The following is a 1,084,499-nucleotide window of genomic DNA, read 5'->3' as shown; positions in this document are numbered from 1 at the left end:
TGTTAAGATTTTCTATATATTTTGAAATATATAGAAGTTTCTTTCTTTTCTATTTTTCATGATTTTTTTGTTACAATTATTATATGTCATTTTTTACCATTATTCATTGCCATAAATTCGCCAGGGTCGCCATGTGTTTTTGCTTATTATTGTTAGATAAAAATAATTTTACTAATTAATATTTAAACAGTCCAAACAATAATAAATGTTAATTGGCAAAATAAGAAGGAAGGAGGTAGTAATTAGTAATTATTAATTAACTAAATTTCTACTCATTGCATTTATCAAGTAACGTCACTGGAAAGTTGGATTCTTAATAAGGTTTTAAAAAAAAGTTTCCGAATAAACGTTTTTTCAGATCAATAAAATTATTACCTGCGTAAATGTGACACAATTACTATTAAATCAGGGCAGATCTGTAAAAAATCGACCTAATTTGTATGTGAGAGGTGGCATTCAGATTTTTGCAGAAATAGTTAGGTGATAACTTCGATAATAATAAAAAAAATTACAGTATTTAAAAATTACTAAAAATATCGATTTTTTTCTACATTCGTTGCTTATAACTTTAAAACAATTCATTTTGGAGCAAAGTCGTACTGTAGTCTGCGTCTATAGAAAATGTCACACAGAAAGTGCAGTACGGCTAATATAGGAATGCACAATTGCCGGATTTCACGCCTTGTGCTTGACGATACAAACAGGTCCAAGTGGTAGTCACAGAACCGTACCCAGATCTCTACGCCGGGCTCTGTTATTTATTATAAAATAATATATTGTTAAAATAATTGCCTTCAAGTAGCCAAATAAGAGGCATGAATTTGAATAAAAAGACCTTAAGTTTTTAGCGAGAATTTTATTATAAAACTGTATACTTTATTAAACTAACATATTTATTTTAAATTACATTTCTTGATAGCTATAAATATACCGGGTGGAACCTTCGGTAACTCGATTTCCGTGCACCCAGCCCAATATCCAAGAAAAACTTTTTCTTTTGTAAATATGTGAAAAATTATGAGGAACAGGAATATCGAAAAAGCTTTGCACATTTTTTAATCCCGGCGATGTTATTAAAAAAACAAGTTGCGCACTTGAATCACTGCAAAATTTTAACACCTACTATGAATTTTTTTTTGTGGAAATCTGAAGTGCAGTTTTTGTCCTTGTTAAAACATAATGCAGTTTTGCATTTTTTACACACAACATAAGTTTACCTAGTTCCTTGGCATAGCAATCTGGTAGTTTTCAGCGAAACCTTGTGTTATTTCATATGGGATAATGGTTTTCCTTGCCCACACTTGACCAGATGAGCAGGTATAAGGTTTATAGTGTAAGTTATTTAACATTATATTATATTTATACTTTATTAAACTAACAAATATATTTTAAATTACATTTCTTGATAGCTATAAATATACAGGGTGGAACCTCCGGGAACTCGATTTCCGTGCACCCAGCCCAATATCCGAAAAGCCCATACTCTGATTGGACTGGTAAATGCATTTTATTGGTTATACAGTGTAAAATAATCGAGGTTACTCACAGATATTCAATTAATTATACTAAAGTCGTCCTCTACATCCGAGATCTCGGATTCGCTTTCGCTACTCTCCCCTGTGTTCGCGTGTATTATCAATTGGTCTACGTCATCTTGCAGGCTGTCCGCAGTCCACATCTCAGTTTCCGTTTTCTCAACAACATGAGTGACTTAATTGCGCCAATTTTGCTCTGTGATGCGTGCGAAACCGTCGTCGATCAACTGGCGTACCTTGTCGTTTTTAAAAGTTTTAAACTTTTTTTTCCAACCATTTCTATAGGATTCAATTCGCACTGATATGGAGGAAGCCTTAAAATATAAACATTATGTTGTGAAGCATACTCATCAAGATGATACTTATCGTATTGATCTTTAAAAGCACGCGCTGCTTCTAATAGCTCGGATTTCAAATAACACTCCTCGAAAAAAATGTCTTTTTCCACTAGCCATTCCTTGATTGCAGCTTTATTCCAGGAATTGTTAGGGAATCTCTCTTTACGGGAGTGGTACGATGCATTGTCCATTACAATGGCGTTCCTGCGACCATTATTTGGTAAATTTGATATTAATGTCTCCTTAAACCACGACTCACAATATGCGGCATCCATTTCATCGTGATAGTCGCCATCATTTTTCTTTGCCAGAAAAACACGCTGTGTGCCAGGAAGGAAACCTCCTGAAAAACCTGCATGCAATAAAACATATCGTGGACCTCGTTTAGTAGGTGCTTTTAAGCCAGTACTTAAACCTTTAAGAAAAGCATTACGACTGTTTTGTATCGTAGTATCGCACCATTCGTAATTTATAGATTGGCCAACATTAACCCACGATTCGTCCAAATATATGATATTGCAATGGTTTTTTCGCAAACGTCGTATAGTTCTCAAATAATTATGGCGCCAATGAATAATATCCTCTCGCTCCACCATGATGCTTCTTCGGCCACGTTTCTTATAAACAAATCCAATATCTTTCATAAGTCTGTATAAAGTAGAAAGAGACAACGGCTGTATATTCTCATTACCTTGTATGAAGTTATGTATATGCTTTAAGAATGGCGTCAAATTTATCATGAAAAAATTCACATTGAACAATTCTACGTAGAATACTTCTTACACTCTGGTCATATGTGAATATTCTAGAATTTGATTGACACACTCGTTTTTTTACGTTTTTTTGGCGATTTCAAAGATATGAAGACCTATTTATAGAAACAACCTAACTGTATTTTTAATATTTTACAAACAATAGAAAAAATCTAATTTCTATGAAAGAATTGGAAATTTGAATATTATATATAATATCTATAAATAATATCATTTCCAAGTTTCCAAATTCTTTCCTAGAAATTATATAGGTTTTTTCTATTTTATGTAAAATATTAAAACTACAGTTATTGTATGTTGTTCTTGTAAAGAGGTGTTCAAATGTTACTCTTATGAATATGATTCAATTGTATATCTCATGTTGACGTTTTATATGCAAAATTCATAGTTTTCGTTGTTAATAACTCATCAATGCCTTTCTATTCTACTGCATACGTATACATGATATAAAATATTTTACTCGTACTGCCGGCAGATGCATTTTATCCAAGCCGGTCCTGTGAGACAATGAGCAATCAACAGCTGGAGAAAACCGACAACCCTGTGCGTTTATTCTCCATAAGAAAAGCATTGCCGTATCTTACCCGTACTGCACTCTCAGTGTGACATTTTCTATAGTCTCTGGGATAAGATTGTTTCTTAAAATTACCTGGTATTTTTCTGCTACTCTTTGTTCAGATACTTGGATTTCTGGGTACTCCCTGCAAAATTCGGCATACAGTTGTTGTCGATAGCCGATCGTTTCTTGACCGAGGTTTGTCACCTTATAATAAAAGCGGAATATATTTTCGTTCATGGACACAGTCCATTTCATGCGCTGTCTCGGTCGTCCCGCTTGAGTGAGCGCCGGCTTATATTCCAGCGCAGCACCTTCAGCGAGTGGAGCTCTTGTTATTGTTTGGCTCATTTGTGGTTCTTCTTGTTGTTGGGCTGTAGCTGATTGTATGACAGGGGCCCACCTCCTCAACACACTGCGACCGACGTCCCGCATGCTGTCACGTCCAGCGCCGGCTCCAGACGTGCCCTGACAATCCCCAGGCAGCGACCCTAAACATAAATTATTTAACTCCATTTTCATGGGTGAGCATTTTATACCTACTGCCAGGTGTCAGTTTTTGTTCCACGGCAGGTATCCCTGCTACCCTCTATGTATCGGTTCTAAGAATACCCAGAGAGCATCCCCCATTCACAGGGGACCGTGCCTGATAGAAGAACTGACAAAAACTCCCACAGGATTTGTATTAATATATGTAATTATTATTATTAGTATTTTTAATTGAAAGCATCGGTTTAAGAAAAAAACATGATTGACTCATAGGTTGAAATGTCAGTTGGTAGTTCAGATTTTTTTTCCTAGAAAAATACCAAAAAAATTAAGTTGAAGCAAATTGGATTTAAAATATCAAAGTGGGTATACGTAAAAAATGTATTTTCTCAGCTTCCAATGAAGCAAATTTCTTTATTTTGTCTAATTTGACAAAAACTCGAATAAAGCCATCTAAAGAACGAATTACCAAATGCCGGAGATGCTTTAATTTTGTTATAAATAAATTATTTTATTCATACTCCGTCATTAGAGACGAAAATGCCATCAAACCTCTAAAAAGCATACGAACAAGCTGAATTTTTCTGAGAATGATAATTTTTGGACCACAAAAATATGCAAAAAAGTTTACAATTCCTACCCAGCGATTTCCCCCTAAAACCACCCCCTCCTCGTAGAGGAAAAGAACAGAAAAAATTGAATTACCAAGAATCTGTGCGTCGTAGAAAAAATATTTTAAATAAAAAATGTTTTGTTAGCACTTGTTGTGTAAAGTAAACCGATCTCTCAAAAATATTGATTGAAGCGACACGGCTAGGCGCGCGAAATCAATTTGAAATAAAATTTGTATCAATTCGACGGTAAAAATTCGGTCTTTTGATCAGAGTGTCCTATCGATAAAAATCAAAAAGCGTTTTAAAGGTGAAGAGTGCTGCTTGGTTATGTAATTTTTTCTATTTTGTTGCAATTAAAGTCAGTTTCTATAAAAGTGAATTTACGATTCTCATAAGATCATTAAAATTTATCACTTTTTCATTAAATGATGGATTTATGGTATGTGTTGTGAAAAAAGAATATATAATGAGCTGCCATTACATGACATATGACACCCTTAACAATTCGAAGAGTTACGGTTGTTTGGTATAAGTGCCTTTTGTGGAATATCCCGTTTGCTTAGCCGCCAAATCCTATATATTTTTATGGTGAATATATGTTTCCGCTGCCAATTCAGGTTGTACCAATTTTATATTTTTTGTTGAGCAGCGAAGATTATCTATGAACTAAATAACAGTGAAGTGATTTACTATTGATCTTTTAATGACATAAATATCTGCATAATATATAAATATCTACATATGTAAATATATTTTTTTAAGTGAATGAATTTCGAAATTTGGGATAAAGTATAATTATTTTTTTATATACGTATTTCTCATTCATAATCTAATGCCAAGATATAAAATGTTTATTTGCTTACGATGTGATTTAAATTTAAGTTTCGCACAAGCACTTTCCATTTGTAATTTGATACCCAAACAGAGACTGTTTATTTCTTTTCCTGGATGACGTAATTCTCCTATAGTTGAGCCGCTGAAAAGATGGAATGATCATGTGAATAGCACGCACTCTTAAATATTCCTCTTCCTATGTTACCACTTTTCCCACGTTTACACCGCTCAACAAAAACGAACTAACAATGTTGCTATAATATATTTATACCGTTTTTTAGAGGTTATTGATTTACATTCATTTTAAACATTTTCACAAAATTCACCAGCCAGCGAAAGTGAAACACAAATCATGATACATAAAACATTTAAGTTATAGTATCATGACACAAATAATGACGGTGTAAACAGTTTCCCATAAGGTCTAGTTTCGAGCGCCTGTCGATGCTTGCATTGAGTGATCATGCGACCTTGGATTCCATGTTTTAAGCGTCCAGGGTATAGAATCTTTTGATAACTTTTTGTTCGTTACAAAATAATAAAGTTTAGCTTTGTTTTAAATTTTTCATTTTATTTCCTTGTCTGAGCTCGTTTCCTTACGAGGGTAAACTATTAAGGAATGGTGCCCAATTCATTTTAATTTTAAAGATAATACAAACAGCTTGTATATGAATTTTGAAACAACCACACCCAACCTCTTCTCAACACGAGCAGAAGGGCCTTGATTATTTGCGTAGATGAGTAAATAGTTTGTCTACGTTACTAAATAGCGCCTAACGTAAAAATAGAATTTATATGGTTAAAACCCAAACTTTAAAATCTATGGCATGAAATTTCGGTTTTAATTTTGAAATATGCCTAAAAAACGCTGAATTTAAAACTCAGAACATTACAAACAATCTAAAACTTTGCTTTTTATCGATTAAACAAGTAAGTTTTTCTAAACAGCACTACTTGAGATACAAATTTTATACAATTCTGTCATCGTGGAAATATGTTACGTGACGTGCAATCGTTTGTAATGTGAAATATAAAATTCAACGTTTTTTAGACATATTTGAAATGGCTCACATTTGATGCCAAAAATCAAAATCAAAGTTCATGACATAGATTTTGAAGATTGGGTTTTAAAAATGGAAATTTAATAGTGACCGAATAATAAAAAAGTAATAAATTTTAATGAGAATTATAAAAAATGGCAGAAATTGCGCAATGTTGATTTATTTAACACTTTTATAGAAGCAAACTGACTTTAGCTGCAGCAAAATGCAAAAAAAATTATGAAAGATGCACTTTTCACCTATAAAACGTTTTTGATAAAAAAAATCGAATTTTTACCGTCGAATTGATACAAATTTTATTTAAACCCGATTTCGCGCGAGTAGCCGCGTTGCTTCAATCGATACTTTTGAGAGAACGGTTTATTTTACACAAAAATTGCTAAGTAACATTTTTGTTCAAAATTGTCTGAGCTACATATTTTATTTAAAATATTTTTTCTACGACGCACAGATTTTTAATAAATCCACCCTGAGGATTTTTCAACTTGAAACGAACATTTAAAAATATTTTTTAGACATTATATAAAGAAATAAAAATTGCTGATGGGCCAATACGTGGAAGAATACTAAAAACTGATAGAAATAATGTGTACTATGCGTTCCAAGACATTCCATATGCAAAACCACCCACTGGTGACCTACGTTTAAAAGTAAGTATTAGTTTAATGCATTTATTACAATTATAAAGGTTTTTTTTGCATTATGAATGATAAATGTGATATTTTACTTAATATAATATCGTTATTAATGTATTAACTACCATAAAACGTAAACACATTTAAGGCAAACAAAACGCTATCAGGAACGTTTCAATCCTTTTTGGTTACTTTTATAATAACAACTATATTTTGGTGAGCGCTAATAAATGGATTAGGGCAATGACCTTGAGAAAGATTCAATTTTTTTTAAACAATCGATGGTCTTATTTGAGTCGCGTTCCTCAGTTTTTTTATAACTCCTTTTTAACAATGATAAATATTCCCTTTTATTTAAAGTACTGGTTAGAATATATCCTCAAAATGTGAAAAATAAATATAAATAATGACCCAATATCGCCTAAACTTTTTTAATACTATGCTGGAACATTCTTTTAAACATTTGGATTGGCTGACAAAGGAAATAAAAATAGATGGAGAATTTGTAAACAATTTACGTTTTGTCGATGATATATTCATAATAGCTGAGGATTTAGAAATGGAAGAGAGATGGTAGAGAACCTCGTTGTGGCTACAGAAAGTGTAGGTTTAAACATCAGTATTGTTGGGCAATAAGTAGGACTTGTAGATAAATATAAATACTTATATATATTATTAATACCATCAATATCAAAAAAACCAAGTATATGGTCTTCAGTAAGAACATGACACAACCAGCACATATTAGTATAAAAGGCATTCAAATTGAAAAATTATCAAGTTACAAATACTTGGGTAGGTACTTCAATAAACGAAACTGGAGACCAAAACAATGAAATAAAAAGACGTATCGAAATTGCCAGTGCCACCTTCATAAAGATGAGGAAATTCTGAGATGAGAACAGAGATATAAGCATCCCTCTACGATTAAGAATGCTAAGGGGCTACGTATTTAACACGCTATTATACGGTGTAGAGGCCTGGACTCTCAAATAGAACAACATGAAAAATATTGAAAGTTTCGAGATGTGGTGCTACCGTCGAATGCTGAAGATAAGTTGGGTTGAAAGAGTCACAAACTTTGAAGTAATGCGAAGGATAGAAAAAGACCCAGAAATTTTATCAACAACGATCAAACGAAGAAAACTCGAATATTTGGGTCATCTGATGAGAGGACATAAATATGCATTACTTCAAAATATAATGCAAGGAAAAATTAAAGGAAAACAGAATCCAGGCCGTAGAAGAATGTCATGGTTGCGTAATTTGAGAGAGTGATTTGGCTTTGATTGGCTGTGAAGTAAAATATGCCATCAAAAGCACCAAAGATGGTAAAGCAGTAGGCCCTGATAATTTTCACTCAGAATTCTTAAAACTTATGGACTATGATGGCATAAAATGGTTGACAAATATATTTAACAGTATATATGATACGGGCGTGGTTCCCCAAGAGTGGTTAGTGTCAACTTTTATAAATCTTCCAAAAAAACCCAATGCGAGAAAGTGCGAAGACTATAGAATTATAAGCCTTATGAGCCATTTACTTAAAACATTTCTAAAGGTCATTCACAAAAGAATATATACAAAATGTGAGGAACAACTAACAAGAACACAATTCGGATTTCGTGATGCTCTGGGAACACGGGAGGCCCTTTTTGCTGTACAGGTGCTATTTCAGAGATGCATGGATGTGAATTGAATTGTGACATATACGTATGCTTTATAGATTACCAGAAGGCATTTGACAGAGTAAAACATGACAAATTAATGACTCTAATGCAAGAAATTGGAATTGACAACAAAGATCTTAGAATTATCAGAAACATTTACTACAATCAAACGGCCAAAATCAAAATAGAAGACCAGTTAACTGATAAAATTGCAATAGAACGTGGAGTACGACAGGGCTGTATTTTGTCTCCATTGTTGTTCAACATTTATTCTGAATGGGTATTTAAGGAAGCTTTAGACGGTTGTGTGAAAGGAATACTAATAAACGGTGAATGGTTGAATAACATTAGATATGCAGATGACACTATAGTTTTTGCCGATAATCTGAATGACTTACAGATATTAACTGTATTTTGTCTCCATTGTTGTTCAACATTTATTCTGAATGGGTATTTAAGGAAGCTTTAGACGGTTGTGTGAAAGGAATACTAATAAACGGTGAATGGTTGAATAACATTAGATATGCAGATGACACTATAGTTTTTGCCGATAATCTGAATGACTTACAGATATTAACAAATCGCATAACAGAAGTCAGCAACAGATACGGACTAGCTCTTAACATAAAGAAAACCAAATTTATGACAATTAGTAAAAAACCAATACTAAACGCTCAACTTACAATCAACCAACAGAATATCGAAAGAGTCGAGCAATATACATATCTAGGCACCAATTTAAATAGCCAATGGGACCACTCAACAGAAATTAAACAGCGAATAATAAAAGCAAAAGCAGCATTCGTTAGAATGAGAACCATTTTCAACAGTCGACACATATCATTTAAAACAAAATGCCGTCTATTGAACTGCTACATATTCACAGTTCTGCTCTACGGAATGGAAGCATGGACACTGACTGTTGCATCTATGAATCGGCTCGAAGCTTTCGAAATGTGGTGTTATAGGCGCATCTTACGTATATCCTGGGTTGACAGAGTTACTAATGTGGAGGTCCTGCGTAGAATGGGAAAAGAATGTGAAATTCTCATGACCGTCAAAACTAAAAAGTTGGAATATCTTGGACATGTAATGAGAAATCAAGAACGTTACGGCCTTCTCCAGCTGATTCTCCAAGGGAAAGTAAATGGTAAGAGAGGACCGGGAAGAAGACGCATTTCCTGGCTTCAAAATTTACGAAAGTGGTATAACACGACTACCACTGAACTGTTCCGCGCTGCAATAAATAAAGTAAAGATAGCCGTGATGATCGCCACATCCGGAACGGATAGGCACTTTAAGAAGAAGAAGAAGAAGATTTGGCTGTACCACTAATGAAGTCTTTAGGTCAGCTGTAAACAAGGTCAGGATAGCGTTGATGATTTCCAATCTCCAAAAGGAGTGGCACAAGAAGTAAAATAATATATATATATATAGCTGGCTTCCAAAAACTTGATTATTTCCCTCCATTTTTTTCTCACGCCTATTTCTAACAAGTCTTGCCTTACTGCTTCCAACCATTTCTTCTTTGGGCGTCCTCTTCTTTTTTTCCCATTTCCCACTCCTTCAGTATTATTTTACATTTCGATTCTCTGGCATTCGTATAATGTGACCAACTATCTAGCTCTTCGAGCTTGTATTTTGCCGTAATTGTTGGTTTTCTATACATCCTCATTATTTCTTTATTTGTTTGTCTTCTCCAAATATTCTCTGTCGTCTTTATTCCCCCAAAGATTTTTCTGAGCACCTTTCTTTCGCAGATCTCTACTTTCTTTTCTTCTTGCTGATTCATAATCCACGTGTCGCTGGTATATATCACTGTGGGTCTGTTTACTGTCTCGTAGACTCGCAGTTTAGCTGTTCTTAATACATTTTTAACTTTTAGTAATGAATTTAGTGACCCTATCGCTCTGCTCCCCTTTATTAATTTCTTTTCCTTCTTTTTCCGTGTTCGTTATGGTTACTCCTAAGTATTCAAATTCTGACACTTTTTCAAAACTATAGACAGTCTCTGCTCCTTTCATTTTGATATATTTGTTATTATTTATTATGTCTCCTCTTATTTCCATATATTACGTTTCTGTTTGGTTTATTATTAATCCGTATCTTTTCGCTTCTTCTTCAAATTCTGGAAACCCTTTTCTAAATGTTTTTTTGTTCTCGCTAGTATAACCACATCATCCGCGTACGCTATGCACTGTTCCCTGCTATGAAAATAGTCCTGTTTGTGTTCATATTTGATCTTATTACGATTTGTTCTAATACTGATTGAATAAATTCATTGATAGCGGATCCCCTTGTTTTAAATCTCTATTTACTGTGAATTAACTTTAAAAGCCTCCTTCAATTGTTACCCCATTTATTGTATTTCTAAGCGTCATTCTCACTAGCCTTGTAAGCTTTTCTGGTATTTTTTATGTTCTCATGGCCCCATATAGCAGCGTTAGATTTATGGAGTCATGTGCTTGTTTGAAATCACTTGTTTGATCATTTAACATACTTATTTGATCAGTAGTTATTCTTCCTGGTTTAAAACCTCCCTTGTATTCTCCAACCACTTTGTTATCATATTTTATTAATCTTTTCCTAATAATTTTTGCAAGTATTTTATAGACTACTTCTAGTACTGCTATACCTCTATAGTTTTCGCATCCATTTTGTCTCCTTTTTTATAGATAGGACTATGGTAATTACGTGGTTATTATGTTAGATGACACATTTATTTTAAACACAACTATCCTAATTGTAATTAGTACTTAGTTGAAGTTGCTCTGAGACTACTTTATAATTACCAATACGTGGTACATCGACTTGCCATCTTGACGTTAATTTAGTTCTGATCCCCGAGATAATAATTGTTGTCTCTTTTATAATAGTACTTGCTATATCAGCAGTCGTTCATAAGTGGGTCAAATTTGTTTTATCAACCTACGACAACAACAAGGTCACGATCCACAATTCTGCTGACTCACACATTCCAACCGAGGCTGTTTCTTTTGAATGTCCTCGATTTGATTTATTAAAAACATATTTTATATAAACAAATGCGAAATGTGTTACACGTTCCTTTTAACTTATTCTTTATATGAATTGTAATATTTTAAGGATAATAGAACAGGACAAATAAGAACCCTATTCCATTGTTTCGGCATTTCTTCCTTTTATCAAATTATTAATGTCAAGTGAAATATTGTTTCCTTCAATCTTTCGCCACCTTCCTTAAAAATATCAGATGAAATACCACTTTTTCCTGCACTTTAGTTATTTTTGAGGTCTTTTATTATTTCTTCGCCTTTATTCAAAGTTGGTTCCTCGCACGTCCTTTCTTCATCTTCTTGCCAATGCTCATTTCCCTCGAGTTCCTCTTATTGGTCTGTATTTAATAGATCTTTTAAGTATTCCCCATCTGTTTAATCTTTCTGTTGTTTCTTCTAGAAGTAAACCTTTTTTGTTTCTGAAATACTGTGGATTATTTTTTTTTAGTTTCTCTGGATTTCTTAACTTTTTGATAGAAATTCTTTACCTCTTTTTTCTAACTGCTTTTCTAACTGTTGTCGTTTCTTTTTTCTGCAAATTCTTTTTACTTCTCTTTTTTCTCTCCACATAGTTTTCGATTACATTTTGGGTATTATCTCTATTTTTTATAGTTTTGTTCTGTTTCTTGCTGCCAAAGCATTCCTACATTCTTTATCGAACCAGTCTTGCCGTCTTTTTATATGCTCTCTTCCTATACACATTTCCGTTGCTTTCGACATAGCTGTCTGTATGGTCTGCCATTCTTCTTCTATATCCTGTTTGACTGGATACTCTAGCTTTTTATTTATTTCTTCCTCTAGTCTGTTTACATGCTTTCCTTGAAGGCGCTTTGATTGGTAATTTAAACTATCTCTAAACGGTTATAAATAAATACTTAGGACATAAAATTATGATTGACAGGGATAATCAGATCCATGAACTAAAGAGAAGAATTTAAAATACGAAGTAGAAACACTTACTTTAACAAGAGCCTCGGCGACCAAACTAAGGGTCACACAGAGAAGAATGGGGCGATCCATGTTAGGAATAACTCTGCGAGACAAAATATAAAACGAAGAAGTCATAAGAAGAACCAAGGTGGTTGACGGCATCGAAAGTCAAAAGATAGCCAGACTAAAATGGAGATGGGCAGGACACATAGCTAGAATGACAGAAGGGCGATGGACAAAAAGGTTATTGGAATGGAGACCAAGGGAAGACAAGAGAAGGCACGGATGCATACATCCGTCCTAAAATTGTCATTTTAATCAGTTGCTATCGAGGACCCATGGGAGTCCAAACCCTGGGAGTCTTGCGTTACCATGAAGTAAATCGGTTTAAAACAACATCATTTAACTTTAACATCTTACAAACGTATTTCAAACTGAGCCAGCAAACCCTGATGAAGAAGTGGAAGAACTAATTAGCGCAGCATGTCAAATTAATGCTCCTCCCAATTAAAAGTTTTACTTCTATAGAAGTCAAGAAAGAAATAAACAAACTCAATTCACGAAAGGTGAGTAATAACGGCCCCAGGTTATGATTTAATCTCGACACCAGTACTAAAACAATTTCCTCGCAAAACCATTACTTTGTTAACAGTTATATTTAACCGCATGCTAAGCTTATCATACTTTCCAAAAATATAGAAATTTGCTGAAATTATTTTGAATCTCAAGCAAGGAAAAGAGTCTAATGAAGTAACATCTTATCGACCCATCAACCTACTCCAACCGTAAACAAAGTTTTTGAAAGATTGCTGCTACAAAGGATATACGTAGATTATGAATTCCTAACATTACTATCAAAACATTAGTTTGGTTTTCGGGAAAATCACTTCACTACCCAAGTCCATCGAATGATAAATGAAATATCAAAAAGTCTTGAAGAAAAAAAATACTGCAACGCTGTATTTCTAGACATGTCACAAGCGTTTGACAAAATCTGGCACAGAGGTCTGCTTTACAAAGTAAAAATAGCACTATCCAGTAACTATTTCCTTCTACTCAAATCCTACATAATAGCTGTAAATATTGCTACGACGACGTAGCAATAATAGCTGTAAATGAAGATCCCATGGAAGCCTCACAAAACCTGCAACAGCATCTAAACATACTCAGTAATTGGTATACAAAATGGAGAAGAAAAGTAAACAAAACAAAATCAACAAATAACATTTACCAAGCGCCACAACATATGCCCACCTGTAAGAATGGAAAATGTAAGAATACGAACAGTATCAGACGCTAGATATCTTGGACTCATCTTGACCAACGTCTCACTTGGAAGAAACATATCCAGACCAAAAGAAGACAGCTCGACTTAAAATTTCGACAAAATGTATTGGCTCCTTGGACGTAAATTAAAACTTAACATCCAAAACAAAATTTTTCTATACAAAGCCATACTCAAACTTATCTGGTTCTACGGACTACACCTATGGGGCTATGCAAAGCCAACGTCGCTGAATATCATCCAAAGATTCCAGTCTAAAGTGGATCAATAGTGGATGCACCATGGTACGTAAGTAATCATACACTTCACCAGAGAAGAAATCCATCGAGCCACGGAGTCACAAAATGAACATACCATTCACCATGCAAAATGAGCTAGTAAGGAAATTATTTAACAATGGTCCACAAGCCACAAGAAAACTAAATAGAACACAGATAAATGTTCTGTGACATAGTCCGAGAGGGCATTGTTTAGAATATATATACCTTTTATAATGGATTTTTTATGTCGATAAGGTTCATTATGTCCTGTTGAATAGATAATTTCAGAAGCTTATAGGTATACTTATTTCGAATTTTATCTAACAACCTACTTGAAGAAGTAATCTTAAAAAAATTAATACGGCTCTGAAAACTTTATATTTACTCAAACTAAAAGTTTGATTGACAACGTTTTCCATTGATCATATTGCTACATTAGACCTGCCTTCATCTTAAATGTGAACTTTTTGTGTTTTAGGAACCTACTCCTCCAGAAAAATGGACGAAAGTATTAAACGCTACAGATAATTTAAAAATTTGCCCGCAGTTTCAAGAGGGTCATGAGGATAAAAAAGAAAACGAAGACTGTCTTGTATTAAATGTTTACACCCCTGTGGTAAATATCTTAAATATTTTAAAATAATAATAAATACTACAATCAAACTCAGTTCTGAAGTTAGAACACGTCGATCTTTTGTGTAGAAGATTTCGTTGGTTGAAATCCTTGAGATTTTCTTTTTTAAAATGCGCGTTGTTTGGTCATGGTATATTCTCAACACAGATTTACTCATTGAACATAGATTTATTCATTGAGTAAAGATTGCGTACGTTTTGTTATAAATGGACATTCGTTTCCGGTATCAAGCTAGATGTGGCTACAATTTCTTGTAGTGTAAAATTAAAAAAATGTTAATTTTCATCGGTCTTAATGATGATTTGAATATAACAAATACACAAATAATAAATTCTACACATTTGACTTATCCTTCTCATGGCGCCGTCTCCTTTCGAAGTTTGTCGATCCAAATGGCAATTGTAGCTTTGGAAACTGCTGCGCGAAAGATTTCTGAGGATGAGCGGTCGAACCATCTCCTCAGGTCTTTCAGCCACGAGTTCTGGCGTCTTCCTACTGATCTTTCGCCCTGTACTTTTCCTTCCAGTATAACTTGAAGTAATTCGTATCTTTCGCCTCTAAACACATGACGCAAGTATTGCATTTTCCTCTCTTTGATTATTCTTAGTAATTCTTTTATATACATCTACATATACATCTCAAAGGAATCTTTCTTTTTCAGAGTCCATCGTCCAACTTTCACAGCCATACAGTAAGACAGAAAAAACGTAATATCTGATCATTTGGATTCTAAGTTGCAGACTAAGGTCTGATCTTGTAAAAAATTTTCTCTTCCTTACGAATGCTTTCCTTGCTTCTTCGATTCTTGATAGGATTTCTTTTTTTTTTATTACACTGACTATTGATATTTGCTCCCAAATATTTTATGGAATTTACCTGTTCTATTATTTGTCCCTTGGCATACACATGTACGTTTGTTGGTGTCTTTGAAAATACTAAAGATTTAGTTTTGGAAACTAAAATACTAAAGATTTAGTTTAGATGAAAACCGAACATTTCGCTGTGGTGAACTACCGCATTTATTATATTTTGTAGTTCTTGTGCGTTGCTTGCTATTAAGACGGTATCATCAGCATATCTGATGTTGTCTATGCTGATTCCGTTAATCTTAATTCCACCCTGGACCTCGTGTAATGTTTCTCTGAATATAGACTCCGAATATGAATTAAACAGTAGCGGTGATAAGACGCAACCCTGTCTCACTCCTCGTCGGATTTGTATATCTTCGGATGTTGTGTGCTCTATTTCAATTATTGCCGTTTGGTGCCAGTATAGTTCTGAGTCTTGTTCGTCAACTCAAGTTGTTCTCAAATTTCGATCATCTAAAAATGGTTAACGGCGTCAAATGCTTTTCGATAATCAATAAAATATGCATATACATCTACATTAATGTCTCTTCATCGTTGCGTTAACACATGTAAAGCAAAAAGAGCCTCTCGTGTTCCCAATCCATTTCGAAATCCAAAGTGTCACTCATCTGGAACTCGCACGTCTTGTAAATTCGTGTATGGATAATTCTGAGGAAAAGTTTTAAGGGCATGTGACATCAAGCTTAATATTTGATAATCATCGCTTGGTAATGCTACGAATTTTGATTCTAGCCAATCTGTGGGTATTTTACCTGTGTCATATATCTTATTGAATAGTGCTGTTTTTAAGTCTAGGCTTTTACTTTCGTTATCTGCAATTAGTTTAAGTATTTCGACAGTGAAATTGTCTGGACCGGTGGCTTTTCCATCTTTCTGAGATTTTACTGCGTGGATCACTTCTTCTTTTGTTATTTCTGGTCCTTTTTTATTTATTCGATTATCTGAGGATGATGGAGGACAATGTCTATCGTCGTCAAAAAGAGTTAGTATGTATTCTTTCCATGTCTCTAGTTTGTCTTTTGTACTCATAATTATTACGTTAGTATCATTTTTTAATATTGTTACTTTTCTCTTTTTGTGTCTACCTGTCATTTCATTTACTTTTTTATGAATATTAAAGATGTCGTATTTTTCCTGAAGTTGTTCGATTTCTAGGCATTTCGTTGACATCCAGTTTTTTTTCGCCTCCCTGCACTTTTTTCTAATGATTTTGTTGATTCGCTTGTATTCTATTGGGCTCGTTTTATGTTTTCGTCTTACGTCCATGAGGTCCGTGATCTCTTACGTTATCCATTCTTGTTTTTTGTTGTGTTTTATGAACCCGATGTTTTCTTCTTATATCTTTATTATTTTTGTTTTAAGAGCAGTGCATGTTACTTCAATGTCTGTCAGTACCAAGTTTTCGATCGTTTTTATTTCTTCCTCAAGCTTGATACTTATTTCTTTTTTCTGTTCAGGGTTCTTCAGTTGTGAGATGTCTATTTTTCTTGTCACTGTTTTCTTTTTGACTTTGAGAAAACTTTTTAATCTAAAATTCATTATAACTGGATTGTGGACGCTATGGATGTACGGATGTTTTGTTTTTTGTACTCCTGATCCAGGCCATCTTACTTCACTCATCCTCAAGATGTTTATTTTCAGTCTAACCTTCTCGGCTTCAGTGTTTGCCAGTTTCCCGGACATAAATAAGCTGCGTACGCTCCAGGTGGAGATGCGTACTATTCGGTCATATATTTGTATTCTCTGTCCACTTTCTTGGGTAGTTGAAACATTTCACACCGACACTTTTAAGTTTATCTATTTCGCTTCCATAATAATATTAACTTTAAGACATTTTGTTATTGGATGTGGAAACTAATTCCTCGTCATATTTTCTTAAAAGAAGAATATATGACATTATCTCAGTTTGGGGCATTATACAGCAATTCAAAAACAGTTAGTACTTGTCTTCAAAAGTACAGAATGGTGATGATTCATCATAGAATGTTCGAGAATGAACAGAAAATTCTAGACTGCGTTACAAATCCGGATTGCTTACCACTATAAATGTCCCATCTATCTTATTTTCTACGCTTTCACTATTGATGTTATTTGTGGTTGGAGTGTATATATTTATGGTCTATGCAGGACCTTCCTTCTGTAAATCCTGCCTGATCGTCTCTGATTTCATTTGAGATAGATTTTTCCAGTTTTTCATGCTTTGCATGCTATTTTTTCATTTTTCATTCTTTCCTCTTGCACTTTTTTGTTTTACTTCTCTTTTTCTCTTTGTACTTCTATATGTCTTCCTGGGATTGGGTGTTCATACTTTGCATATATAGAATTTATTTTTGTTTAATATATTTATTTTCTTCGTATTTAGGTCCCCGCTTTTATTATTTCTTGTTTTGGTCTCACTTTTTCGATCTCTTATAAATGGGGGCTATATGCTCCCACCTGCCATATATTTTCATGATGAGTTTTACTACTCATTAATTTATGGGTTGCAATGATTGTATTGTTTTACCAAATTCTTCTTGACTAGAATTCCGACTCAGGTCGTTACTCTTTCTTTCTTTTTTTTTCCGCTCCGACAGTAGAAGACGTTATCTATAAATTGTTTCCCATTTCTCATTTTCTTAGTTTCAGGGGTTACCAAAATGTCATCTTCTTAAATTCTTCCATCACTTCTTTGTCTTTAGTTTATCATCCTTGGGTATTTCAAGTGACACGTGATTTCCCTCCCTCTGCTCTCTGTTTTTGTTTTCGACGTTGGTTGAAATTTAAGGCTGGATTTTTCTTATTAAAAGCAGAATTGTCCTCCCTATCCAATGACGCTCCCTGCGTTGGAGGTGTAGATTACCACCCCGGGGAACTATATTTTGATTTTTCGTCCTGCTTCCTATATGTTCGTTGTTTTTACTAAGATGCTAAATTCTTACGCCAAATCCCTCATTTTGATAACCTGTTATGTAACTTCAGCTGGATTTGACGCTGTTTGAAGCCGGCCACTCTGGATCAAACACCAAACACTGTTTGATTTTATACCTGCCCTAAATTTATATATATATATATATATATATATATATATATATATATATATATATATATATATATATATATATATATATATATATTATATATATATATATATATATATTATATATATATATATATATATATATATATATATATATTAATATATATATATATATATTATATATATATATATATATATATATATATATATAATGAACCAGAAGTATTTGCTGACAACGTAAGGAAGTAAACGTTAAATAGTGGGTTTGCAGCAATAAAAATGAAATGTGTACTCTTTTAAATTTTTATTCCAAGCTTTCGGACATTGGTTATGTCCTTCATCAGGGAGCTACAAATGTGATTAAGAAATTGTTGGTGTTGGTATAATTAATTAAAAATTGTTTCTACTTACAAACTTAACGAGGTTGTATCAACAAAGATCTATTATAATATTGATAAAATTTATCATGGTCTCTCATCTATTTTAATATATAAAAACTATTTTTATGTTTAAAATTTTAAAAAAATTTTTACTGTAAATACAAAAACACTTAATTATTCTAAATAAATACGTGACATTATTTTGACAAAATTCTTTTAAATGTCAATTGATAAATTGTTGTTTGTGTTATTATTACATTTATCTAGTAGTAACAAATAGGAGAACATTTCATTTAGATGGCCAATATCCGTTTTATGATTCATTGTATTATTATTTTGGCAAATGTAGGCCATTTCAAGAAAAAGTCTTTTGGTGATGTTACTTTCCTGTTCTACTACTTTGATGTTATTATAATCTATCTGATGCCCATTTTTAAATACATGTTCACCCAATGCAGTTTTTTCAGGATGCAGTCTATTATCTGACTTGTGGGATGTAATGCGATCTTTAAGGCATCTTGATGTTTGACCATAGTATACTTGTTCACATGATCCGCACGGTATACAGTAAACAACATCTGTTAAAGACAAGAGTGCGGATTGGTCTTTAAGTTTAGAAAAAACTTTGTTAACTGTTAGTACCGTTTTATGTGCAATTTTGATATTATTAATTGATGAAAAAATTTTTACTTAGTTTCTGTCCAATGTCTTTAATGTATGGAAGAGATACATATCTAATTGTAGTTTGTTGTGGTAAAGGATCTACAGGTCCAATTCTATCTTGTGATACAGACAGATTTTCTTCGTTTCTTAAATGACTAGTTAAATTTTGTGGAGTGTTAAATAAAATTTTCTTTAGTAGTATACTTGGGTATGAGTTTTCAATGAATAGGTTATAAAGGATTTTTAGATTTTTTGTATGGAAAGCGGTATCGCTGATTTTAAGGACACGATTTTTCATTTCTTTAACTAAATTTAGTTTCATCGAATATTTATGGTATGACCAATAATTTAAATATCTGCCTGAACTGAGAGGTTTTCTATACCAATCAACCAGTAAATGGGTACCTTTTCGTATTAATTTGGTATCTAAAAAAGGTACTGAACCTGTAGTATCTTCACATTCTAATGTGAATTGAATGTAGGGGTTGTAACTGTTAAAATACCAAAGTATATCATTTATCCCTGTGCTTGGTAATGCTAATATTATGTCATCAACATATTTTTTTATAAAATGTAATTTATAAGGTAGGACAAGGATGATGGTGTCTAGTATGTGGTCCATTACATAACAGGAAATTATTGGTGATATAGGGTTCCCCATAGGTGTACCAAAAGTTTGTTTGTAAAATTTGTTGTTAAATGAAAAATAATTGTTTTCGAAAAGAAAAGTTAACAATTTGAAAAATGTGTCCTTATCAATGTTACAATGTTGAGCAATAATCTCCCATTTATTACTAATGGCAAGTGTACATATATCTAGATAAACATTGCTAAATAAGGATACTACATCTAGGCTTGCAATCACGTAGCCTTCTGGCAATTGTATGTTATTAAATAATTGATTAACTTGAAATGAGTCTTTAATATAGTATTCATTATCACAATTATATGCATTCGTTAAAATATCTGTTAAGTAGTTAGCAATGTTTTCTGTAGGTGTGCCAATAGAGGCTAAAATGGGTCTAACAGATAATGGGGTTTTATGTACCTTTGGTAGACAATAAAACTTTCCAGATATACCTTTATAGTTAGATAATTTCTTTTTTGTAGCCTCATCTATTTTTTGATTGTCAAACAACGATTTTACTACTTTATTACATTTTTGTTTAATTGATGAAGTTGGATCATTATTTAATGTGGTATATGATGTATCATTTTCTATTATATCAACAGAAAGATCTAAATACTTTTGTTTTTCCAAAATAACAGTGATGTTTCCTTTATCTGATCTTGTGACTATCAAATTGGGATTTTGTTTTAAGAAGATTTTAGTTTTTATTAATAAAAGATTAAATATTGAGTTATTAAATTTGGAATTGTTAACTGAATTCGTTAAAATATTTACTGATCTTGCTGTAAGGATAGTTTTAGTGTCTTTATCAGATACATTTACAAGAATATTATCAATGTCTGCTAAAATTCTTTTTATAGAGATATCTTTACCAATTTGTGGTTGAATACTAAACTTAGGACCTAGAGACAGAAATTTCATAATATCATCTGGTATATTAACATCAGAAAGATTTTTAATCCATCTAGGATTAGTTTTAAGTTTAGAATCTAGTTCTTTATTTAATAATTTATTAAATTTTTTAAGATGTTTTTCTTTCGTCTCATGAAAAGTTCTGTTATAGGTTCTAAGTTGAGAACTATAAAAATGATCAAAAATGTCACTATTTGTTAAGTTTGAAATTTCCAATTTTAATGAACTGTTTAATGACTCTAACTTTTTTATTAATTTGTGATTATTACAAATTTCTGAATTTAAAAGTTTATTTCCTAACCTGAATTGTTTTTCATGTGTATTATGGATGTCTTGTCCATATAAGAGGTTTTGAATTGGCTTTATAACTTGTTGGATATGTGGTGGTAACAATCCTGTTTTTCTACATTTTAAAAGAAAACATCTGTGGTTATATTCTTTGGCGAGTTTGATGTGGTTTCGTGACCATGATTTCATTTTATCAACAGCTAAAGTTCCAAAAGTAGATCGAATCTCTTGGTAAAAACCCATACCTGTAGTTGACAATGAACCAGAAGTATTTGCTGACAACGTAAGGAAGTAAACGTTAAATAGTGGGTTTGCAGCAATAAAAATGAAATGTGTACTCTTTTAAATTTTTATTCCAAGCTTTCGGACATTGGTTATGTCCTTCATCAGGGAGCTACAAATGTGATTAAGAAATTGTTGGTGTTGGTATAATTAATTAAAAATTGTTTCTACTTACAAACTTAACGAGGTTGTATCAACAAAGATCTATTATAATATTGATAAAATTTATCATGGTCTCTCATCTATTTTAATATATAAAAACTATTTTTATGTTTAAAATTTTAAAAAAATTTTTACTGTAAATACAAAAACACTTAATTATTCTAAATAAATACGTGACATTATTTTGACAAAATTCTTTTAAATGTCAATTGATAAATTGTTGTTTGTGTTATTATTACATTTATCTAGTAGTAACAAATAGGAGAACATTTCATTTAGATGGCCAATATCCGTTTTATGATTCATTGTATTATTATTTTGGCAAATGTAGGCCATTTCAAGAAAAAGTCTTTTGGTGATGTTACTTTCCTGTTCTACTACTTTGATGTTATTATAATCTATCTGATGCCCATTTTTAAATACATGTTCACCCAATGCAGTTTTTTCAGGATGCAGTCTATTATCTGACTTGTGGGATGTAATGCGATCTTTAAGGCATCTTGATGTTTGACCATAGTATACTTGTTCACATGATCCGCACGGTATACAGTAAACAACATCTGTTAAAGACAAGAGTGCGGATTGGTCTTTAAGTTTAGAAAAAACTTTGTTAACTGTTAGTACCGTTTTATGTGCAATTTTGATATTATTAATTGATGAAAAAATTTTACTTAGTTTCTGTCCAATGTCTTTAATGTATGGAAGAGATACATATCTAATTGTAGTTTGTTGTGGTAAAGGATCTACAGGTCCAATTCTATCTTGTGATACAGACAGATTTTCTTCGTTTCTTAAATGACTAGTTAAATTTTGTGGAGTGTTAAATAAAATTTTCTTTAGTAGTATACTTGGGTATGAGTTTTCAATGAATAGGTTATAAAGGATTTTTAGATTTTTTTTTGTATGGAAAGCGGTATCGCTGATTTTAAGGACACGATTTTTCATTTCTTTAACTAAATTTAGTTTCATCGAATATTTATGGTATGACCAATAATTTAAATATCTGCCTGAACTGAGAGGTTTTCTATACCAATCAACCAGTAAATGGGTACCTTTTCTTATTAATTTGGTATCTAAAAAAGGTACTGAACCTGTAGTATCTTCACATTCTAATGTGAATTGAATGTAGGGGTTGTAACTGTTAAAATACCAAAGTATATCATTTATCCCTGTGCTTGGTAATGCTAATATTATGTCATCAACATATTTTTTTATAAAATGTAATTTATAAGGTAGGACAAGGATGATGGTGTCTAGTATGTGGTCCATTACATAACAGGAAATTATTGGTGATATAGGGTTCCCCATAGGTGTACCAAAAGTTTGTTTGTAAAATTTGTTGTTAAATGAAAAATAATTGTTTTCGAAAAGAAAAGTTAACAATTTGAAAAATGTGTCCTTATCAATGTTACAATGTTGAGCAATAATCTCCCATTTATTACTAATGGCAAGTGTACATATATCTAGATAAACATTGCTAAATAAGGATACTACATCTAGGCTTGCAATCACGTAGCCTTCTGGCAATTGTATGTTATTAAATAATTGATTAACTTGAAATGAGTCTTTAATATAGTATTCATTATCACAATTATATGCATTCGTTAAAATATCTGTTAAGTAGTTAGCAATGTTTTCTGTAGGTGTGCCAATAGAGGCTAAAATGGGTCTAACAGATAATGGGGTTTTATGTACCTTTGGTAGACAATAAAACTTTCCAGATATACCTTTATAGTTAGATAATTTCTTTTTTGTAGCCTCATCTATTTTTTGATTGTCAAACAACGATTTTACTACTTTATTACATTTTTGTTTAATTGATGAAGTTGGATCATTATTTAATGTGGTATATGATGTATCATTTTCTATTATATCAACAGAAAGATCTAAATACTTTTGTTTTTCCAAAATAACAGTGATGTTTCCTTTATCTGATCTTGTGACTATCAAATTGGGATTTTGTTTTAAGAAGATTTTAGTTTTTATTAATAAAAGATTAAATATTGAGTTATTAAATTTGGAATTGTTAACTGAATTCGTTAAAATATTTACTGATCTTGCTGTAAGGATAGTTTTAGTGTCTTTATCAGATACATTTACAAGAATATTATCAATGTCTGCTAAAATTCTTTTTATAGAGATATCTTTACCAATTTGTGGTTGAATACTAAACTTAGGACCTAGAGACAGAAATTTCATAATATCATCTGGTATATTAACATCAGAAAGATTTTTAATCCATCTAGGATTAGTTTTAAGTTTAGAATTTAAATTTCAAACTTAACAAATAGTGACATTTTTGATCATTTTTATAGTTCTCAACTTAGAACCTATAACAGAACTTTTCATGAGACGAAAGAAAAACATCTTAAAAAATTTAATAAATTATTAAATAAAGAACTAGATTCTAAACTTAAAACTAATCCTAGATGGATTAAAAATCTTTCTGATGTTAATATACCAGATGATATTATGAAATTTCTGTCTCTAGGTCCTAAGTTTAGTATTCAACCACAAATTGGTAAAGATATCTCTATAAAAAGAATTTTAGCAGACATTGATAATATTCTTGTAAATGTATCTGATAAAGACACTAAAACTATCCTTACAGCAAGATCAGTAAATATTTTAACGAATTCAGTTAACAATTCCAAATTTAATAACTCAATATTTAATCTTTTATTAATAAAAACTAAAATCTTCTTAAAACAAAATCCCAATTTGATAGTCACAAGATCAGATAAAGGAAACATCACTGTTATTTTGGAAAAACAAAAGTATTTAGATCTTTCTGTTGATATAATAGAAAATGATACATCATATACCACATTAAATAATGATCCAACTTCATCAATTAAACAAAAATGTAATAAAGTAGTAAAATCGTTGTTTGACAATCAAAAAATAGATGAGGCTACAAAAAAGAAATTATCTAACTATAAAGGTATATCTGGAAAGTTTTATTGTCTACCAAAGGTACATAAAACCCCATTATCTGTTAGACCCATTTTAGCCTCTATTGGCACACCTACAGAAAACATTGCTAACTACTTAACAGATATTTTAACGAATGCATATAATTGTGATAATGAATACTATATTAAAGACTCATTTCAAGTTAATCAATTATTTAATAACATACAATTGCCAGAAGGCTACGTGATTGCAAGCCTAGATGTAGTATCCTTATTTAGCAATGTTTATCTAGATATATGTACACTTGCCATTAGTAATAAATGGGAGATTATTGCTCAACATTGTAACATTGATAAGGACACATTTTTCAAATTGTTAACTTTTCTTTTCGAAAACAATTATTTTTCATTTAACAACAAATTTTACAAACAAACTTTTGGTACACCTATGGGGAACCCTATATCACCAATAATTTCCTGTTATGTAATGGACCACATACTAGACACCATCATCCTTGTCCTACCTTATAAATTACATTTTATAAAAAAATATGTTGATGACATAATATTAGCATTACCAAGCACAGGGATAAATGATATACTTTGGTATTTTAACAGTTACAACCCCTACATTCAATTCACATTAGAATGTGAAGATACTACAGGTTCAGTACCTTTTTTAGATACCAAATTAATACGAAAAGGTACCCATTTACTGGTTGATTGGTATAGAAAACCTCTCAGTTCAGGCAGATATTTAAATTATTGGTCATACCATAAATATTCGATGAAACTAAATTTAGTTAAAGAAATGAAAAATCGTGTCCTTAAAATCAGCGATACCGCTTTCCATACAAAAAATCTAAAAATCCTTTATAACCTATTCATTGAAAACTCATACCCAAGTATACTACTAAAGAAAATTTTATTTAACACTCCACAAAATTTAACTAGTCATTTAAGAAACGAAGAAAATCTGTCTGTATCACAAGATAGAATTGGACCTGTAGATCCTTTACCACAACAAACTACAATTAGATATGTATCTCTTCCATACATTAAAGACATTGGACAGAAACTAAGTAAAATTTTTTCATCAATTAATAATATCAAAATTGCACATAAAACGGTACTAACAGTTAACAAAGTTTTTTCTAAACTTAAAGACCAATCCGCACTCTTGTCTTTAACAGATGTTGTTTACTGTATACCGTGCGGATCATGTGAACAAGTATACTATGGTCAAACATCAAGATGCCTTAAAGATCGCATTACATCCCACAAGTCAGATAATAGACTGCATCCTGAAAAAACTGCATTGGGTGAACATGTATTTAAAAATGGGCATCAGATAGATTATAATAACATCAAAGTAGTAGAACAGGAAAGTAACATCACCAAAAGACTTTTTCTTGAAATGGCCTACATTTGCCAAAATAATAATACAATGAATCATAAAACGGATATTGGCCATCTAAATGAAATGTTCTCCTATTTGTTACTACTAGATAAATGTAATAATAACACAAACAACAATTTATCAATTGACATTTAAAAGAATTTTGTCAAAATAATGTCACGTATTTATTTAGAATAATTAAGTGTTTTTGTATTTACAGTAAAAATTTTTTTAAAATTTTAAACATAAAAATAGTTTTTATATATTAAAATAGATGAGAGACCATGATAAATTTTATCAATATTATAATAGATCTTTGTTGATACAACCTCGTTAAGTTTGTAAGTAGAAACAATTTTTAATTAATTATACCAACACCAACAATTTCTTAATCACATTTGTAGCTCCCTGATGAAGGACATAACCAATGTCCGAAAGCTTGGAATAAAAATTTAAAAGAGTACACATTTCATTTTTATTGCTGCAAACCCACTATTTAACGTTTACTTCCTTACGTTGTCAGCAAATACTTCTGGTTCATTGTCAACTACAGGTATGGGTTTTTACCAAGAGATTCGATCTACTTTTGGAACTTTAGCTGTTGATAAAATGAAATCATGGTCACGAAACCACATCAAACTCGCCAAAGAATATAACCACAGATGTTTTCTTTTAAAATGTAGAAAAACAGGATTGTTACCACCACATATCCAACAAGTTATAAAGCCAATTCAAAACCTCTTATATGGACAAGACATCCATAATACACATGAAAAACAATTCAGGTTAGGAAATAAACTTTTAAATTCAGAAATTTGTAATAATCACAAATTAATAAAAAAGTTAGAGTCATTAAACAGTTCATTAAAATTGGAAATTTCAAACTTAACAAATAGTGACATTTTTGATCATTTTTATAGTTCTCAACTTAGAACCTATAACAGAACTTTTCATGAGACGAAAGAAAAACATCTTAAAAAATTTAATAAATTATTAAATAAAGAACTAGATTCTAAACTTAAAACTAATCCTAGATGGATTAAAAATCTTTCTGATGTTAATATACCAGATGATATTATGAAATTTCTGTCTCTAGGTCCTAAGTTTAGTATTCAACCACAAATTGGTAAAGATATCTCTATAAAAAGAATTTTAGCAGACATTGATAATATTCTTGTAAATGTATCTGATAAAGACACTAAAACTATCCTTACAGCAAGATCAGTAAATATTTTAACGAATTCAGTTAACAATTCCAAATTTAATAACTCAATATTTAATCTTTTATTAATAAAAACTAAAATCTTCTTAAAACAAAATCCCAATTTGATAGTCACAAGATCAGATAAAGGAAACATCACTGTTATTTTGGAAAAACAAAAGTATTTAGATCTTTCTGTTGATATAATAGAAAATGATACATCATATACCACATTAAATAATGATCCAACTTCATCAATTAAACAAAAATGTAATAAAGTAGTAAAATCGTTGTTTGACAATCAAAAAATAGATGAGGCTACAAAAAAGAAATTATCTAACTATAAAGGTATATCTGGAAAGTTTTATTGTCTACCAAAGGTACATAAAACCCCATTATCTGTTAGACCCATTTTAGCCTCTATTGGCACACCTACAGAAAACATTGCTAACTACTTAACAGATATTTTAACGAATGCATATAATTGTGATAATGAATACTATATTAAAGACTCATTTCAAGTTAATCAATTATTTAATAACATACAATTGCCAGAAGGCTACGTGATTGCAAGCCTAGATGTAGTATCCTTATTTAGCAATGTTTATCTAGATATATGTACACTTGCCATTAGTAATAAATGGGAGATTATTGCTCAACATTGTAACATTGATAAGGACACATTTTTCAAATTGTTAACTTTTCTTTTCGAAAACAATTATTTTTCATTTAACAACAAATTTTACAAACAAACTTTTGGTACACCTATGGGGAACCCTATATCACCAATAATTTCCTGTTATGTAATGGACCACATACTAGACACCATCATCCTTGTCCTACCTTATAAATTACATTTTATAAAAAAATATGTTGATGACATAATATTAGCATTACCAAGCACAGGGATAAATGATATACTTTGGTATTTTAACAGTTACAACCCCTACATTCAATTCACATTAGAATGTGAAGATACTACAGGTTCAGTACCTTTTTTAGATACCAAATTAATACGAAAAGGTACCCATTTACTGGTTGATTGGTATAGAAAACCTCTCAGTTCAGGCAGATATTTAAATTATTGGTCATACCATAAATATTCGATGAAACTAAATTTAGTTAAAGAAATGAAAAATCGTGTCCTTAAAATCAGCGATACCGCTTTCCATACAAAAAATCTAAAAATCCTTTATAACCTATTCATTGAAAACTCATACCCAAGTATACTACTAAAGAAAATTTTATTTAACACTCCACAAAATTTAACTAGTCATTTAAGAAACGAAGAAAATCTGTCTGTATCACAAGATAGAATTGGACCTGTAGATCCTTTACCACAACAAACTACAATTAGATATGTATCTCTTCCATACATTAAAGACATTGGACAGAAACTAAGTAAAATTTTTTCATCAATTAATAATATCAAAATTGCACATAAAACGGTACTAACAGTTAACAAAGTTTTTTCTAAACTTAAAGACCAATCCGCACTCTTGTCTTTAACAGATGTTGTTTACTGTATACCGTGCGGATCATGTGAACAAGTATACTATGGTCAAACATCAAGATGCCTTAAAGATCGCATTACATCCCACAAGTCAGATAATAGACTGCATCCTGAAAAAACTGCATTGGGTGAACATGTATTTAAAAATGGGCATCAGATAGATTATAATAACATCAAAGTAGTAGAACAGGAAAGTAACATCACCAAAAGACTTTTTCTTGAAATGGCCTACATTTGCCAAAATAATAATACAATGAATCATAAAACGGATATTGGCCATCTAAATGAAATGTTCTCCTATTTGTTACTACTAGATAAATGTAATAATAACACAAACAACAATTTATCAATTGACATTTAAAAGAATTTTGTCAAAATAATGTCACGTATTTATTTAGAATAATTAAGTGTTTTTGTATTTACAGTAAAAATTTTTTTAAAATTTTAAACATAAAAATAGTTTTTATATATTAAAATAGATGAGAGACCATGATAAATTTTATCAATATTATAATAGATCTTTGTTGATACAACCTCGTTAAGTTTGTAAGTAGAAACAATTTTTAATTAATTATACCAACACCAACAATTTCTTAATCACATTTGTAGCTCCCTGATGAAGGACATAACCAATGTCCGAAAGCTTGGAATAAAAATTTAAAAGAGTACACATTTCATTTTTATTGCTGCAAACCCACTATTTAACGTTTACTTCTATATATATATATATATATATATATATATATATATATATATATATATATATATATATATATATATATATATATATATATATATATATATATATGTATAGGACCTAGAGGCCCATGGCTAGTAATTTTTCCACTGCTTTCCTCCGTTTTCTTCTGTATATGGCCGCTGTTCTCCAATGTGTTTTCCTGATTGTTTGAAGATCTTACTTACATGCTTCTAGCAACTTTTTCGAGGTCGTCCTTTTCTTTCCTTTCTCTTTTAGTGGCGAGTCCTTTGCCCACCTTAAGTCTGTCATTCTCGAGATAAGTCTCTTTGTCCTAACGATTTGGCTTATTTGTTGTTTCCCGTACATCTCTCCGATCTCTGCATTTGTTCGTCTCCTCCAAAGATCTTCATAGTCTTTTACTCCCCCGAATATCTTTCTTAAAACACGTTGTTTTCAGATTTTCAACATATTTTCTTGATTTTTTTTTTTCTTAACCCATGTTTCACTTCCGTACAGGACTGTAAGTTGGATCAATGTTCGGCATAGTCTTAATTTTACATCTCTGGAGATGTTTTTTGCTCTTGAAAGTTTATGTAGAGCTCTTACTGTCTTCCTTTGAAATTACTCTCGAAATTCACTTCTCAATTTCTTGGCTCTCTTACCCTTTACTTATTAGGTTTATTCCTAGATACTCAAACTCCTACACATTTTTTAAAGCAATACTCTCTAATTTCGTTGTTTTTGGTAGTTTTCAGTTGTGTGTCTTCATATGTGGTCTGCTCCGTTTCCATATATTTTGTTTTCTGCTCATTATCAATTAGTCAATACTGTCAAAGAGTTTGAAAATCTTCAGCACTTCTCTTTTATTCTTGCCATTAACATTACATCATCCGCAAAGGCCAGAACTTGGCTCCTGTTATCATAAATCATACCTTTCGTTCGTATTCCTCTTTCATTATTTTTATCAGCAAGAAATTGAAGAGAATTCGGGACAGCGGATCTTCCTACTTTAGTCCTTTTCTTACTTCAAATTTTCCTGTTAGGCTTCCTTCTATCCTTACTCTATTATCGGTCTTCATTTTAACTAGATTGATCACCTTTTGTTTTAGCTTTCACAGTTTTATCAGGTTTAGCTTTAACAGTTGCTGGTATGTACTGCTATGAATCATTTTTAACATCAATATTTAATCTATGATTGATCTGCCCTCTTTTAATCCTCCCTGGTATTCCAGTCTACTTCTTATGACTCTGGCGAGTACTTTATATATTACATCCAAAAGAGTGATATCTCTGTATGTTTAGCACACTGCTTTATCTTCCTTCTTATGAATGTGAAATACGATTGCATTTCTCTATACTTCTGACATTTTCTCTCCCAGATTTTCGTCAGCTACATACCGCGTTATAAGTGCTTCTCCCCCATGTTTGATTAGTTCTACAAGAATACCATTGCTGCCTGCACTTTTATTGTTTTTGATGGTATATATGAGTTCTCTTATTTTTCTGCAGTGTCGTTAACTTCCCCTACCCTTTCCATTTTCTCCTCATCATTTCCATCTGGTTCTTCATTAAGTAACTCTCTAAAATGCTCCTGCCATCTATCTAGTTCCCCTACTTTTCTCCTATTAGGTGCCCTTCTTTACTCTTGTAGTAAAATCTGGTTTCTTGCACCTTGGTCACTGCTCCTTTTCGCCTCCTAGTAGAAGTTTCTCACATTTTTATTAATATAATGTTCTTCAATCTCTTGGAGCTTTTTATCGATATGCTTCCTTTTCTTCCTCCTACTCACGTTTTTCGCGTGTTTTTTCTCTGGTTTATATTCATTTCTATTTTCGTCACTTGGTTTGTCCATATATTTTAGTCTTGTCCCGTTTCGTTTGTTAAGGCTTTTCTTACAATCGGAATCACACCATTATTACGGCTTTTTATTCTTTACTTGACCTAACCGCTTTTGAGATGCTTCTTTCATAGCTTTTTCTATTATTCCCCACTCCATTTCGATGTCACCTTGATTTTTGCTTTGAAGTAGTTTTTCTTCCACGTTGTCTGGAAGTTGTCAGCGGTGTCTTTGTTCCTTTTATGCAATATTCTCTTTTCTCTTACCATTGGGATAGTTTCTCTTAATTTCGTGATCATTAGTATGTGATCGGAATTCACGTCTGCCCCTATATAACTTTTAGTCTGTTATTTTCGCCCAAATTAGATGACTTTAAAATGCTATTGTCAATATTTTTAGTTGCGTTTCTGGGACAAATATATTTGAAGATAGTTTTATCGATTATATGAAATCAACTTTAACTTGAGAACATCCGTCAGAAAAATCATTGCATGTGATTTGTCTTTAAAAAGTACAACCACATGCAATGATGACAGAAAAACTCATTTTTTATTAAATAAATTGTTAAACAAGATGAAAAATATTTCTCTCTTTTTTTTATTAATTACGTTTAACGCAAAAATAAAAATTGTTGTAAAAATTTAACATTTTAGGATCCTCAACGCACATGTATCCAGCTTCCCGTGTTCGTGTGGATCCATGGAGGATCTTTTACGATTTTTTCTGGAATTAAAGACGTCTACGGCCCAGATTATTATATTGATAAAGGTGTTGTTGTTGTAACGATGAATTACAGATTGGGACCGTTAGGTAAACTTCCTTTAAATTATAGAAATTAAAATTAGTTTAAAAAAGAAATGAAAAATAATTCAAAATCTTTTTAAATTTAAATTACAAGGAATAAAGCATTATCATCCTTAGCTCTACAATTCATTTAAAGCTTTGCTTTGTTTCAGTATTTTCTATTTAGTTCTGTTTTGACTTGATGTTACGATACGTTATTGATAATTTTTTTACCATATGTTTATTCATCGCATAAATTTTAATTGCCTATCCACCTTAGAGTTATTTGCTACAACCACCCCTAATATTTATCGTTTATTTTTCTTCTTATTTTGAGCTCAATTTTCAGGATTTATTTCCACTGAAGATGATGTTATTCCGAAGAATTTGGGACTTAAAGATCAACTTTTAGCAATCAAGTGGGTTAAGAAAAATATTGCCAGTTTTGGAGGAGATCCAAACAAGGTGACCCTTGGAGGACAAAGCGCTGGAGCGGTGTCTACTTGTTACCACATTCTTAACACAAGAGAACCAGGTGAGTGTAGATTCATATTTATATATGTATATATACAATCGCGATCATAAAATCCGGGTCACCTTGAAAATCACCGGTATTTCATTTTTAAAGAGCTTTATCGTAAATAATAATAACACAAATACAAACTAATGCATGTTTCTGGGAATTGTTGTCGGCTTAGCGGTTTCCTTTGCGACAAAGAATTGCAATAGTGCCGATTTCGCGGGAAAGCACATACTTCCCAAAATGAACGGTACCTGTAACTGCCGCTTGTTTTAAATGTCTCATTTGTGCTTCGACTTTCTGTTCAAATGCAATGAACACACGTTTATTATTGCCACCATTAGTGTTTATTAGTGTCAATATTATTGTTTATTTTTTGCCAAAAATACCCTTGACTGTTGTTGAAACGGCACAAATTGTCACAAGTCGCAAGAACTGTTAGCGTAAGCCTTTCTACGGTTCAACGAGTGCTTCAACGCTTTCAGGAGAAGGGTTTGCTATCCAGACGACCTGGCTCTGGACGAAGAAGAATGACCACGGTATGAGATGACCGTTTTCTTGTGTTTCAGGCTTTACGAAATCGGACCTTAACTGCGATTATGCATCGAAATCGTCTACAGGAAGTACGAAATCGCAATGTTAGCGTTGCACCAGTCAGGAAAAAATTTCGTTCTTTTGAACTATCTTCTCGAGTAATGGCTACAGGATCGCCACTTTGCCTGGCGCATCGAGTTGCACGACTAGCTTTTGCTCGATAATACGCGCATTGGGAATTAACGATTGGAGCGAAGAGTTATTCTCAGATGAATCCGGTTTCTGCCTAACTGGATCCGATGGACGTGTAAGAGTTTGGAGGAGAACCGGTGAATGATTTTCACAAGCTTGCATTGCTCCAAGAATGCCATTTGGTGGAAGCTCGGTGTCATGGCTTGGGGAGGTGTATCTTCCGACTTCCGCACAGAATTACCCTTTATCGAAAATGTGTCCTTAACTGCACGAAGGGACATTACGGAGATTCTGGAAGAACATGTTATGCATAACATGGCAAGGTTTGGAGAAAACGTCGTTTTTATGCAGAACAACGGCGAACGCACATTGCCACGATTAGTATGCAATACTTGGACGAGGTTGGAAATACGAGTTTACCCTGGCCAGCTAGGTCTCCGGACCTGAATCTCATCGAACATATCTGGGACGATTTGAAAAAACGTATTCAACCCCTAACATCTCCTCCTAACAACGGACAGGAGCTTAAGGATCTGTTAGTGAGAGAGTGGAATAACATACCACAACATGTAATCCGGAGAAAAATTGATAGTATGCCCCGTTGTCTGCAAGAGGTCATTAGAGCAAGTGGAGGCAATACACGATATTAGTTATTGATATTTCACTGACATTTTACCACGTTCTGTATTTTCCATTTTTTTCGTATGTCTGTTTTATCAACAATTTGGTTTGTTTTCTGCTTTTTTAATAAAAACAATAAAAAACCGTTTTTTTTTTCAAAACAAACATTGATGACAAATAAAAAATACGTTAGCCTAAAAAAAAGGTTATTACTGCACCAGAGGCAAAAATATTCCAGAAACGTATTCGCGCATGCCGTCATTGGAGAGTAGAATTTGAATTCTTGTTAATGGGATTTTTATACAATCTGTGATGAAATTATTCCATTAGCAAAATAATAATGTTAAATAAAGATTTAATAATTACAATAATATAGGATATCTCCAAACTATTTATTAAAGATTATTTATTGACACATACAAAAAACTGACATTACGAACGTGCAACTCTCCAATTACGTCACGACTTATGCGCAATATCTTATCTTCTTAATCATAGTATCATGCATATACCTATATAACTAATTCTTTTTCTCTTTCTGCTCTCTCTTACCTATAGCATTACATATGTAATGATTGTGCAGATTGACTCCTATATAAATTTTTAACGGCGAACGCGTGTATATAAGTATAACTTCTACCAGCAGTCCCACTGGACTGCCACACCCGTTTCATTTTACACATATATGTTTATTATAGGACTTTTTAGAGGTGCCATTTTGGAGAGCGGTACGGCTTTAAACTGCTTTAGTTTGCAGAAGCATGCCCAAAAATTTGCTTTTACACTGGGTAAGTAAAATTTAACTACATTTTTTACATACTGAACAAAAAGGCACCTTAACGAATTCTGACTTCGAAATTCTTCGTTGCATAGTACAGCAAGAAATTGAGGAGGTGGCACGTACGTGTAACATAACCTACTAATAATTGTACGAGGTGCAAATCAAATAATACTTCGCTTACTATTGAGAAAATTAAAATGATACCGGTTCACATTTAAATATCTCTTCGTGCATTTTAATAAGTAATATACGGTCCTTTACAGTGAGCCAACTAATAGCAGACGTATTGACAATGTCGTTTTAGCAAATAAAAATTTGGCCAGCACTAAAAGTAATCTATGTATATCGAAACATGTATTAGGTACATTCAATATGTTACAAACATAATATCTTACAAGCCCTCACCCTTAGAGTAGACACGTTTGCACACCCTCTATACAAATAAGAATCTCTTAATCTACGAAAGTCCATTTTTATTAATAACTCCTATCCTGCATCCATCATCAATAAATTTCTTTTTTCTAAAAGCTATGGGCATTCTATCACTGAAGCACTCAACGTTTTAACAATAGCATCCATTTCCAACAACATACAAATGAATAACTCCCTGTTCACCCCTGAACAAATACAAAATATGTGAACAAATCGCAAACAAGCTTACCAAACTCTTCAAAAACTTACATGTTAAAATAGCCTTAAAAACGCTAGAACCGTAGGAAAGTTGTTTTCGAAGACCAGAACTATCATATCCTCTATGCAGAGTGCAACTCGTGCGACATCTGCCAGACCACCCGATCTCTTTGAGGTCGAATAACGTCTCATAAAAGCGACATTAGAATTTCTAGATGTACCATCTTTTGTGCCCTTTCACAACATTTTAGTCTCAACCATACACAGTATCGATTTCACTAATATCAAAATACTTTGTAAACAACAAAATTATCACAAGCAATCCCTCCTTGAGATGTGCCAAATTCTGAAACATCCATCTTCCCTAAATAAAAATCCGACATTGATACCTTGAGCCAGATATATCAATCTCTTATCTCTTATCATATCAACAAATAAGAACCATTATATCCCTTATTCCGTTTTTAAGTAATAGTCCAAATTGTTCCATTCTCCATCGAAAAAAATTTTTCTCACGAACCCAAAAAAATTCGATCACTTATGTCCTTGACAATCGCGTACCTCACTCGACCCAAAGGACCACATATATACGAAGGCACTTCACAACATAGCCAATGTGTCCTGCTATTTCGATTTCTGCAGAGGTGGCGCTTTTTGCAACTAGAGATATATTATAATTATTTTATTTTATTAATTTTTTCAGGTTCACTGCTAAACTCGAAGATTAGTGACAGTTCTTCATCCACTGAGTTACTCGATGTTCTAATGTCTGCAAAACTTAAAGATCTGCAGGAAGCAACATTTAAGATGGCGGTAATTTTATTTATAAAGAAAATAAAAATATAGCTTTTCTCCTTTGCTTTTGTTGAACATGGCCATACCAAATAAGCTGATTACGTTTAATTTCTAATACTATAGCTTGTAGTATTATCTCTCATATATCTCAGTAATGTTCACACGCCTAATTACAAAAAATATTATGTTCTGTGTAAGTAATATCTAATGGGGTCGAGAATTATAACATATTATCTTATGATGAAGGGATTCAGTTAAAATATTGATTAACTCATTTTAAAAATCGTCTCCCAAGTAGTGTGGAATACGGATTTTGTTCTCTTAACATTATTGACAATATTCAGGTGTTCTGAAATAACTGGATTAAATTTGGTTAAACACCGACCAACATAACAAAGATAGTCCATAACCTAAATAACAACAATGTAACCAAAGTTAGAGCAGGAGACCGATTCACTGAAAGTATTCCAACACAGGGAGGAATTAGACAAGGCGACAGTTTACGCCCCTTCTTGTTTAACCTACTTATGGGCAAAATTATAAACAAAGTAACATCTCTCAATCTCGGATACAGAATGGGCAACAAAAGAATTGGTATGGTGTGTTACGCAAATGATGCAGCAATTATTGCCGAATCAGAAGATGATCTTCAGAGACAGCTCTTTCAGTGTTTTCAAATAAGCCGCCAAATAAATATGACCATTTCTACCAACAAAACTAAATGTATGACAATAGCAAAAGATCCGCTCAGATGTAAGTTAGTGGTTGAGAACAACCCCATAGAACAGGTGATGAAATTCAGATATCTGGGCATAGATATATCAAGCACACACGACCCAGTAAAACACCTAAGGAGTCAGATCAACAAAGCATCCGTGTTGTCGGGATGTCTGCGGGAGATAGTCTGGTCAAATCCGTATATGCTCACAGATAGTAAAATTAGAATCTACAAGACTTGTATACGACCGATCATGACATATGGAATAGAAGTGCGCGAAGATACCAATAAAACCAAACAGATGCTAAGGGTTGCCGAAATGAAAACCCTAAGAACAATAGTGGGCAAAACAAGAAGAGACAGGGTGAGAAATACAAACGTTAGAGAGCAGTGCAAAATTCAAGATATTGTAAGATGGGGAACGCAGCGTAAGAGGATGTGGTACAATCATGTAAGACGAATGGATGAGAACAGACTCCCAAAAATTGCCCTAGAAAACAACCCGCCCGGTTCAAGGCCTCCCGGAAGACCACTTAAAAGATGGAGTGATAGTTGGCAATCTACCTCCCAGGAAATTAACCAGAGGCAGCTTCAGAATTAAACAGATCGAAAGATCTCCAAGAAGTAGAAGAAGAAGATGAAATTTGGTTATATCTCCACTTCCTTTAAAAAAATTATCATGATAATCTCTATAAAACAATTTGGTACTAGTTCCTAAGAATACCAAATTTTAAGTCGCTAAAAATTGTATTACAGCGATCAATCTTTCAATGACGGCGCGCCATCGCTTTTCGTTCGATGGTAAACATTTTGTTGTTCCGCGTCAATAGTACATGTTTTTTTCAGCATCATCTTTAACTCACACCACAATCTAATAGAATTTGCATAGACTTTTTTCGTGTTGATTAAAATAGTCCGAACAATGACGGCAATCAGAAAACCTAGTAATTACAAATAATATACACATCAAGTCGTGATCCAGCGTGCTCAAGTCAAGGTCGAAGACCAGCTGACCGACCAAGTGATACGAGGAGTAAGGCAAGGCTGTGTGCTCCAGTCGACTCTTTTCAATATAGAGATGGGAATCCGAGTGAACGGTGAATACATCAATAATATCCGCTACGAAGATGACACTGTGTTACTAACAACCAACCTAAATGATTTACAAGCCTTACTAGACCGAGTGAGAACTGTGAACGTAACATACGGACTAGACCTTAATATTAAGAAAACTAAATTCATGGTTGTCAGCCGTGCAAATTTAGATCCCGGGGCACTAATGGCAAGTCGCGAAGAGATCCAGAGAGTCGATAGATTCACAATTATAAAAATTAGCAAGTACATCAACCTTAAATGCAAAGCCATATTCTCTAAAATTAAAGATCGGACACCAGTGATGTATAATAGTAATTTCATATATCAATTACAAAATTAAGGTTGCCAGGAATGTTATATTGGACAAACCGAACAGTGGCTGAAACAGCGGATCACAGAACACAAAAGTTACTGCAACAGGAGAAACAAGACATGCGCTGTTGTCAAACACTTTATAAAAACAGGCCACTAGTTTAATTATGATAACGTGAAAATATTGTAATCATTAAGCAATTACAAAAATAGATTGTTTCTCGAAATGTGGCATATCAACCGAACTAAGAATGCCATTAATAATAAAATAGACAGTAGTAATCTTAGTTATTGTAAAGTTTGTTTAGCAGAAAATGGTTAACTTCAATTAGTACTGTCGTAAATATTATTAAATTTATCTGACTTGGCCTATTGTTAAGACCGGTCCGGAGCGATAAGCAAACAGAGTTGGTCTTTTGACAATTAACACTGACTAGATGGTACTCCTATAATAAAGCAAAGGATCCACAAAATTTACAATCATTTCGACAACAAAAACATAAAAACGGATGTAAAATATATTGCTTTGCCTAATATACCCGAAATTAATATTTTCAAATGAGTTTTAAAATAAATTAAATCTATTTTAATTGCTAAGATTATAGAAAAACAAACATTAATAATAATTTGTTGTTCTGAAAAGAACCGTTTTTTTTTTTTAATCGTAACATTTGTAGATTTGATGACAGTATCATTCCACACATAGTTCTGTTTCGCTATCGCTATTCTCATCTAAATTAATTATGATCGGTTCAATTATATTATGATCTACATGAACATATGAATTTGCTTTACTTATTACGTGTCGGACAGAATTTTTGCAACTACTTGGAAGAATATCATTGACACATTTTCTTATGAACTCTATAACGTTGGAGAAATATTTTATGACCTCACGTTAGACTTGAATTCGTGCCACATAGGATCTATGGGATTAAACATACAATATTAGGGTGGAAGCCGCAGCACTGTATGTCCCATTTCCTCTGCCAATGTATCACAAACATATACTTTTTTATAGAAAATGCCTTTAAAACTAAAAGCTCTTGTTTGGTGTAACATTCTTCAAAATACATATCATTCGTCTTAATGTAATTTTGAATTTTCAATTAGGGATTATTCGAGTTTGGAGCCTTACTTAGTTGGCGACTGTTATAACTTGCATTGTTCATTACTATCACGCTATTCTGGGAATGTTTGGCATAAGATTATTTTTGAACCATTCTTCAAAAAGTTCTGCCATTGTTTCTTCATGGTAGTCGACGCATTAGTCTTTAATATTCTTTGCAGAAAGCCACAGGGCATTTTGGAATCCAACCATTTTTTGATCCAGCATGTAAAATCGTTATTCTTTTCCCTTTATTTGACGGAGCTTTTGTCTTAAATTTACCGGAGGAATCGGCAAATCCTTTATGTCTCGTTGAATGTGTGTCAAACCATGTCTCGACGAGATAAATTATCGGACGATTTTCAGAACGGAATTTTCTTATCGAAGTTATATACTCATAACGCCATTTTTGTAATCTATAAGATTCCAAAATTACTTGCCTTTTGTCAATTATACGATATCGAAAGCCCATACTTTTCAAAATTTTCCCTAATCTGGTGAGGCTACAGCTTATTTGGGTTTCGTCAACATTGAGCCGTTGCTTCAGAGCTCTTAATACAGGTATGCGTTGCTCTTTGTACATGGTATAGACTTTTCGACGTGTTAAGTTCTTATCGGCTTCGTCCATATATTTGGTGAAACTGGAATCTTTACGTTTTTTTCTTGTTTCTATGGGATTTGATGTAATTCTTTTTACTGTGATCAGAGGTATTTTCGTCAAATCGCATATTTCACTCGTAGCGAAAGTTATATCAAGTCCTCTTTTAAGTCAAGGTAGTGTATATAGTTTTTACAATTTGGTTTGCATCTACAGATAAATGTTTCTTCTTTACCGGAAACTAGAAGAAGTCCCATTGTTATTATCCCACGGACGACATATAATGATAGAAAACTTAAGTAATAAAATGACTAATATTACTTAACACTTTCCGTGATACATAAAGACAAACAAATTTTATCAAGAACTAGTATTTAAATACTGGTTGGTGTTCAGTTTTATAAACTTAAATACCTGAATATTATATAAATACCTGAAAACCACTTAAAAGGTGATTAGCAAACCCGTCGCGCACTACCATCGAATTCGAAAAACCGTCTCATCAGTACAGTTTCGTTAATTTATGCCTTATCTGTATTAATGAAATTTTAATGAGTTTGGATTGTACGCAATTAAATCAGCATTAAGAAATGAAGATTGACAAATTTTACAAGCAAACATGTTCAAATTTTACCTGAAACCGGACCTTTTATAGTATTATCCCTTAACCCAGGATGTTTATAGTCGGTACTAATTCAAGTCAACAATTTACTGTTAAACAAACTTTACACTTGTACATTGCACAAATTGTGTAATGTACAATTTTATGTTTATGGCATTCTATGATTGTTGGATAGGCCAAAATTGACGTTTCTTGGCTTATTTCAGTTGCCTCTGAAGATGCTCTAGGAAGCGAAAGTACTTGGGCAAGATTTAAACTGTGCTCGATGTATGCCTTTCATTTGATCAAAGTTCATGTATTCGAGCATTCAACCTTATATCAATATTATTTTGTTATTGTACAGTATACATGTTTTAATTGTACAGTCAGTTTTTTATACTGTATTGCTTATATTATTTTTTAAGAAATCTATGTGGTGTACAATACAGTGTTAATTCATCTATATTCGTTTTGATAAATTTTTTAAATTAAAATAGGTTATTTAGCACAGTATTATTAATACCACAGTACCGAATTTTGTCTCTCTCTGTATAACGATCTCTCCTTATAAAGATTAAAATTCCCGGTACCTTGCATATCGTTATAGAGAGAGAGGACTGTATATATATATATATATATATATATATATATATATATATATATATATATATATATATATTGAAATGATTTCAATATGTTAAAAAGGATACAACTTAAATGGATTTTTATATGAGTTTGTTGTTCATGAATTTCATGAAGCCATCACAATGTGGGTTCGACTCTGAAATAAAAGAGAGAAAAAGATTAGTAAATTGTTAAATAAATTAATTTTGACTTACCTGGTATAGTGTTAATAATTTCTGAATAGTATAGTTGCCTAGTGTATAGGTGAATCGTCTAAACCTTAAAAAGAACAAAAAAAGAAGAATTCTTAAAAAATATTTAAACATAGAAATTTAAAAAAAACGTCAGAAAATAAACTGTCAAGCAAGTCTGTGGGAGCTAAATTAATAGGGGTTTTGTTAAATAAGAAATTACAATGATGTGGAGATGAAAAGAATAAATTGTATTAGCATTGTAATAGAATAAGTTTTATATCTGAACATTTTTTTTTATAAATTCCCAAATTAGATGTGATTAAAGTGATTATGAGAAATTAATGTGGATTGACAAATGTGTCAGAACAGGACAGTTTTATGGTTTAAAAAAAAAGATGAAAAGAAAAAGAACGTTGGTTGCTGTTAGCAACGGAGAATAGGTTTTTTGGGGTGGCCGACGAGGATTTTTCGACGAAGAGGAGCCCTGAAACTGTGGAATAGGTCGGGAGTGTTTTTTTAACTCGTCTAATTAGAATTTTAGTTTTTCCACAGTTTCCACAGCAGAGATATCCAGAATTTGTTCCAGAGAGTAAAAGAAACAATTTGACTTTTAAATTATTATTGGAGTACAGAAATGTCATTTAAATTGAGAAAATTAAAATTCATGAATTAACATAATTGCGATAGGCCTTAAAAAATTGAAAATATTAATGATCATTAAATTAAAAATAGAATAGTACGTACCATAACTTCCGAAGAGAGGATTGATATTCCAGTTTCACCGATTATTTTGCGAGTAGTTAGTTTTCTTTAAATAAATCAGAACTGTTTTAAAGTGAGGTTGGATAATAATTTTGGGGATCATTTGAAATTTTGATTATATTTGAATGCAAGTTAAAAGTCAGCGGAATAAAGTGTTCAGTTTCTTTTTCTTTATAGTTCATTTAAACACTTTATAAAGTTGCAATATTTATTTAGTTTTTAGGTACTTGTAGAGAGTCTCCACATTTTGTAATAAATTTTTATTGTCACGACACTAAATCACATTAAGATTTATACGATTCCTATTTTTGTAAATTTTTAAAGGCAACCCAAGTTGCAGACGAATTTAATTGTTTATATTAAATTTGTTCAATATTAATAAATAACGTGCTTCATTTGGGTTAATTTATCAAAAGTCTAAAGTAAATTTTGGTTTAATTTCTTTTTGAACTCTACCAGGAGACTACAGAGTCGATGTCACACAGTGACAGATTGCTTAGAACACATAATTGAGCTAGCTGAGGTATATATTAAATTAAACAACGAACCACATATTTTAAAATTTACAACATTTATTATAAATAAAAATAAAATTAATAAAATACAACTTTTTCAATATATATATATATATATATATATATATATATATATATATATATATATTATTAACTTTCCTTTTCAGACACGTAAAATCGAATATACAAATTGCTTTCCTAACGTTGATATGCAGTGGTCTCCAGTAATTGAGTTTAATAACGACAGCAATAGTCTGGTACTTGGTCTAAGTCACGAGAAAGTAAAGAACGGACAGATCAATAGAGTTCCTATATTGATAGGCGTAAACTCACAGGAACTAATATTTTATGGTAAATACGAATTTCTATTTGTTATTTAGATTTCTATTTAGTGAAAATTTTTCTAAGGTGTACTACATAAGCTTCCACGCCATCCCATCATGAGGAAGCAAGTGGGCCCTACTTAATTCAGCGGTAGATATTTGTGTAGATGTTTGTGCTGTCGATTTCCTTATTGTGGACTTAATCGATTTCGTTTTTTGATATACATATATCTATATATACAGGGTGCACCAAACCTCTGGTTTTGTTGCACCCTGTATGTTGTATGTTGTAAACCTCTGGTTTTGTTTTGTTACGACTAAACTATGAAGTATATAAAAAAATTTGTACAGTAGGCGGTATTGTAGACTAGCGGGGAGCTTCGTACTATGTTTTCAATATTTTTAAAATTTAAGTAATATATTTAAAATTAAATAAAGTAATTTTATTATTTATTTTTTTTTATATTTTAAACGAGTTCAGTAAATTATTATGTTTGCTCCTAACATCTCTTGTTAACGTATTAACAAAACATAGAAGCATATGTTGTTTATTTATGACAAACCTGTCAAATTCAGACCAAATAATAATAATAAAATATAAATAACTATCATTTTACAATAAATTTAATTATTCTTCTTCTTAAGGTGCCCTCTCAATTACTGAAGGTTGGCTATAACTAAAGCAAATTGCTCTTTATCTTGAGTTGTTCTTAGTATCGAATGTGTGTCCGTATCTGTCCAGTCTCTTACATTCTTCAGCTAGGAGCATTTTCTTCTTCCTGGACCTCTCCTTCCTTTCAATTTCCCTTCCATTAGCAGTCGTAGGAAGTTGTATTTTTCTCCTCTGTAAATATGTCCTAGATAGCTCGTTTTTCAGGTTTTTACAATATTTGGGAATTCTCTCTCAGTCCCCCTTCTTCTCAGCACCTCGTTGATGGTCATGTGCTCTGTCAGCATCCTTCGAAAAACCCACATCTCTTACACGTCTCATACTTGTGATTCCGAGATTCCATGTTTTCACTCCGTATAGCAATATGGAATAAATGAATGTTTTTGCAAATTGGTATCGGATATTCAACGATAAGGTAGAGTTTATTAGCAATTCATTCTTTGAAAAGCGGACCTAGCATACTTTATACGAGCACGTATTTCAACTTCGTAGTCATGATCGTTTGTTATCCAGCAACCAAGATACTGGAATTTTTGTATAAGTTCTATCTGTATGTTGTAGATGCGAATATTAATCTTGGCATTTTGTGCACATGCAACGGCCATTACTTTTGTTTTATTTGTGTATATCTTCAGCTCCAGCCTACCTCCCCCTCTGGTTATGGCATTCAAAAGTCGTTGCAAACCCTCATCACTGTCCGCAATAATAACGGTGTCGTCTGCGTATCTTAAGTTGGTTTACATATTCTCCGTTGATTTTTATTCCTACTTCAATATTTTCGAGAGCATTTTGGAAGATCTTTTCGGAATATATATTAAACAATAGTGGAGAAAGTACACAGCACTGGCGAACTCCCCTTTTTATTGACATTTCTGACATGGTTTAATATACAGGGTGTTTTATTTAAAAAGACACAACTTTGGTTAATTCCATTATGTCGACTAACCCTGTATAATCGAATATATATATATATATATACAAGGATTTCCACAGTTTTCACTGTATTCCTTCACTCAACCGTTTTCTCCAATTTTTCCTGTTTAGCCAGTCCCCTTCCTGTAGGTTTCTTCTACTCATTGCTTCGTCCACCTCATCTCTGAAAGATCTTCGGGGTCTGCCACTCTTTCTTCTTCCTATCGGGCTCCACTCTGTTATTCTATTTATCCACCGATTTTGGTCTGCTCTTCTGACATGTCCGTACCATGTTAATCTCTTCTGTTCGATGTAGTCTATTATGTCGGAGTTCATTCCCATTCTCCTCTTAATCTCCATGTTATTTATTCTGTCTCTTCTTGTTACTCTGCAGCTTCTCCTTAGGAATTCCATCTCTGTTGCTCTTATTTTGTTTTTGGTTTTCTTATTTATTGTCCAATTTTCACACCCATAAGTGAAGATACTTCTTGTCATGGTATTATATATTTTTTTCTTTGTTTTCATGCTGATGTTCTTATCCCATAGTACCGGGTTCAATTTTCGTATGCAGTCTCTTGTTTGTCCTAGTCTATTTTTTATCTCTTCCTCCGTTGTTCCTTTGTTTAATATTATGAAACCTAAATACTTATACTTGTCTGTTCCTTTGATTTGTTTACCTTCGTCTATTTCCAGCTGTTTTATTTCTGTATTCTCCGTTGTTAGGTATTCAGTTTTCTTTAGGTTTATTTCCATCCCATTCTTTGTATATTCCTGCTCCAGTTTTCTCATCATAAAACTGAGGTCATCCTCGTCTTGTGCGATCACTATTTGGTCGTCGGCAAAACTTAGCGTATATAGATATTCGTTCCTTACTGGTATACCCATTCCTTCGCACTTTCTTTTCCATGGTTTCAGGGTTTTTTCCAGGAATATTTTAAACAGGGTGGGGGATGTGGAGCAACCCTGTAGTAGTCCCTTTGTCGTCTTAAATGGCCTGCATATTCTATTGCCCGTTTTGATAGCTACTTCGTTATTCTTGTAGAGTGCTTTTACCGCGTTTATTAATCTTCGTGGAACTTCGATGTCTTCCATTGCTTCCCATAGCTTGGTTCTAGGTATTGAGTCATATGCCTTCTTAAGATCAACAAAAGCCAGATGGACGGATCTATTTTTGGCCATTCTTTTTTCTATTAGTTGTTCGACCGTGTAAATGTGATCTAAGCATGCTTTCCCCGCTGTGAAACCTGCCTAATAATTGTATGCTGATGTATAATCGAAAATAATTGTTAATTATGGACGTTTTTATTATCAATTTTTATATACCCGTATTTGAGCCGTTATAAAAGAAAACAGATATAAAGATAATAACGAATTACCGCTAGGGAAGCACTTTTTGCGCTACAATTATGCCATTACAAAAATGCCGTGACTTCGTGGACTTCGAAAAGGCATTTCATAAAGTATAGCAAGTAAACTTAATGCTTTTTCTTCTTCTTCTTCCTCTTTATAAGCAATTCTGCTTGTTCATTGGCGGATTAATACCTCTATGGAAGGTTGCCACTCCATCTTATGCTCGGTCGTCCGATACTTCTTCTGCCGATTGGTGACTTATCTCTTGCTATTTTGACGACACGGGTCTCCTACATTCTGCATGTGGTTATTCCATTCTTTTTTTCTATTTTGTGTCCATTCATCTATACACTTTACTTTACATTTTCATCTAATGTCTTCACTTCATCTTCATCTTTCGATCTCTCAGCGTATTTCTCGATTCTTCTCAGTACTCTCATCTCTGCCGTTTCTAGTAGCCTTTGCGTTGTGGCTGTGTCGGATTCTTGTTTCTGAGGCATATATCATTGTTGGTCTTACATCGGCTTTATAAATTCTTGACTTTATCTCAGTGTTAATGTGTCTGTTGCGCCATATAGTGTTATTAAGGCATCCTGTCTATTTGCTTTTTGTACTTGCTCTCTCACTTCTTTGTCCAGGTTTCCATAGCTAGACAGTGTAATTCTCAGGTATTTTATTTCCATTACTTGTTAAATACTGATGCCATCAATTTCTATGTTACATTTGGTTGAATCTTTGCTGACTACTATTGTTTTAGTTTTCTGAGATGATATTTTCATATCAAATTCTTTTACCCTTATGTGAAATCTGTGGACCAGCCTTTCCACACCATCTTCAGCTACGCTATCAATATTGTGTCGCCTGCGTAATAGAATATTTTTATTTCTTTGTTTCCCATTCTGTATCCTCTTCCTTGTTAACGCTTTTGATGATTTTATCCATGATCAAATTTAAGACCATAGAGCTCAATGAATCTCCTTGTCTTATTCCGCTGTCTATTGCTATAGGTTCTGTAAGTTTCCATCTATTCTGACTTTCATTTTGTTGATTTGATAGATGTTTTCGATATTTCATAAGATAGTTTAGTTATAATACTTAGGGGAGCTTCTCTATTATACAGAAGATGGATTACATCTTTGAGTCTTATTCTGTCAAACGCTTTCTTTAGGTCAATCAGACACAGAAATGCTGGTCTATTATACCCTAGTGATTTCTTAGTAATTTGCTTTATAACGAATATTGCATCTGTACATGATCTTCCACTACAAAAACCCTGTTGTTTATCTGGTAAACTTATCCTCTGATTTAGCGTAGTATTTAACAAGTTTATACCTCTGTAGATTTCTGGCTGTTTTTTATCACCGTTTTTAAATAATAGAAATATTTCGCTCGTTCTTCATTCTTTCGGTATTATATGGTGTTTTATAATGTTATTAATTAATGTTGTTAATTGTTCTGTCATTGCTGCTCCACAATATTTCAGTAACCACTTTGGTATCCCGTCTTTACCTGCTGCTTTTCTGTTCTTTAGGTTTTCAAGTATTTGCCGAACTTCCTGTACATTTATATTAAGTACGAAAATCTCCATACAACGAGGAGTCAAACAAGGTTGCATTTTGTCTCCAACATTATTCAATGTTTGCTCCGACCAATTATTTACAAAGACACTTGAAAGGCAGCCATATGAAATAAAAATCAACGGGGAACTACTTAATGTAATTAGATAGGTGAAAGATACAGTAATTCTGTCAGAAAATATTGAAGGTCTAAATTCTGCTTAATCGTTTTCGCGAAGTAGGAGAGGAAATGGGCATTAAAATAAACTGAAACAAGTCCAAAGGAAGCACTAAGGAGGGCCCACAAATATAGAGAATTGCTAAAAATTGTTATACACAGGAAAAATGTCTTATCTGGGACATTGTCCCCCCTTTTTGTAAGAGGAATCGATATAAAATACTACAACTGATTTTTAAATGCAAAATAGAAGATTGTAGAGGTGTAGAAATAAAACAGGGGTCTTGAAAAACCTTCGCAATGGTGGTAGCTAACGTCGGATAATTCTGATATGGTACGTGAAGAAGAATAACAATCTAAGGAGGTGGCAAACAAAGATGTGACAAAACGAGGTGCTGTAAAAAGTAACAAGAGTGTAGCAGAGCAATTAATGTCTTTTTAGAAAGTCAAGGCAGTGACGAAGAAGTCGATATAACAATATTGGATAGTTGTATGAGGATAAGGAGATTAGTGTCAATAAAACAACGTGTAGACTAGACCAGATCTTAGTCAATATAGCTCCAAATATTATGGAAAAGATGGCTGAGACTAGGAGAAAGCTGCTAATGATAATATAAATTGACCTAGCAAACTCAGGGAGAGAGCCGGTGACTTTGGGAGGTTTAAAAAAAGTGATCAAGACAATAAAATACTGTAGAAACCGATCGAGTTAAGATAAGGATTTTATAATACAAAGGAAAATATTTATTGCTTGATCTGAGGGTGCAACCCAAGGTATTTAACAAGTTGACTCTCTTCTAATCTATGAACATTCTTAAAAGCAAAACATCAATAGTAAGTATAACATCAATTATTATAAACTATAATTTTTAGGAGCTCCACTCATAAAAATACTTTGCGACGGTTTCGATTTAGATTATTCTATGATTATAAATGAAAACTTAAGGATGAAGAGTGAAAACAGGAAAACAGCAGGAACAGAGATACGGGAAATATATACCAACTTCACACTGCGTTCTGACGTAACGACTTGTATTAACGTAAGTTTTGTTTTGTTTCAACTACACTATTTGATACATTTTATTGTTCCTTTCACTCTGCTGTAAAATTTCACTTTGCTATCTTGGATTTTAGAGTTGTTTTTTTTTTTCTTCATTATCCATCTTTTACAAGGAGAACACTAAAGCAGATCTGTGTGGCTCAAAGTGCGCTGGAGCCTGGTATGTTGAGCGTTTCACTCCGGGAAAAGATCAGGAGTGGCTTATGCTATAGAGACAATAGCAACACTGAAGTGGAACTGGGCAGGTCACATGGCTCGAATGACAGATATGCACAAAGCGGATACTGGAATGGAAACCAAAAGATGATGCCTACTGAGCAGAAGTCGTCCACCAACAAGTTGGACTAATGATCTAAAACGTTGTCATATGAATTGGATGCAAGAAGCATAAGATCGAAACAGATGGAAAATTATAAGTTAGATCTATGTCCAGTAGTGAACAAGCGAAGATTGAATGATAATGACCCATCTTTCGCATTCACATGTAGGTGTCACATCGAAGATAAAAATGAAGAAGCATACAACAGACCCGAAACATCTTATTTGTTGTTGGTCAGCTAAGTTCCGTAAGAGATTTGTATGCTTACTAACCTCCTTAATAAGGTCTATGAAACAGGAGAGATACAGAATGATTGGCTGACTTTTACTTTCATTGCAGTACTTAAGAAAAACAATGCTGAAGAATCTAAACATCGTAGTCAATAAGTTTAATAACCCATACAACAAAATTATTTTTAAAAATTATACACAGCTATTTAAAAAAAATTAGTTCCCAGCAGAAGTAACATATAGTCTGGATTTCGTAATGTAGTGGGAACTAGAGGGGCTTTATTCTGTTTAATTGTATTAATACAAGGCTGTTTAGACGTGAATAAAGATGTAAATGCCTACTTTATGGATTGTGAAAAGGCGTTTGACGCAGTATTGCTCGTCTAACCGTCTTTTAAGAGCAGCGGTGAACAAAGTTTAAATTTAACCTTCGAAAGAAGATGGCAGTTAGATGAGCTTTGGGGACATTTAACAGCCTTCACACTGCAGCTTAAATTATTTTCCAGATGTATAGAGAAAAATGAACTTACCCATTTTCCCAAAATTAGTAGTAGTATGAGACCTCTCTCAGAAGAAAACTTACAAAGGTTTGTTCAAAAACTGAAGAAACGTTATGAGGAATTAGAAAAAAGATTTCTAGATTTTAATGAAATCGTACCGTCGCTTAACATTTTTTCCATGCCTTTTAATGTCAACGTCGATTAAACGCCCGCCAACCTTTAACTTAAACTAATAGATATACAATGCAATACCCATTTAAAGTAACTTTTTCTTAAAAGTAGCAAATTAGAATTTTATAAGGCCATTTTTAGGATACAATAGCGAAATATAGTTGCCCACACCGAAAAAACAGTGGCTGTGGCTATATTTGGTACAAGTTATTTGTGCGAACAAACATTTTCAATAATGAAACTAAGAAAAAATTGTATTAGTATATACTATATACAAGTGTATGGTAAAAATGCAGCCGAATTATGACGAAATCATGCAAAAACAAAAACAGTTCCACATGTCACATATCCTTATAAAGTCTAGTTCGGCTCTACCTTTTACATCACAGCTAACATCAAATTTTAATTAATTACCTACGATTGCTTTTGTATTTCAATCGTTTATTTTATATTATTGCACAATAAAAGTGTTTTCTAGACCAAAAATTAATAGAATTCAGATACGGCAACATCGAAGAAATATACGAGCATATAAAGGCGAGTACAAAACAAGCAGCATTCGAAGCACTTGAAGAGAAAGAACATATAACAAATAAACAGCACTATTAAAATATAAATGAACCAACAAAAAGAATAACTGAAAAAAAAACAACTATACAGAAAATGGCTGACTACAAACAACGATGAAGTTTATAAAGAATATAGAGAAAAAGATAGAGTAGTAAAAAAGCAAATAACACAACAAAAGAATGAAGAATGGGAAAGAACCTGCTTAAATATTGAAACATACATAGGAGGTACAAGAACTTCGGAGTTATGAAGAGTACTGAGAGAAGTGAAACAAAACTTAAAAGAGAAAATTAAATTGGGAAATATACAGGACAAAGAATGGAAGGACTATTACAAGGAACTGTTAACAGAACAAAGACCAAAATTCATTGGAGAAGAAAACAGGCGAAGACGAAGCAGATCTCCACAACAAGAAATAGAAATAACAGATAGGGAAATGAGAACGGACATAAAAGCCATCAAAAATAAGAAAGCACCGGGACCTGGAGGCATATCACCTGAGCTTATAAAATACGGCTCAAAAAAATTACACCGGATGATAAAATGGATATTTCAGAAAGCCATAAATGAAAAAAAGCTCCGAAAGGAATGGGCGGAGGCATATATGACATCTATATTTAAGAAAGGAGATAGAAAACGATGCGAAAACTACAGAGTAATAAGCGTAATATCATCAATAGGAAGATTATATGGGAAGATACTGCGAGAAAAGATAGAGCAAGCGATAAAATGTAAAATCGGGGAGGATTAGACAAGCTTCACGGCAGGAATATCATGCATAGATTACATTATACACACTGGAACAGCTGTTGGAAAAGAAAAAAGCAATAAATAGAGATATACATTTGGTATATATTTGGTATGATATACAAGGTCAAAACTATGGGAGACAATGTACAAATTATAAATACAGACGGAACTCATAGAAGCTACAAAAGCTCTGTAAAAAGAAAATAAAGTATCCATTAAAATGGGAACAAGAATCATAGGAGACGTCACCACAACAAAAGGGTTCCTGCAGGGTTGTTCCATATCTCCTACCCTATTCAAAATATACTTAAAGAAAGCCTTGACTACATGGAAAAGAAAATGCGAAGGCATGGGAGTACCGGTACGAAACGAATACCTATATACGTTAAGCTTTGCTGATTGATGACTGATGATCAAGTAGTGATTGCACAAGACCAAGAAGATCTCAGTTACATGATGAAGAAACTGCAAAAAGAATATACCAAGGCTCGCCTAGATATTAACCTCGCTAAAACAGAGACATATAAAATCTACAGATTGACGACAACGTAACAATCAAAGGAAAGGATACATTCAAATACTTGGGGTTTATAGTCACGAAAAAGGCAAAAATTAAGCAAAGATTAGGACAAACAAGAACAGCAATCCGACAACTTAACTCACTAAGGTGGGATAGACACCTAAATATGAAGACAAAAACACAGATTTACTAAAACATTAAAGCGAAGTATTGTTCCATCTGGGGCTAAAAATTGGATTGTAAACAAGAAAAACAGCAGTAAGATAGTAACAACAGAGATAGAATGCCTGCGAAGATACTACAGAATAACACAAATGGAATGGATAGGAGAACTAATGACGAAATAAAGCAAAGAACATCAATAGAAACAGACATACTAACATACTAACTATAGAAAAAAAAAGACTAAAGTGGCAAGGACATGTAAGAAGAACTAGCGACAGCAGATGGATAAAGAGAATAACCGAATGGAGCCCCATAGGAAGGAGGAAAAGAGGAAGACCCCGAAGATCCTGAAGGAACTAAGTCGACGGTGTCATGAGTAAGAAAGGCATAAACGATGGAAAAAGGAACAACAGAGAGAGATAGAAACGGTTGAGCGAGTAGAATCCCTGAATATATAAAAGTGTTTTCAAAAAATCAATATATTTATTTCAGCAAACAACATAACCAAAAATGCAAAGCTTGGCCTGCCATATATTTTTTTAGTAAATATTGGCACGCGAAAGAAAAAGTTTCCCCATCCCTGAGCTAGAGTGTTATTATAAATGTGGATTCTGTTTTTTTTTTATTTGTTAAAGTAAAACAATGTAAATATTTGAGGTATTTGATGTAAACTACACGAATATACCACAGGTAGTCTTTTGAAATGCTTCATAGACTTTAGGAAGGCCTTTGACCGAGTGCAGCATATGAAGTTAATAGATGAATTAAAAAACATCAATTTCGATAAAAAAGATGTTGAGTTTATTAAGGCTATATACTGGAACCAGAAAGGCTATATACTCACAGGTCATATTTAGAAAAGCCTTATGGGAAAGAAAAGAGTGAATAAGAATTGGTGGAGAAATCATAAACACCATGAGATTTGCAGATAACACGGTAATTATGGCTGAGAGTATAGAAGAACTACAAACTTTACTAGATGCAATAAATAGTGAATGCATTCAAATGGGACTTGACATTAGCACAGATAAGACCAAATTTATGATAGTATCAAGGAGTCCAATAAATAATGAACAACTAACTCTTGGTGGACAGCAAATAGAGAGAGTGACAAAATATAAATATCTGGGAGCTTACATCAACACAGAATTAGATCCAGACCAAGAGATTAGGGTACGAATAGAAATGGCAAGGGCAGCGTTCTTAAAATTCAAGCAACTGTTCTGTAACAAAAATCTGAATACTGCGCTGAGACTGAGGTTTGTTGAATGTTACGTCTGATCGCAATTATTGTACGGGGTAGAAACATGGATATTAAAAGCGCAAATAGTTAAGAAGCTTGAAGCCTTTGAACTTTAGATATACCGACGAATGTTGAAAATTCCATGGACTGACAGGGTCACCAATGAGGAAGTGCTGAGAAGGATGGGTCAAAACAAAAAATTGTTGAGAACAGTAAAAGTACGCAAGACTGTATACCTTGGACACATACTGAGGAATAATAAATATAGTCTTCTGCAGGTCATCATGCAGGGTAGAGTCGATGGCAAAAAGGGAATAGGTAGAAAGAGGAAGTCATGGCTGCGAAATATTCGAGACTGGACAAACATGACTGTAGACGAATTATTCCACGTTGCAAAAGACAGAGAAACTTTTAGAAATGTGGTCGCCAACCTCCGTTAATAGAGACGGCATAGGAAGAAGAAGTCTTTTTTTAAGATTGTGGTTATTTGTTTTTATTTGAATTAAACAATATGTTTGGTAATAAATATATTATTATTCTTCTAAGATAATTAATTTAATAGATAAAAATGAACTACAGTAATCTTATATTTTTTGCAGTCTGCTAGCGCTGCTATGTTCAACGTACCTTCACAAGAATATGCCGTGTTACACTCGGAGTATGCAGATACTTATTATTACAATTTTTCTTACCGCGGATTGCTTGGAAAAATGTCTTATCATGTTGACGGTAAGTACGTAACAAGTATTCAGCAGTTCTATCAACATCTAATTCTTCTATATTGGTTTATGTGTTGTTTTTATTTTGTTTTGCATTCTTCTCTTTTCTCATCGTTCAAGTAAATATCAAGTTGTTTTTTTTTCTGCCTATAAGTTCTTGTATTTTTTCCTGCTTCTGAGAAATTTTATTCAACTAGCATTTATTTGTGTTAGAGTGGAAATCTTCTAAAGACGGTACCAAGTGAATCGTACCTTGCGAGAGTTGGATTCAGAGTAGACGAAGCAGGGCCGCCGCTAAGGTATTAGTTGCCCGTGTGCAACTTAATATTTGCCGCCCCCCTTCCTACCCTTTAGACATACGTACTATTATTTAAAGAAATGTGCAGAAATACTTACTTGAACATTTAGACTAATCTCCATGATCCAACGTCCATATATTATCCTAATTTATATCCTAATGTATATCCTAATACCCCATCCTAATATCCTAATTTAAACGTCCTTTATCCTAATTTAATATCCAACGTCCAGAATATGTATATCCTAATATCCTAATTTAAACGTCCATTTAATTAAAATAAACCGTGAATAGAAACATAAACACATAAAAAAAACTGAAAACGCACTTTTCGGGCTTTCGTCTCGGTCCAATATCTGTCCAATGTCGCACACACTTCATGTTCTATAGATAACATTGCTAAAGCAGAAAGGCTATCTTACTTCATTGAGGATCTCAAATAGTTTTTAATAATCTTAAGTTTTGAAAACGAGCGCTCGCCCGTAGCTACAGTAACAGGTAGAGTTAGGAATATACGTACTATTATAGTTAAGTTGGGAAATATTGGTACAAGATTATTTTCGTAAATATATTCAAGAATATCACTAGGACTTTTTTCTGCGGAAAAAAATGGTTGAATAGCTTTAATTTTTTCATATAAATCGGTTGCACTAATGTCAGTCGCTGAGCTGTTTATGTCTGTAAGGGCTCAGAGCAGAGAGTTTTCTTCTGCAATCCAATGTGTTTACCACGCATATTGGCTCCATTATCGTAACCCTGTCCACGCAAATTATTAATATTTTTTATTTAATTCATTCAGTTTATTTTCTATAAATTCAAACAGACCTTGTCCAGTTACGTCAGTTACAGGAGAAAAGCCCAAGAAGTATTCAAATATCTGAACTGGTGTTGAAGTTGAAACACATCTTCTTACTACAATTGTTATTTGTTCTACGTGCGTTATATCTGGGGTACAATCTAATATGATAGAAAAACATTTAGATTCTCGAATTTGTTTTAGGATAACGTCCTGAACAGAGTTTGCCAATAAAACAATCAATTCATTTTGATGTTGCCATCCTAAATAATGTGGTATATTTGTACTCTTGGATTCCACACGACGAAGATGCTCTGACAATACAGCGTCAAACTTCATTTCATCTAACTGCAAATAATTTCCATTATTTGGTTCAAATAACTTATTGGATGATCCTCTAAAAGCTAAACATTGTTTAGATAAAAATTTCACAATTGATAATAATCTTTCAACAACAGCGTCCCAATGTTTTTTCTCCATTTCATATAATTTTTGATGAGCAGAGTCAACTGTTAATCCGTTTTTTAAAGCTGTAGATAGTTCAAACAGTTTTTGAGAATATTTTATATGAGCTGCACCGGATTCATGTCTTTTTAAAATAATAACTAAATGTTGCCAGTCACTTACCCCATTAATTCCACTAAGTAATTGTCGGCTGCTTTCATCACAACAAAACAGTTTACAAGGTGCACAAAAAACACTATTTAGTGATAATGAGTAAAGTAACCACGGGCGATGAATTTGGTCTTGATTAAGTAATGTGCGATAATAATAAGTTTCTGAAAATTTTCTGTTATCTGTATCTCTGGGGAAGTTAATTTTTGTAAATTGCTAAGGAAAATTTTCAACAACAAATTGAACTTAACTTGAATTCATATTTGCAGGCCATTTCCGGGATCATCTGAAACCAAGTATATGTTGGATGTTCATACACTGCAATCCAGATTAACTGGAACATTAATTTTTCTGTCTTGATTGATGGTTTCAGGTTTAGGCGTATCAGCATCAGCACTCGCACTATCGCTATTATTGTGATCAAATCCTCCGTCTCTATTCGCAGGAATATTCAATTGTTTGGTACTTTTTTCTATGGTTTGGACTTCGCTTTCTCCTCACTTTTTGCCTCTTTTATTTTTCTGTATTGAAAGCCTGAAAGTCGTTTTCTTTTTCTTTCGGACATTTTGAAATTATCACTTAAGAACGAAATCGGACGAATTTAACAAAATAAATCCAAAAACACTTCAAATAAGTTGTCCAAATAATGTTTCTCCAAATAATATCTAGCCGTAACGTTTATACGAATAAAATTGTTCTGATCTCGACGTTACTTCGAAATACAGTACCTACTGTGCAAAAGAAACTGGTACACTACTATATTTTACAAACAAAATCGTTTATCACTAGCGTGTCTAAATTTATCGAATTCTCAACTAAGACTGAACATAAGACATAATAATCCATCTATAAACATAACCGTAGGAACAATATTATAACAGAAACTTTACAACCACTTGCCTAAATTCTTGTAAAGTATCTACGTGTGGAATCCCAAATAACTGAAGTCCGAAAGCCGCCAGCCGCTTTGAATTAAAAAGTATTTCCGAAACTGCTTTATGACTGTACCTGCAAAAGGGCGGCAGTTCATACAATAAATAATATTTTCTGACATTTTTTTAGATTAGGATGAAAAAAAGAAGTATACATGATAAATGAAACGCATTTAAGTATTATCACGTACTGAATAATTATTATTGTTTGGAATATTAGAGTTCACAGAAATATCTGAATCATTACTATTTAATTATTTGAATTTATTTTCGTTTTAAAAAAGTATTATCATCAGTGAACTGCTTTTGGCCGCCCCTATTGTTGGCCGCCCGTGTGTGATGCACACTTGGCACACATGGTAGCGGCGGCCCTGAGACGAAGTACATCCAAACGCAATTTCCTTTTTGAAGGTCTTACCCTCGGATGCATCTATGGCACAATACTGATCTACTAAAACTACCTCTCGGCTTACGCGCGTGGCCCATCTTTGCAGACCGTTTTCTCGCGCGCGCAGCCACTCTTTATCTTTTCTTTTTGTCTGTGTTGCTTATGTAACTTATGTTTACCCCTGTTGTCTCTCTCTCTCTTTTTCTTTATGAAATATCTTTTCTTGTTGTCACAGCGTCCAGCACTTCTTTAAACTCATTTTCCCCTTCTCTTCCTACGGTCATAAAATTATGTGCTTCTAGGATACCCACTCTTGCATATAGCTCCGCTCTTTTATCATTGAACTTACTAAATTCGAACACACAGTTCTCTGTTTTGTCGCTTATTCTACAGTCTGCACAGCTATAAATAGAAGCCACCGTTAGAATGCAGTGCTGGTCTTACGGCTCGTATGCCGCTCATGTTCGCACAGGGGTAGGTGTGTGGTAGTTTGGCGATAGACTGAGAAATCAGGAGTTAAATAAGAGAAGAAAGACAAAAACAAATTAATTCCATAAGAAATGCCTTTATGCATAAATAATAATACCAATACATCGTAAATACTTATATACATATATACAAAAAAATGTAAGTAGTTTACCCGATACGACACGATAAATATATATACACAAAACACACAAGAAGATCACAACTGAAATCTACTGTACGTACAGTACTAAAAAACAATGAGCATTAAATTTGAGATATTTCTCGTTAATTAATACTAATCGCAATCCTTATCTAAATCGCCCTCATCTTCTAAATTATCTCCTATATCAACTATCACCGGTTCAATATCTTCCTGCAAATTATCCACTTCAAACATTTTTTTCTTCTACTTTCTTGATGTGGTTCACATAATTATGCCACTACTCTTTAGATACGCAATGGTAAGCTTATGTTATCAACCGTTTGACCGTTTTTTCGTTCTGCCGTAAAGCGACAGTCTTAAAATCTTAACGCCATATTTTTTCGCTATTGTTTCAATATTGTACCTGTCGTACTCGTCTCTAAATGCGGCCGCAGTATCCAGTATTTTACTTTTTAGGTAATCTTCCTAGAAGAAAATGTTCTTTTCGATTAACCAATCCTTGATTTGCCTTTGGTTTCACAATTTTTTCGGGAAATCAAATTTGCGGGATTGGTATGACGCGTTATCCAAAACGACAACGTTTTCTTTGTCTTTCGGCAAGTTTGGAATTAACGTCTTCTCAAACCATTCTTCATATAGATCCCCGTCCATTTTGTCGTGGTAATATGCGGTTACCTTCTTGACCAAGAAAGTTAATTCGGCCCATGCCACAAAACCAATTTCGCTTCTAGCATGAAGAAAAACAAACCGAGGACCTCTTTGCGTTGGAGGTTTCAGTTCAGTAGAGAGCTCTTTTATGAAGGCATCTCGTGGATTCTTGATCGTTGTATCCCTCCATTCCTTTTTGACTGAAGCACCGACGTTAGTCCAAGACTCATTAGTATAGACAAGGTATACATTATCCTTCTTCCTCATTGTTTTTATTTGTTGAGGTACTTATGTCTCCAGGATATGATATCTTTTCTTTTCATCATTATTGAATCTGGACCTCTTTTACCATATTTAAATTTAGTAGCCTACGACTACGATGTGGTTTTTAAAAAAGTTTTAGGTCCTCATCATCCTTCGCTCTGTTTATTATGCTGTCGATGGTTAGTGGTATGTTTTAAAAAAAAAATATGGACAATTTTCCTTATTCGAGATTTCACTTCCTGATCGTAGATTAGATTAGATTATGTGAGGTCGTTAAGGCCATGCGGCCTCACCGCACTTCGACCTATAGAGATCTTTTGTGCATACCTTAATCTAGTTAAACTCTAGAATGCCAATACTTCTGATGAAGTTGATTAGCTTCCTAGGTGACTTGTTTCCTATGTCAGAGGACGCCAGACTGACCTCTCCTAGGAATTTTAGTCTTTTGCAGAATAGTGCTACGCAGTTGCATAGTATATTATGTTCTGCCGTTTCTTTTTCATTGTGACAGAAACGACAGTTCTCACTATCTGATTTGCCCATCATCTTGAGATGATATCTCAGAGGGCAGTGACCAGTGAGAAGGCCAGTGACCATTTTGATATCTTTTTTACTCATTTCGAGAAGGCGGTTTGTTACAGTAGGCGACACTTTTATGAGCCTTTTTGCTTGCCTTTGTCCTGGTGTGTTAGACCAATATGATCTTAGTTGATTGAGTTCCCAGGTACGGAGTTCCTCTCTGATGTGGCTTTTCGATACTCCACAGAAGGGTTCCGGACCCTGGAGTGGGGTATTAGCTCCTTCTTTTGCGAGGCTGTCTGCTTCCTCATTTCCTGCAATTCCCTTGTGACCTGGCACCCACATCACAGTTACATTGTTGCGTTCCGCCAGCTTCTTGAGAGATTGTTTACAGTCCCAAACCAACTTCGACTCACATGTAAATGACTTTAGAGCCTGTAAGGCGGCTTGGCTGTCTGATAAAATAAGGACTCTTGCCCTACGGGTGTCTCGGTTGAGACATTCTTGGGCACTTATGTCTATAGCATGTATTTCTGCCTGGAAGATAGTTGGGGCGTTTCCAAGAGATTTAGATTTAGATTTAGCCTGAAATTGGGCCCAGTAACTCCCACTCCTGCCCTTTCATCTATCTTAGATCCATCCGTATACCATACGAGTGAATCTTCTTCCACTTTTGGTTCAATTTCTTCACCCATTTGGTGGTTTTTTATGACCACTTCAAAGGGTGTTTCAAAGTTGAATTTGACTGGCATAAAATCTGTCGGCATGTCCTTAGAATCCAATGGAATTTCTTCTAAGATTTTCAGGTGGCCAACTAGATCTCCAGGTTTCATTATTTGTGTCTGTCGCAGTTTTAAGGCGGTAGTTACTGCCTCCCTCCTTATGCAGAACTGCAAGGGAGGAAGGTTCAGCATCGCCTCTAGAGCTGCAGTGGGACATGTTGACATTGCCCCTGTGATTCCCAGACAAGCTAGCCGCTGCACTTTTTGAAGCTTGGCGTTAGATGTTGTTTGTTGTGTTTTTGGCCACCATACGAATGATGCGTATGTGACCATGGGCCTAATTATTGTTTTATATGACCAGAGAGTCATTTTCGGTTGTAGGCCCCAAGTTTTTCAAACGTCTTGCGGCAGGTCCAACTTGATTCTGATCGTAAGTAATCTCACGTGAACTGGACTGGAAATTGTTTTTCTTCCTTTTTTGTACCGGTTTTAATTCGCCTTTCTAGGCCTCTTCGCGGATGTCATAAATGTTGCGAACACTCGCACAACACATTTTCGAAACTTTTTCCACAGTAATAGTTAAGCTGTCATCATTTTTTAAGTTCCGATGATAGTTCAATACATTTAACACCACACATTATACTTGCACACTAAGAGTCATATCTTGTTTGAAATTCACGACAGATACTGGCAACGGCTCCATGATGTAGGTACTTTTATCCGCTTGCGAAAATGAAATAGAACTGAGCTCTCATAGTTTTTACCAACAAGTTTTTGGACTAATGGCGAGTAGCCAAATCGACAAGGAGACATGTTTGCTTGAGCATGGTCAATGGGGATTGAAACTGATTCGCTTCTCCCAATGACTTTATAATGATCTTTATTTCCTGGTAGAATTAAACGGACATTTGTTCAACAAATTAGGATGGCGATATTGTTACCATTTAGAGCGTACTAAGTCTTGTAATTACTTCCAATCCGAAGGACCACCCACTGGCGTGGGAAATAAGAACACAAGTAGTTCAAACAATACGTAATTTAATAATTAAATGTTACTAATTAATGTTACAACTAAGTTAATATCTAGCCAAAGTTTTAGCGCAAGTTCTTTATTGAAATAGTCCCGATCACCGCCTATACACTGATCCACGACACACTACAAACACAAGCACTGATACAGATTAAATATTACTACTAACTATTACTTCAACTATTACTTCAACTAAGGACGTTTTTTTATATATGAATAAACTTAATAACTAATGAGCGTTCAGCTTTTAACTCTAAGCTATGTAACGATAACTACAATGCGCGAGATAAAACTCTAAAAATAAGAAGCGACCAGCTTAGCTGGGATACAATTTGATACTGATTACGCGATAGTCTAAAAACTCTTAAACCCAAAATGCGTCGAATTATATCGAATTCGAAACTAAAAACTAACTAATATGCGAGCGACCAGCTAAGCTGGGGTACAATATTACTGACTTAAAATTCCGATTTTCAATACCTGACTATTGCAAGGGATTTTTGAGCGGCGGGGGACAACTTCGGATAAAACCGACCTTTGAATTTTTGTCTAACAGAGAAATTTTTGGAATTGGTCGGAGAAAGTTAATCTACGGAGCATCTTTTAAATACATTTTCGACTTTCATGAAAATTTACCTAGGTAGAAGTTAAGAATTGTAAGTTAATTGCTACCAGTGGCGTAGCAACACATTTCCCAAAGTTTACAATGGAATCTATTAAAAATTAATTAATAATATATGAGCTATAAAAAATTAGTTTTTTATATATTTTATATTTTTAATAGTATTTTTCTTCATGTTAGTGTTTTGTTCGACTATGTAATTCTCTTATTTATACATCGATGATTGAATCATAGTTTAGTTCAAACAATGATAGTCTTCTATACAACCGAAGAAAATAGTTGTGTGCGCGTATATTCCAGTGCTATGATATCCGGTCCTGATGCGCCGCTCAGGGCAAACCGGCAACGTGGTCAACCGTTCTCCGGTAATAAATGCATTGCCTATCTTATGTGCACTGCATTCTAACTGTGGCTTGTACTATAGCATCTATTACGATGCCTATACTCTCAAGGTATGCTTTAAATCAGTGATTCTCAACCTGTGGTCCGCGAACGGTTTTCATGTGGTCCTCGAAGTGAACAGTCATAAAATAATAATTAATTTAAATCTTGGCTCTTGAGACGTAAATTAATGCGTCGGCCTATTTTTTTAAGTCAAAACATTTCCAGACGACCAAACGCGTCTGAACACAGGTTCATTCCCTCAATCTTCCGCGTATTTTTCCTCACGCACCGGCACCGAATAGTTAGTTCCGTTATCTTCGTTTAGTTTCGGCCACTGTCGGGTACGTACAGGACACTGCGTCTTTAATCGCGCCCGCGCCACTACTCAGTGACTCAGTGCTGACTCAACTGTCAATTTTAGAGCGTGCGTGTTGTTTGCTTCGTGATTGTAGTTTACTAAAATAAGCAAACATATGAAACTTTCGGGTTTTTTTAAGAAGACGGATAGTGAGAACGTTAAAGCAGGATATTCCACCAGTAATATTGCCAGTGATAGCACAATATTAACTCAAACTGGTCCTAAAAGAAATGCTGCTAACCGGAAGTACAATCCCGACTACATAGCATGTGGATTTACATTCACTGAAGACTTTGGTGTCCAGTTACCTCAATGTGTAATTTGTGCGGAGGTATTAAGTAATGAGGCAATAAAGCCGGCAAAATTAACTAGACACTTTGAAACAAAGCATAAAAAGTTTGCCGGAAAACATGTAGATTTCTTTAAGGGGAAGGAGACGGAACTAAAATAGTCAAAAAATATCCTTAACATACTCATCTTATGATAAAGCTCTTTGAAGGCGTCATATCAACTTTCTCTTAGAATCGCAAAAACCAAAAAACCCTTTACTGTTGGTGAAGAATTAGTTTAACCATGTATCGTAGATGCAACTAAAGCAATTTTAGGTGATAAATACGCTAAACAAATGCAAAATATTCCTTTTTCCAATGACACCGTTAGTAGGAGAATTGAAGATATGGCATCAGATGTTGAAACCCAACTCCTAAAGAAAATGCATTCCTTAAGGATTTTTGCTGTACAACTTGATGAATCTACAGATATTACCAATAAAGCTATTCTTCTTGTTTATATACGATTCATAGATACAAACAACAAAAAATTATCTGAGGAGTTCCTGACCTCGATTGAGTTGCAAGGTAACACAACCGGAAAAGACATTTTTAAAGCCATTGACGGATATTTCACACTTAAAAATGTTTCTTAGAAAGACTGTGTAGGACTTTGCTCTGATGGTGCAGCGGCAATGACAGGTCACAAAACAGGCTTGCCAAGTTTTGTAAGGAAAGAAGGAAACCGTAATATTGTTTTAACACACTGTATTATTCATTGCGAAATACTTGCTGCCAAAAGATTAAGTCCCGACCTAAACAAGATTTTGACTACTGTAGTAAAGGCCGTGAACTTTATAAAAAGTAATCCTCTTAGTTCGAGATTGTTTGCTTTGTTATGCGAGGACATGGGATCCATTCATTTCAATCTCTTTTTAAATACCGAAGTTCGGTGACTGTCCAGGGGCTGAGTTTTAGCCAGATTTTATGAACTTCGAGAAGAAGTATGTATGTATCTTGATGAAAAAAAAAACCTGATTTAGCGGAAATACTGCGTGACGGAGAATTTATGGCCCAGTTAGCTTTTTTAGTAGATATTTTTGTACAGCTCAACATATTAAATCTAGGCCTGCAGGGACCATCTAAAACTGCATTTGACATTTGGAAAAAAATGTAGTCATTTAAGAAAAAATTGTTGCTATGGAAGTCCGAAGCTGGAAAAGGATCGTTTGAAATGTTCAACTTGTTTTCAGATTTTATCTCTGAAAATGAAGGCTTAAATGAGGATGTTTTACATTCACTGGTTAAGTCTGTGGGTGATTGATCCCTTTTTAGCTACCCACGATAATAATCTGTCTATTCAGGAAAATGAACAGCTTATTGAAATTTCATCCGATGATCATTTAAAAGTGATAAAATCTCACTGCGAAAATGTTGCAGATTTTTTGATAGGATTACTTGATGAAAGTCCACTGCTAAGTGAAAAAGCGTTGAAACTTCTTCTTTCTTTTCATTCCACTTATCCCTGTGAAGCATTATTCTCAATATTATATGTCATCAAGAATAAACACAGAAAAAGGTTGCTAAATTTGAATGCTCCTATGAGTCATCAAGGGAGTCATTAACGTCTTAATTTGGCGCTATCTATTCTACGACTTTTTATTTTGTTTTTTTTATATTCCTTTTGTCTTTCCCTATGTATTTTCTTTTTTTATTTTGTAAATAATAAATTCATTAGTAAAACTTTAGTGTTCATCTCATTTTACCTATTATTGGGAAATATTAATAATAATATCTAAGTGGTCCGCCAAGAATTCTGAGAAGTACAAGTGGTCCTCAGTGGTGAAAAGGTTAAGAACCACTGCTCTAAATGATCCATGTCCCGTAAGGAATTGCGTGAAGAAGTAGTTCGCACTTTTATATTTGCATTTTACCCACTTTTCCATAACCAGGATCAGATTTTCTGTTCGTGCAGCCCTTCGTTCGCCCGTTTACCTACTCTTCCTGCCATTTTGTAATAATTCCTACTCTTTTCTTCAACCTTCTATTGATTACTCTTGTCATATGTTTTGGTTCTCTCTTATACCTGCAGGTGTATTGGTGGTATTCCAGCTATAACTTGTAGGGCTATTGTCGATGTCGTTCTATCTAGTCTGAATTTTATAGTTTTATAGTTTTCTCTTTGCTATAGAGGTATCGTTATAGCGTGTCTTGTAAAGTTCTTAAATGTTCTGTTAATTGTCCCATATACATACTAAAACCCATCAATTTTATGGTAAATATCTTGATCATGGCAGACGAAGTAAATATGACTGTAGTCCAAATCCATGCTTTCTTAATATAGCAGAATAAATATTGTTACCAAATTACTGTCAAAGTGGTTTTAGTTTTTTCGGAGATCTCCTAAAAAATATTAATTGTTGTCGTCTAGGTTTTTCGTAGATTCCAGTCGTGTTTCTACATTTGAAGGCATCAGACCTACGTCCTGTTTTTAGTGCAGTGTTATATATGTATCACTAATTTAACAGCTATTTTTTTTCTGTAGGACAAACGGGGGTAGGACACTTCGAAGAAATTAGTTATTTTTGGAAAAATAATACACTTATTCGACAAACAATGCCGAAACAGGACTGGATGATTAGCGATCGAGTGATGGAGCTTTGGACACAGTTTATAAAATATTTGTACGTATTAGCGTTTAGATTTTTTAATAAAAAATTGAGATTTTGCTAATTCAATATTCCGATAATTTGAGATACTTTTGTAACTTTAGAAAATGTTAGAGTAATACTCACTTTTACAGCTCATGCTGTAACAAATTAGCGGGGTCAATCAGGTACTAACGACTATTTAAAGTCCAACTTAATGCATCATCATCAATAGCATTACACCTCTTCGTGAGTCTTTACCGCATTTACTATTATTTTATTTACAGAGCTCAACAGATTTTAAAGGCCTGGGTAAAATACAGTTAGTATAATACTTATATATTACAAAACTTGAATCAAGTGGGGTAGTTTCTTATCCAAACATGCTCCTAGCATACTAAATTGACTTACTGTTCTTCTCTATTCATTCCTGTTTCTTCCCAATCATGAATTGCCTTTTTTTTCTGAGATCTTCCTGTTCGCCATTAAACCATCTTTGTCTGAGTCGTCCTTTCCTTCTTTTCGTGATTGCGCCTCGCTTTAAAATCATCTTTGGCATCCTCTTCCTTTCCATTCACATCACGTATCCCATCCATCTGATTCACTGTGCTTTTATGAAGCGACTGATGCTTGTGTCAGTTATAAAGTTCCTCTTGCTCCCATTTGTTCGTCACACCCAACCTTCCACCGTGTTTTTGCCTCCATTATATAGCTCTCAGGATTTTCCTTTCTCATCTGTCTAATTTCTGCGTATTTACTTTTTTCGTTAAATGATAAAATTTTCCATAATGGCTTCTTCTTCTTCTTCTTCTTCTTCTTCGTCTAGCCATTCACGTCCACATCTGAACATAAGCCTCTTCAAGTCTTCCTTTCCATTGTTTTTTATTGTACGCTACTTGTAGCCAATTTTTCCCGGCAGTCCTTTTCAGATCATCTGTCCATCTCATAGGAGGTCTGCCTCTGGGTCTTTTGTATTGGTATGGTCTCCAGGTTAAAATTGATCTGTGCCATTTGTTTAGATCGCTTCTAGCTACATGTCCAGCGTATTCCCATTTCAACTTTAATGATTTTTGCACCACATCGGTGACTTTGGTTTTGTGTCTTATCCATGTGTTTGTTTTCTTGTCCTTAAGTGATATACCTAGCATTGCTCTTTCCATCGCATGTTGAGTGACTCTAAGTATATTCATATTCTTTTTTGTGATTGTCCATGTTTGTGCCGCATAAGTTAATATCGGAATAATGCATGCATCAAAAACTTTAGATCTAAGATGTAATTGAATTTGTTGATTTCTGAGTATATAGTTCAGTTTACCGAATGCTGCCCAAGCTAACTTTCTTCTTCTTTTTATTTCTTCAGTTTGAATTTCCCTATTTAGTATTATTTTTTGTCCTAAGTATATATATTCTTCAACTTTTTCTATAACTTTATCGTTTATTATTGTCACGGTGTCTTCGGAGTGCATGACTTTTGTTTTGTTTAAATTCATTTTCAGTCCTATTTTAGAAGATTCGGTATGTAGTTCTAAAAGCATGGTTTGCATTTCTTGTAGGTCAGTAGCTATCAAGATTATGTCATCTGCAAATCGTAGATTACTGAGGTAGCGGCCATTGATGTTTATTCCCTTATATTTCCAATTTAGGTTTTTAAAAACGTCCTCCAAAACTAAGGTGAACAGTTTGGGTGATAAAGTATCTCCCTGTTTGACTCCCCTGTTTAATGGTACAGGGTTCGTGTGTTCATTTTCATTTAGGTAGTATGTAGCTGTAGCTTGGTTCATAGTTTCTTTTATTAAGTTAATATATCTGCTGTCTATTCTACAATTTTGCATTGCGTTTATTACGGCCGTGTGTTCTATGGTATCGAAAGCTTTTTCGTAGTCTACAAATGCTAGGAAAACTGGAAACTTGTATTCGTTACATTTTTCTATTAATATTTTTGTGGTTAACAGGTGATCGGAAGTTGAATAGCCTTTTTTAAAACCTGTCTGTTCATATGGTTGGTATTCGTCTAATTTCCTTGTTAGTCGAGTAGTTATGACTTTGGTGAGTATTTTAAACAGGTGTGACAGTAGGCTGATGGGTCTGTAGTTTTCCAATTTTCGACTATCACCTTTCTTGTGTAATAAGATTACTTTAGAGTTGTTCCAGCTCTTAGGGACTTTGCCCTGATGTAAACAACTGTCCACAAGCTTAGTTACAATTGCAATTAGTTCCTTACCTCCTTCTAATATCATATCTGTGGTAATATTATCTTCTCCTGCAGCTTTATTTCTCTTCATATTTTCCAATGCTGTAGTTACCTCTGAAATTGTTACTTTTGGCACTATTTCTGATCCAACATTTTTTATTATTTTCCGTGCTGGTCTCATCTCATCATCTTGTTGATGTGTTCTGTAAAGTTCTATGTAAAATTCTTCTATTCGTGTCAGTATGTTTTCTCTAGTTGTGATTTCATTTTCGTCTTTTCCCATTAATGATATCATCTGACGTCGTCTTAGTGTCGGTCTGAGGCATTTTATACTCTTATTTTTTTCAATAGTTGTTGTTATTCATTTTTCGTTTTCTTTTCTTTTTTGTTGTCTGATTCCTTTTCTAATCTGCCTATTAAGTTCTCTATATTCGTCGGTTCCCCTTTTGTTAGATTTATTTAAGATCTTCCTTCTTTTTATTTGTTGTAATATTTCTTTGTCTAATTCATTGTATGTTGTTTTTGGTTTTTTCAGTTGCAGAAGGCTTTTATTCACTTTTTCGGTAATAAGGTTATTCAAATCATCAATATCATTGGAGTTTATCTGCTGCATGCTAACTTGATTTATTGCATGCGCTATCTTTTTATTAAATTCACTATTTTTGATTTCTTCAGATGTCCATTTGTATCTTTTTTCATGTATTCTTTTTCTTTCTAGTTTTTTGTTAATTATTAGTTTTGTTCTTATTAGTCTATGATCGCTTCCTAGGTCAAACTGATTTAATACTGATACGTCTTCTACTAGGTTTCTATTCTTCGTTAGGATATAATCTATTTCATTCTTTGTCTTTTTATCGGGGCTCATCCATGTCCATTTTCTGCTTGGTTTTTTATTGAAAAAGGAGTTCATTGAGTACATGTTATGTTCATTCATGAAATTGAGAAGCATTTCTCCTCTATCATTTTTTTTTCCGTAGCCATAGTTACCAATTAAATGTTCGTAATCTTCCGCTTTTTTGCCCAATTTAGCATTAAAATCTCCTAATAGTATTTCGTAATTTGCTTTATTTGTATCTATAGCTGTTCTTATTTCATCATAAAATATTTCTACTTCTTCATCGTCGTGGCTTTTGGTCGAAGCGTACACTTGGATCACTTTCAGAGTGGTTCTTTTATTAATCCTGATGATGAGATATGCTACTCTGTCTGATATGGGCTTGAATTCTTCGATACACTGTGTGAGGCTTTGTTTTACCAAGAATCCCACTCCCGTGTATTCGCCACCTTTATGCATAAAATGTGTGCCATTTTTTAGTATTATATACTCATCACTTTTTCTTCTGGTCTCGCATATACCAAGGATATCCCATTTTATATCCTTTAGTTCACTTTCTATTTCTGGGAATATATTGTCGTCCGTCAGTGTTCGAATATTGTAGGAGCATAGCCAAATTGTCATCTTGTGGCAGCCGGGTCTTACCCAGGAATTCTTAGCACCCCCCTTCCGTTAGTTGTTTGATCGCTGCCGTGATCAAGTCTCTGGGAAGTGCTGGGCACTGGGGGCTTTTTCTTTTTTGTCCTGTACATTGTGGTAGCGAGTAGACACTCTTTACGATCCCGGTAAAGACAGGTCTGCTTCAAGGATGCACCCCTGCCCACGCGAGCTCAGCTTTTTCTCCCAATCCTCTTCCGGGAGAGAAACGGATCCTAAGCCCTAAATCCTACCCACCAACCCAGACCTACCCAAATCCTTCCCTTCCCTCCTCAACCCGCACTGGACCAGCGTGAGGAGATAACGGTCCAAACCTTCAAGTCCATAATGGCGCCTTGTAATAAATATCTAACAAAGCAACACCTGCGTAATTTTCACATGCCAATATATCCCCCTTTTTGTATATGGGATATAATAAAGCTTCGGACCAATACTTGAACATATTTTTCTCTTCCCATATTTTCTTAATAAGCCTAATATACCCATTTTTATATATCATTTTGGCCATTCAGTAGTTCGCTAAAATGCGTCTCCCATATACCCGTCACTGAGTCTTTTTCACTTCTGAGTGTTCCATTTGCTTCTTTTATGTATGAATTGTAAGTTTTGTTTTGTCTTTTAGTTTTTTAACTTCTTGATAAAATGACTGTATTTATTCTTTTTGAAATCTTTCCTCTATTTCTTGTACTAAAAAGCGGAAACACATATATCATAGAAAGTGATCGAGTCGAAGAAAGCTGGGCAAAAATTAACTGTAATATCTTAGTCTTGGCCAAAGAAGTTCTTGGTGAAAGAAATAAAAATAAAAATAAATAAAAAAAAGAAATGGGCTTACCCAAAATACATGTCAATCAAAACATTAGAGTTATACCATAATTACAAGACAATTAGAAACGAAACACATGCACTTATGTATAAGAAAAATAAAAGATGATCACTGGGAACGCTTTTCGAAATAAATGGAACATGATTTTTAAATATGAAGAAAATATGACGCTTCATAAGAGGTCAAAAACGGAGGTAAAGCAACTAATAGAACCAAAACACATAGAAAAGGATACGTGGATTGACTACCTAAAAAAGCTCTATGCAGAAAAAGAATAACTACGCTAGAACCAGAAACACCAAAAATTACCACAAATGAAGAACTTAATATAAATGTAAAAGAAAGAAAAAACAGCAATTTGCTTTAGCTATTTTGTTATAGTTCTGTAGTTGATTTTTTAAGTTCGTTGTTCCTTATTCCTAAGATTATATTGCTCTTTCCTTTGTTCTTTCGTATCCTGCCTCATCCCTTTTATTTAATTTTTTATGTCCGTCTGCATATCATTCATTAATTCCAATGTATTTAAACAATTTATCTAATTTTACATCAGTATAATTTATTTTTTCTACTTTTCTATTGCCTTCCACATTTGTCGACCCTGTGCCACCATTTTCTATTCTCTTATTCCCATATTCTCCAAATCCTCTCTAACTGCATCGGTCTGGTCCGTCCCAAAACTCATTGTCTATGAGACGATTGTCATTACTGCGTATAACTAAGTAGGTCAGACCATGTTCTAGCAATATTAATAAATTGACGTATACATAAAGATATTACGAAAGGCCAATAAAAGGTTATCAGAAATATTTTCCAAAAAAGAAGTAATAAAAGAATGAGTTTAAAAAATACAGTACCTATACAAAGCAGCCGAAAAAATAAATATAAATCTAAACATTAAGTGAATATGTACATTCTTTTTTTTTAGAAATCCCACCGCAAAAAGATGCAGGATTTCCGGAAAGGTTCGTTGGCCAAAAGTGACGTCGACTGATTTTCATTACTTAGATATAGATTCCGAACTACTGGTTAAGAAACATCCCAACCATTTTCTGGAATGGAAGGCAGTTTACAATAAATACGCTGATGAAACGCTAGATACGTATTAGATAAAGTGGAAACTGCTATTTATAATATTTACTTTTCATCATATGTGAGAAATATAAAAAATATAGAATTATGATATAATAAGCATTAATTTTAAACACATTTTCCCTTAATATTAAAAAACCGTTTGACCATCTTATAGACGGTGGGAAAATAAATTCCCACCGTTAAATATTCGTTTTATGGGCGATGAGAATCAGAATTTCCAAACAGTATCAGTGCTTTGATTTTATCAAATATGTCCTGATACGGGTCCTGATTTGCACTATTGAAATTATAATTTAACTGACAGTTGGGAATTTTTTATCAATTTGCTGTCTGTTTTCTCCAGTTTTGTGAGATTTAAATTTGTAAATTAAGAATTATGTACGTAATAAGGTATATTTTGTATATATCAGGTAATATAACGGTTATTTATCATAATTATTAGTTTATAATATAAATTTGGATGTTTTAAGTTTTATAATGGAATATATTAGTGGGAAACATACTTCCCACTCCCCAAAATATTCACTGTAATTTTTAAGTGAAAAATCTATTTTTCACTGTAACTGTTTCTGTCATCAACTAATCAGCAAAGTTCTTGCAGTTATATGGAATTTTCATACTCTATAACATGCGGAGGCTGCTCTAAACTATTACTACTACAGCCGACTCGACACTGACATTATTTCCGATCAAGACTGTGATGATGACGCCGAATAAAAAATCAGAATGAAGAAGGTTACAAGTTAGTCGATGAAAAAAAAACCTGAATACAAAGATGCTAAAATGCAGAAATGCAGGAACTATAGAGAAAAGTCTGATCATCATACAAGAAACAGTGAGAGAAATTAAAGAACATCACCTGAAGAAATATACAGAGAAACTTGAACTTATGGATCATAGAAAAAAAACCAAAGAAAATCTCCAAAAATATAAGAGAATACATACCATCGTCAGAAGAAAAATAAGAGAAGCCAAGAGAAACAAAAAACAAAACAATGTCAAGCAGTAGAGGAGTATCAGAGTCGATATGATAACTTCAATGCTCATCGAAAGATGAAGGAAATAGCTGCAAAGTTCCGAGAACGCAACAGCAGAAAAATATCAGATGATGAAGGCAATCTTGCCATAACCAAAGAAAATAAAAAGAAAGTATGGGAAAAATATTTGGAAAAACTTTCCCATGACCTTGGAACAATACAAGAGCCCACCATTGAAGAAAATTTAGGTCCCGAAATCCTACCAGAAGAATTAACGACAGCCGTCAGACAAATGAAGGATGGAAAGGCACCGGGACTTGATGAAATTTCTGCAGAACTGCTGAAGCTATTAGATGCAGAACAAATAAAAATAATAACTGGACTATTTATTGAAATATACAAGACAGGAAAAACACCATTAGAGTGGCTCAATTTGGAGTTCGTACTATTGCCCAAAAAACCAGGAGCAAAAGTTTGTGAAGACTATAGGATCATAAGCCTAATGAGCCATCTGCTAAAGCTGTTTTTAAGTCATCCACAAAAGAATTTACCGGAAATGCGAGGAACAAATTGCGCCCAATCAGTTTGGATTTGTGAACGCCGTTGGTACGGGGGAAACTTTATTTAGCGTGCAGGTATTGTTTCACAAATGTAGAGATGTCAGCTGTAATGTTTTTGTATGCCTATTTGACTATAATAAGGCTTTTGATAGAGTCAGGCATGAACAATTGATGGAAGTACAGAAGAGGTCAGGGATTAAAAATAATAGCTAACCTGTATTGGAATCAATCAGCAGTGCTCCGAATAGATGTAGAATATACAGATCAGGTCAAAATCTTAAGGGGAGTGAGACAGGGGTACATAATTTCACCACTAATATTCAATCTGTACTCGGCGCACATTTTTGAAAAAGCTTTAAAAGATATTGGTGAAGGTATCTCAATAAATGGAGTCAAGCTCAATAACCTGCGGTATGCAGATGATACATTAGTGTTTTCCAATACCATAGAAGGGCTGCAAAACTTAATAAACAAAATAACGGAAAAAAGTATGGCATTGGACTGGATATAAACACCAACAAAACCAATCTAATTATCATCAGCAAGGAAAACGTCGTCGCATCGGCAAAAAGTGCATTCTTGAGTTTGAGCTCTGTGTTCAAGAGCCATGAACTCACCCTAGAAACAAAAATAAGGCTCCTTAAATGTTACGTATACTCAGTGCTTCTGTACGGAGTAGAAACGTGGACATTAAAGGCGAAAACTCCATCAAAACTTCAGGCTTTTGAGCTATGGTTATACAGAAGGATCCTGAAGATACCATGGACAGACAAGGTCACCAATGAAGAAGTACTGCGGAGGATAAACACAACCACGGATTTGGTCAACATCGTGAAGGGCCGTCAGCTGCAGTACTTGCGACATATAATGAGAAATCAAGGCAGATACGAGCTACTCCAATGCATTTTGCAAGGTAAAATGGAAGGAAAAAGGTCCTCAAGACGAAGAAGAATATCCTGACTTGCTAACCTGAGAGCATAGTATAGAAATACACAGCTATTCCGTATAGCAACCAACAAAGTCATCATAGCCAGAATGATCGCCAACGTTCAGAACGGACAGACACCCTAAAAAGAAGAATGCTAATGAGAGATTGTGAGATTCTTCACATAAAGATCTCAAAAAAAGCACAATGTACCCGATGCAGTTCGTCCTTTAAATTTAAATTTGGTCCTTTAAAACGATATTAATTGCTTAAATAAAAAATGCAAATTTTGGTAACGGTCCCCAGTGGCCAAATATCGTAATGTTATTGCCAAAAGTATTTTTGGTGGTATTGGAATTCTTACTTTAGTCTGTTTTTTTTTTATCATGGGTTCAATTTTCTGAAGCAAAAATTCAAAATCTATGCGTGACATTCTGCAGAAGTTAAAAAAATTCTCCGAATTCCTCACAAGTCAGTTCATTGAAAAAGTTTGTCACATTTCCTCTGTAAAAAAATGTTTTAAGCCATTTTCAGATTACAATCCAAATAAAAGATTTTTTCGACATCGACGTTTTTTTCTACCTCATTTGTTTTTAAAACGTTAAGATAATTTTGTAAACTTAAAACACACAGAGCTGTCGCCGCAGTAATTTCTAAAGTTTATTCATTTAGCAAATTTATATCTGTAAACATGAGCACGTATTGATATTCGCCCTCCCATTCGTCAAGAGGCTATTAAATATAATTTATTGCCTTAAGCCAGACGGATTCTCATGTTATTGATCCAAACTTGCCAGTCTGTTTAAATTCAAATTGTAGCGTGTTGGTTTTTTATTCAAAATGTTTACTTTGTTATGTATCTCTCAGTAAATAAATATTTTATTTTAACACATTTTCCTTCAATGGAACATTAAATTTTGCTCACAGTGATTAAATTTCAAGAAATTCTTACACTAATAGTTTCAAAAGTAAATATTTTTAAAAATCATATAATATACCTCAGTACGGCCCTGTTTGGCTTTCACGTGCGTTTGTTGACGGATGGGAATATGTAAAACGAATGTAGTTTATGCCCTCCATTGCTGATGGTACACTGATGCAACACTATGGTAGCTGTATGTAAATAGTCATTTGCCGTGGAATTATTTCGGATAAAACAGTGAGCAACGCGAGTAGCAGCAGCAATGGCTGCATATAAAGGGGATATCATTAAAGCAATACCCTGACCTGATAAATTGAATTTGGACCATAGTTACATACTTTAATTTGTAGATAAAATTCAAGCTCCTCATTGGCGTCCGGATTATGATGGGAATTCATCAGCTTCCTCAGTTAGCAAATTATTGAATAATTATAATAACTGACTATTAAAAAACAAACAAATGAAAACAATTTAAACATTATTCATTTTCCATCGAAATTTTTTTTGCTATTGACTTTAAAACAAATTGTTTTAAATTAGTTCAATAATTTATTGTTTTTTTTTTAATTGTTATGTATTAGTGATAATATTTATTTAGTAATTTAATTGCTTTAAAATAAATTGTTTTCAACTTCGTATGTTGTTTTTTTTTAATTCGCTTGAAATAATAGAAAATACCAGATGATTCCATATAAGTTTGGTTATGTATAATGTATATTATACACTATATATATATATATATATATATATATATATATATATATATATATATATATATATATATATATATATATATATATATATATTGTGACGATTGGGGTTTATAGAAAATAATTTATAAGTTATATACTACATAATATTAGATATAAAAAAGTATTTGATTATTTTAAATAAGTTATATACTAGAGAATTTTATAAAAATATATTTATGTGAGGGCATTTTAAGAAATTAGCATATAATAATTGTAAAAAGTTGTATTTTAATGTTGTAAATATATTTAAGTGAGCCATGTGCATAGGCAACCAACTATACATATGTGAGTGACAGATATACTTACTCTTAAGTGACATTTTAGGAAATAATTGGGAATATAAAGTGGGGTTATAATAATATATTGTTTGAAATGTGTATTTTATTAAATTAGAGTGTTAGTTACTAATTTGAATGTTTATTCTGATCTGAAAAGTCTAAATGTCAACAAAATTATCAATGTAACATTAACGAATTCTCCAGAGTGCAGAGTGTGACCATTGTTTACGATCGAACATTCTGGAATAATGATTATGTCGGTGGATGGAACAGATATTTTTTTCGAGAACATCCATATCGAAGAAATAGAACGAAATTGGAACATGATCTCTTACCAGATGATTCTAGAATATCCAAAAAGATATAAATACCCGTGATTTGGATTCAAGATGGAGTTTTTAGTCAGAAGTCAGGCCAGTTCATTATGAAAGTTAGTAGACACATTTAGTGAAGTAAATTGTTCAGAATTTTCAAGAAGTCAGTCAGAAAAGTTTAGTAAGAAATATGAAAGTTAGTTGGAGTCAGTGAATCAAGTACAAATAGTCCAATTGTTTAATATAGTGAGTTAAATGAAGATTAAAAATTATGCATATATTTAATGCACATTTATAATTATACACAAATAATTATTGAAGATTATAAAAGTATATTAGAAGAATATTGGATGGACATTGGAAGGAATTAAAATTATATTATGTTAACTTATAATAATTGGATATTGGTATATTGAAAATAAGAATAAATATAAATGGTGTTTGCTAGTTTGGTTGGTGGTGTATAAATGCTGGTGAAGAAAACTATATCTTAAATTGGTAGAAGCTGATAATTGGAAAAAGTAATTTCACAAAAACAAGGATAACTGAAGTACGAAGACATTCAGTGGTGATTAGAATCTATATAGTGGAAAACAGTTCATTTAGGCATTCAGTGAAAGAAAGGTACAAAATTTTGTTAATATAATTTAGTTAGTGTCATAACAATTTCAATTTTGAAGATAGTTTGTTTAAATTTTACATTGTCTATAGAATTTAATTAGTTTTATAAGAATATCAATTTAAAGATAGTTTATTTTAAATTTACATTGGCTAGGTTAGATATATATGTGTGTTTCATAATAGTTATAATAAAGATAATTTAAAAAAGTACTTACAAGCTAATTCTTTGAGAACCGCGATAAAAACCCTATATATTATATTATTAAAAATACTCATTGCTCATCATTCAAACAAAACAACACATCATAACAATATATATATATATATATATATATATATATATATATATATATATAAATATATATATATATATATATATATATACATTATAATGTATATTATATATAAAATCTCAATAAATAACACACATTTCATAAATATATCTCTAGAATAAATATAAATAACTTTTAAATAACTCAATGGTATAGAACATTACTTTCATCAAACAAACAATTACATTACACCTATCTCTACTTCATTTGATAAAATCTGTCTCCTCAAGAACTTCCCCGTTTACTGTCAAACAATTACAATATCAGTCTTAAGTTCTCCAATCAACAATACAGGATAGTTTGAACCATGTTCTTTTCACCATCAATTAATAGAGTACCGGCATGTAAGTAATGTTTTATTTATTTGTTCATTTATTAATTCATTACAGTTTAATAGACTATTTTACCAATTTGTGGGTCTTACCTTGTCTGCTTAAACATTTTATTTATTTTGAAAAACCACAGACATGTAATATTGGCATAATTACTGTAATTTATATCATCTCTCTTTGTTTATCCTTATTAGACAACACCCTAATATGGGTTTATTATTTCACCATTTATTTAACTTTGTATCGAGACCTGAAGATGCTTTGCATATTGTAGAAAGCGAAACCGGTCATCTGGATAGTTAAATTAAATTGATTGTGAGTAAGTCAAATTTATTATTTCTTTTACCTTTTGAAATGAACTCACACAAGCAACACATTCATGATTTGTATATTATACATTCGAAGTAGTACACCCTGGTATCAGGTATCAGATAATCGGTCAAGAAGGTTTTTTTACTAGAACTACTTAAACTTTAATCTTCAGAGCCTGTCATTATTAAATATCAAAGTGATTGATGATATTGAGACGATAAGTACTTTATTTTGTATATCTGCTTTTAAGACATCATAACAATCATTTAAAAAATAATTAAAAAACATTATTAATTAAATCTCTATATCTTACGTCAAATCGAAATAACTGAAAATGTATAATTTTATCGATACAGCAAAACAAGCTTATGGAACTTTCAAAAGCTTTCAAAAGCTTTTCACACACAACAATTTGTGTAGAACTCCAGCTCCGAGTGACATGTGTGTTCCAATGAAACAATGGTACCTACATGTCCGAAGATCAAACCGGTCACACCCCGTATTGGAGTGGTACCTATTTGACCCCCAAGCTATAACCAACCACCCCTCTCCACGCCAGACATAACGAATGAGAAGGCTTTGTACTGAAAGTTACTTCAAATGCCCTGGGTAATCGGACATCCTCTATTTTACTTTATGTGGTTAAGCCACCTGATTTTAGGGGTAGCTAGAAGAGTTTTTCTCCCTATGAATGACTGAAGTTAATTTTTACATGACTTTTGACTTGTGTCCCACAATGTGTGTTTCGGAAAGCGAGTCACCGTTCACGACGGTATTCCCTGCCCGGATTGTGTGTGTCTGATCACTCAGCCGCGCAATTGGCAAAATAATTTTTGTTCTCGTCGGCTGAGCGCCCGAAGGGTCTGGTCATCGAGCCCACGTTTGTCTGTACGTGACCTCGATGCTGAAGTTTCGCGAACTTTTGATCCTTCGGGTAGGTCCTTTTGACCTACCCGAAGGGGTTTTTACCTGAACGGCTGTTTTGCCTGTGCTGCTGATGAATATTCACTCTACTTTTTTGTATTGTATTGGCGCTACATGGCTGCTGTAACAGAAGGTTCTAAGTATTAAAAAGAAAAATAACAAAATAAAAGAAATAAAATATGAAGATAGGGCATTTTTTCATTGTTCTTCAGGGTCTTCTCTATATCTAGCTAGCTGCTGTCTTGGCCGCCTATGTACTGTCCTTTGGTTTTTGTTATAGTCTCTCAACTCTTCTAACCTAACCTAACCTAACCTAACCTAACCTAACCTAACCTAACCTAACCTAACCTAATCTAACCTAACCTAACCTAACTCAATAGTCTACTAGGATAGTTTACTTAGATAGATCGTTAAAAATCACTTGTGCTTTTTCGTCCATTGCTCTCAGGGTTTACTTTTGTTTTGAGTCCCTAAATACGTACCTTAATGGAACGTACTTAGGTATATTCAGAGTCTCTCTGATCATATGGTTCTGAATTATTTGTATTTTGTTTCTGTTCGATTTGCAAGTGTGTCCTCATGCGGCCGAGGCATATGTTAGTGTTGGTAAAATTATACAGTTTGATATCCTAATAAGAGTTGACTTCTAATTATTTTAGCTTTCTGGACCGTTTGTTTCACGTGTGCTGTGAAAGTCAGCTTTTTGTCTAACGTTACGAATAGATATTTGGCTTGATTTGACTGTTCGATTTTCGTATCGAAAAGAGATAGAATCACATTTGGTCCGCCTCTTATTTTTGGTACATGACGGCCTGTGTTTTGTTAGGTTTTAACAACTATCTTCCACTGTACACACCAATCTTGTAGTTCGTTAAGTGCCCTTTGTAGGTGCCTCGTTGCTAGATCTGGGTTGGTACTGATAACAGATATTGCTGTATCGTCTGCGTATAGCAACGATCTGAGTTGGGTTTTGGTTTCTGCTGTGTATATGGTGTATAGATACGGAGACAACACCGCACCCTGTGGTACACCAACCTCCATGGCTCCAGCTTCGGATAGGGTTGGTTCCATTCAAACTCTGAACCTCCTGTCGGCTAGGTATGACGAAAGAAGACATGTCATGGCCTCATTATAGCCATATTGGTCCTTTTAGACTGTCCAAAATACTAGTTGCAGACACAGACCAACCACATAATCGGATCAACAAGTGAAATCTTAAGAGAAAGTTGTCAAATCGAACATTTGGTAAAATTTCTTAAAGACATTAGTATAATAAACAAAATTTAATATTTATAAGTAAATTATGAGACTATGCTTGTAAAATAAAAAAAAATGAAATTTGTCAGGAAAGTGATTATTAGTGAGTATTATCGCTAATAATGAAAAGTTTTAAAAAATTTTTATATATGGCTTGTTTGAAAATGTTTTGGTTTTTATACAGATTAACGACGTGTAAGAATTTATCCCCAAATATCAATGGATCTTTTACGTGACCGAAAATGTCCAAATTTGACCAATAATTCAAGTGTCTAAATACTAATTTCAATGAAACCGAATCTAATCAACAATTTTGAGAATTCATATTCGTAAAATTCAGTATCTTATGTACATGCAACTAATTCCAGTAAACAACTTTGCAGATATAATCTACGAAAAGGATTAACCTGTCAATTTATTTGCTTTTAATCTTAATTCTAAAAGAGATACCGAAATATATCTCTAGAAGTAGTATTAACTTAACCTCATATGAAACAAACAATATTTGTTTAATCTTTAGTACGTTTCAGTCATTCTCAAGATAGTTTTCTACGACATAGTAATTCTTCGTGTTTATACAAAAATATTGACTACTAGGTAAGCAATTATTAAAGTCGATTAATATTCACGTACTATGGCATTTAAACAAAATAGGAGAAGTTTTAAGTAATTGATATATATTTAAATTTATATCAACTGATTCTTACTAAAGGCAACACATTATGCTATGAAAATGATTGCGATAGGAATTTTCTCTTTTTTAATATTTTTGTATGCATTTTTATGGACCGCGTTAAGAATGTGTTGTTTTTCCTATTTTGTAAAAATCTAAACAACGTTTTATATTTTTTGTAATTAATTTAACTTATTCCCTGTAGTTCCTCGTTTTTTTATTTCTCATTTCCTAACCTCTATAGTTTTCCTTGCTGATTTTCTTCGTTATTTCTACCTCTTAGATTTGTCCCAAAGTGGCAAAAAAAGTTTGTCATTCCTACCCTCGGGCTACCTTCTAAAACCTCCCTCATAGAAAGGGAAAACGGAAGACATCAATTAGTCAAAAAGAAAAAGAAAGCATGGGGCTCATTGAATCCCCTTGTCTTATTCCGCTGCCTATTGCTATAGGTTCTGTAAGTTTTCCATATATTTTGACTTCCATTTTGTTGTTTTGGCAGATGCTTTCGACAGTTTTTCTAATATTTAGGGGAACTTCTCTATTATACAAAAGATGGATTTTATCTTTAAGTCTTACTCTGTCAAACGCCTTCTTTAGGTCAATCAGACACAAAAATGCTGGTCTATTATACTCTAGTGATTTCTCAGTTTGCTTTATAACGATTATTGCATCTGTACACGATCTTCCACTACGAAAACCCTGTTGTTCATCTGCTAAACTTATCCTCTAATTTATTACCACTTAAATTTTAGTTGTAAGTTTTAGAGTAGTACTTAACCAGTTTATACCTCTGTAGTTTTCTGGCTGTTTTTTCTCTTCTTTTTTGAATAGTAAAATTAGTTCGCTCGTTCTCCCTTCTTCCGGTATTTTATTGTACTTTATAATTTTATTAATTAATGTTGTTAATTGTTCTGTCATTGCTGCTCCGCAATATTTGAGTAATTCGTTTGGTATTCCGTCTTTACCTGCTGCTTTGCTGTTCTTTAGGTTTTCAAGTATTTTCCGAACTTCCTGTACATTTATATTAAGTTCTTCATTTGTGGTACTTTCTGGTGTTTCCGGTTCTAGCGTCGTTTGTTCCTCCTCCGCATGGAGCTTTTTTAGGTAGTCAATCCACGTATCCTTTTCTATGAGCTTTGGTTCTATTAGTTCCTTTACCTCCTTTCCTTGACCATATTTCCTTTTGCAGACTGTAAAAATCATGTTCCGTTTCTTTCGAAAAGCGTTCCCAGTGATCATTTTTTATTTTTCTTACAAGGGCATATCTTTCGTTTCTAATTGTCTTGTAATTATGATATGCCTCTTGTGTTTTGGTTGACAGTATGACAGATGTACTTCAGGTAAGCTTTTTTCTTTTCTTTACATTTTTCCTTCACTTCCGTACAAAACCGTGAAGTTCTTCGCCTTGAGAATGATTTATTTTTATTTATATTTCTTCCACCTAGAACTTCCATGGCCGAGGCTAAGATATTAGACTTAATTTTTGCCCAGCTTTCTTCGACTCCATCACTTTCTGTAATATATGTATTTCTGCTTTTTTCGGTTAGTTTTTTTTTTTTGGAATAGATATATTGTGGAGCCATATTGTGAGCTTTCGACTTTTATCTTTGTGGTGTATTCTGGAGCACTTGTGGAGATACAGGCACTAAAATCAACGGAATATATGTCAACAATCTCAGATATGCAGACGACACGATACTTCTCCAATCAAGAAGACCTTCAACGACTTGTAAACAGGGTAATCGAAGCATGTGATGAATATGGGCTAAAACTTAATACTTCTGAGACAAAACTTATGGTTTTCAGCAAAACGCAGTTACAACCAACGTAAGTTGGGTAACTCTATTCCAGAGCGTATGGAATAGAGTTAGAAAGAGTCCACAATATTACCTATTTGGGTCCAAATGTTAACGATAACTGGAATATAAATAAAGAAATAAGAATACGCATTGAAAAAGCCAGAGCCGCCTTCTATAAATTAAAGAAAATTCTAATTAACAGAGATATAACGTTAAACCTTAAAATCAGATTAATACGCTGCTACATATTCTCCACATTGCTGTATGGTATGGAGAGCTGGACCCTTACAGAGACATTAATGAAAAAATTGAAGGCCTTTGAGATGTGGATTTATCGACGGGTATTGCGGATAAGTTGGGTTGATCGAATAAGAAATTAAATAGTTTTACACCGAATGAAAAAGAGCACAGAAATAACAAAAACGATAAAAATTCAAAAGTTACAATATTTCGGTCATGTAATGAGACATCTACAGAGGTTTAACCTTCTACATCACATAATACAGGGTAAGATCACCGGAAGGAGAGGCCCAGGCCAAAAAAGAATATCCTGGGTCCGAAATCTCCGAGAATGGTATCAAAAGACCATCGCTAATTTATTTAGAGCCGCCGTAAACAAAGTTATCATTGCCAATATGATCGCTAACGTTCGATAATCGGACAGGGTACTGAAAGAAGAAGAAGAGGAGCACTTGTCAACACTGCAAGTTGCACCACCGCAAAGGTAAACCGCAGAATTTGCACGGCCAACAAGAGCTATTTTGGACTCAATCACCCTCTTAAATTCTCAATTAATAGCCTTTTTAAGTCCTCAAGATGTCGTCTCAGGTGGCATCGGGCATATAATGCGAATAGAACAAACTAACCTAGATAGAAAAATGCTCCTTGATAGACCTATTTGTCAGAGAAGAAGAGCAAGATCCAGAACAGAGTTTCTTGATAACATCGATGAAGACATGACAAACATGGGAATACGTACTTGGCAGACGAAGGTAATGGATAGGGACGACTGGAGAGGAATTTTTAAGGAGCTTAGGACCCATACAGGACTGTAAAGCCAGAGTGGTGATAATGATGATGGTTTTTATTGCTGTTCCTACGTCAGTCACTCATTGTAATTGGATATTTAATGTCGTATGTTAAATTTGCGTTTATTTCATTTCTTTAAAACTATTCTTTTATTAACTATTCCAGATCTCCTTTTTTCACATATATTATAGGTCTGCCATCCTTATGCACTATACACCATATTTTATTATTTTTGATATACGCCCTATATTAATTTTAATTTTGCTGCATTCATTCTCGAGATCAGTTAATTAATAGTCAGTTAACAGTAATCTCTCTACTTTTTCAAAACTGTCAAATTCCTTTACTTATAAAGGCGATAAATCCAAACATAAGTTATTAAAACTAGGCAAATATACATCCAAATAGCATCAGCAATTATTTTTTGTATAAAATCAAGATTTCCACACCATATAACGTTATTTTTATATCTTGATTCAATATGCGATTATAACAGTTAATTGGTACGGTAAATTACGTACGATTATGTTCTCGTTCTTTATTAAACGTTCACGTTTGTGATTCGGTAGACCCAATACGTTTAGGTTGCCCCTAGATACCTACTTAAATTGTTTCGCTTGTCAAAGATTCCCCACGTTTCAATCACTATTAGATGAGACTTCAGACCATTTGTACTAGTTGCGTTAAGTTTCTTTCTCTGTTTCTCGAGCTGTTATTTAATAATTGATAATTGTGTGTTTGGTAAAAATCATATACTTGCTTGACAAAATTATCCGTTCGTATACTTTTAGGTTGAAACCATAGACATATAATACAAATAGAGTGACTGTTGCAATACAGGCCTTTTCCCCCAGTGCGGCATAGAAAACTGACGCAAACAGTCCCTGCATCTCATTCTAATGGACCGGGTTTATCAACCACGTGACCTTCTCATTGGTCATTTAGGTCACGTGGTCAATTAACCTGGTAAATTAGAAAGATATGCAGGGACTGCTTTGCGTCAGTTTTCTATGCCGCACTGGGGGAATGGGCCTGTATTGCAACAGTCACTATATTTGTATTATATGTCTATGATTGTAACTGTGTGTATATCTCTTTTTCATTTTGATGTTGTTATTTGAATACAGTAGGCATTTTGGATAAGGTTTAATAAGTCTTTGCCATCTACATAATATTTTTTACAATTTTACATACTTGAGTAACTTTCCCCAGTAGGTCACAAATTATAGTCAAACCACTATCATTTTTATAGTACCACACACGAAAGCAACAAACATACATTTTGTACTAAATTATTCCTTTAAATTAATACTAGCAAATTTTTTAGATAAAAAATGGGTCTACAATCGCTATTGTTTATAATTTGTTTGGGAATCTGTATCGGTTTAAGTGTTGAAACGCTGAATTCGTCAGACCAACAATATTTGAACGATCTCTTTAAAAATATACCCAACACAGGTAAGTACCGATATATTTGGAATATTTATTCTATTAATAAGATAATACTAGATTATTATTTCATGTAATGTGCGATTTTGATATCGTAAACAGAAACATACATGCAATTGAAAATTTCGTACTTTTGACTCTCACATCAACAGTATCTTTACATTTCTTCTTCTTAGCTCAGGAAAGATACCGCGTGTCTGTGGCACGTGGTCGTGAGACTTTTGCTTAGATCCAGTTGTTTTATTAAACTTTCACAACGAAGGGTTTGCTCTTTTTAAATGCCAACAACCTTTTGATGGATGGTGTTCGTGAATGGTGAAGTGGTGGGTTCGACAGTTACTTGATTAACACTAAAAACTTTGTTTTCAAAACCTCCACAAAATTTATTATATCTTATCACTACAGCTGTTTGGGCAGGATTACGTCTGTATTTTTTAATTTGTTTATTTCCATATATTCTAATAAAGATAGCGTAAGGCCTTTATTTTGGATGTGAAGAATTTGAAATTCGTCATTAAAAGAATGGATATGATCTAGAGGGTGAAGTGCGTACATAGAGTCTGTTTTTCTATTATTGAAATCCCTTTATTGTTCTGCTCTACGTTTGTTAAAATTTCTACCAGTTTGACCGATGTAAGTTTTTGGACAGTCGCTACATTTAGATTTGTAGACACCACTGTGTAAGTGCTTTTTACTTTGGCTCTTGTTGTTTTAATATATTTGCTTAAGTTATTGTTTTGTTCTAAAAGCTGGTGTTATTCCTTTCTTTTTTATGTGTTTGGCTATTTTTGTTGATATCTTGCCTGTATATGTAATCGAGCAGAAGGTACTGGATTTTTTCTCTGGTGGTGGAAATACTCATTTCAGGGCTTGTACCCATTGTTTACTGCTATTTGCTTAATGATATTTAATTCTATCTCAAAGTTGTATTTTGACTTTGGAATTTCTATTAATATATGTAATATGGTATAGTAGACTGCCATGTTGTGTAGGATGGGATGATGAATTGTGTATAGTCGTGTCAGTATGGGTAGGTTTATGAAATACGGAGAACTCATGTTTATTTTTAAGTTTGATAATTTTTAAATCTAAAAATATTATGGATTGATTGTGTTCTGTTTCTATGTAAATTCAATATGAGTATCTTCTTCTTCTTCATGTGCCATCTCCTCTAAGAAGGTTTGCAACCATCATGGCAAATCGCACTTTCGATAACGTTGCTTTAAAGAGGTCAGCAGAAGTGCAGTTAAACCAAGCTCTCAAATTGTTTAACCAGGAGATGCGTCTTCTTCCGCGACTCCTTTTACCCTGTATTCTTCCTTGCATTATTTATTGCAACAAGTTATAACACTCGCCCCTCATGGCATGTCCCAGATATTGCAGTATTCTGACTTTAATTGTATTTAAAACCTCTTTATCTCTTCCCATTCTTCTCAACACCTCGACATTCGTGACTCTATCCACCCAACTTATTCTTAATATCCTTCTGTAGGCCCATAACTCGAAGGTTTCTAATCTGTCCGAAACATCTTTCTTTAATGTCCAAGCCTTCAACCCATAAAATGGAGAACACGTAGTATCTCAGAAGTCTTATCTTTAAAGAAATTGAAATGTCCTTGCTGCAGAGCACTTTTTTCAGTTCGTTGAAAGAATTTGTTGCCTGTCGTATTCTTGCCTTAATCTCTTCTGTGTACTCATTATTTTCGTTGATTATTGTACCCAGATATTCATATTTTTTAACTTTTTTAATTTGTTCTCCATGTATTTCCATGTTTTCTCCATGTTTTCTTGGCGCTGTTGGGTTTTTGTAATTACCATAAATTGTGTCTTTTTTGTGTTTAGGGACAGTCCGTTTTCTTCACTGACTTCTACCACTCTGTCAACCATTTGTTGTAAATCCTCAAGACATTCCGCTAATAAAATAGTGTCGTCGGCAAACCGTATATTATTGATTGGTCAGCCATTTACTTTTATTCCCATAGTTAGTTCTTCTAGTGCTTCCTGGATTATTTCCTTTGAATACAAATTGAACAAAGTAGGAGACTGGACACAGCCCTGCCTGACGCCCCTCTAAATCTGTATTTCGTTTGAAAAGACGTTGTTAACTTTTACCACTGCGATCTGATTATAATAGATAGCGCTAATGATCCTGATGTCTCTCATATCTAAGTTTTTTTTTTCAAGTAATTCGATAAGACGGTTATGTCTGACCTTATCGAAGGCTTTGTTGTAATCCAAGAAACACATATATACTGGCTGATTAACATCCATGCACCTTTGCACAAGTAGATTCCCTCGTTCCCAGTGCATTTCTAAATCCAAATTGTGTGTCACTTATGTTCTGCTCAAGTTTATTGTGTATTCTCCGGTGTATAAGTTTTAAAAATATTTTGAGCGTATGACTCATTAAACTTATTATCCGGTGGTCTTGGCATTCTTTTGCATTTGGTTTTTTTGCTAGTGTTATGAATGTTGACATCGGCCAATCTCTGAGAATACTGTATATTGTATTGATTAAGTCGACCAATATTCCAATTTGCTGTTCTTCTATTAACCGTATTATGTCTACAGGTATTTCCTCAGGACCTATTGCCTTGTTGTTCGTTGTTCGCTTTATCGCCTCTAATACCTAATATTCTGTTATGTCTGGGCCGTTGTCGAACTTTTCCTGCTCTAGTACTATCTCAGTCCGTTTGTCTTTAAATAGCTCTTGAATATATTCCTGCCATCTTTTAAGCCTTTCACCGACGTCTATAATTATTTTGCCGTTTTTATCCAGCAGTATGTTTGATTTTTTCTTAATATTAGTGCATGTTATTTACCTAATTCTTTTATGAAGGTTTAAGTTATCATGTTTTTCTACCAACTGCTCAATCTCTTCGCATCTGTGACTATATCATATTTCCTTTGCATCTCTGATCTTTCTCCTTATTTCTTCTAAACCTTCCTACAACTGGGTTGTGATCTGATCTCACATCAGCTCCGGGGTATGAATTTACTGATTTTATGGAATTTCGATATCGTTTGCAGATGAGAAGGTAGTCAATTTGGTTTCTGATGACGTTATGTTGGTTGTCTGCTGAGATTTTCATGTATAGAGTCTCCTGGCGGCAGATTATTCGCGATATAAGTATTCGCGATAATAAAAGCGGTCTCTTGGCAGAATTGAGCCAATTTGTCTCCTCTCTCGTTATGGGTCCCAGTCCAAAGTTTCCAATAAAATCACCTTGACTTCCTCTACCGATTTTTGCATTTAGATCTCCCATGAATATTGTAACGTCTCTAGACTTGGTTACTTCTAAAGCTTGCTGTAATTCATTATAAAACTGTTCGAGCTCTTCATCTGACTTTTCTGCTGTGGGAGCATATACTTGAATTATATTGACTCTAGATTGAGCTGTTTTTAGTGTTACCATCATAACTCTATCCGAGGTGGGTAAGAAGCCAGTTACAAATTTCTGGGTGGTTTTGTTAACTAATATCGCTACTCCGTTCCAATGATTTGGGTCATTGTCATTACCAGAGTAGTATATCTTTGTTTGGCCTACTAATAAGTCACCTGAATTGGGCCATCTTGTCTCACTTAGTCGTAATATTTTTATGCCAAGTCTTTCCATTTCCTGAATGACATTATGGACTTTACTTGCTTCGTATATTGACTTAACATTCCACGTGCCTATCTTCATACACTTTCTGTCGATTTTAGTCTTCTTTTTGGACGATGTGTTACTAATGGGTATTTCACAGGGATTTCGTTTGATATCGTGAATTAATATACGATAAAAATTGGTCAAGTTGAATGTTAATTCCTGTAAAACATACCTGTACATCGTCTACGTATCTTTACCAATATAAAAACTATTTGAATACGGGATCTTTTGAAATATTTGTTGAAAAGTTTTTGTAGGAGGAATACTAAGAAGCCACTAAATTAAATTAATCTGAAGTTGTAATTGAAAATGTTGTATTTGATTAACTAGTTCTATTGTATTTTTACGGTAAATTTAGGTGAAAATTTAGTGTGTTCTAAAATAATCTCTAACATTTTAAAAGTTTATATAACGGAGCTGTATAAAAAGAAACTACAGGTCTTGTTGCATGATCAGGTTTATGCATGTAATTTTACAGCAAATTTTACCTTTATGTTTACCTTAAATTAAGTGGAAATACTTATTCCAGGTAAGCAAACACTGATGATGAGCTTTTTAGTCTGAAAACGTTCTCTGATGTAACCCGAAAGGAATTTTAAATTATATACCTTTTATAATTAATTTTAAATAAACATCTGTCGGGTTTTTTAATTTCAAACCTGTTTTGTCACCATATATTTCTACCTTGTTACAAGTTTGTCTGTCATCGCTATCTTTTGTGCTGAGTTATTCTTTTTAGGACGTTTTCTTTGAACGAGTTCCTTCGTCCACCGAGGATCTATTTTATCCTTTACTGACAAATTATGGTCAGTACTTCAGTTGCCCTTATTTCCTCGATGTTTCCCTAATTTTTCAAACTTATCATAGTTTATTCCCTTGTTAGTCTCTACTTTTGTTTCATACTTATTGATCCCAATTGAAGATTACTTTAAGAGTAGGTATATCAAGTCTGTAAACATATTGCAAAATATATTTGCAGAAAGATTATTTTTAAATCATTTATGCAAACGTATTGTTGGTATAGGTACATTAACTCTTAAGTGATAAATAATTATCAAACTCTTAGAAATATGTCACCAATCAATCAGTAAACAATCCACAAATAGAAAACAGCTAATAAATAAATAATGACCAATAAGATAAACAGATGTGAGATTAAGGATCTTTAACTGGATTAAAAGAAGCAAATATTATTTTGAGCAAATAAATTATCAAGAAAACGAAAACAATAAACAAATTAAACAACACATGATTTTAGTAGTAATGAACTATATCATTTTATTGTCTTCATCCTGTTTTTTTGTCACTCTACTCATTCAACAAGGCATTCTCATTTCCTTTACATGAATTCGTTGTTCCACGTTCTTTTTAAGTGCCTAACATTCAGTTCCGTACATCATAGTTGATGTTATATCAGTTTTATAGCATTTTTCTTTTAGTTTTATTGATACAAAACGCACTACTCTTCTCCTTCCATTTTATCTATCTCTTTATTGATTGCATTCCCATATATTTTCCCATTGCATTGTAAGACCGATCCTAGGTACTAAAAACTATTTGGTACTTTTCCCAATTACTTTAGCATCCAAAATTGGCACTTATTCCGTTGAAGTGTTGACAGTTTTTATGTCTTTACAAGATCGATAAACTTAAATTCATCAAAATTTTACAGAAACATCCAGAGTTAGCTAGCGGAACAGCATTATTTCACATTGGGAAAGCCGAGCAATCTTTGCACACTGTCGTTGGTGAACGTTTTTTCGTCTCTTTATATGGTGGAAATAAAAATTATTCTCTAACAGCATGAGGCACAAACGGTTCGACAAGACAGTGACCAAAATTATATTTAACTTATCATCGTTTCCGCCAACACACGTTGCAGCTCGTTTCCACAGTTAGAGTTTATCACCAGGAAACACTGCTGAAGATTAGGGCTAGAAAAAGCATGGAAAAATTTGGATACCAATCAAAACTTTCAAAACTCCAGCAACCCCCGAACTTCTAAAATTAATTTATTGCGAATGCAACAAAAACCGTGCAAGTATGTGTGGTTCCGACAAGTAGGCCTCAAATACTCTGCAGTGTGCTTCAGTTGTTCTGGTCAAACCTGCAATGACGTCATGGAAATATTAAAATTAGTCGAAAAATTGCCGTAACCTGTACCATCAAAGAAACTGAAATAACAATAGCTGGATAACAACTTTTTAAATATATAATTATGCTTAATATTAATCCGCCCGGAAATTTAGGCCTAATGGTAAATAAAGACCACTTAAAAAATGCGCCTCCATACTCTGCCTCATAGGTGGTGGAGAAAAAGGACGATAATAAACTAATAATACCATAGAAATGTTAACAAAATAATAAATTGTATGAATAAAAAAATATATAATAAAAAACTCAGCCTACTGGTTCGTTTTTATCTATTTCTTAAGAATATTCAAGAACCTGGTCAACTTTTCTATGATATCGTTCTGATATGTCTTTTTCTTGTAAAATTACTAGAAAAAAAATTTTAAGGCCCAAATTTTTTTAGTTATTTTTGTTTATAACCTTTTTATTTTCAATTTTATGGTAAAAAATAATAGAAATAAAGTTATAGACAATTTAATGTGCTACAAATAATGTTTTATAGAATTTTCTGTAGATAATGCCAATTCACGAGATACAGCGCGAAAATCATTTGTCCCCCTTTTTCCAAGATGGCGGCCAGGGGGACAAGGGTAGCAACCCCACAAACTTGAACACAAGCTTATATGTACCACTCCCACACATAAAAAAAAATAAAATTGCGTCCTTTTAAAACTGTAATCTCAATGTAAGTTTTCAATGGACTATCTACCACTGGAACAAGCGGGATTTGTCCCAGGAAAAGGCATAAGAGAACACATCCTTAATGTCAGACAGCTAATCGAAGAAAACTTGTGAATTCAATACTACTATGCTTATGTGCTTTGTGGATTACACAAAGACCTTCGATAAAGTCAAATGGCAGCAGTTATGGTTCATACTAGCGGAAATGGGAATATCCCACCACTTAATTCAACTAATCAGAAGTCTATATGAAAATAATAAGTGCACAGTAACAATAAACAGCACCCATTCCGATCATTTCAAAACAGAGGCAGGTGTCAGGCAGGGATGCATAATCTCGCCAACTCTGTTTAATATCTACAGCGAACACATTATGCGAAAGGTACTAGACGGATGGAAGGGCGGAATATCAGTAGGAGGTCAAAAAATTAATAACTTCAGATATGCAGATGACACTTTATTAATCGCGGCAAATCAAGAAGAAATGGAAGACATAATGAGACGTCTGGAGGAAAAAAGCAAAATATATGGACTACAGCTAAGTAGGAGTAAGACAAAGATCATGATAGTAGACAGAGCTCGGAATAATCTTCAACACATTAAAGAAATTGGGGGCTTTGAAGTAGTAAATAGTTTCATATACCTGGGGTCCCTAATAACAAATGACGGAGGGTGTGACAGAGAGATACGTAGAAGGTTGACTACTGCTAGAACAGCTATGATGAAACTGGTAGCAATTTGGAAAAATTCTATCATAACAATACACACAAAACTAAGGCTGGTAAGGGCGCTCATTTTTCCCATAGCGACATATGCATCCGAAACGTGGACCTTAAAGAAAGCGGATAAAAATAAACTGGACGCTTTTGAAATGTGGGTATACCGCCGCATGTTGAGAATATCCTGGAGTGATCATCGCACTAACGTATCGATATTAGAACAACTTAAAGTAAAGGATAGATTGCTTAAACAAATACAACAGAGATATTTGCAGTATTTTGGACACATTGCTAGAAGAACAGACACGATGGAAAAACTGATAGTCGAGGGTAGAGTTGAAGAAAAGAGACCTAGGGGAAGATCTCCAAGCCGTTGGGTAGATCAAACAAAAATACTGATTAACCAAGGGTTACATGAAGCCGAACAACTAGCCCAGGACAGAGAATGGAGAGGATGGAGAGAAATCGTACAAAAACTGTAAAGGCCTGATGGAGTCACCACATCCCAAAAGGGATTAGGACTGAGGAGGAGGAGGATCTACCACTACTCAGAAAGTTTAACAAAAGCTGCGTGCGTTCAAGCTCTGAAAAAGCGGATCAGTTTGCAGAGAACGTTGTTGTAGAGTATTCACTCTACACTCGAGGAATAATACCGACAGTGTAATTGTAAGTTGACGTTGACACTCAAAGTGGTCTGTAATTTCTGACAAGAGGTTTTTGTCCACACAAGTCCTGAATACTAAAGTTGAATTTGCATAAAGTTCCAGGACATGAATTGATTGACTGGATATTGTTTTCAATATTTAGTTTCCTGCCATTTCCAAGCCATTTTGCTTGTTTCTTAGTTTCTAATTATTTCCTGTATTTCTGGGTTTAACATCATTTGATGTTCCTCCAGATATAGCCTTTGTATTATTTACTTTCTTTTACCTCCGTTCTTTGACCTCTTATAAAACATCATAATTCTTTTTGTATACCATAAAAATAATTTCCTATTTCTTTTGAAAAACATTCGCAATGATTATTACAATTTCATCTTCTTGACACAAGCTATTTTCTTTTTGGTACACTTCTTCACTTGTGTACACAATCATTTCGTGTTTCGTACTATGTATTGTGGATGTTTCTTTCCTCAAGATAAGATGAGAACCAAACTTTAAGTGGTTGATTATAAAAAACTCTGATTAATTACTCTTCGTCAGAGCATCTGTAAAAATTATCTTGTTTATGGCTTCCTAGTTTGTAAATTCAAAAGGTTTTGTACCAATATTAGTCTTAATATCACGCCGGGTTGGTGCCAGAGATGAAAGTTTCTATAGTAATAAAAATTTGAGAGATTTATGAGGTAATAAAAAACGTTAAAAAGACGTTTAACGAAAATTCGACTTTGTGGTAAGGTAAATACAGTATAGGGCTGGATTATGTTTGTTAAGAAAGAAACATATACAGAGCAGTATAGCTTTGACTTATCTTTCTTCCGCCAAGAGCTGAAACCTAGTGTATAACTAAAACTGAATCTTTATGAAAAATTTATAAAAGATAAAATACACTACGATGAATTCCAATCTACCATCATAATTAAATTTGGTGTAAAATTCCTAGTGCTTTCGTAGGTGTGTCAGAAGTTTTGGTAATCCTATAGGTATGATAAGTACCTTATAATTATGCGTCTTTTATTGATTCATATTTATCTAATCTAATTATATCATATTTTACGACTTAATCTGTCTTGGAATTATACATTAGAGATTATGAAACTATTTAATAAATTGTAAAAAATTTAAACCATGACGAGTCAATAAAATGGATTATGGGTTTTGTGAGAAAATTTTGTTTTAATCAATGACTTGATTAATCCAGATAAATCCTCTGTGTTTTATTTTACGCGAAATCGCGTGGAGGGTATATCCAGTATTATTACTTACTATCTTTTTTTTGTAGTGTCTATCCGTTTCGGATGTTAGCGACCATTATGACAATCTTTACTTTACACCATGCTGCTTAAAACGATTTGCGGTTGTTGTGTTGAATCGCGTACGTAGATTCTTTAGCCTTCCTAGGCCTCGTTTTCCATCTACTTTTCCCAATAAAATTAGTTGCCCTCCATATCTTTAGCTGTTCCTTATGATGTTGCCGATTATTATAATAGTATAAAAGTAGTAGAGTATGCGACAATTTGCCTAAAGTCTAATTCTGACGTCACTGGCGCCAATGTCGGTAAGCGTTGGAAATGCATTACTGGCCGAACTTAGTCAAACATGAAACTTAGAAAAACAATTCCGAAACTATAGAGGCATATCGCTTTTTAGCACATCATATAAAGTGTTATCAATTATCTTGCTAAAGAGACACACCATATTCGCAAGATATTCTAGGCGACTACCAATGCGGCTTTCGTGCTGGAAGGTCAACTATAGATCAGATATTTCTTCTTCTTATGGTGCCTATCCGTTACGGATGTTGGACACTAACATGGCTATTCTGACTTTGTTGACTGCTGCCCTGAAAAGTCCGGTAGTGGTTAAGTTAAACCATTTGCGCAGATTACGCAGCCAGGATATTCTACTTCGCCCTGGACCTATTTTCCCATGCACTTTACCTTGAAGTATGGCCCGAAGTAGGTTGTATCGTTGTTCATTACGCATTATATGGCCCAGGTATTCTAGTTTGCGATGTTTTATGGTTATGACTAGTTCGCGCTCTTTACCCATTCTATGTAGTACTTCTTCGTTGGTAACTCTGTCTATCCAAAAAATCCTCAACATGCGTCTATAGCACCACATCTCAAATGCTTCGAGTCTCTTCAGTGATGCTTCAGTTAAAGTCCATGACTCCACGCCATATAGAAGAATGAAGAATACGTAGCATTTTAGTAAACCAACTTTTATTTCCAATTTTATATCGTGGCTGTTAAAGATTTGTTTCATTTTGACGAAAGCTGATCTTGCCTTCTCGATCCTTATCTTAATTTCCGTCGATTGGTCCCACTGTTCATTTAAGTTTGCACCCAGATAACAAAAGTTGGTAATTTGTGTTATAGGTTGTTGGTTAACTAGTAATTGACCAGGTGGTATCCTATTTTTGCTTATAACCATGTATTTGGTTTTTTTTATGTTAAAATCAAGCCCAAACCTGCTACTTACTTCTGCCACCCTGGAGACAAGTGTCTGCAGACCTTTAAGACTGTCTGCAAAAATGACAGTATCATCAGCGTATCTTATGTTGTTCAATCTTTCTCCGTTTGATATTTACCATACGACAAATAGAGAAAAACTGGGAATTCAACCGCGATGTTCACCAAATTTTCATAGATTTCCAGCAAGCATATGATTCCATAAAAAGAAGCAAATTGTGGATAGCAATATTAGAAATGGAAATACCAAGAAAATTAGTTGAATTAACGCAAAAGTGCGTGACAGACTAATATGCTCAAGTAAAGATAGGAAGCAGAACATCGATGCCATTTGGTATAAATTCAGGACTTAGGCAGGGGGACCCTTTGTCACCGTTGCTGTTCAATTTTGCTTTAGGATATGCAATAAGTAAAATATCGTTTGAGCTCACAGGAGGATTTGCTGATCAAGGATCAAAACTGTTGCTGGCCTTTGCTGATGATATAGATGCAGTCACGCATTCTACAAGAGACGTGAGGGAGGTGTTTTCATAGCTCGAGGAGGAAACAGGTAGTCTGGATCTCCGAATAAATGAAGAGAAGACGAAATACATAGTAGTAACCAAAAATCCAAGACCAAGAGTTAGGCAGAACAGCAGTATTAATGATTACAACTTTAAAGTAGTAAAGGAGTTTCAATACCTGGGGGCGATAATCACAGCGGACAACCACATAGAAAAAGAGGTCTCAGCAAGGATAGTTGCGGGAAATAGAGCATTATACTCCCTTTTAACAGTATTAAGATCGAAGCTGCAGAGAAAATCTAAATTAACACTGTACAAGTCGATAATTCGCCCAATTACTACATATAACAGTGAAAGATGGACGCTCAACCAGCAAATCAATAAGATTCTAGTATTTGAAAGAAAGGTTCTCAGAATAATATTTGGCCCTCAAAAAGATGAATTCACAGTGGGTTGGGGAAGACGCCACTGCGGAATTAGTGACTCTGTATGGAACTGAAAAAAAAATGCTTACATTGATTTTAATGAAAAATTATTATCTATTGCCATTTATAAAAAGGGAATTCCACAAGATCGAAGAACGGAAAAAACAAACAATTAAAAAGGTCCAAAGCACTCACACGGAAAATCGAAGAAAACATCATTACCAATAATAAAAGAAGATGTTACCAGTAACAACATACCAAAACTGACAAGTTTACAGAATATCAGTTTAGTATTTGTTATGAATTAATGTTTTTTGTTTCAGATAGAAAACGTGTCCTTTACCACCATCTGTTTTTGGGATACTTGAAGAAAAATCCACAGCTAAATCCATCTGTAAGTATACTCAATATATGTAACTTTTTGGCGCGGAGGGGGGGAGAATATATAAAAAAATATACCATACAACCTCATCAGGCGCCAGTCCCAAATAAGTTTTGTAAACGTTGCGTAATAGTCATGTCATTCATTCAAAAGAAGTCATTCTGTCATCCGGAAAATTGAATACTTATTCAATTCCCAAATATTGATAATAATACTTATTTTTTTACTTTATTTCAGGGTTTATGCATTTTTATGCCTGAAACTTGTGGCGCACCCTAGGTAATTGGAATAAATCACTTGTTCTCGTCAATTACTATTGTTTAATTACTGCGTTTGTGCAGTCTGTCATATCCTTTCTCGTTTTCAAAAAAGTCTAGAGATAAAAACTAAAAATTTTGAAAATTCGTTTGGTATTATGCCTTTATATACCTAAAGAAAGAAAAAGTATTCCGGTTTTAACAAACTGAACCACCAAATTTACTAGTTTTTTCCTACATTCGTCTCTCTTTTTATTACCTGTTGGACAACAATAGGAGCAACAATACATCTATCAGAAAAACTCATCATTACTATTTATCTAAGTATCTATCATACTTTTATAATACTAAGCTAGTCCAATATGAAGGCATAACAAAAATGTGTACTCGCCGTTTAGCTAGATACTTGGTATTTATTTTGATTGACTATATTCTACCAAGACAATAAATTTATTGCCGCTTTGTTTTATGACAAAAAAGTGCAAAACAATCAATCAAACTGATTGTTTACAAAAGAAATAAATTCTTTTATGGGCAGTTAATACCTCGTTATGTTTCATATTATTATTCTTATTAGTAAAGTCCTGATGTCTAAGCATAATTCTTATGGTAAATAGTAAAAGCAGGAATATTTTCCACCACTTTTTTAAGGTTTTTTTATTTGTATGCCTTTTTAAATTATTGTGCTCATTTGGTGCTTTTTATATAATATTCTTATCATTTTGCATTTGACATAATTTTTATTATTCTATTCTTCAAAACATAGTCTATAAAAGCCTGTCAAAAAATATTTATTACATCGACAGTTTTGCTAATCCTTATTTGGCAATATTTTTGCTCATATTCATGCACCTATATTTAGATACTTCCGGGACTTCCCCGTCCGCGTCTATTTCATTTTTATTTTACATTTTACTCTAGTATAAAGTATTAGGAAATCGTTTTCACGAAGAGATTTCTGCCTAGACGAATTGGTATGACGTGGATACAAATTATAAACTCCCATGCCAGTGCATTTCAGTGCATTTGTCGTCTGTTTGTTTTACAAAGCTTAGAAAACACAGATTTGGGCTGAATCCAGAATTAGATTTCCGATTTATAGTCTCGTTATCATTATTAAACTAAAAGGCACTAAAAGAAATGGAAATGGAGTGCTGCTCGACCGGTCTGACCCATAAAAAAAAACTGAGCCAAAATACAAAAGAGTTAATAGGTAAAAGAAGACAGCTGATGGAAAAATACGGCTCCAACAACACAACAATGAAGAAATTACATAAAGATATCCACCGGTCAATGCGAAAAGACTTAAAAAACAATACAAGAAAAATGACTAAAATAATTCAAGAAAATAAAAGTTTAAAAGTTTTGAGGCGAAATACGAACAACATAGGCCACAAAAATATGTACAAAAAAAAACAAAGATGGAAACACTACTAAGGATAGAATCAAAATCCTTGAGGTTGTCGAATTCTTTTAGTGCGAAATGTATGAGAGTACAGACGAAAGACAAGATCAGCCCCTGCCCAAAATCACAAACCAGGGATCAGAATTGTTGCCAGAAATAACTCCATACGAACTCAAAACGGCACTTTTATAAAAGAAAAATAATAAATCCCCTGGCGAGGCCGAAGCAGTGATCGAGGCAATTAAAGTAGGTGAAAATAAAATTATCCAAGCTTTGGACAAACCCTCGTGTGAGCTCCCACGTTGCATAGGATTAGCCTGGGCGGCGTTTGGTAAATTAAACTAAACATATGCCCCAAAAGGAAAATCTTTGACCAATGTGTGTTACCTATACTCACTTATGGAGCGGAAACATTAACACTCACAAAAAAGGTAGTGAATGAGATTCGCGTGACTCAGAGGGCTATGAAGCGCCAAATGTTGGGTGTCTCTCTGAGAGACCGAATCCCAAACGAAGAAATACATCGTAGAACAAAAACAGCAGACGCTATCGAAAAAATCGCGACGCTAAAATGGAAGGACACGTCGCCAGATTATTAGACAACCGATGGACAAAACGTATTGTTGAGTGGAGACCAAAACAAGAAGCACTACGGAGCAGACGTAAGCCGCACAAGACAGAGACAGATGGAAAGAGCTGAGGGAGACCTATGTCAAGCAGTGTACGGATACAAGTTGATAATGATGATGATGATATCATTATTGTCTTTGTTGGAGATCTTGTAATTTTGTGTTTAACATTTTTATGAAAATTGCTCTTCAACTTTCACAATTATATTACTATAATGTTTTTTATATGCTTACAATTATATTTATTTTTCAGGATTACAATCTGGATGACAAGGATGCAGAAAAACTTTACGACATATTTTTAACACAATTCAAAACAGATTCTCTGCTGTCAGATCCAATTTGCTTCTCTAATGGAGAATGTATAGATCCTTCTGATTCCGGCTTATATCCCAGCTAAACTAAGTTCTTTAGATATTAGATTTAAAAAACTTTATTCATTTATGTACCTTCATATTGTATCTTTAAATAAATTAATGGTGTTTTATTGTTTTTCTGTGTTTATTAGTAATGATTAGTTATTGTCAGAAAACTCAGAGTATACGTTGTAATAAAATTTATTAAGAACTATTTTTAAAAATGGAAGACGTTTCAAACCTCACATCTTAACATTAGTTATGAAGTTACATGATATTTTATAACGCTATGAGTAAGTAATGAGTTTGTGCCTATCATATAATAGTCTAATAACCCACTGCTGATCCACCAACTTGAGGTGTATCAAAGGCGGTTAAATAACATAAGGCATTACTTTTCCACATTCAAATGTTGGCAAATTCTCCGAAAATTGCAGGATTATACCACTTCCTAAATCAAATTCTTTTTTATAATCATTTTGTTGTTGTTTGGACCTGAAAGTCAATCAAACAACCAGATTTTAGATTCCAACACCAAGGCTTGTATCCAAAGCGAAGTGGTTTTTATGTACTGGTTCGACTATGCTTCATTCTGTTTCTTAAACACTGAATTCGGCAAAAGATTTTTTTCAACATTTGAAGATATGGAAATATCTTGTAGGTTCAATATGTTAGATCAGTAGCTAAATTATCATTGAAGTGAAGAAATCTTATAATGGTTTCGAATCTATTAGTGCGCAAGCTTTTGGATACCATTATATTTTGGACATCAGCTGCTTCTTCCCAATACATTCCTCTCCTTGAATTTGCATTATATCCGCTGACTTACAATATTCCTATGAAGGCATTTGGCTCGTGAACACCTCATGAACACTAAATCCTAGTTGAGATGCTGTCTGAGAAGCATAGCATACTATATGCGTAAGTAAATCTTCGTTAAAAGAAATTCAAATATCTGCAAAGGTGTGTAACCATTGAACGACCCACTAGAAACTATGGGTGCCAATGGGTAACAATATAACAACCTCCGACAGTTGGGAGCCAATATAGAACAATAAAACTCATAACTTTCTTTGGGAGCCAATTGTAAGGCCTCGTTTAGCCCAGTCTCTCAGGTGTGACAAAGTCTTATCTTAGAAGTAGGGGAAGTATGCCTATGATGGCATACCTAACTTTACCTCTCGTTTTTTTTTATTAAAATACATGATCATATTTGTTACAATTTTTTTTTTCTAGTTCAGTTGAATGCACCAATTAAGCTGGATATATAAAGGTCAAAGGAAATGTGGATTTTTATATTAAAAAATTGAAATATCAGAAATGTTAAGTGTGCCATCATAGGCACATTCCTTGTCTATGATGGCATGGCTGCACAGTATAATAGAAAAAAATATTTTTTAGTGGAATTTTCGCATTTTATTCAAAGAGAACAATAATACAACAAATAAAAAGAAAGCGACGTCGGAATCATCATCTTCAAAATTTTCGTTATCGCTCGCGGATTCTTGTTCCTTCTCATCATTTCTCTATATCCCTTCTTTTGCCATTCGGTATAATGTTCGTTTTTCAGGAAAAGTGTCATCCACAGATTTCCGTTCTAATCCACTGTTGTACGTAGCTTTTCCTTCGAGTTCGATCTTGATTGCTCTCTATAGGTTTATCTGTGACCAATGATGGAGCGAACATCCATTCCTCAAAAATATCAGGATTAAAAGGTTGAATCCCTGTTTTGGCAAAGGCATTTATGGCATTAGCAGGAGTAGCACTTTTAAGGTAAGCTGTTTTAAACAACCCAGCAACTTGGAAGTGCGTAACGAGTCTTCCAGGATTTTGTTTTAACCAATTTTGAATCTCTTGGTTATAATAGGTTTGTAGAGGACTAAAAAAGCCCACGTCGAGTGGCTGCACCCGGTGGGAACAGTGTGGTGGAAAGCAGAAAAGTACAATACCATTCTCTTTTGCAACTTGTAAGACTTCCAGTCCGTTATGACTATTATGGCCATCTAACAATAATAATATTTTGTTCTCATTCAAAGCTTTGGTATAGTGAATAAAATGTTTAAGCCATTGAACAAAAATGTCTGAAGACATCCACCCTTTCTCCTGGCAAAAAGCAACACTTCCCGGTGGGGCAGCGTCCATTAATTAATTTTTGAACCTTTTTCTGGGAAAAATAAATGCAGGTGGTACAAAAGTACCAATTAATTGCATTCATTGAACATACAACTGTTAAATGCTGACCTCGTTCCGCACTGCTCAGTGCTCCAACTTGTTTCCGTCCCTTGGTTGCAAACACTTTTTGGAGGCCTTGTTTGAACAGTACTAAGACCTGATTAATCAACGTTGAATATATTTTCGGATTGAAAATTGTATGTATCTAAAACTGTTTCTAAAGAGATAAACTATGCTTTAATATTGTTCTTATTAAATGCTTGTGCTCGCGCGAGAGATGTATTTTCTGGTGTTCTGAGTAAAACGGTACTATTTCTTTTTAAAAAAACCCCTCACCCACTTCCATCCAGCAAGACTAGTCGTTTTGTTGAATTTGTGTTTGATGTTATTTCTCTCAGCAAGTTCGAAAACTAATCGTCTCAAATTTAGCGTTGTGAGACCAAAAAATCTTGTTTCCATATCAATCACATGAGTAGCTAGCTCTTGCTCAAGATGAGGAGGTAGTGTAATTCTTCGGCCACCCAAATCTTCTTTTCTTCCATCGGAGTTGTTTGCAAAACGTCTACGAAGTGTCGTAGCTGGAACATTAAAAGTTTTGGAAGCCAACAGCCATCCTATCTTCTTTTCTTGGATGTGTTGAATTGCCATATTCATGTTCTCTTCCGACCACTTCTGCCTAGGTTTCTTGGTAGACGCCATATTAACAAAGGCCCTGCAACAAAACAAAGCCTTTATATCTAATATCAGAAGGTATTCGAGTGTTTAAGGTATAACTAGATAACGACAATCCAATTTTTAAGGATTGTACTAAACCTTTAAGGATATTTCAGATATACACTTAAATTTACTATTGAAGATTTTGTGTGATTTGAAAGCTCCAAATTCAGTTAAAAAACCCTACAAAATGGTATTGTTTATCTACTTTTACCTTAATATAAGTAAAAAGTTTAGTTTTTAAAATTTTTCAATTATTATTCATTTTGATGGCATATAACATGTGCACATGATGGCATACTGTGCCATCATTGGAACACATCTGCTATGCCGTCATAGGCAAGTACGCATCAGATTTAAAGCAGAGCGTTATCTTCTAGCACCAGAATGGCAGAAGCTAAAATGTATTGCCTACCTGAAGCTTAATACTAATCAAAATTGCATACTTACTTTGGATATTTTAACTTCAGACGAGAAGCGGCAAAAAACTGTTTGTGTTAACGTGCGTTATAATAGTTCAACACTCAACAAATCACACTTTCCGTTACAGACTTATCTGTGGAACTAATAAGTGTTTGTAACTTTACCGTTGCAAATAAACACTGTCTATACACATGCCTATGCAGCCGATATCGTTCGACAGGAAACGATTTAAAATACAAATATTTGTTATAACACATTAAAAGTCTGGTTATGGTATGTACCTATTAACAGCAGTAGTTTAAAATCTTAGGCTCTAAGAAGAACTAAGAGAAGGAGATGCCGAGAGTCGAGCAGTATGAGTGATGAGATATTCAAAACCACATAATTTCATTGACATATTATTTCTTCATTGCTAATAGAAATTTTTATCCTTATGGATATTTTCCAGATGCTTAAACGGTGAAAAATTTAGATATTATTACTAATGTGTCTCAGTTATCCCTTGATAAAGAGAATTATTTACAAGGTAATACTCAATACCAGTGTTGACCTAATGGATAGAGTTATCGAGGTGCCATAAACTATCAAACATAAAGATTGTTCACATATTTTTATTCTAAAATACTTGGGGAAACTAATATACCCTGGTATATTTCAAACATAAACTCCAGACACGTAAGTAGGGACATGTAAGAAGAACTAGCAACAGCAGATGGATAAAGAGAATAACTGAATGGAGCCCCATAGGAAGGAGGAAAAGTGGACGACCCCAAAAATCCTGGAGGAACGAAGTAGATGACGCCATGAGTAAGAGAGGCCTAAACGATGGAGAATAGGACAACAGAGAGAGATGGAAACAGTTGAGCGAGGGAAGGCAGTGAATACTGTAGAACCCCTGAATATATATATATATATATATATATATATATATATATATATATATATATATAATTGTTGCAAACATTTTACTAAATAATAATCACTGTATTTGTGTTTAGAGTAGATTATAAAAGCAATAAATAAATAAAATAACTCAGGGTACAATATTGAATATCAATGAAATGATATTCAATGATCAATGAATGATAACACAACTGAAGTCTGTTTTAATAGAATCTTAGTCATAGTCATTAACATAGTCTCATCTCATTCATAGCATACAATCATTTTTTATGTTGTGACATAAATAAAAAATGTTATTATTACCTACCTTGTTCTTAGAAAGTAATTGATCATTTGGAACCACACTGTATTTAATAAGTAGCTATATACATTTTACAAAATTATATTAAACTTAAAAACTAGAAATTTACAAAAGTAATTTTATTTTTCAAACTGTAAAATACAGTAGACCAAACAATAATTTACTTTTTCTTTGGTCCCTTAGATTTTCTTTCCAACTGCATTTGCTTCAACTTCATATTCAACTTTGTTTGAGCTTGTGAATGTTTCTCCTTGGACAATTTTACTTCTGGATGCAACATCTTTTTTCTTTCATCTCTCTTCACTGCTTCGCCACATCCATGAATTTCTGGCAAGCCGTGGCTAGTACAAAAACGGCCTTTACAAAACTTACAGTCTATCGCAAAATTATGTGTACGATTCTTGCATTTATCAAAGGAACAGCGATAATCGATCTCTGTCACTTTTTCCAATACTTCGTCTATATTTTTTGAGTGAACTGCTTTCGAAAGATCAGCTTTATTCGTATCTTTTTTCTGCATTTTTTTACTTTTTCATGTTAAAAAACCAATATCGGTAAATAAATCTTTGACAGATGATAAATTATAGGTTATGTTATGTATTGAGTTTTTCAAATGACAAATAAATCCGTATTTAGAATTGCATATCTAGTAGACAAATGAGTGCAATCAGATTTAGATAAAATTTAATACAAGCAATTGGTTTAATGAAAATGCGATTCTAAGAGCTATCATGTAATAGTTTTTAAGTAAAATTGAGAAAAATCCCTTTTAAACATAAAATACGACAAACTACTTCCTTTACAAATGACACCAACAATAATTTTCATTCTTTTTATATTGGATGTGGCACTAAATATTTATTTGTTATAATTTGATGCGTTTGTATGAATTATTCAGCCTTAATAACTGTGAGCCGTGTTAAATATCTGTTTTTGTATTTACTTCAATTTATGATTGTTTCTCTATTCATATATTTACGTTTTGTAAATATATCTATAAATCAAATCAATATTTCTTTCAGTAAATCTCCTATTTGTTCATACCTATCATTATGTAATATAATATATTGTATTGAAAATTACAGGCGTATTTAAATTTAGCGCGAAATAAAATATCCAGCACGATCCATGCGCAAAGATTGGTCTGTAGCAATTGTAAAAAGGCAACCAATTATACATCAGCAGTAATGTTACAGTAGTTGCGAAGGTCCGGCTGGTTTGTTATTTGATTAAGTGGTTATTGACGTTAGAAGGGAAATTTGTAAATTAATCCCTGACATTCGGATTGTTAAGTGTGTTATGTGATAACTCCAAGTTACTAGTGAATCTGTTCTATTTCTTCTCTGTGCTCCACCCTCTTTAGTCCGGTAAGTACCCTCAGATTTTATCAATGGAGATTGGAGGTGTCAAAAGGGAATTCCTCATCTATGATACATCAACAACCGCGATTATTTTTTAAACTCGGGATGAGGTCATAGTTAATATTAATGAGATCAGTCAGACAAGAGATTTGATGTTCGGGATTCTCCCTTTTCCCGTAGTTTTTGGTACGAGCACAGGCCCGCACACACTATTGATTTTTGTTGAACAATGCACCTACCCACTTCTGTCTGTCTAGTTGTAGACTTCCCATCCCATGCTAGGGATATCCTGAGTATTGTTCTCTACTAAAATGTTTCCCAAACTCCAAATTAGTTGCAAATCTATTGTTACAATATATTTGCTTCACAAATTAGAAAGATAACAGACATAATCAGATCAGCATTTGTTTTAAATTAATTTTTAATGTGATAACTTAAAAACTTATAAGTATAAATTAACATCATTTTTTATAAAAGTCGGATTTGATTGACGTTAGAGGATATATTATATTCTTATAAAATATGCATAGATATGCCTGAATTAAGTTTTTTAGCTTTTGTTCTTTTTTTATTCACATTATTTTCTTACTCAGCTACTGCATTCATATTGATTTCATAACACAGTGTGCTTTTTTAATATTGTTTGACATTTTTGTCTTAATTAAACATAAAATTCATAGCTACTAGAGATTGAATACTGAGAACTGTAAAAGAGGCTTTGTTTAATCATCATCTTATCCTGTCAACTGTTAGAGATTTATTTGGTTTTGGGACAAATTGGTTGGTTTTGGAGATGAATATAAAATTGTAAACAGTTGAGGCTGTATTATGTACCTAGGGCTGGAACTACATGACTGAACAGATACATCTTGTAATACCACACAGCTGTCTATTGCTACTCATGTCATTACCAAGCTCACTACTTCAAATCATCCTTCTGGTTAAAACAAAAAGCGTTAAGAAATTATAAAGTAGTTATTTTAAAAAAGTTAAAGAGTATTTATTAACAAAATAATTCAAGGCAGATTCTGTTTCTGAGATAATTTTCTATTAATAAGTATATGATATAATATATGATATAATGAATGTAAAAGTAGGTACTGTTGTTTTGGAATTTCGATCCCTTCCTTACTCAGTAATTATCTAAGAATTGCTCTGTCGAGCAGTCCGCTATAGAACATTTCCAAGTTGCATAGTTTTCTGTAGGAGTTTTTCATTTATTAGCCATTTCAGTTATTTTATAGGCTGTCGAAACTCACCTTATTATCATGTAAGTAAATATTTTAGAAGCTGTAAGTTTTAATTCCTCATAAAGTATGTTACAAAAAAGTATTGTTTCAAAACATAAAAATAATGATAATGAATCATATTTTGAAAGCCACAAAATTAAAATGAAATTTAGACCAAAAATCCCAAACAAATAAAATATATTTCTAGCAAGTATTTCTAAACTATGATATCACATTGTAAATATTTATTGTGATAAAAGTGTAGTATTTAGCATTCATAAAGTACATATGCAAAACAAGTGTGGCATATCATATATGATGAAATTACTTAAGTAGTAGTATTCCACATATTATGATGACAACTTAAAGAGAGGAAACAAATAATGAAAACTTAAAAATTGGGAGATTTATATTAAAGGCAGGAGAAATCGTTGCAGAAAAATGCCTTGGATATGAAATTTGGAAGAATGATTTGGTTGCACCACAATGAACCATTTAACTCAACAGCAATGAATTTATACTAAGACTTAGGATTCCTTGAGGATGCCTGATCTCTCACATGAATGACACATTCAGGAAAGTTTTAATTTGTCAGTTAAAGATCTTAGCTAAAACACACATAAGGTTCAGTTATTTTTAAAAGTTTATAATTCACAGTAATATACATAAAGCATATAAACATTTTCTATAACTGAATATAACACATCAACAATGTGTATTACTTTAAAAATATTATGGTATAGTCCTACCAGAGATCTAAGGGAGTCATTAATATTTATTATCTATAAGAGTCTACCGCAAGGCAGCAGGGGATCGCCTCTGGACAGGATCATATTTTTATTTTCGATTCGCATTACTCATTCGATTCTTAGGTGTGTTTAAAAACCAGTCTTGTCATTGTCTACTAAAGTTATAATAGTTGCAAAAATATTTACATACACTACATTCACATATTTACAAAACTTTATCATTTCTAAATAGAGTACAAAAAGAACAGAGGCAAAAATATTTTAGAAAATTATTTTCCAAATTGAGGTTTAAAAGCTGGTTTTATACCATTATCAACTGAATTTAACAGGTTGACTGCCAGGCGGTCGTATACGACCGACAGTTCAATAAGTGCTGCATGCCACGGCGGTCGTATACGATAGATTTGATACGGTCTGTAATATAGTTCCTGTTTTGCTAGAGATCGTGTAGAGAAGCGAAATTATTGCACTATTCGACCATTGTGGCATACAATCGTCGTATATACATATCAGTTTTAATTTTGGCTGAATAGGGGAGACTAAAATGATATCGAAATTTTGACATATCTTTATTTCGAGTAAAAAATATAAAACTATAAAAAATATCCATTACAAACTGAAATACATACAAAAGTTAAATAAGAACACAAAAGAAATTAAAAATTATCGGTTATTTGGAGTGTTTGTTGAAACAATCTAAACAAAGGTGTGGTTCACCTTCACAAGTGTCACAGTAAGTTACTACTTTTTGACCTGATTTTTTGTTATGTTTCCCCGAATCTTCTCTTTATAACAACCTTTACAGTATTTCTTCATTTTATCATATGGTCCTTTTTTTTTTCACCAAAGTATGAGTTTGCATCGATCTCCTTGTAGTTCGTATTTGTTGTTGTTCCCTTTCGGAATCATTCTGTGCCTCAATGTTGTCTTCATAACTTAAGAGCGACTTTATTACATGCTCTCTAAATTCAGTTATTTTCATCTTTTTATCGGCTAGTTGGTTGAAAATAATGTGAGAATTTACGAGGGATGTACCAAGACGAAATTCTACAGCGAACTTCCTGTACCATTTACTTTAGTGACTTTCGTAGAGGTGAATTATAACTTGCCATCTGGTCTGACTGGTCAATTGAGGACTTTGCCTCATTGTATTCCATTACAGCCTGAGGTTTATGAACAACACCACTTCGTCGCTGAATTGCTCGAGTTTCGGTAGTGTGTTTAGTAGATAGTAATAAGACATCTCTTTTATCCTTTCACTTCAAAACGCAGATGCCTCTCTCGTTTTCCAACCCAAACGTTTCCCCTTTTTTTCAATTTTTTATTTATTACTTGTTTTGGGTTTCCACGACGATTTGCTCTTAGCGTCCCAATATAGTGAGTTTCCTTGTCAAGTAAAATGTTAGCTAACTCTAGGCTTGTATAGTAGTTATCGGCTACTATCGTACGTCCCGAATTCAAAAGGTTTTCTGATAGGTTAATCACTACATTTGTTGGTACAGAAGCGTTACCTTCATTATTCTCCTTACCTGCATAAATCCTTATATTCCACGTGTAGCCATTGTCACTACAAAGCTTAAAAAGCCTAACTTCATACTTATGAGTCTTTTGTGGTATGTACTGTTTCATTACTAGCCGACCTTGGAAAGGAATAACAGACTCATCAATACAGAATATACGCCCTGGTGTATAAACTGCTTGAAAGTTTTTAATAAGTTTATCTAGCAATGGTTTGACTTTGTGCAGGCGGTCACCATCTGAACACGAGGTATTATCGGATAAGTGTCACATTCTTAGAAGGAGCTGAAATCGGTTTCTAGACATAATTTTCGGAACCATACAATTTTTGTCAGTGCTCCAGTATTTGTCAATAGAACGCAGCCTCACAAGTACCATATAACCTACAAGGCCAATAAATTGTATCAATTCTTTTCCGGTGGTTGGAACTCATCGATGTAGTCTAGATTCGTTACTGATATCATCAGTATCGCACAAAATCTGGGTAGCATACAAGTTAGTCTGATTAACCATCAGCAGAATTTTCCTGGTTTTGGTGATCTTCATTTTGCTCAAATGATGTTTTGTTGCTTGTTTTGATCGATTGTAACTTGAAAAAAGTCATATAATTCTTCCGAGGAAATAGCGCTGTTCAATTCCAAAGGCTGCCGTTCGACAATATTTTTTGAATTTTCATCCAAAGAGTGTATTTCTTTGTGAATGTTATCCAGGCTGGAAAGTGATTTAGAACAGCATGGCTCATTACCAATTTTTCTTTTTTTAACAAGAGTGTTTAGCTTTCTACGTTTATTTTTCAAATTTATTTCTTCTTCCGCTTCTGACCCATCGGAGCTATATAGAATTTCTTCATCGCTGGACGGTAAGAACAGAGAGTCTAGGTCAGAATCAAAGGAAAAATCATTAGGTTCGTCATCTGAAAAAAAAACAAAATTTTTAACCGTGAAACTGTCAAAAAAAACGTAAATTATTTGCAACTTATTTAAATTTTGCAATAAATTGGTTTTGTTTTACTTCATTATTTTTTATTTATATTAATGATTTGTATGATTTTAGTAAATGGTGTTAGCTATTGTTATTTTCTGACTCTTTGTAAACTTTTGCTATAAATATTTCGATATCTATATTGTCTATATAGCTTTCAATGACAATTTCTATGCTATTCTATTAATAAATAAACGTGTATTTTTCAGAATATTATCTTGCTTATTGTGTAGGTACGTACTTCAAACAGTAATCCTGTGCAATGATTTACATCTGAAAATATAATAGGAATATATGATATGAAAATATGAAAATTATATCTTACTTGAACGTTCATTGCTTTCCAAAACCATACCAACCATCATTTTACCGCGACTTCCCATTTTATTTCACGAAATAATAATTGTTTTTACTATTATCTAACTCTAAAAATAACACGAGCACAATTAACTTACTTGTCTTACTAACAATCAAACCTCTACTGATAAAATATTGGCCAAAACAACCACTCAACAAAATAATACTCGACAAGTCTCATTATGAACAGAACGACCGCCCTACCGACCGCTTGGCACCAGGGGAATAAGTATGCCGCCTACGCCCCGGCGGTCGTATTCGACCGCTGACCTATTTTTTCAAAAATTGGGACTAATAAATGAAATTGGTGAAATATTAGTAATGGAAGTATTTCATTTGGTTGCCAGATGCACTTTTTTCAACTTGGCACCATGGACTTTTTTAAACATTTTTATGTGGCAGTCAACCTGTTAAAAATATTTACATAAATTACAATTACATAGAAAGTTAACCATTTATAAATACAATTCAAAAAGTACTTTAAAAACATTTAAAAAAAATTTCATGGACAAGTCAGTTTCACACTATCACTGTTGTTATCTAGATCTATAATAATTGTTTATTTGAGCAACCTATCTGTATTTATATAAGATCTTTCCATCTTTAGAACATGGACAACACTATTTTTCTAGGTGTTGTTGGCTATTTTCTCCATTTCTAATTCATTTAGACGAACCACAGATGAATTTAGGGTGGGCGAAACATTACTTCTCCTTACCAATGCTTTTAGCTCATGCCATATGTGTTCAATCGGATTGAACATGCAATAGTAAGGAGGAAGTCTATTTATCTTATTTTCCAGTACTTTTCAGGAACCCATTTCTCTCTCATATATCTCAATAGCTCTTGTCTAGGAAATGTGTTGTAAGCCTTCTCAAGATCTATAAATATCAAATGTGAGCTCTCTTTTCTTCTCGCTATATTTCTCTATTAACTGTCTCAAAACAAATAAGGCATAATATGTTGTCCTCCTTTCTGGCATAAACCCAAACTGTCCTTCTCCTATCGATGTCTCTCTCTTTAACCTTCACTCAACAGATCTCTCCCAAATTTTCATTGTATGCGACATTCACTTTATCCCTCTATAGTTCTTACAATCCTGAATGTCATTTTATCTTTATATAATGATACCATCACACTCTCTCCATGCATTGGGCATCCTTTCTTCCGCATATATCCTACTCATTATTTGCCACAAAATATCAACTTCTTCCTCTCCGAAAGCCTTCCAACCCTCCACAGGTATTTCATCAGGTCCTACTGCCTTACCATTCTTGATCCTACTTAGCGCCTAGACCCTTAACGCCTGATCCTACTTAACTTCATCTCTCACTATCCCCGGTATTGCATTCTCGTTTGGGATCCCACATCATCTGTCTCTCCTCTGGTGTTCTTGATTTAGCGACTTTATAAATTGCTCATACCATCTTTGCTTTATTTGAACATCAGTTTTTAACACTCTTCTATCCTCACTATTATTCTGTTGCACATGGGTCAAGTCCTTTGATGACATGTCCCTTGCTTTAGCATACTACTGTGCAGACAATCTTTATATAGCAGTAGCTACAGCGCGCTTTGTTTTCCTCTTTGCTACCTTGTATATATCCTTATCTTCATTTATTTTAGACCATTCATACCTCTTTCTAGCCTTTCTCTTCTTTCTAACCTTCTGTTGCACTTCATCGTTCCACTATTAAGTTTATTTGTCTCTAGGGGGTCCTTTACCAGATGCTTTTCCTAGCACTTCCTCTGAAACTCACACCACAACTTTACTGTTAGCTTCCCACCATTCATTTACTGTATTCACCATACAGATAGGTTGCTCAAAGACACAATTATTATAAATCTAGATAACGACAGTGATAGTGAAACTGACATGTCCATGTAATTTTTTTTAAATGTAAGTTCTTTTTGAATTGTATTTATAAATGGTAAACTTTCTATGTATACGTAATTTATGTAAATATTTTTAAATTCAGTTGATAACGGTATAAAATCAGCTTTTAGATACACCTCAATTTTCAAAATAATTTTCTAAAATATTTTTGCCTCTGTTCTTTTTGTACCCTCTACCCTCTGTTCTATTTAGAAATAATAAAGTTTTGTCAATATGTGAATGTAGTGTATTTAAATATTTTTGCAACTATTATAACTTTAGTGGCCAATGATAAAGACCGGCTTTTAAACACACCTAACAATCGAACAAATAATGCAAATCGAAAATAAAAGTACGATCCTGTCCAGAGGCGATCCCCCGCTGCCTTGCGGTAGACACTTATCGATAATAAATATTAATGACTCTCTTAGATCTCTGGTAGGACTTTACATATGAAAACGAGTCATAGCACAAATTTTATAGCAACAGTTGCAACAGCAATACACGGTTGGTCGATGCATAAAAACGTAATAATCGATACCCTGCTTATCTGAATTTGCACTCGACTTTAATATGACCACTTTACCTCCATGTTCTTTTGCTATTTCATCTACACTATCTTCTTCTCATTGCGCCGTCTCCTTTCGAAGGTTGGCGATCCAAATGGCAATTGTAGTTTTGGAAACTGCTGCGCGAAAGATCTCTGCGGATGAGCGGTCGAACCATCTCCTCAGGTCTTTCAGCCACGAGTTCTGGCGTCTTCCTACTGATCTTTTGCCCTGTACTTTTCCTTCCAGTATAACTTGAAGTAATTCATATCTTTCGCCTCTCAACACATGACCCAAGTATTGCATTTTCCTCTCTTTGATTATTCTTAGTAATTCTTTTTGTTTACACATGCGACGAAGTACCTCAACATTAGTAACTCTTTGTACCCATGGAATCCTCAACATTCGTCTGTATATATACATATCAAAGGCATCTATTCTTTTTTCTATTTCAGAGTCCATTGTCCAACTTTCACAGCCATACAGTAAGACAGAAAAAACGTAACATCTGATCATTCGGATTCTAAGCTGTAGACTAAGGTCTGATCTTGTAAAAAAATGTTTTCATGCTCATGAATGTTTTCCTTGCTTGTTCAATTCTTGATAGGATTGCTTTTCTTGGATTACACTGACTATTGATATTTGTGGGGAATTCGATTTGAGCTTAATATTCGATAATCATCGCATTGTGAGGAATTCGATTTTTTTGGTAATGCTACGAATCTTGATTTTAGCCAGTCTGTTGGTATTTTACCTGTGTCATATATCTTATTGAATAGTGAGTGCTGTTATTAAATCTAGGCTTTTACTTTCGTTATCTGCAATTAGTTTTCGACATCGATATTGTCTGGACCGGTGGCTTTTCCATCTTTCTGAGATTTTACTGCGTGAATCACTTCTTTGGTTATTTCTGGGCCTTTTTCATTTATTCGATTATCTGTGGATGGTGGAGAACAAGGTCTATCGTCGTCAAAAAGAGTTTGTATGTATTCTTTCCATCTCTCTAGTTTCTCTTCTGTACCCATAATTATTTCGTTATCATTTTTTAATATTTTTGCTTGTCTTTTTTTGTGTCTACCTGTCATTTCTTTTACTTTTTTATGAATATTAAAGGTGTCGTATTTTTCCTGAAATTGTTCGATTTCTAGGCATTTTGTTGACATCCAGTTTTCTTTCGCCTCCCTGCACTTTTTTCTAATGATTTTGATTCGCTTGTATTCTATTGGGCTTGTTTTATGTTTTCGTCTTACGTCCATGAGGTCCATGATCTTTTGCGTTATCCATTCTTGTTTTTTTCTGTGTTTTATGAACCCGATGTCTTCTTCTTGTATCTTTGTTATTTTTGTTTTTAGAGCAGTCCATGTTACTTCAATGTCTGTCTGTACCAAGTTTTCGATCGTTTTTATTTCTTCCTCAAGCTTGATACTTATTTCTGTTTTCTGTTCAGGGTTATTCAGTTGTGAGATGTCTATTTTTCTTGTCACTGTTTTCTTTTTGACTTTGAGAAATGTTTTTAATCTAAAATCAATTATAACTGGATTGTGATCGCTATGTATATCAGCTCCAGGGTATGTTTTCGTAGATTGTATGTACTTCTTAAAGGTGTTATTGAGCAAAATGAAGTCAATTTGATTTCTAACAATTCTGTCTTTTCTGTCTGCAGGTGATTTCCATGTGTATAGCCTTCTAGGATGTTGTTTGAAGAAGGTATTGGCTATTAACAGATTGTTTTCTACGCAGAATTGTACAAGTCTATCTCCTCTATTATTTCTGGTACCTAGACCGTATGCTTCTATGTGGTCTCCTTCAGCACCACGACCAATTTTAGCGTTAAAGTCATCCATGATCATCGTTATCTCACCTCTTTTTGTCAGTCTCATTATTTCATCTATGTTGTTATAAAATTTTTCGATTTCTTCGTCTGACTTGTCACTTGTTGGAGCATAGACCTGAATAATATTTAGTTTTCTGTGAGTTGTTTGTAATTTCAACATTGCTACTCTATCATTTAGAGGGATGAAGTCTATGACTGATTGAGCAATTTTGTTCGACACTAATATAGCAGTTCCATATTGATGTTCTGGGTCGGTTCCACCTGAATAGTATATGTATCCATGTTTTGTTTTTTGTATTCCTGATCCAGGCCATGTTACTTCACTCATCCCCAAGATGTCTATTTTCAGTCTTACCATCTCGGCTTCAGTGTTTGCCAGTTTCCCGGACGTAAATAAGCTGCGTACGTTCCAGGTGGAATGCGTACTATTCGGTCGTATATTTGTATTCTCTGTGCACTTTCTTGGGTAGTTGACGGGGGGATTCTTCGCACTAGGGATGGCGGTTTTTGACAAAACACCGGTTTTCGGTTATACCGATTTTTTTACTTAGGGTTTAACCTGGCGGTTATAATAGGCCAAAAAAACCGGTTTTTCCAAAAACCGGTTTTCGGTTTTTTTAATCCAATAGGTTACAAGTTTGCACTTTCAGTTTGCTTCTGTATTTATAAAATAAAATAAAATTTGAATTATGGTTTTGTTTGGAATAATTACTTAAGAATAATAATTATGATTGGGATCCAAAACAATACCTAACCTATTCCTAATTACCGTAAAAACCTAATAACCGGATTTTACTTTAAAAATAAAAAACCGGTTATGACCGGAACAAAAAAAACAACCGATAAAACCGGTTATTGCGAAGTAAAAAAACCGGTTTTCGGTTAAAACCGGTAGGTTTTTCCCATCCCTACTTCGCACCCTCTTCCCATTTAGGGGGTGCCCCGGACTGAGGGCCACTTTCTTTTTCTCGTCTGCCATTTAGATTTGTAGAAAATATAATGGGGTGGTTTTCCCGTTGCCTTCCCCATCGCAGTACCACAACCATTTAAACTGCTCCAGTCATGCTTGTGGTAATCCAGTTTCAAGCCGGTTCAGGATCATTTCCTCTACGCCTTGAACTGGTACTGATGATCGCTGCTGCCCTTCACCAGGGAGGGATAGGAAGTAGGTAACTAGATTTTGGAAGGATAAAGGAATAGGACATGATTTCTCTCAGTAAGGAATTGAGAGCAAAGCATGGCTCGCGTGGGCAGGGACGCTTCCCTGAAGTAGACCTATTTTCTACCAGGATCGTAGAAAAGTGTCTACCCGCTACCCATACACTATACATCTACACTATACTTCTTAAATTTTGGTGAATATTGTTTACATAGCTGCAATAACTCTTTTTTTGTGTAAACCTTCTGCTGGGACTACTATTTCTTTGATTATTAGCCAATCCAAGGGTTCTTGCTTTCTCCATTAAGTGTTAGGTAATCGTTACTTTAATCTTGAATGGTAACTGGCTTATTACAGAATTGGTTTGTAATAAATCTATCATTTGACTGAAATATTCCTCAAAGACATCAGCAGTCATTTCTTGATGGTAGTTGTTCGTAGAATTTGAAATAAAATCTAGCAAGCCTCCTTCAACAAATCCTTTATCTCCTCCAATATGAGTGATAATTAAACAGCGACCTTTACCATTTGGTAATTTTAAGTCCCTAGACAAACGTTCTATAAAAATGCCTGACGAGCATTTGTTACCAGTTTATCTTGCCAAACTTTTTTTACAAAATGCCCTTCATTTAAATAAATATAAATATAAATAAACTTAAATATTGCCTCCTCCAACAAATAATTTCTTCTTTCTCTATGAGCGCAAATTTTCTATTGTTATTCTCATAAATGAATCCTAATTTCATGTAAAGTTTTCCATAATTTACAGTGGGTGGCCAAATGTTTAGGTACACATATATTTTTGTATTTTCTACTTTAAATGGTTTTTTGACCAAAACAATTGGTGTTCATATCTGTATTATATTTGGCAGTTCTTCTGGTATGATTATTAAAATTTTTGATAAGCGACAACACTGTTAGACTGCTTATGTATGAGTATGAAATAATAATTGCTATTGCATGTTGCATCTCTAAAGTGTTTCTGCTAGGTTTTCGTGTCAGATATATTTAACAGGTAAGTAGTATTTGTTATTTAGTCATTTTTGCTGCCTTTAATGACACGACTTTATTTAAAAACATTGTTCAAAATCAAAATTATTTTTTTAGTATGGGAAAAATTGCAGGCTTGTCCCCAGGGAAAATTAGGGAAATAAAAACGATGTTACTGCATTCTACACTTTCCCAAATAGTAATAGCAACTACTGCAGGTGTTTCAAAGTCTAAAGTAAATCGAATTAAAATAAAAATTGATTCAAACGAGGCATTGCAACCGGGCCATGTTGGAAAATGTGACAGAAAAAGGATCACTACTTCTTGATTCAAACGAGGCATTGAAACCGGGCCGTGTTGGAAAATGTGGAAGAAAAAAATCACTACTCCTCGTACTGACCGTAAAATCAGGGACATTTGTCTCAAAAATCGTAAAAAGAGTATGGCGTATCTGACTTCGATGATAAATACCGAAGGAATTAATGTTTAAAGAAGAACAATCCGACGAAGACTGGTCGAAGAAAATCTTATAGGTCGCCGGCATATGAAAAAACCACGGCTCACCGAAGCCATGAAGAGAAAGAGACTCCAATGGGCCCAGCAGTACCGAAGTATGACCGTTGAAGACTTGAGTCGAGTAAGTACAACTTTTTTTAACGAGTGGATTTCGTGAACAGCGAATATTTTCATTTTTTCAAGTATGCTTCTCTGACGAATCAACATTCCAGATTTTTGTGGACAAAAGTGCGTTCGTTCGACGACGTCCTGGGGAGCAGTTCCATCGAGATTGCATTGTGGAGAGGGTTAAACATCCGGTTTGTGTCATGGTGTGGTCTGTAATCTCGGCCAAGGGTATGGGACGCTTATACATCGTGGAAGGGACAATGAGACAGGACCAATATAAGCGAATACTTAAAACTCGGCCACTTCTGTAGCTCAAAGAATGGTTCCCTGGTCAAAACAATTACATTTTTATGCATGATTCTGCACCGTACCACAAGGTTAGAAGTGTAACTGCATTTCTGTCCAAAGAAAATATTGCAGTTCTGCCCCGGCCGGGAAACTTACCTGACATGAACCCCATAGAGAGTATGTGGAAGTTAACCAAACGGGAGATCGCCAAAGATGTTATTACAACGAAGCGGCTGTTGATTTAAGCTCTTATTAATAAAGGCATCATAACCCAAAATTAAAGCACAGTGCAGAAGTTTGTATTCAGAGCATGCCCGACGTGTAGAAGCTGTAATTGCAGCAAAGGGTGGCATCACTAAATATTGAAATTAGTAATTTTATGTAACAATTTTTTTTGCGAAAAAAATAAATGGTTTTACTAATAGAACTCATTGTTTTTGTAACCTTAATACCACACTCTTTTATACAAAAAATAGATGCAAGCCTTAAAGTCAACAACTTGCTAAAAAAATTCAGTTAAACTAGAAAATTAAGAAATCTTACTGACACTAATAATTTGGTCACCCACTGTATCTCTTTTAATGTTAATGTAATGTAAAATGACTACAAAATTTAAGACAAGAATTGAAATAAATTGGTACTTATGTTTAAAAAATTTTTAGATAAAACCCAAACATTTTCAGAAAAATGCTGAATATTTTATTTTAGAAAATCTCGGTTACTATTTTATGATTATATTGGGTTTTATCTCACGTGCAATAAAATTTGTGCTATCAATCATTTTCAAATGTACTAAAAATATGGGTTGTACTAGATGAGTAATATAACAATATTTACATTTAAATCACCATTTTACTGGCCTTTATCCTCTTGTGGGGTCCCATCTGTAATAATTTCTCTCAAACGGCAGCTATAATCTGTGGTATGTGACTCGTTAGTTATACTACATGATTTTTTCTATTTATAATACGATATTAATTATTCAAGACATCTAAGTCAGCAGCTAAGATTCAGTATTTAACATTTCGTTTAATGCAAATTTTGCACTACTCTGTTAAACATTTTTTTATTATTTTTTTTTTTCAGAAAAAATGCCTGCGCCAGCTGCTGCTGAAAATGGGGCGCCCAGGACGGAACTGCAAGAGCTCCAGCTCAAAGCTGGGCAAGTTACAGATGAGGTGAGTTATTTTTTATGAATATTATAAAACATTCTCAAAATTTACTAGAATTTTGAGCACTACAAACCGGATTAAGAGAACAGAGTCCTACACAACATTCTTACATTAAAAAATGTGCCAATACGTGTCAATTTCCTTATACCCCAGTCTGGTTATACAAAAATCATCGATTTCACGGCAAAATGTTTCGCAGATATCTGAAGCTTTTAAGGCATAGGTGGGGGTTACTAGATGACGAATAGATAAAAAGATACTCCTATTTTTACCTAGCGTTTTTTTTTAAACAATAATTTATGGTCAGAATTTGGTTTTTTATCTATAAGTTTTTTCTTTTATAATTTAAATAAACAATATTTATACCATTTTTTTATATCAAGAATATCTTTATTTTCCCGTTTTTTAAATTAAAATTGATAAATAGTTTACGGAGATATTTGCAAAAAAGCAGTTTTTTTGCACTAATTTATAAATTTAATTAATTTTTTTATTAACAAAATAAAATGTTATTAATACATTTCAACATTAAGGAATTACCGTCCTTTAAATTTGTGCGAAATTTCCCCCCGATCGGTCAAATAGTTTAAAAGTTATTCAATTTGTTTATCCCTGGGACTAATTATTTAAACCATTGAACTTGCCCTATGAATGATGCTAGACACATTTAACAAATTTCATAGGATTCTTTAAGACTTATACTATCTCAGAAGTTAAATGAATATTGAGTTTTCATCGAAGTTATTTACAAAATAAACGTTTGAAAAAGGGGTATGTTTTTTACTTATAAACAATTGTAATAACTTCTATATTTTTCGAGGTACAGACTTGTACGTACAACCATTAGATAGCTGGTAAAAAACTCACATTTAACAAAAAAAAATAAACCTTCTATGAACAATAGGAACGAAGTTAGCGACAATTTTTTTGTTAATTATATCTCCATTGTTTATTAACATTAAGAAGTAAAATTTGCACAAATTTTGAATGAAAATCTAAACTTTATATTGAATTTTATAGCTATAAAATTCATCCAATTTTTCGAAACTTAAAACCTTTCGAAACGAAGTTACTTTCGAAAGATCGACATAGGAAAGTGTAGGGGAATCTGTTTTAGCTCCTCGCTGCAAAATTTAATATTGTAGCGTTTTTAAATAAAACGAGCGGTTCGAATTTATATACATATATTTATTTATAAGTTTACAGTTCGGTACTCTCTTATCAACTAACTTACTTCTAACATTGTTACCTATATATATACTACAGTTACTACGTTCGAGAATATTCTGGCGTTGTCCCACCTCTAGTTCGCCTACGTGACCGGTTATTCTCTCTCGCACTCGATACACGGAGAAGCTTCTGGAAGGGTATTAGAGATGCAATGCAACCGTTACCTGGGCCATGCCGAGAGCATGTTTGTAACACTGCTCCCCTCTTAAATCTGATCGTCCCGATCAGCAACTCTATATGTAGGCACAGGATGGCGGAATCTACAGGACTCTCCAGCTCTGCATGAACCCTTTAGAAAGAAATAACAGTCTACTGACTTTGAAGGATACGATCTCATCGGGTTAATGCAACACACAGTAATTCGTACGCCGGTTTCTCGGAAGATTACTTCAAGCATGCTTCTGACAATCTTCCAATCCAGATTATCTAGTGCATGGCCTATCTTGGGTAAGGCCAAATTCTTGATGTCGTAATTGCACACAATTTTCTTCAAATTAGTTAGAGCACGCCATATATCCTCGTAGCTTGCCCTGTCTGTATACGACCTCCTAGTCACCATATACAACAAAGATCGAGAACCATCTTCTAATCTCAGTACTCTTCCAACTTTAGGCTGCTGGTTTTTTAACTCGTCCAAACGACCGAATTTCTTATAAAATACGGATGAGATTCCTTTAGTCATCTCAAGATCTTGGGCAACACAGTGGGCTAGAGAGACGTTATGCGGAACACTAAAAAGATCCTGCTGAACTTCTGTGGTCACGCCGAATCTAGCACTCTTTCTCTCTGCGTAATTTGACATAAATTCATTAAAGCTTGGTCGCCGGTCATCTTTGCTCTCATGTTGAAGGGTTCGTGCTTCTTCTGTTTCATTTGAGCCAGCATATGGTGCAAGACGATTTATGTGAACTACTTTTGGTTTACCTTTCGGCAACTTCTTAATTCGGTATATTACGTCATTTATTTTCTTTTTAATTTCATATGGACCTTCCCATTGTCTTTGCAGTTTGGGAGACAAGCCTCGACGACGTTGTGGATTATAAAGCCAAACAAGATCACCTACTTCATAGCTTTCACTCTTGCATCGAGAATCATATTGATCTTTCATTCTGTCACTGGCTATCTGGATGTGTTGTCGGGCAAGTTCATGAATGTTGTTCATTCTTAACTTCAGGCGGTCGACATAATCTTCGCTTGCAACATGTTCTTCGGAAGGTCTGCAGCCAAACTCTAGGTCGCAGGGTAAACGAACTTCACGACCTAACATCAGACAGGTTGGAGTCTGGCCTGTAGTTTCATTCACGGCCGAGCGGTAGGCCATTAGGAATAAATGAATGTGCTGGTCCCAATCTCTTTGATGTTCTGATACAACTTTGGACAGGTGTTTACCCATTGTTCGGTTCATTCTCTCGACCATTCCATCTGATTGAGGATGCAGGGGTGTCGTTCTGGTCTTATTGACACCAATCAATTTACAAACGTTTTGGAATAGGGTTGACTCAAAGTTTCGCCCTTGGTCGGAGTGGATCTCCAAAGGAACACCAAATCGGCTAAAGAATTCTTTAACAAGTACCTCTGCAACGGTAGCAGCTTCTTGATTTGGTATCGCATAGGCCTCAGTCCATTTCGTAAAATAATCCATGGCTACCAGGATATATTTATTTCCATCATTTGTCTCTGGAAGTGGACCTGCAATGTCGATTGCTACTCTTTCCATAGGACTACCAACATTGTACTGTCTCATGGGTGCCCTCTTTTTACCAGCTGGCCCATTACTGGTTGCACACAGTTCACATTTCCGGCACCATCTTCTTACATCATCTTTACAGTTCACCCAATAGAACCGTTCTCGAACCTTTTGCAGAGTCTTCGTGATACCAAAGTGTCCACCTGATGCACCGTCATGCAACTGACGCAATACTTCTGACACTTTACTTTTAGGTACAATCAACTGAAGCTTAGTTTCTGTACCATCATCGTTCTCAAAGGTTCTATACAGAAGATCATCTTTCAGCACTAGACAATTCCATTGGCTCCAGTAACACTTGACTTCTGGACTACATGCACTAATGTCTTGCCAAGAAGGTCTTTCACTTCGACGCATCCAATCCAATACTCTTTTTATACATGGATCATCTGCTTGAGCATCTTGTAGCTGTTGAGGCTGCCATTGATCATTAATGACGGTGGTTCGTCTCACGGGGCAAAGTCGTTCTTCTAATTTAAGACAGTGATTACAGTTTGCACTGCACGGCCGTCTCGAAAGGGCATCAGCATTTGAATGAACTCTGCCAGCCCTGTGTTCGATCTCGTAATCATATTCTTGCAATCGTTCTAACCATCTTGCCATCTGGCCCTCTGGATTACGGAATTGTAGAAGCCATTTTAGAGCAGCGTGATCCGTGCGAAGAAGAAACTTTCTGCCATACAAGTATTTATGGAAATGCTCGCAAGCCTTTACTACGCCTAGCAATTCTCTCCTAGTAACGCAATAGTTTCTTTCTGGTTTTGACAAGACTTTGCTAAAGTAAGCGATGACTTTCTCCTGTCCATCTTGGATTTGTGAGAGAACAGCTCCTATTGCACTGTTGCTTGCATCGGTGTCCAACACAAATTTTCCTGCCTGTCTAGGGTAGCTTAAAATCGGTGCGCTGGTTAGAGCCATTTGTAAGTTTTCGAAAGCTCTTTGACACTCTTCGCTCCATGTATATTCTTTGCCTTCTTCTGTCAACTTTGTTAATGGCTTGGAGATGTTGGCAAATCCTTTAACAAAACGTCGGTAATATGTACATAGGCCAAGAAAACTTCTAATTTCGTGTTTATCTCTTGGTACAGGCCAATCCTTAATTGCTGAAAGTTTTTCAGGATCAGCTGTTACACCATTACTTGCTACAATATGTCCCAAGTACTTCACTTCTCGTCGAAACAAGTGACATTTCTTTGGACTTAACTTTAAATTCGCTGCCCTCAATCGTTGAAAGACTTCTGTCAGATTATTGGCATGTTCATCGAAGGATCTTCCAACCACAATTACATCATCCAAATAAACCAGGCATGTTTTCCATGTTAGACCTCTTAAAACTGCATCCATTAATCTTTCAAATGTGGCCGGGGCATTACATAAACCAAAGGGCATAACTGTGAACTGCCAAAGCCCTGATCCTATCGAGAATGCGGTTTTTTCACGATCAGCTGGCTCCATGTCTACTTGCCAATATCCACTTTTCAGATCGAGTGTGGAGAACCAACGAGAACCAGAAAGTGTATCCAAAGTATCGTCTATTCTGGGCAAAGGATAACTATCTTTTTTAGTTACTGCATTGAGCTGTCGGTAGTCAATACAAAAACGTGTTGAACCATCTTTCTTCTTTACTAGGACTACTGGTGATGTCCATGGACTGTTTGATGGTTCAATTACCCCTTGTTTGTTCATATCTTTGATGATGTCTTCGGCTTCATCTCTTTTCGAAAATGGAAGTCGTCTAGGTTGTTGTCTGATTGGCTGAGCGTCTCCGGTATTAATTTTATGCTTTACTATGCTTGTTTTGCCATTATCCTTCTTATCCATGGCAAAAACATCTTGAAATTCTATCAGCATATACTTCACTTTTTTAGTTCGTTCATCATCAAGATCTTGGCACGTTTTAATCATCGTCTCGACAAGCTCCTTTGGATACTTAGATTTCGACGGTTTCTCATTAGTATTCATGGAACAAATCGAAGCCACGGGAACACACTGTCCAATCAAAGTTCTTTTACTTAACTTAATAGCAGTTCCCTTTAAATTCATAACTCTTACAGGAACGAAATCTCGAATTCTCACCAAAGCTTTTGCCGTTAGGAACTCGGCATTATTCACATCTTCGACCATCCTTAAACTTCCCTCTCGGCAGTAACCATCAGGTCTGGTCATCAAAATTTTCTCACTATTACCGGGTATTGTTACGTCACAAGTAGTTATTAAGCTGATAACATCTTCTTGGTCTTCATGAAACGGCAACTCTTCACCACTGATCTCGAGAACTCCATCTTTGACATTCAATACAGCCCCAACTTTCCTTAGTAAATCCATCCCCAATATGAACTCATCGGAGATCTCTGCAATTAATACTGTATGTTTCACTGTGGTCTGGCCAATGGATACTGACAGATTAGCCTCGCCATATGTATTAATTATCTCACCAGTTGCTGTTCTAAGCTTTACTGTTGCAGGCAATAATTTAAGATGGCCTCGTACTACTTCTGGCCGTGCAATAGTTCTCGTTGCACCTGTATCTACCAAAAACGATCTACATTTATTATTGATACGACCCTCTATGTACAAGCTATGAATTCCACCTGAGGACGTAATGTTCACAGTTACTATGGGGGCTGTGTTTCTCGAGGTCGGCAGTTGCCCCTTGTTGTCGACCCGTTCTAGTTTTCCGACTGTTGTATCATTTTCTTGCAATTACGGCGAATATGACCTACGTCACCGCAATTCCAACATCTGGGCTCGCGTCTCTTCGGCATCGTGTTACGAACTACTTTTCGTACCATTTCTTCCAGACGTTCATCGTTTGGTTCGTCGCCTTCTTCGATGGTTCTTACTCGATGGCTCCGTGAAGTTTGACTAGCTGTTTCATGTTCCAAGGCAATAGCGAGCGCTTCATCCAGAACTTTTGGTCTTGCTAGTCGTAAAGCTTTCTGTAATTCACTTTCTTTTAACCCATTGACGAAGGTATCTACAGCAATTTCTTCCAAAATGTTGTCTGGTACTTCCGGATAAGCCAACCGCACTATACGAGCAACATCTGCTTCAAACTCTTGTAAATTTTCACTTGCTCGTTGAATTCTACTTCTTAGTTGCGCCTTGTAGACTTGTTGTAGATGGGCATCTCCGTAACGTTTGTCTAGTCGAGTGAACAAGGTCTGGTAACATTTTTCTTGGCCCTTAGGAATCGATCTTAGGATATCTGCAGCATCACCTCGTAAAGCAGCAGTCAAGGAAACAGCTTTTTCTTGTTCTGTCCAATGATTGGCTGTCGCAATAGCTTCAAATTGTCTAAGGTATATGGACCAAGAGGACTTTCCATCAAATGGTGGCAATTTGAATCTCATATGATGTGTCGTTTCATCTCTAGGTGATTCTTCTTTCACTACCGGATCTAAGGCTATTGTGTTAACTGGTGGTAGCACTTTTGTATTAGTTATCATGCTCTCTAACTGTTTGATCTTCTCTTCTACTTTATCGAATGTTCTTGTGACTTCTTCAAATTTGTCATTGTTTTGATTACATACTTCGTCGAATCTTCTAGACATATTTTCGAATTTCTCGTCGTTTTGTCTAGCTATTTCTTTAATAGTTTGAGACGTTTCATTGAATCTTTCATCATTCTTTCGAGAAGATTCTTCAATCATTTGAGACGTTTCATTAAATCTTTCATCATTCTTTCGAGAAGATTCTTCTATCATTTGAGACGTTTCATCGAATCTTTTGGAAACAGTCTCGAATTTATCATCAGTTTTTTTAGAAGTTTCTTCTATCTTCATTAAAACTGCTTCTTCTGCTGACTGAAAATGGAATGTCTCTGGATCATCTCCATTCTTGTTAAGAACATTCTTCAGTCGTTCTTGGAGGATCTTCTTGGACCCGCTGCAATCTTCATCGCGTTCTTCTAGTTGCTCTCGCAACTGTTTTACTGAGAGTTGTACTAGCAGCATCTTTCTTTAGGCACACACGTACTTTTTTAAATGTTCTTTCGTACAAAGGGCACTACCGAACTACGCGGATGTTCCCGACGAACAATACTTTTCAAAAGTTCAAAAGTCTTTTCCAAAAATCACTGCTGAATTTATTTGCAAATCTCACACCGGACACCAACTGTAGCGTTTTTAAATAAAACGAGCGGTTCGAATTTATATACATATATTTATTTATAAGTTTACAGTTCGGTACTCTCTTATCAACTAACTTACTTCTAACATTGTTACCTATATATATACTACAGTTACTACGTTCGAGAATATTCTGGCGTTGTCCCACCTCTAGTTCGCCTACGTGACCGGTTATTCTCTCTCGCACTCGATACACGGAGAAGCTTCTGGAAGGGTATTAGAGATGCAATGCAACCGTTACCTGGGCCATGCCGAGAGCATGTTTGTAACAATATTATGGTTACGGATTTATCATTCAAAAGCTTCAACAGTTCTGTAGGAATTTCATTAGGTCCATTTGCTTTTCCATTTTTAGCGTTTCTTATTGCGTATTCTACTTCTTCTTTCAATATGTCTGGCCCACTTGCATTGATTATCTGAGTTAAGTTGTTTCTATCATCTTCAAATAATTCATTCAGGTATTCTGTCCATCTTTTTATTTTATTCTCTAGATCTACAATAAGATTTCCATCTTTGTCTTTAAGTTTACCTATTTGGCATTTCTTTATGCTTCCTGTTATCTCTTTTACTTTTTTGTGCATATTGAACGCATCGTACAATATGCACAATGCAATATTTGGCAAAATTGAATCAATCGATCTCCTCTGTCATTTCTGTTTCCAAGCCCATATTTTCCTACTTGTTCTCCTACCTTACCTTAACCCACCTTGGCATTAAGATCGCCCATTAATATGTTAATGTATGGAAAGACTGACTTAATAAGTGAAGACAAACAACCTGCAACAAAAAGGTTCAGACCTGACAGTGAAGTCGAATAAATGAACCAAATTTTAACTTAAACCAATGTATGTAAAGAAAATAAAAAAAAGGCAAGTGATGAAAAAATCGACTTATTTTATCAAAGCAGTAAGGCAGATTAGATTAATGTTGTATATCATATTTGTAAGAAAAATAGAATAAAAATCAATATTGTTAATTATAAAAATACAAACAATTATAATTAATATAAGGAATATAATAATATAATGTGTAAAAAATTACCTGAAATTTAATTTATAAAATATATAAGTATTATTACATCATTGATATAAAATGAAAAAACATATGTTGATTTTCCGGGATTTTCCGAGATTTATGGGGGGTGAAAATTATGTCATCATTATTAATACTGCGACAGACTATTCGAGTAAATTAAAAAAAGTAAGTATTTAGGGTGAATTTCAAATGGACTCAATTTTTCCGAGTTTTCCCATATTTTCCGGCCAGTGAAAACTATGTAGTTATTCATATTTCGACGAGCTACCCCAGAATAAAAAAAGGGGCTTGCAGCTGCAAAGTAAGCCGAGATAATGTAAATTTTTCCTACGTGTTGCAATTTGAAGTTCCGATGCCGAAAAAAAAACGGAGCTGAAACAGATATCCTCTCCACTTTCCTATGTCGATCTTTCGAAAGTACCGTCGTTTCGAAAAATTAGATAAATTTTATAGCTATAAGTTTCAATATAAAGTTTAGATTTTCATTCAAAATTTGTGCAAATTTTACTTCTTAATGTTTATAAACAATGGAGATATGATTTTTTTAAAAATAGTTCAATAGTTCAGCCAATAGTACTTCGTTCCTATTGGCATAGAAGGTTTTTTATTTTTTATTGTGAGCTTTTTTTACCAGCTATTCAATGGTTGTACGTACAAGTCTGGAGCTTGAAAAATATAGAAGTTATTACAATTGTTTATAAGTAAAAAACATACCCCTTTTTCAAACGTTTAATTTGTAAATAATTTCGATGAAAACGCAATATGCATTTAACTTCTGAGATAGTTTAAGTCTTAAAGAATCCTATGAAATTTGCTAAATGTGTCTAGCATCATGCATAGGGCAAGCTCAATAGTTTAAATAATTAGCCTTAGGGATAAACAAATTAAATAACTTATAAAATATTTGACTGATCGGGGGGAAATTTCGCACAAATCTAAAATATGGTAATTCCTTGATGTTTAAATGTATTAATACCATTTTATTTTGTTAATAAAAAAATTAATAAAATTTATAAATTAGTGCAAAAAAACTGCTTTTTTGCAAATATCTCTGTAAATTATTTATCAATTTTAATTTAAAAAACGGGAAAATAAAGATATTCTTGACATAAAAAAATGACATAAATATTGTTTATTTAAAATATAAGAGAAAAAATTTATAGACAAAAAATCAAAATGTGACCATAAATTATTGCTTAAAAAAACGCAAGGTAAAACTGGGAGTATCTTTTCATCTATTCATCATCTAGTATCCCCCACCTATGTCTTAAAATCTTCAGATATCTGCGAAATATTTTTCCACCTTTTTTTTTTAACCAGACTGGGCTATTATATACACGGCAGTGTTAAGATCAATAAGATCATAAATGAAAGATATGGGTGCTAAATCAGTTATAAAATGAAAAATTGTTAAATATTAAATGAAACTGTAAATGAAGAATTGACCCACAAAAAAAAAGATGTTTACAATACAATATACAAGGCAATGTGGCAACGCAAAGGGAAAAGATATTGGAAACTAAAGGAAAATTTATACTTGGGACTTTTAAATCACACACTTGGGATACATTCATGAGAGACACTTTCGAAGAATGAGCGCTAAAGCATTTGACAAAAGAGGTAAATAGATATAAATTAAATGTGTTATCGCTCCAAGAAACTAAACAAAAGGGAAATTTCACAATAGATATAAACGAATACATTTTTTTTTCAACAGTGGAGATGACAATGTTGGGAGTAGGTCAATCTTAGAGAGAATGTGCAGTCTGGGAATAAAAATGAAAGAACATCTTGTAAGGATCCTGAATGTGTATGCTTTAAAACAGAAAAATATTTTAACTCGTTACCAAAACGGGATAAAAAAAATAATAGGAGATTTCAATGCAATGATTGGAAAAGAAGAAATGTATAAGCCAGCAATAGGCAGTTTTAGCAAACATAAAATTACGAGTGATAACGGACAACTTTGGCAACAATAGAAGGTTTATCTGTTATAAGCACAAAATAAAGACATCCATAAGGTTGAGAATATTGCCAAATATCAAAGTGGATTGTATTCTGTAGCCAACTCTGAAAAATATGTGTAAAAAATGTGTATGGTCATCGACTAGGTACTATAGAGGGAAACATATTTAAATATTCAAATAAGCACTAGTAGTTAATTGTTTTCTTTTTATTTTTCAGTCCCTGGAAAGTACAAGGCGTATGTTGGCTCTCTGCGAAGAGGTAAATATCGCACTTTTACTGGCTATTGGTGTCTGTGTTACTTATAAGAACTGTTTTTCTAATCCTTCAGCTCATATTTTATAGGTAAAACTTTCTAGACTGCTAAAATAAAGAAAAGTCATCGCGCTTTCTTCGCTACTTTTGCCAGTATGTCTGGCCGGTCAACTTTCTCAGAGATATCGACAGACTTTTCTTTGTTTGCTGGCGACTAATCTTTCAAAAATCATCCCGAAGCCGATATATTTCTGTGGGAAAAGAGAGGAGAATAAAAACCCTTAGTTTCTTGTAATCTGTAATTAACTCTTGTAATTCTTTCTTTCGCTCTAAATGTTTCGGCGTTTGTGCAAGTTTTTCTACTTCAGATCGTAAAAAATAATAAAAAAAAAGATTGACACGACATGGACGTTTAAACTGCTTTAACACGTTGGGTTACTGAAAGATATTTATAGATTTAGAATTTAATTTATTATATTGAGATCAAAATGGGAATCAATTTTAAGTTTCTAATGAAACATTAAATCAAAAATCGAATGGATTACAATTGTTGAAATTGTAAAGAACGAACGTTTTTGACGTACAAAAGATGTTAAAGATTTACTTCGGGGAGTTGTATGTCCCTACTCCAAACTTACACCCACATGAGGGCTAGTGTGCAGAAACTAGCCAACTCCAGGTGTTATCAAATTTTCCCTTCAGCTTCAAAGAGGTGAGAGATAGCTGAAGTCAAGAGAAAGATTTCAAAAAAAAGTTTTCTACGATCAATAGAAGGGAGTTAGCTTCCTTTGTTTAAATTGTAGTAGAGGTTTGGTGGTTCTGCTATCCCCTCTACTTACACTTTGACATCGTTCAGCTCGTGAACGGCTAGTTGGATCGTGATGTATGGGGGGTCTTTGGAAAGAGGGTAGCTCATGGAGTAAATAATAAAGGGTTGGGTCAGAGGGTGAATTATTAAAAAGACCTTAAGCTTGTATTGCCTAAAAGACTTAACATACAGGACCTTGTCATGTGGCATATGACAGTATTTAGCGAATAGAATATAATGACAAAGAAAAATCAAACATGGCGGCATAACAAAGGTCCTTTAGGCACATATCTTTGCTACTATCGGGCCAATCATGACGTGCGAGATATATGCCAAGATTTAGCTAATACAATACAAATACAAAGAAAAATCAAACATAACGGCAAGCCATAAAGAGCTTAAACTTATTTTAATTTAGATTTAGTTGATTTTAGTTTAGTAGATTTAGACAAGTTTTATAAACAATTAAACGTATCTCGAAAAGGAATTGGCCGAGCGGATCGTGCGAAGTTTCATTCAACTTGCAATTAAAACAGCTACAATATTATACTTTTTGCACAAACAAAAAGAATTTTTACAAAAGGTATTTTAAAAATTAAAAATGCGAAAAATTGACATTTTTAGACCTTCAATTGTAAATTTTACACAAACTATTGTGTTTGTTTATAATTTCCGTATTTTTTTCAATAACCATACTTTCTTTACTTTATTGTTATTTATATTACTATCCTAACCTAAAATGGTTGTTTACAACAAATAATTAATGCGAAAAAAATGGACGATATAATTTCTGATGAAAAGGCCTACTAATTGCTGAAAAATAATATTAAAAAACACTATTTTATGTAAAATTTTATGGGGAATCCAAATCTGTATTCAGAATGGTATTTGGATTGAGAAAATAATTAGAAATCGCAGAAAACTGTCAAAAAAGTCAGAAATTTCGGAAAAATTGGCAATTTGGCCGTTCAAGTGAATGTAATACCATTTCATTTTATCTGATATAAGAGCTGTTCTTATGTTTACCTTAAAGTATATACTTTTTCTAAATTTTGAAAGAAAAAAAATTGTTTTTGTGATATAGTCCAGTCGTCAGAGATTTGACCCCTAAAAATCATAGGAACAAGCTAAATTTTGCCGAAAATATCAATTTTGGGACCCCAAAAGAGATGCAAAGAAGTTGAGCACTTAACCTCAATGCTTCCTCCTAAAACCCCCCTCGTAGAGGGGTAAAAACGCAAAAAATTCGATTTACCAAGAATTTGTAGACGGTAGAAAAAATGTTTCAAATAAAAAATGTAGCTGAGATAATTTTGAGCAAAAATGTTTATTAGAACTTTTTGCGTTGAATGAACCGTTCTCTCAGAAACAACGCTTGAAGCGACTGGCGATTTTCAATATAAGTTCCGCGCGAAATCAATGTTAAAAATAATTTGTATTAACTCGACGGTAAAAAAATGATATCTTTTGTTCAGAGTGTCCTATCGACAAAAATCAGAATGTGTTTTAAAGGTGAACAGCGCAGCTTTCGTATGCAATGTTTGTGTTTTGCCCCAAATGGTTCTATAAATAAACTTTGCGCGATTTTTGTCATTTTTTACGATTCTCGTGAAATCAATAAAATTTATTACTTTCATTGATCGGTCGTAGTGAAATTTCCATTGTTAGAGACAAGTTTTAAAAACCTATAACATGAAAATTCGATTTTGATTTTTGATAACAAATATGAGACATTTGAATTATGGCTAAAAACGTAGAATTTTAACTTTTACATTACAAATGATCGCACGTCACGGAAAATGCCTCCAAGAAGACGGTTTTGGGCCGTCGTAAAAAGATCAGTTTTAAAACGTTTGTAATCTGAAAGTTTAAATTCAGCGTTTTTTAAGAATATTTCAAATGCCTCTCATTTGTTACCAAAACTCAAAACTAAAATTTCATGATATAGATTTTGAAGAGTAGGTTCTATAATCTATTTCTAATGAGTGTAGAGTAATAAAATCTCATGAAGTATTCAAAAGCGCTACAGGGTAATCCGTCAATAAATTCCGTCCGCATTGCAAAATTCTGTCGTTTCATAAAGAGCAGGTAGGTATCACCCTGTTTTAAGGGATTAGTCCATTGTTATCGACAGATAAACACTGAGCCAGAGGCGCGCTAGTGGGTTAATTGACAAAAGAATATGCATTCTTAAAAATCATATTAAAGGAAATAAAAATGTAATACAGCAGAACAGTGTTATTAAAAAAATATAAAATGTAACAATAAAATATATACGAACCGAAATCGGGAAATACTCTCAAACACACACGAATGAACTTTACATATTGAAACACTTGTGGGGAGTTTAAATCAATTTATTCACAAAAACTACAAAAACTTTACTGGATACGTTATTACAATTCTACATCACTATAGTCTTCATCCGAAGAACTGTCATCATCCCCTGGTGTTATAATTATAGGGTCAACCACCTGATCGACCAAGCTGTCCAGTTCCCACATTTTATCTTCCTCTTTTAAAACATGCTGGATTGCTTTTTGCCAGTTTTCTGATGTGATTTCCATAATGGCTTGATCAAACAATACCTTGACATCTTTCATTTTAAATGTGGTATTGTGCCTTGCAACATATCCTTTAACTTGTGCCCATATAAGTTCTATGCGATTTAATTCGCAATGATATGGCGGTAGGCGTAGCACAGTTACTTTATACTTTTCTGCTACATCTTCTACGGCATATTTTATGAAGCGAGATTTATGTTGTTTTACTACGGCTAGTAGTTCCTTCTTTATTGAATTCGTCTCAAACTGAATACCTTTATTTGACAGCCAGTTAATAATTTCTTGCTTTCTCCAAGCTGAAGTTGGTACCTTCTCTATGCGCCTTGAATGGTAGCTTGCATTATCCATAACCACGACCGAATCAGCTGGAAGAAATTTTAACATTTCCCCGAAGTAGTCTTCGAAGACATCCGAATTCATGTCCTCATGATAATCTCCCGTCCGATACGACTCAAAGCTTAACAAACCTTCTTTTAAAAATCCTTCTTCGCTTCCAATGTGAGCAATTATAAGCCTCTTCCCTTTTCCCGAAGGCACTTTAATACCCGTCGAAAGGCCTTCTATGAAAGCTTGGCGAGCACTTGTTACATTTTTATCTTGCCACATTTTTTGGACTATATAACCTTCGTTTATCCACGTCTCATCAAGATAAAAAATTTTCTTGTGCTCTCTGCGGTACTGTTTTATAGTTCTCAAATATTTTCGTCTCCAGCAAATGATTTCATCACTTTCCAGTAATAGTGCCTTTCGATTGTGCTTTTCCCAGGAAAAATTCATACTTTTTAAAGTTTTCCATAAAAGTTTTCTGGATATCAAAGGAATATCGTTATCTTGGCTTATCTCCATTAGTATTTTGTCAAGGGTGGGTATTTCCTTTTTAAAATAAAACGAATGAACTTTTCTTCGAATGTCACGTTTGGTGTCTTCACCTAAGATTTTTATTGGTCTTCCTGATTTTCTCTTGCATGGACTTAACTGGCCTGATATCTTTCTTTCTCGCAATAATTTAAAAATCGTGGACTGTCCAATTCCAGTCATTCGGGCACATCGCTCAACACTTTCTTGCACAGACAAACTAGGGTGATCGTGTTTTATGCAATCATATACATTTAAAATTATAACTTTTTCACTAACAGATAGCGGAGAATTTTTTACACCTCTTTTCTTTGGAGTAAATGTCGCCATTTTATAACTTTTTCACTATTTCTATATCACAATATTACTGTACGTTTAATTGGTGTAGTAACAATTACTAACTCGAATGTCGAATGTCGAATGATAATAATAAAATAAAAGAGGGATTATAATGAAAGTGTAAGTAAAACCTCATTACGCGTTATTAGTCTTTATGTTGATTTATTTTAGTTCTTAGTAATATTAGGAGGTGCGTCATACCCTTATCAGTTTCTTCTAATGCTTTTATTCGTTCAGTAAGGAAGTGAATTTGTTTTTATAAATAAAGATGTAATTAGCTTTAATGACCATATAATGGAATACGAGTTTGAAGAATAAGTTAATCAAAAAATTAAATAAAATTGGTTATCACAAAATATCCAAAATATGATATTTTGAGGTACATCAATTTTTGACGACGAAGTTGACATCCGTCCATTTGCCTACGCCCATGACGACACCGAAATTCAGGCAAATTTTATGACACTTCATGATTTATTACTCTACACTCATTTGAAACCAATTATAGTTATGGAAACTCCATTATGTCGATCAATGAAAGGGATACATTGTATTAATCTCATAAGAATTGACAAAAATCGCGTTACGTTTATTTATTCAACACCTTTATAAAAACTGAGTTTATAAGCAAAATACAAAAACGCATCTTGATTTTTGTCGATAGAACACTTGGATCAAAAGATATTGAATTTTTACCGTCGAACTGATACAAAATTTTATTGAGCATTGATTCCACACGCGTAACTGACAATCAAAATCGTCTATCGCTTCAATCGTTGTTACTGAGAGAACCGTTCATTCTACACAAAAAATGCTACTAAATGTTTTTGTTCAAAATTATCTTAGCTACATTTTTTATTTGAAACATTGAAGCCCGGAGGTAAAAGTGGTGAACTATTTTGCATCTTTTTATCGTCCTAAAATTGACATCTTAGGCAAAATTCAGCTTGTTCGTATGATTTTTAAAGGTTTAGTGGCATTTTTGTCTCCTGGAATTTCCGAATTTTCGTTGATAGTTATGCTAATTGTAACACTGGGATTGTGTGCAGTGACAAATTTACTATATCTGTTGTAGTTTCCAAGATATAGCCGGTGGCTCTAACGTTATATATGCCCAATGACCCATATATGCAGGATGTTGAAATTTTAATATGTTGGGAAATAAAAATTTGTATTAAATTGGGCAAAGCAAAATATTTTGATATTTTTATAGTACGCTAGAAAGTATTTTCGGACAATATAATACAGTGTTTACTAATTGTATCACAAAAATATTAAAATACTTGGGTTTTTGTTATTTTCTTCAGTATTCAAAATTTTACGCTTCGTAAGAATAATTTTAACATCATTTGAGATAAAGCGCTTCATGTGTTGAAATAAATGATATTTTATCGGTCAAAACCTAAAAATTGATGTAAAAACTTGCACAAACGTGTCAAAGAATGTATCTCTGTGCTGCATGTACTGCACTTTCTCTTTGTCCTGTCCCAAGAAATGACCTCTTTTAATTAACTTGAGCAGAGCAGGTCTACCGCGTGTCCATGAGGGTGGTGTATAACTTTCCAGCTTCTGAAATAAGTGTCTTCCGTAATATGGAATGAAAAAGGCCATTTTATAAAAGTAAAACCTTAAAAAAAATTTAACAATATGTAAAACATTTCAGTTGTAGATGTGATAAAGAACTGATGTAACCACTGAGTAGTATAGGGTTTTTAGTTAACCGCTTCCTTCATTATCTTTAACCATATAATCATCTTTAAATTGTTGTCAAATTTTCTGTGGCTGTAGGACATAAATTAGGTTGAATTTGACCGGTAGCATGAGGTATGGTTTGTGGCTTATTCCCGTAGACTGCGACCTACGAAAAACCTACAAGAAAGGTTTGAACGGAGTCAAATCAGTCGATCTCGGTGGTAAGTTCACATCACCGCCACGTGAGCTGACCATGCCCTCAAATCGCTCGTCATCATCATCATCATCATCACGTATCGCTACAACCCTGGGTGGGTCTTGGCTGACTGTACAACTTTTTTCCAATTTGTTCGGTCTTGAATCAACCTAGGATCAAATGGAATGTTCATTTTCCGGAGATCTGCTTGGATGTTATCTCTCCATCGCATTCTGGGACGTCCGAGTGGTCTTTTGCCTGTGGGAATCTCTTCCCATACCAGTTTTACAAGTCTATCGTTATGCAGTCCGTGCACGTGGCCTGCCCATCTTAGTCGCTGTGATTTAATTTCTTGGACAATATCGGCGTCATTGTAGAGTGCTTTTAATTCGATATTGCTTCTGATCTTATACTGGTTTGTGGTGATGTCATGGCGAGGTCCGAAAATTTTTCTGAGCTTTTCTTCGTTTGCTTTGGTCATGGTCCACGTTTCGCATCCGTATGTTATTACAGGTTTGACGATGGATTTATAGATTTTGATCTTTGAACTTCTTGTAAGATTTTTTGATTTTATGAGCTTATCCAGTGCGAATAGACAGCTTGGATCAAATCGCTCTTGCAAAGTCCAATGTGGCATGAGCTGTGTTGCAGGTAGCGCCTTCCTGTTAAAATTACATATCGTTGGTGTCATTTATTCCGATTCAGGCCAAAAGAAGTTGATAATAATCGACCTATGGAGCTCGTCGTTGATGGTGATAGCTTGGCCAACGTAATGATCAAAGAAATATGGTCCAACGACGCCGCCAACCCAAAATGATTACCAAAGAGTGACTTTTTCGGGATGCGTTGCACTCTATTGGATCTCGTCTGGATTGTCGTCCAAATTCAACAATTATGTTATTTGATGTACCTATTTGTCCAAAAATGAAAGATGATCGCTGTTTTATCACTGAAGATGATTTTTCGATGAAAATAAGGGTTAGTGAGCCCATTTAGGGAACATACGTCGTTGTCTGTGGTCGTTTACCTTCATCCCCTGGCTCAGTTGAATTCTGTACCGGTGCAGGCACAAATCACGACGCAATATTCGACAAGTTCTGATTTTTGAAAAGCCGAGTTCTTGTGAGCGACGTGAAATTGACAGCGTAGGCTTGTTCTGCACACTTTCACGGACAATGGCGATGTTTTTGATAGATCTTGCATTTCGACGACGTACGGGGGTTGGTTGATTGTTTACTGAACCAATAAAATGGATGAAGTTGTCCGAACAGAACACCAATTTTGATAAAACAATTGTATCATTTGCAACTGTAGATTAGGGCGGATCTGTGGAGAAACGACTACATTTGGATGTTAGAGGTGGCATTCTGATTTTTGCAGAATAAGTTGTGTCATAACTTCAATAATAATAATTGTCTTATCTCCCTCTCAAATGACTAAAATAATTAAAAATTACTAAAAACATCGTTTTTTTTTTCTAATTTCCTTGCTTGTACTATTAAAACGATTCATTTTGGAGAAAAGTCGTAACCAAATAACATAGCGGGTATTGAATTTTTAATTACATGGTTAAAAATGTTTTAGTTTATTAACCTTTATGCAAAATAGCAATAAATAAAAAAAGGGGGGAGGAATAAGCCTTTTCTTATTCGATGTTTTTCAACCAGTTATATTGCACGTAGGACCTTCCTAAGTCGCTTACAAAATCTTTATAATATAGTAAAACAGTCCACCAAATTTAATTAAAATCGCTTCAGTAGATTTCGCATAATAATTTGGAATCTAATTTTTTTTTTAATTGAAATTCTCTAAAATCTTTCACAACAAAAATTAGACCATATGGAAGTTTGCCAATTTTTTTACACATAAAAAAGCACTCCACCTATCTAACGTATTTACGTACTAAAAAAAAGATACTTGTATATTAAATAAATAATAATGATTAATATAACAATAAAACGCTGAAAACTTTTATTTTCAAAACTTGCATAAAATTTTTTATAATATCTTATCACTACACCGGTTTCGGCAGAGTGCCTTTAAGTGATCTATTTTTGGTATGTGTTTACACAGTCTTTATCTGAATAAGTCGAGAATGGGAGAACTGTTTGTCTCAAATTGGTCGTTCAGAATTATGTATGTATTTTTTAATTTGTTAATTTCCATAGAATCTAACAAAGATAGCCTTAAGGCCTTTATTTTGAATGTGAAGAATTTGAAATTCGTCATTAAAAGAATGATTATGGTCTAGAAGGTGAAGTGCGTATATAGAGTGTGTTTTTCTTTTATTGAAAGTCTTTTTATGCCCTGCTATACGTTTGTTAAAAGCTCTACCAGTTTGACCGAAGTAAGTTTTTGGGCAGTCACCACATTTAAGTTTGTATACACCACTGTGTAAGTGCTTTTTCTTTTGGCTCTTGTTGTTTTCAATATATTTACCTTAGTGTATCTAATTGAAGGCTAAATATACACCACAACCATTTTCCGAATCAGATACCGATTCTATAACATATGTTTTATTCCATTAAAGCTGTTCCCCTATGGAATTATTATACTCCTAAATTAAGTCTGGTCTGGATATGTTGATGTATTTTTGTGCCTTTTTACTATACCTCTTTACCTGACCAAGCGGATTGACACCAAAACTTGTAGATGCTACAGCTACTACATTGTTGTCTTTCCATTTTACAAAAATAACCCCATGGTCTTTATCGATAGATGAAGTATAAGAACCTGGTTCCCAGTTTTTCATGGATTTTTCAAGACAAAGGGACATGTATGTGGAATACGATCTTCACGAAATGTACCCGTGATATGATATCCTTTTTCGCGTAAAAAATTTAACAGCGTAATACATGTAAACAGGTTGTCAACAAAAAATGATAGGAATATTCAGCATTAGGTATATCTTTAATCATGGATAATAGTGGAGCAGCGGCTTTACCAAATAAATGTTCATACTGCTCATTCTAAGACGGTCCTTTCCCTAGGTAAAGGTCAAAATTTACCAAATATCCATCTTTACTATTAAGGGACCACATCTTGAAGCCGAATCGGAGAGGCTTGCCTCTAATAAACTGTTTACAACCATGTTTTCAGGAGACAGGAACAAAATTTTTTACAAATTTTGACTTTAATAGATTTATAAAAAGTCGCAGTCTGTATAGCTTGTCACGTTTGTCTAATTTTGTGTTGTCGACACAGTGGATAAATTGAACGATTTGTTTGAATATATCTCGTCTCATGGCATTATAGACTTCCGTATTTCTTAAATCTGCTCCAGAGTCCCGGAAATACTTTGTACCTGGTGTCGACGACAACCCATTTTGTATTTGAACGGTCCGCCACTGCAGCCCAGACAGCCAGCTAGTCGGTACAGACGACAGATGACAGAATGACATTCCATCACCAGCCGTTGAGAAGCATAGAACTATTTGTTATTGTTTCATATTTTTGTGCAAATTCATAAATAAATGCAGTATTTTAGACTATTAATTAATTTCAATGAATACAGTCCACTACAACAATAAACATTGGTCCATTCGACCCGATATTTGTGATAAAATCAGTGCTAAAAGTGATTCACAGTTAACGGTCAAGTGAAAGAACACGTGGGATTGCCGAACAATAGAACAATATACAGCCAAAAATACCGGTGAGTTCCCATCTGATTCCTATACCTATTTATACTGTTTTTGTTTGTGTAAGTTGCATAAAACTATTTACAATCTATATATCTATTTAAATTCAATTCGAATCTATTTGATTAATAAACAATGTCGGACGAACACTTAAAAAGATTAATTAGAAAACGAGCTGGTCATAAGGCTTCATTTACAATTTTCTCCAAATTTCTAGAGTCTATTAAATGCAAATTAGAATTACATGATGTTGAAAAAATCGAACTAAGCGACAGAATAAATAAACTAGAAAATACATTTTTAGAAATTAAAATTATCCAATCAGAAATAGAAGAATTGGCAGACGATCCCGAACCACACTTTGTGATAAGGGAAGAACTTGAAAACAATTTTTATTCACTATCGGCTAATGCCAAAGCATTGTTAAATAAATTCATTTCGGATATTGATGATAAAAAGTCGGTGACAAGCGAGCATACAAGCAATAACACTTCTATTTCTGACGGGGCTTATCGTTTACAAGGTGTAAAACTGCCAACAATACAAATTCCAAAGTTCGACGGCACATACGAATTTTGGCTAGAATTTCGAGACACTTTTGAGTCACTCATTCATACAAATGATAGTATTACAAATATTCAGAAGTATCACTATCTTCGGGCATCATTACAAGGAAATGCCGCCGCAGTCATAAAACCTATCGAATTTTCCGCAAACGGGTACAATTTGGCATGGGACTCTGTATGTGATCGATACAATAATAAAATACTCTTAATACACAATCATATTAAAGCTTTATTTTCATTGGAATCTATTCACAAAGAATCTTTTGCAAAATTTCGTAAATTAGTAGATGATTTTTCAAAACATTTAAAGTCACTTCAACAATTAAATCAGCCGTGTGAACAATGGGATGCCTTACTTATATTCATTATAACATCAAAACTAGACGAAACTACTATTAGGGAATGGGAAAAGCATATTGCTACTCAAACGGAACTACCAACTTTATCCGATCTAAAAGGATTTTTAAAATCAAGAGCAGATTTTCTAGAGGCAATTGAAATGAACATTGAAACAAAAAATAAAAGTAAGGAGAACAGGACGACTAGGGGATTCTTAGCAACAAAAACAAACTATACATGCGTCTCTTGTCAAGGCGACCATAGCATTTACACTTGCGAAACATTTTTAAATTATCCAATAAACGAAAGGTGGAATTTTATTAGATCAAAATCATTGTGTACAAACTGCTTGCGATCGGGTCACTCCAATAAACAGTGCAAACTCGGGCCATGTCGCAAGTGCAAAGCACGTCACAACTCACTTTTACACAATAATACAAATGATAGGAGCATCATTATAAGCCAAAATAATTCGGGCACGTTCAATAGAAATTCGAATATATCCAATAGCAGTATTAATACAAATCCATCACAAAGTACAAGTGAGCCAATAAATCCAGGAACAAGTAACAATACATTTTGTGGTAACAGCATGCTTTCTTGTTCTGATACAGGCTATGTTTTTCTCTCAACAGCAATCTTAAGTGTTAAAGATATGAATGGTAAAATGCAAAGGGCTCGTGCACTATTGGATTGCGGGTCTCAATCTTCATTTATCACAACAAACATGTGTAACAAACTAGGAATCAAACCACAAGATGTCAGCTTAAATCTTTTGGGCATAGGCAACAAACTATCAACTATTACAGGTCAATGTCAGTTAGAGATTTGCACATCTAATAATAAATTTGTAAAAATAATCAACTGTTTTGTATTGCCAAAAATAACAAATATTCTTCCTCATACAAACATTGATGTAAGCGCTATAAACATTCCTAATACAATTCGGTTAGCAGATCCTAATTTTGGCAATGCTGGATCTATTGACATTCTTATCGGCGCAGATATTTTTTGGCATTTGATTTGTAAAGGTCGCATATCTTTAGATCAAGGTCCTATTTTAACAGAAACAATATTTGGGTGGATAATTTCTGGCCCGCTGGGATCGGTTCCCCACAATACAATATCTTGCAATCTTAGCACAAATCTGGAACTAACTAAACTTCTTCAGCAATTTTGGGAAGTAGAGGAATTGCCAAATATTCCTCATCTATCTGAAGAAGAGCAATTGTGCGAGGACAATTTTCAAAAAACTACTACACGTGATCCAAATGGTAGATTCATAGTTATGATGCCATTAAAACAATATCCGCATGTGTTGGGTGATTCAAGGATACAAGCTGAAAGAAGATTTCATCATCTAGAAAAAAGATTAGCACAAAACAATCCTCTTCGCGAACAATATATACAATTCATGCGCGAATATCAGGAGCTAAACCACATGTCGTTAGCAGATATCTCTGAAAACTCTACTGTCGACTACTACATGCCACATCATGGTGTCCTAAAGGAGGACAGTCTTACAACAAAACTTCGTGTCGTGTTTGACGCATCTTCACCAACAAGCAACGGGTTATCATTAAACAATATTCAATGCGTCGGACCCAGTATACAACAAGATCTATTCTCAAATCTCATCCGATTCAGAAAACACAAATTCATCATAAGCTCAGACGTAACCAAAATGTACAGGCAGGTGTTAATTCATCCCAGCCAACGCAGTCTTCAAAAAATAGTCTGGAGGGAAAGTCCTTCAGATCCATTACAACATTTTGCTTTAAATACGGTTACTTATGGCCAAGCATCAGCTAGTTTTCTTGCTATCCGATGCCTTTTCGAGTTAGCTAACGAATGCCAATTGTCGCAACCAGAAATCGCGAAGATATTACGTCAGGATTTCTACGTAGATGACTTGTTAACCGGTGCGGATACTATTACTGAAGCTTCGAACATTTGCCGTGAAGTCTCACGTATTTTACTTACAGGTTGTTTTCCACTCAGAAAATGGATTTCAAATGACCCAAGAGTTTTAGAAAGGGTAAATAATCAAGATGATTCCTTTGGAATTCTAAACCTCTCTAAAGATGGAGTCACAAAAACTTTAGGACTTATTTGGTCATCCCAACGTGATTCACTATTATACAATGTACAATATAACAATTACAAGGAAACTTGTACCAAAAGAGATGTTCTTTCTTTAATTGCAAGAATATACGATCCACTAGGCTTAGTAGGTCCTTGTATCATACTTGCGAAGATTCTAATGCAAAGGCTATGGACTGAAAAACTGAATTGGGATGAAAAATTAAGCGGTTCATCACTAAATACTTGGAATAGATTGAAAGATGATCTTGCCAATCTGAAACAATTAAGTATACCACGTCATGCAGTGTGCAATAATGCTAAAGATATAGAAATACACGGTTTTTCGGACGCATCACAACAAGCCTACGGTGCTTGTATCTATTTAAGAAGTACTGATGACAAGGGAAATATCTCGGTTAAAATTCTATGTGCTAAATCAAAGGTTGCCCCTATCAAAACTCTAAGCATTCCACGCCTAGAGCTTTGCGCAGCTGTATTACTTTCACGTCTTTTAACTAAGGTAATTGAATCCATTAATATAGACCTCAATAAATGTTATTTATGGTCAGATTCCACAATAACCCTTGCTTGGATCAATACTTCTCCTAACAATCTTCAAACCTTTGTAGCTAACAGAGTCTCCGAAATTCAGGTCTTAACAAAGTCCTATACATGGAAGTATGTACCCACACAAGATAATCCTGCAGACCATCTATCAAGGGGATTATCTCCTTCTCAAATACTAAATTCTTCACTATGGTGGGACGGTCCGTCATGGTTGTCTTTAAGGGAAGAATTTTGGCCCCTTTTAAATCCAAAGGTAGACATTCTACCCGAAATAAAATCTCAAACTATTCTCAATTTTGTTTCCTATTCTCAGCAAGAACAATGGTTTCCATTCAAGGCCTTTTCACAATATTCGCGTTTACTGCGCGCATTTGCATACATCCTTAGATTTAAAAATAATTTATTAACACCCAACATTCTTAGAGAGTGTGGCTCTCTAACATTAACCAATATTAATGACGCTCGTCGTTATTTATTGAAGATCATACAACTACACTCTTTTCGCGAAGAGTATGATCAGCTGTCAAAACAAAAAAGCGTTAGTTCCAACAGCAAGCTCTTCTCTTTAAACCCATTTATTGACCAGGATGGTTTAATACGTGTTGGTGGTCGCTTGGCTAACTCGGATTTTCTATATGACAAAAAACATCCCATTGTCTTGGATTCAAAACATCATTTCACGATATTATTTTTCCGTCATGAACACCTGCGTCTATATCATGCAGGCCCTCAGCTGCTTCTATCTACTATTCGGGAGACATATTGGCCTATATCAGGCAGAAACCTATCTAGGTTGACTGTTAAGCAATGTACTACTTGTTTACGATTTAATCCTAAACCTATACAACCAATCATGGGTGATTTACCACGTGACCGATTACTATACACATTTCCCTTTGCCATCACTGGTATTGACTACGCCGGTCCGTTTTTGTATAAAAATAAGGGCAGAGATGCCAAATTAAATAAATGCTATATTTCATTATTCATATGTTTTGCTACAAAGGCGATTCATCTTGAGCTCGTAACCGATTTGAGCACTCAAACATTCATGCTTGCCTTGCGCCGCTTTATCGCTCGTAGAGGAAAGCCAGCCAAATTGTACTCAGATAATGGTAGAAACTTCGTAGGTGCCATGTCTGAACTTAAAAGATTTTTAAAAATTAACAATGCACACATACAAGATTCATGTACACATGAGGGTATTGAATGGCATTTAATTCCGCCATATTCTCCACATTTCGGGGGACTCTGGGAATCCGGAGTAAAATCTTGTAAATTTCACTTAAAACGTTCACTTAAAAATACAAATCTTACATTTGAGGAGTTTGCAACAATACTATCACAAATAGAAGCAGTACTCAACTCCAGACCTTTGTGTCCTATTAGTCCTGATCCTAATGATTTAACACCACTCTGTCCCGCTCATTTCCTCATCGGTAGAATGCCAACGCTAGCTCCAGAACCAGATCTACTCCAAGAGATTCCACAACGACTCAATAGATTTCAACGCATCCAACAAATTTTCCAAAGTTTCTGGAAGAGATGGTCTTCCGAATACGTCGTCGAGCTACAGAGACGTTCTAAGTGGCAAATATCCAAGGGAGAATTAGTAGAAGGAACTTTAGTCCTTATCAAAGATGACTGTCTGCCACCAGCAAAGTGGAAACTAGGCAGAATAACTCACATACATGACGGATCGCAGAATACCGCTAGAGTTGCAAAAATAAAGACTCAAGAAGGTATCATCACGAGGTCATTCTCCAAAATATGTCCTCTCCTTCCATTAAATTGAAAGATTCAGGATCTTTCAAGGCCGGGAGTATGTCGACGACAACCCATTTTGTATTTGAACGGTCCGCCACTGCAGCCCAGACAGCCAGCTAGTCGGTACAGACGACAGGCGACAGAATGACATTCCATCACCAGCCGTTGAGAAGCATAGAACTATTTGTTATTGTTTCATATTTTTGTGCAAATTCATAAATAAATGCAGTATTTTAGACTATTAATTAATTTCAATGAATACAGTCCACTACAACAATAAACACCTGGTTTTGAGTCGTAACCACTTACAATCAGTATTGCTTCTCTTTCCAATGGCGCTACAGCCCAAATCTGGCCTTGGCCTCCTCCAAACTATGCCTCCAACATTGTCGGTCCCGCGCCGATCTTCTCCAGGTTCTCACGTCTAGCAAATTTTGCGCGTCCGCTGCCACTTCATCCTCCCATACTTTCCGTGGCCTTCCTTTTGGTCTTGCGCCCTGCATTTAACTATCTAGGGCTCTTTTCGGCAATCTTTCTGTCTCCATTCTTACTACATGACCAGCCCAGTTAAGTCTCTGAAGTTTAAAGAATTATGAGATCGGTGTCTCTTTCTCTGGTAGAGTTCATGGTTTTACCTGTATCTCCATATTCCGTTATCGTTAATAGGTCCAAATATCTTTCTTAGGACTTTTCTTTCGAAGACTTCCAGTTTTCTTTTTGTCTCTTCTGTCATCACCCATGTCTCGCATGCATAACATACTATTGGTCTGATAATAGTTTTGTAGACTGATTTTCGATCTCCAGTGTGTGTTTTTGGAGCGGAACACATGATCGAGTGAAAAATAAGCTTTGTTTCCCTTTACTATTCTTCTTTGGATTTCTGGTTCTTCTGTTCCATCCATGTTTAATGCAACTCCTAAATATGTGAAACTTTCTACCGTTTCAATATCGTCCTCTAATTCAACTGTGCGTCTGTTTCCCCTAGCTCTTGCCTGTGTTAACTTTTTTGTCTTTTGAATATTTATTTCTAGTCCGGTTTCTTTTGCGTTTGTTTTTAATTGTGAATATATTTCTGCCGCCTCTTCTGTTCTGCGAGACATGATGCTGATATAATCGATATCATTGTTAGGAGATTACCTCTTTCTATATTCAGCTGTCTTATCACATATTCCAAGGTCAGGTTGAATAGTGACGAATCCATTGTCGTTTTTACCAGTCGGATTATTTTTGGGGGATATTAAAGCTCTGCAATATTTGATATAACTTGTTCCTATTAATTGAGTCGTAGGCTTGTTTGAAATCTATGCTTTATTATGGATTGCTATAATAAAGCATCTAATATCATCAGCTGTTATTTTAGGATCTGGCTGATTTTTGAACAAGGCATAATTTCTTGTCTCATTTACGAATAGCTCAACAATATCTGAATCAATAAATTTTTTGAACATGTTGATGAAGTATTTTCTTTAAGTGTTCAGGAAATGTTCGCGACTCCGAAATAACCAGGTCTCCATCTACCCAAGTAATATTTTCTCTCAAATCAATTTTGAGGCAATCGCATTTGATATGTTTCTTGGTCCACTTCGTCTACATCTGATGATAGTATTTCTGTTTTCACTAGCTCAACTTCTACATTTGAACGAAGTTAAGACCCAGTCAAGTTATCGATAGTACCACCGTCTTCATCCCAAGAATCCTCGTCAGTCAGTTCGACTGCCTCTGGAGGTAGACTGCTAATTTATGTTGTGTAGGATGGAATGATGAATTGTGTATAGTCGTGTCAGTATGGGTAGGTTTATGAAATACGGAGAACTCATGTTTATTTTTAAGTCTAATAATTTTTAAATCTAGAATATGGATTGATTCTGTTCTGTTTCTATTGTAAATTCAATATGACTATGGAGTGAATTAATATACAATAAAAATTAGTCAAGTTGTCTGTTAATTCCTGTCAAACATACCAGTACATCGTCTACGTATCTCCACCAATATAAAAACTGTTTGAATACAGGATGTTTTGAAATCTTTGTTTCTAGATAATCCATAAAAATATCTGATAGCAATGGGCTTAAAGAATTACCCATTATAAGTCCTGCACTGTTATTTGTATATATTTGATTATTAAATTCAAATTGTCAGTTCATAATTGAATCGTTTTAAAGTTATATGCAAGGAAAGTGAGAAAAAAATGTTTTTAGTAATTTTTAAATATTTTAATTTTTGTATTAATATTCCCGACCTATTTGAGAGGGGGGATGGGTTAATTATTATTACTGAAGTTATCGCACAACTTTTTTTGAAAAAATCGGAATGCCACCCCAAAACAGATCCTTCCTGGTCTATTATTATCGTATGATTTCTCCATCCATGGTGATTTGGCTAACAGACTGAATAAATCATAGCCAATTTTATAGATCTCGCTTTAACAGTATGTCCGCTACCAACTGTAAAAGATCGGTAGCTCCTATTGGGAGGCCATTTATATATTGTTATTTTTCTTCTGTATTTCGCTTCAGAAATGTAGGCCATCCTGTTACAGCTATTCAAATGTTAAGCACAAGCATAATAGTGCCAGTTATTTTTTGGTATTGCAGAATACATTTTTACCATTTTTACTGTGGCATTTAGTGATAAAGTTATCAAGGAAGTTGGTGATTTTTGTGAATCATACTCGTTTTTTCCCCAAACCGTAAAAATCACATAAATAATAATGTTTTATTACCACTTTTTGATAATTTTAGGATAACACTTCGTTTGTAATTTGTGAAAAATGTATCATTCGTTTATACTGACTTATTGAGGAAAAATTTTTTAGGATTATTAATTTAATGATAACCTAATACTCGGTAACCATTTTTTTATCTATACTTCTTACTTTATATGTATTATATCTACTTTCTTACAGATTACCAATTTATTTCATGTCATTTCGACAATTTTTAAGTATAACTGCAATTCTGCTGTATCTATTGGGGTTCTTTTGGATCGTTATTCACATATATTTATTTTAATATTTATTTTTAACATTTTTTTGGACAATTGCTTTTATAAAATGGACCTTTTCTTTAAGTATATGTGCTCTAATAAAGTGTAAATCATTGAGAAATTGCTTTTGTGAATGGAAATGGCCATTTCGTGGCGGTAATGTACTCCACTAAATGGTTAATAAACATATTAGCATCGTAAGGTGTGCTTATCAATTTACAGGTTGAGTTTTTTTTATTTATACAAAAGTTAGTAATATGTCGTATCGTTTGATGTAGATTATTAGTTTCGATATTAACATTATTATGTAGGATTTTTTTATTTCTGTAACCAATAAATACTATAATTAACTGCAAGAGCTCTACAAAATATAGTATAATTAAATTCTCGGGAATTGCATCAGGACCAATACCAACATGATAACAGTACTTATGATACATAATTGGACTTAAAAATTGATATAATAAATTAGGAATAATATTAGTCCAGTCGTCAGAGATTTGAGATCTAAAAATCATAGGAACGAGCTGATTTTTACTGAGAGTATCAATTTTGAGACCCCACAAAAAGATGCAAAAAAGTATCACTCCTACCCTAGACTTCCTCCTAAAACGCCCCTTCGTAGAGAAGGGAAATCGGAAAAAACGTTCTAAATAAAAAGGCAAACGCAGACCTCATTTTAGACAAAATACAATAATTGCATACGAAAGCTGCAATCTTCACCTTTAAAACGGATTTTGATTTTTGTCGATAGGACAATCGGATCAAAAGATTTCGAATTTTTACCATCGAGTTGCAACAAATCTTATTTAAAATTGATTTCGCGAGCGTAACTGACATTCAAAATCGCGGGTCGGTTTAAACGTTCTTTCTGAGACAACGGTTTATTGTACAATATATATATATATATATATATATATATATATATATATATATATATATATATATATCACCGTGATCCATGAAGGATTATCACCGAGCAGCAAGCCCTTATCTCTTGCCGTACTGTTCCACCATAGGCCGATCAGACACCAGCATATGTTAGTCTAAGCCGCAGATTCGTTTTAGAATTTTAAACTGCCGCGTTAGTCTTTTTTATTTTTCTGTACACCGAGCCAGGGCTTGAACGCACATCCACTTAACCATTCGATAGTGAAGCTAATGAGAGTTAGCCGCCTGCCCCGCTTGGCTATCTGACCGACTTGTACAAAAAAAAATTCTAATAAACATTTTAAAATTATCTCAGCTACAATTTTTATTTAAACCATTTTTTTCTACGCCGTACAGATTGGTAAATCGATTTTTTCCGTTTCCACCCTTTATGAGGGGGGTTTTAGGGGGAAGCCGGGAGCTAGGAGTGGTAAACTTTTTTGCATATTTTTTGGGGTCCCAAAATTGACGTTCTCAGCAAAATTCAGCTTGCTCACATGATATTTAAAGGTTCGGTGGCATTTTCGTCTCTGACGACTGTAGTGTATAGTCAATCACGATTTAAAGATTCCAGATCAGAGCAGATGGGTTTGCCCAAGATTTCATTTTCTCCCACATAGCACATCACACTCCTCCCATTTTATCCTACGCGCTCTAACTTTACTGGATGCATCTCCATGTAATACCGACCCCGTTACACCAACACATACTGTTGATTGATTTGTCCTACTGTTTTAACCCTTGTACTTCAAGAACTTGTCTCCTTTGTTCCAGTCTTTGCTGTAAATTCCTTTCAGTAGATGAGGTTAGGTTGAACGCAATAAGAGTTAGCACTTAACCACTCTTTGACTCGACCTAAGACGTCGATTGTGGCTCAGCCCATCGTTATTAACAGTCTTTATGCCTTTAGGAGTTATTTTCTGTCACATCTAGGAAACTTTTGGATCTCTTCTTCAAACGTTCATGTATAAATGCCTTCGAGTGTTTGAGACCTATTTATTCGTACCGGTTACGTTTCATCCGATCCACATAGTACGATATCGTTCTTTTTGTTGTGCTTTTTGCTATGCCAACGACATAGCAAGAACGTTTCTTTTGCCTCTCCCATGCAAAACGAATTTTTAAACTTTTGTTCTGATGCTGTTTATTTCGGCGTTGATTCTCGGTGTTGCTTGTAAAGTTTGTATTTCCTCCAGTATATTTTGATCATCAATTTTCTTTATTCTTATCCACATGTGGCGTCAACTTTCCTATTTCAATTTCTCCATAATTTTCTATGTTAAATCGTACCAATATTAATCCTCTTACAGACAAATTCTGTCTAATCTCGTTTTCTTATAGTTTTTTATCTTCCTCTACATCTCAGCAATTTTTAGTCGTACGTAATTAGCATCTCAGGACGTTGAACAGGTCTTAACCTATGCTCTATCATTTTGACATCAATTGGTGACACTGATTTAATTCTGTTGTTAATTGCAACATATTATCTTTAACATAATTTCTAGTTTACGTGTATTGCTTTATAGCCTTTCTTGGATCGACCAGCATATTCATTAAAATACATCCTTCAATATATTTGTGCACTTCAGTATATTTTGATCTTTGGTCTTTATTTCTATTTCTTGTAATACAACATTATTCATCTTTTTTTTTCGTTTTAACATGCCGGTAATTACCTGTTTACACATTTAATTTTGCTTCTTAAAATTTGATTACTTGCCTCTCTCTAAAATAGTCTGTCTCTATAATTTCGACAGGATTATTTTATCAGCATGTATGTAGTATTTACGACTAATCTAAATATATATTTAAAGGAAATACTGATATATTTATCGCCAATTAAACTGAAATAAAGTTCAGTTTGTTATTCAGTTATATATTCTGATTACGACAGTGCTGAAATAATATGTTTATTTTCGTCGAAAGAATTTGGAACCCTGTATTAAGATATTCGCAATAAACGATTAATTCTGTTTCTAATCTCACTTCATCATCATCATCATAATATGTCAACCTCTCGCAATCACTGTTGGGCATAGGTCTTCTCCATTCTCTTCTACTGTTCCTTATCCTGTGATTTCTGTGTCAAATTTCCTGCTGTTTTTCGTCATCCATTCATCCTGTTGGTGATCTATCAAGAACTTGCATTACCTTAAAGGTTTATATCTATCGAGTCTGTTTAGCAGATTTGGTAAAGCGCCTGGTCTGTAGAGAAATCGTTTGCATCTTTCTCTTATAATAGTCGTCTTTTGATTAGTCCAGTTTCTTTTCTGTGATATCTCAGTAACAATGATTACTTCTATTCCCAACTTTCTTCCTTTATTTGGATTTGGAACCGGCAACACTATTTGCTTAGCTATTCACGCCACACATCTCACTTAGCAGGTGGAGTTTTGAAAATTCCATAGTTACCGGGAAATCTCTAGGTTCTAGTACTTGAACACTGTCATATTTGTAATGATGCTGCAGTTGTTATTTTAAAAGTTTCAAAACAGTTATATTTTACTGTACTGAAACTGAACCCTAACTTTTTGAGGATTTAGAGATGAATTTTCAGAAATAGTCTTTAATACTACTACTACTAATCTTCCAATGAAGTCTTCATTATTACTTGCTTCACTGTTCACAACTTTTCTTATAACTAATAAATTTTCGATTTCTTTCAATATTTATTTTTCCAAGACGAGGGTTGTCTTCTTAGTTTTGCATATAGCCATAAAGACAAAAAATATAAAGACTTAAAGTACTTTATTGCATTTCAAAATATGTCCCACCAAGATCGATACAGTTTTGCATACGTTCAAACAAATTGGTACAACAGTTGACATCGATGGCTTCTTCTGGCGACTTAAATCGCGGCCCATGCATTTAATTCTTGATCTTTGGGAACGTGAAGAAGAAGTCGTTGTGACTTAGGTCGGGGCTATACGGTGGATGGTTTAACGATTCGATGTTTTGAAGTTGCAAAAACTCGTATTGTTTGTTGGTCAGTGTGAGCACTTGCATTGCCCTGATGTAGGATGATTCGCCGTTGTGTTTTGCTTTGTCGTAGCTTCGAGATAACTTCTGTAAAGAAGTAACCGTTCTTAGATCTTCTAAAGCAATTGCTGCCACATAACCAGATTTTAACACAAAAGTGGCGACCATTTTACTTGGCACACTTCGAGAATGGATCACTTTTGTTGGTTTTTCCCCATCGTGAAACAGCCACACTCCGGATTGGCGTTTATTTTCAGGTTCGTAGGAGTAAATCCAAGATTCATCGCCACTAACAATACTATAAACGTTTTTTGAGCTTCCTCTGTTGAACCGTTACAATGTATTTCGACACCAATGGACGCGATCCGCTTTTTACTCTACTGTGAGCAAATGAGGGATCCAACCGGAAACCCGGTTCTTCATGTAGGATCTTTTGGATCGAGGTCTTTGAAATGCCCAAAGATGCCTCTATCTCCCGGTATGTTACACGGCAATCATACTTAATTAGCTGACGAACCGCATGAGTGTTTTGCTGTGTGACTGCTGTTTGGATGGACCTGGCCTGGATTCGTGACTGAGTGATCATCACACTACGTGTGATGCTTCATTCCAAAACACAGTAACCATTTCAGCGAGACGTTGCTGTTGGGATTATCCTCTCTGAAAATTGTAAAAAATTATTGCTCGAACATGTTCTCTGCTAAGATTCATTTTTCCACCGACTTGCTAGTTTCAAAAATTCATTGCATCTACACGACTTGTTGTATCGCAATGAAACTCTCGATTTACGTCAACAAAAGATTGAGGTTACATTTGAGTCGGAAGGTTTTATCGGTGGCGCCCTCTAAGCGGCTATATACAAAACTAAAAAACAAACCTGGTATTTTTAAAAGCAGAATGATATAGAATTCGAGAATTCGTTGATCTAAAAGAGTTGTCTTTCTGCTATTTTTTCGAGTATCTTAGTAGATCAATAACATATCCGTCAATATGTCGATTCTTGTCTTAATCGAATCTAGAAACACCCTGTATAAATCCACCTGATTACTAATTTGGATATTTTCCTTAATTTGGTATTGTCTTTGAGCAATCATTCGATATCATCTGTCTACTGATACTGCTTTAGAATCTGGTGTCTTTAATATAGCATAATTTGATAAAATTAGGAAAATTATAGGAGTATACAGGGTAAGTCATGAGGAACTGTACATACACTTACCTCGTATAGGGGCCCCATGGGGTATAACTAGTGACCATTAAAAAGTATCTGCTCTCAGTGTTTAATAATATACAGGGTGAGTTGTGAACTTTGACTGAAATTTCTATTCGTCATAACTTTTTAATGGCAAGTTCGATGTGTCTGATATTTTGACCAAACATTAAAAAAAGTCAAAATTCAAACCACCTAATCAACTGATTTGTTCAAACTAGAAAAAACTCAGGTCCGGCTTTAAAAAATTAGTTCGTTTTGTTCATGGCAAAAATTTCACCCTGTATACAGTTTTCGAAAACTCTAAATAGACAATTAAAATGTCATTTTTTTTCCTCACACGATTACTTAACTTTTAATTAAAAAATTTAAATTTGACTTTTCTAAAACTAAACTTTTCTTCCAAAAATTAAATTTTTTTGAACAATCATTTAATTTAACAAACAAACCGGACCTGATTCAATCTAGAAACAATCAGGTCCGTTTTTAAAAAATTAGTTCGTTCTGTTCAGAGAAAAAATTTCACCCTGTATACGGTTTTTGAAAACTCTTTTTTAGATGAATATAGTACATTTGAAAATTATTAATATCATAAATTTTATAGCAAAGATCTAATACAGGGTTGTCATTGCAGAAAAAACGTAATAATTGGTACGTTCCATCTGAATTTTCACTCGGAATTAATATGACCATCTCGACAAACCTCAAAAACCTCATATTATAAAATGCAAATGTGCAAACCCTATAAGCAATAACTGAACGCCTCAGTGACGGAGAACATAATATTACTTTAATATAAAAAAAAACTAAAACACATATGTTGTCTTCTTCCGATAAGGGGGCATAATCATCATCAGTTCCTTCATTTCACACAGAAATAATAATTTAGATAATTTAGATATAATAATAAAGATCGCAAAACGGTAAAGCAGCAGGACCTGGAGACATCCCAATTAAGTTGGTAAAGTATGGACCAAAAATATTACCTGAGATGTTGGTTCAACAAAATATTAAATTTTCAGTTTATAGTCAAATTTGATTTTTTTTATTAAAAATTAAGTAATCGTATGGGGAAAAAATAGATATGTCATTTTAATTGCCTTATTTATAAAATTCTTATTAGAGTTTTCAAAAACCGTAAACAGTGTGAAATTTTTGCCATGAACAAAACGATTTAAGTTTTTAAGGCTTGACCTGATTTTTGCTACTTTGAATAAATCAGTTGATTAGGTGGTAAGTAGTGTAACGTTTTACCAAAATATGAGGCACACTGAACTCACCGTTCAAAAGTTATGACAAATAGAAATTTCAGTCAAAATTCATAACTCAGTCTGTATATTATTAAACAACTGGAACACACACTTGTTAATGGTCATTTGTTATTCCCCATAGGGGCCTTCATACGAGATAGGAGTATGTAAAGTTCCTCATGACTCACTCTGTATATTAGAATATCAATAGCCGTACAATGTAGTATACTAGTTTTGAAGCATAACAGAAAAACATTGCTTAATTAATTTGTATTAAAGATATTTAATGTTTTTAAAATCGTGATTTTTTGTACAATCGTGAATTTCACTAGACGGAAACACTTCGTGTATACAGAAAAATATTTAAAAGTATGTGGTGGTTTTGTACCGAAGAAAAAAACTCATCCTGTCAAAAATATCTATGTTGTGGTAGCGGTAGCCCTGCAGTGTGGCTGTGTTTGTGCTGTGTTCTCATGATTTAGAATTTTATATATTCCTCACACACATGCACTTCTGCGCACACACACCAGCCTACTGAAAATTTATACAAAAACCAACAGCCACTACCATGACATACAATTTCTATATATATATTAATGTGCGAAATGAGGTAAAGAGTGAAACAATTGGATAAGAGACTAACGCGTTATTTAACACAGTTAATTTGGTATGAATGTGATAGTGAAACACAAATAGCTGAAACCGTGAAGGTCATTTGCGCAGTAAAATTAAGAGGAAATATACAGGAAGATATATTGTGAAATAACTTATTGCGAATCTATATCGCGAATTAACATCTAAAATCCAATAATGTTATACACATGATAAAGATAGAATTACTTGTATTGTAAGTTGTTAATAAATATTGTAAAATCGTTGTAGTAATTATTGTATAATAATATTAGTATGTTTTAACATCGCGCGAAAGTAAAACTAAAATACCAATTGGTATGCGTAAGCAACCGTTTTCAGTCAGTCCACAAGTTGGTGCCGATCGCGGTTTCAGTTATTTGTGAAGATTATACTATATAGTACGAGTTGAACATGATGTCCGTCCTTTAGTAGTATGGGAAATTGTTTTCGATAAAAAAATAAGTATCGTAGCTCTTCACCAATAAAGCCAATATTGCCACTATTGCGTGATCCGTCATAGTGTGTCAGTCAATTTTATATACTTATCATCTAGTTCACATTGAACAATTAGTGCCGTAATTTGATTTTATAGTTTGCTCCGCTGGTCATAACTTTATGTCGCTCACTGATGATTCTCCTAAAATATCAGCGATATGTATAACTTTCCTCAAGTCTCCAATGTTTGTCGGATGGTCCGAATCGGTATTGGAACTTTCGGCGCACCTGAGACAAGATATTGTATTTCAATGTTGTTTCAATGTACACTACACAACAACTAGGGAAAATGCGGTAAATACTTAGAGTATTTGATCCGGTTGGCTTTTTGTCCGAGACTTTCTTTTATTGTGTTTGTTTGTATTAATATGAACTTGAAAGTCATGTTGTGATAACACTTTTGGTTTATCGTACATGGCAATAACAAATCCTAGTCTTAGTACTAGTTGATGATAATAGGTCCGAACAACCTCCGACCTACATATGTAATGACCACTTATCAATCAGACGAAGTGGATAAGGCAATATCACAACTAAAAGATTGGCAAAGCTCCTGGACCTGACAATGCATATGCTGAACTCATAAAGCTATTTAACACCGACGGTACTCATCGACTAAGAAAAATATTCAATGACATATTTAAACGGAATAATACGAAGATCATTGCTGAAGACAAGGATTATTGCTGTACCAAAGAAAACCAAATCCGTATCCTGCAATGATTTCCGGACCATCAGCTTAATGAGCCACATTTTAAAGTTATTTCTAAAAATTATACATCAAAAGATATATCGACTATGCGAAGAAAAAATCAGCCGTACACAGTTTGGTTTTCGGAACGCAGTATGTGCGAGAAAGGCTCTCTTTAGCATACAAGTGCTATTTCATCGATGTAGAGATGTGAATCGCGATATTTATGCATGCTTCATTGATTACCATAAAGCATTTGATACAGTAAAACACGACAAGCTGATGTAGATATTAACTTCTCTTCTTCCTATGCCGTCCCCATTAACGGAGGTTGGCGACCACATTTCTAAAAGTTTCTCTGTCTTTTGCAACGTGGAATAATTCGTCTACAGTCATGTTTGTCCAGTCTCGAATATTTCGCAGCCATGACTTCCTCTTTCTACCTATTCCCTTTTTGCCATCGACTCTACCCTGCATGATAACCTGCAGAAAACTATATTTATCATTCCTCAGTATGTGTCCAAGGTATGCAGTCTTGCGTACTTTTATTGTTCTCAACAATTTTTTGTCTCGACCCATCCTTCTGAGCACTTCCTCATTTGTGACCCTGGCAGTCCATGGAATTCTCAACATTCTCCAATATATCCAAAGTTCTAAGGCTTCAAGCTTCTTAACTATTTGCGCTTTTAACGTCCATGTTTCATTCAACATGGCGCATGTTGTAACATTCAACAAACCTCAGTCTCGGCGCAGTATTCAGATTTTTGTCACAGAACAATCTAATTCTGTGTTGATGTAAGCTCCCAGATATTTATATTTTATCACCTTCTGTATTTGCTGTCCACCAAGAGTTAGTTGTTCATTATTTATTGGACTCCTTGATACTATTATAAATTTGGTCTTACCTGTGTTGATGTCAAGTCCCATTTGAATGCATTCACTATTTATTGCATCTAGTAAAGTTTGTAGTTCTTCTATACTCTCATGACCCTGACGATCTTGGAGGTCACCAGGTTGAATTCTCTCTTGTTGCAAATCTTTTTTAAGTTATCTTGCTCATTTTGAATAAGATAATGATCTTGAGATTCAAAAGTGAATGTGGTGGTAAGTATTTGAGGATTCATACGTTCTAGGTCACCATAAAACATCGTTCTCCGTTGTCTCGTGTTGGTAACAATCCAAGTGTTCATATAATTCATGATTCTGTCTTCGGTGGAATTCCTCATTTTCTTTGATTGGTCCTAAGATTGAACCGTCAAGTGTAACAAACTCTCCAAGGTATTTAAACTTTTTTGACTGTTTGCTTTTTTCTTGTTATATTTTTATACAAGACAGTGCATTTTTGATGTTTGTAATAAACTCAGTTATATTGAATACTACTTTCAGGCCAGTTTTTGCCGCAATTGATTAAAGATTGTACAATTATTGAACTTTAGCTTCATTGACCTTATTAACTAAAAGATCCAGGTCATACTCAATTATACATTTTTCTTTTTCCTTTTATTGCTGTTTGTTACCAATAACGTGTCTTTTTCATTTATGTTTTTTTATGCTTTCTTGAAAAGTCTTTATTGACTTCTTTATTTTTGAATGAATGAATGTTTGTTATAATAAATCTGTATGATATTGTGATACTTATTAAATATAAATAATAATAAATATTAAAAGTAACAATAATTTATTAATATAAAACAATCTTACCAATTGTTTCACATAAATCGATAAATAAGCCTAATCTGTCTCCTTTACCATTCTTATACTTCTGTAAGTCGGCCTTTTCATATAGAATTGTTATCGATTTGCAGAACTATCCATTACATTAATATAATCTGGCCTAAAATAGTTTTAATTGAGGAAATGGAGCTTTACCGATGGACGAAAAACTCCTTTTCTCCATTTGAATTTTATTTTGGTTCCAGGTACAGTAAAACATTTTCCTGATTGTGCAAATTGCTTTAGATGCCCGGTAGTAATGTGTGCAGATATGTGTATTTGTAGTATCAAGCTTTGAAGAAAAAATCGTTTTGATGCGATATTGAAGTGTGTGAATTCTTCGCGACTTTTAATAAATTACTTATAGACAAGGCAAGTCACGATTTTCCCAAGACACTCTTTGATACAGGTATCTATCAACTGCTTTTGATCAGGTTGGTGATAACACTGCGTAATAAACAAAATATGCAAAAAAATAAACGTCATTTTTCAGTTATAAACAATATATAAACAATGTAAGATTGCTATTTGATTTTAAATACCAAAAGTGGAAACTGGTCAATTATATAGAAAAGTGACACAATTTTATTGAAAAATCATAGAAAATCCTCTGAAATGAGTGTTTGGGAAGTTATTTTTGTTAATTTCTTGCTTAATTATTTTAAGAATAGCTTTAGAAGTCGATTTTTTGAAAATTGTTAATAACTTTTCTAAAAATGTACAAAAAACTTTAATTTCGCGTGATAATAGGGACAATATCACATTATATAAATTCCAAGAAGTTTCACTTAACAATTATTGCAAAATTGAAATTGTTTATCCCAGAAAACTGTTATCTGCAACGTTATTATGCGTAAACAAATTAGGTCCAGATGAATTCTGGAATCACCAAATTGAAGAGAAACACTTTTTTGATCTAATTAAATCATTTAACAATTAAGAAATTTATTTTAAATATTGTAAAATAGGTTTTAAATTAAAAAAGTACCGTGATTTTAAGCTTATAAAAAATTAAAATAACTCAGATGCATTAACATATAGAAAGTTCATTTTTTATTCGAAATGTCATTTTTATACGAATTTAAAGAAATATAAAATTTCCTACGACCCTTAGAACCCTATTTTATTTCTCTATTTTACTATTTCAAAAACTGAATTCATAAATTCTATAAAAGTTGTAATATCTCCGCTTCTAATCAACGAAAATTGATGTGTTTTTTGTAGTTTTTGGGCTAACTCGTCGATAAATAATATCTTTTAGAAATATATTTTACAAAATAATTTTTTATTTGAAATTCAAATCTTTAAGTGTTAATTTTTCTTGAATTATGCTTATTATTTTTATAATTACTTTTTTTACTGTGTATAATTATAAATAAAAATAGTAAAATTAAGTATGTAAATTGTAATTTGTTACCTATCTTCTTCTTTAAGTGCCATCTCCGCGACGAAGGTTGGCAATCATCATGGCTGTTCTGACCTTCGAGGCAGCTGCTCTGAACAATTGCCTTTAGCTACAACCAAACCACACTCTCAGGTTCTTCAACCAGGAAACGCGTCTTTTTCCTAAGCTTCTCCTACCCTCTACTTTTCCTTGAATTATGAGTCTCAAGATGTTGTATCTTTCGCCTCTCATCACATGTCCGAGATATTGCATTTTCCTTTCTTTTATTGTATTTTCTTACTTTTCTTAACTTATTCCATACTTTACGGACACACTGTATTTTTGTAACTATAATACATAAATATTTAAGTTTCTTACTATTTCGTAAACTTTTCTACTACTAATTATAAGTAAGAGAAAAGTAAAATTTTGCAAAATAAATATTTATTTTCTTCAAACGTCAAATAATGATGACATTACTTATCTAACTTGATCCTGTCAAAGTTTGATGTCTCCGCCGGCAGCAGTTTGTTTTCCCATTTCTTTACGGCGGGGGGAAAAATGTTGTCATGTCAACAATATGAAACATGTCACAAAGCAACAATACAAATGTCATTAACAACAATTAAATATCATTTTTATTTATAGTAATATTAAAAGTACAATTAGTTAATGAGGCATTTTCAAAATTGAAACCGTGCAAAAATGTTCCCGACTCTTGATACGCATTGGTAATTGTTGATGATACTGATGGTCGAGAACAACTTTCAGCAATCATTCCAACGTGCTACTGCATCATTAGCCGCGGACTCAATTTCGTTTAGGTTTTCCATTTTCGCACTAAATTTGCGCTTGCGGTTGCAACAACAATAAGCTGTCTTTAATAATTGCAAACAAATGTCAAACAACTGTAACCAGGGAGACGCAAATCCCACTGACGACTTAATTATTTTAATTTCTAACATCTAGACGACTTTGATAGTTGTCACAGTTAATTTCGAGTAAAAATAGCATATGAATTGTACTATTTATGGTTGAAAATTGCTACGTTTGAAGAAAAAATAGTATACTTTATTTACTCACTTCGTTCGGCGCGTAATATCGGGCGCGTCAAGAAAAGTCATGCTTCTCCGCCTCATAAAGTAAATACTATTTTACATTGGTTAAACAAATTACTCGGTTAAATAAACAATTCACAAATTAACTAAGTGCATTTTTATGATATATGCCAGGAAGTACAACAAATTAAAGAAAAAACGTAAATTTTCGTTGATTAAAATCGGAGATATTGCGACTTTTATAAATTTGAATTTATGAATTCAGTTTTTGAAATTGTAAAATCGCTTTGCTTTCAAACCATTTGTATTTGGCACATCGTGGACGGCTCATTTTTAAATGCATCGTTCTTAAATTCTTTTGTGTCTAAACTTCAACTATTAATATTTCAAATGGTTTTGAAATATTTAAATAATTAATATTTTTAAATTTCCTATTGTTTATAAACAAATTCGTGTAATGTAGGTACTTTGTACCTATTTTACAATATTTAACATAAACTTTTTAATCGGTAAATAATTTAAGTTGATAAAAGAAGCCTTTTCTTCAATTTGGTGCTTTTAGAATTCATGTAAACCCAATAGTTGAGGCATAATAACGGTGTAGACCAAAGGTTTTTGGGATAAACAAACTGAATATTTGTAATATTGTCCTTATTCTCACGCGAAATTAAAGTTTTTTGTGGATTTTTAGAAAAGTTATTAATTATTTTCAAAAAGTCTACTTTTGAAGCTATTTTTGCTATAATTAGGCAACGAGTTAACAAAAATACCTTTACAAACCCACATTTTAAAGGGTTTCTATACTTTTTCAGTAAAATTGTGTCGCTTTTTCATATAATTTACGGGTCTTTACCTTTAGTATTTAAAATCGAATATTTATATATTGTTTATAAGTGAAAAATGACGTTTAATCTTTTGCATATTTTGTTTATTAGATATTGTTATCACCAAATTTATCAAAAGCAGTTATTAGATACCTGTATCAAGGAGTGTTGGGAAAATCGTTAGTTCCATGGTCTATTAGGATTTCAACTTAAATGCCACATTTTTGGGATTCTAACCTACATATCAGCGTCATGTCAGCGTTCAGTCAACGCAGTCACCAAGCGAGTCTACATGTTACGTGAAATGTGATGCAATAGCAGACGCTAAAGCGACGCAAACTGAACGTGGTATATTGGTTAAGGCATCCAAAATGTGATATTTAATTTGAAATGCGACGTGGAACATGATATTTCACGTGAATTGCAACGTTAGATATGTGAGTTGACATATAATGCGACGTCCCCTTTTTCTCTCTATGAGGTCTAGTTTTCAATGATACCTCATACGTCACGCTCCTACATACCGTTCGGACATGACCTTGAATGAGCCACAAATAACCAGAATGGAGTTTTGTTAAGTTCATAGTGAAAATCCGAAGATTTCTTACTTGACGAAACTAAAATTCAGATATTTGTGTACTGCGCTTTCTACAATATATAAAGCAGACAGCTTGATGAATTAACGTTGCAACGTCCCATATATAATTGTTTTTATAAATATTCTTTTGTGACGGAGGAGATTTATTTTCAATCCAGAACTTCTGCATAAATCGCTGTGAGGAGACCTAATAAGGTCGAAATAGATGGCGGCGAAATAGAAGCGGATGGCAGGAGCACTGCATTGAAATTAAATCTCAATCGTATTTCTGCTTTTTTGAAGTTTTTTTTAATAAATAAATCGGATCATAATCATCACTGTGACGGCCCTTGTTGGGTCTTGGCCTGTTCCATAATTCGTCTCCTTTCTGATCTGCTCCCCGCTTTTTTTTCTCCAATTTTTTATTATTAAGATTGTTCTTCGGTCTTTCTCTTGTTCTTTTTTCTACTGGCACTTTTTTACAGATTTTGTTTGGTATTTCGCCTACTTCCATTCTTTCCACATGTCCCATCCAATATTACGGTATTCGGATCCTGGTTTATTTTGTATAATTCAAAGTTACTACATCTTAATAAAAATAAAATAGACGGTTTAGGATTGATTTCGTTACAGCGTACCACCATTCGCTAAGCATATTTCTGCCTCTTGGCTTCATCAGAACGAACTCATGGCAAGCTCTAACGAAGTAAAACCTTTTTCGCGTATAAAAGTAAATTACTTGAAAAATATTTACAAACAGACGATGCAACGACATCTACTAAGGACAATACAGCTTGTTTTAGCTACATTTATCGTAATTCGTCGCCTCCTTTCTTCAGTATCTCCGATACTATTTGATCCAGTTCCGTGGATGTATTGTTCTTTAATTTGTCTACTCCTGTTCTAATCTCGGCTTTTGTTGTTGGACTCTTTTCTCTGCTTAGTTTAATGGTATAGTAGGGTTCCCCTTCCTCTTATGTCCCTCAAGCTTTCCCTTAAAATGTTCTGTCCATATCTTCTTAGTATTTCTTACTGTTCTGCCAATATACTGTATAGCCCAAAATAAACAGTACTGAACTTGTAATTATTTTATTGTTTTAAAAAATACATATTATTGACACTTTATAACATATTCTAAATGAGCTCCTCCTTCTTCAAGACATACTTCATACCGATATTCCAGATTTCTCTTAATGTTATGGAATAAAGGTTGTCTCAAGTCCGCGAAGAAGGCTCTAACGGCATCCTTTAACGCATTGATGGTTTGTGATGCCCGTTTAAAAACGGCAGTTTTGTCCATGCCCCAAATGTATGCGTCTGGAGATGTTAAGTCTGGATAATGTGCAGGATAGGGGAAGTCAGTAAATCGTGAAATGAATTTGTTTGGAAAATGTCCCCGAAGAAATTGACGAACTGCGACAGCAGTATGGCAAGTTTCCCATCCTGCTGGAAAAATTGGTCTCGAAATGCCAAATTACGTGCACGAAAAAATTGACGTAGATCAGGAATAAAGCGTGTTAAAATTTGTATGTACCTCTGTTGATTAACTGTGACTTGCCTACCATTTTCTTCGGTAAAGTATGGACCAATGATTCCGTGTCCCGAAACTGCACACCAGACACTTACTTTGCCAGACACACTAGAAGCGTTACAAACAAAAGAAGAATAATTCTTGATATGAAGACTAGGGTCTTATATTAAGTAATTCTTAAGTATCGAGACTGTATTACGATGTTTTGTAACATAATCCCTAATAATTAAGAAACATCTAGCGAGCAAAACTCCTAAATTTAAATTTGAATAAAAGTAAAAAATACCCTTTGCCCACTATGCGATATCGATTAAATTATTCAGTAATCCACGGTTTGCAAACGTACAGACTTGTCAGAAGGCGGATCGTGAACCAAAATGTACACAGACAGCAAGTGGGTAAAATCGGGGAACGGGAGTGACTACTACACATTTATCATTTATCACACTAGTAAACTATTGGCAGTTTATTGATTATGGTATTCTAAAGAATTTTTAAGTTGTTTAATTAATCCGGAAATTAATCGATTGTAAGCTAAAAGGAAAATAGTAATTTGTAAGTTATAATCAGCAGTTTAACATAGCAACTGCAGCGGTAACACGAAAAGACAGTGCAATTGACAAGGTGTAGACTGTAATATAACGCAACAAAGAAATAAAAAAAATTAAGTACGTAGGGTACTTCTATGCAGGAAATATTAGAATGAGAGAATTATAAAAACTATAGAAGAAAACAACAGCATGAATGTATTGAGGCGATAAATCGCAATGGTAAAAAGGAAATCTTCTAACTTTAAAGCAAAATCGGCAATAAAATATCAGATAGACCAAACATATTGCATATAGACTATGAAACATTATATCAAAGCCAAGTTATTTCATATCCCATCGAACAGCCAATATGAAAGGTGCAGAATGTAGGATCAGATATATCAAAAGAGGAAATTCAACGTGCACTCGAAAATATGAAAAATAATAAGGCTCTAGGGGAGAGGGTGGATTAATAATTGAATCCATAAAACTGGGAGGTTCCATCCACGTCTGATATCAAGACTCCAAACTCTTTTCAACCTATGTCTTCATAACGACAAAGATCCCAAATAAATGGAAAAATTCGGTTACAATGCTCCTTCATAAAAAGGATTAAATTCCTCTTTACTCGAATAAATTCCTCCTTCCAAACTCTTTACGCGAATACTGGCAGATAGATTGGAAACAAAACTCGATTTCGACTATGCGGAAGAACAAGCCTAATTTCGATCATCGATCACTCAATAATTTACCACTATTAGAGGCGCCCGACAAGTAGACACAATATCCCCAAAGTTATTTTTCTTCTTTTTTTTATATAGACATGACTTTGTCTGTTTTTCAATGTGCCTCTAGTAAGTTGTCATTCCATCGTTTGCGTGGTCTTCCTACTGATCGTCTTCCTATTGGGGAACTGTCTCTTGCCGTCTTTACTACTCTATTTGTTGTCATTCGACTTATATGATCGTTCCATTCTACTCTTCTAATTCTTGCCCAGTTTTTGATGTTCTCCACCTTGCATGTCCCCATAGTATCCCCAAAGTTCTTCACTGCAACTCTAGAAAATATATTCAGCAAAATGAACTGTCAGAACAATGGTCCATCGATTGATCGAGAGAATACCCCAGCCATCTAATATTTGCAGACGACATCGTTCTGATGTCGTCTAATAATCCTGGAAACTATAAGAACTTATAAACTTGATGAACTTGATGACTTATGAATTTGACAAAAACAAAAACCATGTACAACGATCTAGTGGATGTCCAAGATATAATAATAAACAACACTCTACTTGAGACAGAAATGCTTTAATATTCAAATCCAGAATGCCACTCTATCTGAAGAAAAGAGCATTCGATCAGGGTTTACTACCAATCATGGCATATGGCTGCGAAATTTGGACACTAAAGAAAGAGATAATAGCAATTCAAAGTCACTCAAAGGTTAAAGGAGCGATGCATGTTAGACATAACAATGAGAGATCGTAAAAGACTAGAATAGATCAGACAGAAAACCAAGGTCACTGATGTAATCCAAAGAATCAATTCTTGAAAATGGATATGGTATTAGATAATCGCTAAGTTATCCATTTTAAAGAATCTATAACATTCTATTTTCTTTTTAAGTTTTTTTGCTTGCCAGAAATGTCGCAGTATTGACTTAAATTGATCTATTGGGGATAATCTTATTGAAGATTGAATGCGTGGTGTGGTATAAGTGTAGACGTTTGATCAGATTTGGACGTGGTCAACAACGTGATCAGATTTGATTTTAACAACGTAACAAACTAAAGAAATTGTCAATATCCTAGTTTTTCTATTTTTATTGGTTTTTTTTTTTTCAGGAAAGAATTAATTCAAAATGCACAATATCATGATAAATATTTACGAAAATCTCTCTCTCCCTCTCTCTCCAATGGTGCTACAGCCCAAATCGAGCCTTGGCTCCCTCCAAACTATGCCCCCAACCTTGCCGGTCCCGAACCCATCTTCTCTAGGTTCTTACGTCTAGCAAATTTTGCGCGTCCGCTGCCACTTCATCCTCCCACCTTTTCAGTACTCCTCCTTCTGGTCTTGCGTCCTATACTTTACCATCTAGGGCTCTTTTTGGCAATCTTTCGGACTCCATTCTCACTGCATGACCATTCCATCGAAGTCTCTGAAGTTTAACGAACTCTGAGATCGGTGCCTCTTTGAACACTCGGATTAATTCACGCCATTCAAATTTCCGTAACCAAGTTTTCTAGCTTCTAGGTTTTGAACACTCTGTCGTTGAAAGCGTGGTTCGTTCCTTACACATTGTTTTTTGATTCATTTTTATTTCTTGACCACAATCATCATCGTCATTGGTGCTACAGCCCTATAAAAGAGCCTCGACCTTCCCAAGTCTATTACGCCAGTCAGTTCTATCCATTGCCAACTGTTGCCAGTTTGCTGCGCCTATTTGTCTACCATCTTCATCTACACCATCCCTCCATCTGAGTTTTGGTCTACCCCTACTTCTACTTCCCACAGGTTGTGACATAAGGATTCTTCTAGGAGAGTTGTTCTGCTGTGATTTTGCCAGATGTCGTGCCCATCTTAGTCTTCCTATTTTTATAAAGGATACTACGTCTTTACCACCAAATATATGTTTATATCTGTGATATATCTCGTAGTTGTACCTCCTTCTCCAAACACCATTTTCACAGATGCCACCAAATATTCTTCTCAGGATCCTTCGTTCAAATATAAGCAAGAGATTTTCATCTGCCTTGGAAATGGTCCATGTCTCCGACCCATATGTCAACACTGGTTGTATAAGGGTTTTGTATATGGTTATTTTTGTTTTTTGGCTTAAGTTTCTGCTTCTCATATGTCTACTCAGTCCAAAATAGCATTTGTTTGCTAGGATTATTCTTCGCTTGATTTCTTCCGTCATGACGTTCTCCTTGGTGATCAGGGAGCCTAAGTATGTGAATTTGTCCACCACTTCAAAGGTAGAATTATCAACCGTGAATTGGTGGCCGATGTTTCTGGCTCTATTGTTGGGTGTTGATGCCATTATCTTAGTTTTATTTTCATTTACTTGCAGGCCCATATTTTTTGAGGCGTTTGACAAGGTGGTATACATTTCTTCTAGCTTGCGTGTTGTGTGGGCAACTAGATCAACATCATCTGCATATGCCAAAATTTGGGATCATTTATTAAAAATGTTTCCTCTGCTGTCTATTTGGGCATCCCTGACCGCCTTTTCCAAAGCTATGTTGAAAAGGAGACACGCCAGCGCATCTCCATGTCGCAGCCCAACATGCGTTTCAAATGCCTGTGATTGTTCGCCCTGTATTTCGACTTTGCAAACAACTTTACGCATTCTAGCCTTAACCAATCTTATCAGTTTATCGGGGATGTGGAATTCTTGACCACAATAAAAGTTATAAATTTGAATAAAGTATTGTGTTTTCTTTGCGTGTTCTTGATTTTGTTATATTCAACAATAACGATTGCTAAAGGAAAGACAAACATTCAATGACTTAAAAAAGCACCATGTCTCATAATGCATGCTCTTTGTGCATTTACTATTCTAGCATTTTGTCCAATCTATTTAACCGCTCTGGACAGATCAAAGAACTTTTGTAAAATCATCTAGTTTCTTTGTCCTTTGAATGTGTTCTTCTTCTTGATGTGCCTATCCGTTACGAATGTTGGCGATCATCATGGCAATCTGGCAATCTTTATCGTATCTGCAGCAGCGCGGAAAAACTGCACAGATGTTGTATTGAACCAGATTCTGAGTTTCTTCAACCAAGATGTTCTTCTTCTTCCAAATATTTTTCCTTGCAGGATGGCTTGAAGGAGAGCATATCTAGGTTCTTTTCGCACAATACGTGCGAAGAACTGTTAAATGTGTTAATACCAATATATACAGTGCTAGACAAAAGTCCCCTCCCCCTCGTATCTTTTGAACGGTTATACTTATAATAATGAAATTTTTAGGGAGCAAATAAACGGAAGTAGGCTTCTCAACTAGTAACACGTGACGTAATAGTGATAGATGGCGTTACAAAGCTACTGTGATTGATAATTTTAAATGGGACCTTAAAGCAAGTGGTATCTCGTGAAAATACCTATTCAATCAACTAATTTTGGTTGGATTTAAGCTGATTTTGATAAATAAATACGTACTGAAATTGTAATTTTGCATTTAATTAATAAAGATTTTAGAACCAGTTCTTATATTAAGTATTTAAAATGTGCTCCATCTACTTCCTGAAAGTAATGCATCCTATTGTTACCCTCTTGTCGTACTCGTTCAAATGGGTCGGGGTCAATTCGTTGTTTCAAAATGTCAATTGCTGTAGTGTAAACCTTAGATTTCTAGTACCTTCACACAAAAAAAATCTAATGATGTGAGGTCCGGTGATCGAGCTGGCCATTCTATCGAACTTCGACGTCCAATTTATCTAACAACAAAGGAAATGTTAGAACAAACAGGCCCAACTATCTGGTTTCCCAAAATACCTGCCCAAACATTTACTTTTTCTGGAAATTGAGTATGTTTTTCACGAAAGGAGTGAAAATAATAAAATTTCATTTTTAACCCATTTGGGTTGAATTGAAACGCTTATAGAAGAGTTTGACAATCGATTTGGTGACTTTAAAAATATTGAAGAAGATATTTCACAGTTTAGTCAGCCGCTCTGAAAATGTAAGACCTGACCTTCAACTGGAACTGTGTGATTTGCAATCAGATCCTTCTGACTACTGAAGACCTGAAAGAGGATTGAACTTTTCCAAATTACTACCGGAGGAACGTTATTCCAATTTAAGAAAATTTGGTCCTAGAATGGGTTCCATGCTTGGAAGCACGTACTTTTGTGAAAGCATCTTTTCAAACAGGAAATTTATAAAATCCCAATACAGATGTTCGCTCTCTGATAAATCACTTTCTCAGTTGCTTCGTTTGTCAACCACAAATATTGAATTAATATTGATACTCGTCGGTCAGATAGCCAAGCGGGTCAGGCGGCCGATTCTCATTCGCTTCACTGTCGAATAGTTAAGTGGGTGTGGGTTCAAGCCCTGGCTCGGGGTACAGAAAAATAAAAAAGGCTAACGCAGCAGTTTAAAATTCTAAAACGAATGTGTGGCGTAGACTAGAATTATGCTGGTGTCTAATCGGCCTAAGATGGAGCAGTACGGCAAGAGATAAGGGCTTGCGGCTCGGTGATACTTCTCCATAGATCCCTACCGGAGGGGCGTAGCGCCTATATTGTAATGTAACTTAGCTTCTTGGATAAATAGAAATGAATATCCAAACATACACCAGTTTTATTCATTATAAATCAATTACCAACTTGCATATGATGCGGCCCTTACATTCTTATTTTCTTATATGGTGGCCCCGAAATTTTAGTCTTCGGTCTGAGTCATCATCTGAAAGTTGGTGCACAATTTGTATGGATGAAATTTGTTTTTGGGCAACACTCAGTGTACTTTCCTTTGACTGATTCCACAGATAGACGCAACTTGTGCTGTAGAAGTAGTATGGTTCACTACCATTTCTGCAATTTTGTCAATTTTTTCTTCATCACTAATTGTTGGTCTACCAGATCGTTTGGCATCTTGAACACTAGTCGTTGATATAGGGCGATCGCGTGGAAATTGTTTCTACGTTCACCAATTATTAAGACAGCTACTACTTTGTCGGCTACAGTACGTACTATTCTGCCTATTTCAAAAACTTAGCAAAGTAAAAACAACTAGAGAATTGAAAAACGTCAACTTTTTTGACAAATATCCAGAGGCGGACGTTGGAATCTTTATTAATTAAACGCGAAACTATAATTTTAGTATTTATTTAATTTATTCTCAAAATCAGCTTAAACCCAAACACAATTAGTAATATTAGAGTATGATAACACATTTAGAGTATGATTGAATAGGCATGTTAATACCTTTCAAATGAGATATCGCTTGCCATAATGTCCCATTTTAAATTATCGCTCACAGTGGCTCTGTAACGTCATCTATGACTATTACGTCAACTGTAATGACTAGTCGAGAAGCCTACGTCCGTTTATTTCCTCCCTCCAAATTTCACTATTCTAAGTATAACCGTTTAAAAGATAGGAGGGGAAGAGACTTTGACTAGCACTGTATATGCATCAGTCTTGCTTTTCTATTTAGCAAAAACCTCTTAGCCCTTAGCATTGTTTGAATATAGGTATTTATTTTCAAATCTGAGAAGGTATAATGACTACGTATCTTCTACAAAAGTCAAACACTGCATTCTTCTTCTTATGACTGCCTAATAAGAATCCTTCCCTATTCAAAGTACTGCACTAATTATAAGATACTCATAACAAGAAGATTGTGGTATTTTTTCTACTCTAAGAGCTGTACAATTTAATAAGTTACTCATTTACAATGAGTAATATAGGCGTTCTTCTCTTCTTCACGTGCCATCTCCGCGACGGAGGTTGGCAATCATCATGGCTATTCTGATCTTAGATGCTGCTGCTCTGAATAGTTCAATTGATGTGCATCCGTACCATTCCCTCAAGTTACGCAACCATGAGATTCTTCTTCTTCCTACACTTCTCTTGCCCTGGATTTTCCCTTGTATAATCAATTGAAGTAGGTTGTATCTCTCATTACGCATAACATCCAATACTTCCATTCTTTTGTTGATTCTTGTCATGACTTCGTTGTTTGTTACATGCTCGGTCCATGATATCTTCAGGATTCTTCTATACACCCACATTTCAAATGCTTCCAACTTATTAGCAGTCGACGCGTTAAGTGTCCATGCTTCTAACCCATAAAGCAGAGTCGAGAAAATATAACACCTTGCCAGCCTAACTCTCAAGTTCAATTTTAGTTTTCTTGCACAAAGTACCTTTCTCATTTTATTGAAGTTTGTACGTGCTTTCTCTATTCGAACTTTGATTTCTTTGGAGTAATCGTTTGTGTGATTAATTATTGTGCCAAGATAGTGGTAGTTTTCAACTTGTTCTAAAGCACTACCGTTAATTGTCAGGCTTTCACCATTATTTTGGGTTTGTGATATCCTCATAAATTTGGTTTTCTTGGTGTTTATTGATAATCCATATTCTTCTCCATACTCAACTATCTTGTTCATTAGCTTTTGGAGGTCTTGGAGGTTGTCTGTTATTATGATAGTATCGTCCGCATATCTAATGTTGTTAATTGGTGTTCCATTGACCTTGATTACTGCTGTTTCTCCCTCAAGAGCTCTTTTCATAATTTCTTCAGAGTATGCATTGAATATTAGTGGTGACAATACACACCCCTGTCACACTCCTCTTTTAACTTCGAACTCTTCTGATGTGTGTTCATTAATGCGTACGTGTGCCTGCTGTTTATAATATAGATTTGTTATAATTCGAAGGTCATTGTGTTGTAGTTGTTTTGCTTTGAGGATGTCCATTAGCTCTTTGTGGCGGACTTTGTCGAAAGCTTTGTTGTAGTCTATGAAACAGACGTACATATCTTAGTTCACATCCGAGCATCTCTGGATTAGTACGTTGAATGCAAATAGAGCTTCACGGGTACCTACGCCATTACGGAATCCAAATTGAGTTTCTTCAATATAGGCGTTACTCTATCGTTAATCCTGACTTTGGCTGAGTTAGAGCTCAGCTGGCTATTGAGACTAAATTTTCCTTTATATAAACTGCATTTCGTGTCGATTTGGGGCAGTAACTAATGTCTTCACACATCAAGCTGGTTTTGTTGTCAACACTGATCTTGAAATGATTAAAAAAGACCCCCAATGCGGGCAAAAACTTGAAATGTTACTATTGTATTTGATATTTAAATATAAGTGTACTAATGTAAATGTCAGATAAATGCTTTTGCACAATCAGTAAAATGATCTACGAATTAAAAAAAATATATATAAACCCTTGCTTCCTCTATTGACTCGAAATCTTCCCCTCTGGACAAAGTTACTGCCGAAAAACCCAACTGCTCAAATATTGCGGGCGTGAATCACTCACCAAAAAACTAACATAACATTTTAACACTTGTTTTGTGCTGCTGTAGAGTAAGGAGGCTGGAATCCGTACCTTGGTCGCTTTAGATGACCAGGGAGGTGAGTCTCTATAACTCTTGTCATTTTAACTATTTTACAACTTTCCGATCATCATAATACCTCCCATCATGTGTCTTTTTCGCCATTTCGACTCTTACCCAGTTTGTAGAACCACACTGGACTCGATATACCGTAAAATCAAAACTGAATCAGACTTAATAGCCTCTAATACGTAGACGAACACAAACAAGCGCAGTTGTCGTGTCTTTTATTAGATATTAGCAGTAGTATTAGTTGTGTTGTTAAATATCGCAACTTAGTTATTTGGATATTTATCATTTGTATCCAAAAATAATAATCACAAAATAAAATATCATCAAATAATCGTTTTTTAGAAAGATGGCAACAACGCTTTTTAACGGCTTAAAATTCGGCTATATTTATATTTAACCTAATATTTGATTTGGCAGTTTTATCATCTTAGTTCAAAGAATTATTTCTTTGTTCATATGAATTAGTTTGTTTAATGGCAATTATTTAGTGACATTTAGTGACTTATTCGAGGCTTATCTACAGGAATAAAAATTTAAGGTAATGAATCGCCCTAGACCTAAGACGATACGTGCAAAATATCAGACCATTAGACCAGGTAAAGCATTATAAATACATTGGTTACGCCATTAACTACAAACTTAAACCAGAACAAAAAGCTAATGCCAGGTTTGCTCAAGCTAGAGAGAGTTCTTGATATTAGAATGATATTAAAACTTAATTTAAAAGGTAATTTTGGTCTGTCTGTTTTTTATGGAGTAATTGTAAAAGTTCCTGGACTGCACGAAAAATAAATGAACAAGTCTTAAACGTGATATTCTAAGAAAAAACGATTTTTGAGAAGAACGTCTCAAAACAAAAAAGACTGAGAAAGGTTTCGAAACATAACCACTTATTTCTAGTAATGGAGATATGGACCATTAAAAATTGAAATTCTAAACTCATAATGGCTTTCGGAAATGCGGGACTAGGAAGGAAAACTACACCACTAACTCAATATTATTAGCTTAACATTGCCAATAAACTTGAAACAGCTACCAATCATAGTATACTGAAATACTTTGGACACAGTAATAGAAAAAGATAAAGTATGGGAAGAACGATAGTTGCAGGTAATGGAATCACCAAAAAATCTAAGGGATGATCACCATTGAGGTGATCAGATCAAATAAATAACATAATCAGTTATTCATTTTGGACAGCAAAGCAAAATGCTCAAGGATGAGAGTTTTAAAGATAACTCATCTTTGAAAACACTATTTCGAAAAAGTCAAGGATTTTTTGTTGGAATACACCAGGTATCGTCTAAGAAATTCCTATAAGGTTGACAGAGAATGAAGATGAAACTAAACAAATTAGATCTACCATTGAGACTATCAGTTTAGTTAGTCCAACGATTATACAAGGTAAGGTAAAAGGAAAATAAACACAAGGAAAGGCAGTAGATCCTGGCTCACACCTGTGGGGAACTGGTTCGGTTCTAGATGAATGCAGATCTTTAATAATGAGTCCCACCTCCTCCAAGGGATATCAAGATGGTTGATGTACTAAGAACATTACGGAATGAGACTTTGATTCTAAGAGAAGATCTGATTGTGAGCACTGAACCTTGAGTGGAAGTAATTGTGGTACAAATAAATAAGTAGGGAGCCAAATTTAATAAGTAGAGACTTGTGCCAGTCAACTAGTCTCTAAACGAACTCGATGAGGCCGTTGCTACCTAAAGTCCGTTTAGAGATAATAGACCAGGGAAATAAGGTTTTTTTCCTGACACTGAGCCGGCCAGGCAAACGACAGTTGTTTTGAGTAGTATGGACCTCTTTAACAAAAACCCATATGTTTCCTGCAGTCAATTTTTTTGACTTAATTAGTTGTTAACAAATTAAGGCCAAAAAACGGTAAATTGTCACTTTTTTCGTCTATCGGCAAAAAGTGAAGCATATGAAACAAATTTAAGAATAATAAACTTATGTCATAAACCTCCAAATTTTTTATAAATATTAATAACTTTTTTAAAAATCAAGAACCTTTATATTATATAGAATGTTGGGTCTTGTAGTCTTCTTGTAGAAGTTATCGTAATTCTACGGATAATTTATAAAAGAAGAAGGATCATTCTATTAACTTTATTAAAAAAAATAAAGAAAAATAATTTTAAATATTGCAAAATTATTTTGCAAAAAAATCAATTTTTTGTTCATAAACAATTACAATAATTTTTCAACTGTTGCCTGCGGAAAAATTATTTGTTCATATTTGGAAAGCTTGCATTTTTCTATATGTTTAAAAAATGAAAAAAGTTGTCTTAAGACAATTTGGGACGAAATTAGTACCTTTTTTTTAAATTGATAGCAGCTTTATTCATAAAAATTAAGAAATCTAATTAGAGTCATATGAAACAACATACTTTAAAGTTTTAATGTGCAAAATTCGAAAAAGATTGCCTTTTAATGGAATCGTCCACAAAGCTTCAAAATGTGGTCCTAAAAATTGACCGGCTTTGAAACTCGCGGGGAGGGGAAAGGAGCTGTTAACTGTATGTCTGGTCTTTGTTGATGGATTTCGACGTTTTCTCTTTTTTAATTTGTATGTACTTTTTGCGTACATTGCGAATATGCATTATTCAAATACATAAATTGCTAAATAAATCATCTAATTTGTTTACACAATTTTTTTTTCAAATTTTTATTTTTTTTAGTTCTATTTGAGGTAATTTTTATCGTAAAACATAAATCTTTATGACTAATATATACTCATTCTATAAACGTCGCATATAATTTATTTATAATAGATTTTATGAGAAAAACAAATTATTCTATTTAATTATTTCTAAATATTAATTTTCTCAATGGAAAATTTTTCAATGTAACCTATTTATTTATTTGTTTAACAATTTTTAAATAAATTGTAAAAAATGATTTTTACTTCGAAATTACTTTTCTAATTATTGTGAGACGTAAGTTATTCCTGTATTTTTTTCGTAAAATACTTACTTTAAACGTAGAATGGAAATAAACAATAACAAATTCCGAAAAAAGCCAATTTTAACGTTTTCGAGGCTATTTTTCAATGGGTTGGACATCGAATTTAGAAAACAAAAAATATGAGGTGAAATCTTAAGTTCATTAGTTTTAAAATGCGCAAGTCCATTTTAGTTTTATAAGGCATACGCCAATTTAAAATATCCATAAAGAAATTGATATACCGTTGCGTTTCGAGATATAGGTATATTATATAATGAAATGAAAAAGACAGAAAATATTTGATTTCACGTTCAAAGCGTCTATGTATCTGTTAATACGTATTTCGACTTAATAAGTCTCATCAGAACAGTTATTCATAGCCGTTCTTAACGTGAAAAATAATATTCTCTGTCTTATTAGGAAGCATCAATAAAATGGTTTCGTTATGGACGCAATAGCGACATCTGATAGAAAAATCGGTAAGATAGTTTCGAAACAAATTCAGATTTCTGCTTTAATCTGGAGCTTTCTAAAAATTGCAAGGCATAGCCAGACGTTGATAAAGATGTTAATAGAGACATGGGGAATCTAAAATTTGCATTCCACGACATGTCTCCTCAACTAAGCAGAAATCCTTAACGAATTTGTTTCTTGTACTCATACAGAGTAGATTCGAATAAAATGAAAAAGACAGAAAAGATTTGATTTCACGTTCAAAGCGTCTATGTATCTGTTGATACGTATTTCGACTTAATAAGTCTCATCAGAACAGTTATTCATAGCCGTTCTTAACGTGAAAAATAATCTTCTCTGTCTTATTAGGAAGCAACAATAAAATGGCTTCGTTGTGGACGCAATAGCGACATCTGATAGAAAAATCGGTAAGATAGTTTCGAAACAAATTCAGATTTCTGCTTTAATCTGGAGCCTTCTAAAAATTGCAAGGCATACCCAGACGTTGATAAAGATGTTAATAGAGACATAGGGAATCTAAAATTTGCACTCCACGACATGTCTCCTCAACTAAGCAGAAATCCTTAACGAATTTGTTTCTTGTACTCATACAGAGTAGATCCGAATAAAATGAAAAAGACAGAAAAGATTTGATTTCACGTTCAAAGCGTCTATGTATCTGTTGATACGTATTTCGACTTAATAAGTCTCATCAGAACAGTTATTCATAGCCGTTCTTAACGTGAAAAATAATCTTCTCTGTCTTATTAGGAAGCAACAATAAAATGGCTTCGTTGTGGACGCAATAGCGACATCTGATAGAAAAATCGGTAAGATAGTTTCGAAACAAATTCAGATTTCTGCTTTAATCTGGAGCCTTCTAAAAATTGCAAGGCATAGCCAGACGTTGATAAAGATGTTAATAGAGACATAGGGAATCTAAAATTTGCATTCCACGACATGTCTCCTCAACTAAGCAGAAATCCTTAACGAATTTGTTTCTTGTACTCATACAGAGTAGATCCGAATAAAATGAAAAAGATAGAAAAGATTTGATTTCACGTTCAAAGCGTCTATGTATCTGTTGATACGTATTTCGACTTAATAAGTCTCATCAGAACAGTTATTCATAGCCGTTCTTAACGTGAAAAATAATCTTCTCTGTCTTATTAGGAAGCAACAATAAAATGGCTTCATTATGGACGCAATAGCGACATCTGATAGAAAAATCGGTAAGATAGTTTTGAAACAAATTCAGATATAGGTATATACTTGACGAACGTCTAAACTTTAACGCTCGAAACATTGTTTGTTTCTTACCCACAAGCTGAATCTCATTTTAATCGAACATTATAGTACAAAGTTGTTGAGACGTTCGTCAAGTCTATATATTCCGAATCTCAATGGTATATCAATTTGTTTATTTATATTTTAAACTGACTTTTGCAATATAAAATCAAGACTGAATTGCGTTTTTTTGAATTTGACTTAAGCTTTCATTTCATATTTTTTGTTTTTTTTTTAATTTGATTTCCAACCTATTACAAAATGGCCTCGAAAGACGTTAAAATTGTCTTTTTTCGGTCGTTTTAGTTGTTTATTTGCAATTTACGCTCCAAGTAAGCATTTTATATAAAAATCACAACAATGACTTTGGTCTTAAAATGTCCCATATTATTAAAAACATTGGTTTTGAAGTGGAAAAGGCAATAATTTGGCATCATTTATATATCGATTAAAACAAGTTTTAGCATGTGGGTATGAAATCGACTTTTTTCGACAAAAGCCACCCTGCTAGCACGTTTAGAAAGAAATACAACCTAGTTTACAAAGCAATACATAAACCAATACTATTTTTAGAAATAATTGAATAGGATAATTTGTTTTTTCATAAAATCTATTATTTATTTTTACACACAACAAGCCGTTAAGGACTAGGGCAAAATAAAATCTACTATAAATAAATAATTTACGACGTTTATTGAAGAAATAAATATTAATCATAAATATTTATGTTTTACAATAAAAATAATCTTAAATAATACTAAAAAAAAATTGTTTAAACAAGTTAGATGGTTTCTTTAACAATTTATTTATTTAAATAATACATATTCGTAATGTACGCAAAGAATACATACTAATTAAAAAATGAACCGTCGAAATCCATAAACTAGAACCAGAGTTACTTTCAACAGCTCCTTCCGCATCCACCGCTCTCACTAGTTTCAAATCCGGCTAATTTTTAGAACCACATTTTGAAGCTTTGTGGACGACTCCGTTAAAGGCAATCTTTTCGATTTTTTGCACATTAAAACTCTAAAGTATGTTGTTTCAAATGACACGAATTAGATCTCTTAATTGTTATATACAAAGCTGCTGTAAATTAAAAAAAAAGGGACTAACTTCGTCCCAAATTGTCCTAAGACAACTTTCTCTTTTTTTTTTTTTTAATTTGTAGCAAAATGCAAAAACTTATGAACTATGAACAAATAATTTTCCTGCTAACAAAAGTTGAAAAGTTATTTTAATTGTTTATAAGCATAAACTTAATGTTTTTGCAAAATAATTTTGCACTAATTAAAATTATTGTTCTTTATTTTATTTTTTTAATAAAGTTGATAGAATGATCTTTCTTGTTTCGTAAGCTATCCGTAGAATTACCGTAACTTCATCATTTTCTGATTTATATTAAGGTCGCGGCATATTATCGTGCACGTATAGTTTCCGGCACGTAGCGTTTCCACTCCAGCAATTGGGCTGCGCGTTCACATTTTCATACATACAACGTTTCAGTTTGGTTCGGTGAAGATATGATCTCGCTTTTCGCGACAAAAATTATGTGCAATTGCTCTTCTACTTAACGATGAAGAATGAAAAACTGTGTTAAAAAGAAGGTTTGAAGTACATCCAATGCTAAGAGAAAGAAAGAAGGAATGTGAATACAGGACTTTATACAGAGAATTAATTGATGACGATGAAAAATATTATGGATATTTTAGAATAAATAGGATTCAGTTTAAATATGTTTTAAATTTAATTTCACCTTCAGTTAAAAAACAAAATACTACATTTAACGAACCCATACATATCAAACCAAAAAATATTTTTAAAAAGAAGAGGTATCACTTCCGTACAAAAGTCCTAATTGTTTATAACTTCCGTGATTAATTGTCACAAAGCAATAAAAACACATAAAATCAAACAAATACCTAAATAAACAAGGGGAAAACGACGGACATCTAATTCACATTATCCTTACCAACCGGTTACGACTCGTTACGTAGCCGTCGGTGTCAGTAAAATATTGTTTTCGATTATACTGAACGGAAACGTTAAGTGTCTGAAACGCAAAGTTCCGGACAGTGTGCGTTGTTCATATTTAAAACCATTTAAATTATATTTTTCGGAAACTAAACGTTATGTGGTGGAAACGCAACGTGCATGATAATATGCCACGACTTTAAGAACATTGCTTTTAAACAATTTGACCGATCTCGTTGAAATTTTGATCATATTTTAAACACTACAAGACCCAACATTCTTTGTAATATGAAGGTTCAAGTTGATTTTTAAAAAAGGTATTAATATTTATAAAAAATCGAAATTTCTGACTTATTTTGCAACTTTCTAAGCAAAAAATAAGGATAAATACATTAAAAAAAACGCCATGTTGAAGGTTTTTATATGACTTATACCGCTATAAATTTACCGCTTTTCGTCCTTAATTTGTTAATAACTAATTAATTCAAAAAAATCGACTACAGGAAACTAATAGGTTTTTGTTACAGAGTTCCATACTACTCAAAACAGCTGTTGTTTGCCTGGCCGGTTCAGTGTCACAAACAGGGTACTTTTTTTGCTTATTTCCCTGGCCTATAACTTTTCCGGACCAGTAACCCTCGTTTGGAGTTTACTTTGGCATGAAATGAATCTACTTAAAATTTTAACAATCTATAAAATTATCAGCAAACTTGTAATCTAATACCAATTAAATAACCCAATAGCCCATATATTTAGTGGCTACATAAGTATACCTAGTAGCAGCACTGTAGATGAAATATTTATTCCGAAATAATAGTAACGTATATTCTGTAGCCCAACCCTAACTAGACGAAGCATGGGGAGGTCTTCGAAAGATATGAATTAGTCGTACGTCTGTAGTACCCAAAAAAAGTATGAGAACTATATAAAAAGTTATGTACAGCATTGGATAAACGCTGGATAGGACTGAGGAAAAATTATTTATTTAATGAAAGTTCCGAAAAAGTCTCAAGTATCGGGGTCCTTTTGATAATACTATAACTTCTCGATGATATTTGCTTACGTATTTTACCAAAAAAAAAATATTTAATAAGTATACATTTGTATAAAAATTATTTTGTTCTAATGTTAATAAATTGTTAAAAAGTCTATAATGTGGTTCTACAAATGTTCACATATATATTTCATCCCTTGCTATATACCCATAATATCTATTTATTAATATATAAGTAAGTTACATAAACTGTTTAAATGTCAACATTATATTACTTTATTGACATTAGCAAATTTACACTAGCACATCTACACGTTTGTCTCTATTGACGCTTGGCTTGGTACTTATCTGTTTGCTTTTGTTTTCTCAGTCTAGACGTTGTTCCTATGTAGTACTTCAAAAAAATTCACCACGACAGAAAATGTGTGATTGTTTCATAGATTTTTAGCTAAATCAGTTTAATACGTATAGTAAAATTAGTCACACATTTTTGCATGTGATGTACATTATTTGGATCTCACTGTTTTCGCACTTTTTCTATCTGGTAGGAACTGTAGTTTTGAAATATGGCATAAACTTATTTGCTGGAATACTTGTGTAAATTTCCCCAGATCTGGGGAAATTTCAGGTCACTTGACCAAAATGAAGCTCTTTCATTGGTTGAAATGATCAAAATTTACCAATTTTTCCTAAAATCTAGGATTTTTAACATTATTTTTAAAAATTCATTTTAGTTTATTTTTTCTGCTTAATACTTGGATCACAAAGTATCACAATTAAAGACCTAAATATATGTACAATATATTTTAGACGTCATGGTCGAAAGATAACCAAACTGAACCTTTTAAATTCCTGTATTTGGGTAAAAATCGGTAAATTTTCATTGAGTGCACTTATTTAACGAGCTGAATACTAAAAAATATTGTTTTGATCGAATTTATGTGCACAAGTTTAAATAAGGATGCCATATTTCTTGTAAATATTGAGTAGTTTTACCTTCTTTCAAATTGTGAGTTGCTACGGCACTGTGCTGTTATAGAGTACCGATGCTGGCGCGAAGACATTGGAGATGGTCCACCATCAAGGCGGTAAGCTTAAAAAATGTGTTAAAAAATAATAAGGTTGTTGGTGTTTTGCTGATATAAGTCTTATTATTCGATGTAGTCTTTTGTTTTATTGCATATTTACGTTGAAAAACGACAAACTATATCATAATCGAACTTGATTACTGACTTGTTATAAAATATCTATTGTCATTTGAGTGAAACATTAAGAACGATAAAACACATTATATTTAATCACCAGATGGGTCTTTATTTATGGACTTGATTGACCAGACTAAATTGATCTATTTATAGTCCGGTCAAAGAGTATTTTTTACGTTTTAAAAATTACACAGGTTCAAATGGTACAATGTTAAAAATATTATTACAAATATTAAATCAAAAACTGCACTGCTGGTAACCTGCCTAGAATAGAAAAGTCACTTATAATAACAATTTTTATGTACTGGCTCCATCAGTAACATCGTTACCAGAAATTCCTTTATATCTTGTTTCAAAAAGTTTCAAAAAGCCATGGTTTTAATTACGAAGAAAATTGTCCCAAGCAAGAAGTATAGGCCAGTAAAGGAAAAAAGTTGAAAAAATCTTATACGGGTTTTTGAAGATTCTAAAAGGTATATGGGGGATAGCTGATGACAAACCCTTGAAGTCGTGCAGCTGATTTGGCTTTGTTTTTTTTTAAACAGTCATAAAAAGTGAAAAATATTTTTTTTATAAAAAATTTATTATATTTTATTTTTTATTATTATATTTTTATAAAAAAATGGTTCAAATAAAAGTTGTAGATCTTAAAAAGTTCTTTAGTTTGCAAGTTTCTAAATTAAAATACATAAACACTTGACCGAGATAATGGCAATAAACCCTTATTTTTGCACTAATTTATAAATTTTAGTGACTAGAGGATTCTTTGAGTTGTCAATTTTAATATACAAGGTGTAACAAAAAGGTAGGTCATAAATTACCTAAATCTCGTATTCTGGGACCAAAAATAGTTCGATTGGACCTTACTTAGTACACATGTGCACAAAAAAATTGATTTTTTCCAATATATCGAAAACTATTAGATATTTTATATTGAAACTGGACATGTGGCTTTATTATGACAGGAATATCTTTAAAAAAAAATAATAACAGTGAAATTTGTACAACCCATAAAAATTTATGGGGGTTTTGTATCCTTAAACCGCCCCAAATGTTTGTATACGTTCTAATTAAATCATTATTGTGGTATCATTAGATAAACACAATGTTTTAAAACATTTTTACCTCCTAGTACTTTTTCAATAAGCTAGTTTTATCGAGATGCGGCTTCATTTTTAATATGTTTCAAAATTTTTTAGTACCTAACAAAATATAAATAAATTTTCATTATATTACCTGGTCTCTATAATCTTATTTAACCATTTACAAATACAGTGCTCTCTCTTTATAACGATTCTCTATATAACGATAATTCCCCTTTAACGATGAAAATAGTAAACGTTGTTTGGTTCGTCATAAGGACAATGTATTAATTCTTTCTCTATACCGATATTGTTCTCTCTTTATAGCGATGACGTTTCGACGTTCAATAGTCAACTTAATTCACGTCTTCCCATTTCCAGTTTCAGTTGTGTCCCAGAGTTCGGTAACAGGATGAAGTTGCGGAAACCTTAGCACGAAGATTTAGATCGCGCTATGCTTCAGTGGTTCCATCAGCAGCGTATGAATCATATTCCACTTTCTGGACCTGTGGTCAGGACAAAAGCTGAGTCTTTTACAACTGAGCTTAGAATTGAGGATTTTAAGGCTCCTGAGGGTTAGCTAAGCAAGTGGAAGCTGCGGCACAAGATCAACTATGGGTAGATCAGCAGATAGTCTTGTTTTTTAGGCTTGATGAGACTGGATTGTTTTTTAAACTGACACCAAACAGAACTTAAAAATTTAAATTGGAAAAGTGTGTTGGTGAAAAGGTCTCTACGGTTTTAGTGGCCGCTAACATGGCAGGTTCAGTAAAGAGAAAATTGTTAGTGATAGTGAAGTCGAAAGAACCACGCTGCTTTTGACATCAAAAATCTAAACGCTACCTACAAACCAAACAAGAGTGCGTGGATTAGTTCGAAAATTTTTGAAGAAGTAAATGAGATGTCGAGCGTAAAGGGAAAAAATTCTTCTGCTTGTAGAGAATTGTCCTGCTCATCCTGTACTGTGCGACCTTCAAAACATTGAACCCTGCTTTCTGCCAGCAAACACAATGAGTGTCCTTCAGCCCATGGACCAAAGTGTCATCAAGAGTTTGAAAAGCCATTACAGGAGAAGACTTTTGATGGAATCGGTTGAGAACAATGGCGATTTCAAACTAAACGTTCTTGACGCCATCCTAATGATTAGTAAATCCTGTTACGAGGTGATGAGCAATACGATAAAACATTCCATCAAATACGCAGGATGGCTGAAAGATCAAGGATTGACTGAGAATGAAGATGACCTGCCGTTAGCTGTTTGGACCAGACAGTTTGAACTTTCTATCACCTTCTATCTCCATCAGGGCCCCTTCCAATCCAACGTCCAGTATACTGATCGAAAAGCTGTTCTCTTATTTCATTATGGTAATCCGCTTAAGCGCCATCCTGTAAAAACCAAATATTTTTTCTGTCTGCGAGATTGACCTCTAAGTACTCGGGTAACACGTTTTGTGGAAAGTGTAAATAATTTTCACCGTTTAAATTGTGTAGAAGAAATACTGGCCGTATTGGGTTATTATCCACAATTCCTGCCCAAACATTGACTTTAAAATTTCTTTGGTGAATGAGACTTTTTTGCGTGAGGGCGGCCTAGATGTGCGTGTTATGACGTAGCTTCGTCGGTAAACAAAACATGATTAAAAATTGACATTTTGTGTGTTTTCCGTTAAAAACCAATTGCAAAGCCCCATTCTTTTAGGATAATCATCATCCAGTAATTCTTGAACGGGTGTTAAATAATAAGGATGAAACTGCCGTTCCTTGAATCTTCTCCAAATCCTCATGTGATAAACATCTAATTGAGCCGCTACTACTCTTGTACTGCTTCCAGAGATATTTCTTCAATTGTTTCCAAAATCTCTTCATCGTTTTTATCTACTTTTGGTCGACCATTATTACCAACAAGTTGCGGTCGTAATGTGCCTGTCTCTCGTAAACGAGGATCAGTGGAAATAAATAATCGACTGCCTGGTGTATTTCAATTAGGATATTTTTCTGTGTAACGCCTTGCAGCTGCTGCACTATTCCCTTGGCATTCACCTGTCATTACCAAATTACCAATAATTATCTAAAACCCTAATTTAGCCTGCTCAAACTTACCAAGGAATTAAATGCATATCTACCATTTCTGAAAACGTGTACACCATTGTAATAGAAAATTTGGTTTTTCTTAATAATGTTAAATGCACAATAATTGTAATATTTATTACTGACAATCTGTATTGTTGATGCTACTATTTAATACATAGTAACCATAACAACAAGTGTTATACAGCCGACTGGAGAATTTTTAAAACATAATAAAAAAGTAGCCTCATCTCGATAAAAACTGGCTTAACTAGAAAGTTTTAAGAGGCAAAAAAGTTTTAAAAACATTGTGTTTAACTAATGGTACCACAATAATAATTTAATTGGAACGTATACACACATTTGAGGGGGTTTAAGGGTACAAAACCCCATAAAATTTTTATGTGGTCTACAAACTTCACTGTTATTATTTTTTTAAAGATATTCCTGCCATAATAAAGCCACATGTCCAGTTTCAATATAAAATCTCTAATAGTTTTCGATATATTGGAAAAAGTCGATTTTCTTTTTGTAACTTCAAAGGGCTGTAACTATTTTTATGTACATTATTTGTACTGAGGTAAGTTAGGTCCAATCGAACTATTTTTGATCCCAGAGTACGCGATTTAATTTCTGACCTACATTTTTGGTACACCCAGTATATTAAAAAATATCAACATTTTATCAAAATTGTTATTAAAAGAACCGTTTGAAAATGGCTGACTTTTTAGCTTTTAAACATTTATAATAACTTTGTTAGTAAAGATGGCAAAAAAGATGATCTGTCCTCTCTCTTTCCTTGTCCAAGGTTGGAACCAATTCGACCAAGAAATTAGTAACTGATCAATTGGTCGTAATAAATAATCAAGCTGTAGTAAATAACCAAGGGTGACACATCTATAATGAATTTACTTAATTAATTTTAAGTTGTTTTATTAAGTTAAAAAGTTTATATTACCTTTTGAATCTTTTCTTCTTCCTATACCGTCCCCATTAACGGAGGTTGGCGACCACATTTTTAAAAGCTTCTCTGTCTTTTGCAACGTGGAATAATTCGTCTACAGTCATGTTTGTCCAGTCTCGAATATTTCGCAGCCATGACTTCCTCTTTCTACCTATTCCCTTTTTGCCATCGACTCTACCCTGCATGATGACCTGCAGAAGACTATATTTATTATTTCTTAGTATGTGTCCAAGGTATGCAGTCTTGCGTACTTCTATCGTTCTCAACAATTTTTTGTCTCGACCCATTCTTCTCAGCACTTCCTCATTGGTGACCCTGGCAGTCCATGGGATTCTCAACATTCTCCGGTATATCCAAAGTTCAAAGGCTTCAATCTTTTTAACTATTTGCGCTTTTAGTGTCCACGTTTCTACCCCGTACAATAGTTGCGACCAGACGTAACATTCAACAAACCTCAGTCTCAGCGCAATATTCAGATTTTTGTCACAGAACAATTGTTTGAATTTTAAGAACGCTGCCCTCGCCATTTCTATTCGTACCCGGATCTCTTGGTCTGGATCTAATTCTGTGTTGATGTAAGCTCCCAGATATTTATATTTTGTCACTCTCTCTATTTGCTGTCCACCAAGAGTTAGTTGTTCATTATTTATTGGACTCCTTGATACTATCATAAATTTGGTCTTATCTGTGTTGATGTCAAGTCCCATTTGAATGCATTCACTATTTATTGCATCTAGTAAAGTTTGTAGATCTTCCATACTCTCAGCCATAATTACCGTGTCATCTGCAAATCTCATGGTGTTTACGATTTCTCCACCAATTCTTATTCCCTCTTTTCTTTCCCATAAGGCTTTTATGAATATGACCTGTGAGTACACGTTGAAAAGCGTCGGAGACAAGACGCATCCTTGCCTAACCCCTCTCGCAATTTTTTGAATAAAAACCACCTTTTGAATAAAAAAGTAATTTTAATAAAAATAGTACGTACTCCTTTTAAGAATGTCATTTATTTTGCTCCAAACACTTACAAATTTTTAATACGATTTTAAGGGTTTTTTGCAAAGTAAAGAACTTTTTAAGGTCTACAACTTTTATTTGAACCATTTTTCTCTAAAATGTATAATTTATAGGAAAAAAAGAATTTGTCACTTTTTGTGATTGTTTAAAAAAACAAAGCAAAATCAGCTGCATGTCTTCAAGGATTTGTCATCAGCTATCACTCGTATACTTTTTAGAGCCATCAAAAATTGGTATGAGATTTTTACATGGAATCGATTGTTTTTTTTTCAGGATGGGCTGCAGTATAAATGCTTCATTATAATTTCTATACTTACATTGTATATTCTGTAAGAAAATTCCTTTTTAGCATTGACTTCCCCGGTAGTGCCTAAACAAAAGAACTTTGCTTATAGTAAATAGATTATCAGTACCCCATTTATTTGTTATTTATATCTCCTCTATCTATCTTAAGTATCCCTGTGTGCTTTTCCTGTTTCTCTATCTTTTTTTCATACTGCATCATCTCTTCTATAGAAGATCATGGATTCTATTCTCACCATGACTATATTTCTATGTCGTTTAAAGCTCCTTTCAAGTATTTCCTTAAGGCGCTTAAATGCATGTTCTACGTGCGTTCTAAATGACCCAGCAAGGGATTTTCCAGTTTACTATTTGTTTGGATCCACTATTCTCTATTTTGATGTACAGTTTCGAAAAACTTGCCGAGTACTTTTATTTTTCTTCTATATTTTCTACAGTAGATCGGGCGATACTGGATTCTAAGGTGAACGTAGTTTACTACAGTGCTGTCAATGATTTTATTTCTAACGATATTTTTAATGTGTTAATGTACAAAACAAAAACTACCACTAAATATGTCGAAAACGTGTCTATATGTGCCCCTTCCAGTAAAAATTTAAAGACTACAACAAATTTTAACACATTTCGTATAGTTTATCATTTAAACCTTTTTAGAAATCGGTTATTGGTAAACTAACCTTAACTAAAAACTGGTTTTGGAAGACATTTTTCCCGCCTAATAAAACTGGTACAACTAGAGAGTGCTCATTGGTGCAGGCTAACATTTTTTCGTTTGTAGAGTCACGAAGTTGGCATGAAGACCCTGGTCATGCTGGATGAACAGGGCGGTAAGCATTCTATTCATTTATTGTAACCTGCTGGGGCGAAATTCTCGAATTCGATGGAATCGATTGGCGTGAACGCGCTCATTTTAGCTACCCTTGCTATGCTAATAGAAAAGGACCGATTAGTAAACTAACCGAATGTTTGAAAGATTAGCTGGGATGAGAGCTTCCACGACAATCCCTTTCGTAAACTTTGAGAATTTAATCTCAGACTTTAGGTAAACTCCGAAGGGTGTATTCAGATTGTACATACATGCTTTTTGTGAAATTATCAAATGCATTAGATTAAATGTGCCTTTTATTCTCGCCAAGAATAATTTCTGATAAATTAAACTCATAGATGCTCGCAATTTTGACAAATCTTATCTTCTATTCTAAAAATAACATGAGAAGGATTTTATTACAAAAGGAAAACACAATATTATAGAAGACATTTTAGAAATGGATTATTTAAATCATATAATGCAATAGTCTTTGAGAAACTTCTTTAAGCAACGACCTGCTCAAAAAATCTTCGAAGGTAAATCATTCAATTAATCTCAGGATAATAAATGAACTCGAAATTTATCGAGATTAAAACTGAAGACACTTTTAAGCATAATAAGAGTAGTGTAATCCGAGTACTGCGCCACTTAAGATAAATTTGTAAATAAATCCAAGTTTGATTCGCTAATTTGATCTTTTAAAAAAATACACATGTCTTTAAATGCAAAAATATGATGGCTTTGTGCTCTTTTATTGGAAACGATGTAAAAAGAGATTATGGAAATGAATGACGTAAACAACAATATTAAGACTTTTTATAAGTAAATATAGCATGCCTGACAGTAAATATCTTCAAATAGCCTCAGAACCAACAAGTAGACTATATTTGAAGTCAGGATCAAAGTTTTGATAATGTAAGCATACACTGTAGAGTGGAATCCTATCACTGCGCCAATTACAATCGAAAAGATTCACTGTAAGATGTTTTCTTTATTTAAAAGTGTTGTAAAAGTTCTTGGCAAGAATAAATTTGTATAAAAATAATCCCTAAAAATACATGCAACATACAGGATGTTCACAAAAACTGCTAAAACGTTGTCTATTTTTAATACATATTTATTTTTAATTTTTTTAAATTTTGGTTTTTAATTTGTGACGTTCTGTACAATGCGAAACTAAATAGAATCCAGCTTTTTGCATTTATTAAATTCCTTTAAATAAAATAACAAAGATAATTATGAATGAAACTAAATAAAGGAACTGACGATAAATCTGAAACACTCGAGTGAAAACCGATTGTTCCAGGATTGTTTCAGGGGTCTGTTATTTTATTTTTATTTTTTTTTTCCAAAAAAATAGATCTTTCATTTAAGAGCAAGAAAGAAATGAAAGAGTATATGCATATTATTTATATTATATTAGAACCAAATAACTTTGTACTTGGCGTCGATCTTGTAGGCAAATAGCCTTATTTTTGAGTTGAAAATCTAAGAGTGATGTCGTTGAATCATTTTTTTGTCATTAAAATCTTAGCAGGTTTTTTCTTTCTGAAACGCATTTTTGTTGGTGCGGGAGCCATTAGCACATAACACAACAACATTTGTAAAGGATTCCCACCATTTTCTGCAAAAACCAGCAGAAATAGATAGAATGTATTCAGCTATAATGGGGCTAACTAGACAATGATCTTTATGAGAAGATTTTGGATTAGTGTAAAAACCCACAGTATGGTGGAGATATGTAGATGATGTGTTCTGGACCAGAAGCATTTAAGACATCTTTTTTTGTTAATAAAATTTCTCCATTTCATTAACGGCCGACCACCTGATCTTTATGTAGTAGGTATACAGAGTACGCCAAACCTCTGGCTGTCTTTTATTACGGCTAAGTGATGAAGTATATAAAAAATTTTGTAACGAAACTTGTTTATATCAAAGACGTCTATAATTTAAAATTATTTTCGATTATACAGGGTCAATCGGAACAACGAAATGACCCAAAGTTGTCTTCTTTTAAATGGAACACCCTGTATATTAACGAATTTTTGAATAAATTTTTTTAAAATATGAAGAGTTTGTATGTACAAGTTTTTATAGGTCTAAAGTTAATAATTTTCGAAATATTTATGGTAACATCAGTTTCGTTATAAACATTTTTTTTAGATACTCCATAATTTAGCCTAATAAAAAAAGTCATCTTAATTGGTATTTTAAATCTACCACTTATCTTTTTTGCAGAGTTAAGGAATATTATTAACTATTACAATTTTTTTAGTTTCACTGGTAATAAGCTCTGTTAAACTCACAATTAATACTAAGATGGATGAAGCGTAATATTGGTTCTGGTAGATTCCTTACATGAAAGACTTAAATGCTTTCCTGAAAGTTTAAAACTGTTTTCGAATGTACTTATAGAAGACTTGGTCCGTTCATAACAGCATTATCGGCATTTATAATATTAAAAAGTAATTTTAATTATGATAACTTTGCAGTTAATTATTAAAATCGTGTTAAGGTTATTTTTATTGAGTGAAAGATCTATTTTTCATGATTTTTAGTTATTTTTTGCGTCTGATAGAATCCTGGTAATGATCTGGTTCGATCATGTTACCCACTACCCACTAAACTGTATGAAATAGTTCACTCATAGAGAATTTAACCCACACCAGACGCCAAGCGTTTATACCGTAAAAAATAATAGTGCCAAAGAAGCAATAATACCTAATAATAAGAAAGAAAAGTGTGCGTATTATTATAGCGTGTCTCGTATATAGCTGGAAAAATTGTAAATATGCAATAAGATATTTGACCCTTCTTCTGATGTTATTGATGTACACCAAAATTCTAAAATTAGATAATAGAGGGGTATTACACAATTCATGTTTAGAGTGCCTGTTTAAGTTTTATTTCATTTTGCTAAAACATTTTATCATTTTCACATCGTCTTTTACAAGATTTTCATCCTATTTACATGGATTCCAGGTTAACGTCAGAAGTTAACATTCAATTACTGCCTCCAAGAGTTGCAGGTATCATCTGCAACATACCGATGTGAGAAATATCCATAAAAACTAACTGAATTGTTTCAAAAGTTCAGATGTAGGAACTTATTGAATTGATTTCGGATGATAAGCCAAACACGCTTACAAAACATCTACCACAAAACCCAAATCAATAGGAGCATTAAAAAACATTTAAACCCCATTCCATCCAAAAAGGAAACCTTACCGCCTGATCAACCCAAATTCTTTATCAAAAGTATCACTGACAACATCAGTAGAACTCTTAACCCTCTAAACATCAAAAGCATCTTCACCACTCACTCCAAGTTGTCCAATCTCGTTAGATCCGTAAAAGACCAAATCCCCAATGAAGACCATGGTGTCTACCATGTTCCGGTTCCCACAAACATACACAATACAGACAAACCGACGAATCCACAACCCTGTTTACGAACATTTTATTACTGTAAAACATTCCGATACTACTTCAGCCCTAGCCCAACATTATATTCAGATAGGTCACAAAATAGATTTCGAAAAAGCAAAAACCATCGCTCTATCAACCTATCAGCTTAAACAAGTGCGATGATGCTAAAAAGCTGCCGGCAACATGGCAACCGCTGCTTCAGCGACCCGCCGCGCCAACCGATTCCGCTCATACTGAGGATATAAAAGCAGCTACACAGCGTAAGACCGATCGTCACTCGACACTGAGGAGTAGGCAGATTAAGACCTCAGTGCCGTTTGACGGTATTTTTGGAGCACAAGATACTGATGCGTCACGTGTGAGGGGAGTAGGCAGATTGAGACCCCGAACTCGAACGGAACCATATCCTCATGGCTCCAAAATATTTGCCGAAATGTCCAGTTATAAATTCTTAACGCGGTTCTTCCCGAGAACTTAGTAATTTTTAATTAATTAAATGTAACACTCTATTAAGAATTATTAAATAACTTAAGGGGTTTGTTTTCCTTATGTTACACCCTTGTTTAGGAAATTTCACACCCCGCTGGACTGAATATTAATCAGTATCTTAAAAAGATGGTAGAAATCGATGTGGTAAAGATATGGGACACAAATACTGGCGACAAATATAACAGAACGAGGAATTAATCAAGTTACAGTCTGTTGGATTAAAATAGGTTATATTTACTAACAGAAACTTTTAATTGCATTGCTGAATAACAAACCATGTGAAGAAAACTTCAACAACAGCTTATTTTTTATGGATATTTCTCATTATATCTTAAAATCATCTTATTATATACTTCAAACAAGCTATACTACAAGCGTAAGTATGTAATTATGTGTGTAGTCGTGTAGTACAATAGTTTATTATGGAATAGTTAAAATATATGTTATAATATGCATCAAAGAATTTTCCGGCGTGTCAATTGCTATCAGGAATCAATCTAACAGTTTGGAGTATTTAACGCTAAACAATATCAAATTGTGATGGATTCGACCGTTACTTGATGGAAATTCATTTTATATAACAATAAAACACTGAAAACTTTTGTTTTCAAAACTTCCACAAAATTTATTATAATTTATTATCACTAAAGCCGTTTCGGCACAGTTCCTGTCTCAAATGATCTATTTTTGTCATGCGTTTACACTTTATAGTCTTCAACTGAATAAGTTGAGGAGGGGAGAACTGTTTTTCTTAAGTTGGTCAGAGAGATTCTAATAAAGATAGCTTAAGGCCTTTATTTTTAATGTGAAGAATTTGAAATTGTTCATTAAAAAAATGAGTATTGTCTAGAAGGTGAAGTGCGTACGTAGAGTCTGTTTTTCTATTATTGAAAGCTCCTTTTGTGCTCTACTATCCGTTTGTTGAAAGTTCTACCAGTTTGACCGATGTAAGTTTTGTCAGTGTAAGTGATTTTTCTTTGAGCTCCTGTTGTTCTTAATATATTTGCCTTAAGTTATTGTTTGTTTTGAAAGCTGGTGTTATTCCTTTCTTTTTTAATGTGTTTGGCTATTTTTGTTAATATCTTACCTGTATATGTAATCGAGCAGAAGGTACTGGGTTTTCTCTCTGGTGGTGGAAATACTAATTTCGGGGATTTCTTTTGTAGATTTTGAATATCAAATTGTCCATCAAATTTGTTCTTAACGTTCGGGAATAAAAATAATTTATTTGATGTCAAATCATAACTCACACATACACATTAAACAGGTCCAACTTATTCAGGTTCTCTACCACTGTCTTATACTCTGCTTGAGTACCCCTCTTTGGGAATCTTTATCATGAACTATGGGCTTTGCGGCGAGATTTTGTTCTCAGCTTTTCACGACTACAACCCGATCGTATTTTTTTTTCGAGTAATTTTGTTATTCTAATTTTGGCCGTCCATTATGAGCTATATTGTGTTTTTATTGATCTTATTATTATTTGAATATCGATATAGACATGTTATGTATGTGTCTGTTTATTTCTATTGTGTTGCTCCTCTTTTAGAAAAGTTTTAATATCGTCTTCTGATTGGTCCAATCTTTAATGGTCTACATTTTCCTTGTTATAAACGGAGATGCCAAAATAAAGTTTCCTTTTCAAATAAACGAGCTCTTCCTCTGAAAAACACACTGAATATATAAACGAAGTGGTTCTTAAAATGTTGTTCGCCGTCAGTTTACTGTCAGTCGCATTAAAATGACATTTCAAAATATTTAGCTTATTTTTCCTCCGTCTAAATATAAACATCTTTGGAGCTTGGGGAGTTGAATCTGCTTATATATGATCTCCGTTCTTTTTGGAATGTATATTTACATTTTTTCGCGACGCCAGACATCTTTATGTCTCTTATACACGACTGATATTATTCAGATGTCTGCCTTTTATTGTCACCAACTTTACGAGCGATTTCTAAGTATTAGATATCTTGATGTTGCTTTTATTTCATTCGTAATCTTCCTCCAGGATAATAAAACCTTATATTGGTTGAAATAATGTATTATTGCATCTTATATACATATATATATATATATATATATATATATATATACTTGCAAAATACGTGGAATACTACAGTGTGATTAATAACTACGTAGTATAGCAAACATACAATTTTGTAAATGGGACACCCTATATATTTTCTCGAATTTGTATTCTTCTCATAATTCTTGTTCTTATAGTATTGGGTTTTGCATTACTATACAGAGTATTTAACAAGCTATGACGATTTTTATTTCGAAATCCTTATGAAATCAACACCATGTATATAAAGAAGTAATGCATAAACAGTTATTTATTTTATTTAATAAAGTAAACAATATATTGTAGTTTTAAATTAAGTTTTATTCAAAATCATTGACAAAAATTTTTATACAGGGTGAACTACAAAACAAAATTACGAGTTTCTCAATTTTTTTATATGGGTCACTCTATATATATATTTTTTTAAATATTGTATATATGATACTCTGTCATTTTTATATAGCATTCCCTATACCTAAACTCATTACTTTCCGAGGTATTTTTAGTTTTGTTCAAATTTCGGAAATACATTCAATTTTTGTAAGTAGAAATAAGTATTGAGTCTGAGTGATAATATAACAAAATTATTTTTATTCAATAAGTAACTAATAAAAAATATAAACCATAACAATATGCAATGAATGTAACAATTAATGTGATATTAAGGAAATAAGTCTAAAGTAAAAATGTCCACCTTCTACGTCTATGATACAAGTTTGTAACCGATATTCGAATGACCGAGCCACATTTCTTAACATTTGTAAATCAATTTTATTAAAAGCTTCTCTTAAAAGCCAAACAGTTTGTCCTCCTCTGCCTATCCACCTATCAGGAAAGTTATTATTTATACCGTATTCATTTTACAAATTCCCAATTGTCAATAGAAGCACGTGAAAGCCAAACAGGGTCGTACTGATGTGTATCATATGATTTTTAAAAATATTTACTTTTGAAACTATTAGTGTAAGAATTTCTTGAAATTTAATCATTAAATCACAATTAAACTAAACTCTAAAAAATAACACGACCAGTAAATAACTTAACAATAACTATAACATAAATATAACACAATATATTAACTTAAAAATCAACACGATACAATTTGAATTTAAACATGCTGGCAAGTGTGGATCTGTAACATGAGAATCTGTCTGGCTTAAGGCAATAAATTATATTTAATAGCCTCTTGACGAATGAGACGGCGAATATCAATACGTGCTTATGTTGACAGATGGGAATTTGCTAAACGAATGAACTTTAGATGATTGTGAATGGGAGCAGTGTGGTGAACTGGAGCACCGTCGTGTATACCGCTTAATATTCGTTGTCGAATATTAAGCGGTGCATTTTGCAGTAGTATTGGCAAATTATTGCACACGGTCGTCAAAAAAATGTGGACCAATCACATAATCGCCAACAATACCACCCCAAAAATTTATAGACCACCTAGTTTGACTATGAGTGTTAACAAAATAGGGATTGATTGATGCATAGTAATGAAAATTATGCCCATTCACCGTTCCATTTTTGTGAAATGTAGCCGCATCTCCAAAAAGTACATAATCGAGAAAAAAAAATGGTCTCTTTGCACTTAGTGCAAGACTATTGACAAGAAGATAATCTGCGTTGATAATCATCGACTGTCAATTCTTGATGTAACCAGAGAACAACCCAACACATGTGTTCGGTTTTTCTATGATGTAACTGTATGCGGTAAGGATGCAGTTTATGTTTACGAAGGATTTTTGCCGCTGAAGTTTGACTAATGTCATGTTGACGTGAAATTTCACGAGTTCTGATGTGGGGATCTTCAGTGGTATATATCAGTACATCATATTCATTTTCTTCACTTAGAACAGTTTTGGTTCTCTCATTTTTTTTTTGTTATACAACTGACCCAGTGCGAACAAAACGATCCATTATTTTTTTAAAAGCTCTTGCGTTTGGCTTCCTCCGTTCAGGATATCGCTCGTGATATATTCTGGATGTAAGTAAGCAATTTCTAAATTTTTCTTCTAATACCCAGATCATATCTGTTAACTCTTCTAAAGAAAAATTCATTTTTTAACAATAAAGACAAGCCATAGAGACCGATTAAAAAGGTAATAATATGAAAACTGTCATTTTCAAAGTCTACCATTTACGGTTTAATAATATGAAAACTGTCATTTTTTCAAAGCCCATTATTTTACCTTTGTAACTGACACAAATGGCCTTTTACTTGCGCGTCACAATCGGCAGTTAGGAATGTTTTATTAAAAATTCCTGGCTTAGAATACTGTTGATAAAACAATCTAAAAATTGTTACATCAATTGTATATTGTTTCGCTTTTTGTTTTGTGTGAGTTTATTGAATAAAAATAATCTTGTTATAATATTATACAAAACATATTATCTTGTAGGAATTTTAGAAATATTGTATTTCATTAAGGAAATATGTTATTTCATTTATATATATTCATATATTCAATTATACAAACATGTTTATATAATTGTTTATGCTTTAATTCTTTATATACATGGTGTATATATAAGGAAAATAATATAGTCATAACATTCTTCCATTATGAAAAAGCCTTTGACACCGTAAAACATGACGCAATGATAAAAATGTTACACAACGCTAACATTGACGAGAAAGATATAAGAGTTATCCAGAATCTCTATTGGAATCAAAAAACACGAGTGAGACTGAACAAATCAACCAACACAGAAGAATTTGAAATTTTAAGAGGGGTGCGACAGGGGTGTATTTTGTCTCCTATGCTCTTCAATCTCTATGTCTAGAATATTTTGGCAGAGGCACTGGAAGGCTCTGATTGTGGAATAAAGGTAAACGGTAAACGATAAATAACATTCGTTACGATGACGACACCGCGATAATAACAGACAACGAACATGATATGCAGTTGATGTTAAATAAAATAAACACCGTAGGAAAAATATATGGCTTGAAGATAAATGCTGGAAAAACTAAACGTATGGCAATAAGAAAAAACGCACTTTTAAGAATACAACTGCAAGTAGATAATGCTCCAATCGATCAAGCGAATACATTTAAATACTTGGGAATGATGATGAATTACCAATATGATCCTCAACAAGAAGTAAAATGCCGTACCGAACAAGCAAGACAAGCTTTTATCAAATTTAAATACAGGATGGTTAAATGCTGTGTATGGTCCATATTGTTATACGGCATGGAAACATGGACGTTAAGAGTACCTTCCATTATTAAGTTGGAGGCCTTCGAAATGTGGACGTTGCGAAGAATGTTCCGCATACCATGGACAGATAGGGTGAGAAACGAGGAAGTCTTAAGAAAGGCAAATACTGAGATAGAACTACTCAATTTGATCAAGGTACGACAAATTGGATACCTCGGCCATATTCTGAGAGAAAAAAATACGCAATCCCTCAACTAATCATCCAGGGAAAGATTGAATGGAAAGAGAGGAGTAGGTCGCAAACAAATGTAGTGGCTACGGAACATAAAGAACTGGACAAGCATAAATAACACTGGCGATCTTTTGCATGCCGCAAAAGACAGACGTCTGGCCTTAAGATAATTCGCCGACGCACTATAAGAAAAAGAATACATGGTGTTGATTTAATAGGGATTTCGAAATAAAAATGGTCATAACTTGTTAAATACTCTGTATGTAATGCAAAACCCAATATTGTAAGAACAATAATTATGAGGAGGATACAAATTAAAAAAAATTCCACATATTTTCCAATTATGGAGACTATCATTGCTTACATTTTTTCTAAAAAAGTTTATTAGATATTCTATATCATAATGGAATTATCGTCCTATGTCGCATTAAAAACTCACCCTGTATATATCCTTTATCAGGACTTCCCTTCAGTAGTTCCTAGACTATTCTACTGTAGTAGAAGGCGAAAGATCTATTCGTTCCTAAGAGAAACCAGAGTGTCGTTAATAAAGCGGCGGTGCAATATTAACAGCATAAAATAACAACACTGCTACTGTTATGCTGGTGATAATGACTTTTTGCTGACGTGGTGTTTAGTTGGGGGGGATGATAGTCCATTAGTGGATTTGCTCCATCTAAATAGTAACTGGACTCTTTCATTATATTGAGACAGTCAGCGAGTTTTCCGATTTTAATAACTTCTTGGATAATCCTTGGTTTATGAAGACGAATGGGGGCTATGGTTCTGAAATTGTCAAAGTTTGAATTTCTTTGTTTAGTAAGGTTGTTGTGTGTAAGAGATCGGATGAGCGAAACAGTTTTAGATGAATAGTAAATATTATTTTTGACACTCTTAATATATGAAAGAAGAGCTTTATTATGGTCGGTATATGATTCTTTAGATTGAGAGTGAGTGGGAGCAAGTTCAATATTAATTTCTTTACTAATATTAATGGGTTTTCTACATAAAATCATTTTGGTAATTCTCTGTTGCCATTCGGACAATGCGCCTTAGCCATATCATTCTTTGGACCGTAACAAAATTTGTGATTGTTTGGTCCTTATCTTTTGATCATAGACTTCTTGGCTTGTTCTCCATCAGCGTTCCTTATTTTTTATCACTCTCAAAATATTCCTTGCCGATTGTAGCATTTAAGTCACTTCTTCACATTCACCTTTCTTCTTGATAGGTCTATCCGTGACGGATGTTAGCGATCGTCATGACAATCTTTATATTGTCTGCAGTATCGCGGAAAAGCTGCACAGATGTTGTGTTAAACCAGGGTCGGAGGTTCTCTAAACCAGGATGTCCTTTTTCCTGAACTTCGCTTTCCAAATATTTTTCCTTACAGGATGTGTCCGAAGTATTGTAACTTTCAAGGTTTGATGGTGGTCAATACTTCTCGGTTCTTTTGCATTCTTCTGAGGACCTCCTCATTTGTGTCTCGGTCAGTCCACGGAATCGTAAGTATTCTCCGATATAGCCACACCTCAAATGCTTCCAATCTTCTGCACATATCTTCGTTCAAGGTCCACGTTTCATCACCATTCAAAAGAGATTCAGAAAGTAAAGAAAGATTCAAAAAAGGACAAAGAAGAGGTAGCATCGCAGCGTTTCTACTTTTATATCAAGTGAATGGTTGTGACTCTTGAAGAATGCCCCTATCTGGTTGAAAGTGGATCTAGCTGTCTAAATGCGCGCTTATCTCCGGGTTGTTGGTCCGTTCATCGACTGAAAATGGCTTTTAGTTGAACGTAACTGATTGGTTGAAGAAATCTACTCCAGTAATGTCTCAGCTGTCAGAATTCTGTACTGACGAACCAGCATTTTTAACCCTCTCTATTAAATGATGATCCTGATCATTCAAAATCTTTATTACATTATGTTTTGCACTTGGTTTATCTATTTCTTTTACAGGTCATTACATTTGTTTTGAATATGTACTTGTTATTTTTGATATTTCTACCTTTTTTCACCCTCTGGAATATTGTTTCTTTCCCATTTTGTTTTCCCCAATAATCCTATTTACAATCCACCCACATTCATTACATAATTGTCTGGAGCTCTTACGACTATTCTGTTTATATGTTTTTCTGATGATCCTTTCAATAACAAAGTTTCATAATCTTAATATAAATTCGCCAACTTTGTGTTTCTTCTTCGCCAGCTTTGTGAAAGCATCTCCACTACGTTTTTTTAATTGTACCATCACTCTATACATTGACATGGACTTTCCGGCATATAAGTACTATGGTATTTGAGCATTATTTTTACTAACAGGAATGGATTGGCGTTTCTTATTTGTAAAATTAATGGGTATTGACTTCTTTTTATTTAATTTGATTCGTCAGCGAATCCTTAAGAAGAAGGTCTAGGACTTTTAAGTACTTATGATGATGATGTTAGGCAATTCATAAGGAAAATGAAATTCCTGTAGTTGGCTGTATACCATGAATCATAAAAACTGTTATTTAAAAAATCCTTTATAAGAGGTATATTTATTCTAAAATTGCCTTTTCGGCTTACATCACAAAAAGTTTTCGGACTAATAAGTTTATAATCAGTGCAGTTACCAGGTATACATGAGGAAAGCCACTAAATATGGGGTAAATACCCTTTAAATGATGTCAACTCTGTTAATTAATACATATTTGTTGTAAAATTTAAATAGTATTGTTGTTTAAACGATAAAATTAAAGTTTCCGTGTTGCTTCTCCATGATCTTCACCTACAGCTATCAAGGCATCATCTGCGAAGGTGGCTATTGTATTATGTATTAATTCGGAAATGTCGCTGGTGTATAATAGGTATAGGTCTGATCTTGAAGTACTCTTGCGTTAATTGATTTGAATTCTGAGTAAGCTTTTTCATTTGTAACCGTAAAACCTCTTGATTGCAATATTTCTGTTTACTGGTTGTGTAAGATCTTCCGTAATTTGTATTTAGGCCCTAATCTCACACATTGTCCTGTGAGAGATTTCAACCTTTTCAACAGCAGCTTATCATATAGTTTTGAAATTACAAAGTAAAGAAATCGGTCTGTACGATGATACTGTTTTAGGATTTCTCCTGTAATTAAATCAAACCCATGAGATTTTCTTGGATTCATGTTTTTGACGACATGGGTCTCTTCTATTCTGCTTATGTGGTTATTCCATTCTTTTTTTCTGTTTTGTTTCCATTCATTTATACACTGTACGTTACATTTTCTTCTAATGTCTTCACTTCTCTGTCGATCTCTCAGCGTATTTCTTGTAATTCTTCTAAGTACTCTCATCTCTGCCGTTTCCAGTAGCCTTTGCGTTGTGGCTGTGTCGGGTCTTGTTTCTGAAGCATACGTCATTATTGTTCTTACACCGACTTTATAAATTCTTGACTTCATCTCAGTGTTAATATGTATGTTTCGTCATATAGTGTTATTAAGGCATCCTGCCAGTTTTTGTACTTGATCTCTCACTTCTTTGTCCAGGTCTCCATAGCTGGACAATGTATTTCCCAGGTATTTTATTTCCATTACTTGCTCAATACTGATGCCATCTTTGGTTTGGTTGGTTCTTTGCTGACTACTACTGTTTTAGTTTTCTGAGATGAGATTTTCATATTAAATTCTTTTGCTTTTATGTTAAATCTGTGGACCAGTCTTTACAGATTATCTTCATCTTCGGCTATCAATATTGCGTCGTCTGCGTAACAGAGTATTGTTATTTCTTTGTTTTCCATTATGTACCCTCTTCCTTTGTTAACGCTTTTAATATCTCCTTTCTTCCGGTATTTTATGTTGTTTTATAATTTTATTAATTAATGTTGTTAATTGTTCTGTCTTGTCTTACTGCTCCACAATATTTCAGTAATTTGTTTGGTATCCCGTCTTTACCTGCTGAGTATCTGTTCTTCAGCTTTTCAAGTATTTTACGAAGTTCCTGTACATTTATATTTAGTTCTTCATTTGTGGTAATTTCTGGTGTTTTCGGTTCTAGCGCCGTTTGTTCTTCCTCTGCATAGAGCTTTTTTAGGTAGTCAGTCCACATATCCTTTTCCATGTGTTTTGGTTCTATTAGTTCCTTTACCTCCGTTCTTTGACCTCTTATGAAGCGCCATATTTCCTTTTGCAGACCGTAAAACTTATGTTCCATTTCTTTCGAAAAGCGTTCCCAGTGATTATTTTTTATTTTTCTTACATGTGCATGTGTTTCGTTTCTAATTGACGTAATTATGGTGTGCCACTTGTGTTTTGGTTGGCATATATTTCAGGTAAGCTTTTTTCTTTTCTTTACATTTTTCCTTCACTTCTGTACAAACCATGGAGTTCTTCGCCTTGGGAACGATTTATTTTTATTTATATTTCTTTCGCCATGAACTTCCTTGGTCGATGCTAAGATATTAGACTTAATTTTTACCCAGCTTTGTTCGACTCAATCACTTTGTGATATATGTGTTTGTGCTGTTTTCGGTTATTTATTTTTTTTTTTTTTTTTTTTTTTTTTAATAGGTATCTTGTGGAGTCATCCTGTAAGCTTTCGACTTTGGTGTATTCTGGTGTTGTGTTATCACATATACGTGTTTTCATTCGGATTTTGCACAATACCAATTTATCATCGCTTCCTATTTCTGCTGATGTTAGTGCTCTTACATCCAAGATTTGAGAGGGGTATAACTCTCTATTCGACAGAATATAGGTCTATCATCGATCTTTGTCCTGTACTGTTTTCAAAAGTGTATTTGTATTGTTCTTTGTGAGGGAAAAATGTATTATTAATACGTATCTCGTGTTTGCTGCAGAGGTCCGTCAGAAGGTCTCCGTTTTCATTTCTGATATTTTCATTATATCGCTGTTTTATTCCTGGAACTATATCATTGCCAACACGGGCGTTAAAATCGCCCATAATGATTATATATTCATCATTTGGGGTCTTGTTTATTACGGTCTGAAGGTGTTCCTGGATGATATTTTTCACTCAAGTATATTTTCAGCCTCAGTTGGCTAAAATGTTTGTTCTAGATGTTCAGCAAATTTATTGGCTTTCTATAAGTTGTTTTTTATTCTCTTAGTTACTCTCCAGAGATTTCTCCTATAGTGGCAGAAATTTTTTTTTGTCGTCTTGATATGAAATCTTATGGACTAAGCAAAAGAGCTAATTTAGACAAATCTACCATTATAATACTAAAAACAAACCTAATTATAACCATGACCATCACCATCATTGATTTTTTTCAACTTATTCATTTGTTGTGTCTCATATCGAACAATATTTTGACAAAAATACCCCTCTATTATTTATACGCAATAATACGCTACAATGATAAAAATACAAAATTACTACATCTATATATTTTTGTTCTAGAAGCCAAAAACTATTCTACAAATAAATAAGGATTATGCTTCTTTAAGTCACACTCAAATTTTCTTCATGATACTCTCAAGGACGTACCATCAATATTAGCAAGGTATAAGCAACAAAAAATTATTTATTGAATTAAATTATTGACCAGAGTTAGAGAGGTTGATACTTTATGATAAATACAAGGGTTGACACGTTATATAAAAGCAACGGCGATATAGTGAAAAACCTACATAAGATGTTTTAGGGATACAATGTGTAGGACGTCATTTGTTCTCATTTATATTGCCTAGTATTTGTCTCAATAGCTTTCTTTCAGACTCTTCTCTCGGCTTTAATTGCTCCATTGAGTTTTTAGAATAGAAAAAGATGCCTCAAACTTAAAAGTCATTAACTCGTATTGTTATAGTGTATCAGATAACTACAAAGTTTTATCCCCAGCGGATTGCAATGGATTCCAAAGTAAAATAATAAGTAAATTCTATTTTCTCTAACAAATTTTAGAAAGGGTACCCACCATTAAAATGGGCAACATCCCAGAATTCGATTTTTTATTTTTTTACGTTCTTGTGATTAAAAAATAGGGCTCATCGCAATTTTAACCCGTCATTACTCTCCCCCTACCACAAAAAATGTCATTTTTCCGTTTTATGTTTTTGATGAGTTGCAAAAAAATTGGAAAATTTCAAAAACTTGTTTCAAAAAAAATTTGTTTTTGAGATATGGTCCAATCGTCAAAGATTTGACCCGTAAAAATCATATGAACAAGCTGAATTTTGTTGAGAATATCAATTTTGGGACCCTAAAAAAGATGCAAAAAAGTTTACCACTTTTACCCCTGGGTTTCCCCCTAAAACTCCCCTCGTAGAGGGGTAAAAACTCAAAAAAATCGATTTACCAAGAAACTGTACACCGTACAAAAAAATGTTTCAAATAAAAAATATAGCTGAGATGATTTTGAACAAAAATGTTAGTTAGTACTTTTTCTATAGAATGAACCGTTCTCGCAGCAACAACGCTTGAAGCGACCGGCAATTTTGAATGTATTTTGAAAATTCGATATCTTTTGATCAGAGTGTCCTATCGATAAAAATCAAAATGCGTTTTAAAGGTGAAGAGTGCAGTTTTTGTATTTTGCTGCGAATGAAGTCAGTTTCGATAAATATGTTGAATAAATAAACGTTGCGCGATTTTTGCCATTTTTTTACAATTCTCTTGAGATCAATAAAATTTATCACTGTAATTTCCCAGTCATAGTGAAATTTCGATTTATAGGGAACAGTCTTCTAAACCTTTTGGGAGAAGAACAAACGGCATTTAGACCGGGAAGACAGACAAATGACAACATATATATCATTAGAAACCTAATAGAAAGAAGCATAGATACGGGGGAAAAACTAGTATTAGCATTCATAGACCTAAGAGCAGCATTTGACACGATAGAAAGACATATTATAGGGAAATGCTTGAGGAAAATAAACGTACCTAATGTATTGATAAAAATTATAGAAAGTACTTACAAAGAGGTAAAAGGAAGGGTACAAATAACAGGGGAAAGATCGGAAGCATTTAATTGGAAGAGAGGTATTAAACAAGGAGATAGTCTCAGCCCTTTGCTATTCGTAATAGTAATGAACGAATTGATAAGAAACACTAGAGTCAGAACCAATCAACTACAGACAATAATAGGTTACCGCAGATTACAACCGGTAACGATAGAGTCCTTAATGTATGCAGACGACATAGTACTAATATATAGATTACTATAGATTCCGAGAATAAAATGCAGTAACTAATGGATATATGGGTAGAACAAATAGAAGAACTAAAAATTGAGATAAACGAGGAAAAAAGTAAGATAATGATAATCAGCGGCAAAGGAGATAAGGAAGATAATCAAATAAAGATAAAATGTAAAAACTCAGAATTGGAAATAGTAACAACTTACGAATACCTGGGAAGTATAATAACTAATGACGGAAAAATAGACTGGGAAATAACAAATAGACCAAAGAAATCAAACAAGTTATATTATGCGTTAGCCCCAATAATGGGAAAAAGAGAACTTGCACGAGAAACAAGAATAAAAATATATAACACATTAGTGATACCGACTGTGCTCTATGCAAGTGAAAACTGGACAATTCTGGAAAAACATAAGAGCAGGATAAACGCAATGGAGATGAGACATCTAAGAAGGATAGTTGGAAAGACAAAATGGGATAGATTAAGCAATGAGACTATTAGGAGAATGGCCAACCTGGAACCGATAATGAACAAAATAGCAAAGAGGGGTTGCAAATAAAATAAAATAAAAAATAGGATGCAATCCAATAGAATAACAAGAAAAATTTATGAAGCAAAAAACATCGGAAAAAGAAAAAGAGGCACACCAAGAAAAAAATGGATACAGCAAGTAGTAGAGGCGGGAAAACTTACACAAAAATCACTCGAGGAATTGAAAATAATGGCAGGAAACAGAAAAGAATGGAAGAGGTGGGTAAATGGAAATTAAAATAGCTAGCCCAAATCCGACACCCTGATAGGGTAAAAGGAAGGTGAGAAAGAAAGAAAGAAAGTCTTCTAAACCTATATTATGAAATTTGAATTTTGAGTTGTGGCAACAAATATGAGACATTTGAAATTTGACTAAGAAACGCAGAATTTAAACTTTTACATTACAAACAATCGCATGTCACAGGAAATGCTTTAAAGAAGATGGTCTTGAGTGTAATTTGTAGCAGAAGATGGATAGTTGTAAAAAACCCACTAGTGTAAGTGAAAAAGGACAGTTTAAGATGTTTTAGATCGTTTGTAATGTGAAAATGGTTTTCCTTTACCACTTCACGACTATTTCGACCTGCGGTCAATAAAGTTAGAATTGCCATGCTAGTAGCCAACATTCGTAACGGATAGGCACCACAAGAAGAAGAAGAAGTAATGTGAAAGTTTAAATTCGGCGTTTTTTAGGCATATTTCAAATGCCTCACATTTGTTGCCAAAACTCAAAACTAAAATTTCATATTATATATATTTCATAAAATTAACACATCTTATAAACGCTTCCTTTAGGCTGAGGGGCGTACCAAAGATATGGAAGGTGGCAGAAATTATAATGACACTAAAACCAGGAAAACCTCCACAAGAAGCTTTTTCGTATAGGCCTATTTCACTGTTACCTGTCATGTCTAAATTATACGAAAAATTACTCTTGAAGAGACTAAAACCTAATCTAATCTAAAAATTTCTAATCATCAGTTTGGGTTTAGAGCAAGCCACTCAACAGGTGCATAGAATAACAGATATAGTAGAAAAAGCTCTAGAAGAAGGAAAAGTCTGCTCCGCAATTTTCCTCGATGTAGCGCAGGCTTTTGACAAAGTGTGGCATGACGGATTATATCATAAAATGAGATGCTACTTCTTCTTAAAATTCCGCTCCTATCGGAGATTGGAAATCATTCTGGCAATTATAATTTTGTTGGTTACGCGCCTGAATAGTTCAACTGAACTGCATCCAAACCATTCACGGAGATTGCGTAGCCACGAGATTTTACGTCTTCCTACGCTTCTTCTGCCTTTGATTTTACCCTGCATTATATTCCTTAGTAGTTCGTATTTTTCATCTCTCATGATGTGCCCTTATCAGATGCTCAGATGCTACTTACCAAAACAGTATTCTGAACTACTAGAATCATATATATATCCGACAGATACTTTCGAGTTAAATATGAGGAAGTATATTCAGAATTAAGAGAAGGTAAAGCTGGAGTTCCACAAGGAAGTGTCCTGGGGCCAGTGCTATACCTGCTCTATACCAGCGATATTCCATCATTAGAACCTAACACAATTGCGACATTTGCAGACGACGCATGCATTCTAGCAGTCGGACAAAACCACGAGGATGCAGCAACCATGCTACAGAACTCTGTTGAACAAATTAACATCTGGACCAGGCGATGTCGTATAAAATTGAATGAAACAAAATCTGTTCATGTCAATTTTACTAACAAAAGAGAACAACATATCCCACTTAGTATAAATAGCAACCAAATACCTTATGCAAATACGGCAAAATATTTGGGTATGACATTAGATTCCAAGGTACGTTGGAAAGCACATATTAAGAAAAAAAAAAGAGGAATTAGAAATTACGTTCAGAAAGATATACTGGTTGATGGCAAAAAAATCCACTCTGTCTGCTTATAACAAATTGTTATTGTATAAGCAAGTCCTTAAACCGATATGGGCATATGGGATACAGCTATGGGGCTGTACAAAAGAAACATCCAAATTATACAACGATATGAGAATAAATTATTAAGGAACATCGTTAACGCTCCATGGTACTTCAGAAACTGTGATCTTCATCGAGACCTTCAGATGGATACGGTTATCCAGACAATAAGTAAGTTTGCCGAGAGTCATGAACAAAGGCTCTCCAACCACGTAAATGTCGGGGCCATCAAACTCCTAGACAACGCCAACCAGATAAGAAGACTTAAGAGAACGAAGCCGTTTGAGTTAGTGCTATAAGTGAGTGAAAGTGAAAAATCAGGGCAAAGTGCGGCTAAAGTGTACACGTTAGCTAGTACATAGTACAGGTATATTGCTGAATGTAACCTTAGAATGTAACTTGTTTATTGATTATAGTGAATGATCAGATAGCAATAATCATAAGATTTCTGTTGGAGTTTTATTAAATAAACAAAAACTGTTTTAAAGATTAGACTCTAGTTATCTAAACTCCACAGTGATCGATTAATAAAAGGGATAAATTGTATTGATCTCATGAGAATTATAAAAATTAGCAAAAATCGCGCAACGTTTATTTATTTACCGCCTTTATAAAAACTCAGTTTATTTGCGGCGAAATACAAAAATTGTGTACAAATGCTGTACACTTTACCTTTAAAACGCATTTTGATTTTTGTCGATAGGACACTCGGATCAAAGGATATCGAATTTTTACCGTCGAGCTGATACAAATTTTATTGAACATTCGCATGCGTAACTGATATTAAAAATTGTCGATCGCTTCAATCGTTATTTCTAAGAGAATGGTTCATTTTACACAAAAAAATGCTAATAAATATTTTTGTTCAAAATTATCTTAGCTACATTTTTTATTTCAAATATTTTTTTCTATGGCGTACAGTCCTAAAATTTACATTCTCAGGAAAATTCAGCTTGTTCGTATGATTTTTGGAGGTTCAGTGGCATTTTCGTCTCTGACGACTGGAGTATTCACACACATAGTAGGGGCTTTTACAAAACTTGTCTAGTTTTTATAGGTTATACGCTTTTTTTTTAAACGTCTCAACTTTTTTTTTGAAGATGGCTGCAGGTCTATTTTTTTTTATTTTGTGTATTTTATCAAAGAGTATGTAGGTCTGATTGTTTCCGGATTTTTCCGTAAGGTACGCCACCTTCAAAAACCAAAAAAGAAATTAGTTTTTTAGGAGTTTTAGGGATTTTCCCCATTTTGACAAAATATATCAAATAAATTTTTACGTAGGTTATATATAGTTTTAAGTAATTTCCTTTAGGGCATTCAAAAATTGGGCAAAACATCTATAACACACTCCCCCCCATTGGGCAAAAAAATCTTGTCTTTCGGGGCTTTTAAGTGTTTTTGCGAGTTTTACAGGGTTAATAATATTTTTTGAGATCGATACAACCTGAATCAATGCGTCTCAAATTCATATTAAAAAAATATATGAAAAAGAAAAATTCCAGGCCTCAAAAAAGAAAATACAACCATTGCCTATGAGAAAAACCAGGTTTTCGAGGTGTTTATGTAAACCTTATTGAGGTCGCTGGTTTCATATTAGAATAATAACGAAAAAATGCAATAATTGAATAGACTTTATATGTCATCTTTATACTTATATATACAGTATATATACACTTATATATAAGTCTCATCTTCTGCACTAGATCATACATGTGTGATGAGGTGATGTATAGGGGTAAAACCCGTATTTGGGGATTTTCGTTTAAGGGTGGTCTTCGAAGACATAGCTTTCAAAGAAATAAGCGTGCCATTATAAAGCTAAAGCTGTGCATTCCTCTTTTAAAAGATCACACTTTAGATAAGCTTTCAACAAATTTGATATTTTAGGAGTTTTGTGTCTCCAAAGAGCAATTAAAGACAAGTGTTTCTGTGCACTTGACATCAATCATGAGCATACCAATTTACAGAGAAGAATTTAAAAATATAAAGATAGATTTAAAAAAGTTCTTCTTCTTCTTTTTACGTTGACATGACTGTCTGTTTTCCTACTGACCGTCTTAATATTGGGGAACCATCCCTTGCAGTCTTTTTTACTCTATTTGTTGTCATTTGGCTTATACGATCATTTCACTCCACTCTTCTATTTCTTACCCACTCCGTGATGTTCTCCACCTTGCATCTACGTCGTATATCTGTACTTCTAGCTCTGCCCCATAGTATTTTACCCTCAATTTTTATGTGTTTTCATATCTGCTGTTTCTAACATCCTTTTTGTCCTCTCTGTGTCAGGTCGTGTTTTTTCCGCGTATGATATTATTGGTCTGATGACTGTTTTGTAAATTGTGCCTTTTATTTCTTTCCCGATATTTTTATTTTTCCATATTGTTTCATGCAGGCAATCTGCAGCTGTTTGCTCTATTCACTTGATCTTCCACTTCAGTTTCGAGCTTTTCGTAGCTAGATAATGTGATGCCTAGATATTTAAACTCCATCACTTGTGGTATTATCTGACCTTCCGGTTTCAATGTACATCTTAGTAAATTTGCTGTTATAACCATGCATTTTTTTGTGTGAAAATTTGTATTAATTAAATGTACAACTATTCCTAACTATAAAAAATCTGAAAGTGTTTAAAAGACCTTATCTTGATCGTTTGAGGGTCGTTTATTTAGATTATCAACAGAGATGTTTATGACCTTCGGTGGTTGCGTGTCGAATACAACCGTTATATTATCGATTCTGTATTAACTACGTGTAAATTGCTATTTTCTATATCATACCAAACTCGATTTCCAACTTAAATTGTAGTTTAATTTTTTTTTAGATTAAAAACACACAAAGAAATTGAAAAAGGCATAGTAACGCAAAATTTTGTTATTTATAACGAAGAAATTCGTTATTGTTATCAGATTGTTTTATCGATTTGTTCTATTAAAATACCGGCCGGAAAAAGCATGTTTGTTGTGAATAATTTATCAGTACCAACTTATTACTTAAAATAGTTAAAATCAACCAAAATGAAAATGAAAGCTAACGAAAATATCTCTTTCTAAAAACATATTAATCAACTTTCTAAAAACATATTAACAATTGGTATTTATAAGAATCTTTATTATGCACCTATTTGTACTATATCAAACGCTTTGCTAATGTCAACAAAAGAGTCAAACGGGGATTCAATTAAGTCTATCGAACTTTTTATTAGTTGGCATAAATATTGTGTCCACCATTGTGTTAGACCTAATTCTGTTCTAAATAATTGTTCTTCGTAATAAAAAGTTTAAAAACTGAACTGATTAAGCTAATATTGATGTGTACATCAAAAATTAATTCAATAATATACTCTTCATCACAAAAACCGGTTACTACATTAAACTCAAATTGTTTAGTGGTTTAATCCTGAACTACAAAAAATCTATTTGTCTGCCTTATTCAGGTACTACATAGATCCCAAAAGAAATATAACTGTATATACAATATTAAATTACATATTAAACCAAAACCTCAAAATTGTTATCTTTTATATTTTAACTAAAAATCATTTACCATTTTTCCCCGATAGCCGTAGTATTTTATCGACATACAGTTGAGGCTACTATTGAGTTTCTTTATAAAATTTGTTCACGTTCGCAAATTAAAGATAATTATCGACTATGAAACGGGAAACCCAAAAGACCAGCCAAATGGTGAGTATAAGGCGACTATTGTCATAAACTTTTATATCGGATTATTGCTAACTTAGCAAACATGTCACAAGAAATGTTCTTATTAGAATGAATTGTCAACGACTAAGAGGCTATACTTTTATATTATTAATATTTAAAATAATGCTACCGATAGAACAAATGTCGCATTTGTTATTTTTATTCTTAATATCAAAATAATTAGACGTATGAACAACAAAATAAAAGAGTATTACAAAACAGAACGAAAAGTAAACTAAAAACAAGCGCCTTCAGGCTGAATCAGGTACAAGTTAATTTGCAACCTGATTAAAATATGCCAAATATACTCGATGAGCAACTAGTCGAATATTTTAACTAGTGATGCCTGATTTATAAGAAGTACAGTCTTTTTATTGAGACACAAACTCATGAACATTGGTTTTCTCCTCTGGAAGCCGCCAGGTCTACACTTCTCGTACTACAGCCAATTGGCTCATTGCATATCTTTCACGAAATATTATACAGCTGCTATTGACTTCGACAGACTTGGTATATGAAAGTTCTCCACTAAACCCGATGAATCTTTTATTTGGACCTGATATACTCCCAGAGCAACAGTAAATTTTGCGGAAGCTGCCTTACAGTGCTGAAAGTTCGTCTGCAGGACTCTTGACTGGGGTCATTAAGTTACTCATTTTCGGGTCCTTCTGAGCCATCTATCCTTGTCTCAGTGTAGATTTTATTTGCACGAGTCAGGACGAAATCTTGTTAGGCATGGCAGTGCGCCCATACCTGAATTCCGCAGCTCTTTCTGAACAGCAATACTGTATCCAAAGCCAAAAAGTTTTGTCAGGCACAAAACCGAAAAAAGAACTGATAGAGAACTGAAATCATATAATGCATTTTGGAGCTACGTTTTAAATCTGATTATGTTCTAAAAGACCTATTCCAGGTATTTTTGATATTGGCGAGCAATTACCATGTACTTGCAGACAATATGTTCAGTCGTTTCCTCTGCATGTTGCTATTTACACTTTCTGATTTTACAGAAATGATATCTACTCGGACGGTTATAGTCTAGGTGATTCTGGTTGGACAAAGGAAGTACTAGGTTCTTTTTTAGCAAAACTAGCAGTTGCTGGCTCTCGTTGGTTGCCATGTCCCCTATGACAAAGTTTGTTGTGCTTCGCCATTGCTTAAGGCACCGTTGATAGTTTCAAACTGTTACGGACTAACAAGTTACAGACCTATCTATAATTTGTAAATATTTTATTCTTACTTCTTCATCTGTATAAGAATGCTAAAATAGGGCAAGATACCTAGTTGCCGATTGTTTACTCCCTTTAGTTACTACGTACATAAGATCAGGTTAGTAGTATTCTAACAAGAAAAACAAGAATTAGAGTAAAAGTTTGTATGCGCTTACGGTTTGTTTCGGTTGGTGAGTTTGTTGGCCTTAGGTAAGGTCCAAATAAAACTAGGCAACCTTTGAAATTGTATTAGTAGATTCTTCAGTGATATACCTAATTATAGATCTGATTACTACTGATTAACGATCAATAGGAACAACAATAAATCTCAATGTACCAAAATTGTTTCAAGCAAGAACAAGGAAAAAATATCTTAACAATTTTGAGTTAGAGTTGTGCGGCTTCACCCATCCCAGAAACCCAGATAAAGACAGATTATTCTAAAAGATCTATTTACTAACAGAAATGTGCTATGAGGAATAGTACTAGTTGTTTAGCAGTTATGAGCGCTCTTCCAGTGACTAGTAAAAAGCGGAAAAAGTTTTTTGTTTTTTTACCTAAATACTATTCCGCATAACTTATTTCTTTGCATATTTTTGTAGTAGTCGTCCTTTTTAAAACTAAGACTAAAAATTAAGACAAACGGCTGATTTAATTATTAAAATAAGATAGATTTTTTGTACAAATGGATTAAATCCACTTCGCCATCTCAAAAATATCACAAATTTTTAATAAAACCTATGTGGAATATACAAGATCATTTAAAGACTACAACAATACCTACATTGAAGGATTTAACACCGTTCAAGTAAGTCTCAACACTACCTCAAAAAACCTTAAACGTTTCTCTCACACACTATCTAGTTTTCGCTAATGCCAATACTATATTCTCGAACATTATGTACTAATAGCATGTACTGATTGAATCTAACGCTTCTGAACTAATTGCTAGAGCCTCGAAATTGATTTAAAATTATAAGGTCAAAAGTTGTTCATTGATTAAGGGTATCACGTGTAATAATAGATAATTGATTCAAAAGGGTCGATAAACTTCCTAAACAGTAAATTTTCAGGTGAACTCATTAAACATATTATTGACTTACACAGTTGCTATGTCAAATATTATAATGATAATAATTTACAAGTACTTAACTTAAACAATTTAAACTTTTTAAGAATCTTTTGCTAGTATGTTTTTTTATTATTTTTGTATATTTTTTATGCCTTCTTTAGTTGTCTATTGTTTTCTGAATAATACCTTGTACTCTACAAAGTTTAATAATGTCTCTCTTAATTATCTTAGAACCCCGTTATCGGGTCTCTCAACGATGCTCATGGAATTAACGTTGATAGAGTATCTTGACATATAGAGTATCTTAACTCGATCTTATTTGTCACGACATTCTTCTTCTAGGCTCAATGTTTTTTCTATAGCCTTTTTAAACACGACAATGGAGGACTGTGCTAAGAAAAACACAAAAAACCGACCCATTATAGTACCCTTCTCCGAATTTGAGTTTGTTACAGTGTTCTTCTGATTTTAAATAATCTTTAAACCGTATTCACTGACTGAGTCGATCCAATACATTATATGACACAGACAAAATAACAAATATAGAAAAAAAACTAAACTAAAATCATGAAAAAATTATGTTGAGGATCTCATATATAAAGATTACCTTGAGCATACGGACAAAAAAGTCCGTCCAAGCCCAGACAAAATACCATTCGAAGTTCTTAAGCAGTAGTATAAATAGAAGAAAAGATAAATTAAGATATCAGGGTTCGCCAGGATTCTGTGCTTTCGCCAGTGCGTTTTAACATGTTTCCAAAATATGAATAAAGCATTTACTGATCACAGATATGACATTAAAATTAGGGGGAAGTCCAGTTAAAAATGTGAGATATTGAAACTATATATAAAGATGAAATCATTCATTCTTTTACTACACAAGCTACACAACAATAAGACAATAATAATGCTGGCATAATTAATATTATTATATATTATTACATAGTTTGTCATTGCTTGTTCAAGTGTATCAAGTGTGTTCAATATTAATACTAATTATACAATTAAAGTATCACCACCTTTTAATAAAATACACGCAATGACGAGTAAAAATCTGGACTAACTACAGGAAACACCAAGATTATCAACAGAAACATGTGCTTATGATTATTAAGTATTATGAACAACACTTTTTCCAGCTGAAAAAGTGTTCGGTGTTTAAATGGTCCACTAATTAACAATATGCGATTTACATATGATACTGCCCTAATAGCCGAGTTTCGGGAAGACGTACAAGAAAGGTGGACAGAGTAGTAGATGTCCTCAAAGAAACCGAGTTATTTTTTAACAAGGACAATTTATGGTGATCACAAAAGCACAGGAATGTCAATAATACACGGAGAACAATTAGTATAAACATAAATAGAAGTACAAATAGCTGGCAACAGCAATTAATGAAAATATCTGAATACACCATTCTATAGAATGAAAGCTTAGATTTTACAAAAGATTGAGGACCTGCTTTGGATATAGTTTTATAGATGGTACATAACGAAAAAGAAGTAAATAGTTAGTCACATGAGGAAGACAGTGACGTCATTTATGACATACTAAGATTCTACCAATGTAGATTGATGCGAGTAGTATTGGAAGATAAAGACAATGGTTGTAATCTGTTAAAAGAACTCTGTAAATATATGCACATAGCTGGTAATCTAGTCGCAATAAAAATATATTTTGAAAATAATGCAATAATTTCAAAGCTTTAGACAATACGTAGGCGATCCGATAAGTGCTTAGCTTCACCGCTCGGTGGCGCCACTATCTCAAGAGAAGTCTATTATCGTGTAGTACATTCTTGTAGACTGAGCCCTATGGCTCTTTAACATGTACTCTGAGATTGTATTCCAATACGCACTTAAAGGAACCGAAGATCATAAATGTGAATTGTGAATAACTTAAAATATTCCGATGGCACAGTTGTAATTGCAGATAGTCCTGAAGGCCTACAGCGCCTGCTTGACAAGGTATCAATTAAAGGAGATCTATTGTACCTAAAAATCAACACCGCAAAAATGAAGACATTAGTCGTAAACCGGAATCAGAATCAGTCAGTGCACATAAATGCATACGGTACAAAGATAATCAAAGTCTCTAAGTTTTGATACCTGGGCAGCTTTATCAGTGAAGATTTGAATCCTGACTTAGAAATCCGAGCACGAATTAAAATGGCCAGGACAAACTTTTTGAAAATGCGCAGCCTCTTATGGGATAGGTCTCTCGATCTGTAATTAAGACGCAATTTTGTGAAGTGTTATATGGAGTTTAAAGCGTGGATGCTAAAATTTGCTAGTTTGAAGAGTGTTACGAATACTTTGGACTGCTCATACCACCAACTGGAAAGTTCTCCACCGAATAAGCAGAGAACGTGAATTCATTGAAATCGAAATATTAAAGTCAAACATAGACCAGGACGAAGACAGTTCTTCTGGATTCAAAAATACTAGATTGGACAGGCTTGGCTTCGAGCGATTTGCTGAAAAAGATCCAAAAGAGAGAGGAATTTGCCAAAGTTATTGTCAATCTTCTATAGGAGAAGTCATTCGAAGAAGAAGACAATAGTAGCCAGACACAGCCAGTAACAGATTATTCTAGGTTAGAAGGAAATAATATAAGTTGTAGTAACATTGAAACACTTGTTTCCAGAGGTGAACTAAGAACATTCCTGAGTTTCTCTAAAGAATCAAGTTGGAATCGTTTTCTTTTTTCCTTTCTAACTGAAACCATCTTAGTATTTCTGAGTTTCTTATTCTTTAACTTTATTATCTTTGTTTTAGAGTGTGCAGGTACTCTATTTCCTATACTAGGTTGCTAGTATAGCCTTTTTGCTTTTCTTCTACATTTTGGTTTGTTCGTTTCCTCTTTCTGGTATTGTTAAACTGTCTTTCATTGCTCTATGCTCAATTGCTCAAGTAGTCTTACTGGATCTCTATCTGTCATTCTACCACCCATTGGTCGTTAAATTTTAGCATAACTTAAATGGTTCTTCCACTTTTAACTTACTATGGTGGTTCAGCAGTATCAATTTGTTCTTTAAATGATGATTTTCGAACTTAATTATGTGTCCAAACAATATTAGCGTTTAAATAAACATGAACTGTTTGCGATTTGCTTATGAGCCAACTACTAGCTTACCCACCCATACTTTTTGTATTCGAAAACTTTTTGTATCCTTACTAAAATGAACACTTTTGACCAATATTAATTTTTCATTGTCCATTAGATCGTAACCATAGAAAAGCATGCGCATGCCTAACTCTACATTTACATGACCCTATACACCATCGTTTTTAATCGGATATGTTCGGTAAATTTTTCTTATTAACTTTTATGTTTTGTATAGAACAATTGGACCGGATCGAGGATGGAATGGACCAGATCAACACCGATATGCGGGAGGCTGAAAAGAATTTGACTGGAATGGAAAAATGCTGTGGCCTTTGTGTGTTACCATGTCAAAAGTAAGTAGTAAAAGCAAATAAAAAATTTGTTAAAATCCTTTATAAAAGGTATATAAATTAAAAAACCCAATTGGGCTATGTCATGAAGACAAAACGTTTTCGGAAACCATGTTTCATCATCAGTGTCTAGGTATAACATGGCATCTAATGCATGGCATTATCTAATCCACTGGTAACTTTAACATCCTAATATATAAGACTAAATAATGTAAACCAAATTGTAAACTATAACTTTTAACGGGTTTTTACCCAAATATTTAGTGGCTCAAAACATGTACACCTAGACACTGATGATGGAACATGGTTTCCGAAAACTTTTTGTCTTTATGACATAGCCCAATTGGGTTTTTTAATTTATATACCTTTTATAAAGGATTTTAACAAATTTTTTGTGATACATGGTATACAGCCAGCTACAGGAACTTAGTTTCCTTGTGGATTTTAAAATCAAATAGTTTTAAGAAATTGGAACTTAATTAATCCTAATCTGTTTATACTTTATCCTAATAAAACCATGTTTAATGCTTAAACACGGTAAAAATATTTCGAACCTAAAACACTTTGTGAAGCATTTGGAATACTTTTTTAGAGATTATATTCACTCCATGATCTCAAACCTTTTTATCAGCTTGCTCCCCAAGGTTTTCTGAAGTGACAAATGTTCTCCCCTTCGATTCTTCGTCACGGGCTTAGTAGGCCTACCCTAAGTGATGAGTTTAGTCTTTTGACTCAGCAATTAAGTGTGCATAATTTTTTTGGCCCCAACTACAATTTAGTCCTTAAAGGAGTCACTCCCGGTTTCAAAATGTCCGAGAAATTCTCGAGAAACGAGTTATATATTCAGTTCTTGTCTTGCGACTTCCTTTCTCTATCAACCAAGTATTTAATGCGATTCAATCTCATTTCGCTAGTTTAAATTCTATAGTTAATTTTTTAAGTCATTATACATCTTTCAAATGCGTATAACAGAGGTGTGCTGTAAAACGCGCGAAAAACTTTTTAAAGGTTGTCAAGAATTACACCACGATTTCAAACCTTCTTTTTAACTTACTCCTAAAGGTTTTCTGAAGTGACAAGTGTTCTCCCATTGGCTTCTTCATCATGGGTGTCAATAGGCCTTCCCTTAAGTCATTAGTTCAGTCTTTTGACTCAGCAATTAAGTGTGCACATATTTTTTGGCCCCAACTACAATTTAGTCAATAATGGATTCACTTCCTATATAAAAATGTTCGAGAAATTCTCGAGAATCCTGTTTTCGATGACCCTGTTTAAGTAATATAAATACCTCAAAAACCAAATATGATAGTAATATAAAAAAACCCAAAACTTGTATCTAAAATCCAACTGAATATTTTATTAATATCAGAAAATTCGTTAAACTCTTTAACTAATATAAAACTACCTAAAAATAAAGTCTTTAAGTCCTCAAACATTTCTATTCAGATTTTCCCTTGCGTGCATAAAATCAATACCCTTGCTAGTATTCAGTTCAAGTTCAAACGTACACTGACGTCTGCCTTCGGATTTCCTAAATCAACTTAAAAGGTTCTTTTATATCCCTATTGCGAGTCTTTGCCTTTTCGCTCTTAAGAGGGACGTTTAATAAAAAGTGTTTACTGAATCTGTTGAAAAGGAAATGGTCGTGATGAAAAGAGCAGAATCGTTAATGAGGCTAGTGGATGATCTGGATGACCTACGGTGTTCGGTTTTAGTAAATACAATCGTTGATGACAAAATTGCATATAACTGTCGATCTTTTTTCACAATTGTTTTGTCGTCTAGTGTAACTTTGAAAATTTTTGCAATATTCTCTGTAATATTGTTTAAAATGTAGCATTTTATTGTGCATAATTACTACAAATCTTCTTCTCTTCAGAATATGCAAATGGATTCAATAGTTGCCAGTTTTCACGTAATTGTATTTATAATTAAAAGATCAGAAGAAGCCTCATAGGGTGATTAAAAATATCGCTAGAATGATCCAGAACTACAGAATATGCTGGTATCTGATACGCAAATTCATAGTATCATTGCCATTCAAGGAACCGATAAGTTCACTCGGTGATTCATTTCGTCAAGCAAAAAATAGATTTTTAAATCTCGAGCGTAAGTTGAATAAAGATGCCAGTCTTAAAACTCTTTATAGCGAATTCATCCAGGAATATAAAGAGTTAGGACATATGAAAGGTTTATGCAGAATTACGGAAGCGGCAACAGACTTTAGGGTAAATACTACATTTTATTTTATGCCACATCATCCAGTATTAAAGGAAAATTCTTTGACGACACGTTTGCGCGTTGTGTTCGATTGTAGTGCGCCAACTACAAACGGCATTTCATTAAATAGTATTCAAATGGCCGGACCAACCTTACAAAATGATTTACTCTCCATTTTATTGCGTTTTAGAACACACTTATATGTAGTTAGTGCGGATATAGAAAAAATGTACCGTCAGGTATTGGTTGCAGATGATCAAAAATCCTTACAATGTATCTTATGGCGAAATAATCCGGAAGAACCGATTGAAATATTTCAGTTACAAACAGTTACATACGGTATGAAATGCTCTTCTTACTTAGCGATTAAATGTCTAATGACATTGGCAGAGGAGCAAGAAGCTAAAAATCCTAACATTGCTAGCATTATTAAATCCGATTTTTATGTGGACGACCTTTTGACAGGTTTTGATTCAAAACAGAAAGCGCGCGAAGCATGTAAACAACTTTTTGAGGTCCTCAAAGGCGGAGGATTTACATTGCGTAAATTCTATTCAAATGATCCTGAAATATTAAGAGATATACCGGATAATTCAACTACGGGTTCCGTTATTCAATTCGGTGAAAACGAGAAGGCGAAAACTTTGGGATTATTGTACTCACCACAATCAGATACTCTGTTTTATAGCATAAGTTCATCTCTAGGCCATATAATCACAAAGCGAACTTTATTATCGGACATAGCTCAAATTTTTGATCCCTTGGGTCTATTAAGTGCGTGTACCATCATAGCGAAAATTATGTTACAACAACTATGGCTCGAGCGTCTTTCATGGGATGATCCCATACCGGAGCATTTAGCAAATAATTATTTACAGTTTAGGAATAAATTAGGAAGCTTAAACAATTTAAAAATACCTCGGCATGTTATATGTTCTAGTAAGGTCAAACTAGAACTTCATGGATTTTGCGACTCCTCAGAAAAGGCATACGGTGCTTGCATATTCATTAAATCTACCGATTCGTTAGGCAGGTCGTATTCATTCTTATTATGTGCAAAAAGCAAGGTTGCGCCCTTAAAGCCAGTTACCTTGCCGCGTTTAGAGCTCTGTGGAGCAGTAATTTTATCGCGTTTGACCAATAAGGTCAAAAATTCATTAAATGTGCAATTTGATACGTGTTACCTCTGGACAGATTCATCGATAGTACTTAGTTGGTTGAAAACAGCAGCCAATGCATTGAAGACGTTTGTTAGTAACCGCGTAGCAGAGATCCAGGAAACCACTTCGTTTGCGCAGTGGCGTCATGTGCCAGGCAAGGATAATCCTGCAGATCTAGTGTCCAGAGGCGTGGAACCAGATAAAATAATGGAGTGCAACTTATGGTGGCATGGACCGGAGTGGATCATGCAAGATTCAGATAAATGGCCAAATTTACAAGTTGTCCCCACTGAAACAAGCGAAACCAGGAAAAACATAAAGGTTTTTACGAATAAACTTGATGAAACACAGAATACGGAAGTATTTTCATTTGAGCGCTTCTCTAATATTTTACGTTTAAAAAGAACCGCTGCATATGTGTTCAGATTCATCCGCATGTGTAAAAATAAGGAAAGAACTTCTGAACCCCTTTCTTTGGATGAAATACATTCTGCATTTAATCGTATTCTAAAACTGTGTCAATCACAGTCATTTTCTAATGAAATAAAGCATTTGAACCAAAAGGGATCTTTAGATAAAAACAGCAAACTTATAAATTTATCTCCATTTCTTGATGATCAGGGCATCATGAGAGTAGGCGGGCGTTTAAAGCATTCCGAGTTTACGTATGACAAAAAACATCCCATCATTTTAGCGGCAGATCATATAGTTACGTCGTTAATATTTAATCATTTTCACAAGGATCTTATGCATGCTGGTCCTCAGCTTTTACTTGCAACTATAAGAGAAACTTTCTGGCCGTTATCAGGAAGAAATTTAGCGCGACGTACCGTACACAAATGTGTAAAATGTTTTAGATTAAAATCTAAATCCATTCAGCCAATAATGGGTGACCTACCTGCCCAGCGTCTCGCAGGTGGCCCACCGTTTATTGTAACAGGTGTAGATTATGCGGGCCCTTTCTTAATTCGCGATAGAAAGGGTCGAGGTTGTAAACTAATAAAGAGTTACATGTGTCTTTTTATTTGTTTTTGTACGAAGGCCATACATTTAGAATTAGTTACAGAACTGTCTAAGGAATCATTTCTGTTGGCCTTTAAAAGATTTATTGCGCGAAGAGGCAAGCCTCAAAAGATGGTCTCCGACAATGGAACCAATTTTATAGCAGCTAGTTCGGAGTTAAAATTGTTAAGCAAATTTTTAGAGCAGCACACTCCCGCGATAAGGGAATCCTTGCTAAAGAATAATATTTCGTGGTCCTTCATACCTCCCTATTCTCCACATTTTGGCGGACTGTGGGAAAGCGGAGTAAGAACAGTTAAGCATCATTTGCATAGGGTTTTGGGAAACGCGCACTTAACGTTCGAGGAATTTTATTCGTTGCTTGTGCAGATTGAAGCTATAATAAATTCCCGACCGATTCATCCTTTATCCTGTGATCCAAATGATCTCTCCCCATTAACCCCTGCACATTTTCTCATCGGAAGACCACTTATTACCAATCCAGATCCAGATTTGCGTCATGTTCCAGTTAATCGGCTCTCAAAATTCCAGCATATTCAGCAGCTTTCTCAGCATATATGGGAACGATGGAACAAAGAATACATCTCCGAACTACAAAAACGCACGAAATGGACTACTACTAACTGTGAAGTTGCGGAAAACACGTTAGTGCTCATAAAAGAGGACAATTTACCTCCATTAAGGTGGAAGTTAGGTCGCGTGATCGAACTTTTACGCGGCAGTGATGGTGTAGCCAGAGTTTTTAGGATAAAGACAGACAATGGTATCATAACTCGTTCTTTTTCCAAGGTGTGTCCGCTACCCGTTTCGGACTAAGTGTAGTTTAAACATTTGAACATTTAGCATTAGCAGACGATTTTGTTGGCAGTGTTTGCCAAGGCGGGGGCCATGTTCACGCCTCTATCTAATTCAAGTTTATTTTAATGCGTTTTTACAATCCGGCAACATAGTGGCGTAGGGAGATATATTGTGCCATATGTGAAGATAAGGCGAGTCCCTTAAGGCACCCCAAAGAAGACAGCACTCAAGTACGAGACGGGATCGGTGATACAGCATTCAGAGCGAGCGGACATAATACTTATTAGCGTTCATATTATATGTATTGTGTAATTCAAAATAAAGTCAGTTTTGTTTTCGCACGGAGTTTGATTATTCACCAGCGGCACAAGCGAAGTGCATATCAAGCAAACCCATGTTTAAAAACGTTTTAAAATCATCAAAACTAGGAATTTCATTATGTGTTTTGCTATTCTCCCATGCGCGTAAAGTCGATGTATCGAACTTACAAGAAATAATATGAATAAGGAGTATGTCCCACGAATCAGTAGGTAGCCCTAGCTGCGTTAACGCGTATAAATGCTTCGAAAAAATGTCAACTAATTGCCGCAATCTATTAGATGACTCTTTATATATTGGCTCTATATTAAATAAGGCATTAATATGATTGGAAATTAATAATCTCTTATTATCGTACCTTTCCCTAATTAATTTCCACGCAACTGCATAATTTTCGGCGGTAAACTCTAATGTTCGTATTACCTGCGCCGCACCGCCCTGTAATGAACTTCGTAAATAATGAAAACGCCTTATATTGTCTAAGTACTCATTTCTGTTAACTAAAGATTCAAAAAGATCAAGCAAATCCATGGTCTATTCGAGCCGAATCATCAAATTTTTGTGTTAAAACAGTGTAAATTCACCGAATTCCGAACTCATATTTGTGTCATCAAATTAGCGGGCGAAATAGTGCATTCATAGTGGCCCGAGCGCGTTATAGACTGTCGAACGTTGTTCTTAAGACAGTTACATAATTGGACAACTGTGGGTTTAAAATCTGTGAAGACCTATTATACGAGTTGAGACGAACATCCTTGGCGCCAGGAGGCTAGAGCTGTTAGAATAAACATACAATATTTTGGTGAGCATATCCACTTCACATTCCCTTTTATTTATCAGTCTTTGTACCTTTATTCTGCACATGTGATAATTCTGAGAACGTTAGGGTCGAATATCAAGCGATTTATAATCTGTTTCTGTTTACTGTTTAATTCATTATAAAATTATGGAGAATTTAAAGCGAAAAAGGGGCGGTTTTAAATGCAAACACAATATTTTCGAAATTTATATTAGCGTTAAATGATAAAATAACTAAGGGTGACCATGGGTTTGCTTGATATGCACTTCGCTTGTGCCGCTGGTGAATAATCAAACTCCGTGCGAAAACAAAACTGACTTTATTTTGGATTACACAATACATATAATATGAACGCTAATAAGTATTATGTCCGCTCGCTCTGAATGCTGTATCACCGATCCCGTCTCGTACTTGAGTGCTGTCTTCTTTGGGGTGCCTTAAGGGACTCGCCTTATCTTCACATATGGCACAATATATCTCCCTACGCCACTATGTTGCCGGATTGTAAAAATGCATAAAATAAACTTGAATTAGATAGAGGCGTGAACACTGATCGGCCTATGATGGTGCAGTACGGCAAGAGATAAGGGCTTGCGGCTCGTTGGTACTCCTCCATAGATCCGTACCGGAAGGGCGTGTGTCGCCTAAATACCGGGTATATATATATATATATATATATATATATATATATATATATATATATATATATATATATATGATCCACAACTCAATATTTCTGGTCATGGAAATTATATTGCCATGCCTTCAGTGTAACTATCCTCGTTTCGGCAATATGCTGGTGCGAGATAACACGTGCGAGATATGCTGGTACTTAATGGTCTTGAAGCAGTCGTATATTTACGTGATGACTAAGAGAGAGAGAGCAAAAAACGACAGAGGCTTGTCTAGTTTGGGAGTTCACTGGTACACTGTCATTTTTATGTGTCCAATGTTGCATGTACCCTCTCCGGCACAGGCTAGAACCAACAAGTGACCAATATGGTGTAAAATGCCACTTAATCATCGAAATCATATTCGATCGTGTTATTTTTATTATTTGGAAATCATATTTGATCATAAAACAATTAAATCTCGTATGTTATAGGGGCTCATCGTTCAAAGAAGACGAAGGAACGTGGAAGGGCAACGACGACGGCAAAGTCGTTAACAACCAGCCACAACGAATGATGGACGATCGTAACGGAATGGGCCCTCAAGGCGGATACATCGGCAGGATCACGAACGACGCGCGAGAGGACGAAATGGAAGAAAACGTCGGCCAAGTTAACACCATGATCGGTAATCTGCGTAACATGGCTATCGACATGGGTTCGGAGTTGGAAAATCAAAATAGGCAAATCGATCGTATCAATCTCAAGGTAATTTTGTTGGTTTGCTCTTTTATTTTAGATTTTAAATTGACTGTGGATGGTGGTAAGTTATTCGGTGTCCATTTGCTTCTATTACAGAGTAATTACTTTTATTTGGAGTGTTTGAATCCGCTTTGAAATTAAAGTATTAAATGAAGAAATTAATCCAAAAGTATTTGGGCTTGAGATAGGCATCGAAAGAGTTCCGTGGCCGGTCAGTGATTGTATATCGTCAAACGTGGGAACTCGATCGCGCCAGTTCCTAGGCACATGACATATCTTCTTTAAACGTTCTACTCTTCATGATGGTTTTACTAGGGATATGTAATGTGGTAGTCATCCGATGGCTTTCCGCATCCTTATATCTTTGGAGCCGATTTCGTAACACCAGGACAAAAAAGTACCCTACCACTTACAAACTCATCGTAGACAGAATACTCAAAATACATGCAAAGAAACGAAGCTGTTCTTAAAATTACAGACGTGGCTAGTAAGTTGATTGATAGCGTCAAATCGAGAAAAATAGCATATAACGGACACCTGCTACAGAAAAGCCACTTTAATATTATTTATAAGATTCTCCAACTTATTATGATCGGTCAAAAAATCTAAAGACGAAGGAGAATTGGTAGAAAGCAAGCCTTTTGGTTAATAAATATGAGAAATATAAATAAGTCAATTTTTTAATAATAATATACATAATTTAATAAAAACTATTTCTTCATTTAATGCATTTTCAAGGAAACATTCCACATATCACAAAGCACCGTTTGAAATAGCTTATTTTGAAATAAATTTAACTGAACACTTATTTTATCTAACATACTAACATATAACAATATATTTTTAACAATGATAAGACATCTGCTGCTAATTCTAGTCTTTTGTGAGTAAACATGCAATATAATACCAAAAATACTAATTGATAGCAATGTTAACGAAGCAGACGTAAAAATGCCGTAGACATTTGTTAAAAGTATATATTGTTATATGTTTTAACTGATTCAATCTATCAATATGACAAGAAATTTAAAGAAAATGTTCATTTATTGCCATCTGTTTTATTTCGACATAATTTAATTTTTATTTTGAAACGAAAACTTTAAATTGTTTATTTGAAATAATATATAGAATTTAACTCAATAGGCCTTAGACACAAACCCACTACAGTGGTTCACAAGTTTTCTGTTACCCCAAGTTACATTCCAATTGAGACAGTAATCTGTCAAATTGAAGAAGCTATTTCCAGCTTACCTTCCGAAGATACTGAAATAACTAGACATGGCTAGAGTTCTTAGAAACTCAAAGCGTCCTACTCCGAACATTAGCTAATCCGAGAAAAATGCCCTAAAAGAAGCCCTTCTTCTTCATGTGCTATCTCCTCTAAGAAGGTTGGCAATCATCATGGCAATTCGCACTTTCGATACCGCTGCTCTAAAGAGGTCAGCAGAAGTGAAGTTAAACCAAGCTCTCAAATTGTTTAACCAGGAGATCGTCTTCTTCCGCGACTCCTTCTGCCGTGTATTCTTCCTTGCATTATTAATTGCAACAAGATATAACGTTCGCCCCTCATGACATGTCCCAGATATTGCAGTTTTCTGATTTTAATTGTATAATAATATAAAATACTCGAAAATATTTTGTATGCTGTATTAAGGAGGGTTATTCCCCTATAGTTTCTACCATCCAATTGATCATCCTTTTTGTGTAGCGGGCAAACGATCTCACCGACCATCCTCATACAGGTCACAAAATTGATTTTGAAAACTCCAGAATCATACCTCCTATCCGTTTCTATAAACCAAGAATTATCCGAGAAGCCATAGAAATTGAAAAGAGGCCAAATTGTCTCAATAAAAGGTGAGATCATCCGGTTATCTTCGACATGGAGATCTCTCATAAAGAAAATATGGTACGCTCCACCCTCCAGTCAAACTCATGCCATTAGAAATGTTCGCGCCAATCCCCACGCCAACATGCACGCTAACCCCCACGCCAACCTCCACGCAAATCACGTCACCATCGAAGGTAATAATGAACCGCCTGTTGTTCCCAGTAGCAATAATATATTGATTAGTGATCAGTGTAGTAGTGTCTGGAAATAGTAGTAATCTTAGCTTTAGGTAAGCTATACAATAAGCAAATTTACTGCAGAATGTCCGGTGTAGAACAGTCGACTTCCAGATAAGAAGAAAACAACTCCCACAATGTTTTCGTTGCCCTTCTCTTTTACTCACTTCGGTAACTTACACTGAACGATTCTTTCTGATCGGGGGAATCTTTTCGGCTTTCAACACGTTCTACCTAACCTACTCTTCTCGGTTTAAGGCCACAACTAGACTTCTTTATCTTTATCTATATGATCTGTACTATTGATCAAAGATACCTCCTCCTCTGTCGTTTCTCCTTCGTAAGAATGTATTGACATTGTATCATTTGATTGAGTATTGCTGTCCATTGCTTCTGCAATGAGGGTTGTCTTTTTAGGTTTGCCATAAAGACAAAAAATATATAGGCTTAAAGTACCTACTTTATTGCTTTTCAAAATAGGTCCCACCAAGGTCGATACACTTTTGCATACGTTCAAACCAATTGGTAAAACAGTTAGTCTAGTATTCAGGTGACACCTGCAAATTCGCTGTTTTAAAGGGATCGATAGCTTCGTCTGGCGACTGGAATCGCTGCCCACGCATTGAATTCTTGATTTTTGGGAACGTGCAGAAGTCGCTGTGACTTAGGTCGGGGCTATACGGTGGATGGTTTAACAATTTGATGTTTTGAAGCTCTAAAAACTCTATTGTCTTTTGGGCAGTGTGAGCTCTGCCCACTGAGTCGTGATGTCGGTTCACCGTTGTGTGTTGCTTTGTCGGAGTTTCGTGATAACTTCTGGTAAACAAACGGTTGTATATCCTATCCTAACCTAACCTACTCTTCTCGGTTTAAGGCCACAACTAGACTTCTTTATCTTTATCTATATGATCTGTACTATTGATCAAAGATACCTCCTCCTCTGTCGTTTCTCCTTCGTAAGAATGTATTGACATTGTATCATTTGATTGAGTATTGCTGTCCATTGCTTTTGCAATGAGGGTTGTCTTTTTAGGTTTGCCATAAAGACAAAAAATATATAGGCTTAAAGTACCTACTTTATTGCTTTTCAAAATAGGTCCCACCAAGGTCGATACACTTTTGCATACGTTCAAACCAATTGGTAAAACAGTTAGTCTAGTATTCAGGTGACACCTGCAAATTCGCTGTTTTAAAGGGATCGATAGCTTCGTCTGGCGACTGGAATCGCTGCCCACGCATTGAATTCTTGATTTTTGGGAACGTGCAGAAGTCGCTGTGACTTAGGTCGGGGCTATACGGTGGATGGTTTAACAATTTGATGTTTTGAAGCTCTAAAAACTCTATTGTCTTTTGGGCAGTGTGAGCTCTGCCCACTGAGTCGTGATGTCGGTTCACCGTTGTGTGTTGCTTTGTCGGAGTTTCGTGATAACTTCTGGTAAACAAACGGTTGTATATCCTATCAGAAGTAACCGTTTTTCGATCTTCTATGGCATTAGTTGCCACATGACCAGATTTTGACTTAAAAGTTGCGACCATTATCTATGACACATTTCAAGAACGGCTCACTTTTGTTGGTTTGTCCTCATCGTGAAACACCCACACAGCGAATGGGCGTTTATTTTCCGGTTGGTAGGAGTAAACCCAAGATTCATCGCCATTAACAATACTATAATCGTTTTTTGAGCTTCCTTTGTTGAACCCTTCCAATGTTTTTCGACACCAATTGATGCGAACCGCTTTTTGCTGTTCTGTGAGCAAATGAGGGATCCAAAGGGAAACCAACTTCGTAACACTCAGTTTTTCATGTAGAATCTTTTTGATCGAGGTCTTTGAAATGTCCAAAGATGCCTCTACCTACCGGTATGTTACACGCCGGTCATCCTTAATTAGCTGACGAACCGCATCAATGTTTTGCTGTGTGACTGCTGTTTTGGGTGCACCTGGCCTGGCCAATACCAGCGGGAAATAGTTGACTGGTGTGATGCTTCATTACCAAACACAGAAACCATTTCAACGAAACATTGCGGATGGTTAATCCTCTCCGAAAATTGTAAAAATTATTGCTCGAAAATATTCTCGCCTAAGCTCCATTTTTCGACCGACCTGCTAATTTCAAAAATTCACTGTATCTGCACGACTTGTTATATTGCAATGAAACTCTCGATTTATGTCAACAAAAGATTGAGGTTACATTTGTAGGTTTATTGGTGGCGCCCTCTAAGCGGCTATATACAAAACTAAAAGACAAACCTCGTATCTTCCTTGTACATCTGACTTCTGAGAATGAGTAACCAGTCATGGTTTTTATTTGTTGTAATCATCACGATCTTTGCTCAGCTACATTGCATTTAACTATCATTCTTTCCATACCGTTTCTTATAATAATCTCTCCAAAGTAAGTGTGTTAGTATACTTTGATAGTTATAACGAATCTTTTGCCGTGAGATTTTCTCACATTTTCTCCAGTTTCTCTTTGATTGAATCTTTCTAGACCGTCCTACAGCTCTTCCTTCTTATCTGGTATTTTCCAAAACACATTGTTTATATGTCGGCTGTCCCTACTCCGTATCACATGTCCTGCCCGTCTTAGTTTATTGACCTTTATATATCTGATAGAAGAGAGTATCTAATTCATGTTGGATATGTGCCTCAATTCGTTTCAAAGATTCTGCGTTATCGCACCACTGTTTTATTAATTTTTTTGTCAGTGTCCATGTTTTGTTTTTATGCATAACTGTTTTTACAGAGTATGCATATGTCTGTAGATATTCATCGAAATAAAAAACCAATATTGAGTAAATAATATTAAAAACGAGCTACAAAAGATGGTAATGTAACAGAAAAATGTATTAGAAAAGAATAGTATGTGAAAATTAATATATTCGTACGATATTTTGTTCTGGATATTTGAAGTAACATAAAAGAAGATTGGTATTTCTTTGTAACACATTCTTTTTGTTTCTTGTCGAATATGTTGAAATTCAAGGCAATATTTTTTCTTATAAAATTCCAATTAATGATATCAGAAGCCACGTAGTGTCTTTTATGTTCTCTGAAATCATTAATAACACGTGAAATAGTTGCACACGAACAAAAATTGTCTATTACATGATTTATTTTAATAGGATTTTAAACGATTTTTGAAATAAATAATAAATAAAGTGCAATAGTTAAATATACAGGGTGCGGCAGATAAACGGCCAATTAGAAATATCTCGAGAACTAAAGGTAACTGAATCATGAAAATTGGAATCAAGGGGTTTTGAAGAGTGATCTATTTAATGAAAATATTTTCATCTATTTGCTACATCCGGTTATACCGAAAGTTGCTTGGAACTTCGTTTTTTTAATGGGAAACCCTGTATATTTTTTAATTTTAGAAATATTCACGTTATTCTGAACATTTTTTGTTAATACTTCCGTATACCTATTGTAAACCGTTTTTGAGTTATAATGGTTTTTATATGAAAATTACACTTTTCTACCATGTATATAAAGTTCAATATCCTCAAACGTAATTTGAAAAAAAATTCCTTATGAACTTATTAACTATAGACTGTTTCAAGTTAAGAATTCACAACTGAACAGATAGGCCAGTGCATTTCTTACGGGCGTATGTTGCCAATAGTTCACGGGACTATGCAGGGCCGGCCGAAATAACCCATTCTTTATTTATATTCAAATTTTTATTTATATTTTCCAATGTTAATCAAATTTATTTTAAAAAGATAGGTACGTATCTATTTAATAAGCTTAACGACTACAATTACTTATAAATATGGTTACATTTTCAGGGAAGTGATTTTAAAGATTATTAGAAAAATGTCTTTATTAGTGGTTAAAATATTAGGTTTTACGCAATTGGTTAATTATTATGGCACAGGTAATTCTGACAGCTTAGGTGTCAACTCTCAAAATTATTTATAAAATATTACTTTCACAATAGTTAATAAATAGAAAGCAATAATAATTAAGATATTGTGCTTAAACTTCCATTATCGGGCAAGCCGGGCTAACAGGCCCTAACAGTAAACAATATTGATTACTTTATAATTGACTATTAATAGTTTTCTAATTCTCTTTATGTACTTAGTCATTCCAAACAATAGTGTCATTTGGAAAGCACATTTGGAAAGCAGACAGATTTATGAGTTATAGATAAATGAGCGGTATGTTTTTCAAAATAGTGTAATTAGGTGAAGTGGAGATTATATGTTTGTCTGTATACATAAGCCCAAACTGCCCGATTACGTTTTTAAATTCTTCTGCCCGGACAAGGGTTAAGGCATAACCATCGCGCACTCAAATCTCAAGTGTAAAAAATTATATTGTTAAAATGGATCCAGTTTTGCCGTTTAAAAGTGGTCAAATTTTACATCTGAGTGCTAAAAAAGTGATCTTAAACGTAGTGAGATACCACATTAATTTGCTTCGAGATGAAAGTCAACGTATTGTATTCGACAAAGTATCCGCGATGACAGGAGTGTCAGTTCGTACGATTCAAAAAATCGTACAGGAAGACAAAGAAGGTGAGCTTTCTGAGGTAAAAACAAACAGAAAAAGAACCCGTTGCCGAAACAACTCCAGAGACTATACTTACGATGAAGGTGTTCGTATCGGCGTTCGTCGAACAGTGCATAGTTTTTTTTTTGAAAACATTCCTCCTACTTTGAATCGTCTTCTGCCAAAAGTGAACCAAGACGAAAACTTGCCAAATTTTACCCGCAGTACAATGTACAGGTTGTTAAAAGACATGAACTTTGTTTATGCAAAACGTGATAAAAGTGCCGTGCTAATAGAACGTCCTGATATAATTGCATGGAGGCATGGATATTTAAGGGCCATTAAACAATATCGGGCTGAGGGCTATGACATTGTGTATTTGGATGAGTCATGGGTCAATGTGGGGCACTCGGTTTCCAGAGAATGGAAAGACAAAACCGTCACCTCGGCAAGAGATGCGTTCATAAAAGGGCTAAGTACTGGACTAAAGCATCCCACTCAGCGTGGACCACGTTTCATCCTTGTCCATGCCGGAAGTGAAAATGGTTTTGTAAACGGTGCTGAAATGTTTTTCCTTGCAAAAAAAAACAGCGCTGATTATCACGACGAAATGGACGGTCCGTGTTTTGAGAACTGGTTTGAAAACAAACTGTTGCCCAACTTAGTTCGAAAAACGGTTATTGTTATGGACAATGCTCCATATCATAGTGTAAAAACCGAGTTGTTGCCTAACCAATCGTGGAATAAGAATAACATTATGGACTGGTTAAGACAAAAAGACATATTTTTTGAAGAAAATTATCTGAAGTGCGAGCTTTTGGAGGTAGTCGCGCAATTTAAACAAAATTTTGATAATTACAAAATTGAAGAACTTTGTAAACAACAAAATAATGTCAAAGTGCTTCGTTTGCCTCCATACCATTGCGAATTAAATCCAATTGAAATGGTATGGAGCCAAGTAAAAAGGCATGTGGCCGTAAATAACAGCACCTTCAAAGCGAAGGATATGGAGGACCTCATAAAAAAAGCGTTTTCAAATGTTACGTCTGATAACTGGAAAAACTATATTCAACATGTAATGACTCTGGAGAAAAAATTTTGGGAAGTGGACGGTCTAATGGAAGACGTAACTCCCATAGTTATAGATTTATATGATAGTAGTGACAATTCCGATTTGGATATGGACGAAGAATGTACATAGTTTTTGATAATTGTAATATTGTAAATATATAAATGTCAAACTAAAAAACCAAATAATTTGTTACATTTCTATGGTTCTGTTGTATTTTTTTTAAAATATACAGAAGTTTTTATTGTTTTTTTATGTTTTTTACTGACACTAATAATATCTACCACAATACTCACTCAATTTGTTCATTAAACAATTAAGAATATTTTTAAGAGTCTGATGATGACCTAAGCCGAAATTTAATAAATAACTGTTGTGAGAAAAAGACATGTCTTTAATTTTTATTTTTCAAAAAAACAAAAAAAATTTAAAGTTACCTAAGTGAAAAAACGTCTAATGTGCAATATAACATGCAGTTCGGCCCTGCTTTTTCGCTGCAACTCCACTACTCTCGCCTATCTCAGTCTATCGGTAGTTCTGGCATCACCGCTTCCCATAAGGCTCCTTTATGAATTCTTAACTTGACACAGACAGTAGATACAGCATTATCACAGTATAAAGTTGCCCTTTTCATTATACAGGGTGTTGTCAAAATTATCATGAAACAGGCATCTAAATTTTTGCCTAATTCCTTTTTTTCAAATGCGACACCCTGTATGTGATTCATTATTTTGGAAAAATATGTTTTTCACTATCGATCTGTATTAGTATTCCATATACCTATCCCTTGCAGTTTTCAAATACATAAATCAACTTTATACATTTTTGTCTTTAAACATTTTTGTCGCAAAAAATTTATTTATCAAGTAGCCTATGGAATATTCTGACAAAAATATCAGTTATTGTTAATGTTTAATAGTAACCTTGTTGTTTTCCATTGGATGTCAGTTATAATATTAATTTTTAGTATCCAGAACTGGCCGTGTTTTTGCTGAGAGATATCCTGAGAAGCCTCAACCAAATCATAAAAAAACGTTTGTTGAACAATTGTTTCCAGTTTGGTCAGTTTATAAAGTCGGTAATAAAAACTTACAAATAGATATCCTGGGATATTTTGCAGTTAATCCAAATTCATCCTTACGGTAATGTGAGCAATTGTTACAGGGATCGACTCACATCGAACAATTCACAGAATTTTAAAATTTATTGGACCATTTATTCGTGTACACTAGCTCAATATTTACATCCTGGAGATTATGTAAGACGTGTAGAATTTTGTGAATGGGTTTTAATGAAATGCCAAGATCAAGATTTTACAAAAAACAAAAAAATATATTTGGTGTAGTGAGTCGAAGTTTATAAAAAATGGTATGTTTAACCGCCATAACAGTCACTTATGGAGTGACGAAAATCCTCAGCTCACGTGGGATAGTAAATTTCACGTCGCTTAATTCGGTCATAGTCGCTCTTATGATTTATGACGAAAATTTAAACGGAGAGCGTTACTCCAACATTTTACGGCAAGTAATTGTACCAGCACTGCACGCTTTACATAATAATAAGGCTAACGGTGCTTGGTTTCAACAAGATGGAGCACCGGCTCACAATATTAAGGAGTCGGCAAATTGCTTGATGAAATATTTAGCTATAGACGGATAGCCTTTTAGATAGAAAGATCCTTTTCTGTGGTCGCCAAGATCCCGTTCTCACCGATCGATGACTATATTTTTAGATATGTTAAAAGTAAGGTGTTCTCTTAACCTGAGGAAGTTATAATAAATAAAGTTCTTAACGAAATGATAAAGAATCAATATCAAAAGCTACTACTGCTAAAAGAATACATACAAACTCTTTTTGACGACGATAGACCTTGTTCTCCACCATCCACAGATAATCGAATAAATGAAAAAGGTCCAGAAATAACCAAAGAAGAAGTGATCCACGCAGTAAAATCTCAGAAACAGGGAAAAGCCGGTCCAGACAACATCAATGTCGAAATACTAAAACTAATTGCAGATAACGAAAGTAAAAGCCTAGACTTAATAACAGCACTATTCAATAGGATATATGACACAAGTAAAATACCAACATACTGGCTAAAATCAACATTCGTAGCATTACAAAAAAAATCGAATTCCTCATAATGCGATAATTATCGAGTATTAAGCTTAATGTCTCATGTCCTTAAAACTTTTCTCAAAATTATCCATACACGAATTTACAAGAAGTGCGAGTTCCAGATGAGTGACACTCAATTCGGATTTCGAAACGGATTGGGAACACGAGAGGCTCTTTTTGCTTTAAATGTGTTAACGCAACGATGCAGAGACATGAATGTAGATGTATATGCATGTTTTATTGACTATCGCAAAGCATTTGACTGCGTTAGCCATCAAAAGATGATCGAAATTCTGAGAACAACTGGAGTTGACGAACAAGACTTGCGAATTATCTCAGTACTATACTGGCACCAAACGGCAACAATTGAAATAGAGCACACAACATCTGAAGATATACAAATCCGACGAGGAGTGAGACAGGGTTGCGTCTTATCACCACTACTGTTTAATTTGTATTCAGAGTCTATATTCAGAGAAGCATTAGACGAGGTCCAAGGCGGAATTAAGATTAACGGAATTAGCATAGACAACATCAGATAAGCTGATGATACCGTCTTAATAGCAAGCAACGCACAAGAACTACAAAATATAATAAATGCGGTAGTTCAGCACAGCGAAATGTTCGGTTTACATCTAAACGTTTCCAAAACTAAAACTTTAGTATTTTCAAAGACAACAATAAACGTACATGTGTATGCCAAGGGTCAAATAATAGAACAGGTAAATTCCATAAAATATTTGGGAGCAAATATCAATAGTCAGTGTAATCCAAAAAAAGAAATCCTATCAAGAATCGAACAAGCAAGGAAAGCATTCATGTGCATGAAAACATTTTTTACAAGATCAGACCTTAGTCTGCAGCTTTGAATCCGAATGATCAGATGTTACGTTTTTTCTGTCTTACTGTATGGTTGTGAAAGTTGGACAATGGACTCTGAAATAGAAAAAAGAATAGATGCCTTTGAGATGTATATACACAGACGAATGTTGAGAATTCCAACCAATTTGGTTACGGCGCCATGAGAAAAAGAAGACCATCAAAAGCTACTAATGAAAATCTGATTAAAAAGTTCATAAATGATTGGATGTTGATGAGTAACATTTTGAACATTTATTGCAATAATAAGCTAGTGCCTATTTTCTTTTCTAGCATCTTTTTAATTGTTCGATGTTTAACTTGTTTAACAATATGAAAGTTGTAAATTAACACAACATAGTCTACGAATTTTTTTGTGACAAAAATGTATAAAGGTAATTTATTTGATATATATACAGTATACTCCCTCTATAACGAACACGGTTATTACGAGATTTCGCTTATAACGAGGTACATTAGATGTCCCATGAAATTTCTATTAAAATATAATCGTCTATAGCGAGGCAAATTTGGTTATAACGAGAGAAAATAAGATCGAAAAACGTGTTTTTTACGTTTATGACCTGGCTGTGGTTATAAATAAATACCCTTTTTAACTGCCGGCAATAATCTTAACTGCTGCCCGCAATAAACTTCTTTATAATAAATACAAATGTTTCACATCTTTAGAAAATATGATAGAATGATACTGGACAATTTAAAGAAGTCAAGAATGACAGACTTTTTACAATTGCAGAAGCACTAGTTTATGTTATCCTTCAAAATACGCTTTATACATTATGTAGTTGAAAAAAAAATGTACAGATTTTTTGTTTTAACGTATATCATTGACAATACAAGTAAACAACTTCTTTTTGTTTTAACATATTTCATTGACAATAAAAGTAAACAACTTTTTTTCAAAAACGCCATTCAAACAATATTTAGAATCTTATATTGCTCCGAATGGCTTCACTATAGGAAGCTAATATTTTAGAAATCTACATATTTATATGTATGCACAGTATTATTGTTGTCTGATATAACGAGATCGGCCTATAACGAGGTAGTTAGTCTGCCATTTCAGTTCTCGTTATAGAGGGAGTCTACTGTATATATATATAAAACAAACAACACAGTTTATTAGGGTATTTCTTGTATATATATATATATATATATATATATATATATATATATATATATATATATATATATAACGAGTTTATTACAGCTGCCGCCGTTTCTCGCAACCTAGCTTCCAACGCTTGCGATCGTTCCAGTTATCTACTTGTAGACCCCTATCTTCCATTGCACCTTTTACTTCTTGTCTCCACGATCTTCTTGGTCTTCCCTTTTTTCCTGCGGTTGGTGGGGATCCACTGTAACATTCTCTTTGGCCATCGTTGATCATTCATCCTTTCTACATGGCCATCGTTGATCATTCATCCTTTCTACATGGCCATACCATTTCAGCCTTTTGCATTCTATAGTTTCCAGGACGTCAATGTCTATGCCCATACGCTCTCTGATTTCAGTATTCCTTACTCTATCTCTTCTAGTGAGTTGGCAACATCTTCTCCAATAATTCATTTCCATTGCTTTTATTTTGGATGCGTCATTTTTATTTATTGCCCAAAGCTCTGAACCATATGTAGCAATGCTTTCTATGATACTTTTGTATATCCTAATTTTTGTGTTTCGGGTGATGTGGTTATTCCAAAGTATACTATTCAGTTGACGTATTGCTGAATTTCCTTGACCAATTCTAGTAGCTATTTCTTTTGTATTCCGACCATTGTTTGTAATGTTTACACCGAGATATTTATAGGTATCAGTATTTTGAATTTGTTTGCTTCCTAGTTCTAAGTGCTTTCCTTCACCTCCCACTACTACGTACCCTGTTTTTGATGGATTAATTGATAAGCCCCTCTTAGTATATTCTTCATCTATTTTTCGTAACATGTAGTGGATATCATCTTGATCTTCTGCAAGTATTACGTGGTCATCAGCAAAATGCAAGCTGTACAGTGTATGGTCTCCAATTTTAACACCCATAGGTTCACATTTTCTTTTCCAAATATCCAAAACCCCCTCCAAATAAATCTTAAAGAGTGTAGGTGCAATGCAGCAGCCTTGGCGAAGTCCTTTGGTCACTTTTATCTTTTTTGTCACTTTTTGTCCAATCTTTATTACACTCGTCATATCATCGTACAACTCCCTTACAGCATTAATGTAAATCGGTGTAATTTATTTGATAACTGCAAGAAATAGGTATAGGGAATACTAATACAGATCGATAGTGAAAAACATACTTTTCTAAAATAACGAATCACATACAGGGTGTCCCATTTGAAAAAAAGAATTAGGCGAAAATTTAGGATGCCGGTTTTATGCCAATTTTGACAGTACCCTGTATAATAAAAAAGGCAACTTTACACTATAAACGATAATGCTGTATCTGGTTAATAAGTTCATAAGGAATTTAAACTTTTATTCAAATTACATTAGAGGATACTGAACTTTATTTATCTGGTAGAACAGTGTATTTTCATTTCATTTTCATATGAAAACCATTATGACTCAAAAACGGTTCACAATAGGTATAGGGAAGTATTAACAAAAATAGTTCAGAATAACGTGAATATTTCTAAAATTGAAAAATATATAGGATGTCCCGTTAAAAAAAACGAAGTTATAAGCAACTTCCGGTATAACCGGAAGTAGCAAATAGATGAAAATATTTTCATTAAATAGATCACTCTTCAAACCCCCTTCATTCCAATTTTCATGATTGAGTTACCTTTATTTCTCGAAATACTTCTAATTGGTCGTTTATCTGCCGCACCCTGTATAGCATAAAATAATATATGGTTGAATGCTCGAATATATGAACTTATCAAATAAGAGACAGATATCGAGCACATTTTTTATTAAATCTTGCCCAAGTACTTTCGCTCTGAGCATCTGAAATAAGTGGGAAAAAATTAGTTAACTTCGAAAAAAACAAAAAGTTGATGGTTGATAAAAAAAAATATTTTTTTATTTAAAAATTATTTCGGAGCTACATTGTGGGCAAATGAAGGACGCAGTATAGCTCCTGGTCTTAACAAAAATGTTAAAGTGACTTCTGACATGTGATAACTTACATGGGCAGTCACAATTATGGTGATCACATTTTAAAAAATTCTACGGTAAACTGAACATTGACCAAAAGTACAAGTTATCACTAATATAGCAAAAGCCAACTGATAAAATATAAAATTATTTTAATTACTATATGTAGACTATGTAATCCTGATCTCACACTCAAACATGTCAATGATAATTTAGGTGTTATTTTGGAGGCTGAAATGATAAAGCAAAACCCAGGACATAAGGTTTTAATCAACATAAATTGTACATATAATGTTAACAAAAACAATAGAAATTAATATGGCAGAGACAGTGACTTCTGCCAAACACTGACAGCATAAAGTTGCCTACAATATTTAAAGTCTACAGCCAAAGCAATACCAAGGAGGTTAATATCACATCATTCTCCCACACTATAATCTTCCAAATTCTGTGGTAAATGACGAATTCTTTCAGTTCGTCTAGGTACTGCTGAAAGAGGCGATAAGCTCTTGTCAGAACTCATTGGGGGTTCTTCAAGAAATAATGAATCCGGTGGAGGGGAGATGTAGATGTATCTGCCAGGGGCTGCATGTTTTGCATGGTTGTATTGGATGAGGAATCATTAAGGCTCGAATGTAACTTATGTGGGTCTTCTTCGAACACTGGTTCTTGACCTGGTATAACTAGCATTTCGCTTCACCTCGTCCAATCGGAGCCAGATGACGATTAGACACTGTGGTCTCCCGTCTGTCTTTCAGTTTAACAAAAGATTATTCAGGATTTGCCTCTATTACCTCCACTTCCTTTACGATAGGCTGGTACTTGTTTTTCCGATCAAACCTTTTCATCAAGACATGCCCAGATTCTGCTAGCCATGACGGTATTGTATTCCCATTTGGAGATAGACGTGTGTGCACGAACATCCTTTTATGCGGCGTACAGTTAGTTCCGGTACACAACAGTGAACGAATGGAATGCAGCACGAGAGGTAGGTATTGTTCCCAAGTCTTAATAGGTGCTTCATGTGATTCTCAACTTCTCCACTTGATCATTTCCTTGAGGATTATAAGCAGTAGTTCTACTAGTTGCGATTCCTCTGGAGTTGAGAAACTCTTTGACTTCAGCTGATAGAAATTGAGTCCCTCTATCCGAAAGAATGTATGCAGGCATTCCAAATATCATGAATAAGTTATTAAAATTCTTGATTACTGTTTTGGCACTAATGTCACTGCATGGGAAAGCAAATGGGAATCTGGAATACTCAGAGGCGTTCAAAGGGAGATGTGGCTTTTATAAGCTTTGGAAAAAGCCCCTCATTCTTAAAGTACCTCGGCTTGATTTTGTCACATACCCCACAGTCACGAGTCATAGTCTTGACTTCATTGAGAGAGAAAGGCAAATTCTTTGATTTTATCCAATGAAACATACACCCCTGGATGACACAGTGCAGTATGAAGTGACTTGAGTTTTGATGCACCTGCCGCCGTGGTAGTAGCACAAGAGCAGATGCGCGATAAAACATCCGCTGCTTGGTTGTCTTTTCCTGGTCGATACACAATGTCATATTTATAAGGTGCCAATTCCAGTCGCCATCTTTGTATTTTCTCATTTTTAATCTTGCTGAAATGCTTCGTGTTGAACATAAATGTTACAGACTTTTGATCAGTAATGATTGTGAAAGGCTTTCCTATAAGAAAATGGCACCACTTCCTTAGATATTCAACAAATAGCGTATGCTTCTTTCTCCACAGCAGAATGGTTCAGCTCACAAGAGTTAAGTGATCTTGAAAAGAAAGCAACGGGTCTGGAATCCTGACTTAAGGTAGCAGCAATTGAGTGTTCAGAGGCATCAGTTTTAACAAGAAATGGCATATTTTCGTTGATAGCGTAAACAGATGACTTTGCAACTATAGATTTCAGATTTTCAAAACAAAATAAAGCATCTTCGTTCAATGGAAAATTGTTGACATGAGCTAATGTGTGGGTCCTTTCGGAAAAATTGGGAATCCATTTTGAATAATGAGCACACATGCCTAATACCCTTCTGATAGATGCAGTGTCATTCGGTGGAGGCTTTTTTAATAAGGGCTGTAGTCTGCTACCATCTGGCTTTATGACATGGTTTTGTCCTATAGTATAACCAAGTAAGTTTATTACTGTTTGATTGAATTTGCTCTTGGTTTTGTTTAGTGTCAAGCCATATTTGTCTGTGGTCTTCAGAAAGTTCTCAAGATTTTTGTCATGTTTTACCTTCGTTTTACCACAAACAGTTATGTCATCAAGGTAGGCATATATCCCTTCAAGGTTTTCTATGCGTATGAGCCAGTCGATTGTTCTTTGGAAACTGGCTACATAATTGGTAACACCAAACGGAATGCGACAAAATTGGTACAGTTTCCCAGCGGCTTCAAAAGCTGTGTACATCTTTTCATGTGGAAGTATTGGAAGCTGATGGCATGCACTTTGGAAATCTATTGCACTAAAGACAGGGAATTGTGATATATTGGACACCATTTCCTCGATATTTGGCAGTGGATAGGCATCAAGTTGAGTGAATCGATTAATTGTTTGAGAATAATCAATGACAAGCCGCTTCTTGTGAGTTTCGTTTTTGTTGATAAGCACTTGCGCTCTCCAAGGGGACTGACTTTCTTCAATATTGCCATCATTTAAAAGCTACTTCCCCTCATTTTTAATGAAAATCTGATCTTCGGCACTATGACTGCGCGATTTTACTGCGATTGGTTTACAATTTGAAGTCAGGCTACAAAATAAAGGAACTGCAGGTACTGAGGCTTCAACTACACTACATACCTTGAATACTTCTTTAGGTCCTCCAATTCAAACTCTAGACTTGAGTGGTTAGATAGAACATCATGACCACTCATAATATCAGCACAGAGATTTTTAACTATAAGTAAATTAATGTTGTCGTACGAGTGTTCACCAATTTTAATATTTTGAGTAGTCACATCTTTAACTTCAGAGGTGTGTGATAATGAGGCCATAGAAACAGTCTGACTACAAGGCTTCCTAGGGAGTTTGCACAGGTTAGCAAAGTCTTCATTAATAAAACTGACAGAGCTACCAGTATCTATAAGGGCATCAGCACGAAGGCCTTTTATGGATGCAGGCACTATAGCTTTCTTCAATGAAGCAGGAGTAACAGCAATAATGCAGGCTGTGCAGTTATCATAGCCTTCAAATACGTTGGCAGATACACTAGTGCTCTTAGAGCGGCAAACCTTTGCAAAGTGTCCCTTTTTATTACAGGATTTGCAGATGGATTCCCGAGCAGGACAGTTTTTCCTTGAATGTATTGGCCCACCACAGAAAAAACATTTGTGTCCTGACCTAGAAGAGTTAGAAACCTTTCGGGTCTTAGATACTTCTCCATTTATGTTGATTAAATAGAAATGATAAAGCAAGACCTAGGATATAAGGTTTTAATCAACATAAATTGTACTCATAATGTTAACAAAAACAATAGAAATTAATATGGCAGAGACAGTGACTTCTGTCAAACACTGACAGCATAAAGTTGCCTACAATGTACAAAAAGTAAAAATGCAACCAAAAATGTATAAAATATCGCGTGATAAATATGTAGCGTACAAAATTAATAAGTATAATAAAAATTGCATTATAGAATAAAAAAAAATGTTAAACCGTGCAGTGCAACTATTTCCAAAAGTGCTTGTTTCTTAATAAACATCTGTTTGCTTGTTTTTTATTAATCTAAATGTTTGTTTTACATTGCTACTCCGTTCACTCCACGACACTCTTTTCAACAACTCGTACACTGCGAACATGTCTATGGTGGTTGTGAAACATACAGGGTGAATCCAACGCGACGAGGATAGAGGTGGCCAACCAGCGGGCACATGACCTTCTCAAGTAGACACAACACACAAAAACACTGAAAAGTTTATACTGTCTATCATTTTTTGCGATTCCAACTCGTTCCTACTGGATACTTGAAACAATTAAATATCTATTGCTTTTTTAGCTACTTAATTAGTCAGTGTTCAATATAATATATAAATGCTGTTTCGTAATTAACAAAACTAGGATAATCGTCATGGTGACATAATCACGAAAAGTTTCTAAAACATCTATAATTTAGTCCTTCACGGTATTATTTTCAATTTTATGAAGTTTTAGAACGATTGACAAAGACTTTTAACGTTTTAAAAAAATTAACTTCTATTTTGCATCATAAAACAATCGTTTCAATACTTTAATTGTTATAAATTAGCGATAACGTCACAGGTGCCAAAAATAGGCAGTGTTGCCAATCATTTATTAGTCTTTGTGTTAGTATTTGAATTGAAACGCACTGCGCTATTCATTTATGTCAAATATCAAATATGGCGTGAAAATTGTAGATTTCTGGGAATGAATAAACAACAAGAAGAACTGCTTCAAATATCACAAGTATAGATGAGAAAAACCGTGAAAAACAGACAAAAAGTTGCTTTATATTAAAATTACGTGAAGTAGACTTTGGAAGAGGACTCAAAGAAAACTGTTAAGTCAGTCACAAAGTTATCTGAGAATAAATGTTTGATCTTAAAATCTTAAAACAAAACAACCAATTAAATGTTAGAAAAATAATTGATTTTAAATACTTCTACAAAAATTGTTAGTTTTATTGAATAACAGTTTCTTTCTGCTTTCATTTGCTTTATTTGTCACAGCTGTCATCATCATTTTCGTGGTAAATATTATTGAGATTGACAACATTTTAGGTTATGTTGGTAAATTGGATAAAAAATGAAAAGTATTACTATTTTGTTACTAAAAAACTATAGAAACGATGAATATTGTTGTCAGAGATTAATACATAAATAAAGTAGACAAAAAAGTTAGGTTAATAAAAATGTCACTGATATTATAAACCAGAATCTCCTCATCGTTTGTTAACTGTGCTTAAATAATTGTTCGGCTTTGTTGACAGCTCATAAAAAGTATGTGTCTTTAATCAAAGTTATCAGAGCTCTTCTATAGTTTTTAATATATTAGCAATATCGGCTCCAACGTGACAAGCTTAACTAATATACTAACCTTAACACGTTTACTGCCAGTGTGCATTGAAAAAGCACTTGAAAAATCAGGTAACAATGACTGTTTGATGCTATGCCCCCTAGTGGCGTGACTGGCATCTACTACGGGAATGTTGATCCCATCTTGAAGGATAATCGGCAATTAACAAGTTATAAGAAAGTTGTTGATATAAAGATAATCGCAATAAATCGAAATTTTTTGCGAGAACAAATGTAAAACTAATATTCAGACGCTCTACGTCGTGTTGAGTAACACACGACGAAATTAACACATATAATCTGCTTTTTTCCAATGTTGTCACCAATATTAAGGCACTTTGCGTATCGTATACGGTTTTTTTACCGCTTTGACTTTACCGATTTAAGGGCGATAGCAGGCTATATAATTCTTCAAATACAGATACTGATGCTAGTCATTGGGTGCTAGATCGAGACTGTGCGTAATGAACAAATCTTTCATCGTTAGTGAAAGTCTTTCTCTTCGTGAATATTCTGTTAACAATTTTTTAAGAGATTTTACTCGTCTAAATGTCATTCCAATGCTTATAAACTTTACTGATCTTATAAATACGAATTTAGGCATACTACAGTTACGGTGAGACATTAGATACCAACAAATTTTTTGTTTGTACTTTTACATTAAACAATACTTACTATTGATTGGTTATGTCACCATGACAGTACTTGAACAAACGCTATTCAATTTTTATATTTAGAAAGAGTATAAAGTTGAGGGACCAGGTTGAAAGGTACAGTGTTGAATAGTATAACAGCCGCATGATTGAATATTCTGTAAATATTACTTTAATTAAATATGGCGCTAGTTTTTTTGTTCTGTTTGTTTTCTATTAATAAATATTTAAATTTTATACCGATGTTTAATTTGGTAGGTTTAATTCTAGCTGTAGAATTAAAAAGTTACGAGGTACATACGAGAACCGAGTGCGTTAACGTAGAACTTGAACCATATCTATCCAAAGCACAGTATTTGAGTGTGTATATCCATAAAAATTAGATTACTAACCGAATCATGTATGGTAGTAGTTTTTCTTTCATAACATGCAACTTATACCGAACAAAAACTATTATATGATGTCGTTTCAGCCTAAAGATTACAGTTTAGCATAAAGCGATTAATACAGTAATATCAACTGTCATGTGTCAAATGTCAGATAATTTTATATTCTAAAATTTAAGCAGAGCAATTTCCAAATGTGAACAGCTGGTGAAACGTCATGAAATAGATCTATCAGAGCTGAATTTATATCTAAACCACGAAATTTTACAATTTGTGCAGGTGTTTTTATTCTGTAGAAGTTGCCCGTTCATTACATACATACATTATCATAATTTAATCTATACCGTAACGAATAAATCATAACGCTTCAGCTATTTTATTAAATATCTCTTGAATGATGACAATATATGTAACAGATTGAGTGGTAAATTTCTTTTTTTGTAAATTTTTTAGTAGGTAATCGTTTTTTATTCATGAAACTAAGTACTAAGAAGCTAACATTAAGAGAAATAACATTTTTAAAATATGATTTAGAAATTTATTTTGTGCACGGTTTTTCATCAGTGTAATTAAAAGTTAAGTCTTTATTTTTGATAATGTCTAGACGACCATACTTTTTAAGTTCACCTCTCCAGAATTTCGGTCTCCAATTTTGTCAAAGTGTCTTCTGTACCTTGTTCTTCGTCTTCCTTTTTCTTGTAATAATGTCCTTCAATAATGAAAGCGACTTACATGAACTATTGGCCTACAAATGACGTACCACGTGCCTCTCACACCATCTTTCGACTCATTCCTGAACTAATGTTATGTTCCTAAGCAGAAATCATAGAAAATATTCTTTTGGGATCTTAAACCTGGTATATATATCGAACCGTGTCAATTTTTTTAACGTGAAACTTTCTTACAAATGAGTAATGTAACATATAATTAGAATTTAAGAGAATCACTAACTGTCACACTGATGGAACGCCCTTCACACAAACCAATACACTGTCGGCTGATCTATGCCAGAATCATTTGATACATAAACATACCCGCATGTTAGTTGCTCTTTGTGGCTTATGTAACTCATCCCAAATTACCAAAAGTAATACGGCGGTTAAGCCAGGTGCTGCATGGTTATCATTAAACTAAGGTTTTACTCATGAAGGGGAGTTGTAGTAGAATAGTTTTGATATTCTAGGGTTATTGTGTGTTTTTGATACAGATAAGTTAAATAGTTTGATCAAAGTAGGTAATACCCACAGCAAAAAGTTTTTTTCTCAAATATAGGTGGTATTATTCGATAAAATAATCATTTTAGTAATAATAATATAAAAATCGCAGTCCACCAATTTCCAGAACTCCTTGTTATTCAAAAACAAAGCCAATATCTGTCAACATAATTATTTGTTTCCTTTGTCATTCAAATTGTATTTTTGAGAAGTTTCACTGTGTATACAACCACATCACATATTTATCCACAACGTGAATTCCTCAATTGTAACAACAGATTAACCGAGATCAGCTAAATACGAAAATAGCCAGCGACTGCACGTTTATGTTGGTCAATTCTAATCTTTAAATTTCTGAACGTTTTTCCGATATAAATTTATATTGCAGTGATTAAATGTTTTTTTATAAATGCGCAATTCATGGATGTTTCCGTATTAACCTATTTTCTTCAAAATTGAAGGAAAATATATTTTTAATTTTCAGTAATAATTAAATTACATACTAAAATGCCTTTGTGATGACAAACTGAGAAAAGTATTGGAACCTTCTAATTTTAGATCAGGAAAACCGATTTGATATAAATTTTATATTATTTTATTTGTATAATAATATTATTGTCTTGTTGAATGCCTATATAACGTTGAAAATTCCCGTTCGTAGATAATTTCTGCAAATCAGTATAATTGTATCAGCAATTCAGCTGAATGAATTGAAGGTCATTCTTCCTATGTATTGTATGTAGGAATGGTATTAATATATATATATATATATATATATATATATATATATATATATATATATATAAATATATAACTGTTTTGGATGGGTTGGAGTCAATAATAGGGCTATTGGTTAACTATTTTTTTTTATTCTCGAGCTTTCAGTTGTGTTTACAATTATTATCAAGAGCTAAAAAAGACAAAATACTTACAAGGTTGAACTAAAAAGAAAAAACAATTTTTGTTAACTTACCAAATAAAAATTAGTTTGGTAAGTAAAAATCACTGCTTACATGTTCAAAATATTTAATACAAAAATGTTTTTATCTAATAAATGTTTCTCTGAAAATTTTTTATAATTTTGAAAACATTTTTTTTTAATATAAGAATAATTGAATTTATAAATAAGTTCAAATAGCAACCAATTACAAATAGCCTCAATGTCATAAATGCCAACATAAAATTTTTATTTTTGACAATTATATTGCCAAAAGTAAAACTTCGTTTAAACATTCTTTTTTGTTTAGTAACAAAAAGAAGAAGATTTATTCACCCTTGACAGATGTCTGAAAGAATGTGACAGATATATGGAGAATTAAATATGACATTTTACAAGTTTTATATATAAATCATAAAGAAAGAATATAATTATAAATTTTGCTTAAATTTTGAATTTCAGATCTTTTGTTTAAACTCTTACCATTTTTGCTAATACAAACCATTTCCAAAAAAGTCCTTTTAAATTTATTACTTTCACTACATAAAATTTTAATGTTATCAAAATCCATAATATGGTCTTTATCGATTACATGTTCTGCCAAAGCACAAGATGGTTTTTTAATTCTGCAATCACTTTTGTGAGAAATAATGCGATTTGAAAGATTTCTTCCGGTCTCACCAACATATTCAGCCTCACACTGAGTACAACTAATGCTGTATACTAAATTCGTTTTTTCAAATTTGTCTATAGGATATTTAGTTTTAGAATATAAAGATGAAATAGTTTTGATGTTCTTTGTTGCTATTTTTATATTGTCAATAACCTTTAGTGTTTGTATTAATTTTTGTTGCTATTTTTATATTGTCAATAACCTTTAGTGTTTGTATTATTTAACCATGTAGAACACCGGGGGATTTTATCTTCTCCTCCTGACGTGTTGCTCACTGCCTGTTGGGGCAGTACCTTCGATCTGGTTCTAATTATATCTATTAATTAATTAAAATGTGTTACCTTACATTTGGCGATCACACTTCCCGTATTACACTTTAAAAAACATCTTACTACTTGAGAAACTTTATTTTGCGTTAATTGAACATTGTGTGTTGAAAAATGAGCGAATTAATTTTAATTATAAAAATTAAATAGCAACAAAGAACATCAAAACTATTTCATCTTTATATTCTAAAACTAAATATCCTATAGACAAATTTGAAAAAACGAATTTAGTATACAGCATTAGTTGTACTCAGTGTGAGGCTGAATATGTTGGTGAGACCGGAAGAAATCTTTCAAATCGCATTATTTCTCACAAAAGTGATTGCAGAATTAAAAAACCATCTTGTGCTTTGGCAGAACATGTAATCGATAAAGACCATATTATGGATTTTGATAACATTAAAATTTTATGTAGTGAAAGTAATAAATTTAAAAGGACTTTTTTGGAAATGGTTTGTATTAGCAAAAATGATAAGAGTTTAAACAAAAGATCTGATATTCAAAATTTAAGCAAAATTTATAATTATATTCTTTCTTTATGATTTATATATAAAACTTGTAAAATGTCATATTTAATTCTCCATATATCTGTCACATTCTTTCAGACATCTGTCAAGGGTGAATAAATCTTCTTCTTTTTGTTACTAAACAAAAAAGAATGTTTAAACGAAGTTTTACTTTTGGCAATATAATTGTCAAAAATAAAAATTTTATGTTGGCATTTATGACATTGAGGCTATTTGTAATTGGTTGCTATTTGAACTTATTTATAAATTCAATTATTCTTATATTAAAAAAAAATGTTTTCAAAATTATAAAAATTTTTCAGAGAAACATTTATTAGATAAAAACATTTTTGTATTAAATATTTTGAACATGTAAGCAGTGATTTTTACTTACCAAACTAATTTTTATTTGGTAAGTTAACAAAAATTGTTTTTTCTTTTTAGTTCAACCTTGTAAGTATTTTGTCTTTTTTAGCTCTTAATAATAATTGTAAACACAATTGAAAGCTCGAGAATAAAAAAAATAGTTAACCAATAGCCCTATTATTGACTCCAACCCATCCAAAACAGTTATATATTTGTTCCAAACGAGTCACAAGTACTTTTTATATATATATATATATATATATATATATATATATATATATATATATATATATATATATATATATATATATATATATCGTTCTGAAACAGAAGCGTTAAAAAAAATAAGAAAGTGTTGTTTACAAGTTCGATTTTTCATAAAAATCGACCTTGTAGTACCTGTTTTATTAAAACATTGGGATTTATCAATAAGGAAATTTAAAATCACAAAGCTGTCAGTCAAAATACAATTTTCTGCGCAGTCACATGGAATATTTCGTGATCCATACACTGTGTGTGTTTGTGTATGTATGTGTGCGTGTGTGTGTTTTATTGGTACTGGTTTTAACAACCAACTGGCCAGTCAGTAGATCCATACATTGACAATACAAATTTAAAAGCTATTTGGATGCGTTATTAAGTCAAAAACAGTTGTGTAGACTCTGTTTAAAAACTATAAAGAGGAGATTGTAATTAAATTACCCACTTCCTCAGAATAATATTTAAATTAATGAAATAAAAATCAAAATTTATATATGATTTACTATATTTGTCTAAAAATCAGTAATTTTTAATAAATCAGAATCAATTGGAAAATATTAACCATAAAATATGTTTATTAAAGGCAAATACCACAGTACCATTTAGTGAGAGGTTTTTTTATATCAAGTCACTGTGTCTTACACATTTAATATATGATTCTGTTTATACGTATCTACAGTATCTTATGTCAATATAATTTGTATACAAAAAAAATTGTGTGGGCATGAATAATAAATTTGTGGAATGTTGCATGTTGATACAGCTAGTTTATTTTACATTGAGGCAAAGGGTGTAATTTGGTATCATACTTTTCTGCATGAAACTACAAAAGCACATGATAACATAATAAAAAGTATGCGTTATACAATTATTAATAAAACCGTTACAAATTAACTGTTTTGTTTGGAACTCTAGTAGGAACGTGTTGACTTGTAGTATTAATCTTATATATAAACATGGCACCTGGTTACTAATTAATGTTGGTTAGGGTGAAAGCAACGAAACTCGCATTGCAGTCGCCAACCAGCGTGCCAACAAACTACTTAAGTCCTAAACAGAGAGAGAGTGGTGGGGGATGATACAAGTCGTCTTTTATACATCTTTCTCAATTCTAGGTGTTATTCGGCTTGATCAAATAATAGTTTGCACTTATATTTCATCTAGTATTATATCGATATGTGAGATATGGCGCAAGATGTGTGGTAAAATGAAAATACACCGCTGGATCTAGAATTTGTTGTACTGTATCGGGACTGATGAGCGAGAGATAGACTTTAAGATGCTAATGTAACTTACACTCTTCAATATCATTGTATACATGTATCTACACCATTAAAAATATACTGGGTTGTTGAAAACATTTGATTATTTATAATTTAGTTTATAAAAACCGTAGTAAATTACCCAAAAGACACAACTGAAAACGAAATTTGTCATTTGGTTTCAATTTAGCAATTCGGACTTCAAATTCAACTTTTGCGACCCTAAAAACCTTATAATACTGTATTTCCCATAAGATTCATTGAAACTTTATACATATAGTCGCCATATTGGATCCGCCATTTTGAAATTTTACAAGTTTGACATCAGATTTGTCATCAGCGACTCCTATATATATATGCTCGCCATTTTGAATTTGACAATTTTAACATTGGTCAAAACAGACGTTAAATATTTGATCAAATTGGTTTCAGCAAACTGACGTAATTACGTCATACAGTAAAACCTCCGTTAACCGAAATAATTGGGGGGAGGCCGTTTCGGATAACAAGAATTTCGGTTAAAAATAACATTGTTTTTTATAATATTCTTGATCAAAGTATTGGTATTAAAAAATACTATGAGTTGATTTCGTAATGTTTTCTAATAAATAAATCCAAAATAAAGTAATAAAGTTAAGGAAAATGAACAAGTTGAACATGCTTTTTTAAAGAAATCTGCTATTTTTTGCGTTTTCGTTTGACAACGATGTTTCTCTCTCCCTACATCGTTAATTTGCAGAACGTCATGAGTTTGCCTCATTCGATTGTTCGACGAAACGTAAAGCAATCTAAAAAGGACAAAACTTTATGTAATGACAACAAAAATTAAGAATCTAGTCGTGTCCCTAACTAATTAGGCCTACTGTATAAAATTCTTTCCTCTAAAGCATTGAAAATCTCGTCGACGGTCTTGTGCTGCCTGTTGCCTCTTGGGTCGTCATCTGATATGCTCAGGTTGTCTTGATAAAGAACCATATCAATGATGTCCTGGTCGATGAATTCGCGTTCTGAGTCATCAGCTGCTAACCAGTCACGTATCTCTTCTTAGTTAATTTCGTCATGTCCCGTCAAATTTTTAATGAAAGGTTTAATTTCTTCTGTCGTTTTCTTACCGTTTTCTTCTTCAGGATCGTCAATCAAAATCTTATCAAAAAGTTTGTTCCAGCATTTTTCCAAAGTTGAAGATTTGATCTTGGCCCACGACTCAGCTCACCAATAAAAATGTTTTATTGTTAAAGATTTGAGAATTTCGGGAACACTTTTGGATTAATTCGTCTCCTGTAATAACAGATGTCTTAAGAATGCTTCTCTATAATGTCTCTTGAATATGACTCCCTGGTCTAACGGCTGGATTAAGCTTCTGACATTCGGTGGCAAAAATCTGACAATTGTCACCATTTTGTAGATTTTGAGGGCGCATTGTCAACAAGCAACAATGCTTTGATGGGAAGGATTTTTGATTTTAAAAAGGATTTTACACTTGAGACGAATTCATTTTCAAACCATTCTAAAAATAAAGTGGTCGACATCCACGAACTTTTTTGGCTTCTATACCTTAAAATGTCTTTTCGGAAATATCTTTTAGAGCTCTTGGTTTTTGTGATTTCCCAACACACATAGACATCAATTGGTGAGTGAAATTAACGGAATTGTTTACGTTTTGCGACAAACATTTACTTTTTATTGACGAAATTATTGAAACTGTCAGCCGTTTCGGTTAAACGATGTTTCGGTTTTACATTACAGTTTGTTCAAATTTTAAAAATCTATCTGTCACACTATTATTCAAATTTGATCAAATTGACGTGTATGTCAATGAAATTTAATTGTCTTTTCAATTAATTCAATTTTTTTATCCACAAGGCTGAAAGGATTTTTTCTAATAATCTGTATGCTTGACATTATATAAACAGCTTTTTTCTCGATATAAATCAGACTAGTTTAAAACCGAGTTAACAAGTTAAATCTGATAATCGAGATAACGTCAAAAGTGTACTCATGACTTCACATATTTATGACCCATTGACATGATCCCTAATGGCGGGAGGCCAACATATTATATATTCAAGGTGCATTTACCTTCTAGAAAGTATTTCTTTATTACAATTTTGAAAACACATGTCTTACATAAACAAAATCATGTTATAATCAAATAAAAAAATCCCAATATATTTCCTTAATCGTGTTAGCTATTGTCATATAGTTTCATTTTAGAGATACGAAATTATCGATGGTATAGTTGATAACCGATATTTGACAATCGAGAAGCATCGATATATTTAAGCCCTTTATTAAATTACAAAGTTCATATATAATACGCATGTCTAAAGGCGAAATCTTACAGCCAGTGGGTAATAACTCAAATAGCTGTTGATACTAGAGTTAAAACTTAAATCCGTGAAATTTGGTACACTGAGCCTTATCCCGGTTGCTAAAATATGACTAAATGTTTAATGAATTAAAAAATAAAACAGTTTGGACTTAAAACACGATTTATCTAAAAGAACTGTCGATTCTTTCGTATCTAATTCATATTCATTAAACACCTCATTTTTACTGTGATATATACTTCTTCCATTCATTTTTACTTATGTTAAGTGTATCAACTAAAAGAAGAAACGAATATTTTCATAAATATATATGTACTTGCGAAAATATTGGCAAAAACAAAATTTCTTTCACAGATAAAATAAAATTTTAGTCAGAAGACTGATGGTTTATTACTGTATAAATAAGTATTTTTAAATAGCAAGTATAAAGGTATTTGTGGTTCTTCTTTTTAATATAATGACTCTTCATCGATTTTACGAAAAATGTGTACCTGAGATCCCAGTACGAGTACAACAACTTTAAGACCAGTATCTTCCTGGTAATTTTTCTTACTACCAATACAATTTTTATACTTCTTTGCACAAAATATTGCTTTTACCACATTTCTTTAAACACACGATCGAGACCGTTTCAAATATTTGTTAGATGTTTCAAACTTTGCATTTTATGTCCAGGTTTTGCGAAAATTTATTCAAGGATGAGTAGCGGCTTTATATTAAAAATGTTTTTGATACGATTATTAGCCAGGCTTTTTTACTTAGCTGATCCTTGTTTAACTTTTTCATAGATTTTACTTCACTGTAAATGTAGCCATAATATTAAGGATATTAAAAAAGTATTAATTAATGATATTTTATAGTGTTCACTATTCTCTCGTTCTTTTATAGCATGTAATAAAAGTGATGTCAAACGTACATTGGTCAAACACAGCAATATCTTCACACACAAGTATAAAAAAAAACAATAATAACTACGTGAAAATTCGCGTACAACATGACAGTTGACGTGAAATGGCACGTTCCACGTCAAATGACTCAAATGCTGGAGTTGCAGCCAACAAAATCAAAAATGTGATGAAGTGGCTTACTTTCTAGTATTGTATGTGTTATTTTCAATTCGTAATGATATATTATGATAAAAAGGATTCTATTAACAAGTACTTAAGTCATATTAAAAATTAGGACATTACATTAAAGGTGCTAACCAACAGATGGCTAAAAAAGGATTATGTCAAGAAAAAGTTATATAACTAAACGTACATTGCTCAAACCCAGCAATTACTTGACAAATATAAAGAAAATATAACAATGACGGTATTAGATTTTTGTTTCGATACAGGGCAGCGACAGCCGCTTATACGTATTTCGACCTCTTTAGGTCTCCTCAGAACGGTATAGCCACTGCTCTGAACCAAAACAAAAATCTCTCCCGTCCTAGACAATAGTTATCAAAATAACTATATACGGACGTAACTACGCCATCTAAAAACAAAAAGAGAAATCAAACGATTTCTACCTAGCGAAACCGAATTCAAATTTTACCACTGTGTTTCCTAAAACTTGCGAAACAAACAGCTGGATAAATTACTCGGCAAGGGAATCTAAAATTGCATTCCACATGCCGTTCATCCTGGTCAAAATTTGTAGTGAATTCAGTTTCTGGTACTCCAAACGAAGTAAGTAATAAAACATAATGACGGTATTAGATTTTTGTTTCGATACAGGGCAGCGACAGCCGCTTATACGTATTTCGACCTCTCTAGGTCTCCTCGGCGGCTGTCGCTGCCCTGTATCGAAAAAAAAATCTAATACCGTCATTATGTTTTATTACTTACTTCGTTTGGAGTACCAGAAACTGAATTCACTACGAATTTTGACCAGGATGAACGGCATGTGGAATGCAATTTTAGATTCCCTTGCCGAGTAATTTATCCAGCTGTTTGTTTCGCAAGTTTTAGGAAACACAGTGGTAAAAATTTGAATTCGGTTTCGCTAGGTAGAAATCGTTTGATTTCTCCGTTTGTTTAATAAAGAAAATAATAATCAAGAATTCGTGGAACGTGGCATTTGACCTAGTATGTGAAATTCATCGAGCAAAAAGACAGAACAGGGAATGTAAAGGCAGTGGGGGCAAAAATGTTGTTAGACGGGAAGTGTCATTTTGAGAGGCCACATTAAATAAGGAAAGAGAGTCTATTTCCTCGTTTAAGAACTCAAATTTAGTTGGGTTATGTTATTGTTTGTCCCAACTGTCACATGAAAGCTTATTTATATTGAAGTTTTTTAACAATTGTGTCACATTTTAGACTATTATGTTATTTGATTAAAACTTTATTATGCTCTAGTGTTAAAACAAGTATTTTAAGTGTTTGGAACATAGTTATAATAATATTGGAACATAGTCTTAAATTTGGCGCCTTTGCATTTCCGGATATCTCCGCCATATTAAGAGGCCACTTTTATGAATTTTGATCTCCTTTCATAACGATTAGATTCCCTCTTTTGTCTTTTTGCTCGATGGTGAAATTTCACGTAGAACATGACAGTTGATGTCAAAGGCCACATTCCGAGCGAGGGAGCAAAAATGACAGCGACTTGTTTGACACTTATAAACGTCTTTATAAAGTCGACCGGAAAATACGGGTGGGTACGTTAATGAGATATCTAAAATATAATTCTCGTAATTACTAGGAACGTAGAATACTATTAAGTTAATTAATAACACGAAAATGAAAGACGTCAAGCTTTGGAGGCACTTAAAAGGCCAGTCAATAGAAAAAAAAAATAATTAAAAGAAATAACAAATCTTGTATGAACAACTGGTACTAGTTACAACAGCTACCCAATATTATGCTTGAAATTATAATTACTTTTACAGTGAAGGCATTACTATTAGCTCTAATATTTAATGATAAATTATATTTTGTGAGATAAAATATTAGAAAAATAGTAATCACCAGCTCATTAAAGTATATTACGATAAACCACGTCAGTATCTATTTGCTATTTATTGTTAAAACTTACGTTCTTAAAAATTTACATTGTGGCAGACGTTTTGTGGTAGAAAATATACCTATTAAAACTAGTCCCATGAAATGAAAACAAGCTGAAATTTTTATACAGACTTGTAGATTTTTCGAAAACTTTAAAAGAAATTTGAAAAATGTACAAGGTTTATTTAGGCTTATTATGAAATAACCTTTCTTTTTGTCTCGATTTTTTTTTATCTTTCCTCTTTTCTGTATATTTCACATTGGACGCCAATTATTGCAATTGTGTGGATTTTATGTCTAGTAACTCTACACCAGCTTTTGAATATCCATCCATCCTATGGCTGTACAGCAAAATCACCTGATCTCCCTCCGCAAACCTCTCCTTTGCGATAGAAAACTGATAAAGCCAAAATTGAAGTAAAACACAGAATAAGTCTTCATAGCACGAAAGATAAAATAATTATTGAGAATATTCGAAGCATTTGTAAGGTACGCTAGCCAACTAGCTAGAAGAAAGCAATGGATATATTATTAATGAACAGAAAACCAAATAGCGGGAGATAAAAATGATTTATGACAGTGAAAAACATTTAGAAGAATAAACGTAGATAGATTCTAATAGAGAATAAGTGGAAAAGACGAAAAAACAGTTAAAATAAATGAATCAGAAGCGAGGTAGATAAAAAATATTGTATTAGAAAATAAAGGATGAAAAGAACAGGACGATAATCAGGAAAAAATTCCTAAAATCTTGCAAAACTGATCTACACACTGAATCTAAATTTCATAACATATACTACAAGCAAAAACAACGAAAAATTAGAAAAATTTCAAGCCTTGGAAGAGGACTTAAAAAAATGGAGAGACAACAGAAAGGTAAGTTCATAATATCACGATGGTTGCATTAAATTAACGATAAATCCTAATCATTATGAAAGAGCTACCGTTTTGAAAAATCTTAATGTAAATTTTTAAGAGCTGGTACCTTGTAGTAAAAATGGCTTAGATAGTTAACTAATCCGTTATAATTTTAAATGTTTTTAAAATTTTTGTTGTGGGGCAAAAATATGAGAAATTAAATTTAAAGCGAATACAATTTTTAGTATAAAAATAGTTGAGCAGTTGTATTTTTGGTTTAAATTTAATATTCCCGCTTACCTAGAGAAGTGTCAATTTAAGTGTCGGTGGATAGGGCTTTAAAAGTGGAGTTTATTGGTGTTTGGTGATGGAGAGATAGCAGCAAATGATACGAAAGGTAAACTCGAGTGTTGCCAATACATTCTGTATATCAATTACTACTAAACCTAACCTTACTTAACCTACAAAATATACATTAATTAAAATATTGGTCAAAAGTAAATGAGTTTATATATAATAAATTTTATAGGAAAATTTACACATAAACTTGTAAGATCTTTATATCCTGGGTGTCTCGTCATTGATGTATGAATTTATAGTCTGTAGCTGGTGCTCCGGCTTGGTAAGTTTTGGTCTAGGCATGTATTGTTGTCGGAAACAAAGCATAATCCATCATATACCTTTCATAGTAACCGAATTATCAAATTGATCAGAAATTTATATTCAGAAGTGTGAAAAAATTGGGAGAAGCAAAATTAAGTGATCATCTAACAATTAATTTAGCTCTTGCAGCTATTGTCCTATAGAGGGCCATGTTGAAATGTAGAAACTGAAGCAGCGTTACTTCTCCATAAGCTAACTAGGACATCAATAGACTCCTCGTTTCATAAACTGTCTCCTGGCACTAATTATAGCGCACCTTAGGGGCGGAAATACTAATTTAATCGTTTTTTAGTAGAATTTGTTTAAACTTAAGAAATATTCACTTAAGCAATAATACATGTTGAGTCGTTTAGGTATTTTTGCCCAACAGAAGAGGCACAAAAGATGTCAGTTGGCTTGAACGTTATTCTTCAATATTATTGATGTTACTAGTTCACGTTTTTGGCAGAAGAGTTGAATGTAGACATAGTTTACGTGTCACATTGTTTAAAAAAATATTGACGTTAAGAAATAATAAAAATTTGTTGATAAAGTCCGTTAAAAGTTTGTTCGTTTACATTTTTGTAAATAAGATGAATTGTAAGTAAGTGTATATATACGATAGTGTACTAGTAACATTACAATCGTCTTGAAATGAATTCCTGATGATTGTACGTGGTTAATACCGCCATTTGAAACGTCCACACCAAATTACTTATTTCAAGTGGGGGTAATGATTTGTTTTTCCCATATTTTGGCACAAATCATCGATCAGTATATTTCTGATATATATTAAGTATATTTTCATGGTTGAATAAGAATATTACTTTAATCTCACGTGGTAACTTACGCATTTTAACCTAAAATATGTGCTAATAAAACAATTTGTGAGAATGAATGAACGTTACAATGTTATTTTTTAGGCGATTTGTTGCTAATATTCAAAATAGCATTGTTCGAATGTTCAAAAGAATCTTAATACTTTGTAAAAATGTTATATAAAGAGTTTTATAATAGTCGCTTTGTCAGTATGATGTCACTATAATTTTTTTAGGTTATATTAACTGAAAAACTATATTAGCTAATATTTTCCAACAACTGTTTACTTTAAGCTACTAGATTTGTTTCTATTGTCTAAGATTGATGAAGGTAAATAAGAGCTAGTATCTAGCTGTGAAAGTTTTTTCACTTTTACTAAAAATTTGCCAATAAAAAATGGGCTTTTTTCCAACAAACAATCGTCATTCCAAACAATTCCTTCAATGACATTTAGAAACATAAAAAATGAAAAGCGTCAATTTTTAGGTTAGATTAAATCATAGATTGTTCTATTAGTTTATTTTGTGGATATGGTATTATTCTTATAACAATCTTAAAAATATTTCTATGATTATGTTATACCATTAACCTTTATTAGAGAACCTTTGAACATGTTTAAAAAATAAGACAATGCTAGTTTTTTTTCTCCACTTACCATTTTTTCCATTCCCCACCTTACATAACTAACAATAAACAAAGTTGTCACGAAATAAGGACATGCAACTGTAAGAGAAGTTGACTTAAATATAGAAAATTACTGAATCCCAATATAAATTCCTAAAAGAATAAGAATGATTAAGAATTATATTTACTACGGACCATTTTTCTTATATATCTAATACAAGATATGGATAAGGTTCTTTGACCATGAGGTCTCCACGTACTATGCTTCGCTGATAACCAAACACTGTTGGCTCTGGACCAGAACAACTTAGTACCTGGTGTACAAAGTAATAAAAGAGACGGGAGATAAATATAAGCAGTGATTGAGAATTGAATTTGATTAAAATTTATAAATATTTATTACTAAATTAAATTTAAATTTTATGAATTAAATTTAAATTTTCTAAATATACATTTGAAAATGTTTAAAGGTTCTCTTGATAGAAATTTATCTTGTCTTAGTTGAATCCGGAAAAATTATTTATTCGAGGCAGTGAAGAACCGAACAAATCATTTCTGTTATGGTAATATTAATAATATATTTACTGTGATTAGTCATATCCAAATTTAAGCTCACGCCTTTTGGTGTGACTTTCTTCCATTGTGAGTTAAGGGGTATTGGAAGTTATTACTTGTGCCAAGGATCGATCAAGTAGTTTTCGGTACTTAAGTAAAATGGTAATAAAATGAAGTCATTTTGCAACGTTTTCTACTTGGTACGAATGTTTCAGTGTATCTTTTTATATTCTTGGTTGATGTGAGCTGAAACGATGAAGTTTTGGCGGAAGTACTTTAAAATGAGATCAGTAATTTGGCAGGGAGACATAATTGTTGACTTGAGATGTATTTGCGTGTGGATATCTCTATAAATGTCTGGATTTCTCCCTAGATGTCTCCCTTTCTGGATTTATCATTTGTTTCTTTCACATTCGAATTTATATTATTACTAGCACTGTAACTTTGAAATAAAACAGAAAATTTTTTGATACATCTGTATTTGATGTTATTCATAATTTAAAAACATACAGCAAAAGATGCAATGTATTTAGCTGATGTACTATTGTAGTATGATACTCTCTTATCTCTCTTGTGTTTATAAACTATCAAAAGAGTTCAATGACTTCACTTATTACTTTTTGTAGCTCAAATGATTCAAAACAATTAGATCTCTGGATATTCTTTTTGGATATGGTTTTTATATCCTTCTTATATCAAAACATTTTTGGAGTATATAGTAACCAACATTTGTTGGTTACTTTTCCATGTTTTGTCTAAATAAAGAACCGTTTAAACTATTGGTTGAACTTTGCTACGACTGATAACTTCCTTTTTAATTTTATGTACAGTGTTTAGAGCCTTGACTATAAAATAGTATTGATAACAGTCAGGTGATATTAAATTACTTAAGAAAATGGAGGCTGTTTGCATCTCAAAATATACTAAAGTATAATAGATATAAATAATAAAATAAATTCACATTTTAGTAGACATTAGAAATGCTTGTACTTAGGTTTAGTGTCATAAAATGACTATAATATGGTATTATATTTATGTTCTAATAACTTGTGCATTATTATAGTGATAACAGTAGTTGTTTGAGATTATAATAAAATATATTACTGATAAAATGTGTGTTGTATTGTTTTCTTACCTTTTATCACCTACTTTAAGAAAAAAAAACCTGATGGTCAAACATGTCTTCGATCCTCTTTGCTGTTCTGCGCATGCGTGATAAACTTACTCTTACCAAAGAATATAGACGCATATAGAAGAATCTTTCACTCTCATTTTTTAGCGTCGGCAAAGGTTATACACAAAACAATCAGAAGTTGATCATGATTTTAGTTCCTTATTTGTACCAGTAGGGAGCAGTCATATCAGCACTATTACTGCTTCTAAAATAAGAAAGAGTGGGGCAACTTTAGATATTTATATAGGTAGATGCCGCGTGGTCGTACAATTGCATTAAATTTTTGAATTTTATAAAATTTGTTGAAGAAAATAAAATATTATTTTAACTTTTAATAAATGAATCGTTTTAGAAAAAATATGACTCAAATTTTTAATTTAAATATGTACAAATCTAAAAATAGTATAATTAAAACTCGCTTCTTATAAACTATAAACATAATTAATTAAAAGTCAATCACCGGGAGAGAAAGCTCAAAAAATTGTAAGGTATTTCGATCAAAAAACAAATTCCTGATCTTGCTAGTACGCTAGAATTGCTTTGTACAAAAAGGGTGCACATATGTGAAATTATGAATATAATTTCAGTTAATGACGACTGTATTACATAGAGCTGGTTCAAATAAATTAGGATATGTGGTAAAAGGTTATAAAGATTATAGCAAATTAAGTTTATACAAAATCTTACCAATTTTTCCGCTGCACACACAAACTCGCGCTATTTAGAGGCTTTCAGTCGCGGTTGTTCTTCATACGGGGGATCTGTCCTGGTAAAGGTTTCTGAACACGTGTTTCGCGGTACTAACACTGAGATCACGAGATATAGCCATCGAGTTAGAAGCTATGAGCATATTAACGTGTGTATTAAAAACGGCGTAGGTAGGCGTGGCTAACGGTGATACCAATATGGCGGCGGGATCATGGCCGGAGTCAATAATATTAAAACTACTATAAAAATATGACTAGTTATTCAGAAGATTTAATCATAATCTAAAAAAGTGCAATACATTTTTAATAAACTATGATTTATTTATCCCGCGGTAAACACTAAAAACACGATATATTATACATAAAGATAAATTAATACAGTCAAATACTATTAATTTATTCTCTGAAGTACGGGCCATTACTTTGTTTACATATTTGTATACTAACCTGTAGAACGTTATTCCTGAAGATTTTTTATTAACATTGCTTCTGCCACTGCAACTACGTTGAGAACAAGAAACCATTATTATGCACTATCACAATATATTATTACAGTTTCTATAAAAGTATTATAAAACTAAAAATATTCGAAAAACAACAAACGTAAATAAACATATACGATCTGTCAAAACAATATGGCCGAAGTGAGGTCGTTTTTAGTCACGTGATGCCCTCTCCATAGATTCTAACTCGATGGATATAGCACATTTACGTCTACACGATTTAAAATAGTATTTGCGGTATTTTTCGCGTAACTATAGTAGTGGAGAAAAAGCGCGGTAAGTCTGTACCAAGCGATAGGTAGCGATAGAGAGATTATACGTCTGCCTAGCGAGACTCAGCAGACGAAAGAGCCAACAACTGTCCCTAGCGACAGTCAACAAACAAGAGAGCGTGTTTCTTATTTGCTATCTTACAACTGTCTGTATTTCTAATGGAGTGGGGTTAAAATGTGAGTAGGAAGGGTTGAAGGATGAGAAATAATTGTAAAATTGTGGTAGAATGGTAGCTAGTAATACAGCGAAAAAATGGCATGATTTTTCGCTTGTGAAAAAATTGAACATGCTTTTTAGCACATACACCAAAAGAATTATTTTTACAATTTGAAAATCGAAACTGTGAATTATGATTTTGGATTTTTAAATTAAAAAAATAAATGATTAAATCTCAAATAACGCCTTACTAGAGCTCAACAAAGGAAGATGAGAAAAAAGGTAAAAATGGCTGCTGGGACATGGACCGAGCCCAAGCAAATTTGATCATTAACAAACTGGAGCAAGCACTTAATGAGGCTTCTATCTGAGGTCAAAATGAACTTCTGCAGTTCCATAATACATCGTGTAGCGAAGGGACCCTGTTGGTGAACTGTGTTAACGAGTATACACAAAAATGGACGACTGAAGTGGTAAAGACTATTGAGGGCCTGTGGGAGGGAGCAAACTTAAATATAATTGATCCAAATAATATGCCCAAGCGCCCCATGGTCCTCACTCGCGTCCCCGAGAAAGAGCTTGAAGAAGAAACCATGAGGATCCGTCTAAAGAGGCTAAATTTTTTAAAATGTTTCGTTAATTTTTGGGCAGAAAAACAGTATAATTAAAAGTTAATGTGGCGGTTTTTCGTTGTGTTGGAACAAACCTATTTTTAATTCAAAGTTATAAAATTAAAAAAATAAATACTTTGAATATTGTAAATATTATACATTCTCAAGTTTTAAAATTAAAAATTTAACAATTTAATATATTAAAAATAAAGATTTTATTGTGAAAAAACAAAAAAAAAAGACAGTTTGCAAATCAATGGCATCGAAATTTGTTTAGGCGTAGATGCAAAGTTACCCGTTCGTACTCCTTTCCCACTTCCCCCTAACTACATATTTCATGATATATAGTTTTAAGCTAGTTCTATAAGCGTCTATATTCTTTGGTATTACATTTGTTTTTATAGGTTATATTAAAACTAGCCTATTAGCAACGAATATAGACCATCGATGATATAGACGCATATATGCGTCTCGTCATAGATAGATGACGCCAGTAGTCTCTCTCTCCATTGGCGCTACAGCCCAAATCGGGCCTTGGCCTCCTCCAAACTATGTCTCCAACCTTGTCGGTCCCGCGCCGATCTTCTCCAGGTTCTCACATCTAGCAAATTTTGCGCGTCCGCTGCCACTTCCTTTTGGTCTTAGGCACTGCATTTTCCGGCGTCAGTAGTAACTACTGAATATAATAAAAAAAGCTAAACAGTAGTTTGCAAATCGTTAAGATCCCACCTCACTCATTTGAAAGCACAAATTGAACAATTGGTATCAGAGCATCATGTTCATCACTAGACTTCGGCAAATATGCAAATAAAAATGTAGAAAATATGCGCATAAATATGCACGTGTTTACCCGAAAATATGCAAATATTTTACAAAATATGCATACAAATAAATAAAAAAATCGTAAAATAGTAACAATTTTATTTAAAATAAAAAGTGTACATAACTAAATATTTCCTACTGTTCATTAAGATTTACATTTATTTTAAGTAACTACATCATTTTTAAGTATGAATAAACTTATTTAGAATTATGGTAACAATAAATGACCAAGTGGTGTTCAAAATTTTCTAACAAAAACTTGTGGCTTCTGTCTGAGTACATATATTTATATATGGAAAAACTTCGTTGAACATCAACTGATGTAACGGGAGCATTTTTCAAACTAACCAAAACATTTGGTTCTAAATTAATTGTTTCCGAAATATTTCCAGCTAGAACACTGACTACTTCAGAAAGAATATGGTAACCTTTATTTTTTTTCATAGTAGCTTCAAATTTTTTTAAAATATCTTTTCCAATATTACCTCTAACGTTCCGACAACATGACGCAAATTCTTTTATTAATGCTGTACTTTCGAACAATGACAGTTTTGGTGATTCTGAGTAATTGTTTTTTGAACAAAACTAAAATTTGATTTTATAAATGAAAGTTCTTGTTGAAGCAAGTTACTCTGAAAAGTTTGTTTAGAATCCAAAAGAGATTGGGAACTTTCATCTGTTAACGTATCAATTATGTTCTTTATTTTAACAAAATGATCTGCATAAAAATTAGCTGCTTCTAACCATGTTCCCCATCGCGTTAAAATAGGTTGTGGTGGAAGAGGAATGTTAGGTAGTATTTCTTTATAAAGTTGAATTCTTATAGGAGATTTAAGAAATACTTTTTTGACACTGGATATCATGGTATTTACAAGAGGAAACTTTTTTCGTATTTCCTCTGCAACTCTGTTTAATCCATGCGCTACACAAGTAACATGTATTAAATCTGGGAAAAATATTTTTAAATTTTGTCCTGCTTTCACCATATAAGGAGCAGCATCCGATAAAATAAGCAGTAATTTATTAGAAGGAATAGTTGTCGGAAGAAAAAAAGTTGCTAATGTTTCTTGTATAAAACGCGAAATTGTTAAAGCATTTGTTTTCTCAAGTTGCTGGCATGAAATAAGATGAGATTTTGGTAAGGTATCTTCTTTAAGAACACCAATCAATAAATGAGCAATATACTTTCCTGAGGAATCAGTGGTTTCGTCTACAGATATGTAAAAATAATTATCTGCAATTTCTTCCTTAATATTAATTAACACCGACGAGTATAGCCCGTTCACATTATTTCTTCTTAGAGACCGATCACTTGGAACATTAAGTTTGCAATATTTTTTTAGAAACGAACTAAAATTTACATTTGCTAATTTTGAAAGCGGTATGTTTGCAGACACTAATGCGTGACACAAGTCTTCATTAAAAGTTTCTTGCTCATCTAATTTTTTTGAAGTAGATTGGAAACATTTAGCCATTGAAGTTTGATGTTTTCCTCCTATTTTTCCTTTTTTTGCAATGTGTGAAGCAGTTCTCACATGTTGGTCTATCTGAAATTTCTTCTCACATGCTATCTATAAATAAAAACAAAAACCTTTATTTTAACCCAACCTTTAAAATATAAAAATATACAAGATGTTTTTGGTTAATCAAATAACTGGTTTGGAAAAAAAAACACTCGCTAAGTGTTTTAAATGCAGTATTAATCCACAAATTAGTTTTTGTTACTAACCATTAGTACATCATATAACTTATTTTAAAATTCAACAAAAGTTTTTTTTTTTGTTAATTCAATTACAATAAAAATAATTGTGTTTTAGAATAGCTGACTTCATAAAAAAAAGTAAAGGTGAAAAATTTTTCTAAATACACACCATTGTATTGTACCATGGACAATTTTTTCTCACTAAAGGAAGCTATTTTTCATTTAAAAACAACCTACGAGTACTAAATTTCAAGTAAATACGTTTATTGGTTTTAAAGTTATTGTTGTTATTAACTAAAAGAATTTAATTTTAACACCCTGTATCTCGAAAAGTAAATAAGTTTGACCCCTCATTAACTATATCGTTTTGTTCAATTTTTCGAGAAGTATCTACAGTCAAACGTTGTAAGTGTCATTTGGAAACACCCTGTATGTATGAAATATTAGATATTTAATAGAAAATATTAGATACTTACAATTTTGCCACAGACTGAACAGTAGATTTTTCCCATATCCATAGACAGCTCTTTATAAGGTTTAATCCAAGTTGAAGCACTGGTTGTTTTAGGCATTATAAAATCACAATCTTCCTTTTTGATACGTACAACGAGTGTTTACGCTTTGAATATCAAAACAAAAATGATTTACAAATCTGAGCATCAAATTAGAAATGTTTAGGTACCTAATTCAATAAACTGGGAGATTTTGGAAAATCCCTAAATTAGGAACAAAACTATTAGCCGTTTACCTGCTGTTAAGATACAATAAATTGTAGATAGATTTGGGGATTAGATCATAAAATGCAAATGAGCGAACCCTTAGCGATTATCCAATAACTGAATGCCTCAGTTACCGAGACTTTCTAAGAATGTTGAGGGCTACTTAAATTGATCTTCTTTGAAATTGTAAATGTTTTGTACCTGTAGAGATTACGTACTTAGATCATTTCTTGATTAAAATGACTACAAAATTTTATACAAGAATTGAAATAAATTGGTATGTTTAAAAATTTTCAAATACAGTATAAAAATCTGAACTTTTATGCACTTTATGCAAACTTTTATACAAATATGCCATTTTATATGAAATATTTGCATAAAATATGCACAATATGCAAAATATGCAATATGCATATTTGCCGAAGTCTATCATCACTCTCATTCTTCTTCTTTAAGTTCCATCTGCTATCGAAGGTTGGAAACCATCATGGCTATGCGGACCCTGTTGGCTGCTGCCCTAAATAATTCTGCACTACTGGATTTAAACCATTCCCTCAAGTTCTTAAGCCACGATATTCTTCGTCTTCCCACATTTCGCTTTCCTCGAATTTTGCCTTGCTTAAGGTGCAATAATGAGTAGAAACAAAGAAACTTTTTAAGTTTAACGAATGATACACGTGCTATTTCAATTTTGGTTTGCTCTTCATTTTATGTTATCCATGTTCTAAGTATTTTTAGGTATCCACACTTTCAATTAAAGTATCCTCAACAATCAATTGGATGTTTGCGTCTGCTGATTTAGTGATGATCATGCATTTAGTTTTTTTCAAATTCATCCTCAGTCCGTATTTATGACAGTATTCATTAAGTCGTTGCATTACGTTCTGTAAATCATTGTTGTTATCCGTCATTATTACTGTGTCGTCTGGAAAACGCAAGTTATTCAAAATTTCTCCATTGATACATATACCTTCTATTGAATCTGAGAGCGCTTCTTTAAATACCGCTTCACTGTAGACATTGAAGAGTAGTGGTGACAGCACGCAACACTGGCGGACTCTTCTCTGTATTTTGATATCTCGGGTGTTCTGGTTGTCAACTTTTACCTTGGCAGTTTAATTCCAATATAGATTAGATATACTTTTCATACCACGACTGTCAATATGTTTCCTTTTTAATATTTCTACGAGATTTTTATGTTGAACCTTATCAAATGCCTTTTTAAAATCTACAAAACATAAGTACATGTGCTGATTCATATCCATGCATCTCTGGGCCACCACATTCAAGCCGAACGAAGCATCTCTTGTACCCATAAAATTTCTAAAGCGAAATTGTGTCTCACTAATTTCATATTCAAGAGTTTTAACAATTTTCCTGTGTATCATTTTCAAAAATGTTTTAAGTGTGTGACTCATTAAAGCTATTGTTCTGTAATCTGAGCAGGATATTGCACTTGACTATTTGGGTATTGTCATAAAGGTCGATTGCAGTCATTGTCTGGGGATTGTGGCAGTCCGATACATTAAATTAAAGAGTTCAACTATCACATCAATAATATCTTCATTAATGAGTTTTAATAGTTAGATGGGCACATCATCTGATCTGGTAGCTTTGCCCTCTTTTGTGTTTTTGATGGCATAGATGACTTCTTCCCGTAATATTATTGGTCCGTATCCTCTGTTTTGTTTTCTTTAATCAACAATCTGGCTAATTAATAAAATAAACTGCTTTCATATTTAATGTTTATTTCCTGCGATTATATTAGATTAAAACAAAAGTACAAATTCAAATATCATCCACTCATCTCTTAACATTAAATTCTATCTCTCATCTGTCAGTTCTCTTCTTCTTATTAGAAAGAGGACAGAAAGGAGGTTTTTAGCGATTCGCAATACTCTGTGGTTTCTAATGATAGTTCTTCTCTTTCGTCATTAAATAGCTTTTGGATGTAATTGGTCCAGTGACACCATCTTTCCTTCATATCAGTAATAATATCTTCTTTATCATTTTTAAGGATATTCGTTCTTGTGCTTTCTAGATCCTGTCATTTCTTTGACTTTTTTGTGTAAATTAAAAGCTATCATACTTTTTATCCAGATCTTCTATTTCCTTGCACCTGTCGGAAAGCCACCTCTCTTTTGCGTCTCGAATTTTCTTTCTGATGTTTTTCTGAATTTTTTTGTATTTATTCAGGTCTTTTGCTTTATGTTTTCTTCGTTCTTCCATAAGTTCTAGAATTTCTACTGTCATTGAAGGTTTTGTTTTTTCCCCAAGTGGTTTGAGGGTTTCTTTTCCAACTGACACAAGAGCATGTTGAATTTTTCCCCATTTTTGGCCAATAGTTAGAGTTTCTGCATTATCTTCTTTGACTTTCCTTAAGTTTTTGTTTATTTTAAATTTCGTTTCCGCATGTGTGTTGTCTTGTTTGAGCCGCCTTGTATCCACGATTTTCTAGGAACTAGGGTGCTTTACTTTACTCTTATCGACAAAACAACCGGATTGTGATCAGAGAATATGTCCGCTCCTGAATAAGTTTTGGATGATATTATAGAATTTCTATATCTTCTGTTGACGATTTTTTAAGCCCTTCTCTCTATTCGGATTGCCGAATATAGACCTCTCCTAATTCTCGCCATTCATTTCTGTTGTTTGTAAGACGTTTCCACATTAGTCCTGCAGTTCTTTTAATATCGTCGCTCCAGCGCATTTGCGGTCTTCCCGTGGTCTTTTGGCTTCATATGGTCGCCAATTCTCGATTTCTTTATTCCACCGGCCATCCTTAAGACGTTCGTTGTGTCCAGCCCATTTCCATTTCAGTTTAGCTGCATGTTCGACAGCATCTTTTACTTTTGTTCTATTACGAATGTCTTCATTGGTTTTATGATCTTTGAGTGAGGTACCCAGCATCTGTCGTTCAGGTAGTTCAAGTACAGGTAGGATACAGGAATTAAACACTTTGGTTCGCAGTCTTTGAGGTATATTTTTATTTTTAAGTACGTATGAGAGTCTTCAAAATGCTGCCCATCCCATTTTTACACGTCTGCTTATTTCGGTAGTCTGATTTTCTTTGCTTAGCTTGACATTTTGACCCAAATATGTATATTTATCTACGTGTTCTATCTCTGTCCCTTGGATGTTTATCATCTTTGTTTGACATTATTTTAGTTTTGCTGAAATTCATTTTCAGTTCTTTTTTTAGGGATTCTGTGTAGCTTATTCCCTTATTTTTCCAGTCTATTGACTTAAAGATATCTTCTAGGGCAGCTGTAAATAATTTTGGAGATATTGTGTCTCCTTGTCTTACTCCCCGGTTGATTTTTACTGGTCTTGTTTCGATTCCATTACCCAACGTCACTATCATTTCACCTTGTTCGTAAATATTATGTATTAATATTCTGTACCTGGAGTCGATCAGGTTGTTTACTAATGCTTCTTCTATTGCCGACAGTTCTACGCTATCAAAAGCTTTTTCATAATAAAAAAATAAAAGCGTCATAATGGGAGATTGTATTCGTTAGTCTTTTCTATTAGGATTTTCAAAGTACATAATATATAGATGTTCACAGGTGCTATACCCTTTTCTAAATCCGGCTTGTTCTACTGGTTGATATCCGTCAAATTTAATTGTTAACCTGTTTGTAATAATCTTTGTAAAGTTGTGAAAGAAGTGAAATTGGTCGATAATTTTTCAGGGCTGTGGTGTCTCCCTTTTTGTGTATTAGTATTGTTTTAGCAGTATTCCATTGTTCGGGTATGTTGCCTTCGAATAGACATTTATTAAATAGTATTTTTAGATATGTGATGACTTCTTCTCCGCCTTCCTTCAGCATTTCTGCTAGGATTCCATCGCTTCCAGCAGCTTTATTTCTTTTACTGCTCTTTCCATTTCTTCGTGGCTTATTTCGGGCATCACTTCTGAGTTGACATTTGTTATCTGCCTTTTCAAGTTCTGCTTTGAGGAGTTAGGGGGATCGTTTCTGGGACGATACAGATCGGTGTAGAACTCCTCAGTTGAGTTTGCTATATCAGATTTACTTTTTTCTAGTTGACCTTGTTCATTTTTAATGGTTATTATGTTTTTATTTCCTAGTTTCGGTTTGGAGCATTTGAGACTTCGGTTTTTCTCTATGACTTAGTCTATACGGTCTTCTTGATGTTTTTTAATGTCATCTTTTATTTGTTTTCTTATTACTCGATTAAGTTCCTTAAATTATGCAGTGCCTCTTTTGTTTTATCTCAGAAGATATTGTTTTTGTTTCAGCATGTTTTGTGATTCTACACTTATTTTGTATTTTCGTTTTCTGTTAGCGGTTGCCACTTCTGAGCTTGCGTTTAATAGTTTTTTTGTTATGACTTCATTGATTTCATTTACGCTAAGTTTATCTAGATTTAATACTTACGCGGGTTTTAACTTGCTTTTATATTGTTCTGTATGAGATTTTAGTTTATCTGTATCTATATTCCTCTTTTATTTCTATTTTTATTGTTTTATCTCTAATTTGACCCTAACCATTCGGTGATCGCTACTTACTGACGCCGTATTTCTTACTGTTACGTCCTGTATGATATCTGTTTTGTTACACAGTATGTAATCTATTTCATTCCGAGTTTTTCCGTCTGGGGATAGTCTGGGGTCCATTTTCTTTGAGATTTTTGCTTATAGAATGTGTTCATTGCATAGTATTTGTGGGCTTGTAGGAAGTTAACCAAGGTTTCTCCTCTCTCATTTCTAACTCCAGAGCCGAATTGTCCTATATAGTTTTCGGTTTTTTCAAGTCGTCCGATCTTAGCGTTGAAGTCTCCTATTATCATCGTATACGTGCTGTGATAATTCGTGCTAGTTTCTGCAATTTGCTCATAAAATTCGTCTATCTCTTCATCGAGATAAGCTGCTATTGGAGGGTATAATTGAATAATATTCAGGGAAATGTTTTCGTTTACATTTAGCCTAATCATTGCAATTCTTTCAGCTCTACTGAATACGAATTGCTCTACTTTATGTGCATATTTCTTTGAAATTGGAAATCCTACGCCATCTAGGCTTTGTTCTTCTCGCCCTTTGTAATATAGTACGTTACCGGACTCCAATGTTATGCGCTCTTCCCCTTTTCCTTTTACCTCTGCTAGACCAATTATGTCCAATTTTAAGTCCGTGATGTCTTCTTCGAGTTCGTAAACTTTTTCATCTTTGCTTAAGGACCTTATATTTAGAGTTGCGATGTTCAATCATGTGGTTTTTAGCGATTTCTTGCTTCCCCCAGAGTCCATGAAGCTGTACTTTTTTCCAAAGGAGTGAGATTTGCCATTACTGTATGGTCTACCCACCTGGGAACCCATTTCTTTTGTTTTAGATATCGCCATATTCCTGTTAGGAGGTTTTTTAGCCTTAAACCACCACGCAGACTAGACGGGTTGGTAAGTGATTTTATACAATCCCTAAAATCAAGGGATTACCACTTCCGCCATCCACACCGCACCGAAGGTATTCTTCTACGCCATTGTGGACTTCATCCATGGACAAGGGGTCCTAAGCAGGTACTAGTTTCTCGGGTCAGGAAACACCTGGAATCTGCGGAAGGCAGGGATTGATTCATTTTCCCTGATAGGACTATTCAAAGGATTTCCTACCCGCATAGCGGTTGACGATAATATAATCTATTTGATTTCTGACTACTTTGTTGTTATTGTCAGCTGGTGACCTCCATGTGTATAATCTACGTTATATATAGAAAGTTTGAACAAAGTATTTGCAATTATGATCAAGTGAATTACAAAAATCAATCAACCGATCCCAACGTTCATTCCTCTCTCTCTCTGAGTTCATATCGTCTCACACAATTCTCCACTTCTCCTTGGCCCACTTTAGCATTTAAATCTCCTAATATAATATTTATATCATATCTTTTAGTCAGCTTTAAGACATTGCCAATTTGTTCATAGAAGTTTTCTATGGTGTATTCATCCTTATCTGCAGTTGGTGCATATACCTGGATTATATTTATTTTACGTTTTAAATGAGAGTTGAGATATAGCATCAATACTCGATCAGGGTAGGGAACAAAGTTACAAACAGCTTTTTGAGAATTTCAATCAACTATAATATCAACTCCCTGCCTGTGATTGGAGTTGTTGTTACCGAAATAATACATTGTTCCATTTCTGGTGTTACATTACATTTTCTTGATTCAGGCCATTGTATATCGCTAAGACCCAGTATGTTAATCTTCATTCTGCTCATTTCCGACACAGTGTTATCTCGTTTGCCAGATTGGTGAAAACTTCTTACGTTCCATGTTTCAATTTTCAAGTTATTCTTATTTTTTTGACAGAGATTTACCTTGATGACGACCTGACAGGCCCTGTCGTCTAAATATAATTGTCCTCTTGTCCTTGGATTCCGAGCTCCATGATCATCGACTAGTGGGCCCATGATAATTTTTTACTAGGAATATCCATGCGGATCTTTAATATGGTAGTCATCCCGTGGCTTTCCACATCTCAATGCCGTTGACTAATTTAGCTCTTCCGCCTTCGGAGTCAATTTCTTAGCTCCAGGGCAATGAAGTGCCCTACCACGTGTCGGTTCTTCCATCCGTAGCCGTTGACCAACTAGTGGGGATTACTTATACCGGTAATCGTTCGGTTAATTTAATACTTGTAGTATCCAATAATATACCGATCCAGGATAATTTCCCTTACACTCTATCTTGGTATTGGTGATGCCGCTGCCGACACCAGAGTAGGATATGGGAAAGGAAACTTTGGTAATTAGATGGGAGAATGGGTTTAGGATATAATTTCTCTTAGGTACGAGGAGAATGGGAAATAATTATGGCTCATAGGTACCAGGAGATTGGGAGATAATTATGGCTCACGTGGGCAGGGTCGCATCCCTTAAGTAGATATATCTTCTACCCGTGTATCACTCTCATTAGGTAACAGTAATTCATATTTCTGTGCATTTTTCATAAAATATGAATTAAACTTTTGTTTTTATTTTTTAATTATTGCGCAGATAAAAAATAAAATAAATAAATGAAACATAAAATTGGGAAGCAATGTATCAGCTAACAAAAATACATTCCAAGATAGTTAATTTTTTTTGAGAAAAGACTTGAACGTCGAATAAATTTCGAAAAATTCTACATTAGGGGTCTATGGAAACCAAAAACATCGGTAAGTGGTCTACAAGGAAAAAGGTTTGAGAAACATTGGTGGTTATGCTTTCTGATTACTCATAGAATAGAGATTTGATCCAGAAATACTACACTTGTACATTTAACTTTATTTTAATTAACTAAAAAAATACAGTCTTATTTTTACAAAGTACAGCAATTAGTTACCATCATCAGGTTTTTCAACAAGTTTTTTATGTTTTACTTTATAATGGAACTCTAAAACCTTACTACTAATAAATGTTCTTTGGCAATGCTCGCAATCGAAGCTACCAGCGTGATTAAACCAGTGTATTTTCATATTAAACGCAGAAGTGAATGCTTTGTGGCAGTATTCACACTTATAGGGGTGGTGTCCGGTATGTGTGTACTCATGCTTCTTTAGTTCTCCTTTGGAAAAGAATGCTTTCCCACAAGATTGACAGTTGAAAGGCCGATGGCCAGTATGGGTTAATATGTGGCGTTTCTTGGCTGTCAAAGTATAGAAATCTCTGTCACAAAAATGACATTTATACTTGCGTTCTTTGGTGTGTTGTTTCATGTGGTAATACAACCCTCCTTTGTAATGAAAAGATTTTCCGCACACTGGACAAATACACATCGTTGAATTTTTGTTGTGGGTTTGTTCGTGTCCACTTAGCGTCGCTGCAGTTTTACACTCTTTTCCACAAATCTGACAAACATAGCTCGACTGACTATGTCTTGTAGACCTATGATAATTTCTAGAATTTCGGCTTTTGAACTTTTGATTGCAAATATCACACTTGAAAAAAGGCATCAAATGTGTTTTAACGTGGTAGTTGAGAAATTTTCTTTCTTTGAAAATTCTTGGACAAAATCTACATTGCAATAAAGACACTAACGACGTTTTTCCTTTGTCGTCTTTACCTAATCTGTATCCTTTGCCACAAACATCGACATGTTTTTGATATCTAGTTTTCGAACCATACATTCTTTTGCAAATACTACACTCGTACTGTAACTTTGCAGCTGACTGTATTAAATCATCATCATCTTCCAGATCTGCCGATGCCTTTATCGTATCTCTTGCCCCAGTGTCGCTACTGCATAAAATAATATAAGAATCAACGTCACATTCTTTATCCTGCTCATTTTCGGGTGATAAAACATCTGGTTCGGATACTTCCTTCGGACGTTCTAGAATCTCCAACACTGGAGGACCGACTGTTGGGCGCTCATATTTAGGACCAAAACTCGCCGATATCACTGTTCCGAGATTTCGTAAAAACCCGTTAAAATTAAGCTGATCACATTTTTGCTCCTCTACAATTACCAAGTCGTTTAAATTATATCTTGTTGAACCAGCGATTATTTCCACACACACTGGTAAATTACTCTTGTTTGTTTCCTTGCCTCCTGTAAGTTCAACAAGCACTTGATGAGATTCTTCAAAAAGTGTTTTAAAGTCGTATGCCACTTTTAGTATACCTAGACACATTGAGCATATGTATTGTGGATAGTTTTCAGGTACAGGTTCCTAAAAAAAATTATAAGTGTTTTAAATTTTAGCAAGACCACATGTAAAATAAACAAAATATTGTGAGAGACATGTATCAGAAAGTAAAGGAAACCGGGAAATTCCGCGCACGTGGGAATTCTGCGCATCACTATCTTGGCAACACGGCATAAGTATTTTAACAATCAACACAGCGCGCAGTCTCGTATTTGCTAGCTAACCACATGTTTGTACTATGACTAAATCCGTAGTGTTGGTTTAGATAAGGTCGCCGATTGTTTGTTTTTCAAGACATTGATGTAATTTTCAAATAATTTTTAAAAAGTGGTAAGTGCTTTTGTTATTAATTTGCATTAAAACTATTCCATAATTAGTTTGTATTAATTTAACGTACAAAACAATGCATTGTATTTAGTCGTTGACGAACAGTGATAACTTAAGTTAGGTTACTCACTTATCGGAATAACGAGCAGCTGCGTCGGGGTAATTTCACGCTGCGCGGTATTACCCCGTGTGAGAATTTTTGCTGATATAGTGTTTGTATTGCTTTTTAGATTCCAAAAAGCCCCGTGCTTATGTTCGGCAAACCGAAAGATCAAAATGGACAGAAGACGAACTAAAAGCTGCTATCACTGCTATACGATCTGGGCGAAAAACACGAGAAGTAGGTCGATCATTCAATATTCCAGAATCCACTCTACGTGAAAAACTCCAAGAGCCGCAAAAAAATAAAACATGACAGAAAACTAATTTTTAATGATGAACAGTATTCCACTATAGCCAACCATGTTAAAAAATTGGCGAATATGTATGTTTTTTGGAATCACACAAGCAGAACTAAGGTGTTTAGGATACCAGTTTGCTGAAACGAATAAAATAAAACACCGTTTCGACTCGATAAAGAAAATCGCTGGTGAAAATTGGTTAGAACTCTTTTTAAAGCGTCATCCAGACATTAGTGTTAGAAAACCGGAAGGTACCAGACAAAACCGCATTTCTACATTCAGTAAAGATGAGGTTGACCGATCTTTTAATAAACTGCTCACAGTTATGGAAGAGTTCAAATTGCCAGAGAGTCGAATTTTTAATATAGATGAAACGGGCATTTCTACGGTCCAGAAACCATAAAAAAGTTTAGCACCAAAAGGCCAAAGACAAATGGGATCCGTAATATCTTGGGAAAGAAGGGAAATTGTTACCATAGTATGCGCTGTAAATGATTCAGGACAGTCTGTCCCTCCTATGTTCATATTCCCTCGAATACATATGAATCCACAAATAATGATTGGAGGTTCAAGTTGAGTAATATACAGATGCTCAAAAAACGGTTGGATAAATGAAGAGTTATTTTTCGACTTGATAAAACATTTTTGTCAGCATATAAAGGCATCGAAAGAAGATCCAGTGCTTCTCATATTGGATAACCATGGGAGTCACAATTCTTTGCAGATTTATACTTACTGCAGATCACTGCAGTGCAGAAAACTGTTTTTGAGTAAAGCACCATTTATGAAGAGAAATGTGTGCCTTGTTGAGTAGGTCAGATATCTCATTATGAGCCTTTATGAGAGTTTGCGTCTCATTGGCCCCATATAGAATGTCATCTACATCGCAGCTTGTTAAGAGAGCATCAGAGGCCAGTGGGTAGTTGTTTTGATGAGTTTTAGTTAGGGAAAGGTCTATCAATATTGAATGCTAGTTTGTGTATTAATTCATAAATGTAAGCTTTCTCAAGTACCGTAAACTGGGGTAACTTTGCTCCACTTTTAGGAGTTATTAAAGAAATTGCGAGGAAAAGTGTATAAACTTTCTACTAGTATTATGTTTTTTTTTAATAACTGATGAAGAAGGTATACAATGTAATTATTGTATGGTATTTTTTATTTTAAAAATAATTAATTACAATTTTTTTTTTAATAAAAAGTGGAGCAAAGTTACCAATAGTGTGGGGTAACTTTGCTCCACCTCATAAAAGCATGAAATTTTGTATAGTAACATATAGTTGGAGCAAAGCTAATGGGTTGCTTATATTAATCTTACTCCAAAAATATTATTTGTGCAAAAAAAAACTAATAAAGAAGGCAGCGTATTCGGCTGAGTACTTCCTCAACATTCAGAGGAAATATTCCGCATTTTCGAAACCCTTCCTCTAAATTAGATTTGATTTGTGGATCAAGCAAGTCCATCACTTTTGACAATAATGGAGGAAAGTGTTGCTTCTGTATATTAGTGTTGCGGATGCCATCTTCAGTACTTTTCAAAACTGACAAAATTTTTCGTCAGGCTATTTTTAGGGGCTGAAAGAAAGCCACGTCTAGAGGTTGCGTCAAATGTTTACTGTTTGGAGGCAGACAAATTAAATGATTGTCGTTTTGACGACAGAGTTGAAGTGCATGTACTGTTATATGTGGAGAGGTTGTCGCATAGTAATACCTTTTTACCATTCAGCTTCCTAAACATAGGTACCAACTGAAATTCAGGCCAATCTGCAAAAATATTTGCATCCAACCATCCGGAACTGCTAGCGTTGTAACGGCATCCTTTTGGCCCATTCTCAGCCCAAGTAGTCCACATTTTAGCAGCCCGGTAATTAACATAGGGTGGTAAAAGTTCACCTTTGCCGTTTCCACAGAATATAATGGACACAGATGTCTTTGAAGTGTTTTTAATTAGTTCTAGATACTTGCAACCTCTCTTGACAATGACTTTCTTTTTGTCGGGATCAACAGTGAGATTAGTTTCATCACAATTCCATATATTTGTTGGAGCAACGCCGCCGAACTCGACTGCCAGATTTTCGAAAAAGCTTCTCAATACGTTTTCATCAACTCCTGCTCGTGCACGTTTAATATTTTCTGCAAAACGTTGGGAAATTTCAGGATGTCTCACCATAATTTTTTTGATCCAATCCTCTCCAGGGAAGTTATCCTTGAAAATTTTGACATCGCTTCCACAACGGTTTAAATAATTTTTGATAATGTTTCTCAGTTCCCTTGCGTTAATAGGGAATCCATACTCTCCCACATAAATCAGGCAATTGACAAATTGGTTTTCTTCGCCGGGAGTAAATACGTTTTGCTTCCCTGGCGTTTTGGAATGTTTCCCTTTCAGTTTATTTAAAATGGTCCTTCTTGGAATCTTATATTTTTCTTCTGCCCTTCTGTGTGAGATTTCACCTCTTCTTATTTCATTTAAACACTCTTGTAGGGTTTCTTGTCTATAGTCAGCATATCTGTAACAAAAATATATATTAAACATAAAATATATTTCGGGGTAACTTTGGCCACTTTTTTGGAGTAAAGTTACCCCGAGTCACCTGATAATTTGTAAAATTACGTTAGAAAAAGAAAAGTTTATCATTTGTTCATTTATAAGTCACAATTTAGTACAAAAGTTGATAAACAGTATACACTTAACGCATACACAAATACTTACTTGTGAGATAATAGCACAACTTTCTACACACACCAAATTTTATACGTAGTTTTTACCGAAGTTTTTACACTACCACCTTCTCGACTCGCTGTAGGCATGTAAATGGAAGAGCAAGACGATGCTGCACATGGGGAGACTTTGTCAATAGGCAACCAGTAAAATGGCGACCCGCGTTTTGTGAAGACTGTTTTTAAATCATAGGTAAATTAAAATGAAACTTTTCTTAGTAATGGAGCAAAGTTACCCTGGCAGGGGCAAAGTTACCCCTGTTTACGGTACTTACAAATATTGTCCTAAAACTGACTGAAGATGTACATGACTACCATACTAGGCAAAGGGGTACTTTTCGTACAGAAATAATGTGAACTTCTCTTGTACAAAGAAGCATGCTCAGTAGTATGAAAGAAAGACGACTAGGAAAATTTAAATTTGAAAAAACCTTTCTGTATTAACATAGATTACTTAATCAAATTTTGTAACTAAAAATATTTGATTTAAACTTTGTAAAACCATTGTTATTGTAGAAAATAAAACCAATGTAGCTATGGCTCTTGGTTTATTAATGTGTATGTAAATTAAAGCTTTATATTGTAAAGTTAATAAACTGGAAAGTAAAATTTCACTATTTATTATAGTGCCAAATGTTGAGTCATCACAATCAATACATTTACTTTATCAGAATAAAACAATGCTTTTACAGTCAAACTCTAAATTAAAATAAGGTATGGAATGAAGAAAATTCTAATACCAGTTACATGAAGACCCATACACTGAGAAAACATATTGTGCAAAGAACAATTAACATTTAGTGCAATGAAATGATACAGCAATTGCATAAAATAACTGGACAGCAAACAAATAAGAACTAAAAAAGGTTCACTCATTATACAAAATAAAATAAAACAAATTGCATTGCAAATTCTTCTTTATAATATGCTGTAAGTTGGTTAACCATATTGAAAAGAAAAGTAAATAAAAATAAGGTAGGAACTTTAATAGATTACGCAAACATAGACCAAATCAAACATATATGGTAATGATGGCAGCACATCACTCGCAATGAATGAATGAACTTAATTTTTATATCTTAAAAGAGACAATCAAAATCATTTATATGTTATAGAACAAATTTTCTCAACTATAGGTGGGCTAAATCAGTATTGTCTATTTAAATAATTATAACAAAGGATACAGGTTCCAGACCTTATCAAATACAATGGTTTCTAATACACTTATGACAAATAAAAAAAGAAAAAGATGTTTTACAAAAGAAAAAAAGAACAATTTGCAAAAACTAGTGTCCCAAAACTGTTTTGATTCAGAAAACACATCTTGATTTTGATGCAGAAACCTTTTTCAAAATAAAGGTTTATAAAAGAGGCACTTAACGAATGTGGTACTATGCTGTTTACAGTTTTTGAAGAAAAAAAATGACTAAAGCATATTATAAGTAAGTTAGATATCAATAGAAACTCAGTATTTTCATAAATTGGATAAAAATCTAGATAGTGGACAAATGATAATATGATCATATGATATTCAACTTTTCAGAAGTTTTTTATCTATGTGAACATTACCATAAAATTCAGCACTTTGTGAAGAATTTCCTGGACTGAAGTATCTGGATAAATTTGCTCATTAGTTTCGTTTTCTTCAGAGAGTGCTTCTTTAAAACTGCTATCTAAAGAAATCATTTGACTTGTTTTAGCCACACATACTCTACATAGAGAAGAAATCCAATCCATTTTCAAATAATAATCTTCCTAAAATTTTATCAAGATTTTTTATTCGTGTATATACTTATTTATTCAAAGATGTAAGGAATTTAAATTTATTAATATTATACTATTTTTTCCCTTACGAAATTTATAAACAAAAACAGGAATTATTTAGGGTTATGTGTATGTGTATATGTCAAAAAGTCAAAATAGTGATGATAGTGGTTATGGCTATGGTCATAGCAAAGAATATAGACGCTTATATTATATATATTATAAGCGTCTATATTCTTTGGTCATAGCAAAGAATATAGACGCTTATCTATCATAGATAAAGAATATATATTACTGCTTATCTATATTCATTGGTCATAGTATAAAAAAGAAACTATGGTTAGCAATATACTGTGGCTATGGGATGGAAAAACAGTTTTTTCCTGTCAATTTCAAGCTTTCTAAAATCCGAAAAATTGTCGCCTTTACTATTTAATTTATACATATAGAGTATATTTCAGGAAAGGATATCAGAGCTGATCGATGTAAAGAGGTCTCCTCTTGCTTTTCCATTATATTGTCCGTTATTATAGCCGTATCTGAAATCATAATTATGAGTATCATTTATTTGGATAAACTTTTTGTTCTCACGTGCAAGCTGAAATATCTTATTCTTTTCTACAGCAACATGAAAGTTGAACAAAGTGGGGAGAGAATGAATCCTGTCTTATGCCTTTTCTATTTCCATTTGTTCTATATATATTATAATATAGAACCAAAGAATATAGACGCATATAATGCGTTTATATTCTTTATATAATTTATATGCGTCTACATTCTTTGATAGAACGTTGGCGAGATTTAGTTCTGCTTTTTGATTCCAATACAGCTGTTGTATCGCTCTCATATTTTTGACATCGTGTCTAATTTCATATACAGTGCATGTACATATAAAAAAATATCTTTTGCTTTAAAATGTATTAAGAAATAGGTGTTTATTATTACGAAAACATATGAAACAGTGATATTTTTACAAATTTTGAATTATCTTAAATTAATGCCTCTATGTCTATCCTAGAGAAATACCACGTTAATGATTAATTTTCATTTTTATTACCAAAATTTAAATTTGTAATTCCAATTACACCTAGAACTATGCAACTTTTTATACGTGACAAACCTTTAAAAGTTGCAAAGATCGATTTTCCTTCATATGTCATTTAGCCTTCAACTGAACATATGTTCACTATTTTTCGTATACCTTCGACGCTAATCCACTATAACTGTCCATGTATTAAACAGAGATAGAGAGAACTTAAGTAACTAAAAGTAAAAGAGTTATGCTTAACTGATTGCTCTTATGCTATTTATGTATTTTTATTAGCGAACGAACTTCAGTAAAATGGAGAACTGAGAAGGATTTTATTGTTTTGTATGAAAGTTCTGTTCAAATAATGTGTGTGCTCAAGAACATAATAATTGTGGTATAGACTGATTGTTCGGACATCTGTGATCATTTTAAAGACAAAGGAAATTACAGACGTCCATAAGGTACAAACTAAATATTTGTGTTTTTCTGTTATTTCTCTATTTTTAAATTGTAGGACTGTATATATAAGAATGTTTCGACACCTTCTAATTATGTCAGGACTATCCTCCACTTGCACAAGGGATTGTTCGGGAAGAGGAGAATGTTACAATGGTACTTGTATGTGCGATATCAGGTTTACAGGAGATCTCTGTGATGGCCCCAATTTACCTTACCACACAGGTTTGTATTTGCATTTGCTAATGTTTTGCATATCTATTTAAATAACAATAGATATAGTCCTGATTGAGTTGAACAAATATGCTAAACAAACTATTTTTATCCTTTTGTTAGAGGAAGTTAGAATTGAGGTCAGGTTACTAATATTGTTATTTTTTCCATTGTTAAACAATATGCTTTTCTCCCTTTTTTCTTACAGAATATGAAACAGAAAACTGCTTCATATTCTCTAGAAGTAGAAAAATTAAGTCAATTGTTATTGTAATTTTCTCTATATCCCACAGACAGAAGCTGATAGAATGCTTAGTGATAAACCAACATCAATATTTATTCAGCAGATACACAGACAATATATTATAATTGTTTTGCTCCAACAAATTGACATTTAAAAATATACAAGGACTAATCTTTTTGTGTCATTAACATGGATAATTTGTCTTAATTTACAATTGTTTTTCATTTTATTAGAACCATATGTAATGCACTCAAATGTAAATATGATGATTGTTATTCAATTTCCAATTTCAATATTCAGTTCAGTACACTTGCACTGAAGGGAAGCCTCCCATGTTGCCAATTCTACTGTAATTCCTTGAAGGTGATTAATTATTCCAAAAGTGTAGTGGTGTAGTAGCAATGATATTTATTTATTATATGGTGTATAGTTTTTATCTAAGTGATTAGAAGTGAAGGTCTTTATGATAAACAAAAGTTTTCAGTACACATAGTGAAATAAAATTGTGATTTTGGAAGATGGCTTTGAAAATGGCAAAGTATTTACAGTTTTATTTACATTTTGGCAGAAGTTGTGAATAAAGAAAGAAATTGTTTTGTTTTTTTCTTAAATCTCCCATATTTTATTGATCATGTCACATAATGAAAGTTTCTCCTCAATATCTTTATATCAGTCTAAAGTAGTTGATTCCTTTGTAATGCCTATGGACCACATACACTACTATAATATAATAGTAGTGCATGTGGTTTATATCAGTGGCGGCTAGTCCTATAGGGCCACGGCGCCATGGCACTGACTCTGAAAAATATATTGATTACTAAAAATACTTTACCTTGCATTTTTAATATCAATGCATTATCTACATACATTATTTATCATATCATAACATAATTTAATTTTAACGAAAAAACAATAATTCAAGGGAGTTGACTACCTGAGCCCATTTCAGTATGCTTCAAGATTTGACTTCAAACGCATAGGAAAAGGTTAGATGCGGTCAGCTTACAGACTTACAGTCGGTGTATCGATCCGTGGAGTCAATACAGTTTATAAATACTGAAATGATTGTGCTGAATAAGCTTAAGAAACGATTGAGCAAGCCGGTGCATATAAACTTAGATTACAGAATAAAGATTTAATATTTTGGTTAACAGTTTTTCATAAAATCATTCCACATGTAGAAATAATTTTTAAGCAACTGTAGATAATTCATACTGACCCCATTAAGGCTAAACAAGATCTGCAAACATTTGAAAATACAATGCAAAAAATTTGTGATGAAATGGATACAGTTATTGACCAACTAGATTCGGAGCTAGTAAAAACCAATGAACCTATTGCTCAAAAAAGGCGATGTTGTCCTCATTCCGATATATCTGTTTCAATAAATAAAAAAATAGAAGCCTTGGCAGTTTGCCATTCCATTTTATAACAGATTAGGGTTCAAATTACTTTTACAGGATATCTGGTAGCTACCGCATTATTTATAAAAGAACACTTTAACGAATATCAAAAAGACTTTCCAGACAAATTGTTCTCTGATACTGTTGACATAATATCCATTTTTTATTTTCATATATGTATAATAGGAGTTGAATGCAAAAAATTTTTTTACACATACTCTTCAGTAAAATTTGTTGTTAATTTTGTTATTAATATAAAAATACAATACAATACACTGCCACATAATTCCATATAATAATACAATACAAATTAAAATGCAATATTCATAAGTATTTAAAAATTACAATATACATAACTTACAAAATATGTTTACAAAAGGAACATTTTTATTCTCGAGAGAGAAAGAGAGAGAAAATATACCTTTTGTCTCTCTCTTACCTATATCATACATATGTAATGATTTTGCCGATTCACTCAATTTATATGAATACACACAAATTTCCAACGTCGAACGCGTGTATAGAAGTATAACTTCAAAAAATGTTTGTAGAAGATAAAAATAAAAAACCAAGAACTCGAATTATGTTGTAAATTTTCATTTTATTTTAAAATTTAGCATTTTTGCTGTATATTACATATATTTAATAAGACTAACGTGGGGTTTTTAAATATTTCAAAAATAAAAAAGGAAATTCTTATTGGGATTCGAACTCACATATACCAGCGTATAAACCAAACACATAAGAAATTTGCCAATTAGACATGACACTAACGTATTTCAAAATTGACAGTTCTCGGTCATACAGTGACTTATTGTAATTATTATTTTGAAATACAAAAGCCTAAAATAATTATGAACATTTAATAAATAATACAAAGCGTATTACATAAATAATAATATTAATATATATTATATTATATATATATATATATATATATATATATATATATATATATAATATTATATATATATAATATTATATATATAAAAGATTAAATCTTTTAGCGAAAGCTGCTATCGCTTTATTGAATTAAATGGCCAAATATATGGCATAGGAGGACAAATTCGTTAAACTTCCCGTGCTCGAATCGGTATCAATAAAGTGTTCTGATCATTTCGGCCTATCCCAGCCTCATCAGACACTTGGGCTGATACAAATTCAAACTCGGAAAGTCCAACGAATGTCTCCCAAATCTTCACTACAACAGTAGTTAGCTGACAAAGGCGCCACCTGCTTTGGCGGCCGTGAACGAAAACGATATGATAATATCGTTTTCTGTATCCTCTGCGCTATGCGAAATGTGTAAAAGATTACATATTTTAGCGAAAGCTGCTATCGCTTTATTGTATTAAATGGCCAAATATATGGCATAGGAGGACCAATTCGTTAAACTTTCTGTGCTCGAATCGGTATCAATAAAGTGTTATGATCATTTCGGCCTATCCCAGCCTCATCAGACACTTGGGCTGATACAAATTCAAACTCGGAAAGTCCAACTAATGTCCAATTACTGTTGTAGTGAAGATTTGGGAGACATTCGTTGGACTTTCCGAGTTTGAATTTGTATCAGCCCAAGTGTCTGATGAGGCTGGGACAGGCCGAAATGATCATAACACTTTATTGATACCGATTCGAGCACGGGAAGTTTAACGAATTTGTCCTCCTATGCCATATATATATATATATATATATATATATATATATATATATATATATATATATATATATATATATATTAAATATATATACAAAAGGAACATTTTTATTCCCGATAGAGAAAGAGAGAGAAAACCTCTTCTGCCTCTCTCTTACTCATGTCTTACATATGTAATGATTTCACCGATTCACTCCCGTGCAAATTTCCAACGTCGACCGCTCGTATAGAAGTATAACTTCAAAAAACGTTTAAAAACAGAACTGCAAGTGCTATATGAAAGAGAAAAACTGCAAACCATTTCTGAAGCCGTTATTACTTTCAAAGGAAGAAATTATATCTACTCTCCAAGAAACTGTTAAGCTGCTGGAAGTTGTAGTGACTACGCCTATATCAACATCCGAAACTGAAAGATGCTTTCCTATGTTGAAGAGGATGAAAACTTGTTTACTCAAGTCGATGAAAGAAGAAAGACTAATTGCATTGGGAATGTTATCAGCTGTAAAAGTGTTTTTGCAACAACATTGAAGATTTTAATAAACGAGTTATTGACTGTTTTGCTAGTAAAACAGAAGGAAGACTAGATTTTAAATATGTTTCAGCAGTGTAAATTTTCATTTTAATAAAAACTTATGAAGTCCAATAAATTACTGCTTGATGAAAATCCTAGCAAGATTTAAAAATACTAATTGCGCACGTTACCCTTAAAATTTTTAATATTTTGTTAGTCTTGTTTTCGTTGTCAGTTTGTTATGACATATCGTTATTCCTTGCCCTATTCTCATAATTATTTATTCATGTGGTCATCTAATTATATATAAATGTTAATTTTATTGAAAGTGTGCCAAAAAAAAACGAAAAAGAAATCCTTTTTCATCCAGTAGATACCCGGTAAATTTACCCACGGTAAATTGATGTATTTATGCACCATCTCTTTTATATCTCGTTTATATTAGTATCTTATACCCCAACTAAATCTACGGTAGATGATGGTCCTGCCAAAAAATGAGCTTCTTTAGATGAGATTGAGGCAGGTTATAGTGGTATTGCAATTTCTTTTACCATGTTATAACTATGTGTTTTTATGTTTTACACACAAAATTCACCATGTATTTCTGCCCAATTATTCTTGCCAACTCCGGATAAGATTCTTTTGACATTATATAAAAAACGATGAACTTTATATCTCTCTTAAGACAGTTTTTGGATGACACAAATGGCGAGATTTTGCATTCTTTTCACAGTTGGGATGGACACAATGCTGCCTCTGAACTTTATGAACAATGCGATATTCATAGTAATCAATAAATAGTAAAATCACTGTACTGCTCGAATACTAAACATAACTGATGCAGAACAATTCGCTGCATGTTTTTCATTCCATTAACTCCGGAGACAGGTTTCATTTAGATCGTAAACTCATTGCAGATGAGACTAGTTTTTAACCTTGTTTTTGGGCACTGGGTTTTAATTATAATAAAGGACACTTCATAAAAAATGTCTGTTTTTGTTTATGCATCCTTTTTAATAAGACACATGTTAAGTGTCTAAAAATAACTTACATTTTTCTATTTTTTTACAGGTATCGGGGGAGTCTTCTTCTTCATCAGTCTAGTGTGTGCTATTCAACTAATAACATGCATTATGTCTGAATATAGAAGATTGAAATCACCAACATTGTTCAGGGCGTGCAAAGTAACTACACAGAAGTTGATCTATTTCGTCATTTGCTTGGCCAGCTTGATACGGGGTGCATATTTCATCTTTCCTGTAAGTATTGAGCTTTGAAATAATATATAATAACTGTTCATTTAACTTGTCCTTCCAAAAAATCACTGCTATTCTGTCTTTACATAGAAGTTATGTGTTGAAGAATTAAAAGAATATTTTATTGTGTGAATTAATGTGATAATTTGTAATACATCACATTTTTATTAGTTGTTACCAGATGTGGCTAAACTTTTATCTCTTGCACTATCTACTTGTTTTGATGCTAACAGTACTGTTTCAAATTCTACATAATCAAAAGCCTTTTTGTAATCGATAAATGCAAAGACCAGTTGTATGTTGTACATGATGAATTTTTCAATTATCTTTATGGTATGCAAATATGTAGTCATTTGTGCTATATCCTTGCTGCTCTTTGGATTGATCCAAGATTGAATCAAGTGTAGGTGTTAGTCTTTTTGTTAAGATTTTCATTTTCATAAAGAGTTGATCTTCCTTTTTCTCTTTCAGTTTACTAATAAAATCTCCCATTATCAGATTTTAATGGACCGGTTCATGCATTTTTTGCTCTTTTATTTTCTTCATCGACTACGACTACCACTGAACTGTTCTGCGCTGCAATAAACAAAGAAGATTTTCTTCATTTCCTTTTCAACAAGTTCATCTTCATAATCGCTGGTGGGGGCTTATACCTCTAATAATTTCATATTGTATCTCTTGTTCAGTCTTGGATTTATATACATACTTTTTGAGGAATGCAGTCACTAGATATAGTCCGCAGATTCATCAAAAGATAGTGATAATACAATGCATTTATTAATGTTTTCATGCAAAATATTTTCAAGATTTAGGCTAATTCCTTTTGTTGCTTGCCGATACCGACATATTCATGGATGCCATTATTTCCAATTTATTTCTAAAATTTTTAAACAACGTTTCTTCAGGTCTCCAGCTGTAATAAAATCCTCTCTTTGTATGGTCCTGTTGTATTTAAAAAAATATTTAAGTGGATAATTTTGTGCATAGTTTTTATGAACTGTTTCTTCTTCTTTTGGTGCCTATTTGTTTCGAATATTGGCGATCATTCTGGCTATAATTATTTTATTAACTGATGCTTTAAATAGATTAGTTGTTGTTGTGGAGAACCATTTCCTCAGGTTTTTTAACCATGATATTCTTCTTCTCCCAATTCCTCGCTTTCCGAATACTTTGCCTTGAAGGATTATTTTCAGTAATCTGTATTTAGTGTCGTTTCTCATTATCCGCGATATTCTAACTTTCTCCTTTTAATCGTATACATCACTTCTCTTTCTTTCCCCATTCTTCGTAGTACAGTCTCGTTGGTTATCTTGTCCATCTATGATATCCTTAGGATTCTTCTGTATAGCCACATCTCGAAGGCTTCAAGTTTTTTCTCCATCGCTTCAGTGAGTGTCCAGGATTCAACTCCGTAGTATAATATCGAGAAGATATAACATCGTAGGAGTCTTACTTTTATCTCCAGATTAAGGTTGTGGCTTTTAAAGAGTTTGGCCATGTTGTTGAATGCACTCCTAGCCTTCTCTATTCTACATTTTACTTCTTGTGAGTAATCCCATGGTTCGTTTACTATTGTTCCAAGATAGGTAAACTGTTTTACTCAGTCCACTGGTGTATTGTTGATAAGCAGTTTTGGCTGATGACCATAAATTTAGTTTTTGATATGTTTACTTGTAGTCCAAATCTTTCACTTACTTTATGTACTTTGTTTATTAGTTGCTGTAAACTGTTTAAACTGTCCACAAAAATAAGTGTCATCTGCAAGCGTTCTCAATTTTTCAAGGCTTCACTAAATATTTCCTCTGAATATAGGTTGAATAATATAGGTGAAAGTATACATCCTCGTCTAACGCTTCGCAGAATCTGGATCGCGTCCGTCGGTTCATCTCTAAGATTTGTTCTTATTGTGGTTGATTGGTTCCAGTATAAATTTTGTATTATACGCCGGTCTTTATCATCTATTTGGCCCTTTCTTAGAACATCCCATCATTTTTCGGTGTTAAATTGTGTCAAATGCTTTTTGGTAGTCCACAAAGCAGGTGTAGATATCGCAAGTTATATCTCTGCATCTTTGGAATAATACCTGTAGACTAAACAGTGCATCTCTCGTACCTACGCCTTTCATACCTGCGATGTATAATTTTAAGAAAATGTTGAGTATGGCTCATTAGACTTATTAGCCTATATTCTCCGCACATTTTCGCTCCTTTTGTTTGGTAACGTAATAAATTCTGAAACTAGCCAATCTCTTGGAATATTGCCTGTGTCATAGATATTGAAGATTTTACATATTATTCTTAAAGATTCATCATCAAGACGCTTAAGAAATTCATTAACATAGTTATTAACATTTATAAATTACTACAAAAATAAGTGTTTTTGAAATTATCGCTGTCAATTCTTTATGTATTTTAATTTCGACTCTCAATACTAAAGAGTTTTTTATGATCTATAACTTTTATTTGAACCATTTTTTTTTAAATGTATGAGAAACTTATTTTACGCAAAAACTTTTTTTTTTCACTTTTTACGTTATTCAATAAAAAAAAACAAAGCAAAATTAGCATTACGTCTTCACATAATTATCATCAGCTACCCTCATATACCTTTCAGAACCTTTATATACTTGTATATTTTTTCAGCTTTTTTTTGACTGGGTTATTATCAGTCTAATGTGAAAAAATCACGTAAAAATCTTATACAGATATTTGAAGGTTTTAAAAGCTATATGAAGGGTAGCTGATAAGAAATCCGTGAAGACTTACAGGTGATTTTGCTTTGTTGTTTTTTTTTACGCAAAAAGTGAACAAAAATATTTTTTGTCTATAAAACGTTTCTTATACATTTTAGAGTAAAATGGTTCAAATAAAAGTTGTAGACCATAAAAAGTTATGTAATTTTGAGAGTATCCAAATTAAAATAAATATACAATTGACCGATATAATTACAAAAAACTATTATTTTTGCAATAATATGAATAACTTGTAATATAGCTACTTCAAATTACGGCAATTAACGAGTTATTAAAGTGTGCTATAAATATCACCCAGATAAAGCAAGTAAACTCTAATTTCACTATTTGGGAGAGTGAGTCATCGTTTGAAGGCGTAGAAGTGGGGAAAGACATATGAAAATCCAGTGGCGTTCACTCACTTTTATTTCAACGTTAATTATATTATATTGTTTAAATATTATTGTTCAAAATAGGCCACAATATATTTATCTGCAGGTTTTTACTGAAGTTTCCATCTCTATATCCAAAGACCGTTTTCAAAGATATAAATTATAGTTATATTTATTTTATTTGTTTATTATTATATATTTATATATTCTTATATTATTTTCTTTTTTTTTCTTAACTTTAAAAACGGTCTCTGTACTAGAGATCGAAACGTCAGTAAAATAAACATGTAAATAGATGTATTGTGGCTTATTTCCAACATTCTCCCTAAAAATACGGAATGCCACAAGCAAAAAGCCACAGAAAAATAAATATTGCTATCATTTGTATATTTGAAAACGATCTCTTTATATAGGGATCGAAACGTCAGTAAATTAAACATTTCAATTAAATATATTGTTACTTATTCCCAACATTATTTCTAAATATACAGAACGGCAAGCAAAAAGCCATAGAAAAATAAATATTACTATCACTTGTATATTTGAAAACGATGTCTTTATATATTATAGAGATCGAAAAATCAGTAAATTAAACCTATAAATAAATATTTTGTGGCTTATTCCATACAGTCTCCTAAAAATACAGAATGCCACAAACCAAAACTATAAAAAACAAGTAATTTTGCAGAAAGCTTACTGATGCCACCAGGCTGTCGCGGAAGTTACGCTAAAACGTCTTTTGACGTGACCCGTCCTTAAAGAGTTACACAATGAAATTTTTTTAAAACAAATTTTAAGACAGTTTCCACACCACCCGAGAGGTATGTCTTGTGGCGCGTCACTTTTTTAAATGGGTGTTCGCCAAGAACCATATTGTCCCATTAAATAAAATAAACAAAACACTTAAACAGTATAAAACAAAACAAAATAAAATCCTATAAAATAAAATAAAATTCTATAAAAACAAAATAAAAATAATTTTGGATGTAAAACATTGTACTATTCTATTTAAACACAAACACTATACACACTTACTATGTTCTTCTCGTTTTTTTTTGTTTTTGGTTTTTTTATGCTGATGCCTACTAAACTATTAGAAAATATTATTCGCTGTCTAAATCTGAAGATGCAGTGCTGCTATCGCTGTCATTATCTTCACCTGGTGTAATTATAATTGGCTCTAGTAAAACTTTGACATGAGTGTCAAGTTCCCACATACGATATTCTTCTTTAATTATGTGGCCTATACATTTAGCCCATTTCTCTGGAGTTACATGGAGGATTGCTTGAATCAAAAGTTCCTTAACTTCGTTTAATTTGAGCGTTTTGTTATTGCGTGCTACTTTTCCTTTCACTTGCGGCCAGATAGACCAGCCTTCTATAAATGCTTCGCGTTTACTTTTGACATTTAAATCTTGCCAAACTTTTCCAACTGTATGACCTTCGTTAATCCAGGTTTCATCCAAATAATATATTTTGCATCCAGTGCTGCGAATTTTTCGTATTTCTTCTAAATATTTTCTTCTCCACAGAATAATTTCATTTTTTTCTAATAGCATACTTTTTCTGTTGCGTTTTACATATCGAAAGTTCATTTGGCGCATGGTTCTGATTAAGACCCTATGAGATATCTTGGGTAAAGAGTCATCGTTTTTGAGCTCTTGAGAAATTTTTTTCAGTGTTGGAATTTCACTCGGAAAATAAAATGAATGAATTTTTCGACGTATAATATTCCTTGTCTCGTCATCGAAAACAATGCTTTTCCTACCTCTAGTTTTACCTTTTTCTTGCTTTTTATTTTCCGATGTATTTTTAAGTACACGATAAATACAGCTAACGGATACTTTTGTTAAACTGCTACAAATGTCGACCGCTTGGCTAACATTTAATGCCATTTTTCTGCCGACAATTCCTTCATAAACGTTTCGTATCATTACCTTCTCTTCGGACGTTAATATTTTCCGTCTCTTTTGCGGCTTTTCCTTTTTGGAATCAACATCAGAATTTTGCTGTCTTCTCTTGGAACAACTCGATTTTTCGTCCATTGTATTTCAATAATCTGTGTATATACTATATATACAATAATTTCAACAATTCTGTATAAGAATATAACTAAAAATTTACTATAAAACGACAAACTATAACACTCTTATTATCAATAACACGTTTTATCAATACTACAATACAGTATTGTTAAAACAGTATTGACAACAATAAGTTTACAAACTTATCACATAAAATATACTCACCACTACCCATAGAAACGCCAATGTAAAAGAACCATTCCTCCGGCGAAAAAATAATAAAAACTAGTTTTATGGCATGTCTGGGTCCGAATTGTAAAACGGAATTTCCTCGCTAATTCCAACATTGCCAAACGATTGAAAAATAATGTTTTAAAATATCGATTTTTATTTCATAAATTTAAATATGTAACGAAACGGAACATATAAATAAAATTTATTTCATTACAATTTTGTGCTTAATTTTTACTATTGAAAAAATCATGTTTTTTTGTATTTTTATGACGGTAATAATCGCTGCGTGGAAGAATACAGGTTTTGTATGACCATAATTACTACTTGTGAACAAGAATTGGCTACACTGTAACAACTTCTGGTCAAGTCTACTATAGAGAAGCACAAATAAATATACTACTTTATATATTCTGTAATTTCTTATGAGGAAACGCAAATTGCAATCGAGAAAACAGGCAGTTTTCGAGGGCCGCTGTGTACATTTAAATTTGAGGATATTCGGCGTTTAAGCTATGAAATCACTCTTCTGAATTGAGGGTTTCTACTTATTCAATTTGTTCACCCCGGAGAGCGATGATTTAAACAAGCGTATTTGCCGAAACAGTTACTCTACAGATATTTTGTAAATTGCAATCTATTTTTTGAAGCTTCAGTTTTAGGGTACCTATATTAAAAAAACTTCAACGTTTTATTAAATTTTTTGTTAAAAACAGTTTTAAAAACGGCTTTTTAACTTATAAACATGTATAATAACTTTAATACTGTTTACGCCACACGCTTATATGTAGACTTAATCAAAAGCTGGTGAAAAAACACACTTCAAAAGAAAAACAACCTTCTATGACCCATAGGAACTAAGATAGTATTTTATTCTTTAAAATCATACTTCTATTGTTTATTAATATTAAGAGTTGAAAATTGAAAGGATTCCAAATGAAGATCTAAATTTTGTGATACAACTTATAGACGGCATATACAGTGAAGGAGTAAAGAGGTATAAGCCGTTAAAATGGTGTTACTCGTAAAATACCGCCACGGAAAAGTGGAGGGGAGAACTGTCGAACTCCTTTTTTTTATTGGAACTTCAAATCGAAGGGCGCTAGCAAAGTATGCAATATCTTGGCTTCTATAGCACGTAGAACCTACATTTTTTTTTAAACTAGAGTAACTTAACAAAATAATATGAACTTTGATCAAATAAAAGGCAGATATCGAGCATAGTTTATTAATTAAATCTTGCCCAAGTACTTTTGCTTCCAAGAGCATCTTCAGGGGCATTTCGTCAATTTTGGCCTATCCAACAATCATAGAATGTCATAAACATAAAATTGTACATTACACTACACTACACAAGGACAAACAGTTTAAAATTTTAAAAATAGCCGAAGCTATATTATGGTTAGCATCAGGAGAGAGAATGAGTAATACACTTAAGATTTTTCTTAAAATTATACATGCCATAATTTACAAGAAATGCGAAGAAAATGTCGGTGAAATGCAATTTGGATTCCGAAATTCCATGGGTACACGTGAAGCACTTGTCACCTTACAATTCCTACTTTAGAGTTGCCGCGATGTCAGTTATGATGTCTATATTTGTTTTATTGACTACGCCAAGGCATTTGACCGTTGTCAGCACCTGAAGATGGTCGCCGCTCTACAAAGAGTAAGATTGGATGAGAAGGACATTCGAATCGTCATGAATTTATACTGGAACCAGCGTGCTCAAGTCAAGGTCGAAGACCAGCTGATCGACCAAGTGAAGATCATGCGAGGAATAAGGCAAGGCTGTGTGCTCTCGCCGACTCTTTTCAATATATACTCTGAAGAAATTTTAACTGAAACCCTCACAAACCTCGAGATGGGAATCCGAGTGAACGGTGAATACATCAATAATATCCGATACACCGATGACACTGTGTTACTAGCAACCAGCCTAAATGATCTACAAGCCTTACTAGACCGAGTGAGAACTGTGAGCGTAACATACGGACTAGACCTTAATATTAAGAAAACTAAATTCATCGTTGTCAGCCATGCAAATTTAGATCCCGGGGCACTAATGGCAGGTAGCGAAGAGATTATAGTTAGGATGTTAACATCCTAATATATAAGACTAAATAATGTAAACTAAATTGTAACATATAACTTTTAACGGGTTTTTGCCCAGATATTTAGTGGCTCAAAACATGTACACCTAGACACTGATGATGGAATATGGATTCCGAAAACGTTTTGTCTTCATGACATAGCCCGTTTGGGTTTTTTAATTTATATACCTTTTATAAAGGATTTTAACAAAAAATTTTGTATCTTTTATAATGTATGGAATTATTTCTGCTGCTTAATTATATATTTTATATTGATTACTATTGAATTAATTGTTTGATAATTGAAAACTGGTGACAACTAAATATTGGAACATTTTTTGCTTTTCCTCACGTTCCTTTAATTTTATCAGCCTGACGCAAAGAAGGCTTTGAAATCAAACATACGAGTAGGTAATGGCGTTGTCAACAATAATTGTCAGGCGTCATTTGAGTATGAATAAAGACAACCGTCAGTTTTATTACGAGTGAGTTATAATAATGGCACGTGGAAAGCCTACTGATCCAAAAGTTCGAGAAATTAATATTCATCAGTACGGTAAAGGGAAAACAATGCGTGAAATTTCCAGTAAATTGACTGTAGCAGCAACTACTGTTAATATTATTAAGAAATATGGTGAAACTGCCAGGATTGATGTTAGCGGCAAAAGCTCAGACCGTCAAAAAGCTGTTTCTCAAATGAGTGTACGGCATTTGATTAGAATACGTAAATCGGAAAGTAGAAATACACTACGGGAAGTAACTGCTAGAAGGAATAGAAAAACTGGGATGAATATTTCCAGAGAATCCTGTCACAAATATATCCACAAAAGCGGTCTTAGTTTTTATGAGGTATGTTTGATAAGTTCTTCTTTGTGATTTAAATTTTCTATTTTTTGATTAGTTCGCGTAGGCCAAAGAAAAACCATTGTTGACGGAAACTCAAAAAAGGAGTCGTTACATTTGGGCTAAATCAAAACTTTCGTAGACCAAACATAACTGGGACTAACTTATCTATAGCGACTGGAGGGATGCCGGTTTTCAACATCCCTTCAGGGAGAGTCTTGTTTGCTAACAGTGTCTCTTTCAGCGGTTTGTACTTTCTGTAAGTCCAATTGTTCCGCTTGCCTTCGAATGCTCAGTAATAGAAACTTAAATGGACTCTTAAATGTGATTTAGTCTGGCCTGTTAAATAGATTGATAGAGTGAAATAAAACAATAACTTGTTTAGCTAGAACTGTAATTGAAAAAGGACAAGAAATAGAAACTTATAAACTGTGAGTGAATAACTAATCGTAAGGAACCTAATTAGAAAATTACAGTTTACGAACGAAAACACCATAACACTTCACATTACGGGTTCCCGATATATTGCGTAACTTGCGATTGCGAACGTGGAGAAAAACTCTCCGAAACTTGAAAAGTAGGTCTAAACCCTACGACGATCGCTAATTCACTGGCTTCCCCTAGCCCCTCCGAAATACTTGTCTATGCATTTTGAAGGATCTGCCGGTTTAAGGTCAATATGGGCGGAGATTAACATTCTAAGAAATAAGTCAATGCAGACAAGGGATTTATTTAGGTAACCGATGCGGCGGAAATATTTTTATTTGTTTTGAAATAGAATTATTTGGTTGGAGATTATTGTTCTCCAACAGCGACGAAAGCAAATTTGATGTATGTGTGGGAGGGAGATTATCGAAAGTGTATGATAAGGATTGTCGCAAAAGGACTGTAAAGTTTCCACAGAGCATTATGGTGTGGATTTGGATGTCACCCAAAGAGTTGGGAACTTTAGATTTTATTCAGGCCATAGTAAACGCAGCCAAATATCAAAATATCCTTGAATATTCATTTCTACCAAGTGCAGCAAAGTTATATCCATCCGGAGATTTTATCTTTCAGCAGGACGGAACCTCATGTCATACGACTAAATCTACAAAAACATGGATGGAATAACATGACATTAAAGTTTTGACACATCCTTTTAGCAGCCCGGATCTTAATCTAATAGAAACACTTTGGCACGAAATGAAACAACGCCTAAAAAATAACCCTCAACGTACTTTGCCACAATTACGTGCTAAATTACAAGAAATATGGGAGAGTTTCACCCCTGAATTCTGTGAAGGCCTAGTTAATACAATCCCTAATAAAATGCAGGCTGTTATTCAAGCTAAGGACAACGTTACGTCTTATTTTAATTAATTTTATTTTAATTTAGTTTTTTTAATTTAAAAAAACTGTAAACATAATTCTATACATCATAAAAAATGGTGTTAATTGCATATGTACAATTAAAAAAAATATAATATAAGAATTTCGGTACTTAAATTGGTATTTTATTTGCAAAATAACTGCTTGTAGGCCAGGGAAATAAGCAAAAAAAGTATCCTGTTTTTGACACTCGTCCGGCCAGGCAAACGACAGTTGTTATGAGTAGTATGGACCTCTGTAACAAAAACCTATATGTTTCCTGCAGTCGATTTTTTGGACTTAATTAGTTATTAACAAATTAAGGTCAAAAAACGGAAAAATTTTGCTTTTTTCGTCTATCGGCAAAAAGTGAAGCATTTTAAACAAATTTTACAAGAGAAGAAACTTTTAAGTCATATAAAAACCTTCAAAATGGCGTTTACTAAATGTTTCTATCCTTATTTGTTGCTTAGGAAATTGCAAAATGAGTGAAAAATTTCGGTTTTTTATAAATGTTAATAACTTTTTTGAAAATAAACGTATAACATTTATATTTCATAGAATGCTGTGTCTATGAGTGCTTAAAATATTGTTCAAATTTCAAAGTGATCGGTCAAATAGTTTAAGAGTTATTTTATTTGTTTATCCCAAATTCATTTTTTTTGCAACAATATAAGTCAGAAAATTATATAGTTTTAGTAATTGTAATGATAGTTTCTTGAAGAAGAAGACTTGTTCTATTATTAACATTAAAAAAAAATTAAGAAAATTAATTTTAAATATTGCAAAATAATTTTGCAAAAACATGTCGATTTTTTGCTTATAAACAATTAGAATAACTTTTTAGCCATTGCCTGTAAGAACATTATTTTTTTATATTTAAAAATCCTAAATTTTTTTACAAATTTAAAAGAAAAAAAATTTGTCCTAAAATAATTTGGGACAAAGTTAGCCTCTTTTTTTATTTAATTCATAGCAGCTTTGTTTATAACAATTAAGAAATCTCAGTAGATCTGTTATAGTAAGAATTACAAAAAAAAGTTGTTGACAAAAATTGTAGGCAGCTTTAAACTCCACATTTTAAAATTAGTTACAATCTTACAGGGTGTTCCATAAGATGGTGGCAGACCAAACTTATGTTTTTTTAAATGGAACACCCTGTATTTTATTTTAAATTTGAAATCTGCTTTACTTCCACATCACAACAATGTAAAGTTTTATTATGTTATACCAGGTATTTAAAAAGTTATAACCAATATTATCTGAAAATCGTATCAAGTTTAACTCCCTGTATAATTACAAAGAAGTATAGGAACATTGATCTATTGCAACCATAGTTTTTTAATAATTGTTAAAACTTATAAAACATATTCGTTTTTATAATATTCGTTAAATCAAATACAGGGTAAGTCAAAATGCAAGTACATTATTTTCTTGGTAATTTTAAATAGAACACCCTGTATTTTATATCACTATCAAAAAGTACTAATATCGTACTTCAAATTTTATACACTACTCCCTATACCTGAAGTTATCAGTTTTCTAGATATTTTTCATCAAAGTATTAATTTGGTAGATATTTTAACGTTTACCAATAATAATTATTAATTCAGTAACGAAATAGCGACACATAAAAGAAAACAATTTATTTGAAATAAAATTTATAAAAAATAATAGTAATTTTAAATTATCTTACTTAAGTAAGGTGTTCAAAATGACCTCCCAAAACATCTGTGCATACTTGAAAGCGGTCATTGAAAGAGTTGCTTACATTACCTACTAAGCATTTGTAAAGAAATATTTTGAAATGCAATTCGGATTCTATTTTTCATAATCCCTTCTTGTTGGTGGCATTTTATATACTTCGTTCTTAACGTAACCCCCGAAAAATGAGTCCATTTTATTGAATTCCGGTGACCTTGGGACCACCTTACCAGTGCGGTTAAATCGATCTTTCAATTTTTCAAATGTATCTTGTCTAGGTTGCCGCCTATTTAAAAACCATTCTTAATAAGTTCTAGCTGATAGTAATGAATTTTTATTGCATTCCCCCAATATCCAGATCATATCTACCATTTCATCAGTAGTAAAATTCATTATTGCTAATTTAAAAAATTACTAAATAATAATTGTTGCTAATTTACGGTGTATCCCAATACTGAATTAATAAACAATAATGTCAAACTGTCAGTTTCTGACAAATCAATCATGGCCGACTCAAAATAATTATTGGTAAACGTTAAAATATCTACCAAATTAATACTTTGATAGAAAAATAAAAATATCTAGAAAACTGATAACTTTAGGTATAGGGAGTACTTTATAAAATTTGAAGTACGATATTAGTACTTTTTGATAGTGATATAAAATACAGGGTGTTCTATTTAAAATTACCAAGAAAATAATGTACTTGCATTTTGACTTACCCTGTATTTGATTTAACAAATATTATAAAAACGAATATGTTTTATAATTTTTAACAATTATTAAAAAACTATGGTTGCAATATATCAATGTTCCTATACTCCTTTTTAATTATACAGGGAGTTAAACTTGATACGATTTTCAGGTAATATTTGTTAGAACTTTTTAAATCCCCGGTATAATATAATAAAACTTTACATTGTTGTGATGGGGAAGTGAAGCAGAAAAAAACAAAAGTTTGGTCTGCCACCATCTTATAAAACAGCCTGTAAGATTGTAACTAATTTTAAAACTAATCCTTACACTAATCAATCACCCTGTATATATATATATATATATATATATATATATATATATATATATATAAACATATATTTTAAAGTAGATGACTTTAAAATTATATTGCCAATATTACTGAGTTGCATTCTTGGGACGACTTTATTGTAGGATAGTTCATTCGATAACATGAAATTAATTCTAACTTAAAAAGAATAATAATAAAATATTAAAGAATAGACATTAGAAAAATTATTTTAATTAATATTTCCAAAGCAATACTATTTTTAGAAACAATTAAATAGGACAATTTGTTGTTTTCATAAAATCTATTATAAATAAATTATTTACAATTTTATTAAAGAGGTATAAATAATTATAAATATTTGTTTTTAAATAAAAATTATCTCAAATATTATAATAAAAATTGAAAAAAAAAATTGAAGCAAATTAGATAGTTTATTTAACAATTTATTGGAATAATGCATATTCGTAATGTACGCAAACAGTACATACAAATTAAAAAAGGAACGTTGAAACCCATAAATAAGAACCAGCGATACAGCTAACAGCTGCTTCCCCCTCCCTTCGGCTTCCGTGAGTTTCGAAGCCAGCCGATTTTAAGGGCCACATTTTGAAGCTTTGTGGACGATTTCGTTGAAGGGCAATCTTTTTAGAATTTGGTACGTTAAAACTATAAAGTATTTTCTTTTAAATAACGGTAATTAGATTTATTGTTATAAACAAAGCTGCTATGAATAAAATAAAAAAAAAGAGGCTAACTTTGTCCCAAATAATTTTAGGACAAATTTTTTTTCTTTTAAATTTGTGAAAAAATTCAGGCTTCTTAAATATAAAAAAATAATATTCTTGCAGGCAATGGGTAAAAAGTTATTCTAATTGTTTATAAGCAAAAAAGCGACATGTTTTTGCAAAATTATTTTGCAATATTTAAAATTAATTTTCTTAATTTTTTTTTAATGTTAATAATAGAACAAGTCTTCTTCTTCCAGAAACTACCCTTACAATTACTAAAACTATATAATTTTCTGACTTATATTGTTGCAAAAAAAATGAATTTGGGATAAACAAATAAAATAACTTTTAAACTATTTGACTGATCACTTTGAAATTTTAACCATATTTTAAGCACTACAAGACACAGCATTCCATGAAATATAAATGTTATAAGTTTATTTTCAAAAAAGTTATTAACATTTATAAAAAACCGAAATTTTTGACCTATTTTGCAACTTTCTAAGCAACAAATAGGGATAGAAACATTTAGAAAACGCCATTTTAAAGGTTTTTATATGACTTATAAGTTTCTTCTCTTCTAAAATACTTCACTTTTTGCTGATGGACGAAAAAAGCAAAAATTTTCCGTTTTTTGACTTTAATTTGTTAATAACTAATTAAGTCCAAAAAATCGACTGCAGGAAACATATAGGTTTTTGTTACAGAGGACCATACTACTCAAAACAACTGTCGTTTGCCTGGCCGGACGAGTGTCATGAAAAAATACTTATTTCCCTGGGCTATTGTTCCAACTTATAGTTGTTAGGGTTCGTATTACATGCAAAAAACAAAGTCATTAACATTTATAAATTACTGCAAAATTAAGGGTTTTTTGCAACTATCCTGGTAAATTATTTATGTATTTTAATTTAGAAACTCTCAAATTGAAGAATATTTTAAGATCTTCAATTTTTATTTGAACCATTTTCTCTAAACTGCATAAGAAAGGTTTTATAGACAAAAAATGACTTTTTCACTTTTTAAGATTGCTTAACTCTTTGTGTACTGGTATGCTAAGCGTTAAGACACATTTTAAACACAATTTTTATGCAGTAGCTTGGTATTTCTTGCGCTTAAAGGGGAAATACACCATTCAATTCGGTTGAACAATGTGGATGATTCAATCAAAATGAACCATGATTTTGCAATTCAATAAAAGCGTTCCACTAAATTGAACGTTGAAATGAGTTAAGCCAATTTCTACTTTGATCAACTTCGTTGTACAATATGGATGATTTATCCACATTGACGCGTCTATATATACAAGTTTTGTTGATTGTGTTCGATTCAACTGTTTATTTCATTTTGACTTGTGATATAATAATTTTCGTACGAATGTTTCGAATCATCCACGTTGTTTAACCGAATTGAATGATGTATTTCCGCCTTTTAGACACAGTGAATACGTGGATTGTCGAGATCCTCTCCAACGACTCACACATCAAATTTTGTTTCGCTGTCCGTTGGTAATATTTTTATAATTGTATGTTTTCATTGGCTTAGCACGTGATTTATGGTGCTGTAATATTTATGAGTTTTTCAAGATTTTTAATAAAATTGCCGGTAAGTTTTTCTAAAAATATATTGTATAGGTAACCTATATTTGTTTGTATTTGTGTGGTAATGTTCATTGATGAATTTAGTACATTGTACACCTTGTAATTATGATGGTGGCAGTGCTGGGACACAAGGCAAATGTATGCTTTTTTGTTCCAGGGAAAAATAAACATTCTTGTGCCGATTTGGGACGTATGTCTCAAGAGGAAATTTCTACTCTTATTGAAGACATTCCATCTGATGTAGATTCAAATATTGATGACAGCTCCGATGACGATGAGGAAACAGATTTAACAGCAAATATGAATCAAAGTATTCTTGATATAGAGTCTTTGCCGATTATCTTTGAAGGCGCCGTTTCAGTGGAAAACCAACTTGAGGACGTCTTAGAGACAAATCAAATTGAAGCAGATGAAAGTGACGATGATGATACTCCGTTGGATATACGTAGAAGGAAATATTTTCTTTCCAATACAATTTGGCCAGTCGGCCCCAATATACCAGACAATATTGATTCTCCTTCGGATGTATTTCTTCAACTCTTTACAAAGGATCTTATTGATAATATTGTCTTTCAAACCAATCTATATGCGGTCCAAAATAGCGACGGTGACGAGAATAGATTTACACAAACCAATGCAGAACAAATGCGGGTATTCTTAGCAATGAATTTACTAATGGGAATAAAGGGGCTTCTGGTCTGAGAAACTACTGGTCTTCCAGAGCGGATCTTCGAGATGTGTATATTAGTTATTGTATGCCAAGAGATCGGTTTGTGTGGTTGCTCAAAAACTTGCATTTAAACGACAATTCTCTTAAAAGACATGAGGCCAGCTATGACAAACTATATAAACTTGGCCTTTACTGAATTATCTATCAGGATCGTTTTTTGCTTGTTATAATCCCTCAGAAAATCAAGCAATAGACGAGTCAATGATAAAATTTAAAGGACGTAGTTCCTTACGTCAATATTTACCAATGAAGCCCGTAAAAAGAGGCTACAAGGTCTTTATCAGGGCCGACGAATTCGGATTTTTATGCCAGTTCGATGTTTATACAGAAAAATTTGCTGATGCGACAGAAAAAAAAATTAGGAGCTAGAGTCGTAAAAGATCTTACTCGTAAATTGGTAGGAAAGGGCCATAAAGTGTATTTCCAATTTCTTCAATTCTGTGGAACTAATGAAAAACTTACGCGAAGACATAATTTACGCGTGTGGAACAGCAAGAAAGGGAAGACAGAACACACCAACGGATATAATAGCGGACAATCAATTAGCGAGAGGGGAGTCGGATTGGCGAGTTAGCAAAGATGGTACAGTTTTTATGAAATGGAAAGACCGAAAGGATGTTTTGTTTATAAGTAATTATCATAATCCCGAACATATTGGAACAGTGTCTAGGAAGAGAAAAGATGGTACTATGGAGGATATTGTTTGTCCGATACTAGTCAAGGATTATAATGCTAACATGGATTTTTTTGACAAAATGGATATGCTAAAGTCAATTTATGAAGTTGACAGAAAATCGAAGAAATGGTGACGCCGTATCTTTTGGTATTTTTTGTACGTGTCGCTAGTAAACGCCTTTATTATTTTCAAAAGTAGATCCGATGGACAATCGCTTACGTTGAAGATGTTTATGTTAGCAGTCATAAAAGGACTTATTGGCCCCCAACCTGACGTACCAAGAAGAAGACGCAAAAGAGCTAATGACACTGAAGTAAACCACTTCAAGCTCACGGTACCCCCTAGAAGTCCGATTTGATAAATGTGCACATATGCCAATTCACATGAAACCAAGGAGATGTGCCCTTTGCAGCACTCGAAAAGAACCACACAAGTCTTCCTGGAGCTGTTCAACATGTAATATAGGACTGTGCCTTAACGACAAAAAAAATTGTTTCTCTTTATACCGTTCAAAATAAAGTTCTACTTTTGAAAATATTTTATTAACCGACGCTTAGTGTCCTAATACTTATGACACGGTCTATAGCCTTTGTTAGCTGATAAAAAAATAAAAAAATACAATACATTGTTATTAAAAATAATGATTTTATATAAAAAACCAAAAAACTTAAAAAAGTTAAAAAAAAAATAATTCCGGCGTCAAAGGGTTAACACTAGAAAGTCGGGCTTAGCATACCTACCTAGAAAGCCCGAAGGGATCATTTTGGCCCCAAGTTCCTAAATCGATAAAAACCAAGTTTAGAATTAACTATTTATTTGGGAATAAATAAAAAATAAAAATAAACAGTTTTAAGAAATTATATAAACTCTTGACGATAAAATTTGATTTAATTTTTTAGTTTCATTTTAAACATTTGGAACACCATACAGTTTGCAGTTTTTGGCATTTGCCACACATTGCCTTGTTACAGCCGTGGCACTCATTGGAAGTATGATTTCCTTTACAAAACATTTTTAACTGACATTTTTTTCTTTTTTGGCTAGTAACAGTGCTGGTGGTTGGTAAATTCGGTGGTGCTGGGTATAGTACCAGATTTCGGGAGGCAAGGTATGGAGCCCGTAATTCTTTACACAGCTGAAGAATAAACTTACGACGACTGATTTTACTTCCAGTAACTTCTTTATAAATAATCCATACATTTATTGCTCATAAGTCAAGAATGTTATAAAACACGTGCATTGGCCATCGTCTTGAAGCAACTTTTGTAGTATAAAGACGCGCCATTTGGTCCACTACATCAACCCCGTATTTTGTTTTATTATAAAAGCTTACTGTTTGAGGAAGTTTTTTTCCATCGACAGCAACATCCACTGATTGATGTAATGAGCTCAACAAAAGCACATTTTTGTGACTCTTTCCTTGGTATGCAGTAAGTGTTATCTTTTCGTAGCTCTGGAATATATGGGTAACATATAATTCTCCATTTTTACTCTTTACGCTTAGAGGAACTTCCTTTCTGTTGCGATTCAAAGTACCCACAAGACTTGTTGATTTTTTTTGCAATGCCTTGGCCAATTTTAACGATGTAAAGTAGTTATCTGTCGTAACATTTTTGCCCTTTCCCAGTTGATTTTCCATTAACCGCAAAACAACATGTTCACCAACACTTGTATCTTTCTTGCGTAGATGATCAGTGCCAGTATAAGGGTAACCATTTACAATATATTTTGATTCCACGCATGTCAAAAGCCAAAATTGTATGCCAAACTTATCCGGCTTATTTGATATGTACTGTGTGAACGGGCACCTGGCTTTAGAAGGCAGTAGTTGTTCGTCCACAGTAAGGTTTATTCCCGGTTTATAACCCGCACCACTATTTTCTATAAATCCATTCCAAACCGCAGAGGCTAGAGCAAATTTGTCGGTTTTCAATCGTTCAGATCTCGTTTGCTTTATGTCAAATCTGAGATATTTTATAATATCCTTGAATCTGTCTCGTGGCATAGTTTGTCTAAAACACTGAGGACCCCATACTGTTGACCACAAGCTGTTGGTTGGGAAATTTTTGGCGCCGTAGACTCCTCTTGCGTACATAATAGCAAGGGCAGCATCCAGTTCTTCCAAAGTTATAGTCCATGTGTCATTTTTCAAACATCGATGTGCTTCTTCAATAGTGCATTCTTTTATATGACGTAACATGCTGTCGTTGATTATTAGATGCCAAGCACTTACCACACAATTGTTCCTCACGTTCCTTTTTGCATACGACGTAGGACCTGATTCCTCTCGATAAATGTTGTGCTGAGCGCGGCGTCCTGTAATGAGCAAATATTCAATGAATATGAAGATACTAAAAATCATAATCTTACCAGGTACTGATCCAGAATCAATAACTTTCCACGTTGTTCCGTCTTTCGATTGTTCGGTCTCCGATTGAAATAGTTTGACCTTGTTGACCTCTTTTCTCTTGTGACTTGGCTTAGATGCACTTGGATTCACGATAAAATTAGCTGACTCGTGTTGTTGAGTTTCTTTCTAACTGCTCTGAAGCATCAGAGTCACTTGAATCATTATTTTGTGGTGGTACGTATTGTTCATCGTCTGACTCATTATTTTCTGCAAATTCAGATTCACCTCCCGAAACATCTTCTTGTATTTTTCGTATTTCTTCAAGAAGTTCAAGCTCTGATAGTCCACGACGACGAGACATCTTTACAGTCGTCTTGAATTTTCACAATTGAACGAATGTTTCAATATTCTAGAAACGAGAGTCAGCAGAACCTAATAAACCGCTCAATAAACAAAATACTTTCAAGGAACAAACAGTATGTAACAAAATACCTTCTAGCAATAAACGTACATAAACATAATTTTATCTATCCGACAGAAAGTTAAAAGAAATCGTCAAATTTCCGAGAAAACGATAATAATTAATACAGGGCCAGTTTGGCCCCTTCAGACTTCTATGGTAGGTTTGTTAGAAAATAGAAAATCCATTTAATAAATTTAGTAAACAATATTTTTTTGCGTTAAATAAGACTTTGTATCAAAATATTAAAAGTTATAAAATATGAAATTAGTATTGTGTCAAATAAAAGAACTACAATAACTTCAAATCGCAACAGGGGCCAAATTGGCTCCTCCGACTTTCTAGTGTTAAAACAAAAACAAAGCAAAATCAGCTGTAGATCTTTACGGATTTTTCATCAGCTACCCCTCATATACCTTTTAGAACCTTCAAATATCTGTATAAAATTTTTACGTGAAATTAATGATTTTTTTTTCAGATATACAGATACTTTTTACCTATGAGTTTTGCATCTCAGTCGATGGAAATTTTGCTTGAATTCAAATATAGTTGTTTCTAGACGCAACATACGTTCTTTGCAGTCGTTTGAACGCTTTAATTTAATGATGCGTTGATCACTTTCAGGAAAATACAATGATATAACTATAATACAACAGTTTAATATTTACTATTCACTTATATGAATGTTTACCTAAAGTCTCGTTGCAGGAATTGTTTGAATATGGCTGGTCAAACAGTCTACTCTCCTCCTACTATCCGCTTCTAATGTCGAGTGCTTCGCTGATTGTTTGTTTTTGGGCAGAGGTAAGTTATTCTTTTTTTTCGTTTTATTAACACAAATAGTGATTTGCATCAATAAACAATAAATGCCGAAAAAGTTTTTAATGGGCGTTGATACCACCTATTATAAAATACGAAGGCTATAAACATACCTGTAAGGGGATAACGACATATAAAATGTAAATTAGCCTATTTTAAGGTTATCTGCGGTTGTGGACTAAACATTTCGAAGTTTGCTGGTGAATTGGATGGTGGTAAAAGTTTTTTATAGTGCAGTGTTGTTAGAAATTAGGTATGTCAAGTTTATGCGACTTCAGCTTTTCAAAAACATTAAATTTGAACGTATAATTAAAACGATTAGTAATACACTCACACACAAAAATATTGCATTTTCTACTTTCAAAATTAATTTTTTTATTAACCTTTAAGTAGACGCAGTTTTTATTTTGTGTATCAGTAGTCGCACACGGTCTACTACACCGGTCATAAAAATAGTCCTCTGGATGCATTTTGTTTAAATTTTAATAAAATAATCCATGTTTGTAGTTTTTTTTAACATTATTTATTATTATTGACATATCGCTGTCCCGGTGGAACAATGATGCAACTACAAAAGTGTAACATTTCAGGAGAGCCAAAAATATAAAATTATTTTACTTGATACCTCATGCAATGAAGCAAAATGAAGTTACTGGATTAGTATTGCAGTTATACTTAGCCAACCTGATATACTGTGACTCTATTACACATTCGGAATGAGTTCTTAATTTTTCATCCCTAAATTTGATCCTCAATTGCAATTACGTCATTGTTTCCACAAAATAATTGAGGCAACAATGACGTAATTGCAATTGGAGATCAGATTTAGGGATGAAAAATTAAGAATTTAGTTTTAAAGATAAAATTTCCACAGACATACTCATTTTGTAAAATTTTTAGTTACCTAGCTAGTTTTGAAAGGTGGAATCGAAATAAGCACAAAAAGTCATTGAAAAAGTTTGTTAAACAAATCGAAAATTGTAGTAAAAGCAAACAATTTTAATAAAAAGGAACTTGAAAAATAAAATTGAAATTGCAAAAAAAGTATCAACGAAAAATTTAATCGTAAAAGGCTTTACAAAATCCAGAAATTATATGTTTTGAAAGTAACTGTTTAAAATCTTTTAATTTGTTATCACCTAAAGGAATTTTTGAAGAGTAAACCCCTAAACATCAACTTTCGTCCACGTTGATTGTTTATAACTTTTTTTATACCGGAAGTAATCGTTCCCTTTTAAGCTTTGAAGTAGCATTACTTCAGTTATTTTGAAGCCACGATCTTCGGAAATCTAGTCCCATTTCATTGTACAGTGTTTTTACATCGTAAAACTCAGTGAAATCAATTTCTTTAACGGTTAAAGGAGCTCCTGTTTTTTAAGCATTCCTAAATTAATTCAAGTATTGCTCGGGAATTTATATGGGCCCTGATTTGGTTGCCCTCTTCACTGCTTTTTATATTATGCTGTGGACTGAATCACCTTCATTTTGGGTGTGACCGCGAACAAGGTACTTGTGAGTAATAGAATTGATGACCAAAGTATTGACAGCAAACAGGTACATGGCTATTAGAAATTTATTTTTTTGTTGGCCTCCACAGTTATCGCAATAAAAAATCACATCAACTTCTGGGCTGGTTATTGACAATTCTTTCAGGTAGTAATAAACGCAAGATCCGATTTCTATTGCCCCTCTATTCCCCCATCACTTCATTCCAAAAGTAACAGCTAGCTTTATCAATTACACAAGAGCTATCTGTTTCGGAGACTTGGTCTTTTTTCGTCTTTACTGTAAAGTTATAACAGTTTAAGAAGATTTGGAAAAAAATGCAGAACTTTGTCCTATTGGTACAGGTAATACTGCTTGTAAATCAATAAGTAGCCAAATGTATATTGTTATCAGAATTTTTTGTTTTCAGTTTATCGTTAGTTTTTTCTTTGCGACTTTACGATCCTTTTCCTCTAGGTGACTTTCAATAGTTGTTTGCATATTTTCTGTTGCTTCTGCTCCGGCATTTTTAAAAGATTCGCATTGGTCACAAAGATCTTTCTTCGGGATAAAAAAAAACTCTAATATTAAATTCGCTGTTGCAAATACGAGAATAACAATCGTAGGTTGCTGACTCTTCTTCTTTTGCTTCTTTTCGTTCCTTTATATAGTTCCCTTAAAGTTCCGCAATAATTAAACCACCGTCAATGTATTGCCTCGAAGAATCACTTCGAAGATAGTGACTTTCAATTCGTGGAATTGAATTTATATGGCTACGAACAGAATCCAAAATTTTGTCACTTATTTTCTTGCGACTCTCGTGCTTCCCACGTTTATCTTCTGTTATAATAGTAGTTTTTTCACTTGAAACTGCTTTAATTATAGAGCAAATAGCTCTTTCAGTTATTTCAAAAGTATTAATGATAAACGTTTTACATAACCGTTCTTGTTTTCCCTTGCCTGTAATGAAAAATGCACAATTTGTATTTCTGGGAGTGATTTTTGATGTAGAAATACGTCGGTAGCTCAACTTAAGTGGCTGAATACAAGAAGCCAAAATATCTTGCTGTCTTTGCAAGGACCCTAATGCCAAATACTCTTTAAACTGTGTCTCTCTCAGCTTTTCAGATACCGTATTTGGACATTTCAAACGGCATTTGTCGGTACACACAGGTCCCATTTTTTTAGCAGCTACAGGTTTTCCAGTTCTAGAAGTATACCCCTGTCCAGAATTCTTTAGTTCTTTCACAAATCGAACAAAAATTTTTCCTTTTTTCAATTATTTTTCCATCCACAGTCACCACACCTCCCAATTGCTCCCGGAGTTCTTTGAACTGGCACGACATCTTCATCCAAATGATAGATCACCTTTTGGCTTCAGTTCTTCTGGTGGTTCTTTGTAGAACTTGGAATATTACAATTGTAAATAACAAAGGAATTTATTGCTGTAACATTTAAAAGGCTGTACAAAACAACCATAGGTCGTCTTCTACTTCAACGTGCCCCATCATATTGTGCTCATAATTTATTTACGGTATCAACACCGCTTTTTATGCTATGATACGCTAATATGATTTCCGGTTTTCCAGTTACAGGATCAGCGTCGTCCCCATGGTGCATAGTGGAATATAACAGAACATTTTTGTTTTTCTTGGTTTATATGAAACTAGTGTTCCTCTTGAATCAAACCCAAATGCACTAGAGCCAATAGGTCGTCCTTGATTTTTAGAGAAATATGCAGGAATTTCTCTTCTATTTACTTTTATTGTTCCCAAGAGAGTTAAACCATTTTCCTTCAAGCTTATACCAAGATCAATGCTGGTGTGCCAATTGTGGGTGGTAACATTTCTCTTAGATCCGATGTTGACTGACAGGCCCGTTCCGCCACTGCCTTGGTACTAGTGTCTAGATAGTATGTTACTGGTATAAAATAACTTCGCATCAGCCAGTGCAAATATTTTTATACCGTATCTATTGGGTTTGCTTGGTATGTACTGGCGGAACGAGCACCGTCCTCTAAAAACTTTCAACTTTTCGTCCACGGTTACGTATTGCAAATGGGAGAAACATTTTTTCTGATTTTCGTTCCACTTGGTAATAAGATCTCTTATTGGCGTTAATTTATCCAAACTAACTCTATCATGCTTTGTGTTGATATCATCAGTTCGCATATACCTTAGTAAATTTCTGAATCTCGTGATGTTCATTGTCAGTTGGAAAACCTTGATAATAGTGCCGTCCGTTTTCCAGAAGTCTGTTATATTAAGGTGACTTACCTTTCTTACACCTGCAAGATATAGGAGACATAAAAGGGCACGGATTTCATCAATGTTTGTTGGGTATATATCTCAATTGCGACTGAACTTCTGCTTTTCTGCTTCTATTTTTGTATTGGTCCCATCAACAATTATTTGCAACATCTTCTTCTTCAGCCTGTATTCGTCCACTACTGGACATAGGCCTCTTCCATTTGCGTTGATTGATTTCTACTCTTGGCAATTCTGATCCACTGCTTGCCCGCGACTTCTGATATCATCTATCCACCTCTTCTGTGGCCTGCCTACTCCTCGCCTGTTCTCTCTTGGTCTCCAGTTTGTTAATCTCTGTGTCCATTTTTCGGGATTATCTCGGGCAACATGTCCGACCCATTGCCACTTGAGCCTTGCTATACGTTCTGCGACATCTGTGATCTTTGTTCTTTCACGAATGTCGATATTTCGACACCTTCTCCATCGCTCTTTGAGTTGTACTGAGCTGCTCTAAGGTTTTCTTTGTAAAGGCCATGGTCTCCAGTCCATATGTAGTTACAGGCAAGATACATTTGTCATAAACTCTACGTTTTAGACACATTGGTATATCTTCATTCTTCAAGATAAAGCTTAACTTGCCGAAAGCTACCCAAGACAATTATTGTATGCGTCGTTTATTTCAGCTATTTGGTTTTCTTTGCTGATTTTAATGGTATGTCCAAGATATCTATAGTGGTCTACATTTTTAAGACTGACGTTGTCAATAACTTTATTAGTTTGTAAATTACTCATTATTTTTGTTTTCTGAAGGTTCATTTTAAGACGTATTTTATTTGACTGCTGATTTAATTCTTTAAGCATTTGCTCGTTCCTTGATATCTCTACTAAATAATACTATGTCGTCCGCAAACCTCAAATGACTCAGACGTACACCATCAATGTTTACATCTTTTTGCTCCCAGTCGAGCTGTTTTAATACATTTTCCAATGCTAAGGTAAAAAGCTTTGATGAAATAGTATCACCTTGTCTAATACCTTTACCAAGAGGCATTTTTTTAGTTTTTTCGTCTTCATTAATTTTGATGTGGAATGTGGCCTGTTCATAAATGTTTTTAATAAGTGTAGTGTACGCAAGTCTATTCGAGCATCCCTTAAGGCTGACAAAAAGGACCAAATTTCAATACTATGGAAAGCCTCGTGAAAGTCAATAAATGCCATATGTAGAGGTACATTATATTCTGTGGTTTTTTCTACCAGTGTTCTGATGATTTGTAAGTGATCGTTAGTACCAAACCTTTTTCTAAATCCCGCCTGTTCAACCGGTTGATATAAATCAAGTTTTTGTGTTATGGCTGGCTTTTTTCTGTTAGACACTTATTCAACAAAACTTGCACAGCCTCTACAACGATGTTGCCGCCCATTTTTAACATTTCAGACGTTATACGATCCTCACCAGGAGCTTTTTTATTTTTCATTTGCTGTTAAGCATGTCTAATTTCCGAAGAAGTTATTTTAGGGAGAGTTTCCGAGCCGAGGTTTAGAATTGTTCTGGGGTTCTGTATAGTAGATTCTCATAGAACGTTTGTATTTCCTTGGTTATTTGAATTTTTTTCCGTTACTGTATTCCCCTGTTGGTTTTTTGATTTTAGATATCTTTAATTTTTCCTTTAGTTAAATTTGATTTCAATACTCTCATGTTTCTATTGTTTTCGATGGTTTGCAAGCAGTTGCAATTTGCAACATATCAGTATGAAATAGATTGTTCCAGGTATCTAAAATATAGGTTTTCTGTCTGACACATTGTTTTGAACCTGAAAGTTGCAGAACAATATTTTCACTTCGAGTTCTGACGTTCTTAGGGGCAATATGCTTAGCCCATTTTGTTTTATTATCTTTGCCCAAAAAATATGGACCAATGGCAAAATCTGTCTCATCATCTAATTCCTCATTTTTCTATTCCTTATCGCTTCCTTCCGTTTTCTTCTACATGATCTTCTTCTCCCGATTCCTCTTCATCATCATACTCATCACCTGTCGAAACTTCTTCAAAAAGTGCCAATAATCGTTTGTGTTCTTTTTCTTAATCCATAATATCTGAAAAATAAAGTTTTATTATAAAACGAAAGACGGTACAGCGCCGGAGAAACTCAAAAGCTTCCGATTGGCTTTAGAATTGACTGTCGTTGCTTCTCGACGGTCTCATAGACAAGCTGCGTCTACTGGAAGATTAAATATTGTTCACTAGACTGTTTTACCCGTCTTAAAATTTATTACAGATAAAAGAATTTTTTAATATGGACGTTCTACGTAAGTTACAATATCACATAGTAAAAAGTTAGGATAATGTACTTTTAAGAAAAAACACTAAATTATTTTACTTAACGTTGTCAGAATGATATTTCCTTGACTGCTGCAATTTTGATCAGTAAAACAGTTGATTTATTAAGTTCAAATTACATTGATGTAATGAGAAATCTTATAATATATAAAGTAATAAAATTCTTAGTGTTTTTACATGCTGAGCGACCACTTTTCTTTCAGTTCTTTCCTTATAAAAAGTAGGCATACAAGCAGTATGATAATTCGCTTTTATTGCCATTGAACCAGGCACATTCCTCAAACGAGCTAAAATGTATTTATCGAAATCTTCTTCCTTAGCTTTTCCATTTTCAGAAGTCGCTGTTCCTTAATCTTCGTCGCCAATCATTTCCGTACATCGGGTTTTCTTCACCTAAACCTTTCTCTCTCAAGTACTTTGCCACACAGTCCTTTCATCTTCTCGTTTTTCTTCTACCTCTCCTTCCATCAACTTCTAACAACTATCCTTCCTCTCACGTAGTTTACATCTCTACGTCTGATATGACCAAACCATTGCAGTCTTTGTTCTTGAATCTTTTTTGAGACTGTAGTCACCCCGACTCTTTCCCTAATCAAGTCGTTCCTGATCCTGTCCCTTCTAGTTTTACCCAACATCCACCGTAACATTTTCATATTAGCTACCTCCATCTTCTTTTCCTGAATCTTCTTTATAAGCTACTCTGTACACCAACGCAGGTCTCACCACAGTCTTGTATATCTTTCCTTTCAGCCCTTCCTCGATTTTCTTTTTCCTCAAGCTCTTCCAGTAATCTATTCTACTCAGACTTTTGCCAGATCCTTATTCTTTAACTTCCACCACTTTACTTTCTGGTGTCCTACTTGCTTTCCATTCCACCTCACCTTTATTTCCGGATCCACCATCACCGGTCGGTGTTGAGTAGCTATAAACTCGCCTTTTATCACTTTACAAATGGTAAACTCTTGTAGCTGACTTCTTCTACACAGCACTCTATCTGACATTCCTTTCCCCTGCTACTATAGGTAACATACTGGTCTTCAGTCTTCATAAAGAACGTATTAATAACAGTCAAATCCCATGCCAAGTCAATCACACTATTTCCTTCATCATTTCTTATTCCCATCGTAAAACTCTTTCTATTCCCGCTCTTTTTTCTTTTTTCCCGCACTTTTCGTCTACAGGAATATCGAGCAATTCGCAATCAAGAGGACTCTAAAATTCTTCCTTTTCCTGTTCTTCGCACTCTAACTGTGAAGCGTAGGCACATATGATGTTGACGTTGGTATCGCCTGTATTCAGTTGGATACTCTTTATTCTCACTTCTTCTGGTTACCCTTACAAGATGTTCCTTCCACTGGTTGTTCAAAATAATACCTACTCATTTCTGCCGTGACTGTCCGAACTACTATATATCAACTTGTATCCATCTCAAAGATCTCTCGACTTATTACCTTTCCAACGAGTTTCCTGTACACAAAGTACACCAATCCTTCTCCTTTGCTTAAAATCGGTGAGTTCTCTTCCTTTGCCTGTCATGCTTCAGACGCTGATAGTTGCAATTCTCAGGACTAGCTTCTTTGGCCCGTTCCGTCCTCTAAGGGGTAGCCCTAGCTCACTTTTCGCAGGGTTCAGCCCGTAACTGTGCGTCGCTTACGGGTAACGTCCTAGCCTCTAAACTGTTTTCCGTATTCCTTTTTTCCATGGTTTTAGCAAGTTTTTACAGCCGGATGCACCCTGACGCAAACACTCCTTCTTTATCCGGGCTTGGGATATGCACTGACCCTTACCGAGCTACTCAATTCACTTAGTAACTATCAGTGCGGAGTTTGTACTTATATAAATCATTTAATGTATTTTATTTTTTAATAAGCTGTAATATTATCTCCTGTATCGTTATTTTGAACAGAATTTTTTCTTTCGAAGTTTAAAATTTTGCTAAAATCCAAAAAAAAATCAATGATGAAAATTTGGGAATACATAGGTAGATGAAAGTGTCTATTATTAAATCAAAAAAGTTTACAATCCTAAAGTACCTCAACTTTGCAAAAAAATGCAAAAAGGGTTGACTTCATACTGGCACCCTAGAAGTAGAGGGGTATAAGTGACATTTTTGTAAATATTGAGGAAACTGCATCACTGAACTGAAAATCTTTCATTTTATTTGGTAGTAAAGAGATGTAAGCGATAAGTCTAACATGCGCTGCTTTCTAGCGGCAAGTTACTTAGCCTCCAAGCCAACTATGAGTAGGGCTTGGAAGAGAAGAGGTACAAGTGCACTTGTACCCCTGTTCCACTGTGTGAGACTATTAGTTGAGTTTGTTATCATTTTGGATGGGTAGTAGTATAGCTCCTGTTATAGTTTAAGGGCGTAGGCGCAAAATTTCGGACCAATGCTTTTTAAATGCATTAATTTTTTTCGAATCCTAAGATTTATAAGTATTTTTGAAAAATTTAAACGCAGAATGAAAAACTTCTACAATGTTTATTTTAGTAAGTTACTGGGGTGAAAAAATTAAGTGTGATTTTTAATTTCAAATATGTCATTCATAAGAAACTTTTTGTTTATTCTAAGGGACTTTCGGCCCTCGGTAATAATGTAATTTTTCATTCTGCCTTTAAATTGTTTAAAAATATTTATTAGTTTCCTCAGAATTTGAAAAAAATAAATGCATTTAAAAAGCATTGGCCCGAAATTTTGCGTCTAGACTCTTAATTTAGCGTTACTATAAACTTCTGTGTCCGTTTTGTTTTTTTTGCGGAATACGGAGCCAGTGATAGAGAATTTACCTGCTAATGCGTTTCCATCACCAAAGCAGACTGGCAGGAAAAGGATTCGAAGGACAGATAAGTGGAAAAAACAGGGCTAAAATAGAAATTCAGGTAAAGCTTACATGGACAAAAAACACAATACTCATGAAGCTAAAAAGTTACGAAAACTTAAAAATCATCATCATGATCGTTTGGAATAAATGTACCAATATTATTTCACAAGAACAAAGACTTTAAATTTTTAAAGAGTATTGAGTATTGGGCACTGGAATCTACAAACAGCTTTTCTAAATCGATCCATACAGACTGAGCGTATGAAAAGAAAAAAACTAAATGCAGTTAGCAACAAAGAGGTGTCATGTGTTTATAATCTGGACAAAAGGAATTTTGATTTAAATGATTGTATAAATTTTTATGACTAAAAATATTTGTTGCTCACAAAAACTATACCTATGTGTTTGTTTGGTAATTGTTCTAAATTATTGATTCAAAAATTAGTTAATTCAAAAACTTGCCATTTTTATGTGAGCGCGCATACAATAGGTAAACCACATAAGCAGTTACAAAAGGGGTTATATCTCAGAAGCTCCTGAAGCTATAGAAAAATTTTTTAGACAAATTTTTAAGGTAAAGTCATAATAGTTTTCTAAAAAAAATTCTACGGGAGATCTACGAGATACTGATCAGGTTGAATTCTTTTGAGTCGCCAACCCTGTATATATAAATGTTAATTATTTCATAGGTAATTTCTAGTCAATGGTCTTCTTCTTCTTCTTTTTACTCTTTATAAGCAATTGTGGCAGTGACTTATCTCTTGTTATTTTGACGACACGGGTCTCCACCATTCTGCTTATGTGGTTATTCCATTCTTTTTTTTCTATTTTGTGTCCATTCATTTGTAACGTACACTGTACATTACATTTTCTTCTAATGTCTTCACTTCTCTTTCGATCTCTCAGCGTATTTCCTGTAATTCTTCTCAGTACTCTCATCTGTTCCGTTTCCAGTAGCCTTTGCGTTGTGGCTGTATCGGGTCTTGTTTCTAAGGCATATGATATTATTGGTCTTAAACTGACTTTCTAAATTCTTGACTTCATCTTAGTGTTAATGTGTCTGTTTCGCCATATAGTGTTATTAAGGCATCCAGGTCTCCATAGCTAGACAGTGTAATTCCCAGGTATTTTATTTCCATTACTTGTTCAATACTGATGCCATCAATTTCTATTTTACATCAGGTTGGTTCTTTGCTGACTACTATTGTTTTAGTTTTTTGAGATGAGATTGTCATATTAAATTCTTTTGCTCTTATGTTAAATTTGTAAACCAGTCTTTGCAGACTATCTTCATCTTGGGCTATCAATATTGCGTCGTCTGCGTAACAGAGTATTTTGATTTCTTTGTTGTCCATTCTGTATTCCATTTCATTTGTTAACGCTTTTGATGATTTCATCCATGATGAAATTGAAGAGCATGGGGCTCAATGAATCCCCTTGTCTTATTCCACTGCCTATTTCTATAGGTTCTGTAAGTTCTCCATCCATTCTGACTTCCATTTTGTTGTTTTAGTAAATGTTTTCGATAGTTTTTATAATATTTAGGGGAGCTTCTGTATTATACAGAAGATGGATTACATCTTTGAGACTTACTCTGTCAAACGCTTTCTTTAGGTCAATCAGACACAGAAATGCTGGTCTATTATACTCAAGTGATTTCTCAGTAATTTGCTTTATAACGAATATTGCATCTGTACACGATATTCCACTACGAAAACCCTGTTGTTCATCTGCTAAACTTATCCTCTGATTTATTAGCACTTGTAAAATTTTAGTTGTAAGTTTTAGCGTAGTATTTAACAAGTTTATACCTCTGTAGTTTTCTGGCTGTTTTTTATCTCCTTTTTTGAATAATAGAATTAGTTCGCTCGTGCTCCATTCCTCCGGTATTTTATTGTGTTTTATAATTTTATTCATTAATGTTGTTAATTGTTCTGCCATTGCTGCTCCATAATATTTCAGTAATTCTTCAGGTTTTCAAGTATTTTCCGAACTTCCTGTACATTTATATTAAGTTCTTCATTTGTAGTAATTTCTGGTGTTTCCGTTTCTTGCGTCGTTTTTTCTTCCTCTGCATATAGCTTTTTTATATAGTCAATAGGTATAGTAATGGTAAATAGGCAAATTTATACGATTACGTCGCCATTGTTTTTTATAAATTTTGATCTAGGTAGAAAAAATAACATTTCTGTCCTGTAAATTGCGAATTTCTTATTGTAATGCACAGCTAAAGAACCGAAAAGTGACCATATGAAACAGTAAAATTATTTGAACGTCTTAGTTCCTTGTTAAATGACATAATCAGTAGCTTACATATTGATTACAATTTTTTCCGATAATGTTTTCACGATAAATTATACACCGCTGGACAAATAATTTGGACACTAAAATCATAAAAGATGTGAATATACTAATAGTCCAAGATCCCAGAGCGATCAGACATAACTTGTTTTCACACAGATGAAACCTTAGAGTCTGAGTAGCGTCTCGTGTGCTTTGAATACCTGCGTATTTATGAAACTTGCTGAGTGACACCTGGGCAGGTACCAGGTGAGAAAGGTAACTAAAAATAAGAGCTATTTAACTTAAATTTACATAACTGATTTTTATACATATTTTGTAGAATATTATTTTGAAAATACTGTAATAAGTGTCAGACACTTGTCATGGACCAGAACTTTTGTCAGACGCTTTAAAGCTCCACTAAAATTAAATGAACTTTACTTACTTTTACATGTCTGATTTTTAAATATGTTATTAATGGAACTATAATAAAGTTATATTTAATCAGTCAGACAAATTAAAATGACCAAACATCCCTCAAACACAAAAATTAGTTAACCAGAAGTATGAGCGCGAGAGTGCTGTGCGCATCAGCCTCAGAAAATCCTCTCAGAAAAAAAAGCCTCTAAAAAATTCAAATACATTAAGAACACTAAGTGTTTGAGGGATGTTTGGTCAGTTTAATTTGTCTGACTGATTAAATATAACTTTATTATAGTTCCATTAATAACATATTTAAAAATCAGACATGTAAAAGTAAGTAAAGTTCATTTAATTTTAGTGGAGCTTTAAAGCGTCTGACAAAAGTTCTGGTCCATGACAAGTGTCTTGACACTTATTACAGTATTTTCAAAATAATATTCTACAAAATATGTATAAAAATCAGTTATGTAAATTTAAGTTAAATAGCTCTTATTTTTAGTTACCTTTCTCACCTGGTACCTGCCCAGGTGTCACTCAGCAAGTTTCATAAATACGCAGGTATTCAAAGCACACGAGACGCTACTCAGACTCTTAAGGTTTCAACTGTGTGAAAATAAGTTATGTCTGATCGCTCTGGGATCTTACTCTATAATGAGTCTGATTAACTACTGTAAAAATTGTTTTGACATTATTGTCATAATGACAGCGAGTTTGATATGTGATTAATATTATTTGCAGGTATTCCATTTACCTGGAATTCGTTGGGACCGACCGCAGTTTCTCTCCAAATCTTTTCTGGCTTTTGTTACTTTTAATTTGATCAGGTAAGTCCAGTATCATTTAGTGAGAAATACACTGTGCGTCATTAACATGAAGCCGCCTAAAATGTTTGGTATTTTTTAATTTTTACGAACCCTACAAGAAATTGATTGTCGTTAGATGCTTGTGTAATGTTTAAGAATATGTTCTAAAACAGTATGCAATCAAAATGGCAATTTTAATGGAAAATTTTAAAAATTAACATTGTATTTTTTTTCTGTTTTCTTTATAAAAATTACAATTAAGTCGTGATTTTTAATATTCTGTATTACCCCCTCTATTTTGAATTACACTACTCATCCGACTTGACATTGAATTGATCAAATTCTGGATGTTGTCTTGAGGAAAAGCTTTCCATTCTTCCATGAGCGTCAACCGAACTTGCTCACGATTTATTGGAGCAGGTATTCTGTTTCCTACTCTTTGTTTGAGTTTTTCCCAAAAAGGATCAATCGGGTTCAAATCTGGGCTTCGAGCTGGCCAATTATTTTTGGCACACCGACGGTTTCCAGGTATTGCGTTACCAACCTGGCTACGTGTGGCCGCGTGTTCTTGCTTGAAAATAAAGTTTTCGAACACAAGCCCAGCAAAAGGCATTATATACTAAAAATGTATTTAAAAATTCCTTTATAAAAGGTATAATATTAAAAACCCTTATCGGGCTACATCACAGAACGTTTTCGGAATTAATATTCCATCATCAGTGCTATCTAGATATACATGTTAAAACCACTAAATACACGGGTAAAAACCCTCTAAATGTTGTTGAATTACCTTTGAATTACATTATTTAACTTTCTAAATTATGATGTTTAAGTTACAACAGGAATGGATAACATTGCAATTCATAATTCCGAATACGCTCTGTGATGTAGACCGATAAGGGTTTTTAATATTATACCTTTTATAAAGGAATTTTTAAATAAATTTTTAGTGATACATTGTATACAGCCAGCTACAGGAATTTAGTTTCCTTGTGGGCATTACATACTCGTTTAGAATTTCGGTAATGTATCGGTGAGCATTCAACTCTTCTCTATCAATAAACACGGCAGATCAGTACGGCCTTCGAATGAAATGCTTGCCCAAAACATTACCGAGCCTCCTCCAAAAGCAACACGTGCTCGTCGAACACAAGCAGCATATCATTCCACACGTCTTCTATATGTTTTGATGCGACCGTCTGAGCTATAAAGAACTACCCTGGACTCATTAAACGACACATGTTTCCAATCTTCTATTGTCCAATGTTCGTGGTCTCTAACAAACTCAAGTCGGCGTTGTCGATGAACTGCTGTTAACAAAGGTCCTGTTGCTGGGCAGCTCTCAAATTCCCCCAACCTTCTTCTCACTGTAGAAGTACTTAATGTCCACCCATGAGCATTTTGAAAACGGTTTTGAATTGCTTTAGCCGTAAAGAACCGATCTTGCAGATTTGAACTTAAGTTTAGAAGAAGAGACTATTAAGAGTTGTAAGGCTTTTAAGTATTTAGGGTCAATGATTAGCCGAGATGGTACTTGTATGAAAGATATAGAAATGAAAATAGCACGAGGAAAACAAGCCACAAGAACACTTCATGGAGTGATATGGAACAACACTCTAACCAAAGAAAACAAAAAGAGGATCTTTCAAAGCATAGTGATGAATATTACCCTATATGGAGCGGAAGTATGGCCAATGACAACAACAATACGAAATAAAATAAGAACAGTTGAACTGGACTTTATGAGAAGATGTCTACAAATCACAAGAGCGGATAGAATAAGAACGGAGCAAATATGGAACAGAATGGAAGTCAAATGCTCAATTACAAAAAAGTTGGAAAACAGAGCCCTGCAGTGGTACGGGCATGTACAAAGAATGCCAGAGCATAGGTGGCCGAAAAGAATATTAAACTGGGACCCGCCGGGAAAAAGACAGAGAGGAAGACCTGCTACAAGATGAAAAACATACGTCGGAAATGCTATGATAGATAGAGACCTCAGAGAAGGCCGACTGGGAGAATAGAGTGCTGTGGAGGACGAAAACGGCGAACTCATAATGGGAAAAGCCGAAGAAGAAGAATAAGAAGTAAAGAACCGATTTTGCAAAGAAATGCGCTGTAAAGAACCTGGTCGTCGTTTGTGAGATCCAGTTTCTACGAATCATTGGTATGTTTTTTGGACCTACAACGACTGACTCCAAATTGTCTGGCTGCTTCTCTTTGACTCATTCCATCATCAATCAAAGTAACAATTTGAAGAGATCTAGCAAATCTCTCAGCCATCGTTTTAAATTTAAAAATTGCACAAGTTCATTCTGTGAATAACTGTACACTAATGAAAGATTTTTGAAAAACGAAACAACCAACTGATAACAATTCTGTAACTTATTACCCTTAATTGACCTATCTGCAACCAGTGGTGATGCCTAAAAGTGTTTCTGCATTGTGGAAGTTTAGGTACAATAGAATAAATTGCCTAAAGTTAAAATTATTGAAAAACATTCTAGGTAGTTTCTTTTTAATGATGCGTTGTGTAATAAGTTCAATTCCGCTTTAAGTTTTGTCTTCAATACGATTCCTTTCGTTAAATCTCATCAAATTCCCCAAAAACGTGTTTTTTCCCAGAACCTAATTTTAATTTTCGCGTATGACTAATCACTTTAGTGACTATAACCGAATAGACGAAGTGGCTGTTTTTTTATTGAGCCTTGAAATATACAAATATACTATACAGAATTTTTCATATAAAAATGATTGCACGTCATTCAAGATTTACGACGTCAGAACCCCACAGCGTTGCCAAAACATCAGAATAATTAGTAAGTGAGGAATTTTTAAAATGTCAACTATTTGTCAAACTGTTATATTAACAGTAAATAGGTACACTTAGTTTTAAGACTACTACAACACATTAAAATACATAAGAAAACATTTTAATACAAAAATTATATATTCTAAATTTTAAACTTACCTCTTTTAGAGCATTAATAGTAAAAACGTCCTGCCATTATTTCTTGTTAAAAATAATCTATCTTATATGAAAGCTTATCAGCTTTACACAGACTATTTAGTTGTTTTGGCATAGCATAATCAGAATACACAACAATAATTAGTTTCTAAAGCTATTAATCTAAATTTAATATGTATTTATAAATACAATTTATTAATATATAATATATTATGATCAAATTGTGTAAGAAATCAAAACATAAACGAAATTCTTACTCTTAAAAAGCGGAAACACTTTAAACAATTTTGCCACACGCTGAACTGTCATTAAAATTTACAGTATTCCGTATCAGTTGCGTAAAATTGTCTAATCTATTTAATTAAAATTATTATTTTGTGGAATATTAGACTTAAAGAGTTGTGTGTGTGCTGTTGGTTTCTTTTGTCTGTGGACTTAATCCATTAGCCGAACTAAAGACTTAAAGAGTTAATCAATATAATTCTAAAATTCCCAATATAATGATGATTACATTTTTCTCATTATTATACAATGTTGACGCCTATGAAAGATCGAGCAGTTCCGTATGGGTTTCGTATTATTAGCTGTATTAGGAAAATTTGCAAAGGTTGACGTTCTAAAAATTTTAAATGTAAGTGACGTCACTTTATATAACTTGTGACGTGCAACGTTTTTACTTTGACAAATGGTATACAAGTGTTATTAGCACACAGTCTTTATTATGGTTTAGTTCATTAATACATATTTGTTTTCTTTCAGTTACAGTCTTCTTTTAGCCGAATTTTTGACCACTCAACTTGCTGAACCACCCTCAGATGATCCCGGTTTCTACCATCATCTGTTCAACGGTTGCTATGCTGTATTGATGTTCATCGTTGTTATTTTCTTCTTGATCTACGGAGTGGAAGTCTACTTTAAGGTAATACCAAAGATTAATTTTTCTCTCGGGCATAAGAATAACTATAGGTATAAGAATATTTAGTATAAATGAACTAGTAGCCGCCACCTACACTTTCATTTTCGTACCTCTTCAACGTTACTGATCACTCTGCGAGAAAAAGTTATGTTCCTTACAATTCGTGATTTACAGTAAAGTACTACCACAAGTAGCGAGTGACTCATATTGTAATAGTTTTTTATAGGCCAATAAAATTGGACGTTTACCATTTAGAAAAAGTATTTTTGTTCCGACAAAAGGAGAAAATTTAATTATTATTAAATAAAAAAATTATCGGATTATTTCAGAATCTGTGTAATCTCTTAAAAAATTAAAAAAACCTTCTTCTGACTGTTCAAAGAATATACGTTCAGATATAACAGATCTCGTTTTATATGAAATACATTTCAATAATTTGACTGGTCTATTTGTAAATTAATTAAATGTTTTGGCAAAGATTTGGGTTCTAGAGAAAATGTAACGTTGTCAGCGTGTATTATTCAACTTGGAAGTTATCTGCAATGTTGTAGTTTATATCTTTCTCTAACGGTAGATAATGTCTGAGATCAACAATTTCGTCCCAGATTAAGGCTATGTTATTGACATAATAAGAAATCCAAGAAATTAGAATAATTGAATGGAATGTCAATGGACTGCTGAAGCACCATAACGAGCTTCAAGCAATCCTAGATATTGAAAAGATAGATGTGTGTTTAATTTCTGAGACACACTTCACCCATCAATCATACATTAGAATTCATGGACATAAGGTATATCACACAGTACATCCGGACAATGTAGCGAAAGGAGGTAGTGCAGTGATAGTCAAAGACAACATCAAACACCATGAAGAGATGAAGTATGTCACCGAACACATACAAGCTACCACAGTATGTATTAGGATTAAAGACGCAGAAATAAACATAAGTGCAATTTATAGTCCTCCTAGATATAATATTAAAAAAGATCAGTATATTGATTTTATGAAAAGTTTAGGCAATAGATATATCATTGGGGGTGATTTCAATGCGAAACACATTCAATGGGGTCTAGGCTTACAACTACTAAAGGAAAGGAACTATTAGCAGCTGTCAAAGATCAGAAAGGAGATGTAATATCTACAGGGAAGCCAACTTATTGGCCAACTGATAGGAATAAAATACCAGATTTAATAGATTTCTTCATAATTAAAAATATCTCATCCAATTACTTGGACATTTGTGAAGGATGGGATATGAACTTCGATCATTCACCCATAATTCTAACCATGAGTGATATGATTATTAGAAAAGAGAACAACCCAACCTTAACTACTAAGCTCACAGACTGGGAAAGTTTTAAAGTAACTCTTGAAGAAAAGATCATTTTAGCAGTGTCACTAAAGACAATTGAACAGATAGATCAAGAATTAGATTTATTGGTCAAAGATATTCAAGATTCAGCATGGGATTGCACTCAAATACTGAAAACTAAAGTTAAAGGGAATAACTACCCTAAAGAAATTCGTGAATTAATAAAAGAAAAAAGAAAACTAAGAAGAAAATGGCGGAAAATGGAAAAAGAAAATTTAGTTTTCTGAGATGAGATTGTCATATTATATTCTTTTGCTCTTATGTTAAATCTGTGGACTAGTCTTTGCAGACTATCTTGATCTTGGGCTGTCAATATTGCGTCGTCTGCGTAACAGAGTATTTTTATTTCTTTGTTTCCCATTCTGTATCCACTTCCTTTGTTAACGCTTTTGATGATTTCATTCATGATCAAATTGAAGAGCACGGGGCTCAATGAATCCCCTTGTCTTATTCCGCTGCCCATTTCTATAGGTTCTGTAAGTCTGACTTCCATTTTGTTGTTTTGGTAGATGTTTTCAATAGTTTTTATAATATTTAGGGGAACTTCTGTATTATACAGAAGATGGATTACATCTTTGAGTCTTACTCTGTCAAACGCTTTCTTTAGGTCAATCAGACACATAAATGCTGGTCAATTATACTCTGATTTCTCAGTAATTTGCTTTATAACGAATATTGCATCTGTACACGATCTTCCACTACGAAAACCCTGTTGTTCATCTGCTAAACTTATCCTCTGAAGGAGATACTGTGACAAAAATTTGGCAGGATTTAAATGTGAAAAACAAACGACAAGTCCTAGATGGTTTGTTGACAGGTTTAGAAGCCCCATCTGGAAAGGGAAAACGCCCTATGGTAGCGACTTAGGATTTGTTAAAGAGGGTTTAAATATGTTTGTTTCTAAAAATATTGGAGATTACCATGAGGAAATGGATGCAGATCAATATGAAAAATGGGTTTCAGATATTCTGTTAAAAATCGAACCAGCATCTGTTATTGTTATGGATAACCCTCCATATCACTGCCGGCGTTTAGAACAGTTACCAACCACTAAATGAAGAAAAGATGAGATTGCGGATTGGCTTACTAAAAAAATATATTTAATTCAATGAACCAATTTTGAGAATTGAGTTACTAAACTTAGTACGGTGTAATGCATTAAACACGTAGTAGATGAAATGGTGTGAGAATGAGGCGTAATAATTGTAGTTCGATTGCCGCCATACCATTGTGAATTAAACCCGATAGAACTTATATGGGCTCAAATAAAAAATAAAGTAGCAAGGAGCAATGTTACTTTCAAATTAAATGATGTTAAAAATCTGCTGTAAGTAAGCTTACAGTAGTGGATAAAATGTATCTAGCATATAGTGAAAGAAGAGCAGAATATGTGGAACCTTGATAACTTCATTGAAATTATCATGAAACCAGTTGTTGTGGATCTAGGCGAAGATACTAATGATGAATCTCAAGATGACATAGATGACTCACATTAGATTATATCAGAAATATAATATGAAAATAATGCTATAAGAAAATATATTCAGAACAATATTAGATTATAATGTAAGTTTTTATTTGAACATATTTTTTTTTATGTTTTATGTTATATATTTTTTTTATATTTTATGGAAATAAATATTCACTTAAGGTAAACCATTTATTACAAGTACTGTTTCGTACCAAGAATTGTTTAAGTAATTTAGTTTTACCTGTGCTAAAAGTTACTAGATGGCCCTTTTTTTAATCCTATGTCATTAAATCGCATTTGACAAGTTTGTTAATTTAAAGGATAAGTTTTCTTCATCTAGGGCACCTATAAAATAAAATAATTTTTATGACAATTAATTCGTTCTAAAATCCTGATTATTATTTTAATAATAACCGCACGCCTATGACTCGTCGCTTTCCTTTCCCCTCAGACCCGTAGAGGTCTACATTGAAAATATGACTCACTCGCCACAATTGTGGTACTATAGTATAGAGTTCGAATTATTCAACCTTATTTGCCAGAACTGGATCCCTCAAACTATCATGTCCTTCCTAGTTTGAAAAAATGTTTAAACAGTTGTAATTTTTCTTCCAACGAAGAGGTGATAAAAGCTGTGGCGTCCTGGATTTCAGAGCACGATAAAAATTTGTTTTGAAAGGTCTAGATGCGTTGCAGGTCCTTCGTAGTAAATGTGGCATGCTGAATAACAAAAACTTCGATCGACTTTGAAGTTTTGTTCGCTTCTATAGTAGGCTAAGTATTTTCCAATACATCCTCGTATTGTGTATTTTCAGGTTAGAGGAGGATTCATCGCAAGACCGCTACAACTGGCCGGCAACTCTTTCGAAACGGAGCCTTTGAAAGATGAGGCTCTCTTAAAGACGCAGATTAATTTGTCTCAGTTGCATCAATCCCGAATAGGACTGTTAAGTCAAGCTCTGATGTTGATTGTTATATCTGGATTCTTGTTTTCGGAAACTCTCTCAGAATTTTGGAAAACTAAGGTAAGTACGGTAATTATTAATTAGTTTAGTGATATGGAATTTATTGATTTTCATTATAAATTTTGGGACATAAAATGCGTTGCATTGATTTTTATTTTACATTTTGGCATTATAAAAGAACTTTTATGAAAATTTGGACATAAAACGTCTTATGGGTTTTCTTTCTAAATTTGGCACATAAAAAGCGTTGTATTGATTTTTATTTTAAATTTTGGCATGATATAACTTCTTTTATAACTTTTGTTTCTAAGTTTAGTACATAAAATTCGTTGTGTTGTGGTAAATTTCATGTTAAATTTTGGCCTACAAAACGCGCTTTATCGTTTAATTTTGTCACATAAAACGTATTGAATAATTGACAATCTAAAATTTGGCACATAAAACGCCTTATGGATTTTCTTTTTAAATTTAGTACATAAAACGTGTTGTGTTTGTTGATTTTCCAAAAAATGGTACATAAATCGTTGTATCGATTTTCACTTTAAATTTTGACGCATAAAACGCTTTTATTGATTTTCTTTTTAAATTTGGTACATAAAACGCGGGTATGTGGGTTTTCGTCTCTAATTTTTGCACATGGATTTTCATTTTAAATTTTGGCTCATAAATAGTCTTTTATGGATTTTCTTTCTTAATTTGGCACATAAAAAGTTTTTATGGACTTTCTTTTTATATTTGGCACGTAAAACGCGTTCTTTTGATTTTATTGTTAAATTTTGGCATGTATCTACTACGCTTTTACCAATTTTTATTTTAAATTTTGGCTTATAAAACGCCTTCTATGGATTTTTTTGTTAATTTGGCACATAAATCGAGTTGCGTTGATTTTTATTGTAAATTTGGCACATAAAACGCTCTTTCTGAATTTTCTTTTTATATTTGGTACATAAACGCGTTGTTTTGATTATCATAATAAACTTTGTCGTATAAAAAAGTTGTGTCAATTGCAACTTTTAATAATGACGTATAAAATATTTATATTTTAATTTTTTAATATTTTCTTTTTAAATTTGGCACATTAAACGCGTTTTGTGGGTTTTCTTGTTTAATTTTTTGCACATAAAACGCCTATTATGGATTTTCATGTTAAATTTTGACATTTACAACGTTTTGTACCGATTTTCATTTTAAATTTTGGCACGTAAAAGGTCTTTTATGGATTTTGTTACTAAATTTTGGCGGCACATTAAACGTCTTTTGTTGATTTTCATTTTAAATTTGGCACTTAAAACGCTTTTTATGAATTTTCTTTTTATATTTGTCACGTTGAAGGCGTTGTTTTGATTCTCATGTTAATTTTTAACATATAAAAAATGTTGTATCGATTGCAACTTTTAATTTTGTCATATAAAACCCTTTTATAAATTTTCTTTTTAAATTTGGCACAAAAAACGTGTTGTACTGATTTTAATTTAAAATTTTTTCTCATAAAACGTCTTTTATGGATTTTCTTTCTTAATTTGGCACTTAAAACGTGTTGTGTTGATGTTCATTTTAAATTTGTCACGTAAAACACTTTTTGTGGATTTTCTTTTTATATTTGGCACCTAAAAACGATTTGTTTTAATTTTCTTGTCTAACTCTGATATAAAAAAACGTTGTATCGATTGTCAGTTTTAATTTTAACTCATAAAACCCTTTAATAGATTTTGTTTTTGAATTTCGCACATAAAACGCGTTGTGACGGTTTTCATGTTTAATTTTTGCACATAAAACGCATGTTATGGATTTTCATGTTAAATTTTGGCATATACAACGTTTTCTACCGATTTTCATTTTAAATTTTCGCACATAAAACTTCTTTTATGGATTTTCTTTATAAATTTGGCACATAAAATGTGTTATGTTTATTTTTATTTTAAAATTGGCACATAAAACGCCGTTTATGGATTTTCTTTTTATATTTTGGCACAAAAAACGTGTTGTACTGATTTTGATTTAAAAAATTTTTCTCATAAAACGTCTTTTATGGATTTTCTTTCTTAATTTGGCACTTAAAACGTGTTTGATGTTCATTTTAAATTTGCCACGTAAAACACTTTTTGTGGATTTTCTTTTTATATTTGGCACCTAAAAACGATTTGTTTTAATTTTCTTGTCTAACTTTGATATAAAAAAATGTTGTATCGATTGTCAGTTTTAATTTTGACTCATAAAACTCTTTAATAGATTTTGTTTTTAAATTTCTCACATAAAACGCGTTGTGACGGTTTTCATGTTTAATTTTTGCACATAAAACGCATGTTATGGATTTTCATGTTAAATTTTGGCATATACAACGTTTTCTACCGATTTTCATTTTAAATTTTCGCACATAAAACTTCTTTTATGGATTTTCTTTATAAATTTGGCACATAAAATGTGTTATGTTTATTTTTATTTTAAAATTGGCACATAAAACGCCGTTTATAGATTTTCTTTTTAAATTTGGCACAAAAAACGTGTTGTACTGATTTTAATTTAAAAATTTTTTCTCATAAAACATCTTTTATGGATTTTCTTTCTTAATTTGGCACTTAAAACGTGTTGTGTTGATGTTCATTTTAAATTTGTCACGTAAAACACTTTTTGTGGATTTTCTTTTTATATTTGGCACCTAAAAACGATTTGTTTTAATTTTCTTGTCTAACTTTGATATAAAAAAACGTTGTATCGATTGTCAGTTTTAATTTTGACTCCCAAAACCCTTTAATAGATTTTGTTTTTAAATTTCGCACATAAAACGCGTTGTGACGGTTTTCATGTTTAATTTTTGCACATAAAACGCATGTTATGGATTTTCATGTTAAATTTTGGCATTGTACAACGTTTTGTACCGATTTTCATTTTAAATTTTCGCACATAAAATTTCTTTTATGGATTTTCTTTATAAATTTGGCACATAAAACGTGTTATGTTTATTTTTATTTTAAATTTGGCACATAAAATGCCGTTTATGGATTTTCTTTTTATATTTGGCACAAAAAACACCTTGTTTTATTTTTCGTGTTACATTTTGACATTTAAAACGGCTGTTAGGATTTCCATGTTAAATTTTGGCCTATAAAACATCTTTTATCGATAGTAATTACTATTTAAATGGGAATAAGCCACAATTAAAGGTTAAAGTACGTTTATTGACGTTTCAATTTCCACTTCGAAAATCGTTCTCAAAATACAAACATTAGTAAATTAAACAAATTTTGTTTTTTTGTTACTTAGTGAAAAATTCTTCTAATTATTTAATTTTATCTGACTCATCTATATTGACAATTCAGACATACATTATACATTTTAAAGTAGACGACTTTAAAATGATATTGCCAATATTGTTGAGTTGCGTTCCTGGGACGACGTTACTTATAAGATAGTTCATTCGATTACATGAAATCAACTTTAAGTATTTGTTTTTTTAAAGACGAATTACATGCTATGATCTTTTCTGACGGATATTCTCAAGTTAAAGTTGATTTCATGTAATCGAATGAACTATCTTATAAGTAACGTCGTCCCAGGAACGCAACTCAACAATATTGGCAATATCATTTTAAAGTCGTCTACTTTGTAAAATGTATAATGTATGTCTGAATTGTCAATATAAATGAGTCAGATAAAATTAAATAATTAGAAGAATTTTTCACTAAGTAACAAAAAAAACAGAATTTGTTTAATTTACTAATGTTTGTATTGTGAGAACGATTTTCGAAGTGGAAATTGAAACGTCAATAAACGTACTTTAACCTTTAATTGTGGCTTATTCCCATTTAAATAGTAATTACTTTAAAATGCCACAAGAAAATAGCTTCAGAACAATTTTATCGACAGTGCTATGCAAGACCCTGTATATTTGTAACTAATTTTAAAATGTGAAGCCTACAGCTACCTCCGATTGTAAATACCTTTTTTTGGTATCTCCTGCACCCTGGATAACCTCATTTTGGCCCTTTTGCAACGTATTCGACCATGTTTTAATGATAAGATAAGTATCATGATAAAACGTGTAATTATATACAAATGTAGTTAATTTAACTTGGATACAATAATTAATTTAATCTTTTCATAATAATTTCATAATAATTTCATTTCTTAATAATGGTACAAAAAATAAAGGTTTCTTAAAGATGTTTATTTAAATTCAGCAATTTGTCAGGTAATTTTAACCCAATTGAACTGCATTAATTCAATCATCTTTTTAAGAGGTACGATTATCTAATTCTCGACACTTGTGAGATTCTTTTATCAGACGTTTTCTGTAACCTACTGGCTTGTGGATTTTAGGTGAGATCTGTTAGACTTTGATTTATAGATATATTTACATTCTTTTGTATAAAGCAACTTAAAAGTTTTTCTATGAAATTCAAGAAGTTAAATAAGTTTTTTAAGTTTAGAATACACTCAGGTACGGTTGTGAAACCATTTTTTTTTATGACATCTTAATACAATTTATTATTTTTACTGGGAGTACACAACAATTTTACTTTAAAATAAGTTTATTTTGACTTTTCGATGTTCAATTCGGAAATTCCGAGAGTTCCAATGTTACAGTTTCGTTCCAACTTTACCTTACCCTACCTTGTCATTGAACGATAGAAATGTTGCCTTGATTACGATAGAAATTTTGTCTTCGTCTTTGCTTATGGGGCTGAGATATTTTTATTGACATTTCGCGGTCGAAGCGAGTGAAGTTAAAAATAGAATCTTTCCATTTCTTTGATACTGTAATTCGAAATCCGTAGCGGTGAGTGGTGTTACCGCTCCATTTCTCGCTGTCATCTTATTGTTTATCGTTTGCTTCTTCTGTGTTTGGGTTTTCTGTTTGTGGTTTTCGTTTTAGCAGTCCTTGTTTTATGGGGCTGTCGTCTTTTGTTTGACCCTTCCATTTTGGTTGACTGCTTTTGAAATAGTAAACAGTTTTATTCACCTAAATCTCTTGTTTCTCCTTGGAGGCACCTTTGTTTTTATCATTAATTGGTTACATTAGATGTGGCAACACTGTCGACCTGTCAAATAGAGGGCCTATTTATAGCTATAATGTCGCCATAGTTTTTCGTACCTGTCGTACATTGTCGTTTTGATTAACAGTTGAGAGATTAGGCATTATTTACACTTTATTTTCTTATTTTTATTTAATTAACTATACTTTCTTTAGTATATTTTTTATCTTAATTATGTGTTCACAAGTACTTTGTTGTTATTTATATTACTAACCTAACATGCTGGTTTACAACATGCAGTACGAAAAAATGGCTTAATTTGTGATGAAAAGCCCTATAGTGAGCCTATAGCGGGAAGAATACAATTTTAAAGATTTATATTTTATTAAATTAACACGAAATACATGTATTATAAATGTGATATAATAAAAATATTTTAAAACAAATAGGCAATCAAGATTACTCATATTAAAGAAATGTCTTTGGCACTTGAAGTTTAGATACTTTTCTTTTTTTTTTGTGCACTTTTCTTTTATCACTTTTGTCTTTGGTTCGGCTTCTGTCAGAATGTATTTTATCTTGAATTGATTTAGTGTAGTTATTAATAAAAATATTAGCTAAAATAGGAAACATTAAATCAATAAGAGCTTCAGTTGGAGGTTGATTACATGAACATTACTCTAAAATAAATTGTATCTTTATTCTAATTTAAATGTTCTTTGAAGATTTTAATTAATATTAACTTATGATTAGGCTTAGAGAAATATGCAAAAAAAGTGAAACTAATTTACCCAAAAATATGCATAAAATATGCATTTCTTTTAGAAAATATGCATTAAATATGCATTTTTTTAGAAAATATGCATACTGTCAATGAAAACATATATTTAATAATGGTATAATAATTAACGTTTATTTTAATAATTAGAAAACAATATAAACAAATTTAAAAACTAGCAGGTAATTGTAATTTACTGATTAATTGTAATAAAAGTAGTAAAAAAGTAAAATAATATTCCTTAATAAGAATTATGGAAACAATCAATGACCAAATGTTTTTCAAAATTTTCCAATAAAACCTTATGGCTTATATCTGTGAATATGACTTGGAAAGTCCTGGAAATATTTTTGGAACAGCAATTTCTCTAAGAATGGGTCTTTTTTTTGGAAAAGTTTTTAAAATACCAAAAGATAAAAATTTTAAGTCGACATAATACATAGTTTCTCGTAGTCAATTTGTACTAATAGCTATAAAAAGCAATATTAAGTGAAATTTTCAATAAAAATGTGCTATGATGCATTTCCAAATCGACTATGATAGTACTTTGTCGGTTTTACCACTCGATAATACAGTATAGCCCAAAATAAACAGTAGTGAACTTGTAATTATTTTATTGTTTTAAAAAGTACATATTGACACTTTATAACATGTTCTAAATGAGCTCCTCCTCTCTCAAGACAGACTTCATACCGATATTCCAGATTTCTAGTAATGTTATGGAATAAAGGTTGTCTCAAGTCCGCGAGGAAGGCTCTAACGGCATCCTTTAACTCATTGATGGTGTGTGGTGGCCGTTTAAAAACGGCAGTTTTAGCCATGCCCCAAATGTATGCGTCTAGAGATGTTGTCTGGAGAATGTGCAAGATAGGGGAAGTCAGTAAATCGTGAAATGAATTTGTTTGGAAAATGTCCCTGAAGAAATTGACGGACTGCGACAGCAGTCCTGGGACGTCCTGAGTTTCCTTTTCCTTAACCCCATACATTACATACCCGTATTTCTAAACTTTTCAACAACCTTCAAAATTACAGCATTACTTGGAGAACGTTTATTAAACCGTTGTGTGAATTGATCACACACGTATTGCAGACTTGCACTATTACGTCGACCGATTCCGTATGAGCGAAAATAATGCTCCACAAGAAACACTTTCCCCTCTGTACTTAACACCATTTTTAACAATTAGACCTTAATAATTAATTGTTTAAGGATTACTTGACAGGTCTATACTAGTTAATTTGAATATGACAGCGCGCACAAAGAGACATCTATGTTTCATTACTGTTTATTTTGGGCAATACTGTACTACGTTGTGGTTAAGAAATAAATAATTCCGTTACAGGTACCAATAAACTCCAGGAACCTGCACAACATAATCTTTAGAGTGGTGGAAATAGGCGTTGCCGTATGGTTTCCAGCGGTATTGTGGAACTGCATGCAACCCTCCGAGCTATGGATACTGAATCCGAGAAAACTTTTAGCCAAAATAGACCAATCGAGAAACGAAAGCGTTACCGATCAAAATGTTAAGACTGACACCGACGACGAAGCTTTTCTGGATAGACGAGAGTGTTGGATATGCTACGACGCCGATAAAACCGAACCTCTGATACAACCGTGCGACTGCACTGGCGACGTATCGAGTGTTCATCACGAATGTCTTCGAAGGTAAGAGCATTAATTCATGTCGATATACATTTAGCATCACTCACTGGATATACAAAGACTCAGAATCAATTATGCTGTTTATAAATATTGTAGCGAGATTAAATAAAACGAGCGGTTCGAATTTATATAAATATATTTATTTGTAAGTTTACAGCACGAAAATACTTTATCCCCTAAACTTAACTCATAGAAGGTCTGCTTATATATAAAGTTATTATGTACTAGAATTTTCTGGAGTAGTCCACCTCTAATCCTTCACGTTAAAAGTCCATCGAGAATGCCAACGTCGAACATTTTCTAAGAACTGTGACCCCTAACCGCATCGAAGATGGGCTATTTCGTTACAATATGTTATATAAAAAAATTTACCATATTTATACAGGGTGCGGCAGTTAAAAGGCCAATTAGAAATATCTCGAGAACTAAAGGTAACTGAATCTAGAGTTGAAAAAATAAGTATATTTTTTAATTTTAGAAATAATAACGTTATTCTGAACATTTTTTGTTAATACTATACCTATTGTGAACCGTCTTATAATGATTTTTATATGAAAATTACACTTTTCTATAATACCATATATATAAAGTTCAATATCCTCTAATGTAATTTGAATAAGGGTTTAAATTCCTTATGAACTAAACTGTTTGGTCGTGGATAAATCTATAGTATGCGGGGACCCTAACACTAATTTCATTGATTTAAGATTTGATCCAGTCTGTTAGAAATTATTTTTTTTGCTATGGCTCGATATTACGTGAGTGTCTTTTTCAGATGGTTAATGGAAAGCTCTTCCTCCAGTAACGAACCTTTAAAATGCAAAGTCTGCAATTACGAATACGACATTTGTAAGGGCAGCGAGGTGAAATGGGACAAAGGTTTTACTGCACAACACTGGGGAAGTACAGCCTGCATTGTAACATGCATGTGTCTTGCCGTCGCCGGAGCCTGGATCTCGATTCAGTTGTATGCAAATCCGTACATCAGAATGGTCAGCGCCAGCCTGGCACTAATGATAATCTACGTCTGCATCAGGTGAGATTAAATGTTTCCTAAACTTACGCGTGTCCGTTATGTATATTTTAAATGACGAGGCGAAGGAAAACTTGGACTTCTTTTATCAAATCAAAAGTTCTTTTAAAATATAGAAAATTTTTGGAGTGTATAATATGTTTTATTACAGGTTTTTGGGCCAAAATACTCTAAGCGCCTATCAGCGTGCCAAAGTAGCTGCGCTAAGTATTGGAAGCCACGTGACCACAATCAGCGCCAATGTCAATCCTACTGCCGAAGATGCGCAACAAGTACAAGCCACTCTATAAATATAGAAGTGTTTTGAACACTCATATAGCAGAAGGGCGATGAAAAAGTTATGTAAAATTATAGTTCAATTGTTTTATTTCGTAGATTTTGGTATTCTATATACATGATATTGTTGCCAAGTTTATAATATAGAATAGTTTATCGGGAAATATAAACATTAGACAAAACGTTTAGTAGGAACAGTACAAGACGTACTGAGTAATGACTACTATAAAAATATATTTACCAGTGTTTTACCAGTTTTTAAGTATATATTTAAATACTTTAGTTTCGAAGAATTATCCAAAGTAGATGGCGCATATTTTAATAATCGTAAAACTTGACTCCTTTTAATATTTAATAGTATTGTTTAATTTAATTTGACATTCTTTGCTCTTTCCGAATATTCTTCAAAAGCTCTTTATCTTGTAGCACCTGTTTTAGGTATTTTTGGTTATATTAGACAGTAAAATAGGAACATACGAATCTATTTCTTCGTTTTTGTTTCCAGACTTGGTTGGTTTCCAACAAATCTTCATTTTTGCCAACATAGTTGGTTTTTCTGCTTCATTCGTTGTGATGTATGACACTAATCCATACGTCCGAATTAATCTTGTCATACAGTGCATTGTGAATTACCAAATAACAGATCTGGTCTTTGACGCGGGAAAAATCGTTTAAAATCCTCTTCGTGTGTTACTCCACAACATATTACCAACTGAAAGCAGGAGCGTTAATGTATTTATCGAAAAAGTTTTTAGTTTTATACGCTTGTGATATGATTCCCATAAAATCGCTTAAAGCTGTTCCCGAGCTTCAAAAATACATCGGGAAAGTTTATATTCATAGATCTTTGCATCATATGAATAAACCAGTAATCTATTGATATTTTTTTTTTCATGAAAAGTATAGAAACGTGAATTTTTAATTCCATTGCTAGCGTCTGAAGCTAAAAAGGAAGATCTTATCTAATAAGTAATAATATAAAGACGATGCTACCTTTTCTGTCATTTAAAGCGAGCGCAAGCTCAAATAAATTTGTTTTTCCTTTTTTCTTCCCGTAATTATGTCAATAAATTCCGGTCCTAGCTAATAGAACAAGATTTTTTAGGTAAAATTGGATATTATTCGTTCCCAGACTCTCATTCTCGGGTTAATTCCAACGCTTTATTTGCCAACTTTTATGTTGGGTTTTGAAATACGCCCCAAAATTCGTTTCTCTCCCAAAATCTCTATACCTGATGCATTCTTGTAAGCCCTGTAAACAGTCGTCGAAGGTTAGATCTGAATAATACAGTGGATACGAAAGAAAGCGATGACTTAAAGAAGCAGTGGATACATATTTCATCCATTATTACATTTCGAGGCAAAAACTCGACGATTTTTGTATTAAAAAAATTGGTGTTCTCTGTGTTGGTACTCGTTCGAGGCGCCACATAGGCTTGGAATTAATAAGCCATTATTTCCAAAAACAAACAATCACCCGCACTTAAGAAAAATACAGAAATCTGCCGCTAGAAAAGGTAAAAGACATTGTGAGGAAAATATATTTTGGTAATATCAACATTCTTTATTTTTCTAGCTTATTTTCATTTATAACTATTTATAGCTACTAACAGTTTTCTTATTCCTGTCAAAGCAATTTTTATTCTTGTTATTTTCCTTGCTAGTAGGCTTCGTCAATACTAGTTTACCCTGTATATTTCCCGGATCATATATCCTTCCATGATAAATCTAGCCAAAAATATTTACGGTTACAATTTATTCAAAAAATAAGCTTTTTTAGTAAGTCTTGTTAGGATTTTTCGTTGCTTCGAGTTTCTTGCTATATTTTACATACACTTTTGTAGCTGCCAGCTAGACTAGTGGCTCATGAAACATTTAAAAGAAATTTGTGATAATATTAACTGTATTATAATGTATATTTTTATTTTAATCGTACATATAGTTAATATATTCAGTTCTAGGTTTTAGTTGATAAGTTGTGAACGTTAAAAATTCTTTGTAGAAGTAAAAATATGTGTACCTGTTTTGAATAAAGTTTTATTTCATCGAGACGGATGCTTGTCAGTTACCAAAGGGATGAAGAACATTATGATCTACCTTTACCACCAAGATTACCCAATAAGTGATCGAATTGTTTGTGGAAAACTGTTAGATGTGATTGTTCTGCCTTGTAACCCATTAAAGTCCCGCATGTTTAAGAAATATTTAATGCGTGTAACTGACAGGTATCATAACCTAAAAACATTTCCATTTTGCAATCGCACAAAAATTATAATTTCTCCTTGTATACAGGGTTGGAAGTCTAAGACATGCACATATCACATATCACTCTTGTAATGCTGCAAAATATTCAATTTGTATCTCTAGTACAAACTATACAAACTCTATACAAACTAGTCTGACAGCTACACTAAAAGTTACAATTTTTTATTCATATTTGAACAGTATGAAAATGTTGTTTTTAAACCATCTTGAATGTCTAATCACAAAACTAAAGACCTGGCTGAAGGATAATGGGTCTTTAGCTAGAGAAAGCGCTGTTGTCGGTTTAAAATTGATCTCATCTCCATTTAATACCATTTTAAGTAACATATGTACACTTCTTCGACTTCCAACTGTGTATTATTTTTTGCGAAGTCTTTTAGATCATTATCGTTAATACATGCGTACCTCTTACAAAATTTATTATTCTTGAAACGTTTTTTTTTTGTGTTTCTTATCAGAAGGTTTTTGTTTTTGTTGACGAAGATGTTTTACCTTTTTGTTATTTCTAATGTTAGGTGCTAATGTAAATAAAAAATGATTATTAGAAGCTTCATTTAGTGTATTTAATTATTAATTCGAAATTTATTGTTCGCATGCGTATTGTATACGTTACATAATTAAATATCCATGATAGAAGAATTTTATAGGCTGTAAAACAAATGCCATGCTCTAGTTCGTTTATTACATTTGTTTGTACTTAACTTTTCTCACTGGAGAAAATTCTTACAAGTGTGTTACAAATTCTTACAGCAGAAAGACAATTTAAAAGCCCATTTAAAAATAAACACTGGAAAAAAGACTTACCAATGTTACACGTGTTCAAAAATGTTTTCTCAGAAGGGGAATTTAAAAACCTAATTAGTGTGATATATGTTTAAAAGAGTTCAGTCAGAAAACACATTTAAAAAGACATTCGCTCGTTTACAGCAGAGAAAAACCATTCTAATGTGATATTTGTTCCAAAAACTTAAACTAATCGGGAAATTTAAAAACACATTTGAGAATACAAAGGGAAGAAAAGCCATGCTCTAGTTCGTTGATTACATTTATTTGTACTTAACTTTTTTTACTGTAAAATACCACACTTACCCACAACAAAACACCGAAGTACCTGGGCGTAACACTAGACAGAACGCTTTCATTTAAAGAGCAGTTAACAAAAACTGCCCAAAAGTTTAGTACAAGAAATAACATTATAAAGAAGCTCTTCGGTACCACCTGGGGAGCATCGGCTTCCACTCTCCTCTCTACTTCCTTGGCCCTTGTTTTCTCGACTGCTGAATATTGTGCTCCAGTCTGGCTACACAGTCCACACGTAAAAAAGGTCGACACTCAGCTGCAAGCACTATGAGGATGATAGCTGGTACAATTAAATCAACTCCCACCCAATGGCTTCCAGTATTAAGTCACATCCCACCTCCACATTTACGACGAGTTGACGCACTTACACGTGAATACAAAAAGATCATGAACAATATAAACCTGCCGATCCATCAAGATACCGAGGATGCACGAAATACCCGTCTCCGTTCTAGAAAACCACCAATGAAAACGGCAAGAATGATACATGAGGAGTTCAATAACACGAATGCATGGTCCCAAGAATGGAACACATGGCAAAATAACATGCCCTGCATTACCAACAAGCCACCAGGTTTTAATCTTCCACGCAAAACATGGTCCACTCTAAATAGGATCCGAACCAGATATGGCAAATGTGCATACATGCTACATAAATGGGGAAAGAACCCGTCTCCTCAATGTTACTGTGGGGAGAACCGAACCATAGACCACATTATTGAACAGTGTCCCTCAAGATCCTACAATGGTAGCCCTGAAGACTTCCTGTTTGCAACGTCAGACTCAATTGATTATATTAATACACTTGATGTTTGTTTGTAACTATTTAAAGTTGTCATATACCTATATTACTAGTGTTTGTAATTTTGTTCTAAATGTGTTGTAATTGCCATACGATAAATAAATAAATTTACTGGAGAAAATTCTTACAAGTGTGACTTTAATTCATAAAAATTCAGCAGAAAGACGATTTAAAAGCCCATTAAAAATACACACTGGTAATTCATTGTGAATTACACACAAGAAACGTATTAAAGAAATATATTTGGATAAAATCCTATAATAAACAATTTCTTAATTCAAAATATAGAAAAAATATCCATAAAAATAGTTCTAATTCCAGGGAATTGTTCTACAAGAAGAGTGTCAATAATATTCGAAGGACTTTTCGAAAACTCCACATATTGGACAATATTTTTTTTAACGATTATTAGACAAAAAATTATAAGAATCTCATTGAATTCTGCTTTTTATCACCGAATTCCGCCAAATGTAGGCAACCTACATACACTTGCTGGTTGCAGTGTTTATTTATTTATTTAATAACGGGATAACCCAATAACAATAAAATTAGAGAATACAGAGATAACTTATGAAAGTACAAGACACCTCTTAGTTGAAGAGGGTTATTAAAAGTAGTTATATGGCGCAAACCTAAATATGGAACATTAAATCTTATTTCATTCAGCAATTATTGGTAATCAAAATTTAAAAATAAAAGTAGCACCTGATAATACACCTAATACTAAGTGGTGGTAATCGTAGTAGTTTATTGATAACAAGATTATCAGTTCTAAATGCACAGTATCTTAAGTACCTCTACTATTGACACATTAGAATCTAATGTGTCAATATGACATTGAAAGTAGGTTAAGTTGTGTCAAACTACACAACAATATTCCAAGATGGATCATACAAGGCAACAATAAACTAATCTAGTTGTATCTGTAGAAAAATACTTACAATTTCTTGTGACAAAACCAAGTAATGTAGAAGTTTTTATGGATATTTGTTGATATGCTCCACCAAGTAACGCCTTTCATATAAAATAACTCCTAAGCCTTTAATGGAAGAGATATACTTAATAAGTTGCTCATAAATGAAATAAGTTTTACCAATGCTGTTTTTTTTTTCGGGTAAGACTGATATAACAACACTTATTAATTTACTTATTATTAACATTTAATAAGTATAAACGATCAAGATTAGCTTTTAAAGACAACTGAACTCTAAAATCTTCTATAACTCTCCAGAACTTCATCAGTAACCATTAAACACTATAGGTGATGTGTCCTCCCTACGGAATACCTGAGGTGACCATTATTGACTCTAAAATATTACCAGCAACCTTAACTCTTCGACTATGACCTGAAAACGAATTTTTGGTCCATTCAACAAACTGAACACGAAATCCCACAGAAACCAATTTTGCAAGAAGAATTTGATGATCAACACGATCAAATGCTTTACCGAATACGGTATAGTATTCACCTGTTTTAGACCCTAATAATTTCGATTTGCTTCATAAGCTCACGCTGGTAAACTAAATTAGTAGCTGTAGATTTTTTGCACAAAAACCACTCTGAGACTCATGAGATAAGTCCACTGCACAGCCAAGATAGCTGTTTAGCTAAATAAAATTGGGAACACCATTAGATCCAAAGGTAATCTTATTTGGAAGAGTAATCAAAAATATCGATGAAAGTGATTTCAGAGACATTATAATTTGTGCCGACATTGTTATTGATGGTGATGTTGGGAATCTGACAGGGGTATAGACAGTTTGAAAGAAGTCCTTGAACAAATTGGCAATTTCTTGTCCATTATGTCCAATAATAAAATAACTGTGCCAAATGTAGACAACTTACAGTTCCTCTGTGCTGTGTTGCCAGAGTTTTACACTTAATCAATTGTGTTGTTGATAACTATGATTTTTGTCATTTGTTTAATGATTTTTAGTCGGTACTTTAAATCGTTAGTCTTCCCAAGCGCTTGTACCAGTTTTCGTAATTCATAACTTAACATAACCTGCAACAATAATTCCTTTACCCATATATTTAATATTTTGATTGGTTTAATGGTGCTTTTATTAACTATGCTACATGTCATTATAGATTGCCACCTTAATTAAAAAAAATCATAAATTTGTTGCGTGTGTGGCGCCATCTATACCCTCCTATTAAGTCGACATGACTCAAAACGCTTAACTAGAAGGATAGTTCCATCGTCCAAATATATCTGTCCCAGCAGCACGTGGCGAGCGATTATGGACCTTTTGCAGATTAACTTTTACGAAGAATTTAAAATTAAAAAATTTAGCACGAAAATTTAACGTTTTGTGTTTTTTAAATTGATGATCAGATTTGAAACAATACCCAAGAAATTCGGACTTTTAGAAAAATTATTCTTAATGATCTATTTTACATGATAAATAAAATTTATTTTCGAAATGAATTCATTTGTTAGTGTTATCATTGAATTGATAAATGTCAGTTTACTGTCAAAATAAATGTCTAGTACATAAAATCTATAAATCCGTGTTTTACTTTCGAAAAAGCGCGGATCCGCTAGTCATTTAATAAATAAAACTATTCAATGCTGAACTAGTTATTTTACAAACATACATAGGTCAAACTAAACAGAATAAGTACAAAAATAGGTTTGGAAACATATCCTATTGAACAATTTTACTTAATTTTCTAATTTTGAACTAGTTGAATCCAACACCAAGTTTTTTCGCTTCAAATTTTCAGTTTCTTTGTATTTTATATTTTTATAATTTATTCTAATTATTATTCTATGTTTACAAAAGTTTTTAATGAGCGCATATAGCAACACTTTTTCTTCTTTTAAAATCCTTTAAGTATTTCCAACAACTCCATTATTTTTCCTATACTAATCAATATATTTTTCATAATAATTATTTCATAATTTTATTTTTTTGGGTCATTTATCTCTAGGCTTGATAAGACCTCCATAAGAGAGTTGCTACATCCATGATGGTATATTATTAGATTATTACTATTTTCACTAATTTTGTATGTGAAATTGCCTAAATCAGGTCTCAGGCCTCTTCTGTAGCATTTCTGTAGTTTCGTGCAAATCACTGACAACACATATGAGGTGGCAGACTGATTACAATATGATTCTTGGGAAGAGAAAGAACTATCACTGTTATATTCTGAATTGAATTGACATTGAATCTATATTATAACCAGCTTGTTCAAAAATTATTTCAGATTCAGTAAAGTTATTTCAGATTCGAATAGTATGTTGATTAGATGCAATATTCAAAATATTTGAATCAACCTTTGTAATTTCTGCTACCTGTTGCTTTCTGTTTCTAACATCTAATCTACTTTCACGAGTAGAGACAGAAGGTGTGTAAAAGTGTAAAAGTGTAAAAGTACAAATAAAGTGTTGAAACTGCAGTTTTCTTCTAAAGGCGTTTAGTAGGTAAACCTAAAATAAGTTAGGTTAAAAAATTATTATAGACATTTTATTATTAATTTTGAAGATCTATTTCATAGTCATTGTTTGTTGTTTTCATTGTTAGTCATTGTTGTTTTTACACACAGCATTTTTACAACGCACAACGGACTGAAATCAAGAAGACGACTCAAATATTTTCCAAACCAGTCGTAGTTCTAGTATTTTATTTTGAGAACGATTTCCGAAGTGGAAATTGAAACGTCAATAAACTTACTTTAACCTTTAATTGTGGCTTATTCCCATTTAAATAGTAATTTCTTTTCAGATCCAAAACAGGATTTACTTAATTTTAAAGATCCAGCACTTTGGCGAGATTGCCATAATTGTGCAGAAATGATTCTAGAAAAATGGGTTGAACAGAATCTTACAGGTTTTCAATACAAGTACGATTTGGACGAGTATTTTCCCCAAGAATGTGTTCATTTAATACATTTGTTAATGTCTCTTCCCCAATTAAAAATAGACTGAGTGAGAGAGTTGAAATAGGTATACACGTAGAAATGCCAACAATAATGGTCGGAACACTCATAGTAAAAAAAAAATTCCATCGTAGTAGTTAGTCATTATTTGAATTTACTTGAAATGTACATTATGATAAATGGTAAGTAAATTACCTGCCGTGATAAGTGGTGAGAAAGGTTTTTATGGACTGCATGTTTGCTGTAAGAACTTGGCTTGATTAGAAGTTATTAGGGAGAAATAAAACACGAGTGATTTGCTTGGGGTTTATTCTTCCATCCATATAATCACGGAAAAACATACACTTATACTTTGATTTTGATTGTAAAGTCAATTTACCTGTTTTTTATCACTTGTATACACATTTGACATTTTACGTTGAAACTTCGACGATCTTTTGTAAGTTGTACTTTAATTAGAGTTTTCTAGAAGACTTCACGTTTGTTCACTTCATCGTATTGTAGGTTAAGACATATAATACTATCATTCGTAAAAGATACCTTATATTGCTTAGATATAAAAATCCTTAGATATATCATTAAACCAGTGCAGAAATTTGTTGTAAAGGTGCTAATTCTAGTATAGTATAAACCGTTTGACGTAAGGAGTGTTCGTTCTAAAGTAAATTCCCAACATGCCATTCTTATTGTAGTTTATAAGTAATTTGTAAACAGAAAGCGTTATAAATCAAATGTAGACTATTTTTCTAATCATTGTATTTGGCAATAATTGTTTTTTTTACTTATAATGGATCAAAATAAATGTGGATATGCCAAACACTTATTTAACCCATAAAGGATGGAATCGCATTAATATATTTTTAAAATAAGTTTTTAATTATCAAAAAGCTTTAATAAATTCAAATGGAACTGCCTAAACAATAATTAAAAGATGGTACCCTCACAAATAACTCAAAAAATACATGTTGCCATAATATGGTAACAGTTGTTCTTGTCAGATATGTCTTTCATTATAAATTTAAACATGCAAGATTTTTAAGATAAGCCCAAGGAAAAAAATAAAGGACATTCTATAAAAAAACTTTTAGGCTTGATAGAATGAATGTATTTGGTTATTATATGATAGAGTATCTATACCTTGGAAGTATTTTGTCCCTTTTATTCTGCGGACTTTCTTTATATGTTGCCTAAGGGAGTGGATGGATTTATTGAAGACATACTTTTTCCAACTTTCTCGTTTTCCTTTTTTGATTAATTGTCTGCTTTGAGCTCTGAGATTTTTAAAGATTAAAATGTTATCGTTAGTTTTATGTGTTTTGTCACCTTGAAAACATGTTTAGACAAAGTGAGTCCTTGTACAATTTCGTTATTCCACCAAGGAACTGACTGCCTTTTACTCGGTTTTGTTTTTCCCACTGCGATTGTTGCTACAGAAATAATTATATTAGTAAATAACTCAAGATTTTTCTTTGCACTGTTGGTTAAATTATAGTTGTATGATTGTTCTTCTATGAGTGTTCGATACAAATCCCAGTCAGCTTTTATTTTTCATGCCTGGTGAATTGGAAAAGTTGATTTATCATTAGTGTTTATGGCTATTGTGATAGGCAAATGATCACTATCATATAAATACCTCAATGTATCCCAATATAATAAAGGAGCTACCTAGGAGGGCTGGATAAAGAGAGATCTATAGCAGAAAATGGACCATTGTATGAATTGAACCTAGACACTTGCTTCACTTTTATTTATGACATCTTGTGTATATCTTTGGAAATTTGATCAAATTTGTTGTATGTTCTGTTTTATTTAATGAATATTTTTTTTAATAATGTTATTATTCTCAATTATTAAATATTCATGATTATTGCTTTGCTCTATACCGATAATATGCAATAGTAACAAATGAATTCTTACACTAATAAAATGAAGTTTTTCCCTATACTACTAAAGCCATCTGTTATTAAATAGTAAAACTTTTGTATTTGGTAGTATTAGTTTCTGTCGACCTCAACACTTGCCGTAGTGCAACGAGAGTCCTTTATGGGTTAAATTAAGGATATTGGGTAGAATGTTTGAAATCTTTTTACCCATATTATTATTGATTATTGTTTTGAAAATTAAGTGCAATACGTGAAAAAACTGTTTTATTAAAAAGAACATTTAAAAAACTTTTTACTTTTAGAATTTGCTTATTTTTCATTTAATGATATTAGTTTTAATCCTTAAATAATATTTGTTCAAGTTGTGTAGTATTCTCCATTAAATGGTCACTACTCGACTTCGATGTCTTCTCAATACTAATCTTATGTTACTGTAAATATATGGATGTTCTATTCAGTAGTTGTGAGTATAATATACTGGATGTTTATGTTGTTTTATTTTACATTTAACACATTTTAGGTAGGATAAGAGAACAGAGAACCGAGGACCGAGAAACAAGTATAGAAATTGCAAAGGAAGAAATATTGTATTCACTAAAAAATATCAGAAACGGAAAAAGCCCGAGGCCAGATCAACTGCCTATTGATATCCTTAAAATAATAGAAAATGAGTACAAGGATGTAGTCTTAAAGCTCTTTAATGGAATTTATCACTCGGGTGACATACCCAATGAATGGTTGACCTCAACATTTATTTGTCTGCCAAAAAAGAAAAATGCTAGAGAATGCATCGACCACCGCACCATAAGCCTGATGTCTGATGAAGCGTAGGTACCCGTGAAGCTCTCTTTGCATTCAACGTACTAATCCAGAGATGCTTGGATGTAAACCAAGATATGTACGTCTATTTAATATATTACAACAAGGCTTTCGATAAAGTCCTCCACAAAGAGCCAATGGACGTCCTCAAATCAAAACAATTGCTGCTCAACTCCTTATGAATGGAAGAACTACGAACCGATATAAGAGCCCAAACACTAGAAGATTGAATTCGGAGACAAACCACCTAGGTACTCCTTTTACACTAAAAGAACTCAACGACGGTATGAACAGGTTAAAAAACGGGAAAGCTGCAGGTGTGGATGATATATGCAGTGAACAAATAAAGCATCTAGGCCAAAGAGCAAAAAACTGGATCTTGCAATTTTATAACACGTGCTGCAAAACCTGCGAAATTCCAAAATCATGGAGGAAATCTAAAGTAATAGCCTTGTTAAAACCATGAAAGGACCCAGAAAACCCCAATAGCTACAGACCTATCTCGCTATTGTGTCACTTTTTTAAAATATATGAGAGATTCATACTCGCCAGAATAGAAAAAATGTCGACAAGCACCTCATCCCACAACAAGGAGGATTCAGACCCGGCAAATCTTGCACCGGTCAAGTCCTCGTACTAACAGAACACATTGAAGAGAGCTTTGAAGAAAAACTTATAACAGAGGCTGCTTTCGTAGATTTGACAGCAGCCTATGACACAGTAAGGCACAAAACATTGCTCCGCAAATTATACGATACTCTCAATGACCACCATCTGCGTAAGGTCGTATATTCCTTACTGCAAAACAGACGTTTTTTCGTTATGCTGGAGGGTAAAGTAAGTAGGTGGAGAGTTCAAAAAAATGGCCTTCCACAGGGAAGTGTTTTAGCACCAATGCTCTTCAATATATACACAAACGACCAACCTACGCCGTCCGAAACCAAGCACTCCCTCTATGCTGACGATCTTGCTATATGTGCTCAAGGAAATACCTGCAGAATTCCCTGAGACCCAATCCCTCTAAAACCCAAGTTTGCGCTTTCCACCTTCGCGCAAAGGAAGCCAAGCGAAAACTCCAAATTGTGTGGAATGGTAATACATTAGAACACACAAACCAACATATATATCTTGGAGTAACTCTGGACCGGTCCCTCACCTACAGACAACATTGCATAAAAACGAGAGGGAAAGTAACAACTAGGAACAGCATACTCAGAAAGCTAACGGGAAGTAAATGGGGCGCACGTCCTGGCGTTTTAAAAACAACGGCACAGGCACTGTGTTTCTCAACTGCTGAATATGCGTGCCCCGTTTGGGGCAGATCTGCCCACACCAAACAAGTTGATACTGCGCTAAATGAGACATGCAAGGTAGTAACGAGGTGCATGTAACCAACGCCACTCTCAAATCTATATAAAGCAGCGGGTTTTGCAGAACCGTCAACACGCAGAGGCGTTGCAGAGCACAGAGAAAATTAAACAGATCGCGGACGGGCGGCATGTCCTATACAAAGCTCGAACACCACGAAAGCGACTAAAATCTAGGAAAAGCTTCCTTGGAACAGTGCAAGATGGACAGCCTGAGTATTTTCCTCTTCCCCAGGTTCAATGGACCGGCCAGTCTCTAGACTTTAAAACGTGGAAAACTATGAATCGGATAAGAACGGGGGTCGCTTCAGTAAAATCAAACATGGCAAAATGGGGAAAAATCGACCAAGACGATGTGAACTGTGACTGTGGAGAAACACAGAATATGGAACATCTTACATGCAGAAAGTGTCCTCATCGATGTACCCTCGAAGATTTGTGGCTCGCCAACAAAGATGGAACCGACGTAGCCCGATACTGGGCCGAAATTTTATGAATGACATGTCCGGACACGATAAAGTAAGTAAGCAAAACAATTACAATACAATGCTTTTCGAATTATAACAAATCTATATTATAAACAGTAGGCACACATATGCATTTATGAACACACAGAAGAGTTCGAAATTAACCCGCCGCTACACGCGTCTTCTATTGTGACGTGGTTGCACGCGTATGAGCGTCGCCCTCACCTACATCAATTCGACTTATTTCGAGGAAGAATGAATGTAAACATATATAAAACTAAAATGGGTTATACTCACATATCATAGAAAGTCTCATAAACCATTTTTTTATTAATTTAACAAAAGTCATAAACTAATGTAGATCAAAAGTATAAAAATGTCAAATACATAAAGCAAAAATAATATGATAATATACAAAAGAAATATTCAATACACAAATGAAAAGTTTTAAAAATATTGCACAAATCTAAAAATAATAAATGCATCTACTCAGATTCTTCCTCCTCTATTTCCCAACAGGAATTACACAAAGTTTTTGTGTGTTCCTTACAAATTGGTCTTCTACAATTTGGCTTGCAGCATTTTGTCTGGGTTTTTCGGTTCTTCTTCTTAGGACAGTATGCACATTTATTAATGTTTGTCTATATATGTAGGTATAAATATATAATATAATTTGTTATAATTGTACAATATAATTGTTCTTTCCCGAAAAGCTAGGGGGCCACAGCAACCCTTGCTCATGGGTATGGGCGCCTATGGTTCCTAACCTAACCTAAACAATAATATTTTAATTAAACTTACCCAAATATTAAACAAAAATCTAAAAGTTTCTTTGAGATAACACAAATGTGATTTCACCGTGATTGCACGCGCAGTGAGGAATACTCTCACCTGAAGAGGGATGTCACTTCTTTCAAGTATCAGAGCACACTGACCGCTTGAAGTATTCTACAACTTTGTCATCCCCTCTCATGAACGATGATAAAGGCATTTCTCGGTGCTCAAGGTTATCGTATTAGCCAAGACAATTTTATTGGTTATAAATAAATATGGTGAGGTATTCCCTCATAGCGCGTGTAACGGCGGGTTAAAAGAGGAGTGCGACAAGGGTGTGTATTGTCACCACTACTATTCAATGCATACTCTGAAGAAATTATGAAAAAAACTCTTGAGGGAGAAACAGCAGGAATAAAGGTCAATGGAACACCAATTAACAACATTAGATAATTATGCGAACGATACTATCATAATAGCAGACAAACTCCAAGACCTCCAAAAGCTAATGAACAAGATTGTTGAGTATGTAGAAGAATATGGATTATCAATACCCAAACCCAAAATAATGATGAAAGCATGATAATTAACGGTAAAAGTTTAGAACAAGTTGAAAACTACAATTATCTTGGCACAATAATTAATCACACAAACGATTACTCCAAAGAAATCAAAGTTCGAATAGAGAAAGCACGAACAAACTTCAATAAAATGAAAAGGTACTTTGTGCAAGAGAGCTGAAATTAAAAATTGAGTTAGGCTGACAAGGTGTTATATTTTCTCGACTCTGCTTTACGGGATAGAAGCATGGACACTTAACGCGTCGACTACTAATAAGTTGGAAGCATTTGAACTGTGGATGTATAGAAGAATCCTGAAGATATCATGGACCGAGCATGTAAGAAACAACGAAGTCATGAGACTAGTCAACAAAAGAATGGAAATATTGAAAACCATCAAGACACGAAAGCTACAATCTTCTTCTTACGATGCCTATCCGTTCCTGATGTTGGCGATCAACATGGCTATGCTAACTTTGCTTGCTGCTATTCTGAACAGTCCGGTTGTCGATGTATTAAACCACTTTCTCAGGTTTTGAAGCCAAGATATTCTTCTTCTCCCTGGTCCTCTCTTTCCAAATACCTTGCCCTGAAGAATGAGTTGCAACAAGCCATATCTCTGTTCATTCCTCATAACATGGCCAAGATATTCTAGTTTGCGCTCTTTGATGGTGTTAATAATCTCGCATTCCTTGCCTATTCTACGTAGGACCTCAACATTAGTCACACGATCCACCCATGAAATTCTTAAAATACGTCTGTAACACCACATCTCGAATCCCTCGAGTTTTCTTAAAGCTAGAATACCTGGGGCATATTATGCGTAATGAAAGATACAACATACTTCAATTAATTATACAAGAGAAAATCCAGGGCAAGAGAAGTGTAGGAAGGAGAAGAATCTCATGGTTGCGTAACTTGAGAGAATGGTACGGATTCAAATCAATCGAACCATTCAGAGCGGCAGCATCTAAGATCAGAATAGCCCTGATGATTGCCAATCTCCGTCGCGGAGATTACACGTAAAGAAGAAGAAGGTGGGATAAAGTAAATGTGGAATCGTTCAGAGAAAACACATTCCTTATATAAGTAATATAATAAAAATCCAGAGAATTTAATATAGAAACATTTGTGCTTTGCTTACTAATCCAAGTCCTTCGATAATATACAATGGGATAAAATGTGGCATATAGGCACCTGGAAAAATGGGTACGCCAGAACTTCTAATCGATTTATTACAAGAATTTTTTGCAAATAGTACCGTCAATGTAAGAGTTAATAGAAGTAATACAAAGAGTATATAATAACGTACATTCGAAAAATTTCAAATTGAAATCTGGAGTTTGACAGGGATCTATAATATCCCACATTCTATTCAATATATACACTGAATACATTATGCGTCAAGTTTTTGAGGAACGGCAAGGTGGAGCAACAGTAGGAGGACGAAAAATCACCAAACACGGCATGGTACGAAGTGGTCAGACAATTTAATTAACTAAGCTCCCATCAACAACAGTGGATGGTACGAAAAGGAGAAACGTCGACGCGTTACAATGGCCAGATTGGCAACAGCCAAACTCACAAAGCAGTGGAAGAACAATGACATACGTCTATCGTAGAATGTTGCGCATACCATGTACCGCACATAGCATAAATAATTTAATACTAGAATAAACTAACTTAGGAACTAGTGTCACCCCAACTATCAATCAAAATACACTAAGATATTTTGGACATATAACTAGAAGAAGAGAAGACATGGAACGAATGATAGTTGAAGGTAAGGTAGTCTACTTATTTTGTGGAGCACTGTATCACTGAAGAAACTTGTAGACACTACAGAATGCTCTACTTCTTTTCTGAGTGGCTTCAATGGAAAAAAATAACTTCAGTTTCCTGGGAGTCCCCTTAGTGGACCTACAGTCTCTACGGCAATAAGCCAGGTCAGTATAGTACAAATAACCGTTACCACGTGTTATAATATGATAATTCAGGCAGAGTCTTAAGTGATAGATCCTTCCTACAGAGAATTGAAAATCGATGGATTTTATAACTTTCTCTTTTGTCTATCATCACCGAAATTTCGAAGGAACTTATCTAAAGAAAAAAACAAGTTTGTAGAAATAAATTTTAGACTTACAATCTATTTGATTTAGCTTAGGACGACTGGTTTCGACCACAATTTTCTGGTCATCTTCGGTCTCCGGAAAAGTTAAATCAAAATGCTGAAGCAATTACATATAGTAACTAAAAAAGTTCTATCAGGTTTGTTACAAAAAGTTTACTTACATTACTTAAGTATTATTTAAGGAAATATAATAAAACTGTACTTACGTCCTGTGCAAGGATTATTGTTAAAATGACGTGTATAGAAAAGCTCATTTATGCTAAAATATTAGGGATTTGTTTTGAAAGTTTCGTTTCATTATCTAAAGAGTTTCATTTATTATCTCTAAAATTTCATCTGACATCCAATCTTTTTCTTGTGTGTGTGTGTTCATCTTGTTCTAATTGCTATTTTACGTAGCTCCGTAGCAGATCTTTTAAAAATCTGCCTATGATGTTATTTGATGATATTTTTTGCCAATTCAGCATCTTTCGTTTGGAAATCGTGCTGAACCAATTAAAAATTGTTGTTTCTGAGGACGTGGTCAGCAACGAGACTACACTAAATTCATTTTCAGGACAAGTTCAATATAAACACAGGAGGTATGTCCGTTGGTCATCTTGTGTTGTTATAGGTACTGCGATGTGTTGTGGTCCTTAATTTTGTACTCGCTAAAGGTGTGTAATGATAAACGACCGTAGTATAAGTCAAGATTACTACGTCTACAATTCTGCTGTCCCGAATCAAACAATCTACAATGTCGACTTCTGATTAGAATGGGATGTGAATGTACCGGCGCGTGGCGTGAATCATAACAAATAATTACACTATTTCCCTGTCGTCTTTTTGTACTTCATGTTTATATAATTATTTATCAAAGTAACCGTGTCTTTTGCAATGCTATGAGGTCGCTCGACGTGTGATTTTTAATTGTGATGGTCAATGTCAAATGAATATTGACTTCTGGGTTGAACCGAGTTCAACCTAATTCCAGAGTAATTAATCCTAACGCAATCAGCATAAGCACTTTGATATTGCTCAGAAATCAACATGTATTCAGTAATAATTTGGAAATCTGTTTGGATTGTTTGCGTGATTCAAACCCGTTTTTGAAAAATATAATGGGTTACTGTATGATATAGCTTAGGTTGGTTGGCAACACTAGGTGTGAAGGCAGGGAGGCCAGACATCAGCTGTGTCATAACTATCATGTGTAACCTCATAGACTCTTTGATTAGTACTAGCAGACCTAGAGACTACTCCTGCCTTAGTTAAATTAGAAAACTTGCATCCTACCTGGAAATGATTTGGTTTATTACATCTTTTGCATATTTTACCATAACCTGGGCAGCTTCTTGGACCATATCTCCCATATTTTAAACAATTGTAATCTTGATTGTTAGAGGTATTACTATTATCTGCACCTATGTTCCTTTTAGAACCATTTTTAAAACTATTATTTCCTTTGCATCTTAAGCTGTTAACTTCCATTTCTCTTCTAAGATCTTTCAATTCAAACTTGCTTGCTTCTGATGTTCTACAGTGAGTCTCGGCTTGGCTCAACGTCAAATTTGGAACTCTTAATAATCTCTCTTGCATTGTCTGGTCTCGAATGCCACTCACTATTTTATCACGGACTAGTGAATCTTCTAGTACTCCAAAATTACATAGCTTTGCTAACATTTTAATGTCTGTCAGGAACCTATCAAATTCTTTATCTTCACCTTGACTTCTGTTGAAGAACTTATATCTATCATATGTTTCGTTCCGAAGTGGCTTGCAATACTCCTCAAACGCCTGTATTACTTTATTGTAGTTTTTTCCCTCGTCACCTACAAACTTGAACGTTCTGAAAATGTCTTGAGCACCTTCGCCAGCTGATTTTAAGAGAATTGCAATTTTAGTTTCGTCATCTTTATTACACAGGCCAGAGGCCAGTTGCCGTTAGATAAATAGAGAAACTATTCATCTTCTTCTTAGAGTGCTATATCCCTACGGAACGTCGGCGACTACCATGCTTATAATATTTTTATACTGATCTCGGTCTTGCGCTACGTGTAGCAATTGGTCCGCTGTCAAACCTGTCCACTGCCGCAAATTCCTCAACCAAGAGAGTTTCTTCCGTCCTATCCATTTCTTTCCTTCGATTTTACCGTTGAGAATTACCGAAGGAACTCATATCTTGGTCCTCTGATTATATGTCCAAGATATTCTAGTTTACGCCTCTTAATAATATTTAATAGAGTTCGTTGATGTCCCATTCTTCGAAGAACTTCTTCGTTTCTGGTTCTGCTAGTCCATGGAATTTTTAGTATCCTTCGATACAACCACATCTCAAACGCCTCGATTTTATTCATGATATCGGCGTTTAAAGTCCAAGTTTCACATCCATACAAAAGTACAGACCACACGTAACATCTTGTAAACTTTTCACGGATTTCCAAATTTAATTGTTGAGTTGTTGGATAATAGAGGCTTGAATTTTTGAAATGAGTTTCTTGCCTGTTCAATTCTACATCGAATTTCGAAGGATGGATCTAGATTTTGGGTAATCCAACATCCAAGGTATTTGAATCTCTGAACTCTCTGCAGCGGTTGTTGGTTTAATATCAGTTGGGTTGCGCCGATATCCACTTTACTGGTCACCATGTATTTAGTTTTATCGATATTATCGACAGTCCCCAATTTGTGCATTCCATGTCAACTCTATTGATTAGCTCTTGCAGATCGTCGATGTTTTCAGCTAGAATCAAGGTATCGTCGGCGTACCGTATATTGTTAATTATTTCTCCTCCTATGATAATTCCTTTTTGATCTTTTAAAGCTTCCCTAAATAGATTCTCAGAATACACGTTAAAGAGGGTGGGAGATAGTATACAGCCTTGTCTTACGCCTCGTTCAATACTGATTGGCTTTGATTCTCTGTTGTTGGTATTAATATTGGCTGTTTGGTTCCAGTAAAGTTTGGCAATAAGTTTGATGTCTTTCTCATCTAGTTGGATGCTCTGCAAGGCGGTAATTAGTCTGGTATGCTGAACACGATCAAATGCCTTTTCAAAATCAATGAAGCACATATATACGTGTTTTCTTACCTCCCAACATCGTTGAAGGAGTGTTTGCATAGAAAATAGTGCTTCTCTAGTTCCAAGGCATATCCGGAACCCGAACTGCTCTTGACTAATTATTTCTTCGCACTTGTTGTTAATTCGATTTAGAAGAATATGCAACAGTATTTTAACGGCATGGCTCATTAAACTAATGAGTCTACAGTCGCTGCTACTATTCATGAACTTCTCATAATTTTGACTTGTGTGTTGATCGAAACGATGTTTTTTGGTGCCTTGGCAGACTCCATTTTATAGGTTCCTTACAACTGAATTCTAATTTAGGGTTCTTATAGACCTGACGCCATGTATTAAGGCCTAAAGTTGGCCTACTGTCGACATCGACCAAGACAAACCTGATATTATGGAAGTTACCTTGTATTAAGGCTTATCCTCGAAAATCCTAACGGTAAAATTCAGTGAGATATCTATTTCAAAAATATCTTTCTTTACGTAAACAAAATTTATTCACGAAGAATATTCTAAACGTCATCCCTTGTACTAGATTTTATATTTATACCTACTTAAAACCCCCTGTGGTGAAAAGTCTTGGGTCTATACAATAAAGCGATCGGGCGGTCTACCATTCAGTGCGATTATGGGGTGATTAGAATAATACGAGTATACTATTTAGAGTAATATTATTTATTAAATAATTAATTCACAACTTAGCAAGGGTACATACAGGTAACAAATAATCGTCCTGTAAATGATTCATAACAATCAAATCGAAGACAAACTTTTATAAAATTTTATTACAAAATAATGTATAACAAGATATTTTGAGGTCACAGTACCTATTGGTTTTTTTATGTCTTATATTTTCTTTTGTTTATTTTTGTTACTTTTTTTTACTGACAAATTGGCTTTTAACGTAGATTACAGTTTGATGATAAATATTCTGAAATGGAAAATGTTGAGATGGGGCGAATAAAAACATTCATGAAATTAAAATTAAAGGATTTACGTCTATTAGTGGTGCTCAAAGGGTACGGACATGTCCAATGAATGAAAGATAGTAGACTCCCGAAACAAGTACCTGTATGAACAACTACAGGAATCCAGAAGAGAGGACTACCGTAGAAAACACGGATGGAAGGAATAAAAAACTCAATGAGCTCGAAAGAACTTAAAGAAGAATGGAACAAACGAATTGAATGAAAAATGGACGTCGGAAGACGTTTTATACGGATTATATCATATTATAGGTACATTATTATTAGATCATATTATATATATTTATATAATATATTATATACACGATATTGAAGGAGGTTACAACATATAGAATCAACAAAATCTACATTGTCAACTACACAGTGAAGACCCAACAATAATAGAAGTGTCAAATGCCGTCCTAAAACTCAAAGACAATAAAGCCACAGAAATCGATTAAATCTGTTGGGAAATGTATGAAAAGGTGGTGATCAACTTTTTGCAGTAATCCATAAACTAATACCTAGTACTTATATGGCAGAATGGATTGGTATCAGACAAGTGGCTAAATGAAATAATATGCGTTACATAAAAATGGCGATCAACTGGATTGTAAGAACTATAGAGGCATTACTCTGTTAGCATCTGCGTATAAAATCTTCGGCAATGTATTGTTTGAAAGACTTAAACATTTTACAAAGGATATTGTTGGTCAATATCAATGAAGATTTACTGCTGGAAAGTTAACTACACATCAAATTTAAGCACATGGGCAGATTCTAGCAAAGTCACTAGAATATAACATAGATACACGCTATGACAGCCTATGCAAGTGTTAAAAGAACTGCATTATATAATGCAATGATAGACTTTCGTTGGTTATCCAATATGGAAAATATTGGTTATCTAATTTGGGCAGTGGGACACTTTGATGATTAGCGACAAGATCTGTGTCTAGCCGTGGACAAAAAAAAGACCTATATAAAGCATTGGAGGAAACAATCGTAGACCTATGTATAGCACTGGAGGAAAGAATCGTAGACCCATGTAGAGTACTGGGCGAAAAAATCTGTCTCGAGCACTAGACGAAAGAACGAAAACTTATATGTGTGTATAAAATATTGGGTTCCCCTGTCAAGCAGTGGACGTTCAATTAGTGAATAGAAGAAGGTAACATGAGATGAAAAACAGATTAGCTAAAGAAAAGAAGAAGACGAAAGAAAGGAAAAGAAAAAATGATTCGACTTGTCAGTAAGCGTGATGTCACCCGAACACCTAAGCAGGTGCAAACATCAAAGGATGCCGCTTTTTCCCACGGTCGGTAAAATTTTCCCAGCCCCAAGTGCCGCAACATCTACTGTACCCCAAGTACAACAACCAATAGAACCATGAGAAACATGGTGTAGTGTTTTACAAGGCTTGCGGAGCAATGTCTTATGAGTCTACACCATGTCTTATGAGATTTATGAGGAGCATTTATGAAACTTGGATGTATACTGAGTAATTATTTCAAAAATTTACAACTAAGGATTTAATTTGTTACATGTAAATATACTGTATTACTATATGGATGTGAAACATGGATCATGAAGGATAATATGATGGACACATTTAGGATGTGACTCAGGTATATGATAAAGTATGGCAAAGACGCCATAACTATAAACTAAGACTATATTTACCAAAACGATACTCTCAAATACTTGGAAAGATATTTCTGAATTAAACAGGAAGATACATACACGGAACTGAAAGAAATTACAGCAGGGCTGCCACAAAGAAGTGTCTTTACCTTTTGTATACGTGTTATATTATTGTTCTAGAAAATAATACAATTGCAACATTTACCGATGATACTGCTATCATAGCAATATGAAAAACCAGCGAGGAAGCGACAGAAAAATTACACAGATGTTAATCAAATATATACTCCAGGGAAATAAGCAAAAAATAGACCATGTTCGTGACACTCAATAATCCAGGTCGCTGACAACTTTTTAGTTATTTTAGACCTTATAGGAAGAAAACCTACTTGTTTCCTGCCTTGAATTTGGAGCCGTTTTTTAATTATTAACAAACAATTTAATGCAAAAAACGCGATTTTTATTATGATTATTAATGATACTAGGTATTAAAAAAATAGATTTTTGGAAGAAAATTATTTTTTCAAGAATTGTTTAAACAAACTAGACCATTTATTAATTAATTAATATATAAACAAATAACATATTTGTAATGTACGTAGAAATTACATACAAATTAAAAAAGAGTGATCAAAATCCATTGAGTAGATCCGGAGATATAGAAAATTTTATTAGTTTAAAATTAAATTAAATGGCCAAATATATGGCCTAGGAGGACAAATTCGTTAAACTTCCCGTGCTCGAATCGGTATCAATAAAGTGTTATGATCATTTCGGCCTAGCCCAGCCTCATCAGACACTTTGGGCTGATACAAATTCAAACTCGGAAAGTCCAACGAATGTCTCCCAAAACTTCACTACAACAGTAGTTAGCTACAAAGGCGCCACCTGCTTTGGCGGCCGTGAACGAAAACGATATGATAATATCGTTTTCTGTATCCTCTGCGCTATGCGAAATGTGTAAAAGATATAATCTTTTAGCGAAACCCGCTATCGCTTTATTAAATTAAATGGCCAAATATATGGCCTAGGAGGACAAATTCGTTAAACTTCCCGTGCTCGAATCGGTATCAATAAAGTGTTATGATCATTTCGGCCTAGCCCAGCCTCATCAGACACTTTGGGCTGATACAAATTCAAACTCGGAAAGTCCAACGAATGTCTCCCAAAACTTCACTACAACAGTAGTTAGCTACAAAGGCGCCACCTGCTTTGGCCACTTTCCGAGTTTGAATTTGTATCAGCCCAAAGTGTCTGATGAGGCCGGGCTAGGCCGAAATGATCATAACACTTTATTGATACCGATTCGAGCACGGGAAGTTTAACGAATTTGTCCTCCTAGGCCATATATTTGGCCATTTAATTTAATAAAGCGATAGCGGCTTTCGCTAAAAGATTATATCTTTTACACATTTCGCATAGCGCAGAGGATACAGAAAACGATATTATCATATCGTTTTCGTTCACGGCCGCCAAAGCAGGTGGCGCCTTTGTAGCTAACTACTGTTGTAGTGAAGTTTTGGGAGACATTCGTTGGACTTTCCGAGTTTGAATTTGTATCAGCCCAAAGTGTCTGATGAGGCTGGGCTAGGCCGAAATGATCATAACACTTTATTGATACCGATTCGAGCACGGGAAGTTTAACGAATTTGTCCTCCTAGGCCATATATTTGGCCATTTAATTTAATAAAGCGATAGCGGCTTTCGCTAAAAGATTATATCTTTTACACATTTCGCATAGCGCAGAGGATACAGAAAACGATATTATCATATCGTTTTCGTTCACGGCCGCCAAAGCAGGTGGCGCCTTTGTAGCTAACTACTGTTGTAGTGAAGTTTTGGGAGACATTCGTTGGACTTTCCGAGTTTGAATTTGTATCAGCCCAAAGTGTCTGATGAGGCTGGGCTAGGCCGAAATGATCATAACACTTTATTGATACCGATTCGAGCACGGGAAGTTTAACGAATTTGTCCTCCTAGGCCATATATTTGGCCATTTAATTTAATAAAGCGATAGCGGCTTTCGCTAAAAGATTATATCTTTTAGTTTAAAATTGTTTGTTCGGTATTTAAACTCCATGGATTTGCGGGTTCTTCCTAGTCACTATTTGAACTACATTTTTGAAAATTCGTAGAGGGTCCTGTAAAGGTACAATGTTTGTGCAAATTTTTTAACAAAAAATACAAATCCCATTCTTTAACATGGCGTCAATAAGGTTCCTTATAATTATATAATATATTATAATTATTATAATCAAATTAGCTGTGAATTAACAAAAAAACATGGCTAACTTTGGCCCAAATTAACCTAGGCCAAATTTTTTTATTTGAAAATTCGGGTGAAAATACTAGCTTTTCGAATGTAAAAAAAGATTTTTTTCTAGGGACAATGTTTTTAAAGTTATTCTAAATGTTTATAAACTACATAATTTCAAAAATTTGACATCAGGATTTTTGACTATAATAAATTATTGTTTTATTTTTTTTAATGCATATTGACAGTATAAGTTTTTTGCTTTCATTTGTCACCCACAGAATTACCCTATCTTTATTATTTTCTATCTCTGTTGTTATTGTAAAAAAAAAGGTCTCTGAGATAAACAAATACAATAACTTTTAAACTAATTAATATATCGGTCCCAAATTTTGAGGGTTTGTTAAGTACCCCAATACCCAACTTTGGGTGGAACTCTAAAGTTTAAAGTTTAAGTTTACTAAAAGTTTTTAACAAATATCAATGGTCACTTATTTTGCAGTTTGACTTTTCAACAAATTTGCAACAAATTGACTTTTCCACTTTCAAAAATCGGCATTTTGAAGCTTTGTCAATATTCTAAAAAATAAAATTTTGTAATTTTATGTCAATTATTTAGCTTTCTAATGGAGTGCAAAAAATAGAAAAAATCGCGTTTTTTGCATTAAATTGTTAATCATTAAAAAACGGCTCCGAACTTTAGGCAGGAAACAGATAGATTTTCTTCTTATAGGTCTACAATAACTAAAAAAGTGGTCAGCTACCTGGATTATTGAGTGTCACGAGAAAATCCTTATTACCCTGGACTAATATGACTGGACAAGCAAGTGACGAAACAAACTTCCATATTATGTAAACTTTACTAACAAAAACGTTTAAAATAAATATTCCAATAACTATAAATAATCAAATTCCATATTCAAATACTGCAAAATATTTGGGTATTGTCCAATAAATATAAATAATCAAATTCCATATTCAAATACTGCAAAATATTTGGGTATTACTCTTTAATAAGCCCTAATAATGTTATTCAACATTATTTATGAGAGAGTGTATATTTCTTACCTATACCTGTCGGCGAGAATCCAGAAGCTATCGACAAAGACAGCCTGTACTGACCGAGAGAGAGTAACATTTAGCAGAACTTTAAGATTTTTTAAAAAGTTTATATCAAATAGCTGCTTTGTGTTACACTTTATGTTAAAAATAAAAACAGATTCGGAAAGTGGGTCAAATTCTGTAGTGCCCTATTTCAAAAAAAAAATTTCCGTTTGTTTTAACCAAAAATATTTGAAAAAAAAAATTGTTTAAACAATTTATTAATTTACAACCAAATAGTGCACTAGAACTTTTTAAGACCTTTCATATAAAAAAAGAATCATCTCAATATCTGCCATAGTTTTTGCGTTATTTGATATAAACTTTACATTGGAATTTAGCTATGCCCAGAATCGCGAGGAACGGCCTTAAGCATTTTGATATTACTTGACTTGCGGTATTTAACTTATTGTTACCATATGTTATTAAGGGAGATTCATTTTTTGTTATTTTTACAATATCATTCAAATTTAAACTTTCAAATTTTTTTAGATGCCAGCAGTTACAGTTAGCACCAGTGTCTAATTTAAAATTAATAGTTTTATCATTAATAACAACTCTAGCTGTCTACAAGTTGACTTGATTATTTTTGCAATTTATATTATCTAATAATAAGATACTGTCTATATATGGTATAGTTACAATAGAATTGAAAAAAATATATAGGATAGGCTAATGCGGACTTTACATTTACGAGTACTCGGATCAGAGTAGCTCGGATTTGAGTTACGAGTAGAACAACGATCGTTTACATTAAATCCGAGCGTTCAGAGTTGTTTCAAAGAGAATTTAAAAATGGCGCCATCAAGAAAGAAACGAGCTTCTGTTGCATTAGTGTTATTAAACATTTTAAACGAGAAAAATAAATGTGGTAATGGTCATGATATCCGCAATAGTCTCGTACGCCTTATTTCTTTTGATAATGTCCCGATACTCCTTCAGTTCACATTCCATAAACATTCAAAAGAACGGTAAAGATCGATAAATTGATCCATTAGATCTGCAGAAAATCTTAGTTCTGCCATTTTTAATTTGGAATTTCCACCACTTTGACGCTCACTCGTACAGGAACTGACAGGAACTCGGTTTGCGTTCAACTTCGATCCGAGTGACAAGAGGCTCCGAGTAGACGTTTATACTTCCGAGTTGCACTCCGAGTAGAGTAACTCGTATCCGAGTACTCGTAAATGTAAAGCGGACTTAACGGTGTCAAAAGACGTATGCATCCATAGTAGTGAATGCACGCTTAAAGAATCTTGTGTCACTAAAAAGTGACACAATAAGATTTATATGCAATAATACTCAATTCTTATATATTTCATATTTATTCAATTACAATCTCTGTATTAACATGAAAAATAAATTATGTTATTTTTCCACAATTGTATTGTTTTTAAAAGTGTCTCTTTCGGGAAATATGTATTGATAAGCAGGTTCACTATACTCTACAACCCATAAGGTCCCATTACTAGCATACTTTATTATTTTAACGGCTTCTTTTGCGACGAATTCCGGACTGAAATATAAAAAATGTTTGTAATTAGTAACAAAGGTTGATGTCTTCGAAATGAGTTTAATATATGTGAAGCAATTTCGAAACTTTTAGGTCAGTTCTGTAAAATCCATATTATTGTTTTGGGAAGTGTGTATATAACTTTGATAGTATGTAGTATCATCAGCAAATAGAACTGTACTTATTGGGCCCTCCTGTGAAAATTTCAAGTCATTAATATAAATGGGGAAATATTATTGGACTCTTTAAAGGTTTTGTATCAGATGGTAAAGGAGACGACCATGAAACCTCCGAGAACGATCTTAACGACTTGAATAATGCATCATAAACGCCTTACAAGAAAGTCATCGAGTGCACTGTCCTAACAGAAAATCAGATATCAAATGACAAGCGATAAGAATGTAGACAGCCACACTCTAAGAGAAGTGAATAGAACTATTTCGAAGGCAATTAGATTTAAGGAAATTTAAAACTGATAATATTAAACGCGCTATAGAGGAAAATAACAGCCTAAAAGTTCTACGTAGAAAGCTAATGAATGGGAAATGCGAAATTCATAAATTAAGAAACAAGCAAAATGAAATTATATAACGTAGAGACGAGTTAATGCATGTCGGCGAAGAGTTTTACAAAGAATTATATGGAAGTAGACGAGAAGATCAAACAGGAATACAAACAGCCATTTAAAGAAGATCATGAATCAGGAGAGGATGGAAGTGTAATAGAAGCTATCGTAAATGGAGGAGATATGCTATTAAATAAATTAAGGAAACTGTTCAATCTATGTTTGCAGAAAAGAGAAGTGTCCAAAGAATGGAACAATGGTATAAACATCGCTTTGAATAAAAAAGGAGATAAAACGGACCTAGAAAATTATAGACCTATTAGGCTGTTGAACCACGTATACAAGCTCTTCACTAGGTAAGTGACATGAAGATTGGAGAAAAAATTAGAACTCTACTAACCGTGAGAGCAGGCAGGATTCCATTCAAATTATGGTACAAATGATCACCTCCATACAGTAAAGACACTCATTGATAAATCTATAGAATACAACACACCTCTTGTCCTCACTTTCATAGATTTTCATAAAGCGTTCGACACGATCGAAATAGACAGCTATATAGAAGCAATGAATGCCAGCAGGATTGACCATCGGTTTAGTGAACTTATTTACAAAAACGCCACTATGACTGTTAAGATACATGATAAAATCCGACCAATAAAAATATAACGTGGGATAAGCCAATGAGATACGTTGTCACCGAAATTATTCATAACAGCATTAGAGTATGCCTTTCAGATGGTCATTTGGGACCACAGAGGAGTAACAATTATTGGCGAAAAGCTTAACCTTGCGTTTCGCAGATGACATTGTCCTTATTACAGATAATTTAGAAGAAGCCACAGATATGTTAAATGAATTTTACTTTGCATGTTCGAAGGTGCGCCTCAGAATGAACTTGACCAAAACTAAGTTTATGACAAATATGGTCCCCAATAACTCTTTAACTATTCAAGACAAAGTGGTAGAACTGGTGAAGAAATATACGTATTTGAGTCATGAAATAAGAATCCGCAGAGATAACCAAACATGCGAAATACAAAGACGAATTACTTTAGCGTGGGCAGCCTTTGGAAAACTGCGAGACACACTTAGGGTCAACATACCAATTAGTCTCAAAAGAAAAGTATTTGACCAATGCATATTATCGGTCATGATCTATAGGATGGAAACTATGACTCTAACCAAGACTGCGGCTTCGAAATTGAGAGTGGTACAGAGACGAATGGAACGGTCTATGCTGGGAGTGACGTTGCGGGACCGAGTAAGAAACGAAGATATGCGAAGAAGGACGAGTATTGTTGATGTTGTGGAACGCATAGTGGAACTGAAATTGGAATGGGCAGGCCATGTAGCGAGAATGCACGACTCACGATGGACGAGCAAAATTACAAATTGGTGGCCAAGAGTAGACAAACGTAGTAGAGGAAGACCACCTACACGTTGGGCTGACAACATCAGGCGTAACACTTAAAATTGGCAACAATGACCAGAAAATCGTAAAGAATGGAGGAGTTTAAGGGAGGTCTATGTCCATCAGTGGGCGTGACAAATAAAGGCTGGATGATGATTATGACAGGACACGTATAATTTATCAACGCCATAAAGTCAACAAAGAGGTTTGTACTTGCTTTGTCGACTACAAAAAAGCTTTTGACAAGGTGGGATGTCATAATATGAAAAAAAATTATATGCTTTAAAAAATATTGTATAGTCCATTGACCTTATTAAAAAATATATTATTTGAACAATTTTACTAAATTTCCGATTTACTAAAATTCTTATTCAGTTAAAAATTAACAATCTCATTCATCATCAAAATTATGAATATGACAATCATCCTCATTACCTTTGTCTATGTTTTACACCACTTTTCTCCGGAGCCAGACTTTGTGAGTTCATGTATTCAGGCAGTAAAGAATAGTTTTCCGCATCAAACAACGGCGTGTGAGTTCCTCCGGGACATACGGCAACCACCCTAACACCCGTTCTTTGGAAGTGAAAAGGATCTCCCCAGCATTGAGTCATGCCCACTATTGCAAACTTAGTACCGCCGTAAATGGGCATCCAAGCACCTGGCCGTATACCAGAAACCGAAGCTGTATTGATGATAACGGCTTCATCACCTCGTTTAAATTTTTTTAAATATGTTTCTAAACCCAAGATTATTCCGTTTACGGTTCCTCTCTAAAACAAATTTTATAATATTGAAATAAATAAGCATAGTATTCAATTTTTTTATTCGTATAAAAACTGGGTATCATCTCAGGATGCAATGAGAAATTCGATATGATTAATCCGGGAGTACACGCGTGTCGGTGGAAGGACCGAGCCGTGATAAATTTTAAAATGACGCCGTTTGTATAGTGGTGGTACTCACGGTTCGTAGACTTACTACGGTTGCCTCTTCCGGGTGGGGATGCTTGAGTTACGTCACCAGAGTACACAAGAATACAAAACCCATTTATTCGCGATTGAAACTGAATGTAGAGGGCAGGTCGATTGCAGTGTTGATTGGTTGAAGGGGAAGAATTACGTCACGAGAGTACAGTTTCGGGCTTAATGTTCATTGAAGAGGCAACCGTAGTAAGTCTACGAACCGTGGGTGGTACTGACCTTCCTGGAATGCTCCAAGCGGTTTTCCCCTTACCGACTGGCGTTATATTATTTCAGTTTTTATTTGGCCTTTGAGAGATACAGTTTAATATTTTTGTAGTCGGCGCTTTTGACTGTGCCCGTGTACATACCTGAACTGTGAATGGTTCCTGTGTGTGAAAGTGAACCCTGTGTGTGGTTCTTTTTATAATATTTCTTAGGTCTAGTATTTTAGTGGAAAATATAGTCACATGTATGGTGTTTTGTAATAGTATTTTTTTATTTGTAGGTTATGTGTTCTCACGAGAAAGACATAAAGCGTATTTTAGCCATATGAGCTGAAATTGAGAGCGACGATGAAATAGGTGGACCTCCTGAAGACCAAGATGACGTTTTGGAGAACAGTGATCACGACTATAATTCAGAGCAATCAGAAGGCGAAGAACTACCACATTTTAACGAAACTCAGCCAGATCTAAATACTCGTTTGTGTTTTGTGGGAAGGGACAAAAAGACGTAGAATAAATTTCCCGTGGCTGTTTAAAAAAAAAGAACCGGAGCAGAAACATAGTGATTCAAACTTCTGAAATGATTGAAAAAGTCAGAAAAGCAAAAATCATTATTGATGCTTGGCAATTGTTTTTTCCAGACTCCGTCATCAGCGAGATAGTTAGCACACACAAACAAATATATTCTGAAGCTTCGGACAAATTACAGTAGAGAAAGAGATGCCAGCAGTACAAATATGGAAGAAATTAAAGCACTTATTGGTCTTTTATATTTTGCTGTAGTATTGCAGTCATCACACCTACATTTCAGAGATGTTTGGGCACAGGACGGAACCGGCGTAGAGATTTTTCGTCTTACAATGAGAATTAATCGATTTCAATTTTTGTTGCGAGCGCTTCGTTTTGACGGTCTTATTGTTAGAGAGGTACGGAAACAGTACGATAAGCTATCTCCTATAAGAGAATTTTTTAAAGGATTTGTAATACTACAGTTACTAGGTAACAAAGGATGACATATCATCCATTCTATCTGTGTCGCTGTTTTGAATTCAGGAAAATGGCCGTCTGATTGGTGTACCTCAATTTATATCCCGCCGGATTTCCGTTTGTTACTGATTTTGTATCTCCTTAATCGGTCAGAATAAATGGCGAACTTTTGTTTTAATGTATCTAGGCACTGTGGCAAGAAACACGTTCATAAAATTGAAGAACTTACTTTGCAACCGTAACCTTAATCTAGAGATCCGCACAAGAATGCTACATTGTTAAGTTTTTTCTACTTTACTATACGGCATGGAAGCGTGGACAATAAAACAGTCTGAAATCAAAAAATTAACATCCTTTGAGATGTGGTGCTACAGGAGAATCCACAAAATATCGTGGAGTGAAAAAGTAACTAATATAGAGGTGTTACAAAGAATGAAGAAAGAATGTGAAGTCATAAAAACTGTTAAAATTAGAAAGATTCAATATCTGGGTCATATAATGAAGGGCGAGAAGTACGTATTACTTAGATTAATTATGCAAGGGAAGAGAAACCCAGGATGACGCAAAATATCCTGGCTAAGAAATTTGAGAGAGTGGTTCGGTTGCAGCTCATTAGAATTATTCAGAAGCGCGGCCAATAAAATTAAAATAGCGATGATGATTTCCAACCTCCGATAGGAGAAGGAACCTGAAGAAGAAGGCACTGTTGTGTTGTTTTCTGGATCATATTGTGATTGTTTTGCGGTGCTTAGCATTATTTCTTCAGCTCTTCTGATTACTTTTCTACTTGTTGTTCCTCGAACATATTCCGTGATTTAACCAATGTCCCTAAGTAATGATTAAATTTTCCTTAGCAGCCGTTTTTCCCAAGGTGTAACTCTGTTTTCTGTCCTTCTGATATTAGTACCCCGTCGTGTTCTGATCGTAATGCCCATAACCTTAGCAATTGCTGTTGCTGCAAAGTAAATCAGCGTATGTAGATATTCCAATATATGGGCTTCTACGACATAATTGGGCAGGACTTCAGTGTTCACAATTTACAACAGCGCACTGTTTTACAGCTTCTTACATGAGTTTACTCTTGGTAGCGGTGGTCTGCTAAGTGGGTTCGTTCCATTAAACTCTTGTACGACTCACAACTCGTCCGGATGTGTATTATCAGGTTGAGTTTCTTCTTGTGTATTATCAGCTTGAGTTGTATAACAACCTCAGGAATCTACTCTTGTATTTCATTAGGGGCTTGATTTTCAACTACTTCTTTATTATGAATTTCCCGTTCGACTTCGCTTTAGATGGTTTTGCGTCTAGTCTCTGGTATAAGATTATTTCTGATAATTACCCGGTATTGATCTGCTACTCGTTATTTAAATACTTACTGGAGAGATTTTTGAAAGATACTTCGACGTATCAAGATATAACATAATTATAGTAGCTTCCTTGATTGTTCTCTTTTTAGCACCTGTTTCTTTCAGGGCTAGATGCCCTTCTTTTCTCATGCGAGTCTTCATATTTGAGATCCATTAAATTCTCTATTTTTGAAATAAGATTGTTCACTTATTCTAACATTAACAGATATCAAATGCGTAAACACGCATGCGAAAATAAACATAGAGTTCAATGGAAAGATTCAAGCTTCGAGATGTGCGTCTTAAGAATTTCATGGGTGACTAATGTTAAGGTTAGACGTACAATGGAGAAGGAATGTGAAATAGAAGAGCGCACATTAGAATATTTAGGTCAAATTATGAGAAATGAGCAGATATATGGCTTAATACAACTCTTTCTTCAGGGCAAAGTGTATGAAATATTATGTACTATTCCGAATTGCTGTCAGCAAAATAAAGAAGCCACGTTAATCGCCAACACCTGAAATGGATAGGCACTGTAGGAAGTATAAGAACTAATATCTATTACAAAGTAAAATACTTGTAGTGTTTGGTAAAACTTACAATATTTACTTCCACTTCTTTCTCCCAATTTCTATCGTTGTAGATTCCAGCGTTATTAACAAGTATGTCAACACTTTTAAAAACATCTACAGTTTGAATAAACGCAGCTGAAAAAAAGTAAACAGTGAGAAAAATGCTACACTACATAGTTTACACACACACACACACACACACACACACACACATATATATATATATATATATATATATATATATATATATATATATATCTATGTATATATGTATATATATATATATATATATAAATATATGTATATATATATATATATATGTATATATATATATATATATATGTACATATATATATATATATATATATATATATATATATATATATATACAAATAACACAGTTTGTGTTGACTTTTGACTTTTGGTCGAGCTTGAGTGTTTCTATAACATCCCGGCCAAACCTACTGACTGCAGCCCTAATAAACTGTGTTGTTTGTTTATATCGACAGTCAATAATATCCAGTAATTTCTTGTATATATATATATATATATATATATATATATATATATATATATATATATATATATATATATATATATAGTATATAGGAAAGTAGCCGAAATCGTAACGGCGCCAGTATTGTCCCACTGCTGTATTTATCCTTTATGAGGGGAAGCCAGAGCGCTCTTATGCTTAGTGGAACTAGTGACTACCTAGAGTTGAGTGCTGCAGTTTTACAACGTTCACATTTGTCGATTTTGTTTTATTGAATTTTTTGTAATTTTTGTTTTCTAGTTCCATATGTAAGGTTACAGCATCTGTAAAGATATGTGCAAACCATTGTGATTCATAAATAAGAGAAAAGCTGATTTAGGTGTATAAAACTGAGCTGTTTCTCTTTGCTGGACCATTTTTAGGTTAGGAATCGTAGTTTATTTACATAAAGTGCAAGTTTTCCATATTGTACCACGGCGAGTTGCCTATATTGTACCGATACAATTTTAGATACCATTGGGTATTTAAGACCTACTTATTTTCAAAAATAAATAAATGAATAAATAACACACACCGTTTTTGTGTGTTTTAGATGCCCAAAGGAAAATATGGGACTTGAAGTGTGGACGACATGAGCCGGGCTCTTCAAACATTTCGTAATGGAGACATCGAGTGCAGCCTTTGGATAGATCAATTTTTAAGCTTTTTAAAGGCTGTCAAGCCAGCTTGACTAGCTGACTTGATTTCTGAAGCTTATGGGAGAGCAGGAAGCGTTGAAATCGCAGTCAATGGTTTCCAAACTAGTGGAGTATGGCGTGTTGATAGCATGGTCTTCAAAGATTATGACTTTTGTTTGGATGAAAATTAAAATGACTATGAAGGCAGTGAAACTCGGGAAGATGGTCAAAATGAAGAGTCTAATGAGACAAACAAGGAACCCCTTAGGTCTACAACAGGAGCTAATGTAGATTATGAAATACTCTGGCCTGAACTACCTAGTCCTAAACAGAATTTAGCTTCTACTACTATACCCACTAGGCCTACTAAAAAAAAACTCGTGAAGCAAGTCCAAACACATTTTAATTGATTCAATTTCCCCGATACTGAAGCCTCATCCAAAATCCAAGAAAAGAACAGCACAAAAGATAATGGTTTTGACGGAAAGTCCCTATAAAAGTGAATTACCTAGAATTAGCTAAACAGCTACAGTTAGCGTAGAAACAGATAAAATAAATAAAAATGAAATTGGTGAAGGTTAAACCGAAATCATCCAAGAAACTTGTAAGTGCTCCAAAAATAAAACTAGAAGATAAAACTAGTCTTAAAAGAAACAACGAGGCTGTCAAGAAAAATTTAGCAAAAAAGAAATGTAAAATGCCTACAGAGTTGTTCTTCTAGATGCTGCGTCAAGCTTAAATCAACCTGACGTTGTTTTAGAGATATGTGTTGAGCGGTTTTATTTAATTTGCGAGGAAAAAAGAATTGAAAAGATGATCCAATGCATCAAATGCCGTTCATAGAGCCACGTAGTTTGTGCAGGAGTCCAACCTGAAACCCGAACTTTTTTTCTTGCTTTGAATGTAAATTGTATTAAACAAAACATGATTAATGGTGTTCACACTAACATTTATTTTACCATTCACTCATCCCTCTATAATAGGTTACTACGGGTACAATTAAGGAAACCCATGGTACAATAAAGGCATTTAGTTTTCTAGATTGTACCACTTGCTTAGTACAATTGGCTAATTGGCTTAGTTCCAGTGCCATAAAACAAAACACACACACACACACACACACACACACACACACACACACACACACACACACACACACTTGCAACCTACCAGGAAAACATACTTTTTTAACAGTAAAATCAAACATATCAAGTTACAAAAATTATCATGTGTGTGTAAATATTTATTATTTTTCATAATACATCATTCAGTTAGATATGGCCTATATTATTCAAATTAAAATTCAAAATATGTTAAGTGATACAATATTGGCAACTCTCCCTTATATATATATATATATATATATATATATATATATATATATATATATATATATATATATATATATATATATATATGTGTATATATATATATGTATATGTATATATATATATATATATATATATATATATATATATATATATATATATATATATATATAAAGAGAAATCAAACGATTTCTACCTAGCGAAACCGAATTCAAATTTTTACCACTGTGTTTCCTAAAATTTGCGAAACAAACAGCTGGATAAATTACTCGGTAAGGGAATCTAAAATTGCATTCCACATGCCGTTCATTCTGGTCAAAATTCGTAGTGAATTCAGTTTCTGGTACTCCAAACGAAGTAAGTAATAAAACATAATGACGGTATTAGATCTTTGTTTTGATACAGGGCAGCGACAACCGCTGATACGTATTTCGACCTCCTTAGGTCTCGTCAGAACGGTATAGTCACTGCTCTGAACCAAAACAAAAATCTCTCCCGTCCTAGACTTACGTCCGTATATAGTTATTTTAATAACTATTGTCTATATATATATATATATATATATATATATATATATATATATATATATATATATATATATATATTGAAATGATATAGAATATAGGAGAAAGAAAAATAGCGATTAAAAATAATTTATAAGTTATATACTAAATAATATTAGATATAAAAAGTATTTGGTTATTATAATAAGTTATATACTAGAGAATTTTATAAAAATTATTCATATGAGGGTATTCTTAAGAAATTAGCATATAATAAGTGTAAAAAGTTTTATTTTAATAATTATTATATTGTAAATATATTTAAGTGAGCCATGTGATTAGGCAACCAAATATACCTACTCGGAATAAATGACAGTTAGGGAAATTAATAATTGCGAATGTGAAATAGGGTTAAATGTTAGTTTAAAATGTTTAGTTTACATATAGTCACTGATTTAAGTTTATATTCTGATCTGAAAAGCCTAAATGTCAACAAAATTCTCGATAGAAAAGAACGGAATTCCTAGAATACAGAATTTAACCTTTGTTTACGGTAGAACTTTCTCGAGTATGGATATGTCTATGGACATAATCGAACATATACTGTTTCGAGAACATTCATATGGAGGAAATGGAACAATTCGAATAGGATTTCTTGCCAGATGGTTCTGGAAGATTGAAAAGGTATAAATACTCGGTGATTTGGATTCAAGATGGCCAATCAGTTAGTAAGAAAGTTAGTTACAGTTATAAAGTCAGTCGGTTCTATTTTCAAGATAGTTCAAGATAGAATACAGTCAATCAGTTGGTGAAATGTTCAATATAGTGAGTTCAATGAAGATTAAGAAACAGAATAAAGAAAATATTATTGAAGATTAAAAATTATGTTATGTATAAATGTTGATTGGATAATGGAAGGAAGTATTAATTGAAAATTAAAATTATATAATATATTTGGTGATTGGATATTGGTATATTGAAAAGAAGAATAAATATAAATGCTGTTAAGAATAAAAATATTTTAAATTGGTGGAAGCTGATAATTGGAAAAAGTAATTTCACAAAAATGGAAATGGAAGCTGAGAACGAAGACATTGAGTGGTAATTAAAATCTTTATTTTGGAGAACATTTTCATTTAGGCATTCAGTGAAAGAAAGGTACAAAATTTTGTTAATATAATTTAGTTAGTATCATAAGAATTTCAATTTTAGAAATAGTTTGTTTAAAATTTACATTATCTATATAATTTAATTAGTTTCATAAGAATTTTAATTTAAAGATAGTTTATTTTAAATTTTACATTGGTTATGTTAGATATATATATGTGTGTTTCATAATAGATATAATAAAGATAATTTCACAAAGTGCTTACAAACTAATTCTTTGAGAACCGCGATAAAAACCCTATATATATATTATTAAAAACACACATTGCTCATCATTCACAAATAATACATCATAACAATGTGGCGCCCAACGTGTGGCTCTCTATTTAAAAGAATTAGTTTGGAAAGATAAGTGCTCTCATATAATTAAATTAATTTTCATTAGAAAGAAAAAATTATAGATTTTATTTTTAATTATATTTGAACAAGTAAAGTCTCAAAATGTCTCAAGGAAAGAAAGGCACAAGAAGCAAAAAGAATGAAGAAGATGTGAAAGTGGAAATACAACCTCTACAAGAGGAGATTTTAGTTCAAGTTCCACAAGATACTGCAGAAATGAATCCAGAAAGAGAGGAAAATGTCAATATGGCAGCTTTGATGTCATTAATGATGCAGATAAACAAGACAATAGAAGAGAATACGAAAAAAATGGAAGAGAATTCAAAAGAAGTCAAAGAAGACATGAAAAAAATGGAACAGAAAATGGAAGAGAATACAAAAAAAATGGAAGAGAATTCAAAAGAAATCAAAGAAGACATGAAAAAATTGGAGAATTCAAAAGAAGTCAAAGAAGACATGAAAAAAATGGAACAGAAATTTGAAGAGAATTATAGAAAATTAGAAAAGAAAATAGAAGATACTAATAATAAAATTGTAAAACAAATAGAAAAACAAATGGATAAAAAACTTGAAACTGCAGAGAAAAAAGTAGCAAATGAAATAAAAAATATACGGAATGACTACAAGAAAAGGATAGAAAATGCGAGTCCAGTTAGTAAGAAAGTTAGTTAGAGTTAGTTGTTCAGTAAGTTTCAAGATAGTCAGTCAGAAGGTACAGATGTTCAATATAGTGAGTTAAATGAAGATTAAGAAACAGTATAAAGAAAATATAATTGAAGATTAAAAATTATGTTATGTATAAATGGTGATTGGATAATGGAAGAAGTATTAATTAAAAATTAAAATTATATAATATATTTGGTGATTGGATATTGGTATATTGAAAAGAAGAATAAATATAAATGCTATTAAGAAGAAAAATATTTTAAATTGGTGGAAGCTGATAATAGGAAAAAGGAATTTCACAAAAACAAGGATAACCGAGGCTGAGAACGAAGACATTGAGTGGTGATTAAAATCTATATAGTGGAAAACAGTTCATTTAGGCAATCAGTGACAGAAAGGTACAAAATTTTGTTAATATAATTTAGTTAGTGTCATAATTATTTCAATTTTAAAGATAGTTTGTTTAAATTTTACATTGTCTATATAATTAAATTAGTTTCATAAGAATTTCAATTTAAATTTTAGTTTATTTTAAATTTTGCATTGGTTATGTTAGATATATATGTGTGTTTCATAATAGATACAATAAAGATAATTCCAAAAAGTGCTTACAAACTAATTCTTTGAGAACCGCGATAAAAACCCTATATATATATATATATATATATATATATATATATATATATATATATATATATATATATATATATATAATATATATATATATATTATATATATTAAAAAACACTCATTGCTCATCATTCACAAATAATACATCATCACAATATATATATATATATATATATATATATATATATATATATATATATATATATGTATATATATATATATATATATATATATATATACAATTTTTTGTTTAGTATCGACCGTATATTATTTAAAATATTTTATATTTTATAAAATATATGTCAGGGTATATGTCAGGTTCTATCGGTCTGGAATTAAAACAATTCTGTTTTTTAGTCACTTAAGTCACTTAATATTTCGCCAATTTATTATTGGCTTCATCATCTCTTTGTTTTAATAAATTTGTAGAGCACTTCTGATGAAGCCAATAATCAATTGGCGAAATATTAAGTGACTAAAAAACAGAATTGTTTTAATTCCAGACCGATAGAACCTGACATATATACCCAACAAAATATTATATATATATATATATATATATATATATATATATATATATATATATATATATATATATAATTCTTTGGTAGGTAACTTTGGAAAATCGTTTACACAAAGTTGTATCCGTATACACGTGATAAAAAAATGTGATTTTCGAAAAACTGTCAATTTTTAAACAGCTGTATCTTCGAATCTACTAAATGGAGTTTAATTTACTAACATTTACCATTTTAAAAGGTACTTAAAAATACTTTAATCTGCCGTTGCTACAGTTTTTTTCCTGGTTTAATTACATTTTGACAATTGAAAATCATAAAATTTTGTTAGTTTTCTTTTCGTTCTTCTTGACCTATACAATAAATTTTACGATTTTGTAAATTATTTCAACAAAAAGTTGACTACATAACAAAAAAAAATGAGACCTTGTGAGCTAAGATCGGTTTATTGAGCTCAGAGAACTTTTCAAATTTAGGATAAAAAGGGCTATTTTGACCCTATCGAGGGGCGTATCACAGGCCCACGGGCCCCTTGACGGCTAAAAAATAGCTATAGGCTACTTGTTTAATGCACAATGATATACTGAAATTTGGTAAAAACCCACAGAACCCACTCCTACAAAAATGGTCGAAAAGTATAAATAATGTTGGTGAAAAATATTCATCCTTCAAGAAATCCATTGTGTTATATAGTCATTAGGGTGGGTCACTGATGTGTGAAGTGTTTTTAATAACTTAATTATCATATAATAGTTACACTACTTTGTCTTATGTCTTAATAATAATTGGTTATAAAAAGTAAAATTATTTTACATCGTTAGCCCGCGCATGTAGTTCAAAGATTTGGGAATTTTCGAAAAAACACCGTTTAATTAAACTTACATTATTTATTTCCAAACAATCATACATTACCATACAATAAACTAATATTATAAAGATAAAAAACAATTAATATATTATACAATTTTGATAAAAATAATCATTAATTATGGTACTGTAAAAAAATTATGTTTTGGTCACAAAATCTCGTTTATTCTCAAATTGAGGCATCAGTTTTCTGGATTCAAGTTTCACTCTTATTAAATCTTCTCTTGACTCTTTATCGCATAATGACATAGATGATTCTGTCACTATTTTTTTAGAACGTTCAACTGCCTATGTGTGGCATAAAAAGTCAGTTCTCGTCGCCGCGAGACTTCATCTTGTATATTTCGTGATCTTTGACATCTCGAAGTATCGGCAGATCATAAAACATTTTTTCGAAAAGGTCAGGCCATGCAGTTGGGGTACATTGCTATAGCATGCTGGATGAGCCATACAGCCTGTAGTCATCACCCCGAGGTATGAGCACAAAGTGTATCAATATTCATACGCTTATGAAACGCACCTGGCGGATCATAAGGACCTTCACATTTTACTCCTTTTGAACTTGTCTTAAGTGAAATATCTTTAATCTTTCCTAACAGCCTCTCTTGGCTAACTCTTGCTTCTTCCGTCCCCGAATGGCTATTGGGTTTTTGAGGGCAGACGGAACACTATATTTTCTTCTACTACACACTCTAGGAAGGCAACGGGAAACCATCTAGATCCTAAGTTTCTCAAGGAATTATCATGAAAATAGCTGATAAATACGACGACTCCGAGTACTGGTGCTTCTTAAATGGAGCAGGAATGATAAGAATCTGCCGATCAGCTAGAAGCATGAATACATTTTCCAAAAAAATAAAAATAGGTACATAGAATTTAAAAAGCATGTACGAATCAGGAAGGTTCACAACACCATGAAAGATGAAGTGGGTAAATATGAGTATCCTTAGAATAAATGAAATGAGATAGCCAGTGTCGGGCAAAGTAACTATAGAAGATTACATTGTACAGTCGTGTTGTATACTGTTCAGGAAAAGAGTTAAAATTACAAACATTGCGTAGCAATAATTGAGAAGAAGGAAACAGATAAAGCAGTAGAAAAAGTCGCCCTTTTCTCAGACAGGATACTAATGTTGCAAATAGGATCAACATCAACCAATATAGATGTATTACAAGCATATTGTATCCACACAAGAGTCTCAATTGAACAATTCTATCGTGATTTAGAAAAAGTATTAGCATCTACAAAGAAACACGAGCTCAATATTGTCATGAGATATTTTAATACGAAGATTAGCGAAAGAGAGCAGAAAGCTATCATAGGAAAATATGGTCTGGGAATACGAAATGAAAGAAGAGATTATGTAGACATCTTTTTGTGTAGAAAAGCAACTAGTAATACCAAACACAATTTTCAAACTACCAAAGTGTCGTCTTTATAAATGGAGATCATCGGCAGATTCAAGGAATGATTAGTAACCAAATAGATTTCATATGTATAAATAAAAAATACCCCTATTGCACACAATATATACCGCAGATGTTCATATAACGCCAGGAACACTACTCAATCTTTATGCAGACGACACAATAATTGCGGCCAAATACAGAAACTTAGAAGTAGCGGTCAACAATCTACAGACAGCATTGGATAACAGTGAAGAATGTTGTATCAATGGTGTGTGAAGACTTAAGCAATATGTTTAAAAAGAAAAGAGAAACTCCAGAGGAACAGCTGTTAGTGTAAAATAATCGAAAACAAAAGCGAAATACCTAGAAGTCATTATGAACCAAGGCTTAACACTCAACTTAAACAGCAACAGCCATAGCAGCAATAAGAGGACTTGCAGAAAAAGCAACCCACAATAACAGCCTTAAAGAAGTAGCAAATGTACCCAGATACGTCGCTGAATGCTTTCTGTTCAGAAAACTACCACAGGTAAGGGTGATAGATAAAATGTCAGAAAAAGCTAGAAATTAAGTTTGTAGAATTAGAGAATCACCCAAGCCCGATCCTGCGAGAAATAATAAGATGTGATGCGTTCCATCGATGGAAGCACAAAAGATGAATACAGCAAATCTTGACAAACACATAGTCTAGATAATTCTTAGTTCTATGAACAGAAGAAGCCCCCGCACACAGCACTCAAAATTTTAATAATTGATGGTTATCTTCAAGACACCCATAAAAAAAAAATTTAAAAACCTAAAAAACGGCTTAGGTCACCAAAAAAATTAAAAAATACTAACAAAAAGTGGCCCAATAAGGGCCCATATCCTCGAGCACCGAGGCGCGGAACTGGGCTAGCTCGAAGCGGAGACTCGAAGCCCGAGTAAACAATTTCAGTTCGATGATACGCCACTAGAGAAAGCAGGAAAAGGACATCTCACCCTAGCCTGCATTGATCTGGTTAGAATATCGAGTTGAAGTTCTTGTACCCAGGACTTCCACACGAAAAGCATTTGGCTGATAGTGAGTCACTATCGCGCATCAGAGTGCTACAGAGGGAAAGTGATGTTCTGGAGCACTGGAGCGTGGTGGAGTGGTTCCTGATTACACTAATCAAGACACCTCGCTCCAGTGAATTGTAACACCCGAATGTCATTCTAAGGAGTATGTTAACTCAGTTAGCCCAAGACTCCACCACAGATCAGAGGTAATGTAAGTCGATAAAACCTCACCAGCTACAGGGGGTCATGTAAGATGCCCCCATTTTCAGTTTTTAATAATCAACAAGTTAACAGTCTATTGCATTTACCTTGATAAATACCATGAGGATTATTTTTTAATACGGATGTCCTTCCAATGTTTTTATGTGGCCATACAATGTTTTTAACAACTTTTTATTAAACTGATGATGGAATGATTTAATTCCGAAAAGATCTTCTTTAAAATATTTAATAAGCATTTTTTATACCTTAATACACACGAACACCACGTGCTTTGTATTCAACAGGTATACTAGCCATTCCTGGATATTTCCACTTCATGGTTTGTTCCAGTTTCACTTTTAATTTTAAAATAGATATTAACTAAGCTTAAAAATCTTCACCCTAGTATTAATACTCCTGCTAATTTTTATACTAATAGTTTCAATCACTTAAAAATATGTTGATTAAAAGGCTTACCTTCAAAATTATCTTTATCGGTCACGTCAGTTTTAACGAAAATAGCTTTTCCCGCACCAAACTCCTTATTAAGCTCCTCTACGGCTTGTTCTCCCATTTTCACATCAATGTCTGATATTGTAAGTCCCTAAAATATTTATAATTCTTTATATTATGTCGTAATAAAAGACGAAATATACATATATATATATATATATATATATATATATATATATATATATATATATATATATATATATATATATATATATATATATATATATATATATATGTATATGTATATGTATATATAATATAAATTTACTATTTCTTGGGTTTAGGTTCAATAAAATATATATTACATGTGGAACTAGATTTTAATTTCCATTGCAATCAACGTTTCGGCAGGAAACCCTTGCCTTTGTCAAGATTCTAAAATGTACATGTATAAGACAAACAGTTACTGTAAAATATGTATATATATGACTTTCCAAAACGTAAAAGACATTAATGAACTGACACAATAAATAAATAAAAGTTGATATCTGATATCTCATGGTTTACTGAGATTAATGCAATCAATTATTGCTGTTTGGAAAAGTATCAAGACTGATTTAAATATTTTATTTTTAATATTCAGAATATGACCTTATTTAGTTTTAAATCTTTTATTCAATCATAGTATATTAGCTAAGTATAATATGGCTTTGGTTCATCCTTTAAATTCTCGAACTCAAATTGGCTGATTAATTATTGTCAAGTTCTGAGAATTCACTTGTCTGAAAACAACATGTTTTTGGGAAACATTTATCAACCCAAACACGTCAGAGTCCTTAAGGAAACGTACCCATTCTTTGTGTAGAAAATTTAAAATGCCACTTTAAGCTTAATTTACGGCTATTCACGGAGGTCCTAAGAACAGAAGAACCACCCCAATGGATTCGCGTACATACATATTTTGTTTCGTATGATCGGCCACTTTACAACAACCTCTCATCGTGGACAGAACCAAGCAAACCAGCATCGGGTGTGCATCCCATTTTTTACCCTTAGACCTTAGACTCCGAGCGAGGCCCAACCACAGACAAAAGGTAAGTGAATTTCATATAGAATTGACAATAAGATATTAAATCTGCCAATTGTTATTTGAATTGCATTTTATTTTACATATCTATTTACGAACATTTGCTATTTTTCGCTAATTTACTTACAAACAAATTATTTCATTTTTTCGTTATTATTATTTATCGATTATCATTTAACCAGCGACCTTATTAAGTTTTATACAAAACAATTGCAAAAAAGCTATTTTTGCAATAATCAAGCAACAAATTAACAAAAATAAGTTGATAATACAAATTCTCATGCTACCGCATTTTCTATACTTTTTCAGTAAAATTTCGTCACATTTCCATGTAATTTACCGGTCTTTACCCTTTAACTTTAGCATTTATGATCAAGTAGCGATCTTCCATTGTTTATATATTGTTTATAACTAAAAAATTACTTTTAATCTTTTGTATATTTTGCTTATTGTATATTTTTATCACCAAATTTATCAAAAGCACCTGAAAGATACCTGTGTCAAAGAGTGTCTTGGGAAAATAGCTACTTCCCTGGTCTACGTCGTTTAATTTTGTATAATAAATCCAATATAAGTTTTTTCATCGTTGTTATGTGTAACTCTCGTCACTGTGTCGCACTCAGGGAGAGGTTTTGGGGGTTAAAACCCCCCAGGGCATAAAAGTAAAAAATATATAAAGAATAGTAGGAAAATGTAACTTGTCTTTCACACACAATACTTCTTCTTTCCCAATCGGAGGTTGGATAACATCATCACTATCTTTACTCTATCTACTGCTGCTCTGAAGAGTTCTATAGAACTGCATTTAAACTAGTCCCTTGAATTATTCAACCATGACACTCTCCTTCTTCCTATACTCCTTCCTCCTCTTACACACAATACAAAAAATCCAAAACGCTATTTGAATAATTAAATTACAACTTTAAATATGTAGAATACAATAATTATTGTCTAAATACACAATAATTAACAATATTGTTCATTATATTTAGATATAGATACCTAATATTAGGCTCATCACAAAAGTAGACAGAACGAGTCTGTTGCGAGTAGCATGCGCTTATAGGACTGAATCTGCGGCGGCCTTCTGGGCTATCACGGGTTATGTTCCTCCGTATGTGTTAGCAGTAGAAAAGAGACATCTCTATGAGAGAAGAGAACATCTGACAACAGCTATAAAAAAAAGAAAGAGAAAGATCAATGGAAAGATGGCAAGAAGAGTGGAATAACAAGGAAGATGTTGCCCAGTGGACCAAGATGCTGATTCCGAGACTAAGGGATTGGGTAGATTGTCTGTTTTAAGGCGTATCTTCATAGATTCAGAAAGACAGTTACAGATAAATGCGTATACTGCGAATATTCCGACATTGTTACTAACACAATGCTGTAGTGTAATAGATGTACTGTGGAGAGAAAATGAAAACAATGTTTGTCAATCGAGACCTTCCTCTGGATCTAAGGATAAGAGCCTTAAGATGCTACGTGTTCTCGACTTTGTTGTATGGAATGGAAAGCTGGACACTGAAAGTGGATAATATAAAGAAGTTGGAATCATTTGAGATGTGGTGCTATAGAAGGATTTTGAAAATACCATGGACCCAACGAGTTACAAACGCAGAAGTGTTAAGAAGGCTACAAAAGGATTGCGAGGTCATTAAGCACATCAAAACAAGAAAGCTGGAATATGTACGCTACATTACCAGAGGTACGAAATATGAGATAGGGTAAAAGATCCATAGGAAGACGAAGAATTTCCTGGCTGAGAAACCCAAGAGAGTGGTACAGTTGCAGCTCAGTAGATCTTATCAGAGCAGCCGCCAGTAAGGTACGGATAGCTGTGATGATAGCCAACCTCCGATAGGAGAAGGAACTACAAGAAGGAGAAGCAGAGAAACAGAATGTATAAAGAAATAGGTATGAACCCTATGGCTGTAAGAAAGATGATCGTGAATATGACGGAAAGTGCGGAGGGATGGAATAGTGTTCACAATTACATCCGAGCAGTCATTAAAAAGAAAGAAGAAGAAGAGAAACACCAACCGGATCAACGACAGAGATAAGATCTAATTACTATTTTAATGGGAATAAGCCACAATTAAAGGTTTGTGATGTATTGGCAACCATGCAGTGCGGTTACGTCACAATCAGCTGGAGATAAACTCAGAAAGACAGACGCGACGAGGGTTTAATTAATGTACTGTTATTTTGTATTGCGTTTTGGAGTGGTAATTAAAGTCGGTAGTATTTCCTATACTGTTGTTATTATTTACAACCCGGTCCGATACTTATTATTAGGCGACGAGGATGGGATTCGTGTGTGCCAGTTACCTAAGTGCATTATTTCGTCCCTGTGATACATAAAGCAAAATGTGTGCAAGATGGCGGCATTCGGAAACATCGAACAGTCTAACCTGGGTGACTTTAAAGGTTTGAAATCATATGTCGAGCGTATGGATTTCTTCTTCACAGCAAATAACATTACAGACCCTGATAAGAAAAAAGCTACATTTTTAAGTTTGTGCGGTCCAAATACATATGAGATTATTAGATCTTTGGTTGCGCCGTGCAAAGTATCTGATAAAACTTATGACCAAATCATAGTTGAGTTAAAAAAGCATTTTTCTCCAAAAACGTCGGAAATTGTGTGCAGGTTTAAGTTCTATCGTCGAAATCAACAGACTGGTGAAACAATATCTGTGTATCTGAAAGAATTACGAAAATTGGCTGTGGAATCCTGTGGTTTCGGAGTTAGCCTTGACATAATGCTACGTGACGACTCGTTTGTGGCATTACCGACTAATCGCTACAGCAAAAATTGCTAACCACAGATAAGTTAAAACTTAGGACGCGCAAGACATGTGCCTTGCACACGAAGTGGCCGTGGAAAGTTCGTGCGACAGTCAACTGCGCACAAGTATGAGAGGGTGGTTTTAGTTGGTAGGCAGGATAATAGATACCTGAATCTTTGGCACTGCTATCTTTAATACTTTAAATTAAACTAAAACCCAAATTTTAGGGACTCAAAATGGAGGTAGCATAAAAAAAATTCGAAACCCCACTCAGGCAACTTCTGGCTGCACCACTGTCTTGTCATCCAAGTCCTTGTATTTTTCTTCCGATACTGGTACATTATTTCATTTTTTTCTACCGCTTAAAAACTAACCCACGTAATTATCGAATAATCCTCGTATCAGCTAAATACCAGATAAGAATTATGCACTACAAACGCTATGTAAATGTAAGTATACCTTAGGTGTATAAAACTTAATGAGGTCGCTGGTTAAATGATAATCGATAAATAATAATAACGAAAAAATGAAATAATTTGTTTGTAAGTAAATTAGCGAAAAATAGCAAATGTTCGTAAATAGATATGTAAAATAAAATGCAATTCAAATAACAATTGGCAGATTTAATATCTTATTGTCAATTCTATATGAAATTCACTTACCTTTTGTCTGTGGTTGGGCCTCGCTCGGAGTCTAAGGTCTAAGGGTAAAAAATGGGATGCACACCCGATGCTGGTTTGCTTGGTTCTGTCCACGATGAGAGGTTGTTGTAAAGTGGCCGATCATACGAAACAAAATATGTATGTACGCGAATCCATTGGGGTGGTTCTTCTGTTCTTAGGACCTCCGTGAATAGCCGTAAATTAAGCTTAAAGTGGCATTTTAAATTTTCTACACAAAGAATGGGTACGTTTCCTTAAGGACTCTGACGTGTTTGGGTTGATAAATGTTTCCCAAAAACATGTTGTTTTCAGACAAGTGAATTCTCAGAACTTGACAATAATTAATCAGCCAATTTGAGTTCGAGAATTTAAAGGATGAACCAAAGCCATATTATACTTAGCTAATATACTATGATTGAATAAAAGATTTAAAACTAAATAAGGTCATATTCTGAATATTAAAAATAAAATATTTAAATCAGTCTTGATACTTTTCCAAACATTAGGGTATATTACTTTATAGTAAATTCTTACCTTTAGGCCATTTCGTAAGAGCTCCTTAGCATAACAGAGCCCTATACCTGAGGCACCTCCTGTAATTAAAGCAACTTTGTCGATAACATCAAACATTATTAGACTAGCCTTGTGTGTAGACTAACCTTTTTATTTTACTTGAATATTATTTGCATTCTTATCTTTTGTATCTATGTTTATTTTATTATATATCGTTATGTTTAATTATAACTGGTATTATACGATTACTTTATCAGTGTTCAGTCAAATATATACCGTAGTTTTTGTGAAACACTACAATACGTATTTTTTAACTTAAACTTTTACCTATTATTCCTAATTTTTAGAAGCTATAAATAAAAAAAAACTGTTACGTCTTTATGGGAAGAAGAATACTCTAAATATCTATATTTGAATATCATAAATGTAGACGTTCTGTCCACCGACTTACAAGTATTTTGTAATAATCTTTCCATGTATTTTTAAAGTCGAATATGTCGTCTGAGATGACTGTTGTTACCGAAAATCCTCTTAGCGTCTCTAAGCGTCACTAAACACGTGAAGTTCGTTTATAACAAGATCCATATTCAGGATTGTCTTGCAAATTAGCCTACATACATCATCAGGCTCTCTTTTAACTTCTTCTTCATGGTACGTGTAAAAATCTGCACAATTTGTTTTCAAATCGTGGACACAAAACACGTAAAGCCATAGTTTCCTAAGATAGAACATTTCCTGCACTGGCATTTTTGGAAGCGAAAGGTTTTGCATATAGTCGAAAACAATAGCTCCGACATTTTTCTTTTCTTGAGGTAAAACTTTTTAGCTCGTCTCAGATGTACCATCTTTTCTACAACTGCTGCACAAGTTGAACAAACGTCAACCTGTGGTCTTCCAAATCTGAACCCATGATTCTCATTATAGTATTTTCTAAAAAAATCGTATTTAACGATGTTGGCATGTTCGGGTTACGTTTTCCAAAAGAGTTCATGCATTATTTTCACAGTGAGGTTCATGATCATCATTGGCTTTACAACCCATGGTAGGTCTTGGCCTGCTCAAGGATAAGTCTCCATTCTCTCCTATTCTTCGTCTTGACTTTCCAGTTTCGTACTCCCAACATTCTCAAGTCTTCCTCCATCTGATCCTTAAATCGTGCTCCAGGTCTGCCCCTTCTTCTCACTCCATCTATTCTTTGTTTCCGGAAACATCGTCCATGTTTCCGACGCGTAGGTGAGGATGGGCTTGATAAGAGTTCTGTATATCACTAGTTTCGTGCTTTTTGTAACTAGGCTTGTTAAAAATTTTTTTAATCCATAATAGGCTCTATTTGCCAGATATATCCGACTTTTAATTTCTGCACTTACTGCATTATTCTGATTAATTTGTGAACCTAGGTATATAAACTCTTTTACTCCTTCGAAAGTAAATGTTCCGATCGTTAGATCTTCGGGTTCTGCTGCTTGTATATAATTTGATACTTTCATATACTTCATCTTACTAGTGTTAACCTCTAGTCCCATTCTTTTGGTGAACAAACAGGTGATGAGTATCAATGCCATATTCACATGTTTTTTCCAGAGCTTGCCTTAGAAGGAATATTTGATCGGTCGTTGATCTTTCTTTACGAAACCCACACTGATATTTACCTATTATGTCTTCACAATATCCCGTTAGTCGGTCGTAAAGAATATATGCCAATATTTTGTATGTTACGTTTAGGAGGGTCATTCCTCTGTAGTTGTCACATATTTTTTGATCTCCTTTCTTGTGGATAGGTACAATTATACCTACATTCCAGTCTTCTGGCAACTTTATTTGCTTCCAGATTAGTTCTACCAGTCTATATATACAGTATGTCAGGTTTTTTTGCCATGCTTTTAAAGGTTCTGAAGGAATGCCATCTGCCCCAGGAGCTTTGTTTTCTTTCAATTTTTGTATAGCTTGGATGACTTCTACCACTATTGGGATGTTGTCTTTCTCTCTTTCATCGTCAATGTCCTCGAGTTGGATTTCTGATTCGTGGAGACCTGTCTCACCTCTTATATCAGCCTTTTCTCGAAGTTTTCTGCCCATCTTTCTAGTATCTGCTCCTGATCACCAATGATCTCCCCTGTTCTATTTCTAAAGATTGATAATCTAGGTTTGAATTCTTTTCTGTTCTGGTTAATCCTCTTATAGAACTTTCGCGTTTTTGCTTGTGCCTTATAGTTCTCTAGTTCTTTTAGTTGGGTGCTCTTTTTTCTTTTTTTTTAATATTCGTTTTTCTTCTCGTCTCAGCTGCGTATACTCTTCCTCTGTTTGTCTCGTTCTTCGCCCTTGGAATCTTCTATATGCCTGATTTTTTCTTTGCGTTGCTTGTGCGCATTCCTCATCGTACCAGTCTGACCTTAATTTTTTACGTTTTTGCCTTCCGATAACTTCAATTGCCTCTTCTTCCAATATGCTTTCCAGCTTGCTTTCGAGACTTTCCTCGAATCTCTTAGCTATCTCAGGGTTCTTCAACGCTTCTACTTTAAACCTGTTCTTTTTAACTCCTTTTTCTTTCTTTGCATTGGAGATTCTAGCTCTTAGTTTAGCTTGTAGTAGGTAATGGTCCGTGTCTATGTTCGCCTCGCGACTTGCACCTCATGAAAGCAACATCAGGTCCTCGTAGACACATCGTCTCAGGACCAGCAACTTCATGTGGAGTCATACGTCGCCATGTTACCAAATCCGCTGGTAACTTTAACATTATAATATTTAATACCACATAATGTAAACTAAATTTAAACAAACAATTTTTAACGGGGTTTTACCTACATATTTAGTGGCTCAATACATGTATACCTAGACACTGATAATGGAATATAGATTCCGAAAACGTTTTGTGATATAGCCCGATTGGGTTTTTAAATTATATACCTTTTATAAAGGATTTTTAATAAAATTAATTTTTTTTATTCGCTCCGTGCCTGACTGACGCGACACCTACCACCTTCATCTGACAGTTTTGGACCTACCACTTTTCAGGTTAAACATATGACATATGTTTGACATTGTTAAATACATGCGAAATTGACAATTATTAATAATTAACTTTTTAATTATATTTTTTTTAGTTTATGTACAAAATAAATGTAGTATTAAAAACTGGGTTTCTCAAAATTCATCATAATATATCTTTTCAACCACAAACGGAAAAGAAAGGGAAAAATCTAGTACTGGCAAATCAAGTTTTTCACGTGAAAGAGCATATATTTAAAAACAGTAATAGTAAAAGTTATAATATAAAAGCTAAAGTCATCAGGCACTCTGCAGTTAGCTTGAAGCGTTATAAAATATCATTTAAGGTAAATTATTTAAATTTTTCCTATTTCAATTGCATAAAAATGAAGTTATGTGATATTTACTTTTTCATATTAATAGCACGGATCCATCTTTTTCTTTTCTCTAATTTATATGTAATCTTTTGGAACCTATAAAAACTACACTTACTATTTTTGCTATTATTAGCACAATTAAATACGCAATATGTATTTGCACACATTTTTGATAAAATTTATGCGTAAAAAGGTAGGGCCAATTTTGTCATATTTCGCCGCTACGCACGCTGGCATCGTTTCAAAGTACCCCTACCATGGTCACGCACGGAGCGAATACTACTCTCAATTTGTAGGTACATTGTAATAAGGGATAAATTCTCGTACGTAAATATCATGATATGATAATGACCAAGGTAATTTCTAATTTTTCATTTTTTTTAATAACATTTATTATTTACATCGTTTTAAATAAAATATTTTACCAGGTCATTGAGAGAAATATGATTTAAATTTTTATGAAGAAATATGTTTGAGGGTATCATTATGTAATTGACATTAAGTTAAGACCAGTTAAGTGAGTTTAGCAAAAACACAATTATTAGGTAACTGTATAATTTTGGTAACTGTATTATTAAGGTAAGTGAACTTACCTTCACATGGACAGCAAATACGCAATTCTAATCATTTTTTATTAAGACCAAATAAGGTCTTATAAGTGTTTGTTCCCTTTTTTTGACATTTTAGCAAAATATTTTATTTGTTTGTTCTATTGATATTTTTATTTGTTTATAAATTCCCTAAAATTTAGGATCGTTGACTTTTCCTTGTCACTCAAAGCAAAGATAAGTTGGAGTCCTTTTTCTTTTCATTTAGTTATATTTTTTGTCTATTTTCTTTCAGTTTGTACAATTCTCTTTTTTTCTTTCTCACTTCAGTACCTCCGTTTAGAGATCTACCTCCCAAAGTTCGCCGTTGTGATCTTCAAAATATCTGAGATCCGTCGCATAGAGAACGTATTTAGACCTCGAATTATTCTTCGTCTTCCTTATATTCCAAGACCAAACGTATGTTCGGGTTAATTTTTTTATTACCCAACTCCTGGGCACCCTTGAAAGCTGCCAAACAGAAATAGAGAGATTTTTGAATTATACTTCTATACGCGCATTCGACGTTGGAAATTTGTACGGGAGTGAATCGGCAAAATCATTACATATGTAAGACATAGGTAAGAGAGAGACAGAAGATATATTTTCTCTCTCTTTCTATCTCCAGAATAAAAATGTTCCTTTTGTAAATATATTTAATATTTATTAATATTATTCTAATACTAATATCTTTGTAGTTTGTTTCAATTGTTATATACAGGTTAAAAAAATCGAAACTCAAAATTTTAAAAAAATGCTTTTTATTAACTTCAATAAATAGAAACAACTTTGCACATATATTAAAAATGAGTAAAATAAGTAAATTACTATTATTAAATAAAACTCAACTCAACTCAACTCGTCTGTATCCACGTCAAATGCATCGCTGGACTCGGGCAGCTTCTGAAACCTCTCATTGGTCTTCTTCCAAATAGATTGTTTCTTTGTTTCAGTCGGAATTGAAGTCACTTTTGTATTGGCGGCTCCGATTCCCGTAGTGCCTTCGTTTGATGTCGGTTTGATCTGTGAGAAAGTTTTGAAACTTGAATTTTATAATTTATTAAATTGTTTAAGTGTTTTAAAACAAATTTATTCCCTGAAGTATAAATGTCATTTATAGAAATGCTAAATACACAATTTATTTCAGACCTTGATCGAAGGCTAGGTGGGTTAATATATATATATATATATATATATATATATATATATATATATATATATATATATATATATATATATATATATATATATATATATATATATATAAGAATAAGAAAAAAGAAGTACTTGTGACTCGTTTGGAACAAATATATAACTGTTTTGGATGGGTTGGAGTCAATAATAGGGCTATTGGTTAACTATTTTTTTATTCTCGAGCTTTCAATTGTGTTTACAATTATTATCAAGAGCTAAAAAAGACAAAATACTTACAAGGTTGAACTAAAAAGAAAAAACAATTTTTGTTAACTTACCAAATAAAAATTAGTTTGGTAAGTAAAAATCACTGCTTACATGTTCAAAATATTTAATACAAAAATGTTTTTTATCTAATAAATGTTTCTCTGAAAATTTTTATAATTTTGAAAACATTTTTTTAATATAAAAATAATTGAATTTATAAATAAGTTCAAATAGCAACCAATTACAAATAGCCTCAATGTCATAAATGCCAACATAAAATTTTTATTTTTGACAATTATATTGCCAAAAGTAAAATTTCGTTTAAACATTCTTTTTTGTTTAGTAACAAAAAGAAGAAGATTTATTCACCGTTGACAGATGTCTGAAAGAATGTGACAGATATATGGAGAATTAAATATGACATTTTACAAGTTTTATATATAAATCATAAAGAAAGAATATAATTATAAATTTTGCTTAAATTTTGAATTTCAGATCTTTTGTTTAAACTCTTATCATTTTTGCTAATACAAACCATTTCCAAAAAAGTCCTTTTAAATTTATTACTTTCACTACATAAAATTTTAATGTTATCAAAATCCATAATATGGTCTTTATCGATTACATGTTCTGCCAAAACACAAGATGGTTTTTTAATTCTGCAATCACTTTTGTGAGAAATAATGCGATTTGAAAGATTTCTTCCGGTCTCACCAACATATTCAGCCTCACACTGAGTACAACTAATGCTGTATACTAAATTCGTTTTTTCAAATTTGTCTATAGGATATTTAGTTTTAGAATATAAAGATGAAATAGTTTTGATGTTCTTTGTTGCTATTTTTATATTGTCAATAACCTTTAGTGTTTGTATTAATTTAGGTGTTAATGATGGTATAAAAGGTAGTGAATGATAATAGATGTTCTGATTGTTAGATACAATGTTTTGAGATTGAGCAAAAAATGGTGTTAAATTATTTATATTACCAATATTAGAAAAAAGCATCCTATGTAGCATATCTGGAGGATAAGAGTTTTCAATTAGAATATTTTTTAATAACTGAAGATCTTCCTGTAGATAATCTGGATGAGAAAGTTTTAAAACACGTTCTTTTAATCCTGTTATAAGGTTCATTTTCATCTTATTTGGATGGTGAGAGTAATAGCTTATAAATCTATTACTACATATGGGTTTTCTGAACCATCTGGTTTTCAACATATTGTCTGTATTTCTTACAATTCTCATGTCAAGGAATGGTAGAGAATTATCTACCTCTTCCTCAACTGTGAATTGTATATGTTGATTATGACTGTTGAAAATGTTGACTGTTTCATGAATTTTGTGTTTAGGAAGTGCCAAAACTAAATCATCTACATATCTCTTAATAAAAGGAATGAAAAAAGTGCAATTACTGATACAATCACTGATAACATCATCCATGACATAGCTACTTAGAATGGGTGAAAGACTAGATCCCATAGGACTACCAAAAATTTGTTTATAAAATACACCATTAAATATAAAAATATTAGAATCAAAAACAAAGTTGATAAGTGTTTTGAAATGTAATAAGTCAATATTAGTGTGTTGTGAAATCTCATTCCAATGTTTTTCAACACTACTTACATTAAAGATTCATTTGATTTTAGTTCTTTCATTAATAATTTCCAATTACCACAAAATTATGTTTTAGTTAGTTTTGATGTAACATCTCTTTTTACTAATTTGCCTTTAGATTTAATCATAAGTAGTGTTGAAAAACATTGGAATGAGATTTCACAACACACTAATATTGACTTATTACATTTCAAAACACTTATCAACTTTGTTTTTGATTCTAATATTTTTATATTTAATGGTGTATTTTATAAACAAATTTTTGGTAGTCCTATGGGATCTAGTCTTTCACCCATTCTAAGTAGCTATGTCATGGATGATGTTATCAGTGATTGTATCAGTAATTGCACTTTTTTCATTCCTTTTATTAAGAGATATGTAGATGATTTAGTTTTGGCACTTCCTAAACACAAAATTCATGAAACAGTCAACATTTTCAACAGTCATAATCAACATATACAATTCACAGTTGAGGAAGAGGTAGATAATTCTCTACCATTCCTTGACATGAGAATTGTAAGAAATACAGACAGTATGTTGAAAACCAGATGGTTCAGAAAACCCATATGTAGTAATAGATTTATAAGCTATTACTCTCACCATCCAAATAAGATGAAAATGAACCTTATAACAGGATTAAAAGAACGTGTTTTAAAACTTTCTCATCCAGATTATCTACAGGAAGATCTTCAGTTATTAAAAAATATTCTAATTGAAAACTCTTATCCTCCAGATATGCTACATAGGATGCTTTTTTCTAATATTGGTAATATAAATAATTTAACACCATTTTTTGCTCAATCTCAAAACATTGTATCTAACAATCAGAACATCTATTATCATTCACTACCTTTTATACCATCATTAACACCTAAATTAATACAAACACTAAAGGTTATTGACAATATAAAAATAGCAACAAAGAACATCAAAACTATTTCATCTTTATATTCTAAAACTAAATATCCTATAGACAAATTTGAAAAAACGAATTTAGTATACAGCATTAGTTGTACTCAGTGTGAGGCTGAATATGTTGGTGAGACCGGAAGAAATCTTTCAAATCGCATTATTTCTCACAAAAGTGATTGCAGAATTAAAAAACCATCTTGTGCTTTGGCAGAACATGTAATCGATAAAGACCATATTATGGATTTTGATAACATTAAAATTTTATGTAGTGAAAGTAATAAATTTAAAAGGACTTTTTTGGAAATGGTTTGTATTAGCAAAAATGATAAGAGTTTAAACAAAAGATCTGAAATTCAAAATTTAAGCAAAATTTATAATTATATTCTTTCTTTATGATTTATATATAAAACTTGTAAAATGTCATATTTAATTCTCCATATATCTATCACATTCTTTCAGACATCTGTCAAGGGTGAATAAATCTTCTTCTTTTTGTTACTAAACAAAAAAGAATGTTTAAACGAAGTTTTACTTTTGGCAATATAATTGTCAAAAATAAAAATTTTATGTTGGCATTTATGACATTGAGGCTATTTGTAATTGGTTGCTATTTGAACTTATTTATAAATTCAATTATTCTTATATTAAAAAAAAAATGTTTTCAAAATTATAAAAATTTTTCAGAGAAACATTTATTAGATAAAAACATTTTTGTATTAAATATTTTGAACATGTAAGCAGTGATTTTTACTTACCAAACTAATTTTTATTTGGTAAGTTAACAAAAAATTGTTTTTTCTTTTTAGTTCAACCTTGTAAGTATTTTGTCTTTTTTAGCTCTTGATAATAATTGTAAACACAATTGAAAGCTCGAGAATAAAAAAATAGTTAACCAATAGCCCTATTATTGACTCCAACCCATCCAAAACAGTTATATATTTGTTCCAAACGAGTCACAAGTACTTCTTTTTTCTTATTCTTATATATATATATATATATATATATATATATATATATATATATATATATATATATATATATATAAACTGTTTTGGATGGGTTAGAGTCATTAAAAGGGCTATTGGTTATCTATTTTTTATCTCGAGTTTTTAATTGTGTTTACAATTATTATCAAGAGCTGCTAAAAAAAGACAAAATATCTTACAAAGTTGAACTAGAAAGAAAAACAATTTTTGTTAACTCACCAAATAAAATTAGTTTGGTAAATAAAAATTGCTGCTAATACATCTCAAAAATAATTAATATAAAAATGTCCTAATCTAATAAATGCTTCTCTGAAAAATATATAAAATATATTAATTATTTTTGAGATGTATTAGCAGCAATTTTTATTTACCAAACTAATTTTATTTGGTGAGTTAACAAAAATTGTTTTTTCTTTCTAGTTCAACTTTGTAAGATATTTTGTCTTTTTTAGCAGCTCTTGATAATAATTATAAACACAATTGAAAGCTCGAGATAAAAAATAGTTAACCAATAGCCCTTTTATTGACTCCAACCCATCCAAAACAGTTATATATTTTTTCCAAACGAGTCACAAGTACTTCTTTTTTCTTATATATATATATATATATATATATATATATATATATATATATATATATATATATATATATATACCCATTTTGGAGCCATTATCAAGAGTGATACGGTTCGGTTCGAGTTCGGGGTCTCAATCTGCCTACTCCCCTCACTCGAAGACGCACCAGTATCGTGTTCTATATTGCAAGAACTGTCTCTCGGCACTGAGGTCTCAATCTGCCTACTCCTCAGTGTCGTCACTCGTCTCGAGTGAGGGGAGTAGGCAGATTGAGACCCCGAACTCGAACCGAACCGTATCACTCTTGATAATGGCTCCAAAATGGGTGCCGAAACGTCGAGTTTTAAATTCTCAACGCGGTTCTTCCCGAGAACTCAGTAATTTTCATATATATATATATATATATATATATATATATATATATATATATATATATATATATATATATATCGAGTAGATATAGTTCTTTTGTCGGAAAGGGTCTAGGTAATCTAAAGATTTTGTTATAGCTGTATTTAAAGCACACAAAGGGCATAAAGATGGTTATGCCGATGCGTGGAATTTTCTCAAATTAGAGATGAATAGGTGACATGGCTATGTATTAAACTGTAATATATATTTTCCTATTTTTAATTTCTACATAAATGGCTGCTCTTCCAAAAACCTCTACTCAAGGTGACATTTTTTGCATAAATGTTGTACGTAATACTTCCAAGCAAGTCTATGGTTAACGTACAGTTCCAGATATTTAATGCATTCCACTTTTTGTAAAGGCCTTGATCCAAGTGCTATAGTTAACTGTTTCCACTCTTCTTTCTTTGTTATCACCATGTAAATTGATTTATCTGCATTAAGAGTAAGTTTATAATGATCTAACCCTCTCTTCGCCATCTGTAAGTCAAATCCAACATCATTTTTTGCCCCATTGGGATGTTGCTAAAGTATACAATTATCATCGGCATACATTTGTAGTTTACCTCTTAATGGCAATTTTGAAATTTAATTAGAGTAAATAAAGAACAGTGTTTTGCTAAGTATCGACCCTGATGAATTCCACACTCAATATTGGACAATTGACAATTCACTCTGTTAACGAAGATAAGTTGTGTTCCGATTTAAATACATAGTTTAATTTACCAAACGCTGCCCAAGCTAATCCTATGCGGCGTGGGGGCTCTTTCTGATAGGTAATTATTAAACATAATGTGATCAACTGCTAAAGCTATTTTCCTGCTGCTTATTCCTAACAATAGGTCGAAATAGGTCAATAATTACTAAACATCGAGCAATCACCTCCTATATATACTGGAACAAATTTTGCCATTTTTAGAGCACTGAGAACACTTTCTGTGGTGAATGTTAAATTTACTAGAGTATGTAATTAAAATAAATAGGTATCTCACTCTTGAACTCTTTAACAGTATCAGTTGATAATTGTCTAGTCAAGACGCAGTTTTGTCCATAAATTTATCTATTATATCTTTAATTTCCTTCTTTGTTGTGAAGATCCAAGCAGATATGTTGTTTTTTAATGGTGGTCCCGGTGGAACATATCCAGAGAGTTGAATGGCCTGAGCAAGTTTTGAACCAACTGTAGCAAAGTAATTGTTGAGCTTGTTAGAAATGAGGTTAGGATCATCAATAACTAAATTGTCTGTTAGAGGTTTGGAAATAGTTGTTCGTTTTTTTGTTAGCTTCTTATTATGTATTATGGTGTTTAGCATAAACCAAATTTTTTTGGGATCATTTTCAGCTGCTGTTATCTTTATTTGATAAAATTATCTTTTTCTCTGTTCAATGTTTTCTCTGAATGGAGATGTTTTATAAAGTTGAAGTTTATTATTTGTGTACATCTTAGACCGTTTGTAGTGATAGTTTCTTTCTTGTACTAATTTTAGTATGTCATCATTAAACCAGGGAGCACTATTTTTTCGAAAACGTTTTTTTGTTTAACTTGTACGAGGTTTCTTTGGAAAGTTCTAATTATTTCATTACCTATATAAAATGTTGGGGTCAGATTTTTTCAAGTAATTGAAGTAGCTCACACTTAAATCTGTCTTTATTTAGCCTATCTTAACTTAAGACTTGGCAAACTCACGCATGCCCGTTTGGATGTGAAATTTTATTTCAAGTAGGGACATACTGTTCCCGGATAGTTATATCTATTTACATCGGCATTATGCCGTTTAATTTAAATGTTTACGTATATCTACAATTTAAATCCAACCATTGTTTGGTTTTGCGGTTAGTTCTCCAAGTACTCCAAAAGTTCACTGAAGATGAACTGATTAACGAAAACGTTCTGAACTTTATGATAATCTATTTGGATTTTAATTTTTTACTGAAACATTATACCACTTAAAACATAAGTTTTTACTTCGATGTTTGAGTTTTTTAACTAATATGGTATACAGCCAACTCTCGGGAACTATCCCATAATTATTAAGGTTATTAAAAGATGTTCCTCTTTCCACAAGCAATCAATAAAAATTCAACTGTACAAAGGAAATAACTATCTGAATTATAAACTTACCGGTTCAAGAAGACCATCGCCAGTTTTGCCCAACGATTCCCCTTCTTTCCATCCCATTTTCTGCAGTAGTTTGAACCCTTTATTCTCTTTATTGATCGACCTGTAAACAGAATATATAAATGTTCGAGATCTATATACAGTATGCGGTACTCATACTCATCTACAGAAGCTACTTGGGTTTTTTCATGAGGATTTTGACTCCCGACAGTTTCCCTTCTCTTTTGAGCTCGATCGGTGTATCCGCTTGCCAGTTTAGAGTCTCCTTCGTACTCCGACACACCGTAGCGCATTTTTAAACCTTTTAATTCCTTTTTATGGTTAGTAGATTTGCTGTAACTGTAGATTCTTCCTTGTACTGGTTCTGAAATAGATATGATTGAATTTGATTATAGGTGTTCCTCATCTAACGCAAAAATGTTTCGGCACAATATGAAAATTTTTTGCGCCGTATGTTGGCTACTGAGCTACTGCCACCCCATGGGTAAGAGCACGTATCAGCACTATTTCAAGTAAATCGATTCAGTTTAAACGAATTCATAGAGGAAATTGTTCAGTCACTGGATTATTACAACTCTCATTTTATCTGATAGGATAAGTGGCTGCTGCACCTGAGAAAATGCTGGCTATAATTTTTTTATACTAAATATTTTTGGTTCCTAGAAAAATGCAGATATATAGAGAGATATATAAGAGAAGTAAGAAAATATTTAGATTACCATGGATTATATATTCTAAAGAAACTACAACTAGTGTTATTCATTCTAGATTATAGACCTACCTGCAACTTGAATAAGTCCCGGTTCACAATGCCCGCACGTCTGATTACCTTCATGTATATGGCACAACAAAACAGTCTGGCCTATTTGGATCTTACTGCCATGCACTACATCCATAGCATCGCTTTCTTGCTTGGAAGGTGACATTCTCACTCCGTTAAGCAAAGTCCCGTTCCTAGATCCCAGATCCACTGCTTGGTACTGTCCACCTTTTTCGTCAAAAGTTATTTTTAGATGGTGTTTACTGGCGTTGGGGTCTTTCAGAAGAATGGAATGCGCCCCTTCTCGACCTAGTGATCCTCCACTGCAAGTTATTATGTGTAGTGACCCTTTCTTTAATTCCGGTATTTCTGTGGATTCGACTATGATGCGCATACAGGGCGGCCAACTTTTAGATATATCTGAAATATTAGAAAGTTGGGTATGTTTTGATACATTTTTTTATGCTAGATAACTAAAAATAACATACAATCTTTGGTTTTTTAATAAAAATGAATGTGCAAAGTGTATTTTCTGAAATTTCTTATGATGACCACTCATAGGTCAAACCAAGTGAAAGAATTCAAACCAGAATCTTTGAACATTCCATTTTCAAGAGATGAATGTGCTGAGTTACCATGAAGCGCTCTACTCAATCAAGGTAAACTACTGTCCCCTTCATCCATTAAGTGTTTACTAAAGGAGTCAATGAAGAGTCCATACTGAAAAGCAAAAGTTTGACATAGCAAAATCTGACTTGGATCAACCTGCAGACTGAGCATAGTGTATATATTTCTTTTACTTCATAGTTTAGATGTGGCCATTTACTGTTCATAGATTTAAAAAAAGAGCAAAACTTTGCAATGAGAAATTATGTCATATGTAATTGAAATTTAAGACTATTTTAAAAAACTTAAGCAAAACTGCTTTTTGGAAGAGATAAAACACTTGCAAAAGCATCTTAACAAGAAAATTAAGCATAAAACTGACTATGTTGACCAAATAACGAGAAAATCAAAAGGATTTTTCGCAGGCCGTGATTATCAATAGAATAATATGGGTCCATTTCTACATTCCAGGGATGAAGAGAGAGACAAAGTAATATAGAAAAAAACAGCAAAGGTCCACCAAATACAGTGTAGACTAGCTGATCAGACAAAAAGTGACATTGATTGTGTTTGATGCTTCTGGATGGGATAGGTAGATATAAGCTATCAAGCCGTTTTGATACTAAATTGAGAAAAAAGCGCTGTTCTATTATTAATTCAGAACATACTCTCAAGACAGACATTGCACAACAAAATTAACAACAATTATGATATGAATTGATCTACCACCCACCCTAATTGCAGAATTAGCGCTGTGTGCCAATTTCCGGTTCCTAAATTTAAAAAGGGGTGCCACTTTGCAATGAAAAAAGATGTTATAGTTGCACTATTTTGAGAATCTTATGCAGAATTACTGTTTGCAAGGGATAAAAATGTCTCAAAAGCAATATTGACAAAATAAATGAGATGAAATCATGTATGTATGTTGTAAAACCTCATATATTATTGTTGTTTAACTATCATATTATTTTTATTCCTTTAAATGATAAAATAACACAATTTTCTTATAATTTGAATTATGTAAATGGTGTGATATTATTAAGAAAAACCAAAAATAAAAAATAACTACCACTAGAATCAGAATCAACCTCTCCATCATCACTGTTTGTATCACTAGCGGAGCATTCACCTTCTTCTATGTTATCAATTTCTTGGCCATCTTCATTGTCAGTTCTGGAGATTTTCTTGGCCTGAAATAATAATTTCATGTTACTTATTATGATACATACCCAGGGCATTAGTTCGAAGAGTATTTATGTTCATTTTATTGAAAGATTGCAATAATTCGTCCATATCAGAAGAAGTCTTTACCTGAAAAAGAAAAGATTGAAATTAGTATGATAAAAAAACGAAGTCGAATTAATAAAATATTTTACAGAAAATGATCAAGAATCCTTATCAAGTAGCTCTATGTTAATAGATCTACCTATTTGGATCCACAAACTTTTTTTGTTGTTATTATCCTCTCTTGTATATTACATATTGAACAATCCACAACAAGCAATTTAGGAATTAATTTATAGGTCAGCCAATATTCAAAACTTACTTTAATTTTATGTTTCTTTTTCCTTTTTTGAATAGTATTTTCTGTTCTGCATGCATCTGAGCTAGGTACTGCCACCTGGGAATGATATTCATAGGTTTGTGTCTCAGAATTATATTGCAAATACTTGCCAGTGGTGCCATCATAATACAAACCATATTCCTACAAAAAGCTCTAAATTAATCAGATAAGAACACTACATTGTACAAATGAGCCTCTATCTCAATTACACATACATTTATATAAATGAAAATTAAATAAATACTTATTCTTACTGCATTATAATAGTATCCAGTGTTATAGTCATAATAGAGTCCTGAAGTTTCTTCATAGACAAACCCAGTTTTTTGCATAGCAATTTCTGCTGCTTCTTTAATGTCATCTACTAGGCTCTTCTGAGTGTTTTCAGAAGTTTCAACAGTCTCTGTATTATCAGTAACTGAATATGATTCCTCTAGATCGGTCTGTGTACTACTTTCTTTACATCTAGCTTTTACCTACAAACAATATGTTGTATATAATTATTAATTGAATAGACTAGAGTATAAACCTTTAATTTGTTCCGTAGTTTATTAATTTTCTTTAGATGTTTCTTAATTATTGATTCCAGCTTCTTAATATATTCTAGGGCTTCTGGAAACTCTTCCAGTAGTTTCCTCTTCAAATTCGTATCACATTTCTGTATTATATCTGATTCACTGCACGACGAGTCACTAGTTTTAGTTGTTTCCGACTGTTCTACTTCGATATCCATTTTTACTTATAAATAAATGCTTTTATTTCACAATTAAATAGCAGTCATAACATTAACATTTTATTTATTTAATTCCACATGACTTATCTGCCAGTTGTTGACATAAAACAGAAAACAGTTAAGAATATGTCAACTGTCATTGTCATAGAGTTTAGTACTGACTACGAGTACAATTTCGCAATTTTCTGATGAATAAAAATTCTTTATTGAGACTATGAATTTTGTATAACTGCAGAAAGTTTTCAATATATCTTAAACTGTTATTTGTTTTCTTTTACATCTGAATAAGAAAACAACTTTTGTGTTATATGTAGTATAAGTTAGGTGTACATATTTTAAATATTTGCATAAATATTTAAATTCACATAAATTCTGACCATTATGTCTTTACCAAAGACTTTATCAATATCTTAAACAACAATGTACAAAACCAAATATAAATAATGAATAGGAGAATTTGAGAACTTGTATTCAAAAAGAAGTCTATGAGACACTGCCAGAAACATAAAATATGAAACAGGAAAGGACCACGACAATCGAATCAACAAGTGAAAAATTCTGAGTTGGAAAGTATCAGAAGAATCTAAAATACCGGAAACGTGGCAAACAGGACAAGTTATATCACTGTTTAAAAAGACGACAGTAACAATTGCGAAAACTACAAAGTAGTAGTGAAAACTATCAGTAGTCGATTATTTACCGTCAATAAGTTTATTAGGCATTACTCCTGCTAATTTGGATGTGATTTGGATGATGCAAACGTATTGTTGGCACGTTTACTTATTATAATGAAAACTAGGATATTCCAATAACAAATCATTTATTTATGTTTAAATTTAGCTACTATTTTGATAATATTTTTATTTAATGTGAAAAAATGTCACTGGTATATTTAAATATTTCATTTTGTAATATGTATTATAAAATTATTAAATTAAATAGTTTCTTATATAAATTTCTAAGAATAGAAAGTTTGAAAGTGGCAACGTTGCCTTATTGTTGTCCAAAAAATTGAGGTTAACTATTGGATGATGATACAGAATGGGAAGGGTTTTTAAAATTATTATTGGAGATGTTCAAAGAGTGGTGGAATTGTGAAATTATTTAACACTACATCCGAAAAATGCAGTATGCAGTACTAAATACGGTTCTTTAGTTGTACAAGTGAAAACGTTGTGTCTTTAATCGTGATTTTTCCCTTCGTCAATTCATCATGGATCATTGGCCAAAAGATGTTGGTATTTTAGCCCTAGAGCTGTATATTCCCTCTTTATACGTGGACCAAACCGAATTAGAAGTATATGATGGAGTCTCTACAGGAAAATACACAATTGGTTTGGGCCAAAAAAAGATGGGGTTTTGTACCGACAGAGAAGATATCAACTCATTGTGTCTTACCGCAGTTCAGAAATTAATGGAAAACTATAACATTAGTCCACAAGAAATAGGCCGTTTGGAAGTTGGCACTGAAACTATAATTGATAAATCAAAAAGTGTTAAAACAGTTCTTATGCAGTTGTTTGAACCTCATGGTATTACTGATATAGAAGGTGTAGATACAACTAATGCTTGTTATGGTGGTACAGCAGCACTCATCAATGCTGTGTCTTGGATAGAGTCTTCTTCCTGGAATGGAAGGTAAGTCCACAAAAATACTCTTTAAACATAATTGTAAAGGTACTCCAAGATTATCTATTACTACAATTCAAAAGTGCTATGAATTTCTTTATCAGGAGTGTTCAACACAGTAGAGAGTTCTTAGTTTTTTGGTGTTACAATAGTTATACATGTATTAATTCAAGTTGTGAGCATAAACTTCATAGGTTTAATTACTCAAAAAAAAATTATATATCTGTGAGTAGTAGGGGAGTACTAATTTTTCAGTTAGTTTTCAGAAAAACTCATTGGTGGACCTTTAGATCATAAAAACTTCTTGTTTGATTTTGTAAACATTAAAATTGGTAAATATCTATCAGAAAATCAACAAAAAGCTGTCTTTTCGTAGTGTTAGTTAATAACCTTTGTAATAATGACTGAAGTTGCTTGTAACATAGAGATCAGAAGTCCAATTTCAACCAATTCTGTTTAGTAGTTTATTACTTATTTTCTAATGTTTATCCTAGATACCACATGTTTAAACAACTGTTTGTGATCTGGTAGTGCTTGTAGATGAGTTATAAAAGTGGAATGAATTCTTGAAACTTTGAAATTTTAGATAAGTTGGAAAGTGAAGTGTTTATTTAAACATTATTGTTAAAAATTTAGTATAAAAGAGGAGGATTTTGGCTAATAAACAATAATAAATAATCTTCATTATATTTCCCAATACACTTTGTAATAAATTGTACTTAAAAGTAGATGTTGAAGGTTTGAAATTAATTAGAAGCAGATATCATAGTGTTCATAGATTTGAATCTGTATCAAACTTCGCGCATGAAAGTGTATCTTCAACTTTTCTTCTTCTCACCTCACCCTGCAATTTAGCATCATTTTATTTAGTTATTTTTTGTACTCCCTGAATAAATTACCAAAATTTTACCAATTGTTATTGCAATTTAATGATAATGTGTATCACTACAAAGAATAAAATTATTTATCTAAATTTTTAACAATAATTGTTGATTTTGAGAAGTTGCCTTAAAGTTTAGAGATCTCCATGTTGTTTCAACATTTGGGGAGCATACATGCAAAAACTGATAAATCCACTTTTTCCAATTTTGAGATAAAAGCCAAAAACTTGTACAGCAAAATCCCATAACAATTTAAAGAAACATCATATTGGAAATAAATAGTAGTTATAAATAAGTCATGTAATAAAATTCTAGAATTTTAATATATTTTAGCTTTTTTTACAGTTTTTATTTTTGATTTTTTTTTAATTTATCAGTTTTTGCTTGAAAACAGAAATTTATCGGTTTTTGCCTGAAAGATCTTTATGAGGACACCATATTTTTTTTTTGTTAATAAAAGAAAATAAACGAACTAGAATGTAGAAAACTATTTTTATTATAAGTATTTAACAATTTGAAAAAAGTAAAATCAAATCTGAAGCGTTGGTTCCTCTTCCAGGCAATCACATATCTCCTCTTCCTCATCCTCCTCATCCTTTTCATTTGAACTTTTGCCATTAAGCAATTCCCGGTACCAGTCAAGTTCTTGTAATTTCTCCCAATCTTTATCGAATTGTTGATTTAATAAGTGTTTAAGGGATTTTTTTTTCTTTTCCGGGGATACCCGAGTCAATTCTTTTTCTGGGATGGTCAACTCAATATCGGAAAATTTTGGTTTCAAAAGTTTTTTAAAATTTTCCAACCCACTAGTAAAATAATAGTTTTGGAATTATCGTATTTTTATGAATTTGCCATTGTTAAATTTTTTTATTACAATCTTCTTTGTATCGGCTAGCGCTTTCACTTTTTTCAAGGAAGCTCATTAATATTAAACAATCTCCAATCAGTGCCTATCTTTTTAACAACTCCAATTTGGTTGTAAATTTCTTCATATTTTTCACTAGAGAGAATTGTGGCTTTTTTGACGTGACAACGTCTTAAATTAGGTTGTGGCTCGGAGTCATTTAAGAAAAAGTGTAACGCCCGCTCACGTCTGTTACAGTGAGTCACCGAACGAGAGAGAGGCCCGCCGGACCGGCGAATGCCTTGCGTCTCTCTCCCACTCAAACATGATCGGTCCGCTGCGCGCGGCACTAGAGAATTAGACGCGTTGAATCGCTAAAGTTGAAAATCGTTGAAAGTATCGTCAGCTGTGTCTGTAGTGAAAATGTGGAGTGCTTACAGTGTCCTATTTTAGGGGGAACCACCAGTATCAGATATAATTTTAGGAAATTACCTAGGGACCTATATTCTTTTATAATATTGCTATGGATTTATCCAATTAATATTGAGCAATGATTGTAAACATTCTTTATAGTTTAAACTTCAATGAAAATTATTAACTGTGTCTAAAGACATATATGATATGAGGTATTTTACCCAAGAGTATTAAGTATAATGAATATACATAAAAACATAATTTTGTTTTCTTAGGATTTAACATTTTTTCAGCACATTATCTCAAATTCACACTTAAATCAATATGTTTTTACTACTTATTAGGTCTGTTGAATGTTTGTTCTTTACACAAAATTTAGTCTATACTTCATATTTATTAAAGGCGGTAAAATATACATTACAATTCAGTTGTTTATAAACCACTTTCAAAGCATAAAGAACCTTTTAAGCTTTGTTTATATTATTTTGTGTATATTAATTGAGTTAATTGGAGTAGCCCACTTTGATACAAAAATACAGTCAATTTATGGATATTTCAAGGTGACAATCTAAAAAAAGCTGATTTCCTCCCATGCATTTTATTAGAAACACTTGAAATTTAAAAAAAATTTAAAAATCGTAAGATGTAAGACCTTAATCGTGAGATCGTGAGATTTGTCTTCAATTCGTGAGTAGATTCGTCATTTACAACAACTACAACAATAAAGGTAAATAATTGTACACTAATATTTCATTATCGTAAACTATGATTGATTGATTAATTGTTAGATTGACACAAAAGTTGAGAAACTGAGTTTATAGCGGCAATTCTTTGTTCCTATTGTGCAATTTAATAATATTCATATCAATAAATATTCTACCGAGAAAAAGACGTTGTCACGTAAAATCTTCGCCCGTAAAACCGACTTTACAGGCAACCGATTTTTTTTTCTTAAAAGCTTTTCTAGTCTCCCAAATGCCCTGTCTGCTGGCAAATACGAATGGCCCCTGACTGGAAATACAAGTAATATTTCTGTTACTTGGAGCTTTAAATCTAGGCCAAAAGTACAGTGAATGAATAATATGGGAGTTTTTGTTTTGTCCACCGCATCCGTCGCAAAAGAGGCGAAGTGTTATAATATTATCGTACTCTAAAGAATCCAAATAATTTACAAGTGCAGAACCTATTTCAATTGATCCCCTACCTGCCTGATCTTCAGTCCACGTAAAAAAAGTTGGATGTTTGGGCTGGCTATCAACGCAGCAAAAAACATACATGCTAATCTGCTGTGCATAAAACGCATCATTAATAGGTGTTTTGGGCAAAGGCTGCACCTGCTGCATATCAAAGCAGAATGTAATGGAATTTTCAGGAGTTTCTTTTAGCAGACTATAAAAACATTAGCCCTCATTTCGTGGATGCTCAACTCAGTACAAAACTCTCTTTTCTTTAGCTCGTTAATTTTCGTTCTAATTTTGAATTTAAGTCTAGAACATTGTGCCCATACATCTGATGCTGGAGTAGAAAACCCAATGTTAAAATCATTAACGAATATCCTGCTAAACATCGAATAGTTTACATTATGTTCAGGGTCGCATTGAGTGAGGTACAGCCATGTAATTTCTTTATGCTTAGATCAGCGGCCAAATAAATTCGTCTTGTTTTCTTTCTATTACTTCTCTTCCTGGTAGTTTACCAATAAACTCTCTTATTTTATTCTTTTTGACAACAAATTTTGTGGACACGTGATCTCCACCCCGATTTTCTTTTGGGATATTTCCATCTGACAATGTTTTAGCAACGTAGTTTATGCGATTTTTTTTTAATATTCACACATTTCAAGAAAAATGCCTTGCATACCTGAACTTTTTTCTTGCTGACTCTTTTTGACAAGAAGTAGTGTACGGAAAAGTTACGCCCCTTGACTGCTCGTACTGTTGTCTATCTTTTCCTTTCAATTGGAACTACTGACATGTAATGACACAAATTGATATCCTGTTCCGACTTCACATTATTTTCAAAAATTTTGTAGTGCAATTGGAATTTCAATTTATTGCAGTGATAAGTAGAGCCATTATGTTTGCAAACTCTTGTAAAATTTTCAAATGAGGATCGCTATCACCATATCTAAAACAAAAAAATGGGTTAGGTAACGAACATCTTAATTTATTTTTTACCTGTTACCTTTGCATTTGCAATTTCTGCCTCTTGGTCCCACTTTTCTTTTTTTTTCCTATTTCCTATAGGAATTTCCAATACACTTGATTCCATTGTTAAAACTTAATACAATTATGTTGAATAACTGCTTAATACGTAATTCATAAACAACATAACATAACCTCTTAATCCTTTTCCCCTTATTTCCGACAACGTGATTAAGGTAACACAGTCCTCTGTCCTCTCGTTTTTAATTTACAAACTACTACCATAGGAAAAGAAGTATACTTCTTTGTTTATGCTACTACTATAAAACGAAGCCCAAAACAGCATAAAGAAACCTGCTATAAGTACGCACGATATTATAGATTTACATCATAGGAGGCGAATTAATTATTTAAAGATATATCGGGTTTTGCTTGAAATTTGGATTTATTAGCATTTGCTTGAACTGGTCAACTTTGTACATCATTTTAAAGGAAAAATATCGGTTTTTGTTGGAATTTTATATTCTAGAAACATAGAGGGCTGCTAAATTGATATGAATCCATATTCATGTTAAAAAATTCAAAAACTGGATTTATCGGTTTTTGTATGTATGCTCCTCATTTCCTCTATACTATACTTCTTAAAGTTTGGTGAATATTGCTTGCATAACTGCAATAACTCTTTTTTGAGTAAACCTTCTGGCACCACTATTTCTTTGGTTATTAACCAATCCCAGAGTACTGGCTGTCTCCATTTAGTGTTAGGTAACATTTGCTTTAATCTTGAATGGTAACTGGCATTGTCCATGACTATTACAGAATTGGTTGGTAAGTCTCCATCAACAAATCCTTTATCTCCTCCAATATGAGTAATAAAATCAAACAGCAACCTTTACCATTTGGAATTTTTTTTACTAAATGCCCTTCATTTATCCATGTTTCATCTAAATAAAAAATATTTTTATCTTCCCTCATCAATTTTCACATTTCCCTTAAATATTGCCTCCTCTCATAAACGAATCCTAATTCATGTAAAGTTTTCCACAATTATCTCCTTTAATGTTTGGAAAAGATTCGTCTTCATTAATGTCCACTAAAAGTTTATCCAAAGTGGGAATCCTTTTTTGTAAATAAAATGAATGAACTTTTCTTCGAATTGATTGTTTCACAGTATCATCTATATGAATGGGTTTTCTCTATGTTGATGTTTTGGTGGTTTTTGTAATACTTCCACTCCTTGATTGCTTTAAAAGTCTATAAATAGTTGCTTCTTCAACTCAGGTCATATCTGAACACTTAAAAACTTTACTCCGAACAGTACTTGTAAAATGTTCATGTACTTATATATCATATTATAATCACAGGACTTTACTAACACAACATATTAATCTTAACTAAAATGATTCAAAATCTGCAAAACAGTTCTGCCGCTTGGAAATTTTAATCCTTTCTAAGAACATATTCAGAACAATGCTGAATATTTTAGTTAACGTGAATGCTCGAATTGGTCAGCGAGTTCTCAAAAGGAATGGATATCACTGTTTTAAGATACAACCAACACAAGAACTATTTCCGAAAGATAACTTTAGGCGGATGAAGTTTTGTGAATTTATGGTACACTTTAAAAAATATTTTATTTTCTGACGAATCTTCATTTCCATTACATAAAAAACACAATCCATCCGTTGCAAGGTATTATTCTCGGAAAAATAAGCACCTCAGTGTTGCAGTGCGAACGCAGCATCCGCAAAAGTTAAATGTTTGGACTGGGATGTTAGGCGACCATATTGTTGGTCCATTACAGAATGAGATCATTCCGGCAGTTCGACGGATATCACTGTTTTAAGATACAACCAACACAAGAACTATTTCCGAAAGATAACTTTAGGCGGATGAAGTTTTGTGAATTTATGGTACACTTTAAAAAATATTTTATTTTCTGACGAATCTTCATTTCCATTACATAAAAAACACAATCCATCCGTTGCAAGGTATTATTCTCGGAAAAATAAGCACCTCAGTGTTGCAGTGCGAACGCAGCATCCGCAAAAGTTAAATGTTTGGACTGGGATGTTAGGCGACCATATTGTTGGTCCATTACAGAATGAGATCATTCCGGCAGTTCGACGTCTTCCCGTTAATTTTCAGGAGGTTTATTTCCAACAGGATGGGTGTTCCGTTCACAACTCTAGAGCAACTATTGACTTCCTCGATCAAACGTTTCCTTCTTCTTCTTCTCTTCTTCTTCTTTAGGTACCGTCTCCTCTAAGGAGGTTGGTAATCATCACAGCTATTTTCACTTTTGAGATTGCAGCTCAGAATAAGTCGACGGAACTGCAATTATTCCACTTTCTTAGATTGTTGAGCCAGGAGATGCGTCTTCTTCCAATACTTCGTTTTTCCTGTATTTTTCCCTGCATTATGGTTTGTAGCAACACATATTTATCCCCTCTCATAACGTGACCGAGATATTGTAACTTTCTTATCTTAATCGTATTCATAATTTCCATTTCCTTTGTCATCTTTCTGACGACCTCAACATTTGTTATTCAGTCTACCCAACTTATTTTTAATTATCTTCGGTAGGTCCACATCTCGAATGCTTCAAATCGATCGCTCACCCCTTTCTTTAAAGTCCAGGTCTCCACCCCATACAGCAGCACAGAAAACATGATCGAGTGATAAGTACACGTGGTACAATTAAATGACCCGCTAGATCTTGTGACTTAGCGCCTAACAATTTCTTTTTTTGGGGTTTTCTCAAAGAAAACATTTATAGGCATCAGTTTGAAAGGGCCACAAACCTAGTCGAATTAAGGGCAAAAATACTTCATTTCTCTGCAAGCATTACACCAGCCCTACTCCAAAATATAAGGAGAAATCTGTATGACAGATTTGGTTACTGTTTAGCACAAGGAGGTGGAATATTTGAGCCCTTAATTCATTAATCTGCTTTCCTAATTTTTATTTTTTGTTAGGTACATTTTATGAAGTTTGTAGGTTCTTAATTAGGTAGTATTTTTTATGTTTAAGTTTGGAAGAATTTTATTGTTTTTTTTTTAAATTGTATTCTTTCTTGTCTTTGTCCATAAAATTTGTACAATTTTCAGTGACAATAAAGCATATTACTTATTTACTTACATATTTATTTGTATTGCCATTAAGGATAAAAAATAACCAAAAAATTAGTTTTAGAGCATTATAAAAAATATACTCTAGAGATGGGATTGCAATAAATCTTAATTCCTATGGTCAACAAAACAATGTCGTTATCTGTATAAGGTTCTTGAACTCCTAAGGGGAGCATAGAGCTTCAGTGAAAACCTTCATTCCAAGACTTTCCTTGACCTCTTATCTTGTCCATGATGGATCTCCTCCAAGTTTGTACTGGGCAAGCTCTTTTTCTTCTTCCTTGGTGATTCCACTCTAGGGAATTTTTTTTTCTGAGTGTGTGACCAATCCAATCCCACTTTCTGGACTTTATTTGATGTTCTACCCTTTTTTGTTCATTCAGGTGTAGTAGATCTTCGTTTCTGATGATGTTAGGCCAGAAAATATGAACAATCCGTCATAGACGAATGATGGAGTTTTGATTATATGGATAAATGATTTATTGATATTAAAGTTTAACAAACAAAGAGTGTTTCATGACCATAAAAATTTTACTGAAATTTCAGGACAGAACATAGTAATTTTGTGACTTTGGCTGTTACTTATAAAAAACAATATTGCTACTTAAATTGATAAATATTTTTACTATTCTAGTAATTTGCCATTTAAGTAGGATCTTTCCTCTGTTTTTTACATTTGCCATTTTTTCAATGAATTCATTTATAAATATTCATTTTTTATACGAACTTGCGAGATATTTTGGACATTTATGAAAAGGAATAATATATAGATTTATGTTCTATTGAAGTTACTGAAGCTATGTATCCTGTACACCAGGGGTTCCCAAACTTTTTTGTACCACGCCCCCTTTTGTTGACATGAAAGTTTCTCGCGCCCCCACCCGTTAACAATAAATTGTATGGTCCTAGGAACAAAACAAAAACAAATAAGTATTACATAGAAAACAAAACATTTATTTATACTGCCAGAAGATACAATAATATCAGTTTTTATAAAATACAAAAATTATCAATAAATTAAATATACAGTGCGCGTCACGAAAAAGAGGCCACCTAGAATTTTGTAAGAATTTTTCAATAACTTTAAGTTTATAGGTCTATAGGTTTATAGCCGACAGGTCAATTAAGGGTAATAAGTTTGCAGAATTGATATCAGTTTTACGACTTCGGATAATGCATGTATTGTTGGTACCTTATTTTTCTTGGAATATGGCTATTCTGTTTTTCAAAACCTTTCACTAGTGTACAGTTGTTCGAAGAGTAAACTTGTGCAATTTTTAAATTAAAAACTATGGCTGAGAAATTTGCTAAATCTGTTTAAATTGTTACTTTGATTGGTAATGGAATGATTCAAAGAGAAGTGGCCAGACAGCTTGGAGTCAGTCGTTGTATGGTCCAAAAAATTTACCAACGATTCGTAGAGACTGGATCTTACAAACGACGACCAGGATCAGGCCCGAGAAGAATCACGACGGCCAGAGAAGACCGTTCTTTACAACGCACTTCTTTGCAAAATCGGTTCTTTACGGCTAGATCAATCCAAAACTGTTTTCAAAATGCTCACAGGTGGACTTTAAGCACTTCTACCGTGAGAAGAAAGTTGAGGGAATTTGGTCTAAGGGCTCGCTGTCCGGCAACAGGACCTTTGTTAACAGCAGCACATCGACAACGCCGACTACAGTTTGCTAGAGACCACGAGAGCATTGGACGATAGAAGATTGGAAAAATGTTTTGTTTAGTGATGAGTCCAGGATAGTTCTTTATGGCTCAGATGATCGCATCAAAACATACAGAAGTCGTGGGGAACGATATGCTGCTTGTGTTCGACGAGTACGTGTTGCTTTTGGAGGAGGTTCGGTAATGTTTTGGGCAGGCATTTCATTCGAGGGCCGTACTGATCTCGTATTTATTGATGGAGGAACGTTGAATGTACACCTATACATTACCGAAATTCTAGACGAGCATGGCTTTTTGCATTTTGCGCTAAGGCCTTCACCTCATTCCAAGACTTTCCTTGGCCTCTTATCTCGTCCATGATGGATCTTCTCCAAGTTTGTACTGGGCGACCTCTTTTTCTTTTCCCTTGGGGATTCCACTCTAGGGCAGTCTTTTCGATACTGGAACTATTTTTTCGGAGTGTGTAACCGATCCAACCCCACTTTCTGGACTTTCATTTTGTACCCTCTTTTGTTCGGTCAGGTGTGGCAGATCTTCGTTTCTGATGGTGTTAGGCCAGAATATACGGACAATTCTTCATAGACATTTGTTAACAAAGACCTGCAATTTGTCTGTGAGGGTGTTTGTCACTTTCCAGGTTTCACATCCGTAGAGTAGAACAGACATGACATTTGATCGGAATATTCGGATCTTTGTCCTTGTAGTATACTCGCCAGATCTCCAAACAGGGTTGAGCGTGCTGAAAGCTTGTTGGGCTTTTCGTATCCTCATACGAATATCGTCTTCTGTACCTCCGTTTTCTGTTATGACACTTCCAAGATACGTAAAGTTTTCTACATTTTCAATCTGCATATTGTCGATATTAAATAGCGTGTTGTTCCTTGCATTTATTCTCATGGACTTGGTTTTACTAATATTGATTTTCAAACCTTCAAACTTTCAAACCTGACGAAGAGATAGTGTGTATCAATATTCTAGTGACTTTTCTAAAATTTACCTATGTGCGGCCATTTATAGGGTTTTAAAAACGCCAGTAAATACGCAATATTGTTCAAAAGAACCTTTCTTTTATTTTGAGAATAAAATACCTACTCTGTAAAACTTTTAACAAGCATTTATTTAATGAAGGTTTCGCTAGTAATTATAATATACATCATTAAGGCTTTTTTATTTGCGTTCAATGTTGTATTGTATTTAAATTTCGAATGGAGTAGTCATATTGTTTATTATTTTTATAAATTTTTGATAGAAAGTATCGATATTCATATGAATGTCACTGCAAGAAAAGAACAAAAAAATACATATATTCCATTCTTATATAGTAAAGATACTTCAAGAGCTGTATGAGGATGATTTTGATTTGATAATACAGTTTTGTGAAATTACGTCTGAGCAGAAAAACGAATGGTGCATTTATGCATTACATCAATACTATTAATATTTTTTTCACATCACATCACATAAACATTGTGGAAGTCGCAACAATTTTAAGCAATATTTCAATATTATTTAATTTTATTGATTTTTCTACTGGTGCCCAAAATTCACCACTGGCAAAATACATCATTTTAACTAACTTCTTCTTCTTCTTCTTTTGGCATCATAACCCTGGATGGGTCTTTGCCTGTCTGGCTATGTCCTTCCATTCAGATCTCTCTTGTGCCCTTCTTCTCCATTGTCTTATGTTCATTGTTTTCAGGTCGTCTTCCACGTCATCTCGTTCTGGGCCTTCCTATTTTTCGCCTTCCTATGGGCTTCCATTGTAACATTTTCTTTGTTGTTTTTGCATCGTTTTGTCTCTGCACATGTCCCAGCCATGACAGTCTTTGACTTTTCACAAATCTTACAATGTCATAACCTTCATTTAACTCGTTAACGTCGTCGTTTCTCCTGATTCTCCATGTGCCATCTTCCTCTTGTACCGGGCCATATACTTTCCTCGATATTTTTCTCTCGAATGTCCTAAGTTGGACTTCATCTTTTTTCGTCATTACCCAAGTTTCACATCCATAGGTTACTACGGGTCTAATCAGTGTTCTGTAGATAGTCATTTTGGTTCTTTTGTCTAATAATTTCGATGTCATCAATCTTTTATTAGCATAGTATGTACGATTCCCGCTGGAAATACGTGCATTAATTTCGCTACTTACGGAGTTCTTCTGATTGATTTCTGTGCCGAGATATGTAAAGGCATCCACTCGTTCGATAGTATAGTTGTCTATTGTGATATTATTTTCATTGTCAGTTATTCTTTTGACTGTCATATACTTCGTTTTTGCTTCGTTTATTTTGAGACCTCTTTTTCTTGCTTCAGGATCAATTTGTTTGAACACTTCCATTAGTCGTGGCTTATTCGTACTAATGATGGCTACATCGTCTGCATATGCAGTCATTTTAACTAAGTACAGTTCATGAAGTGAGAACTGATCAAATTTGTAGTGAGCTCTACAAGAATGGTAGCGACGCCCTGCTACAAGCACTGCATAAACGTTTACTTCTTGTCTGCCAAAATGAGACCATGCCCTGTGAATAGTCTCAAGGTGTGATATGCCCGTTACATAAAAAAGGCGATCAGCTCCAGTGTGACAACTACAGAGGTGTAACCCTGTAAGAGGTATAAAACATTGGAATTTAACATTGAAACCCATCACCTATTCGTTGACTTATACTATACATACCTGTATACGTGGAAATCACCTAGAGACTACGGAGAAGACGTTATTATAAGAAACCAAATAGACTATATACTTGCTAATAAAAGATATCGAAATAGTTTCAACAGTGTTAAAACCTATCCAGGCGCTGATATTCAATCTGACCTCCTTTTGTGGGCGTGTATAGAACCAAGTTAAAGAAAACACGCGAAAAAACTGTAAAAAAATATGACATGAGTAAACCGAAATGTAGTGAAGTAAAAGAAATAATCAGCAAAACAATAAATAGAAAATTCAAAGAAATCGATAAATAATTAATAAAAGGATAGACGACATTAAAGACAATTTTATGAAAAACAAAGAAGGTACGAATAAGACATGGGTGACGACAGAGATTCTGCAGCTGATGGAAAAATGAAGGAAAACCAAGAACAATAACTCTATATCTAAAACACTACAATGAGATATACAGAGAAAGATCAGAGAAGCCAAATAGAAAAAACTGGAGAAAAAATGCTAAGAAATCGAAATTCTACAAAGTAAATACGACGACTTCAACGTGCATAAAAAAAACAGAAGAGTAAGTAAACTTGTTAATGACAACGGAGAGGTAATCGTGGACAATCGGGAGTATTGATAATACCTGGAAAAATTACATACGAAATTTATTTTTTGATGAGAGGGAGAACCAGTCCCCAATACCTACGGAAACAGGACCACCTATAGTAGTGGCAGAAATAAGAGCAGCCATAGTACCACATAGGTTTAAATATAAACATCTCGAAAACAAAAATCATGACCTATTTGGTACCCAACCAGAACATCAGTATTGGTGGGAAAGAAATAGAACTCGTAGATAGATATAAATACCTGGGACATGAAATTATGATTGGCAGGGATAACCAGACTCATGAACTGAAGAGAAGAATCGGCCTTGGGTGGGCAGCATTTGGAAAACTGAGAAACTTTTAAAAGTGAGCTGCCCACATGCCTAAAGAGAAAGGTATTTGATCAGTGCGTCCTCCCAGTCTTGACGTACGGAGTAGAAACACTTACCTTAACAAAACCAGCAGCTACCAAACTGAGAGTCACGCAGAGAAGAATGGAGCGGTCCATGTTAGGAATAACTCTGCGAGACAGAATAACCAACGAAGACTTCAGGAGAAGAACCGGAGTGACTGACATCATCGAGAAGATAGTCAGACTAAAATGGAGATGGGCAGGACACATAGCCAGAATGACAGATGGGCGATGGACAAAGAGGTTATTGGAATGGAGGCCAAGGGAAGACAAGAGAAGCGTCGGTCGACCACCTATAAGATGGACTGACGATTTAAGAAGACTCAATAAAAACTGGATGAGAGCGGCGCAAGATAGACGGGGTTGAAAACATGAGGCAGAGGCCTATGTTCAGCAGTGGACTCTTGAGGCTGGATGATAGTATCACTAAAAGAAGGGAGAGCTCCTACCAGACGGAGTACAGTCTGAATTTCTTAAACTTCTTAATGATGAATCTTTAAGAATACTATGTAAAATCTTCAATAATATCTATGATACAGACAATATTCCAAAAGATTCTCTCTCCTGATGCCAACATAATGTAGCTTGGCCTATTTTTAAAAATTTTAAACTGTTTGTCCTTGTGTAGTGTAGTGTAATGTGCAATTGTATGTTTATGACATTCTCAACGTTTGTTGGATAGGTCAAAATTTACGAAATGACTCTGAAGATGCTCTAGGAAGCAAAGGTATTTGGGCAAGATTTAATTAATAAACTGTGCTCGATATCTGCCTTTTATTTGATCAAAGTTCATTTATTCGAGCATTCAACCTTATATCAAATACAAAATTTATTAAAGCATCTTTATATATCGTAAAAATAGCAACAAACTTTCATTATTTAGGCTTACCTAATAGTAATACTCAATCAGTATCCCAAAACAAACAAAACCAGCTAATTCAAAACACAGTTTCAAATTGCTATAATCGGTTCACAATGTGTCGATAGCTCACTACAAGTTTAACCCTAATTAGTGAACTGGAATACAGAGAGGATAGGTAATACGATATAATAGTAAAAACCAACCTGAAACTGACGGTTTAAGATGTTTTCGACTAACCCACCTTGTATCTGAAGGAATACAATACCTTATAATCCTATTACGAAGGTATTTTGAATTGTTACAGATGACCGACCAGTGTCGTAGAGTATATGATTGAAACATTTATTTGAACTAAATAAATATATTTTTTAAATTGTACTTATGTAAATTGTATTTTTTAATAAAACTTCTTTATTTTATTCAAAAATAAAAAGTTCCTTGCCATTTGTAAAAGAAACATTTATTTAATTAAGGAGAAAGGCGCCAAATGTCGTCTGGCAAAAATAAATATTAGAACAGTAACTTACCGGCTTGGCGTCTAGACAGATATTAAGAATACAGAAATGCACTTCAAGTTATATTTGAGGTTTCACTTGTTGTTTAGTGGAATGGTAATTATGAGAGTGTCCAATGCCTCCCGCTGTCCAAACCCTCTCGGCGCTCCCCTTATATATATATATATATATATATATATATATATATATATATATATATATATATATATATATATATATATATATATATATATATATATAGTATCTTGTTATTGTACTTTGAGCTAATTCAAAAATCAGTTATTAATTTTATTCAAGTTCAATAAATTTATAAGAAAACAAAACATTAGTTGGTCCATATTGGGACCTGCCCCAGTGCGGCAGAGAAAACTGACGCAAAGCAGTCCCTGCATCTCTGTCTAATAGGCCGGGTTTATCGACCACGTGACCTTCTCATTTGTCATTTAGGTCACGTGGTCGATAAATCTGGCAAATTAGAAAGAAACGCAGGGACTGCTTTACGTCAGTTTTCTCTGTCGCGCTGGGGGAATGGGCTGGTATAGCAACGATCAGTCTATTTTGTAATATATGTCTATGGTGTTATCGGAATTGCGATTGTTGGGCCTCTATTTATTGAAGCAAATTCATCAGTCGATCTGTCGTTTCCGATTTTGTATATTATTTACTGGATTGAAGATAACAGTTTTCAAATTTTCATCCTATGTAAGAGATAAAATATTTACTGATAATCTTGGATGTAAATTACCTTTAATCAAGTTTATCATATTTACTAGATACTAGTATGTTATATTTGTTACAGATATGCGATAGTAGTGGCAGCTGACATAGCAGTATACGCTAAAGGATCCGCTAGGCCTACAGGAGGAGCGGGAGCAGTTGCGATGTTATTAGGTCCTAATGCTCCTTTGGTAATCGATAGGGGTGTTCGTGCGACATACGTGAAACACGCCTACGATTTTTACAAGCCGGACCTCACTTCTGAGTATCCGGTAGTCGACGGCAAACTGTCAATTCAGTGTTACCTAAGTGCTTTAGACAACTGTTACTCTCTTTACAAGAAAAAAGTGGCGGAGAAGCATAAAAAGGATGTTACGCTAAAGGATTTCGACGCGGTACTATTCCACACCCCTTTCTGCAAACTGGTTCAAAAATCCGTAGGACGAATGGCCTTAAATGACTTTTTACAGAAGCCCGACCTGTACCCGTCTCTCGAAAAGTTCCAAAAGGTGAAACTAGAAGACAGTTACTTCGATAGAGACTTAGAAAAGGCCTTCGTAGATGTAAGTAAACAGCAATTTGTAGAAAAAACGCAACCGTCACTTTTGGTAGCGACCCAAGTCGGTAATATGTATACGTCTTCTTTGTACGGAGGATTAGTATCGTTATTAGTGAATAAAGAGCCTGAGGTTCTCGCAGGTAATAAAATTGTTCTGTTCTCTTACGGATCGGGCTTGGCAGCCTCTATGTTTTCTGTAACGGTTAGTAATAACATTGATTCTCTAAAACGTATAATTTCAAATTCTTCGTTGGTGATGTCGAGGCTGGAGCAGCGGGTTAAATTTGAACCGAAAAAATTTGAGGCTAGCTTAGAACTGAGGCAGGAAACTTGTCACAAGGCTCCTTATGAGCCTGTCAGTAGTATAGAGGGCTATTTCCCGGGAACGTATTATTTGGTTAAAATAGACGAAATGCATAGAAGGTTTTACAATAGGATTCCTTCGCTCACCAACGGGTATTCGTAGTGTTTTGACTAGGTAGTATAAATAATAGAGAGTGGTATTACGTGTTAAGAAAGTTATGCTGCATTTCAAAACATTCCTGGATAAAAGTCTTTAAACTTTTGGTTATTAATTACATGCGGTTGTTAAGTGCATAGTAGGAATTTTGTAAAAAAATATATATATTTTAAAAAGCACATAACAATATAGAGTCTTTAATTAAGCGGTTCATATGACATGGATTATGTTGGCTTTGAGGAACTGTGATTGGTTGGAACGATTCTGTTTGCTGTACGTAAAAATGGGCCTCATCGCTGACTCGTCGATGAAAATTTGGGTCAGCTAGAACTTTTTACGGATGCAAGCACAAATCATGACGAAAAATTCGACAAGTTGTGGTCTGTGATAGGCCAAGCTCTTGTGAGCGACATGAAATCGATTGAATTGGATTCTTCCGCACACCCTAACAGACAGCGGCGATGTTTTCGGCAGATCTTGCGTTTCGTCGAAGTACGGATGTTGGTTGATTGTTTACTGAACCAGTGGACTCTTCGTAGAATGATTGTGGTGACTATCAAATTGGCGAAGCCTACGGAACGTTCACCGTACAGAACACACATTTTGCTAAAACAATTTTATCATTTGCACTTATTGGAGTACGTTATATCCATCCATAGTGATTTGGCACAACAGGCTAAATAAATGACAGTCGATTTGACTGATGTTGCTTGAACAGTATTGCCGCTATAAACTGTCAAAGGTAGGAAGTCCAAAGTAGAAGACACACACACATACATTTTTTTTGTAATAGAAATCGATATGGGCAGATTTCCCTTCATTACTTTTTATGCGTAATTTTTTATTATAAGTGCTTATTTTGTTAACAGCATTTTAAAGATGTCTAGTTGTTTCTTAGAATGATTTACCGACTGTTAGTATTGCAGTGTCATCTGCAAATATGGTCAGTTTAATATTTTCCATAACAAGGATGTCACAGGTATATAATAAATATAGTATGGGTCGCAGAACACTGCCCTGTGTGATTCCTGCTTTGATTGGTCGTAGTTCTGAATATTCACCTTCCTGTTTTAACTCTAAAAGTTCTGTCTTCCAATTAGCTGGACATAGTGAATAGAAAGATAGCTTTTGACTTTTAGTATCTAGCCTTTATACCACACTTTATCGAATGCTTTTGCTATGCATACGAAAAACCTGAGCATATTTTATTGTCTTCTAAAATATTTGTTATGCGATGTATTTGGTATATTCTTGAGTGTTTATTACAATATTATTCTTCTGTAGTAAACTTGAACACATTAACAATAGTTTCTCTTGATTGGGATCCTAAATGATTCCGCTTCAAAGAAATATTAAAATGCTTGCCAACACTACAGTGAATTTAACGTTAGGAACTCGATCTCTTCCGCTTAACGGTCAGAGAAGTTATTTCTCGCCTGTCATACCCTACTCATTTTTAGCTTCATACGAAACATATATGACATCCCAAAGGGCGCTGCATACTTGATTAGATATTTTGAATACAGCCGATTTCTCTTCTTCCATTGTCTCAGACCAATGCCACTGTTGCATTCTACTTTTTTTATTATCTTTATATCGTTTGATTTGAATTTTTTTATATCGATTTCACCAGTTTTTTTTTTCACCACTATTTTGTATGCAACCGCAAAATCTTCATTTTTGATTTATGTATGTCTGTGTAGAGTAGTTGTATCTTCCCTAAATATTTATTTATAATACCCATAACTTCAAGACATTTCTTAAAATAAACACCATAATGGCTTGTTGACAACAAGCTAATGACCACCAAAAAAAGATGATTTAATTTATTTTTAATGGGACAATTTAGAGATGATTTTGGTCAAAACAAATACTTGTTTGTGAGTCTCGTAAGGTTGGTTTTTGTTATTGAAAAAATGATAAAAATAAGCAGTCAACTTGTTTACAATTTAGACAAAAACTAGTGACGTCTTCCGATTGTCTTTCGACTTAATTAGATTAATAGTTATACATAATTAAATGGACGATAAAAACATTCGCATACTATGCAAATTATGCAGTCACAATCGTGAAGCAGCAAAAAGAGTTTTAAAAATAGCAACTAAACGAAAATATACAATGGCAACCTTAAACAAAATAGTCAAGCAATAAAAACAGACATTTGACAAAATAAGAATAATAACAAATTACATTCTATAGCGAGTGGTAATGAAAGAAAAATCATGAATAGATGGTCAACAAAGTGAAGAGTTAACTAACCATATATCTGCTAAGAAATGCTATGACCTCTGGACTATAAAAAAAATATTTCTTCATTAATTGGAGCTAAACAGCGTTCCACGTTAAGAAAATAACATTGCGGAGATAGGGCCATGTATTTCTTATGGACGATAGAAGCGCAGCGATGCCACGATGAACACAAGGACGATTCAGGGTTGTATAATTTGTATTTTCGTTTTCACAGACATGAATTAAATAATTGTTTTTTAACTTTTTAACGTAATTGACCAAAAGTGTCCATTCGAAACAAGAGATGAAAAGTAGGGAAAATGATTTTAATTAAATAAATAGTATTTACAAAAGACAATTTTATTTTATCTTATTTTAATTATAGTAACGACAGTTTATTTGTTTTTCGGTAAGACTATCATATACCATGAATCATAGAAATCAGTAGAAAATATTGCTTAGTTAAATCATGCACTTCGCCGGCTATTAAAGATTTAAAAGCAAATAAACGGACCGCTTGGAATGCGTATATCTAATTACTAATTGCAACTTAAAATAATACGGTGTGCGTATGTCAGCGATTTTATGTCGTTCTCTGAGACTACATAATGATAATAAGGATTTGTGGTTCTTCAGTTGTTATTCTGACTTTACAGTTAAATGTTAATTGGAAATGGAAATGGAAAACGCCCGATGTAAAGTTTGGGACGTGTATTAACTCGTCCCCGGGATTAAAATTACCAATTTGGTTAATCCCCTACCTGAAGTAACATACATCAATTTGTTCCCGAGAATAGCAGGTAAATAAAAATAGATTCCTGATTATTATGACTCAGTATTAAAGTATCATGTCACCGTTGAAATTTTAATATAGAAATAAAGTAAAAAAAATTAAACATGCAGCGAACTATTTTGGAATTTGTACCATTAATATAATAATTTGCTATTTTTGCAAAGAAGGAAAACATTTGTTAGACACAATATCGGGTAATGAACACAAAGTCTTCATCTTTTATTGTCTTAGTAGTTACTTATTGTTTTTATAGACGCAATAGCATCTGTTCTACTTATGGTTCTATTTTTTGGTAAAACAGTTAGAGTTTTTCTTCTGTTCTTATAAATAGTGTTACGAATATAGTGAATGTCTTTGACTGTTAAAGTATTTATTCTAGTAGTGTCATCCTGAACCATAATTTTACTTGAATTACGTACAAAAAAGCATATAAAGTTATGCAGTTGACTTAGTTGTGATGAGGTAAAGAAAGTGACGGAAATATAATAAAAAGATCGAATCTTAACAACAGTAATAAACGTTGATGAATTTGTAATGTTTTTGAATGAGAATTGAAACTATATATGAGAAGAGTCAATCAAGAATTAACAAACTACCACAAAATCTGTGATATATAAATCAATTTGTAGACTGTTTTACAGAAATTATATCGGACAAACAGAGAGAACATTAAAAAACGTGTCCAAGGACACAATTTTTACAAAAACCATCAATTTCCCGTGTTTATTATCCCTACATAAATAGTATTAATACGTTTTGTGGAAATATACCTATATCATTATCGAAAATAAATTTGCATAGTAACTACCGCTCTGATTCTAGTCAAATAGTGAAGGAAATGCTAAAAAAAGATTTTGAATCAATTTATTCTGACTTTTTCTTCAGTCATGTTTATATTCAGGAACAGAAACATATACAAAAGTATTATATTTAAAATTCAGTCATATTGTTAAATAAATAATGAGGATATTAAAATGTTTGTACAAAATATTCCTAGACTTGTTACGTGTGGTTTGGGGAATGTTATGGAAATGCAGCATAAAATTTCTGTTGTTAAAATTTCGGAAATGGAATTATATATTATAGAGCTCAAATTTCTATTCAAGTGCCTGTTCAATACACTATTCGGTGAAAGTAGGTAATCACTTTCATTTTTAACATATTGACAAATTTATATCTTATAGTCCAGGCGATTTAGACGAAATTTGGTCAAATGTGAAATAAAAATGTATTTTTGTAAATAAACCTTCAAAATGGTTATGAGATCTGTTTTTTTGTGGCTATCGAAATAGTAGAAATAAAACATACTAATTGAGTTAACCCTTTACCGCATGAATTTTTGTTTTTTTTTTAATAAATTCTCAGATAAAAATTTTAATTCTATTTTCACGTAAAAATATCGAATAAATCTAGCTCTAGGAAAACTTATTGACAAAAAAAGTTTTTTGGTTCAAAATATGGAACATGATGCAACAATATAATATTAAATTCAAACTAGTTTGAAGGAGTTTCTTTTTTTATTAAGACACAACGGTATTGTGCATTTTGTGCACATTATATGTTTTCCCCGTTCAGCCTAGAACTTTGCATCTTGACTTAGTGCTCCCATGCCAATAGGGAAAATGATGAAATGATCTTTACGGATGTCTTCTTGGGGTAGTGGGTCCCTTTTTCGTTTACACTCGTACTCGTACATCTGCTGAAGGCTACTACTTGACGGTCTTCCTACTCTGTTCTGTTTAGTTGGTTTTCCACTTTGCATATAGCATCGGCTTTTGCCAGTTTGGTATCCCAAAGGGGTAAATCAAATTTCTTTGCTATTCTGGCTAATAACCAACAGTTCACGGCTGTCATATTAGTGAAATATTCATAAATGATATTTCTTCTACCTGATTTTCTATTTTCACTTTCACCCAATTATGAGATTTCTTCCTTTTATATCACAGTCTTTCAGACAAAGAGGTATCATTATCTGAAGAATCTGAGGATGTGGTAGGAATGACAGTTTCCTTGACATTGCTTGGTAACTCTTCACGCTCCTCATTGTCACTATCTTGACACAATATCATCTCATTTGTGCCATCTACGTCGGAGAGATCTGATTCTTTACTATTAGTACTATCTGGTATTCGAACTGCACTCATTGTACCATAAAGGAGTTTTGAATCCATACCTACGAAAACAATCAATGAATCTATAACTTACGTGAGATGGAGTGAGAAACACCTGTTTAAAAAGAGAGAGGTATATTAGGTCCGCCCTTTATATCGTCGAAAATGCATTAGCCCCCTTTCAGACGAGGATACTGTATCCGAGATACTGTATGCGAGATACAGAATTTTCGATGGCGGCTGTATCGGATTCACGGGCATGCTCGTCAGTATGAAAATAGTAGCAGTGCAGTGCGGTTATATTTTTGGATTATGGATGTAGAAGAGTGTGTTATGCTGTGGTCCATATTAAATAAAAAGAAACTGAAAAGACGACGTAATTTGTGGGTTCATCCTATTGTAGAATTAAGAGAAACCAAGGGAACGTATAGTTTGCTGTATCAAGATTTATTGCAAGATCCATCGAAGTTTTTTAATTATTTTCGAATTTCTGTGAAGTCGTTTGAAGAACTTCACAAAATTTTGGAAATTCAATTCATTCAAGTAAAAAAGACACAACTATGCGTAGAATTATTTCATCAAAAGAACGGCTTTCTATGACTTTTTAAAGTTAAAGTCTATGACTTAAATTTAAAATAAATATGTGTACTTATCTCCAATTTGTAAATTGTTTATCTCGCCCTAAATAAAAAATTCGTATTCCTTTCACAATAATGTAGTTTGATATTCGTTAAATAATCAAAATAATCAATTAGCAAACTTTTAAAACTAAACTGTATACGTATGAAACAAAATATTAAACTATTCTACTATGTATTTATAATAAAAACATGTTTATTTCTTACCATATTCATTTTGCTGTACTGCAGTCATGGTCTCAAAATTGTCGCTTAGAATTTTCGACCCAGCACTGCTGCTTTTTATTTCTATTGCAGTAATCTGGCGATGCTGTATCCCATAGACAGGGATTTGATTGTACCAAACAAATAAATTTGTCACTATCAAATACAGTACGCTCCATTATTTAACTATATTCAGAAAACACCGTCTTTCTTTCGTTGCTCATTCACAATTATTCGACAGAAAATCGCGCGTCTATGGAATGTGGTGCAAAAGTATTCGTGTCTTAAAGCGTTCATTTTAACGTAATGTTTCTTCTGTATCTGGGATACGCATTCAGTCGTCGGCGACAGGAAAGTCCGAGATACTGAATTCGGTATCTCGCATACTGTATCTCTCGCGCGTCTAGTGTGAAAAGCTCCATTTGAGTCTATGTAATATCTGCGTCTCGGATACGCGTATCTCGGATACAGTATCCTCGTCTGAAAGGGGGCTTAGTGGAAATAATAAATTCAACAGAAGAGGGGACGTTGCCAAACTTGTTGGTTTTATTTGACGTGTCGTCTTTTTACCATTTGAACAATGTTCTAAGATAATCTAATTTGGGCGAATTGATTTAAATGGCAGCTTAGGTTAAATGGTTCTTGGGTTGGTCTTTCATAAATCATAATAGAGACAGTACTAGTAAAGCATTAGGAAGGAGTAGGTGTATTATATTAAACTTAAACTGGTCGAAAAATTACGTCGTTTAATTAAAAATGAGATATTTGGTATTTTCAAAATATTCCTCACTGTTTTCGCATTCAAATCAACTTCATCGGCAATTTATTTACTTAAACACGACGTCGCTTCAGCCAATGCACAAACTTAAATTTCTCTAATTTCTCGTTATTGAGAAATTTTCTTTTTGCTGATCTGTTGGACAGCATTTTTTACATCTGCCATTAGTACAGCCACACTTTTCAAATTGATGAATAATGGCCAAAGTACCATTTTATTATTTGTACTTGTTCTTCTGTTGTATAAACAGTCGGCATATCAAATTTTTATCTTCACACTTACACGGTTACCTCCAAAAAGAAATACTGTCTCGTATACCGTTTACCATTGAAGAGAACGGACGAATGGCGATGTTGCCAAAATTATGTTGTGTTATTGGAAATTAGGTTGCAATTTTGTCAAATAAAAATGCGAATCTGTAAATTTCTCATGGGTTTAAGAAATTTTGTACCAGTATTTGTGTCAATTAGTGTTTAATTTTTAATATCATCATCCAGTTTTGAATGGCAATATAGCCGCGCCACTGATCGCTAATTTTTTGAATCAGTTCAATGTTTTAATACAAATATGTAATAAGGCAACCCTGCTGTTTCTTACGTATAAGCTGGATCGGAAATAATCGTCTGGCGTTCACTAATGGGCGTGCATGAGAAATGTGGAGGGGGGCCAAGGGGAAATATGATTGTTATCTTTGTTTATTCGTTGAAAATATGATTTTATATCTGTGTTAGATATCCTGTTAAATTCTACTATACCGACCATACACTTTTACCTACACCGTATAGGACAAACCGCTTTTGGGATTTTCGGGAGACTTTCAACATTCATAATTTTTAGTACTTAGCTGGAGAAGATATCTAATATCACAATATGATGAATTTCAATTTTTTTCTCGCCGTAGAAAACGCTTTATCATGAAAAATATCCTCAAACTTCGAACACTGTTTTACGTGGTTACGTGTTTTACGGCATACAGCTACGACAAAAATTGAGTTAATTTAAGTAATTGAGTTAAGAAATTTCATGTAACAATAAAACACTGAAAACTTCGTTTTCAAACTTCCACAAAATTTATTTTAAATTCTTATCACTACAGCTGTTTCGGCTGATTGCCTTTCTCGAGTGATCTGTTTTTGGTATGGGTTTACACTTTATAGTCTCTAATGAAATAGGTTGAGGAGGGGAGAACTGTTTGTCTCAAGCTGGTCATTCAGAATTATATCTGTGTTTTTTAATTTGTTGATTTCCATAGATTCTAACAAAGATAGCTTAAGGCCTTTATTTTGAATGTGGAGAATTTTAAATTCGTCATTAAAAGAATGATTATGATCTAGAAGGTGAAGTGCGTATGTAGAATCTGTTTTTCTATTATTGAAAGCCCTTTTATGTTCTGCTATTCGTTTATTAAAATTTCTACCTGTTTGACCAATGTAAGTTTTTGGGCAGTAGCCACATTTAAGTTTGTACACACCACTGTGTAAGTGTTTTTTATGTTGGCTCTTGTTGTTTTTAATATATTTGCTTAGGTTGATATTTGTTCTGAAAGCTGGTGTACAAATAACAACCTAACAACAAAACAAATAACAACCTAAGCAAATATATTAAAAACAACAAGAGCCAACATAAAAAACACTTACACAGTGGTGTGTACAAACTTAAATGTGGCGACTGCCCAAAAACTTACATTGGTCAAACAGGTAGAAATTTTAATAAACGAATAGCAGAACATAAAAGGGCTTTCAATAATAGAAAAACAGATTCACTTTCTAGATCATAATCATTCTTTTAATGACGAATTTAAAATTCTCCACTTTCAAAATAAAGGCCTTAAGCTACCTTTGTTAGAATCTATGGAAATAAGCAAATTAAAAAACACAGATATAATTCTGAATGACCAGCTTGAGACAAACAGTTCTCCCCTCCTCAACCTATTTCATTAGAGACTATAAAGTGTAAACCCATACCAAAAACAGATCACTTGAGAAAGGCAATCAGCCGAAACAGCTGTAGTGATAAGAATTTAAAATAAATTTTGTGGAAGTTTGAAAACAAAGTTTTCAGTGTTTTATTGTTACATAAAATGAATTTCCATCAAGTAACAGTCGAATCCATCAATTATTATGATTTTATTATATTTTGAAACAATTTTCGATGGTTTATTTACAAATATACAGAGAACCGATTTTAGACAATCCAAAATACCTGGATGGATCCCTTTATGGAACTTTTTATAATCCATGATAACTCTTTAACGTAAATCTTAAATATACCTAACTGTTATATATTTTAACTTACTCAAAAAGGGTTGTTTTTTAGACTTTTTTTCACATATCTTATTTAAGTTGCAATATATATATTATACAAACATTTATTATGCAGTTGTAGATTTCTTGTTAATTTATTTATGTTGAAGCGTATAAGGATGACTACCAGAAATTTTTGTTGCGCAGTAGTTTGTTTTTTAGTTTTTAAGTGGTGCTAAAATGTTATTCGTAGGATGTACCAAAGTGGCTACCTTATGTTGTTACTTCTGAAATACAGGTATTTTTTAAAAACCAGACTATTGTTTTTTATTTCTCCTATAACGTGACCTTGTGCAACAGGTAATAAATTAATCAGTAGCCAGTAAATCATTAATTATCATTACTAAGGTTTTGGAATCTCATATAAGGGGTGTAAAATCAAAGTTGGCAATCTCCCATTTCCATAACTTTGGGAAATCGCGAAACTGTAGAAAATTAAATTAAAACAATGAAACTGATGAAGAATGATATAAAATTTGGTTTGTGATGGGATGTCCAGAAAGACGAGCTTAAGAAATTATTTCTTTTTCTTTTTTTTTAATATTTTTGGTTGCAATGCTTGGAGATCGGCGGATATGAAAATGATCTATAAAGATATTGCCAGTTGTGAAACTAATAAAACATCATTGTGTCGGTTACTTAGTGAAAAAAAATTATTTTGATATTAAACAATAATATAATATGTAAACAATTTATATACATATCACTTAAACTAAAATATCCGGAAGTTCGGATATATATTCACAGGTTTCGACAGACTCTAACTCTGGAACAGGATTCTCCAAGTAGTTCTCGTTTGCTTATTGTTCATCCCGTTGAAAAGGCTCTTTATAGTAGTTAAGCCGATCGAGTTGTGTCCAATCTAACCCAAAATGTTTGGTCAAAAGATTCGCACGTCAGGCAGTTTTAAATTATTTACTTTGTGAGCATCGCGGAGAAGTTTTTCTGAATTCTTCTTCTTCTTCCTTTGCCCTATCCGTTTCGGACGTTGGCTATTAACAAGGCTATTTTGACTTTGTTTACGGCACCTCTGAACAGTTCGGTCGATGTTAGTCCGAACCATTGTCGCAGGTTATGCATCCATGAGTGTCGTCTTCTTCCCGGTCCTCTCCTACTGTCGATTCTTCCTTGGACTATTAACTGTAGCAGCCGGTACTTAGTATGCCTCATGACATGTCCGAAGTACTCAAGCTTCCGTTTCTTTACGGTAAGATTATTTCTTTGCTTTTGCCTATTCTCTGCATTACTTCCACGTTAGTGATGTGGTCTGTCCAGGATATCCGAAGAATACGGCGATATATCCACAGCTCAAAGCAATCTAGTTTCTTCAGGGTGGCTTCCGTTGTGGTCCATGCCTCTGCTCCATAGAACAAGACCGGAAAGACATAACACTTGACCAGTTTTAATTTTAGTTCCATTGAGATTTTGCTTGTGAACCACTTTTTCATATTGTTGAACGCGTTTCGCGCTTTTTCAATTCGTGATCTTATTTCTGTTGACTGGTCCCATTTTGTGTTGACTGTGGTTCCAAGGTATGTGTATGTCTCCACTTGTTCTATTTTTCGGTTGTTTAATGTCAGTTGCATCGGAGGTTGTTGTGTTCTGCTGATGAGCATGCATTTAGTTTTGGTTGTATTGAGTTCTAAACCATATTCTTGACTTGCTGTGTGTATGCTTTGCATGAGTCTTTGAAGCTCGTTGCAGTCATTTGCGATAATAACTGTGTCGTCAGCATATCTAATATTATTGATTACCTCTCCGTTTACTTTGATACCCTCCGAAACTTCTCCCAGTGCTTCTCTGAAGATTTGTTCAGAGGATATATTGAACAGGAGCGGCGAGAGGACGCATCCCTGTCGTACACCCTTTTTAATATCTATCTTCCCACTGCGTAATATATATTACACTGCGTGTTATATTTTTCATATCATCAGCTAAGCGTTCAGGTTCAATCTCTAGTTTAAGACAAGACGAACTCACACTTTAGATACTGAGCTAGGCAAGGCATAGGCGATAAGCTTTCATGGTTGATTGAGGCATTATTTTTATAAAAGTTCTTCAATTCTCTTTGGTAGTCTTATCGTTACAGCCGTGTTGTGCGACGATATCTTCCATTCTGCTTTTGCCAACTTTTGCATTGAAATCACCCATGATGATGGTAAGCTCGTTCTTCTTGGTATGTTTTAGTACTTTTTCTACAAGTGCGTAGAACTCCTCGATATCCTTTTCTGACTTTTCTGATGTTGGAGCGTAAATTTGAATGATGTTCGTATTAACGGGTCTTCTTTGCAGTTTCATCAGAATGACTCTATCAGAGAGAGGTAGCACGCTGATCACAGCCCCAGCTACATTTTTGCTCAGAATCACCGCTACGCCATTCCAGTGATGTGGTTTATCGTTTTCCGCATAATATACTGTATGCTCATCTACACAGCACTGTCCCAAGCCTCGCCATCTCATCTCGCTGATTCCCATCACGTCGATATTTAGTCTTTTAATTTCTTGAATGGTATTGTGTATCTTTCCCCCTTCAAACATACTTCGAACATTCCAAGTATAGATTTTTTGAACGTTCCATGTGCACACTTTTTCTCTATTAGTGTTTAAATATTGGTAAGGATTTTGTGGGTTGACGACCTGGGAAGCCTTACATTTTCGTGTTCTTCCTTCCCTGCCGGATCTTGGTGTCCGAAGTCCATGATCAGTACCTTCTCCAAATTGGTTTACATTAACCATGGTGAATGAACTAGGGACTATTTATGGGGTTGTTTCCCATTGCCTTCCCCATCGCAGTGTCACAGCCGTTTGACTAATAATGCGAGTGGCACCTGTGAGTATCTAGAATTAATCCTACAGGATTTTTTTTATCTCTCCAACAGCCTTAATCCAGTAATGCCATTACTGCTGCCTAATGCCATGTCCTCAGTTGATCCGCGGGTACTTATTTGGCTATGCCTTATTCGTACCTCTCCTGCATATCTGCAGGAACTTTCCCTATCAGCCATTGGGACGCGCCGTGTCGGGGTTGAGGACTTTCCCGCCTAGTCTGTCTTACGCAAAGTACTGAAGGGCCCCTACTCAATTCAAAGCCCCTCCTCCACGCAAATTGAGACCAGCCACGGTGTTATTCTCCAGGATATTTTTATTTTGAATATCCCACCTTTTGATTTTTCTGATCGTTTTCTCGACGTTTGTCATAGTATTGTTTCGTTTCTATTTTATATTGTTTTTGAGTTAACATCTACATAGTGATTCATTTGGTTCCTTATGATTTTTAATGCTAATAGCAGGAAATTTATACATAAGATTAGAGATTTTGAACACTTTAAAGTGAAGTGACGTGCAGGAGCGCACCTAGAATTTTCCTGTGGGGAAGGTTTTGATTGGTCACCGAAATTTTTTTATGCTATTTTTTTATGCTACCTCCACTTTGAGGTCTTAAAATTTGTAAGTAGCAGTGTCGGAATAGTGCCCTATGGGGTTTAACCCCCAAACCCCCCTGGGTGCGCCACTGGTGACGTGACGTGCACTATATCTTTCTTCAATGTTATGGCATGCTGAATGAGTCATAAAATTGTACAGTCTTCAATTTTTATCTTCCCAATTAATTGTTGGAAATTCGACATTAAAATTAAAAAGTTATTCTGAGAAATCGTTTCCCAAGTGAATAATATTGTGTATATACATAGCTTAAAGAAAAATATACAACAGCATTTCGGTTTGTTAACATTAACAATGACATGATCCGATTCAACAGTAGGTACACATGGGTGGGCGTGGAAATTCCTAATGGAATTCGAAGTAGGCTTTGTTGTTTGATTATTTAAACGATGATTAATGATACAATGAATAATAAGACTTCCCGAAAATATTGGAGAACGATTTATTTATATATTGCGTTTTAGGCATGTCTACAATAATTGCATAGTTAATAATAGTCTTGTTCATAGACTTGCAACTAATTTCAGACTTCTCAGTTAACGTATTTAAGTATTTACTGATTATAAAATATTTATTAATCAATGAACTTTAACATCAATAGAACACGTTTTTAATTCCCAGATTATCTTAATATAATTATTCATTGAGGGTAATTACATTAACAGTACTTGACGATGTTTTATTGATTAATTAGTTACATAGATGTTTTAATCAATTATACCGTTTTTCAATATCGTGATTTTTATTTAATAATTTCTAGCTTTTGAGATAAGTCAATCATATAAATGTATTTTTATTTAGTAGGTATAATAAATTGAAACTAATATTTATAAAACACTCTGTATTTAATTTTTATGTGTGTGTTTTTTACAAATATGATGCAGCATTCCATTTACTGAAGATAAAGACAATCTGCAATATTATTTATTATTATTATTATTTGTTTTATGATGTCTGTAACTTGAAGTATGGAGATTTATACGTTTCAAATCGGTTCATGCCATGATATGTGGCATTTTAAACGGCTCTCTACAGTCAATGGTCCACTCTACCACTCTACAGCATAAGAAGTACGGAAGTCAATTGTTCTAGTAGGTAATGAAAATATGAAACAAGTAATATCTAAATTTAATTAAAAAAAAATCAGAAGCAGAAAGACGTTTACTACTTTGATCGACGACGTCTATAGAAGGCAATATTTTTGTTTTCTTTTGATTAGTATTTTTGAAAACCAATATTTTTATTTGTACCTAGGTACCTACTTATAGGGAATTTTCTTCCATCTGATGAATATATTTTGTTTGTTTATGGCTATCTTGTATTAAATTAAAGTAGATCAAAAATAAGTGATATGTTTGACATAGTAATTTTGACAGCTTACCACACTTATAAAAAATCAAATTGTTCTTCTATTTTACAAATGAGGAGGTGTCAATCAAAATCAATCATGTCCACCTTAAGAAGTTTTAGGGAAATCGCAAAAAACGTATTAGTAAATAAGCTTACATGAAAAATCGGATAAATTAGCATATATCATTTTATTTATTGAAATTAACTGACTCTTAGTAAATATTTCAAATCTGAAGGTATAAATAAACCTGTAAATACATTTTAAAAAAAGGACATGTTCTTATTTGATTGGACTTCATGGACGTTGATAGAAGGGGTTGATAAAAAACTCTTAGACTACTTAAAATATCTATTGTATTGTTACAAAAAATATCTTGAAAAATGGCTAACATTTACCAACGACACTTTCCACAAAATATAAATGTTTAAATGTGTAGTCCAATGTCAGCTTCTAGACAATCACAGGATTCGTCCACTTCGTCAGCATCAATTTCGTCGTCCTGAACTTCCACTATTATGGTCTTATACCAAGATAAAAAGTCATGTTTCTGCCAGTCATCACCATACATTTTCACAAGTAACGTCTCCACGTCCTTCTTCTTAGCTGCTTTCACTATATTGCTCAGTGGAAGTGACTCTACAGGAGTTGAGAACGACCTTGCAGAATGCCAGCCTTTTTTTTGAGGCTTGTTGTAGGTTTCAAAATCACTTTCAAACCTAAAATTCTGTGCCGATTTCACTTTGATAACAGTAAGTTCTTGTCCATTGCGGTTGACAGCTTTCTCTTTCCTCACAAAAATCCTCTTCTTTTCAGATATCATTTCAATGTTTTTAAATCGTGTAGCCAAACTTTTAGCATCAATCAATCCCCAATCCTCTCCAAGTTTCCGTACTTCTCCAACAGAACTATATACATTGTAGTACTCTTCCTTTGTTGCAATGGTAGGCTGCTTCCTGAGTAACTTTTCAACCCTTCCGAACACCCGATCAGCGGGGAGGAAGCTATGCCCGCGAACAGGGTATGTTAGAACAATCTCCTCTAAAGCATTTTCCACTGATCCTAAGTAATACACTAATGTGTGAACAACGGCATTGTTTTTGTTTTGACCGGCACACCCATCACAGAACAGATTCAGTCTTGGTACATTTGAAAAATTAGCGGAGTTCAAGAAATTTATAAGTGCAGATAAAACTTCGGTCGCACCCCTTCCTGCAAGTTCTTCAGTCCATACGTAAAATATGGGGTTTTGTGCGTTTGATGCTACAATGCAAAAAGAGTAAAAACTTAATTGTCTTTTGTAGAACGCGTCTTGAATAGGAGTTTTGGGAAGTGCTTGAATTTGCTGGAGATCAAAACAGAAAGTAACCTCATTTTCTTTGTTTTCCTTTAAGAGCCCATAAAAAGCATTAGCTCTTAATCTGTGTATTCTTTTCTCAATCATAAATTGGTTGACCAATACCAAGTCTTTCACAGCTTTAGCCTTCTCAATTTTCAGCTGAAGATCTATTTTATTGCATGTACTGCAAACGTCAGAAGCTGGTGATGAAAATCCGATATTTAATTCATTAAAAACTCTCCTAAACATAGATTTCTTAACTTTAAGATTATCAAGTACAGAATCATTGTATATTAGCCACAACTTCTTAATGTTTAAGTCTGCACCAAGATAAATCCTTTTCGATTTTTTTCGATTATAGTGGCTTTCTTTTCCTCTTAAATTTCTCAAAAAAAGACGGACTGATTCCTTGTTCACAGCAGATTTGTGACTCTTCCTATCGCCACCCCTCTGATCCTTAACAGCCTTTCCCTCTTTCACCTTTTTAGAAATATTAGTCAATCTTGTTCCCTTCACCATGGTAATATGCATGAAAAGTTTCCTACACACAGGTATAACTTTACCGGTTGATGAAAGTATAGAATATTGTACACTAAAACTTTTAGCCTTTGATTTTTCAGAGGTAGGCCTAGGCCTTCGCCGCTTTATGTTACGTTGATTTATCCAACTGGCAATGGTGTTATCTTGCGTGTTTTTGTCAGGTATTTTGTAGAGGATATTTCGAACAAAAATAGCATCTATAGGCCTAACTAATGCACATTTCATACCTTTGTTCATGTGTTTACATGGAACAAACACACGACATCCCACTGGAGTACTGTATCGCTTAAGCTTGGCTCTAGTTTTTTTATCCACAGTCTTTTTATTTTTACGAGATCCTTCATTGGCATCGCCCACTCTCACTAAGTTTTCTTCATCCATGGAAAATTTCAATTTTATTTAATAAAAACTACTATAATAATATTAAAATTAAACCACAGTGCAATACAAACTCAATACTCGCTATCGACATAACCTAGAGGGAAAACACAGACAATGTGTTGACATGGTCAAATCACGTGACCAAATCGGGGCACTCCTATTAGCTGAATGGACATGTGGTGGTATGATTGAAACCAACTGTGGACATGATTTCATTTGATTTGGGAACCTAATATTGTGTATTCATTTTAAACAGGACATGATTTTTTTTAACCGAAACCGAAAACACCATAGAATAGGATTCACTCTTTATATTATGAAACAGCTGCTAACTCATTTTTTGATTTTTATGGACATGATTGATTTTGATTGACACCTCCTCAAATATTGATCAAAACAGTAATAAGACTATATGAGGAGCGTCCACACAAAACTACACATGTCCACTTAAAGTAGTTTTGAAATATGTTACAAAAACTGTTTGCACAATGGAAAGTAATTTTTATTTGACGAAAATGTCAGTAAGTATACTTACGTGCACACTGATTTGAATACAATTGTAATTACTTTTTTTTGTTTGATAAGGAATGAAAAATAGTTATTTTTAATTTGGACATGTGTGGTTTTGCTCAGACAGTATGGACATGTGCAGTTTTGACTGGACTGAGTGACGGACATGTGTTATTTTGAACAGTTTATTGGTAAAATACACGAAATTGTTATTAGTATGCAGATGTATTGTAGATGATTCTTCAAAATTCTGTATTGAATTTAAATAAACAATGTTTTTAAAAAATGTCAGCTCTGGTAGATCTTCCCATTTAATTTTTTTTTTCATCGTTATTATACTGTTTTTCCAACAATTATTGCTGTACGTCTTTTTTCTTTTCTTTCGCAATTTCGTTTCCAATTGACAGCTGTGTTAACTTGAATGTACTTTCACTTTTGCCTCCTTTTACTAAGCATTGATATGGATCTAGTTGGATTTGAAATCTATAAAATTCGGAACCCCTGTACTTAACCGTTGTAGTATTGTTCTTTGTAGTAAACTTTTTGAGTTCAATGCGTTTAAAATTTTTTATTCCTGGAATTTTGTTGTTCTGTTATGTTTTTTATATCGTATAAAAACCAATCCTTTCCCAACATCATAACATTTCCGATATTAGAGTAAACCTCATTGTATTCTTCCACACTTGTGATCAAGTCTTTGCGTTTCAATAATTTCTCAACCCTTTCAAATGCGCGGTCTGCTGGAAGGTAGCTATGCCCTCGAACTAGAAAATGTATTATTATAGTTATAGCTTTGACTGACGCAGGAGATTCTAAAAGCCAGCAGGCCGAAATATGCATTATATACGAATTTTTATTTTGGCCACCACAACCATCACAAAAAAGCCGTATTTGCTCACAATTTGTTAAATCCAAAGAGCGTAAATGGTGTATTAAGGCTGATCCAACTTCAGTGGAACCTCGTTTGGCTTGCGACTCATCCCATGTATAAAATGATGGATGTTGACTGTTCATTCCAACACAACAAAATGCGTAGAAGTTAATCTGCCGTAAGTAAAACGCATCTTGGATTGGAGTTTTCGGAAGTGGAGGGACCTGCTGCAAATCAAAAGCGAACGAAATGCTTTTTGGAGGAGACTCTTTCGCTAATTCGTAATATGTATTAGCACGTAACTTATGAATTCGCAAATCGGTCAACGTTTTTGTTCTTTTTTCACCTGTTTCTTTACGTAAAGTGTGCTTTAAATTAAGACAAGTACCACATACATCGCAAGCTGGGGACTTAAAACCAATATCGTCGGTATACTGCGAAAACCAGGTAAATGTCGGAATACCGAAATCGAGAAAAAACGTTTTTAAAGTTTAGTTTTATATGGTGAATTAAGCAGTCAGCTTGTTTTTGATATTAGGTATTCTAGTGAAAGATGCATATATCTGAAATGATATTCTATCATTAGTTTGAAAAAGTTGAGACACCTATCTGACTAATCCTAAATTTAAGTTGGAAATGCTATCACTTACCTGGTTTTACCTGTAAATCTAAATAAATCAATTACTCTTCAAATAACATATTTAACACAAATATAATAAACCAAGTATAATATTGTCCAGTTTTGTGATCGAGATATGAGGCTTTTATTAGGTAATAGCAATGTTTTAAGGTATTAGTCGATATTTAGGACATTTAACTGGTTTTCCCTGAAAATTTTATTAACAGCTGTGTGTAGTTATAGTTATTATTTATATGAATGACAGGCAGTTTTATAGAAAAAATCAAATTTATTTCGAATATAATAATAACAATATTATTATTATGAGGCTTCCTCGTCCGATTCGTCACTGAAAGCAGGCTCTGGCAAGATGTCTGTTACATCATTTCCCGTTTTCAAATTACGATACCACCCGTGATATTCCTCCGGTATCACTCCCTTATCACATAGCTGTACCAAATCTCTCTTTTTTGCTATGCTAATTGGCAAATGTGCATCATAAAGTCGCTTAAGTTCTTCAAGATTGCTTGAATTAGTTGATAACTTGGCGTGCTTTTTTCTTGTTGACTGCCGTGCAGTATTAGTAAGGAAATAATTGAAGCTTGTTGATATGTCATAATTAAAATAGATCCTGTTTGTCTCTTCTTTCACCAATCTCATTCTTTTTATCTTCAACCACATTATTTTTTCGCCGTTTTGGTCTTTTGTCCGGTTTTTAATTAAAGTGTGTAATAAGTTTTTTAAATTATAAAAGTCGTAGTATTTAAATTCTTTACATTTGTATGGTTCTATACATACTTTTTTTATCATCAACCTTGATATTTTTATTTCCTCTTGCATTTTGAAAAACAGACAAGTAATCTGGCATCCTATAGATAGATCTGTGTTTTTTAACGGTTTCGTTACTACTCTGCACAGAGTCAACTTCCATATAGGAATGTCCAGACTCTAAAAATTTGGGTTCAATAATATTTAAACGGATTCTGTCCTCTGCAGGTATCAGAAAATAAACTTATTTCACTTACATATTCTGGAACACATTTTGAAAAGTAGTGGAGTATAATGCTTTCTATTTCAGAACTTCCTTGTCTACCGTTAATTTCTGACCAGTCAAAACAGTAAGCTGCATTTGGTAATGCGGCTTCATATACACACAAATTGTAGACACATAATTTTCGAGAATAATATAGTTTTCCAGTCAATCCACTTGGAATTTGTAGTACGGCCTGGCCTGTAGATCGAAAGTAACTGAAACAAAATCCCGTTGTTCATTAGATATTTTCTTATCATTTTGTTTTTTAAGATTACATACTTCTTTTCTTTTCTGATGTTCTCTGTAACTGTCTTCTAAATCCGATTTTTCAGTTGGATTAGCCCTATCATATTTATTACAAACTAAACATTGATCTTTCTTAGCAACAAAAAAGGTTAAATTATAGTCGTTAGAAAATATTCTTCGATATGTAATTTCGCTAACACCTTCCAGTTTCTTCTGCTCATAGTCATTTATAAAAAGTTGGTACATTTTTCTTATACTTAAATATTTGTCCAAATATCTACGCTTTGAACTTTGGCAATATAATGTGGGCCCATGGTAGGAAAAGATTCAATATGAGCCTTCACGATTTTTCGGGTTTTACTGCTTGTTTTATTTGGCGGTGTATGCTTGCCTCTTTTATCAGTATCTGCATAACAGCCTTGAATATCAGTTTTTCTTACAACATCTTGTATTAACGACGCTGATATACAAAGTGTCTTACAAAGAAATTTCTCACATACCTGTATGTCTTGACCATTCAAAGAAAAGTAACACTTTTTGGAAAATGCACGTGGTTTTTTAAACTTCAACGAACTGCAACGACTCTCTTTGGTGGCTCCGTTTTAATACGTGCAATAAGAAAATGTTTCTGGCCTATATATTCTAACTTTTAATAATCACGACATAGTCTTTGTCTGTAATCTTCGCTGAAATAACTGGCACATTTGTAAAAGCACTCTGAACAATTAACTGGTTTTGGCATTGCTGGTCTATGGTCTTTTTTTTATCTTATAAGGCAAACCCTCAGCACGCCTCCTTTTTGCGACATTTATTACCCAATCTTTGGGGTTAGCTTTTCTCCAACGTTTTAGTGGACGTACGTCTTTCCATAGTTTGTCAAGAAGTAGATTTAATATCCAACTAGCTATTTCAGTTGACACTAAATTGTTCGTGAGTGTACCTATTTCAGTATCTTTTTTCTCATCATTTAGGCTATCAAAGTGTGTAAATCATATAGACTTCCTAGAGAGAGCGATCCCTCTTCACTTGGCTGATATGTGGGGTCTACATCTGAAAAGTCACTATTAAAAATGGATTCCATCATTGAGACTATATTGTTCTCAGAATCATCAAGAATTGAACTGCTGTCTTCAGTTATTCTATCTGTGTATGTGTTATAAAGATCATTTATGGGTTTAGCTTAGTAACCATTTCTAAATTTTAACTCAACCCGTTTTCAGGTAGAATGAAGTAAGTGTACTTAAAGGTTTTTACTAGTCGATATGAAAGAGAAATTTTAATAAATCATACACGTAAAATGTATTAACGACACTTATCACCTTTTTACTGAATATGGATTGCAGTAGTAGAAATATATTGTTGTCCGGCATAATAATATATGTGGGCTTACTTTGTTTTACATGCAACAGAACTTTAATTTTATGGAAGTAAGTAGCGATATATTGTTTTATTTGAAAATGAAAAGTTGATTAGGTGTAACTTATTTGTTTATTACACAAATTATCTGCTGAATGGTAAGTCGTATCATTTATTGGGTTTTACCTGTATGTAGAGCGGAAAAAGCTGAAAATTTTGGTATACTTAACTCAATATTTTAAAATTTGTCATTTACCTGGTTTTCGTAGTATACCGACGATATTAAAGTTTTAGTAGAATACGTGTTTAAACATAGTAAGACTCACTTTATAGTCGTCGTGTGCATTATTGTAAATTTGAAAAAATTTGTTGATATTTAAGTCACACGCCAGATAAATTCGTGAAGATTTCTTACGATTATAATGACTTTCAGTTGCTGGAATTGAAGCTATAAATTCTTTAACTTTGGTTTTTTTGACAACGTTTTTTCATGAAATAGTCTTTCTTTAGGTATCTGTCCTCTAGCCTACTAGTCGACCAGCAGAAATATTTAAAGCAGTCATAATAAACTTTTTACACACCGGCACTGTCTTACCTTTTGTAAGGAAATAATAGAAGGCATGAAATGATTTAGGGTTAACATTATTTTCCTCTGTGTTATCTCTTCCACGTCTCCTCTGGGGTGGACACACTGAGATAAAATGGCCCAATTTCTGGTCTTGATCAATTTTATTGGACTATCCATATAGTTTTTTTTCTGTATCTTAATTTCTTCTAGCGAAACTGAATTGCAATTTAAGTTTTTCCAGTTATGATTACAAGGACGTTCGAATCTCTTCATTCCAGTGTCATTGTTGGTATACCTTTAATGAACACGCATATTAAAATTTAGTAATCGAATTGCTAAAAATAGTTCTTACCTTTTAGTCCTTTTCTTCTCTTCTTTTAAAATATCTCGCCTCGAACGTTTTCTAGAGCCAACGTTAATTTGCCCCACAGTTCCATCCATATTTTATTATTAAATAATTTTCAACTATGAAGAGTAAGGTAAAACTATTATGTAGCTCTTAAAAATTCGCAGAAGAAAAACAACGTATTTGAAACGAAATAATTGTACGCTGTGTGCTAGCACTTTAAAGGTTAACCACAGATACAAAACGTGGAGATATCGTATTTTTTTTTGTAAACAAGCACTTTAAAATATTATAAAGGATTAGTATTGGCCTCTATGACCGAGTATCCGCACACAAAATAGGTAAAATAGCCTAATATAGAAAACTTTGATTTTTGGACATGTGCTGTTTTGAAAAATGATTTGCACTAGTTCATATTATGAACTCATGGACTTGAGTAGTTTTGGTCGAAATATACAATAAAATTACTCGATTGGGACATGTGCTGTTTTGTTCGGATATGTATATCTTCCTATGTGTTTAATACGGGACAAGATGTATTTTGCTTGATTCTGACCTTTATTCTTGTTCAGTTTAGGAATTTCTATAGAATCAAACTATTATCTCATTTTCACTTAATGATGGACATGTGTCGTTTTGAATAGACGCTCCTCATATTAAAAAACACAAAGAGTTCAGAAAAATTCTATGACACAGAAAAAACCTAAAAATAATCACGCGGACAGTTTCTTAGGTTTTTTTGGCTGAATACACTCCTCACAGCAGGCTACGATATGATCCAACATTTGCAAAATGTGCAAAAATATCGGGTTTTTCTTTTCTTCCAGTATTTGCAATGCCCTCTGTTACCTGGTAGTGGATTAGGTCGATTTTGTGTCGGCATTCCAGAGTAGGTATTTGCTGAATGTTAGAATGTAATCCTGACGTTGCAGACCTTGATTCCAAATAAGTTTTTACTAGGTCTCCTCCTAATTTTTTAATAAACTGTCTTCGTTATTTCGTATATTCCGTATTGAGATTATTATGTTTGGTAATTACAAAAGCGTTTATACTGGCGATATTTAGGACCCCGGGTGCCAGGTGTATCACCGGGTGCTTTCCATGTATAAAGTCTTCTTGGGTGTAATTTAAAAAGTGTATTCGTTACAACCATATTCGTCTCTTGGCAGAATTGGATCAGTCTTTCTCCTCTTTCGTTTCTTATGTCAAGACCATATGACTCCACGTCATTCTCGACTGTACCTTGTCCTATTTTGACATTGAAATCGCCCATGATAATAGTAAGTTCATGGTTTTTGGTCAGTTTTAAAGTCTTCTGAAGTCTTATAGAAACTTTCTATTTCTTCTTCAGTGGATTCCGATGTCGGAGCGTATGATGTGCGAATGATGTTTATATTAGAGTGACTTTAGTTAATTCTTAATAACACAACTCTGTCTGATATGGGAGTAAATCCTATTACTGCTTTAGCTATTTCCCTATTTACTATTATGGCTACACTATTTCTGGGCCAATTTGGCCATCGAACTTCACTGCATCCTAAAATATCTATGTTTAGGCGAGTCATTTCTTGAATAATATTTTTTGCTTTGCCTGCATGGTACATGCTTCGAATGTTCCACGTACCGATTCTTTTAACTTCTGGGATATTATTGGCCGTCCGGGGGATTCTTGGGACCCTCTCCTCACTTAAGGGGTGCCCCGGACCGAGGGCCGTTTGTTTTGGATTTTCAACCATTGTAGTGTCCTGGGAATATCCTGACGGATCTTTAATGTGGTAGTCTACCCGTGGCTTTCCACATCTCAATGCCGTTGGCTAATTTAGCTCTTCCGCCTTTGGAGGAATCCTACTCCAAAATATGAGGAAAAATCTGAATATTTGAGCTCTTAATTCATTAATCTGCTTTCCTAATTTTTATTTTTTCGAAACGATTTTTTTTCTTCGTTCTTGTCTTATTGTTATAAGCTTTGTCCATACAATTTGTACAATTTTCAGTGACAATAAAGGATATTACTTATTTACTTACTTATTTATTTGTATTGCTATTAAGGCTAAAAAATAACCAAAAAATTAGTTTTAGAGCATTATAATAAATAAACTCTAGAGTATATTTCTTCTAAGATCTTAATTCCTATGGTCAACAAAACAATGTCGTTATCTGTATACAGAATTCATCATGTTCAATTTTGTTGTATGATGTTCTGTTTTATTTAATGAATATTGTTTTTAGTAGGTATCATTATTATTTTCAATTAGTAAATCTTTATGATTATTGTTTTACGTTATACCGACAACACTGTAACAACTATTTTTTCATCAGTTGCGCCAGCTAAACTAATATCTAATGGTTCTTCCACATTGTAAGATGAGTATTATGGATTATAGAATTCTTTAAATAACCATTTAATTAAATTGAATGTTTAACTCTTATCTTATTTTAATTTTTATTCTAGGATTAGCTATATAAGTAATAATAGTCATTTATTATAGGTCATTTATATTATACAAAACAAAAATATTTAATGTCATTTGTCAAAATAAAAATTTCTTTAACATGATACCAATAACTCTCTTTTAGACATGAAGTATTTAATATTTTATTAAAGGACTCTATAATAAAGGACGCTATCATCTTATAGTTTCAATAAATCTCTAATAAATAAGAAATGCACCCGAATACTTATCTCGTTCACAATATAAAAATTGGCAGCTGGAGTGTTTAACTTTAAAAAGCTCCAGTTGTTTAGCATGCATATTTAGCCAATTAAAAAATTCATGTTGCAGGTCATGTTAGGCCAAGATAGTGATTGACTTAATATGCACGGTTTATTTTTGATAATGAGTATAAATTTAATACAGTTTTACAGATCATCTGTTTTTGTTTTTAAATAAATAATTAGTGTTAAATTAAAACCAAACAAAATGAAAAAATTGTGTTATCTGCTTTAGTATATAGTGGGCATATAGTCTTTGTCCAACTATATAATAAACAATAAAATTTCATCTTTTTCTTGTGCTTATATTAGGCGCATCTACTGCATTTGTTAATCTGCTGTTGATGATTGTTGTGAATATCTTGTATATTTTATGATTACGAGCCCCTTCCCATGTCAGTTGGCCCACCTATGGAATTTGCAGTTTAAGTCGATTAACATAAACAAATTATACTTTGCATGTTTTTATAAGTTCCCATATTAATTAATATGGCATTTTTATTAATATTTATTAAAAACATTACATTTATGGTTTTTTTATTTATTTTCAGCAATAAAAAAATTTCACTGAACCCTGGTTGTGCATTTACTTATGTCAACATACTGTAGTATTATTATAATTCTAATTTATTGTTTTTATTTATTATTAAAGGTTCTATTTATAACACTTACAAATTTATTAAAGTCTTTATTACTAATTTATTTCACAATATTTATTTATCGCGTAAAATTATATTTTCGGACTCAAACTAACTGTTCTTCAAAAACTTCCGTGTTTATATATACGACGGGCGAACTTTCGACACCAAATTGTCTTTGTGCCTGGGGTAATCGAAGGGTCAAATTTTATTATAGGAAATTTCGACACCGCGGCGTAAAGCAGGTAGGTAGGTAATTAGCGGCGATGGACATTTGCACCCAAGCAGGACAAGCGGGTTTTCCAAATATTTATTGTCACGGCGGGGGCGTGGCACTTGTATACTTGTGACTAAATTATTTCAGTTGTAATTTATTTCTTGTTTGACGTTGACTTGTGCACGTATACGGATATTTAAAAAATGAGTTTGATAAAAAGTTCCCGTGGTCGAGATTTATTAGTGGTGGAGCATCATTCGTTCTCGAAACAGAAAGTGTTAAAAAGCAGCGAGATATTTTGGCGCTGCATCCAAAGAAACACTAAGTGTTCCGCAAAAGTGTTTACAATAGGCTGTGAGGACCTCACCATCACAAGAAGTGATTTGGTACATAATCATGAAGCCGATCCAAAAAAGCTTAAAGTAAAGATGGTAACCAATGCATGTAAAAGAAAAGCCCAAGAGGACACATCGGAAAAGCCTGCCAAAATTACAAGAACTGCTGTTGCTGAGTGTGATGCCAATTTGCTGACGGTTCCTGACATAGCTAGCATAAGAAAGAACATTTACAACTGTCGTCGTAAACTGTTACCAGGTCCGTTACCAAGAAGCATATCAGAAGTCCATAACGCGGTTAGTAATTATTCTCCTAAAACCTGTCGCAATGAAAGTTTTTTGTTTTTAAATCATCCTGAATTAAATGTAATTGTATTTTCATGCGAGACAAATATTCGTTTGTTGTGTAAATTAAAAACTTTGTATATTGATGGTACATTTTCATACAGTACCAAATATTTTCTACAATTATTTACTATACATGGCTTGGAAAATGGACATTATGTTCCTTTAGCATACTGTTTGTTAAAGGACAAATTGTCAATGACATACAAAAATTTATCTTCTTTATTAAGGTCTAAGATTTTTGAAACATTTCAATTATCATTAGAGCCAACTGAAATATTTGTGGACTTTGAAAAAGCAATTCACTGTGCTTTATTGTATATGTGGCCCAATGCAAAAATTAGTGGATGCCGTTTTCACTTACACCAAAACTGGTTTAAAAAAATTCAATCTTTGGGTTTGGTACAAGAATATAAGGATACAAATTCAGAAATTGGAAAATGGTTAAGGCATACGTTTGGTTTAACTTATTTAAATCCAGCAGAAGTTGAAGAATGGTTTCTTTATGATGTAATGTCATATAAACCCATAAACGCAACACTTGATATACACGCAGATTATTTACTGGAAAATTACATTTTCGATAGCGCTCTATTTCCACCACACATATAGTCTAATCAGAATCCGTCTATTGCGAGGACCACAAATGCCTGTGAATCCTTTCATTCGAGATTTAATTCTTCTTTTTATTCAACACATCCTTTTATTTTTATTTTTATTGAAAAGTTAAAGAATTTCAAGTAGACTCTTATGTCAAAATAAATAGTTTACATATACCAGCAAAAATCAAAGATACTACTGTTAAGGCTAAATTGGCATTTTTGGAGAAAATGATGGATAAACTACGATCCCAACAAATACGTAGGTTAGATTTTATAAAAGCTGTATCTCATCATTCCTATAATAGCAAATAAATCATTGTATACAAGTATATTAACGGTAAAATGTACAAAAATTAGGTACTAGTTGTATTATATTTAGATATTATTACAGTTATAAAGAAATAAAATGCACATTACTTTTATTAAAATAAATTAATTAATTAATTATAGTATTTTATTTATGTCACAGCTATATTTATTTGGTGTCGAATATACCTGTAAGATAAAAACGGGAATTGGGGCTGGTGTCGAAAATTGCCATTAAATTTTAGTCGCTACCTGCTTAGTGTCGAAATTTCCTACGCCCTATATATAAAATACAGTTATTCTCTAAGCGGCATTTGACCTTCCAGAACTTCTCCTAGACATTTCTGCCGGCAGGTATATGATCTGGAAAATACTTGAATAAGAAAGGATATTAGTAATAAATATGTTTACAGTTTTGAGTCATATGACACGTCATTATCTATCGTAACAATATAGTTCATCCCAAACCCTTCTTTCAGTGCGTCACAGTTTATCGAATTCTCTCTAACGCATTAAGCTAGAAGTGACAGAAAAAAAACGTGAGTCTGTGATTATTATACATAGAACTTAGAAAATTATATTTCGTTCACGGGTATTTGCATATTAAAGCGAATTGTACTTACGGATATATAATTGGTCGGAGTTTAGAATACGCTAAATAGATATCCAATCAATGATGCGCATAAATATAATTTGACGCAGATGGTCTCGATAGTGACAGTACTTTGACAATGTCAACTGATAAAATGATAATTGTCATCCCAGGATAGTATTTTTAGACATTTTACAGTGAAAATTTATTTTGTATTTATTGTCATAAAAATATTTTAAATATGCCGAGATATACCGAGAATGAACAAAGACTAATATTAAAATTATTAAATTATTTTCGATTAGAAAAAGAGGCTGGGACAACTTTATTACCAGTTCCTGCCGTTCGTGAAGTAAGTTTTAAATTATTCTAAAAAATATTCACATTAGTAGTTTAAATACTATACATTTTAGCCATAGTGTTTGTAATAAATAATAATAAATACATAAATAAATCTTAGCTAATTAAGCACTTTCCTTGGAGTGTATAGAATAGGAATTATGACAAACTGCCGTTCCAATATAATGCACAATAAAAATTTTTATACAGGACGGGACCTCTAATATGTAAATTAAAAAAAAAATTGAATTCTTAAAGTTTTTACTCTACATTTTCAAAAAATAACCTTTTCATATTTAGCCGATTACGATCCTACAACTGTCAGATTTAACTAAAATGCCATGCAATAATTCTCGACATTCTTAAAATCCTATATGACGTCAAAATTAGTGACGCACTGAAAGAAGGGTTTGGGACAGACTGTACGTTAATTTTTTCACAATTACGTTAAATCCAGATTGTCACGCTATAGTGTAAGACATATAGTAAGAATATACAAAACTACAGGTTCGGTCGTCACAAAACCTAGAAATGTACGAAAAAGTAAAATAACCGAATCAGATCGAAAGGCATTAAGACACGTTTCTAGATCAACATGTAACCGAGAGGCCTACAAATTAGGATTTGGTACTAAATAAATTTCATTTTATTTTAGGCTAAGCAAAAATGCAGTGGTCAAGTTTTAGGAGACAGTTGTTGGACTTTCCGAGTTTGAATTTGTTTAAGCCCAATTGTCTGATGAGGCAGGGACATGCTGAAATGAGTGATAACACTCTATTGATACCGATTCGAGCACGGGGAGTTTAGCGAATTTGTCCTCCTAGGCCATATATTTGACCATTTAATTCAACAACGCGATGGCAGCTTTTGCAAAAGATTTAATCTTTTACACTTTTACACATTTCGTATAGAAAAGGACAGAAAACGATATTATTAAATCGTTTTGCTTTGGCAAACCTCTCTACGCTAACCACTACAGTGGTCAAGTTATATAAAGATTTCCGCGGTTAGTACAATTAAACCTAAATCTAAGATTAATGCTATTAAAAGAATTAGTATTAAACTCAATAGGCTTCCGGGTTAAACCCCGTCGATTTTCCAGTGATAAGCGTAGTAGTCGGAAACTGGGGAGACTAAAACCTCGGAAGCCCTGAAGAAGACATCAGAGAGGATGTCGAAAGCTCGGCGTTGTGATAATCGATGCGGTTCAACCCAAAAGGCTATTAAGTTTAATAATAATTCTTGTAATAGTATTAATCTATCTTAGCTTTAAGTAGAAAAATTTAGCATGATTATAATAATAACGAAGAGAAATATTACAAAATAAGAGTAAATCTTGACACGAAGCAATACAAATGACGATGAACAGAAAATAGTGGAGACAATTCATCAAAAACTAGACGTCTCCTTCAACACCTGACGGTAGAAGATATATGTTTGGATGTAAAAGGAACTAAAATAATGTTTATATTGTTAAGGAAGAGATATTTCGAAACTCCTGTATCGTGTTATTTTAAATATAATTTCACAATCAGTGTTTGCGGGAGTGTTTTCAATTTTTCGAATATTTTTCGTAATTATTGGGCAATTTACTATGTTTATTTTATATTCATATCTTTAAAGCGATACGATTTGTTAAACAGTCAATGAATTATTAAATCAACAATTACAGAAAAGTGTACCGCTAACCAAATGAAAGGATCTTAACCTTCCTACTCTCCCGAAGTATTAATTTGTATTAATTCGTAGAAGCTTTTGTAGTTTCATGTCATCGATGTATCAAAACTAAAAAACATTTTTTTTATAATAAAAAGTATAATAAAACTTTATATTCAATTAAATGCAACTTTTACAAAAGCTATTTGAATGAACTAAAAACATTTTTTTTGTAATAAAAAATATACCTAATAAAACTTTATATTCAATTAAAATTATATATTTATTCAATGCAACTTTTACAAAAGATATTTGAATGATCAGGACAAATAAACCTCTTACATGCTTGACATCTTGTACGAGATTTTCTGTTTTTTTCCCATCCGCAGTCTTTACATCATCTACGTTTTGGACTTTCATTTGCATTTCCACTTGTTCCAGCTACTGCATGTAAATTTCTTTGGATTTTTTGTGGAACGTTTGTTGTCATTCGGGTAGTTCGGCATTTTTTTGTTAAATTATATGCCAATTCTTTTATAAAAAGCCTTCTTTTATGTAGTTTGTTCCTATTATATTGAGGATTTACATGCATATATAACACATATGCGTTAATTACCGCCAAATCTAAAATATAAAATAAGCAAAGTGGCCACCTTCTAGTTTCCCTTTTGCAGGTATAAGCTGACGCTAATTTATCTGTTGTATCTACACCTCCTTTGGTCATATTGTATTCTAAAATAATGTCTGGTTTCTTATGTTCTTGCAATGACACCTGGTCATCTAAATGCATCGAGGACAAAAGAATAACAGATTTACATTTACTTTTTAGGACTATATGAAACTAAAGTCATATTCTTCTGAAACCCAGACATTGATGATAGGGCTTCTTTACTTTTATTTGGTAGAAATTCAACTGGAATAAAAGTTTTGTTCTACAGGGGACAGTTCTAGAGGGACTAAAAAATAAGAGGAAAAGAAGGTGTCCAGAAACTTGGAAGAAAATTGAAGAAAGAATGCTCGTCTTCTTGGACTTCAATACACAACTGCAACTGGAAAAGTAGTTAACAAAATGGCCGTCAAAACAGACTGCACGTAAGTATAATATTATTTTTTAATAATAATGGTTTGTAGAGAAAAAACACTTTAAATTCAGGTACTTTTGACATTCGACAGAAAATGTAAATATTACTAAGCTTATGTTTATTCTTATTATCGGGCAGAAGGTTTGGTTTCATAAACAGATCCAAAAGTTGTACTAATATAACAAAAAAAACTTCTAGATATGCCAGCATGTATTTAATTGAACTCAATTATTCAAAGTGAGTCTACTATACCTCAACTTTTTTTTCAGATGTAAAAATAAATGCATGTCAAAGCTTACGTTGGATGTAAAAGGTGATGTTTTAAAGACTTTATATGAGAAAGGTTTAAAAGAAGAACAAGATGTCTATTTGCAAGGATTAATGGAATGTAGACGTGTAACTAGGAAGCGACCAAAGAGAGAAGCTGGGGAAAAAACCCGAGAAGTCACGTTTTCATATTACATACGAAATACTTTGGAAAGGCAAAACGTATGTAAAACAGCTTTTCTTAATCTGCATTCGATCTCGAACTCTGGACTACAATGGCTAATTAGATTGTTTGTTTCTCAAGTTCTCCAATATAATCGACCACATACTTTACGGCCTGCGGTTCTTGCAAAAATTCATCAACATATTAAATCGTTTCCTCTAAAAACATCTCACTACAGTTCAAAAGTCATCACCTATCTTGATTCTACCTTAAATGTTAAGATTATGTATAATCTGTTTATAAAACTACATCCAAACTTAGCAAGAACAGCAAAATATGAATTTTATTTAAAGTTTTTTAAAGAAAATTTTGTATTGAAATTTGGGCGGCCTTAAGTTGATGTTTGCGGACAATGCGAAGAGTTGGGCACAAAACTTAAAGATGTGAATTTAAACGAAAACGCAAAGAGAGTTGCCGCTGCCGAATTAGTAGTCCATAGACGAAGAGCTAACAAATTTTACTCAAAACTTAAGGAAATCTCTACCTTGTGCCATGAAAGAGAAGATTTTGGCGGAATAGTTTTTGACTATATTTAAAATATGCCCTTGCCTGTTATACCTGTTCAAAAAATGTTTGATTACAGACAGTTGTGGTTATATGGGTTCGAAATACACGATTTAAAAAACGGTACCTACTGCACATTTTTATACATAACATGAAGGACAAGCAGCGAAAGGCCCCAATGAGGTATGTACGTTTGTTAATGATTATGTACAGAAAATGCCAGTAGAGATTTGAGAGCTCCACTTATTTTCTGATAGTTGTCCGGGACAAAACCGGAACAACACTGTAGTCAGATATTTATTAGCTCTTGCAGCTACAAAGCGGTTTCGTAAACTTTTTCACTACTTCCCATTGCGTGGTCACTCTTTTTTGCCGTGTAACAGGGACTTTGGAACTTTGAAGAGAGTGGTTAGAAAATACGATAGAATATATCTTCCAGAAGATTACGAAAAGATGATGCTGTCTTGTCGCAAATTAAAGCCGTTTACAATTTCAACAATATGTCACAAAGACATGATTGACTACAAAAATTGGTGACCGAACCACTACAAAAAAATCACCCAGTCTTCCAATGGAACAAAAGATAAATTTACAATATCACATTACAGGCAATTTACTTATGATAGTTCTACACTAGGGTACGTCACAACTAGCAATTAGGTTGGCGGATTCATCACAAGCAGTTTCAAGTTATTCAAACCTAAAGCAACCCAAATTTTACCAACCAATCCTGCATACACTAAAACATTACCAATCAATATAAAAAATTGATAATTTTAAAAATGTAATGCGACACATGACAGGAGAAGTTTTGGAATTTTACTATCACATTATGTCATGGGAAAGTACCAATGTTGACGCTGAGGCGACTCAGGAAGACCAGTAAGTACCATTTCTTTTAGGTCCTTTTAAAAATGATAGTGCTTTTACGTTCTAAAAACTTATATGGCCAAATATCTTACAAATAATACACGTTATTCAAATTTGTTGTTTTATTTTATTAATAACGTAAATATTTCAACGCATTTTTAATGTTAATTGGAAAAATGGTATAACTCCAAGTGACGTTTGGACGCGCATGTCGTTTATTAAAAAACAAAAATAAATTTTTTCTTCACATTCGTTTAAAAAATTTGATTGTCTTCAAACTTGCAATGTACATATTTCTTGTGTAATGTATACTTTTTAAAATAAACAGTTTTTTCAGGTTATCTCAAATGCATGATTTTGGAGTTATATCGTTTTTCCACTCACCGATTCAATTATGGAAATTATCCTTCTCCGAGCAAGTCCTTTTTTTTCGTCCCGTTGTGGAAAAGGAGGTCTCTCAAATTATAAAGTCTCTTAGTAATTCTCATTGCAGGGACGTTCACGAAATTAATAGCAAAATTGTAAAAGAAACTTACCAAATAGTTTTAGCACCTTTCACTCATCTTATTAATTTAATTCTATCAACTGGAGTATTTCCAGAAGTACTAAAATACTCAAAAGTACTATATATCTACAAAAAAGGTTATTCTTCAAAAACTGACAATTACAGACCCATAAGCATTGTTTCTACTTTTGAGAAAGTGATTGAAAAGGTTATCAAACAACAATTTTATTCCTATTTTGAGTCAAATAATTACTTTAGCAACTCACAATATGGATTCAGAAGTGCTCGTTCTACTACGAACGCGGTATTTAATGTTGTGAGTTTCTCTTTGCGACTTATCGAAGGCTTTTGACTGCGTTTCACACGACATTTTGCCACACAAATTAAATTACTATGGAATCAGAAGTATCCCTCTTAAGCTTATAACTTCTTATCTATATGGCAGACACCATGCAGTAGAGTCTAAAGGTTATCTCTCCGATTTTCTATCTGTAAAACATGGAGTCCCACCAGGTTTGATCTTAAGACCTCTTTTGTTTATTCTTTATGTCAACGATTTGCCTAAAGTCATATATTCGTACAAATCCATATAATTGCAGGTGATACGACAAGGGAAAAATAATGGTGATTTAAAAATGTCTCATGAGGAAGTTTCTACTAAATCTAGCAAATGGTTTGCTGCAAACAAACTAAAACTTAACTCTGACAAAACGCAAAACTTGGTTATATCTGCTAGTAATTTACACAATAATCCAGATAACAAATAGACTGTTAAACTACTGGGAATAACCATAGATAATCGACTGAACTGGTCGGCTCATATCTCACAACTTAAGAAAAAGCTATTTATCATCATCATTATCTTTGGCCCTACAACCCTGTGTGGGTCTTGGCCTGTTCAAGAATTAGTCTCCATTCCCCCCTATCTTTCGCCCTGGCTGTCCAATTTCTGACCTCTAGATTCCTCAAGTCATCTTCGACATGAGTTTTAGATCTAGATCTTGGCCTGCCTCTCTTACTGGTTCCTACTGGCTCTTGATATAATATCTGTCTTTGGGGTCTCCAGTGTCCATTCTTTCAAGTTGTCCTAGCCACCTTAGTCTATTAATTTTAATAGACCGGACGATGTTGCATTTTTCATAGCATTGATACAACTCAAAATTGTAGCGCCTGCGCCATATCCCGCTTTCTTGTACTCTCCCGTATATGTGCCTAAGTATTCTTCTTTCAAAGCGCCATAACAGTTCTTCGTGGTTTTTTACCATAGTCCATGTCTCTGACACCTATGTCAGGACAGGTTTAATAAGAGTTTCATATATTAGTATCTTGGTTTTTCTGCTAATTATGTGTGATTTTAAGAGCTGCTTTAGTCCAAAGTAAGTTTTGTTCGCCAGGTATATTCTTCTCTTAATTTCTACGCTTACTAGGTTGCTGTTATTTAGTTTTGTTCCAAGATATATAAACTTCGAGACCCCTTCGAATGTGTGTGCTTCTGTGACCAGATCTTGTGGTGCCGCTATTTGTGTGCTGTTCGTGACCTTCATGTATTTTATTTTGGATACGTTGACCAGCAGTCCCATTGTCTTTGCGGCTTCTTCTAGTGTTAAGAAAAAACTATTAAGTTTATTATTTGTTATTCGCCAACTAGCAAGGCCTGTCAACTTTGAAACATTAAAAATGACATATTTTTCTTTATTTCACTCTCACCTAAACTATGGTGTAATCATATATGGGGCAATTCCACAAATGCACTTCAAACTTTTAGAATGCAAAAGAAAGGTATCAGGATTTTAGCAGGGGTTAGTTATCTAGAACACTGCCGACCTTTCTTTATCAAATTCAAAATTATGCCGCTACCTACTCTGTTCATATTTCAAGTTCTAACTGAAATTCACAAAAACGTGCCCATTTAATAAAGCAGTTTGATGTCCACGTTCACAATAAGCGAAACTGTCACTACCTACGAACAAATCGCTGTAGATTACATTTCTCAGATAAAAATTGCCTTAATTATAACTATTACAATATTTTACCAAAAAGTATTAAACAGCTAAGCTGTAATAGTTTTGAAAAAGTTATATCTTCTGAAAGATTGTTTTTACTGCTCAGAAGAATATAATGACTCATTGCAGAACATCCACTGAATTGCTTACCGTAACTTTTCCATAATTCTTTTTCTTTTTAATATGTGTTCTTGTTTGTGATATATTTAAGTTACGTTTTATATTCCTTATTTACATACTATGTATTTTTTTTACTTGCTACAAACAATATTTGTATTTGTTATTTAGTTAAATAAATAAACTCCAAACTCTAAACTCTAAACTGGCTAACCCTTTCAGTCACTGTGTCGTCAATTGACGACACAAGAATTTTAACTTCGTTTAAGTAAATATTACAGTTAGTCACAATTTTGTCAATTGACAACATCAAAAACGGGCCCTATTTTATTAAAAAAAATGCTAATATTCCTACCAAAAGGCATTACCTTACAAAAGAGTACCATAAATGGGAATAATTTGGAATTATTAACAAAATATATTTCATTACACTAAAAAAAAGCGTGACCGAAAGGGCTAATCACTGAAGGAAAACGTCACAAAATTCAGTAATTTTAAATATTGGGCAACAAGGCTATCGATAATTTATTTATTAATTTAAAAATCCTAATTATGTTGTAAGAGTCACACACGCAACATACAAGTATTCGTGGCTCGGCCGGAATATCAGTAACGAAAATAATGACAAAGTAAAAGTGAAATACTTTCTTCCATTTCAGTTTTACTTTCTAAATGTTTCGTATATGAAGATGAAGACGCTTGCGATATGAACCGTCGTAGGAGCTTCGTTGAACACTCAAGCTACAGGACCGGTTTTAATATATGTCCATGTGGTACTAAATACAAAATTTGAAATATATTTTGCTTTATATATTTGACACATACCACAAGAAATCTATAAGATAAAACTAACATTTATCTAAATAATAATCCATTTAAATAATTAAATTTTAAATCAAGTGTGGAGAGAGAAAGAAGGGGACAATCGCACAAGGAAATCGCAACAAAATGAAATATTGAAAAGGTAGATAGAAGAAAACAGTTTGAAGAAAACAGGAAAGATGCATTATTTGATATAAAAGCACTGGACGAAATCAATAACAGCCAAATAAACCCACCCTCATGGTCTGAAATGAAAGAAGCAGTCAACATATTAAAGAACAAAAAGTCACCCATATTACACAATATTAATAAAAGAAGGCTTATTAAGTTCCATATATGAACCAGTAGTGAATATGTAGAATAATAAAAAACTGCCGTATGAATGGAATACATTTCAATCATCTTTTCATTGATTTTGAGAATGTCTATAACATAAATCTCAAAAAGTCCGAATCCTCCGCCGCGGAGATGGCACTTGAAGAAGAAGATAACATAAATAGAATATTTTTAATACAGACATTGAGAGAATTTACCATTCCAACACAACTTATTGCCATAATAAAAGAAATATTCAAATTACAGAGTATACTCCGAAACCAGGACGAACTTCTTCTTCTCTTCTTCTTTTTATGTAGACATGACTCTGTTTTTCAATATGCTTCCAATAAGTTGTCGTTCCATCGTTTTCGTGGTCTTCCTACTGATCGTCTTCCTATTGGGAATCGTCTCTTGTCGTCTTTACTATTTTATTTATTGTCATTCGACTTGTACAATCGTTTCATTCTACTCTTCTATTTCTTACCCACTCCTTGATGTGCTCCACCTTGTATCTACGTCGTATATCTGTACTTCTAGCTCTGTTTCACACTGTTTTAATATCAATTTTTCTAAGTGTTTTTATCCTTGCTGTTTCTACCATCCTTTTTGTTCTGTCTGTGTCAGATCGTGTTTCTGCCGCGTATGTCATTATTGATCTGATGACTGTTTTGTAAATTCTGCCTTTTAATTCTTTCCCGATATTTTTATTTCTCCATATTGTTTCATTCAGGCAACCTGCGTCTCTGATTGCTCTATTCACTTGATCTTCCACTTCTGTTTCGTGCTTTCCGTAGCTAGATAATGTAATGCCTAGGCTATGGTTGCTACCTACATCTACGTTCATGGGTGTTATTGAATGTATATTTGTGTTGATCTTTGTGGTCAAAAAATGTGTTGTTTATTTTAAGTTCGTTAACGAACTAACAGATACAATTGAAGTTAAAAGAAGGTCTAATGTACAATAAAAATATGCTTTGGCCTGTATTCTGTTTAACACCACATTAAAGAAAATTATCAGTGAGTCAGGAGTCAACATTAGAAGAATAATAACAACAAAAATAATACAAGTGTTAGTGTTGAAATATCAACAACATTTATTGCTAATTTGATTTCTGTTCATAATTAGTCAAAATTTTGCTAACAAGAGCATTTATCTATCAAAAGATATAGACTTGATTGAAACAATGAACAATGCATAATAAACGCTCTTGTGCTAAAAGCGCATAGTAAGCGGACGTGACATCTAGACGTCACGATAATTATGATCAAAGGCTCTTTGTAAAAGGTTACCTATTAATTAAAAAGAAATATACATTGATACTTCATTCACTCACCGACTGTTAGACATGAAGACAGTCATGGAATTCACTTCCCTCATCCTAATCAACCTCCTTCCCGACAGGCGTCAACTGATACTTGACGTCACTAATCACTTCTCCACTCTGATGTTCGGTCACAAGAGTACTCTTGTAGCCCATAATAACAGAGCATCCATCTCCTTCCTGCCCCTCTAATGGACAGCTCGCTAAGTGCTGTGAACTGCCAGAGGGTCGCGAGAAAACGACCTTTCATCAAACATATCCTACAACTACATAACATCCAAATTCTTGCCCTCTCCGACACCCTCTCCAATAGCGACCCTATCTTCCCTGGATACTGCACCTTACACCGTCTCAAAAGCCAAATATCTCGTGGTATTGGCTTCCTCATCAAATATGGAATGAATTCCTTTCTCTACTCACACCATCCCTCCCCATATTATCCTTAATAATGAAGACTTCCTGGCAGTTGACATACACCTCGATAACAACACCACACTCACACTAGTCTCTTATTATAAACATTCAGCACAAACCTTATCCGAAACATTGTTTGATTACGTCTCCAGCCTGAATAAGACAATCATACTTGGAGACTTCAACGCCAGGCATATGCAATATGGCGACACGGCCACAAACCGTGCAGGCAATGACCTTTCGGATCTGCTCATTAACCTAGCTCTACACTGCATCAGGAGCCCAGGGCACGTCGTCCGTCGATCACATTGTATGCACATATGATTTGATCGATTTACTGGATGACGAATGCTTCCTGGGTGACTCCATTACGTCGGATTACCTACCCTTGCTGGTTAAAGAACAGATATTCAATTCTCCACCTTCTAATCCTCCCAAGATAATAAGAGACCACAAACACGCCAACTGGGAACTCTACAAAACCCACCTATCAGTCAATACTCCTGAGTTAGGCAACTTAACACACCCTGATGATATCGATCAAGGTATTACGGTTATTTCCGATCTGATAAATCAAGCAATTGATCTGTCAGTCCCTAACGGGGTTATCAACCCTAAAAAATCACCTCTGCCACAATTTATCATCGATAAAATCAAACAAAAGAAACGACTCCTCCGTAAGTTTAAGTATAATCGCCTATCTGCGGTAATCAAATTGCAGGTTAACAATCTGCAGGCCAGTCAATGGATTGCAGCTACCTCCAGTCTTGATTATCGTGATGGCGGTAGATTCTGGCACAAATTCAAATGCTTAACCAAACAGAAAACCAACAATCCTTCTCACCTCGTGGTGAACAACCAAATTATAAACACAAATCAACAGAAGGCCGACGCCTTCAAAACCCATCTACAAAACACACTAATCTCTCCAAACGATCCTAGATTTGATCTCGCCTTCCGTACGGCGACCGAGAGAGACATAACACGAATGTTCGGCGCCCCCTTCGATCCACAGGCACCCCATGATCATCTAATCATGTCGCCTGTGGATCAACAAACCGTCACAAATTTTTGCCAACTCGGCAAATTAAACACACCAGGACCTGACAAAATTGCCAGGGACTGTGTGAAACACCTCCCACCGAGCGTAACTCTATATCTGACGAACATAATCAATGCCACTCTTAAACTCTGCTACTTCTAAGAAGAAGAAAACAGCGACCTGGAAATGGAAGCAGAGCCAGAACCAGCTTTGGCCCCTCAGTCAGCATTGGTGCGGCAAAAATACTTCATCGGTTTTTCCTCCACCAGGAAGATGATATGAGTGCTGTGGAAGATTATATGCGTCTTCAGGACAAGGTCAGGTCAGTTCTGTGGATAGGGAAAAGGAAATGGACCAAGGTGACAGATTTTTTCGTTAATGTAAGCTAAGTATAGGATGTAATTTTTTTTATACCTCGATGAAAATATTGTACAGTACCATATTATTTTGTTACTGTAAAGTATACATTTTTTAATTATTGTACAGTCATTTTTTTATACCGTATTACTTATATCATTCTTTAATAAATCTATGTTGTGTACAATATATCGTCGTTGCGCGAGCAAAATCTGCTATGTGTAGAAAACTAAATTTTACAGGGGAGACATAATACTGTTTTGTTTGAAAATGGTACGTTGTGTAAGATAGTTGTTTATGGAAGATATATGTAGAATAATCATATGGTTAATGTAAAAGCGTATTTTACTAAGTCTGAAATAGGCACTGAGATTTATTTTTGTTTTTGTGGAAAAAAAATTACATAGCAGATTTTACTTGGGAGATTTTAGTAAATATCAGATTTTGCCTAACATGTTCAAACAAATTGTTTCTTTTATTATTGATTTAAAAATACAACAAATGAATATTCAACTATATTTATTGAGAATTAAACAAAAACAAAAATTAGACATTTCTAAACGAAACATTAAATTTACTGAAACATTTTGTAGTTTAGTTTGAACTTATTTGTGTGTCAAACTGTCATAGAATGCATGACTTTCCCGGTCTATAAATCTTTTGAGATCTTGCAAATTATCATATTTTTGCTTGTCAATAGGTCGTGGACTATCATAAAGCTTAGGTGTAGGGTTGAAGAGTGTGTTAGGGCGTCTTTGTGGCAGCAAAGCATAGTCCTCAGGATGTCGAAGTTTGAAGTATACACACCCATCAGGAGTGTATTTGAGTGCTCGTATGTCGACAACTCGTGGATCTCCTACAGACTTCCCCGGTCTTATGCTGTTGAAATTTGATGGGACACTTTCATAGTTTAAAAAAAACTCGTAATGTACTTGATTAACAAAATAAGGCTGGCGCGGTCGTGCTGATTTCATTAGTGTTACATAGTGAGATGGCGTCCATATTGGAGCTATGAACACAGATTCCAGTGTCGAGTGAACCGAGTCTACTTCCATCATAGTATGACCAGATTCAAGTATGATCTGCTTAATTGTGATATTCAATTCTTTAGCCAGATCACTTAGAGCACTCCACAAAACTTTGTTTCGGTTCTGATAATTGCAACCATCGGATACCAAAACGAACTCTGTATAACTACGCGGACAGTTACGAATGAAGTCCACAATACATGACGTAAATTCGTTTGATGATACCTGCCCATCGGCTTCGTGCCATACGTACATGAATACATCTCTTGATTTCAGGTTATATAATGTAAAATTATGCAACTGAAGTTTATGCCTATAGTAAGCAAGAGATGCGAGCAGTTTTGGACTCAATAAAACACACTGTAAATCCATCGTAACTACAAGTCTTGTTTCTGAAGCAGACTCTTTTGCAGCTGCCTTGGCTTCACGTGCTTCATTCTTCATTACAATGTGAAGATCATACTCGGACTTGCTTACATTTCTAGTTTCAAACTCAACACACTTGTCGCATTGGTCTTTGCGAGCATGATGTATGGAGATTTTCTTTTTATTTAATATTTGGCACATAATCTTACGTGACACTAAATCAATATTATTTTCTACACACCATTATTTGTAGATTTTGTGCATATTATTGTATGATTTAAAATTACTTTCAACATACTGATATTCTGTCTGACTGCTGCAATAATGACTTGGAACTTTCTGTAAGAGTTCAATCCAACTTTCAACATTTTTACGATTAATTTCTGATTTTGACAGAGTTGCTTTCTTCTTCTACAGCTGGCTGTGTTACATCGTTTGTGCCTGTAGTATTTGCTGGTGCCGTCCATCGTAAAAATGTATCACGACCAAGATTAAGTGTGTTTAGAAAAAACATTCGACACACAAAGATTCGATTGCCTGACGAAGGTGATTTTAAATGGCAATCACGTGAACAGGCTTTCTTCGGTTCGACATTGTTTTGATTACCTCTTTTTCTTTGTTTCGGAGAGTGTATGTCAACATTACTTTGTACGAAAACTCTTTTTGCCTCCCAACTTGTTAAATTCCAAAACATAATGTTAATCTCTTTTCTTTCGTCGTCTGTTATTTGGGCACATAAATGAGTTCTTTTTGTTTTCTGTTGGACATCGTCATGTTTACATCTTGGCAGTACACCACTCTCCTGTCTTTCTACTGCCTGAGTTATCTTTCCTTTTTCATTTTTCTCGAAGCCAATGTATGTTTTTCCCATCAATCGATTCTTTTTAGCTGTCCGTCTCTTATAAGCTGGTGCTCTTTTCCTGGATAACCTAGTAATGGATTCCTCAGTTTGGTCGACCGCAGCTATGTCCTGGGGTTGGTCGACCGTAGGTGAGTCCTGGGGTTGGTCGACCGTAGGTGTGTCCTGGGGCTGTTCGACCACAGCTGTGTCGAGAGGTTGGTTTACCGTAAGCGTGTGTTTAGGTTGATTGACAGCAGTCGTGTCCTGGGGCTGATAGACCGCAGTTGTATTCTCAGGCTTGTCGACAGCTGGTTTGTCTGGGGGCTGATTGACCGAAGTTGTTTCCCCCATGTATATAGAAGCAGAATTTGGACGCGAGTGTACTTGGACAGAAGTGGTTACGATTGGCGTCCAATTTGGATCATTATAGTCATCATCCGAGCTAAAATCTTCGTTGTCGGTAGTACTTTCATTCAAAATTTGTTCTATTTCAGCAGAGGTTAAAAAACGCCTTCTACCATTGCTTCTATGAGCCATTGTCCTGAAACAATGGTCATAATAAATTTTATGCATAATTTTATATTATAATTTAATTATTAAATAATTTAGTTCGGAGCCTAATAATTGAGTAACTGAGAAAAATAATGTATAACAAGGCTATAATATGAGTTCATGATGCACCTAACCTCAAAAGAGAAAATAAAATTTTGAAATGATTTTATTAGCAGATGAATTAAAAAATTAATACAAACCTTGATTTATAAGTCCCCTGTCGAAATAGTTTATTATAAACTGAAGAGAAACACTAATTTTAAAATTGCAAAAGAATGCAAAAGAAACAAGTTATTACAATATGCACACACTGCACCATAGAGCAGATAAGTTGTGTTGCGTGGTAGCGACGCACGGCCGCTAGAGTTTATAAATAATGGACTATTCCAATCCAACGCCAACTGCGAACGCGGACGGCAGCGAAAAGTTTATAAATCGCCCGTATAATACTGCATTGTGTGTAAAAAGTACATACTCAGTCAAATTCATAATGAAATTAACACAAAAGAATGTATTTTTAATATAAAAGTGCCTAAAATATAGTTACAGCGGAGAATTTAATAAAGTTAAAATCTGTTAAGTGCACGTAGTCGCTCAACTTTTACAAAGAGCAATTTCGGTTATATGCAATTTTAGTACTTAGCAGATTTTACCTCACCTGAACACATAGCAGATTTTAACCAAAAGTTTATAACTTGGTTAATTCTATTCATAGCCTAGAGCAGATTATACCAATGTGTTAAGAAGTAAATTTTGGGAATTTCTGTGCTCATAACTCAATTTCACCAAAAAGTGTACATAGCAGATTTTGCTCGCGCAACGACATATACAGTGTTAATTAATTTATAATCGTTTTGATCAATTTTTAAGTAGAATAGGTTATTTAAAACAGCAGGTATTAGGTATTATTATAACAGTAACGATTTTTGTCTCTTTCCATATAACGATCTCTCCTTATAACGATGAAAATTCACGGTCTCTTGCATATCGTTATTGAGAAAGAGAGAGAGAGAGAGAGAGGACTGTATTTTATTATGTAATAGGTTGAGATACTGTTAAAGTTTTTAAGTATTTCTTTGTGTATATTTTATTTCTGATGGTAGGTCAATTAAATTATTTTCAATGTTTTTTCTTTCTTTTGTATTTTTCTAGATTAAACAGTTAATATAAAGAGACAAAAACTCAATACAAAATAAAAAAACTATTAACGGACGAAGAAATGGCAAAACAATTAAGACCATTCAAAATTTAAGTGTACTGTAGACGAAGAACCAAATTATAGTGTTTTTCTTTGTGAAAAGAATCGTTTTTTACGAGTCCAGACCTGCATAAGCTGATAAAGACGATAATCATGATCAACTTTCTTTTGATACTCAATAAAAACTGTCAAGAATTTTTAATAAGTTATATAAATGCGTAATACACATTTTGTACTTTATTGGTATCTAATTAAAAAGTAATTAAGTATCTACTTGTTATTCAGATTTACCGAGACCAGTAAAAATTGTAGACAAAAACAGTAAAATTGTTAATTATGGATTAAAGAACCCGTATTTTTCCTCATTAAACAAAATAGTTCTAAATGAGGCTGAAAATATTTAAAAACGCAGTGACGTTTTTATGTTCAGTAACGTAACTGATCGAAATATCTGGGGGTGGTAGATCCCCTCCAAAGATGTCAAGAAATTGAGTGTGATCACTCCTACAGGACAAAATGGGAATCGGGGTCCCATGTAAAATCGTTTAAAATTAAAAGATCGTTCCATAATTAGTTAAAATCGACTAATTATACTTAGTATCAAACGTATTGTAAGTATAATAAACTGTATCTTACAATCTATCTTACAATCATGTCTCACACGAAACGTGCTTTTTAGGCAGGTTCCACACGTGGGATCCAACGTTGAGTCAACTGTGTTCCCACGTTCGGTGAGGCATCCACACATTGGGTTGAGTATTGGGGCGATATCAGTATGTTCCCTCTAGAGGCAACGTCAAAATGTCCGACATGGAATTTACAGCTGCTGCGACTGTTGTGATAATGAGTGCGTATGAGTACATTTTGCTACAAAAAAGGCGAATTTCATGTAATTTTGTCTACAGCGTTACTTAAAGTTAATAGATCTTTAGAGATACCGTATTTGGCAACTGCAGCCTGAATATATAAACCTGATGTATGACGTGAATATACCTGATGATGTGTGAATATGTAAACCTGACGTCGAGGCTCTGAATCCCATTTATTCTTATATTAACTCAATTCCCAAATTTCTTAGGAAGAAAAGAAGAAGATATGGAAGAAAAGAAGAAAAAAGAAAACGAGGACTCTTTTTATAAACTGTGGCTTGTCATTGGTTTATTTTCTTTTGCTTTGCTAGATTGTGCAAAATTAGGTAGGCACCTAATTTTATGCAGAATGCGAAGATTACGCGCCAACAATTAAATTATGCGCAAATAGCATAATTATACGCCAATTGGAACACTGCTGTGGCGCCAATGTGTTGTCAGCATCAACGGCAACATCAATATTGGTGCCAATCCCTTTGATGTGTACGCAAAAACTGACAGTCTACTGAAAACTCCCAACGCTGGAGCAAGTCATAAAAACATTAGTACCAACATTGACTCCAACGTAGTTTTGTCGGTACACGAACGCTGTTAGTTTTCATGTGTGGAGCAGGCGTTATACAGGGTGATTCTTTGGGAATTCCAATTAGACGTTTTAGAGAAACGTATACTTCAAATAGGCCAAAAAATATAGGAATGGATGATAATGATATTCTTGTCATTAAGAATCAGTACTGGACGCCACTGTATAAATTGGAGATAGCTACACCAATGAAATCTCTATACAAAGAAGAGTCAGACAGGGTTGCATTTTGTCCGCAACATTGTTTAATGTTTACTTGTCTTCCCCAGTCGCTCTGTCCGGATTGGACTCCTCTGAGAAGTTCTCTGCCGGTGAAATCTTAGTATTTTTGGTACTATGGAACAAAAAATGAAAGAAAAATACTTGTAACGTGTTCCAAAAAGCACACAATTAAATATGGCTTTAAAAATATCAAGTACAGTGAGTATATCAAAAATTTCTATATGGAAAACACATAGAAGAAGAAGACGTCTTAGGAGCACTTGGAGTCTAGTAGTTCTTTCACTGGAGCGGTAGTCGAACTGAATTTCTCCTCTTCTGCCAATGTTCATCACTAGGAAAGGGTTAGGGAACTTAGATAGGGTTTGAACACGACATGCCCCTGTTTAGGATTCATCCCCCCACATAGCCCTTCCATCCCCCCACATAGCTCCTTCATCCTCTTCAGAGTCTGTGTTAAATTTTGTTTGTTGTACAAAGTAATGTTCGAAAGTATCTCTGGGGTCAAAGGTTATTGTATAGGCGTGTGGAAGTGAAGGCCATCAGATGAGAGAAGAGGCTGTCTGGATTTTAGATGTTCTTTCCAGTTTTGTGTGTTGACTTGATGGTGACAGCAACTGCGTTTTCTAGTTACTATTGTTTCTGCACCGTTTATACATTATCGGTCAACTACAGTACTACTTACACTAAAATTCTGTTGATTACCATTCACGTTAACGGCCCGGCTTCTTCAGTTTGAATGGCCCGTCAAAATATCGCGAGATTCGACCAATCAGAGCAAAGATTGTAACTCCAAAGATGGACTTCGAATTATTTCGAACTGAGCACTTTGCTGTTGAATCGTTATGGTCAAAATGAATAACGACGTAAAATTATTTCGCATTTCGTGGAACAATCAAAGTTTCAACGCTTTGCCGATATTCCTACGCATTGAGAAAGATAGTATCGATTGCACATCGAGACCGGAGGAACCTACATCTCTGTTTAACAATCCAGGTGCCTTCTGAGCATAGAGTACTCTTGAACCTTTGTAATGTAAGATATATATTTAAATGTAAGAAATTTCGAACTGCTAAAGTACTGTATATTGCCAGTAACACCCCGTTGACAGCAGAGCTTCCAGTACAACTCCGGTTAGTGACAATCTGATACTAATTCTCAAATAATAAGAATATGTCAGATCAAGTCGGTCTATATCTTGACCCAGGCTAGATCTAGTTGGCTGAGTAGTCTTTTTCAACTATTCTGCGTTTAATTTGTTATCTGAGTGAACATTTCGTCGAACTAAGAAGACTTTATTTCGAAGAAGGTTCCAAAAGCTCTTTAGTATTTGAATAGACACGAAGCCTTGCGGTTACGATATTATTCAAACCAACAAGCAGTATAAGGAACCGGCGTCTGTTGACTGTTAGTTTATCTTTTGTCGAGGTAAAGAAAAGTCTGGAAACGGACTCATAATTACCTCTCAAAAGCCAGCTAACAGCTCGGAAAGAACGCTCCTTGACCAAAGAGCAATCGATCCTTGAAATAGGGAAAAAAACAGGTTGTCTTAAAGCTATTTCGGATCCTGTCGAACTGATACAGCGTTCCACTAGACCACTGAGGGTTAGGAGTAAATAAAAGCTCAGGTGGACTTAGAATTACTCCTCAATCGTCGTCAAACCATTTGATAGAAATAAATAAAAGTCCCTACGGGACTTCGGATTATTTCACGAGAGGTGACGTACGGAGTGAGCCCTTCGATATCGAGCGTGGGGCAGTCGAAGAGTCAACACTCTGCCGACGTTCCTATACCTCGAGGAGTGTGAACCTGGCCACACGTTGAGGCTTGAATTGCCGGCACAGAGGTGTCGGCATCTACCGTGCTTAGAATACTATAACAGTCAATAATTCATGTAAGATAAATATATATATATATATATATATATATATATATATATATATATATATATATATATATATACGATTCATATATAAAACTCGAACTGTTAAAGTATTCTACACTGCCGGTGGCAAAACAGAGCCTGCGGTGAGCTTCTCGTTAAGTGGAAGCCAAGAACGCATGATTCCACGAGCAAGAGGATTTAAGCGAAAAACCTTCGTTCTGCCTCCAGAGCGGCGGTCGGAAATGAATCTCCGTATACATCGAAGGATGAACCGACCGTACGACATTTTGTTTGTTCTGAGAGGACTATTCGAACGACGTGGATTGAACGGTTTTAGCGGCTCTGATTTCGATTTAGCTTTTGCATGAGTCTGATTATAGAGAAGCCGCTTAATTTTTATGTATACCGGTTACATTCAAAAGATCTTCTGGATGTAACATTCATGAAAACTTTGGCTAATTGGTCAACAGACATTAAGTATCGGTGTATTATAAAAAGACCTAAAATATGTATTAAAATAATTTATTTATTTATTTATAAAATAACTAAAAAGTAATTAATATTTTGGTTACTAACTAAATCCTTATTCGTTTATTTTTTGGGAGTTGCCACCAATAAAGTTCCACCTAAAACAGAAAGATTTTGAAATTGTTAAAACTGTATATATGTGAGTCCATAATACCTAGTTTATAGAATAATGTATCAAAATTCACAATTTGTTAGCATATGTCTATCGTGCGACTAGTTTCGGAGTCAAAAATGTACACTTCGTCCTCAGATCGATAAAAAAAACCAACTATGAAACAAAATTAATGTTTGGTATCACTGCCATGATGAAACTGGTAGCAATTTGAAAAAATTCTAGCATAACAATACACACAAAACTAAGGCTGGTAAGGGCGTTCATTTTTCCCATAGCGACATATCCATCTGAAACGTGGACCTTAAAGAAAGCGAATAAAAATAAACTGGACGCTTTTGAAATGTTGATATACCGCCGCATGTTGAGAATATTCTGGATTGATCATCGCACTAACGTATCGATATTAGAACAACTTAAAGTAAAGGATAGATTGCTGAAACAAATACAACAGAGATATTTGCAGTATTTTGGACACATTGCTGAAAGAGCAGTTAAGATGGAAAAACTGATAGTCGAGGGTAGAGTTGAAGGAAAGAGACCTAGGGGAAGATCTCCAAGCCGTTGGGTAGATCAAACAAAAATACTGATTAACCAAGGGTTACATGAAGCCGAACAACTAGCCCAGGACAGAGAAGGATGGAGAGAAATCGTAAAAAAACTGTAAAGGGCTGATGGTGTCACCACATCCCAAAAGGGATTAGGACTGAGGAGGAGGATCACTGCGAGCCAAGAAGTGACGTAGGATAGCAAAGATTGGAGGCTGCCAGTCACAATTAATTCATACAATTCAATCATGGACTTTACTTGCACATTGTTACGTTGTTTAAAGCATTTTATTCATCATTATTGTTTCAACTAAAGCACGATTCAATCATCGATGTATAAATAAGAGAGTTACATTGTCGAACTAAATAATAACATGAAGAAAAATACTACGAAAAAAGTCAAATATATCAAAAATTCATTGTTCATAGCTTATCAATTCTTAATAGCTTCCATTGTAAAAACATTCTTTGTGAAATAAAGATCATTATAAAGTCTTTAGGAGAAGCAAATCAGTTTTAAACCCTATTGTCCAAGCAAAGCAAACAATGTCTCTTTGTCGATTTGGGTACTGGCCATTATACTAAAACTATAAAAGCTCAGTTCTATTTCATTTTCGCAAACGAATGAAAGTACCTACATCATGTTGCTAGTATCTGTCGTGAATATCAAACAGGGTATGACTCTTAATGTGCAAGTAAAACGTGTGGTGTTAAATGTATTGAACTATCATCTGAACTTAAAAAATGGGCAACTTGATTATTACTGTGGGAAAAGTTTCGAAAATGTACGGTGTGACTGTTCGCAAAATTTATGAGATATTCGAAGAGGCCCAGCAGGGCGAACTGAAACAGATACAAAAAGGGAAGAAAAACAGTTTCCAGTCCAATTCACGTGAGAAAACTTACGATGAAGGAGTGAAATCTCGAATAAGAAAAATTGTCCATGATTTTTTGGAAAACATAATGAACAGAGTGAAGGATGATGAGGACCTACCAGCTTTTTCAAAAACCACATTTCGTAGGCTACTAAATGACATGGGTTTTTAAATATGGTAAAAGAGGTCGAGATTCGATTCGATAATGATGGAAAGAAAAGATATCATATCCGGGAGACACAAGTACCTCAGACAAATAAAAACATTGAGGAAGAAGGATAATGTAAACCTTGTTTATACCGATGAGTCTTGGACTAACGGCGGTGCTTCAGTCAAAAAGGACTGAAAGCTCCAACCTTATAGAAGACGTTATGAGGGGTCTACGTAGCGCTTTCAAGATAATTGCAAGGTATACGAAGACGGTTGCGTTTCGATTTAATTTAAGTGGAATATAAATATTCCCAGCATCGCTCTGAATGGCTTGATTAAGCTTGGGTATACAGTTTACTTTAATTGCTATCGACCCATTTAACTTTGTAATTGCAAGGTGTTCGAGCGGTGCGGATAAAGTTCCACAACGACTGCGGCACGTATATATAGAGATATATTAAAGTGTACTAGAGTGAAGTGAAGTGAAGTTGAAAGAGCGCGAACTAGTCGTAACCATAAAACGTCGCAAACTAGAATACTGGGCCATATAATACGCAATGAACAACGATATGACCTAATTCGGACCATACTTCAAGGTAAAGTGCATGGGAAAAGAGGTCCACGAAGAAGAAGAATATCCGGGCTGCATAACCTGCGAAAATGGTTTAACTTAACCACTACCGGACTTTTCAGGGCAGTAGTCAACAAAGTCAGTATAGCCATGTTAGTGTCCAACATCAGTAACGGATAGGCACCATAAGAAGAAGAAGAGTGAAGTAAATAAAATGCTATAAATAAATTGTGTTTTTAGTGTTAGTGTAAAAGACTGTAAAAGAATCTACAAAACAGTAATTAGACCAGTGGTCACATATGGAAAAGAAACATGGACCGTCTTAACCACTGATGAAAATCAACTGAGAATATTTGAGCGCAAAATACTAAGGAAGATATTTGGACCATTCCAATGCAGCGATGGTTCGTGGAGAATTAAAATGAACCAAGAGCTAGATGAACTAATGCAGAGCGCAGATATTGTTAGATTTGTCAAGGCACAAAGATTAAACTGGCTTGGTCACCTAGAAAGAATGCCAGATAATCGAGCTGTAAAAGTAGTCCAGAGATGGAAGCCCCAAAGAAACAGAACAAGAGGAAGGCCCCGTAAAAGATGGAGAGACGACGTAGAGAGGGATCTTAAAACCATGAACATCTGGCAGTGGCGAAGGAAAGTATCCGACAGGGCAGAATGGAAGAACATTGTTAAGCAGGCCAACACTTACACAGGGTTGTAGTGCCATTAGAAGAAGAAGAAGAAGTTAAAAGACTGCAAAAAAATAAAATAACAGTACAAGATATTTCTTAAAAAACAAATGATATATGATCATCTTGAAATCAGATGGGAAGGAAAGTTTGTCTGATGTATTAAGGGCGCCTCGGAAAAAATCTGATTATTTGAGTAGTCGCAAACCGAAAAAGTTTGGAAACCTCTGCTATTTCATATTCTCGATTCGAATAAATTATATTAAAAGTCTATATATACCTGTAGGTGGCATTCTTAGCACGAATGCTTCATCATCTGTTATGGATGCCACAGATTTATCTTGATCAAAAATATCCTGAAATAATAAAAAAATAGATTAAAATCTTGACGGTTGTTTAAAAAATATATCCAACAAAGAATTTCACTGAAATATTGTATCTTAAATCTCCGATTTTGGGTTAAAACGTATGCAAAGTTTTAAGATAAAGATCATATGTTTGACCTAGTTTTCTTTGAAAAGTTATCTATAATAATATTCTGTTCGTTATTATCATAAACAGTGACAGTGTAATGTATTCTTATGTAAATCTAAAAAGTTTTGTTCAAAAATAGGCAGAAATATTCGTTTCCTGAAGTTAGTTTGGAAATAGAAATATTAAAGAAGATGAAGTAGTAATATACATGAGTTTCGGATTAAGTAAATAAGCAAAAATTCAACTGACCAACTAAAAACAATATTTATGTTTATACTTTGGGTGAGTAGCGGCAATTGACAATTCAAAAATTCCAAGGAACAGACAGATTTTTTCATAACTACGAAATTGGTGACACTTAAAGGCCCGTTTTCACACTACGTCTTATTGTACGTTTTGTGGGTCATATAAAACGTACGACAAAATGTACGATTTGTCCAGTGTAAACACACTACGTTTTTCCTTCCGTTTTCTACCTCATTTTTAATTCAGAGTCTTGAGTTGTGTGAAGTTTGTTTAGTGTTTTTTTTTTTATTATGGAGGAAACACGGCTGCTTTCTTTTATTTTTTCAACTATAAAGATACTACGACTGAGGAAAAAGGGGATGAAGAGGGAAAAGACAAGATGGTCAAGAGAGTGGGCTTCTAAAAAGAAGCCAGTATTCCCACGTCTCGTTACTAAAAGAGGCGAACCAGATGACTGGCGCAATTATTTGCGAATGGTCACCTCAGCCTATTGTCAATTGCTAGAGTTGGTAACACCATATATATTGAAATAAGACACCTCATGAGAAAAGCCATAACACCCCATAAAAGACTCACAGCAACTCTCAGATATCTTACAAAAGGACGCAGCGTCAAGTTCAGGAGTTCACAATCATAATATCCAAACCAGCGTTAAGCCAAATAATTCCTGAAACCTGTAATGCAATCTACTTGGTTTTAAAACATAACTACTTAAAAACTTTTATACAATTCAATAAATTCCCCGAGAAAATCGTGGGTGCATTGCCGCAAATCTGACATTATTAGGCTTTTTTTGGGAAAAATGAAACGAACTGCAGTGGAACTAGTCGTCAAATAAGTCAAGATCGGACGACTTGCCTGAACATGTATTTTCACGTAACGTTTTATCCTATCAGTTCTCGCAAAACTATGCTTCTCCCATCATTTCTACGATCTGACCTTGGATCTCATTTCGATTCGACAAGACGTACGTTTTGCTGTTTACATGCCACGTTTTATTGTATAGGATTTGTCCTATCCAACAAAACGTACAATAAGACGTAGCGTGAAAACCGGCCTTAACACAAAAAATGGACTTCTTCTTCTTCTTTTTCTTATTCCTCTTTATAAGCAAGAATTCTGCTTGTTCATTGGAGGATTAATACCCCTATGGAAGGTTGTCACTCCATATTTTGTGCGGTCATCTGATACTTCTTCTGCCGATTGGTGAAATTTTTCTCAGTACTCTCATCTCTGCCATTTTCAGTAGCCTTTGCGTTGTGGCTGTGTCGGGTCTTGTTTCTGAGGCATATGTCATGTGCCAATTTATAAAGCCAACTGGCTTTATAAATTCTTGACTTCATTTCAGTGTTAATGTGTCTGTTTTGCCATATAGTGTTATTAAGGCATCCTGCCAGTCTATTTGCTTTTTGTACTTGATCTCTCACTTCTTCTCTTCTCACTCTTCTCTGGTTGGTTCTTTGCTGACTACTATTGTTTTAGTTTTCTAAGATGAGATTAAATTCTTTTGCTCTTAAATTAAATCTGTGGACTAATCTTTTCAGAGTATCTTCATCTTGGGCTATCAATATTGCGTGTCTGCGTAACAGACTCTCTTCCTTTGTTAACGCTTTTGATGATTTCATCCATGATCAAATTAAAGAGCATGGAGCTCAATGAATCCCCTTGTCCTTAGTCTGCTGCCTATTTCTATAGGTTCTGTAAGTTGTCCATCTATTCTGACTTCCATTTTGTTGTTTTGGTAGATGTTTTTTCGATAGTTTTTATAATATTTAAGGGAAATTCTCTATTATATAGAAGATGGATTACATCTTTGAATCTTACTCTGGCAAATGCGTTCTTTAGGTACATCAGACACAGAAATGCTGGTCTAATATACTCTAGTGATTTCTCAGTACTCTAGTGATGACCGTGCCGGTCTCAGCTTGTATAGAGGAGCGACTCTGAACTCAGTAGGGGTCCTTCAGTACTTTGTGCGAGACAGACTGGGCGGGGAAGTCCTCAACTTCGACACGGCGCGTCCCAATGGCTGATAGGGAACGTCCTGTAGATATGCAGGACAGGTATGAATAAGGCTTCGCCAAATAAGTACCCGCGGATCAACTGAGGACATAACACAGGTCAGCAGCTGTGTCATTAGTGGCCCGTGGCTGAGGAATACAATTCCTGACAGGTGCGGTACCACAAAGTTGCAGGCGAAAATCAAATACTGATTTAACTGGTTGTGATACTGCGAACACTCACCAACCCGTCTGGCAAGCGTGGTGTTTTAATGCCAATATACCTCTTAAAACACATGTTGAACTTAAAACAAAATGGGACGATACCCCAGGTGGGTAGGGCTAGCAGCTTAGAATCCCACACCTGAAAACCGGTCAGCCTCACGGATTCTGGGGAAGGCACGAGCTCAACAAAACGCACCAAAATAGATACGAACAAACAAAAACAGTTATTACTAGCCACATACAACATCCAATCGATGGCTAAAGATGAAAAGGTCTACGAATTAGAAGAAGAACTATTCAAGATGACCTGGGATAGTGTAGGATTGTCAGAAGTGAAAAGAAGAAGCGAACAATGCATGCATCTAAACTCTGGAAATCACCTATACCTATATGGTGGAGTAGGATTTCTTGTCAAAAAGTATCTCACACCATACATTTCTACATATAAAATCGTTTCTGATAGAGTAGCTTATATTATAATAGACCTAGATAATAAAACCAAGATCAAGGTTATACAAATGTATGCTCTCACAACAACACATCAGGAAGAGGTAGTTGAAATGTTCTTCGAAGATTTGATAACAGCATTAGAAGAAAATGATACAAAGTATACCATCATTTGGGAGATTTCAACGCAAAATTAGGTAAAAAAGAAGAAAATACTGAAACTAAAATAGGGATGGATGGTTATGACACAAGAAACGAAAGAGGTGAAAAATTAAAGTGAAAAAAAAAGACGAAAAACAAGATAGATTACTTCTTTTGTGGGAACAAAGACATTTTTGAAGATATAACTGCTCTCAATCAATTCACAACTGGCAGCGATCGTCGCCTTTTAAGAGGAAGGATTCTTGTTAAACAGAACAAAACCATTAGAAACAGGCTACATAATTATTGTAATCGGATAGATCAAACTTAAATGCGACAGAAGGGAGTACAGAGAAGTTTTAAGAACAGAATTTGTAGAACATTATCAACAAGAATATTCCGACATGAACACAATTAATAAAGAAATGAACCGAAAGCTCTTGAAAGCAGGAATGACTGTTGCAAAGAAAAAAAAATAAAGAAGACAGAATAAGTGATGGAACAAAACGGTTGATGGAAAAGAGACGCACATTTCTAAGCGAAGGAAAGCGAAACACCGATGGTTTCAAAGAATTGAATAAACTAATAAAGAAGGGAGTAAAGGAAGATTTAAGGATCTACAACGAAAACAAGGTAGAAAAAATAATAGGAAAGAACCGAGGCCTGAAATATGCTTAAGATCAAACTTAGGAAAGTCTATAATAATAAGATGATAAGATGCAGATAACACTGCAAAGGAAGATCTTAAGAGAAAGATGACGAATGTCAACTCAGAAATACTCCTTAACATAGAATCATTCGAAATAAAACAAGCTATGGCACAACTAAAGAACAATAAGACTCTGGGCCCAGATGGAATTCTTGTAGAAATGCGAAATTATTCTAGAAGAATTGAAAAATTTTTTCAACGAATGTCTTCACAGAGGAGAAGTCCCAGATGATTGGAATGAAACTTTGACAATACTTCTCTTCAGACAGGGGAGATCTGAAGATCCAATCTCAGACCAATCTCCCTGCTGTCCCAAATGTACAAACTGTTTATGGGAGTAATAACTAACAGGTTAACGTCGAAGCTCGATAGCTATCAACCAATAGAGTAGGCAGGATTCCGAAAAGGTTACAGTACAGCGGATCATCTTCTTACAGTCAGAACGCTAATAGAGAAAGCCAATGAATATCACTTAAACTTATACATTGGCTTCGTTGATTATGAAAAGGCGTTCGACTCCATAAAACTTTGGGCAATAGAGAGAGCTATGAACAACTGCAGGATAGACTCCCGATACAGAATGCTCATACATAATATTTACAAGAAAGTTACAATGAAAATACAAATAGATGTGAAAACCAAAGCTATACCAATCAACAGAGGAGTTCGCCAGGGAGATGTTATCCTACCAATGCTACTCATACTTGGACTGGAAGACGTGTTCAAAGACATTAACTGGGCAGATAAAGGAATCAATGTTAATGGAAGAAAACTGAGAGGGCTGTAACTCTCTATTCGACAGAATATAGTCTATCGCAGATCTTTGTCGTACACTGTTTTCAAAAGTGTATTTGTATTATTCTTTGTGGGGAAAAATGTATTATTAATACGTATTTCGTTTATGCTGCAGAGGTCCGTCAGAAGGTCTCCGTTTTCATTTCTGATATTTTTATTATATCGCTGTTTTATTCCTGGAACTATATCATCGCCAACACGGGCATTAAAATCGCCCATATTGATTATATATTCATCATTTGGGGTCTCGTTTATTACAGTCTGAAGGTGTTCGTAGAAGTTTTCCCTTATGGTGGTATCTCTGTTGTTCTCTGGTGCATAGATTGCTATCACATTCAGAGGTTTGACATCCAGTTTAACTTCTACACTTACTAATCTTTCAGAGGTATATTTACATTCTTGTACTTAGTGTAACAATTTTCTGTGTACCAACAGGGCGACTCCTTCTTTAGCTCTGGTTTCTTTCGTAACACCACTGTAAATCATCAGATCATCATCTAGCATAATTTGACCCTTTCCTTTTTTCTTCGTCTCTTGTAGTGTACATATGTCTATATTTTTTTCTACAAGCTCTTTTGTAACTTCCTGCTCTCTTTTGTTTAGAGACTTTACGTTCCAGGTACTGATTTAGTTTACCGCGAAATTTATTTCTCGTTTTCCATAAATTCGTTGCCCTCTTTCTCGCGTTAGTCGTCGTAATGAAAGCATTCCTGTTTCGAGGCATAATCCTGTTTCTATGAGCTGTATGGTTTTAAAGTCTATCAGTAGGGTGCTAACCTGGCCGTAGACTAAATGGAACTCCTGGCTGGAGACTAAAATAAAAAAATGAACTTCAATTTCCACAATTGGATTCAGTATTCTATAGCTCTCGGTTTTCAACATTAGGCTAAAATTTCGCTTCTAGTGATTTGGAGCCTTTCATACTTTAGAGTATCTACCTGAATTGCTTTTCATAAACTCTGAGGTTGAAGTTTGTTTTCAAACAAATTCTATTTTTATAAATATTCTCTTTATTATTATGTTTATTAAACATTAGAACTCCTCTTGATTTACCATTTAGAAAATAGGTGTCTACACTTATATTAAGTTTTTAGTAACAAATTCACTAGAAGCTAATAGTCATTGGATTAAAACTCTTGTTTACATGTTCGTTCAATAAAAATGCTTAGTGTTACTTGTTTGTATGTAACATATTGTATTATAAACCAAATAAAAAAATATGTTTCTAAAACTTTAAAAGTTGTAAAACATGGGCTAATTTAAAGTTTTGTATTCCTTAGTTGCGCCAAATGTAGGCAACTTACAACTAGAGTTCCAATATTTCCTTAAAGGGACTCACAAAATTAGGCATAAAAGCGAAATAAAATAAAATTCATTTCAAACTAAGCTGAAGCAGACAAACTTACTATACATACATATATTATACAGGGTGTAACAAAAAGGTAGGTCATAAATTAAATCGTGTATTCTGGGAAGAAAAATAGTTCGATTGAACCTAACTTAACTTAGTACAAATGTGCACATAAAAAAAGTTACAGCCCTTTGAAGTTAGAAAATAAAAATCGATTTTGTCCAATATATCGGAAACTGTTAGAGATTTTATATTAAAAATAGACATGTGGTTTTCTTATGGCAGGAATATCTTTAAAAAAAAAAATAACAGTGAAATTTGTACACACACATTTGTATGGCGGTTTTGTTCCCTTAAATCCCCCAAATATTTGTATACGTTCCAATTAAATTATTATTGTGGTACCATTAGTTAAACACAATGTTTTTAAAAAATTTTTGCCTCCTAGTAGTTTTTCAATAAGCCAGTTTTTATCGAGAAGCGGCTTCTTTTTTAATATGTTTCAAAATTTATGAGCACCTAACAAAATGTAAAATATAAATCAATTTTCATATTATTACCAGGTCTCTAAAATCTTACTTAACCATTCACAAATATGTGGTGGATTTTGCAAATGTTCAAAATGACCTGCATTTTCTTGAATACACCTTCGACACCGTTTTGAAAAGAAAAATCGAATATTTTGGAAAATCATGGACTTCTGAAGAAATCGATTTACAGCTTCCATGATTATGTTCCTTAGTTGTTGTTATTGTAATGTTATAATTGGTACGGAATATACGTACCCTTTCATAAAACCCCAGAAGCAAAAGTCAATTGGGTTAAGCTCTGCACCACTGTGTGGCCAAGAAATAGGCGCATCAGAGCACCTTGCAATCCAACGGCCAGGATACTGATCGAAAAGATATTCTCTTATTTTATTATGGTAATGCGCTAGAGCACCATCCTGTAAAAACCACATATTTTTCCTGACTGCGAGATTGACCTCGTCTAAGTACTCTGGTAACACTTTTTGTAGAAAGTGTAATTAATTTCACCGTTTAAATTGTTTGGAAGAAATACTGGCCCTATTAGGTTATTATCCACAATTCCTGCCCAATCATTGATTTTAAAATTTCTTTGGTAATGAGACAATTTTTTGCGTGGGGGTTTTCTTCGGCACAGATGTGCGTGTTATGATAGTTCGTAATGCCATTTCTGTTAAAGGTAGCTTTGCCGGTAAACAAAACAGGATTAAAATAAAATTGACATTTTGCGTGTTTTTCGTTAGAAATCAATCGTGAAACCCCATTCTTTTAGGATAATCTTCATCCAGTAATTCTTGAACGGGTGTTAAGGATGAAACCTTGATAGTGATAAGGATGAAACTGATGTTCCTTGAATCTTCTCCAAATCATCATGTAAGAAACATCTAAATGAGCCGCTAGTAATCTTGTACTCCTGCCAGGGATTTCTTCAATTGCTTCCAAAATTCATTCATTGTTTTATCTACTTTTGGTCGACCATTATTACCAACAAGTTGCGACCGCAATGTGCCTATCTCTCTTAAACGACGATCAAAGGAAAGCAATAATCGTCTGCCTGGTGTATTTCGATTAGGATATTTTTCTGCATAACGCCTTGCAGCTGCTGCACTATTTCCTTGGCATTTACCTGTAATTACCAAATTACCAATAATTATCTATAACCCTAGTTTAGCCTGCTCAAACTTACCCTGAATTAAATGCATAGCTGCCATTTCTGAAAACGCAAACACCATTGTAATAGAAAATTTAGTTTTTCTTAATAATCTTAAATGCACAGTAATTGGAATATTTATTATTTAATACATAGTAACCATAGCAACAAGTGTTGCCATGGTTACATACAGCAATACAGCTGACTAGAGAATTTTTAAAACATAATAAAAAAAGAGCCCCATCTCGATAAAAACTGGATTATCGAAAAAGTATTGAGGCAAAAAAGTTTTAAAAACATTTAAGTAATGGTACCACAATAATAATTTAATTGGAATGTATGCAAACATTTGGGGAGGTTTAAGGGAACAAAACCTCCATAAAATTTTTATGGGGTGTACAAATTTTACTGTTATTTTTTTTTAAATATTCCTGCCCTAAGAAAGCCACATGTCCATTTTCAATATAAAATTTCAAACACTTTTTGATATATTGGAAAAAAAATGATTTTCATTTTGGGCTGTAGTTTTTTTTATGTGCACATTTGTACTAAGGTAAGTTAGGTTCAATCGAACTATTTTTGATTTCAGAATACGTTATTTAATTTATGACCTACCATTTTGTTGCACCCTGTATATTATAATCAAAGCTTCGATTCTGTCGCTAACTCTACTAGTTTCACACGACTTTTTATGTTTTTTTCTAAAAAATTCTGCATATATTCACAATATATAACTAGAACATATCAGAAAATTGGTCAGATTTGACAGGCATAAAATGTTTAGGATAACTGGAGACAGAGGTGTTTTTTTAAAGCAAAGATTTCCAAACTGGTCAATTGGCTATGCCAAGACCATTAAAAGAAAAAAAATCTCTAAAAGGGAATATCTATAAAAGTGTATCAAAAATTATCATACCTTTATAAAGAATCCATTTGGACTGGTGATATTCAATTCTTTTAAAGTAAATTCCAATCTGTATTTATATCCATCGGTTCTTTGGCTTAGTACGGCAATGGCGTAAGGTTTTCTGCCATCATCTTTAGGTGTTAGCTGCTTCGTCCATATATAAATGTTGTTTTTCTAAAAACCACCAAAAACATTAAAACATTCTACTATATAATCATATAAACAATACTAGCAAAGTGAATTTTGTGCGTTTTCTAATAAATTTTTCAATTTCAACAAAACATAATTTATTTTCATAGCAAACGTTTATGTAATAAATGAAAATCATATTCGAACAAACCTTTAGCACTAGCCGACCCATTTCACCTAAGGGATCTTGATTTACAGCAATAGCATCTTTGTTGAGGAGAATTGCTCTAAATTTAGGCTCAATTGTTCTTAAATCCACTGACATTATCAATGGAGCCGCCATTATCGACCAAACTGACATTTGTCCTTTGCTCTGTTCAAAACTCAATCCAAAATTTCCAATTACCAGCTAGAAATCAAATTTTATTAATTCTCTTTTATATAACAAGTATAAATATAGTATAATATTAGAATTATAGGTACAAAGTAATGAAATTTTCAAGTATTTATAACATTCTTACCATATCGGGATCATTCCAGTGCCCAGGCGCCGAAAATGGACCAATTCGATCTTGATTGTCAGAAAACCACTTTAATATAGATGTGACACTTTCCCAGCTGTCGTCAATGTCGTCCCAATTTCTCCAAAGGTTACAAGTTTCAGCCAAAGCTGTGTAGTTAGACTAAAAGAATAATATGTTTCACTATTACAAGTGTTAACATTGATGATACGAAAAGTACCAGAAGTCAAGAGATTTTGTACATGGTTAACATTTTTATTACATATTTAAAATCTTACTGAAACAATTACTGTAGGTATGAGAAGATTTACAGAAAGTGGCATAATACTGTAAAGAATCGTTGTAGATATAGCTACTCCGGAGATTGCAGTGTGCATGTATCTCCAGATCGATAGTATCACCCTCTCTTATTACCTTAGTGGTATACTATAAATTCTTACCAAAAATCGTAAAAATGCCTGCAAAGGAATCTGCCCTGATTACAGGCCAACAAAAAGAAAAGATTTATAAAACTTTTTTTTTACAAATTTATGTGAATCCTAAGTATTTTTTGGCGCTAAAAAAGAATCTGAAATTAGATTTTACGTATCACCAACAGTTTTCCCACAATATGACATTTGTTTTTTCTACATTACAATATATTGACAAAATACATTAAAATGATATATTATTACAATAATACCTTTTATATGATTCTTATCTTGTAATATAAAACTCTCTGTATTTATCGACAGTTGATAAGGCAGACATTTGAAAGATGCGTCGCCGGTGCGAGACCGTGCGATCAGCGTAAAGTTATTCAGAGTCACCAAGTTATACGATGACGAGCGAACCCGCCACCGATTGGTTTTGATCTAATAAAAGCGCTCCTTCCGTCTCCGGTTGGAGCTCTGTTTGCAGAGAAGTTTGCAAGAAGAAAGTAAGGGATCTGGTGGGAAAAGGCCAGGATTACATTGAAGCCAAGCGCTCGGTGATCAAGGCCAACCTCACCAAGGTGCTTGGACGACAAAAGGACAATCCCCCTAAGTCTAAAGAGAAGGCGGAGCAAAAGCTGGAAATGGCTACGCAAAAGTCTACAAAGAAGCGATAAAGGTCGGACCACAGTACGCCGCCAGCGGAAGCCAAAAAGAGGCCGAGGAAGTCAGAAATGACTTTTACACAAGCCCTTTGCTCGGCAAAGGTGGCTGTAGTATGTGATGGCTTCCCTGGAGTCAATTTGGAACCCACAAAGCTTAAGGCAGTGCAAACATCCATCTTGGAGGCTCTGGAGAGAACGCCAGAAGAAGGGCCGCAAATCAGGCTGCTAAAGAGCACGTTCAAGCCCGGTTACCTGGTAATGACGTGCGCGGATAGTGCAAGCGCACAATGGCTCAGGGACACTACTCCCACTCTGAAGCCTTGGGAAGGTGCAAGCCTCCAGGCTAAGGACGAGAGTGAAGTCGAGAGGCCGTGTTCTTACACTGTCTACATCCCAGACGAGGACGGAAAGAGGTTGGAGGCGGAAAGTGTGCTGACTCGATTAAGGGTCAGCAACCGAAAGCTCAACACCCTTATATGGACCGTTTTGGGCAAAACACCTGCAGAAAAAGGGCAGGTATGGGTCCTCTCAATGGACAAAGAGTCCTTTGAGGAACTCAACAAACTTCAAATGCGTCCTTACTTTGGCATCGGAAGAATTAAATTCCGTGTCAAGGATGATGGGTACATTAAGAAGGTTGCAGAGGCCGGACCATCGGGGTTGCGAGGCGTAACTGCCGCAACCTCGGCAGTCAAGGCTAAGCAAAAAAGAAAAGAAGTAAAACCTTCAGAGGGGCAAAGCTCTAAAGCAGCGCCAAAGAAGGTTAACACTTCGACCAAACACAAGGCTTGCCCTAAGGATGATAAGTCGAGGGAAGGAGCTAAAGAAGGAATAATCCCGAAAGAAGTCCGTACCGACTTGCAGGGGAGTGCTACAAACCCGCCCAGAAGGCTAGAAGCCACTGAGCGGGTGGCCGCTCCCATGGAAGGGGTAGAGGACACGGGAAAACCCGAAAGTTAGCCTTCAGTTTAGAGGAAGGCAGAGCAAAGGTCCTGCAGGTCAACCTTCATCATGCTAAAGCTGCGTCGGCGGTTTTGTGCAGAAGGTTTGACATGGAAGGCCTGGACTTGGCCCTACTGCAGGAACCATGGCTCCACGGAGGGAAGATTGCAGGCTTGAAGCCGCAACAAGGTAAGTTACTATACGATGCGAAAGGAGAGACACCTCGAGCATGCATTGTATATGGTAACGAAGTAAACTGTACACTGATTCCGGATCTTTGCTCCAGAGACATTGTTACAGGTATTTTAACCGCTTCCACCGAGGAAGGTAGTAAAAGATGGTTGGTCTGTTCTGCCTACTTCGCTGGAGAGAAGGTCTTCCGCCCAGGCATAGTAGAGGACGTTATAACCTACAGCTGAAGGGAGAACCTTCATCTAATACTGGGATGTGATGCCAATGCCCACCATCTGGCATGGGGGAGTACGAACATCAACAGTCGAGGTGAGTCTTTACTACAGTTCATCTTAAGCATGGGTTTAGAAATAGCCAATATAGGAAATAAACCTACCTTCGTTACGGCCACGCGCAAAGAAGTCTTAGATGTAACACTTTGCAGTGAAAAAACGTATGATACTATAAAGAATTGGCATGTGTCAGAGGAACCTTCATGTTCCGACCATAGGCACATTCGATTTGATTTAATTACTTCGACTCGAATGGTGGCAAGGTTCAGGAACCCGAGAGAGACGGATTGGGAAGGCTATAGAGGCTCACTCGAGAAGTCTCTTGAGGGAGGAATCGGCACCATAAAAGATACGGAAGATCTCGAACTGACAGTCGAAACGGTGAGGGGAGCTGTTCTGGCCGCTTACCAGGAGAATTGTCCAGAGAGAGAAAAGAAAGGAAAGAAAAACACACCCTGGTGGAATGAACACTTACAAAAGCTTAGGGCAGATGTAAGAAGGCTATTCAATAAAGCCAAATTCAACCAGGACTGGGCCATTTATAGAGAAAAACTGACGCAATATAATAAGGAGATCCGAAAAGCCAAAAGAGACTCGTGGCGAAAGTTCTGCTAGGAAGTCGAACAGGCTCCCGCATGTTCCAGAATCCACAAGGTCCTGGATAAGGATGGTATTGCGAATCAGGTTGGCCTCTTGAAGAAAGAGGACGAAACGTATGTAGAAACCCTGGAGGAAAGCTTAATAATGCTCACCAAGGTACATTTTCCCAGCTCATCCATTGACAATAATCCTTCGGTAGAGGTAGCTCACCCCAGAAGGCCTACTAAGGCGGACTGGAAATTAGCTACCGACATCACGAGACCGGAAAAAGTCAGGTGGGCCATCAATAAATTCCAGCCATACAAATCACCTGGAATGGACGGGATTTATCCAGCCTTGCTACAGAAGGGACAGGATGTGATCATCCCGCATCTAACAAGGATCTTCAAAGCTAGTTTGGCATGGAGATATATTCCAACCGCATGGCGAAGGGTGAAAGTCACATATATCCCCAAGATTGGTAGGGTAATGGACCAGACCCCCAAGTCATACAGACCAATAAGTCTATCCTCTTTCCTAGCAAAAACGCTGGAAAGATTGATAGACAGGTATATTAGCGACGACGTGCTGATTGAGAATTCACTTAGCGATCGCCAATATGCATACCAGCCAGGAATGTCAACTGACTTTGCGCTGGATGATCTTAACAGACTGCTCTCAAAGTCGCTAGATGACAAGGAGATAGCGGTGGCGACGTTTCTGGTCGTGGAGGGAGCGTTTAATAACGTCTCCTTCGAGTCTGTAACGGACGCGCTTAAAAGAAGAGGAGTTCCTGCCTTCATATGCGAGTGGACAAAGGCGACCTTAACAAACAGGATCATTGTGTCCTCGTTAGGTGAAGCCACTATTGAAGCGAAGGCAGGAAGCGGCTGCCCACAAGGAGGAGTTTTATCCCCATTACTGTGGGCTACGCTTATGGACGACCTACTTAATACACTGTCCAGGGAGGGTTTTTACTGTCTGGGTTATGCGGACGATTTGGTAATTGTAGTCCGAGGACGCTTTACCAAAATAATTTCGGAGAGACTTCAAGTCGCTCTGAGGATGGTGGACAGCTGGTGTGAGGAAGAAGGCCTGAAGGTTAACCCTAAAAAAACATCTGTTGTTCCCTGCACCAGAAAAAGAGCACTGCAAGGCTTACAGCCACTAGTGCTCAAGGGAGTAGAAATCCCATTCACAAGTCAGGCCAAGTACTTAGGTGTAATATTCGACCAGAGGCTGACATGGAATGCACACATTCAGAAAGTCACACAGAAGGCCACTATGGCCCTGAACACATGTAGACGAATGTGTGGTAAGAATTGGGGGTTAAATCCTAAAATGAACCTCTGGTTATACACAAGGGTTATAAGGCCCATGATAACCTATGGTTCAGTGGCGTGGTGGAACAAAACGCAACAGTCCGGGGCGATTCGATTGCTCAGTAGCACACAAAGGCTTGCATGCTTGAGTGTTAAAGGAGCCATGAGAACAGCCCCAACGGACGCGCTAGAAGTTCTGCTAAACCTACCACCTCTGCATATATACATACAGAGTGAAGCCAGATCAACAGTACATCGGTTGATCCAAGACCAAGCTCCAATAAGTATGATGCAGGGAGCTGATTACTTAAGGCTATACCAGGACATAAAGGCAGACCCCGTTCTAGGAATGCCTGTAGACCGAATGGTTACGAGGTATAGTTTTAACAAAAATTTTCAAATTACAATACCAAAAAGAGAGGACTGGGAAACTGGTCCGCCGCTAACAGCAAACTCAATATGGTATACGGACGGCTCCAAAACGGATACAGGTACGGGGGCTGGAATATATGGCATAAAACCAAGGACGGAAGTCCGGGTATGTCTAGGAATATACGCGACCGTATTTCAAGCCGAATTAGCTGCTATACACAGGTGCGCTATGGAACTAATCGGCCGAAATGTAAATAACGACTCCATCGTTATCTATTCGGATAGTCAAGCGGCTCTAAAGGCTCTCAGTTCGGTACAGGTCGATTCATGGCTGGTATGGAACTGTTTGGATGTCCTCTCTCAGGTGGGAAGTCAAAACAGGTTGGCACTTGCCTGGGTGCCGGGACATAAGGGTCATCGTGGCAACGAGAAGGCCGATGAATTGGCCCGAGAAGGCGCATCTACGCCACTGGTTGGTCCGGAACCCTTCTTTGGAATCGCAAATACGATAAAAAGGGCAGCCATACACAAATGGGTGCAACAGAAGTCTCTTGAGTGGTGGAACAACTCACCAGGACAGAGGCAGGCCAAACAGTTCATCAAAGGACATTCGGCTAAATTTACAGCAGACTTACTTTCGCACAGACGCAGGACTGTCAGAATGATAGTGGGTCTGCTCACTGGGCACTGTAGACTCAATAGACACTTGAGTCTCATAGGCCTGACAGAAGAGGACACCTGTCGTTTCTATCTGGAAGAAGAGGAAACCGCTCTACACGTTCTGTGCCATTGCGAAGGTCTCGCACGAATGCGGTTTCTAGAACTCGGAGAGGAAAAACCGGAAGCACCAGGCTACATGAAAAGGCCACTATCAAGGCTGTTGAGTCTCATTAAGAGGACCAAGCTAGATGAAGTGCTTTAAAATAAGGGGGAAACACAATAGATCTGCAAAGGTCGCAGTGTATCAGGCTCTATTGGCCGCCCCATTTTCTACATTCTACATTCTGTTTGCATGTATTAGCTCTAGAATTACCACAGTTATCCAAGTAAATGTGGGTACGATCTAAGGAACCATAACTAATTTAATGAGCCTTGCGCGGTTTCACCTTAATTTGGCTTGTATTGAGACATGCATGGCTTAATCTTTGAGACAAGCATATGACTACTGGCAGGATCAACCAGGGAGCTGTTGTATTAACTATTCGAAAAAGAACGAAATAGATAACAGATTATCAGTCTCCTCTAGTTTTTAATACAAGAAAGACAAACGTATCCTAATCTATCATAATTCTTTTTCGTTTGCGTGTTTAATTGCGTCTGAAAGATAAACTTTCTAACGCCACGCTTACAAAAAAAAATTATATGACAAAATAGTAATATACATTTTAGTCTAAATATGTCCGGATGACTTTATAACTGTAAAGGTCTATTCAGATCATTCCGTAATTTTCAGAATGATTTAAGCGGATCAAAGTTATAATTTTACGCCTTCCGGTGAAAAAATTCGACATCCTCTCAACCCTTCGCTAGATTGAAAGCGACACGGTGTTCTCGAAAGAAGCAGTCGGTACGTATTTTTTAATATACTCGCTCGGAAGTACAATCATTTCGGGAGTCAACGCTTTTTTATTTTCTTTCTCTTCTTTTTTTTTGTAAAACTTCTCAAGTAGTTTTTTCTCCTATGCGAGGTAGTTTTAACATTAGTTTTATACTTTTTGTTGTTTCTTGCATAATGGTTTTGACATGATTCCAGTGGTCTTCGACGTTATGTGTTTCTTCCGATTTTTCGAATTTCTTTCCTATGTGTATCTGTAGAGTAGGGAGGGCGAGTTAACTTTCACAGCACTTAGGCCACAATTGACCCATTGTACATCCTCCCATGGAGTTGTCACCCTTAGCTCATTGTCCATCCTATCATTTCTAGGAAGGTGGACAAGTCACCAGGAGACATCTCTCTTATGTGGGCAGGTGTGGGCCAGGACTCGCCGAACGCGTACTCTCGTATTAAAGATATCTCCGGGCATTCACATAGGATTTTTCGAACTTCTTTTCTATCTTGTGTGTAATTTCATGTCTACCTTTTCCTACTTTGGCATTGAAGTCCTCCATTATAATTGTAATGTCTTTGTTTTTCAGCTGACTTATTACCTTCTTTATATCATCATAAAAATTCTCTATGTCGTCTTCACTACTGCTGGCTGTGGGCGCATAAACTTGGACCAGATTTATATCTACTGGATTTGAGTTTAATTACATCACGATGACTCTGTTCGAAATACTTACATATTTACTACAGCAAGAGACTTCTTTATGTAGAATGTATGCGACGCCATTCCGGTGGTTAGTGCCTTCTTCTCCGAAATAGAATACATCATGGTCGTCTATGCTACATTTATCAGTCCCCGGCCACCGCATTTCGCTTATCCCAAGAACTGGTATATTGAGCCTTACCATCTCACGTATGGTGTTTTGTATCTTACCGTGCTCGTACAGACTTCTCACATTTCATGTGCCTATTCTGATACCTGATTTTATTCTTATTTATTTTCCATTATTACAGGTATTTAGCTAAATAACGGCCTGGGAAGCTCTGTGTGCTAGTCTTGTCCTGCCGGGTCTTGGTGTCCGAGGACCATGATCAGTATACCTTTTCTTATCATATGATAGTGCCATTATGATTGAACTAGGGAATAATAATGGGGTGGTTTCCCGTTGCGTTCTCTATTGCAGTATAATAACCATTTAAACTGCTCCAATCATGCTTGTGGCAGTCCAGTTTCAAACCGATTCAGGATTATTTCCTCTGCGCCTTGAGCTGGTACCGATGATCGCTGCTGCCCTTCAATCAATTAATTGCCACTTCCGTCATCCACACCGTACCGAAGGAATTCTTCCCCGCCGTGGCTGCCGTTGTGGACTTCATCTATGACCCTGGATAAGGGACCTAAGCAGCTACTAGTTTCCCGGGTCAGGAAACATCTGGAATCTGTGGAGGGTAGGGATTGATTCATTTTCCCTTATAGGACTATCCAGAGAAGTTCCTACCCGTTACCCGTGCATAATAATTATTATGTACTTTCAATCTGTGAAACCTGCGTTTAAATATTCTAAGATATAAACAGATTACAGACTCTTAACAGTGTAAAAACAGATAAAACAAACCATACAGGTATATGACGTATATCGATACGATGTTGACTATTGATACAGATGATTTACAACGATCATTAATAATATATTGCATAAGCAATAAATAATGTACTTACTTGCATTCCATGTGGTTCCTGATACGCAGGCCAACTACATGAGTAAACAATAGGGCGACCTGTTGCGTTTAAATGTTTACCCATTTCAATATAACCTAAAAATAAATAATACTAGATTTAGAAAATTATTCAAATTATTTTTATTTTTGAATTTTTGCTATAGGAATATCAGAGCCAATACCCCTTGTAATCACAATTAAAAGTATGTATAGAAGAACTACGGGACAAACACTAGAAGCATGGACACAAATTCGATACTAAGAACAGCTCGAGATAAAGAGCAATTTGCTGTAGTTATAGCCAACCTTCAGTAATGGAGAAGGCACCTTAAGAAGAAGAAGAACTAAGACAGGTCAAATATCTCCTAATTTAAGAAGAAAATAAAAAAATACCAAACAAATTGGATATAATTGGAATAAAAATATGAAGCGTAGTTTGATGCTAGAACAAGCAAGAAATACCCAAACCCGAGTAACTTTTTTAAATAGATTCTGATCATAATTTTAAGATAATGAGAAATTATCATCTTTAAGTTATCGGGAGTTGCTAGGGTGGTTCCATCCCTTCTTCATTAACCATCTTCATAGAAAAATAAGGAAAATAACTGGAAGTAATTGAAATATTGATAATAATAAAACTAGTTTAGGTTAGCTTTAGTTAGGGAAGACATATTAAAGATATAAGTGGCAGATTGAAAAATATCGACAAAAATCAATGTTAAATACTACATCTATTCGTTATTTACCTTTATCGATAAATATCCAATCTGAATTGCACCCATCAAACTTTAGGTAATCTACTTCCCATTCTGCAAAGGTGTCAGCGTCAATTTTAAGGTATTCTTTACTGCCGGGATAACCAGCACATGTTAGGGTTCCATAATCAGCGTAAATTCCAAATTTAAGACCTTTACTGTGTATCTAAAACATTAAATTGAATAAAATGAGCCTCACTGGAAATGCGCAAAAAGAGGTATTTAAAAGGCACTATTAATTATTCTCTGAAAAAATGATTTCTCATTTTCTCAAAAAATAATTCCTCATTTTCTCAAAAAATGATTCAGAATTGCAAGGTTTTGTAGATGCCGATTGGGCAAGCAATACACTAGATCCTTTACTGGACATGTATTTAAGCTTTGTGGCTCTGCAATATCTTGGCAAAGTGCAAAACAAAGAACGGTAGCTTTATCTAGCTGCGAAGCAGAATGTATGGCCTTGTCAGAGGTTGCTAAAGAGGCTGTTTTTTAGGAGGGTGCTAAGTGATTTAATTGAAAAAACTACATGTATTACTTTATTTAATAATAATCAATACTTTCAATCAATACTTTATTTAATAATAATCATAAAAGAACTAAGCATATTGTTGTAAGATATCATTTTTTGAGAGACCTAATATCTGACACAATCATTAATGTAAAATATATGCTACTAATGTTATGTCAGCTGATGTGTTGACTAAAGATCTATGTTTGGAAAAGTATTTAGTCTTTATTTTCATATTTTACATTTAATATTTTTCTTTTTACTGTACTATAATATGATCTAATTTAATGGTATATTCTAACTACTTATTCACTTTAAAAGATATTATTTTCTTCTATTTAGTATAATTTCATTGTTAAAGTGGCTAGTACATTAAGTCGGTTTTTAAGTTCAAAGAATTTGACTGTCTCTTTTGTTAGTTTTGGAAATTATGTCGCGCAAACACAGAAACCGCTGTAGAGTATCATATTTCGGTGACCATTAAGTTAGAGTATCGCCATTTAAAAGAGCCATACAATAGCGCTGATTTATGAGGGAACACTTGTCCCATAGACCACCTAGGAACGGCCAGAGGGTTTTTCTGGTCATCTTAAGACACACTTCCTAGTAAGACAGCAAACGAAACGCATCCAGTTTATCGGTTACGTCCTGTTTTGAGCCTCGGCACCGGGCGTCGGTCGCGACGGGCAGATACAACGCTATTCCATTGACAACGACTAATACACCAATATTTCAGAGGTAAGTCCTTTTCTTTGTACAGATAACACCAATGAGTAAAAGCCAGCTAATTTTCGTAATTTATTCACAATTGCTATTTTCGCTAATTTATTTACAGTCAAAATATTGCATTTTTCTTGCATTATTATTCTAATTTCATCCAGTGACCTCTAGTTTTACATGGTCTAGTTGTTGAAAAACTGCACAGATTATTGAAACTGTCAGGTAAAGGTAACCTATAGATTTTGTTTTATTGATAAGTCGGGGAGTTAAAATATTGATATCGACTAAACAAAATTTAAATATTAGCGCACATATGTCATTTACAGGAAGTTAAGATCAGTACAATGTAAACTGTCACTTTTGGAACAAAATAAAGTTAGTCTTATCTGTATACTCAACTGCTTCGTTTCATTTATAAGTTTTAACAAACAGCTTCAAAAATCTGAACAAAAAACATACAATAGAAGTAAATCAAAAGGAAACTGACTTCGAAATGGTGGACAAATAGTCCAAATGGGGACAAAGAAGATATAGACATAGGAGGAATTTCCGGTTTGCGAAATACTTATGTCCCACCAAAAATAGATGTAAATAAACAAGATGAGAAAAAAGAATAACGACAGGACGAAAGAAAAGGTTAACCACAACCTGGAATAACCACTTCTCTATCGTAATGAGCGTAAATGAGCTTTTGTTGCGGTTCTGAACGTTTTTTTATTCATTTTAAATATTTCTTCCACTTATTCCTCATTCCTTCCTCTTCTTTCTATACTCTAGTGCAAAGGTTCCAAGTCTTTTGCGTTTTACGACCTCCTAAACAATCTAAATTTTTGATTTTTTTTTAAAAGCGATTACGAAATAATTTTATTTTTATTATTATTCCCAAATATTATATTTGGCAACCGCGGCGCACACTTTGGGCCTCACTGCTCTAGTATATCGTTATCCGCGTTTATTTTGTTTAATTTTTATTTCTTATTAATTCCCTTAAACATTCTGAGACAGATCCCACTCAGAGTTCAAGTATACCGTGCACTGTTACCATGAGCCTACTGTATTTCAACCCTCGACTAGTTACCTGTGTTGGCTTTCTTTCTCCATCGAGTGACATTCAATTATAACGTGGCAATTGATTACATCTTACTCAGTAAATTTCTCATCTTACTCATTTTACTTTAGCAAATCATTGATATTGAACAAATGAATATTGTATTAGATATTTCGAAAAAAAAAGTACTAAGGCGAATCTATAGAGCGGTGAATCACAATGGAGAGAATGTGGATGATGTGGAGAATGGAGGAATCACAATGTGGAGAAAACGATACAACTTCGAACTTTATAGAATATACCAGAAACCAGATATCGTAAAACATTTTAAAGTAGTACGTATGAGGTGAATTGAGCTTGTAATGAGAAAGGAAATGACCCAGCTAGAAAAACGCTCCTTGATAGACCCATTGGTCAGAGAAGAAGAGGAATATCCAGAACAAGGTTCCTTGATAACATCGATGAAGACATGAGAAGGGAATACGTGCTTGACTAAGGAAGGTAATGGATAGGGACGACTGGAGAGAAATTCTTGAAGAGGCTGGACCCACGCAGGGTTGTAAAGCCAAAATGATCTTCTTCTTCTTCTTCGCGCGACTAGGATTACTCCTGTTTGTCTGCATTTTATTCTGTTTCAGTCGTTGTTGACTGTACATTATCTTTCCACCTTTTTGGCGGCCTTCCAACGGGTCTTCTGCTATACGGCTTGTTGTTTTTACAGATGTTCGCTAATCTCTCTGGTCCCATTCGGTTTACATGTTCGTTCCAGTTTTTTTTTCTTGTTTTTATCCACCTGTTAATATTTTGAATTTTGCATTGTTCGCGTATACTTCTGTTGGTTTGTCTGTCTCTTAATGATATGCTCGCTATTGATCTTAATACTTTCATTTCGATATTGTTGATTTGTTGTTTCGTCTTTCTTGTATCGGTCCTTGTCTCCGCTTTGATGCTTGCCTTGTGGTCTCTGTTCTTATATCCCTGTCACTAGTGATATCTACTCCTAGGTAATTGAATTTTATTACTTGTTCTACAATTTTGCCGTCCAGAATGATGATTTTGAATATTGTATTATAGTATGTAATGTGCTGTGCATTATGTGTCCGCGTTGCAAGGCGTTCGGGTTCTATTTTGCGCTAAGGCCTTCACCTCATTCCAATACTTTCCTTGACCTCGTATCTCGTCCATGATGGATCTTCTTCAAGTTTGTACTGGGCCACGTCTTTTCTTCTTCCTTGGGGATTCCACTCTAGAGAAATCTTTGCAATACTGGAATTATTTTTTTTTGAGTGTGGGACCAATCCAAACACACTTTCTGGACTTTATTTGATGTTTTATCCTTTTTTGTTCGGTCAGGTGTACTAGATCTTCGTGTCTAATGATATTAGGCCAGAAAATACGAACAATTCGTCGTAGAGATTTATTAATAAAGACCTGCAGTTTATCTGTAAGGGTTTTTGTCACTTTCCAGACTCGTATAGATAAGACAATTTAGTGTTTAGTTTTCATTTTAAAATTTTGAAATTGTAAGCTTTGTCAAACTAAATAAAATGCTAAGAATATCGATACAAATTTCTTTTTTACATTATTTTAAAGAATACTTGCTAAATACTAACAAGAAAATTGGCCAAATCGTAATAAATTGTAATAAATAACATATTACTTACATAATCTGATAAATTTTTAATGCCACTTGGAAATCTATCGGGATCTGGAACCAATCTTCCTTTACTGTCTCTGTTTTTAGAAGCCCAACAATCGTCGATCATAATGTATTCATAGCCAGCATCAAGATAACCGTCCGATGCCATATGATCGGCCATGTCTCGGAACAATTTTTCACTGAAAAAGTATAAACAATAATAATTTGAATACCTAATAGGAAAATTTAAACATTTCTGGAAGGTCTAAAGACATCTGGTGAAGAATCTATATATCTGGTGAAGAATAATTAGTGATAACGGATTATCTATCAGTAGAACCTCTCCAGAATATGTGGAAATACCACATCTAGATATCCATAAAGATTCAGAGATAAAATACAAAATTTACAAGAGCATTTTCAAGTAATTTACTGTTCTTGTAGCTCCCTTTGAATACTGTTTTGAACTAAATGTACTGTAAAAAAAAACATTTTATTAAAAATCCTTTATAAAAGGTATATAATTTAAAAACCCAATCGGGCTATATCTCAAAACGTTTTCGGAATCCATGTTCCATCATCATCTATACCTAATGCACTGATGATGGAATATGGATTACGAAAACGTTTTGTGATATAGCCCGATTGAGTTTTTAAATTATATACCTTTTATAAAGGATTTTTTTAAAATTTTTTGTTATATATGGTATACAGCCAAGTACAGGAACTTAGATTCCTTGGGGATTTTAAATGTACTTTGTGTTTATGGGAGGAAATGTTACGTTAATAAATGTTGAATGAAATATATTGTTTTATGTCCAGTGTCATATGCCAAAGATTTCCCGTTGGTGACCCACTACATCTATTCGAAGTTGCTGCATTATTCTATTGTAAATACCAATTTTCTAAGACATTCAGTTTGCAATTGTATTAGGATTTACTAATAATTATTGCAGTGTCTATGTTTATATTGTATGCAATAGTGGTGACAGTGCACTCCCTTGTGACACTTCTCTCTAGCACCTTGAAAGAATTTGTCCTTACTAGGCTTTTTGAAACTAGGCGTTGCTATGTAAGAAGGTACCAGATATGGCATGGTGTTACTGTGCCCAAAATTGCCCTTCCTTGTTGTTTGATTATCTCTAGAAAGTGGTACTGATTGTACTAGTTGCTGGAAATTCTGTTTGCATCTGTTCAATCGATCTCAGAATCTGTAGCATACTTAAGGGAATATCTGGGGAAAAAGACACCAAATCATACCTTTCAAACATATCTCAATGGTATACATCCAGTTCACGATGGAGGTGGAAACTGATCCATCCCTATCGTTTCTCGACGTTATCATAAAGAAAAACTAGTTCCAAGGTTTTCATCACCCTACAAAAACATTTATCTCCTGTCCGATCAATCAAAGACAACATTCCAAATAAACAACACGATTTATAAAATTCCTTGTGCATACTGTCCCTGATCTTATATAGGCCAAACAAATCGTATAATCCAAAATAGGATTTATGAACATTTCATTTCTCTTCGCAATTCCGATTCAACTTCAGCTTTAGGTCAACACCATCTTCATACAGGTCACAAAATGGATTTTGAAAACTCCAGAGCCCCCATTAGAGAGGATATCGAAAGCTCGGCGCAGTAGTATCGACGCGGTTCAATCCCGAAGCCTATTAAGTTTAATATTAGTAATAATCTTAGCTTTAGGTTTAATTGTACTAATCGCAGAAAGAATGTGGTGTCTTTAAACCTAACTGATCGAGACATAATTTTGTTTTTCCTTGTATAATGTGTGTAATTTTCACCTACTTCTGAAATCTAAATGAAATGAAATAATCTGAGTGATTTTTCTTCTATTTATTTAAAGTACATATTATCAAAATTGGTCCCATTTCCTATTTCAGAAGCCAACGAGTGAACATCAGGCTTCTACTAATAGTATTTTTAATAAAAACTTGTTAGTTTAATCGTTTATTGTGATTGTTTATCAAGTAAATATTGGTAAGTCAATATCACTTAAATACTTTCGACAAATAAAATTAGGCCAGTCGTTTCTGGCCATACTTAATATTTTGGCATCCAAAATATTAAAATCAAATTATGGCATCATCATCGCAAACAAAATCACACAGAAAAATCTATTACAGCAACATCATGTCCCAGTAGAACTCAAGCCATTGTTATGAACGCTATTCCAGACGTAGTACTATTTGATTACATAAAGGCAATTGTCGAAATTGTTACCCCTAAAGAAATAACCTTTGCTTCACGTATTTCTAACCAGCGTATATGCATCTATCTTTCTTCCGTAACCGTAGTAGATAATCTTCTAAAAAATAATCCGACTATTTCTGTTAGAAATCAAATAATACCTATTCGCGGACTTATCACACCTGCAAAGAGGCTAGGTACTACTTTCTAACGTGTGTCCTTCGATCCCGAATGCACTCATAGAGCAAGCACTTAAAAATGAACTTGGATTACAACTTGCTTCCCCTATCTCGCTTATCCGTTGTAGTTCACCGGAAGACGAATATGCTCACATCTTCAGTTTTCGACGCTCAGTCTTTGTGATACCAGATAAAGAATACTTTGAGTTAAATACTTCAATTGTAATCTCATATGAAAATACAAATTATAGGATCTTTATTACTTCGGACAAACTTAAATGCTTTTTATGTAAGCAATCTGGACACACTGCAGAATCCTGCCCTAACCCTCAAGAAATATCTAGCAATCCCTCTCCAAATACAACTTTCAGCCAAATCCCAATTGATCCTCCTTCTAGTATGTCTCCTCTTTCACCCTCTTCAAAAGAAGTCTATTCAAATAACCCACCTACTGACATAAAAAACCCAAATGAACAGCCTATAACACCATTATCTGTCCCTTCTAACTCTGGCATAAAAAGAACTCATTCCACTGACACAAGTCTTGAATCACCTTCTTTACTGGTTACCGCTAGCCCACTAAACTGAAACTCTAATAACACACCAACCAATAAACACAACAACATTCGCAACTCCTAAATCAGCTCTTAAAAAGAAAACAAAAACTGATGACATAGAAATTGGTAAAATTAATCCATCTGCCCATTCAAGTATTGAAAAATTTATTTGTGCTAATCCAGAAACATTTTCTTCGTTATCAGCATTACAAATAATGGCCAGCTAACTTTCCAGAGTATTCAAAAGCTGTTGACACTCTCTGGCTCGCTCATGATCATCTAATAATCAATGATGTAGACTATTTGTTAACGTCAATAACAGACACTATTCTTTCAGCTGCTAAGACTCACATTGGCAAAACATCATTCTCTCCAAATCATACAGCAATTCCTCGGTGGAATTCTTCTTGTGAAGAGGCGATTCGTCTATCCAAAAAAGCTTTAAATAAGTACCAAAAAAATAGAATCCTTGAAAATCTTATAAATTACAAAAAATCCAAAGCCAAAGACAAATATGTAGTTAACAAAAGTAAAAAATCATCCTGGCAAGATTACGTATCATCTATCAACGAAAACTCCAATCCTAGCCAACTTTGGAAAAAAATACGACAAATTCAAGGTCACAAAACTAATAATAAATTACTCGTTTAATTTCAAATGGTATAGAGATCAATTCACCTGAACTTATTCCTAACGCTTTTGCCAAATATTTCGAAGAAAAGCTCAGGAATAAAACCAATAATATTACTTTATCTCGTCATGACTTATATTCACACAGAAATCATCTGATATCATCTGAATATAGTAGATCCCTTGATTCTTCTTTCACTATTTATGAGCTAATATCTGCCTTAGCTACTAGTAGAAACACCGCAGCTGGGCCTGATGATATTCCTTATGCATTCCTAAAGCATTTGTCTAATTATGGACTTAATAAACTCCTTAATTTATACAATATAATCTGGAGTTCCCATAAATTTTCATCTTAGTGGAGCAAATCTATTGTTATACCAATACTCAAGCCAAATCAGCCAACTATCTCTCCACAATCTTACAGGCCCATCTCTCTCACATGCACTATGTGACATGTGTAAGCTAATGGAAAAAGGATCCACAAACGTCTTTTATGGTATTTTGAAAAACACAAGATTATTCAAAAGGAACAATCTGGCTACCAAAGACAGCGCTCTACAAGAGATAATCTGGTAATACTCCAAACCCATATCTCCAACGCAATAAATTGCAAGCAAGATTTGATAGCAACTATCTTTAATATAGAAAGAGCATTTGATACCATCTCTAGAAATGCAATCCTTGAAAAACTTTTTGGATGTAACCTTACTGGCAACATATACGCATTTATCAAAAATTGCTAACATCTAGATCGGTCAGGGTTTCTGTCAATAACTTCCTTTCTTCTCCACACATCCAACATGATGGAGTTCCTTAAGGTTCATTTTTAAGCACATCCTTATTTATTCTTTTGATTGGCAAGTTAAGTGAAAATATAGCTCCACCAATCAAATGCGTATTATATGCCGATGACCTAATAATATACTGTCATGGTAAATCCAACGCAACTACTAGTAAAATTCTACAATTAGGAGTAAATGACCTACAAAATAAAGTGGCTTCTCTAGGACTTACCCTTTCCCACTCTAAATCCAAAGTTATTAAGTTTAGCAGAAAAATGAGTTCTTTTGATCCTGAAATCACTATCAACAACTTCAAATTACCGGTTGTTGATAATTGCAAAATATCAGGGCTGATATTTGATTCAAGATTAACCTGGAAACTACACATACAGGAACTTAAATGAGTTTGCTTAAAAAGGTTATATATAATCAAAACACTCTTACATTATCATTGGGGCGTGGAAAAAACTACGTTACTGAAAGTTTACAGATCACTAATCCGCTCCAAGCTCGACTATGGATGTTTCGTCTATATGTCTGGTACTAAATCAATCTTAAATTTACTAAATACAGTACACAACACGGCTATTCGTCTATGTCTTGGAGCATTCCGTTCTAGTCCGGCAGAAAGTCTTTACTGTGAAGCTAATGAACCTCCTCTATGGCTTAGGCGAGAAAACCTTCTTCTCTCCTATGCTGCTGCAATTTCTTCCAATATGTTCAATCCAGTATATCATTTAATTACATCATTACACCATCCCCATTACAACCCTCAATGTAACTTAATTATACATCCTATTCCTAGTCTTCTACAACCGTTACTAAAAGATATAAAGTCTGAAACCAGAACTCTACCATTCTCCAAAAATCCCTATTGGACCAACATACTCCTACATCATGATATTTCCCTCACCAAATTTAACAAGGAAGATACCAGTATTAGTACATTAAGAATTCTCTTTCTAGAACTTATAACCAAAAATAAATATAACATAGTTCTTGACACTGACGCGTCAAAGACTGAAAGTGGTGATGGATATTCTATAACCACTGTACAACAGCCTATCGAACTCTTTAAAATTTCTCCTTGGTGTAGTATCCACACTGGTGAACTACTAGCTATCTCACATGCTTTTAAATATGCCCAACAATATCCAAATACACACATAGCCATACGCTCTGATTCACTTTCCTCTATGCACTCCATTATTGCTATATCCACCAACCATCCTATCGTCCTTGCCAAAAAAGCCGCATCATCCACGGACACCATTATCAATATACAAATTTGCAACGATCTCAAAGCTAGACTGAAGAAGCTTAATCTATCCACCTGGAAGATTCACTGGAATAATGTTACTTCAGCGCTGAATGAAATTAAACCCTCAGTGAACCTATCCCAGTTTCTTCTTCTTCTACGGCACTACAGCCCAAAATGAGCCTTGGCCTCCTTTATTTTTTGCCTCCACCCTTGTCTGTCTGTGGCTGCTCTTCTCCATACACGGACTCCTAAAAGTGCTTGTGCGTCGCTGCTTACTGTGTCTTCCCAGCGCTTTCTTGGCTTTCCAACTGGTCTCTTTCCCTGCATTCTGGCGTTCAGTGCTCGTTTTGGTAGCCTATCCTCTCCCATTCGTATCACATGTCCGGCCCATTGCAATCTTTGTATTCTAACCTAACCTAACCTATCCCAGTTTATCTCGACAAAATATGGCAATCATACGGAGATTGCGTATAGGACATACCCGTCTAACTCATGGCTACCTGATGACATCATCTCCACAACCAAAATGTCAGCACTGCAATACGACTCCGAATCAGGCATATACTTATCGAATGTCCTTTTTATGCCAAAATACGCCAACAGCTCGATATTAGTACTAACTTCAAAGAGGCCCTAAACAGGAGAGGCCAAATCAACAAGGTTATCAAATTCCTCGAGAAAAGTCAACTGCTCAACAAAATATAAATGTTATATTACAAGTTTTTATTATTTTCTCTTTATGTTAAATGTTAACTACATTATTTTGTAATTTATCTGATATTACATGATATTACCATGTAAATCGTAACTCGTGCTAATGACCATAAATGTCACATGCACGTTAATTTAAATAAAAAAAATGGTCCTCAAATAAAACAAATATTTAAACTTAAAATTTGTTTTTAAAACATTTTAAAACTGTCGTTTTTTACTGTATAACTTTTATATAGACATTAAAAACAAGTAGTGACTATGTAATGTACTACCTCTTAGTACCTTAAACTCTTGACCTATAATAAACCATTATCTAAACAAATAGCTACATTTTATTCTTATCTAGGTTTACTAACCTGTTGATTTGCATTTGATGTGTATTGAATTTCAAAACATCTAAATAGATATTCTCAAATACGTATGTGACTAGAAATAATTAGAGAACCTTATTGAAATAAGATAACAAGAGCATTATAAAATAAATATTTAAAAGTAAGTAAATTTTTATAAAGATGTATGTATATCAAAGGGCTTGAAGCCTCGTCCATCCCATTCAAGCAGAAGGTTTGAAAATCAAAAGAATTCTACACATAGCTAGTTTATCCATGATATATTAGGTTCTATTTATTGAATCATACGCTGGCTTAAAATCTACAAAGGTATTATAAACGTTTATATCAAATTCCCATCCTTAAGCTGTAACTTATTTGACAGTAAGAGTTGACAGATGGCCGATCTATTTTGCGTAAACCATGCTTGATATTCCTCGATAATTCTTTTAGGGAGATGTTGAAATTGAGAATAATTGTATTAGTATTTTGTATACAGAATAAAGTAGAGATATGCCCCTATACTTCTGAAATAATAATGTGTTTTCTTTTTTATATAAAGTGTAGATTATACTTTTGTTCCATTACTTGGGGACTTTTTTTCCCTCCAACGGTTATGGCTCAACACAGCCAAGAGTTAAAAACATTTTTAATTGCAAATAAAATTGATATAATGCTTATTTCCGAAACGCACTTTACAGGTAAAAGATCATCCTGATGATACTGCACATGGAGGTTCCGCCATAATTATTTAAAGCAATATAAAACATTACGAACCACAGGCAAAAATACCGCAACTGCAGGTCACAAATATAGCAATTGAAGACTGGAGTGGACCAATCACTATACCAAATCTTACGTCTATATCCAGTCTCTTGTATTATTGTATGAATTTCTTAACTTGAAATAACTTTTCTTAAATCGGCTGACTATGTTTAAAGGGAAAAGTACTCACAAACACTAGACATATCAAATGGACGTTGACCTTCTGTGCAGTCAACTTTAGAATACACGCGGGGCTCCATACTCAATTGAAGGGAAACTCGATTGGCAATCAGGATAAAACTTGAGATAAACTGGGACTACGTTTAGAGCTAACTTGATATTAACGTTGGACCACATTGGAAATTAAACTTTGGATTTGCTTGGGACTAGATTAGGAATTATCTCAATCAATCAATAGGCAATCTTTGGAATGACTGTGGATTATACTTGGATTATGCTTGGACCACTTTTGGATTATGCTTCGACCAACATTGGATTATACTTGGATTATGTTGGACCCTAATTAGATAGAAAATAACAAGGTTAAAACGGGGCTAAAAATATAACGAAATACGAAAGGCATCAAAAATATCTTACCCTTTGACGAGAGTTTCGTAACTACAACTCGAACTTTCAATGCATGCCGCTGAGCGGAAAATTAAATTAAATTGAAAAAGATATTCCTTTTTATAGAGAAAAAATTTAACAGGGGATACCGTTATCTTGATTAGACGGAACTATTAAGGTGGTCCTTTACGGAAACTAACGGCATGTTTTTGTGGCTTATCTGGGAGATTGGTAAGTTATAGGTGTGAAACATGGGTAATAACGCATAAATCTGCAAGTGAATTAAACGTGCTCGAAAGAAAAATATTATACTGGTTCTAATCAGTGAAAATAACAAATGGAGAATTAGATTTAATAAAGAAATATAGAGAACCAACAATAGCTCAAAGGTATATAAAATTGTCATTCTCCCTATAATAACGTATGGAAGTGAGACGTGGACACTGAACCAGCGTGAAAGAACAAAAGAATTATTAAATCTAGAACGGAAGTTACTCCGGACGATATTTAGATCCTGTAGAGATGAGAAAACAGGAAGGTGGAGACATAACGAGGAATTCCAAGCACCTTATGGAGAAGAAAATATACTACGAGACATTAAGGCAAATCAGATATGATCATACATATGACATACGACAGATATGACATATGACATAGGACATGTACTGAGATCGAGTGATGAAAGACTACTAAATGTAACCTTCCCATCGGGAAAGACCCGATGGGAGAAGGTCAATTGGTCGTCCAAGAAAAAGATGGAAAGGTGTAGTAGCAAGTGGCCTACGTAAGATGGGTGTGGAAAAACGGGAGATTGCTGCACAAGACCGGCAAGAGTGAAGGAAAGTAGTAAATGCTGTCAAGACTCACTTAGAGTTGTAGAGCCAAGAAAGAAGAAAAATAGTACAATACACTAGGCTGCAGCGATTATGATGGGCAGGACACTTAGTCCGGACGCATGTGAACAGAATCCCCCAGAAAATTACTAAACACAAGAATGCAAGGAAAAAGAGCTGTTGGAAGACAAAAAAAAGATAGGAGGACGAAAAGAATAATGGTAGATCGAGATCTTTGGAGAAGCTTACAGAAAGAGGCTTAGGGCCGACTTGGGTTTTAGTGCCTTTTAGTTACTTTTAAAACCCACTGTTAACACCTATTTATACAATAGACTGAACCATAATGAGTTTAAGAGATTGGTGAGTAAGACACTCTAAAGATCCAATAAAGTAGGGAAAGGGTGGGCATAGTGGCCATTGGGGGCATAGTGGTCACCGGTTGTTACTGCAGAGTACGTCACGACGGTACAGTACGACGGCAAGTCAGATCTCTTATATCTGCAAAGAGAGGTGTTCTCAGCACATTTGTAATTTCCATGTCAGTTGGGGGAGTTTTTATTCCTCCTTTTATCATCTTCCCTAGACAGCGGATAAAAGTGAAACTTTAAGACGGCGCTCCGCCTGGAACAGCTTTTGTTTGTCATCCTTCAGGGTGGATACAAACTGAGTTTTTCACACAATGGTTTGACCATTTCTTGAAGTTTGCGACCTCGAAAGACGACCCAGTTCTGCTCATACTTGATGGACATTCTACCCATACAAAAAATCTAGATTTCATTGAAAGGGCTAAAGAAAATCACACAACTGTAGTTTGCATTTCCCCCACTGTAGTCATAAACTGCAACCACTCGATGTTCCTTTCATGGGGCACTTCAATAGTTATTATGTAAATTAGTGACACAGCATCAGGTATCTAAATTTCTTGGAGAGGCATTTCCATTTGCAGCTACTCCAACTATTGCGGTAAAGGGGTTTGGAAAATGTGGCATAGTCCTATAAACAGACAAAAGTTTACTGAAGCGGATTTTGCTGCAGCCATGACTACAGAAATTTCCGTGCCAGATTCTATCTCTCTTCAAGAAGCTGAAAATCAAGAACTGGATGTTGAATACCAAGAGGAAACTTCTACTGTGGTGCCAGGAAAAGATTTGGCAGATTCGCAATAAAATATTCCTCGACGTCAAGAGACACCACTTGCAAGAAAAGAGAACCCTCCTTCTGGAGAGATAGATTTCTGATCAGCTACCTCTGCATCCAACGCTTCAGTTCCTACGTTGTTCAAACACCACAGACAAAATGTCACTGCAAGATCTGGAGATCCAAACTCTACATTCGTTCTAATCTCTAAAGACTCGCCAAAGCCAAGTACTTCAGCATTCCAGCCCAGTCCACTGCATTATTTCAGTACTTCATGTCATTTAATCAGCAACTCCAATGGCAAGGAGCACTATACTTTTGCTGTAAGCCCACAGGATATTATTCCAATCCCTAAAGCAAATATTATCAAACTAGAAAATAAGCGAAAAAAAGGAACAGCTGCAGTTTTGACCTCAAGCCCTTTCAAGATGGAACCAGTTGCGGCAAAAGCCGAAAAAGAAGAAAAGGAAAGGCTTAAGAAAATAAAGCTGGAACTGATAAAAGGAAAGCAGTGTAACAAGGGGAATGAAGGAAGCAAAAAAAAATAAAGGAAAGCAGAAAACGAAATCAAAACACGACTCGAACAGTGGCGTGAGTGATACTGATTGCCTTTTCTGCGGGGACTTATATTCCAAGTCAAGGGAAAATGAAGGATGGATAAAGTATTGGGGCTGTTTACGATGGGCACATGAAGCTTGTGCTGGGTGTGAAGAAGAAGACAATGGCTTTATTTGTGACGTTTGTAAATAAACTCTGTGTGAAACTTTGTTTTTCTACGATGGCAATAATGTTTTTATTTTGAAAATATACTTTCATTTAGTATACAAATTCAGTTTAAATTTTGTATTTTACATCGGGCAAAGTGGTCACCTCATGGCCAGTTTGCCCCACCCCGCAGGGCAAAGTGGCCATTTGGTAGGGTTAGGGTAAAAAATCCATCTAAAAAATTTACAGAGATAAAGTGAAAAGTAAAATTGCCTTATGTAGGTAAGTTATGTAGGTAAGTGCCTTCCCCTACTTCGATATAGTAAATTCTATATACCACACATTTGAGAATTGCAGGAAAACCTGACTTATTAAAAAATATGTAGTACTAACCTTATGCATTCATCAGGATATAGTGTACAGTTTGTCAGACACCTAAATCTTTGCCAATCCATCCAACCCATTGGCGGGGTAAGAGCAAGTCCATTATCCAAACCATTCACTGTTGAAATAAGTCCAACTAATGCGAACACAAGTGTTGAAACCATTGTTTTTTCTCAGTTCTTAATTCGCATAACTAAAACAATCAATAATATTGACAATAATGAGTGATGGAGCTATATTTATGTTATTTAGCTGGTACTTAGAGATTATGATCATGCATTTGATAATTTAAAACAATGTTTTATATGTGTTTATTGTTTTTATTGTAAGTTTGCTTAAAAAAAATCAATATTATAGAAAAATATATTATTGCTGAAATACAGATTAAAAAAATAAAAAATGTATTTAAATTTACTGATAATTTTCTCACACAAACAAATATAGATAATTATATATATACACTGGGGTGCAAAATTAACTAGACACTCAGATTTTTCCTAAAAACTGGCGTTTAAAAAAGTTTAAGATGTTCCCAATTGAGTGTTTAATAATAAACAAAATTTAAAATTCAAATTTATTACAACTCAAGAATGTTACACAGAAAAAACAATAAACAATTCAAAAAATTTGAAAATCTTCAACGAATGCTCCGCCCATTATAATGTAAAGCAACAGCTTGTGCTACTTCTTCTGGTGCCATAATTTTTTTAATGCAAGTTTTAAACGGGAGACAATACAAAAACCTACAGTCGAACTTATAATCAGGTACAGTACCACAATAAACTTAAATTAATATTAAGCCACTACTTCACATTAATAACAAAAGGTATGTGTAAAAGTATTGTTCGCACAAAACATCTAAACAGGGTCAAACAAGAAAAAAACGTTATCGCTAATAAGGCATAAAATACAATTCAAGGTTACACAGCTTACGAAGTGGCCAGGCAATTTAATTACTTATGCTCGGTTATTACTAACAGTGGAGGATGCGAAGACGAGATCCGTCGACACATCACAATGGCCAGATGAGTAACAGCCAAACTGACGAAAATTTGGAAGAACAGATTCAAAGCGTATAATGTCATTTGAAATGTGGATCTGCCGTAGAATGTTGCGCATACCATGGACCGCCCATCGCACAAATCACTCAATTCTAGCAGAACTTAACATAAAAACTAGACTCATCACAACTATCAATCAAAATATACTGAGATATTTTGGACATATAACTAAAAGAAGAGAAGGCATGGAGCGAATGATAGTTGAAGGTAACGTAGCGGGTAAAAGATCCAGAGGAAGATCTCCAGTACGATGGTCGGACCAAATAAAGGACATGACAGGTTACTCATTCTCCCTATGCAAAGGAATTACATGACGCCACTACATCCTTACGGAGGAGAAAAGATGGAGTGAAGCAGAAGGATGTTACATAGGGGGCTAAGAATTTTAGAAAGGCTAAGGTGGGTCATGGCATATAAAAGGTTCGGAAATAATGTGTTAGACAGAGATTCAGCAAAAGTGCAATGTCTGAAAACCCAATACATCGAGACCACCTGAAAGACCTCCAAGACGATAGGACACATCGAGAGCTGGATATTCTGAGTAGGTACCAAGACTTAGTTGTTGGAATGAACAGAAGAGTCCTAAATTAAGAGGAAGAAAAAAGCTTTCTCTTAATAAAAAAATATTTTTTAATGTAAAAATTATCTATTAGTAAAATGATTTTTATTAATCTCTCGGTATAAATAAGTTAACCTCAGCTAAAATGAGACACGAATAGAAGAACTATATAAAAAAAAAATAACGAGACTTACCCAGATCACTTTTCTAAATTATCTTGTGAATTCAGTTAATTACGATATTTCGTGGTACGTATCGCAGATGTTAATACACTCAAATAAAAATAAAAATTGTTTTATAAACAGTTTCGTTAGTTTTGATATCTTCGCTTAATTCAATCACTTTTATCATTAGTTGCCGAGTTCTTCTATACAGCGCCAGCGTATGGAAATGAATATTTTATTATCTTATCGTCCAGTAACCGAAGGAACTCTATCTCTGTATTCGGAATTAATGATATTTTTGAATAATTTACAAGCTTTGTTTTAGTTTGAAGAACTATTTATGTAAACAAATATATAAAAAATACTACATGAAATGTACATAAAAAGTAACGGGGCTATCATAAAAGAAATTATGATAAAATGAAGAAAGAAAATTATTTGTAGTTAAATTTACATCAAGTGGCGTAGAATTCCTAGAATAGATATTAAAATTTTGGCTGACCAGTGACGTCCGGAAAAAACATAAGTATTATATTAACTATTATTCAATGTATGAAAAATACTATAAAAAAAGTAAAGTATATAAAAAAAATTCATTGTCGTTAGCTTATCTATGTTTATCAATTCTCAATAGCTTCTATTGTAAACACATTCTTTGGGAAATAAATATCATTATAAAGTCATTAGGAGAAGTGAATTAGTTTTAATCCCTATTGTCCACGCAAAACAAACATGTCCCTTTGTCGATTTTGGTACTGACCATTAGACCAAAAACTTACGCAAAAACTACGAAAGTTCAGACTACGAGAAGACTGAAAGTTCAGTTTTATTTCATTTACGCAAGCGGATGAAAGTACCTACATCACGGAGCCGTTGCCAGTATCTGTCGTGAATTTCAAACAGGGTATGACTCTTAGTTAGTGTTAGTGCAAGTAAAACGTGTGGTGTTAAATGTATTGAACTATCATCTGAACTTAAAAAATGGTGACAGCTTGACTATTACTGTGAAAAAGTTTCGAAAATGTGCGGTGTGATGACATCCGCGAAAAGGCCCAGCAAAGCGAACTGAAACCGGTACAAAAAGGAAGAAAAACAGTTTTCAGTCTAATGCACGTGAGAATGCCTACCGTCGACAGCACAATGAACAAAAATACTAAATGACATGGGTTTTGAATATGGTAAAAGATGTCGAGATTCGATAATGAGGAAGAAGGATAATGTAAACCTTGTTTATACCGATGAGTCTTGGACTAACGTCGGTGTTTCAGTCAAAAAGAAATGGAGGGACACAACGATCAAGAATCCACGAGATGCATTCATAAAAGGGCTCTCTACTGGACTGAAAGCTCCAACCCAAAGAGGTCCTCGGTTTGTTCTTCTTCATGCTGGAAGCGAAACTGGTTTTGTGGCATGGGCCGAATTAACTTTCTTGGCCAAGAAGGGAACCGATGATTACTACAACGAAAGAAGACTACTACTAAGAAAATAGAAGACTACTACTAAAAAGTGAATTACTGGATACTGCGGCCGCATTTAAAGACAAGTACGACAAGTACAAAATTGAAACAATTGCGGAAAAATATGGCGTTAAGATTTTGAGACTGCCGCCTTACCATTGCTGGCTGAACCCGATTGCGATGGTGTGGAGTCAAGTGAAAAGGTATGTGGCTTCAAACAACGTCGATTTTAAAGAAAAAACGGTAGAACGGTTGATAAAAGAAGCTTACCAACGCGTATCTAAAGAGCAATGTTCTTCCTTTTTTGTACCGGTTTCAGTTCGCCTTGCTGGGCCTCTTCGCGCATATCATAAATGTTGCAAACACTCACATCGCACATGTTCGAAACTTTTTCGTGAGTAATAGTCAAGCTGTCGCCATATTTTAAGTTTAGATGATAGTTCAATATATTTAACAACACACATTTTACTTGCATACTAAGAATTATACCCTGTTTGAAATTTACAACAGATACTGCCAACGGCTCCATGTTGTATCTACTTTTATTTGCTTGCAAAAATGAAATAAAACTGAGCTCTCATAGTTTTGGCCAACAAGTTTTTGGTCTAATGGCCAGTACCCAAATCGAAATGTTTGCTTTGCGTGGACAATAGGGATTAAAACTAATTCGCTTCTCCTAATGACTTTATAATGATCTTTATTTCCCAAAGAATGTGTTTACAATGGAAGATATTGAAAATTGATAAATATTGATAAGCTATCGACACTGAGTTTTTGATATATTTTACTTTTTTTTATAGTATTTTTCTTCATGTTGTTGTTTAGTTCGACAATGTAACTCTCTTACTTATACTTCGATGATTGAATCATGTTTTAGTTGAAACAATAATGATACTCTTTTATAAAACCGTAGACAATTTTTGTATGCGCGTATATTGCAGTGCTATGATTCTAAAATTCGGTCCTAATGCGCCGCTCGGGGCAAACCGGCAACGTGGTCGGCCGTTCTTCCGTAAGAAATACAATTGAGGAGGTGTCAATCAAAATCAATCATGTCCATAAAAATCAAAAAATGAGTTAGCAGCTGTTTCATAATATAAAGAGTGAATCCTATTCTATGGTGTTTTCGGTTTCGGTTAAAAAAAATCATGTCCTGTTTAAAATGAATACACAATATTAGGTTCCCAAATCAAATGAAATTATGTCCACAGTTGGTTTCAATCATACCACCACATGTCCATTCAGCTAATAGGAGTGCCCCAATTTGGTCACGTGATTTGACCATGTCAATACATTGTCTGTGTTTTCCCTCTAGGTTATGTCGATAGCGAGTATTGAGTTTGTATTGCACTGTGGTTTAATTTTAATTATTATAGTAGTTTTTATTAAATAAAATTGAAATTTTCCATGGATGAAGAAAACTTAGTGAGAGTGGGCGATGCCAATGAAGGATCTCGTAAAAATAAAAAGACTGTGGATAAAAAAACTAGAGCCAAGCTTAAGCGATACAGTACTCCAGTGGGATGTCGTGTGTTTGTTCCATGTAAACACATGAACAAAGGTATGAAATGTGCATTAGTTAGGCCTATAGATGCTATTTTTGTTCGAAATATCCTCTACAAAATACCTGACAAAAACACGCAAGATAACACCATTGCCAGTTGGATAAACCAACGTAACATAAAGCGGCGAAGGCCTAGGCCTACCTCTGAAAAATCAAAGGCTAAAAGTTTTAGTGTACAATATTCTATACTTTCATCAACCGGTAAAGTTATACCTGTGTGTAGGAAACTTTTCATGCATATTACCATGGTGAAGGGAACAAGATTGACTAATATTTCTAAAAAGGTGAAAGAGGGAAAGGCTGTTAAGGATCAGAGGGGTGGCGATAGGAAGAGTCACAAATCTGCTGCGAACAAGGAATCAGTCCGCCTTTTTTTGAGAAATTAAGAGGAAAAGAAAGCCACTATAATCGAAAAAAATCGAAAAGGATTTATCTTGGTGCAGACTTAAACATTAAGAAGTTGTGGCTAATATACAATGATTCTGTACTTGATAATCTTAAAGTTAAGAAATCTATATTTAGGAGAGTTTTCAATGAATTAAATATCGGATTTTTATCACCAGCTTCTGACGTTTGCAATACATGCAATAAAATAGATCTTCAGCTGAAAATTGAGAAGGCTAAGGCTGTGAAAGACTTGGTAGTGGTCAACCAATTTATGATGGAGAAAAGAATACACAGATTAAGAGATAATGCTTTTTATGGGCTCTTAAAGGAAAACAAAGAAAATGAGGTTACTTTCTGTTTTGATCTCCAGCAAATTCAAGCACTTCCCAAAACTCCTATTCAAGACGCGTTCTACAAAAGACAATTAAGTTTTTACTCTTTTTGCATTGTAGCATCAAACGCACAAAACCCCATATTTTACGTATGGACTGAAGAACTTGCAGGAAGGGGTGCGACCGAAGTTTCGTCTGCACTTATAAATTTTTTGAACTCCGCTAATTTTTCAAATGTAACAAGACTGAATCTGTTCTGTGATGGGTGTGCCGGTCAAAACAAAAACAATGCCGTTGGTCACACATTATGCAGTCACATTATTATCCTAATACGCTGATCAGCTTAAGTCACTAACTTCCTAATGTCCTAATCAGCTTAAGATGGAATACGGGTAGTTCTGTTATGACATTGTGAAGTCACACTCAACTTCTAATACGGTGATTGGCTTGGGTCACTAATTGCCCTATATGGTCACGAGTAGTTCAGTGATGACACATAAACACAGCGGAACGAGAGATAATAATTTAGTGTGATTTAATTATGACCATTGTGAACGAGTTTGATTTAATTTAATAAAATAGCTATATTTACGTAAATACGTGTTTTAACTATTTTAATAGACGATACTATTTTAATAGACGATATCAGAAGTGTGTTAAAGAACCTACGGTAGAATTTAGTGAACTGTTTTTAATGTTAAGTGATTGACAGTGTCCAAAATGCCGAAAAGGAAAAAAGTCCAAGCGAAATAGTAGTTCCAGTAGTGAAACCACAACAATTTCGTCTACCGATTCTTCGCCGAGAAGGGAGTCAAGGTATACGAAAACGAAAAGAACACGTAAGTCAAGAAAAAGATCTAAACATTCAAAAATAAATAGAACCTATACGTCTTCGCCTTTGCCTCAAATTAGAGAAAATGCCACAAAAATAAATTCACCATCTGCATCTTATAATTGTACGAATAGAAACATTGAATCCGTCAGTTTTATTCCTGAATTTGATCCACTAATTGGAGAAATAGATCGATGAATTGAAATAATAGAGCACAATGCTAAGACGTATAGTTGGTCTGATAACTACATTATATTTCAAGCGATTTCTAAGCTTAGAGGTACCGCTAAAACATGGTACGCTAGTTTTATTGAAAATGAAGTTGCATGGTCTCAATTTTCTTGGGCAGAATGGAGATCAGTGTTAGAAAATACTTTTCAAAGTACACGAAATACTTATGATCTTTTTATGGACGTAGCCCATCATAAACCAACAGAGGGTTCTTCATTATATGAATTTTATTTTGAACATTTAGCAAAAATTAATAAACTTAAAGTAAATTTTTCCGAGTCAGATAAGATTTCTTTAATAATTGGTGCTATTGGAGACGAACATATTAAATTTGCTATTGAAGTTGCTCAAATCAAAGATGTCAATTTATTGGCAGTTTATTTAAGAAATAAGCTTTATCACAAAAGTCCAGAAAAATTGCCTGATTTAACAAATCCAATTGTTTTTTTTTTCCAAATCAAAATTTGTACATAATAACAAATTTGTTAATAACAAATATAACAAGAATAAACCTTGTATGTGCTGTGGAATTCAGGGTCATTTAAAAAAAGATTGTCACCACAGAAACCAAATATGCAGGTTTTGTAAAATTAAAGGTCATATTGAACAATACTGTTTTAAAAAGAACAAAGGATGTCAAGAGACAAAAGTAAATAAAACGAACAAAAATTTAGAAAAAAATAAATCTGTTAAACAAATACAGTTTAATTCTTCCGAAAATAAATTTAATAAAATTATTTTCTTAAATGAGCACAGCCATACTGCATTCATTGATTTTGGCAGCGATTGTTCGCTAATTTCAAAAGAATTGGCAGATAAGTTTAAATTAGAAATAAAATCATTAACTAAAGATGTAAAACTTTCTGGATTTTTGGGAAATTCTTTATCAGTTGAATATTATGTATTTGCTAAAAGAAAAATCGATTTTGTAGAATTAAATATTATGTTGTATGTCATGGATAAAGATTGGGTTAATGACTTTCTAATAGGAAGAAATTTTACAGAAGATGTAAATATTATGTATTATAGGATAGATAATAGTTTAACATTTAAATATAAGAAAGACTTAGATAAAGAAATAAGTACCGGAAATATATCTAAACACGAGAAAATGATGTTGGAAAATATTTTGCTAAATCACGAGCACTGTTTTTATACAAATTTGAAAGCTCTAAAAAAATCGCATTCTGTTGTTATGAGAAACAATATTACAAGTTCAGATGTAGTTAAGTTTCGTCCCTACAGAACACCTGCAGCTGACAAAGAAATTTTACAAAAAACAGTACCAGAATTATTGGATGCAAATATTATTCGAAAGAGTAATTCATCGTTCGTAAGCCCTTCTTTTCTTATTGATAAAAAAAAAGATGTAAATTGGACATGGACAGAAGAAGAAACAAAAATTGTTAAAGAAATAAAGAAAGTTATAGTCTCAGAACCAATTTTAACAATATTCAATCCGAAACATGACATAATAGTTTACACGGATGCAAGTAGAGAAGGATTTAGAGGCATAATAACTCAAATTGTTGATGGTCGTGAAAAGTCAATTGCCTATTTTAGCAAGCAAACCAGAAAAGAAGAAAAGAAATATCATTCTTTTGAACTAAAGCTTTTGGCTATTGTCAAAACCTTAGAAAGTTATAGATATTATTCAGCAGGAAGATCTTTTACTGTAATAACAGACTACAATTCCGTTAAAAATGCATTAGTAAAACAAACAATAATCCCAAGAACAGCAAGATGGGTTTTGTGTTTACAAGATTTTTGTTTTGAAATAAAACATAAATCAGGAGTACAACTACAATATGTAGATGCCTTAAGTAGGAACTTTGAAAGAACTGAACCAGAGGAAAGTCTTGAAATTAAAGTGATGCTCATCCAAGAAGACGACTATCTAAGAGAAGCACAGGATACAGATACGGAAATAAAAAAAAATTAAAGATATTCTTTTGTCGGGAGATCAGGAAAATCATAAGGATACTTTCAAGAAATATGATTTAAGAGGAAACAAAGTTTATAAAATAACAGAATATGGTAGAAGATGGTACGTGCCTAAAAATTGTCGTTGGCAAATTGTCAAAATGAATCATGACGATATTGGACATTTTGCGTTGGATAAAACAATTGAAAGAATAAAAAAACGGTATTGGTTTCCACGAATGCGAAGATTTATTAAGAAATACATTGCGGCTTGTCTTGCCTGTTTATACCATAAACGGGGGGAAAAAAGCCTGGCTATCTACATTCCATTCCAAAATATGCTAGACCGTTTCATACACTCCATGCCGATCATTTAGGGCCATTTGTGTTAACGAAATCTCAAAATAAATACATCTTGGTTTTGATTGATGCCTTTTCTAAATTTGTGTTTGTTGAAGCTGTCCCAGATACATCAAGTAAACATGTTATTTGTGCTTTAGAAGAAATTTTTTTAAATATTTGGTAACACCAAACGAATGATATCAGATGCACGATCAGCTTTTGTTTCAAAAGAATTTTTGAATTATATGGCAGAGAGAGGAATTAGAGTGTTTACAACTGCAGTAGGAATGGCAAGAGGCAACGGCCAAGTAGAAAGGGAAAATAAAACATTACTGGATACCATGGCCACAATGGGTGCAAAATTTGAGTCCGATATGTGGGATAAAAATTTAAAAAACATTCAACAAGGAATAAACGAGACAAAACACCGAATAACTAAATCTTCTCCCAGTGAAGTGTTTTTCGGGTACAAATTAAGAGTTGATGGAGACAAATACATAGATGATAATGATATGGACATTATTGATGTAATGTTATTGAGAAAGGATGTAGCTAAACGATTAGAAGAAAACAGAATCAAACAGAATAACGAATTTAATAAAAAAAGATGCTCTCCAGTGAAATGTGCTGTTGGTGACCTGGTATTGACAAAAGTTACAAGTTTTCCAGCAAACAATGAAAGTAAGAAGCTTTTAGAAAAGTATAGAGGGCCATTCAGGATTGTTGAGGTTCTACCAAATGATAGATATCGTGTAACAGAAGATGTACATTCATCAAGAAAAAGGCGTCCTTATGAAGGAGTTGTTGGTGGAGAAAACATCAAGAGATTTAAGATTCAAAGATCTTAAAATTATTCAGGTTAGTTACATGATAGTGTAGTCATTTTGTAGAATGACATAAAGATATTCTATTGTTTAAAAGGAATTAGTTTGAATAGCTGGAACTAAAAAAAAATATATTTTAATTGTCATTCTGAAAAATGACAACAAAGTGTTTCAATGATCTGAATGGGTTTATTTGAGTAGTTCTGACTATTTGAAGCAAATTTATTTTATTCGTCATTCTGAAAAATGACAAATAAATGTTCTAATGTTCTGAATGGATTTTCAGTTCGTCATTCTGCAAAATGACAAATAAATGTTCTAATGTTCTGAATGGATTTTCAGTTCGTCATTCTGCAAAATGACAAATAAATGTTTTAATGTTCTGAATGGATTTTCAGTTCGTCATTCTGCAAAATGACAAATAAATGTTTTAATGTTCTGAATGGATTTTCAGTTCGTCATTCTCCAAAATGACAAATAAATGTTTTAATGTTCTGAATGGATGTTCAGTTCGTCATTCTGCAAAATGACAAATAAATGTTCTAATGTTCTGAATGGATTTTCAGTTCGTCATTCTGAAAAATGACAAATAAATGTTTTAATGTTCTGAATGGATTTTCAGTTCGTCATTCTGCAAAGTGACAAATAAATTATCTAATGTTCTGAATGGATTTTCAGTTCGTCATTCTGAAAAATGACAAATAAATGTTATAGTGTTCTGAATGGATTTTCAGTTCGTCATTCTGCAAAATGACAAATAAATGTTTTAATGTTCTGAATGGATTTTCAGTTCGTCATTCTGCAAAATGACAAATAAATGTTCTAATGTTCTGAATGGATTTTCAGTTCGTCATTCTGCAAAATGACAAATAAATGTTTTAATGTTCTGAATGGATTTTCAGTTCGTCATTCTGCAAAGTGACAAATAAATGTTCTAATGTTCTGAATGGATTTTCAGTTCGTCATTCTGCAAAATGACAAATAAATGTTTTAATGTTCTGAATGGATTTTCAGTTCGTCATTCTGAAAAATGACAAATAAATGATATAGTGTTCTGAATGGATTTTCAGTTCGTCATTCTGAAAAATGACAAATAAATGTTATAGTGTTCTGAATGGATTTTCAGTTCGTCATTCTGAAAAATGACCAATAAATGTTTTAATGTTCTGAATGGATTTTCAGTTCGTCATTCTGAAAAATGACAAATAAATGTTTTAATGTTCTGAATGGATATTCAGTTCACCATTCTGCAAAATGACACCCAAATATTTTAATGTCTTGAATGAGTTTGTTTGAATAGCCGTAGCTATTCGAAACAAATTTATTCACATTGTCATTCTGAAAAATGACAGCCATATGTTTTAATGTTTAAAAATGAGCTTGTATGGATAGTTGTAGCTATCTGAAACGAATTGATTTAGACTATGTCATTCTGCAGAATGATGGAGCCTTTCTATAAATTGGCATTCTTAATAATAAAGAACATATTATTTTTTTTAATAGGTGTTGTACGATCGAGGACGATCGTGACGTCAGGATGGTCGAATGCAGTCACATTATTATCCTAATACGCTGATCAGCTTAAGTCACTAACTTCCTAATGTCCTAATCAGCTTAAGATGGAATACGGGTAGTTCTGTTATGACATTGTGAAGTCACACTCAACTTCTAATACGGTGATTGGCTTGGGTCACTAATTGCCCTATATGGTCACGAGTAGTTCAGTGATGACACATAAACACAGCGGAACGAGAGATAATAATTTAGTGTGATTTAATTATGACCATTGTGAACGAGTTTGATTTAATTTAATAAAATAGCTATATTTACGTAAATACGTGTTTTAACTATTTTAATAGACGATACTATTTTAATAGACGATAATTAGTGTATTAGTTAGGATCAGTGCAAAATGCTTTAGAGGAGATTGTTCTAACATACCCTGTTCGCGGGCATAGCTTCCTCCCCGCTGATCGGGTATTCGGAAGGGTTGAAAAGTTACTCAGGAAGCAGCCTACCATTGCAACAAAGGAAGAGTACTACAATGTATATAGTTCTGTTGGAGAAGTACGGAAACTTGGAGAGGATTGGGGATTGATTGATGCTAAAAGTTTGGCTACACGATTTAAAAACATTGAAATGATATCTCAAAAGAAGAGGATTTTTGTGAGGAAAGAGAAAGCTGTCAACCGCAATGGACAAGAACTTACCGTTATCAAAGTGAAATCGGCACAGAATTTTAGGTTTGAAAGTGATTTTGAAACCTACAACAAGCCTCAAAAAAAAGGCTGGCATTCTGCAAGGTCGTTCTCAACTCCTGTAGAGTCACTTCCACTGAGCAATATAGTGAAAGCAGCTAAGAAGAAGGACGTGGAGACGTTACTTGTGAAAATGTATGGTGATGACTGGCAGAAACATGACTTTTTATCTTGGTATAAGACCATAATAGTGGAAGTCCAGGACGACGAAATTGATGCTGACGAAGTGGACGAATCCTGTGATTGTCTAGAACCTGACATTGGACTACACATTTAAACATTTATATTTTGTGGAAAGTGTCGTTGGTAAATGTTAGCCATTTTTCAAGATATTTTTTGTAACAATACAATAGATATTTTAAGTAGTCTAAGAGTTTTTTTATGAACCCCTTCTATCAACGTCCATGAAGTCCAATCAAATAAGAATATGTCCTTTTTTTTTTAAATGTATTTACAGGTTTATTTATACCTTCAGATTTGAAATATTTACTAAGAGTCAGTTAATTTCAATAAATAAAATGATATATGCTAATTTATCCGATTTTTCATGTAAGGTTATTTACTAATACGTTTTTTGCGATTTCCCTAAAACTTCTTAAGGTGGATATGATTGATTTTGATTGACACCTCCTCAATTGCACAATAATTTTACATTACCTATCTTACCAACACTGCACATTCTAACTGTGGCTTCTACTATATAATCCGGTCTCGATAAAGGGTGCTTTAAGCTATGGGCACGATTGCACCGGCAGCAGATTTAATCCTTACAACACCATAATTATTAGACACTTACTTACAGCTTTAATCTAATAAATTAGGTTACATATCTCAAACAATAGTAAAAAAAATTATATGTTATACTTAGTAAATATAAGTCCGAAAGTGTAAGTGTATATTCTTGGAATAAATCCTTATATTTTATTTCGTCAATTAATGCATTGTGGTGCAGCGGTGCCATTATGCCCATTTTTTACTAGGGTCAGCAAAAAGTTGAATATTAAAGGCGTCTATTTTCATTTATTCTATTCAAGTCATCATACTAGGATCTCAACAAACTTTTAAAATATTTGAAATCATAATTATGATCCTTTGATCAATTGTTAAGCACTATATTACGACGACGTCCGAATATTTTTTGGAACAGTCATTAGGACAAATCAGTGAATCTTAAAAACATCGCTGCAAAAAATAGGAACACGGGCAATGTAGAGAATAAATGGATGGAGATAGAAAAGGCCCTTATGACAGCTGGTGAAGGCTCCTTAGCTCCAAGCAAAATTAAGAAAAAGGAATGGATGACAAACTGATCTCATGGAGGAAAGGCGAAGAAATAAAACCAACAAGACAAAATACAAAGAAGTAAACCGTGAAATTAAGAGAAAAATTAGAGAAGCCAAAGAGAACTGAGTTCTGGACAACTGCAAGGAAATAGAAGAATATGATAGAAAGTACGATAGCTTTAACATGCATAAAAAGATCAAGGAAATAACAGGTAAAAAAGTGAAACAAGCATCCATAGTAAAGGACAAAAAAGGTAAAATAATTACAGATTTAAATGAAAAACTGGCAAGATGGACAGAATACATTGAAGAACTTTTTGCAGACGAAAGACCAGAAATAGCAGTGGCAGAACCTACAGACGACACAACAGGGCCTGAAATCCTAAAAAGCGAGATAGAATATGCTATAAGGAACACAAAAGGGGGTAAAGCTTCAGGGCCAGATGAAATTCCTGTAGAATTGTTGAAACTAATAGACGACGACGCACTTGAAATAATGGTGAACCTCTTTAACACAATTTATAGTTTATAGAACAGGCATCATACCAAAGAAATGGCTCTCCTCTCCTTTTGTCACAATCCCAAAGACGAATAACGCCAGAGAGTGTTCAGACCACAGAACTATAGCATTGATGAGCCACACACTAAAAGTATTTTTAAAAATAATTCACAAAAGAATATTTAATAAATTAGAAGAGGACATAAGCGCCACACAGTTTGGATTCAGAGGTGGACTGGGAACACGGGAAGCTTTGTTTGGTCTGAGTGTGTTAATGCAAAGATGTTTGGATGTAAACCAAGACCTCTATGTAGGTTTCATAGATTTTGAGAAGGCCTTCGATAAAGTCAGACACCAAAAGCTGTATGAAATCCTCAGAAGCAAAAACATCGACAGTCAGGTTGTACTGGGGACAAACAGCAAAAATCAAAGTTGATAATGAGTTAACCGAAGATATTGAGATTCGTCGAGGTGTGCGTCAGGGTTGTGTGCTTTCTCCACTATTATTCAATATATATGTAGCGAAACAATATGTCAGGAAGCGCTCCTAGAGCAAAACATTGGTATGAACATTAACGGAGAGTTAATTAACAATATACGATACGCTGATGACACGCTAATAGTAACAGATAACCTAGCAAATTTACAGTTTTTGATGGAAAACATAAACACCCATACCAAAAAGTATGGTCTAAAACTGAACATCAAAAAGACTAAATTCATGATTGTAACAAAGAAGCTATACACCGATGTGAATTTAACCATAAATAATCAGCCAGTTGAAAGAGTTACGTCCTACAAATATTTAGGGGTTTGCTTCACTGATACTAATGACCAGACAAGAGAAATCAAGAGGCGAATAGAGATAGCGAGACAATCGTTTGTCAAAATGAAAAAGTTCCTATGCAGCCGGGACATAAATATAAACTTAAGAACGAGAATGATAAGGTGCTATGTTTTCTCCATTCTGCTGTACGGCATGGAAGCCTGGACACTGAAAAAGATAAACATCAAAAACATTGAGGCATTCGAGATGTGGTGTTACAGGAGAATGTGGAAAATACCATGGACAGAAAGAGTAACAAATCAAGATGTTCTGCTGAAGATGGGAAAGGAATGCGAAGGCATAAAAACCATACAAACGAAAAAACTGGAATATATGGGCCACATAATGAGAGGAGAAAAGTACTCTCTGCTTAGACTTAAAATCCAAGGAAAAATCTCGGGAAAGAGAAATGTGGGACGTAGGAGGATTTCCTGGTTGCGAAATTTAAGGGAATGGTATGGGTGCAGTTAAATACAGTTTTTCAGAGCTGCAGCCAACAAAGTAAAGATTGCTGTTATGGTAGCCAACCTCCGATAGGAGACGGTACTGCAAGAAGAAGAAGTAAATGTTGGTGCAAAATTGCAAGTGCTCCGTGTGTAAGGGAGTGTTAAGTTCGAAGCCGGCTCTTGCCACGTTGAGGCCGACGATGAAACGCGTGGAATTTGATTAACATTGTCCGTAAGAGCCAACGCTGAAATCTACTGGTGAATCCGAGTTTAGACGTATATATACGTATGTATATACATATACGTCTATGAGTTGCACAAGAAATGACATTAAGATATTACGTCATCACGGGAGGCAGCGCAATCATACCCAGGGATTATGGAAACCATCTGAGTTAGTTCGGCGCAAACGTGCCCTCAGCTGAATGTACCCCAGGTAAAATCGACTCAATCGTCCCATACCCCTGACGACTGAAGTATATATCCGAGGGTCTAATACTTTTATGGAGGGCTATAAACTGATAAGTTCGTATACGTAAACAAAGGAACGGTTTGTGGTGTAGTCGCCGTAGTCAGTAAGATACTTGTTGTATCCGTCATAGTGGCACTTCAAAACTTTCGACTCAAATTACTAAACATAGGCAGACAATGTACATATCAAATATTTCATTATGTATTTAAAAATATCTTGTGACATTTTACGCTTTAGTTATTATATTTTCTTAGAATTGACCACAAATTTAAAATATTTTATTTTGAAAAATTTCCGAGCTGAAAGTCGAAACGAAAAGTTGTAGTTAATTCTGAGAAAACATAAAAATTAAAGATTATTTTAAAGGTTAAAACTATTATTATACCACCAACGTTAAAACTGTTAAAAAATACTGTAAATTTTAATCACTAATTACAATAAGTTTCACTGTCGTCCATGGAGTTGTAAAAAATTGTAATATATTTCTTCTTCTAATAGTAGCATCTTCATTAAATGTTAATAACAATCTTAGTTTCTTCTTCTTCCTCTTTTCGCGTAGACATGACTCTGTCTGTTTTTCAATGTGCGTTTAGTAAGTTGTGGTTCCGTGGTCTTCCTACTGATCGTTTTCCTATTGGGAAACCATCTCTTGTCGTCTTTACTACTCTATTGATTGTCATTCGGCTTATATGATCATTACATTCTACTCTTCTATTTCTTACATAGTTCTTGATGTTCCCCACCTTGCATCTACGTCGTATATCTGCACTTCTAGCTCTGTCCCATAGTGTCTTACGATAAATTTTTCATCTCTACTGTTTCTAACATCCTTTTTGTCTTCGCTATATCAGGTCGTGTTTCTGCCGCTTTTGTAAATGCCGCTTTGTATTGGTCTGATAACTGTTTTGTAAATTCTACCTTTTATTTCTTTCCCGATATTTTTATTTCTCCATATTTTCCATTTACTTGATCTTTCACTTTAGTTTTAAGCTTTCCCTAGCTAGATATTGTGATGCCTAGATATTTAAACTTCATCACTTGTTCTATTACCTGACCTTTCACCTCCAATTTACATCTTAGTAAATTTGCTGTTACAACAATCTTAGCGAAGTTAGAATTCAACTCTGTTTCTGTATTGAGCTGGTAAATAACCTTCATCATCAATAACATAATCTATTCAGATTATTTTTAAGAGTCTTCTATAAATATATATTTCAAAGGCTTCTAAGCGTTTTAAAGTGTTTACTTTGAGCATCCACGTTTCATAGCCATATTAGAGAACTGAGTCAACATAGGGAATGAAACATGAGGGTAAATTTATGGTTGAGTGATTGATCTAACATCTAAATAAGTCCGATATTAAAGGAATTTAAACTTTTTTTTCCATTTTCTATTTTCAAAAAAACAGTTTATTTAGGTTTTTTTATAGAGATTTTCTTCATTTTATAGACTTCAAAATAGATCAAATCAATTTATTGGATTTTTATAGGTTATATATAATTTTAAGTAATTGGGATCTCCTTTAGGACATTAAAAAATTGGGGAAACACCTTTAAACCGCCAAAAACCATGTTTTTTCAGGGTTTTTTCGAGTTTTTGTGGGTTTTTTTTGAGATCGATACAAGCTCAATAAATATTTTCATTTTTTCGTTTTATGCGAATAAAAAGATAAGACCCAGAGCAATTTTACCATGCTACCACCAAAAACGTAATTTTTTGCTTTTTTTGTTGGGTTGCAGTCATAGTCCAGTCGTCAGGGAGTTGACCCCTAAAAATCATACGAACAATCTGAATTTTGCCGAGAGTATTAATTTTTGGGACCCCAAAAAAGATAGATGCAAAAAAGTTTACCACTTTTACCCCCGGGCTTTCCCCTAAAACCCCCCTTACAGGGGTTAAAAACGCAAAAAATCGATTTGTCGATAATCTGTACGACGTAGAAAAATATTATTAAGTTATTAGCACTTTTTGTGTAGAATGAACCGTTCTCTCAGAAACAACGCTTGAAGTGACCATCGATTTTGAATATCAGTTACGCGCGCAAAATCAATGTTCAATAAAAATTTCATTAGCTCGACGGTAAAAATTCGATATCTTTTGATCCAAGTGTCCTATAGACAAAAATCAAGATGCATTTAAAAGGTAAAGAGTGCAGCACATGTATGCAGTTTTGTATTTCGCCGCGAATAAACTTAGTTTTTATAAAGGTGTTAAATAAATAAATGTGTAATAAAATTGTAAATAAATACAATATTTCCCTTTCATTGATTAGCCACTATAAAGTTTCGATTACTAGAACCTTCAAAAGGTATAGCAGGAAATTTTAGTTTTGAGTTTTGAGTGGACGCCTGTCAAATAACTGGTTCACAATCTGTCCTATAACTGAAATATTTATTTAGACAGTTTTTTTATGTCTAGTTTGCAGTCATGCCCAAGATAAATGAATATAATGCAGAATCGATGGAAGCTACGGTAAATGAAGTCAAGAATAACAATATGTCATATAGATATGCGACAAAAAAATACGGTGTACCTAAATCGACGCTGGAATTTAAAATGAAAAATCCTGGTCATCAAGACACATGCGGTCTAAATTCAATTCTTTCGGCAAGAGAAGAGTCTGATCTTGAAAAGTTATTTTAGAAAAGTGAAATAACTGTTTTTATTTTTGCAGGTGAATAGAAGAGCTGGCAACAAAAGGATTCCCTATGAAACGAGAGGAAATTTTAAATAGTGTTCAATCATTTTTGCCTGAAAATCCACGGCCTAATTCCTTTAAAAACAACAGACCTAAAGATAGTTATAGCACTTTATATTTCAGACTTTACTAAAAATAAAATGATATTTGCTCCACTATTGGAAAAAGCAGTGGCGAATAATATTAAGAGGGACACTTTAGTTAATGGATTTCGTGCGTGTGGTTTATTCCCTTTCAACCTAGATGTAGTTGATTACACGAAGTGTTTGGGAAACAAATAGAGCGTCCTGAGGTAATATTATAAATCTTTTTTATTTACCTATAAGTTAATATCAACTTATCACATTTTTAGGTAAAGGGCTATTCCCGCGGATGGAGTTTTTTTGAAGAAGATTTAATCTTTAATTTAATCAGGTATTGACCTCGAATGAGATCGAACTTGGATTAGATCCATCTAAGAAGAAACCATTAGGTGCATCAGAAATTTAAACAAATTTGGATGCTAAATCTGAGAATCAACTTTCATAAGACCAAAAAATTAATATAACAGAAAATTTTGTCATAAAATTTGGTAAAGACATTATCTATAGTTTGTCACCTACTAGTAAAAGTATAGGTGACTACTTAATAGTTTCAGAAAAATCAACAAGAAAGAATAAACGCAATACCAAAAGAGTTTCCTTTGCTATAGCATCAAGAGAGTATCAAGAGAGTTTTAAAAAGAAACGTGCCTGAAAGTTAAGAATTAGAAAATGAAAAATTGGGGAGAAAACGAAAAAGAGAAGAGAGTGCAACAATAAAAGCTTTAAAACATATTACCTTAAATACTAACAAAAATAATTCATGTTTTCTGTACAAGGTTCGGACAATAAAAAATAATTACCTACCCAACATGTAATAGCGGCTAGAAAAGAATTCATCGACGATGTGTTCCGAAAAAATATAACGTACATGTTCCTGCAGAAGGTGTCACATGTGTTAGGTATACTGAGGAAAGTTATGATGGCGGTATTTCAGAAATAGAAAGTGAAGAAGACGGCAAAGTGTATAATGAAAAAGAACTTGACCACAGAATGTGGAAAAAGATTCAAAAAAATAGAAAGTGACGAGGATATCGAAACAGATTATGAAACAGAATCCAACCTCAAAATATGCGAGGAGCCGAAAAAAATAGAAAGCAATAAAGATTACTAGGATCAAGAATCAAAAGAAATTGGCAATAGGAAAGATAATGAAATAAAAGCTCAGAAAAAAAAAATGACAGCAATTTGTGCGACGAACTAAAACAAGTAGAAATTAGCGAAAGTAATGAAACCAACAACAAAGTTTATAAAAACCCGGATCGAAACAGACAATCAAATAAAAACTGAGAGCAAAATGTGTGAGGAACCAAAAACGGTAAGTGAAGAAGATCTTGGAGACTATGTAACAAAAGTGGGCCAGATGTCAGAAAATAATGCAAATGACGACATGGACGTTGAAGAACTATTTAGGTAATCTGTACCAAAATGAAATGAAAAATATAAGTGATTTATAGTAGGTAGATTTAATAAAAGTTTTTGAACACTGATTTCAACTTTTATGTGTTATTAATCATTACTTTGATAGTGTACAAGAACTAAAAATTTTGAGTCCAATAGTTGAATTTTTTGTCAAATAACTAATTGTTTTGGAACCGTTCAGATATTTTCAAATTTTCTAAAGAACTATTATACTAGGAATATTTAAAACCCGTTAACTTAGAATATTATATGTATACTATGATCTTCCCATACCAGTTTTACAAGTCTATCGTTATGCTGGTATGGGAAGAGATTCCCACAGGCAAAAGACCACTCGGACGTCCCAGAATGCGATGGAGAGATAACATCCAAGCAGATCTCCGGAAAATGAACATTCCATTTGATCCTAGGTCGATGGAAGACCGAACAAATTGGAAAAAAGTTGTACAGTCAGCCAAGACCCACCCAGGGTTGTAGCGCTACGTGATGATGATGATGATACTATGATCTGGCATATCAGAATAATATCCGTTGAAAATTACACCAGCTGCAGCGACTTAAAATTGAAAAAAGGCTTAACGGTCCAATAACTGGTATGTTTACTCTTAATCAATAGAGCGCGAGGAGAAACGATGAAGTGAAAACCTTCCAGAGAAGTTCCAAAGAACAAATAAAGTTGTTTATAGAGAGGGAGATATCGAAAATATCGGAAATTAAAGCTTTGGGAGCGTAGTGCAAATAGGAGAATAAATATTCGTACCGAGAAAAAACTTATTGAGTTGTGGATTCGAATCCGGCTAAGCATAGGTACTTTTTTTATTAAAAAACCGAAAAATTCTTTTGTTCGTGCGATTGGTACTCGCCTGAGATCCTGTAGTCGTTTTGACTCTTTGTAAAAACAAATAAATCGACTTTACGTACTAACCAGAGATTCATACAACACACGTCTACTTAACAATCATCATCCATTAACAATAATAACAGTCAACACATTATTATTCTGTTAATAACATTCATGACTGATATATTATATTAATTAATAAAAATTATAATATCGTTAGTTCAAAAAGCTATTTAAATATGAAAAAATCCAATGTAAATAATGATTTTACAAACTCATACAACTGATTATAAATAATTTTTCTGTTTATTTTTTTTTATTTTATCTTATTAAGAAGACTATGAAAACATTATTTATGATAAAATTTATCTGTCATAGAAACATTGAGGAAAATAAAATATTTGTTATCGGTACTCACCTTATATTGTGTTGTTAAGAAATTGTTTTTTAATAAATCAATTCACAATGGGAATTTACCTTTAAATTATTTGTACAAGTTTCTTTGACAAGTCGATATAAAGGAATGTTGTCGCCTTAGATTGAGAACCCGTTAAACTAATTTTAATAAAAACTTGAAATTTGAACCAAAATAGTACCGGTTTCGAAAATTTTGGAGGAATATCGTCGTTTTAGACTTTTTTCTTGTTGAACTACATTAGGCTGAAACATAACTAGCCCAGTTTAGTTAAAAAAAGGTCGAACAATTTTTCGCAGATATCTGAAGCTTTTAAGACATAGGTGGGGGTTACTAGATGACGAATAGATGAAAAAGTACTCGTATTTTTACCTTGCGTTTTTTTAAACAATAATTTATGGTCACAATTTGATTTTTTGTCTATAAGTTTTTTCTCTTATATTTTACATAAATAATATTTATATCATAGAATTTCATAGGATTCTTTAAGACTTAAACTATCTCAGAAGTTAAATGCATATTGCGTTTTCATCGAAATTATTTACAAAATAAACATTTAAAAAGGGGGTACGTTTTTACTTATAAACAATTGAAATAACTTCTATATTTTTCAAGCTACAGACTTGTACATACAACCATTGGATAGCTGGTGCAAAAACTCAGATTAAAAAAAAACCTTCTATAACCAATATGAACGAAGTTGGGGACTATTTTAAAAAAAATCATATCTCCATTGTTTATAATCATTAAGAAGTAAAATTTGCACAATTTTTGAATGAAAATCTAAACATTTATATTAAAACTTAGCTATAGCTATAAAATTGATCCAATTTTTCGAAACTTACAGCCCTTCGAAACGAAGGTATTTTCGAAAAATCGACATAAGAAAGTGGAGGGGATAGCTGTTTCAGCTCCGTTTTTTTTTCGTGATCGAAACTTCAAATTGAAACACGTAGGAAAAATTTACATTATCTAGGCTTCCATTGCAGCTAGAAGCCTCTTTTTTTAATCTACTTAGACATCCTCTATCCTGCTGGAAGATCCATAGAGCAACTAAAATATAAAGACCTTCATTTTGTCGAAGTACAGTGTTTGATGCAATACTAAGATTTCGGGAAACAGGACAATACACCAGGAGGCCAGTTCAAGGTAGACGAAGTGACGAAGAACCACAAGTCAAGTTGAAGATAGCTTTCTTATGTTACAGGGGTTACGCGATCGAACATTATCAGCACCAGTACTTGTTCAACGATTAAATGATGTCCATAGAAACACCGTTTATACCGTTCGAAGATTAAATGAATATTGAATAAAATCCAGAATAACTATCACGGGACCTCTATTAACAGCAGATCATCGGAGGCAACGTTTACACTTCGCTCGAGAACATCTTAATTGGGGCGTTGACGACTGGAGTGCTGTGCTTTTCACGGATGAGTCAAGATTTAACAGATACTGATCAGATAGGCGGTCAAGTATATGGAGAAGAGCTAGTGAACGGTATCAGCAATGTTGTTTTACTCCAAGAGTTCAATTTGGTTGAGGTGGTATAACTGTGTCGGCAGGCATTTCCCTAGAGGCCCATACAGAACTTGTTACAATTCTAGGGGGCAATTTTGAACTCTCAATGGTGTATTCAGCAATGTTTGGAAGATGTACAAGATGAACAGAATACATGGTCTTTGTATTAAACAACATGGTGGTCAAACTGTTTTTACCAAAGTTGAAGATGATTTTGTAGATGCAGTGATTACTTGTGCGAATTGGGGATTCCCATTAAATACATTGGATCTTCGTTTAACTGCAAAAGCTTACCTAAACCGTCTTGGGAAAAACTCACTCTTTAAAAATAATTTTTCCTGGGTATGATTGAGCTAAGGGGTTTTTAGAGAGAAATAAACAAACTTGAACGCTTAGGCAACAACATAAAAAGAGCTCGTGCTGCCGTCGATGCTGAAACATTAACAAATCTTTTGGAGGAATTGAGCAAAACACTTGAAGGTGTCGATCCTGCTACAATATTTAATTACGACGAAAGTAATTTAAGTGATGATTCGTGGAAAAAGAAACTAATTTATCAAAGAGGTGTCAAATATCCAGAATTATACTAAAAGTGCTGTGACAATTATGTTATGTGTTTCGGCAACTAAAGATATATTACCGCCTTATGTAGTTTCTAAGGCTACAAATTTGTGGGATCCTTGGGGTGAAGAATGTCCTAGGGGCACCCCATGTTGTGAAAAGAAATTCTGCAGTAAATGTATGCGTTATAATCGATCTAATCATGGATGGTTTGATGCAATTTGTTTTACCGATTGCTTTAAGACTATATTTTTGCCTCATGCTCGTTTAATTGAGGGAAAGAAGGTCTTAATAGGAGACAATCTTTCGAGTCATTTTACAAAAGAACTGCTCAATATTTGTAAAGATAATAACATTGCTTTCATTTGTCTTCCACCAAATGCAACGCATCTTTGCCAACCCCTCGACTGAACCAATGAAGAATTATTGTAAACAATTACTGCACGAGTGGAAGAAAGCCAATCCAAACTCATCGTCTGTTGAGAAAAGTTTGTTGCCAAGATTATTAAAAAACCTTTTGAGAAAATGGCGCCGTCTGCTGAAGTTAACGCTAGAAAGGGGTTTTATGCTTGTGGTATTTGTCCTTTCTCTAAAGATAAACTTTTAGCAAAAATTCCTAGTGAGAAGCAAACCACTCATCGAAACAGTGCTGATGCATCAGAGGTATTGTACAAGACACAAAGTAATATTGCTGAGGAAACATAATACTTTCACATTAATGATATAGAAGCAAATTCATGGGTTGTAATAGAATATCAAACTAAGAAGAATATTAAACATTTTATAGGACAAATTTCAGCGATTAAATATGATTAAGCTAATGATAAGTTCCTAAAACTCTCAAAATTGGGAAAATTTATATGCCTGATATTCTTGACGAAGACAATGTTTCTCCAAGTAACATAAAAAAGTATTAATTCCGCCAAAAATTAGCCGAAGAGGCGAGCTGTGTTTTGTTTTGGACTTGTCTGCATGTAATTTTAAATAAGTAACTTTCTTTTTGTAATAAAAAGTTTTTATTAAAATGTTTATTATAATTTAAAATCATTTTAGTGTGTTTATCTTCACCCCAGTTAACCAAAAATCATCATTTTTATTAAGTTAAACCACAGGCAGTCAACTTCACCCCAATCAGAGTGACCAAACAAGCAATTTATTTTTTTTTTGAGTTCGGATTTTTAAAATACCCGATGTTTTTTTTACTAAAATTAAAGTTAAGACGTATACACATATTATACAAAAATATATGATATATTTTATTTTATTCTCTAGGAAACATCTTTAGTTGAAGTTGAAAAACGGTCAACTACACCCCATTTTACGGTAGCCGTTTTGCTTACATATTATGTAACTGTTGGTCTAATAACTGTCCCGTATATTTTTATTTTTGTCTTTCTTACGTACGTATTTAGATTTCATTAACGTTCTTAATGCTTTTAAATTTTTTGTTCCCTTCTGCTATTCCCGTTTTAGTTTCCGATTCTTCGTAGCTTTTTATTTATTCTCACTCCTAGATGTATAAACTTCTACCATTTGGAAATGTAATTAACTCCTCTTCCACTTGCACTATAAAGTTTTCTTCTCCCTTGTTTTCTGTTACCATCACCAACAATTTTTCCTCTTCTTGATTATCAAGAGCCCAAATGTTTTTGTTTGTTTTATTAAATGATTAACTATTTTTATTAATTCTTCTTCACTTATCGCTATAATTGTTTTTTTAAGTTATGATGGTAATTAATCAATTATATAAATAGATCATGCTATTTAATTAAAATCACATTTGATCTAGCACGTCTTTATTGGCCACGCCATCTCAACAGGAAGCTATCAAAAGCTGGCGATACTTGCGCAACCCACTTTACATTAGAGGGTAGTGTGCAGAGTCTAACTCTTAACAAAACCAGTCTGTAGTAAATTGGTTGTACTGCAGCTATTAGGTTTATTGTACATTTTCCATTCCTTCATGATACGCATTTTAGGAAACCATGTGCCGGCTGATACAGGTCTTGATAATGGGTGTCATATGTTTTTAGAGTCAATCGGTAGTATCCAAATCTTAAGTGTTTGCCCTCTACGATCTAATGAATCGGAGCCACGTAAGATATGGTTAACTGTTTCACGACCTCTGCTACAGATTCTGCATCTTAAGTCTCAATGGAACAGTCTTATTGTAAGTAGGTATCATTTTAAGCACATGTCAGTCTTTATCATGGTATATAATATGTTTTTAATATAATTAATTTTTTGTTCTTGTTCTGTAATTAACTAGATTATTCATTATCTTTATTTTGATGTAAGCTTGATTTGTTTCTAATTCAAATAATTTCAACAATATGGAGCTGTATGGAACTAACAATAAAATAAATACATGTTTATCTAAAAATAATATATTTGTTTAAATTAAATATACATAATTAATAATAATATAATAAACATATTAATCATTCACAATCATTGCACTTAAGATTTAAGAAATTGGTACATTGTATATAAAACAATTTTTGGTTGCCTAATTTTAAGGGTTTAAATATATTTAAATAAAGTACGAATAAAATGAGTTTGGTAATTTTTGTGAAAACCAAAAATTATATTTTTCCTACAACGACTAAGGCAAAGGACAATCACAGACAGTCAGTTTGTGGAAACTCAATAAATTTGCTCTAGAACAATATTTGACACAATTTTCCAACAATTAAATTTCAAATCGTAAAATAGGTCATATGTAGTTGCTCATAGTTTTTTTTGTAACCACAATAGGGGGCGTTTACTTATTGATTAGACATTCGTATATAGCATCGTAATATTTTTTTCTCCCAAGTCCGTTCTATGTCATCAATAATTATTTAGAATCATTTTTATAATTTTAAAATTTGGTACTAAAATGTTTTACCTTAAATAGCATCAGAAAAACGGTACACCATTGGACCTTTAATTTATTTGCGCTAATGATTATTAAAAACCAGAAAAAACAAAAAAATCAAAACAAGAATAGGCCAGAAATATGTACAATAAATTGAAGCAAATTATCTATAACCGAAAACTAAGCTTAGACATCCGAATTAGAGTTATCAAATGCTACGTTTGGTGAGTCGTTCTGTATGGAGTTGAAGCCTGGACATTAAAATTAAATACCGTGAAACTGCTAGAAGCCTTTGAACTGTGATTTTATCGCAAAACGTGTAGAATATCATGAAAATAGTGTAGTTCTATCAATAAAACTAGAAAAAACAATTAAATAGTGGTTTTAGCAGCATGTGTATTCGTTAATTTAATATTTTGAATTGTTTAACGATACCTTCATTCAAAAACATTATAATTATAGAAATTGTTCTAACTATTTATATATTCAGTTTTATAAATCTCGACCAATTTGAAAAAACCAAAAATCTTTTGAATATTTTGCCAAGGAATAATTGGCTTCGTATTTAAATTTATTTGTACAAATTCATTACATTTATTGCTGTAATTTTTGCTTATGTGATAATAAAATAATAGTGGTAATCTAGATTTTTCTCTACATTCTCTATAATATCGAGGATATGGCAACGCTGTGCCAAAATGACGAACAGTAGATAGTTAACAAAAGTTTTCAAGAAATATTTAATAGGCGATATAGGAACTGATATGGAACGGCAACAAAACTAAAAGATACATTTTTATACTCTCTTTGAAGGAGAAGACACAGTTTTATTGACAACTGATAAACAGTACCACTATGTCCAGGAAATATTCGAAGAAACATATACATTGAAAATGTAATAATTAGACAAGGTACAGAGTATAAATCACTTTTGACAAAGACATTCAAAACAGACCAACCAATAAAAAATGTGTCATTCAGAAAAAGTTATCTCTTTCCTACCAAAAAATATTCCCTAATATAAAAAAATGTATGTGCGGATAAGTCGGTATTTGACGCATGCGTGATATGTACTCGCATCTGTCATTACATTAGTTCCGTCGTTAAAGAATACCTACCATTCTTTTATATGGTGCTAAAACATTGAAAATGGCTGATGTTCATAATAAAATCATCAGTCAAATTTGTGAGAAAAACATTACGATTGATAGATAGATAGTACGTATATATAAGAATTTTGATAAAAAATAATGATTCAAAAGAAAAATGTACATTTTTCCTACAAAGATATTTCTATTACGTATGCGCGTAATACAAATGTATGCGCGGATACGGTATGCGTCAGTATTTGACGCATGCGTGATATGTAGTCGCATTTGTCATTACATTACTTCTGTAGCTTGAAGAATGCCAACCAGTCGTTTACATGGTGCTAAAACATTGAAAATGTCTGATGTTCATAGAGAAATCAGTTAATTTGTGGGAAAAACATTACGATTGATAGAGAGATAGTACGTATATAGGTCAGACTCTTTGAAAAATTGGTTTCCCAAATGTCCAGGACTCAAGAGCTCATCTGATCATTAAGCTAGTAAGAATTGTGTCCAAAAAATGAGTTATTCAATAGTAACACGTCCATTTTCCTACAAAAATATTTCTATTACGCATGTGCGTAATAAAAATATATACATGGCTAAGTCGGTATTTGAAGCATGTGTACTTTGTAGTCGCATCTGTCATTGCATCACTTCTGTCGGTAAAGAATGCCAACCATTCGTTTACATGGTGCTAAAACATTTAAAATGGCTGATGTTTATAGTGAAATCAATCAAATTTGTGGGAAAAACATTGCCATTCATAGATAGATAGTACGTATATAGGGTAGACTCTTTGAAAAATGGGTACCTTCAAATGTCCAGGACTCAAGAGCTCATCTGATCATTTAGTTAGTAAGAATTGTGATAAAAAAATGGGTTATTCAATGGTAAAACGTCAATTTTTCGTACAAAAATTTGCGTCCACTTTTATTACGCGCATGCGTAATAAAAATGTATGTACGGATAATTATTACAAATTAATTATTACAATATTTGACGCATGCGTAATAAGGACTTGAATGTCATTACATTACTTCCTTCAGTTAAAAATGTCAATCATTCGTTTTTTTTTTGTGCTGAAGCAATGAAAATGGCTGATGTACCTAATGAAATCTGTGAAATTGCGGGAAAAACATAACGACTAATGGAACGGTAAGTAAATAGATCAAACTCTTTGAAATTAGGCGCTTCATATATCTATTCTTTAACAGCTCATCTGATGATTTAGCTATAAACAATTTTGATCAAAAAATGAGTTATTCAGTAGTAAAATAACTGTCCATTTTTCCTACAAAAATATTGCGGTAAAAATGTATGCGCGGATAAGTCGGTATTTGACGCATGCGTGATCTGTATTCGCATCTGTCATTAAATTACTTCCATCGGTTAAGAATGTCAACAATTCGTTTTCTTTGTGCTAAAGCATTGAAAATAACTGATATTCATAGTGAAATCAGTCACATTTGTGGAAAAAACATTAAGACTGATGAAATGGTAAGTAATAGGTCAAACTCTTCGCAAAAATGTTTATAATAGATTTCTTCACATGTTCAGGACTCAAGAGCTCATCGGACCACTTAGCTATTAACAATTTTGAGCATACGCCGTACAACTGTGGAAAAAATGAGTTATTCAGCAGTATAACGCCTATTTTTCCTACAAAATTGTTTCTATTGCGCATGCGCACAATAAAAATGTATGCTCGAATAAGTCGGTACTTGACGCATGCGTGCTCGCATTACATTACATCACTTCCGACGCTTAAGAATGTCAACCAATCGTTTTGCCACCAAACGGTACGTAAATAGTTCAGGCTATTCGAAAATATACGCAGAAATGTTCATAATTGGTTCCTTCAAATATCCAGGACTCATCATTCAGTTACTAACAATGTTCATCATACTGAGTTATTCAGTAGTTACTCAGAAGTAGAACTTTCTTTTTCCTAGAAAAATATTTGTATTACGCATGCGCGTAATAAAAATGTATGTGTGGATAAGTCGGTATTTGACGCATGTGTACTTTGTGCTCGCATATGTCATTGCATCACTTCCGTCAGCTAAGAATGTCAACTATCGTGAAATAAATACTGTGATTCGTTTTCATTGCGCTAAAGCATTGAAAATGGGTCATATTCATAGTAAAATCAGTCAAATTTGTTGGGAAAACATTACGACTAATGGAATGGTACGTAAATAGGTGATTTTGTATTGGTGAATGGTAACTTTGGTACAAGTGATGCTCTTTTTGTATTGGAAAAACCCCTGGGTAGGCCAGCGACATGATGACAGTTATGAGATCAAAACTGCGGCAGTTTTGCCGTATTGCGGTATTCAGTCACGTGACGGCCTTACACAAGAATGGGGTTCAAAAGTGGTTGCATTATACGATATTTACCTTAAACCACGAAAATACATTATTGTTACAAAAACTAGAATTGTTTCTGTTTTTATTTCAAAATACTTTAAAAACACGTCAAGTATTTTATTGAAATAAAAATGAATCAAGTCTCTAGTGTACTTCTAAAACCCATTTGTGTGTCATTGCCTAATTAAGAAGTAATCGCCCCGTTAAAAGAATTAAAAGAACCTAAAAAGACCTCAAACTTCACCCACATTCTATATCATTTAGTGACAGCTGCCTCTCTCCCTCCTGTAAATATATATTCATCGCCTTATATAACAAATAAGTTCCTAGCATGCATTTCTCTTTCCGTCTCCACATCGATGCTGTGCCATAGAAGTCTCCGATCCTCATATTCGAAACGTTCTCCAGTTTTAGAGCTGCTATCATGGCGGCTTCCCTGGTATAGGCCTCAACGGGGATTATATTGTGGAAAATATGTAGACAGATCACCCCCGATCTGTTGTTCCATATATCTACGATGGTCTTGAGTTTCTGATTTGGAGTCACGGGGTTGTTCTGTCTATAGTGTGTTACTGCGTCGTAGAGATGGGAAAATGGACGGTTTTTCTTACCTAAAATAAAATATAGGATTGAGTTTACCGAAAGTACAAGCTGAATATAGCCGCAAAAATGTCAACCATGAAATAACATATTTCGGTTTGGCAGTGTTGGGATGTTTTTATAATGCATATTGTATGCTTCAAATATAAAGAGAGAAAGCTTTTAAAAAGTACATTTTGATTATACTATTTTATGAATTCTGCAATTTTTAATTTATATGAAACAATAACGAGTAAATATTTGTCTCTTTCGAGATTATTTGCAAACATATATTGCAATCTGGCAACTGCTGATTTGACGATTGCCAAAACAAATTCTAATAATTAACTGCAATTAATCTCCAAAGAAACAAATATTTACTCATTCTTGTTTTATATAAATCAAAAATTGCAGAATTCATAACATAATATAATCAAAAAGTGCTCTTCTAAAGCTTTGTCTCTTTATATTTAAAGCATACAGCATATATGTATAATATAAAAACATACCAACACTGCTAAACCAAAATTTTTTGTTCTATGTTTGACATTTGCGGCTATAATCAGCTTGTACTTTCGGTAAACTCAACCAAATATAATTGTTATTTTACGATAACATAATAGTTCTTTTCCAATCAATGTAATCTAAAAATTACAAAATATCTACTACTATCACACTATCCTTCAATATCAACCCGGAATTCTTTTTAACTATATAACTAAACAAAGAAAAGTTACGTACCTTTTCCAACATAGAATACTGAAGAAAGGAACGTTTCCCAAACATCTTTGGAGTTCATCTTATCCGCCCTGCACGGTAGATTATTCGTTTTTCTCGGATCTAACAACAAATAAGCAAACGACGACTTACAATTCCCCTCTCGCCATTTTCTCGTTGTAGATGGACAGCTGAATTCCTTTACAAGCGCATCTTCCAATAATTTGTAAGCAGATAGATTGGTGGTCCAACTGGGATTTTTAAGAGTTGCCTCTATTTCCGGAGAATACACTGAAATTTTGTTGAAAACATTTACTATATGTTTGGTTGAGACACAAAAAGTGATATACATTGTGAAAAAAATAGAATAAACATATCAAACATGACAAAACAGAATTGACAACTCATCTGATAAATAAGAAACCATGTTTTTTGTTACCGCTCACTTATCGAGTAGTGATCGTAAAGCATTTCCCGTGTGTCATTACTTGAGTAGTTTTGCTTATGCTTTGCACATCTATGACATTATTAAGGATTTATTTTTTACATTACATCTCTTTTGTAAAGTGTAATACTTCCCTTAATCCTGTTTGTGATTTTCTGTGTAATTAAGTGAATCAGAGTGACAGATGATTAGAAATACAGGTTAAGTAGAAGAGGTTACGGTGCAGAAGCACATGGTAGAAATGTGCAATGTCTAAGTGGTATCTATTAATATTGAGTATAAAATAAAGCTAAGGAACAAAGAGTTTCTGAGTTTTAATCTAAAATCCAACAGTTTCTGGGCCCAGAAAACTCTTCTTCTCATTGCGCCGTCTCCTTTCGAAGGTTGGCGATCCAAATGGCAATTGTAGTTTTGGAAACTGCTGCGCGAACGATATCTGCGGATGAGCGGTCGAACCATCTCCTCAGGTCTTTCAGCCACGAGTTCTGGCGTCTTTCTACTGATCTTTTGCCCTGTACTTTTCCTTCCAGTATAACTTGAAGTAATTTATATCTTTCGCCTCTCAACACATGACCCAAGTATTGCATTTTCCTCTCTTTGATTATTCTTAGTAATTCTTTTTGTTTACACATTAGTAAAAGTAGAAGTACCTCAACATTAGTAACTCTTTGTACCCATGGAATCCTCAACAACATGGAATCCTCAGAAAACTCTATAGAAATAAAATATGGCAAGTACAGTAAAGAATACATTTCATATTGAACTTTTGAATGGGGCCAATTATTCTGCATGGAAATATAGAATTAAAGTTATTTTGGAAGAAAAAGAAGTTGAAGAATGGATTACTACGGAATTCAGTGAAAATAATTATTATACTGCAGTGTCACAAAAGTCAGCAGCGAAACAGAAAGATGAAGCTTGTTGGTCAATAATTGTACAATATATAAATGACAGTCATTACGAGGTTATTCGAGATAAACCAAAAGCTTATAATATGTGGCATGCTTTGCAGCACCGATATAAAAAAGGGGACTACCTTGACAAATGATTTTGAGAAAGAAATTCTATTAAGAATTTCTTTCTAATCTTAGAATTAGAATTCTAATTTAATTAGATTAGCAAGTAAGGTAGATTAAGGACATGACTGGACGAATGACTGGGTATTAGACGACGGATGAAAGGATTCGATGCTTGCTCGCTCTCGACTGCACTTGGTGCAGAAAAGGGAAAGCAAGTATCGGCACACACAACCATCATTATATCGCCGAACGAAATTGCTTTGACCGGTAGTGATAAAGCCAAATGGGCTAACCTACCACTTAAATGTAAATACACGTAAATCTCCCATTGCCTGACGGGGGATACCGCGAAATAGTCGAGACCTGGCTCAAAGACCAGGGGGCGGAGGAAAGCCGGGGCTGGTTGTACCGCAGGAGGACAACCTACCTCGGTGGGTTTGGGAAGGTGTGTGTGGGAAGTAGGAATAAGTCTTTGTTTTATATAGATATATATTTTTATAGATATATTTATAAAATATATAAAAATAAAAATATAATACAAAATTTTGAACACCCAGTATTAACATTGGCAAATTTTTTTATGCTTAAATAAAAATAGAGTTTAGTACACGCTGAAAAAGAGTTTTTGTTTTTTCAGCATAAATATTAACCACAATATTAATTTTTGAAGTTGCATGTGTAATATGAAAAATTTTTCAAAAACTTTAAATATCTCAAAAACGGCTATTTTTTCGAGAATGGTATCCCAATAAAAATCGATCCAGAATGTTACGTAGATTTTCTATTTAAAATAAGAAACTTAATGGCGACTTCCGGTGCAACCGGAAGTGCTAGAAGGATGCAAATATTTAAAAAATGAAGAATGCTTTGCATAACCCATTATTTGCAAGTTTGCAGAAACCAGTGACGACCAGAACTTTGAAAACTTTTAACCAACATGTTGCGTGAATGACCCTGTATATTTCATACTTAATGTTTATCAATTTACATTATGATATTCAATTATAATAGTATCAAGACTTTCATAAATCTATGAAATAAAATTTATGTTATATGAATTGTAATATTATTTTGTTAATTATAATGGTTACGATTTTCATGTTTCAACATTTCAAATCGAGGAGTATTGGATTTTTGTACTTGGCAACACTGGTTCACCATGTCTTTAGTGATTCCGGTTGTCAACTGTCAATTGTAATCCTATATTTCTAGAATGTAGCACATGTTTTAGTTTTTAGTACTTTTGTAGAATAAAGTAATTGAATAATTCACTGCGAACTCTTTATTACCATCATTGGGGAACAACAAATTCTAATACTAATTATGTCGAGTATTTCCAATAAACATGACATATTATGTTTCTCTAATCTTACACATTAAACATTCCAGTTAGTCATCGCATTTTTATTTTATCTCACATTGAAAGATGTATCTCACATACAATTTCCCGTCTTCACTGCCGATAAGAATTGCTGTGTAAAAATGTCAAATATTTACAATGCACTAATTTGGCTTATAAATAAACCTTTTAAGAACTGAAAAAAATCCAGAAGACACATAAATAAATAACAAATCAATGTATGATAGAAAAATAATAGGATTTTCGTTTTAAATTCAGCAAAATATGTTTATACAAGAGGTCGCTCATACAAAAAGTGGTCCTAATTTGTATAAATCCATTTTTAGGTTGTGATACGGGCCTCAAACAACTAAAAACAATGTTTTTAATTTAAAGTATAAGAAAGTAATAGAACAAGGTTTGGTGAATTCAAAAATAATTGTGTGTTTTTCAGTCTTCAATCATCATTGATCGTTTTTTTATTGTTTATAAGTTGAAAACGATCAACTTTAGAGAAAAATTACAATTAATATTTTTTATTCAGAATGATCCAAAAAATGATAAATTAACTTTGAAAAAATTAAAGGCAAACATCGAGCACAATTTTAATAATCAAATCTTGCCCAAGTACTTTCGCTTTCTACAGCATCATCAGGGGCATTTCGTCAAATTTGGGCTATCCAGCAAGCGCAGAATGTAATAAACATGAATTTAAACATAAATTGTACATAACACTACACTAAAACAAGGACAAACAGTTTAAAATTATTTAAAAAAATTATTCTACGCTACATTCTTGTCGGCAACAGGAGAGAGAATGCCTCATTATCTCTCCTGTAACGTAAGAATAATTGTAACGTAGAATAATTTTTAAATAATTTTAAACTGTTTGTTTTGTTTAGCAGTAATTGGAGTTGTTCAGCAGAGCTTGCCATAATCACGGTGTCATCTGCATATCTTATGTAGTTAATAGATCTTCCGTTAATTATTATTCCTTCACTTTGAGATAGTAATGTTTCTTCAAAAATGGCTTCACTATATACATTAAATAATAATGGGGTCATAATGCATTTTTTTTCATCATCATTCATATATTTCGTTATTATTGGAACTTTGTCCTTGGCCACACAGGTTCACAATGTTAGTAGTGATTCCGGTTGTCAACTGTTATGGGCCCAGACAAAAAAAAATGGCTAAAGCAATTGTGAATGTTTCCCAGCTGACAATTACTACAAATTTTAACCATTTGAAATTCAGAGTAACAATACTACTAGAAGAAAGGCAATTATCAGACGTATTGGAGAAAACAGAGCAAGATTACAGTGAAGCAAAAGGGAAAGCAGAGTTTAAACTAAAAGATCCCAAAGGTAAAAGCTCATAGTGCAATGTTTAACAGACAAACACTTGAATTTACGTAAACGATGCAAAAGAAATGATTAAGAAGATTAGGACACATAAATAGACACAATTTAAAGATATTAGGACTACCTGATGATTCAAAAATTTGTAAAGATTAAATGGAAGTTAAACGTACTCGTAAACCATTTTATAAATGTTATAAATACACAACAACGATTGGTCACTTAATACACTCAAATATTGCAGTAACTACACCGACATCTGCAGGTTATAAATATTTTCAAGTATTATACTATAAAAATTTTCAATTGAAGGTGAATCATCTGAGAGCTAACGGCAACAATGTTAAATATAAGAAATAAATTCTTACCGGTACTTACCGGGGTCATTTTTATTGTGTATGCTTCGGTTATGTGAATAAGTAGAAAGTAAGATGGTCCCAGGACATTTGCCCCGTAACAAGGAGGACAGTAAAATTCTAACTAATATTCCTTAGAGACAATTAATTGGAAAACTGATGTACTTATCAACAATTGTAGTCCAGACATGAGTTATGCAGTAACATTGAGCAGATTTTTAGATTAATTTTGTTACTCACCTCTTTTTGATTCGATTTTTCTGCTCTGTTCACGGACATGGGGCGATTGTTTCCTCAGCTGATGCAATTTCTTCAAATGCACCCTCATGGTAGTGGCAGTAATAGGTCCGGGATTAAAACCTAGGATGGTAAGCTCTCTCCGCAGAGTAGCAGCATCATAGTTAATGGTTTCGGGCAAGGATGACATCTTGGATGATAACGTTTTAACGCTCCCATTGGTCTCACTGAAAATTGCAGTAGGTATGGGTAAATAAAGGCAGATGTTGTGCTGATATGCAAATTATGCTAGAGAAGAGTCGGTTTGTATAAAAGTTGTTCTTTGTATAAAAGTAGTCTTGTATAAAAGTTGTATTTTCAGCTTTTATACAAACCGACTCTTCCTAGCATACCTGACAAACCTAATACCTGGCGTGCTACTAACTAGGAGGACAGAAGTGATCACCACTACAATCAGGTGCAAAAGTAATAATCCCAAATAGCCTTATTACAATATTACCGTAGGAAAGATTTCACCTGCCACAGAGATTCTGAATAGAGTTGTAAGTAATTAGAAATAGATCTTTATTTACTGTAATATTTATGTATACTTGGTTTAATGTTTTTTTTTATATTTGATACTTATATGACTTTCCAGATTTTTGAATTTTGACATAACAGGGAAAATGTACATATATATATATATATATATATATATATATATATATATATATATATGCTTTTCTATTTAAAATCGTAAATTTTTTATTTTAATCGAAGGAACATTTTGTTGGTTAAACCACTTATTGAAAATTTTTCTGAGGGTAATACATGGTCGTATCTACAATAAATGAACTGGAGAGACACTGTTTGGAATGAATGTACTTGCTCAAAGATGTCGAGATATATCTGTAGACATATACTGTTGTTTTATTGACTTTCAAAAGGCATTTGATCGTGTTAAGCACTCTATATTGATCGAAGCTCTAAAAGATATTGGCTTGGACGGCGGAGATGTACGAATAATTGCAAATTTATATTGGAATCAAACAACATCAGTTTTAGTGGATGGTGTTGAATCACAGGCTCTTAATATTAAAAGAGGAGTACGGCAGGGATGCCTCTTGTTACCCCTGCTTTTCATTGTTTACTCCGAAAGAATTTTCGGAAAAGCACTTTCTGAAAAACAAGAAGGAATTTGTGAACGGTGAAGTCATCAATAATTTGCGATATGCGGACCATACAGTACTCCTAGCTTCTAGTCAAGAAGATCTGCAAACACTACTTAATAGTGTCGTTGAGAGTTGTAGGGAGGCAGGTCTGGATCTGAACATACGGAAAATCAAAACACTCGTAATAAGTAAACAACAGCATATAAAACCGTCTATATATGTAAATAATACCAAACTTGAGCAAGTTGATAAAATTGTTTACCTTGGACAGCAATTAAATTGTAACGCAGAAAGTCACGGCGAAATTAGATCTAGGATAGAGCAGGCTAGAGCGGCTTTTAGAAGGATGTCCAAGGTAACAGAGACCTAAAATTGGCATTGAGGATCCACCTACTTCGCTGCTACGTGTTCTCGGTCTTACTTTATGATGTCGAGTCCTGGACTGTGAATAAAATCGATCTAAATCGCCTTGAGGCTTTCGAAATGTGGTGCTATAGAAGAATTTTAAAAGGTTCCTGGGTGGAGAAGATTCGAAACTCCACAATACTAGAATGTCTCAGCCAGAATACTGAGATCATAAAAAGCATCAAGCAGAGAAAGCTGGAGTATTTCGGACATGTAATGGGAGGTAACAAATACAGGTTGCTACCAAATATCATGCAAGGAAAAATAGCAGGTAAACGCAGTCCAGGTCGAAGAAGAACCTCATGGTTGAAGAACTTGCGAGATTGGTAAGGTGTAGATACAAGCATGCTATTTAGGGTGGCAGTGAATAAAATTAAGACAGCTATGATGGTAACCAACGTTCTGAAAGGACATGGTACATGAAGAAGAACATTTTGTTAATTTTCGGTTTAAATTTTATAGCTGAATTCAGAGTCTACTATACGCCCTCAACTACTCCAATATGAACGAATTGGAGCTCCACAATTTGAATTTATAGACCACTATGTTCATATGCAGTCTTTTTCAAAACTCTATACAGTAACACTTCAGTCCTTGATCTTTAAAATGCCACTAATTAGGTTCCTTAATTGTAATAAAGCTATGAATTAAAAAAAGGTGACTAACTGCGTACCTAATTGTAGGACGACTTTTTTCTTTTTAAACTTGTGAAAAATTCCAACTTTTCGAATATGAAAAAATAATTTTTTCCCGGGAAATATCAAAAAGTTATTCAAAATGTTTATAAGCAAAACACTGCAATATTTTTGCAATTAAATTTTGCAATGTCGCAAATGGTTTTTAGTGGTAAAACGAAAGTTCTTAAACTGGTGCATTTTCCGCTTTAAATTATTAATAATTAAAAAAAAAACAACTCTAGGAAATCTAAGATTTCCTACATGGCGAACCTAAATTCCAAAGCAGAGAGATTGATGAATTAATCTGCAAGAGAATCTATAACTTGCAGTCGACATGCCGTTCATCACGGTAAAAATTCTTAGTGAATTCAGTTTCTAGTACTCGAAACAGAGTAAAGAAATAAAACAGAAAGACGGTATAAGATTTAATTTCGATTGCAGGGCATCTGCAAGCCGCTTATACGTATTTCAACCTCTTTAGGTCTCATCAGAACGACTGCATATGTCAAAATATTCAGAAATATTCAAAGTTCAGGATAGATCAGGAAAATTTTTAAAAACGGCAACGTTGCATCTGTCATATTACGTACTCAGTTCAACCCAAAAATAAATTGGTGATAGGAATAAAAAAAAAGAGGATAAAGCTAGGAGGAGAACAGATGCGGGAAAATATAAACAAATTGAATATTAGAAATTTTAGGGATAAGATACCAAATGGTATTTGTCTAGGTGTCTGGACCTTAAATTTAAACTGAAATTTAAAATATTTATTATGTATGGCTTTCTATTCACTTCATACTTTATAATGCTCTAAAAATACGGATTCTGTATTTCAATGCATATTTATGTTTGCTGTTTTATAAGAGTATTAAATAATATTTATATAAATAAATAGTTTTAAATATATTGTCCATCTTGATTGTGCTATCTTTAACCGCATGTCACTTTTCAACCAATGTTGCCATATTTTCAAAAATATTGTTTAGTGCAAAATTTTGTAAAAATATAAAAATACAAAATATAAATTTGTGAAAAATAAAGATTTTGTTTTTATTTTGCCTTTCATTAGATATGTTTATATTAGTTTCGATTACGTTGAGTTAGGTTTGGTCAGGTTTGTGTTCGAAAGGATTATGGTGGAGAAGGGCACCATCGTCGACGTGACGACCGTGGTCCCCCAGGGATTTGCATTGGGCACGCCGCTATGGAACCTGGCAATTGAGGGAGTTATGAACTGTTAATACGGAGAGGGTACAACCCCCTTCGCATTCGTGAATGACCTCGCTGTGCTGGTAGTGGAGCGGGATAAGCCAGATCTCAAATACCGGGTTCAGAACGCAGAAGGCGTCGTAAAAAAAATGGATGACGCAGCACGGACTGAAACTCATGGCAAAGAAAACCGAAGCCATTATTCTGAAGGAGAAGAGAAACAGTCAAAGTGTGGAACTACAATGTACAGCACGAGCACGTGTGGGAGATGGCCCGGAAAGCTGAGAATAATGCGACTGTGTTGGGGAGGGTTTTACCCAACATTGAGGGACCCAAATCCGAAAGGAGGAGGGCCTTATAGGCTGTTGTGTAGTCGATCGTCCTCTACGCGGCACCAATCTGGAGTGAGGAGGTAGAGATAACGGCCTACAGGAGACTCATGCCACGAATGGACAGAACAAGTCTGTTGCAAGTGACATGCGCCTACATGACTGCGTCTGCGGCAGTCTTAGGGGCTATCACTGGATGTGTTCCGCAGCATCTGTTGGCAGTGGAAAGAAAATACCTGTATGAGAAAAGAGAATGAAATCCTACTATAGCCGAGAGAAGACAGGAAAGGAAAAGGTCAAATGAAAGATGACTGGAAAAACGCGGTTTGCAGACATGCTAATCATGAAGATGGACAGGGAGCCTCCTTGCTGACAGTCTGTGGATAAATGAATGTAGTGTTTCGGAGGTGATGCTATCCTTACAGGGGCCATTCCGCTTTACCGCGAAAAATTTTACCGTACATTAACAATCCACTATTCACTATATATATATATATATATATATATATATATATATATATATATATATATATATATATATATATATATATATATATATATATATATATATATATTCATTAACTTAGTTCAATTCACACTGATTAACATAGAAAGGAACAGGAAGTTGTAGACAAAACACGACACAGAAATTTCTGGAAATAACTGTTAACGGTAGCGGGAATAACGGACAAATACTTACTCGTCATTGTTTCATATAAATTAAAAATTGCAGAATTCATAAAATAGTATAACCAAAATGTACTTTTTAATAGCTTCCTCTCTTTATATTTGAAGCATGCAACATATGCATTATAATAACATTCCAACACTGCCAAACCCAAATATTTTATTTCATGGTTGACATTTGCGGCTATATTCAGCTTGTACTTTCGGTAAACTCAACCATATTATTATTTCAAATATAAATTTTTTAAATGTTTACTCCGTAAAATTATAAATTCCGTTAAATTATAAATATGGCAACATTGCGAATGTATATAAAATACCAATTATTATGTAGATGCGCAAGAGTTTTTTTCAATAGACTACTTAATTTAAATAAATTTTATCTTATTTTGTATATTATATTATTTTATCTTATATTTTTATAACACCTTTTGTTGTAATATCCGATTTTTTCATGATTTTTTTTTATTTTAAAAGTTTTTTGTACTTTTTTAGTTTCTGAAAATAAATTCCTAAAATAGCCCTTCATAGAAAGCCTTTTAATTGCAAAAATAGCTATTTAAAATAGCTTTAGCTGATATTTAAAATAATTCAGTACAAATGTCAACAACGGCAACGCTGCAGGTGTAATTTTGTACGTACTCTAAAGCGAACCGAATGAGAATTTCGTACGAAGCGATAATCGATTGTATTATTCCGCATATGTTCTATTATCAGTTAAGTATCTTACAATCTTATAATTTATAGAAAAATTTACTCACCTGGCCTTTTTATGCACTCTCTTTTCGTACAGGACAATCCCTTTTTGCATATCTTCATACTTGTACACTGCCGAAACGGTAACGAAACTCATTTCTGTACTTCCCGTTTCGTCTGTTACGCTATCACTAGCTACTGCTTTATTGTCTATGCATGACTTATCGCTGGAATCGTTCGTGATTAAAGTTATCGAGAAAATATTTTTGTTTAGCAAACTGTTCGATGAGCAAGTCATGTAATCGCTGCTATTTTCCACAATGTTGCTTTCTAGGAAAATAGAAGATGGTTTTTCTAAAGGTTTAGAAGTTATATTGAAATTATTGTGGACATTATTAGCTGCCAAAATTTTTTGATCGCCATAATTTGGTTTTAAGTTTATAGTTTCGTAATTATACGGATTTATCTGTTGTCCGGTTTGTTCAGAAGCAGATTCTTTTGAATTAGGTAATGAAACGATACCACTTTCACTAGAAACTTCTTTAGTTTCGTTTTTATGGTCCGATTCGGCAGAATCAAACCCGCTTGAAATCACGCCATTATTCTCTCTTTCTACGTCTTCTATAGACATAGATTTTCTATGTTTTATCTTTATTTTCTTCTTGTAAGACTTCCTAAACGTCAAATTTTTATTTTTGTTATTCTCGTTTTCAGATTCGTCAAATGAACTTTCATAGGGTAGAGGCTTGTCCTCGTCTGTGAGGTTATTTGGAACAGAATGCTCTTTAATAAACGTCTTTCCACCTCTATCGTCGATGTGAGTGTCGAACCAGTTCAAGACGTACTTGGTCGTGTCTGGTTGGGGCAGGTTCGGTAAATTTTTAATTAGATTATTTACATTAATACTGTCGGTTTTGCTGCAGACTTCGTACTCTCCTGTTGCATATCCGTTATTTACAAATACTTTATCTAAAAATAATAAACTAGCGTCAATAAAGTAGTAATAGCAAAGAAAGTTTACAAAATAGGATCAATGGATTCAATTGAACGTTATTAGTACTTTGTAGCGGTGTAGTAACCACTTTTCTACGATCTCGGTAGTAATAGGTCTACTTTGTAAAGAAAAGCGGCTCAAGGGGACCAAAGAGAAAAAGATCAGGTGGTAATAAGCTGATTGTACACAAGAACATTACGAAGGCCTCGTTGTTCGAGAGATTAAGAAGAGTATCAAAAGAAATTTAACACTTTGACTGCGCATGGCTTGCTGGTGAGCCATAAGCTCATTCAAAATAAACACGTTAGTATTTCAACAGCATTAAAGGTACAATCTGTTATTATACAAACAATCTGTTAATATCCAATACCTTCTTCAAACAACATCCTAGAAGGCTATACACATGGAAATCACATGCAGACAGAATTGTTAGAAATCAAATTTCATTTGATCAAAATCAGACTTCATTTTGCTCAATAACACCTTTAAGAAGTACATACAATCTACGGAAACATACCCTGGAGCTGATATACATAGCGATCACAATCCAATTATAATGGATTTTAGATTAAAGATTTCTCAAAGTCAAAAAGAAAACAGTGACAAGAAAAATAGACATCTCACAACTGAAGAACCCTGAACAGAAAAAAGAAATAAGTATCAAGCTAGAGGAAGAAATAAAAACTTGATACGAAAACTTGATACAGACAGACATTGAAGTAACAATCAGCGAATCAAGAATACAAACGAATCAACAAAATCATTAAGACAAAAGTGCAGGGAGGCGAAAGAAAACTGGATGTCAACAAAATTCCTAGAAATCGAACAACTTCAGGAAAAATACGACACCTTTAATATTCATAAAAAAGTAGAAGAAATGACAGGTAGACACAAAAGGAGACAAGCAACAATATTAAAAAGTGATAATAACGAAATAATTATGGGTACAAAATACAAACTAGAGAGATGGAAAGAATACATAGAAACTCTTTTTGACGACGATAGACCTTGTTCTCCACCATCCACAGATAATCGAATAAATGAAAAAGGCCCAGAAATAACCAAAGAAGAAGTGATCCACGCAGTAAAATCTCAGAAAGATGGAAAAGTCACCGGTCCAGACAATATCAATGTCGAAATACTAAAACTAATTGCAGATAACGAAAGTAAAAGCCTAGACTTAATAACAGCACTATTCAATAAGATATATGACACAGGTAAAATACCAACAGACTGGTTAAAATCAACATTCGTAGCATTACCTAAAAAATCGAATTCCTCACAATGCGATGATTATCGAATATTAAGCTTGATGTCTCATTGCCTTAAAACTTTTCTCAGAATTATCCATACACGAATTTACAAGAAGTGCGAGTTCCATATGAGTGACACTCAATTCGGATTTCGAAACGGATTGGGAACACGAGAGGCTCTTTTTGCTTTAAATGTGTTAACGCAACGATGCAGAGACATGAATGTAGATGTATATGCATGTTTTATTGACTATCGAAAAGCATTTGACTGCGTTAACCATCAAAAGATGATCGAAATTCTGAGAACAACTGGAGTTGACGAACAAGACTTTTGTGAATTATCTCAGAACTATACTGGCACCAAACGGCAACAATCGAAATAGAGCACACAACATTCGAAGATATACAAATCCGACGAGGAGTGAGACAGGGTTGCGTCTTAACACCGTTACTGTTTCATTTGTTTCGGAGTCTATATTCAGAGAAGCATTAGACGAGGTCCAAGGCGGAATTAAGATTAACGGAATCAGCATAGACAACATCAGATATGCTGATGATACCGTCTTAATAGCAAGCAACGCACAAGTACTACGAAATATAATAAATGCGGTAGTTCACCACAGCGAAATGTTCGGTTTACATCTAAACGTTTTCAAAACTAAAATTCTAGTATTTTCAAAGACACCAATAAACTTACATGTGTATGCCAAGGGTCAAATAATACAACAGGTAAATTCCATAAAATATTTGGGAGCAAATATCAATAGTCAGTATAATCCAAAAAAAGAAATCCTATCAAGAATCGAACAAGGAAGGAAAGCATTCATAAGCATGAAAACATTTTTTACAAGATCAGACCTTAGTCTGCGGCTTAGAATCCGAATGATCAGTTTTTTCTGTCTTACTGTATGGCTGTGAAAGTTGGATAATGGACTCCCAAAAAGAGAAAAGAATAGATGCCTTTGAGATGTATATATACAGCCGAATGTTGAGAATTCCATGGGTACAAAGAGTTATTAATGTTGAGGTACTTCGTCGCATGTGTAAACAAAAAGAATTACTAAGAATAATCAAAGAGAGGAAAATGCAATACTTGAGTCATGTGTTGAGAGGCGAAAGATACGAATTACTTTAAGTTATTTTGGAAGGAAAAGTACAGGGCAAAAGATCAGTAGGAAGACGCCAGAACTCGTGGCTAAAAGACCTGAGGAGATGGTTCGACCGCACATCCGCAGAAATCTTTCGCGCAGCAGTTTCCAAAACTACAATTGCCATTTGGATCGCCAACCTTCGAAAGGAGACGGCGCCATGAGAAAAAGAATTAGAGGTACGTGTTTGTGAATATGTAAGCGTGTTGTTTAGAACATAACCTACCTAAAACTATTAGCCCTTTTAAGTTTTTCTTTTTTTTTAACTAAATATGGATAAACCAAAAAAACGTAAAATACCTTTAAAAGAAGATAAACTTTTAAACATATTGAAGAATTCCGATGATGATTATTATTCAGATTTTGATTATAAGTGGTCGGGACTGCGGTTGGGGTGAATCGAATTCGGAAGAGCATACAGATGATGAGGAAGGTAATATAGGTAATTGATTTTTATGATACTTTGTTACAAAAAAAATGTTATAGGTGCAATTGATGATATATATCCATTCAAGAGTCAGAGGTTACAAATGATGTTATTGATGTTATTTTGCAGTGGTCCGATATACCGGGGAAATGAAAAAGTTCCAGTTGACTAAAAAAAAGCAACTTCTACAAACAATTCCAGGCAATAAGGAACCTATCGAGCTTTTAGATTTATTGTTGATGATGAACTAGTAATTTTATTTGTTGAGGAAACTAATCGTTATACTGAAGTGCTTTTTTGTTCGGAAGGAATTACTGAGAAGTCCAGAGTTACACGATGGAAACTTATTACATTCGAAGAAATGTTAACTTTCTTAGCACTAGTGTTGCACACAGTAACAATAAAGTTAAATAGATTACAAGATTACTGGAAAGGTCACTATCTGTTTAATATAAAATGCTTCGCTGAGCACATGAGTCGTGACAGATTTCTATTAATCATGAGATGTTTATACAGTATAGGTAAAAGTTTATGGTCGGTATTGACTTTACGTGAGATATTTAAAAGGAGAGAGGTATATTAGGTCCGGCCTTTATATCGCCGAACATGCATGAGTGGATATAATAAAAAAGGGGAAGTTCAACGTTGCCAAACTTATTGGTTTTATTTGACCTGTTGTCTTTTTAGCATTTAAATAATGTTCTAACATAATCAAATTTGGGCGAGATGGATTTAAATGGCAGCTTACTGTTTTTTTATTGGGAATATGCCACAATTTTACTTTACAATAATTGTAATAAAACATTTTGATTTCCACTTCGGAAATCGTTTTATATAAATAAAATTTATTAATGTTTCGTATTTTAAGTACGATTTCCGAATTAAAAATCTAAACGTCAAAGTAAGCTTATTTTAAAGTCACATGGTGCCTTATTCTCATTAAAAATAATAAAATGCACAATGCTTCATACGAAATTATTTGGCAACGTCTCGTCTCCCGATCTCTCGATTCGTCAAAGCACCGAATCAAAATAAGGATAGAGGTAACGAATAGAGGTGGTTCGTTAAAGTTTTAATCGTAAACCGATTTTCGTAAACAAGTTACTATGATTGTTTAACAGTAGTTTCAAGTAAGAGAGTACCTACATAAACAAACATAATGGCTATTATCGTTTATACACAATATTTATTGAAGTGAAAGAAACTAATGAAGAATATATTTATTTTAACTTGAAAAATAAACTAAACAATACTACCCGATATTAGTAATTGTACTACGTCGGGTACTATGGATATAAGGTTACCGTTTGCTAAAATTCCCTAGAGGAAAACTACAATAAAATACTAAAGGAGAATGAAAAAATGAAGCAGGAGCTACAGAAATTGAAAAGAGATATGGAAGGGTATGATAAAAGGAACTGAGAGAATAATATTTTTTAACAAGGCTAACAATTGATACCAGTAATGCAAATCCAGGACACGACACAGGACCACCAATCACTCAAGACGAAGTCAAAGCCGCAATTAAAGCAACCAAAGCAGGTAAAGCACGAGGGCCCGACAACTTTCATTCAGAATTTCTAAAAATCATGGGAGACAAAGGAGTAAAATGGCTTACGACAACGTTCAATAAAATTTATGACTCGGGAAAAGATCCCAGAGAGCTGGTTAAAATCTACATTTATCGCTATACATAAAAAACCTAATGCAAAAAATGCGAAGAGCATCGTATTATCAGTCTAATGAGCCACATTCTTAAGACCTTCTTAAAGACAATACACAGAAGAATTTATTAGAAATGCGAGTCACCGATCTCTCGAACGCAGTTTGGATTCAGGGATGCGTTAGGTACAAGAGAAGCCTTGTTCGTGGTTCAGGTATTATTTCAAAGGTGCAGAGACGTCAACTGCGATATTTATGTATGCTTTATCGATTACCAGAAAGCTTTCGACAGAATCAAGCACGATAAGCTCATGGATATACTAAAGGCAACTGATCTGGATAACAAAGACCTTCGAGTAATCAAGAACATATACTACAACCAATCAGCAACCATTCAGGTGAAAGACCAACTAACAGAAGAGGCTGCAATAAAGAGAGGAGTAAGACAGGGCTGCATACTCTCTCCCCTATTATTTAACGTCTATTCGGAACACGTCATGAGCCAGGCCTTAGAGCATATCGAAGAGGGTATTCTCATAAATGGTGAGCGACTGAATAACATCAGATATGCAGACGACACCATCCTGTTTGCAGACAGTTTAGAAGGTTTACAGACACTAGTAACGTAATTGTGGAGAGTCAGTCAAGATTGCGGGCTTGATTTTAACATCAAGAAAACAAAGTACATGGTAAAAGTACAAAGTACATCTTGTAAGAAGCATATTCCACCTAGTCAATTACTGGTAGATCAGCAACAAATACTACAAGTGCCCCGTTACTACTATTTAGGAACCACCATAAACGACCAATGGGACCACTCAGTTGAGATCAAACAAAGAATTAAAAAAGCCAGGTCAGCATTTCTCAGAATGAGCAAAATATTTAAGAGCCACGACCTACCCTTAAAAACGAAAATCCGTTTATTGAGATGCTACGTGTTTACAGTGCTGCTCTATGGGGTTGAATCATGGCCACTAACCGAGGCATCCATGGGAAAACTCGAGGCGTTTGAGATGTGGTGTTATAGACGGATACTGAGGATCTCCTGAGTGGACCGAATAACAAACATTGAGGTTCTACGTCGGATGGATAAAACATGTGAAATTATATCCACAGTGAAACAGCGCAAGCTAGAATATCTTGGACATAGATAGAATATCTTGGACATAGACGAAACGATCATAGATATAACCTGCTGCAACTTATATTACAGGGAAAGGTTTACAGGGAAAGGTCTACGGAAAGAGGGGACCAGGAAGAAGAATATCTTGGCTCCAGAACTTACGAAAATGGTTTTCCTTGACCACTTCAGGACTATTTCGAGCTCCGGTCAATAAAGTTAGAATTCTAGTAGCCAACATCCGTAACGGATAAGAAGAAGAAGAAGAATGCAAATGATTGGGAAAAGTCCAATGAAACCACTTACAGAAACTTTTCTGGAAACTATTTTCAAACGTGTTCGAAAGACTTTCATACTGCATACTGAAAAACCGTACAAAATACGTTTGAATCACGACATTAAACGATCTGCAAGACAAATCTGGAAACAACTGACTCTTAACAAAACGCTTTTATTGCTAAAATATCCAAATCCTCTACTACAATTGGTTATTTGAATCTTCTAGTTCCTTCTACCGAGTCAACAATTGCAGTGACCTCTATATATCTCTTTAATACAACTTTTATATCGTTTATCAAGCTGTTACAGAAAAAATAGATGTGCATAAACTCTCGTAGATTGTGCCGAATGTTTACAATAAGTTTTTTTGTAATTATGGATATCAATGTCATCAGAAGTAGTAAACTAACACTAAAAATATCATCGATACAGCGTCCAATTCATGTTTATGTCTGTACTCGATAATATTACGACGACGAATACAATTATTGACGTTATCTTATAGATATAATATATAATGTAGACTGGCTTGTTATCTGCGGTTCCGTACCAAAGGGATAAAATAAACACAATACGTCTTAATGAATATAGAAACAGCAAATATGATTGAACATATCTAAAGCCTCATTCAAAAGCTCTAAAAGCGGCTACAGACACAACTGCAAGCTTGTCCAGCATGCTTGTTCAATATTTTTGTACAAGTATGCACAATTTGCCTTTGGCACCACACGTCCAAGCATGCTTGATAAAAATAGGGGTAGTTTAATAACATATATCGAGCTCGGACGACGATACGCTCGCTTTGGCCGCTTTTGTTCTTGTGAAAAAAGAAAATCCCGAATAAAAAAACGTGCGGTGTGGTGTAAACAATGGTTGATGAAAAGGAAAACCTATTCTCACATTAGCTTACTAAGTGAGCTGAAAATATATCCGCGTAACTGGCACAATTATCTTAGAATGGATGAACAGACGTATTTAAACCTTTTGTATCTTGTCTCTTGTGAAAACAGGTGGTAGTACCAAAGTGTGGGCTCAAACGTGCCAAAGACATGGCTGATTTTGGTATTCTTGAATAAACTCTTCCAATAATTCACGGTTAACCTTTTTGAGATCACTAGTCATGACGAAAATTACTCAAATGCTACCTTACAAAGCAACACAACGGACGTTAACTTGTTCAAGCTTGAAAATCTTGGGTACACACGTACCGTTTTGCTTGCGCAAGCGCGCTTAATTCAAGCATGCATAATTAAGATCCTTTCAATTCTCAAACCGCTTGTACAATCATAAAGCTTGCACCACATTTCCCTACAGACACGCAAGCGTGCTTGTACAAGAAGATTGAACAAGCATGCTGGACAAGCTTGCATGTGTGTCTGTAGCCGCCTTTATACTTTCTGTATCTACATCAGATATAATATGCAAGCCCGAAAATGTAGCAAAAACTTGCATGTCACAAAAAAGATTCTTTACAAAATGTGCTGCGTGACTAGAAATCCATAATCAAATGTTATGTACTTTTGTTTTAGTTTTATATTGCTAATACCGGTTCTCGTATAATTTTAAATTTGTCAACTTTAGCAATAGCAGTGATAAACGTAAATGTGCTAAAAGTAAGACAATAATAATTTATTATACATTTATTTCAATCATTCATTAAAATAAATTTTCAGTTGATTTTTGCAAACATTAACTCTACAATCTTTTTATATTTTGCAGAATTGCAAGTCTATAAACCTGATAAATATGATTCTAATAGTGATTCGAATCCATATGCAACTTATGTGGACGGTGAATATTATGAACCAACTTCAGACTCTTTATCCGAGGAGGAATATCACATCCTGAAAAATTGGTATCAAATAGTGGCTTTGAAGTGACGTCAGCTCCGGCTCATGGTGAAGTTTTTATATTGTTTAATTCTTCTTCTTCTTCAGCCTTAAGTAATCCAACTTTGGACATAGGCCTCCCCCAAATTAATTCAGTGTCTTCTATTTTGCGCCACTTGCTTCCAGTTGTGTCCTCCGATCTTCTTAATATCATCAGCCCATCTCATTTGTGGTCTTCCTCTGCTTCTCTTTCCTAACCATGGCCTCCAGTGTTGTATTTCGTGGTTCCATCTCTTATCCTTTAGTCGGGCATTGTGTCCTGCGAAGCCCCATTTTAATTTGGCAGCATGTTCTCCTGCGTCTTTTACTTTCGTTTTGCTTCTAATCCATTTGTTTGTTTTTTGTCTATAAGTCTCACCCCGAGCATTGATCTTTCCATCGCTCTTTGTGCTTTTACTATTTTATCCATATTGGACTTGGTGAGTGTCCACGTCTGTGAACCGTACGTGAGTATAGGGAGGATACACTGATCGTAAATTCTGGTTTTCAAATACTGTTCTATTTTAGTGCTTTTCAAGATCCAACTCAGTTTTCCAAATCCTGCGAACGCTAACCTTATTGCTCTGGTAATTTCGGCAGTTTGATTTTCTTTGTTAATTTTCATTATCTGTCCTAGGTAGATGTATTCGCTTACTGTTTCTAAATTTATGTCGTTCAATGTTATTTCTGGAATGTTCGGTGTATTTGTCATTATTTTTGTTTTTTCCAAGTTCATCTTAAGACCTACTTTTCCGAAGCTTGAAATAGTTGCTTCATCATGGTCTGTAGTTCTTCGAAACTTGTAGCAAATATTACAATGTCATCAGCGTATCTTAAATGACTCAGTTTTCTTCCATTAACATTTACTCCCTTATCTGCCCAGTTAATGTCTTTGAACACGTCTTCAAGTCCAAGTATGAATAGCTTTGGTGAGATAACATCTCCCTGGCGAACTCCTCTGTTGATTGGTATAGCTTTGGTTTTCGCATCAATTTGTATTTTCATTGTAGCTTTCTTGTAAATATTGTGTATGAGCATTCTGTATCGGGAGTCTATCCTGCAGTTGTTCATAGCTCTCTCTATGGCCCAAAGTTCTATGGAGTCGAATGCCTTTTCATAATCAACGAAGCCAATATATAAGTTCAAGTGATATTCATTGGGTTTCTCTATTTCTTTCTCATTGTTTAATTCACGTGCACAAAATAACACAGATTTTTTAGTTCCGCCGAGGAGAGCAAGAAAAAGACAAATAAAAGAAGAAGAATGGAAAATAATGAAGGTAAAGAAAGCAAGAACAAGTGGAAAAGAATATAAAACGAAAAAAGGTAAAACTATCAAAAAAAGGGAAATGGAATTTTGGGAGACCGATTGCAGGTGTGACTGCATGAAAATATCCGAAAATGATGCAATAAGTATTTTTACAAAGTCTTACAAACAAGTTACATTGGTTCCTATATTAAGAAGGTCCCTCCTAAGAGAGTAAAAGCTGAGGCACGCTATTACAAAGAATTTGGCACCCATATTCTCCTGATGAGCTTTAGAGTCTGCAAGACGTTCTTCTTGAAACTGTTAGGAATAACTAATCGCAAATTTAATACGGTGTGTAATAAACTATCCAAGGAAGGATTTCTGCAAGCCGATCAACGTGGCAAACATCCACCATGGAACAAAATAAGTAAAGAGAGACGTGATGACGTCATATCACACATCAAAATGTTTTCGAGATATAAGAGCCATCATTCTCGATTACAAAATCTGCCTCTAGATGTCTAGCTACTGATCTAAATATCAAAAAGATGTACACACTCTCTTGAATGGTGCTCATAATTGAACAAAGTACCAGTAAAGGAAACATACTATATGCATATTTATTGAACTGAGTTTAATTTGAAATTTCATAAACCTCATTCAGATACATGCGAAGGGGGTTGAACAATTTAATAAAAAATGTCCCCAGTAACGAAGTAATCTCACAAAGTAAAACAGAGCTGGAGGTACATCATAGAGTTGTAGAAAGTGTCGTAGCTGCCAAGAAAAAAGACATCGCGTATTGCTCAGAATACTCTCTCTTAACTCGCTTAATATGCTTTGACTTGGAAAAAACGCTAGCTACGCCCCTGGTCACTACTAATAAGGTATATTATCTCAGACAGCTGTGGACATATAATTTTTGCATACATGAAGTAATTTCTGGTAAATCTTACATGTATACTTGGAATGAAACAACTGCTGCACGAGGCTCTCAAGAAGTTGGTTCTTGTCTGGTGAAGGTGAATTTTAAACTCCTATATTTGTCTGAAAATTCAATGCTAACTTTTTTATTCAATGTTTAGTATGTTAAGCAGCTGGCCTCAGATGTTAAACATCTAATTGCCTATTCTGATTCCTGTGGAGGACAAAATAAAAATAAAAACATAGCTAAGCTATTCATGTATCTGGTTCAATGTACTACTCTGGTAAGAATAGACCACAAATTTTATGAAAGTGGGCATTCATACATGGAATGCGATAGATCTTTCGGCCAAATTGAAAAAAGGAAGAAGAAATACCCTCATGTATTTAAGGATTTAAGGAATTTAAGGACATTATTATATGATATACCGCCTTGCCATTACCAATTTTATATTGATTTGCCTCATGAAGATAAAAAAGAAAAGAACGCAAGAAAAACAGTTGATCCAACCCAGTTAGATATTACCGCTGACTCTTGACGTAGATGTAAATATACTACCAACTCAGGCATTAAAAATCGAAGATGATATAGACAACGATGTTCCAGAGCTGTTGGACTAAGATTATGGTGATTAATTAATTAATGTTCATGTTATTATGTTTATTATCTAAGCTAAAATAAGTTTGCTATTTTCACTAATAAAACATTGCGAAATACCAAGATTTATAAATTTATTTGCAGACAAAACGGTACAAGTGAACAAAAAAACAAAAAAGATCAATTTTTGAAAAAGTGTCTTATGCTAACAAAATTTATGACAGTGCAACATATAAGTTGCTGAAGAAACGAAGAATTAAATGCCTCTCTAGATTTTACAATAACACAAAAACTTGAACATTGAATAACTCTAATTACTATTTAAATGCGAATAAGCCACAATTAAAGGTTAAATTACGTTTATTGACGTTTCAATTTCCACTTCGGAAATCGTTCTCAAAATACAAACATTAGTTTTAACTAATGTTTGTATTTTGAGAACGATTTCCGAAGTGGAAAAATTAAAACGTCAATATACGTAATTTAACCTTTAATTGTGGCTTATTCCCATTTAAATAGTAATTACTTTAAAATGCCACAAGAAAATAGCCTGAGAACAATATTGAATAACTCTATTTCTATTTTTTGTAAGTTGTACCCTTTTGCTTCTAACCTCTTCAATTCCAAACTCAACTATCTTTAAGAAACAAAACAATTATCTTACCTAAATTATATTGAAAACAGTCTTCTTTCTCCATATTATAAAGAACATCGTACTTGCTAGGTAAATACGACTTGAGGAGATCCAGGCAATCCAGATAAGATTCTTTCGTGGCATAGTGGATGGGTGTCATCCAGTTGGAATCCCTGGATTCAGGATCGCCTCCGAACTTTAACAGCATCTCGAGAATTTCCATTCTTCCCCATGCTGCAGCTATATGAACAGGCGTTAAACCATCATCAGAACTGCAAAAAGACAAGAAAACTACATATGCAGATTTGTGGACTAAAACCATCTGTAAATATTGTTAAAACAGTTCCATTTTTAGAGATTTATTCCGTATAGACATAGAGAAAGCCGCTTGCTAAAAAGAAGAAGTATTAAACATCTAGATATTCTAGACGTCATCGAAGTATTCCAAAATTTCTCGTAACGTCAGAAAATACTAAAAGCAAAAAGTTTATTTTCCCATCTTCTTCTTCTTTGTCAACCATTTTCCATCCACTCCTGAATGTAGATCTCTCCCAATTGCTTCCATCTTTCTCTATCTTGCGCCAATCTAATCCACTGTTTGCCTGCCACTGTTCTTATGTCATCTACCCATCTTTTTTGAGGTCTTCTCATGCTTCTTGTTGTCGTCCTTGGTCTCCATTCTAGAATTCTCCGTGTCCACCTGTTGTCATTATATCGGGCTACGTGACCTGCCTAGCGCCATTTCATTTTTGCAATTTCTTCCGCAATATCCCTAATCTTCGTTCTACGTCTTATCTCGGTGTTTCTAATCTTGTCTCTTAGTGATATTCCAAGCATGATTCGTTCCATTGCTCTTTGCGTTGTTTCTAATTTTTTAGCAGATTTTTTGGTAAGGGCTACTGTCTCCAAGCCGTAAGTACAAACTGGTAGTATGCATGTGTTATACACCTTTTTCTTTAAGTTTACAGGAATGGAGGTGTTTTTCAAGATATATGCTAATTTGCCGAAAGCGCCCCATGCCAGTTGTGTTCTTCATTTAATTTCAGCATCTTGATTTGGTTTTCCTAGTTTGATAACATGACCTAGATATACATAATGTTCAACTACTATTTTCCCATAGAACTAGTTAAACAGTTGTGATAATCTGAAAACTGCATACATATAGCATGCATAGTTAATGCGAAAAGATTAGTATGACGTTGTTTTGTTATCAGAGAGAGACCAAATATAGTATGAAATTAGTACCGACATACGAGCTTGTTTTTAACACTTTCTTCTTCTTCAGCCTGTATTCGACTTGTTTGTTATCATCTGCCCACCTCTTCTGTGGTCTGCCTACTTCTCGCCTGTTCTCTCTTGGTCTCCAGTTTGTTAATCTCTCATGGTCTCCAGTCCATATGTAGTTACAGGCAAGATACATTTGTCATAAACTCTACGTTTTAGACACATTGGTATATCTTTATTCTTCAATATAAAGCTTAACTTGCTGAAAGCTACCCAAGACAATTGTATGCGTCTTTTTATTTCGGCTATTTGGTTTTCTTTACCGATTTTAACGGTATGTCCAAGATACACAATACACATATGTCCAAAAGTTTGGAATATTGGAATATTTCATCTTTTTATTGATTTCTATATATAAAATCTTCTGAATAGTTGAACATTATTTTATTTTAATTTTCAACAATACTAAATAAATCTCAAAATCAGATAAATGATATGCAAAAAAATTATTTATTCTCTTGGAGTGAAAAACTTACAATGTACAACTTACATTTAAAAATAAATTAGTATAGAAAAAAATAATAAAACTAATTAATAGTATTTCCTCCATTGACCTGTATGCATTTTTGTAGGCGATTTGGCATGCTGCCGATCAACTGGTCGAGCTGGGCTTGCGGAATTCTCTCCCATTCTTCACGAGCAGCATCTTTTACTTCTCAAAGTGTAATAGGGGGATTGTTTCGCTCCTTGATGCGTGTTTTGGGAATGTCCCAAGCATGTTCAATAACGTTCATGTCGGGGGAATTCGAAGGCCACTGTAATGTAGATATTCCTTCTTCTTTCAGAAAATTTTGTACTGCTGCTGTTCGATGAGGAGGTGCGTTGTCATGCATAAACGCAAATTCATCACGTACTGCCCCTCGGAATAGACGTACGACAGGATTTAAAACTTCCTAGATGTACACAGCACCAGTAGCTCTTCTCTCCAGTACCAGCAGTGGCGTCCGTGTACCACTCGTAATACCACCCCAAACCATAATACTGCCACCTTCAAATGGGACACGCAGTTGGGCTGTTTCTAGTCGGGCTTGTCGTCCTGGGGCCCTCCAAACCAGTGTTCTTCGCGAATCAGATACCAAGCCAATTTTTGACTGATCAGAGAACATCCCGTTATTCCAGTTAGGACCATGATGCACCATTTCTCTAGCCCATTGCAACCTTACTATTTTGTGTTGGTAGGTTAGTTTAGGAACACGTAGCGGTCTTTTACGATACAAATTTACCGCATTTAGTCTGCGTGTTGTTGTTTGCCGTAAAATATTCAGTCCTTGAAGCCTAGAAATTTCTCTGGATATACCACTTGTAGATTGCAGACGATTTCTACGAGCTATTAATGTTATTTGCCAGTCTTGTGCTGCTGTTGTACATCGACTTCTACCACTTCTGGGACGATCCTTGACGTGATTTGTATCTTGGATTTTTTTTAAATGTTTGATACAGCACTCTGAGTAACATCAACAATATTCGCGATATAACTTTGACTAAAGCTCTGTTGTAACAAAGCAATTACTATAGATCTGTCAAAATGAGATATCACGTTTCTAGGCATTTTTAAACGGCTCAATTTAAATTTAAACAAAGACTGAAATAATGTATAAATACGATAATCAGTTGAATGTGACCAAAATCATACAAAAACGATTCAAATTTTTTATCATTTTCATTTAAAAACGCTCTAGAATAAAAATCAACAACAGTTTTAAAACCACCATAGGCGTAGATATATTATTTGTACGTATTCCAAACTTTTGGACATGTGTGTATATATATAGTGGTCTACATTTTCAAGACTGACGTTGTTAATAACAATATTAGTTTGTAAATTACTCATTATTTTTGTTTTCTGAAGGGTCATTTTAAGACCTATTTTATTTGACTGCTGATTTAATTCCTTGAGCATTTGCTCCAGTTCCTTGATATCTGTACTAAATAATACTATGTCGTCCGCAAACCTCAAATGACGTAAACGTACACCTGTTTGCTCCCAGTCGAGCTGTTTAAATACATTTTCCAATGCTAAGGTAAAAAGCTTTGGTAAATAGTATCACCTTGTCTAACACCTTTACCAAGACGCATTTTTTCAGTTTTTTCGTCTTCATTGATTCTGATGTGGAATGTGGCATGTTCATAAATGTTTTTAATAAGTGTAGTGTACCGTGAGTCTATTCGAGTATCCCTCAGGGCTAACAAAAAGAACCAAGTTTCAATACTATCGAAAGCCTTGTGAAAGTCAATAAATGCAATACGTAGAGGTACATTATATTCTGTGGTTTTTCCTACCAGTTTTCTGATGGTTTTTAAGTGATCGTTAGTACCAAACCCTTTTCTAAATCCCGCCTGTTCAACCGGTTGATATAAATCAAGTTTTTGTGTTATGCGGTTGGTTATTATTCTTGTTAGCAATTTGTATAAGTGTGGCAACAAACTTATAGGTCTGTAGTAGTGTCTCCTTTCTTGTGTAAAAGTATTATTTCGTCGTTTTCCCACAGACTGGCTATTATTTTTTCTGTTAGACACTTACTCAACAAAACTTTCACAACCTCTACAACGATGTTGACGCCCATTTTTAATATTTCAGACGTTATACGATCTTCACCAGGAGTTTTTTTATTTTTCATTTGCTGTAAGGCATGTCTAATTTCCCAATAAGTTATTTTAGGGAGAGTTTCCGAGCCGACATTTAGAATAAATTATTCTATGGTCTGTTCCGGAGTTCTGTATAGTAGATGTATACAGATTCTCACAGAACGTTTGTATTTCCTTGATTATTTGAGTTTTTTCCGTCACCGTATTCCCCTGTTGGATTTTGCTTTTAGTTATCTTTGATTTTCCTTTAGTTAAATTTGATTTCAATATTCTCATGTTTCTATTGTTTTCGATGGTTTGCAATATTTGTTTTGTTTGATAGGCTCGCAAGTCAGACCGTATGCTCTTTTTAACTTTATTGTTGATAGCCTTATACTCAGGTGATTCTTTTGATGTTCTTCTTCTTTCTTCCACTAAATCCAGTATTGTTTATTTTAATTTCGTTTTTTTCGGATTTTTATTTTTACCACAGATCTTTTTTGCAGTTGATATTATGTCATTCGTTAATTTTTGTGTTATTTCATTTATATCTTTCGTGTTGAATAGTGGTAGAGGTCCTAGTCTCTTTTTTAGTTCACTTTGCTATTCCTCTTGATTCATTTCGAGTGCTTCTATATTTGGTAATTTATCCTGTGTTAATAATTTTCTTCTATCGAATTTCGTATTTACTTCTATTCGCACCCTAACTAATCGATGATCACTACCAGTGTTGACAGAATTTAATACAGTAACATCTTTAGCAATGTTTTTGAAGTTAGAGAGTATTGAAGTCAATTTAATTTTTACTTTGCCGTCTGGGCTGTGCTACGTCGGGCTTTTTAACATCAATTAAATTCTTAAAAAGGATTAGAATTTCCAATATGACCGCTAACAACTGTCAAAGTTCTGACGTCTGATATAAAAATATACAAATATAACCAATTTCCTACAAAATTTCCGTTTTTAGAAACACCAGCAGCAAAATTTGATACTAAAATACTAAATATTTATTGTATTTTTAATTAAACGTTTGTTTTGATTGACCGCATGTAACATGACATTATAAATGATTCACCTCCGGGTTGCAATAAAGAAAGTTCACAATACCAAGCGATTATTGTTACAATTGATTTATGTATTGGCTTTATTACAAACAATAACAACAGTCACGACAAGAAACTATTATTGTTTATCGACAGATTCATTCATGTGTAAGGAGGAAAGGGAACTAGAATTAACTGGTTTAGTGACATTATATATACAATTATGTTATGGGGCAAATAACACAGATTTATATAGTATGTATTGCTTATAGATAAATATATGCATCTTTAGAAATACAAAACTCATAGCGATCATTGAGAATTTCTTTTTTATAAAGGGTGTTCCGTAATGGAATTTAGTTTTTGAATAAATGAAACTCCGTTACCCTACATGTTAAAATAAGTTTAATTAAACATTTAAAATCAAAAGACATGCGGATTTTAATGTTTAAATAAAAGGTCTTTTAAATGTTGACCGTCTTGTTCCTGGCACTGCTCCAATCTGGATCTTAAGCTAGCAAAAACAGCGTCTCGAATACGTTGTTTTAACTGTGCTGTGGTTGCTGGGGGGTCAGTGTATACCACACTCTTTAGGTATCCTCACAAAAAAAGTCCAGCGGAGTTGGATCAGGCAATCGTGGCGGAAAGGGGATATCACCGGTTAATGCGATGACGGTGCCTGGAAACAATTCTCTAACCGCGCTCATCGAGAGAATGGCTGTATGTGGTGTGGCACCATCTTGTTGGAACCAGGTGCCGTCTTCATTATAACTCGGAAAATTCTGTAGTTCGGGACGCAAGAAAATTTCTTACCATGTCGACATACCGCTCGCTGGTTACACTTACATTGCGTTCATTTGGATTTTCAAAGAAATATGGCCCAATTATTCCGTGTGCAGACATGCCACACCACACGGTCACTTTTTAGAATGGAGTTGCTTCTGGTGTAATTGTCGTGGATTCTCATTAGCCCAGTGTTCACAAAACTGACGACGAGCTATGGTGAACGAATCATTGACTTTATAAGTATGCCTCCAGCATATAAGCGCGTTGTTCACTCGACCACTGCGCCATGGCTTCTGAGCTTCTGACAATACCACACAATACTGACAATGAATTCTCTACAAATCCGCACGATTCTACGAGGCGACGGCAGTGGTACGACTTCATACCATTGCACAGGGTCGGCATAAGGCTCATTTGAAAACTAAATTTTATTATGGAACACCCTTTATGCAGGTCTTAATGAAAAGAAAACTTGGAAGTAAATGCAAACAAGGTAATTATGTTCGCAACTAAAGAGTGGATGAATTATTTTCTTTATGTCATACTAGTTTATTACTGTGTTTTTATTGCTTAGTTACCAACTACGTAATAGTGTACTTTATGGCCCGCAAGAGCGTAAAGATACAAACAAAAAGATACGATTTACGTGGCGTAGCAACATAACACGGACGATGGGTTTGTAACATCGTCGCCCTCTGGGCATAAACATCTATTTATAAAAAGATTAAAGAGTACTTATAGTGTAGGAGCCAGGTGGTTGTGTATTCACTTTTATGTTCCGTCTGTACCTTGACGTTTTTTATGTTTTTTGGTGCGTAGATTCGATTTTTCGCGGGTACCAGGCCGAAAACCTGTCAGATAATTTGTTATTAACAATTTAATTGTTTAAATGATTGTATCTCTTAAACTATTAGAGATATTTAATTTTACCAAAATGAATATTTTTCTTTTTGAAAAAAATGAATAAAATTGTATTTGGTAAACTTTGATGCGATTGTTATAACCAGAACTATAACTAATTTCTTAAAAAACAATTGCAAAGTAAGCATTCGATGAGAAAAAATGAGGAATACTCTCGAGAGAGAGTGTACACTAAATTACCACCCAGACGAGAACATCGACTTCATAGAAGAAGTCGACAAAGAGAAAGACCCGCGGACCTAAACGAAAACATCCCTCCTACATCACCGGGGGAGTTAAACGAGCTAATTAAAAACAAATTGCCGAAAAAAGCACCTGAACCAGATCAAATAACGAACAGGGCTCTAAAATACTTACCGGCCAGAGCCATAGTATATCTAACAAATATTATAAATGCGATGCTAAGATTCAAGAAATTCCCAAAATTTTCCCAATTTCCCAAATTCCCAGATGGAAAGAGACCCATGTCATAATGCTACCAAAACCAGGAAAAGATAGCATATTCCCGCAAAATTACAGGCCAATAAGCTTACTACCTGCAATCAGTAAGATTGTAGAGAGAGTAATACTCAGCAGACTCCAAGCCGAAACAGACAGATTAGATATAATACCAGAAGCACAATTCGGTTTCAGATCAGAGCACTCCATCGAGTTCAAGTACTCAGATTAACAGAGTACATAGCAGCTGCATTTAACGATAAACAATATACAGGAGCTGCCTTCTTAGACCTAAGCAAAGCTTTCGACAGAGTCTGGCATAAAGGACTACTTTATAAAATGAGAAGATACAGTTACAGCGGGGCAATGACAAGACTAATCTCTTCGTACTTGAGCAATTGTAGTTTCAGAGTTCGAATAGGACAAGTCCTATCAGAACTCGGGAACCCGGAGGCTGGAGTGCCACAGGGAGCAGTAATGTCACCTCTGCTGTACATAATATATACAGCAGACATATCTAGAACACCAGGAACTCTACTAAGTCTATATGCCGATGACACAGCGATAGCGGCCAAACATAGAAACATAGGCATTGCGGTAAACTTACAAACAGCGCTAGACAATATAAAAGAGTGGAGTTTAAAATGGAAAATCGCATTAAACTCCGAAAAAACGCAGGCAGTACTTTTCAAAGAGAGGCACCAACAACCAGGGGAACAAGTGACTGTGCAAAACAACCCCATCAAGTGGAAAAGCGAAGCGGAATACCTAGGAGTAATCATGGAGTAATCATGGATAAAGGCTTAAGATTTAACAAGCACGTAGACGCCATAATACAAAAAGCCAACATGGCAAAAGCGTCAATAAAAGGTCTAGCAGGAAGAAAAAGCAAACTGCGAATGAAAACTAAAATAAGACTAATATACCTATAGTATAATTCTTTCTATACTAACATATGCATCTCTCACATGGGGACACATATGCAACTCAACAAAAAAGAAAATACAAGCGGCACACAACAACAGCCTAAGAGAAGCAGCCAACGTACCGAGCTACGTTGCAGAAAGATTCCTCTTTAGAGAATTACAGCACATTAGAGTGACTGAAATAATGAAAGAAGAAGCAAGGACAAAGTTCGCGGAGATAGAAATCCATCCAAGTCACATAATGCGAGAGATCATGAGGTACGACGCTTTCCACCGATGGAAGCACAAAAGACCTAAACAACAGATAGTGGAATAAAATCAAACGTTACTAGAGAGAAAATCAATAAAAACACCATAGAGAAACAAAAATCACTAGAGAGAAAACATTACAAAAAAAAAACAATAACAACACATAAAGAGGATAGTTGGTAGCTCTAAAAACTCGAGGACAAACGCAAGTACAGTGTAGGCCCAGTTAATTTAATTTGATTATTATATATATGCACTAATTCTGATTTTTTGTTTCAGGCATCCTTAAAAAAAATCTACAAAACTACGCAAAAAACGGCTATGGCCACTAAACAAAATTTAAAAACTACTAACAAAAAACCGGCGCAAGCCACAAAAAACCTTAAAAAACCCGGGCACGTAGGGCCCAACCCCTTGAGCACCAAAGGCCCAAGTAAGCAATTTGAGTTCGCGCATAAGCCACATTAAGATAACAGGATTATAGCGACATACGCTGTCCTGAATTTGATTCGGTTAGGAAACCATGTTGAAGTTCTATTACCCAGGACTCCCACATGAAGAGCATTTGGCTGATAGTTGTGCCCCTATCGCGCATCAAAGTGCTATAGTGGGGAAAGGGATGGTCTGGAGCATTGGAGCGCGGTGGAGTAACTCCTGTTTTAACTCAAGTTAATACATATATATATATATATATATATATATATATATATATATATATATATATATATGTATATATGTATATATATATATATATATATATATATGTATATATGTATATATATATATATATATATATATATATATATATATATATATATATATATATATATATATATATATATATATACGTCCCGAGTAAAGGGAGTAGGCACATTAAGACCCCAAACTCAAACGGAACGAGTCCCTCTTGAAAATGGGTGCCAAAACGTCGAGTTTTGAAGTCTCAACGCGGTTCTCCCAAGAACTTCGTAAGTTGCATATATGCATATATGCATATATATATATATATATATATATATATATATATGTATATAAATTAAACATTTTGTATTAGGATGTATATGTGACCATTTAATTCAACAAAGCGATAGCAGCTTTTGCTAAAAGATCTGATCTTTTACACTTTTCGTATAGCCCAGAGGACAGAAAAGGATATTATTAAATCGTTTTCGTTCATAGCCGCCAAAGCAAGAGGCACCTCTGTACGCTAACCACTGCAGTGGTCAAGTGTTAGAAGACATTCGTTGGACTTTCCAAGTTTGAATTTGTATCAGTCCGAGTGTCTGATGAGGTAGGGATATGCTGAAATGAGTCATAACACTCTATTGATACCGATTCGAGCACAGGAAGTTTAAAGAATTTGTCCTCCTAGGCTATATATTTGGCCATTTAATATATATATATATATATATATATATATATATATATATATATATATATATATATATATAGTGTGTTTGCATTATACAATCATTTTATTATCTGAGTAATAATTAAGGTAACCTCACAAATAATGGTCTTACATCTTAGATATCAACATAAGCCATGAAGCAAAGAACAACAACCTTTTAAGAAATCCCAGATCTTTCTATTCTTGGAATTCTTAAAATATGACACACATTATAGTACTACTACGTTGTTGTTAATCTATAAATAGCGTAGTTTAACATTAACGTATTGTCTGGACAATAATAATAGGCTATTTCGATAAGAGCTCATGCATTAAACTTTGAACTTTGAAAACTTTTATACGGCAAAAAAAAATATTCGATTAATAAGTTATGTTTAAATAAAATAATAATTTATGTGATTAATTAAATTATAAATGGTTTGCAAAATGCAAGTCCATTCTACAGGTTGGTTGTTTCATTAAGAATTGTCCATATAGTAACTGAAGAAACCTTACACAAAAATTAAAAAAAAAACAAGAAGTCGGGAGACTTCTCTTTGATAGCAAATTAGGCGAACAGCAAATTCAAAGCTTCTTACCAGAGGCTGTTAAACGACGCTAGAAGTAACCTTTTACACCGACATGCATCTAATTTGCTATCAAAAAGAAGTCTCCCGACTTCTTGTTACTTCGTATAGATGCCGCTGCTCTCGTACCAGGATGTTATTTTAATTATAATGGTCAAACAGTAGACTGCATTTCATTTCAATTTGAACTTACATAAGTGTTCCTGATGAGGAGTTGAATAACTCGAAACACGTGTAAAACAATGGTGGAATTCGAATTGAAACGAAATGTAATCTTTTACTTTCATTTTAACGACTTTTCTCTGTGCAAAGAGCGAAAAAGATAGTATTTTTTAAAGATGAACCGTAGATAGAAGAAAATAAAAGATTGCATTTCATTTCAATTCGACGTCTTTTCTCTATTTTCTCAACCGTTTCTAATTTGGAGTAAAAAATGAATACGATTTTTACCGCTGGTTTAGTTATATAACCTTAAATAAAAAACACCAATCGAAAGCTACACCAAAACTGAAAATACAGATATTATACTAACTAAGAACAATGATCTTATACACAATACTTACCACACATTCGGATTTCCTCCATTTTGTAATATCAGTCTGGTAACATTAACAGCAAAGTCTGCATCATCGCACCCAATTGCTAAATGGAAGGAAGAAATGCCTGTTGTAGGTAAAATAATGTTTGGGTCTGCCTCTTTCTCGCATAATACAAACTTTACAGCACTAAAATAGAAATATGTTGTTAGCATAAAAAAAATGCCCTTTGGAAAATTTTAGACAAATGCGACAATTGACAGAAAACAAAACAAATTTCTGCATCTGCATTTTTAAAGAGCCGAAGAACTCCGGTGAAGTGTTTGGTTACCCATGTGATTTTTGCAAGAGGGTGATGTGCAGGAGCTGTACTGGAATTAGTTCAACGGAGATAAGAGGTTTATTGTTAACTACCAGAATCATGCCTTACTTGTGTAAGAATTGTTTACCTGGGATGAACGCCCTAAACCTAAACAATCGTGTCAGTGCGCTTGAAAACACTTTAAGTGAAGTGAAAATAGCCAGCACCCAAAATATTATTGAATTAGAGGAGGAAATTGATACGATAAGTGTGGAGATGAAAAGTTTAAAAACAAGTTTTGACAAACAAAGATTTTAGGATTATTAAAGAATCTATCACTGGCAACAAATCAGTAAGTAGTGCTGGAAATGATAACATTCAAAATTGTGCAGATGTCAAAGGTACCAATGCAGTTTTTGGGGAGATACAGGACAGGACCGGGAGAGCCAAAAATATTATTATATATGATGTACCTCAAAACCATTCCCGTGAATCTAACATCCGTGCTGAACACGATAGAAATGAGGTCCAAGGAATTCTCAATAAAATAGGTGTAACGAACAGCACGTTTAAAGCTTTTCGTCTTGGTCGACTAGCAGATAAACCAAGACCTCTTAAAGTCCCATTTAATGATTCAGCAATAGTTATCTCATGTTTAAAATATCGTAAATCTCAACGGGTTCTAATTTGCGCATTGGAGCTGATCTTACCCTTTTAAAGCGTGAGAAAGTGAAGGCCGTTTATCAGGAGTTAGAATTCAGAAAAACACAGGGTGAGAATGATTTGAAGATCCAGTACTTAATGGGGTACCCAAAATCATTGTCAGTAAATCCAATAATTCAAAAAACGATTATTGAGCTTATATTTTCAGAATGTTGGCGGTACGTGCACAACACTTCAGAATTTCAGACAATCTTTGAGTCTCTCTAGTTATGATATTATTATTGAAACATCTTACGTCTAGAATCTTAGATGCTGAATTGGGATTCAGTGACTTTAATGCGTACAGACATGACAGGCACACTCAAACTAGTTCAAAGGCTCATGGTGTATCAAAGTATCAAATAATTTAAATTATTAAACTTTCCAGTTTGGTTTTCGCGAGAATTAATTGAACTTGTCATACAGCAAAACATAGCTCACAGGAATTTTAAAGCATCAGGCAACTCATATGAGGAATTTTCGGTGTTAAGGGAAAGATGTAAATCATTACAAGCAATATGTTATAAGAACTATTTAGAGAATATTCAAGTAAATCTTTCAAGTAATCCCCACTCTTTTTGGAGACGTGGGTCTAGTGCTTATCCTAATGTAATGTCTAATAAAGGTGGGGATAGCTCAGAATGGTGATGAAATAGTCAATCTATTTGCCAGTTATTTTTTAAGTACATATAATGATAGTGAGTATAATTTACCTAATTTTAAATTAGACTATAATGTAGATTTTCAGATTATGAAGTTTAGTCTGACTGATGTTTTCGAGGGGATTATGAGTTTAAAAACTACATATTCTTCAGGGCCTGATGGTATACCTGCACCACTTATTAAGAACTGTATTTTTTCCCTTTGTACGTTACAACAAATTTTCAATTTATCATTGTCATCATCTGTATTTCCACAATATTGGAAAAATAGTTTCCTTACACCTATCTATAAATCTGGCAATCGTGAGTGTGTTAACAATTATAGAGTTATAACTATTCAATCAGCAATGCCGAAACTTCTGCTAACGGGAAGTCAACAGTAACAAACCTTGTCAATTACCAACAATACTTGTTGGGTGCATTTGAGAATGAAATTCAAGTCGACAGCATTTACACTGATTTCTCAAAGACCTTTGACCAAGTTAATCATAACCTTTTGGTCCCCAAACTTCATGTATCTGGCTTTGGTGACCCCATTGTTAATTGGATTAAAAGTTTTCTAATGGGACGTACACAGCAAGTTCGTATTAACAATTATATTTCAAAAGAATTCCATTGTTGTTCTGGTGTCCCACAAGGGCCTCATTGTGGTCCCTTGTTTTTTAACTTGTTCATTAACGATATTGGTAAGGCTATCAAAAATTCACACTTCCTGCTATTTGCTGATGATCTTAAGTTATTTCGTTATATACATGATAAACCGGATAGAGATCTCTTGCAAGATGATGTAAATAATATATGTTTTCGGTCAAAACAAAATGGTTTAAGCTTAAATCCAACTAAATGTTCTTGTAAATCATTTGGTTGTATAATTAATCTAATAGCTAATAGATATGTTCTTAATGATGTAGTCTTGGATTCAGTTACTGAGATTAGAGATTTGGGTGTATTATTGGATTGTATATTGACATTTAGAGGCCATTTTCTTAAAATTAAGGAAACAGGATTTCGTAATCTTGGTTTTATTTATCGTAACAGTCATGATCTCTCGCCTATTGTATTCAAATTATTGTATTGCTCTCTGGTACGCTCAGGTATTGAATACTGCCCTGTTGTTTTTTCCCCATTTCATTGAGTCTACATTGTTGGATTGGAGAGCGTTCAGAGGAAGTTTCTAAGATCTTTAGCACATATTAAAATAAGCATCTTTTAAAGCACATATTAAAATAAGAAATACTGAAAATTATTTCATAGATTATTCTGTAATAATGTCTCAATTTAACATTGCTACACTGAAGAACCGCAGGTTGAGAGCTGATATGTTATTTTTGTTTAAAATTCTAAACAACGTTATTAATTGCCCCCCGTTATTAGCGAATGTATACTTAAACCCAATACTCGACACACAGCACTGTTTTATATTCCGTTTCATAGAATTGATTATGCTCGGCATTTTCCCTTGTCGAGAATGCTCAGCTCTTGCAATGACCTCCTATTGGATCCATTCTGTCCAAACATTAATGTTTTCAAAAGACAACTTAAGAATCTAATTATTAATCTAGATATGTAATGTTTTTTAACTTTTGTGATTTGGTATACTGTTTTAACCCACTTGAACCTACCGTCCTTTATAAAGGCCAGAAGGTTTCTTCTAGTACATTAAAAATTTAAACTTTTCAAATGTAGATGCCGTATTAGTTTTACAATCCTAAATTATCATATTACCCATCAAATCTTATTATGAATCATTTAGTAAATAATTTCCAGTGTGTCAGGAAATTTTTGTGTAGGAGTGATTTCAGCTACTTGAAATGGATAAAGCTAGGTAAGCTATTTCTGTTTTGTTTATAATTAGTGACGTCGGATCGTGATAAAATATAAAGTTTAGAGATGAAATAATTATTTAACGCATATACAAAAGAATTTTTGTCCGTAATAAAAACACGTGCTCAAAGTATCATGTTCTTTTAAAAGGCCAGTAGGACAATCAGCGTCTATAGTGTTCTGTATTACTAATAAATGTTTTTTTATTTTTCTCAGTCGTTCGTACTGGAAAAAGCCCCTTACGCTAGCGGAGCTACTTGAAGAAATAGAAAAAGAAGATATTGACGTTCCAGATAGCATTGCAATTTTGCCTCCTGATGCTAACGATGACGTTACCGATGAGGATTCGGGTGAAGAAGATAATGTTGATATTGAGAATTTACCTGGATATCAACTTAGGGCAGAGTGTCAAGTTAATCTACCAAATCAATCTGATTCAGATGATGATAAGTCATTAGCAGACTTTGTTGAACACAAACCTAAGAAATTTAAAAAATTCAAGTACTCAAAACGAGATTTACAATCGAGTTTCTCTAAATGGATTCCAATTCAATCCGTAAACAATCAGCGTTCACCACCAACGATATTTAAATTGTTTATGGCTGATATAGTTAAGCAAATTACGGAATCTAGCAATACATATGCCCAAAAAAAAATTCTGTAGGTGATATATCTACGGATGAAATGTTCTGCTTCATTGGTATATTACTGCTTAGTGGTTATTGCTCTGTTGCTAGAAGAAAAATGTATTGGCAGAATTATGATGATACAAATAATAAAGTAGTTTGTTCAGCTATATCCAGAGATCGATTTCAATATATTATGACAAACATTCACTGCAATGATAACACCCAACTGGATAAGCAAGATAAGTTCTCTAAAATGAGGCCAATCTTCGAATCTCTGAACAAAAAATTCTTCGAATATGCTCCAATAGAAGAAAACCACAGTATAGATGAAGCTATGGTGCCCTATTTTGGACGCCATAGTTGCAAACAATTCATCCGTGGAAAGCCGATTCGCTGGGGCTACAAGTTTTGGGTTGGAGCAACAAGACTTGGATATATCATTTATTTTGATCCATATCAGGGAGCATCTTGAACTCTACCACCAAAATATAGTCATTTAGGCTTAGGGTTTCGTAATGGAGTACAAAGTACAAAAACCTATCCAAGCGCAGATGCAGATACGGATCATAATCTATTACTAGCAAACGTCAACATTAAACTCAGGAAACCGGAGAAAAAAGTTAAAACCACCAAAATTAACATCACAAACCTAAAAGACGACAACTGCCAACAGCAACTAAACGCAGTGATAAATAAATTAACTGAAGGAAGCGTTGAATGGGCAGATATGAAAAAAGCCATACTAAAAGCGGGAAAGGAGGTCCTAGGCGAAGAAGAGAAAACCACTAAAAAAGACTGGATGACACCTCAAATAGTTGAGCTAATAACTGAAAAAAGAAAATACAAAAATAAAGATGAAAATAAATATAAAACCATCAAGAATAAAATCAAATATGAAATCAGAAAGGCTAAGGAGGAATGGATGAACAAAGAATGCCAGGAATTGGAAGAACTCAGCAACAAACATGAGACCTCAAACTTACATAAAAAAATGAAAGAACTTACAGGCAACACCAGACAAAGAAAAACACTCATAACAAGAGATAATAATGGAGAAATACTTACTGAAGAGAGCAAAATAAAGGAAGTATGGGAACAATAATCCATCTGTTCCATGACGAGAGAGAAAATGAACAAGATATAGGTGAAGAAAAACAATACCTACAAATTTTACCCTCAGAAGTAAAGAATGCCTTACAGAATGCAAAATAAGGAAAAGCACCGGGTCCTGATCAAATTCAAGTTGAACTGTTAAAAGCCTTAGATGACGGAAATATAAAGAGACTCACCCGAATTTTCAACCACATATATGTAGAGGGCAACATCCCGGAAGAATGGCTTAAATCGATATTTTTACCTCTACCAAAAAACAACAATCCCAAATCATGTAATGACTATAGATTGATAAGCCTAATGTGCCACCCTTTAAAGATTCTCTTGAAAATTGTTCAAAACCGAATTTATAAGAAATGTGAGGAGCAGATAGATGAAACTCAGTTTGGCTTTAGAGGAGGCATGGGTACAAGAGAGGCATTATTTGCGTTGACGGTACTCTTGCAGAAATGTCGGGAATATAACAAGAGTGCATATGTATGCTTCATAGACTTTAGGAAGGCCTTTGACCGAGTGCAGCATATGAAGTTAATAGACGAATTAAAAAACATCAATTTAGACAAAAAATCGGTTGCCTGTAAAGTCGGTTTTACGGGCGAAGATTTTACGTGACAACGTCTTTTTCTCGGTAGAATATTTATTGATATGAATATTATTAAATTGCACAATAGGAACAAGGAATTGAATGAAAATAAGAATTGCACAAATTTTAACTATAGAAATATATTTTGTTTACTAAAACATTGTACATGTAAACTTAAACTTAACTAATTTCCAACGCGCCTAATTCTCTAGTGCTGCGCGCGCAGCGGACCGATCATGTTTGAGTGGGAGAGAGACGCAAGGCATTCGCCGGTCCGGCGGGCCTCTCTCTCGTTCGGTGACTCATCGTAACAGACGTGAGCGGGCGTTACACTTTTTCATGAGTGACTCCGAGCCACAACCTAATTTAAGACGTTGTCACGTCAAAAAGACATTGTGTTGATTAAGGCTATATACTGGAACCAGAAAGCAGTAGTAAAGGTAAACGGTAAATATATAGAAACAAATAATATACCGATTGCGAGAGGGGTTAGGCAAGGATGCGTCTTGTCTCCGACGCTTTTCAACGTGTACTCACAGGTCATATTCAGAAAAGCCTTATGGGAAAGAAAAGAGGGAATAAGAATTGGTGGAGAAATCATAAACACCATGAGATTTGCAGATGACACGGTAATTATGGCTGAGAGTATAGAAGAACTACAAACTTTACTAGATGCAATAAATAGTGAATGCATTCAAATGGGACTTGACATCAACACAGATAAGACCAAATTTATGATAGTATCAAGGAGTCCAATAAATAATGAACAACTAACTCTTGGTGGACAGCAAATAGAGAGAGTGACAAAATATAAATATCTGGGAGCTTACATCAACACAGAATTAGATGCAGACCAAGAGATCCGGGTACGAATAGAAATGGCAAGGGCAGCGTTCTTAAAATTCAAACAATTGTTCTGTGACAAAAATCTGAATACTGCGCTGAGACTAAGGTTTGTTGAATGTTACGTCTGGTCGCAACTATTGTACGGGGTAGAAACATGGACACTAAAAGCGCAAATAGTTAAGAAGATTGAAGCCTTTGAACTTTGGATATACCGGAGAATGTTGAGAATCCCATGGACTGCCAGGGTCACCAATGAGGAAGTGCTGAGAAGGATGGGTCGAGACAAAAAATTGTTGAGAACGATAAAAGTAGGGAAGACTGCATACCTTGGACACATACTAAGAAATAATAAATATAGTCTTCTGCAGGTCATCATGCAGGGTAGAGTCGATGGCAAAAAGGGAATAGGTAGAAAGAGGAAGTCATGGCTGCGAAATATTCGAGACTGGACAAACATGACTGTAGACGAATTATTCCACGTTGCAAAAGACAGAGAAGCTTTTAAAAATGTGGTCGCCAACCTCCGTTAATGGGGACGGCATAGGAAGAAGAAGAAGGCTTAGGGTCAAGTGTTGTTCTCAAATATGCCGACGTTTTACAGAAGATGGCTTTTGCGCCATTTCATTTGTTTTTTGATTACTTCGCATCTTTGTCTCTCCTGAAAGAATTGAAGTTCAGAAACATAAAAGGTACAGGTACCATAAGAGCAAATAGAATTCCAGAATGTCCCCTAAAAACAATAAAAGAGATGAAAAAACTGGAGAGAGGTGCTTTGGATTATTCCATTGTAGATGATGATAGTATATGTAATTGGAATGATAATAGTGTCGTTACTTTTGCATCGAGCGTGTCTTCAGTTTTCCCTCTAAATAAAGTAAAACGATTTTCACAATCTGAGAAGAAGCATATATACATAAATCAACCTAAGCCCATACAGCTGTACAACGAAAACATGGGTGGAGTTGACAGAAGCGACCAGAATATTGCTCAGTATCGAACAACTGTACGAGGAAAAAATTGGTATTGTCCTTTGATATCCCATTGTGTCGATATGGCAGTTCAGAATGCATACCACTTTCAAAAACAGGATGGCGGAAATCTTACCAGTTAGCATTCCGAAGGGCTATTGCAGTTGAGCTGTTAGAAACGCACAAGCAAACCACCAAAAGGGGACCTTCAAAAGCGCCAAGCAATCAACGGGAACACTCACGTTATGATAGGTTGGATCATTTATAACCTATCAAGAACAGCAACGAAGATGCGTACACTGCCATAAAAAGGCAAATTATATTTGTCATAAGTGTAATGTTGTCCTTCATCCTAAAGAATGCTTTTATAATTATCACACTCAATGAATATAAATTGCACTTGCTAATAAATAAATATTTTTGGAAAAAAAAATTTTCATTTAAAGTAACTTATAGTCCTACTGTCCTTTTAAAAGAAAATCAAATTGTGGCCAATCTGGAAGTCGGATATTTTTTTGTTTATTTTTCCCTGACTTTTGAAGCCTTTTTAATCACTACTCAATGTATACATTCAGGTTTAAACAAAAAAAAGTTTCAGGACTAAATGGGTTAACGTACAAATTTTAACTGTTTAATTGTTTCTTTGTTATTGTTTTGATCTTTATTGTAGGTACATGATCTTCACTTTTTATTATTTGTTGGATTTTATTGTAAATGGTTCTACCGTTGAAATAAATAAATAAATAAATAAAAAGCTGTCAAAATGGATGATAAAAATTGTTTACTAAAGATGGCAAATATTGCGTAGAAAAACAAGTTTTCTTACATTGCAATCTCTTCATCATTTGGGTTAAATGATTTGTTCCAATTTCAATTAGATAAGCCACCGTTATCACAGGAAAAAATCCATCCAATTTGTTATTTACAATTTCTTTTTGATAACATGTTTTCGTTTATATTCTTTTAAATACTTAATTTGCTACAAATTTTATCTGTCAGTGTGTACGTTATCAGCTACTACTGATGTCAATAATTGCAGAGACAGGAATCCTAAACACATTTTGAACTTACGACTACTAGTGACCTATTCACTACAAAGTTTTCTTGAAAAATGTTATTACGCAGACGAAAGATATATTAGGATTTTCATTAATCATAATTCTTAATTGGTTGATTGATAGTTTGAGTAAAATACATAAAACAAAACAGAATGATAATATTTGTCAACAAATTGTTCATTCAATTTCTAGAATAATATAGCGCCAATATTTTTTAACCATGGTCATTAAAAATATATTTTTTTCGTCTTGATTTTAGACTTTAGACATTTTTGTTTATTGAGATACCAAAATTAAGCAAAATAAAACTGTGAAACAATGTCACCAAGAATAATTACTGTTAAGTCGCTATACTTTGTCCCAAAGTGACTAGTCTGTACAGTTGAAGATATGCAATGTTAACCTTATGGGAATTTCGCCAAGACGTTGCCAGTGTTATGCAAATCTTTCAAAATAAACGGAATAAACCAGGAGTTCTCAACAAGTCCTCACGTACAATTTTATGTAATTTACAAATATCGTTTGCTAATAATTTTACATAATACTATACATTATTTGTTTCTAATAGTAACTTATCAACTTTTATCTTTTATTAGTTACAGTAGTATAATAAAATGTGCATTAAATAAACATTTGTTTCAAAGTTTAAAATAATTTCGGTAATTTTTACTAACTGCCAAATTTAAAATGTTATTTAAATTACTGCCATAATGTGTAAGGAATTTGTAATTTTGAATGATATCAACTGCAAATACTTTCTTCTAAGTTATTCAGTAATTAAGAAGCAATTAGAGTAATTCTTGTACAGAATATGTTTAAAAGCTTGATACATCCAGGGCCTTAATTAGTATTTATTTGTTCTTCGGAGCGCGTAAACATATTCGAGTTACGATTATTTGTACCATCTTGGATGTACTGTTACTGTTTTGTTATTGATATTATTTGTTGGTGGCTGTTGTTGTGATTTGCTGCTGGCAATTATTGTTATTTTCTGTTGTTGGTTATTGTTATATTTAACGCCGAATTTTTACCGCAAAATGGAGGAAATTGTTCAATGGAAACGTGGAAAAGCTCTGAAACTTTCAAGTGTAATTAGGAAAGTTTCAGAAATGAGTGGTGTTTGCGAAAAGACTCTGTTTCGCATACGACAGGAATATTCATCACCTGCTGGATTACAATCTCCAAAAAGCAGGCTCAAGAAGCGAAAGGTTGGTAATTCTCGTGACAACAAGTACGATGAAGGTGTCAGGGGCCAAATTCGTAGAATAGTTCATAAATTTTTTCGTGACAACATACCACCAACAATAAACACCATATTAGCTGTTGTAAATGTCGACGAAACTTTGCCCAACTTTTCACGGGCCACGCTACATCGCTTGCTGAGTTATATGGATTTTGTGTTTATAAAACGTGGCAGAAATTCAATTTTGATTGAAAAACCAGAAATCATCTCGTGGCGTCATCGTTATTTACGCGCAATTCGTAAATACCGTGCAGAAGGATACAACATAGTGTATTTGGATGAATCATGGGTAAATATCGGGCACAGTGTGAAAAAAGAATGGGTTGATAAAACAATTACATCTCATCGCGATGTTTTTGTTCGTGGTCTGACAACAGGATTAAAAGCTCCAACAGCTCGTGGTGCACGGTTCGTTTTATTGCACGCAAGATCTACCAGTGGATTTATTGATGGAGCAGAACTCACGTTTTTGGCAAAGAAAAATACTCAGGACTACCACGACGAAATGGATGGACCGACCTTCGAAGATTGGTTCGAAAATAACTTAATGCTAACTTTGCCAGAAGAAACTGTTGTGGTAATGGACAATGCCTCCTATCACAGCAGAAAGTCAGAACAAATTCCCAACAGTTCAACGCTAAAAAAAAAGATATTCAAGAATGGCTTCTGTCAAAGAACCTATTTTTTGAAGAAGACTACCTAAAATGCTAGTTAGTTGATGTAGTCAAGGCCTTCAAAGCAAAATATGACAGGTATATAATAGAAGATATTGCCAAAAAGCACAATGTGAAGATTCTGAGGCTCCCACCCTATCACTGTGAACTCAATCCCATCGAAATGGTTTGGAGTGAAGTGAAACGGTATAATATAGCTGGACGCAACGCGAATTTTAAAGAAGCTGAAATGCGAAATTTAATTACAGCAGCGTACCAGGTCACTACGCCAGAGAAATGGAAAAACTACGTAAACCACGTAATAGCAACAGAAAAAAAATGTGGGAAATTGACAATTTGTTGGATGATATCGAACCAATTATTATAAATATAAATAACAGAGATAGTGATGACAGTGACGATAATAATGATAATGATGATAGTGAAGCAGAAACTAAATGATATAGCGATTGACAGAAAAAGGAACTAAATATAATGGTGTACAATTACGATTACTTACACACGAAATTAAATACAATGACTTCTTTTATTTTCAACTTATTTATTAGTTTTATTTTCGGATATTTCTACGTTTTGTTACTACCTTAACTTTTGAACGGAACAATACATAAATAAAATGTTTCTTTATATTTTAGTTTTATTTTATTCGATTTTATTTAAATATATAAACAAATGGTTTGTATCGCTAGCACATACTGTAGAATTAAAAACAAACTGCTTGTGTGACATAAATAAAAGGCATTTCTTAATTTCTATTTTATTTTAATTTAACCCAAGTATGTCGTAGCAAATGTTATTTATGTTTGAGAACCACTGACAGAAGGAAGCCAGGCAGGGTCGTTAGTGGGCATTAGTACTTAAGCTACCCTCAACACAAAAGATGGATTAGGCTAAGTAGTAAGAAGTGACGTTTATTTTAATACAAGTTTGCAAAGAAGTATGGCATCGATGTTGTGCATTTACCCTGTACAGACTAGTCACTTTGAGACAATCTATAGGCTACTGATTCCCATTCAGATTCTAGCGGAATTTAGACTCGTAGAAAGTCTTGTTCAAAGTATCGCTATCATTTGCACCATGTAAAATATCATCTACATAACAAGAATTTTCTAGAGCGTCACAGCTAATGGGTATTTTTCTTGATAGCGAACTGCCAACTCTTTAAGGCACCTAGTACTTAAAAAACTAGCTGAATTTGTGGCGTAGATCACGGTCTAAAGTTCTAGACATTTTAATTCTTCTTGTGGGGAATTGCGCCACAGATGTTACTGCTTCGCTTGTAAGTTTCGGCTTACAAGCGAAGCAGTAACATCTCCAGAAGATGCCAACCCCTAGTGTTGGCGAAACGTTGAGAACTAATCTCAGAGGACAACGGCCTAACAGCCCGAACAAACAGTTTAAGTAACAAGTCTTCATTTGAAAATAAAAAAAGAACATATTTTATAAAGGTGTTCTCTATTATTTTATCAATGGATCAAAAATTATTAAAACTAAAAATGCAAGTGTTGGTTCGCCTTAGGAATGGATGTTAAATTTTTGAATGCTCGTTTCTCAAAATACACTTTTAGCAGATAGGCCCTTCTTATAGCCACCGCCTCAATTGTTAAACAAAATATTTTTGGCGCTATCTTCAAAATACAGGAACAATGGTGAGAAAATAATTTTTTTGTAATCTTCAAATGTTCTATAATAAAATAAAAAAGTTTGATCGTTATATCGGCGGTTAAATGTCAAAACCTCGTAAGTCAACAATTGGCCATTTTTAATTTTCTGAGGATTTCGATTGAAAATATTGTTCCAAATGTTCTGGCAAAGCTCCAGATTCATGAAAACTATGTTTTGAAATGTTTTTTTCAAAGTAATAATTAAATAAATACTAAGAAAGAAAAAACATGGATTAAGTAATCATCAAAGTTTATTTGCTCTTCCAAAAAGTTGTAAATTTTGACTTATGAGGTTTCACTATTTAACCGTCAACATATAATGGATGAGATACAAAAAAAATTGTTGAAAATGTGTCATTTTTTAGCATTCTACTATTAAAAAAATCTGAAATATCTAGACCTCAATAACACTACTTAATTCCACGTAAGAAACTGTTAAAACACGAAAGTGAGAATCTTTTGAGGCTGGAACCCACCAAAAACCTCTTCTGGAAAATTTAATGCCAAAAACATTTCTCCTAAGTTAAATAATTATAGCGACCTGATCTACAACTTTAAAACAGTTAACTTGTTTTGGCAGACTATTTTGTGTTAAATATTTATTGTAACGAATAAACCTCAAGTGTTACTTTGCTAAGTTTTACAGTTTTTTAGTCAATAAAAATGATGACAAGTGGCAAAAGTAGAGGTGAAAAATTAGTGTTAATGGCTTTAGAATACATAATTTGGGTATGTATGTATTTTATAGTGAATTCTAATATTATTTTTAATTTTCTTAAAAATGATGTTGTGTTTGGTCAAAATTATGTATTTTTATTTGAAAAGATCTATTACATCTATTTCTTGCTGATATTTACTACTAATTATTATTATCAATGAATACCTGCCAGTTTAGTAGGTAATTACTTTGGCTAGAAGCTAAGTAAAAGGTTAGATAATGACTTATTAGTATAATTATGGAACTAATAGGATGTTAAATTTATAATTCTGTCGTTTCAGACAATTCCTCTTGTTTTGGTTCTATTTCAACAACAAAAGATTATTATTGCTGGTCCAAGTTGTTCGATTTCCCCAGTGCTCACTAAAGATATCACGACTATTCCTGAAGTACAAGATTTTGACTCGGATTGTTCAATTCAATATATCCACATTACGAACCTTCATCAGACAGTGAGAGTAGTGATAAAGAAAATGTCTCAAGTACTGAGGCAGGTATGGAAGAAAGCTGAACCTTCAAAATGGAAAAGAAATTTAAAGAAAAAACAGAAAATTGAATCCAGACACCAAAGTTATCAAACTGCGAAAAAAGCTGGTTCCAGTGCAATGCACATTTTTCAGAAGAACTTAGGAAATCACTTCGTCACAACTTTTGGCATAGTGAATATTTGAAACAAAAAGAGTTTCTTCTTGGAACAACAGAAAGTATACCACCTTTAAGGAGAAGGGTGCGAACAGAGAGTTCAATGAAAGAAAAAACAGATACAAAAATTTATTATTTAAATATTGATGTGCAAAAAATCCGGGTATGTATCCTGGTAAGGCAAGGCAATGTAAAAAAGGCAAGGGAGAGGGAAAACTGTTTATTGGACTAGACAATAGAGGTAAGAAGACTCCACACAACAAGACAGTCCAAGAAAGTATAGAAAGAGTGAAAAATCATATAGAAAAGTTTCCTACCACGGAATCTCATTATTCCAGAAAAGAAATTAAACTTTTCTACCTCACCCCTTAACTTAGCATTACGAAAATGTACAATTTATATAAACAAGAATGTTTAAATAAAAATTTAAAACATGTAAGAGAAATTACTTAAGTATAGGAGGATTTTTTGTACCAATTACAACTTGTCGCTCTATAAGACAAAAAAAGATCAATGACAGCTTTGCACTAAATATAATTCCTTAAAAGTGGGCCCGGAGAAGCAGCTGTTAGAAAATGACTATATACAACACATTATACGGAAGGAGGAGTGTTTGAATGCGAAAGCAGCTGATAAGGGGAAATGTCTGCAGCATAAGGTATTTGTGTTGTAGGTACCTTTGATTTGCAATCAATGTTACAAATACCTTCGAGTGACATAAGTGCTATGTATTACAGTCTTAAAGTATGCATGTATAATTTTACCATTTATGAGCTATGTGAACCAAATAATGCCTTTTGCTATGGATGGACAGAGTTACAAGGAAAAATAGGCAGTTCAGAAATAGGTAGTTGCTTACTTAACTATATTACAAAGCAGCTGTTTGTATTCTGATACCTATGACGGACAAAACCGCAACCAAAATGTTGCAGCACTGTTTTTATATTTAGACCAAACTTCAAACCTAGAAATTATAGAGCACAAGTTCCTCGAAAGTGGCCACACCTTTATGGAGGTGGACAGCATGCACAGTGCTATAGAAAAGGCAAAGAAATATCCTGTTTATAAAATTCAGGACTGGTTTAATATTTTTAGAATTGCTAGATAAAGATGTGTCCGAAACAAAAAAAGTACAGGCTATAAGTAATGTTCGTCAGATGAATTTTTCAGATTTCAAAGACCTTACAGATTTATAAACAAAGTTAATAAAAAACAGGAACGAAAATACAGAAGGAAGCACAGTAAATTGGCTCAAAATCAAGTGCCTAAAACATGAAAAAAGTAAACCAGAAATAATTCAGTATAGGTATGACCATACTTCAGAGTTCAAAGTAATTCTAGTATTAGGTAAAACTCTTCCAAACTCTTTTGAAGAAATAACCCTTCAAATTTATATTAAAAAATATTTCCAATAACAGTGAAGAAAAAAAATAGCCTGCTACAACTGTGTCATAAAGGAGACATCCCAGAAGAATTTCACAGTTGGTGCAAATCTTTGCCAACATTGAAATCAGTGGTAGACAAAGTTCCTTCCTCAACTAACAGTGATGAAGATATTGAAGACTGGAGGAATTTGTTAATACATGCTATACAATAATTATAAGAAATTAATAGTTTAGTAATGAGACAGTAAACATTAAAAGTTCATTTTCTTGGAACAAACAATTACGGACTTAACATATTTTTGCAGTAAGCCCACGAAATAGGCCTCCTGAATTTAAAAACACTGCTATTGGTCTCCCAAAAACTTCCGAGGTATCTATCTAGTGATCAGCAAGTTTATTAAGGCCAAATCAAGCTTTTAAAAATATCTTTGTAGTTTTTAAATAGAATTTATCTGTCTTTAACTTATAACAAAAAAAATTGTTAGCTTCCTATATGCCACAGGTAAAAAACTCAAGATATTGTCATTACCATGTACATAGATATCTATATTTTTGAAGTTTACCCTTAAATGTACTTATATCTCACAAAAAAACAAAGATTTTCATAATTAAGTAAAGATTTGTGTTTTGAAGAAAAATATAATTTACCAATCTAGGTGTGTACCTACTTTTGTTTAATTTGATCTTAAAACACTAATAATATAAAGAAATAGTTTTTTATTCCCAAATAAATAATTTAAAGACATGTCCAACACAATTTTTCCTGATTTCAAAATGTTTGTGCCCTTATTATGTTCTCAAAGAACTACAAACTAATACGGATATATTTATTACTGTAATAAACAAAAAACTCTATATATAAACAAATGAAAAGATGTCGTTTTAAAAACATATTAATATAAATAAATAACCATAGTCACATAAAAAGTAATTTACTGCCACAAAAATAATATTCTACACAAAAAAATAATAAAAAAGTGCATACATACCTTAGATTATTGTCGTCGATGGAATCGTAAAGCAGTGAAGCTAAGTAAAATTGTTTTTGTTTTGCGCTTTTTCCTCGATACATATTCATTGTCACACATAACTATTGTCACTTTTCTCATCGAAAAATCAAATTAAACGCCTTGCCTTTCCTGCTCGATAATTTATCAAATGCCGAAAAAAAAACAACTCTCGGCTTGCTCTCATCCTCTTTCAACGACTATTTGTAAACAACTTTCCGTTTTTTAGTAGGTTAGGTTTTTAAATTCAAATGTCCTGCTCTTTTACGTTCCAAAAACCGAATTTACTATTCTGTGGAGCATATACTAGTCAACCAGTAGAATAGTCTTAAGTTTCGGGTCAATATCGTTGCTAACACTCCATTGACCTACTGGTGAGGAACTACTTATAGGCTGATTGGCTGATATCAGTTGAATGCGCACGAGTTCTTAGAAATGAGGAAGATTTTTTAAAGCAAATTTATATTGATTTAAGATTACAACGTCGTCTGGACCCTAGAAACTTAAATAAACTAATCTTATTTTTCAGCAATTTTAAAAATATTTTGTTTAATTGCCGTTTCAAAGATCAGCGCACTCATACAAAATGCCATTAAAAAACAAAATGGTAATACAATGAACTTGGATAAACAAATCCATTAATTTCGATATATTGGATGTCATAATGAATTAATTATTGTAGACTGTAGCTACCTGTTAGTCCTTAGTAGGTTATAAGCTATTATATTATTTATAACATATTTGTCCATTCACATAAATTTTGTCCTCGTTTGCTGTGAAGTCTCTTTTTTCTGCGGCAATGAATAGACACAAACGATTTATTAATGATAGTTCTCTTATTGTACTTACATACTAAACAAGCGTACTAACTCCTTTTCCCCTATGGTCTTCTCCAGCGCTACACTAATAGCGCTCCGAAGAAGGTTCTATGGGGTGTTAATTCTTGATCTTGGAGGAGATTTATAATGAGTCACTTCGGTGCAATTATTCTTTGACACATTTTTTCCACATAAGGAGCAGCATACAGGTATTTAAAAAGGAATTTTTCTTTCTAGGTCAGTTGCCCATGAATAAAATTAAAGAATCAAAACTGCTATAAGTGAAGAACAGAAATATGATTTTACCTACTGTTAGCTACTATTGAGGATCCACACATCAGCACTTGTGAAATTTCACTTCAACATGACATTAGTAAAACTTCGGCAGAAAAATCCCCCGTAAACATAAAATGCATCTCTACCGCATACAATTACATCAAGAATAATTAACAGTCGATGATTATCATCGCAGATCGCAACATACCTAACTAAAACATTAAATAACAAAAAAGTCACTTTAAGTATTTAGGTAATTGGTGACTTTAATGTCTAAGTGGGAAAGAGAAATGGAAAGTATGGAGTTGGTGAGGGAAATGAAAGGAGAGAAAGACTGATTCAGTTTGCACACTACCCAAACATGCCTATTGCAAATAAGTACATTCTTTAAGAAAAAATCGAACATAAAATAGACTTGTGTAGCACCAAATGGAATCACTAAGAACGAAATTGACTTAATTCTAACAAGATTGCTATAATAAAAGATGCCAGTGTAATAAATAAATTTCAAACAGGCAGCGGTCATAGACTAATCGGAGCAAAAATTATTATAGATCTGAAACGAGAAAGAATAAAATTAATCACAAAACCAACAGTAAACGGCATAAATATTAACAATCTAAAAGAAAACTCACCACCAAAGGAAAATTGATAAAAGACTACGTGATGGAATCGACAGTTCTTAATTAATGCAAACCATCCTTGATAATGCCAAAGAAACCGGAGGCCCGCAACAACAAAATGAACATAGTAAACTATCTGATAAAATCAAAATAATGCTAAAATAAAGAAGGGAAATGGAAGTAAGTAGAAACATACAAAGAATACAATAAACAGAACTTTGTAAGACAATAAGGAAAAGTATTAAAGAAGACATAAGAAAATACAATGAACGACTGGTATAAAATGCAATCGAAAACAGAAAAAAAAACTAGAAGAAATCAAGAAAAGCACTAAGAAGAAGAAAACCGTTACTCTAACAAACGAAAACACCAGAGTAACAGACAGAAATGAAATAATACAACTCGTGACTAAATTCTACAGCGAACTATACAAAGCCCCTGAAACACCTGAAGAAACAATTAGCAACCAAGAAGATGTACCAAAAGTCCTTTCGGAAGAAGTAGAATCGACAATTACAAAAATGAAAAGCGGTAAAGCAGCTGGAATAGATGGCATAACAGTGGAACTGCTTAAATACGGTGGTAAAAAAACCTGGAAAATCTTAGCAAGCATATTTACGACCTACCCAAGATCAAGATGCATACCAGACCACTGGAATACAGCAAACATATTTCTCGTTCATAAGAAAGGTAGCAAACAGGATATCAAAAACTACAGGCCTTTCTACTAAAATCATATACAATATATTCACAAAGATCATTAACAACACATATGCGAATGCATTCGATGCTGCACAGCAAGAGAGCAAGCTGGTTTCAGAAATGGATTCAGTACCCCGAATCATATTATCCATAAGCCATTTAGCAAATATATACAGACAAGCAAAAGCTAAAGTAAAAATTTATGAAAACACTTCAGAATTTCCCACGACCAGAGGCGTCCGACAAGGGGACGCAATATCACCAAAGCTCTTCGCTTCAACTCTAGAAAATATATTCAGCAAAATGAACTAGTAGAACAAAGGCCTATCTATTGATGGAGAATACCTCAGCCATCTAAAATTTGCAGACGACATCGTTCTGATTGCTAATACTCCTGCACAACTGCAATAACTTATAAGCGACTTAAATGCAGCTAGCAATGAAGTTGGTCTAAAAATGAACTTGACGAAAAGAAAAACCATGTACAACGAGCTAGTGGATGTCCAAGATGTAATATTAAACAACACTGCACTTGAGACAGTAGACGAGTATGTATACCTGGGACAATTAATACATAAATCTGGTTCCTTACTCCCAACAGAAGATTGAAACTCGCTTGGGCATCATTTGGTAGAAATGTTATATTTAAATCGAGGATGTCACTCCACCTGTGTCCATGTGACCAAGTGTCCTTTTACATTAAGTGAATATTACGAGAGTGTATCTGTAAATGCCCAAGCTGCAACATAACCAAATTTTATTTTAATTATATGTCTATACTGTACGTTTTTATGTATTTTAATGTTTTAAATATTTTTAATGTATTGTTTCCATTTTTTTTTGTAATGTTTAATATTTATAATTTTAGTTTTGACTCGCTGTAAACCTTGTTGTAACTTACAGTCAAATAAACAATCTATCTATTTATCTAACCTGAAGAAAAAATCATTCGATCAGTGTATACTACCAATCATGACATGCGGCTGCGAAACTTGGACAGTAAAGAAAGAAATAATAGCGAAACTCAAAGTCACTCAAGGTTCAATGAAGCGATTCATGCTTGGGCACACAAAGAGAGATTGACAAGAATAGAAGAACTGACAGTAGATGGTTCACTAGAATTACACTGTGGTATCGAAGAGGTGGCAAGAGACCAAGAAGAAGTCCAAATTTGAGATATGACTATGATATAAGGAAACAAGCCGGTACAATATGGACAGAAAAGCGAATAGACCATCGTGGGCAGAAATGTAAACACGCAGATAATGATAATAATGATGATATAGGTATATATAGAGGAAATTCGCCTAATATTAGGATAGCGCCTAATATTGGATTGGATAGCTCATTATTAAAAAAAAATGGAATAATAGGTGCTATCTATCCACAGATGGCTAGACTATGATTCAAAATTTAACGTAGAGCTCGCTGTAGAATCTAAAGATCGACCATCTTAGTATACTTGCAAATTTATTGAAACGCACATTCCTACATTTTTTGAGTTTACCTCGTTTTAGTGCTGAAAATAAGAAGAAGATAAGAAATTTAAATGTTTTTAATCGGTAGTGTAATGAATGTTAAAGTTGACATATTCATGTAGTTTTAGTCATGAAATCTTTTTCTGTTTATCTTGTAAAAATCCTAACATGTAATTTAGAAATGTGCCTAATTCTCTCTATTCTCAATATTGGATATCCAATATAAGGAACGTTTTTTATGTATCTTGAAGAACGTTTTTGTTACAGAATGTCCTCTAAAAAAAGAAAGCAAATGTGATCTGCAATTTCGGCCCTACTCAATAAGGAGATGGGATATTTGAAAGCAGCGAAAGCATGCGACGTACCAAAAGCTACATTAAAATATTATTATAAGAAAGAAAATCCACTGGAATACCTTAAAAAATCAACTCTTGTTCGTAAGCCAGTTCTTTCCGAAGCATTAGAAAAAGGGTTGGTTGAATACTGCTTGGAATTTGAAAGGAGGTTTATGGTTTAACCTCAACAGACATTCGCCGTTTAGCCTTTCAGTTGGCTTTGGCTAAAAATTTGCCACATCCATTTTCTAACTCGAAGGCTACTGCAGGGAGAAAATGGCTAAGTAATTTTTTAAAGCGTAACAAGATTATTTCTTTTCGAACTCCACAAGGTGTATCTACTTCTAGAATCAAAGGATTTACTAAAGAAAATCTTAAGAAATTTTATGATATCCTGGAACCAGAACTAAAAAAGATAAAATTTTATCCAAACAGGATTTATAATGTTGACGAGTCCGGGATAACAGCTGTTTAACACAGGCATAATAAAGTTACAAGCTTAAAAGGAAAAAAACAAACTGGAGCGTTAACAACTTCGGAAGGTTCACTTGTGACAGTTGCCATATGTATGAATGCAAATGGGCATTACATTCCCCCAATGATGATCTTCCAGAGAAAAAATTTTAAAACAGAATTGATGGATGGAACCCCTCCTGGAACAATTGGAAGATATCATTCTTCTGGAAGGATTCAATCCTACTTATTTTCGCAGTGGATGGATCATCTTATTTTCTATACTAAGCCATCCGCCAAAGATCCTGTCATTTTAATTTTAGACGGTCACTAATCGCACACAAGAAACTTGGATGTCATTAATAAGGCTCGAGAAAATAATATCATTGTAATATGCCTACCACCACACTCAACTTATAAGATACAACCTTTAGATGTAGCCTTTATGGGACCTTTAAAGACATATTATTGCCAACAAATCGAAAACTGGTTAAGAAATAATCCTGGTAGAACAATTTTCCCGTACCAGATTGCTGGTTTGTTTGGAAAAGCTTATTTAAGGACATCATCAATGGAAATCTCGTTGCATGGTTTTCAAAAATGTGGCATTATGCCATTTGATAGACATTTGTTTCGTGACCAAGATTTTGCAATCCATGAAAAGTTAGAAACTTCTCTTGTTGATAGGAATAGTAACAACGAAAATAAATCTCCAAATACTATTGAGAAGCCCAAACACATTATCATTCTACAGAACATTTCTGTTCAACCTGGTGGAATAACTATCAGGATTAATGAAATGAGCAATTTTGTAATACCAACTGACTTAAAGGCTTTGCCTGTTTTGCCTGGTCCATCGGGAATTAAACGAAAGAATTCTGGTGCAGCTGCGTTAATTAGTGGATCGCCTTATAAAAAAGCTCTTGAAGAAGCACTATCGCCTAAAACTGCAAGCGGTGTTAAGAAAGTGGTAAATGGCTCTAATACATGCAGAAAGTTAAAGAAAATTAAAGAAAACATAAACGCTGATACTAATTTACGCAAAAAACCCAAGCAAAAAATTAAATCCCAAAAAAAAGGAAAACAGAAGTCGTTTCTTCAGATTCATCTGAAGAATAGTCTGAGCAAGAAATACCGTTTGTTTATTCTGAAGATGACATGGATCAAGAAGAAGAGGATGTGCAATGCTTCTACTGCATTGAATTTTTTTTCTTCTGACAAAGCTGGACAACAATGGATACGCTGCTGCAAATGCTACAGATGATGTCATGAAGCTTGCGGTGGAGATGAAGGCAATATTAATTTCATTTGCGAATTTTGTATGGATGGATAGTCACTATTAACTTGTATTAATTATTTTTGTACCTTTCAGAATAATAAATATCATTTACTGAAATAAAATTGATATTTTGTAATCAACAAAATAAATAATATATAGTTTACATTGTACATGTACATAAAATAAGCTTTTCCCTAATATCGAATAACCTATCCTATATTAGGCGACTATTTTGTAAACTGTCGAATTTGGGTTTTTTTATTAACATTTTATTATCGCCTTCAGGTATCTTTTAGAGTTTTTTCAATCCTACCAGAACATATTAGATAGTTATACCAATAAATTACTAAGAACAAAACAAAATTAGAATTATTTTTTTGTAAAAAGTAGCGGTTGAAAAAAATGTATCCAATATTAGGTCATTTTTCTCTATATATGTATGTATGTATATATATATATATATATATATATATATATATATATATATATATATATATAAAACAACTCAACTTTTATGGTTGTATGTCCAGTTGAGGCATCTGTAGTCTACGGTTTCTACTTCGTCAAAAATTTATGATTATATTCTTTGTCTTGTTTTTAGCAGTTGTAATTAATGTCAGGTTTTTCTTTTGTAGAATACATCTTAGTAAGACCATCACACTTTAATTATAATATTTAAAATATTAATTTGTAAAAAAACGGCAATAAATAATGTTTTTTCCATAGCTAATGTTAAAGTGTTGCTATAACAACTGTTTTGAGTAGATAAAGTATCACTTTAACCGCAAGGGTAGATAAAGTGACACTTTAACAGCAAGAGTAGATAACATGTTTTAACATTTTTTTTGATTCAATAAAATTTACAAATTCAAACATATTAAGGATTAAAAACAACTGAAATTTTACAATTAACCTTATTAGAAATATCTATTTTTGGAGCATCACAACTTGTACTCGTTTGCTTAAACACTTGATTCGAGGTACTGGATTGATTTTATATTGGATACAGAGTGATTCATATCCCTAGCAACGGAGCAACACAATTGCGATTTTTGTGCTAAAAATTACAATTTTCTTTGAAATTATATTTTTCACCTGAACTTGAAGTCTTGCTATAGAAAAAAATGTTGTATTGCACACGACGATAAAATCGCATTATCTTCTCGAGCATAATTATTAGCGTCTCGACTGACGTCTCGACGCTAAAAAACGCTCTCGAAGATGAAGTACAATTTTATCGTCTTGTACAATAAATAACTATTTTCGTGATTTACAAACATTAAATTGACATATGTAATCATAATAAAATTTATTCATACATCTGATGGTCATTGATAGTCGGTGTAGTTCAATCCCGATATATATGAGGGTCTAGCCCCCATTACATCGATATAACAATTGATTATTTAACCACATTAAACCAACTGTGTTCTTATCTGGTGTATGTAAGTGAATAATTGATTCAGTTAACGAAATGACAAAAGACTGAATCGAAACATGAATCAATGCATTGTTATTGATATTATTTTTCTTGTCGAAAGAAACAAATTGTCATTGGGTAACTGTATTTTTTATTTATTTAAAATACAAAACAACATCTTATTGATAACTTCCTATTTTGTGTAGTATTTGCAGGTTTTTGTGATACAAATTTTTACTTCGTTTTTTTGTAGATTTATACTGCCCGAGTTATTACCTCTTTGAGGAGGTATTTACTTACATATATACCTGTTAGTTTCGTATAATTAAGATAAAATATTTCGTGTATTTAACCCCCAACTGGTATGGTGATTTAATTATCTTTTTAAGGTATGCTGGGTCAATGGTGACCCACGAATAAAAAACCTACACCATTTTAAATACACAAGATAAGTATGTTATTTTATAATTAGATTATTTTATTTATTAAACCTCTAGAAAACATATAAAACAAGAAAATAAATGAAAACAGAATATGTACCTTATTATTATGAATTATTCATTAACATTGTATTTCTTGTACAACGGTTATAAGAAAACTAACTAAATAATAATTGAAATATTAAAAAAAACTTAAATATATTAGGTACTCCTTTTTCCAACTTATTTTTTTTTTCATCCTGTAAAAAAGGAAATAAAACATTACGAATTTTAATCAAAAAGTCTATCGTATTTTGTACCTTGAAATGATTTGAAGACTTAATCCGTCGCACACTGCAAACGTTTCACGACTTCAATGCTATGCTCCTTACAAATACCCTTAGTACATTCTGAGCACATTTTTAGATGTTTGTTGTCGTAAAGCCGGCTTTCCATTTGTGCAACTGCGCATGCAACTACGCATCCGCCTTGCATACCTACCTTATGCGCTTGCACAGATGCATGCTACCTGCTTGCAACTTGCGTGTTGCGTGTACCGAACTTTTTAGTGTACCTAGATATGGCGAGTGACGAACAAGCTGTTACAATTGCAGCGGCAGTACTAATTATTGTTAATGATAATATTCAGCGAAAAAACGAAAGAAGCATTCATACTGGATGAACCCGTTTCTCCAAAGAAGGAAAGAAACTTTGAGTATCATGGATGAAGTAAGGCTGGCGCAAAATTCTCTTTTTAAAAATTTCACTCGGATGTCACCTACTGATTTTGAATTACTTTTGACGCTGGTTGGCCCAAGAATATGTAAAAAAAAACACCTATTTTCGTGAAGCAATTCCAGCGGCGACAAGGCTCGCAATATTTTTGAGGTATGCAGCGAGTGGAGATAGCTTCGCGAGTTTAATGTACACTTTTAAAGTTTCAACCCGAAGTATCTCTCGCATAATAAAAGATGTAGCTCTAGCTGTTGTGAAAGTTCTACAGGAATATGTATAGGTAAAACAATTATGTAATTGTAATTATTGTAAAATATTTTTATTTCATATTTAATTTCCATTCTTAAAACATAAAACTACATTAAGCTTGCTATTCTGTTTAAAAGTTCAAAAAATCTTTTATATGAAAACTTGCCGCACTAGCATCCACTATTGTGTTTATGTATTTTGCCCATCGAGGGAGCTATTTTCGGATTGTTCAGTACGCGGTGAGAAAACAGAAATAATGGTAGAGCTGCTGCTTGGTCCAGGAGTTACCACTGCAGGTGAAAGTGTTTGATACCGCTTGACAGTGTTAGTAACCGCTTGGCAGTGTCTTCCATTTCTAGTTCAAATAAAAGAGAGTTTATTCGCATTTGTGCAATTGCCTGTGTGCGAGGGTTTTTCAAGTTCCGGATTATAGTTTCAACGTATGCGGTAAAAGAGGAAATTTGGTCTTTCTTTTTTATATTTTGGGTAACGTTTTTTAATAATGCGACAGCTTCCTCTGCAGGTTTATTCTGTGTGTCTTCGAATGGTTTGGTACTTTTGAGTCTTTTAGACGGACCTTGTTTACGAATAATATCATTATTTTCAGCTTTACGGATTACTGGTGTTCCTGGAGGCGAATCAAAGATCGGTTCTGATTGAAAATCACTGTCGCGATGACTATCTCTGTCCTGTTGACTCTGTAAATAGAATAATTTAATTTTAGTAGATTTACGTTTTGCTAAAGTTAAACTTTTCTTATTGTATCAAATATTCAAGTGATCTTTTAATGGCACTTTTTATTTCAGCTTCCTACCTCAGAAGAAAAATGGTTGGAAATTGCTCAACAGTTTCAAGAAAGGTGGCATTTCCCACATTGTCTGGGTGCCCTTGACGGGAAACACGTTGTAATTCAATGCCCACCAAATTCTGGAAGTTCTTATTACAACTACAAAGGAACATTTAGTATAGTTCTCTTTGCACTTGTTGATGCTAATTATTGTTTTCGATACGTAAATGTGGGACAACCAGGACGAATGTCTGATGAAGGGGTTTTTCTTGATAGCTCTTTGTATACTGCGATAAGAGATGGTGTACTCAATTTACCAGAGCAAAAAGAATTACCAGGAACTGATATTCTTCTACCATACGTCTTTGTCGCAGACGATGCGTTTCCATTAACAAAACATATTCAAAAACCTTATGCAACTGATTTGCTGAAAGGATCCCCTAAAAGAGTGTTTAATTATCGATTGTCACGAGCTCGGCACATAGAAGAAAATGCTTTTGGATTACTCAGATCAGTTTTTAGAATTTTTCGAACACCGATTGAACTGAAGACGGATACCATTGAAGAAGTGGTGCTTGCATGTGTTTGCATCCACAATTTTTTGCGACAAAGTCGTCAATCACGTCACCTTTATTGCCCTCCATGTACTCTTGACTCTGACGTAGATGGAAATTTGGTACACGGAAAATGGAGAAAAGACATTTTAGGCGACACTGGAATTACAAACCTTTTTACAATTTACAATTTACAATTTACAAACTGCAAAGACGGGAGGAAATGCCACAAGAGAAGCAAAAAAAATAAGAGACGGTTTTATGAAATACTTTATGTCTCATGAAGGTTCTGTACCTTGGCAAGACGTATATTTGTAATAAACTATTTTCCTTGTAGAATTTGCACTAATTATTACCTAAACTATTAAATACGATTCCATAACATTTACTGTTTTTTTTTTATAAAGCGTCTATACAGATTTCTTAACAGAGATTTTTATCAACAATTCATATTAAAAAACTTTCATTAAAAGGTTTGTTTGCTTAAATAATACAATGAAATGTTCTACTACAAACTTACCTCATCCTCCTCACAGTTTTCTTTTTCTGATGATGTCTCTCGTTGAGTCGTTAACGTTTCTTTGCCGGAGCGATTCTCTTCACCATCCAGAATAAATAGTAAATATTTATAAAGAAACCAGTTCGGCTCTGGTGGTGCATCATCTCTTCCATCTCCACTTCGTTTTCTTTTGTATTCAGCGTGAAGCCGATGAAAGTATGACCGGAAGCTTTTTATTTTGTTATTCACTGCTTTTCTAGTTCCTAATTTATATTTATCAACTAAATATTGTTGAGCGTCACCCCTTTTAATTCTGTCTTTATAATCTTTGTCAGATGCTTTCCAAAGACATGTAAATTGGCGATAGTCTTCGACAAACTCGATGCATTTTTCGTTTGACCACTCCATTTTAAAATGGTACATGTGCTTCAAACCGCGATTAGGCAGATAGATGCATATGTCTCCCGCTATCAGATCGGAAGACACGCGCACAATTGCAACCACCTCGTGCGCACTGATTTTCTGCATGCCTCTCTTCTTGCGTCTTCATGCCTCTATTGTGCGGCTGCCGCATGCGGCTATTATGCATGCGTAGTTGCACAAATGGAAAGCCCGCTTTAGAACACATGTGACATCGCCGTCTTTTCTTGTCATGGGGATTATCTTGTCTGGGTTGTTCTGCAGGTAGTCCAATAAAACGCCTTATTATACCTCGAAGATCAATTAGAGTATTTCTTATTTCAACCCTCATTTGAAGATGGTCCTTGATAAGTTCTCTTCGTAAAGAAATAATAAATTGTCGCCTGTCTATTGTCTTACTAGTACCTACAGCACTGTTATAAATAACGTGAGCATGTACAACCATATTATTTATCATTCGATAAAATATCGTCAGTGGCCAACGTCTACTTCTTCGACCTGCATTATAACAGTCGCACTTTTGGTCCAAGCTGTCAACTCCTCCTTTTGTTGAATTATAAAAATTTATAATTTCGGGAAGTTTTTTTTCATTATTTTCGATTGTAGCTGTATGGTGTAGTGAAGACAGCATTATGACAGCTTTACGCTTTTTGGACACATATGATAGGAGTGTTAGATCGTTTGTAAATCTAAAAATTGTTGACAAAGCGGGGCGGTCTTTATTATGCGGGGCAAAAATTCAGGGGGAATTTCTTTTTTGTTTTTTCGCAATGTTCCTGTATGTGTAGGTATACGTTAGTCCATTTCATGTCTATTAATTCATTTGCCAATTCAACTGATGAAAACCAGTTATCAGCGGTGATATTTCTATTACTGTTTACAATAGGCTGTATAAGTTGTAAAACGTTAACTGTGGGAATGGATAATTTTTTCGGATTGGGACAATCATCTTTTCCAACATATATAAACGCATTCAATAAATAATGTGTCTTAGCAACACACAAACAGATTATTTTTATGCCATATTTATTCGGTTTATTCGGCATATACATTTTATATCGAAATCTTCCCCTAAACTCCACCAGCATTTTATCAATGGTCATCAACTGACCACAAGCATAATTTGATTGACAGTTGGCAATCATAAGGTTAAATATTTCTGAAATAGCGGTAAGTTTGTCGCCATTCTGGATTCGTTCATTTCTTGTGACACTATTATCAAAGCGCAACGCAGCGCATAAGAAACAAAAACGTTTTAGTGTCATAGTGGCGCGAAAAATGTCGCGACCTGTTAGATCTGTCGCCCATAACGAATTTACATCTTCATTATTTGATTTAAAAGCACCAGACAGTAAAACGAGACCAATGAAGGCTTTCATTTCAGCTTTTCCTACATGGTTTGTAAATTGACAGTTTAGTGCCCTATCAGCGTGAGACATTGTCAAATAAGTAATTCTTTCATTTGTATGTTCCATTATAATATCTAGCATATGATCGTCAAATATCAAATTCCATGATTGTACTGGTTCGGCTGGTTTATTTCTGTATGCATCACCTATCACCGCAGGTATGCGTGTTCTGATTGTGTTTTCCTTTCGAGTTTTTCCGCAGACTGGAGATATATTTGACCACTTGTATTTATTCTTTTTAAAAAAATACTGCCCTGCTACCTCTAATTCTTCCTTTTCATCTTTTTCAACCGTATCGGATTGTTCTGGAACAATTTCATTTTCAGCTTGCTCCTTTCCTGATTCCTCTAACACTGAATCTCTGTCATGATCGCTTAACTCGCTCTCATCACACGAATAGTCACTAATATAAGCGTTTAAAGCCTCTTCTTCAAGTTCTTGCTGCGTAAGAGGTCTGTTGCGGCGGTTCATTATGTAAAACAGTCTAACAAAAATAGTGTCACTAAAGCTATACTGGGTCAAATCTGGCCCGAATTATTGTGTTTTCGGAAAACAGTCGCCCGCACGCATAATAATCAGAGGTCAACTGAGAGTACCGTACAAAATAAGAGAATTCATGATTGGCCAGTCCCGTGCGCCGTTTGCAATATTGGTTAAATTATAAAACTAAATTTGGTCGGGTCAATATTGACCCATCATACCAGTTGAGGGTTAAGAATACAAAAGAAAATAATTTTGATATGAATTATGTAAAGATATAAGAATATCCACTCTTATCCAGAAGAAACTACAAATAACTGAAACGAAACGTCGAGATCCACCCAGGGGTCGTCCAAATAAGACGGTAAATCGTAGTAAGTAAGTAAGTAAGTTCGTGTAACCTTCTGGCTAAGGTCTTCTTCTTCTTCCTATGCCGTCCCCATTAACGGAGGTTGGCGACCACATTTTTAAAAGCTTCTCTGTCTTTTGCAACGTGGAATAATTCGTCTACAGTCATGTTTGTCCAGTCTCAAATATTTCGCAGCCATGACTTCCTCTTTCTACCTATTCCCTTTTTGCCATCGACTCTACCCTGCATGATGACCTGCAGAAGACTATATTTATTATTTCTTAGTATGTGTCCAAGGTATGCAGTCTTGCGTACTTTTATCGTTCTCAACAATTTTTTGTCTCGACCCATCCTTCTCAGCACTTCCTCATTGGTGACCCTGGCAGTCCATGGAATTCTCAACATTCTCCGGTATATCCAAAGTTCAAAGGCTTCAATCTTTTTAACTATTTGCGCTTTTAGTGTCCATGTTTCTACCCCGTACAATAGTTGCGACCAGACGTACATTCAACAAACCTCAGTCTCAGCGCAGTATTCAGATTTTTGTCACAGAACAATTGTTTGAATTTTAAGAACGCTGCCCTTGCCATTTCTATTCGTACCCGGATCTCTTGGTCTGGATCTAATTCTGTGTTGATGTAAGCTCCCAGATATTTATATTTTGTCACTCTCTCTATTTGCTGTCCACCAAGAGTTAGTTGTTCATTATTTATTGGACTCCTTGATACTATCATAAATTTGGTCTTATCTGTGTTGATGTCAAGTCCCATTTGAATGCATTCACTATTTATTGCATCTAGTAAAGTTTGTAGTTCTTCTATACTCTCAGCCATAATTACCGTGTCATCTGCAAATCTCATGGTGTTTATGATTTCTCCACCAATTCTTATTCCCTCTTTTCTTTCCCATAAGGCTTTTCTGAATATGACCTGTGAGTACACGTTGAAAAGCGTCGGAGACAAGACGCATCCTTGCCTAACCCCTCTCGCAATCGGTATATTATTTGTTTCTATATCGTTCACCTTTACTACTGCTTTCTGGTTCCAGTATATAGCCTTAATAAACTCAATGTCTTTTTTGTCTAAATTGATGTTTTTTAATTCATCTATTAACTTCATATGCTGCACTCGGTCAAAGGCCTTCCTAAAGTCTATGAAGCATACATATGCACTCTTGTTATATTCCCGACATTTCTGCAAGAGTACCGTCAACGCAAATAATGCTTCTCTTGTACCCATGCCTCCTCTGAAGCCAAACTGAGTTTCATCTATCTGCTCCTCACATTTCTTATAAATTCGGTTTTGAACAATTTTCAAGAGAATCTTTAAAGGGTGGCACATTAGGCTTATCAATCTATAATTATTACATGATTTGGGATTGTTGTTTTTTGGTAGAGGTAAAAATATCGATTTAAGCCATTCTTCCAGGATGTATGACTACTTTCGTAGCCGGGACGGACGGCTTTACGTGCCCTCCGAAGCACGGCAGTAGCTCAGTTAAATTAGAAATTGAAAATTTTGTCGGTGCCAGGATTCGAACCCGGGTCCTCCAGCTTGTTAAGCCAGTAACACAGCCACTAAGCTACGGCTGCCACGGTAAATCGTAGTAAAGAAGATCAACTGTTCGCTGCTTCATTCTGACTCAGTCAAACCAACTTGTTCTTAATATTCGTCTATAGCACTACGTCTCGAATCTCTCAATGATTTTTATATTGTTCTGTTTGAGAGTTCATGCTTTTATGCCGTTCAACAAGGTACAAAAGATATATGATCTTCAGTGGCAGCTCGTAGATTTAGAGACAAGGTCGGCAATCTCCTCAGATAGGTATACCGTCTAATAAAAAGGCTTCAATTATTATAGATTTTTAGTTTTTTTTTTGTTTTTCCTATAAATTTAGAACCTAAACATTTTTGTAAATTAACTCTAGTCTACGTTGTTTGGAAGTAGCAAAATGGGTTATCGTAAAATTTATTAGAGTTTTGGAGAGATTTTAAAAGTTTTTTTTTCTTTTGACATTTGAGACAAGCTTGACATCCCCTCTTGTGTCATTGTGTTTCGATAATACGTTTTGATTCTTTTGAAACAAGAGAAAACTATCGAAAACATCTACCAAAACAACAAAATGGAAGTCAGAATAGATGGACAACTTATAGAACCTATAGAAATAGGCAGCATAATAAGACAAGGGGATTCATTGAGCCCCGTGCTCTTCAATTTGATCATGGATGAAATCATCAAAAGCGTTTACATAAGAAGAGGATACAGAATGGGAAACAAAGAAATAAAAATACTCTGTTACGCAGACGACGCAGTATTAATAGCAAAAGATGAAGATAGTCGACAAAGACTGGTCCACAGATTTAACATAAGAGCAAAAGAATTTAATATGATAATATCATCTCAGAAAACTAAAACAATAGTAGTCAGCAAAGAACCAACCAGATGTAAAATAGAAATTGATGGCATCAGTATTAAACAAGTAATGGAAATAAAATACCTGGGAATTAAACTGTCTAGACTCGAGACAAACGTGGCAAATGCCTATTGCATATACACCGATGGCTTCAAAATGAAAGAAGGCTCAGGATGCTGGATATACTCCAGATCACTGAACCTAAGAATAAAGTGGGGTATGGGCAAAAATGCCAGCGTAGTTCAGACAGAACTGACTGGCATCTCCATAGCCGCAAAAGAGATAACCCAAGAATGCATAGCAGGGAAAACTATAATGATCTGCACAGATAGCAGACAAGCGCTACTAACCTTGAATAGACCACGTGTCACATCAGGGTTAGTAATGGAGTGTCACGAATCACTAACTCCGCTTCGGATGGTAATACCATCATCCTGAGATGGGTTAAAGGACACAATAGGAATAAAGGCAACCGCATTGCTGACCAATTAACTAGGAAGGCGACAGGCCTAAGACTCTTAGGACCTGGGGATCTTTTTGGTTGGTCAACTACAACAATCGCGGAAATTGTCAAATGTCACTCCCATACGCAAACCGTAAAAAGATGGGAAGAAGGGCAAGAATGTAAACTTGCCAGGGTAAAACTAAGTAACCAGGGAATGGCCAGGAAAAACCTACGTTTGACAGTTGGTTTTTTAACTGGTCATTGTCAACTAAGCAAACACCTCCACACACGGGGGCTAGCAGACACACCTCTATGTAGGAAGTGTGAACGAGAAGACGAAACTGTAGAGCATGTCCTATGTGAATGCCCGGAGTTATCGTTAATACGAGAGTACGCGTTCGGCGAGTCCTGGCCCACATAATAGAGATGTCTCCTGGTGACTTGTCCACCTTCCTAGAAATGGCAGGATGGACAATGAGCTAAGGGTGACAGCTCCCTGGGAGGATTCACAATGGGGCAATTGTGGCCTAAGTGGTGTGAAACTTAAGTCGCCCTCCCTACTCTACAGATTTGCTGTGTACATAAAGCCATACTACATACTACCTTAAAGCCATACTACAAGTATAAACTAAAGAAAATTCTCATTAATAGAGATATTACATTAAACCTTAAAATCACATTGTTGTTTGACATGGAGAACAGTTAGACACACTAGAAATGATATAGCTTTACAACGAATAAAAAAGTACAGAAATAACGAAAACAATACAAATGTCGATCATTTAATGAGACATCTAGAGAGGTATAACCTTTTACACCTCATAATATAGGGCAAAATCGCAGGAAGAAAACGCCCAGACCAAAGAACATCCTGGCTCCGAGAAGCTCCTGTTAACAAAGTTATTATTGCCAATATGGCCGCCAACGTTCAATTATCTCACAGGCTACTGAAAGAAGAAGATAAAGCCGTATGATAATTAAACAAATAAACAAAATTTTAAAAACAAACTTTATTAAAATAAGGATAAAATTAAAAATCACAATAAAAATAAAAATTATAAGAAAGTATAAAAATCTTAACAACTAATATCACATTTTTCTGGAGATTTATTTCTGTTTTGGTACCCACACTGGACAAGCGATGGCGCCGATGTTTACTCGTTCAATAGTTATTAACTCATCGAAGGCGTTCTCGACATTGTAAAACTTGTATAACTCGTCTATAGCTTTGTCTTCCATCTAAAAATACCAAAAAATAAATAAACAATAGCGAAGAATCACTGTAATTTGAGATGCAACAAGTTAGAATGGTTTTTATTGCTAAAAAAAGAACATGCAATAGGTACATAACATTATATACTCAATGACAGATGGCATTTGGCAGAAGTGACTTGTAAAAACGATCATGAAATTAAGTATGAAGTACAAATACTATTAAACTGCAAATCTAGTATTGATATCGAAACAAAATACGTTTTTTTTCAATTTGAAAATGTGATACTTACTTGAGTAAATAGAAGAGGCCTATTGGTCATCTTCATCAAGTTTTCTTTTTGTTTCTTTTCATCGGAAATAATATCACCGAAATGTTTAGAGTCTGCTGTCGAGACAGGACTAGATGCTTCTGGTAGGATCTTCCAAGGATTTTTGGGAGTTACTGAAAATTTACGAATGAAATAATGATCTTAGAACTCAAAAATTATTAATGAGTAAGGTTTAACAACATATTGATATAAATACCTTGAATTGGAGGGCTCTCCACAGCCTTACTTTCCGATGACAATCTTTTCCTCTGCTTTTGAGACATTTTGACAGGTTTAGTCCTAGCTTCCGATTTCTGAGGAGACGCTTTGGTAAGAGAATAAACCGGCGGGCTTCCTAATTCAGGAAATTGTACAGAATCATCAAATGATACACTAAGACTAGACTTATTCAACTTCGTGAAGTTTTCCTGCACCAGTTCTTCCTTAACAATCCTGCTAGCCAAGTTGATTGATTTCAATCTGTTGGGTAGCTCGGTTATTTTGTTGTCTACTTCAGCTATTACGTCTGGTTCGTCGGGAAACTGGATAATACTGTCAAAACTAGTGTCTTTCTCTGAAATAGAATTGGATTTTTCGGAAGTTCTATGTTGTCGGTTTCTCTTTTTATGTAGTGGCTTGCTAGGAGTTATGTCGATTTCCTCACTCATCGATACGGGATACGTCGATGCTATAGAAGCTATAACTTCGTCCGCTTCCGCTGTCGAGTATGGCGTTATCACTCTACAATGAATTTCTCTTTTCTGCTCAAAATAGAAATCGGAAAGTTCTTTAAGAAGATCGTCGTCCAAGTCGTTGAAAGCCTTCAGTTCCAGTAATGGAGTTATATTAGCTATGATGAACATCATACAGCAGTATTTGAGTTTATTGGCACAGTAAACATCGGCAAACGACAGTACTTGTATAACGTTCTTCATTGTTAACAAATCCGAGAGTAGCAACTCGCACTGCTCTTTCAGTCTTTGAACGAAGAGCTGGTCTGCTAAAATAACAACGTTGAACAGGTGATCCACCTCTAGGGCGTTCAGTTTCGATAGTGAGTCTGTATATAGGTATTCCAATAAAGCTTCTACTGTGTTCTTGGGAAACGGGAGAGACACTTCTGCAGTGGAATTCTGGAAAATAATAAATCAGAACAACTATTATATGAACAAAAGGAAAAAATATAAAAATGTTAGAAACAAAACTTGTTCGTTACAAAATACCGGTATTTTTAGTTTTGTTCCATCTCTAGTAAATCAAGACGTTGCGCAGAAGGCAGATAGATGGAGCCTATCTGGATGCCGCTCTCTGAGCTAGATTATTGCAGTCAATTTCAGTAATGTAATCCGATAACTGCATCTTATAAAATGTTGTTAAATCTTCCTTTATTTTTTAATTTTTCTTATTAACAGTTAATGTACGTTGGTGTCAATTAACAGTCATGCAAACAAGGCTAAAATCTTGCAAACGCTAGTAGCTATGAAACTATTAACTATCACAAGCCTCAAACTCTGTGGAGCATTACTACTTTCTGAACTTGTTCAGAAAGTCACTGGACTGATTCTAAAATCGTTATTTCATGGATAAACACCTCTCCCACTTTACTTAAAACTTTCATTGCGAATCGAGTAGCACAAATACAAAAGCTGACTAATCTCGATCTTTGGAAGTATGTTAAAACTTATGACAATCCCAGCAGATCTCTTGTCACGAAGTATAAGTCCTTCATTACTCATTAATTCCAATTTATGGTTTCATGGCCCTTCTTGGCTCACTTTGCCCCAAGAAGAATGGCCTTAATGTACAAAATATCAAGAAGTTTGTATAACTTCTGAACTACCTGAACTACGTAATAAAACTGTTGTGTTTCATCACATCGACAATGAATTTATCTTTTATAACAAATATTCTTCTTTAAATAAGCTAACACGCGATTTTGCTTATGTATTTGGATTTTAAGACAATCTGTCGAGTCCTAGACATTTACGAATTACAGGTCCCCTCTCCACACTCGAACTCAGTACTTCTCTTTTAATATTAATGATGTTTATACAACGTCAATAATTTCCATATGATTATGATGCACTTTCTAATTCCAATCAAATTGACAGAAAAAGTAAACTTTATGGCCTAAACCCATTCTTTGATACTACAACAAAACTAATACGTGTTAAAGGTCGTTTACACCATTCATCATATGATTTTAACAAAAGACACCCCATAGTGCTACCTCCAAAACATCATCTCACGATACTCATTGCTCTTCATCTACTTCGCCAGTAAGGCTGTACATTTAGAAGTTATCAGTGACTTCACGACAGAGTGCTCCTTGGCGGTACTACGCCGATTCACGGCCAGACGCGATAAATGCTCCGAAATCTTTTCAGATAACGGCAGCACTTTCGTGGGAGCAAATAACGAACTTAGACAATTTTTTGACAAAAACTCTCATGCCATTACGACAAATCTGTTAATCGACGGTATTCAATGGCACTTCATTACTCCACGCGCTCCCCACTTCTGTGGGTTATTGGAGTCAAATATTAAATCGGTTAAGCACCACCTGAGTTGTGTAGTAGGTTGTGTAAGCAATCTTATGAAGAATTTTCTACGGTTGTATATCAAATAGAGGCTTGTCTCAACTCCAGACCACTCTATCCTCTTTCTAATGACCCAAATCCTCTTACTCCTGCACACTTGTTAATCGGATCTTCATTGACGAGTTTACTACAACAGAACTTAATATACATGAATGAAAATCGTCTTTCAAAATTTCAAAGGGTGCAACAGCAACAGATTACAGCACTTTTGGACAAGATGGTCCAAAGAATACGTATCCCACCTTCAGCAGCGGGTCAAGTGGAAGGAGACTTGCCAACAGCTAATCGAGCCTGGACGCATGGTTCTGGTTAAGGATGATGGACTTCCTCCCTTAAAGTGGCAGTTAGGTAGAATTTCGAAAACTTATACCGGAAGTGACAATATTGTGCGGTCGGTTATGATAAAAACAAACACTGGTGACATTAAACGACCGGCTGTGAAAATTTTTGTTCTACCAAACCAAGATCAATAAATTCTTTACGACTATAAGTACTATGATCTTAGAAACTTTCTTTAAAAAACACTTTTTTATTTAATATTGAAACCCGGTCTTTGGGGTTTCAAGGTGAGTGAGTATATGTTAAGTACGGACCTGTTCGCGCACATCGTAGTTTAAATCCTACCAATTGTGCGACTGCGTCCCGATCCACCCCGATCAAACGGAACGCGCTCCATCGACAGAGGGACGCCTAGCCCAAGATGAACGAAGAGGGACGACACCCCCGCTTCAATGGAGATGCAATTAAATTACATTCAAGTTATTATTATACAGTTATAGTTTGTTGTTTATGGTGTTTGTTCAATAAAATTACGTGAAATTCTCAAAATCCTTCACTACAAACTCTTCCAGTCGCCGTTCGTGACATATTGGCGCCCAACGTGGGCCGTTATACATATTTCCATCGTTCAAATCCATATTGAACTCAGTATTTGTGACTGTCGTCGTTTTTGTTGTTCATTTTCTAAAGTATCGTCAGTTTTATTGCCATCTTCAATACAGAAGTTTTCTTTTGTTAAATATTTCTGTATTAATTTCTCAATATGTTGAGTCAGTATAGGTTTGGATTGTGATAAGAATGCATTTTTTACCAATAAGAGTTTTCATTGCGTTATCCAAAGAAATAAAATTATATTAATACATAAATACAGACTATAAATATATTATTATTAAATTTGAATACATACCTCATGCCACCTCATAAACATGTTATTAAAGTACTCCATGCGAGCCGCTAAAACACACTTATGTGCACTAAGTGTTTTATTATCCCTACATTTGATAGTCACATCATAAAATGTCGCAAAATTTAACCTGTCAAAGTTTATGTTCATCGCAGATCTATGCGCCCCATTGTTTTTGCTAAAAATAACATAGTTACTCATTTCCAAGTTGCTCAGGCACTTTTGTAGAGTAACACATTCATATTTTTTGGCCATTTCGTGTAATAACCTCACTGGGTTTCGGGATTGTTTAGTTTTGTTCTCTGTGGATTTGTGTTTGTTCTGATGTTGATTATTTTTATAGTATTCAAAAGCGGAAATGTCCTTGTCCACTTCATTTACTTCAATAACATCGTCAACATATTCCTTGTCCTTTCTATCGCTGTCTTTCACATAACACAATTTCTTTAGAGTTTCGTTCTTCAATTCACCACATTTCGTCAATTCACACTCTCCACTATACATAAACTTTAACATTTGTCTAAATATTTCAGAGTTAATACTGTTTAGAATAACCTTGTCTTGATTTTCCATCAACTTTTCCAAATAAGGACTGGAATTAGCCACGACGTATTTGTGAGCAGGAATAGTTTTGTCATTTATTTTAAAAACTACATCATGCACCGTATCAAACTCGTCACTCTCTAGAAGGAGTGTTTCGAAATTTTCCTTCATATCAGACCTCTCAATATCGCCGAAGGTGAAATTTTTGTATGGTGGAGCCTACAAATAATAAAAAATTACTACCAGTGCCTATTTATAAGTATTACAACGTGCTTTCTAGACTTTGTAATTAATTCTCACGGTACTGTAAGTTTGGATGTGACTAGTGACAGAAAAAAAGCGATTTTTATATGCTACAGATACTTAAAATGATATTCCAATTAATATGCACAATACTGTATAGATTATCATAGCAAAAGACATGTGACAGATGGCACCAATCGACTTTTGACGTAAAGTTGACAGAAGACTGACAAATGGCAGATGTATGGCACAAAAAACATAACAAAACACTAGACATGGTGGACACATAAAACAAACAAACAATAATTTTTTATAAAGAAAAGTATTGAAATCAACTTTTGACGTATCGTTACCAGAAGTCTGACAAATGACAGACATATGACACAAGAAAGATATCAAAACAAAAAAAAACATGGTGTATACATGTAGACAACAATTTTTTGTAAAGAAAAGTATTCAAATCGACTTTTGACATATAGCTGACAGAAGACTGATAAATCCATGATACAAGAAACATGACAAAACAAAAGGTATACAACCATTTTTTATATAACAATTTATTGAAATCTGCTTTTGACAGAAGATTGACAAAGGACAGATGTATGTCACAAGAAACATGACAAAACAAAAGACATGGTGAACACAGGTAGACATAGACAGACAACAATTTTTTTATTGAAATGACTTTTGACGTATAGGTAAAAGAAAACTGATAAATGCATGGCACAAGAAACATGACAAAACAAAAGAGACAGTGGAAGCATGTAGAAAAACAACAATTTTTTATATAGAAAATTATTGAAATCGAATTTTGACGTAAAGTTGACAGAAAACTGAGAAATGACACAAGATATGACACAAGAAACATGACACAACAAAAGACATGGTGGACACATATAGACAAACAACAATTTTTTATATAGAAAATTATTGAAATCGACTTTTAACATAACGTTGACAGAAGATCGACAAATGACATATATATGACACAAGAAACATGACAACACGAAAGGTATAGTGGAGACATGTGGACAAACAATTTTTTAAATAGAAAAGTATTGAGAGTAATATTAAATGGATTTACCTGTATAATTGCGAAATCCTTTCCTTTAAGGTCACTTATCATAGACAGAGCCCGATGGATTTTTGTTATTTTTTGTAAAGACAATACTACACAATCTTCTTTTTCTAAAAACTTGTGAAACGCACTTTTCTGGGTTTTTTGGTTCTTTTCAGCCGAATAAGTAATCTTATTTTGATTTGTAACTCTTTTCCTCCTTGGTTTGATAAAACCTTTGAAAGCTTCACCTAAAACAGTTCATAACAACTTTGGAAATAATACACACTATTAACCAAGAGCAAAATAAAATTTTACAACTAGGGGGAAAGATTGATAATATAACTTGAAAAAACAACATGATATCGTTATTTTACTTACCATCTCTGGACACCATTAATAGCTCATTGAGATTCATTTCAATCTGTTTCATTACTATGGCCCTGTTTATCGAATAAATACACCGACATAACTGCTGATCTGATCCTTGCCACAATAATACATTTCCATCACTTGTTAGTACAGCCACTTTTAACTCACTGTTTATTTCTCTGGCTAACTCTTTGTCTAACAAAGAAGAATCCAAGGTACCGCCAACGATGCTAACTTGAATGAAGTTAAGCTGCCTAAAAAACTTTGTATCATTAAAAAAGAACTTATCTTATTACTTGAGTCAATCTTTTTAATGATGTAGATAGATATGATTCTAAAGATTTGTTAAATGATGTGAAATGTGATGAGTCAGCTATGTTTCAGCTCTACCTATTTTCTTGTTACCAGAACCCCTCATCATCAATAATTTCTTTTTAACTTTTGAAAACCTTTTTTAACTTAAATACTTTTAAACCACATCAGTCAATAAGACCAGGGACAAACATATAGATGGCGCTAATAATAAATCAATTAGAAAGACCTGTCAAATTTTGAGTCAAACCATAATTTACGAGTTACAGAGGTTTAAGTGACAGTATTTTTGCAATTTTTAAACTCTCAAAACAAATTCCTTGTGATGCTTTGAATGCAAATAAGCATTGGAGTGAGTTTAATAACCTAGAAGATAACCTATGTGCCTATAAAAAGTTAGAATTTTACCGAAAGTTGTTTTTATGAAATTATGTTTCTTATAAAGAATTATATTAAAATAAATGAGTTGAAAATATTTCCACCTTAAAATTGTGTAAAAAAAAGTTTGTATTACAACCAAAAAATTATATTACTGCTGAAAAATAATTTCATGTCAAATACATAAATAAATAAACAATTAACATACCTTGAGGCAATTTTCCTACATAGATACTCATGAAACACATAAATATCCCCATTGGTGGTACACACAGCTATAGCTCCGTTGCTACTAGCTACATGGTTAATAGAAACATCTTGAGCGATGGTTATCAATTTTGGGGCAGCTATGAACTTTGATTTTTGCTCGTTAGCCTTCACTCCCAGTTGGCCAGCATTGAGGCCCCAAGTGTACAAGGCACCCGGACCCCATGCTACTGAATGATACTGACTAGAACACACGCCTTGGATTTCCTTTGAAAGGTGTTTTATTGGTTTAGGAACTAAGGATCTTTCCGGTGGAGGTACTTGACCTAGTACTTGGTAAGTGTTCAAGCCACAAGTGTAGATCTAAAAATGCTTTTACATAAAAAACATAAAGACTTACAAATACAATTTGTTTGATACAGATTTGACAGTATCTTAATGCATATGAAAATTAATAAGTACTAAGAAATTAACTACAACAATTTCTCATTTCTTCCTAATTCTACTTACTTACTGCATTTAGTATATCAATATAAACAGATCAAGGCAACTGCAAATTTTAATTTCTAAATACCAAAGTTTTTGCAAAGAACAAAAAACTCTCATCTTTATCTTACATCTCTAATTCATTAGGCAAATTATTTTCTTAATTGAATTTGCAATTAACCTAACATTTTTTTAAAACTTCAAGTAAATTTACTCAATTTATGCTCATTAGGTTATGTAGAGAGCATGACTGAAACAGATCCCACAAAACACATTTAACAGATGAAAGGAGGAGAGCTAGGCATAGAGCAATCAAGCAACAGTTTTTATTTAATATTGAGTTTTGATTGGAAATTTTGAATTTAACCTTCAGCAGAGCTAAAAAAAATGATAAAACTGGTATGTAAAATTGACTTAACAGATGATTTCAGAAGATATATTAAAGATACTTATTAACACATCCATTAAAAACATTAGATATGCCAATAATGTTACAGTATTGTGACATTACATATCAGACTTACAATCTTCCATAAATTTTGAATAATTACAATCTTATAAGAGATATTACGCTTTGTATACTTGGCATAAATGACCAGATTGACTTTATAAAGATGACAGCTGTTGAAACTTTACAAAAATCTAATTTATTTATTCCTCTCTACATTTTTATAAAAACCTTACTGTATAAAACAAAAATAATAAAGTTTGTATTTACATTTCCATCTGAACACAAGAAAATACTGTGATCTCTTGATATACTAGCTTGGTTACATGTTACAACTTCCCCTTTTTGATGTCCTACAAAGTTCACAACTTTGGGTGTGACTACAGTCTTTTCATCGCCAAGTCCAAGCCTTCCTCCTTGTCCATGGCCACAAGTTAAAGCTTTACCTAAAAACCTCAAAGCACTAAAGGATTGTCATCACATTTTTTATACCAAAACTTGAAACACATACCTGAAACTGTTATAATAGTACTGTGGAACTGGGCTATACAGATCTGTTTGGCATATTCACCAGGGTATTCCCTGTGAAAAGAATCTAGCAAATCTGGGCTTTGTTTAGTTTGTTGTGGCCCTAACAGATTATTGTTGTTAGAACCCCAGGAATAAAGTTCACCACCACTAATTCCAGCTTCTGGCTTAGGGCCATCTTTCATAGCATGCTCTAATGATGTGAGGTAGTCTAGGTCTAAGTCACTTGTATTTGCTCCTATAATATTACAAACTCATCACTAGAATGCTTCTATTACTGTGCAAAAATTGGAATTACTGATTCAGTTGAATGTAGGTTGAAATTTGATGAAAAATACCAGTAAAAAATGTATTCAAGAGCTATAGTACGGGATCTTGAGTAAAAATTTAGTACAGAATTCGAAAGAACCTAAATATCTAGATCATAATTATATATAAAGGATGTGTAGCATGCTTGGTACATACCTAATTTAATTAATTCTACTGCTACATCTATTTTTCCATAAAAAATACTTCTGTGTAAGGCAGTGTATGAAGATTCGCGGTCCTTAGCATGTATGTCTGCATGCCTGTTCAGAACAAGCCATCTTACAAGATTCAATCTTCCACAGGAAGCAGCAACATGCAAAGCAGTTCTACCGGAGGAGTCGATGACAGATTCACATCTACTGCATACGAAATTGAGAAAAGAACACAAGTCTTGGTCTGAGATACTTCTTTTTGATATAGCATCTGTGATTACATCTCCATGGATTATTGATTTACATTGATTAGTACATTCTCTATCAAAGGAACTGGGGTTCATAGCTAGAACAACAATATATATTGCAGATATAAGGTTTTTATTGTTAAAAATAATATAAAAGAATTGTAATCACAATTGATTTTATTAAATTTAAAGGAATGATTTTTAGTTTACCTGTAAAAATTCTTATTATTTCTATTTTGTTTTTTAAAATTTTGGAAGTAAATCGTAGTAAAAGTTACCATAAAATTGCACAAGATTTTAATATTAAAAATAATGTATATTTTTATAAATTTTTAAATTTAGAGAACAGATTCCAGCTGTACACTAATCTGTCAACTATGATCTTACATCATTATATGAAAGTGGAAGTGTCTACTGATCATAAAATTATTCTTGTGTAGACACAAAAAATTAATCGTAAAGAAGTATTTATATTTATTCATAATCATATTTTTAATATAAATTGTAATTAATTATCAATATTATATTATTAACTTGAAAAACACTGCTCCTAATAAATATTATTTAAGATATTTTCCGTAGATATTTTGTAGTATACAGTACGTATATATCTTTAACATTTGATTGTAGAGGGCGCTAGTGATATTTTGTAATAAATGATGTGTTGTTAAAACTTCTGTTGTTTCTTTTTTTAGTATTTTTCTTTTTTGGCTACCTTCTATAAATTATTATGTTAATGGTTATATCACTTAAAAGAGAATTGAATTACCTTTCAAATGCGCTAGCACACGACCCCTATACTCATTTAAAACTCAATGTAGAATTAAATAATCTTTCAAACGCGCTAGCGCACGACACCTATTCTCTGCACAATCACAAGACCGTCTGGAATCTGTATTAGGAAGAAATACTTTAAAAAATAAACCTAAATATTTCACCTATATAAAATAAAAATAAACATAAAAACGTTTATTGCCATTATTGGTCTACATTTCAAATTGTTTATATTTCATTTACTTCTTCGCGACGTCCCGCTCTTGCACCGCCTGATATTGGTCATTTTTCCTCTCGGATTCCTGGACTTCTGCTGGTGGCATCCTGGCGTCTTCTTCTGTAGGTACTTTTTGTGGCATCGTACCTACTTCCCTGGTTGGCTGTTCTTCGCAACCATCCGGCTAGACCCTGATCAGGTGGTCGATCAGCTTATGGCTGCTTCTGTATATCCTCTGGTTTCTGCTTTTCTCGAGGATGTCCCTGGTCTTTCGGAGTCTTCTTGTGGCCTGGTGGAAGAAGTATCTTGTCCTTTTCTCAGCCACCTCCCTCAGTGGTGTGTACTGGAGCCTTTCTTTGATAGTTGCATTGGATATTCTTTCTTCCCATGTTGATCCGTCTATGATTCGGTAGCATGATGTCTCTGTGGCTTCAAGTCTCATCCAGTTGGTCTCCGCTATTGAACTCCAAACTGGGACTGCATATAGTAGGTATCACCGATCTAACGTAGGCCTGGTACACCTGGATCTGAAAATATAGGGGAGTATTAGTTTTTTAGCAGCATTAGCTTTTACCTTCGTTTTTTTTTGTGTATGCAACCGGAAGTTGAGTTTTCTGTCGAGGTGAACACCTAGGTATTTGACTGCGTCTCCTGCTTGGATTCTGTTTCCTCCTAGTGTGATTTCGTGCCTACTGGTGGTTTATGTGCCTGAGTGAAAATGATGAATTAAGTCTTCTCTGCGTTGATTTTAGAACGCAAAGCAGAGTCTTCCGTGCTGTTGAGGTTTTTGGATCAGTTGGTAGATCTGAAACAAAAATATTGTATACGATGGGTGAGAGAATACTGCCCTGAGGCATCCCTTCCTGGATTTCTTGTATCGTTGGCATCTTTTGGTCAGCTGAAACTTGAAAAGTTCTATTAGATAAATACTTATCACAAATATTGATTAAGTAATGAGGAAGACCAGCTTTGTCCATCTTGAAGATTAGTGCCTTTTTCCAAACCGTGTCGTATGGTTTTTCTATACCCAGTATAGCTAATCCTGTTCTTTGTTTTCTGTTGAATCTTATCTTCGTATCGCTGATAATTCTTGCCAGCTGGAGTTCGCAATTCCTTCCTTTTCTGAATCCGAATTGTTCTTCTTGTATAATTCTTCTTCTTTCTGCATGTTTCATCAGTCTTTTGTAAATGATTTTTTCCAGTATTTTCCTATTGTTTCGAGGAGAGATATTGGCCTGTAACTTTCTGGTCTTCTTCCATCCTTCCTAGGTTTTAGTAGTGCGATAATCTTGGCGTGTTTCCAGTTGTTTGGGAAATGTCCTTTTTCTAGGCAGAATTTGAAGATATAGTACAGTTGTACTATAATCTTCTTTGGTAGTTCCTTGAGGGTGATGTTGTGAATTCCTTCAGGTCCTGGTGCTCTGCCTCCTTTAAGTTTCCTGATGATTTTGGCAACTTCGTTAGGGCTGGTGTAGTCTTCTTCTTCTATTAGGAATTCATTTCTTCTTTTAATCCTGTTGTATTCATTGTTGACTTCTTCTCTTGTTCTTGCATTTGACATCTCCTGACTTTTTGCTATTGCATCCACTTTTTCTTGGGTTTCAAAGTATTCAAAGATATTATGGTTTCCTTTCGTCTTTGCATATTCAAAGAATTTAGCTTATTAAAAATGTCAGAAAGGTAAGCCAACTTAGCACACCAAAGAAGGTTTTTACAAAAACCACTTTGGCCATCTTCTGTTTTAAAAAATTCGAGTAGTTCGTCTTTAAGTTCTAAAACTCTGTTTAGTATTTTTCCTTTCGAAAGCCAACGAATTTTACTATGAAATAACAAGACTTTATGATCTGCGCCCATGTCTTTACAAAGTTTCTCAAACACCCTTGATTTCACCGGACGAGTTTTGATATAGTTGATCATAGAAACAACAGTATGAATAACTTCATCCAGTTGGCTTCCATCCGTAGTTTTTACTACCAGAGCTTCTCGATGTAAAAAGCAATGAGTAATTATTATTAACTGGTTTTTAACTTAAAAATCATCATCATCACTGGCTCGACAACCCTTTTTGGGTCTTGGCCTGTTCTAGGATTCTTCTCCATTCCGATCTGTTTCGTGCTTTTTTTCTCCAGTTTTTTATTTTTAAGGTTGTTATATCATTTTCTATTTGTTCCAAGTATCTCAGTTTCGGTCTTCCCCTTGTTCTTTTTCCTACTGGCATCTGTTTGAATATTTTGTTTGGTATTTCGCCTTCTTCCATTCTTTCTACATGTCCTATCCAACGCAGCCGTCCTATTTTGATGAATGTTATAATATCCGGATCCTGGTATATTTTGTATAGTTCAGAGTTGTATCGTCTTCGCCATATTCCGTTTTCTTTTGTGCCCTTGTATATGTGTCGCAAGATTTTTCTTTCGAAGGTGGCTAACAACGTTTCCTCTCTTTTAGTAAGTGTCCAGGTTTCTGAGCCATATGTGAGTACCGGTCTTATTAGGGTTTTATATATTTGGCATTTTGTCTTTCTTGCGACGTTATCTGATCTTAGGTGTCTAATTAAGCCATGGTAACATTTATTTGCAATAAATATTCGCCTCTTCACTTCCTCCGTAACGTTATTATCAGACGTGACTAGGAACCCCAAGTATATAAAGTTTTTTACCTCCTCAATGTTGTATTCTCCTATTGTTATATTTTGTGGCTGCCTTATTTCTGCGTTTTTTCTTACCTGCATATATTTTGTTTTGGTCTGATTGATTTTAAGACCACTATTTTGTGCAGCTCGTTCTATTTGGTTGTATGCCTCTATCATTTCTCTTCTTGATCTTGCGATTATGTCAACATCATCTGCAAATGCTAGTATTTGCACGCTTTTATTAATGATTGTTCCTCGTGTATTGACTGTTGTGTCCCTCAGTATTTTCTCGAGCACGATGTTGAACAAGATGCATGATAGAGCGTCTCCCTGGCGTAGTCCCTTTTTCATATCTATTGTTTCCGTTAATTCATTTTGTATCCGGATTCTACTTTCTACTTTTAGAGATTCTTTTATCAGTTCTATTAGTTGTGTTGGTATATTAAATTCTTTCATTGCTTTTATTAAGTATTCTCGGTTTATATTGTCATATGCGCTTTCAAAGTCTATGAAGAGATGATGGGTGTCGATGTTATATTCACTTGTTTTTTCGAGGATCTGTCGCAGAACAAATATCTGGTCTATTGTTGACTTCTGTCTACAGAAGCCACTTTGGTATTTGCCAACTATTTTTTCAGCGTGTGGTCTAAGTCTTTCATAAATGACATTGGACATTATTTTGTATGCTGCATTCAGCAGCGTGATTCCACGGTAGTTTCCACATTCTAACTGATTTCCTTTTTTATGTAGTGGTATAATAATACCGCTATTCCACTCCGTTGGTAGCTGTTTATTCGACCATATCTTTGTTATCAATTCATGTATTGTTTTTTGTATTGCGTCTCTTCCTTCCTTTAGTAACTCTGATGCTATTTGATCCGATCCCGGTGCTTTATCGTTCTTTAATTTTTCTACTGCTGCTCTAATCTCAGCTATTGTTGGTGAAGTCTTTTCTCTGTTGTCTGCTTGGTCTAATGCTTTAACTTAAAAATGCTTTGACTTAAAAATCCATTATTAACTTAAATTAAATTAATTAACTTAAAAATCCTTTGACGTTTCCCGTCACTGCAGCAGCACCATCTGTACATATCGCAATACAATCCGTCCACTTAAGTCCGTGATCCTGAAAGAAGGTGTCAACAGTAGAAAATATATCAGTTCTAGTGGTTGTTGTTTTCAATTCACGACAGAATAGGAACTGTTCAATAATTTCCGGTCCGTACACAAATCTTACAAGAATATCAATTGGGCCTTTCCCGAAATGTCCGTGCTTTGGTCCAGTTGTAAAGCAAATTGTGTATTTGCCAATACCTCCCTAACATTACTTTGAATATCGATTGAAATATCTAACATACGTCGATGGACTGTGTCATTTGATAAAGGTACCTTTGATATTTGTTCAACAGCTTCCGGGCCTGACATTATAGCAACTAATTCTTTACATGCCAGTAAAATAAGCTCTTCACCAATAGTATGGGCTTTCTGTTTTTTGGCAATCAATTCAGAAACTTTATATGATGCTAAAAGTGCCTTATCTGGGAGTTTTATTCGTTTTTCCATTATAACTGAGGATGATTGAATGGAACAACGTAGACGTTGAAAATACTCGCGCGGTTTTTGGGAAACGCTTTGATGATTTTGTTTCAAATGTCTTTTTAAACAATTACGATTTGCCACTTTATTGATTGGTATAACGTGGTATATACCTAATAGTTAAACAAAATGGTTGAATGCATGATTGGTATATTATAACAAGTAAAAAAATATAAATAAAAATATCGTATTCGTAAATCTCGCGACACACCTGATAGGTTCTTCCGACACACCAGTATGTCGCGACACGGTGGTTGAGAACCGCTGATCTAGAAGGTGAAGTGCGTATGTAGAATCTGTTTTTCTATTATTGAAAGCCCTTTTGTGTTCTGCTATACATTTATTAAAAGTTCTACCAGTTTGACCTATTTAAGTTTTTGGGCAGTCGCCACATTTCGTCATCTTATTCGAATTAACTAAAATTAACAGTAGGTAAGTCATACCTTTTTCAAATTCAGATATGGGCAAAATATATAAAAAAAAGACCGACTGACAATCTTGGTCGAAATAAAATATGAAAAGAGCAATGGCTGAAATAACTGCTCAACAGTTAAGTGTTAATGCAGCCTCAAAAGCATATATTATTCCAGAACCTACTCTGAGATGATATGTTAAAAAATACCCTGATGAGGTAACTTGTGTATCCTAGTTATTTTGATTTTTTAAAAGTCATTATTGCAAATGCTGGTCGCCAACATTTAATGATGAACAACTAAATCAACTTAAAAAACATGTGATACATATAGATAAACGGGAATTTAGATTAACACAGGATTAGTTTAGAAAAATTACTTTCGACTTTGCTGTTCATTGTGGTTTTGCTGATAGATTTAACGTCCAATCCAATCCTTTACGAAGAAATTGAATATATGACTCTGTAAACCAAAAGCAACTTCTGCTGCTAGATTAATGGCTTTTAATAAAGTTAATGTGAAAACTTTCCTTAAGGTATACAAAGAACTCCATCAAAAATATTCATATTCTGCAACTCAAATTTACAATATTGATGAAACCGGTTTTTCTTTAGTACCTACCAAGGATCCTTAAATATTAACTCCAGGAGGCAACCGTCGAGTGGTGAAGATTTCCTCAGTAGAAAGAGGGGTTATCATGACTGCTTTTTGTGGCATGAATGCCATTGGAAATTTTATACCACCTTTTCTAATATTTTCAAGAGTAAAAATGCAACCAGCTCTTAAAAATGAAACATCCGAAGGGACCATGGCAGTAGCTTATCCTTCTGGATGGATGACTTTTGAAAACTTTGATAAATATTTGGACCATTTCATTAAACACGCTCGTCCAAGCGAAAACAACCCTGTGTTAGTGTTAATGGATAATCACAGCAGTCGTGATTGGATGTGTCAATATATGGACTATAGACTTCCGAAAATAGCGTACTTTCGGGCTTTCGAAGATGTTTTCATCAGTAATCCGGTTCGTCTTATAACATTGTATGATATTGCAAACCTATTTGGGAAAGCAGCAACTGTTTCAAATGCTCTTAGTGGTTTTAGAGCCACTGGCATATATCCTGTTGATAGCCAGGCGTTTAATATATTTGATTTTAAGCCATATTTAACAACATATAAAGACAAACCAATTTTAACGAAAGTTCCAACTACGTCTGCTTTGGAAAATGTAGAGGTCGAAGAGGAAATGCCAGATATTCAAAGAATGTCATCGATACCTTTTTTTAAAAGAAACGGGATCTCAAGAATTTGTTCAAATATCTGACGAAATTTTAGATATTCCTATTCCAACTACGCCAGGTCCATCTACATCAAGAATAGTTGGTCGGGCACCCCTCATGTACCTATCATATATTGGATAAGAGTCTACCTCAATTACCTGTTGCTGAAGTGAGAGCAAAACGACTTGAAAGAATAACCATCTCTCGTTATTTCCAGTACACAGAAAATGAATATAAAAGAATAGAAGAACATTGAAAAACACAAAAGAAGCAAAGACTTTAACTTTCAGCAAAAAATAGGAAATTCACTCTGGATAAAGGTAAAGGAAAAACGACTAATTGCAAAATAAAATTTGGCGACTCTTCTAACTTATCAGTAGATATGGAATATGCTGACTGATAACGATTTGGAAGAAAGAGATTGCATAATCTGCAGTAAAAGAGGAAAAGATGAGCTATAGTATTGCTACAGCAGGTGTAGGGAATGGGCTCACGATGAATGCACTGGACTGGATAGTCAAGAAACAAAGGTAAAACAATGGACTTGTGATTGGTGTTTGTAAAAATGTAGGACCTATTACAAGTGCTGCATTCGTTGCAGAATAAATGAATTTTACTTTAATTTGTTGACTTTTTGATATAACTGCCTTTCTTTCTTAGAATAGATAAGATGAAGAATATGACATATATAGATAAATTTTAAAATTTTTATTTGAAATATTAACCCTTACGTAATCTTAATTTAATATGTAAAGTAATACTATAAGCCCATTTACCTTGTAGTTCTAGGAATTTTTTAAGCTTACTATCGTCATCTTACCCTCCTTTCCCCTACTTTACATGAGGTACATTATTATTAGTTACAAATTTGTCAAAAAGTTGTTGATAATTGGGGAGCTTTCTTAGTTTTAAGTAATACATCTTGTTCGGTTTTATACATTTGTTTTGTTAATGTTTACTTTCGTTTTGGGAGCAGCTTAGTGCTAGTTGAATAATATGTCCGATATTTATTTTTTTAAACATTTAATCGAATTTTGATAATATGCCAGTTTTTCTAAATTCGATTAAATTTTTACGAAGATGTTTTTTAAGTGTTTATGTAACTTTTTGAAGAAAATCCATTATTCTGTGATAGAACAAAATCTGTCCGGCAAAAAAGTGCAAAAACAGGACCCGCCCTTAATAAAAAAGCCAAATACTCGGAAAAACCATTAACTGCAACTGAATAAATACATCGTAGATCTGCGAATTGTGTACCGTCGTCGCCCAGCATCATCTCATAGAGAGAGACTATACGGTACATAGCGCACCCAGGATTTCCCAATATAACCCAGAGAGAACACTCCACAACAGCTGATCAGCCGGATGCCCGGCGACCGACGCTGTGCCGTCAGTATCTCCGTCGCGACGTCCCAGCTCGACGTTGTGTTCTGCGTTCCGCCCCCACCAACGCCGAACACGTGCACAATCGGTAAGAAGAAAAACAAAGTCATTGGTTACGAATTTTTATGATTGTTTTTAAAGTTTTTTTTGTGTAAGTTTTATTTGGAGTTGTGTACCTGCTCGGTAGACGTAAATAAATATTTCCGTAAGTTTTTCTAATTTTAATTATACAATACAGTTAAGATTTATATTCACATACGTTTTTTTTAACTCATCAATGTTGGGAATAGGGCCAGGAATTCGTATCCTGGTTCGGCTCCCAAGAATACAAGTGTTCATAACTAAAAAATAAATATTTTTATGAGCCGAGATGTTAGAAAAAAATATTAAATAAATATATACCTAAATATATAATAATAAATAAATAAACATATTAATTATATATATATATATATATATATATATATATATATATATATATATATATATATATATATATATATACAGTACATTCAACCAACTTTCACCTCTAAACGATTAATGGAATTCGCAGAAAACCTTTCGTTGTACTAAAAGGCTCGATGTAAACTGCACTGGAGTTCTCCATAATCTTTTTAATTACTTACTTTGTTTAGAATATTTTTGCTTGCATTATCAGTTAGAGTTAATTTGTATAAAATGAGAAGCAAAAATTCAAATGGAATTTTAAATATGTATTATTGTTTATTTGGCTAATAATTAATGTATAAATATGATGGTTAACCTGCTGTACCGCTATCATTATGTAAATCTATAATCACTGGATTAATTTCACTAATTTTATTTTCCGGATCCACCACTCTTCTATTAATTTTTCACATTTATTTACAGTTTTGGCCCATATTTCTGGAGCTGCAATTTTAAGAGCTTCTTGCCACATTTCCTTAACTGCATCGTCACTGTATCTACTGCATCCAACGTGATTATCATAATACGTTTTACATATACCTCAGATGTTTTCGATGGGATTAAACTGGCAGTGATACGGCGGTAACCGTAGCACTTGATGTCCATAACTTGATACAATTTGGTCAACTATATAAACTGTTGGTTTTTCATTACGTTTCGAAATTTCCAGTAACTCTGATTTGAAGGCGTATTCCGGAAAATTGATATTATTTTTAACTAACCAATTTTTTATGCTCGGTACGTTCCACGACTGTTTTGGTTGTTTCTCCAAAATCTCCGAATGGTAAGGTGCATTATCTAAAACTATAACTGATGGTTCACTCAGACTAGGTAACAGTTTCTCCTCAAGCCATTTAACAAACATATCTCCATTCATGTTTTCACAGTAATCAGCAAATTTTGATTTTGAAGAAAAAATAAAATCTGCGTTTTCTATAAAGCCTTCTTTTCCTTCTGCATGAAGAATGACGTGTCTTTTGCCTTCGCTATCTGTGTGTTTTATTGATTTTATGCTGTCGTCTTGCCAAATTCTTCTAATTCCACCCTTTGCAAATATACATGTCTCATCTAAGTATACGAATGTTGCATTTTCAGATTTAAGTCTAGTATATTCTCTCAAAAATTTAATTCTTTTGTGAACCACACTACTTCTTTCTCATAAAAGTAACCTACTATTTTCTTTTTTGAATTTAAATCCTAAATCCCTCAACACTTTCCAAAGGCTACTCCTCTTAATTTCAGAAACTTGTCTTTCTCTTATTTTGGCAAGTAAAGTATCTAAACTGACATGTTGATTGTTTTCACGCATTCGATACAAAATATTGCAAATTTCAAATTTTTCTCCATCAGGTAAGTCAATGCTCCTAGAATGTTTACGAGTTGTTTTCTTGTCTTCGTGATGCTCAGTCACAGTAAGATCTTCTTGAGAATCTCTGACAGTCTTCATTACAGTTTTTAGCTTACTTTCACTTATCCCGAGTGCGTCACAAACGCGTTGATTTATACATAATAATGATTTTAAAGGTCCACCATTGTCTCTTTACATGGTAAAGTATTTATGCACATTTGCAATTAATTCATCAATACCCAACTTACGTCTAGGCATAATGGTCACTTGAAACTACACGTTTGAATTACAATATACTGAGTTTAGATCAATATGACGGAAACTTTCTAACTGTTGTGCTTGAGAGGTGAAATATATTACAACCGCTTACAAAGATTCCAACACATTTAGCAAATTAGCCTAATGATCATTAGGAATGCCGATTGTAATTTAATTATGTTTGATACAAAGTTTAGAAATGGTTGGAAACCATACATAGACAAATTAAAATGTTTTCCACAATTATTTTATTTTTAGTACAATTATTTTCGTTTGAAAATAAAAAGTTAAATATATTTAACAAAACCCTAATTTTAACGCTTAATCACAGACGGCTCAAAAACGGTACACTCTAACAGACATATGGTCAATCTAACTACTATTAAAATTGACAAAATGTTCTAGTTTACTCCGAAGAATTTTTTAACAAAAATTAAAAGTGATATTGGTGGTACTTTGTATATCTACTTTGAATATAAATTATCCTTAGCTCGGTAGTATTTGTTTCAGAAAAAAATTATTAAACAAGTGGGTGAAAAAAATTTACGTTAAATAATATGCAAGAATACTATTTATTACAAAAAAATGTAACAAAATATACAAAACTATGAACAACGGGTTAATGACACATATATTTATTTTATACCTAAAATTTAGCAAAATGTTAAACATTATGGAGAACACCAGTGCAGTTTACCGTGCCTTTTACTACAACCAAAGGTTTTCTGCGAATTCCGTTAATTAAGGTGTAAGTTGGTTGAATATACTGTATTTATTTATCACTTTAACATTCAAAAACGGGTAAATTAGAGGCCTCTATATTTTATTACTTTATCTATGGTACATAGCATTTTTTTCTCGCCTCGCAAAATTATTTTTTGCTTTTTCTGTTATTTATTCTTTGTATACGACAAGCATGGTAATATAATGGACAAAAACCGGTTAATAAATATTTAATATTACTTGAACTGAACTAAATTTTAAAATTAAAAAAGCAAAAGGTTAGATATACCCCAGAGCGGTAGATATAGTCGCTTACAAACCCACACCGGCATGCCTGTCTGTCTCAAGGCTTCTGGGGGAGACAAATCTTCGACAAAATTTAACATTGGAATCTAAAACATAAGATCGATTAATCAAAATACAAGGATTCACAAATTAGAAGACGACCTATTCAATTACAGCTATACTAGATTTGAAAATGCAAGTTAACATTTTTGTACAACATTCTTTATAAGACAGACTCAGACGTACTAGAGAGAGATAGAGAGAGAAAAACAGAACTTGAGAACAAAAGACGAAGAGCAGATAAACTGTGCAGGCAGAAAAAGAGAAAGTACGAAAACCAACGGATACTAAACATAGAGAGGGAGTTTAAGGAAAACGAAACACGTAGTGCATACCAATTTATCAAACATCTAAGACAGGGATACAAACCGAAGACTAGCCTCTGCAAAAATAAGAAGGGTGAAATCATTAGCGATATGGACGAAATTAAGAGAACCTGGATGACATATTTTAAGGAATTACTAAACAAAGGGACACAACCACCATTACAATAACAGAGGCAGCAGCAGGCACGGAAGGAGGTACAACAACAAGAACTGGGGGAAGATGGAGAAGAAAATGAATTAACTAGACCACCAACGCTAGAGGAGGTCCAAACGGCAATCCACATACAAAAAGCCATAAAGCACCGGGAATAGATAAAATACCGACAGAACTACTCAAGTAAGGAGGAAGGAATTTGACACAACAGATGTACCAGCTAATACGAGAGGTATGAATATAAGAAGAAATCCCTCAAACAATGAAAGAAAAGTATAATCTGCCCTATTCATAAAAAAGGAGACAAACTGTCGTGTCAGAATTATAGAGGCATCACTTTACTTTGTTCGGGATATAAAATACTCACAAACATCATTAATCGAAAATTTCAACCACTCACGGAAAAAATCATTGAGGAATATCAAGCAGGGTTTAGGCTAAATAGATCTACCATTGACCAACTATTTATAGTTAAATAAATACTAGCCAAAGCATGGGAATACGACATGGACGTTTACAATCTCTTTGTAGATTTTAAACAAGCCTATGATTCAATAGATAGAACAATTCTACCTAATATATTGGAAGAATTTGGCATTCCATCAAAATTAATACGACTAGTGCAAATGACAATGACAGAAACAGAAGCACAGGTATGTATTCAGGGACAGATCACTGATGCGTTTACGATAACGCAAGGACTGAAACAAGGCGACGGACTGGCTCCAACGCTCTTTAATCTTGTCCTTGAATATATAATTAGATGGTTGACGGTGACCGGAAATAACATACTTACAAACAAATCTACCCAATTAGCAGCATACGCAGATGATATAAACATAATGAGTAGAGCAGTGAATGCAGCGGAAGAAACCTACGTTGAGTTGAAACAGAGTGCAGAAGCAGTAGGGCTAGCAATAAATACAATTAAAACAAAACTACTCATACAAACCAGATCAAATAGACCGGCGCGCGGCGCAACAACACTTTATTGACGATATAGAACATGTGAATAGATTCACATACCCAGGAATGGATCTGGTCGCAAGCAATGAAAAAGAACCGGAAATAAATAGAAGGCTTTTGCTGGCAAATAAAGCTTATTTCGCGATGGGCCACATATTCAAGTCGCGAGACGTACACCGGAAAAAAAAATTCCGGGTCTATAAAACAATAATCAGGCCCATAGTAAGTCATGGTTATGAAACATGGGTGGTGACACAGAAATCTGCCAATGCATTAGATGTGTTTGAAAGAAAAATATTACGTAGGATACTGGGCCCAATAAGTGAAAACAACAACTGGCAAATTAGGTATAATAGAGAAATATACGAACAATATAGCGAACCAACTCTAGCACAATACACTAAACTGCAGAGATTACGGTGGGCAGGGCTCGTGGTCCGCATGCATGAGAATAGAATCCCCAGAAAATTACTAAATGCAAGAATGCAGGGAAAAGACCTGTTGAAAGACCTAAAAAGAGATGGGAAGACGAAGTCGATGAGGATGCAAGGAACTGCCTGGGAACGCGTTCATGGAAAAGAACAGCGGTAAATCGAAATGATTGGAGAAGCCTGTTGAAAGAGGCCAAGGCCCGATTTGGGCTGTAGTGCCATTGGATGGATGGATTCTTTATAAGAACTTTTTATAAAGAAGACTCCTTTTGACAAAAAAATTAGTCGGCTAACCCCTTGTCTTACCATAGCTAGGTCATTTACCATTTATAGTACATTTGAAAATGATTGACAGCACAAATTTTATAGCAAAGGTCTAAATATAGGGTTGGTCAATGCAGAAAAAACGGAATAAATGATACCTTCTTATCTGAATTTTCAGTCAACTTTAATATGACTACCCCGACAAACCTCAAATATAATACATCATAAAATGCAAATGAGTAAACAATATGATTAAGCAATAACTGAACCCCTCAGTGACGGAGAAGATAAAATTACTTTTTAAGATAAGTAAACTAAAATGTCAATATTACGTACTGTTCGTTGCAAGATATTTCGGATTTAATCTTCTAGGTATAGTTGTATACAGGGTCGGACTTATTATACTGATACATTTTATCAAAATTACGGCAATCCCACAAAGTAAAAGAAAAATACATATAAGTAATACTTTTATAACAACATTTAACATAGTGAAAAAATACAAAAAAAAAAAAAATTTTAAACTTAACTATCGTCTACATTTAAATCGGTGTCACTATCATCGCTATCGTTTAAATCTATAACTACTCTATTTATAATGTTTTGGAACTGTAAGTGTTTTTCTTCTAGTTTTTTGACATGCTCTATACATTTTTTTCCAATTATCTGCTGTAATATTATTATATTCGGTCTTAATTAAATCTACAACAGTCGAAAATAATTTAGGAGAATTATTATTTTTCTTCATATTACTTTTTAATTGAGACCACAGAAATTCTATTGGATTCAGTAAACAACAGTAAGGAGGTAATCTTAATACTTTATGGCCATAATTCTCAGCTAGCCTGTCGATAACAATTTTTTTCACATTTAACTAATTTTAATAGTTCTACAAGTTGTTTTTTTGTGTAAGAATCCATAAAATATATTTCATGTTTTGATAAAAATTCTTGAATTTCAGCTATGTTTGAATTAGTGTTTGGAATTTTACTCTTTAGTCAACAATGACACGAAGCATTATCCAAAATAATAACGCTATTTCGCTTTAATTTAGGTAGTAATTGCTGCTCAAACCACTTTTCAAACAAAGTACTGTCCATATCTTGATGATAATCTAAGCGACAATCACTTACACTCTTAACAGATAGTATTAAAGCATCTTCTACCCATCCTGATTCTCCCCCACAATGTAAAATACAAATTGTCTTCCTTCTAGAGGGAGAAATATTGGTGACGCAATTTTTACTACCATTGGTCCAACATTTTTTAACTATATCGTGGGTGTCGAACCAAGTTTCATCCAAATAATACAAGTTCTTCCCTTCACTCCTAAAAGATCTTAGACTCTCCAAATATTCGAACTTCCACCTTATTAAACGGCTGGATTCCATAATTACCTGCCGTTTATTCACTGTTTTAAACATAAAACCATTAGATTTTAAAAACCTCCAAAAAGTACTTTTATGACATTCGGAGATTATTTCTTTGTTTCTTAATTCACTCAAAAGTTTATTTAAAGTTGGTAAGTTATTCACTGAATACATATGATATATTGTTTCCCGTACAGGTAATAAATGAAAGTGGGTAATACTCGATGGGCACCAGAATCCTTTCTTTTTTTTCTCAACACTGGACCGTCTTTTATAAGTTCGTACACAGTGGATCGTGGCACTTGTGTCAAAAAAACCGTCTTTTTGATCGCTTCCGATTTAACCATTGTCGAAAGAAGACCTAAGAAAAAATATGTTATTTTACTTTTTAGGGAATTCTGTGTTTTTTATGAATTAATTAATCGGTAAACATGATTAACCTTCCTAATACCGGATGGGGCGAATTCTCGCCCCAGGTCTTACGTTTTTATTAATACCTGTCAATAAGTCATCAATCGCTTTGACGGTTTAGGACATTGGTAGATGATGTATTAAGAGCACAAAGAAGTAGTAAAATCCAAAATACCGCTAACAGAAAATTAAATATTCTCGTCAGATTTCTCGGAAATGTATGTAGGGCGAAAATTCGCCCCATATGGTATCGAGTGTTTTCACGTTCTACAAATCTGATTTTATCAGTTTAGATAAAAGTTTTGGAAACTGGTTACTAATGACTATACTAATTACTTACCATGATGTGCTAAACTGAACTGCTAAAATTATCTGTTTATTTGATGAGTTTCTAAATGTGACTGTCTTCTGTCTTTGATTTTTAATTGAATTGGTACTATAAACAAAGTATACAGACAATAAAGAGTTAAAAAATATTAAGTTTAATGAGATACATAGAATCCTTGCGCTTAAAAGTGAACCAAACTACTGGGGCGAGAAGTCGCCCCACATGGTACTGGTCGTTTTCAAATTCAGCCGTTATTAGGAAGGTTAACTAAAGAGTATTTTTAACTAGTACTTACCGTTGTATACGCTAAGCATGATTTGCTCTGCATCGTGTGTGAGACGAATATAACCAGAACGTTTTTCAGGTTCAGACTCGTCTTCACTTTCTGAAATAGTGGCAGGAATGTACAGGACATCGCCACTAATCATTTCTATATCACTCATATTTATAGTTATTACACTGACTTTTGTTCTAAATGAACGAAAAAAGAAAAATGAAGTTCTTTTTAAATAAACTTTCTTCTCGCAGAAGCCCATTTAGTGATAATTTGATATTAAGTAAATATTATCTTTTTACCTGAATAAAATTCCAAGAAATTTTCTAATCTCTATTTACCAATCGTTAACAACTTAAAATTGAAATACGTACCTGGCTACACCTACTTTGTATTATTTAGTAAAGTACCTTTAAACTTTTGATAGAATTTAAAATTGAACCTAATGTAACGAAAGACTAAGGGTGACTATGCGTTACAGCATTAAGGGAGTACAGTCATTTTGTGCTTGATATCGGACCAGTCTCTTAATCTGGGGAATTCCATCCGAATTATCTGGCAACGGATAATACCCATATTAATTTTTATAAAAATACTAAATATTGGCTTAAGGCTTCGCCTAACAGAAAAGTAGAATATAAACACTAGGAATGCGTGATCAATTCATTCAAAGTTTCTACAGATGCTGAAGAGGTATCTACTTGTTACAAAATCACTCATACTGTAACTGATTATATACAAAAGCGTATCAAAAGTAACAAGTAGAAACTCACAAGTAACGACAATCTACACCTCTAAAAATACGCTTAATTTGCAGTATTAACAGATATGGATTCAGTAATCCTTATGAATCACATTTATGTCTGTTGAATTTAATTATATAAATATAATTTTTACTTTTAATAGCTCTGCTCTATGTATGTGTGTGTTGGTATAATTATAGTGTTGGTTTATATTTATAGTGTTATTTAAATAAACTTAGAACTGTGAAAATTTTTAAGGTGTTTGCTGTTTTCTATCAACTTAAGTAAGTAAATTTGATATTATTTTGACTCTATTATAATAATTATCTATTATGACGATAAAATGGTTGCAAGTGTGAGTCCCTAATTGAACAGATATATTAAAAATGTCAATACTCACAATCTAATATTTACTTTCAAAGTGTTACAGAAGCGATCGGTTTCGAGTCTTACAATATTTGCCTCATCCTCAGGCCCAGCAAAGAGTTTGTTTTGTTAAAAAACAATAATATAGATATCGCCAATAAGAAGTTTTCCGCTTACATCCAGGGTACTGTCTGTCTTCATCTTTTCTTTATGACACTATCATTGTAGTGAGGTGATATGTTGATCATTATATATGTATGTAAATAAAAGGTCTTACAAGGTAAAGACCTTTAGGTCTTTACTTTGTAAGACCTTTTGTTTTGAATCAAGGAAAAGTGGAGATTGCCATGAGGAAATGGATGGCAAAGGTTTTGAGAGTTGGTTTGAAAAAACCTTACCCAAATTGGAAGCAAATTCTGTAATTGTAATGGACAATGCGTCGTATCATTCCAGAAAATATGAAAAGATCTCCACCACATCTTCTAGAAAAGCGGATATCCAAGAATGGCTACATCTAAAAAGCATCCCCTTTGACGACTCACTTCTCAAAGTGCAACTTTTAGCACTTGTTAATCAACATAAATAACAGTATGATAAATACATCATCGACGAAATGGCGAAAAGTCAGAATAAAATTGTTTTAAGATTGCCACTATATCACTGTGAGTTGAATCCCATAGAACTTATATGGGCAGATATAAAAAATTATGTAGCAGCAAAAATACAACTTTTAAGTTTGCCGACATGAAAAATTTATTTGATGAAATGTTACATGTTAGCATGTTACCCCTGCACATATCTTCGTTCAAGGTCCACGATTCAACACCATAAAAAAGAACAGAGAAGACGTAGCATCGCAGCATTCTTACTTTTATATCAAGAGAGAGATTGTGGCTCTTGAAGAAGGTCCCCATCCGGATGAAGGTGGATCTAGCTTTTGAGGTGGAAATGAGTAGCAATGATAAATAAAAGATACTAAATTATTAGAAATTACATACACAAAATGGAATATTTTAAAAATGAGAAACTGTAACCCATTTTACTCATTGTACCTATGTAGTTTTCCAGTACTTAGTTTTCGTAATTCGATATTACTTATATGTAATAGTAAAAAGTTTTTTTTTATCATTTTCAAAGAAAACCTTTCGTTTTTTCATCCGCAAAGTATGTTTGTTTGTGCGTTGTCGCCTATGCAATACTTGGGGACGATCTATCGATGGATTCACATATAGTTTTGTCTCCTGAATCAAAATCTGAAAACGGCATTTTGATATCTCGAACCATCGTCGACATAACCGGCATCAGGCATCAAAGTCAAAAATAGTGACGTCACAATCCTTCTAAATATAAATTCGTTTCTGCTGACACAAATAAATGTTAAATCGAAATCGAAACGTCGACTAAATAAATTTTATTGATTAATGTTAATGTAATGTTAAATGTATAAGTCTATCTACCCAATAATATATGTATAAGTATTTTCCCTAACATTTACACAAGAAGAGGTCTCTTTTTATATCATTAATGATAATATTATTACTTATTTCCAAATATTGGTCTTAAAACGTAAAGTGTATAAAAACAACTTTCTATTTTTTGCCTTTTGATTAATACCACAATTAACTAATGATGTGTGAATGACAGTTTTCAAAAACTAATATTTAAGTATACTTCTTTGGAAGATTAATCATTGATTATTATTATTTTTACAGTAATCCTAAAAATTATAAATTAATTCATTTCAAATTCAGATGTTATAGACTGTTAGAATCTTAATACAACCCTGTACCATCCTGTACGATTATATAAACATCAGGTTTCACGTGTTCTGAGCATGTATTTGTTGACACCTACTTTTCTGTTAAGTGAATTTAGTATAGCCTCATATTAGCAATACAAATATATAATACTTACATACCTAAATACATAAGTTGTCTTCTTCCGATAAGGAGGCAACATTATCATGTTTCGTCTATTAACATATCGAGTTTCCAGAATGTTTCTTCCTCTGATATGACACGTCTTATAGCTTTTTGCCAATTTTCAGATCAAATTTTTGATATCGAGTTAGATAATGGTTAACAAACATTTTGAAATTTAAATGTTTATGTATTATTATACATGTATTATTTCTCGCGACATATTCCTTCATTTGAGCCCAGATTAGTTCTTGGAGTTAAGTTCACAGTGATAAGGTGGTAATTGCAATACTATAACTCCATGTTCTTGTACTATTTCATCTACACTATACTTTTTTAAATTTTGGTAAATATACTGCAATAACTCTTTTGTGTAAACCTTCTGCTGGCACTACTATTTCTTTGGTTATTAGCCAATCCAAGAATTCTTGCTTTCTCCATTTAGTGTTAGGTAACGGTTCCTTTAATCTTGAATGGTAACTGGCATTGTTCATGACTATTACAGAATTGGTCGGTAATAAATCTATCATTTGATTGAAATATTCCTCAAAAACATTAGCAGTCATTTCTTCACGGTAGTTGTTCGTAGAGTTCGAAATAAAATCTAGTAAGCCTCCATCCACATATCCTTTATCTCCTCCAATATAAGTGGCAATTAAACAGCAATCTTTACAATTTGGAAATTTTAAGCCCGTAGACAAACTTTCTATAAATGCCTGACGAGCATTTGTAACCAGTTTATCTTAACAATTTATTTTACAAAATGTCCTTCATTGATCCATGTTTCATCTAAATAAAAAATATTTTTGCCTTCTCTCCTCAATTTTCGAATTTCCGTTAAATATTACCTCCTTCAACAAATACTTCTTCTTTTCTCTATGAACGTAGATTTTCTATTGTTATTCTCATAAATGAATCCTAATTCATGTAAAATTTTCCACAAATTATCTCTTTTATTGTTTGGTAAAGATTTGTCTTCATTAATGTCTACTAAAAGTTTATCCAAATTTTAGGTAAAACCCAAACATTTTCAGAACAAACCTGAATATTTTATTTTAGAAAATCTCCGTCTTTTTATGCTTACGCCCTCTATGAACCAGTTACACAATTTTTCTCTTTTTACATTTCCTTTCGTATTTAACTAAGAAAAGGCGCTACATTAGGATTTTAAATAATACATTTTTTTGGAATTGTAAATTAGACTTTATTTAACATGGAAAACGTGATTTTAAACAACACATTGTTTTTCCTTTTATCATTTTCATTGTCATACTTTGCCGGTTCTAACAATTAAAAAAAAATTATCCATGTCTAATAAAGATGAACGAACGTAATACAAATAACATACACCATTTCAATTTAATGGCACAGTTTGTTGTTTAATCACGTTTTCCTGTTTATATAAAGTCAAATTCACAATACCAAAAAAATTTAGGCACTAATAGCGCCTTTCTTGGTTAAGTACGGAAGGAAAACGTAAGAAGAAATAAATTGTATCACTGGTGTTTACACGGTTAATAATAATAACACTATTAGTTTTAAAGAAATAAGTTTTACCGTTTTACAAGTACAAGTGTAAAGTGTACGGAGGCTGGTGACAAGTGACAAGTAAGTAATCAGTCATCAATAAAAAGAAAACGTATTGCCAACATAAATAAAATAATTATACTACTGAATCGTACAGCAACAACTGGCTCATAAAGGGTGAGAGTAAAAACTTTTTTGTCTATTAAACATCTGTACCGAATCGTATAAGATCTTTCTCTTGATTTGGTGATGCTATTAAATGGCGAATGAACTAGAAATGATACGACAAGAGGGTCGCTAACTAATTTTTTTGTCAAAAGGGGTCCTCAATCTAAGAAAGTTTGGAAAACACTGTTTAGGTTATTGTTGAACGTATTTGCTGCCCCTTCGCGTATTTCATCCTTTTAAGGTAACACTAGGTTTGGTGTTATTTATTTCTTAGTTTGTATTTTCTTTAACCATATTTCTACTGGGCCAACAACTGAATTGTGGTTAGATCCAATATCTGCCTCAGACGTTTATATAAAGTGGCCAGTAAGAAAAAGTGCAAGAAATTATCTTACTATTGTTTCTTATATTTATTATACAATTTAGTATAAGACTTCGCACTAATGTTTTGTAGATCTTTATGTTTATTTACTATCAATATAGATATTTACGAAGGTTAAGATAATATACCTGTAAACTCTTAAGAATAAATTTCCGGAGCACTGCTTTAAAACGTCTTGTAAACTTTTTTACCCTAAGCCTGTTAAATACTTCCGGGCGTGATTAAAGCACGGATAAGGTCTCGAAGGGATAATCCGGAAAATGCGGAACAAGTTATTTATTCCTCGTAGGAAAAATGGATAAATCTAATCCTCCAAGTTGACAATTCGATTAGAAGCGCTCGTTGTAAATTAAACGTTGTTCTATAAGACGAGGTCTTGGAAAATTCATTACGGAAGGATCCAAGATTATGTCATGTTGGAGGTTAAATCAAAATCTTCATCAAAAATCAAAAATGGTAGTTACTGGTTTATTTATTTTGTTTATTTATTTATGTTTATTGTCGGAGATATTAACATTGACCTATTGAATTTAAATGATGATACCATGGAATATACAAGTACCCTGAGTGAGTGCGGATTTACATCCATTATAAATAACCCAACTCGAATAACAGCTTGATTAGATCACATATTTGTAAAATCAAAAAATAGTTTGGAGAATATTATTCCTCTAGTAATAGAAACTGACATAACAGATCACGTTGCAATAGCATTACAAATAGTTTTTAGCAAAAAAAACGGCTAAAAAGGCAAACGACTATTATGCTAAACGAATCAACTACAAAAGGCTAGTAGATATTATCTCTAAACAATTTTGGGACTCTATCCTAAAAAATAGTAGCCCGGATTTAGCAACAGATCAATTAATAACAGTTATCCAGCAAAATATCAACAACTGTACTTATTATGAAAAAAGAAAAAGAAAAAACACAAAAATTACACCATGGATTACAAAAGCTTTAGTTAAATCCGCTAGTGAAAAAGATAGACTGTATCTACTAACGAAGCTCTATCCGAATGACCATGATTTACTGCTAAAATATAAAGCATATAGAAATAAACTGCATTCACTTTTTATAAAACAAAACGGAATTTTTATAAAAATAAGATTTTAGAGAATTCAAATAGCAATAAACAATTATGGAGTGTAGTGCAAGATCTTAGTGGTACAAAAAAAGGAAAAATGCATATCGACAGTCTTAAAAACCAAATGGGAAATATTATACTGACTCATCCCTCCGATATTGCAAATGAATTTAATAAGACGTTTTCGGAGATGGGCAAAATATTGGCTGAACAAATCATTAGCCATTCCCGGCAGGTGTATGATTATACCTCCTTGACAAACTCAATGGTTTTACTACCTACAAATACATTTGAAATGAAAACAATAATAAATCAACTGAAAAGTAAAAAGGCAACTGGCATTGACGATATTAATTCATAATGTTTGAAAACAATTTCACCATACATACTCGAACCATTGGTTCACATTTTCAATATATGTATGGAAGAAAGAATTTGGCTCAAAGCCTTCAAAACAGCAGTAGTCATACCAATATACAAAGGTGAAGACAAAACTCTTGCTTTAAACTACCGACCTATATCGCTTATTCCACACATGTCTAAAATATTTGAATTATTATTGAATAATAGACTTACAGCATACATCAAAAAGTATAATTTAATTTCTGCTAACCAATTTGGTTTTAAGCTAAATACTTCCACAACGTTTAGAACCTAACATCAAAAGTGAATGAAGCTCTAAACAATAATAAAGTTTGCTTATGTGTATTTCTAGATTTGGCCAAAGCTTTTGATACTGTCAGTCATAGTAAACTCTTACGAACCTTAGAGAAAGTTGGTATAAGAGGCAACTGTCTTCAACTATTCAGAAGTTACCTCTCTGAGAGGCAGCAGGTAGTAAGGGTTTTCGAAACAACAAGCGGACAAAGAGGTATAACGTGCCACAGGGAACAGTGTTAGGACCTGTCTTATTTAATCTATATATAAATGGTTTATTTTCATTGCAAGGTACAGGGCATATAATTGGGTTTGCTGATGACACGGCTATTATTTATGAAGCTGATAACTGGTATGACTTAAAAATAAAAGCAGAAACTGATCTACAATTTATAAAAGACTGGTTTGATAATAAAATACTTACAATAAATTTAAAAAAAAAACTGTTTATTTACCAATTTCTATCTATACCCCGAATATTGATCTATTCAAACCTCTTCGAATAGCACATAATAAACACAATTTTTGCATCAAATCAGTAACGAATGTTAAATATTTAGGTGTTATAATAGACACACACAATTAAACTGGGATTGTCACATTAAACACGTTATTCAGAAGTTACAGTTTATCCTCTATAAATTTAATCACCTAAAAAAACACATATCGGATATATACCTTAGCACACTATATTACGGATTAGTAGAAAGTCATCTCCGTTATGGTATACTGGCTTGGGGAAGCGCCCTAAAAACTCACATTCTCCCACTAGAAATCATGCAAAGAAGATTTCTGAGGATCATTATGGATAAACCTTACACTTGTTCTACAAATAGACTATATAAGGAGAGCAAAATATTTGACTTAAAGCAGTTATACTTTCTTTGTATATCTGTAAAATCACACCATGAAAGTTAAAAGCAACTTACCTTCACATGGATATCATACTAGAGACAAGCACCTCTATATGGCTCCAAAAATGACGAAATCTTTCTGTCAACGAACTTTCTTATTTTTAGCCCCTAAAATATACAATCATATTCCCCTTGATATTAAAAATATGAAGAATGTCTTTCTCTTTAAAAATAAATTAAGATCATATCTCATGGAACAGACAAGACTTTTTTGTAATATCATTATAGTAGCATAAGTTATAAAGCTATATTCACCTAAACTTTCTTAAAAAAAAACTTTAATTTTAAATCTACTCCTTTTAAAGATAAATTAAAAATATAATATGTTGTTTCTATTGTTTTATTTAATGTGTTTATCATATTTACGGAAGCATGTGTGTTTACACTTTTGTCCTTTCAAAAATCTTGTTAACTAATTGATTTATACATAAGTGCTGTATTCAAACAAAGGTTTCTATTAAAATTTTAATTATGGTTGTTTTATGCTTCAAAAAGCAGTATATATTATTGTATTGTCCTCCGGAGGCGTGTCAGCCGATAGCTGACAGCCGTGCCGGACGCATCAAGGAATTTGGATATCGGTCAAAATACTTGGGAATTCCAAGTTTGGCCAAATCCAAATTTCTAATTGATTCGATGCAGGGAAATTCCACTTTCGCTACGTAAAACAAAGGATTTGTTTTACATTAAAGCAGATAGATTTTCTCTCATCGATCAGTCGTGCTTGCCTCTTCTACTGTAGACCTAGTCGGTGCTATTATTGTCCCAACTAAGTTATTGTTTTATTTCTGATTTCCTATATACCATTTTTTTATTTTAGCATTATTGTATATTCAGACCTTTTCAGGTTAGAATATTTGTTCATGTACTGATTGTTTGATATTTTGATTATTTTGATTGTTTATTTTTCTTGTATTTTGTGTCTAAGTTGTTCTTCTGTAAGTTAAGAATACTTAGAAATATTTATCTTGATTTTCCTATTTTATATTTTGATTTGTACTTTGTCTAAGTAGTTCTTTCCGGTAAGTCAAAGAACTCTTAGAAATATTTCTCTGAATATTTGACTTGTTATTTTAATTGTGCGTCTTAGCCGTTCTTTTCCGGTAAGTCAAAAGAACAGTTAGAAATATTTTCATAATCATTGTTGCATTATTATTTCCGATATTTTATCTAAGATATTTTCTTTCTTAAATTAAGAAAATACTTAATACATTTGTTTCTTTCATTTTCTATTTTATGCTAAGTTGTTTCTTCCGTAAGTCAAGAAACACTTAGCAATATTTTCACATCTTTTCTATATTTGATTTTTCTTATTTTCTATTATAAGTCGTTTCTTCAGTAAGTCAAGAAACACTTATAAATATTTGTGCACAAATTTTACTATATTTGATTCTCTTGTTTATTTTCTGTTCTAAGTTGTTTCTTCCGTAAGTCAAGAAACACTTAGACATATTTCTATAATCTGTTTCATTTTTGCATTTCTCGTTTTATATTTTGAGTATTTTATGTTTCCACTCCAAGTCGTTTCTTCCGTAAGTCAAGAAACACTTAGAAATATTTTACTCTCACATTTACATATTTCATTTATCTATATTTCTGTCCTAAGTTGTTTCTTCCGTAAGTCAAGAAACACTTAGAAACATTTTTCTTTGCATTATATTTTTATACCATTTAATTTACTTGTTTACTAAGTTATTCCTTCCGTAAGTCAAGGAATACTTAGATCATTTTTACCTATCTGTTTTCCACTTTTGCTCTGTTACTTTGTAACTGTTCCTTGGAACCGTTATCTATAACAGATATTTGTCACTGGAACTGTTATTTATAACAGCGGTTGTATTTAACCTTTCTACCAGCGACAAACCAAAGATGGTGAATACCCGATCCAATTCCGGGGATAGGAAGAAGCCCGAAGAGCCGGCGATGGGTCCTACAGGCCCAAATGCCCCCTCTCGGCAACAGTATTGTATACATTGTATTGTTTATTTTATTTAGCATATTTACCAGAACATAATTGTGTATTTGCAGAACTCGTTAAAAACTTATCGGTATCTAAGTTTAATTTAGTATATTATGTTGTATTTTCATTTATTGTATGTTATATTTACCGAAACAGGTGTTCCCACACCTCTCGGAGACCTTCGGGTTAATTTATTCACATATTTTTAATTATTGAAACAAATTTTGTATAATTGTTGAATAAATTATTATTATTATGTAAACAGAAACGTCTATCCTATTTTATAAAGTATTTCTAAGTTGAATTGAATTTATTCTTCTCGATGAAGTATCTCTAGGTATGTCTTCTAATTGAGAATAAAAAGCTTTTCTTTAATTTCCACCCAGACCGATTTAACCCATTATAGGCCAAGCAATGAAAAAATAAGTTGAGTAGGAAAATATTTGTTTAAAATGATTTATTAGTACGTCACATTTCTGGATTATTAGTGATCCCCAACAGCATTGCTGGCGGGGTTTATTTCTAGTTATTTAAAATCATAAATTCATATCGGTTTTATATCGGCAGGATCGGCAATTACAGTCAGATCATCACTTCCATCAGAATAGAAATGTTCTCGTGGCCATTGATTGTCGCAGCTATTTATTCAGCTCCCAGACATAATATACTAGTTGAAGGACATGATAGCTTCTTCCAAATCCTTGGATCACACTTTCTTGTAGCAGGCGATTGGAAACCAAAAATGCTGTATAGGCATCACGATTGACGGTAACGAAACGTAGAGGTAGAAATTTACATCGATCATTACAGAAAAACAATTCATTCTTTTTATCTACAGGCACAACCAACATACACATACTGGCTAGCAGATAACAACAAAATTCCGGATCTTCTAGATTTTTTCAATATTTAAAGGTTTACCTAATTGACCTAAGTTCGGACCACAGTGCCATAATAATAACATTAAGCACAACTATAATATACAATCAAAAACCATTAAGACTATCTAACAAAAAAACAAACTGGGAACAATTTGAAAACACCAATAATCAGAATATAACGTTAGATCACCGAATAAAAGAATCTAATGAGCTGGAATTTGCAGTACAAAAGCTAACGGCTGTAATACAAAACGCTGCTTGGGAATATACTCCTATAAGTAAAAAGGGTAATACTCAAGACAACAATGTGTCATTACATATTAAACAAATTCTAATCGAAAAAAGAAGAACGCGTGTAAAATGGCAAAGGTCTCGAAATACACTCGATAAGACACAGCTTAATAGATTAACACACCAACTAACGTCAGCGCTAAATAAAACTCGTAATGGCACCTTAAATTTTTATATAAACAATCTCTTTCCAGATGGCCACTCTATATGGAAAGCAACTAAAAAATTCAAGAAAACGACACTACCAATTAATCCTATAAAAAACCTGATAGAAGTTGGGCGCAAACTAACAATGAAAAGGCTAATGTATTTGAAGAATATTTAGAATATATATTTACTCCAAATTTAGGTCAAAACATAAATGATGATGCAGTTAGCGAATATCTAGATGCACCCTGCCAACTATCACCTCCAATAAAAGCATTCTCCCCATTCGAGGTTCGCAGAATATTAATGAGTACCAATTCTGACAAACCCCCAGGATACGATTTAATCGATGGGAGAATCCTAAAACATCTACCCAGTATTCTATTATCTACAATAGAATGCTGCAGTTAAGCCATTTTCCAATCCAGTGGAAATATGCTCATATTATAATGATTGAAAAGCCAGGTAAATTGCCTACAGAACCTTCTTCCTATCGTCTGATATGCTTGTTACCCTTGATGTCCAACATATTTGAAATACTCATGCCAAATAGAATAAGCGAAACTGTTTCACTCGAAAACATAATAACCAAATATCAGATTGGTTCCCGTCAAAAGACTATGTGTGCCTTAATATTTCTCGATATTTAACAGGGTTTTGATAAAGTCTGGCACAACGGTTTGCTATATAAACTAAAATCTTTACTGCCTAGCGGTATGTATCTTATCCTGAAGTCCTATATTAACAAACATTCGTTCCAAGTGAAAATCAATAATGATTTCTCAAACTATCACTCAATCCAATCCGGAATTCTTTAGGGAGGTGTCGTCGGTCCCTGCCTGTACTTAATCTTTACTGCTGACATACCTACTACAGATGGCGGCACAGTGGCGACATTTGCCGATGATACAGCCGTTTTAGTTTCAAACAAAGCATCTGAAAAGCTGCAAAATTACTTGCATACATTAGAGAATTGGTTGACAAAATGGAAAATTAAAGTCAATAACGAAAACTCAGCCCAAATCACATTTACAACAAGAAGACGTACTTGTCCACAAGTTAGTCTAAACAATGCCCCCATTCATGCTAGAGACGATATAAAATATCTTGGGTTGCATTTGGACCGAAAGCCTCACCTGGAAGCAACACATTAATGCCAAAAAAACTCAGCTTAATAGAAAATTAACACAAATGAATTGGTTGCTTGGCAGAAAGTCACAACTGTCATTGGAGAACAAAATACTGCTTTTAAATGTCATACTAAAACCAATATGGACTTACGGCGTAGAACTCTGGGACTGTAGTAAGCCTTCAAACACAAAAAATTTGCAGACCTTCCAATCAAAAACACTGCGTATGATAGCTAACGCCCCTTGGTATGTGAGCAATGCAACCATCCACAATGACCTAGAAGTACCAACTGTAAAAGATGTCATATCACTTCAAGCCAACAAGGCCAAAATTCGTAATTCAACGCATCACAGCCAAATTATCAGTGAATTATATCAGCCACCAATGGAGGAACGAATACTGAAGAGGACTTGGCCAGAAGATCTATTTACATAGGTGAAAATATAGAACTGTCGCTTGACAGTACACAAGTCAAATCAATATTGTCATCACATTTACTTATTACTCAATGTACTGTTTATGAGTAGATTGTAAATATGCATTTAAAAATAAAAAAAAATATCGGTTCTATATTTCTAACTTTTTCTAATAGATGATATCAATAATAAAGGCGGTACTAATAGTATTATCCCACCAACAGTACTGTACTATTAGTTAATTCGTTAGATAGTAAAGAAAACCGAACTGGTTTGTTACTAATTGATTTTTAAGTACTTCCTTTTTATTATTTGATTTGATTTGACACAATTTGTAAGAAAGTTACAACCTTATGAATCAAAAACAATTTATTGGACGCGAGAATTTTAAAGGTTTGGCCTGTAACTTTTTTGTTTTTGCAGTAGTTGAATTTATAAAGTAATCAGTTCTTAGACATGAGTAACGCATTTTTTAAATTTTTGCCGTTAGTTGTCATTTTAGTTTTAATTTGTTAAGTATAGATAAGTATGTTACCTACAGAAGCGGGGCAAGGGAAAGTCAGATAGATTTTGTGCTGTGTAGAAGTCGGCTAAAAGAGGTTACCAACTGTAAAGTGATGATTGTGTAGCTAGTCAACACTGACCGGTGATAGTGGATAATGAGATAAAGGCGAGGCGGAAAGAAAATCAAGTAAGACGCCAGAAAGTAAAGTGGTGGAAGTTAAAGGATTTGGTAAGAGTCTTTAAGAGTACAGGTGCTGGAAAAGCTTGAAAAAAGCGTGGGAAGCCAACAGTAAAGTTTTGGTTCAGGTAAGAGAGGAAATGCTAGGAAAAAAAAATCTGGTAAAGGGTCTCCTAGAGACAAAGAAACTTGGTGGTAGAACGATGTAGTTCCAACAGAGGGTTTGAGAGAAGAAAGAGGCTAGGATGTGGTATGACAGGTCTAAAAGAGAGGTAAATCCGGATATATAAAAGATACCAATGAGGGAAGCAAAGCACGCTGTAGCTACTGCTAAGAAAATATCATCTGCACAGTTGTATGAAGCGTTGGAAACATCAGAGGGGATGACAATATACAGCAATGTTAAAGCAAGGAACAAATCATCAAAGGACTTGACCCACGTGCGGCATATTAAAAGTGCGATTGAAAGAGTATTAAGAACCGATGTTAAAATAAAGCAAAGATAGTATAAGTACTTTAGAAGGTTGCTAAATGAAGAACACTAGAGAGAAAACAAAGAATGCGGGATCTCAAATGAGAAAGTAATACCAGGGATAGCGAGAGGTGAGGTTGTTGAGTCGTTAAATGTGATGAATAATGTGAAAGCAGTAGGACCAGATAGAATACCTATGGACTTGTGGAAGTTTGAAAGGCTCTAGGAGAGGAACTGATTAATATTTTGTGGCAAATGATGAGTAGAATATATGAGAAAGAAATTATGTCCAATGCATGGAGAAAGAGCGCAATGGTATCATTGCATATTGAGGTTAATGGTCGCATACAATGAAAATTTGGGAGAGAACTATAGAGCAAAGGTTAAGGAGAGAGACATCGATAGAAGAAAAACAGTTTGGATTTATGCCAGGAAGGAGGACAGCAGATGCTTTGTTTCCATTGAGACAGTTGATAGAGAAATACAGCGCAAAGAAAAGAGAACTATATATTTATAGATCTTGAGAAGGCCTACGACACAGTTCCTAGACAAGAGCTATGGAGATGCATGAGAGAGAAATGGGTTCCTGAGAAGTACGTAGGGCACGTGAATGATATGTATGAGGGAGCGTACGCCAAAGTAAGAACTGCCGTTGGATGGACCAAAAGTTTTCCAGTGACGGTTGGTTTACATCAAGGCTCTTCACTGAGTCCTTACCTGTTTAATCTTGTTATGAATGTACTGACAGAAAAAGTAAGAAAGGGGGGCTCCTTGGTCAATGATCTTTGCTGATGATATCGTATTAGTAGAGGAGAATAAAGAAATGTTGAAGGAGAAGTTAAAGTGTTGAAAAGGGGCTTTTAAAGAGGTAGGAATTAAGGTAAGCATGTCGAAAATGGAGTATATGTGGCTATGAGAAAGAGGAATGGTTGAGGAGTTAGAATTGCTTGGAGAGAATCTAGGGCGAGTAGGAAAATTTAAATACGTTGGCTCCTACATAACGGAAAATAGAATACTAAATCGAGAAATGGTTGGTCATAACAGGCTGGTGGGTTTAACTGGAAGCGAATGAGCAGAGTATTTTGTGATCAAAAAATCGGAAAAGGGTTGAAAGGAAAGATATACAAGAGTGTGGTGAGACCTGCGTTGGTGTCCGGCGGTGATGTGTGGCCTGTAAAAAAAGATAGAGGTAACTGAAATGAAATTAACTTTAAAAAATTAAAGGCAAATATCGAGCACAATTTTAATAATCAAATCTTGCCCAAGTTCTTTCGCTTTCTACAGCATTATCAGAGGCATTTCGTCAAATTTGGGCTATCCAGCAGAAGCAGAATGTAATAAATATGAAATTAAACATAATACTACACTAAAACAAGGACAAACAGTTTAAAATTATTTAAAAATTATTCTACGCTACATTCTTGTCGGCAACAGGAGAGAAAATCAGGAGAGAGAAACAGGAGAGGAGAGGAGAGAGAAACAGAAGAGAGAGAGAGATAAAATGAAATTGTTACGGTGAATGTTGGGCAAGCCTAAAAGGGACACGATGAGAAACTACTTCATTAGGAAAAGAGCCGGGGTCACTACAGTCCCAAAAAAGATTCAAGAACAAAGACTGCAATGGTTTGGTCAGACGTAGACATGAAAAGTATATGGGACGAAGGATAGAGTTGTTAGAAGTTGATGAAATAAGAGATAGATGAAAACTAGGAAGAAGATGACAGGACAGTGTGACATAGGACTTGAGAGAGAAAGGTTTAGGTGAAGAAGACCCAATGGACAAAAATAAGTGGCGGCGAAGAGAAAGAAATAGCTATCTCTGAAAATGGAAAAACTAAGGAAGAAGTAAACTAGTGTATAATAGGTACAGGACTGACCTTACACCCTACCTTATGGTATACCTACATTGATTTCTTTTAATTCCGAGTAGGCTTCTTCTTGCTTAACCTTAAAAACCCTATATAAAACATTATGATCCAACAATTCTGTATATTGACATACTTGGCAAAATCCTCCTTAATTTATATTTAAGTCCTTTGTACCATACTTTATTAAAAATTTACGCCACGTCGATGAAGACAGCCGAGCAAACTTTCTTTTCTTCTAGTGACGTCTCTATTATATCCGTTATTCTATGGATAGTTGAATGACTTTCTCGAAACTCAAATTAGTGTCCTGGAATTAGAGCCTTAGTGTCTATGAGAGGATTCAGCCTTTTCAGCAATAGCTTCTCGTATAGTTTGGAACTTACTTACTACTTTCCATATCTTGGGAATATATCTTAATCTGAACAAGGCATTTATAAGATTTTTTTAAGAAGTTCTTTTAAGATTTCCCCAGAAATTAAATCAAACCTAGGTGCTTTCCTGGGATTGATGTTTGCTTCGATTTCATTCGATACTTCTTTTGGAGCGACTAGTTTAATTTTTCATTCTTCCTGTGTGATGTTTTCCCACTCAAGTGTATTATCACCTTCATTTGGCTTAGATGTTTTCTCGAGATATTCAGCAAATTTATTAGCTTTTTCTAAATTGCTATTGGCCCCTTGTATCTGCATTACTTAATGGAAGATTCTTAGGGGCCCTCCAGAGGAAATAATCAGTTGTACTATCATTTGTTAGTTTTCTTAGATAGTTAATATTTAATTTATTTTTACACTTTCTAATTTTTCTTTTAAGCTATTGAGTAGCATTTACCTTATTTGCTCTAGAGCACTCTCAGATCGTACTGTTTTCTTTCCTTCACGATAAGTTTTCTAATTTTTTTAAGGTAATTATTAACTCTAACTCGATATCTGAAGTTTTTTAAGACATAGGTGGGAGTTACTAGATGATGAATAGATGAAAAAGTACTCGTATTTTTACCTCAAGTTTTTTCAAACAATAATTTATGGTCACAATTTGATTTTTTGTCTATAAGTTTTTTCCCTTATATTTTACATAAACAATATTTATATCATTTTTTTATATCAAGAATATCTTTATTTTCCTGTTTTTTAAATTAAAATTGATAAATAATTTACGGAGATAGTTGCAAAAAAAGCAGTTTTTTTGCAATAATTTAAAAATTTTATTAATTTTTTTTATTAACAAAATAAAATGTTATTGATACATTTGAACATTGAGAAATTACCGTCTTTTAAATTTGTGCAAAATTTCCCCCCGATCGGTCAAATAGTTTAAAAGTTATTTAATTTATTGATCCCTGAGGCTAAATATTGAAACTATTGAACTTGCTCTATTAATGATGCTAGACACATTTAGCAAATTTCATAGGATTCTTTAAGACTTCTCAGAACTATCTCAGAAATTAAATGCATAGGTATTGCGTTTTTATCGAAATTATTTACAAAATAAACGTTTAAAAAAAGGGGTATGTTTTTTACTTACAAACAATTGTAATAACGTCTATATTTTTCAAGCTACAGACTTGTACGTACAACCATTGGATAGCTGGTAAAAAAACTCACATAAAAAAAAAACCTTCTTTAACTAATAGGAACGAAGTTAGGGACTATTTTTAAAAAAATCATATCTCCATTGTTTATAAACATTAAGAAGTAAAATTTGCACAAATTTTGAATGAAATTCTAAACTTTATATTCAAACTTATAGCTATAAAATTAATCAAATTTTTCGAAACTTACAGCCCTTTGAAACGAAGGTACTTTCGAAAGTTCGACATAAAAAAAGTAGAGGGGATAACTGTTTCAGCTCCGTTTTTTTTTTCGAGATCAGAACTTCAAATTGAAACACGTAGGAAAAATTTACATGATCTCGGCTTCCATTGCAGCTAGAAGCCTCTTTTTTTAATCTGGGGTAGCTCGCCGAAATATGAACAACTACATAGTTTTTACTGGCCGGGAAATATGAGAAACCTCGGAAAAATTGAGTCCATTTAGAATTCACCGTAAAAACTTACTTTTGGAATGATGACATAATTTTCAACCCCTCTAAAATCTCGCAAAATACCGGAAAATCAACATAATTATAAATAATATAAGGAATATAATAATATATTGTGTAAAAAACCTGAAATTTAATTTATAAAATATATAAGTATTATTACATCATGTTGATTTTCCGAGATTTTCTGGGATTTCCGGGGGGGGGGGGGGGCCTTTTTATCTCCCCATCTATTTGTTTTGTCAACTCATAGATTAGACATTCTTAGTGAATCACCCTGTATATAAAGATCCTTTATTAATTTTTGCTCAAAGCTCAAATACCTATATCCTTAATTATACAACTTTAAAATTACTTTCAGCCTTTTCCTGTTTCTTTTTATTTTTCCTTCAACCTGGCTGCATTTAGAATCCCGTTGAAAAGTTTTGTACGAGTTATAATTTCATCATAAAATAAAACAAAAAGTATCTATCTCACCAAAACTCTAATCCAAACGTAATAAAACAACTTTGAGTATACTTTACCTTCGACAAAAAGACGGAGAGATAAAAATGCACGTCCAACTTTTTAAACTTAGGAAAAACATCCAGCTCTTTGACTTTTTCTTTTGTTGTTTGTCTAGTGGGAAGGTCTTCGAGAAACTTTTAAAACTTATAGCTTGTTCGATTGAAACAAGGTTAAGAGGAGAAAAAATATATATTTTATAAAAGTTTCAATAATATTTAGAAAATCTATCGAAATGTTTTAATCGCTGTATATTTGGTCTATATGTTTTCTCAATATCAATGAATACCATAATGTGCGTTTGTTTCTTTATTCGTGTATTTTTATTTTATTAATTTTATAATAAAAATTGTATCTATTGGTGATCTGCCTTGCATAATAATAGAGAAGAGAAATAAGCTTTTTTTCGTGACACTTGTCCCGCCTGCAAACGACAGTTGTTTTGAATATTATGGACCTCTATAACAATAACCTATATGTTTCCTGAGTCGAATTTTTGAATTTAATTAGTTATTGACAAATTAAAGTCAAAAATAGTAAATTTTCACTTTTTAGTTTTTCAGCAAAAAGTAAAGCACTTGCATTTTGCAACATTCTAAGCAACAAATAAGGATAAAATTATTTGAAAACGTCATTTTGAAGGTTTTTATATGTCTATTAAATTTTATCATTACTATTAAATTTGTTTTAAATGCTTCACTTTTTACTGATAGATGAAAAAATAGTAATTTACGTAACAAGTTCCGAAAGTGATATTTTACGAGACGAGTAAGAAGTTTCCAGGGCGAGCCGTAGGCGACTCCTGGAATCCTGCAAGTCTCGTATATTCTTGAGTTCTGCGGCAGTTATGGAAGGGTTCAATATTACTTCACTCCTGATGATGGTATCAGTCCTAGATGATATTTTCTAGGAGCTCCAGAACCAGGTTTTCTTTCTGGAACAGTCCCTGAAGGCAACGTCCCAGCCGACCGTTTCGATTGATAAATTGCCTCTCTTGAAACACCAATACAACCAAGAGGTAATTACAGAGTCCCCTCTCCAAGTAACTTTAGAGCACGAACTTTCTCCTGCTGTGTGAGTTTCTTTCGACCCATATTATTAATTCACATTAGAATTTAACCACCCCACTTTAATTTAGAATTTAACGATCCCAAACTTAACTCAGTAAATAAAATGAAGTTTAACACTGACTACTCGTACAAATCCAACTGTGTATAGTACAAACACGCAGAATAAACTAAAGAAACTAAGCGGTCAATAAACTACAGACAGCCGCCGACGCAAGTACGTTATCCTCTCTCCCCTAAATGCTAAAGAAGCGCAGACAGAACAGTAGAAGGTACCTAAAACAACTTCCAGAGAGTATCATCTTGCTTCTGACAAAAACTATTAATGCATGTCTCAAGAAGAGCTACTTTTCTACTTCTTGGAAAGTAGCTAACACTATCAGGATATCCAAACCGGGTAAACCTCGAACAAATGTGGAATCATACAGACCAATATCCTTAATCAATACTCTAAAGAAAGTCCCCAAGCTCGTCCTCAAAGAGAGACTCAACGACTTTCTCGAAACCCATAACGTCATCCCCAATTTTCAGTCTGGATTCGAAAAAAACAAATCAACTCAAAGTACATTACTTCTAAAGTCACCCAATCACCAAATGATAATTATATCGCCATCGCCACTTTTTTGGATGTACAAAAGGCCTTCGACCAAGTCTGGCACGACGGACTGGTTCGGAGGCTAATTGACATCAGGCTACCCCTGCAATTCATAAAAATCGTACATTCTTACCTTATTAATCGAACTGTCAGAGTGAGAATAAGCAACTAACTATCAACCCCATTCACACCACGAGCTGGAGTACCCCAAGATTCAGTTCTAGCACTCTTATTGTATATAATATACAACAGTAACATTCCTAACCCAAATATATCAAACACCCAACTGTATCTCTATGCAGATGACACTGCCCTCCTCACTACGACGAATCGCTATTTTCCGGAGAGAACTTTTAGAAGAGCACAAACTTTTTTTAAACGGTATCGAGGAATGGTGCAATAAGTGGAGAGTCACACTAAACACTGCAAAATACAAACAATTCTGTTCCTCAACCCTGCAACATCTCACAAAATCTATCGCAATCGCGATGACCAATTCCCCCTGTATTTGATGGAACAAAGGCTCGCTATCAGCCCGACAGCTTCCTATTTAGGTGTTCTATTCACTAGGACACTTAACTGGGAACCTGATCTAAAGGCAACTTTAGATAGGGTCAGAAACCGAGCCCGCCTTCTCATACCACTTACAGGGATATTTGGGAAAACACATACCAAGACTCTCATTCACACTTATAAAAGATTCATTCGACCCGTTTTAGAGTATAAGTACAACTTATACCGCCTTCTTAAAGATTATTAAAAGAAAAAGCTACTCTCTGCGGAGCGCAGAATTCTGCGTAGTGTTTGCAGAAAACGTTGGTACTTCCCATTCCGTGAAATCCATAACACCACAAATTTTACCCCAATCATTGAGAGAATCAAAACTCTCAACAGAAACTGTACTCTTAGAACAATAAACGGCCCCCATCCAACACCCAAAACACCCTAAAAAGTTCTTGCTGTTATCGTGGTTACGTAAAATCTTGGAGGTTCAGAACCAAAAACCTTCACATCCCGTCTATCCTAATGCAGGCATGCATTGACGAACTTCCAGATGATTACGCTAACATCCTTGAAGCTAGCTTACAGAACTTACATCTAACCTAATCCTTCTTCCTTACCCCGAACAGGGGGAGATTGGTTTTTTGCGGTTTCCCAATCTCATCTAATAAATGCGGTAGTTCGCCACAGCGAAATGTTCGGTTTACATCTAAACGTTTCCAAAACTAAAACTTTAGTATTTTCAAAGACACCAATAAACGTACAGGTGTATGCCAAGGGTCAAATAATAGAACAGGTAAATTCCATAAAATATTTGGGAACAAATATCAATAGTCAGTGTAATCCAAAAAAAGAAATCCTATCAAGAATCGAACAAGCAAGGAAAACATTCATGAGCATTAAAACATTTTTTATAAGATCAGACCTTAGTCTACAGCTTAGAATCCGAATGATCAGATGTTACGTTTTTTCTGTCTTACTGTATGGCTGTGAAAGTTGGACAATGGACTCTGAAATAGAAAAAAGAATAGATGCCTTTGAGATGTATATATACAGACGAATGTTGAGGATTCCATGGGTACAAAGAGTTACTAATGTTGAGGTACTTCGTCGCATGTGTAAACAAAAAGAATTACTAAGAATAATCAAAGAGAGGCAATACTTGGGTCATGTGCTGAGAGGCGAAAGATATGAATTACTTGAAGTTATACTGGAAGGAAAAGTACAGGGCAAAAGATCAGTAGGAAGACGCCAGAACTCGTGGCTGAAAGACCTGAGGAGATGGTTCGACCGCTCATCCGCAGAGATCTTTCGCGCAGCAGTTTCCAAAACTACAATTGCCATTTGGATCGCCAACCTTCCAAAGGAGACGGCGCAATGAGAAGAAGAATCTCACTACTTATTGATACCTGTCCGTCCCTGAGAAAATAGCCGCAACTATTTTCTCATCTGAACCAGCAAATGCTGAAACCGTCTATAGAACTCCGACGAGGCCTGCCCGTTAGCTAAAGTGACCAATAACAAGAATTATAGTGTAATACATTAGTTCTAAAGTTGGTCGCAGACGCACAAAAGACTTGCAGGAACAATGGTCACTAGAAAGCACGGTTTTTCGCCTTTGCCGACTCAAACTCGGACACATTCACATTCAAACATATTCACACAACTCACAATCACACTAACCTGACAGTGAAAGGGGTCCTCTTTCTGCTACCGAAGCATCTTCGTTACTGAGACCCCCGGTCGACAGCAGGCCCCGTTACTTAACACGGAGTCTGGGGTCGGACGGGGCTAATCAAGGTGACTGACATAGCTAAGTAACATGGAAATGGTAGCGTCAATCACTGTTGGGTTAATACATACTAGAGAAACTGCAACAAGCAACCTATCGAAAGCTGACGAGGCTTGGCCGTTAGCGCACACACTCGACAAGAAAATTACAGTGAAATACACTTGTTTTGAAGTATCTGATTCGTATAGTGACTCCATCTCGACAGCCTCCTAGATGCTCCACCAAAAGAACATCACTACCCCAGGGTTTTTTTCGGTCTGTCTTGCTTTTCGTTCCAACACAACACATTCAACTCTAGCCTGAACAGGATCCAACGATCCTAAACGGGTACTTTAAGTTCATTCCTTTTCGAAATAAAGCATTACCTAACACTATCCCACAAAATGAACATTGAAGTGAGACAGAACGCATGCAATTTTTCTTCAAATTTAGTGATTTATTTGGCAATGTAAAAATTTTTTTGCCGGCACTGTATATAATTATTAAATTTACTATAAAATGATATTTATTTTTATTTTATTTAATTGAATATTTCGTTTGAATTGGACAGGTCTGTCAAAAGTAAACAACGTATGCTTTGTTAAAACGTCAACAGGTAATTTGTTTAAAGTATACTAAATGAATACATAATACAATTACTTAAGTCAATTTTAAAAATATTACTTAAATTTTAAAAGTATAGAAAACATATATAATAAAGCTTCGCGCTAGTCTACTTTATATACTACTGTAACATCTTTTTGGTTGTTGTTTTAAATGTCAAAAATATTTTCGCTTGCTTCGCGATTTTTTGACACTTTCAACAACTGACCTATTTAAGGTAGCTTGTTTTAGCTGGAATGAACTCTATAGTATTAATATAAAAAGAAACATTTGGTGACATCTTGTTTTTGTTTAGACTACAATTCCGCATGGTTTAGCTCAAGCCAAATACGATAGTTGCAAGATTCCTAGAAACTAGTTAATCTATTCAGGACCACGAAAAATACTCTCACATTTTTCATTGACCGCCCACGTCCTGTAGAATCATTTTTTCTATTGAAAACAGATTCGAACTAAATAATTTAAATACATTGTGATTTACTCATCACAGTTAATTTATCTAAGAATAAAAACAATTTTAATATACAAGATTTCTTTTTATATTCGTCTATATTCTCAGTCTATAAATAAAAAAATGATCGATTTCGGGAACATGAGCGGGAACATTTATTACAAATATCTGATAGCTTTAAGTCATAGTGAGGACATAGTTAATAAAAATACCTATCGATGTATTGTCAGATCGGCCCAATTTGTTGAACAAAAATGCCGAAAATGTAGTTTTTCATCTGTAGCGTTTTTTAATTGATTTTAGATTTAATAGTATATTTAATATATATCTTTTAGATTTAATAGTATTGTGGAAGCTGTACATACGTTTGTTTGCTGTCTGAATTCTTCCTTCAATCTCTTCCGCGATATCGTTATCTGCAGTGATTGTTGCTCCGAGATATGTAAAACTCTCCACTCTTTCAAAGTTATATGGGTCTATTGTAACATTTTGCCCTATTCTATCTCGTCCCTTTTGTCTGTAGATGCACATGTATTTGGTTTTCTCTTCGTTTACCCTTAAACCAGTTTTCTTTGTCTCTACCTCCAATTTATTAAAAGTCTCCTTCACATTGGTGACTGTGTTTCCCACAATGTCAATGTCATCTGCGTATGCTAGTAGTAATTTTGGTCCATTTACTGTCAGTAATTCTGTTTTAAGTTGTGCTGCTCTTACTACTTTCTCCAGGATGATATTAAAGAGGAAAGGTGACAGCGCATTACCTTGTTTCAGGCCACTGCTTATTTCGAAAGATTCTGAGAGTTTCGTTACCTATCCGTACTCTGGATCTACAGCTATTCACCTCTTCCTTAATTGTGAATTATAAATGTAAATTATGATTGTTGAAAATGTTAACAGTTTCATAAATTATGTTTCTAGGAAGTGCCAAAACCAAATCATCCACATACCTACTTCTTAATAAAAGAAATGAAAAACGTGCAATTGTTAATACAATTATTAATAACATCATCCATTACATAGCTACTTAGAATGGGTGAAAGACTAGCGCCCATAGGGCTAACAAAGATTTGTTTATAGTAGACACCATTAAATATAAAAATTTTAGAATCAAATACAAAATTGATATGAAGTATTTTGAAATGTAAAAGGTCAATAGTAGTATATTGTGAAATCTCATTTCAGTGCTTGAAATGAGATGCAAAACTAACTGAAACATAGTTGGGTAATAATCGAAAATTATTGATAAAATAACTAAAGTCAAATAAATATTTAATGTAATAATTGTTGTTTAAATTATAAGCATTAGTTAAGATGTCAGTGAGGAGCTGTGCTATTGGTCCATTAGGAGGGCTTAAAAACGAAACTATTAGCCTCATAGACAAAGTTGGTTTATGTATTTTAGGTAGAGCATAAATACGTGGAGCAATAAAATTATATATTTTGAGCTCTATTGCTTTTTTCTTATCAATAAACTTTTTTTTTTTGATTTTGACTGCAACGTACAGACATGACTTCTTCTAAGTGTAGTGTACTACTTAGTATCATTTAAGAGTTCTCCAGTTTCTGTAGATAATCCTCTTTCCACATTGCAACATTTACGGTACCTTTGTCGCTTTTGACAATGTAAACTTGGGATGTTTGGGATGTTTTTTAAGGAAAAGTTTGGTTTGTATATAGTATTTATTTAAAAAATGATCTTTGACTTCTTTATGTAAAATTGGGTAATATCAAATGTTTGTTAGTTATTGTTAAATGTTCCCGGAATGGGTGGCATCATCGTAGTTTTCTGAAATTTCATTAACATTTTTGTCTCAAAATAAAAAATGAATGTTATTTTTCGTATTCAGCAACCTCTTAAACCTCAACGTAACGAGATTTGGTTAAATATATAAGAAATTTGGCTTTGGAAAGACTCTTAGTGGCCACCAGGTACTCCCGAGGATCTCGCCGGTATCAGATTCATATTCAGCGACCTCGAAATCTCCTCGAGTATCGTGTTTTGGTAAATTATATAACGAATTTCTGTAAAACTCCAGACGGAGACGTTGATAACACCTTCACTGGATACCAGGTACTCCGGAGGCTTTTGACAGCGTCCTCAAATACCTACGGGTACCAACATTTGACTTATTGTTTTTTTCAATATTCATCGAGTAAATCTTTTAACTTTCAGTGCAAAAATGTATTTTTCTAACGCAGGAATGCAATTTTTCATTTCTTCTTGATCACATATGGTCACAAAGTTTGTAGAGATTATTACGAATCGAATACCCAAAACTAAAATAATATCATAAAATAGTAATAATAAATAAATAAGAATAATGTATAAAATCCAGCAGACAGAGATATCGTATTCGCTGGCAGTGTCTGTTACCGACTACAAGTATATTATTATCGACACAAATGGAAAAAAGAATAGTTGGTTGGGAAATGAGAAAATATATATAAAAACTCTCTAAGTGCAGCTGATTCTGAAAGTTATTTAAAGGATTCGTGCCTCTGCAAAATCGGTTTCAATTTAAAACGTTCCAGACACACTGATAAAACTAAAGAAATCACCCGATTTTCTAAACGACTTACGTCTCGCGAAAGAACGATGTGTGTTAGATAAAACATCGATACGTCATTCGTTAAAGATTCTTAGAGAATATCCTGAGAAATTGAGCATAGGGTCCTTTTATCCGTTCTCGTCTATTTTTCAAAGGGTTTTTGTATCCGAAATAGAAGGCTGGAAGATCGGGGATTATTGCGGGTCACTGGCCGGTCTTGTTTTATCCCCCGCTTTTTATCTTTTAAGGGTGTTTACAATCCATTCAGCTCTATCCGATTTTTCGGAAAACTGAATCGTTGGTTGGGTTTATTTATGGTGTTGGGGAAAGACTGGCATGCGCCTTTTTAAAATTAAAATATGTACAACAAAATGGCAAGCAGTTTCTATTGTATATTAAAATTTTCAACACAAACCCGAGTGACAAAATGTATCTGCCAATATAAATAGTAGCAAGCGTAGCAAGTATTAAAAGTATAGTATTTTTCATATAAAAATGCGTGCACGTCACAATTTATATAAAGTGACGTCACTTATATTTAAAATTTCCAGAACGTCAACGTTAGAGTTCAAATTTTCCTAACACAGCTAATAACACGAAACCCATACGGAACTGCTCGATCTTCCATACGCGTCAACATGGTATAATAATCAGAAAAATGTAATCATCATTATATTGGGAATTTTAGAATTATATTGATTTAATAACCAAAAACATTCGTTTTATTAATAATATAAATTTTATGAAATAACTCTTTAAGTCTAATATTCCACAAAATAATAATTTTAATTAAATATATTAGACAATTGTACGCAACTGGTACGAAAATACTTTAAATTTTAACAGTTCAGCGTGTGGTAAAATTGTTTAAAGTGTTGCCGCTTTTTTAGAGTAAGAATTTTGTTTATGTTTTGATTTCTTACACAATTTGATCATAATATATTATATATTAATAAATTGTATTTATAAATACATATTAAATTTAGATTAATAGCGTTAAAAACTAATTATTGTTGTGTATTGTGATTGTGCTATGCCAAAACAACTAAATAGTCTGTAGAAAGCTGATAGGCTTTCATATAAGATAGATTATTTTGAACAAGAAATAATGGCGGGACATTTTTATTATTAATGCTCTAAAAGTGGTAAGTTTAAAATTTAGAATGTATAATTTTGTATTAAAATGTTTTCTTATGTATTTTAGTGTGTTGCAGTAATCTTAATACTAAGTGTATTTACTGTTAATATAATAGTTTGACAAATAGTTGGCATTTTAAAAATTCCTCACTTACTCACTATTCTTATGTTTTGGCAACGCTGTGGGGTTCTGACGTCGTAAATCTTAAATGACATGCACGCATTTTTATATGAAAAATACTATATTAAAAATGTTTAAGGTATTTTGAATTTGTGAAGAAGAAACAGCAAAAATATTAAGATCGTTTACAAATATTTTAATGAAAGGCAAAGGCAAAGGTCTTTGGACACCAAATTAATAAGAACTGAGTAAAACAAAATAAAAATAAGAGCAACTGGTACAGAAACACTAAAAGTGAAATCAAAACTTTTCCGTCAAAAAAGGATTTTTACTTAGATGAGGAGATATGTTGTGGAATGTAACTTTCAGATTCCCCATACCTCTCTTACACCTTTATCATCGTCTGTTTTACCTTGAAATTTATAGAAGGCACAGATTAAAGCAAAAATCTGAATTTTGGTTTCGTCAATAGAAATCTTAACATTTCTATTGTGATTAATTCTCAGATGGAGTCTATATTGAAGACATTTTATTGTGACTTCTTTTGAGGGAAAAGATTTGATTGCAAGTTTAGAGCTTCTGTACCAGTCGCTCTGATGAATGCTGGTAGGATGAAATACGTATAAGCGAATATACAGAGGCGCTATACCTTAAATCAAATCTAATCTGCCTTTTCTTTTATTTAGGTTTACTCTTGAGTAAACCAATGAGTACAAGAGTACAAGAAACCAATTCGCCAAGGATTTTTACTTAGACGAGGAGATATGTTGTGAAATGCGACTCTTAGATTCCCCATTCCTCTCTTACACCTTGATCATCATCTGTTTTGCCTTGCAATTTATAGAAGGCACAGATTAAAGCAAATATCTGAATTTTGGTTTCGTCAATAGAAATCTTCGCATTTCTACTTTGGTGATTAATAATTTTCAGTTGGTGAAATCAACCCAGTTTAACAAATAAATCGTGAAGAAAAACGAGCACGAGAATCATCAAACGGTATATATACATATATAACTTTAAGCAATATTTTTAATCACTCAATCTCTAATAATACTTGCCATATTGCACAAAATTTTATTAGCAATGCGTTCCGTGTTCCAAGTAATTTTATCTGCTATTTTTCACCTGAATGCACTTACTTGATAGATTGGTGATTGACCAGATAGGAAAATTTTGTTTTTCTCATAATTTCACTACGGTCTTTGATCTGTAAGCCAAAATCCCAAATAAATATTTTGTGTTTTCAATACCGTAGGATTTATATATTTTAAAATAATCATCTAAAATAATCTAACATCAATTTGATGAAAAATCCCGCACTTATCGCTATCTGCGAATCTCTGGCAAGGCTCACGAAACCGCCAATTTTCTTATTTTCTTTTATAAAAGTTGAAGTAGTGGGTTGTTTATATATCTAAAACTTTTTATATTCCATCTAGGGCACACGAATGACTCTCAGAGATTAGATTTCGTATTGTTGCGGTTGAAAAAGTTAGCTGGCAGCGAGCGAACAATGGAATAGAGAAAGGAAATAAGTGGTATTTTACGTTTAGTGTTACATTCGTATAATTTCGTATCTATATCAAGTATAAATATAAAGTGAGGCTTTTCTGTCGAAAATTTAGTTACTCTGTTACAGGAAATAAAAATTTTCACTTTAAAAATACTGATGATAAAAAACTGAATTTAAATAAAAGTTTAGAAGCCCATATCGCTATCCCAGTGAAACAATAACGCAACTACAAAAGTGTAACTTTTCAGGAGAGCCAAAAATATAAAATTATTGCAGTTATACGTAGCCACCGTGATATACTGTAACTCAACTACACATTCGAAATGAATTCTTAATTTTTCATCCCTAAATTTGATCCCCATTTGCAATTACGGCATTGGTACCACAAAATAACTGAGGCAACAATGACGTAATTGCAATTGGGGATCAAATTTAGGGATGAAAATTTAAGAATTTATTTTTTGAAACAATATTTATAATTTAGTTGTAAAGATAAAATTTCCACAGACATACTCATTTTGTAAAATTTTTAGTTACCTAGCTAGTTTTGAAAGGTGGAATCGAAATAAGCACAAAAAGTCATTGAAAGAGTTTATTAAACAAATTAAAAATTGTAGTAAAAGCAAACATTTTTTAATAAAAAGGAACTTAAAAATAAAATTGAAGTTGCAAAAAAAATATCAAAGAAAAGATGAATCGTAAAAGGCTTTTCAAAATCCAGGAATTATGTGTTTTGAAAGTAACTTTTTCAAATCTTTTAGTTTATTATGACCTAAAGGAATTTTTGAAGAGACCCACACAGCTGGCATTTCGGTGAAAACAATTCGGACGAACTCTGACCCCTTCTTTTTTAGCAAACATCAACTTTCGTCCACGTTGATTGTTTATAACTTTTTTTATACAGGAAGTAATCTTTCCCTTTTAAGCTTTGAAGTAACATTACTTCTGTTATTTTAAAGTCACGGCCTTCCTCGACTTTGGTGAAATCTAGTCCCATATCATTGTATCGTAAAACTCAGTGAAATCCATTTTTTTAACGTTGAAAGGAGCTCCTATTTTTTAAGCATTCCTAATTAATTCAACGTATTGCTCGGGAATATATATGGGCCCTGATTTGGTTGCCCTCTTCACTGTTTCACATTTTTTCTACTAAGCTGTTTACTGAATCACCTTCATTTTGGGTGTGACCGCGAACAAGGTACTTGTGAGTAATAGAATTGATGTCCAAAGTATTGACAGCAAACAGGTACATGGCAATTAGAAATTCATTTTTTTGTTGGCCTCCACAGTTATCAGAATAAAAAATCACATCAACTCCTGTGCCGGTTATTGACAATTCTTTTAGATAGTAATAAACGCAATATCCGATTTCTATTGCCGCTCTATTCCCCATCACTTCATTCCAAAAGTAACAGCTAGCTTTATCAATTTGACAAGTGCTATCTGTTTCGGAGACTTGGTCTTTTTTGCCTTTACTTCTACTACTGTAAACTTTGTAACAGTTTAAGCGAGATTTGTAAAAAAATGCAGAACTTTGTCCTACTGGTACAGGTAACACTGCTTGTAAATCATAAGTAGTCAGATGTATATTCTTATTAGAATTTTTTGTTTTCAGTTTATTGTTAGTTTTTTCTTTATGACTTAGATCCTTTTCCTCTAAGTGACTTTCAATGGTTGTTTGCATATTTCCTTTTTCTTCTGCTCCGGCATTTTTAAAAGATTCGCATTGTCCACAAAGATCTTTCTTCGGGATAAAAACCATATATTAAATTCGCTGTTTAAAATACGAGACTAAAAATCACAGGTTGCTGACTCTCTTTCTTTTGCTTCTATTCGTTCCTTTATATAGTTCCTGTAAAGTTCCGCAATAATTAAACCACCGTCTATGTATTGCCTCGAAGAATCACTTCGAAGATAGTAACTTTAAATTCGTGGAATTGAATTTATATGGCTAAGAACAGGATCTAAAATTTTGTCACTTATTTTCTTGTGACTTTCGTGCTTTCCACGTTTATCTTCTGGTATAATAGTAGTTTTTTCACTTGAAACTGCTTTAATTATAGAGCAAATAGCTCTTTCAGTTATTTCAAAAGTATTAATGATAAACGTTTTACATAACCGTTCTTGTTTTCTCTTGCCTGTAATGAAAAATGCACAATTTGTATTTCTGGGAGTGGTTTTTGATGTAGAAATACGTCGGTAGCTCAACTTAAGTGGATGAATACAAGAAGTCAAAATATCTCGCTGTCTTTGCAAGGACCCTAATGCCCAATACTCTTTAAACTGTGTCTCTCTCAGCTGTTCGGATACCCTATTTGGATATTTCAAACGGCATTTGTCGATACACATAGGTCCCATTTTTTAATCAGCTACAGGTTTTCCTGTTCTAGAAGTATACCCCTGTCCAGAATTGTTCAGTGTTTTCTTCTTTTCTTTCAATCAATTATCCACATTCGTTTGTCTTTTTTTCCCTTCTTGACTAAGAGAGCATTACCAAGTGTTGGTGTTTGGGGATCTTGGTGTATATTTTACTTACATAAAATGCACTTATGTCAATATTGCCTCACAATAAGGAGAAATCCAGATGAAAAATGACACAGAATACAGTAACGTCAAAGTTTCCGTGTATTTGTGAAAAAATCTTAGAGCAACAATAACATAAAATACAATTGCGTCAATGTAGCACCGTAGGTACAAGCTCACACTCGATCTATCGAAGCACAACTATACATTCTGTCATTGTTTCTTTTCAAATATGACGCATCTGCCCCCTGGTGGTTAAAAGCTGAACAATACGTCTGACAGTGATCTGACGAATGGGGTAATCAAGTTTGGACTCAATGACGACATAAACTCATTTTCGATAAATTTGCAGTTACGTCAATGTTCCACCGGGACAGCGATATTAAACAAGATGATTTCCACATTCTTTTTGGAATATAATCAAAAACTTTTTCTTCTTCATTCCATGGTTTGGAGTTAAATGTACATACCTATATTATATATATATATATATATACATATATATATATATATATATATATATATATATATATATATATATATATATATATATATATATATATATAAATAATTACTATTTAAATGGGAATAAGCCACAATTAAAGGTTAAAGTAAGTTTATTGACGTTTCAATTTCCACTTCTTCCACGTTTCTCGGCTCTGCCGTTTCCTCAAAGGAAAGGAAAATAATAGGTGTAACTTACATTGACTTAAGTACCGCGTACGACACCGTTAACCACCAAGAACTCCTAATAAAAGTGTATAAATGACCAAGGACTTCTTATATGCCTTATAAGATGCATCCCTGAGAATCGTCGGTTTTATGTTACATTTCAATCCAGGAAGAGCCGCTAAAGAAATCAGAGAAATGCCTCAAGGAAACGTACTTCACCTCTTTTTTAAATTATGTTATAAGACTGAATAACTAATGAATGAAAGTCCTGTGATCATGGATTGCTTGGATCACTTCCATGAGTGAGGTGGATTGGCAGGACGATGACGGGATAGGCGGTACGAGGTCTTACGGCGGAAATAGAGGTTAAGCATTTAGAATAGATTATTATTGTACAAGAAAGTAATAAAGATGTACAACAGACAGTATTAAACATTATTACACCTTCATACGACGGTGGCTACACAGGGGAGAGATTACGAACCAAATTGTTGGCTGCGCTGAAAGAACTAGCAGACAACAAGAAAAATCACAACCAAAAGTCCAAACACAAAAAAAATTCAAGGCTACGCTTATCATGTGGACGACCATCAAGTCAGAAAAAAGCTTAACATAAAATGGTAAGAAGAACTATTCGAGAACTGTATTAAAATACTACGCGGTAAAATTGTCAGCCTTGAGTAAAGTAAGTATCTATTTGACAACTGACGACAAGTAAACAGAAAACGCAAATACAACTGGCGTAAGCAATTTCCCTTAAAATTTCGGTAAGAGTTATTTGGGCGAACTTGCTGGCCGAAATCTTGAATAATTACAACTATAATATATAAAATTATAAACGAAACACGAAAAAAGCAACACCGCCGATTTTATTTATTTCTACGTAACATCTTCCAACTTTTGTTTACATAGTTTGAACGCCAAACAACATTTTTAACACGGTTTTTTCGAAAGTATAATAATAAATTTTTGATTCACAATAACGTTCGTCCGTCGAAAACATAAAAATTGGCTACATAACACACAGTGTGTCTTTTGGCATGTGCCGGCGACCACACTTGCACTTAAAATAGTTTAATTATAGATCGGTCTATTCCAAGGTCCTATTACAAGTATATTTGTTTTACTTAACGTCGATGTTGCCAGGTGTTGAGGCTTAGAACACTTTCGTTTATGACATAAGAGAAACAATAGAAACTTTTCACATAGTTATACCAAATAATTCAGAATGTATATTGTTGTGATTTTCTGTGTGTGGAAAAAATGTATGATATTTATTTTTAAGACGGGCGCTGCTGATAATTATACCAGAAATTATAACACAATTTGCTTCTTTTTCTTCTTTTCAGGTAGACATGACTCTGTCTCCTGTTCAATGTGCCTCCAGTAAGTTGTCGTTCCATCGTTTTCATGGTCTCCCTACTGATCGTCTTCCTATTGAAGAACCGCCTTTAGCCGTCATTACTACTTTATTTGCTGTCATTCGACTCAAATGATCGTTCCATTCTATTCTCTTCTTTCACAGGGAAAATAAATTCCTGCAGCTGACTGTATACCATGTATCATAAAAAGAGGTTTAAATCTTTGTATGTAGGTATATTTAAAAAAACCCTTAGAAGGGCTATATCAAAATAACAAATGTTTTCGGAATAATAATTCCATCATCAGGTTAAAAGCCTAAAATAAGTATCAACCATTTAATTAAAACAAACGTGCTTGAAATGTTGACTAAGGTTAAAAAAGTAAAATGGTTATACTTACAGGTTAACATGCCTGAGCCACCAAAATATTAGGGTAAAACCCTTTACAAAAATTAAAGTTACCAAAAAATGTACATGTTGTTAAAAATGAATGATGTTTAATATTTTATTAGATTTAATTTGTTGCCTGAAGTTGCTTTTTTAACCTTAGTCAACATTTCAATCACGTTTGTTTTAATTAAATGGTTCATACTTATTTTAGGCTTTTAACCTGATGATGGAATTGTTATTCCGAAAACGTTTGTTATTTTGATGTAGCCCTTCTAAGGGTTTTTTAAATATACCTAAATACAAAAATTTAAACCCCCATTCTCTTCTTTCTTATCCAGTCCTTGATGTTCTCCACCTTGCATGTACGTCGTATATCTGTACTTCTAGCTCTGTGCCATAATGTCTTACCATCAATTTTTCTGAGGGTCTTTATCTCTGCTGTTTCTAGCATTCTTTTTGTTCTTTCTGTGTTTTGTGCATCGTATGTCATTATTGGGCTGACACCGGATTATTTTTTCCCCTATATTTTTTTGTCTCCATATTGTTTTATTAAGGTATTCTGCGGCTCTGTTTGCTCTATTCACTTGATCTTCCACTTCTATTTCTAGATTTCTGTATCTAGACTGTGCAATGCTTAGACATGTAAACTCCTTTACTTGTTGAAGCAAAGCTTCCATCCTGGCCTTGTATTTTACTTTTTTCTCTATAGTAAAATGCTGAGGTGAGCGTCATGGAACTAGCGCCACAAGATGCAGTCATCACGAGTAGCGTCATGGAATAGCGGGTCTTCACATCGATTCACTACGCTCGATCAATTCATTTCTATTCATCATATATTTACTTTAGGCAGGTTTAAATTGAAAACTACATGAAAAAAAAAAAAAACTAACAAAATATAGACTTTAAATAAAAAGTAAAAAATTTAAAGTATATTTGTCTAAAAGATAGTTAAACAAACAGAAACATAAAAGATCGATACTAAAATTCGATTCGTAAAGATTCTCAAACGTAAAACGTTATAAACGTCACATCTTTATTAATTTATATTTCAATAATTATTTTATTTTAAGTTCTTTATTAATTCCTTTCTTCAGTTTCTTTTTTACTATTTTTTCTTCAAAAAGTACTTGGCCCAATGTGTAACAATAAGACTACCAAAGCGAATTGAAATACTATTATAAAAATAATACCTCAATCACCAAATTGGTCATGATTTTTGTTTTCGAAATCATGACCAATTTGGTACCCAACCAGAACATCAGTATTGGTGGGAAAGAAATAGAACTCGTAGATAGATATAAATACCTGGGATATGAAATTATGATTGGCAGGGATAACCAGACTCATGAACTGAAGAGAAGAATCGGCCTTGGGTGGGCAGCATTCGGAAAACTGAGAGAAACTTTTAAAAGTGAGCTGCCCACATGCCTAAAGAGAAAGGTATTTGATCAGTGCGTCCTCCCAATCTTGATGTACGGAGCAGAAACACTTACCTTAACAAAAGCAGCAGCTACCAAACTGAGAGTCACGCAGAGAAGAATGGAGCGGTCCATGTTAGGAATAACTCTGCGAGACAGAATAACCAACGAAGACATAAGGAGAAGAACCGGAGTGACTGACATCATCGAGAAGATAGCCAGACTAAAATGGAGATGGGCAGGACACATAGCCAGAATGACAGATGGGCGATGGACAAAGAGGTTATTGGAATGGAGGCCAAGGGAAGACAAGAAAAGCGTCGGTCGACCACCTACAAGATAGACCGACGATTTAAGAAGACTCAATAAAAACTGGATGAGAGCGGCGCAAGATAGACGGGGTTTGGAACATGAGGAAGAGGCCTATGTTCAGCAGTGGACTCTTGAGGCTGGATGATGATGACCTCAATCACACTTGAGAGACTGAGCTAGGCGAAGCATAGACTATAAGCTTTCATGGTTGATTGAGGTATTGTTTTTATAATATTATTTGAGTTCTCCTTGGTAGTCTTATCGTTATCAACGTCAAAATTCATCATAAATGTCAAAAGTCATAAATGTCATCCCATCCAACTAATAACAATACAAAATCGTCTGTTTCATACTGTTCGTTATTATAATCAATTTAAAGTGAACATTAAATAAATTAAAAGTCCACTTTAATTGCAAATTTCAGTTTTCTTTAAGTTCGAATTAATCCAAAAATGAATTTATAGATGGACACCACTCAAAAGTTTACAAAGAAAGAATGATTTGTTTACAATAAAATGATGATTTATATTTCTTTGAAAGGTTTTCGTTGACAAAAGATACAGTTATGCCTTTAGAACAGATCTAAACGTTAATAAAACTTCGTAACAAAGAGTTAAGTAATCTTTAAGATGTAATAGAATTTGTTGTAAGAACTACCGAGGGCTTAGTGTAACTAACTCAATCTGTAGAGTCTACAGGAAGATAATTAAAAGCCGAATTGAAGATTGCTGGGAAGACGCTGAAGATCAGAGTGGCTTTCGTACTGGTCGTTTTTGTATAGACAATGTGTTCTGCCTAAAACAAACAATAGAAAAGCGTTTGGAACATAATATGGAGACACACATGGTATTTATTGATCTTCAAAAAGCGTGTGACAGTGTCCCATTAGCCAAGCTATGGCAGGTGCTAGAAGACAAGAATATTCCACCGATTTACATTAATGCTGTAAGGGAGTTGCACGATGATATGACGAGTGTAATAAAGATTGGACAAAAAGTGACAAAAAAGATAAAAGTGACCAAAGGACTTCGCCAAGGCTGCTGCATTGCACCTACACTCTAAGATTTATTTGGAGGGGGTTTTGGATATTTGGAAAAGAAAATGTGAACCTATGGGTGTTAAAATTGGAGACCATACACTGTACAGCTTACATTTTGCTGATGACCAAGTAATACTTGCAGAAGATCAAGATGATATCCACTACATGTTACGAAAAATAGATGAAGAATATACTAAGTGGGGCTTATCAATTAATCCATCAAAAAAAGCACTTAGAACTAGGAAGCAAACAAATTCAAAATACTGATAGCTATAAATATCTCGGTGTAAACATTACAAACAATGGTCGAAATACAAAAGAAATAGCTACTAGACTTGGTCAAGGAAATTCAGCAATACGTCAACTGAATAGTATACTTTGGAATAACCACGTCACCCGAAACACAAAAATTAGGATATACAAAAGTATCATAGAAAGCATTGCTACATATGATTCAGAGCTTTGGGTAATAAATAAAAATGACGCATCCAAAATAAAAGCAATGGAAATTAATTATTGGAGAAGATGTTGCCAACTCACTAGAAGAGATAGAGTAAGGAATACTGAAATCAGAGAGCGCATGGGCATAGACATTGACGTCCTGATCCGTGATCCCCACCAACCGCAGGAAAAAGGGAAGACCAAGAAGATCGTGGAGACAAGAAGTAAAAGGTGCAATGGAAGATAGGGTCTACAAGTAGATGACTGGAACGATCGCAAGCGTTGGAAGCTAGGTTGCGAGAAACAGCGGCAGCTGTAATAAACTCGTTATATATATATATATATATATATATATATATATATATATATATATATATATATATATATATATATATATATATATATATATATATATATATATATATATTAATGTGATATTTAAAGTCTTGGTGCGCCAAGCAATAATTAGCTAATTAATTTTTTTGATTAATTAAAATTATTTAAATGATGTGATTATGACTCTATCACAATTTTTAATTCTTTTATCTCAGGGTTAAAATTCGTGCTTCAATATCTATGCTATTACATGTGAAAGGTAAGGTCCAGAGAATACCGGAATAATAAAAAACACATATGATCTAACACTATATATTGAAAAAAAATAATGAAATAATTCACACTCAAAAGTTTTCAATAAACAAATCTCATATAAGGATTCTCAAAATTTTGTTCTCCGTACGTGAACAATCAAAATTAATGGTACAAACAATATTAATTGAAAACTCAAAATCCCAAACTATTCTAACTCTCCTAATCAAAATATTTATATCCTTTCTAAATTACGTGTAAAAATTGTGTTATCAATAAAAAAGAAAAAAAAAAAAAACTGCAGAAAACAAAAATATCTCTCTCTGATGATGAGTGGTCCAAATCCTTGTTCCTTGTAGACTGTATTATCTCCTCTCAACCGCTCCCCATGTAATCAGCAATCTTACAACAGATTGTTGCAAGTATATCGTCCTTAATGATCTCCTTCAAAAGCAACAATCATTCAAATTATGATAGCCTTTCTCCTCTCGATAAACTGAATCTCTCGTTGGCCCGAGTGAAAAATGACTCTTGGAATATCTTCTCTTTACGATAAACTGAATCTCTCGTTGGCCTGAACAGTGACTCTTGGAATATAAGTAGGAAAATATGACTTACAATATTTTGCTGCTTCAGCTCCTGTCAGATACACTAACTCCACAAAAACTCACTAACATTCAACACTACTGCTTGCTACTTCTTTGGAACCACCAGAGAACAATCACTCTTCCTCTTACAGACTTGGAAAATCAACTGATCATCTTTTTCTCTCTTCTCAATCTCGCTAAACTTTTTCCTACATACTTATCCCACCTTTTTCAATCTCCGCCAATCAAAACTCGTCACAATTCCCCCATTTTTTCATTTCGATAACAAACAAATTTTTACCTATAATTATAAAATTTCCTAAAACTTATTTACAAAGAATATTTTCTATAGTTCTTAAAACTAACAAAAACCTCTTTCTAAAATCTCTTCTATTTGTCTCTAATCAATGCATTAATGTATTTTGGAAAACCCCGTTCAATTGTCTTTTTGTTTTCACTTATAATTATGCGGGTCACTCAAGTATAACAAAGAAATGATTTATGCAAAGCTTACATTTTGTTTAGTACAGGAAATCCAAGAATTTAATAACTTTCCTTCTTCGAAATGTTTGTTGTTTATTATCCTACTTATCTGAAATATTTTAATGTTTTTTGAACTTTGAAATATTTTAATCAACCCAATATTTTTCTCGATTTTACATATCATAACAAATCCCCGCCATTTGATCTGCCGAAAACTCTTTGTTAAATTTTAAAATGACAAAAGTTTTCCAGGATCAAATTATTTCACTATGTTATTAAAATCTATTCATGATATTGATAGATGTCGTGAATGTTAAAAATACCCCGTATATTTCCTGTCTCTATGTGCGCTAATTCATAACTATTTACCCCATTTTCCGTATTGACCCTATATGGACCTTCAAATATCGGCATCAATTTAGCACAAATACCATTTTGTAAATTCGACACCCTCAGTGCCTTCACTAAGACTTTATCTCCTTTCTGGAATTTGATCGGCCTTCTTCTTCGGGTTCTCTCTTGTCTTTGGAGATATTTCTCTCCACTTCGTCTCAATCTTCTTTGAACCAACTCGATCACTTCTTCGTATTGTCTGGGGGCGGTGTCTTCCCACGGTCTTGTAGGCATTGTTCCTTTCATTATATATAAAGGCGTCTCTTTGGTCACCGTATTTGGAGCACAATTCAAATAGGTCTCGATCTCAAACACTTTTCTGTCCCAATGTCGATGATGTTCTTCCGCGGCAATTCGTAGAAATTTTGTGACTTCTTGTATAAAACGCTCCGATGGGTTGCTCTGTGGATGACGGATGCTTATAAATTTTGTATCGATGCCCCTCTCTCTTAATTCCCTTTTAAAACGTTCGTTCCTAAAATATGTCGCATTGTCCAATAAAATATTGTCTGGTCTTCCCACCGTTTCTATAAAATTGTCTATCTTCCTAAGTATTTCAATTCCTTTTGTGGTTCTGCATGCGTACAATTTAACATATTTTGAGAAAAGATCCACCATAACTAATATGTGTTTATTCCTTTGAGTTGTTGGTATCAAATCGCTCAACATATCAATAGCAACAATATCCAGTTTCTTCCGAGCTACGACGTTTTTTGTGACGTTTTCATTTTTAAAGTTCCTACTTTTACACTTTTGGCATGTCACACAATTTCGAGTCACCTCTTTGGCTATTGTATAGTCCTGTCGACAAATGTAGTTCTCCCTGAACATAAGCCACACCTTTCTACTTCCAATATGTCCGTTGTCACAGTGTAACTTTAAAAAAACTTCTTTTGCCATTTGCTCCGTGATTACATAGAGTTCTTTACCATCGACCCTCTTAAAATATAGGTTATTTTCTTGTTCAGCCCTTTGCTTTTCTCTTTCATTCAATTCTTCCTGATTTTCCCTGATTTTGGCCAAAGAAAATAAGCCTGCTTCTTCTCTCATTATGTTCATTCCTACGTGGAGAGTTTTGTGATCCTCTTTGCGGAATTGTTCATCTCTCGTCAACGCATCAGCCAGAATATTGTCCGTTCCTTTGATATATTTAAATTCAAAATCATATTCTTGGAGTAAAAGAATGCCCCTATGAATTCTATTATTTACCAACCTATTTTTCATTATGTGTATCAACGCTGCGTGGTCCGTTTCAATAGTGAATCTTGCCCCAAGTAGGTAAAAACGTAATTTGTTTACACAAAATAACACACTGGCAAACTCTAATTCAGTAACGCTGTATTTTCGCTCATACGTTTTGGTTACACGGGAAACAAAACATATTGGCACCTCTATATCGTCTTGTATCTGTGATAACACCCCTGCAAATTTTTTTATGGAAGCATCGGTCCTGAGAATGAAAGGTTGCTCATATCTTGGGTGGTGCACTCTTACAGCTGTGGAAAACGCTCCTTTTAAATTTTTGAAAGCGATTTCTTGTTCCGTTCCCCATTTCCATCTGACATTTTTCTTAAGTAATGCTATTAGCGGTATTTCTTTTGTACTGAGGTCTGGTATCAGCTTTTTGAAATAGTTTACCATTCCTAAAAATCCCCGCAAAGTTTTTAAATTGGTTGGCCTAGGGTAGTTGTTTATGACTTCAATTCTATCTTCTGCAAGACAAATCCCTTTTGTGTCTAATTTGAATCCTAAATACAATACCTCTTTTTGGAAAAACTGACACTTTTGAATATTTAATTTTAATCCGGCTTGATCAAGTTCTTCGAGAACAGTATGAATATGTCGTAGATGGCTTGTTATATCCGGTGAGAAAATTAATAAATCATCTATGTAATGTACAACAAATTCTCCATGCCTATTTAAAATTGTGTGTAATGCGCGAACCAAAGCAGCGCATGCACTTTGTAGTCCAAATGGTACTACCCTAAATCGGTACACCACTCCGTCGATAGAAAAAGCGGTATAATTTCGACACTTTTCTGCCAAAGGTATTAACCAAAAACTGTGTTTCAAATCGATTTTGGAGAAAATGTGTGATCCTGTGATTCGTCCAAAAATGGCTTCTATGTTCAAAGGCGCTTCGTATTGCGCGATTGTGTGCGAATTAATGTTTCTTGCATCTAAACATAATCGCAAATCACCATTTGATTTTTTTACGCATACTATCGGGTTGATATATGGAGAGTCACATCTTTCGATCACCTTGTCTTTGATCATATTTTCAATTTCCTGTCCGACGCTTTGCCTGTATTTATACGGGATTGGATATGTTTTCGATTTAAAATTTTCTAAGTTTTTAACTTTAAAAGAATGTTCATAATTTTTAGCCACTCGGCTTTCTTCATTAATGAGATCTCCATAATTTTCTAAAATCTTCTCTATTTCCTTCTCCATGTTTTCTCCACATATTATTTTTCTTTCATCCTCAGTTTATTCACATGTGTTCACTGTCCGTATTACTTCTTCACAAAATTCTGGATTCTCGTCCATAATTGCCATTTCTTCTCTGTCCTCTTCCGTTATTTTTTCTTCTATTTTTTCTTTATCTTTAATTTCTATCTGGTATTCCGAGCACCATGTTTCGGCTCCTTCCATTTTTCTGCTTATAACTTCCTTTTTTTCCTGCTTTCTTTTCGAACTCTTCTTCTTTTTTTTTATTCTCTTTTCCTCTTCGGATTGATTTTTTTCTTGAGCTTTCGATTTATCCTCTACCGTCATATTGATTTCTTTATGTTTTTCTGGTCCATTTATCCTTTCAGAAAATTTTCTCCTATCTGTTTCCTTTTCTTCTTCTATGTTGTCTGGTTCTGCTCTGATTTCCAGTTGATTTTCCGAAAAATTGATGGTGATATGTTTTTCACTCAATTCATCAATTCCCGCTATCATATCATGATTTAGATCTTCGATCACCACACATTGCATAATATAGAATTGGTCTCCCACTCTGATCCGTACTCCTAAACCTTCGTTTACTGTCGTCAATTTTTTATTATTTGCACACACTAAAGCAACCCTCGGAATCTTATACACAAATCTGTCCATATTTAATTCTTTTACTAGTTTTTTATTGATTAAAGAAATTTCCGATCCAGAATCAATCAGAATTTTAATCGCTTTATGTTTTATAAATGCATCTAAAAAAATTAGACTGGAATTAGAATTTTGTTTTTCGTTTCCCGCCAACTGTATAAACTCTTTTGGGTGACAAAATATACCGGAGAGTTTTTTACTTTTGTTTAGTGGATGCCTTATTGAAAATCCTGTCTGGATTCATTGAATACTTCTTCTTCCTCCTTTTCTATTGCCACATGATTCATCTCTCTTCTGTTTTGTCGTTGGAATCTCTGATTATTTCTATCGTCCCTTTGTTCGTTCGTATTCCTATTCGGAGGATTTTGTGCATCTCTATTCCTGTTGTGATTTTCATTTGTTCTATTTTGTGTATCATTCCGGTTATCGTAATTATGTTGTCTATTGTAATTATTGTAATTTCTCGGCCTATATTCGTTTGTTGATCTGGGATGTCGGTTTCTCTGGTCATAATTTGATGAATACCTTCTTTCCGCTCCATTATATTGGTCATGTTGTCTTCTATTTCTCATTTCTTTTCTTTTCGCTTCTTTTAATTGAAGGAATTGGCACAAACTATCAATATCTTGATAGTTTCTCAAAATCACGTGATCTTCCAACGTTTCCTCAAAATGTCTGCTGATCATTTCTACCAGCTGTTCGGTAGAATATTTGTATTCTAGATATTTTGAATTGTTATATATCTGCAAAGCATATCTTTCTTCAGATATTCCCATTTTTTCTTACAAAAAACACATATGATCTAACACTATATATTGAAAAAAAATAATGAAATAATTCACACTCAAAAGTTTTCAATAAACAAATCTCATATAAGGATTCTCAAAATTTTGTTCTCCGTACGTGAACAATCAAAATTAATGGTACAAACAATATTAATTGAAAACTCAAAATCCCAAACTATTCTAACTCTCCTAATCAAAATATTTATATCCTTTCTAAATTACGTGTAAAAATTGTGTTATCAATAAAAAAGAAAAAAAAAACTGCAGAAAACAAAAATATCTCTCTCTGATGATGAGTGGTCCAAATCCTTGTTCCTTGTAGACTGTATTATCTCCTCTCAACCGCTCCCCATGTAATCAGCAATCTTACAACAGATTGTTGCAAGTATATCGTCCTTAATGATCTCCTTCAAAAGCAACAATCATTCAAATTATGATAGCCTTTCTCCTCTCGATAAACTGAATCTCTCGTTGGCCCGAGTGAAAAATGACTCTTGGAATATCTTCTCTTTACGATAAACTGAATCTCTCGTTGGCCTGAACAGTGACTCTTGGAATATAAGTAGGAAAATATGACTTACAATATTTTGCTGCTTCAGCTCCTGTCAGATACACTAACTCCACAAAAACTCACTAACATTCAACACTACTGCTTGCTACTTCTTTGGAACCACCAGAGAACAATCACTCTTCCTCTTACAGACTTGGAAAATCAACTGATCATCTTTTTCTCTCTTCTCAATCTCGCTAAACTTTTTCCTACATACTTATCCCACCTTTTTCAATCTCCGCCAATCAAAACTCGTCACAATTCCCCCATTTTTTCATTTCGATAACAAACAAATTTTTACCTATAATTATAAAATTTCCTAAAACTTATTTACAAAGAATATTTTCTATAGTTCTTAAAACTAACAAAAACCTCTTTCTAAAATCTCTTCTATTTGTCTCTAATCAATGCATTAATGTATTTTGGAAAACCCCGTTCAATTGTCTTTTTGTTTTCACTTATAATTATGCGGGTCACTCAAGTATAACAAAGAAATGATTTATGCAAAGCTTACATTTTGTTTAGTACAGGAAATCCAAGAATTTAATAACTTTCCTTCTTCGAAATGTTTGTTGTTTATTATCCTACTTATCTGAAATATTTTAATGTTTTTTGAACTTTGAAATATTTTAATCAACCCAATATTTTTCTCGATTTTACATATCATAACAATATATATATATATATATATATATATATATATATATATATATATATATATATATATATATATATATATATAAAATTTGTCATCACATTAACATTGGTGGATAAAAAATCATTAAAAAGTCAAACCAACCAACATTAACTAATGTAGGTATATAGCGAATATACTAATCAGCACATATTTTTAGGAGCACCAGTGTAGAAGCAAAGATGATGAAACGGTCCAGGTTGAAGAAGAGTTTTATGCCATTGTATGATTTCTAAGAGGCCTAACTGCAGTTATTTGTACTTTAATACGAATTGATTCTTATAGAGATGCGAATGCAGAAATATATCGTACAGAAAAATTATTTTTGCAATAAATCTCCAAAAACTCAGTGACTAGTTTAAAAAATAAGAAATATTGTTGTAAAATGGTTGGGTTCTGTACATGGTCAAAGAAATTTAGTAATAGTGGCATACAAAGACTTGAAGTTGGAGACTATTAGATTTGTACTATTTTTTGTTATTTATTTTAGTTGATCAGTGTTGTTACAGTTTGAAATCATATTTGATGACACGGCTAGACAAGATGTTAGAACAGAAGCAGATAATCTTTATAATATAATGAATCTCCCATACCAACTAGGATTATTGTGAAAAGACAATATAGAGCATGGAAATGATGATTCCCAATTTTTAAAAATCGAATTAGATTAAATTTGTGTGTCACTATGAATGTAATAGTACCAACAGGAGTATTTCTAACACCACCATAGAAACTGGTGTCTTGTTTCTTGTAAATCATAATCTAGATTAACAAGAAAACCATTTAACTACATCCATAAAATGGAAACTTACTATTCCAAATTAAGTAAAAGTTTTTCTTTTTGTGAAATTTAAAGGATCACTTCTTTTTAATACAGACATAATTAATAACAATTAACAGTTTTATACCCAAATTTATATACAACAAGAAAAATAACGTTATTCCGACAAAAATATAGCAAAATTGATAGAAACGTAATTACCAACCTACTGATTTAAACACCTAAGTTTACTTTTAATAATAAAAAGAGTTGTAGGTATTATGAAACTGGGTGTGACACTAAAGTGTACTTTCGTCTAAAGTGAACATTAGTTAAGGTTTAGTTTAGGTTGTCATTATGACATCTCGACTCCTGTGCTCCGTATGATATGCCATTGGACCAGAAGCTGGAGATAGTCACCGAACTGTTTCCACAAGGACGGTGGCATGGTGTGCGGAGAGACGTCGAGGCTGAGTGTGGGATTCCCTTTACTTTGGATGAACTAGCTGTGGCGGTGAGTTCCCTTAAGTCTGGCAGGGCTCCCGATCTAGATGGTGTCCCACCTGAGGCGGTTATACGTCTGGGGCGTTTGGAGCCCACGTAGCTGCTGGAGCACATGAATGCTCTTCTTGCTGCGCAGTCTTTTCCGGATCCCTGGAAAATCTCGAGGCTCGTGCTCCTGTCTAAATTTAAGGCAGGAAAATATCGTCCTATTTGCTCTCTTCCTTGTATCGGAAAGCTGTATGAGAGAATGCTACGTTCGCGTATCGAGGAGGTGATTGTGATGTCTGGAGGCCTGTCTCCGAGACAATATGGTTTCTGTCAGGGTAAAAGTACAGGGAATGCGGTGGCCGATTTGTTCCGGGCGGCACGGGGAGTTGGGGCTGATCATCGATGGGTTGTCCTGATTCTCTTTGACGTCCGAAATGCTTTTAATACATTGCAGTGGGGTCACGTAATGGGCTCTTTGGAAGCAAGGAACTGTCCTGGGTATCTGAGGAATGTGGTCGCTGATTACCTTTCCGAGAGGAAGATTGTGGTGGAAAATGGTGTGATGGTGGATGTAACGGCTGGGGTCCCGCAGGGCTCCGTCCTGGGTCCGACGTTGTGAAACCTAGCATACGACGGGGTCTTAAACTGCGAATATGAGGAGGGTGTGCCTCCTTCGCATTCGCGGACGACCTTACTATGCTGGTGGCGGCACGGGACAGGGAGGAACTCTTGCTTCGGATTACGCGCGTGTGTGTACTAGTTGAGGATTGGATGAGTGAGCATGATCTTTCTCTCGCGGAGGATAAGACGGAGGCTGTAGTACTCAGAGGCTATAGGAAGAGAGATAGGGTGGAATTTGAGTGCGCGGGAGCGAGAGTGGCGCCCAAAAAGTACGTTAAGTATCTGGGAGTTACTCTCCACCAGGGTGGGAGTTGGGGGGAACATCTGAGGGGGGTGACCGGCAGAGCTATTCAGAGAATGGCTGCGCTGGGGAGGATAATGCCTAATATCGGTGGTCCCAAATTCGAAAGGAGAAGGGCGCTCCACGGTGTTGTGTAGTCTGTCGTCCTCTACACGGCCGCAGTCTGGAGTGAGGCGGTAGAAATACCAACTTACAAGAGGCTCATGGTACGCGTGGACAGAACTAGTCTGCTGCGGGTAGCATGTGCCTACAGAACTGTGTCAGCTGCCGCTCTGTGGGTTATCACCGGCTGTGTTCCTTTACATGTGCTGATAGGTGAAAGGGCAAGGATTCACAGTCGTAGGGGGCGGAAAATTGGTGAGCGAGAAATGAATAAGATAAGACTGGCCGAGAGATTAGTCTCAATTGGTCAGTGGCAACAGGAGTGGGAGGCAACACGTGATGTGGCGGAGTGGACGAAGTCACTAATCCCGAACCTTTGAAGCTGGATGAACTGTGGGCATAGGCAGCTGGATTATTATCTAACGCAAATGCTCACAGGCCATGGCTGCTTCCGCAGCTACCTTTTCAGGTTTAGGAGGGCTCCGTCCGATCAGTGCCTTTACTGTGGATATTTTCGGATACTGTGACACACACGATGTTGGAATGTGAGCGTTGGGAGGATGAAAGAGAAAAGTTTGTAAGGGAGTGTAACTGCAGAATGTTTGATTCCGTGAGAGAAATGGTGAAGAAAATGATGACGGATGAGTGGTGGTGGACACGGATCCACAAATTTATCAGGGAGCTGCTCTCTTCAAAAGAACGAGAGGAGAGGGAACTCGCAACAGAATTCTAAAACAAGCGAGTAGCATCTTGGTGGAGTTCGGACTGTCGCAGGCCGAAATAAGAGCAAATGAGAGACAGACGACGCGAGAGAGATGGCAGCCTCGCTAAGGCAGGGGTTGAAAGTCGTTGTTGGTTCGTGTGGGTGTAGTTTCCTCGATGTATGTGTCGGAGAAAGAATGGGAATCGGGCGATAGCAGGGCATTAGGAGAGATGTTTGCCTTAACCGGCCCTTCCATCCTGATGTCTGGTGTGACAGAGGAGAGGTTTTTAGTTGGACGCCGACCGTCTCGAAGTGGTGACGGGACGAGATGTCAAAGGTCTAAATTCCTTGGGCATCTCGCCCTGGCACAGCTTCGCTAGGGTATTAGGAACCCAACACTACCTGTGTGAGCCACAGGTATCTGTATGCAGATTTTCCTTCTTCTCTTTAAAGATGCATAATTTTTATTCTATACACTTTTCCGTTTAAAATAATTTCATATAAATATAATGTCAGATTTTTACAATTACCATTTCAAAAATTTTATTAAAGTGTGACAAAAAGAGTTATTAGTAAAACATTTTAAGTTGTACTTTCAAATGTTTTGTTAGATTATATTATATATCCATCTTCTGTTTTATGCACTGATGATTTTTCTGAATATTTCTTGTCGAACTTTTCTACTTCGTATAAATTTAATTTTAATTCATGTCAAGTAATGGTCAGAATCGATATGTTCTAATGAATGTAAAGGAGACACTAAATGACGGAAATTATTCTGGTATGGACATATGCAAAGGATGGATGAGGCAAGAATACCGCTAATAACTTGGAAATAGAAAACAAATAGAAGAACGGAGGACGTATTAGATTACAGTGGAACAAACAAATAAAAACAGCAGTGGAAAAAAGTGACCTCACTTAAGATATATGACAAGTAGGTGTGGCGATTGGAATTTGGTAAACGGCAAACAGAATACGCTGTGTTAAGTCACGGATAAGTAAAGAAGGTAAACAAATAAAGGGCATATGCAACAGACAGGCGTGTTAATAAAAAGGAGAATTATTTCTTCTTGTTACTAAATACATTTTTTCATTTTTTTTTGTGGATCCCTTTGATTTTTGTTTTATTTCATGAACACTTGAGCTTTCTTTATTTTACTGGCAACAGTGTTTCACACCAGACTCTTTGGACAGGAGATACGATATATTATTTCCCAATGGTATCTTGAGAATATCCTTATATTATTTGTGAATGACTAATTAGTCAGGTGGAATGTGATGTTTGTTTATGGGAGGTTAATTTGTAGCTGTATTTTAGCCGGAACCTCTTTTATTTATACCACAAATTCTTTAATATTGATATTGAAGTGAATTATGTGTATACTTCTGCAGATTTTATATTATCTATGTAAATAAACGAAGTAAAAAGTTAATTACCATAGTGTTGCTTTACTAACGTCAGGACTGTTATAGGAGTTATGTCAGCGTCTATTTTGGTAGTAAACTTACAGAAGATAATCGACAAATAGCCCAGTCTGGTTAAAAAAAATGGTGGAAAAATGTTTCGCAGATATCTGAAGCTTTTAAGACATAGGTGGGGGATACTAGATGATGAATAGATGAAAAGATACTCCTAGTTTTACCTTGCGTTTTTTTTAAGCAATAATTTATGGTTACAATTTGATTTTTTGTCTATAAATTTTTCCCTTATATTTTAAAAAAACAATATTTATGTCATTTTTTTATGTCAAGAATATCTTTATTTTCCCGTTTTTTTAATTAAAATTGATAAATAATTTACAGAGATATTTGCAAAAAAGCAGTTTTTTTGCACGAATTTATAAATTTTATTAATTTTTTTAATAACAAAATAAAATTTTATTAATACATTTAAACATCAAGGAGTTACCATCTTTTAGATTTGTGAGAAATTTCCCCTCGATCAGTCAAATATTTTATAAGTTATTTAATTTGTTTATCCCTGATGCTAATTATTTAAACTATTGAGCTTGCCCTATGCATGATGCTGGACACATTCAGCAAATTTCATAGGATTCTTTAAGACTTAGACTATCTCAGAAGTTAAATGCATATTGAGTTTTCATCGAAATTATTTACAAAATAAACGTTTGAAAAAGGGGTATGTTTTTTACTTATAAACAATTGTAATAACTTCTATATTTTTCAAGCTACATACTTGTACGTACAACCATTGGATAGCTAATAAAAAAGCTCACATTAAAAAATAAAAAACCTTCTATGACCAATAGGAACGAAGTTAGTGACTATTTAAAAAAAAATCATATCTCCATTGTTTATAAACATTAAGAAGTAAAATTTGCACAAATTTTGAATGAAAATCTAAACTTATATTGAAACTTATAGCTATAAAATTTATCTAATTTTTCGAAACGACGGTACTTTCGAAAGATCGACATAGGAAAGTGGAGAGGATATCTGTTTCAGCTCCGTTTTTTTTTTCGGCATCGGAACTTCAAATTGCAACACGTAGGAAAAATTTACATTAACTCGGCTTCCTTTGCAGCTGCAAGCCTCTTTTTTTTATTCTGGGGTAGCTCGTCGAAATATGAATAACTACATAGTTTTCACTGGCCGGAAAATATGGGAAAACTCGGAAAAATTGAGTCCATTTGAAATTCACCCTAAATACTTACTTTTTTTAATTTGCTTGAATAGTCTGTCGCAGTATTAATATTGATGACATAATTTTCACCCCCCATAAATCTCGGAAAAATTCCGGAAAATCAACATATATGTTATTTCATTTTATATCAATGATGTAATAATACTTATATATTTTATAAATTAAATTTCAGGTAATTTTTTACACATTATATTATTATATTCCTTATATTAATTATAATTTTTTGTATTTTTATAATTAACAATATTGATTTTTATTCTATTTTTCTTACAAATATGATATACAATATTAATCTAATCTGCCTTACTGCTTTGATAAAATAAGTTGATTTTTTCATCACTTGCCTTATTAAATTGTGCAATGTTTATTGAACTTTACTTTTTTTTTTCTTTACATACATTGGTTTAAAAGTTAAAATTTGGTTCATTTATTCGACTTCACTGTCAGGTCTGAACCTTTTTGTTGCAGGTTGTTTGTCTTCACTTATTAAGTCAGTCTTTTCATCCATTAACATATTAATGGGCGATCTTAATGCCAAGGTGGATCAAGGTAAGGTAGGAGAACAAGTAGGAAAATATGGGCTTGGAAACAGAAATGACAGAAGAGATCGATTGATTCAATTTTGCCAAAGTGAAGACTTCGTAATAACAAATACCTTTTTCAAATTACCTCGCCGACGGTTATATACATGGACATCTCCACAACATACCAAAGAAAAAATAGTGAGAAATCAAATAGACTAGATTATGATAGCAAGGAGGTATCATAGTGCTGTTAAATGTACTAAGACGTACCCAAGAGCTGATATAGGCTCAGATCATAACACGGTGGTTACTGTGATAGAGGCGAGACCAAAAAAGATTAGAAGACCACACAGAAAGGCACTAGATTTAAATAAACTTAGAAACAAAAATATACGACAAGAAACAAGAGAAGAAATAAATGAAAACCTCCGTTCAGAGCAGCAACAAATTAACGATACAAACAACGTTAACCAAAAATTAAAGTACATAAATACAGCTATACAAACAGCAGGAACAGCAGAAAAGAAACATCTTACAAAAACAACAACAAAGAATAAGGGGTAAATGACACAAGATATACTAGACTTGATGGAACAAAAAAGAAAAATGAAGAATTACCCAGACAAATACAAAGAAATAAATAAACACATAAAAAAGAGAATAAAAGAAGCCAAAGAGGAGTGGATTAAAGAACAATGTGAAGAAATGGAAACCTATGAAAAAAAGTACGATGCGTTCAATATGCACAAAAAAGTAAAAGATATAACAGGAAGCATAAAGAAATGCCAAATAGGTAAACTTAAAGACAAAGATTGAAATCTTATTGTAGATCTAGAGAATAAAATAAAAAGATGGACAGAATACCTGAATGAATTATTTGAAGACGATAGAAACAGCTTAACTCAGATAATCAATACAACTGGGCCATACATATTGAAAGAAGAAGTAGAATACGCAATAAGAAACGCTAAAAATGGAAAAGCAGATGGACCTGATGAAATTTCTACAGAACTGTTGAAGCTTTTGAATGATAAGTCCGTAACCATAATATTAAATTTTGCAGCGAGGAGCTAAAACAGTTTCCCCTCCACTTTCCTATGTCGATCTTTCGAAAGTAACTTCGTTTCGAAAGGTTTTAAGTTTCGAAAAATTGGATGAATTTTAAAACTATAAAATTCAATATAAAGTTTAGATTTTCATTCAAGATTTGTGCAAATTTTACTTCTTAATGTTTATAAACAATGGAGATATAATTAACAAAAAAATTGTCGCTAACTTCGTTCCTATTATTCATAGAAGGTTTATTTTTTTGTTAAATGTGAGTTTTTTTACCAGCTATCTAATGGTTGTTGGTACAAGTCTGTAGCTTGAAAAGTATAGAAGTTATTACAATTGTTTATAAGTAAAAAACATACCCCTTTTTAAACGTTTATTTTGTAAATAATTTCGATGAAAACTCAATATTCATTTAACTTCTGAGATAGTATAAGTCTTAAAAAATCCTATGAAATTTGTTAAATGTGTCTATCATAATTCATAGGGCAAGTTCAATGGTTTAAATAATTAGTCCCAGGGATAAACAAATTGAATAACTTTTAAACTATTTGACCGATTGGGGGGAAATTTCGCACAAATTTAAAGGACGGCAATTCCTCAATGCTGAAATGTATTAATAATATTTTGTTTTGTTAGTAAAAAAATTAATTAAATTTATAAATTAGTGCAAAAAAACTGCTTTTTTGCAAATATCTCCGTAAATTATTTATCAATTTTAATTGAAAAAACGCGAAAATAAAGATATTCTTGATATAAAAAAATGGTATAAATTTAGTTTATTTAAATTATAAGGGAAAAAACTTATAGATAAAAAATCAAATTCTGACCATAAATTATTGTTTAAAAAAAACGCAAGGTAAAACTAGGAGTATCTTTTTATCTATTCGTCATCTAGTAACCCCCACCTATGTCTTAAAAGCTTCAGACATCTGCGAAACATTTTGCCGTGAAATCGATGATTTTTGTATAACCAGACTGGGCTAAAATTGTAACAAGTCAATAAAGTATTTTCCACCTAAAAAAGACCACTTTGCAATTAAATTACCGCACCAGATAAGCGGCGATATATTTTACACTACATTATTATTTATGAATAACATTTTACTGCTCTGTTGTTTCAATCATCAGTTATCGTTTATTGGTTTTAATATTTTATTGCAATAGTACGAGTACGGAATATTTATTTAAACAGTGAATTTATTACATGTTGATTTTTTTTTAAATTTCTTCTGACGTATCGTATAAAAATCCAGAGAATCATTGAAAAATGATTCATGCTATTTAAAAATATCTTTCTGTTAACGACACTGTTATCTACAAAGTAGATCAAATTCAAACTTGCCATCATATTACACTTCTATTTATCGTTTACAATTAATTGATGGTCGTGGGATGTATTGGTGTTATTTAATAATTTAGCAAAATACATAATCAGCAAAAATCCTGTTTAAAACATGAGAACGGTTTTTGCAATCACAATCAATGCAGTGTTTATGCTTGTTTTGCATTAGCGGTTAAATAATTTGTGTTCTATTGTTTCGTCTGTTGTACAACCCTCGTCCTTTTTAAGGTGTAAAGTCCTTTTACCCTATGACGGCCGATATGCAATTAAGATATGATCAGTGAGCCTCAAATAATGGGGCGTTAATATTTAATTCCGATCGCTTGAAAAGTAAAAATATTTAATTCCCTGTATTTTATGTTCAATAATAATATTGGATTTTTATGTATCAAAGGCAAATAAAATGAATATAATATGTATATACAGGGCGTGTTAAAGGAAGTGGGACGGAATATTTCGAATACTTGAAATTATTTGTTGACATCAAATTTCATCAAGGTCTCTATAAGTCTCTATTTTGCGTAGAGTGAAAATTATACGAATGGTTTTGAATGCAGTAAAATTGGAAAATACTTGCCAAGTTGCTGGTATGTCCAAATTTGAATAAAATATATAAAAGACTTTACTTTCTATAGACACTGTATTAAATATAAGCTTCAAACAAATTGGCATTAAATCACTTTAGAGTTTTCAGCTAAACAAAAGGTTTAAAAATGTGCAGTCTAGTAATTAATACTAAAGCTACTGACGACATATTTTGCCTACCATAGGGGTATTACTATTAGGGGTAGAAAATTGGGGGAAGAAAGTACTGGGGGTGGAAAAGGGCAAGCAAAATAATCGAAACATATGCGAACGGCACTCAGGGTTTGTTAGGAGAGCTGGGGTCGTGGATAAGTAAAAAATATCAAGGGGTTTGGATTGTAGCAACTATAGAAATATGAAACAAAAGGTCATGAATCTCTTGGGAAAAATAAAACAACAAGAAACAGGAAACACCTCTAGTAATTTATAAAGAGCGCCACTTCAAGGCGCTATAACCATTACAACAGCTAGTTGTAACTAGGGAAATAATTATCAGTAATGCAAAAGATATCTTTTTCAAATTAAACTCAAAAAAGGATAGTTAGAAAAATAAACAAAATGTCAAGAAAAAAAAAGTTAATATTTATTGTGTCTTACCACAAACAGTTACAAAATAGACAACGCAAAAATATTACAACAAATAGTCGCAAAATACAAAAAAGACTTACATGTGTCATCTGTTTACAAATTCCAGGAGTTGGAGATACTATTATAAATTTACAAAATGTTACCCCACAGAGATTAACTTTTGTTTTAAAACAAACAAAACAAATAAATATCGAAAATAATAAAGCTAGCTGTCATATATTAACATTAAATTTAAAAAACTGAAAACAAATAAAATAACAGCTAAAGTTAAACTATAAAATTTACTACTTTATTAATTATTACAAATCCTTTTTGTTATGAAAGCAAATTATTATTATTAAAAAAAATGTCTGTCTTTACGTTAAAATTTGAAAGTTACCTGGATTTCACAAAAATTACACTTAGCTGTAAACTGGACTTCTTAAAAACTCAACAATGGCTGGGAATCTCTGACACCCGAACAAAAAGGAAATTGGGTCACTGGAACACAAACCTTGGAAACTAAACTGGACTTGGCTTCTTAAAAACAGGAATAGGTACAACTGGATACAATGGCAACATTTCAAAACTCACTTAAAACTGTAACTGAACCATTAAACTGCTACTATATTTTGCATATTCTTCATAAAAAAAAGACGAACAACGAGGAACATTTCAAATTTGACGTAAAATTTGGACATAACGCTGAAGACCACCGCTCTTCACCGCGGCTCCAACGAAAATGACGAAATTATCTTAAAAATTGATCGCATAAGTTGGAATAAACAAAACACTTTGTTTGTTTAAGACACATAAACAAGACACAACGGAAATTAAGACGTAAATTCTTAATTTGAAAACACAATATCGGGCGGTTTGAACAAAAAAATATCGAAGAAATTTGCGCCTGTGACATAAACAAACAATAAAATGATTTATTATCGACGGCGGCGACCTAAAAAGAACGAAAGATTATTTGGGTTTTAAATTGAAGGATACGAACTATGAAATATTGAAAAAATTATTCGTTATTATAATGCATATATAAGGGGATTTCAATAAATTTCAAATGATACAGTGTATGCAGTCCAGTAATTAGACCGAAGGTATTTTATCGTTTAACTAAAACACACCACAAAGTCCGAATTGAATTCCCGAAAGACTTTTTTGTTAATTATTTTTAGTAAACAATTTGTCCTATTCACCGTCTGATATTTCACTATCCTCACTATCTGAATTGTCTATCCGAATAATTAGAGGCCGGACCTCATCTATAACTCGCTTGGTTTGATAGGACTGAACGAATATGTCTTCCGTATGTCTAATACAATTTTGCCATTGTTCTGCCTTTATTTGTTCTAGCGATTCTTTCCATAAACTAAGAACGCTAGCGTCATCTGTTGTTTTGGATGAATGTTTATCATAAAAATTTTTGGCTATACCCCAAACTAATTCAATTGCATTATAGTGGCAATGGTAGGGCGGAAATCGAAGAACTTCATGGCCATATTTACGAGCAATTTGGTCAGTAACAAACTTCTTTACACCTTTGAAGTAAATCGACTTTTAAAAATATGTTATTGTGATAAATTTTCTTTTCTGTCAACCACAACTTTATTTATTCTTTTGTCCAGCTGCTTGAAGGAAATCTCTCTTCTACTCTTGAGTGGTAGGATGCATTATCCAACACTATTATGTATGGTCGCCCCATTTTTTTTAACAAATTTTCTTCAAACCATTTTTCAAAAATATTTGCATCCATATTTCCATGGTAATCACATGTATTCTTTGTGGACGAAAAAGTAAAACTAGCGTCAGGAATAAAACGCTCATCATTTCCAGCATGAAGTATAATGTAGCGTTTACCATTACCGGAACGACTAGAAGAATAACATTTCGTGGTGCCATCTTGCCAGGATGATTTTGACATATTTCCTTTAGCGAAAATCCAAGTTTCAAGATGAAATTTCATTGACCGGTCGTACTGGAATTTCTATTGTTACAGCCTAATCTTTAAAGCCTATGCCATATATTGGATTGAGTTTGTAGCTGAAATTGTGTAGTTTTTAAAAACGAGCTTGTGTAACAAAAAAAAAGTCGTAAACGTTTTAGACACCGTTTGTAATGTGAAAGTTTAAATTTAGCGTTTTTAGGCATATTTCAAATGACTCATATTTGTTGCCAAAACTCAAAACCAAAATTTCATACTATAAGTTTCAAAGATTATGCTTTAAAAATGGAAATTCCATAGTGACCGGTAATGAAAGTAATACATTTTATGGGCGACTACGAACTCCCCGGTACGCTACCTAGGTACTTAGATAATATTTTTGTGAACATATATAGTTTTTATTTTACTTTAATGTATTCAAAATTAACCCAATTCCCAAAGCATGAGCGAAAATTTTAAATAATTAAATAATGAAAGTATAACAATATAATCGAATAAAGTTTATTTATAAATCTACATTAAATTATATACAATAACAAAAACTACAGTTAAACAATAACAATGCTTAATTCTAATGTCTGATTAGTGATTAAAATAAGTAAGAGTGAACACTATATTTTAGATTTTAAAAGTTAGCTGTATATTAATTGAAGGGGTTAGAATACAAAGGGTATAAGTACCAATTCCAATATATTGAGTAAACTGGCTTTAAACTTAATTTGCTACAGTAAAATCTGCAGTTAAAAAAACTTTACAATTTAGATAAAGAAGGTAAATATAAGACAAATGGTATATTCTAGCATTAGTAGTTTAAACATTTAAAGCTTTTTTTCCATAAAAAATGCAAAAAAGTTACTTGTACCCGTTGTATTCCAGCATTAGTAACAGCAGGAAACAAAATATCTATAGGCTATTATAAATTTATTCACATAATCACACATATTTTACTATACATTCTCATAATCAGAGTCAATTATGGCACTATCATCCATATCGTTGTCAGAATTTGATTCATGCGCTACCCTGGAAGTTGAAGCTGTCACATTATTGGACTTTCGCGTTGTAGACTCTCTTGCTTTTGTCTCTTTCTTTTTTTGTTCCTTATGAGGTAGATCCTTGTAAAACTTATGATAGACAGGTGGTATATAGTCTAATAATGTTTGGAGATCCTTCCACTTCTGCTGTGGTAATCGTTATATCGTCGGTATTTGTGGACAATATATTCTCTAATTTGAGGGAAAGTCGACCTCTTGGTAAAACGGATACCCATTTAGAAAACGGAAAGTCCTCTTGAAGAGTATGTTTAAATTGAAATGAAAATATTGCAGCATCTTTAGAGTATTTAAAGTGGTTTATCTCTCTAAAATATAGAGGCTTTTTTCCATATCTAGCTTTGGATGGTTTATTAGAGTATTTAATTTTTGGAATGTACAAAATATTTGTTGGGTCATATATATATCATATATATATATATATATATATATATATATATATATATATATATATATATATATATATATATATATATATATATATATATATATATATATATATATATATATATATATATATATATATATATATATATATATATATATATATATATATATATATATATATATATATATATATATATATATATATATATATATATATATATATATATATATATATATATATATATATATATATATATATATATATATATATATATATATATATATATATATATATTCCCAAAGCATGAGCGAAAATTTTAAATAATTAAATAATGAAAGTATAACAATATAATCGAATAAAGTTTATTTATAAATCTACATTAAATTATATACAATAACAAAAACTACAGTTAAACAATAACAATGCTTAATTCTAATGTCTGATTAGTGATTAAAATAAGTAAGAGTGAACACTATATTTTAGATTTTAAAAGTTAGCTGTATATTAATTGAAGGGGTTAGAATACAAAGGGTATAAGTACCAATTCCAATATATTGAGTAAACTGGCTTTAAACTTAATTTGCTACAGTAAAATCTGCAGTTAAAAAAACTTTACAATTTAGATAAAGAAGGTAAATATAAGACAAATGGTATATTCTAGCATTAGTAGTTTAAACATTTAAAGCTTTTTTTCCATAAAAAATGCAAAAAAGTTACTTGTACCCGTTGTATTCCAGCATTAGTAACAGCAGGAAACAAAATATCTATAGGCTATTATAAATTTATTCACATAATCACACATATTTTACTATACATTCTCATAATCAGAGTCAATTATGGCACTATCATCCATATCGTTGTCAGAATTTGATTCATGCGCTACCCTGGAAGTTGAAGCTGTCACATTATTGGACTTTCGCGTTGTAGACTCTCTTGCTTTTGTCTCTTTCTTTTTTTGTTCCTTATGAGGTAGATCCTTGTAAAACTTATGATAGACAGGTGGTATATAGTCTAATAATGTTTGGAGATCCTTCCACTTCTGCTGTGGTAATCGTTATATCGTCGGTATTTGTGGACAATATATTCTCTAATTTGAGGGAAAGTCGACCTCTTGGTAAAACGGATACCCATTTAGAAAACGGAAAGTCCTCTTGAAGAGTATGTTTAAATTGAAATGAAAATATTGCAGCATCTTTAGAGTATTTAAAGTGGTTTATCTCTCTAAAATATAGAGGCTTTTTTCCACATCTAGCTTTGGATGGTTTATTAGAGTATTTAATTTTTGGAATGTACAAAATATTTGTTGGGTCATATATATATCATATATATATATATATATATATATATATATATATATATATATATATATATATATATATATATATATATATATATATATATATATATATATATATATATATATATATATATATATATATATATATATATATATATATATATATATATATATATATATATATATATATATATATATATATATATATATATATATATATATATATATATATATATATATATATATATATATATATATATATATATATATATATATATATATATATATATATATATATATATATATATATATATATATATATATATATATATATATATATATATATATATATATATATATATATATATATATATATATATATATATATATATATATATATATATATATATATATATATATATATATATATATATATATATATATATATATATATATATATATATATATATATATATATATATATATATATATATATATATATATATATATATATATATATATATATATATATATATATATATATATATATATATATATATATATATATATATATATATATATATATATATATATATATATATATATATATATATATATATATATATATATATATATATATATATATATATATATATATATATATATATATATATATATATATATAACAAAAAACAACAAAAGAAATAAAAGAAGATGAAAAACCGATTGCCAAAACCACTCTACCGTATATTAAAGGCACAACAGAGAAGATAAGCAGGGTCCTGAGAAAACACAAAATAGAGACTGTCTTCAACACCGACAGAAAAATCGCAAATATATTACCATCTGCCAAGACAAAGATTCCCCTAGAAAACCAAGGAGTATACAAAATTCCCTGTGGAGAATGCGATAGAGCCTATATTGGACAGACAAATAGAAGGATCCAAGTAAGACAAGAAGAACATCGCAATGCCATCGAACGAAAAGAAACGACGTCATCCCTAGCCCAGCATTCTTTAGCTACAGGACACAAAATTGACCTCAAACATACGGTAATGTTAGCGAATGTCGAAAACAATAGAAAACGAATTATCAGAGAAGCAATAGAAATAGAAAAACAAGAAAATAATTTAAATTCTCGAGACGATGCCCAAAGATTGCCAAAAACATGGAAAACAATTATCCCGAAGAATAACGCAAGAACGGAATCGACCAAGACCCCGCCCACTGACCTGCGCACCGGACCAATTACAAGAGCGCGCGCAACACGCAGTAACTACAAAAGCCAGCTGCCTAACACCCGTAGCGTCACTTCCACTCGAACATCGACAAGAAGCAGACCATCCAGAGAGACTTGAAAATGGCAAGTGAGATCTTGCCGAAACGTCGTCAAAATGGTTTCTATCAAAACCAACAACATTTAACGCGGAGTCAAACCCGGAATACCATTGATGTAATATATATATATATATATATATATATATATATATATATATATATATATATATATATATATATATATATATATATATTACATCAATGGTATTCCGGGTTTGACTCCGCGTTAAATGTTGTTGGTTTTGATAGAAACCATTTTGACGACGTTTCGGCAAGATCTCACTTGCCATTTTCAAGTCTCTCTGGATGGTCTGCTTCTTGTCGATGTTCGAGTGGAAGTGACGCTACGGGTGTTAGGCAGCTGGCTTTTGTAGTTACTGCGTGTTGCGCGCGCTCTTGTAATTGGTCCGGTGCGCAGGTCAGTGGGCGGGGTCTTGGTCGATTCCGTTCTTGCGTTATTCTTCGGGATAATTGTTTTCCATGTTTTTGGCAATCTTTGGGCATCGTCTCGAGAATTTAAATTATTTTCTTGTTTTTCTATTTCTATTGCTTCTCTGATAATTCGTTTTCTATTGTTTTCGACATTCGCTAACATTACCGTATGTTTGAGGTCAATTTTGTGTCCTGTAGCTAAAGAATGCTGGGCTAGGGATGACGTCGTTTCTTTTCGTTCGATGGCATTGCGATGTTCTTCTTGTCTTACTTGGATCCTTCTATTTGTCTGTCCAATATAGGCTCTATCGCATTCTCCACAGGGAATTTTGTATACTCCTTGGTTTTCTAGGGGAATCTTTGTCTTGGCAGATGGTAATATATTTGCGATTTTTCTGTCGGTGTTGAAGACAGTCTCTATTTTGTGTTTTCTCAGGACCCTGCTTATCTTCTCTGTTGTGCCTTTAATATACGGTAGAGTGGTTTTGGCAATCGGTTTTTCATCTTCTTTTATTTCTTTTGTTGTTTTTTGTGGTCTTCGTGCCTTTTCGATTCTGTGTGTGGAAAAGCCGTTGTTTTTTAACGCTTTTGTAACTTTCTGCATTTCTTCTTTCTTGTGTTCTTCGTCTGTTAGTCGTTCAGATCTTATAGTCAGAGTTTTTATGACTGAATTCAATTGTGCAGGATGGTGGTGTGAATCTGCATGTAGGTATCTGTCAGTGTGAGTTGGTTTTCGATACACTGTATATCCAATGTTGCCGTTTTCTTTCTTTATTATTAAGACGTCTAGGAAAGGTAGTTGTTGATTACTTTCTAATTCCATCGTAAACTTGATCTTGGGATGGATACTGTTAATGTATTCTAGAAATGCATACCGCAAACGGCAAAACCGCATACATTTCGTTTTATAAATAAAAACAAAAACTAAATTTATGGATATTTAGCAGAGACTTCCATTTATATGCAAAGTGGCGTGGAATGAAAATCCGATTAAATCCGTGACTTAGTATTATTCGGTATTTGCGGGGTATAATATCACAAACGGATATTTTCCTACATCTACATAACAGAATATGACAAGGAGATAAGAATTTGGACAATTTTATAACATATAACTTTTTTTTGTAATATTTTTTTTTATTTTTATTTTTTGTAATATTCGTTTAAGTTCACCCAACCCCTTTCTACAAAAGGTTTAGAAATTCAATCCACCAATGAATTAGGTATTTAATTTATTTATAACAATAATTTTTATAAATTTTTTTATAACAAGAATGCTTACTCTTTTTAACATATTTTTTTTGAGTAAGTAGTAGTTTGTCCTTAACGAAAAAACTTGCACAGCAAAATGATGACAATACAAGGGGACTCCTCATAACGTATTTTTGTAAGTAATATTAATCAATATGTAGGTATATGAGAAAGACTATTTGAAAAACGGTATTTGTAAAAAAAATTGACTTTTAGTTTAAAAAAAATATAATAAACAAAAATTGATAAACCATGATTTTCAGGATTTATTGGGAATAAGTAACAATTAAAAAAAATCAACCAGGGTGTAAGAGAAGGAGACACAATATCTTCAAAATTATTTACAGCTGCCCTAGAAGATATCTTTAAGTCAATAGATTGGGAAAATAAGGGAATCCCTATTCACGGAAGATACTTAAACCATCTTAGATACGCCGATAGTAGTACTAACGGCCGACACGTAGAATGTACTGAATACGATGATTGAGGAGCTACACACAGAATTCCTAAAAAAAGGACTGAAAATGAATTTCAGCAAAACTAAACTAATGTCAAACAAAGAAGACAAACCTATGATAAACATCCAAGGGACAGAGATACAACACGTAGATGAATATACATATCTGGGTCAAAATGTCAAGGTAAGCAAAGAAAATCATACTACCGAAATAAGCAGACGTGTAAAAATGGGATGGGCACATGGGCAGCATTCGGAAGACTCTCATACGTAATTGAAAATAAAAATATACCTCAAAGACTGGTAACCAAAGTATTTAATTCCTGTATCCTACCTGTACTTACATATGGAGCTCAAACCTGGACATTCACTAAAATAAATATGGAGAAGGCAACGAAAAAGAATCGGCGGAATATATACTATACAACTACGTAGCACTGTTTTGCAAACGACTAAAATTTCTAGAAAACGTCAGTCTAGCGCCCTTTGATATAGGAAACAAGTCACCTAGGAAGCTAATCAACTTCATCAGAAGTATTGATGTCCTAGAATTCAACTAAATTAAGTTATGTACAAAAGATCTGTATAGGTCGAAGTGCAATGAGACTGCATGGCATTAACGACCTCACATAATCTATCTATCCTCTGATCTTTACGAATTTCTTTTTAGATTTTTATGTTTAAGCTTATTCCTTATTTTTGTAAATCTCCATAAATTTTATAGCTTTTTTTCTCGTTTACCTAAGATTTATTTTTTAGGTAATATTTTTTTTTTATTTTGTGAATATTTTGTGAGAGTTGACAAATTCAATTGGACTTTTATATTGTAAGTTAATACTTCGTCTTACCACATCTGCAAACGTATCCGTCCTTCTAAATTTAGTTGAATGTGAAAATGACCTTAAAAATTTAATTTCCAACACCAGCAACTAAAAACATTTCGAGGCCATGTTCCCAGCCATAATCAAAAAAATCGGTTGCAGCCTCATAAAAATGCATAGAACATGTTCTGAACTATAAACTTCATAATATATGTGTACAGGCAGAACCAAATATGAAGCCGTAACCGAGTATAACTAATAGTTTTCCGTCAGCGAGGAAAATTTTATAGCCACCGCGGCGTATATTAAAAAAGTTATTAGGAAATGAACTTGCAGTTAATTTTGAAATAGTTACCGAGATGTGAGCTACAGAGGCATTAGATATGACAGAAAATATGATAAATAACTTGATTAACATTCCAGTGTGTTCTTATCTCTTCGTTGCAGTACGTGAGTGTTAGATTTCGAGTTTTATCGCAGGGAAATAATAATTTTCATGTTTGACTGAAATGACTAATCTTTTACAGCGGTGTTGCAGAAAATATTTTTGAGATATCACAGTAGAAATCTGAAGATTTCTATTTCTTACTTGAAGAAACTAAGTATATATATATATATATATATATATATATATATATATATATATATATATATATATATATATATATATATATATTGTGACAATTAGGGTTTATAGAAAATAATTTATAAGTTATATACTACATAATATTAGATATTTGGTTGTTTTAAATAAGTTATATACTAGAGAATTTAATAAAAATATATTTATGTGAGGGCATTTTTAATAAATTAGCATATAATAAGTGTAAAAAGTTGTATTTTAGTAGTTATGATTTTGTAGATATTTTTAAGTGAGCCATGTGACTAGGCAACACACTATACCCTCCATTCCTAAGTGTCATTTTAAGAATTTTACGAATATAAGTGGGGTTATATTGTTTGAAATGTGTATTTTATTAAATTAGAGTGTTAGTTACTAATTTGAATGTTTATTCTGATCTGAAAAGCCTAAATGTCAACAAAATTATTAATAGAAAAGAATGGAATTCTCTGGATCACCGGAGATGGCCATGTTTGCGAAATGGTTTGTTCCAGAAAATTCAGACATGTATTAAATAGAACTAAATAGAACATGATATCTTACGAGATGGTTCTAGAATATCCAAAAGATATAAATACCCGTGATTTGGATTCAAGAGGGCAGTTTTTAGTCAGAAGTCAAGCAGTTTATTATGAAAGTTAGTAGATAAGTAGTGAAGTCAATTGTTCACAGTTTTAGTAAGTCAGTCAAGCAGTTTAATAAGAAATATGAAAGTTAGTTGGAGATAGTACAATTGTTTAATATAGTGAGTTAAAAGAAGATTAAAAATTATGCATATATTTAATGCACCTTTATAATTATACACAAATAATTATTGAAGATTATAAAAGTATATTAGAAGAATATTGGATGGACATTGGAAGGAATTAAAATTATATTATGATTGGAGATTAGTATAAATCAACTTATAATAATTGGATATTGGTATATTGAAAAGAAGAATAAATATAAATGGTGTTTGCTGGTGGTGTATAAATGCTGGTGAAGAAAACTATATCTTAAATTGGTAGAAGCTGATAATTGGAAAAAGTAATTTCACAAAAACAAGGATAACCGAAGTACGAAGACATTCAGTGGTGATTAGAATCTATATAGTAGAAAACAGTTCATTTAGGCATTCAGTGAAAGAAAGGTACAAAATTTTGTTAATATAATTTAGTTAGTGTCATAACAATTTCAATTTTGAAGATAGTTTTGTTTAAATTTTAGATTGTCTATAGAATTTAATTAGTTTTATAAGAATATCAATTTAAAGATAGTTTATTTTAAATTTACATTGGCTAGGTTAGATATATATATGTGTGTTTCATAATAGTTATAATAAAGATAATTTAAAAAAAGTACTTACAAACTAATTCTTTGAGAACCGCGATAAAAACCCTATATTATTAAAAATACTCATTGCTCATCATTCAAACAAAAAACACATCATAACAATTTGGCACCCAACGCGGTGGCTCTCTATTTAAAAGAATTAGTTTGGGAAGATAAGTGCTCTCATATAATTAAATTAATCATCAGTAGAAAGGAAAAATTATAGATTTTATTTTAATTATATTTGAAGAAGTAAAGTCTCAAAATGTCTCAAGGAAAGAAAGGTACAAGAAGCAAAAAGAATGAAGAAGATGTGGAAGTAGAAACACAACCTATACAAGAGGAGAGTTTAGTTCAAGTTCCACAAGATACTGCAGAAATGAATCCAGAAAGAGAGGAAAATGTCAATATGGCAGCTTTGATGTCATTAATGATGCAGATGAACAAGACAATGGAAGAGAATACAAAAAAAATGGAAGAGAATTCAAAAGAAATCAAAGAAGACATAAAAAAATTGGAACAGAAATTAGAAGAGAATTATAGAAAATTAGAAAAGAAAATAGAAGATAATAATAATAAAATTGTAAAACAAATAGAAAAACAAATGGATAAAAAACTTGAAGCTGCAGAGAAAAAAGTAGCAAATGAAATAAAAATTATACGGAATGACTACAAGAAAAGGATAGAAAATGAGAGGACAGAAGTAAAGAGGATTATTCAAGATAATAAGATAGATATAGAACAGAAAATAGAGTTACAGAAATGTAACTTAGAAGTAAAAATTAACGAAGACAGGAGAAACACAGAAGAAAAATTAGATGATATACAACAAAATATCCAAATAAATAGTAATCAAATAAGAAATGTGGAACAGAGAATAGATGATATTTCACAAATGAGAGACATAGGGAGACCTTATTTAAATTTAACAAATGAGACTGGGATTAAATTCTCTGGTAATATAAAAAATTTGCATCCTAGAGTATACATAAATAGTTTAAAACATAAATTAAGATTTGTGAATAATATTAATGATATTAAAGATTATATTAGAGTGACATTAAATGACAATGCAGCAACTTGGTTTGCTAGTATTGAAAATGATTTAGATAACTTTCAAACATTTGAAAATAAATTTTTAAATTATTATTGGGGTGAATTAGAGCAAGCAAAGTTTAGAGAAATTCTATATTTTGGAAAGTATAATCAAAATTTAAAATCAAATATGGTAGATTATGCATTGAAATTGATAACAGTTGCAAAATATTTAGAACCACCACTTAGAGAGGATGAAACAGTCTTAAATGTATCTAGACATTTTGATGCTGATGTTGTGCAAACCGTAACTGTACAAAATATTCAAACAATAGATAGTTTTATTAATTTTATTCAAAGAATACAAAGAGGCAATATGACAAGTAATAATAACAGCAGAAAAAACAATAATAACTTTCAATATAATAAAAATGATAATCAACAATATAGACAATCATATAATAGATATGGTGATAGTTTACAAAATTTTAATAATAATAACAGTAATCCAAATAGACAAAATTTTAATAATAATACTAATTATAATAAACAACATTTTAATAACAGTACTAATAATAATAGACAAGATTTTAACAATAGAAGAAATACAGAGCGACCTAACTATAACAGACAGGTAAATTGTGTTCGAAGGAATAGAAGCTGCGAAGACAGGGAACGAAGTACTACAAGGCAGGAAAATGTGAGTAGAAGTCATAGTAGGGAAGGACATAGGACATCAGATTCAAGTGGTCAGATACAATCTGACAATTCTAATAATCAAAATTTTGTGCAGTAAACTTTCTGAATTACAAGTTAGGCCATTGCTATTATGAAAAACCTTCTGAATTTATTTCTTTAGATGAAGAGAAAATTATTGAATCTATTAATTTAATTTATATAAATGCTTTGGCCAAAAATAAAATGATTAAGATTATGATAGATACTGGTTCAGAAAGTACTTTAGTCTCGGAGAATTTTATTTTTAATACATTAAAACTATCAGATATAATAAAGATTCCAAAAATTAAAATTATTGGTGCAAATAATAAGAAGTTGGGTGAAATTGATAAACTAGCCAATTTTAAAATTAATATTCTTAATAAAGAAATTAATATGCAAGGATTTATTGTCAAGGATTTATGTGTTGATATATTAATGGGAAATGATGAATTGGAAAAGAAGAAAGTAAAGATAGATTTTGAAGAAAGAATGGTAACTTTGGAAGGGCAAATAATTAAATTTATGCAGAAAGATGAGGTAGAAGAAGGAATAAGAGTTGATAGGATATTATTAAAAGAAAATAATGATGTTTATGAAGAAGAAATGTATTTTGATGATAGGGAAATGTCCCAGAAGAATGTAAAGAATAATTATTGTAGTGAATATTTAAGGAATGGAAATTTTAAGCAGATGGATGCCTACGAGGCGGAGTGCGTAAAATTGGAAGCAAGGAATAATGAGTACATATTGAAGAATAATGTGATTTGTAAAGAAGAAGATATGATGAAAGTTTTAAATTGCCCTGAAGAATATAAATCAATAGTCAGTTCCATATTGCAGCAACACAAGGGACTTGTCAATAAAGAAAATAGAATTGCACAAAATTATATCCATAGTATAAAAGTTAAAGAAGAAAAAGATTTTAAAACAAAATCATACCCAATACCATATAAATACAGAGAAGAAGTAAACAAAACAATTAATAATATGTTAGAAGATGGGATCATTGAGAAGGCAGACACACGTTTTATTAACCCCATAGTAGTAGTACGAAAAAGATCAGGTGAAATCAGGTTATGTTTGGATGCAAGGAATATTAACAAGATTACTGAAAAGCAATTTGAAGCACCAATGAGTATAGATGGAATATTAGGAAGAATTACAGGAATGTCATTTTTCACTAAAATTGATTTACAGCATAGCTTTTGGTTAATACCTCTAGAAAGAAAAAGTAGACAGTATACAGGATTTCAGATAGATGGAGTAGTATATCAATTCAAAGTAGTACCATTTGGACTTCAATCATCTTGCAGTGCTCTATGTAGATGTCTTCATGATATTTTGGATCAATATGAACATTTTGTAATTCACTACATTGATGATATATTAATTTTTTCTAAAACGGCTGAAGATCATGAGAAACACCTAAAAATTATAATAAATAGATTAGACAAAGTTGGACTAAAAATAAATCAAGAAAAATGTACATTTTTTCAAAAAGAAGTCATATATCTAGGTTATAAACTTAACACTAAGGGAATCGAAATGGATCCAGAACGGACACAAGTCATTCAGGAATATAAAACACCACACAATTTAAGAACTTTAAGAGGATTTATTGGAATAATTAATTATTATAAAAGGATGATACCAGATCTAAGTATAAAAGAAATTCCATTACTTGAACTACTGAGAAAAGGTGTAAAATGGAGATGGGATCAGAGAAGAGAACTAGCATTCCAAGAAATTAAAAACATTTTTCTGTCAAATTTGAAAATATACTATCCTGACTACACACAACCATTCATATTAAGAACAGATGCATCAATAGAGAGATTATCAGGGGTATTATTACAAATACATGATGGGGTCGAATACCCAATACAATTCATTTCAAGAATTACAAAGCCGCATGAAAAGGGTTACTCAGTTTCAGAATTAGAACTAGCAAGTATAATACACTGTGTCACAAAATTAAGATTTTATTTGTTGGGTAATGAATTTACAATAGAAACAGATCACCAAGCTTTAACATCTATATTAAATAACAAATATGGAAACAGTAGAATACATCGGTGGAGTCTAATACTTAGTGAATACTGCTTTGAAATCAAATACATTTCTGGAAAATCCAATATAGTGGCAGATGCTTTATCAAGGTTAGAAAATACATCACAAAAAGGGCAGCGAACAATAAAAATTGGATTAAATCAATTAGTAGAAAGTACTGGATTATATTCTAAAGAAGAAATTATAAGAGATCAGATCAATTTGAGTGAAAAACAAAAAGTCCTTAGGAAAGATGGGGTATATTATAAAATAATAAATGGCATAGAAGTATATGTAATAACTAGAACTTTAGCAAAGAAAATATTGAAAAATTTACATAACAATTATATGCATATTGGTTCAAGAAAGCTATGGATGCTATTTAGGGACAATTATTTTGCAAAGAATGACATAAGTATAGCAAAAGAAATTACTACCCAATGCCCAATATGTCAACTAAACAAAGAAAAGAATTGCAAAAAAAAAAAAACTTACTGATAGATCCATTTCATAGATAGATGGTAGATTTCTTTGTTGTGAATAAATTTGACATCATACTTGTTGAATTTTGTACATATGGAAATTGTTTGGTACCCTAAAAATCATAATTTGGGGTTAGATACAGAAAGAGTTGATTGTGTAAATGTCTTTATAAAAAGTGTAAAACTTACCAATTTATATTGATGAAAGTTATTTTAAATGGAAACAATTCCTAGATTTTGTCTATAAATAAACATAACACAATATAGATTATATTTTTAATTAAGGTTATTTTTTATTCTCTGATATATACATAGCATTCATTGCTCCATTTGACATGACAGTTTGACCATAGAATGGCCGAACTGTGATCCGTTGTTCTCTACTTTGACATAGACAGCGAACAGGGATGTATTTAACACATTTTAAATAAAAAAAAAAAAAAAATTTGATTTATTAAATTTAATAAGGTATGAGAAAATTAATATTTAAAAAAATAATAAGTAAATTATTTATTTTAAATATTATTTTTGGGGTATTGTGACAATTAGGGTTTATAGAAAATAATTTATAAGTTATATACTACATAATATTAGATATTTGGTTGTTTTAAATAAGTTATATACTAGAGAATTTAATAAAAATATATTTATGTGAGGGCATTTTTAATAAATTAGCATATAATAAGTGTAAAAAGTTGTATTTTAGTAGTTATGATTTTGTAGATATTTTTAAGTGAGCCATGTGACTAGGCAACACACTATACCCTCCATTCCTAAGTGTCATTTTAAGAATTTTACGAATATAAGTGGGGTTATATTGTTTGAAATGTGTATTTTATTAAATTAGAGTGTTAGTTACTAATTTGAATGTTTATTCTGATCTGAAAAGCCTAAATGTCAACAAAATTATTAATAGAAAAGAATGGAATTCTCTGGATCACCGGAGATGGCCATGTTTGCGAAATGGTTTGTTCCAGAAAATTCAGACATGTATTAAATAGAACTAAATAGAACATGATATATTACGAGATGGTTCTAGAATATCCAAAAGATATAAATACCCGTGATTTGGATTCAAGAGGGCAGTTTTTAGTCAGAAGTCAAGCAGTTTATTATGAAAGTTAGTAGATAAGTAGTGAAGTCAATTGTTCACAGTTTTAGTAAGTCAGTCAAGCAGTTTAATAAGAAATATGAAAGTTAGTTGGAGATAGTACAATTGTTTAATATAGTGAGTTAAAAGAAGATTAAAAATTATGCATATATTTAATGCACCTTTATAATTATACACAAATAATTATTGAAGATTATAAAAGTATATTAGAAGAATATTGGATGGACATTGGAAGGAATTAAAATTATATTATGATTGGAGATTAGTATAAATCAACTTATAATAATTGGATATTGGTATATTGAAAAGAAGAATAAATATAAATGGTGTTTGCTGGTGGTGTATAAATGCTGGTGAAGAAAACTATATCTTAAATTGGTAGAAGCTGATAATTGGAAAAAGTAATTTCACAAAAACAAGGATAACCGAAGTACGAAGACATTCAGTGGTGATTAGAATCTATATAGTAGAAAACAGTTCATTTAGGCATTCAGTGAAAGAAAGGTACAAAATTTTGTTAATATAATTTAGTTAGTGTCATAACAATTTCAATTTTGAAGATAGTTTTGTTTAAATTTTAGATTGTCTATAGAATTTAATTAGTTTTATAAGAATATCAATTTAAAGATAGTTTATTTTAAATTTACATTGGCTAGGTTAGATATATATATATATGTGTGTTTCATAATAGTTATAATAAAGATAATTTAAAAAAAGTACTTACAAACTAATTCTTTGAGAACCGCGATAAAAACCCTATATTATTAAAAATACTCATTGCTCATCATTCAAACAAAAAACACATCATAACAATTTGGCACCCAACGCGGTGGCTCTCTATTTAAAAGAATTAGTTTGGGAAGATAAGTGCTCTCATATAATTAAATTAATCATCAGTAGAAAGGAAAAATTATAGATTTTATTTTAATTATATTTGAAGAAGTAAAGTCTCAAAATGTCTCAAGGAAAGAAAGGTACAAGAAGCAAAAAGAATGAAGAAGATGTGGAAGTAGAAACACAACCTATACAAGAGGAGAGTTTAGTTCAAGTTCCACAAGATACTGCAGAAATGAATCCAGAAAGAGAGGAAAATGTCAATATGGCAGCTTTGATGTCATTAATGATGCAGATGAACAAGACAATGGAAGAGAATACAAAAAAAATGGAAGAGAATTCAAAAGAAATCAAAGAAGACATAAAAAAATTGGAACAGAAATTAGAAGAGAATTATAGAAAATTAGAAAAGAAAATAGAAGATAATAATAATAAAATTGTAAAACAAATAGAAAAACAAATGGATAAAAAACTTGAAGCTGCAGAGAAAAAAGTAGCAAATGAAATAAAAATTATACGGAATGACTACAAGAAAAGGATAGAAAATGAGAGGACAGAAGTAAAGAGGATTATTCAAGATAATAAGATAGATATAGAACAGAAAATAGAGTTACAGAAATGTAACTTAGAAGTAAAAATTAACGAAGACAGGAGAAACACAGAAGAAAAATTAGATGATATACAACAAAATATCCAAATAAATAGTAATCGAATAAGAAATGTGGAACAGAGAATAGATGATATTTCACAAATGAGAGACATAGGGAGACCTTATTTAAATTTAACAAATGAGACTGGGATTAAATTCTCTGGTAATATAAAAAATTTGCATCCTAGAGTATACATAAATAGTTTAAAACATAAATTAAGATTTGTGAATAATATTAATGATATTAAAGATTATATTAGAGTGACATTAAATGACAATGCAGCAACTTGGTTTGCTAGTATTGAAAATGATTTAGATAACTTTCAAACATTTGAAAATAAATTTTTAAATTATTATTGGGGTGAATTAGAGCAAGCAAAGTTTAGAGAAATTCTATATTTTGGAAAGTATAATCAAAATTTAAAATCAAATATGGTAGATTATGCATTGAAATTGATAACAGTTGCAAAATATTTAGAACCACCACTTAGAGAGGATGAAACAGTCTTAAATGTATCTAGACATTTTGATGCTGATGTTGTGCAAACCGTAACTGTACAAAATATTCAAACAATAGATAGTTTTATTAATTTTATTCAAAGAATACAAAGAGGCAATATGACAAGTAATAATAACAGCAGAAAAAACAATAATAACTTTCAATATAATAAAAATGATAATCAACAATATAGACAATCATATAATAGATATGGTGATAGTTTACAAAATTTTAATAATAATAACAGTAATCCAAATAGACAAAATTTTAATAATAATACTAATTATAATAAACAACATTTTAATAACAGTACTAATAATAATAGACAAGATTTTAACAATAGAAGAAATACAGAGCGACCTAACTATAACAGACAGGTAAATTGTGTTCGAAGGAATAGAAGCTGCGAAGACAGGGAACGAAGTACTACAAGGCAGGAAAATGTGAGTAGAAGTCATAGTAGGGAAGGACATAGGACATCAGATTCAAGTGGTCAGATACAATCTGACAATTCTAATAATCAAAATTTTGTGCAGTAAACTTTCTGAATTACAAGTTAGGCCATTGCTATTATGAAAAACCTTCTGAATTTATTTCTTTAGATGAAGAGAAAATTATTGAATCTATTAATTTAATTTATATAAATGCTTTGGCCAAAAATAAAATGATTAAGATTATGATAGATACTGGTTCAGAAAGTACTTTAGTCTCGGAGAATTTTATTTTTAATACATTAAAACTATCAGATATAATAAAGATTCCAAAAATTAAAATTATTGGTGCAAATAATAAGAAGTTGGGTGAAATTGATAAACTAGCCAATTTTAAAATTAATATTCTTAATAAAGAAATTAATATGCAAGGATTTATTGTCAAGGATTTATGTGTTGATATATTAATGGGAAATGATGAATTGGAAAAGAAGAAAGTAAAGATAGATTTTGAAGAAAGAATGGTAACTTTGGAAGGGCAAATAATTAAATTTATGCAGAAAGATGAGGTAGAAGAAGGAATAAGAGTTGATAGGATATTATTAAAAGAAAATAATGATGTTTATGAAGAAGAAATGTATTTTGATGATAGGGAAATGTCCCAGAAGAATGTAAAGAATAATTATTGTAGTGAATATTTAAGGAATGGAAATTTTAAGCAGATGGATGCCTACGAGGCGGAGTGCGTAAAATTGGAAGCAAGGAATAATGAGTACATATTGAAGAATAATGTGATTTGTAAAGAAGAAGATATGATGAAAGTTTTAAATTGCCCTGAAGAATATAAATCAATAGTCAGTTCCATATTGCAGCAACACAAGGGACTTGTCAATAAAGAAAATAGAATTGCACAAAATTATATCCATAGTATAAAAGTTAAAGAAGAAAAAGATTTTAAAACAAAATCATACCCAATACCATATAAATACAGAGAAGAAGTAAACAAAACAATTAATAATATGTTAGAAGATGGGATCATTGAGAAGGCAGACACACGTTTTATTAACCCCATAGTAGTAGTACGAAAAAGATCAGGTGAAATCAGGTTATGTTTGGATGCAAGGAATATTAACAAGATTACTGAAAAGCAATTTGAAGCACCAATGAGTATAGATGGAATATTAGGAAGAATTACAGGAATGTCATTTTTCACTAAAATTGATTTACAGCATAGCTTTTGGTTAATACCTCTAGAAAGAAAAAGTAGACAGTATACAGGATTTCAGATAGATGGAGTAGTATATCAATTCAAAGTAGTACCATTTGGACTTCAATCATCTTGCAGTGCTCTATGTAGATGTCTTCATGATATTTTGGATCAATATGAACATTTTGTAATTCACTACATTGATGATATATTAATTTTTTCTAAAACGGCTGAAGATCATGAGAAACACCTAAAAATTATAATAAATAGATTAGACAAAGTTGGACTAAAAATAAATCAAGAAAAATGTACATTTTTTCAAAAAGAAGTCATATATCTAGGTTATAAACTTAACACTAAGGGAATCGAAATGGATCCAGAACGGACACAAGTCATTCAGGAATATAAAACACCACACAATTTAAGAACTTTAAGAGGATTTATTGGAATAATTAATTATTATAAAAGGATGATACCAGATCTAAGTATAAAAGAAATTCCATTACTTGAACTACTGAGAAAAGGTGTAAAATGGAGATGGGATCAGAGAAGAGAACTAGCATTCCAAGAAATTAAAAACATTTTTCTGTCAAATTTGAAAATATACTATCCTGACTACACACAACCATTCATATTAAGAACAGATGCATCAATAGAGAGATTATCAGGGGTATTATTACAAATACATGATGGGGTCGAATACCCAATACAATTCATTTCAAGAATTACAAAGCCGCATGAAAAGGGTTACTCAGTTTCAGAATTAGAACTAGCAAGTATAATACACTGTGTCACAAAATTAAGATTTTATTTGTTGGGTAATGAATTTACAATAGAAACAGATCACCAAGCTTTAACATCTATATTAAATAACAAATATGGAAACAGTAGAATACATCGGTGGAGTCTAATACTTAGTGAATACTGCTTTGAAATCAAATACATTTCTGGAAAATCCAATATAGTGGCAGATGCTTTATCAAGGTTAGAAAATACATCACAAAAAGGGCAGCGAACAATAAAAATTGGATTAAATCAATTAGTAGAAAGTACTGGATTATATTCTAAAGAAGAAATTATAAGAGATCAGATCAATTTGAGTGAAAAACAAAAAGTCCTTAGGAAAGATGGGGTATATTATAAAATAATAAATGGCATAGAAGTATATGTAATAACTAGAACTTTAGCAAAGAAAATATTGAAAAATTTACATAACAATTATATGCATATTGGTTCAAGAAAGCTATGGATGCTATTTAGGGACAATTATTTTGCAAAGAATGACATAAGTATAGCAAAAGAAATTACTACCCAATGCCCAATATGTCAACTAAACAAAGAAAAGAATTGCAAAAAAAAAAACTTACTGATAGATCCATTTCATAGATAGATGGTAGATTTCTTTGTTGTGAATAAATTTGACATCATACTTGTTGAATTTTGTACATATGGAAATTGTTTGGTACCCTAAAAATCATAATTTGGGGTTAGATACAGAAAGAGTTGATTGTGTAAATGTCTTTATAAAAAGTGTAAAACTTACCAATTTATATTGATGAAAGTTATTTTAAATGGAAACAATTCCTAGATTTTGTCTATAAATAAACATAACACAATATAGATTATATTTTTAATTAAGGTTATTTTTTATTCTCTGATATATACATAGCATTCATTGCTCCATTTGACATGACAGTTTGACCATAGAATGGCCGAACTGTGATCCGTTGTTCTCTACTTTGACATAGACAGCGAACAGGGATGTATTTAACACATTTTAAATAAAAAAAAAAAAAATTTGATTTATTAAATTTAATAAGGTATGAGAAAATTAATATTTAAAAAAATAATAAGTAAATTATTTATTTTAAATATTATTTTTGGGGTATTGTGACAATTAGGGTTTATAGAAAATAATTTATAAGTTATATACTACATAATATTAGATATTTGGTTGTTTTAAATAAGTTATATACTAGAGAATTTAATAAAAATATATTTATGTGAGGGCATTTTTAATAAATTAGCATATAATAAGTGTAAAAAGTTGTATTTTAGTAGTTATGATTTTGTAGATATTTTTAAGTGAGCCATGTGACTAGGCAACACACTATACCCTCCATTCCTAAGTGTCATTTTAAGAATTTTACGAATATAAGTGGGGTTATATTGTTTGAAATGTGTATTTTATTAAATTAGAGTGTTAGTTACTAATTTGAATGTTTATTCTGATCTGAAAAGCCTAAATGTCAACAAAATTATTAATAGAAAAGAATGGAATTCTCTGGATCACCGGAGATGGCCATGTTTGCGAAATGGTTTGTTCCAGAAAATTCAGACATGTATTAAATAGAACTAAATAGAACATGATATCTTACGAGATGGTTCTAGAATATCCAAAAGATATAAATACCCGTGATTTGGATTCAAGAGGGCAGTTTTTAGTCAGAAGTCAAGCAGTTTATTATGAAAGTTAGTAGATAAGTAGTGAAGTCAATTGTTCACAGTTTTAGTAAGTCAGTCAAGCAGTTTAATAAGAAATATGAAAGTTAGTTGGAGATAGTACAATTGTTTAATATAGTGAGTTAAAAGAAGATTAAAAATTATGCATATATTTAATGCACCTTTATAATTATACACAAATAATTATTGAAGATTATAAAAGTATATTAGAAGAATATTGGATGGACATTGGAAGGAATTAAAATTATATTATGATTGGAGATTAGTATAAATCAACTTATAATAATTGGATATTGGTATATTGAAAAGAAGAATAAATATAAATGGTGTTTGCTGGTGGTGTATAAATGCTGGTGAAGAAAACTATATCTTAAATTGGTAGAAGCTGATAATTGGAAAAAGTAATTTCACAAAAACAAGGATAACCGAAGTACGAAGACATTCAGTGGTGATTAGAATCTATATAGTAGAAAACAGTTCATTTAGGCATTCAGTGAAAGAAAGGTACAAAATTTTGTTAATATAATTTAGTTAGTGTCATAACAATTTCAATTTTGAAGATAGTTTTGTTTAAATTTTAGATTGTCTATAGAATTTAATTAGTTTTATAAGAATATCAATTTAAAGATAGTTTATTTTAAATTTACATTGGCTAGGTTAGATATATATATATGTGTGTTTCATAATAGTTATAATAAAGATAATTTAAAAAAAGTACTTACAAACTAATTCTTTGAGAACCGCGATAAAAACCCTATATTATTAAAAATACTCATTGCTCATCATTCAAACAAAAAACACATCATAACAATATATATATATATATATATATATATATATATATATATATATATATATATATATATATATTTATTGTTATGATATGTAAAATCGAGAAAAATATTGGGTTGATTAAAATATTTCAAAGTTCAAAAACATTAAAATATTTCAGATAAGTAGGATAATAAACAACAAACATTTCGAAGAAGGAAAGTTATTAAATTCTTGGATTTCCTGTACTAAACAAAATGTAAGCTATACATAAATCATTTCTTTGTTATACTTGAGTGACCCGCATAAGTTTAAGTGAAAGCCAAAGAATTGAACGGGGTTTTTCAAAATACATTAATGCAGTGATTAAAGACAATAGAAGGGATTATAGAAAGAGGTTTTTGTTAGTTTTTAAGAATTATAGAAAAATATTATTTGTAAATAAGTTTTAGGAAATTTATAATTATAGGTAAAAATTTGTTTGTTATCGAAATGAAAAAATGGGGGAATTGTGACGAGTTTTGATTGGCGGAGATTGAAAAAGGTGGGATAAGTATGTAGGAAAAAGTTTAGCGAGATTGAGGAGAGAGAAAAGATATAATCAGTTGATTTTCCAAGTCTGTAAGAGGAACAGGGATTGTTCTCTGGTGGTTCGCAAGAAGTAGCAAGCAGTAGTGTTGAATGTTAGTGAGTTTTTGTGGAGTTAGTGTATCTGACAGAGCTGAAGCAGAAAAAAATTTTGTAAGTCATATTTTCCTACTTATATTCCAAGAGTCACTGTTCAGGCCAACGAGAGATTCAGTTTATCGTAAAGAGAAGATATTCCAAGAGTCATTTTTCACTCGGGCCAACGAGAGATTCAGTTTATCGAGAGGAGAAAGGCTATCATAATTTGAATGATTGTTGCTTTTGAAGGAGATCATTAAGGACGATATACTTGCAACAATCTGTTGTAAGATTGCTGATTACATAGGGAGCGGTTGAGAGGAGATAATACAGTCTACAAGGAACAAGGATCTGGACCACTCATCATCAGAGAGAGATATTTTTGTTTTCTGCAGTTTTTTTTTTCTTTTATTGATAACACAATTTTTACACGTAATTTAGAAAGGATATAAATATTTTGATTAGGAGAGTTAGAATAGTTTGGGATTTTGAGTTTTCAATTAATATTGTTTGTACCATTAATTTTGATTGTTCACGTACGGAGAACAAAATTTTGAGAATCCTTATATGAGATTTGTTTATTGAAAACTTTTGAGTGTGAATTATTTCATTATTTTTATTTCAATATATAGTGTTAGATCATATGTGTTTTTTATTATTCCGGTATTCTCTGGACCTTACCTTTCACATGTAATAGCATAGATATTGAAGCACGAATTTAACCCTGAGATAAAAGAATTAAAAATTGTGATAGAGTCATAATCATATCATTTAAATAATTTTAATTAATCAAAAAATTTAATTAGCTAATTATTGCTTGGCGCACCAAGACTTTAAATATCACAATAACTGGCTTCCAAAACGTGGGGCTTGAAAATATCGCAGCTTTACATTTGAAGGAAGGGAAAGAGATCTGGAATAAGTACAGGTGATCCAGAGATAAAAACATATAACATTGAGGGAATTTGAATTTGAAAGTATTTTGACAATTTTTCCAGGGAATATAAATTTGATTTATTGATTGATTGTAGTTAGTGGATATTTACTGCTATTGAATTATTTGATTTTATTTTTTTTACCAATCGTACATTTGATATTTATTTGGAATTATTTGAATTTTACTGATTGCATATTTGATATTTGTCGTGAAAATTTAATACATTTGGGGAGAAATATTGTCGTGTTCTGAAACATATAGAGTGTGGTAAAATTTCACATTTGGCGGGGACAAAAACAGTAACGAAAAGAAACGAACATGTCGACCACAAGGAGTCAAAGCAAAACGCAAGAAAGGAAAGAGGATAAGATAGAAGAGGAAACAATTATTAATGAAGGAAATGCTACAATAATGGAGGAAAGAAAAGAAACAGGGATGTTAGAAAAATTATTAGCTATGATGCAAATACAGACACAACAAATACAAGAATCGTCACAAAAAATGGATAAAAATCAACTGGAAACAAAACAAACAATGAGCAATATAGAGCAGCGTCTGGAAAACTATGAACAGGAAATTAAAGGATGTGTTGAGGGGATAAAGAAAGAACTGATACAACAAATAGAAGAGATTAATGAAATTAAAAATAATATGAAAGAACAAGAAATGAGAATTAAAGATAATTTGGAGGGATTAGAAATAAAATTTGAAAATGCGCTACAAGAAGACAGGAAGGAAGTAGAAAGAAGATTAAAGCAAAATGAAAAACAAATGGCAGAAATTGAACTAAGAGGGGTAGAGAGAAAAGAAGTTATCATCCATGGAACAAGCGAGTCGAAAATACAATTTGGCGGGGATATTCGGAAAACACACCCAGTACCGTTTGTTAAAAATTTGAAAACCAAATTACAACATATTAGATATTTTGACGATTGCAAAGAAACAATTAGAAACCATTTGAAAGAAGGAGCAGCGTTATGGTATGAAAGCAAGGAAGATGAGTTTGAAAATTGGACAGATTTTGAAAATAAATTTCTCAACTATTTCTGGGGGAAAAATAAACAGAGAGAAATCAACCAAGAGCTACAGAATGGAAAATATCACGAAAAAATGGGAATATCTGAAGAAAGATATGCTTTGCAGATATATAACAATTCAAAATATCTAGAATACAAATATTCTACCGAACAGCTGGTAGAAATGATCAGCAGACATTTTGAGGAAACGTTGGAAGATCACGTGATTTTGAGAAACTATCAAGATATTGATAGTTTGTGCCAATTCCTTCAATTAAAAGAAGCGAAAAGAAAAGAAATGAGAAATAGAAGACAACATGACCAATATAATGGAGCGGAAAGAAGGTATTCATCAAATTATGACCAGAGAAACCGACATCCCAGATCAACAAACGAATATAGGCCGAGAAATTACAATAATTACAATAGACAACAAAATTACGATAACCGGAATGATACACAAAATAGAACAAATGAAAATCACAACAGGAATAGAGATGCACAAAATCCTCCGAATAGGAATACGAACGAACAAAGGGACGATAGAAATAATCAGAGATTCCAACGACAAAACAGAAGAGAGATGAATCATGTGGCAATAGAAAAGGAGGAAGAAGAAGTATTCAATGAATCCAGACAGGATTTTCAATAAGGCATCCACTAAACAAAAGTAAAAAACTCTCCGGTATATTTTGTCACCCGAGAGAGTTTATACAGTTGGCGGGAAACGAAAAACAAAATTCTAATTCCAGTCTAATTTTTTTAGATGCATTTATAAAATATAAAGCGATTAAAATTCTGATTGATTCTGGATCGGAAATTTCGTTAATCAATAAAAAACTAGTAAAAGAATTAAATATGGACAGATTTGTGTATAAGATTCCGAGGGTTGCTTTAGTGGGTGCAAATAATAAAAAATTGACGACAGTAAACAAAGGTTTAGGAGTACGGATCAGAGTGGGAGACCAATTCTATATTATGCAATGTGTGGTGATCGAAGATCTAAATCATGATATGATAGCGGGAATTGATGAATTGAGTGAAAAACATATCACCATCAATTTTTCGGAAAATCAACTGGAAATCAGAGCAGAACCAGACAACATAGAAGAAGAAAAGGAAACAGATAGGAGAAAATTTTCTGAAAGGATAAATGGACCAGAAAAACATAAAGAAATCAATATGACGGTAGAGGATAAATCGAAAGCTCAAGAAAAAAATCAATCCGAAGAGGAAAAGAGAATAAAAAAAAAGAAGAAGAGTTCGAAAAGAAAGCAGGAAAAAAAGGAAGTTATAAGCAGAAAAATGGAAGAAGCCGAAACATGGTGCTCGGAATACCAGATAGAAATTAAAGATAAAGAAAAAATAGAAGAAGAAATAACGGAAGAGGACAGAGAAGAAATGGCAATTATGGACGAGAATCCAGAATTTTGTGAAAAAGTAATACGGACAGTGAACACATGTGAACAAACTGAGGATGAAAGAAAAATAATATGTGGAGAAAACATGGAGAAGGAAATAGAGAAGATTTTAGAAAATTATGGAGATCTCATTAATGAAGAAAGCCGAGTGGCTAAAAATTATGAACATTCTTTTAAAGTTACAAACTTAGAAAATTTTAAATCGAAAACATATCCAATCCCGTATAAATACAGGCAAAGCGTCGGACAGGAAATTGAAAATATGATCAAAGACAAGGTGATCGAAAGATGTGACTCTCCATATATCAACCCGATAGTATGCGTAAAAAAATCAAATGGTGATTTGCGATTATGTTTAGATGCAAGAAACATTAATTCGCACACAATCGCGCAATACGAAGCGCCTTTGAACATAGAAGCCATTTTTGGACGAATCACAGGATCACACATTTTCTCCAAAATCGATTTGAAACACAGTTTTTGGTTAATACCTTTGGCAGAAAAGTGTCGAAATTATATCGCTTTTTCTATCGACGGAGTGGTGTACCGATTTAGGGTAGTACCATTTGGACTACAAAGTGCATGCGCTGCTTTGGTTCGCGCATTACACACAATTTTAAATAGGCATGGAGAATTTGTTGTACATTACATAGATGATTTATTAATTTTCTCACCGGATATAACAAGCCATCTACGACATATTCATACTGTTCTCGAAGAACTTGATCAAGCCGGATTAAAATTAAATATTCAAAAGTGTCAGTTTTTCCAAAAAGAGGTATTGTATTTAGGATTCAAATTAGACACAAAAGGGATTAGTCTTGCAGAAGATAGAATTGAAGTCATAAACAACTACCCTAGGCCAACCAATTTAAAAACTTTGCGGGGATTTTTAGGAATGGTAAACTATTTCAAAAAGCTGATACCAGACCTCAGTACAAAAGAAATACCGCTAATAGCATTACTTAAGAAAAATGTCAGATGGAAATGGGGAACTGAACAAGAAATCGCTTTCAAAAATTTAAAAGGAGCGTTTTCCACAGCTGTAAGAGTGCACCACCCAAGATATGAGCAACCTTTCATTCTCAGGACCGATGCTTCCATAAAAAAATTTGCAGGGGTGTTATCACAGATACAAGACGATATAGAGGTGCCAATATGTTTTGTTTCCCGTGTAACCAAAACGTATGAGAGAAAATACAGCGTTACTGAATTAGAGTTTGCCAGTGTGTTATTTTGTGTAAACAAATTACGTTTTTACCTACTTGGGGCAAGATTCACCATTGAAACGGACCATGCAGCGTTGGTACACATAATGAAAAATAGGTTGGTAAATAATAGAATTCATAGGGGCATTCTTTTACTCCAAGAATATGATTTTGAATTTAAATATATCAAAGGAACGGACAATATTTTGGCTGATGCGTTGACGAGAGATGAACAATTCCGCAAAGAGGATCACAAAACTCTCCACGTAGGCATGAACATAATGAGAGAAGAAGCAGGCTTATTTTCTTTGGCCAAAATCAGGGAAAATCAGGAAGAATTGAATGAAAGAGAAAAGCAAAGGGCTGAACAAGAAAATAACCTATATTTCAAGAGGGTCGATGGTAAAGAACTCTATGTAATCACGGAGCAAATGGCAAAAGAAGTTTTTTTAAAGTTACATTGTGACAACGGACATATTGGAAGTAGAAAGGTGTGGCTTATGTTCAGGGAGAACTACATTTGTCGACAGGACTATACAATAGCCAAAGAGGTGACTCGAAATTGTGTGACATGCCAAAAGTGTAAAAGTAGGAACTTTAAAAATGAAAACGTCACAAAAAAACGTCGTAGCTCGGAAGAAACTGGATATTGTTGCTATTGATATGTTGAGCGATTTGATACCAACAACTCAAAGGAATAAACACATATTAGTTATGGTGGATCTTTTCTCAAAATATGTTAAATTGTACGCATGCAGAACCACAAAAGGAATTGAAATACTTAGGAAGATAGACAATTTTATAGAAACGGTGGGAAGACCAGACAATATTTTATTGGACAATGCGACATATTTTAGGAACGAACGTTTTAAAAGGGAATTAAGAGAGAGAGGCATCGATACAAAATTTATAAGCATCCGTCATCCACAGAGCAACCCATCGGAGCGTTTTATACAAGAAGTCACAAAATATCTACGAATTGCCGCGGAAGAACATCATCGACATTGGGACAGAAAAGTGTTTGAGATCGAGACCTATTTGAATTGTGCTCCAAATACGGTTACCAAAGAGACGCCTTTATATATAATGAAAGGAACAATGCCTACAAGACCGTGGGAAGACACCGCCCCCAGACAATACGAAGAAGTGATCGAGTTGGTTCAAAGAAGATTGAGACGAAGTGGAGAGAAATATCTCCAAAGACAAGAGAGAACCCGAAGAAGAAGGCCGATCAAATTCCAGAAAGGAGATACAGTCTTAGTGAAGGCACTGAGGGTGTCGAATTTACAAAATGGTATTTGTGCTAAATTGATGCCGATATTTGAAGGTCCATATAGGGTCAATACGGAAAATGGGGTAAATAGTTATGAATTAGCGCACATAGAGACAGGAAATATACGGGGTATTTTTAACATTCACGACATCTATCAATATCATGAATAGATTTTAATAACATAGTGAAATAATTTGATCCTGGAAAACTTTTGTCATTTTAAAATTTAACAAAGAGTTTTCGGCAGATCAAATGGCGGGGATTTGTTATGATATGTAAAATCGAGAAAAATATTGGGTTGATTAAAATATTTCAAAGTTCAAAAACATTAAAATATTTCAGATAAGTAGGATAATAAACAACAAACATTTCGAAGAAGGAAAGTTATTAAATTCTTGGATTTCCTGTACTAAACAAAATGTAAGCTATACATAAATCATTTCTTTGTTATACTTGAGTGACCCGCATAAGTTTAAGTGAAAGCCAAAGAATTGAACGGGGTTTTTCAAAATACATTAATGCAGTGATTAAAGACAATAGAAGGGATTATAGAAAGAGGTTTTTGTTAGTTTTTAAGAATTATAGAAAAATATTATTTGTAAATAAGTTTTAGGAAATTTATAATTATAGGTAAAAATTTGTTTGTTATCGAAATGAAAAAATGGGGGAATTGTGACGAGTTTTGATTGGCGGAGATTGAAAAAGGTGGGATAAGTATGTAGGAAAAAGTTTAGCGAGATTGAGGAGAGAGAAAAGATATAATCAGTTGATTTTCCAAGTCTGTAAGAGGAACAGGGATTGTTCTCTGGTGGTTCGCAAGAAGTAGCAAGCAGTAGTGTTGAATGTTAGTGAGTTTTTGTGGAGTTAGTGTATCTGACAGAAGCTGAAGCAGAAAAATATTGTAAGTCATATTTTCCTACTTATATTCCAAGAGTCACTGTTCAGGCCAACGAGAGATTCAGTTTATCGTAAAGAGAAGATATTCCAAGAGTCATTTTTCACTCGGGCCAACGAGAGATTCAGTTTATCGAGAGGAGAAAGGCTATCATAATTTGAATGATTGTTGCTTTTGAAGGAGATCATTAAGGACGATATACTTGCAACAATCTGTTGTAAGATTGCTGATTACATAGGGAGCGGTTGAGAGGAGATAATACAGTCTACAAGGAACAAGGATCTGGACCACTCATCATCAGAGAGAGATATTTTTGTTTTCTGCAGTTTTTTTTTCTTTTATTGATAACACAATTTTTACACGTAATTTAGAAAGGATATAAATATTTTGATTAGGAGAGTTAGAATAGTTTGGGATTTTGAGTTTTCAATTAATATTGTTTGTACCATTAGTTTTGATTGTTCACGTACGGAGAACAAAATTTTGAGAATCCTTATATGAGATTTGTTTATTGAAAACTTTTGAGTGTGAATTATTTCATTATTTTTATTTCAATATATAGTGTTAGATCATATGTGTTTTTTATTATTCCGGTATTCTCTGGACCTTACCTTTCACATGTAATAGCATAGATATTGAAGCACGAATTTAACCCTGAGATAAAAGAATTAAAAATTGTGATAGAGTCATAATCATATCATTTAAATAATTTTAATTAATCAAAAAATTTAATTAGCTAATTATTGCTTGGCGCACCAAGACTTTAAATATCACAATAATATATATATATATATATATATATATATATATATATATATATATATATATATATATATATATATATATATATTGTGACGATTGGGGTTTATAGAAAATAATTTATAAGTTATATACTACATAATATTAGATATAAAAAAGTATTTGATTATTTTAAGAAGTTATATACTAGAGAATTTAATAAAAATATATTTATGTGAGGGCATTTTTAATAAATTAGCATATAATAAGTGTAAAAAGTTGTATTTTAATGTTGTAAATATATTTAAGTGAGCCATGTGCATAGGCAACCAACTATACAGTAAATTGACAGATAGAAATTAATCATAATACGAATATAAGTGGGGTTATAATAATAATGTTAGTTTAAAATGTTTAATTTATATATATTTAATGATTTAAATGTTTATTCTGATCTGAAAAGCCTAAATGTCAACAAAATTATTAATAGATAAGAATGGAATTCTCTGGATCACCGGAGATGGCCATGTTTGCGAAATGGTTTGTTCCAGAAAATTCAGACAAGTATTTAATAGAACAAATTGGAACATGATCTCTTACCAGATGGTTCTAGAATATCCAAAAAGATATAAATACCCGTGATTTGGATTCAAGATGGCAGTTTTTAGTCAGAAGTCAGGCCAGTTTATTATGAAAGTTAGTAGACACATTTAGTTAGTGAAGTAAATTGTTCAGAATTTTCAAGAAGTCAGTCAGAAAAGTTTAGTAAGAAATATGAAAGTTAGTTGGAGTCAGTGAATCAGTTACAAATAGTCAAATTGTTTAATATAATTATAAAAATATATTAGAAGAATATTGGATGGACATTGGAAGGAATTAAAATTATATTATGATTGGAGATTAGTATAAATCAACTTATAATAATTGGATATTGGTATATTGAAAAGAAGAATAAATATAAATGGTGTTTGCTGGTTTGCTTGGTGGTGTATAAATGCTGGTGAAGAAAACTATATCTTAAATTGGTAGAAGCTGATAATTGGAAAAAGTAATTTCACAAAAACAAGGATAACCGAAGTACGAAGACATTCAGTGATGATTAGAATCTATATAGTGGAAAACAGTTCATTTAAGCATTCAGTGAAAGAAAGGTACAAAATTTTGTTAATATAATTTAGTTAGTGTCATAACAATTTCAATTTTGAAGATAGTTTGTTTAAATTTTACATTGTCTATAGAATTTAATTAGTTTTATAAGAATATCAATTTAAAGATAGTTTATTTTAAATTTACATTGGCTAGGTTAGATATATATGTGTGTTTCATAATAGTTATAATAAAGATAATTTAAAAAAGTACTTACAAACTAATTCTTTGAGAACCGCGATAAAAACCCTATATATTATATTATTAAAAATACTCATTGCTCATCATTCAAACAAACAACACATCATAACAATATATATATATATATATATATATATATATATATATATATATATATATATATATATATATATAAGAATAAGAAAAAAGAAGTACTTGTGACTCGTTTGAAACAAATATATAACTGTTTTGGATGGGTTGGAGTCAATAAAAGGGCTATTGGTTAACTATTTTTTTATTCTCGAGCTTTCAATTGTGTTTACAATTATTATCAGGAGCTAAAAAAGTCAAAATACTTACAAGGTTGAACTAAAAAGAAAAAACAAATACTAAACTAATTTTTATTTGGTAAGTTAACAAAAATTGTTTTTTCTTTTTAGTTCAACCTTGTAAGTATTTTGTCTTTTTTAGCTCTTGATAATAATTGTAAACACAATTGAAAGCTCGAGAATAAAAAAATAGTTAACCAATAGCCCTTTTATTGACTCCAACCCATCCAAAACAGTTATATATTTATATATAATTATATATATATATATATATATATATATATATATATATATATATATATATATATATATATATATATATATATTACAGGATCCAACTTGTAAATAAAATACATTTTGCAGATGGCTGTCGCTGTATTCCCGTTCTCCTTCGCAAATCCTTCCGGTCTAAGGCATGCTCCTCCTCCAAACCTCTCGATTCAATCGCTCTTCTAATTACTTCATTCCATGAGCGTCGAGGTCTACCCCTTTTTTTTCTTCCAGGGGGCTTCCATCTGTGAAGTTTTTGGGGCCAACGTTTGTCAGACATTTTTAATAGGTGTCCAAACCATTTTAAACCTCTTCTTTCTATTCTGTCAATGACCGTTTCTGTAGCATTCATGTTAGTTCTTATAGATTCGTTGATCTTCCTTTCCAGCCTTGATGTTCTAGCACTTCTTCTTAAATAATCAATTTCAACTGCCAACAATCTTCTCTTCAGGTCTGCATTAATTGTCCATACTTCAGAGCCATAACAAAGAACTGATTCAACCATGGTTTTCCCTATTCTTTTTTTGTCCCTTTTGGAAATGTTGCGATCCCACCATAAGGAGTTCAGACATCCTACAATTTTACGTCCCTGATTAATTCGGTATTTAATTTCGGTTTCTCCCAAGCCGTTCTTATCAATGAGTGCACCTAAATATTCAAATTTTTTCGTTTGTTTGATTTCCACGTCTCATCTATCAACACTTCAAACCTTGCATCTGAATTGATAACTAAATTTTCTGTTTTCTTCATGCTGACTCGTAACCCCCATTTTGCATATTCCCTGTGTAGATCATAAAAATCTCAAGCTAGGACGACTTAGTCATCCGCAAAGTTCAGGGAGACAGTACGTAATTTCCTATGGGGATTCCCATTCCCTGGCAGTGGTTTTTCCAATTTTGGAGGGCTGCCCCAATATATAAATTAAACAGTAAGGGTGACATACTGCATCCTTGTCTTAGTCCTTTAGTTACTTTTATTGACTCTGATAGTCTATTTCCGATTTTTAGGTAGGTAGTGTTATCCCTGTATACTTCTGTGATTATTTCTAAAAGATATGGACTAATGCCGAGTTGTAAAGCTTGCCAGAATTTAAGTTTTGAAACTGTATCATACGCCTTTTCTAGGTCGATAAGGGCTAGATGTACTTCGGTACCAACCGCTATTCTTTTTTCTATTAATTTTTGGAATATAAAAAAGTTATCAGTGCAAGATCTACAAGACGTAAATCCACTTTGGCCTTCGCTAATTAGATGTCCTACATCATCTTATATTTTTCCATTTATTATCTGTCCAAACAATCTCCCGAAAGTAGGTAGGACACTTAATACTCTGTAGCAGTTAGGATCTTTTCGATTACCCTTTTTAGAGATGACACTTGGTGAGCTGTTTTCCATTCAGATGGTACTTTAATTTGTTGGCAGCGTTGATTCATTAGAAAAGTTATTCGTTCTATTAGTAGTGCACCTTCTGCTTTAAGTTACTCTACAGCTATATTGCCAGGTCCTGGAGATCGCCCGTTTTTTATTTTAATTAACGCAGTACGGACCTCGTTATTAGTAGTATTAATGTTACTATTGGTTTATCTCTTCATACTCTATTCCTCCCCCATATATTTCAATCTGGACTCTTGGAGTAATTTTTTAAAGTGATTTACCCACTTTTCTATAGGAATTAAGTTGTTGAAATTTATCTGTTCTTGTTCTTGTATGTTCTTGTATCATTTCTTTTACGTTTTCTGTCATCCATGGTGGTTCGTGACGTTTTTTGTCGCTGTTCTCTGTTCCTAATACTTCATAAGCAATTTTTTTTATTATCATTTTGAGGTTGTTGTATTCTTGTTCTACATCCATATTTCTTTCCATCCAATGTAGTTCCTTTTCTAATCTAGATTGAAAAAGATGTTTAATACTTGGTTGGAATAAAAGGTGCAATTTATATCTCTCCGTTTTGACTGTGTAGTATTGTTTCTCTCACTTTCGGTGTTTTGTTTGTAGTATTGTTTAAAGGGGCACAACAGCTAAAAGAAAGTAGTGATCTGTCCCACAGTTAGATCCTCTTTTTACTCTGCAGTCTTGGCACTTAAATTTTGATTTTTGTCTCATTATTAATATAGTCTATGAACGACTTCTGTTGGAGTGAAGGTCATTCCCAAGTGTATTTATGAATATCTTTATGTTGGAATTGGGTATTCATTATTTTTAAACCAAAAAGTTCACATAACTCAGTTAAGCTGTCCCCTGAACCATCTTTGGTTCTTGCAGAAACTAAATTCAGATAATTGTCTACTGCGATTCTATAATATACAAAGCAAAAAGATTAACGAATTAGCCGACAAGGGGAATCTACAATTTGAATTCCAGAACCTGTCGTCCACCACGGCAAAAATCCTTTACAAATTAGTTTCTACTACTCACGAACTTGAGTAAATAAATAAAGCAGAAAGACGTTTGACATTTAATTTTAATACAGGTCTCCTGTCATCCGTTTATACGTATTTCGACCCTCTCCTCAGTTAGCTCAGTTAGCTTATGCATATGTTGCTCTAGGAGACCTAATACGGTCGAAATACGTATAAGCGATTGAGGAACCCTGCATTGAAATTAAATCCCAAATTTAATCTTTCTAGTCTTTCTTAATCTAGTCTTCCTGCTTTATGACATATACTTATATATCTATATAATATACTACATCCTAATAAATAATTTCAAGGTCACTCCATCAGCATTCATGGCAAAATTTTAGTTGTCAAATTAAGTATAATTAACATGGAAATTGAAAATGGACCAGAAAAGCAACAACAGGAAACTTCCTTTAAAAATATAGCGGGGAAATTATTAATTATGACAAGGATATATTAAAAACTTGGAAGGAATACTTCTGTCAACTGTTAAATCACAACTCTAGCAGAAATATGTCAAACATAGAGGTGTATACAGCTGAAAAAGAAGACCAATACCTGACGTATGAAGAAGCAACCCAGGCAATTAAAAAATAAAAAAATATAAGACATTAGGCAGGGATGGTATACTCGCAGAGGGTTTAAAACACGGAGTAGAAGCACTGTACAGATCTATCTACAAGCTAATTCAAAACATTTGGTAAGAAGAAATAATAATTGAATGGAAAGATAGGGTATTGTACTAATCCACAAAATAATAGGAAATAACAGTCCTAAACGTCACCTACAAAATCCTTGACATTATATACACAGAAGAAGTCAGTAAAATGCTGAGGCGAACGTCATGGAACTAGCGCCACAAGATGGCGTCGTTGCGGGTAGCGTCACAAAATAGCGGTTCTTAACATCGATTAACTACTTTCGATCAATTCGTTTCTAGTCATAATATATTTACTCTAAGCAGGTTAAATTAAAATTTGCATGAAAAATAACTAATAAAATATTACACACACATTACTCAGACATTACTCATACAGCCAGTTGCAATAGAAAATGAAATGTAAAAAATTAAAAGAATATCTGTCACTAAAAGATTCGATTCGTAACATTTGTCATAATTTAAAAGTCATAAATGTCATCCGATTAATAACAACATATGTTTAATTTTTTATGATATTTTCTAGTTTTAAAATAATTTCACATAAATACAATTATTATTTTTAAACCTATTATTTAGTTTATATACCAATTATATTTACTATCAAATGATATTTATTTATATTTTATTATTAACTTAATCCTCCTCCTCAGTCCCAATACCTTTTGGGATGTGGTGACACCATCAGGCGTTTACAGTTTTTTCACGATTTCCCACCACACTTCCCTATCCTGGGCTAGTTGTTCGGCTTCATATAACCCTTGGTTAATCAATATTTTTGTTTGATCTACCCAACGGCTTGGAGATCTTCCCCTAGGTCTCTTTTCTTCAACTCTACCCTCGACTATCAGTTTTTCCATCGTACCTGTTCTTCTAATAATGTGTCCCAAATACTGCAAATTTGTTCAAGCAATCTTTTCTTTACTTTAAGTTGTTCTAATATCGATACGTTAGTGCGACGATCAATCCAGGATATTCTTAACATGCGGCGGTGTACCCATATTTCAAAAGCGTCTAGTTTATTTTTATCCGCTTTCTTTAAGGTCCACGTTTCGGATGCATATGTGGCTGTGGGAACAATGAGTGCTCTTACTGGCCTTAGTTTTGTGTGTATTGTTATGCTAGAATTTTTCCAAATTGTTATCATCATAACTGTTCTAGCAATAGTCAACCTTCTATGAATCTCTCTGTCACACCCTCCGTCATTTGTTATTAGGGAACCCAGGTATATGAAACTATTTACTACTTCAAAGCCCCCAATTTCTTTAATGTGTTGAAGATTATTACGAGCTCTGTCTACTATTACGATCTTTGTCTTACTCCTATTTAGCTTTAGTCCATATGTTTTGCTTTTCTCCTCCAGACATCTCATTATGTCTTCCATTTCTTCTTGATTTGCCGCGATTATTAAAGTGTTATCAGCATATCTCTAATTACCTACTGATTTTTTGATTTCCTACTGATATTCCACCCTTCCATCCGTCTAGTACTTACCTTTCGCATTATGTGTTCGTTGTAGATATTAAACAGAGTTGGCGGGATTATGCATCCCCGCCTGACAGCTGCCTCTGTTCTGAAATGATCGGAATGGGTGTCGTTTATTTTTACTGTGCACTTATTATTTTCATATAGACTTCTAATTAGTTGAATTAAGTGGTGGGGTGTTCCCATTTACGCTAGTATGGACCATAGCTGCTGCCATTTGACTTTATCGAAGGCCTTTGTGTAATTCACAAAGCACATAAGCATAGTAGTATTGAATTCACGAGTTTTTTCGATTAGCTGTCTGACATTAAGGATGTGTTCACTTGTGCATTTTCCTGGGTCAAATCTCGCTTGTTCTTCTGATATCTGAGGCAATAAAAAAGCTTTTAGTCTTTTATGGATTACATGAAGTAGAACCTTGCTTGCATGGGATATTAGGGTTACCGTTCTGTAGTTGCTGCAATCTAGCGGAGTTCCTTTTTTGAATATAGGGATGAAAGTGGATGTTGTCCAGTGGTTGGGCCACTCTCCGGTTTCCCAAATCTTTTTGCAGATCATATCCATAACGTTTACTCCAACATCTCCAGTCTCTTTTAAACCTTCTGCGGTAATCTGGTCTGCGCCAGGAGATTTTCTATTATTTAACTTATTGATTGCTTTTTCTACCTCTTACTTTAGAATGTTTGGTTCTCTCTCTGCAGTGAACTCGTCGTGATTTGCATTCTAAGGATCATCTGCATATAGACTTTGACAATATTTTCTTCATACCTTCGCAATCCCTTTCTTGCGTTTAAATGCCCTGAATATATATCGGACTTTGTTATATAACTCATGGGATTCATACCGGTTTGCTTGTCTATCTAGTTCTTCGCATTCTTCATTTATATGTTTATTTTTATCATCCCTACATGCTCTTTTAATTTCTCTATTTAACCTTGCTAATTCGTTTTTGTTGCTGTCGTTTTGATATTTGAGAGATTCGATTCTCCTTCGCTCTTCGAGAAGTAGCAGCGTTCTGTCTGTGATCCAGTGTTTTCTCTTGATGATCTTTTTTTCGGTTCTGGTTCTTTCTACGCTACAGTAAGAGAAAGTGGTCCACATTCGGCATATTAACCTTTAGAAGCCAAGTGTACAAAAACTCCAATGATTAAACAGAAACTGGTATTTTTAAATAAAACTGTAGTTCATTGGGCGCTTGTTTTAAGAGTTAAAAAGCTGTTTTAAAAAAATAAGTATACGATTTTAAGTTTTTATTTTCTTTTGACAAATAGGCGAAACTACATACTTCAGCTATATAGAGGCAAACATTCGGATATCCATCAAAATACCCGATAATAATAAAAGAAAAACAAACATCTTAAACGTGTGTATTTAGTTACACATAACACATCTTAAATTTAAGCCAGAAAAATTAACATTAAATTCAAAAACACTTGGAGTTCTTCCAGTCCCCTGAGTAGAAGAGATAAGCAAAATAGCTGCAATGTCTTTTTTCTACTACTAAAATGTCGTCGAGTTTAGGAAACAAAAAAGTATTTGTGTTTCGTTTACTACGTAAAAATTTAATGACGTATTCCTTGTCCTGGAAAGTAGTTATTTGACCTATATAAAAATTTCTGTCTTGGAAACTATAAATTATACCAAGATAAAAATTCCCACATCAATATTTTCATTCTTAGAGATGGGCTTAGAGAGAAACAATGCTTTAAAACAACTTTTACAGTGTTTGACTCGCTTAATGCTGAAATATTGCATTTTCTACCGATTGCAACCAAATCTTTTTTGACTCATGCCTTATTATTTTTTAAGCTTAGTCTTTTTTCGCGTTCTGCTTCTAAACTTTGTCTTTTTTTGTATTCCGGCGTCTCTGTATATATTGCAGATTGTCTTCTTTTTTTGTTTTCTTTTCTTTAAGTTGTGTTTTTGGATACGGCCTAATCTGACGTAACACAAAAGTTGTTGTAGAATAATCTGGAGGTGTTTTGTTATTCATTTGTTCTTGTGCATGCTTTGATATTGAAAGAATCAGTGAAATTATTTTAAACTTTGATCAAATAAAAGGCATATATCGAGCACAGTTTAATTTAATCTTGCCCAAATACTTTCGATCCCTAGATCATCTTCAGGGGCATCTGAAATAAGCCAAGAAACGTTTTTTTATAACTAAAGAAATTGATTAACTTTGATAAAAACTCGAAGTTTATGGTTGATAAAGAGTTTTTATGTGATTAACGTTTATAGACTTACTTCGTCAATTGCGGCCTATCTGACAAGAATAAAATGTCATAAACATATAATTGTACATCACACTACACTACAAAAGGACAAACAAACACTTTAAAATTATTGAAGGAAAGCTACATTGCGTGCAGAAGCCGGAGACAGAATGGCTCCCGATCTAACGGAAATGTTGGGGTGACATGTGACAAATGACAGCTTGAATGAGCAGTCACAATCATAGATATGTGATCTGCACCTTTTAAAAATTCTATGAAATTAAGTATTGACCAAAAATCCAACTGACACTACTATAGGAGGTCACTGATGAAATATAAAATTATGTAGAATATTTTTTTAAGTAGATTGAATAATTCAGATCTCACACTCAAACCTGTCTATAATAATTAGGGTGTTAGTTTGAGGGCAACTGAAGTCGACGTAAAGTAAGAATGCAAGAAAAAGACTAAACAATATCTTAGACAGTGGGTAGTTGACTACAATAAAATGGTCTACCAAGCACTATCTGTAATGTAGAAAGGAAGAAATCTGACTATGTAATTAAAATACTAAAAATTAAAATTCAAAATTGAAAGCAAAGTATATAAATGGTGTGTAAGGTGAAGCTGTAATAAAGTTTTTAAAAATAGGTTTAAATTTAGTACAATTTAAATTAATTTGAGTATTAAGACAGTGAGAGTTTCCATTTGTTTCCCTTGTAATCTCCAAATCTTCCAATAAATCCAACTCCATATAGTTTTTCTTTCTACTAATGTCATGTAAGATAAATGAACCAGTGTTGATGTTAAAATTGTGTTTACTGGATAATAAGTGTTGACCAAAAACTTGAAGAGTTTGGTCTTTTCAAATGTTCTAAAACTCTAGTGGACAACTTTCTAATGGTTCTACCTACATAAGAGGTATCACAATCATCACATTTTAATTTGTAAATACCACTTTTATCAAGTGTGCTCATCCTATCTTTGGTGTTGATTAAGAAGGAACCTAAGGTGTTGTGTGACTTGAAGGAAATTTTAATGTTATCAATTGTAGAAGTAAAAAGTTTAGATATTTTATTGGAAATGCTGCTAATGTAAGTGAAGGAGAAATATCTGGTGTTATTTGAAGCAGTAGGTTGAAGAAAACATTGTGATGAATATGCAAGCTTTTCTGCAATTTTTAGTTTAGCTCTATTTAGAAGCTTATAGATAATGTTAGGATCATAACCATTATTGAAAGCAATTTGTTTAAGAGTATTAAGTTCTGAATTAAAATTATCATTAGAAAGTGGAAATTTGAGTAACCTATGAATGTAACTGTTGAAAGCAGCCATTTTATGTTGGGTTGGATGATTAGATGTATCATATATAACATGATCTGTTTGAGTAGGTTTTCTGTAAATATTGTACTCTAAAGAATCTTTATTACGGGATATAGTCATATCCAAGAATTTCAACTTTTTATCAGATTCTGGTTCCAGAGTAAAAGAGATGTTGGGATGGAGGTTATTAAGATCATCCAGAATCTGTAAAGCATCATCTTGGGTTCAATGTATGAGAGCTATACAATCATCAACATACCTTGACCAAAAAACTATTTTGCTGTTGTTGTTAACAAACTTCTGTTCTAAGCTGTCTAAGAAAATATCAGCTAGAAAAGGTGATAATGGAGATCCCATTGCTAAACCTGTTGGTTGTTTATATATTTTTTGATTGAATTGAAAGAAGTCCTGATCCAGACAGAATTTAAGTATAGTTAAGATAGCATCTTTGTCTTTTGTCGATATGTTGCAATTGTCTAGAAGATTGTGTACTAAAGGTAATGTTTCATCTCTTGGTACAGAAGTAAACAAATTGGAAACATCAAAAGAAACTAAATAAAAACCCTCTTCTATCCTAATGTTATTTAAACGTTCTATTAGATCTAAAGAATTTTTAATGGAGAACTTAGGTTTAAAATTAGTGATATACTGAATTGTGTTGTAAATAAACTCTGATAAAATGGAAACTGGAGTGTTACAAAAACTTACTACAGGCCTTATGGGACAATTGTGTTTATGGATTTTAGGAAGTCCATATAACCTAAGTGTTATGGGATTAGATACAGTTAACTTTCTGTTGTTATATTTAGTAATAGTGTCATTAAACAATTTAACCATTGCTTTTGTTTTATTAATAAAGGTGTTAAGTGGATTTTTTTCAAAACTACAAAACTGTTATCTGAAAGAAAAGATTCTACTTTCTCTATGTATTGAGTTTGTTCTAAGATTACAACACAATTACCCTTATCAGCCTTGCTGAGTATAAGAGAATCTCTATCAATTTTTTGTTTAATTGATTTTAGCAAATCCTTTTGTTTTTTAAAAATATGGTGATTTCTATGAAAATTGCGTTTGTACTTACATTGTTGTTGTTGAAGTAAGCGAATGCAAGAGTTTCTTAAATATCAGCATTGTTAGTCATACCTTCTATTAGAGTATCCAGCTCTACTGCAAATCCTCCCAGCACTGAGTCACTTAACCTAAAATTCTGACAAGAAAACTTAAGGCCTAATCCTAAAAAATACAGTTGATCCTCTGAAAAGTTAGTGTTACTTAGATTTAAATTATTTTAATTCCCTCTGCTTGGTGCCATTAAAACTAACATCTTTATTTTCCGCCAATTGTTTGTCGTTTACTTCACTTAGAAGAAAATCTGCATCACTAAATACATGTCGATTAATCGGCCACAGACCAGTTATTTTAAATAAACTTGTTATATTTTTAATTGTGAAAGCACATTTATATGTATGCTTAGCCAGACGTGTCAGATGTCGAATTGTAACGGCTTTAGTCGGATTTGAAAGCAACCAGTCATGCTGAGCCATAACAAGGTATGACTTAAAGGTACCAAATACCGGTACATCAAGTGGCTGAGTTCTGTGTGTGGTATAAGGTGACAATGGCAGTAAAACGATCCATTTTTCCCGACATAATTTAATGGCCTTTACAGATATGTGGGACTCGTGGTTATTTAGAAAGAGTAGTTCCTTGTTTTTCACAGAACATTTAACAGTACATGCAAAGTGTTAAAGTACTTTAGGAACAAGATCAGATATCATCCATCCTTTTTTATTCCCTAGAGCAATGATATACGTGAGGTTGTTATCACCGAAATATTCTTCATGGTTTCTAAATCTAGGATACACAAAGACCGGTCATATTGCTACTACAGCTGCACAAACCATCCCTACAAACGTCACCGGTTCACCTTGCTCCTGTGAAGAAATATTAGCTACTTGTTTTTTGCCTTTCCGGGCAACTATTTTGGCAGGTGACATAACTGTTGCTAACCCTGTCTCGTCGAGATTCGAAACCTGTTCGGGCTTAAACTTATATTTTTCCATGATGCCTGCATATTTTTTAAAAAAGTTTTCGATTACCGGCTAATTAAAAACCATAGACCTAATTTTCGGGTTTGCGAAACGATATATCGTTGCGATATCTCCTTATAAAGCAACGCAGCCAATCCAGAGCCAAAAAGCCTCTGTTTATCCTTAATTCTTCTTCTTCGTCTAGCCATTAACGTCTTCATCTGAACATAAGCCTCTTCAAGTCTTCCTTTCCATTGTTTTTTATTGTACGCTACTTGTAGCCAATTTTTCCCGGCAGTCCTTTTCAGATCATCTGTCCATCTCATAGGAGGTCTGCCTCTGGGTCTTTTGTGTTGGTATGGTCTCCAGGTTAAAATTGATCTGTGCCATTTGTTTAGATCGCTCCTAGCTACATGTCCAGCGTATTCCCATTTCAACTTTAATGATTTTTGCACCACATCGGTGACTTTGGTTTTCTGTCTTATCCATGTGTTTGTTTTCTTGTCCTTAAGTGATATACCTAGTATTGCCTTTTCCATCGCGTGTTGAGTGACTCTAAGTATATTCATATTCTTTTTTGTGATTGTCCATGTTTGTGCCGCATAAGTTAATATCGGAATAATGCATGCATCAAAAACTTTAGATCTAAGATGTAATTGAATTTGTTGATTTCTGAGTATATACATAGTTCAGTTTACCGAATGCTGTCCAAGCTAACTTTCTTCTTCTTTTTATTTCTTCAGTTTGAATTTCCCTATTTAGTATTATTTTTTGTCCTAAGTATATATATTCTTCAACTTTTTCTATAACTTTATCGTTTATTATTGTCACGGTGTCTTCGGAGTGCATGACTTTTGTTTTGTTTAAATTCATTTTCAGTCCTATTTTAGAAGATTCGGTATGTAGTTCTAAAAGCATGGTTTGCATTTCTTGTAGGTCAGTAGCTATCAGGATTATGTCATCTGCAAATAGTAGATTACTGAGGTAGCGGCCATTGATGTTTATTCCCTTATATTTCCAATTTAGGTTTTTAAAAACGTCCTCCAAAACTAAGGTGAACAGTTTGGGTGATAAAGTATCTCCCTGTTTGACTCCCCTGTTTAATGGTACAGGGTTCGTGTGTTCATTTTTATTTAGGTAGTATGTAGCTGTAGCTTGGTTCATAGTTTCTTTTATTAAGTTAATATATCTGCTGTCTATTCTACAATTTTGCATTGCGTTTATTACGGCCGTGTGTTCTATGGTATCGAAAGCTCTTTCGTAGTCTACAAATGCTAAGAAAACTGGTAACTTGTATTCGTTACATTTTTCTATTAATATTTTTGTGGTTAACAGGTGATCGGAAGTTGAATAGCCTTTTCTAAAACCTGCCTGTTCATATGGTTGGTATTCGTCTAATTTCCTTGTTAGTCGAGTAGTTATGACTTTTGTGAGTATTTTAAACAGGTGTGACAGTAGGCTGATGAATCTGTAGTTTTCCAATTTTCGACTATCACCTTTCTTGTTAATAAGATTACTTTAGAGTTGTTCCAGCTCTTAGGGACTTTGCCTTGATGTAAACAACTGTCCACAAGCTTAGTTACAATTGCAATTAGTTCCTTACCTCCTTCTAATATCATATCTGTGGTAATACTGTCTTCTCTTGCAGCTTTATTTCTCTTCATGTTTTCCAATGCTGTAGTTACCTCTGAAATTGTTACTTTTGGCATTATTTCTGATCCAACATTTTTTATTAATTTCCGTGCTGGTCTGATCTCATCATCTTGTTGATGTGTTTTGTAAAGTTCTGTGTAAAATTCTTCTATTCGTGTCAGTATGTTTTCTCTAGTTGTGATTTCATTTTCGTCTTTTCCCATTAATGATATCATCTGACGTCGTCCTATTGTCGGTCTAAGGCATTTCATACTCTTATTTTTTTCAATAGTTGTTGTTATTAATTTTTCGTTTTCTTTTCTTTTTTGTTGTCTGATTCCTTTTCTAATCTGCCTATTAAGTTCTCTATATTCGTCGGTTCCCCTTTTGTTAGATTTATTTAAGATCTTCCTTCTTTTTATTTGTTGTAATATTTCTTTGTCTAATTCATTGTATGTTGTTTTTGGTTTTTTCAGTTGCAGAAGGCTTTTATTCACTGTTTCGGTAATAAGGTTATTCAAATCATCAATATAATTGGAGTTTATCTGCTGCATGCTAACTTGATTTAATGCATGCGCTATCTTTTTATTAAATTCACTATTTTTGATTTCTTCAGATGTCCATTTGTATCTTTTTTCATGTATTCTTTTTCATTCCAGTTTTTTGTTAATTATTAGTTTTGTTCTTATTAGTCTATCACAGCTTCCTAGGTCAAACTGATTTAATACTGTTACGTTTTCTACTAGGTTTCTATTCTTCGTTAAGATATAATCTATTTCATTCTTTGTCTTTTTATCGGGGCTCATCCATGTCCATTTTCTGCTTGGTTTTTTGTTGAAAAAGGAGTTCATTGAGTACATGTTATGGTCATTCATGAAATTGAGAAGCATTTCTCCTCTGTCGTTTCTTTTCCCGTAGCTATAGTTACCAATTAAATGTTTATAATCTTCCTCTATTTTGCCCAATTTAGCATTAAAATCTCCTAATAGTATTTCGTAATTTTCTTTATTTGTTTCTATAGCCGTTCTTATTTCATCATAAAATATTTCTACTTCTTCATCGTCGTGGCTTTTGGTCGGAGCGTACACTTGGATCACTTTCAGAGTGGTTCTTTTATTAATCCTGACGATGAGATATGCTACTCTGTCTGATATGGGCTTGAATTCTTCGATACTACAACTTTTTGGTGCTTTAAAATTTGGTAAAGCTCAGGCAAAATCGAAGGCCAGTTTTCTTATGTGTTTACAGTTTAAGCCGTAATTTAAATTAGAACATATTTTTATGTAAGACGCTGTGTATTTTCTTGTATAATAAGCTGCCTCTTCTTTTCTCTCATCACTCAAATCAGCCCAACTAGCAAGAAGTTCTTCTTTTGATTTTATTTTCAAAAGAATCTTGATTATATATTGTATGGTTTGCCTTATTAGTTGATAATCTTGGACTGCTTTGTACTCAAACGACTTTTCAAAACGGCTTTAATTTTATCAATTTTATTTGTAAACAGGCAAACAATAAAAAATAAAACTTTACCAGATTTATTCTACATTTTATTAGTAATTATAACAATTTTTCTAGTCATCAGAAAATGTTGAAGTACAGGAGAAAAAAAAAATAAAACGAAAAATTCTAAAAAAATAATGATAAGAAAAGTAAACTAAAATATGAAAAAAGTCTTAATAACCAGTGTTTCTACCTCTACTACGTATAATAGCCTCACATTGTTGGCCCATACTTAAAATTAATTGCCGTATTTGATTTTGGTCTAGTTCACTCCAAATCTGGATCAACTTCTCTCCCACTTCCTGTAAGTTGTTTGGTTGGATCGGTGTCGCTCTTAATCACCTACCAAGGATATCCCCCAGAGATTTTCAATCGGATTTAAATCCGGACTATGTGCTGGCCATTCCATAGTGTTAATTTCTACCTCTTCTAGATCATTTCTGACGATCTGTGCAGCGTGAGGTCTGGCATGATCTTGCATTAGTAAGAAATTTTCACCGATATAAGGAGCGAATGGTACTACATGTTGCTCCAGGATCTCCAATATGTACCTTTTAGCTGTAACAGTTCCATTTTGTATGACCACTAGGTAGGTACGTGCGGTCAAAGAAATACCACCCCACACCATAACGGATCCTCCACCAAAAAATGTGGTGTGTGAGAAGTTACACTGAGCATATCGTTCGTTGGGTCGTCGCAACACACGAACACGTCTGTCGTTATTGTACAAACAAAATCGGGATTCATCAGTAAATATCAATCGTTCCCAGTCAGCCTCTAATCAATTAATGTGTTCTCTGGAAATATGTAGTCTCCCCTTTCGATGCTCTGCAGTTAATAGAGGACCTCGGGCGGAAATCCTAGGTATTAAGTTGTATTCCCAAGTCGCTGGCGAACAGTTTCAGTACTAATTTGTATAGCATGCACTTCTCGAAGCTGAATTTGTAGACTTCGATATGTTACAAAACGTTGTCGAAGAGCAGAAATTCTTAAAAATCGATCGTGAATAGGGGTAGTTACTCGGTTTCGTTCTTGCCCTGGTCTGCGAGTATGATCCCCTGTTTTGAGGAATCTTTCTTACACCTGTGAGACGGATGTGTGGGATACATTAAACCGACGACCAATTCTTCGGTAACTCCAGCCTTCTTCAGACAGTATCACTGCTTGGGTAACTTCATCTCGGGTTAAATTACGTGATTGACGCTTCATAATAACCGCAATTAACAATAATCAACAATTAAACAGTAGCCTAATAAAATTCGTGAACACTTGGAAATTAGTATATTTATAGAATTAGTACATTTTTTGCTTCTTTTTGTTTTGTTGCAAAAAAACTATAGCGATAAAACACAGTCAATAAATTTAGAGTGTACGAATAGCATATACAAGGGGCTTGCAAAATATAACATTACAATGGAAATTTTTATTAACGCTAATAAAATATTTTAATATTTCAAAGTGGTGCGTTAATAAAAAATAATACATACTTCCTCCAAAAATTTTTTTCCAACAAATAAATTCACTATTTCGATAAAAATATGGCTTTAAATTGGAGTCATACATAAAGTACCGTTCATTCACTACACCTGTACAAACGAATGAGGTTATAACGATCTTTCTCTTGACTGTTAGGCAACCAAACATACAGATACGTAGTATAATGACAATGAGAGTACTAGCTATGATGTAGTCAGAATTTTCGATAGGTGGTAAATATTATGCATACTACAACCCTTCGAAATTTTGAAACCATAAAAGGTTTCGTATGCGGTAGAGAGTTAAATTACATTCAAATACTCGTTACCGTTTGGAGGTTATGTTTTTCCGACAGGATAAAAAGTAAATAATGTATTATTTATTGCACTGGGATTCAAATTTCCATTTAAAATATTCCTTTAAAACTAAGCAATAAATTAAACATAAAAAATTTACCTTAATGCACTAAATATCACGGTTCAAGATAAAATCTACAACTTGCAATGTGGACCACTTACCCCTACTGCGTACTGTTTGACTTTTTTTCAGATACAGAAGAAAAATATGCTAGAGATTAAAAATTTATCATGGTTTCAAAGATATTAGTGATACCAACGACAAGAAAATTTGTTTTAAATTACTGCGCCAAAAGATTGAACGAAATTGAGTAGATTCTTGTTAGTGAAATCCAGAAAACTGCGTTTATCAATGATTAAATGCGTGGTAAGTCCGCGATATATTTCTGGAAAACAAATAGAAAAATAATTGGAGCATGCACTTGACCGCACTACAAGCGTAGAAAACTTGACCCAAATCTCACGATCTTAATTTAAATTTTATTATAAACATAGATATTTGTTTGATGAAATTTCTTTACCTACAAAATAATGAATTAAAGTGTTCATCCATTAGATTTGAATGCAATAAATATGAAATTTTCAAGTCTTTGTTACACTGGCTTGATTAAATTATTGATATAAATGAAAACTTCCTGTCTACGTTGCAGATTGTGAATACAAAGGGATGTTACATTTTCCATTCCTATGTATTTTTAATGTGGGCGATATTGATTAATTATAATTTACCCTGTTTTGGTTTTGAATAAACAATAGCTGCAATTTATAAGCTATGTCTTAACACGGCTCTTCCAGTTTTGTATCTGTATAACCCGTACAATATATTGAAGAATACAGAGGGAGTTATAAGTATGGAACACCGTAATTACTTTGAAAGCGGCTTGCACGATTTTTATAGATTTTGGTGTGTAAGGGTCTTGTAATGCAGCAGATAATATGGTGGTATTTACATTATTGTCAGATTTCTCGTTTTTCTGGAAATCAAATGAACTTTCTAATTTCAAATGGATCACCTAGGGCGCAGAAAAACTGCATCAACTGAAAACAAATATATAGATCTTGAATATTTTGAATACGTTGTCTGTGCGAGTCCATTTCAAATAAGTTAGAAGAAATAAGAATAAGACTTACTCACAATCAATTTATTCTACTACCAATGACCGATTTCTCATACTTTAATTTGCTATGTATCTTCAGGTTAACGGTACCTACATGGTAAACTAAATGCTGAAAATATAATAACCTGTATTAGGGTGCTGCCTGATACAGAATATACAGCAATTATGCCAATATTATAATGATTATTAAATATGACTTTGACATTGATTAAACAAAACAAAATAAAACTTAAGTGAAAAAATAATATCTTAAAATTGAAATTAAATAAATAAATAACTAATAAATATTACTTACATGCCGATTCAAGGATTATTATTTAATGTTTGAGAAAACATAGTTAAAAACTGGTATGATATACTGGTGATAGGTGATCATCGGTTTTACTGCAAATATTTAACTTATAAAGGAAAAGTTCTTGAGAGGAAAAGATATTAACAACTAAACTAGAAATGTAGGTATTGTGTAAATTGTTTGTTGAAATTAAGTATGATGTGCTATATTATTTAATAGTTATTTATATTTATTCAAAAGGTATATTTTGGAAAAGTGTGTTAATTTATTGAAATTATTCATTTAGAACGGACAGCACTGTGATAATATAGAAAAAAATAGATGTTCTATTTTTGACATAAGTTTGGGTGTGCAATAGCTCCAACTTTAAATTATCAAATTATGATGAACGAATTTTGGTCTGTATTTGGGCAGAATAGAAGTTATTGTGATGTCAATTAAATTAAAATTAAAAAACACTAAAGGACAAACAGAACACATTCAAAAAGGCATAAAAGACATTTGATTTAAAAGATGCATTTTGCAGCACTACATCACTTGTAAGCAGGATATACTGGCAAAAAAGAAATAGTTTTTTGTTGTCTAATAAATTTTTGAGAGGTAAAATTGACATAGTCGAAGCAGTTGGGAACAGAAACTCCAACAGAAAATACTACGAGATAAACCAACAATGGGAAACATTAAAAAACTGCCTCCTAGTTCCGTTTAAAGAGGTATTAAAAGAACCGATAAGAAAGGGAGACAACTTAATGACCGACGAAATACTCGGCAGGATGGACCAAACAAGACAAGCCAAGAACAAAGACAGTCACAATTACAAAATCATTCACAATGAAATCAGAAAAATGATAAGACAGACGCTAGCGTTCCTAGTTTATGGAAAGAATCGCTAGAACAAATAAAGGCAGAACAGTGGCAAAATTTCATTAGATATACGGAAGACATAATCGTTCAGTCTTTTCAAACCAAGCGAGTTATAGATGACGTTCGGCATCTAATTATTCGGATAGACAATTCAGATACTGACGACTCTGATAGTGAAATATCAGACAATGAATTGTTTTGCTAAAAACTCGGAAGTAATTTAGTGCCAATTTGTTTCAAGATTGTATTTAATACAGTGTCTGCAGAAAGTAAAGTCTTGGATGTATTTTATGCAAATTTGGACATACCAGCAATTTGGCTAGTATTTTCCAATTTTACTGCATGCAAAACCATTCGTATAATTTTCACTCTACGCAAAATAGAGACTTATAGAGACCTTGATGAACATTTGATGTCGACATATAATATCGAGTATTCGAAATATTCCGTCTCACTTCTTTTAACACGCCCTGTATATACATATTCTATTCATTTTATTTGCCTTTGATACAGTAAAATCCAATATTATTATTATGAAATACTATTAGGAAATTAAATATTTTTACTTTTCAAGCGATCGGAATTAAATATTATAGCCCCACTGTTTGAGGCCCACTGATTATATCTTAATTGCATATCGGCCGTCATAGGGTAAAAGGACTTTATAAACATTATGTAGTTACTCAACAATACAAGCCGTTAGCCTTAGAGTACATGTGTTGACACATTCGCTATACAAAGATAAATCTCTGAATCTACTTAAGTTCATTCTCGTTGATACCCCATCACTATCATTAATTCATATCTTTTTTCTAAAAGTTACGGGGATTCTATTTCAGAAGCCCCCAATAGCGAAAAATTAGCGTCTATTTCTGATAACATACAATTGATTAATTCCCGGTCCATCCCAGAAGAATCCACAAAATATGCTTTTCTTCCCTACTTCCCAAAAATCACTAATAAGCTCACGAACCTCTTTAGAAACTTACCAGTTATAATAGCCCTAAAAACACCAGAACTGTAGGAAAGTTTTTTTTGAAGACCAAAACTCCATTGACCCCTTTAGAACATACTAATGGTGTCTATCATTTCCTGCTACATTGGCCAGGCCAGTCGCTCTCCGTAAGCTTGTCTAACTTCTCATTAAAGCCATACTAAGATTTCCAAACCCTCGTGGTCATACGCCAAACATGAAATCGACTTCACAAACGTCAAAATACTGGCAAAATAACAAAATTAACATAAGAAATCCCTCCTAGAAAGGTGTCATATTCTTAAATATTAATTAGCCCTTAATAAACAAACTGACATCGATAATTTGAGCCAGATTTATCACTCTCTCATCTTACACAATAAGTAAGAACCACATCAAACCCCATATCCGAGCTTAACAAATAGTCTAATATATTCCGCCCATCGAGCAAAAAGACAAAAGAGGTAATGTAAAGGTAGTGGGGGCAAAAATATTGTTAGACAGGAAGTGCCATCTTGAGAGGCCAAATTAAACAAGGAAAGAGAGTTTTTCATTGTTTAAGAAATCAAATTTAGTTGGGTTATGTTATTATTTGTCCCAACTGTCACATGAAATCTTATTTATATTGAAGTTTTTTAACAATTGTTTCACATTTTAGACTGTTATCGTTAATATTTAATTAAAATTTTCTCGTCTAAGACACATTCTAAAAACTATTTTATAGCTACTGTTAATAAGTGTCGGAAAATTTAAATTTGGCGCATTCGAATTTCCGGATATGTCCGCCATCAGAGGCCACTTTTTTGGTCGCCTTTTCATAACGATTAGATTCCCTCTCTTGTCTTTTTGCTCGATGATTCCGCCGCTCATAACGTCCCTTCGAACAAATTATTCCATGAACCCCGTATATATTTTTTACCAATTCCTTTTCAACAATTCGCACAGTGAAGGTACGACCACCCACTAAGAAATAGAATAAACATATATGCTGATTTACTGATTGCTATTTTATAAACAAGAAAGACGCAGTGTCTTTTGGTTGTTACCACAAGAAAACCGAATGCGCCGTCGGTAAAATTAAAATTCACCGGACAGTTAAACTAATGGACTTTTTTGGGCTACAGTTTCTAGAACATCTAAGAGACTACAAATTATTTTGTAAGTGTGGTAATCCAACATTGTAGACGGTTACTTATAAACTTCTTGATTATATTGTAGTGAACTAAAGAAGCTTTTGACAAATTAAAAAAGCGAAACGTATTCAATAAACCAATGAAGTAGCTGACTGCTCTTTTTTTTCCAACATAAATAACCGAATGAACCTCTGCATTCACTTGCTAAATACTTAAAAAAAAAAACGGGTGTGGCAGTCCACGCGTTCGCCGTAAAAAATTTATATAGGAGTCAATCTGCACAATCATTACATATGTAATGTTATAGGTAAGAGAGAGCAGAAAGAGAAAAAGAATTAGTTATATAGGTATATGGTGCATCGTTTGCTGTATATAAACATTTGACCTATAATAGGAGTATGTAATAGTAAATGAAGGATTGTATCAATATTTTAATGAAAATATATATTTTTATTTTTATATATGTATAAAAGGAGTTGAATGCAATAAAAAATTACACATACTCTGCAGTAAAATTTATTGTTTATTTTGTTATTAATATAAAAATTACAATACAATAAATACACTGCAACATAATTCAATATAATAATACAATATAAATTAAAATGTAATATTCAGAAGTATTTAAAGTTGCCAATATACATAACTTACTTTACGAAGATAAAAATAAAAAACCAACAACTCGGATTATGTTATAAATTTTCATTTTATTTTAAAATTTATGTTTTTTGCGTATATTACATATATTTAATAAGATTAACGTGAGGTTTTTAAATATTTCAAAAATAAAAAAGGAAATTCATAATTGGGATTCGAACTCACAACCACCAGCGTATGAACCAAACACGTAAAGGATTTGCCAATTAGGCATGACACTAACGGATTTCAAAATTGACAGTTCTCATTAAAACAGTGATTATTTTGAAATACAAAAGCCTGAAATAATACAAAACATATCACATAAATAATAATATTAATACATATTATATTATATATAATATTATATATACAATATTATATATATATATATATATATATATATATATATATATATATATATATATATTGTTACGTAAAACAATATGAGTCATATTAAAAAAACATGTAAACATCTTGTTTATTCACTTCTGTTTTAGATTTTACGAGAGCCTTCGATTAGCCGGCAGAAATTTACCTGAAATGATGAGTCATGGGCCACGACCAGTTGAAAAACTAGTTTTAGCTGTTGACCTGCTTCTAATTTATTCGATGGCGTTCCCGTTATGTTCGAGTCTGCTATCGGGAATTCCGGAACTAACGGAGGTTTATATAAAGGAAAAATTTTATATGGAGAGGACAGTTAATTCTGAAGACCCGCGGCCGCGATATTTATTGTTACGCTCGCCAAAATAAATTATGTGTATTATTCGTTTAAATAAATTGATATAAATTATTGTGCCTTTTAATGAATTAAGATAAGAACAAGACATTATAAATTAAATAGACATTGAAATAAATATCATAACAATATATATATATATATATATATATATATATATATATATGTATATATATATATATATATATATCTATATATATATATATATATATATATATATATATATATATATATATATATATATATATATATATATAATATATAATATTAAATATATATACAAAAGGAACATTTTTATTCTCGAGAGAGGAAGAGGGAGAAAATATATCTTCTGTCTCTCTCTTACTTATTATCTTACATATGTAATGGTTTCACAGATTCACGCTCATGCAAATTTCCAACGCCGACCGTGCGTATAGAAGTATAACTTCAAAATTTATGTTCTTTTTTCATTAAACGCATGTAAAAATTTTGGACATTGTGTGGAAAAATCCGTATCATTAGAACTGTTTTTTTTTTCATTTATCAAACTTTTAAATACATACATCAAAAACCAAAGTCAACAAGAGCAACTCATTGCAAACCTCGTTAAATCCCTTTTAGTTTTTGATGCACGTCCCACTTTTCAATACCAAAAAATTCCATCGCTTGTCCAAACAATTTCAAAGCGCTTTTTCCTCTTCAAGTTTTTTAGGTCAAGTGACGACAAATGATATTTATGAATGTTTTGTCTCTTCGGAAACTTTGCCGAGAATGGCCTGCAACGATGCTGAACACAGATTAATAAAAGTAAATCATGGAACAGTCAAATCAGAAAGCGGGATTGTACCGGTTGGTAGATTAATTTCTCTCAATTCGAAACGTTCGAAACGCTTGAACTAAACCTAAACTTGAACGTTTGACTTGTTTACAAATATATGGGTTATATTTGAGAATTTATGATACTGTGTTTTTGCAATTATTAATTTACCATTAGGAAACGCTACAAAAGAATAATCGGAATGGATTTTCTAAAGAAACGGAATATATTGGTATGATTTGCTAAAATACATGTTTTTACAATTTATTAGATCTTATCTCGACTTGAGCTTACCATTAGAAAAACAAATATATTTTATTACGATATCTCAGGGCTCTTTTACTTAATATTTAACAAAAAACGTGGCTTCAAAGTATTTTTTATAGTTGCCCTTGAGGAAAGAGTAAACAATAAGAAAATAAATTTACAAAAAAAACTTCTTTACGTACCATCTCCGCGACGAAGATTGGCAATCATAACTGCTATTCTAACTTTTGACACTACAGCCCGAAAGAGTTCAGCTGAGCTGCATCTTTTCTTATTTTGATGAAATCCAGTATTTCCCTGCTGTTCTCTATTCTTCTTAGTACTTCTTCATTGGTTATTCTGTCTGTCCAGGAGATTCTCAGCATTCTTCGATATGTCCACATTTCAAATACTTTCAATTTATTGAGCCATTGTTTATTTAAAGTCCATGTCTTCACACCATACAATAGAACAGAAAATACATAACACTTTAGTACTCGTTTTCTAAGATTTAGGCTGAGGTCTCTACAACATAATATTTGTTTCATATTATTGAATGCACTTCTAGCCTTTTCTATTCTAACTGTAAAAATTCTTTGGTATAATCGTTTGTTTCATTAATATTTGCTCCTAAATAGTTATAGTTCTGTACTTGTTCTATCGTCTTATTATTTACGTGTAGATTGATGTATCTAATATTTTTCTTTGATATAACGATGAATGTTGTTTTCTTTATGTTTAGTGACAGACTAAATTTTTCACTCGCTGCAACAACCTTATCTAAAATTCTTTGGAGATCTGTAATATTTTCTGCTGTTAATATTGTATCATCAGCATATCTAATTTCACGTATGGGTAGGCCATTTATTTTTATGCCTGCTACTTCATCTTCTAATGCTTTTTTTAATATTTCCTCTAAGTATGCATTAAACAGTAATGGCGAAAAGACACAACCCTATTAACACCTCTTTTGATTTTTATTTTATTAGTTTTTAGATTATTTATTCTTATGACAGCTTCTTGTTCATAATACAGATTATTCAATATCTTAAATCTCGTGTGTCGATGTTTTTGTTCTCAGTAGTTTTATTAACGGATTATGTTTCACTGTATCGAATGCCTTGTTATAATCTAGGAAGCAGACATAGATGTCCTGGTTTACATCTAGACATCTCTGTATTAACACATTTACTGCATATAATGCTTCTCTGGTTCCTTGAGCATTTCTAAATCCGAACTAAGTTTGTCCAATGTCTTGTTCTAACTTTTTATATATTCTACGATGAATAATCTTTAGGAATACTTTAAGTATGTGGCACATTAGACTGATGGTACGGTGGTCGCAACATTGTCTGGCGTTTTTCTTTTTCGGTATAGTCACGAATGTTGATAGAAGCCATTCTTTAGGTAATATACCTACTCTGTATATGATATTAAATAATTTGACCATAACATGTATATTGCAGTCGGCGATAAGTTGCAATATTTCTGGTTCAGTCTCTTCAACGAAATATTCGTTATCTATTTTGTCTCGTTTGTCGTTAAACAGCTGTTCTCTATAGTTTGCCCATACCATCAATTTGTTTTTTGTATCCATTACTGTGTCTCCCTTTTATCAACAAATATATTTTGTTTGTATTCTGGTCTTCTAGTTAATTCTTTTATTTTGCTGTGTAAATTAAAGCTGTCATGTTTATTTTGTAGCATTTCTATTTCTATTTTTTATTTGTAGAATTTGTCGCCGTATTTCGTTTTGTGTTTGCTGGTACAATCATTTATTTTTGTCCTTATATACTCCTCTTTTGTCCATCAAATTTAGTATTTCGTCCATCATACAATCTTTTTTCTTTTCTTTAGTTTTGCGTAGATACTTTTTTGAAGGTTCTATTAAGTCAGCCATTATTTTTTCCCAGTTTTTGTTGATGTTTTCTTCATTACATTGATGCCTCAGGTTGTAAATGTTAATACTTAAAGAGCAACATGCTTCCTTGCTCGACTTGAACACGTGGTTCTTGTCAGTTAAAACGACACAGACCAACTCAACTATTGTCATCGACCTAGGGTCGCATTATAATTTAAATTTAAATATGTAAACCATATATTGATGTCTCCACTGCAATTTTAGTGTTAGCCACAAGTACCAAAAAAGGCACTGAAGATGATCTGGGCTTGATCGAAAACGTTATGTTTCTATAAATTTTGGACGCCACTTTTAACAAGTTTTAATTAAACGTTTCTATACCAATATACAAATTTTGAAGTTTTTTTACTTCTGTTTAGTTTTTTAACTATGGTATACAGCCAACTACTGGGATTTTCCCATTAATTTTTAATCATATTATTATCTTGGCAGAATTGTATCAACCTATCTTCTCTTTGATTTCTATTACCTAATCCAAAATATCCCACTACGTTGCTTGCGCTACCCTTTCCAATTTTGGCGTTCAGGTCACCTATTATTATTGTGACGTCACGTGCTTTGGTAGTTCTCAATGCCTCTTGAATTTGTTTATAGAACGATTCCACCTTTTAGTCATCTTTTTCGACCGTTGGGGCATATACTTGAATTAAATTTATTTTTTTGTCTTTCGTTTTTAGTTGTAGTAGCATAACTCTTTCGGAAAAAGGTAGAACATTCTGGACATGTTGTGAGATTTCATTGTTCAGTATTATTGCCATGCCATGTCGATGTTATGTGTCATTATTAGCCGAATAGTATATCGTATTGTATCTAACTTTACATTTTAAATTTTCTATCCATCGGGTTTCAATTATTCCTAAAATATTGATGTTAATTCTTTTCATTTCTTGGATTACATTGTGTGTTTTTCCCGATTCGAACATGCTGGTCACATTCCACGTTCCAATTTTAAATTGACGGTCGGCTTTTTTCTTTTTCTGGTAGAGATTTCGCTGTTTGACGACCTGAAAAGCCCTGACTCCTTTCCTGCTGGATCTTGGTCTCCGATACTCATGATCAGTACACGTCTGATTACTCTGTCTTCTCATTTCATGATGATTCGACTAGGATATCTTTTTTCGATTTTTCATACAGTGGTTTCCCGTTGCCTTCTGTATTCTTATGCCGTTGGCTAATCTCTTAGCTCATCCGCCTTTAGAGCCAGTTTCCCAACCCTAGGACAAAGGAGTGCCCTGCCACTTACCAGCTTATCCGCCCGAAGCCGTTGGCCCGTAAGTGGGGAGATTGCTTATACCGGTAATCTCTCGTACGTCAGAGCCTCGTTTGTTATCTGGCAGGATGTACCGAATAATCAGGATCAAGACCATTACACAGGCAGGTGAGGTTGACATTTGGATCGGAGAGGCTATATGCTGCGCATCACTATCCCTTACATCCCAAAAAACTATGAAATCATTAAGCAAGTGTTATAATTTTAGAATATCAAATAAAAAATATACCATACATTATTATCAGAATAATGAAAAATCAAGCATCCATCAAATCAAACCAAAAAATAAATAAACTTATATCCAAATCAAAACACAAATAAATAACAGTAACCTAGTTAGCGTAGAAAGTAAGTGTAGAAATTAAGAGAAGAATATACCTGGCGAACAGAGCTTACTTTGGACTCTTAACATCACACATAATTAGCAGAAAAACCAAGATACTAATATATGAAACTCTTATTAAACCTGTCCTGACATACGCGTCAGAGACATGAACTATAGTAAAAAGCGACGAAGAACGGTTAGGCCGCTTTAAAAGAAAAATACTTAGGCACATATATGGAGGAGTACAAGAAAGCGGGATATGGCGCAGGCGCTACAATTTTGAGTTGTATTAATGCTATGAAAAATGCAACATCGTCCGGTCTATTAAAATTAATAGACTAAGGTGACTAGGACACCTTGAAAGAATGGACACTGGAGACACCCAAAGATAGATATTATATCAAGAGCCAGTAGGAACCAGGAAGAGAGGCAGGCCAAGATCTAGATTTAAAACTCAAGTCGAAGATGACTTAAGGAATCTAGGGGCCAGAAATTGGAAAGCCAGGGCGAAAGATAGGGGGGAATGGAGACTAATTCTTGAACAGGCCAAGACCCACACAGGGTTGAAGAGTCAAAGATGATGATGATATCCAAATCAAGGACCTCTTATTTTATTCTTTCATTTACTTTTTTACTAGAGACTCAAAAATTTTATATTTACTTTAATTTTCAATTAAGAAAAACAAACAATTAAAAACAAATAACTCTAATCTAAATAGATGGTAGTGGTTGATAGTCTCTGTTAACTAAATAACAAAACTAAACTTTTGTCTTCAAAACGGCTGACTTCACCTTATTCTCTTTCGATTGTGACCTGTCCACCTTTATCGTACTTCTCAGTTTCTCCAAATAAGCCTTCTCTCTCCTCTGCCTATCGTTTTCGATAAAACAATTCTACAACTGCATTGATCTTTGCCCAACTTCTCACTTAAACTACTAACTCCAGAAAAAACGCCTTCTCTTCAGACACAAGGATATCTCAACTGATCTACTTGATCAAATATAAACTATACATCTGTTTTTTACTTACAGTATGCCATCTATTTCTTCAACTTCTTTTGCCTGCTACCACAGTTGTTGGAACTTTTTTCATAAACACAAAACACAACTTTTCACAAAGTTTACTTTTTGAAAACTCTGCTAATTAGCACCGTCGTATCAGAAAAACTCTAGTCTCGTCTCCGGGTCTTCAAACACAATATCAATTTCTTCTTCTGACAGGAGTTACAGCCACCCCTCAAATCTCTCTCTATATTTTTTAAACCAATCAAAACGCACAAATATCCCTCTCATTCATCATCATCAGTGGCATTACAGCTCGTTATGAGCCAAAGCCTTCTTCAGAACAATCTTCCATTCGCCCCTGTCTCTGGCAACTCTTCTCCATGCTTTAACTCCGATGGATTTTAGATCATTCTCTATGTTGTCTTGATACCTAAGTTTTGGTCTTCCTCTGGCTCGTCTTCCCACTGGTCCTCTTCGGTCGAAAATTTTTCTGATCGTTGCATCTTCATCTCGCCTAATTACATGTCCTATCCATCGAAGGCGTGCTAATTTAATACATTTTACAACGTCAGGTTCCCCAAAACTTCTATATAACTCAAAGTTGTAGCGCCTACGCTACAAACCCTGTTCTTGGATTCCTCCATATATTTTCCTTAGAATTTTTCTCTCGAAACGTTTAAGCAATTCTCGGCCGTTCTGTGTAAGTGACCACGTTTGTGACCCGTATGTTAACACTGGCCTTATTAGTGTTTTATATATGGTAACTTATTTTTCTGGGTAGTTTTGGGGCCATCTGTTTCCTCAAGCCATAATAGCACTTATTGGCAAGCACTATTCTTCTTTTAATTTCTTCGCTGACATTATTGTATTTGGTCAGTAGCGAGTCCAGGTAGACGAAGGTGTCCACACCTTCCAGTTCCAGATCATCAATTAATAGTCTAGGTATCTGGTTGCCTGATCTAGTACAATACATATACTTGGTTTTCTGTGCGTTTATTTTTAATCCCATCCTCAGTGCAGTTCCCTTAGTGGTCGAAATGCTTCGATCAAAAATTCTGTGGACCGAGCAACCCAGCTGGAGATCCGGTATCTAACACCCGGGTTGGGTCGGCAACTGACAAGAGCGGGTGAACTGGTCCTCCAGGTTGGGGGTTGGGCTGTGGGTTAACACCCCCTTCCTGTAAAAATTCTTCTGTTACGGAAACTTCAAAACAATTCCTCTCGTTCCAGCCGTTTTTTACCAAACTAGTGTGAATATTGTCACAAAAAACCCACTGCTACCAAAACCCCATCAATCAACATTTCTTAATAAACGGACTTATACATTTGTTCAATTTCTAAGAAAAAAGATAAGTAAATATCTGCCTAAAAAATTCACTAACCTATGGCTTTTATATTTTCTAATCGTTCTTGGTACGCCTTATAATACAAAGGCATCATAGAATTTTATTAAAATTTTTTGTTTAAAAAATTGTTATCTGCATAAATGGTCGAACCCTCGCTATTTGTCCTTTTCCGCGTGAAAATTAATGGAAAATAGAGTTACACCACTTGTGCTTTAGGGGGCTCATATGATAATGCACAAACAATGAGGTGGCTAGAACATACCGAAAGAATGCTAGCTCGGAGAATGTCAAAAGTAGTAGAAATCCCATAGAAAGTAAAAGAAGAGGTACATTGATAACAGGATGGTCACAAAAAGATATCAGTGAATATATGAATAGGATGAATGGGATAAAGTTTATGAACTCGAGAACAAGATGGCTTGACAAGATGGCTTGACAAGATGGCTTGACAAGATGGCTGAAAAAGTTGAGGGTGAGTTAAAGGAAGTAGGTGTTTCGAATTGAAGAAGATAAACAAAGATGAGAAGAGAAACTGAAGAGGACGAATGACGATAGAAGATGGAGGAGCATTGTTAAACACTTTAGTGAGCAAAATAGTTATACAAATGTAATTGATTGACATAGACTTACAAGACCTATTGTACGCTATAAATAAATAAGACATATAGTAAATAATTTGCATTGTAGACAATATTATTACCTAGTTTATATAATAATTATTATTTATGAATCACTCTGTATTAGACTTTATATAGAACTCATACCCCATTTTATCTTTCACTAACCGTTTCTTTTTGTTTTCAGTTTCAATCCGGATGTTGGCAAAGCAAATATTAACGAGACAAACGTAAAGGTCGCACAAAATGTCCAGCGATCCAGACTCTAACAAACATCGCAGTGCCGGTCACTCTTCGGGAACCATCAAAAAGAGCAAACATCGCTCGAGGTCCACTCCCCGGCACAACGATGTGGAGAAACCGAGAAAGAAGAGACACACGAGTGCCGCCACCTCGTTCGCCTCCATTCCAAACGCAATCAAATTGTCGATGCTCAACAGTGGCTTACTGCCGACTAGCAGATTTAATAATGGTACGTACGTGGTTTTATCAATATCAAGCGAACTGGAAAGAGTTGTTTAGTTCTTTTTAGATAGTAGATACAGTGTGTTGAACGAGAATCACGTAAACCAAGAATACACAGTAAAATTGCTTTCACAGTAATTGTTCTTAGGCTTGGAATGGTATAAAAATTAATTTCTAATAGGGGTTTTCTTGAATCAGTTCGCTTATAGAATAATGAGTTATGTAAGTTATGAATTCGACCGTTACTTGATGGAAGTACACTGAAAACTTTTGTTTATTTCTACACTTCCACAAAATTTATTACAATTTATTTTTACTACAGCTCATTAGGCAGAGTGCCTTTCTCAAGTGATGTATTTATAAACTAAAAACACATATAAAATTTTACACTTAAGATACTTCAACTTAAAATATTTTAGCCTTCTTTCTTGATGTACCGTTTCTGTACCATCTAATGTTTGGACCGCAACCTCTTCGGAACCTAGTTATTCCTGTCATGGACTCCTTGGCTTATTTTTCTGTAGGTACTTGTTTTTGCTTCGTACTTACTTTCATGATTCTCTTTCTTCGGCAAGCCCCTGGCTAGATCCTGATGGTCGATCAGTCGCTGTTTTTCTTTTTTTCTTTGTACATCCTCCGCATTAGATTATTTTACGGTCTCTGGTCTTTATGAGTCTTCTTGTGGCTTGGTGAAAGAATGGAAGACGTATCTTGTCCTTTTTTCAGCCACCTCCCTCAGTAGTGTGTATGGAGCCTTTGTCTGATGGTTGCATTTGTTCTTCTGTCTTCCCATATTGACCCGTGGATTAGTCTGTAACACGATGTTTCTGTTCCTTCCAAATTCTTCCACTTGGTCTCTGATGTGAAACTCCATACTCAGCCTGCACATAGTAACACCGATCTAACGTATGCCTGGTAAAAGTTGGATTTTCTTGAATAGTGGGCTGGATCTGAAAATATAAGATTGAATTAGTGTTTTTGCAACACAAGCTTTAACCTTGACTGCTTGTGTGTTCTTCGTGAAGTTAAGTTTCCTATCGAGGTACACCCCTAGGTATTTGACTGATTCTTCTGATTGGATTCTGTTTCCTCTCATCGTGAGTTCGACTACTGGTGTATTTGTTTTCTCCTTCGTGAAGATTATGAATTGCGTCTTTTCGGAGTTGATCTTGATTTTCTATTTATTTGTGAAGTCTGCAGTTCTTTTTAAGTGATTTTCTATGTTCTGAACTGCATCTTATATCTTCGTATTACGAATGACATGGTGTTGCCCCGAATGGGAAGAGATAGAGAGCTTTCGACCAACATTAAAAGAAAAAAGACAGCATGTTTAGGGCACATAAAGGACAGCATTTTTGCAGCTGATTATGAAGGGTAATATCTAAGGAAAAAGGATCTTGGTACACTACAAATATACTTGCTGAAAAACATTCGCGACTGGACCAGGTTAAACACACAGTCGCTTTTAAGAAAAGCAGAAGAGAGAGACGAATTTGCAATGGTTATAGTCAACCTTCATTAGTGGACTACATCTTACCATGCGTCTGCATTTTAATAATCTTTCACTGAAAAAGTTGAGGAGGGGAGATCTTTTTATCTTAAGTTAATCTTTCAGAATTATATCTGTAGTTTTTAATTTATTAATCTCCATATATTCTAATAAAGATAGCTTTAGGACTTTATTTTGAACATAAAGAATAGTCAATAAAAGAATAATAATTATGTAGAAGGTCAAGTGTGTACGTAGAATCTGTTTTGCTATTATTGAAAGTCCTTTTGTGTTCTTTTATACGTTTGTTAAAGATTCTACCAGTTTGACCGATGTAAGTTTTTAGGCAGTTACTACATGTAAGTTTGTATACACCCCTGTGTAAGTGCTATCTCTCTTGGCTCTTGTTGTTCTTAACATATTTGCTTAAGTTGTTATTTGTTTTGAAAGTTGTTGTTATTCCCTTCGTTTTTATGTATTTGAGGGTGAGACTGAAAATAAATCTCCTTAAAAGCAGCACTCAACAATTATAAGCAGACTCTTAAAGTTGTTTAGTCTAATATTTTTAAACGAAAAAATATACAAAACTATTTTCGTTTTTTATGATTTACAGGGTGAAAAGAAAATGTTACAAACTTATGGATTGATTTTGTTCTATTTTTATTGTAAATGCAATATGACTATGGACTGAATTAATATAACATAAGAATTGGTCAAGTTACCTGTTAGTTACCCTAAAGCATATCAGTACATCATCTACGTATCTCCACCAATATAAAAACTATTTGAATACAGGAAAAAAAAATTACTCACATATATTTCATATGTCTTTGTCCATTATTTTATGTTTCTATTCACTTATGAGTCCACTTATGATTTGGCGTTGAAGTTTCTCCTTTCATTGCCGGAACAGTGCCCATCTACCAATGATAACAGAAGGAATTCAGTATTTCGGGGTTGAATACTTTACCACATTTTTCCATTTCCAGTTTCTGTTTTTCCATATTTTTATATGTATTCCAGAAGATTTTTTCTTTAAAACAGGATCGAATTGTGGTGGTGCTAGCCATCGTGCAGCAAGTGGGAGGAGACATCTCTTTAATTTTCTCGTTGGTAAACTCTTAACACATTTTTTCAACCAAATACGTTTATTAATATCAACTACATGCTTATTATACAATAGTTACAGTGGGACGCCCGTCGATACACTCACAGCAAATAAAAAAAAATTGACCTTGCTATTCATGCACCTTCCGATTTTATATCCAATATGTAGGTTATTGTTATATAAGCTATTTCTGCGCAGTCATTAGGTTTGATGGTCTAATAAACAAGAGTCGAGCGTGTGGAAATATTTATTTTGTATGACACATAACTTGTTTAAAACTATCTCCCCGAACCAAGGAAAGCACGTATATTCTCCACAGTGTGTCAATAAATGGTCAATAGCAGAAACCAGAAAGCTCCCGTATAAACAAAATGTACTTTAAAATAAAATTGTAAAGAATTCCTACTAACAAAAGTAAATAATTTCATCAATATTTAAAACGGTGTTGTATTTTTGTAACTTTTTTTATATACTGCTAGTATTTAATATTGTATATTAATATAATAATTTATATATATATATATATATATATATATATATATATATATACAAATTAAAAATAAAAATGACAAGTAATATTAAAAATTAAGAATAATGCATTACTCCTGTCTAAGAATTTATTACTTTATAAATTAAACTACTATGAAAAACAAAAAAAATTACAGGCCAAGCCTTTAAAATTCTCACGTCCAATAAATTCTTGGTGAATCATAAGGTGGTACCTTTTTTACAAATTGTGTCAAATCAAATCTAAAAATAAAAGGAAGTACTTAAAAATCAATTAGTAATAAACCAGTTCCGCTTCTTTACACTAACTAATTAAAATAATAGTACAGTACTCCTGGTGGGATGATACGACTAGTACCGCCTTTATTGTTGATATCGTCTATTTAGGTACTCCTAAGTTAGCCAATATAGAACCGACATGAGTTTATGAGTTTAAACAACATCAAACTATCAAAAATGGATATAGAAAGTCTTGTAGTAAAAGTAAAAACACTTTTTACAAAGGCGCAAAAACATCATCCACGTAGTGCAGTAGAAAGTACATTATCGAGGTATCTAGGGGAAAGAAGAAGCCATCGATGAGCCACCCGATAAACGGATTGCTAATTTAGGAACCTATTATATAAAGAAGAATGTACTTATTCACTGTTTAATGCCATTCTGCAAAAATTAAAAATATGGTAAAGCCAGAGGATAAAAATAATTTGTATACTTGTATTTTATACGTTCAACACTTTATTTGCCAATTTATTTGCTACTGAAATATTTGCTGCACTGGTCAAAAAATTTAATCAGATTAAAAGCTGCAATCTACTCGACGATTTGTAAATTGAAGTGCATTGGTTATATCAAGTCTCACATCGCGATGATTTAATTAAGTTTCCCAATGTAGTTATATCTGTTTTATCGGGACAAACTCCAACTGTGTACAGCTCTATGCGAAATGTACATTCCGAGGTAATAAATTAGAAACTACACAATACAAAAACGTGCTTGGAATATACAATTCAACAATTTGCTCTGCAACATTGTTTGACTTGCTTTCCGGTATGTAGGTTCTGATTTGATTTTGTGTCATTTGGTGTCAGAATAAACAATATTCCATCTAGCTCAGTATTTCCCAACCTTTTTTGTGCCATGCCCCACGTTAGCCTTTCTAAAATTCTTATGCCGCCTCTATCTAACATACATAATTTTTAATAACAAAAAATTAAATTGTTCACTTAAGAAACTTAGATGATTGGTTTTACGAAAAAATCACTGGGAAATGGATAACGAAACACAGTAAGTAAATTTTTAAAACACATATAAAGAAAACTAAAATTCAAATTCTAAATAATTTTAATAAATACTTTTCTATATTAATTTATTATTTTAATTTAGTGAGATCCTTGTGCTTGATAATTGCTGCACACATATTTTATATAGGTTCCAATTTAGTTAGCTTCAGTCTCAAGTCTCCATGTTGTGTTATATCCAGCTGATATCTTTTTTTTACCATTATTTGTTTCTAATAGTAACTTACCAACTTTTATCTTTTATTAGTAGCAGTAGTATAATAAAATGTGCATTAAATAAACATTTGTTTCAAAGTTTAAAATAATTCCGGTAATTTCTACTAACTGCCAAATTTAAAATGTTATTTATGTCCCTGCGGTGCTAATTACTGCCATAATGTGTAAGGCATTTGTAATTTTAGTTGATATCAACTGAAAATACTTTCTTCTAAGTTATTCAGTAATTAAGAAGCAATTAGAGTAATTCTTGTACAGAATATGTTTAAAACCTTGATACATCCAGGGCCTTAATTAGTCTTTATTTGTTCTTCAGAGCGGGTAAACATATTCGAGTTACGATTATTTGTACCATCTTGGATGTACTGTTACTGTTTTGTTATTGTTATTATTTGTTGGTGGCTGTTGTTGTGATTTGCTGTTGGCAATTATTGTTATTTTCTGTTGTTGGCTATTGTTATATTTGACGCCGAATTTTTACTGCAAAATGGAGGAAATTGTTCAATGGAAACGTGGAAAAGCTCTGAATCTTTCAGAGAAGCAGATACTAATGAATATTATTAATTATCATCTTAATCAGGATAACAACGATTCTGTATCAAGTATAATTAGGAAAGTATCGGAAATGAGTGGTGTTTGCGAAAAGACTCTGTTTCGCATACGACAGGAATATTGATCACCTGCTGGATTACAATCTCCAAAGAGCAGACCCAAGAAGCGAAAGGTTGGTAATTCTCGTGACAACAAGTACGATGAAGGTGTCAGGGGCCAAATTCGTAGAATAGTTCATCAATTTTTTCGTGACAACATACCACCAACAATAAACACCATATTAGCTGTTGTAAATGTCGAAGAAACTTTGCCCAACTTTTCACGCTACATCGTTTGCTGAGTGATATGAATTTTGTGTTTATAAAACGTGGCAGAAATTCAATTTTGATTAAACAATCATCGTTATTTACGCGCAATTCGTAAATACCGTGCAGAAGGATACAACATAGTGTATTTGGATAAATCATGGGTAAATATCGGGTACAGTGTGAAAAAAGAATGGGTTGATTAAACAATTACATCTCATCGAGATGCTTTTGTTCGTGGTCTGATAACAGGATTAAAAGCTCCAACAGCTCGTGGTGCATGGTTCGTTTTATTGCACGCAGCATCTACCAATAAATTTGTTGATGGAGCAGAACTCACGTTTTTGGCAAAGAAAAATACATCCACTAATTGGATAGGGCACCATACGAAGAAGAAATCTTATTTGACAATAGGAATTAAATTCAATCCTTGAATCAGTCATACGTTTGTTAATTTAAACGGATAAAGGGTTTTTAAGGCATCTATAAAAAATAATTTTTATGACAATCTTGTTATAAAACCTTGACGTTATAAAATCTTGATTATTTTTTTAATAGTAACCGCATGCCTATAACTCGTCGATTTCCTTTCCTTTCAGACCCGCAAAAGTCTATATGAAAATATTAGTCACTCACTACAATTATGGTACTATGGTATAAACGTATACTAAAACATGCATCATTGACTACACTGTCACCGCAAAACAATTTATTTTTTTCAATTGACAAAATTTTCTGGAAAATTATGCCTTTAAAATTAAAATAAATAAAAATAAAATCAAATACTTACCCATTATACCTATACAATGTATATATTTACGAGTATTAAATCAACGAGCTATTAAACATTTTTGACGGACACCAACTGAATGCTGTAAAATACTACAGAAGTTGCGATGGGCCATTCAGGTGCGAACAACTGCGTTGTTTAGCGAGATTTTAAAACATCCGGACGTTTATTCGACGACGACAAACACTCAGTTGATTTTTTGGTCTAGCGACATCACTTTGAGATGTCATCTTTTATTTATGTCACACAAGCAGTTTGTTTTTAATTCTACAGTATGTGTTAGCGATACAAACCATTTGTTTATAGATTTAAATAAAATCGAATAAAATAAAACTAAAGAAACATTTTATTTATGTATTGTTCCGTTCAAAAGTTAAGGGGGGAAGGACTTTTAAAAACCGCACTGTATATGTTGGCAGTAACAAAACGTAGAAATATCCGAAAATAAAACTAATAAATAAGTTGAAAATAAAAGAAGTCATTGTATTTAATTTCGTGTGTAAGTAATCGTAATTGTACACCATTATATTTAGTTCCTTTTTCTATCAATCGCTGCCACACTTAGTTTCTGCTTTACTATCATCATCATCATTATTATCGTCACTGTCATCACTATCTCCATTATTTATATTTATAATAATTGGTTCGATATCATCCAACAAATTGTAAATTTCCCACATTTTTTTTCTGTTGCTATTACGTGGTTTACGTAGTTTTTCCATTTCTCTGATGTAATGACCTGGTACGCTGCTGTAATTAAATTTCGCATTTCAGCTTCTTTAAAATTCGCGTTGCGTCCAGTTTCAGTTCACTCATTGTGCTTTTTGGCAATATCTTCTTCAAAAAAAAAATTCCTTTGACAGAAGCCATTCTTGAACTGACTTTCTGCTGTGATAGGAGGCATTGTCCATTATCACAACAGTTTTTTCTGGCAAATTTAGCATTAAGTTATTTTCGAACCAATCTTCGAAGGTCGGTCCATCCATTTCATCGTGGTAGTCCTAAGTATTTTTGGACTACACTGGTAGATCCTGCGTGCAATAAAATGAACCGTACACCACGAGCTGTTGGAGCTTTTAATCCTGTTGTCAGACCACGAACAAAAGCATCGCGATGAGATGTAATTGTTTAATCAACCCATTCTTTTTTCACACTGTACCTGATATTTACCCATGATTTATCCAAATACACTATGTTGTATCCTTCTGCACGATATTTACGAATTGCGCGTAAATAACGATGATTGTTTAATCAAAATTGAATTTCTGCCACGTTTTATAAACACAAAATTCATATCACTCAGCAAGCGATGTAACGTGGCCCGTGAAAAGTTGGGCAAAGTTTCTTCGACATTTACAACAGTTAATATAGTGTTTATTGTTCGTGGTATGTTGTCACGAAAAAATTGATAAACTATTCTACGAATTTGGCCCCTGACACCTTCATCGTACTTGTTGTCACGAGAATTACCAACCTTTCGCTTCTTGGGCCTGCTCTTTGGAGATTGTAATCCAGCAGGTGATAAATATTCCTGTCGTATGCGAAACAGAGTCTTTTCGCAAACACCACTCATTTCTGACACTTTCCTAATTACACTTGATACAGAATCGTTGTTATTCTGATTAAGATGATAATTAATAATATTTATTAGTATCTGCTTCTCTGAAAGTTTCAGAGCTTTTCCACGTTTCCATTGAACAATTTCCTCCATTTTGCGGTAAAAATTCGGCGTCAAATATAACAATAGCCAACAACAAAAAAAACAATAATTGCCAACAGCAAATCACAACAACAGCCACCAACAAATAATAACAATAACAATACAGTAACAGTACATCCAAGATGGTACAAATAATCGTAACTCGAATATGTTTACGCGCTCTGAAGAACAAATAAAGACTAATTAAGGCCCTGGATGTATCAAGCTTTTAAACATATTCTTTACAAGAATTACTCTAATTGCTTCTTAATTACTGAATAACTTAGAAGAAAGTATTTGCAGTTGATATCAACCAAAATTACAAATTCTCTACACATTATGGCAGTAATTAGCACCGCAGGGACATAAATAACATTTTAAATTTGGCAGTTAGTAGAAATTACCGGAATTATTTTAAACTTTGAAACAAATGTTTATTTAATGCACATTTTATTATACTACTGCTACTAATAAAAGATAAAAGTTGATAAGTTACTATTAGAAACAAATAATGTATAGTATTATGTAAAATTATTAGCAAACGATATTTGCAAATTACATAAAATTGTACGTGAGGACTTGTTGAGAACTCCTGGTTTATTCCGTTTGTTTTGAAACGTAGACAATTAAAAACGCCATCGCTCACTGCATAAAACTGGCAACGTCTTGGCGAAATTCTCATAAGATTAGTATTGCATATCTTACCCTGTACAGACTAGTCACTTTAAGACAAAGTATAGCTAGATATAGCATAATTTTAAAGAGTCTTATTGAATAAGTTCCCGTCATTTTTGAAAAACATAACACTCTTAACAACTTTTTGGTTATATTTTCCACACATTTTTTAAAATAATCTTTTTTAAAAACGATTTCCAGATTGAAAATCGAAACGATAAACAGCAGTTGAAAATATAATTTTCATTACAATCAATTGTGGCTTAATCCAATATAAACATAATATTATATTTTAGACATGCTTAAGAAAACAGTCTCAGAACCTTTTTATCCCAATAAAATCTTATTAAAAACTTTCGAGATAAACCTCAAAGACCTCTTTAACGATTCAATCTAAAGTCCATGATTTAAAAATTTGAATTGCTAACTATTCCTCATTTCCTGAAGTTGGTAGTTTGTGTTTCCAGTTAGCGGGATTTTCAGCCCGAAATGGGAAGTCGAGATACTTCAAATTATTCCGAAAAGTTTTATATAAATACCCACAAGCCGCACTTTACTAACTTTGACGTATTTGCACACTGTGACAATTCATTATTAATAATTCTCAAAGTGCTGTAGTAAGTGGGAGACAGATGCCATGGAATAATTTCATTATATTCTACCTCTAATATTTACAAATTTGTCTTGGATTATCAAGACGTATGGATGTTACTTTCCTCCAACGTAAGACAAGAGTCAAAACTTCTTCTATATTGGTTGATTATAAAAGACACCGATTAATTAATCTTTGTCGAAGCAAGGTATAGTTCGATTTTAAAAAAATAAAATAAGATATGGTTGAATGCTCGACTATATAAATTTTACAAATAAAAGGCAGATATCGAGCACAGTTCTTTTATTAAATCTTGGCCAAATACTTTCGTGTACTCAGAACATCTTCAGGGGCATTTCGTCACAAAAAATTTTGCTATCCAGCACATCAGCGATTGTCATAAATATTTAAATACATTTACACAAAAAACCATACACAATTTACACAAAACACTATACTATAACAATTTTCAGTTGAAGGTGAATCATCTACAAATTGAACTAAAAGCTAACGGCAACAATATTAAATGGCAGAAGTAAATTCTTACCGGTACTTACGGCTACGGTCATTTTTATAGTGTATGCTTCGTCAATGTGGATAAGTGAAAAGTAGGATGGTTATAACAATATACCTTCTGCACTCCGGTGTGATTTGAAACATCGGTAAACTTATCAACACTTCGCTGGTCTATATATTTACGTCCTTGGAAAGAATGGGAATAAGAGAAATAGTTTATTCGGTCGGTTTCTTCATCATCAAGTGTCCATATCTGCATAAGCGTATTGTGCTCTGTTTCTTGTGAATGTAACTTTGTTTTATACTTCGGTGAATAGACTTTACTGCATTTTACTACATCTTATTCCGTTTTCCTCTTCTACTTCTCCCAGAAATCCACAGATCAGCAATTCTTCATATTGGGTGATTCAGTCAACTTCCCGGCGTTAAAAATAACTAAAATATCTTAATCTTATCTCATCTCATCCCTAATATACTTATTTTATTTATTTTAATAACCTTAATAACACGAATGTTTAATAACACTAATGTATAATAACCTTAATTATTTTTATCTCTATTTTTTATACCTTCTAGGTGTTTATTTACATCTATCCTTAGACTTGTATTGGTTTCAGTTTTGATTTGTATTCTTATTGGCCTTTTAAATTTAGTATTTCTTTACGTGTTATGAGCATCTACGGTTTAAAATATTTAAAAACAGTGGCCCCTGTTTTTTTTTTTAAATTCCTAACAACCGCGTCAATTATCTTTAACGACTAAACAACACGCAGTGTTTTCAAGATACTAAATGTAGCAGTGTCTTGAGCCCATTTCTTAGAAGTTTAGATTACTGAGTATTACACAAGTAAATACACTGTAGAGTATTAGGAATCACAAAAAATAAATATCATTATTCGTAACGTACAAGAAAAATCCTTTAATATCTTTTCGCTTTATGCCACTTTCGCTCAGCTTTTATTCTGTCATACTTATCCAACCATCGCCAGCGACTGGCCTGGCAAAACAACACACAAAGGTTAAAATATTAAAAGACGCACTTGAATCCGTGTTCATGAAAGTTTTACGCCCCATTCAGAAGCCAGATGAATGCGAAAGAAGCAGTAAACATAAGGAGTTAGTTTTAATATAAAGGCTTTTGTTCCACAGAGAACAATGTTTATATATGTTGATGAAGTCCTAAATAATGTATAGTCCGTAAACGGCGGATTAAAATTAGAATTGAGGTAAAATGAGCTATTTTCTGTGGATCCAGGGTGAAAAAGTAGAGTAATGTGTTTATAAATTTCTCCAGAGAATGGGCAGAACAGGTTTAATAAATTACAAATAAAAATATAATTGTAAGATATATATATATATATATATATATATATATATATATATATATATATATATATAAATAAATGTTTTGGATGGGTTGGAGTCAATAAAAGGGGCTACTGGTTAACTATTTATTATCTCGAGCTTTCAATTGTGTTTACAATTCTTATCAAGAGCTGCTAAAAAAGACAAAATATCTTACAAAATTGAACTAGAAAGAAAAAAAAAATTTTGTTAACTCACCAAATAAAATTAGTTTGGTTAATAAAATTGCTGTAAATACATTTCAAAAAGAATTAATACTAAAATGCCCTTATCTAATAAATTCTTCCCTGAAATTTTAATAATTTTGAAAACATTTTCTTAACAAAAATAATTGAATTATATAAATAGTTTAAAGTAGCAACCAATTACAAATAAGCCTCAATGTCATAAATGAGGGTCCTAGTATCAAAGTCGGCAATCTCCACTTTTTACCAAAATTGAGTTAGTTACACCAAATTGTTCGTATTTTAAAACACTATACATAAATAAAGAGAATAAGAATCAAAAACGGCATTATCCGCCTATAAAATAGCATATAAATTTAGCCTAAGAATCAAACACGGCAATCTGCATGAACGGTTTAGAATCAAAGTCGGCAATGTCCTGTTTGACCAATGAGAATCCTCGTAGTGACCATGTGGTATACCACTAGGAGTCGTCTGGAGTGGCTGTCGTTATAATTTCTCGTAGTTTCTTTTTAACCAAGGTGCCAAGCTGTTTGTTTTTTATTTTGTTACTTTTTTAAAATGGAAACTATTACAACTCCTGTTGAAAACAACAAAGCTCGCAAACGAATTCGCAATCCATCCACATGGCAGCAAATGTGCGGAAAAAAATGAGGTACGTTCTTTAAAATTTAGTTGTAGTTTTTACTCGAAAGGTTAGGTTTAAGAGCACATGTCATCCGTATTCAGATTTTATTCATATAATTTTTTGATTTATTTTATTATTAAAACTATTTTACATATTATAAAAAACTAATAAAAAAAACAAATGATTTGTTCAAGCTACTGTTAATTTTATAAGGTCAGTATTATAATTAGTTTTTTGAAATACGTTATCTTTTCAGGTACTCTTCATCACAGTTACCACAATTCCCTACTTGCGGCCACAAAACGAAGGCCTATCAATGTTCTTCTCTAACAATGAGAGATATCAAGTGTTTTCATGATGCGTTTTACGCAGTTAAGGACAAGCTTAGTCAAGATTCCTTTATTCTAAAATTTTGTACAGTTCAACTACCTAAACGTCACCGTCCAAAAAACTCTAGACATGAAGCAAAAACAACGTCTGTGAAATGCTTTGTACGGAATAGTGTAATAAAGCAAAATATTCCAGTGTGCCAGAAAGCTTTTTTAAACATACTAAATATTACGAAACATCGCCTCACCTACATTATGAAATCATTTTTAAAAACAGGAGAAGCACCAAAGGAAGAAAGAGGCGGTGACAGAAAAACTTCAAATTTTAAAGGAAAACAAGAATCAGTTCAAAAATTTATTAATACTTTTAAAAGTATTGAATCGCATTATTGTCGTTCTTCCACACGTATGCGCTACCTTTCTTCTGATTTGTCAATACAAAAGATGTTCCAAATGTATATTAATCAGTGTTCTCCAGAGGAGAGAGTAAAACCATCATACTTTAGAATGATTTTTAATACTAAGTACAACCTTAGCTTTACTACTCCCCGTACGGATATGTGTTCCCTATGCATTGAGTTTGCAGAAAAAATTAAAAGATCTATGGATGAAGAAGAGAAGAAAAAATTGATTGTTGAAAGAAAAATTCATAAGCTAAGGGCTAATGCATTTTTTGAGTTGCTTAAAGAGTCACGAGATGATTTGATAACACTATCTTTTGATTGTCAAAAAAACCTTGTACTTACTAAGGTCCCCGACCAAAGTGCCTACTACTCTAGGCAACTGTATTTATATAATTTTACCATAGTCCAGGGAACCTCTCAATCAAAGCTTACTGAAAAAAATGTATTTTCGTATTATTGGACAGAGGACGAATTTGGAAAAGGTTCCAACGAAATTTCTTCCGCCGTTTTTGACAGGCTTAACAAAATTGACTTTCACTCTGAAGTAACCACCATTAGACTAATGGCAGATGGCTGCAGTGGCCAAAATAAGAACACTACGCTAATTGGAATGTATTGCAAATGGCTTTCATCAAGAGCACCAACACATGTACAAAACATCGAGGTAATTTTTCCGGTGGTAGGCCATTCTTTCTTGCCAGCTGATAGGGTCTTTGGTAATATTGAGAAAGATATTAAAAAACTGGAAGTTATATCGCACCCAAAAACGTATTTGGAATTGTTTTCAAAAATAGCTACACTTACTCACTTAGGACAAAATTGCAAAGTGTTTAATTGGAAAGAAACAATCTCAAGTGTTTTTAGACCCACTGGTACATGGCATTTTTCTTTTAAAAATACAAAGCGCTTTTTCCTAAGAAAATGCAAAACTGGAAATATTACCATTAGAGGAGAAATTAATTACAGAACTGATTTGCAAACATTTAAAAGTGTTTTAAAGAAAGGTTGTACGATCTATATGATTGACCCCGTTATTATAGAAAGTGGTCTGCAAAAAGTAAATTCACTTAAGCTTAAAGATGTTGATAAACTTCTCACCAAGCACTTTGGAAATACTTGGAGAACCATGGAAGAACTCAAATTTTTTGAAGATATTATCTTTAATAATAATCAACTAGAGCAGCTAGCAGTTCAGGAAGGAAGTGCTGATACAGTTCCAGATTCTGAAAACAAAGCTGTTTTATTTTTATGAGCTATCATAAATAAAATTACCTGTAAAACTCTCCAAGGTAACATAAATACTTATTATGTTACTTTTATTATGTTCTTGCCGAATTTTAGTATCAAAACCGGCATTCTCCATCTTTTTTTTCAATTTAAAAAAAAAAACTGTTAATAATTTAGGTAAAACTTCTTCACCATTTGCTGTCATTTGCCATTGTCTTATATATTAGACTATATTTGTTTCGATATCACCTAAAATACAGCCGTATAATTGTTTTGCGTTTTACTCAAAAGTCAAAATGATGGAGATTGCCGACTTTGTTACTAGGACCCTCAAATGCCAACTTAAAATTTTTACTTTTGACAATTATATTGTCAAAAATAAAATTTTGTTTAAAAATTCTTTTTTGTTTAGTAACAAAAAAGAAGATTTATTCACCATTGATAGATGTCTGAAAAAATGTAACAGATATATGGAAAATAAAATAAAAATGTGATATTTTTCAAGTTTCAGATATAAATTATAAAGAAATAATATAATTATAAATTTTGCTTAGATTTTGAATTTCTGATCTTTTGTTTAAATTATTAGCATTTTACAAAAACTTTTAAAAGCGTCCTATTTTTTTCTGAAAATCCATAAACTACAATAGAAAAATCTTTTACAGTTATGGTATATTTGAAAAATACGAAATTCTCAAAATTTTATGACAAAATTTTGATTTTTCTGTGTGGTTTACTGAAAACATTTTTTGTCGCGGAAGTTTCTATTTTTGCAGAAATTCACTTGGCTGTACAAAAAATTTTAATTGTAATTAGCTGATCAATAACAAGCATATTATACTCTTTGCAATTATCCAGCCATTTTTTATTAGAATTTATAATGGCTTCTAATAAGTATTGTTTAATTTTGACGGTAATTTCATACTCGGTTTTTACTTTTTCGAAAATTGTATTAAATTCTTTTAATAGGAATAAAATGGCGTCTGAAAAACTTTTTGTTGGTAGTTTCAAATGTTCAATTTCGCATTTTGTTCCATAATCCCGGTTGAAAATTAATAATTCGTGTTTTCTAATTGATGAACCATCAAAACTAACATTTTGTCAGCAAATTTCGCAATTGAATTTTTTTTAATATATAATATAATAGATATCCCGTCATGTAGATTCCCGAACAGGTCTCTAGGGTGGGCTGTACATAAATAATTTTTGTGTAACAAGATTTAGTATTAACCACATCAGAATGATTTATCCCTTGATCGTCAAGACCTAGGCTATCTATTACTTCATCACTATCCCCTATATTTCTTTCAAGTTCTATTTCCGCAGAGTTTGAATCCAGTTCTAATCCATCTACTTCATCATCTTCACAATTTGCTCCTTCGGTGTGGTTAATAAGTTTTATATGCTTATTATGCTGCAGAGCTATACGGAAACCCTTGACCTTAAAAAAAATGAAAATTACTCAAAGTAATAAGTATCTAAAAAAATATAAATGTTGAATTGTATTTCGGTATTTGCAATTATTTTGATACAGTAAATTTAATTGTGTTTGTGTAGAGAGGGGGTTGGCTTCGGACTATCCATTAGCCAAAGATCGTGGTAATTACAATTTTATTGTAGTCTACTGATTTAAATTGACAAAATTAAGGAAAAATAATTGTGAAACTATATTTCATACTCTTAAGGAAGTAGGTATGCTGTTAAACCTATTATAATGCAGAGAAAGTCTATTAACAGTACAACAAAAAATTCTTTCAAATGTCTAATTTTGGTTTTCCCAGGAATTCAATTATCAGGTCCAATAAAGCAATTAAAAAGGATAAATTGACTGGACCTCAGATATTTAGATTATACAGTTTTGATATCAGTAATTTTATTTACTGACGCACTAGCTAACGTAAAAGACGCATTTTTTAAACAACTTCATGAAGAAATATCGAAAATAAGTCAATCGCGGGAAACAATATTAATGGCGGATATTAAGAGTAGAGTAGGAAGAAAAGATGCGGATGAAATAGTAAGAAAATACGGAGAAGACACCACGAACAACAATGGTGAAAGATTCATTGATTTATGCAACCATAATCAACTCAGAATCTTAAATGGATACTTTTCACATAAACTGATACACAGCTATACATGGACTCAGGAAACACGAAACATAAAATCAATAATCGATTATATTGTAACAAAACAAAAAACCCGACTAAGAGTACAAGATGTAAGAGTTCAGAGAAGCGCAACATGCGGTAGAGATCACTATTTATTACGTTCAAAAATACACTTCCCAATCCGAAGACAACAGAAAGAAACACGCATAGACATAAACACAACAGAAAAGATACAGGAACGAAGATACAACATCAGACGCCTAGATGAAGAAAGTACCCAAGACTTATTTAAAAATAGATTGGATAAGAAGCTACAAATTCCCGCCCCCAAGAATATCGACCAGCTATATAAACATATAAAAAACTGTTTACACGAAGCAGCATTTGAAGCAATGGGATAATACATAAAACCCAACGTAAACAAACCATACTGGTGGGATAACGAAATAGAGAAAGAAATAAAATGTAAAAGAGAACTATACCAACAATATTTAAGTTCTAAATCATTACAAGACAAAATAAAATATAAGGAAAAACAAGCAGAAGTACGAAGGAAAATCTCTAAGAAGAAGAACGAGTTTTGGGAAAGAAACTGCCAACGAATAAATACTTATCTAGGAGGAACCAGAAACACAGAAAGCTGGAAACTGATAAAAAAATTGACAAAAGAAAAGAATAAAGAAGTAATACAGAGCATAAAACCTGAAGACTGGGAAGAGTATTTCAAAGGACTTTTGGTAGAGAATAGTGTCGAATTTCAGGAACATAGAAATCAAAACCAAGATAGAATTTCAATAGTTGGCTCGCCAATAAGATTAACAACAGAGGAAATTAAAAATGTATGTAAACAGCTGAAGAGTAACAAAGCACCCGGACCAGGAGATATACCCGGAGAATTGTTAAGTACGGAACGAACAAATTGCACGAATGTCTTCGACAACTTTTTCAAGAATGCATGAACACAAGCGAAATCCCTACGGAATGGAAGATATCATACCTCAGCACTATACATAAAAAGGGCGATAAAAATAATTGTGAAAATTACCGAGGAATAGCTGTAACTGGATCTATGAGTCGAATATATGGAAAGGTGTTAAAGAACCGAATCGAGATAGAATACTTAGATTATGAAGCAGAAGAACAAGCAGGATTTCGTACGGGTCGATCCACTGTTGACCACATTTTCTCCTTAACCCAGATAATAGAAAAAAAGATGGCAAGGAATCAAGAGATTCATATGTTGTTCGTCGACCTACGGAAAGCCTACGACAGCGTTCCACTGAAGAAGCTGTGGCAATCAATGGAAAGCACGAATATTAATATAGAATTAATAAAAGCCGTCAAAGTGCTATACAACCAACCAATAACAAAGATAAAAGCAGGGACATAAATAACAACAGGATTTATAACATCAAAAGGATTAAAGCAAGGATGTTGCTTGTCTCCCACTTTATTTAAAATATACCTCGAAAGTGCTTTAAAAAGATGGAAACAAAAATGCAGGACAATGGGGATACCGCTCACCAATACTATGGTATATACGCTTAACTTTGAAGACGATCAAGTAATAATGGCTCAAGATTATGACGATTTAAACTATATGGCACGAAAATTAATTGAAGAGTATGATATATGGGGTCTAGAAGTAAATAAAAAGAAAACCGAATACCTGTGCATTGTAGCAGAACAAAAAGATCTCATATTAGACGATAACAATACGATAAAGCACTGCTGTGACTACAAATACCTGGGTATCACTATTTCACAAGATGGAATATTAGACAAAGCCATAAGAGAGAGAAATACGTCAGGAAGAAAAGCCATCACAACGTTAAACACCATTTTATGGGACCAATCCATCAGCAAAGAAAATAAAAAGAGGATATATGAGACTATAGTAAAAAGTATCACTTTATACAGCTGTGAGGTATGGCCACTGAAAGAAAGAACACTGTCAACGCTGAAAGCGACGGAAATGGATTTTTGAAGAAGAGCCGCAGGAAGATTTAGAAGAGAAAGGATTACCAACGAACGCATTAGAGAAATAATGGGAATCAAACGAACAATCACAGATGACCTAACAACAAAACAACTTATCTGGTTCGGACCCATACAAAGAATGGACGAACAACGAATGCCAAAAGAAATACAAAAGTGGCAACCAGAAGGAAAGAGAAAACGAGGTAGACCAAGAAAAAGTTGGAGCGAAGGAATAAATAAAGAACTGAGAGAGAGGGCCATAGAAGAAGATCTATGGAACAACCTGTCTAAGTGGCGATTGGAAGTCGGAAAACGACGGAGAACATTATAAACCGACAAATAGTAGTAGTAGTAATTTTATTTACCTTGGATTGTTTTTTGAGATAATTAACACTTTACAGACTTTTATTAATTTCATAATTGTGTTATTCTAGATCAACCCAATTTTATAGAATTATTATGAAAATATTTACTTTTACTTACTTTTGGTTGAGGATTGTAGTCTCCACGATATCATACTACAGAAAAAAGGTTTTCTAGAGGATCTTGATTCACTCTGGATGTAAAAAAAAATAAATCCTTCCATTTTTAAGTCCTCCCAAAGCTTTAATATGGAAGTAATAGTCCATTGAAATCCATCCAAGCAGTAAATATTTTTTCTTTCTTTGTCTCCTTCCATAACCCTCAATTCTTTGAAAAGGCCAATTCCGTTTTTGAGAGTGTCATACGGTATGCTGTTATATATAGACAAACCCTTTTGGTAAACATTTGGATCTGCTAACGTTTTGCTGTTTAGGGAATCAAACAAGCAATTTATTTGCTTAAAAAAATCGGCCGTATGTTTTGCCGACTGGCTCTTTATTTGACCCAAATCATGAGCCGTACGGATAGCTTCCGTCACAGAAGAACTAAAAACCTGGGCTGCCAATTTTACCCTCATCTTTTAAAACGTATTTGGGTATACATGTTTGGTGGTTATCTTGACCATAGACCTAGATACAATACTTTTCTGATCTGCTTCGAAAGTTTGGACAAAGTCATTCCAGTTTATTTGATTATTATTTGAAAAAGAGTTTTTTATTCATGAAATTGTTCCTTAATGATTTAATTAAATGAGGTACATCAAAAACAGTATATAATAAAGTATTGTTTAGTGAAATTTGTGGCATATCTTTCGTAGCTCCTAGTAAATTATAAGCACGACGATTATTGGATCCTTGGTCACAAACAATTACTTTTGGAAGTAAGCCTATTTCGTTCACTTTTCCTACTACTTCAGATAATAACTCTTTTAACATTTCTCCTTTTACAGGACCTTTTGAAATGTAGTAGCAAAACGGTATTTTCCATGAATTAATGATACCCCTAACCATAAATATAATTGCGTGGTCTGCCAACTTGTCCTTTCTTCCTAAAGCTGAAAAATCTTCGGAACCTTCTAAACACTCATAAAATTTGTTGTACTCCAACCCTACTTCTAACTTAATTTCGTCGAATAATATGCTACAATGTTTTTCAACGTCAGTCATGGTTTTAACTAATTTTTTAATTTCGAAATTAAAATTTTTACACCGGTCTGCAAATTATATATTTTTAACCAAGACCGAATGGTTGATTCTGCTGGTAATTTAAATTTCAATTTATTTCTTAAAAATTTATACAGTCCAGGAGATTTATAGTACCTAAATAGAAAGCGACAATTTCTTTTCAGCTATACTCCATTTTTGACCTTTTGCGTGGAAAAGTTGCATTTCGACAAAAATTTTTGCTTCTTCTGAGCAACGATTTAGAAGGTTTTGAGTATAATTCTTGGATTGTTTTTTGCTGAGTTTTTCATCAGTAGAGTGTAGCCAATTTAGAACAGGTGTACGTTGTTAAATTCGGAAAGGATTTGAGTTTTTGGCATGCAGTTTTCTAATATTTCTAAAATACAATCAGGAAGTTTTCTATTATTTTGCACGACTCTTTTCCACTTTTGAATCCACAGTGAAAACTCTTGTTCTACTGTGGAATATGCAGTAAGTAGTTGGTCCAATAGGAAGGTGTCAACAATTTTTTTTAATGCAACTTTATCTTCTGGTGGGTTATCAGTTTTAGGTAAAACAACTCGAAGATTAAATAGATTCATAACTTTCGGTGAAAGTGGTTCTTCTAAATCAGTTAAGATATTGTCTAAAAGGGGTAAATAAATAGATCTTCGGAAATATTCTTCGCAAGAGTTAGCAGATTGGTTTTGATAACAGGTTTGACGAGAATCTATACGAGGCATCTTCAATTCAATGCCTAGTTGTTCAGCTATTTGTTTACTTCATAGTAAAGTTTTGCTTGTAAAAAACAGATTCAGCATTTGATCTTTTATTTTGAAGAATGCATTTAGTGTCCTCTACAGCCTCAGTAGCCTACTTAAAATCTAATTTTGGTGACTGAAGAAGACGACAAAGTGATACAGTTGTACCTAAAACATCACTAAGACAAACTACTGTTTCACAGTTTCACAAATACCTTGGACAGCAGCCCCTAGTTCCTTTATTTGTATTCACTAACGTATCAGATAGAGTTAATGCAACAACAATATTCACTTTGATATTTATTATAGATAAATTATAAAATGTAGCACACAGTCTCAACAATTATAATACATATTCAAATTACAAACAACCAATTCATAGACAAAACTGAAGATAAGAAATATCTAATAGAAAATAAAAATGTACGGATTTCGTGCGAAAAGTCATGTCATGTACATTGAATGAGCAATAATGTGTGGACGGTAACTATCTCATCGATAATCGAACGATTCTTTGGCACTCAAATGACGAATTGACAAACTTTGAAAATCGCGAACTCTGAATTCGTGGACGTCTTAGTCGAGGTATTACTGTATTTAGAATTGTTGATTTTTTTAAAGACCAATTTAAAAAGGCTTCCGTGTAATTGTACACTTACCCCTAGAATAAATGAGTTTAAATCATTTCAACTCTTGACTTCCTGCTTATAGGGTCGAAGGGTTATAAATTATTTTTTTTTAGAATTATTTGATTGATATTTATTTTGTTTTGGGGGTGGTCATGACCCCCCGTGACCCTCCCCCCCCCTTAGATCCGCCACTGAGTTCTGGCAAAAATAACGAAAATTATTTTTTTTACAATGTAATTCGTATGTTAATTTTAATATGCCATGTTGTGCGATGCAAAATAAAAAAGTACTAAATCTAAAACATGCCACTATTATTAAAATCGCGTTCTTGTGAAGTAACAATTTTTAGATAATATGTTAATATATAGCTGCATATCGAAAAAAGTAGAGGTTATGAAATTTTTTCTACAGGTTTATTAAAATTTTAATTAGGCATTGATTTTGTGGCATATACTGTTAAACACGTTCTGTAAAATATGCTATAGTCCATTTCAATCATATTGATAGCACATTATGTATGCAAATCCCTAAACTGTTGATACGGGTGACTCAATGAAAAATAGATATTTGTCAACAAGTTTAAGAAGTATATAGGAAAACAATTTTTAATTGAGTATGACCACCACGTATAAAGGTTGAAGCAGAATACAATAGTTTTGAGGGTTACTAATCCCTAAACAAAGTTGCCAGTGTCGGAGTGATGGAGATTAACAGGTACTAATGAATTTGCAAGAAATGTAAGATGTTTATTTTATTGGTTATATATAAAATAGGTAATTTGTGGCCGTAACAGGGGCCGATTTGTAAAAAAATGAATATTATTTTAATCAAATTCCATTTCAGATTCACTGCTTTCTTCAGAATCTAAGGAATCTTCAACTCCAATGTTAATTATTACCGGTTCCAGATTCCACATTTTATTTTCTTCCTTGTGAGCATGACTAACAGCATTTTTCCAATTTTTTGGAGTTACTTTTGATAAGGAATGTTCTAATAATTGTTGTAAATCTTCTAATTTAAAAGTTTTGTTATTGCGCCCGACTTCACCCTTTACTTAAGACCATATATTTTCTATCGGATTCAGATCACAGTGGTATGGGGGTAAACGTAAAATAATTACATCACGGTTTAATGCCATTTCATCAATTATATATTTTTTATAAGCTGCTTTATGTTGCCTTACAATAGGTAATAATTCCTTTTTTGTCGAATTCTCCTTGTACTCAATTGCGTGTTTATCCAACCATTCGATTATCTCTCCTTTTTTCCATGCCGTTGTTGGCAATTTTTCTGCTAGTCTTGAATGGTAACTAGCATTATCCATGACTATGACAGAATTTTTTGGAATTAAATCCAACATTTGCTCAAAATATTCTTCAAAAACGTCAGCAGTCATTTCCTCGTGGTAATCTTTGGTTGATTTTGAGGCAAAACTTAATAATCCACCATTGACAAAACCGTATTCGTTTCCAATATGGGTTATTATGAGTCTGCGTCCTTTTCCAACGGGAATATTGTTTATTCCAGTATATACACCTTCGATGAATGCCTGACGGGAACTTTTCACATTTGTATCGACCCATAGATATGGTACAGTATGACCTTCATTTAGCCAAGTCTCGTCCAAATAAAAAATTGTTTTCCCTTCTTCTCGGTACTTTTTAATAGTTCTTAGATAATCTCGTCTCCAACATACAATGTAATCTTTTTCAATTAAAACGGATTTTCTTCTATTATTTTGCCAACGAAATCCCATCTCTCTCAATAGTCCCCATAATTTCTTGTTGCTTATGATTGGTAACTCTTCGTTTTCTCTAATTAATGTTTGAATTTTGTCCAATGTTGGAAATTCTTTGTAAAAAAAAATGAGTGGTCTTATCATGTTTTTATGTATTTCTTCAATTTCCAAGGGTTTACTCCCTCCACTCTTCTTGGGAGATGAAACAGTTCCTACTTTTCTTTCTTTTAGGAATCTATAAATTGTTGCTTCTCCAACCTCTGTCATATTTGAACATATGTTAACGATTTCACGAACATTACTTAAAGGGCGTTGATGTACAAGTGCATCTTGTACATTTAATATTATATTGTTCTCTCTTAGACTGAAGGCACCTTTAAAACTACACTTAACCGGGATCAAACCTGTTGTCGACGTCATTTTTAAATGCAAATAACAAAATATCGACTCCAAAAACGTAGGTAGGTAAGATATGAACAATGTACATCTACAAACTAAATGGAAGATGCAAACAATTTCTAATTTGTATTATTGGCATAAGCTGTAATGTGGTATAAAAAATAAAAACTAGTTAAACTATCATTAGTGAAGCCTTATCAGTAATTCCAGGTAATCTTTCAAAGAAGGTATTCTTTTTGTGTCAGGCGATAACTTGTATAGAAAACAATAATCACCTTTAAATTACAGTTTACATTAATTTATTTCGTGAAACATTGAATTCTCTCGTTAATCACCTGTGTATAATTAACAATAATCGTGTGGCATATATACCGACGTTTTTTACGCACAAAAAAGGTATAGTGAGATTAGTGGACACTTATTTTACAGAAGATTTTTTAAAAGATAATGAATTGTTGACGTCATCTTAAAATATTAATTTTTTTTATTTATTTCAAAACAAGTATAGGGTGACGCCTATGGTTTTTTGACCTGTTGAGGATTTGCATACATAATGTGCTATCAATATGATGGAAAAGGACTATATTTTAATAATATCAAAACATCGACGAATTACTCAGAAACCGGAATAAGACATTAACAGTCCGCTAAAACTACCTGTTATGAGACACATACCCGAAGGGATTTCCAGCTTTATAAGAATATAATAACGTTAATAAATATGCAACAATTTGCAACTTGTTATGTTTTCGTTTTCACAACGTTCAAGAGGTTTTATTTTTATATATGGCCAATGGACCTCAAAATTTGAAAAAACCGCGGAGTGCTACCATTTAAATGGGTGTGTTTTTGAGAAAGATGTGAATTAACCCTTATGCAATAGGGTGCATAGGGTCAGTTCTATGCTTTTTTCGTACATACATTCTCGCTTGGGTTATTCAATCAACGATTATAGTCATCTGAGCAGCTGTTGTCGTCACTACCATCTATATTCGGCTCCTGTTCGTTCTCTATTTCATTATTACATTCCATCAGCATTTTTTCAAAATTAGACTCGCCGAATCTTACTTTAGTTTGACGAAACATTGCTGATAACTAAAGCTTGGATTTATAGGCAACAAAAATTGAAGAAAAAGGCGCCTATATAGGCAAAGATTTTTATTAAAAAAGGCAGGAATATTAACATTTAGGCAAAATATAGGCAATAAAGGAATATAACTTATTATTTATTGTACAAAGTGAATTAACGTAATATTAACTTAAGGCAGGTATATTTACACATAATCATAACATTAGTATAAATAAACTACTAACTAAATAACTGTAAATTAATAATTAAACATTGTAACCACTTAAAATTTTATCATTAATAGAAACAACTAAATGTTTTTCAATATTTTCGGTCTTAAAACTATGTCTTCGATCACTTAAAATTAATTTGTACATTGAAAACGAACGTTCGACATCGACAGATGTAATTGGAGCATCTTTCAGAGCGGATAATAAATCTGGCATAATTTGAAATTCCTCGGAAAATGTCCCATTCAAAACTTTAGCAACATTAGCTAAAAACGAGAAACCTTCATTCTTGTCGAAAACATATTTCATTTTTTTTTAAATTAATTGACCGTTACTTCCAGGTGCCGATTTAATTTTCGTCTTTAAATTATCTATTAATTTTACTGACTCACATAAATTTATCTCTTGTTTTTCTAATAAGGTAATTGTGGTAACTATTAATTTATAATTGTCATTGATATAATTGGCGAGTTCGTGTTTCAATTTGGGATTTTTTAATATTTTTTTTGCTTCTCGAATGGCTTCGGAAATATCATCATCAAATTCTGAACTAATTCTATTTCATTGCAGTGTTCAAAGTAAAAAAAACTGCTTCGAGCCAGGTTCCTCACCTTGTAATTACTAGTTTAGGTGGCAAAGGGACACCGGGAAGTCTTTCTTTATATATTTGCACCCTCAACGGAGCCTTTACAAAAACTGTTTTCGTAAAATTTATAAAATTATTTACCAACGGAAACAGATTTCTTATTTCTTCAGCAATTCTATTTACCCCGTGGGCTACACAAGTGCAATGAATTAAATTAGGATAAAAAATCTTTAAATTAACAGTAGCTTTTAACATATATGCCGCAGCATCTGAAAGCATTAAAACTATTTTATTCACTGGTATAGCGTTGGGTAAAAAGAGGTTTGTTAAACTAGCTTGTATAAATCGACTTATTGTTAAATTGTTTGTTTTTTCCAATTCTTTAACTGCAACTAAATAAGGTTTTCTCGCAAAGTTTTCGTTCAAAATTCCAATCATTAAATTAGCTATATACCTGCCGCATACATCTGTCGTTTCATCTACGATAATATACAAAAAATTGCCCTCTAACTCCCGCTTAATTTTTGAAATACATTCCACATAACATTTTTCCACAGTATGTTTTCTCAATGTACTCTCGTCCGGTAAGGATTTATTAAGATATTTTTCGAAAAAGCATTTAAAACTAGGGTTATTCTTTATATAGAGGAATGTTGGATGCAATCATCATCTGGCATAAATCAAATTTAAATGCGTCTTCCTCCTTTTTTTTGAACTGCTTAAACTATCCCGCAGAGATATTTGGGCTAACTTAGGAATTTAATTTTTACAAATTACGTTTATGAAGTGGGGTTCTACAATGCTGGTCAATAAAGTACTTTTTTCTACTTGAAATCTGAGAATTAAAAAAAAATAATTAGAATTCTAAAACCGCTTTAGAATTTAGTTATGTTGTGGGAGGAGAAAAAAAGAGAAAAAATAAAACTTACCGATTTGCCGCATGGTTTACAAAATGCTCCATCACCTTCTAGAGAAAGTTCCGAATAAGGTGCGATCCATAGCCTTAATTTAGATGTCATCTTTTCACACAAATGTCTAAAACGTTTTAAAAGGTGTTCTTTGCTTTTCGGTATACGCAACAAAACTAAACTAGGATATAGCAATTTGTGACTAAACTCTGATACAGTAACCGACTGTACAACTGATAATAAACTAATAAAGCTTAGGGATTTTCAAATAGTTAACCTCAAGTCTCGATCAGGTACATTTTCCTAGAAATCTGTTATATAAACAAACCATTGATATTTTATTATTGACCCAAAATTTTATTATAGAATGGTTTAGTAATAGAATAATATCATGGGTAGTACCATGAAATTTTAAAAAAGGCACAAATAGGCGGAATTTACGAAAAAAAGCAAAAAGTGCCAAAAACAATTATAATAGGCAAAATAGGCAAAAAAGGCATTTTGCCTATAATCCGAGCTTTGCTGATAACTAAAAAAAAAAATAAATATTTGTTACTCTTTTCACGAAGAAAACTTACCTTAACCGTCGAATACAAAATATAATTTTTAGTTTAGGGTTACGTAAGTACACGCGTGGATTACAATGGTAACAGAACACAATCTAATACTTACACCTACACACATCAAGCGACAGTCGCATACTAAAAAAGTTCCTTATAAAAATTCAATGGATTACGTATGTAATCCGCGCGTATATTGGAGGGTTAATTAAAATCTAGTATTTTGAATTTAACCAACTTAACGGCTTCTAATCAGAAATTCGAACCGATAAATAAAGGGTTTTTTTCATAATTGAGGATTGTTTTTAAAAATATGTTTGATAAATATCAGCTTAACCGGCCTAATTTTTATTCGGCGTCTCTTTCCCCGATTTTGCGAATTTATTTACAAAGATTAAACCACCCAGTCGTAAGGATAGCGTATAGAAATCCGTTATCCGCTTAACGAACCTTTTCTCGGTTTCTTGATACCCCTTTTATATCTCGGATCCAAAGGAGGCTCAGCTTTTTAAGCACCTCATTTTGTTATACAATTTCTCTCTAATTAGTCTTTTCTAACACTCATTCCGAAAACAATACGCCAACATAATAAAACGTAATAAAGTAAAAATTCTCTACAGGCCGTAAAATGTAATAAAACTCCTCCTGTAACGGGGTTGCTGGCAAACAAAGATGTTTTTAAAGAAGTAGAAAAGGTCGGTGCCGTCAAAAAACATATTAATTAAAGAGGAAAAGTTTTAGAAAAGAATATAAAGAAACATTGACCATTTTAAAAGGCACATTCAACTGAACAAAGAAGATTCTTTTTCTGTGTAAAATTCATTCTCTTGAGAGAGATTGACTAAATGACTGTAATATTTGTTTGCTTGGTATATAAATGAGAGTAAAAAGTGTCAGTATAAGTAAATGACACTTTTAAAGTGTCAGAAATTTGTTAAAACTGAATGAATTGTGTTATTAACCATGCGACGGTGACATTTTCTGACACTAGCTGTATGTTGGGGTAATTATCACCCCATTTTTTATTTATAAAATTAAGAAAATATTTTATTTTTACATGCAACCTTAAGATTTTAAATCATGGTTATATTGTTATAATATCCTTTCGGATACAATTTCGGTAAAAAATTTAATGATTAAAAAAAGATACTAAAATTTAGTTTATTAATCAAAACTTTTGTTACCAAAATTTTTGTTGCAGATAGAGAATGAAAAAAATACAAAATTTATAAAAAGTAACCAGCAACTTTTGTTTAAATAGCATAATTGCACATTTAGAACAAAAATATACACAATGTTCAAGATAAAGAAAAATGTCACATTTCACACATTTCTTTTGACACTTTCTGTCTTTTCCACGGAGGCACACTCCACATCTGGATGTTGTTTCTTGTTGAGGACGACCCTTAAGCTAGCGGGGACAACTGAGCGTAAAAAAATATGCCATCGGCAAAAAGTTTTTTTCTGAATTCTGCTAGCTTGAACCTTAAGACAGCAGAATCGTTCCCATTAAAGGTGGTTTGGTGGTAAAAAATTATTAGGGTGGTAATAAATTAGTGAAAAATGGGTAAAAAAATATGCCTTAAGCAAAAAGTTTTTTTCCGAATTCTGCTAGCTTAAACCTTAAGCCAGCAGAATCGCTCCCCTTAAGGTTGGTTTGGTGGTGAAAAATTATTAGGGTGGTAATAAATTAGTGAATAATGGGTGAAAAAATATTACGTAGGTTAAATTGGATTCCGCTCATTTGTCCCAGCTTAAGGGTCCTTTGTTAGGGGATCCTTGAGTGTCCATTCACAGGCGTAGAGAGTGTAGTCAGAATCCAAAACGACTTTTCCAGACCCTTCCATTGTAAAAATGGACTGAGGGTGATGAAACAGGGAGATGGACTGTCGTGTCTCTTATTTAACCTTGCACTAGAAAAAATAATTTGAGAGTGCCATATTAATACGAATGCACCATCTTTAATAAATCTGTACAATTGGTCGGATATGCAGATGACATAGACATTATTGCTAGGTCCACAGAATCTCAGATCGAAGCATTTCGATCACTAAGGGCGTCTGTACTTAGAATGGGATTAAAAATAAACGCGCAGAAAACCAAGTATACGTATTGTACTAGATCAGGCAACCAGATACCTAGACTATTAATTGATGATCTGGAACTGGAAGGTGTGGACACCTTCGTCTATCTGGGCTCGCTGCTGACCAAAGACGACAATGTCAGCGAAGAAATTAAAAGAAGTATAGTGCTTGCCAATAAGTGTTATTATGGCTTGAGGAAACATATGGCCTCAAAACTACCCACAAAAATTTAAGTTGTAAAATGTATTAAATTAGCACGCCTTCGATGGATAGGACAGGTAATTAGGCGAGATGAAGATGCAATGATCAGAAAAATTTTCGACCGGAGAGGACCAATGGGAAGACGAGCCAGAGGAAGTTACCAGAGACAGGGGCGAATGGAAGATTGTTCTGAAAAAGGCTTTGGCTCATAACGAGCTGTAATGCCACTGATGATAATGAGTGTCCTCTCCGCTGTCATTTCTTTTTAGTTTCGCCCTTATGTCTGATGGTATTCTTTGATTGTTACTTACTTTTTCAATATATATGGTTTAATTAGTGCCAAACCAAGTTCCTTAAAAAAATCTGCGTTTTAGTTTTCAGTTGGCTTGTTATGTTGACAAATAACATAACTATATTCCTGCATTAAAGCAGTGAAAAAAATTGTTAGAGGCCATCGCTTGTTATTAGGAAACACATTATTTAACGCAGACATTTCGTCAACCATATCCACACCACCTTTTGTGTGATTATAAAAGTCTATAATTTCAGGTTTATTTGATTTGTGATCAAACTATGTATCACGATAAAGTAAAGAAGCTACAAGCACTATTTTGATGATATGATGATGATATGCAGTTGATGCTAAATAAAATAAATGCCGTAGAAAAAATATATGGCTTAAAGATAAATGCTGGAAGAACTAGAAGAAAAAATGCACTTTTAAGAGTACAGCTGCAAGTAGATAACGCTCGAATCGAGCAAGTGAAAACATTCAAATACATGGGAATGATAGAGTCAGTGAGCAATGGGATATTGAACCAGAAAAAAAAATGCCGTAACGAACAAGAAAGACAAGCTTTTATTAAATTTAAACCGCTACTATGTAACTGCAATCTTTCCTACAATCTCCGCTACAAGATGGTGAAATACTATATATGGTCCTTATTGTTCTATGTCAGGGGAGATATGGACGTTAAAAATATATTCCATTAACAAGTCGAAATGTGGACCTTGCGAAGAATATTCCGCATACCATGGACAGGTAGGGGGAGAAACGAGGAAGGCTTAAGAAGTACAACTACTGACAGAGAATTACTCAACTTGATCAAGGTACGAAAAATTGGGTATCTGGGCCATTTCTTGGAGAACGAAAAAATACGCACTTCCTCAACTAATCATTTAAGGAAATACTGAGGACAAAAGAGGAGTAGGTCGCAAAAAATGTCTTGGCTACGAAATATAAAGAACTGGACAGGCATAAATAACACTAGCTAGTTTAGGTAGACGTCTGGCCTTAAGATAATTCGTCAACGCACTACAGGTGCACAGCACTATAAGAAGAAGGATACGTCTACTATTAAAGAATTTGTGCTGTATTTATATTTCTTAAGAATTGTAAAATTTTATTACTCTCTTTATTGAGGATGTTTTCAGGGCCGCCGCTAAGGTATTGGCCGCCCGTGTGCAACTTAATATTTGCCGCCCCCCTTCCAACACTTTAGACATACATACTATTATTTAAAGAAATGTGCAGAAGATGCATAATATAACAATAATAATTTGTAAATAGATAAATACTTACTTGAACATTTAGACCAATCTCCATGATCCAACGTCTATATATTATCCTAATGTATATCCTAATATTCCATCCTAATATCCTAATTTAAACGTCCTTTATCCTAATTTAATAACCATGATCCAACGTCCAGAATATGTGTATCCTAATATCCTAATTTAAACGTCCATTTAATTAAAATAAACTGTGAACAGAAACATAAACACATAAAAAAACTAAAACGCACTTTTCGGGCTTTCGTCTCGGAAAACTTTTTGACAATATCTTTAATGTCCAATGTCGCACACACTTCATGTTCTATAGATAAAATTGCTAAAACAGAAAGTCTATATTGCTTCATTGAGGATCGCAAATAGTTTTTAATAATCTTAGGTTTGAAAACGACCGCTCACCCGTAGCTACAGTAACAGGTAGAGTTAGGAATATACGTACTATTATATTTAAGTTGGGAAATGTTGATACAAGATTATTTTCGTAAATATATTCAAGAATATCACTAGGACTTTTTTCTGCGGAAAAAAATGTTGAATAGCCGTAATGTCTTCATATAAATCGGTTGCACTAATGTCAGTCTCTGAGCTGTTTATGTCTGTAAGGTTTGATTCACTTTCTCACAATTGGATTTAAGTTCATCATCGTTTTTAACTTTGGTTATGCCATATATTACACTAAAAATGTCTGTGTGCTGTTAAAGTAATTGTAACCGTTCTTCAATTGCTGTTATGGCAGCATCCAAAATCTTAAAATAAAAATTATTTTAAATGAAAATTCCGGAGATAATATAGGTTCATCAGCTTCTTCATACTCAAAATGCACTTTTCTTCTTCTAATTCGTTCGGTAGAGGAGCTAGGGAAATCTTCTTCTATACGAAAATGGTTGCGTTTCGATTTAATTGAGTCTCTTCCACTCCCTAACACGTGTTTCTGGGTCTACCCGTCATCAGAGAGAGTTTGTAAGGAGACTCAAACCAAATCAAAACGCACCGACTACTCTGGCGATTATATTATATAATTATATTATATAATTGCGAATTTAACAAAATAAATCCAAAAACACTTCAAATCAGTTGTCCAAATAATGTTTTTTCAAATAATATGTAGCCGTAACGCGTATACGAATAAAATTGCTCTGATCTCGACGTTACTTCGAAATACAGTACCTACTATGCAAGAAAGGGGTACACTACTATATTTTTCAAACAAAATCGTTTATCAAAAGCATAAATTTATCGAATTCTCAACTAAGACTGAACATAAGACATAATAACCCATCTTTAAACATAACCATAGGAACAATATTATAACAGAAACTGTACAACTACTTGTCTAAATTCTAGCTAAATTCTACTTGTCTAAAGCCGCCAGCCGCTTTGAATTAAAAAGTATTCACGAAACTGCTTTGTGACTGTACGTGCAAAAGGGCGGCAGTTCATAAAATAAATAATATTTTTTGACATTTTTATAGATTAGGATGAAAAAAGAATTATACATGATAAATGAAACGCATTTGAGTATTATCACGTACTGAATAATTATTATTGTTTGGAATATTAGAGTTCACAGAACTATCTGAATCATTACTATTTAATTATTTGAGTTTTTTTTTCGTTTTAAAAAAGTATTATCATCAGTGGACTGCTTTTGGCCGCCCATATTATTAGCCGCCCGTATGCGATGCACACTTGGCACACATGGTAGCGGCGGCCCTGGATGTTTTTATCATTTACGGTTACAAGAAAATTCCGAAGATGGGTGCCGGTTTAAGAGAGTGGTCAATATAAAGAGGTATAAAAGAACAGGGATTTTCATTTCTAATGAGCGGCAATTCAGAATCGGTCATTCCGTAGAGAGATTCCGTAATGGATGCCTATCAGTTAAAAGTTATCTCGGTGCTGACGTATCGTCAGATCATATGCCTGTTTTTGGTAAATATAGGTTTCCATTTAAAAAGGTTACAAATAAGAATAGTAACACAAAATGTGATATGAGAAGACTAAAAGATAAGGAAACAAAGGAGACGGTAGCACGGATTCTTTCAGAAAAGCTAGGCAACATGAAGCAAACATATGATCCAGAAGAATCACTCCAGAGTATATGGGAAACCTTTAACAAGATCAGAGAAGAACATTTAATAGAAAATAAAGAAAAGAGGAAAAGTTGGATGAATGACAATATGCGGCAACTCATGGAAAAAAGAAGAAACTCAAAGAATAGCAAAAGAATGTATAAAAATATTTAAAGACAAATAAGAACCGAAATACGAAAGGCAACAGAAAATGATTTAAAAACACAATGTGAAACGATAGAGTTGTTGGAACAAAAACACGATACATTTAATATGCGTAAAAAGTTAAAAAAAGCAGCTGGTCTTTAAAAATCCAACACAGCTAGCAAACTGCAAGATCAACAGGGGAACACCATCATAGATAAAAATCAAGAAATATGCATATGGGCCAAATACATACAATAACTCTTTGATGATAATAGGTCCGAACATCCTCTGTCCTACATATGTAATGGCCACTTATTAATCACATCAGATGAAGTAGAAAAAGCAATATCAACTAAAAGATGGCAAAGCACCGACGGTACTCAACGACTAACAAAAATATTGAATCATATATATTTAAACGGAGTAATACCAAGATCATGGCTGGAGTCAATGTTTATTGTTCTACCAAAGAAAACAAAATCCGTATCCTACAATAATTTCCGCACCATCAGCTTAATGAGTCATATTTGTACAAAAAGAGTGTACATATGTGAAATTATGAATATAATTTCAGTTAATGAGGACTGTATTACATAGGGCCGGTTCAAATAAATTAGGATATGTGGTAAAGGGTTATACAGACAATAGCAAATTAAGTTTATACAAAGTCTTACCAATATTTTTGCTCCACATACTCGCGGTATTGACAGGCTACACTCGCGGTTGTTTTTAATACGCGGAATCTGTCCGGGTACTGGTTCCTGAACACGTGTTTCGCAGTACTAACACTGAGATCACGAGATATTTGCGGTATTTTTCGCGTAACTAAAAGCAGGAGAAAGATAACTAGTTAGCGACAGTCAACAGTAGAGATAACACCCCTGCCACCAAACGACAGTCAACAGGGGAGAGAGGGCGTCCGTTCTCATTGATAGACAACAGGCAAAAGAGTTATACGGCTGCCTAGCGAGACTCGGCAGACGAAAGAGCGAACGACTGTCCCTAGAGACAGTCAACAATCAAGAGAGGGTCTTTCTTGTTTGCTATCTTACAACTGTCTGTATTTTTAATCGAGTGGGGTTGAAATGTGAGTAGGAAGGTTTGGAGAATGGGAAATAATTGTAAAATTGTGTATAATGGTAGTTAATAATACAGCGAAAAAATGACATGATTTTTCGCATGTGAAAAAATTAAACAATATTTTAAAGTTATTTCTAAAAATCATACATCAGAGAATATAATATAGACTATGCGAAGAAAAAATCAGCCGTACACAGTTTGGTTTTCGAAACTCAGTGGGTACGAGAAACGCTCTCTTTAGTATATAAGTGCTATTTCAAGGATGTAGAGATGTGCATTGCGATATTTATGCATGCTTCATTGATTACCGTAAAGCATTTGATACAGTAAAACACAACAAGCTGATGGATATATTAACAAATATAGGAATAAACACCTGTGATCTAAGAATTATTAGCAATCGTTACTTGAATCAAACATCATCTATCCGTACAGAGGCAGGAGAGTCCGACGATATCAAAATCAAACGTGGGGTCCGACAGGGATGTATACTATCACCCTTGGTGTTTAACATATACTCTGAGGAAATCTTTCAAGAAGAAATAGAAGATGTTGAAGCCGGAATTCGAATTAACGAAGAATGTATCAATAACATCAGATACGCGGATGAGACGGTGGTATACGCTGACAGTTATGAAGCCCTCCAGGAGTTAATGAATAGAATCACAGAAGTGAGTCAGAGATATGGACCTTCACTGAATACTAAGAAAACAAGATGTATGACGATCTCTAAGAAGGAAGAGCAAATTGAAAGAATCAATGTTTTAATGATCAATCAATAGAAAGAGTAAAAACATACACCTACCTTGGTACTGTAATGTATCAGCCACATACCCAAGGGAAACAACCACACCCCCAAACGCAATCGTTAATCAATTAGCCGGTATGTACAAGTCAACATAGCAAGTAAATAAAAGAAACAAAAATAAGGGGTAGTTAGCCTAGAAAAGAATAATTAAAATTAATTAAATAATTTTTTCATACTCCAAATTAACAAGAATAAATTCGACACAGTTTAACGTATACATTTCAAATTAAAAGCAAAGAAAAACAATTTGACCTAGTTTTGACACAAGCCTAAATGTTTAAAAAATTACGACACTTTAGACCTTGTTGGAAAATAATACAAGGTACGAATTGTTAAACAGTGATAAGAATTGAGCTGAGTAAGAGTTTTGATGGCGTGATCGACTTTAACACATGGAGTAGATGGCATAATCAGAGAAAAACGTAGAAAAAAAGCTCCACTTCGGACGTGACGAAAGAATCTAGGGTACGAGTTGGCAGGACATAAAAACACAAAAAAAGTTGGTCAAGCAGGCAGTAGAGCGCTGGCAAGCGAGCCAGGCAGTAGCGTTCTGGCAACCGAGCCAGAGGGTAGTGCTGACGCGTCCGGTGCCAGTGGTACTTCGGCAGTCGGCAGTCAGCGCTGGGCAGAATGTCTCTCGGCAAGCGTTCAGCTCAATTATCGTGATATCGTGTCCGACGGAAGGTAGAGAATCGAATATACGAATTTTTCATCTCGCTCAGTACCGATATAACGTACAGTAAATTCCAGCGTTCATCCAGACTGTGCCTGAGTTCCAGTTTGGACTACAAGGCGTATTCGTTAGCTAGGGCCTAAGTACGCTAAGATAACGATCAATATATACTAACCATTTGGGGAACCATTAATAGTAGGTTGTCCGCCTTTTAACTCCCTTAGTAAAATCCCTTCGCAAAATTTGATATCCAATACTAGCTTTCTTGTACATCTTGTGTAGTAGTTGTAAATTTACGTTTTATTAAATACATAGTAAGTTGGAAGTTGCTTGTTTTTTTTACCGTTAGATAGAGACAAGAAGAGAACACATTTTTGCTTTGTACATCTTCCCGGCTTCTAAAGCAAGCCAATAACCTCCGACTCTTTACAGGGCCTGCCTCGGAGTACCCTTTAGCCCCTATCCTGTTTTTTTCCTACCCTCTTGTAAATCCGCGAGGGCGAAATCACGACCTATTCGAACTAGTGGACCAGTATGGGAAAATTGGGACCATTCCCTAACATAAAACAGCCAAAATTGAATACCTCGTCACATCATGAGGAACAGCGAAAGATACGGGTTGCTGCAATTAATTCGTCAAGGAAAAGTAGAAGAAAAACGATGACCAGGAAGACGAAGAATTTCCTGGCTGAAAAATCTATGTACGTGGTTCAAAACAACAACCACAAATCTTTTCAGAGCCGTAGTTTGCAAAATACAGATTGCCATAGTGGCTGCCAACATCCTAAGCGGATATTCACTACAAGAAGAAGAAGGTCGCTTGCAGAAGTTTTACTATATTTTAAAGTTTAGTTATGGTTGCCGTTATTTTTGCGAGTTTCTATTTTACTTTAGATTTCATTTAAACCTAGTTGTTGGATGGGCGTTTTATCATGAATTTTAATATTAACATATTCTCTACTGGTAGAATTTTCCAAAAAAAATCACTAGTTTTGTTCTCCAAGAACATCCTCGTATTTGTATGCTTTTTTAGTATTTCTTCATTTTACTGTAAGAATTTTTTTATTTTCCACTTCGTTATAGCTTTAGATACTAAAAATGTACCACGTACAAACCTAACCCTGATTTAAAACTCAATTACCTAATAGCTCTTTACTGTCCTATGTTCTCGCATTATATGGCACAGACACGACGGGACCACTACACTATACTAAACATCATAAAATCTAATACACGGGAGGGATAATTTTATTGACGTGGAACGCTAGTTAATTTAAAGAGGAGCTTTGACGCACGGGGATTCAATTAAACTGGATAATATTACATAAAATTATAAATAACTTTTATAAATAAATTCAAATTTTATTTCGGTATATGCGAAAAATGGTTTCAGGTTGGAAAGTTACTTGCACCAGCTATTGAAAAGTTTTTTTATTTGTTCTTTAACATTAATTCTTTTATTTTTTCTATTTACGTTAACTACGTCTTTTAAATGATAAATGGGTTGCACGTGTGAGTAAATTTCAATTACGCAAAAACAAATAAAGGTTATGACTTACTCACAATTGGTTTATTTTATCTAAGACGACCGGTTTCACATACTGTAATTTGCTATGCATCGTCAGGTTTCTGGAAAGGTAACTTAAATGCTAAAAATATAAATTAACTTAACTAATAATTATGCCAATATTTGATGAGCATAGTTCGGGTCTGTTTGACTAAAAAAAAAATATTTCTTATTTTGCAAATTATTACGCGGCGTAACCTTTTGGTGTTTTGTAACTTTATTACCTAATATGAGGTCTTTCAATTGCATACGAGATAAAAAGTCAACTTCCCGATTTTTTTGATAAAAATTAAATTGTTACCTATAGTACGTTCGGGTCAATATGATCCACGTATTTAAATCGTTAAAAATTACCTGTGTACGTATGTTTAGTTGCAGTATTTTATATATTTTCTAACAGTTTGTTAGTCAGGTAAGTCTATAAATAAAAACAAGTTTCTGCAAGCTAGAACTTGTAAAAAATGTGTAGTGTAGCTGGACGATGTCATTTAGAAGGGCATGTCACGTAGAAAGAAGTGGGGATGGTAGACAAGTGGTAGGCTGGTAGGACACAGATATGACAAGCGCATACATTTACATTTCAATTTTAAATTTCAGTCTGTTTGCATGTTGATACTGAACGCATCGAAGAACGCTAACCGAAGATGGGCTTCGCGAGCTTGCGAACGTGTCAGAGAGTGATAAGTGCATATCAGAAACAGAAAATAATACCAGTAGTGAGAGTGAGGAAGAAAGTAGTGATGATTCTGCTGTTCCATTCTACGTACAACATCCTGTAGAACCTTCTGTAACAGTTTCTTCAAAAAAACGGTAATATCCAGTAGTCTTTCGATCCTCCTTATCAACGCGGTCGTTTTTCCACGACCAATGTTATAAATAATGCTCCAGGAGTTACAAGGTACGCATGTGCACGGATTTTCGATATCAAAAATTCATTTGATGCACTCTTTTTCTGACATAGTTGCAAACCAAATTATAAATATGACCAACATGGAAGGAAAGCGTGTTTATGGAACAACTGGAGAGACTTGGATAAAATTGGTTTTCAAGCATACATTGGTCTTTTATTGTTAGCTGCAGTTTTTAAGTCCCATGGCGATGAATGAAGAAACGGGTCGTAGTGTATTTCGAGCAACAATGTCCCTGGAAGTATTTACAAAAATTTCGCAAGTAATACGTTTTGATAACAAAACTACTAGACAGGATAGGAGCCGTACTGATAAACTTGCTGTAATACGTGAAATTAGGAAAAAAATGGGTAGAAAATCTACCAAAAGTTTGTAACCCTGATTAAAATGGACGCTAACAAAAAGGGAAATAAATAAATTACTGGTGTGGGAACGTAAAATTCTTCGAATGATATATGGCCCTTGCAGAAACAGCGTGACAAACAAATGAAGGGGCAGATACAATAACGAGCTAGAGTCTCTATTCGGAAAAGAAAATCTGGTCAGATATATAAAGGCCAATAGACTCAGATGGGCAGGGCATGTGATACGCAGTAACGACAATCGCCTTATAAACAATGTGTTCTGGGAAAGGCCAGAGGGAAGAAGGTCTGTAGGGCGGCCTAGAAAAAGGTGGAAAGATGCAGTCAAAGAAGATCTAGAGAAAATGAGAGTGCGACAATGGGAATTACTGGTACAGGACCGAAAAACATGGAAGACAATAATAAACGCGGCAAAGACTCACGAAGAGTTGTAGTTCCACGTTACCTTCGACGAGCAATTAGTTGCCTTTAGAGGCCGCTGTCCCTTTAAACAGTACATTCCAAGCAAACCAGCGAAATATGGCATAACAATTTGGACTTTATGTGACAGTTAAAATTCGTATGCTCTAAAAAAGGAAGCAGGTGCCGTGCCGGAACGGAATCAGGGAATGCGTGTGGTGTGCGACTTGTGTAGTGATTTGAAAGGCCACAATATTACTTATGATAACTTTTCTACATCATACAATTTAGTACAACTTCTTCTAAAAAGAAAAAAGACAATGCTGGCGACTATAAGAAAACATAAGCCAGAGCTTCCAGCACAAATTGCGAATAAAGAAGTTCATAGTTCGTCTTTTTACTTCACGCAAGATACCACTGTTGTTAACTATATTCCGAAAAAGAATAAAAATGTTATTCTTATGAGTACTTTGCATCCTGATAAGGCTATTAGTGACAGAAATGACAAAAAGCCCCAAATTATTTTAGATTTCAATTCCAGTAAGGGAGCAGTGGATACTCTAGATCAGCTTGTTGGTACATATACATGTAAGAGGAAGACAAATCGCTGGCCTGTGATTCTTGTTTATAATATGCTGGACATTTCTACCTACAACGCGTTCGTTTTATGGACACCAATAAATCCCCACAAAACAGTACAAAAGTAAAACTCTACAAAACAATAATACGCCCAGTCCTAACATATGGTTCAGAAACCTGGACTTTAACAAAAAGCAATGAAAACATGTTAGGATGTTTCGAAAGAAAAATACTAAGGCGCATCTATGGAGCGGTAAATGAAAATGGTGTCTGGAGAAGACGATACAACTTCGAACTCTATAGGATATACCAGGAACCAGATATCGTAAAACACATAAAGATAGGACGTCTGAGGTGGGTAGGCCATGTTATGCGGATGGAGCAAACCGACCCAGCTAGAAAAACGCTCCTTGATAGACCTATTGGTCAAAGAAGAAGAGGAAGACCCAGAACAAGATTAATAGATAACATCGATGAAGACATGAGAAATATGGAAATACGTGCTTGGCGGAGGAAGGCGATGGATAGGGACGACTGGAGAAAAATTCTTGGGGAGGCTAGGACCCACACAGGGTTGTAAAGCCAAAATGATGATGATGATAAATCCCCAATGGAACACCAACAAACTTTCAAAACGGCGAATTTTTCTTGAGGAATTGGGAAAAACACTGGTGGAACCACTTATCCTTTCCAGTAAATAAAGGTAGAACACGATTTTATGATTTAGTTTAAATTCAGCAAAAAAAATTAAACAGGTTTGGAGAAATTTATAAGGAATGCTTGCTAATTGGAATATCTCTTCAAGATCTTCAACAATTCTTTGTTCTTCAACAGTTCTTCAACAATTTGTTTTTACATTTGCACAGATTTGGTATATCTTGTGACAAGTAGCTCTTTTAAACAGCAGACTCAATAAATCTCAGGTTTGATTTAAATAAAAATATATTAGAAATAAACCTTGTTCTTCTTATTGCGCCATCCTCTTTTGAAGGTTGGCTATCCAAACAGCAATTTGGGTAGCTTTGGAAACTGTGGTACGAAAGATTTCTGTGAATTAGTGGTCAAACCATCTCCTCAGGTCTTTCAGCCATCAGTTCTGGTGTCTTCCAACTGATCTTTTGCCCTGCACTTTACCTTCCAATATGACTATAAATATGAAATAAATAAATAACAAGATAAAATTATATCCTAGATAATATGCACAAAATTTAAATGTCACTTCAAGAGACGGTATCGACGGCATTATGCGATGACCCTCTGTTTAATACTTTCAAAAAATAAAATATAATTAATGTAAAACAAATCTTAATTTAGGCAATACACGTTAATCTCTGGCACTTAATCTCAAGGCATTTGTACCTTTACCCTGTTTTTTCCATTAGCTATAAACTGTAAGATATTTTATAATTACATGTCTGTCCAAAGACTCCTGATTCAGTATTATGGGTAGTCTTAGATTAATTACTAAACTATATTAGGTTCACGTTCATATTTGGTACTTGTTGTTAATTTCCTAAGTGAAGATAAGTTCTGGTGTCATCATATCTGACTTCATATAAAAGATGGAATCCTTGAGTATAGTCCCCGTAATATTTGTATGACTATTAAATAGATAATCTTGCCTCTAAGTCTTATTTGATCTGAATCTCAGATGGTTATAAAGGCTACCGCCGAAATATACTTCCAGCGGAAGAAGACCTGTAATAGCATCTAAAAATATTGTTCCTGTACTGTTCAAGACTTATGTCATATTTAGAATCACGTGTCTTTGTCTTCTGCGGTTCCAGGAAAGTCTTGTAGCCGTGTTCGTTATGTTAATAATATGAGTGCTCCAATTGAGTTTAAAATCCAGGGTTACCTTTAGATAGTTGACTCTCATTGGTTCTGTTGAGTTCCTCCCCAAATAGTTTCAGGTCACTCAGTCGAGTTTTTTCGTATTTTATATATAAAAGGTTCGTATTTTTATATATAAGAAAAATAATAAAACAAAACAGAATTACAGAGGAATTACTTTATTAAACACAGCACTAAAATTAACAAACAGAGTAATAACAAATATCAGTTTATTGTTGTTGTTCTTCTGCTGGTCTTATAATGTCAACAAGGTTTTAGGTCGGTAAGATCGTGCATCGATACTATATTTATAAGGCAAAGGCAAGATAAACTATTAGAATACAACAAACCGGCATATCTATGTTTCGTGGACCGTAAGAAAGCATTTGACTGGGTCAAATTAAAGGACGTTATCTGCCTATTCTACGCAAGAGAGATACCTTTAGGAATAATCAAAACGATCGAAAATATCTATCAAAACGACACAATAAAAGTAAAGGTAGAAGAAGAAGTTACTGACCCCACTAAGGCTGACAATGGAATAAGACAGACAAATTTACTCAGATGTAAATTGAAGCTGGAAAGTCAGATAATAGAACAAGTGATGGAGTTTAGATATCTAGGCATCACATTATCCATTACGGAAAGCTCGAAACAAAAGTGGAAAATCAAGTGAATAGAGCAAACAGAGCCAAAGATTGCCTGAATGAAACAATATGAAGAAATAAAAATATCGGGAAAGAAATGAAAGACATTGTTAATAATTGTTTTTTGCACTTTTTGCCTTTTTTCGTAAATTCCGCCTATTTGTGCCTTTTTTAAAATTTCATGGTACTACCCATGATATTATTCTATTACTAAACCATTCTATAATAAAATTTTGGGTCAATAATAAAATATCAATGGTTTGTTTATATAACAGATTTCTAGGAAAATGTACCTGATCGAGACTTGAGGGTTAACTATTTGGAAATCCCTAAGCTTTATTAGTTTATTATCAGTTGTACAGTCGGTTACTGTATCAGAGTTTAGTCACAAATTGCTATATCCTAGTTTAGATTTGTTGCGTATACCGAAAAGCAAAGAACACGTTTTAAAACGTTTTAGACATTTGTGTGAAAAGATGACATCTAAATTAAGGCTATGGATCGCACCTTATTCGGAACTTTCTCTAGAAGGAGACGGAGCATTTTGTAAACCATGCGGCAAATCGGTAAGTTTTATTTTTTCTCGTCCCACAACATAACTAAATTCTAAAGCGGTTTTAGAATTCTAATTATTATTTTTTAAATTCTCAGATTTCGAGTAGAAAAAAGTACTTTATTGACCAGCATTGTGGAACCCCACTTCATAAACGAAATTTGGAAAAATTAAATTCCTCTAAGTTAGCCCAAATATCTCTGCGGGATAGTTTAAACAGTTCAAAAACAAAAAGGAGGAAGACGCATTTAAATTTTATTTATACCAGATGATGATTGCATCCAACATTCCTCTATATAAAGTAAATAACCCTAGTTTTAAATGCTTTTTCGAAAAATATCTTAATAAATCCTTACCAGACGAGAGTACATTGAGAAAACATACTGTGGAAAAATGTTATGTGGAATGTATTTCAAAAATTAAGCGGGAGTTAGAGGGCAATTTTTTGTATATTATCGTGGATGAAACGACAGATGTATGCGGCAGGTATATAGCTAATTTAATGATTGGAATTTTGAACAAAAACTTTGCGAGAAAACCTTATTTAGTTGCCGTTAAAGAATTGGAAGAAACAAACAATTTAACAATAAGTCGATTTATATAAGATAGTTTAATAAAATTCTTTTTACCTAATGCTATACCAGTGAATAAAATAGTTTTAATGCTTTTAGATGCTGCGCCATATATGTTAAAAGCTGCTGTTAATTTAAAGATTTTTTATCCTAATTTAATTCATTGCACTTGTGTAGCCCACGGGGTAAATAGAATTGCTGAAGAAATAAGAAATCTGTTTCCGTTGGTAAATAATTTTATAAATTTTATGAAAAAAGTTTTTGTAAAGGTCCCGTTGAGGGTGCAAATATATAACGAAAGACTTCCCGGTGTCCCTTTGCCACCTAAACCAGTAATTACAAGGTGGGGAACCTGGCTGGAAGCAGTTTTTTTTACTTTGAACACTTGAACAATGAAATAGAATTAGTTATGTCAGAATTTGATGATGATATTTCCGAAGCCATTCGAGAAGCAAAAAAATATTAAAAAATCCCCAATTGAAACAGGAACTCGCTTATATCAATGACAATTATGAATTATTAGTTACCACAATTACCTTATTAAAAAAAAAAAAAAAGATAAATTTATGTGAGTCAGTAAAATTAATAGATAATTTAAAGACGAAAATTAAATCGGCACCTGGAAGTAACGGTCAATTAATTTAAAAAAAAAAAATGAAATATGTTTTCGACAAGAATGAAGGTTTTTCGCTTTTATCTAATGTTGCTAAAGTTTTGAATGGGACATTTTCCGAGGAATTTTAAATTATGCCAGATTTATTATCCGCTCTGAAATATGCTCCAATTACATCTGTCGATGTCGAACGTTCGTTTTCAATGTACAAATTAATTTTAAGTGATCGAAGACATGGTTTTAAGACCGAAAATATTGAAAAACATTTAGTTGTTTCTATTAATGATAAAATTTTAAGTGGTTACAATGTTTAATTATTAATTTACAGTTATTTAGTTACTAGTTTATTTATACTAATGTTATGATTATGATGTGTAAATATACCTGCCTTAAGTTAATATTACGTTAATTCATTTTGTACCATAAATAATAAGTTATATTCCTTTATTGCCTATATTTTGCCTAAATGTTAATATTCCTGCCTTTTTTAATAAAAATCTTTGCCTATATAGGGGCCTTTTTCTTCAGTTTTTGTTGCCTATAAATCCGAGCTTTAATAATAACATACGCAGCAGAAACATGACGTGACACAGAGAGGACAAAAAGGATGTTAAAAACAGCAGAAATGAACACACCATTATCAGCAGAAAAGTTGATAATAAAACACTATGGGGCAGAGCTAGAAGTACAGTACGATGTAGATGCAATATGGAGAACATCAAGGACTGGGTAAAAAATAAAAGAGGGGAATGGAACGATCCTATAAGCCGAATGACAACAAATAGAGTAGTAAAAACTGCAAGAGACGGTTCCCAATAGGAAGACGACTAGTAGGAAGACCACGAAAACGATGGAATGACAACTGACTGGAGGTACATTGAAAAACAGACAGTCATGTCTACATAAAAAGCAGAAGAAAAAGATATATAAGAAGTATTTAATATACTAAATTTGTTAAACAAGCTGAATATATTTCCTTTCCTTTATTCCCTGTTCCTGAAAATGACAAAATTCGTAACAATTTTTTTGTCTGTAAATTTTCAACTCAGACCGTACAAATTATCCTCCCACTTTCGATTGACTGATCGGAATTTTTCATCAAACATAATTTAATCGAATTTGCCAATAAAGAGTATCAACGATAACTAAATATTAGTCTGAAAATTACACCGGCGGGACATAATAAACGATAATTTAAAAAATTCAGTTCGTCTTCAAGATCAAGTTCAACCTCCTAATTTTAGACGCGAATATTTCCTTCCTTCCTGACCTAATAAAACTGAATAGAAGTAATTAAAAATCGATCGGTTCTAACTTGATATTCATGGATTGTCAAGACAATGGATTTTGCTGAATAAATGGGAGTTTTCTTCTTTTATAGGGTCTTTTATAATAGGATATGAAAATGTAAGAGTTTTTGTCAAATTTATACAAATTATATAATACATAATAATAGTTCTGAACGTATTTTTTGTCATTTTGTGGAGATTTGGATTTTTATTCCTAGATTAACATATTATAGGGTAAGGAAAGGTATATTGGTGATAAAAATGAAAAATACTAATAATATAGGAATTCGAAAACTAAGCAAGAAATAAGTTTTGCTTTATTACGTTACTTATTATTTGAAGTAAATGTTTAGAAGAGTTAATTTAACAAAAAATGATTAATAATGATAGTAAATGTCAAATTGACATACAAACTTATGTTAGGTAAGTTGGTGATACGGTAAGGTATATTGGTGATAGTGGTTAGGAAATTTAGTGATATTATGGAAATTGTATATTTAATTAGATATTTAAAAATTTTATTCCATACAACGATCACATCTATAATAAAGTTTTTCATCGGCGTCAGTATCTTCGATAGATATGCGAATCTCGTGGTATGGTGTCAAACAAGATGAGCACTGGATCCATTGGGCTCCATTTATTTTCTTAACATCAGTTGAATACAGGACTCCACATAAGCCACACTCCCAATCATCTATTTTACTTTTTTTTTGCTTTTTGGACAGATTTGTATGAAGTCGAGGGCTGTTGCTGGAGATTTTCTGTTACTGAAGTGTTTTCATTTGTCGGTGTTAAGCATTTCGCACTTGAGTCCCTTTTTCTTGACCTCTCTGACCGTTTTGAAGCTGTTGGTGTTTTCAAAATATGATCAACTGTGGCTTTAGGATTTAAAATAGAAGTTTCAGGTGCTGCGTCAGTTGAAACTGGAGAAGCAGGAGCTATGTCAGTTAAAGATGAAGGCCGTAATGCTTCTTTTGGAATAACATCTCCGTTTAAAGGACATATGCCTGTTTTTTTAAAAGCATTCTCAATGTTTTTCTTTGTAAAGGCGCTTATGTAAGCTGGATTCAATTCCATTCAAATTGAATGGAAGTGGCTACGATTTGGAGCATCCGTAGGGTTATTGCTCATATAACGATTCATGCTATCGCGCCAGTAAGTCTTAAGTGGCTTGAATAGTCCCACGTCAGCAGGTTGCAATAGATGGGTGCAATGATCTGGGAAAGTAAATAGGTAAACTTGATTATCTTTCGCTATTTTCAAAACTTCAGTTCCAATGTGGACAGAATGAGAGTCCATCAACAAGACTACAGGACGTCCAGGCGGTATCGTAGTGATAAAAAAATTTAACCATTCCAAAAACAATTCAGAATTGATCCATTCTTTAGGAGATAATTTTATTAATGCGTTGGGAAGTGCATCATTCCATCTAACACCTTTAAAGATTACCATAGGAGGAATCCATGTTCCATCAGCACAAATGCATGCTAACATAGTTTGAGTTTGACCTCGTTCAGCGTAGGATCTTTTATAAACATACTTTTTACCAACGTCGGTAACAACTTTGGAAGGTTTCACTACATACGATAATCTAGTCTCATCGCAATTCCAAATTAAATTCGGTTTGTTTTTTATATTGAGTTTCGTAAGAAATATATTGTATATTATACAATAAAATTAATAAATTTGGTATTTTTTTGCTTTCTTACAAGTTCAATTTCTTAAAGCATGTCACAAACTTCATTATTCAATGATAAAAATCATAAATATAGCTAGCACAAACGAGATCTTTCAAAATTTTCTTATATTTAGTCAAGTTTAGTTTTCAAATTGTTGACCACTGATTTTTTCCGCCTAAAAATAACGACCTCAAGCCGGCTTCAGTTCTGTCTTAGTAAAATTATATGGAGTTCGACATCTAGGTTATTTAATAGAATTCTTTGATTCTCAGTATAAAAGTGAGCCAAAAATGTATCAATATTTCTAATTTTTTTGCGTCGAACAGTCCCGTATAACGACTTGTAATCTTCTACTAAATACTAGGTGAATTTCTAAATCGCGTATAAATGTTTTGTCGTCTTTCGTGTACGTTAATTAAACCCCAGCGTTGGTTTACCATTTAGGCCGAACTTCCACACAATATTCCAACGTATCAAGCGCCCTTATTAATATTAAGTCCTCCAATGTAATTACTATACTGTTAGGCTAATTGGTTTATTTCGCTAAAGTACCTAAACGGAGAAATTTGATTTAGTTCCAATTTTAGTCTAGAACCCTTTGTGGGCAATGCTCTTTATCATACCTCTCGAGTGTACCCCATACGTCGCAAACCCATTAAACAAACAAGTTCATGTTGTTAGAGTTACCAAAACTCTATTTAAAATAATGATATTTCAGTTTAGGGGAAACATTTATTATGATCTGAAATATTCTCAGGTCCCACGAAGGCGTCCGTTTTAAATGATGCTTATATCGAGTTTCTGATTGAAAAAAAAATCGTATTCAGTATTAACCATAAAATTAAAATGTTTCTAAGTGTGTACTTTAAATATCTATTACCAAGTGCTTTTAGTACATTAGTGAGTGTGGTTACAATAGTTAAATCATAGCAAGCTGTGCTGTATTTTGCTTTAGACCATGTAATAAGTGATTGACTTCCATAGGAAGTGTTTGATGAACGGAAAAGTATATTACTTATTTGTAAACAGCATCTTAGATATAGTACAACTGTTACATTTGGGTGGAAGTTGGCGCAAAGATTCCTAACGGCGGGATTTGCATTGGTAAGTGGAGCGGACGATGTTTTACCTCTTAAGGAGAGGTCTCCTCGTTGAAGGCAATCTGGTGCTGTCATCTCTTAATATTAAGAAAATTTGGCCGCTTTTTATTCTATGATTTCTCGTATAATTCTTGGTTTATAGAAAGGGATGGATGCGATGGATCTAGGGTTTTCAAAATCAATTTTATGATCTGTATGAAGATGGTGTTGACCTCAAAAAAGTTTATTCATTATTTTAAGAAAGTTTATTTTTTGACAAGAGAATATTAGTATTATATTAAATCTATCTTATTAAAATGATAAGTTCATTTTAGATGGAATCTCTAACCCAGATAGTCAGTTGAATCTACTTGGTTTATGTTAATTTCACTTAGAGTAAGAGTAGGTTTGCTACTTGTTTTATCTACAGTATTTCAGTACAGATAATTATTTTTTGGCTAAAAAAAAACTTAACAACATTTTTGAGCAAATTTGCCAGTTTATAAAGAAGTGGACGGAGGCATATATGACAGCTATATTTAAGAAAGGAGATAGAAAACGATGCGAAAACTTCAGAGGAATAAGCTTAATATCATCAATAGGAAGATTATATGGGAAGATACTGCAAGAAAAGATAGAACAAGCGATAAAAGGCAAAATCGGGGAGGATCAGGCAGGCTTCACGACAGGAAGATCATGCATAGATCACATATACACACTGAAACAACTGTTGGAAAAGAAAAAAGCAAAAAATAGAGATATATACATTTGGAATTTGTGGACCTGAGAAAGGCGCATGACTTCTGTACCAAGGTCAGAACTGTGGGAGGCAATATACAAAGTAGAAATACATACTGAACTCATAGAAGCTACAAAAGCTCTGTATAAAGAAAATAAAGTGTCCATTAAAATGGGAACAAGAATCATAAAAGACATTACCACAACAAAAGGGCTTCTGCAGGGTTGTTCCACATCTCCAACCCTATTCAAAATATACTTAGAGAAAGCCTTGACTACATGGAAAAGAAAATGCGAAGGCATGGGAGTACCGGTACGAAACGAATACCTATATACGTTAAGCTTTGCAGACAATCAAGTAGTGATTGCACAAAACCAAGAAGACCTCAGTTATATGATGAAGAAACTACAAGAAGAATATATCAAGGCTGGTCTAGATATTAACTTCGCGAAAACAGAGTACCTACATACAAGTGAAGAAGACAGAGAAGATCTACAGATTGATGACAACACAACAATCAAAGGAAAGGATAAATTCAAATACTTGGGGTTTATAATCACGAATAAGGAAATAACAGCGGAAGAAATTAAGCAAAGATTAGGATAAACAAGAAGAGCAATCCGACAACTTAACTTAGTATGGTGGGATAGACACCTAAATATGAAGACAAAAACACATATTACAGTTGACAGTTGTTGATTACAGATGAAGACAGATGAAGACAAGAACACAGAAAAACACAGAAAGAGAATAACCGAATAGGAAGAAGGAATAGAGGATGACCCCGAAGATCCTGGAGGGACAAAGTAGATGACGCCATGAGTAAGAGAGGCCTAAACGATGGAGAATGGGACAACAGAGAGAGATGGAAACGGTTGAGCGAGGGAAGGCAGTGAATACTGTAGAATCCCTGAATATATATATATATATATATATATATATATATATATATATATATATATATAAAGAAATGTCTGCTGTTTTAACTTCTAATGTATATATTAAAGTTTGTTGCTGCCAATTATAAACAAGTAATTTACGCCATTACCGTTTTGTCTATCTTCAACGCATAACAATAGCTTAAACACACATGCATCTCATAATTTTCCGCACTAATTATGTGGAAAAATGTTTTTGCCTTGCTGAAACATCAACGAGATTCAGAGATTTAGCCACAAACAAGCTCGATAACTCTGGAGGATAAGCTCTGTGACATACTCATTGTGGCGGTCCGAGTCCTTTTGTGAAATTTCTGTTTGGAGCGTTTTCCTCCTTTTACCAGCTAATTACCTTGCCGAGAACTCTGTACGTTTGGGAATTCTGACGGGCTCCTCGTGTTTTTCGTCCTTTTATAGTATATGATTGCTACAGGGTAATAAAATAGAAGGATATACTTACCTATTTACTCTGTCTAACCCAGTTTAAACATAATTTCTTGTTTTCAAATTGATTTTTATTGTAATTACTATTTTCTCAAAATACAAACATTAATAAATTAAACAAATTCTGTTTTTGTTACTTGGTGAACTGCACTGAACCTCTAAAAATTAACGAGCTGAATTTTGCAAAAATGTCAATTTTAGGACGCCAAAAAAGATGCATAAAAGTTTACCACTTTGACCCCGGAATTTCCCCTAAAACCCCCCACGTAGAGGGGGGAAACGAAAAGAAATATCAATTTATCAAGAATCTGTACGCCATAAAAAAATGTTTTAAATAAAAAATGTAGCTAAGATAATTTTAAACAAAAACGTTCATAAGCATTTTTTGTGAAGAATGAACCGTTCCCACAGAAACAACGATTAAAGCGATCGGCGGATTTAAATGTCAGGTGCGTACGCGAAATCAATGTCCAATAAAATTTGTATCAGTTCGACGGTAAAAATTCAATATTTCAAACAAAAATCAAAATGCGTTTTAAAGCTAGAGTCTAGCTTTCGCATGCAATTTTTGTATTTTACTGAAAATGAACTTAGTTTTTATAAAGGTGTTAAATTCTCATGAGATTGTAACGAATATTTTGCCTACCACATAGGGTATTGCTATAAGGGGTTGAAAATTGGGACAGAAGTTACTGGGGGTGGAGATAGGGCAAGTAAAACAAACGAAACTTATTCGAACGGCACTTAGGGTTTATTTGGAGTAGCTGAGTCGTGAATAAGTTGAATGGCAAGACGGTTGGATTGGGGCAACTACAAAAATAACACAAAGGGCTACTGACATAAATCTCTTGGAACAAATGAAAAAAAAAAAACAACAGGAAGGACCTCTGGCTATTTAAAATAAGGACGCCGCTTCGAGGTGACAAATTATAACGATTACAACAACTAATTGTAACTATTGAAATAATTATTAGAAATGCAAAATATATCTTTTTAAATGAAACTCAAAAAAGCGGCTATAAACTTTTTTTAAATAAATAAAAAGAATTTACAGAGATAAATACCAAAATAACAAAGAAACACTTACTTTGTCCAATCCGTTTACAAACTTTGTTTACAAGTGGGCGATGCTAAAAAACTTACAAAAAATTGTTACAAATAAAGAATTAACTTTTTAATTAAAACCATGTATAGAGGTTAACCTTCTAAAAACAAAACAAATAATGTCAAAAATAATAAAGCTAGTTGTCATATGTCAACATAAAATTTTAAAAAAGAACAATTAAAATGACAGCTAACCACGCCCTAAAACATATATTTTTAATTATTTCAAATTCAGTGCAGACGCTCTTAGTGATCGAAATGCTTCGATCAGAGATTCTGTGTACCTAGCAATAATGTCTATGTCATCTGCATATCCGACCACTTATACAGATTTATTAAAGATGGTGCCATTCGTATTAATATGCCACTCTCGAATTACTTTTTCTAGTGCAAGGTTAAATAAGAGACACGACAGTCTCCCTGTCTCAGTTCATTTTTACAATAAAAGGGTCTTGAAAAGTCGTTTTGGATTCTGACTACACTCTCTACGCCTGTGAGTGTAAGTTTCGTTAGTTAAACAAGATAAAGCGGCATTTGAAATTCCACCATAGCCTGTAGAAGTTTTTATCTGTTGACTGAGTCGTATGCGGCTTTGAAATCCACGAATATGTGGTGGGTTTCGACTCCGAACTTAAGCGTTTTCTCAAGAATTTGCCTAACTGTGAAGATTTGATCCGTTGTTGATTTATTGCGTCAGAATTCGCACTGGTAGTTCCCAACTATTTGTTCAGCATAAGGGGATCAATCTTCTGTACAATACGTTGGACAATACTTTATATGCCACGTTAAGTAGGGTGATGCCTCTATAATTATCACACACCATCATATCTCCCTTTTCCCGTTGCCGGATTTCGGTTACTAATTTATGCATGTGTTTAAAAAAAGAGTGTTACCACCATTTTTAAAGAGTTCGGCAGGAAGATTTTCCAAACTGGGGCTTTGTTATTTTTCAGTTTTGAAATGGCTTCTCTAATTTCTTCTTCGGTGAGGGGCGGCTCTTGAGCGTTTTCATTAATTTCAGGTAAAGTAATTTCTGTTTGGTCTTCTTCACGACTGTCGCTAAGCAGTTTTTCAAAATGATTCGCCCACCTGTTTAGTATCTGTTTTTTGTCACTAATTATGGAACCATCTCTGTCTTTATATGCTGTTATTCTGGGTTTGAATTCTTTTCTGAAGCTGTTTATCTTGTGGTAGAATTTTCGCGAGTCTTTTCTATTGTGCTCGTATAATATGGCTTTATGGATCGGAGTTATTGGACACATTCGTGAATGGTATAAACGATAAAGAAGAGACAATAACATTTACCATGGAAAAGGAATATAATAACTCACTACCTTTCCTGGATACTTTACAGTTACAAATCAAATCACAATATCAATATTAAAAAAAGAATCATTAAATCCTTATATGATAGAGCCAAAGTTACTTGTTCTAACGATAATTCGTTCTTAGAGGAAAAACATTTGTTAACATCTGTTTTATTAAAGGTGATTATCCTTTATCGTTTATAAATAAGTAATTTTCATCAATCGGCCGAATAAAACGGAACAACTTGGAACGAGATCCTACAGCATGCACAAGGAATAATACGAGAATAATAACAATAATATACATAAAAGGATTATCAGAAAAACTTAAAAAGGTAGGAAATAAATTCAACACTTCAACAACATTCAAAACAACAAACATATTGTGATCTTTTTTGTCTAAAACTAAACCTTGAACAAGAAAGAACAAAGATTTGTATTTATAAAATACCTTTTCAATGCAATCATTTCTATTTAGGTAAAACATTAAGGCCATTAAATGTTAGAATAAGTTAATATCAATCTCTAATTAAAAATAGAGAATTTGATAGATCTCAAATATGTAAACACGCATGTGATAATAAACATAGGGTTCAATGGAATGATTCAAGTATAGTCCTAAAAGAAACGGTTGGTAAAAAGAGATAAATTAAAAAAGCGGCTCTAATTATGCTAAACGAGATTGTGTCGCAAATTTCTCGGTAGAATGCAGTAGGATCTGGTTCACATATAAAAGATGAAGTTAATAACAGGAAAATACCACTATTAATAAGTCAGTAACATATTGAGGTTACATCATTTATGTTTTTAAATCACATACATAAAAAATCAGAGTTCGGTGTTATGTGCCATATTTAAAATTTTTGTGTCATATTTTCTAAAAACAAATTCAAAAAAGTGTTTTATGGCGTTGCATTGCTTAGAAAATACATAGTAGAAGCGATCTTACCAGATTACTAATTCTTCCTTGTTTCAGAAGAAAACGGCGGTGGTGTGGTAGCGACAGTAACAGATAGTCCTATAGAACTGAAGGATTTTATGAAAATATGTGATCAACGGAGGAAGTTTCCTGTATTATATAAATTAGAATTTGAGGTAAGTACTTTATACAAATCTTATTTTTAATCTTGTTAGAAACAAAACAGAACTGTTATAAAACGAAATGTAAGTGTCCCGAGAAAATGAATATCTTTAGTCTTTTACAGGATAAAATCACTGGCAACGAAAAAGAATAAAATATTAATTTAAATATTTTTTAACTTCGTAAATAAATTCGATCATTTATTGATTTATTTTGAAATAACCGTGATAAAACCAACAACAAAATTCCTCGAACTCCAGTAAAAAATAATTAAAGTTTTAATCAAACAATAACATAACCTTAAAATATAAACATTCATATTAAACATGTTAAAACTTTGATATTCTTACCTCACAAATTCACGAACAACGAATAATACCAATCGTAGAGAATGAACGTTCATAATCAAAATTCCTTATTTATTCTTCAAACAATTAAAAAAACCAATATTTGAAACTTCTTATGGGGCAAATACATACAAATTAGAAATATTTGGAAAGGTTTTTAAAATCCCCGCCCATTGTGACGTCAGAGCTTAGGTAGTCCATTGTGATTACACACAGATTTGCTATGATGGTTGCCGATATTCGCCGAGGAAATGGCACGTAAAAAAGGAGACCTATAAACTGTCAAACCACTTTCTTGAATCATCACTAACTCCATTACCAACACACTAAAGTGTGGAACTGTGTTTCAGATATCTTTGAACATATTTGGATAGAAAACTTTTATAGAAATATTATATAAAATATTCCAACAAACAATTCAAAACTGCTATGAAGATTCTAAGAGCGTTCTATAAAACTATTGGGAAACAGACCCTAACATTAGTCTATTATTTTATAGATCCATGATATGATTAATTTTCGATTTTTAAACCACCTAAAACACTGACTATACGTTATATAAAAGGTGAGTATCGCACACTACGTCCATTTTATGGTCAACATAATAGTCCATCAGACTAAGCAATTCGATTAACCATGGAACGTTTTTGCACCACATTTACTCTAAATGATAGTATGTATCCACATACACGTCGTATAGTGCGTACAGAAGAAGTTGCTGCTGTTGTAGAGCGTAGAATCAAGAAGACCCGAATCAGTGTATCTGCCATCGTGCACAGCGGTTGGATACGTGTCTATCGACTTAATAGAAGATTTTCCCGAAAGATCTTGCTTTACGTGCTTACAAAATCCAACTCACGCGAGAATTGAAGGTACATCATCACCTAGTAAGAGAGCCATGTCATCGGCATAAATATATTGGCGCGAGGTGGTAGTTGGTACATCTGACGTACAAATATTAAAAACATGAGGAGACATGACTGACCCTTGTGGTAAGCCGTTTTGCAAGTGTCTGAACTTACTGTTTTTCCCATTTAGGTGTACTTGGAAAAGTCTGTCACTTAGCATTTGGTTTATCAAACTGTTGAACGAACGGCATGGTACCATCTGGTATATTTTAAATAAAACACCCTCCTTCCACACTGTGTCGTAGGCGCACGTCAAGTCTATGAAAGCTGCTACCATTTTAAGTTTCTTTTGGAATCCGTTCTCAATAAATGTTGTTAAGGAGAGGACTTGATCGTCACAGCTTCTTCCCGGTATGAATCCAGCTTGTTCTTGAGGAATATTTGGCTTTTTATGGTAAAATAATCTCGTTTGGATTATCCTCTCAAATATCTTATAGCAGACGCTTAAAAGAGCGATTGGTCTGTAGCTCTCAGGTAGTTCAGGGTCTTTCCCAGGTTTAGATATTGCGATGATCTTACTTTTTTTGAAGGATTTAGGAAACTTCTGCTTAGTCAATATTTGATTGTAAAATTCAAGAAGCCACTTACTGGTATTTGGACCAATGTGTTTTATAAATTCAGGATAAATGTCAATTTCTGCGGCTTTGCGGCATTTAATTAATTTTAGAGCTTCTGCAAGTTCTTCTAGCTTGATAGGCTTCATTATTGGTAGGCTTTGTTGTTGAGCAATTTTGGCTTCTTTCAACTTTAATCTAACTTCTCTTTTATGATTTTTTTCTATTACTGATTTTGAAAGGTTGGCTATGCGTTTGCCTATGTCTTCCGGTTTTGGGGCTGTAGAGTTTTCTGTAGCGTTGTTTGTGCCAGAGTCTAGTTTCCTTAAAAGGTTCCATGCGGTACGGCTACTGTATGTGAAATTGAGATTTTCTAAAGGTTCCCTCCACCTTGTGGTTCTCGCGGAATTTAGGGTTTCTAAGAGTTGTTCACCAACTTCAGGATCTCCAGATTTCTCATACTGATTAAGTAGTTTTTTACACTCGTCGTTCCAGCATGGGATGTAGGATTTGGTAATTCTGAGTAAATTTGGGATGTGCTTTTTTGCACAGTTAATCATTAGTAATGCAAATTTTTCATAATTTTGGATCTCTGGTTTGATACGTCTTATATCACTTTCAAGTTGGAATTTAAACTCTTCCCACCTTGCCTTCTGAAAATTCCATCTTGGCAAAGGGATTGAATGTATAATAGGGATGGTGGTGCCCAATGTTGTAATTATTGGTCTATGTTGGGATCTAGGAAAGTTATCGAGAACTTCCCTTGTGGCGTTTTTAAAGTCGTTTTTTGAGCCCCTTTCGCTGGAAGATATAAACTGTCGTTTCAATTAGACGGCGCAACATGCCACACAGCTCGTGCCATAACTGATTTATTGAATAGTTTTACGTTTCGGACCGTGAATTAACCTCCCAGATCGAACGATTTAACACTGCTAGACTATTTTATATGGAGATATGTGAAGGTGCTAGTCTACGCCGATAAGCATGAATCGATTGACCACTTGAAGGATAACATGCGTCGCGTTATTGCTGATATACTGCGACAAATGTTGGAATAGTGATCGAAAATTGGACCTCCAGATTAGACTACGTCAGAGCCAGCCATGACGGTCATATACCAGAAATCATATTTAAATTATAATGCCAAAAGATTATCTTCCGAATAGAGTCAGTTTCATGTCAATTAATAAAAATCATCTTTGTTTCATTCCATTTTAAAGTTCTATATCTAAAAAACACCCTTTACAATAAATATGCACTTCTTATACATATATAATTTCCAATAAAGTCAAGAAACAAGCAATGTTTGCTCTGTTAACGATGTCGATTTCCCGATACTTTTATAAAATAATAAAGTAAGGTACACATGTTCTGCTATGTTAACTAAAACGTTGTTTGGGGTCGAGCGAATGTCAACAAAACTTGTAATATATCTGATGCTGAGTTAAATAGATGAATGCCCGCTAACTATAGCGTGTATAATTTATAGCTCACTTGATTAAATGAAGAAAATATTTTTTTTTTATTTACAAACATTGTCGCATCAACCTTTAAGGTTATTAGCGACATACATATATACTGTTATGATGTGTTTTTTGTTTGAATGATGAGCAATGAGTATTTTTAATAATATATTATATAGGGTTTTTATCGCGGTTCTCAAAGAATTAGCTTGTAAGTACTTTTTTAAATTATCTTTATTATAACTATTATGAAACACACATATATATCTAACCTAGTCAATGTAAATTTAAAATAAACTATCTTAAAACTGATATTCTTATAAAACTAATTAAATTCTATAGACAATCTAAAATTTAAACAAACTATCTTCAAAATTGAAATTGTTATGACACTAACTAAATTATATTAACAAAATTTTGTACCTTTCTTTCACTGAATGCCTAAATGAACTGTTTTCCACTATATATATTCTAATCACCACTGAAAGTCTTCGTACTTCGGTTATCCTTGTTTTTGTGAAATTTCTTTTTCCAATTATCAGCTTCTACTAATTTAAGATATATTTTTCTTCACCAGCATTTATATACCACCAATCAAACCAGCAAACAGCATTTATATTTATTCTTCTTTTCAATATACCAATATCCAATTATTATAAGTTGATTTATATTAATCTCCAACCATAATATAATTTAATTTCTTCCAATATACTTTTATAATCTCCAATAATTATTTGTGTATAATTATAAATGTGCATTAATTATATGCATAATTTTTAATCTTCATTTAACTCACTATATTAAACAATTCGACTATTTGTACCTGATTCACTGACTCCAACTAACTTTCATATTTCTTACTAAACTTTTCTGACTGACTTCTTGAAAATTCTGAACAATTTACTTCAATATTCACTAACTAATTGTATCTTTCTACTAACTTTCATAATAAACTGGCCTGACTTCTGACTAAAAACTTGAAAACTGCCCTCTTGAATCCAAATCACGGGTATTTATATGTTTTTGGATTTCTAGAACCATCTGGTAAGAGATCATGTTCCAATTTGTTCTATTATATACATGTCTGAATTTTCTGGAACAAACCATCTCGCAAACATGGCCATCTCCGGAGATCCAGAGAATTCCATTCTTTTCTATTAATAATTTTGTTTACATTTAGGCTTTTCAGATCAGAATATATAATTAAATTAGTAACTTAACATTCTAATTTAATAAAATACACATTTCAAACAATATATTATTATAACCCACTTTATATTCGTAAATATTCTTAAACGTCACTTCAGAGTATAAATATCTGTCAATCTCCGAGAGTATTTTTGGTTGCCTAAGCACATGGCTCACTTATATATATTTACAATATTAAAATACAACTTTTTACAATTATTATATGCTAATTTATTAAAAATGCCCTCACATAAATATATTTTTATTAAATTCTCTAGTATATAACTTATTTAAAACAACCAAATATCTAATATTATGTAGTATATAACTTATAAATTATTTTCTATAAACCCTAATCGTCACAATACATATACACGAGATAATTTACTTATAAATATTAAATTTTGTTAAGGATATTATTGTCTTTAAGGAATTTTACCAATTTTTCAATTTTACATTTTCTCCTAAGATTTCACTTGTTGATCCGATGATGTGGTTGGTCTGTCTCTGCAACTGGTATCTTGGACATTCTACAGGGACATGCTTAACACTGAGTGGAACATTACAATTGTCACATAAAGTAGGATTAGTGTGGCTGATTGTATGCCCGTGGGTAAGTCGGGTATGTCCTAGACCAAGTCGAGTAATAACGATTTGATGAGCTCTGTTGGAAATTTTTTTCATGAGACATATGTTTTCACTTCGCGAAGTTTTAAAGTTGAACTGTCCCACCGGTTTTGCTACAAATTTTTAGCCTTTACTTTAACATATGGTTTTAAGTCATTTAGCACTACATTTCGCACTTCACTCACAGTTTCACTGTTTCTTGCTTGTTGGGCAATGTTGGACAATGCGTTCCCTTTGTTCCCTTGAAGTCCAATGTGTGAAAGAACCCATAGAAATTGTACAGTATGGTTGCGTTTTGTATGGTAACTAGTTGTTTTTTAATTAGGAGAGCAATTGGATGTGTTGTGTAAAGCTGGTTAATGGTATTGATGGCACTGAGGGAATCGGTAATTATAAGAGCTTTGGATATATTACCGGAGTTAATATGAGTGAGAGTTTGGTAGATGGCATATAGCTCGCCGGTATGTATGCAGCTTAAGGATGGTGGTTTGTACTCAAGTGTAATATTTGAAGTAACGACATCTGTCCCAACTCCGGTAGATGTTTTAGAGGCATCTGTGTATACGTGATAGAAGTTAAAAAATTTTGTTAGAAGTTTTTGATAAAGGTAGTTTTTATTAAGGAGTAGGTAATATCGTTCTTTCTAAAGATATTTGAGGATGTGTCGGATTGAGGAATACTTATTGTCCAAGGAGGAGGAATTCTTATTAAGTTGGAATAGGTATTGTATATAGTTTGCCTAACACTTTCGTAGAATAGTGGTTTCACGTTTCTATTTTCAGTATATAAATTTTTAAAACGATCAGTGAATATCTTGTACCTATCTAGTTGAATTGTTCGGATTAGAATTAGCGGTAAATGCATATGTGAGAGTTAAATGCATCCTTCTATATTTAAGTGGCGCCTCTCCAGTTTCTGCTCTCAAACTTTCTATTAAGCTGGTCCGGAATGCTCATGTGGCCATTCTGAATACGGCCGTAGTTTGAATACGTCATGGGGGTGCAATAAAGATTCTTTGATGCATATATACTATGGAACAGTGATCTATTTTAGATCTTATTAGGGTTTTATAAATATGGATTAAGCAGTTTTAGTCCACTCCATTTTTATTAGAGAGAATTTTCATAATATTGATTCTATTTTGACAAGTTTTTTTAATTTGTATATGTTATTTCCATGTTAGTTTCGTATCGAAGATCATTCCTAAAAACCTAATGCCATGAGTCATAATGTATTTCTTTATAAATAAAAAGTACTTTGATTTGCTAAGTGAAAACTGAAATCCTGTTTTCTTTGACCAGTTTTCGAGTTCACGAAGTGTTGTTTGTAAGTGACGTTTAACTGAAAATATATTTTTCCCTGAAGATATTAGCACCAGATCATCTGCATATAATCTGGCACGAACCAAGCTAGATTTTGATGGTATAATATTATTCATGGCAATTAAAACTAAAGTTGTACTTATTACAGACCCTTGAGAGGTGCAATTTGCTTGATATCTCATTGAAGACGTACAGTGGTTAACCCTTACTTGAAAATTTCGTTGTTTAAGAAAGTTTGAAATATAATTAATGATATTACCTCTAAAATTCCATCTGTGAAATGTTCTGATATTATCGCAACGTCATGCCGTATTAAATGCTTTGGTAATATCTATGAATATTGCAATAAATAGTTTCCTGTTTGTTTGCAAAAGATTCCCGAATTCATACTCTAAATCAATGAGGTTATCAGTAGTAGTTCGGTTTTGTCGAAATCCACTCTGCTCGTTTACCAGGAGGTAGGAGGATTTTCTTCTAATATCCATAGCAATCTTTTGTTAACTATTTTTTCCATGACTTTGCACATTACATTGGTGACTGAGATGGGTCTATATGAGGAAATTTCAGTTCGTACATTGTTAGATTTAAGAATAGGCATAATTATTGAGTTTCTCTAGGACGTTGGAAAGACATTATTTAACCATATTCTATTGAAATTTTTTAGAAAAATACTTTTAGCGTTGTCTGGCATTTTTTATAAGAATAATAAAGGTATATTATCAGGTCCAGGAGTAGAGTTTTTAGTAGTATTAAGGGCAATGTTAAGTTCATCTAAGGTTAAAGGAATATTGAAAGAACTCTTATCTTTATCTTCACAATCAAGCTGTCGTTTGCTGTGTTGCCTGTGTTGATTTTATGTAGTATAAACTGTTCGGAATAGTTGCTAATGCTGGAGTTTGTTTCGAAATATGTAGCAAAAGCATTGACTAGTTCATTGGGTTTGTTATTACTTTACTATTATAAGTAATAAGATGATCTTGTTAAAATTTGTTTTTTCCTGATATTTTACGAATATTAAGCCAGACTTTAGATAAAGGTATTGAACTACAAAAGAATACTACTATATTATTAATACTATTATATTTATATTTGAGACAAATTTGTTGACAAATCCAGTTGGTTTTTCGAGAGGTTTTTGTTATATATCTAGCCTATGCTTTCTGTTTTTTGTATTCAATGATGTTAGTTGCGTTATTATGTTTTTTTTTATTTTGTTGAAAGATACTTAATATTGCTTAATTGCATTTTGACATTCTGTATTCCACCATGGTAGAGAAAAAAAGAAATGAACTTTAGTGATGCTACAGTTAGAACCGTGGATATTCATCTGTGTGTCATCATTTACACACAGACTATAAAGAATACTTCACGAATTTTTGACTATTTTGGATTATCGCTAGACACTCGACAGCGAATGGTCCTCTATACTGTATAGCATACTAAGTACGAAAGTAAATTGCTCTAGCAATGAAAATGTGAAACAGTAATTTCTAAATTGATTTAAAAAAATCCTTTTATATCTATTATTATAGTATTTATAAGAAGTTTTTTACAGGAAATCCTTGTGATATAAATGTGCACTGTACATTTTATAAGAAAATTAAAAGTGAAACTGGAACAAAACCATGAAGTGGAGATATCCAGGAGTGGCTAGTATACCTATTGAATACAAAGCACGTGGTGTTCGTGTGTATTAAGGTATAAAAAATGCTTATTAAAAGCTTAAAATTTTTATTTTAAAGAAGATCCTATAGCCTTCAAAGACTGGCTTCGACTGACTTCAAAGTTTAATACTGTAAAAAAACCTTCTATCTTTATCTACTCCAAACTTATTTAAAAGAATCTCATTTTATTTCACTAAATTTACCGTAAATTTGGACACACTAAAACAATTTTTAATTAACTAAGTATCAGATTATGAATCAAATTTTATATCTGGTAAAAATTCAAGTTAAAAAACGTTTGATGAATAGGCAAAGTTTTTTCTTTATGAAAGATTCTCCACCAATTGTCAGATATCCTCATGTACTTCCCTGCACCGAAGATAAGCCATGATTACGAGACCAATATTTCACCTAGTTTTGTGTAAGCACCTCACACCTTTACACACGCAGCGTTACTCAAATCGATGGTTTTGTTTTCGTGTAACTGGCGTTAAAGTTTCGTGTCAAAGGACGTTAGAAACCACACCTGGTTTTTAAGCGACATCAAAGTGTGCTGCTATTCATATTATTAATTGTACTCAGAGCACAGGTAGTGAAGTGTGGTAGTGCTAGCTCAAGCGAAAATTGGATTGCCGGATTTTCGAGGGACCGGTTGGTGTTTTCGATGCCGTCATTTAATAAAGAAGTTTGTGCATGGCGAACTTTGGATTTCAAGGTATCGGAATGGAGAATGTAATTTTAGCCTTTCCTGTTTGTGGTTTATTTACGAAAGGATATTTATCTTTTGAGATACACAACTACTACATAGCTAAATTGTTAATGTAAAGTTCGGTTAGGATGAAATCAAACCAATATTATACAACGTGATAACGTCTGAGCTAAGCTACTAACGATAATTCAACAAGCATAATATGTTAACAAACGCATATTTAAATAATTCATAAGGATTTCCAGCTACAACACCTGCCAAACGGAAAGCAACAGTGACATATTTGAGAGACTATGACAAACAGTTAATTAGACATACAATTTACAATTTCCTTTGTCTTGTGTATCTAAAGTGTTCAATTTTCTTAAACTTTCAAAAAGGTGTAAGTCGCATAAATTTTACTATCCTTTAAGTCTTATATATGTCAATGATATCGCAGATAATTTGCTGTTTCTCGATGCTTTTTCAGGATGCGATACAATATCAGCAGCTTACAAGATCGGCAAACTTAAATTCATCAAAATTTTACAGAAAGATCCTGAGTTAGTTAGCGGAACAGCATTATTTCTCAATGAGCAAGGCGACCCATCTTTATTACTATCGTTGGCGAACGTTTTTTCGTTGCTTTATATGTTGGAAATAAAGATGATTCTCTGACAACATGAGATATAAACGTTTCGCGAAGACAGTTACCAAAAATCCATTTAACTTATCATCGATTCCCTTAACACAAAATGCAGCTCGTTTTTACAGCCTTATAGTTTATCACCATAAAACACTGAATCCTGAATATTGGCACTGGAAAAAGCATGAAAAAATTTGGATACCAATAAAAACTCCAGCACCCCCGAACTTCTGAAATTAATTATTTTGTACAGATGCAAGATAAACTATGGAAGTATATGTGGTTGCCAAAAATCAGGCCTTAAATGCTCTGCAGTGTGCCTCAATTGTTCTGGCAAAACCTGCAGTTACATCATGAAAATATCAAAATTATTCGGAAAATTCGAAGATGAATAACCCAAAATGATGCCAATTCTAACTTCCGTTCTTTGTTAATCATTCACCTTAGATACTGAATTAGATTTTGAACCGCAACCTGGACCACCAAAGAAAATAAAAAACAATATCTGAAAAACAACTTTTTAAATATCTAAAAAGCTTAATACTATCTTGCCTGGAAATTGCCGTGGATTAGGCCTAATGGGGATTAACTTATCTGATCTATACTTAAAAAATGCGCCTCCAGACTCTACCTCATAGGTGGTCGTGAAAAAGCCCAAAAATGAACTAATAACAACAAGAATATTAACAAAATGATAAATTATATAAATAAAAAAATAAATAATAGAAAACTTTGCCTAATAGTTCGTTTTAATCGCATTGAAATGACTAGAAAAAAAGTTATAAGCCCCAAAAGAAAATTTGTTCAAAAAGTTTCAATTATTTTTGGTAATAACTTTCTTATTTTAAATTTTACGATAGAAAGTAATAGGAATAAAGTAACAGGAACAAATAGTGTCTAATAAAATTATCTATGGGGTGCTAGTTTACGAGGTATAGAAAACCCTTTACGCTCCTTATTCCAAGATGGAGGGGCTTCAATAACTTCGGAGCGCTGTAAAATCGTAGAGTTGCTAGTTTACGAGAGACGATGAAAAACTATTTGCACCCCTTTTTCCATGGCGGTGACCGGGGGACAAGAAAAAGGGGTGACCCCACAAACTTAAATTTAAGTTTATTTTTACCCCTCTAACACATAAAAAAATAAAATTGCGTTCTCTCAGAAATGCAACCCTAATGTATCTTTTTAATGGACTATGAACTCATGAACAAGCGGAATTATTTATAGAAAGGAGAAACATGAAGAAAAATTAGGTTATGTTTATTATTTTGCAATTCTTATACAGGACTGACTAAGTATTCAAAAGAAGGAAGGCGGAACCAAGATTATTTCGATGGGTATTCGATGAATTTTTAATGTAGTGGCTGCTTTTTACCTTCTGCATCCTCGTAGTTGAGAATTTGATAATTCCTTCGCTTTTGAAGCTGATTTCTCGACCACAGAACAAAAAAGTGCCGTACCACTTACCAGCTGTTGTCAATAAGAATGAGATCGATCGCTTATATTGGCAATCACTCGGTGATCTTGCCATATTTGGCTAGACTCACTTAGTTTAGCCTGCACGCCAATGCAGTTTCCAGATATCATTATATTTGAGGGGGTGGCCGCAGAGCTATATATATAATATCTATATATTTTATATAATATCGGTTTACCCAAATCTGAAGGGAGAAGGGAGCTTCAGGTGTTGTGCAGTCTGTTGTCCTCTACGCGCCCCCAATCTGGAGTGTGGCGGTAGAATGACCAACTTAAAAAGTCTCATGGTACGAGTCGACAGAACTAGGCTGCTGCGGGTAGCATGTGCCTACAGGACTGTGTCAGCTGCCCCTCTGAGGGTGATCACCGGCTGTGTTCCTTTACATGTGCTGGCAGGTGAAAGGGCCAGGATGTACATAGCTATGCTTTGTGCCCTCCAATTATAAAAACTGGCAGGACCCTGGTCTACCTGGCCTTTCGGCATACAACCATTAGCGCATCCACTGCCCCTACGAGTCCGACACCAAAATGAAGGTGGCGCATTGCATACGCATCGCGGGGCTCCACCTCTCCCGTAGTACCTGTGTTGCGATTACCTCACCCATCCGTTATCCCCTCCCACGGGCGGACAGGTGACGCAGGCAGAGGAATTTTCACATCGCACGTAGACAGGTCGCCGCCGAGGATCTCTCCTCTACCACTCTTAAATCTACAGGCGGGTGCATGCCGAGACACCGACGCCCCTATTGGTGGTGTAAGGCCAAAAGAGGTGTGTACGGGCCCAGCTCATTTAACCTCGCCTGGTTTTCTTGGAATGAGAGTAGAGTGGTCCCACGAGAGTCTCGTCTCGGATACTAGAAGTATAGACCGGTGACCGTGACGCCTAAGCGCCTCAAGTGCGTTTCTACAGACCCGACACCTCAAGCGACGGCTCTTTACCTGTCAATTCCTACCCATTAGTCGCCTCTTACGACAGGCAGGGCCTTCTGACCTCAGCCGTATTCTTATCTCCGCGAGCCGAACGGAGGCCAGGATGTACAGTCGTAGGGGGCGAAACAAAGACTGGCCGAGAGATAAGTTTCAATCGATCAGTGGTGGCAAGAGTGGGAGACAACACGTGATGTGGCGCAGTGGACGAAGTCACTAATCCCGAACCTTCAAGCTGGGTGAACTGTGGGCATAGGCAGCTGGATTATTATCTGACGCAAATGCTCACAGACCATGGCTGCCTCCGCAGCTACCGTTTCAGATTTAGAAAGGTTCAGTCCGATCAGTGCCTTTACTGTGGTCTCTCGGATACTATGACACACATGATGTTGGAATATGAGCGTTGGGCGGATGAAAAAGAGAAGTTTAAAAGAGAGTGTAACTGCATAATTTTTGATTCCGTGAGAGAAATGGTAGAGAAAATGATGAGGGATGAGTGGTGGTGGACACTGATCCACAAATTTATCTGGGAGGTGCTCTCTTCAAAAAACGAGAGAAGAAAGAACTCACAACAGAATTTTAAAACGAGTGGGTAGCACCTTGGTGGGGTGCGGACTGTAACAGGCCGAAATAGGAGCGAATTAGAGACAGACGATGCGAGAGAGATGGCAGCCTCGGTAAGGCAGAAGGTTGAAAGTCTTGGTGGTACGTGTGGGTGTAGTTTTAACGATAAATGTGTGGAATAAAGAATGGGAATCAGGGAATAGCAGGGTATTAGAAAAGATGTTTTGCCTTAACCAGCCTTTCCATCCTGATCTCTGGAGTGACAGAGGAGAGGTTTTTATTTGGGCGCCAACCGTCTCGGAGTGGCGACGGGACGACGTGTCAAAGGTCTAACTCCCTCGGACATCTCGTTCTGGCACAATTCCGTTAGGGTATTAGGAACTCAACACTACCTGGGTGAGTCACAGGTGTATGTATAGAGATATCGTTATCAATAAATATTAAATAAAACAAAACTTTTGGCTTTGTTAAAAGTTAAAATTACTTTAGTGATTTTAATAAAAACGATTTTAAATAAAATTCATATTTCCTGGTTTTCAGTAGCAAATGCAATATAATTATCATGCATGTATATAGCAGTTAAATTACTTTAGGTCGTATTTCTGTTTATGACATACACTGAATTATTGAAATTTCAGTTGTATTCAATTAACATAAAACCATGCACTATCTACATGTTTGTGACATGTACATAAAACTAATTATATTTCATGAAATCGAGTTAAAATTGTTATAATAAATGACAAGGTAGTCATAATTAGACGAGATGACTAGAAATAACTGTTCTTTTTTTTGTATTATATTTTTCTATTTGGTATTACCGATTTGTCAAATTTCCTTCAACTAATTAGTGTTCATAAGTTCTGTTGGTAGATGCAGGGACGTAAATTGTGATATATACGTATATATATATATATATATATATATATATATATATATATATATATATATATATATATATATATATATATATATATATATATATATATATATATATATATATATATATATATATATATATATATATATATATATATATATAGCCAACTCTTAAATATTGGGGAAATCTGCAAGAAAGACTCTAATGAGTATCAATTGTTTCGCCGAACGTTTTCGTAAAAGAGAATTAATTTGGCTTCTTCAGGGCTGAGATGGAATAAATTATAATTAGCTACTATACATTATCTATTAAAACCATTATTGATTTTACTGTAACTTATAATTGTAGTTAGAATGTTAAAAAACATAGCTAGTAACAATATAATGGTGTTTTTTGTTACTATGTGCAAAAAAAATTTTTTTTAACGTTGGAAATGTATGGTAGCTTTGAACTTAAAACGCAAAGGTTTACCCAAGGTTAATCGAAAAACCCAATGTAACTACATTTAAAAGGAGGTAATTCTTTGAATTGTAGGCAATAACTAAATTTTTGATTGTTATAAAGTTTAAATGTGAGGTTCTGTTTTACCAGAACGCATGTGCTGACAATTAAAGTAGTTCTTTTGAATCTTTATGTCGTTAAGGTTCATTGGTAAAACCGAATGAAGTTAAATCCCAGTATAGGGAATTATTTTAGATTTTCTTAATTGAAATTTTTTTTTATAATTATATTATAATGTATTATGTATTATTATAATAATATCTTATTGAGATGTATCTAAGAAAAGCAAGGGAATGTTATCTTTTTTAGTTAATGAAAATTATTATTAAAGTAGGTTAGTTGTTAATGTATATATCAGTCAAGTTAGTTATCTGTGATGTTGTATTGTTCTTGGTATCTGATTTAAGTAAGAAGTGGTATATATCGCTTAGATTCTTAAAGTCACTCTTAACATTGATGGAGAAATCTTTAAGGAAAATATAAGACATTTCAATGAACTCTCTTTTAGATTTATTGTTCTCACGGTGGAGAATTGTAGTGTTAGTATAGTCCATGAGATGACCAGTGGAATGGACATGTTTGGCTAATGCACAGCGGTCAGGGTGAAGTCGAGAATCACTTTTGTGTAGTGTAATACGTGATTTCAATAATTGAGATGTTTGGCCGATGTAGGAATTGCTGCAAGAGAGGCATGGAATGTTGTAGAAAATGTTACTAAGCCTATCTATGGGAGTCTTATCTTTTATCTTAGAATAAAGATTATTAATTGTTAGGGCTGATCTACAAGCCACATTACGTTTAATGTTGTTATTATTATTACCAAAGCTATTTTCAACACTTTTTAGAATCCTTGTTAACCCTGGAGTGATATCTCTGAAATATGAATCTAAAAGAGAGTTCATTGAAATGTCTTATATTTTCCTTAACGATTTCTCCATCAATGTTAAGAGTGACATTAAGAATCTAAGCGATATATACCACTTCTTACTTAAATCAGATACCAAGAACAATACAACATCACAGATAACTAACTTGACTGATATATTCATTAACAACTAACCTACTTTAATAATAATTTTCATTAACTAAAAAAGATAACATTCCCTTGCTTTTCTTAGATATACATCAATATATAGAACAATATAATATAATTATAAAAAAAAATTTCAATTAAGAAAATCTAAAATAATATTTCCCTATACTGGGATTTAACTTCATTCGGTTTTACCAATGAACCTTAACGACATAAAGATTCAAAAGAACTACTTGAATTGTCAGCACATGCGTTCTTGTAAAACAGAACCTCACATTTAAACTTTCTAACAATCAAAAATTTAGTTATTGCCGACAATTCAAAGAATTACATCCATTTAAATGTAGTTACATTGGGTTTTTCGATTAACCTTGGGTAAACCTTTGCGTGTTAACTTCAAAGCTACCATACATTTCAAACGTTAAAAAAAACTTTTTTTTGCACATAGTAGTTACTAGCTTAGCATAGAAGTTTTTTAACATTCTAACTCTACAATTCTAAGTTACGGTAAGATCAATAATGTTTTTAATAGATAATATATGGTAGCTAATTATAATTTATTACGGCAACATCGAAGAAATATACGAGCATATAAAGGCGAGCATAAAGCAAGCAGCATTCGAAGCCCTTGGGGAAAAAGAACATATAACAAATAAACAGCACTATTATGAAATAAATGAACCAACAAAAAGAATAATTCAAGAAAAAAAGCAACTATACAGAAAATGGCTGACTACAAACAAAGATGAAGTTTATAAAGAATATAGAGAAAAAGATAGAGAAGTGAAAAAGCAAATAACACAGCAAAAGAATGAAGAATGGGAAAGAATCTGCTTAAATATTGAAACATATATAGGAGGTACAAGAACTTCGGAGTCATGGAAAGTACTGAGAGGATTGAAACAAAACTCAAAAGAAAAAATTAAATTGGGAAATATACAGGACAAAGAATGGAAGGACTACTACAAGGAACTATTAACAGAACAAAGACCACAATTCATTGGAAAAGAAAACAGGCGAAGACGAAGCAGATTCCCACAACAAGAAATAGAAATAACAGATAGGGAAATGAGAACGGCCATAAAAGCAATCAAAAATAAGAAAGCACCGGGACCTGGAGGCATCTCACCTGAGCTTATAAAATACGGATCAAAAAAATTACACCGGATGATACAATGGATATTTCAGAAAGCCATAAATGGAGAACAGCTCCCAAAGGAATGGACGGCGGCATATATGACATCTATATTTAAGAAAGGAGATAGAAAACGATGCGAAAACAACAGAGGAATAAGCGTAATATCATCAATAGGAAGATTATATGGGAAGATACTGCGAGAAAAGATAGAGCAAGCGATAAAAGGCAAAATCGGAGAGGATCAGGCAGGCTTCACGGCAGGAAGATCATGCATAGACCACATATACACACTAGAACAACTGTTGGAAAAGAAAAAAGCAAAAAATAGAGATATACACTTGGCATTTGTGGACCTGAGAAAGGCGTATGACTCTGTACCAAGGTCAGAACTATGGGAGGCAATGTACAAATTAGAAATACAGACGGAACTCATAGAAGCTACAAAAGCTCTGTATAAAGAAAATAAAGTGTCCATTAAAATGGGAACAAGAATCATAGGAGACTTCACCACAACAAAAGGGCTCCTGCAGGGTTGTTCCACATCTCCAACCCTATTCAAAATATACTTAGAGAAAGCCTTGACTACATGGAAAAGAAAATGCGAAGGCATGGGAGTACCGGTACGGAACGAATACCTATATACATTAAGTTTCGCAGACGATCAAGTAGTGATTGCACAAGACCAAGACGACCTCAGCTACATGATGAAGAAACTACAAGAAGAATATACCAAGGCTGGCCTAGATATTAACCTCGCGAAAACAGAGTACCTATCTACAAGTGAAGAAGACATAGAAGATCTACAGATTGATGACAACGTAACAATCAAAGGAAAGGATAAATTCAAATACCTGGGGTTTATAATCACGAAAAAGGCAACAACAGAGGAAGAAATTACACAAAGATTAGGACAAACAAGAACAGCAATCCGACAACTTAACTCAGTATGGTGGGATAGACACCTAAATATGAAGACAAAAACGCAGATTTATAAAACATTAGTGCGAAGTATTATGACATATGGGGCTGAAAATTGGATCATAAACAAGAAAAACAGCAGTAAGATAGTAGCAACAGAGATGGAATGCCTGCGAAGATGCTGCAGAGTAACAAGAATGGATAGGAGAAGTAATGACGAAATAAAGCAAACAACATCAATAGAAACAGACATACTAACATATATAGAACAAAAAAGACTAAAGTGGTATGGACATGTAAGAAGAACTAGCGACAGCAGATGGATAAAGAGAATAACCGAATGGAGCCCCATAGGAAGGAGGAAAAGAGGACGACCCCGAAAATCCTGGAGGAACGAAGTAGACGACGCCATGAGTAAGAGAGGACTAAACGATGGAGAATGGAACAACAGAGAGAGATGGAAACGGTTGAGCGAGGGAAGGCAGTGAATACTGTAGAATCCCTAAATATATATATAATTATAATTTATTCTCTTTCAGCCCTGAAGAAGCCAAATTAATTCTCTTTGGCGAAAACGTTCGGCGAAACAATTGATACTCATTCGAGTTTTTCTTGCAGATTTCCCCAATATTTAAGAGTTTACTATTTAACTTATCTGCAAAGATTAAATTTATATATATATATATATATATATATATATATATATATATATATATATATATATATATATATATATATATATATATTTGACTAAAAACTGAATGTTTTTAGAATCTTTAATAGATAATTAAATTTGGGAGGAGTGGCCGATCGCCAATGCGCCACAGATATTTGGTTGATTACTGGTCTAGACCAGTACTAATCGAGTAACGACGAGAAGTAGATCCACCAGACTTGAGAATGGCAAGTGAGACCTTGCCGAAACGTCGCCAAAACAATGGTTTTCAAGAAAACCAGCATTTTACAACGCGGAGTCAAACCCGGAAAAATAGTGACAGCACATATAGCTCCCGCGGAAACTTCAAAACAAACATATATATATATATATATATATATATATATATATATATATATATATATATATATATATATATATATATATATATATATATATAACGAGTATAGGTCGCACAATATTCCATGAGCTCTTTAAGAAGATTATTATGTTTTAGACTTTCATCTACTTTTATTATTCTTATCACAATATTCTCGGGTTTCTGTCCCTTAAATTCCTCGAAAGTTTTTTTTGAAGATATTTGTATTCTCAATTTAATTTCTTTCTTTTCTACACTGTGTTTTTGTGTTTTTTATTTGTGTCCCTTGAGCAATTGAATAGAAAATAAAAGAGGATTAATAGGAAAATAAAAGAGGATTAATAGGAAAATAAAAGAGGATTAAGGACAAAAAAATACATACATAATTCTGAATTACCAACTTGAGACAAACAGTTCTGTCCTTCTCAACTTATTCAGTTAAAGACTATACACTGTAAGAACATACCAAAAATAGATCACTTGAGAAAGGTACTCTGGCCGAAACAACTGTAGTCATAAAAATTTAGATTAAATTTTGTGAAAGTGTTGAAAACAAAAGTTTTTAGTGTTTTATTGTTACATAAAATGAATTTCCATCAACTAACGGTCGAATCCATCACTTATTAATAAAAGAGGAGATTACTTCATGCATATAATATTTCCTACTCAATTTTTTACACCTAAATAATTTACCTTTTTTTATTTTTTTTTATTATCTGGTATTGTCATACACAATGATCTGATTCTGATAATAATGTAGGTACTTTCATGAATATACAAACTCGTCCAAATTACACAAACGTGCCATTTTCCTAGTTCGATAACCATAAAACTGATTTATTATCTTTTCGATTACTTCATGTTAATATAAATGTATTTATTCAGTCCTTTTCATACTACAATAATGCATTAGGTAATTTAAAAGGTACATGTTGTGTTGTGCTGATATAAAGAGGGTGTCATATATTATGAAACTCGGTTTGGAAAATGCGAGATTTGGAGCAGAAAATTTACTTTACGCTTCGCAAAATTTACTGGAAGTATATTCAAATAAACTGAAAATTGTTTTTCTTTTACTGTGTCACTTTTACGTGATATATTTATGTGATTATATAATATTCGCTGAAGAAAATGTGTATACTTAAAATGGAAATGTGTTAATACGATATGGACGTTCCCTTTTGCTTTTGTTAGACCACACCTGTCAGAATCGGAATTTAAATCATACTTAAAAAAAACAACATCTGATATGTTATACGAAGTACTCATTTCCTTTATTTGACTGATTTTAATCATTCCTTTTCCATTGTCCGTTTTCCAAATTTTTGTTGCCAACAAGGCTTTTGAAATCTACGAAGTCTTCTTGTGACATTTCTGTTACATTATATATTCTTCCAATAGTTTTGGCCATTCTTATCAAAGTAATGCATTGTTCAGGAACATATAAGACCGACTGACGTTTTTTGCGTTTTCAATTACAGCTGTCTCCCTCATTTTGGGTGTGACCTTTCTCTAAAAATCTATGAGTGATACTAACTTGGGAATAGATAGCTGTATAAGCAAATATAAAATATGGTGTGGTTTCTGTTTTGCCCACCACAGTTATCCAAATAGAAGATAAGTGATTCCATTTTTTTGGGTCTCTATAAACTTCCACAAACAACTAGTAATTTCGTTTAAACCTCGTTCAGCAATTTGTTCATGCCATACATAACAGAAACCATCATTGTTGCCTATATTAAATACGGTGAAGATGTATGTGGCATACTTACTTTTAATAAAAGAAAAATAGAAATAACTCAGAGTATAAACGAAAGCATAATCTGATTCGAAGTAAAATCAGGGAAGCCAAAGAGTTATGGATGCGAGCAAAATGTGAGGAACTAGAAGAATTGCAACGAAAACATGACGAATTTAACACACATAAGAAAATAAAAGAAGTTACAGTACACAAAAGAAATGCACCCATAACATTAACGAATAATGAAGGTCATGCACTATCCCTAGAAGACGAAGTAATGGAGGAATGGGAAAATTACATTAAAGCATTATTTAAGGATGATCGAGGATCACTACCTAACTTAAGTGCAAATACAGGACCATCAATCTTAAAAGCTGAAGTGGAAAAAGCCATACACCAAGCCAAAAACAACAAAGCCAGTGGACCAGATCAAATATACAGCGAATGGCTAAAATTACTCTCAAATGACAATATAAAAGAACTCACTGTACTTTTCAATCAATTATATGATACCAGTGAAATTCCATCGGACTGGTTAAAATCGATCTTTATTCCTATACCTAAGAAACCAAACGTTAAGAAATGTAGCGATTGTAGACTCATTAGTTTAATGAGCCATGCTGTTAAAATACTGTTGCATATTCTTCTAAATCGAATTAACAACAAGTGCGAAGAAATAATTAGTCAAGAGCAGTTCTGGTTCTGGAGATGCCTTGGAACTAGAGAAGCACTATTTTCTATGCAAACACTCCTTCAACGATGTTGGGAGGTAAGAAAACCCGTATATATGTGCTTCATTGACTTTGAAAATGCATTTGATCGCGATCAGCATACCAGACTAATTACCGCCTTGCAGAGCATCCAACTAGATGAGAAAGACATCAAACTTATTTCCAAACTTTACTGGAATCAAACAGCCATTATTAATACCAACAACAGAGAATTAAAGCCAATCAGTATTGAACGAGGCGTAAGACAGGGCTGTGTACTGTCTCCCACCCTCTTTAACGTGTATTCTGAGAAACTATTTAGGGAAGCTTTAAAAGATCAAAAAGGAATTATCATAGGAGGAGAAATAATTAACAATATACGGTACGCCGACGATACTGTGATTCTAGCTGAAAACATCGACGATCTGCAGGTGCTAATCAATAGAGTTGACATGGAATGCACAAATTGGGGACTGTCGATAAATATCGATAAAACTAAATACATGGTGACCAGTAAAGTGGATATCGGCGCAACCCAACTGATATTAAACCAACAACCGCTGCAGAGAGTTCAGAAATTCAAATACCTTGGATGTTGGATTACCCAAAATCTGGATCCATCCTTCGAAATTCGATGTAGAATTGAACAGGCAAAAAACTCATTTCAAAAATTTAAGCCTCTATTATCCAATAGCTCATTAAATTTGGAAATCCGTGAAAAGTTTACAAGATGTTACGTGTGGTCTGTACTTTTGTATGGATGTGAAACTTGGACTTTAAACGCCTATATCATGAATAAAATCGAGGTGTTTGAGATGTGGTTGTATCGAAGGATACTAAAAATTCCATGGACTAGCAGAACCAGAAACGAAGAAGTTCTTCGAAGAATGGGACATCAACGAACTCTATTAAATATTATTAAGAGGCGTAAACTAGAATATCTTGGACATATAATCAGAGGACCAAGATATGAGTTCCTTCGGCTAATTCTCAACGGTAAAATCAAAGGAAAGAAATGGATAGGACGGAAGAAACTCTCTTGGTTGAGGAATTTGCGGCAGTGGACAGGTTTGACAGCGGACCAATTGCTACACGTAGCGCAAGACCGAGATCAGTATAACAATATTATAAGCATGGTAGTCGCCGACGTTCCGTAGGGATATGGCACTCTAAGAAAAAAAAAAACTTTTTGGAGATAGAAACATGCAACGCAGATGGTCTTATGAGTCAAAGTGAGTTTTTTGTCAATGTTTTTAATATTTCTAGCTCCTATTTTATTGGCTAAGTGACGTTCATAGTTCTCCTGTAAGTTGACCTTCCCAGTTTCATCAGCTAGGTTAAAGACTAAGCAAATATCACACTAATCTTTCTTTGGTCTAAAGAAACTGATATTAATGTTAAGATTCTCTATACTGGCGATGCCTAGCAAGTTGTCCAATACTGTTTTCATCGCCATAAAATTCCGTATATAGTTTATACATTTTTTGAATGCTTAAAACCTCCTCAAAATGCATACTTTTATTATCCTTCCGAATATAATGGGATGATACCAACAAAAATAATTTTATGTACTTTCTCACAGTTTCTGCAATATTTGGAGTAAGTCTATGTGGTCATACTTTATGTTTTCCACGTTGATTTGACTGTAAAACTCCAGTTTCCTTTCTTTTAGCCAATGCTGTATTTACCCAAGATTGTGAAATACCAAGAGTTTTTAAAAACACATTTTTACAAATTTGGTTTTATTCACCGCCAAGCTGAAAATGATATTGCCGAGAAAAGTTTCTACGACAGTGTACACCAGCAGAAACATTTTTTTTTGTTTATCTGTGTCACATGCTGCACAGTAAAGTCACAATATAGGATCTTACAAGTTACAAAAGTCTTTAAAAATCTTCTGTCTCATTTCTTCATTCATTGTTTTTTTGTCTATCTGCGTCACATGCTGCACAGTAAAGTCACATCGCCTTGTAGGATCTTGCAAGTTCCAAAAGTTTTTAAAAATCCTCTTTCTCATTTCTTCATTCATTTTTGAGGTACACTTAAGCCTGCATATTTGCGGTAAGGTTCGTCTAATATTCTTGCCTTAACCAGTTTTCCCTGTCGATTTGTAGGTTCCAACCCACGATCTAGACCAGGTTTACATCAATCCATTCTTCTTCTTTTCTTTCTCGTTTTCTATCCGCTTTAACTCTAGTATTACTTTTCTTGTTCTTTTCACTCTTACTTATTTGTTCCTCATTTTCCTTCATATTATCATATGGATTTTCTTATTATCATCTTTTAAAGGTAAATAATCTGGGTCACAATCTAAACTTGCATGAAAAGGGTTTCCAGTATCAACTTAAATTAAAACATACCTATAGACGCTTCGATATTAGCAACTATAACTTCTCTGGTTTTCTTCAATTCAATCACAAATTGTTTCTAAAAAAAGATACAAATATATATATATATATATATATATATATATATATATATATATATATATATATATATATATATATATATATATATATATAACGAGTTTATTACAGCTGCCGCCGTTTCTCGCAACCTAGCTTCCAACGCTTGCGATCGTTCCAGTCATCTAATTGTAGACCCCTATCTTCCATTGCACCTTTTACTTCTTGTCTCCACGATCTTCTTGGTCTTCCCTTTTTCCTGCGGTTGGTAGGGATCCATTGTAATATTCTCTTTGGCCATCGTTGATCATTCATCCTTTCTACATGACCATACCATTTCAGCCTTTTGCATTCTATAGTTTCCAGGACGTCAATGTCCTTGCCCATACGCTCTCTGATTTCAGTATTCCGTACTCTATCTCTTCTAGTGAGTTGGCAACATCTTCTCCAATAATTCATTTCCATTGCTTTTATTTTGGATGCGTCATTTTTATTTATTACCCAAAGCTCTGAACCATATGTAGCAATGCTTTCTATGATACTTTTGTATATCCTAATTTTTGTGTTTCGGGTGATGTGGTTATTCCAAAGTATACTATTCAGTTGACGTATTGCTGAATTTCCTTGACCAATTCTAGTAGCTATTTCTTTTGTATTCCGACCATTGTTTGTAATGTTTGCACCGAGATATTGATAGCTATCAGTATTTTGAATTTGTTTGCTTCCTAGTTCTAAGTGCTTTCCTTCACCTCCCACTACTACGTACTCTGTTTTTGATGGATTAATTGATAAGCCCCACTTCTTCTAAGTATATTCTTCATCTATTTTTCGTAACATGTAGTGGATATCATCTTGATCTTCTGCAAGTATTACTTGGTCATTAGCAAAATGCAAGCTGTACAGTGTATGGTCTCCAATTTTAACACCCATAGGTTCACATTTTCTTTTCCAAATATCCAAAACCCCCTCCAAATAAATCTTAAAGAGTGTAGGTGCAATGCAGCAGCCTTGGCGAAGTCCTTTGGTCACTTTTATCTTTTTTGTCACTTTTTGTCCAATCTTTATTAAACTCATCATATCATCGTACTCCCTTACAGCATTAATATAAATCGGTGGAATATTCTTGTCTTCTGGCACCTGCCATAGCTTGGCTAATGGGACACTGTCATACGCTTTTTGAAGATCAATAAATACCATGTGTGTCTCCATATTATGTTCCAAACGCTTTTCTATTGTTTGTTTTAGGCAGTTATTGTCTATTGCTGATATATGCAGTTTTCCATTCTGGGGGTAGCTCTTCTCCTCTCAAGAATAAATTAAAAGTATAAGCCAATAGCTGAAATAGTTTGTCAGGGCCATATTTAATCAGTTCAATGGGTACTCCCCCCGGTCCTGGAGCCTTTCCATTTTTCATAGCGTTGGCGTGTTTTTTAATTTCTTCTGGTGTTATTTCAGTTTCTTCGCAGTAGGAAATATCATAGTTTTGGTAGCCAATATCTTGGAATTCTGTTCGATCTTCTGTCAGCATTTGTTCATAATATTCGACCCATAATTCTGGGGCTATTAGAGTTAACCTACTGCATTCTTTTCTATCTGTTCTACTACCTCTACTTGTTTTCCAGGCTTCTTTACTTCTTGCTGTACCCATAAAATTTTCTACGTTATCGCAGGCTTTATTCCACATCTCATTTTTGGCTTTATTTACCTCTTTTTTTACTTCTTTGTTTAAGCTGTTTTACTGTTGTCGATAGTAAGGGTCCTTTGTTGCTAGCCATTTGTTATACATATTCTTCTTCTTCCCCACAAGATCTGCTATTTCTTTATTCCACCATTCATTTCTATTTTTTATATTAACCACTAAAAGATATAAATATTTCCTATTTCTATCCTCCTCCTTCTCAGTCCTAATCTCTTTTGGGATGTGGTGACACCATCAGGCCTTTACAGTTTTTTCACAATTTTTTTCCATCCTTCCCTGTCCTGGGCTAGTTGTTTGGCTTCATGTAACCCTTGTTTCTATACCTATTAAAAATATACTAACTTCTTGAACAATGAGCTTGTTGAGAATTTGTTTCTCGCTGGTTAGCAGTCCTTACTTGAATTGACCTCCCGAGTACATCCTAGATACTTTTTAAATTTATACAAATGCACCCTCTATTTACACGTATTATTTTTGATAGCAATTTATACCATTTTGATACCATTTTAGATGCTTTACAACTTTTATACATATACACTGTTGTTCATGGACGCGTACTTAACTTAACCTCAAAATGCGAAAACTTTACTAACTCACGAGACAACAACGTTTCCTGTCGGAATGCCGAGGAAAACTATACTAACTACTAACTTAAGATAGGATAGTTTTCGTTGGAAAATGTAAAGATATACTAAGTTAGTGCAATATCGAGGTGAAAAATTGGTTGCCCAAACATGGTGAAATTAACTTGGACGAGTCGCTCTTCGCTGGACGAGTCGATATTGACAATCGATAGGCGTATGTTTTTAGAACGCATAGTACGAAGCTTGAGGAAATGAGAGTGGGACAAGCGCGACGTTACTACCTCTGTAGTAGTGCATGGTACAATGAATACAGAAAGTATGATATTGCGCATAACATTTGACAGCTGGCCCAGGAGTGTGACGTAGTCAAAACCGCTCGAACCACCTCTAACCCATTATTACAGCTTAACGTACTATTTTGTAGTAGCTATTTTGAAATTATGGTCAAAAAATGATCAAATTTTTTTTTAAATGTTTTGTTTTGGTTATAATTGAATAAAAAATATATTTTCAGTAGCATAAAACCTTTACTTTTCCTAGGGATTCAAGCGAAATATTTATTTTTGTTTTCATACACATATACTAATAATATAAGCTTTTTTTCTGTATGCAAATCCTTTGAAATTTAAAAATTTTCTGCAGAGGAAATACTGTGAATTTCACTGTCACTCATTTCCCAGCAGTTTTACTGAAATAAAAACAAAATAGATTACAATAAAGAAAAATTTGTTTTACAATTCAATATGGTATTTTAGATGAGTTATAATGAAATTTAGTAAAATAAAAAATATACACATTACTATAACCTATCGATTATTATATGCAAAATGTACTTATCAAACAATATAATAATATAAAAATAAGGCACAAATAAGTTCAAACGCAAAAACAATAAATATCGACTTCAGACGACTTTACACCGGCAAGACAGAAGGCTTGTATAAAAACTTGTGAAAAAAAGTTCGACGATAATATCGGTTATCTACAAATTGCAAGTTATGAGATAATAAATATATTTTAAAGTAACTCAATACTGACTGAGTCATTTATTTTATAATAGAAAAATAATTTAGATATATGCTTACATATATGTCTCTTTATACAAATACATACACGTCGCAAGTGAATATTCCACATCTTTATGAACCATCGCTGTTAAAAATAGGTGCTTTTAAAAGCATTTGGATAAACTGAGTGATGTGCATAGTTATGCAACTAGAAAAAACTCCATTATAATATCTTTCATTTTATAGATTAACGAAGACCCAGAATTCATATGAATATATCAGTTTAAAGCTTTTTAACATGTTACTGCAAAATTGTTGTTATTTTTTTAGACAGCAACCTTTAATGATTCTTTCATATCGTATTATTAAGTAAGAAACTAGCCTCAGCCTGCTATGCAATTTGCAATAAGAACTGTTTCGGAAGAAATCAATTTAGCATCTTCCAGAATAAGATATTTTTCTTTGTTAAATCATGTTATCATTATTAAAATATATAATGTTATCATTATTATAAACAATACCAAGATAATTTTATGTTTAAATATTACAAAAGATGTCATTTAAAATGTTGTGCAATATTGTGTGACCTCACTACACTACAATATTCGATGGCCAGCTAGCTCATCCGATTTAAATAAAGCTGACTTTATCATTATTTATTTTGATTTTTTGTTTTGTTCAGTAGGTATATACGTACAAATTTTGTGTACCTTCATTACTAGTTTTTTGTATCTTTTTAAACATCTGAAGTATCGAACTCTGGAGTATAAGTTAATTAATCTGCACCTACGTGTAATAAAAGATAACTAAAACTTGTTTTATAAAGGATATCTATGTTAACATAATAACTGTACCAAAAATCAATAAATTTAAATTAACGTCAAAATTTTATTTATGATTAAAATATTATAATAACATAATTTTATCATCTCTTTATAATTACTATAATTAAATTAGCCAAATTATATAAAAAACTTAAAATTAAAAGTCTTTCCTATACTATATTCAAATGTTGCGGGAATAAGCGTTCTTGACTACGTCATGCGTGAAAGCGAACCGATTTTGGAACATTATGTATCATACCTTGTGTATTCATTGTACCATGGTAGTAGTGTACCCACAGTGTACCTAGTGTACCATTTCAGTAAACATGGAGCAGTGGATGGTAGAACATCGCACGGTTACATACGATATGTTTGTCCGAAATCAAGAATCAGTTATCACTAGGCAGCGGCTTTTTCGCACTTTAATATTCGTAGGCGTGGAGCGGTTCCATCTCACAACAAAATTTTAAGATGGATAAAGAATTTTAGAACAACAGGCAGTGTCATGAACAAAAAAGCAACAAGGTCCGAATAGAACAGTAAGAAATCCTGTAACCATACAGCGAGTGAGAGATACTGTCTTCAGAAACCCTACACGTTCCTCCCGAAAACATGCAATTGAGCTTAACATTAATCGGAAATCGTTTAGAAAAATGTTGCATAAGGACCTAAAATTTTACCCCTACAAATTGCAGATTGTCCAGAAATTAATGGAAAGAGATATTGAACAACGTGAGAATCTCGATACGAGAATGCAAGTTCTTTTGGGGGATAACTTAGGTCAGCATCTTCTAATGAGCGGCAAAGCTTATTTCCATTTGGACGGAACCGTTAATAAATAGAATTACAGGTACTGGGCTCCTGAAAACCCACAAAATCTGGTATCTGGTGTCATTGGTCCGACTGGTAATATTGGGCCATATTTTTTCGAAGAGACGGGCCCCACCGTCATCGTTAATTCTATTCGCTACGTTGACACGATTCAAAATTTTTTGGTTACAGAACTACGCAGAAAAGGGATAAACCCAAGGAATGTGTGTAAACCCATACTTCAATGAATATTCTCCGCAACCTGTTTCCAGGACAACTCATTTCACGTTTCGAAGATTTGCCGTGGCATCCAAGGTTTCCAGACCTGTCAATTTGTGATTTTTCTCTATGTGAGTATTTGAAAAGTCGTGTATATGCTAGCAAGCATTTGAACAACGAAATTCGCCAGGAAATCCTGACTTTTGATCGAGAGATGTTGGAGTGTATTATGGAGGATTTCATAAAGAGGATCGAAAACTGCATCCGACGTGATGGTCACCATCTTGATGACATTATTTTTCATACTTGATTAGATTGTAAATCATAATATAAGCTTCATTTTGATATTAATAAAATAGTATTTTCTTGCAAATTTCCTGTGTGCCAGTTAGTTCAAAATCATCCTATTGCCAATTGTCACCCTGTATATATATATATATATATATATATATATATATATATATATATATATATATATATGTTGACTAAAAGGAGCTATCCTTTTTATTACCTGACTTTTGTGGAAAAGCCATTTTAATAAAATTCAATCATCGTTACGATGACGCGGTTATCTTGTGCTGGCGCCATTTTATATACTTTATGGCATAAAACTAACTAAAATATCCCAGAGGTTAAAGTTACGAGCACTTAGTGTGTAGAAATACTATTAAATTTGCTAATGTTAATCATCACAATTTATAAATGTTAAAAGTCTATTATACGTAATAATTTTAATCTGCCATTCGTTCGGTTTAATATTCTTCATAAGCGTAGGTGCTCAAAGTTTTTAGAAGACTTAGGATTCTTCTCAAAAGATATGCTTACAAATTTAGTGTGATCGCAAATAAAAAATAAGAACTTTTTCGTTGTAACTTTATACACGAGTTTGACAGGTGACATGTATAGTATGAGATAATACAAAAGACTCTCATCTCTTGATAAGAGGTGAACTAAAGGCAAAAAGAAGTAAACTAAAGGCTAAACCTAAAGGCAAAAGTTTGGGTAGACCTTAACTGTGTCTATTAGCGATCGACGATCACTAGCGAAAATGGGATGTCGCAACACTTTACGAGCTATCACAGCACAATGGAACGCAGAAACAGGAAAACATTTATAAAAGGAGTGCTGCAGGAAATGAATACACAAATCAGTACTCACTTTTTATAAGGTTAAATCGTAATTTTCTACTAAATGCGTAATTATTTCATACTTTTAGGTGAAAGAAAAACCTCTGCTAACAGAGAAGCAAAAAGCAAATCGCTTCAATTCGGCAAGATCGAAGATTTCATAGACAGTTGATGACTGGTCCAGAGTCATATTAATGCACTAATAGAAATTTGATGTATACGTGGGGGATTTCTTGAAAACGGGTTATTAGGAGTAAAAATGAAGCATTCAATAAAGATTGGCTCAAAAGAACTGTGAAGTTTCCAAAATAAATTATGATTTGGGGTGCATGTCATCAGAGGGTCTAGGAAGATATGAGGTACTAGAAGGCACAATAAAGAACGAAGCAGTATCAAGAAATTTTGAAAAATAATCTTGAACCAAGTGCCTACGATTTCTAGCCGGAATTGAATTTTATATTCCAGCAGGACAGTGCTGCATTTCATATGGCTAAAACAACTAAAATTTGCTTTGGAGACAATAACATTATATTGGCCTTCGAACAGTCCATATCTAAATGTTAATAAGGCATTGTGACATAAGATAAAATAGAATTTGCGTAATGATCCCCAGATAACAAGCAAAAAGAAATATTAAATTGACACTTAAGTCACATTTTTAAGTTATACGATGCTGTAGAGATCTAAAAAGCTAAATTCTACATTTTGATATTGCATGTCTTTGAAAATTCCAAACGTAACAATTTATTCAACAGTATAACATTCCCGATGCACGTGCATATCTTGACATACTTTCGACTAATGCATTTCATGCGTTCACTTTGCTATTAAAACCTTTTTCATTTAATTCAAACACTCCAGTCGCCAGTCTGTTCGAGGTAATTGAATCTAATGCATTTTCGATGTGATTGGCACAGTGAGCGGAGAAAGCACTAGACCATTTTCGTAATTAAAGGTTTAAATAGATTCAGAGAGGGTAGAGGATTTCGAGGTCCCCTTATTGTCATGGGAAATCGGGTTGTTTAGGTCAATTAATGGCGAAATTTTCAAGGTTAAACGCTAAAGGTAAATGTTACTTTAAAGTTGTGGACATAATTTGAGACGTAGGATGAAAAATCACAGAATAAATGTATGACTAGGGGTTAAATTATCAAAAAGTGATTTGTAATAAAAATACATAAAAAAGAGTAAGGTGTCGGGATCGAATGTTAGCAGCGCTATGCTTCTGAATTATATAGAGTGTATTCTATAGTGGTGGTGTCTTGGTTGGTTTGTTTTTTTTTTATTAAGAAGAAATATTGCCGCATCCACCAAAAGGTTATTAGCGGCATTACTCAGTAAACAAAACTTTAAATCTGATACAAGATATTAATTGACCTTAGGTAATTTAATAAGTTTTTTACGTGACAGTTTTCTCCTAATAAATCTGGTAGAGTATTTGGTATATTGTTTATGGAACGTTCTCTATGGTATTTTGGACACTCGATTAACAAATGGACGATGATAAGAGGCGTAACACATAGGTCGCACAGCGGGCGTTCACTGGCCGAAAGTAAATACGAGTGTGTTATCTTAGTGTGTCCTATACGTAGGCGCGTTAGAACCGTTTGAGTAAACCGTGTGCTAGCACTAGTTTTCCACTGTCGTGTATCTGGTTTTAGCGATCTTAATTTAGATTGCGATAGAAACCATTCGCGCTGCCACTGACCCATCACTTTTTGTTTAAAAAACGATTTGAGATCTTTACACACACTCTCACGCACTAATTCAGATTCCGCACTTGTTGCTGCATCACGAGCACTACTGTCTGCCTCTTCATTGCCGATAATTCCTATATGCGATGGGATCCATATAAATTTGGGAGTTATGTGGTTCTCTTGGGCGATTTGTAGTTCAGTTTTTATTAGTTGCTTCAATTGCTGTTTAGGATACAGATGCTGTATTGCAAGAAGAGAGCTGAGCGAGTCAGTGAAAAACAAAGGTTTTAAAATTCTTGAGAGGTTTGCATGTTTTAGGGCACGGTACAAAGCAAACAGTTCAGCGGTGAAAACACTTGAGCTAGGCGGTAGCTTAAATTTGAAAGTAGACGTTGAAGTAACAAAAGCACAATCAATGCTATCAGTAGATTTAGATGCATCGGTAAAGATGTTTGTGCAGTTAAGGTAGTCTCGTTCAAGAATCTCATTTAGTTTGTTTTTGATTATTACGTTGTTAATGCATTTTTTGGACAACTCTATTAAAGAGGTGTTGCAATTTGGGATGCTTATCAACAATGGAGTCGGATGTTGGATGTTACAGTAAAATACATCTGGGATTATTGTGTCAAAATTATTCAGAATTGATCTTACTCGTGTGTAATAAGGTTTTCCAGTACGAGGTTTATTAAAGAGAAAGTCAAGATTATTTTTAGAAAAAGTATTTTCGAAGAGTGGATGATCCTTATTAGCAGCTACAAAAGAAGCGTGTGAAAGTGTTAAAAGTACCCGCCTATACTGCAATGATGGTTCTCCAGTTTCGGAGTATAAGCTTTCTATGGGTGAAGTGTGAAAAGCTCCGAGAACGATCCGAAGTGCAGCATTGTGGATTGTATCTAATGGTTTTAGGGTACTCTTGGTTGCGGAGGCATAAACAATTGAACCGTAATCGAGTTTGGATCTAATTAGTGTTTTATACAGAAGGAGTAGTGTAGAGAAGTCGGAACCCCAGAAACGATTTGATACGGTTTTAAGCAAATTGAGTCCTTTGTTGCTTGTTAGCGCCAAGTGTTGTATGTGCTTTTTCCAGGAAAGTTTTTGATCCAGCCACATACCAAGGAATTTTACGGAGTTTTGGAAGGGAATAATGCTGTTGTGAAGATAAAGGACTGGTGTAATGCATGATTTTTTCGTAAATACCATACCAGTGGTTTGTTTTTTTTTCTTTAATCGTTTTGCTTGAATCATTTTGAATCGAAGTACACTCATTCATAAAATGTTACGAGTCTGAGTATGCTATATTGATTTGTGTAGCTATTCTTGGTGTAGGTATATTATTAACATCAGAACTGAGTAAATATATGAGATCAGCTACGTACCAGTCTCGGATAGAATATTATTACTCCAAATAAATACTATTTATTTTTTAAATAATATTTATTTTAATGTCCTAAAACTAAATTTTTGGTTATTTTTTAGCCTTAATAGCAATACAAATAAATAAGTAAGTAAATAAGTAATATGCTTTATTGTCACTGAAAATTGTACAAATTTTGTCGACAAAGCTTATAACAATAAGACAAGAAAGAAGAAAAAAATCAGAATAAGAATCGTTTGTACTTTTAAATAAAAAAAAAACAATAAAATTCTTTCAAACTTAAACATAAAAAATACTACCTAATTAAAAACCACAAACTTCGTGAAATGTACCTAACAAAAAATAAAAATTAGGAAAGCAGATTAATGAATTAAGAGCTCATATCCTTCACCTCCTTGTGCTAAACAGTAACCAAATCTGTCATAAAGATTTCTCCTTATATTTTGGAGTAGGGCCGGTGTAATACTTGCAGAGAAATGAAGTATTTTTGCCCTTAATTCGACTAGGTTTGTGACCGTTTCAAATTGATGCTGCCTATAAATGTTTTCTTTGAGAAAACCCTAAAAAAAAGGAATCGTTAGGCGCTAAGTCACATAATCTAGCGGGTTATTTAATTGTACTACGTGTACTTATCCGTCGATCAGGAAACGTTTGATTGAGGAAGTCAATAGTTGCTCTAGAGTTGTGAGCCGAACACCCATCCTGTTGGAAATAAACCCCTTGAAAATTAACGGGAAGGCGTAGAACTGCCGGAATGATCTCATTCTGTAATAGTTGTAAATATTTGGGCCCGTTTAGGTTTCCATCGATAAAAAATGGACCGATAATATGGTCGCCTAACATCCCAGTCCAAACATTTAACTTTTGCGGATGCTGTGTTTGCACTGCAACACTGAGGTGCTTATTTTTCCGAGAATAATACCTTGCAACGGATGGATTGTGTTTTTTATGTAATGAAAATGAAGAGTCGTCAGAAAATAAAATTTTTTAAAAAGTTTACATTTTCATTCTGTTTATCTAACATAATTTTACAAAACTCCATCCGCCTAAAGTTATCTTCCGGAAACAGTTCTTGTGTTGGTTGTATCTTAAAACAGTGATGCCCATTTCTTTTGAGAACTCGCTGGACAGTTCGAGCATTCACGTTAACTTCCCTAGCAATTTGTACACTATTGCAGGGTTCACTAGCTTCCACAAAAGCGCAAATATCAATATCCCTGTTTTGACGCTCCTCATCGACAGGTCTAACATGTGGTTCATTACCTTCATGACACTTTTTACAAGTGTTTACACATCCCGAAGTTTGAAAATGTTTAATGGTATTTTTAACTGTTGTAACACTTGGTCTATTTTCGAAGGCAATAATAAGTAAATCAATTACTTCGCGTATCGAATGACCCCGAAAGTACCATGTTACAAGTTGCACTTTTTCTTGGACGGTATACAACGTAATAGGCATTTTATTAATTATTTCTTTATTGTTTAAGAACTTCATTTGAATTTTTCATCGAGTTAGAATCTGTGGAGAGGGCATCACGTGACTAAAAACGACCTCACTTTGGCCATCTTGTTATAATCGTTTTAACAGATCGGGTATGATTGTTTACGTTTGTTGTTTTTCGAATATTTTTAGTTTTATAATACTCTTATAAAAACTATAATATTATATTCTGATAGTGAATAATAATGGTTTCTTGTTCTCAACGTAGTTGCAGTAGCAGAAGCAATGTTAATAAAAAATCTTCAGGAATAACGTTCCACAGGTTAGTATACAAATATGTACACAAAGTAATGGCCCGTACTTCAGAGAATAAATTAATAATATTCATAAAAAATCTTATAAGTAAAGTAGATCGTGCTATTCCTGAGTATACTCAAATATCTTCATCCTAAATATCTTAAATTTCTTATTAACTACTGCAACATAATTACATTTATTTCTACACAGTATTTTTACACAGTATTTAAATTGTGATATTCTGCGTATATTCAATTTCGTTGTTTTAATAATAACTTTTCTAACTTTGTCGATTGAACTAAATTTTTAAGTGTCAGTTAATTTGTACTTGTAGTTATCAAATATATAACTTGTAAACGAACGTATATTCATTTTACCCTTTAAAGTATTATTTATATTATTATCTCTTTTAGATACAACTTGTTATTTGACTGTATTAATTTATATTTATGTATAATATGTCGTGTTTTTCGTGTTTACCGCGGGATAAATAAATCATAGTTTATTAAAAATGTATTGCACTTGTTAGATTATGATTAAATCTTCTGAATAACTAGTCATATTTGTATAGTAGTTTTAATATTATCGAGTCCGGTCCTGATCCCACCGCCATATTGGTATGATTGTTAGCCACACCTACTGACGCCGTTTTAATACACACGCTAATATGCTCATAGCTTCTCCATAGATTCTAACTCGATGGAAATTTTTAATGTCAATGTGACAATTACGACAATTTGTACCTACTGTGAAATGAATATAGAGGTGAAAACGTGTATAACATGTCACAGCGATTGCCATTGTGTTGTATGATCAATAAAACAATGTCGTGATCTGTATACATTTCGAAATAAAAATGGTTATAACTTGTTAAATACTCTATATAGTAATGCAAAACCCAATATTATAAGAACAATAATTATGAGAAGAATATAAATATGAAAAAATATATAAGAAGTCCCATTTATGTCATCCCAAAGCAATACATCCCAAATGTATGTATTGCTAAAAGTCGATCATTTTTACTAGCTACTTTGGACGCAAGTATTTATTCATAGATTTTACCTTGAGTATATTACATCATTGTATTTAATTTATATTATTCACAAATCAAAATATACCAAATCAATATAAAAATTAAATAATGCTTTATGCCTTTTGAATTTCTGAATAAGTTTTGTCAAGCGATGTAGTTAAGAATCTAGAACGTTAGCGTGGTCGACTGAATCGATGTGACACGAAATTTTTTTACAAATACTGTTTTATATTTCTGAAAAACATTTTGTTCTCTAATGAACACTTAAAAATTAACCCTTGCTATTCTTTACTGAATAACCTTCAATAGCGACAGACGTCCAACTAGCCGACCCTCTTCAGGCCCTTAAGTGGATACAAAACATTTCCTGCGGGAAAATCAAAGGAAAACTGACCTCAGCGAAAACTCTCGATGAGATACCGTTAGCGACGACTAATGTGAACAATATCACTTGGCGACGACGATTTGGTCTTGCGAGAAAAAGAAAAATCGATCTGGAAAGACCTTCACACACTAGTTAGTTCGGCAGGGTTTAAAAGGGAAAAACACTCGGCTGGGAAGTCTTACGGTGCCTCAACTTTTTGCACTTCGCTTTAAAGAACACTTAAAATAATTCATCGTTAAGAGAAGTGAGTGCTTAAATGTAACTTTGGGGTCTCGTTTCTTGCGTTTTAGCGGTTTCAATTCGCATAAATTGCCAGTAATGCATAAAAAGAAAAACTAGATTAGGTAAATCATATAAGTTAGGTAAATCATAATAGTATCATAAAAGAGAAAATTTTGCCTGCAATATTTTCGACTGGTATGAAAGTTTGTTGCCTGGCAATTTTCACGAATTAAATTTTGACAGTTAAATCACGAGATGTCAGTCGAGTGATTTTGTCAAAAGTTCATAAGCGAAAATTGCCAAAAGGCAACAAACTTAAATAAAGACTATTACACGAGACAATTAATGCTCCATATCAACGAAATAATATTTATTTATTTGCTAACAATATTAAATGTACCGCGTGTGGGGTATAGTCCCCCATCGGGCACGTCCTCGGGTGGCGGATAGGGGAATGCCTCCCAGATATGCGTGGTACCGGGTAAATGAAATACCCGGAGTGGACCAAAATCTAGCAAAACAGTAGCGTCTGATCCAAAGTGGACGGCTATGAACAGCGTCTGACCCAGAGTGGGCGGCTGATACAGAACTCACCAACCCGTCTGGCAATCGAGGTGTTTTAATGCCAAAAACCCTCTTCAGGAAACATGTCAAATTATGAAACAAACGAAATAGGACCCCAGGTGGGTAAAGTTACTAACTCGGAATCCCACACCGGGAAACCTGTCCGCCTCAAGGATTCTGGGGGAGGCAAATATTCGACAAAAATAAATGTAGGAACGTATAACATCAGATCCATGATCGAAGACACTAAAATCCACGAACTAGAGGAAGAACTGATTAAATAAAATACAGTGGATATTATTGGAATATCCGAAGTAAGAAGAAAAGGAGAACAAAAAGACAGCTAAAATCAGGAAATTTGCTATACTATAATGGTAATAAAGAAAACACCAACAATAAAGTAGGATTTATAATAAATAAAAAAGTAGTTAAACACCTACAATCTACCAAGGGCATATCAGATAGAGTAGCATACACGACGCTTAAATTAAAAAGAATGTCCTTAAAAATTATACAGATGTACGCTCCAACAAGTACCTACAGCGATGAAGATATTGAACATTTCTACGAAGACATAACAACAGCTATGGAAAAAAAGAAATCAAAATTAACGCTAATAATCGGGGACTTCAATGCCAAAATAGGAGAATAACTATATAAAGAAGAAGACAAAGTAGGATACCATGGATACGGCAAAATAAATGATAGAGGACACACATTAATGAATTACTTGGAGGAGAAGCAACTATATGCAATGAATACATTCTTTAAGAAAAAAACCCAAAGTCATGGACATGGATTAGTTCCAATGGTGAAACTAAAAACGAAATTGATTATATTCTTTCAACGCAAAAATTCGCTTCTCAACTGGTAGCGACCATAGACTAGTCTGAGCCAAGCTGATCATTGATAGTAGATTTGAAACAAGAAAGAAAATGGAAAATAATCAGAAATTAGACAGGGAAAAACTAAAACAAGAAAAACAGACAAACGAAGAGAGAATAAAGGAAATATTTCCGACCAAGGAAGATATAGAACACAAACATATTGATGAAATAAACATGATATTTACTGAAACTCTAATGAAAGTGGGTAAAGAACTAGCACAGACAACAACAAAAAAAGAAAGTTTCATATCCCAGGAAACAAAGATTCTTATGAACACAAGAAGAACATTACTAGAACAAGGGGATAGAAATAAAATGGAATACAACGAAATAAACAAAACTATTAGAAAAAATATTAGTTTTCTTTCTCCATTGTCAGATCCTTGTATTCTAGGAGTCTGCTTTGAATATTTTGGTTTCGAAGACTAAATACGAATTGATTCCTCAGGGCTTTGTTTAAATAATCACCAAATTTGCAAGTTGTAGCTAATCTACTTAAACTCAGAATGCAAGGCCTCCCAGGTCGACATCATGCGAAATCCTTGCAACAACAAATCAATTTTGAAGAGTAAAACACCTAAATTGAGATGCTTACAAATCGCCACCTGGAACGTTAAAAGTATGTACGAAAGTGGCAAAGCACATAACATCGTAAAAGAAGTCAAGAGACTCAAAATCGATATAATTGGTATCAGTGAAACTCATTGGCCCAACTCGGGAGAATGTTATATCCTAGACCATGCAATGTACTACTCTGGTAACGATACCCCTAAACACAATCATGGAGTTGGAATAATCGTTGCACCTCGTTTAAAATCGTCAATAAAATCCTACATTGCACTATCAGACCGAATGATTCTTTTACAGCTGTATGCGTCCCCATTTGATTTGAACATAATACAGATATACGCACCTACAGCTGACAAAGAGGAAACAATAATGGAAGACTTCTACGAACAACTAGAAATCTTAATTAAGGCAACCAAAAAGAATGAAATAACACTTATAATGGGAGATTTCAACGCGAAAGTAGGACGAGGCAAAACAGGAAAGGTAGTGGGAAATTTCGGACTTGGTGAAAGAAACGAAAGAGGAGATCGTCTAGTTCAATTTTGCCAAGAACACAACCTAGTACTTACTAACACTCTCTTTAAGCTCCCGCACCGTAGACTCTATACCTGGAAATCACCGGCAGACTCACCTGGTAAAATAATCAGAAATCAAATAGATTATATCGCTGCACCAATCAGGTTTAGAAACTCCATCAAAGCCGTAAAAACGTACCCGGGTGCGGACGTAGCATCAGACCACAATCCGGTGGTATGTAAGTTTGAAGTAAAGTTAAAAAAGCCAAATGCAAAGAACAGGCCCGAAACGCTAGATATTAGGAAGCTTTTCAACAATAATATTAAACAACAGATGCAGGAGAATTTAAATACCGAAATATCAAAAATCCTTAAAAATAACAATGAACCGCTGGAAAAGTGGAGTGAAATTAAAGAAGAGATTAGGACTTCAAGCTCTAAGTTTTTACTACCTGATAAGAGAAAAAAGAAAGACTGGATGACTGCAGAAATCCTTGACATGATGGAAGAGAGACGGATATATAAAACTAAAGATACTGCCAAATACCGCGAAACCCATAGACGAATTAGAGCTGAGATAAGAAAATCTAAAGAGAAATGGTTCTCGGAGAGATGCGAAGAAATCGAACAGTGCGAAAAGGTATACGACTATCACAATATGCATAAGAAGATAAAGGAACTCACAACAAAGAAAAGCTACAATATTTTATCGAAAGGGCTATGCGATGATAATGGAAATCTACAACTAGACCCCGACAAAATAGTTAGAATATGGGAAACTTATGTGGAACAACTGTTTAATGATGACCGTCCTAGTGGGTATAAACTGAGCAATGATGATACTGGCCCTTCTATTCTAAAATCAGAAGTGGAGAATGCTATTAAGGGTCTTAAAAATAACAAAAGACCAGGCAACGATAACGTATACGGGGAAGTATTGAAAATGCTGTGCGAAACAAACAGTGAATTTCTAGACTCACTCGTCAGACTCTTTAACAATATTTATAACAGCGGGGAGTTTCCTGAAGACTGGCTAGAGTCGACTTTTGTTGCCATACCGAAAAAACCAAAAGCAAAGTCTTGTGATAAACATCGGATGATAAGTCTAATTAACCACATTTCGAAGGCATACACCAAGGTTATTTACAACAGAATAAGCAAAAAATGCGAGGATAATATTGGAGATTCGCAGTTTGGGTTTCGGAATTCTCTTGGGACAAGAGAAGCACTTTTTAGTCTACAGGTACTTATCCAGCGCTGCAGAGATATGAACAAAGACGTGTACATATGCTTTATAGACTACGCAAAAGCATTCGATAACGTAAAGCACGAAAAGATAATTGAAGTTCTCCATAAGATCGGAGTCGACTACAGAGACATTCGAACAATAGCGAGTCTCTATTGGGGCCAAACAGCTAAAGTGAAAGTAGGATCTACATTTACCAATAAAATTGAGATCAAGAAAGGGGTACGACAGGGCTGTATCTTGTCTCCTATTCTCTTTAATATATACTCAGAAGAAGTATTTAAGACAGCGCTGGAGGAAAGCACAGAAGGCATAAAGATAAATGGAGAAATAATTAATAACATAAGGTATGCTGATGACACTGTGATTCTAGCAAGTAGCATGGAGGAACTGAGTTGCCTAATGAGTAAGATACAAAAAACAAGTGCACAATACGGACTCAGACTAAATATCACAAAAACCAAATGGATGTTAGTAAGCAAAACCCAACAACCACCACAGCAACTGATATTAGACGATGAAAGAATTGAACACGTGGATTCGTACATCTACTTGGGAACAACAGTTAACTCAAATTGGGATCAAGCGAAGGAAATACGTATAAGAGTAGAAAAGGCAAGAGCATCGTTCACTAACATGAAGCAAATTTTCACCTCTAAAAGCCTCACCCTACCTCTCAAAATTCGACTTCTGAAATTTTATGTATTCCCGGTTTTGTTATATGGAATGGAGGCGTGGACAATGACCGCAACATTGATGAAAAAAGTAGAGGCCTTCGAAATGTGGGCTTACCGACGTATATTACGTATATCCTGGACTGAGCACGTGACCAACGAAGAGGTACTACGCCGGATAGGTAAAGAGAGAGAGAGGTAGGAATAAGTATAAAGAAAAGAAAGTTGGAATACTTGGGTCACGTTATGAGACACAATAAATATAGAGTACTACAACTGATCGTCCAAGGGAAAATAGACAGCAGAAGGGGTCCAGGGAGGAGAAGACACTCGTGGCTCCAAAACTTGCGGCAATGGTTCGGATTGTCATCTGCTGAACTATTCAGATCTGCCGCAAACAAAGTCAGAATAGCCATGTTGATTGCCAACGTTCGGAATGGACAAGGCACATGAAGAAGAAGAAGAAGCTAATCTACGTAAAGCTGTAATATATTCTTTCGAACTTTCCCCTTCATGTTGTTTTCTTTATAAAAAACCGGAAATTTTCTACCATTTCCAATGGTTCAGGATTGTAATGTAGTTTCATTGTATTTACCAGATCATCGTATGATTTCTCGTCTGTTTTTTCGGCGAAATCTTATCGCAAAGAATATCATATGCATCTGGACCCATGTAGTGTAGAAGGTATGTGGCTTTCTTGTCTTCTGGTACTGCAAAGGTATTGAATGCACTCTGAAGGCGTTGTCACCACCGGTCAACATTCTTGGATGTATCGTAAGTTTCAATGCTAAATACGGTGTGGACTGAATGGATTGTAGTCTCAGTCATCTTTTAAATGTATATGTAATTGTAAATTAGACAGGATTTCAATTATGTATGTAGATTATTTGTAAATTTTCACTGTGGGTCCCCACGCTGCAGTTAGGTTTTGTATGTATACTGGCCTGAATATTTGTATTTCCTTATAGATTCGACCGTCCTCGTCGCTAAGCTGTTGTATATGTACGTGTAATGTAATGAAAATGGTGTTGAATGTATTTTATGTTCCCTTATTTTACTAATTAAAAACATATTGGTGGTAACCTACATAGGTACCGTAATTCCGTAAGTAATGAAGTGAGTAATGTCCCATGACATATGTCAACATCCAAGTGTCATGTCATAGAACTACTAAAATGTTAAGTATATGACGTATAATGTCAATTAAATCATTTATGAAATGTTGCTTGAAACTAATATGTACGCCGATTGCACAAAACCAATATAGGTATTGAACAATATAAATTTTATTATGTGCATAAATTTGTATTCATTATGTAGTATAAACCAACAGTATTGTTTAGAATCTTTTGTTGAATTAATTTTGAGCGCCTTCTATATATATATATATATAATAAACAGCTTTTGCAATCTGAATTTAATATTTTTATTTCAATATAAAGCAGGATAGAAATCGTTAGCACTATTCCGTAAAGGATCCGCGAGGATACACCGAAAGGACCCTTGAGAATATGTCTCTTTTATTCCCCATGAAACTGTAGCAAAATTTATGTCCTATTTATCCGTCTTCGATCTCTTTCCAAGGATTTTCCTATCGAAGGGAAAGACACGGCACTTCCTGTTATTCATTTTATCATCTACAACTCGTTTAAGGCGAAATTTATTACAAAAATGGGTAGACATAAAAGTATGAAATAATTTTAATGGTTTTCGGTATTCGGTATTAACCATATCGATCTCGAGGATATATGCGCCCACGTTTTGATGTTTTATAAAAGAATCGTATGAGAATGGATAATGCTTGAAAAATTGATTTCTTACAGAATTATTATCAAATTTAAAACGTTCTTAATGTTACTTTTATTTCGAGATCAATACAAAAAATTTATAAAAAGATGCAGCACATATATTTCTATTTTTTGGATTCTTTGATCCCAACGAATCCTCAACAAAAATGAAGTAGAAAACACAAAATACTCGCAGACAAGCAGGCCATCGAAATTCGCAAATCTAAGAATTCTTTCCATTGCCAAATTAATTTTATTAAGAAAGATACTTTGGAACCATCGGTAAATATGGATCCTATGAACCCACCAAGAGTTAGATTAACCAATAACTCGAACAGTCGATATCTTTTAGCAAGATTAAAGGAACCGGATATCTTAAAAGCTATTAAACTATGTATGTTACGATGGATTTACCAACACAAGAGTTAAACTCTTTTTGGCTTCCGAAGCACTTCCCACTAAGACTGAAGATATACGAAAAATCAACTAGAAACTAGAAACCTCAAATTATTTTACTGATGATAACTTTAGCATGGTTCTTATTAATATTTGTTCTATAAGATATAAAACAGATGAATTATTGTTGTTTCTAGAGGAATTAGGATTTCTCCCGATAATTGCGGTTACAGAGCACTGGCTTGAAGTCAACGAGCTTTTTTTGTAGAAAAGTATACCACAATTCTTGGCATAAATTTCCTGTTTGACTTTACTGTTCCACAGGTATTCATTTTTAGATCGTGAAGGTGTGAGAATAACATAGGACTTGAGTACCAGTTATCTACAAATAGGCTATGCCCCTTGTTCAAGTAAGACTTCAAAAGTGACATAATAATGTCACCAGATTTTCCCAGTTTTTCAATTTCATATTCTTTAATATCAGATGTGGCTCCCGTGTATATGATGAAGTCGAGAACATAACTGGTTTCACAATCACAAAGGAGAAAAAATTTAACTCCAATCCGATGTCTTTTTATGTACTGTTTAAACAAAAGTCTGCCTTTATATAATAACAGACTTTCATCTATGCAAAGATTTTGAAACGGACTGAAATTTTCTCTAAATTTGGATTTCAAATGATCGACTATAATCCTTATTTTACGTAAACTATCTCTTTTGATAGGCTCTTCATCATTATCAACAAAATGCATCATCCGCAAAATTAGTAGAAAGCGATCTCTTGTCACGAGGTGCCCAAAAATTGGAGTATTCATAAAAGGTCACTAGTCCAATTATCATTGACATTCGATTTTTTCGTCTGGGGCATCAACAAATTGATTGCTAAAAAGCAGTACATTTCATTTATATTAACTGATTTCCATCGTTGTAGACGTGAATTCGTATCAACCTGTTGTCTACTTTCCTGTTCATAGTCGATTTGTCTCGTCTGCAATTTTCTTTATCATTTGGGGCGTGAAAAAGCTTAAAAAATAATCTACAGCATGTGTCGTATCTGATAAACTATCAATTTTACATCCAGAATTAGTATTATCAAAAAGGTGTATGACCGGTAAAAACGTTTCATCTTTCCAAACAAATGCCGCAGCTTCCATAGTTGTTGTTAATTGTTCGGCTGGTGTGTTGTTCAATTCATCTCCAGTTTCATTTCCTGCATCATCTTTAGCCTCGTTTTCAGCAACATTTTGTGATTTTTCCACGAGCGTTGATGGTAGAATGAAAGAAATGATTATATAAAATTAACACAAACACAAAAATATACAACACACGTTTTGAGATCAACATGCAGTACAAAAGGCTTAATAAATATATATTTAGTTTACCTTCTCCATCTTCTTCATCGCTTTTTGGCCATCCATCGTCACTCTCATAATCGTTCATAAAATCATCTTTAAAATCACTTTCTTCTAGTAAGATATTTCCGACTCATTTTCGCGACGGGTAAAACAATACTGATTCGAGTTCAAATTGCAACCAAGCAAATATTTTGTATAGTACCTTATGCGAGTTAACTTGTCTAGAGCAGTCTGAGCGTATGTACTGTCGATATGCACGGACAGAGACGGAACGCAAGATTCGACTTGTCTATGAGCAGGTGACGTCATATATCGAATAACAAAGCTCTACTGCATATGGAAACAGTTCTTATGATTTACGCGAGTTTACTGGTCAAGAGCAGTCAGCCTATAAGCGAGTATACTCGTCAAGAGCAGTGAAAGGGTTAAAAAACCATCCTCGAAAACCCAACGTTTAGGTATGATTTTTTTCCGCTTAGAACTTTTCTAAATTCCAAAATTATACTTGACTTCTGGGTGGCACTTTCCCTCGGTGGACGTGGGCTATAATTTTAGTGATTTTTTAGATAGGCTTGTTTGTACTTTCAATAAGGCATTTCCTTTATTTACAATTAAACCAGAATATTCCAAACCCTGGACTAGTAAGATATCCGCATATCAGCCAAGGATATGTGTTCACTACTGTAACTCAAGAAATTTACTACCAACGTCTTTGTCACTGAATATATCTTCAAGTACAAAGGAATATATCTAAAACTTATCAAAACAGCTAAAAATGTACTATCAAAATCGTCTGGGAAGCTCTAAAAATGTTGCAAATAAAACTTGGTCCATAATAAACGGTCTTTGAAATAAAACTAAAACAGCTCAAACATTTTCTCTTCCAAACCCTGAAAATCTAAATGAATACTTCTTCGTTAATGTGAGTAAAAATATAACATCAACCATTTTGCCACAACAAGATCCTATCTTCCCAATTTAAAAAAAAAATCTCGAATTCATTCTTTATAAGACCAGTTGATAAATCTAAACTGATTCAAACAATCAGTAGTATTAAAAGCAAATCTTCCTGTAGTACTGATGGACTATCCATAAAAATTTTCTTAAATCTCCCAAAAATGTGTTGAAAGTCCTGGTCTCACCGATTAATGATTCCCTTGAAAAAGGTATATTTCCAGAGTACCTTAAGACAGCCATTATTATTTCTCTTCATAAGAGTGGTGAAAAATCGAATGTCTGCAACTAGAGACCTATTGTCTTACTACCGGTCCTATCCAAAATTATTGAAAGACTTACAAAAATCCGACTTATGTCCTTTCTCGTTGAAAACAACAGTTTATCACAAAGTCAGTTTGGCTTTTTTATCTAATAAATGTACCAGTGTTGCTATATTTTCTATACTACGTGAATTCTACCAAGCACTAAACAATAATCTTTACACTGCCACTGTTTCTTGTGACTATGCCAAAGCTTTTGATTGTCTAAATCACGACATTTTCATAAAAAAAAACTAAATTTCTACAGAATTCGATGTAATTCTTTGAATTGGTTCCAATCTTACTTGAGGAAGAGGAAAAAACTAATTGGAGCAAATAATACTGACTCTAGTTAGCATCATTTGCAATTGTATGTGAAGTACCACAAGGTTCAGTAATGAGTCCTTTACTTTTCCTTATCTTTATAAATTTCTGCTAAAATCCTTATAAAATTGCAATTTATCTAAATTTTTCAATGGATTCTTTATTTTATTATGTTTTAGTTTGTGATATTGACGGTTTATGTAATTTCAGTAAATTATAATTGTTAATTTCTGACTTTTTGTGAGCTTTGTCTATAAAACTGTACACTTTTCAGTGTCAATAAAGCATATTTCTATTCTATTCTATTCTATTCTAATAATTCTTAAATTTCTTCAACAGTTCAAAGTGAGGTTACTGACAATTCTTTCGTATTTTGAATGTACGTGATTTTAGTAAATTTGTCCAGATTATATTAATATGAAATACATCAACCATTAAACGTGTAATTTTGTTTTTATCTTTCCCATTTTTATTTTCACTCTGTATTCTCCATTACCCCTTTAAACGACTTGTTTACTTATCGGAATATTCACAAGCACTCGATCTAATCTAGCGAAATGCGTGTGGTGTCAACATATTTAATGGTAGAAAATAAATCTTACATCACGCAAATCCTGTGTGCTAAAACTTATTTAGATAGAGAGTAATCAAGCAGAAATTTATTACCACTGACATTAATATCCTGTTTGGCGATGAGTTCGAAATACACATATTGTTATCGACGGTATATATCATTCGTACACAATTTTGGGAAAGTGCAACAACAGATACATTCTAATAGAGCCATATTCAAAATGAAGTAATAATATACTGCATTGTGTAGACCAAACTTTTAAGTAACGCATGTCCCTAATGTTTTTGGAAAAAAATATATACAGATAACGACATTGTTTTGTTGACCATAGGAATTAAGATTTATTGCAATCCCATCTCTAGAGCATATTTATTATAATGCTCTAAAACTAATTTTTTGGTTATTTTTTAGCCGTAATAGCAATACAAATAAATAAGTAAGTAAATAAGTAACATGCTTTATTGTCACTGAAAATTATACAAATGTTATGGACAAAGCTTATAACAATAAGACACGAAAAAAGAAAAAAATCAGAACAAGAATCGTTTGTACTTTTATAAAAAAAAAAGATAAAATTGTTCCAAACTTCGTAAAATGTACCTAACAAAAAATAAAAATTAGGAAAGCAGATTAATTAATTAAGGGCTCAAATATTCCACATTCTCTAAACAATAACTAAATCTGTCATATAGATTTCTGAAGAGCACCCTGAACACTAATCAGCCTTTATTCAGAACATACTGCACTCGAGGCAAAACATAGGAACCTGGATATAACTGTAAGAAATCTACAGACTGCACTGGATACGATAGAAGAATGGAGTATCCAATAAAAAATAGCAATAAATCCAGAAAAGACCCAAGCGGTTATCTTCAAAAAGAGAAGAGATAACCTAGCTAGAAGTACAGACACAGTATCAGACCTAATCAATTTTTATACTAAAAAAATAAATTTTAACTGGCAAGACAGATGGAAAATATTGGCGAATACTTCAAATAATCATTATTACAAGATCCATCCTACGTTACCATCCCTAACAGAATTACCACACATATTCCATTATAATATATCTAAACGATCAGCAGCAACTATTACAAGATTAAAAACTAGTCACGGTGCTGTTCCTGCTCACCTGGCTAGATTAAACATTATAGAATCAGGAAAGTGTTTATGCGATAATATTTCCCAGTGTGATGTTAATCACATCCTGTTTGGATGTATAAAAAATAAAGCACTCTCATCTACGTTTTATGAAAACCTAGTTAAAATTTATGTGCAACTTCCAGTAAACATAACCCACCTACTGTCATTGAATCAGAAATCTATATACGAACTCATATGTAATCACTTATATGCATCCGGATATATAATATAAATTTAGTACAATCAAGTTTTTAATTGATAAACACAACATAAATTATTTAAAAATCTGTGGCAAAAGGACTAGTTTTCATGCCAAACACACTATCATCATCATCATCATCATCATCATCATCAGAAGTACAGCTAATAGTGCAAGACAGACCCATCGCATGGCAAAATAAAGCTAAATACCTAGGAGTCACAATGGAAACAAGGCTAACATTCACATAATATGTTACCGCGACAGTCCATAAAACAGCAAGGCCAGAGCCATAATAAGAGGACTGACAGGAAGCAGAAGCAAATTAGATATGAAAATAAAATTAAGACTGATAAACAGCATCATACTACCAACAATTACGTATGCATCTCTTGCATAGGTACTTGTCTGTACCCAGGACTCCCAGATGTAAGCGCTTTGCTGATAAGAGAGCCTCTATAGCGCATCAGAGCGCTATCGGGGGAAAAGTGGATGGTCTCGAGCATTGGGGCGGAATGGAGTGATTCTTCTTTACGCGAGTTAATACTCCTCGCACCAATGAATTGTATCACCCTAATGTCATATTTAAGGGGTGTGCAAGTCTCTTAAGCTGAATTAAACTATTGCTTGCTTGCTTGGTTCGTATTTTCACAACACTGTGTACTCACGTACATGCTACAACCCAGTATGTTGAAATATATTGATTTCTTGATTAAATTCCGTATACTCTCATCTGAAATATCTGAGCTTATTAATATAAACAAAGCCCAATCTGCCTTGGAGAACTAAAATCACGGCATTCTACGAATATTTAATTATAGTTTACAACTTGGAAAGTGGAAGAAAATCGATAAACCTCGGCACTGAGACTAACAAGAATATAGAGATGAGAGATACAGTTTATCTCATTTCGTCTATAATCATTTATCATTTCGTACGGACAAAGGATTCTCGCTGTACGGATCAATTAGTGCTAATTGAAATTAATATAATAGATCAATTACCGATATAACAGCTTTTAATTTGAATATTGTCGAGCAGTCTGAGAGAGTAATTGATGTTTGTTATGTTTCGGGTGTATTTGAAATATTTAAAGTTATTTGTGATGAAGCCGTGCTCTTAGTTTGTTGTTACGACTATCGCTTTCAATAATCTCCACAGTATGAGCACTGAGCCCGTTGTATATGGTTCTTGTTTTAATGTCTATCATACTAGATTAATCACAAATAATCCTAAGCATCGTATTTATATGGGATTAAGCCACAATTAATTAGAATAAAAATTACAATTTGTATTTGTATTTGACGCGTCGATCTTCAATCAGGAAACCGTTCTCAAAAAAGAATAAATGTAAATAGAAATTATTTTAACCTATCGATGTTTATTGATTGGTCTTGTCTTGTCTTGTTGTATTGATGGCTTTGCTGCAAGGCAATTGCCAGCCCGATTTGTGTGAGACCCCACTTTGTCTGGCTCTGGGCCATGCAGGAATCTCTGAAAACTTCACTGAACTACAGCTTTTCTCGTGGTGGCGCTTTTCTTGTTTCTATATAGCTTATAACTTCGCTATTATTGTATCGGCGTTCTGATCTACGGCAATAATATTGGAGGACAAATTAATATTACAACAAATGGAATAAGAGGCCAACACCAAAGCACTAAAACAAGCAGGATTATAGGATATATCGGGAAAATTGGATAGTTGAGCTTCAGAGTTTGATTTTATTATCTGATCTGATCTACGGCAATAATATTGGAGGACAAATTAATATTACAACAAATGGAATAAGAGGCCAACACCAAAGCACTAAAACAGGCAGGATTATAGGATATATCGGGGAAATTGGATAGTTGAGCTTCAGAGTTTGATTTTATTAATGTTAATGAAACGCATGATTATCTCTATAGTTTCGTCTTCCGGAGAGGATAGAATGTCAGTCATGGATAATGGTGATATTTTCTTTTTTGATACAAAGTACTTATATAAGTCCAAATTAGGAATATAGTTAATAGGGCACTCGAAAAATATGTGATTCAGGTTTTCTATCATGCCGCATTCACAGGCAGGGTCATCTTTTATATTAATTTTGAAAAGATGGGCATTAGTCAGGCAATGACCTGTACGCATTCTAATTATAGTTGTGATGTGTCTCCTATCTTTATAATTTAAATTGCCATACCATGTCTTATCGGTGAATGTTGATTGAACTCTAGCATACCCACGATGTCTGGATGAGACTAAGATTCTCCATTTATCTTTAAAAATGTTTAAAATATCCTGTTTTAAGAAATTTAAAATGTCTTTTATGTCATATACCATTTTTCTGGGAATATTAAGATCTGTTCCAATTTTGGCCAAAGTATCTGCCTCTGAATTCCCAGGTATACCTGAGTGACCCGGTATCCAGGATAATTGGATATTATAACCATTCATGTTAAATGCAGCAATTAGCCTTTTTGTCGTAAGAACCCAATATTCAGAATTTGTTGCAAAAGAAGGATTACAGAGTTTTGTTATAGCCCCCTGTGAATCTGAGAAAATTATCACATTTTTAATTTTTTTATTAGTGGCAGTTTTTACTGCATCATGTATGGCAATTATTTCTGCTTTGTAAATACTTAAATGGTTGGGAAGACGTGACGAAAATTTATAATTTAGGGATGGAATGAAGATACCAAAACCAACTCTGTTGTCCCTCTTTGACGCATCAGAAAAAATGAAAGTATACTGAGATTTTAGACTATTAGTTTTGGCCTCAAAATTAATTCTTGACATAATGTCTCCTTTTTTACAATTACAGTTAAAAGACTTTAAAGGTTTATTGAGTATATGAAAATCAATTTCGTAACATGGAAAATTTGAACCTCTATATATTAACTTTAAATAGGGCCTATACTGTTGAAGTGCTTCCACTAGGTATGGTATTTTGTCTTTATTCCAATACTCCGGTCTATGGATTATTTTTAATAGAAAATTGTTGATAAATTGAATAGTTGGATGATTTGTTACAACTAAGAATTTTGAAATTAATTTAAGGGCCAGTAGTTTTCTTCTATGTTCCAGATCTAATATGGATGCTTCGGCTAAAAGAGCAGCCCTGGGTGTGGAACGCATACATCCCATACATATACGCAATCCCTCATAAAACACCACATCCAATTTACTGAGAGCGGCCTTAGAACATGGTCTAAGAAACATTGATCCAAAATCAAGATGTGATTGGACTAGAGCAGAGAAGGCGATCAAAAGTGTGTTTGGATCTGCACCCCACCATACCCTACACAGTACTCTTAATACATTTAGTGATTTTTTTGCTTTATTTGTAATGTTAGTAATGTGTGGTGACCATTTCATGTTTTCTTGCAGTATAACACCCAAATATTTAACCTCTTTTTTAAAGGCAATGATTGCATTATTAATATGTACGGGGGGTGGGATGGTATGTTTTCTCCCTCTAGTGAACCATACTGCCTCACATTTATCCATGGAAAGTGACAGGTTGTGTTCACGAAGGTGTGCATTTATATGCTTTAAAGCATTATTGATATTATTTACCATGGCTGCTACACTTTTTCCTCTGATCATAACTGCCAAATCATCAGCATACCCTATGATAGATGCTTCTCCCAAATTTAAATCAAAAATATCCCTTAAGTAAATATTGAATAAAATAGTACTCAGGGGGGAGCCCTGTGGTATACCCGAGGTTGTTGGTACAGGACCCAGGAAGGAGCCGTCATTGCCCCTACAATATAGTGATCGTTCTGTCAGAAGATTGAGAATTACGTTACACATTCGGATAGGCACTTCTAAGTTTTTGAGTTTACTATAGAGTTTATATATGTCAACATTATCGTATGCAGCTTTTATGTCTAAAAAAATTACGATGACTGACTCAGAGGATTGAAATGCAAGGTTAATGTAAGATGTGATGAATGTTATGTTGTCATATATACCTCTTCCTTTACGAAATCCAGTCTGATTATTTGAAAATTTTAAATTATGTTCCAATTGCCAGTCTAATCGATTCTTGATCATTATTTCTAGAATTTTGGCTCCACATGAAGACAGGACAATTGGTCTATAATTTTCTGGATTTGTTGGATCCCTATTTGGTTTTAAAAAACTAATAATATTAAATGTTTTCCATACGGCTGGTATTTCTCCACCCATTAAAATTTTATTATAACTATTAATAAGAATTTGTTTAGCTTTGAAAGGTAAAAATTGAAACATTTCATAAGATATATCATCCATACCAGGGGCAGTTGATTTTTTTTTATTTAAGGCCAGGTTTAATTCATTTATGGAAAAGGGCTTTAAATTTTCATCTACATTGTCAAGAACAAAATTTGGATCTATATTTATGATTGACATTTTATTTAAAATAGATATTTTAAGATTATCTGGAATAGTAAGATTAAATCTTCCTGTTTTGAAGTTATTATTATTGAATTTCTTAATCTTGTTCCAAACATAAGTCATGCTAGAGTTCCTATTTAAAGTTTCACAAAAAAGCCTAAACTTTTCTTTTTTTTTATTATTTAAATTTTTTTTAGTTAATGCAATGGTTTTTTTTGCTAATATATAATTTTCCATAGATGGAACATTATTAAAATTTGCTATGGCTTTTTTCCTTTCCTTAACCCAGGATGTACAATCATTATCCCACCAGGCATTACCCCTTTTAATATGTATACCGGCCTGTTTAAACGGAATTACTTGATCAGCTACTGTGTTAATAATATACATTAGTTGATCATAACTTAAGTTATAATCTAAATCTTGAAGGTACATCAAAACTTTATTATGGTACGCTTCCCAGTCAGCTTTTTTAAAGTTTCTAATTTTATAAGGACTAGTCATGTTGTTGAATACCTCACAATTGCCATTATCATTAAGTAAAAGACGTACAGGAAAGTGGTCACTGTTACCACAATCTTTAATAGTATCCCAATTAGCCTGTATAGCTAGATTCCCACTTACCATAGTCAAATCTACTGCACTTGGTATTGCCGTTGATAATTGAAATAGTGTTGGTGAACCATCGTTCATAATCACAAGATCATTATCAAATAGGAAATCATGAATTATTCTACCTCCTTTGTTGGGTGTAGCTTTATCCCATAAGGGATGATGAGAGTTAAAATCTCCCATAATTATAATGTTTTTAGGATTAAAGGAAATAAGATCATTTAAAATATTGTTATTTATATGCATATGTGAGTTGCAATAAAAATTAATTACTTGTAGATTACCTATTTCTATTATTATATATTGAATATGTTCTGAAGAAAAAGATTTAATTTTCTTAAATATTATATTATTTCTAATGCACGTTACTATCCCACCATACCCATCATCTCTATCCTGCCTAACTATGTTATATGAATTGAGCCTAAAATTGTCATTGGCCTTTAGCCAAGACTCATTTATTAAAAAAATATCAGGGTTTTCGTTGTAAATTAAGCTAATTAAATTACCCCTGTTTGAATTTATGCTTCTTAGATTCCAAAAAATTATCTTTAACTTAATTGTATCTGACCTAGTTGAAAAGAAAAGAAGGTTGTTTAGGACTCTGAGTCCGATTGGGAACCGGGGTCTATATTCATATTAAAATTTTGACTGAAGAGTATGTTTTTAATTACTCTTTTATTATTTTCTGAAGTATTCCAGATTGCATTAATAATACATCTAACTTCATCTGGATATGATGAAGGAGATTCTTGTGAATTATACGTATGAACTGCACTAGTAGTAGGCAACTGTGTATTTATATTGTTTTCAAGTTTTTTTGAGAAATTTGGTGAGTTGTTTTCATTTTGAGATCTTGAGTTGGGAAATAGTAAATTTTCATTATGAGCCTTTTTATCATAGCCTTTGTGAATTATTCTTTTTTTTTTATTGTTTTCAGCCACAACTTGTTGAAAAGATCTTTTGATAGGGTCGGTTCTTACATGATGTGTACGTCTTTGTGAAGGTTGAATCAGGTTATCTTTATTATCATGAGTTTTTTCAGTTCTATTAAAGTTTTTAATGATAGGGAATTCGGAGGGGCGATATACAAATTCATCACGTGTCAAATAATTTTTTTTAACTATTTCGCTAGCATCATAGAAGGTTATATTTTCAAAAGACATGAGCTCTTTGATATTTTTTTGTCTTGTATACTCGGGACAGGTTTTATCGGTTGATTTATGGGGGTTTTTACAATAAAAACATTTAATTTCACAAGAAGAGTGAGCCTCCCCGTCCGATTTTTTTTCTTCAGCACAGGTAAAGCACCTCTCCTTGCCTTTACAATTTGTACGTGTATGGCCATACCTTAAACATCTAAAACACTGAGTTACTGGTGAAATATATACAGAAACAGGTCTTTCCAATCTATATACATTTATGGATTTAGGGAGACAAACTCCTTTAAATGTAAAGAGAACCGATCCAGTAGGTTCATATGTAGTTTCATTATTTTTAACTATTTTACGATTAAGTCTCTTAACTTGAAGAATTTCTGCTGAGCTGTCTGTTTTACAGCACTCTAACAGTTCTTTCTCTCCTAATTCGACATCAATTTGCCTAACTAATCCCTTACAAGTTACAAAATTGAATGGTATAAATATTTTATAGCCTTTATCAAGAAGAGTTTTATTTTTTACAAAATTATTTGCAGCTTGAAAGTTAACAAATTCTACTGAGATTCTATTTAAACCTTTGTTATTAATTTTTTTAATATCAGTTAGGTTTTGAATGCAAATATCTCTAGCAATTTTAATATTGTTAAATTTACCAATATTGAAACCCACTTTTTCAGTGGATTCCACATATACCAAAAAAGGCCCATTATCGTTTTGTGAATAAAAAACTGGCTCTTTTTTAAGGTTATTGGTATTACTGGTCGCATTATTAATAAAATTATCACCACTATCCATCTGATCTTGGCATTCTAGCCCTGTGTTGGGGGGGCCGCCCCCCCCTGTGACGCTCATACTACTTTAAACAATCAACCAGAAGAGATAAGCATGCAATCAGGGAAAAGCAAAAAAATTAAGCCAATAAACAAACTATGCAAACTAACAAAATAAAGCTTATTTAGCTGTTATCAAGCTCAACTCACCTTTTAGAAACACACACCAAAAGAATATAGACGCTTACACACACTAACACAAAATTAGAAGGAAAGGAATGAAAACACAGCCTCCCAAACTAAAGCTTATGTCGTGAATGTTATTGATTGGTGTTTTGTAATATCCAAATTGACAGTTGACGTGCTTAGGCCTCGATCTTTATAGGCAAATAGTCATAGTTTGAGTTGAAATTCTGAGGGTGATATTTTACTCTTCGGATTGATATCAAAGTCTGACTTTTGTATGCTTATGCAGTTAACTGTAGATGATATGTCTGTGCTGTTAATCCATTACCACAGAAATCACATATAGCTCCCGTGTAAACCCCAAATCCAATATATGTATATAGGGTGAGTCACCACTAACGGGACGGAAGATTACAGCGAAAGAATAAAAGATTACGTTTTTAACAAGTTGATAAAAGCTACATTTGAAAATAATTTTAAAATATACAGGGTGTTCCAAATAATTTGCGGCGTATCAAAGTCATATTTTGTCTTATAAAACACAATGTATTTTATTACTTTTTTTAATTTTCCACAAAAAATAAGGTATAGTTTCATAAGAACTCCCTATACCCAAGTACAGAATGTTCCGAGTTGTGTCGACTTTTCTTAAAATAAGGAGCAAACTTTTAAATCACACTTTGTCTTTGTTTGTGAGCATATTGTGGGTGATACAAATAGAGGAACGAGAAAAAGAAAAATAAATACTACGGCAAAAGAACATAAGAGAGAAATAAGGTAAATTGCAGGTTATGTTGTGTTTTTGTGATTTAATTTGTTTTATTTGTTTTAGATATTCAAATTTAGATCCATGGTTACTGAATTTTGAAAATAATTGTGTCCATAAATCAAAAAAATTTGAATGTACCCAATTTTTGTTGCCCGACATAACAATCATTAGACAGAATTGCTACAGTAATGAAGAAAATAATAAAAATGCTCAGGATAACAATTTAGCACATATGATGAATATAAACGAAATAAAAAGGCAAAGGAAGCTTATGTGAGTTTTTATTTAAATAAACCGAGTTTCAGCATCAGTACATATTGATCTCTCGATTATACAATACTTTGTAATATCCCTAATTGAGTATTTTTTAGGTTTGGCATAATAGCAAGAAAGTCTTTGTTTGGCAAAAATTATTTTCCTCTATTTTTAATTGAAATCCAAGAAGAATTCATACGATAGTGAAAAAAAGATGCTTGGCACTGGTATAAAAGACAATCATGGTGGAGACAGAAAGTCCAAGAAAAATGAGCTTAAATTAGAAAGTATCATGAAATTTATGTCATCTTTGAAGGACCATGAAAGTCACTGTGGTAGAGGCAAGTCTAAAGGAATCTATTTGTCATCTGAGTTAAATATAAAAAAGCTCTGGAAGATGTATAATGATCAGATTCAGGATGATTCACTCCAAACAAACTACAAGTACTTTAGTCGAATTTTCAGCAATAAGTTGAATATAGGTGGATAGTACTCAAACAATTTTTGCCTTTATTTTTTTTTACTAACTTGCTCGTTTGTATTAGCATTTGGAAGTCCAGCTACTAATGTTTGTGGCTTGTGCATAAGAACAGACACTGAGATAAATACCATCAAGGATGAAGAGCAAAGATTAAAATTAAAAATGGATTTAACTATTCACAAGACGCGAGCAAAGCAGTTTTTTAAATCAATGAAGGAGGAATCTGGTGATAGCGTGGCATATTGCTTTGATCTGCAACAGGTCCAAAATCTCCCAAAAGCGCTTATTACGGAAGCATTCTATGCTCAGCAACTGTCTTTTTATGCATTTTGTGTGACAGATATTTTAATAAAAACTTCTGTTTTTTATACATCGTTTGAGCATGAAGCAGGAAGACGTGTGGTAAAAATAAGTTCTGCGTTGACTGACTTTATAAAAAATACTGACTTTGACCCATATATTAAACATTTAAGACTATTTTCGGATGGATGTGGGGGTCAGAATAAAAATTTTTACATGGTACATGCACTCACCCTGTGGCTTTTGAATGATGTCCCAAAAACTATTAAAACAATTACGATGACGATTCCCGTTCATGGCCATTCGTTTATGCCAGCTGATCGAGTTTTTGGTCAAGTTGAGCTAGACTTACGTGCCCATGCTTTTATAAAGTCACCAGACAAATATTATGAAATCTATTCTAAGAAAGGACAAGTACGCAAGCTGGGCTCTGATTGGACTTTGTATGACATAAAACATGCAGCACTTTTACTCAAAAAAGGTATAGGTATCAGTGGAGCCAGAAGAATAATCATAACTCGAGGCAAACAAACTGCTGGGAAAATTAAAATCTTGTATAAAACAGAGGTATTGTATAGAAATGATGACTCTTCTAAAAGTCTGATTTAACATTCAAAGTTTAACTCAACCACAGAAAAAACTAAGTAACATAGTACTGTCGGAAATGCCAATGAAGCATGCTGTTAAGAAGAAAAACTGGATAGCTTATGTGATAGGATACATTGATAATAAAAACGTACATTTAATTGTATTTTGTGTTTTTATTTTAACTTTATTAATAATTGAGTAGCAGTTTTTCTCACTTCCTGTAAAATGTTAAGAATAGCCAAAATATAAAGTTTTAAAAGAAAAGTCATTCTCAACTTATTTAAGCAATTATACCAAACTTTCTCTTAGTTCGAAATAGTTGGATATTTGTTAAATCTATTCCATGATTGAGCATTAAACATCTCTTTACACGGTGTTAAAAATTTACAGAATCTATTCCATGATTGAGCATTAAACATCTCTTTACACGGTGTTAAAAATTTACAGATTCATTATTAGATTATTGAATGTGTGATATGTGGCTTATTTTAAATGGAACACTACATATATTAATAGGTTATTATATTAAAAAGATTTTTCTCTTTCGAATGGTATAAGGATATCCGACACCTGGGTCTCACAGTTTTTGCGTAATTTACAATTATTTAAATTCTTAATCGGTAAATCGATTTTAAAACAAAAGTTGTGTTTTTATTTAAATGCAACACCCTACAGAGACAGGAGAATCCGATGATAATATCAAAATCAAACATGAAGTCCGACAGGGATGTATACCATCACCCCTGCTGTTCAACATCTACTCTGAGGAAATCTTTCAAGAAACAGTAAAGGAAGTTGAAGCCGGTATTCCGATTATCGTCTAATCCTAAAGATATCTTATACCGATCACGTTACTAATCAGGACGTTTTATTAGAAATACAAAAAGTAAAAGAGCTGTTAACCATAATAAAAATAGCCAAAATCGAGTACCTGAAAAACAGCGAAAGATATGGGTTGCTGCAATTAATTTTACAGAGAAAAATAGAAGGAGAACGAGAACCAGGAAGGCAAAGGATTTCCTGGCTGAAAAATCTAGGTACGTGGTTCAACACAATAACCACAAATCTTTTAAGAGCAGTAGTTTGCAATATACATATTGCCATGATGGTCGCCAACATCCGAAACGGATAGGCACTACAAGAAGAAGAAGAGACACGTGACACTTTAACTCTTATTAGAGGGTCAGATCGAAGACGAGGATTCGGATATTTACTGAGAAACATCAAAGACAGAGAAAAATTTTCCAAAATTTTTTTTTTCGTTAGAAGAATAATTTCACTCTGCAACGATATTCTACTTCATATTTCTACTGCAACCTTCCGTCAGATTTCACCTACCTTGATTGACGCTACACTGAAGTTGTTACGGAAGTAACAAAGTAGCTGCAATTACATCTGAAACAATTTGCTGTCCAACAAATACAAAAAGCAGTTACAAGCACAGGCACGAGGGCGCATTCGCTTGATGGGATTAACGTTATTGTGTAACAATAGGAAAATACAATGCCATTGGAATTACTGAATGTACGGTTTGCTGAAAATAACACTCTAAAATGTATTTTAAGTGAGGATCAACTATGTTAGTTGGTTTTCCAACTAATAGGCCGTTAGATATACGGGGTATCGACATGCTTAAATGTATTTTTCAGAAGCTTTAATAATGGTACCTTTCAGTGGCGGCTGGTGACTCAAAAATTTGGTAGTTCTGCAGTATTTTTTGGTTTTTTTTTTTAATTCAATATCTTTTAATCGTTGTATTTTACAACGAGGCTTGTAGTTTGATATTTTACACCATATATTTATTCATTATATGTCTATTAACAAATAATAAAGAACTTACCGATTTTCTTCTTTTCAAATTGAAGATAACTCCAATTATATCAAAAATCACAATGGTACATTATGGCACACTAGTAATTGTTTTATAGTTTATGTTTTTAGTAGAATTTTATCGATAAATACGTGAAACTAAGGAATGCAAACGAAAAAACACTACAAACAAAATCGCCACAACAATAATTGCATTATAGGGTCTTACGAACTAACTACACACAGAGCCAAATATATTATTTTTTTTTATAAATAAGCTCGATTCGTCGATTTTTTTTTAAAGCAAACTTGTCTATAACTTTTTCATTAAAGTTTGGTATTTCTTTTATAAGTGTTTTTTCTACTGACAACATGGTTAATGCTACAAGTCGGTCTTCAGTCATGGAATTTCTCAAGAATGTTTTAATCCGTTTTAAACTCGAAAAGCACCTTTCAGCTTCTGCCGTACTCATGGGCACTGTAATTAGAATTTGAAGCAGTTTTACAGTTTCTTGAAAGGCTCTGTTAAATTATTTTCAATTAAAAATTTCAAAAAAGGTATTGCCCCATTAATGTCTCTACAGTCTCTTCTAAAATAAATAACAGATAATTCAGTCTTCAAGCGCTCCCTATCTAAATTTGTATATGACGCGCAAGTCAGGCTTAAATTATCATCTAGGAAATTATCACAATAATTATCAAAATGCACAGGATAAAGCAATGAAGTTGCAAGTAGGTGATTTTTAAAGCAAATCTATCATTTGCACAATTTATGATTATATCACAAACTTCGACAGATGCTCTCCGATGATCTACTGGACTGTTATCCTTCCATAACCTTTTAGTTGGTAATGGTTCAACGCATAAACTAGAACCTTGGTCAATGGTATCATCTATTGAATTTCTAACTGAATTCATGTATCTTTCGAAATCTGTCACCTTTTTATTGATTTCCAAAGGATCCGTTTTAGTCTTTTGAAGGGCATTATACAAAACGTCTACTTGTGGCATTATGCGATGGAAAAATGTTAACCAAAAAACAAAATTTTGATCCACTAGTATTCTTCGAATGGAAGACGCTGAACTACAGACAGCTGCCTTATCAAACGATTCTTCTATTTCTTCCATACATTCGATAAAAGAAGATCGATGTTCAAACACAACATTAACAGTTCGAATATTAAAGTTCCAGCGATTTGGAGCGCCATGAGGAATTTTCTTTTGGACGATTTTATCTAAAACTGCCACTCGTTGTGGCGAATTTTTAAAAAAGGTAGGGATTTCATTTAAATTTCCAAAAAAAGTCTAACTTGAGAGTTTTCGGAACAAGCCTTAGACATTATTAAATTTAATTGATGCGCGTAACAGTGTACAAAATGAGCAAATGGACATTTTTCTTTGATTCTGGCTAGAACTCCTGCGTGCTGTCCACACATGACCGCTGCCCCATCATAACTCTGAGCAATTAGTTTATTATTTGAGTTTTCCAGGATAGGATCCAAAACACTGAAAATGTTTTTGCTTAAAGTATCTGCATTTAATTTTGAAGGTACCAAATATGTCCAAAATCGTTCTACCGGTGCTCCATTTCGACAATATCTAAATACTACAACCATTTGTGATTTTGCTGAAATGTCTGTAGTCTCGTCGGCCATGACAGCTAGATATGGAGATTCCCGAATTTCCTCCAAAATTTTATCCTGGCATAATTCCAACATGCAGTCCAAAATATTATTTTGAATTTCTTTAGAAATGCTCTTAAAAACCGTCGATTCTTCCAAGTTTTGTGCTAAAGTTTTATCCAATTCAGCAGTAAAATTTATGAGGCCGCGAAAAATTCCAGGATTGTCGGATGTTTGTGTCTCGTCGTGTCCCCGAAGCGCCAATTCGAAAACACTACAAAATTTTATGCAGTCTATAATTTTTGAGAGAACATACCTATTTTTTGTTACAGCTTCATTGAATTTTTGAATATTTATCCAGTATGCAGAATCTAACTGTTCTTTAATATTCACGGAGCCTAATAAAGCATATTCCATTTGATTGTGCAAATGATGCTTAGAAGTTTCGTGCTTTTTTATTTTATCACTTAAATGTACTAAGTCTGTTACACCAACTTGCGTCCATGACTTATCACCTCCAAAGAGTACACAAGGAAAACAGAAAAGAGCGTTTTTTCTGTTGCAGCCACATATCCAACTATTTCTCGTATAAATATCGCAATTAAATTGTTGTTTGTAATTTTTCCCTCGGCTTGATCCTTCTTTTACGATTTTAATATCCGGCAAGGGACGTCCTTTGCATTTTAATTCTAGTTTTTCGTCATAAGAATATTTAAAGAATCTCTTCACCTAAAACATTAATCAAATTATAAATAACATCCATCCTGAACAGCACTTTTATTCTCATATACTTAATATAAATACCGAATTACGTGCAGGACAACTTATTTTAACAGTCGTCGCGTCGCGATCACCGATTATTTAAAATTACAATAAACGTAGGTTTGTACACACTAGTTCGAACTGCGACAAATGCAGCTCAAATATTGCTTTCAGTCGTCGCCTGAAAAGTGTAGGCGAGGGGTTGAGCGGGTGTTATCGGGGATATCTTTAACAGTTCACAGCTCGGAGTAGCACCGGTCCGGTCAAATAAGTGGGACTTACTGTCGCCATTAGATGCGACGGACGACAGATTAAAATAAAGGCGGCCATGCACGAAAACCATCTAAATGAATTTAAATTTCATAAGTAGTGATATTTTTTATTTAATTTTCAAAGTAATTTTGTTTGGATTATTTTGGTGGTTCTGCAGCTCCGCAACACTTATATACCAACCGCCACTGGTACCTTTAGAAATGAAATCAATAAATAAGTTCAGTTCACTATCCGAATATAAGAATTCTTTGTAAAACTGACTTTGTAAAAACTGATTATCCCCAGATAAAAGATTTTGAGATTTAGATAATGAGACATACTGTTTTCGTTGAATCAAGAAAAGATTTCCACTTAAATTAAAACCGTTTAAGATATTCATATGGTCAAAAAATAAATTTTCGTCGTGTTTAGAAGAAAATATTTTGGACATCTACTGCCCACTTCTTCTTCCAGCGCCTACGATCTATTGGATATTGGCTATTACATTGGTCCAAATATTTTTGTGAGTCGCTAATCTAGATAGTATATTAGACGTAAGTTTGGTCAACTGATTGACATTCAGAGATTCTTCTTCTAATAGAGGTTAGGTTAGGTTAGGTTAAGTTAGGTTAATTCTAGGTATTTCTTTGTAGTAAGTTGGAAAAAACTATTGTTTTATTTCTCATAATTGTGTCAGGTTGTAATGTTGAGATATCGCTGGTATAGAGCAGGTATAGCATTGGTCACAGAACACTTCTTTGTTTAATTCCAGCTTTAACTTTTCTTAATTCTGCGTATGTTTAACGCATAAGTATCCGTCGGATCTACATGATTCTAGTAGTTGAAAATATTATCTTGGTAAGCAGCATCTCATTTTGTAATATAATACATCATAACATACTTTCTCAAAGGCCTGCGCTACATCGAGGAAAATTTCAGAACAGATGCAATGAAAACTGAGTGACTTGACTCACTCTCAGCGCCATCTCGGCTCCGAGTCGGATGGTGTAAAATATGAAAAAGCTAGAAAAAAGGGATCAGGCATCCTGCAGAAACTGTGCGACTTAATCTTAAATCCAATCTAAATTTATGAAAGTGTCAAAAAATTGGAACATTGTTCATGGATCCAAAACCTTGGAAAGCTACATATAATTAAAAAAGAAAAAATGGTAGAAGATGTAAACTATTAAAATGTTATATCTGTGTTTTTGTCTGCTTTTGCACAAAATCTATTCATTTAGAGCTAGTATCTTATTTAACAACACATAGTTTTCTCTCTTGTCCTAGGAGATTTATTTCACATAGAGGAGTACCATCCGATATTTATTCTGATAATGGAAGTACTTTCATATGGACTAGAAATGAGTTAAATGAATTAGGTCAATTTTTGTATGCTAATCAAACTCAAATAAACAACTATTCTTCTCATTAAAACATTAGGTGGCATTTTATACCTCCTTATACACCTAACTTTGAAGGTCTTTGAGAGTCTGCAGTAAAAAGTACAAAGCACCACCTAAAACGCATTATGTTAAATAAACATTTTATTTATGAAGATTTCAATTCTCTAATTGTTCAAATTGAGGGTATCCTAAACTCACGCCCACTGTATGCCCTATCTAATGATCCCAATGATATTGAACCTATTACTCCTTCCCATTTTCTTATTGGTCAACCTATGACTATACTTCCGGATCCTGACCTATCAGAAGTTTCATTGATCGGTTAACTAAACCACAAGAGCTTCAGCATATGTACCAGCAGTTTTGGACGAGATTTAAACAAGAGTATATTTCTCAATTACATGTACAATATAAATGGAAGGATCCACCCACATCAGTCAAAGTTGGAACATTAGTTTTAAATAAAAATGATCAGCAGCCGCCTTGTAAATGGCCTATGGGGCGAATTCCTCAATTAATTCCTGGAAAGGACAGCATCTCCAGAGTAGCAGAAGTGAAAACCGCTACTCGTGTAGTGACCCGTTCTGTTAGACATTTGTGTTTACTACCATTGGAAAATGAGACACTATAGTGACATTGACATTATTGTATTAGTTTTATAAATTGGTTTAACTTTGAAGATTCTCTTCAAAGGGGGGAATGTATATTCAATTTAATATTTTAAGCTTTATGTATGGCAACACTGTAATAAAAGTTTGCCTGTCATTTTTATGTCAACTGTCGGAAGACATATATCCTCCATTTTTGTTCTTTTGTAAGCAATATAACAATTTTTAGCAAGGCAATACACACGCTAATTTTGTATATCGATGTCTATTTTTTTCCACCTTAATTTACAATAAAAACAAGTTAAATTTAATCACAGGGAGATTCCCTGAATCCTCTATTTTTTAACCTGATTATGAATGAAATAATAAAAAAAGTAAAAACTAAAAAAGGATCCCGAATGGGAGAAAAACAACTTCAAATAATCTGCCATGCACACGATGCAATACTACTCTCTCAAAGAGAAGATGATCTACAGCATATGCAGCACAAATTTAATATCACCGCCAGAAAATTTGACATGTTAATTTCTTCAAAAAAGACAAAATACATGGATATAACAGCAAATTTACTAAGATGTAAATAAGAGTTGGAAGGTCAGATAATAGAACAAGTGATGGAGTTTAAATATCTAGGCATCACATTATCTAGCTACGGAAAGCTCGAAACTGATGTGGAAGATCAAGTGAATACAGCAAACAGTGCTACAGGTTGCCTGAAGGAAACAATATGAAGAAATAAAAATATCGAGAAAGAAATGAAAGGCAGAATTTACAAAACAGTCATCAGAGCAATAAGGACATGAGCGGCAGAAATACGACCTGATCCAGAGAGCACAAAAAGGATGTTAGAAACAGCAGAAATGAACACACACACACAACAAATGGAGAACATCAAGAACTGGGTTAGAAATAGAAGAGTAGAATAGAACAATCATATAAGCCGAATGACCACAAATAGAGTAGTAAAGACGGCAAGAGACGGTTCCCCAATAGGAAGACGATTAGTAGGAAGACCACGAAAACGATGGAATGACAACTTACTGGAAACACATTAAAAAACAAACGTTATGTCTACATAAAAAGTAGAAGAAGAAGAAACTGAACAACTGCGTGATTGGATATGATACTGTTAGGGACAGAAAAATATGCTTCAGGTTCAAATAGTACCATCTACGAATCATATATGGCTTTGAATTTTAAATGCCTCAATTACTATTACAAAACCATTTTGGTTCCGTTTTCAATCAAAATTTACACAACAGGACGTGTAAATTATCTATTTTATGTACGTTTACATAATTTCACCCAAAACATTTTTCAAAAAACACAGTCTAGCGACTCATAGACACTACGAACGGCAATAATTTAGAAAAATCCTTTAATACCTGTAGGATTATTCCATTGTCGGCAGAACATTTGCGCCGACTACGAATAATAGATATATCTCCCAAACCATCATAACCAGACGGTCCGAGAACATCAGATAACATACATCACATTAAATCTCATCTAAATGAACAAGCCTTTATGAATAGATTTATCAACGGGAGGGAGGAGAACGTCCGACCAAATTGATTCCAGTATGCTAAATAGTCGAAAGCACTACAAGTAATACGTTATTTGAGGATTAAACAAAACATTTGTTAATTTAAACTCAATAAAAGGGTTAAATGAATTAATTAATCATAATGAATTAATAATTAACAGTAATTTGTGATATATTGGTCCAAATTATCTACAATTTTATAATGTTTGTTATTTCCTGAGCGTACAATTAAAATAACAATTAAATGCCTTGTAAATGTAGTAAAAAAATTAGAGAATGAAATTATATCAGGGGTATAGTATCAAAAATAGCTATGTTCATAATTTTTAGAAATTGACATTTTGATGGCATCATTTTCATTTCGAGGCAGCCTATTAGCAAAAGAAACTGAAACAGTGGGATTAAATTTAGCTTAGTCCAGAGTTATTTTGACTAAAAAAATTTGTTTGGAAGCAGACTTGGTTACGTCCACATAAACTTAGTATCAAACAAAGCTACACGCACGCCAGCCAATAGAATAGGAGCATTTCATTAGAACCAAAACTGTTACGGCCGCTTATATCATTTCTGTTATTACGTCATGTTATTACGTCGTCAGTTTTTTGCATTTTAACACATTAACCGCCATGTGAGTTGTATAACTCACGCTCCGTTTTGACCAGACCTTCTGTGAGTTAAATATAATTCCAACGACAGGTTTGGTTCTATGCTCTGTGAGACAAATATCATTCACAGTTCACACGTTATTTGTATATAAAGCATTTGTACACGGCCCGGTGGTCAGATTACTGAAGTTAGCCCAATGGTTTGCATGAAAAATACTATTGTAATAGCCGTAGAAAATAAGATGCACATTTTACTGTAAATTATGTATGTACCAAAAAAACAATCAAATTAAGTAGATATTTGTGAAAGTGACAAACTATTTAGTTCTTTTTTTTTTTTTTATTTAAAGAAACAAAGTCGCATCCACCCGAAGGTTATTAGCGACATTCCTGTAACATTTGTAATAATATTATATTAACATTTGTAACAATCAATCATTGTAACAATTAATTACAATTTGTGAACAATTGAACATTTGTAACAATTAATTAAGTTAAATTTTGTGTAACATATTTATAGATTTTAAGTAACCTAATAAATTGTTCGGAACTAAACTTTTCTTGAGGAGTGCTTTCAGGTTATTTGGCAAATTGTAAGACTGTCTTTGATTTACATATTTAGGACAGTCTATCAAGAAGTGCTTTATACTGTCTACTGTATTGCAGGTTTCGCATTTTAGAGGTTCACTATTTGAGAAGAGATAGGCATGAGTATACCTACAGTGTCCAAGTCGTAGACGTATAATAATAGTTTGGCATCTTCTACTTTTGGCTGTGGACTTCCATGAAAAAATATCACTTTTGATGGTTCTGAGTTTCGAACTAGAGTCATTCCACTCCCGATTCCACGCACTTAACACCTTATTTTTGAAATAAACTTTTAGATCGCCTGCGATACTCCGACACTCTGTTTCTGATACTTCACTGGTGATAGCGTTACGCGCACTAGTATCTGCTTCTTCATTCCCTTCTATGCCTATATGAGATGGTATCCATAGGAAGTGGACTCTTCTGAAATTTTCTTGAGCTTTCATTAATTGGGCCCTGATAATTTTCTCAATGGGGTGTTTAGGGTATACATTTTGCATAGCGTTGACTGCGCTGAGAGAGTCAGAAAGGACTAGACAACAAGGGATGTTTTTAAGATTTACTTGCTTGATGGCTTTGAGCAAACCAAATAGTTCTGCAGTATAGATGCTGGAATTTAGAGGAAGTTTAAATTGAAAAGTTTCATTTGGTGTTACCACTGCTACTCCAACGCCAAGTTCACCTTTGGATGCATCTGTATAAATTTTAATCCACTCATTGTATTGTAAATCTAGGATTGAATTTAGTTTAACTTTAAAAATAATAGGACTAGTTTCATGTTTATTATATATACTTAACGCTGTAATGACTTTGGGCTGTTCGATAGTCCAAGGTAGATAGTTATTGGTATTTGTTTGAAATACTTTTGGGAATTGAATGTTCAGTCTGGAGCTATATAATCGGATTCTCTCGTAATAAGGTTTGGGGGCACGGGGCTTATTATTGTAATAATTAATATATTTGTTATTAAAAGTATTAAAGTAGAGGGGTTTTTTTATATTTGAGGCTATAGATGTAGCATGCGCTAGAGCTAAGTATATTCTTCGGTAATTTAGAGGTGGCTCGCCGGCTATTTAGTTCTTTATAAATCAAATTTTTACAGTTTTATGTTTCACCAAAAAACACTCCACACAGAAAAATGTCTCACAAATGTCACATTTGTATGGAGTCTGCTTACATTTTTTCATAGCATAGTCTCTTCCGTGTTCTGTTTTCAGATTCTCATAACAAACTGTACACCTTCTTCTTGCTGATTCCATTTTTTTCAGTCGACAAGTTTGTAAAATTTCTTATTGTACGACTTGTTCTTCCGGCACTTGTTCCTCTAATAGTTTTTTTGTTATTTCTTCTCTGAAGGCAGTAATTTGTATTTTATTTTTAAATATACTTTTGTACATAACGTAGGCATTTGTAATAACTGATCCAGTGAGAAGTTTGACTGCTAGTTTACGGTACCATTTTACTCCTCTTCGTAGTGAATTCGAATATGACTTAATTTGATCTGAAAGGTCAATAAACGCTTTACAGTTATTATAATAGATCACTGCTTGTGGTTTTTCTGCCATTTTGTTGTTTTTACTCATAACCTCTACTTTGCTGTCTGTGTGTACTGTACTAAGCATTAATACATCTCTTTTATCTTTCCATTTTATTACAACAACAACTGTGTTACTTTCTCGTGCAATAATTTCATTTCTTTTCAACTTTGCTTTCACAACCTCTTGGGGGTTTAATTTTCTGTTTGATCTGAGTGTGCCTATGAGATGTGTTGATCTATCTAAAAGTTGGTGAGCCAAGTGAATACTAGTATAAAAATTATCTGTGTACAGTATTCTACCACAATCTAGGAGACCGTCCATTAGCGACATAACAACTGAAGATGATGCTGAAATCCCTGGCTCCAAAACGTCTCTTCCGCAGTAAACTTTCATATTGAAAGTATACCCATTTTCTGTGCATAATTTGTAGAGTTTTATCCCAAATTTATGTTTTTTATTTTTGATATATTGTTTGAAAGCCAGCTGTCCACGAAACGGTACTAGAGTCTCATCAATGCATACGTTTTTGTTCGGAATTCTGGCAGTTTAAAATTTGGCCAGTAAACGATCAATTAATGGTTGAATTTTGAAAAGTCGATCACCTCTTGGACATTCTGTATTATTAGAAAAATGCCATATACGTAATATTAGTTCGAAACGATTTCGTGACATACGCTTTTTGATATCATTGACGTACAGGATATTCTTGGACCAATAACCGGATAGTCGAGGTTTTTTATTTAAACCCATCCACATAATTATACCCAAGAAGATTTCAAATTCTGAATTTGTTAGAGGTTTCCATCTTTTGACTCTTGAATACTGCAAAATATTTTCATTTTGTTTGATCTGCTCAGCATATCTGTTTGACTCAGTTACAATATAGTCAATGATATCATCTGTTAGAAAAAATTTAAAGAAATCATAGGGTTCTTCTTGCGCTAATAGCGATGCAACTTCAGGTGAAATGTAAGGATGTACTGCATTGAAATCAAATACCTTTAGATTTTTTCTCGTTACAGCAGTCCATGTAATTTGAAATTCGGTAGGAGTAACAGGAAGTTCAATGCCATCGTGATCTGTGTCTTTAGATGATTCACTAGATTTTCCACCGTTATACGATTATCACTAAATGATTCATGACTAGCCCGCAACACTACACTACTTATCACTTGATCTACAGTACTTGTAGATGGTTCTGCACTTTTTCGTTTCCATTTTTTGGTAGCCGGTTCTTCTTGTACACTATCTGAGCTGGACATAGATGGTATATAATCGTCTTTAGAATTGTCACCTTCGAAAGGATCATCTACATTCTTATCACTCATATCAAAGTATTCATCCTTATGCAATCTCTGCAAATATTGTTGTTGTTTCTCGTATCAAATTTTTTCGCCATAATAAACAGAATAGGTAGTTCTAATACGAAACAAATTCGAACAGCACTGTTACTCTAACGAAATTTTTCTCAAACTAAATTGCAAGCTGAGACTTGTAGCGGTAGGTAAAGTATATTGCGTGAGTCACCTACAATGCACGTAGCCTGGAAGTGGTGATTTGGTCTTAGAGCTCCGTGCGTTAAATATAATTCACGGTCATAAATCAAGAAAAAATATTTAAATATTAATTAGCAGATAGAGTGTTCGGAAACAGCGAAAAGGAATTTCGTAAAGTAGACACAATATTGAGTCCAAATCAGTACATCGATATAATTTCACAGCAACCAACTGCCGTAAAAGGAGACGAAGATTTTATCGTGTATGATTTCAAAAAGGTAGCCGAAACAATACTGAAATCCCCCGGACAGTGGAAAGTACAGTTTGCGCAGTGTAAAGGATTCTATTTAAAACGATCGATCTACAGTCCAAGAGATTTTATAAGAATCAAACGGGAAAATATGAACATGTTTCTAGGAAATCTAAAATTATGAGTATGATTGCTCCTCAGAAAATAAGACAAAATATACCTGTAAAGGCATTAAAACTAAGGGATGTTAAAAATCTGCTATCAAACCATTTTGGAGATGACTGGCAAGACCTGGAACAATTAAGTTTCTATTTAGGTGTGATAAACATTGCTGAAATTCTGCCTGAGAACGAAAATCGCATTGAAAAATTGGAATGCGAACCAAGAGAAGAGACACCTCTTTTGTTGGTATAATAATGTAGAAGTGATAATTTGTGTCGAAACAAATATGTTGAAGAATATTTTTTTTAGTTTTACCTTTTACCTATAGTTGTGTTGCCTGTAAGAAATATACATACCTAAATAAATAAATAAAAACAGCATAACTTTTTTACCTAAATAAATGAAAAGCTGAAAAGAGACACATGATACTAGTTATACATGATACAAGACGCAAGCAAATCTAGTAACAATAATGTTCAAAATATGTATTTTGCCACATTGTACTTAGTAATATTTTTACTTAAAAGCGTATGAGGTAAATACTAAAAAGTGAGGTTATGTTTATTGTTGTTGTTGTTTGTTTGGGTTTATATGACTGCGGACACTAAATCCATTCGCCAATCTTACAATTTTTACTCATTTTTCATTAGTCATTGTTTCTTATATAATCTTATCCTAAATCTATTACTAAGTAATATTTATCTCTAATACATATTCTTTTTTTTTTTGGTAATTTGTTTCTAGTTTTTTTTTCTATCAGGTTCTTTTTAGTTATTTATATATAAAATAGGTGATGAGGTCCTCAGAGTTACACAGCAAACTCTTCTGCAGCTATCTACTTAATTCAATAGCTACTTTACTGTGGACTGTCCAAGTTCCTCATTTTTTCTCTTTTTTTTTATTTATTTTTTTTTAAATTTTTATTTATTTTTTTTTATTTTTTTAAATTTTTTTTAATTATTATTTATTTCTTATATTTTTTATTTTACTTTTTTATTTTTTTCATTTTCTTTTTTTATTATTTTTTTTTAATTTTTTTTATCCTAACAAATTACAAAGAAATACTCTATATTTACAATTACAATTTGAGTTTAATATCTAAAACATGTTTATACAATAATCTATTTAAAAACTCATTGTTTTCTAATGTTAATAAATAATTTAAATTAATGGGATGGTGGACATCGGTAAAAGAATACAGCGAATTTAAAAAATTATTAATCTTATTAGATATAAGAGAACAGTCCAAAATTTTATGTTGTAGGTTACCTATCTGATCACAAGTACATTGTGGACTATCAGCTAGGTTTATTTTAAACATATATGATGGTGTAAGACAGTGGTTAAATCTCATTCTGCATATAGTTCTTGTCATATCCTTTGTCGACTCCATTTTAGAAAACCAAGATTTATCCGTAATATAGTTTCTGATTGCTTTGTAATGGTTTCCTGTATTTATATTCTCATTAATATACCTTTCTTTCCATTCTTTCTTAAGCTCTTTGTATATGTCTGATTCTATATTTCTAGACGTACAAAGATAATGAATTAATACTCCTTGTGTAACCGCGTTTTTTGCCAATTCATCTACTGTTTCATTTCCAGTTATTCCACAGTGGCTTTTAATCCATGCCAACTTAACAGTTTTGCCTTGTTGCTGAAGTTCTTTAATTTTATTTATTATATATAATTCAATGTAATTTACTTTTGATTTAGGATTTATTGTTATGTTTATTGGAATAAAGGAACTATACAGCTGTTAATGAAGAGAGAGAAGAACAAAGAGAGTTCTACAATTGAATAACAGTACCTCCAACCAAGTAACATTAGATTGCTCTGCTCTTTAAACAAAATAAAATGTAATTATGCAATTTTAACTGTTTAAATCATAAATGTTTTGCTTGTGTGAGTCCATTTTAAAAAAGAGGTAAAAGAAATAAATTAGACTTACTCACAATCAGTTTAATTTTACCACCCAAGACGACCGGTTTCGCTTTCTATAATTTGCAAAGCATCATCAGGTCAGTGGTACAAAGTAAATTAAATGCTGAAATTATAAAAAGGCCATATTAGAGTGCTGTCTTATAAAGATATAGATCAAAAAAGTTATAGTAATTATGCCAATATTACATGTCTGTGTTTATTAATATGCATAAAATTGCTTTAAAAACTTTAATAATTTAAATAATATAAAACATCACTCTTCCATTTAACAAACAATAACATATACCTTACTCCTATATCATCTGTTAACATCCCTCCCCTCAAGAAAATTCCTCCTTAATTGTCTCAACATTGACCGAAGATCACCCATTATCAGCAATACGGAATAGTTTGAACTATGTATCACCAATCATTATGTAAAAACTTTTGTACCGGAATGTAAGTAGTATTTTGTTTATTTCTAATTTATTACAATTCAACAGATTATCTCTTACCAATTTGTGGGTTGTTACTTTGTCTGCTAAAGCAATTTTATGCATATTAATAAACACAGACATGTAATATTGGCATAATTACTATAACTTTTTTGATCTATATCTTTATAAGACAGCACCCTAACATGGGCTTTTTATAATTTCAGCATTTAATTTACTTTGTACCACTGACCTGATGATGCTTTGCAAATTTTAGAAAGCGATACCGGTCGTTTTGGGCAGTAAAATTAAACTGATTTTGAGTAAGTCTAATTTATTTCTTTTACCTCTTTTTTTTCTTTTTTTTTTTAATGTTTAATTGTGGAAGAATTGTCGGTGATACAGCATTTTTAATATGATTTTCGGACTCAGCACACTAAAATACATAATATAGAGGTAATTTTATCAAAAAAGTTAAAATATTATGTAGAATTAAACGTTGCATGACTAGAAAGTGTTTCGTTACAAAATTCGGGAAAAAAACCTTTTTTAACGATCGGATTATGAAACCAGCGATTAACCGTATTAAGCTTTTGTCTTTAAAAAATGGGAAATTTTGGAAAGTTAATTTATGCAGATTATATTGTTAGGTGTGTATCGAAAACAAGTAAAATATAAATCTAATGAATTTCGTAGAAACTGGAAATTCTGTTTGTTTGAAATAATAAAATATCATTGGTTGAAAATAGAGATCGTAATAGTATTTGTATGTTTGATAGGATTTTGAGAGAGGAGAAAAAAGCAGTTTTTGTTCGCGAAAAGAGTAACATCTGAAGCTTAAAAGCAATTGCATGCTGGTAAATTTGAACGGTAGAAGAAAATTAAGTTGAGTGAAAATATTTTAAAAAAGTGGTAGGAGTGGCGATTCCATGTATGCTGAATGGTAGCAGTGAGAAGTTAATATTAACAGCATTTATAAGTATCAATAAATTATCATTCCACAATTTAGTATCTAAGATGAGATAGGAATTTTATAAAATCAGTAACTGTATTTAGAGTTTCTTATTTAGATGTTTTCTGTGGTTTCCCTGGTTTGTTGACTGCGCGTTGAATAATTTTGGTTTTAAGAAAAACCAATATTTTGACAACGTTTTGGCAAGGTGTGCCACCTTGCCATTGTCAAGTCAGGTAATAACGTTTATTGATGATGCTTGAAGTAAACTATAGTTTACAACTTTGGTTCAACTATGGAAGATGAGAAAGCTGTTAATTTAGATTTGACATTAGTTACTGAAACAATATTAGATAAAGAAGCTTAGGTATTAATTTTTATTTCTAACTGAACGATTTGTCTTTCAAAATTAGATTTTAAATCATTTTGTTGTTCCATTTCTTCTTCCGTCTTGTATTCAGGCTTTAAGGCCTGTTTCTTCTTCAATATTAGCCTCCTAAACCATTTTGTTGTTGTCTTAAATCATTTTGTGGTCTTTATTTCCAAAATCGTTTTGTTTTTCTTCTAATTTGTCTATTCTACAAGTAATTTGACTTATCTCTAACTTAAAAGTAAAAAAGTTGAGACAAACTACGTATGCTTCCTACCTCTGCTTATCTACGCCTCTCCTCTTTTTCTTCCTCGTCTTGCCCACGCTTCTCTTTCCCTTCTTGTCTACGTTTCTTCTTTTTATCTTCCTCTTCTCGCCTCCGCTTCTTCTTTTTCTCTTCCTCTTCTTGTCTATGCTTCTCCTTTTTCTCTTCTGCTCCTTCTCTACGCTTCTCGTCTTCTTCTTCCATTTTTAAAAAAATTAGGGGTTAGGACGTATCCATTTCTTTATCAATTTCAGTCGATCTGGTCTTAACCATTAATAATTACTTATTATCCCACCACTGTCACCAATTTTATACTCTTTTAAAATAACTTTATTCAAATACCAACTTGTTTACAATACTTTAACAGACTGACTGAGATAAATGAGACATCCGACTAATAGCAAATATGTACTACAATCAGAAAGCAGTAGTGAGAGTAGAGAATATTACCACTGAAGAAATTAAAATAAAGCGAGGTGTGAGACAAGGGTGTATACTGTCACCAACCCTGTTTAATCTCTATTCCGAAGACGTAATGAATAGAACACTCTCTGAGCAATCCGTAGGTATTAAAATAAATGGTGTTAGATTAAACAATCTGAGAATTGCCGACGACACCGTTCTGATCGCAGAAACACTTGAAGAGCTACAGACATTGGTGAATAAGATAGCAGACTGCAGCGAAGAATATGGACTATCTTTGAACATAAAGAAAACTAAATGTATGGTAATATCGAAATCAACACAAAATGTCCGAAATTTATATTTACACAATGAAATTATCGATCGAGTTAGCAAATACAAATATTTAGGCACTTTTATAAATGAAGACAACGATAGCTCAGCAGAAATCAAAATAAGAATAGAAAAAGCCAGATCTATATTCACTAAAATGAAGAGAGTGTTCTGCGGAAGAGATTTGAGCCTTGAAATGAAACTTCGCCTGATGAGATGTTACGTACCTTCTGTGCTGTTCTACGGAATGGAGTCATGGACGTTGAAAAAGATTGATACCAAAAAATTAGAGGCATTTGAACTGTGGATGTATCGCAAAATCCTGAGAATATCATGGACCGAGAGGGTCACAAATGTCGAGGTCTTGAGAAGAATGAATAAAGAAAAGGAAGTCATATTTACGATCAAAAAACGAAAACTGCAATACTTGGAACACATTACAAGAGGCGAAAGATATGAACTGCTTCGAATAAATATGCAAGGGAAAATAGCAGGAAAAAGGTCCATAGGAAGAAGACAAAACTCCTGGCTAAAGAATCTACGGGAATGGTATAGCTGTAGCAGCAACGAATTGTTTCGGTCAGCAGTTTCGAAAATACGTATAGCCCTGATGATCGCCAACCTTCGGAACGAAGAGATGGCACTTGAAGAAGAAGAACAGACTGACAACTACAAACTTCAAAAACTCAATTCCAACTGTTCTTCAAACTGTTTATATACATAAAATTTTAATATTTCTTCTTTTTCGTCAAGGGGCTTTTTCTATCTTTGATAAATCTTACTTTACGGAAATTTTGTAACTATAGAAAGGAAAAGCTGTGCCAAAATATATAGAAACACAAATATATATATATATATATATATATATATATATATATATATATATATATATATATAAACTTATAGTTAAGCTTAAAAACTGCATTTGGCACAATGCCGAATATGTGGAGATTTGTTATTTTATATTTTGGCATTAACCTAAACTTTTTAAAATATAATTTTTAAGTCTGGACCTTCCTTCCTCCTCTGGAGTATATAACAAGACTTTTTTGTTATCTACCTTAATGATTTTTAATTTACCTCTTTTGGATATTAACTAATATATACAACTTCTTTTGCAGATCGCCATTAAGGTCGAAACTCATTCCTGTAGGCACGGTACCAAGAAAAGTAATTTAGAAAAAAATCAAAACCAAAGATGCATTCCTTGTAAGTATTTTCAAATTTAATATATTTTTTATGTATAATTTCTAGGACAAATAATAATATATAATAATTGATCTTTATAGTTTGTGTACATAATACAGAACATGTTGTATACAATGTAACAATGAGAAAATATTTTAATTTCTTTTTAAACGTGTTTTTAAACTATTTACACTGGATGGAAGTTGATTGAAAAACCTTATGCCAGCATAATTTTGGGTATTCTTTCCAATATAGAACCGCCATAGAATCCTAATTAAATCTCTAGAATAGTGGGATAATTATGACTATCCGAATTGGATGTCAAAGTTTTGATTTTAGTTTTTGTACACACACATACTAAGATTAATACTATTACACGAAATAATATTAAACTCACCAAGCTTCGTTGGAGCCGCGTTGATTATAACTGTGCCGAGCTTTCGATATCCTCTCTGATGTCTTCTTCAGGGCTTCCTACGTCTTAGTTTTCTGAGTCCTCAGACACTACTATACTAATCACTATCCAATGCATGACTGGTACTGGGAACAGCGGATGGTTTATTTATACAGTCGATGGTGACGTGGTTTTGGTAAAGATCGGTCTGAGGATTGGCGTGTGGATTGGCGCGAAAGTTGGTGCGAACATTTCTGATGGCAGTGTTTTGATTGGAGGGTGGAGCGGACGATATTTCCTTTATGGGCAGTCTAAATGTCGATGGTAATCGGATGCCGTCATCTCTTTTATTAAGACAATTTAGCCTTTTTTAGTCTAAAACTTGGCACAGTAATAATCGATGCGGTTCAACTCGGAAGCCTGTTGAGTTTAACATCAATTCTTGTAATAGTAATAATCTTAGCTTTAGGGTTAATTATACTAACCACGGAATTTTTTCGGAACATTTTATTCACCTCTACAGGGAGGAATTTTACCACCTCACTAAATCATTTAGAAATTTGCTGCTAGGCCTGCCGAGGCCATAAAGTCATTTCCAAATTTCTTAAACTCAAACACCATACTTCTTATATCTAACAAATTATTAGAAAGACTAGTTTTGCGCTCCTTCGTAAAGCTATTCTTTTCACTAGACGAAAATTAGATGTCAAAAATATCAATATTTTCAATATATGATCATCTGGTCATTCTTTTAATGTACATCCTATATTATAGGACAGTTTTATCCGTATCAACACACAGATAGCCCTAAAAACTTACGAATCTTAGACTGAAACTCAGAAGAGCAGATTAGAGTATCTAATTGCAAAACAAATTCCAAAACTACAACTTTGACACCCACTACAGTGGTTCACAACTTTTCTGATACCCCTATTTTGACCATTGCCACTCAATCTTTAGTAAAGGTTTCAATTACTCTGTTACCCCAAGTCACATTCCAATTAAGACAATCATCTGTCAAACCGAAGAAGTCATCTCCAGTTTACCTTCCGAAGATGCTGAAATAACTAGACAAGACATCGCTAGAGTTCTTAGAAACTCAAAACATCATACTCCGAACATTAGCTAATCCAACAAAAAAGCCCTGAAAGAACTTTATTTCTGCCGATAAAGAAAATGCCACCGTGATCCTAAACACTTCTTCTTATATTAATAAACCCTTAAATCTCATTAATCCTCCAGACTACACACCAATTCCTAATAATCCAACGACCAATCTATAGAAAACAACAAAAGCCATTATCAATAAAACTTATCTTCCTGTTGACATAAAACAATCTCTAATTCCTCGTGAAAAGTCTTTCAGAACATCTCTAATATATCGCCTGCCCAAAATTCACAAGCCCGATATTCCTCTACGTGCCATTGTCAGTGCATACAACTGCTATACACAACCATTGACCAAGTACTTGGCCCAAACTCTACAACCTCTCGTCGAAAATGATTCATCCTTCGTCAAAACTTCTTTTGAAGTAGACCAGCTGAGCTCTCTAGTTTAAAACAAACCCTCATTAAAAACGGTTACCGTGAAAATCAAATCAATAGAAGCATCCACAGGCATCAATCTATCACTCAATCTCAACCCGAAGACTCAGCCCCTTATACGAAAGCTTTTCTTCCTTAAATCAAAGACGGCGCTGACAAAATCAACACAATTCTTAAATTAAGAAAAATAAAGACAATATTTACCCCCCAACAAAAACTTTCATCTCTTATCTGATCAATCAGACAACATTCCAAATTAACAATATGGAGTTTAAAAATTTCCCTGTGCAGACTGCTCCCGAAACTTATATAGGCCAAACAAATCGTAGAATCCAAAATAGAATTTATGAACATTCCATTTCCATTCCATTCCATTCACTCCAGAACCATAGCACCCATCCGCTGCCAAGAATTATCCGAAAAGCCATAGAAATTTGAAAAAGGCCAAAGTGTCTCAATAAAAGACAAGCTTTGCTATCGTTTTGATGAATTGAAAGGTCAAAATATATGGCGCAAGAGCATAAACAGAATAATCTAAATTGGATATCATACTGAGGATATTATACTCAGAATTTTTAACTGAAAGCATGGCAATTTGCCTAAAAGATCGAGGCCAATGTAAGTAACCCGTCAAGTTTGTTTTAACAGAACCTTAAACAAATTTCGGTTAAAAACAAACCACACCTCACGTTTTTGACAATTTTATTCTTTTTGACAATTTTCGGAGTGGAAATCGAAACATCAAACAAGAGCTAAAAATGTAATTTTTATTACAAATAACCGTGACTTCTTCTTCTTCTTCAGCCTTAAGTAATCCAACTTTGAATATAGGCCTTCCCCAAATCAATCCAGTGTTTTCTATTTTGCGCCACTTGCTTCCAGTTGTGTCCTCAGATCTTCTTAATATCATCAGCCCATCTCATTTGTGGTCTTCCTCTGCTTCTCTTTCCTAACCATGGTCTCCATTGTTGTATTTCGTGGTTCCATCTTTTATCCTTTAGTTGGGCATTGTGTCCTGCGAAGCTCCATTTTAATTTGGCAGCATGTTCTCCTGCGTCTTTTACTTTGGTTTTGCTTTTAATTGATTTGTTTGACTTGGTGAGTGTCCACGTCTATGAACCATACGTGAGTATAGGGAGAATGCACTGATCGAAAATTTTGGTTTTCAAATATTGTTCTATTTTAGTGCTTTTCAAGATCCAACTCAGTTTTTAAAATCCTGCCCATGCTAACCTTATTCTTCTGGTAATTTTGGCAGTTTGATTTTCTTTGTTAACTTTCATTATCTGTCCCAGGTAGATGTATTCGCTTACTGTTACTGAATTTATGTCGTTCAACGTTATTTCTCTAATGTTCGGTGTATTTGTCATTATTTTTGTTTTTTCCAAGTTCATCTTAAGACCTACTTTTTCCGAAACTTGAAATAGTTGCGTCATCATGGTCTGTAGTTCTTTGAAACTTTTTTTATTACAATGTCATCAGCTTATCTTAAATGACTCAGTTTTCTTCCATTAACATTTATTCCTTTATCTACCCAGTTAATTTCTTTGAACACGTCTTCCAGTCCAAGTGTAAATAGCTTTGGTGAGATAACATCTCCATGGCGAAGTCCTCTGTTGATTGGTATAGCTTTGATTTTCGCATCTATTTGTATTTTCATTGTATCTTGCTTGTAAATATTATGTATGAGCATTCTGTATCGGGAGTCTATCCTGCAGTTGTTCATAGCTCTCTCTATTGCCCAAAGTTCTATGGAGTCGAATGCCTTTTCATAATCAACGAAGCAAATGTATTAGTTCAAGTGATATTCATTGGCTTTCTCTATTAGCGTTCTGACTGTAAGAAGATGATCCGCTATACTCTAACCCTTTCGGAATCCTGCCTGCTCTACCGGTTGATAGCTATCGAGTTTCGACATTAACCTGTTAGATATTACTCTCATAAACAGTTTGTACATTTGGGACAACAGGGAGATTGGCCTATAATTCTTCAGATCTCCCTTGTCTTCCTTTTTGAAGAATATTCTTCTCCATCTTTATCCTTCAACGAGATTATTATAGGTTTCCTAAGTTTGATCTTAGGCATTCCAGACCTCGGTTCTTTTGTATTATTTTTTCTACCTTGTTTTCATTAAAGATCCTTAAATGTTCCTTTACTTCCTTCTTTATTTGTTTATTCAATTCGTTGAAACCGTTGGTGTTTCGCTTTCCTTCGCTTAGAAATGTGCGTCTCTTTTCCATCAACCGTTTTGTTCTGTCACTTATTTTGTCTTCTTTATTTTTCATTTTCTTTGCAACAGTCAGTCCTGCTTTCAAGATCTTTCGTTGCATTTCTTTATTAATTGTGTTCATGCCGGCGTATTTTCGTTGATAATGTTCTACATATTCTTTTCTTAAGACTTCTCTGTACTCATCTTCCTTCTGTCGTATTTTAGTTTGTTTGTAATTATGTGGCCTGTTTCTACTAGTTTTCGTCTCTTTAATATGAATCCTTGCTCTTAAAAGGCGATGATCTTTTTATCGGGATATATCCACGTCCATTTTCGGTTTGCTGGTTTCTTGAAGTGTGTGTTCATGGCATATAAATTTTGTTGTTCTTAGAAGTTATATAATTTTTCTCCTCTTTTATTTCGTGTGCCATAACCATGCATCCATATTTTAGGTTCAGTATTTTTTTCGTTTTTACCTAATTTTGCTTTGAAATCTCCCATAATGATGGTATACTTTGCATCATTTTCTTCTAATGGTGGTATCAAATCTTCGTAGAACATTTCAACTATCTCTTCCTGATATGTTGTTGTGGGAGCATAAACTTGTATAATCTTGATCTTGGTTTTATTATCTAGGTCTATTATAATATAAGCTACTCTATCAGAAACCCTTTTATATGTAGAAATGTATGGTGTGAGATACTTTTTGACAAGAAATCCTACTCCACCATATGTTTCGTCTATTTTCCCTGTATAGTATAAGCGATTTCCAGAGTTTGGATGCATGCATTGTTCGCCTCTTCTTTTCACTTCTGACAGTCCAGTATTCTACTTTATCTTGGATAGTTCTTCTTCTAATTCGTAGACCTTTTCATCTTTAGCCATAGATTGGATGTTGTATGTGGCTAGTAGTTTTTGTTTGTTCGTATCTATTTTGGCGGGTTTTGTTAAGCTTGTGCCTCCGCCAGAATCCGTGAGGCTGACCGGTTTTCCGGTGTGGGATTCTGAGCTGCTAGCTCTACCCTCCTGGGGTATCGTCCCGTTTTGTTTCAAGTTTAACATGTTGTATTTTGAGGGGTATTTTGGCATTAAAACACTCCGCTTGCCGGACAGGTTGATGAGTGTTCGCAGTATCACAGCCGGTTAAATCAGTATTTGATTTTCGCCTGCGACTTTTTGGTACTGCTCCTGTCAGAAATTGTATTCTTCAGCCACGGGCCACTAATGACAAAGCTGCTGACCTGTGTCATGTCCTCCGTTGATTTGCGGCTACTTATTTGGCAAAGCCTTATTCATACCTGTCCTGCATATCTACAGTAACGTTCCCTATCAGCCATTGGGACGCGCCGTGTCGGGGGTTGAGGATTTCCTCGCCCAGTCTGTCTTGCACAAAGTACTGAAGGGTCCCTACTCAGTTCAGCGTCCCTCCTATACACAATCTGAGACCGGCACGGCTTCCATATAAACACACAACACAACTGTGGCTTAGTCCCATATAAACACAATATTTAACTTAGAGACGCTACAAGAAAACAGTTCCAGAACCCTTTTGAGTTTTGTAAATAAATTTTTAATAAATTCTAAACAGACTTATATGCATAAAAACAAAAAAAATTACAACACTATCCTGCTATATCATTAATAAATAATCAAACCAACGATAATCCATATATACAATTGTATTATAATATTTAAGTCTTCGGTGGCAATGATTATATAAAATGGGTCGAATTGTAAATAATTTGGAAAGTTTTGGTTACTTATTTGATTTCTTTGTGGTAATTACTTAGTGCTATCAATTTTATACTATTTAATCCTTTAATACTTCACAGTAAAATGTTTCCTTAAAATTTAACAAGAAATGATTAAGAAAATTGCTTACAATTCCGAAAAACAAATGGCGGAAGCCCGTTCTTCTGGAAAACAAGAAAAATTGTGGACGATTAAGGCAAATGAAACCATTAGGTATTCAGGATCGCATCATTTAAGAAAAGTCGAGTCAGGCCAATTTGGCTCCCGATCCACGTTCCTCGGAAAAGAAGATGATCCTGTACAACGGAGCGATTGTCTGCGTTTCCCTGGAAACGCAGGTGTAGAAAGCAGGACCGATTTTATGCAAAAAAATTCACACGAATATTTTATTCCGTTTGACTTGAAATATTCAAACTAAAGGTAGTTGAATCGTTGTTGGAAGTTTAATAAAAAAAATGTTTATTTGAATGTAATTATTTCAAAATAATTAAAATAATAACATTCCTAACCCACTACCACTGGAGAGCTGAAGGGAAAGTATAACTTAGCATTTGCCAAACTCCAAACAAAATCCAAACTAATTTATTTTGTTCACATGTTCGCTTTTCTCCCACTCTCTTGTTAACTTGTCTATAAATATCTGCTTGCAACTCTGTTCTTAACTTTCTTGATGTCATATAGAATAGAAGATTGTGATGGGGGGCCAAGAATAATAAAGCACTTTTTTTTTTATTTATTATATGGCACTTGACACATTTACATTTAAATTTACTTATTTTGTATAAAACATTACATATATGTTTACAAACGAACATCTAACTTATTTATATATTCTATCGAGTCCGGAGTCGCCATTAGGAAATCCTCTGACCTGCCTTGATAGGATCTTGTGGGACACTGTTCTGTGATGTCACAGATAGTTTGTGGTTGTCCGCAGTCACAGGATGGGGATGGTCGTTTACCCCATTTGTGCATCATGTAATCGCATTTGCCGTGTTGGGTTCTGATTCGGTTCAGCATAGTCCATGTGTTGCATGGTAAGTCAAAACCTGGTGTTTTTTGTGTGATGCAGGGTAAGCTGCTATTTTGTTGTTCCATCCATTCTCGAGTCCAAGTGGTCGTTAAGTTAAACTCATTTTCCACAGCAATCTGTGCTGTTTTTAGTGGCGGTCGTCTGTAGCGTAAACGGTTACCGTTGGCAACATCTATATCTTGATGAATTGGCAGGATCTATTAAGTATCTTTTTGTATTCACTAGTGAGGGAGTGTATGCGCCGTAGTTTGTGTGGTGGAATGCGGCTTAGTACTGGGAGCCATTGCGTAGGGGTGGATTTGATAACACCAGCAATAATTCTCATTGTTCTATTCAATTGGGCATCTACTTTGTGTATATGTGAGCTGTTAAGCCAGGCTGAAGAGCAGTATTCTGCGGTTGAGAAGACAATTCCCAGAGCAGATGATCGCAAGGTGGAAGCCGATGCTCCCCATGTTGTGCCGTACAGCTTCTGAGTGATGTTTCTGGATTTAAGTTTTCCGCTGTTTTTGACAGATGATCCTTGAAAGATAGGGTTCTGTCAAGAGTCATCCCAAGGTACTTTGATGTTTTATTGTAGGCGAGTGTGGTGTTTTCGAATTGGATGTTCAGTGTTCTTCCTGAAAGCTTGTTATTTAGATGAAAACTGGAAACCTCTGTTTTGGTAGCGTTTGGTTGGAGCCTCCATTTACGGAAATACTTTCCCACTGTGTGTAAGTCTGCCGTAAGGATTTCTTCTGTTTGTTCAAACGACTTACACCTTGTTGCAAGAACCCAGTCTTCGGCGTAACCAAACTTCCTTGATCTGGTTTCTGGTATATCAGCGATGTACAGGCTAAAGAGAAGAGGAGCTAGGACAGATCCCTGAGGCAGTCCATTCTTCAGTTTTCTTGGGGTGCTGATGTCCGTTCCCATTACTACTTGAATCGTTCGGTCGGCTAGCATGCTGTTGAGTATTCGAGTGGTGGATTTACAGGAGATTGTATGGAGGACCTTGTATATCATGCCTTCTCTCCAGACTGTATCGTAGGCCGCTGTTAGATCTATGAATGCGGCTGCAGTTTTAAGTTTTCTCTGAAACCCTGCCTCAATAAATGTGGTAAGTGAAAGAACCTGATCTGCGCAGCTTCTTTTCGTTCGGAAACCTGCCTGATCAACCGGTATTGATTCAAGTAGCTTGGGACTAATCCTGTTATAGATAAGTCGTTCTAGTAGCTTGAATGTTGCCGATATTAGGGCTATTGGTCTGTAGTTCTTAGGCTTGTTATCGTTTGGTTTTCCTGGTTTTATTATGGCAATTATCTTTGAGCGTGTGAGTTCCTGTGATATGGTACCGGTCTTCATAATATCGGTGAAAAAGTGGGCCATCCATTCTCTCGCATATTTCCGCTAATAATTAAGAATTCGAGATGAATATAATCAAAACCTGGAAATATCAGGAAACATCTGCAAAAATCTTGCTAAAGTAGGATTTCGGTCAATTTTGTACATATTTAATGGATAGTACAGAGTATTATAATTTACCATCCTATCGTCCAGTCAGTTTATTACCCACTATCTTTAAAATGTGAAGGACACCAAACCATAACGTTGTAAGTGCCCAAAATAAAAATCTTCTGTAGAGACAAAAAAACTGTTTTAATTGAAAAATAATGAACGAAATAATTTTTAATATTTTTATTAATAAACTTTGGTTCAATTAACACTATTAACACATAAATTTAAAGTCTAGTGAAATAAAACATTTCAAGCTTTAATTAAGAGAACAAAACGATGTAAGTGCCATTATTTATGCAAGCTATAACGTTGTAAGTGTGTATTTACTTGCATTTAAAAGTAAAAAAAATCAAATTAACAATAATTATAGTGAAAATAAAACAAACTTAAGTGACTTTAATTAAAAATTTAAAAAACAACCTTTTGTAAGGTTTTCGTAAAAAGTTTTTGCTTCTCCTACAAAATATGGAAGCATGACTTGGATACCTTTATTTTTTTCGGTAGACAATGACATAGGGGTTTCCTCCATCTCGATTTCCAACTACACAAAACTTGCCTTAGTGATTCCACGTTTGCTCATGCCTTGGAGCAAAATCCCCGTAACTTTTCTTTACATAAACTTCACAAAAGCTTTCAGATGTTACTCGAATCATAGTAGCCGAAGATATCTGCAAGTTTTTAGTGGTTATAATGGATTTAGCTTGATTCATCCAGTCAAAAAATATTGTAGTATTCACTACTAGAACGGATCTTTTTTTCTAGCATTAGCAATAATTTCAATGAGATCTTTTGGTATAAGCAGCTTGACATGCTTCTTTGCTTTCTCTATAATGGCAAAATCACGATCACACGCGAGAAAGGTATGTCCTTTCACAGAAAATTTATGAGTAATTTCTGAAAAGAAACCTTTTGCAATCAAAACGAGATACATAACAAGTACAGCCTGGTGCTTATTTTGGCCACCACAATTATCTGACCAGAGAATTAGCTTTTACTTATCTGTAGTGAATCCTATTTCGCTATTGACATTAACGTTGAACTGTCATCGCTTAAGCCAGTTTTGTAGTTGGTCTAAATGATTTTGTACTTTTTGTGATGCTACACTAGGGTCGATATTCACTGCCAAGATTCCCGCGTCATCGGCAAAATATACAGATAAAGATACAGAAATGGGCCCAGAACACTACCATGAGGTACGACAGATTGTATGATGTGGTAATTTGAGTAGCTGTCTTCAATTTTGACTTGGAAGTAACGATCAATAAGATACTATTATATATGATACTAAGATACTATTTTAGAAAAAAGTTGGGTGTAATTTTAGTTTGTAGAGGAGATCTTTATACCATACTCATACAAATTCCTGTTGTATATCGAGAAACACTCCAGCGCAAAACTTTTTCTCTTCAAGAGTTATTTTAATTATATTTAATATTCTGTGGCATTGTTAATGGTTGAGTGTTCACTTCTAAATCCGAATTGGTGTTGTATAATTTTGTTTATGGGAATTCGATTTTATGTAATAGTAGCATTTCTAATACTTTCGACATTTTTGGGAGTAGGCTTATAGGGTGATATGAATAATTTGCTTGTGTTGCGGGTTTCCCAGGTTTTGGAATGATAGTAACTTAAACAAATTTCCATTGTATTGAAAAGTAGGGAATACGTAGTATGCTGTTGTATATTATTGTTAATAACATCACAGCTTTTCTCGCTAGCTTATGAAGTAGTTCTCTTATTAACAAATCATAGCCTCTGCATTCTGCTTTCTTAGGATTTAGCATTTTTATTTGTTGTCGAACTTCTGTCGGACTAAATGTTGTTAGAGGAAGAGATAGTTGACAAAGGGTTTCGAGGTATATTCTTATATTATCATCTTCATCGTTATTAGTATCTGGTACTGAGAATACAGTTGCAAGATGCTCTGCGAATACTGTTGTTTTTTCTGTGTTGCTCTATTTACTCTATGACTTATTTTGTTAAGGTACGTTTTATTTAGTGGATTTTTCGTTTGTTGCCATATGAGTCGAGCTCTTCTTTTTCTGCTACACGTTCTTCTATATGGAGGGGCATATTATGGTTTTATTGCACACTTCCTTGTCGCTTTGGTGTTGCTTCCCATTCTGTTGTTTGTAAAACTGTTGTTAAATAGTCTACTGCTTTCTCTACATCTTAGTTTTCTTTTGTCATAATATCTAGTCTTCCAAAATTCTGTAAATTTTGGATGTTTTCCAAAATTTACAGATTTTTGGAAGACATCCTAGTTTATTTCTTTAGTTGTGAGTTTGGGTGATGGTGTTTTCCATATTATGTGTGTGTTTAAAGTTATATTATTGTGCTGTGGTCTGATATTAAATCGAAGTTTGATTCTATTGCACTATGGATGTTAGCTATTCCTTTTGTTACAGCAAAATCTACCAAATCTGGAATTTTGTTGGGGTCCGTAGGCCAGTATGTGGCTTCTCCCGTTGATAAGTATTTAAGTTATTTTGTTGAATGATATTCATTAATGCTCGAACGTTAGGCGTGATTAATCTGGAACTCCATGTGGTGTGTTTGGCATTTCAGTCTCTATAAATCTGTATCCAAGAGTTTGTGTGAAATCATGATACTCTTCGCTTGAAATGAGATGTCTAGGTGGGCTATAGACTGACGCTACTTTGGGAGAGGTATTTGTATCGATTTTAAAGATTGCTGCTTGGATTTTTTCCGTAATATAAGGTTGGACTGCATAGTATTTAATTTTTGATTGAATATTAACGGCAGAGCCTGCATGTGCTCCTCTCTGAATGGTTTGCATAATACACAGTATAGTAAGGTATCTTAATAACCGTTCTTTGTGTGGCATGGCTTTTAGACACTAATAGAATGTCTATATTATTCATTTTTAAAAACAGTAATATCTCTAGTATACGGTTTGAAATACCATTAGCATTCCACGACGCATTCAAGTCGTAATGACTTGAAAGCTATTTGGTTATTATGTTAATGACTGTAGTTAACATGGTTAAAATTATGCTATTTTGGTTTAAGAGTTGAGAGAACATATTTTTAAATTCGTTTAGGACATTTGTTACTTTATCTGCTAATTTATTGTTGTTATTTTTGTTATCTGCACTTATGTTTTCAATCTGACATTTAGTAGTTCACGATAAACAGAACATCCTCTATAACTAAAAGGATGGTCTCCGTTGCAGCGAGCATAAGTTGCTGGCGTGTTTTTTGGTTTCCTGCAATTCTTTGTATTGTATGATCCAGCGCATTTTACGCATTTATATGGTTTTTCACACTGTGGTGTTTTAGTGCGACCATATTCTTGACATCCTGTGCATTGTGGTATATTTCTTTTAATTCTCGGTGGTTCCAACCTTAATATACAATGTTATATATACTGTAGTATAAATATCTCTTTGCTGTTTGTTTAGGGCTCGAGGTCCGCAAAAAATAATAGTAATGGTTCACAGCTCAACCTATATCTGACATTTGTAGTGTTCGTTACCTTATGACCCTTCTTTTGGATTTCTGCTTTTATTTCATCTATCGGAAAGGAGTGATGTAGGTCTCGAATAACTGCTCTGTATGCTCTCTCTTCGTTAGGTTGGTATGTATGGTGGACGGTGGTTTCCTCTTGTACGTGATATATTAGTTTTCTGTAAAATTCAGGTGTCTTTGGTAAAATTTTTATTGTGTTGTTTGTTAAGGCTTTAGTAAGGTAAGTTTCTACTTCTACTGCTTGAGCTAAATTATTTATCATTTTGCTATAGTCATTCACGCCATAAAAAAATTTGAGGGGGTTTTTCTGTGGTTTCACTATGGAAATGACTGAAACCTACGTGAGAGTGTCATTGGAGCTTCTTTTTCTTTTGGATCTTCACTTTTAGGCTTTTTTATTTTTGATCTGATTGTTTGCCATGGGTGTTTGCTAAGTTTAAGTTAGCTTGAGAGTTTGATGTAGAATTAGAAAAGTTGGTTTGTTAGGCAGCTGTCGGCTGTACCTGATATTGTTATTGATAATTATCAAAATGTAGAACCGCCAAAAATTATTATTTTTCCGAAAGAACCCTAAAATTCACACTAAGTTTGGCAGTTATTTTGGTAATTGAAATTTATACTGCAAAGTGACGCAGTGACGCGAAACGCAGTATAGAGTATAGGATAGTGGTATAGTGTCTACTCACCTACATAATATGTGAATAGCGTCGCATTATAAAGACAAACACTGCACAAAAATTTTGGCTTCTTTCTGACCTTTCTTTCTGATCTTTTATAGTTAATCGGGTTTTTTGTGGTTTTACTGCCATTAAGCTCTATTTTATCATATTTGATACACTTATTAATATCAGTTTCTCTGTAGCTTCTTTCAGACCTTTTATGTGCTTTCTCCACAGTAGTAAGACCTATCTGATTCTTAGTTTGACCATGCGGCAGTCTACATATAGTTCTTAAAAAAATTATTGTTAACCTCGAACTTATACAAACTAAATTAATGTATAGGTTAAACAAAGCCTTCTACATTTAATACCAAACTAAACACCAATAATAATAATCTTGATTGGATAGAGAATGTTCAGGATTTAAAAAAAAAACGTTTTAAATTGAGAGGTCGATCCTGATAAAACCGCTGCTAAGCTGAGGTATATAAAAATAAACACAAAAATACAAAATGTTGTGCGAATGAACACCTGCACATGAGTGCTTTGTCAAGCCGGAGCCTGACAGGATATATGGAAATCAAAGCAGACTCGACAATTTCATATGAAGGTTTTCTTCCGAAAAATCCTCCAGCGGGGATGTACTGGATTTTAAATTTGATGGTATTGATTTTGTCAAACCTCATGTAAATCTTTCGCCTAGTAAAAATGTACATACAGGATGCAGCATTAGTGCTAGGAAGCCCAATTACTCATTCGTTGTAAGAGATACGAAAAAAATTTTTCAGGTAAAAGTTTTATCACAGATAGGATCATACTCTAAAAATGTAAAAACACTCTGTATATTTTTACATTTTTGGACTCTTCTTGTTGTTCTCGTTTTTTCAATATAAGATTTAGCTGTGTTATACGAGGTAATTTAAAAGATAATTAAATTTTTTTATTAATTTCGTAGCAAAATTAACACCCTGTAGAATTGTAGAGTTTTGATCAAAAATATATTTATACTTAAAAGATTTTTATTATAGTCTGTTTCTGTCTAACATTAATAACATAGCGAAATATTTAATTTTGGTATACAGGGTTGGTCGAAACTCGAAATAAGTATTTTCTGAGTTTTCATAAATGGAACACACTGTATTGTAATAAAGTGTTAGTTTGTTATACTTTATTATTTATTAAACATTCCCTATACCTAGCTGCTTTAATTTATGAGTTATTGGTGATTTTTTGAACCAAATATTAGTTATTTATTTAGCTCATGGACTTTCACAGTACGATAAATATACAAATACAATAATATATATGTACATATATATTAAATATATTATTTAAACACTAAAGATATAATGAATGACACTAAATATTAATGTCCAATTTACATAGCCATTCAATTGCTTCTGGGGAACATTCCGCAAAGTCCTGGAGGTTTCCACGGTAGGCACGATTTAAGCAGTCTGAAACACAATGGCTTATGGTCTGTTTAGATTGTCCGCAATCGCACTGTGGACTTTCTGCACGACCCCACCTGAATAGCGAATCAGCACATTTAACATATCCGGTACGTATACGATTAAGCCTTGCCCAAGTGGACCGGGGCAGATTTGATCCGATGAAACCCTGAGTTGGGGTGGATATCTTAATATAGTCCGATTCTACTGTTGGCATCCATCTTGTTGTCCATTGCCTATGTATATCATAGGAATTACCAATTTTTCGGGCAGATCGAATTGGAGGATTTCTAGATCTCAGTCACTGGTGTTCTTTTGAGATGTCTGGGATATCTTGATGTATTGGTAATTGTACGTTGGCTACAATTTTCTGGTACTCTCTCACTAATGCTGCTGTACGGCGTAGATCTGGTGGAGCAATATTGCTCAGAGTAGGCAGCCATCTCACTGGCGTGCGTTGGTTTTATTGTTCCAGTGATTATTCTCATGGTTTGGTTAAGTTGGACATCGATTTTGCTTGTATGTGCACTATTTAGCCATACTGGTGCACAATATTCTGCCACTGAAAAAACCAAAGCTAGAGCAGAGGTCCGAAGAGTATCTGCAGAAGCACCCCAAGTTGTTCCAGCAAGTTTTGATATTAAATTATTTCTTGTTCTTAGTTTACCGGCTGCGTTTGTAAGATGACTTTTGAAGGTGAGTGTTCTATCAAGTGTGACGCCTAGGTATTTGGGGTTGTTGTTATGTTTGATAGCTGCATCATTTAGAGTAACATTGAGAGTATCGCCCGCAAGTTGATTCGACAGGTGAAAAAGACAGGTTTCAGTTTTGCTTGTGTTAGGACGTAAGCGCCAGTTCTTAAAATAGTTACTTAGTGTAGTTAAGTCCTCGTTTAGAGCTCGTTCTCCTGCTTCTTTACTATTATCTTGGAAGCCAATGGCCAGGTCGTCAGCATAAGCAAATTTTCTCGATTTTGTTTCAGGTATATCTGCTGTATAAAGGTTAAATAATAAAGGAGCTAGCACTGAGCCTTGAGGTAAGCCGTTGTTAAGTTTTCTAACGTTACTCTGTGCATCATTCATATATAACTGAAACAGTCAGTTAGTCAGTAGATTGTTTATCAGCTGACAAGTTTTGAGGCAAGGTATGATTTTCATCAGCTTATAAATAAGACCCTCTCTCCACACAGTGTCATAGGCAGCCGTGAGATCTATAAATGTTATGGCAGATTTTTCGCGTCTTTTAAAGCCAGCTTCAATAAATGTAGTTAAGGACAGCACTTGGTCACAGCAACTTCGTCCTCTTCTAAATCCAGCTTGTTCAATTGGTACAGTATCCTCAATGGTGTTACATATTCGGTTATATAATACTCGTTCTAGTAATTTATAACAGCAACTGAGTAAGGCAATAGGCCGGTAACTTTCAAGCAGCTTGTTGTCTTTGCCAGGCTTCTGGATTGCGATAATTTTTGTTCTTTTGAATTCTGGGGGTAGCACAGCTGTATTCACAATGTCGCTAAAGAATTTTTTGAGCCACTGTCGTGTTTTTGTACCAGTGTGGACTATAAACTCAGGATACATTCCATCGAAGCCTGCTGCTTTTCCTGTTTTAGTTTGGTTAAGCGCTTCGTTTATTTCATCCAATGAGAAGGCACGTGAGTATTCTGATGTTGCGGGAGTTATTGCTTTAAGTTGTTTAAGAGCTCTTTTTACGGTAGATGTATGAGTTTTCTCAGGTGGAGCTCGGGAGTTCTCAATTATTCAATTGGCTATTTTATTTGGCTCAATTGTTGATTTGTTTAAGTGTTGCGCTCTGCTTGCTTCGCCCAGTTTGCGGATCAGTCCCCATGCCTTTCGACTGAAACGTGAGAAATCAATATGTTAATAATAATAATAACAATAAATGTCTTTATTAACAACAGATTATATTTTCTTTACAATGAAATATAATATCAGTAGAGCGAGATTCAGTTTGTGTACCACTGTGCAACAGCGGCACACAACTGCTCTTCCACCTAACCCTCCGAAAATAGGATAGATAGACTATATCTAAATAATGAAATTGTATTTACAATAAAACATAAAAATATTAAGTACATAATAGTACATATTAAATTTATAAATTATAAACTATTTACTTTTTTTTAATTCTTAAATTTTTAAATTACTGTTCAGCTAACAACTGCTCATAAATTAATCTCTTGAACTTGACTCTAGACAGATTTTTAATATTGTAGGACAAACTGTTAATATTGCAAGCAATTGAATATGAAAATGAACGTTTAAAAAAGGATGTTGTATGTTTAGGTAAAGTGAGGGTATTCTTGTGTCTAAGATTAAGATTATGAACGTCCGTCCTAGTTATTCGATTGTACAGGTATGGTGGAACTCTCTCTTGAATGATTTTATGGTAAAAACATAAAGCATGGAGTTTCCGACGATTTTTCATATTTAGCCACTTGACTACAGTGAAAACATGACTTATCCTTTGAAATTTCCTGATGCCAAAAATCAAACGCAAACAAGAATTTTGCAATTTCTGTATTCTCCATGAATCAAATTCAGTGATACACGCATTGTAAAGCACGTCACAATAATTTAATTTTGATAGTACCAGAACATTACATAATAATGACTTTGTGGCCCTACTTAATAAATTGCGGCTTTGATACAGTAATTTTAAAACGGCGTAAGCTCGTTGTAAACAAATACTTACATGATATGTAAACCTTAAATCTTCGTCGAACCAAACCCCAAGGCTTTTAATCTTTTTGCTAAAAATTAAATTGTCGTTTCCTAAGTTAATTCGATTGGCATAATTCTCTAAAAATATTTTCCTATGGAGATTCCTCCCAAAAATGATACCCTGAGTTTTTGATGTATTCAATTTTAAACAATGATTTTGAGAAAAAATCTGCAGCTGAAGAAGGTCATGATTTATTGCATTTACCGCTTGATCACACTCATTTGGCTAAAATGACATATAGAGTTGGGTATCGTCTGCATAATAATGTTGTGAACAGGACAAAAACACAGAAGGAAAATTAGATGTGTATATAGAGAATAAAATTGGACCTAATATAGATCCTTGAGGCACACCAGTATTAAGATCTAGAAATGAAGAAATATTTTGATTAATTTTTACTGCTTGACATCTATTAGAAAGATAGGATTTCATTAGATCAACTGCTCTCGCTTCTAGACCAATATATTTTAAAATAGAGAATAACAAATTATGGTTAATTGTATCAAAAGCTTTTGAGTAGTCAAGAAGAATTAGAATTGATATTTTGTTTTGGTCATAGGCTCTAAAAATATCATCTGTAATATTTAATAAAGCAGAAAGATAGCTATATCTGGACCTAAAACCGGACTGCATCATAGGGATTATGTTGTTATTTTTTAAATGCGTTTGTAACTGAATATCAATCACCTTTTCCAAAATTTTAGATAATGTAGGCAGTACACTTACTGGTCTTAATTCATTCATGCTTTCTGTATTTTTAGTCTTCGGTAGCGGAATAACATGTGCCCGTTTCCATTTAGTGGGAAAAATTGAATTTGTTAAGCAAAAGTTAATGATATGAGTGATATACGGTAGAAGAAAGGGAATACACAGTTGAAGCGTTAATATGTTAATACCAGCATCACCAATAGCTTTACTTTTAATATTATTAATAATATGTAAAATATTAATTTCAGATACTGTTTTAAAGGTAAGAGAAGAACTGAGGGAATACTTAAAGTTATTTTCATAGAATATTTGTGTATCAATGTCTGCTTTCATGTTTGGTATGACTTCAATAAAGTGTTTATTTATCTCATTTGCATTCCACACGTTTTTAATTTCAAAGTTATTTTTGATTTTGCAATTATTTACCAAATATTTTAAATTATTCCACATATCTTTAGAAGATTGATCATGTATGTTTTTAAAATATGATGTTCGACGGTAGACTTCCATTTATTAAGTCTTGTTGAGTCCAGTGACTTCAGTAAGTTGTCACCAATTTCGGGATCTTCTGATTTCAAAAATTCGTCATATAGTTTTTGGCTTTCTTCCGTCCAGCCTGGGATGTACTCCTTTCGGAAACCTCGGGGGATATGTTTTTTGGCGATAGAGATAACCATTCCTAAAAAATGGTGATAATTGTTGGCCTTTGGGTCAATGAAGCGAATGCAGGTGTCCAGCTCTTTGGTGAATTCGGGCCAATTTCCTTTGTTAAAATTTAAACGGGGTCTCGGCGTGGATTCAACGATAGGAATTTGTATGCCTAGTTCGATTATGACAGGTCGATGTTGGCTGTGAGGGAAACTGTAAAGTACAGTTCGAGAGCTTGGGAGTGGTTGCATCTGTGAGTTAGTGGAAACCCAGCATAGATCAGGGTTGTAGCCTTTGCGCCATCTTCTAGAAAAGAAGGTAGTTTTATCTTTTAGACTATGGATAAGGTGAATATTATTTTCTTCGGCCCACTCCAGTAGTTTCTCCCCATTTTCATCATTGTTTTCATATCCCCATTTGTTGTGGTGACTGTTAAAGTCCCCAATGTAAACTGTAGGTTGGTTGTCTACAGCTTTTATTACATCTCCTGGCCATTTAGTTAATGGTGGTTTGTAGATGTTTTTTATGATTACGCCATTCACTTCTGTAGAGACTATGGACACATTATTTTCGCAGCTGCAGTCCGTCATCTTAGCATTTTGTATACTGTTATGCACGTAAGTTGCAGATATTAGTTGCAACAAAAATTAGGTAAAATTTTATCAGGTTGGTCGTAGAAATATTCAATCAAAACAAATTCCTCCAAATATTCCGTCAATATTTCGTTTTAATTATTTTTTTTTTTTCGATGGGTTGCAATTAATTTAAAAGTTTTAAAAACTTCACATTCAGTTGAGGCTTTTAAAAACCTAAAAAGAAAAATGCAGTGATTCAGATTGTATCTCAAAAAATAATATTGACCCTGTGAACAAAGTCGAATGTAATTATAATTTCGAATTGTTTCTAATTTGCCTATGTTCGATTCTTCTCGATCAACGATGATAAAATAAAATTTTGAAGTCGTTGAGTAAAATATAGTTTTACTGACAGCTACCGAATTATTACACGATAGTTGTTGTTAAGGTAAAAATATATAATGGACTGCATCCGAAACTAGTCCCGAAGCTATATTAATAATCTCACTAAAATGTTACGATTTATCAAACAAGTGTATTGACGGCTGCATAGAACAAAAACCTTTGAGTTTTGAAAGCTGGCAAATATAATTTTCTCAATACGTAAATAAGTAACTAATCGATGTTTCACAATTATACACGGTGAAACTATATAAATTCAGGAAATTAAGATGAAAAGATTACAAATTAATGGACAAATTTGTGATTGAATATCTTGTTACAACTCGCAAAAACCATTAAAACATGGTTTTTGGTTATTTAAAAGTGTTTTGATCAGTTTTTAATGTACTAAAAGACTAAGTTACTCCTTAGTAACCTTTAAGTATGATATTGTTATAATAATTAATAAACATGTATGTTGATTTCATGCTATTGTTAGTGTAAACAGACCGTTGAGACGTATGTATATTTTTTAAAATCGTTCGAATTTTAATCAACGAACGATTCAAAAAATTTTGTTGTTCAGTCGTTAGGTGAGGTCGCAAGTCGCGACCTAACTCAATTGTAAACAGGTTTGAAGTTTATACTAAAAGTGAAAAGTCTCTATAAGGGAACACCAAACACCATAAGAGAAAAAATGCATCAATATCTGACGCCTCATTGAATGTATCATTCATCGGTTAGTCTTCAATCGAGTTAAACGACGGTTTTCTGTTTCTAATATATCTCTACAATTATTTCCGTTGATAATTAGTATTTTCAAAAGCGTTCCATGCTGTACCGTACTGAAAATGAAGCGTGTGTTACTGCAGTTATTGTTTTATCAATTATATTATTATAGCAAAGGTTCACGCCATCCCTTATATAAATACTAAATTTCAACACGATACAAAAACAAAATAAATAAAAATTATTCAAGAGTAAATACAGGGTGGGCCATTGACAATAACTTTCCACCCAGATTTTTTTCTTATTGACGCAGTAAACATAAACGTCCGTATCCATCAATTTTTATGTTAAGGGGAATATATTTTGTAAATATAATTATTCTCAAATATATCTCTAAGTAATTTTTAGTAATTAAATCTAGTATTTATTAATAATAATTAATAGATTTAAGCTGTAAATGTGTATGAATCCAATGTTAATTCATTTTTTTAATTAAAAACCACTTAGATGTAATATATATATATATATATATATATATATATATATATATATATATATATATATATATATATATACAAGGTGTTTCAAAAAGGTATGTCATAAATAAAATCACGCATTCCGGGGACAAAAATAAATTGATTGAATCCAACTTACCTTAGTACAAAAGTGTACACAAAAAAGTTACAGCCCTTTGAAGTTACAAAATAAAAATTGTTTTTTTGCATTATCTTCTAAACTACTTGACATTTTGTAATTAAAATGGACACGTTATTTTCTTGTTCTGAAAGCATTTTTCATACAAAAGAACTGAATAAATTCCTTAAATGAATTAACAAGTAAAAAAAAATGTCTATAACCTCTATAAATATATTACAATAAATGTTCAAAATGACCCCCATTTTCTTCAATACACTCTCGGTATCTTTTTAATAAGGAAAAACGAATGCGCTGAAAAATCATATTCTTCTGACAAAATTGATTTGCAGCTTCAATTATTCTAACTCTCAATTGCTGTTCGTTCTCTATTGTTACATAATACACTTTCTCTTTCATAAACCCCCAAAAACAAAAGTCCATGGGGTTAAGACATGAACTTCTGAGTGGCCAAGAAATAGGTGCGTCACGACCCCTTCCAATCCACCGACCAGGATACTGCCTGCAAAGTTATTCTCGGACTTCATTACTGTAATGCGGTAGAGCGCCACCTTGTAGAAACCACATATTTTGCCTTATTGCAATATTCACTTCTTCCAAATTCCCTTGTAAACCGTTTGCCAAGAACTGCAAATAATTATCACCTTGTATTATTCATTATAGACATGATATAGTTCGTTGAAATCAGGTTGTTAAGAATCTTTTAAAAACATAAAAATATACAGGGTGTTTCATTAAAAATAAGGATTATGTACTATGCCAGACTTGCGTGGATCATCCTGTACATTTAAATTTATGTTTAAAAAGCCCACATTTAAATTTAAAAGTTAACGTGCCCCAGAGTTTTTTTTTATTATTTTCTATAATAAGGACACAAACAATTTTATTCCATAAGTGGTTTCCACACTGTATATATATATATATATATATATATATATATATATATATATATATATATATATATATATATATATATATATATATATAATATGTCCAGCAGTGTACACATTTTCTTTAAATTTCCTAAGTAAACAAAAAGTAAGTTGAGAAATTCGCGAATAGTGCGAACTTTCCCACGTCTACCGGATTGTTGATCAATAGCACTCTCCTCTGTGTGCATTAACTCTTCACAGCCCTTAAGTGTTTATTGATCCATAACTTCTCGCGATATTTTCCAAGTTTTTTATGCACAACTCGCAGTTCGGCATCAAGGTCGAAAACACAATTAGTAGCTAATTTTCATCGTATCGTAAGGAATCGATGGAAATGTTTGAAAGAAGAATTTCTTAGGTATTCAATCATCGGCCTGGTTTTACAAAATATTAAACTTTTTAATTAGGAATATTAAATGCCTGCAAGAGGAATACTAGTACGGGGATGCTAAATAAATTTTTTAACATGAAAACTATCATGAAAATGAACATAACAACGAACATGAAATGAAAATGAACATTAAAATGAAATGAAAATGGACATGAAAATCAACATGAAAATGAACATGAAAACGAACAAGAATCATCGAGTTAGAATCTATGGAGAAGCTATGAGCATATTAATGTGTATTAAAAACGGCGTAGGTAGGCGTGGCTAACGATGATACCAATATGGCGGTGAGATCATGGCCGGACTCAATAATATTAAAACTACTATAAAAATATGACTAGTTATTCAGAAGATTTAATCATAATCTACAAAGTGCAATACATTTTTAATAAACTATGATTTATTTATCCCACGGTAAACACTAAAAATACGATATATAATACATAAAGATAAATTAATACAGTCAAATACTATTAATTTATTCTCTAAAGTACGGGCCATTACTTTGTTTACATATTTGTATACTAACCTGTAGAACGTTATTCCTGAAGATTTTTTATTAACACTGCTTCTGCCACTGCAACTACGTTGAGAACAAGAAAACTATTATGCACTATCACAATATATTATTACAGTTTCTATAAAAGTATTATAAAACTAAAAATATTCGAAAAACAACAAACGTAAATAAACATATACAATCTGTCAAAAGTGTCAAAACAATATGGCCGAAGTGAGGTCGTTTTTAGTCACGTGATGCCCTCTCCATAGATTCTAACTCGATGACAAGAATACATATTGATTATATGGATTTCTTGATTATAATGTACTAACGTGTGATATTATTATTTGCTTAATAAATATTATTTGTGTCAGTGTAAAAAAATGGTCAATTATTGATCGTACAACTCAAAATCTTGTTCTTCTTTCATTTCGTTGGTTATATACAGGGTGTTTCAAAAAGGTATGTCATTAATTAAATCACGCATTCCGGGGACAAAAATAAATTGATTGAATCCAACTTACCTTAGTACAAAAATGTACATAAAAAAATTACAGCCCTTTGAAGTTCCAAAATAAAAATTGTTTTTTTGTATTATCTCCTAAACTACTTGACATTTTGTAATAAAAATGGACACGATACTTTCTTGTTCTGAAAGCATTTTTCATACAAAAAAAAAAAACAAAATCTAAGCGCACAGAAAAATTTTAAGGGGGGTGCGCAGCCCTAAATCCCCCAAACTTTTGAGTACGTTCAAATCAAATGAATTTTGTGGCATCATTAGTTTGACACATTATTTTTAAAATTTTTTTGGCTCATCACTTTTTTTAAAAAACAATTTTTATTAGTTACGGTCATCTTCATTAACCTTTAAAAAATTACGTACAACTAAATAAATAGCTTAAATGAATTAACAAGTACAAAAAATGTCTATAACCTATATAAATATGATATTACAATAAATGTTCAAAATGACACCCATTTTCTTCAATACACATTCGGTATCGTTTTAATAAGGAATATTTTTCTGACGAAATTGATTTGCAGCTTCAATTATTCTAAGCCTCAATTGGTGTTCGTCCTTTATTGTTACAGAATACACTTTCTCTTTTATAAACCCCCAAAAGCAAAAGTCCATGGGGTTAAGACCTGAACTTCTGGGTGGCCAAGAAATAGGTGCGTCACGACCCATTCCAATCCACCAACAAGGATACTGCCTGCAAAGTTATTCCTTAACTTCATTACTGTAATGCGGTGGAGCGCCATCTTGTAGAAACCACATATTTTGCCTTATTGCAATATTCACTTCTTCCAAATTCCCTTGTAAATCGTTTGCCAAGAACTGCAAATAATTATCACCATTTAAATTATTGGGAAGAAATACTGGGCCTATTAGATTGTTATCCACAATTCCTGCTCAAGCATTAACTTTGAAAGTCCTTTGGTGATGAGTCGTTTTTTTGGCGTGAGGATTTTCGTCGGCCCAAATGTGTTCGTTATGATGGTTTGTTGTTCCATTTCTACTGAAGGTACCCTCGTCGGTAAACAAAATCTTTTTAATAAAATTAACATTTCGAGTGTTTTCCATTAACAACCAATCACAAAATCCAATCCTTTTAGGATAATCTTCATCTAATAACTCTTGAACCGTTGTTAGTTGATAGGGTTTAAGCAGCTGATCCTTCAAACGCCTCTAAACCCTTACGTGAGGAACATTTAGTTGAGCAGCTATTACCCTTGTACTTATTCCAGGGACTTCTTCAATGATTTCTAAAATGTCTTCATCAGTTGCATCCATTATTGGACTACCACTATTACCAGCAACTTGCAGTTGAAATGTACCCGTTTCCCGTAAACGACGATCAATGGTCAGAAATAATCGTCTATCGGGTGTATTTCGATTGGGGTATTTTACTGCATAACGCCTTGCGGCTGCTGCACTATTTCCTTGACATTCACCTACGATATTTGCGATAGTTTGAAATCATAATTTAATCTGATCCAACTTACCCAAAGATAAATACCCTATCGGACCATAGCTTGACAATTGACCTTCATTGGTTACCGGTCTTTACTTTTCCCTCTCCAATTTCTAACACCTTTCTCTTTAAGATCCTTTCTTCTGCATCTAATGCGGGCTTAACACCAACAATAAATTCACGAAGAAATTCATGAAGTCGCTTCAAGGTCAAATTTGATCATTTATTAGACGTGAATTCATTGTCACCAACCTGTGTAGATCTGGCGCGAAGCAGGGATAATTATTTTGTTTTTAATTATTGAACTTTGTATCTTTAATAGCCCAGTCTGGTTATGCAAAAATCATCGATTTTACGGCAAATTTTTTCGCAGATATCTGAAGCTTTTAAGACATAGGTGGGGGTTACCAGATGACGAATAGATGGAAAAGTACTCGTATTTTTACCTTGTGTTTTTTTAAACAATAATTTATGGTTACAATTTGATTTTTTGTCTATAAGCTTTTTTCCCCTATATTTTACATAAACAATATTTATAACGGTATCGATAAATAATTTACGGATATATTTGCAAAAAAGCAGTTTTTTTGAACTAATTTATAAATTTTATTAATTTCTTGATTAACAAAATAAAATGTTATTAATACATTTGAACATCGAGAAATTACTGTCTTTTAAATTTGTGCGAAATTTTCCCCCGATCGGTCAAATATTTTAAAAATTATTTAATTTGTTTATCCATGAGGCTAAATATTTAAACTATTGAACTTGCTCTATTAGTGATCCTAGAGACATTTAGCAAATTTCATAGGATTCTTTAAGACTTAAACTATCTCAGAAGTTAAATGCATATTGCGTTTTCATCGAAATTATTTACAAAATAAACGTTTGAAAAGGGGGTATGTTTTTTACCCCTTTTTCAAACAGTCATTATTAAGTCATTATTAATCGTTTAAGAATTGGCCATACTGCCTTAGCACACAAATACCTAATAACAAAAGAACCATTACCTATCTGCTCCTGCTGCTCTAACCCACTGACTGTGAAACACATCCTGCTTGATTGTCCTCAATTCAAGGAAAAAATAAGATCCCACGGATTCACAGATGATGATCTCAAGACAGTTCTCACCAAAAAAATTTCGACAGTGTTAAGCTATTTAAAAGACATCAAGTTATTCAATTTTATTTAATGTAATATTTCATGTATTTGTTATATCCACTAATAACCCTGCGCGGTTGATGTGGTTTTGTGTTTAAATAAAGAAAAAACATTTTTTAAATAAATTATCAAATATTGAATTTAATTCAAATAATATTTTGGTAAGATTTGACATAAATATGTAGTTTATTTACAAATGTGCCATTAGATAAGACTTTAAATATAATCAAGACAAAATTAAAGAGTGATGATAAATTGGTCACTAGAACAAGACTAAATATATACAATACTGATAGTACATATTTTCAACTAAATAATGAATTCTATAAACAAAATTTTGGTCTAGTAATAGGCTCTAGTTTATCTCCATTATTTGCCGCTATATTTATGGAACATTTTGAAACAAATATTATTTCTAAGCAGAATTTAAAACCCACAGTATGGTGGAGATATGTAAATGATGTATTCTCAAAATGGTCTCATGGATCAGAGTTGTTGGATACATTCCTGAATCATATAATCGATAAGGAAGAGGCAATAACATTTACCATGAAAAAGGAATATAATAACACACTACCTTTCCCGGATGTTTTAATCTCCAAGAACGATACTGGATATGAGACTCTGGTGTATAGAAAACCAACACACACCAACAGATATTTAAATTAAAAATCAAATCACAATATCCATATTAAAAAGGAAATCATTAAATCCTTTTACGATAGAGCCAAAATTGCTTGTTTTAATGAAAATTCGTTCTTAGGGGAAAACATTTGTTAACATATGTTTATTAAAAAATGATTTTCCTTTATCGTTTATAAATAGGGAATTTTCAACAATCGACCGAGTAGAACAGAACTACTTAAAACGAGATACTACAGCATGCACAAGGAATAATACGAATAAATAACAATACCATACATAAAATAATTATCAGGAAAACTTAAAAAGATAGGAAATAAGTTCAACTTTTCAACAACATTCAAAACAACAAACACGTTGAGATCTATTTTATCTAAAACTAAAAATAACAATAAACAAGCAAAAATGAAGAATTGTAAACAAAGAATACCTTGTGAATGCGATCAGTTTTATTTAGGTGAAACATCAAGGCCATTAAATGTTAGAATAAGTGAACATCAATCTTATATTAAAAAGAGAGTTTGATAGATCTCAATATGTAAACACGCATGAGAAAATTAACATATTGTTCAATGGAATGATTCAAATATAGCACTAAAAGAAACAGGTGGTAAAAAGATAAAAATCAAAGAAACGGCTCTAATAATGCTAAATGAGATCAATTGTGCCGCAAATTCCTCGGTAGAATGCAGTAGGATCTGGTTACCTAAATTAAAAGAGGAAGTTAATAAAAGAAAAATACCACTACCTATTAGTGAGTCAGTAACATATCGAGAATACATCATTGATGTTTTTTAAATAACAAATATATAAAATCAGAATTTGGAGTTTATTGAGAGTAAACTAAATGTAACGCCAAATACTTACCATGTCGGGATAGTATTATGAGGTTTTTTCCTCATGATTTACTATAGAATCACTAACAGAAGAATTTTACTGTCATCATGGCATGTGGTTGTCACGAATTACATGCTATGATTTTTTTCTGATGGATATTCTCAAGTTAAAGTTGATTTTATGTAATCGAATGAACTATCTTACAATAAAGTCGTCCTAGGAACGCAACTCAGCAATATTGGCAATATCATTGCAAAGTCGTCTACTTTAAAATGTATATGTCTGAATTGTCGATATAAATGAGTCAAATAAAATTACAACCAAGTAACAAAAAACAAAATTTGTTTAATTGATTAATGTTTGTATTTTGAGAACGATTTCCGAAGTGGAGATTAAAACGTCAATAAATTTATTTTAACCTTCAATTATGGCTTATTCCCTTTAACAGAGTAATTACTTTAAAATGCCACAAGAAAATAGTTTCAGAACAATATTATGATTGATAGTTCGTGTTGTGCCCTCTTTTATTTAGGATCCCCTCTATAGAAATGATAATATTTTCTCCATCGCTCTTAAACGAATCTCCGAAAATAAAATACTTACACTGTAACTTTTTATTTTCGTATGTTTTTAATGTAACATCAAAAAGATAAAATAAAATTTAATTTTTTTTAACTTATTCTTTTCCATGAAAATTGCAAATTTGAACCGTCCCGAATAAGTTTTTTTACTAAAACATTCTCTAAGTAAAAAAACATTAGCACTCAAAAATATATCCCAGAATTCTTGAGGCAATTCCCTGTTATAGCGATTAATTCGACGAAAAATGAACTGGAGAGTGTCTCGGAGCGATCATGAATAATTTTTGTTGCGAAGTGCCATAAAAGTTCGCAAGAACTTCCAAAGAAATTCTTTATCTCGAGTTTCGCGAACAATATGATGTGATAACTCAGTTTTAAATATAATTTTTTTCTGTTTCAGATGATTACAATAGGGTAGTGTTAGATTCAATAGAAGGCGAACATGATACTGATTATATTAACGCTTCTTATGTAGATGTAAGTACATTAATTTTTTTTTGTTTACCTATATTTAGATTAGATATAATTAAAAAAAAAGAAGAAAAAAAAAGAGGCTGAATCTTTGTAAATGGGTATATTTTATAAAAACCCTTAAAAGGGCTACATCAAAAACACGAACGTTTTCGGAACAACAGTTCCATCATCAGGTTAAAAATACAGGTTACCATGCCTGAGCCACCAAAATATTAGGGTAAAAACCCTTTAAAATATGTATAGTTACCAAAGATTGTACATAATGTTATTAGTATTATTTGATGTTTAATATTTTAATTAAATTTTACTTCAGGTAACATACACCCATGCTTTAAATGAGTTCCAGTGTCGGAGAGTAAACCTCTTCAAACGGACCTCAGCAGTTACCAGCTGAAGTCCGTTTGATAGTCCGCGAAATAAAGTATATTATATTGATATGTTGGAGTATCTCCCAAAAATTTTCGTAAATACGCATCTGGTCTTATACAGGTGTTCACTTAGACCCAGACGTTTTATGTTTTCTAGGAGGGTACTTTCCAATCTCCACTGTCTGCTTATTTGTATTTTTAGATCTATATATTTGGAGATCTTTTCGTTGTATTAAATAAGCAGATTATTGTTGTTAGGTATCGCCACATCTATTAGTATTGTTTGCCTAATAAGTTTATTAACTAGTATGAGATCCGGTCTATTATGCAACAGTGGTGGGTCTGTGAGCACAGTTCGGTCTTAGTATAGCTTGTAGTTGTCGTTTTCAAGCATTCTATCGAGGACGTATTGATAATAAAGGAGATAGTCGGTTTGAAGTCATAGTTTGTTGGCAAACTCCTGCGGATCAATCTTTCCTACTGAGTCATGGCGTTCTTTATAATCAGTACCAACAAACGCCTGGCAGCCCCCGGTAGTCGTTGGATGGTTTCTTGGGCTTGAAATCCATATCGTTATTTGTCATTTTGGACTTGAGGAGTTTCTTTGACAATATATTTAAGGTAATTTTTAGTTGGAATAGCCTCATTCTGAATGGCAAGCAGAAAATCCTCTGTCTCGGGAAACATCTTTCTGATGTCAACCAATAGTTCGACGCTGTAGTGTTGACATATTCTTGACTGGTCTCAATAAAATATCGCTCATGCAGAGAGACAATATTATTATTTATAAAATAAATTATTTTTCTACAGTTTTATTAACCAACATGTCCCCGTAACAATAGCGTAAAATATTAGCACGAAAACCATGCAGCTGCTCAAAAAAAAACGCTTTAACGCTGCAATACCTATCCACTTTGAAGTAAATTTCCGTAAAGCTTTTTACTTACACTAAAAGAAAACAGAAAAGCATGAAATTTTAATGAGGAACGTAGTAAGCGCATACGCGCTAGAAAACTTTAATGTGATGGTTTGCCGGAAGAGAAACTTGTATACGGAAGCGTCTATCTTTCCCGGTGTGGAATTTTCTTGATGGATTTTACGAATTTTTTGTAAAGCATTATTAAAATATCCTTATTTACGAGATAAAATGGTATAAACAGATCTCCAAGTAGATTATAAAGAACAATTAAACTGAATAGAAAGGGCTGACTTTATCAAGGATAATGAGAGACTTGTTAAAGTATTCTTAAAAAAAAATAAAAAATAGGTTTGTTCTTTTTGTAAACTAATATATAACTAAAGAAACATAAGCAATCGCACTTACTTATATTAATTACTTTAATTAATTATTTATTATCCACAATGATGAGAGATTGTTAGAGAAATAAAATAATACAAAGTTAAAAAGGAAAAGACAGTTAAGATTTGATTTCAGGTACAGGGCGCTTGCGCATCCGCTTATACGTATTTCGGCCTAATAGGCCTCATCAGAACGGCTTTCGCAATGGCTCTGAACGTGAAATAAATCTTTTCTGTCTTAGGAAGCAACTCTAACATGGCTTCGTATAGACGCAGAGGCTTGGCTTCGTTGGCAGAGCATGGCTTCGTTCAGAGCGGTTGCGAGAGCCGTTCTGATGAGGCCTATTAGGCCGAAATACGTATAAGTGGATGCGCAAGCGCCCTGTACGTGAAATCAAATCTTAACTGTCTTTTCCTTTTTATTTCGATATACTTTGTACGAGAACTAAAAAATAATTCGCTAAGAATTTTGCTTAGTTGAGGAGATATGTTGTGGAATGCAATTTTTAGATTCCCCATGTCTCTCACAACATCTTTATCAACGTCTGTTTTGCCTTGCAATTCTTAAAAGGCACAGATTAAATCGAAATTCTAAATTTAATTAATACAAAGTTGTTAGGTGCTAAGAGGTTATAATACATAAAGTCTTTATCTATATATTATCTTTATATTAACGGTAAGTTTAGTGCTCTTCAAAAATCGGTTAAACATTTGAAGAACGAATTAGTGATGTTTATAGTAAGTAATATCCAAATGGTTAATCTACGAAATGGAAGCTGTAACTCATCTTTGCTCAATATAAATTCTGTATCACCTGCTTTGTTGTTCCATGTTTCTGTTTGTTGTATCAGCAATGCAGGATAATTTAAACATTCTTCAAACACACTTCTAAATAATCAGCCTCAACCAAAAACAATTCAAAATTTATACCACAACAAAGATTACAACAAAATAAAAAAAAACAAAGATATTTAAACTCAATAGCTCACTTTTGAACTGCTGAAAAATGTCAATATGGTAATAGAGCTGCAATTGGTATTAATAGTTGGTTTGATAATAGGGTAATGGATCCAAACATGAGACCCTTTTATTAAACCTCTTTGTAATCGTAAAGTTTATGAATTCAAGAATTCTTAAAGTAGATAGCTGATAGTTAACGTTATTATATTGCAGCAGGTTCAAAACTAATTTTAAAGTAACATTTTTTACCAATAAATAAATTTTTAAATAATGTCAAAATTCCCGTCCCAAAAGTGTCTTAATATGAGATACCACGTTATACAGGCTATAAATGTGATACAAATTATTTTAACGCATTGTTCTGGAAATAAACTGTATTAATACATCAGCGAATACACTGTAAACATTAAAATACGTTAGCAAAAAATCAATCGCACAATAAAACTTTGATATGACTATTACATTTTAGCGATTTTTAGCAAAAAATTACGTTTTTTTGGTTTTTAACAGAAATTGTTCGCACTGCTTGTACAGAAAGTGCAAGCTTGCTCCACAATCTCATGGGCCTATCAGCAACACTTTGTGTATTGTTGTTTTCATTGGCCCCCCCTTTATCAGAAGAATACAAATATCCACAAAAACGAGTTTGCATCAATATTGTCCATGTTGTGGCTGCTGTCGTGTAGAGAAATCATATCATCTTCTTCATCGCTTTTTTCTATAACATAATCTTTTCCATTGGTTTGGTTTGATTTAGGTTTCACTCCGGGTAGTTTTTCTTTTTCTGTTGGAACTCCTTTACCCAACCCTCTACCTGAAACGTCTTTATTTTCCTATTTCTTTGGGTGTTTTTCTTGTTTTCAGCGTTCATAAGATTTCGGCTTGCATTAGATTGCATTGTTTTTAACAATACTCTCTATAAATTTTGCTTTATAGGGCGTGGATGTAATTAAAGCTGCTCTACGAGTTCTGTCTGACTTAGAGAGGTCCTTGGAAGTAGTCGTGGAATTGGGTCTATGTATTCTGGGCTGACGATACCTTACCTAGAACCGCTATAGGATTGTTGTGGTTCTGCTTGGGATATGCCTTTTATTGGAAGTTGATTTGCAGAGTCCGGGATGTAAATAGGGAAGTTCTGGTCACTAAACATATGTTTGTTCAGTGGGTCTATAAACCTGTCTTTTTGAAACTGTTAACAGAGTTGTTCATTGTGGCAGCTCTGTTGTAGGCCATTCCGAACAACTCTCTAACCTTTAAGTTTATTACAACCTTGCCAACGTATAGGGGCAAACAAAAATCCAACCTATAAGGGCTGCATGTTGTGGCTTGACTGACGGGCAGGCAGACGATGCTCACATTGTTGTTTCGTGCCCGGTTTATAAGGTCCACCTTTTTTCGTATGGCTGTTATGTCCGTCGAGGACAAGAAGGATCGGGTCATCTTTTGAGGGGTTTGTGTGCTTCACAAAGTACTCAAACCACATCCGCACACCGAATCCTGATATGTGATAAGCAGTAGTGGAACCAGCGGGTGTTCCGTTCAATAACTCATTCTGGGAAATTTTTCTTGGCCATACATTCATGCAGGCGACTATAGTAATTGTTAAACTGGCAACTTTTTTTACCCTTCACCCACAAAATTTTTGTAAACTTATGCTGCACAATTCTATTCCCAGTTTCGTTCACATTGAACAACCTGATCCGATTACTGTTTATCTTAAAAAATTCAGGCTCTTAAATCTGAAAAAACAATTTCATATTTTCCAAGCAATCGACCACGTGATCTTCACATTGGTCATTTAGGTCACGTGGTCGATAAACCTGTCCCATTAGAAAGAGATGCAGGGACTGCTTTGCGTCAGTTTTCTCTATCGCACTGGAGGAACGACCTTGTATTGCAACAGTCAGTCTATTTATATTATATGTCTATAGAAGCAACCACGTGGAAACTTTTTATTTCAAATTTTGAGGTTAGGATTGGTTTATACGTCACCATAGTTGCGTGTGCCTACAACGAATTTAAGTAGCTATCAACTAATTACTAAGGTGGTTTTTTTATCTCTTAACTTGAAGATGAAAACTAGACTATTAAAAAAGTCTTGCCTTGCAAAAACGTCACTGACAGGTAATACTAAATCACCAACACTCGATCCATTCACCGACTACTGGAAACACGACCCATGCCCGGGTATCTCTTATGGGAGTGACAGTCCTCTGAAATTTGTATTTCCTAAGGACACCAGAGGGCGTAGCATAAGACAGTGACTGCGCAATACCGCAACCAACAAATACAAGTACGCCATTTTTATTGTGGTTTCGACACAGTGTTTCGAGTTGTATTATTTGCGATTAAATAATTGTTTGCTTTTTGCCATCATATTTAAATAATTACGGTTTTTAACTATTGCGTTAATGGTTGTAATAATTACAATAAGGATGATGCATATTTTTCCAAAAGATAGGGCGGTAAGTAGAAAATGCTGATACAAGATTTTATTTATTTTTTAATAATTGCCTTAAAATGTCCGATGTTGTCCCAAACTTCTTTCTTTCACGTTATGATGTGTATTAGAATTGTTGCCGATATAGAATTAGGTGAAAGTTTTTTAGGAATTAAAATTATCGCCATTAAAAATGTGGCAATTCTTCAATGTTTTAAGAACTTTTTCTACAAAACTTTTGTTTATTTGTCCTTTTGTAAAGCACCTCTAGAAATATACTATGTAACATAATTTCACAGAAAATATTAAAAACAAACTATTTATTTTTTAGCTTTATGATATTTGGATTAACAAAATTGGCAGAGAAGACTTGCACAATTCATTTTGGACCAGAAGCCCGCTATGTTGGATTGAGATATAAGTCCACCTTGAAATGTGATGCTATTCCTTCTCTGTTTCTGTGTTGTAATTTATAGAAACTATAGAATAGCCACTGTTTAACCAACTACATTTAAATACATATAATTAATGTTTATATAAAAACGTAAAAAAGAAAATAAAGTAGAAAAAGAACCAACGTTTGTTTTATTTTTGTAATCAAACCCTCAATATTAATCTTTATATTTGAAGAATTACGAGAAGATTTTTTAAAAAATGTTGCTTTCCTAAGGCCGCCAGATGGCGCATTGTCCAGAAATAACCTACACAGTTTCCTATCTATTCAGTAATATATATTCTTTATCTATGACACGACCAGAGCTTAATTTTCACGTCACTCACCAGGCTGCAGCAGTTACGAGACTCTAAAGACAGATGTCTCATATAGGAACGGGTCTCATAATAGTATTCTTAACCCTACACTATTCATAATTCAAAAACAAAATTTTTTAATGATTATAAAGTCATTATGTCGTTTAAATGCAATGTAACACAAATTATTTTTAAGTAAGCTTATAATGCAACGATAAAAATACATCTCTTCACCAACTAACTTTTATGATCCAGGTTTTATATCCATATAGTAATACAGGATGCATATTACATTTTAGGGATTTAATTCTTACTTGTACGTTCAGTTCGGATTTGCAGAGGTTTAATTGCATCAAAAATGCTCTCTTTGCCATTTGTAGACGAATTTTAATTTCTTCAGGATTTAGTCTCAAACATGCAAAAGTCATTAAACGAGACGAACAATACGGTTTATAATTAATGAAAAGTATCAAATTAATGACCACGTAAGCAAAAAATTGTAAGAGTAAAATCATAATTTTATACTTTGATAGACAGTTTAACTAATTTGTTTGATATTTTCCTAGTAAAACACGTTTCTTCTTTCTTTTTCAGAGTTTACTAAAACCTAACGCATACATCGTAACACAGGGTCCAACTGAAGAAACTGTAACAGATTTTTGGAGAATGGTATGGCAGGAAAAGGCTAGTTGTATAGTGATGCTTACGAAAACTTTCGATTTTATTAGGGTAAGTTTTATAGTTCATAATAATTTGATTTGTAACATAAAATATGTAGGTATACATGGGAAAATAATTACGAAGTTGAAAGGCACATTCGTTGACTCGTCTTTATCACTTTTTACCAGGAAAACATTATCGGCGTATCATAGATCTTCTTCCTTTTTCTTCTTCTTTTTGTGTAGACATGACATGATTTTCAATGAGCTTCCAATCTTTCAAAGTTATCGTTCCATTGGTTTCGTGGTTTTTCCACTGATCGTTTTCCTGTTGGGAAATTGCCCCTCGCCGTCTTTATTACTAATTTGTAGTCATTCGCTTAATAGATCGTTTCATTCTAATTTTCTCTCTTTCTTAATAAGTCCGTGATGTTTCTTTGTATATCTATTTTATATATGTACTTCTGGCTCTGTTTCATAATGTCTTACCATCGATTTTTCCAAGGGTTTTCATCTTTCACTTCTTTATTGATATTTTTGTTGCTCCATATTATTTTATTCAGGCATCCTGCAGATCTGTTTGTTCTATTCGCTTCATCTTTCACTTGGTGTCGGCCTTTCCGTATCTATATAGTGGGATGCCTAGGTATTTAAACTCCATCACTTGTTCTATTATCTGACCCTGCAGCTTTAATTTACATCTTAATAGAATTGCTTTAAAAAGCATGCGTTTTATCTTTTTTGGGGAAATTCTTACTGCTTTCATTCTTACACTTATATTGTTGATCATACATGATTAGGTTAAACAATAAAAGGCTCAGAGAATCCCCTATCTTATCTCATTGCCACCTTTAATTGGGCCAATTGGTTCTTCGACTTTTTCTTGTATTACATGCTTCAAATGTTCTTCATTTATTCCTATTCCTTTTTCTTGCCAATTTAATTTCTTAAACACATCCTCTACGGCATGGATGGAGAAACTACGGACCGCAGACCATCTTCACGTGTGGGTGTGTTTGACTGACCGTGCACTTCGGCTGGTGCATATCGTGTCGTCACCACTTCCACTGTCCGCCCTCTCTCGTGCTGGCCATAGATAATCGGGGTTAGGTTAGGTTAGGTTAGGTTAGGTTAGGTTAGGTTAGGTTAGGTGCTGGCTCATTCGAAGTTTTGTTTTACTTCAAAGTACATGTTCGTGTTCGAACCACTCAGTCTAAGCGTGACGTTGCCGGCAGTCTTACAGCGTCATCATGCGTGATTAAGCTGTTAAGGAGTTTTTCAATTTCGATGGCTTCAATGATAATTCTCGATTTTAAGAAGAGGATAGGGGCCATATGTTTTGCTTTTTCGAAATCTATTTTTTGTGACCTGTCTGAATATGATGTTGGGCTAGGACTGAAGTACTATCGAAATGATTTATAGATACATAATGTTCGTAAATACAATTGTGGATTCGTCGGTTTTCTGTCCTATGTATGTTCGTTAGAAACTGGAACAAGGTGTATCGTAGACACCACGGTCTTCATTGGGGATTCGGTCTTTTACGGATCTGACGAGAATGGACAACATTGGACAAAGATGGTTTTGATGTTTAAAGGGTTAATCTAATCTTGTCAGTGACAAAAGGTAGAAATAAAAGAAAACTTTGATAAAAGGTAGAAAGATTGTGGGTTGATCAGGCGGCAAGATTTTTTTTTATGAAATGGGGTTTAGATATTTTGAATGTTCTTATTGATTTGGGTTTTTTGGTAGCCTTTTTATAAGTAGAGTATTTGCCTTATTGAATTGATTTCAGATGATATGTGATTTTCGTCGCTAAGTCTTACGGAACGGGAAACAAGTGTTGATAACTGAATTAAGTTGAGTGGGATGATGATGTGACTGGGCATTGAGATAACCGTTTTTATGGGTGGATTTCTGGTACACGGAGTAGGAAACAATATGAGGTGGGTGTTACTAAATTAGAACATCAAGGAATGGCCAAGATGCTTCAGACTCAACTTTCATTATGAATTGAATACTGGAATGTATTCCATTCAAGTGGAAGAGAAAGAAATCTAATGTGTCTTTACCATGGGGCCAAATGAGGAAAGTGTCATCAACGTATCGTGAGTCTGAGATACCAGCAGATTGGTTTGAAATTTGATGAACCCAGGGCTCTTGTTTCGAAATGTTCCATGTAGATATCAGCTATTACGGGAGAGAGGGGAGATCCCATTGGGGCCCCTGATTTGACGATAGAAGTGATTTTGGAATGAAAAGTATGTATTAGACATGCAGTGTTTTATAAGAGATAATGTGTCTTGGGGGATTTGATGTTTAGAGTCTAAGATGGAAATAGTTTCATCAATAAAAATGTTGGAGAATAGAGAAACAAGTCAAAACTAACTAGTATTTCTGACGATGAAATAGAAATGTTTTTCAAAAGATTGATGAAAGGGAAAGAATTTTTGACAAATACGAGGTATTTTTGGCTAATGCTTGTAAGGATAAGGCGAGATATTTTGCCAATTACTGAATGCAGCAGTTGTATGCACCGACGATGCCGCTTAGGGGATATTGGGCTTATGGATTTTTGGCAGGCCGTACATTCTTGGAATTCGAAATGATGTTTCCTCTGGGTATAAGAGATTTTTTGATGTTTGAAGGTAGAGTGGACTTATTTATGAGGGATTTAGTCGTTTTTTCTAGATAGGTGGGATTGTTTAAGACGCGTTTGTATTCTTTGTAATTGAGAAGTTCGAACATTTTGTCGAAATAATTAGACGAGTTGAGAATGACGGTGGCATTACCTTTCCGGTCGTCCGGAAAGATGACAATGTTAGGGTTGTTATAAAGTTCTTTGAGGGCACGTCTTTCTAAAAGACTTATATTTGATGGTAGGGTTAGAAAATACGGAGAATTCTGGCGACATCTTCTCTGGCAACTTCCGCTTGGTCGGAAAGAAGATGAGAAATAGCTTCTCCAGTTTGACAAATAATTTTCTCAGTTAAAATGAAAAGAAGACTGACAGAAAAATTAAAGCCTTTTGACAGAGCTTTGGTAGATAAATAGGATATGTGAATATCTGAGAAATTGCGTACAACAGTAGAAGATTGTTGATTCGAAAGGGGCTGTGGATTTTGCTGACAGATACGTTGTGCCAGTTTGCGTTCGTGGATTTGGGTTTTGTTGTCAGAAATTTGTTGGGCTTTTTGGTGAGAAAGACGATCGAAAGTGTACCATACTAATGGATGGATATTGTGAGAGTGGATGTTAATGTATGTTTTAAAAAGTTGAGAGTTTGTTGTATCTAAGTTACGTCGGGTGGAATGAATTGAATTTTGAAGCAGCTAAAACCAGTTGTTCTAAGAATTTTGGAAATGGATGAAGATTTAGTGTGATGATTAATTTAAAGAGATTTTGGAATGACTTGATGGTAACAACACGATTTAAGGAGAGCAAGGTCACAGTGAAGATTTTATTTGCGTGTAAGATTAGAAAAAGATTTAGTTTAGAATGAAAAACTAAGACTAAATATATATAAATTATTCAGCTATGTAATTTTTTTTTCTGTCCATATCTATAAGTTGGGCGTATTTTTCTCAATATCATTTTCGTTACATCAGAAATGTAGTTTTCCTGAGGTTTATCTTTTCATACTACGTTTTCATAAGTTTGCAGTAGGATAATTGTTAAGATAATATTTAGACTTACGTTGTAAAAAGAAATTTATTACAAACTGTCTTTTTTCTTCGATAAAATTCACTAATGTTCTCCTCTATTGTTTTGTTCGATCTATTATTAAACTAAAACTGTTTCATAAACCCATATTATTTTCTTATTTTAAATATCATATAAAATATCATATAAAAATGGCACAGTTACACTTCTCATTTGATTTATCTCAACCACGACGACATGTCGAAAAGTCTAACCGTGTTATCTTTTTAGGTTATGTGCGTGCAATACTGGCCCGCGTCCAAAGAATTAGAAGAAACTTACGGAGGCATTCACATTGAGATACTAGAAGAAGAAGAGTTGGCAAACTTTCATATAAGGACGTTCAGATTGTTTAAAAAGGATGCTAACGTAAGTTTGTTTTTTAAAGTACAAAGATTTATGTGTTTCTTAATTACGAACTGGAGATTATGAATGTTGTTTTATTAATATTTTATGATTAACATTAATGTTGCCCAAAATCGGTCTTGGTCTTGAAGTATTGGTCTTGTTCTTGCGTCTTGCGTGTCTCTCTGAGTATCGTGTTAGGGAGTATAGTAGGTAATTCGGTATATGTTTAGAGACTCTATGAGATGCAAAACAATATGTAACAAAAATGTAGAAAATTGGACTTATGCGCTTACGAACAATACCATAAACTTACATAGCGAATCAAAATATTCATTAAAAGAACACTTGACACATTTGATACGTACTCAAAGGTCATAATTACAATGTAAAAATAAAGTATTTTGTACATTCTTTCCCAGCAGACAACTTCTTCGCTCTGAAATTAATTTTCCAGATTTTAAGAAAAGTCGTCCTCTAATCATAAAATAAGCTTCTTGCGTTATGATGCCGACCGTAATATCGTATCGAAACTTTTTAAAAATATGTCACCCCAGCTGATAAAAAATATAATGAGGTTAGCATTACTATTGTTAAGGACATCTACTCAATAATTTAATTTTGTTCCTTATTAATCATTTAGTTATTAGGAGGAATCTATACCATAAATCTTCGGCCTAAAGGAGGCCATACACGTTAGGGTTTGCATGATGGTTTTAACTTTGCATGCATAACTGACAGGCAAGCACTAGCATGTATGTGATAAAACTGTACAGTTATCGGTGCATGTACATGCAACCAAGCAAATATGAAAATTCATATTTTATGCCGCTCGGTTTTGCTTGCCTGCGAGCATACCCTAGCGGGTGTGGCATCCGGCGAGCTTGGCTGCCATAGTTCTCATGGGTACACGTAAACTCATCACCAATTACCATAAATACCCTCGTACATAGTACAAACTCATCACCGCCATAAAAGTAGGGTTTTCAAAATAGACCCTAAGAGATTGGTAAACTGATCACCGGCCTACCTGCACCCCGGATCAGGTATAGACCATAAAATCCCAGCAAACGGTTAGTTTTTGGTAATTTCACAGAATAATCCAACTCCAGATGTCTTAAATGCAACTGCAATTTATTGGTTTTTATTTGGGAATTCCACAAAATTCTATTAATGCGGATAAAAAATGATGGTGATGGTTATCAATAATTTCAATTGCGAAAGACTCTAAAAAAATCGAATTGCCTTTTGTGGACTTGTGCGACGAAAGGGTGTAAGGCTAAATGTCATACAACTGGTGAGTAGAAATTCTATACCGTTTTTGTTTAGTTGTTTCGCACTATTTTTCGCAAATCATCCTAATTAAACAGAAAAAAATCAGCGTAATTAAGTTCTTTAAGTTAACTGCATAAGATGTTTCTTGCAGGCAAGGCATAATATTACTTTGTTGCTGTAGATTACCTTTTCTGATATTACATTTTGAGAGTTCTAATTAAATTGTTAAAGTCACAGTGTTATATGTATATAATATATATATATATATATATATATATATATATATATATATATATATATATATATATATATATACAGGGTATCCAATTAAGTCGGCACCATATGTGAAACCTTTTTGTTTTTAGTTTTATGAATTTTGTTACATATAATAATTATGTTACATAAAAAGTTTTGAATGATCTAAAACCTAGAATACAATGATCAGATATTAAATTTTTTTTAGTTGTATACGCGGTTTATCAAAAAAATGAATTGTGGATATTCTCAAGTCCTAATAAAATTCATGTTGTTTAACGAACCGCGTAAATGACTGAAGAATACTAATATGTGATTCTGAAATTGATTGAAATGATTGAAATTCTATATCATTCAGAACTAGAGAATAAATTTTTTTTCATAAAACTTAATATAAAAAAATTTACATATTTTATTTGGGTGTGCAGCCGAAGATAGGACAAAGAAGTACTCTTTTTAGTGTACCAAGCTTTCGCAAATCTTTATTTGCATCATCAGGGTGCTACAATAAACAAAATAAGTACAAATTACAGAATAAAAATTATTTTGTATCTTACACTAATTGAGGTTAGTTGTCATGATGTTTATAAAATGAAATGAACAACTCATTGACTCCTACAAATAATGCCGAAAACTAACCAAAAAATGTAAAAAAATTGCTTTTAAAAGCACTCTAATTGTGGGATCTTTGTACAAGTCATTAAAAAATAAAGTACAGGAAACTGTACTTAAGCATTTTGATGCATTCTGTCACAATAAATGCATTGCTGATTACTTCAAATTTAAAAATTCCCGCCAATGATGCCATAAAATGTAAAGCTTTGCACGTGTAAAAAATTAAGTTTCCTTCGACTTTAATGCACTAATAGCACACTCAAGTTTTTAGCTTTTCCTATTTTCAGATATTTTATATTTACTAACTGTCCAAAATCGTCTATTATTTTCAAGATAGTCAAATAGCGCCAAAACGGTAAGACATAGACCGAATGTATGCTTAACAAATTATCTCGAAAATTCAATGAGAAATATAAAAATGCAAAGAAAATCAAATAACGAAGGTGGGACTACTTCCGATATAAACAAAAATACCACATATTGACAAATATTTTCATTTTAAAGTTCACTATCGAAATCCTATGTAACTAAATTTTTAGATCTCAAAACCATTTAGATTGGCAGATACGTCTAATAGGCCACACAGTGACACATATTAATATCTCAGTTAAATTTTAAAGCTACTTGCTTAAAATAATTTCTGAATTTATTAAATTATCACATAAACGAGAAGTATAACAGGTAAGAGGCAATCTTTCGCATTAGAAACCAGGCAAAAATCCCGGTGATGAGTTTACCTATCTGCGGTGATGAGTTTACCAATCTCCAAAGGATGCCGGTGATCAGTTTACTATATCTCCGAGGGTCTAATAATTTTATGGGGGGTATATAGTAATGAGTTCGTACACGTCCGTTCTCATAGCATCACATGTTTCAGGTATTATTCAGCCCAAAGCCTGAGGTGGTATAATAGCAGAATATTTGAGACACTTTTATGTTCTTGCTGTTGCAAGAAATCTTAATGTTACTGCTAATCTCTTATGTGCTAATATTGCTTTCCTCATACCAGTGTCTGGTCTTTGTATTAACGGAGTAATCAATGATAATAGTTCCAAATAAAGTTTTTTATCCATTCGTAAATAATTTTTGTAATCTGTTGGTTTAAATCTTAATTCATTTATCAAATTTACGTGGGAGAAATGATTTCTTTTTAACAACCAGCGTGTAGACCATTCAGTGCGATCCCTCTTTTTTTTTTCTTTTCTGAAGAATAAGTGTTAAGCCAAGTACAGCTGTCACATCGTTGTCGTCCATTGTAGTTTGGTAATTGTATACCGCACAAAGTATCGTAGGCGTCCTGCACACACCGTCACGTAGCTTAACAGAAGAGTTAATAGAAAAACTGTGCATGCAAACCCTAACGTGTATGTGTAATATGGAACTCGGTTATACCTGTCGGTTATGCATTCAAGGTTAAAAGTATCATGCAAACCCTAACGTGTATGGCCTCCATACATCGCATCGGTTCTGCTGAGTGTGCGATGAGATCATAAGGTTAAACAAAATTTGCTGAAAGAGCGCGGCTAATATTCAAAAGTAGAGACAAATTAATAATAGATAACGCCGGCTACCGTGTAAACAAAATACCGAAATATTTAAAGAAACGAAGTAACGATATATAATTCTCGGTTTGGTATTCGGTACTAGGGTATAGAAAATAACGAGTAGTTAGTAGTTTTGACATCACTAAACTTCATTCACAATTGAGCTTTCCTTTGAATCTAATGTAATAATTTTTTTCACCTAATCTTAAAATACAGTTAAGTTTATGTCATTAATTTGGGTTTTTTTTGTGTTTTAATCATGTTTTAGCACATGTAAGCTATGCAAACGTTTATTAAGAAACAGTTCGTGGGTTCAAAGTCCAAACTCCACCCGGTGTCAATTGTTTAGACATTTACTAATTTGGTTGGTCTTTATTATTACTCTGCTAATGCAAGCTTAAATTGTACCTACTCTGTTACGTTGTTCTAAGATCTAAAGTAACGTTTAATAAATAGCAATAGGCTAATGGGTAACTGCGATACTTGCAAGACGCTTGCTGCAAGACCAAGACCAAGACCAAGACCGGGAGCGCAATACCAAGACCAAGACCAAAACCAGGTATATTGGCACAAGACCAAAACAAAGACTGTCTAAGTCTTGTTCTTGCATTTGGGCAACACTAATTAACATATAATAATCTAACCTAAAAAAACTCCAAAATCATTTAATCATCTAAATTAGAGTATTTTATGAGCTTGTATTATGGGCAGAGATAACCAGACATGTGAGCTCCCACGTCGCATAGGATTAGCCTGGTCAGCGTTTGGTAAATTAAACTATGTATTTAAATCGGACCTACCCATATGCCTCAAAAAAAAATCTTTGACCAATATGTGTTGGTTGTACTCACTTATGTAGCATAAACATTAACAGTCACAAAAAAGGTAGTGAACACAAGAAAGGTAGGAAGATTCGCGTGAATCATAGGGCTATGGAGCGCTAGATGTTGGGTGTCTCTCTGAGAGACCGAATCCCAAACGAAGAAATACGTCGTAGAACAAAAACAACAGACGTTGTCAAAAATATCGTGTCGCTGGAATGAAATTGGACAGGTCACCATATTATCAGACAACCGATGGACAGAACGTATTGTCGAGTGGAGACCAAGACAAGAAGCATTACGGAGCATAGGACGCCCATTAACTAGATGGACTGGCGACCTGAAGCGTGTTAGCAATAACTGGATGCACGCCGCACAACACAAAGCGGATGGAAGAGTTTAGGGAGACCTATGTCCAGCAGTGGACGCGTACAGGTTGATGATGATTATTATTTTAGTTATTCCGCTCATATTGAAAAACTTAAGATGGTACCTCTAGTATATGCAAAGTAAAAATATGTAGGTGATACATCATTTTCCAGGTTTAAATGTGATAATGTGTAATTATTTCTTCCAGACGTTTTGTCTGTGACTGCGAATCTGTAAAATTTCATTCAGTTTCAAATGCTGTTTGCAGAAGAAACCATAGAACTATGTAGTAGCTTTAATATCACAGTTATAATGTTCTTTTGCTTTATACGCATGATGTAATATATTTTTTAATCCTCTTATTAGACCTAATATAAGGCAACTTGTCTTTATAGGCTGTCACGGAAGAACGGACGATTCTCCAATTTCACTACACTCAGTGGCACAGCCATTCTTGTCCTTTTACAAATGCTCTTTTGGAGTTTCGAAGAAGAGTCAGAGCTGTAGTAGGTCATGTAATAAAATCCAACGAAGCTGGACCGATGGTGGTTCACTGCAAGTAAGTAATTTTGCTATGTAATGAAGAAGAAGAAGAAGACTGTTCATTTAAATTTTTGCTTTGTTTTATTTCAGTGATGGAGGAGGAAGGTCAGGTGTATACCTTTCAGTCGATGCCAATATGGAATTAGCAGAAGAAGAGGACAAGTTTGATGTTTTTGGATACTTGAAAAAATTGAGACAGTCTCGAAAAGGTTTGGTAGATAATGTGGTAAGTATGACAAAGTAAAGGATCATCTAAAACACGTTTAAGCTGTTTTGATATATATATATATATATATATATATATATATATATATATATATAAATATATATATATATATATATAAATATATATATATATATATATATATATATATATATATATATATATATATATATATATATATATATATATATATATATTCGGTTTTTTATAACGTCTTACGACGTTGTCCGGCTCCCAAACGCCACTGTATTCTGTCTTGAGTTAGGTTTTCGTCCAGATTTCGAGCGCTAATCGCTTTCCTAACTCCCAGGTTCCAGCTCTGTGGTGGTCTTCCTCGTTTTCTCTTCTCTGGGGGTTGCCACATCATCGTTTTTTTAGGCACTATTTCGTCCCCCATTCGGCTCACATGCCCATACCATATGAGCTGTTTTCTTTCAATATCCTCAACTATAGTGCCCTCTATACCCATTTGTTGTTTTATCACTTCATTCCGTATTCTTTCGGCTCTTGATATTCTCATCGATCTTCTGATGGCATCCATTTCCGTGGCTTCTACCTTTTTCTTATATTTTTCGGTTATTCTCCATGTCTCAGCTCCATATGTTTTGATAGCTCCAGCTGTTTTGATAACTTTTGTAATATATAGGAGAGTTTTATAACAAACAAATAACAAACTTATTTAACTGTCGAACTCCATACTAATGGCAGCTAGTTTATTAGTTTTTAATCTCTTCACACGTGTTTCTTTTTCATCAAACCTTATATAATGAAGAATCTCTTTGAATCTTTCGAGTCGTAACTTCAGAATTCTGAAGAAGTGGACTAGAATTACCATTAAAATTGCTGCTTTACACAATCAGAAGACCTTTTTATTGAAGTGTAGATCTAATGGATGTTTCCCTGGACATGTTACAAATAGCCTAGTTATATATATATATATATATATATATATATATATATATATATATTATAGAGTTTAAACAACGTAGGTTTTTTTAATGTATCGATTATCTCTGGCATTTATGGCAATAAGTTTAAAATGAACAAGCTTACATAATTCGAATAATTTTGTCTTAAAAACGTGATGAGAAGGTGCACGTTGAGTGCTCAAGTCCTGTTACTTAACACTACCTTTTATTGCCATCCATTACATTTAACGTAGACATTCTAACTGTCCAACCTAAATAGTCTGTTCTGTCCGCAGGAGCAATATAAATTCATCTACGACACCCTCGAGGAGCATGTAACTTGCGGTAAATCGTGGTTCCCCGTCAGCGAACTATCTCCGCGGCTGAAACAGAAATCCCAGAAAAATCCCTTGACGAAGTTGAATGAATATCAAAGGGAATACATGCTGATTTGCAAACAGACGCCGAGATTTACGATCGGAGATTGCGCTGGAGGACACAGGGGAGACAACAGGAAGAAAAATAGGGACGTTCTTATTGTTCCGCGTAAGTAAACACATTTTTCTACGTTATGAAGGCATGTTGGCCGTAGTTGTAAGACTTTATTGCATACAGAAACTTGTGTTTCTTTCCACAAACAATATTTTATAAAAATAAAACAAAATTTTAGATTTCTAATACTCTTATACATGGTGAGTTATAACTATTCAGATAAAGACTAGAGCTAGGTTATTAGAACTAAAAAATATGGTTATTAGTAAAACTCGGTTTTATTGGCGACAAAAAAAGCGCCTATATAGGCAAATAACTTATTATTTATTATACAAACTAAACTTTATATTAACTTACTAATAATAATTTACCTCTGGTCTTCCTAATAAGGCAATTGTGATACTTTACTGAAATACTTTATTTTATAATTTTTATCTATACAGGGTGAGTCATGAGGAACTTTACATCCTTCTACCATATGTAGAGTCCCTCAGGAAGCATATCATGTGGCCACTAAAAAATGTCAACTCCTCTTCTTTATTAATTAACAGGGTGATTTGTGTAATTGACCATTTATTTCATTTTATTGTAGTGTTTATACGGCTCATTTGATTTTTTTAATTTTTGCATGATACAGTACACTACTATCAAGCATTCGTCTGGTATTAGCTAAACTAAAAAATTCCAGGACTGGCTTTGGAAAAATTAATTTAGGGATTCGTATTAAATATTAAATACACCCTGTATAAATTTTTTTTAAAATGCAATAAGTGATTTTCAAACTACATAAATAGCCAATGAAAACGACATATGCGACAATGTTGTCGCACTTTTATTAAATTTTTAGTGAACGATCAAATCTTACCAAAAATAGAACAACCATAATGAAGTATCAAATTATAAGGTATTAATTTAAACAAATGTTATAAATTTCAAACATTTTAATTAAAATGAGTTCCTACAACATAATCTAATACGTAGAAAATTAACATCTTTACTGTCACTTTGTATTATCTCTACGATAGAATCAATTGTTTTTCAATTTTAAATTTTTACTCATAGATCGTATTGGGGCATTATTTTCGATAAATAATAAATTAAATTGATTAAAAAGTCAAACCTCTTGTATGTGTTAGTTTTTGTTGATTGTAAATGATTAAAATTTTATGTCAATTAATAATACATTACATCAACTATACTAAATAAAAATAAATCTAAAAAAGTTTAAAATGAAGGTTGGCGTTGACCGTTTGACGTTTCTTGATATTTCATACGCATTGTCATTATTGTCATTATCAATTGTTATTTATGTGTACAAGAATACATATTTCTTCTGTCATATCTACTTGTGTTAGTTTTGGTAGAGCTTTTGTTACTTTCGTTCAAAATGCCACATCAGTTTTCGACCACAAAATATGCAGACATAATATTTGTTTATGGATTCTGTAATGGGAATGGTAGGGCTGCTAGTAGAGAATATCGCAGGAGATTTCCTAATCGTCGAACTCCCAGTCATCCAACATTTGGGTCAGTTTTTAATTATTTGCGAGAAAATGGCACTTTTCCTAGTGGAACAACAGAGCGACATGTAGATGAAGCGCAGGAAGATGAAATTATAGACGCCGTTACTATGAACCCTACAATAAGCACTAGACAAGTAAGTCGAGAACTCAATGTTACTCAATCAAAAGTAAGTAGAGTCTTACAAAAAAATAATCTATACCCATATCACATTCAAATGGTTCAGCGACTACATGCTGGAGATGAGATCGATAGGTTGGAATTTTGTAGATGGATTAACAATAATCGACCAACGCTATACAGGACACTATTTGCAGATGAAGCCCAATTTACCAGAGACGGGATAAATAATTCACGAAATTCACATGTGTGGGCAGAAGAAAATCCCCATGCTATTCGAGAACGTCGTTCTCAGTTAAGGTTTTCGGTTAACGTGTGGATTGGTGTCATAAATAACCAATTAGTAGGTCCTTACTTTTTTGATGGTCCTTTAACAGAGCAGGTCTATTTGAACTTTCTACAAAATATTTTGCCGAATTTGCTTGCCAACGCGAACGTTGCTATCCGAGGGATGTATTTTCAGCATGATGGGGCACCCCCACACTTTTTACTGGCAGTGAGACAACATCTCAATAATGTTTATGGCAACAGGTGGATAGGACGTGCAGGTCCTATTTCGTGGCCTTCAAGATCCTCTGATTTCAATCCCGTTGATTACCATATTTTAGGACGATTGAAGCAACTAGTTTACGCAGTGAATATTAATAACCGACAACAATTAATTGATAGAATTATACATTGTTGTAATACTACTAGAAACGATCCCCAGAGTATCCGTAATTCAATACGTCAATTAACAATTTGGCAACAAAAATGTGTACAGGCTGCAGGGTTCCATTTCGAAAATCTATTTTGAATTATTTTTATTTTGTTACCATTATTGTATCTTTTCCAGTTCTAATTTATGGGTTTATTACATATTTTTAGTTTTTTTTTTAAATTGTTCTTCGTTATTGTTAGTAGTTACTGTTTTTTGTTGCGCAGTGACTCAGTTTATCATTTCAATTAAAATGTTTGAAATTTATAACATTTGTTTAAATTAATTTCCTTATAATTTGATACTTCATTATGGTTGTTCTATTTTTGGTAAGATTTGATCGTTCACTAAAAATTTAATAAGAGTGCGACAACATTGTCGCATATGTCGTTTTCATTGGCTATTTATGTAGTTTGAAAATCACTTATTGCATTTTAAAAAATATATATATATATACAGGGTGTAATATTTAATACGAATCCCTAAATTAATTTTTCCAAAGCCAGTCCTGGAATTTTTTAGTTTAGCTAATACCAGTCGAATGCTTGATAGTAGTGTACTGTATCATGCAAAAATTAAAAAAATCAAATAAGCCGTATAAACACTACAGTAAAATGAAATAAATGGTCAATTACACAAATCACCCTGTTAATTAATAAAGAAGAGGAGTTGACATTTTTTAGTGGCCACATGATATGCTCCCTGAGGGACTCTACATATGATAGAAGTATGTAAAGTTCCTCATGACTCACCCTGTATATACGAGTTGCTGTTTGAATTTCGGATTTTTAATATTTTTTTGCTTCTTAAATTTTTTTTATTGGCATGGTGTCAATCAGCTAGTTACAACATGACTAATACCTTAAACATAAAAATTTTATGACCGTAAATTTCATAAAATATCAATAATGAAGAGCTAAATAATATGCTTTAAAAACTAAAATTTAAATAAGATACAAGTTAAATATATATTATCTTTTAACATCATCAGTGTGTTCAAAAGACGGTACACATAATATAATTCAAAACACTTTTTTGTATTATCTCCTTTTTATCTACATTTACATACAAGCAAGATGATGAGGTTCTCAGAGTTCCACAGCAAGCTCTTGAGCAGCTATCTACTCAATCCGACAGCTACTTTGCTATGGACTGTTCAAGTTGCTCATCACAATTTTGCATATACATATATTTTTTTAATAGTTGACACTACAAGACTATTTTGGTACTTGACGGAAATTTTACTAATGCATTATAAATTCTCTCATTTGAATTAGCTAAGAGACTAAGGATATTAAACGGGGCCTGTACATTAAGATCATAATTGTTGAATAAATTGATCTGTTTCATCCTTATATTTTTGGCATTCGAAAAAAATATGATCTAAATCACCTTTTTTGACACAATTTTGACAAAGATCACTTTCGAGAACATGAATTTTATGTAGATGTGTGATATAACAGGCGTGGCAAAATCTAAGACGCGTTACAGTGGTGATATATTTTCTTGAATAATTATATGGCTGGAACCACGTTTTTTCGGTATTTGATTTTGTATACTGCAGTATCTAGAAGGGTTGGTATAAGTATGTTGTGACCAACATTCGTTCCAAATATTGAGATATTTCATTCTAATATAAACTACTGCATCACAAAAACTTACAGGTAGTTTATTGGTTAAACCATTTATTACACTTTTTTTGCCAGCATATCCACATACTCGTTATGTTCGAGACCGATATGTGCTTTAACCCATACAAAATTAATGTTTTTGTTAACTTTTTGCAGTTCTAAAATCCGTTTTTTAATTGCATATATGATATAATTGGAGGAGTAACTTGGATATTTAGCCAAAACCAAGGAATTTAAAACAGACAAGGAGTCCGATATAATTATTGCAGAATAAATTGTAGACTGTGATAAAAATGTCAACGCTTCGTAGATTGCACTAAATATAGAAAGTATGTTATCCAGTTTGTAGAAATAATTATTATTTTCTACAATAAAAAGCACATTCCACGAATGTGCATCGAAGCACTCGAAGCATCGGTATATATTGCCACAAAATCCTCGAAGCTTGCAAGTATTGAGTGTAATAAGTTATTGTTAATGTGAAAATTATTGCTGTATGAAGGTTTTACAAGCTTTATATTTAGAAACAATAAATTGTAATCATAAAGATCTAACAAAGTTGAGCTGGGATCATATAAATCACTAAGGATATCTTGATTAGACTGACGTGAGATACACAGTAGTGGAGAATTTTTCTTCGACCAATATTTATTTGTCAGATCTTGCTCATTTAATACTACTATATTTGAATATAGATTACTGTTGGTTCTGGATATTTTAAGAAGAAATTTGTCTGCAAGGAGCTGCCTTCTGTGATTTAAATGAGGCTCAATAGCTTCTACATGAAGAGGTTCGACTGGAGTTGTTTTCATGGCATCCAGACATACACGTAGGACTGAGTTCTGCAAGATATCTATTTTGTTTAAAATCTGTGAACTAGCAGAGCCGTACAAGATACATCCATAATCCAATATGGACCTGATATAGGCACGATAGAATAGTAAGGCGATTTCAATGCCAGCTCCCTAAAAAGTCTTAGTAACCATTTTTGAAAAATTTAATCCCTTTATACATCGGTCTAACATGTAATTAATATGTATTTTCCATGTCAATTTCCTATCAAGTACCATACCAAAATATTTGACCGAGTCTTTAATGGAAAAATTATATGAACCTAGGACAATGTGACTTAATTTAGGTATGTTGTGTCTACTGAAAACACAAACTTTAGACTTGGAGTAGGAAATCTGAAAACTATTTAATGTTAACCATTCATGAAAAACACCAAAGATGTCTTTGAGAGAAGCCATAGTGGTATTAAATTTCTTATTTTCGGTATATATACAGAGGTCATCTGCATACTGTACTATTTTAAACAGAATGTGATTAAAACTTAATTGATGTAAATCAGCAGTATACAAATTAAAGAGAGAAGGGCTTAAATCTGAGCCTTGTGGATGTCCGTTGTTGTTTTTTCTTGGGTCTACAATTGTGTTAAATCAAAATTTCTTAAAATTATTTTTCTATTAGTATAGAATTTAATAATCATGTTGACTACCTGATTTGGAATATGAAATAATTTCAATATCTTATCTCTTAAAATGGGGAGGCATATATTATCATACGCATTTTCTACGTCTATAAAAAGCACAGAACGGTAATTGTTTCTGCCAAAATTATTGTTTATGTCTACCTTAAGAGTACTAAGAGCATCTAGAGAACCAACTCCTTTTTTAAAAGAGAATTGAATTTAACAAGCCAATTTATTATAAGTTATCCACCATTCTAGTCTTACTTTCAGACCTTCAAAATAAATATGATCTGTTTAACCTACACAAGAAAGTTAAAGAACTGGCAGGACTAAGAAAACAAAATCCAACTCGTGCAGTTCTGGATAGACATGGGACTACATATGCCACCTTGATACACCTGAAAGTCAAAAATATTCAGATCTTACATTCCAACAGCAAGACTTGTATCCAAAGCTAATTGGTTTTCCTTTTATGTGCTGATTTATCTATGCTTGATTCTGTTTCCCAAACGGTGAATTCGGCATAAGATTTTTTCAATAGTTAAAGAAAACAATGGTTTTCAGAAACTTTTCAGGAAGCTGACGTTTTTGTTAGTAATTTTTGCGAAGAAGTAGTTTTAGAATATGCTTCCATTACATCCGTGGATGTGGAAAGAAGTTTTAAAATTTACAAATATATGTACACAGATAGTTGCCATAAGTTTTTATTGGAAAATTTTGAAAAACATTTGGTTATTTATTGTTTCCATAATTCTAAAGAATAGTATTTTACTTTTTTACTACTTTCATTACAATTAATTAGTGCATTACAATTACCTACTTAGTTTTAAAATTTATTTATATTGTTTTCTAAATATTAAACTAAACGTTAATTAATATACTATTATTAAATATGGTTCCATTGGCAGTAGGGATGGCGGCTTTTGACAAAACACCGGTTTTCGGTTATACCGGTTTTTTTTTTGCTTACGGTTTAACCTGGTGGTTATAACTGGCCAAAAAAACCGGTTTTTCCAAAAACCGGTTTTCGGTTTTTTTAATCCAATAAGTTACAAGTTTGCACTTTCAGTTTGCTTCTGTATTTATAAAATAGAATAAAATTTGAATTATAGTTTTGTTTGGAATAATTACTTAGGAATAATAATTATGATTGGGATCCAAAATAATATCTTACCTAATCCTAATCACCGTAAAAACCTAATAACCGGTTTTTACTTTAAAAATAAAAAACCGGTTATAACCGTGACTAAAAAACAACCGATAAAATCGGTTATTGCGAAGTAAAAAAAACCGGTTTTCGGTTAAAACCGGCAGGTTTTTCCCATCCCTGATTGGCAGTATGCATATTTTCTGAAAGAAATGCATATTTAATGCATATTTTTTGGCAAGTTAGGGCATATTTATGTACATAATTTTCACTTTTATTTGCATATTTGCCCAATTCTAATTATAATATATGATATTATTGTTCTCTTATACAGTATAGCCCAAAATAAACAGTACTGAACTTGTAATTATTTTATTGTTTTAAAAAATATATATTATTGATACTTTATAACATGTCCTAAATGAGCCTCCTCCTCTCTCAAGACAGACTTCATACCGATATTCCAGATTTCTCGTAATGTTATGGAATAAAGGTTGTCTCAAGTCCGCGAAGAAGGCTCCAACGGCATCCTTTTACTCATTGATGGTTTGTGGTACCTAAAAGTCTGGAGAATGTGCAGGATAGGGGAAGTCAGTAAATCGTGAAATGAATTTGTTTGGAAAATGTCCCTAAAGAAATTGATGAACTGCGACAGCAGTATGGTAAGTTACCCCATGCTGCTGGAAAAATTGGTATCGAAATTCCAAATTACGTGCACGACACAATTGACGTAGATCAGGGATAAAGCGTGTTAAAATTTGTATGTACCTCTATTAAGTGTAACTTGCCTACCATTTTCTTCGATAAAGTATGGATCAATGATTCCGTGTCCCGAAACTGCACACCAGACACTCACTGTTGCGCTATGTAAAGGAACTTCTTGAACTTCATCTGGTCTGGCAAAGCCCAGAAGTCGATTTGTGCCACGATTTATATGGCCTTAAAAATGAAAATGTGCTTCGTCTGAAAACCATACATTTTTTAAAAAATTCAGGATTTTCATACTGTAATGCAAGAATTCTGGCACAATATTCCACTCTACTGTGATAATCCCTGGGATTTCATTGTTGATGTACCTAAATCACATACGAAAATGCACCCTGCTCCTTCAGGATTTTTTGCAAGGAAGTTCGTGTTAAGCCAAGATGCAACGCTGTTCTTGTCTCAATTAAAAACACGTTTATGGTAATCGTTGTTGTTAATTATCCTGGGACGCCCCGAGTTTCCTTTTTGTTGGCACAATACATTACCCGTATTTCTAAACTTTTCAACAACCTTCAAAATTACAGCATTACTTGGAGAACGTTTATTAAACCGTTGTGTTAATTGATCTCACACGTATTGCAGACTTGCACTATAAGTCGGCCGATTCCGTATGAGCGAAAATAATGCTCCACAAGAAACACTTTCTTCTCTGTACTTAACACCATTTTTAATAATTAGGCCTTAATAATTAATTATTTAAGGATTACTTGGCAGGTCTATACTAGTTACTTTGAATATGACAACGCACACAAAGAGACATCTATGTTTCAGTTTCAGTACTGTTTATTTTGGGCAATACTGTATTTGTTTCATTACGTCCATTGGTCCTTTTATAGAACCTTTACCCTTTTGTTTTTTAATTATCTTTATTTGTTTATTACCTAATTAAATTTTGCTGCGTCGTTCCAGAATTACGAATAATAAAGTATCAGGCGACACTTTTGGATTTCAAAATTAAATACCGCCGTTATTACTGTGAAGAAAACTTGTCTCCATGACTATTTTCCAAAGGCGTCACATCGACTTGTCCTGTTTACTAAAAATTCGCTTCAGAAATGGTTGACCCTGAACCGTTATTTACAAGACTCATACATCACGTCATCGTGTGATTTATGTCTCCGGATCGAGTTGCGAAAAAAGCAAAGAAACGTTTTGTCAAAGCCCAGAAGGATACTTTTACCTCGGAGATACAATCAGTATACATCTCTGCTTTTGTTTTTATTGGATTTCTTGTGTGCACTTTATCGAAGATGGAAAATGCCGATGTTGGGAAACGTGAGACGTTTCCAAAGAGTAGAATACAAAGGGTTGTTTTCGGAATGGTAGGAAAAGAGATTCTTATTCATTATGTACTTTAACTCTTTGTTGTAGAATTCCTGGTGGATTTCAAAAATAGGAAGAAGTAGTTTTATGATATCCTACGGCCTGAATTTGATTATTATATTTGAAATGAAAACAGAAAAATGAACATTTATAAGTTTAACCTTCCTACTCTCCCGAAGTAAATGTTACATTCTTTATCTATGGGTACGGGTGGACCCAGTGGATAAAACTCATACCTATTGTGAATTAAATTTCAATTTTTTAAGTCGTAGAAGCTTTTGTATTTTCATGTTATGGATGTATCAAAACTAAAAACATTTTTTTTGTAATAAAAATATAATAAAACTTTATATCCAATTAAAATTATATATTTATTCAATGCAACTTTTACAAAAGATATTTGAATGATCAAAACAAATAAACCTCTTACATGCTTGACATCTTGTACGAGATTTTCTGTCTTTTTCCCATTCGCAGTCTTTACACCTTCCACGTTTTGGACTTTCATTTGCATTTCCACTTGTTCCAGCTACTGTATGTAGATTTATTTGGATTTTTTCTGGAACGTTTGTTGTCATTCGGGTAGTTCGGCATTTTCCTGTTAAATTATATGCCAATTCTTTTATAAAAAGCCTTCTTTTATGTAGTTTGTTCCTATTATATTGAGGATTTACATGCATATATAACACATACGCGTTAATTACCGCCGAATCTAAAATATTATAAAATAAGCAAAGTGGCCATCTTCAAGTTCCTCTTTTGCAGGTATAAGCTGACGCTAATTTATCTGTTGTATCTACACCTCCTTTGGTTCTATTGTATTCTAAAATAATGTTTGGTTTCTTATGTTCTTGCAATGACACCTGGTCATCTAAATGCAACGAGGACAAAAGAATAACAGATATACACTTTTTAGGACTATATGAAACTAAAGTCATGTTCTTCTGAAACCCAAAAATTGATGATAGGGCTTCTTTACTTTTATTTGGTAGAAATTCAACTGGAATAAAAGTTTTGTTCTTTCGTAATGTTCCAATTAGTGTTAGTTTACGTTTTAATAATTCAGTCGCTAAATGGTAGTCAGCAAAAAATTATCCGTGGTTGTGTTTCGCCCAGAATTCTGAACATCTTTTATAAGTCGTAAAACCATATTTCTCCCCTGATGTACGTCACGGGGCTGATTTTTTGCTTTTCCTGTATACACTTCTGCACAATACACATACGCAGTTTTGACATCAGATAAAAGCCATAATTTAATTCCATATTTCTTACGTGGTTTTGTTGGATTATACTGTCTGAAGGGACACTTACCTCTAAATGGTACGTTGTTTGTCGACAGTGAGGCTTTCATATGGAACAAATATTTTGGGAAGTTGTGCTACAAATAAATCAAAAAAACTTATAACTGAAGCTAACTTCAGTCGTTCCTCCGTCCTCCGTTCCTCCGTCGAATAGGTCTATCCTCTTTATTATCAAATCGCAAAAAGCGGCTGATGTTACAAAATCATTTCAGAGACATAGTAGCTCTAAAAATGGGCTTACCATCAGAATTGCTCCAAAGTTTCTGCAGAGATTCTCCGACACCTTTATGAAAACCAACCAGAAGAAGTAAACCTTGAATAAAAATGCAAAATTTCAGGTTAATTTATTTTATAACTGTAATGAAAGTATTTACTTATAAAAGCTTCTAACTTTTCCAGTTATATTTCTTTTACAGTTAACATTTTTTCATTACATATGCGACCACGTTCTTTTCACTAAGAGTAAATTGAGCATTTCATCAGTGAAAAACAATCTCATTGAAGATATTGTTCATCGGTAATTCGTTGAGTGGCATATCTGATGGGACCTGGCACAGGATTTAGTATATTGATGGATCTAAACAATATACAACGCAATTAGTGAAACCCACAAATTTAATAAATAAATATGTGTAGCAGTTGAGCCACCACTTACCTTACACGTGACTGAGGTGCTGGATATTTGTTCCAAACTGTCCCATAGCGAGTAGTATATTGTAAATCTTCTTGTTCAGGAACTTCTATTTCATTTTCCGAATTTTCGCTTTCATATTTGTCATCATCAACCGTAGATACATGATCTTCTTCAGAAAATTCTTTATCTACTAACTCTTCATCACTAGTGATGGTTTCTAAATTGGTAGATTCATCTTTATTTTCTGAATCTTCTTCAAGGACTTTTCGTAAATCCTTTTCCGTGAGTCCTCTCCTGGAGCTCATTTTTCAGCAAGCGCTTATTATTCTGTTTTACAAACGATTGTACACCACACTCTCAACTCTAAACTTCAAGCGATCAAGTCTGGGACAATACCAAAGATATTCGACAAACGCTTCCGAAAATAGAACCCATAAAATCTAATCACCCTTCTCAGAAAAATAAACAAAACAAACATCGCCAGTTTTCATATAGAAACCAATATAACTTAAAAACGGTTCCTAATAAGTAGGGATGGCGGTTTTTGACAAATTACCGGTTTTCGGTTATACCGGTTTTTTTGCTTACGGTTTAACCCAGCGGTTATAACCTGCCAAAAAAACCGGTTTTTCCAAAACCCGGTTTTCGGTTTTTTTTAATCCAATAGGTTAGAAGTTTGCACTTTCAGTTTGCTTCTGTATTTATAAAATAAAATAAAATTTGAATTATGGTTGTGTTTGGAATAATTACTTGAGAATAATAATTATGATTTTGATCCAAAATAATACCTAAACTAATCCTAATCACCATAAAAACCTAATAACCGGTTTTTACTTTAAAAATAAAATACCGGTTATAACCGGGACAAAAAAACAACCGATAAAACCGGTTATTGCGAAGTAAAAAAACCGGTTTTAGGTTAAACCCGGTAGGTTTTTCCCATCCCTACTAATAAGTATGGGGAAGTATTAATGAAAAATGTTCAAAATAATGTGAATATTTCTAAAATTAAAAAAATATACAGGGTGTCCCAATAAAAAAAACGAAGTTATAAGCAACTTCCGGTATAACCGGAAGTAGCAAATAGATGAAACAATTTTTAATAAATAGGTCACTCGTCATAACCTCATTCCAATTTAATTTCCCTGATTTAATTAACTGTAGTTCTCAAGATATTTCTAATTGGCCGTTTATCTGTCGCATCCTCTATATAAAATATACATAAAGTATGTTTTATATTGTGGGTGAGAGACATGGATTCAGGCAAAATTACTAAGTTGTCAGGAAGAACAGCGTTGAGAATTTAAAACTCGACGTTTTGGCATACATTTTGGAGCCATTATCAAGAGGGATATGGTTCCGTTCGAGTTCGGGGTATCAATCTGCCTACTCGTTTCACTCGTGACGTACCAGTATCTTGTTCTCCAGAAATACGAACCGTCAAACGGCACTGAGGTCTTAATATACCTACTCCTCAGTGTCGAGTGACGACCGGTCTTACGAGCGACCTGTCGAGTGTCAAAAACATGTATTTATAATATTAAGATTTGATTATAATTGTTTTTTAATTTACAGCTGACAATTTTCGTCCCTACCTTACATCATTCCAAGGAAACAGTTATACGGACTACATTAATGCAGTATTTGTAGATGTAAGTAAATTGCTGTTTTAATCTAACGCACTATTAAGTGATTGTAGAAAAAATATTATATAATTTACGAGAAAAAATAACTATTAGTGTAAAAATTAATGATTTACCTTCAAATCTTTAAAATTGTAGGGATACACCAAACCCAAGGAATATATAGTGACAGAATGGCCTATAAAGTCAACTTGCGGAGAATTTTGGTCGTTGGTATATGACTATGACTGCTCTGCAGTTGTGATACTATGTGTGCCTCCAAATAACTCGGTAAGTTAATTATTAAAATACTGTATTATGTTATTTAAATGTAAAACATAGGTTAGTGACCATTCTTCTACACGTGTTTCAAGGTCTACCTCTCATCAGGCAGGTCTGTGATGACTTAACTGGTTCGAAACGTATCGTCTTAGCTGGCAATTATAGTAAAATATAACAAAAGTTGCGTAACTACAATTTAGGAGTTTCGGGGTACAGATTACTATTAATTGAATTAATCTAGTTTGGTTTAATTCATTATCCAAACAATAAAGCAAGAAGTTAACATTGATAACAAAAGATTATTTTGTTAATATTCATATTTTAATTTATTTCAGAGTTTTTACTTACAAACATTTTTATTTCTTATTTTTATTTCTGAACATTGTTTGATTACATTATCGAAGTTTATGATGTTTGCTACTTCACATTCAATCAAGAGCATTGCCAAACCATTTAGGTGGGCCTGGCTTATCGTAGATCGTAAATACCTTTTCATAAGATTCACTTTTAAAAAACTTCTTTCATTAGAAGCAATAGAGATACACACTATTAGAAACAGTTTTTTGACAACAAACACAGAACAGATTGGAACAGATTCCCTCAGGTTTATATCACGAATAAACTGTGCCTTTTTAAATGCAGTCGACTTTCTGGCATGTTCATTTATTCTTGTAGCTTTTATACGGTGGCTTTTGATTTCATTACCAGTTTCTTGCTTACGAATTCTTCGAAGGATTCACAAAATTTCTCTGCTGAAACACAAAGTTCTGTGTCACAATCATTGAGTAAATACTCGACACAAACGATTTTGAACTTTTCGAATACAGTATTCCTTAGATTCTAATTTGAAACTCTTGGTGTAGCTTGTGTAAAAATTCAAGCATAGATCTTTTAGTTTCATCTTTGAGCGATAGTCCAGCATCTTTGGATGTTTCTAGAGGCATTATCTTTTTTAAACGTCTCCTACTTTTGTTTTTAAGGGAGATTCCAACTAATATCAACTGTCTTTCAAAAAAGACTCTTAAACTTCTGAGTTTTATTACGACGTTTTCAAGGCTTAATCACTGCGTCTGTAAATACCTCTGTGTACTGTTTATTTCTTATAAAATGTACCCTCATAAATAAAGGAATCCAAAAAACTTGAAATCACAAATGTTTGTGAGTAAAATTTCAGCAGGTCCCCGTGTGTTAATATTTTTCTTGGTGTCGCACATTTTTTCTATAACTTGAACTAATTTATCAAAATGTTTTAAAATAGGTTTCACATCTTCATGTTTAGCACTCCATCTAGTATCAGATAGCTGCTTTACTGATACACCTATAACTTCCATAAAAACTCCCAATCTATATGGAGAGGACAAAAAGAAATCATATACTCTTTCTAAAGTTGCAAAAAACGTTACACAGCTAGGATTGGTTGCAAATGTATGAACTCCACACAAATTGAGAGAATAGTTTGCACAAAGCACAAACATAATTTTGCTATTTTTTTTAAATACAATTATTGGTCCATATTTTTTTGATGAAAATTTAACAGGAGCATTATATCTGGATTTCCTACAAAATACATTAATTCCTGATCTGATCCAGCTTTTTCCTGATATTCAAATACATACTAATTTAGACCGCAGAATCTGGTTTCAACAAGATGGTGCACCGCCACCGATTTCGCAGTAACTGTGCGCGAATTTTTAAATAGAACTTCTCCACAACGGTGGATAGGAAGAAGAGGACTAGTGGAATGGCCCCCTAGATCACCTGATTTGAACCCATTAGATATTTTATGGGATTATGGAAATCTAAAGTCTAAACAAACAGACCTGATAATATCCGTCAACTACAAGACCGAATTAGACAAGGTTTAGTCATTGTCTTGCGATCAATGGAGAACAATTTGAACATTTACTGTAAATTTTTGTTTGTTTATTTTTGTTAATATGTCACAGTAATTGCATAATAGTAAATTATTTGTATAACAATATGTAATTTAATTTAATGTGTTACGTTTATCCTTCTCTCCCATAAAACTGGTATGGGAGGAGAATCCCACAGGCATAAGACCACTCAGACGTCCCAGAATGCGATGGAGAGATAACATCCAAGCAGATCTCCGAAAAATGAACATTTCATTTGACTTTAGGTTGATGCAAGACCGAGCAAATTGGAAAAACGTTGTACAGTCAGCCAAGACCCACCCAGGGTTGTAGCGCTACGTGATGATGATGATGATGTTTATCCTTAATTTATTATTTTGTAACTTGAATTTTAACATGTTTGCTACCCTGTACCAATTTTAAGCAACGTTTTATACATTTTTGGAATCAGCTCAGCAAAAGAAACCCAAAAAAAGTGGTGGTGATGTTATCATACGAAGGTGGTTCACCCTGCATATTAGAACTCTCTCTTATTATTATAATTATAAAAAATACACTTTATATTAATTGTCATTCATATTTTAGCAACAGTTTCCAAATTTTTGGCCCGAGGGAAGAGCGTCCAAAAAATATGGCCCTGTATTTACCATAGATCATATATCACATAGCCACTATACGAATATACGAACTTGGGTGTTTAGAATAAATAAAAAGGTAAGTTGAGGATTGATTTTAATGAAAAATATAGATTTGCAATTAAAAATCATAATACACGTATCATTTTATTATCGTAAAGAGCAAATTATTAATAAACATTATGAATGACATAAAAATTGGGTAGCTGATTTTTCCACAATTTACTTCTTCTTCATGTGCCATCTCCTCTAAGAAGGTTGGCAACCATCAAGGCAATTCGCACTCTCGATACCGCTGCTCTAAAGAGGTCAGCAAAAGTGCAGTTAAACCAAGCTCTCAAATTTTTTAACCAGGAGATGCGTCTTCTTCCGCTACTCCTTCTACCCTGTATTGTTACCCACAATTTACACAGAACCTTAATTGGATCAAAACTCGCTAAGGGCGTGTACAACTTAGCAAACCAGACACTGCTTAAAACTTCGATGTTCAGGCGTTAGAGTTGCTTTTAGAGCATATTGCACCAGTCTTGTGGACAGTCTACTCTGTGAAGATACAGAGCCACCCTTAAACCTAAGAAGAAAGTATTTAACGCTATCGTATGTGTTGGCTGTGATGAGAGGTAAAAAGTACCGATTGCTCCAGTTAATTATCCAAGGAAAGATTCAGGGCAAACGAAGCGTGGGGAGACGACGTATATCTTGGCTGCGCAATTTAAGAGACTGGTTCCAGTGCACATCTAACCAATTATTTAGAGCAACAGCTTCAAAGATACGAATAGCAATGATGATTGCCAAACTCCGTAGCGGAGAGGGCACTTGAAGAAGAAGAAGAAGAATGTTTTGGCTATAAAATCTAGATTAAAAATGGTAATTCATAAATTGTTTTCATGGTCTTGGTTCATGGTTAATGGTCATCAGAGTGGATGGCACCTTTGTAGGCTTACCACAAAGGTGGGAAAATTTCTAAAGGTGTCTTATAGGTCGTCGTATTTAAGTTTGTACACATCTATCCATTCCTGATGTTACCAAATGAAGTTGAAATGGAATCAGTTGGTGAAGGTTTATTTCTCTTTTATCCGAATATTCTAAGTTAGGATGTTTTTTCCTTTATTTTCCTGCTACGTTTGCTTTCTTTTTGACTACATTATTTTTTGAAATATGTGTCAAACTTATTCGCTTCACAAACGTTATACAGTTTTCTCTTAACCTCAAAGAATATTTTTTAAACTTCGTTTAACCACCACCAAATTTCTTTATTCACAAACTATATGATTGGTGCTTTTCCAAGTATTTTTAAGTTTTGAGTCAATAGAAATTTACTTCTCATAACTTTATAAAATCGAACTCAATGACCTAATGAGAATAAATAATATAACAACCGCACATAAATGAAGAATATAGCGGACTGGTCCCCACTGTTTTACTTTCACTACCTAATGGTAGTGACGATATATTTAAAATGCTTTAGAAGATTTCCATTTACTTCTTTCATTTTCCTCATTTCATCGGTAATATAAAATCTTCTTCTTCTTCTTCTTCCTCTTTATAAGCAATTCTGCTTATTCATTGGCGGATGAATACCTCTATTAAAGGTTGTCACTCCATCTTTTACGCGGTCGTCCGATACTTCTTCTGCTGATTGGTGACTTAGCTCTTGCTATTTTGACGACACAGGTCTTCTCCATTCTGCTTATGTGGTTATTCAATTCTGTTTTTCTATTTTGTGTCCATTCATTTATATAGTCCGTTACATTTTCTTCTAATGTTGTCGCTTCTCTTTCGATCTCTCAGCGTATTTCCTGTAATTCTTCTCAGTACTCTTATCTCTGCCGTTTCCAGTAGCCTTTGCTTTGTAGTTGTTTGGGTCTTGTTTCTGAGGCATATGTCATTATTAGTCTTACACTGACTTTATAAATTCTTGACTTTATCTCAGTGTTAATGTGTCTGTTTCGCCATATAGTGTTATTAAGGCATCCTGCCAGTCTATTTGCTTTTTGTACTTGATCTCTCACTTCTTTGTGCAGATCTTCATAGCTAGACAGTGTAATTCCCAGGTATTTTATTTTCATTACTTGTTTAATACTGTTTAATACTTTTAAACTGATAAAAAAATTGACAAAAGAAAAGAATAAAGAAGTAATACAGAGCATAAAACCTGAAGACTGGGAAGAGTATTTCAAAGGACTTTTGGTAGAGAATAGAGTCGAATTTCAGGAACATAGAAATCAAAACCAAGATAGAATTTCAATAGTTGGCTCGCCAATAAGATTAACAACAGAGGAAATTAAAAACGTATGTAAACAGCTGAAGAGGAACAAAGCACCCGGACCAGGAGATATACCCGGAGAATTGTTTAAGTACGGAACGAACAAATTGTACGAATGTCTTCGACAACTTTTTCAAGAATGCACAAACACAAGCGAAATCCCTACGGAATGGAAGATATCATACCTCAGCACTATACATAAAAAGGGTGATAAAAATAATTGTGAAAATTACCGAGGAATAGCTGTAACCGGATCTATGAATCGAATATATGGAAAGGTGTTAAAGAACCGAATCGAGAGAGAATACTTAGATTATGAAGCAGAAGAACAAGCAGGATTTCGTACAGGTCGATCCCCTATTGACCACATTTTCTTCTTAATCCAGATACTAGAAAAAAGATGGCAAGAAATCAAGAGATTCATATGTTGTTCGTCGACCTACGGAAAGCCTACGACAGCGTTCCACTGAAGAAGCTGTGGCAATCAATGGAAAGCACGAATATTAATATAGAATTAATAAAAGCCGTCAAAGTGCTATACAACCAACCAATAACAAAGATAAAGGCAGGGACACAAATAACAACAGGATTTATAACATCAAAAGGATTAAAGCAAGGATGTTGCTTGTCTCCCACTTTATTTAAAATATACCTCGAAAGTGCTTTAAAAAGATGGAAACAAAAATGCAGGACAATGATGATACCGCTCACCAATACTATGGTATATACGCTTAACTTTGCAGACGATCAAGTAATAATGGCTCAAGATTATGACGATTTAAACTATATGGCACGAAAATTAATTGAAGAGTATGATATATGGGGTCTAGAAGTAAATAAAAAGAAAACCGAATACCTGTGCATTGGAGCAGAACAAAAAGATCTCATATTAGACGATAACACTACGATAAAGCACTGCTGTGACTAGAAATACCTAGGTATCACTATTTCACAAGATGGAACATTAGACAAAGCCATAAGAGAGAGAAATACGTCAGGGAGAAAAGCCATCACAATGTTAAACACCATTTTATGGGACCAATCCATCAGCAAAGAAAATAAAAAGAGGATATATGAGACTATAGTAAAAAGTATCACTTTATACAGCTGTGAGGTGTGGCCACTGAAAGAAAGGACACTGTCAACGCTGATAGATTTTTGGAGAAGAGCCGCAGGAAGATCTAGAAAAGAAAGGATTACCAACGAACGCATTAGAGAAATAATGGGAATTAAACGAACAATCACAGATGACCTAACAACAAAACAACTTATCTGGTTCGGACACATACGAATAACACATAAAGAATGACACATAAAGAATGGACGAACAACGAATGCAAAAAGAAATACTAAAGTGGCAACCAGAAGGAAAGAGAAAACGAGGTAGACCGAGAAAAAGTTGGAGCGATAAACAAAGAACTGAGAGAGAGGGCCATAGAAGAAGATCTATGGAACAACCGGTCTAAGTGGCGATTGGAAGTCGTAAAACGGCGGAGAACGTTATAAACCGACAAGTAGTAGTAGTAGTTTAATACGGATGTCATCAATTTCTATTGTACATCTGGTTGGTTTTTTGCTGACTACTATTGTTTTAGTTTTCTGAGATGAGATTTTCATATTAAATTGTTTTGCTGTTATGTTTAATGTGTGAACCAGTATTTGCAGATGCTCTTCATCTTGGGCTATCAATATTGCGTCGTCTGCGTAACAGAGTATTTTTATTTATTTTTTTTTTCCCCATTCTGTATCCTCTTTCTTTGTTAACGCTTAACGTTAACGTCCATCTATTCTGACTTCCATTTTGTTGTTTTGGTAGATGTTTTCGATAAATTTTATAATATTTAGGGAAACTTCTCTATTATACAAAAGATGGATTACATCTTTGACTCTTACTCTGTCAAACGCTTTCCTCAGGTCAATCAGACACATAAATGCTGGTCTATTATACCCTAGTGATTTCTCAGTAATTTGCTTTATAACGAATATTGCATATGTACATGATCTTCCACTACAAAAACCCTGTTGTTCATCTGCTAAACTTATCCTCTGATATCTTAACATCTATAAAATTTTAGTTGTAAGTTTTAGCGTAGTATTTAACAAATTCTAACTACCTCTCTAGTTTTCTGGCTGTTTTTATCTTCTTTTTTGAATAGTAGAATTAGTTCGCTCGTTCTCCATTCTTCCGGTATTTTATTGTGTTTTATAATTTTATTAACTAATGTTGTTAATTGCTGTGTCATGGCTGCTACACAATATTTCAGTAATTTGTTTGATATCCCGTCTTTACCTGCTACTTTTTTGTTTTTCTTGTTTTCAAGTATTTTCCGGTACATTTGTATTAAGTTCTTCATTTGTGTTAATTTTTGGTGTTTCCGGTTCTAGCGTCGTTTACCTCCGTTCTTTGACCTCTTATGAAGCACCATATTTCCTTTTGCAGACCGTAAAAATCTTAGTTTATAATATTTAAAAAGTTTTAGAGTTTGATCAAAAGACATTTTACTTTACTATATAGTGCACTAATTACTGATTTTATTACAGATTGTTTCCCTAACAGAACTGATGGCTGGAGTTAAAGCTCCACCAAAGACTGTCCAATTGTTTCAGTTGACTTGTTGGCCAATGGGTCACAAAGTACCAACATCGACAAATTCCTTGGTAGAGCTCATGAATATGGTTGAAAGATGGAGACAACGGTCGGATTATGGACCTGTTTGTGTGGTTTCCCCGTAAGTGTTTCAATATGTTAAAATAAATTTATAGGTATGGGTTTCTACATTGTGAAATGAAGTGCACCCTATCTTCCAATGATATGGCATGCTGGTCGAAGCATACAGTCTGTAGTCAACACCTCGAGGTATAAGCGCAACACAAAGTAATAATATTAATTTTTATTCATCCTTTAAGACATATACCATGTATAGAACAGGTCATTCGTTTTACAAACAAACAAAAATTAAACAAAACAAAAACAAAAAAAACAAAAATTATATAAGCATTACAAACATATAAGTTATATTTCTATCCGAAACAAACTCCTCCACAGTATAATAACTAGACTTAGGCAATTATGCGAGATGCATATATTACATGTTTAGCATATTTTATGAAAATATTCAGGGTATTTGCATATTTATACACAAAATTGTATAAACGTCAATTTATTTCGAATTGCGGATTTTAAATAATATTTATCTAAGCGTAGAGGTATGACTAAGTAACTGGAAATTCCAATGTTCATTTTATTTCAATATATCAGTCTTTAATATTACCGATAGTATCTATAGATACTACCTAATATTCTTAGTATTGTTGTAGCAGGTAACCGATTATCATCCTGTAATAAAAGGGTGTTTCAAAAGTTTATTGCTTGGTGTTCTAAGCAATCAGATCTTACCAAAATACTATTTAATTTCATGCAAGCCATTAGAAAAAACCAGCGGCGGCTGGCCAGGTGAAGTAGGTGAAGGTAAGGTTCACCAAAAAAATATAATTAAATTGAGGCAAATAAATAAAAAATTTAAGCAACATTATTATATCTAAATTCTGAAATCAATTATTTATTCTCTTTTAATTAATCTAAAAATTAAAAAAGACAACTAGCTTTATTAGCGGTACGTACTTGACGGTCAAGTCCTGACCTGTGTCACTAGCCGTGTAGGATTCAGGAATTGGTGAATATAATTTTTGAAATGCAAAATCCATCTGCACAAGCGTTTACGGTTGCCATGGCAACGTGACGTCAGCTTATCCTTAGTAACAGCTGAGAAAACTGGTGAGTGAAGTACCGTCTAAAAATACGTTATCCGTCTTCACCCACTGTTGGATGTGTATTTGGTATTCCTATTTTTCGGAAATTTCTCTCTGCGACAATATTTTGAAATTTAGTCTATTATATAGATATTTTTTATACAGTATAGTGTATAGTATAGTATTTATTAGTTTAGTTTAGTCACAGTATTAGTTTTATTTGTTTAGTGCACTTTATTAATACATTTCTCTGTGGTTTGTTTCGGATTTCGGATATAAAGTGTTCTCGTGGATGTCGTGTGGACAAAAATAATTTTAGACAGAAATGAATCCAATTAATGACTTCTTCTTCTTCTTCCTATGCCGTCTCCATTAACGGAGGTTGGCGACGACATTTCTAAAAGTTTCTCTGCCTTTTGCAACGTAGAATAATTCGTCTACAGTCATGTTTGTCCAGTCTTGCATGATGACCTGCATGATGACCTGCAGAAGACTATATCAAATGGTGGCTAAATTAATGACTTGGTGTGCAATATATTAGAGACTCCGTTTAGGCATTGGAAAAATGAAGATAAAATGGATGTTCTTTTACATGGTCGACCAACGAGTATTTTAAACATCTGCGTCTGATCCAGAGTGGTCGGCTGCAATCAGCATCTGACTCAGGGTGGGCGGCTGAATCGGAACTTACCAACCCGTTTTAGCAGGCGTGGTGTTTTAATCGCCAAAAAACCCTCAATGAAATGTCAAGGTTCAGAACTAAAATACCCCAGGCAAGCAGAGAACGAATCGTATCTAGTATAAGTGCCCTAAAAAAAACTGTTTTCAAGTTATTAGGGCCCTAAACTCTATACATTTTTTTAACGAATTTTTAATGAGATTTTGTCGCGAAGTAGGTACCAAAACTCGTTTTGGCTCCGGCAAGCTTTCCTCATCTTCACCACTTTTTTAGGCCACGAGCCGCCGCTGGAAAAAACCAATTCTGCAACAACATAGTTTTGTACACGAAAAACTATCAAATTTGTTTCTTCTTGTAGCTCTTCCTAGCCATAAATTATTATTTTTTAATCCAATGATGCACCATACGTATTTAAAGCAGGGCAAAATTTAAAAATCTTTTATACCAACTTAACACACGTTTCTTGTTTAGCACATAGAATGAACAGAGTTGCAGAAGAAATTAGAAAAAAGTTTTCTTTTATAAACTCCCTATCATCAAGCATAGAAAAGTATTCCTCAAATCTCCTATAAAAATTCAAATTTATAAAGAAATGCTTCCAAATAACCACTTCCACTAGAACCCATTCTAACACGATTGGGAACATGGTTGGAAGCCGCTTTTTTTTATTCAGACTATTTCTTAGATTTTAAAAATATAAATGACGCTTTAACGGATGAAAGTTCCCAATCTCTGCTAGATGCTAAACATATTTTTAAAAACCACGTTCTTCAGCAGCAACTTTCATTAATTAAATCAAATTTTAGTTTGCTTCAAAGAACAATTACTCAATTAGAATCAATAAAATTGTTCTTGGTAGAAAGCATAGACTTAATAAAAGAAATTAGATCAGCTTGTCAAAATGTTAAAGGTGATACTTAATATTTTTCAAAAACTTCCTGAGGTAGCTGAAGTTCTTGTTGGTAATTTTTGCGAAGAAATAGATTTAGAACCAAATATTTTTGTGAATTTAAAATATGCTCCCATTACACCCGTTGATGTGGAAAGAAATTTCACTCTTTAAGTTTCTTGACTGGCATTTTTGGTCTAACCTTCTAATTAAATGAACTTTACTTTTACTTTCACATCAGTTCAACATTTTATTACGTTTTTAGGGATGGAAGAAGTAGATGTGGAATATACTGCGCTGCAAATGCTTGCATAGAACAAGTCATCCAGCATGGCGAAGTGGACGTTTTTCAAGCTGTTAGAACAGTTCGAAGACATCGACCCCAACTTATAGAAAATATTGTAAGTATTATTTACCAATAAAATTCTTAGAAGAAGATTTTTTAAATAAAATTTTTGTTAATATGACAGATGTTTGCTTGTGAAAGGTAACTTGTGCAGTTTTGTTTAATTATTGGATGAGAAGTATGGTTTTTATCAACATTAATTTGTATAAAGTACTTTTTCAATGACATATTATGTACTAATTTCCTAGAAGAGAAGTGGAGCTGGTCCTATACGAAAATATTTACTCTTTACCAAATAATAGAAAAACGTGTTGCTAGAAATCTTGCTATCCATCTTGTCTTCATAGATCTCGAAAAAACCTATGACACAGTACCTTTAAAATCGCTATTTAACACTTTAACTCCTGTTCACCTAGACGACTTTTATTGATATAGAAAGTGATACACATTATTTATGAAACTTTATTAAGAAAAAACATAAGCAAAAATCTAAACAAATTATTTTAAATATACATTATGTGTTTAAAAAAAACAAATGTTACAAATAATTTTTTTTTTCTACATTCACTACCAGTACACCTAGTGTTGCACTGTTTGGAATTCTTTGATGCATGTGCGCGACCAAGGGATTTTGTCAGTGTGCTGTAATATATAACACATCGTCCTCTTTTGTCATATTCTTCCAGCCTATGGTGGGTTTGTTGAGGTTTTGTAACATTATTGTCTTTGCAAATGGCAGTCACTAATTCTTCGCGAAATTGTGTTACATCCATTTTTTTGTTCAAAGCTTTTTTGTACAGAATTAGAGCATTCACTACGGCTGTATTTGTCAATAACTCTATTCCCACTTTCCGATACCATTTTATAGAGCGTCTGATGGGATTACTGTAGGAAGCTTTTTGATCAGAGACGTCAATGTAAGATTTAACAGAATTATATTCTACTATTGTAGACGGTTTCTTTTTATTCCTAATTTTGTATGAACGTCGACCATTTCTGGACAAGATTTTGTAGTCAAAAATGTTACCTCTCTTTTGTCGATCCATTTTCCTACAATAACTTTTATGTTGCTCTATAGCGCCATCATATCTCCTTTATTTAGCTTTGCTTCAAACACCGACTTAGGATTGTATTTCCTATTTTTACGAAGTGTTCTAATTAGATGAATATTGTTATTATTTAGTTCGTGTGCCAAACTAACACTAGTGTAAAAATTGTCCGTAACCAAAGTTCTTCCTGAGTGTAGAAAAAGTTGCATTAATTTCATGACCACTACGGATGCTAGTGATTGTTCCTTTGGTCTTTTTTACTTTCCGCCATAAATTTTTGCGTAATATGTGTATCCGCCTTTTCCGCAAAGTTTGAAAACTTTTACGCCATATTTATTACGTTTGCCAGGTATGTACTATAAAAATGACAAACGTTCTCTAAAGGAAATCGTTAATTCGTCAATGCAAACGTATTTGCTGGTACCAAAGCAGATTGAAAACTTTTATTGAACGCCTGCAACAATGGTTCAACTTTAAACAATTTGCTTCCTTCAGGACAAGCTTCATTATCTGAAAAATGGAAGCAAGCAAGAAGAGCCTCAAATCTACACCTTGACATGTTTATCGTCTTGTATATTGAGCAATGATGGATAAAATTAGTGCTCCAGTAATCTCGTAGTCGAGGTTTTGTATTCAAACCCATCCATATAAAAATTCCCAAAAATTTTAATATTTCTTCTCTGTTGGTATCATTCCAGTTGGTGATACATGAATTTGTCTTAACGTTTTCACGATTTATAGCATCAATAATTTTTTTTCGGCATATCAATTTATTTCCTGCACTAAAATATCGAGTATCCCGTTTGCAGTCTATAAAATGTTAAAGGTGTATCATTTTCCCTACTTTCTACAACTGTACCAAAAGAAGTATTTTCATATATAACGTCGAATGTATTCAAATTTCCATCAACATTGTTCCATATATCATTTGCCTGTAAATTATCTATATGAGGATTTACCAGATCTATATTATTTAGATCTTCAATTTCAGATTCACTTTCGCTTATTTGCAAATTCAACTGTTCATCTTGAATTCTAGGTTGACTTGTAACATTATCATCCTAAAATATTTCAAAATTAGATACAACATTTGAAATTTATACGTAACTATAAACTTACCTTAAGTGTTTCCACTTTCTGCCCTTTTGTTTGTGGTTCACAATCTGAAGAGTATTCCCTGTTATCGGAAATATCAGTGTATAATGGATCGGCATCTGAATCATCAAATATATTTCGCTAAAATTTTCAGCCATATGCTCAAGTTCGTGTAAAGAAAGGTATCTCTTGTTATTTTTAGATATTGTACATAAATAAACCCGACTACAATGAAGGTCTAACAGTAACTGGTATGTCATTCGACAATTTCGTGTCTCCAAAATTTTATCTACAACGTTGCCGATTTTAGTATGCTAGGATTACCGAACTAACATTGAAAATTGGATACCACTATCATATGAATGATAATACACGTATAAATATACTACAACTGCGTTCGGACCACATACACCGTCGTTTAAATGCGTTCTACTCTCGTGTATCAAATTCATACACATAGGCTTAGGGAGAGTACCTGTTGTGTATTATGTATGATACACATAGGAGTCAAACTGTTGAAGTTTTGACCAGGAAGAACCGAAATAAAACCTATATCAGATCTCTACATATCTATAATAATCCACTGAGTGTTTTAAGGATGAAAAATTTCTTTTCAGAACCATTTCTTGTAACAAAGAGTCTTAAACAGAGATGTTACCTATATCTTACTTTAAATAAAAATCTATATTTATGAGTCATTACAGAAATGAAGAAAAAAATGTTTAGGTATGGTAAGTGGGCGAGAGCTACCCGACGACATTGGTATTTGCTGGTGATCAGGTTTGCTGTAAGCAAAATTTAAAGAAGAGATTAATTACGTGCTAAGGTAACTTAAAGGTGAATCAGAATAAATGAAAAGAATGAAAATGAATGTAACTACAACAGAATATTTACGAATAGGGAAAGGAAAGGAAGACAACTAATACAATGCGAAGAATATGAATATTGGCGCATGAAAGAGCATAGGTGTCCAAGAAAAGCTGTTGACTACACTCGATCAAATACGAGTCAATGAGAATGGATGAATAGAGTTATGGATACAGTGAGGGACCGGGCAATCAATGAAGATTCCTATAGGGACAGAAAGAAGTGGCGATCGGAACCTGGGATGCGGCAGAAGCTGTAGGACCCATTATTTCTTCATTTATGCCAACGATTCTCTAATATTCGCTTGTTGTACCGGCTTGTTTTTTCTTATGTCATAGTCCCTTCTTAAATTTGGACGCCTTCTTGGTCTCCTGACTCCCCTTGGATACCACAGTGTAATTATACTGGATCATCTATTGTCAGCTCTTCTCGCTAAATGTTCCGCTTATTGCAATTTTAAAAATTTAATTCCATGGATTACATTAGTGTTCTGGGTTTTCTGTCTGGCCTTTGAGTGACTTTGAGTTTTTCCATATTATCACTTTCTTTAGTGTCAAAGTTTGGTAATGTCAAAGTCATGATTGGTAATATACACTGATCGAATGTTACAGATTCTTAGTAAATCGATTTTTTCCGCCTGCCCCTTTACGAAGTGGGGTTTTAGAGGGAACCAAGAAGTAGGAGTGGTAAATTTTTTTGAATATTATTTGGAGTCCCAAAATTGATATTCTCAGCAAAATTCAGCTTCTTCTTTTTCTTCTTCCTCTTTATAAGCGATTCTGCTTGTTTATTGGCGGCGGATTAATACCTCTATGAAAGGTTGTCACTTCATCTTTTGCGCGGTCGTCCGATAATTCTTCTGCCAATTGTTTATTTATCTCTTACTATTTTGACGACACGAGTCTCCCCCATTCTGCTTATGTGATTATTTCATTCCTTTTTTACTATTTTGTGTTCATTCATTTATACATGTACGTTACATTTTCTTCTGTCTTCACTTCTCTTTCGATTTCTCAGCCTATTTCCTGTAATTCTTCTTAGTACTCACATCTCTGCCCTTTCCAGTCGCCGTCGTGTTGTGGCTGTATCGGGTCTTGTTGCTAAGGTATATGTCATTATTGGTCTTACACTGGCTATATAAATTCTTGACTTCATCTCAGTGTTAATGTGTCTATTTCGCCATATAGTGTTATCGAGGCATCCTGACAGTATATTTGCTTTTTGTACTTGATCTCTTACTTCTTTGTTCAGGTCTCCATAGCTGGACAGTGTAATTTAAAGGTATTTTATTTTCATTATGAACAAATTCGAATGTAATTTTAAGTTGGGTAAAGTTGTTGTTGCAGACAAATTTATAATAGACTGCGTCCCAAACTATTCCCGAAGCTATATTTGTAATCTTACTAAAATGCTACGATTCATCAATTAAGTGTATTGCCCTCTGCACAGAACAAAACTCTTTGACTTTTGAAAGCTAGCAAATATAATTTGAACCAAATGACAATTTGAAATGACTGCAGAAATTTTCTTAATAATATTAGGCAATAGTTTGCAGGAAGTTGAAAGAACTGTAATTAAGCTACTAATCGATATTTGTCACAATTATACACAGCGAAACAATACAAATTTAGGAAATTAAGATTAATGTTTTTTTCTTTTTCTTCTTCTTTTTATACAGACATGACTGTCTGTTTTTCAATGTGCCTCCAGTAAGTTGTCGTTCCATCGTTTTCGTGGTCTTCCTACTGATCGTCTTCCTATTGGGCAACCGTCTCTTGCCGTCTTTACTACTCTATTTGTTGTCATTCGGCTTATATGATCGTTCCACTCTATTCTTTTATTTCTTACCCAGTTCTTGATGTTCTCCACCTTGCATCTACGTCGTATATCTGTACTTCTAGCCCTGTCCCATAGTGTCTTACCGTCAATTTTTGTAAGTGTTTTCATCTCTGCTGTTTCTAACATCCTTATGTTAGAAAGATTAATGTGAGATTACAAATGAATGGACTAATTTGTGATTGAACACATTACTCGTGCAATACTGATGCCATCAATTTTTATTTTATATCTGGTTGGTTCTTTGCTGATAACTATTGTTTTAGTATTCTGAGATAAGATTGTTATATTAAATTCTTCTGCTGTTATGTTAAATCTGTGGACCAGTCTTTGCAGACTATCTTCATCTTGGGCTATCAATATTTCATCGTCTGCGTAACAGAGTATTTTTATTTCTTTGTTTCCTAAAGAAACGGTCAGGTTAGCACCCCACTGATAGCCTTTAAAACCATACAACCAATAGAAACAGGATTATGCCTCGGAAAGTTCAGCTTGTTTATATAATTTTTAGAGTGGCATTTGCATTTTCGTCTCTGACGATTAGAGTAATTAGCGAATGAAACCTACTTTGAGAGATTGATTCTTTTAAGGCTTTTCCATGGTCAAACTTTTCTTACTTTTCTGGGAGTTGATTCAAAGTATAGATTACCTGATTATTTCAACAAATTTTCCAACTCCAGTTATTCATTAAAAATGTTTCTGAGTTTTTTATAACCCATCATCACTGATTATTGATACTGCTAGGATTATGCCACCGATTTTGTTTTTCATTTTTATCATTTTGTAAGGTGAAGTGGGGTAAATGTGATCTACTTTTTGATTAGTTCAACTTTCATTTATTATAACACTGTAAAGAAACGTTTCAAAAATTTATCAAAAAAATTATATACATTTTAAACGGTTTTGTATTCATTGTGTAGAAAAAAATTAAATAATCTTTAGTGGTGTTAATGTTGCATGATGTTTTTTAAAATCATATCAATATATCACATTTACCCCAGGGACCGGGGCAAATGTGAAGAAAGTTTACATTTTTGTAGTAAATATTATATTTGATAGTCTGGGGTTATTGTACAAAAATGTAATTCAAGCTCTTTACTTGTGTTTTTTTAGAATTTATTTTGTTGAACAAATACAAAAGAATTTAAAATTATCGAAAACAATGTCAGAACAAAGGAAATAAAAATATAATAAAATTAAACAAACACTCGCAAGTTTTCTTTCAGTTAATGTTGGATGTTAAAGCCTTTAAAGGTAACTAGAAATTCGTACATTCCACGTCTGTCGACGATAGGATCTGGTAGTACTTTTATAATATCCTGTTGTAGTACAGTATTAATGTCAGGATTGATTGGCCATACATATTTGTTTCCTTGAGGTCGTGTAAATTTAACTATCCACTCATCATTCATATTTTCTGATACAATTCCCACATAATGCTTGTTTATCTTTTTTGGGCAATATTCTACCAATACCCAACATCTGACATATACATTCACACTTTTTGTTGAATTCAAATTCTCTTTGTCTTCCTCGTCATCATTTGCAGCTATTTCTACCTCTGGCTCTGATTCCAAAAGTGTATCCAGAAATTCGTCGGTGTTATCAAAATCCATGAATATTGGGGACATTGACTCATCGTCTTCGCTGCTGCTAAATGTTAATGACTCTCGTTTATTTCTTTTTTTGTTCTTTGCCTTAGTTATCTTATGAATTTTAGTACCGTTTCCTTTTTGTTGAGATTTCTGTTTTAAAACATCAATAGCTGCTTGTTGTTAAGTCAATACTTTAGATCCAGGGCATAACCGTTTCTTATTTTTGGTTGGTGCGTTTGGAAGTTGTTTTACTGTTGATAACAATAAATCTTCAAATGTTACATTCTTATTTTCAGTTAAACCTGTACATGGAATTGATTCAAGTTCGTCGACTTTGCCAGAGATATTTTTTACTTTATCGGAAGTGGTAGTTTCGATTAGAGCATCAGGCGTAGGTTCTTTGTTTTGATAAAATACTTCTTGAGTTACTTTAGTTGGTACCAATACTTCATTACCATTTTCGTGTATAGATAATCTGGAATGTTTTATCATCTTCCACTTATTAAGCAAGCAGGGTGGAAATGATGTTTCAGGGATGACGTGACGATTAAAAGGAATGATTCCCCCTTTTTTAAAGCCGTTGATAATTACTTCGGAGTTCACCTGTTTCCAAGTTGTACACAAAAATTGGGAAAATATTTGTTTTGGTAATTTTTGGCCTACATGCTGCCGCTGCCAGGCAACAAGTTTTTCATCCCATTTAACTTTAAAGGATTTAAAAACAGCCAGGTCCAGTGGCTGTAAAAGGTGGCTGGAATGGGGTGGCAGTTTTAGAATTATAATATGTTCTCGCATAGCGGCTTCTAACGTCTCGATATTCATATGAGTGGAATGTCCATCATAAATAATTAATATTGGTCTTTCAGATGGAAGTGATGAAATTATAGTATTTATGAAGTAATTTTTAAAAAGGGCTTCTTCCATGCAACCTTTTTTTGTCGCTGCATAAACAGTACCCTCAAAATCAGTACCTGGTGGAGCTATTCATTGATCCCATAAGTGCAAACGTTAATAAATTATTAAGGGTGGAGCTTTTTGGCCAGCTACATTACACATAAGAGCAATTGTGGTATTTTCTTTACCAGGAGAACTTATTGTTCTCGATGAAGGTGTATTTATACCTCCCAGAACTTTTGTCTTCCTGGGGTTAATGCACAAGCTACTCTCGTCCAAATTCCAGATTCTCTCAGGTTTGTCGTGAAGACCATATTCGTCCATTATTGATTTTAATAAATCATAAAATTGGTATATTATAAAAGGATCAAGAGCCTTTTTTCGAAAGTATTCCACGTTTTGTGAAACTTTAATACTTAATCTATACCTCTGTTTAAACCCCAAAAACCAATCTTCGCCTGGAACTCCATCCTTAAAATTAGTTTCAATATGGGTAGTCTTTACAAAGTTTCCTACAATTTCTAATACTTCTTTTCTTGATAGGCCGTATCCCCATTTCTCCATCGTTTTTAGACCATTGGCTAATCTAACTTCGTCAGCAGTAGAAATTGACGTTGAACGTCCTTTAGTTGCTTTTACTGCTCCCCGTTTACCTTTTACACGGGAATGTACAGTCACATATCGCATTTTGTATAATTTTGCGGCCTTATAAATTGATGTTCGACCTGCTAAAACATCAGACATTGCAGCGTTGAGATCAGCTGCCGAATATTTTCCTTCATTTGAAGTTTTTCTTTTGTAGCAGCGAACCATGGTATCTATAACAAAAAATAAACGTTGTAAAACTTGCCCTACCACTGTTTAAATTTTAAATTCAAGAAGTTATATAAACGGGGTAAATGTGATATACTAATGACACATTTGCCCCAATGTGTAATAATACATTTACCCCAACAACAAAATTCCAAGGGGCAAAGTTATAACAAAAATTTGAGGTTAATGTTAAGTTTTTATTTAAATAACCTACACCATAATGTTCTCCCAAACTAGAATAAATTGCTATGTCAATTAAAATTATAATAATAGTCTTACTTACCGAAAAAATAATACAATACTTCACGAACGGGGTAAATGTATAACAAATTCTGTGTTGAATTCAAACACACTCTTCGGCTATCCCCACTCAACTAAAATCTGTTTTTGGATTTACCTAGTTTCTAGTGGTGGCACACTAACATCTAGACTAACATATTTCAGGTTCCGTTTAATAGGTGGCACACTCGTAATTATTTAAATAGCCATTTTTAAATGCACTATTACAATTGTCCCATTATCACATATACCCCACTTCACCTTACACAAATTTTGTCATCCATGTAAATTGTTTTCAATTTTATTAATAAACTTTTCTCACGATAGTTGAGGTTTTTACCTTGGAACAATTTTTGCTTTTGCACAAAATTTCGTGTACCTACCACTATTGCATGTTTCTTTTCAACTACTGCATATTTGACTTCTGTAATTTTCCCTTCTCATAATACTTACCTACTACCTGCCTTATTTTCCTGCTTACCTGCCACTTGCTAATATTAACACATATTGGATGTGATTCATTGACATTTCTTAGTCAACATTAACATCAACCAAAGGCCACCATGAAGAAGCAACTGCAATCTATTATTAACAGGAGACTATTAGCAGCAGAGTTGTATGGACTTGTCGAGGTGGGCTGTCGCTGAAAACTAGACGTGTATTAAATTAACGTTTGTCATAATTTTAGTTAGTGTAAAAGTAATAAATTCCACCCAGTTTATTATGACTTTTAGATTTAACACAACGATCACTTATTACATTTAAACTTTTCGTTATTATTCGTTTATATTTTGATTACGCTGCAATGGTCCTTGTAGAAAATAATCACTGTTTTAATAACTATTTTTCTTATTTTCTAGACTGAATATAAATACTGTTATGACGTCGTTCTTCACTACGTCCTGCATTACCTTCAAAAAGACCTTCAAGAAATTAAAATCAAGCATTAGTGATATTCTATATAACTGCTTGACAGTTGATTTATTACCAGCTGTGCCACTTGAACCAAGAACTCCTTGAAGAAAGAAATACGGCTTGTATCTTGTGTCCAATCTAAGGTCCAGCTTTATATATTCATATTTTGTATGTGACGAGCACTAGATTGATAATATCTGTGTTTACCTACTATTGGTAAAGGCAATCATAGGAAAATATTTCAAGTTCTAGAAAAATTGATTAATATAAAAGGGCTGTTTTCTTTTTGTTGGGCTTGTTGATGAAAAATATGTACTCAAAAGGTTTTTATTTTTTATTATATATTCATAGGAACCATTATTTAAAAAAATTATATGACGACATGTTTCTTTTTTACGTTAAATACTAATTTAATTTCATAGAACTATAACTATATAATAATTGTGAAGCAAAAAAAATATTCTACCTCATCAAAACCTTAGATAAAATCTACGGAACATAATTATGGCAGATGTCACATAATACAAAACCATAAAATAATAAATAATCAGAATGTTAACTCTCACCACGGTTCGTAGACTTACTACGGTTGCCTCTTCCGCTTCCGCCTAACCAATGAACATTAAGCCCGAAACTGTACTCTCGTGACGTAATTCTTCCCCTTCAGCCAATCAACACTGCAATCGACCTGCCCTCTACATTCAGTTTCAATCGCGAATAAATGGGTTTTGTATTCTTGTGTACTCTGGTGACGTAACTCAAGCATCCCCACCCCAGTCGGAAGAGGCAACCGTAGTAAGTCTACGAACCGTGAACTCTCACAGAACTTATATGTACACGCAACGCACCTCTCGTGCACCATCTCGTGCAGACAGCTCCCGCCATGTTTTAAGCGACTTTAGGTGGACTACCTAAGGTCTGAGGTCACATAGGAAGGGGATGTTAAAAACTTTTCCAGACATTTCTAATTTATGTGTATTTTTTCCATAAGAAATTGAAAATATTGGTTTTTTAATTGTTTGAAAAATAAATAAGTACTTTTGGTTATGAACATTCATTCTGTGCGATTGGTATTGTTGTTCGTGAATTTGTAATGTTCATATTTTAAGGTTATGTTATTATTTGATTACAACTTTAATTATTTTTTATTGTATTTGAAGGTATTTTGTTGTTGTTTTATCGGGGTTATTTCAAAATAATCAATAAATCATTGAATTTATTATTCTCCTTCGCCAATCCTTCCATTCCAAGGCATGCTCCTCCTCAAAAGCTCTTGATTTCATTGCTCTTCTAATTCCTTCATCCCATGAGCGTCGAGGTCTACATCTTTTTCTTCTTCCAGGGGGCTTCCATCTGTGAAGTTTTTGGAGCCAACGTTCGTTAGTCATTCTCAATAGCTGTCCAAACCATTTTAAACCTCTTCTTTCTATTCTGTCAATGACCGTTTCTGTAGCATTCATGTTATTTCTTATAGATTCGTTGGTCTTCTTTTCCAGCCTTGATGTTCTAGCACTTCTTCTCAAATAATTCATTTCAACTGTCAACAATCTTCTCTTCAGGTCTGCATTAATTGTCCATACTTCAGAGCAATAATAAAGAACTGATTTAACCATGGTTTGCCCTATTCTTTTTTTGTTTCTTTTGGAAATGTTGCGATCCCATCAAAAGGAGTTCAGACATCCTACAATTTTACGTCCCTGATTAATTCGGTGTTTAATTTCAGTTTCTCCCAAGCCATTCTTATCAATGAGTGCACCTAAATATTTAAATTTTTCCACTTGTTTGATTTCCACGTCCTCGTCCATCAACACTTCAAACCTTGCATCTGAATTTATAACTAAATATTCTGTTTCCTTCATGTTAACTTGTAACCCCCATATTCCTTTTCTAGGTCGATGGAGGCTAGATGTACTTCGGTACCAACCGCTATTCTTTTTTCTATTATTAATTGTTAGAGTATAAACAAGTTATTAGTGCAAGATCTACCAGGCGTAAATCCACTTTGGTCTTCGCTAATTAGATGTCCTACATCATGTTGTATTTTTCCATTTATTATTTTTCCAAACAATCTCCCGAAAGTAGCTAGGTCACTTGGTGAGCGGTTTTCCATTCAGATGGTACTTTAGTTTGTTGGCAGCATTGATTCATTAGAAAAGTTATTTCTTCTATTAGAAGTGGACCTTCAGCTTTAAGTAACTCTACAGCTATATTGCCAGGTCCTGGAGATCGCCCGTTAGTAGCATTAATGTTACTATTTGTTTGTCTCTCCATACTGTATTCTTCTCCCGTATATTCGAATCTGGACTCTTGGAGTAAATTTTATAAATAGTGATTTTCCCATTTTTCTATAGGAATTAAGTTACTCAAGGAGTTATGGGTGTTTTTCTTTCGATTAGTAATAGTTCTTCATGCTTCCGTAGTCTTTTTAAATAACTCTGATAAAAATAACAACAAAATGCTTTGAAATACAGTAAAAAAATAATTTAAAGTTTTATTCATACAATAACATAACCTTAAAATATGAACATTTCTAGTAAATATCTAAATACTTTGATATTCTTACCTCACAAATTCACAAACAACAAATAATACCAATCGTGCAGAATGAATGTTTATAACCAAAAATCTTTTTTATTCTTCAACCAATTAAAAAAAAAAAAAAATTTTCAAGTTTTTATATCGGGATTTAATTAATAATTAAAATACAGTGCCGAATCAGTAGAATAAAGAGCTTAATGTAAATCTTTAGTTTAGATATGTAACCACTTCAATTATTGTACGATTAAAAAAAATTAGTAAATATTTTCTGCTTTACAAATACAATACGAAATAACGTGTACCCAACTGAAAAAGATGTTTAGTTTCAGAAAACTTTTTGTTTTAATTTAACGCACTCTATGATAATTTAAACCTGTATTTTCTTATTTCATTTTTGAGTTTTTTTTTTTAAATACTTTATTTTTCAAAAATTAAAAAATATTTAATTTTTGATCTTTAGAACAATATTGTTTTCACACCGATGCGATATCTCCTGGGTTTGTTATGGTATTTCTACTTTTATCTTTGATGATCTGTGTCTGCGGTTTGAATTACGTTGCTAGATATTTTGATGGTTTCTAATTATGTATCAAATAGCTTCCAAACTCTGGAATATTTTACAGATAATATGGAATACAAAACTTCATATACATGACATGGAACACGTTTCATATTAGAGTTGACATGACAACTGACAATCAACAGACGACGTTGTAGCACAAAATGATGTCTTATTCTGTGGTTATAGTTACAACACATACTCTTTCCCATGATACTATGAATAACAAGATAGGATCTTCCCGTAGCACAAAATCGGTCGTGTTCGCGCATGCCGTCATTGGAGACCAGAATTTGAATTCTTGTTAAAGTTAAATGGGATTTTTATACATTCTGTTATGAAATTATTCGATTAGCAAAATAATAATATTAAAAAAAGGTTTAATAATTACAATAATCGTACACAAAAGGATATCTCCAAACTATTTATTAAAGATTATTTATTGACACATACAAAAAACTGACATTACGAACGTGCAGGTCTCCAATTACGTCACGACTTATGCGCAATATCTTATCTTCTTAATCATAGTATCATGCTCTTTCCTATATCACTGCAGTATAGAGACAGCAAATTTTTTTGTTTCAATTAAAAATTTTAACCGTCTTTTAATTAAACAGGCTCAATAAAAGAAAAGCAGTCGTTTACTTAACTTTTAAGAATAACTAAGTACTCAAAGACTTTTCTACAAAAGTATACAGTTTTTCTAAATATTCAAAACGAATTTTATAATATAACATAACCTAAAATGTCTAATCACTTAAAATCTTGCTAATACTGAATATTTAGTTTTTATCATTGCACAAAAAAAAATTTAAAAATAATTTTTATTTACAATAATTGTACTGACCAGCAAAAAACAACCACTTTTTTAAAATATTGAAATACTACTTTTTTGCTATTATTTGCTACCTAAAAGATTAAAAAGAAGTTGTGTTAAAAAAAAACTTCGGCTGAAAGAAATCAAGAAATGAATATGTGGTTTAATCGATAAAATTAGCAAAGTGACTAAAAATATCACGTGGATAAATACCACAAATTAAAAGTCTTCTAGACTGGAGAAAGAAATAACGAACGTTAAGGGGAGGAAAATACGAACGTGCGGTAAGATGTTCGACAAGAGACGGAGGAATGAATGATCATGAAGGGGGGAGAACAAGAAAATGAAGTGAGATAAGATAAAAGTGAAAGAGTTGCCAAAGGCGAACGTGATTACAAAAGTAAAGAGCATGGTGAACTTAAAGTAAACGGAGAAAGACAAAGAGTTAGAGGTAACGTGGATAAATGTAGAGACAAATTAAATCAATATAAGAACAAGTATGTAATCGTTTTTTATAAAGGATCGGAATTATTGAACAAGAAAATATTTCGAGAGAGAAAGTGGCTAAATCGATTGCTAAAGCCCTTCATAAAATATACAGGGTGAGTCATGACAAACTTTACATACTTCTACCTCTTATGGAGACCCCTACCGGAGATGTTAACAGCCTATTAAAAGGATCTACGCCTATGGTGATAAGCAAAAGAAATATCAGTCAAAATTCACAACTCGCTTTGTGTATTATTAAACTATGGGAGCAGTCACTTTTCAATAGGCATTTGACATTCCCCATAGGAATCTGCATACAAAGTAGAAGTATATACAATCATTCATGACTCACCCTATATTTAATGTGCTATTTTCTGCCGGTCAGAATTTAAATTTTATTATTTTTTTTATTTCTTGATCTTTTTGAAAACTATTTAGCTATGGTAACTCAGTTTTTCACATTTATACTAGTATTAGTGCTAACTATAGCTATATAAACTTATAGTTTATTTTGTTTCTAGAATATTTTAAAATATACAAAATAAAAAAAAAGATGTTTGATTTCGTTATACACTGTCAAAATTACAACTATACCGATTTAATGGCTACAACCTTAGACAAGGAAAGAGAGGGGACGCATAATCGTATAGAATTGACTGAAGCCAAACCGGTACCAGAAAGGTTGTCAGATCATATTTTATTTCTTCAGTAAATTGAGAGTAATGGATATATATCAATAAATAGATTTTTTTTTTGAAAATTTATAATTGAACACTGATATAATGATCACTTTTTGAAAATGATTTCATCATTACATATTTTTTAGTAGATCGATATAGTGTTTCAGTAAATCAGTAAATTTAAGTTGAAATCAGTAGATTTACTAAAAAATCTATAGACCTGGTAACCCTGCTTCTTCTTCTTAGAGTGCCGTCTTCCTACGGAGGTTGGCAATCATAATGGCTATTTTTATTTTTGAACTTGCTTCTCTAAACAAATCAATCGATCTGCATTGATACCAATCACGTAGTGATTGGTATTCACTTTTTCCATGAGTTCTGTCTTCAGCCAACAGATCTTCTTCCTTGAATCTTTTCCTGTATTATAAGTCTCAAAATTTCATATTTTGGTCTCCTCATCACGTGGCCTAGTTATTCTAGTTTTCTGGTTTGTATAGTGGTGATTAGTTCTGTTTCTTTACCAACCCTCTCCAGTACTTCTTTATTTGTAATTCTATCCCTCTCCAGTACTTCTTTATTTGTAATTCTATCAGTCCATGATATTTTTAATACTCTGCGGTATAATCAGAGTTCGAAAGCCTCGATTCTTTTTAAATTGCGTGTCCAACAGCTCCATATAATAATATTGAAAATATATAACAGCGAATGGTACGTAGTCTGATCTCCAAATTTAGATTTTTTCACGTTAGGAGTGGCTGCAATCGTATAAATGCTGATCTGGCAATCTATATTCGCCAGTTTATTTCTGCAGTATGATCATTGGTTTCATTGACCAAAGTTCCAAAGTACTGATATTTTTCTACTTGTTCTATCAAGTTACCATTGATTGTCAATAGGTGATGTATATTTTGTGGTCTTTTTGTAATTAGCATGTACTTTGTTTTTTAGCGTTTATAGTAATTCCCATCTTAGCACTATTCATACTTAAGCTTTCGATAAAATGTTGTAGATCTTCTATACTCGTTGCTATGATCACAGCGTCGTCTGCATATCGTAAGTTGTTAATTAATTTTTTATTAACGGTAACTCCTGCTTTGATATTATTGAGCGTGTTTTGGAAAATTTCTTTAGAATATAAGATAAACAAAAGTGGCGATAAAACATATCCCTGTCTAACTCCTCTACAGATCTTAATTTCTTCTGAGTGTTGCCCATCAATTTGAACTGTAGCACTTTGGTTCCAATATAATGTTAGCACTATATTTATGATTTTACTGTCAGGCACCAAAACATGGCGGTCACATCGAAAGTGGCTTCACTTTTTGAAGGTTTATTAAATGAGTGTTACCAGTCCTCTCTTTTTCATTGTGTAGGGCTACAGCCCTTATATTAGAATTTTTTGTAATTGAACTTCCGTATTTTCGCAAAAAAAAGACTGAGATGCCATACAATCATATCCCATATTATTCGTGACGTCTGCTACGGCTAGTTAACAAACCGAGTAACATACATTTCCATAACAGTTCATTTTGAAGTCATTTATTAAAATATTTTGTTGCACTAGATCAATAATATCTTATAAAGAAAAAATTCTACAGGCAAAACAATTTCTCGAAAAAGAAAATAAAAGCTTTGTTGGAAGTGCAGCGTTTGAAAGCGTTTTGGCCGATAAATGTTACTCTCAATTTACACAATTTAATAATTAAAACAAACCGAGCCTCAAAAATGCCAGCGTGACGTCACACTAATATGGCGTAGAGTTTTTGCGCCACTGAAATTTTTTATGTATTTTTCTCAATGGCTCTCTTTGTATAACATATTTTCTACGGTTTTATACATTGCCCTCTTACTCATTAATAACATTTTTTCCATTTTGATCGTCCATATATAAGTGAAAAGATTAATAATCGCCAGTAAAATAATTGGTTTGATGTTCCGTCGACATCATTGCTGTTATTATGATTGATAAAACATGTAATTTAGAGTCAAAAATAATAATTTATTTTGTCTAACATGATTATATAGTTAGTACTTTATTATAAAAATGTGTTAATAATGTTGTAGAACGAAAAATTCTAGAAAAGCACTTTTTAGATCTGTGGCAGGTAATTATGATAGATATGTGAGTCAAAATGATCGAAATTTGGATACAGATTCTAAATTTTAAAATGATTCGTTGAATAAATCACTTGAATGTCCCAAAATTAACGCCAGATTTGAATTTTCAGCCTTTTGTGCAGTAAACTGTTGGCCACAATAAAAAGAGAACAGTTTGACAGTTTGACACTGTATTGTTACTTAAAATGTAGCGTTACAAAAACGAAAGTATATTTTAGTCTTTTTTCTGTTAATATAAACACCTACCTACTATTATAGTGACATTCAAAATACTTTTGCATTTTAACTTACTAAAATTACGACATTTTGATCTGAACATATCTATCATCTTGTCTACGTTAGAAAATAATAGAGTAAAGGTGAGTTAAACAAAACAAACTTGTATGATGGGCATTAAATACGTTCCTGTTAGGGTTTTGTAGTATTTACTTAAGAGTACATTATAATGAGAATTGGCTAAGTTACTTCTGATATTATCGGGTGTTTACAGTACGCCCAGGATAGCAATAGACGTGAGCTGCGCCAAAACCGGAAGAGCGATGCAGAATTAATATGTGGCTTAAATTACAGGGTTGCCACGGTCCCCACAAATATTGAGTGATTTCTTTATATGTACAGAAATGTTATTTATATGAATTATTGTTTTACAAAATATTGATTGTATAAATAATTGAGTTAATTATTTATTATTTTTAAATTTTAAATACAGAGAACAGCTTCCAAAGTAATGGACGGAGGCATATATGACATCTGTATTTAAGAAAGGAGATAGAAAACGATGCGAAAACTACAGAGGAATAAGCGTAATATCATCAATAGGAAGATTATATTATAGGAAGATACTGCGAGAAAAGATAAAGCAAGCGATAAAAGACAAAATCAGGCAGACTTCACGGCAGGAAGATCATGCATAGATCACATATATACACAAAAAAGCAAAAAATAGAGATATACATTTGGCAGTTGTGGATCTGAGAAAGCCTAAGACTCTGTACCAAGGTCAGAACTATGGGACGCAATGTACAAATTAGAAATACAGACGGAACTCATAGAAGCTGCAAAAGCTCTGTATAAAGAAAATAAAGTGTCCATTAAAATGAGAACAAGAATCATAGGAGACTTCACCACAACAAAAGCGTTCCTGCAGGGTTGTTCCAGATCTCCAACCCTATTTAAAATATACTTAAAGAAAGCCTTGACTACATGGAAAAGAAAATGCGAAAGCATGGGAGTACCGGTACGGAACGAATACCTATATACGTTAAGCTTTGCAGACGATCAAGTAGTGATTCCACAAGACCAAGACGAGCTCAGCTACATGATGAATAAACTACAAGTAGACTATACTAAGGCTGGCCTAGATATTAACCTCGCGAAAACAGTGTACCTATCTACAAGTGAAGAAGACATAGAAGATCTACAGATTGATGACAACGTAACAATCAAAGGAAAGGATAAATTCAAATACTTGGGGTTTATGATCACGAAAAAGGCAACAACAGAGGAAGAAATTATACAAAGATTAGGACAAACAAGAACAGCAATCCGACAACTTAACTCAGTATGGTGGGATAGACACCTAAATATGAAGAGAAAAACACAGATTTATAAAACATTAGTGCGAAGTATTATGACATATGGGGCTGAAAATTGGATCATAAATAAGAAAAACAGCAGTAAGATAGTAGCAACAGAGATGGAATGCCTGCGAAGATGCTGCAGAGTAACAAGAATGGATAGGAGAAGTAATGACGAAATAAAGCAAAGAACATCAATAGAAACAGACATACTAACATATATAGAACAAAAAAGACTAAAGTGGTATGGACATGTAAGAAGAACTAGCAACAGCAGATGGATAAAGAGAATAAGCGAATGGAGCCCCATAGGAAGGAGAAAAAGAGGACGACCCCGAAAATCCTGGAGGAACGAAGTAGACAACGCCATATGGGACAACAGAGAGGGATGGAAACGGTTGAGCGAGGGAAGGCAGTGAATACTGTAGAATCCCTGAATATATATATATATATATATATATATATATATATATATATATATATATATATATACATATATATATATATACATTTTTTCTGAAAAGAAAGCACTAATGTAAGATTTCTTCCGAAAAAAAGTTATCAAATTCGCCCCCGGTGGATATCAACTTCGCCCCAAAGACCTGGTCAAATTAGCCCCATTGCGAATTGTGAAATTTTTCGCGTAAATTATGATACTCTGAAAAATAGCGTGTTTATATGTGTTGACAGGCAACATGTAACTATTAAGATAATTAGTTAAAATCGCATATTTGTTTGTAGTTTTTTTTTTTCAGGCACCGGAAAGTTAGTAAACTAAAGAAACTTATCAACAATAGAGAGACGTGGAAGAAGGAAGAGGAGGCCTATGCCCAAAATTGGACAGCAAGGGCTGTATAGATAGATAAATAGAGATAGATTTAACAATGTTTAGTTAATATAAATTCTTGAGAAATATTGCTGTGGTCTGTGTCTGAGACTGAGAATATATCTTCGCTATCAGAATGCACCTAAATTAATGATACATGAATTTACTGCAGCTCAAATAATGGCTTCTTTGAAATGAAATCAACGTCAACAATTTTCACTTTTTTTAACAATTTTTTTCACTTTTCTACGAAAAATATTTCAAAGAACTCATCCGACAATTTTTGAATAGAATTAAAAGTAAAATCTACATTTCGTGTTCCAACATAATTTTTTAATGCTGTCCAAACAAGTTCTATCGAGTTTAAATCTGGATGATATGGTGGATACCTTCCACACGTCATGTCCGTTATTCTATCAATTCTATTCAATCTTTTCTCATTTTACTCTTTGTTGATGCGGATTTTGGTGCTTTTATCCTCTTTAGTAAGTATTATGATAAGGTGCATTGTCCACTACGATTGTGCTGTTGAAAGGTAGATTATGGAACAATTTTTCTTGTAACCACATTTTGTAGTTGACAAAATTCATTTCATCATGATAAACACCTGATTCTGTTTGGGACTTCCATCTCACATAAGATCTACTGAGAAAACCTGCTTAATCCCGTGCACCCATCATCATCATCTTTGGCTCGACAATCCTGTGTGAATCCTCGTCTGCTCTAAGATTAGTCACCATTCTGTTCGGTTTCTGGCAATGTGTTGCTATCTTCTGATCTCTAGTATCCCTAAGTCGGTCTTAACTCCATATAACCACCTAATTCGCGGTCGGCCTTTGCTTCTTCTTCCTATAGGTATTTAGCAATCATGTTTTCAGGCATTCATATTGTGTGTCAGGCCCATCTAAGTCGCTAAAAGATTGAGGCCCTATCACTTAGGATATTTCCTTCTCCATCCTTACAGCTACCAATTCTTGGCTTAAACTCTTTACTCATTTTGTTTATATTACTGTAGAACTTTCGAGTTTCGTTTTGATGTCTTAGCCATTCTATGTTTTCTATTTTAGTATTAGTATTATGATAAGCTGCATTGTCCACTACGATTATACTGTTGAAAGGTAGATTATGTAACAATTTTTCTTTTAACCACATTTTGCAGTTGACAAAATTCATATCATCATAATAAATACCCGATTCTGTTTGGGACTTTCATCTTACATAAGATCCAGTGACAAAACCTGCTTAATTCCCTACATCTACAATAACTAAACGTTGGCCCTTAAAGACAGGTTTTTTTAAGCCCACTGTTTGTTTCGCAAGTCCAACTATTACTGCGACTGTGGCTTGAAAATAAATACGTTTTATCAGTAAACACAATAAATCTTGTTTCGTTTCTAAATTGTTTAATCTGTCTTAAATAATGTAATCGTAGGTATTTTCTATAATCAAATTCTTCTATTTCACTCGCTGGACATTCAAAATTTTTTGCTTTACTATTTACTGTTCATCGATTTTTAGTGGTAGAAATAAATGAAAGATTTGTTCCACAAATTAGGATAGCGATCTTACTAGTAAGTAATATAATTATTTCCAATTCGAAGGACCATCCACTATCGTGGGAAGTAAAAACACAAGCATTAAACAATACGTAATTTAATGATTAACTTTGTTACTAAAACTAAGTTAAGATCTAGCCGAAGTTTTAGCGCAAAGTTTTTATATGTAAACCGCCGATCACTGTCCAATTTACACAAGTCCGCGAAACACCACACGAGAGCACTGTTATAGTTAAAATATGTTATTAATAAAATTGTCACATAAACCAAGGATGTTTTCTTCAGTATTAATATACTCGATTATTAATAAGAACAGAAAATTGGCTTATTTCGGCCACATCACACGTAATAATAAATACCGATTTTTACAGTTGATTCTACAAGGCAAGATTGAGGGTAAGAGAGACCCTGGACCTAGACGAATATCCTGGCTGGCCAGTCTTAGGAAGTGGACTGGTCTAGCGTCAACTGTTCAATTTCGAGCTGCTGTGAATGGAACAAGATGGGTCAATGTGGTCGCCAACACTCTAGAATATAAGCACATTTAGAAGAAGAATAATGAGCGTTTGTGAAACATGTAGCCTTTAAACTATAAGTTAAATATCTATAACTAGGTATACTCAATACGGGAGAGTCTAAAACTCTTAAACCAAAAAAGCGTTGATTCCTTTATTCAAATACTAAACTGACACTGACTAATATGCGAGAGTTGAAAACTTTAACCAAGACGTGACCAGCTAAGCTGGGATACAATGTGACACTGATTACGTGACTACTTTCAAATTATCACTGCCTCACCTATCAGGGGTCCGGGAAAATTTCTTCGAAATTTCTATTAAGCAGCTACAACCCGCTTTTGGATGATTGCTAACCGGGAATTTTCTAGGTACCAGGTTTCAATGGTTAAAACAGTTAAAATGCTTCATACCAGCGATTTCTTTGGAATTTGCTCGGAGAAAGTTACCTCGGTAGATCTTATGAAATTAGAAATTGTTTGCTACCAGTGGCGTAGCAGCACTTGGATTAATTTCTTACATTGAGATTAAATGAACGATTACAAGATTCAAAACCACTATTATTAAAAATTAAGATTTTACACAAAACTTCTCAACGTTGAGATTCGCTTCTACAGTCAAACTATCCGCATTAACAGCTAAGTGGTTTTCGATCAACTGAGCGCTCTATGCCGCAAATTTGAAATTTGTTAGCGCGCACAGTATGTTCACGTCTATTCGTATTGTGGCTCACCTGTACTAAATAGGCTTTGGGTAAAATAAACTATTGGATTGAAATTCAAACTGTGGGGTTAAGAAAACTGACTCCGTCGACTATTCCAGCGGTGTACCACACACCATTTAAGTAATTTATTTGTTACAGGAAAAATAAATTATGCATTTGGAAAAAATGTTTTTTTATTCAGTCTATCAATATTTATTGTCTTATTTCGACTAAATATTATATAAATAAAGATGTACAGGGTTTCTCATTATATTTTGACCCCCAATTATTTTCCTTAATTTCGGGAATACAAAAAAAAGTTTCAAATTAAAGTTGTATTATTTTATTTGTACCGACCAACAGTGTAGCAACAGACCAAATTTTGTATACAGGGAGTGCCCAATAAAATGCATCTTCAATATTTCAAATGGGACATTTTTTTATAGTTATGAGTAGCCCTGCATTTCTTGATTACAAATATATAACATAGTGTAGCATTTGTTTTGTTCTATATTGGCATATGGTACTACTATACTATACTAAGATAAGAAAAAAATATATTTAGAAAGTCAACAAAATTAAATGACTTTTACATTTAAGATGCAATACTATATTTAAGATTACAATAGATGCTCAAAGTGCCCTCCATTGTTATCAATGCACAAATAATACCTTCGTCTCTAATGCGTCAGATATTGTGTTATTATGACCATTTAAATTTTCAATTTCCGCGCGAACTTTTGCCGTGATAGTGTTAATATTTGTTTTTGAATCAAAATACACTTTTTCTTTTAAAAACCCCCATAAAAAGCTATCACATGGTGTTAAGTCGGGACTATTTGGTGGCCATGTAATGGTACCCTTATTTCCGATCCACACATTAAATTGATTATTTAAATGTTCTTGAAAGGCTACGACATTATGTGGCGGTGCTCCATCTTGTTGCCATATAATACTATTTAATTTATTTTGTGTATAATTTTGATTTAATAACCCATCCACTTCTGTAATGACTGTGTCCAAATTTGATTTCTCAGTTAATTTATAATCATAAAACAATGGTCCAACTATTTTGTTTTGAAATATTCCGCACCACACATTTATTGATTTTCTTCCTGACTTTTTTATTTGCTTAATTTTTTTTTTCTATTATTTTTATGTTCCCACAAATCCCTATTTCTTCTATTAAAAATGCCTGAAGTTAAAAAATTTGATTCATCTGTCCATAAAATGTTATAAAAATAATTAGGATCATTGTTCAAATTTGTAAGCATGTCTTGGCAGAACTGTAAACGTTTTCTCTTATGTACATCGCATCGGTAAGTTCTTGTACCGGTAATATTTTGTACGGCTTATAGTTGTGCTTTTTTAAAACTTTATGTATCGTCGCACGGCTATTCTCTTATGTATTAGTAGCATTGGTTAGACTAGTTTCGGAATTTTCCAAAATAAAAATGTTGTTATGGATTTAATCTATTATTTAAGTATTTAATTTTTATCTTCAAAGTAAAGCAAGGAGCAAAGTATTAAGATCTTCATCATCATTTCCTACAATAGTACGTTTCTTTCGTTCAAACATTTTTCTTCTTGCCGCTTGCTTGTTTTTATTATTTTTTACATAAATTGAGAATATATCTACTTTTTCATCTGCAGTATAACCCATTTCTGTATGAGGACTGACAGTTTATAATAAATTAATAATTGTTTCATTTTGAAATGTCAGTTGCATAGCCACCTATGGTTACCCTTTTGTAGTACCATATGCCATTATAGAACAAAACTTCTTCTTCTTCTTAGTCGTTAACCTGATGCAGGTATCGTGATATCATGAAGCTATTAACTAAATTTCCCAATGTTTCTCCACGTTTTTCTATCTTCTGCCATTCTAGCACATTCTGACAATGGAGCGCCAATGGTAGCAACAATATGGTCCGTGTATCGTGTGGGAGATCTACCTCTATTTCTTTTGCCTTCTACTTTTCCCTGGATGGTAAGTTTTTCAAGACCATTTCTTCGAAGGACATGTCCAAAATAGCTTATTATTTGTTCTGATATTTGTGTTCTTAGTCTTTTCTTTATGTTTAGCTGGTCCAGTATGGATTCATTTGTTCTTTGGGCCACCCATGGTATTCTCAGCATTCGTCTCCAGCAGTACATCTCAAATACATCTATGTTCTTTTTGTCTTTCTCAGTAAGGGTCCAGCATTCCGATGCATAAGTAAAAACTGGAAAAACTAGACTTCTTACTAGTCTCATTTTTGTATCGGTAGTTATTTGATGGCTTTTCCAAATTTTTGTTAATTTTGCCAGAGCGCTTTTTGCGATTGCTGACAATAGAACAAAACTAATGCTACGCAATGTTATATATTGGTAATCAGGAAATGCAGGGCTACTTAAAACTATAAAAAAAGTCCCATTTGAAATATTGAAGATGCATTTTATTGGGTACTCCCTGTATACAAAATTTGGTCTGTTAGTACATATTTGGTCGGTACAGATAAAATAATACAACTTTTATTTGAAACTTTTTTTTGTATTCCCGAAATTAAGGAAAATAAGTGGGGGTCAAAATATAATGAGAAACCCGTTACATAATATATGTCACCTCATAAGAATTTTACTGACTAAATTATTTACTCTAACAAAAGCATTTCTTATCGCAATAACATTTGCATTGAAGGCAATGTTAAATATTTTCTTTATAAAATACTTACATTTTTTTGTACTAAGCATATCTAAAGTAAGTACATTAAATGCCATCAACCCAGATAGATATTTCCAGGAATGTGACAGGTTTTTATATTATTAATTGTATAAGTTTATTTTGTATAACTCACTTAGAAACGTTTTTTGTGGGTTACACATATTTGAGACAAATTGGTTTAGAAGTTGTAGGTATTGTAGGATTTTTTAATGAGTCAACTAATTAATAATCTTAGGTATGTTGACGACACTGTCACAAAATTAAAAACCACACAGAAGCGAAACTCCTCTTACAGAATTATACACTGAGAAACAAGTATTTTTACTTACACTTACACATACTCCGTGTAAATCAAAATATTTGTTCCTCAGTATATAATACTATAAGTAGTGCACAAGGTCAAATCCTAGAGTTAGAAATCTTCCAATACGATCTGCCCGAAAAATTGGTAATTCCTATGATATACATAGGCAATGGACAACAAGATGGATGCCAACAGTAGAATCGGACTATATTAAGATATCCACCCCAACTCAGGGTTTCATCGGATCAAATCTGCCCCGGTCCACTTGGGCAAGGCTTAATCGTATACGTACCGGATATGGTAAATGTGCTGATTCGCTGTTCAGGTGGGGTCGTGCAGAAAGTCCACAGTGCGATTGCGGACAATCTAGACAGACCATAAGCCATTGTGTTTTAGACTGCTTGAATCGTGCCTACCGTGGAAACCTCCAGGACTTTGCGGAATGTTCCCCAGAAGCAATTGAATGGCTATGTAAATTGAACATTAATATTTAGTGTCATTCATTCTGTCATCTTTAGTGTTTAAATAATATATTTAATATATATGTATATATTATTGTATTTGTATATTTATCGTACTGTGAAAGTCCATACGCTAAATAAATAACAAGATCAAATATCTTGTTCCTTACAACATCAAAGGATCCGACTCTCAGCATCGCTTCTGTAAGGTTATTAATTCTATAACACTGTTATCTTATGCGATAGTCTCCAGGATCTTGTTGGATTGCATAAACACGACAAGAAGAGAAATATGTCTAAAAATGAATGTTCCAAGACAAAATTGAGTTGCTCACTTTAAATCTCTGGAATGCTACATTACTCAAGAGTAGATAGAGACTCAAGTAAAGAGATCAAGTGCAGAATTTAATCAGCTCTAAAACTGAACATCAAAGTATGAACAAATCTTATATTTGGCCAGTGTTGCACCGAGATCGGGACTCTGAAAGCGGGATAGAATACAATCAATCGCCTACAAACATTTGAGATAAGTGATAAGATTCTGTAGTTCTCTTACATTACACTGTATCCTTCAACATTTTAAATTATAGCGTATCATGTAATAGAATTCCCGTCTTTTTTTTATAGAAGTTGGTTATTGTATTGAGAGGTAATAAATACCAGGTCAAATACAAAAATTGGGCTAATAAATCACTTACATCACTTTTTAAAAGTTATGCACAACTGGATCTGCAAAAACTGGATCCAGAAAAAGTGAGTCTCAACTAGAGTTCAGAAATGGAATTGGAACAAGTGAGACGATCTTCGGTATGAATGTACTAATGCAAAGATATATGTATTAATATGATATTGTAAGTTTGAAATATGATAAAACAATAATTAAATTAATTATGATCCAATTCGTTAATTAAAACAAAAAAAAATTATTTAATGAATTTTATTACGACAATGTGAATAAATTTTATTAACGACGCCAATTTCATAATTCATATGTTTTCTTATCTCAGGGTTCCTATTTGAGTTCAAAAAATACCTTTAACTTCCATAGAGTTTAATAAGAAGAGGAGTAAAAGGAATAAATAAAAAAAACTCAAATTTGTGCAATACAATTAAAATGTAATAGTAAAATAAACCTTTTAAAACTGTTTATACAACTAATGAAATCCCTTATAAATACATGTTCCCCAAATCATATAGCTTTCACATTCTTCTTCTTAAAGTGCCCTCTCCTCAATGGAGGTTGGCTACTACAATTTTAAAATCTTCTCTATCTTCAGCTGTTCTTATTAGCTGTTCAAAATTTAGCCCTGTCCATTGTCGGATGTTTCTGAGCCACGATAGTCTTTTCCTTCCTAGGCCTCTCTTTCCCTCGATTGTTCCTTTCACTATAAGTTGGGCATATTGGTACTTATTATTTCTCAGTATGTGGCCTAGGTATGATGTTTTTCTAACTTTTACTGTGTTAAAAAGTTCTCTTTCCTTGCCTATTCTATGCAGCACTTCTTCGTTTGAGGTATGCGATGTCCATGAAATTTTGAGCATTCTCCGGTAGATCCACATTTCAAAGGCCTCCAATTTATTTACGGTTGATGTTTTTAGGGTCCACGTTTCAACTGCATATAGAAGAGTCGACCAGACGTAGCATTTTGATAAACGTAGTCGAATTTCGAGTTTTATTCGAGAATCACAAAGCAGTTTTTTTATTTTTTCGAAAGATTTTCTGGCCTGTTCTATTCTCGATCTTATTTCTAGATCAGGATTTAGGCTGCTATCGATCCAACATCCCAGGTACTTAAATCTATTGACCTGTTCTAAAATGTGCCCATTTATTGTGCAAGGTTGAGGTACGTTTTGGTTTTTTCGGATTGACATCACTTTGGTTTTTTTAATGTTTATTTTCATACCAAATTGCTCACAGGTCGAGTTGGTCTTGTCGATGAGTCGTTGTAGACCTACGTCGGAATCCGCAATTAACACTGTATCATCGGCGTATCTGATACTGTTGATATTTACGCCATTCACCTTGACTCCATCCTTGGAATCCTCCAATGCTTCTTTAAATAGAAACTGGGAGTAAAGATTAAACAGCAGAGGCGACAGAACACATCCTTGTCTAACTCCCCTCATAATTTCTACTTCTGCGGATGTGGAACCTTCGATCCTAACTCTGGCGTTTTGGTTCCAGTACAAGTTTTTTAAGAATTTGATGTCTTTTCCATCTAAACCGACTTCTTGCAAACGTTCTAATAGTAGGTCGTGTCTTACTCTATCAAATGCTTTTTCGAAGTCTATAAAGCACATAAATCACAGCTTTCACATATAAATATACAATAGGAAATTATCCAATCTATTGTCTCGTCTTAATAAATTTCTTTCTGCACTTTATGAAAATCATTCACTATAATTAAATCTCTATCGAAAAACTCCTTCCCTGGTTCTGCTTATAAAAACATTCTTGTCGATAAAAAAAACGTACTGACTCACTTTTCTATCTCCTTTTGGGATTTCCCCTATCTGCTTAACTACGAATCTCTCCGGGAATAATAATTTGTTGGTACTTACAAATTCTGCACCCTTTTCATCCGGCAAATCAGCTTTTAAAACTTACTGACACTACTATTTTCACAAAATCTATACTTTTCTTTCAACGTTTAAAAAAACACACACTTGTCGATTTGATCTTTCCTCGTTTCTCGTCCAACAGCAGATGATCCCTTTTTCTGCTTCAAAAATCATTCTCGTCTCTCAATCCCTTCCATATTTTTCTGTTGACCAATCAACATCCTCGACTCAATTCTCCAAACGCCAACACTTTCCAATTCCCATGCTTGTATACAAAATATCAGACACAAGACTTTCTACTTTCTACTAATTCCCTTAATGACCTGTTTCGTGGTAACATTACATAATATAAAATTTTATTTACTTAAGCTAATCTTAAATACCTATCCTAATTTGAAAAGTCCGAAATTTACCGTAAATATAAAATTGAAAAAGTCTCTTTTCTTCACAAAACAATATAACTTCACAACACAATAAAATTAAAACGTATATCTAAATATGCTATAACTATAACATGATTTTACAAATTTTTGTGTCTTCTTCTTTTTCTCTATTAATTTTTCTTTACATACATTTTCGGATCATATCAGTATATAAATAAAAATCTGTATATATACTTTATTAATTGTGAGAAAGCATTTGATAAGGTTAGGTATGACAAACTTCTTCTTCTTTAAGTGCCTTCTCCCAATCGGAGGTTGGATATCATCATCATTACCTTTACTCTATCTACGGCTGCTCTGAAGAGTTCTAAATAACTGCATTTAAACCAGTCCCTTAAATTATTCAACCATGACACTCTCCTGACAAACTTATTGACACCTTAAGGAAAAGACAAAAGTATAGGGCTACCAAACTGAGAGTCATACAAAGAAGAATGGAGCGATCCCTGTTAGGAATAACTGTGCGAGACACAATAAAAAACGAAGAGATCAGGAGAAGAACCAAGATGACTGACGTCATTGAAAGGATAGCCAGTATAAATTGGAGGTGAGCAGGACACATGGCTAGAATGACAGATATGCGATCGACAAAGAGGTTATTAAAATGGAGACCGAAGAAAGACAAGAGAAGCGTCGGTTCCACCTAACACCTACATAATGGGCTGATGACTTAAGAAGACTAAATAAAAACTGGATAAAAGCAACATAAGATAGAAGGGGTTGGAAACACGAGGAAAAAGCCTATGTTCCTCAGTGGACCAGTGGTCCCCAGAGAGACAAATATCTACAAATAGACAATGAACTATCCGAAGAGATAGAAAAAGTTACTAAAAATCCTACAAACAACAATGTTGAATTCTTAACCAGTTTTAATACGATAATAGAAAAAGTTAGACATTATAAGTACCTTGTTGATACTTTAGCTAGTACTTGCCAATCGGCTTTGTCTCGAATATATGTAACCACATTAAAACAGAAAAACATACACTGCTATACCTATATTAACACACCAATAGGCACCACCCATAGTTTCTCTAGGAAATTTAGCGTACTATATATACTGCAACAATTGTTTCTAAAACAAAATTCGAGGCCAAAAATCTGTGAATTAGGAAATAAAATTGATATATATTTTGTGGTAAATTAAAAAGTTACGTATATTTTTGTTATTTGCTTCTAAATTTTAAGATGTATTATAGTTGTCCAATATATAAATACAAAGTTTTAATAAAGTATCAATAAATAAATTATCTAGTTTGTTTTATTTAAACTGATGTTAGGATAACTATCTTTTTCCTTCCCTTAAAGCGTTCTATTCAATATAGGGCGGCAAAAAATTATCCAAACAAACAAGAAATTAAACAGCATCTAAATACAGTAGACCAGAGCAATGATGTCGACAGGCTGTGGCAGTGGCAACAAATGGATAAATCAATTATGGAGCCAGCAGAACTAATAATAGGAAAAAGCAGGAAGAGAACAAGGAAATGGTTTGATAGACAATGTCAAGAAAAACTACACGACAGACAGATAAAGCGAAACATTATGCTTCAACAAGGAACAGCAGAAAGTAAAGAAAACTATGCAACTTCACGCCAAGAAACAAGAAAATTAATTAGAGAGAAAAAAAGGAAGTACGAGCAACAGAAATATGAAGAAATGGAAAGGATAGGCAACAGTCAAATAGTCGAGCATTTTACAAATCAGTGTCAAACGAAAAGAAAGGCTTTAAACCTAGATGCGTGTCTGTACTCAGAAAAAATGATGAATTAATAATAAATGAAAAAGAACTGCTCCAAACATGGCAAGAATATTTCAAAACTTTACTAAACATACATCAAGATGAAGAATATTGAGAAAATATATATATTTTGGGGTGGACCTACCGGTAGAGGACCTCAAAATAGATGAAACATTGCGAGCAATTAACAAATTGAAGAACGGAAAATCTCCAGGCTCTGACAATATACTGGCTGAATTCCTTAAGTACGGAGGAGAAACTCTACATAGACAAATACACAAAATAATAACACTTATATGGAAAGAAGAAAAAATACCAACAAAATGGCATGAAAGTATAATAATCCCCATCCATAAAAAGGGAGACAAAACCAAATGCTCTAATTATAGAGGCATATCCCTACTTTATACGGCATATAAAATCTTAGCGAACATCCTAATAAGTAGGCTGACACCGTTTGTAGAAAGTTTCATGGGGGACTACTAAGCCGGCTTCAGAAAACATAGATCGACCATAGATCAGATCTTTACTCTAAGACAGCTGCTGGAAAAAGGATGGAAATTCAATAGAACTATCTATAATCTCTTCATAAATTTCCGGCAAGCGTACGACAGCATTAAAAGGAATCAGATGTGGAATGCAATGGCAGAACTCTCAGTTCCAAAAAAACTTATCCAGCTTGTTAAGTTATGTGTGAATAGCTCCAGAATAGTAGATCCAGAATACGGATAGGTAACAAACTCTCAGAATCTTTCGAAATAAGCAGTGGCCTGAAACAAGGAGATTCGCTGTCATCTCTCCTCTTTAATATCATCCTGGCGAAAGTAGTAAGAGCAGCACAACTTAAAACAGAATTACTGACAGTAAATGGACCAAAATTACTACTAGCATACGCAGATGACATTGACATTGTAGGAAACACAGTCACCAATGTGAAGGAGACTTTTAATAAATTGGAGGTAGAGGCAAAGAAAACTGGTCTAACAGTAAACGAAGAGAAAACCAAATACATGACATGTATTGTGCATCAACAGACAAAAGGGACGAGATAGAATAGGACAAAATGTTGCAATAGACCCTTATAACTTTGAAAGAGTGGAGAGTTTTAAATATCTCGGAGCAACAATCACTGCAGATAACGATATCGCGGAAGAGATTAAAGGTAGAATTCAGACAGCAAACAGATGTATGCACAGCCTCCACAATACTATTAAATCTAAAAGCCCAACACGAACTTTTGGGGATTTGGGCTATAAAGCAGTTGCACTGGTCCAAATTCCTGTGGAACAATTTAACAATATATTTTAATCAAATGTAGGTACACAAGGGACCATCTAAAAAGAAAAAGTTGTTAGAGTTTCCTTACATAACACAACTTATGATTAAGCGACTGATAAGTTTAGGTAATGATTCCCAACTTGAAAATCCTTGTACAAATTGTGCATAATCGTATGTATTCTCTTTATGAGGAGCAACTAATTTAAGTGGTGAACAGTTTAGGTTCCGAAACGGACATTTCTCCGGGGATGATTCCTGTTGCAATTATTTTATTGATTCATCCAACAAAAACGTACTAGATTTTTCTCATTGATTAGCTTTAAATGCTAGATTTAAATACTAGATTTTTGTCATTGATTAAACTTGCTTGCTATTTGGACCAGAATATTTACTGTAAATATATACAGATTTCTAAAAATAACTGTGTCGTTTGGTTTGAATCTTATATATCAATTATTTAAAGAAACATTACAATTCAAGCAACACTGCAAGAAGGAACTACTGGAGGAAGGATGAGAAGAAAAGGAGTTGCCTACATTTGGCGCAACTCATTCAGTTAAAAGAAAAGCCAGTTCCGTTATTAAATATTCCTGAAGAATATATTGTTTGCTTTATTGCAATAAAATTTTGCAAAATATTAACTTAAAACAAAACGTATAAGTGAAACTGACCAAATCTATACGTAGATAATAGCTAGCCTGTAATCAAATAAGAAATTAAGATATTTTAAATTATTAATTACTGTATATCTCAACTAACAACTTTGTGAATTTGTGTTTCAAATATTACAAAAATTAAAATATTTTTTTCGTACATTTACATGCTATTTAACTTAAATTTAGTATAACTGGAATATTTTGGTTCTGAATGAAGTATTTCATAAATGTCCTACCATATATTACATATAACAATCAATTCGGATTTCTTATGAAAAAAATTTTTTAATAAATTTAAATTATACAACGCCGCTGTTAGTAGTTTGATGAAACTGAGGTGTAAAAAAAACAAAAAAACATAACAGGGAAGACATGTCAAGCGTCAATCCTTCCATAACCTCAGATTTTTGACATATATAAGCGTCGGAAAAACAGTTTCTTAGAGTTTAGAGTTTGTTATCTACGAAAGTTAAAAACAATTTTTAAAAAGTAACTGTTTATTCAAAAATGTATTAATTCTACATTCGATTGGAATAGGAGCCGACAAGTTAGTTGATTAAGTTCAAACTATAATCCTTTTCGGAAAAAATGTTGTGTAGGTTATGTTTGACTGATGATAATAATTATGAGAAGCTCCAAGGTGCTATTTGTGATATGTTAACTGCTGTACTACGAAAAAGCGTGAGTATTGAAGGTTTTCAAGATGTAGCAGTAACACGAACGCCAAAGTTAACACTGCTTTCTAGTTTGTTTTATTGAGAGACTATTGACCTATTATTCCTATTTGAGTGGGTTACAGTAAAATATAATATACAATTCAAACATTGTGACGTTCACTTAATTATATTTTATAGTAGTTTATGAGAGAATTCAAATTTGCTTTTGAGTTACTGCCACAACTATCAGTATTTTATTCTTAAATTTAGGGAGTAGTGTCAAAAGGACTTTTGCACATGTTTTTAACCAGTTTGGATGATCTTTTTATGTTACTCAAAGTTGTAAAATTTGCATATGTGAAATTATGTATTATGGTTATAGAAGTAGGTACACCAGATTCATTTAGTTTTAATATGTATGAGCCAAATTAGGGATAGTAAAACAAACAATATGAAATTTTGCCATTTTAATTCCCTTTTTGATATGTAAACACTTTATTTTGCTTTCTTGTAAACACTAGCTGTCCTTTTGCAAATATATTTAACCCAACAAAAAAAGTGTCCATTTTTTAAGGGATGTTAAAATGAAAGAGAAAACAGTGCTTTACCAGTATGATTACCAGCATTTATTGAGAAATAAAAAAAAGTAAAACCTTACATTCTACCAGTTTCCCATTGACAGACTATTTTTAATATTGCCTATTGCTAATATTCTAAACTAAAAGTTACTGAGATCAGATTTAATTCTAACAGCTTCAGCTAGTTTTTTGCAAAAATGCAAAAATGAATTCCAATGTATGAGTGTATTGATCAAGAAATGTATATTAGCAAAAATCATATCTTGAACATTTAAGTAAGGTTTAGATTTGCTGCCATAAATTTATTAAATCCTTCATCATTCAACAGCAAGTTCATATGTTGCTGTTTTGGGTAAACAAACCTTATTTTGGTCCTTCCAATCCTTAAAACTTTTAACTCGTAGAATCTTCATATAAATCTTTTCTTTCATGATACTATATAAAATGCATGTAACCTTTATAAAGGTTTACCCCTTTCCTTTCAACTTTGATACATTATATGTTTAGTACATATAATTTCTCTATTTTTTGGTTAATCTACTAACCTGTCTGTTTCATTGTCATTTAGAGTATATAGATCTTCTTTGACAATTTTTTCCCAGGAATTAGATTCTGATCTTCCTTTTGCCTCTGAATATGATCTAGGTGTATCTGTAAAATGGCTTAGTAAAGCTAAACAGCTTATATAGGAGGTTCGCTATTCCCAGTCGGAACTGTCTAGTGAATTTAGTTATTATTTTAGTTAGTTACTTTTTGGCAGACTAGAAGTGGCTGGAAATGACTATACAACCAAGCATACACACTCATAGCCAATATTTATATTAAACAAACGTAAATAAAATAGAACTTTACGAATTACCAACAATCAATATTTATTTATTTGCGCCATATAATGTATTGATAAAAAATAATAAACTTATTACTGTACAAAATAAAAATATTTTAAGGAAATAAATTCCACAAAATTAAGCAGTCACCACCAATCAATCAGAAAAGGCATTGCGGAATATTTAATTGTTGTTGACGTTTTACTATAGTCCATTTCCATCATATTGATAGCACATTTTGTATGCAAATCCCTAAACTGTTGATACAGGTGACTCAATGAAAAATAGATATTTGTCAACAAGTTTACAGAAGTATATAGGAAAACAATTTTAAATTGAGTATGACCACCAGGTATAAAGGTTGAAGCAGAATAGAATACAATAATTTTGAGGGTTACTAATCCCTAAATAAAGTTGCCAGTGTCGGAGTGATGGAGATTAACAGGTACTAATGAATTTGCAAGAAATGTAAGATTACATATAAAATAATGTAAGGTTATATATAAAATAATTTGTGGCCGTAACAGGGGCCGATTTGTAAAAAAATGAATATTATTTTAATCAAATTCCATTTCAGATTCACTGCTTTCTTCAGAATCTAAGGAATCTTCAACTCCAATGTTAATTATTACCGGTTCCAGCATTGCATCAGTCATATTATCCAAATTCCACGTTTTATTTTCTTCCTTGTGAGCATGACTAACAGCATTTTTCCAATTTTCTGGAATTACTTTTGATAAGGAATATTCTAATAATTGTTGTAAGTCTTCTAATTTAAAAGTTTTGTTGTTGCGTCCGACTTCACCCTTTACTTGAGACCATATATTTTCTATCGGATTTAGATCACAGTGGTATGGGGGTAAACTTAAATAATTACATCACGGTTTAATGCCATTTTATCAATTATATATTTTTTATAAGCTGCTTTATGTTGCCTTACAATAGGTAATAATTCCTTTTTTGTCGAATTCTCCTTGTACTCAATTGCGTGTTTATCCAACCATTCGATTATCTCTCCTTTTTTCCATGCCGTTGTTGGCAATTTTTCTGTTAGTCTTAAATGGTAACTAGCATTATCCATGACTATGACAGAATTTTTTGGAATTAAATCCAACATTTGCTCAAAATATTCTTCAAAAACGTCAGCAGTCATTTCCTCGTGGTAATCTTTGGTTGATTTTGAGGCAAAACTTAATAATCCACCATTGACAAAACCGTATTCGTTTCCAATATGGGTTATTATGAGTCTGCGTCCTTTTCCAACGGGAATATTGTTTATTCCAGTAGATACACCTTCGATGAATGCCTGACGGGAACTTTTCACATTTGTATCAACCCATAGATATGGTGCAGTATGACCTTCATTTAGCCAAGTCTCGTCCAAATAAAAAATTGTTTTCCCTTCTTCTCGGTACTTTTTAATAGTTCTTAGATAATCTCGTCTCCAACATACAATGTAATCTTTTTCAGTTAAAACGGATTTTCTTCTATTCTTTTACCAACGAAATCCCATCTCTCTCAATAGTCCCCATAATTTCTTGTTGCTTATGATTGGTAACTCTTCGTTTTCTCAAATTAATGTTTGGATTTTGTCCAAGGTTGGAAATTCTTTGTTAAAAAAAAATGAGTGGACGATGCATCTTATCATGTTTTTATGTATTTCTTCAATTTCCAAGGGTTTACTCCCTCCACTCTTCTTGGGAGATGAAACAGTTCCTCCTTTTCTTTCTTTTAGGAATCTATAAATTGTTGCTTCTCCAACCCCTGTCATATTTGAACACAAGTTAACGATTTCATGAACATTACTTAAAGGGCGTTGACGTACAAGTGCATCATGTACATTTAATATTATATTTTTCTCTCTTAGACTGAAGGCACCTTTAAAACTACACTTAACCGGGATAAAACCTGTTGTCGACGTCATTTTTAAATGCAAATAACAAAATATCGACACCAAAAACGTAGGTAGGTAAGACATGAACAATGTACATCTACAAACTAAATGGAAGATGCAAACAATTTCTAATTTATATTATTGGCATGAGCTGTAATGTGGCATAAAAACTACTTAAACTATCATTAGTGAAGCCTTATCAGTAATTCCAGGTAATTGTTCAAAGAAGGTATTCTTTTTGTGTCAGGTGATAACTTGTATAGAAAACAATAATCACCTTTAAATTACTGTTTACATTAATTTATTTCGTGAAACATTGAATTCTCTCGTAATCACCCGTGTATAATTAACAATAATCATGTGGCATATATACCGACGTTTTTTACGCACAAAAAAGGTATAGTGAGTATATTACAAAAAAAGTATATTTCAAAACAAGTATAGGGTGACGCCTATGGTTTTTTGACCTGTTGAGGATTTGCATACATAATGTGCTATCAATATGATGGAAAAGGACTATAGGATGAAGTCAACATAAACTTTGGTTTTATTATCTTACAAAATAAGTATAATTCCCTATGCAAAGAGGATTTAGCAAAGCAAATACATGGTACTATATTACAAACAAAGCAAATACATATTAGTAATTTCCAACAATTCATTCAGTTATGCTATCTATTTATGTCATGCAGAACAACAATAGAACTATATTTAATAAAATAAACAGCGTGATTAATACAAATGTTTACTAGAATATGTTAAATTATAACAAATATATTTTTTAAATATATACTACCCAACATTTTATGGGTTTAGTATACACTTCCACTATTTGTAATAATTTTTCTTTTTGCAATGAAAGAGTCTATAATAAAAGTTTATTTAAGATGTTAAAACTGTGAGATAGGAACTTTTGTGTTGTTAGGTTTCCAGCTATGAATCTGTCAAAATCTGCCTGAACTAAGCTAATGGACCTTAGCTACCTCATAATCATCAAGTACCTTTGAGTAGTATATAGTAATTTTCTCTCCCTTACTGTTCTACTAATTTTTCTGGAAATTTTATGTATATTTTCTTCACATTATCAACTTTCTTCTTCTGTCCATAACATGTATCCATTCATTGTATATCCTGAATTTCATACCATTATTATGCAACTTTGTTCCTAACTCTGGCATATGCTTGGCATAATCTGCATATCCAAGGTACCTATTTTATTCAGACTTGACCTGGGGCCTATAGATATTTTAAAATATCTAGATGTTCTCACTGGTGCTGGGATTCGATTCTCAGCCTTCTGTATGAAAATCAGACATTCTATCGCCTTAGCTATCTGGCCCATCAAACAACCTCCTTTTGTTAATATGGATTCTCCAAAAAGTGCACAAAAAGTAATAGAATGGCTTTGGTATTTAATTTTTTTTACCTTTATATTTATTCTAGTTATCTGATATCATTTGTGGTAAAATGATATCAGATATGTCAAAAACCTTCAAAGACAGAATTTTACAGTGCATATACTCTTTGTAATCCCCAATTTACTGAACTTCAAACCTTTAATTTACTTTTGAATCACACAAAAAGCTGATGCAGATATATTTTTTGTTTATGCTGAGTTTTAGTAACGTTTTTTACCAATTCCATATTTAAATCAACTTTTGGTAAAGTTCTAATCTCTGTGACCATGTTTTCAAATTCCGATGGCATCAAATTGATCAAATTATACTGCTTCCAATGTTTAAGTTAATTCCAAAGCTGAACAAATTCTAAACTTCCAATTATCAAACCTATTCCAATTACAATACTATATTTGTTTTCCATTAAATGATCTTTATTTACACAAAGTTGTTATTTTTCTTGTCAAAAACCTTCAAAAATAAACATATCCTTTGACTGGCCATAGACTTGGAACTTTCCTTGAACAATAATAAAGCGTATTTACACATAAAATTAATTACTATTTAAATGGGAATAAGCCACAATTAAAGGTTAAAATACGTTTATTGACGTTTCAATTTCCACTTCGGAAATCGTTCTCAAAATACAAACATTGTGAATGTTTATATTTATATTTTTACAATGTTTGTATTTTGAGAACGATTTCCGAAGTGGAAATTGAAGCGTCAATAAACGTATTTTAACCTTTAATTGTGGCTTATTCCCATTTAAATAATAATTAATTTAAAATGCCACAAGAAACTAGCTTCAGAACAATACACATGAAATGTAACACATAATTTTTTGATATCCTTAAATGCAAACACAGCTTGGTTTCTGATATTTTTATGCATTTGATTTACAGTAGGTTTGATTTTGTTGTGCTGTTACTACGACGTGATGTTACCTTTGGTACAAAAACGGAATTATCCATACATGCTTTTAGATAAGGCCACAGACTATAATATGAGGCCATCGTTAGTCCAAATTTTAAATGGTAGTCAACAGGGCTGATAATTTACTATATTTGGGAAAACTATTCAATTACTTAGTTTACAATTTTATTTGAATTCATTTACTCAAATAAAGAAAAGAGGATATAGCCAACAGAGAATATACAATAATTATGTTCTCAGTGATTAACAATCAGTTTAACAAATTTAATGTAATGTTTTTTTTTTCATACTGAAGCATGAAGCAAAGATTTGCGAACTGAAAACTGTGCAAATCATTGGATATCACTGTTTATTTCTGATTTTGGAGGTTTTCTCATGTTCTCTATGTGTTTATTGTATGTTATGATGCTTTTATTTTCTTCTTTATGCCTCATTCTATTAGTTTTTACATATAGACCTCACCTGGCTGTTTCCCTAGTATTGATTCACTGCTCTGTTTATCTATCTGCTTATAGCACATTTCTTATCTTTAGCTAAGCACATTATCAACTTCACCACTTGTAGTCCAATATCTTTTACTTTTCTAATCTATTTAAATCATTAATTTCTTCTATTTTTAAAGTTTTATTTTCATTGATCTTTATGATTTTATTAATTTTTACCCTTCGTGTCACAGAGTTAACTTATCTTCTTCTTTATGTAAAATGTTTTTAGATTATTTTTTCTGAATTTTAATACATTTAATTTTTGCATAGAAATCTGTAAAATCATTCTGGATTTTCAATAAATTTTTACTAATGTAAAAATCAACAAACAACTTTACTATGGTGTGAAATGTAAGTCCAATGTAGTGATAAAATTTCAGAAAGACTGAACAGATACCTTGAATATTGATTCAATTACTATCTCAGATATATTTTTTGCATTAGCAAAGTAAGAAAAAAATTGAATGTTGTAATTGAAATACTGAGAGAGGAAATATGGTATGTTTGCACACATTCATAAAACGATTTGTCCTAGGTTAATATAGGTCAAAGTTAGCTTCTTTTAAAAATGCACCATTACTTTTCTTATTATAATTATTACCAGAAACCTAATTAGCACCGTTTGAAAGATAATGAGTTGAAATTTTTTGCTTTAATGCTTGAAAAACTTTGCATTTTTCATCATTAGTGAAGCTTCAAATGTACAACCTGAATAATAGTTCAGGAAGTAGTAAAAGAACATATTTAGGACTTTATACCTACAGAAAGATAATCTACATATTATTTGCTGGAAATTTATGCGTTTTTTCTAATTTTTATGTACAATTAAAAAGTTCTTAAATATTTAAAATAAAATTCCAAAATTTTATCTTTTTGAAAAATGCTAAAATTGCTTTATTCGTGTTCAACCTTCTTGACGCCATGCCTGACAATATCTTAATACAGTATCTAATCTTTGGTGAGCAATTTCTTGCGAATAATGTTTTTTGAAGTTGTGTTCATTTGATAGAAGAATATAAATAAAAAAGTCGATGTTTATTTACCATATTGTCTTTAATATGGCGCTAAAATAAAATCTGCACAAATAAAGATTTGAAACTTTTGATTCACCTTATGTAGAATGGGTTGGTTCATCAAGAAATCAAACAGGAAATATTTGAACATTATTATCTTACTAAGAAGAGCTGGAAAGTACTCTAAGAGTTTTTACTAAGAGACGAGAAAAGGACTGTGTAATGGGACTGGATTAATTGTTATAGCTTTGGGAACTCATATGACTCAAGTCGTCTCATACTAGCTATACCACCAGTGCTAATAATTGGAAAATATCTATCAAAAAATATGTTTTCGTCTTCTTCTTCCTTTGCCCTATCCGTTTCGGACGTTGGCTATTAACAAGGCTATTTTGACTTTGTTTACGGCACCTCTGAACATGTTTTCTTAGACTCTTTTAATGTTTATTTTTTCAATATTGTCCTGTACATCATGTATAGTATTAATATCATCGCTACAACTATTTTTTTTCTGTTTTAGTTTATTGATACTATCGATCCAGTGATATGTGTAAATTGTTTGCAAAAAATCCAGGAAGCAGTTAATTTTAAAAATGAAATACTTCGCACGGATAAGATACTTTCCCTTTACGGTGGTTCTGAAACAAAAGCGGTGTACGTTAGAGACAATAAACTGTGTGTCACCAACAAAACCATCAATGTCAAGTTGTGCAGGACTTGTTTGCAGCTGATTGAACAAAACTTTTGTTTGAATCTGTATGCGAGATACGATATTATTAATACACTGACAGATTATATTCCAGAAGTGGTGAGTATTTTAGGTATTTATGTACTTATTGAGAATTTGTAGATGAGGCAGTTTTACTAAAAAAAAGTATTTACCACATTTATTGCATGTATTTATTTGAATTTTAATATTAGCTACTATTTCAATGCATCAGTCATCACAATCACAATAAAACGAACCAAACTCAGAAAACTTAAGACTAAAAAAATTCACTGCAAAAGAAAAATCAAACTACCAATACACAAGACCTTTTGATTAAAATGAAAAAGACAGTAAAGATTCCATTTCACGTACAAATCGTCTATGTATCTGTTTATACGTATTTCGCTTTAATAAAGCTCATCAGAACAGTTATTCATAGGCGTTCTCAACGTGAAAAATAGATCTTTTCTGTCTTTAAGAAGCAACGATAAAATGGCTTCGAAACGGACGCAATAGCGACATCTGATATTAAATCCGTAAAATAGTTTCGAAACACAATTCAGATAACTGCTTTAATCTGAGCCTTCTATAAATTGCAAGGCATAGCCAGACGTTGATAAAGATGTTAATAGAGACATGGGGAATCTAAAATTTGCATTCCACGACATGTCTCCTCAACTAAGCAGAAATCGTTTTGATTACTGTATAAAAATGTTTTGGAGGAAATTTAGTTCTTTCCAAAATAATGGCACAAAGAAAAATGCGATGCTTTTATTTATTTTTGAGCAATAATTTTGCAGCTTATTTTTATCCGTTAATTTTCAATATTTTGCTGTGTGGCTATTTTTTTGGTCATACACAAGTCTGGGGACTTTTTTAGAGGCTATAAAGGGCATAATTTTTGATTACTTATATAAATTTATTTTTACGATCAAAATCTTGATAATTTAATAACATTTTTCTTTATAAACATTGGTATAAATTTATGAAATTGCTAAAGATTGTTTAAATAGTTATTGTATACAAGTACATTGAAACTTTTGATGCCTCTTTAACTCATGAAAATATAGCTTGTTAGTATTTGTAATAAACCCAAAAATGAATAACGAAACAAATTTAGTGATTGATTGCTTTCAGGTAATAAGCGATAAGGAACCATCTTTGATATGTTACAAATGTGCAGAAAGTTTCAAAATGTTCTCAGAAGTTATTAGTATGGTAAATAACACTGAGAAATTGATTGACTCCTGTTGTACTGATAAACATATTACAAACACAGAAGAAGCTTCCTTGGACTATATACTCTATGGACACAATGGTGAGTCTTCAATATTTTCGTTTATTGTCTATTGATTTTTAACTTTTCCTCAAGATTAATTTTAAAGTCATTCAGTTGATGTCGAATTTGGCAACTTAAATTGACTCGCTGTGTGGAGTCTTCATCTATACCTATAACAAATACTTAGTCTCCTACAGACACCGTTTACTGCATTACTTATGCTTTTCAGCTGTAATATTATTTTTATTCTATTGATGGCGATGAAGTTTGCGGATCTCATTGGTTGGGTGGTAACATAGAGATTTTTTGAATGTTGTACCTGGATTAACAGAAAAAAACTGACTGTATTTTACTGCAACTAACAGCTATCTATGTGTTGAAGGTATCCGGATGTCGTCATCTGATTTAATATTAAAACAATCAAGGCGTTTTTCCATTTTAATAGGTTCTCGGATTATATTTGATGTGTTAAAAAGGATAGGAGCTGTACTTCATTTTGTTTGGTTTGTTCTGGCATGTTTGGAGATGGTGTTTGTTCAAGCCAGAACTGTAATCAGTATTGTGGACTCATAACTATAGATTCTATTAGTTAATTTGACCTGTATAAAATCATGGACCATATACATGGAAATTCATAGACAAGAAAGTTTTTGGTGAAGATTAAATAAATTCTATTTTATTTTATTTGAGAATTTTATCTATTTATATAAAAAGTAATATGTATGTCACAAATCACAACCATTGATTTGATATATAATCATCATCATCATCATTGGTGCTACAGCCCTATAAAAGAGCCTCGACCTTCCCAAGTCTATTACGCCATTCAGTTATATCCATTGCCAACTGTTGCCAGTTTGCTGCGCCTATTTGTCTACCATCCTCATCTACACCATCCCTCCATCTGAGTTTTGGCCTACCCCTACTTCTACTTCCCACAGGTTGCGACATAAGGATTCTTCTAGGAGGGTTGTTCTGCTGTGGTCTTGCCAGATGTCCTGCCCATCTTAGTCTTCCTATTTTTATAAAGGATTCTACGTCTTTACCACCAAATATATGTTTATATCTGTGATATATCTCGTAGTTGTATCTCCTTCTCCAAACACCATTTTCACAGATGCCACCGAATATTCTTCTCAGGATCCTTCGTTCAAATATAAGCAGGAGATTTTCATCTGCCTTGGAAATGGTTTGATATATAATAATCAGTGTAAATCCTTGCTATGCTGATGATATCAATATTGTTGGGAGAACGGAAAACGCTGTACGAGAGGCGTATGTAGCATTAAAACAATCAGCTACAAAAATGGGTTTAATAGTTAACACCAACAAAACGAAGTATATGAAAATAAATACGTAACCACAAATTCTATGACCACTTGTTATAGAAAATGACGTCATAGAAGCAGTGAACGAATTTGTATACCTGGTAACGCTCCTTCACACTGAATATAAAACTACCACAGAGATAAACCATAGAATTTGCACGGATAACAGATGCTATTGTGGGCTCAATCTTCTTAAATCCACAATTATATCGAGAAATACAAAAATAAAACTCTACAAAACGATACCCATTGGTCAAAGAAGAAGAGGAAGAGCCAGAACAAGGTTCCTTGATAATATCGATAGAAGACATGAGAAATGTGGGAATACATGCTTGGCGGAGAAAGGCGATACATAGTGACGACTGGAGAGAAATTCTTGAGAAGACTAGGATCCAGGCAGGGTTGTTAAGCCAGAATGATGATAATTTTATCTATTTGCCTGTTTGATATAGGGAAAAAACTTTGTGTATATTATTCTTGGTCTATAATAATATACCTTAGCTTTTCTACCTCGTGTCTTTAGCCGCTCCTAAATAGATCTGCACAAGTTGTCTCTAAATCAGGAGCTTTCAGAAACTTTTCCAGTCAGTCCCCCACACACGAATAAGGAACCTGACTGTACCAAAGCATTTCTTCTAATAAATCCGGAAGCTAATTGTCAAAACCAAATTCATATTTCTGCTTTAATCTGTGCCTTCTAAGAATTGCAAGTCAAAACAGACGTTGATCTTATCTGTCTTTCCTTTAATTTCTTCTAAATTTGAAATTAAATGGAATTAAAAAAGTATTTATTTTTCACCAAAAATTTTCATCCTTTGTCTGATCTATTGAAGAGAACACTCTAGACCAACAACACAGATATTCATGTTCAACTTATGCAGTATATTACATGTATCATTCGAGAAGCTATTGAAATCGAGAAACAAACCGATTGTCTCAACAAAAGAGATGACTGCCCCCGGTTACTGCAACATTGTAACCTTTCCTCAATCACAATCAAAGATTGTCCCCTTCTTTCGCCAATTCGACTTCTTGCACCACGTAACCAGCTACTCCAAAACGGCCTGACGGAAACAGATTCTGAGAGGACTTCAGAGGGGGGATCAAAAACTCGACGCAGGAGAGGTATTTCAGAACTGTTTAGAGTGGAATAAAGACAATAATAAAATAAATAGTATTCCAAATATAGTAACACAAGGAAAGGTGGTGAAAACCCTTTACAAGGTGGCAGTGAGAAATATGCAAAATATACAGTGAGCATTTATTTAAAATCTGTTACTATCTAAACAATCCCATAGATCATCAATACCAATTAACCATATTTCTTGTCGACTTTATTTGACATTTATGTGGAGATCAATGGTAGTAATTCATAAAATTATCTTTTAAAAATATTCCTCAATCTTACATCCATTATTTTTAACAAAAGTTAAATGTATCAATGTAAATAAATACCACAACATGAATTATCATATTTATTATAGTGATAAACATTTTTAATATGAATGTAGGTCACGCATCTCTCAAAACATTTGTATTTTTCTGTTTAGTGTCGCTGATATGCATTTTTAGTTTCTATACATTTGTAATGGAATATAACTGAGTGCATTTTACAACGGGCGATCAAATTTTAGTCGTCCAGCGATGTGGAATGTTTTGTTTAAAAAAGTTTTATAATTGTACGAGGGGTGGTAACTAAATATGCAAATTGATAACGAAAAATGTTTTATTTTAATTCCATACGTATGTACGAGGGCGGTCCGATATGTACTTAACCTCACCACCCTATGGCGCCACTGCCGAAAGAGAAATTTACTATCTAATGTAGTAAATTCTTGTTGACGGCTACTGTAAAAATTTCAGTTGAATTTAACTTGTTTTGAGCGCGGAAAAAGAGTAATATCGGTCGGTGATTCGATTCTTGTTTTTGGAAGAAAAATCGCGCAGCGAAATCAAAGCGCGCTTGGTGCTGTGTACGGTGACTTTTCTCGTTCGATCTTCATATCGCACCATCTCCTTTCGAAGGTTAGCCATCCAAATTGCAGTTGTAGCTTTGATGAAAGGTTTCTGCGGAGGAGCGGTCAAGCCATCGCATCAGGTCTTCCAGCCGTGAGTTCTGACGTCTTTCTACCGATCTTTTGCCCTGCTGTGCTTTACCTTTTAATATGATTCGAAAAATTTGTTTAATGGGTATCCTAGTATGGAGGATAATGTGACGAAAATCCACGATCTTGTATTGGCTAGCCGCCTATTGAAGGTGCACGAGATAGCTGCATGAAATTTTAGGCGTGAGGAAGCTGTAGATGCGATGGATGCTGCGTTTACTAACTCCTACAACAAGCGCAAGCGTGAGACCACTCAAGAACAACATCTAACACTGTTTTCCATTATATCCATTGGTACATACCAGTTACTTCAGTGGACTTCATTCACGAATGAAGAAGGCGAACACTGTCTATCGGCCGAAAAGGTGATGGCCACCGTTTTCTGGGATTCACAAGGTGTGACCTACATGGACTATTTGTAGAAGGGCAAAACGGTTACAAGGCTCTACTATATCGTACGATTCGATTCGACGTCAAACTGCAGAAAAATCTACTCCATTTGGCAAAAAAAAGTTTTCTTCCACCATTAAAACGCACCGACTCACGTCTCCGCCTCTACCACGGCCAAATTGGTCGAATTAGGAAATTATTCAGATTTTGTCTGTACAACTTCTTTTTCTTTACAGATTTCGAGAAAACGTATTTTTCCGACGGGTTAAAGCAGTTAGAACATCGTTGGGTCAATTGTATCGACCTAAAAGGAGACTTTGCTTAGAAATAAACGGCCACTTTTCCAAAAATTTTGTTTTTATTTTCTAGGCCAACTACTTCATGAAGCGTCCTTGTATTTATAATCTTCAATTCTACAACACAGCGTACATTAGACGTTTCTGTCAGTGTTGGAAGTCTTTTTTATCGGCTCTATTCAGGATGCGTGCTGTTTTTTCTTCCACAGCTTCAACGGACTCAAATCTTGTTGCTTTTAGTGTAGATTTGACCATAGGAAACATATCGTGGGCTTGGTGCAACAACTCACTAAGTCAAAATTTACATGTATTGAGATCTTTACATATTTCACTAAGTCTAGTTTAATTCTATCGTATTAACATTATTTTTTATTGTAAAAACTTACTAAGTAATCACAAACAAAGATATAAAATACACATTAAGTCATTTTACCAGTTCGTAGAGACGCAAAAACTCATCAAGTAACATAGTGAATTGTGTGCGTCAAATTTCTTTAACAAACGTGACTTGTGAGTTTTATCTGTCAAAAGCAGTTGGTTTCAACAGTCAAAAAATATTGTTTAATTTGAATTTTACGCAAATTAATATCATTCGAAGTGCAGAGTTTGAGTTACTTTTATGATTTTACTGGTGATATAAGAGTGTCAAAACTATTATTAATCATGACATTTAAATAGAACTCATAAAATACTTCAGTTAGCGGTGACTATCGAGGAATCAATAAGTAAGTAGCCAATGTGTACATACCTACTATTTTGTTGTTATTTTTTCATTATGATAAAAAATCTAAATATAATTTTAAGATCTTACGTCTTTATTACAATAAGACAACCCTTAGCAGTTTACGATATTATTTGTTATTGTTTTATTTTAGGCATCAAGTCTGTAATAAAACCTACTCCCAATTTTGAAGAAACAACGGAGTATACTGTAGATAAGGAGAGCGGCGATCTTGTTGAAGTCACCAACTATGCCATTGAAAAGACTATGCCTACCAGAACTGTTCTCGTGCCATACTCTTCTTCCGATGAAGACAGTGAAAGTGAAAATACCGGCCTAGCCACTTTACAGCATCCGATTGAAATGGAACTATCCGATGAATACTGGTCAATGATGAAGAAAAAACATTTAACAAGTTGGAGAAAAAGTGACCCACAGAGATGGCATAGAAATCGAACTAAGGAGCAGATGAATAAAGGTCAAGAATATGTCTCAACCAGAGGGATAATACGACCTCCAAAAGCACCCCAGCCTATTTCTTGCCAAAATTTATGCAGGTATAAATGTAATATTAAATTTAACGAAGAAGAAAGGAAAAAAATTTGCAAGGAATATTGGGGTCTTCAACTTTTTGAGCGAAAAATGGATTTTATTCTACAAAATGTTGCAGTAAATTCACCAAAAACTCGCAGGCCAAGAAAGGGTGAAAACAGTAAAATGAGGGGTAATGCCAAAACATATAATTTTTTTAAGGGAAACGAAAAAATTAGAGTGTGTCAAACTTTTTTCATGAAAACCTTAAATATTAATAATGGTCCGATAATGACAGCATTCAAAAACAGAAATTCTCTTGGTGTATTTGAAGGTGAAGACAAGCGAGGAAAAAGACCATCCGCAAATAGAACTCCCGATGTTGATATTGCAAGAGTTAAGGCTCACATTGAAAGTTTTCCCATAATGGAAAGCCATTACTGTCGCAAGTCAACAAACAGACTGTACTTAGACTCAAGACTAAGCATTTCCAAAATGTATGAACTTTATTCTTCATTCTGCCTTGAAAATAATTTCAAGGCAGTTACCATGCATACAGTCTACAGAAAGATTTTTGGTACACAGTATAACCTTTCTTTTTTTAAACCACGAAAAGACCAGTGTCAAATGTGCGATCGATATACAACATCAGATGCAGAAAAGCGTCGTGATTTAGAAGAAGATTATAGGAATCATATCATGAGAAAAAATGATGCCGCGAAAGCTAAGGAAATTGACAAATCTAGATCTCAGGATGATCCATCTTTCCTTTCTGCAACATTCGACTTGCAGTCAGTTTTGCAAATACCATCTTCTGATGTGTCATCTATGTACTATACAAGAAAAGTAAACATGTACAATTTAACAATTTATGAAACTTCACAGCCTCACAAAGCATACTGTTTTGCTTGGAGTGAACTAAATGGAAAACGAGGCAGCTCAGAAATTGGTACGTGTTTATACAAATGGTTTGAAACATTACAGCCCGAAGTAAAACACATCACTGTTTTCTCTGACACTTGTGGAGGTCAGAATAGAAACCAGAATATTGTTGCTCTTTTTTTATACCTTGTTCAAGTAACCTCAATCGATATAATTGAACATAAATTTTTAGAAAGCGGCCATTCATACATGGAAGTTGACTCAATGCACAGTGCTATTGAAAAAGAAAAAAAATATCAACCTGTATACATTGTGAACGACTGGCTTAGTATTTTTAAAAGGGCAAGATCTAAGCGCAATAGAAATAAAAATTATGGACCATACATTACAAAAGAACTTAAATTTACTGAGTTTCTGGACTTGAAGGATCTCTCTAGACATTTGCTGAAAAATAAGTTATGGGATTGTGACAACCAAAAGGTAAATTGGCTGAAGGTAAAATGTTTTAGGTTTAAAAAAGGACAGTCAAATGTTGTTGAATACAGATACGACTATTTCGGAGAGTACAAAAAAATTAACATCGAAGGACGAGTTCGTACTAGTCGAAAAACTGACTGTACTGAGCTTGAACTCAAAAAATTATATAACCGCGCTCTACCCATATCCATTAATAAAAAAGCAGATCTCATTAAACTCTGTGAAAAGGAAGTAATTTCGAGTGAATACCATGGATGGTACAGGTCACTACCAACATCTTCGACAGTGAGAGATATTGTTCCTGAAACTGAAAATCTCGAAAACGATGAGTGATAATTTATGTGTTCATATTGTTTCCATGTAAAAATCTGTATTTTATCCAATAAAATTTAATACCAACATACCGTGAGTTTTTTTATAGCAACCCATTACTTAAAACCTCATTAAATCAATTGCGTATTTGCAATCATGGTATGAATTTAAGACTCACTAAGTCAGTTTTTTTGGTTTTTTCTATCTGTACAAACAGGAATACTAAAACTGGTCAAAACATTACTGATAAAACATCTGATACTATATCTTTTATTTAGTAACACACATAAAAATAAAAAAAAATAAAGTATTATTTAGGGCTTCTACAACATGAAACAAGAGGTTTTATTATTAGCCATTTTCTCGAAATGACTTTTTTGACTTAGTGAGTTTCTGCACCAAGCCCACGATATAGAAGTCCCACGGCGTAGAATCTGATAGGTACGGACGGATATGGCAATTGGCTAGTAACCTCTTAACTGATAGGATCACTTTTACGTATTTAAAATTTTATGTAAAGCTTTTCTAAATATTCTTTGTTAATTTGTACTGTTTCCCAATCAAGTCAATACTTAAATGACGGTCAGACCTAACCAGTCGTCAAAACGCCTAAAATGAGTTCAGAGTTTTCAGTGTTGTCTAATTAATATTATTTTTAGACGATTTAACCAAAGACTCGAATATTATGATGCTATTGGGTGATGATATGATGTTCTTGGATAGCGAGAATGAATCCAATAACCCAGCCAACACGTCGGAAGATCCCACAAAGAAGATAATGCAGAAGATTATCGAAGAGGATGTCGACCAGTTCTATAAGGAGAAACCCGACTTTGATCTCCAAGAGAATCTTTTAGCGGATAATGAAATGGACAGGTAATTTTCGATTTTTTATAAATCTTTTGTTGTTGGAAAATCATCCCAGTTTCTGAAATTGTTATTTTTGCTCAGTATTTTTTAAATCGCATTACATATCATACCTATTAGATTTAATAGTCCACTATTTTAATACTTTAGCGATCAAGGGAACATATTTTTCGGCGTACCAACTCACCAACTGCTGATTGCGGATATGGAAGGCGCATTCCAAAGCAAAACGCGCTATAGGAACGTGGAGCCACCTTCGTTGCGAAATTCATTTGAAACCGAAGAGTCTTCCCTGTCCCCCGGAGCCTTGAGCGATGCGCAGTACTATGAAGAAGAGGAGGAGGATGCTCAAGAAGAAGACGAGGACGAAAAGAAAAGCGAGAGGTATGTTTTTGTTACATTACGATTTTGGCATGGTTTAAATCACATTGTTGAGTTTGTTGTAGTAATAAGTTTTAACAGTTCATTTTTGGCTATTTACTGAGATCAGAATCGAAGTTGTTGAAGCGGACCTATGTATCGAGATTTTTGGTATTGGTATATGAACGCTGTTATCTACCTCTATACTAGAGTTGTATCATTTTCTAAGTATTTACAGTAGAAAAATGACTTGATGCTTTAGTGGTTTAATGATATTTCATCATCATCATTGGCTCCACAACCCATGGTGGGTCTTGGCCTACTCAAGGATAAGTCTCCATTCTCTCCTATTCTTCGCCTTGGCTGTCCAGTTTCGTACTCCCAACATTCTCAAGTCTTCCTCCACCTGATCCTTAAATCGTGCTCTGGGTCTGCCTCTCCTTCTCACTCCATCTATTCTTTGGTTATAAATATGTTTTGGCGGCTCCATCTCATTCATTCTCTCTATATGACCTAACCACCGCAGCCAGTTTGTTTTGATGGACCTAATAATATCAGGTTTGTCATACAGGCGGTAAAGTTCGAAATTATAGCGTCTACGCCATAATCCGCCCTCCTGTACTCCTCCATAGATGTGCCGGAGGATTTTACGTTTAAAGAATCTTCTGTATCTCACTAGTTTCGTTCTTTTTGTAACTAGGCTTGTTGTTAAAAAACATTTTTAATCTATAATAGACTCTATTTGCCAGATATATCCGTCTGTTGATTTCTGCACTTACTGCATTATTCTGATTAATTTGTGAGCCTAGGTATATAAACTCTCTTACTCCTTCGAAAGTATATGTTCCGATCGTTAGATCTTCGGGTTGTGCTGCTTGTATATAATTTGATACTTTCATATACTTCGTCTTACTAGTGTTAACCTCTAGTCCCATTCTTTTTGTTGCTGCTTCAAGCGCCTTGAACGATTCGACCACGTCCGCCTTTCTTCTTGCAATAATGTCGATGTCATCGGCGTACGCTAGTAATTGTACGCTGCGATTAATAATAGTTCCTCTGGTTGTTATTCCAGATTCTCTTATCTTATCACTTTCTCTAGTGCAATATTGAATAGAAGGCATGATAGGCTGTCTCCTTGTCCAAGTCCTATCTGAGACTGGAACGTTCTGGAAACTCCGTTCTGCACTCTAACTTTACACTCGACTCTTGAGAGGGTCGCTTTCACCAATTTTACCAAGTGTGCTGGTATGCTGAATTCTATCACGACCTTGTACAGTGCGTTTCTTTCAACACTATCATAGGTACTAAAATCAACAAACAGGTGATGAGTATCAATGTCATACTCATATCTTTTTTCCAGAGCTTGCCTTAGAAGGAATATTTGATCAGTCGTTGATCTTTCTTTACGAAACCCACACTGATATTTACCTGTTACAATATCCCGATAGTCGGTCGTAAAGAATATATGCCAATATTTTGTATGTTACATTTAGGAGGGTTATTCCTCTGTAGTTGTCACATATTGTTTGATCTCCTTTCTTGTGGATAGGTACAATTATACCTACATTCCAGTCTTCTGGCAACTTTATTTGCTTCCAGATCAGTTCTACCAGTCTACATATACAGTATGTCAGGTTTTTTGCCATGCTTTAAAAGTTCTGAATGAATGTCATCTGCCCCAGGAGCTTTGTTTTCTTTCAATTTTTATATAGCTTGGATGACTTCTACCTCTGTTGGCATGTTATCTTTCTCTCTTTCGTCGTCAATATCCTCGAGTTGGATTTCTGATTCGTGGAGTCCTGTCTCACCTCTTATATTTAGCATTTCCTCGAAGTTTTCTGCCCATCTTTCTAGTATCTGGTCCTGATCACCAATGATCTCCCCTGTTCTATTTTTAACGATTGATAATCTAGGTTTGAGTTCTTTCCTGTTCTGATTAATCCTCTTGTAGAACTTTCGCGTTTCTGCTTGTGCCTTATAGTTCCCTAGTTCTTTTAGTTGGCTCTCTATATGCTCTTTCTTCTTTTTTTAAGTATTCGTTTTTCTTCTCGTCTCAGCTACCTATACTCTTCCTCTGTTTGTCTCGTTCTTCGCCCTTGGAGTCTTCTATATGCCTGATTTTTTCTTTGTGTTGCTTGTGCGCATTCCTCATCGTACCAGTCTGACCTTAATTTCTTACGTTTTTGCTTTCCGATAACTTCAGTTGCTACTTCTTCCAATATGGCTCTACACTGACTCCAATAATTGTTAATATCTTCAACTATAACATCCGTGTAGCCGTTCAGCTTGCTTTCAAGCCTTTCCTCGAACCTCTTAGCTATCTCATGGTTCTTCAACGCTTCTACTTTAAACCTTTCCTCTTTAACTCCTTTTTCTTTCTTTGCATTGAAGATTCTAGCTCTAAGTTTAGCTTGTAGTAGGTAATGGTCCGTGTCTATGTTCGCCCCGCGTCTTGCACGTACGTCTATCACGTCGCTGAAGTGTCTTACGTCAACCACCACATGGTCGATTTGGTTTACTGTATTCCCATCTGGACTTCTCCATGTTCCTTTATGTGAATCTTTGTGCCTGAAGCATGTGCTGGCAATCAGCATGTTCATTGAGGAGGCTAAGTGTATTAGTCGAGTTCCGTTGTTATTTGACTCTTCATGTAAACTGTGAATTCCAATGGTTAGCACGTATTCCCTCTCCTTATCTTTGCATTAAAATCTCCTATTAAGACCTTTACGTCATTTCTAGGACAACGTTGTATGATATTTTCCAGTTGTTCATAAAATTGTTCTTTTTCTTCATCCGGCTTCTCCTCAGTTGGTGCATGGGCATTTATTATTGAATATTTAAAGAATTTACCTCTGATTCTTAGTGTGCATAATCTTTCGTTGAGAGGTTGGAAGTCTATTGGTTAATGATATTTACAGAGTCAAATAGAATAGTCGGTTTCCCAAATTGGAAGGACCTATGAATTGTGATTGTTGGTACCGGTTCTTTAGAACGCTAATGTCCACCTCTATACTTGAGGTGGACATTAATGGCATTATTCTGGAAGTAGTTCAGACGATATAATCGGTAGGTTTTCGTTTTCATTCGAAGGCCCTGTACCAACAAAATCTACAATTCACATTTGAAAAAACTGCTTGTGTCAAGAATTGTAGAAAATGCGCGGATAGTGATGAAGATGAAAATCAACCAGCTCGTGCAATTAATGACGAACTGGAACAGCGTGAAACTGCCGTATGTAGTCTAGCTGAAATCAATTTTCCTTGTAACAGCACCCGAATTTCAATAGAAACGGGTATTAGTGTTATATTTTTTCCATCGTCAATTTGCCAAGCGTCGGCTTTTGAGATTCTTTGATGTCAATGCCGATCATTGGCGTGGAAATTAAGAAAAGGGATCAGTTATCAAACGCATATTTCAAGAAAAATCATATAATTTTTATTAATTTTTACATAATTATATTCAGGAAAATTTCTCAATTTTTGGGCAGAAATTGTTTAAACAATTTTTTAAACAAATTCAAAATATCACCTTTTGTGCTCCAAAAAATATTTTTTAGGTTTTTGGGTGACTCTAAATAAGATCTATGTCATTTTTCTCAAAAGTTAATAGTTTTGGAGATATAGGCGATTTAAAATCCGAAAAATGCGATACCTAATATGCATTTTCGAGGCTTGAAAAATATATGTAAATGAGTATTTTTGAGATTCAAGAGTATCTAAACTAAAGTATCAACATTGATTTTGGTGAGAAATCGGAGCAATATTTTCCGTAGCAGAAAAAGGTGATCTTTTGAATTTGAATTGTTTCCGGCAAAAATGTCCGGCACCCTTCAACCTTCGATTTGTTTAAACGGGGCATTTTTGAATAGGACTCTTCAAAGGACAGAATCAGTTTTTTTTTCAAATGGGAGCGGGCTCACAACATCGAATAAATAACAAATTAATTCTTTCAAATTAAAGCTTGTTAATTTTAGTGATTTATAAGAATATTGGACTTATTATTTAGTTTTTACATAAACCATAATATTTTTTTACAATTATCTGTAAATAATGGCTCATTCTGTCAGAAAATTTTAAAAGATTGTCTATCCAGCAATTAAGATAGTCAACTGAAATTTAATTTTTAAACACGGCCTACTGTTAATGCACAAACAGGGTGAATCTTCAATATTTTGCTTCGAGTTAGAGATATCTGAAAAAGTTATTTGGAAAAGATGTTCCAAATATTATTATAACCCCACATAACAAAGTTTTATGTCAAAATTCGCACTTTTACTTTTTTCATTAATTGAAGAGCTTATTTCCAAAGCTGTGCCTAATTTAATAATTGTATATATCGTCTTATATCCGATTTTTTTAATACATGAATTCTCGAAACAATTGCATTATCAGCCATCCCAATATTTTCTTTTTTCAAACACTCATACATATTTAAAACTATTCTTTGGGATTGTACGTGCAAATCTTTATTTTTTAATTCAGAGCTGTCATTAACATAATTGTCATTATTTATTGATAACACAGAAGTTGATGCATCTTAAAAAATGCCATCCTAGAAAAATATAATATTACTTATAACTTATATTACCTATACCTTATAATAAGCCTCCGCCCCTGCAAAAGGAAATATTTTAGGGTGTCGCATAGCCAGACAACAGGTGTTCATTAGAATTTACGGCTTTGCGCTTCGCGCTGTTGCCATAATGCATGAGTTTAAAATTAGTGAATATAACCTTAATACCATTATTAATATATCTGCAATTTTTCATGTTTCCGGGTAAGGTATAAAATCAATGAAATTTGGAAAAAAATAATACAATTCTTGAAACCGTTTTTGAGAACTTGGATTCTAAGTTGTCTGATTTCTTAAAACTCGATCATTATATCTATAAAAGTATTACCGCTAAATTCACCAACAGGGCAACGTCGAACGTTCAAATTCTCTCCAGACTACAATGTTGCCAATATTCGAAAATTACTTAGAATATAAGTAATATATACAAAGTTCACGGTTGCTTTAATTCATTAGTGAAGAGTCCATGGAAATATTAGTACCTAGTTAATTCATTTATATATATATTTTTTGAGAATATGTTTATATTATTTTTTAAGAGTGTCGTTCGTTGACTAGCAATTGAATAATAACGAATAGGGAATAGAGAATATTTTTTAAATATAACCTTAGGAATTTTAGGAAATATGTCTGACAACCTTGATTTGAAAGGCGGTCTCTTTGATACCAGAATGAGACATGTTTATGTTGGAAAATTATTAGTGGATGTACTATAGAAGTTTTTTTATTTTAAAAAGAAACAACATTGCTACAAATTGCAAAAAACTCATGAAATTTTCCCTGCTGATTATGAACGACGGATGGTGTTTTGTGAGGACATGATGGAACGCAATAATCGTGACGAAAATTTCATGAAAAAAATCTTGTTTACAGATGAGTCTTCTTTTTCTTTAACGGGCCATCACATCCATCTGTCACCGTAAGGTACTCTACAGAAAATAGGCACATAAGTGTTACTCGGGCACGTGATGCGTAACGAAGAAAAATATCGAATTCTTTAACTCGACATGCAAGGTAAAGTATTTGGCAGAAGAGGACCGGGACGCCGTCGTATCTCGTGGTTAAAAAAACCTCCGACAATAGTTTGGGATAACCTCCGTTGAGCAGTCAACAAAACCATGATAGCCTTGATGATCGCCAACATCCGGACCGGATAAGGCACTGAAGAAGAAGAAAAAGTGTTCCTTACCAAACAGAACAACGCCAAAAAGTCAACGTCTGTGTTCGTATTTTAGGTGACAACTTAATTGGCCCTTTTTCATTGTGGACACTTTGTCTCGTCGCAAATACCAGATCTCCTGAGAAATCACATAATTTCAACAGTTCGAGCATTACCTATTAATATGGATGAAATTTGGTTGCAGCAAGACGGCTGTCCAGCTCACAATGCACGGGAGGTGTTAGATTTTTTAAACATTAAGTTTCTAGATAGAATTATCAGTACAAAAGGTACCATAAAAAGGCCACCTCGTTCTCCTAATCTTGCACCTTTGGACTTTTTCATATAGGGTTATCTGAAGTAACATTTACCGACATAAGCATGAACGTGCTGGAAATTTAGACGAAAAAAATCATTCAGGCCTTTCAAAGCATAACAGCCGAAGGCAATTATACAATAGATTCGGCTACTGCTTGGCTGAAAATGGTGGGCTTTTTGAAAATTTAATGTAAAATAGTTTTAATTAAAATTTTAAAATTGTTATTTTTTATAATAAATTGTATTAATTTGTGCCGTTAAGAGATTATTGTTATTTTTTATGAATCGAGATTAAAGAAACTGTTGATTTAATCTAAGATATGAACCTGCTTTTACATCTTGTAATCACATCGTTGAAATATTTCCCCAGACCATCTAAAAAATAAACTTTCTTTCGGCAACAATGTACAGACAAGACTGCCCATTTAGATAACACTTTTTACTTCCAGGACAAACTCCGATAGTAATTTCATCTTCTTCAACGATGAAAAGTGCAGCTGCCAAAAACAATCCGATTTGCTGGAGCAAACGACGGCCCAACGACAGATGTGCGGAAAATGCAAATGGAAAAAGATTTTCGGAATCGGGACCTCCAGCGAAAGCCGAGACACCGACGCGGATGACGAGGTGCACGTGAAGAAACCGAAGAAGGATGGAGGGAAGAAGAAGTGTCGGAAGGCGTACGGTATTGAGTTCAAGGATTTGTGGTGTACGCAGTGCCGGTAAGATTTTTTTCCTCTTCCTTATGGTTTACTATAATGATTTGTAAGATTTTTGTCACACATTTTATATTTTTTTGTAAAAAGACAAAGTCTGTTAGTTTTGTTGCCTTCTAAGATCCGTGGAAGATTTAATTGCCAGTACTAATTCCTTTTTATCCCTTTGTGAGAAATTAGTACAGACTCAAAAACGAGTTAAAAAAAGTCTATCTGTATTTAATATCTTTTCAGGTCTTAACTACAACTTTAAAATACATGTTCAAATATATATGAGGGCTGTAAAATCAAAGTCGGCAATCTCCCATTTCCATAATTTTGGGAAACCGCGAAAAACTGTAGAATATAACAAAATTAAATTAAAGGAATGATATCAAATTTGGTTTGTTATCGGATGTCTAGGCCGGAATTAGAGGAAGGCCTCTAATTTTTTCATTAATGTCTCTGTAAGGGTCCAGCTCTCCATACCATACAGCAATGTGAAGAATATGTAGCAGCGTATTAATCTGATTTTAAGGTTTAACGTAATATCTCGTTATTAACGTAATATCTCCTTATTAAATCGTTTTATCACATAGGAAAGCCTGTTTTTTGTTATCCCTAGCACGTTGAAAAAAGCTGCTTGGCACACTGGAACTTTCTCCTTGGATAAAACATTGCGGATGAAACATTTTACCTAGTGCTTCTTTGGAGAATACTTTTCATTTTTCGGCCGACGACGGAAAGTACGATTCACAGTGCAGTATTTCAAAATAAAAGCATCTTGAGCCGTTTTATCTTTGGTCTCATAGAATAAGCTATGAAATTTCTGTATATCGTTCAGTTTCAGCAAGCAGCACTTATATGTTTTTGAATTGTGTCCGCATGTTGGGTATTTTGGCATATTCTTCGCAGAATATCTACAACAAAAAATAATTATGAACATAAGTACTAAAATGGGTTCAAATTTTAACAAAAACGAAAAACAAAATATCAAAATTCAACAACGGCTTAGAAATGGAATCATAACATTCACAAAAGTACTCACGTTATACGTTTTGCAACGTTTTTCTTCCATCTTTCAGGTTGTCTTATTCGCTTCCTTTCCTTTGTTGGTGTGACAGGAGACGCATTAATTTCCATCTCTAGCTATGGAGATTGACGATTTTGATCCCAACTTGAACTTTTCACTGCGATTTGTATAAAGTTAAGACCGCTTTTGATTCTTACAAATAGTTTTATCCAACAGATAATAAAAAACGCAACAGATGGCGTTCCTAACTCCAAATAAGAAAAAATGGAGATTGCCGCCTTTGATTTTACACCCCTCATATATTATTTATTTAAAAAAGTGCAATTGTTCAGATTATTTGAAAATGTGTTCCTGCTAATTATGCAACCAATAATACAATCCAAACACCACTCACTGCTTCATTTTCATTTCAACTTTTATGCAGGATGTATAACATGGTTTTTTTACACCAAAAATATAAAATTGTGTAAAATTAGTAAGACACTTCGTTTATCTTTAGCATATATTACCACATCATGTATTAAATTCACTCGATCAGCATAGATTGTTTGTTTAAACCTGTTATCTCTAATATAATGTTCTTCTATTTTAGATGGAAAAAAGCGTGCACACGATTCGGTAATAACAAGGCTGTGAATAGACGATAGGACCGATGAAAATCCTTGTCAAGAGATTTAATACCTGTGATTTTTGTGAGGACGTTTCGTGACATTTCGAAATACAAAAAAATATTTTATAGGTTTCTATGTTCTTTGGGAATGAGGTATAGGTAGTGTTGTTATAAGAGAATAAGACATGATGCTTTCATCAGAAGTTCAGATACTTGCTAGATAGTAAAGATGTGTCATTGAAAATGACAGCACAAAAAGATATTCTAGAAAGGGCTTGTGTATTGCTTGACAAACTCTACCAACTGTTTAGAAAAAAAAAAAAACAAAAAATTATGCAAATCTTTGATTATATTAGCTCTTCAATGATTTACAATAGACGGTAGACATGTATTTGTATTTTGTGTGTATAAGTACACATCTTAGAGCAATTATAACGGATTGGAAGTTTTATAATGACAGTATTGCTATTAATGGCATAGAACGAAAGTTAGAAAATTAACATATATGAAATGTCATTACCATCTCAAAAAAATTATTGTTTAAAAAATGCCTTAGAAAACGCAATGGAAATGTGCTTTTATTATGTGCAGGTTTGTGTTATTAATCACGTACGAAATTGAGGACATTAGGTCTTATTCTTTTTAAAATAAAAAGTACCAAATCCGATACAAGATTTATTATAGTCAACAGACTATGTTGTCTCTTGAAAACTGCATAGTCTTTTGACTGTTTAATAGTATACAGTCATTCGTGAAGTTGTAAAAAAGATATTACAAGGCTGTTCTGTAAATTGTGTGGAAAAAACCACAAATGCAATGTTATTTAAGTAAACCGAGATATTTTTTGGGGGAAGTTCCCAAAATAAGAGACAAAATTGGCCAACAATTGAGAAAAACAAAATTCATTGTAATAATTTCCAATTAACCTGTCGATATCCAACTGCAGGTACTGTCATTGGCATTTTTAAATAAAGCAGCAATGATTCTTCCGTTTTTCTCTTTGACTGCGCCAATTTTTGCTCGTTTAATTTTATTCTGTCATAATCTCCTTTATCAAAGATCCAAACTATTGATTGATAGTTGATTTCTGAATTCTTGATTGACAATTAAGTTCACTTTGACATGAATCGATTGACAATTCAATTTCTTTTTGTTTTTATGGTAAAGTGTATCTCAGACCATTGACAATTAATTTTGATTTAACATTGACCGTGTCTTTGTTGCTACAGCTGTGTCTTTTCATTATTTATTATTATTTTTTAGAAATTTGACATTTACTATCGAAAAGTGTGACTTTGATTAACAATTGACTTTGATGTTTCAGTGACAATACAGAGCTTCCATTAAATATTTGGACGAACTGACCAAATGTTGACATTTAATTTCGTTCAACTTTAATTGTCAATTGATTTGTTGTTATTTCCATGGTAACTCATGACTTAGTATTTAAAAATTTCCAGAACAGCCTTATTATGTAACACAAAAAATGTTTTTTTTTTTTGTAAAATAGAAGCATCAATTGCGTTTAATTTAAATTTACGTATAGAAATAGAAATAAGTGTATAGTCACTAATATATAAGTGTTACTACATGCGTATTCAGAAAATTAATGATTTAAAGGATTTTAGTGAACAAAGATCATAATAAATTACGATTTTTAATTATAGTGACTTCAAATAATGAGTTATCTACTCATTATATGTATCGTACTCAAGAAATAGGTATAATAAGAAATTTTTTGTTTTAATATTAGATATGGTAATTTTTGGACTCTATATGATGATTTTTTGCGCAAAGAAATATTTTCTTTATACATTTTTGATTTTGACATTTGATCAGTACTTAGAACATCCACTATTAGATGTATCCATGTTTTTAGAAATTAAGTGTGGATCATTTGACACTAGTTAGTGAAATAGTTTGATTTTTTATTTAAACAACGTCATGATTTCGATTCTATTACAGCTTGAGAGGTTTTTAAATAGTTTTTTTTTGTAAATTTGCATATTTTAAGTCTATGTTCTATCAAATCGTCTTCTGGTAAGTCTACGCAATTTTTTTGTCAACTCTGATTGACAATTATTGATTGTGAAGTTGCTTTTGTAGCTGAATCTAGTTTCCTATTAAAATAATTACCAAAAAAACTGACAATTTCAGCAGTTGTTACTTTGTTAACATATCCACTGGGTTTTTGTGTTAACCACCGTCTTATTCCTCTATCTATAACACCCACGGGCGAGATAGTTTTCAATTATCCAGTAGATTGTAAACAAATCGACAATCATATAGGTACCTTTCAGTTTTATTGACAATTGACAGCTTTGTTAAAGTCCTTTTACCCTATGACGGCCGATATGCAATTAAGATATGATCGGTGGGCCTCAAACAGTGGGGCGTTAATATTTAATTCCGATAGCTTGAAAAGTAAAAATATTTAATTTCCTGTATTTTATGTTGAGTAATAATATTGGAGTTTACTGTATCAAAGGCAAATATGAATATAATATGTATATACAGGGCGTGTTAAAAGAAGTGGGACGGAATATTTCGAATACTCGAAATTATTTGTCGACATCAAATGTTCATCAAGGTACCTCTATTTTGCATAGAGTGAAAATTATACGAATGGTTTTGCATGCAGTAAAATTGGAAAATACTTGCCAAGTTGCTGGTATGTCCAAATTTGATACATTGAAAATACATCCCAAGACTACTTTCTGCAGACACTGGAGTTTTCAGCAAAACAAAAGGTTTAAACACGTGTAGTCCAGTAATTAATACCAAAGCTATTGAGAGTCTTCAGTCTAGTAATTAGACCGAAGGTACTTTATCGTTTAACTAAAACACACCACAAAGTAAGAATTGAATTCCCGAAACAATTTTGTTACTTCTTTTTAGCAAACGATTTGTCCTATTCACTGTCTGATATTTCACTATCATCACTGAGTCATCACTATCTGAATTGTCTATCCGAATAATTAGAGGCTGCACCTCATCTATAACTCGCTCGGTTGAAAAGACTGAATGATTATGTCTTCCGTGTGTCTAATACAATTTTGCCATTGTTCTGCCTTTATTTGTTCTAGTGATTCTTTTCATAAACTAAGAACGCTAGCGCCATCTGTTGTTTTGGATGCATGTTTATCATAAAAATGTTTGGCTATACCCCAAACTATTTCAATTGCATTATAGTGGCAATAGTAGGGCGGAAGTCGAAGAACTTCATGGCCATATTTAAGATCCATTTGATCAGTAACAAATTTCTTTTGAATTTTGTGCTCTCCACACCTTTGGAGTAAATCGACTTTTAAAAATATGTCACTGTGATAAATTTTCTTTTCTGTCAACCACAACTTTATTTCTATTTTCTTTTGTCCAGCTGCTTGAAGGAAATCTCTCTTCTACTCTGGTAGGATGCATTATCCAACACTATTATGGATGGTCGCTCCAATTTTTTTAACAAATTTTCTTCAAGCCATTCTTATTATGGTTCTTCAAACCATAAATATTTGCATCCATATTTCCATGGTAATCACCTGTATTCTTTGTGGACGAAAAAAATAAACTAGCGTCAGGAATAAACCCTCATCATTTCCAGCATGAAGTGTAATGCAGCGTTTACTATTACCGGAACGACTAGAAGAATAACATTTCGTGGTGCCATCTTGCCAGGATAATTTTGACATATTTCATGACATGTTTCATCTAAAAATACAACTTGCCTCAGACTATCAGACGTTTTATTGTTCATGTATTTTCTTAAAAAATGCCACCGTTTTGAAACAACATTAGAGAATTCACATAATACTTGTCTATTATTTGTCTTTTTATATCGAAAACCTAAATGTTTCAGCACTATCTGCAAACTTGTTAAACTAATATCACACAGTTCCTTATCTTTTATTTTTTATAACACAGCACTAATTGTTACATGTTCTTTGGCGTTATACATATTATATATAATTTTTTAATTGCAAGTTTAATTGACTGGTGCAAATCTAAAGTTTTTGGATGTTGACGATTTCTCTTGCTTACTTTATTTATTTTATCCTCACTCATGTTATTAATTCTTCGGAATATCCTCTCTGAGACGAGGGTTGTACAACAGACGAAAGAATCGAACACAAATTATTTAACAACCAATGCCAAACAACCATAAACACAGCATTGATTGTGATTGCAAAAACCGTTTGCATGTTTTAAAAAAATTAAAAAAAATTAACATGTAATAAATTCACTGTTTAAATTAATATTCCGTACTCCTACTATTGCAATAATATATTAAAACCAATAAACGATAACTTGTTAAGCAGTGCTGATTGAAACAACAGAGCAGTAAAATGTTATTCATAAAGGTAGTGTAAAATATATCGCGGCTTATCTGGTCGGCTAGTAATTAAGTTACCAGCATGTAATTGCAAAGCGGTCTTCTTAGGTGGAAAATACTTTGTCTTTTTCTTTTTGATGAACAATTCGTACGTAAATGAAATGTCCCTTCAGTAATTGCATGACATAGTTGGAACTGAAGATTTCTTTGTTGTTTCAGTACAATAAATCGTCAACGCCCCCTACTGTAGCCTATAACAAGCTTCTCCCTCAAGTTTTAACACTTTTATTTTTAACAACATTTATTTTAACATAATACTGCCCTTATTATACCTATTTCTTTGCAACAAAAAGTATTAACATGATAAAGTAAAACACTTTGGCTATTTAATGAATGTTTTCAGTGAGTTATTTAATATTAGCCAAAGACTTGCGTACTGTTTATTATCCAAGTCTGAAGAGCCAGTTAGAGGTGATCTGATAGACTTAAAATGTTACTTAAATTTGAAAATGATCGACAAAACTTGTACCATAGTTAAATTTTTTGGTAGGAAAGCATATAGTGAATTTTTGTTAGATTTTTGCTAACCTACAGAGAAACTATAATTGTCTGTCGTCTCGGGCTGCCCAGGAAGTGACTAAATCTTACAATCGTCGTGTCACAGTTTACTAATGTGTTATTTTTTTTTATTGACATGTGTCTCCTATATACCTGCGCTACTAAGCATTTGGCCAGCATTACTTTTCAAGGTTCTTGTTTTCTTGCATTAGTATCATGCTTGTGATTGTTTGGGTCGCTGTGATTGTATTTGTACAGTTCCGCAAACAGGAAGAAACCATGTAAAGATAAAACAAAAGTTCACTTGCCTTCATTGTATATATTGTATATATTATTAAAAAACAAAAAGGAGTTGTTCTGTTACTTCTATCTTGGTAAGTCTTTTTTCTCAATCTCTTATGCCTTTTCCAGTATCAGGTTTGGTGTAATCTGTAGTAAATGCCTTTTACTACTTAAAGTCTGCGGCGTCTCGAGTGAGTACCGACCCAAAGGACACGAGAATTATCTTTAATAGAAAAATCCCGTGCCCAGCGTGATTATTTAAATTGCTGTTTGTAGCTTAGTTAAAAAACAGAAACCCAAGTATTTCTCGAACCTCTTGAGAATTCTCTCTTTCTCTCAATCCCTTATGCCCATTTCAACTGTCGGGTTTTGTGTTTTTCCATAATATATTGGGAGGAAGGAACGTGCTTCCTCTATAACAATTATCTGGGCTTGTTACCGCTGCATATGGTTAACGTCAACTCATAATAGAAGGTAAGATGGAAAGTAGATAAGGAGACTGGTTTAATAACATACGAGATTGGACAGGCTTGGGCTCAAACGATTTGCTGAGGAAGATCCAATACAGAGAACAATTTGCCAAAATTGAACGGTTAATCTTATAATTTTCACGAAATTCTGTGTTCTTAATCTCCGTGTTCATTTTGATGTTTAAAATTCTGATATACACCGTTGGAACTGCAAACAGCGAACATAGCGCCTACCTTTTAAATGGTACAGACGGAGAGCCTAGTTTATATCGGCAATATCACTACGTAACGTTGTTCACGACAGGAGCCGATGCGATAACCGAAACAACAACATACATCATTCATTCGACAGATGAGAACTACTACATTATCGGAATGAGTTTCTCTTAAGACATTGTCAAAGAACCAGAGAAAAATTATAATTATATTATAGCTAAACTGTATATTTCTCGTTCTGTGACAATTTTTGTTGATCATTTTCTAAAAAAATATGTATATATGTTTCAAAGAGTTTGTAAAGTAGATCGAAACCAAACAAATTGATGAATAATTTCGTTCAAAAATTGGTAGCTATGGAGTATCTTATTATCAAAAGGGTCAGCATGGAAATCAGATTGAAAAAGTAAAATATAAACTATATGGTGGTTATTTAAATGTATAAATGTGATCTGTGTTTATTGGTACGATTAGAAACAGTGGGGAATGCGCTAATGGTATAATTTTGTATTTAGTTTGAAGTTACAAAAACAGCTGGGACTGGAGATCGAATCGTCTACGTTAAAAAAAAGGAATAGGACTAGATATTGGCCAGTATTGGTTTAATTTAAAAAAATATCAAAGTGCTCGAGATGGACAAGTCTACCATTTAAATTCCAGGACATAGAAGTGGGTTAATAGTCAAAAATGTCAACTAGGGCCAGAGGGCTATATTGGTAACGCTGCAAATAGTTAGATCATTATCAAAGAAAGAAAAATTAGATATGGAGTAATCTGCCGTGTAAGGTAATCAAGTACTACAGTTAGATTGGTCTACGGTTCAATTAAAAATGATGTTGAGTCTTAAAGATGCTAGTCTTTGTATTACAAATAAACAAGAGTCTGCAATATAAGGTGCATTATTATCAAATAATTAAAGATGGATTAGTCTACGGTGTATCTTTATCAGCGATTAGAGATGGGTAGGTCTGCCATTGAAATTAAAACGATGTAGAAGCTTCGATTCATTTTAAGTTACAGAAATTACCACAAGAGCTAAAAATCTATTAGTAGGCCGTGTACGTTAAAGCGACGAAGAGTTACAAGGGACTAGAGGTGGGCTGGTTTACCGCTCTAGTTAAAATGTCAATTCAAGTGCTATTCAAGTTACAACTTTGCGGATAACTAGGGAAATTTTAATTTGGGATTTAAGTTACAATTATATTCGGGACTAGAGATGGCTAGCCTGTCTTTCAAGTTAAAACCCTATATATGCTTCTAGATGGGATTGTACTAGTTTGGACTTACAAATGCCATCAGGGACTAATCTAAAAATGTTAACCAGTCTAGAGATGGACTAGTTTCACTTAGTATCGAAGACATAGAGATGGGTTAGTCTGCTGTGCTAGATACAATGATGTGGAGGACTAGAGGACATTCCTCAAAAACTTGATGCATAATATGTTCACTATATATATATATTGGATAGGATAGGGGATATTATGCATCTCTGTCGAACTCCAGGTTTTAATTTGAAGTTTTTCGAAACCACATAATTAACTCTTACATTAGCAGTATTATTAATATATATCATCATCGTTGGCTCCACAACCCATGGTGGGTCTTGGCCTGCTCAAGGATAAGTCTCCATTCTCTCCTATTCTTCGCCTTGGCTTTCCAGTTTCGGACTCCCAACATTCTCAAGTCTTCCTCCACCTGATCCTTAAATCGTGCTCTGGGTCTGCCCCTCCTTCTCACTCCATCTATTCTTTGGTTATATATATGTTTTGGCGGCTTTATCTCATTCATTCTCTCTGTGTGACCTAACCACCGCAGCCGGTTTATTTTGATGGACTTAGTAATATCAGGTTTGTCATACAGGCGGTAAAGTTCGAAATTATAGCGTCTACGCCATAATCCGCCCTCCTGTACTCCTCCATAGATATTCCGGAGGATTTTACGTTCAAAGCATCTTAAACGTTCTTCATCGCTCTTTGTCGTCGTCCATGTTTCCGACGCGTAGGTGAGGATGGGCTTGATAAGAGTTCTGTATATCACTAGTTTCGTTCTTTTTGTAACTAGGCTTGTAATTTTTTTTTTAAACCATAATAGGCTCTATTTGCCAGATATATCCGTCTGTTAATTTCTGCTAATCTTCTAATTATGTACATATAGTTTTTGTAATAAATAGATCAGATGTTGTGGCGTACCCATTTATCTAAGTATATGCCAAATTTTAATATTCAAATTTAATGTTCAAATTAAAACCATATAAATGCTTATAGATGGACTAGTTTCTCGTTTTGTCTAGAGATTGACAAGTTTGCGATTTAATTTATATTAATATTAAAGGCCTAGAGATGGGTTAGTCTGCTGTTCAAGTTAGAACGGTGTGGAGGACCATACATCTCTTGGTGTATTGGACCTCTAAGGTTTCTTCCTTAATCCACATACCATTGGCTTGAGCGATTTTTCTATGGTTTTTCATCCATTAGACTGGTCAATTAAAATATAACCCAACATTAATAAGGTCTTTATAATCAGACACCGATTTATCGATGTATACAACGGCAGAATTCTTTGGACTAGTACCTTCTACTGATCTATCCCGATATACGAGCGTAACAGATCAGTTTTCAACAATGTCAGACAAACCATTTAAAAATTTTCTTTGGATAAGTCTACCTATCAATTGCATTAGAAAAGAAGGAACAAACTTTGTCAAACTCAGACGAATGGAGAGGTTTGTAGTGGAAGGCAAAGTAGATGGTAAAAGAACTCGAGGAAGATCGCCACTCCGATGGTCAGACCAAATAAAGTGCGCTACCGGTTACTCTCTGTCTGAAGCAGCACACCACGCCCAGGAGAGAGAAGAATGGATAGCAACTATTCGTCAAATACCATAACCTCACCACATCCTTACGAAGGATAAAGGATAGAGGAGGAGAAACAAACTTTGTAACTTTAAACGTAAATATAAGACAACAAATACTGCCAAACTAAAAATGAATGAAATGTGTGTTTTGCTGTTTCTTGTCCATTAAAACTTGTACTACTACCAGATTACTTTATCCGGTAATAAACTAACCTAACAAAACTCTAATAACCGACCAGATTTTCTTATAGGCATATACTACAAAAAATAGACTGACTGTTGCAACACAGGCTTGTTCCCCCAGTGCGACAGAGAAAACTGACCCAAAGCAGTCTATGCATATCTTTCCAATGGGCCGGGTTTATGGACCACGTGACCTAAATAACCAATGGGAAGGTCACGTGGTCAATAAACTAGTCTAATTGAAAGGTATGCAGGGAGTACTTTGCATCGGTTTTCTGTGTCGGACTGGGAGAACACGCATGTATTGTAACAGTCAGTCTATTTGTTTTATATGTCTATGGATTTTCTATGCCGGTTTATAAACCCAACCAACAAACCATAAATTTATATCTGTAAATGTTACTCTTTTTCGCTGGGGGTTACTAATGGAATCACTTGTTAGCTTGGGACAATAGTATGGCCTTTCTGATCGTTAATATGTAGGTTCTAACAATCTACCTTAGAAAATGACACTAAACTTCATTTATTTTCGAAAATTTTTGATTTGTAATATAATTATGAACAAATTTTCTATTGTTAATCAAATACTGATCTTACATAACACATTGCCAAAAAGGGAAAGAACCTACGTACTAAATTAAAGATACTTTCTTTCGTGTTTAACTTTTTATATTGTGTATATTACTTAAACAAAGAGAGGATTTTGTTACTTTATTTGCTTTTAAATTGTGTAAATTGCAACAATTATTTTTAATTTTTTTACGGAAGATACTTAGGGACATATTAGATTTGAATTTGTAGACATGTTCCCCATTTTTGTACTTTTCAATAAAATATTTTTGAAAACTGAAGTTTTTTTATTTCCAAATACGGCGTTGTTGCTTGCGCAGCCCTAAATGAACTAATTAGATAGCCAGACAGAGAATTAATCTGCTCTCTGGTAATCAAGATGTAAGCATCTCTAGAAATATTGGATTCTTAGTCGAATCACATAGGATCCCCAGTCATATCAACATAGAAGAGATCTTTTTAAAGTGCCTTAGTGTAAATTAAAAATTATCCTCAGTACAGATTGGTGACAGCTGCAGAGAATTCTCTCTAGATTAGGCTCTTCTCATTAGCGTTTGTGGGTTTAACCAAGTTGATTCTATGATGTTACTTAGCCAGGTTGTTCTTTCGTCTGTCAAGAGCAACTCTTCCATTATCAGCTGTGCATATCTATCTTGCATAAAGATGCAGCACACGTAACGCCTGAATATTAACTACCAAACAAAAATGATAATGAATTTCGTTCTGAGCCAACCTTTGAAGAAAATATTTTAAGTCAGGTCTAATATTAAAGTTTTTGACAAGTAAATAAATCTTGGACATGTAAAAATTAGAACAGTTAATCAAACTGCTGAACCACTACTAAGGACAATAAATTCTGCAAGGAAAAAGTTAATTTTCTGTTCATGTAGTCAGCTGTAAGTTCATGTAGTCAGCACAAAAATTTTTATTAAAAAATCCTTATTTATAGACTGAGTAGTTAGGTAGTTGGTACCTAAGGTCCGTTTAGGGACTACGTCTCAGGACCAGTAACCCTCGTTCGGAGTTTACATAGCCATGAAGAGAATTTACTTAAAATTTTAACATCCTACAAAATTATCAGCAACCATGTAATCCAATCATCATCAACCTGTATGCGTCTACTGCTGAACATAGGTCTCTCTCAGCTCTTTTCATCTGTCTTTCATCTTGTCTTGGTCTCCACTCGTTACAATACGACATAATAAAAATAACTCAACTGAAATATTTGACTAAACTAAATAGGTATGTTCAGTCCAAAAACAATTGTTGTATGTGGAGTTGGCGTAATAGTTAGAGACGTTGTCTATTGATAAGAAGACTGGGGTTCAATTCACACCAAGGGTAAAATTTTTGTTTTACTCATTTAAAAATAATAGAAAATATGATACATATTAGGTAACAAGTTTTCGAAAAACTCATTATTTACAATTTATTCTTATTCCAATGTTATAAAATAGAAATACAAAATATTTCAAATTCAATTCCAGTTTTACAGTCTTCAGTTGTGAATGGAAAATAATCCATTGAAGACTGTTTAATGTCAAATCCATCACTAAATTCTCAGTGTTAATATCAATTCCTCTGTACAGGTAATGATTTTCAAAACAATTGACGACATTGGAATGGATGCGCGCGAACAGCTACCTGCTTTATAGCTAACCAAATCATCAAGCCTTCAAGTTATCAAATAATAACACATCGAGAAGTGTTTTTTACGGTAAACAGAAACTTTTTATTGAAAAAACAATTCGTGAAAAGGATTTTAACGGTCGAGGAAAAAGTGCAAATTGTTGTCTGGCATGTGAATGGATTATTAGACAACAGTTTGTAAATATGTTTCCAAATAGGCCGGCTCCAGCACGATCAACAATTCAGTCTATTATACGTAATTTTTTTACTTATGGATCCGTGTTCGATCCAAGAGGAGTTCGCAGACCAAGGGAGGTAAATCCAGATTTGGAACTAAGGGACACTTTGATTTGTGCAAGTATTGAGCAAAATCCTACCCAATCAACACCTCGTCTCGGAGAACAATGTGGAATTCCAAGATTTAGAGTAGGTGAAATTTTGTAAAGACATCGATACCGTTCCTATAAACTTCATAAATCCAACGAACAATTCCCTGGGGATCAATATAGACGTTTAAAATTTTGTCAAACTGCAATAGAAATGTCACATCAAGATGAACATTTTTTAGAGAACGTTTTGTTCACCGATGAATGTACGTTTTCATTGCATGGCCGTCACAATTCAATCAATGCTAGGTATTGATCTCGAGGAAATCCTCGTCAGATTTATGTCGCTCGTACCCAGCGTCTTCGAAAAGTAAATGTTTGGGGAGGCATAATAGGGAATCATGTCATTGGTCCATTTTTTATAGACGGTATGTTGACTGGGCGGAAATACTTGGAACTTCTGCAAAATGAAATTGTCCCAGCCCTTTGTAATTTACCAATACCTTTCGATTCCATATGGTTTCAACACGATGGTTGTCCTGCACATAATATCTCGCATCGTCAGTGAATATCTCAGTGCGACTTTTCCTAATCGATTGATTAGTGGCCACGGATATTTTTTTATTTTTGTAGAATTTTTACTTATTTAAACATTCTTTAAAAGTTTTTACTTTATTTTCGAAAGTACGACGATACTGTTTTGTCAATAAGTTTTTTTGTTTTAACTTTAGTTTTTGTTTAGTTTTGTTTAGTGATCAAAGTGGTCAAAGCAAAACGATCTTTGCATAATTTCAAATTATTAAAAAAAAAAAAAAAAGAAAACTACATGTGGGTTTTGAACTCTAATCGTCTGCGATGTCTGTATCGCAATGTCGAATTCTTACCACTAATCCACGAAGGATTTATAATTATTCCGTGACAAGAGTGTATAAAACTCCCCAAATCATAGTAGAAATTATTCTTGGTTAATAATTTAAAACATAGATTAAATAATCACTATTAATTAAATTATTTTGTTCACATTTTTGCTTTATTGTGGTCAATCAGTTTTTACTTTATTCGAAATTAAAAAATGGAAATACGTCACACATTCGACGTTACTCATAATAAAGGTAACTGTGTTTTTTATCTCTTACGTTAAAAAGCCGGGTGGTAAGACACTCATCACTGTATATCAAAGTCTGCGGTATAAACTTCAGTCTAGTGTACTGATTTGCAATTATTCATTTTTTAAATATTAAAATCCTACTGATCTCCTATTCGTGTCTGTTTCATTCAATATAAATATTTGTCCATTTTTTGATTACTGACTTCCTTTTTCTATCCTTTTCTGTTTCAGAAATTATAAAAATTTCTCTTTCAAATTCTTCACCTAGTTCTATTCTCTGTCCTTGCATGTTTCTCGAAACAACATTATATATTGTTCTGAAGCTATTTTCTTGTGGCATTTTAAATTAATTACTATTTAACTGGGAATAAGCCACAATTAAAGGTTAAAATACGTTTATTGACGTTTCAATTTCCACTTCGGAAATCGTTCTCAAAATACAAACATTAGTAAATTAAACAAATTTTGTTTTTGTTACTTAGTGAAAAATTCTTCTGACGGATATTCTCAAGTTAAAGTTGATTTCATGTAATCGAATGAACTATCTTATAAGTAAAGTCGTCCCAGGAACGCAACTCAACAATATTGGCAATATCATTTTAAAGTCGTCTACTTTAAAATGTATAATGTATGTCTGAATTGTCAATATAGATGAGTCAGATAAAATTAAATTAATAGAAGAATTTTTCACTAAGTAACAAAAACAAAATTTGTTTAATTTACTAATGTTTGTATTTTGAGAACGATTTCCGAAGTGGAAATTGAAACGTCAATAAACGTATTTTAACCTTTAATTGTGGCTTATTCCCAGTTAAATAGTAACAACATTATAGATTCGATAAAATATGAACAATATCTTGCAGTACTAGCAAAGAAAAACAAACAATTTTAAATTTTATTGAAAAAATATTTACAAAAATCAAAATTGATTTACAAATAGATTTAACAGCACCAGCAAAAACACTAATAAATAACAACGATAGTATTCACAGTACTTTATATTTAACTTTTTAAAACCAACTCTTTTTATATATTTTATATATAAATATCAATTTTTACAATACACATTTTAGAAAATTGTAAAAGAAAAGATGAGATACACTGCCTATAGTTAACTTTTTTGATAAATGGGGTTTAGTTATTTTGTTTTTATATTGTTGAAAGTTTTTAGTAACCAAGGATGAAAAACAATTATAAATTCAAAATTTTTCTGACATCTATTAATACAAAAAGAGGCCATGTATTTGGGGATTTAACTCGATGACCGATTTAGTTTCACAAAACATAGAGGGTTGTCAAGAAAGCCGAGGACTTCTTCTTCTTGCACTACCGTCTCCTATCGGAGGTTGGCTACCATCACAGCAATCTTTACTTTGTTGGCTGCAGTTCTGAACAACTGTATTGAACTGCACCCATACCACTCCCTTAAATTTCGCAACCAGGAAATCCTCCTACGTCCCACATTTCTCTTTCCCGAGATTTTTCCTTGGATTATGAGTCTAAGCAGAGAGTACTTTTCTCCTCTCATTATGTGGCCCAGATATTCCAGTTTTTTTTGTTTGTATGGTTTATATGACTTCGCATTCCTTCCCCATCTTCAGCAGAACATCTTGATTTGTTACTCTTTCTGTCCATGGTATTTTCCACATTCTCCTGTAACACCACATCTCGAATGCCTCAATGTTTTTGATGTTTATCTTTTTCAGTGTCCAGGCTTCCATGCCGTACAGCAGAACGGAGAAAACATAGCACCTTATCATTCTCGTTCTTAAGTTTATATTTATGTCCCGGCTGCATAGGAACTTTTTCATTTTGACAAACGATTGTCTCGCTATCTCTATTCGCCTCTTGATTTCTCTTGTCTGGTCATTAGTATCAGTAAAGCAAACCCCTAAATATTAGTAGGACGTAACTCTTTCAACTGGCTGATTATTTATGATTAAATTCACATTGGTGTATAGCTTCTTTGTTACAATCATGAATTTAGTCTTTTTGATGTTCAGTTTTAGACCATACTTTTTGGTATGGGTGTTTATGTTTTCCATCAAAAACTGTAAATTTACTAGGTTAAAGCCGAGGACAAGACCGCGTAATTAGCAAAGATAATGAAAAAATTTGGGAGGGGGCTTAGTTCATTCGGAAGGAAGATGTATTTATAAATAGTACACTCTACAGTTCTATATGCGATCTCGATCTGGGAGGAAGTACTAAAGAAAAAAAAGTACACGGAAATTATGATAAGGGCGCAACGAAAACCATAACTAAGGGCGGAAAAGGCATATAGGATAACCTCAACAATTGCTGTACAAGTGATAGCAGGAGTTGTGCCAATCCAGTTAATAGTAAAAGAACAGGTGGAGAGAAATATACAGTAAAATAAGGGGGATATATAAACGATTAGGGAGGAAAGTAAATTTTCATTCACGAAAAATCTTATAGAAATCTGTAATAATTGTCGTGGAATTTATTAGTATCAATATAGACTATACGAAAAGGTTATAAAAAGTCACTCTGGGAAGGAAAATAATACTTAAGAGTGGAAAAACAGGTAGTATTTTAAGCTGATCGATAAAATATTGACAACTCTTTCTTTGGAACACAAATAGTTTAAAAAAAATTACTTCTTCTAAACAAAAATTACATGTGGTCTGCATCAATTTAATAAAGACATATTTTATCGCATCGTTTCAAGGAAAAAACTTTGGAATGCTCTTGTCAATCTATTAAAAGAAAGGTTGCCATGAAATTTAAGAGAAAACAAAAGATAACAAATACAAACTTTGTATATAAAGGCCGGTTTTCAGGCTACGTCTTATTGTACGTTTTGTTGGATAGGACAAATCCTATACAATAAAACGTGGCATGTAAACAGCAAAACGTACGTCTTGTCGAATCGAAATGAAATCCAAGGTCAGATCGTAGAAATGATGGGAAAAGCATAGTTTTGCGAGAACTGATACGATAAAGGTGGGTACACATATGCGAGCCGAACTGCTCGTGAGCTGTTCGCGAAGAGTTCGTTGAAAATATGTTTATGTTCAGGCTATCCAATACCCTAAGTATCTAATAACAAACCGAGAATTAATTTACTTCGTTATTTAAAACATTTCGGTATTTTGTTTACATTATCTGTTATTAATTTCTCTCGTTACTTTTGAATAAGCCGCGCTCCTTCAGCAATTTTGTTTAACCGAATGATCTCATCGCACACTTAGCAGAAACAATTTATAGTCTCGAACTCCGTCCAAATTTAACTGCGAACATTCTTTGTGTTCGTCCCAAAAACCGACAGACTGTGGTTCCTGACGAGCAACGAACGTCGTACAAATTAACGAATATAGCGTTCACAAACGGTTCGCGAACAGTTCTGCTCGCATATGTGTACCTGCCTTAAAACGTTACGTGAAAATACATATTCAGACAAGTCGTCCGATCTTGACTTATTTGACGACTAGTTCCACTGCAGTTCGTTTCATTTTTCCCAAAGAAAGCCTAATAATGTCAGATTTGCGGCAATGCACCCACGATTTTCTCGGGGAATTTATTGAATTGTATAATAGTTTTTAAGTAGTTATGTTTTAAAACCAAGTAGATTGCATTACAGGTTTACGGAATTATCATGCTTAACGCTGGTTTGGATATTATGATTGTGAACTCCAAGTCCTTGACGCTGCGTCCTGTTGTAAGATACCTGAGAGTTGCTGTGAGTCTTTCATGGGTGTAATGGCTTTTCTTATGAGGTGTCTTATTTCAATATGTATGGTGTTACCAACTCTAGCAATTGACAATAGGCTGAGGTGTCCATTCGCAAATAATTGCGCCAGTCATCTGGTTCGCCTCTTTTAGTAACGAGACGTGGGAATACTGGCTTCTTTTTAGAAGCCCACTCTCTTGACATCTTGTCTTTTCCCTCTTCATCCCCTTTTTCCTCAGTCGTAGTATCTTTATAGTTAAAAAAATAAAGAAAGCAGCCGTGTTTCCTCCATAATAAAAAAAAAACACTAAACAAACTTCACACAACTCAAGACTCTGAATTACAAATGAGGTAGAAAACGGAAGGAAAAACGTAGTGTGTATACACTGGACAAAACGTATATTTTGTCGTACGTTTTATATTACCCACAAAACGTAGTGTGAAAACGGGTCTTACGGTTGCATTTCAGGGCAATGATGACACATGCACCGAATATTCCAGATGTACCGACCGAGGTACGAGAAGCGATCGTTCATAATATGCGAATAGAGGTGTACTAATCCAGATAGTTCGGTAGTGATTTTTGTAAAAAAGAACATTTAAAAAGAACGTATGTGCCTGACCAAAGGCGTGGCTTTCAGAACTATCAGTAAAACAGTTATGTGAACAACTAGAACAACGGTATGAAGACTGCAGCGGGTCCAAGAAGATCCTTCAAGAACGATTGAGGGATGTTCTCAACAAGAATGGGGGTGACCCAGATACATTCCATTTTTAATTAAAAAAGAAGCAGTTTTAACAAAGATCGAAGAAACTTATAGAAAGAATGATAAAAGATTCAAAATATTTCTAGAAAATTCGAAGAAACATTTGAAAATGTTTCTCAAATGATTAAGACCTCTCAAATAATTAAAGATGTATGTAGACAGAACAATGAGAAATTTGAAGAAGTTTCTAGAACAGAAGAGAGGATCAAACAGTTATAGAGCATGATAACTAATATGAAAGTGCTACCACCAGTTAATGCAGTAGTTTTAGATCCTGTAGAGAAAAAAAAATCACTGAGAGATGAAACGACACATCATATGAGATTTAAATTGCCACTATTTGATGGTAAGTCTTCTTGGTCCATATACCTTAGACAATTTGAAGCAATTGCGACAGACAATCATTGGACCGAAGAAGAAAAGGTTGTTTCCTTTACTGCTACTTTACGAAGTGATGCTGCGGATATCATAAAATCGATTTCTAAGGGTCAAGAAAAATGTTACCAGACCTTGTTCACTCAAATAGAAAAACGTTATGGAAATGCTTATCTACAAAAAGTCGTTAAAGCATGAATAAGAAATATAATTCAACGAGCAAGTGAGAATTTGCAAAAATTTGAAGCAGATGTTGCTCGTATAACGCGGTTGGTTCCTTCAAAGACACCTGACAACATATTAAAAAAATTGCTGTAGACACCTTCGTCAATGGGTTGAGAGACAGTGAACTACAGAAAGCTTTATGACTAACAAGACCGAAAGTTTTAGATGAAACGCTTGCCATTGCATTGGAACACGAAATAGCTAGTCAAGCTTCACAGAGCTATCGAATACAATCCTCTGAAGAAGGCGACAAACAAAACAATAAACCTCTGGAAATCTTACGGAAAATAGTTCGTGACACGATGCCGAAGAGCAAGAAAATAATACGAGAGTCAGAAAGCTAGACCAGGTCGAACACTGGGCTGGAAAAGTTCATTCAAATTCTAATGCTTTGTCAGGACGGTAATGCAGTACAAATTGTAATAATTTGAAGACAATCGTGTGCAATTATGACATCAAGAATTCGGTATTACCAAAGATAGGCCATGCACCAGAAAATCTGGATTAAAAGATTATCAGAAGCATGCTTGAAGTGATCTTTTGATAAACTGGCGTACGAATTACTGTGTGTTGCATTAACCCGAAGAGATCGTGTGCTTCCAAGACAAAGCTAATTTCGACATACCCCATACAAAAGTTGCATCTCAGGGCAATGATGATCATCATCATCAGTGGCATTACAGCTCGTCATGAGCCAAAGCCTTCTTCAGCACAATCTTCCATTCGCCCCTGGGTCTGGCAACTCTTCTCCATGCTTTAACTCCGATGGATTTTAGATAATCCTCTATGTTATCTTGATACCTAAGTTTTGGTCTTCCTCTGGCTCGTCTTCCCACTGGTCCTCTTCGGTCGAAAATTTTTCTGATCGTTACATCTTCATCTCGCCTAATTACATGCCCTATTCATCGAAAGCGTGCTAATTTAATACATTTTACAACGTCAGGTTTCCCAAAACTTCTATATAACTCAAAATTGTAGCGCCTACGCCACAAACCTTGTTCTTGGATTCCTCCATATATTTTCCTTAGGATTTTTCTCTCGAAACGTTTAAGCAATTCTTGGTCGTTCTGTGTAAGTGACCACGTTTCAGACCCGTATGTTAACACTGGCTTTATTAGTGTTTTTCTGGGTAGTTTTGGGGCCATATGTTTCCTCAAGCCATAATAGCACTTATTGGCATTGGCAAGCACTATTCTTCTTTTAATTTCTTTGCTGTCATTGTTGTCTTTGGTCAGCAGCGAGCCCAGGTAGAGGAAGGTGTCCACACCTTCCAGTTCCAGATCATCAATTAATAGTCTAGGTATCTGGTTGCCTGATCTAGTACAATACGTATACTTGGTTTTCTGTGCGTTTAATTTTTAATCCCATTCTAAGTGTAGACGCCCTTAGTGATCAAAATGCTTCGATCAGAGATTCTGTGGACCTAGTAATAATGTCTATGTCATCTGCATATCCGACCACTTGTACAGATTTATTAAAGATGGTGCCATTTGTTTAATATGGCACTCTCGAATTACTTTTTCTAGTGCAAGGTTAAATAAGAGACACAACAGTCCATCTCCCTGTTTCAGTCCATTTTTACAATAGAAGGGTCTGGAAAAGTCGTTTTGGATTCTGACTACAGTCTCTACGCCTGTGAGTGTAAGTTCCGTTAGTTGAACAAGATAAGCAATGATGATACATAACTGATTGTTCCAGATGTACCGACCGAGGTACGGAGAATAGATCGTTCATAATAGGCGAATAGAGGTGGACTACATCAGATAATTCTAGTTCATATAGGAGCGCTGTTATTAAGAGTTTAGTTGATAAGAGAATAATATCGTATTGTAAAGTTTAAATAAATAGTTCATATAAATTAGAACCGCTCATTTTATTGTTAAACACGTAACAGCATATATGTAATATTTTTTCTTGACTATTATATAGGTACAACAAAATATAGCACAGTGTACCTCCTACTTAATTTCTATATTTTCTTAGATTGTTTCCAGCATTTCACTATAAAAACTGGACATTGAACAAAGCTTATATACAATATCGAGGCCAAACCTTTTGAAAATTACAAATGTATCATTAAAAATGTTTTTTAACAGTCTTTAGAAAAATATATTGTACACGGACTTATTTATATAATATCTAAAAGCTGTTTTAGCTAGGAAGGTACAGTAGAAAGGGATCAGTACGTTTTAATATTATTCATAAAAGCTGTTTATAAAATAATAGCCTTTAAAATAAATGCTAATAATATGCTTTTTTTATCTTTTAGTATTCTTTTTAGAATAGTTAGTAAAGTTTATGGTTATATCTAAATGTACATATAGCATTTTGGTTGATCAATTTGAAGTTCTTCCTTAGTTATTAAAAAAAAATTTATCCTCATTCAAGTCTTGTGTTTGAAATTTATTATTTTTTATTAATGTTTTATAGATACTGATCTTCTAATGCAGCTGTTCTCAATCTTTTTTGGTGACGGAACCCTTTTGGAAAGCGAAATACTTGACGGAACCCTACAATAGAACAGTAGTTTTTAAAAGTGTATTCTTAGTACAATGTAACAGTTACTTATTACTTACTTACTTATTACTCCTCTAATAATAGAAGATATTAAACAAGAAAACTCTAACTAATGGGAAATATTGGTCTCATATCAGGTTCGACTTCCAGTCTATTGCGGTATTTTGTTTTCGTGGCTGCATATGCTTAGAATCCTGTTTCGCACAAATATGTTGTTGGGAACGGAAGAAGAATTTTCAGAGCCATTTTGGCAAGCATTGGATATTCGTCGTTTTAAACAGTGACTCCATACATGTGTCTGATGACATTTCTAAAAGAGATTCGTATATCTCGTTTGACATACTTTCGGGCTTTTGTAAGTTGGGTAAAAAAGGATTATGTATTCATAAATTCAGTTTCATTTTTGTGTTCTGTTCTTCGGGAAAATACTTCTCAAAAGATGCTCTCATCGAAGTGAGATATTTGACCAAGTCTTCAAATACATCATCTTGGAACATTTCGTCGTTATCGCTAATAAACTCCCTGAGTGACGTAAAGCTTTCTATTTCTCTCTTTCCGACGCAAATAATCCAAACATCTAATTTTCTTTTGAAAGCAGTTATTTTGTTACATGCCTGAAACACTCTTGTCTGTTTACCTTGCAATGATAAATTTAAATCGTTCAGTTTTTGAAAGATATCCGCCATAAAAGTCAGTCGGAACAATCAAGTTTTATCATGCAAACGGTCTTTCAAATTAACAGAAGTATCTGAAAGACACATTTGTAACTCGGCTCTAAGTTCAAATAGCCTTGTTAAAGTTTTACCCCCAGACAGCTATCGCACTTCTATATGGAGCAGCAGTGTTTTATGTTTGCTGTCATAATTTTCACATAATAATGAGAACAATCGGGATTGTAGTGGTCATGATTTGATAAAATTAATTATTTTTACGGCATCATCCATAACTAATTTTAGATTTAACGGCATTTGCTTCATCGCAAGTGCTTGTCTATGCAAGATAAAATGGCTGGAACTACAATTAGGAGCTTTATTTTTTATTCGTGGCACTAGTCCTGATGTATTACCTGTCATCACCTTGGCCCCATCTGTACAAATGTCAATGCAATCGTTCCAACTCAGATTATGTTCATCAAAAAATATACTTCTCCGGTTGTGTTTGTGGGCAGCGGTGAACATATAAGCATGTCTTCTTTAAAATAACTTTCATATGGATATCTCACGATAACCAGCAAGATAGCTAGACCAGCGACTCAGTAGACTCATCTATTTTCAAGGCGAATCGTGTTTTTTTTGTATACGTGTAACTAGTTCTTGTTTGGCGTAGCTTGCTAGATCATGAATTCGCCGTGAAACAGTATCTTTCGATAGCGGCACAGTAGAAAGATACTTTGCAGATTGTTCATCGAGCATACATTTTGTTATGTCTAACACACATGGTTTTATTAAATTCTCAGCGATAGTGTGCGCTTCACTTGCTTGTGCAATGCGATAGCTAACTAAATATGATGCCTCTGTGGCCTTTTCATTGATAGTTTGAGTTACATGCATCATAGTTTTTTGACTTTTTAATAACTGTTCTTTTTTACGTAGAAAAAATTCTTTATTTTTACCTTTAGACTCGGGGTGTACAGTTTCTAAATGTTGGCGCAACTTGGCAGGTGCCATGGAACTATTAGGAAACAGTTTACAGTTTGGAATCAAAAAAATCGAAACTGATATATGATTCATCATACTTCCTTTTTTTCGCCTTTGAAACTTGACGTCGTTGCATAATCGTCTTGATCGGTAATTGCTGTATAATCTGCGCGTACTGCTTTCGAATATTCGCCAATTTTAAGCCAACGTTCCATTCTTTTTGTTAAAAACAACAAAATAACTCACGAACGTTATTGCAGAACAGTTTAGTCCAAAGAAGAAATGTACAAAACTGATACAATTAGAATACAGCAGTAGAATAAACACTTTTTTCTATAGAATGTACAAAACTGATACAATCAGAATACAGCAGTAAAACAATAAACACTTTGTTTCTGTAAATATTTTTATAGCAGGTAGGTACTTATCGCTCCAAACGTTAATCGCCGACTAACTAAGTGTCAAAGTGTCAAGTGTAGAGGCGCGGTCGTCGAGGACTGCGCGCTCACAAGAGATATGGGCAGTGGCAGGCATAGCAAAATTGTACGAGGCAACTAAGTTCGACTGCGCCTCGTGAATCGTGCTACGTCGCATCAGAAGAGTCGACCAGAGAGACGTGTTTTGAATTTTTTTCTAAATTCTCGCGGAGCCCCTACAGGGGTATCGCGGAACCCTAGGGTTCCGCGGAACACACTTTGAGTATCGCTGTTCTAATGTAACTTTTAGTTTATCAAAAGTCTCACTAACTTAATATACCAAAAAATTCTAGAGGATAAAAGTAATATCTCACATTAGACAATTTTTTTAGTGGAAAAACGTGCTGTGTTTCAATCCAGGACATGACACGTATATTGACTAATTATATTATTTAGTAGGCAGTTTGTTGCTATAGTCTGGCAAATAATAAGTGAAATGAGTCATAAGTGTGATCAGTTAGATTTTTCGTATCGTTTAGCTATTAACATTTATGTCAGAGTTCCGTAAATTTAGTGTTGTGGTTAATAAATTAATTCCTATGTAATTTTCAGGGTCCAATTTGTCTCCATTTTTGAAGAGAGGTATTTGGATGCTTGATCTGCAGTCTTGAGGAATTCTGTTGTGTTCTATTATTTTTTTGGATTAGTTTTAATAGTTGTTTCGTTATATCTGGTCCTCTGTACTTTAGAAGTTCGTTCGGTATTCTGTTTCTATTATATTTCTTTCTATTTGTTAATTTCCTTAATATTTCCTTTACCTCTTCCTTTGTTTCGTTTTTATTAGTTCGTTCATCTCTTTTCTTTGTCCTCTAATCATTTTCCATATTTCTTTTTGTGTTTCGCAGAAGTCGTGTTTCATCTGTTTTGAGAAGCTCTGCCAGTGTTCCTTTTTTATTTGTCTAAGTAAAGTGTTTGGGAAAGTATGTACTATTTCTTTTTTATTTTTACATTTAATATTTTTCTGTTATGGCACTGTAATGTGATCGAATTCAATGCTGTATTCTAATGACTTTGGTAAAATATATTACTTCCTGTTATTTCGTAAAATTGCTAAACTGGCTATCTCATTTATTATGTTTTAAGTACGGAGAATTTGACTTCCTTTGTTATTTTTGTGTTGCCAATACACACAAGTGTAAGGTTTTGTATTACGATCACAATTAGCTTAAATTATCGCATTCAAAATCACAATACAATAGGGTGATTTATTGATGTACCCTCTTCCACCCAACGGCTAGAAGGTTCTTTTCTGACCTGCAATCTCAAGACACACTTCATCCCAAGACAGCGAACTAAACACACCAAGTTTTTTGGCTCTCGTGCCATAGAGCCGCGTCGGCGGGCGTCCCGACGTACCAACGAGATTTCCTTGGCTAAGAATACGACTCCAATATTTCAAAGGGTAAGTCTATATTCTTTGTACAAACAACAATAATGAGTATAGCTAGTTAATTTCGTAATTTACTGACAGTTGTATTTGCTATTTTTCGCTGATTTATTTACAAACAAAATATTGCATTTTTATTTTATAATTATTTATCTAATATCATTTAACCAGCGACGAAGTTTTATACAAAACATAAAGTATTCGTTTCATTTCTGATTCTTTTATGCCTGCTGTGTTTGTTGTGTTCTGTATTGTAAAAAGGCTTTTTTTTCTTCACATTTTGCCTTTCCTTCCACTATAAACCATGGGGTTTTATTTTTGATATGTTAGTGTTCGTTACTTTACCCTTTTTACGTGATTCTGTTGCTACGTATGTTATTTTTGAGTTTTTTCAGCTTTCCTCGATGTTATCGTTTTCTAATATTTCATTTCCCTCGATCTTTCCTCATATTATTTTTCTGTATAAGTATTCCGTGGATTTCCTATTTAGTCCTTCGACTTTGATTTTTGTTTGTGTTGGCGTTGCTCTCTTGGATGTGAAGTATTTTAGCTGCTACCTACATCTGCTGAGTTAAGAAATCCTACGTCAACTATTTTTGATGGATGTATTTCTGTTGGTTAGAACCTAATCTGTCTTAGATCTTTGTCCCCGGGTGTTAATATTTGTATATTTGTGTTGGTCTTTGTGGTCAAAAATGTGTTGTTTATTCTTATTCGTTATTTGTGCAGCAGTTTATCATCAGTTCTTCATCTTCGTTTTTAACATTATCGTTATGTTTTTGCTTAATTCCGGATATTATTTGATTGCCTATTCGAGCATTAAAATCCACCAATATTATCATCTTCCCTTTGACTTGATCTACTACTTGTTGTAATTAGTCATAAAATGTTTATCTTGTTGTTTTCTGAGCCGTAAACTTCGATAATGTTTAGGTCTTCTTTTTTCATTCTTATCTTTCTGAATCCAGTGATGGTAATTGCCATAGCTTCCTAGGACACTTTAAGGGCAGAAGAAAAAATTTTAAAGCAAGCATCTACCAGTTATTATTTACCTGTAACTGTTTGCCAAAATGTACCAAAAAATTTTTATATTAAGTTACAAACAGACAGGGTTGAAAGAGTTAAAAAAGAAACACCAGAATTTTGTCTTTTTTCTTTTTATATTTTTGCATTTTCGTGAAAATAGTACGCCACTGGCAAATAGAAAAGATATGATATTGATTGTAAACGTATATATAGACGTAAACGTATAGTTACTCATTATTTTATCGAATGCCTGACTATAAACTAAGTAAATATTAGAAACTATAAAATATGCTTAAAAAAATATACTTATAAAAATTTATTTTAAAGCTACCGGTTTCCGCCCGCCACTGGTAGAAACGGTCTGCACGTCTGCGCGAAACACTACGTCACATTCCCAAACTAAAGTTTGTCGGACTATAGACGTGTACATTTTAGTAAACACTAAATCAAATGATTCTTCCTAGTCCTAAGCTGTAAGGATATTGTTGATATTCTCTGTGTTAATTTAAAATAATTCAACTGAGAAAAAAATGAGGAAAATTAATGAGACTTGACTACCAAAATATTTTTATACATCTGATAATTAAGTTATAGATCCTGTACTGACAACCGGAATAAATTTTATCCCAACATTTATATCTGTTTCAAAAACATAATTCACCAATTGCACCAGCTTAAACCTTTCACTGTACCTCCAAAGCTTTATTTTTCGAACTTAGCGGGCAAATATGCGTAGGCCGTAAAGTGTGAACTTCAACAAAACTACAATTACTCCTTTTCGGAACGTCTCTTCTGTATCTATCGTCGAATCCAAATTGATTTATTTCAGGGTGATTGTTCGTTTCGCTTCGATACCTTAACTCATTCCCAAGAACGCCATCGAAGTCGTTTCCAGGTGTTTGCTTATCTTTGGCGAATGAACGGGATCTCTCTATTATTAGCCGTTCCATAATTAATGGGCTTGAGAAGGAAAAGGAGTTCTTGAGCTTCGCGGAGGGTGAGTAGGAAAAACCTAAAAAAATAAAAGAAGTTGGTTACTTTTTGAAAATTCATGTATAATAATTTATACGGCTAACCTTTTTATTTCATATTAACTCTTAATGTAATTACTATCTATCTAAATATAAAACAAACAAAGCATGATGTTCTTGCAGTGAAAAATTACTTTCCCTCTTATAGAGCTGTCCCGACGGAGATTACCAATAATTCCAGATACTCGAATCTTTGATGCTGAACAAAGACACTCCTTTGGCCTTAATGCAATAATTAAAACAAATTTTTAACAAATGCTTACTTTATGGGAAAATATCGAAGTAATAGAAACTACTAAAGCTATAAAAACATTTTTGACCAATTTTTCAGGTATAAAGTCATATCGATAATAGTTTTCTAAAAAAATTTTTTTTTTTTAATTATTTTACGAAATATAGCCCACTAAATCAAAAATCAATTATTTTACAAAATTTTGCAAAATGAAAGTAGAGAAGACCGGGATAGAGCGGGCATAGGGGTACAGTGGTCAACTTAAAATATCTTTTAAATGAAACGCGTTACTACTATTGCACCTAGTAGAGAAAAGCAAAAATAAGTCCAAGTGTTAAAGTTCACAATACGGTTACTTGGGCATGGGAAAATTTTGTATCTCGATAACATTGTAAGCTCCTCCCACATTACGTCGAACATTACACTGTTATAGTTCAATTATTTATTTATATTATTTATATATTTTGGAAAAGCCATGAAATAACTACCGATACAAAAATGAGACTAGTAAGAAGTCTAGTTTTTCCAGTTTTTACTTATGCATCGGAATGCTGGACCCTTACTGAGAAAGACAAAAAGAACATAGATGTATTTGATATGTACTGCTGGAGACGAATGCTGAGAATACCATGGGTGGCCCGAAGAACAAATGAATCCATACTGGACCAGCTAAACATAAAGAAAAGACTAAGAACACAAATATCAGAACAAATAATAAGCTATTTTGGACATGTCCTTCGAAGAAATGGTCTTGAAAAACTTACCATCCAGGGAAAAGTAGAAGGCAAAAGAAATAGAGGTAGATCTCCCACACGATACACGGACCATATTGTTGCTACCATTGGCGCTCCATTGTCAGAATGTGCTAGAATGGCAGAAGATAGAAAAACGTGGAGGAACATTGGGAAATTTAGTTAATAGCTTCATGATATCACGATACCTGCATCAGGTTAACGACTAAGAAGAAGAAGTCGGCGCTAGTAATTCACCATTTTTATTCCAAATAAATCATCGAGTTAGAATCTATGGAGAGGGCATCACGTGACTAAAAACGACCTCACTTTGGCCATATTCGCGATAGCCAATTCCGACAGGGGGCGCTCAAGATTTCAAAGATGGACGATAACTTCGGGAAAACAAATCATTTTGTCATTCGATCACGAAGCTATAAAACGTTTAATATAAATCATTTACACGTGTGTTTTGCCAAAGTAAAAGTTGGAGTACGTTCTTCAAAGTTTATTTGTTTGTGATTCGTGTTTTTACATGCGGAAATTGACTCTTAAACCTGAATAAAAATAAAATTAAATGTTTGTTTTTTTACAGTATGTCTGAAACACGAAAAGTAAAATTTACATTATCTCAATTATTTTTGTGGTTGCAAGGTCGGCAGAGATCTTTAGTTGAGGGTGAGGCAGTTTTTGGAGCTGGCCACGTTATATTTTGTAAATTACGCCTTACGTTTTCTACTAACAACTTCATGAGACCTTTGGGGTAATTTAGCTGATGGAACAGCATTTTTCAGTCTTCTCAATTTAGTTTCAGGTGTTACTATAAAGTAAATTAGATAAAAATATATTAAAATATAAATAATATTTTAATCAATACTTATTTGGAAAGTAATTGTTCTCAGTAAAATGTAAACTGCACAGTCATGTACTTGGTTATAGGTCTGCCAAATTTTTCTCATATTCTCGTCCAGCGGAAACTTATGTATGGAATTTTTTTGTGAATTATAATAGGATGAACATTGAAGAACACTGCAATAGTTTTTTGAAGTCAAAGTCATTGTTAATTACAATATAAACCGGTAGCTAATATGTATACAAATTAATCACAATTTCAATGTTTTCCCGAAGTGGATGCTTTTGAAATCTACCACCAGACGTCGCCCACTTTGCGGTTCCTCGCGAATTGTTATGATCGTTTTGACAGATCGTGTATGATTGTTTACGTTTGTTGTTTTTCGAATATTTTTAGTTTTATAATACTTTTATAAAAACTGTAGTATTATATTGTGATAGTGCATAATAATGGTTTCTTGTTCTCAACGTAGTTGCAGTAGCAAAAGCAATGTTAATAAAAAATCTTCAGGAATAACGTTTCACAGGTTAGTATACAAATATGTAAACAAAGTAATGGCTCGTACTTCAGAAAATTAATTAATAGTATTCATAAAAAATCTTATAAGTAAGGTAGATCGTGCTATTCTTGAGAATACTCAAATATCTTCATCCTAAATATCTTAAAATTTCTTATTAACTACTGCAACATAATTATTTTTATTTTTATACAGTATTTCCATTGTGATATTCGGCAGATATTCAATTTTGTTTTTTTAATAATAACTTTTTTAACTTTGTTACTTGAACTAAATTTTTAAGTGTCAGTTAATTTGTAGTTATCAAATATATAAGTTGTAAAATGAACGTATTTCTTTTTTATCATACCGTATATTCATTTTGCCATTTAAAATATTATTCATATTATTATCTCTTTCAAATACAACTTGTTATTTGACTATATTAATTTATCTTTATGTATAATATGTCGTGTTTTTCGTGTTTACCGCGGGATAATTAAATCATAGTTTATTATAAATATATTGCACTTTTTTAGATTATGGTTAAATCTTCTGAATAACTAGTCATATTTGTAGAGTAGTTTTAATATTATTGAGTCAGGCCCTGAACCCACCGCCATATTGGTATGATCGTTAGCCACACCTACTGACGCCGTTTTTAATACACACGTTAATATGCTCATAGCTTCTCCATAGATTCTAACTCGATGAAATAAATTAACAAATTATTTTTGCAGGTCCGACCGTGGAAACTTTGTTATGCAGAGTACGAGGCACTTGGGAATGAGAAAATTTTGAATCTCAATAGCATTCTAAGCTACTCCCACATTACTTCGAAAGAATCATTGGCTTATATACTAACATAGACTGAGCAGTTTGTAGAGCTTACTCTCTAACAGTCCTCCTTAAATACGACCTAGTAGGTAAAGCAGATTTCTGATAAAAAGCCTAACCTCAAATTTGTGTCAAGTAACTTTTCATTCTCCAAGTTTGTCGAATTTCTGACGGATAAAATTAAAGTAAGTATCGTGAATGTGTTGCTTGTGTGAGTCCATTTCAAAAGGTAAAAGAAATAATAAATTAGACTTACTCACAATCAATTTAATTTAACTAATCAGACGACCGGTTTCGCTTTCTACAATATGCAAAGCATCTTCAGGTCATGATACAAAGTTAAATAAATGCTGAAAATAATAAACCCATATTAGGGTGTTGTCTAATAAAGATAAAATAAAGATAGATGATATAAATTATATAAATTACAGTAATTATGCCAATATTACATATCTGTGGTTTTTCAAAATGAATAAGATGTTTAAGCAGACACGGTAAGACCCACAAATTGGTAAAATGGTCTATTAAACTGTAATGAATTAATAAATAAACAAATAAATAAAACATTACTTACATGCCGGTACTCTATTAATTGATGGTTGAAAGAACATGGTTCAAACTATCTTGTATTGTTGACTGGAGAACTCAAGTCAACTATTGTAATTGTTTAACAGTAAACAGGGAAGTTCTTGAGGAGACAGATTTTATCCAATGAAGTAGAGATAGGTGAAATGTAATTGTTTGTTTGATGAAAGTAATGTTCTATACCATTAAGTTCTTTAAGAGTTATTTATATTTATTCTGGAGATATATTTATGAAATGTGTGTTATTTATTGAGATTTTTATTTTTGTTTTGGAAGGTGACAGTTGTAAGACAATGAATAAGAATAGATGTACAAATTGTGTGGGTGTGCAATTAGATTAGCTTGTAATTATCAAATTTCTTTGATAGAGTTATCTTGTAATATGTGGCAAATGAATGTAAAGTTCACTATATAAAGCTAAAAATTAAAAATTAAAATTGAGACACTTTAAGACGCACAGAAAACACTTAAAAACACTTAAAAAACGGGGGGACGAAACAGACATTAAATTTAAAAAGGGGAGGATTTGGAAGAACTACATCTCTTACTTGGAGACAATGAGTTTTTTATGTTATATATATATATATATATATATATATATATATATATATATATATATATATATATATATATATATATATATATATATATATATATATCAGATTTAAGAGGTAAACTTGACAAATGTAGGTTAAAGTGTGACAGTTCTTCTTCTATTTTAAATGCTGTAAGTTAAGTTATCTAGTTTTATGAAATACGCTGATATTAATAAATGTCTAAAATTTTTTAATTTTAGATATCAAAGTTATTTGATGTGTTAATATTGGCATACTTTAACAAACTTTAAATATTAAATTTCAATGTAACAATATAAATAATTGTAATACATCTTCTATGATAACTAACTCAGCTTAGTCAAAGTTACAGAACAAACTTAAGTGATTATTTGGTAATTAAATTAAATATAAATATGTACATTTGTAATCAAAATGTATAACAAAATTACAAACTTTCTTTGAAATAATTGTTGGTGTGAGTTATCTGTCATGGTGTGTATAAATATTTTCAAATATTTATTCCAGTTCTGATATGTTAATATGGAAATTTAAATAATAAGCAAATAAACTATTGATGATAAAATAATTGATAAATTAAAGAAAATTGACTGAATTATTAAGCATTCAATAGTTAGTTGGTAATGAATGAACTATGGTTACAGCATTGCGAACTGTTTTCGATGGCGGATGGCCAATTAAACGTACTGCAATGCAGTTTTCTATTGTATGAACAACATTAACTAGATATGTAAAATAATTTAAAGAAAAACAAATAGCTTGAGATATCTTCTTCTTCTTTGGGTGCGTGTATTCAAACGTTGGCCGTCATCATGTTTACAATTTCCTGAAACCTTTCTCTGTCGGCTGCTGTGCGAAATAATTCTTTTTATATTTGAGATTGAGATATAGCTACAATCAAATCGGTTCCTAAGTTGGGCCCAAATTATACTATCCAGAGAATTTTTTCCGACGAAGAGGAAAGCTTGCTAGTTGATTATTTGAAAAAATCTTCATCTTCATAATGACTTCAGCAAGGACTTCCACCACGAATGGTGCCCAAATTAGCGTATGGACTTTGCTAAGACGAATAACAAAGAAATGCCTCAAAATTGACGAAGCTCCAGTATTATTACTAATGGATAGCCGTAAGTCTCATTATAACATATGCAAGTACATTACTGGCTAAAACTAACAGAATTATTCTTTTTAACCTTCCTTTCTAATTCTAGTCACCGACTTCAAGCACCTAACAGAACTATTTATGGTTATATAAAAAAATATTACAATTGCTTAAATATTTGAACAGACGTATCAGCAAGCTTTTAGCGTAAAAAACATTTTGTCAGGTTGTTCGAAAACAGGTATATTTCCGGTTAACAGAAACATTTTTGAAGATTTTGATTCAATTGCAGCAGAAATCACAGATCTTCCTTTAGTTATTCCTGAAAATGAAGAAATTGTTGATGATATAAGTTCACCAGGGAGGGGACCAAGTAGAGTTACTGCTGAGCGCACCACAATAATGACGGAGTCAATGTCTTTACTCTAACACGGACAAACCACTCCGGAACCAAATACAACAGAGTTAACAAACCATCAAAAGAGAACATTTGAAAGCACCGTAAAACAAGATTCTATAATTACACCAGCAATGATTCTTCCGTTACCAAAAGCAAAAAGTTTTAATAATAAACACTTTCAACTATCTATGCCCTTTTCATCCTTGATTTATTTTTTTGGGTTTTGACAAAATTTTGTGTTCATTGACTGGTTTATGTCTCATGGTTCCTTCTGTAATTATGGTTTAGTTTTTGTTAAATCACTCTTATTAAATCACCTTTCCTCTTCGTTTATTCTATGCCATTTGATTAGCTTCTTTTTATTAGATAGGAATGATCATTTTATATTGGGATTTTTCAGCTATGTTTTACTGTAAAAATACGATTGTATAATGAATCTCACTAAATGGAGAGCATAAAAGAATCTAGAACATACCTTTCATGTCAGTTCTTCTAATAACGTTAGGCGATCCGCTTGACCGCGCCATACAAATCTCCGATAGCCCTCTCGACGATCTAGACGCCGCTAGGTCAGTGTCTACCTCGATGACATCTTGCATCGCCGACCTCTTCTGCCTTCTGAAGGAAACAACCAGCGGCCGTCGATGGTCATGTAGACGAGCCGCAACTGAGTCCTCGAGGTAACGCAGCGAACCGCTGCCAGTTCCGCCCCAACCGCCGCCACTGTAAGAATCGCTGTTTGACTGATGTGGAGCTGATAATGATGAATAACACCTACCTCCCGGCACCTTGCGGCTTTTCCGGCACAACTGCTTGTAGGTTTTCTGAAAAATTTGGGTTAATATACAAAAGAAAATCATTACTTGGTTTAATTATTATTAAGTAGAGAAGAGTATTTATGCAAGTAGCATAATTTGCACATTGTGTTTACTTTATGCAAAAATTGCGTTTTTGCACATTTCCGGAAAAACTGTCATATAGTGCATGAATACAGAGCAATATCAAGGTTGAAGCAAAAGTACCCAACTGTCCTTGTCCCATAATTTCGTAGAATTTTATTTTTATTTTATTATCTCAGTACCTGTGAATTTCTCACCTAGTTGGTCGGTATAAAGTATATATAACAGTATATATAACCATATTTAGTTTGTTGTTTTTATCTCATACCTTTTGCTTATTGTTTTGTGGTACCCCAAGAGAGTGGAGCACAGAGAAAGTTTTAAAGTTGTTATTTAATTTATTATTTTGTATCTAACTGAAATTTGTATCATGCTGGAAGTGAACAATGTTGCTGTTTGGATTAAACCTTATAAATAATTATAAGGTATGTGCAGGTAATATGGCCACCTTAAGAACTTTTGTCCGTATTTGTGGCCAAATATAATTTTTTTAAAAAGTAACTGTTATTACAATTACATGGGTTATCTAAATATATATTTATTGTATATTTTTTCAAAAATTGATAAAAATATGATATTTATGACTTAATTAAAAAAATACTGCTATTGGCCCTATTACCAACATGGTGTCTCTAATATGGACACTCTACAGAAAGTAAATTTTTATATCTAATTATGAAGATTAACACAAAATAGAATAAAATAGTTTCAGATTTTTTAACAGTTTTATTACATGTTAAGCAAATACAGTACAGAAACTTAATATTGTCTTATTTTTCACAATCAGGGCATAAGAACGTATCAATTTTCCACAAGGAAACAAAGTTCCTGTATTTGGCTGTATACCATATATTAAAAAAATTTTTAATAAAATCCTTTATATAAAGGTATATAAAAAACCCAGTTGGGCTATGTTGAATTGACAAAACGTTTTCGGAATAAGTATTCCATCATCAGTGTCTAGTTAATACATGGATGTAGCCACTAAATATGTGGGTAAAAACCTTTTAAAAATTATTAAATGAAATTTAGTTTACATTATGTCTAATTTACAGTTAAGATAGCAAAGATGGTAAAATTATATCCAACGGTAACTTTACCATCTTAACTGTAAATTAGACATAATGTAAACTAAATTTCATTTAATAATTTTTAAAGGGTTTTTACCCACATATTTAGTGGCTACATCCATGTATTAACTAGACACTGATGATGGAATACTTATTCCGAAAACGTTTTGTCAATTCAACATAGCCCAACTGGGTTTTTTATATACCTTTTTATAAAGGATTTTATTCAAAATTTTTTTTAGTATCAATTTTGTCTTTAGCTGTGAGACCCATGCACTCTTCGTGGATATAAGTGCTACATACGCTACACAGTCTCATATCTACAATCCTGTCTTCCTTGCATAATTTGCAGAACCAAGATTCTTGTTTTTTTGTTCCCTTTTTCTTAGCAGGCAAGGTCTTAAATTTGTTTTTTGGATTGGGTAATTTTCGTAGCATTGACGAGACTCTTTTACCATCTGTAGTATGCGTATTGGCTTCAATATTTTCTGAATCACTTTTTCCAATACATCTACCGAATAAATCTTTAGTAACAACTTGGGCTCGACTGTTGATAGCTGGTTTTTTAGGCGTTTTTTTATCGTTCTTTATTGCTGCATTCTCAGGTGTTTCGAGCATAATTGTGAATGAAGTATTTTGGATGTTTGAGAAATCACTGTGATCGTCTTCTGAATCAATAACTTCATCACTGCTAGAATCATGCAAACTAAAGGATAAGTCAGAGTTGCTACTATCAGTGTCTACAAATGGTTTTTCCGGGCGATTCTTCGGTTGAAAATCCAAAGTAGAGGGACGACAAGAGTTACTACTATCAGTGACCAGACATACTTCTTTTGAGTTATTTTTCGGTTGTAATCCCAAAGTAGAATGACAACGGTAATATTTTTGTTGAATGCCTGAAGTTGATGGCATGGATAAATCATCTGCTTTATTACAAGCGTTAGTTTCTGATAATGTGACATTCTCTTTATCTTCCTGATGTTGGTATGTGATAGTACTAGGGGCAAACGCTATCTCTGGGATAGCTTCTGGGTTGAATGGATAAATTCCCGTTGAAGAAAACCCCGATTTTATATTAGATGGTGTCATTGTTTTGTCCCAAACTGTAGAAAAAATTGCCCCAAATCTCTGTTTGGTAATAACACGATCGCTATGAATAGAATAATATTTCATAACTTCATCATCCTAGTAATATTCAAAGGCTCTAAATACAGCTTTGTCCATTGGTTGGAGCTCGTGAGTAGTATTACTAGGTAAACAGTATAGAGTAATTTCGTATCTTTCGGCAGTTTCTACAATAGTGTGATCCAAATGGCATCTTGCACCATCAAATATGATAATACATGGACCAGCAACCTTAAATTTTGAAAAGTGTTGAAGCCAAACTGAAAACGTTTCAATATTCATGCTACCTTTTGCAGTCATTTGAACAACAGCACCTGGAGGTAGTGAGTCAACCCATTCTGGCTTACTACGTTTACCCTTAAAAAGTACCATTGGAGGGATTGCTGTACCGAGAGCATTACCACAAGAAACAATGGTAACACTTTCTCCATGTTCGTTTGCAACAACATGTACTCTTCTAGCCCCTTTTTGCTCCAAAACTTGCTGCTGGTAGTGAAGTGTTAACCTGCAACCTTTCTCGTCTACATTATATATCCGTTCGGGCTTATCAAGTATGTCCATTTCTCTTAAAATACCTTCCAGCTTAGTAAAATGATCTTTTACAATAAATTTATTAAGCTTTTGTGCCCTAGCCGGATTTAAGTTTTGTGCTTTCCTAGGTCTTATTTGAGGATTGCGCTTCATAAAACCACGTAGCCAATAACAACCAGCTATTCCTTTGCTTTCTTGAAAAGGATTTGGGATATTATTGAGTTCTGTAAACCGATATAAACACTTACAAAGTACCCTTGCAGTAAGTGGATATCCAATTTGCGAAAGACGGATAATACGTTGAACTAATTCTGCTTCTTGGGCATTTGTAAGTATAGTCTTTCGCCCTAGACAAGACTTTACTTGTTTTCCCTCTTCTAAATATCGTCGAAGTGTCCGCCTTGGGATGTGATATGTACGACTAGCTGTGTTAACTGCGGTCCCATTTTCTACCGCTCTTAAAGCTGCTGACAAATTTTCTTCCGTCCAGTTGCCTCGTAGGCCCCTGCGCTGATACTGGGGCATTTTTTATTTCTGTAATAAAAGAAATAATATCAATACAGCAAACAAAATATGCATTGTAGAGTAATATGGCGACGTAAGATAAATATGGCCATGGCCATATAACCCTACTTTTCACCTGGCCATATTACTCAACACTGTATTTTGATATTTTGTCTAAGAAAAAATGTATTAAATCAAAATTTATACAATAAAATAAGAATATGTACATGATTTTGAAGGTATACGAAACATGTAAGTACAATTAATATATTAAAAACTTACCTATTAGATTCAGTTAAGATTTTTTTAAAAATTACGAAATTAATAACCAGCTTCTGCAATGACGAGTTTTCACAACAATGGTGTATGGTTCTGACGTATAGAGAATGTGGCACCATCTGTTTAACAATTTCGGCACTGAACGTGTATTACTAAGCTAATATCAAGAGTTCTACCGTTTAAACATAAAAATAGTAAGAAATTTGTTGGATGGCCATATTACTGTACATGGCCATATTACCTACACCTACCTTATTTGGGCAATGATACAGTTTATTGCCGCGAAAATCGCTGCCCGTTTAAGTCAAGTTGGTTTTATGTACCGTAAAACGGGGTGAAAAGATACTGGAGGGTAAATAGAAACTAAATGACAGTATTTTACTAAAAAAATCATAAGTTGTTTAAATTTATTCCGGGAAATAACTATTGAGGTACATAAACTCACCAAATGATAAAAAACGCCAATTTAGTGGATTTTGCATTTTAACAGACGGCAACACTGGACAACAGCAATTTCAGTTGAACAGCTTATTTTGCCACGTTTCAAAGAGCTGATTAACTTTTTGTAACAAGGTAAGGAAAAATCAATTAAATAAATAGATAATTAGTCATAATATAGCTTAGGGTGTATACTTAACATAAACTTGGCAAATTTATCATAACATACCAGTAATCTGACTTGAATGTTGTTTTGTAAAAACCTAACCCCAATTCTGTTTCTATTGTAACGCAGTTTCTAATCATCCGCCATTTCTTTTTACACACTGTTGTGTTTCCACCCACCGCTTTCTTTTTTTCTCCAGTATTTTGTATTTTGCTTCTTTTTTTCTCCAGTATTTTTTATTTTGCTTTCAGATTAATCGTGCCACGAGACTGTGTACATAATCCAAGGCCCAAGTTTTACAAAAAAAAAACCAATCATGAGGCTCTTGAAAGGGCCTTAAACGACTTAAGAAATGGAATGTCCTATAGGGAGGCAAGCAAAGTACATGAAATTAACTATTCAGTGCTCTATAGGTACCACAAAAACCCTAACTTAAAAACACCTGGAGGACAAACTACACTAACAAGTTGGAAGAGAAAGTTATACTGAAACAACATAACCTGTGCTGATTGGGGCTATACCTTAGATAAATACGATCTTAGAGTAATGGTAAAAACATACCTAGATAGTTAGGGTAAAAATGTACCTAAGTTTAACAACAACTTACCGGGAAAAGATTTTGTGCATGGGTTTTTGAAGCGACTTAAGACACAACTACGAACAGGGCTTTGTCAAAACATTAAACGATCTCGAGCAGCTGTTTCACCCGAGACTTTAAATGTGTATTTTGATTACCTGGGTGCAGAACTAGAAGGTATCTTCTTCTTTAAGTGACGTCTCCCGATCGGAGGTTGGATGTCATCATCACTATCTTTACTCTATCTACTGCTGCTCTGAAGAGTTCTATAGAACTGCATTTAAACAAGTCCCATAAGTTCTTCAACCATGACACTCTTGTTCTTCCTATACTCCTTTCTCCTCTTATCTTTCCCTGTATTATCAGCCTTAGCAGTTCATATCGCTGTCCCCTCATTACGTGTTCCAGATATTGTAACTTTCTTATTTTTATTGTGTTTATTATTTCGCATTCTTTGCTCATATCTCGCAATACTTCCGTGTTACTAGGTATATCGCCGTCTAATAGTGTAAACTTCGATGGGACAATTTGTCTGACGATCCCAAGAGGAAACTAATAATAACAAAACGAGGATGCCGTTACCCTGAATGAGTGTGCAACTCTTCCAAAAGCTGGACGTCCGTCATGTTTGCGAGAACTGGTGATGGCAAGGTGCTACCTACGTACATTGCGTATAAGGCTCAAAACATGTACGAATCAAGGACAGTTGGCGAGGTAAAAGGTGCGAGGTACAATCGTAGCCCTAGCGGCTGGTTTGATGCTATAAGCTTCGGTGATTGGGTCACCAAACTAGCAATTCCAGCACTTAAGGAGTTGCCAGGAAAAAAATTCTAATCGACGACAACCTCTTAAGCCATTTTAGTCCCAAAACTGTAACCTAGTGCTTAGAACATGATATCTCATTCATTTTTTTGCCGTCCAATTCTACACATATGACCTAGCCCCTTGATGTGATTGTTTTTCGCCCTTTAAAAGAAGCATAGAGAAAAATTTTTGAAAAGTGGAAAATAGATCGCTTTCCTCATTTTGTTAGAGAGCTGATGGATAGCATTAGACCCAAAAAAAAAAAAAAAATATTGAGTCTGGTTTTAGAAAATGTGGGATCTACCCGTTAGACCGTGATAAAGTCCTAAACTGACTCCCTAGTGCCAACACTGCAAATGTTCAAGAAGTAGAAGAACATATTAACAATGTAGTGGTTAATATGCTGAAATCCATGAGATATCCTGATACTACTACACAACGATGAAAGAGAAAGAAGATCGCCGTATTAGCTGGTAAAAGTGTAACTGGAGCAGACTTTAGAGAAGAAGAAAGTGAAGACGAACAGCTTGATTCAGATACGCATAACGACAAAAATATAGAAAAGAATGAATCGAGTGAAGATGAAGAGGTCGTTAACAGAAGTGAAGGGGAGGTCGAATGAAATGATGAGGACATGAATATTCCTTTAAGCGAGATTGCTGATAATCAAAACGTGGACAGACAAGTGTTTCTGTTCGTAGTGTTTCTTACAAAGATAGAATTTTTAAACGGGTTTATCCCGTTTCAAAAGAATCTATTCAACTATCAGATTGACTGCTGGTTGCGTTTTCAACCAGTTTTAGGAAAAACGAAAGATTAAAGTATTATATTGGAAAAGTGTTGAAAACTATTGATGAAAACAATGACATTTATGGAACTTTTTTGTGGCATCGTCAAAGCAAGCAATCCTCATTATGTATTTATGGATTTCCCACGAAACCAGACGTTTGCTATTTCTCTTTTGACCAAGTTGTTGGTCAAATTCATCTATCTGATAACTTTGAGCTGATAAACAGTTTTAATAGGGAGATTTTTAAATTTCCCATTAACCAAAATGATTTTAATTAATCCAATCTGTTGTTTTTAGAAGATTCTGTTGCGAGAATTAACGCAGCAGATCTAGATTTAAGTTAAAACTTGTTTTTTTTTTGTTCCTACAGATGTAATTTTTTGTTCCTATAGTTATAACAGTACAAAAGTTATGCTGTGAGAGTTAATGCAACGCAACAGGGTCTTTTGTGTTCCTTAAAGTAAGAAAGTTAAGTTGTATATTTTTCTATATTTTCATACTTAATAAACTGCTCATTTACCAGAACAACGTGATATCACAAAAAGTACAATTTTACAGGAGAGCACTTTTTAAGTTTCAAAAAATTATAGCCTGGTAATGACTGAATTAATTTGCTTGAAATTGTAATTGGTGTATAGTTTAACTATTAACTTTGAATAAAATCAGTCATTTTACCTAAATTTTGTCAATATACTTATATAATTAAGACATAAAATGAAATAAGACAAGACAAAAAAAGTAACATACATGTCACATTCTTTCTGAAAATATAGAAAGAAAGTAATGCACTAAATTAACTTGTAACATTGTAGATGATAAAATTTTCTGGTTTTAGGTTACTTAAATAACTTAAACAGGTGGTCTTCACTATATTTATTGGAAGTTATAAAATATTTTAAAACAACCAGAAGTAAAAAACTAAAACTTAAAACATTTATGGCACTTAAGCAGACTGGACTGTATCGAAATTAATTGGGTACATTTTCTAAAAAGAAGAAACATAACAATTGAACAAAGAACAAAGAAATCAAATATACCTTCTTAAATATAATTATAAAGCTTCGTTAAAAGGTCGTGGTATCTTGGAATGAGATTCTTTTTAATCAAGTCCATTAGATCTGCTTTTTTCCTGTCAGCTAAACCAGGTTTCTGTGAATATGCATTATTCAATTCTATATTAATGTTTTTCTTTTTTTTATCACTATTGCCTTTCGAAACTCTTCATCAGCATATGAATATTTAAAAGATATGCCAGAAGTATCATCCTTTTCGAACTTAATAACCTTAATTTCTGACAGTTTGACAGTATTGTTATCCATATCTTTTGTTAAATTCATTTGATTACATACGTTCTTCCAATCATAAAAATCTTCGTAACATATTTCGTTGACTTGAAAAGGAGCACTTTTCTTCCTAGCTGCCTTTATGGCACCTATAAAAGCATCAGGGTCTATATACATTGGTCCTGATCTTAATTGTCTTTTTATCTCCTTTTCAATTTGAGAATGTGCTGAGTCTCCCTCATTTTGTGTATGTCCTTTGATTAAATATTTGTGTGTTATGGACCTAAGATTTTATAAATGTTGTACAGCGTACAAGTAAAGGGCAACCATAAATTTGTTTTTTTGTTGGCCTGCACAGTTGTCTGAATAAAAGACAACAGCGAGATCTTTGGCCGTTTTTGAAATGTTCATTAGATATTTGAATACGCATGTCCCAATTTCATTAACACCCCTGTTAGCATTCGTTTCGTCCCAGACATAACATTCAACTACATTATTTTGAATATTGTATATTGTAAGGTTAAGTAAATTCAGTTTTGATTTGTAATAAAATACTGAAACGTCGCCTTTAGGACACTGAAAAACAGCTTGAAGGTCATACACGGTAACAGTAATATTTTCGTCATTTTTATCTTCGTTCTTTTCAATGCGTGATAGCTCCTTTTCCTTCAAGTGTTTCTCATAATTTGCTTTTCTTATCTCTTTTTCTTCGGTTGTAGTGTTTTTATATGCTTTGCACTCCTCACATAAGTCTTTTTTCGGTACAAAAAAGGAAATATTAAAATCTTGTGTGAATATTCGATAGAACTTGACATATGTTGCAAAAGAAAGGTTTTTTTTCTTACATTCTTTTACGTAATCCCTGTGCAGATTTGTCACCGTTTTACTTCCATTAATGAAATTCATATTCGAATGCGCTCGAATATAATGGGATTCTATTTTCGGTATTGCGTTTATGAACTCTCTAACTCCATTCTTTATGTTTTCATCTAACTTGCTATGATTTCCATGGCTCCCACGTTAATCCTTCATGGAAGAAATATTAGTATCTTTATTCTTTTTTTCTAAAGCTGTTTCGATTAGACGGTTGTTAATACTGAATGTGTTTTTAAAAAAGGTTTTGCATACTCTGATTTTCACACCAGACACAGTTAAAAAATATGCATTATTATTTTCTCGCTTTGGAGCAACACATCCCTGAGAGTCAACTTTGACATAGTGATGCTTTGGGACAACTGTTTCGATGTTGTTCGCTAAGAATATCCATTGTTTTTCAATATCCCCCAGTATTGTGCTAAAAGTTGTTGCCGCTGACCTTCTGTAATATTTACTTGACATTTGAATGTGCAGGTATCTTTGCATGGTGACTTTAAAGAGCGTTCCGGAACAATTTTACCAGATTTTGGGGATTGGTATGCTTTTCCACTATTTCTTAATTTTTTCACAACATTTTTCTTCCATTCACTTTCCTGTCTTCTTCTCTTTTTTCCCTTTTTCGTTGGAGTTTCATCGTTTGTTACACTTTCTTCTTGGTAAGTATCTTGGTATGAGGTGTCAATAGTAATCGATGTAAGAAGGAATTTCTTTGTACTTTGTTGAATATAGAATGTTGCCACAGCCGTTTTGTCTGCAAAAATAATACTCGTTGTGAATTTGTATTGGTATGTATAACGTGATATAATGACATAGTAGACCGTGAAATAATATAATTTTTCTGGAAAAAGGGCACAACAACAAATAATCAAAACGAAAAAATAAAGTTTATCATCAATACTGGTCCTTTTTATGATATCACCTTTGAAAAATAATATTTTTACAACAACAACGTGATATCAATGACAAGACTACTTCACATATTACTTTATTTTTTCTGGAAGAACTAATCAAACACATTTGTTACATTTTAGAAATTAAACTAAACATTTGATTGTAGCTTACCTTTGCACTAACAGGGTGATATAGTCGTGATGTTACGTTGTTTGTGAAAACAGAGAGCACTTCACCCTACGCCAGACAGATCACAACTAATATGTCACGCTATCGAAAATAACGAGGTGTCCAAAAGAGACAACGCTACAAGATGATTTGTCACATCATTTCTGTCTTTGTCCCTCCAAAGCACATTTTACTTTTATGTTAAAGATACCATGTTTTTGCAGTATATAGAATGAAATACGGTGGATTTATTTAACGGATAATAAAAAAATTGGATTTTTTGAGATATCACGTTGTTCTGGTAAATGAGCGAAAAACGATATAAATTCCAAATTTGTATGTTTATTATATTTTTTTACTAAAAAAATTATTTGCATATATTACTAATATATTTTTAAATGTCTCTATTGACCTCCAGAATGGTATATAAGCCAAACTAATGCAAAATAAAGCATTGTTTCCTTTCACCCCGTTTGGAGGATGAATAGAAAAACACTACTTTTTTTAATTTTTTTTTTAATTGGGAAACTGGTTCATATGTGCTCACTAGTCTCTTAAACCTATTACCCGTGACACGTGATTTTGCATATTTTTCGTGGCCGATTAGATAAATAGCAACCTAACTACAAAGCCTGAAAACCTCAAAACTGTTTCTATTGACCCCGTTTTACGGTAGTCTTGTTCGTGTACTGTTTCTGATCAATAAAATAACAGACATGTAGGAAATTTTAAGAATGTCTGTATGATTATAAATGGTTATTATTTTCTGTATTCTTCGTCTCCGCCTCTATCCTTCTCATAAAATTGTTTGAGTGTTGTATTGAATAGTACATAACAAAACAATAAATGTTTCATATTTCTTTCTATTGTAGTTTCTAAAATGCCGAAATGCATTGAATTGTCAATGTAAAGTCAAAGTAACTTGCTGCGGTATTGAAAGTTCCAACAATGTGTTGTTCCCTGCCAAAACTTAAAAACACTCATTCAACCGTAATAGACTTCATTTAAATAATTTTCAAAACTTCAGCATATAAAGCGTACTCTCAGTCATGTTATAAAAGCTCATTAAAACGTATTTAATGAAGTGTTGAATACTGTTTTGTATATTTTAGATGTGATATCAAAAGTAAGTTAGAAGTTTGTTTTATAAAGTGTGAAAAGAAAAATTGAGGTTTGTATTTTACTAAATTAAAACTTCTGAAGGGATAATGTTTGTTGAATAATATTAATTGTTTTCTTATAAATACTCAATAAAAAGTTTATTCTGAAATTATTAAAATATTTTATTCATCAGCCTTACACCTAACGGTAGAAAGGCTTAGGACTAAGTAAGTAAGTAAGTAATATAAATTAATTAATAATTACACATTTACTTAAGTGACACGTTCAACAAATAAATAGGAATAAGATTAGTAAAAAAGCAGTTTTCTCTCCAATATTCTATGGAATAAAAGCATTACAAAGAAATGTAGGGTGTAGGGGAAGGGTGGGCAAAGTGGCCATGCTAAGAAATAGTTTTTTTATCTTGAAGAAAATAAATAAGAAATATACTATATATTAACACACGATATCCTATATACTTAGCTACATAAGGCAATTTTAATTTTCACTTTATCTCGGTAAATTTTTTAGATACATATTTTTTATGCTAACCCTACCAAATGTCCACTTTGCCCTGCAGGGTGGGGCAAACTGGCCATGACGTGGCCAATTTGCCCGATGTAAAATACAAAATTTAAACTGAATTTGTATACTAAATGAATGTGTATTTTCAAAATAAAAACATTATTGCCATCGTAGAAAAAGAAAGTTTCACACTGAGATACAAACGTCACAAATAAAGTCATTGTCTTCTTCATCACACCCAGCACAAGCTTCATGTTGTCATCGTAATCAGCCCGAACACTTTATCCATCCTTCATTTTCCCTTGACTTGGAATATAAGTCCCCGCAGAAAATGCAATTATGAGGCAATCAGGTTCGCTGATTTTGATTTCATTTTCTGCTTTCCTTTAAATTTTTTTTTTGCTTTCTTCATTCCTCTTGTTACTCCTCTGCGTTCCTTTTTTCAGTTCCAGCTTTATTTTCTTAAGCCTTTCCTTTTCTTTTTTTTCTGCTTTTGCGGCTACTACTTCCATCTTAAAAAGCCTTGGGTTCAAAACTGCAGCTGTTCCTTTTTTTTCGCTTATTTTCTCGTTTGATATAATATTTGCTTTAGGGATTGGAACAATATTCTGTAGGCTTATAGCAAAAGTATAGTGTCCCTTGCCCTTGGAGTTGCTGAATAAATCACATGAAGTACTGAAATAGGGCAGTGGACTGGGCTGGAATGTTGAAGTACTTGGTTTTGGCGAGTCTTTAGAGATTAGAACGAATGTAGAGTTTGGATCTCCAGATCCTACAGTGACATTTTGTCTGTGGTCATTAAAAAACATAGGAACTGAAGCGTGGGATGCAGAGGTTGCTGGTCGGAAATTTATCTCTCCAGGAAACGGGTTCTCTTTACTTGCAAGAGGTGACTCTTGACGTCGAGGAATATTTTGTTGCGAATTTGCCAAATATTTTCCTGGCACCACAGCAGAAGTTTCCTCTTGGTATTTAACACCCAGTTCTTGATTTTCAGTTTCTTGAAGAGATATATAATCTTGCACGGAAATTTTTGTGGTCATGGCTGCAGCAAAATCCGCGTCAGTAAACTTCTGTTTGTTTATAGGAACTATGCCACATTTTCTCTTTCCACGAACTCGTACCGTACTGTGCAGTAACAACCAGTGACCACTATGCCCGCAGTGGCCACTATGCCAAATCTTCCCGTAAATTCTGTCTGAGTAACAAAAAAATACAAACAGCTAGAGGTTAGAAGCTGTTGAAACAGATGCAATGAAATGAGTCAGAAATTATGCATTTAGACGGAACCACTATTGATGTCATCTAGAAACAAGACTGCAAGGGTGAGCAAATATTGAACTGGCAACCTACAGAACGTTAAAAAACAATTGGAAAAACGGTGTGACTAAAGCCATAAGTACAAAAAAAAAACCTGAAAGAATTATGGGAAGACCGGAAAAAGCGGAGTCAAGGCTTTGTATATACCGCGTATATTTTAAACCTTCGTATGTTTTAAACAAGACACTCCACTTATTTTACGATTTTTCTACAAACTATTGTATTAACCTTTGTGTCTATACCCAGGTACCTGGGTATCCTTGGTAATTGTTTTATCTGAATCTTTGACGATAGTATAAATATTTTTATTCGAGCTTCTAGTTATTCCTAAAATTATTTAGAACGAAGAGATTTATAATAAAAACCAAAGAAAAAAATGCATATAATATATTAAAATTACCTGTCAAAATTTTTACACCATTACGTCCACACCCGTGGCACCCGGGTAACACTAATGTTTAGTAAATTATGAAGCTCTGTCTAGTTTTTTTTATAATAAAAGTGATATGGAAACGTAAATAAAAGTTACATTTTAAACACATTGTCCACACTTACTTATATTTACTGAGTGTTCGTTACATAGTGGACGATTACAAACATTACATGATTTTCGTGTCTTTCTTAGCCGCTTTTTCGCTAAACACATACAAATGTAGCAGTTTCCAACAATTTTGAGGCGTCCAGTGGAATCTCGAAGTGGTAATAACTCTGCAGTATTACTTGAATCTGTAGGTAGAGGTTTTCCTAACATACACTCAATTCCTGACCTTGATGAAAAATTTCGGTATACATTTGGTACTTTAGATCTAGCAGAAATTGCAGGCATCACTAGTTGTTTCCCTAAGTCTTGTAGAAAAATTCTACGCTTACTGGTTTCAGTAGAACTCTGTGGATTATTCTCTGTATAAATTATATAGGTTGCTAGGCAAGCTACGTCTAGGATATTGTAAAAGAAGGCTACTGGCCAACGCAAAGTTCTGCGTTTAGTGGAATAATGAGAAACCATTTTGTCCATGTTGTCTACGCCTCCTTTAGTTGTATTATAGAACTGAATTATTTCAGGTTTATTTTTTGGGCCACTTACATTATCGTTGTCATGCATTGTTGACAGCAAGATAACGCTTTTTTTCTTTTTTGGTACATATGAACAAATAGTAACACGATCTGCACTGAATCCGTGTAATGACGATTCAGGCTCACGCTTTGGCGAAGGCAGCATTTCTTGTGGAATATATGGTTTGTTTCTTTTCAAAGTACCAACTAATGATAAATTCCAAGACAACAGGAGACGGGCTAGTGGAAGAGTTGTGAAAAAATTATCCATTGTTATGTTTCGTCCAGAATTTTTGTATCGGTAACACAAATCTTTTACTACGCGTTCACCTTGATTAGTTTCACGTCCAGTCGAATTTTTTCCAGTATAAATTTGTCCAGTAAGTGGATACGAATTATTGGCGTCACAAACCCACCAAACCTTGATGCCATACTTGGCAGGTTTTGCTGGCATATATTGCGTGAAACGTGTCCTACCTCTAAAAGGAAATAACTGTTCATCCACAGTAAGAGAATCCGACGGTACATAGTTACGACGTAAATTATCATTGAGAAGATGGAATATATCTGTAATAGCTGCAGCTTTATCATTTTGCAAACGTTCTGCACGTGTTTTGTCATTGTCAAACCGTAAGAATCTGCTGATGCTCCAAAAGCGATTTATGCCCATACTTGCTCGGTACAAAGGATGAGAGTCTGTTTTCCATAAATCTTTCGAGTGCTCTGAATTTGAATGCCGTACTCCTGCTGTAATAAGAATACCTAAGTATGCATCAAATTCTTCTGTTGTGAGTGATTTCCAAACATTTCGAGTTTTGTCAGGGTTTTCAACATTATACTTTTCACAAACGCTATTAGCTTTTCGATTGGTTTCGCGTATAATTATGTCACATATTACGTCACTGAAAACACATTTGAATGTATCTCTAATCGAAAGAGTTTTAGTAGAACGTACTGGGCCCGTTTTTTCACGCAAAAGGTTACGTTTCAGTGTTCGACTTGCAGTAAACGGTTTTCGTTGCTAAATCGTTTTATCTTTTGCAACCAGAACATCACTTTGGGAAGAACTTTCTTGAAAATCGTCAAAATCTTCATCACTACTATCGTCGCCGTCGGTATCGATTTCAATCTTATTATTGATATCAGTAAAAACGTCCTCTACGTCAGAAGCTTCATCTCCATCCGGTTTGCTTTGCGAAACATAGTCCTCATCTGATTCCTGGTTTTCGATATTTTTGTCTACTTCCTCATCTATATCGTCTATAAATTGTTGCAAGTACTTTTGTTGCTTTTCATACGTCATTCTAAAATTGAATGATCTATGTATAAAACATTGTAAAAATAAACAGTAATAACTTACCTTCTAAATTCGCTAGCACTCACTTCTCTTCTTGCCATTATTACAAGTAATTACAACATAAAACACGCATATAGTCACAAAAATATTAACAACTTGTAAGCACAGTTAAATAAACACTGATAGCAAACAAAGAAAAATCCCAATTGTCTGTTATTTTCGGAATGTAAAAGCGAAGTTTACCGAAACAATGCCGGGTACCTGGGTAGCACGGGTATAGACTCCCGTATCAGGTACTTGGGTATTGACATAACGGTTAAAAATAAAACCGGCAACACTGCTTATAGTCAGGTTGATGGAAATTCCATATTTTTAAGCTTCAAATCTGAAGTACCGATCAGAAAGAAATATTAAAATGGGCTGGAAATTCACACTCTCTCTAAGCAAAGCAGTGGTTTGCAGTTCTGACTGGTCAGAAGAATTAGATAATAAGGCGGACCTATAAGTGGGTGTAATATTTAACACTGATAAACCGATAACAAATGCTGAAGTAGGTAGGCGGGTCAAAACAATTATAGGTAATACCAAGGAACTTGTTTTGATTTGTTCATGGGTTGGTCTGATTTCTGTTGGAATATAAAAACCAATAATTAGAAATGACCTAGTTTTTATGTTTTACGACAAAGGAACCAGTTTTTTGTAGATATCAGTTTGTGTAAAAATGTTTTCATAAATTATGGAATAGAATGATATATTTTTTAATTTTAATAAACAGCTTTACAAAATAAGGATACTATTTGGGGTATATGGAGTTCCATATCAATGTGCAAACGAGGTAGAGATGTGAAATCGACTCCGATATTTAACTTGAAAGTTTCGGTAATATCGAGTTGTTTTGCCACAAAGTGTTGTGTCTTAAAAGCTATTATAGTGTATTTTTATGTATGAGAGAGTAATAAAACAATAAATTATGTATGCAAATCCCTAAACTGTTGATACGGGTGACTCAATGAAAAACAGATATTTGTCAACAAGTTTACAGAAGTATATAGGAAAATAATTTTAAATTGACTATGACCACTAGGTATAAAGGTTGGAGCAGAATAGAATATAATAGTTGTGAGGGTTACGAATCCCTAAATAAGGTTGCCAGTGTCGGAGTGATGGAGGTTAACAGGTACTAATGAATTTGCAAGAAATGTAAGATGTTTATTTTATTGGTTATATATAACCAATAAAAGGTTAATAAGTACCTACCTATTTGCAAAATAAAGTTTAATTCTTTAAATAAAATAAAACGTTTTATTTTATCTGAAATGAGTGCATTCCACGAAGTAAGGGTTTCAACAATCAAACATTTAATTCTTTAATTCCAGGAATCTACGACAGTAATTGACTAGATAATTACCTTCTAAACTTATTCCATAGAAAATGTGATAGTGGGTTTTTCCATTTTGTAGGAAGGTCCAAGTGGCGTATTCAAAATTCTTAACAGTTCACTAAAAGTAGGTACTTCAGTTGCAAGGTGCAGTTTATTGTGTATACTAGTGTTATGGAAAATTTGGAAGTGCCGTGTAAACGCCGAAAAATTGGTCCTTTAACAGTTAATGAAAAAACATTAATATTTAATTGTTTTAAATCATTTACAGACAAACGTTTATGTGAAAGTGTTGATGAGACCGTTGAGTTAGTTAGCAGTTCACTTGGTGTTGGGAAATCTACGATTTACAGAGTTATTAAAGAAGAGAAATGTGGTAGTTTTCAAATGCCACGTAATGCTCCAGGGAAACCAAAATTTCAAATAGAATATCATTTTAAAGAAGGACTTCGACGGAAAGTGCATCAATTCTTCTTTAGACAAGAATTTCCAACATTGGATAAAGTTCTTGTCTCAGTTCGAGATGATAAGGATTACCCAGAAATGAGTCGAAGTACGTTATGGAAACTTTTAAAAGAAATAGGCTTCCGCTGGAAAAAGAATCCCAGAAAGTCTATTTTATTAGAAAGAAGCGATATTGTCATATGGAGAAGACATTTTCTAAGAACCATAAAGGAAATGAGAAACCAAAAAAGAAAAATATTTTATCTTGATGAAACATGGATCAACGAGGGTCATACACCAAATAAATTTTGGCAGGATGAAACTGTTACAAGTCAAAGGCACGCTTTTGTAAATAACTTATCTACTGGTTTAAACCCACCATCAGGAAAGGGACGCAGGCTGATAATAGTACACATTGGCAGTTCAGACGGTTTTGTTGAAGGTGGTTTATTAACTTTTGAATCAACTCGTACCAGTGACTACCATGAAGACATGAACGCTAATGTCTTTCAAGAATGGTTCGAACAAATGATAGATCTTCTTCCTAAGAACTGTGTAATAGTAATGGATAATGCAAGTTATCACTCCAGACTTATAGAAGGACTGCCCACAACCAAGTGGTTAAAAAAAGACTTGCAGAATTGGCTGAGTTCAAAAAATATTACGTACCATCCCGGATCTATAAGAAAGGAACTTTATTCGTTGTGTGCCCTTCATAAAGAAAAATTTAAAAAATACGAAATTGATGAAATTGCCAAAAATCGTGGAATGACAGTACTTAGATCCCCACCATATCATTGTGAATTAAACCCGATTGAACTGGTATGGGCACAGATAAAGAGTGAAGTTTCAAGAAAAAATACCACTTTTAAAATTCATGATGTTAAACAGTTGTTTTTGGAGGCCGTAAATAATGTAAAACCTGAAAACTGGGAAAAGGCAGTAAATCACACTATTAAAGAAGAGGAAAAAATGTGGAAGCTGGACAATATTACTGATAAAATGATCGAGCCAGTTATTATAAATCTTGGTTCTGAAAGTTCATCTTCTGAATCTGATTTGGATTTGTAACAAGTAGCTGTAAGTTTTATATTAATATTTTTATTCATCAATTTAACATACCTTAGACGGTTTTAAAAACTCTTTTTCTCTTTTGTAATTTTTAAAAATTAAAAAAAATGTGAATTTTTTAAAACCCTTTTTAATGTAGGCCAGTCAGTTCTAATATAGTGTGTGATAAAAGAGGTCACTTTTGTTTACATACACATAACACTTTATAACACTGAAATAATTCATTTATTTTTTACAATTATTCAAAGTAATTTTTCAATTAATCTTGAGCACGCCCATGGAGTGGTCGGAGGTACCAGTTAAAATTATGCTAATTACTCTCTCGTTCATAAAAATAAACTATAATTGTGCGGCAATAACGAAATATTAAAAACTTGAAGTTGATTGCTACTAAACAATTACAAACAAGTTCAGATTTTATAAGTTTAAACAGCATTACAAGCTCCCAACGACAGTGGCGGCGTAAGACCATAATTTTATGTGGGCAAGATACATTTTGCGAGGCTCTCTGCTCGCGCGTAAAGATAGATTTTTTAAAACAAAAAACATGTGTCATTTCATTATTAAACTTTTATTTATGGAAAATCTAGTCAAACTTACAACTAACCTAAAAATATTTAAGATATTAAGACTTACCAACGTTAAAAAACAATTTAAATATTACAGGAACAGAAACTTTCTACTTTTTACACTGCTGAATTGTTGAACTATATATGCTCGTAATCTAGCTGTGCAACTGTTTTTCTTCATACCACAAACAATATATGAATAGTTAAGTACTACGCTACGTATTTATATATTTACAGAGCAGCCTTTTGAAACAGTGAACCACAGTTTTAATTTTTTCTTAAATAGAATGTCACGGTGTACGGGGGAAGGCTGTTATTTGACGAACCGGAAATACCCTATTTTGTTTTGGGTAGCGTCGTGCAGTGGAAATTCTTCGCTTCTTCTTCTTCTTTTGGTGCCTATCCTCTGAGGATGTTGGCAATCACGTTGGTCCATACAACTTTGTTGACAGCTGCTCTAAATAGATGTATGGTAGTCATTCCTGCCCACTGTCTGATGTTCTTCAACCACGATGTCCTTCTGCACCCTTGAGATCTTTCTGAGTATGTCATCTTTCTGATTTTCATGATACGCATAATTTTCAGATCTTTATTCATACGTTGGATCCGGTATTGTTTGTAACATGATGAATATAGAAAATTCTGAGGTAGCACCACATTGCGGCTTCTAATCATTTGGATGTTGCCTCCGTCAAGGTCCAGGCTTCGACTTCATATAAAAGAGTCGAAAATACATAGCATCCCAAGACTCGTGTTCTTATATCAATGTTCAGGTGCATATTACATAAAATATTCCTGAGGCGATTGAAGACAGCTCTCGCCTTTTCTATACGACATCTTATTTCCTGTGAGTGGTCCCATTCCTTATTTAGGCCTCATCCAAGGTATGTAATTTTGTCGATTATTTTCAAGGGTTCATTATCAGCAGCGAATTGGTGCTGTATTACGTCGTTTTTACTTACTACCAGAATTTTGGTCTTCTTACAGTTTAATTTCATGCCATATCTGACACAGGCTTCCACTACACGGTCTATTAATGTTTGCAGATCTTCCGCATTATAAGCAATCAAAACCGTATCGTCCGCATATCTGAAATTGTTTATGATTTCACCATTGATTTTTATACCTTCTCTTAAACTACCAACAGCTTCCCTGAACAGCATTTCCGAGTAAGTATTGAACAACGTCGGTGATAAAATGCAGCCCTGACGTACTCCCCGTTTTATCGTGATTCTTGTAGGGTTTCGTTGTCTACTCGTACAGTTGCCCTTTGATGTATAAATTTTTATTTAGGAGTAAATCTTTGTCATCAATACTAGATTCTTTCAGTATCTGAAATAATTGTTGTTGTTGCACCTTGTCAAATGCTTTTTCAAAGTCTATGAAGCATGCCTAGACTTCGCAATTTACGTCTAGAGCTCTTTGTATCAATACTTGTATAGAAAATAGGGCCTCTCGCGTTCCCAGTCCTCTTCTAAATCCAAACTAAATACTGCTAATGTTTTCTTCAAGTTTTCTATTGATGCGAGAGTGAATAACAAAAAGAAGGAAGAAGGTGGAAACTAGCCAATCTGTAGGAAATTCTGCAGTTTCATAGATTTTGTTCAGTAGACTCGTTAGGAGTTTGAGTTGGTTGTTTTCAAATAGTTTCAATATTTCAGCTTGTATGTTATCAGGTCCAGGTGCTTTGTTGGTTTTAGTCTTTTTATTACATATTATGTTACTTCACTGAGCGTTAATTCTTGGGATAGGAATGCAATTTTTTTTGAACCAGAGGTGACATGCATTGCAGCGGGGATTTCTTACAAGCGATAGCGACGCAAGTACTTTTTTCGGTACGTTTACGCCTCAGACCGCGAGGCCATGGGCTGTGGCCCACGTCGCCCACGCCCTACGCCGCCTCTGCCCAACGATATAAGCAGTGAGTATTGCAGTGCAGAGAACTGTTGATAAAAAGAGTAATTAGTGATAGGTAATTGATAATTTTACCAAAACAGTGCATAGGCGTACACATAATTCTGACAACAGGTAAAATCCCATCTAGAACAAGGTAGGTGATTTATTGTCTAAATTAATTATTAGAATAACAAACTACCATAGCTACAAAGAAAAATCGAATGCTATATGAAAATCAAGAATCGTACATTGTAGGTGGTAACAGAAAAAGGTGGAGATCTTTTTACGAAAAGTAAGAAAGTGTCTAGATACCCAATTAAGAAGGGGTTTGAAAACTAAGAATTGAAAGGAATAATAATGGATCTCATGCACGAAGTAAAATCAAGAAGAAAAAACCAAAAAAAAAACTTTCAAAAGTAATTAAAAGGAAAAAAATAGAAAATTTTGAGCTAAAGCACAAAGTAAACAAGATTGGGAAAATGGATAAGCAAATCTGAAAACAAAATGTTGCAATCAAAACTAGCTCCTTCCCACTGCTGTTGGTAACACACTGTTTCGGCCAAAAGCCTTTGTTTCTTAAATTGTCTTGACATTGGTCCCTTTAATGTGACGGAGCAAGGTAGGCTTAGAGATTCCATGTCTCCCTTACGAAATGTTTGAAGTGACCGGCTCATGTCGTCCACATTCCAAGTCCCATATTTGCATTTGGACATCTAAAACATAAGAACAGTGACTGTTATTTATTTATTTTTGAAAATAAGTAGGTCTTAAATACCCAATGGTATCTAAAACTGTACCGGTAAAATATAGGCAACTCGGCATGGTACAATATGAGAAACTTACACTTTATGTAAATAAACTACGATTCCTAACCTAAAAATGGTCCGTCAAAGGGAAACAACTCATACATGGTTTATACATACCTTTACAGATGCTGTAACCTTACATATGGAACTAGAAAACTACATTAAAACACCATGAAATACAAAAAATTCGATAAAACAAAATCGAAAAATGTGAACGTTGTAAAATTTTAGCACTCAACCCTAGGTAGTAACTAGTTCCACTAAAAGACATAAGAGCGCTCTGGATTCCTCATAAAGGATAAATACAGCGGTGGTACAATATTGGCGCCGGTACAATTTCGGCTACTTTCACCTAATGAGTTTTTCATAGAAATATAGATGTTATTTTTTAATTTTCTCACAATATTTCCGTATACTCATTCATTTATTTCGTTATTTAGATCTCGCTTTTTTTTATAAAATATAATTTCACAAAGTTGTTTCTTATATCTTATTTTATTTTGAATAATTTCAATTATATACTTTAATATATTATAAAACGTATACAAAAACAATATTTCGACAAACATTTCTATTATTTTCTACAAACAGAGACACAAAATGTTCCTCAATAGAATCTCATTTATTCAAATCGCTGTCTTTCAAGGAGAAAAGGATTACCTTATCCGAAGATTGTCCCAAATCGACGGCAAACAGAAAATTTAAAGACACAAAGTCGAAGATCAATGTGTATCGCTGAACTTAATACTGGAACGTTACCATTACCGTTGCAACTAGGACATTTCGGGTAATGTGTTTGTTGTCGGTGATCCCGATCGAGACAGTTTTTATATTGAAACATGTAGGTAAATTTCAATATCAAATCTGATGTAAATAAATTTGTTTTGAATCAAAAATAGTTAATAAGATAATTTATTCAATAGATATGGAAATGTAATTACTTTACTATTTCACGATCCACTTGCTATGGGAATATCTCAGCTTATTTTATTATTTATTGGCTTGAAATATGATCCAACTACTTCTGAAAAATTATTGGTTAATGTTCTTAGATCGTTACTTTATAATTTTTACTTCGTCTATATCTACGAGGATTTTTTTATATAAAAAAAATTATCCAAGGAACGAAAAGACTTATGGCGACACGAAGAGGACTGAGGAACCAAACGATACAAAAGCATAATTGTTCGATTTTAATTTAGTTCAATATATTGTTCTGAAGCTATTTTCTTGCGGCATTTTAAATTAATTACTATTTAAATTGGAATAAGCCACAATTAAAGGTTAAAATACGTTTATTGACGTTTCAATTTCCACTTCGGAAATCGTTCTCAAAATACAAACATTAGTAAATTAAACAAATTTTGTTTTTTGTTACTTAGTGAAAAATTCTTCTAATAATTTAATTTTATCTGACTCATCTATATTGACAATTCAGACATACAATATAAATTTTAAAGTAGACGACTTTAAAATGATATTGCCAATATTGTTGAGTTGCGTTCCTGAGAATATCCGTCAAAAAAGATCATAACATGTAATTCGTCTTTAAAAAGACAAATACATGCCATGATGACAGTAAAATTCTCCTGTTAGTGATTCCATAGGAAATTATGAGGGAAAAACCAGGAAAAAAACCTCATAATACTATCACGACATGGTAAGTATTTGATCGTGCATTTAGTTTACCTTCAATAAACACCAAATTCCGATTTTATATGTTTGTTATTTAAAAAACATAAATAATGTATTCTCTATATGTTACTGACTTACCAATACTGGTATTTTCCTTTTAATAACTTCCTCTTTCAATATGGGTAACCAGATCCTAGTACATTCTGCCGAGGAATTCGCGACACAATTGGTCTCATTTAGCATAATTAGAGTCGCTTCTTTGATTTTTCTCTTTTTACCATCCGTTTCTTTTAGGACTATATTTGAATCATTCCATTGAACCCTATGTTCATTATCCCATGCGTGTTTACATATTTGAGATCTATCAAATTCTCTATTTTTAATATAGGATTGATGTTCACTTATTCTAACATTTAATGGCCTTGATGTTTCACCTAAATAAAACTGATCGCATTCACAAGGTATTTTATAAATGCAATTCCTTGTCCTTTCTTGTTCATTGTTAGGTTTGGTTTTGGACAAAATAGATCTCAACGTGTTTGTTGTTTTGAATGTTGTTGAAATATTGAATTTATTTCCTATCCTTTTAAGCTTTTCCGATAATCCTTTTATGTATGGTATTGTTATTTTCCTCATATTATTCCTTGTATATGCTGTAGGATCTCGTTCTAAGTTGTTTTGTTCTATTCGATTGATTGTTGAAAATTCCTTATTTATAAAAGATAAAGGATAATCATTTTTTAATAAAACAGATATTAACAAATGTTTTTCCTCCAAGAACGAATTTTCGTTAGAACAAGTAATTTTGGCTCTATCGTATAAGGATTTAATGATTCCCTTTTTAATATTAATGTTGTGATTTGATTTGAAATTTAAATATCTGTTGGCGTGTGTTGGTTTTCTATACACCATGGTAAATGTTATTGTCTCTTCTTTATCGTTTATATTATTTAGGAATGTGTCCAACAACTGTGATCCATGAGGCCATATTGAGAATACATCATCTACATATCTCCACCATACTGAGGGTTTTAAATTTTGTTTAGAAATAATATTTGTTTCAAAATCTTCCATAAATATATCGGCTAATAATGGAGATAAACTAGAGCCCATTGCTAGACCAAAACTTTGTTTGTAGAATTCATTATTTAGTTGAAAATATGTATTATCAGTACATAATGTAATTAACTCCATTATAGCTGATATATTTAGTCTTGTTCTAGTTGCCAATGTATCATCACTCTCTAATTTTGTCTTGACTATATTTAAAGTCTTATCTAATGGCACATTCGTAAATAAACTATTTATGTCAAAACTTACTAAAGTATTATTTGAATTAAATTCAATATTTGATAATTTATTTAAAAATGTTGTGTTTTTTTTATAAATGTGTCATTTTTATTTGCAATTGGTTTTAAAATATTTAATAAAAATTTTGATAGTTCACTACAATAGAATTCATGGTACTACAAAGATAATGTATGTCTGAATTGTCAATATAGATCAGTCAGATAAAATTAAATTAATAGAAGAACTTTTCACTAGGTAACAAAAAACAAAATTTGTTTAATTTACTAATGTTTGTATTTTGAGAACGATTTCCGAAGTGGAAATTGAAACGTCAATAAACGTATTTTAACCTTTAATTGTGGCTTATTCCCATTTAAATAGTAATTAGTTCCATATAGTAATTATATCGATTTTACTATGTATATTTACAGTCTTTTAACCCCTTAACGAACCATTTATTTTTCCAAAAACGGTCCCAAAAAACCAATTTTTTTATTAATACACTTGCTTATTTAGTTTTTGCAGAATTTAAAAATGTTATACAATGTTGATTTTTGTTTGCTTTTTATTTTTTTTTTACGGTTAACGAAATGTATAATTAACTATCACGAGCCATCTCGTTAGAAAGATCAGGACTTACTGCACAAAACACACACTCTAGTTGGATGAGCTTTTTTTCCTGTGACAGCAACAACTTCTGGGAAATGTTGACCGGTAAGTCTAAGTGAGTTTGGAAGCGTTGAAGGTCTTCCTCTTAACACACCTCTATCATTGTAGAAAACCTTAATCAGTTGTGTTATCAAACCCATTGGAAATTCTAGGTGCGTTCCTAGCCCTCCGCTTTTCTTGTACAGCACAAAAGCTTTCCACTCAACATGTTCGAGAAGGTGGAAGAATATTATTTTTTTAATACCACTTTCTACGCTTCCCGGTTACAGGGTAATCAGCAAGAAGTTCATCGACTCTGTCGACGCCACCCATAGTATTGTGGTAGTCTTGAATAATCCTAGGTTTTTTATCTCCTTTCTTCTCCTTTTCTCGCCTTTCTTTAGTAACCATTTCGGCATTATGCAGCGTTGACAGCATACAAACCTCCCGTTTACCCTTCCACTTCATTACTATGTCCTTTCATATTTGAAACGCGATAACTTTGTGTATAACAAGTTTGTTCTTCATTTCTGGTGGTAGACCTTTTCTTTGCATTCTAATAGTACCATACGTATCTGCGTGCGAACTGCTATCAAAAGGTCAGCTAGTCCAGGGGATGCATAAAAGTTGTCTGTAGTCAAACAGCAGCAGTAGATAGAATAAAGATAGTGATGATGATATCCAACCTCCGATCAGGAGACGGCACTTAAAGAATAAGAAGTCAAACAGTGACCTTTCGACAGTAGAGGTTTCATTAGCGTCAATAATACGTGTTGACACTGGAAGATCTTTATATTGTTCATCAAACTTTGTATCTTCTTCTTTTGGTGCCGTGTCCGTATTCAGACGTTGGCCATCATCATGTTTCCAATTTCCTGAAACCTTTCTCTGTCGGCTGCTGCGCGAAAAAATTCTTCTACTGTGGAACCACACCATTGTCTAATATTACGCAGCCATGAAAGTTTCTTTTGACCAATATATCTCTTTCCTTCCACTTTTCCTTGTATTATAAGGCAAAGTAGATGGTATTTAGGTCCTATAATTATATGGCAGAAGTATTCTCTTTTCCTCCTCTTTATGGTGTTTATGAGCAGACGTTCTTAATTGACCATTTAAAGAACATCTTCATTGGAAGTGTGCGAAACCCACGATATCTTTAGGATTCGTCTATAGCACCACAATTCGAATGCTTCTAACTTGTTTAGCATTGTGGTTTTTAACGTCCATGTCTCACAACCATACAATAAAATGGACCACAGATAACATTTCAGGACCTTCTTACGAATATTCATCGACAGGTTTCTGTTGCATAAAACTGGTTTCCAGGTCATAAAAGCCTTACGTGATATTTTGATCTTGGTTATTATCTCTTCATCAGAGTCACAATTTACATTTAACCAGCTGCCAAGGTATTTGAAATGATTTACTCTTTCGATCTTCTCTCCATTAAGAGACATCAGACCTTGATCTATATTGATCTTTTCAACTGCCATCCACTTTGTCTTTGAAATGTTGATTTTTAAGGCCTCTCCGATAACTTGCTTTACTGACTAGATTCAGTAGTGTTTGGAGATCTTGTAAATTTTCTGCAAGAATGGCAGTATCGTCAATGTATCTAATATTGTTGATTACTTCTCCACCTAGTCTTACTCCCTCTTGTCTGTCATCCAAAGCCTCCCTAAAGATTTCTTCAGAGTACAGATTAAAAAGAGTGGGTGACAAAACACAACCCTGCTGTACTTCACGTACGTGGAGTTTACAAACAGTATACAAGCTTTGTATACTTTCCCGTATAAATTATGTTCACACAGCATGTAGTTCTTTATACCAAGTCGTGATCTTTTGCTTGGAATGTATTGAATCCATCCGAGTCTGCCTTTGTAGAGAAGTAATCTCTCGTCAATTGTTACATCCATTCCCAAATCATACAAAGGTTTGTAGTTAGGATTTAGGTATTCATAAACTTCCCAGATCTTATACAGTTTCGGACTTAAGTGAGTATCTTGGTCGAAAGATTCATTAATTATTAGAGAATTGCAGGTATTGCTTTATTTTAAGGAATCTTTTATATTTTATAATCTTACGGAAAAAAGGCGTTTCAATTATTGGTTTTTTGGACCAATAAAGCCAGTATATTGGTTTCTTTGCAAAGCTCTGCAGTAATATAATTGCAAAAAATACTCGCATTTCATCCCTATCCTTTGGTGTCCATTTGTGCTCTTTAATAACTCTTTGAAAGCCTGATCGACTTTTCTGATTAGCAAAACGATTTATTTCTTAAACAATTTTGTCCACTAATCCATCACCAAAGAACATATTGAAAAACTTAACGTTATTTTCAACATCCTGTATGTCGAAATGACACCCCGATTTCCCAGTAAAAGTAAACCTGGTGGAGCCAGGTCTAGCCGGTCTACATCCACTGTAATCCATTTTAACCTATTGCCGGACTGCTTGAAGTAAACCGGTTACACTGTCATCATCTTTTTGAAATCTGAGTCACTTGATAACATTTCACTTTCACCGTCACTTTCTGATGTCCCGAAAACATCTAACTTAAAACTGTCATCTAAATCTTTACTACCCTGGCTAGAATTCATAGTAAATAAAATACCGATTCAATTTCATAAAATGTCTTTACGTAAACATAACCGGACGCATTACGTGTTGTTTACACACTGATGTCGTTTACAAGCCCCCTTCCCTCTCCCACCGTTTTATTGACGCCATACAATCTTGTAACAACTTCTTCCTTGTTTGCTGTGGTTGTTTTTAAGCGTTGGCTATCGTCGTATGCAAGCTGATGAAATGTTTCTTGGTCGGCAGCTATATGAAACAAATCCTCGACCATCCGACCTGTAATATTGTCTAATATTACACAGCCAGGACTTGCAACAACTACTCCGTCTAAATTCGTTCAAATTCCCAAAGGCCAACCCGAAAGAACGAAATAAATCGCTTCCCACTATTCCCACTAAATAACTCAAAACAAGATATCTCGGGTTAGTTATTTTAGATACAACAAGTGCAGGACAAATTATCTCGAGATAGTTTCTTAAAGGGTTAATTTAATATTAAAATGTTCTAACACTCATTTTAATAAAGTCTTTATTTATTTAATTTAAATACAATCTTACACTAATTTATTGCCCACTAACACTATTCTAATTTATATAATTTATTTCGTGCGTTACGATTCAAACTCGATTCGAGACAATAATTATTCTTTTTAGACTTAACAGTACAAATTTATTATCAAGACTAACTAAATCTAAATTCTTGCTGTATTTATTCTTCCTCTTTGGTACCCCGCCCGATTATCGAACGTTAGCAATCATATTGGCAATAATAACTTTGTTTAAGCCTCTTCCCTCAGCGATCTTGCCCTTTATTATGATATGTAGAAGGTTATACCTTTAGGCTGTATTTATATGTAAAGTAATTCGGTCTTGAAATTTCTCTAATGACCCTGCTCCTAGACCAACTAGAAATTTCGTAAGTCCTGTTACTTTTGACAGCTATCTATTCTTCTAGTAAGTTACATGGAAGCGTTGAAAGTTCGGCCACCTTGACTAGACTTTGCGGCGCTATGCAGGACCGCGGTAAGACATTGTATCCTTCTTAAGCGATGGTTCCTTCTAGAACCTTATCAGGATTTAAACTGGATACTGATATCGGCAATTGCACTCTCTTTTACAACTCCCATTTGTATAAAAGTCACAATTGATGGTTTTTGGTTCACTCAGGTATAGAAAGCACTTTACTGAAATATCCAAGGACTCGTTGCTATCCTTCTTGAATCCGAGATAGCCTTCCTCCAATTTCCACATTACTTGCATCTGTATCTAAGATAAACTCTCCTCCTGGCAGTGGATAGCCTAGTATTGGTGCTGTGATTAAATGCTTTTTCAAGGTCTCAAAGGCAGTTTGACAGTCTCCATCCCAGCAAAAATCCTTTGCTTCCTCCTTGAGTCGCGTTATTGGTTTAGAAATATCTGCAAACTTCTACACCTCCGATAGTAAGTACTTAACCCAAGAAAACTTCTCACTTGACGTTTATTAGTTCGTTCTGGCTATTTGGAATCGGTTTTTTCCTTATTAAAGGCCACTCCATCTTTGCTAACTATATGACCCAGATAATTGACTTTACTTTGAAATAGCTGGCACTTCTTGGGGTTTAAAGATAACCCTCCCAACACATTTTCTATAACGCTCTCAAATGTCACAGGAGCTTTACACAATTAAAATGGCATAACATTGAATTGCGACAATCCAGATCCTGTAGTGAAGGCTCTCTCCTCTGTATCTACTGGGTCCATTTCTACCTGCCAGTATCCAGACTTCAAATTCAAAGTAGAAAACAATTTACTTCCAGCCAGTGTATCCAACGTGTCGTCGGCCCGAGGCAGAGGATAACTATTTTTCTTGGTAACATTATTAAACTTATGGTAGTCCACACAGAACCTCGTAGTTCTATCTTTCTTCTGGACCAGGACCACGGGAGAGACCCATGGGCTGATAGAAGGTTCTATAACACCATCTATGTTCATTTCATGAACAATTCTTGCAGTTTATTCTCTGTTCGCCTGTGGTAATCGTCGAGCTTAGCAATTGGCTTAGCCTTATCAGCCTCAATTTAGTGTTTGACAATGGTAGTTCTTCTCGTCTTTCCTCCTTTGGGTACGAAAATTTCATGATACAGCCGAAGAAATTCACTTAATTTTCTTTTTTCCGCCTGATCTACAGACTGGCCAGCAACTACAACCATTTGGTCGAATTTGCCGGAATTATCAGATGTTGTGATCTGACGGATTATGGATGTCACAAGGACACAGGTTCTCACTCTTGCCTCTTTCAAAAAATAAACGATCTAATCTACTGCATCCAGTTTTTAGCTAGAAGTAAACTCAACCTAGTTCATGTTGAGAGATTAGTTCCATACCATAGAACTGATCCACCCTGTTGGCTTTATTAGGTTCCTGATAGACCAGTTATTCGAGACGAATAACAATAAAGGAGGAAGCAGTCCTTTGACGAAAAATTAGAAGTAATGAAGAAGTCTAGAATTTTCGAAATGTCATCGAAGAATTCTAAAATTTCTATTGAAGTCTGGAACGTCAGAAAACATATATAAACAGTTGTTATTGACAGTTTGAAACAGTAGTATTTTGAGTTATAAAGTTTATAGTTGTCATTGAGTTATTGTAAACAAGTAGTTATTGTATGTAATATTGTTTATGTTGCAAATAAAGATATTTGAAAGCAATGTATCAATAATCTAATTGTCTAGAACATGTTCCTAAAACACTTTTTACCTAATATCAATTTATATCAATAGTGTTTTAAATTTTCAACCCTTCTTACTTGTTTTTTTTTATTCACAACTTGTCAATAGATAATAGACATCCATTTTTCAAACAAATAAAAAAAAGAATAAAGCTGAAGTCAAATTTCACCTTCCAATCATCTCTTAACTGATGAAATATGAGGAAATCTACGCAAGCAGGCGTGGAAACGATAAAAAGCGACTCGACTTTTTTAAAGGATGCATCGGGACTACCTTACCGGAAACTTCTGACAGCAGGATGAGCGTTCACGTTTTTTCATTCATTTATTCATTTGAATTTTCCGCCGACTTCATTTTTATTGCCTATTTCGCAAAAATAAACGACGGAATGTAAAAAAACAAGCTAATAAAAGACGAGCACTTTGACGTGTCAGGTGTTTTCAACAAATAGGCTGTGTTGTCAGATTTATTATTTGTTATGTGGTTTGAAAAGTTGAAAATATCACTCTTTATGTTTGAATTGTACTTTTAGGTTGTATATGATTTATACAAGATAATGACATGTTTTTGAACAACAACAAGCAACTTCAAGTATAAGGAAATGCGATGACCATCGAAAAGAAGCGAATAATATAATAAGAATACAGAAAATAAACTAATTATGTAAAAAACGTCATTTAATTAACGTAATAACTCGAGAATATTAACCCCTTACTACATGATTTTTTTATTTTTTATAAAAAAAATCTATGATTAAAAACTTGACTTCAAGATTACTATAAAAATATAAAAAAAATCCTATTTGGTGAGTTTTTTGTATTTTTTAATTTTTCTTTGTGTCATAATGGTACACTATGTATTAAAATACGATTCAACGAGTAAAATTAATAAAAAAATCACATGGATTTTTGCATCTTTGTCTTTCATTACACCATAATGGAAGATGAGCATATCCATCTGTTCGTACATCTTGCATTGGAATATCGGTTGCAGGACCCCTTCTTTTCTTGTTTTGTAAATTTTCCATTGCTCCACACGGACGACTCGTTTTTGTAGTAAAACCAGCTTTATTAACTTTGCATAAACACCCTGCTACTGCCATTTTGAAATCTACCAGAGCTAATTATTATGCTCATTGTCACTTCTTCTCCAAAGAATCCACGCATTGACAGTCATCAAATCAATTATATGGAAAAATATACGCATGTACCATTTTTTGGATCTGAGTTTGACCCTATAATATCCCAACATTGAATCCAGGAGATCTACTCCCCCCATATACTTGTTATAGATCGTTACAGCTTTTGGACATGGAACCATTATATGTGTCTTATCCTTTTTCGAAAACCGTTTCATACTCCCTTTCAAAACTTCAACTGTTGGCATACTCCCAGCAAATGTTGATAAAATGCTTACTAATTTGTTGTCATACCATGTAACAACAGATATTTTTGTACTATCTATTGTGGCGACTTTCTCTACCATAGCTCCTCGGCTGTTCTTTTTTAAGTCAGCCTCTTTTTGGCATATTACTGTTAGGCACTCTGTTTATTCTAACTGTTCCTAGTGGTAACATATCTTGTTTCGTTAAATAAATTTGCAATGGGACGCTGTTGAACCAATTATCAAATAATATTTTGTGATTTATAAGTCTTGGTACTGTTTGGAAGGAACTGATACTGTTAAGGAAAACCATTGGATACAACATTAGTTTAGCTTCCTACAAAAATTTCATAATCGTAGGAAAATCCGCTGATACCACTAAGAACAAACCCCTTATATCCACATTTTTAGGAATTTTGCGGATTATATTGTTTTATAGATGAACGCGCATTTGTTGAAATTATCTGCTCATGTATGGCTAAAAATTCCTCTTTCTGAACTTTGAGTAACTGATTCCTTAGTTTATTTAGTAGCGATCGGATTTTAAAAAGTTTATCATGACCAGGATTATCTGCAGTAATAGCATCGTTATTGTTGGCAAAATGTAAAAAAACGTTTTATTTCTTCCTATCTATTGCATGACATAACATCTGAGATCAATCGATGACTCAGGCTGGAGTTCCAATAACTTCTAGCGTTTGGCAATTGCACTTTTGACGTATAAATACAAGTTCCTAATAACTGATAATTTTAAGACAGTTTTAAAGGTTTTTGAGGTCTTTTTTCCACTGAATATAATATAGTTTTATAAACTATATCTTTACTAATCTCATTTGTTAAAAAAATTTAAAAATGCGGAAGAGGAATCCGCTTGTTATCATCATCTGATGTTACCAAATTTCTTTTTTTCCAAGTTGGATGATTTTTATTTCTATTCTTTATTAGATTACGTCGTAATTCGTCCAAAGAAATATCATCTTCGTTATCCGAACTGCTTTCTAAATCCGTTAATCCGTTTCTGGGATAATTATATCTGATTTATTATTATCTATTATATCATCTTCATTGTCTGACTCAGGCTAATATAATAGGAGAAATATCATCATCTGATAGCCACTGCCACAAGAGTTTCACCATTAAATCTTTTTTATATCCATTTTTTTAGCCCTTTTCTCTATTCGGATTGCCGAATATAGGCCTCTCCTAATTCTCGCCATTCATCTTTATTGTTTATAAGACGTTTCCACATTGGCCCTGCAGTTCTTTTAATATCGTCATCCAATATAATCCATTAATATCCATTATCTAAAATAAAAAAAAAATAATAACACCTAGTTCAAAACGCATATTGTGCAATATATGAAACAGAGTTTTGTACGACAGTGCATATTGTGGTACATATGACACAAGTATATTTTTAATAAAAAAATACCAAAATATAAAGAATACTTAAATACTTACAGAAATTTTTTCTTGAAGGACTATCCTTTTGATGACTCTATTTTTTTGTACAAAGATATTCAGTACAAACTTCGATAATTAAATTGCACAATTCTTATGAACAGCTTTCAGACAGCGGCCATTTGCAAATTTTCATAAAAGTTCACTTTGCTGCATTGAGATAGCGCTTTATTATCGGTAATACGAAATATGTGCTCTATATGAACATATTATGCATAAATACTTTAAAATAAGATTCGATCTCTAAGGTTAGGTATAAAATTAAGTATTGTGCCATATATGACCCACTATGCGGAAAGGGATTAAAAACTAACTATGACATCAAAAAGTGGGAAATGAAAAATGAGAAATTATTGTGGTAATTTATATACATAATTAAAGCTTGAACAATTATTTGAATTTATATTATTGATAATTAAAATAAGTAATAAATAATGAATAATTTTATGTAAAAACCATCCTTATAATAAATATGTGTGATTAATAAAGCTAGTTTTACGGTAAATAATTTTTTGTTGTTAAAAGGAACTAAAAAATTTATTAATACGTACTTGCAACTGTAATATTTGATTTTTTCAGGTCGAGAGACCTCGATTAAAAAAAAACAGTAAAATTAGTTAAATACAAGTTAAGATAATTGAAATTTTTAAGCAAAACGCGATTTTGAACGTGTAAAATTAATTTAGATTCAGCCAAGACGGCTGCTCTCTTACTAACCCCCACCACTACCTGTTGTCAATTTTTCCACGGACGGACTACTTTTAATTGACATTTTAACCAACTTGTAGTGGTCTGTAACTAATGTCAATTTGTACCCAATTTTTGCTTCCTATAATAAAGGTTTTTATTTACAAAACAGACCTCAGAATTTTATATTTTTATTGTAAATCACAGCCAAATTTGACCGATCATAACTCCGGAACTAATGAACCGATCATTTGTTTTTTCATTCTTTTGAAGCGTCTTTCGAAGCGCTTTTAATATTTGTTTTAAAAATAAAAATCGATCAACAAATTGATAAAATTATTCCAAATTGTTTTTAAACATAAAACTTAAACTTTTTTTTAAATTCCCTAGGCTCTTCTAATGGACGCATTTTAATTTTTCAAAATGGGTTTGAAAGCTTTAATGCTCTTCTATATGCAAGAAATTTTCAAGTATCTACAAGTTTTAGTTTTTGACGTGTACAATTTTGAAAATTATTCATTTTTTTATTTAGATTGCAAAATTATTCTGCAACAACTCATATCGATTTTAATGAAATTTTGTGTGAATATTATACATATTAACCCTCAACCGGCGTCGTGTATTATTCTGCCGTTAATTGCATCCTGGGGTCTACCGGACCCAATTTTTTTTTTGAGTATTTTGTGACATTAGTAAAGACAAAGTTCATTATTTCGTTATAATTGGTAATCATTTAAGCTGAAATAAAACCATGTAAGCCCATGTTCTGTTTATTTTCCATTAATAATGACAAATGCTAAACAATATAACATAACTTATTTTTTAAGGTTTTCTTACAGTAGAACATAATTTCTTACAAAAGAAATATAAAAAAAATAAAATCACTATTTCTTTCCTGATTTTTTCGTTTAATATAAAGCACAAAGAACTAAAATATACAAACTCTCCAATTAAAATATATGTATTATTATCAACAAAAACTGCGAACTATTTACAAGCAACATTTTTCTAAATGCAATTCTTGCAAACATATGCCCTGCAATCGCCACACATGGGTCGGTAACATTTGCTGCACGACATTTTTGTTTTTTTGTCATTCTTTCGATCACAAATACCACATCTCTTTCGTTTCTGGTTTTAATTCTCCCCTCTCTGGTTCAGGTAAAGCTTTCTTTAGTAGTCTATTAATACCCATGCGAAGCTCCCTAGGTAATCGAAAATTGCACAGTCTTATATTGAGATATGGTTCTGCAAGTTGTCTTGCAAGAATTTTATAAAAGGCTTTTCTCTCTATGGCTTGGTTGTTTTTATAACATCCACGTAAAATGTGTGCATTGACACCTACAATATTCTTACTTACTTACTTACTTAGTCCTAAGCCTTTCTACCGTTACGTGTAAGGCTGGTGGGGTTAAGATTTGCACTGTTGTCTCCATGCTATCCGGTCTTGTGTTAGATTTCGTGCACTTTCCCATGTCAATCCTTTCTTCTCAACTTCTTTTCTGATTTCGTCTACCCACCTAACTCTTGGTCTTCCTCGTTTGTTTTTCCCTTGCACTCTCGTTTCAAACACTCGTTTTGTTAATCTTTCATTCGACATTCTACACACGTGCCCGAACCATCTTAGTTGCCCCTCTACTATTTTTTCGTTTATTGGTTCTAGTTTTAGGTTTTGTCTGATTGTTTCGTTTCGTATTTTGTCTGTCCTCTTTCTGTTTGCTATTTTGCTCAGGAACCTCATTTCCATAGCATTGACTCGAGATTTTTGTCTCCCAGTCAATGTCCATGACTCGCTATTATAGATGATTGTAGGTCTAACTACTGATTTAACGACTGCCGTTTTAACCTTCTCCGGTATTTCTTTTTTCCCCAAAAATGTTGTTTTCATAGTGTTAAATAAGCTTCCTGTTCGTCCCATTCTCTCATTTATTTCCATGTCTTGTTTACCGTTTGATTCAATTATTGTTCCTAGGTATTTAAAATGTTCCACTTGTTCTAGTTGTTTTCCGTTTAATTGTATTGCGTGTGTCTTTCTCTTATTTGAAATTATCATTGTTTTTGTTTTCTCTGTATTTATTTTCATATTTATGTTTGACATTTCTTCTTCTAGGATTTCAAGGTTGTTCTGTAGGTCTTATCTGTTTTCTGCTATCAAAACCATGTCGTCTGCAAATAGAAGCTCTGATAGTTGAGTCTGTTTCATTTGCCAGTATCCTAATGTTAGTTTTCTCATTCTTCTCTTGGCTTTCTTTATTGCTTCATCCAGTACCACTGAGAACAGCAGTGGGCTCAACACGCATCCCTGTTTGACGTCTTGACTTGTAGTAAATTCTTCGGATTCCTCGTTGTTGGTTCTCACCGTATTTGTATTATTATTGTACATATCCTTTATTACATCAATTGTTATCCTGTCAACTCCTCTTTCCTTTAATGTCCTCCATACGTCCTTTCTTTGTATTCTGTCAAACGCCGTTTCCAGATCAATAAAGCATATATGTATTTCTCTATTTTTATTGATTACTTTCTCACTTAATTGTCTTATTGTGAATATGTGCTCTTGCGTGCTTCTATCCTTCCTGAATCCACATTGTGTATCTTCCATAGTTGGTTCTATTTGGGTTTTTATTCTTGCCTCTATTATTCTTGCGAATACCTTCCCAGGAATACTTGATATAGTAATACCTCGGTAATTATTACAGTTTCTCTTGTCGCCCTTTTTGTGTATTGGTAGTATAATGTCTTTCTTCCAGTCCTGTGGTATTTCTGCTCTCTTTATGATATCATTTATTAGTTCTTTCATGCTGTCCACTCCCTCTATTCCCATGAATTTTATCATTTCCGGGGTGATATCATCCTTGCCTGGATGACCTTTTACAATATTCACTCTTGTAAAAGAACTATTCATTGGTGATCGCCTAGTTCGCTGATTAGTAGAATATGTGGTACATTTTTGATCTAGTGCATCCACACCGCCTTTTGTTTGATTATAGAAGCAAATGATTTCGGGTTTACCAGATTCTATGTCCTCACATTCGGTATGGTGCATTGATGATATTAACACAATTGTCTTCCCTTTTTTTAAACGTAGGAAATTATAGTGTAGTCATTTATAAAACCATAAATGGAAGATCCTTCAGCTCTGCTCCGACTTGGAAGGAACTGCATAGGTATTTCCTTTTTGTTTCGCTTGAGCGTGCCAACATAGTCAGTCCTCGTTTTTTTAATGCATCCATGACTTCTATGGATGAAATCCAATTGTCTACTGTGACATTTTGGTGTAAATTAGCAATTGGATGATACAGTCTCAACACCGCTTGTGTTGGTTTCATGAAACATCTCTCCTCATTTGTTAGAAAAAAACAATGACTGTCCTTACCACAGTAAATATAGCCATTGTATAAATAGTGGGTACTTGCGTCCATTAGGTCCATAATTTTCAGTCCCTATTTCCGAGGTTTATTAGTTATGTACATGCGGAACCTACATTTACCGCGAAATCCTATCAGCATTTCGTCGACACAACACAGTCTTGGCAAATTTTTACAAAACGTTAAAATAACCAAGACACTGCTGCAATTCAATCATTAGTTTTACGTTCTTCTCGATCATCTGCATTATCAAACCTAAAACAAAAACAATAAAATATTTACACTAACTATTCAATCAACAAACCTTAGACATGCGAGCAACACATACACTTTTTTCAAAGACATAATGGAGCTGAATATGTTTCGTTCCGTTCCATCTGTTGCAAATATTTCTTGAAAGTCTTCATCTATTGGCTTGAAAACTGCAGAGTAATACAAGACAACGAGAAACGCTCTAAATTCGTCCTTTGTTAGTTCTCTCAGTTCTGTTCAGAATTAATCAGAATTTCTAAATTTATCTTAAAATAACAATATCTTTTCATTTGTTCGTAACATTATTTTGTTTTCTATATTCTATGTGAAAAGAAGGCTCCATATTTTTAAGGAATCAGAGACATCACTACATTTTGCAGGTTCTTTCAACCCCGGAAAAACTTTTACCAGATTGTGTTTTTTGTTCTAATATTCAAGTCTGGATTGGCTGGAACAGCAGACCACTTGTATCGATTTTTACCACTATAAAACTTTCCATTTGTTGTTTGTGGCCCCTCTTCTTCTTCACCTATAGCCTGACTTTCTTCAGTCTCAGCATTATCCCCCTGATCTCCCATCTCAGAACCAGAGTTATGGTCACTTTCTAAAGAAAAATCTTTGTCGTTGTAGTCCTCATAATCACTAAAGTCGCTTTCTAATTCATCATACCATCGCCCTACACTTAAATTAGGCTCTCCAAAATACACTCTTTTGGAAGAATCTGCAACTTCAGAAATAAAACACTATTAGCGTCGTGCTACCACACAGACCCCAAAGGAACTTTACCGCTGGCTATTCAGAGCAATATTGAATCATAGTTGACGTGCATATCGGAGTGGCTTACGAGTGCACCAACTTAAAGGTAGATGGCGCGGCCAGGAATGAATGCTAAATTTGCAAGTTTTACATGGATTTAAAAAGTACTGGGGGTCCGCCTGACCCCACCACGCCAGTTGAGGATAAAAAAGTTTTCTTTCTCGGATAATTAAGGCACTAAGTTTAATTTTAGTAAGGGAAATAAATTCGAAAAAACTTTTTTAAAGCGAAGCTTTCCTACTGGCGTTGTATTTTACTTTTTTCTCTATAGTAAAATGCTGAGACGAGCGTTACGAAACGAGCGCCACAAGATGGCGTCACAAGATGGCGTCATCACGAGTAAAGTCATAGAATAGCGGGTCTCCACATTGATTTACTACTCGACATTAAATGAAAAGTAAAAAATCAAAGTATATTTGTCAATAAGATAATATTAAAAAAACAGAAAAATAAAAGATCGATACTAAAATTAGCATCGAGTTAGAATCTATGGAGAGGGCATCACGTGACTAAAAACGACCTCACTTCGGCCATATCGTTAAGATTCTTTTGACACTTTTGACAGATCGTATATGTTTGTTTACGTTTGTTGTTTTTCGAATATTTTTGGTTTTATAATACTTTTATAGAAACTGTAATAATATATTGTGATAGTACATAATAATGGTTTCTTGTTCTCAACGTAGTTGCAGTAGCAGAAGCAATGTTAATAAAAAATCTTCAGGAATAACGTTCTACAGGTTAGTATACAAATATGTATACAAAGTAATGGCCCGTACTTCAGAGAATAAATTAATACTATTTGACTGTAATAATTTATCTTTATGTATAATATATCGTGTTTTTAGTGTTTACCGCGGGATAAATAAATCATAGTTTATTAAAAATGTATTGCACTTTTTAGATTATGATTAAATCTTCTTAATAACTAGTCATATTTTTATAGTAGTTTTAATATTATTGAGTCCGGCCATGATCCCACCGCCATATTGGTATCATCGTTAGCCACGCCTACCTACGCCGTTTTTAATACACACGTTAATATGCTGATAGCTTCTCCATAGATTCTAACTCGATGAAAATTAGATTCCTAACGACTCTCGAACGTCAAAATTCATCATAAATGTCAAAAGTCATAAATGTCATCCCATCCAATTAATAACAATATAAAATCGACTGTTTAATAACGTCCGATATCATAATCATTTTAAAGTGAAAATTAAATAAATTAAAAGTCTACTTTAATTATAAATTTCAGTATCATAATACCTAGTACGACCCAACTTCAGCTTGAACGGTAGAAATCTGCCAACTATACATTATATCTAACCTTAAAATTCTGACAATCTTATTTTTTTTATTTTTTCAATAATAATAATAATAATTTTTAAGGTTTGAAACTAGCATTATCTTATGTAGAATTTAATTACAAAACTTTTACGTCTTATGCAAAATTGTTCTAAAATCAATAGTTCTAGAAAAAAGGATGAAAAATGTCGAATTTTCTGAATTTTTTTTCATATATTGTTTAATAAAAAGTTAGGCCCACATTTAACAACTTACGCATAGCGAAATTAGAATTTGTAGTGATAAGTAGTTTGTAGCGATTTATTTAAAAAACTGCTTTTATGTGCTTCACACTTAACTAAAAACAGTCTGGACTAATATCCAACGTTTATTGCCGATCAATATACATCAAAACAAAAATAGGACTCCATCACCGAACCGGCCTCTTTGAAAACTTACCCATTTAAGAGTTTTCTGTCTCTCGGAAATAATTGTGTACTTCAATTGGTCGCCAACTCCTATAATCGCATCAAACCGAAGGGTCTCTTAATACTTAATACTTGTATTAACTTACCTTGAACGCCTCCCTGAATTTGTTGGACATGATGTGATAGAGTAGAGGATTGACCGTCGTCGACAGATAATAGAAGATACCACTGACGTAGGTCAGAATCTGAAAAGCCCGGATCATGTCAGCCGATGTGCGCTCGCTCGCTCCGTAAATTGCGAGCAAGCGTTGGGCGTGAAAGGGCGCCCAGCAGATGAAAAACGCCACTACGACGGCCACTACAAATTAAAAAAAGTTCTGTGTTAGATGTCGTTAAAATTAAAGGATTTTTTATTGCACAAAGCCGCATCAACCGTGACAGGTTATTAGCGGGCATTACAGGATTTCAATGTGTTATAAATTTATGTACAGACAAAAATGATTTATAAAAAATCATTGCATTTTATGAAATAAATATATATCTTAAGGAAATTTAATTGTTTTTGTTGAAATATTGATATCAACTTAACAAAATTTAAATATTAGGGCTATATGTCATTTACAGTAAGTTAAGGTTGGTACAATGTAAACTGTCAATTGTATTTACTTTTGGGACAAAATAAAGTTAGTCTTAACTGTATACTCTACTGGTTCGTTTCAATTAAAAGTGTTAACAGATTATGGTTGCCCAGACTAATTTTTCCGTTGGTAAATAGATAAACGTTGTATACTAGTGAGTGTTAAAGTTTAAAATGGCCTTGAATTACATGTCTGCACTACAGTGCCAAAGTTGTTAGGCTGTGAAAATTACGATGATTGGTCTTTCGTTTTGCAAAATTATCTTGTTCTAGAAGGTTTGTCCACGTGTTTAGATGGAACTGAAACCGAAGTAGACAAACAAGAAACAGTTAAAGCCAAGTTAGTTTTTGCTTGATCCATCGTTATACATATAAAACAAGCAAAACCGCGAAAGAAATTTTGGGACGCTTTAAAAAAGTTGTTTGATGACTCGGGGTATGCGAGAAAAATTAGTTAGTGATTTCTACCAATTCAATTAAAACAAAACTATTGGACATGGAAAGTGATGTTGGTAATACCGGTAGTGCGTTTGCAAGTGGTAGTAGTAACAAAACCAGAACCAATCACAACAGACGGTTTGAAAATAGCACCAATCACAGAAGAAGTGATGGCGTAAATGACAAGAGAGATAAAGATATGTCAAAATCAGATGTTATCATTGTAAACAAATCGGTCATTATAAAAATAAATGTCCAAAATTGAAAACATCCGAAAAAGATGCATTTAGTGCAGCGTTTCTCAATTGAGACTTAAAGAAAACTGATTGGTATGCGGACTCGGGAGCTAGTGTTCATTTAACGCCAAATGAAGACTGGATTAATAATTAAAGAGTAAGTGATACATATGATATTATAGTTGCTAACAAGAACATAGCAAAAGTAAAGTGTTCAGGTGATTTGGATTTAACAACTGTAGGTGAGAATAATTTAAATATTGTAGTTCAAAATGCTCTTTGTGTTCCAGAACTTACAACCAACCTTTTATCTGTCAGCAAATTAATAGAGAATGGAAATTCAATTAAATTTGAAAATCATTGTTGCAAAATATTTAACAAAAATTTTGAACTAATCGCAAAAGCTGACTTGATAAATGGTGTGTACAAATTGAATATTAAGGTTAATAAAGATTTTAAAAATTATTTGTCAATAGCGAAACATGGCATAAAATGAAAGATGGAATAGTAGATGGACTGAATGTGACTGGGGAAATTGACATTAAAAAACAAACTGTATAGTTTGTTGTGAGGGCAAACAAATACGATTACCGTTTCCACTGCAAGATCACAGAGCCAGTAGTTAAATGGAGATTATACACACTGACCTATGGAGAACAGATCATTAGGTGGCTTCAAATATTTTGTTACTTTCCTAGACGATTTTAGTAAAATGGTTTTTATTTATTTTATTAAAACAAAAACTAAAGTTTTTCATTGTTTAAAGAATTTTAAAAGTATGGCTGAAAACCAGAAGGGTGTTCATATAAAAACTCTGCGACGTGACAATGGTGGAGAATTTTGTTCAAAAGAATTTGAAAGATATTTAAGTGTAAATGGTATTATACATCAAAAAACCAATCCCTACATTCCCTAACAAAATGGAGTATCCGAACGTTTGAATAGGACAATTGTAGAAAAGGCAAAGTGTCTTTTGTTTGATACCAATCTTAAGAATGTTTTTTGGACTGAAGCAGTAAACACAGCTGTTTACTTAAAAAAATAGATCTTTGGTTTCTAGTTTAAACAAAACACCATTTGAAATGTGGACAGATAGTAAACCTGATGTTAGTGGCTTTCGAATATTTGGCAGCAATGTGATGGTACGTTCCAAAAGAAAAAAAGGTCAAAGTTGGAAAAAAGGCTATTTTGCACATGACAGATGTATAAATTATGGAAGACATAAAAAGTTTGAAGTTTTTTATTGTGAAAGGAAAAGACAGTTAAGATTTAATTTCACGTACAGTGCGTGTGTGTATCCGCTTATACGTATTTCACCCTAATAGGGATCATCAGAGACGGCTATTCACAGTCGCTATGAAAGTGAAAATAAATCTTTTCTGTCCTAGGAAGCAACTCTAACATGACTTCGTATAGACGCAAATAGCGACATCTGATATTAAAATCCGTAAACTAATTTTCGAAACCAAATTCACATTTTTGCTTGAATCTGTGCCTTCTAAGAATTGCAAGGCAAAACAGACGTTGATAAAGATGTTAATAGAGACATGGAGAATCTAAAATTTGCATTCCAGGACATGTCTCCTCAACTAAGCAAAAATCCTTAGCAAATTTCGCTAAGGATTTTTGTTCACTACAGAACAATATTAAGGATCTAAAACAAGGGTGTGCAAGTCATTTTTTTAACTAGCCATCTCTGATAAAATAGTCAAAAATTCAATAAAGAACAAAATTAATGATGCAGCTGGGTTGGTAATTAGTCAGCATGTACCTAACCACAAAATTCCAGAAGAGGCAAAGCAATTGGTTATAGAACACATAAATAGTTTTCCAAAAATTGAAAGTCATTATTAACCTGACACATTTAAAACGAGGTGACTACTAGAAACAACAGGGATGAAAATACTATGACGAATATCACGGAAAAGTCTGTTGGATAGAGAGAGAAGCGAAAACATAAGAACAGCATACAATATAGAAGACATACATGGATGGGTGACAAAATGGAAATAGGATTGGAACGAACACATTAGTAGAATGCCAGAGGATAGGATAGTACGGATAGCACGAGATAAGTCACCAAAGAAAAAAGAAGAAAGTCATTATTGTCGCCATAGGGCTGGAAGAGAATATATAAATGCAGAACTAAACATAACAACAAAGTAAAAATTATATTTAGAGTAGATTATTAAGAAGGAGTATGCAAAAGAACTTGTCGTAAAGAAAAGTATGTACCGGGAAATTTTCTACCGAGTTCTACCTTCATTTCAACCCCCTTAACATTGATACATGTGATATCTGTGACTGTTTCGAAAATAAGCGAAAAAAGGCAGATCCTAATAGAGTTTAAGTTATTTTAAAGAAAATGGCAGATCATTTCAATGACGCAGCAAACAGATACAAGTTAAAAAGACAGGATAAAATAAGATGTAACGTATGGTCCTAAAGTTTTGGGAAAAATTTCACCTGGTCTGATTGAGAAGCGAAATGCATTTAACAATTGAAATGTCATAAGTTTAATAAACAAAGCAGAATATTTTGGTTTGTGCTCTGCAAAATGTCTTATAAAATTGATATTCGTCGAGGTGTTTATAATATGGTTGGGCGAATGTCGAAACGAGATATTGTTAATATTTATCGAGATCAAAACATAAGCAAATCGACAATTTATCGCACAATCAGAGAATGTGAAGAAGGGATACCATGTGTTAACTTGCGTAAAAGTAGCCGACCGCGGATTTTGACCCATATAAGAGGGGCAAGACTGATTGAAACAGCTAAGAACAAAATTGGGGTCTCACAGCGAAAACTGGCAAGAAGATTTCATGTTGGAAAGACCACAGTATACAGGACCCTATCGAGTAACAATATTATCTACCGAAAAAGAAGGAAAGCTCCAAAATACACAGAGGATCAATTAGAAAGAATTCCGAGATGTTGCCGCGCGTTAAGGCGAGTGCATTTCGTCAACAAGTCGAAACTTTACTTTACCTTTGTACCGAAAGCAGATAATCCCCCCAACCTACCTCAGGCTCATCCAATTGAAGAGTTCTGGGCAATATTAAGTCGGAAAGTCTATAATAACGGATGGGAAGCACAAAATCAGGAACAGTTAAGACGCCGCATATACTTATACAAAAATTAGAGAAATTGACGCCGAGGTCGTCCAAAGGATGATGCAACGTGTCAGGGGAATTATTAGGCAAATCGAAAATAATGGTTCCTTGTCTGTCATTTGAATTTTGATTGTTAATAAGGATAGTTAAGGTAAATTGTTGAATAATTTAATAAAAATATAAGATTATTGTGGTCAGAGTTATACCTATGCTTTTGAAATTTTTGCCAAAACTTTAGGACCATACGTTAAGCAGAATTTAAAAAAAGTCGTAGCAATGATGGATTTGCAAAAATGCCTCCCTACACCTATGTTAACTAATGGAAAATCGTTTTATATAAAGCAGTTATGAACATTTAATTTTACCGTCTACAATGATAGTACAGCCGAAGGTTCATGCTTCATGTAGGACGAGTCTATTGAAAAAGGGGGTGGCAACGATATAGCTTACGCTGTAATAATGTAGTTAATATATTTACCTTCTACAATAGAAGAGGTAACATTTTGGTCAGGCGACTGCTCTGGCCAAAACCGAATTTTTTTTATTTTGTATGTGTATGTGGGCTGTCCATAACACTTCAGTAGTTAGAACTTATCATAAATATGTTTTCAAGGGGCATACATACAACGAAGCAGACACAATACTTGCACTGATTGAGAGAAAGAAGAACTGCCTACTATGAGTATTTCTGTACCCCATGAATGGGCCCAGTTTATAAGGACCTGCAGTTCTTTAAAACGGCTTATTATTTATGAGCTGAAAACAAGTGACTTTTTTAACTTTGAAAAAATGGGCAAAGAATCGACAAGTCCGTTTATTAATAGAAAACGGAACACAGACAATCTACCCTTTCTATCGTCTAAAATTGTGCACTTGGAAGTCGAAAGAGATGGAGAAAAATTTTAAATTCGCAATATTTTGTATCGAATATGTGAAAACAATCAACATGTCAGTTTAGATAATTTACTGGCCAAAATAAGAGAAAGTAAAGTTTCTGAAATTAAGAGGACTAGCCTTTGAAAAGTGTTGAGAGATTTAGGATTTAAATTCAAAAAAGAAAATGAGAGGTTACTTTTATGAGAGGGTAGTGTAATTCACAACAGAATTACAATATTGAGAGAATATACTAGACTTAAATCTGAAAATGCAACATTTGTATACTTAGATGAGACATGGATATTTGCAAAGGTTGGAATTAAAAGAATTTGGCAAGACGACAGCATAAAATCAATAAAACACACAGATAGCGAAGGCAAAGGACACATCATTCTTCAAGCAGGAGTGAAAGCAGTTTATAGAAAACGCAAATTTGATTTTTTCTTCAAAATCAAAATCTGCTGATAAACATGAAAACATGAATGCAGATATGTTTGTTAAATGGCTTGAGGAGAAACTGTTACCTAGTCTGAGTGAACTATCGGTTATAGTTTTAGATAATGCACCTTAAAATTCGGAGATTTTGGAGAAACAACCAAAACATCAATTTTCCGTAATACGCCTTCAAATCAGAGTTACTGGAAATTTCGAAACGTAATGAAAAACCAACAGTATATATCGTTGACCAAATTGTATCAAGTTATGGACATCAAGTACTACGGTTACCGCCGTATCACTGCCAGTTTATTCCATTCGAGCACATCTGGGGTATAGGTAAAAGGTATTATGATAATCACGTTGGATGCAGTGGATACAGTGAGGATGCAGTTAGGGAAATGTGGCCAGAAGTTCTTAAAACTACAACTCCAGAGATATGGGCCAAAACTGTAAATAAATGTGAAAAATTAATAGAAGGATCCGGGAAAATAAAATTAGTGGAACTAATCTAGTCATTATAGATTTACATAATACTACCCTGTAGTGAATTTAGTGACGATGATGATGATTTATAAATTTAAATAATCAGTAAGTACACTATTATATTGTTATTTAAAAAATAATTGTACAGTAGGTTAACCATTATATTTATACATTCAATATTAGCCAAATAAATAATAATATTTAAAATTTCATTTAAATTTTTGCTCCTCATTTTATACAAATTAACTCTAACTTATAATACAGGCAAAAATATTATAAACAAAGCAAGTAATTAAAAAGATTATGGAGAATTCCAGTCCAGTTTATTGTGTCTTTTACTACAACTAAAGGTTTCTGTGAATTCCAATCATCGTTTAGAGGTGTAAGTTGGTTGAATGTACTGTACATAATAGGCCAAATCTCATACTAGTATGGTGAAGTGCTCTCGCTGCCTCCCCACTAATTGTCCATGTTTACATTTCCATGTTCAAAAGAAAGACGGATTGTACTTTTTATTGTATATCTTAACACTTATAAAGTTGTCCCAGTTATTTACTGTATTTTAATAACAATTCTATCCCCGAGTTTAATAATATCTTTCCTTAATATCACATTTTGGCATTGAATCAAATTCAAATTGAACACGTGTAAAATCGAATCTAGTTAATAACTTAGCTCGACAAACAACACTAATTATTGTGGCGATACCTAACCACAATAATCTGCATATTAAATACAACGAAAAGATCGCCAAATATAGAGATCTGAAAATACAAATACAAATAAATAGACAACATGGAAACGACAGTACCTATTATTCTCTCTATTACTAGTCCTATTAAAAAGCCTGCTGGGAAACATAAAACAGCTTAGTCTAAGTAAAAATCTAAGGCAATGCAGAAAGCTGTACTACTCTCGACGTCCAGATGTGTACGAAAATTTTTCGGAGAAACTCGAGCATAGATTGTCACCTTTTTTTTACATCTTTAAAGACAGATACCAAATGCATATATGAGAACATAATATCAAGTATTCATCAAACAGCACCCGTGCCGGTCTCAGCTTGGGTAGAGGAGGGACCCTGAATTAAGTAGGGGTCCTTCAGCACTTTGCGCAAGACAGACTGGGCGGGGAAGTCCTCAACCCCGACACGGCGCGTCCCAATGGCTGATAGGGGAGTTCCTGTAGATATACAGGACAGGTACGAATAAGGCTTAGCCAAATAAGTACCCGCGGATCAACTGAGGACATGACATTAGGCAGCAGTAATGTCATTACTGGATTAAGGCTGTGGGAAAATAAAAAAAAAAAAATCCTGTAGGCTTAATTCTAGATACTCACAGGCGCCACTCACATTATGAGTCAATCGGTTGTGACACTGCGATGGGGAAGGCAAAGGGAAACCACCCCATAAATAGTCCCTAGTTCATTCATCATGGTTAATGTAAACCAATTTGGAGAAGATACTGATCATGGACTTCGGATACCAAGATCCGGCAGGGGAGGAAGAACACAAAAATGTAAGGCTTCCCAGGTCGTCAACCCGCGAAATCCTTACCAATATTTAAACACTAATAAAAATAAAGTGTGCACGTGGAACGTTCAAAAAATCTGTACTTGGAATGTTCGAAGTATGTTTGAAGGGGGAAAGATACACAACACCATTCAAGAAATGAAAAGACTAAATATCGACGTGATGGGAATCAGCGAGATGAGATGGCCAGGCTCGGGAGAGTGCTGTGTGGATGAGCATATGGTATACTATGCGGGAAACGACAAACCACATCACTGGAATGGCGTAGCATTGATTCTGAGCAAAAAGGTCGCTGGGGCTGTGATCAGCGTGATACCTCTCTCTGACAGGGTCATTCTGATGAAGCTGCAAGGCAGACCCGTTAATACGAACATCATTCAAATTTACGCTCCAACATCAGAAAAACCAGAAGAGGATATCGAGGAGTTCTACGCAATTGTACAAAAAGCACTAAAATACACCAAGAAGAACGAGCTAACCATCATCATGGGTGATTTCAATGCCAAAGTTGGCAAAAGCAGTGTAGAAGACATCGTCGGACAACACGGCTTAGGCGAGAAAAACGAAAGAGGAGACCGACTCATACAATTTTGCCGGGAAGAAGATTTTACCATTGCTAACACGTGGTTTAAACTTCCCCCGAGACGACTTTATACGTGGAAGTCCCCTGCAGATACAGCCAGCAATATCATCAGAAACCAGATAGACTTTATTCTCATTAACAAAAGATTCAAGAACAGCTTGACTTCGGCGAAGACCTACCCAGGAGCAGACGTCTCATCGGACCACAACCCATTAGTGGGCCAGATAGAACTCAAACTAAAGAAACTCATCAAAAATAAACCTAAACAGAACCTGGATTATGACACTCTAAAAGACCCCGTAGTTCGTCAAAACGTGAGAGATACAATGAGACAAAAACTAGAAACGGCTCAACAACAAGAACAGAGTGTAGAACAAAAATGGAGTTATATCAAAGACGTCATGCTGAATGCGGGAAAAGAACATCTGAGAAAGAAAAAAAGAGTAAAAAAAAAAAAATGGATGACTGATGACATTCTACAGATGATAGAACAAAGAAGATTAATGAAAAACAGGGACGCGAAGAAATACCAAGAAACCAACCAGACAATTAAAAAAGAAATACGAAGAGCCAAGGAGACATGGATGCAAGAAAAATGTAAAATAATCGAGGAGCTCCAAGAGAAACACGATCATATAAATATCCACCGAAGGATTCGTGAAGCCACTGGTCAATACAAGAGGAGAAACACACACCTCCTCATAAATAAAGACGGTAATCTGGCGACGACAGTGAATGAGAAGTTGGTTACCTGGAAAATATATATCGAAGAACTTTTCTGGGACGACCGCGGCAACCTTCCGGAAATAAATTGCATGACAGGGCCGTCAATTCTAGAAAGCGAGGTAAAGGCTGCTTTACAACAGTCTAAGAATGGTAAGGCTACAGGTCCGGACGAAATACCCGTTGAACTTATTAAGGTGATGAGTGAAGTGAGCACGAAGGAGTTAACTGAACTGTTCAACGCCATATACGATTCAGGTAATATCCCAGAGGAATGGCTATTGTCAACATTTGTAACGCTACCAAAAAAACGATCTGCGAAAACGTGCGAAGATTTCCGAACTATCAGTCTTATGAGTCATGCACTTAAAATTTTTCTTAAAATCATACATGCCAGAATTTACAAGAAATGCGAAGAAAATGTCGGTGAAATGCAATTCGGATTCCGCAATTCTATGGGTACACGTGAAGCACTTTTCACCTTACAAGTCCTACTTCAGAGATGCCGCGATGTCAGTTGTGATGTCTATATTTGTTTTATTGACTACGCCAAGGCATTTGACCGTTATCAGCACCAGAAGATGGTCACCGCACTACAAAGAGTTGGATTGGATGAGAAGGACATTCGGATCATCATGAATTTATACTGGAACCAGCGTGCTCAAGTCAAGGTCGAAGACCAGCTGACCGACCAAGTGAAGATCATGCGAGGAGTAAGACAAGGATGTGTGCTATCGCCGACTCTTTTCAATATATACTCTGAGGAGATTTTTAATGAAGCCCTCACAAACCTAGACATGGGAATCCGAGTGAACGGTGAATATATCAATAATATCCGCTACGCCGATTACACTGTGTTACTAGCAACCAGCCTAAACGATCTGCAGGCCTTACTAGACCTAGTGCGAACTGTGAGCGTAACATACGGACTGAACCTTAATATTAAGAAAACTAAATTCATGGTTGTCAGCCGTACAAATTTTAGATCCCGGGGCACTAATGGCAGGTAGCGAAGAGATCCAGAGAGTCGACAGATTCACTTACCTCGGAACTACCCTCAACGTACAATGGGACTACGCTCAAGAGATTAGATCCAGAATTGAAATGGCACGGTCTACATTTATTAAGTTGAGATCCTTGCTGTGCTGCAGTGATCTCAGTTTGGGAACCAAGATGCGAATAGTGAGGTGCTACGTTCTTCCAGTGTTACTGTATGGAGTTGAAGCCTGGACACTGACGCAAGCCACTGAAAAACGAATCGAAGCCTTCGAGATGTGGATATACAGAAGGATACTAAAAATATCTTATGTGGACCATGTCACCAACGTTGAGGTCCTACAGCGCATGACAAAAGAAAAAGAAGTGCTTAATTTAATTAAACAACGCAAGCTTGAGTACCTCGGCCACGTGATGCGGAACGAAGAAAAATGTCGAATTCTTCAACTTGTTATGCAGGGTAAAGTATTTGGCAGAAGAGGACCGGGACGCCGTCGTATCTCGTGGTTGAAAAATCTCCGACAATGGTTTGGGATGACCTCAGCGGAGCTGTTTCGCAGAGCAGTCAACAAAACCATGATAGCCTTGATGATCGCCAACATCCGGACCGGATAAGGCACTGAAGAAGAAGAAGAAGAATCAAACAGCACAGGAGGTCTTAGGAATCAAACAAAATAAAATTAGTAACAAGCTTTGGTGGAATGAAGACGTCGAAAATGCGGTAACAGAAAAAGATTATACCATAAGTGGTTGAATACAAAAGATGACGCAGACAAAGATCGATACAATGAAATGAAGAAGAAAACTAGAAAGATAATTATGACCTCCAAAAATGAGATATGGGATAGAAGGTGCAGAGAGATAGAATCTTATATTGGAGGACGACAATGCACTGAAGCGTGGAAGGTTATAAACTCTGTTAAGAAGCCGACTAACGAGAAAGTGATTCTAAATCCCATAAATCCCGAGGATTGGACACATTATTATAAACATCTATTAAATGAGAACAAAGACGAATTTAAAGAAGATATGAATTCATCAAGAATCGAAATTCTGGGAGAGCATATTACCATAGATATCAACATAGTTCAAAAAGCTATAGCAGGGATGAAGAATGGGAAAGCAAGTGGACCAGAGGGAGTAACTACGGAATTAATAAAGAATGGCTCAGAGAAATTACACAGAATGATCACGGTGATATTTAACGAATATATTAATGGACATCCAACATTAGATGAATGGAAAACAGCATATATGACCCCAATATATAAAAAAGGTGACAGGAGAAATTGTAAAAACTATAGAGGGATATCGGTCACAAGTTCAATGAGTCGACTATACGGTCGAATACTACGGGACCTGATAGAGGAAGATTATCAATCGTCTGAAGACGAAGAACAAGGAGGATTTAGAGCAGATCGTTCATGTACAGATAACATCTTCTGTCTTAAACAAATTATAGAAAAGAAAATTGTGACAAATAGAGAGTTACATATGACTTTTGTAGATCTTGAGAAGGCATATGACACAGTCCCGCTAAATAAACTATGGGAAGTCCTGGGCACATCAAACATACATCAAACATTGGTTAGTGCTCTCAAAGAACTATATTATGGTTCAAACTCCCAAATGAAATTCGGAAACCTCTTAGCTGAAAAATTTGCAGTTACTAAGGGTCTCAGACAAGGATGTTGTATCTCTCCGACTCTATTTAAGATTTATATCTCTGCAGCTCTGAAACAATGGAAAAGGAAAGTCAAAGGAATGGGTATACAATTGAACGATCAGGATTACATATATACTTTACAGTTTGCAGATGATCAGGTGGTAATCTCAAATGACAAAGATGACATGGAATACATGCTTAGAAAACTAATTGAAGAATACCAGAAATGGGGATTAAATATCAATTTAGAAAAGACAAAATACCTCTCAATTGGAGCTGAAGCAGAACAACTCGATATCGATGACAATCAAAAAATAAATTCATGCAACGAATATAAATACCTGGGCGTCATCTTCGACCGTAGTGGAAAAGACGAACGAGAAATAGAACATCGAATTGTACAAGCACGAAGAGCTATAGCATGTTTGAACGGAATTCTATGGAGTAAAGAAATATCAAAGAACAGAAAATGGAACATCTATGAGACAATGGTTAAAACTAGCCTACTTTATGGAGCTGAGACATGGAGAATAACCGAAAAATATAAGAAAAAGGTCGAAGCCACGGAAATGGATGCCATCAGAAGATCGATGAGAATATCAAGAGCCGACACAATACGGAATGAAGTGATAAAACAACAAATGGGTATAGAGGGCACTATAGTTGAGGATATTAAGAGAAAACAGCTCATATGGTATGGGCATGTGAGCCGAATGGGGGACGAAATATTGCCTAAAAAACGATGATGTGGCAACCCCCAGAGAAGAGGAAACGAGGAAGACCACCACAGAGCTGGACCCTGGGAGTTAGGAAAGCGATTAGCGCTCGAAATCTGTACGAAGACACAACTCAAGACAGAATACAGTGGCGTTTGGGAGTCGGACAACGTCGTAAGACGTTATAAAAAACCAAATATATATATATATATATATATATATATATATATATATATATATATATATATAAAGAGAAAAAGAAAAATCTGCAGACAGACACCTGTGAGTCACCCAGGTAGTGTTGGCTTTCTAATACCCTAACGAAGTTGAGAAAGAACGAGATGCACGAGGGTGTTAGATTTTTGACACTTCGTCCCGTCACTACTCCAAGATGATCGGCGTCCAACTAAAAACCTCTCCTCTGTCACTCCAGACATCAGGATGGAAGGGCTGGTTAAAGCAAAACATCTATCCTGATGACCTGCTGTCACCCGATTCTCATTCTTTTTCCAACACATTCATCGGAAAAAACACACTCAAATGAATCACCAAAGATTTTCAACCCCCTGCCTTAGCGAGGCTGCCATCTCTATCGCGTCGTCTGTCTCTAATTTGCTCCTATTTCAGCCTGCGATAGTCCAAATCCCACCGAGGTACTACTCGCTCGTTTTAAAATGTTGTTGCAAGTTCCCTCTTCTCTTGTTCTTTTGAAGAGAGCAGCTCCCTGATAAATTTGTGAATCCGTTTCTACCACCTCTCATCCCTCATCATTTTTTCCATTATTTCTCTCACAGAATCAAACATTCTGCAGTTACACTCTCATTTAAACTTCTCTCTTTTATCCACCTAACGCTCTCACTTTAACATCGTGTATGTCACAGTAACTGAGAGACCATAATAAAGGCACTTATCGGACTATGCCCTCCTAAACCTGAAAAGGTGGCTATGAAAGCAGCCATGGTGTGTGAGCATTTGCGTCAGATAATATTCCAGCTGCCAATGCCCACAGTCCACTCAGCTTCGAAGGTTCGGTATTAAAGACTTCGTTTGCTCCGCCACATCACATATTACCTTCCGCTCTTGCTGCCACTGACCAATTAAAACGAATCTCTTGGCCAGCCTTATTTCAGTCATCTCTAGCTCTCCAGTGTTCCGACTCCTTCGACTATGAATCCTCGACCTTTCACCTGCCTGCACATGTAAAAGAACACAACCGGTGATCACTCACAGGCAGCTGACACAGTCCTGTAGGCACATGCTACCCGCAGCAGACTAGTTCTGTCATACATTGTCACCTAGAGATCTAACGCGGACTCTCACCAGAGCTCAATACTTCTAATACCCTAAGTATGCCTTAAATCTGGATACAAAAATACCATTTTTAATTATTATTGTAGTTGTAGACGATTCCTAAAATTCCAGACATCTTTTATAACGTTTAAAATAATTTTGACAGTTATGGAAAGCATTTTGAATAAAATTTTTTAGAAGATAAAAATACAATACTATTTTTAATCAATTTTTTTTATTAAAGTTGAACGACTATCCACACTTCTGTTCAACTGATTTTTTACGCATTACTCGTATCATATTTATATATGAATTGTTTTGGATAAATATGTGTTGATCTGAAAAAAAATAGCATGCATATATGTTTCTGCATTATATACAGATATATAATAAGGTATCTTTTTTGCCATTATCTTTATGATAACCTATAACACTTTATTAAGAGAGAAACATCAAATAGTTGTGTTAATAGGAGTTTAGACAGTATAGATACATCGAAATGAAAGGCTTTTTGTTTGCCTTGGTAGCGTGTGTTTGCGTGGAATGGGTGGTTTCTATTCCTTTTGTAATTGTAAATAGTCGTACTAGTGCAAAATTGACGGTAAGTGTACCTTATTAACTGCGATGTATACATATCGTATATATATATATATATATATATATATATATATATATATAAATATATAATAATAATATAAAATTAGTTCAGAGCGACTGTGACTAGCCGTTCTGAAGAGCCCTTTTAGGGCGAAATACGTAAAAGCGGATACACAGACGCACTATAAGTGAAATCAAATCTTAACTGTCTTTTTCCTTTTTTTCCGATATACTCTGTATGAGTACTGGAAACGAATTCGCTAAGGATTTTTACTTAGTTGAGGAGATATTATGTTGTGGAATGCAATTTTTAGATTCTCCATGTCTCTAATAACATCTTTATCAACGTCTGTTTTGCTTTGCAATTCTTAGAAGGCACAGATTAAAGCAAAAATCTGAATTTGGTTTCGAAAATTAGTTTACAGATTTTATTAAAATTAGTATTTCTTGGGTTTAGGTTCAATAAGAAATATTAAATTTGGAACTAGATTTTATTCCATTCAATTCCAAATTATTCCATTGAAATCAACGTTTCGGCAGGAAACGTTTGCCTTTGTCAAGATTCTAAAATGTACAGGATTAGGAACAAAAAGTTATTGTAAAATATATAAAAAACTTACAAAAACGTAAAACGGGACAATGATATTAATAGATTGACTGAAGTAAAATTGATATCTGATATCTCATGATTTACTGTCATTAGTATATAATTATTTTTATATGGGCGTACCATTGATGTTTTCGAAAAAGGTAAAGGGGAGATATGTTATGACTTTAGAGTTTTTTTATGGTGTTATATTTATTTTTATTTAAATCAGATTGAAATATATTTTATTTTGGTTCTGTATATTTTTTGTCATTGATTGCGTTATTATTTCTTTTTATTTCTGTTGATTCGTATATCTCCCTCTTCCTTTTGTTTTGTTCGGTTTTTAAAATTTTGATGTTTTTGAAGTCAAATTTATGCTTCTTCTCATTTTCATATTTTGTGAGCGCAGTGACGTTGTTCTTGTCATATTTGTGAGTACGAATTCTGGATTGAAGCAGTCAACTGGTTTGCCCGATATAGAAACCTTCACAGTTAATACATGGTATTTCGTGAACAACATGTGATTTTATGAGTTTTGGAGTTTGTGTTTTTAGCTTAGTGAAATATTTATTTAGAAGGTTGTTGCCTTTGTGAGCTACTGTTATGTTATGTGCGGCTAAATGATTTTTTAGTTGTTCGGATAAACCTTTTATATATGAAAGAGTTGTATACGTAGTCTTGATACTATTGGGTTTAATGTTATTCGTATTGTTGTAAAATTTATTAAGTCTTGATTTAAAAATAGTTTCGATTAGATTTTCGGGATATGCATTATTTAGAAGGGCATTTTTCGCTTTTTTTCATTGCAATTGGTCTGTATTCTGGATCTGCTAGTTTTATACATTTATCAGCAAAACTTATAATTACAGACTTCTTATGGGAGAATGAATAATGAGATTTGTAGTTGAGATATCGTGAAGACCATGTTTGTTTTGTAAATCACATGGTTTTAACAGAGTCGTCAGTATCTAAATTGTCTATCCGAATAATTAGAGGCCGGACCTCATCTATAACTCGCTCGGTTTGAAAAGACTAAACGATTATGTCTTCCGTATGTTTAATACAATTTTGCCATTGTTTTGCCTTTATTTGTTCTAGCTATTCTTTCCATAAACTAAGAACGCTAGTGTCATCTGTTGTTTTGGATGCATGTTTATTATAAAAATTGTTAGCTATACCCAATACCCCAAACTATACCCCAAACTAACTCAATTGCATTCTAGTGGCAATGGTAGGGCGAAAGTCGAAGAACTTCATGGCCATATTTAAGAGTCATTTGGTCAGTAACAAATTTCTTTTGAATTTTGTGCCCTCTACAACTTTGAAGTAAATGGACTTTTAAAAATATGTCACTGTGACAAATTTTGTTATCTATCAACCACAACTTTATTTCTTCTTTTGTCCAGCTGCTTGAAGAAAATTTCTCTTCTACTCTTGAGTGGTAGGATGCATTATTCAACACTATTATGGATGGTCGCTTCAATTTTTTTTGACAAATTTTCTTCAAACCATTTTTCAAAAATATTTGCATCCATATTTCCATGGTAATCACCTGTATTCTTTGTGAACAAAACAATTAAACTAGCGTCAGGAATAAAACCCTCATCATTTCCAGCATGAAGTATAATGTAGCGTTTACCATTACCGGAACTACTAGAAGAATAACATTTCGTGGTGCCATCTTGCCACGATGATTTTAACATATTTCCTTTAGCGAAAATCAAAGTTCCATCTAAAAATGCAACTTGCCTCGGACTATCAGACGTTTTATTCATCATATATTTTCTTAAAAAATGCTACCGTTTTGAAACAACATTAGAGAGTTCACACAATACTTGTCTATTATTTGTCTTTTTATATCGAAAAGCTAAATGTTTAAGCTGATTAACTGACTGGTGCAAATCTAAAGTTGTTGGATGTCGACGATTTCTCTTGCTTACTTTATTTATTTCATCCTCACTCATGTCATTCATTCTTCGGAATGTCCTCTCTGAGATACCGCAAGCATTGCATGTGCGTTTCTGAACTGCCATAACATATTATTTTTTTCCAAATTGAAATAACTTTCGACTTTCAGAACTAAACGCCGTTTTTCTGGAGAAAAATAACTATAGATACTATAAAAAATAGGTACTTATATACAATTACTACACCCTAAAAACGACGAGAGTTCTACAACAGACGAAACAATCGAACACAAATTATTTAACAGCCAATGCTAAACAAGCATAAACACTGCATTGATTGTGATTGCAAAAACCGTTTAAAACTAATGTTTTAAATAATATTTTTGCTAATTATGTCTTTTGCTAAATTATTAAATAACACCAATACAACCTACGACCACCAATTAATTTTTAACGATAAACAGAAGTGTAATACGATAACAAGTTTGAATTTGATCTACTTTGTCGATAACAGTATCTTTAACAGAGATATATTTTTAAATAGCATAAATTATTTTCCAATGATTGTGTGGATAAGAAATACATTACTAAACAAATTTTTAAAGTGTGCATAAAGGAGATTACTATTACCTTGTAATAAATTCACTGTTTAAATAAATATTCCGTACTCGTACTACTGCAATAAAATATTAAAACCAATAAACGATAACTTGTTGAGCAGTGCTGATTAAAACAACAGAGCAGTAAAATGTTATTCATAAAGGTAGTGTACAATATATCGCCGCTTATCTGGCTCGCTAGTAATAAAGTTACCAGCATTTAATTGCAAAGGTCTTAGGTGGAAAATACTTTACGCGGATATCTGACGATGCAGGGTTATGATGAAATAAGCATATAATATCCTATTGATACCGATTCATACACGGAAATTTTGACGATTTGTGCTTATGTGCCGTATTAATTTGGCTTTTCAATTCATTAGAGTGACAGCAAAGCTAAAATATAATTAGACTACAAGAAAATTTAAAGAAAAAGATGGAAGAAGCTAAAGTTTATGATTTTGACCAGGTCGAGGGTTTTACTGGCAAATTATTACTTTTGGAATTTATTTTTATTTACCGTATAGATTATACAAATCACTTATACCTTAAGTAAGACTGTAGTCATAAATAAAAACATAGATAGTACATAGATAGTCATAGCCGACTACATAGTCTATTTCTCCAGAAGTTAAGTCCAGGAAGTCGATAACTTGGCCAGCGTAGGATTTCAGAGATCATTCTGTCAAGATATGGTGGATTTCATGTCCAGTATTGATTCCATTGAGAGCAGTTCATGCTTTTCAAGGCAGATCTAAACCTGAACGTTTGCTCATTGATACCAGTGATTTATTGGGTTGTGGAAAGGCCTGTTCTTTTCATTCTTTTTTTCAATATTCAGCAAGGGAGAAAAGGTTTTAAGTAAGTGATGGATTCGACCGTTACTTGATGGAAGTTCATTTTATATCATAATAAAACACGGAAAACTTTCTCGATATTTTCACAACATTTATTAAAATTTAGTTTCAATACAGCTTTTTAGACCGAGTGCCTTTCTCAAGTGATGGATTTTTACCATGCATCTACACTTTATAGTCTTTAGCTGAATAATTCGAGGAAGAGAGAGCTGTTTGTTTCAAGCTGCCCATTCAGAATTACACCTGTATTTTTTAATTTATTAATTTTCATAGCTTCTAATAAAAATATACTTTAAAGGTCTTTATTTTAAATAAAAAGAATTTGAAATTCGTCACTAAAAGAATGATTATGGTCTAGAAGGTAAGGTGCGTACGTAGATTCTGTTTTTCTGTTATTGAGAGCCCTTTTGTGTTCTGCTATACGTTTGTTCTACCAGTTTGACCAATGTAAGTTTTTGGGCAGTCACTACATATAAATTTATCTATACCACTGTGTAAGTACTTTTACTTTGTCTCTTAATATATTTGTCTAGGTTATCGTTTGTTCTTGAAGCTGGTGTGATTTTTTTTAAGTAAGTAAGTGAGTAAAAGTTTTCCGTGTATTTATTTATAAATAGGCGTTATAAAACGATAAATATTATAAAATGAAATAAATGATTTAAGATTTTCTTTATTGAATGTAACCTTTTGATGTAAAGAGAGTTCAAGTTTGTTTTACAATTTGATATCTGCTAAGAAATGCGAAAAAAACGGAGAAAACAAAAAAAGTTTTTTTCCTACTCCTTCGAGGCACATTAACCATTTTTATAAATAAACTACAACCCTCTAACTTTTATTATTGTTATATATTGTTTACTTTTAGGGTCCAAATGGTCCGCAAGCTTTAAGTGTATATCCAATTACATACGAATTCAACATCCGTTCCGATATCTCGAACAGATATGCCAAAACTGTCGTAACAAGTAAAGTTCAAAATGCAGCAAATAGTCCAAATGAAGCAACGTTTACGGTGGTTTTGCCAGAAAAAGCATTCATTTCTAAATTTGTAATGGAAATAGGCGGCAAAACATACGAAGCTTATGTTAAAGAAAAAGAAGAAGCTAAAAGTATTTATGATTCAGTAAGTGATAATATAAATAGTGTACTTATTGTGATGTAATTATCGAGTTCTTTTTTCTTAAAATTTTGACACATTTTGACACATGTTTTTCCTTTAATCAACTTGTTTAAAAATGCAGAAACCTGAGATAAAACGAATTTTAACTAAAAGTATGTTATAACCAATCCAGGTATTTATTAACAAATACTTACGAAGAATTGTTGAGAACCGAACACAAAGAGATCAGAAAGTGGGGTTGGATCAGCTATACTCTTAGCAAAAATAGTTCCTGTATTCCAAAAACTGCCCCAGAGTTAAATCCCCAAGGAACGTTAAATAAACTTAAATTAAAAGGAAAATTGTGGCTTATTCTTATATCCGCAAATGGCTGTACACCCCACCGTGGGGTTAAACCGCAAATACTTTCTAGATCCTATTTCTTGGATAGATCAGTCCCTTTTGTTTATATTATCTTCTTGACGATATCTCTCCATTCTTATCTGTCTCTAGTTTTTCCTCTCCACTCTCTGACTCCTGCCCTTTTTGGAGGTCTTCTTCAACTTGTTGCAGCCACTTTGATCTTAGTCTTCCCTTTCTCTTATTTCCACCTGGATTCCATTCTATCATTGCATATGTCACTGCTTCATCTTCAGCTCGCCAAATGTGACCTAACCATCTAACTCTGCATTGCTTTATTTTAGTCACGATGTCTTCCTTAAGTTCTTCCTTAATCTCTGCATTTGTTCTATATTTATTTTGCTCTGTTCTGAGTGGTCCCAATATGGTTCTCATAATCTTTCTCTCCGCTATTCTTAAGTCTTCTTTATCTTTTTTGACCATCATCATTGTTTCTTTTGCATATAGTCAGTGTTTTGCTTTTAAGTAATCTTTTGTTTGCAAAATAAGCTTTATTCGCTGCTAATATTTTTTCTTTTATTTCGGACTTCTTTTCTCTGATTTTGCTTTTTGTAACTCCTAGATATTTCCTAAGTATTCTACTTCTTCAAATATAGAACTTCCTATTCCGATTTTTTCTTTCGTTGGCTTTTTCCCTAGTCTTAATATTTTTGTCTCTTCTTGATTTATTCCTAGTCCCATTACCTCCCCTTTCTCTTTTATTTCTTTTAGCATTTCTTTCATTATTTTCCTGTTTTTTGCGATTATTTGACTACCTCTTGTTCTTAAATCTCCTTTATTTGTATTTAGTAGTACATATTCTAAGGCTAGATTAAATAACGTTGTTGATAAGGCATGTCCTTGTTTCATCGCTTTATTTATACTGAATTCCTCTGTCTCTCCTCTTTGTGTCTATTTGCTAATTTTTGTAGTTCTCATTATCATTTCTATTAATTTTCTGAGTTTATGTGAACGTTTTAATTTGTCAAGTACTATCATTAATTATTTCCTTTTAATTGAATCAAATGCCTGTTTGATGTATATGAATAACATTTCCAATTGTAATGTATATTAGCTTGCTTTTCCATTATTTGTTTTATTGTATGTATTGCATCTATTGTAGATCTACCTTCTGTGAATCCACATTGGTACTATCCCACTGTCTTGTTTGTGATCTTTGATAACCTCCTTTTTATTATTGATGTCAATATTTTATATGTTGTATTTAGTAACGTTATTCCTTTATAATTTTCACAAATTTGTTGGTCTCCCTTTTTATGTATTGTTATGATCTGCCCTACCTCTCAGTCCCCTGGTATTTTCTCTTCTTTCCATATATTTTTCAATAGTGCCAGTATTTTTCCTCTCAGCTCCCTTCCCCGGTATTTTATTAGTTTCATATTAATTCCATTTTTACCAGAAACTTTTCCATTTTTGCTTCTTTGCGTTACTTCTTTCAATTCCTCTAATTTTGGTGCTTTTGAAATTTTGATGTCTACTTCATCTACTTCGTCTGCTTCTTTTTCGTGCACCGTTTCCTCCTCGTTATTCATTTCTTCTCCTGTTGTTTCCTCCGTCAAGAGCTCCCTGTAGTAATCTCTCCATACTTGCTTGTATTCTTGATCCTCTATTATCACTGTTCTCTCTTAATTTTTTATTCCGTTTGTTTCGCCTTTGTATTTTTTGTTTTGTTTTTTAATCTTTTTGTAAAAATTTTTCGTATTTCTGTTTTTTCTTTCCTGCTCCATTTCCTGCATTTTTTCGTCTACCCATTTTCTTTTATTTTACCTTATCACTATCTTAACCTTCTTTCTTAATTTTTTTATATTCTCCTATATGTTCATCGTTATCTGTTCTTAGCCATTTAATTTTGACTTGCACTTTTTTTCCTGCTATTTCTCTCTATTTTGTTTAAACCATCTGTTTTTTGTTTTATCCTGACTTTTACCTACCTGCGTATTTGCACCTTCTTCTATTGATTTTTTGATCGTCTCCCATTCTGTGTTTATATCTTCTGCTTTATATTTCTCTTTTATTTAAACTGTTACTGCCTCTTCATATTTTTTTCTTAATTCTTCATTACTCATTTTATTGACATTTCACTTTTTATGTTGGTTTTTCTGTTTTATTTCAATTTTAACTTTTTGTCTTATAGTGGCTGAGGACCATGTAGAGGTCTGAATCTGCACACGCACCTCCAAATGTTCTTACATCTTTTATTGACGACTGTCTTCGTTTATTAAACATTCCTATTCTTCGCGTGCCATATCAGAATTATTCGACGTTGGCTATCACCATTGCGAAGGCTTCTCGATCTTCTGCAATATGGAATTATGTGATCTATTATATATTAATCATTATGTGATCAATTTGAAAGTATGTTTTCTGATCTGGTAACCTCCATGTTATCTTATGTATTTTAGGGTGTTCAAATTTTGTTAAGCTTATTAACAAATTTGTTGTTGTTGCTAGGTTACATAGTCTTTGCCCATTGTTATTCGTATTTTAGTATATAGTATGCTTTCCTGCAATTTTTTATAACAGTGCTCTTTTCCAATCTGTGCATTGAGGTCTCCTAGTATAAATATGACATCTTCTTTGGGTATTTTTTATCTATCTCTTCTTCGACCCTATCATAAAAGATTTCGTCTTCGACTGCATTGCTTGTTTCTATAGGGACGTATAAGTTTAACACTGATATATTAAATGGTTTGTTGTTGACTTTTACATAGGTCATTCTTTCTCATATTGGCTTGAAATTTATAATTTATTCTCTTAGGTGCCTAAGTATCATGAATCCCAGCCCTTTTGGCCCCTGCTTCTTTCCTCCCAAATATAGTATTTTAAAGTCTTGTTTATCAATCTGTCCTTGTCCCTCCCAACGTAATTCTTATCAAATAAAATATGTAACTTCATAATGAACAGAATAAATGACACACAGGAGAGGTGATGGCGTGATAATGAGGCAGCTTCTTCTAACGACAGAACTCTAGAAAGATAAATTCTTTTTATATTATATATATATATATATATATATATATATATATATATATATATATATATATATATATATATATAATATAAACTTACCTCAAAGCGAGACATAGCACAAAACTACATTTAAGAGACTATTTACTTAGAATCTGGGTATAATATATACTTTTAGCCAGACAGCTTAAAGATAAATGTTAGTACAAACATGTTAATAGGTAATAGGTACTGTCAGAATGAAAGTGCGTTTGCTTTTATGATATAAAATTGGTTACATGGCAGAAATATTACGTATTTTTTAACTAGACTAAACACAGATGAAATTAATTATACAGGAACTGGCAAACGTAACAAAAACAGTCTACGAAATATTGTAGACATGTCATGGTACAGCTCCACTAAAATTTAAGAGCAGTTATTACTAGAAAAATGAAAATACTACACCATGTTTTTAGTTGCTTCTTTGTCGGCTTGCTCCGTTACTAGTTTTTTAAAACATTGTCTACACTACTCTAACTCTCTGTAGTCATTTTCTATGCGCATTCTTTATTCTATTTATCTTACCTTTAAATCTCGTCATATTAACATTTAATCTTTTTTATTAAATAACCAATTTTATTCTAGGCTGTTCGACAAGGCCTAAGTGCTGGTCATGTCTCAGCTAATGCTAGAGACTCCAATAAATTCACGGTGTCTATCAACGTTGAGCCAGAAAGTAAGGCAAGTTTCCAACTTACCTATGAAGAACTTTTAGAAAGAAAAAGCAACCAGTATGAACTAGTACTAAACATACACCCTGGTCAAGTAGTTAGCGATATGAACATTGAGGTAAGTATTAAAGATTTAAGTTTTATATCGTAACATCATTATGATATATGCCATACCTATTGGCTAACAACTTATACTGCGTCAAAGTACTTATTCTACATCATTTGTATTGGTAGTGAAATTGGCAACATTGCCTTTCCGATCTACTTAATTGTAATTCTCCGATCCAATCTCGATAAACTCGATAAAAATGCACTGACCTCTATAAGGCAGGTTTATAGGTTTTTAATAATGGGAACAATTTTTTGTAGTTGTATTAAAAATAAAAGGGCATTTCTGTAAATAAATAAAACAAAAAATATACTAGAGAAATAATTCTTTATGCCCTACAGAAATGATACACGACAAATATGAAAAAATTTTAACAAACGAGTTGATCGACTTGCTAGGGGATTTTCGCATGGAACTTAGACGAAACATGTGGTTTCAATTTTCCTTTCGGCTATAGTTGGAACCGAAA

At 33.5% G+C, this 1,084,499-nt stretch overlaps 15 protein-coding genes across 20 annotated transcripts in view; 8 read left to right on the top strand and 7 right to left on the bottom strand.

Annotated features, from left to right (window-relative positions):
- The window catches only part of LOC140447424 (venom carboxylesterase-6-like), a 78,370-nt gene extending 7,516 nt beyond the window's left edge, over positions 1 to 70,854 (top strand). Inside the window, exons 2-12 of the mRNA XM_072540066.1 lie at positions 6,716 to 6,850; positions 14,494 to 14,631; positions 32,074 to 32,230; positions 32,553 to 32,738; positions 34,769 to 34,858; positions 36,185 to 36,294; positions 42,971 to 43,154; positions 48,666 to 48,832; positions 53,920 to 54,049; positions 65,061 to 65,199; positions 70,598 to 70,854. Of these exons, the coding sequence (XP_072396167.1) occupies positions 6,716 to 6,850; positions 14,494 to 14,631; positions 32,074 to 32,230; positions 32,553 to 32,738; positions 34,769 to 34,858; positions 36,185 to 36,294; positions 42,971 to 43,154; positions 48,666 to 48,832; positions 53,920 to 54,049; positions 65,061 to 65,199; positions 70,598 to 70,778 (1,617 nt within the window). The 3' untranslated portion in view covers positions 70,779 to 70,854. The remainder of the gene's footprint in view (positions 1 to 6,715; positions 6,851 to 14,493; positions 14,632 to 32,073; positions 32,231 to 32,552; positions 32,739 to 34,768; positions 34,859 to 36,184; positions 36,295 to 42,970; positions 43,155 to 48,665; positions 48,833 to 53,919; positions 54,050 to 65,060; positions 65,200 to 70,597) is intronic.
- Positions 70,855 to 79,711: 8,857 nt separating this feature from the next.
- On the top strand, positions 79,712 to 98,629 carry LOC140448359 (uncharacterized). The gene is made up of 4 exons (XM_072541445.1): positions 79,712 to 79,867; positions 84,099 to 84,229; positions 95,788 to 95,858; positions 98,391 to 98,629. The coding sequence occupies exons 2-4, from the start codon at positions 84,106 to 84,108 to the stop codon at positions 98,535 to 98,537; spliced, it is 342 nt and encodes a 113-aa protein (XP_072397546.1). The 5' UTR covers positions 79,712 to 79,867; positions 84,099 to 84,105; the 3' UTR covers positions 98,538 to 98,629.
- A 5,549-nt stretch (positions 98,630 to 104,178) lies between these two features.
- Snap25 (Synaptosomal-associated protein 25kDa) lies at positions 104,179 to 241,268 on the top strand. 3 transcript variants are annotated; one of them, XM_072540071.1, is made up of 7 exons: positions 104,179 to 104,373; positions 117,607 to 117,698; positions 128,019 to 128,060; positions 170,315 to 170,363; positions 213,799 to 213,916; positions 221,337 to 221,610; positions 239,172 to 241,268. In XM_072540071.1, the coding sequence occupies exons 2-7, from the start codon at positions 117,612 to 117,614 to the stop codon at positions 239,232 to 239,234; spliced, it is 633 nt and encodes a 210-aa protein (XP_072396172.1). In that variant the 5' UTR covers positions 104,179 to 104,373; positions 117,607 to 117,611; the 3' UTR covers positions 239,235 to 241,268. The 3 variants fall into 3 exon arrangements, with proteins under 3 accessions (XP_072396172.1, XP_072396171.1, XP_072396170.1); XM_072540070.1 differs by lacking the exon at positions 170,315 to 170,363 and adding an exon at positions 179,065 to 179,113 and having other exon boundaries at positions 104,180 to 104,373; XM_072540069.1 differs by lacking the exon at positions 170,315 to 170,363 and adding an exon at positions 185,442 to 185,490 and having other exon boundaries at positions 104,181 to 104,373.
- Positions 241,269 to 269,726: 28,458 nt separating this feature from the next.
- Positions 269,727 to 276,442, bottom strand: LOC140448357 (uncharacterized). Its single transcript, XM_072541444.1, has 2 exons — positions 276,118 to 276,442; positions 269,727 to 271,126 (listed from the first exon to the last, which is right to left on the bottom strand). Exons 1-2 carry the CDS (start codon positions 276,283 to 276,285, stop codon positions 269,789 to 269,791), a joined length of 1,506 nt encoding a protein of 501 aa, XP_072397545.1. The 5' UTR covers positions 276,286 to 276,442; the 3' UTR covers positions 269,727 to 269,788.
- Positions 276,443 to 277,552: 1,110 nt separating this feature from the next.
- On the top strand, positions 277,553 to 342,065 carry LOC140447423 (uncharacterized). Its single transcript, XM_072540064.1, has 10 exons — positions 277,553 to 277,803; positions 277,857 to 278,023; positions 282,898 to 283,085; positions 302,728 to 302,823; positions 315,177 to 315,262; positions 318,969 to 319,128; positions 322,785 to 322,994; positions 330,029 to 330,354; positions 331,127 to 331,387; positions 331,536 to 342,065. The coding sequence occupies exons 2-10, from the start codon at positions 277,873 to 277,875 to the stop codon at positions 331,672 to 331,674; spliced, it is 1,617 nt and encodes a 538-aa protein (XP_072396165.1). The 5' UTR covers positions 277,553 to 277,803; positions 277,857 to 277,872; the 3' UTR covers positions 331,675 to 342,065.
- Positions 342,066 to 358,020: 15,955 nt separating this feature from the next.
- LOC140447422 (15-hydroxyprostaglandin dehydrogenase [NAD(+)]-like) lies at positions 358,021 to 379,826 on the bottom strand. The gene is made up of 5 exons (XM_072540063.1): positions 379,672 to 379,826; positions 374,624 to 374,750; positions 364,332 to 364,438; positions 360,642 to 360,979; positions 358,021 to 358,230 (listed from the first exon to the last, which is right to left on the bottom strand). The coding sequence occupies exons 1-5, from the start codon at positions 379,765 to 379,767 to the stop codon at positions 358,083 to 358,085; spliced, it is 816 nt and encodes a 271-aa protein (XP_072396164.1). The 5' UTR covers positions 379,768 to 379,826; the 3' UTR covers positions 358,021 to 358,082.
- Positions 379,827 to 384,354: 4,528 nt separating this feature from the next.
- Positions 384,355 to 395,377, bottom strand: LOC140447421 (angiogenic factor with G patch and FHA domains 1-like). 2 transcript variants are annotated; one of them, XM_072540062.1, is made up of 8 exons: positions 395,081 to 395,377; positions 394,806 to 395,027; positions 394,534 to 394,692; positions 394,217 to 394,298; positions 392,403 to 392,801; positions 391,781 to 391,985; positions 391,625 to 391,724; positions 384,355 to 384,622 (listed from the first exon to the last, which is right to left on the bottom strand). In XM_072540062.1, the coding sequence occupies exons 1-8, from the start codon at positions 395,282 to 395,284 to the stop codon at positions 384,449 to 384,451; spliced, it is 1,545 nt and encodes a 514-aa protein (XP_072396163.1). In that variant the 5' UTR covers positions 395,285 to 395,377; the 3' UTR covers positions 384,355 to 384,448. The 2 variants fall into 2 exon arrangements, with proteins under 2 accessions (XP_072396163.1, XP_072396162.1); XM_072540061.1 differs by lacking the exon at positions 394,217 to 394,298 and adding an exon at positions 394,057 to 394,177.
- Positions 395,378 to 396,294: 917 nt separating this feature from the next.
- Hmgs (hydroxymethylglutaryl-CoA synthase) lies at positions 396,295 to 422,104 on the top strand. The gene is made up of 2 exons (XM_072540060.1): positions 396,295 to 396,922; positions 411,855 to 422,104. The coding sequence occupies exons 1-2, from the start codon at positions 396,498 to 396,500 to the stop codon at positions 412,795 to 412,797; spliced, it is 1,368 nt and encodes a 455-aa protein (XP_072396161.1). The 5' UTR covers positions 396,295 to 396,497; the 3' UTR covers positions 412,798 to 422,104.
- Positions 422,105 to 460,082: 37,978 nt separating this feature from the next.
- Positions 460,083 to 517,500, bottom strand: LOC140447418 (alpha-N-acetylgalactosaminidase-like). Of its 2 annotated transcripts, none has more exons than XM_072540059.1 (10): positions 517,343 to 517,500; positions 496,433 to 496,616; positions 485,386 to 485,560; positions 481,437 to 481,611; positions 480,692 to 480,786; positions 472,669 to 472,830; positions 472,359 to 472,556; positions 472,028 to 472,192; positions 463,327 to 463,402; positions 460,083 to 460,202 (listed from the first exon to the last, which is right to left on the bottom strand). In XM_072540059.1, exons 2-10 carry the CDS (start codon positions 496,585 to 496,587, stop codon positions 460,168 to 460,170), a joined length of 1,236 nt encoding a protein of 411 aa, XP_072396160.1. In that variant the 5' UTR covers positions 496,588 to 496,616; positions 517,343 to 517,500; the 3' UTR covers positions 460,083 to 460,167. The 2 variants fall into 2 exon arrangements, with proteins under 2 accessions (XP_072396160.1, XP_072396159.1); XM_072540058.1 differs by lacking the exon at positions 517,343 to 517,500 and adding an exon at positions 498,238 to 498,397.
- Positions 517,501 to 521,798: 4,298 nt separating this feature from the next.
- LOC140447417 (uncharacterized) lies at positions 521,799 to 576,206 on the bottom strand. Its single transcript, XM_072540057.1, has 7 exons — positions 575,834 to 576,206; positions 559,860 to 560,021; positions 549,138 to 549,379; positions 537,018 to 537,921; positions 531,802 to 532,025; positions 527,066 to 527,332; positions 521,799 to 526,356 (listed from the first exon to the last, which is right to left on the bottom strand). The coding sequence occupies exons 1-7, from the start codon at positions 575,920 to 575,922 to the stop codon at positions 525,986 to 525,988; spliced, it is 2,259 nt and encodes a 752-aa protein (XP_072396158.1). The 5' UTR covers positions 575,923 to 576,206; the 3' UTR covers positions 521,799 to 525,985.
- A 16,783-nt stretch (positions 576,207 to 592,989) lies between these two features.
- Positions 592,990 to 602,960, bottom strand: LOC140447416 (inhibitor of Bruton tyrosine kinase). The gene is made up of 11 exons (XM_072540056.1): positions 602,794 to 602,960; positions 602,340 to 602,681; positions 601,858 to 602,112; positions 601,617 to 601,792; positions 600,414 to 600,775; positions 599,525 to 599,769; positions 599,171 to 599,394; positions 597,304 to 598,062; positions 593,735 to 594,650; positions 593,500 to 593,651; positions 592,990 to 593,233 (listed from the first exon to the last, which is right to left on the bottom strand). Exons 2-11 carry the CDS (start codon positions 602,677 to 602,679, stop codon positions 593,102 to 593,104), a joined length of 3,561 nt encoding a protein of 1,186 aa, XP_072396157.1. The 5' UTR covers positions 602,680 to 602,681; positions 602,794 to 602,960; the 3' UTR covers positions 592,990 to 593,101.
- A 7,866-nt stretch (positions 602,961 to 610,826) lies between these two features.
- Positions 610,827 to 939,696, top strand: Ptp36E (protein tyrosine phosphatase 36E). Of its 2 annotated transcripts, none has more exons than XM_072540054.1 (16): positions 610,827 to 611,077; positions 733,846 to 734,130; positions 786,734 to 786,852; positions 861,711 to 861,798; positions 889,675 to 889,751; positions 896,160 to 896,294; positions 900,158 to 900,295; positions 905,546 to 905,709; positions 905,784 to 905,919; positions 907,121 to 907,370; positions 919,502 to 919,578; positions 919,708 to 919,839; positions 922,290 to 922,418; positions 927,147 to 927,334; positions 930,189 to 930,324; positions 939,558 to 939,696. In XM_072540054.1, the coding sequence occupies exons 2-16, from the start codon at positions 733,905 to 733,907 to the stop codon at positions 939,645 to 939,647; spliced, it is 2,085 nt and encodes a 694-aa protein (XP_072396155.1). In that variant the 5' UTR covers positions 610,827 to 611,077; positions 733,846 to 733,904; the 3' UTR covers positions 939,648 to 939,696. The 2 variants fall into 2 exon arrangements, with proteins under 2 accessions (XP_072396155.1, XP_072396156.1); XM_072540055.1 differs by having other exon boundaries at positions 610,828 to 611,077; positions 786,737 to 786,852.
- Positions 939,697 to 962,541: 22,845 nt separating this feature from the next.
- On the top strand, positions 962,542 to 998,300 carry LOC140447414 (uncharacterized). Its single transcript, XM_072540052.1, has 7 exons — positions 962,542 to 962,823; positions 970,449 to 970,736; positions 971,775 to 971,955; positions 979,618 to 979,834; positions 979,976 to 980,209; positions 986,684 to 986,956; positions 988,555 to 998,300. Exons 1-7 carry the CDS (start codon positions 962,731 to 962,733, stop codon positions 988,607 to 988,609), a joined length of 1,341 nt encoding a protein of 446 aa, XP_072396153.1. The 5' UTR covers positions 962,542 to 962,730; the 3' UTR covers positions 988,610 to 998,300.
- A 12,534-nt stretch (positions 998,301 to 1,010,834) lies between these two features.
- The window catches only part of LOC140447412 (pyrokinin-1 receptor-like), a 649,679-nt gene continuing 576,014 nt past the window's right edge, over positions 1,010,835 to 1,084,499 (bottom strand). Inside the window, exons 5-7 of the mRNA XM_072540050.1 lie at positions 1,060,591 to 1,060,802; positions 1,020,517 to 1,020,865; positions 1,010,835 to 1,014,211 (exon numbers count right to left, since the gene is read on the bottom strand). Of these exons, the coding sequence (XP_072396151.1) occupies positions 1,013,883 to 1,014,211; positions 1,020,517 to 1,020,865; positions 1,060,591 to 1,060,802 (890 nt within the window). The 3' untranslated portion in view covers positions 1,010,835 to 1,013,882. The remainder of the gene's footprint in view (positions 1,014,212 to 1,020,516; positions 1,020,866 to 1,060,590; positions 1,060,803 to 1,084,499) is intronic.
- The window catches only part of LOC140447411 (inter alpha-trypsin inhibitor, heavy chain 4-like), a 57,436-nt gene continuing 47,560 nt past the window's right edge, over positions 1,074,624 to 1,084,499 (top strand). Inside the window, exons 1-3 of the mRNA XM_072540049.1 lie at positions 1,074,624 to 1,074,777; positions 1,079,588 to 1,079,845; positions 1,083,836 to 1,084,039. Of these exons, the coding sequence (XP_072396150.1) occupies positions 1,074,676 to 1,074,777; positions 1,079,588 to 1,079,845; positions 1,083,836 to 1,084,039 (564 nt within the window). The 5' untranslated portion in view covers positions 1,074,624 to 1,074,675. The remainder of the gene's footprint in view (positions 1,074,778 to 1,079,587; positions 1,079,846 to 1,083,835; positions 1,084,040 to 1,084,499) is intronic.

The sequence above is a fragment of the Diabrotica undecimpunctata genome, chromosome 8, assembly GCF_040954645.1.
Source record: "Diabrotica undecimpunctata isolate CICGRU chromosome 8, icDiaUnde3, whole genome shotgun sequence".
NCBI classification, from domain to species: Eukaryota; Metazoa; Arthropoda; class Insecta; order Coleoptera; family Chrysomelidae; genus Diabrotica; species Diabrotica undecimpunctata.
Note: the sequence above shows the minus strand (reverse complement) of the source record. Positions and strands in the feature narration are given on the sequence as shown.

Coding starts and splice junctions, on each gene's coding strand:
- LOC140448359 (XM_072541445.1), top strand. CDS start 84,106: ATGGGTCTACAATCGCTATTGTTTATAATTTGTTTGGGAATCTGTATC. Junction 84,230..95,787: donor TAAAAATATACCCAACACAG/GTAAGTACCGAT, acceptor TTTTTGTTTCAG/ATAGAAAACGTGTCCTTTAC. Junction 95,859..98,390: donor ATCCACAGCTAAATCCATCT/GTAAGTATACTC, acceptor TTTATTTTTCAG/GATTACAATCTGGATGACAA.
- Snap25 (XM_072540071.1), top strand. CDS start 117,612: ATGCCTGCGCCAGCTGCTGCTGAAAATGGGGCGCCCAGGACGGAACTG. Junction 117,699..128,018: donor CTGGGCAAGTTACAGATGAG/GTGAGTTATTTT, acceptor TTTATTTTTCAG/TCCCTGGAAAGTACAAGGCG. Junction 213,917..221,336: donor TGTGTGTTACCATGTCAAAA/GTAAGTAGTAAA, acceptor CGTATGTTATAG/GGGCTCATCGTTCAAAGAAG.
- LOC140448357 (XM_072541444.1), bottom strand. CDS start 276,285: ATGGATTGGATTTCTTCTCTATGTAGAGTATGTGTGGCTAAAACAAGT. Junction 271,127..276,117: donor ACAAAGTGCTGAATTTTATG/GTAATGTTCACA, acceptor AATTTTTTTTAG/GAACCTGTACCTGAAAACTA.
- LOC140447423 (XM_072540064.1), top strand. CDS start 277,873: ATGTTTCGACACCTTCTAATTATGTCAGGACTATCCTCCACTTGCACA. Junction 302,824..315,176: donor TTGTTTGTTTTTGGGCAGAG/GTAAGTTATTCT, acceptor TATTATTTGCAG/GTATTCCATTTACCTGGAAT. Junction 331,388..331,535: donor ATAATCTACGTCTGCATCAG/GTGAGATTAAAT, acceptor GTTTTATTACAG/GTTTTTGGGCCAAAATACTC.
- LOC140447422 (XM_072540063.1), bottom strand. CDS start 379,767: ATGTTTGATGTTATCGACAAAGTTGCTTTAATTACAGGAGGTGCCTCA. Junction 360,980..364,331: donor AAGAAGTGGAAGTAAATATT/GTAAGTTTTACC, acceptor AATTTGTTTTAG/AGAGGAACCGTAAACGGAAT. Junction 358,231..360,641: donor GGTGTAAAACATAGACAAAG/GTAATGAGGATG, acceptor TTTATATTTCAG/TCCGGAATTCGTCGCAAAAG.
- LOC140447421 (XM_072540061.1), bottom strand. CDS start 395,284: ATGGATATCGAAGTAGAACAGTCGGAAACAACTAAAACTAGTGACTCG. Junction 392,802..394,056: donor GGTTGATTCTGATTCTAGTG/GTAGTTATTTTT, acceptor CTAATATTTCAG/ATATATCTAAAAGTTGGCCG. Junction 391,986..392,402: donor GGGACTTATTCAAGTTGCAG/GTAGGTCTATAA, acceptor TATCTATTTCAG/AACCAGTACAAGGAAGAATC.
- Hmgs (XM_072540060.1), top strand. CDS start 396,498: ATGGATCATTGGCCAAAAGATGTTGGTATTTTAGCCCTAGAGCTGTAT. Junction 396,923..411,854: donor TCTTCTTCCTGGAATGGAAG/GTAAGTCCACAA, acceptor TATTTGTTACAG/ATATGCGATAGTAGTGGCAG.
- LOC140447418 (XM_072540059.1), bottom strand. CDS start 496,587: ATGGTTTCAACACTTGTGTTCGCATTAGTTGGACTTATTTCAACAGTG. Junction 481,612..485,385: donor TTAAAAATTTATCAGATTAT/GTAAGTAATATG, acceptor TTAATGTTTTAG/ATACACAGTAAAGGTCTTAA. Junction 463,403..472,027: donor CAAATGGATTCTTTATAAAG/GTATGATAATTT, acceptor TTATTATTTCAG/GATATTTTTGATCAAGATAA.
- LOC140447417 (XM_072540057.1), bottom strand. CDS start 575,922: ATGAATATGTATCGAGGAAAAAGCGCAAAACAAAAACAATTTTACTTA. Junction 549,380..559,859: donor GGAGGAAATCCGAATGTGTG/GTAAGTATTGTG, acceptor GTCTTTTTGCAG/TTCTGATGATGGTTTAACGC. Junction 537,922..549,137: donor CTGTTTTCAATATAATTTAG/GTAAGATAATTG, acceptor TATTATTTTTAG/ATAAAGTATTTGTAAATAAC.
- LOC140447416 (XM_072540056.1), bottom strand. CDS start 602,679: ATGAACCCCAGTTCCTTTGATAGAGAATGTACTAATCAATGTAAATCA. Junction 600,776..601,616: donor TCTTGTGTTCAGATGGAAAT/GTAAATACAAAC, acceptor AAGCATTTTTAG/ATCTACACTTGTGGCTTGAA. Junction 598,063..599,170: donor AGGATTTCGCAATTATACAG/GTAAATCCATTT, acceptor TATTATTTGTAG/GCTCCACCATACAAAAATTT.
- Ptp36E (XM_072540054.1), top strand. CDS start 733,905: ATGTCCAGCGATCCAGACTCTAACAAACATCGCAGTGCCGGTCACTCT. Junction 734,131..786,733: donor GACTAGCAGATTTAATAATG/GTACGTACGTGG, acceptor TCCTTGTTTCAG/AAGAAAACGGCGGTGGTGTG. Junction 927,335..930,188: donor CCTGTTTGTGTGGTTTCCCC/GTAAGTGTTTCA, acceptor TTACGTTTTTAG/GGATGGAAGAAGTAGATGTG.
- LOC140447414 (XM_072540052.1), top strand. CDS start 962,731: ATGTTGTGTAGGTTATGTTTGACTGATGATAATAATTATGAGAAGCTC. Junction 962,824..970,448: donor CTGCTGTACTACGAAAAAGC/GTGAGTATTGAA, acceptor TTTCTGTTTTAG/TTTATTGATACTATCGATCC. Junction 980,210..986,683: donor GACGAAAAGAAAAGCGAGAG/GTATGTTTTTGT, acceptor TTTTACTTCCAG/GACAAACTCCGATAGTAATT.